This window comes from Lissotriton helveticus, chromosome 3_1 (assembly GCF_964261635.1).
Source record: "Lissotriton helveticus chromosome 3_1, aLisHel1.1, whole genome shotgun sequence".
NCBI lineage: Eukaryota > Metazoa > Chordata > Amphibia > Caudata > Salamandridae > Lissotriton > Lissotriton helveticus.
In genome coordinates this window covers 1648116593-1649270025 of record NC_136061.1, presented here as the reverse complement: position 1 = coordinate 1649270025, position 1153433 = coordinate 1648116593, and the positions used below count along the sequence as shown (strand labels likewise).

At 46.5% G+C, this 1153433-nt stretch overlaps 3 protein-coding genes across 8 annotated transcripts; 1 reads left to right on the top strand and 2 right to left on the bottom strand.

Moving 5' to 3' along the window:
• Positions 1–189896: 189896 nt before the first annotated feature.
• Positions 189897–352054, bottom strand: HACD2 (3-hydroxyacyl-CoA dehydratase 2). Of its 5 annotated transcripts, none has more exons than XM_078682405.1 (8): positions 351912–352054; positions 293629–293815; positions 265652–265769; positions 257507–257525; positions 232828–232916; positions 232282–232403; positions 210777–210955; positions 189897–191775 (listed from the first exon to the last, which is right to left on the bottom strand). In XM_078682405.1, exons 2-8 carry the CDS (start codon positions 293751–293753, stop codon positions 191693–191695), a joined length of 735 nt encoding a protein of 244 aa, XP_078538531.1. In that variant the 5' UTR covers positions 293754–293815; positions 351912–352054; the 3' UTR covers positions 189897–191692. The 5 variants fall into 5 exon arrangements, with proteins under 5 accessions (XP_078538531.1, XP_078538535.1, XP_078538533.1 ...); XM_078682409.1 differs by having other exon boundaries at positions 351856–351955; XM_078682407.1 differs by lacking the exon at positions 351912–352054 and adding an exon at positions 351789–351910.
• A 503-nt stretch (positions 352055–352557) lies between these two features.
• On the top strand, positions 352558–857566 carry CEP70 (centrosomal protein 70). Of its 2 annotated transcripts, XM_078682403.1 has the most exons (19): positions 352558–352816; positions 371609–371656; positions 371748–371770; positions 414762–414855; positions 431546–431669; positions 444457–444637; positions 474725–474900; positions 475577–475636; positions 491565–491664; positions 491759–491847; positions 554105–554182; positions 563811–563925; positions 601388–601486; positions 615755–615919; positions 670773–670919; positions 715161–715329; positions 738017–738131; positions 808594–808673; positions 857345–857566. In XM_078682403.1, exons 2-19 carry the CDS (start codon positions 371638–371640, stop codon positions 857404–857406), a joined length of 1896 nt encoding a protein of 631 aa, XP_078538529.1. In that variant the 5' UTR covers positions 352558–352816; positions 371609–371637; the 3' UTR covers positions 857407–857566. The 2 variants fall into 2 exon arrangements, with proteins under 2 accessions (XP_078538529.1, XP_078538530.1); XM_078682404.1 differs by lacking the exon at positions 601388–601486 and having other exon boundaries at positions 352591–352816.
• Positions 857567–911139: 53573 nt separating this feature from the next.
• ESYT3 (extended synaptotagmin 3) lies at positions 911140–1152836 on the bottom strand. The gene is made up of 23 exons (XM_078682402.1): positions 1151352–1152836; positions 1086981–1087022; positions 1082899–1083033; positions 1063407–1063483; positions 1016825–1016894; positions 1012376–1012465; positions 1007706–1007761; positions 992520–992640; positions 975250–975426; positions 965411–965493; positions 963920–963968; positions 954605–954694; positions 947576–947635; positions 947416–947481; positions 944514–944579; positions 942122–942208; positions 934726–934875; positions 932896–933275; positions 929722–929820; positions 929464–929595; positions 924472–924577; positions 918438–918487; positions 911140–911989 (listed from the first exon to the last, which is right to left on the bottom strand). The coding sequence occupies exons 1-23, from the start codon at positions 1151709–1151711 to the stop codon at positions 911953–911955; spliced, it is 2583 nt and encodes an 860-aa protein (XP_078538528.1). The 5' UTR covers positions 1151712–1152836; the 3' UTR covers positions 911140–911952.
• Between the last annotated feature and the right edge of the window lie 597 nt (positions 1152837–1153433).

Below are 1153433 nucleotides of genomic sequence, written 5' to 3'. Positions count from 1 at the left end.
CACATAATTGTAAAAACTTTGATGTACAAAGAGTCATCCCTGGAATCTTCCGCTTCACGCTCGGTCCCCTCCCCAATCACAATACAGGATGGTTTTCAGATAATAGCAACGCTTCTGCTGTGACGGATCTCATCGAGTGTGGGCCTTGATCTACTATAACTCCTTTGAAGACAGGTGATTCTTTACAGCTGTGGCCATAAACTACATCTGCAGGGCTAGCTGATAGCCTAGGACCGGCCTGGACAATCGGACACAGAGGAAAAGGAGTGTCAGAGGGTGCGGTAGTGAATAGGGCGAAAGGGAGGTGTCGGGCGGGCACAGGGTGTGATTCTCAGGGAAGAACAGCGCAGATGGGGGGAGGTTTATTACCCATGCATAAAACAGAGAGCGGGGGTGACCACTGCCTGGGGGAGATGCTTGCGAGGGTGGGGAGCCATGCTAAGGATCGACAGAGTGGATCTGGTCAAGGCATCTAAAATGGCTGCCGTGCACGACAAAAGTGTGGCATTTGAAAAAAGACAAGATGGCGCACACAATGTTTTTCAACAATTCCTGATTTCCTTCGAATCGAACGTTAACAGACGTTGGGGCATATTACCAAAGTTAAGCGATATTTATCCCTAACGATGCATTGCAAAGATTTTTTTACCGTCAGAAATTATCGCAGATAAACCTTGCTATTATCAAGGTTTATCGCAAATACGATAAAAAACGAGCGCAATGCATTAATATCGCTGAAAACTCCGCGATATTCATGCATTACCGAGCTAATGCTCTTAGCCATGTTATCCACCTCCCATTGGATAACATGGCTAAGAACTGCTCAGGGCAGCTGTTACTTTTTGGAGATATTCGCGCTTATCTCGAATATTTCCAAAAGTTGATAATAGGAGATAGCGATGTTAGCGACTGTTTCCAGTCGCTAACATCTTGGCATGCCCACTTTGCATGTCATTAGTGATAAATATCACTCACATGCAAAGTGGGACCCAAGATGGTCGCTATCTCCTACTAGCCGTCGCTAACTGGTGTTAGCAACAGCTAGGTAATACACATATAATTTTATCTCCGCGAAGCGGAGCGCTGTTACAGATATATATCTTGTTTTTGAACGTTAATTTCTCAAAATGCACTGAAGCACATATATTGAGACATAGCAAAGGCACATCGGGCTACCAGTCCCTAATATTTTACCAAGTTTCGTGCAAATCCATTCAGCCGTTCGATTATTATTATTATTTTTTTTTTTGCCCCGCGGGGCCCTTTTAAAACCTCCACATCAAACCTAGGGGGTCAGCGAGGATCTACTATGCCCCCTTATGGTCATCAGCCGTTCGATTATTATTATTATTTTATTTTTTTGCCCCGCGGGGCCCTTTTAAAACCTCCACATCAAACCTAGGGGGTCAGCGAGGATCTACTATGCCCCCTTATGGTCATTTGCCCCTTCGCTTTGGCCTCCTCTTGTCTCTCGATCCTACCGAGAGACAAGATGGCGGCCGCTACGTACTGTTTGGAATGTTTACAGACACCGGAGAGCCAATCAGCTTCGCTTCGCAAAGCTCCGTAACGCGAAAAGTACGCGAAGCGGTGCGCTGTTACAGATATATATCTTTTTTTGAACGTTAATTTCTCAAAATCCACTGAAGCACATATATTGAGACCTAGCAAAGGCACATCGGGCTACCAGTCCCTACAATTTTGCCAAGTTTCGTGCAAATCCATTCAGCCGTTCGATTATTATTATTATTTTTTTTTTTTGCCCCGCGGGGCCCTTTTAAAACCTCCACATCAAACCTAGGGGGTCAGCGAGGATCTACTATGCCCCCTTATAGTTATTTCCCCCTTTGTTTTGACCTCCTCTTGTCTCTCGATCCTACCGAGAGACAAGATGGCGGCCGCTACGGACTGTTTGGAATGTTGACAGACGCCGGAGAACCAATCAGCTTCGCTTCACAAAGCTCCGTTGCGCGAAAAGTCCGCGAACCAGAGCGCTAACCGGTCCGCTGTTACAGATATATATCTTTTTTTAAACGTTAATTTCTCAAAATCCACTGGAGCACATATATTGAGACCTACAAAAGGCACATCGGGCTACCAGTCCCTACAATTTTGCCAAGTTTCGTGCAAATCCATTCAGCCGTTCGGGCTAAAAGTGAGGCCAACCGCCCTATGGAAAACTCAATGTTAAAAACACGTTTTGGGACCCCCCTTTTTTCTCGGCCCCCACTGGACGAACCCCCCCCAAATTTTCAAGGGCTGCTCAGAAACAAAATGTGCCATTTTCCTGAAAATTTCAGCCGATTCCGTCCACAAACGCCAAAGTTATTAGACATAGAATTTTCAAAAAACCCATAGAGAAAAAATCCTAACTATATATACCTACTGGCGACCGCCAGTAGGTAATATATATATATATATATATATATATATATATATATATATATATATATATATATATATATATATATATATATATATATATATACATATTATTAACAAAACATATACAATATTTTTTCCGTAGGATAGCGAGAGGTTTAAATTTACTATTCCAACTCCAGTGAGTGCAACAGTAGGGAAAGCGTTGGATAGCGTAGGGGTAAAAATTACTATTCCCACTCCAAAGAGTGCAACAGTGGGGAAAGCGTTGGATAGCGTAGGGGTGAAAATTACTATTCCAACTCCAGCGAGTGCAACAGTAGGGAAAGCGTTGGATAGCGCAGGGGTAAAAATTACTATTCCCACTCCAGCGAGTGCAACAGTAGGGGAAGCGTTGGATAGCGTAGAGGTAAAAATTACTATTCCCACTCCAAAGAGTGCAACAGTAGGGAAAGCGTTGGATAGCAAAGGGGTAAAAATTACTATTCCAACTCCAGCGAGTGCAACAGTAGGGAAAGCGTTGGATAGCGAAGGGGTAATAATTACTATTTCCACTCCAGCGAGTGCAACAGTAGGGAAAGCGTTGAATAGTCTAGGGGTAAAAATTATTATTCCCACTCCAGAGAGTGCAACAGTAGGGAAAGCTTTGGATGGCGTAGGGGTAAGAATAACTATTCCAACTCCAGCAAGTGCAACAGTAGGGAAAGCGTTGGATAGCGTAGGGGTAAAAATTACTATTCCCACTCCAGAGAGTGCAACAGTAGGGAACGCGTTGGATAGCGTAGGGGTAAAAATTACTATTTCCACTCCAGAGAGTGCAACAGTAGGGAAGACGTTGGATAGCATAGGGGTAAAAATTACTATTCCAACTCCAGCGAGTGCAACAGTAGGGAAAGCGTTGGATAGCGTAGGGGTAAAAATTACTATTCCCACTCCAGCGTGTGCAACAGTAGGGAAAGCGTTGGATAGCGTAGGGGTAAAAATTACTATTCCCACTCCAGAGAGTGCAACAGTAGAGAAAGCGTTGGATGGCGTAGGGGTAAAAATAACTATTCCAACTCCAGTGAGTGCAACAGTAGGGAAAGCGTTGGATAGCGTAGGGGTAAAAATTAATATTCCCACTCCAGAGAGTGCAACAGTAGGGAAAGCGTTGGATAGCGTAGGGATAAAAATTACTATTCCCACTCCAGAGAGTGCAACAGTAGGGAAGACGTTGGATAGCGTAGGGGTAAAAATTACTATTCCCACTCCAGTAAGTGCAACAGTAGGGAAAGCGTTGGATAGCGTAGGGGTAAAAATTACTATTCCCACTCCAGAGAGTGCAACAGTAGAGAAAGCGTTGGATAGCGTAGAGGTAAAAATTACTATTCCCACTCCAGAGAGTGCAACAGTAGGGAAAGCGTTGGATAGCATAGGGGTAAAAATTACTATTCCCACTCCAAAGAGTGCAACAGTAGGGAAAGCGTTGGATGGCGTAGGGGTAAAAATTACTATTCCAACTCCAGCGAGTGCAACAGTAGGGAAAGCGTTGGATGGCGTAGGAGTAAAAATTACTATTCCCACTCCAGCGAGTGCAACAGTAGGGAAAGCGTTGGATAGCGTAGGGGTAAAAATTACTATTCCAACTCCAGCGAGTGCAACAGTAGAGAAAGCGTTGGATAGCGTAGGGGTAAAAATTACTATTCCCATTCCAGCGAGTGCAACAGTAGGGAAAGCGTTGGATAGTGTAGGGGTAAACATTACTATTCCCACTCCAGAGAGTGCAACAGTAGGGAAAGCATTGGATGGCGTAGGGGTAAAAATAACTATTCCAACTCCAGCAAATGCAACAGTAGGGAAAGCGTTGGATAGCGTAGGGGCAAAAATTACTATTCCCACTCCAGAGAGTGCAACAGTAGGGAAAGCGTTGGATAGCGTAGGGGTAAAAATTACTATTCCCACTCCAGAGAGTGCAAAAGTAGGGAAAGCGTTGGATAGCGTAGAGGTAAAAATTACTATTACCACTCCAGAGAGTGCAACAGTAAGGAAAGCGTTGAATAGCATTGGGGTAAATTTTAATATCCCCACTATAGTGAAAATAAATTAATCTAAGTCACATAATTATAAATTAATCAATTAATACATTTTAATTACCAATTAAGAATTAATTAATTACCAATTAAAAATTAATTAACAATTTATTTAAAATAAATACCAATTAATTAATTATTATGTTTAATTAATTATATTAAATTACTTCCCACCCTATTCCCCTATAAACCCACAACCCGCTACTACAAATAAAATAATATTATTCACATAATTATTAATTAATCAATTAATAAAAATTAATTATCAATTAACAACTAATTACCAATTAAAAATTCATTGACAATTTATTCAAAATAAATACCAATCAATTAATTAATTAACATATTTAATTAATTAAAATTAAATTACTACCCACCCTATTCCCCTATAAACCCACAACCGACTACAGAAAATAAAACAATATTATTCACATAATTGTCAATTAAACAATTATTTAAAATTAATTAAGAATTAATTATTTATCAAATAAATATTATTTAACAATTAATTCAAAATACATACCAATTAATTAACATATTTAATTAATTATAATTAAATTACTTCCCACCCTATTCCCCTATAAACCCACAACCCGCTACAGAAAATAAATTACTAAAATTAAAATATTTATCAATTAATCAATTAAAATTAATTACCATTTATATTTTAATTAATTACCATTAATAATTAATTAACAATTAATTCTAAATAAATAACAAAAAATAAAATAACATATTTAATTAATTATAATTAAATTACTTCCCACCCTTTTCCCCTATAAACCCACAACCCGCTACAGAATTATATTACACAATTTTTTTTTAATATTAACTTACCTAAAATTCGATATTTTTGTTGTCTATATTTTGTCTAGTCGATATTATGTCCATTCTATATTTTTGATTCGATATTATGTCCATTTTATTCGATATTATTATTTTCTAGTCGATATTTTGGTAGTCTATATTATGTCTAGTCGATATTATGTCCAGTCGATATTTTCTACTCGATATTCTGTCCAGTCGAAATAAAAAAACTCGATATTATGACTGCATACCGTCCCAAACATGCTGCTGTGCTCAAAAGCATGACTCAATTCAATAAAATTAGCAAAGATTATGCACAACTGCAACCCTATGCCCGATGGCAACATCTACGAGATTATTTACGCGATTATTTACGCTCCATGGAATCAGTTGAATCCGATTAAATATAAGACCTTGACAATTTTTACATTTTTCTGCCGTCATCACACTTCGATTTCCATGCTTGACACTTACCATGTTGTGAAACCTACCTGCCATGATCTTATAAATGATATTCACCAAGTATCTTTTGCTTGTTCTCCTCAAGTCAGTGCTATGTCTTATATCGATAACTTCTGTACCTATGAGCAATGTGTTTTTGGTATGTTATTGTGGTGAAGACAGGGCCTTGATTGCACACATCGCTATGTTAGCATAAGCTTATTAGAAGTTTAAACACCATTTTGCCACTTGGCAGCCTTTTGCACACAACACTACATATTGTTGTTGTAAGTTAAACTGCTTGAATTTTCCTCACATGAGAATGGTTTGTTTTTCACATCCCTAAACTTACACTGCGACCTTAGTCTGTACACTGCGTGCAGAAGTCTTCAAGGTTACCATAACAATGTATGCTGTTATTCAGGTCGATCGACCCATGCTCTAGACACAACAAGCACACAGCTGAAACTGACTGAAAATCTAGCGCCTTTAATATTGCACTGCATGCCTGATTTGGGCACTTGGAAGAATATCGTTTCCAGAGACAGAGCTTTGCTGATCCTGAGATATGATTTACCTCTGCTGATCTTAGAGGTATGGGGTTCCCCATTGAAGCCTAAGAGACCTTCTATTATTATTATTATAAAACCTAGTTCCTAGCAGGGAAGGGTGGTACACAAGGTGCTATAGGACCTTTTTTCACTATCATTGTAACATGATTTCTCCCTCTGTGTTTTATGGAATTGTAACAATGCTGATCGTATTATTTCTAATCATATGCCTGCTTCTGTTAGCCAAAATACAGCATCTTAGAGCACGTCGTTAAAATAAACATTTTAAACTTTACCGTGTCTCTAATTTGTGGACTGGTATGAGAATAAAAATGAAAGAGTGTTCTTGATTCCCACCATTCCTGAGAGTACCCTAAGTCGCATGTTCTGGGTTGTCTAATCATTGGTAGCTTCGCTCTAGGACAGAGAGCTAATGAGACACTGATGCTAGTCGGATAGGGGTTCTGGGTACTACGGTGAGTTTTTGGTCCACCACAATTCACTGAGGTCCTGGTTTCCCGTGCATAGTTCTGTGCATGAGCAGAATCCCTGCAACATGGTGCCCAAGGTGGGGGACACTTGTCGGAGTGTTTGATGTAGTTTCCGATCTCATCCTTGCTAATGAAGGAGAGGCGGTAAACTTTCAGGTGTCTAATGCTTTGCGCGATGTCCCTGATGCCGATAAGCCCCGACAGTTGCCGAAAATTATTTCGGAGGCTTATAAGACCATTGGCCGAAATAGTTTGAGTGTTAAGCCTTTTGCTTAGAAGGCAGTACGAACCGCAAACTGAGACGGCTAAGTCTAATAAAGACGACCGTCCAGAATTGGAAAAATAAGAAACAGGGAAAGCAACTAAAGAAACAAGGGTCGCGTCCTGCGTCACTAGTACCAGTGGCTACTGAGCCCACTTATGATTTGCGCGACCGCGCGAATATTAGGTCCGCGGATAGATTTCAGGTTCCTGATCAACGTTCTCCTTGTTCTTCGCAGGAAGCATCGGTCTCACACGTCGGTGGAGGAGAACGCGGCAGAGGTCAGGGTGCCCCGCAAGGACGTGAGCAGCCCCACCCAGCTGATGGTAAAGGCAAGCAGGACGACTTTCAACGCCAGTGACCGCAGTTTCAGAAAAAGAAAGTTGCTGCTTTAACAGCGAGGTATGCCACAGATAGTGAGAACATAGCTTCGGAACCAGACATGGGCACTAACACTGCTCGACAGCGCACCCGAGATTACAGTAGTGCGGATAGCACTGCGTCCGTATCTGAAGGCGACAGCAACTGAGACGTTCATCACCGCAGACACAGCTGACACTAGAGTGGCTCCCCCTGACAGACTATTTGACATTGTCCTCTTAATTGAGGGTGACATACAACGTAAAATAAATGGGATTTTATGAGAAAATCTGACTTCTACATATGACATTTTGTTAGTGGAGGCAGACTAGCCCCCACCATTCGTTCTGGCGGCTCCGAAAGGGGAGGAGGTTATCTTCCCAAGTTTTGCGCACACAGTGCCTAAGGAGCAAGCACATACTTTTGCAGAATAGTGGGCTCTGGCGCTTGCGCCGGCGTTGTACCGTTCTCAATGTGGATGGGACAAACTTTTGCCAATACCACAGCCACAACCCCAATATCCCATGCGGCGAAAAGCGAAAGCTCCCGTTGCGGAAATCCTTGACTAACTGGAATATCAATGTATAATTGAAACATGTGTGTCTCCCATGAATAATGTTCACTGTGACCAGGTCTGATGGGTCTTACCACCTAGTTTTGGTTTACTGGCATCTGAACTCATTGTCGGGGGGAACATCCTTTACAACGCTGATGTTACCCTGCGCTACCATTACGACGCGTCTCTTACAAGGCAAGTCGTAACCACGACTTGTGCTGGAGGGCGCTCAAGGACAAGGAATAGTTCATTTACTATTCCAACACCTTCCCTACTATCCACGGGGACTGGTGTTGGAATAGTAAATTAAAGTATTCCTAAGTCCGCACCCTACAGCGCAAGTCGTGGTAACGACTTGCATTGTAAAACACGCATTATAACGGTACGCGTGGTAATAGCCCGAGTCGTACCGTCATACATCCCATTGTCGGACGTATGCAGTACAGAATACCCACTGTTCAGACCTGGTCTATAGTCTTGTGAGAAAAAGGTTTAAAACCGCACTAGACATTTCCATTGGCTTTTTTAGCCATAACCTGTCCTCCATTAGTAGTCAATGGACAGCTTTTACCTCAGGTTGCAAACAAAGGCAATTCAAAAGATTAAAAAAGAAAGTAAAGGAGGCCCCCTTATCTGTCACATCTGGGACAGGGGAGAAATATTGAAAAACATGGAGGTCCCACTGGTAACCCTCTAAGGTGGTTAAGGCTGCTAACAGGTGTCTGGAATTTTATTTTTGAACAGTACCAATCACACAATAATGTATTACCAAGTGCCCTGCACTACTTATTCAACTGTACATACGCCAACCATTATTGAAAACTTATCAATTAATACAATATGTGTAAAGCTCAGAGTCTAACAAGTCTATAGACAAGGTTTAACAAAAAACAGGAAAATTGTCTTTAAAAATATAACATTTGTATATTTATTACACAATTACAGAATAATCACCATAATAACAATTGATTAAAAAAAGGCATACGGTGTCGCAATTAAAAACACATAGAATTATGGCTATAAGCAAAAGACAAACAATTTATGCATTAAGAAATTAAAAATGTTCACAAGAACAGGGGTCGACGCGGCGTTTCGGTTTTGGAGCAACAATTAAAACCTTCTTCAGGACCAAGTTCTAAAAAGAAACACACAATTACTGTTTTATCCTTACATATTCTTTTTAAGCAGACATATTTGCAAAACAATTCACAAAAAAACAATTCCTGCCTTTGTAGAGGTGTTGGACAGACTCCGGCTAAATAAAAGTTGGCACTAGTCACGACCTAGTCGTTGGTAATGTTATTGGTATTATCAAAACAAACCCTTACTTGTGTAAGAGACACCATTCCCAAGTGTTAGCATATTTTTAGGGAAATCATAGCATGATATTATCATTATATTATCACCTAGTAGGTGGTTAGTAACAGTTATGTTGGTTACCTGAGTTTAAAAAAGTTGTCTTCCAGATAAATCATGGAGGACCAGCTGCCCGATTGTAATTTCCAGGTCTTAGCTGTACCTCATCTTTCTCATAGATCCAGATGTGTATTTGGCAGTTATTATGCCTGTTGGTGAAGGACAGTAGAGCCATTATTAATGTCCTCATTCATTAATTTGCAAGTGGTGGGCAGTGATTTTACACACACTATATCTACCTTGTGTTTTCAATAAACGGGATCGCACTCTGGTAGTAGGAGCCACCGATATGGGTTTTCTGATTAACTGTGGGTAGGTAGAGATAAGTTACCATATTGTTAAACAAGGAGTGATTCCCAACTGTCTCAAGGGATTCAGTCATACACACTTACCCAGATATAAATCACTGTGTCATCACATATAAGCTATGCACAGCAAATGTGCATACATAACTGCAAGGAGCCAAATACATGCCATTAGATAGCAAGGTAGAACAACCTAGACAATAATGCATATGTCTACTATCAAATTCTCTCTGTCAACATTTTTTAGAGAGAGAGAGAAAAAAAGAAAAAATGAATGCCGCCCTCAGCACAAGCCAATTGAAAACGCACGTGCTACACTGAATTGCCAGTGATTTATATCTGGGTAAGTGTGTATGACTGAATCCCTTGAGACAGTTGGGAATCACTCCTTGTTTAACAATATGGTAACTTATCTCTACCTACCCACAGTTAATCAGAAAACCCATATCGGTGGCTCCTACTACCAGAGTGCGATCCCGTTTATTGAAAACACAAGGTAGATATAGTGTGTGTAAAATCACTGCCCACCACTTGCAAATTAATGAATGAGGACATTAATAATGGCTCTACTGTCCTTCACCAACAGGCATAATAACTGCCAAATACACATCTGGATCTATGAGAAAGATGAGGTACAGCTAAGACCTGGAAATTACAATCGGGCAGCTGGTCCTCCATGATTTATCTGGAAGACAACTTTTTTAAACTCCGGTAACCAACATAACTGTTACTAACCACCTACTAGGTGATAATATAATGATAATATCATGCTATGATTTCCCTAAAAATATGCTAACACTTGGGAATGGTGTCTCTTACACAAGTAAGGGTTTGTTTTGATAATACCAATAACATTACCAACGACTAGGTCGTGACTAGTGCCAACTTTTATTTAGCCGGAGTCTGTCCAACACCTCTACAAAGGCAGGAATTGTTTTTTTGTGAATTGTTTTGCAAATATGTCTGCTTAAAAAGAATATGTAAGGATAAAACAGTAATTGTGTGTTTCTTTTTAGAACTTGGTCCTGAAGAAGGTTTTAATTGTTGCTCCAAAACCGAAACGCCGCGTCGACCCCTGTTCTTGTGAACATTTTTAATTTCTTAATGCATAAATTGTTTGTCTTTTGCTTATAGCCATAATTCTATGTGTTTTTAATTGCGACACCGTATGCCTTTTTTTAATCAATTGTTATTATGGTGATTATTCTGTAATTGTGTAATAAATATACAAATGTTATATTTTTAAAGACAATTTTCCTGTTTTTTGTTAAACCTTGTCTATAGACTTGTTAGACTCTGAGCTTTACACATATTGTATTAATTGATAAGTTTTCAATAATGGTTGGCGTATGTACAGTTGAATAAGTAGTGCAGGGCACTTGGTAATACATTATTGTGTGATTGGTATTGTTCAAAAATAAAATTCCAGACACCTGTTAGCAGCCTTAACCACCTTAGACAATTCAAAAGATTAGCCATGGCTACAAAAATAGCCCAGGAGTCATTGTCGCTCGTGTGGTCTCTCTGCTAGAAAGACTTGACCCTGATGCATACTCGTACGTTGATGATATATACCTTACTGACGACGAATTATGGCCGCATCTGAGTCGCGTTGACCGCATCATTGTGATGTTTGCGAACTTCAGTTACAAATTTAACTTTGCGAAATCACACATTGCAGAGTACACAGTGTTGTTTTTGGGCTATGAGCTCAACAATGAAGGTCGAGGTTTAGCACCTCACTTCTTGGAGAAATGTGCATGTGTGCGCGCTCCATTGACGCTGAAAAAACTACAATCTTTGATGGGTTATCTGAATTTTGGGCGTACTTACATTCCCGATTACGCCCAGCGTATCAAACCGCTATATGCCTTGATACAACCTACTTTTACCAAATCTTGCTGGCTACCTGAGCATTCAGCTATACTACACTCTTTGCAAGCTGATCTTCTTGACTCTAAGTTCTTGCTGACACGTGACAACCACACAAACCTGGTAATAAGAATTGTGCCAGGCACAGTGGGTTCCATGTACTTGACATTTAATGAAGGAGACACAGTCCCTATTGCTTACAAGTCACACTTGTACACTTCGGCTGAAATGCAGTTTCTAATGTCGAAAAAGTTTTGACAGCTGTGCAGATAGCGATTTTAAAAGAGAGGGCGGTGTCGCAAGGGAAACGCATGTAGGTTGTTACACCGTATCCTGCCCTTGAGGCAGTGACGAAAGCCAGTGTACCAAATTCAAAAGCTTTACATCCTCATTGGATACAATGGGCCACTTCACTGACGTCTCTGGATGTCACGTTTATTTTTAATCCCTCATTGCAGACTCAGGAGTTCTTACAGTATGAATTTGTTCATCCCACCCCTTTGTCCTTGCGCCCGCTTGAGGACTACCATTGTATCATTTACACTGATGGTTCGGCGCAACCGGCGACGAGTTCGAAGCATGCTTATTCAGCAGCCTGCGCAATAGTGGTTGGTACCATTGTGGTTGGAGAGTTCAGGTCCGATGTTGTGCACATGCAGACATTAGGGAACTGTACCGCCCAATTGGCAGAGCTACGTGCTTTGGTGCTTGCACTTGAGTACGCTGATCCTCTTGTGACTACTTTGATTCTAAGTGACTCTTACTACTGTGTTCAGACAATTTATTCTTTTGGACTCAAAATGACTATCGTGATTCCAAAGCTAGTACAATAATACACAAATTGCTTTGAGTTAGAGTTGCAGAACTTAAAGAGCATCTGCCTCTCGTAAATGTAATTCATACTCTTGGTCAACAGTGCATAGGAGTACGCGCTGTTGGTAACAGTCTTGCAGATGAAGCAGCCAAGACAGCAGTGGCAACTTATGTAGTAGCAGCAGTTACACGTTCCAAAAGTAAGATTGATGGTGACATCTTGGCAGCTATTGCCGCAACAGAGAAGGGAAGTGATTACCCTAGAGGTTTCCCTTCTAAATGCTGTTATCATTTAAGTCCTGATAAAGTTCCCTATGTGAGAATTAACGACGTTGGTGACAGATTGATTCCCAACGCGGACCGCAGGCTTTCCTTGATAACAGCAGCTCACGAGGGCATGGTCTCGGCGCATGCCGGCGTTTCAGCAACTGTCTCTATCTTGCAGCAACATTACTGGTGGCGCGGATTGTACAAACAAACTTGCGACTATGTCCTTACTTGTGACATTTGCCAGCAGATTAAACCTTTGACTGCTGCGCGTCCACTACAGACACAGTTGTACATATATAATAAACCACTTAGGTGCGTTTATTTAGATCACTGCAGTCCTTTCTCTTCCGATACTGCGTATAAGTTCATCTTAGTTGCAGTGGATTCGTGCACATGCTTCCTATGGGTCTGGCCACAATGCAGCGCTGATGCTCCGACTCTCATCAGGGATTTGCTGTCTTTGTGGGAATTTTGCATGTGGTACCCTTCATTCCGACCAAGTCCCTGCATTCGCTTCTAAGGCGTACAAAGAAGCCATGTGATCTTTAGGGGTCCAAGTCAAATTTTCATCTCCATACCGGCCTGAGGGCAATAGTGTTGTGGAGCAGATGAACCGTGACTTAAAGCAATCCTTGACAGCTAGGGTTTTAGGTACCGGCAGAAACTGGTTGGCCCATTTGTATAGCGTACAACGTGCACTTGATAATCTCCCTAGAGGGTCTCTGGGTGGGCGGACCCCTTACGAGATGCTCTTTGGCATAAAGATGTTTGTTCCGTACCTTGAGGGTCTAGACATGGTGGCGTCTGCCGCACCCTTTGCCGTAGATGATCATTCTGCTGTATTACAGAAACTACAAGAGACTCAATACAGTCTTGCAAAGGAACACTTGCCCTCCACATCTGATGCTGCGCTGCAGATCCCGGTAGTTGGCTGGCTACCACGAGTCAGAGACCTGACCCGAGAGAAGGTGGAAAACGAGGAGTTTGGCCCCTCTTATCGTGCACCGGTTCCTGTGCTTGGCGTGCAAGGTACAAGGACAGTCATTTTACCTCCACTTCCTGGACGCAAGGAAAACAGGTACATCTCCATTGACAATGTCAAACTACAACGAGTGGTCGATTCTTCATAGCATGACTCCAGCCGTCTCGTGTCCAGCGATGCTGAGAAATTCTGTTTTGGCCCCAGTTAACACTGACAGGCCTGACGTTGCCATTGAGATGACTACAGTTACTAATCCTTTATTGAATCCAACGGCTGGTGATCCCCAAGAAGATACTGAGTATACCTATTCCACAGATTTATCGTTGCCTGATGTGCAGACAACTGCTCTTAACCAGTCCAGTTTTTCATTAGACTCTACGACATCAAGAGCCCCATCAAAGATTTCTATTTTTGCTGTTTGATTTAAGAAACCTTTTTTAATTCCCCCTTGGACTTACATCTGGCTGGTACTTTTGTCAATTTTTTTGTTCATGTCGATTGGATTTGTTGTAATGTTTTTCCGCCTTGTTAATGGACATTATCTTAAAGAAAGATCTTCAATTCGATTAATTGATGGAATATTGGCACCCCACTCTTCATCACACATTATGAAAAGGGACCAGACTTTTGTAAACATCACTGCCTGGCCTGTGTTAGATGGGATTGTGTGGGATGCTGTAAAATTTCAGATACATGGCCCCACAGAGGTTATAAATGTCCCCAATGTTCTTCGTGTTTCAATGGGGAACAAAATATACGCTCTGATTATTGGGATGTACAGGCCGTAGAAGCCCTTTTTTCTGATTTAAAATATTATGCTGCATTTGATGCTGAAGATCTGTATTTAGATTCTGCTAATTATGCAGACCTATTCTGCTATCAGCAGTTGGCAATCATTTCCTGCATAAGGCAAATACCTTTAGAAATGTTGTTAATTATACACAATGGGAACATTGCCCGGCTCCAATTGAAGGCAGTTCCAGCACGCTTTTGAAAAAGTGTTCATATTTTACTGATTTTAATCGTTCTAATCCAGACTCCTTTTACTTTAAAATGACTCCAGTGTCCTCTTCCAAAGTTCTACTTACCCAAACTAAATTACTTTATTCAAAGTCCTTTATGGATCAATTTGCTATAGGGGGCTATGAGCTGTGGAACGATACAATTGATCTTAAATCTGTTTGGGGTTCCAAAAGCTGGCAGGTACAAGGCACTGAAGCTTTGCATCGTGCATGTCTTATTCCGAACCATATGTTCTTTTTGAACTCGACTATTTCATAAACTACTTGCTTTGGATTGGCTACATCTAAAAAATTGAATGCTCCTTCCATTCCTGATTCAGGGGCATACCCTAAATGGTACAAACATACTGATAGGTTCCTTGACGAATTGCAGTCCCTAGTCACAAATTCCTCCTTTATTTTTTTCAGTTTGGATCCTCAAGGTTGGTTATTATGGCACAAAAGTTCAGATTCATGCCAACATCGTTTTCTGGGTCTGGCCCCAGGCTACACACAGGTTAGAGTGGATCCCCGATTTGAAAATGCCCATTCTGTTACTACCTATTCAGTAGGCAAATTATGCCAGAACTGGCTTAAACATTCCACTTTTGTGTCAGTTAAATATCATTTATCACAATTGACTGACGGTGTTCATTTGGATTACTTTGTTAAAGGCTCTGTGGGAGGCAGGTCCAAAAGATGGATATATGCTATTTACAATGAAGTTTGGAGATTGTCTTAAGTTGAGGCTGCTTCTAGATTAAGGGCTATTGATCAAGCTAATTTAGTAAAAGTGCTTGCTGTCGTAGATAATAGCATTAATACCCTTTCTTCTAGAATTTACACGTTAGATAATATTGTTTCTTCTGTTGTTGATATTGTACAGGATGAAGTGTCTGTTTTGTACCATGGTCAGAATCAATTACGATCTGTGAGGCAGTTTGCTTGGACTTTACAAACTCTAAAATCTGGGAAAGTTCCTTGGGACTACATGAATACTTCCTCTTTATTTTTACCGTTTAATTTGACTGAAAAACACAGTTCATGTCCATGAAAGATGCAACATATTCCTTATTGCATATTGAAAAATTAGAACCTTTACCATTTTCTGTTGCTGAATCGAATTCTGCTGTTTGGCTTATCCATGGGTTAATAACGCTCCTGCTTCCCTTGTTCAAATTCACTACATGTATGAAACACTATGCCTTAGGCAGATATGAACCATAAGGCAGCGCCAACCCCCATGATGTTTGGTCCCTTCCATTCACATAGAGGTGCCTGAGGGAGGGAAAAGAGGTTTATTTAAATGGCGAAGAGTGCACTTCTACACCTGATCACTCACTGGTTTGCAAGAATATCCAATTGCATGGCTCGTGTAAGACGCAGGTGCCGAATTTACCCTGATTGAAAAGGTAATCCAGTGCCAGCAATAACACCAACTTTCATGCTGCTAGCTAACAGTCGATATTTACTTTTAAATAAAGAAGCCTGCTGCGGTATGCTGGCAGGGATTCCGTACATGGTGACTGTTTCCCAATGTGTAGTTTGCTGTAAAAATGTGCTTTTCCCGTCCCCGCATAGGAGACTAGACATAGCCACCCGGCCTTCGCTTCCGACCTTGAAAGCAGAGTTCAACAAGATGAGTAGAATAAGGGCTTTATTGTCCCAAAGAGAAGTCGCCCTTACTTCTTCCCGTGAAACATTTGTCTTTCACGTTGTAAACACCCGCACTGAGGTATATGCGTTTTTAAATACTGATCTCCCACTTCATTTTGGAGCTCTGATTCACACTATATTCAATGCCTCGTCAACAACTAGCCTGGCTAATTTTTTCAAAGTTGTAAGCTCCGGCCTTGTGACCTCATTCCAAACAATATTTGGTGTGATACTGGCCTTTTTAGGTCTCGACCTGCCAATGCGCAAACGCATTGCAGCTCGAGACATATAGAGGTGGATCAGGAAAGCTGATCAACGGGCTTTGGCAGGCGGATTACACACAGTGCATGTGCTCGTGCACGTGCTTGCCATTTGCTCCCTGAGCCACCTCGCATCCACGCCAGCCACGTCACCCACACCCTTTGTCTGAGCCTCAAGGCATCAGACTTCAAAGGCTACCGCTCCCCCGCCCCCCTTACCACCCGCGTGCATATCACGCACCACCATTTGTCTGTGCCTAGCCCTAGGCATCAATCTTCAAAGGCTGCAGCTCCCCCGCCTCCCCCCGCCCCCGCCACAGCAATGCCGAGAGCTTTTTTTTTTTTCTCTCCATTTCCCCTTCCATGCCTGTTTTCTCCCTCCCCTTGCCTCGTCTCTCTTGCTGCTCCAGGTGAGATCTGCACTGCTCTCCCTTCAATTCTTTTGATCAGCGTCCCCCTCTCTCCCCTGCCCCTCCCTCAGTCCTCACACCTCCATTTTCTCCTTTCATCATGCCCCTGTTTCTCTCCTTACCTCGTCTCTTGTGTGTAATCTCTTCCCACTGAGGCAGCCCTTGTGCTTTCCCGACCACAGCCTGTCCCTCGGAGCTCAGCTGTCCCTTGCAGTCCAACCACGAGTGAGGGACTGGCCTGTGGGGTGGATCCGGCGTGCTTCCAGCCAAAAGCTGCGGAAAAAGTTACATTTGTGGCAAATGCACCTGATTAGAACCGTTTGGATTCATATAAAAAAAAAAAGCAACAGGAGTTATATTTCAGCGGTAGACTCGTTCAGTTGCTGCCCCGTACTGCCTAAACTGGAAGACTTGGGGGGGGGGGAGGCATTGCCATGGACTCGGCTCGGTGGAGGTGGGCTCCAAGCGGCAAGGTGTGAGCAGAACACAGACCGACCCAGGCGCTGAGCATTAATAAAGGATTAATGCCCGTTTTTTGGATCAGCTGTGAAGGCTACTAATGGCTGGGCATTAACTGTAGTACTCTCAGCACATCACCCCCTACCCAAACACAGCCGGGAACTTTAACATAATGGGTGCTGCATTCACTCTAAAGTGCCCTGTCTACTCTACAGAAATAAACAACTCCCCGGAATCCAGAAACAAAGTGAAAACACAATTGGACAAAGAACAAGCAGAGCGCTGTAATCACTCGGACCTCAACTTTTAACTTCCATTTCTGGAATAAAGAGCACTTGCTACCCAACATATGCACTCATGTCAAACAGAACCTCTGGTAAAAAGTACACCATCATGAAGTTACCTATTTGAGTTTTTGGTCGGGAGGGGGAACATGCCTTTATGCATTGGGGTGTAGAGGAATGACTTTGCAAACTGAATGGCTAGCTTATTGCAAGAGACTGAGTGGTTCAAGGTTTACATCATTACCGCCCTCACTCTACCGCCCTCACGCTACTACCCTCACTCTACCGCCCTCACTCTACCACCCTCACTCTACCACTCTACCGCCCTCACTCTACCTCCCTGACTCTACCACTCTACCGCCTTCACTCTATCGCCCTCACTCTACCACTCTACCGCCCTCACGCCCTCATTCTACCACTCTACCGCCATCACTATACCACTCTGCCGCCCTCACTCCACCACTCTACCGCCCTCACTCTACTGCCCTCACTCTACCGCCCTCACTCTACCACCCTCACTCTACCACCCTCACTCTACCGCCCTCACGCTACCGCCCTCACTCTACCGCCCTCACTTGGCCACTTTGCCGCCCTCACTCTACCACCCTCACGCCCTCACTCTACTGCCCTCACTCTACCACTCTACCGCCCTCACTCTACCGCCTTCACTCTACCATTCTACCGCCCTCATTCTACCGCCCTCACTCTACCGCCCTCACTCTACCACCCTCACTCACTCTACCGCCTTCACTCACTCTATCACCCTCACTCACTATCGCCCTCACTCACTCTATCGCCCTCACTCAATCTATCTATCGCCCTCCATCACTCTTTCTATCGCGCTCCTTCTATCTATCGCCCTCCCTCTATCTATTTGTCGCCCTCTCTTTATCGCACTCACTCTATCGCCCTCCCTCCCTCTATCTATCGCCCTCCCTCTCTTCCACCCACCTTCTTCTCTAACTCCCTGTTCTCTTCTCTTCTCCCGTGCTGATCTGCTGCTCTCTTCCACCCATTATTATAAAGAACATAGGTCCTAGTAGAAGGAGAAGAATGGCTTCACACAATGGTCTTATAGAATAGAGTCAGTTCTATAAGTTTAATCCATATACCCAGCCCGGCATAGGATATTTATTTAAACAATTAGTAAGATGATCACAATGTATATACAAACAAGTGATAGGGCACAGTCCTGTACCTATCATCCAAAAAGAGAAACCAGAAAAGGTAGGGAAGGTAGAGAGAATTAAGAAAAGAATAACAGGCAAAAGCACGGGAGCCAATTTTTGTAGCTTGCACGTAGTTGAAATATGCTCACAAGCTCACAATTACAGTAGCTACAATAGAATGTACACAACGGTTACACATGTAGGACTGTAATAAAAGTCGATGTTTCGATCCCCTGACTCCAAATAACCTGGGATCATCATCAGGACTAATCAAATTAATTTGCCTGGTATAATTCCAACCCCAGTGGGCGATGGGAGACTGCTGGCAGGGATGGCCAGTTGCTGTACTCACAGCGGGGTTTCAATGCCGAGTGAGGTTATTACTGTGGGCTTCGTTTCCTAAGTGCAAATGCACCTGGGGTCGTCCGCTCCAAGCGATCCAGTTATGATGAGCAGAATGGAGGTCACGGACAACGAAATGATTCGTGTTACGGTGTTTGTCCCGCAATCGGGAGGGTCCTTGTAATTTTCGGACCGCGATACGAGGGAAGGCGACGCGATGGTCTCTCCTTCTGTGAACGGCGCTGGATAGCGAGCTCTCTTCTTCCCTGCCTCCTTCTCTAACTCCCTGTTCTCTTCTCATTGCTGATCTGCTGCTCTCTTCCACCCCGCCCCCTTCTCCAACTCCCTGTTCTTTTCTCCTGTGCTGATCTGCTTTTCCCTTCCACCGCCTCCTTCTCTAACTCCGTTTTCTGCTCCCGTGCTAATCTGTTCCTCTCTTCCACCCACCTCCTTCTCTAACTCCCTGTTCCCTTCTCTGCTCTCGTGCTGATCTGCTGCTCTCTTCCACCCCACCTCCTTCTTTAACTCCATGTTCTTTTGCTGTGCTGATCTGCTGCTCTCTTCCACCCGCCTCCTTCTTTAACTCCCTTTTCTCTTCCCCTGTGCTAATCTGCTGTTCTCTTGCTCCTGCCTCCTTCTTTAACTCCCTGTTCTCTTCTCCTGTGCTGATCTGCTGCTCTCTTCCACCCGCCTCTTCCTTTAACTCCCTGTTCTCTTCTGCTGATCTGCTGCTCTCTTCCACCCTGCCTCCTTCTTTAACTCCCTGTTCTCTTCAGCTGATCTGCTGCTCTCTTCCACCCGCCTCCTTCTTTAACTCCCTGTTCTCTTCTCCTGTGCTGATCTGCTGCTCTCTTCCACCCTCCTCCTTCTTTAACTCCCTGTTCTATTTTGCTGTGCTGATCTGCTGCTCTCATCCACCCACCTCCTTCTCTAATTCCCTGTTCGCTTCTCTTCTCCCCTACTGATCTGCTGCTCTCTTCCACCGCCTCCTCTCCAGCTCCCTGTTCTCTTCTCTTTTCCTGTGCCGATCTGCTGTTCTCTTCCACCCGCCTCCTTTAACTCCCAGTTCTCTTCTCCTGTGCTGATCTGCTGCTCTCTTCCACCCCACCTCCTACTTTAACTCCCTGTTCTCTTCTCCTGTGCTGATCTGCTGCTCGCTTCCACCCCACCTCCTTCTTTAACTCCCTGTTCTCTTCTCCTGTGCTGATCTGCTGCTCTCTTCCACCCACCTCCTTCTCTAGCCACCTGTTCTCTTCTCTTCTGCTGTTCTGATCTGCTGCTCTCTTCCTCCCGCCTCCTTCTTTAACTCCCTGTTCTCTTCTCCTGTGCTGATCTGCTGCTCTCTTCCACCCCGCCTCCTTCTTTAACTCCCTGTTCTCTTCTCCTGTGCTGATCTGCTGCTCTATTCCACCCGCCTCCTTCTTTAACTCCCTGTTCTTTTCTCCCGTGCTGATCTGCTGCTCTCTTCCACCCCGCCCCCTTCTCCAACTCCCAGTTCTCTTCTCCCGTGCTGATCTGCTGTTCCCTTCCACCGCCTCCTTCTCTAACTCCCTGTTTTCTTCTCCCGTGCTGATCTGCTGCTCTCTTCCACTCACCTCCTTCTTTAACTCCCTGTTCTCTTCTGCTGTGCTGATCTGCTGATCTCTTCAACATACATCCTTCTCTAACCGCACACACACATACATACAACCACACACACACACATACAACCACACACACACAAACACACACGTACACGTGTTACCATCCTTGTGGGGACTATGTGTGAATACCAGCCTTGTGGGGACTAACCTTTCCCAATGTTTTTAAAACACACAACTAACAGAAAAATGTTAAGAAAAAATTCATTATACAGGATCCTGCTTCAAATTTGCAAATATATTGTTATTTAAACGTGCGCACAGCACCATCCTTGTGGGGACTTAAACATGTGCTACCATCCTTGTGGGGACCTAGTCCGTAACACTATTTGTGATTGAATACAATTGAAGGCACATGGCTAAATGTTTATTTTAGCGACAATATACACAAACAACATTATAATATATTTGTATATGAATTGCTGCATATATAATAGGGTATACATCAAAGGCAGATTATGTTCATGGGCCAGAAAATATTATATCATGCTAATGAAAGACACGTAAAGCTGCATTTAACCTATTTATTAGTGCTTAAAATCTTAGGAGATAAGGGAACTAACACATAAAGAAATTAACATATGGAACAAAGGAATATGGTCAAGTGGAATCCAGAGCTTGAGTAGCTGCTCACATTTTTACCAAAATAGATGTTTAAGTCCCCACAGAGATACTGAAATAGTGAAATAGTGTGTACATTCAAAGCTTGCATCCCATTATAAAGGGTGTGAAGCTAATGATGTTCAAGTCCACACAGAGGTTGTGTGTAATTATAGAAATGCTCAAGTCCCCACAGAGATAGTGTGTTATCATAGAGATGTTCAAGTCCCCACAGAGATGGTGTGTTATTATAGTGATGTTCAAGTCCCCACAAAGATAGTGTTTTATTACATTGTAGTTCAAGTCCCCACAAAGATAGCGTGTTATTATAGCGATGTTTAAGTCCCCACAGAGATAGTGCATGAAGGTGATTGTGTTTAAGTCCTCATTAAAATAGGGCCCGATTCACAAAGGTAAACGTAGACAAAAAGTCTAGCTTTACTACTTTTCAGTATTCACAAAGGTAAATTTCGACCAAAAGTCTACTTTTCAAAATTCACAAAACCCCATAAAGAGAATGTGAAGCTGATGTTCAAGTTGAAGCAAACAAAAGGAGATGATGGACGGAGTGGTGAAACCTTTCAGTCACTCAGCCCCAGTCACAGATCTGGGTTGAATGCATCATCGTTCTTTAGCTAACTTCGCCACCCCAGTTCAGCCCCAGCTATATGCAAATCAGTCTTGGCCCTGTGCCTCATGGTAACAGTCCAGCCCGAACTGCCAAGCCAGGTCTTCCCTAGACTGAAAACATGCATCCTGGGACCGGTTCTGGGATAACACCCCCTCATCAGCCAGGCTAGCTTGAATCCAGAGGCAAAATGAGCAAGGGACCCACGTCTGGGTCCCAACTTAGGGCGAACAAAAGAAACACAAGGAGATGATGGACTGAGTGCTGAAACTTTTCAGTCACTCACCCCCAGTCACAGATCTGGGTTGAATCCATCATCGGTCTTTAGCTCACTTTACCACGCCAGTTGAGACCCAGCTGTATGCAAATCAGTCTTGACCCAATGCCTCATGGCACCCCCTGGTGCTTTAAGTCGAAACAGAGCTTGTGTTTAGTTACTTGAATGCTCAAGTCCCCACAGAGATAGTATGTTTTTATAGTGATGTTCACGTCCCCACAAAGACAGTGTTTCATTATAGTTTTTTTTAAGCCCATACAAATACAGTGTTATTATAGTGATGTTTAAGTCCCCACAGAAATAGTGCACAAAGATGATTGTCTTTAAGTCCTCATTAAAATAGGGCCCGATTCACAATGGGAAAGCGTAGACAAAAAATCTAACTTTTGTACTTTTCAGTTTCAACAATGTAAACTTAGACCAAAAGTCTAACTTTACTACTTTTCTGTATTCACAAAGCCCCATACAGAGAATGCAAAGCTGGTGATGCTCAAGCCAAAACAGAGCCTGTGTGTAATTAAATGAATGTTAAAGTCCCCACAGAGATGGTGTATGACTATAGTATTACCACGGTCACCAAATATAATGTGTGTGATTATAGACATGCCCAGGTCCCCTTAGAGATTGTGTGTGATTATAGACATGCCCGGGTCCCCACAGAGATAGCGTGTGATTATAGACATACCCAGGTCCCCACAGAGATAGTGTGTGTTTATAGACATGCCCAGGTCCCCACAGAGATAGTGTGTGATTATAGACCTGCCCAGGTCCCCTTAGAGATAGTGTGTGATTATAGACCTGCCCAGGTCCCCACAGAGATAGTGTGTGATTATAGACATGCCCAGGTCCCCACAGAGATAGTGTGTGATTATAGACCTGCCCAGGTCCCCACAGAGATAGTGTGTGATTATAGACATGCCCAGGTCCCCACAGAGATAGTGTGTGATTATAGACCTGCCCAGGTCCCCACAGAGATTGTGTGTGATTATAGACATGCCCAGGTCCCCACAGAGATAGTGTGTGATTATAGACCTGCCCAGGTCCCCTTAGAGATAGTGTGTGATTATAGAAATGCCCAGGTCCACACAGAGATAGTGTGTGATTATAGAGATGTCTTGGTCCTCACTGAGATGGTATGTGACTATAGTATTACCACAGTTGCCAAAGAGAATGTGTGTGATTACAGACATGCCCAGGTCCCCAGAGAGATAGAGTATGATTAAAGACATGCCCAGGTCCTCGCAGAGATAGTGTGTGATTCTAGACATGCCCAGGTCCCCACAGAGATGGTGTGTGATTATAGACCTGCCCAGGTCCCCTTAGAGATAGTGTGTGATTATAGAAATGCCCAGGTCCACACAGAGATAGTGTGTGATTATAGAGATGTCTTGGTCCTCACTGAGATGGTATGTGACTATAGTATTACCACAGTTGCCAAAGAGAATGTGTGTGATTACAGACATGCCCAGGTCCCCAGAGAGATAGAGTATGATTAAAGACATGCCCAGGTCCTCGCAGAGATAGTGTGTGATTCTAGACATGCCCAGGTCCCCACAGAGATGGTGTGTGATTATAGAGATGTCTTGGTCCCCACAGAGATGGTGTGTGACTATAGTATTACCACCGTTGCCAAGGAGAATGTGTGTGATTACAGACATGCCCAGGTCCCCACAGAAATAGCGTGTGATTAATGGGATGCACAGGGATAGCACACAGAGATAGTGCATGATTGTAGTCATGTACAGGTCCTCACAAATATATTTTGTGATTACAGTGACGTTTAAGTCCCCACTATGATAATGTGTGATTACCGTCATATTCAAGTCTCCACAGTGATGTGTGTAATGATAGGTATGTTGAAGAAACCATACAGATCGTAATATTACAGATCATGTTAGTCTGGTTACTTATTAAACTGATGAATCCACTTGAGGGATATGTGTTTGACCTATCTCTCCCATGTTTGAATCCTGATGCTACCACTCAGTCTGTATTCCTTCCAAGGTACAATAAGTACAATTTACTTGCATATAAAAAAATATGGTATTCAGCAACAAGATACCCTCAGGTGTGAATGTGCACTTTATAGATGCACATAAGATGATATGATGTGATAATTGTTGGACTCAAGCCACCACTGGATATAGACTGGAATTATCCCATATCTATGAATCCCACTTCAAATGCAGCATGTACTGGTTTAAACTGTGTTCATCCAGGAAGATTTACACTTCCTTAAAAATCCAAATATCTGAGTTCTCATTTTCTTTTCCAGCCCCCATCTTAACTCTAGTCTCCATTAAGACGATACAACTGTATTTCTGATTGCAATAAACTCCCCATACTGATTCACTCTGACACTTTAGGATTATTACAATAAAGAAATTGATTTAAGAACTGGTACATCTTCATAATTTTTGTCTCTATAATTCAAGAATGAAATGGTCCTCTCCTCACAAAGCTCTTCTTTCTCTCAAAGTATTCCTTCTACCTGCTCTTGGGACTCTTTCTAGCTAACCAGGCTCACACTCTATAAATACCTCTGTATCTGTGTGTGTACATATATATATATGTTTTGTGCAAGAGTAGAAAAAATCAAGTTGGCAGTGGTACATCACACCTTTTATGGGAAGACACATTCTCAAAATGTGCTCAGATGAAACATGGGAAACTTTTACAAAGTTGAAAGTTCTATTTGTTCAGCCGTTCATATTTGGAGTGTAAAATAGAAATTCTTAAAGAAGGTTTAAACATTCTCTAAAGTGCCAATGTCAGCTACAAGAGACTATCTCAGCATTGATGGTCTTGTTATTTGAAGGGCAAATCATATACAAGAGTGTTACAAATTGTATCACTGAACTGAGCTGGTGTGCTCATAATGTAAGAGTCACTTTGGCTGACTTACAGCTCTCTTTTTCATGGGAATAAAAACCTCAATGTGCCTAAATATAGGAATCTTTCACAATGTTAACAAAAATTATTTTGGGGAGTGAGCCCAAATGTTGTACTTTGGTTTGTGTGGGGTCTACAACTAGGCTTCCTAAAAGGAGCCAGTGAATCCTTTGTTCAGAAATAGAGAAGGACAATTTGATAGTCATGCAATAACTGTTTTTATGAAAAAAGAAACCTTAAAATGTGCCCATGTTAAAGATAGGAGTCCTTTACAAAGTTGAAAAACGTGTTTTTGGCAGTGGGCATTTTATACATACAGTCTTAAACACCAAGGGCCTCATTTATGAAAAGTATTGCATCGTCTCTACGGTTGTCTCTTCCCTTATCCTCACTCTCTCTCCTCCCCTACCCCCCACTACTTTCTCTCTCCTTTCTCTCCTCCCTTAATGTATTGCTGATTGTTTGATTTAATGTTCACTTGTTGATCTTTTTCTGGTATACTGTTGAACCACTTTGTTGCACTCCCTTTCGTCTCGCCTATAGTCTCCTCCTGCATCCTCCCTCTATTTATGTCTCTCCTTCCCTCCTCTCTCAATGTATTGAGATTGAACTATTTTGTCTGATTCCCGATGGAGCTATTTGGTTTAGCTATAGGGAAGATGGGTTCGTGGATTGCCTCCTTGGTCGTCACCTACCCAGTCGGTCTTTAGACAGACTTCCTTTCGTCTCTACGGTTGCCTCTTCCCTTATCCTCACTTTCCCTCCTCCCCTACCCCCCACTACTTTCTCTCCTCCCCTAATGTATTGCTGATTGTTTGATATAATGTTTATTTGTTTGATCCTTTTCTGGTGTATTGTTGAACCACATTGTTGCACTTCCTTTCTTCTCTCCTGTCGTCTCCTACCGCATCCTCCCTCTATTTATGTCTCTCCTTCGCTCCTCTCTCAAGGTATTGAGACTGAACTATTTTGTCTGATTCCCGATGGAGCTACTTGGTTTAGCTATAGGGGAGATGGGCCATGGATTGCCTCCTTGGTCGTCACCTACCCAGTGGGTCTTTAGACAGACTTCTTTTCGTCTCTCCTTATTGTCTCTTCCCTAGCTCCTATCCCCTCTCCCCTGAATCTCTCCCCTTGCCTGCTACTCCGCCTACCCCCCTGTCCTTTGTGCCCTTTGACTAAGCACTCCTTCTCCCATTGTTGGGGAAAGATCCAATATTTATACTCTGGAGTCTCAGCGAACCCGCTGAGTGAGTCCACTGCGCCAAGGGAGCCACTCACAGCTGAGGTATGGTATGGCACCCCTTGCCAAAGCACTCCCTCTCCCCTTTTTGGGGAAGTATCCAGTATGTAGGCCTTGGAGCCTCAGAGACCCCTCTGAGAGAGTCCACATGCGTAAAGGGAGCCTCTCGCAACAGAGATAGGGAAGTGATACCACTTTCCCTGGGATCACAGCTTACTGGACTTTGGACGTTGCCTTGACTCGTCTACCGGTTTGTGTCCCCATCACCCTTCCCCTCCTCTTCCCATGCTGTGTCTCTCACTCTCCCCTCCTCGTTCCCGCCTTCATTATCTGTCTACTTCCCCTGCTCCAACCCCCTTCCCCTGAATCTCTCACCTTGCCTGCTTTTCCCCTACGTATTTGTGCTTATTGTTTATCTCAACCTTACAAGTAACTATGTTGCCATGCTCTAAGAACTATGTAACCTTTGTAACAATGTAACCTGTAACTATGATCTGATGCTCAAGTAAAGCGCTTTGATACCTCCGGGTCTAGCCAGCGCTATATAAAACTTTTTTTTAAATAAATAAATAAATAAGTTATTTAAATATTTAATTTATAAATCATAATTTTTACATTGAATATTTAAATATTTAAATTAGAAAATAGTTTTATTTAGACTATGCAAGAAATTGGTAATATATATCAGCAAGTGTATTTTATATTTATTATTTTTATATGTTTCATATATTTTAATTTTATTATTGTTGTATTCTTATTTTAATGTATCTACTTGGTGTTTCTGTTTTTTTCAGTAGTAGCGAGATAAGTGAATTCTACGTATGTTTATTTAAATATTTCATTTAACTTCCATTTATTTTGTATATTTTTAATAAGTTGTGCATTTTATTTAAATGTATACAATATATATTTTCTAGTTTAACTATGGTTAATCATTTTATGTTTTTAGGTGTTTAAATATTTTTGGGGAAATTACTGTATTGGAATGGTATATGTAACCTTTCTGAAGTCCAACACTTTCCCTACTGTTGCTTAAATTGGAGTGAGAACAGTAAATCAAGTCCATCTAATTCCTATGCTTTCCTTATTATTGCTATTGTGGGGATAGGTACTATAACCCTTACAAAGTCCCACACTTTCCCTACTTTCGCTTAGGATGGAGTAAGAATAGTAAATATAGCCCCTCTGAAGTCTAATACGTTTTCTTCTGTTTTGTATATATTGGGGTGGGAATAGCAAATCTTATCCCTCTGAAGTCCAACACTTTCTCAGCTGTTGCTTACATTACAGTGGGAATTGTAAATTGAACCTCTCCGAAATTCAGCACTTTCCTTGCTTTTGCTTAGGGTGGAATGAGAATAGTAAATTTGACGCCCTCAGAGGTTCAACACCTTCCCTACTGTTTAGACTGGAGTGGAAATGGCCATTTGAACCCCTCTGAAGTACAATACTTTCCCTACTGTTACTTAGATTGGAGTGGAAGTAGCAAACACTGACCTTTTAGTGGACTTGCTCCCTTCACAGCGAAGCTCCGACTGGTAGCTACTGCTGCCCCGGTTGCTGCTGCTGACCCTTGGTCGAGTCCCACCTCCACCTGCAGACCCCTGCCTGCGCCTCATATCTGGTGGTCTAGGGGCAGAGCATCACCATTCTGCTGCTGGGCTGTCCCTCTGCCTCTCTTTCTGATTTCTGCCTTTATTCAGCTTTTAACTTTTTTACCTTTTTCTTTCCTTTGTTTGCCGCCCTTACTCCTGTTGCTGTGATCCCATGGCCCGCTCCCTCCAGTGACCCTACCCACTCCTGAATTTCCTGCCTCCCAGCTATCCAGCCCCCCAGCACAACTTAATGGCAGCCGCTATGTGGTTGCACGGCTGGCATGCCAAAGGCAGGCCTGTCTGCACCCGCCCATGCTTGGACCATGCCCAGCACCAGGGACCCTGGTTCTCGTATCTTCCACCGCTAAAACGCCAGCACCCTCCTCGCCCACAACTCAGGACGCCATACCGCCTGCCATTTCGCATCACCGAAGAAGACCCAAGGACCCTTCCCCTGCCAGAACTGCAGCCACATCCTCACCCACGCCAGGATGTCAGATCCTCCGCCTCCAAACCGACAAACAGCACACTAGACCGACTCAACTGCATCCTCTTCAATGTGCGATTCCTCCACAAAGACGCTAAAGAAATCTGGGACCTCCTCGACGCTGCCTCTCCCGATATCACCTTCTTCTCGGACACCTTGATCAACCCCTGATTCGGACCGGAAATCGCCATCACCATCCCCGATGGCTACAAAATCACCCGCAAGGACTACACCGACCTACCAGAAGGAGGCATCGCCATCAATAACAAGAAAACCCTCCGGCTGACCATGCACTCAAACGACCCAATAAGAATCATCTTGAACCTGGAGCTGGGCCCAGCCTGAGTGAGTCATGACCCTCAGAGTGGTTCTCCTCCAGTCCTGGATCCTTAGAAATGGTGCTGAAAATCTAAAACATGGGACTTAAAAAATTCCCTCCCAAAAGTGCCCTGAGGACTGAGAGAAGACCAACGTGCATTTCTCACTGATCCGCCCAAGGCGCATTTCCGGTCAGCCTGACTTTGAGATAGCTTCCTTACATTCTTCTGCATTGCTGAAAAACCTGTTCAGTGGTCCCTCTCTGGAACCTCCTGGAGCCCTCATCTGACCCAGCTCCAGCCTCGTCTGCTGTAGATTTTCGACTTCCAAAAAAGAAACAAAGACCCAGATTTGCCAAAGAATTGCTTTCCCTTCCATCATGCAGGGTGACTCAAGGGCAATGAAAGGGCAATGCATTCCTTGAGTCAGATTTATCAAGACATGCAAGGTCACCTTGCGTGGCCATGTGTGGCTTGGTAAATCTGGAGTAATGCAAAGCTGTGCAAGTCACTGCCTTGCATTAGTCAGTGCCAGAAAGGTGTTTCATAGGTGGAGTTTGGGTGTTCCCATGCATCCACCCATATATTCTGGCACATTCCCAGATTTACCACAACAAGTAAACCTGGGGATGTATTAACATTGCATGCCTTCCTGATAGAGGCGTAACAAGGAAAAATATCTTTATTTCTCGTTCAGAATACAGCACACTTAGAAAGAGGAAAATGCATCTATTGATTGCCTCTGTGCGGGAAGGTGACCCTTCCTCAATAAAAACAATCTTTCATTCAACACAGGCACCCTTTCACTACGACACAAAGGTGCCTGCGTTGTCGCTAGGTAGCACATAAAATATTCCCGGTTTTCTGTTTTTTTTTTTTTTACATTTCTGTCTGTATTTATCCATATTTATTTTTTGCTAATTTTATCTGTATTTATCCATATTTATTTTGGGTTATGTGGAAATATGAAGCTGAAATTAGTATATTTCCACATGTATTTAACCGGTAAATATGCACACACGCTTGAATGTCTACTAGGTTTCAGCGCTGTAAACACCCGCAGAAGATAAATTAATGCACTTTTAAGAAAATATGCACTTTTCAGTATCAACCTTGTGCATATTTACTGCTGTCAAAGCCTCTTTACTAAAAACCCTTTCTTTTTTAGCTCCCTTACCTATCAATCTACACAGCTATGCGCCTGGCAGTCATTGCAGACAGTGTTTAGAATTACTCAAAAAGTAACACAATGTCTGTTTTTATCCACATTTAAAAATAAATACAGACAAGAAAATAAATGTTTTCAGTCTGTATTTAGCTGTTAAAATCAGTAAAAACTGAAAATAGGTAGCCTTACACATAATGCACCAGCACAGTGCGAAAGCAGCAATGCGCAAAGTATTTATAAATATGGCCCATTCCTGCCCTCTCCATTTGATGCAGTTGTCTTGCTGCTTTACGCCACGCCAAATCTTGGTAAATTTAATCCTAAGTCTGAAAGTAGGAATCTTCACCGTGACTTCGTCCAACGGCTCAACGAAAACAACGCCTCCTCTTTGGACACCCTTGGCTGCCTTGCCCAGCTGAGGTTTAACTTCAAAAATTCTTCTAAATCCGAAGGTAAATGGAGACGCAGCCCACTCGCAGCCCACTCAACTTCTTGTATCCACAGTGTGGTCCACAACTAGATGCCCACAGTTGGTGCTTTGAACATTTAGGCACTCTTTTTCACTTTAAAATTTACAAATTCATAACTCTCATTCTACTGATAAAACAAATATAAACTTAAGATAATATTCATCCCATTTCAGAAATGTCTATATTCCCATTACCTGGTGGACCATTTTTTATGTGTTTTTAACATGATTCTTGAACAGCCAACCTGTCAATGATCTTTCTCCTTATGCATCAAACCATTTGGAGATACTTTGACAGACTGTATACAATGGCTTCACTATTGTCTTATCTCAATAGCCTTAATGCCTCTGCTTGTTGTGTTTCCCCCATGGAATGGCAAATCCATACTATCCCCTTCCTCCTGGGATTTTTTATATGCTGCACAAAAGAATAGAAGATGAGCCATTCTTTCATCTGGCAAATTACATGCCGGCATAGCGCTGGACAGGTGGTACATGTTCTACCATTTAAAAAAAAAAACACAGTTAACCCCTTCGACGCGCGTGACAAGGTCAGCTCGTCATGGGCGTTACCTGCGCTGCGCGTGTGACGAGCTGACCTTGTCACGTAACGAGGGTTTTTGCGAATCGCAGCGCGCAGCGGGAAAACCGCTAGCGCGCATGCGGTTAAAGAGATCCAAGTCTGAATTTTACACATAACTAACTAGCCAGTAGGAGAGTAATAAAATCAAAATAGTGTTAATAAAAACCAGTACATTTAAAATCCAGAAAGGCTACAGTTAGGAACTTCTGAGTCAGGAATTAGTCATTTGTTTCTTTGGCACAGTATTCCAATGTATTTTTGGATAGTGTTCTTTAGATAGTGGTTGGAAGTTCATCCTGTCTTTGTATTTCACTTCAAAGTCAAGTAATGTTAGCATTGACCACACACTTCTAAAGCACAGGATTTTAGATTGCCTATCATAATAAGAAATACCAAGTGTTACACCACTTTACCACCTTTTGATTTGAAATCTAGCCACATAGAGAACATGATCACCTGTTTAAAAACAGACCTACAGAACTTCCCCGTGACCCTATTCTATTAACTCTGCAACTTAGGTTATCTATAGCCTTTTATTTTGTGATAAACACTCCCATCATTGATAATAAAACCCAACTTAGATCCAAAAGTCCCCAGTAATTATCGGCTCATACCATGTTATTCCAAACTGAGCTAGATCATTGAGAACCCAGTAGGATCACCATTGAAAGTCTACTGCAACCAATACCAGTTATAAAATAATACCTCTCACTGTGGATTCCACCCAACGATTGGACAGTATTACTGACTATTAGTGAATTTTCAGAATGATAACAGACAGAGGGTCATATGTACAAGCCCCTATCGCCACCACAATATCACTTTTTCTGACGTTGTGGTGGCGTTTGGGGCTTAGCCTTATTTACCAGGCAGCATTAAGCCACTTAATGTGGCTTAACGCTGCCTGGTAAATAAGGCCTCCTTTCATGCTATTTTTAGCGTGAAAGGGTTGGGCAGTGGGTGTTGGGGGGCGTTCCACCACAACACCCATTGATTTTGACGCTGCCCCCTATGTACAAGGGCAGCGTACATAGGCGGCAGTGCCAAAATGAATACTAGGAAAGACCTGGTCTTTGGCAAAACAAGGAGAAGAAATGCATTATTTCTCTTCATTTTTGCATTTTCCATGTGTGCTGCCTTGTGCAGCACACATGGACAAAGCAAACAGCCATGGATTCTTATCTACAGGAAGGTCCCCCTTCTTGTACATAAACAATCTGTAAAATAATGTAATTGTGTGACTTTTATGTGTACTACATGAAGCAGCGCACATAAAAGTGACAAAATGGCATTTTAGGATTGTTTATGTGCAGGAAGGGACACCTTCCTACACATTCTGTCTGGCACAGAAGGCACTGTTAAAAGCAAATGGGGCACATTGATGAGAGGCTTGCATTGTGTTTGCACCACGCAACATGGTACATGCATGACACAAACTTCTAAGTCATGGCCCTAAGTGGTTCCAAAAACCTGGAGTAATGCAAATTGCGAATTGCTGCATTGCGTTACTCTGCTCTGGGAAGGCGTTGCATGGATGTTCCCATGCAACTCCCATGGTTTTTGATGCATCACCAGATTTACCAAAACTGCTAAACCTGGGAATGCACCAAAACATTATGCCTTTCCTGGGGCGGCACGACAAGGAGAAATATCTCTGTTAAATAGGGGACGGGGGGATGAAAGCACAGCTGGGAGGCGGGAGCTGGAAAACTGGCAGGGGCCGCAGGAGCAGCAGCGGCAGGCGGGAAAACTGGGCATGCAACCGGTATTAAAACAACCAGCGAGCAGGGAGAGAGGCACAAAAAGTTGAAGACACAAACACAGGGGCCACAACCTGGTCTTAAAAAATTAAATGAACATTTTTCATTTTTCTTCTTCAAATGGACCTGTTTTCCTTCAAGAAAGATGGGCTGCATTTACAAACAAAAATATTACATTATATAAAAGCAATCACGGACATGGTAGTCTGCTGAATCCAGCATGGCCATCCATCCTTATCATTTTTGCGAATCCTAATAGGTCGCAAATTGCGACCTACATCATTAATATTCATGAGGTAGGTTGATTTGCGACCCACTGGGAATTGCAAAATGCGTTAAACACACATTGGTACATAGGTGTTTGTGATTTCCAAATAGCAAATCATAAAAATTAGCTATTTGGTAATTGCAAAACCACACACTACATACATCTGGCCCTAAATTTGGGAATAATAAGGGGTAGATTTACAAAAGTGTCACCCAATGCAGCTGCCCAAAATGCTGTACCGCGTTGCATGACAGGGAGGTAGCAGGAGAGAGCCATGTCTACAGATATATGGCACTCTCTTTCCCTCTTTCTACCACCTGCGCAGAACTTTGCTGCTGTGTGCCACGCACACACCTTTGTGCCATAGTGAAAGGGTTTGTGCAGGAGTCTAGCATAGGGTTTGTACTGGGAAGGTGCCCTTCCAGTACAAAATACTATTCTTACACAAGTTTTAAAACTTTTCCTACTTTGTATATGTGCAGTACAGTGCAGCACAGCACACAAGCACTGTTGGAAAAGAAAAGAGAAATGAAACCATTTCTCCTTTTAACACCTGCTTTCATATGGCATTTATTTTTCCACACAGCCCTGTCTCACGTTTTGATAAATAGAGTTTTGCATCAAAAAGCGTAGGGGTGGCTGCATGTGAACGACCATTGACACTAAGTAATGCAAAGCAGTGCTTTGCGCTACTTTGCGTTACTTTTAGTCAATACCTAGTGGAAAACAATTTTTGGTCTGGAAAGTAAATAATGAAGAAAACATTTTGTATGGGGTTGCGTCACTTTTGTGATGCAAACCCAATGCACAATGTTAGTAAATTTGCCCCTAAGTGTTGTACCCAAAGTTTTGCTCAGAAGCCACAGCCCGCACTATCTAGGTCGGGGTGTTGGAATACTAAGGCTGCATAGTCTTGATTCCACCACGTCCCACACTCCCTGCCGTTTTAATCTTACTCTTACAGATTCTTTTTGATCCCTGATTCCTCCTTTTGACACCGGTTTTCCATCTTTCTCTTCCATTTTCTTCCCCCTTTTGTTTTTTTCTCTGTCTTGCCCTGGGTCAAAGTATGTTGAGGAAAAATAAGTGCACCTACACTGTTACAAGCAAAAACGGGAAACATGTTCCAGCAAATAAAGGGTCAATAACATCTTAAAATAGAACAAATCCTCAGCAGATTGATAATTTTCAGAAACTAAGCCGGTGTCACTTACATATAAAAAAAAAACGTAAATGCTAACTTTGTAATGATTTTGAAATGTTCAAGGAGAATCTAAACAAAACAAAGCTAATTATTTTAATTTACTTCCTTCGTTTGTGCAGACAAATTGGTCTGATAAGAAAATATACAGAGTGCTCAGCTCCCATTGAATTACGAGCAGGTGTCTGTAAAATGAAAAATCATATTTTCATGTGTCTCTTGTTCATCCTGGTTGCTGTGGAATTTACAGGCCCGTCACACCTGCAGCTGCTGCTGGCGCTCTTCCTTTACCGAGGTGTGTATTCTGATGCAGCTCGCCCATCCTCCCGTCTGGGACAGTCACTGACTGAGGGTGTTAGCAGCACCGCTCGTCAAGGCGCCCTTTGTTATGCAGGAATGGGCATTTGCACATCTTTCACTGGCTGAAGGAAGTTCTTCACTCCCTTTACTCCCCCTTGCTTGAGAACAGTAGGCCGAATTTACCTGGCAGTTTAAACGGAGCTGGAGTTCACAGCTAAGAACAGAAATAGTTTATATTTACCGCGATATACGGTCAATGCCATCCATATATGTAATTTATGTTAAGGAATACTTACGCCGCAAAAATGTCTGTTATTTTTCGTAGACAATCCAATCATTATTTTGTCTGTGGCTTATGAAATTCAATCAAATTCATTATTTAAGTATTCATTGTTGCATTTCCCAGGAACGCTTCCTTCGCTAAAATGTTTAATGTGCTTTTATGTGATTTTTCTGCAATGTTTTGTGCTGCCTCTTTTTTAAAATGGTGAGCTAAAATAAAAAAAAATTGTTTACTTAGTTTGTGTTGCTTGCCTGCTTCTCCAGTTCAAATTGTGCAAATATGAACAAATCCTTAAAGGCCTTTTTGAGTATTGGTCAGTAACAGAAATTCTACTAATTTATGACAGAGAAAATAGTAAGGGCCTCATTTATGAAAAGCGTTGCATCACTGCGTGACAACAGCTATGCAACACTTTTCAGTGCGCCCTCCTTGCGACACCATGGATGTGCTGTATTTACTGTACAGCACTCCATGATGCGAGGATTGCCCGATATGTCCTGAATCCGACATATCTGTCAACGTAAGACCCACGTATTGCTGGAGTTGCGTCATAAGCATGATGTAACTCCAGCAATGCATAGCGGAGGCCTGTGCACTCTCGTCACCATCATGCCTGCTCTGAAGCAGTTGTAAGGTTTTGACGCAGTGAGGTCCTAGAAGTAATGCAGTGAAATCTGATAGACTTCACTGCACCACTTCTATGTGGCTTTCTAGTGACGGAACGCCCACCCTGCATACATTATACCTGACGAAGGTATAATGTAACGCAGGAGTTTACAAATCTGCCTAGATGCATCACTTTGTAATGATGGCGCAATGTGGTGCATTATTTATTCCGTCATTGCGTCAACAAAGTGAAGGACCGGCAGCATACAAGTTCCGCAAGGGGCTCATAATAAAGCTCCTCAGTGCTTAGTTGGGATATTGTCTGATATTAGGGGTATCTGCCAGCAGCATTATCCCTGCCTTAGGGATCGATGGGCATGGTAACTCTTCTTCTGGAATTTCCACAAAGTGGGAATTCTCAACCTGCAGATATAGGCCTTCCTTCTTTAATAGGCAGATTTTGAATGCACATGCATGTCTGAATATGGCCCTTAATCTCCTTGAATCTTGGTTCATTATCTGTCACAATTGTGCATACTAAGAGCTGCTGTTGGTTGGTGAATGAACAGCTAATTCAGAACCCAATACAACAGCAGAATTTTCAATGAACAGAATGAATGAGGGAAGGAAAATGTAATGCTGGACAATCCGCACTAACCATATGGTGGATTTTCTATGAACCCTTATGAAGATGGAAATTCCGTCTGCGGACTGCCATTTTGCCACGTACTCCATAAATCAAAGTATTTTCTGTAATTACCCAACACTAAATCATTCTTTACGGGCTGATTTTCACTGGAGATTTCGGCAGCAGAGCTATATCTATCAAAATATTCCAATGATGGAGCTAACTCTCTAGAAAATTAGATTGCATCAATGAAAATATACCACTTTCACCACAAATTGGTGGATGTTCTGTTCACATGAAATGGTGTTAAGAGAAGAAAATCCTAGCGGCATACAATGGAATAGCGTTGAGTGTACTGGTGTACAATGGAAGGGCATAGAGTGGAATAGCATACAGTACAGTGGCATAGTGTAGTGTTATAGAATGGAGTGGCATAGAGCGGAGTGAGGTAGAATATAGTGGTGTACATTGTAATAGCATAGAGTGTAGTGGTGTATAGTGGTGTGGCATACAGTAGAATATCATACACTGGAGTGGGTTAGAGTGGAGTGGCATAGAGTGAAATAGCATAGAGTGGAGTGGCATACTGTGGAGTGGTGTAAACTGGAGTGAGGTACAGTGTAGTGGCATACAGTGTAAGAGCATACACTGGAGTGGCGTACAGTGGAGTGGCATACAGTGGATTGGCATACAGCATAGTGGCATAGAGTGGAATAGTGTATAGTATAGAGGTTTGGACTTGAATGATGTGCAGTAGAGTTGTATTGCGTAGAGTAGCATACAGTGTAGTGCTGTAGAGTGGAATAGTGTAGAGTGGAGTAGCATAGAATAGATGGGCGTACACTGGAGTGGCATTCACACTATAGAGTGTCGTAGTGGATGTGCCTAATGCAGTGGTGGGTACTGCGGTTGGGTATAAAGCCACTTTGGCCAGGTCTATTAGGGTACAGAGAATTCGCTGAAGCCTATTTGCTAATGCTTTGGCAAAAATGTTTATGTCTGTGTTTATCAGGAAAACAGGGTTGTATGAGGAACAACAGTTTTCTGGGTGTCCAGCTTTGGGAAGTACCACTATAGAAGCTACGTCAAGGTTATGGAAGGAGCCCCTTAACGCCGTTTTGGTATAGAACTGGAGCAAGCGTGGGGCACAAATGACTCTGAATTTAAAGCAGCACTCAAGAGAAAATCACATCAGGGGTCTTCCGGCTTTTCACCACGCATTGTGGAAAATATTTCATCCTCTGTAAGAGGGAAGTCCGGTTCTTTCCACTGAGGCTTTGTGAGCTGAGGACGTAGTAGTCTGTCAAGGAGGCGGCTGGCTTGATCCCAGGTGGACCTTGGCTGGTGGTCATATAACCAATTGCAATAGTCCGCAAAGGCCCCTGCTATCTTGACTGATGTGTGCAGTGGGTGTCTTCATGGGTTTGTAATGGAGCGGTTCAATTTGGAGGTATCATTCTGGCGGCTATCCAGTAGAGGAGTGTAATGCTTTCATCCCCAGGGCCATATATGTGCAAGATGGAGTCCCTCCAGCATTCACAAGCCTCATTAAATTCAAGTTGCTACAGAAACACTCTATTGAGTTCGAGTCAGGGGTGGAGGAAGTCAGACACATCAGTTATTGCTTTGGTCTCCAGCATTAAAATGTGAGGCTCAAAGTCGGTTATATGGCTGAATTTGTCCCTTTCAGTGTGGTGGGGAGGAGAAAAAGACATGAGCGGGAAGACTCTGGAAGCATAGTTTGTTCGAGTCTAAACCGCGCCTTACATTTCAAATTATAGAGCACACCACAAACATGTCAGCAGAAACTTTACGAGACAGAGAGGCAGCGGTGGATGCACTCCATTCAAATCTTCCCAGGCTGGTAACCAACACAGGAGCAAACAAAACCATACAAAATGTCAGTGACAACACCGATGATGCAAAAATACGTACTGCATTAAAGCGCCTTGAGAAATGTATGCGACAAGAACTCACGAAATGGTGGGAGCATAAATCACTAAGTAAATACGTTGAGGAAGGACGTGTCCCACGTGGACTCCGCATACTCCTAGCGCCGAGCTACGAGAATCCAAATCCGGAAATGTTAAAAAGATGGGGCCAAACAAATCTGAATCTTCCACCAAATTAATTCAGCTTCTTGTGGAATATGCAGTCATTGATAGGGATGTGCTCATGAAAGAAATCAATGACATTAATGAACTTTTGGCCCAGTTTGAACCAAATGATTTTATTGCCAAAACTCGTAAGGAAATTCAAGAAAGACTCACGATCCAGGAGGAAAAGATCAAGGCACGGAAAATATTCAAATTCGCCCGCGACAAAGAAGATTATGCTCAGGGGCGTATCTTCACGTTTGCTCGCAAATTTGAAACTGCCAAGAAATCTAAATTTGCTCAACAAACTCAGCAAATCAATCCACCCAAACAATTGGGAGCCTCAACATCGACTAATACAGATTCAAGATTGGAGACGAGCGATATTGAATCACTGACTAGTGGTTCAATGTCGGATGATGGTATGTCTGGGGCAGTGGGAGTAAGCCCAAGAATTCTTGATCTAGGGAAAAGGTTGATTTTTTAGTGTCGGACCGGCTGCAGACACTAAGACCGCGAGTTCAACGGCAAGAGAAAAAAGGTCAAGATGCAACAAAAGGAGAAGGGAGCGCCGCAAAAAACACAAAATCACCCAAAAAGTCAAAACGGCAATATTGGCGCAAAAATCGGTAAAGGACAATGCTATTATAAATCTATCTATGACCACACTCACTGAGGCGGAAATACAATTACTCAGCCTTGGTCTTACATACTGTCCAGTCTCTGATTTTTCCTACACCAAGACCAGAGTAGATGTTTTCTGCTACATACGAAAACTCAAATTAATGAAATTTTTCAACATCAAAGATGGTCTCAAAGCTAATGCTCCAAAAAAAGACATTGTGACTACTTCAACGAATCTTACTATACCAGCAAGAGATACAAGAACTTTCCTTATGCTACATCAATTGGCACAACATGACATGCCCAATGCAGATCCGGTATCGACCCAAGAAGAACTCAGGGCTGCGTCTATTGATCAAATGGGTACTAATATCAGCCCATTCAAACCCAAATTGAGCTTCATACCTAGTATGCCGAAAAACTCAATTGATACATATTGCATGATGTTATTGTGGAAGATCTAAAGCAACTATATCACAAGGTCAAACACAGAAAACGGTACAAAAGTAAAAATGAACAGGATTATGCATCTTTGGTTGATAAACTCAGCAAGGACCATAAAATAATTGTCACCACCGCAGACAAAGGTGGGAATGTAGTAATATGGCCTCAAAGTGACTACATTAAGGAAGCAATGCATCAACTTAATGATTGCTCATGCTATACTAAAACCACTATAAAAAGTTACAACGAGGCAAAAGACTCTTTGAAAAAGTTACTACATAAATGGAAAAGAGAAGGTATGCTGTCCAAGCAGGAATTCGAATATCTTCATGTAGAATTTCCGGTTTTACCAAAGCTTTACCTTTTGCCTAAGGTGCACAAAAACATTGTTCCTGTACCGGGTCGACCAATCATATCAGCAATTTTTGGAGTTGCAGAGCACATCACAGAATATATTGACTATTTTCTGCAAGATCTTGTTAAGGGCCTGCCTACATATATTAAAGACACTGGAGACTTTCTCAGTAAAATCAAGGATTTTCCATGGAATGAGGAGTTTTTATTTATTACCTTAGACATCGAATCGCTCTATACGAGCATCGTGCATGAAACTGGTCTAAATCCTTTGGAACACTTTTTGGGAAAGAGGTCCATCAATTGCTATAATCATAACAAAATGATTGTTGAACTGACTACATGGTGTCTCAATAACAATTTCTTTTTGTTTGGTGGTGATATTTACCTACAAAAACGTGGTGTTGCAATGGGGGCCTGCTTCTCGCCAGCTATGCGTGTCTTCACGTAGGCTGGTGGGAGGAGCAGGTCCTTAAGCGCACCTATGCGGCCATTTTGGACAAACATGTGGTGCATTGGATGCGTTATATTGACGATGTTGTTATCTTGTGGAGGGGTGATGAGGCCAGTGCCAATGATTTTATCAGTTCCATCAATATTAATCAAGAAAACCTTAAGTTTACGTCTGCTATTAACAAATTTGAGGCAGAGTTTCTTGATGTAAAGATATTTGTACACAATGCACACCTTGCCACTAAGTTACACAGGAAGAGCACTGCTGGCAATATCATCTTACACGCCAGCAGTGCTCACCCAAGGCACATTGTCAATAATATTCCCTTTGGAGAGCTTCTTCGGTTAAAACGTATTTGTAGCACAGATGAGGATTTAGCTGTGTGTACTAATGAAGCCTTAGATAGATTTCGACAAAGGGGTTATAACGAGTCAGTTTTGAAACAAGCAGTTCAAAAGACCCAGGCTAGAACCCGTGAATCACTTTCGGCCCCCACAGATATCACAGATACTGATTCTGTCTCTAATTCCAATGATTCAACTCCCAGATTGATCATGACTTTTAATAGACAGGAAAGAAAAATCAGGTCTATTATCAAGCAGCGATGGCCTATTTTGAAAACAGATTTGGTTTTGTCACCCAGATTACCGGATGGACCTACCATTATTTACAGAAAGGGACCCTGTCTCAGAACCCAGATTAGCAGGGAATTTCCAGAGCTCAGCAACAAAGACAATTGGCTAACGTCCCAGCTGGGATTTAAGCGTGGTTCTAGCTGCAGAGCTTGTAAATTTGGGGTGAACACCACTAAATATTCCACCCCGTTTAACCCCAATATGACTAACATCAAGGGGTCATACAACTGTAAGACAGAATTCGCTGTTTATGTCCTGACATGCACCTGTGGCCTCAGATATGTTGGAAGTACGAGGCTACAGGTGCATGTCAGGATCCTTCAGCATCTGCGTGCCATTGTTAACAATGATGGTGCGTATCGCGTGGCCAGGCATTTTAAGGCTATTCATAACAACAATTTGCAGTGCCTGAGCTACTATGTCATCGCCTCAGTACCCAAACCACGTAGGGGCAGTGATAGGGACAAAATGCTTAGAAGACTTGAATCACAGTTTATTTTAGAATTAGACAGTCGTTTCCCTAATGGTTTGAACACTACTGAGGACCTTCATGTTTTCTTATAAATTACTATATTGCCTTTTTGTTTTTTTTGGATATAATAATAATAATAATAATATGAGTTTCCAGTTCGCTTGTCTCTTTTACTCATAAGTTTCTGAAAGAAAGATCTTCCTTTTTCTCTAAATATCACATAATTACACTTTCTTTACATGTTTTCTGTCACTTTTTATTAGTAGCTTTTCATATAAATCTTTTGGGCACTTTATATTGCGGACATAGACAATTGGGTATAATTAGTTGTTTGTATACTTTTTCTTTATTTTAGGTTAACCCTCTATTTCAATTTTCTTTATATCAATTGTGAGGTTCCCACTCATTATATACTCTATTTTGGATATGTTTTTAGATTATATCCATGGGTTGAGTATAACTATGAATATTCCATTTAATTGATTTCATTTGCCTAGATTTTATGGTTTTGGCATTTCTATTATGACTGATTTTATAAGCCTTGCATTTAGATGGATAGATTACAGAGTTTATATAATTGCTTTTACAACAATACGAGTATACAAGTCTATTATTGCCTAATTTTGCACAGAGATTTATTGTTTACATGTATTGCATATTTTGCACAATATTATTGGCACTTTATTGCGAAAATTTGCACATTCGTGTGAACTGCTTATTTGCACTTATCTTCGCATGCGACATGTACATATACTATGTTTTTTAAGCAAACTATGATCAAGTTTCTATACATTTGTTTTTTAAGAAATAGGCTATTTGCATTCATGCAGATAATTCAGTCATTCTTAGTCATTTCCATTGGGCCTGAGATCACCTTTAAAACTGTCTAGATTTCATGGACATAATCCCCCGTTTTTTATACATATTTAAGTTGTGGAGACTGATTTGTCTGACGATCTGTGAACAAGGGCGGATGGCCGAAACGCGTCGGATCTGGTGGCTCTACTGAATTAAAATCTATTGCCAAGAATCTTTTCGTTGGAGTTGCGTGGTCTATTTCACTCGCGAGAGCGGAGGTGCTAAAGACTACACTTGGGTGTATATATATATACCAAAAAGAGGCCCACTTTTAAATAGAAGCACCTTTATTCAGAGTGTTGCCGCACATCAAGCTTCCCTTAGTCCTACATGTTTCGGCATTTCCCGCCTTGATCACGGACAGGAAGCATTCACCCAAATATCCGTGCAGGCATTATAAGTACATTCATGGGCACGTGACTGCTGATGCCTCAATCTCCCATAATGCAGCACAAATGTTGGTAAGTTAAAAAAAAGCACTGTGTTCGCATTTTTTACGAAAGTTCGAAATGTTTTCGCCATAATGCTGCATCTTTGTCACATATCTCCAAGTGGAAGACACAGTCACGCAGGTATTTAGTAACATGTTGTAAATTGTTCCATCACCTGAAAAAGCAGCTCCAAATTTAAAACGATCGATGGGGAAGTCAGCCCCACCAAATCCCTTCCGCTACTGCAGTTGTTTTCGCTATCGTAGCTTCTCCTCAGTAGGTTTGGCTGCAGTAGGTGGATCAGGCTCCCTCATTTAAGTCCAAAACACAAGCCCCCGTTTGGGGAGCCCCAGACCCTTCAGGGCGGCCTCTTGGATGGGCACGGAGAAGCCCGCAGAATTCGGTTCACGAAGGCAAGAAAAAGAGGCCCACTTTTAAGTAGAAGCACCTTTATTCAGAGTGTTGCCGCACATCAAGCTTCCCTTAGTCCTACATGTTTCGGCATTTCCCGCCTTGATCACGGACAGGAAGCATTCACCCAAATATCCGTGCAGGCATTATAAGTACATTCATGGGCACGTGACTGCTGATGCCTCAATCTCCCATAATGCAGCACAAATGTTGGTAAGTTCAAAAAAAGCACTGTGTTCGCATTTTTTACGAAAGTTCGAAATGTTTTCGCCATAATGCTGCATCTTTGTCAAATATCTCCAAGTGGAAGACACAGTCACGCAGGTATTTAGTAACATGTTGTAAATTGTTCCATCACCTGAAAAAGCAGCTCCAAACTTAACACGATCGATGGGGAAGTCAGCCCCACAAATCCCTTCCGCTACTGCAGTTGTTTTCGCTATCGTAGCTTCTCCTCAGTAGGTTTGGCTGCAGTAGGTGGATCAGGCTCCCTCATTTAAGTCCAAAACACAAGCCCCCGTTTGGGGAGCCCCAGACCCTTCAGGGCGGCCTCTTGGACGGGCACGGAGAAGCCCGCAGAATTCGGTTCACGAAGGCAAGAAAAAGAGGCCCACTTTTAAGTAGAAGCACCTTTATTCAGAGTGTTGCCGCACATCAAGCTTCCCTTAGTCCTACATGTTTCGGCATTTCCCGCCTTGATCACGGACAGGAAGCATTCACCCAAATATCCGTGCATATATGTGTGTGTCAAACAACAGTAAGGCTACATTTTGGGTTTTTTACTTATGGGCTCTTGCTTTTAATTGTAGACTGGTAATGAAATAATGTGTGACCGAAGGTTCTGTACCAATTAGTCCATTGACTGTGTCTCAATTAATTCACGAAAACTGGGAGGTTGTCGACTCACTATTATGCGTAGAAAGGGCTGGGTTAGAATTTGAAACACCCCTATTTATACTGTTTCATTTTTAAGATTCATTAAAAACCTGACTGGTAACAGCAACAGTGGTACGTTTTTAGCTGTGAAAGTGTATTTCTGTATGCAATAGCATGTCTTACTTTTAGAACCAGCGATTTTTGTGCACAAACCAAATATGAAATGCAGAACCGGGCTTGAAGATCTTCTAAACCTTATATTCTTTAAATTGATTGGCTTATCATTTAACCAAAGACGTCCTTCATCCATTGCCTATGAGTGTCCTTCATTTAGGGGTGAAAATCAATTTTTTATGCAGTAATTAATAAATGACTGCATCATCACCACACGCTTATCTCAGAGATGGATTTATACAATATCCAGGCCCAGATTAACTAAGATATTGTTTTGGGGTTTGCATCACTTATTTGGCACAGTCGAAATGCAAAATCCATTGTGGATTTAAAAAGCCATGAAAAAAGTAAGGCAAGGCAGCACAAAGAACACTCATCTCTAGATGGCAGGCGAACAAGACTAATCAAAACCTACATACATACTAAGAAACACTGGACAAGCTATTTAGAATGCGTAACAATGATAAATCTGTCTCCTTCCGAAATCAGACAGGCACTTACACCCAAGACCTTCTTGCTCCTCCTAGAACAGCTATTCCTGCATCTTTACTCTCTGCATCAGACTATGCAACCAGTTTCTCATCAAAAATCACTTTCAGATAAACCCTAACCTCACTAACTTCTCTTTGCGCACTTTGTGACTTTGCCTTTACAAACCTCCGGACCTTTCTCCGATACTCAAATATAGTAACGCTTTGTGAGCTTTTTAACCTTGTAATCCACAAACATAAAACTTCCTGCTCGAACTTCTACAGTATGATTCTGTCTGACATCCTGACATCCATATTCCTCACTCTTTCGTATCTGGTACTTACCCCTCATACTTTAAAACTGTGATGGAGGTGCCCTTACAAAAAAACAGCAAACCCTGCATCCCCATCCAATGTGTCTTCTGCCCTCCTTTTCCCAAAAATCTAATGTCTAGTCTTCAACCACCTTCAATTTTTACAACTTGCTCCATGTTTTCCAGATGGGATTCTGAGCCCTCCACTCCACTTAAATTAGCCTCATTCACATAGCTAACTTAATGAAATCATCCTACTGCTATCATAGTCCTGGACTCTCTGCCACACTTGACACCATTAACCACCTACCTTACTTGACATTCTAAGGTCCCTAAGCTTCATAGGCTCGACATTGAACTGGTTCTCCTACCTATTTGGCTGGTCTGTGGACTGGCAATCCATCAAATCCTCTCACCACCCCCCTAACTACCAGCTGGTGTCCATCAAGGTTCTGAATTTGGTCCTCTCCTTTTGTTGCTTTACCCCACCTCCCTTAGGGATGTGATCTGCTTGTTTGTGTTTGCTAAGACATTTATGCAGACAAAACCTGTTTTTCCTACTCTTTCACCTCTTCTAGTGCCTCAGATATTAGACTGCCTTCATTTTCTGCATAAACCAGTCTTACATTGGCAACACTATAAGAAATGGTGTACTTTGAAAAAAGTGTGTAGTACAACATACAGGATTTGCATAATTTTTGCCAGTGTCATTAAATTTATGTTTATGGTTACTACTGAAAGTGATGGGCAGAAAAGCCTAGTATAGATGGACACTGGCACATAAATAGTGAAAGCAACCCAAGAAACTACTGTTCCTGGCGCAAGGAAAAGCAGAGCATTATCAGGTGCTTTGCAAGTTTCAAAATTGCTACTTAGTTGAGATCCTGTACGGGTCATTGTCCCAAGATCATAGCAGCAGATTAAAGATGTATGCTGAGAGAGAAATCTGGTTCTCATATTTTCTTTCTTAAATGAATATGTCACTATGGGGGGGATTTACAAAAAAAATGTGCAAAGCAGTGCAGCCCCCCGCGAGGCTGCGCTGCCTTGTATGACAGGGAGGGCGCAGGAGAGTGCCATATCTTCAGAGAAATGGCACTCTTCCCCTTTCCCTTGCGTCGGCGCTGATTTCAGCTGCCGTGCACCATGCACGCACCTTAGCATTGTAGGGCTAGGGTGTGTCTGTGAGTCTAGCATAGGTTTTGTACAGGAAGGGTACCCTACCTGTCCAAAACACTATGCTAGGCAGGATGCTTAGCTTTTCCCACTTTGCATGCTTGCTGCAATGTGCAGCACGCATACAAAGTCAGAAAAGCACAGAGAAATGAAAGCATTTCTCCTGTTAGTGCCTCCTTTGAAGAGGTGTTAACTTTTGGTGCAAAACCATATTTACAAATCTTTGTAAATATGGTTTTGCGTCAAAAGGCATAGGTGGTTGCACTGGAACGCCCATGTACCACCCATGGAACGCCCACTCGGCCCAAAGTAGTACAAGGTAGTGCTTTGCGCTACTTAGAGGGTGCTTTCCAACACAAAACAAGTTTTGCGCTGGAAAGTAAATAGGAAAACAACATTTTGCACTGGTTAGGATCACTTTGGTGCCGCTAAACCAGCGCAAAATGTTTGTAAATATCCCCCTAAATGTTGTTATTCACTCATTTTACAAAAATGTACACCTTCTAGTGTGTGGGTGCCCTAAGGGCTCTGTCACTGGAACAAAGGTGGCGTGGCCTTTTAGGTATTTCAGGTATATCAGGGAAGGGTAGAAGTTTTCAAACTTTGAATTGCGTTGTTATATGCAATACACAATAGCACAAGTTGCAAAAATAATAATCGTCTGCATTGACCATTCAACATATTCCCTATTGATCTTATTCTGCTAATACAACAAAATGAATAATCTGATGGTGAGATGAATTGTTGTCATGGCCAAAACTGCTGACTTTGGAACGGTTGAATCCTGTTCGAGTCTCTGCAACGGTTCAAAATTCTGGGCAAATCGCTTAATCTCCCTGTGCCTCTAAGACAAATGTGTCCATCTGTAATGTAAATGGTGCTCATTTTAAGCACTCTAGTACCTTCGGGTCAAGTTTGCGATCCATAAAACTGAAAAATAAATACAAAAATAATGAGCTAAATGAGTATGCAGTTCCCCGAGTTTCATTGACTTCCCTAAGAGTGGATAACTTTCCAATAGCTTAATGTTAACATGTGAGAACAGAGAAATACCCACTGGGTTGATGCTCTAGTTATTCGTTCTGAAGCAGGACACGGCTGAAAATGCTTAAGGGAGTTAAGGAGTTAGCCGCCTCCTTGCAGTCAAAGGTGATGGGTGCCCTTTAACCTGAGGCCGTGGGAGGAGGGGATGACAGGCTTTTCATTTTGAACAGAGCAATTACGGCACCTTGAGCGAGCTGCTCCTAAGCTTTCACATGCAAATTGACCTTGGCCTCGAACAGCCTGACTGGTTTCACTTCATTCCTGAGAATGCACCAGGAGGGTGGTGTTTTTGCCGATTTTAACTGCATGTACAGGAACCCAATTGGAATTAATTCTTGGTTATTCCTATGAAACTTAAATGGGATTAGAAAGATCGTTTTATGTGTTCCTGAAATTGCACTTTTGCAAACTATACTGTCACAAAACAAAAGAAAAAATGCTTACAGCTTTGTAATTCTTTTACAACTACAAATGAAAATATGCTTTCATCACATTTTAGGCAGCTTCTCATTTCACATCACAGAATGAAATAAATGGCAGCTTGGATAAAGAAACATTTTTGCGCAGCAAATAACTGTTAATGAAACTATCTGAATATAATTCATTATAATTAAGAAATAATGCAATATGACCCACATGCTTCTATTTGTGTGGTTTATAACTTTGGAAAAAAGGTTGCATACAATTAAAAAGGTCATTGTATTAAGATATTCTGTTTTCTGATAAATATGGATGTTTAAAATCACTATCCTCTGTGTTGCTAAATAGGATCCAATTGCTGAAGTGTGTTTAATATGCTAAGTGTGTTTAAGGCTGCAGTACCACCTCCTGTCTACAGGGGCAGAGCGAGCAAAGAAAATAAACACACTTGGTGAAACACAGGTCCCCACAAGGCAATTTTTGAAAAAGTTGTAAAAATTGGCACAGATGTTTTTGAAGTCATTTCCAATCATTTGGAAGACATTACCTTGTGGGGACTTGGGTTCAGGTCCCCACAGTGCAATCAAGTCCCCACAGCGTGAGTGTGTTATCATACTCAAGTCCCCACAAGGATAGTAACACAAACCCACACAACCACACCACACACACAATCGCACACACAACCACACACACAACCACACACACACACAGCCACAGCCACACACAACCACACACACACAATCACACCCAACCACACACACCACACATACAACCACACACACCACACCCAACCACACCCAACCGCACACACAACCACACACAACCACACACACATACAACCACACACACATACAACACACACAACCACTCGCACATAACCACTCACACACAACCACACACACAACCACACACACAACCACACACAACCACACACACACAACCACACACACACAAAATCACACACTCAACCGCACACACACACAACCACACACACAGCCACACACATCTATCTATCACCCTCACTCTATCTACCTATCTATCGCCCTCACTCTATCTATTTATCTGTGGCCCTCACTCTCTCTATCTATCGCCCTCGCTCTATCTATCTATCTATTTCCCTCACTCTATCTATCGCCCTCACTCTCTATCTATCTATCAATTTATCAATCTATCTATCTATCTATCTGTCGCCCTCACTCTATCTATCGCCCTCACTTTATCTATCTATCGCCCTCACTCTATCTAACGCCCTCCCTCTATCTATCGCTCTCTATCTATCTATCTATCGCCCTCTATCTATCTATCCCCCTCACTCTTTCTATCTATCGCCCTCACTCTATCTATCTATCTATCGCCCTCACTCTATCTAGCTATGTATCTATCTATCTATCTATCTATCTATCTATCGCCCTCACTCTATCTATTGCCATCATTCTATCTATCGATCGCCCTCACTCTGTCTATCTATCTATCGCCCTCACCCTATCTATCTATCTATCGCCCTCACTCTATTTATCTATCTATCTATCGCCCTCACTCTATCTATCGTTCGCCCTCCCTCTAGCTATGTATTGCCCTCAGTCCATCTATCTATCGCACCACTACAGCATCCCTCAGGGGCACCACAGCATCACTCAGGGGCACCACAACATCACTATGCGCTACTACAGCATCACTGAACGCCACAGCATCACTCGTCGCCACCATAACATCACTCAGCGCCACCACAGCATCAATCTGTGCAACTATTCAACAACAACTGGTTCAAATATGTTCTCTCAATGTTTTAAGCTTTATTACAAATGTCACAAAAAGATGTTAATATTTTACTTCTGTTCTTGGATTTTCGTCACAATAAAATACACTGAACATAATCTTCACAAAAGTTATTTACTAAAGTTTAAGCTATTGCCATTATAAATTACAATAACTTTTATTTAAGTATTAATTATTTAAAAAAATTAAAAGCCATTGTTATTTGTAATATCAATACATCTAAGTCACGTAAATACAAAACATGTTGCATTACAAATGCTATAGGTGTCACATCTGCAAAAGTTAAAAGTATTGGCATTGTAAATGACAAAGCTATTAATTTCGCTATTTTCAAAACCAACACATAAATAAAAAATGTGTCATTTACAAGACCAATAGCTCAAACTTTCCTAATGCGAGACCTATTGCATTGCAACTACTTGTTTCATTCTATTTTCTCCAGCATCTTTGGCAGTTTACCGTTACTTCTCGCCTTGGCTGCCGGTGTGCTGCTGTTAATTTGCTTACTCAAAAATGGCTGCACGACCTGTGTCACAAGACAGCCTGCCCCGGCTGCTGCAGCTTTGCAACCGGATGCTTGAGTACTATGGAATGCTACCTCTGGCCAATCTAGCCTATGGATCATCATTTCGGTTTTTGTACTTCACTTGCGTACAACCTGTTTTTCACTGCCTGGATTGTCCTTTTCAATGGGCTTTGGATTTGTGCCTCACGAATGTGGCGTCTCCTGACCCGGATTATGATCAACTAACGAGTCCCATAGTGGCCCATGAGTTGGACTGTTCTGGTATCAGGATTATGGCCTTTACAGCTGCGCACGGAGTTCTAGGTAATTGGGACATATGTGCGGCAGCCCATGACTTCCTGGCGCAAAGTTACCTTGATGAACACACAAGTTGTCCTCTGATGGTGATAGAGGCTCCGGCTATTGAAGAACATGTATGTTCTTTCTCTTTATTAAATTGGATGGCTGAAACTTTTGCTGATGATAACAATTACTTCCTTCTGGAGGCTGTTGCAACTTACTGTGCTTATACGCTGATGGATTGATTTGGCTGTTGTCCATAATTAAAGGCGTACTGTCCTTGACAACATTTTTTTGTTAACATTTCTTCTTGATGGGCAAGATACTATCCTTTTTGGTTTTTGTTTTACATTTTCGAACTTATCACTTTTAATTATCCAGTTTGGCAAATTTATGAACTTGATTCCTGTCTCATTCGAACTTGAACTCTGCGCTCCCAAATTGCTTGCCTTCTTGTACGTGGTCTGATCGGAGGAGGGTGTAGTGAAGACAGGGCCTTGATTGCACACATCACTATGTTAGCATAAGCTTATTAGAAGTTTAAATGCCATTTTGCCACTTGGCAGCCTTTTGCACACAACAGTACATATAATTATTGTTGTAAGTTAAACTGCTTGAATTTTCCTCGCATGAGAATGGTTTGTTTTTCACATCCCTAGACTTACATTGCAACCTTAGTCTGTACACTGTGTGCAGAAGTCTTCAAGGTTACCAAAACAATGTATGCTATTATTCAGGTCGATCGGCCGACACTCTAGACACAACAAGCACACAGCTGGAACTGACTATAAATCTAGCGCCTTTAATATTGCACGATGCATTAAGAAACAATGTCCTGACAGGTAATAGTGTATAGTCAATTAATTATGCATGAACACAGCATTGCTGACAAGGAAAGAAGGAGAGTACTTGTTGAATTGAATAAAGATAGTTAATCATCTTATATTGTAACACAAGTTCATGGTCGGATATATACAGTTTCAAGCAGCACTGCATAAAATGAATTGGTGACAACCATAATATACTTGGTGCTTAAAAAAGTGTCTGTGGTGAAAGTGGCGACGCAAGTGAAGAAGTGAACAGCATGGACGGCGCACTGTGAAAAAGGTGCAAGTAATTTACAGTGAGTAGCTCAATTCGTGTGACAACGTGATATCACAGAATACAAAGTTCTTTCAATTTGGTGTTGAGCCACATTGGAGAAGTACGCCTGTTAATAAGCTGTTAGGTCGACAGCGTTTCGATCCATGTTAGTTCGGATCGTCATCAAGACATGGTTGTCTAAGTTAGGGCGTGCTGCAAGGAAAAGGAAAATGTGTTTTCAGAGGGGGGAACAAGGGGGACTGGGAAGGGGAAGGGGGACCGTGAGCAGGTCAGCTAGGGAATTACCTGAAGTAAATTCCGACGCGCAGGGAGAAGATCGTCTGAGGATTACGCTGGAGTCTGCATGGGGGCACTGTAATTAAGGTGGACAGTGAGAGACGATACTGGTTGGGAAAACACTGTTGATTGAGTAAGGGCCATAAGCAAAAAATACTAACGGGTCTGAATGCGTTGGGCGGCCGTCTGTAATCAGCCGATGGTCGAGCACGGGTCCTATGGAAAGGGAAACAAATATGGGGGGGTCACAGGTTGGCCGCGAGTGGTATCAAGGAGCAACAGGTAAAACGGATCATGCCGTAATTCCAGAGGGGCGAGAGGGGTTAGAATGAGACATACCTTGTAGAATCAGCGTGCCGGGGCAGGAATGAATCCGGAGGTTTGGGAACCGAGAGGTGGCGAGGTGGTGGTATTTTACTTCCGCGTATGGGCGGGGTTTGAGCGAGTGCCGGGGAAGGGGCGTGGACTAGGCGTGCACTAGGTGACGTGACCGCCGGGTGGGAGGGGCGGACGGGGAGGGTAGGGCACCAGGAGTATGAGGGCGTTTAGATAGTGCTGAGTCTGGAATGCCGAATCGGCGCATTAACAGGAAGTAGAAGTCAATCATCAAGAAGAATCATATAAGTTATGGAACATAGTGCAAACAATTTAAGTATGTTGGTAACCAAGCAAGAATTTCTAACAATTAATACATGCTCGTCCGGAAAACCGTAGGCAGTTGTATCACACGTAAGCATTATATACAGTTTGGTCAAATCAAGGGATTTTATACAATTGTTCAACAGGCATATATATAGTTTGAGATTGAAGCAGCGGGCGATATCAAATGTAGTGTTGATAGGTCACTAGTGGGAACAGTAGGAGTTAAGGTAGGGGGGAGGGTCTCAGAAAGGCAGTAGATCGTCAATCAGTTCAGGTGGTTACAGTGCTGTTCCATTCGTCAATTGTATTGAGTCCATGGTTGACCGAGCCACAAATGGTCATCCATTTACACTCAGCCTTGTTTAGGAGAAATTTGATGTCACCTCCACGAGTGGGCAATGTGGGTTTCTCTATCACTTGCCAATGAATGTCCGTGTCCAGATGTCCCAGTTCTAAGTAGTGTGCTACCAGTGGTGCTGTCAATGTTTTGCAGTTGATCCTGCTTTTATGCTGAATGATTCGTTGCTTAATCATTTGTGTCGTCTGGCCAATGCAGATGAGATTGCATGGGCATTTGATCACATAGATGACATTTTGTGATCTGCAATTCGTATGTTTGTTCAGTTTGTGAGATCGGCCATTGAATGTAAATTCTTTTGTGTTGACGGTCAGGTTGCACACACTACAGTTTTGGCATCTGTAATGACCCACGATTGGATCAAGGCCCCAGGCAGCTGTAATGGTGTTTCTTCCGTGGGTAGTTTGTGGCCATGTGATGGCATGTACCAGATGACTGGCCAGGTTGTTGCCGCGTTGGTAAGAGAATAGCTAGACTTCCTGGAATTGTTCATGTGAGCGTAGTAAGGGCCAGTTTTTCTTGATAATTTTGTTGATCTTGTTGCTGTGGGGACTGAATTTTGAGACGAATGGGATCCTGGTCATGGATTTCTTGGGCTGGGTTGTGAGGAGAAAGTCTCTGTGACAGCACCAGGCTCTTTTCTTGGCTCTGGTCACCAGACGTCTGGGATAACCTTGATGTATTAGCTTTTTTATCAGGATATCTGCCTCTTTGAAATAGTCTTTACGCCATTTGCAGTTGCGGCGAATCCGCAGGAACTGGCCATACGGTAATCTGTCGCGTAAACCAAACCGCGCGGATGATAGCTGGAGTAGAGAAGTAGGGTGTTCTTTTCGGTTGGTTTTCGGTATAAAATGGTACCCAGTTGTCCCTCTTCTGCATGGATGGTGACGTCCAGAAATGGAAGATCATTATGTTTACAATCGCTGGTGAATTTTAGATGTTCTTGTAAGCGATTAAGCCAATTGATGAAGGGGTCCAATGTTTCAGCAGTGCCATTCCACAGCAGTAGCACGTCGTCTATATACCTTCGCCAAAGGTTGATGTTTTGAAAAAATTGAATAATAGGTGTTAGAATAAGGGTTTTCTCCAAGTTGTGCACAAACAGGATGGCAAAATTAGGGGCGAAGCAAGCGCCCATGGAGACACCTTTAACTTGTAGGTAATAAGTATCCCGGTAGAGGAAGTAGTTGTTCTGGGGTGCTATTCGAAGAAGGTTCATGATGAAGTCTGTTGGAATGCGAGTAGGTTGGGGTCTGGACAGAAGGAGGGTTTGGATGACTTGTAGGCCTTCCTCGTGAGGTATGTTTGTGTAAAGGTATTCAATATCCAGTCCAGCCATGATTTGCGTGGTAGTATCAAATGGTAGATCCTCAATCGTATTAATAACATCCATCGTATCGCGGATGTAGGTATCTGTCTCGGGAACGAATTGTTTTATGATGGAGTCTATGTATTTTCCCAAAGGTTCCAAGATGGATCCACACCCAGAGACGATGGGTCTGCCCGGTGGGTTGAGATTGTCTTTGTGAATCTTGGGCAGGACGTACAGTACAGGTGTACGAGGACTGGCGTTGTTTAAAAAGTCAAATTCCTTCTTGGTAATGATGTCTCTGTCTTTAGCCTCATTGGTAATGGATAGTTCAGATATCTTCCAGAGGGTCTTTGGGGAGGGGGCGATAGTGTTCTTGGTTCGCTAGTTGTCTTTGAATTTCAAGATCATATTTGGTAGTACTCATCACAACTATTCTGCCCCCCTTGTCCGCCGGTTTAATGACAATGTCACTGTTGTTTTTCAAGGTTTTCAAGGCTTGTTTTTCTGCCAACGGAAGATTATAAGGGATGAATTGAGAATTGATTCTTGAGGTCCATCACATCTCTAAGTACCAGACGTTCAAATGCCAGAATTTCCGGTGGCATAGTGTATGAAGGGGGGTTGAATGTGGAAGGTGGGCGGAAGGGAGACAGTTTCATGGGTGTAGAGTCTGGTTTGTCAGCAAAGTACTGTCGGAGTCTTATCCGCCTGAAGAATTTTAGAAGGCTGGACTGGATGTCGAAGAAGTCTGTTCGTTCAGTTGGTACGAAGGTGAGGCCTCGGGAGAGGAGGGTGATCTCATCATGGTTAAAGTTGAGGTCAGAAACATTGAAAATAGGTATTTGTAGGTCCATGGCTGGAGCCAAATTGGTATCATTTATTGTGGGTGCCCCCATTGGTAGTACCGGTTGCGTGTTTGTCGGTCGCCGGGCAGTTGTGGTTGGTATTGGCGGTTTCTGGTGGGGCGGTTTTGAGGTGGTGGTTGACCACGGCCGCGGCCTTGTCCTAAAAAACCGGCAGGGAGCAGGGGTTGTGGTCTGTTGGTGGTTGATGAGGTGCCTGGACGGTTGTCTGAATCTGAGTCCTCAACGGAGGTATTGGATGAATCTGAAAATGTTATCCGTTGATTGTTTCTATATCGACCCCAGTTGCGTGTTCTCGGGGGATATATGGAGTATTATAGAATTCCTCGTTCAAGTATGGATAGGTATACTCCACTTTGTAGTTTTTTATGTCTTTTTGGATTTTGTTTATTTTTTTGTTAAGTTCAAAGGTGTTGAAGGTGCAAATAGTTGTATTTATTTTCTCCAGAAGACTCTTGGCGTCTGTGAATAAGGTGTCTGCTAGGATTAGTTTTTCAAGTTCTGCTATTTCCAGAAGTTCTAGGCGACTGTGTTCAATGGCTGTATCTATGCCTAGAACCATCCAATGACGGGAGCAGGTCGTGGCAAGATGGCTGAATTTGTTACGAAATGTAGGATCTGTTCTAAAAATGGCAGGAGTATTGCAAATTTGTAGCCCCACGGGGATAACGCCAGATCTGAGATAATCTGTTAACATCCGGCCATGGAAATCCGTTCTAATTTGCTTCTTTTTCAGTTTTTCTAGTTTCTCTAGTAATACTTTGGAGGTATTGGGCGTGGTAGAGGAGGAGGGTGCAGGAGGAGGTCCAGAGAGAAGGGACGGACCGACCATAAGGGAATTAATGTATTCTTCAGAGTAAGAGAGGGACTCCTTCGACATTGTGTGTGTCCTATGTATTGACACCAGGGGAAGACCATAATAAATATGGTCTCAAAGGTTGGTACCACAAGGGTACAAACTCTCGCAGCCCAGCGGCTGCTCACAATCTAGTAAAGTTTACAGGAGTGTGACCCATATACCAATTCAGGACTGGGTAAGGAAGATGCATTAAGAAACAATGTCCTGACAGGTAAGAGTGTATAGTCAATTAATTATGAATGCACACAGCATTGCTGACAAGGAAAGAAGGAGAGTAATCGTTGAATTGAATAAAGATAGTTAATCATCTTATATTGTAACACAAGTTCATGGTTGGATATATACAGTTTCAAGCAGCACTGCATAAAATGAATTGGTGACAACCATAATATACTTGGTGCTTAAAAAAGTGTCTGTGGTGAAAGTGGTGACGCAAGTGAAGAAGTGAACAGCATGGACGGTGCACTGTGAACAAGGTGCAAGTCATTTACAGTGAGTAGCTCAATTTGTGTGACAACGTGATATCACAGAATACAAAGTTCTTTCAATTTGGTGTTGAGCCACATTGGAGAAGTACGCCTGTTAATAAGCTGTTAGGTCGACGGCGTTTCTATCCATTTTAGTTCGGATCGTCATCAGGACATGGTTGTCTAAGTTAGGGCGTGCTGCAAGGAAAAGGAAAATGTATTTTCAGAGGGGGGGAACAAGGGGGACTGGGAAGGGGAAGGGGGACCGTGAGCTGGTCAGCTAGGGGATTACCTGAAGTAAATTCCGATGCACAGAGAGAAGATCGTCTGGGGATTACGCTGGAGCCTGCATGGGGGCACTGTAATTAAGGTGGACAGTGAGAGACGCTACTGGTTGGGAAAACACTGTTGATTGAGTAAGGGCCACAAGCAGAAAATACTAACAGGTCTGAATGCGTTGGGCGGCCGTCTGTAATCAGCCGATGGTCGAGCACGGGTCCTATGGAAAGGGAAACAAATATGGGGCGGTCACAGGTTGGCCGCGAGTGGTATCAAGGAGCAACAGGTAAAACGGATCATGCCGTAATTCCAGAGGGGCTAGAATGAGACATACCTTGTAGAATTAGCGTGCCGGGGCAGGAATGAATCCGGAGGTTTGGTAACCGAGAGGCGGCGAGGTGGTGGTATTTTACTTCCGCGCATGGGCGGGGTTTGAGCGAGTGCCGGGGTAGGGGGCGTGGACTAGGCGTGCACTATGTGACGTGACCGCCGGGTGGGAGGGGAGGACGGTGAGGGGAGGGCACCAGGAGTACGAGGGCGTTTAGATAGTGCTGAGTCTGGAATGCCGACTCGCGCATTAACAGGAAGTAGAAGTCAATCATCAAGAAGAATCATACAAGTTACGGAACATAGTGCAAACAATTTAAGTATGTTGGTAACCAAGCAAGAATTTCTAACAATGAATACATGCTCGTCCGGAAAACCGTAGGCAGTTGTATCACACGTAAGCATTATATACAGTTTGGTCAAATCAAGGCATTTTATACAATTGTTCAACAGGCATATATATAGTTTGAGATTGAAGCAGCGAGCGATATCAAATGTAGTGTTTATAGGTCACTAGTGGGAACAGTGGGAGTTAAGGTAGGGGGAGGGTCTCAGAAAGGCAGTAGATCGTCAATCAGTTTAGGTGGTTACAGTGCTGTTCCATTCGTCAATTGTATTGAGTCCATGGTTGACCGAGTCACAAATGGTCATCCATTTACACTCAGCCTTGTTTAGGAGAAATTTGATGTCACCTCCACGAGTGGCCAATGTGGGTTTCTCTATCACTTGCCAAAGAATGTCCGTGTCCAGATGTCCCAGTTCTAAGTAGTGTGATACCAGGGGTGCTGTCAATGTTTTGCAGTTGATCCTGCTTTTATGCTGAATGATTTGTTGCTTAATCATTTGTGTTGTCTGGCCAATGTAGATGAGATCGCATGGGCATTTGATCACATAGATGACATTTTGTGATCTGCAATTCGTATGTTTGTTCAGTTTGTGAGATCGGCCATTGAATGTAAATTATTTTGTGTTGACGGTCAGGTTGCACACACTACAGTTTTGGCATCTGTAATGACCCACGATCGGATCAAGGGCCCAGGCAGCTGTAATGGTGTTTCTTCCGTGGGTAGTTTGTGGCCATGTGATGGCATGTACCAGATGACTGGCCAGGTTGTTGCCGCGTTGGTAAGAGAATAGCGGGGCTTCCTGGAATTGTTCATGTGAGTGTAGTAAGGGTCAGTTTTTATTGATAATTTTGTTGATCTTGTTGCTGTGGGGACTGAATTTTGAGACGAATGGGATCCTGGTCATGAATTTCTTGGGCTGGGTGGTGAGGAGAAAGTCTCTGTGACAGTACCAGGCTCTTTTCTTGGCTCTGGTCACCAGACGTCTAGGATAGCCTCGATGTATTAGCTTTTTTGTCAGGATATCTGCCTCTTTGAAATAGTCTTTACGCCATTCGCAGTTGCGGCGAATCCGCAGGAACTGGCCATACGGTAATCCGTCACGTAAACCGTGCGGATGATAGCTGGAGTAGAGAAGTAGGGTGTTCTTTTCGGTTGGATTTCGGTATAAAATGGTACCCAGTTGTCCCTCTTCTGCATGGATGGTGACGTCCAGAAATGGAAGATCATTATGTTTACAATCGCTGGTGAATTTTAGATGTTCTTGTGAGCGATTAAGCCAATTGATGAAGGGGTCCAATGTTTCAGCAGTGCCATTCCACAGCAGTAGCACGTCGTCTGTATACCTTCGCCAAAGGTTGATGTTTTGAAAGAATGGATTAATAGGTGTTAGAATAAGGGTCTTCTCCAAGTTGTGCACAAACAGGATGGCAAAATTAGGGGCGAAGCAAGCGCCCATGGAGACACCTTTAACTTGTAGGTAATAAGTATCCCGGTAGAGGAAGTAGTTGTTCTGGAGTGCTATTCGAAGAAGGTTCATGATGAAGTCTGTTGGAATGCGAGTAGGTTGGCGTCTGGACAGAAGGAGGGTTTGGATGACTTGTAGGCCTTCCTTGTGAGGTATGTTTGTGTAAAGGGATTCAATATCCTGTCCAGCCATGATTTTCGTGGTAGTATCAAATGGTAGATCCTCAATGGTATTAATAAGATCCATCGTATCGCGGATGTAGGTATCTGTCTCGGGAACGAATTGTTTTATGATGGAGTCTATGTATTTTCCCAAAGGTTCCAAGATGGAGCCACACCCAGAGACGATGGGTCTGCCCGGTGGGTTGAGATTGTCTTTGTGAATCTTGGGCAGGACGTACAGTACAGGTGGACGAGGACTGGCGTTGTTTAAAAAGTCAAATTCCTTCTTGGTAATGATGTCTCTGTCTTTAGCCTCATTGGTAATGGATAGTATTTTGGTTCAGATATCTTCCACCAACTTCGTACCAACTGAACGAACAGACTTCTTCGACCTCCAGTCCAGCCTTCTAAAATTCTTCAGGCAGATAAGACTCAGACAGTACTTTGCTGACAAACCAGACTCTACACCCATGACACTGTCTCCCTTCCGACGCACCTTCCACATTCAACCCCCCTTCATACACTATGCCACCGGAAATTCTGGCATTTGAACGTCTGGTACTTAGAGATGTGATGGACCTCAAGAATCAATCTCAATTCATCCCTTATAATCTTCCGATGGCAGAAAAACAAGCCTTGAAAACCTTGAAAAACAACAGTGACATCGTCATTAAACCGGCAGACAAGGGGGCGGAATAGTTGTGATGAGTACTACCAAATATGATCTTGAAATTCAAAGACAACTAGCGAACCAAGAACACTATTGCCCCCTCCCCAAAGACCCTCTGGAAGATATCTGAACCAAAATACTATCCATTACTAATGAGGCTAAAGACAGAGACATCATTACCAAGAAGGAATTTGACTTTTTAAACAACGCCAGTCCTCGTACACCTGTACTGTACGTCCTGCCCAAGATTCACAAAGACAATCTCAACCCACCGGGCAGACCCATCGTCTCTGGGTGTGGATCCATCTTGGAACCTTTGGGAAAATACATAGACTCCATCATAAAACAATTCGTTCCCGAGACAGATACCTACATCCGCGATACGATGGATCTTATTAATACCATTGAGGATCTGCCATTTGATACTACCACGCAAATAATGGCTGGACTGGATATTGAATCCCTTTACACAAACATACCTCATGAGGAAGGCCTACAAGTCATCCAAACCCTCCTTCTGTCCAGACCCCAACCTACTCGCATTCCAACAGACTTCATCATGAACCTTCTTCGAATAGCACCCCAGAACAACTACTTCCTCTATTTATTTATTTATTTTATTTCATTTATAGGGCGCACAGCTACCCAACAAAGGGTTTCCCGGCGCAACAGATCCCGATATGATACGCTATGGCATGCTAGATATTAAATAGCCAGGTTTTTATGGCTTTCCTGAATTTGACGTAGTTCAGCTCTGTTCTCAATGTCGCTGGCATTGAGTTCCAGAGAGATGGTCCAAGAACTGAGAAGGACTTGCCACCCATGCGTGCCAGTTTGAATTTTGGAATTACAAAATGATTGGCCGTGGAGGACCGCAGAGTCCTGGTGGGGCGATAGGGGCGCACCAGGTTCTGCAGGTATTTAGGGGCAGTGTTAGTGGAAATTCTATGCATAAAACATAACGTTTTGAATTTGACTCTGTTCTCAACCTTTAACCAATGAAGTTTCCTGATGTATTTGGTGGTAGGTGTAGAGAATGGAATTTTACATAACAGTCGTGCTGCTGCATTCTGTACAGTCTGTAGTCTGCGGACAGTGGCCTTATTTGCCCCCAGGTACAAGACATTACCGTAGTCGAGCCTTGATGTCACTAAAGCATTGACTACGTTTTTTTTACAATTTTCCGGTAGCATCCAGCATATCTTTTTTAGCCACTTTAAGATGGCAAAACAAGTGGCAGCGGTTTTTATCGCTTGTTGGTGAAGGTTGAGCGAGTCATCAATAATGACTCCCAGATTGCGGGCATTTGTGACCGGTATGGGGGGGAGTACCCATTTCAGAGGGCCAGTGCTGGGGGCCCCATAACTCTTTATTTTTTCCCAACAGGATTAACTCTGTTTTTCCGCCGTTTAATTTTAAAAGATTTTTATTCATCCAATTCGAGATGTTTCTGAGTCCAAGTTGTAGAGCGGAGGGAGTGCTTGTATCCGCTGATGAGAGAGAAAAGAGCAACTGAGAATCATCAGCGTATGAGAACATCAAAAGTCCTGTTTCCTCCACTAATTTAGCTAAGGGGCTCATGTAAATATTAAAGAGTAACGGGCTCAGAATTGAGCCCTGAGGTACTCCGTGTTTGAATGACTTGATGTCTGAACTGGCGGTTTGTGAAAAGATTTGAAATGTTCGATCTTTTAGTAGTGATTTAATCCAATCGAGAGCCCTACCTCGAATGCCTATAGAATGGAGTGTCTTGGCAAGGATAGCGTGTGAAACGGTATCAAATGCCGCACTGAGGTCGAGCAGCACAAGTGCTACCGTTTCACCCTGGTCCACCATGCGGCGAATGTTTTCAGTGACGCCCAGCCTCTATCTACCGGGATACTTATTACCTACAAGTTAAAGGTGTCTCCATGGACGCTTGCTTCGCCCCTAATTTTGCCATTCTGTTTGTGCACAACTTGGAGAAAACCCTTATTCTAACACCTATTAATCCATTCTTTCAAAACATCAACTTTTGGCGAAGGTATATAGACGACGTGCTACTGCTGTGGAATGGCACTGCTGAAAAATTGGACCCCTTTCATCAATTGGCTTAATCGCTCACAAGAACATCTAAAATTCACCAGCGATTGTAAACATAATGATCTTCCATTTCTGGACGTCACCATCCATGCAGAAGAGGGACAACTGGGTACCATTCTATACCGAAAACCAACCGAAAAGAACAACCTACTTCTCTACTCCAGCTATCATCCGCGCGGTTTACGTGACAGATTACCGTATGGCCAGTTCCTGCGGATTCGCCGCAACTGCAAATGGCGTAAAGACTATTTCAAAGAGGCAGATATCCTGACTAAAAAGCTAATGCATCGAGGCTATCCCAGACGTCTGGTGACCAGAGCCAAGAAAAGAGCCTGGTACTGTCACAGAGACTTTCTCCTCACCACCCAGCCCAAGAAATCCATGACCAGGATCCCATTCGTCTCAAAATTCAGTCCCCACAGCAACAAGATCAACACAATTATCAAGAAAAACTGGCCCTTACTACGCTCACATGAACAATTCCAGGAAGCCCTGCTATTCTCTTACCAACGCGGCAACAACCTGGCCAGTCATCTGGTACATGCCATCACATGGCCACAAACTACCCACGGAAGAAACACCATTACAGCTGCCTGGGCCCTTGATCCGATCGTGGGTCATTACAGATGCCAAAACTGTAGTGTGTGCAACCTGACCGTCAACACAAAAGAATTTACATTCAATGGCCAATCTCACAAACTGAACAAACATACGAATTGCAGATCACAAAATGTCATCTATGTGATCAAATGCCCATGCGATCTCATCTGCATTGGCCAGACGACACAAATGATTAAGCAACGAATCATTCAGCATAAAGGCAGGATCAACTGCAAAACATTGACAGCACCCCTGGTAGCACACTACTTAGAACTGGGACATCTGGACACGGACATTCTTTGGAAAGTGAGAGAGAAACCCACATTGCCCACTCATGGAGGTGACATCAAATTTCTCCTAAACAAGGCTGAGTGTAAATGGATGACCATTTGTGACTCGGTCAAGCATGGACTCATTACAATTGAGGAATGGAACAGCACTGTAACCACCTGAACTGATTGACGATGTACTGCCTTTCTGAGAACCTCCCCCCTACCTTAACTCCCACTGTTCCCACTAGTGACCTATCAACACTACATTTGATATCGCCCGCTGCTTCAATCTCAAACTATATATATGCCTGTTGAACAATTGTATAAAATGCCTTGATTTGACCAAACTGCATATAATGCTTACGTGTGATACAACTGCCTACGGTTTTCCGGACGAGCATGTATTAATTGTTAGAAATTCTTGCTTGGTTACTAACATACTTAAATTGTTTGCACTATGTTCCGTAACTTATATGATTCTTCTTGATGATTGACTTCTACTTCCTGTTAATGCACCGAGTTGGCATTCCAGACTCAGCACTATCTAAATGCCCTCGTACTCCTGGTGCCCTCCCCTCCCCGTCCGCCCCTCCCACCCGGCGGTCACGTCACCTAGTGCACGCCTAGTCCACGCCCCCTTCCCCGGCACACGCTCAAACCCCGCCCATACGCGGAAGTAAAATACCACCACCTCGCCGCCCCTCGGTTACCAAACCTCCGGATTCATTCCTGCCCCGGCACGCTGATTCTACAAGGTATGTCTCATTCTAGCCCCTCTGGAATTACGGCATGATCCGTTTTACCTGTTGCTCCTTGATACCACTCGCGGCCAACCTGTGACCGCCCCATATTTGTTTCCCTTTCCATAGGACCCGTGCTCGACCATCGGCTGATTACAGACGGCCGCCCAATGCATTCAGACCCGTTAGTATTTTTTGCTTATGTCCCTTACTCAATCAACAGTGTTGTCCCAACCAGTATCGTCTCTCACTGTCCACCTTAATTACAGTGCCCCCATGCAGGCTCCAGCGTAATCCCCAGACGATCTTCTCTCTGCACATCGGAATTTACTTCAGGTAATCCCCTAGCTGACCTGCTCACGGTCCCCCTTCCCCTTCCCAGTCCCCCTTGTTCCCCACCTCTGAAAACACATTTTCCTTTTCCTTGCAGCACGCCCTAACTTAGACAACCATGTCCTGATGACGATCCGAACTAACATGGATCGAAACGCCGTCGACCTAACAGCTTATTAACAGGCGTACTTCTCCAATGTGGCTCAACACCAAATTGAAAGAACTTTGTATTCTGTGATATCACGTTGTCACACGAATTGAGCTACTCACTGTAAATTACTTGCACCTTGTTCACAGTGCGCCGTCCATGCTGTTCACTTCTTCACTTGCGTCGCCACTTTCACCACAGACACTTTTTTAAGCACCAAGTATATTATGGTTGTCACCAATTCATTTTATGCAGTGCTGCTTGAAACTGTATATATCCGACCATGAACTTGTGTTACAATATAAGATGATTAACTATCTTTATTCAATTCAACGAGTACTCTCCTTCTTTCCTTGTCAGCAATGCTGTGTGCATGCATAATTAATTGACTATACACTATTACCTGTCAGGACATTGTTTCTTAATGCATCTTCCTTACCCAGTCCTGAATTGGTATATGGGTCACACTCCTGTAAACTTTACTTTAATATTGCACTGCATGCATGATGTGGGCACTTGGAAGAATATTGTTTCCGGAGACAGAGAGCTTTGCTGATCCTGAGATGTTGTTTACCTCTGCTGATCTTAGAGGTATGGGGTTCCCCATTGAAGACTAAGAGACCTGCATCTTAGAGCACGTCGTTAAAATAAACATTTTAAACTTTACAGTGTCTCTAATTACTCACGTTGTGGACTGGTATGAGAATAAAAATGAAAGAGTGTTCTTGATTCCCACCATTCCTGAGAGTACCCTAAGTCGCATGTTCTGGGTTGTCTAATCATTGGTAGCTTCGCTCTAGGATGGAGAGCTAATGAGACACTGATGCTAGTCGGATAGGGGTTCAGGGTACTGAGGTGAGTTTTTGGTCCACACATGAAAACTTAATAAACAAAGTTTATTAAAAAGATACTTTAAATAAATGAGGAAAATCTAGCCAATTAATTGCATCTCCCAATTCAGGGCAGGGGTAGCCCTATATTCATTCTGAATCTGTTTTAGCATTTCAGGGAAATTAGCAATTGATAGTGTATCATGCATTATGGTATATGTGGCAGTACAATCCTGAACTGGGGGAACCATACAGAGTGTTAGGCACATTGTTGGAATTCTATCTTTGTCTTGGGGTCCCGTAAGGGGAAACACTGTTTCAAGCTGGTTTGTTTTTTGTGCAAGCCAGAACAGAATTTCCTTCCATCTGGCAGGAACTTTACCCATAATTGTATTACTAGTTACTGGACTAATTGCAGGCACAGCTTACTGTGGCTGCACAGGTTGACCAGCTTTTGCTGGGGTAGCTGTTATTATTATTGTACGCTTAACAAACTGCATTAGATATCTGTATATCCTAACTAGACCTGTGTAGAGAGCACAAAGGTCTGCAACATTTAATGCTGTTAAGTTTGGGTATGGTGTATAGACGGCTAGGACTGAACAGGCTTTGCCCTCATTGCTGAGGGGATCCAGTCTTACTGTGTTAAGTGGATGTGGGAGGGTGACTTGAAACCAATTCTGATGTTGCTGATATGTTAATTTCTAAATCTGCATAGGCTCTGTATTGACCTATTATGCAGCTGGAGTGTATGTGTGAAATGTCTGTGAAGTGGCATTGACTGCTTGACAATGAACACAAGACGAGAATACCTCTATTTTATATTCTCCGTGGGCCTCAACCACAAAAGTAATACATGCCCTTCCAACAGGAAGCCCATGTTGTAGCAATAGTGCTGTAACAGCAATTCTGCAATTAAAGCACAAGTTACTTACCTTCGATAACGATATATCTGTGAGAAACAGTAGTTAGTGTTCGATTCCTTACCTTAGAATATCCCCAGGTGTCAGGCTGGATCCGGAAAATTTTTGTCAGCAGTACCTTTGCACGTCAGTAGAGGTCGTCTGCGGTGCCGCGTCCGTCGTCAGCGTCGTGATCGCTGGGATGACGTCGTCGGAGTACTTAGACGCCGCCCTCGCGCGCTGACGTCAGTTCTGTACATAGCTTTTCGCACCAGGAACGCAGAGCCATGATAGAAACCGACACTGGTGCCATGAAACTAGGACCCTCAAAGGGAGATACCTTAACCCTAGATATCGGTTTGCAGAACAGGGAGGATGGGTGGGGCGGTAAGGAATCTAACACTAACTACTGTTTCTTACAGATATATCGTTACCAAAGGTAAGTAATTTGTGTCTCTGAAAGAAACAGGTTAGTGTTAGATTCCCTACCTTAGAATAGATACCCCACAAATTATAACCCGTTGTGGGTCTGCGAACCAAGATCACACCAGAAAGTCCTGGAGAACGGAATGGCCGAAAAAGCCATCTCTCTGGACTTGGCTGTCCCGGCAGTAGTGCCTAGCAAACGTGTGCAGCGAGGCCCACGTAGCTGCCTGACAGATGTCCTGCAAGGGGACTCCCCGACTGAGGTACTGGGTTTTTCAGAACCGGTACCGAACCGGTAACCCAGTGGTGTCAGGGAACACACCCAAAGACCTCGAGTACTTTCCTGATTCAGACCACAGAAACTCAGAGTCTTCTAGGTGAAGTCAAGGATCAATTTTATTGGCTGCAACCAAGTAACAGGTCCTAGAAGTACAACACACGGGATGTATATTCTCAGGAGACTGCTCAATCTTACAAAGCCAGGCTTCTCTTTTTATACAAAATATTAAGCTTCAGGCAAACATTCTTGGATTTACAGTATACTATTCACATATTTTCGTTACAAAGGAAAAGCAGAGTCATGATGACAAGCCCATTTTTCAGTTCGTCCAGCCCACAACAAATTACCCGGCAAGGCCCAGCATTTCCATCAGATACCAGTGGACCCCCAATAAAATCTGGCACCTCCCCATCATAAAGCAAGTGAGAGAAGAAAAGAGCAGGGACAGGTGTGAGCAAGAGTTGGCAGGGTGTGTGCGATAAAATGGGTTTATGGCTTGTTGTGCCTTGATGCTATCTCATTCGGCTACTGGGAGAGGAACTGACCAAACAGGTTCGGCCTGAGGCAAAGGTTTCAGCTTGCCCAGGTCAGAGAAAAGTCAATCAAGGTGTACGTGTCCTTTGCTATCTAATTTAGCTGTATTATAAGCCTATGTCAGGGCAACCCACAAAATGGCTGCCGTACACAAAATGGAAGCCAAGGGTTCAAGACGAAAATGACGATTTCGAGGTGAAATCGCCACTCGAATATGACGAAAATGCTTGTACATAGTGTACTAGATATTTTCGGTCTTTTGATATAAAAATCGTCATGCTACGACGAAGTTTTATTCACGAGTCCAGAATTTCCAGAACTACAAACCCTCCTTTTGCCCTTACATAGGCAATGTAACCTAATCTCATGCTAATCTGAGTCCAGGTCTATATTCCTAAAGTCATTGAGATGTTGCTGTAACATCATTCTAGTACTTAGCTCGTCTCTTGATACAGGTTTCCTTACACATGATGTAGCACAGAGGCCACATATTGCAGGAGCACACTGCACACACAGACAGAACAGGAAAAGAATGGCTAAGACCATCCCAATGACCATCAGAATTTTCCATCCCCAGGCGGATATCAGTTCCCAGAACCATCCCATTAACAACCAATCTCCTTTATCCACATGAATAGATTCGGAAATCTTATGTAGTTTGGAGATGGCCTGGTACACTGTTGGAGCGTTATCTGGAATGAAAACACAGCAACTCGATTGGATCAATCTACATACCCCACCTCGGTCTGCAAGTATGACATCTAATGCGACCCTGTTCTGAAGGGTCATAAGACGATCCGACTGGAGCTCAGCAGTCAAGTTACTAAGGGCACCAGCAGTTTCAATCACGGTGGATTCAACCACCCTTGTCAATTGCCTTATGTTCCTGCTGTTAGCCATCGGTCCCCAGAACAGCAGAAAACCCTTTACAAAGTCCCCAAATTCTTGTCCTGCAGTGTCTTCTTTGCTCAAGACACCTCTAACTATCCTTGTCTTGTGGTAATCTGCCGCTGCTGTGTAGGTGGGAGGCAACAGGAACGAAACAAAACATGAGCCCGAAAAGTCAGGGGGCAACCATGTATAGGCTCTATCATGGCAGATGAAATAGGCACCCTTAGCTGCTAAAAACGAAGGGGAAGTCTGGGCTGCAAAAACATACGTTTTAGTGGAGATGCTTTTCCCTAGCTGAGCTCATGGGATTCTTGCCAGTACCTTGCAGACACAGGTGACCCTGATGGGGTACAATCCAAATCGGGGAAGATCTCTTAGCTTGCTGTTTCTCACTCAGAGTAGCTCCATATCCGGTTACGTTCCATCCTATGTATACTAGTGTCTCATCTCTCGGGATAGTCTCATAAGAAATGTCTTCTTTTATCATATTTACTATACCCTTAACTAGAGCACTATTTTTAGGATTGTCTGTTACAGAACGTAGGGGGTAGATTTCATGTGCATATATGAACATTGTTCTGTATGCCCACACAGAACCATTGTGACTGAATGGCAGGACCAGATAAGGGATACCTTTATGCGTTGTGTGAGGCATAAGACCACACACCCAACAGTTAGTCGTGTTCATTACAAGTTGGTGTTGGTGCAAAAGCTGAACAAAGGAGTTATTAATAAACTCTAATCTCCTAGCGGATTCGTGTTCAGGAAGGGGTTGAAAAGAGTGTGGGGAGACAGTGGAAGGAGGAGGTATAGGCGATGTAGTGGGTGCAAATGTTACTCGAAAAGAGAATAAAACATAACTTATTAAAAATATCGTCACACTGAATAACATGAAAATGCACAATATCAAAAAGCTTTTCTTTGTCATTATTTTACGTATCCTGGTTTTAAAGTTCGCAGTTTTGGCAGGTCTCTCCATCTCGAAAAACTCCATCCTCTCTAAAGTGCTGCCCGCGATGGGAGGTTGTTTCTGCTAAGGAATGCTTCTGTCAGTTTAGGGCAACTCCCTTGGACCAACCAGAACTGTCGACCTAACGTCGTCACCTGCACCCCAAAGACTTTGGGCAATCGCGGCCCTAGCAGCGGAACCCGGATGGCGGTTCGAAAAACAAAAATAAGCAAGTTTCTCAGATGGGAGTGCTGCACTTTTCAAAAATAGTAGGGAAAAAAGAATTTATTTGTCCATAGGTCTCGGCCTCAAATTATAGCGCTTTTTCCCAGGTACTGTCTGGTCCTGAAACAGGAGTTCAGGCTTTGTAGTGTCCAATGGAACTGACGGCGATACAGCTGGTTGCAAAATGTTGTCGCTCTCTTTTTCAGTAGGTGTTCCTTTTACACGTGCATCACTGAAAGGCAGAAAACGTGGCACGGTTTCAGTCTCTGAGTCGGCGACACCCTCCTGGACCCACCGGTCATATGGCAGAGGCAGATGGATCCGCTTGCAGTGGATCCCGTGGATCCAGTTTTTCTTCCCCTCCACTCGAACAGCTGATCTTGTGGAAAGAAGAACGAGGTGCGGTCCGGTCCACCTTGGCTGGTTGTTCTTGGTTCGTTGGAAGTTCTTCACGAGGACCCAAGATCCAGGGTCGATCTGATGACCTGGAGTTTCAGGGACCAGAGGCAGGGTGTCATGGACCTGTTGATGCAAAACACACAATTTAGCCGTCAATTCGTACAAATAATCAAGCAAAACAGGGTGTTCAACTTCGCTGAACTTTGTGGGCCTTGGCACTCCCCATATGTTGGCCGGGCGGCCAAAAACTATTTCGTAGGGACTAAGTTCCACTCGCGAATGCACAGTCATTCTGGTGGATAGGAGTGCTAAGGGTAGAGCGTCAGGCCATTTAAGGGTGCACAGACATAATATCGACTCCAAAATATCGTTTGGACAGAATATCGAGTTTGAAATATCGTTTGGACAAAATATCGACAGGACAGAATATAGACAGCCAAAATATCGTTTTTAAGGTAAGTGAAGTAATATCGACTGTAAATAATATAGAAAGTGAAAATATCCAAGTATATAATCTAGATAGTAAAAAATATTGTTTTTTAAATAATATTTAATTATTTATAGTGTTTTTTATGTTATAATATGTGTGAAAAGTGTCATTTTATGTTATAATTATTTTTAATTAATGATTTTTTTTAATTATTGTGTAATTTTATTTTGTAGCGGGTTGTGCATTTATAGGGGAATAGGGTGGGAAGTAATTTAATTATAATTAATTAAATATGCAAATTTATTAATTGGTAGTAATAATTAATTAATTGGTAATTAAATAATATTTGTTAATTATTTAAAATTTAATTGGTAATTAATTTAATTTAATTGATCAATTGCTAATTGTGTAAATTAAAATAATTTATTTCCTGTAGCGGGTTGTGGGGTTATAGGGGAATAGGGTGGGAAGTAATTTAATTATAATTAATTAAATATGTAAATTTAATAATTGGTAGTAATATTTAATTAATTGTTAATTAAAAAATATTTTTTAATTAATTAAAATGTAATTGGTAATTAATTTAATTTAATTGATTAATTGCTAATTATGTTAAATTAAAGGGGTATTTTTAGGGTTCAGGGTCAGTTTTTGGTTTTTGGGTAAAGGGGTATTTTTAGGGTTCAGGGTCAGTTTTTAGTTTTTGGGTAAAGGGGTATTTTTAGGGTTCAGGGTCCGTTTTTAGTTTTTGGGTAAAGGGGTATTTTTAGGGTTCAGGGTCAGTTTTTAGTTTTTGGGTAAAGGGGTATTTTTAGGGTTCAGGGTCAGTTTTTAGTTTTTGGGTAAAGGGGTATTTTTAGGGTTCAGGGTCAGTTTTGGGGTAAAGGTTTTTTTTTAGGGTTCAGGGTCAGTTTTGGGTTTTTGGGGTACAGGTGTACAGTGTAAAAATAAAGTAAAATTAAATTTACATTAAATTAATTTAATGAAATTAAATTAAATTATATTAAATTAATTTTAAATAATTTAAATTAAAAAAATTATTATATACTTACCAATACTTACGTTGTAATGGTAGTGCGTTGTAAAAGTTGCGTTGTAACGTCATATATCCACTGTTGCACTCTTTGGAGTGGGAATAGTAATTTTAACCCCTACGCTATCCAACGCTTTCCCTACTGTTGCACCCACTGGAGTGGGAATAGTAATTTTTACTCTTTTGTATTTGTACGTTAATAATATTGGCTATTATTTAATTAAATTTTGTTACTATATATATATATGTTTTAAGAAATATGATTAAAAAAATATTATTTTTTTACTTTCATTAATTATTTAATTATTAAAAGTTATTTTAAGTATTGTTAAGTATATTTTAGTAATTAATTTTTTATATTAATGTAATTAAACATTGTTTTTATTAAAGACGATATTTTTTACAACTATATTTTTGTAAACGATATTTTTAACTCGATATTTTTGTACTTACCTGTTTGTAGATAGAAACTCGATATTTTGTCTCTCGATATTTTGTCAACGATATTTTTGTTGGTCGATATTCTGTCCCTCGATATTATTTCAGTGATCCCCATTTAAGACCAGAGCTCGCTTGGATTTTGGCCAGTTTAAGTTTTAAAGTGCCGTTGTAGCATTCTACTAATCGAGCCGATTGGGGGTGATTTGCAGCGTGGAACTTTTGCTGAATGCCTAGCCCTTCACACACTCTCTTCATCACACGACCCACAAATTCACTCCCATTGTCACTCCAGACCATTCTAGGCATTCCGAATCTGGAGAAATACTCTTTCACAAGGGCTTTAGCTGTGGATAAGGCAGTGTTGTCTTTTAGGGGATAGGCTTCCACCCATCTTGAAAAGGCACAAACAACAACGAGTACGTATTTTAAATTGTTGCACCTCTCCATGTGGATGAAATCTAGCTGCAAAACCTCGAACGGATACGTAGGAGGTGCAAAATGACCAGCTGGAGTTGGGGTTCCCCTACCAGGATTGTGTTTCAGACACACCATGCAATTCTTGACCACATTCACTGCACACTTGGGAATTCCTGAATGTTGCCATACTGGAGCCAACAACTTGCAAATCCCTTTCACGCTGATATGAGCCATTCCATGAGCCATTGTAACCACTGCAAGCACATATGCATCGGGTAACAACCATCTCTGATGCTCTGACAATTCAACCCAACAACCATTTGCATCCATTCTACCCGTACTTTCTCTCCACATGTTCAACTCTTTCTCTGTAGCCTCAGCTTGAATAGACTTCACACTCTCTATCGTGTCTTCACACATTCCAACATCACCAACCCATCTTGCAGGGCCTGCAACATACATTCGGCTCATCACATTCCTTGCAGTTTCTTTCACGATTTCGTCAGCAAATGCATTTCCACGACCAACATCATCAGTCACCTTCTTGTGAGCACTACATTTCACAATCGCCACTTGCAGAGGCAAGGTCAGTGATTCAAGAAGCTCACTCACCAACTGACCATGCTGAATCTTAGCTCCATGCGAAGTCAGGAACCCACGTTATTTCCACAATCGTCCAAAACTGTGAGCCACACCAAACGCATACTGACTATCGGTATAGATAGTCACTTTCATTCCTTTAGACAACACACATGCTCTTGTAAGTGCAATCAATTCTGCTGCTTGAGCTGAATTATGTGGAATACGTGCAGCTTCAACAATTGTGTGCAAAGTCGTGACAGCATATGCTGCAGTCGCATCACCATTCGGGAGCTTGAAGCATGAACCATCCACCCATAATGTACCATCACACTTTGCAAGAGGAGTGTCCTGGAGGTCTATTCTCCCTTTCGTTTCTTCTTCTGTTCTAAGAAAACAATCATGCTGTTCTGAATCATCTAACTCTTCTACAATTGGCAACAACGTAGCTGGGTTGAGTGTGTTGCATCTTTTTATGTGCACATGACTTGCTAACAAGGTTAATTCGTAACCTGACAATCGAGCACTAGTTAAGTGCTGTGTCTTGGTTCTGTTTAACAACGTGTCCACTGCATGTGGAACCATCACGACTAACATATTATTCATTACTAGACCAGCAGACTGTCGAATAGAAACAGCTGCTGCCGCTGTTGCTCTTAAACAACTCGGCAATGCTTTAGCTACCGGATCTAAAGTCGACGAAAAATATGCACATGGACGCTGCTTGTCCCCAAACAACTGAGTCAAAACTGACAATGCACAACCTTGTTTCTCATGGACATACAATGTAAAGGGCTTACTGTAGTTGGGGGTACCCAACACAGGAGCCGAACATAATGCTGTGCGCAATTCAGAAAAACTTTCCTGACACTCTTCAGACCAAGGAATGGAATTGGGTGTATCTTTACACGTTAATGCCACCAAAGGTTTGGTTAATAACGAAAAATTTGGTATCCATTGCCTGCAATATGAGGTAATGCCCAAGAAAGCACGTACTTCTCTCTGTGTTCTTGGCACACTCAATTTCGCTATTGCCTGAATTCTTTCTGGGGTCAGTTTCCTTCCCTCCTTCGATAAGAGATGACCTAAGTAGGTCACTTCTTGTCGACAATATTGCAATTTGGAAAGTGACACTTTGTGATGCAAATCACACAGATGACGCAACAATGACAATGTGGCTTCTTTACAGATTTCCTCAGTATCTGCAGCAATAAGCAAATCATCAACATACTGGATGAGGGTTGCACCATCAGGTAAAACAATTGTATCAAGCTGTGTTTTTAAAGCTTGACTATATATTGATGGACTTTCACAGTAGCCCTGTGGAGCTCGTTTAAAGCGGAAGCTTCGTCCTCCTAAACTGAAGCCAAAAATATCCCTGCTCTCCTCAGCAATCGGGATGCTGAAGAAAGCGTTCTTCAAGTCAATCACCGAAAACCATGTTGCAGAAGCTGGAATCATAGTCAATAGGGCAGTAATGTCGGGGACAACTGGAAATTGTGGTACAACTATTTTATTGACCTCTCTAAGATCAATCACAAATCTGTAAATGGGTGGCTGGGAAGGATCAATTCGTTTTAAAACAGGCAGAACAGGACTATTGCAAACGTTGCCTCTTGTCTCTTCAATGACATCTTTTTCAATTAGATCGTAAACGATTGCTAGCAAAGCTTTTTCACCTTCACTAGAAATTCTATATTGGGGAATTCGTGGCATTTTAACATTGGCTCTCAATGTTACAACATATGGTGGTATTTCTAAAAGACCCACATCATTAGGACCAGTAGCCCAAAGAATCTCAGGAAGAAACGACAATTCTGTTGGAAGTTTATCCCTTGACAGATACATTGGAGAAACCACTTTCTTACCTAAAGTAACTTGTACTCCCGAAGGAGAACAGTACAAAGTCGCATACAATCTTTTTAACAGATCCAATCCCAACAGGTTTTCACCACAACCTGTTGTCAGAATAAGGGGTGCTTCTAATTCACAAGGACCAACAGAAAGAGACATAGGACTAGAAATCGGGTTCCTAACCGGGGCGCCTAGAAAAACCTACAGAAACATTCGTTTTGCCAGACAAAGGTGCGCCAGGGAGTTTGGAGTGCATTATAGAACTCTTTGTAGCACCAGTATCCAACAGAAAAGGCTCTGACACACCTGATGTAATCACCTCGACGTATACTGATGTAATCACCTCGACGTATGGTCCACTCTGATCTACTGAAACTGAAACAACTCCCTCTCTTTGTCTATGGCTGTCCTAGTAATCACTACCTTCCCAATGCTCATCTTCTGTATAGTAATCTTCAGCATAGTACTGAGCTGTCCTACCAGATGCGTTATTCTGCTGATTGAACATTTACATAGAATTTTGAGGTGGAAGGGGACGTGCGTTCTGGGGGACGTGTCCACGTCCTCTAGCTCTAGGCGCTTGCTGAACACCTCTACCTCTTGTGTTCGAAACACCATTCGCGCGCTGTAACAGAATAGGGCAGCTATACTTAAAATGACCCTCTTCCTTGCAATACGAACACTGGTTGGGGCCTACAGGAGCACGTGGCTGAGTATACTCGACTCTTTGCGAGTTCCTCTGATACTGTTGAGGCTGCTGATAATTATTCTGATAGTTACTCTGAGCACTATTATTCTGGCCACCACCACCACGTGGCGGATATGCTTGCTGTAACAAAACCTTCGTTTTCAGCTCCTTAGTTTTCTTTTCTGCTCTATCTTTCTCGTCTTTGTCTCGATTTTCGTAATATTGTGCAGTAGCCAATATCCGTGCTGAAGAGGAGACTGCCCATGAACTCTCTGAATCTTTTAACTTCTTACACAACTCCGGGAGCAGATTGTGCACGAATTTATCGACGAACAAACGCTGACCACCTTCTGTGCTCATATCTTGACCACTGTGGTCGACAAACGTTTCTTCAAACCTGGTGAAGAAATCAGACACCGTTTCATCTTTCTTCTGCTTACATGCAGACAACTTATCCCAGTTTACACGCATCGCAGGCATTATCGTTTTCATGTAATCAATTATTTTACCAGGACGTTCAGCTACTAAAGGCTCAGGCTTAGCACCACCAACTTGTCGGCCATCTGCAGCAATAATATTAGCCCATGAGTCACCTAACTCCTGATCATGATCTGCATGACGAATCTTTCCCCATAGAGGCTGTGGAACAACGTTCCCAAACAACATGTCTATGTCTGCTAAATTCATGATACATGACCCAGCAGTCTGTGACAACTCTTTGTAATACCCTGCGGGATTTTTACGGGGATCAGGCAATGTCTGTTTAAGGGCCAAAACTTCAGCTCGCTTCCAAGGAACATGTACCCACACACGCTGAAAATGTGCTGGCACAAGTGGTGGAACATTACCAGGACCAGCTGCTACTTCTTCCTTCCATACTGGAGGGACTTCTCTCATGGGGTACTGTCGCGCCTTTTTCCTACCGGATGCGTCACGCTCAAATAGTGATCGAGAAGTGCCCCCCTTACTCCGATACGACAACAGTGTCTCAACCGCTCTCTCGACATCGGGACCTACGATCATGCCCTCTGCGAACTCGAACCGCGCACAACACAACTCGGGCGGGTTGTATTCCAGATCATTGTCTTCCAAATCTTCACAGAGAAAAACACACATTTGTTCAAAAACATATCTCTGCTTCGGTGCTTCCCATTGACGGAAGACTTCCATGACAGACTCTACATCATACCTTACAGCGTCGATAACCCATTTATGCGCTAAACGATTCAGTAAATCTCTCTCTCGATAGTCAGGCAGTTGACTCCGCAACTGTCTTCGGTCCGTGTTAGGGGTCATATTAGGCGACCCGAAGAAGGGTGAGAGAAGATTAGTAACAGTGTTGGCCATTCTCTGTCGAACGGAAGGAGAAACTGACGGAAGAACGGGCGGAAAAACAGGGTGAGATAAGGCAGGAGCAGAGGCAATAGTAGAGGGAGCATTAGGAGAAATAGAAGGTGCACAAGGCAAAGTCGTAGAAAGCACAGGTGAAGCAGATGTGATCGGTGGGCCTTGAGGAGGCTGCACCGAAGGAGCAGGAGCCAGCTGAAAAACAGCTGGTGGGTGCTGTGGAGGAGCAGGAGGCAATGCAATCACAGGTTGCGCAACTAAAGGTTGCAGAGGTGCCGTGGCATTTTGCGCATAGGGGGGTGGCGAACTTAATAAATGCGCCATCAACTGATCTTTTTCAAGCTCTTTTGCTGCATCTTGCTGAAGAGACGGCAAAACTGGATAGCATTTATCTATCACCATTTTACGTTGCCTGTGCAACTGCTCACTCATCTGTTCTTCTTCATTGTCTTTAAACTGCATAGCAGCTTGCATTATCGAAATACCCCTTTCTCTCTTATTTTTCTTCGCTAATTTAATTTCCTTCTGTTTGGCTTCCTTACGCCATAGGCGGAAAGAGTCAAACATCGCCGGCCGGGCTTTCTTCTTGAAAAGTTTAACTTCGAGATTGTCTAAGATTTCCGTGTCAAAGCTACCATATTGGGGCCATTTTAAAACACCATCTTTTCTGGTGTATTTGATCCACACTTCATTGTATGTGATGGGGCCTACTCCATGTTTCACATATAATTTATAAGTTGGAGTTCCAATCGGAGGAACCGGACACGAGTCCTCCAATTGGGAATCCCTATTATTACAACCAAGACAAAACAAATTTCCAAGTCTGCTAAGACCAGGCATCTTAGCTCTCTAGTCTAGCTTCAAACTTCAAAGGATTATCGATTACGATATTTCTCGTGAATACACGAGTCCTTTGGCTTTGGCACTTGCAAGTTCCAAATAAAGTGATCCCAAAGGGGATACCCAAACTAAGACCAACTAAGGACTGGGAGACGCTCCACTTATACTTAACTGAGATATCGATGACGTCACCAGAAGACTCGTCTTATCGTTTCGCTCTACCAAACTTCAAGGTTCCAAATCAGGGCGATAGCCAGGGCAGCAGTCCTTTGTAGCCGCCGGGAAGCGGGGAACCTCGCAGCAAAGACTTTCGGACCACGTCGACATGCAGGGGTCTATGAAGTTGTTGGCCTTCCTCCAGAATTTTCACACGAAGCTCCTCACGAACCTCTGGCTGGACCGGTACCGCTGGTATCGCCCCGTGTTGGGCGCCAACTGAGGTACTGGGTTTTTTCAGAACCGGTACCGAACCGGTAACCCAGTGGTGTCAGGGAACACACCCAAAGACCTCGAGTACTTTCCTGATTCAGACCACAGAAACTCAGAGTCTTCTAGGTGAAGTCAAGGATCGATTTTATTGGCTGCAACCAAGTAACAGGTCCTAGAAGTACAACACACGGGATGTATATTCTCAGGAGACTGCTCAATCTTACAAAGCCAGGCTTCTCTTTTTATACAAAATATTAAGCTTCAGGCAAACATTCTTGGATTTACAGTATACTATTCACATATTTTCGTTACAAAGGAAAAGCAGAGTCATGATGACAAGCCCATTTTTCAGTTCGTCCAGTCCACAACAAATTACCCGGCAAGGCCCAGCATTTCCATCAGATACCGGTGAACCCCCAATAACAACGGGCACCTCCCCATCATAAAGCAAGTGAGAGAAGAAAAGAGCAGGGACAGGTGTGAGCAAGAGTCGGCAGGGTGTGTGCGATGAAATGGGTTTATGGCCTGTTGTGCCTTGATGCTATCTCATTTGGCTACTGGGAGAGGAACTGACCAAACAGGTTCGGCCTGAGGCAAAGGTTTCAGCTTGCCCAGGTCAGAGAAAAGTCAATCAAGGTGTACATGTCCTTTGATATCGAATTTAGCTGTATTATAAGCCTATGTCAGGGCAACCCACAAAATGGCTGCCGTACACAAAATGGAAGCCAAGGGTTCAAGACGAAAATGACGATTTTGAGGTGAAATCGTCACTCGAATATGACGAAAATGCTTGTACATAGTGTACTAGCCATTTTCGGTCTTTTGATATAAAAATCGTCATGCTACGACGAAGTTTTATTCACGAGTCCAGAATTTCCAGAACTACACGACTCAGGGCAGTAGTAGCCGCCGTGGCCCGAGTGGAATGGGCACGCAGCCCCACAGGAGGCTCCTATTTCACCAAGGAATAACAGTCCTGATGCACAATACAACCCACCGAGAGATGGTCCGCTTGTGCACCGCCCGTCCCTTCTTATCGCCCACGTAACCAACAAAGAGCTGGTCGTCCACCCGGAACTGGCGTGTGCGGTCTAGATAGAAGGAGAGAGCACGTTTTGGGTCCAGACGGTGGAGCCTCTCTTCCTCTTTCGAGGGATGCGGAGGCCGAAAGAAGGTGTGCAAGGTGACGGACTGCCCGATATGAAAGGCTGTGACCACCTTGGGCAGGAAAGAAGGACGAGTTCTCAGAACAACTTTGTCCGGATAAACAGGGAGGAAAGGAGGCTTAGAAGATAGAGCCTGAAGCTCACTCACTCTCCTGACAGAGGTGATGGCAACCAGGAATGCAGTTTTAAGAGTCAGAAGACGAAGAGGACAGTTATGAAGTGGCTTAAAGGGAGCGCACATCAGATAAGTCAGTACAAGGTTCAAACCCCACTGAGGCATCACAAAAGGAACAGGAGGAAACATGTGCGTGATGCCTTTCAAGAATCTATGTACCACAGGGGACTTGAACAGAGAAGGCTGATCAGGAAGCCTTAAGAAGGCTGAAATGGCCGAGAGGTAGCCTTTGATAGTGCCCTGAGCAGAGCCCTGCTGGGCAGGAGAAAGAAGAAAGAGGAGAACCTCTGAAAGGGGGGCAGAGAGTGGATCCACAGCCTTTGCGACCACTGAGCCTTGCCTAGGCCTGGTCGCCCCCACGCTCCTCCTGCTACCACTCCTCAGATCTACCTGATCCGCTGCAGGCGACCCAGCCGCCGCTGAGCCGCCCGGCCGCCCGCACCTGACTTTCCCGCCGCTGCCTCCCTGCGGCCCCGCTCCCCGCCTGCTGATTGGACCCCCCGCTCCCGCCACCCAGCGGACCCTCCCTCCCAGCTCCCTTCTTAAAGGGACCACTGCCTCTTCCTCGGGAGCGGCCACTGAGCCTTGCCTAGGCCTGGTCGCCCCCACGCTCCTCCTGCTACCGCTCCTCAGATCTACCTGATCCGCTGCAGGCGACCCAGCCGCCGCTGAGCCGCCCGGCCGCCCGCACCCGACTTTCCCGCCGCTGCCTCCCTGTGGCCCCGCCCCCCACCTGCCGATTGGACCCCCCGCTCCCGCCACCCAGCGGACCCTCCCTCCCGGCTCCCTTCTTATGACGCCCCCACGCACGCGCAGCATTGACGCGCAGCGGGCGTGCCGATTGTGCGCCGAAGGCGCGTCAAAGGCAAGCCCGTCTGCGCCCGTCCGCGCCTGGACCGCGCCCAGCGCCAGAACCCCTGGCCCCCGCACAGGCCATCCCACCCGCCGGAAGTACGACGCCGCCACACTCAACGCACTCAACACCGGCCGGATCCCCGGATGCTACCGAGCCACCCCGCGACGAACCCACGGACCCTTCCGCTGCTGATCCTGCAACTTTTCCAGCATCCGGTCCTGCACCGCACCCGCCAAGCCGAGCACCAGCAGCAACCACCTGAAGTGCATCCTGCTCAACACCCACTCCGTCCACAGACACGCCGTGGAACTCTGGAACCTGCTCGACACCACATCTCCAGACGTCGCCTTCATTACGGAAACATGGATGAACACCTCCTCAGCGCCCGACATCGCCGGCGCCATCCCGGACGGATACAAGATCACCCGGAGGGACCGCGTCAACCAGACAGGAGGAGGCATCGCCATCATCTACAAGAACACCATCTGCATCTCGACCAACTCCGACGACACCCTCACAGCCGCCGAACATCTCCACTTCCAGACACACACCGACCCCAAGACCACACTCAGAGGCACCCTCATCTACAGACCCCCAGGACCTCGCACACAATTCAGCGAAGACATCGCAGACTTCATCAGCCCGCACGCCCTCTCCTCCGCTGACTACATCCTCCTAGGGGACCTCAACTTCCACCTAGAGAACAACAAGGACAGCAACACCACCACTCTGCTGGACAACCTCGCCAACCTCGGACTCAAGCAACTGGTAAACACCCCCACCCACTACGCCGGACACACGCTCGACCCCCAGGCTCCTCCAGCAAGGACGTCTCCTTCAGCCACTCCACCGGACTCCACTGGACAGACCACAGCTGCGTCCACTTCAGCTTCAGAAGGACCACGACCCACCACCACCCGCAACAGGTTCCCCGCAGGAGCTGGAACAAGATCACCTCCGACCAGATCTCCACATCCCTGAACCTGAATACTCCCACCAGCTCAACGGACCCCAACCAGGCAGCCAACATCCTCACACAGTGGTCACCAACTGCGCTGATGACCTCGCACCCCTGAAAAACCATCCCAGCAGACCCGGCAGCAAGAAGGCTTCCTGGTTCAACGCCGATCTCATGAACTCCAAGAAGAACTTCCGCACCCTCGAGAAAGCCTGGCGCAAAGACCCGACTACAGACAACATGACTGCCCTCAAGCACGCCACCCGCAAACACCACCAGCTGATCCACGCCACCAAGAAGACAACATTCAAGGAACGACTAGACAACAACGCACACAACAGCAAAGAACTCTTCAGCATCGTCAAAGAGCTCTCGAACCCCAGCGCCGGAACCAACGACATCACCCCCTCGCAAGAACTCTGTGACTCACTCGCCTCGTTCTTCCATAGCAAGATCGCCGACATACACAACAGCTTCGGCGCACAGACCACGCACCCAACCACCGCACCTACGCCCCCCACCACCACCCTCCGCGCCTGGACCCCGGTCAGCACCGAAGACACCATCCGCACGATGAGCATCATCCACTCCGGATCACCAACCGACCCATGCCCCCACCACGTCTTCAACAAGGCCGCCTCCGTCATCGCACCCCAACTCCGAGACATCATCAACTGCTCCTTCAACACCGCCACCTTCCCGGAGAGCTGGAAGCATGCCGAACTTAGCGCCCTCCTGAAGAAACCTTCAGCAGACCCCACCGACCTCAAGAACTACGCCCCATCTCGCTCCTCCCGTTTCCTGCTAAAGTCATCGAGAAGACCGTCAACCGACAGCTTGTCGCCTTCCTCGAGACGAACGGATCCCTCAACCCCTCGCAGTCCGGCTTCCGAGCCAACCACAGCACCGAGACCGCCCTCATCGCAGCCACTGACGACATCCGAGCCCTGCTCGACAACGGGGAAACAGCGGCCCTCATCCTCCTGGACCTCTCCGCAGCGTTCGACACTGTCTGCCACCGCACCCTGGTACACCGCCTCAGCAACATCGGCATCCAAGAGAAGGCACTGGAGTGGATCATCTCGTTCCTCGCCGGAAGAACCCAGAGAGTCCGCCTGCCCCCGTTCAGATCCGAGGCCACCGAAGTCATCTGCGGCGTACCACAAGGATCATCACTCAGCCCCACCCTCTTCAACATCTACATGAGCCCCCTCGCGGCCATCGCACGCCAACACAACCTCAACATCATCTCCTACGCCGACGACACTCAGCTGATCCTCTCCCTCACCAACGACCCAGCCACCCCCAGAACCAACCTACACGAAGGGATGAAAGAAGTAGCCGAGTGGATGAAGAACAGCCGTTTAAAACTCAACTCAGACAAGACGGAAGTCCTCATCCTGGGACCATCTTCCTCCGCCTGGGACGATTCCTGGTGGCCCCCTGCCCTGGGCAGCGCACCCAAACCAATGGACCACGCTCGCAACCTGGGCTTCATCCTGGACTCCTCCCTCTCGATGACCAGACAAGTCAACGCCGTCTCGTCCTCGTGCTTCAACATCCTACGCATGCTCCGGAAGATCTTCCGATGGATCCCCACCGAAACCAGGAAGACGGCCACACAGGCACTCGTCACCAGCCGACTGGACTACGGAAACACCCTCTACACCGGAACCACAGCCAAACTACAGAAGAAACTCCAACGCATACAGAACGCCTCCGCACGACTCATCCTGGACATCCCCCGTCACAGCCACATCTCCGGACACCTAAGAGACCTGCACTGGCTCCCCGTCAACAAGAGAATCACGTTCCGACTCCTCACCCACGCACACAAGGCCCTCCACGACCTGGGCCCCAGGTACCTCAACAACCGCCTGACCTTCTACACTCCCACCCGCCAGCTTCGTTCCACCAGCCACGCCCTCGCCGCCGTTCCTCGCATCCGAAGAGCCACCATGGGAGGAAGATCCTTCTCCTACCTGGCAGCCAAGACATGGAACTCCCTCCCCATCCACCTCCGTCAGACCCAAGACCACCTCTCCTTCAGGAAGCAACTCAAGACCTGGCTGTTCGAGCAGTAGCAGACCCCCCTCCCCCAAGCGCCTTGAGACCCTCCGGGTGAGTAACGCGCTATATAAATTTCTTGATTGATTGATTGATTGATTGCTGTGCACCATGCCACAAATTTGTTCCACCTGCAGGCGTATACCGATTTTGTGGAGGGACGCCTGGCTGCCAGAATCACATCACAGACTTCAGGAGGCAAGTCAAATGGCCTCAACTGTCGCCGCTCAATCTCCACGCATGTAGGTGGAGACTGGACAGGTTTGGGTGGAGAACCGTCCCCTGCTGCTGCGACAGAAGGTCCTCCTGAAGAGGCAGACGAATCGGGGGATCGACTGACATGCTGAGTAGCTCGGGATACCAGTATCTTCATGCCCAGTCCAGAGCCACAAGGATGACTTGGGCCCGGTCTCGCCTGATCTCCTTCAGCACTCTGGTCAGAAGTGGTATAGGAGGAAAGGCGTACAACAGACCGCATCTCCACTCGCGATGAAAAGCGTCTCCGAGCGAGTGCCGCCTTGGAAATTCCAACGCACAGAACTGATGACATTGCGCCTTCTCTAGGGTGGCAAATAGATCTAACCAAGGCTCTCCCCACTGCCGAATCAAACCTTGCGCCATGGCCGAGTTCAGACGCCATTCGTGATCCATCATGCACCGGCGGCTGAGTTCGTCGGCCCTGATGTTCAGGGAATCTGCCAGGTGTTGAACCACCAGGGTGATGCCCTGGTGTTCCAGCCATGTCCAGAGGCGCAGAGTCTCCTGACAAAGGGTCCAAGACCCCACCCCACCTTGTTTGTGGCAGTACCACAGGGCAGTGGTGTTGTCCGTGAACACCTGCACTACACTTCCCTGGACAGAGGGAAGGAATGCCTTCAGTACAAGACGGATCGCCCGCAGCTCCTGAAGGTTGAAATGGAGCCGGGACTCCGCCGGAGACCAGAGGCCTCGGATCTCCGCCTCTCCCATGTGGCCCCCCCTTCCCAGGAGGGCCGCATCCGTCACTACTACGTGCTCCGGTTGGGGTAGGGAGAGGGATCTGCCACGGACCCAATCGCGGTTCGTGAGCCACCACTGCAACTGACTCGCAGTGCACTCTGAGATCAGGACATGGTCGGACAGGTTGCCCTGATGCTGTGCCCACTGAAACTTCAGGTCCCACTGCAGAGCCCGCAACCGCCACCTGGCGTGATGCACCAGAAGGATGCAGGAGGCCATCAGCCCCGGGAGCCGCAGCGTCAACCTGACCGAAACTCGGGATAAAGGCTGAAAGATCGGAATCAGAACCTGAATATCCCGAACCCGCTGTTCAGAGGGATAAACCCGAAACTGCGCAGAGTCCCGAACCGCTCCAAAGAAAAGGAGCTTCTTAGAGGGGCACAGGTGCGACTTTGGCACGTTGATGGAGAACCCCAGCGAGTGCAGGAGGTCGGCCGTAGTCTGGAGGTGGGAAACGACTGCTTGGGGCGAGCCCGCCTTCAACAACCAGTCATCGAGATAGGGGAAGACTGGAACCCCTGGTCTGGGCAGATAAGCTGCGACCACCGCCATCACTTTCGTGAACACCCGAGGGGCGCTGGTAAGGCCGAAGGGGAGCATGGTAAACTGAAAGTGCTCGTGGCCTACAGTGAACCGCAGGTAGCGACGGTGGGCCGGCAGAACGGGGATGTGGAAATATGCGTCCTGCAAGTCCAACGCTACCATCCAGTCTCCAGGGTCCAGGGTAGCTAGGACCTGAGCTAAAGTCAGCATCTTGAACTTCTCCTTCCGGAGGAAGCCGTTGACGCTCGGGAGGTCCAAGATAGGGCATAGGCCTCCTTTGCCCTTCTTGGGTACCAGAAAGTAGTGGGAGTAGCAACCATGTCCTACTTCTGGCCCAGGAACACGTTCAATGGCCCCTGCAGAAGTTGCAAGTGATCCCCTGACATGCGGTGGCATTGCGGTGGCATTGCCTCGAAGGGGAGGGAGTAGCCCCTTCGGACCATTTGCAGCACCCACCTGTCCGACGTGATGCAGCGCCAGTGGAGTAGGTGATGGCGGACCCTGCCGAATGGGCCTGAAAGGTCGGACTAGGAAGGCTTTGAGGCAGATGCTGCGGGAGCAGATGTGGACTGACCTTGCCGTTGTCCCGCGGCACCGCACAGAAGTTACCACGTCCGCGGCCGCGTTGAGGCTGGTTCTGGGGTCTGTGGCTGGCAGGATGTGTGGGGGTGCCCCTTCCTTGGCCACAAAAGGGGCGAAAAGCAGACGTTTGCTGGCGCTGGCCCAACAGGCCCAAGGACTTGGCCGTAGCCCTGGAGTCCTTGAAACGCTCAAGCACACTATCTGCTTTGTCGCCAAAGAGGCGACGGACATCAAAGGGCCTGTCCATGAGCGTGGCCTGGACATCGCCCGAGAAATTGGCGGACCTCAGCCAGGCTTGGCGGTGAACCACCACAGTCGTGGAAATCGCCCTTCCCAGCGAGTCTGTGGTATCCACTCCACACCTGATGAATAACGCGCCGCATCTCGCCCTTCCGCAAGGGCTTGGACGAGCCGGGCCCGGGCCTCCTCCGGACACTGAGGCAGCACGCCCGCCACCATGTCCCACAAAGAATGGGTATAACGGCCCAAAAGGCAAGCGATGTTAATAGACCGCAACCCCAAACTCAAGGAGGAGAACAGTTTCTTCCCAAACTGATCAAACCTTTTGGATTTCCGATCCGGGGGAGCGGTCGGGAATGTGGTCTGGGACGTAGAAGCCTGGATCACCAGGCTCTCGGGCGTGGGGTGCACGGACAGAAAGCTAGGGTCGCCCGGAGCAGGGCGGTGGCGTCGGGCCACGTTCTGATCCACAGGGGCCACTGTGGAGGGCTTGGACCAGGTACCCAATAGAACGTCAGTGAGGGCCTCATTGAATGGCAGTAGAGGCTCCGAGGAGCTTACTGGCGGCTGAAAAACCTCAGTGAGGAGGTTAGTCCTCACGGCCGCAGCAGGGAGCTCAAGAGCCAAGGCCTTGGCTGCTCTGCGCAACTCTACACCATAAGTGGCACCCTCCTCCGTAGCCACAGAGGGAGGAGAGATTAATCCAGTGTTGGGCGACGTGTCCAGACCACTGGCCTCCCCTAGCTCGTCTGCCCAGTCCTGGCTCAACTGGCACTGGATGGAGCCATGCAGGTGGTGTCGCCTGAACCCTCAGTCGCATTGCACGAGCGGCGAGGGGAGTCAGAAGAGCGATGTTGCCTCTTCGTCTTCTTCTTGGAGTGCCTCGACTTACCGGATGACTTGGAGCCCGACGAGTGCTGGCGATGACTCGACGAGCGATGACTGCGGCTCCGCGACCGGTCCCTCGACCTCTTCCTCGACCGGGACCTCGAGCGGTGCGGAGCGAACTCCCGGATCTCGAGTAGCTTGCGGGACCGCTCCCGCCTAGCTTTCGAAGTCAAGGCCCGGCAGTCGGGGCACGACTTGTCGTCGTGGTCGGCCCCGAGGCAGTAGAGACACCGACGGTGGGGGTCGGTCACCGACATCAGGCGGCGACAGGTGTTACACAGCTTGAAGCCAGGCATCCCTACAGCACCAGGAGTCAAAGTCGACTCAAAAAAGAGATCCAAAACAGATCAAAAAGTTAATCAAAAAATGACTAAGTGTACTGCTCTTCCCGGATCTGCGCTAGCTGGCACGGAAAAAAGAACTGATGTCAGGGCGCGAGTGCGGCGTCTAAGTACTCCGACGACGTCATCCCGGAGATCACAACGCCGAACCCAGACGACGCCTACCGACGCACAAGGGTACTGCTGACGAAAACTTTACGGATCCAGCCTGACGCCTGGGGATAGTCTAAGGTAAGGAATCTAACACTAACCTGTTTCGTTCAGGTAAGAATGATAGCTTCCCCGTCATAACACGCTATTGGGAGGAGGTCATGGAGACAATTACTCGGGTATGTGGCTTTGAGGTTCCCCCTGAGCCGAAAAGGTGTCTTCTCAATATATGGGAGCCAACAGACCTCAACCTCGCAATACAAAACTGGGCGACCCTTGCGATTATGCTAGCTAAACGTAATATTGCACTGCAGTGGGGTGCGCCCACTGTCCCCCTATGACAGCACTGGTGTCATGACATGGACAGAGCAATGGTGGCTGAGAAAGCAGTCTTTACACACAGAGGGTGTCCCAAAAAGTGGGTGTGGGACAAGTGGAATTCGTTCTGTGGCACTATCTGTACTCCCCCGGCAGAGGAATCGGACCCAGACTTTAGCGACTAGCCCGCAAGGGCATTTAGAATGCCACATACACGCCCGCAATCAAGGTCCAAACAATTAGATAAATGAAGTTTTAAATTACAAAATAAGGCAGCTGTATAAAATGTACTACCTGTTTGAATACCCTGTTATGAATGTAACATGGCAATGAATACTGCGAAGAGTAACCAGCAATATTTTTTCTTTTGCACTTAAGATAATAAAAAGTAAAAAATAAAAATAAAAAAAGAATGATAGCTGCAAGTGCCATATTTAATTAATGGAATTCAAGGAAAGGAAAATACTATTGTGGGTTAACCCTTTTAAAGGTTCAAGCTTGAACAATCAACAGACAAAAATAGGTGTTTCCTATTATGCTGAGGATGCGTAATCCCTTACACCACGGACATCTCCATGTGACGTGAAAAGGAGACCTTGGGCACATGCAAGGACTACTCAGGAAACCCATTAAATAAGTACCTGTCCGAGAAGGGTGGCAGCATATTATATGGTTCTTACGAATAGGACTGTGTGTCTGGACAACATAAACTTCAGAATACAGGAACTCAGTTCACACATATCATCAGAAAATGTTGGGCTAATTTCTAGCTAGCTCGCAGTGCCCCTTCCGACCCTTAACCATACCATGGTAGCTGATGGTATCCACAACCTCGAACATGACCACTCTTTATTCCCCAAGCAAGTCGTGGCAACAGAGTTACCATTTCATAGTTATTTTTGCATGCCCAAAGTAAACACAAGAAAGATATGAATATAGATTTTCATACATTTATTTAAACAATTGTATTCTTCTATAGAATGCGTGAGCTGCAATTATTAGGCAGATGGAATAAAGCATTGTAACCAGCATTAAAAGAATGGTGAAAAAAATAAACTGTTCAACCATTATAACATTACTATATGATTATTCTCGTACCTAACACTACCTATACTTTCGAGAGCATAGTGGGAGTTTCCCTCTGGCAGATCCATTGGATTAGTCTGACCCCACCATGCCTGGGTATGATGTGCCAGGAAGTCGGTCTAATGTAAGGCAGGCTATTCTCCTTTGCAGGATAAAGGTTTGAGTCAGAAGAGCTGCACTTAGGTCACAGTGCACCACATTCCAGGACAATCCAAGCAGAAGTGCTCCTCTGCAGAATGTAATACAGAGGCAGTTTATATAATTAAAGAACTGTTCATATCGCACTGTCAACGGTGCAGAGTTGATGCAGTGGTTTTTCTGGAGCTTTCAAGCTGTCTCCAACCAGACAACCAACCACGAGGGCTTTGCTTTCTATGTACCTAGCCTCGGACACAGTGTAGGAATAACATGATAATAATACTTACTAATAAATGAACTGCATCTATAATAGCTTCTGAGTACATTATCATGTAAGAGTAAAAGCTTGTAACAAGTCACCATTAGAAAAAGATGCCAAGCTAAAAAGTCAAACCTAAATGGAGACTCAGAGTGGGCACTGTTGTGCTTTACAGCAAAAGGAGGTTCCGAAGGAAGGACACCAGTAGATGCACTGCAACCCTGTGTGGGGAGTTGCTCCCCCTGTAGGTTACTATGAGGAATTACCTGAAATAGCCACAATGGTATTCCCAGCTCAGCAGACCAACCAAAGATGGCACCAGCTGTAGTTGGAAGTCAGCTATGTATATTTATATGTAATATAATGTCCCTGCTGTAGAGGGAACAGAGAGTATATACTTCCCAACATTATCTAGAGCAACAGCCCAGAAAAGAAGATAAGTCCCATACAGATTCCACAGAAATAGTAATGAAATAAAATGGTGGCAAAATAAATCCCACTGTTGCAGAGTATTTACCAATGTTTAGCTAGAAAAGTTTCTGCCGTAAAGTCAGCACTCTTATAGCGTTTGAAGGTGGATCCCAAACCTAACAGGATTTCCACCAGGTGCACACTATATTAAGAAACTGTATAAGGTACAGTTCAGGTTTTCATCATGGAAGTAAATGTGCAGAGATCATGTGGAGGGAGAAGTTGGTTGGCCATCTAAAATGGGGGGGGGGGGGCATGATCTGAGTGAGCTTGCAGCCCCAGCCAAACACTCCTCCAACATCCACAGGGGGATCCTTTTGGAACATCGAACTCCTAAGAACTGAGCTTTCAAGTGGCTTCTGCCTGAACCCTTGCTCAAGCCTCGATGTGGCTGCAGACTGTGGAACTAGGGAACCAGGTTGAGTCCCAGAGTCAGCTCAACTTCCTGTGATTTTGAGCAAGTCAATATCTACCCGGGTCTATAAAATACAAGCAGTGGCAAAGTCAATAGGTTTCGCCTATTGCGGGAGCTATGGCCTTTGTCAATTCGTTTTAGCAATGTTGTACAGCTGTGCGGCTCCTGCAGCATGGCTAAAAGTAAAGAAACAAAAAAACGCTATGATTTGATCCTCGCTGTCTGTGTCATAGTGCATTTTTTTCTTTATGGTCAGTTATGCTACACAAAAGGGGGTGGTGATGGACGTGCTCTCCATGCCACTGGATTCAAGCAAGCCTGGCTGAAGACGGCTGAAATGCCAGAAACCGGTCCTAGGAAGCTTGTTTCCGGTCCAGGGAAGGCATGGCTTGGCAGTTCGGGCTGGACTGTTCCCATGAGGCACAGGGTCAGACTGATTTGCATATGGCCATGTCTGAACTGGGGTGGCAGAGTGGGCTAAAGAACGGTGATGGATTAAACCCAGATCTGTTGACTGCGTGTGAGTGTTTGATTGGTTCAGATGCTCCGTCCATCACCACCCCCTTTTGTACAGTTATGCTACACAGCAGCCGTGCTATTTTATAACTAGGCAAAGCCAATAGCCCTCGCGTATGTGAGACCTATTTGCTTTGCCAGTACTTGTTTCCCTAACTGTGTGGTTTTTATTTTTTCTTAAACTAGCCACCCCTGAAGTGCTGTAAATTGGCATCCTGTATTATTATGTCAAAGTCTGGCATACTTCAGCACGGTTGGTTAAAAAAAAGCCATGACTGAAAGTGCAACTGCTATGATGGCAGACCAGTAACGTTGAAATTGTGCACAAAAGGTGAGGCATCATGTTGCAGAGCAGGAATTCTACAACACAATAAGCCAAGTGCAGAGATGAATAAATAGATATCCCAGCCAGTACTTAGAGGTGGCATTTGTACACGATTGAGGGAACTGTGGGTTGTTAACCCAGGCACTCAGCTAGATCCCCACCCAGCATTTCTTGATCAATTCAACGCATGATTTTTCATGGTGGAAGTAAAGCTGCAGGATTATTGCATTTACATCTAACCGCTCGCAGATGGCCCAACGAAAGTCAATTCAATTATTCACTGTCTGCTAGGGTAATCAAAATTTCATAACTTTATCATCATAAAATCATAAATCAATCAGTGACATCATCAATGAAGTTCATAAACATGTCCAAATATGAATCATTGGCTTGTTAAGTAAACCACGCAGTCTCTAAGAGCTGGAGATTTTCCGTTGTGGACACCGGGAGTAACCCTCTCAGTTGTTAGGCTTAACTCACTACTGTGTGTGTCCTCTGATCCCTCTGTCGCCTCACGGGCCTGGGCTGCCAGTGTTATGGTCCATGTACTCCCAGTTAGCTGGCTTACCTGCCCTAAGGCATCCCAAGCTAAGCGCACCCTCACCACCACTCCTCTGGGACCGGGTGTGGCCTTAAACGTAACCATGTGGAAAACTGCCAAACAGACTGTGGTGGTCCCGCCTACTACACCGTTTCCTTTTTTGGTTCATGAGCAGCCTGCCAAGCTCCCTGAAGGTTGACCCAAAATATCTCTACACTGGCTTCGGATAGGCGCACTCCATTCGTAGCTCCAGGCGCTTTAGAGGATCAGCCTGTACCTGAGGGTCTCCCATCCTTCCACACAGTCAGGCGGCCGAGTCTGAGGTTGAGCCTTGATACAGTTTTGGCTTCACTCTCGGGCTGGGTGTCCTCGCTGCCTCCTCCTGCTGCAAGTGATGTTCTTTTAGTGGGGGCAGGTTGCGTCGCTTCATGGGCTGTCCCGAACCACCTAACCCAGAGAAAGAAATGTGCTTCACCCAACTGCAACTTTGGCCGCTCTCTCCTTCCTGGCCCTCTGTCCTTTTATTCCTGATCAGTGCTCCCAGGTGGCCGGGTTGAGTCGTCATAGATGAATGGCTTTCGCTATCCGATCTGCTCTCACTCTGTGAAAGGGCGGGGTGGGGTATACTCTGGGCCTTGCCTCTGATCCAGGGACCGGAATCATGGTTGTTTTGGGATCAGAAATCGCCCCGGGCATGCTAAAAAAACGTTTTTATCAATTCTAAAGTGTCCCTAAATTAGTCATAGATTTAGTTATGGAACTCTGCACTGAACTGCTGCTGCTGGATTGAATGAAGTCATCCTTTTGTGGGTTTAACTAATCGGAATCTTTGCCTCTCTTCTTCTTATATTGCTTGTAATTGTGTACATAATTAGTTCTTTTTATTTGCTGCGGTAAAGGAATTATAACTGTATTTTGTAATCGAATCTCATTGTGATACTTGCTCTTTTCCTTTTTTTTTTACAACAAATTTTATTGGGTTATTCGTCGAGAGGATGGGCAATAACCCTACTTTCTTTTTAATGTCATTCTATTAGCTGAATGTTGCACTTAACTATTTCTGCTAGGTCGAAGGATGATCAGTTATCGCTATATATGCACTTTCTTTTCTCTTTTTCAAGATATATCCCTGTCGATTTTATGGCTGTGATTTTATCTCATACAAAATTGTAATTTCATGACATGCTGCTACATTTTTATTTATCCCGATAAAAAGTGAGTGCTTCGTCTCTTGTAATTTATACAAATAATATTCTATGGTAAAGGTCTCTAATTGCACAATGTAAAATGTTATTTTATCGTGTGATTCTCTTGTAACCTTTTAAGTGGACCTCTTTTTGAGTTGCATACCTTAAAAAAATTAATTAAATTGAATGAACTGCTGCCGAATTAGAAGACGGAAGATGCGTGATATTGATGCCAACTAATGGCATGTACAGGGTAGGCTAAAAGCCCCTTTTTAGAGTTTTTTTCACTGAGCGACTGCGCATGCGCTGCCTGCTGCCTCGACCTAATGAATGTGACATTGTGTAATCTAACTGGTCTTCATCTAAAGTGCTCCAGGAACTTCACGTCAAGTTCACACTATATAAAAAATGCATAAAAATGTACAAAGAGGTCAAAACAAAGCGTTAACATTAACAAGCATTGGCATAACCAATAGGTCTCGCCTTTGGAACCTTATCAGCATTTTTAGCCGTGCAGCACATTATCCTGGGTGCTACAACATCTACAAATGAAGTATTTTTCCACTCCGGGTCGATGTTATCCCATTAATAGTGGATCCAGCAGAGGATGCTAACGGGGGCCTGCGCTTAGAAGCCACTCACCAGTATCTACTGTGGCACAGCCTTGCACTCCCATCTCTGGTTTTAAACAGAGGTGCGAACCATGTACCCATGCCCCAAGCCACTGCGGACCGTCAGTGATTTCTGAGGGGGAGTCACAGCAAGACATTCTCATAATCTGTGCGTAATACAATAAACCTGCCTCCTAATGTTTCACTGAGCTTACTATGACCTTGCAAGGCATCACTTTCCAGCTTGTTCCTGAAAAGGCTAAAGTGAAAACAGACGCTAAGTATCTATACTATTAAGCCATCAAATCAAAGAACAGTCGGAAATATGTCATATTTTGGAAAGCATGTAAGAGAATAGTTTGAGCGCTGCTCGAGTTGAACATGTAAATTACTTGCAAAGTGAAAGCAATTGTCGGTTCCTGCACTGTTTGCTGCAAACCACGGGAGGTGAATAGTTCACTCAATAAACAAGCATTTGCAATGCAATAGGTCTCGCATTAGCTAAATGCAGATCTATTGCTTTGCAAATGTAAAAGAAATGCGGCATCCGCCTGCATTTTTTTATTTATTGCCTTTTGTAGTAATGGTGGCATGCTTTAGATCATGGGTACTCACAACCTTTCTCTCAGGGGCCAAATTTACAGTGTGGTTTGTGTCCGAGGGCCGCACTGGTGGGGGCAGGGTCAGAGGGAGGGGGCGGGGCTAGAGCAAAAAAAACTGTGACCATGAGGTTGAACCCAGGTCCTGCAGTGGACGCCTTCGTCCACTGAGCTACCAGACTCCCCACACACACACACACACACACACACACACACACACACACACGCCTCTCTCTCTCTCACACACACCCTCTGTCTCCCTCCCTCTGTCTGTCTCCCTCCCTCTGTCTGTCTCCCTCCCTCTGTCTGTCTCCCTCCCTCCGTCTCCCTCTGTCTCCCTCCCTCCCTCTGTCTCCTTCTCTCTGTCACCCTCCTCCCTCTCTATGTCTCCCTCCCTCTGTATGTCTCCCTCCCTCTCTGTCTCCCTCCCTCTGTTTCCCTCCCTCCCTCTGTCTCCCCCTCCCTCCCTCAGCCCTTCCCTCTGTCTGTCTCCCCCTCCCTCCCTGTCTCCCTCTCCCTGTCTCCCTTTGTCTCCCTCTGTCTCCTTCCCACTGTCTGTCTCCCTCCCTCTGTCTCCCTCCCTCCGTCACCCTCCCTCTGTCACCCTCCTCCCTCTGTCTCTCCCTCCCTCTCTCTGTCTCCCTCCCTCTCTCTGTCTCCTCTGTCTCCCTCCTCCCTCTGTCTCTCCCTCCCTCTCTCGGTCTCCCTCTGTCTGCCTCCCTCTGTCTCCCTCCCTCTCTCTGTCTCTCTCTCCCTCTGTCTGCCTCTCTCTCTCTCTGACTCCCTCCCCCCTCTGTCTCCCTCCCTCTGTTTCCCTCCCACCCTCTGTCTCCCTCTCTCTCTCTGTCTCCCTCCCCCCTCTGTCTCCCTCCCTCTGTTTCCCTCCCACCCTCTGTCTCCCTCCTTCGCTCTGTCCCCCTCCCTCTCTCCGTTTCCCTCCCTCCCTCCCTCTGTCTACCTCCCTCTGCCTCACTCTCACTCTCCCTCTGTCTCACTCTCCCTCTGTCTCACTCTCCCTCTGTCTCCTTCCCTCTGTCACCCTCCTCCCTCTCTCTATCTCCCTTTTGAAGGAGGCTGGAATATATGTTTAGGTAATGAGGAAGGGTTGAAGGATTCTTCTCCAGGACGTATTAGCCTTATATCTTGTTTTTAGAAGAGGTGAGTCTCGAAGTATTGAACCTTTTGATACCTCAGTTAGTAATCAGTAATCAGTAAGGAGTGAGCGAGTGCCTCCTCCACCTTTTTTCAGTTCATTCCAGACAAAGAAATGCTTGCAAAGTTCTGATTGTGGTTTTATATCTGTTTATTTGTCCAATATTCATTGCAGACAATGAAGCTTTCACACAGCCAACATGTGTTGCGCCCCTATGTGGTCATTTGGACCAGGGCTTCTGCAGGGCTTAGTACAATTTCATATCTGGTCTTAGATTCCAATTTGGATTATACGGGTTCAACTGGTCTCTCAACAACGTAAATCGGTATGCAGTCTGTCTATGGTTGAAATCTGTGTTCATAGTTCTGTTGGGACGTCAAGTGTGTCTTGCCATGCCATAAATACTAGACAAATAACAGATATAAAACCACAATCAGAACTTTGCAAGCATTTCTTCGTCTGGAATGAACTGAAAAAAGGGGGAGGAGGCACTCGCTCACTCCTTACTGGCATATATGTTTGGCAGCTCTTGGCACAAGGCATAGTTTCTTGGGAGCAAAACTGTTAGGGAGGACAACAATGCCAGACACACACACACATACACACATGCATATTCACACACAGACTCATGTGTGAGGCTCTTAACTGTCTCAACTCTGGATCCAGACCCTCCTCCTCTTAGGTCCTGGGCTGATTCTGCACCCAGTTCATCCATTTCACTACGGCTCCTGCAGTCCCACACTTCGGTGGGTCCACAGTGGCTACTGGTAACGCTCTTCTTTTCTGGCCCATTGTTCAGACACATAATGCGATCAATAGAGCAGGGACTACATCCAGGCTAATCTCCTTGTGACTTTGCCAGATTGAGGGGCATGTAGCAGACCCTGTAAGTCGAATAGCGTGTGTTTGAATGTTATTATGATGCCCTATCATTGGTTAGGCTGGATTCCACTCCTGCCTGCTTTAACATGCTGTAGTGTGGTCTAGTCCTTCTACTCTTGTAATTATGGGTTCACTCCAAGGGGCTCATGTCTGTATGTTAATTATATACAATACCATGTTTGTATTTGTCCTGCATCCAGTCTTCGAAATTCTTTCTCCATGGTTTCCAATCCAACTCCATCAGTTGGAGCTGAGACACACTGGAGGAAGGACTGGCGGGACGTGGGCTCCCTACTTGGAATAAAGATACCTTCTTCATGACATCTGCTGCTCCTGACTCTTTTCTGTGTGTACATCTACCTGCTTCACACATGCACAAACCCACTGGATTAGTTACTAGCTTGGCCTTATTTCTGAGAGCTGCTTCTAGGGTGCTGAGGAGCTGCCAGTAGTTCCTTGGTTAAATGATGGAGACTACTGGGCTAGAAGGAAAGGATGAAATAAGGTACAGAGATTGAGAGGGTGGAACAGAGAAGAGTGGAGGGGAATGAGGGGTGGTTAAAGGCATAAAGACAAAAATGAAAAAAGGGACAGCAAGAAAGAATGGGATTGAATGGAAGGACAGCAAGAGAATGTGTGATAGAGAAGACCAGAGTGGGCCCAGAGACAATTTAATAGAGGGGGGAAAAGGGAGGAAGCAAAAAAGAATTGGAAATTAGGGGAGTGTTCAGAGAGACAGGGTGGGATAAAGGAGATGGAATTGAACAAAAAGAGAGGTTGAGAGCGGAACAATGTGATAGAGAAGAGGGCAGGACGGGAAGGGGGACAGAGCAAGTTAGGATGGGACAGGTTGATTGTGCCCGAGAGAGGATGGGTGGGGGAAGAGGCATCCACAGAAAAGAGAGAGTAAGGGACAGATGAGAGAGGTCAGTGAGTGAGAGAAAGGAAGGGAGAGAGGGAGGGATTGCATAGAGAGGAGGGGAGAGACGATGTGAGCAAGGATGGGACAGAGGGAAAAGCAGAGGGAGGGAGGTAGAAAGAGGAAACAGTGAGAGAAGATGATATAGAATAGAGGAAAATACGGAGAAGGGGCATGGAAAGGAGAACTGGGCAGAGCAAGAGAGTGGATAGATGAGAGATTGGTGGAAGATGAGTCATCGCTGGAATATATGATAAGGGAGAGGAAAAAGGAGAGATGGTGAAAGAAAAAATAAAATAACAACAAATAGAAGGAGTTTTCCCAGGACAGGAGGTCCTAGCACGGAGAACGAAGGTTGTGAAAAGAGAAAGTTCTTTCTTTTTTAGTAAACTTTATTAGTTATCCGAATTTGACGTATGTGATTTGCGTCTATAGTGAGTTAGTCACGTATCTGACCCCTTCTTTCACACTGTTTTCTTGTTCCCTATAGTCTGGCAAAGCAGGTATATGCTTCCCAGGCCTTAACGTACAGACCTATTTTGTTACAAGTGATTTTATTAAGGCCCGGCACAGACGATGACTAATGCATTATGCATGCTGCTTTACTGGGGCAACAGAGAGACAGGAGTGATTGTGCCTTGACTAGGCTGGTGAAGAGGGGTCTGGATGAATACGGTGGCCCTGAGGGAACTTTTGCCCTCGTGACTTGCACAGGGCAGGAATGAGGGATGTGAAAGGCAGGAGAGACTGTGCAGGTTTGTTTTATGCATGCTCCCTTTTGTTACATTGCACAGCCCAGCAAAGCCCACGCAGCCTCCCTGAAACACGGAGCACGTGACAGCAAGTAGGTCATTGGAAGGCAGTTATCTGTGTACAACCACCCCAGAATTAACATTTTACACTCTATTTGCACCTTTCTCCTCCTTTTTGCACTTTTCTCCCACTTTTGTAGTCCTGGGACTAATTTGTGAAAAAAACAATGTTATATATGTACTGCACCACGGAGCGGTAGGCTAAGTGTTCGTTGCTGACATCAGCTGTGACCTGCAAATCCTGTCAAGGCCCACCCAGCCAGCCCTCTACCCTTCAGACATCATTACATTTATTCATTCTTTAGGTGTACATTCGGGCACAGAATACCTTGGCGCAAATTACAGCCTCCGTCACTGAGTGTGTCTTTGGAATCCAATTTACAGGCTGCAGAAATAAGGAGGGAGGGGGGGGGGGGTCATGTGCAAAAATGTTTGCGCGCCTGTTTTGTGTGTGCGAATACCCAACTTTTCATTTACTTTTTTTGCGTAATTACTATCTAAGCACTGGCGGGGAGTGCCTGGGTAAAACAGAGCGGGACCAATTTAATACCAAATGGTCAAAAAGTTCTCTTTATATTTAGAACTAAACATTCTTCCTGCTGGAATCTCCCCCTACCCCCTCCTTCCTTCACTGTGGTTTTTGCAACCCTTGGAAGCCTGGTACAGTGATGTCAGTGCTTGTTTTTATTGTTTTCGGAGACGAGTGTTTTCATTCTCACCTTTTCCGTGACAGGCGCTGCCCGGCACCCTTTGTTTAATGGTTTCAGCGTAACCATAATGACCACTGATGTGGAGTGCTTAGAATGTCTATGGGACAGGTGTGACATCTCAGCAGGGAAGAAAACGGTGTCTCTACCATTCCATTCACAAGTAGACAACAGGGTGCCCTGCACTACGGTAAAGAACAGCATAGGATTCCATCCACAGGCGATTAATAGGCTGAGACACTCCTCTCCCCCTCTCTCCCGTCACCTCACCTGGTGTGCGTGTGTGTGAGTGTGTCAGTCGGGGCTGAGACAAGACAGCTTCCCGGCCGCACCCGAGTACTTCACAGGTCTTTAAAAGACCACTTACTCGTTAATGAGGCTTTGATATGTTTCACCTCTTGGCGCCCCTGCATCTCCACTCTGACCTTCACTGGATTCACCCGGCCGCATAGAGCGCTGCTGCCACCGGCAGTGTTTGCGGACACAGGACACTCTTTAAAAAAAAGTAAGACACGAGTAGGATGTATGCAAGGTCCGCGGGCCGCCAAGAAAGGCTTGCCGGGCCGTACTATGAGTACCCCTGCTTTAGATGTTTAAAGCTAAAGAGCGGCATATCGCTAGTTGTACAAAAGTCAATAAAAAGAAGAAAAAAGTTATGCGTTCGTTGTATTTTTTTTTCTATTTATTTACTAGTGTAGCAATTGCAGCACGCTGCGCTTTACCTTAATAAGTAAAAGTAAAGTGTGGCATGCCGCCATTGCAATAAAAAGTAACTAAATGGAGAAAACAATGCAGCATCCGCTCACCTTTGTTTTTCTACTTATGGACTTTTGTGGAAATGGCGGCACGCCACGCTTTAGATGTTTAAACTAAAGTGTGGTGTGCCACAATTGTGACAAAAGTCAATAAATATTTTTTTAAGCTGTTTGTGCCGTGCAGGAACAAAAAATAAAAATAAATAGTGCAGTTGGGGCAGTGCAACGCTGTTGGTTCTGCAACGGCAGACACGCCCAAGAAGCCATTAACAAGAGTGCTCACAAAGGTAAATGAAGCATAGCTAATAACAACACATGTGATAGGGGCAGTCCTTAACACCTTGGCTGCTACAGGGTTTTCCCCTCCTGCGCTGAGCTTTGATGTTTCCCATTATACATGACGAGTTGACCTTGTCATGAGCACAGCTCCAGTGTGCCTCATGACGAGTTCACCTTGTTATCAGCATGGAAAAGGTTTAAGGGCGGTTACAAGAGTAGGAAAGGAGGGACTAGTAATGAAAGTAACCAAACAGAATGAAGCAGTTACAAAGGACAGTCAGAAGAGCCAATTGAAAACATAGGCAGGCAAAGGATGGAGCTTCAAGCCTGTATCTTAAAGACAGCATGTCTCAAAGAGTCAGCTAAAGCCTAGGGGAGACCTAAAAAGAACAAGAAAAGTGCTATTTCTAAATATCTCATACATTTGTGCACAAGCTCCTAATAAACTGGAAGAAGTCTACAGATCCATCTGTTTCCTATCAGAAGAGGTGTTCTTAGGGGCATGATTTGGTATGACTTAAGTCTTGTATATTCCTGATGTGCCCTCAGGCTGTCAGATTAACAAACCTCTAATGTAAATCCCTTCAGTTGCAAGAGTAATCTGCAAGAGACAAGCTACAATTTCAATGAAGCAAGGCACCATCTTTATTTGTTATCCCTTAAGCATTTATTCATTTGCAATGACTGACATTTCATTTGCTGAAATTGTGAGCTCTGAGTAGACAAAACTTTAACAGGATACCAGCAGTCCACCTGGATCTCAAGAAAGCTTTCCAGTAGAGACTGGTTTAGACAACTTTTTAAAAGAGATGTTCGTTCCCTCTTTTATCATGACATGTTATTATCAATAAATGAAAAATGGGTCCAGGAGGGTAGGTAAGAGTAGACTACATAGAAATGAATGGAGCTAGTTAACAATATTAAGAAAGAGGTTTTCTAGCTATAGTGTGTAAGTTACCTGCCCTCCATAAATCAATGTCCCTGAGTGATAAGTGAGATGGACTTTCGCTTCTAAGATTGAAGAACACATCTTTGAGGATGAGCAGAAGGGCCTTATGTGGCAAGAGGAGTCAGGGGAAGTAGTGGTGGCTGCAGCAGGCAATCCATCCTGCAGCATCGAAAGCAATATTAAAATAGAGTGTTTGCTGACAAGGACAGACCCCCGTATTATATCTACTTTGAGGGATGCGTTCTATCGGGAATGTTTGTGTCAGTCACATGATCCCAAAAGGCAGTTATCAATGCAATCAGCTATTTCTCATGGAGTCGGGGGAGGTGTTCTGGTTTAAGGATGATTTCGCAGATCACCCTATTCCGATCCTCAAGTGATGATTGGTATCACATAGGGGTTTGCACACAGTGATTCAGGAACAGGCTAGGCAGACCAATTCCACATGCAAGTCTCTCAGGCAAGCGCTTCTATCGCTAAATCTGGAAGAAGCTTGGCATTCACCAATGTCATATCCTGCTTTTAAAGAAACCACCAACAAAGCCGCCAAACAAGCATCGTTGCAAATAGACAAAGCATTAGTGGCTGGCAAAAGTCATGCCTGGATCATGATGCCAACATATAAACAACTGAAACAAATATACTATTTATACAAGAATGTTTCAGGGATCACTATAAGAAGAAACTAAGTTTACTGAGGTTGAGGCGGTTTCCGAGCAAAGACCTTACCCCAAAATGGTTAAGGACCTGGCCAACTCTGGTTTGTCGCCTCTGTGACAAGGGAGTAGAGTCGTTATTGCATCTATTATGTATTTGCCCGGCCTTACAAAATCTAAGGAAGATCCTCCTGAGGTCATTCCTAAGAGAAACACAAGTCAGGACCTGCATGGCGGCTGTGATAAAATGCCTCAGTTGGTCTTCAATACAACTTTCCTGCAAAACGATAAAATTCCTGGCATTTGCTGCTCAAGAGAACGAAATAAAGACAGCAGCAAAAGAGGAACTGGGACATATGGATTCCCTGAAGCCGGACCCAGATCCTCTTTCATTCTCTTTACAGCCACTCTAACCCCCTCTCCTTCTATTTTATTCTAAGACACTGCAAGCATTTAATTTGAGACAAGAGGGGACAGTTACATCTAATCAAATATAAGCCCTTATGTGTGCAGCACCCCCTGTTATAACAGTCATTTGTTGGCCCCAATCTTTTAATGAGAGGGCCATTGCCTTATAAAAGTGCTACCCCTGTTTCCTTATACCTTTGCACACTTAAATACGCTCTCCCTGTTTTTACTTATCATGTATAGCTGTGCAAAGTCGCTCAGGACACGGGGCATGTTTTATGCTGTTTTACGCTGATTCAATATGTTGATGTTTTTCACATGGTGGTAAGTTCCACCCTTTTACGATTTTAACAAATCAAATAAAAGTATTTATGTCATGTCATGTCAGTGATTCAGGAAGCGCGAGACACCCATGCAACGCTTGACAAACTGATAGTGTCTTGAATGTGACAAATGATCGGACTATGTCAACAGAAACAAAAGTGGCCCTGTTCTGCTTTTTCCTGATTCAGGTTTCTCATTGATGTGGAAGCTTGCCAGGATTCCAGACTGTGTCTTCGTTTTCACCACAGCATAGCGCAGCTGTTCAGGGTTCAGCACAGACGCCGGTCGGCAGTCCGCGTCCGCAGTTGAACAGAAAGTAGCTGCAAATAAAAGCCCCCGGAGTTGGCAAAGGCCCCTGGGGCCTGGATTCACCAGGACCGGCCTCCCAAAACCCTCGCCTAAAAACCTCCGGCCGAAACCCCCGGCGGTGACGTGGAAGCGAACAGGTGGAGGGGCTGATGGTGGCGGTGGACGGGAAAGGAGGTTTTGGCGCCTGGTGAAGGCAGCTGGGGACAGCTGAAAGGCGCAGTGGAGCAACAAGCGGAGGTAACAAGCGGCAGACCTTTGGGAGAAGTGCAGCTGTAAGAGCGAACCGCTGCACTAAGGGGGCCAGGGGGGGGGGGCAGCCCGTGGAGACGGCGCGTTCCGACCAGGTGCGATTAGAGAGGTGCCACTGGTGAGCCCCAAAATTCCTAGACCCATCCTACAAGTTGTTTGCCTGATATCCTGATATATGGTACTCTGCTTTAGCGAATTAGCGCACTGTCCCAAATAAGCCAGCCCCACAATTTTACATATACATAACAGGTACTGGGCACACGTATGGTAAATAGTTCTGATAACACAACAGTAAAGGACAAGATCGATTGACACCGGTAATATGGTAAAAACAACACGTTAGCTTTATGTGGATCTTTTCTTCAGATTTTACAACGCCAGCCGACACGTGTTTCATCAACAGTGCGATACCTGTGACTCATCAGGGCTGTGAAAATACATCATGGCATTAACTTTACAGTCAGTTGATACAGTCTCAAGATGTATAACTGAGGTGGACTGAAAACAGCAACCTCGAAGGGAAAATGATAAAATCTTGACAATACATAATGGGTGAGAAACCCAACAAATATCACGCGTGCAGAGAGATATACATTCGGAATCCGGGGTGGGGGAGTAACGGGATATGCTCGTGAGGAGATGGGAACGGCTCAAAAACATAGGTGTAAGGATCTGACAAGGCCAGGAGACCTGTCGAGTGAAAAAAGGGAGGCGGGGTGAAGATAAACGAAACAGTGAAAATTTTGCGACCAATCGTGTGCATTGAGGCTCAAGGAGCCGTTACAACGGACCAATGGCACTTAGGTGTGCATGCAAGGGTAAAATGGGCTCATGTGCTAGGACAGCATACTGGTAAGCACAGAGATGTCGTCATCGTGGTGCTATCGGTAAAGTCTGAGAGTAAAAACTGTAGCGAGATAGTTACCTCAATGGTGATACATAGTATACGACGGAGATGTCACGGTGATATATAAGTAACGGTCTGTGACGAAACATTTGGTGACTAAAAGTGCCCGAGAGAGATGAATCTTGAACTATCATGAAACGATATTGAAACACCGTGTGAGATATTAACAAGCAATATGATGAATACATTTACTACGAAAATTCTCAGCGCGGTAAAAACTTTTCTCATAAAGGATTATCACATGTACAATGAGTACGGTATATACAGTAGTTTTACAATGCATAATTATTTCACAACAAACAGGCGAGTGGTGCCTTGATCTAAAACATGATACAGTTGGAAAATCTAAAAGAGTGTGTGTGGTGGCCGTGCTCGTGGGAGGGGTGTTGGAGTGAAACCGGCTGTATAGGGGTGAAGTGGAGTTCAGAAATGCTCATGCAAGTGAAAGGACCAGCAACTAGTAATTACCTGAAATGGCGTGGCTCAGAATTTGTGGAAATACCAAGGGATTGAGCTAATCAAAATGTGTGAATAAAAAGCAGAGAGAAAGTATAAACAGTGTGGGGAATTGTTCCCCCTTTTTAGCACCACGCTTGAAAAACACCCCATTACTTTGGCAAAATTCCCTGAGTTGGGCCGCAGTGTAGGTCTCCAACTCCTCCAATTCAAATTCCATTTTGCCAACAGGGTCTCTGACAGTCACTTGGAAGAAGTCAAGAATGGGCGATATTTAAAAGCTACCTCCACCCACCACTAGGAAAGAATTTGAAAAAAACAAAACTTTTAATTAGGGAGTCCGCTAGGAGAAAACTCCAGGTGTAGGCATGTGATGCACACCAAGCTACTACTAAATGGATGCAAGCATAAGCTGTAATCCCACCGCTGAACACCAATTATGTTAGACCTGGGATTACCAGTCCACATAGGGTAGCCTGGCACAGAGTAGGTAAGACTAAACTCAGAGGCCAAATGTGTTACGCTTGCATCACACCTCACACAGTAACTCAGCGCCCATCCACCAAAATAAATGACACTACACCAGTTTAGAAAAATACGAGCTGTTTTATAAAATCTCTTTGTAGTTTTCTCTTTGTTTCTTAGCAGTGTTTCGATTTCGTTCAGAAAATAACTCTACATTTGATTGTTAGCATATGCACATTTACATTTAGCATTAATGACACACTTCTCCCCAAAATGAAAGGAGCTCAGTAATAATTCTTGGCCCTTATATAAGCAGTGAATAATACACAGCTTTAGTTGAAGTTAACAGCAAATGTAAAGGTTCCTTGTAGTTATACACGACTGTACCTTACCCTTGAGGGTTCAATGTTATTATTGGCAGTAGGATACAGATTTTCAGCAAACATTCCACAATTAGCCCACTAGTACCAGGGTTCACAGTGAGGTATCTGAATTAAGACAGGCAAGATATTTTATTATTCTAATTAAGCTACATAGATTGCTCTAAAATCACAGTATCATGTCAGGTTTCCACAAGAACATTCTCTGTCTCTAATTGATCTGCATAACAGGAGTGGCCCCTTACTTATCCCCTGAACCGCTCTGTTACCTCGGCTTTCATGAACGGTAACCTAAGCCTCATTCAGAAGACACTTTCTTTCAGGCTACTTTCCTTAAATAGAGAAAATGCCTTATTCATAAAGCCACGCACTGGTGTCGTGCTGTTCCAGGCGTAGTTTAACAGAGGAGAGGTATACCAAGGTCTTAGGGTTATTTCCAGGTCCCCTCCCGGTGATCAACAGTTATCCACTCTCAGGCTGATATCCCGGATAGGCCCAACTCTCCCCTCCCGGACAAACTTTATCGGCAGTAGCGAGGCCCTCTCAGCCCCTGGGGCCCGCACCTCCCGTCACGTCCTTACTGGATGGTGAAAAGTTTAGTCCCGGCCTGCTCGCCTAGCCACGTCACCACCTCCAATCTCATGTCAGCTGTTCTGTGGTGATTCCGTCCCCAGCGTTGCAGTCTTTAGGCAGCTGACTGGGCCGGAGTTATGCGGCGTCTCCTTCGGCGTTTCACTCCGTCAGCGTCCCGCCCTCGCCTCACTCGTCAGAGGGGGAGGGAACTTACGCGGCCCGGCCTTCTTCTCTTTGCCGCCCCCTTCTTCTGGGATCTTATCCGACTGCACACGCTGATCTCTGCAGCGCTGGCCTCACAACCACTACCTTGCTGACGGCAACCCGACCTGCCCCGCCGATTCTCCACAACGGGAACCCGCAATGAAGGGACAGCAGTCTAATGACAGGATCGTCACCAGCTAGCTGCTACCAGGTAGGGTTATCTTCCTCTATAGTCGGCTGGGCAGGAGAACCTTCAGGGGAAGTGGAACTGAACTACTAAACTCCACACTTCCCAAGGTGACAGTTTGGCCCAGATCACGAAGGAGGGTCGAAGGGGGGAAAGAGAGAGAGAAGGCTGGCCAACTTCCTTATGATCGAATCCTATCTCTGAGGAATTCCCACGCCAGTCAACCACTGCTCCTCACAGGAACTCCGCCAGGATTAGGGGGCAAAAGGTCAATGAGCAATGTCAGGGCTTAGTCGGTAGAAAGGGGGTCATGTCAGCAGAGTAGAACAGCTGGCCCACAGGACGATCTAGCTCCTAACAATGCGCCTGCCTCCCCACACTATCGCTTCACTCCTCACTAGGCTCCCCACAAGCTCTCTGGTCACTCTAAAATGGCCGCCCTGAATCTGGCCCTTTTATAGACTGGGCCCTGGCTACTGGAATCAGCTGGAAGGTTCTAGAACTACCCTATGTTTTCCTATGGCTCAGAACCCTGATGTAAAAAAATGTGGCAGTTACAAGCCACCATTTTGTGTGTCTTTATTCACCATGTTAAGAGAGCGCCTAGGCCTCAAAAAGTTATAGGGATAAGGTAGCACCTAACCCCAAGGACAGCACCAAAAATTATAGTGGACATAAAAATGAAAGGAGTTAGGAGGCGAAAAGGGGACGAAAATAAATAAATAAATAGGAGGGACAACCCAAAGGGCTGTCAGGTCTAACACGCGTCCCCCCCAGCTGAAAGTGGGGAGAGCTACCCAACCCCTTGGGAGATCTCATCACTAAGGCGGAAATACCTAGAGAGACCGTCTGCATTGGCGTGGTCCACTCCAGGCCGATGTTCCACCCGGAAGTCCATTCCCTGTAGAGAGATGGACCATCTCAACAACTTGGGATTTTCTCCCTTCATTTGCATCAGCCAACGAAGGGGCCGGTGGTCAGTCTGCACCAGGAAGTGCGAGCCAAACAAGTATGGCCGCAGCTTCTTCAGAGCCCATACCACCGCAAAGGCTTCCCGCTCAATCGCACTCCACCTCTGTTCCCGGGGAACCAGCCTCCTGGACAAGAAGACCACAGGTTGGTCCAGACCCTCTTCATTGAGTTGCGATAACACTGCCCCAATGCCATGCTCTGATGCGTCCGTTTGGACAATGAATTCCTTGGAAAAATCAGGGCCCCTTAGGACTGGAGCTGCACACATTGCTTGTTTCAAGGTGTCAAAGGCTCGTTGACAGGCCTCTGTCCAGACTACCCGTCGGGGTTGCTTCTTGGAAGTGAGTTCAGTTAGAGGTGGCACAATTGTGCCATACCCCTTCACAAAGCGACGGTAGTATCCTGTGAGGCCCAAGAATGCTCGGACTTCAGTTTGGATCTTGGGGGGCTCCCAGGCCATGATAGCCTCAATCTTAGCCTGGAGGGGCTGCACCGTTATCCTGCCCACCAAGTGGCCTAGGTACACCACGACCCCTGCCCGATCTGGCATTTGCTGGCCTTAATTGTCAAGCCAGCCTGTTTCAGGGCTTGGAGAACAGCCTGTAAGTGACACTAGTGGTCCTCCCAGCTGCTGCTGAAGACGGCAATGTCGTCTAGATAAGCAGCAGAGTAGGCCTCCATCGCGGAGAGGACCTTGTTCACCAGCCGCTGAAAAGTGACAGGAGCGTTCTTGAGCCCAAAGGGCATCACACAGAACTGGTAGTGGCCCTCAGGCGTGGAGAAGGCTGACCTTTCCCTTGCTCCATCTGTAAGGGAGATCTGCCAGTACCCTGATGTGAGGTCAAAAGTACTCAGGTATTGGGCAGCTCCCAGCCGGTCAATGAGTTCATCCGCCCTCGGGATCAGATGAGCATCAGTTTTGGTCACTGAATTCAGTCCCCTGTAATCCACACAGAACCTTAGTTCTGGAGTGGTGCCCGGTGGGGCAGCTTTTGGTACCAGAACCACCGGACTGGACCAGGGGCTACTTGAAGGTTCAATCACTCCTAGCTCCAGCATCTTAGTTACTTCACTGTGGATGCTGGCCTTCACCTTCTCTGACAGCCGGTAGGTCTTAGACGTCACAGGTGGGATGTCTCCTGTGTCCACATCATGGGTACACAGGTGGGTCCTTCCCGGGATAAGGGAGAACAGCAAGGAAAACTGTTCCAGGACCTGTTGGCAGTCCCTACGCTGTTCAGGAGTTAGGGATCGGGAGAGAATCACTCCCTCCACCGACCCATCCTTTTCTTGAGACGAAAATAAATCAGGGAGAGGCTCACTTTCCTCTTCCTCTGCTCCATCAGTCACCATCATCAAGATGACCTCGGGCCTCTCATGGTGGGGTTTGAGGCGATTGGCATGGAGCACCCGATGGGGCTGCCTGGGGGTCTTAAGGTCCACTAAGTAGGTGGCCTTGCCCTTTTTCTCAATCACCTCAAAGGGGCCTGTCCAGCGATCCTGGAGGGCACTAAGTTCTCCAGGTTCCATCACCCACACTTTCTGGCCAGGCTCCAACTCCACAGGGTGAGCATTGTGGTCATACCACTCCTTCATCACTGCCTGGCTGGCTTCCAAGTTGTCAGAAGCTTGCTTCCACAACTTAGCCATTTGGCTTCGGAAGGCCAGCATGTAGCTCACTACATCCTGGGGAAGCTTCCTGGGAGTCTTTTCCCATCTGTCTCACCAGGCTGAGAGGTCCACGAACAGGGTGCCCATACAGAAGTTCGAAGGGGCTGAAGCCCACTCTCTTCTGCGGCACTTCCCTGTATGAAAACAACAGACAGGGTAGGAGGACGTCCCATTTCTTCCGCAGGCTTTCAGGCAGACTTCTGATCATGCCTTTCAAGGTTTTGTTGAACCTTTCCACTAGACCATTGGTCTGTGGATGGTAAGGGGTGGAGAACCGGTAGGTAACCCCACACTCCTTCCACATGGCCCGCATGTAGGCTGACATGAAGTTGGTCCCCCTGTCGGACACAACTTCCTTGGGGAAACCCACTTGGGTAAAAATCCCCATCAGGGCCCTAGCCACTGCAGGTGCAGTAACGGTCCTTAAAGGATTGCCTCTGGGTACCGAGTGGCGTGATCCACCAGAACCAGGATAAACCTGTGACCAGCTGAAGTGGGTGGATCCAATGGCCCAACAATGTCGATGCCCACCCTTTCAAAGGGGGTGCTAACGACAGGTAGTGGTTCCAGGGGAGCTTTCAGCTTCACCCCTATTTTCCCACTGGCTTGGCAAGACACACACGTCCTACAGTAAGTGTCGGACGCCACCCTCATTTGAGGCCAGTAGAAATGGGGGACAAGCCGGGCAAAGGTCTTGTCCTGACCCAGGTGTCCTGCCATGGGTATTTCGTGAGCCAATTCTAAGAGAAAGGCTCGGTAACGCTGGGGGACAACCAAGGCCCATGATGAGCCGTGCACTGGAGCCTTGGGTTCACTGTAAAGGAGTCCATCCTCCCAGTAAATGTGGTAGTTCCCTGCAATGTTACCTGCAGCCTGGGCTTCGGCCTGTTGCCTCAGACCCTCAAGGTTAGGGCACTCCTTTTGGCCCTTACAAAACTCTTCCCTGGTAGGCCCCCCTCCACATGCCATTCAGCAGGGATGGGTAGGTTCTCCAGGGAGACTACATCCCCCTCCGCGGACTCCGGGTCCACCACCACCGGTGGCCCATCCATCTCACGGGGCGTGGATGCAGAGGCAGGTGTCTCCTGTCCCCGGATCTTTCCCATTTTAGCAGCTGGCTGGGCCTTTGTTCCAGGCTCCAGCCCTGGTGAACTCCCCCTCCGGGTAGTCGCGGACCTTGTGCTGGCACAGGCCCAGTCAGGTGTACCCGGTATCTCTGAGTGAGTCCGGTATTCCACCTTCTTCCAAGCATTGTGCTCCATATCATTCCCCAACAGACAATCAACTGGCACGGCAGGGTTTACGGCAACTCGAAGAGGACCTGCGACCCCTTCCCACTCAAAGGGAACTTCAGCCACCGGGTAGTGGCCTAATCTGCCGTCAGCCATCGCGGCGGGGTGGAGTACGTGTGGAATCACCTGCTCGGGGGACACCAGATGACTCCTTACCATAGTGATACTGGCTCCTGTCTCCCTCAGAGCTTCCCCTCTTTGGCCATTGATGGTGACCCACTGCCCATACTTGGTAGTATTTGAGGGCACCTGGATCTTAGGAACCATCTCCCGATCTCCCAGGGACACTAAGGTGACTCCCGCCTACTCCCCTCCCTTATCTAAGGGCAACTCCTCCCCGAGCACTACACTAGCTACTCCCGGGGCTTTTCCTCCAGTGGGAGGGGGTGGTCTCTTTGGGCACTTGACGTCTCCTTTATAGTGCCCAACCCCACCACATTCATAGCAGCAGACAACCCTTGGCTGCTGACTATGGTCAGGATGAGGGTTTTTCGGCGGGTTTTTCCCTAGGAATGGATCCTGATCCCTTTCCTTGGGAACTGTTTTGGGGGCCTTTAGAGAACTCCCTTTTCTTGTCTCCCCCCTCTTTCTTCTGGAGAGCGCCCTGACCAGTCCTTTGAGGACACCCGGGTACTAGCCTAGATGTCCGCCTCCTCAGCAAGCTTCCGGGGACTGGTCAGCTTGCTGTCCACCAGGTGTTGTCGCAGCTCGGGAAAACATTTCTCGAGTAGGTGCTCCTTTAGGATTAGATCATACAACCCCTCATAGCCCCCCACCTCGCTGCCTTGCACCCAACCCTCTAAGGCCTTCCTGACATAATCTAGGAAATCCACCCAGTTCTGTGTAGCCAGTTTGTGGCTGTTCCCGAATTTTTGTCGGTACTTCTCAGGAGTCAGCCCAAACTTTCTTATCAGCGCCACTTTCATGGTGGGGTAGTTAGTCTGCTCCTCCTGCTCTAGGGCCAAAAGTGCATCCCTTCCCACAGGAGGCATGTATTTATACAGACCAACCCCCCCCAGTGTCTTTCCAATATCCCATGTGCTCTTAGCGAGACCTCATAGGCAGCCAACCATTTCGCAATATCGTCCCTCACACTGTAGCTGGCGACTACGTCCTTTGGCAAATAGGGTCTGGGTTCCCTGGTTATCTCTTTGGGTTCGCTGCCACCAACAGGAGTAATAGGAGTCCCTATTTGCAGGGCCTTGAGGTCTAACTCCTTTAAACTCAATTCATGAGCCATCCTCTTTTCCTCCCTCTCCTTCTCCATCTTAGCTAACTCCCACTTCAACTGCCTTTCCTCTCTCCGGTCAGTTAATTCGGCTTCGGTCAAGCTCCTTACAGAGACACTACTGCCCTCCCTCGAAAGTGTCCTAGGACCTGTTAGTAGGTTCCCCCCTTCGGTTTGGTACAGTACATCCACTCCGATGACAGTGTCCCGATCCCCCTCTTCCTCCTCCTTCTTCCCATCCGGGTGAGCGGCCACTCATGCTCTCAAGCAGGTTTGGAGTTGCCCCTTTTTAGCACCACGCTTGAAAAACACCCCCTTACTTTGGCAAAATTTCCTGAGTTGGGCCGCAGTGTAGGTCTCCAACTCCTCCAATTCAAATTCCATTTTGCCTACAGGGTCTCTGACAGTCACTTGGAAGAAGTCAAGAAAGGGCGATAATTAAAAGCTACCTCCACCCACCACCAGGAAAGAATTTGAAAAAAACAAAACTTTTAATTAGGGAGTCCGCTAGGAGAAAACTCCAGGTGTAGGCATGTGATGCACACCAAGCTACTACTAAGTGAAAGCAAGCATAAACTGTAATCCCACAGCTGAACACCAATTATGTTGGACCTGGGATTACCAGTCCACATAGGGTAACCCGGCACAGAGTAGGTAAGACTAAACTCAGAGGCCAAATGTGTTACGCTTGCATCACACCTCACACAGTAACTCAGCGCCCATCCACCAAAATAAATGACACTACACTAGTTTAGAAAAATACGAGCTGTTTTATAAAATCTCTTGTAGTTTTCTCTTTGTTTCTTAGCAGTGTTTCGATTTCGTTCAGAAAATAACTCTACATTTGATTGTTAGCATATGCACATTTACATATAGCATTAATGACACACTTCTCCCCCAAATGAAAGGAGCTCAGTAATAATTCTTGGCCCTTATATAAGCAGTGAATAATACACAGCTTTAGTTGAAGTTAACAGCAAATGTAAATGTTCATTGTAGTTATACCTTACCCTTGAGGGTTCAATGTTATTATTGGCAGTAGGATACAGATTTTCAGCAAACATTCCACAATTAGCCCACTAGTACCGGGGTTCACAGTGAGGTATCTGAATTAAGACAGGCAAGATATTTTATTATTCTAATTAAGCTACATAGATTGCTCTAAAATCACAGTATCATGTCAGGTTTCCACAAGAACATGCTCTGTCTCTAATTGATCTGCATAACAGGAGTGGCCCCTTACTTATCTCCTGAACCGCTCTGTTACCTCGGCTTTCATGAACGGTAACCTAAGCCTCATTCAAAAGACCCTTTCTTTCAGGCTACTTTCCTTAAATAGAGAAAATGCCTTATTCATAAAGCCACGCACTGGTGTCGTGCTGTTCCAGGCGTAGTTTAACAGAGGAGAGGTATCCCAAGGTCTTAGGGTTATTTCCAGGTCCCCTCCCGGTGATCAACAGTTATCCACTCTCAGGCTGATATCCCGGATAGGCCCAACTCTCCCCTCCCAGACAAACTTCATTGGCAGTAGCGAGGCCCTCTCAGCCCCTGGGGCCCCGCACTTCCCGTCACGTCCTTACCGGCTGGTGAAAAGTTTAGTCCCGGCCTGCTCGCCTGGCCGCGTCACCACCACCAATCTCGTGTCAGCTATTCTGTGGTGATTCCGGCCCCAGCGCTGCTGTCTTTAGGCAGCTGACTGGGCCGGAGTTATGCGGCGTCTCCTTTGGCGTTTCACTCCGTCAGCATCCCGCTCTCGCCTCACTCGTCAAAGGGGGAGGGAACTTACGCGGCCTGGCCTTCTTCACTTTGCCGCCCCCTTCTTCCGGGATCTTATCCGATTGCACACGCTGATCTCTGCAGCGCTGGCCTCACAACCACTACCTTGCTGGCGGCAACCCGACCTGCCCCGCCGATTCTCCACAACGGAACTCCGCCAGGATTAGGGGGCAAAAGGTCAATGAGCAATGTCAGGGCTTAGTCGGTAGAAAGGGGGTCATGTCAGCAGAGTAGAACAGCTGGCCCACAGGACGAGCTAGCTCCTAACAATGCGCCTGCCTCCCCACACTATCGCTTCACTCCTCACTAGGCTCCCCACAAGCTCTCTGGTCACTCTAAAATGGCCGCCCTGAATCTGGCCCTTTTATAGACTGGGCCCTGGCTACTGGAATCAGCTGGAAGATTCTAGAACTTCCCTATGTTGTCCTATGGCTCAGAACCCTGAGGTAAAAAAATGTGGCAGTTACAAGCCACCATTTTGTGTGTCTGTATTCACCATGTTAAGCGAGCGCCTAGGCCTCAAAAAGTTATAGGGATAAGGTAGCACCTAACCCCAAGGACAGCACCAAAAATGATAGTGGACATAAAAATGAAAGGAGTTAGGAGGCGAAAAGGGGACAAAAATAAATAAATACATAGGAGGGACCACCCAAAGGGCTGTCAGGTCTAACAGGAACTCACGGGGATATGGTGAGTTCGGAACTTACCCAATGACCGGTGATATTTCCAACCCAGTCGAGGGTAATAAGGGGTAGGTACGAGGCAATAACGAGAGGGAAAAGCAGTCGGGTTCGTCTGCGTAGCGGCGACCTGTGGGAGAAAAAGGGTACTGATAGAAATACGATGGGAGGGGGGCGAAACACGGAGACGGGGAGAAAAACTGTGCCCAAAGTTTGGCTGGGTAGGTGGCGGTCAGGGGATGAACCAAGGCCGATCTCCTCAATAGCTGAACAGAGCGGCTCCACCGGGCGTCGGACATTGTGCTCGGACTCCGCTGTTAGGATGGAAATCAGGAGTATGCTCAGAGATTGTCATTGTGCGTTTATTAGGTGGTGGTCGCTTCCACCCCTCGTTCACCTCTGCTCCATTGCTGCCTCTTTGGTCTGTTTACTCTGCCCAGGGTCCCAACAGGCGCTCCGGTCCCAGGCACATTCTCTACCTAGTGACGGTAGCAGTGAAGAATTGCAAGACCTCTGCTTCCCCATTTTGGTATTTGCAAGGGCGTTCTGTATATTGGACATCACACTTATCTGGATCAGGCGTGACAACTGTAGGTGGCTATTAGCCTGCCAGGTAGAATTATATAGGGGTATGCAAACAAGGGAACTAATAGTCGTGATCAATGTATATATTCAGCCAGGTGAAATAATAGATTATGAAAAGCAACTGGATCTGCTAGAGAAGGATCTAGCGGCTATGAGCACAACAAAAGCAGCATATCTGATAATGATCTTAGGAGATTTTAATCATAAACTAGACCCCTCCCACAGTGATAAACTTTTTAAAGATCTTTTAACCATTGCACAAGTATCTGCAGCAAGTTTTGCTGGCAAAGGTAATTCAGCACGAGATAAACATCTAGTAAAATGTCTAGGATCCATAGGACTATTTAGTGCTAATGGACTGTCTAACACCGCCCGCCCTGCAAGAAAGACTTTCTGCATAGGGAATCAGAACTGCCCAATTGATTATACCTTTATAAACGCATTGTATTTCAAGGAAATAGAACGATTTGAAACACTGCAGTGTGAAGGAATGGACCACTGGCCTTTACAATTATTTATAAAGATGGAACAAGAGTTGGGAAGAGAAAAAGTGATTCCCTTACAGATTGAATACCCCAGATGTATAAATACACGTATAACAGAGGACAGCCTGAAATTGGTTAACAATGTAATGATTGATTATAAGGCAGTAGGTGAAGTGGTACAAGATGATACAATTTTAACCCAGTACGAGCATACAATAGAGCAGATCGTAAATTGTCTAAAGATTCAGATAAAAGTAGGGCCAGCCTTTAAGAAGAAAGCAAGAACAAATGGGTGGTTTAATAACGAGTGTAGGAAGTTAAAATTGAGGGTACGAAAATGAGAAAGACAGCTAAGGAAAAGGCCAGATAAGGGAACTCTGGAGAGCCTTCGAGGGGCAAAACAGGATTATAAAAATAAGTTGAGGGATAGTAAATTAGAATATATGGCCAAAAATTGGAATACCATGTTAGATGTGATAAACACAAATAATATAAGATCACTCTGGCGCCTGGCAAAAGAGGGAAACGTACAGGAGGAAATGCGGTGCTTAGTGGGTGAAGACGACTGGGCCTGCCATTTGAGTAAACTGTACAATGGTTCAAATAGGGAAAATACCCTGGAAATAAGGTACGAGGAGGCAGAACTACAAGGGCAGTACTTCTCCACTCAAAACATAAAAGAAATTAGCCAATCCCTAAAGCTAACTAAAGCTGCAGGGCCAAATAACCTACCTGCAATCATATTAAAAAATAGCACAGACTGGTGGGCAAGGTTTCGAAATGCTACCTTTCAGCATATTATAACTTCGGGTGTTTTCCCAGAAAGTTGGAAGGGGGCGATTGTGAGGCCAATTTATAAAAAAGTGGATGCTACACTACCCCAAAATTACTGCCTAATAAGCTTGCTGGATGTAGTGGAGAAAGTTTTTTCTAAAATACTACTAGGCATAGTGAAATCCTGGGCAGAGCAGTATAACCTAATACCAATAGAGCAAGGTGGGTTCCAGGAGGGCCATTCAACCATTGACCATTGCCTCAGTCTTTGGGCAATGGCAAAGAAGGCAATTGAAGTGCATATTGACCTGTTTTGCTGCTTTGTAGACTTCTGAGCTGCTTTTGATTCAGTGGACTATAGTCTACTGTGGAGTATGTTAATAGAGCTCGGAAACAACAAGGCAGTACTTGCTCTAATCCAGGAAATGCACTTGAGTAACTGGGCCAGGGTTGTCTTGGATACCCAGGGAACCCTATCCAACAAAATTAAGATAAAGAATGGTTTGCTGCAGGGCTGTGTCCTAGCCCCACTGGTATTTTCCTTATTTTTATCAGATTTACCCAACATACTGAGTAGGGCAGGTGGGGTAAGTCCTAAGATGGGAGGTACTCATATATCTTGTCTGTTATATGCAGATGACTTAGTGATAATGGACAAGACAGAACTGGCCTTGCAAAAAAAACGGGATATTTTTCATAAATATTGCCTAAAAAACGCCTCACAGTCAACTTAGAAAAGACCAAAATAATGGTATTGGGAAAAAAGAAGTCCTCCCTGTACTGGAAATTGGGAGAGGTCAGAGTGGAAGAAGTGGATAGATATAAATATTTGGGTATGTGGTTCGACAATAAGTTAAACTGGAAGGATCACATACAGGCACTCAAATCAAAGGCGCTCTCTTCAGTATGGGGCCTTAAACAATTTAAGCAAAAATACGGAGGTTCCTCCCTGCAGCCAATTCTATCGGCTTTTAATGCATTGGTACGCCCTCCGTTCCGATACGGTGTAGAGGTATTATATATGGAAGGTAAATCGGATTGGTACTTAGAAGAGAGTAAATGCGTCAAACAGCTGCTAGCCCTCCCCTCGGCAACAATGATACAGGCCGTACGAGTGGAATGTCACCTTAAAGCCTTTCCGGGGTATGCAAGCAGCATTGAATTTTTGGCAGAGAATGAATGGAGAGGGGCCTGCCAAAATAGCAAAACTCTTCAAAAATGAAATAGAACCTAGTGAACTAAATTGGGCGTCCCAAGCTAGAATCAAGCTAGACAAGTTATGTGTCAAACTATTCTTAGAACCAGACCAATGGAGGTCGAGGCGGCAGATTCCCAAGTCGGCGTTGCGTGCTATTATTAACTCGAAGGCCCGAGAGGAAGATTTGCGTTATTTGAGGGGTAAATCGTCCTCCTGGTTCTTGATAAACAGGGGGACCAATGACCAAATATTCCCCTATATTAAGGCTATGCCTAATCCAAAACTTAGAAATACAATCTTGAAATTTAGAGTGGGCCTGAACCCATGCAACACGGATTGGACGATAAAATCTGCTATGATAAATGAACAAGGTCTGTGTACATGTGGATTGCAAGTAAAATGCAACGGCCCACATATTCTGTTGGGCTGCTTGTGGTTCTTAGAAGAACGGAAAACATTTTTGAAACCCCTTATTACTGCCTATGAAATTTTCAGCAGGGATCAAGCGCTTGAGATTAAATGTGACATGCGCAATGGGAAGATTTTTAATTGCTATACAGGAGTTATTGAAGGAATTAGTTATATAATGTATAAGGAGCAGGGCAGAAATGTGATGTTACTCATGCTTGAATGATTCCTTCCCCTCGCTGATGATGAATTAGGTATTCCCTATGGCCTGCTAGAGCTTCTTTGTTTGAATTTATCAGGATTTTATTGTGTTTTATACTGTTTTAACGCTGTAGGGCTTGTACAAATCAGATTTTAATTGTATGTATTGCAGCTCTCCCTTTTTATGGCTATATATGGCAAATAAAAATATAATAATATGAACGAACATCTACTTTGAGGAATGCGTTCTATCGGGAATGTTTGTGTCAGTCACATGATCCCAAAAGGCAGTTATCTATGCAATCAGCTATTTCTTATGGAGTCAGGAGGAGGTGTTCTGGTTTAAGGATGATTTCGCAGATTACCCTATTCCGATCCTCATGTGATGATTGGTATCATATAGGGGGAGAGAGCTAATTACTGCCACAGCCTCACCTTTGACGCCGCGACCTTTTGCCGACTGTACTGGGGCCACGCCGCCACCGCCCCCGGGACTACGATTCCCGGCTGCCTCAGCAGCAGCGCGCTCGTTTGACGCCGCGACTGCGCCAGGAGGCGTTTAAACCCACACCAGAGATCCACATTGCGGGACGAAGCCCGGGCCAAGGGCGGGCCCGTTTAAGCCCGTTCAAGACCGGTTGAGGACGGGACGGGCAACCCCCCTAACATCTGTAAGTACTTTAATTGCATTCTACTTCTAATAATATGGCAGCCAAGGAGACCAGGAGCAAGGTAGCCAATGCACACCTAACTGGGTTGATGGACAATTTCATTACCAGGGTCAACTCAGTTATTGATCAGGGGATCACGATAATGGAGAGGCGGGTCTCTCAGGACTTAGCACTCGCCAGGAGGTCATCAATGGGAAATATTGCCAATGCTCGGACACCAGATCATCATGGCCCTATTATCAGTATTGGTGTACCCGTGATATCTGATTCATCAAACGCTCAGTTGGTAGTTAGTGACCTGGACAACCTTTCTATAGGGGACCTATCTACGGTCTCTGAGTCGCTATTAATGACATCCCTTAAGTTACCGATTGTGGCCAGTCCTGTTAAGGAGCCTAGCACTAGGAAATTACGAGAGAGACGCCAAGGGGCTATCCCAAAGTGTAAGCAATGGAAGGTTAACAAAATTGGTGGTAAGAAAGGGAAGGTGCCCACAAATATCCAAGTAACTATCACCGCAGGGGACCAAGCTATTGCGACATCCTCTGTAATCATAGACTCTTCTAATGGTGGTCTAACACCCATGGTACCCCGGACAGAGGTTGGGGGGAAAAGCTTAGGGAGCCCAAGGGGAAGGGTATGGAGGGAGGACCCCCTTTTGGCTAAAATAGGTGATTTTATGAAACACTTTCTCCGCCCAGTCGAAGATAGGCTGACCAAGATTGAACAGCAATTAAGCAAGATAGAACTTGCATCATTGGGAATTGCCGATTCATTAAAGATGGTAACTACACCAAGTGTCATTGTTCCTTTAAACGACTCCCTGGGAGGGAAGATCGCTACTGACCATGTAACCCCGTTAGCTCCGATTACTGCCTCACAGGCTCCACCTGTTCCCCCAGTTAAGGCACCAGTGGTTCCAGTAACAAACAAACCATCCCAGTGCAAATCAGCTCAGTTGAAGGAGGGAGTCGGGGACCCCGTAGAGATTGGCTAAACAAGTATAGGCCATTGCCAACGTATATTTCGAGTAAAATACTTATGGTACGTAGGGTGTCCTGGGTGGGCCATATGGCTAAGGACATTAGGGGGGACTGCGTCCCTGTTAATTTTAAAGAGCCCAGGACAGTGGAGCACATCTGTAATTGGAAATACTACAGCCCAAAGGCCTCCATCCTATCCCTTCCAGTGTCTTACTTTTACCCCCCCCCCAATTACTCTCCCACTGCAGATGAAGGGTGGACCTTAGTAAAGTGGAATGGGAGGGGTCCGATTAACAGGGACAGGTTGGAGCCTTTATCAATACCAAGTCAAATCTCTACCCAAAACCAGTTTAGTAGCTTGGAGGCTGTTGACTGACTTCAGGTCCATCAAGGGGTTTATTCAAGCACTCCTGCCCTATTTAGCAAGTCCTCCTCATCCAACCTTATGGCCAGGTCCTGAACCGTTAGCTGTAGTTCCAGTACCCATAGAGGCCAATCTAGAGAATGCCTGGGCCCCTGATGTAACCCAAGGCGGTGGTTCTATTGTGAATCTTAAAGTTGTTTCATGGAATATAGCAGGATTATGAAACAAGCTATCCCTTCCGGACTGGAACACTTTTATTGAGGACTATGACTTGTGTGTGTTCCAAGAAACATGGAGTCTTGAGTCACTGTTCAAGCCCGGTTATATTTGTTTCCATATACCTGCCATCTCCTTTGGAAGCGGGCGCCCATCAGGTGGCCTCATGGTCTGGGTCAAGGCTGTGCTTAACTATAAAGTTATCCCTCACTTATGTCTATCACCAGACCTGATGAGACTAACAATCAAGGGCACGAAGGGCAATATAACTTTAGAACTTTTTAACATCTATGCAAGGGGCACTCAAGGAGGGGCAAAATCTGCAACTATTTCCATCTTGTCTGAAGTGCTGGTCTCCTGTCCATCTGATTCTTTTACTCTGATTGCCGGCGACCTAAATTGCACGTTTGAACCTTTGGCAACTGATGATATTCTGGGAACCCACGCTGAAGATGGAAGATGGGGCATACCTGTACTGTCGATCTCGCCAGTTAAGAAATGGTCACCGGTGGTCATTCAACTGAATGCTTTAATGTTGGAATTCGGTTTAAGAGCTACTAATGGGCGTACGCCCTCTGATGTCTTGGGGGCAAACACTTACAATAGGGTGTCATGCCCAAGCAGAATTGACTATATACTGGTTGATAAGAGGTTATGGAAATTTGTATGTGACATGATTATTATATCGTCTATTGATAGCGACCATAACCCTCTATCTCTTTCCATGCTGGATTTGTGGCAAAACACGGTGCATCGCCCTATCATTAATTCTGAGATGTTATCAAAGGCAATTATACCATCTAATTGCAAAAGGTTTCTCAAATGGCCAAAATTCATTTTGAATGAACAAAAAAGAATATCTTCGGGGGAAATTTTAAGAGATCAGACTGCCAAGCTCTCGGTTGCTTGCATGAATGAGATTGGGCCCCTAGTGGTGGAGACAATTCATGTCGAAACAATTCACTTGTTGGGCTCGCTCTTTCTAGAGGCTCCATCTCATAAAAAGCGCTCTATGAGTAGTAAGCCAATGGAGAAATGGTTCAATAAGGATTGTAGGGTGAAAAAACGTGAACTGTTATTTGCCGTCAAAACCTTTAATACTGTTGAGGTACGCAGGGCGAGGCAGCAGTATAGACGAGCCATCATAGAGGCGAAAAAGGCATGGGAAGAATCGCATTGGAATGACTTGAAGATAGCAAGCCAGTCCAAGAATGCCGAGCTTTCTGGGCCCTAGTAAGAAGATCTACCGGTTGTGATCCCAACCAAATCCCTAATCATATCACTGATGGGAAGTGGTTTGATCACTTTAGGAGATTATACGCAGGAGACAAGATTTTGGTGAGCTGTGGGTCATTTAGTTGCATCCATTCCTATTCCCTCGGACTCTTTTGACCCCATAGGGAAAACAGAGGTGCTGGCGGCCATAAATAAAATTGTTACAGCCAAGGCCCCTGGACAAGATGGTATACCGGGTGATCTCTTTAGAGCCAACGCCGAGCATTGGGCCACCTATTTTGTTTTCTTGATCAATGCTTTGTTGCAAGGGCCTCCAGTCCCTGATTCCTGGAACGAGCAGTAGTGGTTCCCATTTATCAGAAGGGGTCCAGGGGGGACCCGGCCAATTACCGCCCTATAAGTCTTATTGATGCAGGACAGAAGGTGGTTGGCAGGGTCCTCCTGGAGAGGATCCATCTATGGGCCGAAGAAAACAATATCATCTCGCAATTCCAGGCAGGGTTTAGGGCACTCACAAGCACAATCGACCAGGCTTTTAGGCTGGTACTTCTATACTGGAAGGTGGTAACCGTTGGCAAAGGCGCTCTTTACCTTGCATTAATTGATTGAAGACCGCCTTTGACCTGGTTCCCAGAGAACGCCTATGGTCGGTTTTGCAAGATATGGGGTTTCCCTTGCCCATTTTGAACCTTTTGGCCCACATGCACGATGGGAATTATGCCCGCATTCGATGGGGCACTCAGGAACAAATAACAGACAAAATCCCCGTCAATAGAGGCGTCCGCCAGGGATGCGTTTTGGCGCCAACCCTGTTCACTCTGTTTGTGAATGGGGTTGTTTCCTTTTTATCGGAAATTAATGCCAATGCCCCCGTTCTGGCAGGTGTTAAAGTTCCAGCATTACTTTTTGCGGACGACACTCTGCTGATCTCAAAAACACCAGTGGGTTTACAGAAGTTGCTGGATCGGTTCTGCCTTTTTTGTAAGGAGAGGGGCCTAGTTATTAATACTTCGAAAACCAAGCTCCTCTATTTTAATCCTAGCAGATCGTCCAAATCCACCCTTCTCCTCGATGGTGTTCCTCTAGAGCGTGTGAAAGTTTTTGATTATTTAGGGATAAGAGTCTCAGATAATCTGAAATGGCAGCCACACATCGAAAAAATGGCCCTAAATCACAAGCGGGTTGTTGGTGTGATAGGGAGGGAACATCGTGCATCATCCCATCACCCCAGCACTTGAGATTTATGCCGCAAAGGCTGTGGGCTGTGCATTATATGGGGCCGAACTCTGGGTCTTTCGCAACGTAGATAGCCTTGTCGTGGCAGAAAACAAGTTCTTTAAAGAGCTTGTCTCGGTCCCCAGGGGGATCCCGACTAAGCCTCTTCTGAGCGACTTGGGTCGTCGCTCAATTAAGGACCTAATTACTTTACGTCCCCTCCTCTATTGGGCTCGGTTATGGCGCACAGCTGAGTTATCTGGTTATGCTGATGGCCTTAGAGAAGTAATGAGCCTCCAGGGTTCACATAAGATTGATTGGCTAGCTAATGTAAAAAGGCTTCTCTTGGCCACTGGTCTCAAAATTGCTTGGGAGGCAGGGATTCCATTGACCAAAAGCGAAACTAAGAGAGCCTTTTGGGCTTGGATTGACAATCAGGAGCTTAGAGACTCTAATTTAGGTAGATTGACTGATGAGTTTCGCCTCGCTTGGAGCCCTACATGGATTTTATCCAGAAACCGAGAGATAGGGCACTCTTTATACAGTTCAGGTTGGGTACTCTCCCTGTTCGCAAAAGCACGAGTAAATGGAGCCCTCCTTATCAAACGCCCGTTGACTGTCCACACTGTGCAGGTGTAGCCGAAAATATCTCATACTTTTGTATGTCCGGCTTACATTAAACCCAGAAGGAAATGGTTAAAACCTGTATGCCAGCTGCTTGAGACCAGGAATTATTCCACGGCCCTCAGAATCCTCCGAGCAGACTCAAATACAACCCTAGCCTGCGGGGTGGCCACATTTTTAAGCTGGGCCTGGCTCATAAGATTGAAAGTTTTATGATGAATAAATGTAACCATAAATTGTATATTTCTTCAGCAAAGCTGTTTGGTTTAATACATTTTTAACTTTTTACTGGAACAATGATTATCAATGTGATTCTCTTTTTATTCATATTTATTATGTACTGTGTTTTTAAATGTAATGCTTTTAAGATATTTCATATCGAATAAAGCTGTGTTGACTGACTGACTGATATAGGGGTTTACCTTTAGTTCTTGAGTGTTAGCATGATCATTCTTTGCCACGTTAGAAACTACTGGTATCAAGTTTGTGCGTGCTGTAGTTCTAATTTTTTTTGCCATTACACCTACTCAGAGGTTTGGAGAATGATTTGTCCTACTATGTAGAAATCAATTTTTAGACAAAAACTGACTCTAGTTCTACTGCTTGATGCAGTCATCAGACCAGAGGTGTTTTCTTTAAATGCTTCTCTGGGTAGGTCCATTAGGGAAATTCGATTAGCTCATGCTGTGGTTAAATGTACAGTTGCAGAAGGAATTCATGGTGGACCTAGTTGGAAAAAGACAGAACCTAGGACAGTGTGTCGGGCTCTCTGAAGGGAGATATGATCAGAGTTGACTTGGGTGGCTCCACATCCATTTTTGCATGCCTCCCTCACAACTTGAAAATGAATAATCTATCACCTTCTGTCCAGAAGCCCTTGAAGTAGTAGGCAATGGTTCTCTTATTATGTTATGAAAAAATGATGTACATTATATTGTTATCTAGTGTGTTTTGTATTTGCTAGTTAAATCCTGCACTGCTTTTGTAGGCCTCATGAATAAGGAATGGGAACCATCACGAGAGATGTGCAGATAATACATCCTTAATTTACATATAATCATAGTCCTAAATACACCTCGTTTCAACAATTCTTACGACTCAGAGTCTCTCCTGTAGTTTTGATCTCTGCAGTACTGCAGTAGGTTGCTTGGGTACGATTCCATGGAATGCTGTGAAACCTGGCCACTTATGCTATTGTGGAGAGAGGAATTAACACTAAGACCTAAAGGGTCCCTGCCAAAGTTCGGATGCACTTCATGAATAAGAACCAAGACAAAAAAGTAGCAATTGGAGTAAAGCTTTGATTACTCTCCAGTAATGGCTGTGGAATGAACCACCGCGTGCCCTGCATATACACCTCTTATTGAGCTGTGGTTCCATGAGGTACACCGAGAAATACTCCCTATGTGACAAGATGGCAGTTCCAGCCACATCACACATTCACCTCCTTATAAGATGGCCTATCCAACCTGACATTTGCCACACAAGCAGAAAAAGAGGAACATGTGGATCTCAGATTATACCTACGAGGAGGACAGAGAGTGGGTTGGAAAGCAAGTACAGACATACCATAATATCAAGTACAATGATTCACAATAACCATCATCCAGCCTCTTATTCATTCTTGCTCTCTTGCTCCAGAGATATTCTGATTACAAATATATGGAATACATACATTCCTAAGGCAAAAGACTTTTTGATGCAGCTTGTAAATTGTTCCAAACAAATCTCACAAAATAGCTTAATGTAGCAATACTTTTACTGTGATTTAATATATGTGGTACCAGTCAGCCAGTTTTCTGCTCTTTGGCATTGAATAGAGTTAGACGAGTCTCTAAAAGCAAGAGCCAGATGCCCGGCTCTGCCCAAGTTTGAGGTCCTTTGGAGCTTCAAGCCCAAAGGGAGCTACAGAAGGAACCAGGTTACGAGTCCGAGCAATTCTCCCCACTGGAAAAAAATGTCACATTGTCTGTGTCGATAGTGAAATACTATTATTTCTTTAGGCGAGGTTCAGGCAATGTAAAACTGCCAAAACAAAAAAATGGATTCTGCCTCTAACCCACCATCTTATCTCATCCTCCAAGATTTGAATGCAAAGCACTGACTTTTGATGCCAGAAGAGATATCCATGAATTGGCTAAATTTCACATTGTGAAACTACAAAATCAGAATCAATTCTGGCTTCCCTGCTTGACTAAATTATGTGATTCTAGGCAAATACATTATGAGTTCAGGATGTGTGTTGTACAAACATCTTGTGATTTGATTTAATATATATAATGAAGCTTCAACTATTTTAGGAACCTAGGGCACATAGGGGTACACGTGGCAAATGACATGCCTTTTAGTTCACTAATACCATTGTCATGGGTGGGGGGCAGGAATGTTTCTCAGTTCATGTTTAAAAACTCGGACTTTTAATAAATACTCTCAATGCAACATAATTTGATGTACTAAAGTGAAATGCTTCTCTGTGTTAAAGAAATAATTTTATTTAACCCCTTCCGTGCTTTGTTCGGCCAACGGCAGCACTCCCTCCCTGGTGCTGCGAACGACTGTTGGCCGTCACAGCCCCGCCCACTCTTTAGAACGCCCGCACCGCGGCGGAATTGCTGCTGCATTTAAGACGTTCATTTTAAAGACACCTTGCATTCAAACAGGAAGTTAGTTGCATTATTTATATGCCAAATATTTTCAAGGCTCAGCTTCTGCACAGGCTCTGACAGCCAAGTCCAGGGCAGCCCTTAGCTTGGCTCACCTTTAATAACTGAACTTACAGTTAGTAGAAAGTTCAAAAGGGACCTGAAAATCTGTTCATCCCTTTACAATTCCTAAGTGACAGTTGATGCTTTGATTTGTAAGTGATATTTATGACAGAGAGTATGAAAGGCCCAGTGATTTAGTAGCTAGGGATTTGGATAAGAGTTAATGATCTCTGCTTCTTTAAATGTTATTAGTCTGTGTATATGTGTTCGAGATATACACACCTGACCTCTCTTTTAATTTTGAACACCGCAGGCTAGCAATAGAGGACCACCGTCAATGCTTCTCCTTTGCCTCAGTCAGTAACACAATTAAACTTCACACTCTTATGACAGCTGTTGCTGCTGACACGCAAACGCTCAACAATCAGGTGGTGAGGTGCGTGAACGTGGCCCCTACCTCCCGAGTTGGGACAGACGATCTCCCACAGGTGCGTGTCTTCACCCCGCTTCGGACTCCCCAATATGTGAAAATGAGGTGAAGTAAGGAAAACGTTTAATTCAAAGTGATAGGTAGGCTGTGGGGCGGTCTGTATCGATTTACTTCCTAGTAATTGCTAGTGATTGGTTAGAAAAGGACCCGCCCCGAAATAGACCGCCCACCCATTACCAAAGTAAACTGTCTCAGTTGCTGCTAAGGTGCCCCGGAAGAGCCCCACGAACCATGAAGCGCGGCATCTGTGCAGCTTAGGCGGGGGTAGCCTATTTAAATGTTATAGCGCGGCATTCATAAAGCGTGCGCCGCGCTGAATCACTAATGAGCATTGCAGGAGAGCGTGTCCTGTCTGCAACAGCAGGCAGGTCAAAGCGGTTTAAGAAAATAGTGCTTGGAGACTGTAATTAAAACCTACTGAGTAATAACACAAGTAACAGGGTCAGTCCTCATGGGTGGTTACAAGAAGAGAAAAGGCGGTACTAAGTAGGGACTACTGAGTCTATTGACCAATTAAAAGCCACCATTTACAAAGTACAGTGACAAGAAAAAATGTAAAATATGGACGGAACTTCAAGCCCATATCCTGAATACAGCATGTCTCAAAGAGACAGCGCAAGCGCTGCCTAGGCGAAGCCTATAAAGCCGGTTGGACTGTCTGAGAGAATTGGGTTTCGAGCCATCGAGAGTATGTACAGTCAGCCACTAGGAAACGGGTGCTACGGCATACATTAGTGCCTCTTCATTTGTACTCATTCAGAGAGAGAAAAAGGTATCCTGCCCATGAAAATGATTTTTATTATGCACATACTTGGTATGATTAAGCTTTCAAGATCTCGGATTACAAAGCCTGTTGTCCTCATGCTAATGGGCACTTGGGCATAAACAAAACCCTCTCAACTTGATGGAAATTGCAGCAGAAAGTGCATCTCTCGGCTTCGGTTTGCTGGACTCTTCACAGCTGGGTCGCTGTTGAAGTTCTATGTGGAGATATCAGGGTGCACCTTATCTTCTGACATGGGACAGCGACGTTTCAGAGGCATCCAGTCTGCCTCTGTGTTAGCGTCTCATCTGATGTTGCTGACACCCACTGCTGCACAAAGAGCTTCCTCCAATCAGTAACGGATCTGCCCCCAGAGGGGTATACTACATTGGGAGATGCAGCCAAGCACTACTTCACTCGATGCCATGTGGTGTGATTTACGCTCAATATTACCATAGAGTCCACCAGAGAAAAAAAAGGCACAATGATGAAAGCCCTTCTCGTTTAATGAAGCTAACTTTGAAATACTTTTATAAACTAAGGCGAGATCCTGAGTGCCAGGTATTGGAATAATGCTGCTGGGGGGTTGTGTGGGGGCAACACTCTTAAATCCAAGACTCTTCTTTCTACCCAGACCCTCACACACAATGGGGAAGAGGACACACTGGCGGCCTGTGTAGGGCACCGTACCCGTCAGCCCGGTTCTGCTGATGGCATCAGAGAATCAAAAAAAAGTGAAACTGAAAGAGACTCCAATCAGCCACCAAGACAAAGAAAAGAGTTTCGTGCAGGGTAGGCAGTTGTTTTAGTGGTGCGTTAAAGTGTTTTGTTTTTAGGTCGAGGACTCGTCGCACTGCTGTAAGCAGTGAAGGCAGAGCTCCGAAGATTTTATGTTTTTTAGTAAGGGGGCTTGAACCCGCCCCTCTTCTCCATTGGCTGGCTTCCTAAAAGGAGGCCAGCCATTGGAGGAGAGGGGCGTCACTCGGTTGAAGCCCCGTCTTTTTCGGATTCAGGGATTTTTTTTTAAGCTTCTTTCTATTTACTTTCTCTCCTCTTCCCGTTGGCTGGAATTTTACCTTCCAGCCAATGGGAAGAGGAGAGAAAGTAAACCACGCCCCCGAATTGGAAAAAGACGACACTTTCTCCGAGGCATTTCTGCCTTGCCTCGGAGAAACATGGTTGGTGTCTGCCCATCCGTGTGAGTGTACTCAGTGTGTGTTATGTGGTGTTGGTTTCACAGCAGCCCTTGACTGAGTAACGGAACATGGGCACTAAAACGTGTTGTCTAGTTGTTTCTGAAGTTGCCAAGTTGAAAAAGTGGGTGCCAAACAGTAACAAGATGGCACCCCATCACTGCCTGTTATCGCAAGCTCGTCTCTTAATGGAGGCTGCCTAACGCTTTGAAAGAAAGACTCCTAGATCTGGACAAAACTCTAGTGGTTTGTCTGGTGGGACCTGAAGACTCCTGGTAGCTGGAAGCAACCATGACACTGGCTTACATTTTTTTTTTTAGCTTTTCCTTTCTGCGTTACTGCTTCAGCAAAAAAGCAGAAGTTGAGCGAGGCAGCATCACCGACTCTGCTGTGGTCGGCGACACAGGAAGTGGTGAGACACGTATCGCTCTCTGTGCGACGACAATGGGGCCTGGGGGAGACCTCAGACCCGGAAGAGAGAGCCAGCAAACCTGAGGCAAATCAGAGGGCGGCGTGACACAACAGCCCTGAGACTGGGGTGTGGAGAGGAGGCAAGCGCCCCAAAATGAAGGGCACGGGGCGGTGAGGCGCCATCTTTGGAGGCCAGGGGCAGGGCGGGCGCGGCCTGCTCAGACATCGAAGGAAGTGCAGCGAGAAGGAAGCATGGAGCCCTCCCAGAGGACCCTGTGAGGTAGGCCGAGGAGACACGCCGGGGGGTTGACTCTTCCCGCCAGAACTGGCGGTGGAGTTTTTGGGTGGAAGGCCTGTATATTCACGTCCTCAACTTTACTGGGGAAAAAACCTGATTGATTTCTTACCAGTGACTGTAAATTCCCTTTGGGTAATGCACGTCGTCCATGCAGTCCGGTGTACATTTCACCTGCTCTACATCATCTGGAATTTCCTAAGAGTATTTGTTTTGCCAGATGAAGTGTTTCTGTAGATTGTTGTCATGCAACATTTTCACTCTTGTGTGTTGTACTCTGTGAACGGCGACGCCTCTAGGTGTCTGGGTGAGATCAGGTTATGGGTGGGTGTTCATGACGGTGCACCAGTGAGAGCTCTGGTGCCCAGGCTGAAGCCAGTGCCAGTTTCTCACAGTGCCTGTCAGTGGTTCCCAATTGCGTTTGTACTACTTGCTCGTGCAATCCTTGGCCTCTCTGGAAAGTGTGAAGAATGAATGTGTGCGGGTATTGCACTCTGTATTCAAATTTAGCTGTTTGAGTGATATGTGTGCTATGCCAGATTAATGTCTGCTGACATTGGAATATCAAATGAAAGTGGCCTGGCCCCTGTGAGGTAGCTAGGACTCCAGCATGCACTACAAAAAACAGTATTCCTCTTAAAGCATTTTTAATACTTTTCCATTTGCTTAAATCATTTCAAACGAATATACATTTTACATGTCAAAAAATAAATATACAAACATAACAGTTCCTCTTTTTCAATTTAACATCATAATTCACAATTGTATTTGATTAAACCCAATGCATTTCGGGACCTTTATGTCCTTTCGTCAGGGGTTCTCTTTAAATGAGGCAAATGCAAGATTGTGATGTAGCGGGTTTAAATAATTCTTTAGATAATATATATGCTTTTTGCTTGAGTATATTTCAAGATTCTGCAAGTATTATGCGTCTCAATTAATTCTCGCGTTGAGTAGTGTGAAACTAACTCACAATTTTCACGTCAGTGCGGATTTGCGTTTTTTTAAGTGCTCGCGGCTTGAGCAGCTTCGCGGTTTTCGGCGTTCCGTGTACGCGTCTTTTCTTCGACTTCGTGAACCGAGTTCTGCCAAGTGGGTATAGCAGTGGCCACACACATACAATTGTAACTACCATTGTATGCGGAAGTGTATGAAGGAGGCTTACACAGCTGCTGAAATACTGAGAGCACCAAAGGAAAAGAAAAGCGCATGCAGGAAACTAAGGCGTACCCTCCGCCAAACTCCAGAAGTGGGCCAGCTGTCAAGAGAAGGCAGAGTGTGAAAAAATTCAGACTGAGTGCATCTAATAAATGATGCCGGGATTCCCCGCTCCTCTTGATAACAACCAGCTCTCGGCCCCGGCCCTGCGCCAACAGAGATAGCCTCTCATGGAGAGCGCTGTGTATAAATTGCATCGCAGCTACGCCGCCTGACCCGCGCCATCGCTCTCTGCAGCGTCACATAGCGCCAGCTGACTTATAAAATATTTCTATAGTACAAATAATGACGTATTAAAAAATGTCCAAAAACGAATTAATTTATTTTCTCTGTCAATCTGTTGTGCGGGAGGGAGGTGGTATAACTAACAATTTTTGTATCCTGGATAAATTCCAAATGGATGATTTTCACATTGTTAAAATGGGAGAAAATCTGGACCATGTGGGAAAAGTATAGAAACTACGGAATACTGGAGGTTGGAACTTGTCAATCCTGGCGGGGTACTATGTGGTTACAGTGGTTAAGGAGTGGGAAAGCTCAGCACAGTTATAATGTGTACTGCGATAGAAGTTACCAAGACCAAATCCAGCTCTGAGATTTCCTGATCCAATCATTGGGGTTTGGTGAGCTTCAAGTTCCGTCTGAGACGTGCACCTGTTTTCTCTAGGTGCAGCGGTTTCAGAAGACGGGCCAGGCGCAATAGACTTGTCTCAGACTGCTGCAACACAGTGCCAGTTTGGCCAACAGTTTGGTTCCAAGAGAGTGGCTGTCTGACTGAGCCATGTCTGCTGAGGTTGCGAATTCTGGAGCTCGCGGGCGACTTGCCAGGATCACGAGACTGATGGCCGAGTGTGGGCCGGAGGTGGGACTTCATAATATTTCACGGTAGGGGTGCGATGTGTCTGTTACAAACGGAGGGGTTGCACTGGGAAAGCGCCCCAAGTGCCACCTGAGAAGTGTAAGGGTTAACACGCAGTCTTCTGATGTTGCGGAAGGATGATGTGTAGTTGCTAGGTGCTGCCGTCTTCCACCCCATCTTGAGGCACATCCACATCCACCACCACCACCACATCCACCACTACCACATCCAACGCCACATCCATCACCACATCCACCACCACATCATCCACCACCACCACATCCACCACCACATCTACCACCACCAAATCCACCACCACATCCAACACCACATCCACCACCACCACATCCATCACCACCACATCCATCACCACATCTACATCCACCACCACATCCACCACCACATCCACCACCACATCCACATCCACCACATTCCAGCCAATGGGAAGAGGAGAGAACGAAAACACGCCCCTCAATCTCAAAAATGATGCTGGTTTCTCCGAGGCATTCCTGCCTCGCCTCGGAGAAAGATGGTGGTGGGCATGGCGTCCCCCGAGTCGGTAAGTTTTCTTCCCTAGCTGCGCTCGTCTTTTTCTTGCCTTTTTCCCTAGCATGTCTGTGTGTGTGGCTCTGTCTGTGTGTGTGGCTCTGTGTGTGTGTGTGTGTAGCTCTGTGTGTGTGTGTGTGTGTGTGTGGCTCTGTGTGTGTGGCTGTGTGTGTGTGTGGCTCTGTGTGTGTGTGGCTCTGTGTGTGTCTGTGTGTGTGGCTCTGTGTGTGTGTGGCTCGGTGTGTGTGTGTGGCTCTGTGTGGATAGCTTTTTTTGTAGGTGGCTCTATGTGTGTGTGGCTCTGTCTGTGTGAGGGTGGCTCTGTGTGTGTGGGTGGCTCTATGTGAATGACTGTGTGACTCTGTATGTGTGTGTGTGTGTGGCTCTGTGTGGGTGCAAATGCAATAGGTCATGCATATGCGAGAGATTAAGCTATTGGCATTGTAAATGACAATGCCATTTATTTAACGATTAAGCTATTGGCAATGTAAATGACAATACTATTTATTTATGATTTAAAAAAAAAATGTCATGAGCAATGCCAATAGTTCTACCTTTAATAATGCCGAGACCATTGCATTGTAAATACTTGTTTAAATGTTTTAGTCAACAATTTTCAGAGTTACAACACAAGAATAGAGGAGGAGAAGAGGGCCAAAACATCAAGAATTTGTGTGTGAGCATATCTAGACATGATAATAAATTGTAGCTATTGCATCGCTAAAAAATAAATAAAGGGAAAAACAATAGTAGTTTGAATAGGGGAATGGCGGGGAGGCTCTCAAAGAGGAGAGAAAATGGGATAGGAGGTAGGCAGTCATGCAATCATAAATCATATTTTGGCTGGTGTGACCTGAGGATATGGCAGGTGTGAGTGCTTCATATGTAGATATCCACGAAGTCCAAGTCAAGGGTAAGCAGGTATGAAAAAGGAGGCTGCCATATGTCCTCTGGGCTGGCAGAGGGGGACTGTAGTTTGGCGTAGACCTCGCTAGTTAGGTCGCAGTATGTCATGCTTCTAAGCCAGGCCTTGATCGTGGGGCATGTAGCATTGCCCCAGTGAATTGCGAACTCTCGTTTCACTAACAATAAAGCAAGGGCAGTAAACCTGAGATCTGTGACAGGGATGGGTGAAAGATTGACCATCAGTGCTAACAAAGGCGATGGGTCTAAGGGTATGGAGATCATTTGAGAGAGGGTACTAAACACTTCAGACCAGTATGTTGCAATAACTGGACAAGTCCAAGTTAAATGTGGAAGTCTTCTCCAGGGAACCAACATTTAGGACATAAGAATGAAGTGGCGCGGTCAATCATGGCAAGTCCAGCAGGAGTGGTGTAGGATCTGTGTTGGAATCGAAAATGGAGCAGCTTGTGGCGGTGGTTGGGGGATACCAATTTAATTTGCGCCCAGCCAAAGGTCCAATCTTTATCAGTAATGGGGTGGCCCATGTCTTCCTCCCAGCACTGTTGCACCCCCCCATCATTTGTGCGTTTTAAGGTCATGCAAGCGCAATAGAGTTTGGCGATCAGGTGTGACCAGCCCTGTCCTCTATTAAACGAGTGAGAGGGGAAAGGTCACCTGGGGCAAGGGGACAGGAAGGCAAGCAGGATCATAATGTACTGTGTACTCTATTAAGGATAAATCTATCAATAAATGTAATGTCAGTATGTGTAGCATCAGCGGTGAGCAATAAAGTGTGCCCATCGGGAAACAGATCTCCAAAGGTCTGAAGTCAATGCCAGGTCAAGGTGCATTGTACTACCTTTTCAACGGTTAGTGGTAGCCAAGAATTCAGAAAGCTGGGTAGTGTGGGAGAATATACAAAAAATGAAGCCCAGCATACTACTAATATTTCACCATGCCAAGCAGGTGGTAGACAAATTCTGGATGTCCGGGGGGTTCAGCTTAAGACCGTGTGGCACTAGGTTATTTAAAGGTGTAGGACCCACTAGATTCTGTTCCTTTGTGGCGTGGGTTCAGTTGTGCATCTGGGTGGAACCAATATTAAGCAAAATGAGCTTGGGCAACTAAGAAATAGATGCAAAATCATGGATGGTGAAGCAGCTACAATCATATGGGAGAGTGAGGGTGTCCCAGGCAACCCGGGGTCTGTGGCCCGCACATGCCCACTTCAAAAGTAGGTTGCTTAGAGTCAGGAAGAAATAGTTCGTAAAAGGAATAGGGATATTTGTAAATAAATGCAAAAAGCAGGGGTGTACCGTCATTTTTATGATATCGATGCGGCCCACCATGGAAAAGGGGAGCTGTATCCAGCGATCTACTTGTGTCAAGAGTCTGTCTATGGCGGGACCATAATTTAAACAAACAATTGTTTCCTGTCCCTATGTAAGACAATGCCTAGGTATTTAGTGGAGTCGGCGGACCATTTAAAAAGGTATTCGCAAATGGGGGGGGGGGCAGTCGTGGCGTCGTGATGGGGAATAGGTCAGATTTTGTCCAGATGGCCAGATAGGTCTCCAAACCGGACAAATTCCAGCACAATGGGGGTCTGGTTGTCAGAGGGGTGCAGAATGAACTGAACAGCATATCATTGGCATACATTGAAATAAGGAGAGGTCCGGTTAAAATGAAAGACCCCAATGAATATGATGTTCCTGTAAGTGGCGTATTAAGGGATCCATTGCTATGATAAATAATAAAAGCGAGAGCAGGCAGCTTTTCCTGGTGCCTCTGGATATAGCAAAAGGCTTCGAAATGGGAGCCTTTGATTTGAATACGACCTGTGGGGTTTGAATATGACAGTAAAATGAGGGCTGTGAACTTGTCAGGAATGCCAAGTATCCGTAAAGTTATGTGAAGGAAAGGCCATTCTAGGGAGTCGAATGTCTTCTCTGCATTCAAAAGGGCGACCGCAGGAGTGTCCGGGGACACCCTATTCAAAACGGAGAAGACAGCATGGAGATTGAGTGAGGTGGACCTGTGTGGAGGTACAGGAGATAACACGTGTTCGAGCAGCAGCGATAATCTGTTAGCCATTGATTTGGCAAGGATTTTATGGTCAAATTTGAGTAATGAGAGAGGCCTGTAGGATTACCAGTGTGTGGAATCTTTTCCGGATTTGAGCAGCAGGGAAATCTTAGCCTCTCGCATAGTGTGGGAGATTAGGAGGTTTTTGTATGCTTTGTAGAAGGCGCCAATCAGGCCATTAAGGGCCTTAGTGCCATCCAAAGAGTCAATCGCCTAAGTGATTTCCTCAGCAGAGAACGGCTCATTCAGGAACTGCAATTGGCCGGTGGCAAGCCAGACCATGGCAATCTCCTCAAGGTAGGACTGGCACTCCATGGACTTGGACTACAGGCGGGAAGTACATAAAGATGTGTAATATGAGATTATTTTGTGGATTATACCTTCATTATTTGTAACTTGGGTGCTGTCATTAAGGACAAGTTCCGCAGTTTGTCCTGTACCGCGAGGGGGTGGGGTGTCACAGGAGGAAAGCCGGTGTTCGCCCTCACAATAACATTATGCCACTGAGTAGTTGCCAAAGAAGACCTCCCTCTTGGCCAGATCACGGAACTCCTCCAGCAGGGCTGAGAGCTTACGGAGAGATGTCGGGGAGGGTTGTGGGATATTCTCCCCATCATTGTCATCGAGCACAGCCTCCACACGAGTCATGCTGCCAGCCTGCCACAAATATCATGCAGCACCCCATATGCTTCGAAATGCAAATAACACAAATATATGTCTTGAAGTACTTAGCTTTGGCATCTTGTAGCTTGAAGCAGAAAACCACAACCCCTGGCGTATGGAAGAGTGAGTAGCAACCAAACTGGTGCGCGGCCTGAGAGGGTATGTGGTAGTACCTTATATCTCGGAGTCAGGCGGTACCCCCCGCAGAGAGGAACCAATAGTCGAACCGTATCCTCATTGCGTGTGCTGCCGAGTAAAAGGTATAGCCTGGAGTGGTGAACACAGCAGATGTCTTTAAGAGCATGAGTATGGATCGTGTCTTGGAGAGCGAGTAACGTTTGCCACCGGGGAGATACTGGAAGAGTCCAGGTCAAGATTTAGAAGTAGGTTCAGGTTGCCACCCATAATGATGACATCTGTTTCAAACTTGTCTAAAATAGTGGATACGTTCTGGTAGAGAAAGGGATCGTCAATATTTGGGGCATATAGGTTTAGGAAAAGAAGCCTCAGCCCCAGCATTGTCCCTCTCACCAAAATATAGTGACCTTGATTTTCAGCGAAAGTGGTATGGTGCATAAATGGGAGTGTTTTATGTACCAGTATGCGGAACCCTCTGGAGTAAGAGCTATAACTAGCAATGTATCTGTGTATTCCCCAGGATGTGGTGAAGGCGGGATATGCCTTGGAGGGAGGTGCATTTCCTTCACGTATGCGATTTTGACACTGTGTCTGGTAAGGTATGATAGCATCAGTTTGCCCTTCCGAGTGTTATTCAACCCTTGGCTGTAACAGGTGAGAAGTGTTAGGTCCACAGAGCGGCTAGCGTCCCCCATCAGGATATGGCGAAGTCATGTTGTTAAAGTGTTTTACTTAAGAAAGTTTCCTTGAGTAATGCATCCCAGCGCACTTGATGGTTCTTATAAAATTGTTGCTGAAATTGTGTCATGGGTCTTCGGATTAGGTTGGCTTTACTCATACACAAGCCTAATCCCGGTGAATCTTTGCAGCAGGAGTACGAGTCCTCTAAGCTAGCCTTGTTTATCGACTCTTACTTTGGCCGTTTTCTAATTATAAGAGGGTTTGTTTAAACTCTGGTTTCTTGAAAGAGTTTTTGGTGGATGCTCTGGAAATGCCGGGATATTATTAAGTGATGAGCACAACGCCTCCTTTGAGGCGCGGTTAAAGCACACAAATATAGCCCATTTTAAGGAAAACCTCAAAGTATTCCAGTTTACACATGGATGTTCGGCATGCACGCCTCTGCGGGAAACTGCTGTTAATGAGACTAACAAGGTCTGCGAAGTCATAAAAGTGGCAACCTGACCGCTCTACCTAAAACTTCATCTTCCAGCACATATGCATCGGCATGTCCCTAATGGTGCTCCCCTTCTCACATGGTTTCTGCAACACTCCTAATCCAGGTTGGAGATGGGAGCTGTGTGAGCACAGCTGCCACCTGCCCTACATTTGCGTGCAGGCTGAGAGGAAGCACTTCTGCTTGCCAAGGCTTGCTTAAGTCCCTCAAAGCGCTGCAGTCAGTGCAGTGCTCCAGCCCTAACTCCAGCTGATTCAAGGGAAGGAAGGGGAGTGATGATTAATGGATAAGGGCTCCGAGTCCGTGCTGGGCACGATGGGGCATGTAGTCCCTGCAGCGTTGGTGCGGTACGTTCAAAACACACAAAGAATGCATATCCAGGGAGGCAGTGCTCACGGTAACTCGGTGTTTGAAGGCCACAGGCGGAAATAGATGCCTCGGACCTCCCTGCGGCAAAAATGCCTATGTAGAACTGAGAAGTCGTGAATACTCACATTTCAATGAATCCTCTAAAAGTGGAAGTGAGCTGCAAACACTGAAACGATCAAAATATGCAAGCAGCTACGGCACTGAGGCTGAACACAATCAAACAGTACCACAAGCAGGAAATCAAAAAGAAAAAACTTCCTCCAAAACAATAGATAATCAACCACAGCATAATGATACAGTACTTGGTCGCTGCTTCATGTGAGGAAACAAAAAGAGGGACAAAGAGAAGGACTGACCACTAGCAAGCAAGGATTTTTTAAGGAAATTGAATCAAATGAAAAGCAGGGGGATGGCTTTAAGCCCAGTAGAGAACTTTATACTAGAGTATATACAACAGGCCTAGATTGCTCGACATAAAAAGGAAATACAAGTACCCATTTTGTGGCTGATTTGTAGAAAGTGAAACCAGAAAATTGTGGATTCCCGGTTTAAATTGCGTGACTTTATGCACATATTTAATTTCACCAAAACTCCCTTTTCTTCCTTATTGAGTATGAAAGCACTTTCAAATATGTGAGTTCTGAATACCAGTTGTACATAAACCTATTGTGTTTCATTTAATATACTATAATTTACTCTATAATAATCTGGGCCACATACAGAGTTTAAATGGCAACTGTCTTGCCTCTTAGTTCACTAATGGTCCGGGTTTAAAAACTAGCACTATTAATAAGTCTATGGCCTTGTCAGTCCAGTGCTATATGGTGACGGTGTAATGTCAAAACTTCCACGTGCTAAATATATACACTATATTGAAGAGACTTTAGCATATTTTATGTGATGTTTATTTTATGATTTACATGGCAAACATTTTCAGGGCTTGGCTCGCAAATGTGCTCCAAGAGACAAGCCAGATCTTTGGCTTATCTCTCCATCATGGGCGTCCGCAGAAATGTTTCCAGGGGGGGGGGGCAACATTTTAACCTCGCCTTCCAGGGGGGCAACATGTTAACTTCATCACTCGCCTTCAAGGCACGTTTAATGCAGACGGCCCATTGTCATTCTTTATGTGATGATTAGCAGCAGACAGAATGACAATGGGCCTGTCCACAGTCTGCTCGAGGTCGGGGAGGGGCTGCTGCAGCCTCTAGAGTTCAGAGACAAGTGCGAGAGGCCCCAAGTGAGAGATCCAGGGGGGGGCAAGCGCACCCCCTTGCCCTCCCCTGCGGACGCCCATGCTCTCCATGTTAATCTATTGGCTCACCTATATCTAGGCTTTGATATTGGGCCTGCAGTGGGGCCTAAGAGTGTGCAGAGATGGCACAAGCTGGACACGACCCATAGTTTGTCAGGCGGAAAGCTTGAGGGTGTCAAACTTTGCAACATGCGGAACCAGGACAGTGGCAACTTTTGAATGCCAGGCCCCACTGTCCACATCCTATGCTAACAGTCATAAAGGGTTGGTTGTAGAGGAATACTGAACCTCAGTTGAGGTAAGAGTCAACTCAGGTCGCATTATTGTTGGTGGTCTCCTAGGGACTAATCCGTACCTTTGAGTGTGTACAAAATGGTGCCTGCCTGAGGGTTGAGATTTGTCAGCATACCAACCATAGACGGCTCCTTCCACCTGAACTAACACAGTGGTCTTACCCTCTCTTTTCACCCCCCCCCCTCCCACACACACACACACCCGCCCAGCAAGATCTGAGTATAGGGCATGCCTTCCTGCCATGATGTACACTATGTTAGGTCCATGAGCTAGGATAGAGGGAAAAAAGCAAGAACTTGTGCCTGAAAGCACAGGGCCCCAGAATCTGCAGAGGAGTGGCCGAAATGGCAAAAATACATGCAATGGAACACTTGTGATCCCACTCAGGGTAAGATATAACAAGGACTCTGGCTGATGGGCCTAGGCAGGCAGGAGAACTAGCAAATGGAAACTTACAAGTCTGTAATGCTAATTCAAACTAAGCCCTGGAGATTACCCATCCTCCATGCCCCCCACCTTGCAACATACCTGCTGAAGATTTTGGGAGGGCATACGTTATATTAGGAGTAAGTGGCCTCCATTAGCTATGCTCCCAGAGCTTGCTTGCCGAAAGCTGAGAGGAGGAAGCCTGACCAGAATGGGATGCAGTCCCCAGACTCCTATCGGTGATCGGTTAGCTGTCGGCAGCTTTAATCACTAAGAGACACATGTCATTTAGAGGCCTCGACTTGATAACATCCTATGTAAATTGGTGCAGACCAAATAGGGCGGACTGTGGCTGGCAGAGTCATGCCACATTTAGGTAAAGCGATAAAAAAAAAAGAAAAAAAAAAAGGAAATGGCTCACGATAGGACCCGACAAGTGAGCTGAGCTGTAATTCAGATTCAATTCCTGCTGAGAACGACAAGTTATCTGGTACACCAGATCAGATACTGACAGCAAATGGAAACATAAGGAATGCGCTAGATACAAAGATCGATGCTGTTGTATTAGACCGAAACCTGGTACGAGAAGACCAGCGCAAACTGAGAGAAAAGTGCACCATAATGAAAGGATATTAAGAGACCTGCTCTTGGATAACCTCAGACATGGCTAAGATACAAAGAGATTACTGACCGAGTGCGCTTTCTGAATGATTCAGGGCAGAGGTTCCAGAAGGTGCAACACTGCTGATTTCATTGAGAAAATTGAGGCAATTGCTTGGCAACCAGGATACTGCCTGCTGACTCTCGACATTACCAGTCTCTACACCAGCATTGAGCATGCACAGGGAATGAAGGCGATCCAGTACTTCCTAGGGAAGAGACAGCTGAAATATGCCCAACATAACGTTATGTTGATGGAATTAGTTGCATTTTGTCTTGAAAATAACATCTTTCTCTTTCAGGATGATTTGTTTAGACAGCTGTCGGGCACTGCCATGGGTTCCTGCTTCGCCCCCAGCTACGCGAATTTATTCGTGGGCTGGTGGGAGGAGCAGGAAGCCTGGGGGCCTGAGAAAGAAGAATGGTCAAACTGTATCGTTTCCTGGTATCGTTATATCGACGATTTGTGCATAGTGTGGAATGGTTCAGTGGAGACAGCATGGCAGTATGTAAAGGTGTTGAATGATAACAACTGTAATCTAATCTTTACTGGCAACATTAGCACAAGCGAAGCAGTGTACTTAGACTTGAGAATAGAGGTGATTAACAACAGGATTCAAACTTCCCTCTATAGAAAGCCGACAGCGGGAAACAGTACGTTGCATGCGTCATCTAATCATCCACAGAAACTCATCAAGAGTATACCCTATGGTGAGCTTCTACGGTTAAAACGTAACTGTTCCACTAATGATGATTTCGAATTGGCTGCACAAGAAAGCAATGACAGATTTGAGGCGAGGGGGTACAGTAGGCAACTGTTACGGAACACTCTGGATAGAGTAAGGACACAACCCAGGCAGACTTTGTTTGTTAAAAAGCAGAAACCCTCTACTGACATAGAGAAATTTAGGATGATTACACCTCACTCCAAAGATTGTCAACAACTGAGGAGTATCCTTAAAAGACATTGGCATATTTTGCAAAAGGATAATATCATAGGGAGTGATATACCTGCTAATCCCTTAATTACCTTTAAAAGGGCACGCTCGTTGAGAGATACCTTGGTACATAGTCATCTGTCACCTGTCCCTGTACGCACGAGCAATTTAAAAGATGCAAAAGGCTACTTTCCTTGTGGCCGATGCAAAGCCTGTGCCAACAGTAAAAGGGTCTATTCTTATGAAATCATGGGTTGTGGTACTAAAAAGAAGAAGAAAATAAATCAGTTCCTTACATGCACCTCCCCTTTTGCGGTCTATTGCCTTCTCTGCCCCTGTGGGCTTAGGTACATAGGCAGTACTATTAACCCCGTGAAATTGCGTATTCTGGAGCATATGCGGGCCATAGTAAACAGAGATTTTACATACCCTGTCGCCAGACACTTTTCGATCAAACACAAGAGCGACAGGAATCTGTTACAGTACTTTTGCCTTGATGCGATCCCTGACAATATCAGGGGAGGGGATAAACTGCAAAAACTTCGCAGATTAGAATCCCGATACATCATAGATTGTCAAACCAAAGCCCCCTGGGGATTGAATTGTGGGGAGGAATTGACTGTACATCTAGGGAGTTGAAATGATAATGCCACACAGCATTTCCAATGTAAATATAAAGAGAATAACAGCTACATGATAATGGTTATTTGTAAATAGTGTCTTTCAGAAACTGATCATCACTGAGTGTCTGGTACTACGGGACGATGAATGTCCTGTTATGTAATGTACTATATATTTACTTCTTTTGTTTTTTCAGGATTTTTGTGGAACCTTGTAACTTTTTTGTTAATATTTTATAATGCAACATCCGACAGTGATTGGCAAAAATGATGGTATTGGGTTATTGGAAATTTAAATGGCAACCTTAGTGTTGCCTTAGGCCGATCCACGGCAAGATTTATAATCCATTTCCCGGTACATCAGTGAGAGGAGATGTGCCGATCCACGGCAGTATTCTACTATGTAAATTCTCGTTGGAAATTCGAGAGGCTTTTTCATAATTATGAAGTGTTGTAATTAATGAATGAAAAAAGTATTGTTTAATTACGAGTATGTTAATGCGGGATGAAATGCATTAGCAAGATGGCGCACATGCGTCAGTCCTCTCTCTGTGTTTGCTAATACAGGTTGTTTGTTTAATTTGAAATAAATGGCGCCAAGTCGCGTGTTACGGTGTAACTAACATTGAGGAAGGAAGCGCAGCTTCCGAAACGCGTCTGTGCGAGTAAAGTTGCCATCGTAAGAATTCCCGTGTGTGCTGTCTTTATTTTTCTCCCGGGACCGGGAGGGAGTGAGCTTTCATATTGAAGCGCGAAGCTCTGACGCGCTTAGACGAGCACCCGCTGTAAGAGTGCACCGGACTTTGGAGCAGTGAGCTTGGATATATATATATATATACATATATATATATATATATATTTTGCTGTACAGAATCCTTCACCGCCGTCGCCCCCATAGGCATAATAAGATGCTATTGAGTATGATGAGGTTTTGCCTGTACAATAATATTTTTCTCTTTGCGGGGCAGTTGTACAAACAAACGAGGGGCACCTCGATGGGCTTGTGCTTCTCCCCCAGCTACGCGAACTTGTTCGTGGGCTGGTGGGAGAGGCACGAAGCTTGGGGGGAGGCCAATGACCACTGGACTGATAAAATACTACTGTGGACGAGGTATATAGATGACCTCTTTGTTGTTTGGCGCGGTGATCGTGCCTCGGCTGAGGAATACATCGCTGCGCTGAACAACAATGATTGGAATCTCAGGTTTACCAGTACTATAAGTGCCACTAGTGTCTGCTACTTGGATCTAGAGGTTTTCATAGATAATAACATCCTCCAAACAAAACTTTACAGAAAACCAACGGCGGGAAACGCCGTGCTTCATGCTGCGAGCCACCATCCCAAAAGTCTGATACACAATGTCCCATATGGTGAGCTATTGCGCTTGAAGCGCAACTGCTCGTCTGATGGGGATTATCAACTAGCCAGAATAGAAGCGTGTAAAAGATTCCAGAATAGGGGATATTCGAAAAATACACTCAGGCAAGCAGCAGAAAAGGTCTCAGTAATAGACAGAAATGATCTCCTGGTGGTTAAACCAACATCTAAAAGTGAAGAACCAACAAGAATGATTACCAACTTTAATACCAAGTCAGGGGAGGTGGTCCAATTGTTTAAGAAAAATTGGCGCATCTTGACTACTGATAATGTCCTAAAGAAACATCTTCCAGATAGACCGCCGATTACATATCGACGTTGCCAGTCGTTAGGGGACCACCTAGTTCACAGTCATTTTTCCCCAAAACTAGAATCGACAAGGCTACCAAAAGTTAAGGGATTCTTCCCTTGCTTATGCTGTAAGGCCTGTAAATTTAGTAGAAAAATCACTAATTACCCAGGTAGAACAGGGGAAGATACTCCACCGAGAACAATTAGGAAGCTCCTAAATTGTAATTCAGAATATACAATCTATTGCCTGGAATGCCCTTGCAAGAAAAGGTATATAGGGAGTACGGTCAACCCTACTAAATTGCGAATTCTGGAGCATATGCGAGCTATTACAAAAAATGACAAATCATATCCAGTAGCTCGCCACTTCTCAGAATTACACCAGAGCAATAGGGACCTCCTTAGTTTCTACTGTATAGACCAAGTAGATCGTCAGGAACGGGGAGGAGATAGAGTTAGGGCACTGCGGACTCTAGAATCAAAGTACATTATTGATTTAAAAACCATGACACCTTGGGGGCTAAACAATGACGAGGAGATGTGGGTGCATTTGTAACTTACACATGGGACCATGTGTGAGCTGACCAATAACATCTAGGCACATAGAGGCATAAGAGATTATTGAGTAAACTGGTATAGATTTTATTATTCCTCCATAATTTGACAGTCTGTGATGTAGAGTTCTATATTTATGTGATGATTTTGCCCATACAGGGCTACACAACAAAGTAGAACAATTAGAGACACGATTGTGACATACATGTGTTGAATGGAAGCAACATATATAATATATATACCTTTATTATACAGTGAGTGCCAGAAATTTCATTCTAGCACACCGTTGTCTCTAATATTGGTTCTTAGCTTGTTTGTACATCATTAATTTGTTTGTTGTCGCAAGTTTTAATTATTTGCACTTGAGCACTTTACTTATTGCCATTGTTCACCCACTGTAATGAATTGGAAAATATACATTCAAAGATGGCCACCACATAGACATTTGTTACCATGCATACCGTTTTCTATGTTGTTGATTACTTTGGGCCAACAGAAGGGTTAAAATGGCCACACGAGGTTTGCACAAACTGACACTGATGAAGCTGAAAAGCGAAACGCGTCTGTCGGGGGTGAGGGGTTTGTAATAAACATCAAGTGAATCGGAGACCTGTGTGCTTGTCTTTTTTGATTCAACTGAGTCAAACGTGTTGGTATATATATATATATATATATTACCTACTGGCGGTCGCCAGTAGGTATATATAGTTAGGATTTTTTCTCTATGGGTTTTTTGAAAATTCTATGTCTAATAACTTTGGCGTTTGTGGACGGAATTGGCTGAAATTTTCAGGAAAATGGCACATTTTGTTTCTGAGCAGCCCTTGAAAATTTGGGGGGGGTTCGTCAAGGGGGGGCCGAGAAAAAAGGGGGGTCCCAAAACGTGTTTTTAACATTGAGTTTTCCATAGGGCGGTTGGCCTCACTTTTAGCCCGAACGGCTGAATGGATTTGCACGAAACTTGGCAAAATTGTAGGGACTGGTAGCCCGATGTGCCTTTTGTAGGTCTCAATATATGTGCTCCAGTGGATTTTGAGAAATTAACGTTTAAAAAAAGATATATATCTGTAACAGCGGACCGGGCAGCGCACTGGTTCGCGGACTTTTCGCGCAACGGAGCTTTGTGAAGCGAAGCTGATTGGTTTTCCGGCGTCTGTCAACATTCCAAACAGTCCGTAGCGGCCGCCATCTTGTCTCTCGGTAGGATCGAGAGACAAGAGGAGGTCAAAACAAAGGGGGAAATAACTATAAGGGGGCATAGTAGATCCTCGCTGACCCCCTAGTTTTGATGTGGAGGTTTTAAAAGGGCCCCGCGGGGCAAAAAAAAAACAAAATAATAATAATCGAACGGCTGAATGGATTTGCACGAAACTTGGCAAAATATTAGGGACTGGTAGCCCGATGTGCCTTTGCTAGGTCTCAATATATGTGCTCCAGTGGATTTTGAGAAATTAACGTTCAAAAAAAGATATATATCTGTAACAGCGCTCCGCTTCGCGTACTTTTCGCGTTACGGAGCTTTGCGAAGCTGATTGGTTCTCCGGCGTCTGTCAACATTCCAAACAGTCCGTAGCGGCCGCCATCTTGTCCCTCGGTAGGATTGAGAGACAAGAGGAGGCCAAAGCGAAGGGGGAAATGACCATAAGGGGGCATAGTAGATCCTTCCTGACCTCTTAGGTTTGATGTACCATTTTGCCAAGTTTGGTGTAATTCCGTTCAGCCATTCAGGCTGTAGACGTATGTAAATGTCCTATGGAAAATTGCATGGGGAAAACACATTTGAAAGTGTTGAAATTTAGAACCAATTAAAATGTTACTTTGGTTTTGTATTTGTGTGTGATGAAAGTTAATTGGTTATGTATATATGTCAAATGAGAGGAAACCACAGCCATTTTGTGATACTACTGTCTGAGGTACATTTGTGAGGAATTTTTGGTGGTGAATTTCTGGTGTTTGATTTACACAGTACTAACACTTCTGCTACTTTTAAAAAGGTGAGTTGTTAATTTGTAAGGGGAACTATGTTGTACACTTGAAGATAATTTGAAAAATGTTTTCTGTTATTTATTTGCAGTCCTTCTGTTATACTAAATACTTGATAAAGTTAGTTTTATATTATGTATTACTAAAAACGATAAATGAAAGTGATTATTTTTTTCTGCAATTTACAGCAAGCAATTTCAAAATAAAATGGCTCACAATGAAGAGACCGTGGCAATTTCTTTTGAATTGTCCAACACATTGATTGAAATTGAGAGCACCAATAATGAAATATTGTCACAAGGAGGACATGACTTGTATGATTCCATTAGATTGATTGAAATGGACAGCACCAAGAATGAAATATTGTCACAAGGAGATGACTTGAATGATTCCACTACATTGATTGAAATTGAGAGCACCAATAATGAAATATTGTCACAAGGAGGAGATGGCTTGTATGATTCCATTAGATTGATTGAAATGGACAGCACCAATAATGAAATATTGTCACAAGGAGGAGATGACTTGAATGATTCCACTACATTGATTGAAATTGAGAGCACCAATAATGAAATATTGTCACGAGGAGATGACTTGAATGATTCCACTACATTGATTGAAATTGACAGCACCAATAATGAAATATTGTCACAAGGAGGAGATGACTTGAATGATTTTTTGATCAATCTCTTGATGGCGAATTTATCGAGTGTTTGGAGACCATAGAGTTACAAGAATCATCATTGGAGACTTTTAATGAGGACATTGCTGATGAGGACATGTTACTAGTTCTTTCAAATTTAGAAAATTCTGAAGAATAAATTTATATTTAGAAATCAAAAATTGTTTGAGACATTATTCATTTTTATTTTTAATTTATGAGGTTGTAGCGAAGTGATTGTAGTATAAAATGAGACTTATAGTATAGAGTGCAACATTTTTATGTTACATGGTAAGTTTACTCATATTTACTTCCCTTCTGCCACTATATTATCTCCAATGTGTATTTGACATGTCTTCTTCATCTCCGGCCTCCTTTCTCTCACTGTGTGTCTCCGATGCATCTTATCGCTGGTATTTTGTGTAATTACAGAAGAGAGTAAAATAAAATAGTTCGGAACGTGAAAAGGGGGCAAAGTAGAGTACTCCTCACCCCCTAGGCCTTTTTAGGCGGTCCCAAAAGGATCAGTTTCTGCTTTCCTGAGAGATTATGGTATGAGTTCCATATACCACAATAACTTGCATTACAACATGCAAGATATCTATCTCCTATTACCAACTTTTGGAGATATTCGCGCTAAGCGCGAATATCTCCAAAAAGTAACACCTGCCCTGAGCAGTTCTTAGCCATGTTATCCAATGGGAGGTGGATAACATGGCTAAGAGCATTAGCTCGGTAATGCATGAATATCGCTGAGTTTTTAGCGATATTCATGCATTGCGGCGTTTATTATCGCATTTGCGATAAACCTTGATAATAGTAAGGTTTATCTTCGATAATTTCTGACGATGCTTAGTGGTAAAAAATTGGTTGGTAAGCATCGTTAGCGATAAATATCGCTTAACTTTGGTAATATGCCCCAACGTCTGTTAACGTTCGATTCGAAGGAAATGAGGAAGTGTTGAAAAACATTGTCTGCGCCATCTTGCCTTTTTTGAAATGCCACACTTTTGTCGTGCACGGCAGCCATTGTAGGTGTCTTGACCAGACCCACTCTCTGCACGCTGTCGATTCGTAGCATGGCTCCTCACCCACGCAAGCATCTTCCCTAGGCACTGGTCACCACCGCTCTCTGTCTTATGCATGGGCAATAAACCTCCCCCCATCTGCGCTGCTCTTCCCTGAGAATCACACTCTGTGCCCGCCCGACACCTCCCTTTCGCCCTATTCACTACCGCACCCTCTGACACTCCTCTTTCTCTGTGTCCGATTGTCCAGGCTATCAGCTAGCCCTGCAGATGTAGTTTATGGCCCCAGCTGTAAAGAATCACCCCTCTTCAAAGGAGTTATAGTAGATCAAGGCCCACACTCGATGAGATCCGTCACACCACACGTGTTCCTACTATCTGAAAACCATCCTGTATTGTGATTGGGGAGGGGACCGAGCCTGAAGCGGAAGATTCCAGGAATGACTCTTTGTACATCAAAGTTTTTACAATTATGTGTCACATTAAAAATATATAGCACTCCAACAAAGTAGTAGGAATATAAAACTTTAATAACATATAAATATATACAACAAAACAAAAACAGTAAAAACATTTAAACAACGAAGAGACCGTGGCAATTTCTTTTTAATTATCCAATAGATTTATTGAAATTGACAGCACCAATAATGAAATATTCTTGTCAGTAGCGGTCTGTTGTGCGAATAGTTCCAAGGCAGCAGAACGCGCTGAAATCTAGATGGCACGAAAGTGATGTCTAGTAAGTTGCCGCCCAGCAAAAAACGGCGTGGGGCGCCGCGGGGGTGAGTGAGTCCAGTAGGCACCACAGCTATTCTTACCGGCATTGCAGAATTACTGCTGGGGACAATGCCTGTGCTGTAGCAGGGTCACAGCAGAAACAAAAAGGATTCTGTTGAAGATGTTGTTGGTTTTCAATTTGAAAACAGTTCTGGTGTCAACTGCTATGCTAATGTAGTGGTTAATGTTTTGTTTTCTCTAGAAAATGTAAAAGAGGGGGAGGCAGTCCAAAGTTCCGTTAAAAGGGCAAAGGAAAGGATCGGTGGTTTGAACTATCAGTCAAAAAGGGGAGGGGGTGCAATAATTTTTCCTACCGGGTCACACTGTGCTTTCACCGGAAGTGAGGTCTGCAGGATTCTAGTAATTCAAAGTGAGGCTGGCGCCAGCATGGGAGCGCCGACGTCCCGCGGATACAGTTTCGTCACTCCACGGGCGATCATGGCAGTCATTCCCCATCGGGGGTCGGAGACTCCCGCGGCTCCTCTAGAATCTTCAAGGTCGTGGAGGACTACGGTGGTGGAGTCAACCAGTGACCGGGCCATTTCTTTATGCTGGGCCCGCTCTTGCCAGGTCGACCGCCATTTTGAGAGTTCGGCAGCTACCGGCGATCGCGGGGTCACATGAGCGGACGGGCTCCACCCTGCCGGGCGAGACGTTGCAGCATGGCCACAGTGGAAGAACCGTTTTCCGGGCGCCTGGAGCGCTGAGGGTGCAGCTGGGAAGTCTCCACCTGGGGAGGCGGGAGAGGCCTGTTCGCACCGTCTCTCCCTCCCAGTGCACCCCACGGCGTCTCGCTTGAGATTTGTTATGGCCGGACCAGGCGATGAGGACGAGGGGGGGGTCGGAGGCATGTGCAAGACATCCCCCCCCAGTGTTGTCGCAGCCATTATAAAAGAAAGAAGTGTCCCGTCCGTCTTCGGGCCGGGCTTCCGGTGGATGTCGGCCGGACGCCCCTGGCTCTGGCCCCATGAACGGGTTTCTTGGTTTATCGGCTGCAGCCGGATCCCGTCGGCCTCGGCCCCCCGACCGTTGGTGGTCGGACCGGAAGAGCATGTGGCGGGACTACCTGCAACTCTCAAGGGCCACCGCGGCCGGACTGGGAGAGAGAGGGGAGGGTCGAGGAGACATTCCCCCCCCCTGCAACTGTTCAGCGTTGTAAAGGCAATCCCCTGGCCGGGTCCCGCTGGCCTCGGCCTCTCCTTCGGCTACACCCTACGTTAGGATCTCCTGGCCGAGGCGTGGCAGCAGGACCTGCCTTATATGGGCTGCTCCCGGCTGGGCGTAGCCGGAACCCTGCCCCACCTTGGAAGTTTCCAGAGTGGGGGTGGATGTTCTACTGACTTGCATTTTCCCTAGTCTATCGATTTTTTTGGCGTGGCAGGCGGTGGGACAGCGAGGGGTGATTTGGTTTCTCTTACTGTTTTTCTGGTCTCTCACCACTGGCATATTTTAACGTTTTCTTGTTTCTAGGACATTAATAGGTTTTATCATTACGTTATGTTATCGTTTCTTTGTTCGTTGTTTAATAAAAGTTCATGTTCATCAGTGGCCTACTGATTTTCGTTTTCCTATTTTTTTCTTTCCAGGTTGTTTCATGGTAAAGTTTCTGTTAACAGGATACAGTGATCACTTCGTTATTATTGCATATGTCCTTTTCACTAGGGGTGCTCTCTGGTCGGGCCAGATGACGTATCTCTAGTAAATGGTCCGGGTGAAAAAGGTGCATCAATCAGTGGGGAGTAGATAGGCATGACAGATTACAACGGGGGAGAACGGTCCGCATTACGTACCCTTTCACTACTTGCAAAGATTTTCCTACGTTTATTTGCAAACAGGGAATACCTCCAAAAAGAACTAATTCCAAACAGTCAATGTTCGGACAATCAATCAATCAATGAGGAATGAAATAGGTACGACGTGTTAAAGGCTTGCGTTACCTACCCTTCACTATCTGCAAAGGGAGATAGAATATTCCTATTCTTCCTCGTTTGCAGGTAGAGAAGATCCTTAAGAGAATTAACTTCGAACAATTCAATGCTCGATTGAAACAATCAACAAGGGGTACTGTGAACACAAATGAACGCCGCTTATATACATACGCATTGCTATTTTCAACAGGTTGTTCCTAATGTTTCTATTTTAGCGAGGTCAAAAGAGATCCCATTAGTGGCCTACTGATTTTGCTCGATTCCTTTTGTTTTTTTACACGATTTTTCGCTATCTGCAAAGACTAAACAGAGTATTGCGACTCTGTGCTTGTTTGTAAATAGAGAATGAACCAAAGAGAACAATCAATCAAATGGAGAGAGAAGCAGGCACGACGGATTACAAAGGGGGCAAAGGGCTGCGTTAACTACCCTTCACTATCTGCAAAGAGAGAGTACTCCTAATAGAAATGAGGGGTGGGGGGCAGCAATCAAAGCAGATCAGTGTGCATAAACACGAAAATGTTTTTACTTACCACGTACTTGACATTCGACAGCTTATGATATTTGCTATTAAAAAACCATTGAAATTCACTGAAAAAACCATAGGTTATAGACCATATATAGTTAGGAATTAGCATTTACAAAACCTTGAAAATTCACTGAAAAAACCATAGGTTATAGACCATATATAGTTAGGAATTAGCATTTACAAAACCTTGAAAATTCACTGAAAAAACCATAGGTTATAGACCATATATAGTTAGGAATTAGCATTTAAAAAACCTTATTTTACTCACACAAAACCATTGAAATTCCATATATAGTTAGTTGCACTAACTATATATCGCGCACCCGCAATCCACTGCTGATGATGTCACATATTACATCATTCATGACATGGTCAGTGACATCACTGATGACATCACTGATGACATCTCAAATGACATCACTGATGACATCACTGATGACATCTCATTTGACATCAATGACCACATCACTGATGATATCATTCATGTGACAATACAATGCATCTCCTCACACTTTAATATAACCTCTGTTTCACCCAGTGTTAAATACAGAGTATAATTTTTGAAACCATTGACACACCAATACTAGTTACTACATACGCACTCAGTGATTCCTATGTTTACACACACATTCACTCATTTACCCATACAATCATTCATACATACAATCACTCATCTTTACAACACTATCATATGCACTCATACACCTATACAGACTCTCACACTCTGTCACTCATCCATGGAGTTACTCACACACCTAGTCAGTCCTGTAAAGAATCAATCACACTTCCATTTTCTAATCTATACAGTTAAACATAGAGCACCTTACATTTTGAAACATATACTAACACATAATTACTCTCTTATACAATCATTGATACAAGTACACATTGATCTGCACAGAGTCACACACCTCCCAGCCAGCCACACACACACTCAGTCTCCCATACAAATACTTGGGCAATCAATCAATAACCCATATAGTTACTCATATAGCTACTGATCAACACATGCAGCAGTTTACAGAACAACAGACATAATGATGCACAAATTAAGACAGTTTAGTCACTAACCCATGCACTCAGTGAGACACATTTAATCACTCACTCATACAGTCAGTCACGCACCTACTAAATCCTTCATCCAGACACTTCTACATCTACTCATTCTTCAATATGTAAAACATATTTAAACTTTACAGAAACACACAGTCACTGGATGATGTCATCAGTGATGTCATTTGAGATGTCATCAGTGATGTCATCAGTGATGTCACTGACCATGTCATGAATGATGTAATATGTGACATCATCAGCAGTGGATTGCGGGTGCGCGATATATAGTTAGTGCAACTAACTATATATGGAATTTCAATGGTTTTGTGTGAGTAAAATAAGGTTTTTTAAATGCTAATTCCTAACTATATATGGTCTATAACCTATGGTTTTTTCAGTGAATATATATATATATATATATATATATATATATATATATATATATATATATGTATATATATACACACACACACACACACACAAATAAAACACCAGAGCACTCCAATAGTGAACAGGTAAAAAGTGAATTCAACACAAATATATTTAATTGGACATTATTCATAAAGCCAACATGCGTTTCGTCCTGAAGGACTTTTTCAAGAGCCATGTATCACAAAGTACACAAGTGGTTATGACTAGAGTATCCAAAAAAGGAGTAATTGGTCACACGTTTTCTGATAAGTACAGTTCCCAAGTATTGTTTGAACAGCGAGTACTGTAGAAAGTAGGTATAGGAGCGGCTGCTTCAGCAACCCAAGGGAAAAATAAAGTAGCGGACCAAAAGAATCAACAGAGGTTTTGCATGTCTACAACAGGTGCGGTAGGTCCTATCATAGCCCTCGCACATTACAGTGGCTGAAAACACTTTTAGATTAATTTCCCCCAAGCTACAGAACTGACCGCATTACTTTATTTAGGGATCTCATTTTGGTCCACTACTTTGTTCCTTGGGTTGCTGAAGCAGCTCCTCATGTACCTACTTTCCAAAGGTATTCGCTGTTCAGCCAATACTTGGGAACTATACTTATTGCAACCAATGTGTCCAATCACGCCTCTTTTGACACTATTCATTGATTATCATGGTGCTTCACCTAATTTCAATAGTTTTCCCAATTTTTAACATACATTCACTCCTTTTAATTATTTTTTTTACTGTTAGGATATCTTTTTGATGTGATAGTTTTGAAATATCGCAAATTCCTTTAACTAATAGTCTGCTTCCCCTTGGTGATTGCTTCCCCATATACTTTGCTAAATTGGTTCTCACCTCCTACCCTCCCTCCCCAACTTTCACCTCAATGGTCTCGGCCTAGCGTACACTGCGCAGCAGTGTCGCACAGACGAGATTTTATGTTTACAGTGTATGGGGGCTTGAACCCGCCCCTCTTCTCCATTGGCTGGCTTCCTAAACGGAGGCCAGCCATTGGAGGAGAGGGGTGTCACTCCGTTCAAGCCCCGTCTTTTTTTCGGATTCCGGGATGTGTTTTTTTACAGTTTTTAACTCCGTGACGTCACCCGTCACTCAACAGCAAAAACCACGCCCCGAATGCGAAAATGTCGGCGCTCTTCTGAAGCCATTTCTGCCCGACCGCCGCAGGAAGAAGTCGAGAAGCTGCCGAGTCCTCTGGTGAGTGCGTGCTTTTCTTGCCTATCTTCCCTGATTGTGCCCGTGTTCTTGCCCCCCCCATCGCTGGTTGTGCTTGCTCTCCTGCCCCCCCTTGTTGGTTGTGGTTGCTCTCCTGCCCCCCCTCGTTGGTTGTGCTTGCTCTCCTGCCCCCCGCTGGTTGTGCTTGCTCTCCTGCCCCCCCTCGTTGGTTGTGCTTGCTCTTTTGCCCCCCCTCGTTGGTTGTGCTTGCTCTCCTGCCCCCCACCCCCCTGGTTGTGCTTGCTCTCCTGCCCCCCCTCGCTGGTTGTGCTTGCTCTCCTGCCCCCCCTCGTTGGTTGTGCTTGCTCTCCTGCCCCCCCTCGTTGGTTGTGCTTGCTCTCCTGCCCCCCCTCGCTGGTTGTGCTTGCTCTCCTGCCCCCCCCCCTCGCTGGTTGTGCTTGCTCTACTGCCCGCACCCTCGCTGGTTGTGCTTGCTCTACTGCCCGCACCCTCGCTTGTTGTGCTTGCTCTTCTTTCCCCCCTCGTTGCTTGTGCTTGCTCTCCTGCCCCCCCTTGTTGGTTGTGCTTGCTCTCCTGCCCCCCTTCGTTGGTTGTGCTTGCTCTCCTGCCCCCCCCCTCATTGGATGTGCTTGCTCTCCTGCACCCCTTATTGGTTGTGCTTGCTCTCCTGCCCCCCCTCGTTGGTGTGCTTGCTCCCCTGCCACCTCGTGCTTGCTGTCCTGCCCCCTTGTTGCTTGTGCTTGCTGTCCTGCCCCCTCGTTGCTTGTGCTTGCTGTCCTGCCCCCTTGTTGCTTGTGCTTGCTCTCCTGCCCCCCCTCGTTGGTTGTGCTTGCTCTCCTGCCCCCCCGCTGGTTGTGCTTGCTCTCCTGCCCCCCCTCGTTGGCTGTGCTTGCTCTCTTGCCCCCCCTCGTTGGTTGTGCTTGCTCTCCTGCCCCCACCCCCCCTGGTTGTGCTTGCTCTCCTGCCCCCCTCGCTGGTTGTGCTTGCTCTCCTGCCCCCCTCGTTGGTTGTGCTTGCTCTCCTGCCCCCCCTCGTTGGTTGTGCTTGCTCTCCTGCCCCCCCCTCACTGGTTGTGCTTGCTCTCCTGCCCCCCCCTCGCTGGTTGTGCTTGCTCTACTGCCCGCACCCTCGCTGGTTGTGCTTGCTCTACTGCCCGCACCCTCGCTTGTTGTGCTTGCTCTTCTGCCCCCGCGTTGCTTGTGCTTGCTCTCCTGGTCCCCTTGTTGGTTGTGCTTGCTCTCCTGCCCCCTTTCGTTGGATGTGCTTGCTCTCCTGCCCCCCCTCGTTGGATGTGCTTGCTCTCCTGCCCCCCCTTATTGGTTGTGCTTGCTCTCCTGCCCCCCCTCGTTGGTGTGCTTGCTCCCCTGCCACCTCGTGCTTGCTGTCCTGCCCCCTTTGCTTGTGCTTGCTGTCCTGCCCCCTTGTTGCTTGTGCTTGCTGTCCTGCCCCCTCGTTGCTTGTGCTTGCTGTCCTGCCCCCTTGTTGCTTGTGCTTGCTCTCCTGCCCCCCCTGGTTGGTTGTGCTTGCTCTCCTGCCCCCTCCTCGTTGGTTGTGCTTGCTCTCCTGCCCCCCTCGCTGGTTGTGCTGGCTCTCCTGCCCCCCCATGTTGGTTGTGCTTGCTCTCCTGCCCCCCCCCTCGCTGGTTGTGCTTGCTCTCCTGCCCCCCCTCACTGGTTGTGCTTGCTCTCATGCCCCCCCTCGTTGGTTGTGCTTGCTCTCCTGCCCCCCCTCGCCGGTTGTGCTTGCTCTCCTGCTCCCCCCTTGCTGGGTGTGCTTGCTCTCCTGCCCCCCCTCGTTGGTTGTACTTGCTCTCCTGCCCCCCCCTCGCTGGTTCTGCTTGCTCTCCTGCCCCCCTTCGCTGGTTCTGCTTGCTCTCCTGCCCCCCCTCGCTTGTTGTGCTTGCTCTCCTGCCCCCCCCTCGTTGGTTGTGCTTGCTCTCCTGCCCCCCTCGTTGGTTGTGCTTGCTCTCCTGCCCCCCTCGTTGGTTGTGCTTGCTCTCTGCCCCCCCTCGTTGGTTGTGCTTGCTCTCCTGCCCCCCTCGTTGGTTGTGCTTGCTCTCCTGCAACCTCGTGCTTGCTGTCCTGCCCCCTCGTTGCTTGTGCTTGCTGTCCTGCCCCCTCGTTGCTTGTGCTTGCTGTCCTGCCCCCTCGCTTGTGCTTGCTGTCCTGCCCCCTCGTTGCTTGTGCTTTCTCTCCTGCCCCCCCTGGTTGCTTGTGCTTGCTCTCCTGCCCCCCCCTCTTTGGTTGTGCTTGCTCTCCTGCCCCCCCATGTTGGTTGGTCTGGCTCTCCTGCCCCCCATGTTGGTTGTGCTTGCTCTCCTGCCCCCCCTCGTTGGTTGTGCTTGCTATCCTTCCCCCCCTCGTTGGTTGTGCTTGCTCTCCTGCTCCCCCTCGGTGGTTGTGCGTGCTCTCCTGGCCCCCCCTTGCTGGCAATCGCTGATTGTGCTTGCTCTCCTGCCCCCCCCCTTGTTGGTTGTGCTTGCTCTCCTGCCACCTTTGGTTGTGCTTGCTCTCCTGCCCCCCCTCGCTGGTTGTCCTTGCTCTCCTGCCCCCCTTTCGCTGGTTGTGCTTGCTCTCCTGCCCCCCCTCGCTTGTTGTGCTTGCTCTCCTGCCCCCCCCCCTCGTTGGTTGTGCTTGCTCTCCTGCCCCCCCTCCTCGTTGGTTGTGCTTGCTCTCCTGCCCCCCCTCCTCGTTGGTTGTGCTTGCTCTCCTGCCCCCTCCCCCGTTGCTTGTGCTTGCTCTCCTGCCACCTCGTGCTTGCTGTCCTGCTCCCTCGTTGCTTGTGCTTGCTGTCCTTCCCTCTCGTTGCTTGTGCTTGCTGTCCTGCCCCCTCGTTGCTTGTGCTTGCTCTCCTACCCCCCCTGGTTGCTTGTGCTTGCTCTCCTGCCCCCTCCTCGTTGGCTGTGCTTGCTCTCCTGCCCCCCTCTCGCTGGTTGTGCTGGCTCTCCTGCCCCCCCCTCATTGGTTGTGCTTGCTCTCCTGCCCCCCCCCTCGCTGGTTGTGCTGGCTCTCCTGCTCCCATGTTGGTTGTGCTTGCTCTCCTGCCCCCCCCCTCGCTGGTCTTGCTTGCTCTCCTGCCCCCCCCATCGCTGGTTGTGCTTGCTCTCCTGCCCCCCCACTCGTTGGTTGTGCTTGCTCTCCTACCCCCCCCCCCTTCGTTGGTTGTACTTGCTCTCCTGGCCCCCCCCCTCGTTGGTTTTGCTTGCTCTCCTGCCCAACCCCCTCGCTGGTTGTGCTGGCTCTCCTGCCCGCCCCCCCCCCCATGTTATCTAAAAATAATGTCATGAGCAATGCCAATAGCTCTAACTGTGCTTGCTCTCCTGCCCCCCTCTCGCTGGTTGTGCTGGCTCTCCTGCCCCCCCCCCCCCTCGTTGGTTGTGCTTGCTCTCCTGCCCCCCCCCCCTCGCTGGTTGTGCTGGCTCTCCTGCTCCCATGTTGGTTGTGCTTGCTCTCCTGCCCCCCCCTCGCTGGTTGTGCTTGCTCTCCTGCCCCCCCTCGCTTGTTGTGCTTGCTCTCCTGCCCCCCCCTCGTTGGTTGTGCTTGCTCCCCTGCCCCCTCCCTCGTTGCTTGTGCTTGCTCTCCTGCCACCTCGTGCTTGCTGTCCTGCTCTCTCGTTGCTTGTGCTTGCTGTCCTGCCCCCTCGTTGCTTGTGCTTGCTCTCCTGCCCCCCCTGGTTGCTTGTGCTTGCTCTCCTGCCCCCTCCTCGTTGGCTGTGCTTGCTCTCCTGCCCCCCTCTCGCTGGTTGTGCTGGCTCTCCTGCCCCCCCCCCTCGTTGGTTGTGCTTGCTCTCCTGCCCCCCCCTCGCTGGTTGTGCTGGCTCTCCTGCTCCCATGTTGGTTGTGCTTGCTCTCCTGCCCCCCCCCCCTCGCTGGTCTTGCTTGCTCTCCTGCCCCCCCCCAATCGCTGGTTGTGCTTGCTCTCCTGCCCCCCCACTCGTTGGTTGTGCTTGCTCTCCTGCCCCCCCCCCCTCGTCGGTTACTTGCTCTCCTGCCCCCCCCCCCTCGTTGGTTTTGCTTGCTCTCCTGCCCAACCCCCTCGCTGGTTGTGCTGGCTCTCCTGCCCGCCCCCCCCCATGTTATCTAAAAATAATGTTATGAGCAATGCCAATAGCTCTAACTTTAACAATGCCGAGACCATTGCATTGTAAATGCTTGTTGATCCTTGTGACAGCTAAGTACTTCATAATTTGCTTGGCGACATGGCCATACCTGTCGGATCATGGTACAACTATTTCTTCTTTTTAAATTCAGACTCTTGCTAGTATTTTAAATTCTTAAGTCCTGGTGATGACCCCTTACAATGGTCCAAACGCCATCACCTTTAGGGCAGTTGGACGGTTTGATACTGATATCCGGAAAAAACTGTAATTAACCTCTTGTTCATTGCATCTGTTTTGTTATACACAGCTGGATATTCCTTTTTCTCTGCACTGTGTGATCACTGGAGCACTTGGCATAATGAAGGCAAATTGAATGCTGTACATTTTGGCTGATTCAACGGCAACTGTCACTTATTTCATGAACTAAAAAAACAGTATCACTGACAATTTCAAACCGTTTTATAATTATGTAACCAACTGTTTCGATTTTAAGTCATTCAATGATTATATAACCTACTGATTTCACTAGGAACCGTTATTCGTTATACTTGCTCTTAATTTGGCCAGATATCAAAGGAAAGCCCCATTACCAACCTCCATCAGTTCTTTAATCCTTGAAGCTCCGGTTTCCGCAGTTGTTTGGTGCAGAAGAGATGCAAGCAGATTTGAACACTGCACCCAAGCACAAATAAATTCTGCTTTGTCAGGACCGTTCTGGTCAAGCTGGCCTTTTGGTCAGAATTCAGTTATTCAGCTTGGAGTGTGGCTTAGAGAGCCGTCACATTTCTTTAATCACTGCTCCAGGGACAAAGTGATGAATGCACATTACCATTCTAGGGAGAAATTACGAGAGGAGGTTGTGGGCAGGTGGGGGTAATGAGATCCCAGGATCCTAATCCAGGAAGCCCGAGCAGTATTTTTTTAGCATTTCCACTTTGGTTTCCATGGAGTGTTAAAGAGGTGAGGACAGTCGTCCAACCTCCAATGTCCCCAAAATCTGATTCCACCTTTCTCATTGCACACTTCACATTAATAATCCTTGTGTATAAATGGTCAATGTCGTTTTGCCATGTCAACCTTTATTTCTTGTAATGTTAATTGAGGATACTGTGGTGTCAATGGTCTGAGTCAAGTTTTTTAAGCTATGCTTGCATGTTCATCCTTTAACTAATCAACCTGTGACAAGCATAGCTCCTTCTTGCTGGAAGGTATAGGGTCGCTGGCTCATGGTTCCACAATTCCGAGGGTGTCAGGGCAAAAATTGTAATCTCTTTGGGTGTCTTCTAATCTTTTGACAACATTACGAAAGTCAAAATGAAGTCACCTTACTTTAGCAAGAAGACTGAAGTGATTTCACAAGGTTCCATTTAAACTATGCTGCCTGTGATTCGTGGTCATCCAGATGCCGCTGTCATTCTGTCCCACGCGGTCATCTCTTTTACTTGCAATTTAAGTTGCTGGCTTCCGAGATGGGCTACGTCAGCCCTCCCGCACTCTCTTCACATGTGGTCACAGTGGTGTCAGCAAGTGTCTTGGCAGATACAACTCTTGTGAGCCTGATTTGATCACCATCCGGGGTTTATCCTAGCCTGTACCCATCTTAGGAAATTGTAAGGCATGGAGTGTGCCCCTCTTATCAAGCAGCCCACTTGCCTGGTAGCCAATCGCTTCTGACACCTCAAAGTCTCCACTATAATCAGTCACCTTCGCTGACCAAGAAAATAAAGTGACACCAGAGCCTCCACGAATGGTAACCACAGTGGCCGAAACGACCTGCCATTTAATTTTGAAATACTTTTTTTTTTTATTTTCCCCATCTACTAATTTATTTCAAACATCTTTCTTCTGGACAGCCTTTTTAAAAAAAAATGTAACGTTTATGTTTGGTAATGACAAAGAAACTTGTATGCTGCACTAAAACAGAACCTACCTCTAAATTTGGTTTTGCTTGGTAAAAGCTGCTTCTATTAAATAAAGGGTAAGATACTTACCTGTAATCCTAGTTCTCTTCCAGGGGTATACTCAGCAAAGTCATAAGCACTGAATTATCCGCGCCCACATGCGGGATCCCAGAACATATAAAAAAAAAACATATATGTGTGTATGTTTAGCCAAACAAGTACAGAGTACTTCCAAAACAAACATACATACATACATACATACATACACATACATACATATGCAGCCTAATGCACTTCCAATAGGCAAATAGCCAAAATTACATGGATTTTTAAGAAAAAGAAAATAATCTCAATAAACACTGTAACAGAGTGCATATACTGTAATGGTGTTCCAACACAGCCCTTTATTTTCAGAAAAAAGGCAAGTAATAGCAGGCTTAATTAGCCCATAGGCTGCATAATAGAGAAAACGTCACAGTAATAAAAACATTGCCACCCTGCCTTTAAGGATTGGAAGAACAGTTAGGTCAGTTCTCTTTTTTACGGTGTATAAACAAAGGAATCATGGCAGGAAAATTGAAAACAATACCATACTGTCAATACGCGCCCGGGGAGGCAGGAGGATTGCTTACGAGTATACCCCTGGAAAATAACTAGGATTACAGGTAAGTAACTTATCCTTCTCTTCCAAAGGATACTCATCAATAGTCATAAGCACTGAATAGAATAGCAAGCCCATACCCACTGCCCTGCGGACGAGCAGCAGTAGTATATCAAACGTCAACATTTTACGAATTATATCACCCTAACAAATTTCTCAAAGCGGCTTGCCCAAACTGAGCATTCGCCTGAGTGTCAGAGTCTACATAGTAATGACGAGTGACAGGGTGTACAGATCGCCACGTGGCTGCTTTACATATTTCTGCAACAGGTACATTCCCAAGGAGAGCCGTGGTAGAGGCTTTTCCTCTGGTAGAATGGGCCTCAGGTTTGGCCGGAAGGGTTTTGTTGGCTAGTTGGTAGCAGAAGAATATACTAGAGACAATCCACCTAGAAATAGATCTTTCGGAAGCCGCAGAACCATCATTTATGGAACCATAGTTTACAAACAGCCGGTCTGATTTTCTCAAGCCCTTAGTTTTGTCCAGATAGAACATCAGGTGGTATGCACATAAAGATGGTGCTTGTGTTTCAGGTTGGAGTCGAAAATAATCCAAACATGTATTGAGTCGGGAGAAAAACTTAATTAGTCAGCGGTGAGGTGAACACCTTTGCGGGACATCCGGTCCCAGTCTCTCGGCGTCCGGCGGGGGATCGTAGATCCTGAAAGTTAGCAGGCATCAGCGGCGGATCAGGAATTCCGTGTTCGTTCAAAAATTCAGTCCGACCCCCGGATCGACTCCACCGCTGGCCGACGATTCATTCAGGACCAGCCCTTTTTGAACGAACATGGAATTCCTGATCCGCCGCTGATGCCTGCTAACTTTCAGGATCTATGATCCCCCGCCAGACGCCTAGAGACTGGGACCGGACGTCCTGCAAAGGTGTTTACCTCACCGCTGACTAATTAAGTTTTTCTCCCGACTCAATACACGTTTGGATTACTTTCGACTCCAACCTGAAACACAAGAACCATCTTTATGTACATACCACCGACCTACACAGCACACGCTAAATTGAACAGCCCTGTACTGAAGATGATCCCAACTCAAGAGGATCGAAACGCCATCGACCGAACAGCGCAAAACATGGCACTACTCTCTTATGACTCACTGCAAAATTGATACCAATTCACTTGTACAATTTAGATCATCCTTGAGTAATTTGTTCCCATTCACTATATATAATCTTCACTATTGTTCACCTTGCGCCGCTCACGGTGTCCACTTTGTCACTTGCGTCGCCACCTATGTCACTTGCACATTTTTAGCACCAAGTGCAAATTTGGGTTGTTTTTGATTCATCCTATAACAGTGCTGCTTTAACTGTTTTTTTCCCTCCCTACCATTGTTTGTTTAAATAATTGATGAATAACAATCATATCTAAAATTGTATTCAAGTCTCCTTATTTCTCTTGCGGTAATCTTTTCAACATACATGCATAATTGTCTTTAAAACAAATACCTGTTGGGATACTGTTTGTTTTACCTATCGTTCTACCCCAATCCCGACGTGGTTTATGGGTCACACTCCTGTCATTTCTTACCAGATAGAACATCAGCACCCTCTTAAGGTCCAGAGACTGAAGGGACCTCTCAGGAGGAGTTGAGGGATTGGGGGGAAAATAAGGTGGGCAGAGTGATGATCTGGTTAATATGGAAGTCCAACACCACCTTAGGCAGAAAACCTGGATGGGTTCTTAACACCACTCTGTTTGCATAAACAACAGTATAAGGCTCTTTACAACAAAAGGCCTGGATCTCGCTGACCCTGCTGCAGAGGTGAAGGTGACTAGGAAAGCAGCTTTCCATGACAAGAGGTGCATAGAAGCCTAGTGAATAGGCTCAAAAGGAGCACCCATCAATTTAGCCAGAACTATGTTAAGCTCCTAAAGTGGAGCTGGAGACCTAATCAGTGAGTAAACCTTTTTTATCCCCTCAAGAAAATCTTTCACTACAGGGATTTGGAAAAAGGAAACCTGTGTCGGAGACTTTCTGTAAGCAGTAATAGCTGCTAATTGAACCTTTATGGGGGAGAACTGCAGCCCAGATTCGGTCAAATGTAGCTAATACGGCAAGATCACCTACTCTTGCCCCCGACTGGATCATGATCATTGTTCATGCACCATAAATAAAAACGCTTCCACTTGAAAGCGTAGGGTTTCCTGGTGGAAGGTCTCTTGGCTTCCTGGAGAATATTCATACATTCCAAGTCTAAATTTCCGTATTAAAGGACTTCAGGAGCCATGCCGTTAATCTCAGGGATGAGAGATTGGGATGAAACACTTTCCCCTTGTTCTTGGACAGCAAGTCTGGCTGGCATTATAACCTCCTGTGTGGAACCTCTGACAGCTGAAGAAGGTCTGGGTACCACCACTGATGAGACCACATTTGACTATCAGGATCATTCTGGTGTTGGTCCTGTAGAATTTGTTGATCACTGCAGGAATCAACAGAATTGGTGGAAAGGCGTACAGTAATGTCTGAGACTATTTTATCAAGTCAAAATATGCTTTATTCGATTTTTGTAAAAATATAAAATCATAAAAGCCACAGTTAAAAAAGATACAGTTGAATTCATGCATATTTTAATTTACAGTTCATCAGTCATACACATCAGCAATTATTAAAAGAAAAATGGATATACCATTTCGATGCTATGTACAACAGGATATTACATTCCTTTTCTTCAGTATACTCTTTAAAAAAAACAGTCATAAGCAAGGTGCAATACTCGTCATTCAGTTGTTGTAAAAACAAATAAGCTGGGCGATATTGCCGCCAAGATCCCTGTTTCAAACATTGCTTTATCCACTTTACACGTTCTTGGGTATAATATTTACAAAATAATACTGTGTGGATTGTTGTTTGCTGAGAGGCATTATCACAAGGGCCAAGTACCAATTCCCTCGCCCAGTCGTTTTTATTTGGGAAGGTCACCAGACGGTGGAAAGATTCAAATCTGAACCTTATTAAAATGTACCTGTCAAAACCTTTGAGACAATAACATAGGTACGGTTGAATCCTATAACAGGTTAGGGTCATCTGATGCTGGATGACCGTTTTTTGTCAATCTCCCTGTTAATCTTGTCTGCTCAAGGTGACTCATACATATTAATTTCAGTGCCTCCCTCGATATGGTGCAGTCCAGCTCAGGATCTTCATAAAACTCCGGTCTATAAAGATCATTAAAAAACTTTCTTATGTAGTTTAGCCAGGGGATGTTTCTTGACTGATCCAAACTCATTCCATCCCTAATAATTTCTCTATGTAGGCACAGTGCCTGGGAGGACCAGACTCTATGCCATAAAAGGACTGGCTGCAACTTGATAAGGTCTGTATTATACTCTATGCCCAATTCAGCGTGACAATTAAAAACAGACGTACTCTGTGGGACTGCAAGAATGTATCTAAGGAAAAAGTTTTTAACAATTTGAATTGACGCCACGTTGTTAAAACCCCAGATGCCCGCCCCATACATTGCAATACTCCTACACTTTGCTATATATATTTTTTATAATATGTTAGGAGGTCTTTTGGCCAATTTATATGCAAAATTCATTAGTGCCACAGTAGATCTTTTAAATAAAAGGTTCCTACTTCTAATTGCCGGGACCCAGGAACCTGCTCCCTCTAGGAGTACACCTAAGTATGAGAATGTTTTTGTCTGTTCGATGATTTCATCGCCCACTATCAGGTTCTTGGCTTTGCGCTGATCTTTCCCGCACACCATGACAAAGGTTTTCTTGGGATTGAGTTTTAACCCCCTATTGGCAATGAACTCTGTGTAAGTGGTGAGTGCTCGCTGAATACCTATTTTTTTTCTGGCCATTAGAACCGCATCATCCGCGTAGAGAAGGGAGACGACCTGCTTGTTGTTATATCTGGGGCAGTCTATAACATTGGCCCTCAGTTCCTCCTCCAAAGAGTTGGTGTATAAGGAGAAGAGGAAAGGGGCCAAGACGCAGCCTTGCCTAACTCACTTCTCTACACGGAATGATTTAGTGCACTCACCCTTGGGGCCGAATCTTACTTTGGCTGAGGCTGCTGTATACAATTGTCTTAAAAATTGCACTATCGCTGGCTCAACCTGTATATCCTCCAGGGTGCTCCACAACTTATTTTGTTCCACGCAATCAAAGGTGGACGTAAGGTCCGCAAAGATTACATACAGCCGTCCCTTTTTTGCTTGGGTGTACATCCCTTGGAGTAAAATAAAGCTTAAAACCTGCTCTGCCGTGCCCATCCCTTCCCTGAATCCGTATTGAACCGGGCTCAGAATACTGTTTTCTTCAGCCCAGGTCTGAAGCTTGTTTAGTATCACCCTTCCTGCCACTTTCATTGGCGAATCCAATAACAAGATTGGTCTGTAGCTAGATAGATTTTCCCGGTCCCCTTTTTTGTAAATGGGAACGATTACTGACTCAGACCAGGAACTTATAAAACCTTCAGAGCAGCAGGCCTCTAATACTCGCGTTAAAAGCGGGGCCCAGAGATCTACTGTGGATTTGAATAAATCAATTGGGATCCCATCAGGCCATGGGGTCTTATTGCCCTTACTTTGGTTTATTGCCAACAACACTTCCCCCTGAGTGATCTCAATTACGATTGGCGAATTCACGGAGTTAAGTCCTTCCGCCTATTCCCTCTCAGAAGTGGTTATTTCGCTATTCTTCTCCTGCCTGTAGACTTTTGAGAAGAATTCAATCGTTATTCTCGTCGATGTCAATCTAGCCTAGCACTTTCTTTATTTGCCAAAAAAGGGGCATTCACGACCTGCCAAAATAGGCAAGAGTCTCTACACTAGGCGGCCTGGTACAAGTTTGCCCACGCCTGTTCCTTAATCTCCTTTTTCTGATTTTTTTGCCAAATTATAGGCATTTCTACAGGCTCTAACTTCATCCCCATCCCTAGTTAAAGAGCTTAGGGCCATCTTAAGGAGTTTATATGTCTTGGTGCATTGACTGTCAAACCATCCAGCCCCTTTCACTTGCTTCCGATTTCCAGGTATAGTCAATCTCCTGGATAGTTTGGGTAATCTGCGTGAAGGCTTTTAAAACATCGCTATGAGATGTGTCCTCATTTAGGTACATCATGATGGGTGTTAAGGCCTTTGTGATTATATTTTTATTGGTGAGTACCGGATTTTTTGCCCCCCATCTTACTGTAAAGCCATTTTGGCGGGACAACACTAGTTCTTGTACACATGTCAGACGCTCTATCGTAGACCTAGTGTTATAACCAGACACCAGTATATCTACACTAATGACTATTTTATCAAAAGGGCATAGCCAGTGAACCTTGTTGATTAAATCTGGATGCGAAGACGGGGCATTTGCCGCGTCTGCAAACAGATCGATGTCTGGCACCCCCCATTATTGGAAGATGTCATGCGTGACCTCGACCACCGTCATGAGCTTCAACGAAATCCCGGCTTAGGGCATCTGCCTGAACGTTTTGAGTTCCTGGAAGGTGAATGGCCACTATGCTTAGATTTCTTGCTAAAAGCCATTTCCAGATGGTCTGCACTTCCAGAAAGAGAGGTCTCGACCCGGTGTTCCCCTGTTTGTTCAAATAATACATTGTGGTGGTTTTGTCTGTTTGAACCAACAGGGAGCTGGACTGGAGAGAAGGAAACAGTGACTTGAGAGCTAGATGAAAAGCTCACAGCTTCAACAGATTGATGCAATATCTTCACTCTGCCTTTGACCAAAGGCCTTGCACTTGAAGAGGTCCCATATGAGCTCCGCAGCCCAGAAGGGAAGCATCCGTGACGATTGTCTGCGTAGGAGGGTCATGGTGAAATGGAACTCCTTTCAGAAGGTGAGAACACTTCATCCATCATCTGATGGAATCCTGGGCCGATTGTGAGAGAGCGTCTTCCCAGAGACCCGATGTCTGCATTCACTGGTCCTCCAGAGATTTTTGTAGAGGACGCATGTTCAATCTGGCATTCGGTATGATGAAGATGCATGACGCCATTGCCCCCAGAAGCGACAAAACTTGTCTGGCTGTGGGGTATTGAGAGCTGAGGAGATTGCGACATTTTTCTCTTTGATTGATGACAACCTCTCATCCAAAGGACACACGCTTGCCTTTACGGTATCCACTGACGCACCCAGGTAGTGGATTCTCTGGGTCGAATTGAAGATCAACTTTTTGAAATTGACCTGTAGGCCCAATTTGCCCAGTAGATGGAGACAGTATAATAGATGACTCTGAAGCACAGACGGTGACAAGCTCTTCTGCAGCCAGTCGTCCAGGTAAGGGTAAATGAATATCCTTTGTTTGCGAAGAAATGCTGCCACTACTGCCATGCATTTCAAAAAAGTTCGGGGGGCTGATTTGAGCCCAAACGGGAGAACCCTGAATTGGAAATGTTGGGGAGCCACTTGAAAACGCAAAAACTTTCGATGTTTCTTGGACACCGGAACATGGAAGTAGGTGTCCTACAAGTCTATATCACACATTCAATCTCCTTGATGTAGGTGAGGGAAGAGTTGGTGCAGTTCTAGCATTTGAAATTTCTCTTTGCAGATGAATATGTTGAATAATCTTGTCGAGTATTGGTCTGTATTCTCTGGTGGGACCTCTTTTCTGCACCAGAAAATAACGCGAGTATATACCTTGCCCTTGATGTTGAACAGGAACAGTTTCTATGGCATTTCTTAGTAGAAGACTGTTCACCTCCTCCTGCAACAAGAGGTGATTTTGAAAGCATTGCCTTGTGGAGGAACTAGTGGAGGTGGGTATTTGAACAGGAGCAAATAGCCATTCCGCACAATATTCAGAACCCACTTGTCGTTTATGATGGTCTTCCACTCTGCCAGGTGAATCAAGATACTTCCTCCTACCAGATTGGCTAACGGGCATGGAGGAAGTCATTGCTCATTGTTTTGCTGGAGGCTTTGATGAGGACGCCTGCTGTCTTGTAAATCCCCTTCCTCTACCAGGTCTCCTCTGATGGTAGTGTGACCTGGACTGATGAGGGGTATGAACCCTCTGTTGAAAGCAACGCTGGTCGTAGGGACAGAACCTTCTTCGGAATTCCTTCCGCTTCTCTAAGCCAACAGCCTTAACTGTGTCTCTCAACGTCGAGCAATGTCTCGCTGACGACACAGGTTGTGCCGCCTTCAACCGCTCCTGTGGTGAGATGTTTGAGGTGTCCTCAACGTCAGTCTTTTCGACGTCGACCGCCCTCAGGATCGGGAATGCGTCTTCGAACGACCTTGGGACCGGGAATGAGTGTTCAACATTGACAGTCTATGGTCTTTCTTCGACAGACTTATTCGTCGGCGAGCACCTCAACGGCGATGGCGATTTAGACGCTGTCAGTCTATAGAGTTTTCGCAGCCGAACCTCTCGACGTGGACCTTAGCGAGGGAGGCGGAGATGTAGACTATGACAAGTGCCTCAACTTCGAAGGTTGCTTCGCCGTTGACGGAGGTCGTTCGTGACCAGCATACTTCGAGCCCGAAGTAGCTTGCCTCGACGTCGACTTACTTCTCGGCGACGGAGGCTCTTGCAGTCTCTACGGAGGTCTGTCCCTCGACAGGGACAAATGCCTTGCCTGCTTTCTCGACGTTGATCTCGAAGCAGACGGAAAACATTCAGGGTTCTGCTTCTTTTTTTACGCTGGAGAGGCAGATCGTCGCCATTTTCTGCGTTCTTCATGAGAGGAGTGCTCTTTGTGAGCAGGAGTGCTCCCAAGGCTACTTTTGGAATGACTTTTTCCTCTCTCCAGATATGAAGTTTAATTTTCTCCCTGTCACAGAGTCCTCTTGGAGAAATGTTGGCAATAATAACATTTCTCAGGGTTGTGTGAAGCTGGTAAACACACGATGCACACAGAGTGTGGGTCCGATTTTGCCATCTTCTTCCCACAGGAAGGACATTTATTGAATAAAGCTGGCTTCTGACAGAAAAAAGTTAATTTGTCAGGAAAACACTGTAAACAGCTACCACCAGTCAAAAATGTCAAAAGTAAGAAGAAAAAATACATTTCTGACTAGAAAAAGTCAAAAAGAGACGAGCTCAAGCCACAGGGTCCTCACAGAAGGAGCCGGAAAAAAAGAACTGACCTAACTGTCACCTGTGGTGCATCATGGGAGCAGGGGGCTCCTGGAGGTCTAAAAGGCACGGTGTCCAGGTTCTAGGAATCCTTAAAGGCAGGCTGCCAATCTTTTTATTACTGTGACATTTTATCGGTTATGCAGCATATGGGCTAACTGCCTGCTATTACTTGCCTTTTTTTCTGAAAATAAAGGACTGTATTGGAACACTATTACAGTATATGTACTCTGTTACAGTGTTTATAGTGGAGATTATTTTCTTTTTCTAAAAAATCCATGTAATTTTGGCATATTAGCCTATTGGAAGTGCATTAGGCTGCATATTTATGTATGTATACATGTATGTTTTGGAAGAACTCTGTACTTGTTTGTCTAAACATACACCTGTATTTATATATGCTCTGGGGTCCCGCACGTGGGCAGGGACTTTTCAGTGTTTATGACTATTAAGGAGTATCCCCTGGAAGAGAATTGAGTTTATGCTTAATAAAAGAATATAGGAATAAACGGGGCAAAGCTTTCCAAAAGTAGACCCCTAAAACCCCTCTTCAAGGACTACCTGCAGTAGCAAGCTTGATAGGGAATGGGAAAATAAAATACGTTAGTTCACTGGACTGGGGACATGATCAATATTTGTTTTTAGAGATAGAGATAAATAGCAGCTGAACTTTTTGATGTGCCCGAAGTGGTCTTGTCCTTAGGTTACCTTCTATTTTTCTATGGTAGACAAGACAAATTTTACCTGGGTACAGAGCAATATTTAACTAGTTGAAATAAAACAAGTTTGGAAAACAAACAAAAAGAATGTGCAATCGTTTGTGAAAATAAAGTGTCGGGGGTTAGGCACATCGCGAATGATTACAGTTTATGAATGGGCATTAAGCACATAATAACAACAACTAAATACGTTAAGAATTAATTTTATTTCATAACACTTAACATTCTCCAAAACGTAAGTTTTGATGCTTTATTTTTACAGCATTGCACATAAATCCATATCGATCAAATACATTTCAAACCAAATGCACATATGGGTATAAATCTCTTCCAAATGTGTACATAAAAAGTCCATGCTATGTCTTAAAGAGCTCAATGTAATTTATATTACACAGAATATATACAGAAAGAAAAATACATTAAACCTTTGGTGGAAAATTAATAAGAATAGACATCTTTTCTATATAAATTACAAAAAAACATATTGTACATGCTATGACTGAATTTTGCAGCCAAAGTTTTGCTCACAAGCAGACATCAAAAGTACCTATGACAAACATATACATTTAAATCTGAAAGGCTGAGATTAAAAAAGATTTTGCGGTCCGATGTCCACAAATCATTATTGATTATAAACTTAATAGAAATTGCTTTTCTGTAAAAAGTCTAGAGCCATTTACAACTCTCTTGCAGACACAACTGGTGATCCACATCCTGAAGAAAAAAAAAGAATTCATGCCTATAAAAAGCTACAAATCTGCTTTTTAGGATTGATCACACCAACGTTTAACCAAATTGCACACTGTACCTAGATAGAAAGAGGACTGAAAAACGTTCCACGAAGAACTGTCAAAAGACCAGTTACCACTTGCAGAATAACTTATTAACTGGTGTTGAAGGTCAGTGGTACTTTTAAGTCCTGCTGAGATCCATACAGCTGTACATCCTCCTAGGCAACTGTGGTCCAACCGAAAGAAAAAGACCGCATGCGGGTTCGATGTTAAAATGTCGTGATGGAAGAAAATGTGTAACATTTCCTCCACTATCGCTTCCAATTAAATACCTCAGTCCTAAGAGAAAAACTCTTCCCAATTAGAATGCTTGCTTGAGAAAACACAAACCTCTGTGACATGCACCATTGGCGATCTAGTTTCGGAGGTTTAGTATGGTCAAAACCCTGACCAGGTTATCTGTTGGAGGCATGAGAACTGGGAGCGAAACGACTAATTGTTATAAAGCTCAGCTGTCAGAAACGACAACAGACTTAGACCGAATTTGGTCTGCTTGAGGGAAGACCTGGCGGGTGTCTGAAGTCAAAGTGAGATTTAATTAATGAGGCATTTTGGCATTCAACCAGTTGCATGTGTGGGATGGATAATAGAATGCACAATGTGGAAGAAGCTAAAGCAACAACAAATACTGAAAAGAAGGCAGAGATGTAAGGAGTCAGGTGCCAGTAGTCATTGTGTATGCTAAAATGAGAACACTTGAAAGTAGTCAAATTGAACCATGAGTCAGCATTTCAGGTGTGGGAAGCAATTCACCTTCCTGTGAACAATTATTGCTAATCTGTTCTTGGCATGTAGAGCTGTAGATTCACATGCTTTGCATACTCCTGCCATCTAGTGTTGGGTCTGGATGGTTGCACATTATTTTTCTTTGATGAAGTCTTTCCAGTCACGAGGTAGGTGACTCCTTCTTTCGGTGATAGTTTGTATGTGCAAAGACTCCATTGTTAGATTGTTTTCCCGCAGAGGGTGAGAATGGAGTTAGTAAAGGTAGAATAGCGATGACCATGCGTATGTAGATAAGAAGGAACTGCAACTTTATAGGTACCCGGTGAGGCGGGTGGGCGCATGTGAATCTACAGCTCTACATGCCAAGAACAGATGCTTACTGGGAAAGTAACATTATCCGCTTGAGGCATGCGAGCTGTAGATGACATGCTTTGCATAGACTATACAGCAGTATTCTCCCAAAGCGGTGGCTAACCTGTACCTGTTGCAGTTGTCTGAAAGAGTGTTCCAAGTACTCGGCCAGCACTTACCCAGTCAGACATAGGACACTGTTTTTCCTTGTCTCCCCGTTATGTTCCCTTGTCTCCCCCGCATCTAGGGGCATGCTCATCATGAAGCTCTTTTTTCATCCACTCTGCCTCTACTGTTCTTCACCCCATGCCCTTTCTTCTGCCTACTGATATTCTCCCAATCCCCGCTACAGTTCCACCTTTTCCCCTTCTTACTCCATCAGTTTTAATATTTCTATGTCATGAATGCACTAGTAACAAATGTAACTGATTTAATGCTGTAACATGGTTTAATCCTCATGTAAAGTGCTCCGATACCTCCGGGTCTAGCCAGCGCTATATAAAATTCAATAAATAAAAATAAAATAAAGTACTGATTGGCCTACATCAGCTTGCTGCCTTGCTAACACATCTACATGTTGCAGCTTTACAAATGTCAACTATGGGAATGTTTCCTAAGAAAGCCAGAGTAGCCCCTATTTTGCGAGCAGAATGCGCCCTAGGGGGAATTGCTATTGATTAACATGTTTGAATACATTCAACAATCCATCTAGCAATACCGGATTTGGATAGAGGATTGCCTTTGTGAGTTGGAGCAAAAGCAAAAAAAAATAGTTTTGTCTTATGAAATTATTTTGTTCTTTTTATTTAATACAACACATCTCTTCTAACATCTAAAGTGTGTAGAGCACTTTCTGCCATGGAATCTGGCTGAGGAAAGAACACAGGTAACAACTGATTGATGTGAAAGGCAGATACTACTTTAGGTAGAAATGTAGGGTTGGTATGAAGGACCACTTTGTTTTTGTGAGCTGGAAAAAAAGTTTTTCTATGGTTAGTGGCTGTAGCTCACCCACTCTCCTCAGTGAAGTAATTGCAATGAGGAAAGGTATTTTCCATGAGAGAATTTGCAGTTCACATTATGCATTTGTTCAAAAGGTGGACCCATTAATCGTGCTAGGACTATGTTAAGATTCCATACTGGCCAGGTGGAAGTGTTGGTGGTATAACTTTTTAGTCCTTCCATAAATGCTTTGATAACTGTAACTCTAAAGAGACAAGTGATGTCTGTTTTGGAGGTACACGGCTAGTGCAGCAAGATGTAAGCGAACAAATGTGTAAGGTTATTCTGACCACTGCAAATGTAATAAATAAAAGATGATATTTTGTATGGAAGTATCCAAAGGATTGATATTGTTATTAATGCAATAGATAACAAATCGCTTCTATTTAGTTGCATAACTAACTCTTGTAGTAGGCCTTCTGGTCTCTTTGATAATGTTCATACAGTCTGGAGGAAGACTGCGATATCCAAAGTCTATTACTTCAGGAGCCAGATCGCTAAGTTGCGCTCTTTGGGATCTGGGTGCCAGATTTCTCCATGGCGAGACTGGATGCGCGATGTAGCTTCTGATGTGGAACTAGTGATAATTCCAACAGGGTGGTGAACCAAGGTTGACGGGCCCATGTGGGAGCTCTTAGGATTAGTGTGAGGGATGTTTGCCTGAGTTTCCGAACCACTGATGCAATGAGTGGGAGAGGCAGAAAAGCTTATGCAAATATCCCTGACCAGTTCATCCAACCTTCTACTCCCCCGGAGAGATCATTGCATTCTCTATATGTCCGGAGAGTTTGGCCTGGCCCAAACTCTCACACTTACGAAATCTGACCGGCTTTTCATTAACTATGGTTCTACCAATACCGGTCTCTCTGCATCTAAAAGATCCATTTCTCAATGGATTGCCCCTTGTATAGCTTTATCGTACCAGTTAGCTAACAAGACATTACTCTTACCAGAGGGGAAGCTTCTACCACAGCTCTCCTTCGTAATGTTCCTATGTCTGAAATTTGTACGGCAGCGACATGGCGATCGGTACATACCATCACACGCCATTACTGTCTAGATTCTGATGCACAAGCCGATGCCCAGGTTGGGCAGGCCTCCTTGCGGAATTTGTTTGCCTGATTGCAATTGGAATGTCATGATTTATCTTGTTCTGTATACTCTGTTGCTCGTCGGCGAGGTTCTGGGAATGGGCTTGCTACTCTATTCATAGATTATGACAATTGATGAGTATCCCATGGATGAGAAGGATTAGTTACATACCTGTAATCCTATTTCTCATCCAGGGGTATACTCATCAAAGTCATAAGCGACCCTCCCTCCGCCCCGGACGAGCATTACTGGAGTGTTTTCGGATTTTAATTGCTGTTCTGCTCAGATGTTATATACATAATGCACCGTCCAAAAAGAACTGACCTAACTGTCACCTGTGGTGCATGATGGGAGCAGAAGGTCTCCTGCAGGTCTTAAAGGCACAGTACCCTAACCCTTGGAAGCCTTAAAGGCAAGGTAACAGTTTTTTCCTTTCTTTCATTAGCTCTGCTATGCAGCCTACAGGCAACTGCCTGCAATTACAAGTTTTCCTTGTAGTAATAAAGCATTGCTGAATGCAACTTTTCAGTTCATGTCCTCTTTTCCTATGGGCTAGGAGGGTATGGTGTTTTACAATGCAAACTTATGTAATTTCGGCATTTTGCCATGTTGGAAACATTTTTAGGCTGCATCTATATGTTTCACATATGTATATATATGTATTTTCTATATACTCCGGGATCCCGCTCGTGGGCGGGGATTATTCATGGATGACTATTGATGAGTATCCCCTGGATGAGAAGTGTTTGTTATTTGAGGGCAAGGTGAGTGTTGTGGAACCTCTACCCCTGCCATTGGCGCCTCTGTAGCCTCCTCTAAAGAAACCTTTTGAAGAGGAGGGCCGATTGTTGCCTTTGTATGGTGTAGAGGCGGTGTCTGAAGAGATATTTTTGGACCCCATGATAGAAGGTGCGCCGAAAGGACCCAAGGTGGAAGGGAACTGTAGGGCTCTCATAGTTTGCCACATTTGTATCCTTTGTAATGTTTTAAGGACGTGTCTACTACAGGACCAAAGAGATGTTGTTTGTCGAATGGTGTGTTAAGAATGGAAGCCTGAACTTCGGGTTAAAAACCCAAAATCCTTAACCATGCGTGTCTTCTTAGTAACACACTGGTATTGACAGCTCTAGCCAGAGTCAGCTGCATCGGTTGCACACCTAATCAAAGAATTAGAGATGAGCTTCCACTCTTGCACTAAGTCTTGGGCCTTGGGTTTATGCTCATCTGGCAGAAATTGGAGCAATTGCTTCATTTCGTCCCAATGCGCTCTATCGTACCTGGCTAAAAAGGACTGGGTATTAGCAATATGCCAGCAATTTGCAGCATGGGATGCTACTCTTTTCCTGGAGGCGTCTATGAGCTTAGACTCTTTTCTGGAGGTGGAGCATCCCTCATGTATGTGAATTGGCCGGTTTACAGGTTTAGAAACCACTAAAGAGTCTAAAGGTAACTGGCCTTTAATGAAAGCTAGATCCGATGGTGCAGATTTATGTTTTTTTGTCTATCCTGGGGGTGAGAATGTGTGCACAAACCGGGTCGTTACATATGTCACCCACATGTCTTAACATGCCTTTGAGCATAGGGAGTGTGTGGGTGGTTCTTTGGGAACTACTAAGGGTTTCAAAGAGCAAATCCTCCTCTAGGGACTCCTTATGTAGTTGAACCCCATGATATTCAGCAACTCTACTCAGCAGCTCTATATAGCCTACATTATCATCTGTTGGAGAAGGCTTGGTAAGATAAAGGTCAGGATCATTATCTGTGGGAGAATCCATATTATAATCCGTCCAGGGGTCTGCAGGTGAAGAATCATTACCCCCCATCCCCATCATCCTGATCATCAGGTGTTTGTGGTTGCGGCAAATTAGTAGGAGTAATTAATAAATGCTGTGTTTGTGGGGAAGGAGGAGGAGAAGAAGGGTTAGTACCAACATGTTTCCTTTTTAAAGGAATGTGATAAATCCTCTGACTCAGATTTGCGTTTATGTTGCAATTTGGTTGCAATCTGTCCAGTTTTTGGATTGGGCCTGGTTTCGAAGGCAGGGCGTCGAAACAGGTGGTGGTTGCGAAGCATCTTTATGTTTTGGTGCCAAAGTTTTCAGTGTCAGTGACTTTGGTGCCGAAGATTTCAGATTCTGTTTCGGTGTTGAAGAAGTTAGGCCCGAGACTGTTTCGGATTCGAACCTGAAGGTCTCAGCTCTGTACTAGAGTGTGGAAGACTTGACCCAGAGCCGGAAGGCTTTGACGTGTTTCGGTGCTGAGCTGGAAATCGGGGCATTGGAAACATTTTCTCGGTGCCGGCCATGGCCCGTAGGCAGACCTGGAACCTTTTTCTTAGTCAGAGTAGGATTTTGGGGCAAGGGGGGTTCGGTACTCCCGATACGCTGACCTTGCGGAATCTCTTCATTCACATTGGTGCCAGATTCTGAGACAGATATAGGATCCTCCTGTTCTTCCTCGGCCCTTGGGCATCACCGTTCTCTAGCTAGGAATCTTCTCCGAAGAGGTCCGGAATGGAACCTGTGTGTTGGCTCTGTATGTCGCGAAGTCGAGTCTGATGGTCTCAGAGCGTTTTTGAGTGGAAATATTTACACGTGTCGCAGTCCTGTTCGTTGTGCTCCGGAGATAAGCACAAGTTGCACACTTCGTGCGAGTCAGTGCGCGGGAACTTTGCGTGGCACATAGGGCAAAATTCAAATGGAGTCTGTTCCATCGACTGCGAGGTGGACCGACGCTGGTAGGCCGAGTTTTTTTAATTTGACACGATATGTGGAGAAAAGTGAATACGCAACTGAAAGCAATACCGTCGAAGGTAAGTGGATTGTGCACTGAGGGGAACCAGAGAAACTGTTTCGAACCGGAGTGCAGCAATTCACGTCTGAACCCAATGGCAGAAAAAAATCAATCTAAAAAATGGAGTTGATGCCCATGCACACTATCACCAAAAGGAGGAGTCACCTACCTTGTGACGGGAAAGACTTCTTAGAAGAAAAACAACTTGCAAACATCCGGACCCAACACTAGATGGCAGGAGTATGCAAAGCATGTGATCTACAGCTCCCATGCCTCAAACAAATTCTTATTCTTTCTGCAAAAAGTAATTTTAGATAAGAGGGATATAAGGGATGTTTACTGAACCAGAACACCATACATTTGCGCTAAATATGGTTTCTAGGATATCTTTGCTGTCTTTCACAAACCATATTTGAAGCACCAACTGTAAGCTAAAAGTACACCGGAGACATATTTAGATGTTGGTTGCCAAATATAGAGAATGCGTCACTGCGGAGCGTTCCTAGTGGTAGCTCTGATCCTGCCCTTTAGAGCCCTCTGAGTGGGTGGGAAGGAATTTATTTTAAGATATGGGTACAAGGGGCTCATGCAAGTCAATAGACCGGCTTCACCTCTGCCATTAACATGGCTGGCAGACAACCTGCCATTCACAGCACGGTCTGGCAGGTTAGAACTAAACCACAAGATTATGATACAGACCCATTCTGGAATATGCTTTCCTCAGCTTATAGAGTCAAAGTCCAAATGAATACTATTTCTAGTGCTAGACTACAGATCAAGCAACACTACATCAGAACACCTTGAGGGAGGCAGACAAACAAACTTCAGAGCTTCCGAAAGATGTAGAGTTTCATTGGCTTTTCCCAGAAAAAGGTGAGAAAGTCTAATGTAGGAATAGGCTGATCGCAAACAGTGGGTGCAAACACCACACCAATTGTTTGTGACCTGCATGCCATTTTGAGTTGTGACCTACATACTTACATGTTGCATCGCAAAATAAAATCACAGAATGACTGGCCTAATATTAGTCAAGTTTCAGCATGCAACCACTTACAATTGGCTAATAAGACACAGGAGGAGGCCTGCGAGTGACAGCAGACCTTTAACTCAGAGTTTGCATTTCCAAATGAGAAACATTTTTTTAAGCAGCATGTGTCCCAGAAGAAAAATGCTTCTTACCAGAATGCATCTGTTCTTGGCATGTAGAGCTGCAGAGTTGTACACTATGCATAGATCGCCATCTGGTGTTGGGCTCGGATGTTTGCATGTTGTTTGTCTTCGAAGAAGTCTTGTAGGTACGAGGCTGGTGACTCCTCATTCGGTCGACAGTGCGCATGGGCTTCAGCTCCATCGTTAGATTGTTTTGCTAGTAGAGTTAGATGGAGAAGTGAGTGCTTTGGTGCGGAGGAATCTTTTGCATATTGCGGTGCCAAATGTTTTCCCAGGGCTGGCGGAGAGAGCGAGGCAACTCGGCCGACTGAGCTTACGGTGCATAGGGTGTTTTTTTCGGTACCGGATGGTTAGCTCAAGACAGATGGCTTTTGTTTGTCCTTTGGTGCCGGGCCCGGGGGCGTGGCATTCGAAGTTTTAGTACGGTGTGAACCCGAGCCCGAAGGCAAAGGTGTTACCGGTGCCATTGATGTGGGATCGGTTGGGGCTGGGGTTTCAGTACTCACCCCCTTTGAGCCGGGGTGATGTCATCTTCAGCATCGGAGACATCTGCTTCAGAGTCCCGAATCTCCTCTGGCTCCGGAAAGTTGTCAGGACCTGGATGGAAGATGTCCGGAATGGAAGCTGAGCCTCGCTGCGTTGAGCTAGACTATCCCGGATGGTCTTTTTTGATTTGAATGAGAGGCAAGCTTCACAATTGTCCTCTCGACGTTCCGGAAAGAGGCACATATTGCAGACAGGATGGAGGTCAGAGTGTGGAATCTTAGCACCACACTGTGGACATTTTTTAAATGGAGTCCGTTCCATCGACATCCGTCTTTATCGCCGCGGGTAGGCCCAGCAGCCCGCGTCGAAGTGTAATGGAAGTTGTTGAGGCTGCGCGACGAAGGCACGCGATCGAGACAATACCGTTGGTAAACTGTGATTGCGCCTCGAAGGGGGTTCGAGAACAATACCGATCCGGAGAGCAGCAAGTCACATCCGAACCCGATGGCGGAAAAAAACAATCTAACGATGGAGCCGAAGCCCATGCGCACTGTCGACTGAAGGAGGAGTCACCAACCCCAAGACTACAAGACTTCTTTAAAGACAAAAACAAATGCAAAAATCCGAGCCCAACACCAGATGGTGATCTATGCATAGTTTACAATCTGAAGCACATTTACCTCGAACATAGGCATATGTGATTTTCATGGGAGGTTTCTTTTTTGGAAGGCATTGGGGGGATGGATTGTGTGTGTGTGTGTGAGGGGAGCGGGGGGCGGGGGGCAGAATTGCTGGCCCCAGAATTACTGTCTGCTCCCCTCGTGGCCACCTAACAAAATTCCCAAAGGTGGAGCAGTCTTCACTGGAGATTGCAATGGTGCAGCTTTATCAAGAATCTGTAGATGATCGAAATCAGATTTTGTTTTTTGGGTGGGTAGGGAGTTAGGGTGGTGGATGAAATTTAGGAGCGGCCCGTGCAGTAAGAGCGGCGGGGTGGGGTGGGGTGACAAGGGAGTCAACAGACATTTAAAAAAAAGAAGACCACTTACCTTGTGGCGAGTACAAACTAAATATTTTTCTTTTTTTTAATTTAATTTACCCTCGTTGACTCCCTCCCCACCCTGTGCAACAGATCTTATCTGCACGGACTGCTCTTGATGAAATTAATGAAAGCATAACTTCAGTTGACGCTGACTGAACAGAAACATCTTAAATATGTCTCTTAATTTGCAGCCACCATTGGGCTATTCCTATGTTCTAGGTGAGATGAGCCGTCATGCAAGAGCATGACCTGCATTCTATGCAACATAAGAAATATAAACAAAAAAATACAGCAACATACAAGACAAAATACATCCTACACATGTAAAATAAAATACCAGTAGGTCAATCTATCACATTATTTTGAATTTAGATAAAACATCCAAAGCATTTAAAAATATCATATTTGCAGGGTGCGTCTATCACTGTGAAAGAAATGTGGATATCTTCAATCTAGGAATGGCCAAAAATACCAATTTTCTGAATCAAGATTATAGGAGGATACATGTTTAAGTTGACAAACAAAATCCTTTAGTACTGTTCGTCATGCCAAAAACTTGAAAGTTGAACATAGTAGGTTTGATTCAGTAGACGAAGTGGCACAAGTGAAACCTAGAAGTGTATTGTGTCTAAGGCTGCCAAGATTTCAAGGAGAATAGTTGCACCTCATTGCAATAAAGCACCAATATAGTATTTCAGACGGGCTTCTTTAAAAATGAAGGGTACATTCCTAACGGATAACCATTGAGGATGGAGAACAACCCTAAACTGTTCTATAGTGGTTGTATCGATTCCCTTTTCTATAATTTAGTTTGCAGTAAAGCAAATGTTTAGTGGGGTATAGATAGATTGCCTTTAATTATGACTTTTAGAAACCGAGATACAGTAGTGCTGAGTAGCAACATTTAGTTGTCATGCCAAGTAGCATCTTTGTGTTGAGATCAGGCAAGAAACTGAAGAGTGTTTTGGTCTTGAAGTACCCATCAGCCAGCAAATTCTATCCCAGACCCAACAATGAAAACGTTTAATGACTGGGTTACAGAATCCTAGGGAGAAGGTTAGAAAGGCTGTAATTACAGAAAAAAATATTTCTGCAAAGAAGATAGAGTGTAGACCTTAACTCTGTCAATCAATCTGAACCGCTTTGACGGTATGTCCATGACCTCCATGTCAACTGTGCTCCCACCCACTCGAGAAGCAGCTGCTGTGTGCTGCTACAGGGTCCCTACCTTGCGACACCCCTGCTCTGGCGGGTGTTACTCACCCACCAATGACTCAATGCAATCACATCATTGGTGGGCTAGTACCCAGGAAAACAATTCCTTGTTTTCTAGGAAGCGAGGAGACTGGAAATATCCCTGTTCTCTTCGCTCCATGGGAATTGGCCTAAAAAGGGAGGTGTTGTTTGAAAGCTGAAAAACTCCGGTTTGAAACAACCCATTCATTTCAATTCCCAGTGCCAGGTGATCACAGTAGGATGGGATCATCTGGTGCTCCCCCTTGATACTAGGGTTTTTTTTTTTTATGAAGCGTCCATTTGGTCAATGGCATGTTACCATCACCACCACCCTATATACCATCAGTGTTTCCGAAGGGGGTCTTGGATTGGGGGTGATTACCCCAACCCCCTGGGGGGTAGAGGGGCAAAGCATAAAGCTCCCTAGATACCAGGGCGAATAACCCCCTCCACCCCCCAAAAAAAAAAGATTTATGGTGGCCCCCACCCAGAAAAAGAGCAAAAGTCTTTCTGCCCTCCCTGGGAGGCAGATTGGAGAACTGCCCCCAATCTTCACACCTGAGGGGCAGAAAGCTCTGTGGGGAGACTCTCATTGACCCTGGTTTGAACCGTTACGGTCGTGGGCACAAGGCCCAACCACACAAACGAGATACAATTTTTATCAGGATATGGCGATTACAGAGACTGGTAGGAAATTTGTGGCTTCCTGCAGTTTTGTGAACTTTCCTTTACGGTACTGGGAGGAAAATGTTTTTAGCCAAAGTTTGAGGTTTGCAAGGGTTTTGGCAAAGAAAAGCTTGTGAGATCCACCTAAGTCACAATACCATGCAATCCTTTCGCTGTCTAGTTTTCAGAAATACCTAGATTTTGTTCCCTGGGTGCCAGCTAAAGTAGGGCCCAAAACCTATTGCAAACCAAGTAGGACCCAAATTGCAAAACGAGGGTCGGATTTGAGTGGGAAAATTTGATATGTCCATCTTACATTTTGAGCCCTTTCTTGTCTTGGGTACTAGGCTTTCCCACACAAGTGGAGCACCATTTTTATTGTGAGATTTGTGGGAGTGCGGAGTGGTAGGAAATTTCTCGATCCGGCCAAATCTGAAATTTTTTGCAAAAAGGTGTGCTTTTTGGGCACAGTGAGGTTTTTAAGAGCATCTAGGTAACAAAAGCTTATGAGAACCACTCACATTACAGCACCCAAGATGCTCCGGGATGTCTAGTTTTCAGAAATGATTGGGTATGGTAGGCCTTCCTAGGGCTGCAGCTAAGCTATGGCCTACAATTTGTGGTTTTGGGGGTTTTATGTGTCACATGCGCAAGGCCCACCCACACAAGTGAGGCACCATTATTATCATAAGATGTGTGGGAACACACGTTAGTAGAACATTTGTTAATAGCAACAGGATTTCTTCTTGTGGCTTCCAAATGTAAATCAGCGTGCAAGAAAGACATTTTGCAAAATGCCTTCCAAGTTCGATGATAGTATGGGTAACCACAAATTTAGAGGTGTGCAAATAGCTACTGTTGTACACATTCTTTATATACTACCATACGAATTGCTGTATAGATTGTGCACAATGAAAAATCATTATGAGCTGCAGCTCAGTTGGCCCCGTTTATCTGTGTTTTTGGGGAACCTACAAATCTTACATATTACCACGACCAGAAGGGTCCGTCAGATTTAACTGTGCATTGCTTTTGTAAATAGGCCATCTTGTCAAGAAATTACAGATGAAACAAGGTTACAATTGGCTGTTTTCATTATTTTGTATTTTCGTATTTCAACAGTTAGTTTGTTTGGAAAAACTGGGAGGGATATACACAAATGTCCCCCTGTAGAATCGGTCTACCTTTAAATGTATAGCTTTCCTGGAACACCCACGTGTATCACAAACTGAAAGCAGGCTGTAACCACAGAAATTAGAAAACACAGTCTGTGTGGATAAACTGTGGACATTTCTTTTTGTTTTGTTTTAATACAGCCCCATTTGTTCCTGAAAGCCAGGAAGTCTGTGATCCTAGCACACCAAGCCTTTCAATGATGCAATGTTTAGAAAGAAAAAAGCACCCTTTCCCATTTTTTTCCACAAAAACAAAACCTTAGCTCTATTTTCCTGGCTTCACTCTGATAAACTACAAACCCTGGGTACCTTTGGAATCCCGGGGATACTGGAGGAAAAACAACCCCTCCTCACACACAAATTTGGTGTGATACCATTTGTGGAAAATAGTTAAGGAAGTTTAACCCCTTCCATGCTGGGCCGATTCTGCTCCTGTGCTGCAGATTTCAGCGCGGGTGCGGTCATGACGGCCCCCAGCCGTCATCAGCACACGAGCACTGTAGTGCATGACGGCTGGGGGCCGTCATCAGCATGCAAGGGGTTAAACATGAGGTTCCCCATCCAACAAAAAAGGGCATCTGGTGGGGGGTGTCTTACTGCGAAGAGGTAGAAACATTAGCTATTGTGACTGTGAAGGAACAAACCATTTAATTCAGAATCTGTAGAGGATCTCTATTTACTTGGGGTGCCTATCATTGGGGTAGCCTAGATGTCCAGCATAGCACCCACTTTAAATATATGCATTTATTTGGCAAAACAGTGGAATTAACTTTAATAAGACGGCCATCGGTTTACATCATCTAATAAAGTTTCTCTAATTATGAAGAACAGTTTTCATTGATTTGACATTTCTCAGTAGATGTTTCTTTTCTTTGTACGTTTTAGACTGCAATTTGCTCCATTTAGCTTCTTTTCCATGGATGGTGCTATTTATTTTAGGTCAGACTGCATAGACTTTCTGCCTGCAATCCACTAATGTTGTTCCTTATTCCTGGAAGTGGATGGTTTAATTAAAATGCCTTCCATATCCTGTAGGTCATACGGGGACAGGCTAGGGCAATCAGAATGCGTAGTATTCTGGCACTAAATATGACTTGTCTGCATTGTACATTCAGTGGTAGGGACATGTAGCTGATTAGAGACAATGGGCATGTATTTGCCTGTGAAGGGCAAAGTTAGATGGGTGTGTGCTTATAACCTAATTGCTCCTATGTTGTTGTATGCTAACAACTTTTAATTGCCCTTGCTGTCATTAAGCAGAAAAGCCTTCATCTTTGACACATAACGAATAGTTTCTTACCTGTCGGTGTAGTTTTGCAGCTTGAAGATCTTTCTGGATTCACTATGCTGTGCATTATTCCGCAGTCTAGTGGTTGGGTCCAGAATCGTAGTCTTTTCTTTCATTTTTTTGTAGCCCAGGTGGGCGTCGACGTCCCACCTTTTGTTGTACTTCTTGTGACACGGCAAGCTTCCTGCGGAAGCTCCCACCTTTGGGCGCCATCTTCGGATTCTTTTTTGTTGTTCTTGTGTTCTGTTTGTGAATCCTTTGGCAATGCTTTCTATTTCTTCCTCTAAGTAAATGATTCTCCCGCTTTGTCTTTAGCGGTGTCTGTTTGTATATTGTCCTTGTATTTCCACCTTCTTCTCCTGCCTCATCTTTCTGGCGGAGGTGGGTGGGTTCGCTAGTGAATCCAGAAAGATCTTCAAGCTGCAAAACTACACCGACAGGTAAGAAACTATTCGTTTTGTAGCGCAAATCTTTCTGGATTCACTATGCTGTGCATAGACTTTGTAGCGGATTGTTATGTTTGTGGCGGCTGGTGGAAGATGACCGTTGGTTGTTGAATATATGTTGAAGCACCTTCTGTCCTACTTGTGCTTCCTTGTTCATGTGTATGTCTACACAGTAGTGCTTAGTGAACGTGTTCACTGAAGCCCATGTTGCCGCCAGGCATATGTCTTGAATGGGTGTGTTAGCCAGGAAGGCTATTGTTGCTCCCTTCTTCCTGGTAGAGTGGGTTTGTGCCCCCTCTGCTAGTTCTTGGCCTGCCTGTTTGTGGCAGAATTGTATCGTTTGTGCGATCCATCGTGCGATGGTTCCATTCGTTACTGGTCTACCAGGAAACTGCTCGCGAAGGACACAAAGAACTGCTTTATTTTCCTCTGCTCTTTAGTTCTTTCCATGTAAAGCATTACTGCTCTTCTAGGGTCCAGAGTGTGCAGTGCCCTCTCTGCGCTTGTTGATGGCTTCTGAAAGAAGCTTGGTATTTGTACGGTCTGGTTCATGTGAAACCTAGACACCACCTTTGACATAAAGTGTGGATCAGTTCTCATTACCACCCTATCATTGTGTATTTGAATGTAGGGTTCTTGCAGTGTCAGCGCTTGCAGTTCGCTTACCCTGCGCAGCGAGGTAATTGCCACCAGAAAGGCTGTCTTCATTGTTCGCATTTGTAGTGGGGCCTTATGGATGGGTTCAAAGGGCGCTTTCATAAGTTCTGTTAGGACTAAATTGAGGTTCCATGCTGGTGGTGGCATCCTCTTAGGTGGTGCGATCCTTTTTGCCCCTTCCAGGAATCGCTTTACTACTTGTAATATAAAGAAGCTCTTTCCTGTCTCTCCTCTTCTGTAGGCTACTATCGCTGCTAGGTGTACTCTTCGCGAGGATGAACTTAGTTTTGCTTTCAGCAGGTGTGTGAGATATCTTATTACTGGTGATTCCCTTGTCATCTTATTGTGTAGTATTTTCTTGCTGCACCATTGTGTGAACCTCTTCCATTTTGCCACATAGCACCTTCGTGTGGTAGGTCTCCTTGCCTATCGTAGCACCCGCAGGGTGCTCTCCGGAAGCCTTAGGTGTGCAAGCTCTATGTCTTGAGGAGCCACGCAGCTAGGCTGAGGATCTCTGGCTCTGGGTGTAGTACTTCTCTGTTTTGCATGGAGAGGAAGTATTTTCTTTTCCCGAACTTGTGGGGTGGTCCCTGTGCCATTTCCATTATTTGTGAGTACCAGGTCTGCCTTGCCCACTGTGGTGCCACCAGGATCAGTGTCATGTTGCTGGTTCTGCACTTGTTGAGTGCCCTGTGTATCAGTAGTATCGGGGGGAAAAGCGTAGGCAAATGTTTTCGACCAGCTTATCCATAGGGCATTCCACTGGGATGGTTCCCCTGGTTGCCTGGATGCGAAGTATCGGCATTTTGCATTCTGGTGTGTTGCAAATAGGTCTATCGTCTGTGTTCCCCACCTCCTGAACGGCCTTTGCGTTTCCTGTGCATTGAGCTCCCACTCGTGGGATGCTGAAGTCTGTCTGCTGAGCCAGTCTGCTTCCACATTTTCCTTCCCTGGTAGGTGTATGGCTAGCAGGTCTATTTTGAGTGGGAAGGCCCATCTCCATATTTCCTGCGCTAGGTTGGATAGTGCGACTGATTGTGTTCCTCCCCGTTTGTTGATGTAGAACATCGTTGTTGTGTTGTCTGTTTGTATCAACACTCTTTGGTTGTACAGATGTTTCTGGAATGCCTTCAGGGCAAGGAACACGGTCTTCAGGTCCAGGTAGTTGATGTGTCTGACCGCATCTGCTGGAGTCCACAGACCCCTCACCTTGAGCTTGTTCATGTGTGCTCCCCATCCCATCTGGGATGAGTCTGTGGTGATGGTCACCGTTGGTGGTGTTAAAGGCTACCCTTTTGTTATGTTCTCCCTGTTCCACCACGTTATCTCCTCCTGCACTGCGTGCGTTACAACCACTAGATCCTCCCAACTTCCTGTAGCTTGTGACCATTGTTGTTGCAGCCATTCCTGGAATGGTCTCATGTGGAGCCGTATATTGGGGACCAGGTGTATGCAGGACGCCATCATCCCCATGATCTTGCTCGCTGTCCTCACTGTCGGAGCTCGCTCCTTCTGGTAGTGGTGAGTCTCCTTCAGCAGGGCCAGTGTTCTCTTGTCGCTGGTGAACACCTTGCGCTGTATGGTGTTGATCTGTGCACCCAGGAAGATCTTCACTTGCTCTGGTTCCATTGAGGATTTCCCCCAGTGTATGGAGAATCCCAGGTCGGTCAGCATTTCTGTGACCTGCTGTGCGTGTTCCTTGCATGTCCTGTGTGAACTTGCTTTTATTAGCCAGTCATCGAGGTAAGGGTATACATGAATCCCTTCCCTCCGCAGGTACGCTGCCACGGCCGCAAGACATTTGGTGAAGACCCTTGTTGCGGATTTTAGTCCGAAGGCTAGGGCTGTGAACTGGTAGTGTTCTTTGTTGATGGTAAATCTAAGTAGATGTTTGTGCTGCCTGTTCATGGGAATGTGCAGGTAGGCATCTTTGAGGTTTATGTTGGACATGAAGTCTCCGTCCCTTATCTGAGTAATGACCTCTTGCAGGGACGCCATTTTGAATTTGTGTCTTTATGTATTTGTTTAGGAACCTTAGATCCAGGATGGGTCTTAGTGTTTTGTCCACTTTTGGAACTAGGAAATAGTCTGAGTACACTCCCTTGTTCCTTTCTCTGAATGGGACTGGTTCGATGGCCTCCTTTCGGAGGAGTTCTTGTGATTCCTCTCGGAATAGCGCTAGTTCTTTTCCTGAATGCACCTTCCTTTTTGGTTTTCTGTTCGGTGGTTTCTTTTCCAGTTCTATGCAGTATCCGAACTGTATGATGTTGAGTATCCATTTGTCTGTAGTTATCTTCTTCCACTCCTGGAAGAAGTGTTTTAGCCTGCCTCCTACTGGTGTTACATGTTCGTTGATGTTTGGTCCGTGTAACCCTCTCTTGTTGACCTTGTTGTGCTCCACCCTCGGAGGGGTTGTGTGGGTGGGCAAGCTTTGCGGTACAGAGTCACTATGAGGTGGGTTTTTGGCCCCCTCTTCTTGTTTGCCCTCGTCCATTCGCCCTCCCGCGAAAGGACTGGCCCCGAGGCTGGTACTGCCAGGTTTGTTTTTGCTGTCCCTGCTGTGATTGATTGTCGCCCTGGAGGCTGCTGGAATGCCTGGTGTGACGTTCCCGGCTGGTTTCTTCCCCTTCCGTTTGGTCTCCGTGTCGGGGTACCCCTTCTCATCCGTCTGAATTTTAAGGCCCCCATGGACCTTGCAGTTTCATTTTCTTTCTTGAGCTGGGTGAGTTTTTCATCCACCGGTGCCCTGAACAGTGTTTCTCCATTGAAAGGGGTGCTCAGAATGTTGTTCTGTACTTCCGGCTTGAAGCCTGAGATCCTGAGCCAGGCATGCCTTCTTTCTGTGATTCCTATCATCATAAGTCTGCTGGATGTGTTGGCTCCATCCAAGGCTGTTTTCAGGCAAGAATTTGCTATATTTTTTCCTTTCTCCACCAGGTGTGACGCTCCTTTGCTGGTATTCCACGGCGAGGTGCTTGAGCAGTTGTCCGACCTCGTCCCAATGCTGGTACTGGTGTCTGTTTAGTAGGGCATTGAAGTTTGCCATGCGCCAGTGTACCACTGCATTTCTCTCCATGTTTCTCCCAGTTAGGTCCATCCTCCTACTTTCTTTGTCTGGTGGTGGGCCTGATGTTGTTGGGGCGTTTGCCCTCTTCCTGGCTGTTGCCGCAATAATGGAGTCCGCCGTGACGGATGTAGGACGGATGTAGGGAGAATCCTGAGAGGAGTGCTTGTATTTTTTCTCCGTCCTAGGTGTGACAGACCTGCAGGTCGCTGGGTCTTTGAACGCCTCCCCCCCCCCCTCCTAGTCCATGACACTTGGAAGCATGGGGAGGAACTGACTCTTTGAGTGGGGAGCAGGGTCTCTAAGAGGAAGCATGCCTTTGTTTTTTCCTCCCCCAGTTTGTTTCCATAAGCTGCTGCTGCGTTCCTGATGACCATGTTATATGCCCCAATGTCATCTGGCGGCAAAGGCCTCGAAGGATACGTCTCCACGGGCTCTTCCGGGTTTTCGGAGTTGAGGTCCTGCCATTCCAGGTCCTGTGCCATCGAGGATGCCGAGCCGAAACTCGTTCGCTGGTCATAGTCGCCTTCCTCCTCGTAGTATAGGCCCTCTGCTTCTACGTGTTCCTGTGGCTCGGGAGTTTTCAGCGGCTCTTCGGCGTCAAACTCCCCTTCCTTTTCAATTTTGACGATCGTCGTCGGTTTCGACGGAATCGTGAACCTTTTCATTTTCTTGTCGAACTCTCTCTTCCTTTGCAGGATGCTCTCCATTTCGGCCTCGAGCCTTCTCTTTTTCCTCTCCATCTCGGCAGCACGTTCGGCGTCGAGCGTTTCGCTGGATCTCTTCGACTTAGTCGTCGACATTGAAGCAACCTTCGGGTCCTTCTCCTTCGAAGTCGAGCGGTCCTTTCCAGGGACGTGCTTCGACGACCTTGGCTTTTCGCCGGTCTTTGCCGCCTGGGAGTTCTTTTCGAGGGATCCGCTGGGCTGTTTATCCTTGGATGCAGCTGCGGCAGTCAAGATTTTCGGCGCCAGTGCTCCCTTCGAGGACTTGGACTCTGTTTTTCGGGAGTCTGACTCAGGCTTTCGAGAGTCTGTCGGGGGTTTAGGGGTCGACGTCTCTCCTACCTCTTTAGATGCCTTCTTATCGGTCTCTACGACCATATAGTCATCTGGTCCCTCGGCGATGTTGTCCTCTTTGTCGCTGGAGAGGCCCAGGTGCTGAAGCGACAGAGGTTGGCCTTTGCCCTGCATGGTGTAATTGGCTCTCATCTGTCTCTTTCTAACCCCGAGTGTCTTCGGGGTGAAGGCAGAGCAGGCGTTGCAATCCTTGCTCTCGTGATCGAACGGCAGGCAGAGGTTGCAGACCGGGTGCTGGTCCTTCTGCGCGTATTTGTGGTGGCAGTTACAGCCGAATTTAAAAGGTGTTTTGTCCATTCCTGCACTCAGGGGGCCCCCCTGTGTGCGCATTCTCCGTTGGACGTCAAAGATCTTGAAGTTCTCCTCCTCCTTTGTCGTTCCGGCTTAGTGATCTTGTAAGAATCTGAAGATGGCGCCCAAAGGTGGGAGCTTCCGCAGGAAGCATGCCGACGTCACAGGAAGTACACCAAAAGGTGGGACGTCAACGCCCACCTGGTCTACGAAAAAAAAAAAAAGAAAGAAAGCAAGAACAAACTACGATTCCGGACCCAACCACTAGACCGCGGAATAATGCACAGTATAGTGAATCCAGAAAGATTCACGCTGCAAAACTGTAGGCAGGGCAATTAACAGTGGTTAATACAATGTCCTGATTCCCTGAATCAAAGATTAAGATGATGTAGAAATGTGTAAAATGACATTGGATCTCTTCATTTTTTCTTGTTACATATAGTCGGAGTAAAAAATAAACTACATAAACAAGATCAAAAGATTAGCACAGCACTGAGAGGGCTGCAGTGCCACCCATTACCAACATAACATACATTTATTAACAAACCAAAAAAACTTCAAGCGTAAGGCCAGTTGAAAGTACTGTGGTGGAATAGACAGCCCGATTTAGACGTGGCATTTGGTCAATAGCATTTAAAGAATATTTCTGAAGGTCATTTGCTGAACGTGCTGTTATTTCTAAACTAATAACAATGTGTGCTCATGGACACAATCCAACACTACTTTTGCAATTATATAAACGACTAGAGTCGAATTATCTTACTAGTGAGGTCAAAGAAAAACTAAAAATCTTCAAATCCACGTTTGGTCAGCTATACCCGCATCAGTGCGGCGCATTTTCCTGCTGTGTGCTAAAGATTGCAGAATCCCGCGGTTCATGACGAGCTCAGCTCGCCATGAGCGTACGAGAGGTGTACCTCATGACGCGCTGAACTCGTCATGAGCATCGATGGGGTTAACAAGCAAGACTCATGTATAACCTTGGAAAAAACACCAAAATGATACAGCGTTTAAGATTAGAAACTATGAAATGACTTGAAATCAAGACTATTTCAGGAGCAGTCCTTGTGGGGCAATTTTAGTATTCGGGGAGTGATGGGGCAGAGGTGGAAGAGAACCTATAATACATGCTAGGATTGTGGCAAAAAAGGATGCACTTACTCAGTGAGGATTGTGTGTTTTTGCAAAATGTAATAGTGGGAGAGGATGTGGCATTACGTGCATAGCTGCTAACTTTGGAACTTGACCATGTGTGATGTAACTGGTGCTCATGTAAAGCGTTCCAATACAATTGGCTAGAATTCATGCTATATACAACTGCAAAAAAAACAAAAAAAAAGCCTGTGGGGTGCTCTTCCAGGAATAATGTAAATAAAGGAGGGCCTCTTCAGAACATCACATTTTGCTTTGATCTCTAAAGTTTATTTTGTGGACCACATGTAAACTCCACTGTGGTCATACGGATTTGCTTGGTGCATGTTATCACGAGTGTTACAGTTTGAAAGGTTCAGATAGCTGCAGAGTGGTTCTTCTTGATCAAGGCTACAAGCAGTAAGAATTTTGGGAATGGGTTACAGTGCATCTCCACGGGGACACAAAAGTGGAGAAATAGCCAGAATATAATACATAATCATAGAAAGCAAATTCTTGAACAAAAACTGACTTGCTTGGCCATATTGGTGCTAGGAGGATTCCACAGGAATCTCGATTGAGGCAAAATTTCTGAACTGACATTTGTTCAAGGAGGTAGATGAAAAATGACATGCAGGTCTCAAACAAGTCTTGGAGACAGGATACCTACACGTAGGTATAGTCAAGGCACGCAAAGTAGCATTCTGGGGCAAACAGGTTTGCCTAGGGCTATGTATAAGCTGGAGCAATCCTCAGTAATTGAAAAGATTTGGTTCTGTGCTGTGTGGAGATGAGTGGAACAGTCTGAGCATTTCAATTTCTAAGATAAGGCTCTACTTCCAAAGCTCCAGAGTGGAAAAAATGTTCCCCTTTTCTGTTTAAAGCTGAGAAAGCTGCATTGATTCACACTACTCGTGTGTCCAAGGAAATTGTTAGAAAATACTTGACAAGTCAGTGCAGTACTATTTTTTATATCACTCAAGATGGCCCAGGTAGTGTAGACGCAACAAATAATCTATAAAGACTGAATAATGTAAAAGAGATAACAAATAGCCACGTCTAGAAACCAGGACTGTTGCTCTTAAAAATGTGAATTTGATAAACTGGATCTAAAAAGATTGGTCACAGATGTTAGTGCTCTGAGAATGTCTCTAAATTCAACAAAATAGTTTCTATAAGGGACAACAAAACATTACGTTTATTATGTCAAAAGCTTTCCTTTTGATACAAGGAACACTTGCATGCAATAGGCAATAGATCTGGATTTGGAAATCAAGCAGTTGGTCTCCTTTAAAATATAAAAGAGAGATTGCCGGTGGTGTTGCAAATTGCTGCACAAACTCTGTACCCAAAACTGGCCCCAGAAATCGAATTTCCAATTGGGAAAGGGCTTAGAGTTTAAGTGCCTCACAGATAAAAAATGGTGAAAGGCCTTTCACAAATTAAAGACTTCGTGGACACGTTGCAATGGGTGTTCTGGTAAGTCAACACAAGATGAGCATGACAAATATTATCTTGGATTTGTTTGTAATACTGGAAGAACTCTCCTCTACCTTTAGCTTTATTAAAGAGAGAGCAAATGATGGAACCCACTAGATATTACCATGAGTAATGGTCTCTGTTTGTCACTAAAAAGGTTGTTCACCACAATGATCTTCTTAAGAGAAATGTCTATCTAATCCTCTACAAGCACATAGTATTCTAACAGGATACACCAAAACTTAAAAACCTGGTTAATGTTTTTGAGACCTGTCCCTGTACTTTGAATCTTTGTATCGAAGAGTGTGGAGGATGGCAATTAGCCTAATGCTGAGCACTAATATATATTAGTGGATATCATTAGCTTTGTTCTGAAGAGTAAAAAGAGGAGTTGAGGCATTAGCCATCTTTAGTATGTAGATCTTGTAGCAATATCATTTTGGAGAAAGAAGCAGATCAACTAAGTTATGAACATTGTACTGCTCATGTGGAAGCATCCCTTGTCTAAGTGCCCGGGTCTCCTTTTTTGGTTGAGTGAACAATTCTGTTTCTACTCAATTTCTCATAGAAATTATTTATTTTACAGTTATCATGCACTGTGCCTTACTTTCCTCTGAATTCATGACATCTGTGCTTGGAAAAGTAGAATAGGTTGCAGAATAAATACAAGGAATGGTTAAAAACCCTGTAAAGCTCTGGTGAATGCCTTAGAAAAAAGAGTGGTAGGCAGGTTAGTATGATTCAGTAGCATTTGCTTTTCGAGACATTTGATTGTGGTGAAAATCTTGGTAAGCCAGAGATGGCAAAGCTTACTCAATACCAACAGTGCTCTCAATGTCTTATGGTTTAGGGTCCAAATCTGAAAAGTCTCATAAAGGGATAATGTACATTAGTTAAACCTAGACAGATGTCTCTTGGAGGCTTAGTCTTTAAAAGAAGCAATGATCCGTTGTTGAGGTTAACTAAAAATGTGGTTGGATCAGGACACTTTGAATCTTACTGTTGTTTACTACTGCTCTTCATGCTAGTTGTTAAGATTTCACTGTGCACAGAAAAGATACTTGGGAGAATCAATCAATTTCAGAACTAAATGCCAATCCCTTTGTCTCTCACCATTGCTCAAACATATTCCATCTTTCCTTCAGCCGTCTGCTACCATGTTGAGCAGCACATGGCTTCTCTTCCAACCATACTGGAAACCATGCCACAGAAGCAAAAGCAGAGTAGTCATGTACAGAACATAATCCTCTCTAGGATAAAGTGACTTTTTTAAATTCCTCTGACTAGCTGTCCTAATAAATGTTATTGTGGGTGGACGTTTAAGCATTTTTTTAAATTACATGCAGGTGATGCTAATAAATGTCTAAAAGTAAATGTAAAATCCAGGTATAGGGCCAGGCGACCTGGTGCTGTAAAATAGATGGGATTAAATATAAGAGGAGAGCAGTGACAGACAAATTACATTTACATACACAGATTACTGTAAAATGATGTTTAGCTGAAAAGTTAGATCAGTCAGGAAAACATTTAGAAACAAGGGGGAGATTAGAACTTTATCAATGAAATGGTGGCGAATGCGAGGAATGAACTCCTAGTTGACGGGATAACATAGCAAAATTCAAACGGAATTGTTACGTACAAAGCATAGACGTAGGAAACTGGGAGTAAATGTACTTGACGGACTTAAGCATTGTAGATCTTTGTACATCTGTTAGCTGCATGCAGTGGAAGGACGGGAAAATAGTGCACAGCAAAGTAGAAAACCAAGAAAGGGAGGTCCAAGTTAGACATCACACTGAAGCAGAACACAATGATGAACACTCCAAGCAAAATGTGACAAGCACAAAAATGTGATACAGCTTCAAAGGAAAAGAAGAATAAAATACTAGCCTCTTTAGGTTGGCAAATACAGTGTAAAGCTTGATGGCTGATTTGAAAAATACATGTGGAAGGTCTTAAACAAATATCTGGATGCACCTGTGTGAGGAAAGGATGCACATGCATGACGTTAACTATTTTGGAGTTTACCCAAGGTTCCAACTGATGTTGGAAGTGGATCACAAATGGTGGGATCCAGTATGGTTAGCATGTTGGACAGCTCCAGGTGCCCAAAATAAATTCAGAATCTGTGGAAAGAACAACATGTAAGCGATACAGGTGAATCAGTGGAAAGAGCAATATGTAAGCGCTTCGGGATCCCTTTTAATGAAACGCTTAGACCTGCATTTGCATATTGTTGCACCAAGAGAAGTACAAGATGCTTCAAGACAAAAACGCTGACTGGAAAGCTCTGAATGGGTTAAAAGAAAATAATTACAATGACAACATTTGTTTTATTTTAGACAAATAGAAAAAACCTGAGACATTTAGAGTTGCATTTTATTTATCGTTTACTGGATTCTCAGAAGTAAGAAATAGCCTCAAAGTTTAGAAGTGTATTCATAATTGTATAATTTTGGAAACAAATCTGTAATTTATGCATTTCATTATGGGGCTTTAACCTCCCCTTACTTAGTCCCCCCCACAGAATTCCTAATGTTATTAGTACCCAACTTCCCACAGATATCTTGAAGCATGTGGTTCTTACGGTATTATCTTTGAAGCCTCCGAGGCATGAAAAAGTAGTACATTATATGATTGTAAACCGACTCTAACCGATTACTTAATGATCTTGTGTGTCAAAATTATGGTCCATTTGACTTCATGTGACCAAGCAGAACACAATTCTTTAGCATAGTTACTTTTCTATTCTTAAGCCACTTTTTACACATATGATCCTTTGCACAGGATTTAGAAGTGTTACAGTTTCCTCCTAAAACCTTCCTTTCCTACTACTAGTGGTAAAGGTAATAAAGCGAAGGAGAAAGACCAGCAAATAAAACGATCTAGAAGTACTTCTTTAAATGAGAAAAGGGAATTCCCCAGATGTTATATCCATGAACCGGCATTTCTTAATTTAACAATAGGTACACACTTTCCCTAAAATAAAGCAGCCACTTATGGAATGGCTTTTTAGTGGGAAGGTGATAATGACCAGTTTTAAAACTGGCCATCTAAGCAATATGCATACTCAAAAACGTGGCCTGGAAAAAGACGACAACATTGAATTGGCCCACGATTAGTTTTTATGCTACTGCATGTTCTGCGACTAACAAACTAGAGTGCTGGAACCCTTCAGAACCCCAAACAATGCCAGCTGTGGTACACCAACTCAGGGTTAAGTGTGCTCATTTCATCCAGGCACAGATAAAAAGGTTTCTGCAATACCAGACCATTTTGGCACCATCTGGTAAGGGATGTAAATTTGAATCACTTTATTAGACTAATAAAACATGGTGTCAGTCCAAAATAGAATTGATGGTTTGGTTGTAGTTTTGCTATGTTTCAAGAGGTAATTTTTGTAAAACGCTAAATTCAATCATTTTTCCAACAGGTAAGAAAAGAAATGTAATACATTTTTATATGTTCAGTATGTTAGCAAATTATGTTGCCATTTCGATCAGAAAATGTTATCAATTAAAAAAAAAATCTGTAAAACATTAGCAACTGGCATAGCTTTCAAGAAATTCAAGTGCATGAAAAAAAATATGAAACTCAATTTTTAAAATTAAAAGTAGAAAATTTCTTATTTCACAATCGCTCATACAGTGTATAATAACTTCGATATAAAGTACCTGAAATATTATACAATCGTTTTCACACTTAGTTCTGGCAGAGTGCTTCAGACTAAGAAATAATGTTGCCTTTGCAGTACCATAGGTTTTTTTTGCATGCAGCAAAAACTGTTTTGCAACAGCAATGGTTAACTGCACACACTCTCAAGCGAAGCACCAATTTTAGTGAGTACAGCATAACCATATACACCCATTAAGCACACAGTAGTTAATGCAAGTCATTTAGCTTACTACAAAGGCAAGTAGGTCCTTTTTACACTGTAGTCTTTTGTCCTCATAGAAGTGCATGCTGGTAATGGTACCATGATAAGGTGTGTTCAGACAAAATGTTAGATCACATTTGTTAGTCTCAATTCAAGCTCAATCTTGCAGCCCTTTTTGTTTTACCTCTTCTAGAACTACTCAATGTAATAAACTGTGCACTGAAGAATTCTGCAGCATTCCGTTCTGAGAAAAATGACGAATAACAAAAGCGCCTGCAAATTATTCAGATTTTGTGTGTTCTTCTTTAGTCCCAATCACCTTCCTCCTTTGGTGAATCATGTGGAAATACAGCTGTGGAAACACTGGAAAAAGTATGTTCATGAGAATGCAACGGGGAACAAGTTTAGAAATCAAACAGACTAATGCACACCAGACTAAATCATTGGTTTTTGGGGCAGATACACAAGTTACTTTGACAAAAGCCAGGGGTTTAAATACCACCACAATAAACCAGTACATGGAGAGAAGTGTCAGATGTACTAATTGGCACAAGAAAAAACATTTGAATACCTAGGTGCATGCACAACCACATCTTGTGGTTAGGCTCTGCTCTTTTGCTCCTGATTAAAGCTTTCATCTTTCACACGTTTTCTCTGTTGACCCAGATAACGCACGGAGAGTAATAACTAAAAGTTGTGCTACTAACAAGTAGATATTTCAGTATGCTAGCGACTTAGTAAACTTTCAAAATGCCCCAGGATCAAATCTGGAAAAAAATGCCCCAGTGAAACATCCGGATCTCAGTCATTATGATTTTTGCAGCAGTAATACATCCCGAACGTCTTCTACAGTAAAATGATTAATACACTAAGTGCATATATGTTGTACCAGATCCAACAACCAACCACCAACCCCTGGATCATACACTCCACTGGAAGCACTGCCATGTCCCAATAAAGGGAAGACCAGTGTTCATACCATCTGGCAGCTCGTATATGAGATTTAGGTGTATTCAGTGGCCGTCTTAGCCTGAATGATACAGGTACCCAGATATCGATCATTCTATCACCTATATGGTCTCTATCAAATTATTCCCGTTTTTCTAATTAAGGTTAGAATGTTTTATATTTAGCAACTTAATTCATTCTTATTCAATCCGGGATAGGTTTGGGCCATCCAATTGATACATGTTCTAAAACTGTTTTTGTTCCCCCTTAGCTGTCCTACAACTATTTTTTCAAAACAAGTGCTACACCTAGGCAAAGGGCTTAAACTTAAAACACTGTCAATCAATCATGAGTATATTCCAGTGGTTCACAATATGTGCGGTGCAGAACTCTAGTGCAGCGTCAAGGCAAGCCTGGGTTGCCATGAACAGATGCGCACGGGTGTCTCTACCCACAGGAACATTTTGAAAAAAAGAGTGGGTAAATGGTGCATTTTCAAGAAAATGTGAGAAAGCAAGAAGGTTAATAAAACAATTGTGAAAATGGAGTTATGACATCAATAAAGAGATTTCATGTGATAACCTGATTCAGCACAACCAGAAAACTTCATAACAGACTTTGATATATCAATTCAGTGAGTCTGTGAATTAAAGCTTACTGAGGCATGTGTAAAGGGTAGTGGTTTTCAGAGTATCTAAATCATGCCAGTTATGCTCATTCTACATTGGACATGTGCGCCCTTCTCACTCCATATCTCGGTCATTTACATATCTTATCTTCAGCAGCCTCCTTTCATGAACTCCTGAATGCACTTCGTACAGAAAAAAATCCTCAGCACACTTATGTTATGTGTCAATAGTTGTAGATGTGCGTAACAGGAGCACAAATTAAACACAAGTAAATTCTTGTTCTCTTTTATTTCTGGGTCTTCAGACAGCCGACACGTGTTTCACGCTTACATAGGAATTCGTCCAGTGACTTTATCAAGGCTATGTCTTCTTGTATGAAATCCTTCTTTTGTGGTGATAATTCCAACCCACAATGGGAGTCAGTTTCTTGCAACATCAAAAGTAGCAGAGCATATATCCAAGGGATCCCTTTACGTCCCAAACAGCGCAAATTCGTAAAAAGATGTATTTAGTCAAGAAAGGAGCACCGCTTCTCGTGTCAAACCGAGTACAGTGTCGTCATTATTCACTATTCCATAAAATTCCTTTAGAAAGCACACAACCACCGAAGGTTTTAATCCGGCACAAATAAGACTACAAGTCCCGATGTGCATTGCAATTGTGGAACAATCAGCACACCGGAGGCCAATAAATGAATGAAGCACGTAGGGGAACTGTAGCAGCCGGAAGACAGTTGTGTTTCTGAAGCGCCTCTGAAGAAAGTGCGTGAATGCACTCAAATGAGTCAGGCGAATGGAGAAAAAACCGGAGCTTAAACCCTGTTCCTTTGGAGAAATAAAAGTTGTACTTACCAACTGGAGGAGTGCGTCTTCATGCAGGGGCACCTTTTGTTGAGTTATATATAGATATAGATATATATATATATATATATATATATATATATATATATATATATAGATATATATATATATAGATATATATATATATATATATATATATATATATATATATGTGCAAAAACTACAGGTGCCCGGGGAGGTGGGAAGGCACATGTGAATCGACAGCTCTACATGCCAAGAACAGAAGCTTACTGGGTAAGTAGCATAATCCGTTTGAGGAATGTGTGCTTGGCCTACATTGGCTTGCTGACGTGCTAACACATCCACACAATAGCGTTTGGTAAGTGTGTGGTGTGGACCATGTTGCTGCTTTACAGAGGTCAGCTATAGGAATGTTGCCTAAAAAGGCCACAGATGTTCCTATTTTGCGAGTGGAATGCACTCTAGGAGGTACAATGTTTTTTTAGCTTTGGCATAGCAAGTCTAAATACATTTAATAATGCATCTGGAAATGCCAGATTTAGAGATAGGATTGCCCTTGTGCGGTGGAGACAATGCAACAAACAGTTGCTTTGTTTTGCGAAAATCCTTTTTCCTTTCAATAAAGTACAATAGCGCTCTCCTGACATCAGGTGTGTGAGGAGCTCTTTCAGATACTGAATCAGGTTGAGAAAAGAGCACAGGCAACTCAACTGATTGGTTAAGATGAAAAGCAGAAACCACTTTAGGAATGAACTTTGGGTTGGTGCAAAGAACTACCCTATCTTTATGGAGCTGAAAGAAGAGTTCTTCTAAGGTTAATGTCTGTAGCTCACTAACTCTATTTAATGAATTGATAGCAATGAGGAGGGCAACCTTCCATGAAATGAACTGTAAAGGACAATTCTGTAATGGTTCAAAATGTGGACCCATGAGTCTTGTAAGCACAATGTTGGGATTCCAAACTGGTGCCAGAGGTGTTCTAGGTGGAATTATTCTCCTTAAGCCTTCCATAAAGGCTTTAAGTACTGGAACTTTGAACAAAGATAAATGCAGTCTGTTTTGCCAATATGCAGTTACTGCTGCACAGTGCAATTGAATAGATGTGTAGGCTAGATCAGCTTGCTCTAGATGCAAAAGATATGATATAATGTTTTATACACAAGCATCTAGAGGATTAATTTTGTTGTTGCTATGGTAGACAACAAATCTCTTCCATTTAGCTGTATAACAAGCGCTGGTGGAAGACTTTCTTGCTTCTTTAAGAACGGTCGTACAATCTGGTGGTAAATTTAAGTATCCAAACTATGACTTCAGGAGCCAAATCGCTAAGTTGAACTCCTTGGGGTTTGGGTGCCTGACTTCTCCATGGTTATGAGTGAGAAGGCTGGAAATGAGACAACTTTTGATTTGGAACCACTTAAAGCTCCAATAGTGTGGTGAACCATGATTGACGAGCCCATGTGGGAGCTACTAAAAGGAGTGTGAACGATGTTTATTGGAGCTTTCGAAGCAGAAACGGAAGGAGTGGGAGAGGGGGAAGAGCATAGGTAAATGTCCCTGACCAATTCATCCATGGGGCATTGCCTTTGGATAGAGGGTGTGGGTACCTGGATGCGAAGTCTGATCATTTTGTGTTGTCCACTGTGCCAGACAGATTTATTTGTGGGAATCCCCATTTTTGAAAGATTGGAAGGAGAATTTGGGGATGAAGTTACCACTCAGGTATTTGTTGCCTCCCTCTGCTGAGGAGTTTGGCAATTCGATTGGTCACTCCTTGAAGGTGTTCTGCCAAAAGATTAATTTTGTGATGAATTGCACAACACCAAATGGCCTACGAGAGGTGTAACAGTAGGAGAGAGTGTCCACCTTGTTTTTGTACGTAGTACATGCCTGTCAGGTCTGTGCAGATTAGGACAACTTTGTCTGTGAGGTGAGACTGAAAGGCTTTCAATGCTAGAAATACTGCTAGAAGTTCTCGATAGCTGATGTGAAGACATTTGAAAACATTTGTGCTGGTCGTCCCAGAGCCCCTGAATTGTGTAGTTGTGGGGATGGGCACCCCATCCTGTGAGAGATGCGTCCACTGTTAGCACGCTCTGTGGAACAGGGTCGATGAATTGCCACCCTTTTGATAAGTTTTGTGTGTTCCACCACAAAAGTGTGCAATGGCTGTGGCTGTCTACCAACACTAGATCTGTTAATTGACCCTGTGACTGATTCCACTGATGTGCCAAGCACTCTTGTAGAGGATGCATGTGTAGTCTTGCATGGGGCACTAATGCGATGCATGATGCCATCATTCCTAGCAGTTGTATGAACGTCTTGGCTGGTAGATATTGGTTGACCTGAAACTCTAATAACAGAGTTTGAATATTTCTAATCGTGGCTGTATTTGAAGAGGCTAGAGCTGTGTGAGTATTGAGAGTCGGTTCCAGATAGGACTGCATTTGTGAAGGCTGAAGATGAGACTTTTGCGTATTGACCGTAAAACTTAATTGGCAAAGTAGGCCTAACGTAGTCTGAGTGTGTCGCAAGCACTTTTGGTGTGTTTGCTTTGATGAGCCAATCGTCTAGATATGGATAGACATGACTTGGTTGTCTTCTGAGAGGAGCTGTTACTACTGCTAGGCATTTTGTGAACACTCTGGGTGCAGTAGTTACTCTGAATGGGAGGTACTTTGAACTGATAGGGTTTCTCTGCTAACATATCTGAGATATTTGTGATGAGCTGGGTGGATTGGAATGTGAAAGTATGCGTCTTAAGTCTAGCGTGGACACAAAATCGCCTTGTTTTCGAAGTGGAAGCACTTGTGGAAGTGTTACTGTATCGAAATTTTCTGACAGTCGTTATCTGTTTAACTCTCTAAGATCCTAAATTGGTCTTAAAGAACCGTCCTTTTTGGGGATTAGAAAGCACAAAGTAAACCTCTAAACCTTAGTACTGTGACTGAACTGTTTCTATGACTCCCTTTGTCAATATAGATTGAACTTCCTGTAGCTGTAGGTGCTTTCTTGAAAGTTTGTGAGTGCGAGGTGGAATATTTGGAGGATTGGAGGTAAGCTCCAGGCAATACCCATGTCAGATAATGTCCACCATCCATTTGTCTGATGTTATATGCCAAATGGGAAGAAATTGTTAAAGACTTTCCGACAGGTGTTAAGTGATCGGGGGTAATAAGGGCAAGCCACTGCTTGTTAGTGGAAGGGGAGTTATGTGCTGTGGCTCCTCTACCCCTACCTTTGGAATAGTTTCCTCTGTAACCACCTCTATAAAAAGCTGTAGAGGGAGAGGGTTGTGTGTTGGATTTGTAGGTTGTGGTTTTGGACCATGCTCTGTAAAATGAGCAGCAAAAGAAGCCTCTGTTTGATGAGGACTGGAGAGCTACCAGGGACTTCTGCACTTCTGTATCTTTCTTTATTTTCTCCAAAGCCTCATCGACTTGAGGTCAAACAGGCGTTGTTTGTCAAAGGGAGTGTTTAAAATGGACTATTGAACTTCAGTTTGAAACCACAAGATCCTAAGCCAGGCATGTCTTCTTCTTAGGAGAATGCTGGGTTTAATTGCCCTCGCTGCAGTATCAGCAGCATCTAAAGCACATCTTATGTATGAGTTAGCTATCATACCTAGCTAGTAAGCCCTGCGTGTAAGCAATGCGCCAATGGTTAGCGGCTTGAGCAGCCACTCTTACCAGATGCACTGATTAGTTTAGACTCCTTGTCTGGGGGAGGTGCATTGGCAGAGGTCTGAGAGCTTGCTCTCTTACGAGCATTAGAGACCACTAACGAGTCTAGAGGTAATTGACCCTTAATAAAAATGGGATCAGATGGCAGGTGTTTATATTTTTTATCAATCCTTGGAATTAAAACATGAGCACGCACAGGGTCTTTAAATAATTCGCCAGCATGTCTCATCATGCCTTTTAACTTAGGAAGACTCAGACTTGGCCTACGCGTAGACCCTGGAGAGTCAAATAAAAACATCTTCCTCCAAAGACTGCATGTGTAATGCAACCCCATGATACTCTGCTGCTCTAGAAATAAGCTCTTGTTAAGCTAGATTATCATCTGGTGGTGATGGCTTTGCAGGGTATAGATCAGGGTCAGTATCCATGGGAGGGTCAATAGGGTAGTCATTCCATGGATCTACAAGCAAATGAGTATTATCATCATCCTCGTCTAGATTTGGTAGTGTATGAGGAGATCAGTGAGGTTTTATGAGTAGAGGATCTGAACTTGGTAAATGTGGTGGAGGTGGATGAATAGGGCTAGTAGCCATTTCCTTATTAGGTCTCGCCCCGCGACGCATCGCGAAGCGATGTCGCAGCGAGACCTATAGACGTCAGCTCTGCTTACAACGAGCCAAGAGATGGGCACACGCAGCATGCCGGGACCACGCGCTCCGATTCCGGCATGCTGTTCACACTCACAATGGATCATGACGCGCACACACAGACACACAGACACACAGACACACACACAACTCCCGGACCCAACACCACACGGTGCCTGCCAACAGTGAGACGGACAGCGCTTCCGCTTTCGCTATCACACTGCCAGCAGCCCCACTCACCGGGCTGCTGTGCATAGACTCCGTTCCTCTCTTCTCCGCGGCCTGCGCGGGGTTCCCGTGCGACGCCCTGCAAAACAGACCCTGCCTCTCCACTTCACCCGGGCCCCCTCCTGGGACCCGGGACTTCGATCGCTACTGCGGGGCTCTCCCTTCCTCATGGGAGCCCCGCAGCAACGAGCCACACCGGCCTCTTCCGGCCCCGCCCATGTCATGGCAAAGATACCGGACTTCCCGCTTTTACTTTTCCAGCCATCCCTCCGTACTGCCCCAAACCTCCTTCCACAAGACTCACCCTGCACCCAGTACTCTCCCAGCGTTCCGTTATGCTCTTTTCGATCGTATTGGTAGAGTTTATCGCTGTAATTAGATGTTCTTTACGTTTTTTGGTAGCGAGGTCTGTTGAGCTGCTGGGTTTCACCAGAGAATCCTCATTGGTATTATCCGGGTCTCTGCATGTGGTCAGAGAGCGCCTGGGTAGTCCTCTAAGCACTGTTTGACTGACAGGCCGCCCTCCGAGTTCATTCACATGTGATAAAGTGTGCAGGAGTACACCCCCACCCGGCCTCATACGTGTAACTCTTATATGTGCCTGTGCTCCTGGGGTGGGGCACACGGTGAAGCTCTGAGGCACCCACGCGCATGCGCTGTGAGGCCCTGACCTAAATCTATTTTAGTGACTTCAGTTTTATTTCAGACTATTAGTAATGTCCTTTCTATATATTCTCCCTTCTCTCCCATTCACTGATTATCTCTCTTCCTTTCACTCGTACTTTCGTTTTCTGTCTATAGCTGTCTCTCAGCCCTCTTTCTTTTTGTAGTTCACCCTCGTTCTCATATATATATATATATATATACATATATACATATATATACATATATATACATATATATACATATATATATATATATATATATATATATATATATATATATATATATATATATATATATATATACACACACACCTTTCTCGCTCCTCCCGATTCTTCCCCCACTCTGTCCCTTCTTTCTTCTCTCCCTCAAGATACCCCCCCTTCTCTCCTCGTATGTCGGTCTCTCTCCTTCTGTCAACCCCCCACCTCTCTCGTCCTGCCCTCGGTTATGTAAGAAGCTCTCCAAGTTTTTGACTCAAAGCCTCTTGATCTGTGTCCTGCTCTTGGTGTGTGACAGCTGCTTAGAAATTATAGGCGAGGCGGCGGTCACTCACTCCTGCCCCGCCCCAGCCACTGAGACAGCTGCTTACACATTATAGGCGAGGCGGCTGTCACTGACCCCTGCCCCGCCCCAGCCACTGAGACAGCTGCATACACATTATAGGCGAGGTGGCTGTCACTGACCCCTGCCCCGCCCACTGAGACAGCTGCTTACACATTATAGGCGAGGCGGCTGTCACTGACCCCCGCCCCGCCCCAGCCACTGAGACAGCTGCTTACACATTAAAGGCGAGGCGGCTGTCACTGACCCTTGCCCCTTCCCAATCCTCCCTCCTCCCCCCACAACAACTGCAGGCATTATGGCATTATCCTCTGTGTCTGACCCTGTGACAGATTATGACATTACCCTGTGATCCAGGGGCCTCCTCTCTCGCTCTTCCTGGTCCTGTGAGATCCGTTGACTGGGATCCTGTGAAGCTCTGTTCTGACTGTCTCTCTGCCTCGCCACGAGACAGCTGCTGATATTATCCTGTGATTTTGCTCTTTGACCGTCTCTCTTTCTGCCCTGTAAGCGCCGCGGACATTATCCTGTGGAGTTCTGTTCTCTGACTGTCTGTCTACCTGACCATGAGATAGCTGCTGACATTCTCCTGTGATCCCGGGGCCTCTGCTCTTTGACGGTCTCTCTGTCTGACCCTGTGAGAGCTGCTGACATTTTTCTGTGAGTCTCTGCTCTCTGACTCGGGGTGTGATCCTGTGACAGAGGATGACGCACCTTCTCCTGCCTCTGCGTCACTGTGCTCTCCTCCCTCAAGCCCTTCATCTCCTCGCCCTCTGCCCTCAACTCCTTTCATTTACAGTTTGTCCAAAGCGCCACCTAAAGGTGGTCATGTGTGGTAGCAGTTGGGGGAGAAGTAATATCTAAAGATCAGAAGAATTTCTCACTGGAGACAGACAGAGGCTCCTCAGTACAGACCGACATGGCTCATAGTGTTCTGAAGACAGACAGAGCTCCTTGCTGAAGACAGACAGAGCTCATGTGTTCTGAAAGACAGACAGAGCTCATCTTGTCCCTGAAAACAGACAGAGCTCTTCATCTCCCTGAAGACACACCGAGCTCCTCGCTGAAGACAACAAGCATTTACAATGCAATAGGTCTCGCAGCATTAAAGTTTGAGCTATTGGCATTGTAAATGACAATGCCTTTTATTAATTTGTTTTTAAAAACTGCAATCGGTGCATAAACACGCACTTTGAACGTATAGCCCTTGTTTTTTTAACTGTCGCCTGCCCAAGATCAGGAAGCAGGCATACCGAACCGGCACCTCCTCACCACTTCTTGTCAGCCAATAGCAACCCCCATGCCCAGCATACACAGAGAACTACACTGCTATGGCACAGCACTACCAACTGCCTGCATCCCTGCCCCTACACTGTTACCCCGCGGTGCAGCCACAGGACAGTGGCTACATTGCCCGTGTCTGCCCCGCAACACGTTGTTCCTGCCATGGAGGTTTCCCACAGCCGGGTGAAGTTAATAAATACAGGGACCCAAAGATATGTGGCATCAAAGAATAAGAACAGATGTGGTACAGGTAGGCTTTTATTTGTTTATTTATTAGTTTTCACTTTGATATAGCGCAAACTTTACCCGCATGTATCAGAGCGCTTTAAATCAGCATGCTTATAACATGCAAGACCAGCACTCTATATTACTGCCAACTTTGCTTAGCATAAGCAACAGCTAACCATTCACAAACAATGTTTATATACCAATTGCAAATTAAAAAAAAAAGAATTAATGCAAAGCATTGTCATTTACAATGCCAGTAACTCAAACTTTAATGCTGCGAGACCTATTGCATTGTAAATGCTTGTTCTTAATAGGAATCTTTTGAGCAGGGTCCTCTAAAGTAAATTTCCATTTAGATGGTGTCAGCTAAAATATGTCCAGTATCTGGAATAATGTATATCTTTTGTTTAGGGTCTAATTTTTCTTTGAAATGCTCCTGGATAGGTTCCAGAGACTTTCTTTTATTTTCGGCATCAAAGGTTTCAGTGCCGAAACAGTCTTGTCTTTAGGAGCAGAAAGTTTTGGCTCCGGAACCAGTTTTGTCTTTTGGAGCGGAGGGTTTTGGATTCCAAGACGCCTACTTTGGACGATTCGATCCCGAGCCGAAGGGTTGACTGTTTGTTTAGATGCCGGGCCCAAGGGCGGGGCGTCGGAAACATGGTCTCGGTGCCGACCAAGGCCCGAAGGTAGAGGTGGTGCCAACGCCTTATGCTTCATGGAAGAGATTTTGTGGGGGGTAAAGGGTCTTTAGTACTCACGGTACCCTGACCCAGACTCACGTCTTCAGACTCCAAATCAATCTTCAGTTCAGAATCGGATTCTGGAAAAGAGAAGGCTTCTTACTCTTCTGTAGCCGACGCTTTGACCTCTTCATGTTTAGATTCTTCCCTAAGTTATCTGGAGTATGTTAAATGCTTTGGTGTTGCATTTATCTTTGTCGAGCCAGACTATTGCGTATAATCTTTCTGGACCAGAAGAACTTACAGGAGTCGCAGTCTTCTTTGTGCTCGGGTGAGAAGCACAAATTACATAGTTTGTGCAGGTCAGTACAAGGGCACTTTGAGTGGCACCGAGGACAGAATTGGAACAGAGTCCGTTCAATGGCGGAAAAGTAGACTAACGCAGCTAGGCCTAAGGGCCGCCCACGATGTTTCTTACCGAAAGTAGAGTGTATCCCGATCGATTTGATACCTGGAGAACAGAGAAACGGGTAAGAGAACAATAGCGTTGAGGGTAGAGTGGATTGCTCACCGAGGGGAACCTGAAGGACGGTTTGGAACTGGCGCGCAGCAATACACTTCCAAATTTTATGGCGGGAAAAAACAATTTTCAATGGAGACGATGCCCATGCACACTATCACTGAAAGGAGGAGTCACCTTACCTCGTGATTAGAAAGACTTCTTCGATGAAAAATAACTTGCAAACATCTGGACCCAACAGTAGATGGCAGGAGTATGCATAGCATGTGTATCTACAGCACACATGCCTCAAACATGTCTCTCTCTCTCAATATGTGTATTTAGGTGGATGAAATGAGTACCTCTGAGCTGGGTAAGTAGAGCTGTCAACAAGCGCCAAGAAGCACCTTAGGAGTGCTGAACCAGCGGCCTGTTTCTGAAAAATGCAATTATTACAGTAGCCCACTGGGTTATTGAGCATGTTACTTGTATCTGGTGAAGCCTGCAGGTTACAAGGGTGAACCTCAGGCCGATTCGTCTTTTTACACCTTGGTAGTGTATATTAGCGCCACAAAGTTAGGCAGCAGTAACACGTTACTAACAGAGCTCTGACAATATGATTATATTAATTAATAGAATTCACTGTCCATAAAACACGTTGCTTTGATATTGGTATTATCGGTTTATTGGGGGCATTAACATGTACTTCTGTTTAAAGAAAAATGTCAAAGTGCCTTGTTGCAGCCGAGGCTCATGCCTTTGAATCACATTAACACCTTGCAACCTGTGGGAGAGGCCACCGACGGATGTTTCCTGTAGTAGCGGCATGTGACCTGCAAGCTCATTAGTGCAATACCATCGAGCCCTCAGACTTTGGATTGAGAAGAGGAATTAATGCCGCATGCTGAGGAGGAGTAGAGGATTGACGAAGGGACGATTTAGTGACTTTCAGCGTGGGAACTCAGTTTCTTCAAGTTAAGCTTTGGTCACGATCAGAAGTTCAAATGAAAATCTGGTACTGGGCACAGGGCAAATCTGCGCTCCGGTGAGGACTGAAGGGTCGAATTGGTTTTATTGGGAACACCCCTCTCGACCCCGCAGCTTAAGATTGCTGTGCCGTTTTTATGTTAAAGACGATTTATGACAATATGCTGGAAGTGAATTTCAGGGCTCAAGGTAACATTAAACAATTTGTGTCAACACGATGACAGATTACACAAAAGAAAGTAACCTGTATTGTATTCCCCAATGAATTCACTTACTCAAGATACATTGCAGAACGGCACAGCTGTTTTAAATAATGATTGTGTCCGCGTTTGTTTTAAAGTGAGATTCAACTGCGACTTTTTTCCGAGATGGCAGTGAATGTGCAAGGAATTGGAATTTAATTCCGAACTGACTTAAAAAAAAAAAAACATTTCAAAGTGGTACAAAGCATTTGGAGACGAGATACAACTAAACAACTAGTAGTGTTTTCAGGCAGCAGTAAAATGTACAAGAATGTTCTTGCTATTATGCCAATTTTGAGATCTCACGAGTAGACTTTTTAATAAGCTGGCCGGACACCTTTTAAATGTTGGTTACTATGCTACTGCACACCCTAAAATTAAGTAATATGCACACTTTTTTTGTTTTCTGCACAAGGAATTTACTGAGCACATTGTCTAGGTTTACTGATCTTGCGAGCACGAAAGCAGCGTCAATATGGTGCCTTTCAGATTAAGAAAGGCTAGTAACACCGCCGAAACACGGTTCTGAAGTGCTTTTTAAACTGCCGCGTCGTGGGAGACACCACGCATTAAAGGAAGGTGAACCTATCAGCCCTTGTGTGCGTGCTCTCTGTTCATTGCATGGTGAGTTGTTTCTGGATATATATATATATATGCACTGAAAAAAACATAGGTTTCAGGCCTCATATAGTTAGGAATTAGCATTAAAAAAACTTTAAAATTCACTCAAAAAACTATAAGTTTTAGGGGTGTTATAGTTAGCTGGACATTTCACTCATACAAAACCATTGAAATCGCTCCTATATAGTTAGTTGTACTAACTATTTCGCGCACCCGCAATGCACTGCTGATGATGTCACATATTACATCATTCATGACATGGTCAGTGACATCACTGATGACATCGTAAATTACATCAATGATGACATCATCATCATGAAGAGTAAGGGATGTGAGCTGAAATGCCTTTCAGGCTCATGGATTCCGTGAAAAGTAAGGAGAAAAGTGTTGTTTTGTTTTACAAGTGTGCCAGCAAGATGTGAAATGACATTTGAAATGTGCGCACTGAATTCGCCTTTGCACAAAAAACACTAAGTGCCGATTTAAATTCACTGCGCAGGCGGATGCAAATGACTTTCAGGCTCCGTGAATCACTCAATTAAGGAGCCTTTAAATAACATGGTCATTTCTGAACGCAGTTTTCATTTCTCCCGTGACCAAGGCTCGATGACAGAGCTGAAACGCGTTGGGACAGTGTATTGTTTGCTGGCTACCGAGGAATTACATCTACACACCTACACACCCCCCCCCCCCCCACACACACACACACACACACACACACACCCCCAGCTCCGAACATCCAAGGATCCTTACTCCTTAAAAAATGTAGCACTCACAGGGGGTAGTCCCAACAAAGATTTATTACGGGAACTTCACAGCAACGACGCGTTTCGCCATAGGGCGTACCCCCTGTGAGTGCTACATTCTTTATGGAGTAAGGATCCTTGGATGTTCGGAGCTTGGATTATTTTAACGGGCACACCCCCGTTCTGTGTGCACCCGCTCACGTGTGCATCTGGCTGGTGTTTGGAAGCGGAGATATATGTGTATATATATCCTTATTCAAGCTCCAATACAGAAAGACTCGCACATTTTCACGTGCAGCTAGCGAATACACTAGAGAATGTTGATTAGAAGAGAGCTAGCGCGTTAAGGTACTTAGCCAAAGTCTAAGGTTTAGCAGCGCCTTATGAGACAGAAATGGTGGGCTACGTTTAAAATCATGCCACTTTGTAAATGAGTATGGCCCATCAGCATCAGGTGTAGAGTTATTGACAAAATGCTTGCATGTTTTAGTAAAGGGCAAGTATTAAGAGTATGTCACATACATTAGTTGTTGGGTTTTGCAGAGTTGAGAGAGAGACGCCACTACACGGATGGGCTCGGACTTGGTCAAGAGAATAGTTTGTGCAACTGTGATCGATTTTGAGAAATTAGGAGCATAATTGTCATTGTATTTTTCCGGTTGCTGTCTCCTGACCTGTAGAGCAGGGCATTGAGAAACCTGAGCACGGTCCAGGTGAGGTGAGGTCCAGTCCCCGGTCAAGCTGGGTGAGAAAGAAAATGTTTTACATACTTGAAATGGGAATGGTGCATGGTTACACTCACATACAGTATAATTATTTTGTAAGAATCTATTTGTTTTTGCATCTCTTTCTAGATGTGCTTTTGACATGGAGGATTAGCGTACTACAGGTTGTATACATTTCAACCTTTGATATCTGCGTTACACCTTTGGGTATTATTCACACCACTTGTTAAGCAGTAGCAACATATTGAGATCAGAGGCCCTGATGAAAGCCGGGGGTCGTTTGCCCCGCTAGGCAGAAACATGTTGGCCTTTTTGTCACGACAGATATTTGTTTCCACTGTCGTTTGCACTGTTCTGGTTTTAATTAGGGGGCATGTCCTTTGCTTAATAAATAATTTAGGACAGTCCACTCTATTTTAAATCACCACATCCTTTTTTTGCACTGCGTGTTCACCACTTTCATAACCATCAATGATCGGCTGTCATATGGTAGTCCATGAGTGCCTGTGGACTTTAACCAGCTCCACTATCGAGTTCGTGGTTAACTGGTCTCGATGATCAAGGGACCAACCACGTGATACTGGTGAACCAGATGATAGGACTGATCACTAAGTTAATTTTGATGGTAATCCACTTATGAGCTATTGGGATCAAGGAAACTGGCACTGTATGTACGTGATTCCATGCACACAGATCCATCATCACACTGAGTTTGTTACATAGGTTATCTAGGGTGACCAGGTCACCAACTCACTAGTTGCTTAGGAGTTAAGGATAGCTAGCCACACACTGCGTTACTTTAGACCCCCTGTGTTCTTTTGTGTATATCAACAATATGGATCCGCCATGGGGTTCCAATCCACAGAGTCGGACCGTCGTATAGACGACCAGGGACGTTATGTACTGTTAAGGGGCACACTGGACGACCTGCATGTGGTTCTGGGGAGTATATACGCCCGAACTTTGCCCAAGACAAGTTCTTTCAGGACTTTGGCAGAGCCCTGGCAGGGTGGGACACTATCCCCTGGATCCTAGGGGGACATTGCAACACAGTCCTCGACGTGGACCTAGATAGATCCCATCCTCCATTACATGGGGGCGGAACTCGTAAACATGCTGACCTCCTAAACACCTGGGTAGGGGGTTGGAGACTTAAGGATGCATGGCGCCTGTTACACCCCACACATAGGGAATACTCTTTTTACTCCCAAGTCCATCAACTCCATACCAGACTATATCGATTACTATGCTACCATTCCATTGTCCCACACCTACACTGATCCACTTATCTAGCTAAAACCCTCTCGGACCATAATCCTCGGAACTCACGCTTACGTGGGGGAGAGTTCCCACCCTTGTCCGGACCTGGAAACTCTGGCCACAACTCCTGGAGGATGCCCCCTTCTGGACCACGATTTCTACCACCATGTATAATTACTTCACCGAAAACTGGCATACAGCTTCCTCCACTCCTATCGGCTGGGATGCTTTTAAAGTGGTGGTGCGAGGTTCTGCAATTAGTGCCATTGTAGGGGCACGACAGGAGAAGCATAGGAGCCTTATGAGCATGGAAGCTCTAATGACAGAGCTGGAGCAAGCTAAGGTGACTGACTTAGATAAAAGAGAATCTCTGCGGGAGGCTCGCATTAAACATGCGGAGGTCCTGCAGACCCTTCGCTGTATAGATTATCAAACATTCATACACTGGAAGCAGACTGAGGCCGACAAAGCAGGTACATTACTAGCCAGATTATTGAAGGACAGCCCTGAAGCGCCAATTGTTATGTGCATACGTTCACCAGTGAAGGGATTAGTTCATTCCCAATTAGAGATTAATGAGGCCTTCTGCACTTATTTTAGCGACTTCTATGCGGCGCCACCACATATGGATAATACCATGATAGACGAGTTTTTAGGTGCCCTGAAGTTCCCGACAATCACGGACACTGCACGAAAGGACTTCTCAGGAACCATCACACAACACAAAATAAGAGCAGCAATCAAAGGCCTTAATCGTAACAAAGCCCCCGGCCTAGATGGCCTTCCTATCGAATTTTATGTCACATCTGGACATATTAGTCCCTAAGCTGGAAGAACTTTATAAAAACCGCTTGGGACACAGGCCATTTACTACGCTCTACAAGCGAAGCTCTAGTGGTCGAGACGGCACCCAATTTCCAACTACAGACCCCTGTCCCTCCTAGCCACTGAATATAAAATCCTTAGTAAGGCTCTCGCTAATCGCTTAATCCCCATTCTCCCCAATCTTATCCATCAAGATCAATGTGGGTTCCTTCCTGCGTGCAGCACTTCCCTCAATATAAGGAGACTTCACCACGTCATGGTGGGTACCCCCAGGGAGTACAGCAACGCAGGCTGCATAGCGCTGGACTTGAGTCAAGCTTTTGATTCTATTACATGGGGATACATGTTCGTGGCTTTGCAGCGTTTTGGCCTCCCCCGGACTTCCTTCAATGGGTACGCCTGCTCTACGTAAACTCCACTGCCAGAGCACGTACTGGAGGCCACATCTACCGAGAGTATACAATACACAGAGGCACGAGACAGGGGTGCCCACTCTCCCCCCATCTATTTGTCTTGGCGCTGGAACCGCTGGCCATTGCACTGAGACAGTCGTCCGAAGAGCTAGGGATACCAATTAAAGGCACCTCGCACACCTCACTTCAATTTATTTGGACAATATCGTCATATACCTGCGAGACTTAGAGGCTGACCCGGGACCCCTCCCCGGTGTCTTCTCCACCTTTGAGACTATATCGGGCTTAGCTATCAGCGCAGGGAAACCCAGCGTCTTTTATTTCCAAGACGGACTGCGCCCGGAGGCGCTCCGCTTTGGCACTTGCCAACTGCCTATAAAACACAATACATTTAAATATCTGGGTATTCAGGTCTATAGAGCTCAGGCGGACCAGCTGGAGGGGAATCTCATGAGGGCCATTGCTGCAATACACTCCAGTATTTCTTTCTGGACATCCCCACCACTGTCCGTGATGGGATGGATTGCCATATCCAAGATGGTGATGTTAACTCGCCTCTTGTATTTCTTTGTTAATCTATCCCTACTGGTGCCACAATCCACCTTTCGTAAATGCAGTTCGATTTAAATGCTTACTTGAAAGTTGCAGAGTGTTTCACCAAAGTTGGTGCAGGTTAGTGCGGTTAATCTCTAGACACATGTTTCTGGATTGTATCCTTCATCAGTAGAGATAAAACGAAATTCATCTGAGGTTTGCTGAGAAAGCTGCCACAATCCTCTCAGGTCTCTGTACCTCTCCCTGGCGCACAGGTGCATCTCCAAGAGCTCGTCAGCTCAGTGGCTCAAGGGAGCCTTTTTAAACAGAAGGGGGATGGGAGCACACCGTTTCACCTCCCAGCACAGTTCACACCTTTGCATACTGGTAAAAGTGACTGGATCGTAGCAGGCGTAGAGGAGGTGGGTTCTCTGGTGACGGGGTTCTATCAGACCATGCCACCTTTGTGTGGAATACTGGCGCACCAGACCTCCTTTATTTGCTTCACACATTATGTTAGGACGACATGGGCACCTCAACGTACTGAGCCGCCACGATCTAGTACACCTACTTTATTTTATGGGGAGAGGGGGCATTTAGTGAAATGGCTCTATACAGGTATCAGAGCGCAGGCGTCCACTACTCTGACTGTACTCCGCTCGAAATGGAAGGAAGACGCTAACACGGAACTTACGGACAAAGCCTGGGAGAGCATCCTAGAGCACCCCAAACGGGTTTCCCAGAACGTAAAATTCAAAATTTAAAAACCAATGGTGCTACATGGATCCTATTTAACACCGCAGCGGATACACCGCATGTTCCCTGATGCCCAACATTGCTGTCCGAGGTGCAGAACTGAAGAGGGGGGCTTTGTTCATATATTATGGACCTGCCCACACCTTCGAGACTACTGGGGACAGATTCAGGCTACACTTGGGGAGATCACAAACCTCCCCACCACTGATAATATCCTGGACTGCCTGGGTTTGTGCAAGAGTACCAGTGCCCTTAAGGTCCAATTGCGCTTTTTAGACCTTGCTTTTATATTGGCCATCAGAGCAATCACTTTGCGCTGGAAATCCCCTAGGAGCCCCCAATACACACATGGCGGGACGAAGTAGTTAGGTGGGGTAGTGCCAAGAGCGCAGCACTCAGACGCGAGGAAGCACGAGGCCTATGGAAGAATCCCATCTCTTTGGAATGGGACATTATGCTGAAGGAGCCTAAACAATTAGATATCCCACTCACTTTTTCTAACCCTGACCCAGGAATGACCTAGAAACGATGCCCACAGATAGCGATGGCCTGAGCAGACAGCACGGATTGGCCCAATGCGCACCAGCTGCACCAATCGGAGTATGATGATAACCTAGGAGCACAAGGTGGGATGGACGACAGAAGATAGACAGACCAGGAACAGGGGGAGGGAGGGGGGGTGGGGAGGAGTTGAATGAAGTTTATAGTTTTAGACTTAGATATGGATCCATCATCCTTTAACCTCGCAGTATATATTATGGATGATTCACATGGTCCTCATAATCATAACGTATGTAATGTGATGTACTACGTTGGTTACAGTGCGTTGAACTGGGTAATGCTTTATTGATGGCTCGACAAATTTCAATTAGAACAAAAATGCCATGTGTACTTACCATGATACTGTACTTAAACTGAAGATTTAATAAAGTTTGTTTAAAAAAAAAAAGTAATAATTTGAGGAGCAGCACACATTTTTATAATACAAATATATGAAACTACTAAACAAATTTGCACTAAACTACATAATGGCCTAATCTGAGGACAGATCTGCTTTCATGCCTAGTTTGGTGTAGTTCCATTCAGCAGTATTTGCTGTAGTATAAATTAAAATACTTGTTTGACTTCTAATGAGAAATAGTACTTTGTGCACTTGTTTACTGATCAACTAGAAATGTGACATGAACAACTTTACTTGGATGCACCAAGTGCACCTTAATTTCATGCAGTCATCAGATTTTGCTAAAGTTATTGGCAAAGTAAAACACTCCCATTTATCATTTTCCGGTAGCTACCTTCAATGTAGTCAAAGAAATAGCACAACAAAATCAAAGCATACAAAACATGCTAACAAAATGACAATAAACAATCTTGTACTTACGTGGAATGTAAGAGATCATAACTAGGATGAGGAATGTATAGTAGTCAAATGAGAAGTTCCACTTATTCGGAAGCGTTATGGAATATAGACTTGTTTGTCTCACAAATGGTAAAGCAGCATATATTGTGAGCAGTTCACCAGTGACTCCCATAGGGTACAAAACAAAGAAAAGTGTATACCTTAGGAGAAAATAAACAAATATTTGTGTAAAAACCATTGTTTTACATTTTGTTCCACATGCTATTATGCCATCCTGTTACTAATTAACTTTTTTGCAAGTTCCATTTAAAACTGCCTACTAAAAATGCAAAAGCTTCAACAAACAAGCTGCTAGCTCAAATTTACAAAACATTCTGTTATAAATGGTGTCTCTAGTTGGCTGAGGTATCTACTCAGTCCAAGTAGGGATCACCGCTGGAGTAAGGGTTAGTCAAATACACAACCTAAATTAACCTGTGCGCATCCTCTGGTAGCTTGGCACAGAGCAGTCAGGCTTAACTTAAGAGGCAATGTGTAAAGTATTTGTGCATCACTTAATACTGTAAAACTGTGCAAATACCACACAACAATAATCCACATCAGGTTAGACAAACAGCTTAATTTAATGAACAAAACAAGCCCAAAATGACAAAAATCCAAAAAGTAGAGCTGGAATTATGAATTTTTTAAAGAATATCTTGAAATATAGTGCTTAGAGTCAAAGCGCTAATCGGGACTAAGTGGTCACCCTGGACCAGGCCAAATCTGAAAAGTCAAGCTGACTGCCATGGATTGTGGGTCAGATACAGAAACCACGCAGGCCCAGCTGAAACAGTACCTTCATGGAGAAAGGTCTTGACGTTGAGGAGCTGCTGCAAAGAGCGGAGAAGGTGATGCATCGTCATCAATCTAAAGGACTGTAGGCAAAGCATCGGTTCAGAATTGGGTCCCACTTCATAATCAAGCTAGAGGCGATGAAGGCAATGTGTCATCGTCGAACCACGCTATTGACGATATGGAGTCATCGAAGAGATGATGGGTCAAAGGTGATTGCGTTGGTGCCGACCGGCGCAAAGCAGGCAATGCATGTATTTTTGCCGAAACAGCCAGAAACACTACTTCCAAGGGTCCAGGACTGTATTTATTATTTATTTATTTAGGAGTCTTGTAGAGCACACGGCTACCCCCAACGGGGGTGTCCCGGCGCTGTGGACGGCAACAACCAGGAGTTTAGTAGCTGGAAAACAGCCATGTCTTGAGTTTACCGCTGCACTGAGATTCCAGCTCAATCAATCGAATACTCAATGGGAGGGAGTTCCACAGATAAGATGACACCACCGCAAAGGCTCTACCTCCTTTTCTGGAACAGAGGAAGCGGGGGGGGGGAGGTCGCAGAAGGCGGAGGTGGTTGGACCTAGGTGCACGTGATGAGTGTACTAACTCCAGCCTATTTCTTAAGTATGCAGGGCCTTTCCCGTTCAAGGCCCTGAAAGTAAGGACCAGGGCCTTAAACTGAATGCGAGCGGATATCGGAAGCCAGTGAAGATTTTTTAAGTGGGGGGAGATGGAGTGGCGGTAAGGCACTTTAAAAATCAGCCTGGCTGCAGCATTCTGCGCAATCTGCAGCCGGTGTAGGAGGTAGGCTGGGGCGCCGACATAAAGGGCGTTAAGAGTAGTCCAGGTGGGAGGTAATGAGGGCATGAAAGATAGTTTTTAGAGAGTCCATTGGCAGGTATGGCGCGATTTTTCTCATCATACGCAGCTTGCCAAAACAGGCAGAGGTCACTTTGTGAATTTGGATTGTATAAGCCAACTCATTATCAATTTGGACGCCATGGTTACGAGCCACTTGCACCGGAGAAGGAGGGGGAATTCAGCTCGTGAGGCCACCACATAGTCGATGGTGAAGGGGATTTTTGGTTAAAAAATAAAACCTCCGTTTTGTCAGTGTTTAATTTCAAGGTATTCAGTGTCATCCAAGAAACTATGTCGGAGAGGCAGGTTTTAAAGTTCACGAGTGTATTGTCAGAGTGGTCTCTGAAGGTGAAAATAAGCTGTGTATCATCAGCATATGAGACCACTCTGACTCCGTGAGCCTCTATTACATCTGCTAAGGGAGACAAGTAGACATTGAAAAAGAGGGGGCTGAGTGCCGACCCCTGGGGAACACCGCAACTGAGGGTTTTTTTGTCTTTGGAGAAGTAGGGACGGCACCACAGCTGTTGAGTTCTGTCAGTCAGGAAAGATTTAATCCAGGCCAGAGGGGAGTCTCGTATCCCTAGCTCGTGAAGCCGGTCTAATAGTATGGAGTGGGAGATGGTGTAAAACGCCGCGGACAGATCGAGGAGCACCAGCATGGCTACCTCGCCTCTGTGCACGCTCTCCTTGATCGTCTCTGTGACTTCCAGAAGGGCCGTCTCAGTACTATAGCCGGATCTGAAGCCGGACAGAGTCGTGGAGGAGATTTTTTGTCTCCAGGAATTCCGCCAGTTGTTCTTGTACGACTTTTTCTAGTACTTTAGCAGGTTTGGGGAGGAGTGATATGGGGACTGTACTGGCACCACTTGGCAGTGCAGGGTTGACAGAGCGCACTCAGTTGACAGAGTCCAGAGGCTGTAGCAGGGTTGAGTTAAGTTTTTGATGTCCCTGAGCCTTCAGAAAAAATGCAAGCCAGAAAGCTCTTAGAGTCACTTGGTTCAGGGGCTGTAGAGATTCAGGTCCAGTCCTTCTCACCACCAGGCAAGGGCCAGCAGGCAGCAGGACAGGCATAGCACTGTAGGAGTCCAGGAAGGCCAGCAGAGTGCAGGCCTTTGAGAACCACAGCAGTCCTTTCTGGCAGAGTATCCTCAGGTCCAGTGTGTACTCCGTTCATAGTGTCAGGGGTCCAGTACTTGTACCCAGTTGTGCCTTTAAAGTGGGGGAGACATCAAAGAAATAGAGGCCTTTGGAGTACACAAGGTCCTTGTCCTTCCTACCCTGGTTCCAGACTCACTACAGGGTGAGAGGAGTGTTGGGGGGTGGGTAGATACTGCAGCTCTGTGTGTGGGAGCAGGCACAGCCCTATTCAGGTGCAAGTGTCAGCTCTTCCCTCCCGTCCCGCCCAGGATGACCCATCAGGTTGTGAATGGCCCATAAGGCACATCTCAGGTCTCTTTGTAGGAGACTGTCTAGAGGGAATGCAACAATTTAAATTCAAAGTTTAAAGAATTGTAGGCCATCAGACTTTCAATCTTTGGCAAACATTTTTTCATGACACACCAGTTTTACCTATACTGGTACCTGCTGTGAGACCGGAGACAAGTGCTGCACCGCCTAGGCGGTTCTGTGAAGAATGAAGGTAGTCGGTTGGCTTCCACAAGAGCCTTAGGGTACTCCCATAACCCCTGGGGCAGCCTGGCACTGTGGAGCTCAAACATCAGCAGTCAGACCCGTCTCCAGGGCATGAAAGAGAAGCAAAGATGCAGCATGAGGGGAGGCAGAATGGTGGAGACTGCGGTGAGACTTATGTCTGCAATGACCGAGCATCTCGACATCCGGCCTGCTGCAACATCGGAGCTCCCAGCCATACTTGCGGTCAATGGGCCCGAAGGGAAATCCGGCCACCAAATGCGTACAGGGCCCTGCGCACCCCAGGGGACCTGCCCTGCATCAGGGAGACTGGCGTGAGCAATGTCGACAGCAGCGGGCCATAACCTGGAACAGACCACTACCTACATACAGTAACAGGCAGCGGTCCCGGTGCTCCCTAATTGGATGCGGAGCGGCGCATCAGCAGAAGAGGAGCCCCCTAAAAGGGTGTACATAGAGCTACTCCTGGGGTGGGGAACTGGCTAATGAAACCCTGCAATAGTAGCCCTCCGTGACTACCACGTGGATGGCACTCAGCCAGACTATTTTTGTGCCTGCCATCAGGGTCCCAATAACTCAGCTGGCAATCGGGGCATGGGGACTAGGGGGATGGTGGGCGGTATGCGGGTGTGGCAGGTATGTCGACACTAAGGAGGAGGAGTGACTGGCCGCGACACCACTGGTGGAGCGTTGTGCAAGTATGGGCCTCAGGGAGTATGTTAAGAGGAGATGGACGCCTCTGCCTCACCCCCATGAAACAGGCTGGTGGTGCCTGGTCAGACCCAAAAGTCCCAGAGAAGACTTTAGCTGTAGCCCAGTGCCCACCATGTGGAATAGGAGCTGAAAGAGGAGTCTCGTAGTGGGGAGATGCCCGAGGGGTGTTGCAAACCAAGAAAGACAACTGGGATGCGCATGTTCCCCTGATGACTAGAGGACACAAGAATGCACAACCCCACAGACTAACCCCCATGTTGTTTGCCAGTGTCTTCTGCAAGGCTTTGGGATGGTGGGGTGAGGCCTGCGATGGGGTCCATAGCGAGAATCCTACTGTCCCTCCACCCCAAACCCCATCCAAAGAAATGCTGCCCAAACCCGTTGGGACCTGACAGGAAATCGACCACAAGCCCCGGAGCGGATGCATGGTATTGAGAATGAATGCAGAGGGCCCGGTCACATGCTCCTTTTTGGAGGCCCGTTTGCTTCCCTCAGGGATAACCTCTAGGCCAGTGGGTCCCAAACTTTTTCAACCCATGGCTCCCTTGCCTTATTGGCTGCGGCTCCCCAATATGTTACTTTCTTTTGGCGGTGGGGGGATGTAAACCCAGCCTTCCATTTTTCTCCCTGAAAATAATTGGGGCGAAGCAGACAAAGGTATTATAATGAATGATGTGGGGCTCACTCTTGGGAACCAAATGTGGGGAGATGGGCGGGGATGTAAAAACGTATTCTCATTGGCACCTTTTGCATGATCGCTAGGTGTAGCTGCTGCACGAGATAGGGCTCCCCAGCGCTGTGAATCATTATTTTTAAAGGCGCGTTGTGTGTAAAAGCAGATTGTCTGCAAATGTTTAGTTTCGCTTTGAGGGCCGCAGGACATTTTATTTCCTTCTTAAGCTGTGCTTAATTTGTGCTACTGGTTTCCGGTGCTCAGCACCAGCACTTAATTTATAGGGCCGGAACTATGCATTTTTTCTACTCACTCCAGCAAGCTCAGCATCACCCCGGTGCCAGCTGCTGCATGTGTTCCAGTACTGGCTCCCAGTCGGATGACCGTTACTAGGAGCAGGTGGGGGATTCCATCAGACCAGTGGCTACGCTAGACTGCCTGCTGGCACCGAGAGCCCTAGCTGCATAAAAGCGCCAGCGTATGGCCCCCTCGTGCAACTGAAGTGTGCCCCTTCTGCTTCCCATTGTCTTCACAGGGCCTAGTTTTACCTGTCTGAGGAGATGTGATGTGCCTCTAATAACCCCACAGACCTCCACTCCACGGTGTACAGTCGTGATTCCTCCCATGTCCCTGCTAAGAGAAGATTCCTGATACTGAAGCTGTGTCAAACTACACGCTCCTGCTGTCTTGTCACTGCAGTCAGTGATCAAGCTGGACGTCATAGTGAACTTATAGTGCAGAGGATGTCCACTCTAGTATTCACAAGTTCACATTCATATTTCACAGGCTTCTCTCGCAGAAGTTAACAAATATGCATTCCTGTTGCCTGCCTCGGTGATAGAATACAAATGGGCACAAAACAGTAATGGTAGTGCGTGTGAGCTGGGCGCAAATTGTGTCTGCTTAGATATTGCAGCTTTTAGCTTTTATGTGTTGGTGATAGCGTCCAGTACATATACAATGGTAAAATCAAGGGCGCCACTAATGCCGTTTTTGAGCACCGGGACTTAATGTTTTACACATTAAGCACTGTTCTTAAGTAACACCGGTCTACCAACTTGCTGACCTTGTGTGACCCACGTAGGCCCCATCCTCCTCCCCAGAAAGGCTCTGCCTGAACTCCTAATCGCTGCTGCAGTGCTTACACGTTTTGTTCGGGATTTCTTAACTTTCTCCTGAACTCCAGTTTCCCAGCTCCTCAACTGCATTACTGAACGAATAAACAAAACTGCCACCAAACACAAATCACTGTTTGATGCATCCTGCCCTTCACCGCAGGTATTACTTTTATTGTGTATCAGTCAGTGGTTCCCAAACTGTTTGCGGCGCCCCTGGCTACTTTTGATGGCACCCCTGGGTGCCACTGCGCACAGATTGGGAACCACTGCTCTAGGCCTTCAAAAAGTAACTCTCTCATGACCTGAAAGAGGTCCAGCGGGACCTAGTGGAGGTGGGAGATAAGGTCACTACCCTCGAAGATCACAAGTCCAGCTGTGATGAGGATATGGAACAGCTACAGCAAGAAGTCATTCAGCTTAGGGATCAGCACATCGACCTGCAAGCACACGCTGAGGACCTGGAAAAAACGGGTCAAGGTGTAATAACATATGCATCAGAGGGGCCCCAACCAACGCAGTGGGAAAAGACCCAGGAGCGTATGTTAAAGATCTTTTCCTCCAAATCCTGGGATCAGCCTCAGACAGAGGGGTACATCTCAACAGGGTAGAGTGGGACCACCATGAGCAGAGAATGCCTGCCCAGCAGACGTACTGGTCTGTGTGGACGACTTTCAAATTAAAGGAAACATTCTCTGCAAGGCAAGAGAACAGCACCCCCTACAATTCAGAAAACACATGCTCATGCTCTATCAAGACTGGTTAGCTTTTACACTGAAAAAGAGAAATTTCCGGCCAGTACCTGCCTATCTCAGAGATCAAGGTGTTTGGTATTCCTGGGGCCACCCTTTCCGCATAATCTTCCGGTGGGAGGATAAACTTCACTAGCTTCAGTCCCGGACGGATCAGCCCCCGAGGAAGGAAGGCTAGGAAACACCTCCGATGGCCACAGGCAAGGGGCCATCTAAGGGACTAAGATCGGGCCCAGAGTCCATGGCCATGGAACAGCAGGCAGGGCTCGAGACAGTGGGCAGTGCTTGAGACAGTGTCCCGTGACGCAGACCGACCAAAGGCAACAAAAGCACCAGGAGGGCTGCAGATTGCAGTCAGTGGTGTGGATAGGGGGTGGGGACAGGGTAGGGGGAGGCAGGGCTGCCTAGAGAGATACGTAGGCCACAGTACATGCCCGTTAACCCAATTTCACAATGGGACAATTCTGGCTTGTGCCAGAACCTCAGGTTTGTAGAGACAATGTTTTGGTCTATGTTTATTGTTATATTCTTATGGGGAGTACTCACACCATGAAGGTATGCACTACACTCTAGATTCCAGCACATATGGGACTCACCAAGGATGGCAGAGGGTATGGCAGAAAAGGACAAGCACCTTCATTAAGCGCGTCTTCCTCCTACATCTCCACATGATCGATTAAAGATTATTATCCCCAACATAAATGGGCTCAATAACCTGACCAAGCAGGCTATTCAGTCATACTTGGAGGGGAAGAGGGCAGACCTGTGTCTCCTACAGCAGAACCATCTGGTATTCAGTGAATGGCACAGGATGAGGTCACGCGGCTTCCTGTAACAGTTCTTCTCCATACTGGTCTTTCTGCTTGGCCCAAGGTAAGGTGGGCTCAGGATAGTAGAGATTAAGGGGTGCCTCTTGTCATACTCCGTGCGCATGGGAGACCACATCTTTACAATGGCCTCCTTGTATGCCCACAGTGAGGGTCATAAGCGCTTCCTGAGGCGAGTAGTGGCAGAGGTGATGTCCTCCCAGGATAGACTAATGTCCCTCCAGGATAGACTAGTGCTCTTGGGGGAGACCTTTAGAGTTCGAAAAGGACCTAGCCCGCTCAGCACACCAATTTGGTCACACTGGCCCCTTTCAGAGAAGGGGGCCCAATGTATATAGGAGATGAGGTTGAGACACATTTGGCGAGCACAGCACCTCCAGACTCGTGACAATACATTTTACTCACATGCCCACAAAACATATGCACGTCTAGACTGCTTTTTGGGAACAAGGGAGCACCAACTCTAAGTCGCAGCCAGGGAAACAGAACTGTGATTACTATCAACCCACGCAGTGGTATCCCTTACACTAGCCCTTTCTCCCACTTGCTGCGCCTCCCGCTTGTGGAGAATGTGGGATATATTACTATATAGGCCAGATGTGGTGACGAGTACTCAAGCAATAGTAGATTATCTAGCTATTGACATTGTGGCTAGGGCGGTCACCTTCGAATTTGGGGAACTGGGTTTGAGTCTCAGCAATGACTCTGAACATCCTGTGATTCTGGGCAAATCACTTAATCTCCCTGTGCCTAACAAAAATGAATGCGTCCTTATGTAATGCAACTGGTGCTATGTAAAGCGCTCCGATACCCGATTCGGGTCAAGTATGCGCTATATAATACTCTGTAAAATAAATAATTGTGGCACGTCAGTCACTATCGTCCGGGAGGCCATTAAGGAAGTTATTCGAGGGGAGCTAATCGTTGTGTCCGCTGCAGATAATAAACTCAGACGAGACAAAAAGGAGCACTTCCATAAAAAAATGCAGGAACTAGAATGCATACACAAGCTCACAGGGGCTCCAAGTGTTTGCCGCCAGGTAGAGGCATCACATGTACAATTTGCAGGACTTGACATTGACAAGGCCGAATATGTGCTGCTTTGGCTCAGACACTCCTTTTATGTAGGGGGAGACAGATGCAGCAGGTTGTTGGCCAACAGACTCAGAGCACAGTGACAGGCAGCAGGGTTGGACTCCCTGGTGACCCCACCAGCAACGAAGTTGTGGGGGATGGTCCCATAGCATCTACCTTACGGGACTTTTAGGAGTAACTATTACGTGCATACCCTCGCGCCGGAGGGGCAAGACCTATACCTCAAAGGGGCACGTACCCTGCAACTGAAGTCGGAGCAGGCCAACAGTCTGGACAGAATAGAGGAAGTTATCTCCACAATAGCCTGCCAGAAACCCCTTAGGTCGCTGGAATTTAATTGTTTCCCGGCTTTATTTTACATGACATTCTGCTTCACACTCCCTCCAATCTTGACCCAGCTCTTTAACTCAATAACGGGACCGGGCACGGTATCCTCCTCAATGCTGGATGCCTCCATAGTGGTTATTCCTAAACTGGGGGAAGGACAAGAAACAATGCTCCTCATATCGCCTGATTTCTCTTCTCAACGTGCTCAATAAATTGTTCTCTAGCATTCATGCAGCGCATTTAGGACCACTCATGCCAGGTTTGATTGACTCCAATCAAGCGGGCTTTGTCCCAAACAGGCCATGCATGGAGAACACAAAACATATACTCCTCCTGACTGACAAGACAGGGAAATAATGCTCTTGGCATGGTCACTGAAAAAGCGTTTGACAGAGTGCATTGGCCGTACCTTGAGGAAGCACTTACCCACTTTGCCTTTGGTAAATGCTTCAGCACGATTCCTTCGCACCTATGGTCAAACGAGCTCCCTTCCCTATCCGCAGAGGTACACGCGATGGATGCCCACTTTCGCTCAAAGTATATGGGACAATCCAAACATCAAAAGGGTTACCTTTGGCGGGGAGGAACAAACTGTCAGCCTCGATGCGGACAGTGTGATTATGGCCTTGGAGTATCCAGTCAAGTTTCGTCCAGCCTTTTTCCTAGAGCTAGAGGGTTTCAGTGCAGTGGGGGGCTTCTGCATTAATATCCAAACATCGCAAGCCCTCAACCTGTTGGTCTCGCCAGCGACGAAGGAGCATCTCACATGTCAATATCCAATTCAGCATGCAACCACATCCATTCCCTACTTAAGAGTAGGGCTGGGTGGTAAACTCCACTCTGCCAGCAGAGTTTACGGACTTTAGGCACTCCGTGCTATGCTTGGAGTGCCGCGTTACTCACAAACTCCACTACCATCAGAGAGGAGTGTACTGGTGTGAGTTGCTCACTCACCCCATGGTAGACTCTTACTCATAGGCAGCAGGCCTGAACTCCACCCCTAAACAGCTGCAGTGACCTTGTCTGTTGCTGGGACTCATCCAGCACCTTCATGCCTCATGCAGTCATCCCCTGTGCCACTCCTTCCCAGTTTCACTTCACAACTGTTCCCTCGCTGTTGATGTGGGTTAGTCTGTGAACATGGTTCACTTCTGTAAATGCCTGCCTGGAAGGTACCTCCTCTACCATCTCTGCCCTGTGTGTGGTGAGTGAGAACGTAAATGGTAGTTATTATGATGTGGGGAAAGTTATGCTTACATAGAGTGATAGGGAGAGAGGAGGCCTCTGCGTTAGCTACTATCACTGTTCACAGAGGTCAGGGTGCCACAGCCAGCAGTAGAGCACAGAATGCAATGCCAATCCGTGTCCCCTCCACATCTTTCAGGAATGCAAGGTGGTGTTTGTTTCCTGTGTTTACGAATAGAAGGAACTGACTCCCATCCTTACAGAAGCCCTCAGAAACATAATTCCTAAGGTAATGTATGTGGTGCACTGCTGCAGCCAGCGCAGAGGCAGTGGTAGGGCTGGAATTCTACATTGAGGCGTCCCCTTTACCCCATCAAGCTGGAAATAGTGTAATCGGCATTTTAGCATTCAAAGAACCAACTGGCATGATGTAGGTCCAGAGCCTTTTTCTTTATCAATAGTTAATCTCATGCAAGTAAATGTCCAACTGACACGTAAAACAAAGTGTGGAAGGTTACCAGAGTAGTCTCTAGGTGGCTTTTCCCAGACTTCACAGCTCTTTGAACTGAAGACAGTGCAATTTTTCTGGGCAAGACATTCCAGCACGGTAGCAATTGCCTTTCAAGCACAAAACCAGCATCACCTGAGTGACGTGAACGATTTACTGCTCTGATTGTGAATCATTGAGAGTTGGGTGGATATTACAAGATACTGCATCTCGCATGCTTACTGCTGACAAATGCAACTGTTAAATGCATTTGAGGCGAGCAAGTATAGCGTGGAAAATAAAAAGAAGGAAACCTAAGTATTCAGTCGGGCACAGGGGATCCATACAGTGTGTATTGGTGTCAAGTGAGAGTTTTATTCTCGGGGCAAGGCAGTGTCAGATCTGTCACACCTGCTCTTCCATTTTAGAGACTACCAGTGGAGAGCTGTGATGCCCGATAACAGAATCAAAACATAAGCCTCAGCGAGATGGAATGTTTTAGTCCCCAACTCCATAGTTCCTGCCCTTTAATATCCTGCTATAATGGGAGGAACAGGGCTCTGAGAAGGCTTTGGGTCACTGATCGGCTGTTCTTGCAAATGTAGCAAGAAGGATGTGATAAAGGAGAGCCCAGAAATATGGGCTCCAGTGATTGGAATCCTTGCTATCTCTCTGCTACTCTTGGCACTGCACTGGCTCTTCTTCATCTCAGGGGTTAACCGGACAAGGTTTTCCATATTTCACTTTCTATGCACATCTGTTACGGCGGGGGAGGTATTTGAAAATTACCGCCATTTGCTTGTTGGGGACTGACAGAGAAGAGCCGATTTCTGCAACAGAAAAGCAAGAGATCACCATCGTGCCATATTTCTTGTTTTTCTGCAGAGCTGTCCTAATAACCTTTCTTCATAATTACTGCGGCGCTGGTCAGAAACTGGGATTCTCCTGCAGGATTAATTTGCCTGCATACAGTGAATGAATGCAGCTGCATTGCCAACATTTCATTTCCAATTTCATTTTGTAGACTATATCTTGTGCATGGAGGAATGCGATAGTGATGCTGCCCAGATCCTCTGAAGTGCACAAAAAAGTCTTGCACACTGGCTGGTAAAGGTTGTTGATTCAGGAAGGTCGTAGGAGCAGCTGCAGAGGATCTCACCGGCAGTAACAGTATAGGTGAGTTAGGGGTGCCACAAGACAAGGGTATTGCAGAAGCCCAGCTTCACAATGGTGGCTAGGATCATTAGAGAAACAGTGCTCCCCTCCTCTCTTCTCTAGAAACAAAGGCAGAACTCTGTTTCTTGTCATGAAAAAAGTCAACGCTGACATGGAATTAAGTCTCAAAAGCTTTAATGAAAACCATCCCTTTAGAACAACCCAGTCTTGCAGCGTTCACATAGATAGTACTCCACCTGCTCGCGGACCTTTGCGGAATTTCACCGAGTTTTTCGGTAACTCAGCGGAGTGAAACTCCGCAAACTGGGCCCAGGCCTACTTAGGTGTCGAAATAGCCCCCACCATAAAAGCAACCACAACTCTGAACAATGGTGCCCTACTTCAGCAAATAAAGCGAGAACTGGCCAAATGGAAGAATTATCGACTGTCGTGGCTCGGTCTAGTAACCGCCCTCCCAAAGATACTGCTTTTATTTCAGACTCTCCCAATAGAACCTCCCACAGGAATGATACCGATCTTGGAAGGAGAGATGAACCACTTCAGATGGGAGACACAGATTGCAGTGTGACCATAGTTCTAGACCTACAGGAGGGAGGGCCTAGGTATTCTAAACCTCTTGCACTACTATCAGGTGGCCCAGCTCCGTTATGTGGTGGAGTGGACTAGGGAGGAATCCAAGACACATTGGTTGTTCATGGACCAGGCAGTAGCAGACTTGTACTTGTGGAAAGTCCCTATTCTTCGTAGGTCACAGCAGCCATGGGATCTATAATCTTCACGGATCACGAAGGCCACGTTCAAGATGTGGGATCGAGTGGCAACGCGCAGGCTTATTGTCGTTTCCCTCCCCCTTAACGCTGATAATAAACAATAATAACTTTACACTAGGACTGGACCGGAGGGCGTATTAGCTGAGGAAACAAGTAGGATGCCACTCTCTCGCTCACCTCCTCGCCCCTTCAGCTGCATAAAGACAAGCTACTGCCGGAATCAGAGACAGCCTTACCTTCAGGTCGGACATTGGTTAACATCGGACAGTGCACACTGGGGCGCAGCGGCCCCTCACCCCCTTTGAGAAGTGACTAGTCATGAAGACCCGAGATAAACATCTCACAGACCTGCATGGAATATTGCAACAAGCCATCCCACTGACGAAGACAGTGGGACAGAGGTGATGGAAGACAGAATTGGGGCAACACATGTCACAAAAAGAAAGGGAGGAGAGATACTATAGGGCACGATTCATAGCATCAACTCCGCCAGCACCGAGACAGCCACCAAATAGCAACATATTGGTATCTTATACCAGTCCGCCTCCACAGAGTCAACCCCTACAAAATGCGCTGGCTGTTGTTGGGGGTGTGGGACACTTCTCCACCTGCTTTGGGATTGCTCCAAACTCACAAGGCACTAGCACACTATCCTAACTGACAGACTCCCTCCACCTAAAAACGCAGCTTCCATGATTCTGTGCATATCTCATCCTAGGGCTCCCCATTGCCCTTACACTTCTACTCAAATCCAGTAGACGGCAACATAACGGTTTGCATTAGAAGCCGCCCTTCAGAACATCCCAACACATTGGGGTACTGATAAAATTCCGACACAGTTGGGTTGGATTCACAGTTTATGGTATATACTGGGCATGGAGAGGCTCCTTTTCACAGCCAGGGTTGACTCCTACAGGGAACTTTGGCGTCTATTCATCGCCCTGCTATCCATGCCATGGCATACATCTGTGTGCCATGCCTACAACCCACTGCCCTGGCATGGGTCAGTCACCCCTCTAGCTGGGTGTACGAGCCCTGTACCCCTACAGTGTCTAAGTCCATTCTTAGACATTGTAAGTGCAGTGCTGCCATTAAGAGTATAAGGTGCTGGGAGTTTGTCATTACGAACTCCACAGCACCATAATGGCTACACTGAAAACTGAGAAGTTTGGTATCAAACTTCTCGGCTCATTAAACCCACACTGATGCCAGTGTGGGATTTAATGAAAAATGCACACAGAGGGCATCTTTGAGATGCCACCTGAAAACTAACCCACCACTAGTGTCCAGGCTGAGTGGCTGGTTTCAGCTGCCACCAGCAGACATGTTTCTGGACCCCTGGGTTGAGAGCCTGCTGCTCTCTGGAGCCTGAAGCAATGCACATCCTGGGAAGAGGTGCCGAGCCTCCTCCCCCAGGATGGGCAGGGTTCACGAAGGGGAAGCTTCAAAGGCTTGCCGCCTTTGTGAGCTTCCTCAGACCACTTGCTGCTTTCAGCAACTGGTCTCCACTGGTTCTGGCCCCCACTTTGGGCGGGAGAACTGAAGGGAAAAACAAGTGAGGAAGAGAGGTGGGCCCAACCTCTGCCAACTCCACCCCCCAGGTGGAGGAGGAGAGGTGAAGCACAACTCTCAGTCCACGTCATCTTGAAGATGGGGGGGCCGGGAGGTGGGGGGGACTCCGCCAAAAAGGGACAGGCACATGCCACCCTTCCACCAGAGGGTGGCATTATAGGGGCTGTACCCACCTCAGGGAAGGGACTCATTGGTCCCTGCCTTTTACCTACCTGTAACAGCCCTAAATCTAGTATTTAGGAGCACCTCTGAACCTTGCTTCCTCAGACAAGAACCTGCAACAAGAAAAGAAGGACTGAACAGCCGTGCCGAAGTTAAGAGGAAGACACCCACTGACTTGGCCCCAGCCCTATCGGCCTGTCTCCACCTTGAACCTGCGAAATCCCGGTGTGTCCTGCAGGGAGCAACCTCGAAAACCCCAGAGAACCTGCCTGCCTTCAAGCACAAAGACTTTGTCTGCCGTGAACACCGGATTTTTTCACCTGCAACTTCTGGCTCCGGACGGACACCGCGAATCAGCCCCACTCTGCACCCGCCGCCCAATGCCCGAGCGCGCAAACACCAGGAGGAGGTCACCCGGGTGATCCTGACCAGCGATCAGGTGACCCCTGACCTGCCTCAAGCCTCCTGCCGATGCCTGCAGCCTAAATCCAGAAGGTCCCTCTAACTGCGACCAGTAGCTGGTAAGAAGAACCGACCCCAAAGGGTACCGCCTGCACCAGATGCCCCACGGCCTTGTGTGCCCAAATCAACAGTGCCTAACCAACCCCAAACTTCCCAACTTACCTCTCGAAGTGGTGGTCGCACCCAGAAGACCTTTATCTCCTAGCCTGCAGCGCTTTTGCAAACTAGAGGTTCTCCATTGAAACCAACAGGGTGTCCGACGTCGAAACCGAACCATGCATCCGGCCGCCCAAGTGCCACTGAGGGTGCACCTTTGGTGCTAATCTGTTTCCCCATTTGCCCTGAGCTAAAGTCCAGGAGCTTTGCTCCCACAGCTGACTGGCCTGCTGGCCAGCAGCCACCAACCGGAGGCCCCCCATTGGATAACACTGGGCCTCAGAACTCTGCACCCAGCAGCCCTAGTGCCGCTGAGGGTGCAACAAGAGTGCATTCTTGACCCTGGTGGAACACTTGTTCTAACCCCAGACCCTCAACTCCAAAGGCAGATTACTTACCTGGTAACAGTTTACTTCATTTCTCTCCATAGGAATCCATTGACTGTTTTTCTCTGAAAAATGTTCTACATGTGGAGTTGATTTGTATGGAAAACAGAAAAGTAACAATTGAGCAAAACTGATTTTGCTTACTTTTTTAGGAATTGTCCCAGTGTAATATCTAGGCATTTCCCACTGAGTAGAAAAAGTAATCTCAAAAGTACTTACCTGTAATTTTCATTGCAAAGTCGATACAAAGTCTATGTACAGCATTTCACAGAATTGCATTACCAGTAATTCAAACTGTAACCATTTAAAAGTACATGTACAATTGCATTTCAAACTGTATATTTACTGCAAATTATTTATCAACTTACCTGTGCCAGGCTTGCTTGGCTCTAGAAAATAAAATAACTAAAAGAATATTTTCATACAAACACAATTGGCTTGAAGTTTAGTCTTTGAGTGTGTGAATTCATTTGCTGACTGAGCGTATACAACAAATGCTTAACACAGTCCTCTGATACTGCCTTACTGCTCGACCACCCTACCACAAATAGAGAGTGAGTTCGATCTAACTTTAACTCTGCCTACCTTTGGGGTTCCACTGGGCTCTGTGCACACTATACCTCACTTTGGTATAGTTTATACAGAGCCAGCTTCCTACCGATGGTAAAACACAATTTAAAGAGAAGCCCCCTCCAGACTTGCATCTCTGTTTTCTCTCCATTTGAATCCACTGAAGGATCTGACCAGTTAGTTGTTTTTCAGATTTTCACTCTTTAGTCAGATGTAAGTACGATAATTTTCAGTGTACATTTGGAAACGTACTTAGGAATGTCCTAGACCATGCATCAGCAGGTGCATTTAGAAGTCTAAAAATATAGGTGAGAGAGGGAACCCAGTGGCACTTGGTATGTCACCTTATAATACGATGATACCACAGATCAAATCCACTTCAGTTGGTTTTGGTTGTTTTGAAGCTCTTTATGGCAAAGATGTTACTAGCTTTACCTTTCTTTGAGCTTTTTGAGGAGAACAGAATGGTGCTTGGTACATATGCCAATGAAATATTGACAGGTTTCAGGAAGGTATGCAGGCCTCCCTCTATCCTCTGAAGAGTTCCTTTCTCAGGTCTGTCGGCGTGCTTTTGGATACCCTGCTGGGTCTGAAGCCCTAATGTTGATTATGAAGAATTTGGTTTAGTTTGAAGTGATATTTTAGCTGCCTTATCAAGTTCCTTTCTAAGATGTTAATGAGATGTTGTAAGTTGGAGATTAGCTAAGTAGGTCATGAAACTTAAGAGGCTTCTTCAGAAGGGGCGTATTAATGGAGACCAGTACTATTTACAAAGGATGCTGACATCACATTTGCGAGATAGATGGCTGCTGCTGTAGAAGTGACTTGCTCCATGCATGTAGGGGGTGGTGAGGGAGATGAAAAAGTGCTCTGGTGTATTTATAACAGATTTTCAGACTGCATGTAGATTTATTACCTTTTGATTCTAAACACAAAAGTAGACCCTTGCAATGCTGCTGAATGGCAATCTTCTTTATAAGGTCTGGGTTGAATCACTGTTGAAATTGCTAGAGGCCTCCATTGTTTGCCTTTACACGCTGATGTACTGCGCTATTTTTAGCTCAACAGCGTTGTGGTATACTCTTCTGTTCATTTTTGAAATACGAATTGTTGGTTGCAATCACAGCTCCTCCACTGTCAATCTAAAATGTGGTTCTCTCTTTTCCTAACTATTTATTCAGCTGCAAGGGTCTCTTTGTCAAGGAAGACTTATGTTGGGGTGGAGTTTTTGTAGCAGGCTTAAGGGGGGCTCAGGATAGAGTGGCATCAATGAGTCAGATTATTAACAGGCTTGAAATTGGTTGCGTTATTTGTCAAGGTGTCTGACTGGTAGAGGGAATAATCTGAAAAGATTGCAGGATGGTAGAGTGTCCCAAATGTACATAAGAAGGGGGTTATAAAAGAGTGACCAAGAGGTATCTATGGTCGCACTGAGAAGCTGAATAGCTACGAGTAGCTCACAAGCTACTTGATGGAGAAGCCTGTCTATTCTCCTCTCTTTCCTCCTATCAAATTACTTGCACCAGAAATTCAATAGAACGACATAATATTTCAGGAGGATTGGTTGAAATCCAAAAAACCCATGACAGCTGACCTGCTGATCAGAATCCTTTCATTCAACTGAGAGGAGTTCCTCAGATTGGTTCCTCGAATGCATGACAAAGTTTAGTTTTGAAAGTGAACAGTTACACTTTTAACTCTGCTTCTCCAATGCTCGTTTATCACCCTCAGACTTGAAAGCTCTTGAAATAATACCCATCAACAATCACAGGAAAACTGCCACATAGTGGCACAAATTATTAATAGCACAACTCAATCATTCAGAATATTCTCCCTATAGCCACTGATTGGAAGGGGTTGAAACACCAGCGGGCAATATAGACAGGATGTCTCCAGCCAGTCGATCACAAGTTACTAGCAGCTCAAACACCTTAAGAGTAGCTTGCAGTCTTAAGAGTTCATTTTTAAATAAGCACAGGGTCACATTTTCCTTTTAAAGTGAAGGGACGGCTTTGTTTATTTTACATTATTTTCATCAGATAGCAGGGACAGATTATGTCCAGTGCTGGAGTAAGATTTATGACTCAGTATGGGGCGCAGGGGTCAACGTTTTTCATTTACAAGCAGCAAGACTATTGCTCCCAGTGGCCTGTAGACATGGTGCCACATTTAACAACTGAAAAATACAGTCATTTCTTTAAATGGGAGAACTTTGAAGCGAAGAAAAATATTTACATGTAACCTGAAGTCTGAATGTTTTTCTCCATTTTCAATTGAGCCAATTATGTTTTAATATTTTATGAAGCGTGTTTTTTCACTTTAAATTCCTCTAATTTAAACAAATTCCTATATTTCTCGGTTATAAATATGACAACTTGTCTGAAGGCCACTGGGTGCATGATGTCTGCTGTTTGAAATGAGAGACAATTTAAATGAAGAGTTAATTTTGCTCATATGGATTGTATAAAAATCCTCATTTAAATGTTCTCCCATTTCAATTTTGCATTTACAAAGTGTTGAATTTACACACAGCAAGATTATTGCTCCAAGTGGCTGGTAGACCTGGTGTCACATTTATAAATGGAAAATACAGCTTTTTTTTTTTTAAAGTGGGAGAAATTTAAGGTGTAAAAAACACGTTTGATATTATAAACTCTATTTAGAACATTTTTCTGCACTAAACATTTCTGGCATCTAAAAAAAAATGGCTGTATGTTCGTGTTATTCATGTAACTGACACATATGGTGAAAGTTATGTCGTGCCACAAGTACATGACAGGCTCTCATTCAACCATACACATATATCCCATTCATACGCACGTCTATACATCCAAAGGCCACGCTCTCACTAACACGCATGGCAGCCCTATTATAGTGCCCCTAGTCAAAGTACTTTGTTCAAATCATAGTATCTAGCTCTATGAATATTAGGCTTAAAAAGAAGCTGGGCGGGGGGAGGGGGGGGAGGAGTCCAGTAACACCACACAAGTGGCTTGGCACAGAGTAGTACACAAGGATTTTACTGATAAGAAGTAGCTCTCACTACAGTACAGGTTCAAGGCCCTGCAGGTATACTGTTATACAACAGAGAGACTGTGCCACGGGTGCTGCCTCACGGGGGTTGAGGGTCACGCGTAAACCTATTTAAAAAGAAAACACCAGAGATGAGTATTTACTTGTATTTAACTTGTCCAGCACTAGATCTCTCATAGAGTAGGGTCTATTTATGTTATAGTCAAAGGCAGAATTTACCAGAGAAGGTGAAATCAAAAGGTGTTGGCATTAATGAAATGATCTTCAAAGCATCACCTGTACCAAATGAAATGAACCTCAGTTCTGGCATACTTTTCCATGTATTAAAGCACAAATTAACAGTGAAAAGATCTCCACCTTACCTCTCTGCAAAAGTATTAAAACAGAGTACCAACATGCAGCAAGACGGTCTGCTTTTCCTCTTGTGGAATGTGATTTGACTGCTTGCCACTTGTCTTATAAAAGATAATTTAACATGGCAAATACCTTGCCTGGATAAGGGTTGTACTTTCATTGAAAACAATGTCACAGAGAGAGAGGAACGGTTATTGTTTTTTAGGTTGAGCCTTGACAAAGTGGTGGGGCTGGGGTATCCCGGGGCAAGAGCCCACTGAAGGCCCAATGCTAGGAAAGGAACCATAGCTTCAGGAGGCCATGCACACTGGTAACCGGCGGGCTGTGGATAAGTTGCTGATTGGAAATAGGCTGTCCGCAGGCTTTAGTGAGTCTGGAGAGTGAGGTTGAGAACGTAGCAGCGCTGAAGTGGTAGCCATCCCCTGTCCAGCCTTCTCAGGTAAGAGACAAGACACCAGCAAGGATCACATCCAGTCTGCCAAACTCTGCCCACCGAAGATCCATTTCTTCATATCCCCTCCATCAGTATCAGCCCTCCTTGAGCGCAGGAACACACATCTAGCCTACTTGGGTACCCCACACTGGAGTATATCAGTGCTCCAACCTACCACTGATGGCCAGTAGTCCCACGCCTACCTGGCATATGAAAAAGGTACATAAAAAGAAGTTAACCTCAATCCCAGAAAGCAATCACAGCGGTCACCTTCTAGCGTGCTCAGATATTGGAGTCACTATGTCCCTTCTTTATGGAGGAGACAAATCGTCCACTGGTCCAACGTTCTATAATGGGAGTCACCTCTTTATCCGTCCCACCAGCAACCTTGTATCCTACGACATAAGGCGCTCCAACCACCCACTGTTCAAACTGAGCAGGGTAAGAGGTCATAGAGCATTTTAAGACCCAGTTCCACACAGTGAGTGGGTGCTAGTCACCCACTTTGGAGGCAGATAACAGTAGGACCTTCCTGCTCACAGTCCTCATACTCAATTAGTGCTATTAGTTAGCCATGGCTCTCTATCAGGCAGTAACATGACCAGCTTGCCTTTTTCTTTGATGCACCACAGCGCTGTGACTCACTGGTGTTAGTCCTGTCCTGACTGCATCGCGCTTGAAGAGTTGAACGATTCAGTTGGAGAAATAGTATTGCAAACAGTGTCCTGTAGACCATGCACAAAAAGGAGCAATGTGCACGTTAGTCCGGTGTTCCCCTCAATGATTGAGTCACATACTGTTCATACCCAGAACTGTGCGGCAACTGCACTGACCATTACCTAAAATTGCGACAACAAATAGAGAATGCGATTCACTTACCACATGTACCAAGCATTTTCTAAATGTAAATTGTGCATTTAGTTAAAGGTAATTGATGGTAACCATGTGCAAATTTAGAAAAATGCAGAAAATGAGTTTTTGGGATGTTCCATGTAGCGCACACATGCCCCGAAGGCATCTGTGCTCTTTACATGTGCATTTTTTTGGGGCGTGCTTCAGTGGGACCTTAGTCCCTCGAGCATCCTTGATTTAGCGATTACCAATTACGTAATCGCAAACAAGCTAATGTAAAACCAGTCGCACCTATGGGTCTTAGGCCCATCGGAATGAATGGAGTAGTATTACCTATTAACGATTACCCATTTACTGAATCACTATTTGGTTATAGTAAGGATTCACTAAATCTTTGGCTGTTCTGTACATACATTTTGAGATTACCAAATAGCGAGTTGGAATAAAATCACTATTTGGTAATCCCAAAATACTTTTTGATACATCTGGACCCTAATCTCTACGTGTCCTAACAAGGGGATTGGGGCTTTATGAGTGACATCTTATAAAAAGTCTGCGTCAGAGCTAATTCTTCCACCTCAATTTGAATATTTTTCCACCTTCGAGGGAAAAATGTAAACTTCGAGTATTCAGGAAGGAGAGGTCATAAATATAGGGCAGCCAAGATCAACTTTGTGGTGCTTCCTTACTTGAAAAGGTATAGGCATGGTAATTTAAAAGGAAGCTAAATCTTCAGTCTATAGTGCTTGTGTTGTCATCTTAAAAAGTACAGCAATCCTTTGCTGCCGAGGATATAGGCTATCGATGCAGTCGCTTGCATCTTTCTGACGGCCATTGTGAAGGCCACATCTTTAGTATTGATTAAACAATGCATGTTTCAACTTATCAGACATTTTTAGTTCCTAGGTAAATGGTTCTTGGCGGGAGCAAAGCTCAAGATTATGGAGGTGCTTTGATAGAGCGGGGATGCCCTGCAGTCAGCATAATGGTTTCAAGTGCATTTATGTAGTAGTGGCTCAGTAAACATCAGATACTTTTCCAATATAAAACTGCACTTGAAATTACTTTCATACGTACCTAGCCCACTTTACGATGTATGGAAGGTGATTTAACAAGCTGAATGTATAAAAAGAGTATCTGATTATTTCAGTGACTGTCCAAGCAACAACGAAAAGCAGCACAGAGTCTTCATTCTGTACCTATGGATACAGAAACCATTATTTCACTCTTGGAGGAAACAACAAAAATATGCACAATTAAGAACTCTTTACATTTTCAAATAACATTGATCCTAAGAAAATAGTCGCTGCTATTATTGAGTCAAGGACCAAGTAGCTTATTAATCACTATTCTAACCTGATATCAGACCTTAAAATGTATTAATGATTGCTCCTTGGTAGTTAACATCTAGACTGCTTTAACAACTTGCATTTTATGGCTGTCAGCGGCTTCATTCACTGCTCAGCTAAACACATGGTTTAGCCAAGAAATACCGAGAGCAGAGATTTGCAAGTGACAGTGGCAAAATAAAATTATGATACAACCACAGGAATACAAGCAAAGAGGCCACTATGGTTCAATACGGTTTAATTTTTCTGAATGATCCAATACATGTATACTCACTTCTCTTACACTATGTGTAACTGCCCATGTGAGGAATACCCTGGACATAACTTGGAAGGCTGTCAGGACAACTGATGATGGTACAATTCCTAAAATGTAGACCGAAATTTGCATTAAAACAAATTAAAACACATTTCCCCACTGATTATGTATGATGTGCGATATTTTCAAATGTTCGTCTCAGTAAATTGCACTAATAGTCATCTAAGCAATACAAGACAAACTGCTCCTCTTCTCTGGCACAATCTGAAGGATGAAATTAAGACCATGCTTTACTCTGCAGAATTGCCCCTCTCCACCAATCAGACTCAGTAGAGATGAGAATATATAATGCTCCACTTTTAATTAAAAATTCATTCTCATGCCCGTTGAATGTCTTTTCTGAAAATGCATGCAGGCGTTTATATCTTTGGGCCGTCCGTGTTTTACTCGTGAATTAAGCCATTTTACCCTGTGTTTCGTCACTGCCTCTTAACCCTGCTGTTCTTGTTTTTTAGTCTCACCTGTATCTTTTGGGGAGCCCGTATATGAAACTTTTCCTTGTTCATGAGTGTATCTTCTCTGTCTGGCTCTTCAGACATGTTGCAGTCTCACTCTGTATTTCTATCCATGTCCTTCTGTCAGTCTTCTTATCTGAAATGTTAGTCTTTCTTGTGGTCTCAGAGACTAGTTCGCTGTGGCTGCCAGTTTCATTGTATCAGACTATCTTCACGAGTTTGTGTCAGTGCATGTATCACACTTTTTTCCCCCCTGACTGCACAGCCATTTCAGTCTTTGTTGCTGCCACGGTGTGCCGGTCAGTCTCTTGCTGCAAGTTTCCCCGACTCCATTTGTGAGTGTTGTAAAAACCAAATCATAGTAGGAAAACTGGGGTGAAGACAAAATATTCTGATGATTTACAGGTAATCCTCACTGCACTTAGTCCTAATCTCAATTGTCAAAATCCTTATAGAATAAGGTGGTGTGCGTCCAGGCAACTGACAGCCAACTGTCCCTTCAAATGCTGCAATTGTTTTAGCCTTTCTATTTCAACAAGGGCATAAATAACTGACATTTCACCCCACTGCCCTGTTTATAATACATACGTAGTACCGCAAGAGTCGAAGAAGACCGCACAGGCAGTAGAGAACCTAGGGCTCGGATGATAAAGAATTTGGATCTTATTACTACGTGGTAATGCCACTGCACAGAGTATTGGTATGTCACTCTTCTTCATATCATGGTCCTAACAGAATTAAGGGCATTCCAAGCAGGGCCCGTGCTTAAATGTTATCAACTCAGCATCTCCCCACCTAATCATGCTCCGCTGTGAACAGTGGGTCAGTATTTGCTCCAACATTTTACTGAGGATGGGAAGCGAATGTCCATCAAACGACTCTACTACAGAAGACTTCTATGCCAAACCCATAATCACGGACCTTCTTTTCACTTATAAGAAAACATTGCCAACGGGAAACAAAATAACAAAAACAAAATGTTAAGAACTTGGATACCATGACCAACAATCAAAATGGCCCAGAGATATATCAGCAGTTACATAGTCAACAAACCTCCTACCGAAAAATATGCCACATCCAAAATACGAAGGCTGCTCGCCCAATGGCACATGCAGCTGAATTATAAAACTAGAAAATAAAGCTCGCTGAGAGATTCCAAACAGCAAAGGTGAAAGTAAAAAACACCTCAGGAAATAAGAGCAGAGACTCAGATATAGAATATGATCATTCGCACAATAATGGGAAAATGAAAAAACAGCAGGATACAGCTTTTCTACACTCGAACCAATGAGAAAAATAGGTCAGAACCATAATCAACAAAGCACCACATCATTAAACAAACTGACCTGGATTAAGACTAAGTTTAATTACTCCACGGGGGGCGTGGCTTGGCAGCCGATGGAAGAAGACGTGCGAGCGCTGAGCTCTGCAGCAGCCTCCCCATTAATCCTGGCGATTACCATCCTGATAGCCTCTGAACCCTGATTTCGCCCGCGTCTCCTCCCGCACACCTGGGGGCCTGAGCGGAGACGGTGGGAGCGAGTCCCCGGCTGCGTGGAGCCAGCGCCGCGCCTGGTGGGCGGCGCCGGCCATCTTGCGGCCTGGACGATAGGCCGCATCCCCGGCCTCGAGTGATTGGAAGGCCGGGCCGCGGTGACACCTGGCCGGCCGCCGGCTGCTGTGAGGGCCGGTGCCCTGCATTTTTGCGCTCGCCGCGGCGGCAGAGCCTGGGCTGCTTTGCCGCGGTGTGCCTACAGGAGCGCGGCGGGGACGCCTGCGGAGGTGGAGGCCAGTGGAGACCCTCGGCCCTGGGGGGCCTGCTGCGCGCCAGGCTCGGAGCGCGAGATTGGGGTAGGGCTTGTCCCTGCGCGGCCTGCCGGGGTCGTGACTGACCGGCGCTGACCCCTGGCCACTCGCTATTGGGAGATCCCGCCGTGTGCCAGCTGCGGAGCGCAGGCTTGAGGAGAGGCCTAGGCCTGTGCCACCTAACAGTGTGAAAACGGACCGGCGCTGGCCCCTGGCTGCGTGTCGTCGGGGGGCCCTGCTGGGCGCCGTCCACGGATCCCGGGATCGGGGTTAGACCAGACCCTGTGCAACCTGCCAGAGGGGAGACAGACCGGCGCTGACCCCGGGCCGCTTGCCATCGTGGGACCCTGTGGACGCCGGAAGGCCTTGTGACCGAGCACTAGGGACACCCAGGGGGCCCTGATTCTTGGGGCCTGGGTGTGCTACTCCCTGGCCCTCACGTGCTTGGGACTTTGGGAGGCCGCCCCTGACGCCATTTTGGGCTGGTAGCTTTGGGCATCGCGTCTGAACTTGGGGGAGCGACGCATTCAAGGGGGCTCCTTGTGCCTGGTGGATGGCGGAGCGGAGAGCGAGATCCAGGTGCTGCTAGGGAGTTGCTGGCTTAGTGGGCCAGCGGAACCGGAGGAAGTGCGGAGCGGAGAGGGACCCCGGGGCTCTCGGCCTGGAGAGTTGGACTTGGTAGAAGACGTCGACCCTGTTGCTGCGGAGTGGAGACACGACCACCTCCATGGGGAAATGCCCGAAACCTCCCCCGGATGCTGCTGGGGGGGGCGACGGATGACCGGGGCTCCACCCTGGACGTTGATCCGGCGGCGGGTCTACCGCAAAGCCAGCTTGAGCAGATCCTGAAGGCCATCGCCGACACCAGGGAGGCCCTGCATCATGACATCGGGCAGGTGTCCACGAGCCTGGGCCTATTGCGTGCGGACCACGGCAGGTTGGCAGATCGGGTCACGCAGACCGAGATCCGGATTGATGCGCTGGAACCCACGTCGAAGGCGGCGGACACTCTGATGGGGGAGCTGCAGCAAAGGGTAAATGTAGTAAATGTAGTATACTTGTAAAGCGCACAGCTGCCCCAGCAACGGGGCGTCCCGGCGCTGTATAACTCTGGGGAACCCGTCCTGGCTTTCCCTGTGGGATGGTCCCTTGCTGGGAGTCCCCAAGGTGGAGCCAGGCATCCCCGGAATTGGTGGGGCCGTTGTGGAGATTAGGCAAGCTAATGCCCAGAGTTGCCGAGTGGAACCCCTGATTAGAGTAAGCACCGAAGCGAGAATTATCAAGTCCGCTGACCAAGGTCCATGACCCTGCCGCGTCGGGAATTGAACCCTGGTCCCGAGCTGACTTCTGCTCTCAGGCCTGCTGCCTCTAACCAGTGAGCCACTCCACTCCACTCCAGGGTGCAAGTACTGGAGCAGAGGGCGGAGGATGCCGAAGGGCGCAACCGCCGCAACAACATTCGCGTGGTGGGCCTGCCGGAGAAGATTGAGGGGACTGACATGTTGGGCTATCTGGAGGCCTGGCTGCGAGATGTGGTTGTTCCGGAAGGGCTGTCACCGTTCTATACTCTGGAGCGGGCTCACCGCGTGCCGGCTCTTCACCCGGCCGAGGGCCGGCCTCCCCGCCCGGTAGTGGCGCGGCTGTTGCATTACAGAGATCGGGACATCATCCTGCAAAAGGCGCGAGCGCTGGGGCCCTATAAGGTGGACAACGCCCAGGTCTCCATATAGCCGGACTACTCCTTGGAAGTCCAGAGACAGCGGTCGACTTTTCTGGCGGTCAAGAAGGCGCTTCGGGAGGAGGGCATCCGCTACTCTCTCCTGTTCCCAGCCCGCCTACGGATCATGCTAGATGGCAAGTCTTCCTTCTACAACACTCCAGACGACGTCTGGAACTGGCTGGAGTTATACAAGACCGGCACGGATGCACTTCATGCACCCGAGGAACGACGGAAGGCACCGCCGAGACCTAGGCGGAGTAGGAGACACAAGAAACGGCCACCAAACGTTCGGACTCCTTCGATCTCGCAGACTGCACTGGAGCGCAGGGATGCCCTCCGGGCGGTCTCCACCATCTCCCAGACAAAGGGCTCCGCATCAGCTGTGGAGTCGGGCTCCCGAGAAGGCACCGACGAGGGGACTTTGGAAGAATCAGCGGCTGGAGGCCCCGCGCCGCCACATGTCACACCTGGGACTGCTGATAGTTTGCTGGACGAATAAGGCTAATGCTCCTCTGCAGTGGTATTGTATAACCTGATGTGTTCCGGGTCTGGGTTTGGGTCAGTGGCGGCATTGACCAATTGGGCCTGGAACTGGTGTTGGGCGGCCAACTTCTGGGGTGGTAGCTACCTTGATCGAGGAGGAGACGCGGGGCACATGGGGCACGTTGGGGAGGTCTGACTGGGAGGAGTGTGCTGTTCACGGTCTGTTGGAAGAGGCGACAGGCCACCCCCTCTTCTCCCACACCTATTGTGGGACTCTGGTAGTTGCCAGAGACTGTTCCTTTTGGGATTAATCATTTGGATGGGTTTCTGCTGTTGGGGGCCTATTCTGGGGAGGGGTGGGGCAGGGGATTGTTGGGGAATGTTGGGGTTTTGGTCTAGGGGTGTAGCCAGTGTGTGCGTGATACTTGCTTTCATTGGGACTGTGCTTGTTACCAGGAATGGGGACCCTCCTTAAACTGAAGTGTGTGACCTGGAATGTGAGGGGTCTGAATTCCATGCTGAAGCGACACAGGGTTCATGCTCATCTTGTCCGCAGGGGGGGGTTCAGGTTGCCTTCCTTCAGGAAACTCACATTGATCAAACTGAGGGGCGGGCTCTGCAGCGCAGATGGCGGGGGCATATGTTTTACACCACCTACTCGGCCTTTGCAAGGGGGGCTTTGATCTGGGTGCGAGCAGGGATTCCCTTCCAGCCATTAGTGACGATAGTTGACCCCGAGGGGAGGTTTGTAGCTGTGCAGGGCCGTTTGGATGGGAGGGACGTGACGCTTTGCAGCGTATACGCCCCGAACGTGGACCAACCTGCCTTCTTTGCGCGACTGTCTGGGAAGCTGGCGACTGTCCTAGCTGGCACAATCCTGCTTGGGGGGGATTTTAATTCTGTACTGGACGTAGAACTGGACCGTTCACACCCACCACTGGCGCAGGCGGCAGCTCACAAACTAGCGAAGAGTAGGAGGGAGTGGCAGAGTAGCTGGGGCCTGGTCGATGCATGGCGAACCCAACACCCTACGGAAAGGGACTTCTCCTTTTACTCCCCCCCCACACGATCTGCATGTTCGTCTAGACAGCATTCTGTGTTCATTAGACATCCAGAGCCTGGTCCGCCACAGTGAGTACTTGACCAGGACGATATCCGATCATAACCCCTGCCTGGTGACGGTACAATGGATAAGGCGACGCCAAGCTATCCCGACGTGGCGGTTGAATCCACTGACGCTGGAGGACCCACCGTTTAGGGCCGGGGTGCGCAGCGGGGTGGAGGAGTACTTCGGCGCTAATGTGGGCACGGCCTCCAGCAGGGCACTGGAGTGGGACGCCTTTAAGGCGGTGATCCGGGGCGTCTGTATCTCGGCTACCGCGGGAGTCCGTAAGACCCTCCTGCAGGATGTAGAGCGCAGCGAGGACCGATTGCGCACTGAGGAAAGACGCAGCCACACGGACCCTGAGGCTCATGGAGCGGTCTCAGCACCACGGGAGACGGTGGCGACGGCAATGGAAAAGCTGCGCTGCTTTGATTATAAGGAGTTTCTGGTCCGGGCTCACGCCGAGCGTGATAAAGTAGGCTCACTACTGGCGTGGTTGGCCAGCCCTGGGACCCGAGGCTCCCCGATAGTGGCGCTCACCACCCCAGAGGGGCGCATGGTTTACACGCAGTCTGACATTAACGACCAGTTCCTTCAGTATTATAAACACCTTTATCGGATCAGGATGCCGGATCCCCCAGAGGAGCTGGAGGAGTTCCTAGTAGCGGCGCAATTGCCCAGGCTCGACCCGGAGCACGCGAAACAGTTGGGCGGAGATATCTCTGAGGGAGAGATCAGGGTGGCCATCAAACACATGGCCCGCCGCAAGACTCCGGGTACGGATGGGCTCCCGATCGAGTTCTATGCGGCCTATGCGGATGTGCTGGTCCCGCGATTGCGGGCGGTTTACCAAGAGGCCTGGAACTCGGGGTGCTTGCCGGCGTCTACACGCGAAGCTTTGGTGATACCCTTACTGAAGCGAGAGGGAGACGCGAGCTGCCGTTCGGCGTACCGCCCGCTCTCCATGCTCACCACGGACTACAAGGTCCTGAGCAGGGTCCTCGCGACGAGGCTACTGACCCACATGCGCTCCTTGGTACATAGTGACCAGGCGGGCTTTATTCCTCAGCGCACCACTGCCACCTGTGTGCGCCGGTTGCTCCGGGACATGGGGGGAGAGGCAGCCGCTCGTCCGGGCGCTGCAGTCCTCTCGATTGACATCGAGAAGGCGTTTGATAGCGTCGAGTGGCCATACCTGCTCCGTGTACTAGAGGCCTTTGGACTGGGCGAACGCTTCGTGAAATGGACCGCCTTGCTTTATGCCGCGGCCACGGCCCGTGTCAAGACTGGGACCACCATCTCGGCCCCTTACGCGGTGGGTCGGGGGACCCGACAGGGGTGCTCTCTGTCTCCCCTGTTATTTGCACTGGCTATTGAGCCATTGGCCGCACATGCCCGGCTGGGCCAAGCGCATGCAGGACTTCCACTGAGAGCCGACACCCACTACATCTCTCTCTATGCGGACGACTGCTTGCTGTTTCTGGCGGACGCGAATGATTCCCTGCGGGGGGCCGAGCGGCTCCTGTCGGACTTTGGCCATCTCTCGGGACTGAGAGTCAATTGGGGGAAGTCTTGCCTCTTCCCACTGACCCCTGGGGCCGATGATACCCAGCCGGGGGGCGCCTTGCGATGGGAGCACCATTGCCTCCCCTATCTGGGCACTCTCATCTACCACTCACCAGCGGCCCTCTTAGACGGCAACATCAACAGGGCAATCCGGAGTCTACAGGGTTGCATGGGTTTCTGGCGGACGCTACCGCTATCAATCGCGGGACGAGTCGCGTTATTGAAAATGGTGGCACTCCCCCGGTTGTTGTACCTGTTTCGCACCCTGCCGATTTGGATTCCTGCGTCAGTCTTCAGCAGACTCCGCTCCCTAACATCTGGGTTAATCTGGGGATCGGGTAGACGACGGGTGGCGCTGGCCACGCTGCTGCGCCCCAGAGCGGACGGAGGTCTTGCGGCCCCGGATTTTGAGTGGTACTACCTGGCGGCGCAGCTGCAGTGGCTCACCCAGGAGGTGGCCTTGGAGTTCCGTGGTCCGGAGGGAGTGGTGGGCAAACTGTTCCCGAGACACGTCCTTTCCTTTATAATCTTGGGCCAGAAATTGGACCTAGCTCAGCTCACTTTGGAGGAGCGAACGATTCGCAGCTGCTGGCTTCGGTGCCACAGGCGCTCGGGTGCCGTTCGCCCCTACGCCCCTGAAATTCCGCTAGGGATGTGCACGGCCTTTCCACACGGTGGCGACTGGTCAGCACTGGCGATCTGGGAGGAGCTTGGCCTGCAGATGGTCGGCGATCTCTACAAGGATGGCTCGCTGCTCACATTTCAGGAGCTGCGGGACTCTTACGATCTGCCGAGGGGTGGATATCTGCTACACGCTTCATTGGTGGCTGGTATTCGCCATTACTGGAGGAGTGGGCTCACCGAACCGCCGACATCGGAGTGCTGTCAGTACGTGGTAATGGCCGCTGGCACTTACAAGGCCGTCACATGCCTTTACCGACGATTGTCGACTGCCACCCTGCGACCCCTGGATGAGCTGCGAGCTAAATGGAAGGGGGACATTGGGCCGTCTATTCCTGAAACGACATGGCCACAGCTGCTGCGCCGAGCATGGAAGGGCACTAGGAACGCCAGGTTCCAATTGGTCCAGTTTTTTTACCCTGCACCGCGCATACCTAACACCGACGAAAATCTCGCAATACTTCGAGGGTGCAACCTCACTCTGCCCTAGATGTGGGACAGCGGAGGCGGACTTCGCCCACATGTTTTGGACCTGCAACAAGCTGGCCGGTTATTGGGAGGCGGTAATGTCCTGCCTGAATGCTGTCACGGACCGGCAGATCGATACTGACATGGGCACCTGCCTATTATTGTGGTTCCCTCACACCCCCCGCAATCGGGTTACCAGTAAATTTTGCGACTTGGGTTTGGTATTAGCCAAACGTGAAATCTCCATGCACTGGAAATCTACCCAAGGTCCCAGCTACTTGCGTTGGAAGACCACTCTAGAGCGCTGGGCGAAAGCAGAGAGTACCTTGCGGCTGCGGCAGGCTAGGAGCCTAGATAATGACAAAGCACTGGAGGTGGCTAGGGCGTGGGAGGCCCTAGTTGTGGCGCTCCAGCAACCAGAGGGTGGCCAGAGCGAAGATGAGGGAGAGACACCAGGATGAGGGTACTGAATACGGGGACACCTCACATTCACCAAGGCGCACACACTACCTACACCTATTGATGGCGGATTTGGAGGTCCTGACATCCCGTTGAAGGACATTACTTATCTTTACCGAGGTCCTGCCCAGGGCAGGCAAGCGATAACATGTTAACGATTGGGAGGGAGGATTGTGACACACTGGCTAGGGGGGTGGAGTACAGGGTGGGATGGGTCTGTTGGGGGATGTTCTATATAAAAGGTGTCTTGTTGGAACTGTACTGATATACTGCATTATCGGCTGATGCCTTGATTGCTATTTTCCTGTAATGTACTTCCTACACTTGATTACCAATAAAAACTATTTTTGCAAAAAAAAAAAGTTTAATTACTCCACGTGCCACAAGAAAACGAATCCTATGGGGAAACGCAATAGACAAATTTGAGGTTTTCCCCAGAAGAGCCCATGGAGAGGCAGCAAGGCAAATAAACAATAAGCACTAGAAAAACCACACAAAAAAAAAAAAAACACATGACCCAGTGCAAACTAAGGTTTATTTGTTATGTCGGACCAAAACGGAGAAACAAATAATGTTATCTTGAGGGCTTGCAGCTGTAATCTCCAGACATGCACAGCAAATAAACATATAAACTCAGGAACCGCCAAGGTATCAAATGTACTGTCTGGGAAAATAACTCAACAGGCAAAACTCTTAAAAGCACTTCAAAACATCCAACAATACACTGTTCAAACAGGATTCTTCGGTCATTGTCACCCATGCAAATCAGCAAGTGCAGTACAGATCAAGCAACCTACGAACACAATTCCTGTAGAAGCATAACATGGATGAAACCAGGCCAATCAATCAACTATCACAAAGCATGTAAAGCAAAAGAACAAACAGGCATGCAAACAAGTCGAAAAGAGGGCTAGCCCACCAATAACACCATTTTGCCATATATGAACATTCATCTGCATTTTTTTGCTCGATAAATACCATACAGTGATTGGCAAGACCATTACAGAAAATGATGTGAACTAAACACCAACACAATGAAGGGAAGTCCCTTGAAGGACCCTACACAAAAGAACTGAAAATGGAGAGGACATAGTGGAGGAGGACTAAACTCAGTATCCCTATGCTTATATTCTAATGTTCTTATAGGATGTTGTACCGTATCAAATGGAGCCGCTTGCCCCATAGGACACCACCTCCATCATGAACTCCATCCACTCAGGGTCCCCAAACGTCCCTGCCCTCACATCTTCAACCTAGGTGAAGCCAGAATCAGCCACGTACTCACCACCTTGTTCAACAACTCAATTGCCATGGCCACCTACCCAGAGGACTGGAAACACAAAGAAGTCAATGCCCTACTAAAGAAACCACTGGCAGACCCCAGTGAACTCGAAACTAACAACCGATCTCCCCACCAAAGTATTAGAAAAAAAGCCATCAACCAGCATCTCTCCTCACATCTGGAATGGAACCTCCTACTAGACTCCTCAAAATCCGGATTCTGCAGCAACCACAGCACCGCGACATCCCTCATCGCCACTACAAAGGACATCCGGACCCTACTCAACCAATGAGAGACTGCGGTTCTGATGTTCTTGGACCTTTCGGCAGCCTTCGATATGGCCTCCCACCACACACATCACAAGGCTGCACAACATAGGCATCCAAGAAGGTGCACTCTGATGGTCACCCCTTTCCTCACTGGAAAAACAAAACACCCGCAATCACCTCCGAACCCAAGGAAATCATCTGTGGAGTACCCAAAGGATCCTTGCTCGGCCCCATCCTCTTCAACACGTATATGTCACCTCTGGCCAACATTGCTAAAACCCACTGACTCATCATCATCATATCCTATGCTGACGACACACAACTGATCCTCTCCCTCTCCAAAGACACCAACACCAACTTCCACAACTGCATGACAGATGTCGCCAACTGGATGAAGGACAACTGCTTGAAGATTAACACAACAGGAACTAATTTTTGAAAATAAAAGCTCCCCATGGGACGCATCCAGGTCGCCCTCAAACCTATTCCTAACCCCCACCTGACCCCGCTAGGAACCAGGGCATCATTCTGGACAACAATTTAATCATGACGAATACGGTCAACTCAGTCTCTACCTGCTTTTTCATTCTCTGCATGCTTCATAAGATATTCAAATAGCTAAGCCACAGCTCAAGACACCATCCCCCAGGTCCTCATTTCGAGCCGATTGGACTATGGTTACAAGGTCTTTGCAGGGATCACAATTCAACTCTTCCAAATACCACACACTAGCGTAGACCGACTCGTCCTGAAGCACCCTAGACGAAACCACATCACCCCGTAACTCAGGAACCTCCACTGGCTCCCTGATCACAAAAGATGGCAGTTCAAAATCCTGACCCATGCATTCAACACCCTACACAAGTGTGGATCTGCCTACTTGAACCACCGCCTGAACTTTCATCAGCCCACCAGACACCACTTCTCCGTGTCCCTTTCTCCAACCCTCACCCCAAGCCCCACATCTGAAGTAGCAGATGCAGAGGTAGCTCCTTTTCATACCTAGCAGCGAAGACATGGAAAGACCTAGCCTTTTTTCTATGGAACTCCCCATCTCTTCCAGAATTCCAAAAGTCCCCAAAGACCTGGCTATTTGGCTAATCAACTGGACCCTGCCAGTACCTGGATAACCTATGGGGTCACAAGTAAAGTTGTACAAATCTAATTGATTGGTTGTACCTAAAGGTCAACACCTCTGTATAGTCCCAAAAACAAAACGAATGCAACGTAAAACACTGTGTCAAGGACAACAAGTATAATACAACAGCTCTAAAAATAGGAGTGTCTGAATCTCTTCTTCTTTGAGAGCAACACAGATCATGGATACATTAACAAATTGCCAACTCCCTCCTCTGAGCATCACCAAATTCATGGCAGAGCAACTTATGCTGAAGTGGTGAAGTAGGGGGAGATTAAGAATAGTAACAGGTGGTCCAACCAATTATGGAAAACAAAGTGTGTTCCTAGTATTTATTAAGAACTGTCCAGAAGATACTGGCATTGCTGCATCGCATTTAGACACTAATGTGCAGAATGCTGCTGAAGCCAGCACAGGTGGTGTGTTTTTTTTTTTCCAAAAACTTTATTGTCAAGAAGGCAGATAAGGCATTTACAGTAACATCATTGGTTTGCAGTTTCATATCATTACCTATTATAATTCCAAATCGGGATATGTCTCAGCACGGGTCAGCGTTTGTGACAATTATACTAGTACAGATGAGAAGGAAACACATGCTATCGAGCTGCATACATTCTTATTCGATAATACTTCACTCCCCGTTTCAATTCGCAATTTGCCCCCTCAGAGCAGAACAAGTAATTCCTAGCAGGTTCAACTAATAAAACTAAAGTCATAACCATTAAAACCTAACTGGTGTCATCATCACAATAGTACATTGGAGTCTTACATAGACAAGTCCTCGTCTAATGCACATAGTCCGTATATCCGTACAAATGCTTCCTCGTGGTCCCGCTCCATCCCACCACAACTCAGAGTACCACTCACTAGGCCCTTTTTCCTAATCTTCTTCTTCCTCCGACTCCACATCATCGTCCTCCGGTAAGGGTGCACACGGTTCCCCCCTGTATTTGTTCCAAGGCAGCCATACTTTATTCCATTTACGGGGACAGGCCCGCAGCACATACACCGCCCTCTCTTTCACCAGTAGAACGTCCATATTTCTAATCCAGCCATGTACCGTAGGTACGTCTGGGGCACCCCATTTCTGTGCAATGTCTCTTTTGGCTACTGTCACAGCCAATGTGACCCACAACTGTCCATACCTGTTCAGGTCAGTAGGGTCCCAAATGTTCAATAGGCATTTACGGGGTTCAGGGAGAAGTGACACCCCAAGGACTTGGGATATTGTGCGCATAATTTGTCTCCAGACTTCCTGGATCAATGGGCAATCCCAGAGTGTGTGCAGTAATGTACCCTCCTCCCCACAGCCTCTCAGACAGAAGGGGTGTGGTGCCCTCTTTATCCTGTGTAGAAGTGTCCTGGTGTAATAGGTGCGGTGTAGGATCTTGAGCTGTACTAACCTGAACCTGGCCGATATGCCCACCTCCCTCGGGGACGCCAGCGCCTCATTCCACTCAGTGTCATCCATGTCTCCTACATCCCCAACCCATCTCTCTCTAAGTTTCTGCGTGGGGATTGTCAGGTTGTTAACCAATTTCTTGTATGTAAGAGAGGTCGCCTTTTGTTCCATAAACTCAGTCAACAACCTGTCTTCCAGTGGCGACGATTCCGGGAGCGTGGTGTCAGGTGGAATGGCTTGTAGTAGGGCGTGACGAATTTGTACATACCTAAATGTTTCAGTGGGGCCCATAGCATACTGCTGTTGCAGCTGTGAGAATGCAATGACTGTGCCCTGATCCCAGAGGTCGCCCACCACCGAAATCCCAATTTGATCCCATTGTGCGAAGCCCTTACTGGACCTAAAGTTCCCCAATGACTTTGCGTCCCACAACGGCGTCATTCTAGTGATCTTCCCCTTCCATCCCATTCGAGATTGCGCTGTATGCCATAGGGTAGCCGTATGCAGCGTTGGGCCAAGCAACGTACGAACTTGTGAGTGGTTGTACAGCACCGATAGCATGCCGTCCGTCCCCAACTGCGACCAGTCCGCCTTATAAGCGGGGTCATCCCGCGGGACATGGATCCAACAATTAATCACCTTAAGTTGGGATGCCCAATAATACAGTTGAAGGTTGGGAAGTGCAATCCCTCCGTCGTACCAGCTCCAAACTAGTTTGGCATGTGCTATACGGGCTGGGCCGCTGCCCCACAACAGGGCAGACACCTGCGCAGCCACCTGTTGGAAGTAACGTGGAGCCACTACGTGTGGGGCGTTCTCCAGCACGTAGAGAAACCTAGGGAGAGCCATCATTTTAAATAACGCTGCCCGCCCAAGGAGGGTCAGCGGAAGGGTAGCCCAATATTTAACGTCCGCACGTAAACGAGTCAGAGGCGGCACCAGGTTCGCAGTGTAGAAGTCTGCTGCAGTAGTAGTGATGAAAATACCTAGGTATTTAAAGGAGCCGGTCGCTAATTGCAAGGGGCAGTCAGTCCGCAATAAGGGCTCCTGACCCTTAAGGACGAATATTATGGATTTGGACCAATTTAGGGTGTAGCCGGACGCCTTCCCGTGTTCATCGCACAGAGCCAACAGGGCAGGAATACCCTCATTGGGACTAGTCATGTAGATCAGCATGTCATCTGCATATAAGGATACCTTATCCTCCCATCCGTCCTCCCAGGTGATGCCCCGAAACAATGGCGTTGCTCTGAGCAGGATGGCTAGCGGTTCCAGCACCAGCGCAAAGAGCAAGGGGGACAGTGGGCACCCCTGCCGGGTTCCTCGCCCCAAGGGGAAGGCCTGCGAAATGTGGCCATTCGCCACCACCTGTGCCATGGGTGACCTATATAGTAGCCGTATCCATGCTATAAATTTTGGGCCGAAGCCCATACGACCAAGGACCGCAAAGAGATACTCCCATTCCACCAGGTCAAAGGCCATTTTGGCGTCTAGAGACAATATGACTGCCTGGTCCGGGATAAGATGTGCTCGCGCCAGGACTCCATGGACTCTCCGCAAATTCAGTGCCGTACTTCTGTGCGGCATGAAACCTGATTGATCGGGGTGTATCAGGGTCTGTAGATGCGTAATCAGGCGACTAGCCAGGAGTTTCGCCAGGATCTTCGCTTCCACGTTTAGCAGGGAGATAGGTCGGTATGAGGAGCATGCCGTCTGCGGTTTGTCAGGCTTAGGAATGGCTACTATCGTGGCTATGCGTTGGTCTAGAGGGAGTTCAGCCTTATCGAAACTCTCCACATACATATCCAGCAGGGGTTTGCTCAACAGGGGAGCCGACGCTTTGTACCATTCCACGGGTATCCCGTTGGGACCCAGCGCCTTACCGGATCGCAACGACTGTATAGCCAATTGGATTTCCTCCTCATGTAAGTCAGTTTCCAGTTCCTGTTGCGCATCCTGCGAGAGCTCGGGGACCGCTATGTTAGTCAGTGACGCTAACGCCTCCAGCTCCGTGACCTCCCGAACCGGTGTGTATATGTCTTGATAGTGTCTTGCCAGGGTGTGAACTATCTGCTCAGGGTGTGTCTGCAACTGGCCATCCTGAGTGTATAGCCTCTGAATACCTTTGTTACATCCACTCTTTTTATCTAACCACGCCAGCATCTTCCCGGCTTTATCGCCCAGGTTATAAATCCTGTGTGCTGTGTTCGCCAAGTGCCCCTTGGTAACCGTTGTAAGATGCGACAAGTGTTGTTGTTGACTGAGGCGTAGCGCATGAGCAGTGGCAGGGGTAGGATTGGCCATGTGCGCTGCGTTCGCGGCATGTAGTGCCAATTCTAACTGCGCGAGGTCACGTCTAGAGTCTCGTTTATGCCCTGTAATGGCCGCTATCGCTGCGCCGCACAAGACTGTTTTATACGCCTCCCAAAGCACTGAGGGCGAGGACACTGTGCCTACATTTTCCCTAAAATAGTGTGATGTGGCCAGTTTAAGCTTTTTCCTAACACCAGGGATTTCTAAGTGATTGGGGTAGATTGGATAGATCCTGGCGCGCCTCTTCTCTTTAGTTGTAATGTGGAGGGACATTGGGGAGTGATCAGATACACCCCTAGGCAGGATCTCTAATTTGTCCACCGAGCCCAGACCCAACCCCAAGAAGAAAAGGTAATCAATGCGTGAGAGGCTGTTGTGTGTAGCTGAGTAGTGCGTGTACTGAGCTGCCGTGGGGTTCAATTGACGCCAGGCATCAGTGAGGCCTAGCGCCGTCAGAAAACCAGGAAGCGTGGCCGTCCCTCTCAGGCGTTCTCGTACGGGAAAGGTGTCCAACTGCGGGTCGGATATGGCATTGAAGTCCCCCCCAATAATCATGTCACCCTCTGGGAGGTCAAGTAGAAATTGACCCAGCGCCGGCAAGGCCGTAGAGTGTAGCGCTGGTGGGATGTACACTGACACTATGTTGAGGCGCCTCCCTTCCCACTGGCCAAATATCGCCGCAAATCTACCCTGATCGTCCCTTTTGCGGCTTTCCACCATAAAGGAGGAGTTCTTCTTAAGGAGTATCCCGGTGCCCCTGGAGCCCGTGGTGAATTCTGCATGTACCTCCATGGCATAACCCCGTCGGTTGAGTGCTTTGCATGTAGACCCAGCAAGGTGTGTTTCCTGCAGCATCACCAAGTCAGGGCCGTGGCGTTTGATGGTTTGGAGAACCAATCCTCGCTTAATCTTGTCCCCCAGACCCCTAACATTCCATGTGAGTAGTTTTAAGGGAGACACCATTGTCATCGGCGGGCCACAATCCGCGGGTGTGTCACTAGCTTGCTGGGCCATACGGGAGTATGATCAGTGCGATTGACATGTGGAGTCGGAGTGGAACACATATACAATGACGTGTGCTAGGATACCACGAGTGCATAGCCCGCAGTCGGACCTTGTGCCATAATGAAGAGATGATGACTAAGAACAGTAACCATAACAATACAACCAACCCCCCCCACCCCCTCCCTGCTTCCCTGCACCACGGACTCGAACCCGCCCGCATCCCCAACTTGGCAGAGTGCATAATCCCATCCCCGTACACCTTACTTGCTCGTGGGGTTGGTGAGACCCCTACAGGCACCGGCCGATGCCCGCCCTACTCAGCTCCATCAGCATCAAGTTCCCAAGGCCACAACATAATGTCCCTCTGGCAGCCCAGTCAATTTAGCCCTTTACAGGTTGTCCAGAGTCAAAGGGGTCCCTTTCAAGATCCGAATCCAGTGCTGTTGCGCCCTCCGCGTCCGCGGGGCTCCTCGACGGCCGATCCGCTGGTTCTTCGCTGTGCTGACGCCTTTGGTCCCTGTGCGGGCGGTGAGGCCGGCCCACCTGCCTCCAACCATCAAGCCAGTCTCTAGCCACCTCCGGTGTGTCAAAAAACCACGTCTTTCCTTCGGCCACAATCCGCAGCCTGGCAGGGAAAAGCATTGAATACTGCAGGCCTTTGTCTCGTAGCGCTTTCTTCACATCCGTGAATGACTTCCTGCGCCTAGCTACCTCCGCCGTGTAGTCCGGAAAGAAGGCCAAAGTGGAGTTCTGAATTTTTACAGGCGGTGAGACCCTCGCCGCCTGAAGGATGGCGTCCCTGTCCCTAAAATTGAATAATCTGGCCAGCACAGGTCTCGGAGTGGCCCCCGGTTTCGGTGTTCCGCCGGGAACTCGGTGCGCTCCTTCAACAGAAAAGAAGTGGGACAGACCTTTAGGTTTCAGCTGGGATTTGATCAGGTCCTCAACGTAAAGGTCCATAGCAGCTTTGCCTTCTGATTCCGGCAGGCCCAGGATGCGGACGTTGTTCCTCCGGGAGCGCCCTTCCTGATCATCGAGTTTCTCCTGCAACTGTTTAGTGACTTTCTCCATGCGTTCCATGGCAATCTGCAGGTCCGAGGTGTCCTCGATGAGCGATTTTGTAACTACCTCGACTTGCGACACTCTCTCTGCCATTTTTTTGAAGTCTGCTCGGAGCAGAGTGACCTCGGAAGAAATGGAACCCACTGTCGTCTTGACCTCGGTGAGGGTCTTCATAACGTCGTCCAAGGTCACCTTGGGAGGGGCCCCCGCGTCCGGGGTCGGTCCAGTCGAGTGGCGGCCGCCGTTCTGTGCTTGTCCATGATGTCCGTAAGCAAATTTGTCGAGCTTAGCCTGCGTCGACGTACTTCTTGTGCCCTTACCGGCCATGCTGGTTTGGCAGGGATGTAGGCAGTCGTAGTGGGCAGGTAGGGTGGTTCGTGGCCCACGCGTCGTGCACCCTCCTCGGGCGTCAGGCAAGCAATTGCGGGTACCGTCGGATCCAAGTTGGCGCCGCGCACTCCCCACAGGGCCCAGACGCGGTGTAGCCGGCCGTCGTAGAGAGCAGCACCCCGGGCTACGTGTAGGTGCAGTGCGGCCTTCCGCGTGATCGAGTCCGCACTCCACACGCACTGCAGTGTCAGTAATTGCGGTGCTTCTATGCGCCTTCAGAGGATTCTCGCAGGGGGGCCTCCAACAGAGTGCGTCTGACTCCTCTCGCGTCCCACCACCTCTGCGCCAATGCGGGACCTCTCGTATGCACAGGGCGCCGCACGATGACCCCTCTCAGCCAGGGAACGGGGCTCAGATGCGCCCTCCCTCCAAAGCGGGGTGAGATTCTGAGTAATGGCCGCGCATGAGGATGACAGCGCCCCCAGAGCAGTCCGCTTCACCTCGTCTCTGCACTAACGCTTCTGGCCTCCCGGTCCGTCTCACCCTCCGTCGTCCGGGACCCAGGAGGATTTCCACTCCCGCCGGCAGCCTCCGCGTCTCCAGACGGCGCCCCAGGCCAGGCAATCCCCGCAGCCACACAGGGGGCACACTCGCTTCAAGTGGTGCGGTCGCCCACTTCACAGGACAGCGTGTAGCGGCGGCCGGTCTAAGCCGCCGCGCCCAGCCGAGGAGGGTGTACTTCCGGTCGGGTCCGCCAGGCACTGTGGGTCGGTGTTGCAAGGCTGGCACAGGCCCCAGTCCGTCGCTTCCAACCGAAGCCGATCCCGGTTGTCAATCACTACCGGGGTCGGAGCATTGCGTGCCGCTCGGGTCCCTGAGCCGATGTCGCTCCTTCGAGCGGGCTTAATAAAACGGATCAGTGACAGATAGTTGATGCGGGCCGGTTTGCCTGGAGGAGCTCCCGCTTCAAGCTGCCACCATGTTCGGCAGTCGGCCACGCCCCCCAGGTGGTGTGTTTTTATGCACAAACATTAATTCTTGTGTAGAGCTCCGGTATGAAACTGATATCCTAAAGGTATCCGAGATCCTATTCTGATTTGACAGTGCGGTGCGAGATCTGTGGATTATTTGAGCTTTAGACAGCTGAAGTCTGCAGCGCAATGACAAATGACCAGCAAGTGAAGAAGAAAACTGCAACAGGAAATGAAAAATCTTCTGGATCAAAGCAAACGATGCGCGCGCACACAGACACACACACACACACACACACACACACACACACACACACACACACACACACACACACACACTTGGAATCAACAGCATAGAGAATAGTGACTGGCCTCTTTAAATAAGTAGGCAGGACACAGGCTGTGACAGCAGACAGTCTTCAGGTACTGAAGGTTCAGGGGTCGGTGTATTCAATGATAAGGTGCAGAGTCCATAGTAGGTACTATGTCCATATAATCCTTAAGTCTCAGAACACATCTGACCGTGTGTTGGGTAAGGCAGATCTTCACACAAGGAGCCTTTTGCACAATTACAGCACTTCTGGGCTTGAGGCTTGCGCTCTTTCTCAAGCACTCATCTGTTCTTTCAACTACCATAAAATTGGTTGAAGCAATAACTCTAGTGGGCTCAAGCATCTGGTCAAATGGAGTAGACCTTGCATTTTCTACTGTCCTCTTCATTCTCCGCAAGTCTGTGAACGAAACTATTTGTATGGCTGATGAAGTCAACTCATTTATCAAGTTAAAGACTGGCCCAAAGTCATTGATAAAATTAAGCACAATATTTCCCCACTTTCCCAGCAAATTCAGGTACAGGATGAATGAAATGAGCTATGCCAGGCACAAGTTTATGGTCCCCTTATTGAATGTGTAACATTTCCCGATTTTCAGACAATTCCTAGCTGAATTCTGCGCTGAAATGAAACCAGTTATACTGATCTCATTGCCATTCTTCAACGAATTTACTCATATTGCATTACCCTGCCTAATAGATGGGGAATGTGCTCTCGACTTCACTTGGGAAAAAGTAATAGATTGGGATGGGAAATATAACTCCACTTAGGGTATAAATATTGAAACTTTGATATGTCCAGAAAAAAGCATACTACTGAAGTAAACCACCTGCCTTGGACTCAGGGACTACTACTGGGAATGGCTGAGCTAGCAGCAAATTGGGAGCTGGACCGATCAGAGAGAAAATGACAGATAGACACTTAAATGCCATAGGCCATGTTTCGCCAACGAGTAGCTTGTAAGCTACTGGTAGCTGTCAAACTGCATATAAGTAGGTCTCCTGTTTGCAATTAAGCCTGCTAATTTATAAGCTTTGGCTTGATTGAATTAATATATGTCTACCAAATTCGGGAAACATGTATTCAAAATGAAAATATCAGTATTTTCAGAACTGGATGTTTGGAGAAAAATGTTTGAATCTCCAAAATATATTTAAAAGCGGAGTGATAAGTCATGTGGCTTTGAGGAGAGCTATAACTAATATTACATTGGTGCCAAGGGCATTGCAACTATGGCTGTTGTGTATTACCAACAAAGAGGCAAATCAATATCGACAACACCCTTTTTACATTACTCCTGGCAACCGTGACAGAGGCGATCATATCTGGTAACCTGGCATGAAGTGGCCACCCGTCATCTTGGTTGATATGGACACTTATACAACATTAATATTATCAGTAGCTATGGATGATTGTCATTTGAACAAAAGTAGCTCTATCACAGAATAGGTAGGAGACCCTTGCCATAGGCGGATCACATGAAGCACTCCTAAAGGTCTAAACTGAATCAGCCAAGGCTGCTGGCTCTTCCAAACAGCTGACTGTATACTTACCATCACTTTGGGCAAATTAAATAAATGGTAGTTGCTGGGTCTATATTGTCCAGGAGGAATGAAATTCTGAGGACTAACAGCTCTGCCTGAGGCCTTTCTTGCTCAGGAGCAGCCTGCATACATCATAGGATTTTGAATTCACCAAACTAAACGCCACCAATCAGAGTATAAAGCAACTGAGAACCATATGGCTGAATACATGATGTGAAGGTTATGCACAATTAGAAATGCAAATAATTATTAGAGGGGCTGCAACAACAAGCAAGTAAACAAGCAAATTACACAAATTTGCGGAGTAATTCCCACGAGTTTAAACAGAACAGGCTTAGTTTCAGATCACTCACTTCTGTTCATCTTGTTCATCGGAGACAGACGAGTGAGAAAGCGTGAGAAAAAGTAGTATAGAATGCTCGCCTACAACCCTCTGATCATTAGTAATGGAGTTTATACCAACATCTTTGCACTTATTTATTATGGTGCAGTTTTTGAGAAGTGCACTGCATGGATTGTGAGAGAGTTCTATAACTGGCCCGAGAGGACCACTATGCCCAATCGAAGCTATTGATGGAGAGTTCTTCATGTATACCCATGCTTACTTTTTTTTGGGGTGTCCAAAGCAACATGATATAGCCAACAGATTGACAATTATTAGCCATAATCTTTCTTTTTAATCTGTAAGCACAAGAGAGCTTTAGTCTCAAGTGTGTGACCATACGGTTACTGAGCTGTGCTAATCTGGTCTTGATTGCAGTTTTTAATTTTGTTACCCATATTAAAACAGGACTGCTTCATACAGAAATAAAACAACTGTTCCCCCAACACAAAGTGAGAAAAGCAGAAAAATCACTTATGCAACATAATTTGAAACATTTACAAGTCTAACGTAACTAATGTCAACTACAATCTCTGCCCAGAGAACCAGGTATCTAGGAGTTGGGAGATAACAGAAAGAAACGTAGAGTGACTATTAACTGGAAAATCTCAATTTGTGAAACAAAGGTAGTAAATTATGCCTAAATATTCTAAAATTACTTAGATTTCAATAAGGTAAGAGCATGCAGAGTACAGGTGTCACTTTAATCAATCCAATTATTTTGGCTGTGCTTCTTGACGGTCTCAAACCAGCATCGCAGTGACAGCCTTATCTGTGGGTTTTAATGGGTAACCGTTTGGCTTTCCCATTAAGAGAGGTTTCACCTTTTCTATCCATGTACTGTGCAACAGGTAACTACACAAGAGGGAACTGGGTCCCTCTGAGTCTATTAGAGTGTCCCTAGCTGGGATTCCCACTGTCAACAGCAAGAAGGGATGTGCTGTCTGCTCTAGACCCTGTTGGGGGGCGGGGGGCAGTAGCCATAACTGATGAGAAAACACAGTTGGGATGAATGGGAAAGAAAGTGGTGGCAGTTGAGGCTACAGTGATAAACAGGGAGAACATTGCTCAAAGCCCAGGATAACAGTTTTCTACAAGTAGAGATGTGAAAGTGCTAATGTTGTTCTACTGTGGTGTGTCTGCAGCTATAGGCCCAGGACAGACTTTTGGCAAACATGCAGAGGCCTGTAAATGTAAGGGTTCCGGGCTGTCCTGCATTGGCTTGGAGGAGAACCTCACTATTCTGACGCCCTCTTTTCTTTCTGATAATCTAATCTCGGCTGATCACACTAATTTATCAGAAGGTTTTAACCATGATTACAACTCAAATTTCCATTTGCTTGTAATGATGGCTCTTTTCAGTCATCCATTCAAGACTCCTCCCCTCCCCTACCCCCCAAAAAAATGAAATCCAAAGCAGAGCACCATGTTTTGTATCTTAGTGGTATTCCCCTAAACCTACAGGACAACAAGTTACTGGTGCGATAATCTTGGCAGGGGAATGTCCCTAGCTCCCACAATGGAGGCGCTCCACGGTCATTTCCCGTGCGCGGATGAAGGCTCTGAGGGGACCTCACCAGTCTCGGTGACACAACTGATTGAACAGCTAGCCTGCTTGTGTAGGCTTTCACTCATTTTTCCGAGCACTGTCCAGCAGACTTCACTACTGGCAGCCACTATTAAAGTGAAAGATCGCACTGCGAGCTCTCTATACATGTAGCGCCCGTCATTGTCTCGCGAGTGCTGGGGGGAGGTGGGGTAGTGGTGGCGTTAGCCACTATTAAAGCTTTTAAAGAGCAGCGGCCATTTGCTGTGTTCAGTCGCCCGAGGAGCACTCTTATACGAATTGGCGTCGGGTGAGGCATTCAGGAGCCACTAACGTTAAATGAACACACAACTCCAGGAAGTTGCATGTAACTCGCAGACCGCATGCACGCTCTGTATACAAGTAGCGCCTGCCATTGTCCTGTGAGTGCTCTGTGTGTGAGGGAAGGGGTGGGCGTTAATCACTATTAAAGTAAAAGCATACATTGAGCGCTCCGCATACAAGTAGCGCCCACCATTGTCTCGCGAGTGCTATGTGAGCGCGCTGCGAATTCAAGCGCTGTCATTGTCCCACATTATTCATTGGAGAAAACAGTGCTCACAGATTAACTAAAGCACTGAGTGTAACGAGCTAAGTAAAAGGTCCAGTCCTTATGGGCAGTAACAAATGGAGACAAGGCGGGACTAACAATCCTCATAATGAATTGGAAGCCAGCATTTACCAAGGAAAATGACACTAGCCAATGAAAAATACGGGGGAAGAGTGGGCGAGCCTTCCAGAGCATACTCCACTACAGCATGCCTCGCACAGTGAGCAGCGCATGTGCGCTATGCCACTAGGCTCAACCTATAAATGAAAGAAAGGTTTAGGGTGACATACACAGCAGGGTCTCCGATGGGCACCCACCGACCATTGAAGAGAAGTGTTCTCAATAAGGAAACTACAAAACAATGTCTTGGAAGCCCCTCCCCCCCAGCCCCAAGAACAAGCAATAATCACAGTAAAGGAGACACAAAGTAAATAATAAACCTCCATTAACAAACAGGGCCATTGTAACTCCTGATATGAGGAAGTATCTGGGAATGGAAAATCGCAAAAAAGGAGGAAGAAATAGCAGTGACCTGGCCTGGGTGTCCAAATCAGCACCTCCAAGGAGTGTCAGACTGCCACTAGACCTGCCTTAATAGGACAATCAAGGAATTCAGATTAAATGATTTCTCAATTGGACTACAGAAGGATCTGTATAGCACATTTCAAATAATGCAAAAGATGTTAAACAAAAAACGGGAAAGTATCTACAAGAAGAGCAGCCTTCAGCAAGGTGTCTGAATCAGGAAGAACAAAAACAAGATAGGCAAGCAAAGGTTGAGTATTTATGTCCACGAGAAACAATGTAGGGGCCAAATGTTTTCATTCTAAAGGGCCAGCTTGGTTCCGTTTCCTTCACTTGGGCCACCCTCATTCTTTAAGGGCTGTGCTGATATGCTAATTTAGAAAAGACCTGTGGAATCAAAAACAGGGAAGGACAGTCTTGGATGCAGGCCATTTGCATGAAACCATGTCTCATTCCTTCGTAGGGTATCAGATTGTCCTTTTGTACAGCTAGTAATTTAGACAACAGCACAATAAAAATACAGCTTTAACTTATTATTATTCGTTAAATAAGTCCTGAATTGATATTTTCATTACTGAGCGGCAGAAATGGGTATCTAGGAGGTTGTCCACTGAAGCCATATGGTGAACTCTGCAAGGAAGGGGCAAGTTAAATCTAGAGGGGGGAATGTGATAGTTTAAAGGTGATCGATTGCCCTTAATTGACCATAGATTAAACTATTGAAAACTCACCATCAGAAAGCATTCTGTGAGATTAAGGTGCACTCAAGCTCATTTGACGTAAATTAAAGAGGTGGGCCTTCGAACTAAAATCCACATAGCTCACACTACGTGACACTCAACTATACCCTTGTTTCACTATTAGTAGAGAGGCAGATGTTATCAAAACGCAAAAGTAAAAAAAGAATTAGTTAAGTAGTCGTGTTTAGATCACACTAAAACCCCTGGGATGCTGAAAAAGCAACAGAATGGATAAAAAAATTTTTAAACAGAACCTCATGCACAAAGTGTTCCTCGCTCAGCAGACTGCTTCCTCACATAACCACCGCTTTCCTCAAAGCTCAAACAGTATCAGATTTAGAAACCTGAGCTATATAAATCTCTCAATCAACCTGCCCATTCATTTCAACTGGTTCTAAATTCTCTATTTAGTTTACACAGTAATTTCATAAACAGAACACCGGCAATGCTGCTGCAATACTTACCAAAAGCACAATGTAAGATCTAAAAGGAAAAGAAAAGAAAAATCTAATCAGTTTATTTTCATAAACTAAACTTTTTCTAGGATGTATGCACAAAGATTCAACAACTGAATATTTAAGAAAAATATGCTTAACAAAATTATTTATTGAGATTAACATGTTTTCAAGAAAAAACAAGATTGCTGGGCTGTTCAATATTTTTAAACTATGCTCCTTAACCACTTGGCTGCTAAGGGGTGTGCGAGTAGGTCCATTGACTTTCCATTGAAATCAATGGAAACTCCATGACGAGTTACCCTTGTCATTAGCACTGAAGGGGTTAATCATGCCCTAGCCATCCAGGCGAAATATAATAGTCATCTTGGGCTCTTAAAACCTTTTACTCACACCTTTTGATCCAGAAGTAGAATGCAGTGAAGTTAGTCCTGTAATTCTTGACATAATGCGATTCTTTTGCTAAACCTCTCCATAAACTGAAATTCTGTCCTCCTTTTCCTTCGTACAACCTAGTTGGTGTTTTTACTACTCACCTCTTTTTCTGACACTGTCAAGGTTTCTGGTGTTTTCTTATTCAGTTTATGGTAATTTCTGACATCTATCAAAATCGAACAAGATTTCAGTATACACCATGTGACCTGCTTCTAAACTGAGAAACAAACCCACAGATGGACCAAGATGAGCAAGTGTTGTTGGGGGCCTCGATTTCTGAGTACTGGGGGATTTGGTAGGTAGGATAGACTCAGTTCAAGTTCTCTCACAGAGAAGGAAGGGTTGGCAGTGGCGCTGTGCACTACAGAAGACAGGAGGAGGGGGTCTGTGCACAGACATCCAAGTCATCGAGGGAGGGCACTGCGATCACTACTCCGGGAGGCAGTCACTTGGTGGCACTGAATTCCCCGGATTCAGTCACAGCCGGAGCTCCGTCCTTCGCATCTGTTTCTCCCCACAACCAGAGATGCTTCTCCGCTGCCTCTGGCGGCATTCAGAGAGCCACAGCAGCGAGTGCAGCTGAGTGGAGGGTACCGCGATCACTGCTCACTGAAGTTTCGCAAAAATGTCGTTTTCAGTGTTCGAGTACAGTCGGTGCTACAGAGCCGGTGCTAAAATGTCCGGCATTATCACCATGATGGTACAATTTTACGCTATAATGACCTTGGAGTAAAGGTCTGAATAAAAGTCACGGTATGTTTTTTTTTTCTAACTTACAAGATTTACGTTGGACTGACATATCCACAACACAACCAGGTAGTGAGGCTTGAAACAGAGTGGACGACCTTCTACTACGCAGAAGGCAGCACCCCCACAAAGAGGGTGAGCAGAGACAAGACCATGTTTCTCCGAGGCGAGGCAGGAATGCCTCGGAGAAACCAGCGTCATTTTTGGATTCGGGGGCGTGGTTTTCGTTCTCTCCTCTTCCCATTGGCTGGAAGGTAAAATTCCAGCCAATGAGAAGAGGAGAGAACGAAAAGAAAGAAGAGAAAAAACACGCCCCCGAATCTGGAAAAGACGGGGCTTGAACCGAGTGACGCCCCTCTCCTCCAATGGCTGGCCTCCGTTTAGGAAGCAAGCCAATGGAGAAGAGGGGCGGGTTCAAGCCCCCTACTATGAGACATTAATTCTTGGCTGCGCGAGCACTGCTGTGCAGTGCAACGCTAGTCCCGAGACCTAAAAAAGACACTTTGGCACGAAACTCTAAACTACACGAAGTGCCCATGTAGAAAAATCCAGTTCACAATCTACTAAAGGTAAGAGCACAAGACCGCTCACGATGTGTCAAAGACTCAACTATCTCAGAGTGTGATGCTTTCACAGAAAACATGCATGCACATTTTCAACAAATAGCTTTCAGAAAGGCAACTAACCATTACCTGGTGAGACAGGTAAATAATACACATGCAGCCACATGATGAAAGTCTATGAAGCTAAAGCTTTAGGTGCAGCCTTAAATGGAGTGAAGCTCTGGGGTTTTAGTGACATCTCTCGTATGGTGAAATCAGAGAATACATTATAAGATCATTGGTCTCACTTCCATCTAGTACCCCATTGTGCCCCCTGTTCTTGGATATTGGTGAGAAAAAGGTAGCCCTCAAAGTTCCTCTGCCATCTCTCCTTTAATGGTGGAGAATCTGGGTAACTTCGGAGCAGGTGCATTATGCAGCTGCTCTAGAAGAAAAAATTAAGGTGGACAGGGGTACCAAGATTCCAGGACTGTCCTCCATTAAAGAGCTGCTGAAGTTGTTTGGTTTGCCTTTGCCCCCATCCTGATGTAGATAAAATCCCCTCAAAGGGTGTGTTAAAAAAACATTACTGGGCATGCACCATACAGGGGAGAAACTCAAAGACAGGGTTACTACTTTTACTGGGGAGTTTCTGGATTTCAAGTCCTTACACGATTTAGAGCAGTACTGGGACCTGATCACTGCCCCACTCAGTAGGAAGTTATATTACCATTTCAGAGTGGGCTCACTGCCCGTGAAGGCAGTCATTGCAAGGTGGGTAGGCACAGCCCCAGTGGACTGCCCTTTTTGTGAAGACCAAAATGAGACCAAACCACATTTGTTCTTGGTATGACCCGTTTATGCCAAGTTTCCCTCTTCTTGGACTGCACCAATGTGTAGGCAGTTTGTTATCTTAAGTCACTGCGCTGCACTAAGGATTTTAAGAACAGATTCAACCCTTTGCATGTTTGTGCAGTTGCAAAATTCTTGGGCTTGATATGAGCAAAAAGAAAGGCTGCTATTCCTGTATTACGATTAAAAGATTTTTAGAATCATATACAATTACTATTTTTAAATTGATTGATTATTGTATTTTCTGTTCTATGGAATTCTTTTAGAAAATCCTTGGAATAATTGAAAAAAATGTCATGGTGCTAAATGACATCTTTTGATGTTCATATGGTGAGGTTTACATGTTTTATATGTTATTAATTGATCACTTTTATGGCTTATGCCAAAATTAAATTATTCTGAATTGAATTAATTTGTACCAGCCTAAAGCTGAATGTCAACCTTGTGATCTAGAATGATGGCCTTTATCTGGTTAATAAACTGCACGGTGTCCCTTTTTCCTCTATATTCTGTGTAATGTTATGAGAACAGATGTAGTGGGGCAGCGATTCACAATAGCCTCTGTGAGGACAAAGGAGATTATTGTAAACGCTGAGGATGCATTCCATACAAATACAACTTCCAAAATTTGATTAAAATATGAATTCCTTGTTATTAATTAGCGGCATTAAATGACATAAAACACTACACCAGTCACAACATAAACATACAAGAAGCTGACAACCAGAATGTACCTTGCCCGGTGTCAATCTTCCCACCAATATACACCAGTGAGTCCTCTTTGGTAAAGCCTACATGTGAGCATTCAAAGGTCAAGGTCGCACCAAGGAAACCTGCACACTCACAACTGGGGAGAAAAAACTTCCAGTATTTTCCAGGAAGATGTATATCATTTATAACTTAGGCCCAACACAGATTGAGTGGGTAGCTAACTGGCAAAGGTCCTGGTGAGCTCCTTGCGTCCTGCATCACCCTCCTCGTGTTAAGTGCACTGTGTCTCTGCCTCCTCACACTGAGTCTGTGGGGCTTCAGCGAGACCGAAGAGCTGCCCTGGAAGCTGCAAGTCCCCAAGAAGGCTTATGGGAGCTGTTGTGCTTAGCGATCGGGGACGTGAACTTGCTCAAAATGTTATCCCCCGAGCAGAAACTGCAGAGGGGCTCTGGAATCTCCCAGAATGCGCTGGAGGACCCAGCCAATCTCAGAATTCTCGAAAGGACCATGCAACAGACTTCCTGCCTGCATGCGGTCACCCCCCCCACCCCCCCCCCCCATGTGCCACTACCTCATGGGCAGACGTGCCGCCGGCCATAACATGATTCCCACATGTAGCCCGAGATGCTGCGACAGGCCTTGGGACTGCTTCACTGGCGGTGGCATAGCAAAAACCACTTCAGCCGACTCAGTACTGCTGCCCCCAAGAATCCTGTGGCTGAGACTGCAGGGGAGAGGCACCCTATATCACAAGGAGAGCACACCGAATGCTTAACTGTTCCAGCTGCGGCCACAACACCATGTGCTGCTCGGAGTAATCAGATTTCTGTCCTGTCGATCACCAGTGGCGGAGCACACGAGACCGGGGTGATGGTGCCTGGGGGAACTGGTCAGTGATGGGGAGATGGTGGGCCACTGGTGAGGTCCTCCCCCTGACAGCCCAAGCCCCTACACTGGCTATCAGTGAAACATAGGATTGTCTTCAATTCGCTTGTGCTGGCCTTAAAGGCTCTTCATAACAGTGGTGCTCAGTATATCAGAAAGATAATTACTCCCTATATTCCAGCCAGGACTTTGAGGTCATCAGGCCAACATTTGCTATTGGTGGCAAAATTATTTCGGACCAGGAAGGCGGGACGCTCCTTCCAGGTGGCAGTAGGAAGATTGTGGAACTCGCTGCCCCTTCTTCTCAGACAAGAACCAGAGCTTCTTAGCTTCAGACGCCAACTTAAGACCTGGCTATTCCATCAGTAATGGAAGGCTGGGTAGGACGGTGAGGGAACAGGGTCTCCCTTTTCAATGAGGCTCTTCTTAGCACCAGGACACTCCTAGGGAGTAGCCCTGCGCTTTACAAATCCCCCATAACATTCACATTAACAAGCAACTTAACGCAACACAAGGTGCCGGTCCCTGGGGTACCAACAGTAAGCCTGGGGGAATTTACTGCTGTGGGACGGGAGGGGCAGGGGAAGGGGAGGGGGAGGCACAGTGGAAGATTGCTGGCCTCCTCGTCACCCGCATCCATCGACTTTGTGCCCTGTAAGTGAATAGAGGGGATCTCCTCCCCCCTCCCCCGATAACGCCACTGTTGAGATCCAGGCCCCATTGATCAGGACAGGGTCCCAGGAGGCGGCCTATGATTAAATCATCTGGAGAATTTGAACAAGCCACCCATCACCACGGGACGCCATTCGTGATGGGAAGAGGTGATGTCTGGAATCCATAGGAGGGCCGACACTGAGGGAAGCTGCACAGCTGGAGATGATGGGACACGGAGGGAGCAGACTCCTGCTCAACCCAATAAATTTGACAACATAGTGCTGGCCATCAAGGACACAAGATAAGCACTTGAGCTTAAGATTGATATGGCAGTGGTGGATATAAGCTTACTCAGGCATGACCTACATGAGCTAACTGATCGAATTGTAAAAATAAATGAGCAGGTAGCTCAGATATGTACTCCCTGTGACTCAGGATCTGAAAACGCAGATGGCCAGTGTAATGGGCAGACTCAAGGGGCTGGAGCATAGAGCAGAAGACAGAGGGGAGGGCCCACAGGAAAAAGATAAGAGTAGTGGGTTTATCAGAGAGGAGAGAGGGCTGAGACACTGTGGTATACCAAGAGACCTCACTCAGAGAAACCGTGGCATCTGAGGGTTTGTCTCCCTAGAACAGGGACAAAGGGTCCTGGCGTACCCTCAATCCCCCCCCCCCCACACCACCCCCGCCCCGGGGCGTCTACCTGCATGGGAGTGGACAGACTTTTGCTCTGCAAGGACATATACTGCAATGAGCTTGAGAACTTGGCAAGCTCTCATTGGGAATAGAAGGTGATGATCTGCCCCGATTTTATACTGGCACTGTAAAAAGAGATGGCGTCATTCCTTGAGGTCAAGAAACAATTTCATACAATGGGTCTTGAATATGCAATGCTCTACTCTGCCAATCTCAGTGCAATCACGGACTGGGGGGTATATTCTTCACAGATACACAGGGACTGGATGGAGTCGCAGCTCTGGGTCAAGGGCCAGCGGGCATTCGCTCTTGTATCAGCACCCACCCCAAACACACATGGAGAATATATCCGTTGGAGGACCAGTCCCACCAAAGCGCAGTGGAAATGAAAGCGAAACTCGCCACCTTCAATTCTGAGAGAGCCCCAATGCAGAAAGGGAACTCACCAGGAGCACCGATTCTGGAACCTATATGGACTCCACGCTGGCCTAGCCTGCCTTGCATCACTCCTAGGATGGTAGAAGTCTATGAGGGAAGTGCTCATAATTCTCCTATTTAAACCAGGGAGATCCATCACAAACATAAGGGCATACCGATTTTAAATGTCAATGTTAAGATCTTCAGTGATATTACTTCCATAGGCAACATCTTATTCACACGGATCAAACTTGAGTTTATTCTAAGCTGTAATATGTCGTTGAACATTAGGAGACGGTTAGCCATCCTGATGGACAATCTGGAAGTCCCAGCGAGTCCCTGATCATGTCAATAGACATTGAAAAGGCTTTTGATAGCTTCAAGTGAGACTCACTATATGCTGTCAGTATAAGAATGGGCATAGGACAAGGACCCCTTAATTGGACATGACTTTTATACTCTGCTTCCAAAGCAAGAGTCCAAACAGGGCGGGTGATCTAACAATATTCAGAAAAGGGGCACCCACGTCCCCAATGTTATTTGCTTTAGCAGTAGAACAGAAGGCATGTACAGCTGGACTGGGTCACAGTTGCACAGGGATATGTACCTGTAGAGTCACACATCATATTTCACTATATGCCGATGTTAAGGTGTTCTTCCTATGGGACAGCCGGTAGGACCCAGAGAAGGCAGTACAACTCCTTAGTGACTTTGGAGACACCTCTGGACTATGCATAAAATGGTGTAAAACCAGTTTTTTACCCATTAGGGTTTCTCGTAATGATACGCCAGACACACGGAATGCATTAGGAACAGTTCTTGATAAAATGCCTAGGGGTTTAAATCTATAGGAATCGTCCCTACCTCCTTGAGTGGAACATAGGTGCAGCTATTGTAGCCATTAGAGCCAGTATGGCTTCTGAAAAATACTCCCAAACTCAGATCCCTGGCAGGATAGCAATAACTAAGATGGTGGTGTTACTGCGTCTACCTTGCTATTTTGCGGCCCTTCTGGTTCTCATTCCTAGAAGTAAATTTAGAAACTTGGATTCAATACTAGTGTGCTTGATCTGGGGTAGGGGACAGTAAAGAGTAGCTTTGACTAAACTGATTTGTTTGTCCTCAGAGGTAGACACAGATATTGAAACATATTATTTGGCAGCACAGCTGCAATGGTATCTGCACTGGCTCCAGGGGATGCGGGGCAATGGGTTGCCAGGGACTTTACTCCCGACACCCCGCCCGGGCATATTTTTGCCCCTTCCTCTGGACTCCAAACAAACTGCCACTGGAAATCGCAGCGACTGGAGGGTGATTAGACACGGTTGGGTTTGCACAATCCAAAAGAGTCATATTTCCGAACCCTACTCGCCCATGCTTCTGCTACGGGCTACGGTTACATTAACACAAAAAGAACATGGGTTGCGGTTTCAGAGATGGGTGGACATGGCGACCAGTTTCGTGGTGGAGATCAGCTACATTTTGACATCTTAAGGGAGGAATACAATGTCTGAGCAGGACATTATTTGCTACAAGGCACCGTAATGACGGCCATGCGACAATGGGTGAGGTGATGAACCAACCCCCCCCCCCCCCCCGCCCCCAACACAACAGGCCTGCCAGTTTCCATGATCTACAGAGGCTAAGCGCAGATTGTTGTCAGCCCTATATCAAGCACGAGCAAACAAGATGTGACCAGTCGCCCACCTCAAAGATAAATGGGAGGAGGATATGTAAGCTCCAATTTCGGCTGGAGACAGGACTAAACACTTAGTGGCTATCCCAAAGGTATCCCCGAGACACAGTAAAAATGTATCTGCTATTATGTAATACAATGAGCCTACCTTACCCCAAGCAGACTTAATTCCCATTTCCCCCTCACAGGAATGCCCCAGATGCCGATGAGAGGGGTGGGAATGCTACACATGTTATGGGGATATCCATTACTAACTGGGTACTGGTTGGAAGTTCCTGAATTGTGTCACGGATTGCAATTTCAAAAAATCTCCTACGACACGTATACTTGAGCTCTACTACTGAACGGCAAAAAAGAAAGTAAAGTTTGTGTGACTGACCTTAAAGAAGAGGAAGGGACAGGGAGAAAACCAGAGTCAGCAGCGGCCAAGGCCATTTACTCACCTAAGGCCCGCCTTCCTTCATGTTTAAGGCACAGCGTGTGCAAATGCAAAACAATCCACAAAAACTTGCCACTCACCTCAAGTAGAGCTCCGGTTTGGAAATATTTTAAAGGTTTCTCTATTGCATAATAGAGGCCGTGATAGCTGCCCTTGGTAAGATAAGCACGGACTAGACCAACTGCAATTACAAGCCATCTAGTAAAAAAAACACACAAAAAACAAATTATAATGCAAAATCTTAAGAGGAAAATAGCAACATCTGATTTATACACAAGCAATAAACCACGGTAGAAACCACATTGAGTGAGGAAATCAAAATATTTAAGACAAAAGAACGATGTGTCAAATACAGTATTTTGGCCCGGACTGCTGGCTCCACCAGGGAACGGCTGTTCCCTGGCAGAGCGATACAAAAGGGGCCAGCGGTTCAATTACTGTCCAACCACGCAACTCGTAATAGGGCTGTCGATCGCCGGTGCAGCGGTGCCTGGGCTGCCACCACAAGTCTGCAGACTCATAGTTAGGCACTTAGACTTGTCTTAGACCCATAGAAGTTGCCCGGAATCTGGTCTTAGACCCATAGAAGTAGCCCCAAATCAAAATGCTCTACTGAGCGATAAAAATGGTAGTTGTTTGCTACATAAAAAATGTGTTGGCAGACTACACTAAAAGAAAACAGGTGCATCTGTGCATGAACTCAGTCAAGGAACTTTTATCACATTTATAAACTTGCCGTTTACCACATTACCATAGCCTGGAAGGATTCTGGAACAACTGCAATTCTTTACAGAAACAGGAGCTCTGTATAGGGCTTGGACATGTCAAGAGAGCATTCCTAGAATTCCCTGCTGCAACGCAAGTCGCTACAGTTGCATTTTCTCGACAGTATGTTCTTGAGCACTCTCTCCATGAATGTCTTCTTTTACCCTCATTTTAGGTCTGGCTACACGGCCTATCCTACTTTTAGGTCTGGCTAGCTTATTTGATCAACAAAAGAGCTTTAAAGAAACAGATGGGATTTGGCTTCGCCTGCATGTCGATTACCTGGAGTACAGCATTCAATTTCGAGTGGGATTTGATCAGGTGGAGCTATTTTTAGCATTTACTCAACCTTGCTGGCGAGTTACTTTAAACAGGAAGGAACAGGTGTTCTGTTCATTCAGAAAGTGAATGAGCAATAAAGAGGCCTTTAAATCTCGTTTTTGTCTTGATACATTGCTGTCTGTTCAAGGACAGAGGTCAAATGTCAGTTTGTCTTTTTACTAATTGTTTCTGATCTGTTCCTAGAAAATGTTTTTTACTTTTCTTTCTCTTATTATAGTTAGTGATTTTTGTCATGTGAATTATCCTGACAAGAACTGTAAAAAAAATAAAAGGCTGTAAAATGTCAGGTTTTTTCCGAACTCAATTTTTGAAACAGCTTGAAAATGAATAGTACAGTTATTTCAAAATATATCAGGAAATATGAAAGTTTTTTTTAAATTCAGAAGTGTGATGCAAACAAAGATTTACATAGGCGCAAAACAAATCACAACACTCTGTGATGGGAAAATGACCAATATTTGCAGAAACTCAATTTCCAGACATTGTACACCATGTAGTTTTAAAACCACATGTCTGTGGGAAATTCTTTGGGCAATTCAATGTAATATCTGCTGATTACAAATTACAGTGTGCTTCCACTTTGTGTTTTAGTTATGTATTTATCACAAGTGACAGTTTTTAAACAGGAGTTCAGAAACAGTCCTTCTTCCCCTGCACTGATGACAAAGCTGTTAATGAACTGAGGCAAGTCAATCGGCATGTGTATCCTATACGTGGCTAGATTTGTATTACACGTGGAGCAAAAGTTTAGTCTATTAAAAACCAAACAAGAGTCTTCAGTACAGCAGACATGCTGAACGTGCATATTTGAGGGTGCTCTCATATGTAATAAAGAAGAAAATAGCATCTCAGTGAATTAAAATACTTGCAGAGGATCACATAATTTGAAACCACTTTATGCGTCAAGAGCATTATAAATAGGTTGAGTAGATTATTTAAGTCACTAGACCTGCAGGTCTAGAAACATTTTTAGGATTTGTCGAGGCCTGAGGTGAATTATTGGGTTGAAGGGGGTGTGAATCAATTTTTCATGAGTTCATGAAATATTGTCCTCTTTAATTTGCCTATCTCTAAATATCCATTTTGGGGGTGTGGCTTGCAGCCAAGCATGGCGGCAGCATAGTGTGAGGGCTCCTAAAGGCACTGTGGCCTAACATTGATCCGGCACATTCATCCGACACCTAGCCCACCCGAAGCGGCGGCGACTGGGACAGGGTCCGAGGCGGTACCACCCGATCCGCTTTTGGGGAGCAGCGGACTCCGCAAACCACTCCGGCGCCGTCTGACGCGGCCGGGCCTGCACCAGCAAGAGAGACACCGGAGCAGCGTGTATCTCCGACCCCGGCGGAAGTGGGGCCGGGCCGGCGTACTGGCGGGTGCTGCTCCCGGTGCCCGGCCAACACCTGCGTCCCGCCCACAAAAGAAGTCGGACTGACGAAGAACCCCCCTGCAACACGGCCAGGGGGTGCGGCAGCCGGTTGCATCGGTCGGCGTCTGCCCCATCTCGCCGGAGGGAGAGGGACCCCTCAGCGGCCGGCGTGAGAAGGAGCCGCAAGAGACACAACGGAGAGCCACGGGGAGACGCTGGACGGCCTGAAGCGAGGGCAAAAGGCAGTGGACGGCTGCATCGACCTGTCGGGACGCCACTGGCCCCATGGAACGGCCGGGTTCCACATAAAGAGGTCCGACCGACGACGAGGTAGGCGAGTGCCCCTGGGGGACTAAGGAGCGCACAGGCAAACGGCTGGCAATATTGGAGGGTAACATAGCACTGGTACGTGCAACGGAGTCTGACCGGTGGCGGTGAAGACGAGGTGCAGGAGGGAACACCACCGACCCATAGCATTGCTCAGCGGGACGGTTGGCGCCAAACCCGTGATATTAATAGCGCCAGAACTGCATTAGTACTGTATTAGTGAGGGGCCTGAGATTGTGACTTGATGAAGCGGACACCCCACTGAGGCTTTGGTTGCACAGATAACGCGTGTCCACAGCGGGGTCCACCGGCACTGCGGCAGGTTCATAACAGGAAGTCCCGCTACCGAGTGCACCGTCCGCCTTGTGTAGATCCAGTGGCCCGGTGTGGAGCGTGTGAGGCGCGTGAGGCTTTTCCTAATTGAGGCGCTATCAGTCGGACTGGGCACTGCGTGCTGTAGAAGTGGGGGGAGCACTCTGCAAGGAAGAGGACGGAATACCGGCTACCACTAAGGTCACTGTCTCTCCAATAAGTAGTGAGGCGGCGAAAGGACAAACCACAAGGCGGAGGGAGGCTGAGAGGAGGGGACCCCGCTAACTCTGAGTGCATGGATAGACCTTGACCCTCGGAGCCCTGCCCCGGACGCGGTTTCCTACATCACTTCGCCGAGATCCAGGGGGGGACGTAGCCGTTTCCTACAGGCCTCAGGACATGACGGGCAAGACTAATAGGAGTGGCTCCACACAGGCCAGGCTAGAAAAGTTCGCCTACAACCAGCATGCGCAAGCTCAGCCCAATGGGCGAAACTCCACCGGGGCTTCCCAAGAACCGGAAGGGGCCAAGAAGGTGACGTTGGAAGACATCATGAGAACCCTGTCGGATGTCAAAACCACGGTAGGATCCATCTCATCCGAAGTCACACTACTGCGTGCAGACTTTCAAAAGATGACAGAAAGAGTATCCCAGGTAGAGGTGGTGACGAAGTCACTGGTGGAGGACACGTCTGAACTTCAAACGGCCATGGAGCGGATGGAGAAGTTCACCAAGCTTCTGCAGGACAAACTGGACGACCAGGAAGGACGCTCGCGAAGAAACAACGTGCGAATCCTTGGCCTACCAGAGACGGAGGGCAAGGGAGCCATGGACCTCTACATTGAGGACCTCATCAAAAACAAATTGCAACCGAAAGGACTGTCCCACTTCTTCTCTGTGGAAAGGGCGCACAGAGTCCCAGGCGGAATGCCCAAAACTGGTGCTGCTCCGAGGCCAGTGCTGGCGAGGCTCTTTAATTTCAGAGACAGGGACGCCATCCGGCAGGCGGCGAGAGTCTCCCCCCCCCCCGTCAAGATACATAACGCAACCCTGGCCTTCTTCCCGGACTACACGGCGGAGGTAGCCAGACGCCGCAAATTATTCACGGAGGTTAAGAAAGCGCTGAGAGACAGAGAACTTCCATATTCCATGTTGTTTCCAGCCAAACTGAGGGTGGTCGCCGACGGAAAGACTTGGTTTTTCGATAATCCAGAAGTGGCCCGAGACTGGCTCGATGGATGGCGCAGGAATGGACAACCACATCGTGCAAACAGAGAGCGGCCCGATCAACGGAACGACAGACAGCTGAATACACAGGTCGACCATTCAACGCGTCGGAACGGCACAGACGGCACTGATCTTGAGGCGTCACAGGATCTCTTCGATTCGGGGCAGCCGGCCCCGGTCTAATGTCTCCCTGAAGCGGAACAAGACAAGATGAGACACAATGGACCTGGGTCCCGAAGCTGCTGAGTAAGGTGGGCACAGTCAGTGCCTGTATGGAACTCACCAACCCCACGAGAAAGTAAGATAGTTGGGGAAGAACTAAAGCACTCTGCGAAGTTGGGGTCACGGGCGGGGGTTTGTCCGTGGTGCAGGGGAGCAGGGAGGGGGGTAAGAGTTAAAGTTATGTTATTCTTGTTTTTGTTGCTAGCCATCACTCACATCGCGCACTACACTATCTCCTGCCAAGTTGGGGATTTGGTCATCACACCGTACATCACTTATGTTGGGCACACAGTCACGTTAAAGGCCGTCCATACCTGGCGCTCCGGAACGTCTCACTTCCTGCAGGTAACACCATGCTGCTGCACATTAGTACCACTGGGCTTGCCTATACATGGCACCACCTACACAAGTTGCGCGCACTGAGGGCGGCCCTGCGATGACACTGGTGCCACCGCTAAAACTGCTTACGTGGAATGTCAGGGGACTGGGGGATAAAATCAAAAGAGGTTTGGTATTGCAGACCATCAAACGCCAGGGGCCTGAGCTGGTACTGCTTCAAGAAACGCACCTGGTAGGGAATGCTTGCAAGGCACTTGATAGGCGCGGGTATACCATGGCAGTACATGCTGAGTTCACCACGGGCTCCAGAGGCACTGGGATACTCCTAAAAAAAAACCTCAACATTTATGGTTAATAGTCGCAAGACGGACGATCAGGGGCGTTTTGCTGCGCTCTCCGGACAGTGGGAAGGGAAAACCCTCAATGTGGTGTCCGTATACATCCCCCCAGCACTACACTCTACAGCACTACCAGCGCTTGGGCAATTTCTCATTGGACTCCCGGAGGGTGATATAATTCTTGGCGGAGACTTCAACGCCATAGCAGACCCCTTACTAGACACCTTTCCCATCCGGGAACGCCCGAGGGGAGCAGCCACGCTTCCTGGCTTCCTAAGCGCGCTAGGTCTCACAGATGTATGGCGACAGTTGAACCCTGCGGCAACTCAATATACGCATTACTCATCCACACATAACAGCCTCTCACGTATCGATTACTTCTTCTTTCTGGGGGTGGGACTGGGGTCCATAGACAAGCTAGAAATTCTACCCAGGGGCATCTCAGACCACTCCCCAATATCCCTCCATCTTACTACCAGAGAAAAGAAACGCGCCAGAACGTATCCGATCTACCCCAATTATTTACGGTCCCTGGAATCAGGAAAAAACTTAAATTGGCCACAAAACACTACTTTAGCGAGAATGCGGGAACAGTCTCCTCACCCACGGTGCTCTGGGAGGCATACAAAACGGTTCCGCGCGGCGCAGCCATAGCGGCAATCACTGGCCATAAGAGGGACTCAAATGCTGAACTTGCTAACTTGGACTTGGCACTCCATGCAGCGAACATTGCCCAAATGTCGGACCCCACCCCTGACAACACACAGACGTTACACCTACGACAGGAGCAACACCGGGCGCACCTCAAGACGATCATTCAGGGTCATTTGGCAAACACCGCACACCGTATCTATGACGTTGGAGATAAGGCCGGGAGGATGCTGGCGTGGTTGGACAAAAGGGGCGGCTCTAACAGAGGGATACAAAGACTATATGATAGTGAGGGCCGGCTGCAGACACACCCGGACCACATAGTTCGCACCCTAGCAGGCTACTTTCAGGAAATATACACCCCGGTTCGGTCCGTCACGGAACAGGAGGCATTGGCCTCGCTTGGGCACATTGATATCCCTGAGCTTCCGCATACTGCACAACAAGAACTAGACACGGACTTGACGAGGGATGAGATCCAGTTGGCGATAAAGGCTTTACAGTCCGGCAAAGCGCTGGGGCCCAACGGGATCCCTGTGGAGTGGTATAAAGCGAATGCCTCGGCATTGGCCGGCCCACTGCTAGATATGTACACTGACAGCGTAGAGAAAGCGTTGCTCCCAATCGATCAACGCACAGCCACGATAGTAGCCATTCCGAAACCAGACAAACCACCTACTGCATGCACCTCTTATCGGCCCATTTCCTTACTGAACGCTGAAGCGAAGATTTTGGCGAAGCTCCTGGCCAGTCGTCTAACCCAGCACCTGAGTACTCTGATACACCCCGATCAATCGGGCTTTATGCCACACAGGAGTACGGCTCTGAACCTGCGGAGGGTGCATGGGGTGCTGGCGCGGGCACATCGACTCTCGGACCCAGCTGTGATTCTATCGCTGGACGCCAAAATGGCGTTTGATATGGTAGAATGGGAATACTTATTTGCGGTCATGACCCACATGGGCTTCGGCCCCAAATATCTTGCATGGGTGCGGTTTCTCTACGCGTCGCCGGTCGCACAGGTGGCTGCGAATGGTCACATTTCGCCTCCATTCCCACTGGGGCGTGGAACTAGGCAGGGGTGCCCACTGTCACCCCTTCTCTTTGCATTGGTGCTGGAGCCGTTGGCGATTCTGCTTAGAGCAACGCCACTGTTCCGAGGCATCACCTGGGAGAGCGGCTGGGAGGACAAAGTCTCCTTATATGCGGACGATATGCCAATATACATGGTCAATCCAACCGAGGGAGTTCCAGCCCTACTGGCGCTGTGCGATGAGCATGGCCGAGCGTCAGGGTATACCCTGAATTGGTCCAAATCCATCATATACGTGCTTAAGGGCCCGAACCCACTTCTACATGACGAATGCCCCCTAACAGTAACAACCACCTCCTTTAAATATTTGGGAATTTTCATCACCACTAATGCTGCGGACTTTTATACCAAAAACCTACAGCCATCTCTTGCGCGCTTACGTGCGGACGTTAAATACTGGGCTACTCTACCGCTGACCCTCCTTGGGCGAGCGGCACTGTATAAAATGATGGCTCTCCCGAGGTTTCTATATGTGCTGGAAAACTCTCCATATATAGTGCACCAGCGGTATTTTAAGCAGGTTGCTGCACTGATCTCCAGCTTGCTGTGGAGCAATGGCCCAGCAAGGATAGCGCAGGAAAAACTGGTGAAAGGCTGGTACGAGGGAGGAATTGCGTTACCCAATCTCCAATTATATTATTGGGCATCCCAACTTAAAATAATTAATCACTGGATACACACCCCACGGGGGGACCCCGCATTCAAGGCTGACTGGGCACAACTGGGAACAGACGGCATGCTTGCAGTGTTATATAATCCGTCGCGTGTGAGGAACCTACTCGGCCCAACATTTCATACAGCGACACTATGGCACACAGCACACTCCCTTTTGGGCTGGAAGGGGAAGATAACCAAGATGACGCCACTGTGGGACACTGGAGCGCTGGGTAACTTACGGTCCTGTAAGGGTTTCGCGCAATGGGACCACATCGGGATCTCAGTGGTTGGGGACCTCTGGGACAAGGGCGCGGTGATTGCATTTCCGCAACTCCAACAACAATATGGCATGGGCTCCAATGAGGCATTCCGATATGGGCAAATCAGACACGCTCTAATGCAGGCAATTCCACCCGAAACCACGCTCCCTGAATCGTCACCCCTAGAGGACAGGTTGCTGACAGAGTTTATGGAGCAAAAAGCGACCTCTCTCACTTATAAAAAACTGATTAACAACCTGCCAGAGCCCACTCGGAAGCTTAGGGAGAGATGGGTTGAGGAATTAGGTGAGATGGAGGACACAGAGTGGGACGAAGCCCTTGCATCACCACGGTAGGCATATCGGCACGGTTCCGTTTAGTGCAACTCAAGATCTTACATCGCACCTACTACACCAGAACACTTCTCCACAAAATACAAAGGGCACCACACCCTTACTGCCTCAGGGGATGCGGGGAAGAAGGTACTCTGTTTCACACACTGTGGGAATGCCCTCAAATCCAGGAAGTGTGGAGACAGATCATGCGCACAGTCTCTCAGGCCATTGAAGTGTCGGTCCTACCTGAACCCCGTAAATGCCTGTTGAACATCTGGGACCCTACTGACCTGAACAGGTATGGACGGCTGTGGGTTACTCTGGCTGTGACTGTGGCGAAACGTGATATCGCACAAAAGTGGGGGGCCCCGGAACTGCCTACGGTGGCTGGCTGGATCAGATATATGGACCTCCTAATGGTGAAGGAGAGGGCAGTTTACGGGCTTGCCCCCGTAAATGGAATAAGGTTTGGTCACCGTGGAACAAATATAGGGGAGAGCCGTGTGCACCCTTGCCGGAGGGTGAGGATTCGGAGTCCGGGGAGGACGATGACTAATCAGTATGGAGGCTTACACTGTACAGTGGGATGTGCGGGGAGGGGCCGGGTTGCAATTCTACCTGGAATACAGTGAAGAATGTGTGACGAAGCCTACCGTTGACTGTGAGAATATGTGCTTCATTGTCGAGTGATGACTTTAGTTGGGTTTGATAGTTTTTTGATGTTTACTACACAGTGAAATTGTTAGGGACGGGTATATGTGCCTATTGATACTCTGCCTCTCCGTTACCATCAAGGCATGGAACTGGTTACGTTCTATGTAGTAATTGATTCTGACAACCTCATGTCATGCTCAAGGTACCAAAAGTTGTATGTTATAATACGGTCTATCTTATCGTTTATTCCTCAATGTGCACAGATTGATACTCGAACGTGAAATGCCTATGTTATTGAAAATATGTATCCTGTATTCCTGACAATAAAGTTTAAAAAAAAAATAAAAAAATCCATTTTGAGGTCCAATGTCTAGTTTTAGTTGTTTGAAGTTATACTTCCTGGGTTTGAAAAAATTACAAAGAATTAGCTCATTATCTACTTTCGTGTACAACACTTCCTCTATTGCACCTTTTTGAAGTAGCACTTGCTGCTCGACTAACAGGCAAGGCATGAAATCTTCCATCATGCGCATAATACCAATCCTCTCACTATCAGTTTTTAGGTATCTTATGCTCTATGAACAAGATTCTAAACTGTATTCTTTTCTTTAATGGACGCCAGTGAAGAGCAAAGAATAAGAGTAATACGATCTCCGAGTCTGACACCTGTAACCACTCTAGCAGCAAACCTTTGCACCAGGTGTAATTTTAATGAACGTCTCGGGCACTTCCAGCCAGAAAGCATTCCCAGAACCCAGCTTGGATTGGATTGGATTGGATGAGGGCTGTCATGGCGGGAGCATGGAATTCTTGTGGAATACAAGGCAAGATTATTCTAAACTTTTTAAATCCCCAAAAGCATACACTTGTTACTACTACATTATGGGCACTTGTTACTACTGGAATTTGGGATTCTATGGATAGGAATACATAATGCCCATATTGTGGGCTGCTTTTGACGGCATGGGTGAGGTGCACAATACTTCACGCCAACGAACTGAAATCCACTTATGTAGATGACATTTATAATTGATAATTCTGTTTTTGATAGATTTAACTGAAGTTGACTAACCATCCATATCTCTACGCTGATGGCAGCCTGTTAGACCTTTCCTTTGTGAGAACAACAAACAGCTAACTTTACTGATTGCTTGACAATTTAATTAGTAATTCTGTGGCATTAATGTACATATACAATTGTACTTGTTTTTACTGCAAATGAGTTGTCAAAGGGTTCATGTAAATGCTAAAAAAGCAATGGTGACAATACATATTAATGTGGCACTGCTTAAGCAATGTGCTTTGGTTTAGGCTTAGAGGTGGGAGGTGTACGATATGAGAGAAATAACTATCCATTTATGGTAAGGTTGTCCAAACCCAAATCTTTCAGTCAGGCCAACAGCAACAAAATTATTGATCATATCGAAAGATACAGACCGAGCAAGTAGTATTAGTGCTCCTCACCTGCTCTGTCTGCAAGTTTTTGAAGATCATCCAGAACTGTGTTGACTACCAACGTTGTGATATGGCTTATCCTGAAACCTCCTTGCAAGTGATGCAATTGTTTTTGTCCCAGTAAAGCTTTGAAATTATGTGGATACCCACTTATCTGGCAATTTTCATTAATGTAATATAAGCAGTGGAAGGGTGGCAGGTATGGCCAGGGTTTCTTGCTTCAGCTCCAAATGGATCTGGTATATTTTAAGCGTGAAAAAGTTGTGATAAATTAACACACAGTGCCTGAACAATCTCAACAGTATGCCCTTGAGGTGAATAGGTTGCCAGCTTTTTGCCAGGGTTAGAGATTTTATTAGCCCCTTCCACGCGGGGCTAATTCCCCTGCGGGGAGGGGCCACGCGCGGTGCTCGTGACTAGCCCAGCTCGTCATGCTGCACAGTGGAGCTATGCTCATGACGAGCTGAGCTTGTCAAGACTCCGCCCACTCCCGTGGAACATCCGCACAGGAGGGGAATTAGCCCCGCGTGGGTGCTCTGCAGCAGTTATGACGAGCCCAGCTCGTCATAAGCACAGCTCCACTGTGCCTCATGACGTGCTGAGCTCGTCATAAGCAACGAAGGCGTTAGACAAGCAGTTCATCTTTTGACTTCTGTGAGTACCAAGTGAATCACTACTAGCACATGGGGCCCTCAACCATAGCAATTTCTACAATTTCAAAACCAAAACAATACACAAAAGATAAAGAAAGGTGTAATCAAACAAATACACTAAATATTTTATTTAATTCACAAACAAAAAAACTACAAAAATTGGAAGATTGAAGATTTTCAAAACAGTTTCATTTCTAGAGGATTAAGTGATATGCTTTATTTTAGCAGATCACTGTCTTTTGCGCCTTATCCATGCTCTCTTTTTGTCAGCACATAACGTTTTCAATTGAGGCAACCAATCGTCTAAATTAGATTCAGTTTGCTGTAAGCTATTGCTCACAATCCAAGCTAAACATATCACTTCAATTTTGTCATCGAATTTCAAATTCCTTTATATTTGCAGAGTATTTTAAAATTTTCAACTTTGCTTTTTTGTGTATAGTTTATTAATCTGCTAATAATATGTAATCCTATAAACAGTTGTAGATCTTTTGAGTTGCCATCGTGAAACCCAGGTTAAGAATAACTACTTTAGAATAATTTAAAGCAGAGGTTATGCAAGAGGAATAATCCTTCTATTTTGCCAGAAGGCTTTGCGTTTTCGGAATTGTCAAAAGTTCCCTAGTTTGCAGAATGGAAACAAAATTCAAGTTCATGTTTCTAACTTTTTTTTGCTTTGTTTTTAGAGCCTGTTGACACAGCGATACTAAAGGAAACACTCAGATGAACAGACCAAAATAAGGGTATACAGTGGTCAGCTACACAGCAAGCCCTGAAAGACAGGACATTTGTGATCTGCAGATTAAATGAAGGTTTATAATTTAACACCAATAAATGTTATGTTAATCTTTATTTGTATAGCGCACGGCTACTCCCAAGAGTGTCCCGGCGCTGAAATAATAAAGAAACGTATAGGCTGGACCCACTGTTTTTTAGGTTTCGCCTCGCCGAAAGCTGCGCAGCAGACTTTCGCGCAAGGCGAAAACTTTTGTTTACCAGTATGGACAAAAAGTCCCGCCTCTCTGTTCCATTATAAATGGAGGCTAGCCATTGGAAGAGAGAGGCGTCCGTCTTTCAGCGAGGCGATTGGTGGGCGTTCCCGGCGATTTTTTCTCATCCTGCCCCTTTGACAACGTCATTGCGGTGGTGGGCGGTTCCTATTTTTTTGGGGGGGGAGGGGGGAAGGTTTGTTTTGGTCATTGCAGGCCGACCGCCGCCAGAAGGTCAGGTGAGTGCTGCCTTCTGCTTTACCTTTCTTGCCGTTTCCGCCCCCCCTCCCGCTGACCGTGCCTTTCCCGTCCCCCTCCCGCTTTCCGTGCCTTTCCCGTCCTCCCCTCCCGCTGTCCGTGCCTTTCCCGCCCCTCCTGCTGTCCGTGCCTTTCCTGCCCCCCCTCCCACTGTCCGTGCCTTTCCTGCCCCCCTCCCGCTGTCCGTGCCTTTTCTGCCCCCTCCCACTGTCCGTGCCTTTCCTGCCCCCCTTCCGCTGTCCGTGCCTTTCCCGCCCCCCCCTCCCGCTGTCCGTGCCTTTCCCGCCCCCCCCTCCCGCTGTCACTCGGTTTGCGGTCCCTAATCACACTAAATGCAATTAAATATCAGAAATGTTCTTACAAGTAATGCAAATGTCACAAGTCTTCCCAAAGTCAGCAGAGACTGTGGTAGACGCACATATACTATTACTGATAGAGCATGTCATTTAAACCCCGACCCCTGTCTTCTAAAATGAATATGCAAAATGTTGCTGTTTGCTAACTTGCATAGATTTTGGTAACTAAGAGACTAAATGAGAAGCAGGCCAGAGGTGCACTAATGTGAAAACACACCAGTCGTGGCCTGGGACTTGATGGCTTTGGATTTGCAGCAGTAAGAGCTTTTCTGTTTGTAGTTCACTTCGAAGAGCGTATGCCAAAAGGGCATTGATAGTTTTCTTACCTAGAAACAGATGAGACTGTAAAACTAAGCACCACATCCCTGGCAGAGATGAACAATGTTTACCGGTAGTAAGGTTGAGTGAGTAGCTTATAAAGGTGTCCATTTTGAAAGGCGTGTTCAGAGCAGGAATGACATAGTATGTAAAAGCAAAGCACAAGTAGGCAGTATCATCTGCCACACACACCACTGGATTTGATCTGCTCCATTTATGAACAGAGGATTTGCAACCATTGGGTACTCGCCAGCCGAAGGTTAAACTATGGTTGAGCACAACTCAGTTGAAATACGTCTTGCAAATAATCGCTGATTATTTTTATTATGTGAAGTCCACATCTAAATACAGTTGACGGGATTTCTGAGCTTTTACACTTTGTTGAATGTTCACACAAAGAATGTTTAAGAGTGTATCGAGGGTTCCATCGCGCCCGCTGCGGTCTGTCTGTCGTTCCGCCGGCTCTGCCTGCGTCCAGCTTCGCGCCGCTAGCTGCTTCCTCATTATAAAAGGTTGCCCGCCTTTCTTCTGGGTCGGCTGCAGGGTGCCGCTCGGCTGATTCTGGCTCGTTCAGAAATCCGCAGGCTGTGCTTCGTGTTGAGGCAGTGCCAGGTTTCCGCTTCCTGGCAGGTGGTGGTGATTCAATGTCCTTGCATGTGAAGCTTCTTGTAGGAGGGGGCGTAGAGCGGAATCTGTGTCACGTGAACACAATGGCACTTGTGCCACATTTTACGTGCATTTAACACAGCATTACCGGTTTGACAAGGGGAACAAAAACATTCACGGAGGCCTTGCAGAGTGAGGAGAGGCAGGGGGCTTAGCATTTGTGTACCCCATAATATTGGTGCTGTTTCGCTTGGAATGTGGGATGGCATACATTGCAATAATGTTCTATTATTTTTGGCCCATTTAAAAACACTGCAAAATTTGGAAGCGTCAACGATAACTGCCCATTGTGAAACGTGCCCTCTTCTGTAAAACAAACCATGCACATGTTTATTAAATATTAACCATCATTTAAAACTGCGGGTTGTCAAAACTATTGTCCAGGGGGGGGGGGGACTAGAAAGAAGCCATGACATTAAAAAATACACAAGGAGCGATTTAATGGCATAGTTCAGAGAGTGACTGCAGAATGATAGGGAGTGCAGGGTGACTAGGGAGTGCAGAGTGACTAGGGAGTGCAGAGTGACTAGGGAGTGCAGAGTGACTGCAGAGGCTAATGGCAATGTAAATGACAATGCCATTTATTTATCTGTTTTCAAAACCAACACATAAATACAAATGTTGTCATTTACAATGCCAATAGCTCTAACTTTTCCAAAGGCGAAACCATTGCATTGTAAATCCTTGTTCTATATGGAGATTAAAGTCACCCAGGATGTAGCGCTCCATACATTTTTACATTGTGAGATTGTGGTGACCATTGACTTCATGCGTTTTAATGGACTCCATTTTGAATGTACATGATTTTTATGCTCTTGCAGGGTTTCATTTGGTGCCTTCCTGCAGCTTTAGAGAGGGATGTTTTTATTTCTTAACAGTACAGAGTAAAACAGCCTTGCTTGTAACAGAAGGCACGGGATGGGAGTTTGAAAGCGCGAGAGGATTGTACTTCTCTGTCTCGGAGTCAAAACTCTGAGTCTAGACCTCGAAACAGACTGGTACGGTCAGGTTTGATTTTGCAATAGATGAAGGGAGAGGGCAATTTCTAGAAGTCTCTGTCTGTATTAAAGACAGGACATGTTGGCGCTCATACAGAACCTCACTTGTGGGGTGGACGCACTGTCACAGGGACATCTTTGTTACTCCATGGAGACTTGTGGATGACTGAAAAGGGCTTCCCAGTCAAGCTGACCATAATGATGTTTGTCTTTCAATAGGTAATGTATAAGCTGTAAAGTTCATTGCTCTGGGATGTTTTCATGTTCTGTATACATGCTCTTTATATTTTGTTTTTGCATTTGACAGTGCTGATTCCGGGCATTTGACAGTGCTTGTTTCTTGCCTTGGACGTCCAATATTGTTTGCTTGCGTTTTACCTCCTTGCATTTGACTTGTGAATGTTCCATTATTATTTGCTTATTTTACTTCCTTGCATTTATCTTGCGAGTTTTCCATTAGTTTTGGCGTGTGTTTTACTTTTATTATCAGTTTTATCTCATGCATTTGATTACGTGCGTTTTATTATTACTTGCTTGTGCACATATAGATTTGCATTCTGTTTTACCCGTTTCAGTTCACATCTGGAAAGGTTGCTGCTGGAGAGTGTTGTATTAATAAAATCCCACCCTTTATTTTGAAACTGCCTTTTGATGTGACTCATTTTCTGAGTGTTGAGTCTTCTTTCCAGGTGTTTCTTCCTGCTTTACCGTGGGACTCATCTTGGAACTGCTGAATTTCTTTTATTTGGGAGTGTAAAGCAAGACACAAGACTGTGGTGGTATAGTTATGAAAAGCGGAATTACTTGTATCTTCTTTGATAGATGATCATTTTATCACTAAAGATTATGGGGAGGTGCCAAAATGAATATGCTACTTACCAGTATGCATCTGTTCTTGGCATGTAGGGCTGCTAACATTCATATCTTAGCATTAGATCGCCGCCTAGTGTTGGGCTCGGATGATTGCACATTGTTGTCCTGGAAGAGTCTTCGAAGTATCCTGAGATAGGTGGCTCCTCCCCTGGACTACAGTGCGCATGGGCATCGGCTCCATCCCCAGATTGTTTTTCGCCATTGTGGCAGGAGATGGAGTGAAAGTGTAAAGGATGTCCATGCTAATGAATAAATACAATAGTATATCTGCAGCTGCGACAGGCACCGGGGAGGAGGGCGGGCGATATGAATGTTAGCAGCCCTACATGCCAAGAACAGATGCATACTGGTAAGTAGCATATTCAGTTCGAGGCATGTGGGCTGCTAAATTCATATCTTAGCATAGAATACATAGCAGTCCCTCCATCAGCGGCGGTTGCCCGTGCCAGCTGCAGAAACCTGAAAAAGTGTCTTTAGAACAGCCTGTCCTACAGCTGCTTGCTGCTTGGAATGCACATCAACACAGTAGTGTTTTGTGAAGGTATGTGGTGTGACCCACGTGGCTGCTCTGCAAATATCCTCTAAAGGAATGTTCCCTAGGAAAGCCATGGATGCCCCCAGTTTGCGTGTGGAGTGCGCTCTGGGGGGTATTGTTAAAGTGCGTTTGGCTTTTTGATAACATATTTGGATGCACTTAACAATCCACCTGGCTATCCCTGCTTTGGAAATTGGGTTGCCTTTGTGTTGTGGTGCGAAGGCAACAAAGAGTTGTTTCGTCTTTCTAAAGGGTTGTGTTCTGTCTATGTAGTACATCAACGCCCTCCGTACATCTAAGGTATGGAGCATTCTTTCCGCCACCGTTTGCGGGTTTTGAAAGAATGCTGGCAAGTCAATAGTTTGATTAAGATGAAACTGTGACACCACCTTAGGAAGGAATTTAGGGTTAGTGCGTAGCACCACCCTATTTGGGTGAATTTGAATGAACGGCTCTTGTATGGTGAGCGCTTGCAGCTCACTGACACGCCTCAGAGACGTAATAGCTATCAGAAAGGCCACTTTCCACGTAAGGAATTGGAGCTCACACGAGTGCAGTGGCTCAAATGGTGGCCCCATCAGTCTGGTGAGAACGACGTTGAGGTTCCACACCGGAGCTGGTGGAGTTCTTGGGGGAATGACTCTCTTCAGACCTTCAAGGAAGGCTTTAATGGCGGGCACCCTGAAGACAGAGAGGTGCTGCCTGTTCTGAAGATAAGCCGCTATGGCTGAGAGATGTATCCTAATGGAAGTGTACGCCAGATTGCACTTGTAGAGATGTAACAGATAACAGATGATGTTGGGAATAGATGCATCTAGCGGGTTGATGTCATTGGACGTACAGTAGATGACAAAACGCTTCCACTTAGCAGCATAGCATGCTCTAGTAGTAGGTTTCCTCGCCTCCTTGATGATACTCATGCATTCTGGAGGTAGGTTAAGGTATCCAAACTCTAGGACTTCAGGAGCCAGATCGCCAGGTTGAGCTGTCGTGGATCTGGATGCTGAATGTCTCCATGGTTCTGCGTCAAAAGACTGGGTGTGAGGCGCAGTCTTTGATGCGGCACCACCGAGAGTTCGAGGAACGTGGTGTACCAAGCCTGGCGCGCCCACGTTGGAGCAACCAGGACGAGTGTCATGGAGTGCTGCCTTAGCTTTCTTGCGACCAGCGGTATTAGAGGGGCTGGCGGAAAAGCGTATGCAAATTTGCCTGACCAGTTCATCCATATCGCATTCCCCTGCGACTGTGGGTGAGGGAACCTGGCGGCAAAGAGTCGGCATTTTGCGTTCTCCTTTGTTGCGAACAGGTCTATCTCCGGATGACCCCACTGTTGGAAGAACGGGTGGAGAACAGAAGGGTGTATCTCCCACTCGTGCATCTGATGGCTGTATCTGCTGAGCAGATCCGCCATCTGATTGTCCTTGCCCGGGAGGTGTTCTGCCATGAGGAAGATGTTCCTCTGAATGGCCCACTTCCACATGCTCTGAGCCAGATGAGACAGCTGTGGCGAGTGGGTGCCTCCCTGCTTTTGAATGTAGTACATCGCGGTCATGTTGTCCGTCCGGACTAGCACGACCTTGTTGCTCAGATGTACAATGAAGGACTTGAGCGCCATGAAGATTGCCATCAGTTCCAGATAGTTGATGTGCATCTTCTGTTGCTGCGTCGTCCATAGTCCCTGCACTGTGTAAGTGAGCACATGAGCTCCCCATCCCTGGAGAGACGCGTCCGTTGTCAGGATAATCTGCGGCACAGGCTCTTGGAACAGTCGGCCCTTGCAAAGGTTGTGTGGAGTCCACCAATGCAGAGAGTCGTATGCCCGACTGGTAACCAACACTAGGTCTGTCAATTGCCCACGAGCCTGTGTCCACTGATTCGCTAAGCACTCCTGGAGCGGGCGCATATGCAACCGTGCGTGAGGGACTATGAAGATGCAGGAGGCCATCATGCCTATCAACTGCATGAACACTCTCGCTGGCAGGGAGTGTCGTGGTCTGAATCGTTGGATCAGCGACTGAATGCTGTCGATTCTGACTTGGTTTGGCTGAGCCATGGCTGTCAGGGTGTTGATCGTAGCACCCAGGAACTGCCGGACATGTGCCGGCTGAAGATGCGATTTTGGGTAGTTCAGGGAGAAACCCAGATCGTGAAGCAGGCGAATTGTAGTCGACATGTCTGCGGCGCACTGTTGCTCCGACTTGGCTTGTACGAGCCAGTCGTCTAGGTAGGGGTAGACATGGATATTCTGCCTCCTGAGGTGCGCCGCCACTGTCGCTAGACACTTGGTGAACACCCTCGGGGCTGTTGTGACTCCGAAGGGTAGGACTTTGAATTGGTAGTGCCTGCCTTGAATAGTGAACCTGAGATATTTCCGGTGTGACGGGTGTAGTGGAATATGGAAATAAGCATCCTTGAGATCTAAGGTTGCTAAGAAGTCTCCCTGGTTTAGCAAGGGAAGAATCTGCTGCAGTGTAAGCATGTGGAAATGTTCCGATAGTATGTACAGGTTGAGGGGACGTAGATCGAGAATGGGCCTGAGAGAACCGTCCTTCTTTGGAATAAGGAAGTACAGGGAATATACCCCTGTGCCTTCCTCCCCCACCGGCACGAGCTCGATTGCGCCTTTTTGCAGCATCGCCACTACTTCCTGCTGCAGTAAGTGCAAGTGCTCTGCGGACATAGGCCTTTGCCTTGGTGGGATGTTGGGTGGAGTGGATTTCAACTCTAGGCAATAACCATACTGAACTAATTGTCGCACCCACCTGTCTGTGGTGATGTTTCTCCAGACGGGCAGGAACTGCTGCAGTCTCCCCCCGACAGGTGTTAGGTGGTCGGGGGGCAGTGACAGAGAGTCACTGTTTGCTTGGAGTAGAGGTGCGGGAGCTGTTGTTTCCTCTGCCGCGACCTCTGTTGCTGTTGTTCCTATAACCTCCCTTGTTCTGCTTAGTGAACGAGGCTTGCGCCCCACCTTTGGAGAACTGGGATTGTTGACCCATCTGTCCTCTGGTGACTCCACGTGCACCTGAGCGACGAAAATTGCCGCCACGAAACTGTTGGGACTGCAGGGCCCCCATAGATTTAGCAGTTTCCGTGTCCTTCTTTATCTTCTCTAAGGTGGTGTCAACATCCGGACCAAACAGACTATCAGGATTGACTGGCTGATTCAGAATTGTCGTCTGAATATCCTGCTTGAACCCTGAGATGCGGAGCCAGGCTTGTCTTCTCAGCATAACGCTAGTGTTGATAGCCCTAGCAGCTGTGTCCGCAGCGTCAAGTGCACACTTGATGGCTGCGTTTGATATTAGCTTTCCTTCCTCAATAAGCATCTTGATGCCTTCTTGGAACTGTGGGGGCAGGTGTTGTATAACCTGTTCTAGGGTGTCGTAGTGCGCCCTATCATAACGCGCCAGGAGCGCCTGTGTATTTGCGATGCGCCAAAAGTTTGCCGCCTGTGCAGCCACTCTTTTGCCTCCTGCCTCAAGCACTTTGGACTCCTTGTCCGGGGGAGGAGCTTCACCCGTTGTCTGGGAGTTGGCACGTTTCCTGGCATTGGCAACCACAAGAGAGTCCAGTGGCAACTGTCCCCGGATGTAGACGGGGTCCGCAGGAGCAGGCCTGTACTTCTTTTCAATGCGAGGGTTGACCACTCTAGCCCTCGTAGGCTCCTTAAAAATGTCTCCAGCATGTTTGAGAACACCTTTCAGCATAGGAAGTGTCTTTACTGTCCTCTCAGATATGGCAAAGGTGTCAAAAAGGAAGTCTTCCTCAACCGGGTCGGCATGCATGTCCACATCATGATTGGCCGCCGCCCGTTCAATTAGTGCATGAAATCCTGCTGAGTCCTCAGTCGGGGATGCACGTGCATTAAAGGTTTGCGGGTCTTGGCCCGCACCCTGGGTGTTTTGGTCACCAGAGTCGTCGTATGAATCTGGGTGTACATCAGGGTCATCGATGGGGAAATTGTACTGTTCATCCTCATCATCTTCCTCACCCACAGAGTGTTCTGGGGAGGGAGTAGGGCTCCGTCTAGGAGGAGGCTGAATCGGCTCCGTGAGGCCTAAGGCGTCAAGGGGCACCCTCTTCTTCTTCAACGGGATGACGTAGGGGTCCACCGGCTCCGAAGTGATCTTCCGTTTATAGAGGGTCAGCTTGCCGGTGGCAGCATCGATGAAATGCTCTGAATCGTCCACCGAGTCGAGTACACGACGTGGAAGAGGGTCTGGCAGTGAGGAAACCTGCTTCGGAGCCGATTTCGTCGAAAACGCTTTCGGCGCCTCCTTAGGTGGCAAGAGAAAAAGGAGTTTCCCCGAAGGCTTAGCCGGAGCGTCCTTTTGCGGCTTCGGTGATGGCATCGGAGCCGATGGAGCAAGGGCCTTCTCCCTGATTCTCTGCAGTGACTCCGCAATGGGGGACGGTACACTGCCAGTGGGTTTCGTCGCCGACAAGGATGCTTTGAGCGGTCCCTCGGATCCGACGTCCTCGCGGGCCTTGTGCGGTTTGGGCGCGGAAACCTTCTTCGGGTCCTCCGAATCTTGAGGCCGGGGCGCCGACTTCTTGGGCGTAGCCTCTTTGGAGCCGACCTTGGCGGGCTTGGACGGCGCCGGAGCCGTTGATCCGAGCCGACCATCTTTCTTGGGGGCCCTTTCCTCGGGCGTCGGCTTCGATTTCGGAGCATCGGAATCGACCGACTTCCTCGGCTTCTGCGGACCGGAGGTCGACGGAGCCGACGGGGTGACGGGCACCGACTTCTTCACAGGCACGGCAGCCATTTTAGGAACACTCGAGTCCTTTGGTTTCAGTTTCGATTTCGGGTCGGCCATTTTAGGTGTTGACGACCCCGACGGTTTCAGTTTCGGTTTCGAAACATCGTGGCCAGCAAGTGAGTCCGAAGCCGGGCCCGAAGGCGGGGCTGTGGCTTGCGGCAACGGGTCCAGGGTAAGGCCGACAGGCGATCCCGTGTCCCGGTCGTCCTCGAAACTGTCGGGGCAGAGCTCGTCCGCAGAGCTGTCCGCCGCGGCCCCATAAATTTCATCGTCGTCTCCTACCTCTTCGACGTATTCGAGGACCTGACCCGCGACTCCGTCGTCGTCTCCCGGATCCGCCTCGACCTCCGACCGTGAGGGGGAGATTTGTAGAAGGTGACCCTGGACCTCTTCTTCCGGGTCGCCGAAGATGTTCTCCGGATCCGGGGCCGCTTGCCTAGCTTCCAAGCGCACCGCGCGCCGAAGCTTGAGAGTTTTCTTGGAGCGGAACTGTGCACAGGCCTTGCACTTGCCGTCGTCGTGGTCCGGTGAAAGGCACTTGTTACACACAGGGTGTAGATCGATGTGTGGGTACTTAGACCCACAGAGCGGGCAGTACTTGAACGGGCTCCGCTCCATGTCCGTAAAGGCTTGCTGTCGTGTCGCGATGAGAAGGCCTCAAAGTTTAGAAAGCGAAGAAAACTCCGCTTATTCCGGCTTCAAGAGACGGAAGACTCGAGACCGAGCGCAGACAATACCGACGCAAGAAAATCGAGGCCTTTTGGCCGGTAAAAGATAGTTTTACTTGGTTCCGACAGTAAGACGTCGAAACCACATCCGAACCCAATGGCGGAAAAAAACAATCTGGGGATGGAGCCGATGCCCATGCGCACTGTAGTCCAGGGGAGGAGCCACCTATCTCAGGATACTTCGAAGACTCTTCCAGGACAACAATGTGCAATCATCCGAGCCCAACACTAGGCGGCGATCTAATGCTAAGATATGAATTTAGCAGCCCACATGCCTCGAACTAACAGTATCTTTATTGAGACAAAGGGCCCCGTTAACAAACGCAGGTGAGGCCTTTTCCCACAGACGTATTTTTGGAATGGGTCCTTTTTGATGGCCAGGTTAGATTTGTAGATTAGGTAAACAAGCCTAGAGTTGGGACTTTTCCTTATCACATCTCATATTAGGATTGTTGGCAGGTAAGAGTTCACTAATATGCAATCTGAGTTTCCCTCAAGCAATGTTTCAGTTAAGCAACAGATTTCTATATTAAAGATTACCTATCAGTACATGAGTTTTGACTGCTCATCTTACGATGTATACAATTGCCTTCAAATTAGATGAATTCAGGGGAAATAGATTTTGATACCAGAACAATAACACTTTATAAAATACCACGTTAGAATACAATTTATTTTCTTTTAGTGAGAGTTAAGTGGTATCTGGATGGACATAAAAAGGATAAACACAGTGCAAGGCTTGTTCATGAAAATCTAAACAATAGGGACTAGGATACTGAATATGAACAACAGGACTGCAATATCTCCTGGCCTCAAAAAATTAAACTGGGAACAAATGTAGTGAGTACACGGTCAGAAATGTGATTTTTGGTAGGTTAGGGCATGTGCCAAAGCCAGGCAGAAACCACCACTTTAGACAGGATAAGGGAGTTACACTCCTAAAATAACCCCTGCTCACCCCCTTGGTAGCTTGGCACGAGAAGTCAGGTTTATCTTAGAGGCAGTGTGTAAAGCATTTGCCCATAACCAACAGTAATACAGTGTAAGCACTACAAAAGGACACCACACCGGTTTAGAAAAATATCCATCATTTTTATATACTTAAGACAAGGCCAAAAACGATAAATTATCCACAGCACAGTACTTAAAAATATTCGATTATTAGAATATGCTAGAAAAACAGTTCCTTGATGTCGATGGCTCCATCCGGGGCTATCATGGCGTCGTGAACAAACAGATCCAAACAGTTCTGGCTGACCGTGGTGTCGCGGGCCAGCTACGTTATCTTGCGGTGCGAGCAGTGGCTCGGTGGCGGCGTCAGACCGCAGCGTCGTTGAGACCAGGGTCGCGGTGAGAGCTGAATGCGGTGCTGGCAGTTCACGATGCAAGCAGCGTCACCGACATTGCTGAAGCGCTGTTGTCGGCTGACAAACTGGAGTCAATGGTGCCGGTAGGAAATGGATATGGTGCGGGATGAGGACGGTGCATCGTGTAACTTTACGAGCGGTGGCTTCGAACCATGGTGCAAGCAGAGGCGTAGATTTCGGTGTGGAGCGGCATCGTCGGGGATTCCAAGGTACCGTCGAAGTGAGGCAGAGTGTGGTGCCCAAAGGTCGCGGTGCGAGCAGCGGCTCAGAGGCGGCGTTAGCAGGCGTCATTGGTGAGACCAGGTGCAGCGTTGTGGCGGTGCCCTCTTCGGTGCTTTCAGGCTACGGAGTCGGCAGTGGAGTCGTATGGTTGCTTTTCTTCTGTTGCAGCACAAAAATACACAGTCCCCAGTGCTGACGGCAGAAGAGCTTGAAGTCTTTGCTGTTCCTTGAGGAAGAATCTCCCGTACGGACAGTTGCTGCGCAGGAACTGTTCAGAACTAACAGAATTCAATAGAGAAGCAGAGGTGTTGAGCAGGAAGCTACGTGATCGGGATTATCCTGAAGGGGTGATCAAGAATGCATGTAAACGTACTAAAAATAACAGAGGCTCTCCTGGAAACTCACCAGAGAGCAGGAGAATAGAGCTATTTGTGTCATGACATTCAATACTACAGCCAATCAAATGAAGAAGATTGTACAGAAACATTGGCACATATTGAATTCCAATGGCTTGAACCAGCCATCCCCGTTGTTCCCCTTCAAAAAGAGTGGGAACATAAAAGACATGGTGGTCCACACCAGACCTAGGACACGGAGACCGACAGAGATTAGGAGCGAGAATCTCTGGCACCTTCCTCCTGTGATGGGACATTATGATTGTGGCTACTGTAAAGCGTGCCCTCAGACACTGAATGGGAAGAGTGTAGATATCGGCCTCAATCAACCATGGGAATTGAGGAAACGCACCACTTGTAATTCCGATAATGTGATCTATCTTTTGAAATGCCCATGCAAATTACAATATGTGGGCATGACGACGCGCTGTGTAACGGTCCGAATACTGGAGCATATGAGTAATATACGTTGTGGCAGAACGAACACAAAACTCAACCCACTTCAAGGAGAAGGGTCACACTAAAAAAAACTTTGTATGGACAGTCATTGACAGACCATATATTTCACCAAATGTCAATTACACTACAAACTTCCTCTTTGTTAGAGAACAGAGATGCGTGAACAGATTATACAGCGATCCTGGGTATTAGCTTCATGGGATAAAAAGCAACTAAGACCGAGAGAAGTCTGAATTAGAACATTGATCCATTTACAATTTACAGAGACTTCTCCCCGCCCCTTGAGATATTTGTGGGTGTGAACTGAGAATTTTTAGACTGAATAAAAAATTTGAGAAATGGTTCTTTGTAACATTGGATTGCCATCGTAAGGCCTGCTGAGGTTACTTCCTTTGACTCTACGAACCCATAAGAAGGGAGAGAGAGAGGCACATCTAAATTCTAAACTTTAATGACAAACGCATAAGCACTGGACAGATGAGTGTGGTGTCATTTTGTTTAAAATGAGTCAAACTCCCGGCCTTCTCCCTTTTTGTTCACTCAGATATAGGGAGAGGGGGGGGGGGGAGAGAGGGAGAGTGCCTTAACCCTTTAAAAGTCTGTTTTCTGCACTCGATTGCCCTGTGGTATTTCCTAGAAAGGGAATTAGTTGTGGGTGGGAATTGCAACATGGCCACCATAAACAAACAGACATTGCTCTGTATTGGTATCATTCTAGTTGTTCCCGGTCCGGATCTAGCAGCAGTAACATTAATAAGCAGCCAGAATGAGAGTACGGCATCGTCTGAGGACCCGATTGGGGGTGGGGGGGGGGGGGAAATAGGACAAACGCCGGTCTTTGAAGAAGTAAGTGGGTGAGTGACAGACAAACAGAGGTCCCGGTTATTTACCATGTAGATAGTAGGCCGTCCGAGACATCGAGGAGAGTCCTCACGGTATTCTAGTGCGTATCTTACCTGCGTAGAAAGAGGGAGTTCTGGATGGGATTCCCGTTGCTGGGAGTCTCGTTGCAAAGGTTTAACAAAACTCATAAAATTAAGCAGAAGCTTTGATGGATGAACTAGGGTCCAGTGCTTCTGGGGATATGTAGGGGCAAGCGAAGTTCATCACAGTGTTTTTAAAGTAAAGAATTTGTTTCAATGTTGGATAAATCACGTGTTCTTGTATCTTTGTACACAGAGTTTGACAATAAGACAGCAATGCCCCGGTGGTCCCGGGGTTAGAGAAGTTCTTGTAAACCTGGGTAAGACGCGTTTTTTGACTTATTAAGTTTCCGAGGCACAGTTAATGCTGTTTCCACATAAAATGGGTGCAAGAGGGCTTGTGTCCCCGCACAACAAAGGATTTTTATCAACACACCACTTCACTGTTGTCAGTGTGATTGGAACTGCATCCATATGCTTTTAATGATTAGTGGTATAACTAATGAGACGAGAAACCGAGCACAACATAGGAGGCGCACTATAGAGGGTGTAGGGGAATTACATAAAGGAATGTTGTTAAAAAGGGACGGTCACAGAATTATTATGTGTTATTTTACCCACAGAAAATGTTTTCCCTACCTATATAGTAGAAGGTTCAGCAGAAAATATGAAATCTTAGAAATAAACCAGAGTCCCACAGAACCCACAACAAGAGTTGTGACCTTAAATATCAAGGGATCTACACCCTGAAGGTGGACGCATTGACCCAACGGGCTAATTGGAGAGTCCGAAACATGTTGGCACTTGCAGTGGGGATTAAGGGGCAGTTACCCCTCCTGTATATCCCTAGTTTGTTTTACTTTTAATCCAGTCAAGGGGAACCAAGAATAAAGGTAACAACTAGGTATCTCCTTAGACTGTTTTACTCTTCTTCTCTGCACCCGAGATCCCTTCTCAAGGGAATAGCTTTCCCTATCACTTATACTCTTTTGTTTTCCTTTTCAACCTTTTCCCTCACCACTAAAAAAAACGGCGCTCCGTCCAGTGTGTTGGTCTGCGTCTGGACGTCTGCAGCGGCTCTATGATGAAGCCTGCCATTGCATAGTGGGTGGGAACAGTATTAAGAAATCATTTAATTTTCCTTCTCTTATTTTTTTCTCGTCTTAGATATATCTTTGAGATATAATAGGGGAAAGGAACCTCTCATTACAATCGAGGTTAGTATCCCCGAGTTTTATAGACCTCTCTTTTGTGAGTCTTAATACCTTGGCATGGGAGTCAGAGAAGGCTCATTTCCTGGTCTCTTTATTGTGATTTTATAGGGCTCTATGCCTTCCTTAGGAGAGACATATACACTAATTGTATATATATATATATATATATATATATATATATATATATATATATATATATATACACACACACATACACACACACAAGCTCCAGCGCATGCAAGGTACAGCACACGAAGACACGCAGGGAATGATTTTAAAACACTTTATTCGCAGACGCGTTTCAGCAATAAGCTTTCTTCAGTGCTCTCAGGTGTAAGCATCTAGTGCACAGCGCTACATTTTTTAAATAGGAAAAATGTCTCTCCTGATTGGCGCTCTCACAGTGTGGCAATTGAAGCAGGACTTACGATATGCAATCCATATGACCGCCATATTTGAAAGGTAAGGTTTCAGATTTTGAGTGATGTTTTTCATTACCAGCGCAGTTACGTGATATTACTGATGCTGCTAGTAGCGTGTTTTATGGTAATTCAGTCCGTTACAATGTCTTACCACACGAAGGATGTGCATCGCTTAGGACCCCTGCCATTTCCAATGGCGGGCCTCGGACGGGATAGCGAATCCCCCTAGATCCAACCTTTCACTTCTCCTTTCAAGAAAAGATTGTCCGGGCCACTTGTAGTTGCAAATGCGTGTTTATTCGGAAGACTTCGCTCGACGCGTTTCGCAGGTATGATCCGCTTTCTCACGAGAAAACTGTTTCCCGTGCAATATATACTTAGTCACAAGGTATTAACGTCATACCAATGGCAATAAACAACAGACTCGCTGAAAACGCTAGCTCACTTGTGGCTCTTGACTTGAGGAGTTGGTTGAACTGTGTTTGTGTTCAGTCAATCTGTTGCCTTCTTTATTTTTTTGATCCTGTGAGAGCTGCAGGGCAAATTACTACACCGACCTGGAGTAAAACATGTATTAGAAAGTAGCTGTGCTCAGAGTAAGCATTCTCAAGCATTGTGTTACATCCTGAGCGATGTAATGAGATTTGTTGTGTTAACAAAATTACTCCTAACCTAAAGTGCTCCACTCTATGGTGCATGAATTACTGACTAGTACATTTTGGAAACTGAAGCTTCTCATCAATGCAGCATGGCGACAATGATGATCAATGTGTGTGAATCCTGCTTGGGTGGTTAACTTGTCATTCAGACTCCATGCTGATACAATATTTACCATTTCTGAGACTGAAATAAAAATGCAATATGAAGATGAAGAAAACATACATACACAATTAACTAATGCTCAATGGCCCATACCAGATTTTTCAGCAATTGACTTTCCTTCTTCAGCGAGCGGAAGCAGGGAAATTATATCCCAATAAATTGTCAGTGACTCTAATCTTCTACAAAAGGTGGACACTAATGTCTTAAAGATACAGGTGTAACATCTATTTCAAGTCATCAAGAAATTCGAGAGTGAGATTACAATGCTGGAAAAGTTTTACTTCGAATATCGGAGATATGGAGAAATTATTCTTGAGAGCTCACACAGGCCTTGTAACAGTCTGAGCTTTTATTCCTTTCCTGAATTCAAAGTCTACCCATTAGTCCCTGATTCAAATGAGTAGAGCCAGCTGGGCACCTATATGAATGGTTAAAAGTTATTTGTTCTGAATCAAGTGTTTAGTGACATTAGAAATTCAATAATTTCTCTTTTCTCAGACTGCCAACAAGAAAATAAATTGCTGTAAACTTCAAAGTTAGTGTTTTTTGGAAATGCACATCGGTACATCATGTAAATGAAACAAAAAAACCAGATGTCAAATAGACTGGCAAACAACAACAAACACATATGGTCAGCATTGATTGGTACTTGCCTGCGTCCAAATCTCGAGTCATTACAAAAGTTCAGATTACAACCCAACAGATAACATTACCCAAACCCATCAAACACTGGAAATAATATAAACTTACCCGGCTGTCATGATCACATTGTAAATAACCAAGTATGCTATAGCAAAAGAACCAGCACCTCTCCTTCGTTTTGAAGCACCATGATCGCTTCCAGGTTTGGTGCTTCCACATGTAGGGGCCGCCATGTACAATACTATACCACCTTTGCCCAGTTACTTCGTCAGTGAGATCCCAAACGAACAGTATCCTATTGTCAAAAAACAAACATTTAACAAAATATTTTTCCAGCACAAGAAACAATTTTGTTTTTTCACAGACAAGGTACTGCACTAAACCAAAGTTAAACTACAGGACACAGTTACATTTGCAGTCCATATTAAGACAAACTGATTACAACTAGTAGTACTGGGTACAACAGCATCACTTTGGGCATAGCAATGCATTTTCCTAGAATGTATTCAAAATTTTGCAATTCTTTATTTTCTTCAACAAACATAAAACTGATGTACGCCTCCCCTTAAGGAGTCACATTACAATTAGCTACACTAGGAGATAAACATATGTTGTTTATGTATCACAGAGTGTCTGGACAAATCATGAAAGTCACACCTTAAGAGTCGTCTCAGACCCAACACTGAATATCAACATTACACAAATACTGAAAGGTGCAGGAGAATCTGTATTCACTAACAGAAAGCAAAAGTGGAGTTTTGTATTCAGAGTAATCTTTTTTCAAAGGGAAGAGGTAAATAGCTAGCAGGCTATTTCACCTTTCCAGAAGCATACCCTTGAAACAGGTGCCTAGCAAATGGCATTAGGTCAACTGTTTATCTCTGTTCTCATATCACCGGTGAGATAGTGGCCCCTATTCCATTGCAATCCTGGTTAAGGACAAGAGTTGTAAAATGGTCATCATATGTTGCTAACTATATTGAGTGACCCTGCCACTGGCAAATGCACAAATACGGTATGGGACAAACTAAGTAGGAGAGTAAATCCGAGATATATTTACTCACCATGTCTCATACAGACACATCACCCTCTACTACAAGTCAAATACGAACCGAAAGCTATGTCCCAATTATAGGCGAGGGACATGGGGAAATCTAAATAAACGAGCACCTTTCTAATCCTCAAAGAATAAACGGGTAGCAAGCCGTACAATCATTTAAGTATCTTTCTGTATTAATAATTGAATAGTAGTGATAGTAGTAGTAGTAGGCTTGTCCTTTTGGAATTCCCTGCAGAGCCAGCCCCCTTTGTGACTTTGGAAAGATTGCAGGATGCTACCACCACTAAGCACTTAATAACCAATCTCTATCACTCTGTGCAGGAACAAGACCGGCGCATGTGGCACGGCCAAAATGGAAGGGGGAGCTGGGCAAGAAATATCGGATAAAACGTGGCAGTTTTGTTGCTCCCAAACATGCATGGTGTCTTCAAGTAGCAGGCTTCGAATTGTCCATTACTCATTCATTCTATGAACCTCTTCTTAGGTTTGGCTTTAGAGAAGACAACTGTGATAGATGCAGCTCTCCAAATGCACACTTAACAGGGCTGAGCAATAGCATGCTGAAATACTGGAGGGAGGTATTCTCAGCCTTGTCCAAAAAGGCAGACTGCAAAATATGAACACATTTATTGTGCACCGCCGTTTACTGGCAAAGTGACAGAAACCCTGTCGCCAGGGTAGAGGAAGAGCCTCCAAATTCAAGCAATGGATGAGTGACTTGGTACACTGTAATGAACAGTGGGAACTGCATGCTGACTGGTTACCTCCATCATCCAAGCTCAGGGATATTTGGAGCCCTCTTAAGATATATTTGCTCCATCAAACTGACGACATAAACCCCAATATCTGTTCTGCGCCAATGTAAAGAAGGGGAATTAATGCTGAAGATGCCCTCAAGCGTTTTCTAATTTCCCCGGAGTCATCCAAAGCAATACTTTAAATGTAACAAGCATTGGATACTTCGACATGCCGAGCTACCGGCAACCCTTGACTAAGTAATTTATAAATGATATACCTATACAAGGTAAGTAACTCCATAGTATGCTAGAAGTTTTATTTCTGAGGCACTACTCATTATGCTGTTATGGTCGGATTTCAGTGCACTGCATTGTAGTTTGTTCACATTGACTGTTGGACTGTCTACCAAAAATGAGGAAATACAACTGTATAGTGTAGCCCATGTTGCTCTGTGCTTGCCTGCAACAATGGTAGAACAATACCATGCAAGAAAAAGACCCAAACCTACATTTCTGAGCCTTTAGACAGCACCAGGGGAGCTGTCCCGTGTTGAAATCAAATATCTAATGTTATGAAGTGCAAAAGCTATTTACAAATCAACTCTTCCTTTTTTAACAAGTGATGTACTTATCTTTATTTTAAATATAAGTAGAGTTTTGCCATGAAGAAAGTTATGACGTTATTTTGATATACAATACCTGCATACCAGTAACTACTATTAAATTGCTAACATGATCCATGTGTAACACCATGCAGCTCAAAAGTCTGAACACAAAAGGTGTGTACTTGCATCTCCTGGGTGGCTAAAACCCCTCTTCTAAACAAAAATGTGCATTGTTCACCTTTGGTGCAATACTTTTGGATCAACAGAAGCAGATAAGGGTCAGGACATCCGCCAGAAATGAATGAGGTTAAATAATCTGACACGGTAGTTTCCTTGTGCTTTTACACTAGATTAAGTTGTGAGTGGGAATCTGGGTCACAAGAAAAGATTGCCATTTTATTTATGACCAGAACTTTTCATAAAAGATTATGAAAGGGAGCTTTTACTAAGTGCCTATGACAAAGCCAAGTATATATCTCGTACTGGCGGTTGGCAGTACCTGGTTAAAATTAAGACCTAGTTTTCGTAGGAAAAGCGTTTTTTTTACCCTGCTTCTAACTCGGATGCCGTATGAAGGATCTTCACAAAACTTTCCCCCAAAAAGTGTCCCACTTTGTCTAGGCGTGCATGGAAAGTTTCAGGGTGATCCGTCAAGAGGGGGGGGGCGAGGAAAAAAAAAAGGGGGGGGGGGGGAGGGTAGTGGGTGTGTTTCCCATGTTAAATCCCCTCGAGGTTTTAGATGACTACAGCCCAAACCGCTAAACGGAATTAGACTAAATTGGGCAGAAAGCTAGATCTTGGTCCAGAAAGCGTGCTTTTTGTGTAAATGCATTCAGTAGTTTTTGAGATATTAAACAAAAAAGAAATATAGATCTCCATGAACATGGATGCCCTGCGGGGGATCTGCGCAAAACCATGCACCACCAACGACGACGTAATTGGAGGGTCGCAACCGGAGTAGAAAGTTGCAGCCTCCACGGTCCCCATTTGGAAACAATTCAGTTGTAATGAAGTATAAGGGGTCAGGGTGGAGGCACCCTGACCCCATGGGTGCAAAAAGAGGGGTCTGTGGGGAACCCCATGAGGAGTTAAAAAAAAATACCCCAAAACGTCGCCCCCCAATGTTTTTGAGGGTTTACAAACCTGCTGTGACGCTCAGCATGGCTCATTCGTGGATTTGCAAATTCTGCTGGGGGGCATACACCACACACACTCTTACACACTCATACGCCCACTGAGATACTCTCACGCCCACTCATCGACACACTCAGACACTGTCACACCCACTGACAGATTCACTTAGACAGTCTTACACCCGGTCACAGACCCACTCACACTTATACACCCAGTCACACACCAACTCTGACACAAACACCCACTCAAACATCAAACACAGCCACTCACACCACCCACTATGACACTGTCACACTCACTCACAGACCAACTCAGACACCCAAACACTCACTTACACACCCACTCAAACACTCTTACACCCACCGAGACACTCAAACCCACTCACCGACCCACTGGTAGACTCACTTAGACCCTCTCACAAACCCATTGGGGCACTCTTATACCACCTCACAGACCCACTCAGACACTGTTACACACAGTCACCGACCCACTCAGACACACACTCACAAACCCAGTCAGAGACTCATACACCCACTCAGAGACTCACTTAGACGCTCTTACACCCATCCACAGACCCATTTAGACAGTCACACCCACTCATAGAGCCCCATAGACATTGTCACACCTATTGGTAGAGTCACTTAGACTGTCACACACTCACAGACCCATTCACACACATACACCCAGTCACACACATACACCCAGTCACACACCCACACAGACACTCACGGAAATACGCACTCAAACTCTTACACGCACTCACACACCAAGTCAGATACTCTCACACCCACTGGCAGACACACTCAGACTTGTTTATCCACCTTTCAGGTACTCACACTCACTCACTGCCCCACTCAGTAATTCTTTGAGTGGGTGTGTGGATGTCTGAGATACTGTGAGTGGGTGTGTGGATGTCTGAGATACTGTGAGTGGGTGTGTGGATGTCTGAGATACTTATGAGCCATTGGCAGAGGCACAGAGTCAATCACAGTCGCAAATCCTAAATATGCTGGGGCGGGGCGCTAGTGAGCAGGTGGGAAGTGGGCTGTTTTCTAAAGCAGCTCTGCTGGCTAAGAGCAAATATCTGACCACGATCCAGACAAACAGAGCACATCTGCCGCTTTCAGCTGCGGATATTGGTGGAGGAACATGGCAAGATTATTTCTGGACCCAGAGACGCCCACAACAGGCATCGGGGTGCCAGAATTAGGCGATAGAATTTGGAGGCCTGGAAACACGCTGAGACGGCAAGATGGCGACCGCCAGTAACGTGCGGTGATATCGGAGCGGATGGAGAGGGAGCCGGCAGAACCCGGTGGTATGAGATTGCAGCTGCCTTCACTGCCGTGAGGGCATGAGAAGGCACTGGGATCCGCCGTCATGAGCGAGGGGTGAGCTCTACTCGACTGGGCGGACTGGACATTGTGGGCAAATGCAGAGCTGGTAAAGGGTGCTGCGGCCTAGTCAGTCCCTGAAGAGTGCGTCTAAATTGCCTGGGACTCAAAGTAAGCAGCTGGGTCGCGCCAATCTCTCTCCTCCAGTCTCATTCTTTTCAAGTTGGACTCCCTCTCTCATTTGTCACTGTATTTTATCCTCTTGTTTGTTTGTTTCTTGGTATTTTTCTACTTATCATCTTTACCTGTTAATCAAATCTTGCTTCCCTCTAAGGGAGTGGGGGCTGCAAAGGAATGTCCAGGGGAGTTGAAGGCTGTAGCAGGTAGACCAATAGTGTTTGCAAAGATACCTTGGGAAAACGTGATTTAAAAAATAATAAAGGATCATGATTGCAATTTTTGAAATATTTTGAAAGTTAGCGTGAGAAAGTCACCATTGAAAAAAGAAAAAAATCTTGATCGATCATTAAACGCTTCTAGCCCTATGATTCCTTTAATCTCTCACGTTTGGAAAGTTTTGTTAATTCGTGATTTGGGTTTAGTATGTGCAAAAAGGAACACAACAGTTTGGGACGTTTCTTAAAAGATGATCCCGACTCCCTACCCATTTCTACTTCCGATCTCATTTAAAAGGTCTGTCATCCTTGCAGTAACTGACACAAGACAATCTTCTTGGGATCAATTCAAATGCACTCCTGAATGTTGACGTTTGTCTATTTGTTGGCACAGCTGCACTAGAATGCCCTTGCTTTACAGCGTTTTAGATTACTTGCAAAATGTAGTATTCATGATAGTAATTGTGAGAAAATATGGCTTTGGGGGAAGCACGTTCGAAATATTTTTATTTTCGCAACAGGGTTGGAATTAAAAAGTTTGAAGACCATGTCCCTAAAGTTCCAACTCTCCACAAGAGCCGGCAACGGTAACTGCGTGACCCAGGCACTTAGCACGACCTACCAGACCCCAATACCAACGGGACGTTCCATGGTTACCCTATACTTCCCCATTTCAGATCCTGATGACCCAGGACTCTCACTGTTTCTCTTAGTCCTCATCTCATCCTGAGCACTCTCCTTTCTTTCCGGATCTTGCCTGGGGCATGGAATATCCTTACCTGAGAGCTAGGTACTTCGTTAAATAATACCCGTAATCCAAGACTGTACTACTTCGGTCCAGGTGAAAAAGCATCCATGCTCCACTATATAGGTGCCAGTAAACTATAATATTTTCATGAAATCCATGTAAGGTAAATTTGCCTACAACGAATCTAAATATAACTAGAACGCAAAGCCAGTTATTCTAAAAATCTGTCCTGGATCATGCAGGCCCTCCTGAGCCTATGTTGGACACCCCAGGCTAAGCAACGAGACAGACCAGTGGTTACGTTGGCAGTGTGGGTGCTTTTCTGATGGAGACTGGATAAACTCAATGAAGAAAGGGCAGCACACACAAATACGGATCCTTTGCAGTGGAGAGAGTGGGATTAGCATGCTCCGGTGTATAGAGAGCTTGCATCGAGTCTGAGAAGAGCACAGGGTATAATATTGGTGTTTTGAACAAATTTCCCCCCCTTCGCACATCCAAGCTTGTGAGTCGGCCACTGCAAACTGGATAACAGGCTGAATGGTGGTGATGATCTGCATATGTTGTAGGACGTTCTCTAAAGGCATTTTTGGTTCATTGGGTCTTTTTTTTAAAAATAACTTGAAGAAATAAAGTAACTTGGTAACACCAAATGGACGAACGTCTGATATGTCAGACTCTTCCCTAGTTCTTACACTTGCATGTTGTGAATTCCTGTGCTATAGAAATCCTAATTCCTTAGAGTGATTGACTTCTCTGAGTACATGACTGACTCTGTCCCGGGCCTTCCAGTGACACATGCCTCATGGAAACGTCGCCTGATATTCTAGTGCTCAGCTCAACTCTGCTTAGGTTCATATGAGAGCTTTCAGATGTAATGCAAGGCAGAAGACGTTTAGACGGCAAAGCTTTTTTTCTTTTAACACAGTCACTGTTTTCATGTCTCGCCCACAAATATATTTATCTGCTGTTTGTTGTTGAAGACCTGTTGTGGACAATATTAATACAGTGGGCTGTGGGTCAGCCCCTTGCTTACCATTGGTTGGCCTCCCTCGTAATTGTGTTTGCTTCTTATACAGTATTGTTTCTTCTGCTTTGTTTGTTTTACTTTCATGGTACTTTTTGGGTTTCGCCTGCCGAAGGCTGCGCTCTGCGCAGCTTTTCGGCGCAGGCGAAATCCTTTGTTTACCATAAGGACTTCGGGAACGTCCCCCGGCTCCCATTGGCTAGCTCCATAAATGGAGGCTAGCCATTTGAAGCCGGATCTGTCCGTCAAGGCCGGACCAGATTCGGGGGCGTTCCCGACCTTTTTTCCCTCTCCACCCACTTCTGTTCGTCATCACGATGGTGGGTGTGTGTTATTTTTTTGGGGGAGTCCGCCTGTTTTCTTCTTTTGCTAAGTGTTTGTTGTTGGAGTTGGCTGCAAGATTCGAGTTCCCACGAGGCGATCAGGTAAGGAGCATTTTGTTTAGAAATATGCGTGCGCCGTGATCCTTCCCCCCCCTCCCGCTATCCGTGCGCCGTTCCCGCCCCCCCTCGCTGTCCTGTGCACGTTCCCGCCCCGCTCCCGCTGTCCGTTCCGCTCCCCTCCCGCCGTCCGTGTCCTCTCCCGCCGTCCGTGTCCTCTCCCGCCATTCGTGTCCTCTCCCGCCATTCGTGTCCTCTCCCGCCCCCCTCCCGCCGTCCGTGTCCTCTCCCGCCCCCCCCCCCCCCCGTGTCCTCATAGGTGCTTGTTTTGTAGATGAGTTTGCCGCTCCGGACGTCGCGGTACAATGTTGGGACACTCTTGGTCACGTCGGGACACTCTTTCCTTCTCCTCGGGTCGCCGTCCTGAGGTCTGATGTTGCGTCGATGTTATAGATCCGACGTGCTGCTATTGCTATGTTTACGGTGAGTGGGGATGAGAGGTGTCCGCTCGTTTCTTTGTCCCTCGGTGTTTGTTTTGGTTGTCTCGCGGTCTAGGAAATGGCAAAGGGATATCTATGAAATGACCGGGCACTCCCAGCGGTCAAAGCTAAAAGATTGAGCCCATTTTGTCAACCCTGTAGTGTGACGGGAGTAACTATTCCTCCACGGTCCTGTTGCGAGGCGTTTGTGTCGGGGCCTCGCGCCTGAGCTATTGCGCGGATGTAGGATCTTGGAGACTTGTGAGGGGATCGGGGACTGTGTGGCGTATGGTATCGGTCATGGCGCCCATCCCGGGCCTCCGAGGCCGGGTGGTTGTGTGTGCTGAGCGGTCCCCCATGTCCGCCCCCCCCTCCCCCTCAGCAAGCGCATGTAGGGTTGCTCGGTTTTAGGACTGAATATGCCGGTGTGCTCCGGAAGTATGTCCTGGGTCGGCTGTGTTTGTTCTTCCGCGGCCGATATAGCTCAATGGGTAGAGCGTTAGAACGAAAATCCAAAGGTCCATGGTTCGATCCCGGGTTTCGGCAGAATTTTTGTGTGGTATCAAACATCGATCATTACAAGTTAAGAGACTTGGGGAAGTTAACGCGGCCGATATAGCTCAGCTGGGAGGACGTTAGAACGATAATCCAAGGGTCCATGGTTCGATCCCGGGTTTCGGCAGATGCTTTGTGTGGAAGCAAACATCAATCATTACAAATTATGTAACTTGGGGAAGGAAACGTTGAATGCACAACAGTAACCTTTTCCGCATGCTCCGGTCGGGCAGGGTCTGGCTGGTGTGTGTCGCCTGGTTCCACGTCCGGGGGCCGGACGGTGGCCTCTCCCTAGCTGCTTGTCGCCATGTTGGTTTACGATTGCGAGTGAGGGGTGATTTCTGTGCATGGTGAAGTCCTATTGAGCCGTATTGCCTTGTGTTCATCGCCTATTTGGCCGATCTGTGGTTTGGATTTGTGGGGTCCTGCTCCGGGGGCATTTCGCTGTGGGCCCACGTATGGTTCAAGGTGCCCGATGCAGGGTGTGGTGCTTGCCACGAGTCGTGGTTCGTTTCCCGACGGGGCCTCGTGCGGCGTGGGGGGGGTTTTCGTGGTGTGTTTGGAGTGCAGCGGGGTTGTGTGTGTCGAGTAGCCTCGCTCGTGCCCACTGCGCACAGATTGCTGCGGCTGGGCTCCCGCCGAGCCTGGCTTGTCCCGGGCCGTCCACATTGTCTTCAGGTGGCCTCCGTTTCCTGGGACCTCGCCGCCATGCTGTGGGTTGGCAGTCTTGCCCCCGCCACCGAGGGGCATGGGTGTTTGCAGCTTCTCACACGTCGCGTGCTGGTGATGCGTGTCTTGCGTTTCTGCAATGCGCGTTCGGTTTGCAGATCGGTACAGTCCCATCCCTGGCGCGCACGCCCTGGTGTCCGTCCTTCCATCCCTCGTCCCCCCCCCCCCGCTCCACCCAGCAGTGCCAGTGTGTTTTGAGTAATGGGTATGCGGCTCAGTGCCATCATCGTGCTATGGGGTGCGGTTTTGCGGGGTGCATCGTATACCCGGCACTTGGTGTTGGGGGGCATGGGGTGGCCTCACGGCGGTACAGGGGTAGGGTGCTCTCAATTTGCCTCGTAGCAGCAGCATGAGGAATGTTAGTTCTCGGCGCAATTCATTTCAGCTACGCTTCTGCGAGGGGGTGCTAGGCTCAAGATTGATGGCTTTAGCACATCCGTTGGCCCAGGTTTGTTTGGCAGCGTGCTCCTCCATGCGCAAGCGACAGTATTCCTATTCCCTGCAGTACATGGCTCTTTGCATATCTGTTGCGGCCCAATCGGGTGTATTGACGAGGTGTACGCTTCAGCCTGCTAGTCCTCAGCGAGCCAATTTAGCCGGCGTTGCACTCGGGAATTGCACTCTAGAGATCCTTTACAGATCAGGGGTACTTCAGTGTTAGTAGGTCCCTTCGGTGTTCACATCCTTTGACGTTGGTAGGCTACCCGTGGCCGGGCCATACAGTATAATCTACATGTGAGATGTTGCCTGCCGCATATTTGTGAGATCGGTTAACACGTTCGTGAAACCACTTTAGCGTATGCCCAGCTTGTGTACATTTGATCGGTTATATCCGCGTGCTTGCGGCGCGGCTTTAAGGCCAGAATATGTTTAAGGGTTCGAAAAATGCAGCATGGTGTCTGACTCGCCAGCTTTGGCTTGGTTGGTGCGAGTCTGCAGGAGCTGCGGTACAGAACATTGCGGGGTGGGGGGGGGTCTCGGCCCTGGTCTGTCTCAGCCCGGGGATGCTTCTAACCGGTACCTACGCGGGGAATTCAGGGACCCGGGCTTGTGCCTCGGCGAAGACACCGAACAGCCTGTAGTACAGTGCGCTATTAACTGCCATCTAAGAGTTGCCTGCAACCCGCAAGTTATAGGTTCGAAGCCTTACGTTGTCACCCGCCTTTCTCATTCCCTAACGTTCCTAAAATGGGTCAGCATGGATAGGAATGCATTCTTATTCATAATGCCAATTCCAACCACTGTGGTATGTTTGGAGTCCAGAGTTGGTGCATTGCCATACCAAACTCACTTAAATATACGGTCTACTCGTAGGGAGGCATTTCTTTCCCACACCTTGTTATCTGGTTTGTCTTGTTACATCTCCTATAGACTGATTCAGCATGTTTGATTCATTGTCTGTGTTTAATGTGTGCGGGTAATGTTAAGTGCTCTGACTCCCTACACTGGTTGGGTAGTGCTATAAAACAAATGAAATGCATGTGAGATACGTACCCTATGCTGAATACTTCAGCATCGCGAGTTGACTTACTCCTTGGAGCTCTCCTTTCACCCACATACCACAGCCGCTCTAGTGTACACATGATTAGATTGCGTAGCTTACACATCATGCCCACCCGTTAGGCACTACAATGCGCCCCACCCATCTGAGGCCCCGGGTCTCTGGCTCACTTCCAGGGAAATAATCCTATTCACGTTGTTTTCCCCTAGCTGAGAAACACGCTTTCCCTGATTAAATAGTGCGGGCTCGCGCTATTTATGCCCTGGGTTAGCCACTGGTCGGCCACTGGCTGGGGCGGTCGGTGAGTATTGTTGTGATTTTAGTCTACACTCGGTCCTTTGTTTGAAGGCGAACGACCAGACCCCTGGTCGTGAGTGTTAATCTTTTAGGACTGCCCTTCAGGTCATCTATCCTACAATGTGATCTCCTCTCCGCGGCTTCCCCGTTCCCACCCTAGTCTGGCCGCCGATCATACCTATCTTTGTAGACTTGCACGCGGTGTAGAAGGGCAGGGTGTTGCGACACTGGGGGAGCGGTGCAGAGGTGCACTGGCGGAGCTGAGCAGAGGTGCACTGGCGGAGCTGAGCAGAGGTGCACTGGCGGAGCTGAGCAGAGGTGCACTGGCGGAGCTGAGCAGAGGTGCACTGGCGGAGCTGAGCAGAGGTGCACTGGCGGAGCTGAGCAGAGGTGCCCTGGGGGAGCTGTGCAGAGGTGCACTGGGGGAGCTGTGCAGAGGTGCACTGGGGGAGCTGTGCAGAGGTGCACTGGGGGAGCTGTGCAGAGGTGCACTGGGGGAGCTGTGCAGAGGTGCACTGGGGGAGCTGTGCAGAGGTGCACTGGGGGAGCTGTGCAGAGGTGCACTGGGGGAGCTGTGCAGAGGTGCACTGGGGGAGCTGTGCAGAGGTGCACTGGGGGAGCTGTGCAGAGGTGCACTGGCGGAGCAGAGGTGCACTGGGGAAGCTGTGCTGAGGTGCACTGGGGGAGCTGTGCGCAGCCAGAGGAGGTAGGGCACAGGCAGACAGAGGAGGCAGGGCACAGGAAGACAGAGGAGGCAGGGCACAGACAGACAGAGGAGGCGGGGCACAGGCAGACATGGCACAGGCTGGAAGGGCACAGGCAGACAGAGCCGGCAGGGCACAGGGCGGCAGAAGGGAGTTCAGAGCAGACGGGCACAAGGAAACAGCAGGCGGGGCACAGGGTGGCAGAGCAGGCAAGGCACAGGAAGGCAGAGCAGGCAGGGCATAGGTAGGCAGGACAGCAGTAGGGCGGGGCACAGACAGACAGCAGGTAGCTCACAGGATAGAGCAGGCAGGCCGCAGGCAGGATGCATGTCACAGTCAAGTAGGGTACAGGAATGCAGGCAGGTAGATAGTTCACAGGATAGAGGATGCAGGGCACAGGCAGAGCAGGCAGGCCTAAGGGAAGCAGCAGACAACAGCACTTCCCCACAGTCCTGCGGGTGCGCGGACTCTCCTCCCGGCGCTAGCAGGCGGCGGGGCCCTTCGCAGAGCCCCGTGGGAGTCTCCCTGTTGCGACACCCCGGGTTTATCACTGACAGGAACTTTTTTCACTCAATCTCTTCAACGGTCCCCTTCCTGGAACCTCCCTCCCGCCACCCCCACCCCCTCCAGAGCGGGCAAGAATGAAGTGAGGACACGACGAGCAGGAGGGGGGGGGGCCCAGAGAGGAGCCTCGCAGCGCTTCACCCGCTCCAGTATCTAAACCCCATCGATGGCTGCGCCCTAAAGGCGTTTACACACACTAACCAGTTACCCTGATAGAGAAACCCTCGGCTCTGACACTCGATTGTCACCACACAGCAGTAAAAGCATCTGTGCAGAGCTACTCCCCAGTCTCTCTACCCTTATTTGGTACAGTTCTAATCACTCCGTCTACTTCACCTGGCACAGCTCGTTGACATAGGGTATGGAACTTGTTCCTGCTAAATCAGGCACGACTGTGACCCTTTATTCAGTCCTCCAAACCATTCAGGTATTGGTTTCTGGCACAGGAATGAGCTTTACCCACTGGATTTGCCCAGGACAACAACCCTCTTTTAATTGTTAATCATTGGTGCCTTGTTGGTTTGTGGTTGATGGAGACTTAAGTTAAATATCCAGTGTTGTTTCCATGGAATGACTTGTGAACAATACAAACCGTCTTAAATTGTGAGTTTTCTTTAATTGGTGTGTTGTGAAGGCATGTGTAGTGTTATGTGATTGCTGCATTGTGGGCTGTGAGAGCTGTGAGAGCTGTGTGGGCTGTGAGGGCTGTGAGGGCTGTGTGGGCTGTGGGCTGTGAGAGCTGTGTGGGCTGTGAGGGCTGTGTGGGCTGTGAGGGCTGTGAGAGCTGTGAGAGCTGTGAGAGCTGTGTGGGCTGTGTGGGCTGTGTGGGCTGTGTGGGCTGTGAGGGCTGTGAGGGCTGTGAGGGCTGTGAGGGCTGTGAGGGCTGTGAGAGCTGTGTGGGCTGTGAGAGCTGTGTGGGCTGTGAGAGCTGTGTGGGCTGTGAGGGCTGTGAGGGCTGTGTGGGCTGTGAGGGCTGTGAGAGCTGTGAGAGCTAGAGCTGTGAGGGCTGTGAGAGCTGTGTGGGCTGTGAGAGCTAGAGCTGTGAGGGCTGTGTGGGCTGTGAGAGCTAGAGCTGTCTGGGATGTGTGGGCTGTGAGGGCTGAGCGAGCTGTGTGGGCTGAGAGAGCTGTTGGCAATGTAAATAACAATGCCATTTATTTATAAGTAAACAAAAAAAAATGTCATGAGCAATGCCAATAGCTCTAACTTTTCCAAAGGCGAAACCATTGCATTGTAAATGCTTGTTTCTTTTGCTGTCAGTACTCCATGGGAGTGCAGGTGTTTTTTTTTTTTTTTATATTTTATATCCTCATTGGCTCCCTTCCTCGTGGACTAGTTTGCACATAGTTTTGCACATGAGCAAAATGCTGTCACTCAAAGCGAAAAGAGCCAATGGTTGACCCATTGCCCCCATGCTGTCAACTGGGGTGGACAAAAGTAAAATGTAAATGACACTTGAACAGACCAATAGATGAAGAGGGCTGGCCGAAAGACCCTGTATCTACATATATATGCATATAGTTTTACTACTTTTTTGGGGGGAAAACACAAGACTTGCGAAACCGAAAATCTACCTCTACACAAGACCTAAAGAACTTTGCATTTTGTGCATTACATTGCACCACTTTGTAAACTAGGGGGAATGTCATTTGCTTGAGACCTTTGATAATGCATTTTTAACCAATCTACCAGTAAGCATTTTAAGTCTAAAAGATGTCCTTATGCAGTGCCTCAGGTGAAGCATGTTGCATTGTTAATTTTGCAAATGTGCACGGCACATGGGTGACCAACTTGGTATCCAGCCCACAATCCTAATGAAATAAAACAAATTTCAAACACAAAGCACCTTATTTTTACCCTGCTTCTCCCCACCCCTACCTCCATTCTGCTCTCACTAGTGAAGTATTTGGTTTCACCTTGTTAGAGCCACAAGTCTGTGGGCTTGCCAGTGTGATCTTTATCGTAAGACTGAATCGGAGGAAGCAAAAGATACACAAACGATGGACGGAATGTGGAACAAATAAACTATTCACCCCCAGTCATGAGATCTGGGATAAATCCATTGTTCTTTTGCTCCCCATGCCATTCCAGTGTAAAACGAGCCATATGCAAATCAATCAGTCTTGACCCTGCTCCTCACGGGATCAGTCCAGCCTGAACTGCCAAGCCAGGTCGTCTCTGGACCAGAAACAAGCATCTGAGGACTGGATAGGAGGAAGGCACTGGTCTATGAGAATATACAGTAGCAATGGTCATCTAATAGCTCTGTACTGAAGCTTAGTTTAAAGGCTAGTGGTAGCCCTGCCATCCTCGGACAGGTCGAGAGATGCTTTTAGTCCAGGTACTCGTAAGTAACTGTTCTTCATAACAGCCTAGGTTTCCAACACAGCGGTTTAATGCAGACTGGAGAGCAAAACTTTATCTAGAGCCGATTTGGGATCCAGAAATATCTCTGGCCCAAAACAAAAATTCGAACCAGACCTACATTGCATGAAGCTTTGCCCTACACCCCTTCCAGAAAACAACTGGAAAAGCACAAAATGGTGTACTTCATTGCACGTTCTTCAAATATAGTGGCTAAAAATGCATCTGTTCTTGTATACAATTCTGAAATGGACCAATGAATTATTGCAAAGCTGCAGAGTCTGTTTTAGTACCCAAGGGTAATAGTTGTCTGAAGCCAAGCAACGCTTCCTTGGGTTTGCTTTCTTGGCTTGCCTGCCCATCCTTCTCCCGTCACCTCCTCTCCCACGTAACGGTATTCTCTCCTATTCCTCTACTTGTGTCTGTTATATGAGGAGCACAGTCACGAAACCCTCCATTATCTGGTCCTCAGTCCTAAAATAAAACGTGGGGCTGAATTAGCAAAGCAGTGCACTGACCTCAAAGAAAGTGAACTCACAGGAATTAACTTCACAACCCCCTCATCCTACTGTATTGGAACGTGATCTATTTTCCATTCAAAATTAATGTAGAAACTTTGCTTTATGTAGAATATATGCTTGTCAATATTTTTTTACAGTATGTGTATCCATAGATAACCTAAACATTTTTGTCTACCTCTGTGCCAATGCAAAGCAGTCAATGTTGAAGGAAATCCATCAACTTAAAACAAGCATTTGCAATGCAATAGGTCCCGCATTTGTGAGAGTTTAAGCTATTGGCATCGTAAATGACAATGACTTTTACTTCGGTCTTAAAAAACGACACAAAAATAAAAGGCATTGCCATTTACATTGCCAATAGCTCAGACTCTCGCAAAGGCAAGACCTATTGCATTGCAAATGCTTGTTTTTGTTGCATGTGGTAACAGGTGCATTGGCAGTAGATTGGGGCGGAACTGGGGAGCGACTCAGGAGTATAGTTACATAAAACATACCAAAAAGAGAATAAATATGACAATGTAGAATTGGACACATTGTTTTTTAGAAAGGAGTACAGCAAAAGCAAATGTATGTGAATGATGCAAATTTATGTAGGTCACTTGGCCACCTCCCATGTTATCGGGAGGGAATTTCTGGCACCTGCGACCCCTTGATGGGTGCACCTTGCTAACAAATGCTAGTGCATGAATTTGTTATGCCATGGGTTCTGTTGATGAGGAATGGCTTTGGCGAGTTGGGCAGGCTGAAGTGGTATGTCGGGGATTGCTCGTGTTGCAGTTAGAGTACATGCCATAGATATGCACGTTCAATTGGCTGCTCGGTGGGGGAAGATAACACTGGATTTAAATCATGAGACCCGATTCCCATATATGATGCCTAAGGGAGGACTAATCAAAATACTGACGTGGAATGTACGGGATCTCAATAACCCCCCCCCAAAAATCAGGTAGATATTTGCATATTTAGACAGGCATGATGTTCAAGTCGCTATGTTGCAAGAAACTCATCTGACCAAACACACGGAGCAAAATGTGGGGAAAAAGTGGGCAGCTGTAAAAAGTGACCTCACCCTATTCCGCATAATCTAGAGGTGTCATGCTACTAGTCAAAAAAGGTACTCCATTCACACTTATTCACACTGAAACTGATGATCAGGGCAGGTTCTTGTTGGTGCAGGGTTCCATGGTTGTGTTGGTGAACACTTATGGGACAGATGTTGATGATCCCGCCTTCTACAGCGAGATTTGGAAGCATTTGGGGTTACTTAGCCAATCCATGATAATTTGGGGAGGGGACTTAAATATATATCTGGACCCAGTGATGGGAAGGTCTGCCACCACTGATTGGCATGGAAAACACGCTGCAAGTACCGTCAGAGATTATGAATACAGTGGGGTTGATAGATGCGTGGAGAATGTGAAATCCAGGCATGAAAGAAAGCACATCGGTGCATAAATCATAGTCCAGGCTGGACTATTGGCTGGTTTCTAAGGAGGTGTGTACATGGACAGAGCAGGTGGTGCATCTGGCTAGAACGTTAACTGATCATGCTCCTGTATTATTGGAGTTGGCAGTCCCGACGTATACCAGACCCCCATTTCGGTGGCGATTGCAGCAGGTGGCTATGCTGGTTCCGGTTTTTCGTACCACAATTGGTACAGCTATTGGCAATTTCGTTTATGAAAGTGAAGGGTCAGTTAAGGAAGCAGGAACACTGTGGGAGGCTTTTAAAGTTACTATCAGAGGGGAAGGTACAAGCTGGTGTCCTAAAAGTCACTCTGTAACAAAATGCGAGACATTGAAAATAAGTTAAAGAATCTATAACGGCAATACGAGCTACTACCAGCACCCGAACATTTAGCAAAGATGAGAGAGCTCAACTCTGAACATGCTGAGATTGCAGAGCAGGAGGTACTATTTCTGTCCCAGCCTGAAGGCAAGAGAGTATGGGGATTGCATCACGGAACTGCTCTTATCGTGTGGAGAACTTGATTGGAGGAGGTCTTGTTACTTTTCTTGCACCTGAATCCCTGGAACTCGCCTGCTGCGTGAGAGGCAGTAATTTGAACTAAGAGGGAGCATCTCTGGGTCCGGCTCGAGGCAGGTAGGCAGCGGGGCTGCGAGAGTTGCGGGGACTCCATATCCCAGGAGTCCCTGCGTGACCGAGCGACACCTTCCGGTCCGCTCTCCCTGCTGTCCCGCCCCCGCCCACTGAAGGCTATTTTAACCATCACCGCCCTGTTTCCTGTGGGATTGCATCACGGAACTGCTCTTACCGTGTGGAGAACTTGATTGGAGGAGGTCTTGTTACTTTTCTTGCACCTGAATCCCTGGAACTCGCCTGCTGCGTGAGAGGCAGTAATTTGAACTAAGAGGGAGCATCTCTGGGTCCGGCTCGAGGCAGGTAGGCAGCGGGGCTGCGAGCGTTGCGGGGACTCCATATCCCAGGAGTCCCTGCGTGACCGAGCGACACCTTCCGGTCCGCTCTCCCTGCTGTCCCGCCCCTCGCCCCACTACGTTCCCTAATACCCTCCACCCTCCCGCAGCGCGGGACGCAGCCCGGGGCGAAGACCGGGCAAAGAGCGGGCCGTTTGAGGCCGTTCGAGGACTGAGAGAACTGGACTGGGCCACCCCCCCTGCTTAAATTGTTATCACATGTACAGGTTTTAATTGTATCTCATTTTTTATTTATCATGTGCTCACGGGGGACTCGTAGCAAAACCGCTAAGGGAGGGCTAAAATCTAATGGGACACTCGATGATTTCATTGTCAAGACTAACATGGCCATTGATAATGAAATCTCTAAAATGCAACATAGAGTGTCATTGGAGTTAGAGGCAGCGCGAAGACTATCTCAGGATTTAGCATTTTCTAAAAAATCATCCTTAGGCAACATTGCCTCTGCTAAAACTCCTGAACGCCTGTCAGGCCCCCGGCCCTTGATAGTAAAGGTGGATATCCATCACCCCTCACCAACTCGTCCACCAGAGTCACAATCTATTCCTTTGTCGATATCTCCTAAGCCCACCCAGATTTTGCTGTCAAAAACCCAAGACTCTAACTTGGGTATCCCCAAACAATTTGACATGCTAAAGCAGCCAGCTGGTGTTAATAAAAGGGATGCTGCACATATAAGAAAACGCCTCGCTAGATCAGCATAAGCGCGGAAAAAGGCTAAAACTGCTAGGGCACATTTCTTCAATAACCGTCGTCTCCTGGCTTCAAATAGAGGTGGTGCTAGTGTTCCGCTGGTTAATATTTGCCCTACTGGTGCGGACACTGGTACCAGCATAGATAGCACAGATTTAGACACAAACACGGGGGAATCTCTCCCGAATCTTGTTGAAGGAGTCCACGAGGAACTGCAAGGTGAGTCTGGTAAGCTACAGGGGGGTGATGAAGATTTTCTCAGAACTGTATGGGACACATTGCAGAGGCTTCTCTCCCCCCTGGAACTTCGACTCTCACGCATTGAAAATAATCTATTAGAAATGGATAAGACAATTGTCACCCTAGCTAGTCTTAGCCTAAAGCAGATGGAGGCAAATATCCTACAGGGTGTTGAGAGCACCCCACAGGCTCCAGCTGCACTCATACCGGCCCAGCCCCCGCCTCAACCCAAACCTATACCTAAACCTCGCACTAAGGATTGTAACCCTGTAGTCACTAACCCCCAACCTACTGTCCCAATCCCTTGCCCTCCAATAGATAAAGCACCTCCAAAAAGGGTTTCCCAGGTTAGTGTCCAACAACCTAATAAGAGCGTGAACCCATGTACTTACTCTCAGGGATTTAGTAATGGAAACAGACATAACTTTCGTGGGGGATATATTGACTTACCACCAGATGCCAGGTCTTATGTTGTAGTGTTGGCAGGTGTGCCTGTTTTAGAGCCATGGTCCCAAGAGGATCATCGGTCACTTAAGAACAAGGTTATTCATTGGCTTAATGCAAATAGACATTTACCAAGCCATCTTAGAAGTAACATCTTAATGGTTCGTAGGGTACCTTGGGTAGGCCCTTCATCCAAGACTATCTCGGATGATTGTATTGTTATTTCCTTTGCAGATCCAAGGACAGTTCACCATCTATGTTCATGGGATGTACGTGGCGATAACTCTGGTATTATTGTCAAGCCACTTACCTTTTTTTACCCCCCACGACAACACACAAATTTAGGAGGGAACTGGTCTACAGTCCATAATACTATGCGGGGCGGACGAAGAGAAGGTTGGCAGGGTCAAAATGGTTGGTGGGAAGGGGTTCCCACTTCGAACAGGTTTGGCTGTCTGGACGAGGTCGACTGACTGGCTTATGCTCTAGCTCATAATCCTGAACCCATCCCTATTCCTGTGTTTTCTGTCTCTTCCCCTCTAGAAGTTGGTGCAGAAAGTGTTGCTCCCATTAAAGGCGCACGTTACGTTCCAAGTCCTGTAGATAGGCCCACCGTCTCTAATTCACTAGAAACATATGTTGTTAGTGATATTCCCTTGGAAGGTCCACAACTTGTATCAAAACCTATAATTTGCTTTATTGAGACCAGGGTTGAAGATGCAGGCTTATCAGAGGTAACACGTTTCAGCGAGTTCGCCCAAGATGGTTTCCTGTAATACAGCTGGGCTAAGGGGATGTACATCAATGTCTCCTGCTGCGCCAGTACTAACGATCCTCCCAGCAGTTCCCCCACTGGAAACATCTAACATACTGTCTTGGAATGTTGCAGGGGTCAGGGGAAGCCTGAACTCAGAAGATTGGTTTGAGTTTGTGGACAGATTTGACATCATCCTGCTTCAGGAAACTTGGGCGCCTGACCCAGTTCATAGAGTGGGTTTTGTAACTTTTTTCAAACCAGCCATAAGGGGTGGTAAAGGGCGTACCTCAGGGGGTCTGCTGACTTGGGTGAGGCAGTCATCTGGATACCACCCATCTGAGATACTCGTAGACAATTTGGACCTCCTGGTAATTAAACTGAGCAAAGATGGCCATCGGGACCTGATTATTATTAATGTATATGCACGAGGGCTCCCAGGGGCTCGCTGCCCTGCTGTATTGGATGCTTTGGACCACCTTCTCGGAGGACAGGCCAGAGAAGACTTTATCCTCCTGGGAGGCGATTTAAACTGTACTTTTGAGCCGTTATATGTAGCCGGTGACAGCTGGGGTTCTGCTGAAGATGCTGTCTGGATTATCCCAGACTTGCTGTTAAATAAAACTGTTAAAGCTACTGAGGCCGCGTTGAACTGGACGGCCCTGTGTCTTACCCGGGGGCTAAGGGCAATAAATGGTCGGTCAAGGTCGGATCTGGGTGCAAATTACACCTTTGATAACGGTTTAAGGAAAAGCCGGATCGACTACTTCTTGTTAAAGATGGAATACTGGCCACTGCTGGTAGATATGGAAGTGGTACCTCGCCCAGAAAGCGACCATAACCCCCTTGCACTTAAATTAAGGTTGCCAGGTATGAAAGGACTAAAAGAACCTGACACCACCCGGACAGGGGACGTTCTCCTGACCAATGATCGTAGGAGGATAAAATGGTCCAGGCTAGCGGGGGATGAGACTCTTCAGGAGAGCGTTGAGATAGTGGTCTCTAACACGTCTAATGAAATCATGTGCGAGGAATTGCAGGGGGATGGCTCTGTAAACATTGTTATTGACCTCCATGAGCGCTGTTTTAATGAGCTCAAACTCCTCCTTTCTTTACCAGGTCAGAAGGGTACTGTTAAACATAATGCAACCCGTCAGAAATGGTACAACAAAAAGTGCAGGGAGGCCCACAGACATCTTGTTAAAATGGTTAAGTCCCGGAACATGTGTGCGGTTAAGGCAGCTAGGGTACAATATAAGAAAGCTCAGTGGGAAGCTAAACGGGAGTGGGAGGATATGTACTGGTCCGATCTTCTGGACGCCTCCACCTCAAATAACCAGCTTAAGTTCTGGAATCTGGTGAAATGGGGCAAGGACCCTGACTCACGCACCCCTACAAACCATGTATCCCCTGAACTTTGGGTGACCCATTATTCGGCACAATTTTGTGCTGAAACATCTGGACCCCCCTTTAAATTGGATGAGATGCCCCTGACATCAATTCGAGGGTAAAAACTTATCTTCTCGGAATCCGAGGTAGAGCTAGCTCTTGGCTTAACCCAGAGGGGGAAAGCACCAGGGCTGGATTTAATCCCTGTTGACTTGTTTAAAGTCAACCCCGCTCTTTGGGTGCCTTACATAACAAAGATCGCTAACGCAATAGCCAAAGGGGCAAGAATTCCTAGGTCGTGGAAGGGTGCGGAGATACTCCCTATCCACAAAAAAGGCGATAAGGCTAATCGGGCGATAGTTGCCCGGATTAGACCTATCGACTCCCTCCAAAAAATCATTGCACGCATGGTTTTGAATAGAGTTCAAGGTTGGATTGAACTAGAGGATATTTTATCTCCCATGCAAGCAGGCTTCAGATCTGGAGTGAGCACCATCGATCAGGTGTTCAGATTTTGTCTGATCTACTGGAAGGTGGTATTGCTCGGTGGTGGTACCATCTTTGCCGCATTTATTGATCTGAAGTCTGCTTTCGATCTTGTGCCAAGGGACAAATTGTGGTGCGTCCTGAGAGACTTGGGCCTTCCTAGGGAACTACTTGATCTGATAGTTAAAATGCACGAGGACAATTATGCTAGGGTGAGGTGGGGAAGCCAGGGACAAGTGTCAAAATCTTTCCCCGTGACTCGTGGTGTTCGTCAGGGTTGTGTCCTGGCCCCAACACTCTTCCTGCTATTCATTGATCAAGTGGTCAAATTCTTTGCAGACACCCCCACTGATGCCCCCTTGTTGGCAGGGACAAGGTTTCCTATGCTTATCTTTGCTGACGACATCCTACTCCTCTCAAAAACACGCAGTGGACTGCAGCGGGCGCTGGACCGCTTTGAGGAGTTCTGTGTCATCAGCGATCTTAAGGTAAACGTTGGTAAAACCAAGTTTATGGTTCTGAATAGGAGGCACCTTGTCCGGAGCTCCGTAAGTTTGAGTGGAGTCAACTTGGAACAAGTTGAAACCATGACGTACTTGGGGGTCACCCTGGACCGTCGTCTGGGTTGGAAAGATCAGATTGGCGCCCAACAGCTTAAACTAGCCCGACTCACTGGCTGCCTTCTGAGTGAGCAAAAGAGATCAATCACTAAACGGGTTACCCCTGCGTTAAAAATCTATGACACCAAGATCAACACCGCAATTTTATATGGCGCTGATCTCTGGGGATACACTGACCTTTCCAGCCTATTCAGAACCCAGTGTAAGTTCCTAAGGAGCTTGATTGGGTTACCCCAATCATCACCTTCTATACCCCTATGTTTGGACATGGGATGTAATCCAATCAACGAGATGGCAAGATTTAGACTGGTGGCTTTCTGGAGGCGTATATGGACATCCCCTGATCTTACCCTTTTTGCTAAGGAATTGGCCGAAGTTAGGTCAATTGGGGGATCTGGAAGAATTCCTTGGTTAAAAAGCGTAAAAACCATTTTGATTGAAATGGGACTAGAACATCTGTGGACATCCCCAAGCACCAACGCTTTTCCATCCAAACAGGAATTCAAGGCATTGTACTGGGCCTCGGTCCGTTTACTGCGAATAACGGCCTCCAGCTCTGTTGGTCTTACGGGAAGGTTTCTGACCATTAAGTTGGATCCCTCCCGTGAGACCTATTGGGACATCATCACCAAACCGCTGGACAAGAAACTTTACCATCAGTTTCGGGTAGGATCATTGCCATTGAATTCCTTCACAAACAAATGGGGTAATGGAGCAACTGAATTTTGTAGTTGGTGCACAAGTCATAAAGAAACCGAGGGTCATTTTTTGTTCGCCTGCCCGAACTATTCTGTGCCTCGAACAAAATGGCTAAAACCCTTGTCTCAGTACCTTCCTTTTAGAAGGTCCTCGGAGGCTATTCAGGTTTTAAAAACCAATACCTCAGAGTTGATCGTGGTGAGTATAGCCACATTTTTAGGGTGGGCCTGGGCTATTAGGGCAAAGAAGCAGACAAAACCCTTATCAGGGCCGTTAAATTCCTTTATATAGGCCCTCCCATACCTCTTCTAACTAAATTTAGAAAAATTGTACATAGTATGAGGCATGTTTTCTGTATCTTCTGCTTGTCTCACAATTTTAATTTGCTATGTTCAGGTGGTCTTTGTATTTCTGTGTGTTTAATAACTTTTTATGATAATGGTGTTGCTATTTTTAATGGAAAAATGTTATTATAATGAAATGTGTTTTACTATTGTCTTTTATGATTTTTATATCGAAATAAAGACTCTAAAACCTGAACCTGAGTATGGGGAGGGGAGTAAAGCATGGCGTACGCTGGACGCAAAACTGTCCAAGTAGAAAGAACAGGGTCACAGTCGAAATACTGGACATAAACCTCTGAACCGTGGTATACAACAGAGATACTACAGGAGTGCACTGATTTTTATGCTGAGTTATATGCTTACCGACTAGTGGCTACAGATGTTGAGATAGCTGGCTAACTTGACGATGTGGCACTGGGTTGGCTATCATTGGTTCAAAGAGAATTTCTCCTGCAGCCGTAGATGAAGTGAAAGAGGCTATACAAAAACTACCAAATGGAAAGGCAGCGGGTGCTAATGGCCTGCCCAGCGAGTTTTATAAAACATACATAGACCAGCTGGCCCCAAGACTGGTAGAAGTGTATGCGGAGGCATACGATAGCAGGATACTCCCTCCCACACTGCGTGAGGCACAGATAGTCATGCTATTGAAGCCAGACAAGGACTCTAAAAGATGTGAATCATACTGGCCATTATCATTTATGAATATGGATGGAAAAATCTTAGCTAAAATAGTTGCGATTAAATTACAGTCCCTAGTGCTCAATCTGGTTCTACCAGATAAAGCTATCCACAACACATAATTTGAGAACTTTGTTTGCAATACTGCACCAATGGAACCCAGAACTAAAGGCACCTGCGGTGTTACTTGATGCCGCTAAGGCATTCAACTCCATACAGTGAGGCTATATGCTCACGGTGCGGAGTTGTGTTGGGCTCCACTCTGCATTTATGCAATGGGTATGTTTGCTCTATTCTGAAATGACAGCGAGGGTTTGTGTAAATAGGTTTGTGTCTACCCTATCCAAATCTGCAGAGATACTAGGCAAGGATGCCCACGGTCACCAATGCTTTTCTCTCTCGTGCTACAGCCTTTAGCATGCAAGATCAGGCAGCGATATAGACAGGCGTGCTGGGGTTCCAACTGCGGCCGATAGCCATATCTTTATATGCGGACAACATATTTCTGTATGTCCGGGAAAATGAGAAAGATTTCGAGCCCTTACTCAGGGAGTATGTAAAATCAGAGTAAGTTCAGGCCTTCATATAAACTGGGAATACTTTTTTTTCGGTAATTAATATTACCTCTCACACAGTGCACCACATCGTATGAGCTGGAATTCCCCCGACTTGGGCCTCAGAACCCTTTAAATATCTAGGGGTCTGGATTCGTGGGACCCAGAGGCAGTAGTGAACTATGGGCGAGCGATTAAAACATTAACAGATCAGGTAGCAAGATGGATACGCTTCCCCTAGCGGATCGTATTGCAGTGATAACAAGCATTTACAATGCAATGGTTCCGCCTTTGGAAAAGTTAGAGCTATTGGCATTGTAAATGCCAAAATTTGTATTTATGTGTTGGTTTTGAAAACAGATAAATAAATGGCATTGTCATTTACATTGCCATTAGCTTAATCTCTCGCAAATGTGAGACCTATTGTACCCTACGGACGAGCTCAGCAGACAGCAATTACTACCACACACACACACCCAGAGCCAGCCACACACACCCAGAGCCAGCCACACACACCCAGAGCCAGCCACACACACACACACACACACCCAGATCCACACACCCAGAGCCATACACACATCCAGATCCACACACCCAGAGCCACACACACACCCAGAGCCACACACACACCCAGAGCCACACACACCCACCCAGAGCCACACACACCCACCCAGAGCCACACACACACACCCAGAGCCACACACACACACCCAGAGCCACACACACACACCCAGAGCCACACACACACTCAGCAGAGCAAGCACAGCGAGGGGGCAGGGAAGCAAGCACAGCGAGGGGGCAGGGAACTAAAGTAAAATACTAAAAATAAAATATTCCATGTCGCAATTAAAGTTACCATCACCCAGTCACTGGTTAATGACTGTAAAAACATCATCATCACCTATATACCGAAGGGAGGAGTAAAGAACCTCAGGATTCCACAAACAATTTTGCTGCACCTCTTCAGTGGGTGATTAGGAATGCAGAAATGGGAAAGAGACCTTCAAGCATTGGTACCAAAAATCTTGCTAAATTAGAGGCTTTGTACTATCTCAAATCATAAAGACCTACATGCTCGGGGCTAAAGTTACTTGTTCATTAAGACATACCTTATCTTTTCTGAAACCATACTTTACAAACCTTTTGTGGTAGTGCATTTCTGACATGGGTTGCCCATTAAGGAAGTACAAGGCTTTTAAGAGGATGTCTTGCCCAGCTGTGCAAGTCACAGATTTCTTCGGAGACACTAAGCTTGTCAAAGATGTAACTGGTGGCAGGCAAGTTTCTTACAGTGAAGTGGATCCACTTTAATAAGCACTGGGCTTCACAAGTAAACCAGTACAACAACCATAGGATGGGGTGAGCAGATCAATGCATGCACAACTTCACCCGGGATTCAACCTGTTGTATGCTTCAAGAGTGGCTGTGTCCACCTATGTGCTGGGCTTTGAAGTCATTGATATCAGCCAACATCAAAGTGGGCACTAAATTGCAGATGTGCATATTAGAGATGCAATTTTTCAGGAAAAGTAGACACCTCCATGCAGTCTGCTATCCATTAGAAATTCTGCCGCTTGGTGTTTGGAACTAAAGTTGAAGAAATCTAATTGGCAGCCATCATTAGTAGCCACTGCTGGACTGCAATTTAAGATTATGGTTGTAATATTTTGTTATTTATTTGTTATGTTTATCAACAACGTCCTGGTGTATTGCAATAAGGCCACATATGCGGATCTGCACCAGAGCCCCAAGACATTTGCTTTCTTCCCTGAAACAATTAGCATCCCCAAAGGCACTCTATACGATGCCAGCATGAATCAGATAGAATTAAAAAACTGGACCCTGTTACATAAACTGAGCTGCGAGGAGCAATGTATTAAGTTCATAAGACACAGGGGTGTGCCCTATGCATTCGCTGCAATCACTTTATAAACATAGACCGCAACTTTATATATCCCAGGCACCAGCTCTGTGACAGTAGCTCAGTGCATCTGTATGCCGTAACACAACTGCACCCAGTGCAATGCTCTATTGCTTCATGGAGATCATTTTCTCTTTGTATAGCCTTTGAATCGGGTTTTTACACATACCAGGTGTCACCTGTGAGACAGCTTCAAGGCGCGTTCATATGCAGTAAAACGACAAAGCACCAGTGCCGCACTGACTTTGCACAGGATCATAACTTGGAACCGATGAGGCAGTAATCATTATCTAAAATTAGATCTGTTCTTAATCATTTTAAAAATAAACTTGTACGCCCTGAACCTTTCGGGGTGTCTCAGAAGGACAGTCTGGACTCAGGCAAGAGCCAGCGGACGCGTTTCACATGTGCCCATCCACCAACCTCATCATCTCATTTGTTGAGAATGTGCTGCACGTGCCACTTCCGGTGCAAAATGGGGACAAGGGTTTGGACTTGGTAGCACCCGTTGCAGCCAAGCAAAGACGCAGCGAGCGGAAAAGCCTGTCCCAAATCGACGGTGAGTCAGTGTTTAATTCGTATTTATTGCACCCCGGGTGCAGCTGTGCCACACCCCATCCTCTGGTGGTACACTACCCTCTCCCTGGGTGCGACCGCAACAAGACGGCACAGGCTAACAGTGGGCGCGGTGCAGCTTTTTGGGAAATTGGACACGGGAGTGAGCAAAGCGCTGCGAAGAAAGCAAAGCTTCTGTGTGTGATTTACCACGGCTCTCTGAATTCATACCATTGCTAATGCTGTGGAGTCTAGAAGCAATTAGGGCTGTTTTTGAACCAAGATTTGAAGCAGGACCACAATTTTGAGGTTCAAATGTGAAACTCGGAAAAATAATAAAGAGCAAGAACTAACTAGGCCAGTAGTTTGGCTTTTTGCGACAGTGTTCACGCCCACAGAGGCACAAAACACAATGAAGGGCGGGCTCATGTGCACACAAGCGAATCGCCTATATGCCTACAGCCGTTTAATCGACCTTCAGCAGACGTACACGCATGCACCCATGTACACAGACCAAGAAACATGCAGAACTTCATGCACATGGCCCCACAGTGGTACATAACTGTAGGAAGGGGGAGTCTCTAGTTGGCGCAGTGCAGCACTGGCGACAAGCAGGGACTCTCTCTTCCCCGTCAGGGCTGAGGGTTACCTTCAAGACAACCTCTGCTTACCCTCTAGGTAGTGTGGCTTAAGCAGTCTTAGGCTAATCTCTGGGGCATGTAGGGTTAAACATTTGCAATATTACACCATCACAACCAACCCACCACACAATGACACCAAACTGTATTTGTAAAAAATATATATTCTTTATATAAATTTCAAGCAGGCTTGTAAATACAGTCTTGGTTACTTCTTCAATGCAGGTTCCAGTATTCTTTATCAAAAAGTCACAGTTCGTTAAATAAAGGCACTCTTTTGGGCCTTCTGCCCAGCTTTAGAACGGTTCCAGTGTCTTATAGCGCTTCAAGGCGCTTCCCGCTGTCTCCGCTCTCGAAATGAGTCACCCTTCAGGGCTCGACTCGGGGAGAGGGGGCCGCGGGCCTCAGAGAGCGTCAGGCGGGGCCTCGGGGGCCAAGAGCAGAGCGAGCCTCTGCCTCTGGGGCGGCTCGCGCTGCAAAGCAAACAGCAGCTGCGAGGCTCCCGGGGTGCCTGAGATCAGACAGCGCGGTGCGAGCTCAGATTGCAGGACGCTCGCACCGCGGAGGGGCAAAGACAGTACCTTTCACTTCTTGTGGTGATCTTCGAAGAGGACGGCTGAAGGGGGAGCTGTCCCACGTCGCGTTGCTTCCTTGACGGGCGAGGCGAGCTGCGGCTCGAGGCAGCAGGTCACGGGTCACCCGGGGGCGGCGGTGCTCGATGGGGGCACAGGTCCTTTTACTCAGTCTTCTCTTCCGTCCCGACGGCGGCGGCTGGGTGTGGCGCAGTGGCAGTACGGTCCCCAAGTGCGGGACGTACCCAGCCAAAGTGCCGGTCGCGGTGATGTCCCTTCAGCGGGGCAGCTGGCAGGACGCTGATAGCGAGGGCGATGACAAGGGCGGCAGTCCGTCTTTGCGGGGGAATCTACGGCGCTTGTGCCCAGTAGACTTTGGTGCTTGGACCGGACGGGTCCTCCGTTACTTTGCTCTCGTGGGGCCAGGTGCAGATGCCGTCACGGTGTTCAGGCCAGCGGCGGGCTGGGCTTCACGTTGCTATGGCGATCTGCTCACCCACGGTCACGGTGTGCAGGGGGGCTTGATGCTCTCGTCTTCCTCAGTCAGCGCTGCAGCGATGAGCAGCACACACAGCTGATGCCTTAGTCAGGGAAGGTAGCGCTCACTGTTCCTGGAGCGCTGGTCAGGGGGCAAGTTCAACAGCAAGCCCTTGGAGATCTTTCAGCAGAGTTTGGCACAAAGTTCAAAATAAAAGCAAAAGTCTCTTGCAGTCTTTTCTCTTCCTCTCCTTTGGCAGCAAGGCACCAGACACAGGCCAGAGTCAGCACTCCTCCTTGTAGTCCTTCCAGGTCCTTCTCTTCGGGCAGAGTTTCTTCTGTAGCACAAACAGGATCTAATTTACAAGGAGCAGGGCTCCTTCTTTTATACCCAGTTTCTTTTGTTCTAGCAAGCCAGGGGGGCCTCTGCATAACTGCTCCAGTCTCTGAGCACTTGTTGTGGGTACTTCTGGCTTCTGCATGCAGTGTGAGGGCAGGCACATCAGCCGCTCCCCAGGGGGGCGGAGCCGGCATTGTGAGGACAGGAGTAGCCTGAGCACTTTGTTGACAAGCTTCGGTCCTTCCTGGGCCAGGTGCAGGCTGAGTCATCAGTCGCTCCCCAGGAGGGCGGAGCCAGCATTGTGGAGGCAGAGCACAGCCTGATGCATCATTCAGGGGAAACTCCCACCACCCACTAAGGTGTCATCTGGCTATTCACTACCTGTCAACTCCCAGCGCTGTCACTCACACACACCAGACAGTCAGATCCACATCCAAGCAGAGGCGGGCTGAAATGGTTAGGCAAGCAAATGCTAACTTTCTAAAAGTAGCATTTGCAAACACAGGATATTAAAATAAACTTTACTAAAAGAAGTATTTTATTATTTTGAGTTCAGGCATACTAAACATGAATTTCTACCATGTTCCCTGAGCCTGCTGGGATTATAGAGTGTAATAATTCCAGCAGCCCATCTGGCCTAGAAGGGAACAGGTAGACTTACAATAGTGAAAAACGAATTTGGCAGTAATTCACTATTAGAACATGCCACACACATCAGGGCATGTTCTACCTTACACTTACAATGCACCCTGCCCTCAGGCCTACCATAGGGGTGACTAATATGAAGTTAAGGGAAGGTTTAGGGGCTGGCAAGTGTGTGCACTTGCCCAGCCAGGGTGACAGTACCAGACTGCACGCAGGTTCTGCAATGGCAGACCCTAGACACATTTTAAGGCCGCTTCTGTGGGTGGCGCAACCAGCGCTGCAGGCCCACTAGCAGTGTTGGCATTCACAAGCCCTGGCACTCCTGGTGCACTTTACTAGGGACTAACAGTAAATCCAATGAACCAATCATGGACATCAATCACAGGTACACTTTACAGTAGGGAGCACTTGCACTGCGGCACGGGTTGGCCGTGGCGCAGTGCCCTGAGTAGCAGACACCAGCAAAACATTTGAGGCACAACAGCAAAAAGTGGAAGGGAAACTCACGCCAAGGTGCCAGGTCTAACACGTGTCCCCTCCAGCTGAAATGTGGGGGGAACTACCCTTCCCCAGGGAGTTCCTCATCACTAAGGCGGAAAAATCTGGACAGACCATCAGCATTGGCGTGATCTGTGCCAGGGCGGTGTTCCACCGTGAAGTCCATACCCTGTAGGGAGATGGACCACCTCAACAGTTTTGGGTTCTCACCCCTCATTTGCATCAACCATCTGAGGGGCCTGTGGTCTGTCTGAACTCGGAAGTGAGACCCAAACAAGTAGGGTCTTAGCTTCTTCAGCGCCCAGACCACAGCAAATGCTTCTCGCTCTATTGCACTCCACCTACTTTCCCGTGGAAGTAACCTCCTACTGATGAAGGCTACGGGTTGGTCCCAGCCCTCCTCAGTCATCTGTGAGAGAACAGCCCCTACACCATGCTCTGAAGCGTCTGTTTGCACTATGAATTCCTTGGAGAAATCAGGAGCACGGGCGCCGTGCACATGGCAGTCTTCAGGGTGTCAAAAGCCTTCTGACAGGTGTCGGTCCAAATCACATTCCTGGGCTGCTTCTTAGAAGTCAGCTCTGTCAAGGGGGTCACAATAGTGCCATAGCCCTTGACAAACCTCCTGTAATACCCAGTGAGCCCCAGGAAGGCTCTCACTGCAGTCTGGGTCTTGGGGGGTTCCCAAGCCAGGATGGTTTCAATTTTGGGTTGCAAGGGTGCCACCTTGCCACTCCCCACTTGGTGTCCCAAGTACACCACTGAACCCTGCCCAATCTGGCACTTGCTTGCCTTGATTGTGAGGCCTGCCTTGCTCAGCGCCATCAACACTTCCCAGAGGTGCCGCAGGTGTTCTGGCCAAGTGCCACTGCGATGTCATCCAGGTAGGCGGCACTGAACTCATCCAGCCCGACCAACACCTGGTTGACCAACCTCTGAAAGGTGGCAGGGGCATTCTTCATCCCAAATGGCATAACCCGGAACTGGAAATGCCCATCTGGTGTGGAGAATGCGGACCTCTCCTTTGCCCCATCGGTCAAGGCGATCTGCCAGTACCCAGACGTTAAATCAAACGTGCTGAGGAACCGAGCAGCCCCTAGCCGATCAATGAGCTCATCAGCTCTGGGGATAGGGTGCGCGTCAGTCTTGGTGACTGAATTGAGTCCTCTGTAGTCCACACAGAACCGGAGTTCAGGTGTGGCTCCCGGTGCAGCAGCCTTTGGGACCAAGACCACGGGGCTGGACCAAGGACTGCTGGAAGACTCAACCACCCTAAGAGCAAGCATCTTGGAGACCTCCTCCTTGATGCAGGCCCGGACCCTGTCAGTCACTCTGTAAGCTTTATGCTTCACAGGTAAGCTGTCTCCTGTGTCCACATCATGGACGCACCAATCTGTGACACTAGGAACCAGGGAGAACAGATCTGGAAACTGCCCCAGCAATTGGCGGCAGTCTTCCTGTTGCTCAGGGGTCAGGGTGGGTGAGAGGTTAACTCCATCCACTGACCCATCTTTCTCACAGGCCACTAAGAGGTCAGGAAGAGGCTCAGACTCCTCTTCCATTCCATCATCAGTGGCCAACAGCATGCCCACTTCGGACCTTTTCAAGTGGGGCTTGAGGCGGTTGACATGGAGGACCCGTAAAGGATTCCTGGGCGTCTTCATGTCCACCAAGTATGTCACTGAGCTCTTGCGCTCCACAACCTCAAATGGGCCTGTCCACTTATCCTGAAGTGCATAGGGTTCCACTGGGGCCAAGACATACACCTCTTGTCCAGGCTGAAGCTCTACCAGAGTGGCATTCTGGTCGTACCATCGCTTCATCTCCTCCTGGCTAGCTTCCAGATTTGCCTCAGCAAGTTGTCTGAAGCGCCTGGTTTGGTTTCTGAAGGCCAGCATGTCGCTATATACATTCTGGGGAGGTTTCCTGGGAGATTGCTCCTTTACCAAACTCAGTGGTCCTCTCACGGGGTGACCATACAGCAGCTCAAAGGGGCTGAACCCTAGAGACTTTTGTGGCACCTCGCGGTATGCAAAGAGCAGGCATGGTAAGAGGACGTCCCACTTACGCCTCATTGGACCTTCCAGGCCCATGATCATGCCCTTCAGGGTTCGGTTGAATCTTTCAACCAACCCATTTCCTTGGGGATGGTAAGGTGTGGTGAACTTGTAGGTTACACCACACTCTTGCCAAAGGGACTTCATATACTTGGATATAAAGTTGGTCCCCCTGTCGCTCACCACCTCTAGAGGGAACCCCACTCTGGAGAAAATTCCCATCAGTGCACGCCCCACCACGGGGGCCGTCACTGTCCTCAGAGGGATGGCTTCAGGGTACCGGGTGGCATGATCCACCAAGACCAGGATGAACCTGTTGCCCATGGCTGTCTTGGGGTCCAGAGGCCCAACAATGTCAATACCCACTCGTTGGAATGGAGTACTGACCACAGGGAAGGGTTGGAGGGGAGCCTTGATCTTCCCTCCGCTCTTCCCACTTGCCTGGCAAGTTGGACAGGTCCTACAATGAGCATCTGAGCTCTTGTGCATTTGGGGCCAGTAGAAGTGGGTGACAAGCCTGTCATAGGTCTTGTCCATCCCCAAATGTCCTGCTAAAGGCACATCATGAGCCAGTCCCAGTAGGAAGGCTCTGAACTTCTGGGGTACCACCAGCACACGGGCTGACCCAGGTTCAGCAGCCTTAGGCTCTGAATACAGGAGGTCATTCTCCCAGTACACATAATGTGTTTTGGCCTGAACACCATTGGCCTGGTCTGCAGCCTGCTGCCGCATACCCACGAGAGAAGGGCATTCTTTCTGCTCCCTGCATAATTCCTCCCTGGAGGGGCCTCCTTCTTGCTGCCAATGGGTCAGCTCAGGCAGGTCACCCAGTTCGGCAATCTGTTCCCCAGTAGGCTCCAGGGCATCCCCCTCAAGGTCTGCTTCCTCCTGGACCGTGGGAACTTCAGGGGCCGGTTTCCCGCGCACCCTGCGCCTTCTCCCTAAGGCCGGTTCCTGGGCCTCTCCTTCAGGCCCCAGGACCTCTTGATCACCCCTACTGGCTGCCATTGACCGGGTGGTCACGCACGCCCAGTCAGGTAGACCCACCATCTTCAGGTGAGTCGTCTTCTCCACCTTTTCCCAAGGGGAGTCCTCCAAGTCGTTCCCTAGCAAACAGTCAACAGGCATGGCTTTCCTCACACAGACCTGCAGAGTACCAGAGACCCCCCCCCACTCGAAGGGAACTTGAGCCATTGGACATTGGCTCTCAGAGTTGTCAGCATTGACAACCCTACAATAGGCATGGGGTACAACCTGCTCTTGAGACACCAGGTGATGCCTCACTGCAGTCACACTGGCTCCTGTGTCTCTAAGAGCCTCAGCTTTCCTACCATTGATGGTAACCACCTGCCCATATTTTTTAGTGTTAGAGGGCAGGTAGTTTGTAGGGACCATCTCACTGTCTCCTAGCGAGACTAGGGTCATCTGAACAGGATCTCCACCCCCCGGGACCATCACTTCTTCTCCTAAGTGAACACTGGTCACTTGTCGGGGCGGAGCACCAGTGGGTGCTGGTTTTCCAAACAGGCGACACTTGGGGTCACTGGCTATGTGCCCCGGGTCACCACATTTGAAACAATTGAAGGGCCCCTTTGGAACAGGTCTACCTGTCGGGGCCCCATTCTGCTTTGGGGGTGGGGGAGGCTGAGAACCTTTCTGCTGGTCCCCTTGGGGATTACTTTGGGGGCCTTTTTGGAACCCTTTCTGTTTTCCCTTGTCCCCCCCACTCTTCTGCTGGGGACCCTGCCCACCCTTGGCGGAGTCTCCCACTGGACCCTTGTGGACCCTGGTGCTGAGCCAGCGGTCCGCCTCCTCAGCAAGCTTCCTCGGGTTGGACAGCTTGCTATCAATCAGGTGCTGGCGTAACTCAGGAAGACATTGTTCAGGCAAGTGCTCCCATGCAATTAAATCAAAGAGACCTTGAAAATCATTCACTTTGTTACCCTTCACCCAACCATCCAGTGCTCTGCAAAAAAAAGTCACAAACTCCACATATGTATTCCCAGGCCGCTTATTACACCCCCTAAACTTCTGTCTATACATTTCAGGGGTAAGCCCATACCTGGTCATTAAAGCTTCTTTCATATGGGGATAGGATCTCTGGTCTTCAGTGGGCAAATCTAGCAGGGTGTCCCGCCCTTCGCTAAGGAACCTTCCCCATAACCCCGCTCCCCAATCCTTCTCAGGGACCCGGTGGGAAAACATGGCTACCTCATATGCCCTAAACCACTGTCCTATGTCATCCCCCTTAAAGAACTCTTTAACTACATCTTTGGGGATGTGCACTCTTGACTCTACCTGCACCGGCGCTGCGCTGCCACCAGAGGGAGGATGATCCAAGGTTTTCTCTTTTAGACTCATCTCCCTCATTTTCACATCATACTCCAATTGGAGTTTTCGCTCTTCCAGAGCCATTCTTTTGCTTTCAAGCTCCATTTGGCCCTTTAAATTCAATTCTGCCAGTTTTATCTCATGATCCCTGGTTGCCTGTCTGTCTGCCAGCTCCTCTGGCGACAGGCCTCTGCCAAAGCTAAGAACGCTGTCTGGTTTTTCCAGACTCACAGGATCCACAGGTGCACCCTGATCCTCAGGCGCCTTCCTAGATTCCATCCAGGCCCTCAGGGCCTTGTAGAGCTCAGGTTTGTTTCTGCACCCCACGTGTGGAACCTTGAGTTTCTTGCAGAAGAACTTCAGTTCCTTTCTTGTGTAGTCATCCAGCTTTGATTCATCCCATTCTAGCCCCTGCGCACCAGAGGCTATGGATTCTCCTCCATCAATGCTGTTTGTGCCAGGCATGATTTCAACACTAGGGATCTTCTTCTTTTAGCAAAATTGAGAACCAAAAAAGTCTGTGGCTAAGATACTGGACTGTAATCACTTATGCAATGGTCAGTAGCTAAGGTAAAACACTGCAAATGTAAATTCGCGATCCTCACCGCTGCGTCCAATGTAGGAAGGGGGAGTCTCTGCTTGTCGCCAGTGCTGCACTGCGCCAACTAGAGACTCCCCCTTCCTACAATAACCATAGGAGAGTAGATAATAAAACATATCAAAACACCACACACCAGCCGGAGGCCCAGGTTGATGTTTATAATACCGGAGCACAGGAAAATGTGCACACATTGGAGCCCAGGAGTACGCGCAGTGGGGGGAATTCGTTGATAAACATGCGTGGAGCACAAGGCAATTTACTCACAGAGAGAGAGCGAGCATAGGGAGATGTGTACCGGGAGGGTACTGGAAGAGGAGACATGTGGAAGCACAGTGTAATGTACCTAGACTTTTTCTTATCTCCCCATCCCCCTTTGTTGCACTGCTCACGTTCACAACTGCCACTGACTGCACTGAGAATACCAAGCCAGGCTTTGAACAATCAAAGCAAGGGAGCCAGTTTCCAACAAAGTAGTGGTCCGTACCGCCTCGAAAATGTTTCCATTTGCCCTTTCCATATTTTAAAAGTTAGGTAATTCCTCAACAGATTTCCCCATAGAATTGGAACTTCAACTGGCGCATGCCTGGCTACCGCTCTGCAGAGGCCAGGGATAGGATGAGCACGTAGTAAGAGCACATTTAAGACAGTGACTGGCCCTGTCAGAATCTCGCGCTGCCTCCAGCCTCCCTCCAGAGCGCGCAGTGCTCCCTGTTAATCCCAGGGGAGTAACAGCCTAGATCAAAAACAGCAGGGTACACATACATTAAGCGCGTAGTTACAACAAACAACGCATACCCAACATGTAACGACTGTCAACATACTTGGTAACATGTAAAAATCATCAGAGTCCCGCGGGGGTACTTACAATAGCGTAACTACTCTAGAACTCCGCGGAGTTCCGTGCAGCAGACAGTGAACTGGGCTCGCGGTTGAACAGTAGTGTTAACAAGTGGGGGAGAATCGACATAGTAAAGGGACTGAGACAGGAAACGCTACTGTGGGGGCCATGATGTAACGTGCAAGTCTCATCAGTGTCAAAAGAAAAGCATTGAAAAAATACGTAGAAAAAATGGTATACAACCTTAACAACGCAACTTTTACAACGACATACCATTACCACGCATTTTTTACAACGCAGGAACCATTACAACGAAGTGCCATTACAACGCATGTATTTACAACGCAGGTACCTTTACAACGCATACCATTACAACGTAAGTATTGGTAAGTATATAATTTTATCTAACTTATTATAAGTTTGGGTTTTTGGGTAAAGGGGTATTTTTAGGGTTCAGGGTCAGTTTTGGGTAAAGGGGTATTTTTAGGGTTCAGAGTCAGTTTGGGGTTTTTGGGTAAAGGGTATTTTTAGGGTTCAGGGTCAGTTTTGGGTTTTTGGGTAAAGGGGTATTTTTAGGGTTCAGGGTCAGTTTGGGGTTTTTGGGTAAAGGGGTATTTTTAGGGTTCAGGGTCAGTTTTGGGTTTTTGGGTAAAGGGTAAAAATGAAATACAATTAAATTTAAATTACATTAAATTAAATTGATTAAATTAAACTAAGTTAATTACATTAAATTAAATTATATTAATTTAAATTAATTTACATTTAAAAAAAATATTATATACTTACCAATACTTACGTTGTAATTGTATGCGTTGTAAAGGTATCTGCGTTGTAAATACATGCGTGGTAATGGTACTTCGTTGTAATGGATCCTGCGTTGTAAAAATTGCGTGGTAATGGTAGGCGTTGTAAAAGTATGCGTTGTAACGTCATACATCCGAAAAAATACATTCAAACAACAACACTAATCTATGAAGACACAAAAAAAGAAAAAATGTAAGTCAGTGAGAATGTCACAAGTAACATTGAAATTCCATGCGGTCATTTAGCCCATAACAGAGAACGCATCACTGACTCCAATTACCCAAATAATTCTCGCATACATTGTCAACAAAGAAATATTGTCTCTGGCTGTAGAGTTAAGCAATTGAAAGACAGGATCAGTTTCAAAGTCTGTTTTAAAATACAGCTGATGCTAACTACCCGCCGCATATAAACCCCTGACTCACACACAGGCACACTCACATTTGTTCTCTTTCTCGTTACTCCTCATCTCGCGTCATACGCTGCCATAAGAGACACAATTAGTGTTGTGTAAACAGCGCCAGTCTTGCACTGTTTACACAAAACTAACGGGCTGTCGAAAAGCAGCGGTGTGTGTCTTTGTCAGGGGGAGGATTGTGAAAGGAATCCTAGTCCCCATGCTGGCGAGCCCCACCGCCACACACTGGTACAAATTAACCACTGAATCAACCTCAGGGGAGCACTTGATGATGCGCCTCTGAGGAACACTGAGTGGCGTGCCTCATGGCAGCGCCTGGTGCTGTACATCAAGGCACTGGATGATGTTGTTCAGGGCCATGGGTTGTAGATATTAGCGGCTCTGTGATTTGCAGTGAGGGACAGGGTGAAGTCAGAAGTTGTATGAACACATGTGCAATATAGCACACACTTCGATGTGCTGTAGTCAGGCACACAGGGTGTTATCATAGAGGGCTCAAATTCACCGCATTCTGTACTACAGGCACACGGACAGCGGGAGGGGGCGGGCAGGCACACGGACAGCGGGAGGGGGCGGGCAGGCACACGGACAGCGGGAGGGGGGCAGGCAGGCACACGGACAGCGGGAGGGGGGCGGGCAGGCACACGGACAGCGGGAGGGGGGCGGGCAGGAACGGGAAGACGGACAGTGGGAGGGTGGTGCGGGAACGAACGGGCACACGGAAAGCACTCACCTGGACCTGGACTTCCTCCGGCGGCGGTTGGCCGCGGAATGACGAAAAGAAACCTCGACGAACAGAAAAATAAACCCCGCCCACCGCCGCACTGACGTCCTAAAAGGGGCCGGATGAGAAAAATTCTCAGAAACGCCCACGAGTCGCCTCGCGGAATGACGGACGCCTCTGTTTCCCAATGGCTAGCGTCCATTTATGGAGCTAGCCAATGGGAAACAGAGGCGGGACGAACATCCATACTGGTCCGCAGCTTTTCGCCAGGCGAAACCTAAAAATGACGAGATTGCCTAAATTCCTGAATCGGTTTGCAGGGGCGGTGGGTGACATTTGAAAGTGGTGGGCGCAAAGTGATTTGCATACAGCACCGTAGCGAGCGAGCCCGAACCCCAAAAGGGGGGTTTTGGGGGATAACCCCCCCCAAGAACATTTTGAAAAAAAAGGAAGAAAAATCGTGCATTTTCAAGCAAATTTGAGAAAGCAGGAAGGTTAATAAAGCAATTGTGAAAGTGCAGTTATTACATTAATAGATGGCATAACATAGGTAGCTGCTTATTCAGTATAACCACAGAGCTTCATACATTCCGTCCTATTATGCTCAGGTGCTGAATTCAGACTTTCATGGAAATCTCAGCTCTAAGAGTATAAGAAGTTGCACAGCAGTTCTAGGGTAATCCAACAAAGACTGTGTGAAAACATCATAACGCTCCAATTCTTTCCTTGCAGTTTGCATGCAGCTCTTAGATGACTGTTAATAGCTCGCTGTTGTTGTATGTTAGGATTTTAACATACAAACTGCAAGTAACAAAAGCAGTGACTCACCACTGACCTATTTACATCATATGCATTTAGTGATCTGCATCAGGTAAATGTTCTTTGCAGCAGGCACATTAACCTCCTGCGCTGCCACCTGCTGCTATTTCACTACTTGGACCACAACTTGTGAAATGCAATAATAAAATTAAGTTCATGTTTTTTTAACTTGTAAGCAGTCAAAGGTTAAACAGCCCAGTAGGTGACAGGAAAATATTTAGCCCGATTGCTCTATATAAAACTCTGAGGGAAAAATAAAGCTAACAGCTAGGCCTCTTACTATGAATAGTATTGTAAAGGGTGGGAATAGGCCCAGATTTCAAACCATAGCACTATGGGCTATCAAACCCTGGTATCCAGAATATTGTTAGAAGTGGTGCCCTTCTCCGTCATTACACACGCAATGGGCCACCAGCCAGAGATGTCCCTTCTCCCCCTCCTCCTTTGTGTCCTAATGATACACCTTAGAGATGACAGAGAGCTGACAGGCCTCCACTTTGCGAGAGATCACAAAGTAATGCTGTTTGCTGATGATGTACGGCTAACCCTTACCAACCCGGAGGTCTCACTTCCACAACTACAGCACCAACTAGGTAAATTCGAAAAGGTGGCAAGCTTTAACGTTAACAAAGCAAAATCCAAAATTCTTAACCTAACTCTCTCAACAGTGGAAGTAGCGAACGAAAATACAAATCCAAGATGGGCAACCAAACATATTGCCTGCATACTTGGTGACAATCCAACATCTACATTACCCCTCTACGCAAGTAACATACTCCCAGTGCTGAGGGAAATACAAAGCAGCAGACTTAGGAGATGGGGTACACTCCCAGTGGCCTCGCTTGGATAACATCAACGCATTCAATTTGAATGTCTTATCTAGACTTTTATTTCTATTCTGAGAGGGGCAGAAACTGGGGCTTGAAACTGAATGAAGCAAGAAGTGCCCTGCTGAGAAGTTTTGCTGTGCAAAGATTTCTAAGGCCTGACCTCTGAAGACTGCACCAAGTGAACCTGCAGCCCTGTGGATTACCTTGCTGCCAAAGGACTAAGAGTGGACTCCCTGCAAGCTACAGGTTAACAGAGCTCACCTGGACAGTCCCACAAAGAATTCACCAGTGGATTTGTAAGGGTTTTGTTCAAGAACCCTCTTGGAGATTCCAGAACCTTGGATTGTGTGTGAGATACTTTGGGACCCGCAAGCAGACTTGGACTTCCTAGCACTTAACAAACATAAATCATGGGGAATTAAAAAACAGGATGAGATTTCCTTTAAATAGGCATATGTTAACATATTTTTGTAGTATAACACTAATATGTACTTATGAGTGTAGTGTTTAGTTATACATGGCTGCTTACTTTGCTAAATTGTGACAGGCATCCATGTATGCATGTTCAAGAGTTAAATAAACACAGAAATATACAATTTTACGTCTCCATTTATTCTCAAAGCACAAAATAAACATTGAAATATATATCAGTTATATAGGCAAAAAAAAATATGGATAAATACAGACGGAAATGTTAATAAAATAAATACCATAACACCAGGAGCTCTAATCATGATGGATAATCAGGGGGATACGTCCACACCACGGGGCTGTGTTAAAGCCATTTACACACACAAATTAAAGTCGAAAATAGACAGGCTGAGCCTTGCAGGGGGAGATGTGCGCCTTTCCGGAGTAGAAAAGGCACTTTTTAATGCATTTCCATCGGTTTGCTGAATTAGATATAATTTACGGCAAGGCCTAAACTGAAATGTTCAGATTGGGGTGGACCACCCACCTCGGTAGGAAAAGAGCAGAGACACCCGGAAGAACTTATTGAAAAAATAGCACAACTGGCAAAGACGGGAAACACCAATCGCATCGGGGTCAAAACATCACGACATCGCATCGTCGTTCACATCGCATGCTTTTAGTACGCATGCTACGACGGCGCGATGTCATTAACATCGCATGCAATTACAACGCATGCGATGTTAATGGCATTTTGCAACGCTGTGTTAATGGCAAACTTCGGCAAAGCTTCGCTTTTCCTTGTACAAATGACAGGGCTGATTGTAATAAAAGAGGCTTGCCAATACAAAAACGTCACAGTCGGTCACATGAAAGTTCGGCAAAGCTCCGCTGAAAAACATTTTAAAAAGTCACAGTCTGTCACATGTCACATGCCATTAAAAAATGCAGCGGCTATATAATTATTTTATATAGATGGATGAATGCATGAATGGTGCATGTTTGAGTGCTGGGTGGGTGGGTGTGTGGTGGGTGGGTGGGTGGATGGATGCATGAATGAATAATGGATGGATGCATGTATGGGGGCTGGGGGATGGATGGATGCATGTATGGGTGCTGGGGGATGAATGGATGGCGGATGGATGAATGGATGGCTGTCTGGATGGATGGGTGGATGCATGGGTGGATGGATGCATGGGTGGATGGATGCATGGGTGGGGGTGGATGGATGCATGGATGGGTGCTGGGTGGATTGATACATGGACGAATGGATGGATATAAGTGTGGATGGGTGCTGGGGGGGATGGATGGATGGATGGATGGATGGATGGATGGGTGGATGGATGGATGGATGGATGGATGGATGGATGGGTGCATGCATCGTTATGTCCTAGACAAGTTACAATAGGTACCAGAAGGCTTTTAACTAGAGTCTCAATTTTCAGGTAAAAATTATCCCGAAGCACCTGTAGCTTAACCTGCCTGCTATGATTACCCTCATGATCCATGTAAACGTGCGCTCAATCCTGCGAGAATGGGGGTTTAGAATGTTTCAGTCTTGGACCCACCCTTTCACTTTTTTCCTTTTAGCAGATAAAGGTGCTGGTTACAGGGGAAGATGTTCATGACTAGCCGATATATTAGCGGGGATTGGAGCACAAGTACCTGGGTCAGAGTAGTGCTTCCAACGCCGAGGGAGGAACAAGAACCAAACCCTTCTCCTGGATAGCCACAGCCGCAGCTGGGGCAGCATAATCTGATGGGGAGGTTGAGGACCAAGAAGAGATCAGGCAGTTAACATTGGCCTGCATGGCTAATTCCTTTTCCACAGTAACAATTTCCTCAGTGAGTGCCCCCCACCACTGAAGAAAATTATGAGAGAATAGAGCACTTACCTGGGGCAGACTTCACTGGTGGGCCCTCATTCTCAGAAGAAGATTCTGCCAGTGCAACATCTTTCTATTTGCCCATTACACAAGACCCCCAATGGGCTAGTGAAATGTGCCAACTGAAATAGGATAGGGCCTGTTCCAGTCATGTTCAGGTAGAGACGGGCCCACCCTTAGTGCCGCTGGATGACTCCAGGTCCTTTATGGTGCAGCAGCAATTGTGGAAATAGCAGCAGTAACTGGAATGCAGCAGAGCACCGGCCCCTCCTCCTTGGGTCTGAGCAGTCTGGGACTTAGAGCCCCCTCACTAGAGCCGCGACAGCAGATGTGTAATCATTCAAGAATAAATCAAATTGTACGTCTGACATCATAACGTTGACAAAAATTCTAGCATTCAAAATAAAAATAAATGTCATTCCTAGGCAGACGCAAACGTTTAGGCTGGGAAAGACCACATATGTAGATGTGTGATCTAACTATCGATTTATTTTTTTCTACGTTAGATTTATAATTAAAGCGGGGCAGGGCTCAAAGGCTTGGGAATAATCCCTAAACACCTGGCACAAACAACCGGCAAAGACACCCAAGAGCGCATAGGAAAAAAATAAAATAACAAATAAATATCTGCTGCTCGTCCACTTGGTTCAAATAAATCCGTTAAAGTTGTCACAACTGTGTCACGTGCATGTAAACGTAAATGATGGGAAATGTGCGTCACGTGAGCAGAATAGGGACGTAAAAGTATATATGTGTGTCTCAAGAGGGACTCGTCAATAGAAGTTTTTTTCCTGGTTGTTGAATATGATGCCAGGCTTTCCACGATTCTGAATCAGGGTTGGCTATGAAACTTGCACGAGGTTGGAAAAAGTGCAAAAGATGAAAATGAAGGAGGCGGGAAGATGCGTTTGACTGATGGACGGCTGCTGGAGACCCGGGTTAGAATCCCAGGGTCAGCACTTGTGTAGAAAAAAAAAAAGTTGTGAGTTGGGGGAAAGTACTTTCCCTGTTTATTCCAGATTTCCCGAAACTGTGTTAGGGGTAAACCGGTAAAGAAATGCGGGGCTAAGACCGAGACAAGAGCAGGGCATCGCGCTTACACACTGGTAGCATTTTCGAAGTTTTGACAGGGCGCATTCATGTGTTTTTGCCAGTGTACTACGGCCTTAACAAACCTAACAGGCGCAGGAGTAGCTGTTTGCACAAACATTTTAACATCGAGGTCATGAAGATTCGAAGTATATGGTGTTCGTAATTTCCCAAAAGGCAGGTATCACAAATTGGATCCCCGCCCATCCAAGTTGTTTGATCAGACACGTCAGCAGAGGAGGCCATTTTTCAAATGGTACGCTTTTCACCTAAGAGATAAGTGCATCTACATGGTTTGCCCCCTCACCCACTCAGTCTTAGATGCGCCAAACTAAGCATCAGTCTCCACGTACACCGCTGACATAAAACCAACACGCGACGTCTTCAGCTGCATCTGTTACCTCAGTAAAGACGGACTCAGTCTCACCGTCTTCGGCATCTTCGTGGAAACTTTCCATAACTTCTGCCAGCGGCTCCTGCTGCTCCTCTCGCAGCCCCTCCAGGCACCGGGAGGCTGTGGGGGGTGGGGGGGTCACACACCGGGCCTGGGGGGCTCTCGACGGGGTCTGCTAGCTTCTCCTCCTGCCCGGGGTCGCGCCACTCTGCCCTCGCCCACCCACGTGCGGCATCGAATAATGGATGTTGCGCGGTGGACCAGCCAATCCTGGCGCTGCATGCAGCACCAGGATTGGCTAGGGGGGCACACTGTGCACTCGCCCTGGGCAGCCTTTGAAAACCCGGCCCGGCTGTAGCCGCACCCTCAGCCCCTTCTCTATGCCGAAGTGTTTTACTGGCATCGGCGCATGCGCGGGCAAGTCTCAGCCCGGGAGTCTCATGCGCGCAGTGCTGGCCTGCTGCAGACTGTCACTCAAGCAGCTGTAGCAGACCAGCAGCCCCGCCCCCCCCCACCCCCTGCGCACTCCGACCGCACCATGATCCGTGTCACTCTCGCGCTGCGCTGTGTAATTATGTATATTAGCTTAAGCTTAGCTGCAGACAGTGCCACGGTGTGTCCAGGGCTTAGTGGGGCTACGCCCCTATGCCCCAATGGACGCACCGCGGCTGTCGGTTTGTGAATATCCCGACAGTGTTACATAAAACGCTTTTTAAATCCCTACAAGCATGCTTACTGATCCGGACGTGAGCAGGTAAGCAGCTGTGCTGCAGATGGGAGAGACTGGTGCAACCATTTGAAGCAGCTTTGAAGCAGCGGACAGGAGACTGTACTATTTGTGTGCGCAAGCGCAGTTTGCACACTACTGGCAGTTCCTGCAACGCTATCTACCCGACTTAGCGGTAGAGGCGGATGATGTTCATCCAGTCCCCCTCACGGCAATGCTACTTTACACTCAACCTCTGAATCCCAGCATACACATACACAAACACAGTGAGCTGCACTTCCCACGCGTGGCGGGAACTGCAGGTTAGGGCAGGCAGGGAATATCTGTATGCACCAGACCTGTTGGCAAATGCAAACCCCGACATCTCAGTCTCCCAGGAACAGGGGTCAATGGCTACACAGGGAGGCTGGGGTTGCCATACTAGGGGACCTTTACCCAAGCGGAACACTTATAACCCTAGAAGCCCTCACGGCAACAAAAAAAATTATACTGCTATGCTAGGTTTTGTATATGCGGGAATGCATGCGTCGATTAGGGCCATGTACCCGGAGTACCCAAGAGAGCTGCGGGTACTTAACGCGTTACAAGTACTGCTGTCCAGGGAGGATAGAACAGTCTAATAACCAGGTTATATACCATTTCACTTGTTGAAAATTCGATGGTTACATCTGTGGCTTATGAAAAATGGATTGCACTGTTGGACACACCGTTGGTGTGGGATGATTGGGTGACGTGTTGTGCGCTAACCGGACGCCTCACAGCAAATTGTAATCTCAGGATAATACATTTTACATTTATTCATCAAATGTACTTTTTGCCCGAGCAACTACACTGATATGGGCTGCGGGGTGATTCGCATTTTTTACTGTGTGGTGTAGAGAGCACAGGTTTTAAGCACCTTGCCTGGGACTGTGTGCCTGTGTCATATTGGGTCATTGTACTGCAACATTACTCACAAGTAATTATAGAAAAGGTGAATTGCGCCCTGCAAATGTTTACTGGGATTGCTTAAGTCAATTAAACCATGCAACCGCAAATTGGTAGCTATTGCGTTGCTACTGGCCAAGAGGTTAGCAGCAAAGAATTGGGGCGGGAAGGCTGGATCTACACTGACCACCTGGTTCAGGGATGTTGACCAACTGGACATATTATGAATGCTTAGGAATTACCTGTCTTCTCCGGGCCAAAAGATAGATTGTATTGTATTTGCATTTATATAGCGCTTACTACCCCTGAAGAGGCGCTTAAGCGATTTTTCGGCGAGTAGCACGCTCCTTCGGAACCTACAGAGTTTTAGTGTTGAATAAGTGGTGGTGGTTAGTCAGTTATTTGGATTCGGAAAAATAGCAGAAGGATAGAAGAGGGAAAAAAAGGTTTGCATTTATATAGCGCTTGTTACTCTTGATGAGGTGTTGAAGTACGCTACTCCGGAAATCCGGAACCCATAAAGGATTAGTGCTGAATTAGTATGGTTAAATCTGAAAGTAATTTGAGTGGTGGATATTAGTCAGTTATACAAGTATATATAGATTAAAGATTTTGATAGAGGTATAGGATGAGAAATAGGGTAGTGAATTGGATATGCTTTTTCAGGAGAAAAGGTAACAGACACACAGATCCAAGTACATGGAAGGTACATAGATGCACAATGGAAGTAAGTACATGTAGACCAAAGATGATTTGGGCTTCCACTGAATAGATGCCCTGATGTCCTCGGGGGGACACGGCTGGAAAAGCTGTAGCCTAGTAGTAGCCTACGAGCACCCGAATGTCTTTAAGTATGTTGAATACTGTAATTGTTTGTATGGGATGGGAGTGGAGGCACTAGGTGTCTGCATGTAAATTGGAATGGTCACAAATACCTCAGCTGAGTAGCCAACAAGAGTCAAACTGAACTAAATGTACTGCAATCTGTGTTTGCATTATGTATTGTATGTCGTTACTCATGTTGAACATGTTACACTGAGTTGGTATAATGAATACAGATGTATTGTGCAATAATGATGAAGATAAACCCCCCCCAAAAAAAACATTTCATAAAAATGCTATTGTGTATTGAATGTGAGTTTTTGCTTTGTGGATTCGCAAAGTCAAAAAGAGGTTAAACAGAAAATGAACCAGTGTTCAGGAAAATAGGGTGGCTCTTAGAAGAGCCTTTGTGTTTATTGTGTGTAGATGATACTACACGTAAAACAGGATGCAGTCTTTCAAGTGAATAATGAACATCCTGTTGCCTTTCTCTGTGAAACGAACCCAATCAATTCTATAGGTACCGTCCATGTCAAAGCATAACATCTTGTGGTATATAGAGCCCATGTCTGGACTATTGTAACAGCCTATACTTAACTACGGGGAGAGGAGTTGGCCTAACGGCTAGGGCGCTCGACCTCGGACCCGGGGATCTGGGTTCGAGTCTCGGTAACAAAGCCAAAAAGCTCCTGTGATTCTGGGCAAATCACTTAATCTCCCCGTGCCTAACATGAATGTGTGTCCGTCCTCATGTAACGTAACTGGTGCTATGTAAAGCGCTCGGATACCTGATTCAGTTCGGGTCTAGTTCGCACTATGTAAAACTCTTCAAAAAAAAAAAAAAAACTATTCATAAGAAACATCTTAACAGATTACAGATGGTGCAGAATGCGGCGGTCAGACTGCTTACAGGCACTCTAAGGTTTACTTCGGTTAGAAATGGCCTACATTACCTTCATTGGCTTCCGATAAAACAACTAGCTCAATTCAAAGCTCTTTGTATGGTTTTTAAGTCCCTGATGGGGATCGGCCCAGAAGACCTAAAAAAGCGCATTCAATGGTATGTCCCTGGGAGAATTCTGCTCTCAATGGAAGCAAAGAGGGTGATCGTTCCTACAGCAAGAAAGGCTAATTGGGGTGGAAGGAGCTTTGTCCAAGGAGCCACCAATGCTTGGAACGACGTTCCTTTACATCTGCCACGGAGCTCCTTTAATTCAGGAAAGGTCTGAAAACTTGGTTGCTCTCAGTTTAGTCTCAGTCTGGGCTCAGGGGCTACTGGTACAAGTTAGACAGTGCTCAGCGCCAGGACACCCTTGGGTAACAGTGTGCTTTATAAGCCTAAATAACATAATATAACATGTTATAGCCTCTGAGGAATTCAGAAACAGTTTTATTGACATGTTTCCTGGCTTTGTCTATCGGTGGACAGAATTAATTGGACCACTTCCATTTCTGCCCTTGGGTCCTAAGGCAGTGTGAAGGAAAAGTGCCATTAATTGAGCAAAGCGGTACAGGGGTGCGGGGGGGTGATGGACGGAGCATCTGAACCAAACACTCACACCCAGTCAACAGATCTGGGTTTAACCCGTATCACCGTTCTTTAGCCCACTCTGCCACCCCAGTTCAGGCATGGTCATATGCAAATCAGTCTGACCCTGTGCCTCGTGGGAACAGTCCAGCCCGAACTGCCAAGCCATGCCTTCCCTGGATTCAAGCTTCCTAGGACCGGTTTCTGGCATTACAGCCGTCTTCAGCCAGGCTTACTTGAATCCAGCGGCAAAGTGAGCAAGGGACTCACGTCTGAGCATACCCTGCCCACTTATGGCGAACAAAGCGGTACATGTAATGCCAGAAACCGGTCCTAGGAAGCTTGTTTCCGGTCCAGGGAAGACATGGCTTGGCAGTTCGGGCTGGACTGTTCCCATGAGGCACAGGGTTAGACTGATTTGCATATGGCCATGTCTGAACTGGGGTGGCAGAGTGGGCTAAAGAACGATGATCGATTAAACCCAGATCTGTTGACTGGGTGTTTGATTGGTTCAGATGCTCAGTCCATCACCACCCCCTTTTGTACCGCATTAATTGAGCAAAGGTATCCTTCATTAAGATTTCCAGCCGTACCCCAGTAAGTGTGCCTAGCGCATTGTCTCCACAGTACACAATCATGAGGTCTGGATGTTGGCAATATGTAATGCTTTCAAACAAAGGCAGCAACTAATGCCACTTTAACCATCTCTGGGAAACCCAAGTAATGTCAACATTAGGCAAACCCAATTGCCGGTCAATGCCACTCTTTCTAGCACACTCTCTAGCCCAAAACACAAAGCTATGACCCACAATCCGGCCTTTAACCATTTTGAAGGCAAGGAGGAGTAGCACACAGGAGAAGGCTGGTGCTGAATGAGACATTTTTCAAAATGAAAGGCAGCTGAAATGGAGTTCAGCATCTAATTTAAAAAAAAAAGAACATTTAATTGGATGGTGTAAATATGCAGTGAGCTAAAATTAGGTAGTTCTTTAGCAGAAAATAAGTACATCTGTGATTGGTTCTGAAATGTTTTTTAAAATGTTATCCTATTTTGGATATGCTTATTTTGTAGTATACTTACTACTAAAAAATAAACCCTAGAAATGACCTGAAAAATTTACAGGGACACTATACTTTGAAAATAGAAATTGAAAAACCTTTGAAATTACATGAAAAAAATCAAAGGTTACAGGAACGTTAGTTAGGCTCAGAGTTCCCTCATACAGAACACTAGAAATTCAGTAGTTATAGTCACCTGAGCCAACTATAACCTATGCCCCGCAATGCACTGCTTATGACCTCACATATTACATCACTTGTCCCCCGGAGCCCAGTGTATTTTTTCTTTAAGAGACTGAGGTCATGTGGCCCCTTTCCCCGAGCCTTCTATGGGCCCGCTTACATGCAATGTCCCGGGGAGCCAAATCCGCACTCCCCTCCCCAAGGTCATAATATGTTCGGGTAGGGGGGGGGGGGCACGTGGCTTGCCCCTCCCCTTAGGAAAAAGAAAGGCTCTGAGGGGATGGGGTACCCAGGGCCAGGCCTTGTTGCATACCTCCCACCACGCACGACCGTAGGCTGTGCACAATGTGGGGTTGGCTGCATGCAGGGGTTGGCCGCAGGGGTTGGCTGCCCCCTCCCCTTCCCCCGCGGCTATGCATAAAAGGCTTATGACCGCACCCCACATATTACATCACTCATGACATGTTCTATGCCATCATTTAAGACATCACTGACATCCTCTAAACTTCTTTTGCACACATTGCTCTATAAACGGGTATACCATTAGAACTATAAAAGCAAGTGCTCAATAGATCAGAAGAATATGAAGCATCTTTACGGCTATCAGACATACACACACTCACCCCGTAGGTTAAGCAAGCTTGTATAATTTGCATCATTAACCCTATACCATACACTTCATGGGTAGCCGAATTCATGTTGACAATTAACCACAGATGAAATGGTAACCTATCTTGCACACAATGTTCAATCTGTATGCAACGGTTTATGAAAAACCAAGTTCCCCCAGATACTCAATCCCTGTTACATAACTAATGCCCTACTACGGACAGTCTTTACCGGTATCAAATACCTGACAGCCACTCAACCCACATTGAGAAGTGAAATGGCTACGAGTATAAAGTAGGTACTGAACACTGTTTACTCTATGGAAAGAGTATACTCTGTACCAAACGGTTTGTAGACAGTGAAACTCTCATGAGTTATACACCACACAGTATTACAAAGAATCTACTAAGAACTGTGAACAATCTATGCAAAACTGGTCCAAAGAGTGACTTTTCACTTAAAATAAGGGTTTGAGGGTGCTAAAGATCATACCACCTGCAGCCTTCATACTGTAATGAAGGCTTTACTGATAGCCGATCTTCTGAATCAACACAAGCACATGTACATAGGTTAGTACGGGGTCCACACACACACACACTTCTGTGTTAAATAGAAATGGTCATACAGAGATGATTCTGTCCAATAACTCAAGTCTGTTTACAATACTTAGTATTTAGCAGGTAGAATCTTTACCCCAAAAATTGTGTGGAACATAACGAACATGTCAAAAGCACACGGAGTTAGCCTCAAATACAAAGATTTCCAGTGTGCTCAATACCTCTACACACCTATGGTGCATTAGGAGATCTTGTTTTGTAAACTTACACCAATTAGCTGGAGACAGGCTGTACGAAATTGGGTAAAAAAGATATATGTTAGTTACTTGCCACTATGTAAACTATAAAACAAACACACATTTGATGAAGTCATGAGGGGCAATTATGTCATTTGACATGTCATGAGGGATATCATAGAATGTCATAAGTGAGGTCATACTCAGTGCTAACTAGAACTGGTAAATTTCTGTGTTTTAAGTTCAGAATGTTATGGTCACTGACTAATTTACCCAACTATAACAATACTTTGGGGGCGTGGCCAAGCAACATGGCCGATAGGATGCGTCCATGAACGGCTCACCGCGAGCCCTCAGCTATCCTGCACCATCCTGTGCTATATTTGCCTGAATCCCCCTGAAGATACCGCTTCAAGATGGAGGCGGCATTGCTGAGTCCAAGGGGGTTGGTCTGTCTTGTGGCCTGATGGAAGCTCCTGGAGGGTGGAATTATCAAGTGGGGCCGGAGCAGCCGCAAGGCTTTTTTTTTTAAAAAACTCTTTATTTGCGGCTGCATATTATAATTTACATCTTATCATTGCCTTTGACTACAGCATACAGTCCATTTTTATTTTTCGCCCCCAACATATCCCAACAGGCTAAATGCTGGTAATTGAACAAGTACCGTTTCTTAAGAGGTAGAAAACCAGAAATTTAAGTGCATTCGTATACTATGTGCAGGAAAGCATCAATTTGTTTAACATCATTATGCAGCACATCATAGTATGCACAAGTCATTCAGGACTGACCATAATTACACAAGCCCTTAACCCGTCCCTCCTCCCTCAACCTTCCCACTGCAGCCGCAAGGCTTGAGTGGAAGTGGCAGGACCGCCCCTCAGTGGAGCATCTAGCATGGTGCTGATGACCTAGGGCCAAACGTGCCTAGAGAGAGCACCTGGTCCCCAAGTGGATTAGCAGCCTCCCGCTGGTGCGGATCCTACCTGGGTGTAGTGCTTAGAGGCAGACATGAACGGCGCAGCCCATCCTGCGCCGGCGCATAGAGCCACATGTCAGACCGCCAGGGGGCATTCTCTGGACTCTTGCATCTGAATCCGTCCCCCCAACAGCATATGGCTGGGTCCAAAATGGAATGGCATGGCTCGCAACAAAAAGATGGATTTAACCAAGATCTGTGCCTGAGGGTGAATTCTGACAATGTTCAGCATTCCGTCCATCAACTTTTTGTGTTGCTCTCACACTGAGCTGGGCTTGACAATCATTTACTCATTTATAGGTGCCTTTAAATGATACACATACACAGAACTCAAACGTATCTACGCGATGATGCTTTTGGTGTCTACGAAGCCAAGCTTTAGCCTTCCCTGTTGGCCTTGATTTGCCAATAGTTGTAGCTATGCTGAACAACGTCTCTGATGCTATGAAGCATGTTTTTTACTAAATAAAAAGCTGTATAAGGCTGGCTGCGTCATTTAAATTATCCAATGACTTGTAGGAAGCGATGCAGGGGTGGGGTAAGTACACAAGGTCAGTGGAAGCACATTGCCGAAAACACAACTTGGGGTTAAAGTAACAACACGCGGACATGGAGGAGCATAGGTAGCGAGTGTAGTGGGGAAGACGTACACAAGGAAGGCATCAGGAAGACACATGCACTCTCATAGAGTACTTTATAAAAAAAACAAGCATTAGCAATACAATAGGTCTCGCATTTGCAAAAGTTTAAGCTATAGGGATTGTACAAGACAATGCCTTGTATTTACCTGTTTTTCTAATTAACACATAAATAAAAGGAATTGTCATTTACAATGCCAATAGCTCAAACTCTTGTAAAATGCAAGACCTATGGAAAGAAGCTGCTGCTATTGTCCTGGGCTGCTTGGAAAGTGAAAGCGTGCATAGTGCCCTGAAAGTTGCAGGAAAGCATGTAGTGCCTGCAGTAGGAGAAACTCATTACAGAAAATAGTGTTTACAGACCAAAAAAGACGCACCATGTAACAACTGAAGTATATGGGTCAATCTTCGTGGGAGGTTACAAATGAAGACAAGGCAATACTAAGGAGGGACTAGATCAATATTAAGAACTGCTAAGCATCTTGCAAAGATTTGAAAGTCTTGATTTTTTCTCTACTAAACACTTATAACAACTGCCCCCTCAAGCCCCTCCCCCCCCCAACCCCAGGCACCCACCCCCACAATTCGTATGCTTAACGTGCAGGTATGCTTTTGGGTTCACTGACCATAACACAAGACAGTCACATTATTTATGCTGCTTTGCATTAAATTAAAGGGTATTTAAGATGCTCTGGTGCCCTACAGTTGTAATAAGTAAATAGGTTTGTGCATAAACATATCTGTATTCCTACAGCTATCAATAATGCAGCCCATGGTTACTGCTTTTTCTCTCGAACTACCCATAAAAGTTGGCAACCTCTGGTAGAAGCCAACGGGTCTTTTCTGTGAAACGTGGGTGCAGAGCTGCCAATCTCTACATTATTGTTTAAAAAGAAATTAAAACATTTCAAAATACTGAACGAGAGGCAGGCATATCTAACAGTATCTCAGAGCTGTACATTAACAACTGTTTAGCAGAATAAGATAGGGGGAACTAGGAAGCACAAGCACTCTCATGGAGTGCTGAATGAAAATGAAAATAGTACCCTAATGAAAGCATTGGAAGGATAAAAGTCATCAAATCAAATGGATCTTAAAATGGAAGAAAATGTCGTCAAATATGAAGCAAGAAAATGAGAAAGAATAAGCCAATGAATGGTAAGCAAACGATGTGATGTAAGCCATGATTTAATTCACAGTCGACCTTTTGCAACCAGGCAATGTGCTGTCTGGATAACTTCACCCAAAAACTTGGCAACAACGAGCTTATGTAGGTATCTGAACAGCTTCAGGAGCTGAAACAATGTGCCTGACTCCAGCATGGCTACTCTGTAGACATTAACTATTTAAACAAAAATTCAAGAAAAAAAAAAAAACATGCCACATGCTAATTATGCAATACCTAAAACTCATGTCACACATTACACTAGCACTAAGAGCAGACTGCTAAGCTTCAGAGTGTGCACTTCAAACCATTGTTAGTAATGTCAACTCTGTTGAAGAGCTACAAGACCTACTTTTTAGGTCTCGTGACCTACAATGCGCGCAAGCGCATTGAGGGAGCGAGAATTCAAGTGCTCGAAATCCTCGTCAAACCAAGGGCTTCTTGCGCTGCGGTTTTCTTAGAGTTCACGTGAATCACGTGACAAAACAAGCACGCGCATTCACTGCCGCACAGCACATCAAAGGGCTTCGCCCAGCGTGCGCTCCGCGGCTTCTCCTCCCCTAATTGAATCATGGCCGGCCGTACTTTGTTTCCCACACGTTCTATTTATTCTCTCACCCAACGTCTCACGTCCTCTCTTTGCTTCCCGTTGTCCCATCTATCATTTGTTCGTTCTATCACTTCCTCGCGTTTTCTTTTCTCTCTCATCTTTTCTCTACTCCTCCTTCATCGTCCCCTTATTCATTGTCTCACTGTCCTTTGTGTCTTTGCCTCCAGCTCCTGTGTTCCTTGGCCCCTCTTTTACATCAGCCCCTCAGTCCTTTCTCCTTAATTTACCCCACACGTTCTATTTATTCTCTCACCCATCGTCATTCTCTTCTCACAGTGAACCCGTGAGCCTTTCCTCCGGTTTGTTCTCGCGCCCGCGCCTAGAGACACCACGTTCAGAATACAGGAAGAGAGCAAACACCCCTGCCAGGTCCTAGTTGTTTATTCTCACTCTCATACCACAGCACTCCTCCCCCACCCCCTGACACTGGTCCCAGCCACCATGAGCCAAATCTGAGACTTACCACGCTGTGTCAGGCCTAGAGGAACAGAAGGCCCACGGGCTTCCGGGAAACTATGACGCAGCGGCGCCATCCGCCTCCTTTCTCCCTTCCCTCAATTGAATCATGGCCGGCCGCAGGCCGGCCGTACTTTCAGTTTCCCGGCCGGCCGCTCTTAACGCTTGTTTCTCTTCATACCCATTGTCCTCTCTTTTGCCTCCTCTGCCCGTTTATCCTTTCTCTCAGCTTCCCTTCGTGCGTCCTCTCTTTGCTTCCCGTTGTCCCATCTATCATTTGTTCGTTCTCTTGCTTATTGCTTTTCATTCCTGTTTTCTCAATGTTTTAATTTTTTCCAGTTGTCTCTTTCTTCTGTCTCTCTTTACTGCTTCTACCTCTCTCAGTCCAGGTTAAAGACTGACGATTATAATAAAATATAGTAGCTCCTAATGCAGTGACTCAATATATTCAGACGGCACTGTCGTCAACGAGAGGATGGAACTGCTAGAAGACACTCTCTCTGTGTCCTAGTTATTTGATACTAGCATGGCACTGTTCGCCAGAGCCTCGCACTGCAGGGAAAAGTTGACCCTGGGCCCTGCGCAAAACTGAAATTGCTGGAATTGTCTCAGCAGTTGGCATATGTGACATTGCCAAAGTCTTAGCGATCTGAAAGGGCACTGCTAAAAGGAGTTAACGCTGCTGTAACCAGGCGCGGCATGGTGCACTGCCAGGGAAGCAGCTGACACGCCGGGGGAGGGTGATTAGAGAGGGGTTGTTGGGCCATAACACCCGGCTGCCATACACTCAACACTAGCAGAAGGTCACAACACTTCACAGTGAGTCACTGGCAGGGGCCTGCAGAAAAAGAGCGGAGAAGTGACGAGGATGCGCGAATCCAGTATGACTATTAAACAATGGAAATGATACTTGCAAAGTGTGCACCTCTCGACCTCCAAGTCGCTACTGATGGGCTGTGTCAGAAAATAGGCCTAGAGCAAAAGTTGCCCTCATTTGTTAATCAGAGAGCGGAAAAAGTGGCCCACGTTGGCAAATTGTGACAGTTTCAACTTTTAAAGAAGCCGAGTAGAATAGTTTTGCAAGGTATGAGAACGCATTAATTTGGGCTGGCTCCAGACAATGCTAGCTGAAATATCAGGGAAACCAAGAGTAACAAGCACTGGCGTTGCCAATAGGTCTCGCAATAGGAAAGTTGGAGCTATTACAATTGCAAATAACAATGCCTTTTATTTTTGTTTTCTTTTTTAAAAATTAAAGGGCTTTGTCATTTACAAAACCAACAGCTCCAACTTTCCTACTGCGAGACCTATTGGCAACGCCAGTGCTTGTTTAAATTAGTTTCCACTCATGGGAAACTATATGTTAATAAAGAAGATGACCCTGTGATGTTATATGCAGTAAAATGGCACACAATACCACTTTTGAGGGCAAACTAAACTTAGTTTCTGGCGACTCAACGTCAATGCCTGTAGTCGGGGCCAGACTTTGTTCTAAAAGCACCCTGGGGAAAAACAAATTTGGCGCCTCTTCTAAACCTCCTTCAATGGTCTCCCTCTCTCACTGTTACACATCTGCCTTTCCTAGGCGCTGTATACAAAAACCTTTACTATGACAAAGTAACAATGCTGCTTTTGTGCTATGCTGTGTTGGGGCGAGGGGGGGGGATGTCGTGCCTGTTAGTGCCCTTCCATTTCTGGTGCTTTCCAGCAGTTTTAAGATCTTCTTAGAGTTTTGTTGTTGCTCAAATGAGTGTAATTACTGATTTTTATGTGTTTCCTTAGTCTTCAGTGCTTGATTTTTGATCCGGAGAAAGTGGCACACAGTCATTGAACGTCACTCAGATTTAAACTGAAAATGTCATATAAGCAATCTGAAACCATTGCAGCTATGAAAAGCCTGCTACGCTGCCTGATGCCGTTTTACCCCATTATGTCAACGTAGCTCCAGGAAAACCTTCCTGATGGTATCTAATTGCTTTATGAATATCATTCATTCATTAGTAACATTTTTATTTCTGCTATTCTAGCTGTAATCATTACCTTTATCAGAAGATCCCTAGCAGCGCTTGCTGTGGAGCGAGCCTGCATGAGAATCAGGTCAATGTTCAGTGCGTGCCACCTTCCCTGCTCCCGACCTTGGCTAACCCCTTGCTACTCAGGTGGTCTTAGTGGGTGGGGCCTTTTGTGATCACGGATCAGTTAGGTCCTGAGTGATCACCTTAGCAGTGAGCAGCCTTTAAACACAAATCCTCCTCCGCACCCCCAACCTGAATCAATAACTCAGGATAATGGAGGTGAGAGGCTGGAGAATTTAATTGTGTGCTCGCCTAATCCTAGACTGCCTGGGCCCAGTTCACCCATGACCAAGGCTTGCCCTGCCTGCAGTTTCACACGTTTTAGACCAACTCTACTGCTCAGTTGGATTGGCTGAAACAGGAAACTGCGCTGAAGTTATTACAGACCCCATAGCAAGTACCACGAGAGGCACACACTGGGACCACAGCAGCCTCCTCTTCCTGAGGGCATGTCTGTGGGGGATGACTCAACACATGGGCATCCACTTACTCCCCTTACCTGACAGAGGAGCTGTCCAGCAGTCCCTTCTACGTCCATCCTGCAGAGGAGGACAGCCCTTCCCCAGCACCGCCCATGCTACTTCTACTACCGGTGCCACCGAGCTGGCAGGCTGGGAGCCCTGCAGCTGGTAGGGTCCGGCTTCCACCTGTCACAGCCCCGCGGAGCAGGAAGACCGCAGGCAACCACAGCATACTACCGACACATCGTGATAGATACAAGTAAGTGGAAAGAAGGGCCGTACAGGGAGCAGAGGGGCTGCTGGTTAACAAAAGCCAGCGAACTTCACAGCAAAGGGCTAGCAGGCAGAGGTACCATTCATAGTTGAACGCATGGGCACAAGACAACGCCCCTCTCCCTCTGTGGGAAGAGTGCACATCTCCTGTCCTTCGTACACGCAGACAGGGAGGGAGAGAGGAGTGAGCGAGCAGGAGTTGCGCTAATGCCGCGAGGCAGCCGTACGCGTGCACATGTCCTGTCCCCCTTCGGCCAAGAAACGGACAACAATAGATCTCACCAATGCGAGCAGCGAATGCACTGCTTCGCTAGGCGAGACCTAAAAAAGTAGCACCTAAAAACAGAGCAATAGAAAGACAAGTAATAGATCCATGCTCAAGAGGATAGGCAAACCCAAGAAGAGGAAGTGAAGCCCAAACAAGCTAACGAATTAGTAACAAGCCAATAAAAGTGATAATGAAGCCAACCAATGGTAAGTAATGGGTGGGTTCTAAACCAGCTGTACTGTAACAAAATGTCTCACAATGCTGTCTGAGGCGAGACCTAGAAATGGAGCATCCATTCTTCATAAGTAATTACATTTCAGAAAGACAGTGAATAGGCTGCATCTTTAGTTATGGGCACAAATTTCTTATAACTCAATACCTCTAATTGACTGTCATTTACAGAGCTATATGGGGAACATCTATGACTTTAAAGGCAACTTTCGGAGCCTTGTACCTTTAACAGCCCTCGGGACTCAAGGTATATAAATTCATAACATTAATATTTTGTATAGTACTTGTTCATAATAATTTGCTTCATACAAAAAACACGCAAACGTTCCTAAAAATATAGAAATGTCTTAATGCACCATAAAACAGAAAAGGTGTTCTTTTTCATTGTATTTCTTTACATGGTGAATGGTAAAATACGAAAACAAGGATGATAAACTCTGCATGGGCCTTATCAGCACCACTGTTAGGGAAAAATTACATTATTGTTTTGGAAGAGTCGACACAGCTTCTAAAAAAAGTTTTAAATCGTGCAATGTAGTTTTAGTTACGTTTGATGGATCTGTTAGTAAACTTAATGTGCACCGAAGGGTCTTGTTTGAGTCAACTGTTCTCTTCTAGCGATGTGGATCGCCCCACCACCATGGCACAAGAAAGGTGACACTCGCACCGCGAGAGACTGAGGCAGCCCCCTTGTAAGGTCTCTGCAGCAGGCAATGCCAAGGGAATCACGGTGAACAATGCCCCACCTCATGAAGGACCCACGGGTGCCCTGAATGTGGGGTGACCTTGCTTAAGATTCTAAAAATGAACACACGTCCCACACGAGACTCGAACGACTATCAAGAACCAAATGATAATACGCTAAACTGTAAACCAAAGAAGCAAAATATATATTTAATTTATTTCGCAAAGTGATCCGTTACAGCTGTTAGAATTTACAATAACCATCAATCAAAAACACCATTATTAAAAGTTCAATTTGGGCATGCAGCTCAGCTTCAGAATAATTTAATTTATAATTAACAGTGTGGAAACGCAGCACTTGAAATGCGCCGAAATGAACCTAAGCGGGTGGATGCAACACAGAGCAGTGACTTCCCAATGGAAGTGAGAGGCTCACGCACCAGGAGTTTGAATTACACAAACCGAGGCCTCCGTGCTTGCACCTGCCGCGCCTCGCCTTTTACTCACGGGAGGAGCTAACTACGCCATCTACGACGTTCGCCAGTTATTTTGCCGTCACTCACCTCCCAGTTACCGTCCGGAGAGAACACAGCTTCCCCAACAACAGTGCCCTGACAGCAGAGCCTCTCATGTGCCTCAGGTTTCGTAACCAATCACAGCGGCCAATTGCGGTCTGCGCCAATCAAATAATAGTCGACCTCCTCATGCACAGCTCGGATTGGTTCCGATCACTACAAGCTATGTACGACTGGTAACAATTGAACCAAAGGTCAGTCAACCTAGCACAGATCCCTGTCTTGTTTCATGTGGGAACGGTGTCTGAGATAGAAACTAAAGAGGGACAACTTGAACATATCCCGTTTCATTGAAAGAGCGGCCATGTTTTAAGGGAACTTTGTCAACAATCTTTATCGATAGACACAAAAGTCCGAACAGGACTATAGAAAACCGAGAGTATGTTTATTCTTATTTCAATATTTAAATGTGGATATTTTAATTTTGTATCTGTTAGTTAAAAAAAATGCTTCGCAAATGTCTCTGAAAAGAGCGAAGATTAAAAAAGGGTGCTAGAAAAAGTAACGCTCAACTATATATTTCAAAGTTAGGAAATGGTACCCCTTTGGTAAGGTTGCCTTGGTTCCAAAAGGACGGGGGCATTGGAGCAGTCACACCGGTTTGATAGTCCTATTTTGGTCTCCATGCTGACTTAAATCGGTTGGTGTTCAATTTGGTTTCAGCTTTGACACATCCCCTCTCCATAGTTCGAGTATATCTACGAACAATTTGCGCCTTGTTTGTATGTCGGTGCGCAACCAGCTGGCAGAAGGAACATTGCCTTATTCTGATCCACTGTGGCACAAACATACTTGTTGACCTTAGTTTACTGTTCAAAAGCAGCACAAATTCGGCGCCTGTTTTTCAATTGGTTAGACCCTTGGGGTCGGCACATCTTGAATAGTCTATAGGGGTAAGTAAACGTTCTGTGAATATTTTCGCATTAGACACGGCCTTGCCGTCAGTATGATATTGTATATATTTAGTGCGTCATCTCTTAGGAAATCGGTGTTGGTGACAAAAACAATATTTTTCGTATCCTAATCTTAATCGCAGGTGGCCGGTTCCGCAAACCGTATCGCAGGTGGCCGGTTCCGCAAACCGTTGTCAGGCAATCGCTTCACAGTAACCGCCAGCTGTAGCACTAGAGCGCGCATTCTGGTTTGTGTTGGGTTCCCGAGATAGCCATTGAAGGTGTTGCTAAAGCCCATCATGTCAGTGGAATGCAGACTGCTCTTCAGGAGCAGAGAGCGCGCAAAGTTGTGCACTTATTAGCCTTGTTGACAGATTCGCACTTTACATAGAGCTCACATGTTTTCAGTTTGCTTATGCGCAATATTTCCACGCTTGAAGTGTGCAGATATGTGTGCCATTTTTAGGTCTCGGCTAGAAGCGAGCGAAGCTCGCTCTCGCCAGAGACCTTATTGTTAGCGGCTCAGCTTCCCAGGAGGACAGCACTGGCCGCGCGCGCCGATTTGTTAAGGCCACGCGCACGAGAACGCGCTCGCGGCCAGGTGCTGTCCTCCTCGAAAGCTGCCTCCCTTCCCCGTGCAGGGCGGGCCGCCGCGCTGCCTGCGGCGACCCGGAAGCATTGCCGGCCAAAGCGGAAGCACACAATAGCGCTTTTTTAATTTTATTTCGCCGCAGCGCTGCTTTACTTTCACACCCGCGCGCCAATGCTTGTTTTATTTGGTTGCTGCAGCGTCTTCATTTTGCCCGCCCGGGATTTAAACATAGCGGGGAGGGTCTGCCTGGTTTTGGCCGAGGCCGGTACCGGTACCGCTACTCCCGAGGGCATTAGCTGACTCTGAACTATGTCCCCGGCGGCAGCAGCTGCTGATGTTCCCCCTTGCGTGACCGGTGACTCCCCCTCTGCGCCGGCTGACTTTGCCGAACCAAGTCCACGGGTTGCAGGAGCGCGACTCGCCACAGCCGCTAGGTTCCTCCCCTGCACCTTGGGAGGCATGATGGAACACAAGGACCCAGGCAGGTGAAACACTGAGTGGTGGCCGGCGCAGCGAGTAGAGGAGCCAAGCCCTGGACAAAGAATCCTGCTGGTAAGTCGGTTCCGTGATAGCGATAGTTCCAACAGCATGACCTTAAAAAACGTACATTTATTAAGTCCGGCTAAGCATCACCCAAAATGTTTCCGCTCCATGAGCCGTGTGTGACAAAAAGAACAAACATTTAATAGCTTAGCCCCAGTACGCGAGTAAGAGGTATTGGTTTGTAAATGCATTGGAATGGTATTTTGTGGATGAACCTAGGAGGCAAGATGGCGGCAGGTCACTCGGCCGAGTGAGCTGGCTGGTCGCTCTCTCCTGGTCGACTCCATGATCACGGAGTACCACGGCTCATGGAGCGGAAACATTTTGGGTGATGCTTAGCCGGACTTAATAAATGTACGTTTTTTAAGGTCATGCTGTTGGAACTATCGCTATCACGGGGTAAGGACCTATTACATGTCTCCAGACTCTTATTACTACGAGCTGGCATTTTCTCCTCCCTGGCCGCCCTATATAGTTTAGTTATTATTAATGTCTCGTGGAACTGATTTGGAGTGTGTGTAGGGACTGCAGAGTCGGAGACTCCAAAGGAAATGTGAGAAAATGTGCACGCATTGCGTTACGCAGTCTGTGAAAGGTGAAATAGAACAGTGGCGTTTTGTTATGTATATAATTTGGATTAGTTACTGTTAGGAAGGTACCATTAGGAAACGCATCTTGCATCTTGTTTTTTCTTGTTTCCATCCCTCCCCGTCTCCTTAGTTTTCTTTTTCTCTCCCACGCCCTACATCCTCCAGCCCTCTCTCCACTTTCTGCTTATTTACTTCTCCTTTACTCCTCTTTTCTATCTATTTTACTTACTCTTCCTCTCCCCTATCTCTGTCTTTCCTCACACACTTTGTTGTGTATATTTTTCTCGCTCACACACACCTCTCCCTGTCTCTACCTGTGTCCTCAGCTGCACGTTGTTGCACCGTGGCGTGCTGTAGAGTGGTCCCAGGTCCTGTGACTCTACCCGGCTTCTTTGTGACTCTGCATCTCGGTGGACGGTCGGAGGGTGCTCTCTGATGCTTGGTTGTGGTTCTGCTCTTCCGTGTCCGGCAGCGGCCGGTGTGCGTCAGTGGTTGTGTGGTGATCTGGGGGGTGGGGGTTGCACTTGTAGCACGCTTGACCGCCGTGGGGTGGTCTGTATTTCTGTGACTTCGTGGGAGGCTAGCGCGGGGTGTAGCCTGTGGCTCCTTGCCTCTGTCTCTAGGGACGATGGTCTGTGGCGATCGACTTGTCTGTGGTTCTCTGTTACAAGGGAGGATGCTCTGCTGCTCTGTCCCGCAGTGTAGTGGTCTGTGGCAGAGTTGCTGTGTTCTAGTCTGTGACTCCCTCACGTGCCACGTGCCGTGGGACCGCTGTCGATCACAGTCCTGCCGCAAGTTGGTAGGTGAATCTGAAACTCTCTGGTCGGCTGTGGAATGACCCTTGGGTGCAGAGAGAAGCCACGGGCAGTACCAGCTCCTGAATTTAGAGGGCTTTCTCCTCCAGAGCGGGGAATCTGCTCCCTCATTTTTCTGACTCGCATGCCTCATGCAGCGCCTCGAAATCTCTTGCTGGAAACACTAGAAATCAGACACAGAAATATTGTAAATGAGATACGATTTGTATTGATTAAAAAAGAAACTGCGAGCGTTTCCTAGAACAAAATGTGGGTACACGAAGATGTGATTGCTGCCCCAGAAGCCCCTCGTGTGAAGGCCTACTGATCGTTTAGTCGCGACAGAGAAGCAAGGCAGCGCTGGGACCCCCATCCCCCCACCAAACCAAAACTATGCTCTCTATTTACATACTAACCCGCGAGGGTGTGGGGCCAAGAAATCAACCGGGGTAACAGCCCGGCGGCACCAGTGCCAGGCGTCCAATGCATGTCGCGACATAAACACCTTCAAGCATGGCACGGTATGCTGTGGACTCTTATGGCATAGCACTTTAAGAAATTACCAGGCTGTTATGGACGGTGATAAGGTGGCTTGGTAGAGTATTAAATGTCGCGATAAGCCTTCCTATATCGTGAATTCTCATGGATAGTTTAACAAAGGGTGTAACATACGGTAGAATATTCTGATATTGTACAACAGGTAATGACATGGTGTGCTAGGGAAATCTATATACAGTATGTTTGACGTCGCATAGTATAGAAAGCAAGGTTATGGTATGGGCGTTGCGGATGGAATGGTACAGATAGCGCAATATGACGAAAATGACTAGGCACATTGTGTGTTACATAAAGGTACTTAAAACTGTAGGGGCGCGCATGTCATTTCTGTAGCACAAGCCTTGGCAAAGGCGACAGAATAATAAACATAAGGTGGTATATTATGGAGTATTATGGTATGGTAGTTCTGATATAGCTTGGTACTGGGATGTAATAGCTTGGCTTGGCCCATTATCTAATTCTGTGTACCTGATGCTATGCTATGCACCGTTATGGTCTGGTATGGTGTGTTATATTCCAGGTCGTTACATCACGGTTTGTTAATGGCGCTTGTATTTTAGCGCTGCGTAATACATAACATGTGGCCGCCATGTGGCATGTTGCTTTTATGTTATGGCCACGTGCAATGCGGGTGTGGTACCATAATGTGTTTTATGCATGGATATTTGATGCTTTATTTGTAAAGCGCGTATTCAGCCCTGATGCGCTTCGAGGCGCTGATCCCAACTCACCTGTGGGTTTTTGCATACACCACAGAAGGCACTTCTGGCAGGTGCAATATATATCACGCAACCGGCCCTGTCGGGGTCTGCCCCTCTAACATGTCCTGGGGCCTGCTGTGCCTCTGGGCGCCCCTTACTCCCGCCCAGGCACAAGGCGCTATGTTGTGAGGTACATGTGAGGCGCACCAGGTATACCAGAAAGTGAACCTTCCTCCGGAGCGCAAGAAAACCTGTCCCTCCAATACCGTTACAAGTGTTGTTTTTGATTTTATTTTTTATTACCTCTTTTGTGTTGTAATTATTATTATTATTATTAATATTATTATATGTATTATTAATATCGGCGTTGTTTTAGATTAATATTCGGTTTACTGTTTTCATTTTTATGTATATTATATTACGCATGTTATTATTCCTTATTTGATAGTTTATACTATAATCGTAATTATTAGCGCCACCGTTACTACTTCTAGTAATGATGAGTAATAACGCAGCGGTCTGTCGCACGCCTTCGTAGCGCGTGCTGTAAATAACTCCAGATCACTGATTTCACTCTCTGTGGGAGGATTTAGTGCTCTGTCCCCGGCCTCGAGATGTTGCCCCTCAAGACTCAACCCACTGGGCTGTCTTCTCTGAGTGCATTTGTTCTCGGGGTATTCAGTCGAGTGATATCCTGCTGCAGCCATATTTCAGACCGAAACTACTTGCTTCAAAAATGAGTTTTTATTAAACCTCCCGCCCCCTTTCCCTCAGGACGAATAGAGCTGCTTTATATGATTAATAATTTACTTAACAAACGGTGAAATTAGAGGTCTACATACATCTTGACAATCTAGCACTTTTACAGAAAATTGTTTACACTAGCACACAAAATAATTAATTTACATACACTGAGCAAGTTTTCCAGAAAAGATCAGAGTACTTTAAATTCTCTTGGCTTATCGCATTTGCGTAGCGCACAAAAATGACGGACAATCATGGTTCTATGGCCAGGCTCTTTCAGAGAAGGCAGAAGGGGGATATTGCGTTATTTACACAGAATCACACATTCGGTCACAGTGACGAGGCCAGGATTTAAACCCCAAAGTTCTCTCTTTTGCTGCCTGCCGCAGCCGGTACTACTGGTAACCTCTAGTGTACTGTGCACATTCCCGCTACCCAGCGGGGCCACGGCTACACACTCTAAACTGTATGGAAATTCTGTCGGGTTTTCATTCTAAGTGCTCATTCTCTACTACTCACTCTCTACTACTCTCAACTACTCTACTCTCTACTCATTCTCTACTACTCTACTCACTCTCCACTACTCTACTGTCTTCTACTCTGTACTCTCTACTCACTCTCTACTACTCACTCTTTATTACTCACTCTACTACTTTCTACTACTCCCTACTACTCTCTACTCACTCTCTACTACTCACTCTGTACTACTCACTCTGTACTACACACTCTACTACTCTCTGCTACTCTACTCTCTGCTACTCTACTCTCTACTCTCTGCTACTCTACTCTCTGCTACTCTACTCTCTACTACTCATTCTCTACTACTCATTCTCTTCTACTCACTCTCTACTACTCTCTACTACTCACTCTACTACTCTCTACTCACTCTCTACTACTCTGTACTACTCACTCTCTACTACGCACTCTACTTCTCTCTACTACTCGACTACTCTCTACTCACTGTACTAATCACTCTCTACTACTCACTCTACTACTCTCTACTACTCGCTCTACTACTCTCTACTACTCACTCCCTACTACTCTACTCACTCTACTACTCACTCTACTACTCTCTACTACTCACTCTCTGCTACTCTCTACTACTCTCTCTACTAATCTCTACTCCCTCTCCACTACTCTCTACGACTCACTACTCTACTACTCTCCACTACTCTCCACTACTCTCCACTACTCTCCACTACTCACTCTCTACTCACTCTCTAGTACTCACTCCCTAGTACTCACTGTACTCTCTACTACTTGTTCTCTACTACTCACTCTCTACTACTCACTCGCTACTACTCTCTACTACTCTACTCACTCTCTACTACTCACTCTCCACTACTCTCTACTACTCACTCTCTACTACTAACTCTACTACTAACTCTCTACTACTCGCTCTCTACTACTCTCTACTCCTCACTCTCTACTACTCACTCTCTACTCCTCACTCTCTACTACTCACTCTCTACTACTCTCTACTCTCTACTACCCACTCTCTACTACTCACTCTAGTACTCACTCTCTAGTACTCTCTGTACTCTACTACTTACTCTCTACTACTCACTCTCTACCTCTTACCTCTCGCTCTACCTCTCACTCTACCTCTCTCTCTACTATCTACCTCTACACCTCTCTAAGCGCACACATATGCACATATATAAATATATATATGTATCTATGCATATGCATTTGTGTGTGTGTATATATATATATTTATATATTGTGTGTGTGTGTGTATATATATATATATATATATAATATATATATATATATATATATATATATATATATACACACATACATATATAAACATATATATACACATCTGCAGATCTATATAAATGCATGCATACATATATGCATACATATGCTTGTTTATTGTGTGTTTTTGAAACGTAAATAAAACGTGTTATTTGCAATGTCAATCGCTTAAGCTCGTGTTAATACGCGACCTATTGCATTGCAAATCCAATAGGTCTCGCATTTGCGAGAGATTAAGCTATTGGCATTGTAAATGACAATGCCATTTATTTATCTGTTTTCAAAACCAACACATAAATACAAATTTTGTCATTTACAATGCCAATAGCTCTAACTTTTGCAAAGGCGAGACCGTTGCATTGTAAATGCTTGTTCGTCTTATGTGTGATCCAGTGAGTGATAGTTGTAGTGATCAGTCGCACACAAACACGTCAATGTAATCACTATTTATTTATTCTTTAGATCTTGTCTAGGCAGCGCTTGCATGGTCTCTTCGAGAAATGCTGTATTCAAAATATGACAACTGCCAATGCTGCCACTATGAATCACAAGATTTTTATTTGTATTCCCATCACACAAATTAAACACTATGAGGGCAAAGTTGATTTTTAGAATTGATCTTGAAGTTTTAATTTCTATTTAGTTTGTCATTTTTTCATTTGTTTCTGAGGATTTTATACATTACAAACAAAGGAAAACATATCTACAAAAACATTAACATAACAATCGTCCTATCTGATCTCTCAGTCCCGGTCACAGACCGACCGGGACTGAGAGATCGGATCGGACGATAGTTGCGAAGCAGGACGAAACAAGGCACTCGGAAGTGTCCGGAGAAGCATTCCCCAAACAAAAACGTCTACATCAGAGGTGCTCATGATTTTCAACCAGCGGTAGAGAAAGCCTCCTACAGAGTTTAAGTGGTTCTGCGTCGTGTTGAATCAAAAGACCCCACAATCGGAAGATTTACTAGAGAGTTTACGGTCCTGATGAGAACCCCATAACAAAAGGGAGTTCGAAACGCGTAGACCTCATTTCTTTGTGAACCATAAGGAAATATAAATAATATTTGCATTTTATTTGATTTAGTGTACAAAGTATACTATGGTTCCTGTACAAATTGTATATGAAATGTACATAAAAATGGTTATTGTGAGTAAAATATTCGAGTGTGAATGTGTGGAATGTAAGAACATGTAGAGAGTGAATGTGTTTGACTGATACCAAGGGGTATAGTATTGACTAGGGGTATATATGTTGATTCAATGTTTTTGTAGATATGTTTTCCTTTGTTTGTAATGTATAAAATCCGCTGAAACAAATGAAAAAATGACAAACTAAATAGAAATTAAAACTTCAAGATCAATTCTAAAAATCAACTTTGCCCTCATAGTGTTTAATTCGTGTGTTGGGAATAAAAATAAAAATCTTGTGATTCATAGTGGCAGCATTGGCAGTTGTTCTATAGTATAAACTAGGCAGGGTTTGGCCTTGCTGTCTGGGAGCGCATACCCAGTGTCGTGTATCCGTATTCAAGATATGTGCATAAAGCTCCGACCACTTTCCACCCATCTTTTTAATTGGCTCCTGTCCTTGTCCTTTGTAAATGGTGGCTTTTCATTGGTCAATAGGCTTAGCAGTCCCTCCTTAGTACCGCCTTGTCTCTTCTTGTAATCTCCCATGAGGACTCCTCTGTTACATGTGTTGTTACTCCCTAGGTTTTAATTACAGCCTTAAGGCACTATTTTCTTGGAAGGCTTCAGGTAAGACACACACTTGGTCCTAAGCTAGGCTGGCAGTGGTTACTCCACTCACTAGAACATCTCACATTTATATGAGGCCGACTATACATTTCCTTTCATCATCTCCACACAGAGTACAACCTAATTCGACCAGATGGGTTTTCAACCCAGACATGGGACGGAGACCACTCTGCTGGCAGTCACCGAGGAAACCAGAAGGATCTTGGACCAAGGGGTATCAGTGGCAGTGTTCCTCCTTGACCTAAGCGCGGCATTCGACACGGTCAGCCATGACATCTTGCTGAACCGTCTCTCGAATGTTGGAATATCAGACGGGGCATGGCTATGGCTTAAATCATTTTAGAGCAACAGGTCCTTCCAAATCTTTGATGGAGACATGGTATCCACGAGCAGCCGCTGAGATGTGGAGTCCCGCAGGGCTCCTCCCTAAGCCCTGCGCTCTTTAACATCTATATGTGACCGCTAGCTGAGGTTGTCCGTCCGTTTGGTATTAAAATCATCTCTTACGCGGATGACACTCAGCTAGTGGTCTCCTTAGCGCAGGAGGATGGCCTATCAGCATCAGCGGGGCTGACGAAGTGCCTGGAGGAGGTAAAGGGTTGGATGACTTCATCCTCCCTTAAATTTAATGGGGACAAAACGGAGCTGATGCTCCTGGGTCCCACGAACCCCATATTTTTCAACTCCCTCTGGCCCCCATGCCTAGGCACCCCTCCAACCCCCAAGGACAACATAAAGAGCCTGGGGGTTTGGCTGGACAAAGCTCTATCTTTTAATACCCAAGCCACAAAACTTTCGGCTACTTGTTTTGGTCTCCTTAGGATGTTGAAGAAAGTTCTACCACTACTACCTATGGAGGCAAAACAAGTGGCCATTCAGGGTCTGATTCAGTCCCGACTGGACTTTAGCAATGTCCTTTATCTCGGTGTCCCTGAATACACACTGCGTAAGTTGCAGATAGTTCAAAACTGCGCGGCCCGCACATTGCTCCAGCTGCCGCGTAGACTATCACCCAAACCTGGACTGAGCGGTCTGCATTGGCTACCGGTATGTCAAAGAATTGCCTTTAAGGCTATGTGTATATCCCACCAAGCCTTCTGGGACACAGGACCGGCCATCGTCCGTGATCTAATAACACAGTACCATCCCAGTAGAAATCTTCGCTCTAGCCAGGCGTTCATGGCCACAGTCCCTAGAATAAAAAAGGCAAGAGCTGGTGGCAGGAGGTTTACTTATAATGCCGCCAAGCTATGGAATTCACTCCCCCCTTCAACTCGGGTCCAACCCTAATCTGTCCTCCTTTCGTAAGCAGTTGAAGACTTTCCTTTTTAAGGTTCCTCACTAATCCCCCAGCGAATTCCCTCTGTTGAGCAAATCACACTTGTCATTAGCGCTTGGACGCCTCAGGGCAGCAATCGCGCTCTACAAATGTACATTTCATTCATTTCATGTAATAATTCTTTTGTCACATTTCAAAGCTTCTAATTGTATTTATGGACATAGCTATTTGAATGTACACATATTACTTTCTTGCATGCAATGCATTATGGGTAGGGTGGATTTACCATAAGAAGACAGACTTTGTGCTGTTTATTCCCCGAAACTTTAAAAGTGATTTTCCTCTACCCGTAACTTCCTCAATTTTACTTTGTTTGTTTGTGGTCTATGTAATCTAAAATCGTCTGTTTTACCTGCCCATGACTGCTTACATTTCCTCTAATCTGTGGTTGGTCCTGTGTGTAAGCAGTCCACCCCGGCTCCCTTTTGTCGTAGCAAGTGAGTAAAAAATAAATAAATAAAACAGATTGCACCTCAGCGTCTAAGCAGAGTGTGCTTTGAGACTGCAGTAATCTGCTCTTAGGGTTTAAACTGTGTTTGGAAAGTGCATTTAGCGTTCAATTTTGGCTAGGAGAGCGAGTTGTTTAGGTGTGGGAAAAGCACTATTGTTAATGGCTCAGTTTAGGCCCTTACCTGCAGAACACCAGAGTGTGGACTGAGCCTGTCTGTCGCCAAGCAGATTCCGAATTGAGGAGCAGCTCCCAGCCTCCTGCCCAGCAGCCTGAGCTTACTGATTGGCTCTCTAGCTCCCACGCAACCCTGAGCCCTCCTCTTCCACCTTTCCAGGCCTCTTAAGGTTTGTGGAGGGAACCCCAAGACAGCCACCTCCATTTTGTTAGCCACAGCTTCCCTGTGCCCAACATATCAGTGTATAAAGCACCAGGAGGTGGTAAGAAGACATACTTTGTACTGTTTATTCTGTGAAACTTAAAAAATGATTTTCCTCTACTTGTGAATGCCTCAATTTTACTTTTTTGTTTGTGGGCTATGTAGCTTAAAATCGTCTTTCTTACCTGCCAGTGACTGCCTAAATATACCTGTTGAAATGTGGGCTTTGAACTTTAAAATCTGCTGTTTTACCTGCCTGTGACTCCCTCTTGTTTGTTTATGGGCTTTGTAGCTTAAAATCTGCTGATTTAGCTGCCTGTGACTGCCTAAATTTACCTGTTGGATTGTGGGCCTTGTAGTCTAAAACCTGCTCTTTTACCTGTCCGTGATCCCTTAAATTTCCCTCCTAGTTTTCCCCCTAATCTGCACCCAGACCTATGTGTGAGCAATCCACCATCAGCGCCCTTAGCAACTGAGTTAAAAAAAAAAGGTTAAAAAAAGATCTATTACACCACAGATGCTAAGTAGAGTGTGCTTTAAGACTGCAATAAACTGCTCTTAGGGTTTAAACTGTGTTTGGAAAGAGTACATAGCACTCGTTTTTGGCTTGGAGAGTGAGTTTAAGTGTTGGGGAAAAGCAGTATTGGTAGTGGCTTACTTTAGGCCCTTACCTACACAACTCCAGAGTGTGGATTGAGCCGGTCTGTCTCCATGGAGATTCTAAATTGAGGAACAGTTCCCACTCCACTGCCCAGCAGCCTGAGCTTGAGGTCACACGCCCCTTATATAACCTGCTATTGAATGTTACAGCTGTGCTCTGATTGGCTGCCCTATCCAGTGTTTCGGTTGGTCTTAGGGTTAGTGTTCTGATGGGTCTGGGGTTCTGATTGGCCCCTGGGTTAGTGATTCTATTAGACATAGGGTTTAGGGTTAGTGTTCTGATTGGCGGATAGATCTAGGATTTTTTATTGGTTCCTGGGGCCAGGGTTTCTATGGTACATAGTGCTTATGGGTTCGTTTCTGATTGGCTGCTAGGACTAGGGCTGTGATTGGTTGTAAGGGTCTGGTTTCCTATTGGTCTTAGGGATAGTGTTCTGATTGGTTAGAGCTAGGGTTCCCATTGGCTGAATGGGTGACATGACCACTAGGGTTATTTAAGCTTATGGCTCAGGGTGTCTCAGTCTGGGCATCAAGGCAAGGGGCGGAGAGGACAAGGGCAGTTGGCTCTTTGGGCCTGTAGGGGGGAGAAGACAAGATCTGTTGTCTGTTTGGGCCAGTAGGGTGGAGAGGACAATGGCAGTTGCCTGTTTGGGCCTCTTTGGGTCTGTTCGGGACTTGTGGAGCTTAGGGCCAGAGATGCTGCCCTTTTTTCCATTCACCAGCACCCACCTCATCCCATCCATAACCACAAACATATTAGCACACTCACAGCAAATGCACTTCACGACAAAAAAATCCAACACACATTTCAATGTCTCAACACCCACTACAAAACCGCAGAAACAACACCTATACATCCTTCTACCCTACCTAACACACAATGGCATCTTCACTCCCACACAAAACACCACTGTATCCTATACCCCTAACCAATCCACTCATCACCAACTTAACTCAAATCAACACCATCCATAACGATATCCAATCCAGGCACATACTCCCTGATCATACAAAGCGCAAGCTTTACCCTGTAATGACTCCTAACAGACTCCTTTCTGTCACCACCAAACCTTTGCTCAACTTTCCATCTTTTCACCCACCAACACCCTCCTCCTCCTCCTCCTCCTTTTACCAAAAAACACAACCACACAATCCTTACACTCCACTTCACCACACATATTACCTCTTCCAACAATCAAATGTAACAAAGACACTTCTAACTCTTGTCCATCTCCTCTCACACACTTTTTCGAAACACATCACCACCCCTTTACCTTGCAGCTTCCACTCGCCAACAATACTTTACATACAATTACTTCTCAGAAAACAAACACAATCATTTCTTCTCACTACTCCTCGAAAACAAAACATAACACACACACCAGCACAACAAAATATCACACACACACTGCCTCATAATACTTTCTGTCACAAACCAGAAACATACACCCACTCCGACCCTGCATACTACACTAACAATACACACCCTAAACCAACTCTACTGCCAAGCCTTCTCTCTACCCGCACACACAAAACATATACAGCAACTCTTTTAACCCCCTCTCATCCATTGGACAATTTAGAAATGTACAACATGACCCACTTGCTGCACCACCATCCCTAACTTATACACCCCCCCCCCCCCCAAACAGACTCGAACAAAATAAACAACATGGCACTTCACAATTTCACATCTCGATGTCTACTGCACAGCAAGGCCACTCTATAAAAACAGCCCCACTCACCAACTCACTCTCAAACACAATCTCCACCACCTACACACGCAGACCCATCAATATACCCTCTTAGCCTGCTGGACGAGGAATACGATACAGATCAACTATACTATTGTTATCCTCATACAGCTAATACCAGGACTTACAAGTCCAAAAAACACTGCTCGCTTGTCTGCAAAACAAAGTCACACCATCACCAAAAGACATTCTCTAAACTTCCTACAAATAAATGCTCGATCACTTAAAAAAACAAGCATCACATCTACGACTTTCTCACTGACACACCGCCTGACATACTCTTTATAACTGAATCGTGGTTGGGAGATGGCATGGCCCCAGTGCTGCATGAAACCGTGTCTCTAAGATATCAAACTATCATAAAAAATCTTATTGGTAAAAGAGGATGTGGCCTAGCTGTTATGTTCAAGCAAACCATTTAATGTCACTAAAGATGACTACATCTCCATACAAGGTTACAAAACCCTCTTCACCAGATGCAACCCTACACCATCTTCCTCCTGCAACTTCTTTTCCTTTACAGACCTCCACCTAGCAATGCAACATTCCCAGAGACACTTTTAGACCGTTTCAAACCTGATAACACTACTCTCCAACCTATGCATTCTTGGTGACCTAAACATTTGATTTGACAAACAAAATATGCCATATCCAAAAACAATCATCACTGGCCTAGACGCACTGAACCTACATCAAATTGTCCACAAACCCATACACATCGCTGGACACATCATATGTCATTTGTGCTAATCCAGAAATAGTTAGCTTTCAAACTATTACTCCAGTCACATGGTCAGACCACCATTTCCTCACTTTCCAAAATAAACAACACAAAGGAACACACCTAAAACAACCGCACATGAATCCACTCGTCAACTGGAACAAACTCAATTGTGAACACTTAAAAACACAACTACCATCCAATACAGATCTAGACACAATAAATTCAGTTCAAGAACTATGACTGGCTACAGGAAGCATTTGATATCCTAATACCACTCAGAACAACACAAAAGAAAACAAGCACAATGAAGAAACTCAGAGCTAAAAGAGATTAAACAGCAAATTAGAAAGCTGCAATGTGCCTGCCTCAAAACAAACGCCAAGTAAGACAAACTTCACCAACAGAAACGTAACAGATTATGCAAGTCAGCAATCAGAAAAGCTAAGAAAGGATACTATTCACACAGAATTCAAATTCTAAATGTGCTAATAAAGAATTCTATAACCTTTTCACCAAATTTCGTGAACCAAATTGCATAGAAAGAGCTCATCCCATTACAAGATTTCACAGACAAACTGGCAAATCATTGCACAACCGTTGAACTCTTATTTGAAACTAAGAAAAACAACCAGCACCGACCCTTTTCCAAAACAACCCTTCAAGAGTAGGATAACCCAGCCTTTGCATTCCTTCCAACAAATATCACACAATACATTTATGGACCTGGTCAAAGCAAAGAGGCCTCCCGGCAGCCCATCTGCTGCCACGCCAAAAGAAGAATCGTCAACAATTCCTTAACTACAGGAATATTTCCAGAAGACCTAAAAAAGTCATACATATACTCATTTCTAATCGAAACCAACCTAGACTCCCTTAACCCTGACAACAACAGACCGATTGCAAATGGACCTTTCCTTGGCAAACTGATAGAAAGAGCAGCATTAGCCCAGATGTCACAATTCCATGAAGATATTTCCATACTTTAAGACTTCCAAACAGGATTCCGTCCAGGAAGAGGCACATAATCTGCCCTCATTGCCATCTGGGATGACCTTAGGAACACAGTTCACTGGCACTACTACTCTTGGACCTCTGAGCTGCCTTTGATACGGTTGACCATGACACTCTAATATAAAGACTCTACGAAGCTGGCATTGAGGGGACTGCTTCCTACTGGATCACATCCTACCTTCAAATCAGAACTAATGTCATCCAAAACCCCGCTTTCTCATTCACACCATACTTTACAACAGCAGGATCCCTCAAACCTGCAACATCTCACCCATGCTTTTCAACATCTACATAAAGTCATTACCGGCCCTGATCAATCAATTCCACCTCACATGCTATAACTATGCAGAAAACACTCATACTCCTTAAACTGGAAAGCCCGAAAGACATTGTAAACTCACACATTTTTAGTTGCCTCAGTGCCGTTGGTCAGTGGATAACATGGACCCATCTCAAATTGAATGCTTCCAAAATGAAAATACTTGCATTTGGTGAATGGAAAAATTATGACCGACTCACCGCCTGGCCTGACAATCTGGGAACACCGCTTAATCATTCTAAGGAAGTAAGAAACTTTGTAATTACCATGGACTCCAAGCTATCAATGAATGCCCAAGTGGACAGGCTAGCAAGTTCCAGCTTCATTACTATAAAAACTCTGTGATGCATTTCCCCCCACCTGGGATTTCCACAAAAGGTCAGGCTGCTATCTCTCTTGTTCTATCAACACTTGATTATGCAATAGCCTCTACCAAGGATCATATGTAACAACTATGGAAAGACTACAACAGATTCAGAAATCTGCTGCCAGACTACTCTTACATATATGGCCACATTTCCCCTGCCTTGAAGGCCCTACATTGGTTAATGGTTGCCAGAAGATCTACATTCAAGCTTCTTTGCATCACCCACAAAGCATGAACAGGGCTGCTTTTCATCAGGAATAAAATAACCCAATACATTTAACAAAGGAACTTCCACTCTAGATTGGCACCTAGCCTAAAAATCCCACCATGCAAGAAAAAACCATAGGTGGCACATCCTTCTCTGTTCAAGCAGCAAAACTATGAAACTCTTTACCCCAAAACACAAGATCCTCGGATAACTACCTTATCATCCGAAGACTACTCGAGTTGGCTCTTCCCCACATAACCACCATACTCCAACATAAATATACAGCATATCCCTGTGTATATAAGCAGTTACTTGGATTATATATGTGTACTTAAATATGTGTATTCCTTTCTATAAATGTGTATAATCATGTTTATTACTATCTAGATTTTTATTCGTTTTGCTTAACAAATGTACATATTGCCATGGTTATTTTTTTTCTATGTTTAACATGTATATAGGTCACTGCATAAATACGTACATTTTAAAAATAACTGTTCATCTACAATTGCTTCACTATTGGGGGAATATATGTATGAGTGTGTGTGTGTGTATATATATATGTATATATAATATGTTAGCTTAACGTACAGCAACCCTTGAATATCTTAGTGTATTTAATATAACTTAAACCTAGACATATTACCTTACTTATACATACATACCTTCCATGTACTTATGTATCTGTATTACTTTACTCCTAATTCAGCATCTCCAAAGACCAACATTAAAATCATTAAGGTTTTTCTACTGAAGGATGATCCCAGTGTTGATTTGCCAATCGAGGTTTTGTGAAGGATCCTTTATGATGTGCCTCTTATTAACTGGAACTTAAATCCTCTCCTTGTTATAGAATAGTTAATACTGGTTCAGATCGATATTGTGGTAATAATGGTTTGACTTCTATATGTGTGTATACAAGACTTTGTTGTTAACTGGCAAATGAATTGGTATAGAATATATCTGTAAAGTAAATGAGAAACAATGTAAATACATCTAACTAGTATGCATCATGTCAAAAAGATTTTCAAGCTGTCCGATTGGTAAGGAGCTCCCGGGCTATGGATCGCCTTTTAGCATTAATCCTGGAACTTAGCCTCCCACTGAACCATCTCCTCCCCGGTGATTTGAAGGCCTCATTTCGGCGATCCCCCCTGGGCTTTTCCGATGCGTTCGCTGAAGGAGAGGAATCTGCCCACAGCTACATGAAAAACCACCGCCAGCGGAATCCTAGGGAAATGGCTGAGTGCATGGTTTCGCTGCTTAATGCAGCTGAGAGGAGACTGGTTTGGGATCACTCTTTTGGGTGTTGATCCATCGCCATCACCTACCTTCTGGATAATTTCGTCGTTGCTCTGTATCCCGCTGTAACTGTTTCTCTCCAGCAATGGTGGATGGTTGATTTTGGGTTGCCTCCGAGGCGGCGGCCCTGTGCGTTTCCCGCCGCGGCTGCCCTGGTCCCCGGTTTGTTTTCCCCGGTCGGAGCGGGGGGAGTGCACAAGGTTCCTGTCTGTGGCCTTTTCGTTCCCCCATGGCGGCCCCTCTTGGGGTCTGGGAGCCGGAGCGGCCTTCCTCCACTGGTGAGTCAGTGGGGTGACTGGGGGGGCTCCATTCTGCATTGGAATGTTTGAGGTCCTTGAGTCTGGCGAACATGGTTGAGTCCTCCTTCCTATGTGGGGGGAGGTCTTCGACGAGAACGCCGTTTGCAGCTTGTCTCGTCGGTTTGAATTTGGGCATCTGCGACCTGGTCTGTTCCTAGAGAAGGACTGCAGTGAATTCCATCTTGCTCCCCCATCGTTTCTCAGCTGCGTCTTTTCGGTGGAATTGGTGGGTGTGATGTGGCCATGTTTCCCCCCCATCTGCTGGCCTTCTCGGTGATCTGCCAGTCTCTGCTCTGGAATCTGCGGTTCAGTGACCTCTATCACATCTGTGGGTTTTACACCGTACTCGAGTCGGGTCTGCCTTTGTTACCGGCCCGGTGGAATGGGCTGGCCCCGGATGCCTCCTCTAGTTGATGCCAGTCTGCTGAACTTGAAATTAATTTTGTCTAACAACTGTTTTTGCCCTATTCCCTACCCCCTCTACTCTTCTGTTACTTGTACCAGTGTTTTTCCCTTGCTCCGCTGCATTTCTTATGTTTCTGTTGTTGATTGCAATTTGCATCTACGTATATGTACCCTGTGCAACTAACTATGTAAAGCTCTCTGATACCTCTGGGTCTAGCCAGCACTAAATAAAACTCCAAATAAATAAATGTCATCCAAAAACATTATCATTTTGATAATGTCGGTCTTTGCATCTTGAACATCTTGAATCTTTGCATCAGAAGATCCTTAAATATTTTTTAAAACTCATATTATTCCTGCGTGATCGCTGCGGTTTTCTATCTGATTCAGCATTATCTTCTCATAATGACTTAACTCCATGATTAATTATGAATTACAGTTAGCTTCCTCCTGAAGATTGGTAACATCGGTTTCAAAGTATTAGTGTTCTGGAGGTTAAGGCGGGCATCTTCAGAGACTGTTCAATGTTTGAATTGTATCTTGATGAATCTCATAAGCCTCCTTTCACAATTATATATTCTTCAAATTTATTATAGTGGCTAAAACATTAGTTCAGCTACTTTTTACTTCATGATTTCTTTTTATGCCTTACCAATGTTTTCGTTGCTACTTACGTGTTTGCACTTGGGGTGCCTTTTTCTTTCTTCTTTGTCTGTCTGTTGTTTTATCTATGTGATCAATGCTTCTGCAAAAACAATACCGGGTAGACTGCAAAACCAATCACTTAGGAGCCTGCCCAGAAAACTGTAATAACTGATCTTAAATAGCTCCTCACACTGCACTTTCTGATGGCTACCAAAGACAGGTGTTGCTACTACCCATTGTAATTGTAACCAATTTGCTGATATTCAAAGGATGGAAACTAATGTTGACCTTACGGATTTTTCAATTTTTTTGACCTTCTGACCTGGCAACCATCCTACATTTACTTTCCCTGGTTTCACCAAAATCAGTTTGGTCTGCTTAGGCTTTTTGACTGCACCACGCCAATGAGGGACCATATGCAAAGTGTTATCCAGCTCTTTTGGCAACATATCCTGAAAGATACAGGTGAATTAGAGACAATTCAGTGACTGGCGCCAAAATCATTAAGTTTAATCACAGACCATGTGAGGTAAAGTTCAAAAAGAGGGTATATGATAGAAACATTTGCATTTCAGTGGGAAACTAAATAAGAGCGTTTAGGGTAAGAATACTTTATTTGGAGGTCATGATCGAGTCTAAAATAAAAAAAACTCAAGCAACAAGAGAAGATATTTCATTAGAGTAATCATGCCCCTAATATTGTTTTAGTTAAGGGATTCTGGGTAAAAGGCCTGTAGGTCACACACATGTAAAATGTATGTCAGAAAAAAAAGTTGGAGGAATAAGGAAAATGCTGCACTGAGTAGGCTTGAATAGATTACTTGTTTAAAAATCTGTTGTATTAACAACATTCAACATGTCTTCACTATTCTTTTTGTTGCAGGCAGCAAGATTCCATTATACACTCATAAAATGTCAAGTATTTTAGCACGTATGTATACATCTTACATTTATACAAACCATTAAAATAAATAAGTAATTGCCCATTTATCAATAATCATGTTTTGTACTTTCTTTTGTAGCCTCAGAAGGGGAGATATACAAGGTAAGTGATTGATTTTGCAGTATGCTATAGGTGTGTGTGTGGTGTGTTATCATAAACTAGAACCAGGGTATAAGTAGAATCTTGCAAAATGTTTCAGTTGAGTAACTGTGTGCGACTAAGCTCCTTATGACAAGCTAAAGTGAGCAGAATTACCTCATGATATTCCGCTCCAGCTGATTACAAGTGGGACGGTTTTTCCACACCTGTTTTTCCAGGTGTGTGAGAACCAGACGCAATTTTACCGCATGGTAATTCCGCCCTGTAAAATCTCACGAGGCTTCGGCTGCAGCAGTAGCCAAGCCTCATTACCTATTTCTTCCTGACAGGGGGAGTGTACAGTGCTCCCCCTGCCGGTTAACTCTTTCCCTTCTCTCCCCCACATCTTTCACCCAATTCAGCGGTTCCAGAATATATGTTCTGCATGCCTAGAGCATGTAGTAAATGTTGGTGTTACTTCCCATTAAATTGTGAATTCTGTATGGTATTACTGACCTTAAAAATTAGTCCCAGTCATTGTAATTCCCCATTCCGTGGGGTTTAACTTGTAATTGCGAAGTACTTGGCCAGGTACCTGTAAATTTGAACGCAAATTTACTGTACTGTAAATCCACCCCAGTACCAGTCAACTTGTAATTAGGGTCTTAGTGGGACATTGTATGCTTTTGTGCTCTCTTTATTGTGCAGTATAGAGGATGCACCACAGGAAGTGTGCTACTACCTAAGGGAAGCAAGCATCATTTTAGAAAGTGATAGTCATGATTGAGCAGCATTTTAATAATACGATTCCAGCTATAATGTTGTTTTCATATCTGAAGGCCACTCTGCTGAAGTGGAGGAGGTCAGGTGAGAGACAGTCATCCAAGGTGGTCCATGGTTTAAACCCCAAGCCTTGAGAGTCAAGGTTCAAATATATCAATGAGATTTTAAGTCAATAATGTTTGTCATCCAATGATCACTTCTTCCTTGCAATAGTCAGACATGTCAAATAATATGAAATAAATGAAGTTGTGGTGGGTAGCTGATTGTAGTTGCAGGAGCACAGGTAATTTTACCAGTACATGTGGGGGTGCTAGGTTCTCTTGCATTGGGCCTGTGAAATCAACCCAATCTCTCATACCAGAGGTACATACATTGGGAACATAGGGTGTGTGTTTGTTCCACCCAGTCATTCATATCTGAGCTACATACCTTCCATAGGGCATCTATGGTGTGCATATGTGTCTATCTCTATCAACTGCTGTCCATAGACGACACAGGTTGTAAGTCCGCTAAACTTGGTGCTTTTACCTTAGGGTTTCCTTCACCCCCGGTGGGTGTGACAGTCTGCATGTTCTCTAGGTCCTTGTTTCAAATCTATTGTTGTCCTAGGCTGTGGGGTGGAGGTGCATCTGCTCCCTTAGCTTCTATGACAGATATCCTGCATGCAGCCACAACACCTGATAACGGTACATAGGGCATTCATTCACCCCAACCCTACGTTTTGACAAATTCTCTTCTTTCCACTATCAGCAACATTAAATTGTTGACCTTCTTTATTGGTCCACATAGCTATAATTGCAAAAAAGGGGAGACCACTTCACAGATCCTCATCTCTGTTGATCTTCTTATTTGCACAGCAAATCCCTTTCAGTGGTAGAGAGAGAAAAGCCCGAAATAAACAGCGAACAAAACTAGTCTTCGTCTAAGATCTTAGTCTGTAGAACAAACGCATCCTGCTCTTCTAAAGTTCCAGCATCTTTTGTATAAGAATTTTCCCTGTGTAGTAGGCACTACGCACCAGTTGAGAAGGAACAAAAGCCAAAGATCAGAAAACCAAAGTGATATTTCTTGATTCATAATTCAGAAAGTGTATATGCTGGTGTGTAGGTAAGGATAATAATTGTACCTTGAGTGAATCAGACGTGGATTCTTAGGTGTATCAGACGATAGGAGAATGCCACAGCTTTAGGTTATTTCTATTGTATATGGAAACCTACAGTAATATCACTGCTTTCGGTAAATCCTTTTGTATGTTTGAGCACATGTGACACATGTATTCCACTGTTTTAAATCATATGGAAACAAACATTTCACTGATGTAGGTACGCAGGGATTCCACTGCTTTAAGTTTAGTGGAAGATAGGACTTTTATTCTGGATCTCTTTCCTCAAGGTAGTACCTGAAGGTCTGTTAACTTAAGGGGTCTCTATTTGCCAAGGGTTTGTACCTTTGCCCAAGTAGGGACCCTTCCTTCTAGTCAGGATAAGGGAGTTACACTCTGAAAATATCCCCTGCTCACCCCCTTGGTAGCTTGGCACGAGCAGTCAGGCTTATCTTAGAGGCAGTGTGTAAAGCATTTGCACATAACCAACAGTAATACAGCGAAAACACTACAAAAGGACACCACACAAGTTTAGAAAAATACACAATATTTTTATATATCCAAAACAAGACCAAAAACGATAGAAATCCACCATACAGTTCTCAAAAATCTTCAGTAATCAAAATAAACTTGAAATACAGTTCCTTGAAATCGATAGCTCCAACTGGGGCTATCATGGCGTCGTGAACAACAAATCCAAACCATTCTGGTGGACTGTGGCGTCGCGGGCCAGCTACCGCGTCGAGAAGACCTGCAAAACATGACCTTTAGAAATGTAGGGCGTTGGCGACCTCTCGATGAGCCCCGAAGAGCATGCGTCCGCAGGCGTCTGTTCCGTAGGTCGGTGCAGGAGTCACGGGCCCTTGAAGTCACATGCATTGCAGATCGAACTCCTCGCAGTCGAAGTCGGGAGCGCCGGCAGGCATCGGGCCTGCAGTGTTAAGTGCAAAGGTGCAGCGTGCAGTGCCCTCAGGTCGCGGTGCAGGCAGAGGCTCGGTGACAGTCCAGCGGCGTTGGTGAGACCAGGGCTGCGGTGCAAAGTGATGCAGTGCTGGCAGGTCACAGTGCAAGCAGCGGCGTCGTTGCTTAAGTGCTGTCGTCGGCTGACGAACTGGAGTCGATGGTGCCGGCGTTGGTGGGCCAAGGCTGCGGTGCGAGATGAGGATGGTGCGTTGTGTATCTTGCGAGCGGTGCCCTCGAACTACGGCGCAAGCAGCGGCGTCTATGTCGGCGTGGAGCGTCGTCATCGGGAATACCAGGGCGATGGCGTGAAGCGAGGTGGTGCGGAGTGTGGTGCCCACAGGTCGTGGTGCAAGCAGCGGCTCTGTGGCGGTGTCAGGTGTTATAGCCGGTGACACCAAGGTTGCGGTGCAAAGTGCGGCGGTGACCTCTGCGGTGCCTTCAGGACACGGAGTCGGCAGCGGCGTCTTTGACGATGTCTGGTTGCTTTTTCTTCTGTTGCAGCACAAAACACACAGTCCCCAGTGCTGATGGCAGAAGAACTTGAAGTCTTTGCTGTTCCTGAGACTTATTGAACAGGGGGCAATCTCTACCTCAAGCCCTTCGAGAATCTCAATAAAGAAGTTGTAGAAAGTTTAGTCCAGTCCTTTCATTGCCCAAGAGAGAAGCAGCCACTGCAGGCCAACACAGCAAATCACACAGCAAAGTGGTGGACCCTCCTCACAGTTTCTCCAGCTCTTCTTCTTGACAGTCTTCTTGGTTCCAAAAGAGTTCTGGGGTCTCGGCCCCAGTGCTTATACCCAAAATTCCCTTTTTCTCTCCAGCCCAGAAGTCCTGTGCCCAGCCAGAACCAGTTCTGTCCTCTCAGTGTAGGTACCAGCAGGAGGAGGAGACAGCATTGTCTCTGGCAGACTAGGCCTATTTAGGTGTGAAAGTAATCTCCTCCCCCCTACTCTAAATGCAGACCGGGCCTTTTCAGTTGCTAGTGAAAACAACCCCCACTACTCTGAAAGTAGCCTAGGTCTAGTCAGCCTAGCCCTGACTCATCCAGATCTTCTGGAGCCACTGCACACCCCCAGCCCCTGTCACTCCAAAGCCAGACAGTCAATACACATCCTAGCAGAGGCACACTGCATGGCTAAGCAAGAAAATACCGGCTTTCTAAAAGTGGTATTTTCAAACACAGAATGTAAAAACCTCCCTCACTAAAAGATGTATTTTAACATTCTGAGTTCAGGCACACTAAACTTTATTTTCCAACTTCGTTCCCAGGGGTAGTTATGTTTATAAGATGTTATAGCAAACTCCCCATTCTATCCTATGGGAACAGTAAGCCTTGCAACAGTGAAAAACGAAATTGCAGTATTTCACTATCAGGACATGCCACACACACCCGGGCATGTCCTACCTTTGACCTACACTGCACCCTACCCACAGGGTTACCATGGGCCTACCTTTTGAGTGACTCACATGTAAGAAAATGGAAGGTTAGGTCCTGGCTAGTGGGTGCACTTGCCAAGTCGACATGGCAGTACTAGACTGCACATAGACACTGTGTGGCAGATGTGAGTTACATTTACAGGCTGTTTATGTGGGTGGCACAATCAGTGCTTCAGGCCCACTAGCCGCATTTGATTAACAGGCCCTGGGTACACACAGTGCATGGTTCTAGGGACTGACCAGTAAATCAAATATGCCAAACATGGAAACACTAATCCATAACACAATTTAAACAGCGAGCATATGCACTTTAGCACTGAATAGCAGTGATAAAGTGCCCAGAGTCCTAAAACCACCAACAACAACAGGTCAGGAAAAAATAAGAGGAAGAAGCAAAAAGTTTGGGGATAACCCTGCAAAAAAGAGCCATTTCTAAAACTGAAGGTCTGTTAACTTATTTAGAACCATGATTCCTGCGGAACATAAGTAGGTCTAAGACTTTTCAAAGACTAACCATGCTTGGGTGCGCTTGTTTCTGAGGCACATTCACATCAAGAAACGTCTTTCATACAAATGTCATTTTTTTTCACTGTCCTCTGGTGTTACAACTTTCATTAGATTTTCCTGGCTGTCTACGCCTTTCTGTTAATATATTTATCTACCAAACATACTATTATGTTTTGCTTAATATGCCCACATTAATAAGAGGAAAGGCCCATTCATCCTTCATGTGTTAACCCAACTATTAAACTTCTTTGAGCACTCCTGTCATTTGTACTTACACATTTGTATAGCCGGTTACTTGGTATGTAGACAGCACCACTTCAAAGTAAGATTTTATTTCTTTAAAGCGCTATTACGTAAAGAAGTCCATGCTGCAGGGCTTTACAATAATAAATACATGTTAAACAGCTAGAGTCCGCCTTTTCCCACAGGGTTTAAGTAAAACAGTTAATCTGCTTTGCAGGGGCCTGACTTCCTCTGGAGAGGTTAACAAAATAGAATTCAGATGACCATCCTCAAGCTGGACAAGGGACCCACATTTCAGATCATCCCTAATATTTATGTGTTTCAGAGTGTTTGGTTGAACACGTATGTGTAGCCCAATACGAGGACAATTATTGAAGGATGGATTACCATTTGTGGGTATCTTTTGTTGGAAGTTTTGGGCCATGGGTGTACATTGCATCCTGTGGAGAAGTTGAGCTGAACCAAAATAAATAAAAAAAATCAAACATTTACTACTATTTCTTCTAAGGTGCTTAAATGTGTAAACCTTTTACCAAAGACCCCAGCTCATAGTAAGCACCATGCTGCTCTGTTTACTTGTTTCACCTTCTATCACCATGTGGGTCTGCCTGTCGGTGTATGGAACACACTTACATTATCATTATTTCATCCTAGTTGCTTATGGTTTACATTTCGTCATCATATGGGGCCATATGTATCAACACATTTCCCATAGACACAGAATTGGCAAAACCCTTTAATGCATATGACCATGTTCTTTAATGTCATGAAGTGAAGATGTTTCTAGATAAAATAGTGGTAATTCTCAGTTTTTCATTACGGAGGTGTGTATTACTCTTCTTTTTTTTATTTATTGGCTGTTTTCATTTTTAATTCTCTTTATTTGGTAAAAGGAATTCAAGATTTGATTGGTATTCACTAGTATAAACCACATCTGAAACACGTAACCATCAAACATAATAAACCCTCCAATCTCTCCCATGTGAGTTGGGTTCAGAATCCTCAAAAATACTTGTAGTGATCCTGTGGTGTTCCTTCCGTTTACTGTGACCTTATTGTGCCTTTTAAAGTCTATTTCTGTTATGTTAGTCAAATAAATGGAGGATTCTCTGCTTAGGTGGGTATATGGCCTCTCTACATTCTTTCTGTGTAGTTTAGGACTGCCACATGTTAGTAAGAAATCTTCTCGGTCCTTCACCAGGTGACTTGGCAGCCTTTCCATTGCCAATTTGACACATATCTTGTGATACCAAGTAGCCCACATCTCCTCTGTTTATGATGTTTGTATTAAACCAATCTGTTTAAATTCTATCTTGAACGACAAACCCTGTTCCCTAGTCTCCTTTTCTGCCTGATCCCCGCCATTCCCTTTCTCTGTTTAATGTGTCCCAAAATATAGACTCTTTACTTTTTTACATTTTCTTGTCTTATCTCCTAGACGGCTTTCTGTCCTATTTCTTCTCTCTAATGTAATGTCCACTCTGCCTGTATGTTTCTGCTCCTCCTTATGTACTGAATTTAATTTGGTTGTAATGTATTTTTCGTTGTCTCACATTCTATTGGAAATATTTTCTTGCAATATCAAAATTGGCGATCCTGATCTCTACTCATTGTTTCTTACCTAAATAACATAGTTATATATCATATGCCTTGCCGTAGTGTATACAATTGTGAAATAAATATTAGGTGGTGACATTTGTTTCCAAATGTGTTGCTGTCCCAATATTTGTCTTTTCCAATGGTGGAAAGTAATTTAAATTTAGATTGGCGTAGGCTCTCCCTAATTTTTGGACCAATATCCAGTATTGCATGCCCTGGGGAAACTCACCATGTCGCTAATTACTCCTAATAACCCCCTTCCAATAAAGAAGTGACTTTAGGAAACTTCCAGCACTTTCCTTCCAACAGCGATCAGAATAATTAGGGGTCATTATATTACGTCTTTCAGGTGCAGTGTTATAAAAAATAATTTCTTTATCAATTGAATCTTTATGTTGGACTGTTGTGTTTTTCGCTCTGATGTCCATCCATAACATGTGCTCTTTCTTTTACAGTACTGTTATCTTTTCACTTCTTTCCGATTATTTTCATCTCAGTTTTGTGTTCCTTGGTTGAATAATAATTTACACAAACTTGGCACCACCCCTTTTGTCCCCACGGGGAATATTACACATTTTAATAGCTATTGGTCTCATGCTGCTGCTGCTTTATTAATTGGGTGTATTACCCAGTGACATAGATGCTGATAACTAAACTTTCTGTCTAAAAAAATGCAAATACTTTTTTACACTCCTCAAAAGACTTAATTTGAGCCCTATGTACAGGTTCCACAGTATTCTACAGTCACTCGCTTGCTGATAACAAAGCCAGTTCCTTCGTATGCTCACATTAAGTCCTTATTATAGTGTATAGATGTTAGCGGGGATGGGTATGTGGGACATTTTTTGATCAGTGCAGTGGATCCAAGATTTCAAACATTGTGCTGCTTTATTTGACTATGTTATGGTTGTTTCGTCTAGCATGTCTGTGGAGCTATATTAGGTCTCCAATAAGGCCAGGTTAGTATTCATGATGTGTGGTAGGACTGAGGCAAATCTTGCAGCTAAGAGCTTCTAATATGTTTTTTTTGTCTTTAGTAAGCAGGACAATGGCCCTATAAGATGTGCACATTTCACTATCTTTACCAGGTTTCCAAATGACCACCACATCTTCAGCAAACATAGTATATGTGGCTACCACTGTACCTGCAGTGCCCTGACACATATGTCATTTTTGGGTACACGGCAGAGGTTTTAAAAATTTCCCGTACGAATCTGTCAGGGCACTGGAATTTATATGATATAATATCTCTTATGGCTGTTTTCACATTCCACTATATAATCGGTGCAGTACGTCTTTCTTGGAGAATTGTAAACCTTGATTCTGAAGGTCATCAGTTTCGTCTCCCATTCGATAGTTATTTATAGAAGTTCCTGAATTACTCCCCTTTTTCATTGTCTGGCATTCAGGGCCCTTGTTATCACGGTGTAGGTGTTTTTTCCCATATATGGTTTGTGTTGAAGGCCATGAAGGTCCTCTCTTGCCTGTTCATAAGCAGTCTGGTAAGCTGATATTTAATGGCCATTAGTTTTCTGAGATCGGACCTGGTGCCAGAATGTTTGTGTTCTTTGCATTTATAAGTTTGGCGTCTAGTTTAAGTTGGACCAATGCTCTGTTTTTATTTTCTGCGGCTGTCAGAGCTTGCACAGGACAATCTAGCGAAATAGCATGTAAGACACAGTTTTTAGTGCCTTACAAGCTATTTGACTAGATACCTTTGGCACATAATTGTCAGTTAATTTGTCATTTATAGGCTGTTTTATTTCAGGCCAGTTAAATCCATCTTGCGAGAGGTATTGTCCCCATTTCCATTTTCTGTTTCTAAGGGGCTGTATCTGTCCCATTAAGTAATACATACTTAAATTGGTGCATTGTTGAACATAGTATTGGACCTAATATCCACTCTATCTACTAGTGTCACTACATTGCCAAAAACAAATGTAGCTTCTTATTTAAACTATGATCAGTGCACACGAAAATAATGTGCATACTCCTTCTCCCCTTGTTGTAATAATTGCCAAATGTGGAACAGTCTCATATTATTTAGTGCTGCTAGAGCATCACATGATATTGCTCTTGGTGCCCCGTTTTATCCTACATCCCAGAACAATTTCTCCTTCTGCAAACCCCTATAGTTTTAAGAATTTTGTGGATAAATGTATCCTGCCTCTGATTTAGGCCATAAGTGGACGCTGTGGTCAGAATCTCTATAACTGACACACCTGTTATTCTGATTGCGTCTCCAGACTGAAACGCCAGAGATGGAGATGTGTCTCAGAGCAGAGGTGTTAGACTGAGCTTTTTCAGTGGATTTACTCCCAGACGTTTTGCTTTTTTGGCCTCCTGTTTTTGACCCTGTGTTTGTTGGTTATAGGACTCTGGGCACTCTACAACTGCAATTTAGTGCTAAAGTGCATATGCACTCCATGTAAATTGTGTTTATGGATTTGTGTTTCCATGATTGGCATATTTGATTTACTGGTAAGTCCCTGATAAAGTGAACGGAGTGTGCCAGGGCCTGTAAATCAAATGCTACTAGTGGGCCTGCAGCACTGATTGTGCCATTCACATGAGTAGTCCTGAAAAGGTGTCTTAGACCTGCCACTTCAGTGTCTGTGCACAGTTTTTAACTGCCATGTCGACCTGGCAAGTGCACCCACTTCCAATCCCTTTTCTTACATGTAAGACAACCCTATGGTGGGCCAAGGTACCCCCATGGGTAGGGTGCAGTATATGTGAAAGGAAGGACATATGTTGCTGTGTGTGACATGTTCTGATAGCGAAATACAGTGTATTTAGTTTTTCACTATTGAAAGGCTGTCTACCCAATAGGATAACATGGGAAATACTTTGTAACCTCTTCTAAGTATAGCTTCCCATTGGGACAAGATAGAGAAATACAGTTTAGGCTATCTAAACTCAGAATTTAATAACCCATCTTTTAGTAAAGATGGTTTTTAAATTGTGTGTTGGGAAATGCCACTTTTAGAAAGGAAGCTTTTTCTTGTTTAACCATTCTCTGTGCCTCTGCCTGTTTGTGGATTGACTGTCTGGCTTTGGAGTGACAGGGGATGGGTATGTGTATTCACTGTAGACAGCCACTGGAGGTGAGGGGGGGCGGGGTTGAGGTGTGCCTGGCCCTTCTTGGATGACTCAGAGCTGGGCTGAATAGACCTCAGCTACATTTAGAGTAGTAGTAGGAGCTTTCCTGGCACCTGAACAGGCCTGTCTCCCTTGCACAAGGCTGTCTCTACCTCCTGTGGTCATACTGCACAAGTGAGGACAGAACTAGTTTGGACTGGACTCCGAGACCCTGGCACAAAGAGAACAAAGATAAAAATGGGGTATAAGTAGTAGACCTTAAACCCCAGAACTTCAGATCTCTTCTGGACTCAAGAGAAACCTTAGCCAAGGAAAAGAGCTAGGGCGCTGTGAGGGGGAGTACTGCACCTTTGCTTTGTGCTGTGTGTGGTTGGGATACAGTTGCTGTTTCTGTCAAGGAAAGGATAAAGACTTGAACTTTGCTGTGAACCTGCTTGAAGAAGAATCTCCAAGGGCCTGAGTGTACTGGCCTCCTGTTCTGAAGTCTCACGGACACAAAGACTTCACCCCCCAGCTCCCCTGAACTCTATTGCTGAGAGTTAAGACCTGCCAGGAGGGAGAGGAGCTACGCTAGCAACCAAGATGGCCGCTTAGGCTCCCGGCTCCGCCGACCTCCGTCCTCCGCCGGATAATCCTGCTACAAATCCTGAATTTACACCCTGCCTCCCGGCGTGTGAACTGCCGTGCTGCACTTTGGAGCGATCCCGGGACTTTTACCAGCTTGGTGGACGGAGTTATGTCGAGTTTAGATAAAGATGCTTTATTTTTCTAAATTGGTGTGGTGTCCATTTGTGGTTTTATCACTGTATTACTGTGTGTTTTGAGTACAAATACATTATACGTTGCCTTTGGGATAAGTTTGTCTGCTCGTGCCAAGCTACCCAGAGGGTGAGCAGGGGTTATCTAAAGTGTGTCTCCACCCCCTTTCCCTGACTAGAAGCAAGGGTCCTTATTTGAGCAATGGTACATACCTCTGCCAACTAGAGACCACGATTCTAACAAGAGGTGGAGTGAGTACTTTGTGGACAACCCCTCTTGTTTTGGTGTGTTTGGTGATCAGCAATCCTAATCTATGTTGTAGCAAGGCACTTGTAATCCAATGTGAAGGGCTTTTAAAAGTGAGGGGATGCAACATGAGTAGCGTGCACATCTCCTTCCTATCCTGATTCTAGCAAATACCTCCCTGCTATACTGGAGTGCTATAGATCATTTTCTTTTCAAATCAATTTCAAGTAATCAGGTTGATAGACAGTTGAATTTGTCAGTGGACAACTGTACGGTTTTGTAATATTTTATTTTTGAGCACATCTTTTGAAGCAGAAACACTTACTTTGGGTCATGACGAATGCCAAAAACACCTCGTCTGAGGGTTTAATGTCAGAAATATTTTGATCTTCTTCAGTGACACAGTTCAGCAGGTTTAATCTACTCCTGCAGTGTCCCTTGTTGTAATCCTGACCCGGGGGTGCAGGAACAAAGGTGTATGCATACCCTGTAGCCATTTTTAAGCACTAAATCACTTGGTGCATGCTCTGCTTACCTTACCACTCTTCAGCTCATTGTAGGGTTTCTGCCATATCTCTGAAAATATCTGTTGAGCTCCTCTTTCTTACTAAAGGAGTTGTAGCCCGCACCAGGACTAGATATCACGGTGTGAGGATGTTCCCACTGATGAAGCATGCCACCTTTGGTGGGTGAGGGTAATAGTCCTTAACAAGCATTTTCTTAGCCAATAGGTCTCGCCTTTGGGACCTTATAAGTATTTTGTCCCCCATGCCTGGGTCTGCGTGGATGCAGATTCAGAGCGCTTTGCATGTGAAGTGGTTATTGCATAGAGCAGAAAGAACTGTCCATCCTGGGCTCGGCCCCATCAGAAACTGGAAGTTCCAGCTGCAGTGACAATGGCCGGCCATCAGAAACCCAAAACGGCCTGCATTCTCATGCTCACCAATGCATGCATTGTAAGACGTGCAGCATAACTGTCCTCTACATCTACATTTCAGTTATTCACTCCCAGCATTAGTGAGGCGGATATCCTGCAACAAAGCAAATGCAACCCACGCCTTCTGAGGTAATTGTATATCTTAAATCCTTTAGACATTCACCCCACTGCTCTCACATTTCATGTGCTAAACGTGTATTTATGTGGTTTTTCACCACCATTTAGAAAATGGAGACTGTTTAAAGTATTGGTGTTGCTTCCCAACAAATCGTTGTCTCCTGCCACGGGTGTTCAGTGAGTACTTCCCACCATCTGCCTGTGGTGTGCAGTTTATCTACAGTAGTACCGTGCCCCCACAAAAGTCCTGTCTGTACAGCCTTCTGTTTTCAGTTGACTAATACAAAACAAAACCCTCACCTTGGTTTGAGTGGAACATGCCCCAGGCAAAATAATAAAGTGAACCTGTAGGTAAACCTCATTCACGTCATTTCAGTTTGCGTAAAGAATAGCTTTAAAAAAAATTCACAATACAAATATTGTGTTCAATTTTAAGTTTGGCTCGTCTGTGTCCGTGACAAACAAAACCCTGTCATTGCATCAGCAGATAATGGTTCACTGCAGGGGCGTAGGAGACTCTAAAATTCTGTGGGGGACAGGGACAACCTTGTGGACTTTCCAGTGACCCTATACAAATCACCGCCGTTAAACAAACCAATCGCATACTTTTGAAGTGAAATATTTAGAAAAGCAGGCATTTTGTCACAGTTTGCATGTATGCTTTATTGTTATTTACATTCTTATAATAATCAGACCAAATGTTAAAAAACATGTATATGAATCTTGCATCTTCATGCACCAAGCAAGCAAAGGTCGCTGACTTAGGGTGGGGGTGTCGTGTTTGCAAGTGCATTATGGTTTGAAAAGTACCTGCTGCTGCATTCCTGGTCTCCAGCAATTTTCAGGCAACAATAAAAATGTGAAGATAACTTTGGTGAATAATGTTCTTTATTGAGAGAGATCGGAGGTCTGTCTAGTGGAAGTTTTGACTCTTGATAAGGTAGCCACAGTGGGGTAATAAACCTGCTGCAAATAACGTGTACCACGCAGATCACAAAATGCATATCATGTAAATAGATCAGTGAGTTACTGCTTTTGTCTGAGAGATTCTTTTGGTATTTGCAGTTTATAAGTTAAAATCCCAACATTGAACAGTGAGCTATTAACCGTCATCAAAGAGCTGAATGAAAACGTCAAGGTATAGATTAGAACGTTATGATTTTTCCCCAGTCTTTCCTTATCCTAATGTTGGAAAATGGGTTCATTAGGATAGAAATCCATTCCAATTATTAAAGAGAACCCCCCAACCATGGTGTTATATTTTAAATTCTGAGTTTGTGCTTCTTTAGCGTTGCAAAGCCATCCTGTGCCCTGGGCACTCCCCAATGTTTTGCTGACTGGTACTGGTGGTACCTGACTATGACTGACCCTGGCCTCTGCCTGAACAGTCACAGGGCCAGTGCTATTCTGAAAGATACACTTAAAGATACTGTGAAAACACCTACATACACTAGGGTGCACTATGGGTTAGGGTACCCCTATGATTGGCACTACCTCTCCTATAAGGCCCTAGTACATAATAGGGCAGGGAGATTAGAACTGTCGTGGAGTTGAGCCTTGCATTCACACAGTGTTAAGTTGACATGCTTATTAGAAGATTAATCGGCATTTTCACTTTCTGCTGCCTTTGCACACGGCACACACTTTATTAAATGTTTTGAGTTTAGCAGAGTGTTTTGCTTCACACGAGAATAACATGTTTTTCTATATTAGCAGCCTTGCTTGGTAAGCTTAGTCTGAACAGTGAGTGCAGAGGCCTTCAAGGTTATTTCAACACAGTGGTTGTTGTTTGGACTGATCAACGCACGTTCTAGACATAACATATATACAGCTGTGGCCACCTCTGAGATTGGCCCGTTTAATAATGCACTGCGTAGGCATGATCACACACACTTGGAGAACATTCGCATGCTGAGAGCTGGTGTAGAATCTGATGTGATCCATTTGTGCTAGTACCAGAGGTATGGGGCAGCCTTTGTAATCCCAAGAGACCTTCTGTAGATATAAAAATAACCTACTAGCAAGGGAGGGTGAAATATAGGTATATTTTAAACCTGTTTCTATTTAGCATTATAACATGCTTTCTCCCTTTGTATTTTATGGAATAGTAACTATGCTGATAATCTTGCTGCTTATAATATGTCTGCTTGTATTAGCTAAGATACTGCGCATGAGAACACGGCATTAGAAATAAATATTTCAGACTTGTACGTGTCTTCTTTTACTCCCTGTTTTGGACTGGTACGATAGACTAACGAAAGAGTGTTTATGTGTTCCACATTGCCTGAGGTAATCTAAGTTCCATGTTCTGGGTTGTCTAATCATTGGTGTTATGGAAAAACCAATGAGACACTGATGCTAGTCTGGTAGGGGATGTTGGGTACTAAGGTGAGTTTTGGCACACCCTAATTCACTGAGGTTCCAAGTCTCTATGCACAGTTCTGTGTAGGAGCAGAATCCCTACAACATGGCGCCCAACGTTGGTGGTCTTATATCATGACGCTTGAGTAGTACTTCTATCAGTCCTAAGCCCCTTCGCTATTGTTTTCGGTCAACAGTAGTGTTGGATAAACTTACCTATAGTTACATAGGACTTTCAAGCTTGAATCTATCAAAACGGTTTCCTTTTGAATTACTACCCAGTTGTGCTACATTGTTTTACATTGTACCTCTTCTTCTCTGTGTCGCTATGGCTAACGTTGACATACTGCAGCATAGTCGCATTGCGATCCGCAATTATTTGCAGGCTTATAACGTTGGTTTGGAGGGCATGGCAGTTATTTAGGTGGTGAGTGTGGAGGTTGCTTACCCGTTTGAGATTTTCTACTCGAGGGTGACGTTTCCTCCAGTGGATGGGCCTACGCAGGTATTTCACACTTACACTCACACAGCCGTGCCCGTGGAATATGTTCCTTATAGGACACAGTAGATTCCGATTTCTGCATGGCAGTACCGTGTTTGGTTTGATGGCGCCCTTCCCCACAGTGTAATGTCGATTAGATTGGGTCCTTTGTCCATTCCAGGCGCTTCTTGGCCGGTTTTGGCTGGATTCACCCCGTACCCTCCAGCGGAGCTAGTCCCCATTGCTGAATTACGGACCCTATGTAACTCTGCGATCAGTGTTATCAGGGTCCTAGTTCAATATATCACCCGCAATTTCGAAGGCAGGGCGTGGTGTTGCTGCGCTGCCAGCTGGACCGAGCGGAATGAAACTTAGTCCCGTGATGGTTAATGCGGTTATGGGCCAGCGTCCCCAGGATAAGGATGATATGCCTTTTTGGCTTGCCAAGAAATTTGACCAGCTGGAGGCGGTTTTTCCTAATTCCACTCCCGTAGAAAAACAAAGGATTCTTACAATTAGTTTACCCAAGGACTTTGTACCAAAAGCCAGTGAATGCGAGTCATGGGGTAGGATTTTTGCGGCAGTGTACACGAGGTGCTTTGGCACTCTGTCAATGGCTGTCCTTCCGACGGTCATTAAGCGTGTTCAGGATGAACACGGACCGGAGGCTGCGGTTGAATTGGGAATGAGACTCGTGGGCTTATTTGATGTAGTTTCCGATCTTGTCCTTTCTAATATAAAGGGAGATGCAGTGAACTTTCAAGTGGCTAATGCCTTGCGCGAAATCCCCGATGCCGACAAACCCCGACAGTTACCGAGAATTATTACGGCGGCTTATAAGACCATTGGCCGCAATAGATTAGGTGTTAAGCCCTTTTCTGCTAAAGATAGAAAACAACCTCAGTTTCATGCAGACGTTCAACCCAGAGCAAAATTGGAACAGAAATAAAAAACAGGGGAAACCGCAACAGAAACAGGAGTCCCGTCCCCCGTCACCGGTGCCTGCGTCTCCTGAGCGCGTTTATGATTTGCGCAACCGCACTACGATTAAGTCACCTGATCGATTTCAGGTTCCTGATCAACGCGCTCCTCGTTCTTTACAGGACACATCGGCCTCTTCGTCCGGTGGTGAAAGCGGCGGCAGAGGTCAGGGTGGCCAGCAGAGTCACGACCAGCCCCGCCCGAAAGACTGAAAAGGCAAGCAGGACGATTCTTCACAGAAACAACCCCAGTTTCAGAAAAAGAAAGTTCCCGCTTTAACAGCGAGATATGCCACAGATAGTGTGAACGCAGCTTCGGAATCAGACATGGGCGCTGACGTTGTTGGACAGCGCGGTGGAGATTACCATTGTACGAGAAGCCCTGCGTCCACTACTGAAAGTGACCGCGACTGACCAATATGTTGTTGTGGAGACAGCTGATACTAGAGTAGCTCCCCCTGATAGGTTTTTTGAAATTGTCCTTTTAATTGAAGGTGACATACAACGTAACATAAAAGAGGTATTTTGGGAGAATCTTACAACTACCCATGACATTTTGTTAACGGAGGCTGACTGGCCCCCACCTTTTGTTCTCGCAGCTCCGAGAGGGGAGGAGGTAATCCTCCCTAGTTTTGCGCACACAGTGTCTAAGGAGCATGCGCTGAATTTTGCAGAAGAGTGGGCTAAGGCCCTTGCGCCGGCTATGTACCGTACTCACTGTGGATGGGATACATTTTCCCCACACCACGAGATTCCCTTACGGTTTATGCCACAGCCCCAACCTCAATATCCTATACGGCGTGAAGCGAAGGCTTCCGTTGCGGAAATCCTTGAACAATTGGAGTATCAAGGAGTGATTGAAACTTGTGTGTCACCTATGAATAACCACTTTTTACTGTGACCAAGCCTGACGGTTCGTACCGTTTGGTATTGGATTACCGGCATTTGAACTCGCATTGCCGTACCTGTGCAGTACAGAATACCCACAGCTCTTCTTTAGTGGATGGTCTTGTGCGTAAACGGTTTAAAACAACGCTTGACATATCCAACGTTTTTTTTGCCCACAATTTGTCTGGTCTGAGTTCCCAATGGACCAGTTTTACCAGTGGCGGCAAACAGCGCCAATTTAAACGCCTGGCCATGGGCTACAAGAATAGTCCGGGTGTGTTTGCTGCCCGCATTCTCTCTCTTTTGGAGAGAGTAGACCCAGATGCGTGTTTGTATGTGGATGACATTTATCTCACAGACGACGAAATTTGGGTGCATCTGTGTCACGCTGACCGCATCATTTGTAACTTTGCGGACTTCGGTTACAAATTCAACTTTGCAAAGTCTCACATTGCAGAGTACACAGTGTTGTTCCTGGGCTATGAGCTCAACAATGAAGGTCGAGGATTGGCTCCTCACTTCTTGGAGAAATGCGCACAGCTGCACACTCCTACAACGCTGAAGAAATTAAAGTCCTTGCCTGGATTTTTGAATTTCGGGCGTACTTATATTCCTGAATATGCCCAGCGTATCAAGCCATTGAATATCTTGATACAACCTACTTTTACCAAATCGTGCTGGCTGCTTGAACATTCAGCCATTTTGCAATCATTGCAGGCTGAGCCTCTAGAATCTAAATTCCTACTGACTCGTGATAACCACAATAACCTGGTGATAAGGATCATCCCTGGGGCGGTTTCACATACCTTACTTTTAACGAAGGTGACACAGTACCTATCGCTTACAAGTCACACTTGTACACATCGGCTGAAATGTGGTTTTCCACTGTGGAAAAAGTTTTGACAGCAGTGCAAATGGCGATTCTGAAGAAACGTGCACTGTCGTAGGGAAAACGCATGTTGGTTGTTACCCCGTATCCTGCACTAGAGGCAGTGACGAAAGCCAGTGTACCTAATTCTAAAGCTTTGCACCCATGGTGGATACAATGGGCTTCATCATTGACGTCTCCGGATGTCACATTAATTTTTGATGCCTCCTTACAGTCACAAGAGTTTTTGCAGTATCCTGCTCAATTGACTATGCGGCCTTTGGAGGATTTCCATTGTATCATTTACACTGATGGTTCAACGCAAGAAGCGCATGGGTCTAAGCACGCATACGTTTCCGCTTGCACCATTGTGGTTGGTACCATGGTGAATGATAAATTCAAGTCCAATGTCGCACATACGCAGACATTAGGGGACTGTACCGCCCAATTGGCAGAGCTCCGTGCTCTGATGCTTGCATTGGAGGACGCAGATCCTGGTGTGATTACTCTCATTGTGAGTGACTTTTACTACTTTGTCCAGTCTTACAATGAAAACCTATTCTTTTGGATTCAGAATGATTTTCGTGATTCCAAGGGTAGCACAATAAAACATAAAATGATCTGGGTCCGAGTGGCTGAACTTAAAGAGCAGCTGCCACTCGTGTATGTAATTCATAGTTTTGGTCATCAACGTGTGGGAGTTCACGCTGTTGGCAATAGTTTGGCTGATGTGGCCGCAAAAACAGCAGTTTCGAGATATTTGGTTGCAGCGGTTACACGTTCCAAAAGTAAGATTGATGATGACATCTTGGTGGCTGTCGCCGCTACTGAGAGGGGAAGTAAATATCCTAAGTGGCTCCCTTCAAAGTATACTTAACATTTAAGTCCTGATAAAGTTCCTTATGTGAAAATGAATGTTATGTTATATTATGTTAAAAATATTTATAACGCGCTTGGTCGCCAGACGGTTTCATGGCGCTCAAAACAGTTGCGGGGGAACAGGACAGCAGAGTAACTCAATAGGCTAACTGAAAAAGGTGAGTCTTGAGTAATTTGCGGAAACAAACATAACGAGGGCAGATCCTAAGGGAAATAGGAAGGGAGTTCCACATAGTGGGGGCCAGAAAAGAAAAACACGAACCTCCATGCTTTTTGTGTTTAAACCTTGGGATCGAAAGCAGGTTGTGAGAGGCAGACCGAAGGTCTCTAGAGGGGGTGTAGCGCTGGAGGCTGGATGTAGTAAAGGCCGGGGCTAGATCTGTGAGGGCCTTAAAAACAGTACAGGCAGCGATAGGCCACGGGGAGCCAGTGCAATCTTCTCATCAGGGGCGAGACATGTTGGGATTTAGGCTGATGAAAGATCAGTCTAGCCGCCTGGTTTTGCACCAGCTGCAACCGATGGAGATGGTAAGCAGGAATTCCAACATAGAGGATGTTAGCGTAGTCAATACGCGAGGTGCCCAGAGCCATGATGACAAGAGTGAGTGCCTCCGTATTGAGAAATCTACGAATTTTGCAGATCCTGCGAAGATGGAAAAAGCAGGAGGATGTTACTGCATTAATTTGGGGCCTCATGGACAGGTCGCTAGATATAATAACGCCTAGACTCTTTACCTAGTTGACAGGGCAAGGCGGAGGCCCAAGAGATGGCGGCCAGAAGCTGGAAGTCCAGGGGTTGACTGGCCCGCCCGTCAACACCAACTCAGTCTTGTTAGGATTAAGCTTAAGCTGACTGTAGTGCATCCACTCAGAGATCGCAAGCATAGTAGATTGAAAATTGGAGGAGGAAGAAGGGGAGGGATGAAGTGGAAAAATCAGTTGTAAGTCATCAGCATAATTAAAAATGGTAACGGGGGTGTGACGAAGGGAGGCCAAACGGGGCTGCATGTAAACGTTAAACAAGAGTGGGGAGAGAGCAGAGCCCTGAGGGACTCCACAGGATAAAGGGGAATAAGAAGCAGAGTAAGTGGACAGGTGGACTGCTTGGGAGCGCTGGTGCAAAAAAGATGTGATCCAGGAGAGAGCCACGCCTTGAATGCCCGCGTTGTTGACACGGTCGATCAAGATGGCATGATCGACCGTGTCAAATGCCGCCGACAGGTCCAACAGTACAAGAGCTTGGGCGATGTTCTTGTCGGCGCCTTGCCTCAGTACATCCATCACAGCCACAATAACAGCTTCGGTGGAATGCGCTGGTCGAAAGCCAGCCTGCTGATTATCCAGAAAGGCAGAGCTCTCGATGAATGCACTGAGGCAGCGGGGGACGTAGGTCTCCAAGATTTTCCCCAAATAGGGAAGAAGGGAGATCGGTCGGAAGTTACTCATGACCGAAGGGTCAGCACCGGCTTATTTAATATGGGCAGTACAACCGCCTGTTTGAATGAGGCTGGGACGATGCCAGTGGCCAGTGATTTATTGAGAAGTGACAAAGGGGGGTCAGGACAGGCCAAAAAAGTGTCTTTGAGGATTTGCGGGGGACAGCAATCGTTAGGGGAGCCAGAACTCATTAAATGTAACAAAGATGTGAACTCGGCCAAGGAGATGGGAGGGAAAACGTCGAATCGACGGGGGTTCATAGGGGGCAAAGGAGGGGGAATGAGAGAGGACGGGGAGGGGATGTTATTTTTAATGGTGACAATTTTTTTTAATAAATACTGATTCAGAGAGTCGCAAGGAGCTTGGGTAGGTAGGGGTTGGGCCGTCACACGATACGGCAGAGTGAGCTCCTCAACAATCGAAAAGATGTCCTTCGCCTTGGAGGCAGAGTCCAAGATTTTCTGGGAGAAACAGGAGGTTTTGGTCAATAAAATAGATTTTTTATATTGTTTCAGTAGTTCCATATACTCCGTTTTGGATATAGGGTCGTAGTTGCGCCTCCATCTGCGCTCCGCTTGGCGGAGGGCCAGTTTATCCGATTTGAATTGATCTGTAAACCAGCGCTGAGCATCATGGGGACGTTTGGTTTTTATAGTTTTTAACGGGGCCACTTTATCACTGGCAGATACCAGCCATTGCTCGAGGAGGCAAGCCTGATCGACCAACGAGGCCTAGTCCCTAGGGGCAGTAGAAGCCAAAATGGCATGGAATTCTGCAAGTTTAACACTAACACGTTTCCAGTTGCGGGCAGTAAAATTAGTGACGGGGATAGGGAGGGCAGGCAGAGTGAAATTAATTGAAAATGAAATAAAAGAATGATCGGACCAAGAGCAAGGAAACACTGATGGAGGGGAGATGTCAAGGTTGGTCGTCCACACTTGGTCCAGAATGTGACCTTTACTATGGGTAGCTACAGTGATATGTTGGCTGCAATTCATACCAAGTAGGAGATCAGTGAAATCCTCTGAGATATTACTCTCCCGGGAGTCAGTTGGCCAATAATTAAAGTCGCCAATAATAAGAATTTTGGCGGAGTTAATAACTAGCCTAGAGACCAGTTCGCCAAACAGTTGGGAGAAAAGAGGCATGCTGTCAGGGGGTCTATAAACAAGGACACAGATAAAAGAAAACCAAGAAGAGGAAAATTTAAAAGTGAGGCAGTCCATTTTGGCAATAGTGAGAGTTTCCAGGGTAGTGAACTTGAGCTGGGACCGAATGATAGCAGCAACCCCTCCTCTGGCTCTCCCACCGGACCTATTGGACTGGATTGGAAAATACCGGACGTTGGTGAAAGATTAATTCCTTACGTGGACCGCAGGTCCACACTGATTACAGCTGCCCACGAGGGTGTTGCGTCTGCGCATGCAGGCATTTTGGCTACTGTTTCTCATTTACAACAACGTTTCTGGTGGTGGGGGCTGTACAAACAGACGCGTGATTATGTCTTTCAATGTGACATTTGCCAGCAGATCAAACCTTCAACTGCTACGCGTCCGCCCCAGACACAGTTGTTCATTTCTAATAGACCACTTGGTTGTGTTTATTTAGATCACTGCGATCCTTTTTCCTCTGATACTGCGTATAAGTATATCTTAGTTGCAGTTGATTCTTGCACACGCTTTGTTTGGGTGTGGCCACACCGCAGCGCTGATTCGCGAACTGTCATAAGAGACTTGCGTATCTTTGTAGGGATTTTTGCCTGTGGCACCTTCTATTCGGATCAGGGTCCAGCGTTCGCCTCTAAGGCCTACAAGGATGCCAGGATTACGTTGGGGGGTCCAAGTCAAGTTTTCGTCTCCATACCGACCTGAGGGTAATAGTGTTGTGGAACGAATGAACCGAGATTTAAAGCAGTCTGTGACGGCTAGGGTTATAGGTACAGGCAGGAACTGGCTGGCCCAGCTCAATAGCGTACAACGTGCACTTAATAATGTCCCTAGAAGGTCTCTGGGTGGGCGGACCCCATACGAAATGCTCTTTGGTATCAAAATGTTCGTCCCGGACCTTTGAAGGTCTTGACCAGGCGGCGGTTGCTGCCCCCTTTGACGTAGATTAACATTGTCAAGTTTTACAGAATCTACAAGAGACGAGAGACAGTCTTGCAAAGGAACACTTGCCCTCCACATCTGATGCTGTGTTGCAGATTCCGGTAGTTGGCTGGCTACCCCGAGTTGGAGAGCTGGTTCGAGAGAAGATCAAAAACAAGAAATAATTTGGTACCTCATATTGAGCTCCAGTTCCTGTACTTGGCGTGCAGGGCACAAGAACAGTCATTTTACCACCACTTCCAGGTCGTAAGGAAAAAAGGTGCATTTCCATTGACAATGTCAAACTACACAGGGTGGCCGATTCTTCTTAGTATGACACCAGCGGTCTCCTGTCCATCTTTTTTGAGACATTCATTTTTGGCCCCGGCTCCTGATACCAGGCCTGACGTTGCCCTCGAGATGCCTGCAGTCTCCAGTCCTCTCTTGAGTTCTCCACCAGTTGATCATCTTGATGAGACTGAATATACTTACCCCACAGACTTATCGATGCCTGATTTGCAAACTTGTTTGGCTACAGAGTCCAGATTTTCATCTGACACTGGACCTACATTTGGTTGGTGCTTTTTTCGATTTACTTGTTCATGTTAATTGGATTTGTGGTGTATTTTTTCCGTCTTGTCAACGGACACTATGTTGAAGAAAGAACATGTATACGTCACATTAATGGAACATTGGCATCCCATTCCTCATCGCACAGATTGAAGAGGGACCTGGCTTTTGTTAACATTACTGCTTGGCCCGTCTTAGATGGGATAGTGTGGGATGCTATTAGATTTCAAATACACGGACCCACGGAGGTTATAAATGTCCCAAATGTCCTAAGGGTTTCTATGGGTGACGTGATTAAACAAAATATACGTTCTGATAATTGGGATGTTCAGGCCATAGAAGCTTTGTTTTCTGATTTGAAATATTATGCTGCCTTTGATGCTGAGGATTTGTATTTAGATTCAGAAAATTATGGTGATTTGTTTTGTCATCAACACTTTGGTAATCACTACCTACATAAGGCTAGTACCAAGCGGAATATGGTTAATTATACACAATGGGAACATTGTCCCGCTCCTGTTGAGGGCAGCTCCAATTCTCTTTTAAAGAGGTTCACCTATTTTACTGATTTTAATCAGTCAAATCCCAATGCATTTTATTTTATAATGACCGAGAAGTCCACTTCCAAGGTTAGACTTACCCACACAAAATTATTGTATTCGAAGTCCTTTCTAGACCAATTGGCTGTTGGGGGCTATGAACTGTGGAAGGATACTATTGATCTTAAATCTGTTTGGGGTTCTAAAAGTTGGCAAGTGCAAGGCACTGAGGCTTTGCAGCGTGCATGTCTCATCCCGAACCATATGTTGTTTTTGAATTCTACAATTTCACAAACGACTTGCTTTGGATTGGCTACTACTAAAAAATTAAATGCTCCTTCTTTTCCTGAATTAGAGGAATACTCCGGTTGGAATAATACCAATTTTTCAATTAGAGAATTACAGACGCTGCTATTGAATTCTACCTTTAACATAAACAGCTTTGTTGGAAATGGGATCCCCGGCTGGCCAGGGCTTTCGCCAAAGTCAGTCAGAGACCACCACACCCAAGTCAGGGCAAGGGAGTTACACGCCAAGATAACCCCTACTCACCCTCTAGGTAACGTGGCGCGAGCAGCAAGGCTAAACTTGGAGGCGATGTAGGCTAAGTATTTGCGCACGCACCCCAGCAACAACAACCAAAGGCCCACCACAAAGGAAACTCCACACAAGGTTATATAAAAATAGCCTTTGTATTACACCAAAACACATTAGATAAAACACACACTTCACAATGTGTCAGAGGCACGGGCAGAATTTACAAGGGATTATTTACAAGACAGGGCCACCTGGACCACTGTCAGGAATCAGAAGTAGCACTTTCAGAAATAGCACTTAGTACATAGAATATAGCACAAAATAGCACACAATATAACAATAGAGCGCACAACCAGTAATTACTGGTAACCAGGGTCTCACTAGCACCACCTGTACTAGGGAGAAAACAACCACCTATGTATTACAATACCTGTAGGGGTGTAAGAGGAAAACACATGATGCAATGCATAACATTCATTCAGAGGTGTAAAGGCACATGACGCATAAACAATACATTCAGAGGTGCATAGAAAGTACAATTGCGCCAAACTCACGTAAGTCACCACCTGTGACTGTCCCTGTGTCCCAATGTCAGGGCCTAAACGTAGCAGTTGCCCACAAAGTGCTGGGCAACTGGTGCAGGGAAAGTTAGGGCAAAGTTGGAGCCTCTCTGGGCTCAAGAACCACCACTGTGGCACTGCGGAGCCTCTCTGGGCTCCTGGACAAGAACTGGTGCCCTGAGCCTCTCTCAGGCTCTTCACAAGAATGGGCAATGAGCCTCTCTGGGCTCGAAAAGCAAGGAAATGCCCCCTCAGAGCCTCTCTGGCTCAAAGAACAAATGGCCCCCAGGAGCCTCTCTGGGCTCCTCCACAATTAGCGCCTGGAACCTCGTGGCGCCAACAAACAAATGCCACCTTGGACCCCTCTCTGGGCTCCAACAACAAGGGTGCAGCCTCGCTGGGCTGTGGGGGCCCCTCACGGGGGACCCTCGAGCAAGTGGGGCGCTTCTGGGGTGAGTCCCCCCCTCTGGGGGACTCGTGACGCAAGGTACGCCCTGGGGGAGCGGCCCGCTGTCAAGTGGGGCCGCTCGAGTAGAGGCAGGGGGGGGGAGAGGGTGCGCGACCTCGCGCCTCTCTCCCTAGCCGGCTTTCACTCACCGGCTGCTGGGCTTCTCACTCCCGGGCGGCGGCTCCTCCGCGAGAGCTCCCGCTCCTCGGGGGCTTCTCCACACTTCGCCTCCGGGGCCTCGAAGGTCCAGGACTCTTCCTGGACGGCGGGGCTCCTTTCCTCTCGTCTCTTGTCCCTCCGCTCCTCCAATGACGCGGCAGGGGGGGCTCGACCGCCTGGGCCAATCCCAGCGCGGCCGGGCTATGACGCGCCGGCTGCTTCCTCAGTCTCCCGCCTGGCCTCGTCAGGTGGCAATCCGCCTGACTTCCTCTGGGGCCGCCAATGGCAGCGCGGCCCTGGGGGTAGGGAGGCGGGACTTCCGGGTCGCCGCGGGCAGCGCGGCGGCTCGCTTCTAGGCAGGCAGGCGGCTTCCCAGATGATCCGAGGAGTGGGCTCCCTCGTAGATCAATAAATCAAACAAATATGCGGCGTGGGCAGCCGCTCGAGCCGCGAAGTGCAGGGTGGGCACCTGCCTTACAGAAGCGCTCCCAGGCGTTGCTGGTCAAAATCAAGCGCTCTCAAGCGCTAGGGGGGCACAAACCACAGCGCTCCCAGCGCTAGGACGAAATAAAGCGCTCCCAGGCGCTAGGAGGAATCTGCAAGCGCTTCCAAGCGCTAAGAGGCAATTCCAGCGCTCCCAGCGCTAGTGGACAGCCCAAAGTCCAGCAAAAGTCCTTTCAAGGGGCAGGGGGCAAGGCTGGGCCCAGAGCCAGCACACTGGGTCTCCAGGCAGGGAGACACCCCAAGTGGCGGTCCTCTGGCCCAGCAGCAGCAGCAACAGCCCCCTCAGGATCCTGGAAGAGAACAACTTCTGTGGGGACACAGCCCCATTTTTATACAGTGCATTCCTTTGTTCAAGGGTGCAGAGTGGGGGCGGAACCAGTCGCAGCTGGTTCTTGAGTACTCTGTTTACCTCAACCACCCTCTCTATTCACTGGCAGGGCTGGGGTCATTAGACACACCACAGGGGGGCGGAGCCAGCATTGTGTGGGGAAAACCCAGCCCATCCAGGACACAGGTACACTCCTCCCACACATTACTCATGCAGATCTCCCACTCACCACCGGGCAGACCCATCCAGACTTCCTGGAGCCTGGCATGCCAGCCAGCTCCAGCCAATCACACGCCAGCACCCTCACAGCACACGTACAGCCATGTCTAGAAATGGCGCTTCGCTACTAGACACATACATGCTGCATACACCGTTGCGCAGCATTCACTCACACAAGTTCACACATACCAGACTCAAGCCTGTACACCCCACGCATCAGGAACTACCAGGGACACATACATTCCCCATGCATTCCTATGGGCGGGCAGGCCTAGCTCAGCACATGCACTCAGAGTGCGCACGCACTTTCCACTGGGACACAGTGAAAGTGCGCAGAATCCCAAAACCACCATCTCCAGGTCACCATTTCAAGCAAAAAGTCTAGGGGTGAACCTGCCCTAAGGGCCAAAGTCCAACATAACCCCCTTCCAGCCAAAACGCAGGGGAGACCAATCACCACCGTGATGGACTTCCCTGCTTGGGGCGATAGAACACGGACGCGGGCCCGCAACTGCAGGGACACCCTCCTGTTCTATGCCACGGTGAACCCATGGGATTCCTTCTCAACACACTGTCTGGACCAACTGGGCTACCCCACTGGTACTCCCAAGTTGTCCGCGGCCAGGACCAGGCCCTGGGCCACCCAGGTGCCACTGGTCCATGCCAATTCGCAGAGCGGGGGGTAGTAACCCCTGGCACATAGGAGCCATTCTCCACTCTTCCTGTCTGCAAGACAGGACTAGACTGCCACTGGTTCTCCAGCCTAAGGCCTACAACCTCAGGCGGACCAGCAGTCTCAGGGAAGGCTCTCCTCCCCTTACCTCTTCTTCTAGGGTTCCTCCTCCCTCTGCGAGTGGTACCCCTAGAACGCCATTCCAACCCAGGACTTATCCACTCAGGTTGCACCGGGGTCAGAGGGGGGCTCTCCCACCCTCTGCACCCCCTTCCAGAGGTCTGCCCTCTCCCACCTGGAGAAGTTCCTCTGGAAGAAGAACCGGTCAGGACACTGGTTACAGTCGTCCTACCCTTCAGGTCAGGCTGACCCTGAACCTGGCCTTCCAACCTCTGGTCTAAAACCTTCGGTGGAACAATTGCCTGGCACTCCAGGACTTCTGGGGATTCACACGCAATCCCCCTGAGGCTAACAAATGTCACATCTGTTGCGTGACTGTCTGTCTGGCGCAGATCTCCCGCCCTCTGTCCACCTGACAGTGCGTGACGATCCCCCAGACCAGAAGTGGTGTCACCATGGTCACTATACGGGAACCTAGCCCAACTGGGTAGTCCCTGACCCACTGGTCCTTCCACTGGGGAACTCCCCCAATCACTCCTCACTCTGGACTCCTGTACCCTCCCTATCGGAGCGGTACTGCCAGACTCTAGAACCACAGGAGCTCTGGTTACAGACGCTCCAGGTCCTCTACTCACTAGGAGATCCTCCTCAAATGGGCTAACAGGACAGCCTAGGTCCCCAACCTGGTGTTCCCTCAAGAAACCACCCAGGTTCTGAGACAGGGCTTCGGGCCTCTGGGGGCTCTCAGCCACCCACTGACTCCTGCTCCACTGAGCCAGGCAGTCAGCCCCTCCACCCTTCTCACTATACTGGGACCTCGCTGGGCTACACTGAGCCTCTTCCACCACGCTGGGCTGGAAGATCCCTGACCCACTACTTTTGGAGTCACTCACCAATGACTCTACAGAACCTCTGGTCCCTTCCCAGCGGTCTGCTTCCTCTGCCAGCTCACATGGTTCAGACAATCCACACCCTAACAGGTGTTGGCGCAACCCTGGTGAACAACAACTGAGCAACTGCTCTCTGAGAAACATATCGAACAATAGGTCCCAATCACATTTCGTGGGCTCCCGTACCCAATCACACAGGGCTTCACAACAGTCATCCTCAAAGTCTTCCCAAGACTGATGAGACGGTTTCCTAAGGTTCCTAAACCTCAACCTATTCTCCTCCTCTGGGGAAACAGGAACCATACTCTGGGAACGGGGACTTTCTAGACTGAGATTTAAATAGCTGCCACCACTGGACCCAACCCACCCTGGGGGATCCAGAAACTCAACACTGCGCGCAGGGGATAGTCTACCCTCCAGAGCTACTTCGCCTCTGGTGGAGGCCCTCTCAGCCTCCTCTATCCTTTCCTGCGCTAAGACCCTCTCGGTCTCTAGCTGTTGCTTCTTAACCTCCAGCTGTTGCTTTCTAATGCCCAGCTGTGCCATAGCCTGGGCATGCTCCAACCTGAGCTTTTCTAAAGCCAGCTGGTGCTCCCTTTCTCTCCTCCTATCTTCCAGCTCCTCTGGGGACAGGGAAAGGGATGAGGCGCTGCCTCCTAAACTGGACCCAGCAAGGGACTCCCTATCTATGGGGTCCTCACTATCTGCTGGCGTCCCTGTGCTATCATCTTCTCCCTCCTCCTCAGACTCTTCAGGGCTCCCCTCTGACCCACCACCCTCATGGTGTGAGACCCGGGCCCTCTCCTCACTGTGCTCACGCTCCCAGTCCTCCTTCTGCCATTGGATTAGGTTACCCCTAAGTTGGGACTGGGTGTCTGACTCATTCACTGCAATGTCTCTCTCCTCGCAAAACTCTCTCAGTTCATGCAAAAACAGACCCCAGACATTAAAAGCAGACTCCATCTTGGCAAGATGCTCACAGACACGTGCAACACAGGGGACTGAACAATCTGAAGTAAGAGGACACAATTCCAAAACTTCAACAATCTCCTTATCAAAGAGAACTCATACTCATGCGTCCAGGAAAACACACCATTCATCCACACACACCCTCCCCTCGGATCGGTAAGGCAGTTTCTACCACCCCTGACTTCTCAACCTGACCAAAAGCGACACAGGTACCAAACTCTGGAAGCAGGGCGGGGGACAAATGTACTGAACACAATCAAATGACACTCTTCAGGAGAAGAAAATAATGGAACTTCCAAAAACAATCCCCAAAATGTTTTTATCTAAAATGCAGAGTTTTGTGGTATGGCCAGTTACTACTAAGGTACAACGCAAACACAAATCCTTATCCCGCCGCTTGCCGCCAATGTTGGAAATGGGATCCCCGGCTGGCCAGGGCTTTCGCCAAAGTCAGTCAGAGACCACCACACCCAAGTCAGGGCAAGGGAGTTACACGCCAAGATAACCCCTACTCACCCTCTAGGTAACGTGGCGCGAGCAGCAAGGCTAAACTTGGAGGCGATGTAGGCTAAGTATTTGCGCACGCACCCCAGCAACAACAACCAAAGGCCCACCACAAAGGAAACTCCACACAAGGTTATATAAAAATAGCCTTTGTATTACACCAAAACACATTAGATAAAACACACACTTCACAATGTGCCAGAGGCACGGGCAGAATTTACAAGGGATTATTTACAAGACAGGGCCACCTGGACCACTGTCAGGAATCAGAAGTAGCACTTTCAGAAATAGCACTTAGTACATAGAATATAGCACAAAATAGCACACAATATAACAATAGAGCGCACAACCAGTAATTACTGGTAACCAGGGTCTCACTAGCACCACCTGTACTAGGGAGAAAACAACCACCTATGTATTACAATACCTGTAGGGGTGTAAGAGGAAAACACATGATGCAATGCATAACATTCATTCAGAGGTGTAAAGGCACATGACGCATAAACAATACATTCAGAGGTGCATAGAAAGTACAATTGCGCCAAACTCACGTAAGTCACCACCTGTGACTGTCCCTGTGTCCCAATGTCAGGGCCTAAACGTAGCAGTTGCCCACAAAGTGCTGGGCAACTGGTGCAGGGAAAGTTAGGGCAAAGTTGGAGCCTCTCTGGGCTCAAGAACCACCACTGTGGCACTGCGGAGCCTCTCTGGGCTCCTGGACAAGAACTGGTGCCCTGAGCCTCTCTCAGGCTCTTCACAAGAATGGGCAATGAGCCTCTCTGGGCTCGAAAAGCAAGGAAATGCCCCCTCAGAGCCTCTCTGGCTCAAAGAACAAATGGCCCCCAGGAGCCTCTCTGGGCTCCTCCACAATTAGCACCTGGAACCTCGTGGCGCCAACAAACAAATGCCACCTTGGACCCCTCTCTGGGCTCCAACAACAAGGGTGCAGCCTCGCTGGGCTGTGGGGGCCCCTCACGGGGGACCCTCGAGCAAGTGGGGCGCTTCTGGGGTGAGTCCCCCCCTCTGGGGGACTCGTGACGCAAGGTACGCCCTGGGGGAGCGGCCCGCTGTCAAGTGGGGCCGCTCGAGTAGAGGCAGGGGGGGGGAGAGGGTGCGCGACCTCGCGCCTCTCTCCCTAGCCGGCTTTCACTCACCGGCTGCTGGGCTTCTCACTCCCGGGCGGCGGCTCCTCCGCGAGAGCTCCCGCTCCTCGGGGGCTTCTCCACACTTCGCCTCCGGGGCCTCGAAGGTCCAGGACTCTTCCTGGACGGCGGGGCTCCTTTCCTCTCGTCTCTTGTCCCTCCGCTCCTCCAATGACGCGGCAGGGGGGGCTCGACCGCCTGGGCCAATCCCAGCGCGGCCGGGCTATGACGCGCCGGCTGCTTCCTCAGTCTCCCGCCTGGCCTCGTCAGGTGGCAATCCGCCTGACTTCCTCTGGGGCCGCCAATGGCAGCGCGGCCCTGGGGGTAGGGAGGCGGGACTTCCGGGTCGCCGCGGGCAGCGCGGCGGCTCGCTTCTAGGCAGGCAGGCGGCTTCCCAGATGATCCGAGGAGTGGGCTCCCTCGTAGATCAATAAATCAAACAAATATGCGGCGTGGGCAGCCGCTCGAGCCGCGAAGTGCAGGGTGGGCACCTGCCTTACAGAAGCGCTCCCAGGCGCTGCTGGTCAAAATCAAGCGCTCTCAAGCGCTAGGGGGGCACAAACCACAGCGCTCCCAGCGCTAGGACGAAATAAAGCGCTCCCAGGCGCTAGGAGGAATCTGCAAGCGCTAAGAGGCAATTCCAGCGCTCCCAGCGCTAGAGGACAGCCCAAAGTCCAGCAAAAGTCCTTTCAAGGGGCAGGGGGCAAGGCTGGGCCCAGAGCCAGCACACTGGGTCTCCAGGCAGGGAGACACCCCAAGTGGCGGTCCTCTGGCCCAGCAGCAGCAGCAACAGCCCCCTCAGGATCCTGGAAGAGAACAACTTCTGTGGGGACACAGCCCCATTTTTATACAGTGCATTCCTTTGTTCAAGGGTGCAGAGTGGGGGCGGAACCAGTCGCAGCTGGTTCTTGAGTACTCTGTTTACCTCAACCACCCTCTCTATTCACTGGCAGGGCTGGGGTCATTAGACACACCACAGGGGGGCGGAGCCAGCATTGTGTGGGGAAAACCCAGCCCATCCAGGACACAGGTACACTCCTCCCACACATTACTCATGCAGATCTCCCACTCACCACCGGGCAGACCCATCCAGACTTCCTGGAGCCTGGCATGCCAGCCAGCTCCAGCCAATCACACGCCAGCACCCTCACAGCACACGTACAGCCATGTCTAGAAATGGCGCTTCGCTACTAGACACATACATGCTGCATACACCGTTGCGCAGCATTCACTCACACGAGTTCACACATACCAGACTCAAGCCTGTACACCCCACGCATCAGGAACTACCAGGGACACATACATTCCCCATGCATTCCTATGGGCGGGCAGGCCTAGCTCAGCACATGCACTCAGAGTGCGCATGCACTTTCCACTGGGACACAGTGAAAGTGCGCAGAATCCCAAAATCACCATCTCCAGGTCACCATTTCAAGCAAAAAGTCTAGGGGTGAACCTGCCCTAAGGGCCAAAGTCCAACAAGCTTGGATCGTAAGGGTTGGTTGCTGTGGCACAAAAGTGCAGATTCTTGTCAACATCGTTTTCTGGGTTTAGCTCAAGGCTACATAAAGGTTAGGGTGGATCCCCGTTTTGAAAGTGGCCATTCTGTGGCTACCTATTCTGTAGGCAAATTATGTCAGAGTTGGCTCAAACATTCCACTTTAGCGTCAGTTAAGCTGCATTTATCTAAATTGACTGACGATGTTGATCTGAATGATTTTGTCAAAGGCCCGCTTCCGGCAGATCTAAGAGATGTATATATTCTATTTGTAACGAGGTTTGGAAACGGTCCCAGATTGAGGCTGCTTCTCGCATTAGAGCTATAGAACAAGCGAATTTAGATAAAGTGCTAGCAGTTGTAGATAACAGCATTAACACGCTTTCTTCCCGCATTTACACATTAGATAATATAGTTTCATCTGTTGTTGATATTCTGCAAGAAGATGTGTCTGTTTTGTGCCATGGTCAAAATCTGATGCGTTATATTATGCAATTTGCCTGGACTTTGCAGACGTTGAAGTCAGTAAAAGTACCCTGGCACTATATGAATACATCCTCTTTGTTTGCCCCTTTTAATTTAACTGAAAAGCAATGTTTTATGTCTATGAAAGATGCAACTTTTTCTATGTCACACATTGAGAAGTTGGAACCTTTGCCGTTTTCTGTGGCCGAGACAAATGCTGCTATGCGGCTAGTCCATAGGTTAATCACTTTACCTTTCCCTCTGTTCAAATTCGAGGCCTGCATAAAGTACTACGCAATTGGTAGATATGAACCTCTGGGCACCGCTTATCTTCATGAAGCTTGGTCACTACCGTTTACCTATAGGTGCCTTAGGGAGGGAAAAGAGGTTTATTTGAATGGAGAGGATTGCACTAAAACACCAGATCACTCATTAATGTGTAGGAATATCCAATTGCATGGCTCTTGTAATCAGAATGAGCCAAATTTAGCCTGTATTTTAAAAGGTACACCGGCACCTGCCATCATACCCACATTCACATTACTAGCAAACGGTAGTTATTTACTTTTAAATAATGAGGATTGTTGTGGGATGGTAGCCGGCATTCCTTACGTGGTTACAGTCAGTGAACGTGTAGTCTGCTGTAAAAACGTAATGTTTCTTCCTCCACATGGGAAGCTCGATGTTTCCATCTGGCCGTCGATTCCGACCTTAAAAGCAGAGTTCAACAAGATGAGTCGCATAAGAGCTCTATTGTCTCAGAAACAAGTCGCCCTCACATCTGCTCGTGAAACATTTGTCCTTCAAGTGGCAAACACCCGCACAGAAGTGCATGCTTTATTAAATACGGATTTGCCCTTGCATTTCGGTGAATTAATTCACACTATCCTTAATGCGTCCTCCACCACAGGGCTGGCTCTCTTTTTTAAAGTTGTTAGCAGTGGCCTTGTGACTTATTTTCAAACTATATTTGGTGTGTTCCTGGCATCATTTATCATTCGATTTTTTTCCAGCCTGTTTGGTGGATTCCCCTTAATGCTCGCTCTGGTTGCAGGCGTACTTCTGTTTTTTTGTTTATTTCAAAATGGATGCACGTCATGTGTTGCGAGAAGATCGGTCATGGCTGCTGTTGCTCCGCAACCGAATGCTTGAATATTATGGAGCCCTGCCTCTTGCTACATTGAGTGCACCTTATGGATTATCGTTTCGATTTTCCTTTTTCACATGCATCCAGCCTGTCTTTCATTGCCTGAGTTGCGATTTCGACTCGGCCCTGGATTTGTGTCTCTGCAATACGGTGTCTCCCAACGCGGATTATGATCAACTGATGAGCCCCTTAGTTGCTCATGAATTGCTTTGTTCTGGCGGAGGGATTATGGCCTTTGCAGCGATGCATGGAGTCCTAGGACGTTGGAATGTGTTCGCAGCGGTGCATGATTTATTGGCATGCAGTTACATTGAAGAAGACCTGAGTTGTCCTCTGATAGTGCTAGAGGCTCCGGGTATTGAGGAACATGTATGTTCCTTCCCTTTGCTAAATTGGATGGCTGAAATGTTTTCAGATGAGAACAATGACTTCCTATTGGAGGCTGTTGCGACATACTTTGCATATACATTGTTGGATTGAGGTGGCTTATCGCTTCTCTCTTCCATGACCGAGGTCACATGTTGGACATCGGATGTTTTTATTTTTTTCTCTCGTCTTCATTTTTTTTACACCCAGACCTATTGACTTCTCTATGCCCGTGGATAAAATTGCTTGATTTGAAGTACTTGGAGTTTGCTTCCGTTTTTTCACTTGTGGCAATTTGAACTTGGTTCTGACTGTTGTTCTTGAACTCTGCTTTCCAAATTTGTCTCCTTCTTATCCATACCTTGATCAAGGGAGGGTGTCGTGGGGCTGAGCCTTACATTCACACAGTGTTAAGTTGACATGAGCTTTTTAGAAGTTTAAACATAATTTTTCCTTTCTGCCGCCTTTGCACACGGCACACACTTTATTAAATGTTTAGAGTTTAGCAGAGTGTTTTGCTTCACACGAGAATAACATGTTCTTCTATATTAGCAGCCTTGCTTGGTAAGCTTAGTCTAAACAGTGAGTGCCGAGGCCTTCAAGGTTATTTCAACACGGTGGTTGTTGTTCGGACTGATTAGTGCACGTTAACATATATGCAGCTGTGACCACCTCTGAGATTGGCGCGTTTAATAATGCACTGCGTAGGCATGATCACACACACTTGGTGAACATTCGTATGCTGAGAGCTGGTGTAGAATCTGATGTGAACCATTTCTGCTAGTACCAGAGGTATGGGGCAGCCTTTGTAATCCCAAGAGACCTTCTGTAGATATAAAATAACCTACTAGCAAGGGAGGGTGAAATATAGGTATATTTTAAACCTGTTTCCATTTAGCATTATAACATGCTTTCTCCCTCTGTATGTTATGGAATAGTAACTATGCTGATAATCTTGTTGCTTATAATATGTCTGCTTGTATTAGCTAAGATACTGCGCATGAGAACACAGCATTAGAAATAAATATTACAAACTTGTACGTGTCTTCTTTTACTCCCTGTTTTGGACTGGTACGATAGTCTAACGAAAGAGTGTTCATGTGTTCCACATTGCCTGAGGTAATCTAAGTTCCATGTTCTGGGTTGTCTAATCATTGGTGTTTGGACTGGATCACCTCGTTCCTCACCAACAGAACCCAGAGAGTCCGCCTCCCGCCGTTCCGCTGCCACTAAGATCATCTGCGGCGTACCCCAAGGCTCCTCGCTCAGCCCAACCCTCTTCAATATCTACATGAGCCCCCTCGCCGCCATCGCACGCAAACACAACCTCAACATCATCTCCTACGCCGACGCCACCCAGCTGATGCTCTCCCTCACCAAAGACCCAACCACCGCCAAACCCAACCTCCAGGAAGGAATGAAAGACGTAGCAGAATGGTTGAAGCTCAGTCGGCTGAAACTGAACTCAGACAAAACGGAGGTCCTCATCCTCGGACATACCCATTCGCCTGGGACGACTCCTGGTGGCCCACAGCGCTGTGCATGGTACCGTCACCCACGGACCACGCAAGCAACATGGGATTCATCCTGGACTCCTTGCTAACGATGACCAAAAAAGTCAACGCCATCTCATCCTCCTGCTTCAACACCCTGCGCATGCTCCGAAAGATCTTCCGGTGGATCACCACAGAAACCAGAAAGACGGTCACGCAGGCCCTCGTTACCAGCCGACTGGACTACGGGAACGCCCTCTACGCAGGAACCACAGCCAAACTTCAGAAACGACTTCAGCGCATACAAAACGCCTCCGCACGACTCATCCTCAACATCCCTCGCCACAGCCACATTTCGGCCCACCTGAGAAACCTGCACTGGCTCCCCGTCAGCAAGAGGATCACGTTCAGGCTCCTCACCCACGCACACAAAGCGCTCCATGACATGGGCCCCGAATACCTCAACAACCGCCTCTCGTTCTACTCTCCTACCCGCCAGTTCCGCTCCGCCAGCCTCACCCTCGCAACCGTCCCACGGATCCGCCGAGCCACCACCGGAGGAAGATCGTTCTCCTACCTGGCCGCCAAGACATGGAACTCCATCCCCGCACACCTACGACTAACCCAGGACCGTCTCACCTTCAGGACATCCTTCAAGACCTGGCTATTCGAGCAGTAGCGTCCCCCCCCCCTCTCCCTTCAGCGCCTTGAGACACTCGCGGGTGAGTAGCGCGCTCTATAAATGGACTGATTGATTGATTGGTGTTATGGAAGAGCCAATCAGACACTGATGCTAGTCTGGTAGGGGATGTTGGGTACTGAGGTGAGTTTTGGCACACCCTAATTCACTGAGGTTCCAAGTCTCTATTCACAGTTCTGTGTAGGAGCAGAATCCCTGCAGCAGAACTACCTTTAAGACCCTAGAATATATTAGGACATGGCAATTTAAAGGCCAGCAGCCCTTTCTGCATTTGCATGTGTGCACTGCTTAAGCCTGAGGTCAGTTTAAACGTAGCCCTGTGTTGTAGGACTTCTTTTAAAATGCAAATTGTGCCCAAGCTTGACTTTTGGGTTTGGGGAACTTACAAATTGATCAACTACAATGCTGGAGCAAAATTAAGTTCAGTGAAGAAATGTTTTCAACTTAACTATGGCTGTATCATATTTGCTACATAATACATCATCTGCTGCATAATCTAATGATTTGACCCTAAACAATTTTGTAGCTCAAATGGATAAAAAATGACTAAAAGAAATGTGACTTATGTTGCTGTGAAGTGTAGGGCCCTTTGCAAAGGTTGACTGGTCACCTTTCCCACTGCTTCATTTGTATGTTAGACAGGTACTAATGAGGCAAAAGCTTTGCAGAGGCTGTTAGTATGTATAACTTTGTCAAAATAATAAAGTATCATAAGATACACTGCATTGTGCTGCAGCCTTTTTATTGTTGCATAATTTAGTCAACACTGCGACATAGTTTTGGCCTCCATTGCTGCATAACTCCAGTGGCGCGAAAGCAGGCTTCGCATGTTAAAAGTGTTTGTGCATGAAGCAGAGACCATGAAGTTTGCAAACTTAGGGGCTGATTACAATGGCAGGCGGACTTCAGTCTGTCTGCCATTGAATCGGGGAATGGTACCACTGGCCTTCAAGGTGGCGGCCCCAAGATAGGCATTACAATGCAACCGCCACTACTGCGTTTGCAGTGCCTATCTTTTACATTGCAGCAGGTGCTTCTGGCTGCATCATCCGCCGCAATGTAAAATATATCGCTGCACTACGTGGCAGGCACAATGCAGTGCCTGCCACATGGTGCAGTGAAATGTAGGGGGGCATCTTAGATGCCCCCCAGGTCCCATGTCTGGGGGCTGGGTGGAAAGGGGTCTGCTAATCCTCAATGTCCCTTTCTGCCAACTTTCCCATGGCGGGTAAACCGCCATGGCTAGGCTGGCGGGTAAGGGATATCGTAATCCCTACTGTGGTGCCTGGTAGGCACCACCAGCATTGTAGGAACCACAAGCCCCTCCGCCGGACTGGCGGGCTCAAAGAGCCATTCGGGTGCGTGGCGGTGGTCTTTCAGATTGCCAGGGAACCACGCGCCATTTTAATATGGCTGGCGGTGATGCAGTCACTGATGGCGGTGGGACCGCCACTGACGGGGTGATGTGGCAGTCCCACCGCCATTATAATCACCCCCTAAGTTTGGTGTGCATGCAAATCCTACATTTCCAACTCCAGGTAAGTTGCACCACTACTGCTGAAAAAGGCCAATGGAGGTACCAATCGGTGTGGTGGACTGGCCACGAGGATCATGTGACCTCAGTGACAGTCACTGTCGATCAGGGGTGTGCTTCTTCGTATGCCTGCTCGCAAGACTGGAGGTGAACTGCAGTATGGATTGTGGTGGACAGGCCTTCAAGGTTAACTCACACTTTCCACCGTTAGGGTCCACCTGCGGGTGCTAAGACACCATGGCTTCTAAGGTCTATCGGGCCTTCTAAGGTGTAGCATCGGAATGAGCTCTGTCAGGAGTGTGGTCTGGTGGACTGGTCATGAAGCCTGAAAATGGTGCTCCAGTTCCAAATTCAGCAGCTCTTGCCAGAGTACCACATCCTCTCCCACGCGGAACACCGAACTGCCCCACTGAGAGAAACTCGCACTGCCTTCAGATACAACTCAATTGTGCTGCGACTAAATTCAAATTATGCACTAGACAACAGTAAAAGGCTGCCTGAAAAAAAATTAACACCACCGTGGAAAAATCAAACATTCATAAGGAAGCAAGAATAAGCAAAGAACTTGATATGTATTGAGGAACAACATGGTTACCGTAACAGTTTTAAACTCGTTATTCAGAAATCAGTAAGTGATTTTACCTGAAAAGTTCAGGACATTGCTACAGGACCAGGAAGGGACCCGTTTCAATGTCCATTGCTAATATCGTTTCAAAATGTAAGCAGCTTGGTTTAACCAGAAAGATAGTCTCCCTCATGTCCAATGTTATTTATACACTGGAGTTAATCCAAATGAACACTGTGAGCGCCCAGACCAATGTGTTAATCCACTCAGGAAAAATTATTACAACAAACCTAAAAAAATATACATTTTTTATTTTCATTTCTGTTTTCAAATAAATTTTCATAACTATACAAATCTATAAATATTTTCTATAAATAAAATTTTTCAACATAGTTAAGTCACAAATCAGCATAAATGAGAAAAACATTACATTCAATCAAATCATAAAGACCCTGGAAGAGACAGACAGAAGCATGACAACAACCCATTCAAACCCAACTCACACATATCCAGACAAACCTTCAAATTTATAACATAACTGGGGGACACAATTACGAATGACAAAGTAATTGAGATGGCCAAAGACAAAAACTGCACAAAAGCAGGATGTTCTCAGGGCAGTGATTGACGCGTTTCGGTGGCTGTAAGCTGATAGAAGGCCACCTTCATCAGGACCTGCCAGATATAGTGCCCAAATCAAGGCCACTCCACCCGGGAAGGGAGAAATTACGCACTCAAACAATAGGTACAAGAACCTTCTATATAGGTACTAATATGCGTGTCTAAATATAGGGTCCGGATTTGTAAAGCACTCCTCAGCCAGGTGTTGACACCACTCTGTGTCTGGAGAAAATAAACCCCATGAATCATTCCTTGGATTGCAATTTAAAAGTTCAGGAGCCTCTATTCCTGTATCTCGCAAGCTTTCTTAATTCAAACAGGACGTATATAGCACCGGTCCAGCATAGTGGGGAGTTAGTATTGCACAGGTCAATAAAGGACATGGAATACTTCAATGGCTGTAAATGGTCCACTAATCCTCCTCCTTCTCAACTTTCCAAAATGTATCTGCTTCAATATATGGTAGACTTATCAAACAGCCCGGTGTTCACCTCAGGACCCGCCCGTAACATGCTCGCGTTCGCCCGGAGAGTTGTTTGGTTTAAAACAGACCAAATCCCCGAACACAGAGCCGCAGTACACATTTTATAAGCTAAAATAATTAAAATTGTTGAAAACGATCATATTAAACGTTTACACTCCACCCATGAACCAGGTATTGCAGTACCTTTAGGAATTGTTCACTTCCCCACCCTGGGAAAACAATGTTGTTCAAAGAAAGAAGAAAAAAAGAAAGTAGCGCTTGCACTGGCAAACTCTGTAAAGTGGTGCTAATGTGTGTGGGTGTAAATAACAATCTGGTCTGTCTGCTGACTACTCTGTATTGCTTTATTTAGGTATTAAATTATTTTTTCTCTCCGTCCCGAGATATTTCTTTGGGATTATAAAACGGTCAGTAAATGAGGACATTTCCAGCCAAAGTGTTCCGCCTATTTTAGATCCATTTCACAGGGGAACAAATAAAGAAAAGGAGAGGCAAGAGAGAATACAAGAGGTGTCTCTTGAAATCAGAACTTAAGAAGGAGCAAGACGGAAAGAGATGGAGGAATAAAGAGAGAGAGAGGGGAGGAGGCAGCTGCCAGATGCAGATCAGGAGAAGTGGACACTGTCCTTGCCTTCTCTGGGTATGAAGGAAAAGAGACACAGTTTTTTTTCCCTATCTGCCCTTCCCAGAACACCGAGCCTTACTGCAGAATAACAAAAGGTAGAGGGCAGGTGGCATTTTTGACCCCAGGCTGGCCAAGTGCAGGGCCATTAGGTAGCGCTTTCGCGTGCTAATGGCCCTGCGAATAACAGAAGGGAGAGGGGAAATTCCTTTGTCCCCTCGCCCACCCACCCTTGTCCCCCGTATCCCCCCACTCCAAAATCTGGGGGGATATATTCCCCGCGTCCCCCACACTTCCTAAGCCCATGGTTCACTGTGTCCCTCAGTGACTCCAGGGCTAAGCACTGCACACACCTACTTGATGAATTGATTTAATTACAGCGACGGGCCGCGCGCGGCCAGCTCGAGAGCAGCTGCATTTCCAAAGCCTGCCCGTCTACCTGGCTCTCCTCTGGTGACATGCCTCCCGCCTCAGGCTCACTAGGGCCAGCTCAGCCACCGGCGTCCGGGGAGAGCCCATCTGGGCCGGGGTGGGTTGCTCGTTGCGACGGAGTATTCATGGGCCCACGAGCAAAGCGCCGCAATTGCAGCAACTTCTGAATTCCTTCATTCTGAAATTAAATGAGTGCCGCCCGCTGGCGCCACTGGAGGCAGCCTCGAACCATATGTCTCGAGTCACCCTACACCTGTGAGTCTGAACTCACATGACTTCTGACTGCATCTGAATGTGTCTTGATAGTACTCATTGACAGGCACTCCACTGACAAGAAAGTATGCCACAGGGTGATTCAAGTACTCGTTACATTGTAGCAAGCACAGGAGGCAGCTCAGAGAGGCCAGCCCCCAAGATGTCTGCAGAGCAGTTAACACCGCGCACTGCCTACCAAGACATAAGTCAATCTTGGGACTAGACTCATATATGTAAGAGGTGTTTGGTCTCTGTAACCGGGAGGCAGGGGACGCCCCCCCTGTATCCCGGAAGGCGACTGTAAACTATGACCCCCCCCCCTCTTCTTTCAACAGGTGGCAGAGAGAGCGAGCTGGAACCAGGGGCTAGACCAGTACAGCTGTGATGAGGAGGATATGGAGCACGGCCCCTTTAACTGGCCCAGACCGAGTGAGGAAGAGGAGGAGCACAACATCAGCATAAAGGACGCCCAGCTGCCGGAACAGGTGTGTCTATACACCGGAGGAGCGGTCAGAGCGGAGCAGAGTGGAGGTGTGGCGTGGAGCAGCGGAGTCGAACGGAGGAGAGGAGCAGCGGGGAGAGAAGGAGAGGCGTGGAGCGGAGGAGGAGTGTTGAGCCGAGACGAATCGTGGAGAGGAGAAGCGGCTTGGAGCAACGGAGCCGACGACCGCCCTGCCAGAGCCGGAGCAGTGGACACAGAGGAGGAGATCGTGGAGAAGGAGGGCGACTGCGCTTCAGGAGTAGGAGGCTCACGGCGAGAGGAGGAGAAGGGTGGAAGAAGACTCGGAGCCCTACGCAGAACATCGGGAGAGACGGTCCCAGGAGGGCAACGGACCCACGAGTCGCCCAGCCACTCCCCTGGAGGGGCGTGGCTAACAGAGGTACGTGGTAGGGTTACTGGGTGGTTGCGGTTAAGGAAGGGAGAACCCAAAAGCCCGTAGAGTAAGTCCCCCGTGCACCACCCTCACTATCCGGGACGTAGCTGAAGCACTGATTGTTCCCTCACCCCTTTTCCCGAAAGCAACCTGTGAGTCGAATCTCATACTGATACCACCTCTGTTTCTGTCTCCCCCTTCGGCGGAACCTGGGCCACGACGGGAGAGGAAGGCGGAGCCCGACCCGGCGCCGAGCGGAGGGGGTCATCCATAAAAGCAGGAAGGAAAGAAGCCGCTCACCACGTCCTGTGTCGAGTCGCCCTACCTGTACAGACAGACTGTTTCAGTCAATAAAACCTGGTTTGATCACAACTAAGACTCGTCTCTTGCCTATTCCCACCCATCCGGCCACAGTCTCCTAATGTACAACGTAGGTTTTTGTGACCTGTGTGATCCTAAAACCCAAAACTATTACAAAGTGTGAGGGATAGCTTTTCAAGACTTATTTCCAGGAAGGATTTAAACCAAAATACTGTTTGACTCATTCTCAGACTTTTTCTGCTAAAAAGCAAGCGTGCTGCGCGCACACTGCAAGGCAAGGAATGTGAGGTATGCAGCTGGCACCCGGCCACGCTGCTGCTCGCTCCCGAGCTCCCTAGGCCAGGGGAAAGAGAAGGCGGGACATGCACCCTCCTTTGGCCAATTGCGTGCTTTCTTTCTTAGAAAGACGCACGCAAAGGTCAATAGTGTGTGAGCAAAAAATAAATAAAAGCGCACGAGCGTGTGGTCCGAGTTGAAAGTCTTTACTAGAAGCCTCGCAGAGTAACGCATGCGCGCTGGCTCAGGGCAGACCTAAAAAGAAATAGCCCAATACAGCTAGGTTACTTTTGTTTCTTGTCGTTTTCTTCTTCCTGTTAAAGACCAAGGTGTTTGCTGCCACCACAGTTGACACATTCCCATATTTTGGATTAAGACGTGCAAACACAATGCTTATGATTCCTGCCCTGACTCCTACTGTGTAGTCAGTGAATTTGAAACGCTAGGTGGCACAACTGTATATGCTCACATTGCAGGCTAGACAAAATGACAGAGAAAAACAGAGAGGCATGGCAGCTAGATAATGGGCAGACAATAGATGCAAAAACATGAATTTGCTGCTACTCACCAACAGCTCAAATTTCATTAGACTACAGATATAAACTGACACATTTTGTATTCCTACAGGAGATAATTTTTATACCCCTTTACTCCTACCTGAAATGGATTTTATGATTAGTGACACCTGCAAGATGTCAACAGATTCAAGCAGATTTCCTTTGGCATGGCTCTGTCACTGGTGCAGGAGTACTGGATACATTTATTCAGAACACTATTGGTGACTTCACACTAGAGTCTGATCTTTCTGCCCTGCAAGGTTGTGTGAAACGTGCCGATAATTAACTGCTATAGTTATATTACTGGCTAAGCGCAGACTTGTGGCTTGGTGGTGCACTGGCTCTACAGCCCAAGTGAAGGAGTGACTAGAAGATATGGCAATGTGTAATGAAAAAGTGGTTGTGTATGTGTTGGTGCATCTCTCTGCATCTAAAGGTATATGAGGGGCATTGAGGGAATACTTAAATACCAAACTAGATGGTCATATTGCCTCATAAGACCGGGCCGCCAATGAACATTCAACTAAGCCGAGGAATGATTCAAACTCTGTACATAATGATGGTAGAGGAGGCAAACTTGTGTTGATATGCTCACTTCTTGAGAAAGCCAATAGGGGTGTAAGCTGTAGTTACTTAAGGACCCGAGTTACAGTTACTAGAGGTAAGTATCGTTGGTGAATTTCAGTTTTCATTTCGTTGTCACTGAAATTGTCACCTATCGTTACTTTGTTTTTTTCTTCAGTGAAAGTGTGTGTCTGTGTATAAAATATATAAAATGGATTTGTCATTTATCTCGCTCACATTTTATGTTTCTGTGTGTTGATCTAGTGGTAGTTTTAAACTGTTTTCCCTTGATTTTTCATCAGGATCAAACAGAATGGGAAAACATAAACAAGCTCTTAAAACGCCATGGTTTCAATTCAGTAAATATAAAACCAAGGGAGACCATGAGTCCATCAGGTAAGTGACACATGCGTCATTATGATCCTAGAGATTTACATTTTTATTGTTATACCCTCATTTGTACCACTTTCTCTTCTCACATTCAAGGAGATTGCAGCACTCTACAAATGAGCTGTTGACATTAAGATGTGATGCACTGAAGAAAAGTACAATCTAAAGATGTGATGCTTCCATTGATTAATGCCATTGTCTAGGTTTAGTCTTTTAAATTGTTTATACATTTTCTTTTCAGAATATAGTACATAGATTAAGGCTGCTATATGTCAAATAATATGTCTCTTAATGTGTTTTGTGAGAAATTGGGGCGAGCACAGATTGTTCTTTGAGTGGATGGAGAAAAGGTGTGTGTAGAGATATATATATATATATATATATATATATATATATATATATATATATATATACTAAATGTTTGCCTTTTACTGTAACTCAGGCAGAGAGTGATAAAATAAATTGTTCACAGTCAAAAATTTGGGGAAGTAGGATTGGAACTCGGATCTCCAGGTTGCACAGCCAGCGACTTCACTTAGTGAACCAGATGTCTACATACAAGTAAATACAGTAACGGCCATTCATGGAGATATCGCTACTTGAGATTTACATGTGCTATGCAAAAATGTTTCCGCATTTTAAATGCCAAAATGTCATGCATGTTTAAACCATGTTCTTGCTTCTAATGCTCTGATGTGCGCCAAAGAGAGCACTATTTGATGTCTGTAAATGACTGTCATTCACACCATCTACGATTGAGTTAATAGTGCAGTTGGGCTTTCAAACCGGGAATACTGTGGAGCTTACGCTGGGATTGTGTAAACAAATTATAACAAGCATTGGAAAGCCGGTGTAATATTTAAACGTTTTGCATTTAATTTATGTCAGGCATATGCCACAAAAAAGATGAATGAAAAGAGAATATAGCACAGACTAAGCCTGGCGGCCATTTACCTGCAATAATTTTTTTTATTTAAAATAAATTAACCATTTCATATAATTATAATAGAACAGAACCACTGCTTCCTTTTAGGCAGGTGTACTTAGAACTAGGTTAGAAATCCTTTTAGATTTAATGCACATCACAGGAAAATATGGTTCGTGCTGGGCCAAGATGGATGAAAAAAATCAAAAAAGAATAAATGAAGTGTACTTCTGTTTTTGCATGTGCACATATGTGATGAGGCACAATGTTGTCACTCACAGTGCAAGAGAGCCCATGGCTGAAGCGGGCATACGCATTGCCCCATGCTGTATGCTCTGGTGGGCGGAAGCAAAATTTGAATGACAATTGAGCAGATCAAGGGACTAAAATTGCTGGTCAAAATGTATATATAATATTTATTTATAAAGCACTTTCTTTGCATTTTGTTAGTTCTAAAGGTATCCATTATCAATCAATAGCACACTCTGTGCACCTCTAATATTTTGCCATAATGCAGCTTTATTAGAGGGTCAATGTTTTGTACAAACAGATGAAACCAAATCCCCACAGTCTTTTACACCACGATTTATTATCTTCCCAGTAACTCTTCCAGCTATTCCGTATCTTGCAATGCTGTTGTCAGCAACTGTGGGCCTCATATACTGGTCGCTCCATAATGCACTAGTGACAGAGGCTTGCTTTCTACCGGATAAGGCTGATCTTGCTTCCACCCTTTTGTCAACCGGGTCCGAAGGCGACGCCTCGTCTGTAATGATGGAACCCTGAAAAGCCAGTCCCGCTATGAGAGAGCCAACCTTCACAGAGTAAGGTAAATCCTTTGCGAAGTCCTGGATGGCGTAGCGTTTGGACAGATAACGTGGAAAAGCCTGTTTATCCATCTACTGCCATTCATTATCAATTACTTTCTTCACAGAAGGATGCAGAGGAAGGGACTTGGACTTTTTGCGCTGATACCGCATGAAGAAATCATCGGACAGTTCATCTATCGGGGGAACCGGGAAAGCCATGTTATCCTTGATGTGCTGCAGGACATCGCGCAATTCCTGGCCCTGCACATAACGACCCCTGAGGTCCGCCTCATCACCTTCCCCTTCAGTGCCAGGAGAGGGGATCCAGTCTTTGTTTCTTAGGAAAAGAGGGGCCCTGCTCCCCCTCGCGCTCCTCAAAGGCTGCAGCCACCGCAGCCTAAATCATAGCTTGAATAGACTGCATAGATAGGGACTCAGAGGGTGGCTGGGAGCTGGACCCTGACACCACAAGGGGATCTGCCCCTTGTTCCATGCTGGCAAAACAGGAGAACCAGAAATACCGAAATGCTTGGAGATCAGTAACTCAGGCAAATGAAATCACCACATAGTCGTAATAATGCCCTCTGTCGTAACCGTGAGGTGAATAGACAAAAAAGTCACGGTTGCATCGTATCCAGGCAACCCTGGGATGCGGGAAGCCGGCCGAGCTCGGTCCGCCCCCCAGGAGGCCAGATAGGCCTGGGAGATGGGCCATCGCAAAAGCCCCCCAGTTGCTGCCTTCAAGAAGGGCAGCGCTCACCTCCCCCTCACCTGCTGATGAAGCGAAGTCCGCGCAGGGAGGGGAGGTGAGTGTTCCAGCTAGTGGAGCTGCGCTGCTGAGACTCCAGCGATGAAGGGCAGGTGAGCAGAAAATGTTACTTCCGTTATCGGAAACTGTAGCGTGCCGGGGACATCAGCCACCCTCGCGAAATCCTTTTTTAGGTCTCGCTATTATATCCCGCAGGGATTAATAGGCAAGTATATAATAGGCGAAACAAACTCTTGACCAAGCGTGGTTTTCGTCCAGTTCATGTGATCCAGTCGAGTGAGACGCGTGTGCACGTCAAACCCATCAGCCTCGCACCCGACTTCAATGGAATGCCTCCCAAGCTGCCCCCCGCCATCGGACTTCAAAGCAATGCGCTCCCGCCCCCCACAGCAATGCCAAGAGCTTTTTTACAATAACGACATTCTTGTGTTACTTGCAGCTTCGCGCTGCATCTCCTCATGTTGTACCACCACCACCATCTCCTGCCTCGGCTCAGATTGGTTGCACCGACAGGGCAGAGATGAATGCTGTTTTTTTTTCTTATTCTTATTACCTCGCTCATGTAAGTTTCTTTGATGTTGCTCTATGTCACCCAGTCACCAGCCTGTTGCGCTCGCCAGTGTGCTTCTTCCCACTGTGTTCCTTCTGCGACCCCCCCAATCTCCCCCATGTTGCTTTTATTTATGTTTTGTAGTTTTATATAGTGCGAACTCGACCCGAAGATATTAAAAGCATTTTACATCAGTACCAGTTACATTATTTATTTTATTTTTTAGATCATGATTTGCCCAGAATGACAGGATGTTGAGCCAACGCAGAGACTCGAACCTGGTTCCTCCCCTTGCAAAGCCAGCAGCTCTGGCCATAACACCACATGCTTTCCCCAAAGTTGCTTTCACTTTTAACCTCACAACCTCCCTCATTTTGCTTCGGCGTGCTCCCCCCCTCATTACTCCCCTTCACCACCATTATCTGCATTCATCCCACATTGCCCCAGGAACAATACATTGCTGTCGGAAGTGAACGCTGTAAACAATAAGATGAAATGTCGGCCTAATGTAAACGTTACGCTGTAAATGTCCGTTCCAGTACAAAATGCCCAGCTTTGCCAAACTACTCGCAGAAATAGTTAGCTGTTGACATCTGTTTCTGAAGGGATTGTTTTACACGCGCTCTGAAGGTCACCATTTTCCAGCATGCGCCCGCTAGCGCTTTCATCCCTATCACTCCCCCTCTCCTACTTCCCCTCCCACCTCCCAAACCGCATCGAGCCATGAAGACTTGTTTTAGGTCTCGTTTTATTCTTTCTAGCATGCTGCATTAACATTCGTTCTATTATATAAACAGGCACACACAAAGAGAGTTGTACGAACATAACTGCTAAGGTTGCACTACAAGTTATGTGCAGGCCTTTAATACTTCGTTAGTAGTCTTTCTTTTTAGCGGGCCGCATTAACACACGTTGTCTTACATGGAGAGGCTGGCACACACACAGAGAGTTAAATAAGCTTAACTGCACACATACACATATGCACAGCATCACTCAGGGCCAAGAATGCATCACTCAGCACCACCACAGCATCACTCAGCAACACCACAGCATCACTCAGCGCCATCACAGCATTACTCAGCACACAACCATATCGCTCAGGGCCACCACAGCATCACTCAGCAACACCACATCATCACTCAGGGCCAAGAATGCATCACTCAGCACCACCACAGGATCACTCAGCACCACCACAGGATCACTCAGCACCACCACAGGATCACTCGGCACCACCAGAGCATCACTCAGCACCACCACAGCATCACTCAGCACCACCACAGCATCACTCAGCACCACCACAGCATCACTCAGCACCACCACAGCATCACTCAGCACCACCACAGCATCACTCAGCACCACCACAGCATCACTCAGCACCACTCAGCACCACCACAGCATCACTCAGCACCACCACAGCATCACTCAGCAACACCACAGCATCACTCAGGGCCACAAATGCATCACCACAGCATCACTACAGCATCACTCAGCATCACCACAGCATCACTCTGCACCACCACAGCATCACTCAGCACCACCACAGCATCACTCAGCACCACCACAGCATCACTCAGCAACACCACAGCATCACTCAGGGCCACAAATGCATCACCACAGCATCACTACAGCATCACTCAGCATCACCACAGCATCACTCTGCACCACCACAGCATCACTCTGCACCACCACAGCATCACTCTGCACCACCACAGCATCACTCTGCACCACCACAGCATCACTCTGCACCACCACAGCATCACTCTGCACCACCACAGCATCGCTCTGCACCACCACAGCATCGCTCTGCACCACCACAGCATCGCTCTGCACCACCTCAGCATCGCTCTGCACCACCACAGCATCGCTCAGCACTACTACAGCATCACTCACCACCACAGCATCACTCAGCAACACCACAACATCACTCAGCAACACCACAGCATCACTCAGGGCCAAGAATGCATCACTCAGCATCACCACAGCATCACTCAGCATCACCACAGCATCATTCTGCACCACCACAGCATCACTGTGCACCACCACAGCATCACTCTGCACCGCATCACTCTGCACCACCACAGCATCACTCTGCACCACCACAGCATCACTCTGCACCACCACAGCATCACTCTGCACCACCACAGCATCACTCTGCACCACCACAGCATCACTCTGCACCACCACAGCATCGCTCTGCACCACTACAGCATCGCTCTGCACCACCACAGCATCGCTCTGCACCACCCCAGCATCGCTCTGCACCACCCCAGCATCGCTCTGCACCACCCCAGCATCGCTCTGCACCACCCCAGCATCGCTCTGCACCACCCCAGCATCGCTCTGCACCACCCCAGCATCGCTCTGCACCACCCCAGCATCACTCTGCACCACCCCAGCATCACTCTGCACCACCCCAGCATCACTCTGCACCACCACAGCATCACTCTGCACCACCACAGCATCACTCTGCACCACCACAGCATCACTCTGCACCACCACAGCATCACTCAGGGCCAGGAATGCATCACTCAACACCACCACAGGATAACTCCGCACCACCACAGCATCACTCAGCACTACCACAGTACCACCACAGCATCATTCAGCACCACCATAGCACCACCAGAGCATCACTCAGCACCACCGCAGCATCACTCAGCGCCACCACAGCATCACTCAGCGCCACCACAGCATCACTCAGCACCACCACAGCATCACTCAGCACCACCACAGTATCACTCAGCACCACCACAGCATTAATCAGCACCACCACAGCATTAATCAGCACACAACAATATCGCTCAGGGCCACCACAGCATCGCTCAGGGCCACCACAGCATCACTCAGGGCCACCACAGCATCACTCAGGGCCACCATAGCATCACTCAGGGCCACCACCGCATCTCTCAGCACCACCACAGCATCTCTCAGCACCACCACAGCATCTCTCAGCACCACCACAGCATCTCTACGCATCACCACAGCATCACTCAGCACCACCACAGCATCACTCAGCACCACAACAGCATCACTCACCACTACTACAGCAACACTCACCACTACCACAGCATTACTCAGCACCACCACAGTATCACTAAGCACCACCACAGTATCACTCAGCAACACCACAGTATCACTCAGCAACACCACATCATCACTCAGGGCCAAGAATGCATCCCTCAGCGCCACCACAGGGTCACTCAGCGCCACCACAGGGTCACCCAGCGCAACCACAGGGTCACCCAGCGCAACCACAGGGTCACCCAGCGCAACCACAGGGTCACCCAGCGCAACCACAGGGTCACTCAGCGCAACCACAGCATCACTCAGCGCAACCACAGCATCACTCAGCGCAACACAGCATCACTGGTTCAAATATGTTTTCTCAATGTTTCAAGCTTTATTACAAATGTCACAAAAAGATGTTAATATTTCACTTCTGTTCTTGGATCTTCGTCACAATAAAATACACTGAACATAATCTTCACAAAAGTTATTTACAAACGTTTAAGCTATTGCCATTATAAATTACAGTAACTTTTATTTAAGTATTAATTATTTAAAAAAATTAAAAGCCTTTGTTATTTGTAATAGCAATACATGTAAGTCAGGTAAATACAACACATATTGCATTACAAATACTATAGGTGTCACATTTGTGAAAGTTATAACTATTGGCATTGTAAACGACAAAGCTATTAATTTCGCTATTTTCAAAACCAACACATAAATCAAAAATGTTACATTTACAATATCAATAGCTCAAACTTTCCTAATGCGAGACCTATTGCATTGCAAATGCTGGTTTGGTTTACTATGTGAGAAAGGCAAGGAGCCGAGACCGGAAGGGAGAAAACTCCTCGACCTGGCTCCAGCCTCGGTGCCCCGCAGTTGTCTGGAAACGCCTCCTAAGCCGCAGGGGCCAGGAAGATTAATTCCAGCCCTGATTGCACGAGCGGCTCGCCCCCCATTAACCCATGGCTTGCTACAGCAGAACCTATCCAAACCCCTAATCAGGGGGAGTGGGGGAAGAAAAGGGGAAGGCCCCTGTGTACGCAGGCCCGCTAAGGCAGGGCCTCCACCCAGGGGTCGTGGATCCTGCTAGAGGAGGACCTCGATTTACTTCAAGCGCACTTGGAGAGTCTAGCGCAGAACGAAAAAAACAGGTAGTGGAATGGGCCGACTCTCCTCTTATAGGGGGTCACTGATGACGAGGGTCGGCCATGTTGGGAAGGGATGGGAGGCAGGGGATGCAAACTATGCTTTGGAGGGTTCTGGTGTGGAGCTAAAGCTCTCTTTGTGACTCATGTGGTGAGGAAGTCTTACGAGGAGGTAATACAAGTTTCTGGGCATGTATGCACATGGTCTTGTCACATTAATCGGTGTCACTTTGATGGGGTCTCAGTGATCTTGATGCCTGTTTTAATGGCCATGTGCTGATGTGTGGAACAACATGTTGAGCTGCCACTAAAAGGTGACCATTGCCAACATCAAGTGCATAATGTGCTTCAGACTCCAATGCCATCCAAGATCCTCACTCACTCCTCCCTTCATTGCGATCCTCAACTTCGAGTACCACGCTCACCCTACTAATCCCGCTTATCAGTTTACAGGCAGATCGCTCCCCACGCCGCACAGCTCCACCTGACTGCGCCCGTGTTTCCTGCTCCCGTGAGTTTGTGCCAGACCTCTGCTTCTGTTTTCTGCCCATCTACCTGTCTGCTGGTTTTTCTACGTTTCACTTCACTGTAATTCACTTTTATTGCCTTTATTTGCTTTTGCTTTTGTTTGATTATTGCTCCTATCTCTATTGGTTTGGCACTTCTGCCTCTTCCCCTTCCCGCTGCTGCGTCCCCTGCGGCCTTGCCCCCCTCGCTCGCCCATTCGCTCCCCGCACCTGTCTCCCAGCTGCTCCTCCCTCCCACCTCCCCTCTTCCCCTTCTTAATGGTGGCCACGTGCAGAAGGCGCCCTTAAGGCACGCCCAGCGCCATACCCCGCGAGAACCACGACGCCCAACGCCAACATCCTCCACGAACTCAATGCCGGCCGACCATCCACCTGCTTCCAGGCCACCCGAAGCTCACTCACTGACCCTTCTCCTGCTGGAGCTGCAGCTTCACCAGCCACCGAACACCCGCACGTCCTGCCCCCACTCCCACCAGGGCAGGTTGTAATCATCTCCGATGCATACTACATAACACCCGCTCCGTCCACAAGGACACTGTCGAACTCTGGGACCTACTCGACTCATCCTTCCTGGACGTTGTATTCCTGACCGACACCTGGATGAACCCCTCATCGGTGCCCGATATTGCCATAGCCATCCCGGAGGACTACAAGATCCCCCGCAGGGACCGCACCAACAGACCAGGAGGAGGAATCGCCATCGTCCACAGGAATACCCTCAGAATCTCGACCAGCACCGAAGACACCCTCAGCACCGCCGAACACCGGCACTTCCAGATCCACATCAATCCCAACACAACAATCAGAGGAACCCTCATCTATAGACCCCGGCCACAGTTCAGCCACACCATCACAGACGTCGTCAGCTTGCACGCCCTGACCTCCACAGACTACATCCTCCTTGGAGACCCGAACTTCCACCTTGAGAACGCCAACAACAGCAACTCAACCACCCGGCTAGACAACCTCGGACTCAAACAGCTTGTCACAACACCAACCCACTCCACCGGACACACGCTCGACCCCCATCTTTTCCACCAGCAACCACGTCACCTTCAGCCACACCACCGAACTCCACTGGACCGACCACCGCTGCATCCTCTTCTCCTTTGAGAAACACACCACGAGCAACCACCCTCAACGGATCCCCCCCCGCAGCTGCAACAAGGTCACCGAAGACCAGCTAATCACCACCCTCGCCTGAGACCCACCAACCGACCCCACCGACACAGCCGCCCGCAACCTCAAGCAACGGATCAACAACTGCGCCAACACTCTTGCCCCGATCAAGAAACCCTCAAACAGATGCACCGACAGAAGGGCCAGCTGGTTCACCACTGACCTCCAGTCAACCAAGCAGACCTGCCAAAGACTCGAGAAGAAGTGGCGCCACGAACAGACACTGGACAACCATGTTGCCCTCAAGAACGCCAGCCGCAAGCACCACCAACTCAATCGAACCGCCAAAAGGAACGAATCAAGAACAACGCCCGCAACAGCAAAGAGCTCTTCAACATCGTGAAGGAACTCGCCAACCCCAGCTCCTGCTCCGACATCCCGACGTCTAAAGACCTATGCGACTGGCTAGCCATCTTCTTTCACCACAAGATCACAGACATCCACAACAGCCTCAACACCCAGACCCCCCGACAGCCGGCGACACCTCACACTCACCACACCCCAGCCACACCGGCCTCCTGCTCTCCTGGAACCACGTCAACTACGATGACCCCATCAAAATTATGAACACCATCCGCTCCGGTTCGCCATCCGACCCCTGCCCCCACCACATCTTCAACAAAGCAAGCTCCATCATCGCACCCCATCTCCGGAAGATCCTCAACAGCTCCTACGAGACCGCCACCTTCTCGGAGAGCTGGAAACATGCCGAGATCAACGCCCTACTCAAACCCTAAGGACCTCAAGAACTTCTGGCCCATCTCCCTGCTACCGTTCCCGGCGAAAGTGTTTGAGAAGATGGTCAACAGGCAACTAACCCACTTCCTCGAGGAGAACGACACTCTGGACTCAGACCAGTCCGGATTCCGCAGCAACCCCTGCACCGAAACCGCCCTCATCGCTGCCACCAACGACATCAGGACCCTGCTGGGTAACAACAAAAACGTGGCCCTCATCCTCCTGGACTCTCGGCTGCCTTCGACACCGTCTGCTACCACACCCTACGTACAGTCCTCCTCCCCCCATTCCGTTCCGAAGCCACCATGATCCCCTCAGCGTACCCCAAGGATCACCCCTCTGCCTGACCCTTTTTAACGTCTCCTCTGCCCCACCCCATCTGACTGGGACGACTCCTGGTGGCCGGTCGTGCTGGGAGCTGCACCGACACCCATCGACTACGCACGCATCCTGGGGTTCATCCTGGACTCATCACTATCTATGACCCAGCAAGTCAACGCCGTCTCCGCCTCCTGCTTCAACACCCTCTGCATGCTTCGCAAGATCTACAGATGGATCCCCACCGGAACCAGAAGGACAGTCACACAGGCCCTCGTCAGCAGCAGGTTGGACTACGGCAACGCCCTGTACGCGGGAACCACGGGCAAACTCCAGAAAAGAGTTCAACGCATCCAGAACGCCTCGGCACGCCTCATCCTCGACATCCTCCACCACAGCCACATCACTGCCCAGCTGAGACCTGCACTGGCTCCCCGTCAACAAGAGGCTCACCTTCAAGCTCCTCACCCACGCTCACAAAACACTCCACAACGCCGGACCAGCATACCTCAACAAACAACTTGCCTTCCACACCCCGAGCCACCAGCTCCGCTCCGCTGACTTTGCCCTCCCCACCGTTCCATGCATCCACCGAACGACCACCGGCTGCAGATCATTCTCCCACCTCGCCGCCAAGACATGGAACACCCTCCCCATCCACCTACGACAGACCCAGGACCTGCTGTCCTTCAGAAGACTTCTCAAGACCTAGTTGTTTGAGCAGTAGCATCACTCCCCCTCCCTCCCCCCCACACTCCCTCCTAGCGCCTTGAGCCCCTCACGGGTGAGTAGTGTGCTCTACAAATGATTAATTGATTGATTGATCAGTGAACATTGCCTAATTAACTAACTGAAATTGCTCTGGCCCTGAGGAAGTTGTACCTAGGTGTGTTCAAACTGTTTTCCCCCAGCATGTGAAGTCTGAGAATGAGCTCAATAATATGCATGTTCATCCTTTTACCAGGCCACCTTCGGTGTAACATACTGTCCAGTCTCCAGACCTTGTGCTGGAGTCCTGAGGTATCATTCCACGTCACTTGATTCATATTACTCTCTCAATACAACTCTGTTTTTGGGAGTTCTGTCCGGTCATCTTGGCTCTTATCCCTGGAAATTATTTTTCAAATGTCGGTATGGCTTGTTTAGTCCATCAAGACCCTCTGCTTTCCACCATACTTAACATGCAGCTTGGCTGGGTACTGTATCTTATGTCTTTTGAGCACAGAAGCTTTTTTTTTGGGGGGGGGGGGTGAGTTTTGTATAGCGCGAACTTGACCCAAAGATACCGGGTGCTTTACACGAACACCAGTTGTGTTACAGACGGACACATTCATTTTGGTAGGTATGGGGAAATTAAGTGTTTTGCCAAGAATCACAGTTTGTTGAGCATCTCTGCCGAGACTCTAACACGGTTCCCCAGCTTCGAAGTCAACCGCTCTCCATGGACTTTCACCCAGCCTCTTGCATCGTCATGGTTAAATCAAGATATATGGTAATCTCGGAGCTCTGATGCTGCAGGGTCCTCCTCTCTCTTGCCCGCCACCACACAGCATCCATACCACAGTAGCTCCTTATACAGGCAGCAACTGAATGCAGTTCCAAAAGTGAACACAAGTAAACCCAGTGGCTAGGATATTTGCAGGGATTCCTTCCATCACCTTTTGTGTATTTGATATTTTTGAGGTGACCAAAAAAAAGGGTGGAATATTGCGATTGACTCCATGGGGACTCTTGTTATTTAACTTCATACCCACAAATGCTTCATTCGACATGGGTTCCAGAGACTACGCCATGGCCCAGTGGCTAAGTTGCTGATCTTGGAGCCCAGAGACCATGGTTCTTCCTCAAATTCATCACTTTACCCAAAAACTTGTTGCTCTAGGTAAATCACTAAATTGTAAATGTATAGATATAATCTTTATATCTAAAAAAAAAAAAACTACTGCAATGCATGCTGCCTAAAAGTGTATCATTTGCATCTCGGATCATTTCCGAGATCCGTGACTCAACCGGTCACATCCACCGTGCTCCTCGAGCCATAGCCCACACCTTCGCTGAACTACTACTCCCAACTCTACACCTCCCGTAGTCCTGAATCCTCCGTGGCTGACTTAATCGGCCGAGAAGGTTTCCACCTTCCCGCACTATCAGCAGTCGAGTCCGATGGGCTGGAGGGTCCGATCTTTCACAAAGACATACAGGGAGCCATTTCGCTGGTCGCAGCTGGCAAGACTCCAGGCCCGGACGGTTACCCACAGGAATATTATTCCGCCTACAGAGACGTTCTCACTCCTCACTTGGCTGCACTGTACAAAGAAGCTATCGAAAAAGGCTCCTTCCCCTCAGAGACGGACGCAGCCACCATAATCCTCATTCCTAAGATGTATCCGCCCTCTCTGCACTGTGCGGACTATTGCCTCATCTCCCTGATTAACACGGAGGTCAACATTTTTGCCACAATACTCGCCAAGCGCCTACAACCCTACCATGAGCCATTGGTCCACCCAGACCAGTGCGGGTTTATGCCAGCGCGAGGCACCCGGCACTGCCTTCGGCACCTCCACGTGGCTTTGGCTAACCGGCACATCCTCACCCCATACTTGGCACTTCTCTTAGTCGACTTCTAGAAAGCCATTGACTCTGTCAATTTGGGCTACCTTGGGGATGTCCTGAGGGTTCTGGGCCTGGGCCCCAAGTTCTGTCATATCGCACAGGTGCTGTACTCCAAACCGGCCGCACGGGTACAAGTTAATGTTCAAGTTCAAGTTCAGGCATTTATTAAGCGCACTACTCACCCAGAGGGTCTCAAGGCGCTAGAGGGAGGGGTTCACTGTTTATCGAATAGCCAAGTTTTCAGTTCTTTTCTGAAGGAGATGTGATTCTGAGTAAGGCGGAGGTGGGTGGGGAGTGAGTTCCAGGTCTTGGCAGCCAGGAAGGAGAAGGATCTGCCACCCATGGTGGTTTTTCGGATGCGCGGGACTGCGGCGAGGGCTTGATTGGATGATCTTAGTTGGCGGGTGGGATAGTAGAAGGACAGTCAAGTGTTGAGGCATTCGGGTCCTAGATTATAAAGGGCCTTGTGTGCGTGGGTAAGAAGGCGGAAAGTAATTCTTTTGTTGACGGGAAGCCAGTGGAGGTTTTTTAAGTGACCGGTGATGAGCTCTTGGCGCGGGATGTCTAATATGAGTCTCGCTGATGCGTTTTGGATGCGCTGGAGCTTTTTCTGCAATTTTGTTGTAATTCCGGCGTAGAGTGTGTTGCCATAGTCCAGTCGACTCGTGACCAGTGCATGGGTGACAGTCTTTCTTGTTTCGAGGGGGATCCAGCGGAAGATCTTTTTGAGAATGCGAAGGATGTTGAAGCAGGAGGACGATACGGCGTTGACTTGTCTGGACATTGAGAGAGAGGAGTCTAGAATGAAGCCAAGGTTACGTGCATGGTCTGTGGGTGTGGGCGCTGATCCCAAAGCGGAAGGCCACCAGGAGTCGTCCCAAGCTGAGGGGGAGGATCCAAGGATGAGCACCTCCGTTTTGTCTGAGTTGAGTTTTAAGCGGCTCTGTTTCATCCATTCGGCTACTTCTTTCATACCTTCGTGAAGGTTGTTTTTGGCGGTGTTGGGGTCTTTGGTGAGGGAAAGGATTAGCTGGGTGTCGTCGGCGTAGGAGATGATGTTGAGGTTGTGTTGACGTGCGATGGAGGCGAGGGGACTCATGTAGACGTTGAAGAGGGTGGGACTGAGTGAGGAGCCTTGAGGTACGCCGCAGATGACTTCGGTGGACTCTGAGTAGAAAGGGGGGAGTCAGACTCTCTGGGTTCTCCCGGCTAGGAACGAGATGATCCAGTCCAAGGCTTTTCCTTGTATGCCGATGTTGTTGAGGCGTTGTATGAGGGTGTTGTGACAGACAGTGTCGAAGGCGGCGGAGAGGTCGAGTAGAATGAGGGCCACTGTTTCACCGTTGTCCAGGAGTGCTCGGATGTCGTCGGTCGCCGCAATGAGGGCGGTTTCGGTGCTGTGTTTGGCTCGAAAGCCGTTCTGTGAGGGATCCAGGGAGTTGTTGGATTCAAGGAAGGCTGCGAGTTGGCTGTTGACGGCTTTCTCGATGACTTTGGCCGGGAAAGGGAGGAGGGAAATGGGTCGGTAGTTTTTCAGTTCTGATGGGTCTGCAGTTGGTTTTTTCAGAAGGGCGCTGAGTTCGGCGTGTTTCCATATTTCTGGAAAGGTGGCGGAGTTGAAGGAGCAGTTGATGACATCGCGGAGTTGGGGAGCGATGATGGAGTCAGCTTTGTTGAAGATGTAGTGGGGACAGGGGTCAGAAGGTGAGCCAGAGTGGATTGAGTTCATGAGGCGAATGGTATCTTCAATGGTGATTGGTAATGGGGGTCCTCTCCGATACCTTTCCTTTAGGCAGAGGGACACGACAGGGGTGTCCCCTCTCACCCCTTCTTTTTGCCCTGGCCATGGAGCCCCTGGCCAACTTGATTTGTGCCAACACTCAGATCCGGGGTTTGCGCTGGGGGGTCTCCAACGAGGACAGGATATCGCTCTATGCGGACGATGTCCTGTTGTTTCTCTCTGACCCAGTCCATTCTGGCCCACGTTGCATGCAACTCTTGCGCGCTTTCGAACAAACCTCTGGTCTGTGGCTGAATCCATCCAAGTCCACACGAGTCCCCCTGCACTTGTCCAGAGACTGTTTTGATTGGCAGTCCACTATTCCTATCCGCCGGCAGCCATTCAAATACCTGGGGATATGGGTTGCTCTGCTCCCCTTTAGTCACTAAAATCAAGCCGGACCTGTTGAAATGGGGGCTCTTACCTCTAAATCCACTGGGGCGAATAGCCCTATTTAAAATGATGATTCTCCCTCGGTTTCTCCACGTTGTCCAGAATATTCCGCATCATATTCCCTGCTCTTGGTTTCGAGGCCTGGATAGTCTTGTCACAAAATTCCTATGGAATGGTCGACGCCCCCGAATGGCCCTGCGCGTGTCAAATCCCTCCCTTTGATGGCTGCAAGGGACTCCTGAATCTCTACCTGTACTATTTGGCGACCCGCCTTCTAGTGGTCCATGATTGGTTCAACGGGGGTTGGTCCGTCCCGGCCTACAGACTCGAACTCAACGATCTGGGCGTCTCCCACGTCCAAGCCATGCAATATGGTTCCCCTATCCCTAGGGATCTCCCTACGGTGACCCGTGCTGTTTTCTCGGCCTGGTGCGCTTCCCTGCAACACACACAAAGAGAGGTGGGGCATTAGCGGGCTTTCAATGCTGGGACCTTTATAGGTATCTCACAATTGGGGGACATATGGACTGGCGATCATATTCGCTCCTTTTCTGACTTGCAATCCAAGTACGCACTTCATCCCTCTCAATTCTACAGATATTTGCAGGTCTGCCATGCCCCAGACATACACATCAAGCCTGGGACTTCGCTACCAGAACACAGCCCCCTCTAGGCTCAGGTCATGATGGGCAACCTCGGAAAAGGTGGGGTCTCCCATATTTATCGCTCCCTAACTAATAATGGTCCTGCATCTCTCGGGCATGTGAGGCTCAGGTGGGAGACATGGCTGTGCCCGCTGGAGGACGAGGATTGGAGAGATGCGATAATGGCACCCGAACTATCACTGCTTCGGCCAGGCTCCGCTCGGTTCAGCTTTACTACCTGCACGCCTCCTACCTCGCCCCCCAGTCGCCTCCACAGAGCGGGCCTGATCCCTGCGCTGGATGGTCCAAGGTGTGGCTCGGATCCAGCGGATTTCTTCCACATGGTTTGGTCATGCTCCCATATTGCCCCCTACTGGACCGCCTTGGAGGCGGAACTTGCAAAAGTATTGGGATGGGAGGTGCTACACAACCACTTGTACATCCTTCTAGGCATTACTGACGGGTTGGATGGGTCCAGGGCGGACAAGGCATTCCTGGGTACGGCGCTGGTGGTGGCCAAGCGTGACATAGCAGCTGCATGGAGGAACCCCACCCCGTCCTTTTTGGCTAAATGGCACTGGGGGTGGATTGGTGTGCTGTGCAGGAGCAGCCGCTGTTTGAGGCCAGGGGTTGCTTGGCCAAACACTGGAAAATCTGGGGCAAATGGCTGGGCGTGCTGGACTAATGACCAGCTTCGCCTTCGTTGTGTTCCACTGTTCTACCGTAGGGAAAGAGATCACCTCAAACATACTTGTACTCTGTGATGGACTTCATATGTTGCACCAATGCCTGAGATGCAGTATTGTTGGCTTGTATTTTTCTTTACTTCCTTCAAAATCAATAAAATTGGTTACAAAAAAATATATATACTCAAAGTTTAGACCTCGGGAACCTATTTTGGACGTACATATTTGATCATTTGATTTTGTTACAACTAGGATCATGTTTTTCTTCAACAGATGAAAGAAAATTACCTTTTGTGATGGTTAATTCAATAGTTATCATCGTTGGTCTTATTGTTTAAGTAGCTTTGAATCTGATATGACTAACAATACATTTTTTTTTTACATTTTAATTAATACAATTTTAATATAATTGTTTACTAGATTCATGTGCTTTGAATGTATAGCATATAGCATTTACGTGCCTATTTTTTGTATTCACTTGCAGCTGAAATAAAATCAATAGTCCTTCATATCCTTTTTATTTTGCTTCGTATTTTCAGACGTGCATTTTTGTTGCAGTGTTAACGTTTTCAGGAACTTGCTTAAATTCCTTTTTTTACCTGCAGATGTAGCAGTCTTGGACAAGCAATCTTCGATGCAGATTAGGTCTGCACTTAAATCTTTAATAGAAGATACTGAGAGACAGCAGGCATTGATCCATGGACTTGTGCAGTCGAACACGCAGCTCAAGTAAGCAATTTAATTTTCTGCTATGCTATCTGCAACGAAAGCACCAGGCAATTTATTGCAAGTCAATAGAAGACACTGTTGTCAAGCACAATACAGCAGATGAGATTCAAATGACTGCAGATATTGACACAGTTGAAGAAAAGAGCAGTGGGTTGAGCCTAGGTTCAACTGACTAAGTTAGCAGCTTCACCTCTGTGTTTATCAGAGTCGTTACCCTTTCTATCTCTGTTAAGGCAAGCACAACTTTCAGTGTTTCAAATTCTGATTAAATGGTTCTACCTAATTCTAGCTAGCTCATCATTGAGGGATTTGTGGTATAATGTGAATTCCCATACATCAAAATCCTTTTAAAGAGAAATAATTAGACAAGCGCACATTTTTAATTGACATAGAAGGAACTCCTAAAACAAAAGTGCTACAACAAATTCATTTCTAGTGAAAATGTAAATAATAAAATCCTCTTCTAATTTTACCCGTACCCCATCCCTAACACTGACTGTAAAATGAGCTCTGCCATCCATTACCTTTAACCAGCTCTAAACTGAATTCTAAAAGTAACTGCTACCTCCTATCCTAATCCGACAGTCTTACTGTAAATTTCACTGTAAAATGGCACTTACCCTAATGCGTGATCTAAACATTATCCATTCCACTAACATCTACTAATCCCTTAGTATCTGCCGTAAACCCTACAATTCATATTTAGTTTCTAACCACAAAGGAACTACTTTTTGATTGGTTTGTTACTCGTTGTAGCAATTTAAATTTATTTTTCTGTGGAAAAACTTTTTCATGCAGTTTTTTTTTAATAGTAATTTTTGTTCCAGTTTTTCTCTGCAGTGGTTTCTGTAGAAAGGTGTTTGTCTGTTATAACCTATTCCACTTGTTAAGAGAACTACAAATAACAGTGAGTTGATGGTGATGCAACACTGATTGCACCTTCAACTTCCTGACGGGAGGGTGGAGCAACAAATAGCGTGCCAAACCCCACCTCCCTTCCCAGGCATACCGTAGCTGTTGCTTTGGAACAACGTCACTTAATCAACACTCTCCTTAACCACACCCCTATACCTCCCCAGTACCCTTTTCTTAAGGGGACCAATATGTCTCTCCCCTTTTGCCTCATACCCAGTTGTGTAAAACTCCTCTTAATCATGGCTCCTGCTGTTCAACAGACCTACAATTCATTCTGGAAGAGGTGTGGCGCAGCGGCCAGGGTGCCTGACTCTGGACCACAGGGTTCATGGTTCGATCCCCGGCTCCAGCGGCTGGTTAGCCCAGCACCATGTGACTCTGGGTAATAGCTTGCTTAATCTTCCCGACGACCCCCAGTGCCAGGACACCTCCGTCAGAGGTAGCTGTGCGCTTTACAAATGCTGGCATTTACATTCTCTCTTTATAGCACAAACATTCGTAGACATAATCATTATTTTTCGGCTACTGATAAAAACAAACATTGCAAAATCAGTGTGTCTCGTGTTGACTGGCACCCTTTGGGTTTTCTCAGTACTTGTTTTGTATGTATTTTTCTAATCTTTATTGTAGGAGACATCATCCATTAAAAAAAACAATGGCTAGAAGCAAACACATTTTTGATTTAAAAAAACACACACATTGCCATATAAATCCATAGCACTTAAGGGATCTGCTTTGAGTGTGGATGTGCTCTTGTGAAAGAACAGAATTCCATCACTCACATTGAAATTATCTATTGGCTGAAGTGGGCTGATCCACTGCTAGTTTGAGGAGGCAGTACTCTTCCTCGCTCAGAAATGGGGCCATGTTTTGGATGTCTCTCACACATTCAGTTTTTTCAATCCAGGCAGTGGACTTTCCTCATAATTTATTAAAGGATTCTGTGCCTTTAACGCCTTAACCGTGGCGTTTTTTCCGCCGCGGTGCGGGCGTTCTAAAGGGTGGGCGGGGCTTCGTTGGCCGACGGCAGCACTGGAGGGAGTGCTCCGACTGGAGCACGGAAGGGGTTAAACCTGCAAGTGACATTCGAATTCTATTGTTCTCACTTTAACGTAGAAGAAACCTTTTTCTGAAGACATTTGCGTGCTTTTTTTACCAGATCTAAAGCAGTTTCTATGGTATTACCATTTCTTTTCCCTGTTTGGGTCATAAAGTAGTGGCACGTACCAATTTAAGTTTCAGCAAATGGTTTATTTCTTATCCTCAGACTATACAGGTGAAGGTCTTTCCTGCCAGCCAGAAGCAGCCAACTGACTGGTTAGAACCTCATTCTGTGATCTTACTGGAATGCAGTTGACTTGACATTCAGCAAGTGACGTACTTTACAACACATCCCTCTTTTCTCTTTCTACAACTATACATAGTACTTGTATTGTCACAACGTAAGAAATTGAAAATACAATTAATTGAACATATTAAGAACAAGAGAAATGACATTATATGTGGGAAGAAATTGGATAGAACCATCAACGAAGGATAAACGGATAATGTTGCCACAGATAGCCGGCAAAGCAAACAGACATTGTCTGGCTCTTGCGCCTTTGCTTTCTCTTTTTGTCTGCTCATGTGTTCTCTACCAGATATAGCGTTACCGAAGGTAAGTAACTTTTACTTATCTGCTTCCAATAGAAACTGGTCTGCCTTCACCAGATCCTTTAGAGACTTCACTCAACCCTTCCACTCTTCACCCATTCACAGAGTACTTATCTGTCATCGTTATGGCAGTAATACAATATTTGACATCATACATTTCTGTGAGACCCTCTAGACTAGGGCCCCTTTATGATAGCCACTCTTCTTCGATTCCACCTCTGACCACTGTTCAATTTTACATGATTTCCCCTTACACCCACAATTTTGTAAGCGCCTCTAAACTTAGAAAGACCACCACTTATTCTTTTCGTAAAAACCTTTACCCAATCTCCTTCCTGCAACTTATCCTGTAAGCTGACAGGTGCTTCAACCAGAAAGTGATTAATTTGCTTTGACGTTTTATTTCTTTCATCCTCTGTTCACACATGAACAAGCTTCACAGACTGTATTTTCTACATCCAATCTACTTCTCACAGCCATTTGTATGACTTCTTTGGTTAAATAGATAGCTTTTTCCACAATTCCAATCTATTATTTGCCATTATAAACAGTTGGTTTACATTGTTTCACACCTTTCTGTATGAAAAATTAATTAATCTCCTGGATCATCGGTGTGCCATTGTCTATAGTAAAAAAGTTTGAATGCCTTCCCATACAAATATCTTCTTGAGAACTCTTTATCATGCTGTCAATTGTTATTTCACTTATGAACTCGGCTATATTTTTTATTATCCACATTTAATTAGGTTTAATATTACAGGGTAACATTCACCAATAAGAGGGTAGAATTACCACGTCTGAGTCAGAGGAAACCATTACACAATCACAGTCATAATTATTTAAATGTCCCAGAACAAAATTGGTCCCAATGGAACTTATTAAAATTGGAAAGTCATTTGTACCCAAGAAAAAAACAAAGTATATTCAGACGGAATGAATTTGCAATTTGCATTGAATTTTAACGCCATACAATTTAAATTATACACTATACTGTAGAACACAGTTGCTCCAAGGTGAGTTAAAAGGCAAGTGCTTGATAAAGTGCTCATGAGTAGATGAAGGGTGGGTAAGAATATAAAGTGATTTTTCTTGCATACAAATGATTTTCCAATTTTTATCATTTCCGTTGGGACCAATTTTGTTCTGCAACATATCTTACCCAGGCCCTACGGTGCTGGGTTTCTCCATTGTTGTGTAATCAATTCTATGTCCTACCTTGCCATGTTTGTGAGGGCAGCCTCTTGCCTCATTTGTTGGTTTGTCCTGGGATGCACACTCGTCAACTCCCTTTCTCCATATCGCAAGAGAGGGGGTCTCTAGCAGTTTCCAGGTATGGGCAATGTCCCTTTTGGCCACTCGGGATACCACTCCCACAAAAAATCCTCTACCCCAATTATCTCTAGGAGACCTAGCAGGGCCGTCCCAGAAAGATAAGGCCAGGAAGGACCAGGCCAAATGAAAAAAGTCAGCGACCGGGAAAGAGCATCTTGCGCAGGTGGCCCATCTGCTGCATCCGTTGGGGGGTGGGAGTGGTCAGATATTTTGCACGGAGATAGTTGATTTGGATCATCCGAAGCCTCAAGGCTCCCGAGGGGCCAAGCATGCCTCCCCCCATTCGTCATCATCAAGTCACCCACACTGCCCTTCCACCTCTATCGGAGAAGAGGATAGTGGTCTGGGTCATTGATCAACAGGGAGTGATAGATCGTTGATATAGCCCCTTTACCCAGTCTTCCCATCATCAGATCGTCTTCAAGGGGACTGTATTTGGGGATCTGGGCATCTACTTGGAGGTGGACCAACAAGGCATGATGCAGCAGCAGATACCGAAAGAACTGTGTGAGGGAGAGACTGTACGGATTTTGTATTGACAGAAAGGACATCGTCCCTCCTTGGCGGACGTTTCCCAAGTATGTGATCCCTATGCGTTCCCACTGGGTGAATCTCAAAAGACCAGACACCTGCCTGAGCCAGGTGTCCTGTGACAGCAGTGTCATGTCCGTAAGGCGGCGATTCCAGGTGATGAAATGTAACGCTGTTCTCCAGTAAAGCAATGCCACCCGGGTGGAGGAGGGTGTTGATGAAGGTATCTGGTTGTCCTAAAGCTGGCCAAGAAGGTCATCGAGACCTAAAAGCTGCAGCTCAAGCCGGTGGGCCGGATCATCCCACCCCCTCACCCCATAAACCACTCATTGACCAGGACCAGTTGCGCAGCAAGGTTATTGCTGTAAATATCTGGCATGCAAAGGCCACCATCGAATGAGGACTTTTACGTGGAGGTATAGGCCACATGGCATTGCCCTCCCACCCAAAATAGGCCATCATTTTCGAGGTCAGGGATTGAAACAACGTCCGAGGGATCTGGTGGAGATATTGGACAGAATATAGAGATATCGATGGAGGCACATAATTTTAAAAACTGCAATGTGCCCCCAATGGATTTAGCGACAGACAATCCAACCTAGGCAGGTCCCTACCCAAAGCCAATGCACGGGGTGAAAATTAAGGGATCAGGCTAGATCCAGGAAGCAGGAGATGTGAATAACAAGGTACTGAAAGGAGTTGCGTCGTATCGGTACCTCAGGGCACCAGTGCTGGCCTGCGGCCTCCCCGTCCACTACCACCAAGAGGGATTTACCTGTGTTAATTCGCAAGCTGAAGGCCTTCCCAGAATGACAGAAGATTTCAACGCATCTAGGGCCTGAGGACTGTGGGTTGCCCAGGAAGAGCAGGACATCGTCCGCATACAGAGCAATGCAGTACTCTACACCACCCTCCCACTGCCATACCCGAAGCCGAGCACTGTACCCTATCAGGCATGCCAAGGGATCAATTGTGAGGGCAAACAGCAGGTAGGCTAGAGGACAGCCCTGATGGGTGCCTCCGTGGATAGGAAAGGGTTGACACAGAACACCTTTGACACAGACCTGGGCAGTGGGGGTGTTGGAAAGGAGACCTACAAGTCCGTGAAAGGTGGGTCCAAAGCTGGCTCATTGGAGCACAGCTGCCAGGAACGTCCAAGCGACCGTGTTGAATGCCTTCTGGAAATCAACAAGGAGGAAGGCCAAAGGGTAACTCAGGTGGTCTAATTGTGAGCGGGCCATTTGCGGATGCAGTGCCAGGTGCTCCTGCCCACCATAAACCTGCATTGGTAGGGATGAATTAGGTAAGACGGCGTCCGGCTCAGACTAATCACCAGAACCCTTGCGAAGATTTTAATGTCTTGTGTTAATAAGGGATATTGGCTGGTAGGAGGAAAAACGTTAGACAGGCAGGTCTGCTTTGGGAAGGACCAGAATAGTGGTATTGTCAAGATCTGGGGCAAAGGAGCCACATTTCGCCCGCACCTGTGTAGAGGGCCAACAGGTGCGGTATCAAATGGGTGTGGTACTGTTTGAAGAATTAGAAGGGGAGCCCGTTGAGGGCCGGAGGTCCTCCCGTATTTCAGATCAGAAATATAAAGCCCTATTTCCTCAGCCATTAGAGGCTGGTCCAACGCTTGAGCCAGAGAGTTTCGAATAGAGGGCAGAGGGATGTCTCCAAGGTGGGGGGTTCTCTCCCTCTCATGAGTGTGTCCGATGTGCCATGTAAATGTCTTGATAAAATAATGCGATCACAGGTAGCTCCTGGCACTGTGGGCACAGTCCTATTGGAGACTTCACGACTCACCAGCCAGTACAGTAGTTTACTGGATTTATTCCCGGATTTATACACCCGCTGGGTCAGATTTCTCCAGCACTGCTTCACCTCCTCTAGGGATATCTGGCACAATCTGGATTGCGTCATCACCAATTGGCGTTTGTTGTCTTCCAAACCTGAACCTCCAACCCGATGTTCGAGAATAAGGCTCTGTTTCTCTAGTTCTGCCACCTGCCGCAGCTGCTGCAGTTTCTTTTTCCTCACTCTTTGAGCAGGCCCCGCAGGGTAGGTTTGCTCACCACCCACAAAGTCTTGAGTCGAGGCCACTGAGCCATGGTTAGCCTGGAAGAAGGCCTGTAGCTCTTATTCCTCAAAGTCTGCACACTTCTGATCCGTCAAATGCCATGGACTGAATCTCCACATCCAAGGAAGGGAGTGTGGCCAGGAGCCCCATTCCAGGAGGAGGGGTGCATGATCAGATATGCTCATGGCAAGAACTGAACGGATTGCAGTGGTAGGTCGAGAGCCAAAAGAGGTCCATTCTGGATCCTGTTTTGTGGGCCACAGGCATCTGAGTGTAGGAACTTCAAAAGGGGTTCCACGAATGCCAGGCATCGCAGAGGCCTATGGAGTTTGCCCATGAATTCGGACATGCAAAGCGCCACCCTGCGCATACGTGGAATATCCAACATATCTTGGGTGGTGTCCAGGACTGCACTTAAGTTGCTGCCGAACAAGATTGTCCCTGGGGGAAGGGCCATCACCAGGGTCTGGAGTGGTCGTAGGGTGGAGCGTAGGAGTTGCTGGGGGATATAGCATGAAATAAAATTATAGTACCTGGCCTCCAGGCATCCTTCTGTCCCCGCATATCTGCCCTGGGGGTCTATGTGACAGCAGGTTACCATTAGTGGAAACCTCCTGTGTAGGAAAACCGCAACTTCTCTTGTGTCCCTAGAGAAGACAGCATGAAAGACTCAACCAGCCAAGGAAAGAACAGTTCGTTCCCAAGAGGTGTGTCTCCAGGTGGAGGACCGCATAAATCTTTTGACATAGTGAAACACCGCTGATCTCTTGATATAGTCCAAGAGACCTTTCACATTCCAGGAAATGGCCTTAACCACCCAGAGGGGGGATTAAAACATGGTGGTTTGACCTGTGGCCTCATAAAGGTGGGGGTAGGTCGGTGTGTAGCATCATGGAGTCTAACTCAGACTTTGGGATGCAGTCGGTGGAGAATCCCTGTGATGTGTGCCTGTAAGAAAAACTTTGCAAAGCAGCAACCCAACTCAATGCAATGTATATTATATTAGGGATCAAATTGTTTTGAATTGCCATATAAAAAAATACACAAGGGCACTTACTGCGCTGTACTAATCCTACTTTTGACCAAATGATAAAAATAGCAAAAGAGCTAGAACTTTCAGTTAAGTCTGTTAAAATATTGGAAAATGCAGTTCAACCTGAGAAGACTGAAAATGTAAATGTTAGCTTGGTCAACAAGCAGGGTGCGGGTAGGGCCAGAAATGTTTTTTCTGTGGGGTAGCTTGTTTTAGATGTGGCACACGTCATCATATAGGTAACAATGTAAGGTTTCTAGCTAAGGGCAAAAAGTGCCTTTAAATGTGACACGGTAGTTCACTTTATGAAGGAGTGTAAGAGTATGTGCAGCGGTGTGAAGGTAAGTTGTATTTCTGAGATTGAGCAACAAGAAAGAGAGCAGTATTGAAAGGTAGATTGAAAGTCAGTAATATTGCTACTAATAAGACTGTGGGTGTGAAGATGGATGCTGGTGAAATGGCTAGTAAGAATTGACCATACTGAGATGTGAGAGTAGGAAGTGTTAAGGAGAATAGTACGGTGGATTCTGTTTCACCTGTGACAATGTTATCTGAGGGAACATTCAGAACTTTGTGAAAGAATATGCAACTCAATGTTGTGGACATTGAGCTGTGGCCTACTGGGACACATACATTGGAACACCGGGAATTTTGAGGAGCAATTGCATTTTCGATATAGGATGCTTGCTGTGAAAGGCAAAGATATCTTGAGATGGATTGACAAAGGAAGATTGGGTATGGTGTTAAGGCCTGGTACGAGTGTTCCCATTTTGTTGGAGGACTTAGAGGTCAAGGTTTGTGATGTGGAGACTATTATAAACAAATACCCACATGTTTGTGAAGACCAAATAGGTGTGGTGAAAGGGTTCGAGAGTGAGATTATTTTGAAACAGAGTGTGATACAAGATATGTGATGTACCTTCGTGTATCAGGGAAGAGTCGAGAAAGCGTTTGGATCAATTGGTTGTGGATAGAATTATTGAGCCTGTAAATGTGGCTGAAAGGGTCAGTGCTGTGGTAATAGCCAAGAAAAAAAATGGAGTATTCGTCTATGTGCAGATTTATGTTCATTAAATATGAACATTGTAGCGGACTGCCTTCCCCTACCCAAAATTCATGTGTTATTGACGGCTTTAGGCGGAGTGAAGTATTTCACCTATGTAGACCTCGAGGCGCTTATCAGGTGCCTTTGAAAAATAATTTCTAGTTTTAACCACATTTATTACTCCATTTGGAGCATTTAAATATGTGTGTTTACAGTTTGGACTTGTGTCCCCTGCTAGTGTATGCCAGAACCTGATGTATTGTTTGTTTAAGGGGGTTTCTGCAATACAAGCCTTCTAGGACGATATTTAGATTTGTTTCTAAAAACATTGAACAACACGATTGTATTCTAAACAAGGTTTTGTACATTCTTCGTGACCATGGCATGATGGGGTCATGAGATAAATGCAAATCCTTAACCAATTGTGTTGAATATTTGGGTCACTGTATAACGTCATACAATGTGAAACCCAAGGATGATTTAATCAAGGCTTTAAGGAATCTACTGTGCCCACAAAGTAAGGATGAACTCAAGTCATTTATAGGCCAGAGCGAATATTATGGCAGGTTTGGGAGTGGCTATGCAGCTCTTAGAGAACCTTTAAAAAAACTGTTGAAGAAAAAAGAATGTGTGGGAAAATGGCCAAAAACCCGTTTTTGATGAAATCAAAAGAATACTGGCCAAGGTGCTAGCATTGAAGACTTTTGTCAGTGGTTCCATAAATATTATATCCGCTGATGCTAGTGCTGTAGGTCTAGGCGCTGTTCTTTGCCAAAGGGTGGGCATTGAGGAACACACTATTGTTTTTGTTTCGAGAGTACTCTAAGAAGTGGAAAAAAGACACAGCACTATAGTGAGGGAAGCATTAGCATGTGCATGGGTCATAGAAAAGTGTTTGGGGTACTAAATTTATCCTGAGTACAGATCATACGCCATTATTGTATCTACTTGGTGAGAAAGGTTGGTCTGCAGCTTCATCAACTTATTCGAATTCTGTAAAAATTACAAGAATACAACTTTGAGATAAGATGCATACCAGGGGGAACAAATATCCCTGCTGATTGTTTGTTGAGATTACCTCCCAAGGGAAAAGTGGATGACTTTGGCAATTTTGATTTTGAGTGTGTAGTGGCTGCTATTGATGTTGCTAAAGTTCGTCAGGGAACCATCAGTAAAGAGGAGTGGAACAAAGCATTTGTGGAAGATGTTAAGTTGGTGAAAGTGTTTGCTTATGTCAGCAAGGGATGGCCACTGCTTAAGCACTTACATTGTTATGGACAAATGGCATCTCAGCTCCCTATAAAATTCAGGAATTTTACTCCGAGTGAGTACATTTGATCCTCTGGATAACCTGTAGTCCAAAATGATTGGTTTGGCACATTCTCTGGTTATTTGGGAACTACATCTACTGAGAACATTTTAAGACGTCCTTTTTGGTGGCCCTATATGGACAAGCAGGTTTTATGGATACGTGTGAGGAATGCTTGCATTCTAACAAACAGTGAAGACAAAAGAATATCCTTTGGTACCCACTACTTTTTCAGACTGTCCATGGAGCAAGTTAGCATTAGACTTTTCTGGACCCATTACTCAGTTGCTGGATGGATCTAAATATATGGTGGTTCTGATCGATTATTTTACCTAATGGGTTTATTATGAATTTGTACGTGAGATCAGCACTCAGGTGGCCATTGATTTTGTAAGTAAGATCTTTGATTTAGAAGACAACCCTATAGAGTTGGTTACGGAGAATTGCATACAATTAATTTCTGATTTCTTTTTATTTTTTCTTAAAAACAAACGTTTTAAACGTTATACAGTGGCGCTTTATAGTCCCAGTGCCAATGGAGCTGTTGAGAGGGTTAATAGGCTGCTTAAAGAGGGAATAGAAACCGCTATTACCTGTGGGTTGGATGTGGAGGAAACGTTAAGAAATAAGCTATGGGCATCCCAACATGCACCATACTTTTACTGGAGTATCCCCATTTCATTACTGAGGGGTAGGAATCAGTGCACAGGTTTATTGCCTACTTGGTTCAATGGAAAAGCACAGTTAAGAGGTGTTCAAGAACAGGTAGCTTATGATGAACTCAGGTTGAGAGTGGAAGGGGCACAGAGCAAAATTAAACAGTTCCATGGTCAGACTCATTGCCTTAGAAACATTAAAATTGGTGTTGATAGTTGGGTCATGTTAAACATGAAATCTAGAAAATCAAAAGTTGATTTCCATTATAATGGTCCATTTAAAGTGAGTACGGTTGCATGCACATCTATTCAGTTAGTGGTTGGGCATTGGTGGTCCAAAAGGAATTTGGTTATCCTTCAGGATTTCCACAAAAATATTATAATGAGGACGTTACGAGTGCCAGGGGATACTTTATTTCCTATTGGAATACCACAGGAAGGTGATGTTTCTGAACTTGATAATGCTCTGTCTATTGCTCAACATAATCTGTCAAATCCATCAACCTCTCGGTCTTCTTCTGGTCTGTCTACAACTTCTGAGGTTAATAAGAAGGTGGTAAATCCTGTGCGCTGTCAGAATGAGAACAATTGTAACAATGTCATCACTAACAGAAGTGAGAGGGTATCCAAGAAACCTACTTATCTACAGGAATTTGAAGTTTAAGGATAAATAATTTTTTAGGCAAAGGAAAAATGCATCTCATGTATTTCTTTGTTTGAATGTTTTGTGGGATTTGTTATTGTTGCGTTTGTGCCTCATGTTGGGCTCATGTTTATATAGTTGATCATTGCTATTGAATTTCTGCCTTATGTTAGGCGCATGTTTATATAGTTGCTCATTGCTGCACTGATGCTCAGTGCATGTCTTCAATTTATTTTGGTTTTTTATCGGAGGGGGAATGTTGTTCCCTTTATTGCATCTCCTTACTTTTTTTTACCTTATGTGTTCAAATAGATGGTACATGTGTGGGTGCGGCGGCTTTTGGTTGCATCCAGGCATTCTGGCTGTGACATTCTGCTCGATGGCAGTTGATGGTTGGAGCCAGTCTGCACGGATGCAAGCTGATTGGCCCGCTTCTTATGCTTACTACGTGTCTAATAAACCACATTTCACTTACCCGATATCTACGTGTGGCCTCATTACAAGCATCCCAGTGGTGATGGAAGGATGCATCTAACTAGACAATAGCGTTCGGTGATGGGTGATAACTCCACTGGGCTGAAGCAAGACTTAATTGCCAAAATCTCAAGCCAATGGCCTAAAGAAACTAGTCCAAGAACGCTAATAGTTGAGCAGACGGACCCAAAGCCCGGTCTATATATATATATATATATATTTTAAGCAAGAGGTCTTTTTGAAATATGTATTGCCAAAACACAGACCTAAAAATCTATGCCACCAAGTTCTTTTTTTTATTTTTTATTTTTTTTATTTAATCTGACCTGCACCATTGCCGGTTCTGGACACCAGGTGGTGGCGTTTCCCAATCACTTGGTAAACTAAAAGTGCCATTCGGCGACTGGGGATTTTCCACCTGGCTCGTGAAACAAAATCTGAATTGTCATTGTAGAGCTAACAAGCGATATTATATGGAACTTCTCCTTTAACTCCGGATTCTCAAGGTAAGATGTCATAAAGGAGACTGTGATGTAAAGCAGTGGGGCCAGGGCATTCACCTCCTTGGATACCGACTCTTTTGATTGCTGCTACAGAGAGATCAGTGGCCTTTTCCTTTTCTGCCTGTTTGTGCCGGCTTTTTTTCAGTTCTGTTCATGATATTCCCTTTTTTTTTTTTTTTTTTTTTTTACTATTGATGGTACTTGTTTTTTTACATCATCTCACCGTCTTTATTTTGTTATTTAAAGTCCCCTTTGTTCTCTTTACAACGGGGCTTCGTGCATGGCAATTTTCTACTTTGGTGCTGTTAAATTGGATTATTTCACCTGCAGGCCCTTTGTGTAACCCGAATGACACATTATATGCCAGATTGGTGGTGGGGTAATTGGGAAAGTAGTTGTGAGGGCGCTCCGGCTATTTTTGAAAGAAAACGCAGGGAAATAGAATTATTGGGCTAAGTAACAAAGATGGGGCGCACAGATAATCCTAGCACTAAACAGAGATAATGGGTTATTGCATAATGTTGAAGAAGATGGATATAATCCTGTTAAATTAATGGTTGTATTGCCCTCACACCTGTGCTGTTAATATGATGTCTTACCTTTGTTTGGGCAGGGAAGATTTACGTCAGCAGCAGGGGCGGGCCACTCGACAGGAGCAGCGTGCAGTTGACTTGGAGCAAATTCTGAACAATGTCAAATCAAAAGTCCGCAGTTTGGAAGATGATTTTATTGCAAAAGCTTCTCAGCACCACAGCCAACTAAAGGAGCTTCAGAAAGACAAGCAAATTGCAGAGGTAGTTTGAATTACAATCTTTTATGAGCACAATGTAAACAAATATGACATTTCTTGAAGCTTTTCAGGTACTGCAGTAATTTCCGCTAAGGTTTCTATTGCTGTTTCTTTTAAGGTACAGTTAATTTCATACCATTTTCTTCCAAATTGCTATGGCTTTCTGTAAAAAGCAGTAAGATGTAATATTAGGTTTAGGGTTGCCCAGGCAAGCTATTAATAGATATTACAATAGCTCAGGAAAACCTGGGGGAAGACCTTAACCAAAGGGTTAGGCTGAGTTCTTTACATCCAAAGAATGAAAGAGCTTCTACTGGAAGATCCCTGATAAAGGGTGACTTAAGCCGGTCCTTAGTTGCGTTGAAAATGAAGCTGGTAAGAAGCTTGAGAGTGGGTTGCTACGCCCAATCCCAGTCTCAGCCCTTTGTCACGCAGCCATTTCCTATAATATCAATTCAGAGTTCCCCTCTCTGCAAACTGGATTGGACGTTTCTGTATGGGAAATTTGTATTTTAGACCGTTTCCTTGCAATATATATGCATATATATGTATTTTAAATGGCAGACCATTAAAATATGGTTTCAAGATTTCTGAAACTAGCCAGTTTGCTATTAGTTTGAAATGCCACATTTCTTTTGTCAGTTTCCCTGACAAACCTGACCTCCAACCATTTAGATACAGTCAACAAGAACAATCACAAAGCGTTGCTGAACAGGTAGATAATCAAATGACACAATAAAATCAATGGCTATTCTTTCCCATACCTTAGTTGGAGTATCCGCTGGTGTCAAAGGTTGCACTCTTGTTTTCAACCCTTTGTCATTGTTTGGACAATTACCACATCTGGACCCCCAATATTCAACATCCCTGTCCATGCTAAGTCGCCAGTACACAACTCTCCACCTTTTTTGTTAGAAGTCATGCCCAAATGTCCCTCATGGCTTAATACAAGCAACTTATCTCTTACATTTCTGGAAGGTATAAGCTTTTCTCCACGGAACAAAAACATTCCTTCTACTGATAATTCATCTTGGACTTTCCAATAACTTTGCAACATAAGCGGTATGTTTTTCTCCCTCAGAAGTCAAGTATTTTTTTACATCCTTCAAAAGATTGTCCTTTTCCATTTAATCAGCCCATTCTTGTTGAGAAACACAGCCTACTTCTGACTAACAAATACTAGCTACTACACATTCTGTGTCTTCATCGTGTTCCTGTTCTAACACCTGTTCATACTTAACAGACTCCAAAGACATCAGTAGTTTTGAAAACCAATCAGCTTTCTCGTTCTTGCCACCTGGAATGTGTACTATGTCAAAATGATGTTCTCAGAGTCTCGAATAAGGTCTAACCATTCTAACAGTAGCCTTACTGGTGTTAACATTGAAACCATCAAGTATAGGAATCAAGGGTTTATGATCCATTATGAATGTAAAATAATTTAAACCCCAAATATAGCACATAACTTTATTCACAGCCCAAGTGCAAGCTAACATCTCTCGTTCAATTATAGAATATACTCTTTCCTGAGGTTTCAAAGTATGCAATGCAAATGCTATGGTGCATTCCATGCCCGCACACTCTTGCGTGAATTCCACCAAGTCCAACATTACTGCTAACTACTGTAATGCATGTCTTCACCCAAGGCAAGAAAGGAGTCAATAACAGAGCATAGCTCAGTTTCTGTTTTATAAAACTAAAATCTGCCTGCTGTGCCACAAACCACACAAATGTTATATTCTTTTTTAATAATTTCAGTAGTGGTTCAGCCACCGTTGGAAAAGTTTCAACAAACTTGGAATAATATTGACACATGCCCATAAATGCACGAAGTTCATCTCGATCCTTGGACGTAGCGACTTCTTCTATGGCCTTTAACAAACCTAGTGTAGGTGAAATTCCTTTGAAAGATAATACATGCCACAAATAGTCAACTTTTGTAACTCCAAATGCACATTCTTCTTGCCTTCATTTCAGACCCCATGCAGCCTTAGCTTTAAAGACTTTATTAAGTCTGACATTATGTTCGCACTCCTCTTTACCATGAGCTAAAATGTCATCCTGGAAAATTAACACACCAGGAATACCAACCAATACATCTTCCATCATCCTCTGGAAAGTAGCAGCTGCTGATGTCAGACCGAAAGGTGCTCTATGGAATTGGAAAACTTAATCTAGAGTGACAAAATAAGTTACGTGCTTGGAATCTTCACTAAGGAGAAGCTGATGATATTCACACTGCATGTCCAGCTTTGAAAATACATATGCTCCAGACAATGAGTCCATTATTTGGGAAGAGGATGCCCATCAATCCATGGAGCCTTATTTCAGCGTCTATGCACATTTGCAATTCCTTGTTGTTCTTGTAAGCAATAAGAATTAGGGATAACCACAGTGAGGATTTAGGAGGCTCTAAAACCCCTTCTTTACACAAACCCTCCAACATTGTTGATAACTCTTTCCTAAAAATTAAAGGTATACTTCGAATCTTGTGTTTCACAGGCATGACTCCTTCCTTCAACTTAATGTGGTGTGCAAGATTATTAACATTACCTAATTGTTCTGTTAATAGATCTTTGCAAAGTTCTAGGATAACACTTGCAATTGTATATATTTTCTCCACCCACACACAATATTTGTGGAGAGCACCCTGGCCTCAACTGAAGATCCTAACATCCTTGATGATGCAATCCTAAAATGTCTGTGCCCGCAGCAGACATAGATTTTCCCCACAACCATGCTGTTCTTGAATTGTATTGAAGACTCAAAATAACCTTCCAAATCTATTTTTTCCCATTGTGCCTTCCTGGATTAACATCTGGAGGAAAAAGATCTTGCAAAAGATTATAGTCCGATATAGGTTTTTAAAAAAAAAAATTGTTATTTTTTAACTTGAATCTGTAAGTAGAGGAATCTTGAATCCATTAGTTAAAAATTTCTCATCCGGATCTTTGCAAAAAGGTACGTCTTTCTCATGTACTTTATTTCATAGAACCATGGTGCTCATGTCACTACTCATGTAATCTAACTCTTCTTCTTCCACAGAATTAATCTTCACTTTACCTACTTTTTTAGCTCTACAAACTTGTGCAAAGTGATTTTTAACCCCACATTTGCTGCATTCTTTCCCCACAGCCGAACATTGTTTTAAAGACGCAGCATTTGATTTTGAACCACATTTAAAACATATATTTGTTCATTCAATATTTTGTGTTTTTGCTGGTTATTACTTTTCACATATAAATGTGTTTCTTGGTTTAAAAAACTAAAAGTGTCAGATGAAGTTTTATATATCTATTTTGAGTATTCTTTGGAATCTTGAATGCTGTTATCTATGTCAAGAGTTTCCCTGAGAGATGGGTTTTTGTGAGTAAGCAAACGCTTTGTTTTGTAAAAACATCTGATAACTAGTTTATCTCTAATGAACTCATCTGTAAAAGCACCAAATTCGCACTTAGCTGCTAAAACTCATAGAGGAGCAACATACATATCAATGCTTCTGTTTTTTCACGTGAAAAGAATTTGTGCATTTTGATAATCAAATTAGGTTGTTTATCAAAATGTGACTGTAAAATCTTGCTAAACTGCTTCTTCATATTCATCTAGTTCCTCCCCAGATTCATCACCACTTGCTTTTGGTAAATGCTCAAAAATATTTTGACCTTCCATGCCTAATGAATGTCCAAAAATCAATTATTTTCTTTGTGGTCTGAATTTTAAACCATCAATTACCTCTAAATATGCATTAAAAGCTCTGAACCATTCTTTCCATCTTACTGTGGTTCACCCGGTAATTGCACAAACTGTGTAGGTGGTGTAATTTTTTGCATAGTTGGATACAAGACACAGCAGAATAATATATAATTTACCAACACTTCCACAAAATATCTGATCTGAAAGAAACAGGTTAGTATTAGATTCCTTACCTTAGAATATCCCCAGGCGTCAGTCTGGATCCGGAAACTTTTGCGTAGCAGTACCCCTGCGCGTCGGTTGGCGTCGTCTGCAGGCGTCCCCTGCGGCTCCGCGTCGTCGGCGTCGTGCGCCGTGATGACGTCGCTGGAGTATATAGACGCCGCCTCCGCGCGCTGACGTCAGTTCTTCTTTTTTCCGCGCCAGTTAGCGCAGATCCGAAGAGCAGTACTCCGGTCTTTTGACCAAGTTTATTGTTAACTACTTAATCTTCTACGGTGCCGGTAGGATGCCCGGTTTCAAGGGTTGCGACGAGTGCGACCGCCTGATGTCGGTCACCGACCACCATCGACTCTGCCTCCGGTGTCTGGGCGCGGACCACGACGTGGAGTCCTGCGTCGACTGTCGGGCCTTGACTGGTAAAGCTAGGCGGGAGCGGTCCCGCAAGCTTCTCGAGCTCCGTGTGTCGGCCCCGCGTCGAGAGCGGTCCCGGTCCGGTCGGAGGTCGAGGGAGCGGTCGAAGGAACGATCGCGGAGCCGCCATGAGCGCTCCGGGAGTCGCCACCATTCCTCCGGTTCGTCAGGTAAGCGTAAGAAGTCGGGGCGTCGTCATCGTACCCCCGACTCCCGCGTGATGCGGCCGGGGGCTCGGGTGGCCCCACCCCCGCGGCCCCGCGTGGGTTGCCGACGCCGTCTGCCCCATACCCGTCGGTCCCTGGGGAAGGCGCGTCGCGTGAGGAGATCGAGGCCTTCCTCATCGCTATGAGGGCGAGGTCTCCTCCGGCGGGGCCTACGGCGCCTGCGGGCCCGTCAGTCCCGTCTGGGGGCCCGAGCGGTTCGGGTGCTCCTGCCTCGACGCCGCCGGTGGCTCCGGCCTCGGCGCCGCTGGGCCCCTCAGGTTCGTCGCCGGCTGGTCTACCGGCCTCTCCGGCGTCGGTTCCTTTGGGCCAACCCGTGGTACCGCCTCCGCGCGGTGCAGCGACTCCGCCGTCGGTTCCGGCCGGCGTCGGGGCGCCGACGCCACGCGGCGCCACCCCCATTTCCCCTCTGACTCCTGACGCGGAGTCGGACCGGCGTCGTCCGACGCCGGATCCGGCGCCGATGGGGCCCATTGACCCCGAGGTCTATATCGTCGATCCAGAATACGGCGATGAGGACGAGTATGGAGAGGGTTGGGAGGGGTCTGAGGACCCTTTATCCCGTGCCTGCCAGTACGATGTGGACTGGGTAGGTGATCTGGGTGATGCCAGTGGTCTGGACGAGTCGCCCAACCCTGGGTTTGTCTCCCCGACCCCTGTGGCGTCTGAGGCAGGTGCTGCCTATTCGGTGGTCCTGATGAGGGCTGCCAAGGCCTTGAGCCTTGAGCTCCCTGTCGCGAAGGTCAAGCCGAACATTCTGACCGAAGTGTTTAAACCGCAGTCATGCCCCCAGGAGCCTCTGCTGCCGTTTAATGAGGCCCTGACGGATGTCCTTTTGGGCACCTGGTCCAGGCCCGCTTCCGGTGCACCGGTTGACCGGAACGTTGCCAGGCGTCACCGTCCGTGCTCGGACGACCCTGCCTTCCTATCCACCCATCCCTCCCCGGAGAGTCTGGTGATCCAGGCCTCCACTTCGCAGTCCGCGTTCCCGTCGGCTCCGCCCGATCGGGAATCAAAGCGGTATGACCAATTTGGTAAAAAGGTCTTTTCCTCTTTGAGCGCTGGACTGCGGTCTTGTAATACCGCGTGCCTCTTGGGCCGCTACACCCACTCCCTGTGGGATACGGTCGAGGAGTGTTTGCCGCAATGCCCCCAGGAAGTGCGGGACAAGCTCACCCGGGCCTTCGTTGAAGGCCGGGATGCGGCGCGGTACTCGATCCGTTGTGGTCTGGACACGACCGACTCGCTGGGACGGGCTATGTCCACGACGGTGGCGATTCGTCGCCATGCTTGGCTGAGATCTGCCAACTTCTCGCCAGACGTCCAAAATACACTCATGGACATGCCATTTGATGGCAGTCGCCTGTTTGGTGACAAAGCGGACCACGCGCTGGAGCGCTTCAAGGACTCCAGGGTCACGGCCAAGTCCTTGGGTCTTTCGACCCAGCGCCAGCAGACGGGTTCGTTTCGCCCCTTTCGTGGCCAAGGGAGGGGCGGTCCCACACGTGCTGCCAGCCACGCGCCGCAGAACGCTCCCCAGCGCGGTGGCGGCCGTGGTTTCCGCCGTGGTGGCGGTAGAGGCCAGCGGCGAGGTCAGTCCACGCCTCCCCCGCTGCTGCATCCAAGCCTTCCTAGTCCGAGCTTTCGGGCTCACGTGACGCCAGTGGGTGGCAGGGTTCGCCATCACCACTCCCGCTGGCGCGCGATAACATCGGACAGGTGGGTGCTGCAGCTCGTTCGAAGGGGCTACGCCCTCCCCTTCGAGTCCACTCCTCCAGCCATGCCACCGCAGAACCACCGTGTGTCGGGGGACCACTTGACACTTCTGCAGGAGGAAGTTACGGCCCTCTTGGCCAAGGGGGCCATCGAGCGCGTTCCTGGGCCAGAAGTAGGGTGTGGTTGCTACTCCCACTACTTTCTGGTGCCCAAGAAGGACAAAGGAGGCCTGCGTCCTATCTTGGACCTACGGAACGTCAACGGCTTCCTCCGGAAGGAGAAGTTCAAGATGTTGACTTTGGCTCAGGTCTTGGCTGCTCTAGACCCACAAGACTGGATGGTAGCGTTGGACTTGCAGGATGCGTATTTTCACATCCCCGTCCTGCCGGCCCACCGGCGTTACCTGCGGTTCACGGTAGGCCACGAGCACTTTCAGTTTATCGTGCTCCCCTTCGGCCTTACCAGCGCCCCACGGGTGTTCACGAAAGTGATGGCGGTGGTCGCAGCTCATCTGCGCCGGTTAGGGGTTTCAGTCTTCCCCTACCTCGACGACTGGTTGTTGAAGGCGGGCTCGCCCCAGACAGTCGTCCACCACCTTCAGATGACAGCAGACCTCCTGCACGAGCTGGGGTTTTCCATCAATGTGCCGAAATCACACCTGTGTCCCTCTCAAAAGCTCCTTTTCATCGGAGCGGTTCTTGACTCTGCGCAGTTTCGGGTTTATCCCCCGGAACGGCGGGTCCGGGATATTCAGGCTCTGATTCCCATCTTTCAGCCGTTATCCCGGGTTTCGGTCAGGTTGACGCTGCGGCTTCTGGGGCTGATGGCCTCCTGCATCCTACTGGTGCATCACGCCAGGTGGCGGATGCGGGCTCTGCAGTGGGACCTGAAGTTTCAGTGGGCCCAGCATCAGGGCAACCTATCCGACCATGTCCTGATCTCGGAGGGCACTGCGAGACAGTTGCAGTGGTGGCTTACGGACCGCGATTGGGTCAGAGGCAGATCCCTCTCCCTTCCCCAACCGGAGCACGTGGTTGTGACGGACGCGTTCCTCCAGGGCTGGGGTGGCCACTTGGGAGAGGCGGAGATCAGAGGCATCTGGTCTCCGGCGGAGTCCCGGCTCCATATCAACCTGTTGGAGCTGCGGGCGATTCGCCTAGCACTGAAGGCATTCCTCCCCTTTGTCAACGGGAGTGTAGTGCAGGTGTTCACGGACAACACCACCGCCATGTGGTACTGCAACAAACAGGGCGGTGTGGGGTCGTGGACCCTTTGCCAGGAGGCTCTGCGTCTCTGGCAATGGCTGGAACGTCAGGGCGTGACTCTGACGGTTCAACACCTGGCAGGTTCTCTGAACGCCAGGGCGGACGAACTCAGCCGTCGGTGCTCGGTGGATCACGAATGGCGTCTGAACTCGGTCGTGGCGAGAGGCCTCTTTCAGCAATGGGGAGAGCCTTGGTTAGATCTCTTCGCCACAGAAGAGAACGCGCAATGTCATCAGTTCTGCGCGTTGGAGTTTCCAAGACGGCACTCGCTCGGCGACGCCTTTCGGCGCGAGTGGAGTTGCGGTCTGTTGTACGCCTTTCCGCCTATACCACTTCTGCCCAGAGTGCTGAAGAAGATCAGGCGCGACCGGGCCCAAGTTATCCTTGTGGCTCCGGACTGGGCTCGAAGATACTGGTATCCCGAGCTACTCAGCAGGACAGTCGGTCCCTCGATCCGCCTGCCCCTTCAGGAGGACCTTCTGTCGCAGCAGCAGGGGACGGTCCTCCACCCGAACCTGTCCAGTCTCCACCTCCATGCTTGGAGATTGAGCGGCGGCAGTTGAGGCCATTTGACTTGCCTCCTGAAGTCTGTGATGTAATTCTGGCAGCCAGGCGTCCCTCCACGAAGTCGGTATACGCCTGCCGGTGGAACAGATTTGTGGCATGGTGCACAGCAAAGGCTGTGGATCCCCTTTCTGCCCCTCTGTCTGAGGTTCTCCTCTTTCTCCTTTCCCTTGCCCAGCAGGGCTCTGCTCTGGGCACTATCAAGGGCTATCTTTCTGCCCTTTCCGCCTTCTTGAGGCTACCTGATCAGCCATCTTTATTCAAGTCCCCTATTGTGTTAAGATTCTTGAAGGGCATCACGCACATGTATCCTCCAACTCCGTTCGTGATGCCTCAGTGGGACTTGAACCTGGTCTTGACTTTCCTGATGTGCGCTCCCTTTGAGCCCCTTCATTCCTGTCCTCTCCGTCTTCTCACTTTAAAGACGGCCTTCCTGGTGGCCATCACCTCTGCCAGGAGAGTGAGTGAGCTCCAGGCTCTTTCTGTTAAACCTCCTTTCTTGTCTGTTCATCCTGATAAGGTGGTCCTTCGGACTAGACCTTCTTTCCTGCCCAAGGTAGTCTCTGCTTTTCACATTGGGCAGTCCATCACCTTGCCCTCCTTCTTCCCGCCTCCGCATCCTTCAAAGGATGAAGAGCGGCTCCATCGTCTGGACCCAAAACGTGCGCTTTCGTTTTACATGGATCGCACACGCCAGTTCCGGGTGGATGACCAACTGTTTGTTGGCTACGTGGGTGAGAAGAAGGGAAGGGCGGTGCAGAAACGAACCATCTCTCGGTGGGTCGTCCTGTGCATCAAAGCATGCTACTCTTTGGCTCGGAAGGAGCCTCCTGTTGGGCTGAGGGCCCATTCCACTCGGGCCACGGCGGCTACTACTGCCCTGGGCCGGGGAGTCCCTTTGCAGGACATTTGCCAGGCGGCCACGTGGGCCTCGCTGCACACCTTTGCGAGGCACTACTGCCTGGACCGTCAAGTCCGGAGGGATGGCTTCTTTGGCCGTTCGGTCCTCCAGGACTTTCTGGTGTAGGTTTGTATTGGTTCGCAGACCCACCACCGGGGTTGGTATTGCTGGGGTATCTATTCTAAGGTAAGGAATCTAATACTAACCTGTTTCTTTCAGATGAACAAGTTACTTACCTTCGGTAACGATATATCTGTAAGAAACAGTAGTTAGTATTAGATTCCTTACCGCCCCACCCATCCTCCCCGTTCTGCGAACTGATACCTAGGGTTAAGGACATCCCTTTCAGGGCCCTAGTTTCAAATGGCACCAGTGTTAGTTCTCACATGGCTCTGCGTGTTCTGGCGCGGAAAAGCTGTGTGCAAAGAACTGACGTCAGCGCGCGGAGGCGGCGTCTATATACTCCAGCGACGTCATCACGGCGCACGACGCCGACGACGCGGAGCCGCAGGGGACGCCTGCAGACGACGCCTACCGACGCGCAGGGGTACTGCTACGCAAAAGTTTCCGGATCCAGACTGACGCCTGGGGATATTCTAAGGTAAGGAATCTAATACTAACTACTGTTTCTTACAGATATATTGTTACCGAAGGTAAGTAACTTGTTCATCTAGTATAGCTCTAATATAAAATAAGTGCTACCTGAATAAATATTTTTTACCTAGACACAAAACCCTATTATAGACTACGTTGCCGAAAGAATAAAAAACCCTTTACAAATAAAGTCTTTCCATGCATGCGCATCACCGTGCTATGAGCACTAACAAAACACCAAACATAATAAAAGGACTGCTGGAAAAGCTTGGGTACCGCTGAATAGTCCGCATAGTTAGAACAGTCGTCACAAAATGGCTGCTAGACTGACAGCTAGTGAGTAAACCTGTTGCATAGTGTGTGTATCGTTGAACAGTGTGCAGGGTTAGAGCATTCGTCACAAAATGGCTGCCAAACCGACAACTGATATGTAAATTTGTGGAAGAGTGTAGTGTAGAAAGAGCTGCCTTTATGTTCATGTAACTGTATAAATCCTTACTGATGATTATTCTCCAGTCCCTCCCACACCCATTCAAACTGTGATCCTCAACTGCCAGTGGATTACGCCCCCACACCTTCCCCCACCGAAATAAAACATTTGCAAAGGAAGTATAGCGGTGCACACATGAGGCAGAGCATCATAAGCCCTGTTCCCACTGAAAAAGACAATGGTGGCCACAAATGAATAGTTCATCGCTTCTGCAAGGACCCTTCGCTTACTGCTCAAAGCATTTATTTTGCAGTTTGTTAATATTAAAGACGATCCAAAATGAAATTAACTGCTGTAAACTGTAACATGGTCCATTATAAAGTGAGGCTGTAGAACCTGCGTGTGAGCAACGTGCAGAAATATACACTGAACATAACATCAGCCTTGTACATGTATGTGAGTTTACAGATAACAAGAGTGCATTTTCGTGGAAAAACGTATATCCAGTTCAAAACATTGTACCAGGGGGCATGGCCAGGACGCAAATGGAGTGAGATGTCCGAGCTTGGTTCTCCGCTCCACCGTGTCCTGCTAACGCTGTTGTTCCCTGCCACCGGGACTGCCACCAGAGCAGGGTGCCTGTCTACGAGCTGTTCTGCTGTGGGGACCCCTGGCCTGCGGAGGGGGGCTCTGTGGTGCTTGGGAGCACGGATCCCTGGGCGGCCTACGCGGCGTCCTCTACAACTGCTATTTTGTGAAAGTGGACTCAGCTTTGGTGCCACAGCTGGGAGCTGCCCAGTGCACTTACCTGGACCCCGAGGAGGCGCGCCTTGGCTTGGTGGCCTGTCCCTGGGAGATCGGAGGGTGACAGCGGTGCTGAGGTGACGCCCTGACGACAGAGAGACTGTTTTGGGTGCTCTGAGGCAGCGGCGATCCCTCGAGCTGAGAGCGATGGACCCCTGGGTGCTGGTGACTTGCGGGGTAGATTGGCCCCTCTTCGATCTTCTCGGCCGCCATCTTCAAGGCGGTCCTGATCTTCCAGGTCTAGATGCGCACTGCACCTGGTCCTGAGCAACACAGGTGCGACGTTGACCCGCCGGAATACTTCCTGTGCTGATGTCAATCCCCCTGAGGCTCATCAGGCGCCGGGAGGTGCTGGGAATAACCCCCGAGACCCGGCGTGATCTCTAGGAGGACATCTTGAGGCTCGGCAGTTGGACCTAGAGTGACTGGCTGTGACGGTGAGACCGGAGACGTAAAGTAAGGCCTGCTGTGCGCCGCGCTAAGGGACACTTATTGGAGTGGCAGAGGACTCTGGGCCCCTTTAGATTCTGGGGGAGCCCTTTGGTGCGCGCCTGCTCACTACTATTCTGGACGCCCTGTGGGGGCCACAGTTTATTGCTGGTGGTTGAGTGCCTGCAGACTAAACCCTGCATAGCGAGGGGGGTGTGAGTGGTGCTTCCTCCTTTTGGATGCAGCAAGCGTTAAGTGACACTTGTACCGGCCCTTACGCACGCTGGAAAGGGAGAGACCTGTGGCGCTTTTGGGGTGGTTGTGGGGGGAAACATCCTTTACCACGCATGCATTACAATGCAGTAAGTTACATTGCAGTTTTGACTACGCAAGTCGTTATATCGACTTGCACTGGAGGTGCTCTAGACTAAGGAATAGTGTAAATTACAATTCCAACACCTTCCCTACTGTACGTAGAATGGAGTTGGAATAGTAATTCATACTGTCCCTAAGTCTGGCACCCTCCAGCATAAGTCGATGTAACGACTTGCGTTGTCAGGACAGCGATGTAACATACCGCGTTGTAATAGAACGAGTTGTATCGTCATACATCTGGTTGTGAGCTATGCTGGCCTGAAGACTTGCTCATTGGGGCCCCCTTGCTGGGCGAGTGCCTTTCATTCGACCTCTGGCCCTGTGCTGTGGACTGTTGTGGGGGGGAAGATCCCATGCAATTTGTTGTGGTTCACCCTGAACGAGAGGCGCTGTGCTTTCAACCTGTGTAGTTTGGACCTAGCTCTGCGAAATAGATGGAAAGGCTGTAAAGGACTTGCGGGTAATCTGCTGCTCCCCTAGACCGACTCTCAGGCTGCCTTGCATAAGCGAATCAACAGCTGCCAAATCCTCACCCCTCGCTATTCTTCTACTCCATCTTTGGGGAGTGGCCTCTCTCCATCGCTGGACTCCCGATCCTCCTAGAACACTTTACCATGCCTCCTAAAAGTAAAACACATAAAGACACTGAGTCTGCCGAGGCTCGTGACAATACAGTCACCTCCCTCTGGTCTAAATCTATTGCTCAGTCACAGGAGGATTCTAATTCTTCAATCCCGGCATCAGGGAAGCCCAGCTCGGAGGCGCCGATCACCCAGGCATTTATGGCGTCTTTCCTGCAGGAAATCAAGGATGAGATCGGCTCTGTCCGACAGGACTTCAAGGCTGGTCTGCAGGATATATGTCGAGACATCACGGAGCTAGGTGGACGGGTCGATTATCTTGAACGCACCATGGATACCAGAGGATGCCGGAAATAGAAGAGCAAAATATTACCCTGCAGTTGAAGCAAGAAGACCTTGAAAATCACAGCCGACGAAACAATTTGCCCATCCGGGGGGTTCTTTTTGGACCGTAAGGCAAGGGCATCCTAGCATACACCGCAGAACTCTTACAGGCCATCAGAGAGAATGAAGAGGCCTCACCACCTGTGCTCGGCAGGGCTCATCGGGTCTTTGGCCCACGCAATCGGCCTGACTTCATCCCGGACATCCTTACTAGAGTCCATTACTTTGCCGACAAGAAAGCTATCTTGAAAAAGGTACAAGGGACTAAAGTGGTTTCCTACAATGGCCTCTCAGTTCCAATTTTCCAGGACCTGGCACCTTTTTCGACGGAGAAAAGACTTTAAGCCCGTCATGGATAAGCTGAGGGACTTCAATATCAAATATCAGTGGGGCCATCCCTTCGCCTTGATGTTTACATGGGAGGGCAAAAGGCAGTCCTCCGTTCACTGAGAGACGCAAAACAGCTCCTGCAGCTCGCTCCGGAGCCTGAGGGAGATGACCTGTCTTCACCGCGTGAGTGTCGAGATGGGCCTATTTGCCCGATATGGTCCACAGTAATGCCTCCTAGATCCAAATGCCGCCTACAGGAACTTGACTCATCCCAAGTTAAACAGGACATCATTAGTCACACTCGCTCCCTGAATGGCTCTTCCTCTCCAGCTAGGTTGCCAGACCATAAGGACTAAACGATTCCTGGCCGGACTAGCTCTTAGACCTGCTATAGGGTCACTTGTGCCTTGATTTTGATTTGGTGCGGCCTCGGTCCAGTTGCGGACGTTGTGGATCCCGTCGGGGGACGGTTGAAGGCTGAGGCACCGCATGTACCCGAGTGTGACATTTGGCTCTCTTGCACATAGTGATTATGCCCTCAGAGGTCATCAACATCAAGCTTCCAGCTGATCTTCTTGAGTATGTCCCGGTGGACGGAGCAAGTATCGCTCTTCCCTAATACTATCACAGGATGATGGTGGCGGAGACCCACAAATTCTTGTACGACTGCCACCCCCCCCATTTCAGAGTCCTGCAGGAGAGTGGCTTTTCTGGAATGGCCATCTGAGCGACATTGGGCTGTTCTTGATAGACTCTTTTGTCGGTTTGTTTTTCTTCCTTTGATGCGCTATTCTTAGGGGCTGGGGGATGAGAGTAACAAGGGTTGCCTTGTTGGGAATTACTTGGGCATGGGTTGCATGTCAATGTTTTACGATGATCCTTTCATCTTGCTCGATGGGCATGGGGCTTGGGGAATGGGACGCAGGCTCATACTGCCACTGAGTGGATTGCGGGGGTCCCAGGTTTCTTTTGCACTAATTATGACTAGCCCCATTAAGTTTCTCTCTTTTAATGTAAAGGAATTGAATTCCCCTAATAAGAGGTGTCAGGTTTGGCGCTATCTCTTACACCAGGACCCCAACACCATTTTTATTCAGGAGACTCACTTGCTTCCGAAGGATATTCGTTTTATGTCCCATCCCAAATATCCCACCCAATATTGGGCCTGTTCCTCTTCTAAGACTGGTTGGGTTGCAATTTCGTTAAATCAGTCTTGCGCGAGTTGAAACCCACAGTTGTGACAGATGCGGGTGGGTGGTTTATTAAGGCACATATGGCCTGGGGCGGGTGCCCTTTAATCTTTAACATATACCTCCCTAATCAAAACCAGGATGCTCTCCTACGTTTACATCTTAGGGAGCTCCTGCAGTCATTCACAACTCTGATTATCCTTGGAAGAGATTTTTTTTTTTATTATTATTTTTTTTTTTTGGAAAACCTTTATTCATACCAAAGTGTACACAGCTATTCAGCCGAACATCCCGGGGGTAAGGCAGCACATCATAAGTATAAACTTAGCGGCACACACAGACCATAATAGCAGGATACGTGAGGTTCAATTTTAAGTTTAGAATCAGGATGGACTCGAATAACACAAATGGTTTTCCCCTATGCAATAGAAGTATAGATAAAAAAAGGGGGGGGGGGAGGAATCAGGTGCCAGATTTAGAACACGATCATCGGATGAGCGGGCCAAATGAACGAATCCGATACATTTAACAATGTCAATTAGAGTAACTTAGGATAGGCAGGCATACAATCACTATGTGCAACAGTCAAGCGCCCGCCCATTGCTGCAATGAAACAGAGTGTGTTGAGGCACAGGCTACAGCATATTCTTGAGATCTCAAAGGGTAACCCAATTTACTGAATTCAAACCCAGAAGAAAGAAGTGAAAGGAAAGCAAGAAAAGCAAGAAAAAGGCCATAGAAATAAAAAACGGAAACAATAAAACCCTTCCCCCCAACCCCCCACCCTGCACCCCTGCGGATGGCTACGGCCTACCCCCCCCAGCAGCGTGCCTATCGCCCCGTAACAAAACCCGAAATATAGTAAGAGTGTAGAGTTAGAAAGGGAAGGAAAGAAAAAGGAAAAGAAATAGGGAGGAGGAGAAACTACTAGAATAACCGCCCCTGAATCTCCCCTACCGCCCGTCCGACACGTACCGCCCTAAGCGGAAGCAACAATCACAAAATCGGGTATTACATGACTACGAAGGGAAGACGTTAAACAGCATCTAAAAGCCCACAAAGCAGAGCGTCAGTGTCCCTCTCCACTCCCAGCGTCCCAGCTTCCGTCTCCGACCAACCGTATCATCCTTGTCCCTTCCGAAGCATCGAGTAAACACCGTCCAGTAGTGCCCCTGAAGCCCTTAAAGAGTCAAAACGGTAGGACAGGTCAATAATCGGCGGCGTGCGTCTACTTAACCCACAGTTCGCCTCGCAGCCCTCCTCAGCCACCGTGGTCACCATCACCAATTCAATGTCACGGGGCACGACAGTCCACAGACCCGCACAATCGACCGGGACAGCAGAGGGGTCATACATCCATCGGTCGCCACAGAACCCCGGGGTAGGGCTGAACCACACCGTGATTCCAACAATTAAGGCCCCCGGCAGTGGAAGCAAATTTCCTTCCCCAAGGGTGAGGTCGGTAGTGCTTCGGGACAGAGACAGTGGGGGCAAATCGGTTTCACGGCCGCGATCTCGGTCCTCCCTCTGGCAGTCCAGATTATGCCGGTGTTCGAAAGGAGCAGGCGTCGGGCACGATCGCTCGGTGCCAGTGACATCGGCGACCAGTTCATGAAGCCTCGCCTTCACAATGGAGTGTAGGTCAACAATGGCGGCCATCACGGTCCTCAAAGACGGCTCAGTCTGTCCCTGGGCTACCGCCCATCGCTCCGCTCTCCACATCAGTGAGCACCCGATGGCACTGAGCAGGATACCTGAAGTGGGGTCGTCCGGTGACAAAAAGTGCACCTTCGGGTAGCAGATCACGAATGCCGAACTGTGGCCTCACTCTGGCGGCAGCACAGGCTCCGGGCCATAAACCCCCTGGAGGGGCAGTCCGGCGATGGCAACAATGCTATTTAGCGTGTATCAGGTCAATCGCCCTCCACTCACTCCAGGCCGGGAAGTTCTTTTTTGAGGCAAGAGGCCGGCATCCGGTCAGGTCTCACGGCCGATGTTGTGCATCTGCGCCCCGGCAGGGCCAGTACTCAAGACCCCGGCTCGTAAGCAGTCGGAGGCCAGAGATTTACGCACGACGTAACTCAGCAAATCTGAGCGCTGGAAGACTCGGGACCACACCGATTGACACAGCAATCCATCATCTGTGCGGGAGTCGGACTAGAAATCAGGATGCGAGACAGGATATACGGTCGGCGGACGGTGGTCAGAGGAGCCGAGGGCTCAGGCGACCATCTTGCTTCGTTACGTAGCTCCTCCTCCCTTGGAGGAGATTTTAATCTGGTATGGGACCCCGAGTGGGATCGCACTGCGCAGGCGCACCAATATTCTGGGGCAATGTGGGTGGCATTGAGAAATACTATCATGGATTTAGGCTTAGTTGATGTTTGGAGACATCTACAACCAGACTCTAAGGACTATTCATTTTTCTCCCATGCACACTGATCATATTCTCGCATAGATGATTTCTTTCTCTCCCTCCCCTTGATGCATGCTTTCAGCGGTGCAGAGATATCCAATACATCTTTATCTGATCATGCTCATGTCCTGGTTTCCCTCCAACCCCCCAATCCACGTAAGGAGTCCTAACCCCGTTGGAAACTACCTCCTCAAGTCCTTCAAGATCCTGTGGATGTTGCAGATATCCAAAAAGAGATTGAGGCCTTCTTTGTTGCGAATTCCCTCACTGACACTCCTGAGGATACTAGATGGGATGCTTTTAAAGCTACTTTTCAGGGAGTCACCACATCTATATCGATTGCCAGGAGTCGGGAGGCTCGGTTGGTTGAAACCACTCTCTAAAGAGATATCAAAACCCTAGAACGCAGGGATCATTTCCATCCGTCTCTCCACAATAAGCAACGCCTAGCTGTACTGTGAGGCAAACTGCGTTTACACCGTACCAACAAGACTCCTGCTCAACCTCAAGCAGAAGTTTTACACGGGGGGACAAGGTCGGGCGTGCCTGGCATGGTGCCTTCGAGCGCAGACTACGAGAGCACATATCGCCAAACTCAGGCACCCGGATGGCTCTTGGACCATTTCAGAGACGGATAAAGGCCTGGAACTGGAGAAGTTCTATGGGGATCTCTGTCAATGCTCCTTGCTCTCCTAAAGCTGTTACTGCCTTTCTCAATTCTTGGCTCTGGGACCGTATTGATACTCACTTTATGGAACTGCTGGAAAATCCCATTACCCATGATGAGATTGCTAAGGCTTTGAAGCAACTCCCACTTGGTAAGACCCCGGGACCTGACGGACTGTCAGTCACTTTTTACCGGGCCTTCTACCCGCAGCTTCGAGGTCATTTGCTTCACCTTTTAAATAGTTTCACAGATATCTCAGGTCTCACCCCAACACTGAACGAAACGGAGGTAGTACTTATCCCCAAACCAGGTAAAGACCATTCCCTACCCGAGTCATGCCGCCCTATTGCTCCTTTAAACACTGACTCAAAGTTCTATAGGAAAATTCTAGCCAGCCGCCTGGAACCCCATCTTCCGGGCTCATTGATCCCGATCAAGTGGGGTTTATCCGTCATCGCCAGGGGGCGGACAATATCTGTCGGATAGCCCATCTCTTGAAAAAGGCATACTTTAGGGATATCCCTGCCTATCTTGTCTCCCTCGATGCGGAGAAAGCCTTTAACCGAGTGGACTGGGGTTTCCTTAAAGAAGTATAACGGAGGGTGGGTCTGGGACCGGAAATGATTTCCAAACTTATGGCGCCTTATGCGAATCCCACTACCCGCATACGTTTTAATGGTCGTCTCACTGCTCCTATTCCCATCTACCAGGGCACCAGACAAGGGTGCCCGCTATCCCCTCTGTTGTTCGCCCTGGTGGTGGAATCCCTGGCCATCGCCATACGGAACGATCCGAACATTCAGGGTATCCCCATGGGTGGGTATGAACATAAAGCCTTCCTCTTTGCTGACGATCTCCTTTTCTCACTATCCTCCCCATCTACATCCCTCCTGGCTGTGGCTACTCTCTTGGGGGCCTTTGGAGATGTGTCAGGATACTGGATTAATCTTGATAAATCTCATGCCCTTAATCTTACTCTCCCAGCCCCTGAGGTCTAAGACTCGCGAGATCAGTTTCCGGTACAGTGGACAGACGTATCAATTTAATAATAATAATAATAATAATAATAATCCACATTTGTAAAGCGCACAATCACCCGTAAGGGTCTCTAGGCGCTGGGGGCCGTCGGGAAGATTAAGCGAGCTATTGCCCAGAGTCACATGGTGCTGGGCTGACCTGCCGCCGGAGCCGGGGATCGAACCCTGATCCCCAGATTCCAGCGTCAGTCGCCCTGGCCGCGGCGCCACACCTCTCCCTTTGGTACCTGGGCCTCGACCTGACCCCTACACTATCGACATGGACTTTGTCCAACTTGCCTAGATACAGGAGCGCCATCCGAGAGGAGTTGCACAGATGGAAGGGCCTACCTCTTGCTTGGCTAGGACATATTAACACCATCAAAATGTCTCTCCTCCCTAAAATCTTACACCTCTTCCAAATCCTGCCCACTCCCATACCACAGGCTGATATTCTTGCCCTACAACGTGACTTTACTAAATGTATATGGGGGAAATCCCACCCACGCTTTTCTAACAAGATTGTAATGCTGCCTCGCGACCGGGGCGGACTAGCGTGCCCCAGCCTTCTAGAATACTATTGGGCTTGTCATCTTCGATATATTTCGGAGTGGGTGCTTCGCGAAAGCGAAAAACACTGTCACCATTTGGACCGAGCGGTATCCTGTAGACCTTAATGGGACTTGGCATGGCTCCCGCATGGGGCGCGCCCTGCAGCCCCTACATAGCCACCCCTACGAAGACAGTTCTAGAGATCTGGAACAAGCTGGCGATACCCCGAGGCCTGACAACATTCCCATCTCCTAAAACTCCAATAGCCCATAGTCCTATGGTCCCCCCCCGTCATGCCGCCCTATTGCTCTGTTAATCACTGATGCAAAGATCTATACGAACATTCTAGCCACCGCCTGGAACCCCATCTTCCGGGCTCATTGATCCCGATCAAGTGGGGTTTATCCGCCATCGCCAGGGAGCGAACAATATCTGTTGGATAGCCCATCTCGTGGAAAAGGCATATTTTAGGGACATCCCTGCCTGTCTTGTCTCCCTCGACGCGGAGAAAGCCTTTGAATGAGTGGACTGGGGTTTCCTTAAAAAAGTATTACAGAGGGTGGGGCTGGGACCGGAAATGATCTCGAAACTGTTGGCGCCTTCTGCGAATCCCACTACCCGCATACGTTTTAATGGTCGTCTCACTGCCCCTATTCCCATCTACAGAGGCACCAGACAAGGGTGCCCGCTATCCCCTCTGTTGTTTGCCCTGGTGGTGGAGTTCCTGGCCATCGCCATACGTGGCGATCCAAACATTAGGGGTATCCCCATGGGTGGGTATGAACATAAAGCCTTCCCCTTCGCTGACGATCTCCTTTTCTCACTATCCTCCCCATCTACATCCCTCCCGGCTGTGGCTACTCTCTTGGGGGGCCTTTGAAGATGCATCAGGATACTGGATTAATCTTGATAAATCACTTGCCCTTTAATCTTACTCTCCCAGCCTCGGAATTCCAAGACTCGCGAGATCTGTTTCAGGTACAGTGGACAGATGTATCGATTCGGTACCTGGGCATCGACCTGACTCCTACACTATCAACATGGACTTCGTCCAACTGGCCTAGATACAGGAGCGCTATCCGGGAGGAGGTGCACAGATGGAAGGGCCTACCTCTTGCTTTGCTAGGACATATTAACACCATCAAAATGTCTCTCCTCCCTAAAATCTTATACCTCTTCCAAATTCTGCCCACTCCCATACCACAGACAGATATTCTTGCCCTGCAACGTGACTTTACTAAATTTATATGGGGGAAATCCCACCCACGCTTTTCTAACAAGATTTTAATGCTTCCTCACGACCGGGCTGACTAGCGTGCCCCCACCTTCTAGAATACTATTGGGCTTGTCATCTTCTATATATCTCGGAGTGGGTGGTTTGCGAAAGCGAAAAACACCGCTTCCATTTGGACCGAGTGGTATCCTGTAGACCTTAATGGGACTTGGCATGGCACCCGCGTGAGGCGCGCCCTAATGCCCCTACATAGCCACCCCTACGAAGACAGTACTAGAGATGTGGAACAAGCTGGTGATACCCCGAGGCCTGACAACATTCCCATCTCCCAACACTCGTATAGCCCATAGTCCTATAGTCCCCCCTCCCGGCATTGCAAACCCAAAATTTTAAAACATGGACAGAGGGCGAATGCCGGGTTATTCAGGACAATGACTTCCTCACGTTTGATCAATGTAGGCAAAAGTTTCATCTCACAGGGGGGACACGTATGCATTATTTCCAGATATACCATTGGCTTAGCTCTCAGACCTACATCCAGGGAGCCACTAGACAACATACCGCCTTTGAATCCCTGGACCGTAAATTCGAGGTCTCGAAGGGCCTGATTTCTAATACATATACTGTCTTACAGCATTCTCAGCCGCCCACACCCCATGGATATCAGATGCGATGGGCTAGACCTGGAAGAGGATGTACCTCCTGAAGGGTGTGCTCGTCTATGGTGGGATATCCCAAAGATATATCACAGCACGCTCCAGTGTAAATCAGCATACAAATTGACGATGCAGTGGTATTACACCCTAGTCTGCTTGCACCAAATGTTCCCAAACTTCCCCCCCCCGACCTGTTGGAGGTATCATAAAGATATAGGGGACTTCATTCACATATTGTGGTCATGCCTGAATCTCACGATGTTTTGGAAGGAGGACCTCAGCCACATCAAAGAGGTGGTGGTATTTCCTATTCCTTTCTCCTTGTCAGTCATGCTTTTATGTATTAAACCCTCAACACTAAATACTATGACTTACGCAGACTGGCGCTTGATTCTCCATTTGCTAGGAGCGGCTAGGCAGTCAATTGCCCTATTTTGGAAGAAACCCCCCCTATTGCCACCTGGTTTCTTCGACTGTGGAATGTGTTAGCTCTTGAACTGACTACTGTCTGCATCAATCATGCAGATACACGATTCACCTGGACCTGGCAGCCTCTTATACACTATTTCACCATGACCATGCATTCCCGATTGGTTCCCCCAGACTTCGGGCCTTGCAGTTGTTTGAGGATTCACTTGAACCATACTCCAGGGTCCAGAAACCGGATTCCCCAGAGCAGCTCACTTAAGTTAGATGTCCTGGTGCCCACCAGCTTCTACTCATGGGCCTCATTCCCCTAAGCGCAACCTCCTTTCTCCCTTCCCTACCTTGAGAGAATTTAACTCTTGTTTCTCTCTTCTTTATTTTATTCTTTATCTTTGATTGATGATAGCTCTCTGTTGCTTTCTTAACTTGATGGCCCCCATAGATGATGGGAGGAACTTATATATAGCAATGTTATGCATAGAACAAGCGAGTATTGTTCTCCTCTATTATGGTAAGTTCATAATGTAGGATTTGACAGCATCTTGCGTGGGTTAGCTCCTAATATGTATGTTTTTATTAAGTTGGTGCAACATGTACCATGGAATGTGGGCTTATTTGATGCTTCCTTTACAGGGACATGAGTCTTCTAATTGTTTGGCTTGTGTTGTTTTGTCTTCTATTCGATAAACAGAATTTACATAAAAACATTGTACCATATTCACAAAGCCATGTCTAATACCATCCCAGCCGTTCCCTCCTATCCAGCAACTGTAATGTCAGTACTGTTCCCAGAATCTGGAGAACTCATCAGGGCGGCCGGTCTTTCTCCTACCTCGGTACTAAGCTGTCTGTGGAATGCACTACCCGTTTCAATGAGAATGTGTTCAGTGCATTTAGGAAACCTTTTGAAGACCTGGCTCTTCTAACTTAACTACTGATATACTTTCCTTTGATGCCTTACTATACGTGCCTAGTGCTGGAAAACCCTGCTTGGTAGCTATGCGCTTTATAAAACTACATATCAACCATTGTCTTATGTATTATAAATTTAGCTACTGATAGAGCGCGCAGGTCACCCGACTATACATTTTACCATATACGCATTGGGCCCATAAAAATTCAATTTACCATATTCATTAATCGGGTAACCTTGCACTCTACTACCAGTAACCCTACTCCTTCCTATTTAATTCCAGTGTACCCGACTTACCAATCCACTGCTACGGGTACCTAATGACCACAATGGATTAGGGAGCTAGCTGTAAAAGAAAGGCAGACGCCAAAATACATATGCTATTTATACTAATTTTGAATCATATAATAAGCACAAACTCAGGAAGTTTTGAAAACCTTTATCTAAAATTCATCAGTCTCGTTAAGCATTAGGTTTACAGTCAATAAACTGTCAATGACTAAGATTATAAAGAGCACGTATCCATATAGGAAATAAATCAGGCCAACCATTTAGAATGCTAAAGGAAGGTAAAAACAGGGAACATGCTAGTAAGACTTTCAGGAGTTTAGACTAGATGTATAGTGAGTAAAGGACGGGGGAAATAAGGAACATGCTAAAATATACCTCTTTAAAAGTGACACAATACGAGAATTTTAATCAGTCTATGGAGATTTGAAAAGTAACATGTAACTATAGGGAAGGTAAAAAGTGGATCACGCTAATATCTCAGAGTAAACATTTCATTTAGCTAAGGGAAGGTAAAGAAAAGGAACAAACTGTATTTCATGAACTGAAAACAGGAATGTACTTAAAGGATGGGTAAGAAATGGAACATGCTAGAATAACAACGATAATATATGACTTTTTCATTTATCAGTGTGAAATGGAAAACATGGAAAAATCAATATGCAGGACCACACTTTATTAAGCAAAAGAAAGAATGAAAGATGCAGAATAGATTTCCCAGCACTATATTTACCTAGAATGGTGTGAAGACCAACCCTGGCCACAGGTCAGTTAAGGACAGGAGAAACCCCAAGGAAGGACAGTCGCAAGTAGGCCAGCAGGTGCAGAATGGACACCCCAGGATAGGACAGGGAGACCAGATTAGGATCAGGACAGGACCACCAAGGTAAGACCAGCACCCGCAGTTCGGTAGCAACGCCTGCGCTACACCCTCTCTGCAGCTATCAGTCAGGACCCCGATTGGGTTATCGAATCTCCAAGCAAAGTGCTCCGCCAGAACTTAAGGTTTCCAAAACCCCCCTGGGTCTATGGATTTTCCGGACAGAGTGCTCCGCAGCCCTCTGTATCAGTGACCTATTGAGTGCGTTGGGTCAGTGACAGGTCAGCTATTCGGACAAGTTGGACAATTTCTCTAGCTAAACCTAGGCTAGTTATACTGTTTTCGGGTCAGTGTACCACCCCCCAAATGTTGCAAGTGTAAGAATCCCCAATTTCGATTGGTCCTCAAGTAGGACAGGTCAACACACCAATCAGGACAAACTTCTACAAGTCCAAATTTGCATCTTTTGGGACCGCCTATTGAATTTGGGGTTCCCATGACATAGGTCTCAATATTACAATAGCGCATCTATGAATTATAATACATTTAGTACATGTCAGCTTCTTCTGCTAGGCGAAGGTGCATCTTCCCAGGCACATCTTGGCTGGGACCTCGGGATGGCAACGGGGTTAAATGCCATAGAGTTCATCCAATGGCAGAAGACTGTCATGCGCAGAAAGGCGGTTCAATATGGAGTATTCCCATCCCTCATGCCCACGGATTTCGATACATGAAAAGTAAGCGAAAACAAATTAACACCTTGGCTGCTAGGGGGTTTTCCCGCTGGGCGCTGAATCCTCCATTTTCCCATTGTTCATGACAAGGTCAACTCGTCATAAGCACAGGGCAGGTAAAACCCATGACGAGTTGACCTTGTCATTAGCACTGAAGGGGTTAAAACACAGGAAATAAATGAATGCACTGTATACCAGGAATCCCTATATGACTCCCCTTACTTTATACTAACTTATAGCATTAGTATTAGTGCAAACGAACAGAGATGCAGAAAGCGATAGTGCAAGCTTCGGCATGTGAGAACACAAAGCGGCCATCTTAAGTCGAGTGCGCAAGCGCAAAGATTCCCACCAGAACTGCGAGTACGTCACGTCACGTGATTGTGACCAACGCATGCGCAGAAGAAAATCCCGCCAAGCAGTGGCCATTTTAAAGGCAAGCGTATTAATGTTAATGAACACGTAGGCAAGCTTCTCTAGGACATCCCAAATGTCTGAATAAAGGGGAAATTAGTAAGACAAACATGTTGGTTATATTTTATTACAGTTATTCGAGGTTCTTGATACAAGCAAGACGCTTTACGTGCGAATTCTTGCTCCATCACTACCAAAAAATTAGGACAAGCGGCCAGCATAAGAGGTAACTATTAGTCATCTTCTGCCATTTTGGGCAGGGTGTCCACATCCTTCTCTCCCTCTTATGAGTATGGATATCATTTTTTTGTGCCTTCATCTGCTGGCATGGATCAGTCTTTTTTTTAACTCTGAGAGAAGATTAGTAAGGACAGTTTCCTCGCCTCTTGCATCTGAAGAGTAAAATCCAGGAATACCAAAACCTCTGAACCAGAGTTGCACCAGTAGTACGATATCTCCGGACTGTAGGTGCCCCAAAAGGGGTAGGGGGCAGTCAGGCACTAGATTATTCACTGAATAGAGTTTATACTTTGTATTGAAAAGATCATATAATGGCCCACCAGTTTTATTTGAGGCGGGAGTAAGAGGATTGGCAGTACAGTGGTTCCAATCATTTCTGCAGGATAGGCAGCAGGCGGTGTCTATTCCCCCTTTTCAGTCGGCTTTCACTTTGATCTCGCATGGGGTCCCCCAGGGCTCTGCAATTAGCCCAATTCTTTTTAATCTGTACCGAAGACCGTTGATCACGCTAATTAAAAGCTATAATATTAAAATTATCAACGATGCCGATGACACGCAACTGATCCTCTCCCTGGAGGGCGAAGACTCCATCTCAGTTGAGACTTTTCACAACTGTTTGCGTGACACCTCTCGCTGGCTAAAGGACAACTCCCTCCAATTCAACGCAGGGAAAACGGAGGTACTTTTTAGCGCTGGCACTAAGATTCCTCGGCCATTCCCAGATAATTTCTGGCCCCCTGAAACTGTGACCACAGTGCGCCCAGTGGCTACATTTCGCAACCTTGGGGTTATGCTGAATCAGACACTTAGTATGGAGACGCACACTCAAAAGACTACTGCTTGTTGTTTTGCCATCCTCCGATCCCTAAGGAAGGTACTGCCCCTTCTCCCCACTCATGCACGTGCCCAAGTGGTTAGATGTACCATCCTTAGTCGACTAGACTATTGCAATGCCCTTTTGCTGGGATCCCTTGGGTTCTTGCTAGACAGACTCCAAAGAGTCCAATCAGCAGCTGCCAAACTGGCACTGGGGCTTCCCAGAAGAGCAAATGGATCATCTTCATTGAGCAAACTTCACTGGCTACCGGTGAGGCAGAGAGTACGATTCAAAGCCCTATGTATAGCGTTCAGGGTGCTTCATGCAATTGGCCCTGCCTCCCTCCAATCGAAATTTGCGTGGTACACTCCAGCTAGGCAGCTTCGCTCCTCTGAAGCCAAGCTAGCAGTGGTTCCCAGATTCAAAAAGATCAGATCTGGAGGCAGATCCTTTGAGGTAGCAGCTGCCAAGCTCTGGAACACGCTCCCATCTGAAATTAGGCACATCTCTGAACTTCTGCCCTTTAGGAGAAGGATTAAAACCTGGCTTTTCCCCAAGACAACTGTTTGATAACTCCCGCCCTTGCTGTTCTCACTTCCTGTTTCTTCGGACTCAGTCAGCGCCAGGATGCCTGCAATGGTGACAGCGCGCTTAACAAATGCCTTAAATAAATAAATAAATACATTTTGCCTTCGTAATGGCAGATCCTGGGCCAGGCCTTTTTATAAGCTCACAGCATCACCAGTTCCATACCAGTTACTGCCTCTGGCCCAGTTCGTGTCAACTCCCCCTGAAGGATTGGCTGTCCTCGTCTTGATAGCTAGTCAGTTGTCAGCAGAGCTATTATTCCCTCAGGGGTGCCGCCAACCCAGCAGCTGCACAGCAGCAACCAGCAGGGTGAGTCTGACACTTCTCTGCTGACAACGGCTCCCAGCACTGCCACATCAAGCGCCAGCATCCCCGGCTGGTTACTACTCGCCAGCCTCACCAGGCAGCGGCAGCAGCAGTTTACCACACAACGTCAGGGCCCAGGCACCTTCGTAGCAACAAGAGGCTCTGACCGACGGCCCAGCCACAGCCGTTTAAGTCTGTCCGCAGCCGGAGTCGCAGCCCAGGTAGGACTCAGGTACACAGATGTCACAACATAACACGAATTGCTTTGCTTTTCTCACATTGTATGATGCAGCCGGGCACTGAGAATAGTTTTAGTTCATTTAAAGGTTCAGATGGGGCTGCCTTGCAGGTTGGAGTAGTTTAGTGGCTGAAAGAGAGCAGCACTAAGGTTCAACTATCTTGGAGCTCAGCAAGTCTTGCCCCCAGGATTATGTATTTATGAAAACAGAATTATGGATTTTGCTAATAGTGTAAAACCACTGAATTTCTCCATCAATCTCCCTAAGTCAAACCTGTAGCCCTCTCAGTACCTTTTGTTCATAGGGGATAGTAGTGGACCCAACATCGCACCGAGTTTTCTCTCCTCCCCAGAGGATCAGGCACATTCAGAATAGGAGCTTGATGTTTCAGGTCAGGACTCGGGTTCTGTAACTGAATGTTCTCTACCAGATTGGGCTGCTGGCCTCCTGCATTCTGCTGTTTACTCATTCTCACCTGTACATGAGGGCTCTGCAGTGGTGTCTCCGTATATAATGGTTTCTTCAAAGGAGTGATCTGACAGACATCATCAGCACCCCCTGGATACTGCTATGGATCTTCTTTGGTGATCAGTAGAAACAGTCACATGGGAATTTCGTTTTACAACCACCACCAGCACTGGGCACAGTGGAGAAAGATGTATCTACCTTGGGGTGGGGTACGCATCTGTAAGAACTGGAGATCGGAGGCCACTGGAATCGGAACGAACAAAAACTCCATGTCCCATTGCTTGAGCTGGGGGGAGTTTGTCTGGCCTCAGAGGTCTTCCTGCCCACCCTTTTTGGTAGGTCAGTGCATATCTTGGCAGACATGACCGCAATGTTGTACTTGAAGAGGTAATTGGGTCTCATCTTCTCTGCTGGGAAGCTCTGAGACTCCTTGCCTGGGCCCAATTGCTTACATAAAGACCATAAGCTCAGATTCCATCTTGAGCAGGCTGAGACTGCATTTGCTCTATTTTTGCAGAATCTGACGTCTGGCTCTGATGCAGATGTTGTCTGTCCTTCTCTTTCCAAGAACCAGTGAGAGTGTCAACTCACTTAGACAATGCCTTCGATAAGAACACCTGATGCAACATCGGTCTGCCTTGTTATCTCTAGTTCAAGGTCAGACAATAACCTAAAAAGTGTAGTCCTGTGACCCACTCTGCCGCCTCAGCTCACAGCAGACCACCTCTCACAGTCGGAGAGGCAGGTTCTGAACCCCAGTCACCTTATGGTCCACCTTCAAGCCTGAAAATTTGAACAGGGACAACGGAGTTCTTTTTACCTACTACTGGAGGTGATGGATATCATCCTTTTGGGCTCGCCCATCCCCGAAATTGGTTTATGCTGGGTGGTGGAACTATTTCACTTCCTGGTTGATGGATCCCTTTATGGTAAACTTTTCAGGCATTTTACATTTTGCACTTTCTTTGGCCCACCAAGGTTGTGCAGTGTGCACTGTTAAAAGATAAGTTGCAGCTTTATCAGCATTCATCTGTTAACCTGATCATCTCTATTCACGTCCCAAATTGATTTGAGTGTTTAGAAGAATCTGTTATGCATTTTCCCTCTTTCCCCTTTCATTGTGCCTCAATGAGATGTTAATCTGGTTCTAACATTTTTGATTGGGGTCTCTTTCAAATGCCTTGCATAGCATAACGTTGTAGCTTCTGCCTTTCAAAACAGTCTTTTGGGGGCCATCGTATTGGAGAGTCCTCAAGCTTCAAGCACTGTGTGTCCGTCCACCTTTCACCGGTTTTTAATCTGAAAACATGGATCTAGGGACTAGAGTGGCTTTCCTACCAAAGGTGGATACCCCACTTTATATGAGGCTGTCCATTATGTTTCCCTCATTCTTCCCCACTTCTCTATCCCACCAACGGGCAGGAGAGGCCACAGGCTGGACCATTGAGGAAGGTAAACTTCTGCATTTATAGAGTCAAGAACTGTAGATCTGGCACCCAATTATTTATCTGTTGTCACCAAGAATGACAAGGGTGTCCAAGAGAAGGCTCTGTCTCAGTGGATCATCATCGTCCTCAATAAGATCTATAAAGCCCGTACTAAAAAGGAGCCACCAGAAGGAATGTGGGCACATTGCACTAGGGAGAAGGCATCCACCCTAAACACTGGCCAGATGAGTGCCCATATAAGAAATGTGCTGTACAGCAACATTTTCTTTCCTTCACATATTTGCAAAGCATTACTGTTTGGATTCTGAAGTGAAAACGGATGACCATTTCACTTGTTGCTTTCAGCAAGATGCTCTGGTGTGACCATTCCTTCAGAACCACTACCATGAGGGATTGATGCTGTGGTATCTTTCGGGAAGGCGAGAAATCCGCAGGTAGGAATATCTATCCGAAGAAAAAAGTTAAATACCGCCAGTAAAGATATTTCTGGCGGATACTCCATCTACCTGTAGATTCCTCCCAAATCCTGCCCCTATCTGAAGGATGGTCATGGGCTTCTAAGTAAGAAGGGTCACAATGCCTCTATTACCAAGACCTGTTGGGTGGACTTGTTACCTATTCTCTTTAAAAAAATACTTTCTGAATTCATGGTTGAGAATACGTGCACAGTTTTACAGACAGACAGTCTTTGATACTCTATTTGCTTGAAGTCCGGCTCATCAGAGTAATGGTTAAGAAAAATGGGGTATAATCCAGACAAAGTCAAAGGACCTGGGTATCATATGGTATAAACAACAAAGTGGTCCTAGACACAATTTAATAACTCACATTTGAAAGAAATATTCATTTTTACTTCTTTTAGGACTTAATCCTGAAAGAAAGGGCAAGAAAAACACACAGGGCTAAATGCGTTTCAGGATTAAGTCCTAAAATAAGTAAAAATGAATATTTCTTTCAAATGTGAGTTATTAAATTGTGTCTAGGACCACTTTGTTGTTTATACCATCAGAGTAATGGTGGCCGTAGTTCAAAGCTAGTCCTCTGACTGTGTTAGATGTTGCGAGGATTAGGTCTGCACGGCTTGTAGGTGGGTGAGTCATTGTGTTCAACAAAAGAATCACCTTCCGCCTCCTCACCCACGCACACAAAGCCCTACAAGACCAAGGCCCGAGCTACCTCAACAGCCGAGTCAACTTCTACGCTCCCAAACGCCACCTCCGATCAGCCAACCACGCCCTCGCCGCCGTCCCCCGCATCCGAAGAGCGACTACAGGAGGAAGGTCCTTCTCCTACCTGGCCGCCAAGACCTGGAACTCCCTCCCGACCGACCTGCGCCTGACCCAAGACCACCTCTCCTTCAGGAAGAAGCTGAAGACCTGGCTGTTCGAGCAGTAGCGGCACCCCCCCCCCCCCCAGCGCCTTGAGACCCTACGGGTATGTAGCGCGCTTTATAAGTGTCACTGATTGATTGATTGATTGATTGTGTAAACTGGTGGGTTGTGCTCACTGTGAGCCCTTGCCATTATTTCTAAACTGCTATAATAGACCTTCAGCGCCCTCAAGAAGGTAGTATTGCTGTTTACTGATAAGTGCTGACTGAGCTAGAGGTTCAAAAGGTGGGAGTGGTAAATTACATTTTATTTATGTATTTATGTATTTAAACCATATCTACTACAAAATGTAGACTGACGAGGCCTATGAAACTACTCACTTTATTTCATTTAATCTGTCAACAGACGAAGTATAATCAGCAAAAACAGAAATTGCATAACCAACAGGAAAAGATTGCATGTTTGCAGAAGAAACTTCTTAAAATGGTGGCAGAAGAAGATCGGCGTGTTGCCAGACAGAATAAAGCATTCCTAAAGGTTCAGGAGCGTGCTCCCAAACCTTATTCTCCCACAGATCAACAGTAAGTAATCCTTTATGTTGGAGGTTCCCTGAACCCCTGTATGTCCCCTGTGTTGAATGTATGTACGGGTTAGTCAAACAGATTTGATTAAGCAGCTTTTAAAATCGCATCCACATCTTAAATTGACCACAGAAAAAAAATGTTTTACTCTGTCTTTGTTCTTTTGAAATTGCGTCCATATCTCCCACACCAACTTGTCATGCCTCCTTGGTTTGCTTCATATAACTAGATGGCTTTGAGGAAAAACACAAATTCCTTTCAATTTTTGGGAAGAATACTTTTTTTCTTTAAATTCATGGAAAACCTGTTGGCATGTCAACAGAGTGAGGACTATTAAATGGAACTCCAGTAACTACAGAGAAAAGGCAGTGCCCCACAGATTTTTTCATTCAGAATTATAATTACACACCGGTGGGGAACAGGCGCAACAGTTGGAGAGGGCGAATTGACGCTGGGCCTCACACAATCTATGTTATATGAAAATACTAATGTTTTTACAACGTAAGCAGGCTTTGTTTTCTTTTCAATAACATGCTTTTAATCTTTTTTTATTTTATTTATCTTTGTGCAGTCTTTCATTGCCTTTTGTGCCAATATTTCTTCTGATGCATTCCAAATTAAAAGCCTGTACACCTAGGCAGTACACATTTTTCAGCTGTGTCTTGTCTTTTACTAGGACGATTGACATAATTGACTCTTACGAATGCCAGATTAGTCGCCTACAAAAGGAGCTGAGGTATGAGTTAAATTTGACAATGCTTACTCCCACAAAATGTAATATTTGGACACAGTATTAAAGAAAAAATAGATAATTTACTGATTTTGCCATATAATTTGTCAAATACAAATAAAATGTTGTCTACATTTTATATTGACGTTTATTAGTTAACTGAAGATAGTTTAATTCATTTCCAATGTAGGAAGCAGCAAAAATGTTTGCAAGTGCCAATTGTAAACCTTTATAAAGAAATATACTGTTGTATGTGTTGCAGACTCTGCACATATTTCCTGCTGTCAGGCGTTCTGAACTACAGGGCATTGTAGACCACATCTTTCGGGCTGTTAGTTTATTGGTTTTGGTATGACCGTGGTTCCTTCAGTATTAGAACTTTCATAGATTCATGTGAGTCGATAATGAATTGCTTGCACCATGAAATGCTACACACACAATTGAGGTATAAATTTTAACCTGGGCTCAAATAAGGCCAACTGTATTGTGCATCCGTGTTCGCTGTCAAACAAATCGGTTAATACACCAGTCTGAGTCTAAAAGGTTTTAGACAAAAAGAATAATGTATAATCTGTGAATTACAGATTCAGCTAGCTAGAAATTCACCCACAGACAGTTAATGCATCAAGGTAGTAAAGAGAAGACCAGACACAACAAGCATTTCTCGCATTTGTCAGAGTTGGACCTATTGGCATTATAAATGACCACTTTTCTTATCTGTGTTTTGGGTTGGTGTGTAGTGGGTGTATGAACAGAAACACAGCTGCAGCACTGCCTAGAGGACTTAGTCTGAGGAATTACCGATGAGTCCAGAAGCAGAGAGCAGCACTGTGTAAAGGATTTAGAATTAAGAATTACCGATGAGACATGAGAAGCAGCTAGCAGCACTGTCTAGAGAGCATTGCTGGAGCTGTGTCACGCTTGCGACGCAACTCCAACAATGCGCCACCTTTACGGCACAGATGCGTCATGCATCTGTGCTTTTTTGCCCCATGAGGCTCAGCATTGTAAATGCGGTGCATCAATGGCGGCGGAGGCATGGCGCACAATAAGTGGCGCATCCCTGCTGATATGCATGGATGCGTCACTTATTGTAAATCTGCCCCTAAATACTTTGAGTATTTGTTTTGTGTGCACACGTGTTTTTTGGAATTACTGTTTTAATATTTGAAATTTAACTCATACAAATTGCTTGGGGGTCCCCGGCTTCCAGTGGTGACTCAATGGGGGTCCTCAGGAGTCAAAAGTTTGGGAACCACTGGTCTAGAGGACTTAGAATGGGAATTACCAATGGGAAGAGAGACACAGCTACAACACTGCCTAGAGGACGTAGAATTAGGAATTACAAACGGGACTAGAGTGGCAGCTAGCAGCCCTGCCTAGAGGACTAGATGAGGAATTACCACTGTGAACAGAGACACATCTGTAGCACAGGCTAGAGGACTTAATATCAGGAATTACCTCTGGGACAAGAGAAACAGCGGCTGCACTGTCTAATGGTCTTACAATGAGGAATTACAGACGGGACCACAATAGCAGCTAGCAGCACTGTTTAGAGGATATAGAATGAGGAATTACCGACAGGACCAAAGAAACAGATGCGGCACTGTATAGTGGACTAAGAAAGAGGAATTACCACTGCAGCACTTAGAATGGGGGAGTTACTGATGGGACCAGAGAAGCAGCTAGCATTGTTTAGAGGACTAAGAAGAAGGAATTACCATTGGGACCAGAGAAGCAACTGCAGCACAGCATAGACGACTTAGAATAAGGAATTACCTGTGAGACCAGAGAAGCAGGTAGCAGCACTATTTAAAGGACTATGAATGAGGATTTATTGACTGGGACAGAGAAGCAGCTAGTAGCAGTGCCTAGAGGACAAAAAATGTTGAATTACCACTGGGAACAGAGACACAGCTGCAGCACTACCCAGAGGACTTAAATGTGGGTATTACCAATGGGACCAGAGCAGCAACTGCAGCACTGTGTAAAGGATTTAAAATGAGGAATTACCAACAGGACCAGAGAAGCAGCTGCAGCACTGCCTAGAGGACTAAGAATGTGGTAATTACCGATGAGACCAGAGAAGCAGCTAGTAGCAGTGCCTTGCGGACTTAGAATGAAGAATTATCAACGGGACCAGAGATTCAGCTAGCAGCACTGTCGAGAGGACTAGGAATAAGGAATTACCACTGTGAGCAGAGAAGCAGTTGCAACCCTGTCTAGAGGATTTAGAATGAAGAATTACCACTAGGACCAGAGAAGCAGCTTGCAGCACTGTCTATTGGACTAAGAATGAGAAATTACCAGTGGGTATAGAGACACAGGTGCAGTGCTGCATAGAGTATTAAGAATGGGGAATTAACACTGGGAACAGAGACACAGCTGGAGTATTGATCTGAAAGAGACACGTTAGTAATGGATTCCTTACCTTAGAATATCCCCAACGTCAGACTGGATCCAGAAAGTTTTGCTTAGCAGTACCCCTGTGCGTCAGAAAGTGGCGTCCTGCGGCTCCACGTCCGTCACTGGCATCGTCAGCGCCGAGATGATGTCACGGGGCGTACTTAGGCGCCACCCATGCGCGCTGACGTCAGTTTATTCTTTTTCCGCGCCAGCAAGCGCAGATCCGGATTGAGCAAGTACCTTAGTAATTTTTTGTCTCCCCCCTTTTTTCTCCTGGTGCACGTAGGGATGCCTGGCTTTAAGTCCTGTGGGGCCTGCCGCCGTAATATGTCAGTGGCAGACCCCCACGATGTTTGCCTCTACTGCCTGGAGACTGACCACGACTGCCGGGACTGTCAAGCCATGGCCCCAAAGGCCTTGAGGGAGGGCGCCGGAAATTACTGGAGGTCCGGCATTCGTCCCTCTGCCGCTCCGGGTCTAGGGGCTGTTGGACCAGAGCCCTCGCTCCTCAGGCTCCAAGTCTTCGCCTTCGGATTTGGGTAAGCGACGCCATAAAAAGAAGTTGAAGAAGCGTTTTAGCTCTCCGACGTCCCCCCGTCGCTCCTCAGAGGGGGACGAGGGGGACAGGGGCTCCGCCCTTGCGGCTCATCTGGAGCATGCGAGTTCCACGGTCTACCCGCCCCACCCAGGTCCCACAGCGACTCCCGAACAGGTGCAAAATGTTCTTGCTGCCATGGACCGCCTTTTTAGGTCTCGGGCTCCCGCCGGCGTACCTTCGGGCCCCACGGTTCCGTGTCCAGATCCTGTTGGCCCGACGGCTACGCCAGCGGCTCCAGCCCCAGCGCCACAGGATCCTACGCCATTGGCTCTGGCCCCGGCGCCACGAGGTGCAGCGTTGCCGGCTCCGGCGCCTCCCTCGGCGCCGCATTGGGTGCTGTTCCTTCCGCCCTTGCCCTGGTTCCAGGACCATTTTGTTCCGACCTGGGATTCGCATTGGGAGGCGGCACCTGTCCGGCCCCGGCCGGTGCCGTTCTCAGCGCCTTTTGTCCCTTATCCGGCCCTGCCGCCATGACCGGCACCTCAGGTGCCAGAGGCAGAGGAGAACTGGGAAGGATCCGAGGACCCCCTTGCCAGGCAGTGTGACTCCGAGCAGGATTGGGTGGACGACCTGGAGGACCTCGATGTCTCTTCTGACCCGGGGTTTGCCTCTCCCCCACCCATGATGGAGGAGAGCGCTTCCTACATGATGGTGCTCCGTCGGACTGCTGAGGCCCTCAACCTCAACCTCCCCACAGTTGCCCTCAAAACCAACCCTCTCACCGAAGTGCTCCGAACGGCATCTACTTCGTCGGAGCCGTTGCTTCCCTTCAATGACGCCCTTACCGACGTCCTCTTGGGCACTAGGTCGCGGCCAGCCACGGGGGCTCCAGTGGATAAAAACGTTGCCAGACGCTACCGCCCGGAGCCAGGCGACCCTGCCTTTCTGACCACCCATCCCACGCCTGAGAGTCTGGTCATCCAGGCCTCGACGTCGATGAGTGCCTTTCCCACGGCTCCCCGGATAAGGACTCCAAAAAATCAGTTTGGTAAGCCGTTGTTCTCTTCGGCCAACTTGGGGCCGCGGACGGTGAACACCGCCTGCTTGTTGGGGTACTCTCACGCTGTTTGGGATATCGTTGCTCAGGTGTTGCCTCAGTGTTCTGAGGAAGTCCAGGCTGTCCTTTCTCAGGCGATTGCTGAAGGAAAGGATGCGGCTATGCTTGCCATTCGTTGGGCAGGGCGATGTCCACAATGGTGGCGTTGCGACGCCACACTGGTTACGTTCGACTGGGTTCTCGCCTGATGTCCAGGGATCGCTCATAGATATGCCCTTCGACTGCACCCACTTGTTTGGCGGTAAGGCCGACAGTGCTTTGGAGCACTTAAGGACTCGTGGGCCACGGCCAAGTCCTTGGGTCTTTCTGCTAAGAACCCGGCCACTCCTGGTTTTCGTTCCTTCCGTGGCCAGGGCAGAGGCACCCAGGCACGTTCTTCCAACACGCCTATGCAGAATCAGCCTCAGCGCGGCCGTGGCAGGTCGGGGAATCAGCGCGCGGGTCAGTTCACCTCCACCCCCACTGTTCCTTCCTCTAAACCTTCCTAGTCCGAGCTTTGTGGAGCACCCCACGCCGGTGGGTGGCAGGATCCGCCACTCCCCTCTCCCACTGGCCCGATATCACATCGGACGAATGGGTGTTGCAAATGACCTGCAAGGGTTATTCTCTTCCCTTTCAGTCCTCCCCTCTGGCCATGCCTCCTCGGTGCCACCACATGTCGGGGGATATTTGCTTCTTCTCCAACGGGAAGTCGCGGCCCTCTTGGCCAAGGGGGCCATCAAGTGCGTTCCTGGGCAGGAAGTAGGGAGTGGTTGTTATTCCCACTACTTTCTGGTCCCCAAGAAGGACAGGGGGGTCTGCGCCCCATCTTGGACCTCCGGGATGTCAATCGCTTCCTCCGGAAGGAGAAATTCAAAATGCTGGCTCTGGCTCAGGTCCTGGCTGCCCTCGATCCTGGAGCATGGATGGTAGCATTGGACTTGCAGGACGCTTATTTTCACATCCCCGTCCTGCCGGCCCACCGGCGTTACCTGCGATTTACGGTAGGCCAGGAGCATTTTCAGTTTGCCGTGCTCCCCTTCTGCCTTACCAGCGCCCCTCGGGTGTTCACGGAAGTGATGGCGGTGATTGCAGCTCACCTGCGCAGGTCAGGGGTGTGTCAGACTTCCCCTACCTAGACGAGTGGTTGTTAAAAGGCGGGCTCGCCCCAAACAGTCGTCAGCCCCTTCAGACTACGGTCGGCCTCCTGCATCTGCTGGGGTTCTCCATCAACGTGCCAACGTCGCACCTGAGTCCATCTCAGAAGCTCCCCTTCATCAGAGCGGTTCTGGATTTGACGCTGTTTCGGGTTTATCCTTCCGAGCAGCGAGTCTGGGATATTCAGGCTATGATTCCAATCTTTCGGCCTCTTTTCCGGGTTTCAGTCAGGTTGACCCTCCGGCTTCTGGGCCTTATGGCCTCCTGCAACCTGCTGGTGACACATGCCAGATGGCATATGCGGGCTCTGCAGTGGGACCTGAAGTTCCAGCGGGCGCAATATCAGGGCGACCTGTCCGATCATGTCCAGATCTCGGAGGGCACTGCTCAAGAATTGCAGTGGTGGCTCACGAATCGAGATTGGGTCAGGATCAGATCCTTCTCCCTTCCCCAACCGGAGCACACAGTGGTGACGGATGTGTCCCTCCTGGGTTGGGGAGGTCACTTTCGGGAGGCGAGATCAGAGGACTCTGGTCTCCGGCGGAGTCCCGGCTCCATATCAACTTTTTGGAGCTTCAGGCGATCCGACTTGCACTGAAAGCATTCCTTCCTCTGTCCGGGAAAGTTGGGTGCAGGTGTTCACGGACAACACCACTGCCATGTGATATTTTAACAAACCGGGCGGGGTGGGGTCCTAGACCCTATATCAGGATGCTCTGCGCCTCTGGACATGGCTGGAACATCAAGGCATTACCTTGGTGGTTCAACACCTGGCCGGATCTCTGAACGCCACGGCGCACAAACTCAGTTGCCGGTGCTTGATGGATCATGAATGGCGTCTGAACTCGGTCATTGCGCAAGGCCTCTTTCAGCAGTGGGAAGAGCCTTGGTTACATCTATTCCCCACCGAAGAGAACGCGCAATGTCTTCAGTTCTGCGCGTTGGAATTTCCAAGGCTGCACTCGCTTTTCGTTGCAGGAGGAGTTGCGGTCTGTTGTACGCCTTACCGCCTATACCACTTCTGCCCAGAGTGCTGAAGAAGATCAGGCACGACCGGACCCAAGTCATCCTTGTGGCCCCGGATTGGGCACGAAGATACTGGTATCCTGAGCTACTCAGCATGTCGATCGATGCCCCGCTCTGCCTGCCTCATCAGGAGGATCTTCTGTCTCAGCAGCAGGGGATGGTCCTTCACCTGAACCTGTCCAGCCTCCACCTCCATGAGTGGAGATTGAGCTGCGGCAGTTGACAGCTTTCAACCTTCCTCCCGAAGTCTGTGATTTTTTTTGGCAGCCAGGCGTCCCTCCACTAAAACGGTAGACGCCTGCAGGTGGAAGAAATTTGTGGCATGGTGCACAGCAAAGGCTGTGGATCCCCTTTCTGCCCCTCTTTCTGAAGTTCTTCTGTTCCTCCTTTCCTTGGCCCAGCAGGGCTCTGCTCTGGGCACTATCAAAGGTTCCTTCTTGCCAAAGGTTGTCACGCACTTCCATATCGGGCAGACCATCACTTTGCCTACCTTCTTTCCGCCTCCGCATCCCTCTGAGGAGGAGAGGCTCCACCGTCTGGACCCAAAACGGGCGCTCGATTTCTAACTGCAGCGTACACAACAGTTCCGGGTGGATGACCAGCTCTTTGTTGGATACGTGGGCGCCAAAAAAGATTGGGCTGTGCACAAGCGGACCATCTTCCGGTGGGTCGTTCTGTGCATCAAAGCATGTTATTCCTTGGCTAAGAAGGAGCCTCCTCTGGGGCTGCGTGCCCATTCCATCATGGCAACGGCAGCCACTACTGCCTTGGGACGCGGTGCTCCCTTGCAGGACATTTGTCAGGCAGCTACGTGGGCCTCGCTGCACACGTTTACCAAGCACTACTGCCTTGATAGTCAGGTTCTTTCGCCGTTCTGTGATCCGTGACTGTCGGGTGTAATCTTGTTCGCAGACCCACTACCGGGGTTGGTATTGCTGGGGTATCAATTCTAAGGTAAGGAATCTATCACTAACGTGCCTCTTTCAGATGCACAAGTTACTACTTGTGTAACGATATATCTGTAAAAGACATTAGTTAGTGATAGATTCCTTACTGCCCCTCCCACCCTCCCCGTTCTGCGAACTGATCATTAGGGTTAAGGTCATCCCTTTTAGGGCCCTAGTTTTATGCACCAATGGTCAGTATCTTGCATGGCTCTGCGTTCCTGCAGCAGAAAGTCGTGTACAGAACTGATGTCAGCACGCTTGGGTGGTGCCTAAGTACTCTCCGTGATGTCATCTCGGCGCTGACAACGCCAGTGACGGATGCAGAGCCGCAGGACGCCACCTACTGACTCGCAGGGGTACTGCTAAGCAAACCTTTCCGGATCCAGTCTGACGCCTGGGGATATTCTAAGATCAGCAATCTATCACTAACTAATGTCTCTTACAGATATATCGTTACACAAGTAGTGATTTGTGTGTGCTTTAGAGGACTTAGAATGAGGAATTACCATTCGGAACAGAGACGAAGCTGCAGCACTGCTTAGAGGAGTAAGAATAGGGAATTACCACTGGGACTACAGACACAGATGCAGCACTTTCTAGAGGATTTAGAATGACTAATTACCACTGAAAATAGAGACACAGCTGCAGCACTGCCTAGAGGACTAAGAATGAGGAATTACCACTGGGACCAGGGAAGCAGTACAATAAAAAAAAGTAAGGAAACTATGATGCTGTGCACTATGGGGGCAAGTAAACGTAACCATCCCGGGACAGTTCTCCTTTTTACAGAAAGGAGGGGAACTGTTCTCCTTAAATTAAAAAAAGTGTGAGCACCTTGGAAGTAACAATGTGCTATATGCAAGCCTTTTTGGTGCTAGTATCAGACAGTCACCAATCTGGCAAAGAGCTTGCGTAGCAAAGCTACAAACCTCATTTACGAACACACCATCCTCTAACACAACACCTAGCAAACCCACCCGATGTCATCTGGCTAGTTGGTTGGGAGGGTGGAGCTTGCAGAACCTCTTTAGACTACACCATAGAAAACATGCACACGTCCGCACACTGCACCATTTAACAGCACCAAGTGGCAATGCCACTGTCAAAGATGTGCTATACCAAAAACAGCACTGCATAAGCTAAAACTCCGGTAACCAAGCATGCCCAACCGTTTTCAGTGAACGAACTAAAGTGCTCGAGGTGGTACCTCAGGTCATCACTCCATGCTCACATCCAAACCTGACAAGTTGAAATCTAGTAAATATGTTACAATATCTAATAACTTAATTGGTATTGTGACATATTGACTGGCTACAGACTGCAGCCAAAACAGAAACAGAAATTAACATGCAACCACTGCCTTCCTCTCCGGCAACCATTCGTTAGGATAACTATGTGACATTTTTCACATGTTAATTCTAATGGATGGTTGGCTTAGACTTGCAGGGGTACTCACATTTGCCCCGGGGCCTCAAAGTACGGTTTGTCGTGTGACTGAGGGCCGCACTGATTCCAGCAGGGTTGCGGTAAGGGGTATGGGTGGGTCAGGGATTGTATAAGGAGGTTCAAAAACATGTTAAATAAACGAGCAAGCATTTATTTGTAGGTTAATAAATGCTTGCCCATGTATTTAACATGTTTTTCTAATATTAGTGATAGCAAATAAACAGCACCTGGTGCTGTTGTTCACCAAAGGGGCCGTATTTAAAGATCAAGAGCAGTAATTAGAATGAATGCATTTAGCCAGGCAGTGGGTAGGTGGGAAGGCGTGAGGCAGAATTGGCAAGCGTTACGAGCGACCCAGCTTGCGTGCATTAGTGTCCCTGCAGATAGGAAAGTGTAAATACACGAGCGCAGCCATGGGGCAACCGGAGGCAGGAAGCAGCAGCTTGGGCAGGGGATTGCTTAAAAAAATAATTTGGGCAAGCTTTCGGAAGAGGATGCAAGTTAAAATGGGACAGTTATGAAAAGTGGACCGTAACTTACCTTAAAAAGTTGCCGATTTTCCATGATCACTGTTAAAGGGTTGCACCTTTCTTAGAACGAGCGGCCACCATTGTCCCGGCTGTGCACGCACGCCGTCCTGCCTGCTGTAGTAAATAAAAAATGGGGGGGAAAAAACGATTTCACTTAGGTGACGTGATGGGCGAAAAGCAATGTGGCTGCAGCTGAAGTCATGATGCTCCAGAAACAGGAAAAAGAGTACTCCGGAACAAGAGAGGAAGAATGAAAGTGGAAGGTAACTATAGTTGGTCAGTGCTCCTCTTAGAAAAATGGAAGTGAGGTATCGCTGCTTTAACCATTTAACAAGCAGCAAAGAATAGCGACTAATGGATTGAACCAAAGGGAAGGCAGCAGGCGGGACATAAGTCATTTTTAAGTCCTTTTCCCCTACTACAGGTCATCCTGACAGCGCATGCGCTGTCTAGGCTCGACCTAAAGAGGCTCAAAATGTATACCTTGCTGCACCCATTTTGTGAATTGTAGGCACAAGTGTGAATGCCATGAACACGAGCAGACACCTTCCCTGAGTATGAGAGAGAAAGGCCTTTATACAGCAGCAAAACGTGAACCGTTTCGGCCTAGGTATCTCTTCTCACTTTTATATGCCTCAGGAGCCAAGATGCGAGGTGCACATGGGGCTCCACATTTGATAAAGGCAATTCCTGGGAACACTCTTAGCCTGAGCAAGTAAACGTGGCTGAATAGGTTACAAGTACACTAATGCGAGTAAGTACAAGCTTCGTTTTAACACCACAAGCCTTAACTTTTTTTCTCAATTTTACACTAATGCAGTAAAATTGCTTTGTGTGATTTTGTAAAGCTATATTAGTAATATTGTAGAACAAATCTCATAACAGCTTGGTTATTATCAAGAGCAAATAGCTAATGGTAACACTGTAAAAAGAAATTTACAATCCCATGCAGTAACAATGTTACCACACAGTAGCCATTATTTTTCATCAGAAACAACTGCCCAAAGTAGTTCTAATCCACAACACAGTAAGATTGTTTAAGCTCTATATCAGTAGTGCATGAACTTAGTTTGTGAGACCTCAGATAAGCTTTTAAGATCTGAGGCACTAGTTGCGATTTTAGATTCTCCATTGTTGGATCGTCCATGAATACCTACTCTTTGTGGTGCTTTCCACTGGCTTCTGTAAAAGCATTCACAAGAGCACTAAAGAGAGATATCCATATGTGTATACTTAGATTTATTTGACCTTTCAGCGCAGAGCCCCTGCCTCAATTAGACAGTATCATCAGTCATGTATATTTCATCTCAATTGCTAGCGTATCTGTATTAATATATGGTGCATAAAAACAATTAATATGTATCTTGCGGTGAACTGTTTAAAGCATTAGTAAAGATTACAATAGATCTGTGTCAACTGTCATGCCCCACTGAGTTTGTTCTAGGAACTAATGTAGAGAAAAGCTAGGCTACAACTTCTTTACAAATGTCCGACAGCTCAAGTGCGAACAGGTACTGTGGTATCTGCTTCCTATCCTATCTACAGAGGAACCCATCAGTAAACCCCGGTCGCCACTGCTATGTGTCCCTGCCATGGAGCCTCGAGCGGAGCGGCTCCGGCAGGAGGGAGAGAGGCTGAGCCTGACCTTGGACGGGGTTCACCACATAGTTTCATTATATGCAGAGGACATCCTAATCTATCTTGGAAATGGGACCTGTGATCTCCCATTGATACTGAGCATCTTGGAGGAATTTGCTGGGTCTTCTGGCCTGCGTGTAAACCAGAGGAAGACCTGTGTTTTCCCGCTGCGCCCCGCTTTGTCTAGGCCTCTAGCCCTCTCGCTAGATGTGGAATAGGCACATACCTCCTTTAAGTATTTGGGGATCCAGATTTTCCATACTAGCCTGACTTATTTGAGGGCAATCTGGGTGGAGCCTTTAGAGCCGCGGACAACTCTGTCCTTTTGGCGCACCCTGAAGCTGCCGACTATGGCAAGGTTGGCACTATCGAAGATGCTGATGTTACCGCAGCTTCTTTATTATTTTGTTAACTTACCAGTGGTTGTTCCAAACAGCTGGTTTAAGACACTGGATGGGCTTCTGAGACATCTGGTGTGGGACGGGGGCCGCAACAGAGTTTCCCTGCAGATCTTGCGACTCCCGCTGGCGGGGGGTGGATTAGGGGCTCCTGATTTTGAGGCTTACTATTTGGCAGCTCCGCTTCAGTGGCTGTCCAGATGGCTCGATGGGAGAGGCTTAGAAACATTGTCACTGCCAGCTGATTAAGTGCAAACGGTCTTAATTCAGAGAATGCTGAACCGTCGCCAGAGAAGCAAACCAATGGGAAAGTTACTTTCAGTGACAATGGCGTGTTTGGATAGATGTACAAAGCGCTCCCAGGATACACCTCTTTATACGCCTGAGATCCCTTTAGCTGGAGTCCCACCAGCAGGACTGGGCCCCCCCTTCCACAAAGACAACTGATAGGCTGGAAGGACACAGGAATACGGACCGTGGGTGACTTCTACCGTGATGGTGAACTCCTACCGTGGGAAGATTTTTTGGAATACCACGAATTGTCACCAGGACAGTACCTAAATGATCATAAAATATGCAGAGCTCTAGTAGAACTGTGGGGGCCGGATGTGACAGAACCGACCACCCATGCCACCCTTCAGGTTATAGTAACGTTAGGATCGGCAGGACACCTAGTGAAGTGGCTTTACCAAGCCATAATGGCGACTACATATTGTCCTCTACCGCACCTGCAGGGCAAGTGAGAGACTGCTTTAAATAGACAGCTTATGGAGCAAGAATTGAAACAAGTTTTAGGTAGTCCCAAAAAAAGTATCCAGGAATGCAGCTTTTAAATTTATCCAATTCAATGTCCTCCATAGAACTTACCTTACCCCCCACAGATTGAATGTAGTTTATGGACGCGATACCCAAGCCTGTGCCAGATGCTCACAGGGAGATGCTGACTTTGACCACATGGTTTGGACCTGTCCTGCACTTGCCGGCTATTGACCGGAGATTGTCAAAATGCTTAACAAGATTTTATCACGGACCCCGGCATGCCGTCCGGAGGTCTGCCTTGTGGGCCTCTTCCTGAGACCTAAAGCCAAAAAACGTAGTCATCACCTTTCTCTTAGCCAAACGGAGACTGGCGCTTAGATGGAAGTTGAAGCAATCCCCTCTAGTGATACATTGGGAACAGGATGTTAATTGCTGGGCTAGGGCGGAGGAGCAGGCCTTGATCAGAGAGGATAAGGTCAAGAAACGGCATAAACCGTGAGCTGAGCTCGCCACGAAACTAGTGAGGGCGTGGGATACGCGACACTCATCTGATGTGACCACACATTCTAGTTCCACGGATTCTGATGGGTGAGGATAGACATCCACATTGCGGGGGTTGTGTGGTGGTTAAGTGAATTCTGTGGTAGGGACGTACAGTTACTCGGTTCAAGTACCAGATGGGGTCCTTGCTGGTTCAGAGATTGGCTGTTTGGGTCCCACTGTCGCCCTGGCTCTTCCCCCTCCTCCTCCGAGTAGGCCCCCCCCGACTCCCTACATAGTGACCCTCAACTGATGACAGATCTCCAAGCTAATAGCAGACCTCAGGTGGTTATCTTTTTGTTCTAAGTTAATTGTTTTGTTTTATATGACATGAAGACAAGTAATTTATGTTATTGGTTTCTTTATTTCTCACTATGGCTTCTATCCCATTCCACATAACCTCTGAAAGTGTAGCCTAAGTATTAGGCTCCATTAGTCTACATGTTTTGCTTGCTCTGTTAGAATGCTATAGACAATAACCCGACCACTCCCCAGGGTTTCTTTATTCCCTCTGGTAAGAGACTGACTCTCCCTTCGATGGAACTCGTGAGAGACTGATGGGCTAGACTTGAGACACAATGTCATTATTACTGAATTGTTATCACCTACATGGATAACAATGTTGTGTGTGCTGCAATGTAAATTATAACAATCAACTGTCTTGAGCAACATGTTGATCTCACTATGAAAATGTAACTTTGTTGAGTGTATAAGATAAGAGAGTTATGAAAAACCTAACAAATCGATTTTCAGAGAAGAGCTAGGCTAAGATTGAACAAACTGAGAATTACCAAATCTGCGCATGCTACTGTCCTAGCCTAGACAATGAAAGCAGGGTAAGTCTCCTTTCACCACATTGTCTTTTTTTATATCCTGAAATATAATTTTCTTCTGTTAACGAAAGTAGAAGTTGTTCTGGGAGGAAATTCTAGAAGGTGAGGAGAGTGCCTCATGTGAGCTAGAAAGAACAAGGATCTCTGGGATAAAAGAAACGTTTTGGGCTTTCATTGATGGGTGAAATCAGCTGAGTAACATGAGGCAGGCCAGTTTGCTCTTTCACTCTTAGGGCAGCAACCTTCCAAGCTATTCGTCTTTCACTCTTGTGTGTGCAGAGTGCCATCGTGGCTGGGGTCTGAGCGATGACCTTACTAGGGCTCTTCCACCACCATCATCCTTTATGAGGTAAATGTATTCAGCAGTACACCCTTCCTTGCCTTTAAAAATGAATAAAATAACGTGGTGCATGACTACTGCTTATATCACCAGATCCCGTTCCTGCCCTTTTGGAATTATTTTATTAATTCATATCATCTTTGCCTGGAACATGTCACCATACAGATTACTGGGCCTCTTCTGACTAGCCACCTTTTTTGGCGTGCAGACACACAGCATTGGCAAAGCTGGTTAGTCTCTATTGTAATTCTAATTTGTGCACCTGTCTCTAACATGCCCTCACCCATCACACCCACAGGTTTTGCCTCCCATAACACATAACCGCACCTGAATGCTCATCATGCACAACATGAAAACACTTTCCACACAGGCATAAAACAAATGCTACACCCTTAAACCACACACCTCTATGGTATTGCTTGCTATCTTTTCCGAGTAGGTTCTTAAATGCCTGACTTGGGGGGTAGTAAGCGCTGTATAAATGCTACAAAACAGTATATTACTGTATACCCATCTGAACAGCCATTGTACCCCATACTATGCTGAAAACAAATTGTCTGTGGTACTACCTTTCTGATCACCATACTAGAGACTATGGTAACTAGAAAGATCTAATAAGTCCGAGATAGACAGCAGCATCCCATAGGTAGTACAGTATCAAGAATGAAATCTTTAGATAGTTCATAGCTCTAATCTTACAGGAAGTGAGTGTAATTATTCCCTGTTCACAGAACAGTAGAACACCTGAATGGCGGTCACCTGCAATCTTCCCTAGCCTATGCTGCATGCACATGTTTTAGAGTAAGACAACAATGCCTCTGAAAGCTTTTTTTCCTGTTTTGTGTGACAAGGTATTGCAAGTTTTTATTTTCCTTGAGCGGGCCCTCAGAACAGTACTTCCTGTCAATGAGGTATCGGAGACCATTCCGGATTCCTGCTTTACCTTTAAATATAGTAAGTGAGATGTAGGGTCCTATCTCTCTGGTCATACTCCTATGGATCCATTTTAGTCTTTATCATATCTCAACGAATGGGAGTCTCAGCCCTGAACTTCTCAAGGAAGCAGGGCTAATCAAATGGCCTTCATCAACAAGGGAAATCAATTGTGAAAAATGCATATGATATTTAGATGGTCTGACTCAAAATATGGGTCATCCAAGGTAGATCAAGTCCTCATGGAAACTACCTATTCTTAACCTGTGTTCCAGACATAAGAAGGGATATCGCCAATGGATTAACTGTTAGCACTAGTCTTAGATATTTCTGAAGAAGTGAATCAGACTGATTGGCAAAAGTCTTCTTATTATCCTGAAATTAAGAGATGAAGTCGTAGAGTTCTGACGTTCTGTGTTTAAAGGGAATTTGTGTTTTTTGTTTCCTATGTAACCTGTTTGCCAGTGGAAGTTGTCTTGGTCTAAAAGAATGAGTGTAGTCTTCTAGAACTGTAACGTGTTATTTATAGCAGTTAGAGAATGCAAATCTGCACTATGATGTGCTAGAAAACTTTATAATATTATAACGATAATTGTCTCTCCTACAGGCCTCTTAGTTGCGTTTTCTTTATATTGTATATTAAAGGTGGGGGTGTAAAGTAGGGTTTAGTGAATAAACAAACTGGCAGCTGCTTCTAATCGCTTGAAACAAAGTCCCAAATTGGTTTTGCCATTCATCACTAGACAGGTTGACATTTTTAGGTGCAATATCAAATACATTTCCTATTATAAACTATTTGAAGAAACTAAGTGGTGTAATCTTCAGCATAAAGATTACCATAGAAGAAACTAATGCACCAAGCAGAGAGGGCATCATGTTGCTAGGGTTCTGAGAACGCCGTTCGCTCCTGTAAACACTCTGTCGTGGTGGTGACATTCTGTCAGTCTCTTGATTTTTTTAGATACTATGCAAGCCTGTGTTCCTAGGCTCATACCTGGAATGGGATATATGAAACTTGATGTCTCAGTATGCTTAGTCATTTTAGCTGAGTCATTTTAGCTGTTAAGTCACCACTGGCTGAATGTGACCCTCATGACATGGGGTCAGTTCACACAGTACCTCTTTACTTTAGTTTGTTATTCTGTGCTGAAAGGAAGGCTTACTTGTTTTCTCCTCATTGTCGTTACACTTTGCTACAGGTTTTAATGCAATGTGTGTGTTTGTTTATAGAATTAAAAAAACACAAACTTTCTCTCTCCTTTTTTAAAGTAAATGTTAATAGATACTGCACACAATGTTGCTTTTCTCCTGATGACCAACTAAAGACCAATTGTGTCTTTCTTCAGGAGATATGAAGATCATATGAACAATGCACAAGAAGAAAAAACAGCCAGTACCCAATCTTTGGATTTGGATGCAACACCAAACTATAAAGCACTGCTTAAGGTATCTTAAATGATGTTCACATTCCTGTGTATTTCTACTATGTCATTTACATAGGTGCAGTAGAAGTTAATGATTTAACTTTTGTGTTGCAAAGTCTTACCAGGATCAACTGAAACAGTCAAAAGCAAAATTGGAAAAGACGTTACTAGAAAATCAAAATCTCCAAAAAGAACTTCAAATAAGGTGAGGAGCAATAAAAGATTATTGAAATAATAATAATTGTAATCGTAATTGGTTTAGCATAGAATTTTCATTCATTTTGTTTCAGTCATTTAGTAGGTAGAAATGAGACCTAATTAAAAAATAATCAAGTGGCAATGTTAATTGGTTTTATATCAGCATTTCTTGTTGCTAGTTTTTGTTGCTAATGTGAATTGTCGAAACACAGCAGTTGTCAGTGCAAAACACTTTGTCACCTTAACAACGATAGATTTAGTTGCACATTAGAAGTGAATCTTCCTCCTTAGGGTACCTTAAATGCAGTGTGGCAGAGCTTTGACATGTCTCAAATACCTGTGTTCAGTGTAGCGGAGCCAGTGATCTAAAAGGAGGACTTGGCTGAATGAAGTAATTTCTTCAGCTCTTGTTACAGAGAACGAGTGCCTCCTACTTGGCTTAATATTGATTTGCATAAAACAGGATCAGTGGTCCAAGCCTATATTCCACATGGCACGATGATTTGCAATCTTTTGCAGAAGTAGGCATTGTTTCACTTCCAGCTCACCACTCTCAACCTAGTCTTTCTGCATGCTCTGAAAACCTGAAACAAATATGCCTCTCTCACTAACCCTCACCATTTCCCTTTTTCTTCTTCATGTCACTCTTGCACATTGCTTGCCACACACTTAGTTAGTCTTAAGTGCTTCACTCATAAGTGGGACATTAGAGTTGTTACTGAATTCAGTAAGGGTCCTCTGATTAAAAACCAGTATTATAGGTAGGAAGAGTTTTTTTCTCCATCATAAGACCTTTCTTGATATTCATGGGCACTAAACAGAATAGAAAGATGGAATGCTTCCTCTACTTAAAATATCAATAGAAATTGGACTGAAACACATTTAAACAAGTATTGGCATAGCCAATAGGTCTCGCCTTTGGGACATTATAAGTGATTAGCCATGCAACAGTTGATGTTGTTGCACTAAGGATATTGTGCTGGATAACCAAACACTCATAAGGTCCGAAAGGCGAGACCTATTGGCTAAGCCAATGCTTGTTTTAAATGAGATTAACCCATTTTTTTTTCTTTTTTATAAAGACCTTTATTGTACAAAGTGCATCTTACACAGCTTACAGCTTACAACCCCTCGGGGCCAGCCGCGTGAATCAATAGCCATATGAAATGTTGTCAGGTGAACACAGCCGTATGGCCGACAACCCGGAGGTTCAGCGGCGTAAAGTGTTTCTTTGCAGCACTTACATTCAGTAAACCGCATATCTCGATGAGTAAACAGGTCTGTAAGGTTTTATCTGTTTGTAGAGCATCGGTGGTGTTTCGTCATTGTCACCAGTTGGATAACAGCCCGCTCCCATGAGTGAATATTATGGGTAAGTGTGTCGGTAAATTTCTTTTCCCATGTGGGTGCGGGGCATTGAAGTTGAAGGGTAGTTCTATGCAATATCGCAAGTGTGTCAATGGACGAGCGTCTATGCAGCTTACTAATCCTAGTAGTAGAAGCTCGTGTTGGCGGCAGCGTTCGGCAGGAATCGCCATGGTCATGGCTGTTACTCTCAGTGGTCCTAGGTATGTGGCGTTTCTCAGTAGCTGTGAATTGAGCGAGATAGCCGGTATTGTGTAAAACAACCCGGATCCATCTGCCCGTCCTCAGGTAGTGCGCGCGGTGGTCATTCCCTTCTGGCCGTGTTCTAGTGTTGCTGTGTTTTATCGGCTCTGGGAAAGGAAGGGGCCTGACATGTTGGCTAGGATATGGTGTCCAAAGTTATTCGTGCAACGCGTACAATGTCTTTGTTAACAAACTTAAGAGAGCCTGGTCAGGGAACAGAACCAGCGCATCAATAAGTATTGAAACCTTAACATGGGGGGGTATATGCAAAAGGGAGAGAAAGCGTAGGTGGGTGTATCTATGTGTTTGAGGGAAAGGGAGCAGTGTTGCGGCGTCAGTGTAGGTCTAGCGGTCGGGGAGTGGGATACATCATGTAGTTAACGCATTTACATAGGGGGGTTCTACCACGGGGGCACATTGATGACGTCTTTAGAGTGCAGTCAGTGGGGCGGTCGTGTCCAGGCTGCATAGTGAGGGTCTGATATGAGGAGGTGGGGGTGGGACAATAAGCGTTTCGTCGCTAACAGTAGGGCACATGTTTTAAACATTTCGGAGTGTAAGTGTTGCGCAGGCGAGGCTCAGTGCATTGTGCGCAGTGTGGCAGAGGTATGGAGGCGTGGGTTCCGGCTTGTATCACCCTGTTGGGTGGGTGGGGGGGAGGGAGGGTATGGGGGGGAGTGGATACAAGCGTACTCCGTGGTGTCCCCTGCAGGGGTGTGGAGGTCGGATGCGGATCCCTTCAAGTGATCCCCTGTTCCAAGCATTTCTGCTGGAAGGATTGGAGGATGTCGTCCCAGTATTGTGCAATTGGGAATTTCCTAAGTCCTGCCATCTCTTCCCGTCATAAGACTGCGCCTTCCGCTCGTGCCCAGTTGGTAATGGACAGGTACCAGTGCCGTATATGTGGAGGTGTGTTGGCCTTCCACCGCTTGGTAAGCAGTCGTTTGTCCGTGATCAACCCGAGGTCCCAGTATCAGGCCGGCACCTTGTTTAGCTTTGTGCGTTTGTATAGACCCAGAATGCAAGCTTCCCAAGTTCTCGGCACGTGTTGGTTAGTGCAGTGTGTAAGCAGCGCTGTTACCTCATCCCAATAGTGCTGGATGTTGGGGCACAGCCAGAGCATGTATAAGAAGTCTGCACCTACCAGGGGGCAACGACTGCAGGCAGTATCTGTGACTGAAAAGTATCTATTTATTTTGTCTGGTGTGAGATAGGCACGGTGTAGTATGTAGAGTTGTATGATTTTGAAGCGGGGGTTGCGCGGGATGTTAACCGACCCAGTCAGCCCCATTGCCCACTCCTTGTCCGTCCAATCCCTCCCTCTGTCCGCCGCCCACTTCTCTCTCAGCTGCGAGGTGGTGGGTTGTGTGTGAATCAGGAGAGCCTGCGCTAGCCAATGTACTATGTGGGAACCATTGCCCATAACATGGAGGTATTGCATGAAGTGGTGCGTCGGTAGCTCCTCGGACATGTCACCCTAGGCGGCAGTCAACGTGCGGATGAGGGATGCGTGCATTAGGAATGGTCCAGCTGGGAGGGTCGTATCTTCCGCGAGGCTCGCAAAGGGAAGGAGAGCACCGTCAGTGTGTAGGTCCCCTAGCGTTTCCACGCCTGCGGTGGACCAGCTGTCCAGCATTGCGTCCGTCAGTACTTCAGTTGCCATGGGGGTGCCCAGCAGAGGGAGTATCGGGGCATATGGTATCGTTGTTCGGGTAAGTCGTAGGCATCGCAGAAAACACCTGTGTGCCACCGCTAGGTAAATCTGCGGGGGACGAGGAGCCCGGGCCAGCGGATGAAACAGGGCGTGCACCTGTAATTGAGACCAGGTGGTGACGTCTGTGGCGGCGTCCCCTAGGTTCCTACCACTTAGCCATCCCGACACCCATTGCATCTGCGCCGCTAGATAATATAGTTCCATGTTGGGAACTGCTAGACCCCCCCGAGTCAGTGGGCATGTACAACTTCGTCAGCGCCACACGCGGTCGGCCCGCATTCCAGATCAAGCCGCGAAGTAGGACCTCGAGGTCCCGGAATACCCGGTTGGGGACATAGGACGGGATATTGGCAAAGTAGTACAAGAGTCTCGGCAAGACTATCATTTTCGCCAGAGTTACTCGGCTGGGTACATTTAGTGGCAAAGTCCTCCAAAATCCAATTTGTGCCCGGATGGATGCGAGCGCTCGCATCAGGTTCCCCTCCAAAATATCTGTAGGGTTACGGTAGATGTGGATTCCTACGTATCTGAACGTCGTGGGATACCATTGTAGTCTTTCGCCTCCGATGTATACGTCGCTCTCAGGTACGGCCGGGTCAAAGGAATAGGCCCCAGATTTAGCCCAGTTGACTCTCAAGCCCGACATCTCCTCAAAAGTGCGGAAAATGCCGGCGAGGGACTCCGGGACACTGGTCAAGTCTCTAACATAGAGGAGATCATCCGCATATAACGATACCACGTGGAGGCCATCCGCCATCGGTATTCCCCACTCCGCACCTCGGGTCCGGAGAATTGTGGCCAGGGGTTCCATGGCCAAGGAAAACAGCAGGGGTGACAGGGGGCAGCCCTGCCTGGTGCCTCTCTGCACGCGGATAGAGTCAGAAAGCAACGTGCCAGTGCGGACACGAACTGTGGGCCTATGGTACAATAAGCCAACCATGGTCTCGTAGTCATCCCCCAATTCAAATTTGTCCATGACCGCCCGTAGGTATGGCCATTCTACCGAGTCAAACGCTTTCTCTAGGACCAGCACCAGGCACCCGGCGCTTGGCCAGTGGCGTGTGGCCTACTCCTGTATGCGGAATAGGCGGCGGATGTTATAGGAGGTGTGGCGTGTTGGTACGAATCCATTCTGGTCATGGTGTACCAGGGTTGGCACCAGGGGGGCCAGTCTCCGGGCCAGGGCGGAAGCAAGGATTTTATAATCGGTATTGAAGAGGGCCAGGGGACGGTAAGAGCCCAATTGCTCACCATCCCTGCCGGGCTTGAGTAAGGAGATGAGGGTAGCCTCATTGAGCGTCGGGGGGAGGCAGAAGTCTTCCGTAGCTGCAGCATACACTTTTAACAGCTGGGGAATGAGTATGTCCGAGCCAGCCTTATAGAATTCGGCGGGTAAGCCGTCCGGGCCAGGAGATTTGCCATTTGATAGGTTGAAGATGCCGTCACGGAGTTCCTCAGGAGCAAGTGGTGCTCCGAGGTCGTCCTGTTGCGTAGCCGTCAGATTAGGTAGCTGCAGGGGTGGGAGATATTCAGCTATGTCAGGCCTATGTATTTGGCGCTGCGTGTAGAGTAACCCTCTCCCTTCTACTTGTATCGCCGATATTGGGGTCATGCGGTCTTCCCGTGCAATCAGCCAGGCTAACAGTTTGCCAGGTCTGTCGCCCTGGCGATGTGTGCGGGCAGAGTGTGCAGCGAAGTTGAGATTGCGCAAACGTTCCAGGAGGCGTTCATGTTCTGTTTTTGCTTCCGTCAGGGGATCGCTTGCGCCTCCCACCGCGTCTCGTTCATGGTCCAGCAGTTCAGTTTGTAAGCGCGTCAGGTCACCCTCCAGTTATCGTCGCATGTGGCCCTGCGTGCCTAAGCAGTGTCCCCGGGTCACCACCTTAAATGCGTCCCATTCGATCTGGGGGGTGGACGCTGTTCCAGCATTGTTTTCAAAGTATTGGGCAATTTGTGTGAGGAGGAAGTCGCGGAAAGTCGCGTTTAACAAGAGGTCCGGCTGGAGTCGCCAGGTGGGTATGGGCGGATGTGGCCGCTCCCATGCGATGGCCAGAGTGTGGGGGTTGTGGTCCAAATGTGTGCGGCCCATATATTGTGTGTCTGCAACTAGCGGGAGGAGGTCAGTGGTTACCATGAACCTGTCTAAACGCACATGTAGAGCATGCGCGCCCGACCAGTAGGAATATGTCCGTGCTGTTGGGTTACGCGTCCTCCATGCGTCGTGGAGATCCCACTGTGTAGCCCAGGTGATAAATGCTTTCGTGGTGGCGTGTGTCTGTGCACTGGTCGGGGGTGGGGAAGATCTATCTAGAGTCACATCTAGGACGCAGTTGTTATCCAGTATTAGGGGTGTCTTTCATAGATTCACATGCCTGAATCATTCCCCGTCGTCGAGACGGGAGCCTCCGGTATATAGAAAAGTAATGTCCTATAGACATACATAAAGAAGAATAGGCCTAAGGGCCTCACCTTAGTAGCCTATCCTTGTCCTTATGCAAAAAGGACCAAACTCTTAGAGCCAGCCAATCAGCTATCACCTCCTTCTAGAACCTTCCTGGTAGGAGCCTCAGTCTCTCAGATTTTCTACCGCACGTTGTGCTAGGGAGTCTCCAACCTGAGCTCTCCTCAGGATTTCTTCTAAACCTACTTTTTCACTTGTGAAAAGGATTTCCTTCTCAAATTCTTCAACTGAGATACTTCAGACTCTTCTCTTGCAGTAAGTGATTTCTTTCCTTACAGTTTTAAGGAATGTCTGGATCCCAGAAGAAAGCCCTTTTCAGGGCCTGCTCTTCTTGTGGGAAGAAAAGGCTCCATGTGGAGGACAAGCATGACCTGTGCTTATATTGCCTTTATCCGGACCACGTCCCCAAAGACTGTAAAATATGTCGCTCTTTCCCTAATAAGACCTTGAGGGATAGGGAAGGTCGACTTCTCATTTGGCTGGACAGGCTTAAACAGAGGGATAATGTGGAGTCCTCCTATGAAGGTACAAAAGAAATCTTCAGAGGCAAAATCTACAACTTCTTCAGTGTCTGACAAAGGCTCTCATGCCTTTAAGAAGCCTGCGCACTCATCCACTAAGCCTGCGTCATCTTCAACACTAAAAAGGGCTGTGACGCCACTCGCCGTCTCCACAACGACGACGACTGTGTCGACGACGACGGCGTTGTCTGTTCTCGCCTCGACGATGACCACTCCATCATCGTCGTCGGCGGGTAGACCTATATCATCTGTCATACTGCCGAAGCCGTCGTCGACGAAAACACCTTCGACGACGAAGTTGGGCCCGTCGACGACGACCCCGTCGACGAGGAACCCATCGACGATGAAGACAGGTACGTCGACGAGAAGTCCGCCGTCGACGGGAGAATCGACGCCGAGACCGTCGACGAGGAATGAATCGTCGACGAAGAACGAATCGTCGACGAGCGCGTCGACGACGAGGACGTCGTCGACGACCACGTCGTCGACGAAGACATCGTCGACGACGAAAATCACGTCTGTGGAACCACCGACGACGGAGATCATGCCGTCGACGACGAGACCGTCGACGGGAGGGTCGTCTGCGAACCGGGACGACGCTGAACCATGGAAGAGGTCCAAACTAATAGAATCGTCGTCATGGACCTTACCACCGCCGACACCACCGAGTAAGGTGCCTAAAAAACTAATCACACCGGAAACAACATCCCCAAGCAAAGTACAAAGCCATTTACCTTCTGAGATTCTCCAGAGTGAAGAATCGGAAGAGGAAATTACGACTCAGGCTACGTCCATTTCAGACCTTCATGTGAAATGCCAAAGCACTGATGAGGAACAAGAGGAACTGGTCTACCAGGAACACTCTTTCCAAGCTCATGTACGGACGGAAGTGACCCCGATGGTGTGCCTTCCTGCTTCCATCGTGGATGACCTTAAACATCTTATCCAGGACTACAAACAACGTTTCCCGGAAGCGCAGACAACGGAGGCAGGGGGCCCGACGCCGGCTACATATGCACCACCGGCAGCCCCAAGACAGACGCGACCACCTCCGCAGACCTACCATGAGACAGTCTCGCCTCAGGTGGTGGAGTCCTCAGATGAGGAAGCTGAGGAAATGGAAGAGGGCGAAGTCCATGAGGATCGCACGGATCAGGACGACAACGAGGAGTATGTGGCACCCTCCCCAGCTTCACCCCAACCGCGCCAGTCGGACTCTCCGCCAGTGGACATTGGCGGTTTCCATAAGATAATGGAACGGGCAGCAAAGCGTTTTCACATGGAGATGGAAACGACGGAAACCGAATGTTTCTTATATGACTTTAAGGAACAAACTAAAAAGATCACGAAATCGATTCCAATTATAGACTTTCTCTGGGACCAGGGAAAGAAACTGATGTCCACGCCGGCCTCCATACCTGCGGTGGTTCCACGCCTGGACAAGAAATACAAAGCTCCCACCAAGGCGGCAGCTTGTTTCAATGGGCACCCGAAACCAGATTCGGTGGTGACCCAGGCAGCTCAGAAGAATTCCCGCAACCCTTCCTCTCCCTTGTCAGCCCCACCGGACAAGGAAGGAAGAAAGTTGGATACCATCGGGAAAAGGTTCACCACTACGTCAGCCATGACAATCAAGGTTGCCAACTCTATAGCCCTGTTGGGACGTTATAATCGCCAGCTGTGGGAAGATATAGTCCCTTATTTGGCGGAGCTGCCAGATACAGTTCAGGAAGAGGTCAAGGCACTGCTCTCGGAAGGACAAACCTCGGCAGCGGAGATCATCGATTGTGCCATAGATGGAGCCATGACTGGCTTTCGCCAATTAGCTGGAGCAGCAGTCCTGCGGCGCCAGGGCTGGCTTAAGGCTACTTCATTTAGGCAAGAAGTACAAACGAAGGTGCTGGACATGCCCTTCGACGGACAACATCTTTTCGGAGCCACAATTGATGAAGCGCTCCAGACCATCAAAAAAGACACCGATACGGCTAGAGCACTGGGTACGCTGCAGGCAAGGAACCAGTCCTTTCGGGGTAACAGGTCCAGAGGTCAGCCCTCCTACAGGGGGTCCTTCCAGAATAGATCCTCATATTCCTATCAAAATAAATCGTAGTATCCACAGAAGCAGCAGCAGAGTCGCCAAACTTCGTATGGAAGATCGAACTTCCGAGGAAAGAACCAGAGGAGGGGCACTGGCAGACGCCAGTGACCGATTACTCCAGCCAGTCCAGCAACAATATCCCTCATTAAAGATTGGAGGAAAGTAGACCCATTTCCTACAGAATTGGCATCTCATAACCACAGATCGGTGGGTACTACAATTGATAAGATTCGGCCATTCCCTGGAATTCATCAACATCCCGCCTCCAACACCATCCCGCAAACTGCCGCACAAACATCTACGGCCGTTGCTCCAGGAAATATCTGCGATGTTGAAGAAGGGAGCGATCGAGATGGTTCCATCGTCTCAAAGAGGAAAAGGATTCTATTCCCGCTTCTTTCTTATTCGCAAGAAGGAGAAAAAGTGGAGGCCCATATTGGATCTCAGAGCCCTCAACTCTTTCCTAAAGAGTCAGTCGTTCAGGATGGTGACGATCCAAGAAATACTAGGCATTCTAGAAAAAGGAGATTTCATGACATCCTTAGATCTCCAGGATGCCTACTACCACATCCCGATACTCAACGGGCACAGAAAATTCCTAAGGTTCGAGGTGGCAGGACACCACTACCAATTCAAAGTCCTGCCGTTTGGCCTCAAATCCGCACCGCGGATTTTCACGAAGTGCCTTTCCCCTGTGGCAGCCTTTCTACGTCAAATGGGTCACCAGGTCTTCCCTTACCTCGACGACTGGCTGGTGAAAGCACCCTCAGCGACAGGCGCAACCGCATCCTCCAACGCCTGCACCAATCTCTTTCTGCAGCTGGGATTGACTCAATCTCGAGAAATCCTGCATGACCCCAACCAGAAACATCTCCTTCCTTGGGGCGACCTTGAACACGGAATGCGCAAAAGCATTCCCTTCAAAGGAACGGAAACACAAGATCATATCTCTGGCCACGGCGGTGGCATCAAGAAAGACCATAAGAGTTCGAACTTTCAAATCACTACTAGGCATGATGTCGTCCTGTATACTCCTCATCCCGCACTGCAGGCTCCGGATGCGCCCATTGCAAGAAGCCCTCGCATGCCAATGGACTCAGAGTACAGGTTCTTTCGAGGACATAGTGAGAATAACACCACAAATGTCCAAGACCCTGCAATGGTGGTTGAACCACAGGAATCTGTCGACAGGCCTACCATTCCTACTTCCAGCAGCACCTTTGGTGATCACCACGGATGCATCCCTGGAAGGATGGGGAGCGGACCTCCAAGTAAGCGGCAAATGGACAGAGCAGGAGAAGCAATTCCATATAAACCTTCTGGAACTGCGAGCTGTGTTCCTGGCACTGAAGGCCTTTTTACCACGTATCCAGAACTCCCAGGTGCTCGTCAGAACGGACAACACCACGACGATGCACTACCTGAACAAACAGGGAGGAACGCGTTCGCTCACTCTCTCACGCGAATCGCAAGGAATCTGGAACTGGCTAGTGCTCCAGGGGATCACGCTCAAAGCGGACTATGTCCCGGGCAAGGACAATACCATTGCGGACGCACTCAGCAGACAGACGTCTCTCACTCACGAATGGGAGCTCGACCAGAGTACATTGGATCAAGTATTCTCAGAATGGGGAGTCCCAAGAATCGACCTGTTTGCCACCAGGGAGAACGCCAAATGCCCAAACTACGCAAGCTGGCGTCCCCAACCAAGGTCACTCGGAAATGCCCTTTCCATCGGTTGGTTCGGCGTATTTGCGTACGCTTTTCCGCCATTCCCGATGATTCCCAGGGTCCTCAGGAAGATGAAGGCAGAGCCTTGTACCCTGATCCTAATTGCCCCGTTCTGGCCGAGGCAGCACTGGTTCTCGGACCTTCATCGCCTCTCCATCAGGACTCCGATTCGTCTGAAACAGCACCCAACCCTGCTGACAATGTCCAGAGGACAGATCCAACACCCGAACCTACAATCGCTCAGATTATCACCCTGGCTCCTGAGCACAGAGAATTCTGTCATCTAGACATCCCGCAAGAATGCAGGAGGTACTGGCGAAAGCAAGAGCGGACAGTACCAACAGAACGTACTCTCTAAAGTGGAAACGTTTCTGCATATGGTGTGTGGAACACGGACTGTCACCTCTCCAGGTTACTCCTGTACGGATATTGCCATACCTTCTACACTTAGCACAGTCAGGGTTGGCGCATGCATCTATAAAGGTTCATTTGGCTTCAATTTCACGATTCACTAGGTCTTCGATGGCCCCTTCGCGTTGGTCCAGTAGGCTTGTTAAACAGTTCCTCAAAGGCCTATATAGATCCTACCCAAGACCTAGAAGGATCCCACCTACATGGCATCTAAATTTGGTCCTCACCCAACTTATGAGGCACCCTTTTGAGCCCATTCATCGAGCACCCCTCAAGTACATCTCATGGAAGGTGGCTCTTCTGCTCGCTCTAACATCTGCCAGGAGAGTCAGCGAGTTACAAGCTCTCTCCATTCAGGAACCATTCATGCAATTTAAACACGACAGAGTGGTGCTGAGGATGAATCCCAAGTTCATACCGAAAGTGCCTTCAGACTTTCACCTTAATGAGCCGGTGGTTCTACGTTCCTTCTTTGCAAACCCTTCCACTGCAACGGAAAGGACGTTACACTCCTTGGACCTCAAAAGGTGTATAAAGTTTTACTTGGACAAGACAAAAGACTTCAGGAAGTCCTCACAGCTTTTTGTGGCCTACAGTAAACCAAGGCTGTGTCTACCTCTAACGAAACAGAGTATCTCACGGTGGATCTCTTCAGCGATAGCATTCTGCCATGAGAAGGCCGGCCGGCCGTTGAATGCTACTGTTCAAGCACATTCCACAAGAGCAATGTCCACATCAGCAGCGCTGTTCGCTGGAGTGCCGATTCTGGACATATGCAGAGCAGCGACGTGGAAGTCACCGCATACATTCGCCAGACACTACTGCCTGGATGTTGAGCTTCTGCAGGATGCAGCAGTGGGTCAGGCGGTGCTTCGACATCTATTCCAGTGAGGTGAGCCTTCCTACATCCCGCCATCCTGGTATGCACATCTCTTTCTATTTGGTTATGTTGATGTATGCTAATGTTCACAGTCGCATGATACTAACTGTATTATCTAACGGATTATGTGGCATCATTGCACCAGAAATGTGCATAATATATTGCTAACTACTCTGATTCAGGCATGTGAATCTATGAAAGACACCCCTAATACTGGATAAGAAATGCGTTACTTACCTGTAACAGCAGTTATCCAGTATTGGTGTCTTTCATAGATTCACATGCAACCCTCCCACCTCCCCTGGAAGGACTCACGTTCTCTCTAACTGCATTAGGCCTACCTAGCTTGGTGCGTATGAAAATCTGAGAGACTGAGGCTCCTGCCAGGAAGGTTCTAGAGGGAGGTGATAGCTGATTGGCTGGCTCTAAGAGTTTGGTCCTTTTTGCATAAGGACAAGGATAGGCTACTAAGGTGAGGCCCTTAGGCCTATTCTTCTTTATGTATGTCTATAGGACATTACTTTTCTATATACCGGAGGCTCCCGTCTCGACGACGGGGAATGATTCAGGCATGTGAATCTATGAAAGACACCAATACTGGATAACTGCTGTTACAGGTAAGTAACGCATTTCTAGTCACCCCCCAGGATCCACGGGACCCCATGCCAGGTCGCCAGCACTGCCGAGAGGCGGGTAAAGAAACTACTCTGGTCAGTGTTTGGGGAATACAGCGAAGCCAGTACTACGGGCTGTCCATCTATTCTGCCTCGGGCTACCATGTACCTGCCGTCTGGGTCTATATATGTGTCTATGACCGCCCATGGGGTTCCAGGCCGGACCCACAGAAGCGCCCCGCGGGCGAAGGAGCATAAAGTTGCCCGCGCCATCTGCAGTGCAGAGCGCACACCTCCGCCTTATTTAAATGTGTTTCTTGTAACAGTGCTACGTGAAATTTATGGCGTTTCAAATAAGAGTAAATCTGGTAACTCCTCGCTGGTGTGTGCATGCCCCTGACATTCCATGTACATATCCTAATTTCAGCCATTATCCTCACTTGTGTAGGAGTCACCCCTGTCATCCAGTCTCAATCCCCTGAGTGTGGTCCCCCACTGATCCCCCGGCACCCCTCCCCTATCAAGATCAGACATAGCTGCTGCCACATCGAGGAACAACCCAGACAGTTTCCAAGAGGTGGGGGTAGAATGGAAAACATGGAGTCTAAAAGATACAGAACAATAAAAAATACCAAAAGGTCGGCCGCGCAACATGCTGCCGTCCAAACACTCAAGTGAGTCAAAAATAAGCTTCTAACTATTCAGTTCTAGGGGGTGGTGGGCAGTTGGCAAAATAGTGACACAACAGTATTGTTCTCAAAGGGAGGTGGTGTCCCATCCCGGGCCGTAGGGTTACGGGCCATAGCTAACAGGCTGTACCAGGCATCAACAAATGCAACGTAGTGGGAGAATGTCCGTTCGTTGCAGTGATTGGAGAGGAAGTCCGTGCGAGGACGCACACCACCGGCAAGGGCAGGCCAGTGATCGTCAGCCCAGTAGCAAGTGTGGTAGGGGGGGGGGGGCGGGAAGGCGTCACCACGATATAGGTCTAGCATTTGCAATGTTCGTAAGGTGGTACTCACTGTGTTTCACCAGCTCCTTCCCATGTAGAGGAAGGGGGGGGGGGGACCCCCCCCTCGGCCTCCGCCGCCTTAATAATCCGTGCCCCATGTCAGGCAGGGGGCGTGAGCGCACAATAGTCATCACCGCATGAATGTGTCGAAGAACCCAAAGGGGTTCCCTTCAGCCAAGTAGATCCACTGTTTGCGGTGTTACATCAGGTGGGTCTGTAGATTGTTGAGAGTCCGGTAAACCGTAGATTGCTTCATCGTCACTGGGAAAAGTGTGCGTACTGGCGTGCGGGGCAGAGGACGGCGCTGGAGAGCTGCTGATTTCTGTGACCCTGCGAAGCGCATCTTGTTGTTCCTGCAGGACTAGGTCCGCTGGCGGTGAGTGGGTCACCGTGTCCTGCGAATTGTGAGGTGCAGGTGATTTGCGCCTGCGCCTTCGTCTCGATCCCTGGGAGCGTGTTGTCGTAGCAGTGCCCTGTGCTCGTCGGGGTGTCCCCACCGCTCCGCCATCCAGCCAGGCTTCCACCTCCTCAGGGCTGGTGAAAAAGTGAGTGTTATCCTGCGCCACCACTCGCAGGCGTGCGGGGAAGAGGAGTGAGTACTTGAGGCCCTCTTGTCGCAGCCTGCGTTTCACCGCTAGAAAGGAGTGTCGTTGTCTTTGCACCTGGATGGTGTAATCTGGGAAAAACATCACCGTGGCATTGTCTATTTGAACATCTCCTAATTTCCTAGATTCGCGCAGGATGGCGTCACGGTCTCTATATTTAAGGATGCAAAGATCAGCGGTCTGGGGTTAGATCCCGTGGGGAGGGGTCTCGTGGGTACCCTGTGGGCCGCTCCACCACAAAGTGCTGCGATAGTGTCCCCTCCGGTAAGAGGTCTCTCAGCCAGTCTTCCACATGGCGCGTAGGGTCCGTCCACTCCCATTTTTCCAGTATGCCAACCAGTCTGATGTTATTTCTTCGCGTACGTCCTTCTGCGTCCTCAGCGCGCTCCTCCAGAAATTCAACCCTCTTGAGGAGGTCACGTATATGTTTGTCCGCTTGAGTGACACGGGGTCCCAGATCAATCACTGTGGTTTCCAGCGTGGTGGTGCGGTCTTGCAATTTCTTGTGATCGGCCTTGAGATGAGTCAGATCGATTGCCACACTGTCGATCTTGTTTTCTAGGAAGGCGCGTGTCTGTTGGAGGGACTCCTCCAAGCGTTCCATCACAGCTAAGACACTGTCCAATTTGGATTTCACATCGGTATCCATTGTGGGTAGCGGTTTGGACTGTTTCCCTTTCATAGATGTGTTGCCGGTACCAGTACGCGTCCTCACTCCTCCAGACATGGGCAAGGCAGTGCGTGTGAGTGATCACGGCTCACAGAGGAGGGTCCAGAGAGCCGACCGGGGTGCGGGCGACTCGACACGTGTCTCCTCCGTCTGGTGCTCGCCGCTCCTTTCCGCCGGTGCAGTGCTCCCCGGGGAACGAGTGTCCAGCTTTGGGGGGGGCGAGGTCGCCGCGACAATCTCCCGGTAGAGGGGTGGGGGGGGGGGACTGTCCGACCACACCCGGTCTCTCCGAATTCCTTGGCAACGGTCGGGGGGGCAGTCAGTGCCGGGGGGGCTTCGGCCGTTGGGGGGGGGGGGCCTCGCCAACCGCCAGGCTTGCGGAGTCCCTCTCTCTAGAGCAGGATGTTGATGAGGGCTGGGAATATCCTGGTGCGTCTCAGGAGCTGTCGCTCTCCCAACCGTCCATCACTCAGGGTCCCAGTGTTGGCAGTGTGGTAGGCCCCGCTCTCGTGTGCCGTCTCCCCGCCAGGTGTCGTTCCGGGTCCGCGGCGGCCCTACTCCCAGGGGCCAGCAGCGAGTCCGCACAACTCCAGAGCCCGCAGGTGCCCCCTCCCTGCTGTTGGTCCTGTTGTTATGAGGGAGGTGGCGTTGGTGATGTGACTGCGTACCTGGCTTTATGGGCAGTCCAGCTGCCGTTGCAGGAGCCCGCTACGGCCTGCCATGTCCAGCACCCCCGTAGTCACTTGTGAGCACGGCTATCCACGGCCTCCGTGCAGCGGTCGTGATCGTCCCGTCGCCACAGCAGCCCCTCGAAATGCCAGAGCACAGCAGCCGCTCAGCGCCCCGTGGCCTCCGGCGCAGGGGCGCCGCTCCTGGGAGGGCAGGGGGAGTCACCGCGCCCTATTTCCCAGCGGACGGCGCTATGTAGGCCGCAGCTCGAGGTCCAGTGCATGGGAAGGAGTCGCGGTCTCGCGCCGCCAGGTGCTCCGGGGCGGTGGCGAGCAGAATGGCCGCAGCGGGCCACGTGGTGTGCGTGTCTCCTGGTGCAAAGTCCTTCGGGGCGCCGACGACCGCAATCCGCTCCTCAGCACCTCTGGGCCCCCTCTCCATGCGGCCAGCGGCGCAGTGTCCGAGCGTGGCTCACCTTCCCTCTCTCCAGCCACAACAGCCACAGGATTCGGCACCGTCCGACACTTGGGTCCGATCCGGTCCGTCATCTCTCCGATAGGGTCTTTCAGGGGGTGCAGTCCAGTTGGGGCTATGTCGTGCAGGGGGGGGGCGTCTCAGCGATGCAGTCTGTGGGTGGGGGGAAGCCTCCCGGTAGCCATCCGCTGCCGCCACTGGTTCCGATAGAGCGTCGTGTCGGCCGCCGGTTCAGGCCTAGTAGCCCGGGTGAAGCCGCGGCCTCGTGTATGCGGGCCCGCCGGGACAGCAGCGTCCGGGGCGGCCGCGATCTCCTTCACTGCACCGGTGCGGAGCCCAATAAGCTATCAGCCCCAAAATGAGATGTCAGGCGGGCAAGCATCTCCTCCGGTTCCGCCTGTAATTACAGCCTCATCAGGATATCTGGGTCGGAGAATCGGCCCGGGGAAGGGGAGCTCAGATCGGAGCTCTACCCTGCCACGGCTGCCTCCATTGCGCGCCAAACCACGCCCATCTTAAATGAGATGAACCCATGATGATGAATTATAATTAGGACTGATGCACAAGAGCCAAAAAACGAAAATCCATAAAAAATATTGTAGTATGTAATGAGATTACCACAGGTTACCCTTTCACAGAAGATCACACATGACCTCGTCAAGGGAAAAGACAGTGACCTTATCTTTGCAGGTATGGCCAATGCAGAGTATTGTCTGAAGAGGGGAGATGGTGCTTGCGCTGCGCTTTTACACACTGGATCCGACTGGAGAGGAGTTGTTGTGTGTGTTTTTTTCACCTGCTCTATTTTCAAGCTATGTTCAGTTCCCAAGGAGAGGGCCATTGTAGGGTCTAAACTCCCTGTAATGACGCTGCCAGGGGTGCTGGGGGCGTTTGTTGTGTGCAGGAGCACACTCAAACTTTCTTCTACACATGGATAAAAAGTATAGTCCCCCAGACTCTCCTGCCAACAAATCAACGGTGCAGACAGTCATCCAGGCTCTATTCTTCATAAGGATAAAAGGTGTAGTCACATTGGCGCTCTCATCCACAAGGATAAAACGTGACGTCACTGTGGCCCTCTCCTCCATAGGGAAAAAGGCGGAGTCACCCTGATTCTCCTCCACACGGATGAAAGGCGGAGTCACCCTGGCTCTCTTCTCCAAGGGGAAAATGGTGCATCTCTTTGGCAACTTACTTAATTATGTCTCGTTTACAGGCATGGTTTGAAGTAACGCTAGGGCCATAGGTGACGTATGTAGGGGCAGGAGGAGTTAAAGTCCAAGGGAAATGGGACAGGAGAGGGGCATCTGCCCAAGTGGTCCCACGTCAGGAACTCGCCCCCTCAGCTGGAGCTGGCTTTGGTTAACTCTCTGTCACGGCGGGAGCGTCCGGTCCGCATGTCTTATGGACAGAAACTACAAGACCCAGAATGCAACGGGGTATAGTGACAAAAGAGAGTTAATCCTGACAGCGGCAAGGGGTGATTCGTGGGCGCCTCATCCATGTAACTCCTAATGGAAACTACAGAAACAGAGAGCAGAGGAGGGACTGGAGGCCGAGGGTTGAGGGTGGGGAGAGGGGAGGAGAGACAGGAGGGCTGGGGCCGGAGGGTAGGAGGTCTGGGGGGTGTGAGGTGAGCAGTGGTCGAAGTGGGGACAAAAAAGTAGGGGAACTGTGGGCGGAGACTCGGGCGGGAATAAGCAGAGGATTGGATTAGTGGGCGGAGTCGGAGGTGTGGCTAAAAATAGCAAAACATACCAATTTTTTGTTCATTTGACATTTCACTGACCAGTTACAGCTTATAACGTTATTTAATTCAAACAATCGATACAAATGTTTATTTGAGGTTTAATATATAAGTTGTTTATATTTAATTCATTTACAATGTGGGACATGTTTCCAATCACAGAATATTCCAAATACGCTTATAAGTGGAATCATAAGCCATTTCTCGCCGAGCCATGCAGTTTCTTTCATTGGCACTTCTCCTCCCTTTTTCGAACCATTTCTGAACATAAAATTCAGGTTTAAATTCTATGACAGGAGGCCCCACGATGTTTATGAACATTATAGAAGACAGACGATTTATTGATATTCTGTTCCGCAGTGGTGTGAGCACATCATTCATTACACTAAAGCCCCGTTCACATTCAGCATTTGAGGTACAAAAGGTGTTTATAATGTGCACTAATGGTTTCAGGCTTTCAGGGATGCAATTTTTATTTTGTTTGTACTTTCTGAAACCAAGGATGTACTGCCTAGTATCAAATACACGCAACCTGCTACAAAGGTTTTGTAATTCTCCCTCACCGTATAAGATGTCTACTGGATCTGGCCAATAAACTGGTTGTAGGAGTTTCATTCTGTGTACTAACTCTTTGTATTAGATTTGGTCATTGTTTGTGGTTGTGCATCTCGAAACATTTGATGCATTAGACATTGTCATCATTTTTCGCAGGTTATTTGCTAAGCTCCGAAAGAACTGTGCCCTATTGATGCTAACACAGCCTTTGTTCTGTTGCAGTCCTACACCATCAAACTGCATCCGTTCAGCAGCATTTAATGCAGTTGTAGCCAAGGGCCCAGGTGCATCAGCCATTGATTCAAACACTAAAATCTACATCTGTATTGAGCGATCGGCCTCATATATGGTCATATCACGCCGCTGCAGCCTTCTGGATAGGTCACCCAATTCTGTGAGAGGATCATATAATATGCCCATATTTTCAACAAACACATCCTGGCCTCCCCTCGCTCCCCCTCACTTCCTGGCAACACTCATTACCCTGCTTCTAGCATACCCACATCCTGGTCTCCCCTAGCTCCCCCTCACTTCCTGGTGGTAGATCCAGCCCCCCTCACCACCCTCACTTCTTGGCATATCATTCATTACCCTGCTTCTAGTAAACACGGACCCATCCCTCCCTCGCCACCTTTACTTACTCCTATCAAGCATTACTCCTGCATCCAGCCCTCCCCTCGCCCACCTTGCTTCTTCTGGTATACCCGGCCCGCCATCTCTACACTTCTGGAGACTTGCCGCAGATCACACGGGCAGGCAGAGCAGACTGCAAACTGCCCAGGGGGCACATAGGGCGAGCGTGCATAAAAAAGGCTTGAGGGGCATCAGCAGAGCCTCAGCACTGTAATTGCAGGTTAAGCTGCACGTCTGGATTGAGATAGGCAGGGACAGCATTGTCGGGCCCCTACCAGCAGCACAGAGAGCAGTGGCAGATCGGGATAGATGCCCTTCGGTGGAGCAAAATGCCAACATTTTAGAAGAGTAAAGAGGGAGATTTGTTTAAAATAACCGGAAGAATGAATTTCCCCTATTGACTTCTGTTGAAAGCAGAGGCCGCAGGCAGCTGAAATCAGTGCTTAATTTATCAAATAATATGTGCCGGGGCTCAAAGTTTTCCTCAAAAGCTCGTTAACAGTGCTGCCGAATGCAGGGTTGACAGTTGTGTCCACTACCACCAAACACTCCCTGTGCCTTTATTTTACTTTTGCAGGTTCTTTTTCATCCCTGCTTTCTGCTCTTGTCTCTATTTTCCAGTACTCTTTCTTTACACATATTCTGCCTTTCTCTGTTGTACTGTTTTAGTCCCCAAAAACGAGTGCTGGTGGCCACCACCTTGTCAAATTAAGCACCGGAAATGGGAGGCCTGATGACAGTATGGGGCTTGACTTTGCCTCCTGCTTTGTTTTATTTTCAAAAGTAAGCAGCCCTCCATATAACTACAATCAGCAATTATGCAGGGAAAGCATCCACTTATTGATCATTTGTGACTAGAGCTAAGCTGGACATTACTTGGAGATAGTGCTAATTAAATCATGACTAAGTGATGTTTTTGGTTATGGCTGTTAGCGGCACTATTATGGAGTCAAGATCCCTTTATTGAAGTAAAATAAGAATGAGAAATATAAATGTGCCTGCATCAGGAGAGTTGGAGTGAGCTCTCTAGGTCTCATACGGGATGGAAGTGGCGTTACTAAATAAAAGAACGTATAATGCTACATTTGGGTTTCAAACTGTTACTAATGGGGTACAACTAATGCCCAGACAGTTTTAAAAAGCTTAAACAGGACAAAACAATGAAGTAATATCATCACAAAACGGGCCACGTAAAGCTGCGTAATTTTCCTTTTCTTGCCGCATAATTTACTCAAACCTGCTGCATAATTTGACGCTCCCTTGCTGCATATTTCCAGTGGCACTGCTTATTGCGCCCCCTTAAAGAAATGAGTCCGGTCAGCCATTACTTGGTGGCTGTCATAGCCACACCCACTTGAGATTGGACGGGAACTGCTTACAAATTGTGTACACCAAATAATCTCAATTCACGTATAAGAGTGCAGAGGAGAGGGGATTCCATATAACGTGCGTTTGAAGCAATCCAAACTCCAAGAAGTTCCGACCATATTGGAAACTGCCAATGCATCAGAAGGCTGTACCTGATATGAGACAGCTGTTTGGTCAAGGTCAAGGTAGAGGCTTGGTTAACGGCCAGTGTGGCGTTTTATAAAAGCCAGAAAACCAGGACTACTGGAATTATGAGATTTTGTGGCTGCTGCATTTTCTGCATAACTATGTATTCTGATAGATACATCTGCCGTGTGGATTCCTCACCTTGTGAATATCCCCCTGCGTCAGCAACATTCGGAAATTCTTTTGTAGCTTTGCGCCGACGTGGACTTGGACGTCATAGAGACATGGCATCGCACGCGACTCCGCTGACGTCACCGACGCCTACAATAGGCCCACGCCGGCGTGATGACATCAGTTCCCTTTTTTCCGCGTCGTCGACGCGAACGGTTTTGGGATACTCAGTAGCTTTTGGTAACTCTGTTACTGTTTTTCTTCGTTTCTTTGTTCTCTTGCCTCTTTGTCTCCTTATAATGTCGACAAAGAAGACTGGATTTAAGCCCTGCAGGGAGTGCGGGAAAATGATGTCCGTTACGGACCCACACCAGGACTGTATTTGGTGTTTGAGCTCCTACCACGACGTTGATGGATGTTCGTCGTGTCAAAAAATGAACCCAAAGGCCCTGCGAGAAAGGGAGACCAAGCTTCTTGTGGCGAAACTGAAAGCCGATAAAGGAAAGAAGTCTTCAAAATCCCGCTCGAGGAAGTCGAGGTCAAGATCAAGATCTCGAGAGGCGTCGGCTTCGAAGTCTTCGTCGGATCATGCTTCGAGGTCGCATAAGAAGCACAAGAAAAGGAGACATGAATCTCGACGTCATTCGGGTGAGAAGTCGGGCTCGAGGTCGAGATCGCCCAAGAAAGTTAAATCGAAGGTAATTCAACCACAAGAGGTTTCGGATCGGGAAGATGAAGCCTCGCCTTCGGAGTCGCAGGTTCAGTCTCCGACTCCGGTTTCCAATCCGACTCCGATGCCGTCTCCGGCTCGAGAGGAGCTCGAGGAGGTTCCTAATGTGGAAGAAGAACCGGCTCCTGTTGAAGAACCAGATTCAAATCTTCCTCGAGATCGGCCTGAGGGTGATCATCCACCTTTTCCTGCACCAGATCAGGATCCATCAGCGTTCCTAAACGCTATGTATGGAGTATTCTCGAGATCACGGTACCCCTCTGGTGCACCTTCGGGTCCCATGGATCCAATGGCATTTAATTTGGGTGTGCCTCACTCTTATGCCCTGGCTCCTTTCATGCCGTATATGCCAGCCCCGACTCCGCTGTGAGTCGACGACTCCAGCACCGGCGTCGCCCGCTCCAAGCAAATCTTTGGAGCATCCTTCTAAGCCTTCGGATTCGATACCGACGTCGGCTCCGGCGCCGTCGGAGTCAATGATGGATCCGGCTGCGATCCGTGTTAAAGAGAGATCTAGAAGGGAAGCTCAACGTCTCCTGGAAGAACGGAGGTATTATGAGTCTCATTCAGACTTGGAGGAAGGTGAACTGGATGAGAATTATTTCGAAGAGCTGGCTGATGTTAGTGGTCTTGATTTTTCCCCAGCGTGGGTGTTACCATCAGGTCCGGATACACCTTCTAAGGATGTCCAGCCATATCACGTGGTAATGACAAAGGCAGCAGGACTTTTAGGATTGACATTACCTACTGTTGAGTTTAAGTCAAATCTACTTACAGAGGTACTTCATTCTCCGAGCTCAGCTGTAGAACCATTACTCCCATTTAATGAGGCATTAACTGAACCTATTATGGAGGTATGGAAAAAGCCTCTTTCTGCTCCTGCTGTCTCAAAGTGTGGCGAGGAGATATAGGGTGGCTCCCGAGGACCCTGCCTTTTTATCATCTCACCCTTCTCCTAAAAGCCTAGTGATTCAGGCTGCGTGCTCTAAAAAGTCAGTTGGTGCTTTTCCCCAAGTGCCTGGTGACAAGGAGGCCAAGAAACAAGATCAAGTGGCCAAGAAAACTTTCTCCTCCGCAAGTATGGCATTAAAGTCAACAAATGCAACTTGTCTTATGGGAAGGTATGTGCACGCACTTATGGACTCAATGCGTTTGTTGATTCCTAAGGTTTCAGAGGACTGCAGGAGTGACTTTGAGGATGTATTATCTGATACTCAAGCAGCAGCTCGTCAGGTTATCCAGAGCGGTCTAGATACTGCAGATTCTGTGGCACGGATCATGGGCACTGCGGTTGCCACTAGAAGATCAGCTTGGCTGAAGTCCTCAGATTTTTCTACGGATGTGCAGTCTGCTCTTTTAGATTTACCTTTTGATGGAGTTGAACTCTTTGGCAAAAAGGCAGATACAGCCTTAGAGAGATTTAAGGATAGCAGGGCAACTGCTAGATCTCTTGGTCTTCAAGTAAGAGGTACAACGACCAGAAAGTTCAGAGGTTTTGGATGCTCTTCTTTTCGTAACTATAGACAAGGTCAACAGCAGCAACAACAGCAGCAGCAGCAAAATACCTTGTATAGGTCATACAGGGGAAAGCAAAGGTCACGTCCTCGAGGGCGTCAAGCCTCTTCCTCCTCCACCTCCTCCAACCCCCCCAGCCACAGAAAAGCAGCCCTAGATCCGCCATTCAGGATCATGTGGGTCCGGTGGGGGGTCAGCTTACCCACTTTATACGGGATTAGGAATCGGTTACATCAGATCTTTGGGTTCTCAATCTCGTAGAAAATGGGTATGCCCTTCCCTTTCGGGAATTCCCTCCCAATTACCCTCCTTGCCAGGGATATTGCTCAGAGGAACATCTGTTACTCTTACAGGAGGAAGTTCAAACTCTGTTAAGAAAGGGTGCGATAGAGGTGGTTCAAGAGCAGGAAAGGGGTCAGGGATGCTACTCCCGGTATTTCCTGATTCCCAAAAAGGATGGCAGGCTTCGTCCAATCCTGGATCTCAGGTTCTTGAATTTTTATCTGAAACAAGAGAAATTCAAGATGCTCCCTCTTGCTCAGGTTCTTCAGGCACTGCTGGAAGAAGACTGGATGGTGTCGCTCGACTTGCAGGATGCGTACTTTCACATCCCCATCCTGAAGTCGCACAGGAAGTATCTCCGTTTTACGGTGGGATCGCAGCACTATCAGTTTGCATCCCTTCCGTTTGGGCTTACTACTGCGCCTCGAGTCTTCACCAAGGTGATGGCAGTGGTGGCGGCGCATCTCAGAAGGTCAGGGATTCCTGTATTCCCTTATCTGGACGACTGGCTGATCAAAGCAGAGTCGTCAGAGAGAGTGCTCCATCATCTGCGAGAAACAACCCAGTTGTTGTACAGGTTGGGTTTTTCGATAAATGTGCCCAAATCTCACCTGGTGCCCTCCCAGTGCAACCTGTTCATAGGTGCTGTACTGGACACAACTGTATGTCGTGCATTCCCTCCTCCTCAAAGGATTCACGACATACAGGAAATGATTCCTTTATTTTACAGTGGAGCGGTCGTTCCAGTCCTGAAGGTCCTTCGCCTGCTCGGTCTGATGGCTTCTTGCATTCTGTTGGTCAACCATGCACGCTGGCATATGAGGGCGCTCCAGTGGTGCCTCCGCAGGCAGTGGTATCAGCACAACGGAGATCTGAGAGAGTCAGTGAAGATCTCCAGAGAAGCTGCGGCGGATCTGTCTTGGTGGGGCGTGGAAGGCAACCTGTCTCAGGGGAAGCCTTTTCAGTTGCCTCCTCCGGTGGCCACAGTGATAACGGATGCATCCACTCTAGGGTGGGGTGCTCATCTGGGGGATCTGGAGGTCAAGGGTCTTTGGTCTCCAGAAGAAAGGTTGCTTCACATCAACCTTCTAGAATTGCGGGCAATACATTTGGCGCTCAAGGCCTTCTTCCCTTCCCTTCGCGGTCGTTCAGTCCAGGTCCTGACGGACAACACGACTGATGTGGTACATCAACAAACAGGGAGGTGTGGGGTCGCAGTGTCTCTGCAGAGAGGCTCTGCGTCTCTGGTCCTTGGTTCAGGACCATCAGATTTGTCTGATGGCGAATCATCTGGCCGGAGTTCTAAACGTTCGTGCAGACAGTCTCAGTCGGCATTTCTCTGCCGACCACGAGTGGAGGCTTCACCCGGAGGTGGTTCACGACCTCTTTCAGATGTGGGGGACTCCTCGGGTGAACCTGTTCGCCACTCGCGATAATTTTCACTGCCTGTATTCTGCAGTCTCCAGTATCCGATGCAAGGAGCCTTGGGGGACGCGTTTCAGTTGAGTTGGGGAAATCAACTCCTTTACGCGTTTCCTCCCATACCTTTGATTCCTCGGGTTCTGAGGAAGATTCGCCAAGACCGGGCCCAAGTCATATTGGTCGCCCCGGACTGGCTAAGAAGGTTGTGGTATACAGATCTTCTCCACCTCTCCTCTCACCCGCCGCTCCGTCTCCCTCTCGGGTCAGACCTCCTCTCTCAGTTGGAGGGGCAGGTTCTACACCCCCACCTCCAGACATTACACCTACATGCCTGGAGATTGAACGGGGCAACCTGATTTCCTTTTCTCTCCCGCCTGACGTGGTGGATGTCATCTTGTCAGCCAGGCGTGACTCCACTAAGTCCATCTATTCTTATAGGTGGTCAAAATTTGTCACGTGGTGTGGGGAGAAATCTATTGACCCTTTGAGAGCCCATTTGTCTGATGTTCTCCAGTTTGCCCTTTCTCTGGCGCAACAGGGGCTTGCTGTTGCCACAGTGAAGAGCTATCTTTCAGCGCTGTCGGCATTTATTTGTTTGCCTGACCAGCCATCTCTTTTTAAATCTCCTGTAGTTTTAAGGTTTTTGAATGGCCTCACAAATAAGTTCCCTCCTACTCCTTTTATCGTGCCTCAGTGGGACTTAAATCTTGTATTGACCTTTTTAATGGGTGCTCCCTTTGAGCCTCTTCACAAATGTCCTATGAGGCTTCTGACTCTTAAAACAGTCTTCCTCGTTGCAATAACCTCGGCAAGGAGGGTAAGTGAGCTTCAAGCTCTTAGTTACAAGCCCCCTTTCTTGACCATTCATGCTGATCGAATGGTTCTTAGGACCAGGGCTGCTTTTCTGCCTAAGGTGGTGACTCCTTTCCACCTTGGTCAATCCATTACCCTCCCTACCTTTTATCCTCCCCCACACCCTTCTAAGGATGAGGAGAGGTTGCACCGTCTGGACCCCAAAAGGGCGGTGTCCTTTTACTTGGACAGATCTAAAGACTTTCGTTTGGATGACCAGCTCTTCATTGGGTTTGCTGGCTGCAAGAAAGGAAGAGCGGTCCATAAAAAAACTTTGTCGAGATGGATCGTCCTCTGTATAAAGATCTGCTACTCTTTGGCCGGTAAGGAACCACCAGAGGGTATAAGGGCTCATTCTACAAGAGCTAAGTCTTCAACCTCAGCATTGGCTAGAGGATATTTGTAGAGCGGCAACTTGGTCTTCCCTCCACACTTTCGCGAAGCATTACTGCTTGGATTCCGAAGTGAGGAGGGACGGTCATTTTGCACGCTCTGTTCTCCAGGATTTCCTGGTTTAGAGGAGTGGACACCCTCCTCCTGGAGTGGGGACTGCTGTGGGACTCTATTCACAAGGTGAGGAATCCACACGGCAGATGTATCTATCAGAAGAACAAGTTACTTACCTTCGGTAACGCTTTTTCTGGTAGATACAATATCTGCCTGTGGATTCCTCACTGACCCACCCCCCTCCCCGTTGTCCACTCTTCTATACCAGAGTTTCTGTAATGTATTTATTTTATTGTCAAAGAGTTGTTTATTTCAAATGTTTTATTGCATTTGCTTCACACTGTGTGTATTACCTTGATATTTGTACTGCGTATGCTGTGTATATGTCTACTGTCATTGGTCCGTCCGTGTGCTTTGAAGGCACGGAAAAAAGGGCATAACTGATGTCATCACACCGGCGTGGGCCTATTGTAGGCGTCGGTGACGTCAGCGGAGTCGCGTGCGATGCCGTGTGTGAGAAGTTGGCCTGATGTGCAGTGCTCACTATTCTAGTGATCACTATATATCAGACCAAACAACCCTTATTGATGATTGGTTGTAAGTCAACCTTATAGACCAGCTATCCTAGTAGCATGGATACGAGCAGTCTAAGGCTAAGACTCTAGAGGGCGTGTTAAGCCAGCTGTTTTACCATCACATTACCCCTTGAACACCCAGTGAAAGGACACCACACAAGTTGTTATGAAAATAAACAGTGTATTTATTTATAACAAGACTACCCTGGCTCTTTATGAGACAGGGAGCTAAGCACACAACAAAAATACTTCAAGTCGCACAATTTACACAAATGCCCGAGGGGCACGAAAAACCATATACTCTAAAAGTGGAATGCGGATTACTAGCAGGTAAGTAACGATTCTCAGAGGCTTTAGGAACGCTAGGCCTACAATACTGAACACTCAGGTTAGGAGCAGGAGGCCTAGGGACACCACGTGCAGAGTGGGAACTCTCACGCGTAAGGCGGGAAAAAGCCTATGGAAGCTAGTGTTCACAAAGTTAGTGTTCTCGGGCGAACCCGACTAGGTAGGTCAAAAACGAAAGTGGATCTGGACCCTTGGATAGTGAGGCTATGCTGGGGCACCGAAATGCCGAAGTTACCTAGCCCAGGGGCTGCAGCTGCATAGGTCTGATAAGACGTCGGGATTCTTCGTTGACGAACCAGGAGCCTGAAGGAAAGGAGTTGCTGGCAGGCGACCAGTGAAGATTGTTCGAGTGATCCAAGCCTGGATCGAAGATGGATGATACCTGAAAGCAGAGGGGACCAAGTTTGTGACTACTAGCCAGTAGTCAGGGGGCACCAGGAGGGCACCGGATGGTAGTCACCTCGACTAGGTGAGTGGGCGACGCTGTGCTCTGCAGTCTCACGGACCAGGAGGCGTTGTCGGCGACCAGGATGGAGGTACGAGCTGTCCCACGATGGATGATGCTGTCGACGTCGCTGGACCCAGGATTGGGGCAACAAGTCTTGGCAAATTCAAGCCCACGCGGTGGACCTAAAATGGCGTCTGGAGTGGACCAGGAGGGTCCGGGGTGCTCCTCTTTTGGAAGGGAGCAAGGGCCAGTCTGGAGCAACCAGACCAGCAGCAGTGATGTCGTCGGGCGTCGTTAAGAAGGCCACAAGCCAGCGGGCTAGTAGCCAAACAACGCGGTGAGCAGTCGCAAGCAGAAGGGCCCCACGCAGATCGTGGAGATGCTGGGAGGCTGAACTTCGGTGCTGGGGCTGCTCAGGGTCGGGGCTTCTCGGACCCCAAAGCACCCACCAGAGGATCCCTCGGCGGTCGTGCTGGAAAGAAGTCGTGCAGTCTTGAAGATGGCCGGTCCCTCGAGGTCTCGTCGCACCCACGGTTCTCAGCTTTGCTGTAGAGGTGGGTAGAGGTCAGAGGTGCCAGGGAAGCCGGTTCTCGTCGAGCTGGGCAGTCGGATTCCGGAGGAAGGACTTGCAGCAGACCGCAGTGTTCTTAAGATGGTGCCTGCGGATGTAGGGTGACTACTCCTTAGTCACAAGGGAGAATCTTGAAGAAGAAATCTTGATGTCCTTTCGTAGAAAGTCGTGTCTTAATTCCAAAGATGATCTAATTTGGAAGGGGGCCTGCTCCTACCTTTATCTGGGAAAAGGGGGCTGGCACGCGACTAAGTCCTGCCCTATGGGTGGGACTAGGAGGGGGGTGGTTACACCCCTCTCCTTTGGCGGGCTTTCCCCAGCTCAGGGGCTGGTGTGCCCCTGGAACTGTTTCAAGCCGGCCTATGCACAGTGAGCACCGGGGTGCCACTTGCAGTCACCTTCCTCTGTAGCCCTGCCTACCTGGAATACACAAAACCCTGTCTGGGACGGTGCTGGCACCGCCCCTGGCAGGAAACCCTTTGTCCTTGCCTCCTGCTCTGGGAGGACTCCCAGCAGCAGGAGGGCAGACTTGTGTCTCGGTGGCAGCATCCATTTTGTGAGTGCTAAGGCTCTGTCTGACTTTAACCGGGGTTACAGGTTACATACATGTCGTGTCCCTCTAGAAGGGTGGAATGCTAACCCCGTCGCCAGAATTGGCGAGGGGTTAGTATTCCAATTCGTATGACACCTTACTCGACATGTTTTGATAAAGCGATACCAGAGTTGGCATATAACCGCGAGGATTATAATGCACTTAAGAGTATATGGTATGCGATATCATGGAAACGGCTAAGGGATGGATCCCGAAAGCCGCAGACAGGCTCAGCTCATGCCAGAGCACTATCTCACACGATTCCAAGCACTTTGCCTTCAGGATTGTTAAGGCCTGCCATAGGAGTGACTGATAGGAGATCTGTGTGCCCATTTTAGGGTTAGATATAGGAATACTATATCTAAAGCAAGGGGTGATTACACCACCTTGCCCCAGCTGTCGTGCAGCCAGTTGTGTCAGATTTGGATGGCCAGCCAGGGGTGGCATAATACATGCTGCAGCCCCTGGTAGGCCCTGGGTACACCTATGCCCTGGGTACCTAAGGTACACTGTACATGGACTGATAAGGTGACTCAGTATCCAATTAGATATGTACCTAGGGTACATGGAATCCATTTTACAGAGAGAGCAGTAGGCCTGGGGCCCTGAATAGCAGGGTCCCAGGTCAACTAAGTCAGAAAACCAGCAAAACACCAGGCAAAAAGTTGGGGGCAACCATAGTCAGGGATCTACCTTCCTACATAACCCCCCCCCAAACGAAAGGAGATAAGGCTATCCTTGCCAGGTAAGCCTATATTGCCTGAGTGGCCATATAAGGAAGTACCAGCACTGGCATGGTTACCCCCTATCTCATGGTCCACTAAGCAATCCCTCACCCTAAGGGTATCTGAGGGTCTCCACCATAGGGAATCTCTACCTGTGGTGTGTTTTGGCAAAGGAAAAGGCTGGTGCTGAAATGGAGTACTGAAGTGAGGCTCCACTAATTTTGGGCTCAGCTTCCTCCAATCATTTTCCACCATAGAGGCCTTTCTTTCCAAGACTGAGTTGTTTTGGGCTCTCAGGGTCAACCTCTGGCTACCTACAGCTGGAGGTTGGGTCCCTCTGTTTGGCTTACTGGAGGGACAAGTCAGGTCTGGGGCCCTCAGGTCCCAAGTTTGGCTGTGCCCAGCAGTGTCCATCTGGGGGAGGTCCCTAACTAATTTTAAGGGGGATCCCTCAGGAGTCTGTTTTATTTTCACTTGGCTAGGTCTGCTAGCTTCAGTGCCCTTAATCTGCTGATTGGGGAATTCTTTTAGACAGGGGGCCCTTTGGGGTCCAACACTGGCCTCCCTGACCTCTACAGCCCTGGGCTGACTGAGGCAGGGTAGAGAGGGGCAGGTTACCTGCTCCAGACTGGGTCCCACCTTGGAAGGGTCCACTGACATCAGGGGTTCTGCCAGGCTAGGCCTGACTACCTCTGTGGCAGTTTCTTCACAAGGGGTCAGATCAGTTCCCTGAGGAGGCTGATCCTTTCCTAAAGTCTGGTGGGAGGGAGATTTCTCTTCCTCCTCAATGCTCTCTGTCTGAGTGGAGTGATCCATAGTTTCAGGCTTCACAACACTATCATCTGTCTGAGTTTGAGCTGTGGCCATCACAACTCTCCCAACCTTTTCAGGAGGGGGCTCAGTTTGGGTGTGGGCTGTGACCATCACAGCCTTGACAACCTGTTCTGGGAAGGAAGTTGTCTGAGATTGGGCTGTGACTGGCACAGCCCTCCTGACCTGTTCAGGGAGGATATCTTGGACTGGGGCTGTGGCTATCACTGCCCCACTAACCTTACCATGGGAGTTTACCATTTTAGAATGGGTTTCTTGCTCTACTTCAGCCCAGGCTGAGAGCTCTAAATCATTCCCCAGTAGGCAATCTACAGGCAAGGTTGGTGACACTGCCACTCTCTTGTGGCCAGTGACACCTCCCCAGCTGAGATTGACCACTGCCATGGGATGATCTCTCTGTACTCCATCAATATTGGTCACCTGGTATGTGGCACCAGGTAAAAGTTACCTTGAGGGAACTAGACTCTCAGTCACCATGGTGATGCTAGCCCCTGTATCTCTATAGGCCTCAACTTTTATACCATTGATGAGGGGCTCCTGTCTGTACTTGCCCAACGTGTTGGGACAAGTTGTGAAGTTGGCAAACCCCATGCCAGTCTCACAGACAAGAGTATCTAAGTTTGGGGACCTGGTTAGGCCGGAGTCCCCAGGAACTCCCAAAGTAAATGCACCCAAATTCTTGGGGGCACTCCCACCACCTGGGGGATTACTACTAGTAGTAACAGGAGGTTTGGGAATGTTACTTGGGGGTATGTTCTCCTTATTGTTATTCTTTGGGCAACTGCTGTCAGTTTTCAAATGACCCACCTGTTTACAGGGATAACAATAAGGTTTCTTCTGGTTATTAGAAGGATTCTGGGACCCACCCCCCTCAGAGGATTTTTGGGGCCCTGATGTGGTTTGATCTGAAGATTTATTCCCACCCTTCTCTTGAGGCTTGGTTGATTCCTTTTTCTGGTCACCACCTTGGTTCTTAGGCCTAATCCTGGTTCTGACCCATTTGTCTGCCCTCTTACCCAATTCTTGTGGAGAGGTCAGATCAGAGTCTACCAGGTGCTGGTGTAATAACTGGTTCTGACAATTATTTAAGACTTGCTCTCTCATAATAAGATTATACAATCCTGTGAAGTCAGTAACCTTGCTACCCAGTAGCCAGCCTTCCAAAGCCTTAGTGGCACAATCAACAAAGTCAGACCAGTCCTGAGACTGAGTTTTCTGGGTGTCTCTGAACAGCAACCTGTACTGCTCAGTGGTTAAGCCAAACCCATCAACCAGTGCATTTTTCAGGACCTGGTAATTGTTAGCATCCTCCACTCTTGTAGTGAGGAGCTTATCTCTACCTTTGCCATCAAAGGAGAGCCACAGTATAGCTGCCCACTGACTCTGGGGAATGCACTGCACAGTGCAGGCCCTCTCCAGAGCAGCCATCCATTTCTGGATGTCATCCCCTTGCTTAAAGGGGGGCACTATCTTTGTCAGGTGTTTAGTATCTAAACCCTTCTCTTTTTCTCTTGGGAGATTGCTGCCACCAGTGGGTGCTAACCCACTCATCTGCTGCTCTCTAGCAAAGGCAAGCTTCTCTTTGGCCAGGGCAAGTTCTTCCCTTTCAATCCTCAGAGTAGCCTGTCTCATCCTAGCTTCATGCTCCATTCTCTGAGGGGAAGTCAATCTCCTCTGGGGAGAGTTCCTTCTCCTCTGAGAAGAGGCATTAGAGTGCAGAGATCTATTGGAGTCCCTAGAAAGAGATCTATCTCTCCTAACTCCAAGGTTAGGCCTACTTAGGGTCAGTACTGGGGGTCCCCCAGATCCTAGCCCAAGCAAGTCTAAGTTGGCCCTAGTTAGCCTTCTGACTACCTCAAGACCTTTGTCTACCTCGTCCCCAGAGAGTTCCTCTTGATCCTCCTCCTCAACTGCATTGGCAGTGTTGGGGAGGTCTGGATCCCCAGAGGTACCCTCTAAGGCTGGCATATTCCCATCTAGCTGAGAAATCTTTCTCGCATCATAAGTCTCTAAGAGACCTATTAAAAAGGGAATGGTGGGGTTAGACCCCTGTTTCAGTTTCCTGGAGGTACACACTTGTCTCATCTCCTGGAAACTGGGAGCTGCATATCTTGATTTGACCTGTGGAGGGTCAACATCCACAAGGGGAGTCTCAGTAGATTCTCCTTGGGTAGACATGCTTTTCTAGTGAGGTGTAAGTGGTGCACTTACCTACACTATATGTTTGCCTACTGATCCCTTGCTAGAGTTGTAGTTTAGGGTGTGCTAGGCCCTAGGAGGTACAACAGCTGGTTCAGTAGAACTCCGAGTATTCTAAGCTAAGTTATATGTACCTTAGTACTTATGTGATCTTTCACAAGATATTCTTAGGATATGTGTGGTAAAACAACAGCAAGCTCAAATCCCAACCGCTGCTCACCAATGTGAGAAGTTGGCCTGATGTGCAGTGCTCACTATTCTAGTGATCACTATATATCAGACCAAACAACCCTTATTGATGATTGGTTGTAAGTCAACCTTATAGACCAGCTATCCTAGTAGCATGGATACGAGCAGTCTAAGGCTAAGACTATAGAGGGCGTGTTAAGCCAGCTGTTTTACCATCACATTACCCCTTGAACACCCAGTGAAAGGACACCACACAAGTTGTTATGAAAATAAACAGTGTATTTATTTATAACAAGACTACCCTGGCTCTTTATGAGATAGGGAGCTAAGCACACAACAAAACTCTTATAAAAATACTTCAAGTCGCACAATTTACACAAATGCCCGAGGGGCACGAAAAACCATATACTCTAAAAGTGGAATGCGGATTACTAGCAGGTAAGTAACGATTCTCAGAGGCTTTAGGAACGCTAGGCCTACAATACTGAACACTCAGGTTAGGAGCAGGAGGCCTAGGGACACCACGTGCAGAGTGGGAACTCTCACGCGTAAGGCGGGAAAAAGCCTATGGAAGCTAGTGTTCACAAAGTTAGTGTTCTCGGGCGAACCCGACTAGGTAGGTCAAAAACGAACGTGGATCTGGACCCTTGGATAGTGAGGCTATGCTGGGGCACCGAAATGCCGAAGTTACCTAGCTCAGGGGCTGCAGCTGCATAGGTCTGAAAAGACGTCGGGATTCTTCGTTGACGAACCAGGAGCCTGAAGGAAAGGAGTTGCTGGCAGGCGACCAGTGAAGATTGTTCGAGTGATCCAAGCCTGGATCGAAGATGGATGATACCTGAAAGCAGAGGGGACCAAGTTCGTGACTACTAGCCAGTAGTCAGGGGGCACCAGGAGGGCACCGGATGGTAGTCACCTCGACTAGGTGAGTGGGCGACGCTGTGCTCTGCAGTCTCACGGACCAGGAGGCGTTGTCGGCGACCAGGATGGAGGTACGAGCTGTCCCACGATGGATGATGCTGTCGACGTCGCTGGACCCAGGATTGGGGCAACAAGTCTTGGCAAATTCAAGCCCACGCGGTGGACCTAAAATGGCGTCTGGAGTAGACCAGGAGGGTCCAGGGTGCTCCTCTTTTGGAAGGGAGCAAGGGCCAGTCTGGAGCAACCAGACCAGCAGCAGTGATGTCGTCGGGCGTCGTTAAGAAGGCCACAAGCCAGCGGGCTAGTAGCCAAACAACGCGGTGAGCAGTCGCAAGCAGAAGGGCCCCACGCAGATCGTGGAGATGCTGGGAGGCTGAACTTCGGTGCTGGGGCTGCTCAGGGTCGGGGCTTCTCGGACCCCAAAGCACTCACCAGAGGATCCCTCGGCGGTCGTGCTGGAAAGAAGTCGTGCAGTCTTGAAGATGGCCGGTCCCTCGAGGTCTCGTCGCACCCACGGTTCTCAGCTTTGCTGTAGAGGTGGGTAGAGGTCAGAGGTGCCAGGGAAGCCGGTTCTCGTCGAGCTGGGCAGTCGGATTCCGGAGGAAGGACTTGCAGCAGACCGCAGTGTTCTTAAGATGGTGCCTGCGGATGCAGGGTGACTACTCCTTAGTCACAAGGGAGAATCTTGAAGAAGAAATCTTGATGTCCTTTCGTAGAAAGTTGTGTCTTGATTCCAAAGATGATCTAATTTGGAAGGGGGCCTGCTCCTACCTTTATCTGGGAAAAGGGGGCTGGCACGTGACTAAGTCCTGCCCTATGGGTGGGACTAGGAGGGGGGTGGTTACACCCCTCTCCTTTGCCGGGCTTTCCCCAGCTCAGGGGCTGGTGTGCCCCTGGAACTGGTTCAAGCCGGCCTATGCACAGTGAGCACCGGGGTGCCACTTGCAGTCTCCTTCCTCTGTAGCCCTGCCTACCTGGAATACACAAAACCCTGTCTGGGACGGTGCTGGCACCGCCCCTGGCAGGAAACCCTTTGTCCTTGCCTCCTGCTCTGGGAGGACTCCCAGCAGCAGGAGGGCAGACTTGTGTCTCGGTGGCAGCATCCATTTTGTGGATGCTAAGGCTCTGTCTGACTTTAACCGGGGTTACAGGTTACATACATGTCGTGTCCCTCTAGAAGGGTGGAATGCTAACCCCGTCGCCAGAATTGGCGAGGGGTTAGTATTCCAATTCGTATGACACCTTACTAGACATGTTTTGATAAAGCGATACCAGAGTTGGCATATAACCGCGAGGATTATAATGCACTTAAGAGTATATGGTATGCGATATCATGGAAACGGCTAAGGGATGGATCCCGAAAGCCGCAGACAGGCTCAGCTCATGCCAGAGCACTATCTCACACGATTCCAAGCACTCTGCCTTCAGGATTGTTAAGGCCTGCCATAGGAGTGACTGATAGGAGATCTGTGTGCCCATTTTAGGGTTAGATATAGGAATACTATATCTAAAGCAAGGGGTGATTACACCACCTTGCCCCAGCTGTGGTGCAGCCAGTTGTGTCAGATTTGGATGGCCAGCCAGGGGTGGCATAATACATGCTGCAGCCCCTGGTAGGCCCTGGGTACACCTATGCCCTGGGTACCTAAGGTACACTGTACAGGGACTGATAAGGTGACTCAGTATCCAATTAGATATGTACCTAGGGTACATGGAATCCATTTTACAGAGAGAGCAGTAGGCCTGGGGCCCTGAATAGCAGGGTCCCAGGTCAACTAAGTCAGAAAACCAGCAAAACACCAGGCAAAAAGTTGGGGGCAACCATAGTCCGGGATCTACCTTCCTACACCGTGTCTCTATGATGTCCAAGTCGGCGCGAAGCTACAAAAGAATTTCCGAATGTTGCTGACGCAGGGGGATATTCACAAGGTGTGGAATCCACAGGCAGATATTGTATCTACCAGAAAAAGCGTTACCGAAGGTAAGTAACTTGTTCTTTACTGCATTTGCTACATAATCCATCATAATCCATCATCTGCTGATGCTAACAACAACAAAAAATTCCAACTCAAACGGAAGAAAAGATACTAAAAATGCTGCAAAAGATGTTGCTGTACAGTGCAAGACCCTGTGCAAAGGTTCACTGGTCACTGCTCTGTGGTTAATTGCTGAATTTGGATGTTAACCCCTTCAGTGCTAATGACAAGGGTAACTCGTCATGGAGTTTCCATTGATTTCAATGGAAAGTCAATGGACCTACTCGCACACCCCTTAGCATCCAAGTGGTCAAACTGGTACTAGTGAGGTGAAACCTTTGCCCAGTGTTAACATGTGAAAATGACAAAACATTGAAGTAATACTATCACAAAAAAGTGGCACATTATGGTGCTTAATTTGGCTTTACTTTTCGCATAATTTAGTCAACTCTGCAGCATCAGTTGGTCCTCTCTTGCCGCATAATTCCAGTGGCCCTGCACACAACATAATATCCTTTCTACATTCAACGGTGGGCTGCTGTAGACAACTCAGCTAATATAGAATAACATAAAGAAGCTAACATATATAACAAGCATCACTCTCACGTCTTTTGACAATCTTTCACCATCTGGAAGAAATAACAAAATATTCAAAGACTTACTACAATCGTAAGCAAGTCTTATGCCACAATTTACCTCAGCGAGGTACTTGTGGAATTTCAAAGGCCTTACTTTGTTTTATTCAACATACATTCCATTTTCCCTTTCACTCTGGGGAATCCCCTTGTAAGCTTTCCCTTGTGTACATGATGCAATCTATGTTTGGTTCAGGAGAGAAACAACAATCAATGCACACCTGCTGATCGGGAATAGCAAGAGACTCTGGAATAAATGGGGTTCTGAAGCCACGTAATTCTCTACAAAAGCAGGTATAAACAAAACACGTGCCGCATAATCCACCCTCTGCTGCATAATGTGCTTATTCCAACAGCCAGAGAGATGCATCTTGCTCAAATGATCAAAGGTTACTTAAAAACCGAATAGCACCAGGCATTGTGCGGTTCAAAGGCAGACCCTTTGCAACAGTGTTCAGGTGCTACACCAATACTACTGAAAAATGGCATATGTAAGTGCTGAAAAGACAAGAAACTGTAAAAAATACTGCAACAGATGGCGCCAAAGAATGCTGCGTAATATGCCTTTTCTTCGTGGATAGCTTACTCAATGCTGCCACATAATTTGGAACTGGATTACTGCATAATTCTAGTGCGCTATATTTAAGAAACCTCTACCTTGCTAAATGTACACAATATTTTTTTTAACTATACTTTTAAGGGAGTAATTGAACTATGTTTATGCTTTTTTTTTATATGAAGTCTGTTTTTATTTCACCCCCTAGGTTGGGAGTACGCAAAAAGGTGACACATACACGGCGATAAGCCTACAACCCCACAGGGGCCGGCCGCGTCAGAGGAAAAGCAGTAGAATAACATTAGAATCGTGAATACTTCCTAACCTTATACACACCGTTCCGCCTACAACCCAATAGGGCCGGCCGCGTCTGAAAATCAAGGAATCTTTCGGGCATGTCAAAAGGTCACTGCTAATAAAACCTGGCCCCTAGGGCCGAGTGCAGACCAAGAACTAGAACTAATAGAACTACCGGACCAGAGCGGTCCGAATTACAACCAAGAGCCTAGAAGGAGGCAACAGATCAGAAAAGGTAACAGAAGAGGAGAAAGGAAAAGAATCAGAGAAGAGGAAAGAAAAGACCTAGAGGACAGCCAAGGGACCAGAGGGTACGAGTCCTCGCAGGTCTCACCGATAACAGGAACACCCGCCGTAAGACACATGTCGGACCCCAGGGCCCTTATACCACAGGCCTGCGTGAGGTAGGGGGAAGCACAGCGTCATCCACTAAATGTAACGCCCTAAGTTTAGGGGGCATGTTTCGCGCATGTTCTGCCATACCGCCTTGAAGCGTGTGTTGCGAGACTGCAGTCTAGCTGAGAGTAATTCCATGGTAAGGACATGCCAGAGTCTCACAAACCACGCAGCAATGGGGGGCGCCTCCGCCTTCTTCCAGTATAAAGCAATGAGTTGTCTGGCGGAGCCCAACATTTGTAGCGCTATGGTCCAATCACTCCGGGTCAATGCTAACAAATTTGCAGGTTTGACTCCCAGCAATAGTGTACTAGCGGCATCAGGCAGAGGAAACCCCAGGACCCCCTTAATGTGACTCAGGACCTCCTTCCAGAAGACGGTTATCAAGGGGCAGGTTCACCAGATATGTAGGAAATCTCCAGGTGCAGCCTGGCATCTCCAGCAGTCAGGAGAAGAGGATGGGAACATTTTATGCAAGCGTTGGGGCGTGTAGTACCACTGGGTCATCATTTTATATGCGTTTTCTTGTTGCGGGATACTACGGTATACTTTAGGGATATCGCGCCACAGACAAAGCCACTGTTCCGGAGTAATATCGGCTCCTAACATCGTGTGCCACCGCTGTTGATAGGTCTGCGAAGGCGGCACCTGAGGGTGCTGCAGGATCTGGTATATCTTGGAGATCAAGCACTTCGTTTCGGTACAAGAACGGGCAAGTCTCTCGAACGGGGTAAAATCTCGGGTGGCCCCGGGATATGTTGCATCAGTCAGGGCCCAGTGTCGCAACTGGATATATTGCATCTCAGCTTCTGGCGGCAGGCGAAATTCCTCCCTGCAGTGAGCGAAAGACTTCAGGGTGCCTCCGTCAAAGAGGTTCGTAAGGACCCTGCAATCACCCTGAGTCCACCCACGAAAGGCTCTAGTACGGAAGGCCGGTGGAAACCATGGGTTCCCCTCAATGGGGGTGTGCGGGGATGGAAAAGTCGTGAGACCTCTACGCACCGCCACTCTGTCCCATATTTCCAAAACTGTTTTAGTGGGCATCGCCAAGTAGGCGCTCGGGGATCGCCCTGCCTTATGATTCCACGCCAAGTCCCAGATGGTGTGACCAGTTACCGCCCTATCCATGTGAAGCCACCCCTTTTCACTTCCTCTGGTGCCCCACTCAATCACGAAGCGTAAATGGGCGGCCCAGTAATAATCCACCAAGTTAGGACACGCCAGACCTCCGCGGTCTCGCGGCGCCATAAGGAGTGCCTGGGAGAAGCGTGGTCGCTTCCCTCCCCAGATGAAGCTGGTTAGCTCTCTTTGCAAACTCCGAATATTATGTAAGGGGATGGGTGTAGGCAAACACTGGAACAAGTAGAGAAGTTTGGGCAGGATGGACATCTGAAAGAAACAGGTTAGTATTAGATTCCTTACCTTAGAATATCCCCAGGCGTCAGTCTGGATCCGGAAACTTTTGCGTAGCAGTACCCCTGCGCGTTGGTAGGCGTCGTCTGCAGGCGTCCCCTGCGGCTCCGCGTCCGTCGTCGGCGTCGTGCGCCGTGATGACGTCGCTGGAGTATATAGACGCCGCCTCCGCGCGCTGACGTCAGTTCTTCTTTTTTCCGCGCCAGTTAGCGCAGATCCGAAGAGCAGTACTCCGGTCTTTTGACCAAAGTTTTTTGATAACTCTAACTCTTAAGGTGCCGGTAGGATGCCCGGTTTTAAGAACTGTGACGGGTGTGATCGCACGATGTCGGTCACCGACCACCATCGACTCTGCCTCCGGTGCCTGGGCGCGGACCACGACGTGGAGTCCTGCGTCGACTGCCGGGCCTTGACGACTAAGGCTAGACGGGAGCGGTCCCGCAAGCTTCTCGAGCTCCGGGTGTCGGCCCCGCGTCGAGAGCGTTCCCGGTCCGGCCGGAGGTCGAGGGAGCGGTCGAGAGAACGGTCGCGGAGCCGCCACGAGCGCTCCGGAAGTCGTCACCATTCCTCCGGTTCCTCTGGTAAGAAACACAAGAAGTTGGGGCGTCGTCATCGCACCCCCGACTCCCCCCGACGCTCGCGCGATGCGGCCGGGGGTTCGGGTAGCCCCACCCCCGCGGCCCCGCGTGGGTCGCCGACGCTGCCTGCCCCATACCCGTCGGTCCCTGGGCAAGGCGCGTCGCGCGAGGAGATAGAGGAGTTCCTCATGGCCATGAGGGCGCTGTCTCCTCCGACGGGGCCTACGGCGCCTGCGGGCCCGGTGGTCCCGTCCGGGGGCCCGAGCGGTTCGGGTGCTCCTGCCCCGACGCCGTCGGGTGCTCCGGCCCCGACGCCGCCGGCGGCTCCGGCCCCGGCGCCGCTGGGCCCTTCGGGGTCGACGCCGGCTGGTCCTCCGGCCTCTCCGGCGCCGATTCCATCGGGGCAACCCATGGTGCCGCCTCCGCGCGGCGCCGCGACTCTGTCGCCGGCTCCGGCCGGCGTCGGGGCTCAGGCGCCGGCTCCGGGCGGCGCCACCCCCACTCCCTCTCCTACTCCGGACGCGGAGTCGGACCGGCGTCGCCCGACGCCGAGTCCGGCGCCGATGGGGCCCATTGGCCCCGTGGAGCCGGTCTACATCGTTGACTCAGAATATGGTGAGGATGAAGATTATAGAGAGGGTTGGGAGGGGTCTGAGGACCCTCTGTCACGCGAGTCTCAGTACGACATGGACTGGACAGGTGACTTGGGTGAGGCCAGTGGTCTGGATGATTCTCCTAACCCTGGTTTTGTCTCGCCTCCAACTGTGGCTTCGGAGGCTGGGGCTGCTTATTCAGTGGTGTTGATGAGGGCTGCCAAGGCTTTACGCCTTGAGCTCCCCGTCGCTAAAGTGAGGCCTAACATCCTCACCGAGGTCTTCAAACCGCAGTCATGCCCACAGGAGCCTCTGCTGCCGTTCAATGAAGCCTTGACAGACGTTCTTTTGGGCACGTGGTCCAGGCCCGCTTCAGGTTCGCCTGTTGATAGGAACGTGGCCAGACGCCACCGTCCGTGTCCGGACGACCCTAAGTTCCTGTCCACCCATCCCACCCCTGAGAGTCTGGTGATCCAGGCCTCCACTTCCAAAACCGCATTCCCGTCGGCCCCGCCTGACCGGGAATCAAAGAGGTACGACCAGTATGGCAAGAAGGTCTTCTCGTCCCTGAGTCTGGGACTGCGGTCTTGCAACACCGCATGCCTCTTGGGCCGCTACACCCACTCTCTGTGGGATACGGTCGCGGAGTGTCTGCCGCAATGCCCGCAGGAGGTACGGGACAAGCTCGGCCAGGCTATGATTGAAGGCCGAGACGCCGCGAGATATTCCATCAGGTGTGGCCTTGATACGACCGACTCGCTGGGCAGAGCGATGTCCATGACGGTGGCGATTCGTCGCCACGCCTGGCTGAGATCCGCCAACTTTTCGACGGATGTCCAAAATACTTTGATGGACAATGCCGTTCGATGGCAGTCGCCTGTTTGGCGACAAAGCGGACCACGCGCTTGAGCGCTTCAAGGACTCCAGGGTCACGGCTAAGTCCTTGGGTCTCTCGACCCAGCGCCAGCAAACGGGTTCGTTTCGCTTCTTTCGTGGCCACGGAAGGGGCGGTCCCACACGTGCTGCCAGCCACGCACCGCAGAATACTTCTCAACGCGGTGGCGGCCGTGGATTCCGCCGTGGAGGCGGTCGGGGACAACGGCGGGGTCAGACCACACCTCCCCCCGCAGCATCAGCCTCCAAATCCTCCTAGTCCGAGCTTTCAGGCCCATGTGACGCCAGTGGGTGGCAGGGTTCGCCATCACCACTCCCGCTGGCGCACTATCACATCGGACAGGTGGGTGCTGCAGCTCGTCCGAAGGGGCTACTCCCTCCCCTTCGAGACCACTCCTCCAGCCATGCCACCGCAGAACCACCGTGTGTCGGGGGACCACTTGACACTTCTGCAGGAGGAAGTTACAGCCCTCTTGGCCAAGGGGGCCATCGAGCGCGTTCCTGGGCCAGAAGTAGGGTGTGGTTGCTATTCCCACTACTTTCTGGTACCCAAGAAGGACAAGGGGGGCCTGCGTCCTATCTTGGATCTACGGAACGTCAACGGCTTCCTCCGGAAGGAGAAGTTCAAGATGTTGACTTTGGCTCAGGTCTTGGCTGCTCTAGACCCGCAAGACTGGATGGTGGCGTTGGACTTGCAGGATGCGTATTTTCACATCCCCGTCCTGCCGGCCCACCGGCGTTACCTGCGGTTCACGGTAGGCCACGAGCACTTTCAGTTTATCGTGCTCCCATTCGGCCTTACCAGCGCCCCACGGGTGTTCACGAAAGTGATGGCGGTGGTCGCAGCTCATCTGCGCCGGTTAGGGGTTTCAGTCTTCCCCTACCTCGACGACTGGTTGTTGAAGGCGGGCTCGCCCCAGACAGTCGTCCACCACCTTCAGATGACGGCAGACCTCCTGCACGAGCTGGGGTTTTCCATCAATGTGCCGAAATCACACCTGTGTCCCTCTCAAAAGCTCCTTTTCATCGGAGCGGTTCTCGACTCGGCGCAGTTTCGGGTTTATCCTCCGGAACGGCGGGTCCGGGATATACAGGCTTTGATTCCTATCTTTCAGCCGTTATCCCGGGTTTCGGTCAGGTTGACGCTGCGGCTGCTGGGGCTGATGGCTTCCTGCATCCTTCTGGTGCATCACGCCCGGTGGCGGATGCGGGCTCTGCAGTGGGACCTGAAGTTTCAGTGGGCCCAGCATCAGGGCAACCTATCCGACCATGTCCTGATCTCGGAGGGCGCTGCGAGACAGTTGCAGTGGTGGCTTATGGACCGCGATTGGGTCAGAGGCAGATCCCGCTCCCTTCCCCAACCGGAGCACGTAGTTGTGACGGACGCGTCCCTCCAGTGCTGGGGAGGCCACTTGGGAGAGGCGGAGATCAGAGGCATCTGGTCTCCGGCGGAGTCCCGGCTCCATATCAACATGTTGGAGCTGCGGACGATTCGCCTAGCACTAAAGGCATTCCTCCCCTTTGTCAACGGGAGTGTAGTGCAGGTGTTCACGGACAACACCACCGCCATGTGGTACTGCAACAAGCAGGGCGGAGTGGGGTTGTGGACCCTTTGCCAGGAGGCCCTGCGTCTCTGGCAATGGCTGGAACCTCAGGGCGTGACTCTGACGGTTCAACACCTGGCAGGTTCTCTGAACGCCAGGGCGGACGAACTCAGCCGTCGGTGCTCGATGGATCACGAATGGCGTCTGAACTCGGACGTGGCGAAAGGCCTCTTTCTGCAATGGGGAGAGCCTTGGTTAGATCTATTCGCCACAGAAGAGAACGCGCAATGTCATCAGTTCTGCGCGTTGGAGTTTCCAAGACGGCACTCGCACGGCGACGCCTTTCGGCGCGAGTGGAGTTGCGGTCTGTTGTACGCCTTTCCGCCTATACCACTTCTGCCCAGAGTGCTGAAGAAGATCAGGCGCGACCGGGCCCAAGTTATCCTTGTGGCTCCAGACTGGGCTCGAAAGTACTGGTATCCCGAGCTACTCAGCATGTCAGTCGGTCCCTCGATCCGCCTGCCCCTTCAGGAGGACCTTCTGTCGCAGCAGCAGGGGACGGTCCTCCACCCGAACCTGTCCAGTCTCCACCTCCATGCGTGGAGATTGAGCGGCGACAGTTGAGGCCATTTGACTTGCCTCCTGAAGTCTGTAATGTGATTCTGGCAGCCAGGCTTCCCTCCACAAAGTCGGTATACGCCTGCCGGTGGAACAGATTTGTGGCATGGTGCACAGCAAAGGCTGTGGATCCCCTTTCTGCCCCTCTCTCCGAGGTTCTCCTCTTTCTTCTCTCTCTTGCCCAGCAGGGCTCTGCTCTGGGCACTATCAAGGGCTACCTTTCTGCCCTTTCCGCCTTCTTGAGGCTACCTGATCAGCCATCTTTGTTCAAGTCCCCTATTGTACTGAGATTCTTGAAGGGCATCACGCACATTTATCCACCTGTTCCGTTCGTGATGCCTCAGTGGGACTTGAACCTGGTTCTGACTTTCTTGATGTGCGCTCCCTTTGAGCCGCTTCATTCCTGTCCTCTCCGTCTCCTGACTTTAAAGACGGCCTTCCTGGTTGCTATCACCTCTGCCAGGAGAGTGAGTGAGCTCCAGGCTCTTTCTGTCAAACCTCCTTTCATGTCCATTCATCCAGACAAGGTGGTTCTGAGGACTAGACCTTCTTTCCTGCCCAAAGTAGTTTCTGCTTTTCACATCGGGCAGTCCATCACCTTACCCTCCTTCTTCCCGCCTCCGCATCCTTCAAAAGATGAGGAGCGGCTCCATCGTCTGGACCCAAAACGTGCGCTTTCATTTTATATGGATCGCACACGCCAGTTCCGGGTGGATGACCAACTGTTTGTTGGCTACGTGGGTGAGAAGAAGGGAAGGGCGGTACAGAAACGGACCATCTCTCGGTGGGTCGTCCTGTGCATCAAAGCGTGCTACTCTTTGGCTCGGAAGGAGCCTCCTGTTGGGCTGAGAGCCCATTCCACTCGGGCCACGGCGGCTACTACTGCCCTGAACCGGGGAGTCCCTTTGCAGGACATTTGCCAGGCGGCTACGTGGGCCTCGCTGCACACCTTTGCGAGGCACTACTGCCTGGACAGTCAAGTCCGGAGGGATGGCTTCTTTGGCCGTTCGGTCCTCCAGGACTTTCTGGTGTCGGATTGTATTGGTTCGCAGACCCACCACCGGGGTTGGTATTGCTGGGGTATCTATTCTAAGGTAAGGAATCTAATACTAACCTGTTTCTTTCAGATGAACAAGTTACTTACCTTCGGTAACGATATATCTGTAAGAAACAGTAGTTAGTATTAGATTCCTTACCGCCCCACCCATCCTCCCTGTTCTGCGAACTGATACCTAGGGTTAAGGACATCCCTTTCAGGGCCCTAGTTTCTAATGGCACCAGTGTTGGTTCTCACATGGCTCTGCGTGTTCTGGCGCGGAAAAGCTGTGTGCAAAGAACTGACGTCAGCGCGCGGAGGCGGCGTCTATATACTCCAGCGACGTCAGCACGACGCCGACGACGGACGCGGAGCCGCAGGAGACGCCTGCAGACGACGCCTACCGACGCGCAGGGGTACTGCTATGCATAAGTTTCCGGATCCAGACTGACGCCTGGGGATATTCTAAGGTAAGGAATCTAATACTAACTACTGTTTCTTACAGATATATTGTTACCGAAGGTAAGTAACTTGTTCATCTTTACCGCATTGAGTCTACCTAACCGCGATGGTATCAACGATTTCCATCTCCGCAGGTCGTCAAGGACCGATCTGCGACAATCCTTCCAATTGACTTGTGACCAACCATCCAATGAAGGAGTCAGATGTAAGCCAAGGTATCGAATGTGGTGTTCCGCCCAGCGATATGGGCAAATCCGCTCCAGGGGGGGGGACCTTGTGTTTGGGGATGGAAAGGTTGAGTGCCCAGGACTTGCTATGATTAATTTTCAGACCAGAGGCACGCTCAAAGAGGCAAAGCGTAGAGTGGACCGCAGGTAAGGACTCTCGGGGTTTACTGAGGGTGAGAATGAGATCGTCCGCATAGAGCGCCACTTTATGGTCCTGTCCCCCCAGAGGGATGCCATGAATGTCTGGCGCACGACGGATCATATCCGCCAGAGGTTCAATCGCCAGGGCGAACAGTAAAGGCGAGAGCGGACAGCCCTGCCTAGTCCCTCTCTCTATCCTAAACGGTTCCGTTAGCTGTCCATTCATGCGGACCCTGGCCTGTGGCGCAACATAGGGCGCCATAATTCTAGTCATCATCTTTGGGCCCAGTCCCATCCTGCAGAAGACCGCCCGGAGGAACGACCAGTCCACCCGGTCAAATGCTTTTTCAGCGTCCAATGAGAAGAGACAGGCCGGGATCTGCCAGTGGTGCGCCTTCCCCACCAGATGGGCCACCCTCCGCACGTTGTCAGCTCCCTGACGGCCGCGAATGAATCCCACCTGATCTGGGTCAATCAGGTCAGGCATATGAGGGTCCAGTCGCTTTGCCAGCACTTTGGTGTATATTTTAAAATCGGTGTTTAGTAGAGCTATCGGGCGGTACAACGAACATAATGTGGGGTCTTTCCCAGGCTTCAAGATTAAGGCAATTTCCGCCATTCCCATATCCGGAGAAGGACCCAAGCCGTCAGTGAAAGAGTTGAAGAGCCGGAGAAGATATGGCCCCAGCTGAGCCTGAAACATGCGATAGAAGGAGAGCGGAAGCCCATCCGGACACGGCGCCTTCCCCAAGTGAAGTTCACGAAGAGCCAAGGTCACCTCCTCCAGTGTTATCGACTCCTCCAGGAGGTCTGCAAATTGGGGGTGTAATGCCGTCCCCCCATACCGCTCTAGGACTTCCTCCACCACTTCAGGAGGCGGTGTCTCCGCAGCGTACAGTGAAGCATAGTAATCCCGGAAAGCCTGACATTTACCCGTAGCCGCCGTAGCCCTGGACCCGTTTGGTAGCTGAACATTCGCTATGTGAGACTTAGCTGCTCGGACCCGCAGTCTCCTTGCTAAGAGTCTCCCAACCTGGTCTCCCCCCTCAAAATGTGTCTGTTTTAAAGCCAAGAGGGAACCTTCCGCCCTATTCGCACGCAGCAACCGCAGTTGGCCTCGAAGATTCGCTAGGTGGCGTCTCGTTTGCAGAGTAGTGCCACCCTGATCCTGCGCTTCCGCCTTCCTTAGGTCTTCCACCAAGCCATCCTCCACGGCTCGTGCCTCTCTCGTTCTCGCAATCACAATGGATGTAATATGGCCCCTGATCTTGGCCTTAAAGGCGTCCCAGACCACCGGGAAAGGCGTCTCAGGTAAGTCATTGTTCTCAAAATAGAAGGTAATCGCCTCACGGATGTCTGCAACACTTGCTGTGTCCCGGAGGATGCTTGGCGGCAGGAACCATTTCCTCTCTCTGGGAGGGCCCGCATCCGGGTCCCGAAGGAGCAGCTCCACATGAGCATGGTCTGAGATTGAGATGTCGGACATCTCCACTCCCCTCACATCCCGGACGAGGTCGTGCGACTCAAACACAAAGTCGATGCAGGAGTATGAGCGGTGAGCACTCGAATAGAATGAGTATTCACGTTTATCCGGTGAGAAATAGCGCCACGCATCGAACAGCCCTAAGTCCCCGATCTGCTTGCGAAGCGCCAGAGACATTGCTCCAGCCCCACTAAAGGAGCCCTCACTCCGGTCCATCTTTGGGCACCATACCATATTTAAATCCCCTCCCAGAATCAGCGAAGAGCTGCCCTGTGGTATCTGATCTCGCAGGAGGTCCCGGAGAAAGCGGTCCTGAGCCTGGTTGGGGGCGTATACGTTACACAAGGTTAATCGGCGACGTCCCACCTCAACACTCACCCTAAGAAAGCGGCCATCGCCACTTCGGAAGGGCCTGCTCTCCCCCGCCTGATGCCAGCCCTGCACAAAATCGCTACCCCTGCTGTTTTTGTATCCGCCGCTGCCCAGAACTGAAGAGGGTACCGAGGGTGAGCCATGCGCCCAGTGTCAGCCTGTAGGAGGTGGGTCTCCTGCAAGAAGATGATGTCCGGACTGTGACGCAGGAGATAGTGCCAGACCTGTTTGCGCTTGTTGGGCGAATTAAGACCCTTCACGTTGAGGGTCATGACCTTCACAGAGCTAGCAACATTCACAGCCATACCAAGATATCACAGAGGCGAACATGATCCACACAGCAATCACACCATTCGCAGCGCAACCCCCACCTAGTCCATGGTCGTACATCCCCACCTCCCCTCCGCAGTCTACCTCCCCTCCCCAGGTCCCCATAAGAAGAAAGGAAAAGAGAAAAAAGGAGCAGCAAGAAACCAAGAGAGGTAGAAAGAGATAGTAAGGGAACGGAGAACCACAAGGGCCATCCAACATTAGAAAACAATTGCGGCCAACCGGGCCGCAGGACACTGACCCTGTTACAGGGCATCCTACACCCGCAGGTTCGGACGCTCTCTGGGATGTCACTCCCTAAGGGACAGGTCAATTACACAGAGGGGGGGTGTCGGTCTCAAAGGGAATCCCGCTAGGGAGCTCCCGCCGCCCACAGAGTCAATGTCAGGGGTGGAATTAAGGAATCTTACTGCACTACCCCACTTGGAGCCCGACATGATCAGGGGCATATCCCCCCCCTCACCCCCCCCCCCCCATCAGGGGCAGAGAAAGATACAGACCATTGATCAAGATGTGACGGGGCCCTCGTCAAGTTCAGCCTTATCCCCCTCCAGGGACCGTATGTGGGCTATAATGTCTTGCTTGGCCCGGGTGGGGGAGAGCCCTTCTGCAGGGGGGGTGCGGCGATGTCGTTGTACCGTGGTCCAATCTGGTCCCGCCGGAGTCCTCCTTTGTCTGCGGGGTTGTGACGGGCTCGACGGAGGGGTCGTCGCTAGGCGAAGGAGCTGCGCCGCCTCTTTGTAGGATCTCACCGATCTACGCTTCGATTCCCATTGAAAGATAAGTGCGAAGGGGTGCCCCCATTGGTAAGTAATGCCCAGGCTTCGCAACTTCTCCGTTACCGGCCGAAATGCGCGGCGCCGCTTAAGGGTGTTGGGAGCCAGGTCCTGGAAAATTTGTATCTTATGGCCGTTGTATCTCAGATCCGGGTTGTCACGGGCACTCTTCCATATCGCCTCCTTTTCAGTGAAAAAGTGGACCCTGGTTAGGATATCCGGCAGGAGTCCCGTCCTCCCCGCCGGGGCGGCCACCCGATGTGGTCCAGCGTTGGGGGTGAAGCGTTCTCGTCGCCCCAAACCTCGTGCAGAAGTTGCGCCACGTAGCCCATGATGTCTTCCCCTTCTTCCCCCAAGGGAATGCCCCGAATGCGGAGATTGTTGCGCCGACTTCTGTCCTCCAAGTCCTCCTGCTTCACCTGGAGCTCTATGTTCTGTTCCTCAAGGGCCGCCAGGCGCTGCCATAAGTGTTCCTGGTCTTCCGTTCGTGTATCCATTCTCCGTTCCAGTCCATCAACCCGGTCTTCAAGGTCCGTCACCTCCTTCCGAAGCTCTTTCACACAGCTGTGGACCTCGGATCGTAAGGAACCTATCTCCGCTTTCAATTCCACCATGAAGGAGGACATGAACGCTTGAGTGACCGGCAGGGAACTTTCGGCACCCCTGGAAGGGCCTGCATCCGCCGCAGGTGCCCCTGCTTTGCCCCACATGGCCACAACCGTATTGTCCTTGGGGGCTGCTGCCGAGTCGGTCCTGCCGCCTTTATTGGAGCGCGTCATCCCCGATGGCCCGTCCGAGCCGGCAATGCAGGCGACTCTCCCGCTGATTATGGTAGGAGGTCGGCTCTTCGCAGGCTAGACAAGGGATATACCCCGGCCCCCACCTCACCCTAAGGATTCCGATCTCACACCAGTGCAGAACCCACCAACCACCGAACAAAAGTCCGGGTCTCCAGGGGGGCCCTCCACTGCAGTTTATCGTGCGCCAGGGGGTGCGCAGCCAGCCGTCCCACACTCAACGCCCCAGCACACCCGACCGTCCCTTGCTGCACCAGGAGGGCACAGCAGGAAGGCAGTCCAGGGACCGGTCCGCTTAGGCCCAGGGCTCCTCAAGCAATGATTCCCCTGAGGGGCGAGGGCGCAGCTCAGTCACCCCTGGAACCGGGGTACTACACAGCCAGGGGCCGAAGATGACGCGGGAGAGAGATCCCCCGCAGGGCCTCAGAGGGCCTTGCGTAGGACAGCAGCCCTCCAAAGGCCCACCTCGCCTGGGGCCAAAGATGACAGCTCCAGACTCCACCGCCACACCCTCGGGACAACTCGGCTCAGCTGTGGGCGACCGAGCCCTCACCTCTCCAGGACGCTTCACGAGGGGTTCCACGCCTCCACTGCAGAACGGCGCCGGGGGGGGGGGGGGGAGACAGGGGGGAAGACAGGGGGGCAGCACACAGTTCGACCAGGGCCGGCGTCTTCCAGGGCCCCAGTCCGTGCCTATCTCGCAGCGCGCACAGGCCTCAGCAGCAGCGCCCAAGATGGCGGGCCACGGTGGTCAGAGGGCCCCTCGTAGGACAGCAGGTCTCCCAAGGCCTGTAGAAGAGTTGTGCTGGGGCTTGAAGATTAAAATGTTGCTTCTTCGGAATGATTCCAATCAACCGCATTGGTTTGTGCAAAGCATATTTATTGGCATATCAAGTGAACAGCCAACACGTGTTTCACTCCTGAATGGCCAGCAGGCCTGGGGCTTCTTCAGGGCAGATATAATACGTTTATTTATTTCCGGCTTTTAACGTAGTCAGGTTCAATCTACTCGCCTCGGCGTAATGCCTGGTCTCTCCAGCTCCGGTTTTGGTAACTTGTCCCACAGGAGTCCAAAGGGAACGGGCTGCTCCGGTCTCCTCTGCTGCACCCCCGGGACGCTACTGCTCACCTGTTGGCCTCAGGACCTCGCCCCCAGATCGCCTCCCGGGGGGACTCCGCACCTTCACTGTAGCCGGACCGAGCTAGGACGGCACCGGGTGGGGGAGGGCCCGGCACCCGCACACAGTTCGCCCGGGGCCGGCGCTGTCCAGGGCCCCAGACCTCGCCGTCAGATAGGAGCCTCCGCAGCCGTTTATAGATGTGGCACCATGCACCCGTCCCCCAGCGCTCTCAGGCCTCTTCCAGAGCGCTCAAGATGGTGGGCACGATGTTCGGCGGAGCAGCCGCTGCCGTCCCGCTGCTCCCACTGCTCAGACGAGCCGCCGGTAGGACTCCCGCGGGCCGCACCTCAGGACTGCAATCACCGGAGCACCCACAGCGCTCAGGGCCTGGCACCCCAAAATGGCGGATCCTCCTCCTCTGACCCGCAGCGGGGACCCAGCACCTCCGTTCGTCCGTAGTACGTCGGGACCGGAAGAAGGTCAGCCGCAACTGTACAGCAGAGTGTCCCTCCGGTGGCCCTCCGGGAGCGCCTCACAGGCTCGCGCTCACCTCCCTGTCGACTAGGGCGATGCCAGCGGCGGGCCAGAGCACCAAGATGGCGGGCACCACTCCGACCCTCCGGTCGGCGCCCTTAAGGAGATCTGTTTCACCGCTCTCACGCCAGATCCCTCGACCGGACCCCTCTCCGAGGTCAGCAGCCCCCCCCGTCAGACTCCGGGGGTGTGTTCAGAGCCCTCCGACTCCGCTTTAATCGCTCATAAATGCCGGGAACGGTGAGAGCTCCGGCAGCGCACGTCTGCTCACCTCGCCATGTAAGCCACGCCCCCTGTTTATGCTTTTTTACACGCTTTTTGCTGATGCTGTTCAGCATTGGCAAATGGAAAAATATTATTTGCCAATGCTGCGAGCGCCATAAAAAAAAATGACCACAGATGCACGCAGGCCCTTCAAAAAGGAAAAATGCAAAATTAATGCAAGCATTTAATGATTGGCAAAGCCGATAGGCATCACCTATGACATCTAGCAGCTTTGTCAATGTTTCGCACCTATGTTGTAAAGCAGTGTGTTTGGACAAAGACACAGGCGGGGGGAGGAATTTTCTTTTTAAAAAGGGCTATGACGCTCCCAGCGCTGGCTGTGTATCATAACGCTTTTTTGTTTGCACCGACGAAGCAATACGGAGGGATGCTGAGAGGCAACACGGAGGAAGAGCAGTAACATGGAGGGAAGGAGAGCGGTCAGGACTGGTGGACAACCGAGAATAGTGAAGAATTGCGAGGTGTGAATCACGGGCTCACAGCAGCCGCAGGGCCATCAGAGTAGCCGTTTTCGCACCATGCTACACTGATGGCCCTTTCAGTCTCACTTTGCAGGCCCATTAGACACAGCGGGGAAGGGGAGGAGGTCGGGCGCACTGCAGAGGCCTTCTGAATATTCACGTTGCACCACTCATGCGGAAAAAAAAAGGTGTACTTTTAAAGTATGGCAATTTTACAGTCCCCAGTACGCTCTTTCAAAAGTAAGAAGTAGGGCAACGGACTAACATAATTTTAAGAAGTAGGGGCACGCCATGCCTTTCCGTCCCCGCCCACTTCTAACGCTGGTGGTGAGAGAAAGAGGCAACAGGATGGCTGGGCCGGAGGGTAGGAAGGCTGGGGGTGTGTGGTGAGAGAGGAAGGGGACAAGAATAAGGATGTGCTCTCACTTCCCAGGTGTCACCGGCGGGAGGAAGGTAGGAGGGCCTGTGAGTTAGCATGAGCTTCTTGGCTTAGATCTGCGCTGCGACGTTTTGTCAAGGAAGAGACCGGCTACACCTGTAGTAACTCGAATGAAAATATACAATATGCTAAGAGTGCTGGACAGAAAAAGGAGCAGAACGAAAAAAACTAGCGGAAAAAAAGGCTGAACAGCTACTGTAAAGCCGAAGACTATTGACAGTCTCCGGTTGTACCCTAAAGAAAAGATTGCACGCAGGGGTACAGTGGATGGTTATGGTGGGCTAGAAATGTTTGTATTGTCACCATGTACATAGAATAGGTTGGAAACGTGATGGGAGTAGATAGATTGATTGAATCCGACAGCCAGAGAAGAAGACAGTTCAAAGAGCCGGACTCGTGAGGCAAGCTGAAACCCACCCACCCACACCCCAAAAAACAAAATGAGACAAAGAAATGAGACGAAAGCAAAGAACAAAAACTTCAATTTCGCAGAACGGTATCAGCATGTAGCAACGTCAGTCTACGCAAGGAGCAGCTCAGGGCCACACCTGGTCATGGAAGGAGGTCCGATATAGTAGACCTACCTTACGGCAGAGTAAGTCTGCTAACGGGGGGGGTACATGGAATACGGCACTCGCATCCCAGGCCTGTCAGATGGTGGGGTACAGAGGACATGCATGGCAGTGAGTTGAGCTTGATTTCATGAATGCCCCCTGCCCCCCCCGCAGTTGAATAACTCCAGCACCTAAAGAATGCATGATTTTACTTGCCAAGACAATGAGTTACGACGCAAAGTGTTATAACTTGTTTTATGATGACGCTGATGAATTTAATCTGAAAACAAGCCCGCGATTGGTGAAAAAAGGCACAGCTGGTGAAAGGGGAGGAGTAGGTGAAAGGCACAATACGGGAGGGGAGGCAGGCAAGAATAAGCCAGCGAGTGGTGCGCGCGTGAGCGAGCACCAGGCAATCTGTTTTCAATTGTCGCGCCAGCGTCTGGGCATAATAATTTAAAACAGATGGTGCCAGTGTGCATAACCGCAAGCCTTAGGCCGTGGGCGGTTACATTGGCTTGGAAAGGCGGGACATGCGCCCTCCTTTACCCAATTGCATGCTGTCTTTTTTTTTTTTTTGTAAATGTTTTTATTAACTTTGCTAACAGGTACATAAAATACATAGCAGTGTTCATTTAGCAGGAGATAGTTAGCGATCTCTTGTACATACATTGGGCATGTCAAAACGTGTCCAAAGACCACCACCCACATCACTTCCCACCCACCTCCCCCCCTCCCCCTGTTCCTCGGTATTGCCGCCAGGGACCCCCGACCTTCCACCACTTCTTCACACACCCCCTGACCTTGTAAATCGTCTCCCCCGCCCTCTGGCACCAATCCAGATCCCGCCGCCACTGGTCCCATTGTGGGGCCTCCTGAGCCACCCAACCCCGGGCAATATTTCTTTTTGCCACCCCAGCTGCCAAGGCCAGCCAGATCTCCTTGTACCTTGACCAGTCAGTCGGCCCTTTAATCATTAATAAAAGCCATCTTGGCTCCACCGGAACTGGTGACCCCACTACTAACTCCATGGAGCGAGCGACCTTAGACCAAAAGGGTGCCACGCTCAGACAGTCCCAAAGGATATAGAAAAAGGTTTCCTCTTCATGACAACCTCTCGCGCAGAAAGGAGATTGGGTCGTGCCCCATGAGAATAAGTCAGTGCACGGGCTCTGCAGGGCGTCCTGCCAATCATCATCGTCTAGGGTACCAATATCCTCCTCCCATTTCGCCCACAGTGACAGCAGGGGTCAGGCATGTTATTGATCAGTTCGCGATAAATAGTGGCCGTGGGCTTTTCTAAAATGGAGTCAAGTAAGAGCATGTCCTCCATTGGCGAGACCTCCGGGATTGAGGTCCCCACCGCGATATGAGAGCGTAGAGCATGTGTAATACGCAAGTAATGATAGTGTTGTGAGGCATGCGTTTGGTATTCCTTCTCCAAGTACTCAAAAGACCTAGGGGCATCCCCCAGATATTCGATGCCAATCAATTTCCAGCCCTTAAATCCAGTGAGTCTCTTCACCTCCGTTAACTGGTCACCACACCAATGCGGGGTCCTACCGGTTACGGTGTTAGCCCAGCCCAGGAACTTGTTAGCCTCCTTCCAGCACTGCAGCACTACCCCTGTGTGCGAGGGCAAATCCCTCCGGTGCTTCCGTGAATAGAGAAGAGGCTCGCAACCACCCTCCGGCATGGCATATATATCCACCCTGTAAGCCGGTTCCGAGTCCGCCGCGTAGACCCTGTCGTTAATGACCTGAAGCTGAGATGCCCAATAGTACAGCCGAACGTCTAGTAGGGCCACCCCCCTCGTAAGTTTGTTCAGCCCGATTCTCGGGTTGCCCCCATCCCAAAGCAACGTCCACAGGGCCTGGGATATGCACCGGAACACTCCGTCCGGCACCGGATAAGGCGAATTTTGTAGGATGTACAGGAGGCGCGGCATCGTCAACATCTTAAAGTGCGGCGCGCTCGATCAGAGTGAGCGACGTCCGACGCTAATCTTGCCAGATGCGGCTCTAGATTTTTGGTGAAGAACTCCGCCCTGTCCCTAGTGATGTACACTCCGAGGTATCTAAAACCATCAGTGACAACCAAGGCCGGACATTGTGACGGGACCCTTGGGGGCCCCCAAGAGGGGGTAAATCAAGGATTTGGACCAATTGATCCTGTAGCCAGAGTAGCTGCCAACTAATTTGAAAAGGTGAAGCGCCTGCGCCATGGAGTGGTCGGGTCTGGCCATGTAGAGGACCACATCGTCTGCGTACAAAGATATACGCTCCTCCCAATCGTCCGTAAGCGCCAAGCCCCAGAATGACCATTCTTTCCTAATCCAATGGGCCAATGGCTGCAGTGCCAGGACGAATACAAGAGGGGACAGTAGGCACCCCTGCCTCATACCACGCCGCAGGGGGAAGACCAGGGACAGTACTCCGTTGACCCTCACCCTCGCCACTGGACTTTCATACAACAGGCACACCCAGCCACAGAAGACCGTCCCAAAGCCCAGACGCTGCTAGGACCATAAATAAATAGGGCCATTCGATACTGTCAAAGGCCATTGAGGCGTCCAGCGCCATCAATGCCGTTTGAGTGTCACCCACGTCCTCCGTCATGTACATCACTCAATAAAGCCTGCATAAATTGTGTCGCGTACTCCTATAAGGCATAAATCCCGACTGATCAACATGTACATGATGAGTGATATAGGACAATATGAGGAGCAACGGTCCGCCGATTTACCCGGCTTATGAATTACCACAGCAGGAGGCCATCGTGGTCTCCTGCTGGTCCGGTGGCAGCATCCCAACCTGCTGCGCCTCAAGGAACATGGGTTCAGTCACGACATTGACCTGTCATTTGTAAATTTCCACTGGGAGCCCGTTCGGTCCTTTTGCCTTTCCAGCTTGAAGCGCGTTAAGGGCTTAACCCAATTCCAGGACTGTGAGGTCCTTCTCCAGGCTGTCAGTCTGCTCCCTCGATAGCGTGGTAAGCGCAAAGTCCCGTAAGAACTCCTCGCAATCAGATTCAGTTCTGGTGCACACCGGGGTGTACACCGCCTCATAATATGAGGCGAAGGCCTCCGCTATGTCCACTCCCGCCGAGACCAGGGTCCCCGCCTCATCGCGCACCTCCGCAACCAAAGATCGCTCCCGATCCCGGCGTTCCAACCACGCCAGCAGCTTCATACTCTTATCCCCGGCATCATATATCCGGTGCTGCACGGCAAGAGAGTAGGCCCGTGCTTCACCCTCCGCCAGTGAAGGGAGCTCCCGCTGCTTGAGGGCCAACTCATGACTATGCTCTGCCGATGGGGGCCCCCCCAACACCTCTCTCCAGCGCCTCCACCTCCCGCTCCAACTGCGCCATCTGGAACGCTTGTTCCTTCTTCTTCGTGCCAATCAATGCCTGGGCCTGACCCCGCAGAACAGCCTTAAATGCTTCCCATATGATCACCTGGGAGTCAAACGAGCCCTGGTTTTCTTCGAAGTAGAGCTGGGAGCCCTCCCGCAGTTTGTCCACTATTGAGTAGTCTTTGAGGCGCCATGTGTCTATCCGCGGGTATGCCGCTCTTGTCGTATCCGCCCCTTTGAGAGTGACCCCCACCGGTGAGTGATCTGATATCCCCCTGGCCATAATACATGAGTCTACAAAGTCTCCCACATGGTCCACTCTGGCAAAGTGTTGGTCTATTCTGTAGAAGAGTAAAAGGTGTACTGCCTTTGTGTGGGGTGGTGTGCTTGCCAGATGTCGCTGAGGCCCAGAGCAGAGGTAACACTACTCAAACCCGCCTCTTCCCTGTGGCCCTGTCTCTCCCCCGAGCGGTCCAGATCTGAGTTCATAACTGCATTAGTGTCGCCTCCTAATATCAAAGTACCCCATGGAAGCTCTGCCAAATGGGACCCAAACTTCGTGTAGGTCGAGGCAAGTAGCCCCAGTGGAATGTAGCAGGAGCTAAACAGTAGCGCGCGACCCTCCCATTTGGCCTCAAGTGACACCAAGCAGCCCGAGTCCTCCGCCCATTTACTCGTGACAATCAGTGGAAGGGCTGTGCGGATTAAAATTCCCCCCCCCAGAGCCTGACGAGACCCCCGGAGTGGGCCAGTAGCTTGTAACTGAACCGGTCCAGCGCCCTACAAGTGTTACCTCTCAAGTGAGTATCCTGTAGGAGAACTATGTCCGGGCCATGGCGTTTCAGATGCTGCAGAACTAATGTGCGCTTTATTTTATTACCCAACCCATTAACATTCCATGACCAAATCCTTAACCTTGACTGATCACCCATTGAAGAACAGGGTTCTAGAATGCACCAGACCCCCTTCGACCCACTACTGAATACCGATGACCACCCTATAGCTGCCGTACGAAAACACCTGCAGCCAAACATAAACATTCCCATAACACCCCTCCACTCCCCCCCAACCACATCCCCCACCCTGCCTCCCTGCTCAGTGGGCCCCCAACCACCCACCATAGTAATACGCAGAGTGCACAATCAATCAAATCAGGGAACGCGAGGCTGCAGCTACCGAAGAAGTCATAATGTAGAAACGGCGTACACACCCCCTAGAGAAATTCTGCAAAATGCCCCCCCACCCCCTTATCTTTAAACCTAGTGCTGATGTCTCTGGGAGTCTATCATGTGGCTCAGTAACAGTCTCAGGCTTCCAAGTTCGCAGACCTCCACGGATCTTCGGCCCCACACTCTCCAGATATTGAGAGGCCGGGACCCCGAGGGACAAGCCTCCCCCCCTTACCTTCGATGACAAGGCCCCTCTCAGACAATGCTGCTCAGTTCTGTCACTTCAGAGGAGAATGTCCTGCGAGAGGAGGATCTTGTGACGGGGTGATGCCAATTCGGGCCCCCTGGCCTCTTTTGCTCTGGGACGGGCGTTGCGATCCACCTCGGCGGCCCACGGTCCGCCATTCTTCCATCCAGTCGCTCGCTTCCTCCGGTGAGTCAAAGAGGTACGCCTTCTCCCCGTCAAGGACCTTTAGGCGTGCAGGAAACAGCATCATGTACTTCACTCCTTGATCCCTAAGGGCCCGCTTCACTCCCTCAAATGACCTGCGTTGACGCTGCACTTGCAGAGTGAAGTCTGGGAAGAAGCGGACGGTGGCATTCTCGAGTTGTAGATAGTTCAGGATCCGCGCTATGATGGGGCGCGGGGCAGCCCCCGGCTTTGGCCTTCCCCCCCAGCTTGCGGTGGGCTCGCTTGACCGAGAAGAAATTGGAGAGGCGTTTCGGCTTGAGGTGATTGAGTATCAGGTCCTCCACAAAGTAGTCCATGGAGGGGCCCTCCAGTCCCTCCGGGACCTCCACGATTCGGATATTGTTGCGCCTCGCCCGGCCTTCCTGATCCTCGAGGCGGGCGGTGATGTCGGCCTGATTTTTGGTAAGTGCGGCAACCTGCTCCTCGAGCCTCTTCATCTTCGATTGTAGGCTGCCTATACCGCTCTCAGCCTCCAATATCTTATCCGACATTTTGCTGAAGTCTGCTCGCAGCAGATTGACCTCCTCCGTTACCGAGTCAAGCTTGGGCTCCATGGTGCCCCGCATGTCTTTCAGGGCTCCGCGCATCACCTGAATAGCGAACATAATGTCCTTAAGCGAAGGATCCGGCCCGCCTCCTGCGTCTCACCCTGCATTCGTTCCCTTTGCGGGACCTCCTCTCTGTCCACACTGACGGTGTATTTATCCATTGAGTTCATTTGCCTCTGGGTTAAAGGTCTGTTGCGGCCCATAGTGCAATCACCCACCACACCACACACTGGTTGAGCTCCTCTCCACGGCCTGTACACTGGACTCTCCGCAAGGCCCGTTAGGCTGATATCTTGATGCCAGTAGGACACCAACCGCAGGCCCTCGCTGCACTTTTGGCGCCCGCGTATCAGGCTCTGTCCACCGGGCCCTGACTAGGCCACATCACCACGCGCTCTCACGATCCTACTGGGGCCCCGGCCTGACCGTCCAGCACTCCATGGTCAGCAAGCCACCGCTCTCGCGTTCCAGGCCCCTCTCTCACCTCCGCAGCCTCCGCTTGCCTAGTTCCACTTACAGTATTGGGGCCACTGGCATAGCTCACGAGGCCCTGTCCCACCACCAGCCTCAAGTCTTTCCCGGCCAGCCCAATCTCCCCAGCCCAATGCTGTCTGGCACACCCAGCCTCTATACTGACGTGTGTTGGGTCCTGGTGGGGGGGGGGGCGCACTCCTCCAGTGCACTGTTACTAATGGAAACCGGGGTCCTCCTGACTCCCACACTCAGCCCAGCAATATCTGTGCAGGCCCTACAATGAAGGCCTTGACTTATTCTGCCCGTTTGTGCCCCAGTGCAGGATTGAAGTCAGCGCAGCCCCGTGAATCACCGCCCGCGCGGGAGCAGCCGCTACTCTCCAGACGGCTTAAATTCCAATGCGCCGCTGCCCCCGCCTTCTCACCACCTCTCTCGCAGCCTCCCAGCCGAGTGCAGGCACGCCGCCGACCTCCACTTGCGCGTCAGATCTCCAGCGCTGTGCACACCGTGCCTGGAAGGAGAAGAGCAGGCGCACTTCCACCAGCGTCCGCCACCTCCCTGCTCTCCAGCGATGCGGGCACTCAGACTCCGAGCTCCGCCGCCGCAGCCGCCTTCTTGACTCTGCCGAGCTCCCCAGCCACGTATGCCCGCAGCCTTCACCGGAAAACAAAACAGGGGTCTCGCTGTAAATGGACACCGCCCGCAGCTGCACTGCTACTTCTGACAGCGGTGGGTGTCACCAGGATCTACGGATTATGCCGGATTAGGGGTGTTCACTTAGTGTGCGGCCATATTCCTTGGCTGCAGGCCACGCCCCCAAGCTGTCTTTTTTTAAAGACTCACGCAAATGCCAATTAAAGTAATGCTGGATTTTTGCTGCATTAAAATAATGCTGCAAAAGTCCACACGACCTTGTGAAAAGTGGAGTTCAGCTGCAAGAGGCCGTATCCTTAAAGCAGCGCATCCGCGCTGCGCTAAGGCTCGACCTAAAAATTAAATAGGGTACGTAAAGCTGCATGGTCGATTTGGGCGTCCTTCCAGGAGTCTGAGACTAAGCAGTAATGTTTTGCAAACCTATGAAATAAGCTTCAGGTTGTTGTGCTCAATTATTCTGTCTCAGGTTCCTTCCTTGGTTGCCTTGACTTGTTTTGCCCTGTTGAAGGAGCATTCGGTGTACCAAGCAAAGATCTATTTTCTTTCTGGTAACTCAGTAGAATGCATGAAAATACAGAGTCTCTATTGTTTGATAGCAGGTCATCCTGTATTAATCATCCCATAGTTCACAAATAACGGATTCGATAGTCTTAACTATTTAGTCCTGTCTAAGTAGTACCTCAAAGCGATCTTAACATTTAATGTCTGCAGAGTGCTTTCAGCTGGACAAGAAGGTAAGGAAATTAATTGATGTAGAATTCTGAAATGCAAAAAAATGGCATGCAGATATGGTCTATTGTAATACACAAACCGATGTATATGGAAATCTACTTCCTCCTCAGAGTCGTCCCAAATATCAAATGTATTTAGTGGGCAAAGAGACTGATGAAACAGAAGGCGAATATGACAATGCACCTTGAGTCTCTATTCTTACAGGTATTATATGTGTCAGGCTAAAGGGATAAATAATGTATTGTATATCTGTTTGTACTCTGTTGGTTACCTGGGACTAGTTGTCTCAACCCTTTACTTGTACCACCATCTGCATGTAGGACCTACTTGGGTATCTGTGATGTTGGTGCCACTTCATGTTACTCTATCATAATGTAACATTAATGATGTGATGTATCCAGCCAGATTACGTAAGTGTTTACTCTGTGTTAAGAAACAAAGTAAATGAATGCAAAAAGTATGTTATTGGCCTGGTTCAAACTTGTGTCCAGGCTACAGTCAAGCGGAGCATTAGAAAGTTAGGTACGTGTCACTTGCCAGCTGCTAGCCCATAAGACAACCAATGTGTGTGGCTACTCACTTCAGAAGTGCCATGGGGTTCATTGCATATGTAGGGAGGATTGTACTTCTCAACCATTAAACATGAGTGGAAGGCCTGTTTTGGGAGGGTAGGATTCTATCTAAAGTTGCCACGCAGTCACATCCTACCCTCTGTTTATGAACTTCTACCCATCTTATTCTATCATAAGCCACCGCTAGCCATGTATCTGCTTCCCATTTAATAAGGTGCTACCCTGTGAATACCTGCAGTAAGTAGCATTGTGAATCCACTTGAGGCATGGTATAGTTACTAGATAATGCCTGAATTTACCGAGGTCACCACAGGGCACCATCTGTATTCTGGTCAGCATGTCATTCAAGTCATCAGTAGACGGGAATAAGATGTTCCTGGGCCTCTGTTCCAGGTCAGGGCTCCCCATTGCCTCCACTGCCACCCCTAGCCTTCCACATCTACTCTAGTGACAATTTGTTATGGTTCCTCTTCTGGCGTAAGGGTCTCGCACATATTTTTGCATCAGATATTTGTAACTGCGGAGGTGTCACCCCTTGTCCTCCGATCTCCAGCCATTTCCCCACATCATTGACCTCTGTGAAACAATTTGCTTTACTGTCAGCTATCACTGAATTTTGTAAAAAAAAATAGCAGCAGATCTGCATATTACTGAGTGTTCTCTTTACATAGAAGAAGTAGCCTCTGTGTTTTTGCACTGCCAACATGAAGTCTAGGAAGATTGATAGCATTGCAAACCTGTATGGGACTTGTGGCCCGACTTTTCATAATATATTGGCTGTGTCACAGTAATTTAGTAGTAATTTGTGTCAGCTTGTTGGGGGTTACTGTGTCACTCAACCACTTTTCCAGGTAGAGTTTAGTCTTTGAGCCTTAAGCCCTTTCTGGCAGTCCCACAACCCAGATGTTACTTTTGTAGTATCGATCCTTCGCATATTTGGCCTAAACTCCAGATATCGTATCCTCTTATGAAGTTTGACATGCTGTTGCTGGAAGTATTCAATCCCAATGTCAAAGCCAAGGGTTCAGCCAACGCTATTCCGCAGCACCAACTCTGTCTTCCAGTTTACAAGAGTCTGAGAGTAAAAGATTCACATCCATCCCCACCATATCAATCTTCACCTTGGCATAGTATGGCTAGCAGAATGTTATTAAGACGGTCCTCTGGTTCCATGGCAGTTGTAACCTGTGAGTCCTCCTTGTGAGTGTTGTTCGATGTATCCATGAATATTACATGGGTGTGGGTATTTGCTCTTGTCATATTGATTTTGGCTTCCCTCTCAGATGTGTGACATCCAGTGTTTCACGTTGTTTACCTCTGGGCATTTTGCCCTCTAAGGTAATGGGGCATGAGGGAGACTCGCAACTTCAGAAGCGGGCTCAAAGGCTGAGGGTATCATTGTGTTTTCGGGTCAGATGTGCAGCGGCATCGCCGCACTCATTCCCTCTTGGAAGGCGGGGAGAGCGAGACAGCTCACAGGGCAATCAAGTCTCCATCGCTCTCCTAGCCACAAATGGCAACCTCCACTTCCAACAATGGGCAGGCCGTAACAGCTGGTGAAGCACTGTAGTTTACTTCTTGGGTCCAAGTCTTTGCATATTCACAGTGAGTTCCAGACCAGAGCCATTTTATTTAGGTCTGGGCGGTTCCTCACTGTGCCACCTGGACTGTAATCGTGGGTGTAATTCACCTTCCCAGTAGGTCAAAGCTGCCCTATCTAAGTCACTGAGATGTCAGCATGCTGTATTTATTTATTTTATTCAATAACGGCCATGTGGTATACAGGATTGAGTCGGATTTCGGGGTTATGAAAACAGCGGTTATAGGAGTCTCATCCTGTCAGCTGTGTTGTCTACCACAGTCCAGTTGGACTCTACATAGCCTAACTCTAGCACTGCAGCAGAAGAACTGCTTTCTCCTTCAGTGCTCTGATGTGGCAGCAAGGCAACATTTATAACACTTTTCTGATTTGAGAATAAATCATCTATAATCACATAGTCTGTCAAGCTTGGTAGTAATGATGAACCGGTAGATACATGTTACTATCTGGACTGTTATTATGAGTACTTCGAGAACTGAAAAAAGTCCAATATATTTTGTTGCACTGTTATGCATGTATGTATATTGTTTTCAGCATTTAGGAACAATGATTAAGATATTTTCCAATGAAATAATTGTTTTTATTTAAAAGCTTTACCTTTGATCTGCGACATCAATGCATGCAAATAGCACAGCATACAAGGGAGCTTTACCAATAAATAAATAATACATTGCTTTTCACTGCTCTACAGTCTGTAAATTCTGCAGTTCCCGTTCCCTCCTCTTTATCCTCTTGCGTAATCCACAAGTATAGACTCAATTATTCTAATCCTAGAGGCAGAAAAGGCGGCAAGGAGCACATCAGACTGCAGGCAAAAGGCCCCTGCACTGCCTCGCTTCTTAACATGCAAAATAATTTTGAAACAAAATATTGTCTTTGTAGGGCTCAATTGGCCTCATTGACATCTCTACAAAGGTAGTTGCATGAAGACTGCCAACAGTGAAGTAAACTATTTAGAAGCGTCGTTCATGAAGAGTCATCTGAAAATATAAACGTGTTGTCCATTGTTTCTTAAAGAAATTGAGTAATATGGAAGCAACATGTTCTCTCCTAAATATTTTAAATAATTCTTAATGTCACAATATGGATGTGCTATGCAAGGCTCCATATTACAGTGTATCTGGAGCTATGATGAAATCCATGAATGATCAAACACACACTTCTTTTGGTGTTATTTATGGTCGGATTACTTTCAATTATTAGAGTGACTATTTTATCACATTTAGGAGTGGCAGCAAATTGGGGATATCAAATGCATTTGATTTGTTATAGCTTCACACCCTTTGATCTATAGATTGGTGGAATTTACTCTATGACCCTATATATCTTAGAGATCATATCTCGCATATTGAAAGATTATTCGATCAATAAATGCTAGAACTGTATAATGATTTTCGATTACTTTTGGCATCACTCAGTTACAGTTTTTCCAATAAATTCTTTCTTTCCTTTAGACCAACTGCTAAAGAGCTGAAACTTTACAAGCAGCAAGTGAAAAGGCTGGAAAAAATCCTTCATCAGAACAACATTAAGTAAATGGAATTTATTTAAAGGCTCCAGTGAATTGGTTTTTAATAGTCGTTACATATTTACATGATTAACTGGATGATTCTTTCATAAATTAATACAAGATTTAAAAAAAAATACATGAAAAATAGGGTCATAGTATAGATGCATCAAATTGCATAGGGAAATGGATTTATTATTTTACTGAGGTATTTTTTTCTTGTTCTGTGGATCTGGAGTTACTTGTACCTACGGGCACGTTTTTAGAATGAATTCTTTCTACTTTCATTTTAATTCTTAGGGCCTGATTTAGAGTTTGGCAGACCAGGTACTCTGCCACAAATATGTCGGAGTACTATGTCCCCCAAACTGACGGTCTGCCTGCTCTGGTTTAAGTTGAATGGACTATTATGTTTTCCATATCTGTGGTCAGAAACACTACATGGCGGCCCGACCCAGTTTGGGCCATCGGTGTAGGTGGATTAGACCATTCCGTTGCTTAGTGCAGATGGTCTGGCTTATATAGTTTTTTTCAGTTCATGACTGCAAGGGAAATCGTGACGGTTCTGAACTGTCAAAATAGAAAAATGACCTCTACATCCTGGGAGTGACCTCCCAGGGAGTCCGCATTATTTATTTTTGTTTTTCAAAAACATACTCGCCTTTTGTGAGTTTGTTTTTGGAAACTAAAAAAGTTTGAGTTGCCACTTATTAAACTTACAGTGCCTACAGAACAGCCACCATAACGACTGATCTTCTAAAGGCACATGGGTCTTCACCGGGCCAGTGGATATCTCAGAAAACTGTTAGTTGGTATTCCAGCCACAGTGGTGGAGGAAATGATGTACTAATGTCTACAGTATCATCTCTTGCCCTGGTGGGCAAATCATATTAAGCAATAAATGCTATAAACCATATTGATAAACCAAAAGATGTTCACAATATTGTTTATTTTGCTACAACTCTCGCTTAAGTGGGCAAAATGACCTCATCCCTCAAATCAATTATGTATAGCACCTGAGTAACTACAAACTGCGGTAAACATAATCCAAGTATAACTTCATAGTATCATAACAGCAGAAATAAAATAACAGAAAAAAGACATAGTTCAACTGCTATGATATAATCAATGGGGTCTTATCTGTAATCTCGTATGCATCGGTCCGTTGCGGATCATCAAGAAAACGCAAGGGGGCTCACTAGCCGCTTTCACTGCCTCTCGCTTCAGCAAACAAAAGTCCCTTCCTCTCCTCCCTGTATGTAAAAAAGTGGAAAATAAGTTAGAATTATAAATGCAAAATGCAATCTTCATACAGAATTAAGAATAGAGGACTTTAAGGTTATTCTCCCAAATGTATTTTCAACTGTTCTTCCATATTAAGAACTGGGAGAAATGTTGTCTCCAGATCTAATGTGTGTCTTGATTACTTTCTTCTCAACTGTAGGGGCTTCTTCCCACCTCTGGAACCTCTTCTGGTTTGGTCCATGACATAAAAATTCAGTAAATCCTTGTCACCATAATCGATTTCTGAGAAATGTCTTACCACGAGTGGTGTTAGTCTTTGTTTCTTATTTACTACATGCATTCCAGAATCGGGGGCAGTACTACCCACGTAGCATTTTTCACAATGGCACACCAGGACTTGGATTTTTAAATTACATGTTAGATATTTTGTTATAGTTTTGCTGCTGCTACCATATGGTACCAGATATTCTTTCATCACACATGTATTTGTACATCCATTGCCACATTTACAAGGGGACAACGCCACTAAGCCTAGCTTGCTCATCGGGGTGCCTTTCAGTAAACTCACTCGTCTTAATCAATCAATCAATCAGAGCATTTGTATAGCGCACTACTCACCCGGAGGGTCTCAAGGTGCTGGGGGGGGTCCGCTACTGCTCGAATAGCCAGGTCTTGAGCTGCTTCCTGAAGGCGAGGTGGTCCTGGGTCAGGCGGAGGTGGGTCGGAAGGGAGTTCCAAGTCTTGGCGGCCAGGTAGGAGAAGGACCTTCCTCCTGTGGTGGCTCTTCGGATGCGGGGGACGGCGGCGAGGGCGTGGCTGGTCGATCGAAGCTGGCGCGTGGGAGCGTAGAAGTTGAGGCGGCTGTTGAGGTATCCTGGTCCTTGGTTGTGTAAGGCTTTGTGTGCGTGGGTGAGGAGCCGGAAGGTGATTCTCTTGTTGACCGGGAGCCAGTGTAGGTCTCTCAGGTGTCCGGTGATGTGGCTGCGGCGGGGGATGTCCAGGATGAGTCGTGCTGAGGTGTTCTGGATCCGCTGGAGTCTCTTCTGGAGTTTGGCGGTGGTGCCGGCGTAGAGGGAGTTGCCGTAGTCCAGACGGCTGGTGACGAGGGCCTGGGTGACCGTCTTCCTGGTCTCGGTGGGGATCCATCGGAAGATCTTGCGTAGCATTCGCAGGATGTGGAAGCACGACGAGGAGACGGCGTTGACTTGTCTGGTCATGGAGAGGGAGGAGTCCAGGATGAAGCCCAGGTTGCGTGCGTGGTCAGTTGGTTTGGGTGCGCTGCCCAGGGCGGGGGGCCACCAGGAGTCGTCCCAGGCGGAGGGTGAGGATCCCAGGATGAGGACTTCTGTCTTGTCTGAGTTCAGTTTCAGGCGGCTGTTCGACATCCATTTGGCTACTTCTGTCATCCCTTCGTGCAGGTTGGCTCTGGCGGTGGCGGGGTCGTTAGTGAGGGAGAGGATCAGCTGGGTGTCGTCGGCGTAGGAGATGATGTTCAGGTTGTGCTGGCGTGCGATGGCTGCGAGGGGGCTCATGTAGACGTTGAAGAGAGTTGGGCTGAGCGAGGAGCCCTGAGGAACGCCGCAGATGACTTCGGTGGCCTCCGATCTGAACGGGGGGAGGCGGACTCTCTGTGTCCTTCCGGTGAGGAAGGAGGTGATCCACTCCAGTGCCTTCTCCTGGATTCCGACGTTGCTGAGGCGCTGTACTAGGGTGCGGTGGCAGACAGTGTCGAAGGCCGCGGAGAGGTCCAGGAGGATGAGGGCCGCTGTTTCTCCATTGTCGAGCAGGGCTCGGATGTCGTCTGTGGCTGCGATCAGGGCGGTCTCGGTGCTGTGGTTGGCCCGGAAGCCAGACTGCGAGAGGTCGAGGGAGCCGTTCGTCTCGAGGAAGGCGGCCAGTTGCTTGTTGACGGTCTTCTCGATGACTTTGGCCGGAAACGGGAGCAGCGAGATGGGGCGGTAATTCTTGAGGTCGGTAGGGTCTGCTGATGGTTTCTTGAGTAGAGCGCTGAGTTCGGCGTGCTTCCAGCTCTCCGGGAAGGTGGCGATGTCGAAGGAGGTGTTGATGATGTCCCGCAGGTGGGGTGCGATGACAGCGTCGGCCTTGTTGAAGACGTGGTGAGGGCAGGGGTCTGTCGGAGATCCGGAGTGGATGGAGTTCATCGTGCGGATGGTGTCTTCGGTGCTGATCGGGGTCCAGGCGCGGAGGATGGTGGTGGGGGGCGGTGGTTCGGTCGTGGCGTGCGTTGGTTGAGTGCTGAAGCTGTTGTGTATGTCCGCGATCTTGTTGTGGAAGTAGGAGGCGAGGGAGTTGCAGAGGTCTTGCGAAGGGGTGATGTCGTTGTTTCCGGTGTTGGGGTTGGAGAGCTCTTTCACGATGTTGAAGAGTTCCTTGCTGTTGTGTGCGTTGTTGTCCAGTCGTTCCTTGAATGCAGTTTTCTTGGTGGCGCGGATCAGCTGGTGGTGTTTTCGGGTGGCGAGCTTGAGGGCAGTCATGTTGTCCGGTGTTGAGTCTCTGCGCCAGGTTTTCTCGAGTGCTCTGCAGTTCTTCTTGGAGCTCTTGAGTTCGTCGTTAAACCATGGGGCTTTCTTGCTGCCGGGTTTGCTCGGCGGGGTCTTCAGCGGGGCGAGTTCGTCTGCGCAGTCGCTGATCCATTTCGTGAGGTTGGTGGCTGCTTGACTGGGGTTCGTTGTGCTGGTGGGAAGGTTCTTGCTCAAGGACGTAGTGAGCTGGTCTGCAGTGATCTTGTTCCAGCTTCTGCGGGGAGCCTGTTGCTGGTGATGGTGGAGCGTGGTCCTTCTGAAGCTGAAGTGGACGCAGCTGTGGTCCGTCCATGGGAGTCCCGTGGCGTGGCTGAAGGCGATGTCCTTGCTGGAAGAGAAGATCGGGTCGAGTGTGTGTCCGGCGTAGTGGGTGGGGGTGGTCACCAGCTGCTTGAGTCCCAGGTTTGCGAGGTTGTCCAGCAGGGTGGTGGTGTTGCGGTCGTTGTTGTTCTCCAGGTGGAAGTTGAGGTCCCCGAGGAGGATGTAGTCGGCTGAGGGGAGGGCGAGCGGGCTGATGAAGTCGGCGATGTCCTCGCTGAATTGTGTGCGTGGTCCCGGGGGTCTGTAGATGAGGGTGCCTCTGAGGGTGGTCTTGGGGTTGACGTGGATCTGGAAGTGCAGGTGTTCGGCGGGTGCGATGGTGTCATCGGTGTTGGTCGTGATGCGGATGGTGTTCCTGTGGATGATGGCGATGCCTCCTCCTGTCTGGTTGACGCGGTCCCTCCGTGTATCTTTTAAAGACATTCTGTTTTTAAATGTTATCTTCGGTTTGTCACCAACCAAATTGTTTAAGTTAGCATCTCACTTGAGCATTGCTCTTGATTTTGTGTTGTGACCAATTTAAACAAATGCAGCCTTGTCTGTACGTAATCAGATCTAGCAGTTGGGAAAAATGATAAACTAAGACTCAGTGTTTCTAACTTTATCAGTTTCAACTCTGTTTTTTTGCCATATTGTGAGCAATTGTAATTAGGAAATTGAATCCCAATAGTTAGTTTGGTGCATTTATTACTCCTATACTAAACAAGGGGAATAAGGCATGCATCCCACTTGACAACTGGCATATCTCTCGGCTTGATGTGGTATCTTAACATTTTGGAAGAGGGTTCTGATGTACTTTTGAAGAGTGGGCACGTGATCGCAATTTGATCATACATGTAAAAGTGGGCTCTAGACAATGGCATCAACCTCTCTTCATATATTAGAATGTTATTATGATTAAAATATCAAAAGAAGGAGTGCTATGTTTGTGTTTTGTTGATTTCAAATCACAGTTTGTCAAAGTTGATCACAATTCTCTAAGTGTAAGCTGGCTTCCATAGGGATTTTAAATGGTCTTCTATCACTTCCAATTGCATTCCACTCAGATGCCTGGACCCAAGTGAATTCAGGAAATAAAGGAGACCGTATAACAACTAAAATCTGTGTAGACAATGGTCTAGATCATGGTTGTGTGCTTGCAGCAATATTCTTCTTATTTATCTATGCTACCCAGCCTCACTTAAGTTGGACAATACTAACCCTGCGTGTTTAGGTTGCTCCTCCTTCAATTAATTATTATATCTTGACAACCAGGGTATTTTGGACCAAAGAGCAATCAATCTACAGGAAAAATCAAATAATCTCAAAATATTTTTCATTCAATAAACTAGAAATAAATATAAAATGAGTCAAAGGTAATGCAAATGATGAGGAGAAAACCTGCTTTCAAAAAGGATCTTTGGCTCATCTTTAATAATAGTCTGACTTTTAATGAACATCATAAACAAGTAGCAAATGTAATGGGAAACATGTTGGGTCATCTTTATTTTAAGTATATAAATTGTGCATCACCTAATGCCGTAGTGTTATGTTATTAATTTTTAAGATAGTCCCAGTTATTGCCCGTCAGGAGATGAATATGATAGTTGGCCAAGAAAGTTGTGGTACACAGACCTTCTTTACCTCTCATCGCACCATCCGCTCCGTCTCCCTCACAGGGCAAACCTCCTCTCGCAGGGGCAGGTCCTACACTTCCACCTCCAGAGCTTGCACCTTCATGCCTTTCAACTGGGCAACCTGAGCTCATTCTCTCTCCCACCGGATGTGGTGGATGTTATATTATCATACCAGAAGGCACTCCACCAAATCTGTCTATTCTGGTAGGTGGGCCAAAGTTTAGTAAGTGGTGTGGCGAGAGATCAGTTGATCCTTTGCAGGCCCGTTTGTCTGATCTTCTGAGTTTATCTCTTTCCCTAGCACAACAGGATTGTGCAGTAGCTACGGTTATGGGCTACTTGTCTGCCTTGTCCGCTTTTCTCTGTTAACCAGATCAACCCTTGTTGTTTAAATCTCTCATACTTATGAGATGCATTAAAGGTCTCACAAATAGGTTTCTTCCCACTCCTTTTATCATGCCTCAGTGGGATATGAATTTGGTTCTCACTTTCTTGATGGGTTCACCCATTGGACCATTACATAGTTGTCCCTTAAGGTTCCTAGCGTTTAATACAATATTTTTGGTTGCAATCACTTTCACTAGAAGGCCTGTAGCTTCAAGCCTCCTTTTACATCATTCCATGCGAATGAGATGGTTCCTAGGACCAGAGCTGCATTCCTGTCTAAGGTGGTCACTCCTTTCCACCTAGGGCAGTCCATCACTTTACCTACTTTCTACCCTCCCCTACCCCTTCTAAGGAGGAGGAGAGACTTCATCACCTGGACCCCAAGAGGGCAGTCAGTTTCTACCTAGACAGAACCAAGGACTTTAGGTTGGATGATCAATTCTTTATTGGATATGTGGGCAAGATGAAGGGCAAGGCTGTTCACAAAAGAACGCTGTCCAGGTGGATCATCCTGTGTATCAATATCTGAACAGGACCAGAGAAGCAGGCAGTTCTCCACGGTAAAAGAGTGAAATGATTGTTTCTACCGGGAGGACATGACGAAAGCGCCCCATGTCCCACAAAAAGCTTTTAAGAGAAAACCCGTCATCAGACAAGGAAATAGAGTTTGAAGATACAGTACGCCTATCGTTTCAGGACACCCAACAAACTATAGACTGTTCAAATTCAGGAGAGAAAACGAAAAATGAAGCAAATCACTACGCTGTAATAGACCCCCACATGATTATATCCAACGGATAGTTTTAAGGGTGATCTAACTGACCCCAGAAACTCGACAGACAGAACGTAGTGTCTTGACAAAGGTGGCCTAAAATCATATGTACCACCGAAACGCGTCGACGCATTTCAAAGTATAATTCTTCAACTCGGACACCTGTGTTGACACATTAATAGACTGTGCATAACATATGGGGGTCAGATTGAGTTTGAATATACACTCAGTATTGCACAATTGAATGTCTCACTGTTGTCTGTCTCTGTAATTTGTTTCAATTTTGCAGGTCAATCTTGAACCCTATGTATTTTGATCATTTGTCTTACTTTTTTAACTGGTTTTATTTGTGTAAGTGGTGCTATTGTCCACTTGGTATTTTAAATAAATTGTGTAATCTAATAAATTGTAATACAAACATTCTTTGTATAATTGTTGTTGATTTTATGTATTGAACTACTTGCTTGGAGTTTCAAATTGTTTTATTGTATATTTTTCATGGGAATATCCTTTGTATATTGGTTGGTTAACCCTACTTCCCTTGATTCTAATTTAAGGGGTACCTCTCATTATTTCTACCTATCAATATCTGCTACGCCTTGGCCAACAAGAAGCCTCCTGAAGGTATTAGAGCTCATTCTACCTGAGCTAAGTCTTCTTCTGCATTAGCTAGAGGTGTCCCCTGTGGTAGACATCTGCAAGGCGGCAACTTGGGTCTCCCGCCACACTATTGCAAAGCACTATTGCTTGTATTCGGAGTTGAGGAGGGATGGCCATTTTGCACGTTCTGTGCTGCAGGATTTTTTGGTGCAGGCAGGCACCCTCTGCCGTGAGCAGGACTGCTTGGGGTTTCAATTCATAAGGTGAGGAATCCTCTGGCAGATGTATCCATCAGAAGAACAAGTTACTTACCTCTGGTAACTCTTTTTCTGGTGCATACAGTTTCTGCCTGTGTATTCCTCAGTGATCTACCCGTTTTCCTGTTGCATGTCTGCTTCTACCAAAAAATAATCGATGTATATCTTCTTTGACTTATTGTTGAAATCATGTGTTGCTTGACTCTAGGAAATGTTTAAGATGAGAAATTTCCAGTTCTGGCTGTGTTTGGATACTGGACACTTGAGAAAATATTGTCAGTTCACCCGTTGGCCTCAAAGGCACAGAAAAAATGGGTGGAACTGATATCAACACTCCAAGGTCTTTTTATGGCTCCGATAAAGTCATGTGGAGTTGTGCGCGCAGCTGTTCTATTGTGACGTCCTCATCGATGTGGGTGAGCTGAATGGAATGCTGCGCACAGGTGTAATTCATAAGGTGAGGAATCCACAGGCAGATAGTGTATCCACCAGGAAAAACGTTATCGGAGGAAAGTAACTTGTTCTTCTAGCAGCCATATAATCAGCCACTTAGTAATTTACAGACTTTTCAGGCATGTAGACTCAATGAGTTTTCCACTCCACTGGGTTAGTTATGAAAATATATTTCCCTTCCTTACCAAACTTTCATAATGCCATATAAATAAATTAATCTTCTTGCTGGTTTTCTTCACTAATCCCTCCTCTCTAGCAGAAAGACCTTCACGTTCCCTAGATGTAATATCAGTTCTGAAATTCTACCTAGTCAGAATGGTTGACATGAGAAAATTTAACCAACTCTTTGTGAGTTATGGCCCACTTCTTAAGAGTCTACCTATATTCAAACAGTCCATCTCCAAATTGTAGCTTCTTGGATTTCAGTTTTTGCAACGAGCTGGCCAACAAACTCTTACCTGGCAAGCCCAGAACTTATTCAGCTGGAGGGAAAGTGGCAATAGCTGCCTGTTATAGAAATGTCCCTGTGACAGTCATTTGTAAATTTGTACATGGATGCCCATCCATAGTTTAACCAAACATTACTGTGCCTTTTATCAGACTCCAGAATGGAAACAAGAGTTGGTCAGACTGCTCTCTGACGCCTACTTGGTTGAAGTGTCATTGGCGGGTATTTTAACAAATTCTCATTTCTATTTAAACCTGAAACGTGGTTAGTTGTGCTTGGTATTCTATTCTAAAACATGACCTAAATGCAGAAGGAAATGTTACTTCCTTGATATCCTGTTCTGCATCATAGGAATCTTCCTCAGAGTTATGAATAACCCATCCTCCTCTCCGGTCTTGACTTTTCAAGCATGACAATTTCTTCAGTCAATACTATTTAGCATAAACTCATCAAAAATCACAGAGACTGTCATGGAACCACCAGTACAAGGAATACCAGGACACACACGTTGCTGACTCCTTAAAGAAACTGGCTTGTTTTCAGCTTCTCTTGGCATTTAGGCTACTTGTTCCTCTATCAAGCTTTACCTGTTTGAACTTAAGAATGATCTATTTACCAGTATGGAGAGCAAGTGACGTGATGCTGTCTTATGTACATGATTGGGAATTCATAAAAATAACCGGCATAGGATTGCCGGTTGTAACTTCACATAGAGTGCCAGATCTCATCTCTTTTCTAAGAGTTTATAACTTCAATAAAAGTTCCTATGATGCAGAACTCAGATTTTACGTAAGTAGCATTGCCTTCTAACGCTGGGCTAGATGCAAAACTTCATTTTTACACTAAACACAGTTATATTTATCCGTTCCAATTAGGGTCATTATGTATAAGTTGTTGTGTTGAGGATAGCCAATAGATCCTGTATGGATTCAGCCATCTTTTAGCTGTGTTAGAGTTTGTCATCTGTTTTTTCCTTTAACAACTTCTCTAATGTATTTATTATAATTGCAGTCTACATGGGGTTTGTTCATCTAAGAAAGCAGAAGAGAAAAAAGGTGATTCGGAGAGCACCAGAGTAGAAGACCTAGATTACCTACAGCCCAACATTTGCAGAGGATACCTAAAGGTATATTTGTGACATTTAATTCATTATTTGATGTTCCCGATTTCAGCCTTTGCTTTCCCACAATCTTCATGTCCTAGTCTTGGATTGCAGTTTATGTGAACATGACTTATGTTTTGAATTAGAAGTCTAGAGATATGTTTTCCACAACATCAAATGTAAATATCCATTATAATCTCCACAAGAACAAGTTCTGGATATACCTTCAGGTTAATCACGTGGTAGGTTGTGAAGAATTGCAATTCTGCCAAAGGACTTTGTGGCTGAAAAATCCTTAGATAAATACATATCCATGCTATGACTGTATCGCGACATTATTTAATGGGGGATACATATGGCCTGCTTCTAGTCAAAAATGTATTTGACTTTTGACTATATTGCTAACACCATTGGCTGAGGGCAAGAAACACAGCTGGTTGTTTGTGCTTATGGTAATAACCTAACCTGACTAAATCTGATTTGATAAAAACCCTTTTCAGCTTGGCTGCTAAAGCAATTTTTTTAAACTATACTTTATTGACTGTAGTGTAATGCAGAACAAAATGCCTCCAGACATGTATAAGACTCCTTGACCCTCAGTGGCACATTCCATCCATCCCAAATGAGATTTCATTAAAATGTTCAAGTTGTAAAGACAAGGACTTCCTTTTACTGAAAGCCTCTGTCAGCAGCCTCTCTGTCATATACCTCTTCCCTAGTCCAATAGGGCAAATCCTGTCGCACAGCCTCAACTAACAGTAAAAAAATATAAAAGAAATTTTCCTGTAGTTCTGCGATCTTTGTAGTGAAGGAATTATTTCTTGATCTACAATCTTCATTGGACCTGTATCAATAATGACATATTAGTGCTCAGTTGTGCTCAACAGCTATGATGTGGAGCGCCTTTAGTGGGCTACATACAGGCCAGCTATCTCTGTTAGTGTTTAAGCAGCTTCTTCTGGAGATTAAGAGGCTCCTATCAATGCAGTTGTTCTCTTGGAAAATAGACTGAGATATGACATTCAACATTGCATTATGTTTAAAAAATATCGCGGTATTGTCCTTTCTTGGTATGCTCAAATCAGTTTCTCTCCCAACATATGTTAAACAAACTGACTTTGACCCACTTTCTAGCCACTGACCAAAAGAATAACTGTCTGTATTTACTGAACCTACGTTAATTTTTTATTTGCCTGTCCCACAGGAACACAAGACCATAGTCATGGCTAAGCTCCACCGTGCCTCTTTATAGCTCAATCTGGTAAACCATATGGATTAGTTACAAGACAAACATTCAGTCCAAACCTAAACCGGTCCATCCCTACCTTATAACTCTGAGACAGTGGACCAGTGCTCCAAACCATCTGGTGACCTTCTCCTTCTGCCTAGCTTGGCCTTGCATTACACTCATTGGATGAATCTCTCTATAAGTGCCTCAAAGGGACAGTTTTGTCCTTTCACCTAATATATATGAAAGAATAAACTGGTAGCACTGGAGCACCCAGCATCACAGCCTTCTTCTACACAAGGAGGCACTTACTCCCCTCAAATACGCTGGCTGGAAGTAGAATTGTAGAGGTGAACCACCCCCTAAGCATATCTTTGCTGCCTGCCTGACACATAACTTTACTCTCTCAGTAAGTGGGAACTTCATTAAGAAATCCTCACCTCTATCCTGGAAGCTAAGGTACGCTATATTTGCCTTTGTAGCCCACTAGACCGCCAGGTGCCAATGGTTTGATTCTTGGATGGACTGGGTAGATCCGTGGGTGATGTCCTGATTTTTCATTGAACAGGGTGTTTATGTATGCCTTGCCTCCTAATTATCTGATTTAGAGAGTCCTTCAGGAAATCAAGGTCAGGCGCAGATGCCAGCCTAATAATGAGGTTTGTCAGTGATCATTTAGGATAATTCTATACTCTAAATTATGTACCATATATGAATTAAGTTAGTAAGCCACTTCAGGACTGGGGTTAGAAATAATTGTCCTTGGTAGGCCCTTTTAAATAGATTAACTGTCTATTCTTCCACAATGTATTTTTTTTTCAGTACAAACTGTTCCCTGCATATTCACTTAACAAAAAAATAATCCTCCTATTTTATATGCCTGTAAAAGTTTTAAAAATAGCAGGGGCTGCACTCGATATGCAGAATGAATAAAACATTTATACTCGATATGCAGAATGAATAAAACATTTATAAGATATTAAATTAGGTTAGTGCTAACAGCCCAGAATATAGCTAACATTTAAAATGTAATCTTCTAAAAATGATCTTCATTTAGTTAACCGAATTCCAATCTTCTATTTCTTTTAAGAGGATTAATAAGATTTTGTGTGCCACTTGAGTTCGAAAAAAACAAACAACTCTGCACTCTGCAAGTGTGCTCTATTTGACCTTTACTAATTCTCTTAAGGTGCCTGATCTAGCAAGTAAAACACTGTTTTCCCATCTTATGATGGGTATAAGCCCTCTCACATCAACACTAATTAGTCCAAATTCAAGTGTCACTGCTTGGACTGGGGTCAACTGTTTTGAAGAACCAAATAAATGGAATATTTTCCCTTCTGGTTTTATCTAAAAATGAAAACATTTGATGATGGAGATATTCCATTTAATGAAGTGGAGTGGGTGGAATTTTTGCTTATAGACATCTCGTAGGTGTAAGTTTCGTCCCCAAGACTTATATAACTTACCCATTTCTCCACTATGTGCTATAGCTTTGGATAGATGTGATTTATATGTATTACTCAGATTAGAAGTTACTGATGTTCTTAAGTAATATACATCCTTACCTCCTCATCCAGTTCTTTTTCTTCTAGATATCAATTAAGAGGTGTTACTTCATCTTTTTTTCAAAATAATATTATTTTTAGTAACTACAAGTAAGTACCGAGTCTAAAGTTCAAGAGGAAGACTCTGTTCCCTTCCTCTGTAAAATGTACACCATCTCTCCTATAGATGCCATGCATATTGAAACGCTGATTGTTGTGGTATATGGAACCCATTCTATAGTCTCGGAGAAAAGCAGAAACCGATTTATTCACATGTTACCTAGCTTTCTCAATCTGTGGACAAAATTGATTGGACCAGTTCCATTTCTGCCTTTGGCATATGTTAGAATAGACAAAGGCAGTTTGGGGGAAAAGTAACATCAATTCTTCAAAGATGTCCTTCATAAGCATTTCCAGACCTACCCCTGTCAAAGTGCCTAGGTCATTGCCACCACAGTGCCAATTATAAGGTCAGGGTGTTGGAGATGCAAAAATGATTTCACCAATGGCATCAATTGGTGCCACTTTAACCCTCTCTGTCCAATCCATTTAATGTCTAAATTTGTCTAAACCTTGGTCTTTGTGAATTCCTTTGTGTTCTGCATACCTTTGGCTCCAGAAAATATAGCTGGTCTCCCACAATCCACACTCTAAGCATCTTGAAGGGAGGTCTGGATGGACTCGGATGGTCCCTGTAAATGAAGTGGCAGTTTGAAAACTAAGATTTTTCTAAAATGGTGGATAACATGCAGTGTTGATAAAAGAAATGATTGGTTTGACGACATTCTACACTGAAAACTAGGGTGCATGTTTCTGTTTTTTATAAGCATGATTCTTATTGGTTAACAAAAAGTGATTGAAAAGAACATTACATAGGATAAGCTGGTATATTGAAAAGTGAAGCACACTTGCTGTTTTGATTAGCAACATTGTGTGATGAACTTTTGACCTGTGTGCTCAGCTAAGTGTTCCATGAAGTGTTTCTATGGTAACAGGCAGAAGGCAGAATGGGGGTAGTGTTGAAATTTATTGGATTGACATGAGTAACCAATAGAAATGTAATGTAGAAAGTAATGAGATTTGATGTGAAGGTGTATATGTGTTCAAAATGAGAAGGAAACTGTGCCATTCTTTGGTTCTGATGAGAAGTGTTCAAAACAGAGATTATGTATAAGAAAATCTGCTGTGTGACTGATATACTTCTTATTCTACAAAACAATTGGAAAGGCGAGTTATTAATTTGTGAGGAAATGTATGTGGTGCATTTTGATTTTAATCCGACTGTGTTTGTCCAGCTAAAGTGCAGGAAATACTTTTTGTCTCTAGAATTTTATTGTGAGTGTGTGTGTGCATTTAGAAAGTATTCTGAGATAAGCATTTGTGTATTTTATGTGTTTGCAGACAGATAACTATGCTGTTCTCGTGTTTTGGTAGAATTAGAAACCAGTTATTTTTTATTTATTTGCAAAAATGACTCCAGTTTCTACATTAAAATGCAGTACTCCTTCTAGACTATGAAATGTGTTTTGGTAAAATGCAACGGATAGTGTTGTTTGTGTAGAATCTCACAGTGAGTCGTGTGCATTTAGGAATTATTCTGACAGAAGCACTCTATACTAATGTGTAGTAGAACATTTTGTGCAATGTGTAGAGTCACCTAAAGTCTTGTTGAGTGGTAAATGTGTTTTGGTAAAATGCAAGGGATAGAGTTGCTTGAGTAGAAGCTCAGAGTGAGTCTGTGCATTTAGGAATCACTCTGAGAGAAGCATTTTGGTAGTGCATGTGTTTCCTGACATGTAATTGATTAAAAACATATTGTGTTCTCACATTTTGGTAGAATTAGAAAATAGTTATTGGTTATGTGTTTCCAAAATGAGTTTATCTTTTATAGTAAAATGCAGTTATGAAATATATGGAAAGGATGCTTGATGTTTTTGCAGACAAATAAGTACATGTAGTCTTGCATTGATACTATCCCCAGTATGATTTCCTACACTACATAAACACCACTGTACCACTGTAAACCCTTAATCTACCTCCAGTACGACCACCTACACTACCCATTCACCACTTTACTACCCTAAACCTTAAATCTACCCCAGTACAACCTCCTACACTACCCAAACACCACTGTACTTTCCTAGAGCACTACCCTACCACGACCCCACCACTACAGAAACACCACAGCACTACCTTAAACCCTAAAACACTATCCCTAGCATGACCCGTACAGTACATGTACACCACTGCACTATGCTAGAACACTATCCCAGCATGACTCCCTACACTACCCATACACCACTGCCCTACTGTAAACCCTTAATCTACCTCCAGCACGACCACCTACACTTCCCATTCACCACTTTACTACCCTAAACCTTAAATGTACCCCAGTACAACCTCCTACATTACCCAAACACCAGTGTACTTTCCTGGAACACTACCCTACCACGACCCCCTACACTACACGAACACCACTGCACTACCTTAAACCCTAAAACACTATCCCTAGCATGACCCTGTACAGTACATACACACCACTGCACTATGCTAGAACACTACCCCAGCATGACTCCCTACACTACCTAAACACCATTAAACTACCCTAAAGCTTAAATCTATCACAACAGGACCCCTTATACTACCCAAACACCACTATACTACCCTACTACTGCATTTATAAGAAATATTGTTATTTGTCTAGAATCACACTGTGAGTCCGTGTCCATTTGGGGAAAGTGAGAGACAATGATTTGGTTGGTGTATGTGTTTGCAGACATATATATACATGTACTCTTGCATTGACACTATTCCTAGCATGATTCCCTACACTACACAAAGACCAGTGCAAAACCCTAAACCCTTGATCTACCTCCAGCACGATCACCTACACTACCCATTCACTACTGCACTACCTTAAACCACTACTCCAGCACAACCGTCTACACTACTCAAACACCATTGCACTACCCTAAACCTTAAATCTACCCCAGCACAACCTCCTACACTACCCAAACACCACTGCACTGCTGTAAACCCTTAATCTACCTCCAGCACGACCACCTACACTACCCATTCACCACTTTACTACCCTAAACCTTAAATCTACCCCAGCACAACTTTCTACACTACCCAAACACCACTGTACTTTCCTAGAACACTACCCTAGCACAACCCCCTACACTACACAAACACCACTGCACTACCTTAAACTCTAAGACACTATCCCTAGTGTGACTCTGTACAGTACATAAACACCGCTGCACTGTACTAGAACACTACCCAGCTTGACTCCCTACACTACCTAAACACCATTTCACTACCCTAAAGCTTAAATCTATCACAGCAGGACCCCTTACACTACCCAAACACCACTATACTACCCTACTACTGCATTTATAAAAAATATTGTTATTTGTCTAGAATCACACTGTGAGTCAGTGTCCAGTTGGGGAAATTGAGAGACAATGATTTGGTTGGTTTATGTGTTTGCAGACATATAAATACATGTACTCTTGCAGTGACGCGATCCCTAGCACGATTCCCTATACTACACAAACACCAGTGCACTACCCTAAACCCTTAATCTACCTCCAGCACGATAACCTACACTTTCCATTCACTACTGCAGTACCCTAAACCATAAAACACTACCCCAGCACGACCTCCTACACTACTCAAACACCACTGCACTACCCTAGAACAATACTCCACAACGACCCCCTACACTACACAAACATCACTGCAGTACTGTAAACTCTAAATCTGTACTGTTGGTAAACGATAGTGACTGTTTATGTACCATGTAGTAATCTATTTAGTAAAGTAAAAGTGAACCAATTATGAATTCACTCAGTGTCTCTCCTTGTAGTATTGTGATCATTTTCTTAATATGCATGTACTCATAAAGTGCTTCAGGTTTTAGTTTTATGGAATGCTTCAAACTGGTATGTACTATGAATTTACTGCTGTTACCAACTTCACAGTTGTGCTTCAGGCCTAACATTTCATAGTTAGAATTTCTATGGAATGTGTTTGTATAGTAATAAAAAAGTATAATTTTAAAGTTATTAATAATTATTTATTTATGATTATTTTTTACAGATACTGTTTATCATCATTAAAAATAGTTATCATGCCAAAGAAAAAAAGAAGAAAAGCTCAGAAGAAGGATACTTACTTGAAAAAGAGTCAACCACAAGTATTGGAAGACCAACATAATGTGTCTAAAAAGAGAAAAATGTCTGGTAAGACCACAAAGGATTTCATAAAAAATATTACTAGATTCAGAAAAAAAAATGGAAATGTTCAAAGCAGTGAAAATGTTCCAAACACAGAAAAAAGTGCAAAGATTAGGAAAGGAAAAAAGGCAATGTACATACAAAGGATACAACTTGTAGTAAAAGAAGAGAAAATCAATATAATGAAATGCTCAAAAATATATTTTACAACAGAGTAGTCTATAATTTACTGAAACATACAAAGAAATATAGAAAGAGAACACTATTTTATAAAAAGAAGCATATCGAATCCGTTGTTGAAAAGGCTTTTGAAGTAAAGAGGAAATTATTCATTTTAATATTAAAGAGAATTCGATCACTAGATAAACCAATCTATTTAATGAAGGCCAAAAGTAAGATGAAAAGAGTAATTAACAAAAGTAATTTTTGTGATATTTTCTTAGGGCAATGGAAACACAGTTCAAGTTCTGAGCCTTTTTTTATTGAAGAGTTATTTACAGAGCAATGATTTGTTGCATGCAGTTGACACCAGTGGTCGAGATTATGAGGTTAGAAATGGTTGTCCAATTGAGAAAGAGCAAATGGTTCCTAGAAATGCAGAAGAAGTGAAACTGATGAAGTTCTAGGCAGACGTCCTAAAGCCCCAGTGTACACTTCGGATTGTAGTAGTATTTGTAGTGTACAACAAGAATCTATTGATAAATTACGCAATTTCTTACAAGCATATTGTAAAAAAAAGTGTTAAACAAATGATTAAGGTGTTGCAAGGACTAGACCCTTGCAGAGTGAGAAAACATACTGGTTTGCAAGGTCGTTCTCTGGTTTGTCTTTCTAGGAAAGTATGTCATAGTGTTTTTCACCATTTCAGGATGTTGGCAGTACATCATACTCAAATGCGGAAGTTAGTGAGAAGATTGTATTATGCAAAAAGTCCAGCACTAAAGTTAAATGAGTTGAACACTTCTCTTTTGCATGGGTCAGTATCCGATGTGAAAAAGGTTTGTGATGATATTGAGTTTTGTTACTTTGGACCTGAAGAAGAGAGTGAAGAAACTCAGACATTAATAGAAGAAAATGTTGTAGAGAATGTTGAACATAGTTGTACAAAACATTTTGAAAGTGAAATTATAACGTTTAAGGTGATTTCAGGTGAAAGGCCAAATTTTTCTTGTATTTGTTGTCGCCGAACTCACTACAAAAATCAGACTAGGAGTGTTGATCTGTATTTAAAAAGTGAAAAAGAAAATAATGATACGTGGAAAGAATTTGCAACTTATTTGTTGGTAGAGAATTGTTTTGATTTTTGTTCGGATCAGCGTATTTGTAAATATTGTTATAACAAATTAGATGAGAATAAAATGCCTGCTAGAGCTGTTCATAATAATTTAGAGTTGGTTGCTATTCCTCAAGAACTGATAGATTTAAACACGTATGAGTCTATTCTCATTCAATATGTGCACCCGTTTCAGGCTATTGTTCGTATGGAGCTTAAAACAGGTAAATTGCCTCCTTCAGATTTACAAAGAGGATTACAAGTAAGAGTTGTGTATTTACCGTTAGATTTAAAGAAAAATATTGAAACTATTGGTGTAGAGAGTGTAGAAAGTGAACCACTACTTATTCTTGTTAATGGTGTGCCGACTAAGAATAAGAAAATCTGGCAGGAGTTAGTGGATGTTAGGAAAGTGCGAAAGGCAACATTGTATTTGATAAAGAACAATACATACTATAAGAATGTTTATATGGGAGAAGAAGAAATACTTTTAGCAGAAGATACTGAAACGTCAAGTGGACCAATTGAAAAAGTGGATATGTTAAGATGTGAAGAAATCTATGAACCCTACAGTGTGCATCCACTTCATTCAAAAGAAGTGATGGGGAACGCTATTGATTTGTTCCAAATGAAAAAAGCAAAAGGAACTCCCATGAGTGTATGGGAAGAGAGCTTGGAAGCTCGCTTTCCGCAGTTGTTTCCAACAGGAAAAGGAGGACGATATGATGAACGTCCTGTGCAGATTCCTGCATCTGAATATCGGACAACAAGATTATATGCAGAAGATCCAATATTTTGACAATGTATACCTTATATATTTCATCTTTTGTTTGAAAGTGACTTGTCTGGACTTTCATATGCAGTCAATCATATTCTAAAAACTGGAATACATCTGCAAAATATATCTGCCAACGATTTTATGGATAAAGTGCACCAGAGAGATGATCATCTAGAATTTCAGCTCATTAATCTGATGGCATGTCAGCTTGGGACTAATGAATATTGGTACCGTCGTCATGGAGAACTGAAATGTATGCTACGGAACTTAGGAACTCCAACATGGTTCCTTACCCTAAGCTGTGCTGAGTACGCTTGGGATGATTTGCTAGAATTTCTTCGAGAGGCAAATTCCAATATAAAAAATATTGAATACAAGACACCTGGAGAATTGTGCTCTTTGGATCCTGCAGGCATTTCAATCATAGATTTGAGGTTATGATGTCTTTTATCTGCAATCAAAAAATCCTCCTCTTGGAGAAGTTGTGGATTTCTTTTGGAGAAAGGAGTATCAAGCAAGAGGTGCTCCTCATATACATATGCTGATATGGATTAAGGACGCGCCCAAATTTGGAACAGATGCGGATGATACTGTTTTGAGTTTTATTGAACAATATGCAACATCTGATGTGCCCAAAAGCATAGAAAAAAACAACTTAAGAGCACAAGTGTTACGATTCCAAAGCCACTGATGTGGAAAATACTGTCGACGAAAGTGCAAATCTAAGGACAAATTCTACACCAAATGTCGTTTTGCATTTCCACGTCCTGTAATGTCCAAAGGAAGAGTGAACAGTTTTAGGTCATCTTTTTGACATACTATCACAAGAAAGTCTCCAAAAATTCTAACAACTTAAGAAGAAATGAAGAGTCAAAATACATAAATGAATACAACCCAGTTATTTTATCCATGTGAAATGCTAACATGGATATTCAATATGTTGCGGACAATTCCATTGCTGTGTCTTGATACGTTACGTCCTATATTACAAAATCAGAAAAGACGGAATTGAAAGAAATGTGGGAAGAGATTTCTCACGAGAAGACTCTAAGTAAGAAATTATACAGTTTCAGTTTGCAGACGTTATCGCATCGAGAAATTGGAGCATTTGAATGCTCAGATCAGTTATCATCTGCAAGTCTATACTCCAAATCTAGAAGAATCCTTTGTGAGTCTAGGTCTTGCAGCAATGCAAAATAGAGTACTGAAATCTGTTCAAGAAATTGAATATTTAGCAGCAAATGATCCAGAATTACAGATATTTTGAAAACGAATATGTTGGACACATATTACCCAAACAGAAGTCATCATCTTGAGAACATGTGTCTCTATGAAGTGCTGCAATACTACACTTTTAAACGGAATACTACAGAGAACATCAATGATGGAAAATATGGAGTCATAGGTTCTGAAGGATGTTTGGTGAAACAAACAAAAGGAAATGTAATTAATCACAGAAAGCTGAGTTGCAACACTGCTGATAAAAGGGAATTTTACTATTTAGCCCTTTTACAACTATTTAAACTATGGCGTGCAGAACGGGAATTACTTGGAGATTTCCAGAGCTATGAAGATTCCTTTAATGTTTGTAAAGATAGCATACAATGCAGTGCTTTTGCAAATTATGTGAAATTGTTTAATGATGAAATTGATCAAGAAGCTACAATTGCAGCTGAGATTGCTAGAGAAAGTTCTCAAGACAGTCAACGTTCTGCTGTGCTGAGTCAAGATCCACTAAGACAACCAATTGTTAAAAATAAAGCAGAAATCGCCATGAATGAAGTGGAAACAGCAATGCATCAAGCTCAAGAAGATGTAACAAACTTAGCAAACTTGGAAGAACAACTAAATGTTGAGCAAAAACAAATATATGAGCAAGTGAGACAACAGATTGACCATGGATTACTTCATGAAAAGAAAGAGTGCTCATGCACGTCATTTCAACCTACCCGAATGTATGTGAGTGGACAAGCTGGAACAGGAAAATGTTTTTTAATTAAAGTAACTACAAGTTATCTACAAAAAACAACTGAGTCGCATTTGTCTTGTGTTGTCACTGCTCCAACTGGGTTGGCAGCACACAACATTAAAGGAATTACTTTACATTGTTTACTAATGCTACCAGTAGAGCATGAAAATAAATTGGAATACCACAAGTTCTCTGGAGAAGCTTGTTGTGAAGTCTCAAGAGTCTTGAAGAAAATAAAACTTCTTATTATTGTTGAGGTAAGCATAGTATCAAACTTGATGCTTGCATTTGTGCATTTGAGAATGCAGCAAATTCTTAAAATAGAGTACGACATGTTATTTGGAGGAAAAAATGTCACAGTTTTGGGAGATCTACTGCAACTGACTCCTGTAAAAGAACAACACTTGCGCATGAAGACCCCAGAAAGTCTCTGAGTAGTGTGGGAAACGTGTACATTTGGTAATATTTTGAATACAAAGAACTCATTACAAACATGCGACAGGCAAATGATGTTGATTATGGAACTATTCTCCAAGATATAAGAATTGGCCAACTGACTGAACATGGGAAGCAAGCTTTACAGACTCGATTACTTTCTAATCTGTTTCCAAATGAAAACGTAGTTCCTGAGAAAATATACATGAAAATTACAGAAAACAAATCTGTAATCTGCTTAGTACCAATACTGCGTGAGTGTTCTATATTCAACGAACAACTTTTGAAACTGGAAAATGAAGAAATAATAAAAATGGAAGCTATAGATAAAATAGAGCATGAAGGAATCACTATTATTTTGACCGAAAAATTGAAGACCCAATTGGATTCTTTAGAACAATCAATATCTAAAACTGCTGGTTTAGAAAAAAATCTATATGCATGTAGAAACTGTTGGATAATTGTAAGGCGTAATTTGGATGTAGAAAAAAATTTAGTAAATGGAGCAATGGGCAAAGTTGTGGATTTTGTTAATTATGAAAATAAAGATGGTATTGAAGAAGTTAAAGAAATTGGTCGTTGTTCTGTTCATTTTTTGCTTGTTAAAGATTTATATGTCCGTAGAAAACAGTTTACAGTTTCTCTGGCATATGCAGTCACTATTCATAAATCTCAAGGTTTAAGTGTTGACAGTGCTTTGGTGAACATTGGAAATGCGGTGTTTAAAGAGGGAATGGCATATGTTGCTTTGTCACGAGTCAGAACATTATCTGGTTTTTTTTTTGGATTGATTTTGATTTTGTAACTGTGTCAGAGTACAATAGGTTAAGAAGAACATATGCTCCTAATTTAGGTCAATATCCTGTATTTGAAAAGCGTGTGGTTGGTTGAAAAAGAAGCTATGAGAATATCTGTACTGAAGGTGTAGAAAAAGAAAAAAAAGAAGATAATGTTGTGATTGCAAGCAAAAAGAACAAGCACTGGCGTTGCCAATAGGTTTCGCATTGGGAAAGTTGGAGCTATTGGTTTTGTAAATGACAATTTATATTTATATATTGTTATTGACAATGCCAATAACGATATATAAATATAAAATTTCTTATTCAGCGTAAAAGGCGCGTGTGCACTCCCTGGCATTCCAAGGTCCATGTGTACTGTCCCGCAGTCCCGCATCTGCGAGAGGGTGGGGTTACACCCGAGGTGCCTGGGGGCTTCACTGGGCGGGCATGCGTAGAATCCAATATGTTAACGGAGTACGACTGTGCCAGGGGAAGCGTGTGCAACCCCTAGCTCTAGTGAGAAACAGATGCAAACATAGATAGAAATGAGGAAGTCGCAGTACTATTTCTGTGTGGGTGGGAGTGCATAGGCAGTTTAAGAGAGATTACTAACTGCAAACTGATACGTATTGTAGCGATAGGAGTTTATATTGTCAAGCTGCGGGCGGGGGAGAGCTCCTGGCAAATGGCCTCGCAATGCTGCCAAATGGCCGGAGGGAAGCCGGATGGGGGCGGGAGAGCCTGGTGGTGGGGCGGGAATGCGAGCGAGGGAGGAGAAGTGTGGCAGGCGGATTAGGGAGATGCGCGTGCTTGTGTGGTCACGTGACCCGCTTTTGTGGTCACGTGACTCACATGCACTGTGAAAAAACGCAGTGGTGTGACGAGTCGATGGAGCACTTGAATTCTCGCCTATTAAATTCGCAAGCGAATGATAATAGGCGAAACCTAAAAAGGACACTGGTGAAAAGATAGTTGGTTATCAGTTTAAAAATAGTTCTGGTGTCAACTGCTATGCTAATGTAGTAGTCAATGTTGTTTCGGGAAAAAAGATTGTGTTCCTTGTTACATTCTGTTCATGAAATATTGAGAACTGATAAAAGTAAAATACAGAGCGTTTCTGATGTTCGTAATCTTTTGGATGTATGTTCTGGTTCTACACAATTTACACAAAATATCCAACAAGATGCTCAGGAATTTCTAATGTATATGCTTACTGTATTGGAAAATGAAGGTGTAGACGTAGAGAATATTTTTGGACTTTGTTATAAATGGGGACATCAATGTGAAAATTGTACGTATACATGTAGCACTAATGTAGATACTGAAAGATTTCTATATTTGACATTATCGGACTGCAAATCAGTGTCTTTAAGTAAATTAATTTAAGCTGCAAATCAAAACATGGAGTGTAGCCGATACAAATCAGAAATGTTATCAACATTATTTATACAAAGATATGGAAAAGATATCATTTTAATGATGCAACGTTGTACAGCTGACGGAAGAAAATTGGACACTTTTATAAAACATTTTGTAGCAAGTCAACTATCAATATCAGGAAGGACTTTCGTAGCAGTAGCAATAATTTTCCAAGATGGCCCTTCAACAACATCTGGACATTACACTGCCTATCTAAGAATTGAGAAAGGCTGGAGTCTTTGTAATGATGCTGAGTTGGTTTTCAAACGTTTGCCTTTCGAATTACCAAATTCCTACCTAATATTTTTAAAGCCAAAGTTTTAGGAAGATAATTTATCCTCTGAGGAAATTATTATTATCATTTAATAGGACTACCATTGGTACATAAACATTTACATAAAAATGACTGCAAAAATACAATTTGGCCTCAAGGAAAGGTATTTCTTTGAATTATGGACTTTTTGTTGCACATTGTCTCAGTGTATAATTTTAACTGGCATCATTTATAGTGTTCATAAATGTAACTTATAATATGTTCTTAGCAGTAATCATTTTATATATGTGTGATTTGTATTATCTAGTATTTTACTACAGATGGATTATTGGTTTTTTTAAACAATCTATTTGATTGTTTTTTTTGCCCGCTGTTATGTGTTGAGTACGATTGAAATCACTATTTCTAGTGAAATTCAATATATTCTGAGAACAGCAAAAAAGGCAAAGAAATTACTATGTAAAATGTTAAAATTATGCTGTGCTATTACAAATGTATTATTAGATGTTATAACTCTTTTTTCTTTTCATTTACAGATCTTAATTTTGAGATATGGAATTTACCACAATTTAGATTATAAAAACAAGTGAATAATATGTGTAGCGTTTTTTAGGTGTATTACTGTTGAGGTAAGTTTTAGTAGGTCTTAAAATGCACAATGGACTGTGTTTCCACACAGTTGAAGAAAAGGAAGATGATGGACTAGATTTGTGCCAGAAAATTCCAATGCAGACAGGTATGAAATAGGGACAGCTTCAGAACACCTGTCTGCAAGATACATGGTATAGTACAGAATAGACTGATATGGTTGTTTTGCCGGTCTTGGTAATTTCAGAATTAAAAGAAATGAAACTCTTTAACTTAAAGCACACCACTGAGTGTTTTTGCACATGTCCTATTAGGCCACATCCCTTCCCTTCAGTTATATATAAACATGTCCTATCAGTTACCTTAAAGGTAAGTAGTTGTAAATGTATCTTGTTCTCTGTTATCAGTACAGAAATGTACTCCTATAATAACAATTGGCCTAGCCATTAACTCTCTTTGTTTATTTTCAAGGTGTGGAAAAGGCATTCTCTATACCTTTTCTTTTCTATGTAAATATAATCTCATCATACACAGCACTTTGCATTGAAAAGGCGTTCTATCTTGCTGTGCGTGTTTGCACAGAACACTCATAGAACAAGACACACCTCCAGATTTATCATAAATCATAAATCTAGACATGTTTGTGAATGCTGCGCCATCCTCCTATTGGTGTAGCAAAGCACAACAAGGAAAATTGTTTTCACTTCTCATTTTTCACTTTCAATATATGCTACAATGCACAGCATATATTGAAGGAGAATAATGCATTTACTGATTGTTTTTGTGCAAGAAGGGACAACTTCCTGTACAAAAACAATCTCCACATGACACAGACATCCTTGCACCATGGTGCAAGGGTGCCTGTGTCACCACTTGGCTGCAGTTTAAGCAGCTGTGCAGAGTGAAGCACAGATCTGCAACATATTTATATACATATGTTGCATCCCTGTGCTTCGGAAGTACCACAGCATGCTGTAGTTATACAGTTTACAGTGTCATGCTGCAGTACTTCCTTATAATTCTGCACTTATGCATTCACCACACATCACAAATGTATTTTTACAGTCAATTATGCACTACACATACATACATCTGAACTGTCACACTAGTTTAGCTCTTTCTTTAACCACAGTAGTTAGTTCTAAAAAGAACTTTTTTTTCTTTTTGTTTTGTATTTTTTTTTTTTTTGGAACGATTTGTATATTTTTTTTTTTAAAGAGGCGAAAAAATGTGAACCGGGAAAACAGAACTAAAAACTGGGAGGAGAGGAAAAAAGAAAACTAACAATGGTGGTTGTCAATGGCTCGACACACCAGATCCACCGACTGCTCCCCATTTGCAATGAGCCGTCCGCATTTTATGCATGTCATCCGGACTTTCCCTAATTGGGGACGGATGTCTGGAGGTGATGATGAGCTTGATGGTGTTGCTCCACTTGTACTAGGCACTGCCGATGGATCAGGAGGAGTCTCCCTTAGTCTTCTTTTTTTTTTTTTTTTTTTTTTTTTTTAAAAACCTTTATTTGAGCAAGCAGAAATGTACAAGGATGGGCCTACAACCACACGGGCCAGCCGCTAAAAAGGAGAAGAGACATAACACATAAGCCCGCAAAGGTAATCGTGAATCAACAATGCAACACTCCACATTATATACAGGACCAAAACAGGTTTTATATATATAAAGAACAAACACACAAAAAGGCGAGAGTGTATCACTGAAGGTCAGCCCAAGGGACGCAAGGGGGGGGACAGCTGCGGAGGTACAGTAATAATATCCTAAGCACTAAGGAGCATGGAGCGGGGGGGGGGGGAGGGGGGCAGAGATCAGGACGAAGAAGGGGGGAAGAGCCGGCGACACCGGCTCAGTCCCTCTATGAAGATTCCGGGAACGCCAGCCTAGGGAGATAGGGCAATCTCGATAGTGTCCACAAGGGGAGGAGTACAAATGTCGCCACGGTATTCGTTCCATTGACCCCACACCTTCACCCATGCCCTGGGTCTACCCCTGGCCACATAAACAGTTTTCTCACGGAACATGGACCAGTCCATATTATCCTCCCATTGCGAGAGGGCGGGGGGCCTGGAGGCCCCCCAGAGTTGCGCAATATCTCGCTTCGCGATCATATAGCCCAGGGTGGCCCATCTAGTCTGCGCCACCGAATAGTCCGTGGGCTCCCAAACATTCAAAAGACAGCGACGAGGTTCCGGTCGCAAAGACACCCCCGTCACCACAGTCATCAGATCAAGCACGGCCACCCAATAAGCAGCCACCATCGGGCACTCCCAAAGAATATGCAGGAAAGTAGCACGCAAACCACATCCACGCTTACACAGGCCATCGGAGGAAAAGCCCATCACCATGAGTCGCGGTCCCGTAACATATACCCGATGAAGGATCTTCAATTGGACCAGACGGAGTCGAGCCGGTATAGCCACCTCCTTCGGAGAGGAGAGGGCCGATTGCCAATCCTCATCATCAAGTTCCAACCCATCCCCCATCCACTGTTCCCGAAGGCGGGCCAATAAGTCAGTCCGATTGTTGATCAACTTTTTATAAATCAGGGAGATAGTGCTATCAGGAAGATGTCCGTCAAGGATACGGTCTTCAAGTGGGGAAGAGTCAGGCGGAATCTCACCAGGGGCAAACACCGAAACCAAAGCGTGCCTGATCTGTAAATAACGAAAGAATTCCCGACTACTCAGGCCGTAGTCAGCCTGGAGGGCCTGAAACGGCCGCACAGAACCCTTAGAATATACATCCCCAACTTTGGAAATCCCAATCAAGTCCCAACGGTCAAAACCCTTGGAAGACCAAAGACCGCCCAGACGTTCCGAAGCATAAAGCGGCGTTGCCAACGTCAAGCGATCCTCCCAGCCCAGGCTCACATTCACAGCACGCCAAACAGTCAAAGCAGTCAAAGTAGGCCCCACAAGATGGCGCCCAGCGGAGCGAGAATAAAGTACTCTATTAAAGTCACCTCCCGGAAGCTGAAATTTATCCATCTCAAACGCAGGATTACGACCCGGAGAGAACATAGCGTGATTAATAGCGGACAGATGGGAAGCCCAGTAGTATCTCTTAATGTCGGGGAGCGCCATGCCCCCATCGTACCATGGGATAGAAAGTTTCGCGAGAGCAATGCGCGGTCGCCCATCCCAAATAAGTTGTCTCTGAAGACTCTCAATCTCCCGAAAATAGGTCTTGGGGATAGGATCATAATAATTCTGGAGAGCGTAGAGAAACCGCGGTAGTGACATCATCTTAAACAGGGCCGCCCGACCCAGCGGAGACAGGGGAAGTTTGCGCCAGCGGGCAACGTCCAAACGGAGCCTAAGCAACGGGGGAAGGAGATTACGATCAAAACGAAGGGAAGGATCCAAGGTAACAAAAACCCCCAAGTATTTGAAACCATCCCGGACCACCTGAAGAGGAAGTCTACTCGGCAACGGAGGCAAAATACCAGACAAAACATATACACAGGATTTAGACCAGTTGATGACAAGGCCTGAGTTAGCGCCAAAGGACGCAAGAACGTCAAATAGAACAGATAAAGACTTACGAGGAGAAGTAAGATACAAAAGGATGTCGTCCGCATAAAGCGAGACGCGGTCTTCGAAATCCGGGGCCCAACGAATACCTTTAAGGGACGGCTCCCAACGGAGCCAGGCCGCCAACGGTTCAAGAGCGAGCGCGAACAACAAAGGGGACAAGGGGCAACCCTGACGGGTACCCCTGCCCAAGGAGAAGGGGGCCGACACTCTACCATTCACTACAACTTGCGCCAGAGGTTCCGCATACAACAGCCTAACCCAGCTAATAAACTCGCACCCGAATCCAAATTTCTCAAGCGTCGCCCATAAATAGGGCCACTCCACAGTATCAAAGGCCATGGATGCATCCAGGGACGCCAAAATGGCCGGTTCAGTCAAAAGCCCCGCCCTCGCCAGCGCGCCGTGGAGCCGACGTAAATTCAGAGCAGTATTGCGATGCGGGATAAAGCCAGACTGATCCGGATGGACCAACTCCCCAAGAACCGTAAGGAGACGGGTCGCCAAAAGTTTAGCCAACACCTTAGGTTCAACATTCAATAGGGATATGGGCCTATACGAGGAACAGAGGTCACGCGGTTTACCTTCTTTGGGAATGACGACGATTGTCGCCAGACGCTGATCATAGGGAAGCATGGTCCGCTCACGAGCTTCTAGAAACATGGCGCGGAGATATGGCGCCACCTTATCGGGGCATAACTTATACAACTCAATAGGCAAACCGTTCGGGCCCAATGCTTTGCCCGAACGGAGCGATCGAACTGCATTGGCTATCTCATCATTCGTAAAAGGGGAGTCCAAAGCAATACGGTCCAGGTCGGTGACACAGGGCAAGGCGATATCACGCAGAAGAAGGCGGGAGTCGGCAATATCTCTCACGGACACGGGGGCATATACCCCACGGAAATATTCCGCAAAACGATCGACGATGGCGGTCGGATCTATCACATTCTCACCACTCGCAGACTGAATCACGGGCACCACACGATTAACTCTTTCTTTCTTGTCCAACCACGCTAGGAGTTTGCCCGCTTTGTCACCCACATCGTACAGTCTTCCCTGCTGCTCACGAAACATCACCTTTGCAGCGTCAGTGACCAAAGATTTATATGCAAACTGTTTTAGACCCAGGGCATGGAGTTTGTCAGGCGTGACACCAGATTCCAACTCGTCCTCCAAAGCAGAGATCTCCCCCTCAAGGTCCACCACCTCCTTCCTCCCCGCCCTCTTAGCTTCAACAATCAAGGAAAGGGCCTGTCCACGAATCACAGTTTTAAAAGCCTCCCACAGGGACACAGCCGAAGAGACCGACCCCTCATTTTCCAGGAAATATGAATCCATGGACTTGAGCAAGAGGGTACGAGTCTCAGGGGAGGAAAGATACCAAGGATTAATAGGAGCCACTCGACCCGCCGCCTCTACCCCAACCTCGAAACGAAGCCAAAGCGGCGAGTGGTCAGAAATACCCCTCGGCAAGTGTAAAATCTCACGAACTGCCGATGATTGGGCTGCGGGCATCAGGAAGTAATCCAGCCGGGACAGACTGCCATGGGCCCCAGAATGGAAGGTGTATTGGAGTTGAGTCGGATGCAACAGTCGCCAGCAATCCACAAGGCCAAAGGTGTCTAAAAACCCACCCAACCACTGCTGAGCTAGCGGGGTATCTCTAGGGGGATGGCGATCGTGAAGGCCGGAGAGCACCGAATTAAAATCACCGGCAAGAAAGAGAGTGCTATCAGGGAGATTCAACAGAACACGGCCCAAGTCAGTAAAAGTAGAGGCCTGCAAACCCGGGGGAACATAAACATTGAAGAGAGATAGGGTACAGCCCTCATACCTACCCACCAGGACAGTATATCTCCCACGGTCATCATGAATCACCTCATCAATAGCCAGGGGGAGGGAGGTTCGAACAAGAATACCCACCCCCCTAGAGCCGGAGGTAAACCCTGAGTGCGCCACAAGGCGGTAGCCCCATCTATTCATTGCATAACAAACATTACCAATCAAATGGGTTTCTTGCATGAAAACAATGTCCGGTGACAAACGTCGTATACATTTTAAGACCACACTGCGCTTAATACGATCTCCCAGGCCATTAACGTTCCAGGAAAGAAATTTCAACCCTCTACCCCCCATCCCAACCACCCGAGCCAAAACCCCCCGTCCATGAGCTAGACATCAGAAACAGCAGCAAACACAGGAGCAAATCGCCTTGAAAACAACAAACAGAAAAGAAAAAACTTCCCAACCCCCCTCCCCCCAACTGAAGAGAAACACCCCCCACCCTGCACCCCTGCAAAAAGCTAAAGAGCCACCCCAACCTGCAGTGTGCCTGTCGCCCAAGAACCCCTATTCTACACAAAGACCCCGGAGGAGGAAAGGTCTCCGTTCCATCCACCCCCGACCTCAGCAAGAACAAAAAAACCAACAAAAAGACAGAAGTATCACAATGCAGAGGGACGCCGGCCAATACCCCTGAGAATGTATTCAAAATAAAACAAAAGAGCCGAACAGTTAGATCTCCACACCACCTTCGGCACCGCCAGGGTGAGCGGCGGAGTCCGTCTCAGGAGGACGTTCAGGCAGTGAGTCCAGCCAGTCATTAACAGCATCTGGCCGATCAAAGAAAAGGGTACGTTCATTGTACTCAACCCGGAGTCTAGTGGGAAAAAGCATGGCGTAGCGTAGGCCCCGATCCCGGAGACGTTTCTTAGCACCACGAAACTCCATACGTTGTCTCTGAACCTGTTGGGAAAAGTCCGGGTAAAAGTTCACCGTAGCATTCTCAAAGGCCACCGGGCCCTTCACCCGCGAGGCCTGCAGGATAGCGTCCCGGTCCCTATAATGAAAAAGCTTCGCTACAATGGGTCTCGGCGGGGCTCCCGGCTTGACTTTGCCCCCTGGAACACGATGTGCACGTTCCACCGTGAAAAATTTCGTGAGACCAGAAGGGGCCAAATGGTTCAAGACCAGATCCTCAACCAGGAGATCCACCGAGTGGGGTTCAGGGTTTTCCGGTACACCAACTAGGCGAACATTGCAGCGACGCGCCCTGTTTTCAAAGTCCTCCAGGCGACGGGTCATGAAGTCGTTCCCCCGACGGAGGTTCCCAATCTCTGTTTGGAGCTCCGAGACATCGTTCGTAAGGCTAGAGGATTTAATATCCAGTGATTGTACCCTCTCATTCGTCTTGCCGAGATCAGCACGAATCAGATTCACCTCAATAGCCACGGTGTCAAGCTTGTGGGCCAAGGCCTCGTACTGTAGGCCGATGGATTCCCTCACACCCGAGATGGCGCCCATGATATCCTGTAAGGAGGGCTCCGCCGATTCTTCCAAAAGTCGCTCGGACGCAATACTAGAACCAGGCAGGGCAGCTCCGGGGGACCCCTTAGAATGGGTATAACGGTCCATGACATTTGATTGAACTGGAGCCCCGCGCAGAGGTGTTTTCGTCTTGCGCGTCTCCCTGTCCCCTCTGCCCGCCATTTTGAAGATGCGTCACAGGACAAGCCACCAGGTTTGACGGGCCCGACACCCAAAGTACAGAATCAAAAGTACAGGAAAAGGGGGGCACCACTCGGGTAGAGGTCGCCAAACCAGCAAATAGGTCAGATGAAAGCCCAACAGCCGATCTGCCTCCAAATCGCAGTCGCAACACGACTTCCACAGCCGTGGCCCAAGTCTGAACGGAATCGAAACCGAAACTTAGGAAGGGGGGACCCACAAGGCCAGATCTCCTGCCGTTGTTGTTCAATTGCAGGACGGCCACAGCACCGCACCCCGTCCCGGGCGCACCTCAAGTGCGGAGCCCAAAAGTTCAGAGCACCATAACTCAGGAACACGAGATCCAAATCGATTTCTGAAAAGTGCCAGGGTAATCAGCCAAACGTCCCCTACACGAATTCTTGCAAGAAATCAGGATTCAGCCAGGATAAATTGTCGGGAGCGGCGAGGGTCCGGAGAGCGCTGTGCTCAAGCGGCCATCTCGGATGCCCGCCAAGCTCCTCCTCGTTAATCTTCTCCCTTAGTCTTCTTAATTCCTCCCTGGCAAAGTTCACAGGGTGTTTTGTTTGCAGGTGCTTCCGCAGACTTGCAGTCCCACATGAGTATGTTTTTGTGGGGTTTCCCCTCGAAAGCACTGCCTTGCAAATGCCGCAATTCACTTTAGTCGCATTTACCTTCTTCAACCCTGGAGGAATTGTGAAAGATTTCCAGACAATACTTGTATATCTTTCTTTAGGAGGAGGTTCTCTAACAAATTCCTGTTCTGAAGAATTGTCTGAATCAGAGGAAGGTGGTGGATTTGCAGCCATAGTTCAATCAGGTCCATCTCTTCTCCAATAATGAAGGAACAGCAGATCTTCCCAGCTGGTCTTTCCCTAAGAAAAGTTCTAAGAAGAGTGATTGAAATGGGTGGGGTCCTTCAATAGTTTCAATAGGAAGTCTAATGAACCAATCAAATCTCTTTTTTTGAGGTCACATGTGGTGCACGTAGGATGCGCGCACTCAGCCCGTACCGTGCTCGCACCCAGCGCGACTTCGCGAAATTGCAGTGAAAAGTGATGTACTTTTTAAGAAAGTTAAAGAATATTATTTTTATAATAACCTCAGATAATGTATTGTCTTAATATTTATATTAAATATATATATATATAACTTTTTGAACATTAAAACAAATTTGCAGGAATGGTGCACCCACCGCGTCCGATATGCATATGAAGTCACGCGCTACCGAGCGTCCGTCACGTCGCGTAGTACATATATCTCGTGTATGCGCCAGAAGTCCCACACAAGTCGCATCGCAACCGCTTTGGAAAAGTCGTACCCGTCGCACACCCTACGCGTATCCTAGACAGCAACCCTAAAATGGCTGCCACCTTTCGCGCAGTAAACGAGCAGGGTGCGCTTTGGGTGCACGACTCCAAGAAGAAGGAAAAAAAAACTTTAAGTATATTATAAATAATATAAAATAATAAAATAAATATTATTTAAAAACAATGTTATTAAAAAAATATATGTAATGTAATTTAAAAAATATATCTAAAAATAAAAAGATTAAAAAAAATGTAGTTAAGAAATATTTAAACAACCAACAATAAATATATTTTAAAATTATTTAACAAACCTTTGAAATTCACAAAGAAACCCATAGGTTTTGCATTTGTTATAGTTGGGAATTAGCATTTAAAAAACCTTTGAAATTAACTGAAAAAAACATAGGTTTCAGACATGTTATAGTTAGGAATTTGCATTTAAAAAACCGAAATTCACTGAAAAAAACATAGGTTTTAGGGGTGTTATAGTTGGCTAGACATTTCAGTTGTATAAAACCATTGAAATTCCCCCGTTATAGTTAGTTGTACTAACCATAACTCGCGTGCCCGCAATCCACTGCTGATGATGTCACATATTACATCATTCTTGACATGGTCAGTGACATCACTGATGACATCTCAAATGACATCACTGATGACATCATCCAGTGAATGTGGTTTAGTTCGATATTTAAATAAGTATTATATATATGTATATATAGCAATCTGCCTTGAAGATTGTGATAGAGCAAGCTTCGCATTGCGACTTGCTCGAGTCATGAACCTCGCCTGTGTGTAATCAATTAATAAAAATTGTTCGTCTTACTAATATATTTTTCATATATGAACGAAGTAGATGAAGCTTGCCTATGTGTATTTCTAATACATCTAATCCGTGTCCCTAAACATGGCCGCCGCTCTTGTATTGGCTTCTGCGCATGCGTCAGTCACACTCACGTGACCTGACGTAGTTATAAGTTTGGTGGGAAAGGGTGCGCATGCGTAATACGCAGCTTTTGCAATAACGTGGTGCTGCTCGTGCAGTTGCTCTTGTGACAGTGTATATTTTGCTAATTTCTAATTGCATAGTATATTTTTATAGTAATAAGAATGAAGTACAAAATTATGACATGTAATGCATTCATTTATTTCTATGTATTAATTTGTTCTCGCTTACTTTTCATGTATCGCGGGAAATGGGGGTCCGAACCGGTTGGGAGCCATATTGAAGGTCCCTTCTGCGCATGCTCATGGTACACAGAGAGTGGCAGCCTTGACCGGTGGAACTCAGCCAGCTGGCAACCACAAGCAAGATGTTCATGTGAAAGCCACCTCTGACCTGGCAAGATGGAGTCGACTGTCCCCAAGTTGTTACATAAGAACAGTTCTTATTGTATTCCATGCAGTTTCTCATGGGAACCCCAATCTTGCTAGGCGGCACCTTACTATGCAAATTTGGCCTCCAAATAGTCTGTTCTGATTGGTGTGTTACCCAAATCCTACCTTAGGACCAATCCAAATTGAGGGATTCTGACACTTTGCAACATTGGGGGGTGGTACACCGTCCCAAAACAGTATATCTACCCTGGGTTCACCTAGGGAAATTGTCCGACTTGTCTGGTTTAGCTGACCTGTCACTGACCCAACGCACTCAATAGGTGACTGAAGATACAGAGAGCTGCGGAGCACTCTGTCCGAATTTGACCATAGACTAAGGTTTTACTAAACCTTAAAGTGCTGGCGTAGCACTTTGCTGGGAGTTCGCTGACCCAATCGGGGTCTTGATCGATAGCTGCAGAGAGGGTGGAGCGCAGGCGTTGCTTCCGAACTGCGGGTGCCGGTCCTGTCCTGAGGGTCCTGTCCTGAGGGTTTCCTGTCCTGATTCTAATCTGGTCTTCCTGTCCTGTCCTGGGTGTCCATTCTGCACCTGCTGTCCATTGAGGGGTATCCTTCCTTGAGGGTTTCCTGTCTTAACTGACCCGTGGCCAGGGTTTGGTTTCCACACCAGTCTAGGTAAATATTGCTCTGAAAACTCTGAATCTTGCACCTTTCTAAATTTCCTGTCTTTTGCTTCAATAAAGACATACCTTTGCATATGTTAATTTTCCATGCTTTCCGCAACCATTGAATCATAAAATCACTTGCATTTGTTTCATAACGTGTTCCTATGTTACCCTACCTGCTAGAAATTATATTTTGCATTGCAGTTTGTCACTTTCTGATATGGACTAGAACATCCTTACTAAAACTATCTAAAGAACTTTTGCCTTGATACATAGAGTATTTTTCTCCATAGTCTCTCCTATAGATATATATATATATCCCGAAATCCTGTCTCATTCCCTTGAGATAATTTCAGAATGCTAGTCCTAATCAAAGACTATCCCATCTTTAGTGATTCATCTTAAACGTTCTAATTACTGATCCTTCATTTATAGAAATGTGCCCTGGTTCCTTTAGCTTATAAATGGTTGCACTGACTTATTTGCTATTTAGCTATATACTTTCTGTTATTCTGATTATTGATTGCTTAATTACTGTGAATTTGATATTTTCTGAATTTTACTAAATTAGATAAAGACTTTAAAACTTCCAGTCGTCCGTGGTCATTTGCAAAGAGTTTTGAATGTTATCTGTTGGGTTTGTATTTTGCTGCCTTTCCTTTTACAGCTAGCTCCCTGATCCATCGTGGTCATAGGTACCCGCATCGGTGGATGGTAAGTCGGGTACTCTAAAAAAATGTAAGGGACTCACACAATTATTGGTAGTAGACCGTGAGGTCATCCGATCAATGTATATGGTGATTTGAAATATATGGGCCCGAAGCCGGAAGTGGCGAAATTATTGGTCGGGTGACCCGCGCGCTCTATCAATTGAATGGATGTATAAGTGTCTGAATGGAGGATTTAGTGCAATGTGATTGACTGTCTAAGTGACGAATTTAATGTGTCTCACTAAATATATGGGATAGTGATTAAACTGTGTGAATACCTGTATCACTCTATTTCTTGTTGTGCAAACAACTACATAAGTTGGTTACTAGCTATGTGAAAGTCTATATTAGTTATTAATTAGTTAAGTTAGTATTTGTATGGGATAGTGAATGAATGTGTGTGTGGTTGGGTGGGACGTGTATGAGTGTCCAAAGATGTGTAAATAGTTCATTTAGTAGGTATATATATATATATATATATATATATATATATTTTTTTTTTTTTTGGTATGTTCTTATATAGCGCTCGAATCACCGGGAGGCATCTCGGCGCTTGCCTTGGGAACCCGTCCTGGCTTTTCCCTGTGAGATAGCCCCTACAGGGCATCCCCAAGGTGAAAGCCAGGCATCCCGCCGCGGGGGGCCGTATACCGGTATATGAGGTTAAGAGTGTATGTGGAAACAGTTGTTTGAGTGAGTGAATCTCTTTATAGGTGTAGTGATGAGTAAATATATTTCTGAATATTATATGTCCAATAAACTAGAAATATAAAAGGCAGTGTATGTGACAGCTGTTGTATATAAATAAGTATACCTAAGACTCAGTGATTGTATGAGTGACTGTATGGATAACTGTATACTTGTAATAGTGATTTTATAACACACTAAGTATGACTTTCTAACTATATGAATAAATAAAGTGGTGTTTGTGTAAGTGTGTAGCTTAGTAAATATAAGTATGATCAATTCTTTGCCTAAGTGAGTAGGATGTGTGCTGGTGTGTTGATGTAGGTGTATAAGTATATTTAATAGTTTTCTATTGATCTTTGTTCGCATATATGACGGAATCTATACATAAGTGTTTAGATGTGTGTGTAGATGTAGGAATCACTAAGTGGGTTTTTAGAAACTTGTATTGGTGGGTCAATGGTTTCAAACATGATACTCCATATTTTATGAGTGTTGAAAGGTTATGCTACTGTATGATGAGGTGTATCAGTTTGTCACAAGGATGATGTCATCAGTGATGTAATTTGAGATGTGATCAGTGATGTCATCAGTGATGTCACTGACCATGTCATGAATGATGTAATATGTGACATCATCAGCAGTGGATTGCGGGCGCGCGAGTTATAGTTAGTACAACTAACTATAACGGGGTAATTTCAATTGTTTTATAAGAGTGAAATGTCTAGCTAACTAGAACACCCCTAAAACCTATGTTTTTTTCAGTGAATTTCTAAGGTTTTTTAAATGCTACTTTCTAACTATAACATGTCTGTTAGACCTAGGGTATCCTAGACTACATAGGGTAGCCTGGCACAGTAGGGGAACAGCTAAACTCCAAGGCGTTGGTTAAGTGCTTACAGGACCCACTCACAGTAACTCAATGACTGACCACTAAAAATAAAAGACGCTACACCAGTTTAGAAAAATACCAGTACCTTTTATAAAAATTCTCTTTTGTTCTTTTCTTAGGCAAAAGCAGTACACTTGTAGTTCAGTACAGATTTCATATATATCACATCAACTTCAATACTTTTCTCAATTCAGTGCAGATCAATCAAAGGTACATCACATTTGAGGTAAATTACTATCAGTTTCACAGAATGCTTCTTCACTTAGTTGTTACAGAAGGGAAAATTCGCTTTACACAATCTTGGCATGTACATTACCCATCTGCACTCGGGGCCCAGGTCAAGCTTGTCAGACTTCTACCCCCAGCAGCGTTGTTCACAAAGCCCACAGCCAACTATATAGTTAAAGAGGAGACAATGTACATTAATTAGGCTTCCTTGGGACTATTCTACGGCTACTCCTCTCCTGTAATAGAACTGACTCCGAGTGATTAACTGCCTGGGAAGTTGTTGTGACTGAGCTCTGTTCGTTACCGGCACCCTATGGCCCAACTTGCACCACTCCTACGCAAGGCACAAGAACCTCATGCTTCGTTTCCCTTTGTCACTGCTCCCCCTGTTATTAGCTTGATTTTAACGGATACTAATATACTGAGAGGGTTGATGGCCAAGTTCCTCATGTTTCTATTCCTGACGGTTCATTAGTTTTTCAGTAGTTTTTCCCAACACTGCCGCTTCAATGCTCTGTGTCAGCCGGCTCTGCCGCCTCTCGCTTCCCCTCGTTTCTCCCCCGCTTACTTTATCTGAAGGCAATCCGGCTTGAGATGTCCTCGCGCTCGGTTGTTCTCTCCTAGCGCTGACGGCGGGGCCTCTGAGGAAGTCGGCGTCGGGGCGGGGAAAACGGGAAGGGCTTACTCTAGCCGGGGACGCTCCTCTGGCGGTTCCGTGGCGGCGCTTCTGCCTCCTTCCGCGTTACCTCAGGCCGAAGCTCCGCCTCGGGCGCACCTCCTCTGACGCGCCGGGTCCTTCCTCCTGGCTCCGGACTCCGCCTCGGGCACACCTCCTCTGACGCGCCGGGTCCTTCCTCCTGGCTCCGGACTCCGCCTCACCTCCAACGACGACTCCTCCCGTCAACACACGGGACAGCTGGGCATTTCACTCGCGTGTGGGTCAGGCTTGATGACGGCGCTACACACAGGTAGGAGCCTCAGCCGATCTCACCGCCTTTCTCCACAGTGTGAGAGCTGGTCTCGAGTGGGGTGAATGTGGCTGTCCTCACTCCTCAGCCAGACAATACAGCTCTGGATCGACGTCCACCTGCTCCTCCCACAGCCTTCAGGGCAGGTGTTCAGATCACCCACAAGGGTCGCTTTACAGCAGTTTGCGAGGGTCTTTTCAACACATGACCCGGTGATTTGAAATCTGGTCACAATGTCTCTGGTCACAATTAATGGATGACGTGACAGTGGGGTTTGGTCAGCCTGAAAGGGGGCACTTCCCAATAACGCGACAGCCGGCCCACAGGTCGATCTGGTCACCACTGGTGCGCAATCCTCCTCCACAAGTCGCCTCTCTCCTCACTGGTCACTCCTGAGACTGCTCAAAATGGCTGCTGGTCACTGGCCTTTTATAGAGTGGCCTGAGACCTCTGGAAGCCACTAGATGTTTCTGGAACCTTCCTCATGTTAGTCTATGGGTCTGTCCTCCTGGAATGTCCGTTATGGCAGTTGGTGGACACCATTTTAGGTTCATGAGTGTCCCTAGATTTTCCAGGAGCTAGACTAGGCCTCACAGAGTATGTAGGGAATATGGCGTCATAGTCAAGGAACACCTAGCCCCCTGACAGCACTGAAAAATCCTGGTGGACATAAACAAATAAAAATAGAAACACTGGGAGGCTAAGGGGGACAAAAATAAATCATGATGGTTAGAACACCCCCAGATGCAGACAGATCTAACACGCGTCCCCCCCAGCTGAAAGTGGGGAGAGCTACCCAATCCCTTGGGAGTTCTCATCACTAAGGCGGAAATACCTGGATAGACCGTCTGCGTTGGCATGGTCCAATCCAGGCCGATGTTCCACCCGAAAGTCCATTCCCTGTAGGGAGATGGACCACCTTAACAACTTGGGATTCTCCCCCTTTATTTGCATCAGCCAACGAAGGGGCCGGTGGTCAGTCTGAACCAGGAAGTGCGAACCAAACAAGTATGGCCGCAACTTCTTCAGAGCCCAGACCACCGCAAAGGCTTCTCGCTCAATGGTACTCCACCTCCGTTCCCTGGGGAGTAGTCTCCTAGACAGGAAAACCACGGGTTGATCCAAGCCCTCATCATTTAGCTGCGATAACACTGCCCCAATGCCATGTTCTGACGCATCTGTTTGGACAATGAATTCTCTAGCAAAATCAGGGGCCTTGAGTATTGGAGCAGTACACAATGCTTGCTTCAAGGTCATGAAGGCTCGCTGGCAAGCCTCCGTCCAGACTACCCGTCGGGGTTGTTTCTTGGAAGTAAGTTCAGTGAGGGGTGCCACAATGGTGCCATACCCCTTCACAAAGCGACGGTAGTATCCAGTGAGGCCCAGGAAGGCTCGGACCTCAGTTTGAGTCTTGGGGGGCTCCCAGGCTATGATAGCCTCAATCTTTGCCTGGAGGGGCTGCACCGACCCTCTGCCCACCAAGTGGCCTAGGTACACCACCGACCCCTGCCCGATCTGACACTTGCTGGCCTTGATTGTCAAGCCAGCCTGTTGCAGGGCATGAAGAACAGCTTGCAAGTGTTGCAAATGATCCTCCCAGCTGCTACTGAAGACAGCAATGTCATCCAGGTAAGCAGCAGAAAAAGCTTCCATACCAGAAAGGACCTTGTTCACCAGCCGCTGAAAAGTGGCAGGGGCGTTCTTGAGCCCCAAGGGCATCACACAGAACTGGTAGTGTCCCTGAGGTGTAGAGAAGGCTGACCTTTCCTTCGCCCCCTCAGTAAGGGAAATCTGCCAGTACCCTGAAGTTAGGTCAAAGGTACTTAAGTATTGGGTAGCTCCCAGCTGGTCAATAAGTTCATCCGCCCTAGGGATGGGATGAACATCTGTCTTGGTTACTGAATTTAGTCCTCGGTAGTCCACACAGAATCTCAATTCAGGTGTGGTGTCCGGCGGGGCAGCTTTCGGTACCAAAACCACCGGACTAGACCAAGGGCTACTAGAAGGTTCAATCACTCCTAGCTCCAGCATCTTAGCGACTTCACTTTTGATGCTGGCCTTCACCTTGTCCGACAGCCGGTAGATCTTAGACTTCACAGGTGGGCTGTCTCCTGTGTCCACGTCATGGGTACACAGGTGGGTCCTACCCGGGACAAGGGAGAACAGAGAAGAAAATTGCTCCAGGATCTGACGGCAATCTCTCTGCTGTTCAGGAGTCAGGGATGGTGAGAGAATCACTCCCTCCACTGACCCATCCTTTTCTTGAGACGAGAGAAGATCAGGGAGAGGTTCACTTTCCTCTTCCTCTGCTCCATCGGTCACCATCATTAAGACAACCTCGGGCCTCTCATGGTGTGGCTTGAGGCGATTGGCATGCAGTACCCGGTGGGGCTGTCTCGGGGTCTTAAGATCCACCAAGTAAGTGGCTTTACCCTTTTTCTCCAATACTTCAAAGGGGCCTGTCCAACTATCCTGGAGGGCATTTAGCTCTCCAGGTTCCATCACCCACACTTTTTGTCCAGGCTCCAGTTCCACTGGGTGAGCATTGTGGTCATACCACTCCTTCATAACTGCTTGGCTGGCTTCCAAGTTGTCAGAAGCTTGCTTCCACAACTTGGCCATTTGGCTCCGGAAGGCCAGCATGTAGCTCACCACGTCCTGGGGAAGCTTCCTGGTAGTCTTTTCCCATCCATCCTTCACCAGGCTGAGAGGACCCCGTACAGGGTGCCCGTACAAAAGTTCGAAGGGGCTGAAGCCCACTCCCTTCTGTGGCACTTCCCTGTAGGAAAACAAGAGACAGGGTAGGAGGACGTCCCATTTCCTCCGCAGGCTCTCAGGCAGACTTCTTATCATGCCTTTCAAGGTTTTATTAAACCTCTCCACAAGACCATTGGTTTGTGGGTGGTAAGGGGTGGTAAACCGATAGGTAACACCGCACTCCTTCCACATAGCCCGCATATATGCTGAAAGGAAGTTAGTCCCCCTGTCGGACACAACCTCCTTGGGGAAACCCACTCGGGTGAAGATCCCCATCAGGGCCCTTGCCACTGCGGGTGCAGTGATGGTCCGCAGAGGTATTGCCTCTGGGTACCGTGTGGCATGATCCACTAAAACCAGGATGAACCGGTGACCAGCTGAAGTTGGTGGATCCAATGGCCCTACAATGTCGATGCCCACCCTCTCAAAGGGGGTGCTAACGACAGGTAGTGGTTCCAGGGGAGCTTTTAGCTTCACCCCTGTTTTCCCACTGGCTTGGCAAGACACACACGTCCGACAATATGTATCGGACGCCACTCTCATCCGAGGCCAGTAAAAGTGGGGGACAAGCCGGGCAAAGGTCTTGTCCTGTCCTAGGTGTCCTGCCAATGGTATCTCATGAGCCAGTTCCAAAAGAAAGGCTCTAAAGCATTGAGGGACCACCAAGGCCCTGGATGAACCATGTCCAGGTGCCTTGGGCTCACTGTAGAGGAGTCCATCCTCCCAGTAAATCTGGTAGCTCCCTACAATGTTCCCTGCTGCCTGGGCTTTGGCCTGTTGCCGCAGCCCCTCAAGAGTAGGACACTTCTTCTGAGCTTTGCAGAACTCTTCCCGGGAAGGACCTCCCTCCACATGCCATTCAGTAGGGATGGGTAGGTTCTCCAAGGAAGCAACATTCTCCCCTGTGGACTCCAGATCCACCTCCGCAGGTGGCCTGTCTGTCTCACGAGGTGGAGATGCCGAGGCAGGGTCCTCCGGCCTCCTGTCCTTCTCTTCTCTGGCAGCCGGCTGGGCCATTGTTCCAGGCTCCAGCGTAAGTAAACTCCCCCTTCGGGTAGTCGCGGACCTTGTGCTGACACAGGCCCAGTCAGGGGGTCCCAACATCTCAGAATGAGTCTGGTACTCCACCCTCCTCCAAGCATTGTGCTCCATATCATTTCCTAACAGGCAGTCAACAGGCACGGCAGGGCTTACGGCAACTCGAAGTGGGCCTGCAACCCCTCCCCACTCAAAGGGAACCTCGGCCACAGGATAGTGGCCCAATCTGCCGTCAGCGATCACGGCGGGATGGAGTACATCTGGGATGACCTGCTCTGGAGACACCAGTTGACTCCTTACCATAGTCATACTGGCTCCTGTGTCTCTCAGAGCCTCCCCTCTACGGCCGTTGATGGTGACCCACTGCTCATACTTGGTAGTATTAGAGGGCAGTTGGGTCTTTGGCACCATCTCCTTATCACCCAGGGACACTAAAGTGACACCCGCCCGCTCCCCTCCGTTACCCAAAGGCATCTCCTCCCCGAGCACTACACTAGTTATTCCCGGGGCTTTTCCTCCAGTGGGAGGAGGTGGTCTTTTTGGGCATCTCACATCTCCTTTATAGTGTCCCACACCACCACACTCGAAACAATGAACAACCCTTGGCTGCTGGCTTTGGCCAAGATTAGGGTTGCGAGGGGGGTTACTCTTAGGGATGAATCCTCTGCCCCTTCCTTGTGAAGTATTTTGTGGACCTTTTGAGAACTCCCTCTTATTATCCCCGCCCTCTTTCTTCTGGGGGGTGCCCTGTCCAGACTTCTGGGAATCCCCTCCAGTCCCCTTAGATGACACCCGGGTACTAGCCCAGATGTCCGCCTCCTCAGCAAGCTTCCTGGGGCTGGTCAGCTTGCTGTCCACCAGATGCTGGCGCAGCTCGGGAAAACATTTCTCGAGTAGGTGTTCCTTGAGTATGAGGTCATATAAACCTTCATAGTCCCCTACCTCGCTGCCTTTCACCCAACCCTCCAAGGCCTTCCTGGCGTAATCCAAAAAGTCCACCCAATTCTGTGTGCCTAGTTTGTGGCTACCCCGGAACTTCTGCCTATACTTCTCAGGGGTTAGCCCAAACTTCCTTATCAGCGCCACCTTCATAGCAGGGTAGTGGGTTTGCTCACGCTGCTCCAGGGCCAACAAGGTATCCCTGCCATCAGGCGGCATGTATTTATACAACCCACCCCCCCAGTGGGCTTCCAAGATCCCATGGGCCCTCAATGAGACCTCATAGGCGGCTAGCCATTTTGCAATATCATCACTTGGTACGTAGCTAGCCATGACATCTTTGGGTAAATAGGGTCTGGGTTCTCTGGTGTTCACCTTGGTTTCGCTGCCACCATTTGGAGTGATGTTAGGGGCCTGGAATTCGAGTTCTCGTAGCTTGAACTCGTGTTCCAACCTCCTCCCCTCCCTCCTTTCTTCCAACTCCATTTTTGCTATTTCCCACCTTAACAGTCTTTCCTCTCTCCTGTCAGCTAACTCGGTTTCTGACAACCCTCTCGATGACACACTGCTGCCCTCCCTTGAGGTTGCCTTGGGGCTGATTGACATCTCACCCACCCCCGGGGGACATTCCGCAGTCCTATCAATGACAGTACCTCTGTCCGATTCCTCCTCCTCTACCATTCCCTCCGTGTGCGCTTCCACCCAGGCTCGCAGACTAGTACGGAGCTCTTCTCTTTTGGCCCCTCGCCTAACGAACACTCCCCTTTCCTGACAGAAATCCTTGAGCTGTGCCACAGTATAGGTCTCCATCTCTGACATTTCGAATTCCATCTTGTCAGTGAAAAGTGTGGACAACCACCCCGAAGTAAGTTACAAGGATAGGAAACTCTGAGGGTCACCTCCACCCACCACCAGGAGTAAATTTAGAAAAACAAAATTCAGATTAGGAGGGCCGCAGGGAGAAAACTCCAGGTGTAGTCCCGTGGTAAGCACTGCGTTACTACTAAGTGAGTGTAAGCACAAATCCGCAATCCCACCGCTGAAACACCAATTATGTTAGACCTAGGGTATCCTAGACTACATAGGGTAGCCTGGCACAGTAGGGGAACAGCTAAACTCCAAGGCGTTGGTTAAGTGCTTACAGGACCCACTCACAGTAACTCAATGACTGACCACTAAAAATAAAAGACGCTACACCAGTTTAGAAAAATACCAGTACCTTTTATAAAAATTCTCTTTTGTTCTTTTCTTAGGCAAAAGCAGTACACTTGTAGTTCAGTACAGATTTCATATATATCACATCAACTTCAATACTTTTCTCAATTCAGTGCAGATCAATCAAAGGTACATCACATTTGAGGTAAATTACTATCAGTTTCACAGAATGCTTCTTCACTTAGTTGTTACAGAAGGGAAAATTCGCTTTACACAATCTTGGCATGTACATTACCCATCTGCACTCGGGGCCCAGGTCAAGCTTGTCAGACTTCTACCCCCAGCAGCGTTGTTCACAAAGCCCACAGCCAACTATATAGTTAAAGAGGAGACAATGTACATTAATTAGGCTTCCTTGGGACTATTCTACGGCTACTCCTCTCCTGTAATAGAACTGACTCTGAGTGATTAACTGCCTGGGAAGTTGTTGTGACTGAGCTCTGTTCGTTACCGGCACCCTATGGCCCAACTTGCACCACTCCTACGCAAGGCACAAGAACCTCATGCTTCGTTTCCCTTTGTCACTGCTCCCCCTGTTATTAGCTTGATTTTAACGGATACTAATATACTGAGAGGGTTGATGGCCAAGTTCCTCACGTTTCTATTCCTGACGGTTCATTAGTTTTTCAGTAGTTTTTCCCAACACTGCCGCTTCAATGCTCTGTGTCAGCCGGCTCTGCCGCCTCCCGCTTCCCCTCGTTTCTCCCCCGCTTACTTTATCTGAAGGCAATCCGGCTTGAGATGTCCTCGCGCTCGGTTGTTCTCTCCTAGCTCCTAGGGCCTCTGAGGAAGTCGGCATCGGGGCGGGGAAAACGGGAAGGGCTTACTCTAGCCGGGGACGCTCCTCTGGCGGTTCCGTGGCGGCGCTTCTGCCTCCTTCCGCGTTACCTCAGGCCGAAGCTCCGCCTCGGGCGCACCTCCTCTGACGCGCCGGGTCCTTCCTCCTGGCTCCGGACTCCGCCTCGGGCACACCTCCTCTGACGCGCCGGGTCCTTCCTCCTGGCTCCGGACTCCGCCTCACCTCCAACGACGACTCCCCCCGTCAACACACGGGACAGCTGGGCATTTCACTCGCGTGTGGGTCAGGCTTGATGACGGCGCTACACACAGGCAGGAGCCTCAGCCGATCTCACCGCCTTTCTCCACAGTGTGAGAGCTGGTCTCGAGTGGGGTGAATGTGGCTGTCCTCACTCCTCAGCCAGACAATACAGCTCTGGATCGACGTCCACCTGCTCCTCCCACAGCCTTCAGGGCAGGTGTTCAGATCACCCACAAGGGTCGCTTTACAGCAGTTTGCGAGGGTCTTTTCAACACATGACCCGGTGATTTGAAATCTGGTCACAATGTCTCTGGTCACAATTAATGGATGACGTGACAGTGGGGTTTGGTCAGCCTGAAAGGGGGCACTTCCCAATAACGCGACAGCCGGCCCACAGGTCGATCTGGTCACCACTGGTGCGCAATCCTCCTCCACAAGTCGCCTCTCTCCTCACTGGTCACTCCTGAGACTGCTCAAAATGGCTGCTGGTCACTGGCCTTTTATAGAGTGGCCTGAGACCTCTGGAAGCCACTAGATGTTTCTGGAACCTTCCTCATGTTAGTCTATGGGTCTGTCCTCCTGGAATGTCCGTTATGGCAGTTGGTGGACACCATTTTAGGTTCATGAGTGTCCCTAGATTTTCCAGGAGCTAGACTAGGCCTCACAGAGTATGAAGGGAAAATGGCGTCATAGTCAAGGAACACCTAGCCCCCTGACAGCACTGAAAAATCCTGGTGGACATAAAAAAATAAAAATAGAAACACTGGGAGGCTAAGGGGGACAAAAATAAATCATGATGGTTAGAACGCCCCCAGATGCAGACAGGTCTAACAATGTCTGAAACCTATTTTTTTTCTCAGCGAATATATATATCTATATATATATACGCACACATATACATACATACTTTAGGGCCAGTAGAAGGCGGGAGCCCTGGGAAATGTTTATCTCTGAATTCTTTTACTTCGAATAATTACTGCTCTTGGAAGTGATGAAAAAATAAAGAACTGTGAAACTCATGGACGATTGTGTCTTGCGAGTTCTGTACTGCTGTATCGCAGGTCACGAAGGACGATTAAGTCTTGGATATATACATGTATTTATTTCCTTCTTCCCTTCTTCCCTTCCTTTCCCCCTTTCCCCTTTCCTCTTCCCTCGTAGTTAGCTATAGTTAGGACTAAAGTTTCCATAGGGAATTTGTTTTTGTTTTGCCAATAACTTTGCTGCCCCTCGATGAATCTTCACAAAATTTTCAAAAACCGTCAACTTTTGGTCCAGCTGCTGTGTTGAAAGTTTTGGAGTGCTACGTCAAGCGTAGTCTGAGAAAAAAGGCAAGGGGGGGTCCAAAAACACATTTTCCCTATGTTATGTCAACAGGGATTTTTCATTTTTTTAACTGAACTGAGCTAACTATAACTCAGGCCCCTGCAATGCACTGCTTATGACCTCAAATATTACATCACTCATGACCTGGTCAGTGACATCATTCATTACATCTTAAATGACGACATCACTCATAACATCATCCACAGAATCACTGACACACTCACTTACACCCTCATAGAACCTTTCATACGCTCACTCCACACAACCATTCACAGACCCATACCAGTACTTACACATCCACTCAGTGATTTACTCGTCCACTCCTAGATCTACACGCACAACAGACATCCGCTCACTGACCCATACAACCACTCATATGCCCACTCACTAATACAGCCACTGACATATCCACTCACACACTGAGTCAGTCACCCATAGAGCTGCTCACACACCAAATACACAGCCACTTACTCACCTATACATTTTTTAAAAGTGGTCCGAGATACTGAACCTAAGCGGGACAAATCAGTGCTTATGACTATAATAAGATTCTTCTCCAGGAGAACTAGAATTACAGGTTAAGTGACTTTTCTTTGCATATTATAGGTATTTGCACACAGGGTGTTTGTGTTGGCAAAATCGTAAGTCATGCCTTTTTTGTTTCTGGAACATTACCATAAATTGATGGTGCCTTTGGTGGGTTCTGGTAATACAATTGCTTCAAAATGTAATTCGAAATAGCACTGTTGGCAGATTTTAAAAATCCATTCAAACCTTCTCTCCAGAGTGCCTGCATGATGGTGAACATCCAGGATGTCAAGGATTTGGATTCTGTTCTATCCTTAACAGTTAAACAATCTGAAGAATATTCAAAACTTCAACAGGTAAAGCCGACGCTAGATCTACCCCTCTTTCCTAATCGCTGTCGGTCGTTTACGTAATGTTTGACATCAATTCCTCATTTAGAGGTTTGCATGCAATATGTCTTAAAAAAATGCAGTGTGTGTCAGTCTGTCTGTCTCTCAGTCTCTCAAGCGGGGGCCGAGTGAAAGGGTGGGTCCCAAAATGCTTTTTTTTTTCAAGTTGATTTCCATAGGACACTTTAGACATGGCTACAGTCTGAACTGCTGAACAGAATTACACCAAATTTGGCAAAAAAGTAGCTCTTGGTCCTTAAAGCGCCCTTTTTGTTAAATTGTGTAAATCTGTTCAGTAGTTGCGGAGAAATGTAAAGATTTCTCAGATATACAACTGTGGCTGCAGTGTATTCGCGACCCCTCTTGATCTCGTGCTTGAAATCTAATTGGCTACCAACACTTCCAACCAGGAAGTGTTGACAGCCATCTTGTGACTTGGTTGAACCGAGCCACAAGAAATTTTTTTTTTTTTTAAAGGAAAAGGGGGCAGGGTAGAAACAACCTGACCCCCTAGGCCTCTTGGGAGGGGGTGTTCCACAGGGCCCAAAAAAGCATTAAAAAAATGGTGGGAGTCGTGTTGGATTCGGGACTCCCACTGAAAATGGGGGGGGGACAAAGCTCTGTCTACCGTGCTCCGTTTAATTATGCCCCTGGGTGGGCCAGGTCCCAGTGACATTTGAAAATATAGGAGGGGGCACACGGGCCCCCCACCTCAGGCTGTTCAAAGCCCAGGGGACCGCCAAATCCCCAGGACAGTCATTTAATTATATGTGGGGAGCCTTTGGGCTCCCTGCTGCCTCAGGGGCCGCCACCTCCCCAGCGCAGACATGACGTCAAAAAATAATGCGGGTAGGCCGTAGGGCCTCTCTTTCAGCACCAGGGACCGCCACCTCCCCGGAGCACAGCCGTTAATTAATAAAAAATAAAAATACAGCGGATGCCCCACGGGCCTGCGTGGGGAAGGAAGCCCCGGGGACCACCAAATCCCTGAGGCACAGCCGTTAATTAATTTTATTTTATAAAGCAATGCCGGCTATTGCAGGAGACGGGGAGCCGACAGGGACTGCCTTTGCCTTGAGGCCCCCACCCGGTCCCCAACGGAGAGGCCAGGCCCCAGGGACTGAGGTCCCCAGGGCCGGAATTTGGCCCAGGGAGGGGGTAGTTAGGGCAGGCACTCATACATCCACTGATTCACCAATGCACATTGGTATATATTTTTAACACTCAAGACTTTTTAAAAAGCACTCAGTCACTGGATGAGGTCATCAGTGGTGTCATTTGAGAGGTTTCAGAGATGTCACTGACCATGTAATGAGTGATGTAGTATGTCATAAGCATTGCGGGCGCAAGTTATAGTTACCAGAGAATTTCTCTGGTTTTGTACAAGTAAAATCTAACCCTAACTATAACGTCCTGTTTTTTGTGTGTGAATATATATATATTACCTACTGGTGGTTCCCTGTAGGTAGTTATAGTTAGGACCATATTTCCATAGGAAAAGCGTTTTTTGACTTGCCGATACCTTTGGAACCTTCATGAAATTTTTCCAAAAAAGTACTCCTGTGAATCTTGTTATGCATGGAAGGCTTTGGGGTGACCTGTGAAGTTGGGTCAGAGAAAAAGGGGGGTAAAAAAAAGTAAATTTCCCATGTTAATGTAGCCCGAAGCACTGGACGGAATGTCACCAAATTTGGCAGAAAGTAAAATTTGGCTACGCAGATCACGCTTTCAGTTACTTTGTGTAAATTTGTTCAATATTTGTTGAGAAAATTAAGAAAATAGCGAGTGATATATGTGGACGTGGGTCCTTCGCAATTCATTGCAAAAAATTATAAGGTTGTGCCGGGACATGCAGAGCTCTGATTGGCTGCCAACACTTCAACCTGGAAGTGTTGGCAGCCATCTTGGGACTCCGCTTCAGCCGTGTCCTAAAAAATAACATGGAAAAAAAAGAAGAGGGCAGGGTAGGAATACCCTGACCCCCAACCCTTGGTCTTGGGGCCCAGTAGAGTATAAAATGATTTTCTTTTTCTAAAAAAAATTGCGCAATATTCACGGCAAAAACCCCCACAAACAAGCACAGCTTCTCGCGCTTGTTTTTTAAATGGCCCCCAGGTAGGCCAGATCCTGGGGCAATATCGATATATAAATGTAAACAAGGTCACTGCGTTGACCGAAACACGTAACAGCAGTAATGGCTAAATAAATCTTGTTGGAAAAGTGTGGTCTGTGCCTGGTGGATTTTGACAGATCGACACAGGAAGTGATGATATATAATATATCAGCAAAACCCCCTGACACTGCTGGTTACATCCACCTGGGCGGGGCCGGTGCGAGATACTGGTGCCAGGCCCATTTACGATACGAGAGGAAATTGATATTCTAAGTCGGAATACAAAAAGACTTGCACTCCAGGATCGCACTATTCAGTTAAAAATGTATTGAATTAACTGCATCATGTTTCGACAGTTGAATGTCTTTTTCAAAAGCCCCTACTGTTAGTCACCTGTAGGTTGTTATAGTTAGGACCATGTTTCCATAGGAAAAGCATTTTTATTTCAAAACACATTTTTATTAAGTCAGCAGATAAAATAGCCACATTTCTGACAGGGGGAGTGCAATAAAAACTGATCGGTATGATAGCATTCAGGATGGTGACTTCTATGTGACATTTACAATACAGAAAAAATAACATTTCGAGCCTGTGAACATCAGCCCATAACTTTACAACCAAGTGTGCCATTTACTGTGCAATAGTCCATGCATCATACCCATCAAGCCACTTCACTTGTAACGTAGTCCTTTGTATCATCACTTTCCCGCGTGGTTTGTTCTTAGCTTCGTGCTTTAAATATAGGTTGCTCCTGACTCATGCACCAATCGAGACCTGCCTTTAATGCTCCCAGTTTGGGCGTGGCCGTGTCCTTCCATGCCCTAGCTATTTCTTTTTTAGCCAGGGTAAGGCCCAAGAAAAGCAAAGGCCTTTTATAGAAGTTTCCCCCAATTTCTTCGATGACATGTAGTATGGCGAGCTTAGGAGACAAGGGTATTTTCCATCCCAGTACCACTGATAAGCAGGCCGTGACACCCCTCCAAAATATGCTAAGCGCAGTGCATTCCCAAATGGTGTGTATGAACGTGCCTTCTGCGCTGCCACATCATAGACATGTAGGGGAAGCTATCAGTCCCACCCTCCACAGCCAATATGTAGTAAAGTAAGCGCGGTGTAAGTATTTAAACTGCATAAGTCTGAGGAGATAAGCTATTGAGGCTCTCCTCGGGGATTCTAATGCCTTCGTCCAGTCATCATTATCAAGGGGGCCAAGGTCTGCCTGCCATCTCTCCCGGAGTGAGTCTAGGGTCGAAGAGAGATTTGTCTCCAGGGTTTGGTATATCTTTACAGTCTTGTGGTATGTGTAGAATTGAGTATGCAGCATAAAAAATTCCTTCCTGAGCTCCCGGAAGGACTTCAAGGTGGTGCCTCACATTACGTCTCCCAAAGTAGAGATACCTTTGGCCTCCCAGTCCCGAAACCCCGATAGGGTGGACACCTGTGGCAGAAGGCCGCTCTGCCAGAGGGGCATTATTAGACTTGGCATCTTTTGATATGTTTCCCCGACTTTTTGCTTTCTGACCTCCCGTTTTTTACTCTGTTATTGCTGGTGTAATGATTCTGCGCACTTTCCTCACTGCTGTCCAGTGGGAAAGTGCAAGTGATCCTGTATAAAATGTGTTATGGATTGGTGTTTCCATGATTGGCTATTTGATTTATGTGTCCGTCCCTAGTAAAGTGCACTGCGAGTGCCAGGACCTATACATCAAATGTTGTTGGTGAGCTGCAGCACTGGATTGTGCCACCCACGCAAACAGCCCATAAAGTGTAACTCTGGCCTGCCATTGCAGAGCCTTGCGCAGCCTGTGGCTGCCATGTCGACTTGGCAAGTGCACACACTTTCAAGCCCTAAACCTTCCCTTTTCTACATGTGAGTCGCCTCTAAGGTAGGCCCAAGGTACCCCCATGGGCAGGGTGCATTGTATGTAAAAGGTAGGACATGCCCTGGTGTGTGTGGCATGTCCTAATAGTGAATTAGAACTACTTTGTTTTTCACTATTGCAAGGCTACCTGTTCCCCATAGGCCAGAGTGGGCAGTTTGATTATAACCTCCTATAATCCTAACTGACTCAAGGAACATGGTAGAAATTTGAGTTTAGTATGCCTGAACTCAGAATGATAAAATACATCTTTTAGTGAAGTTGGTGTTAACATTCTGTGTTTGGAAATACCACTTTTAGAAAGTAGGTATTTTCTGACCTAACCATCCAGCCTGCTTCTGCTAGCTTGTGTATTAGCTGTCTGGTTTGTGAGTGACAGGGGCTGGGGAAGACTCCAGGAGACAGGGTGAGTCAGCACAGGGCTGAATCGGCACATCTACACATAGATGGGTGGGAGGAGTAGCACCTGGGTCTGAATAGGGCTGGGCTCGCCTTCCACAATGCTGGCTCCACCTCCTGAGCTACGTCTGAGGACCATGGCCCACAGTGACAAAGGAAGAAAGTTCACACTGGCAGAATGCACCCCAAATTGGTTTAAACTAGTTCTAGGCCCCTCTGCCTTCAGAGGAGAAAGGAATTGCTGGTATAAAATATTGGCGCCCAGACCCCAAGATTTTAGAACTCGCTGGAATCAAAGAACCTGGCAAGAAGAAGAGCTGGAAGAGCTACTAGGAATAGTACTGCCCCTTTGCTGTGTTTTTGCTTTGTTGGGTTGGCCTGCAGCTGCTACTTCTGCCTTGGGCAGCGAAAGGACTGGTATGAACTTTCTCTACTTGTGTCGAGCATCTCCAAGGGCCTGAAACCGAGCTGGCCTCCTGTTAAGAACTCTCAGGGACTGCAAAGACTTCACCAACCTCTGGGTACCGCTCCTGGAACTGCTGTGTTCGAGGCATGTGGGCTGCTAAATTCATATCTAATGCATAGATCGCCGCCTAGTGTTGGGTCCGGATGATTGCACATTGTTGTCCTGGAAGAGTCTTCGAAGTGTCACGAGATAGGTGGCTCCTCCCCTGGACTACAGTGCGCATGGGCATCGACTCCATCCCCAGATTGTTTTTTTCCGCCATTGGGTTCGGATGTGGTTTCGACGTCTCCGTGTCGGAACCGATAAACTTTCATCTTAAGGCCAAAAGGCCTTCGTTACTTGCGTCGGTATTGTTTGCGTACGGTCTCGAGCGTCGTCCGGCTCTCTTAGCTGGATATCTCCGGAGTCGAATAACTCCTCGGACATCGAGGCCTTCTCGTCGCAGCAAGACCCGACGAACTTGACATGGAGCGGAGCCCGTTCAAGTTCTGCCCCGTCTGTGGATCCAAATATCCACACATCTATGTGCATCCGGTCTGTAATAAATGCCTTTCGCCGGACCACAACGAAGAAAACTGCATGGCCTGCTCCAAGTTCAGGTCCAAGAAGACGCTCAAGCTTCGGCGCGTGGTGCGCCTTGAGGCCCAGCGAGCGACCCCGGCACCCGACAACATCTTCGGCGACCCCGAGGAGGAAGGCGATAGCCATCATCTCCAGATTTCGCCACCGTCGACGGAGGTCCTGGCCGATCCAGAGGAATACATCGGAGGACAGGCCCCAGACCTTGAATACGTCGAGGAGGTAGGGGACGACGAAGAAGTTTATGGGGCCGTGGAAGATAGCTCAGAGGAAGAGCTATGCCCCGAGGTCTACGTTATTGAGGCTCAGGTCACGGGATCGCCACTCGGCCTTACCCACGACCATGCACCGCTCTCCCCGGCCCCGCCTTCTGGCCCGGCCACGGACACTCAAGCGGAGCCGCAATTGCCCGTTTCGAAACCGAAACCTTCTGATCCTACGGGACACAAGATGGCCGACGTTCAGTCGAAATCGAAACCGAAACCTACGGACTCGACAAAACCTAAGATGGCCGATGTCCTACAAAAAATAACAAAGCCTGCTCCTTCATCGACTCCGTCGACCTCCGGCACACAAAAGTCGAAGAAGGCTGTTGAGTCGACAGCGCCGCAGAAAGTGCACAAGGAACCCTCCTCCAAGAAGGCCGTCCACCAGCCGTCCACCTCGGTTGCTCCGGCGCGGACACCTAAACCTCTTGAGACGCCTTCGGGCGCTGCGACGGCGCCGTCCGGTAAACGCACGGCCGACCCAAAGTCGACTAAAAGCCACGACCCAAAGGCCGCTAGCTCAACGCATCGGCACAAGGATGCGGGATCTGCAGCATCGGCGCCAAAGCCTTCAACGGAGCCCCAAAGCATTGCGGCCGAAGATTCGTCGACGCCACACAACCCCGACGACTCCGAAGATCGGCCGTCGGTGCCAAAACCCTCTGCCTCCTTTACGAAGCAGGTTACTGACTCCCTTAAACGTATACAGGAAAAGGCATTATCGTCCACGCCTTCCACGCCATCGGCTCCGAAATCGGTGGACACACCTCAGAAGTCCTCAAGCAAGCTTCTTTACACTCTGCCACCGAAGGTGGCCCCAAAGGCCTTCGCAACCACGTCTGCGCCAAAACCGTCGGATCCGTCCACGCTAAAAGGCCTCTCGGATCCATATCTTGCCTCTGAGGAGCAATCTTCGCATTGCATCGATGCACACACAGGGAAATTGACCCTTTATAAGAGGAAAATCACTTCACAACCACTGGAATCGTATGTTATTCCACTGAAGAAGAAGAGGCCGGCACAAGACATTCCTTTACTTGTTGAGCCTATTCTGCCTCCACCGAGAAGGAGTCCATCGCCTTCCCCCAACCAATCAGGAGGGGATGATGATGACCAGCAGGACCAATACAATTTCCCAGTAGACCATGACCCTGATGTTCAGCAGGACTCGTATGGCGACGCTGGGGACCAAAGTGGGCATCAGGTGTTACATGATCCACAAGGTTTTTGGGCACGTACATCTCCAACAGAGGATTCTGCTGCATTTAATGATTTACTCGAACGGGCAGCAGCAAATCATAATGTGGACATGCATGCTGACCCGGTAGAGGAAGACTTTTTATTTGACACTTTCTCCGTCTCAGAGAGAACAGTTAAAATACTTCCTATGCTTAAAGGTGTCCTTAAACATGCCCCAGAGATCTTTAAGGAACCTACCAGGGCAAGGGTGGTGAACCCACGTATCGAGAAAAAATACAGGCCAGCACCTGGAGATCCTGCATATATTCGAGGACAGTTGCCCCTGGACTCGTTGGTGGTCGCAAATGCCCGCAAGAGGGCAAACTCCCAAACAACGGGTGAAGCTCCTCCCCCAGACAAGGAGTCGAAAGTGCTTGAGGCATCGGGCAAGAGGGTAGCAGCGCAGGCCGCAAATGTATGGCGTATCGCAAACACGCAGGCACTATTGGCACGATACGATAGGGCGCATTACGACACCCTAGAACAGCTCCTTCAACACCTACCTGATGAGTTTAAAGAAGCAGCCGAAACACTCATACAAGAGGGAAAGCTTATCTCCAACGCTGCAATAAAGTGTGCACTTGATGTGGCAGATACAGCGGCTAGGGGGATTAACACTAGCGTCATGTTGAGGCGACAAGCTTGGCTTCGTATATCTGGATTTAAGCCTGACATCCAAACTACAATCCTCAACCAGCCCGTCAATCCTGACACCCTGTTTGGTCCAGATGTAGACACCACCCTTGAAAAAATTAAAAAGGATAACGAGACTGCTAAGTCCATGGGGGCGCTTCAGTCTCAACAATTCAGGGGAAACACTTTTCGTCGCTCAGGAGCACGTGGTGTTACCAGAGGACAATTGGGTCAACAAACACAATACGCGAGGGGTGGTGCGCAATCCTCGTACCCCAAGCAGGGTAGAGGGGGTTACAGAGGCAACAGTGCCAAGGGCAGAGGCAGAGGAAACAACAACTCCCGCCCCTCTGCCGCCAACAAACAGTGACTCTCTGTCACTGCCCCCCGACCATACCACTCCGGTCGGGGGGAGACTCCAGCAGTTCCTGCAGTCTGGACGTCCATCACCACGGACAGGTGGGTGAGAAAACTTATCCAGTACGGTTACTGTTTAGAGTTGATATCCACTCCCCCCAACATTCCCCCAAGACACCGTCCTATGTCGGCAGAGCACTTGCACTTATTGCAGCAGGAAGTACTGGTGATGCTGCAAAAAGGCGCAATCGAGCTCGTGCCAGTGGAGGAGGAAGGCACGGGGGTCTATTCCCTGTACTTCCTCATCCCAAAGAAAGACGGATCCCTCAGACCGATTCTGGATCTACGCCCCCTCAACATGTACATACTGTCAGAACACTTCCACATGCTGACACTGCAACAAATCCTTCCCCTGCTCAATCAAGGGGACTTCCTAGCAACCTTGGACCTCAAGGATGCTTATTTCCACATACCACTCCACCCATCCCACAGAAAATACCTCAGGTTTACCATTCTAAACAGGCACTATCAGTTCAAAGTCCTGCCCTTCGGGGTAACTACTGCCCCCAGAGTATTTACAAAGTGTCTGTTGACAGTGGCGGTGCACCTCAGGAGACAGAACATACATGTCTACCCGTACCTAGACGACTGGCTTGTTCAAGCAAAGTCGGAACAACAGTGCGCCGCGGACATGTCCCACACTATTCAGCTCCTTCACAGCCTGGGGTTCTCGCTAAACTACCCGAAGTCGCACCTTCAACCAGCCCATGTGCGGCAGTATCTGGGCGCGACAATAAACACCCTGACTGCTACGGCTCAGCCAAACCCAGTCAGAATCCACAGCATTCAGTCGCTGTGCCAAAAATTCAGACCACAACACTCCCTCCCAGCGAGAGTGTTCATGCAGTTGATAGGCATGATGGCCTCCTGCATCTTCATAGTCCCGCACGCGAGGCTGCACATGCGCCCGCTCCAAGAATGCTTGGCAAATCAGTGGACACAGGCTCAGGGACAGCTAACAGACCTAGTGTTGGTGACCGGTCGGGCATACAACTCTCTGCATTGGTGGAATCCACACAACCTTTGCAAGGGCCGACCGTTCCAAGAGCCAGTGCCACAGATAATCCTAACAACGGACGCATCTCTCCAAGGGTGGGGAGCCCATGTGCTCCACTACACTGTGCAGGGACTGTGGTCCACCCAGCAGCAGAAGTTGCACATCAACTACCTAGAATTGATGGCAATCTTCATGGCGCTCAAGTCCTTCAAAGTGCATCTGTGCAACAAGGTCGTGTTGATCCGGACGGACAACATGACAGCCATGTACTACATCCAGAAGCAGGGAGGTACTCACTCTCCACAGCTGTCTCATCTGGCTCAGAGCATGTGGAAGTGGGCCATTCAAAGGAACATCTTCCTCATGGCAGAACACCTCCTACATTTATCCGCCATAGCGGCTTATCTCCAGAATAGGCAACACCTCTCTGTTTTCAGAGTACCTGCCATTAAAGCCTTCCTAGAAGGACTGAAGCGGGTCATTCCTCCAAGAACACCGCCAGCTCCAGTGTGGAACCTCAATGTGGTCCTCACTAGGCTAATGGGCCCACCTTTTGAGCCGCTGCACTCCTGCAAGATTCAGTTTCTCACATGGAAAGTGGCTTTTCTCATTGCTATTACTTCGCTCAGACGTGTTAGTGAGCTGCAAGCGCTCCCAATCCAAGAGCCCTTCATACAAATACATTCCAACAGGGTAGTGCTCCGCACTAACCCCAAATTCCTTCCTAAAGTGGTGTCACAGTTTCATCTCAACCAAACTATTGACCTGCCTGCATTCTTCCAAAACCCACAAACAGTAGCAGAAAGAATGCTTCATACATTAGACGTTAGGAGGGCGCTAATGTACTACATTGACAGAACACAACACTTTAGAAAGACACAACAATTGTTTGTTGCCTTCTCAGCACAGCACAAAGGCAACCCCATTTCCAAAGCAGGAATAGCCAGATGGATCGTTAAGTGCATTCAAATCTGTTATCAAAAGGCTAAACACACTTTAACAATACCCCCCAGGGCGCACTCCACATGCAAATTGGGGGCCTCCATGGCTTTCCTGGGGAACATTCCCTTAGAGGACATTTGTAGAGCAGCCACATGGTCTACACCACACACATTTACCAAACATTACTGTGTGGATGTGCATTCAAAACAGCAAGCAGCTGTAGGACAGGCTGTTCTAAAGACACTTTTTCAAGCTTCTGCAGCTGGCACGGGCAACCGCCGTTAATGGAGGGACTGCTATGTATTCTATGCATTAGATATGAATTTAGCAGCCCACATGCCTCGAACTGAATATGCTACTTACCAGTATGCATCTGTTCTTAGCATGTAGGGCTGCTAACATTCATATCGCCCGCCCTCCTCCCCGGTGCCCGTAGTGGCTGCAGATACTCTCTCTATATTCATCATTAGCATGGACATCCTTTACACTGTTTCACTCCATCTCTGCCACAATGGCTAAAAACAATCTGGGGATGGAGTCGATGCCCATGCGCACTGTAGTCCAGGGGAGGAGCCACCTATCTCGTGATACTTCGAAGACTCTTCCAGGACAACAATGTGCAATCATCCGGACCCAACACTAGGCGGCGATCTATGCATTAGATATGAATGTTAGCAGCCCTACATGCCAAGAACAGATGCATACTGGTAAGTAGCATATTCATTCAGTTGCCACAGAGAAGCGGGAACTACGACCGACTCTGTCACCGACTCCATCGCTAGCCTTGTGCCCTAAAGGCACCGCAGGCCGCACCGACTCGCCCTGCACTGCATGCTTTGGTCTCACCGACGCCGTCTGCACGATTGTCACCAAGCCGCTGCCTGCACCGTATCAAGAGGCACCTCAGCCCGCACCTCCTCGCTTCACTTCGCTAGCCTGGTCTCATGACACGATCGCCGCTGGCTCGACAGCCGTGACCGCCTCGTCACGCACAGCTGTCCGGCTCGGCCAGCACCAATTCCGCCCACCCGGCTCTGTCCGTTGCATCGCAACCTGCCAGCACCGCATCGAGCACCGTCTCGCTCTGCACCGCACACCTTGGCCTCACCGAGGCCGCGTCTGCACGATCGTCACCGAGCCGCTGCCTGCACCGCATCGAGAAGACACAGCGCCCTGCACTGCTTCCACTTTGCACCTTAACCGCGACGGACACCACGACCGGCTCTGTCACCTGCACCGCAATCTGCCAGCACCGCACTGAGCATGGTCTCGCCCTGCACCGAAGCTTTGGTCTCACCGACGCCGCCTGGACGATCGTCACCGAGCCGCTGCTCACACTGCATCGAGAGTACACCGCACCGTGCACCGCTGCCACTTTGCATCGGATGCCAAAACCCGACTTGCACCTCCGTGTGAGCCGCACTAAGAAAGGTACTGTTAACGAGTCTGTTCACGCTGTTGCTGGCCCGTACCAACGCGTTCAGCTGGTAGTGCAAGACTCTTTTGTTTTCAGTAACGTGGTTTTCAACTTATTTTTGCCATTTAAAGACATCTGGTGAATTAACTACTTTTAAAATATTGTATTGTGGATTTTTATCATATTTGGTCTTGTTTTAAGTATATAAAATATAAAAATATTGGATCTTTTTCTAAACTGGTGTGGTGTCCTTATGTAGTGCTTACATTGTATTACTGTTGGTTTTGTGCAAAAGCTTTACACACTGCCTCTAATATAAGCCTGACTGCTCGTGCCAAGCTACCAAGGGGGTGAGCAGAGGTTATTTTAGGAGTGTAACTCCCTTATCCTGACTCGGAAGAAGGGTCCCTACTTGGACAAAGGTGCAATCCCTTGCCAACAAGAGACCCTCATTTCTAACAGGCATCTCTCTTGTCAGTTGTCCCCACCATCCCATTCTGCGCAGCGATTCCTTCCATACTCAGAAAACCACACGTGTGGCAGGTGGGAATCATCGAAGCTTTTTTGGGGCATGAAGGAGCAGGTGGGGTAATTTGCTGCCAATGACCCATTGTTCCACCTGGTATGCCAGGTCATTGCTATTCCTGTACCACCAATCATTCAGCACTAAGAGATGAGATGCTGCGTGATATGATTGGATGGCAGGGGTCGCTATCTACAAACAGTATGTAGCTTAAAAGCACGTTTTTAGCGCAACTCTAGCCTGATAATTACAAAGGAAGCAGGCTCAGTCTTGCGTTAAGCTGACTGAGCTAGGTGGGCGGTATCTGAAAGGGATGATTCTGCAGCTGATAAAGAAGGTGAGGGAGTGGCACCATCTTAAAAACCGCTGTCCTTCCCAGTATGGATAGGGGCATACGCCCCCAGGACTCCATCTCAGCCTGAGTACGTGTCCAGATGGGGGTAATATTTTTGTCCCACCACACCAACTGGGAGGACGAGAGGTGGACCCCAAGGTACTTCAACCCGGTTGTGGTTAGCGTTACTTCCCCAACCCAGGCGCCCTTCTCTGACCCCCCCTTGCAGAGGCCACAGAATAGACTTCCGGGCATTCATAAAGAACCCAGAATGCCTTCCAAATATCTGCATTATGCGGAGCAACCGAGGTCCTGCCCGATGCAGCTTCAATAGGAAGGAAAAATGTATTTTTAAAGTTAAAAGATTGTTTTTGTAAGCTTGATGTTCTCTAAATATGACACCAACAAAAACCAACAGAGAGTCTACAGACACTAACAACGTACCCAACTACAAATACACAATATTACAGAGAACCGTCCTGGAATGAGTTCCCATCAGTACACCATCGAGACCGCCCTTCATCATCTGGGATCTCTTTCGACACTAGTGCCTGCTGCTGTTAAAGGTGAAAAAACCTGCACTGGCCTGATGACAAGCCATGTACCAGGAAAAACCACAGCAGTCGTGTAAGATGTGAGGAAGGCGTGTCTAGTGGAGTACTGAATAGCAGTGCAGTGAAAAGGTGTGGGTGAAAAAGAAAGAATAAGAAATGGAGTTCTAAAATTAGGTAGTGTTCAGGGACAACAAATTTAATAACCACCGTCACACTCCTAAATCAATAAAAACAGTGCAAATAAATGGCGTAACAAATAACCACTTAGAAGTTATAAAAGGTCGACATGTTTCTGCAGTCTGAACGAGTCTCGAGATCTCGTGCTGCTTCCTCAGGACCATATCACCTGAATAGTGTAGGTGACTGTGTAACCATCTTCCCATCCCATGCACCGCACTGTCCGTCGGTACACCGGTCGTCCCTCCGAGCTCTATCTCCTCCCACAGATAGAGCTCGGAGGGACGACCGGTGTACCGACGGACAGTGCGGTGCATCCATCTACCTGAGCTCGCGCCAGGTGAGGTGGTGCTTTTCCTTCCCATCGAGTGGGATGGGAAGATGGTTACACAGTCACCTACACTATTCAGGTGATATGGTTCATTTATTTATTTTTATCTAGCAGTAGCATTTTCTGGTCCTGAGGAAGCAGCACGAGATCTCGAGACTCGTTCAGACTGCAGAAACATGTCGACCTTTTATAACTTCTAAGTGGTTATTTGTTACGCCATTTATTTGCACTGTTTTTATTGATTTAGGAGTGTGACGGTGGTTATTAAATTTGTTGTCCCTGAACACTACCTAATTTTAGAACTCCATTTCTTATTCTTTCTTTTTCACCCACACCTTTTCACTGCACTGCTATTCAGTACTCCACTAGACACGCCTTCCTCACATCTTACACGACTGCTGTGGTTTTTCCTGGTACATGGCTTGTCATCAGGCCAGTGCAGGTTTTTTCACCTTTAACAGCAGCAGGCACTAGTGTCGAAAGAGATCCCAGATGATGAAGGGCGGTCTCGATGGTGTACTGATGGGAACTCATTCCAGGACGGTTCTCTGTAATATTGTGTATTTGTAGTTGGGTACGTTGTTAGTGTCTGTAGACTCTCTGTTGGTTTTTGTTGGTGTCAATTCTGTTCAGGGGATCCAACTTCAGAGTCTTTAAACAACCCCTGGGACCTCCTTTTGTGTATAGTAGTTCTCTAAATATGAACATAAATATGGTCTCTGTTCAATGAATCATAAAAAGATTAAATATGACATCTATTTATCCAGTAATATCCGATTTATGTTTATACGTACAATTTCCCAAGTGCTTGCTTTTCATGTTTTCTTTATTAATCAAGTTAATATTCATAGTCGTTATTTATAGTTGTATAATTTGGATACATTTATTGGTTCACTGAAGTATACCCAAATAATATGTCAAGAAAGCATTATACAAAAGTGAGAGTGCCATGACTTCTTGTTTTTAAGGTGCTGGCAAGCATAAATACTGTTGTTACTGGACACAAAGCACCACAGTTGTTATACAAACAGAGCTGCAGGCAACCATTTAACAAAGATGCAAGCCAGAAGACTGGATTTGAGAACCTTCTCCCCACAATAGAAATGTGGGCAGACCAGCTGATGTCTTTGAAGGTATTTACACTTAATGCCTATGTTACAAGTTTCTGTGAGTTCAAAACATGAATGCTGGGAGAAATTACTTCTAAGTTTAAAAATGTTTGCTTATTTCAAGTTGACTGATCAAGATGGAAAATGGTATTAAAGTGAGAAATGAAAGAATATATATAAATGGATGTCACATTGCTAATTTCAGACTAGAGTTGTGCCACAAACAACATTACCTTCTGATTGTTAAAATTAATATACCTCACTAAAGCATTTGATGCACATTTTTTGCCTGTGTGAGTCAATCTGCTTCACAGATTTCTTTTGGAGTTCGAGGTCATCTATCGGAGCCTCAAGTCTTTCCTTTCCCTTCTGCAGGATAAATGTGTGTAGGTTATCACTGACAAGGCATCGTCAGTGTTCTATCTCAATGTACAAGGTGGAAGTTGTCTGCTCGGTGTTCACCTTTTCTAATGCGCTATGCTGAAGAGTGTGTATCCTGTGATATCCCACCTCGTAGGGAAGAAGAATGCATAAGCTGCTTCTCTCCACAGAATTCTTCTTGCTCCTCTATAATGAGGGATCAACCAAAGGTTTATTTGGGTTCTTTCAACACTGGTATTTTTCATGCATAAACCTTTGATGTCAAACAGTATTCAGTATTCCTTCTTTGCTTCTTAATTACGAATGCAGAAAGCTCTCTGAGGGTGTTGTCCTATAGAATTGGCCACGGAAGTTTCTGTACATCTTACTTTTTAGGCAATAATTTGTTGATATGGCCTCAGATTCTCGATATTTGTGTCAAGCAAAGGGAGCTGTTTTTCATCCCTCCATACTATTACTGAACTTGTGGGCTTTGTTCCGGAGAAACCAATCTATGCACGTCAGCATTTCAGAAGGAGACATTGACTTGATTTGTGCTGCTAGAAATGACCAGGAAGCAGTATGGGAAGAAGTGGGTTATGTTCTGTTATTTAGATTTTTAGAAAAAAAAAAAACTGTTTAGTCTACTTTAAGCAAGGGTCTGTCATTTACCTCATCATTTCTTATTTTATAGTTTAGTAAAGTGGTGCATTCAAACCGCAAATAGCTGTCACGCGAAGATCTTGGGGTGGGCGGAGGATACAAAGAGAATTGGGAATTGAATTGCTACAGTGACCACCCCGCCGCACACTGAATAGCTCAATGATGTAAAAGCCTAATGGCTGGAGGCAGAATGTAGGTATCAAACTTAGGCATATGACCAACTGTGTTGTGCCATGGTGAGCCACTCTAAGTAACTCTGACTTAGCCCTTGCAAGTTGAAACGTTGCTCTGGCTGAGTATATGCTTTGCATTCTTTTGAATGCTATTTGCTTGTGAGTTCTTCCTTTACAGTAAAGGAACAGTGTCTTGTGAAGGCATAAATATTACCTCAACTGCAGGCAATTCCTATCATTGCTCCATATTGTGGTGTTGTAAATTGACATTTCAAAAAGGGGGGTGGTGATGGACAGAGTATCTGAGTTAATCAGAACACTCCTACCCAGTCAACAGATCAGGGCTTGATCCATCACCGTTTTTTAGCTCACTGCACCATCCCAGTTCAGAACCTGGCTATATGCAAATTAGTCTGACCCTGGCCCAGTGCATCATGGGAACAGGGCAGACCAAACTACCAAGCCAATTCTTCACTGGAAAGGAAACAAGCTTCCGGGGACCGGTTTCTGGCATTACAGCCGTCTTCGGCCCGGCTTGCTTGAATCCTGATGGTGCAGTGAGCAAGGGACTCATGTCTGAGCATACCCTTCCACACTTGTGGTGGCCAAAATATTTCAAAAAGGGGGGTGGTGATGGACAGAGTATTAAATATTACCTCAACTGCAGGCAATTCCTATCATTGCTCCATATTGTGGTGTTGTAAATTGACAGACAAAGGTTTGTGTTGCACAGGTTGGGCCAACTTGTCCCAAGACAATGTAAATTTAAAAGCTTGTCCTTGAGCTCAGACAATGTGTCCTAGGAGTCGGGCCGTTTTGGTCTCCTGCAAGGCCGCCAATCATCCATAAAAGTCTTGATACCCGGTGAGACACTTCTATAATAGGACGATTGTTTGACTTTATAGAAAGCTTTTTTTTCTTCCTATGATGTTTTTGATATACGTGGTTCTGTCTGATTGACATAACCTGTCTTCTGGAATTGATATACTTCTAATTTTCTCCATTTCTCAATTTGTGAGTAATCATGACGGTTGTTTCTTGTGGTGTCAGTTCTTTATGATACCATTTGACAGGCAGCATTTTCTTACGGCAAGTCACTTATGCTGTTGTGTTGGTGGTGTAGTACCCTTTTTACACTGGGTTCGGCCAAACCTCTAATTTTATAGTGGCTTTTTGTATACGGTGTATACATGATAAAATGTGCAGATGTGTTTCACCTAGTTGTTGGACTTCTGATCATATTTGTCTTGTATCATAGGTGTGGTCGTATGTGCTTGTTGACATTGATTTATTTTATTAGATATTCTGGTACTGCACTAATAGGTGTATTACCATTTTCAATATTCTAAAGTGCTTTTTGGAACCGGTTTCTCAGTTCCAGTTAGTTTTTAGGTGTACAGAGTATACATGGTAAGCCTGGGCGGAGTTCGCTATGCTCCGCGAAGTGACAAAAAAACCTCTGCCGCCCTGCATGGAGTTCCGCAAGCGGTGGAGCGCTTTAGGGTCAGCGATTTTGAGCACTGGGTGTTTGTTCCACGCTGTAAAATCATTGTGAACAGCACCATGTGCAGGGCAAGAGGGCGCTGCTTCCTTTCTGCTGCTCTAGTAGATTTTCTACTCGAGCTGCAGCTTTCTCAATGGGAACGGAAGGTTTCTCAACGCTATTGATCGCGGCTACTGCGACCACTCGCATGGAGGAATCAGACCACCCACGTTCAGAAATCCCATCAGGAGGTTGATTTTCCTCGCTCGCCAACTAGACTATGGCGAGAACAAGCAAGGAAAAATCTTGCCTAGAGGTGGATTTTCCTCACTCGCACTCGCCAACTGATGCATGTTCTGCGGAGTGCGGAAAACTTATCAAACTCTGCGAGCGGAGCTCACCGCCCAGGCTTGATCCATGACTGGGTTATTCTCTTTTTCTCACTTGCTTTTGTGTTTCGAGCTTATCCACAGCTCGAAGTTGTGTTCAGTCAGTCGGACTATGGCACTCAATGCCGTATGAGGGCAAGCTTTATAAGTGCTTGCGGTCTGGCAGTAGTTATTAGCCAGTGAAATTCTGTGAATTGCCAGGCCAATCGGAGTATCTGGTGACACATTTGTTTGTATATATATTTTTTCCATATATATGTCTTTGTGGCAAGATGTTATACAATTGGCGCATTTGATGAATTTTATTGCTCCTTTTTTCAAAGCTAAATTATTTATACCTAGGAGGTGTTGTTCATCTTTCCTTTGGGGAAATGGGTTATGAAAGTCCTTCTTTGGGAGTTTATCAGGAAAGTTCTTTATCTGATTTTCTTTATTGCCAAGAATAATGCAGATTACATGGCTTTTGTCATGCATTTGACTCCTTTTTGGTCATCAACTTTTCTTTCCTCGTTAGGGATAAGGGATGATGTCTGTTAACTGACAGATGGTTCTTTAGGCGTACCACCCCGCCCCCTCATTTTTATTTCAGGGCCGATTCTCTTGGACCTGTAAGGTTGGTTATAATTCATATGTTCTATGACAATGATCATGGATTCTATTAAGAGCCAAGCTCTTGTTCTTCTATTCCTACATATATTTGGTCAGTTGTTAGTTTTGATCGGCTGGTTTTCTTCAAGAACTTTTGTAGAATTAGTTTCCAGTGGGGTATAGCTATGGTATTTAATCCAAACGTTAAGGAATCTCCGCCTAGATGTCAATATCAGTAAAAGTTACTTACTTTCGGTAACGTCATATCTGGTAGAGACACATTTTAGCCACAGATTCATTAACTCCCTGCCCATCCTCCCTACTCTGCAAATGACCTATGAGAGTAAGGGTTATACTCGTTTTTTTTCAGTACTGGGTTTATATACCAGTATCACTATCTCAACTTATGTTGGGACTCAACAGACTGCTTGGCCTGGCCACATAACTTTTGATTATATGTTGCCATACCATCCATTTCCAAATGTGTGTGGTCGATAGGGTGGGGGGTGTTTTCTCTTTCACACTAGATTATACACCAGTGGGTAGTAGTAATTTATGTGTTCTTTCTTTGAAAGCCTTTGTTTGGTGTCATCATTCCCTGAATTGGCACTATCAATATGTCACGTAGTGGTGTAATTCAGCAAACAGCTTGGTGTTGTTTGTAGGTTTTGTTTTGCTATTTCCATGCCATTCATTACCATTGATGAATTGTCTATAGAGTGTTTGGTTTTCTTACTTTGCATGAGGGTTATTCACCAGGGCGCAAGGATACATGCAGCTCTGTGTTTTGTTGCTTTTGTTGGGGGAGGGAGGCTCTTTAAAATCCATATCTGGTATTAACATACCATTTGATGTTTCTTCTTCATTAATGTTTCAAAGATTTTTTAGCTTTAAAGGCACACTGTTTCCGCAACCAGTTTCTATGGTGGCTCCGCGTCCCGGTGCATACGTTTTCACAGAAGAAATTGGCATCCGCGTGCCAGAGGGGACTTATATGGCTCCACTGACATCATGACTGGAGTTGACGACATCGCGGAGCCTTACGACGCGTCCCTGGTGAGCAGAGGTATTGGTGTAAAATTTCCGGATCCATACTAGCGCCTGGGGACAATTTAAAAGTTCATGAATCTGAGGCCAAACTGTGTCTCTACCAGATATTACGTTACCGAAGGTAAGTAACTTTTACTTTAGGTCTGGCTGTATGGAATACCTCATGTCGTTAGTTCTTCTAATAAATGCAAGTGGAGTGAGGGGGAGAGTGAGCTTTGGGTGAAATGTGATGGCAAATTTGCATTGTAGCTGCAAAACCACTGTAAAAGTTTTTATTAAATAAACCCTGGGGTGGGCCAGGTCCCCTAGGGTTTTAGGGTAGCAGGAGAGTGGCGCTCATACAGGTAACCTATGTTGGGTGTTTGACAGAATAATGAACAAGAACAATTGGTGCTACCAGGTCAGAGGTGAACCCAAAACCCCTAAAATGAGGGAAGAGCTAAAAGCCCTTCGCCAAACAAACATGAACAAATCCTGGGCACACGTATATAAACTCAAAAGTTAAATACAATTATGTAAAGTGATGAAGTCGACACCGGTGGTTTTCTTAAGGGGTGTTTATATGAAGATGTTCATGAGAAAAACAAAACGCCAGCCAACACGTGTTTCGTCAACAGGTCAATGCCTGTGACTCTTCACGGCTGGGAAACAATATAATTTGAGAAATATATATTTGTTCATCAAGTTCAGATGGAGCCACAGCATGATAAAAAACAAACAAAGTGATTTAAGTGGGGTGGCTACAGTAACACCCTATCTAACGTGGAAATCCTATGGAGACCTATATCAAATTCAAGAAGAAAAATTAAGATGCATGATAGTTTCTAGTGATCACAGAAATTAAAGATAGAAATACATAAGTCCGGTTCAGAAATTTCTGAACCGGACTTATGTATTTCTATCTTTAATTTTTGTGATAACTAGAACCCATCATGCATCTTATTATTTCTTCTTGAATCACAGGCATTGACCTGTTGACGAAACACGTGTCGGCTGGCCTTTTATTTTTCTCATGAACATCTTCAAATACCTTTATTGAGAAAAATCAAGGCAGACACAGTACATCGTGCAACATCTCAGTGCAATATACAAAACAAAAAGCAGGTCAAACATTCCATTACATATAGGCGTCATCTGTCAGCACAGTAAATAATCATGAGGAGAATGTCACAGCTCCATCTCATCAAGGTCCCTTCCTCATGGGGAAATACAGACAGAGTGGTGTCAGCAGTGAAGTGCTAAGGAAAAAGGGGCGGGAGCGCCAATTGCAGGGGGAGAGGCAGTCACTGCCCAGCACCGGCGGCTGCCCCGGACACAAGGCCGACGGGGAGCGCGGGAGAGGCAGCGCCACTAGGGTAGGAACGGGAAAGAAGGTAGGTAACCAAAGGGCCCCAGATGTCAACAGGTCGGGACCTAGCAGGCATTAAATCCCAGAACTCCGATAGGAGACTCTGGCAACGAGAGGCATCCTCCAGCCAACTCTCAACCTTAGGAGCCGGCCTGCGACCCCAACACATGGCCACGCTATGCTTAGCAAGGACCAGCAGCATCGCGAACAGACGGCGGGAGACGTCGGGGCAGAACTTGGCAAAACCGAGAGGGCACAGAGGTGGATCAGGGCGCACCGTTGCGCCGGTAATGTCAGAAATGGCAGAACACACCGCCTGCCAGAACTCCGAGACCCTGGGACAAAGCCAAGCAAGATGAGCGAAATTCGCCGCAGGAGCAGCACAACGCACACAATTGTCTCCAGGAGTGAGCCTGAGCCTGTGGAGTTACACCGGGGTGTGGTAAAGCCTATGCAAGTACTTGAAATGGATCAAATGAAGCCGGTAGTTCGGTGACAACTTCTTCGTCTGATTACAGCAATAAAGCCAATCAGCTGGCGAGATGTCAGTACCAAGATCAGCACCCCATGCCTCCACAGCACGATCAGAGGAAATGGGGGCGGACACTAGAGTGAGGGCATATAAATTGGTGACTAATTTGTGCGGGGGCGAGGAGGTATAGATGAAATCCAGATCTGGCATGTTGGGTGGGGGTTGAGGAAAAGTGGGATACAGCTTCCGGCACGTGGCGTGCAGCTGGTAAAATAGGAGCGTGGGAGCGTATAGAAGGTGTTCTCCGGATAGAGGTCCGCCACCGTTGTCAGGCCCAAGCGCATCACACTCCTGGACATGCTGGAGGCCTGAAGTGAAGGAAAATCCGGGTGATTAACAATGTTCACGGAGTTAGCAGAGAGCAGAGGGGGGTGCCAGACAGCCGGCGCAGGCCAGACCAGGCCCATCGATGCGTGTCAACCTCGGCTCGAGGGCGCACCGCGGGCGCTAACAAAGCTGTGGACAGAGGCCAGGAAGAAGCTACATCGGTCTCAATGGCGACGTGAGGCTGATAAGGGGAGGGGTTGATCCAAAAATGCAGGAAGCTGGCCTGGGCGCACAGGGCATAGAGCCTGAAGTCAGGCGCACCCGTCTCGACCGGCAGACACGGGTAGAGTAAGGATGTATTAAGCTACTCTTGGCTGTTTACCCACCAAGACCAACAAAATAATTAGGGAGCGTAATTTGTGAAAACAATGAGAGGTGAGGGGGATGGGGATATTTAAAAACAAGTAGAGGAATTTGGGAAGGACAACCATTTTAGCGATTGCGATGCGGCTCGCCAGAGACAGCGGAAGCCGGCTCCATGATGGAATCCTGGTTTCCAGCCAGTCCACCGCACAACCAAAGTTTGATCTCCACAGTTCATCCAGATCCCTACTGAGCCAGATACCCAAATAGCGTGTAGGGCCGGAAGCCAACACAAATGGAAAGTCAGGTAAGAATGGCTTAGTTGCGTCAGTCAATGGGAAAAGAACCGACTTGCTCCAGTTCACCTCGATGCCCGACAGCCCACCAAACAGAATGATCTCGCGGACAAGAGGGCTAAGGTTCACTTGGGGATGACGGACATAGAGCGTAATGTCGTCCGCGTACATTGAGACGAGCAGGGAACGGGACGAGAAACCAATACCCCTGTGGGCATGGTGCTGCCGCAATCTGGCGGCCAGGGGCACCATCGCTATAGCAAAAAGCATGGGCGATAGCGTACACCCTTGACGCGTGCCTCAGGTGATGGTAATAGGGTCTGAGACTTGGCCGTTGATGCGGAGGCGTGCCGAGGGGTTTGTATAGAGGAGTCTGACCTTGCGCAGAAAGATGTCACTGAAGCCCATATGTGGCAAGATGTAAAATAGGAAGGGCCACTCCAGCGTATCAAACGTCTTTGTGGCATCCAGCAAGGCAGCCACGGCCGGTAGGTTGGGATTGATTTGATACAATACCGAGAAAAATGTGCGGGGGTTGTGCGAAGCAGCCCTTCCGGGGATGAAAGCCGATGGATCGGGAAGGGCAATGGTGGGCATAAGTAAGAGAAGGCGGGAGGCAATCAATGTGGCAAAGATTTTGTTGTCTATATTTATTAAAGAAAGGGGGCAGTAGGAGTCGCGACGGTCAGAAGGCTTATCGGGTTTAAGAAGCAGGGTTATCAGCGCCTCGCACAGGGAAGGCGGGAAGGAGCCGAACTAGTCATTATACATTGCAGCTAAATGTGGTTACAGAAGATCGGCGAATGTTTTGTAGGAAGAGGCAGGCAGGCCATCTAATCCAGGGGCCTTTTCTCCGGGTAAACTATTGATGGCTGCCAATATTTTTTCTCTAGAGAACGGTTCATCAAGGAATTTACGGTGGTTAGGGGGAAGGCGCCAAGCAAAGGCCCGTCGCGGGGCATGAGGAGGGCGAAGACGGATCTAGACTGGCGCGTGGTCAGAAAAGGTGCGAGCCATGTGGATCACGTCGGAGAGCCAGGACAGAACGTCCGGGGAGGTCAGCCAAAAGTCTATACGTGACCAACAGTCCCGTGCGCCAGTGAAGCAGGTGCCCTCCCGCCCATCAGGATGGGAGTGGCACCAAACGTCGTAAAGAGCATTATTGGTTAGAATAGATGAAAGGGCTACAGCAGCGCGCGGATGAGACGTATGGGAACCTGACTGGTCCAAAGTCTCAGATAGGGTAACATTAAAGACCCCGCCCCAAAGGATCGCCGTGGGACCGCAAGAGGAGATGAGGTGCCAAACGTGGTTGAAGAAGCCCACGTCGCCACAATTGGGGCCATAGACCGCGGCAATCGTAACAGGTTGTGCCAGGAGTAATCCATGAAGAATCGCATATCTGCCTTCTGGATCAAGGATCACCCTGTCAGTCTGCCAAGGGAGGGCTCTGCCTTATCAAAATAGAGACGCCCCTGGCATATAAGTAGTAGGTGGCAAAGTGGGATTCCCCCCAGTAACTGGAGTGGAGTTTGGAGATAGTCCCCGGCAGCAGGTGCGTCTCCTGCAGGAGACATATATCCACACATGGGGAACAGGAGGGAAGGAGGGCAGCGACCAGCATCCTAGCTGGGGGTTGGGGGGGGTGGGGTGTCAGAGACCTTGGATCTTCCCTCGGGGGAAATATGCAATCCGGACAGTAAAGGAGAGGCGCGCAAGCAACGAACGGGCAGGAAAGGCCAAGAGCGCAAATCACTGCAATGAACAAGGAGAGCCCAACACAGGACAGACCACAAGAAAAGTGGCATGTTGAGGGAGGAAGGGACCAGTAGAGCAACAGGTTGACCATCACCCCACGCCCAGTGAGCAGGAGCAGGGCAAGTCAAAGAGCACAATGGAACGTAACCTGCGAAACTAAAAGCGAGTGGCCAAAGCAATAAGCACAATACAGTGTCAATGGTGAAGCATGTAAAAGCAATACTGAGCAACAACATGGCGGCAAACTGAAGCCGCCTCCTCAATAGAGGAGCAAAACACCCCGCAACCCCCCACCTCCCCCACTCCATCCCTGCATTTCAGCCACAGACCAAAAGACCCCAACCACCCCGCACCCACTCCAACCCCCCAAACAGGCTGAGTTGTCCAACCGCCCCACCCCAGGAACGCACAACTAGGAGAGAAAAGAACAGTGGGAGAAAAGGGAATCATCCCGTGAGGGCATGGCAGGGCTAGGCATACGCCCCTGCAAAGGAGCAGGGTGGCCAAGCTATACAGTTGTCAGACATCATTCAAAAGGGGGGGGAGTCAATGAACCAGTAATGTTTGCACTTCTCAATTGTTGTCACTGAGGCGGCTGTCCCATCGGGCTGAGATGTAGAAGGGGAGGAGGCATCCTTGTCCAATCTCTTAGCAAATGCCAGAGCCTCTCTGGGGGTCAGGGAAAACGAGTGTTTTTGTGCCCTGGCGGACCCTTAGCTTCGCCGGATAGGCCAGTGAGTATGAGACCTCGTGCTTTAGTAGGATGCATTTGGCAGGGAGGAATTCTCTTCGTGTGGCTTGGACGGCAAGGGTATAGTCTGGGTAAAAGGATAGTGCGTTACCCTGGTGGGTGATGGTGCCCTTGTCACGTGCAGCACGAAGGATGGCGTCCCGGTAGTTCAAGATCTTGGCTATGATGGGGCGTGGGCGCAAACCGGGGCCGGGACGGGGACCAAGAGAGCGATGGGCTCGCTCCACGATGAAAACCGGGGATAAGACTTCACCGAATAGTTCCTTGATCAGCTGTTCCACAAAGTCCTCCTGGCAGAACTAAGTTAAGATCTCGGAGAAAATACCCCTAGGCCCTAAAATGAAAACATTTAACTTCAACAACTATAAAAAGTCCACCACCAAAGTGAAGATGTGTGGGGAACTTTCACTGACTATCCCCAACAAATCAAGTCAAAGAATCTTGTATAGCGCACATATCACCGGGAGGTCTCATGGCGCTTGCGGAGATTCCAAAAACTGGATCATAATGTAGTTCCACTTAAAACAGCCATGTTTTCAATTCATTGCGGAAACACAGATTGTCTGAAATAGACGAAAGATGGAGCGGCAGCGTATTCCAGAGGTGGGGGGCAAGAAAAGAAAAAGATCAACCCCCGTTCCGTGTAGTGCAAACTCGTAATGGAGTAAGGAGAAACTTTGAACAGGACTTTAAAGTTCTTTGAGGCTGATATCTTTTATGTTTTTTTGTTAGGTAGCCGGGACCAGTACCATAGATACTTCTATGTGTTAGGCATAGGATTTTAAAGGGACCTCTTTTCCTGACTGGAAGCCAGTGGAGGAGTCTTAGGCTGGGGCATGAGGGGGACCTGTCAAACAGAATGATCTCGGTTTTACTGCCATTTAACGGTACTTTATTTTGGCCCATCCAGCTGTTAATGTGGGTCATACAGTTTTTAAACCGGATCATTGTGTCTGCAGGGTCCAGACCAAATGTGATCAGCAGCTGGGTGTCGTCAGCATATGATACTGCTTCAAATCCATACGATCTGATTATCCTGGCCAACGGTGTTACATAAAGATTGAAGAGCGTAGGGCTCAGGGTAGACCCCTGGGGGACTCCAATACTTACTGGTCTACTACATGCGGCCACAGAAACCAGATGCACAGTGGTGGAACAGTCCTTTAGATAGTTTTTGAACCAGTCCAGGGCTTTCCCTTGGACTCCCATCTCCCAGAGCCTTAGTATTAAAATGTCATGGGAGATGGTGTCGAAGGTGGCTGACCGGTCCAAGAGAACCAGCATAGCTGATTCTCTTTTACCCAAAGCCAGCATGATGTTGTATACCATCTCCACTACTGCCGTTTCAGTGCTATGCGCCGATCGGGGCCCAGATTGTGAAGAGTCTAGAAGTCCATGGCTTTCCAAGTGACTAGTAAGTTGTTTATTTACCAGAGCTTTGTGCGCCGTCCCGAAATAAGGCAGTAGCGAGATGGGACGGTAGTTGCCTAGTTCGCTGGCATCTAGTGTTGGCTTCTTCTGAATAGGTCTAACTTGAGCTGCCTTCCAGCTTCCTGGCACCATCGGTTGCTCCAGAGACCTCTGTTAGTTTCGTTATCATGTCAGCTGTTTGTTGCATAAATATACGAGGGGGAAGGGGGTCCGCAGGAAAGCCAGATCTAATCTTGGCTGTAACTTCTAATACCTGTTCACAGGTCACAGATTTTAATTCGACCAACAGGGGCCCCGGTGCTTAGTTCTTCCCATCGAGGTATATTTCTGTCTTATTGGCGTTTTCCTGAGGGAAAGATCTGTAGATAGGATATCTTCCTTTTTTGATGAAAAGGTGAATTCTATCAACCTAGTCTTGTGTGGAAGGAGCGGATTGCTGACTAACTTGGGGAGTTGTAAACTCATTTAAAATGTTATATAACTCTTTGCTGGAGTTGATGGCATTGTTTAACCTCTCTGCTAGATGCATCTTTTTAGCCTGCTTGATATTATTTAAATAAGAGCGATGGATTTCTTTATATTTGGTTCGATCTGTACTAGTTTTAGTTTTCTTCCAAAGCCGTTCGGCCGCTCTATTAGATAGTTTCTTAGCTTTTAATGCTGATGTAAACCATGGAGATGTTTTACTCTTGGTCTTGAACCTTGACATAGGTGCCACTATGTCCAAGGCAGATTTTATAGCCTCTTCAAAAGCCATGGTAGCTTGGTCTACATTGTCAATATGGGGCAAGCCTTCGACGTTAAAAAGCGTAGAAAAGGATGAGGGGGTAACTTTACGCCAAGGCCTAATTAAAATACAGTTCTTGTTGTGTCTAACTATAGGGGCATTGATAAAATAACTGAATTTTAATGAATAGTGGTCCGACCAAAGTAACGGTAGAGATTGCTCAACAGTAAATTTAGTTGAATTTGTGAACAATAAGTCCAGAGTATGGCCGGCCTGATGGGTAGGACCTGCTACCAGTTGCTCCAGTCCTAGTGTCTGTAATTATGTTTAACAGTTGATCAGTATCTAGATTCTGTGATAGATCTACATGGTAATTAAAATCACCTAAGAGGATGACGTTTTTGCGTCAAGAACAAATGGTGCAATAAATTCCACTAGTAGATTTACAAAATTGACTTTAGGTGATCTATAGACTAGAGCCCCGGTCCATATAACGGATGTCTGGGTCATAATTTTGAAAAACAATATTTCCATTTTGTCCGTATTCCAAAAATCTAATACTGTGGTTCCCAATTTTCCCTTAGTGGCCACAGGTCTCCCCCCCCCCTTGCTCTATTTAATCTAGTTAACTGATATATCGATGGAAAGGCAGTCGCTATATCTGGAGATGCATGCTCATGGAGCCATGTTTCAGTTATGAAGCAGACGTGTGGCTTATCCTGATTTAAAAAGCTCCATGTTTCCAGAGCATGTTTGGGAATTGACCGTGCATTAAAATAAAGGCCCTGTAGTTGAAGCAGGGGATCAAGTGAGTTTATTTTTCCCTTGTAACAGGAAGTGCCATGGGTGGTGTCTTCATAGAGATCTGAGCATTCACCAGTAAGGCACAAAATACTCCTCTGCACGAGATGGGGTTCTTGATTTTAAGGTAAAAGTGGGCTTGTTTATGGATTTTAGTTCAGCGCTAGAATTGCGCAAAGAAGCCTTAATGGATGGCTAACCTGCTGTAAACAACCTGGTTGTAGAGGAACATGGGTTCTGGCGGCTGGCGATGGACTGGCGCGGACGGGCGCAGACTTGGATGAGACAAGGTTGCCCACTCTCTCCTTTTATTTGGAACTCTTCATTCATAAAATACAAAAGTATACACTAATAATAATAAAAAGGTTACGGTGCATGATCATGAAATCAAATCTGTCTTATACTTGGATGACGACCTGTGGTTCCTCACCGATCCAGAACCGTATATTCCTGCTTTGAGGAAGGAATTCTTTCTTTTGAAGGCCTTCTCCAACTTTGAAATCAACTACACTAAGTAATTTGGGATGAGGGTTGGCTGGTGGGCATTGGGGTCATGGGAAGCTAAGCAGGCTAACAGCTTCACCTAGACGACAGGCTCTATTCACTACGTGGGCATCAACTTGCCACACTTCAGCTAGACTAAAGCAATATCCACCCCTTCAAACGCTATATAAAAACCTGGGTCACTGAAGGTGGCTGGAGATGTCCTGAATTGGGAACATGTAAACTTATCATTTCTCCCCGACCCCTATAAGTGGCACTGATGCTACCATAATTCTCCAAGCAGGTTTCAACCCACATCCAAAAGAATCTTCTGCTTTTTTTTTGGGAGAAACAGTGCACCTTTCCAAGGCGACGGTGCTCCGAAGAATGCCTAAGGGAGGGTTGGAAGGCCTCAATATTAACACCTACATACAAGCGGGCCTAATCAGTCCCGCACTCATTTGAACCTCAACCTGAATGGCGAGGGATGGGCTACTGTTGAGCAGAGTTTCCCCCCAGTCCCAGAGATCTAGCCTATGGCTAGTCCATATAGTTAGACTGACACTTGGCTACCTTCTGACCACATTAGTGATACTTTTAGTGTATTGGCAATAACTCACACAGAGGACAGACTTTATCTACAACATTTCCTTCCCCAATGTCCTCAATCATACGCAACACAGATTTTTTGGAACAACACTGATCCCCCTTTGTTTGGAGATTCCTTCTCAAATGGGTCCTTGGATTCTGGGGAGGAAATTTAAGAGGATTAGATACTGGGCAGAGAGAACGATTTTAGAATAACTCAAATCTTACATTGGATGAGTTCCTGCAAGGTGTTGGAATTTATTGGAAGAGAAAACCCCTCTTCATCCACAGTTCTATACCAAACAGATTAGGAGTTAGTTGCTTTAATGCCGCCGAGTACGGGCAGCTCAATCACGGAATCTGGCAATGAAACCAGACCAACATTATTGTAAAGACCTAACAAGGGTGTGAGTAAACCACACTCAACAGTGGTTGGGGTGTCAGCGCCCATTTCTTACCTGAGATCGTGAATATCTCAGAGTGACAGAAGCCTTGTCCGTAGTGAATCAGACGAAAGCGCGGACTGGCAGGGTCGTAGATAATGCACGCCACGGGAGGCTCAGCGCATGCACGCAACCACACGCCGGATGCGTGAAGCTACTGAGGTTATAGCCAGGGAGGAAAGACTTCAAATCGACCGCGATGATGGTCGAGTCAGTAAAACATCCATAGTGAGATTGAATGCGTGAACACAGAATGTTACATTAATAGTACTGGTGGGAACATATTAAGGAGTGTAATCGTGTGATTCACACATGGATGGAAGGGGTCTGGGAATGGTAATGTAAATCCACATTGGTTTTGCGCCCTAATGTCTCCACCCTCCTGCGAGAGAGGGGCACAGATGGGCGCCATGGACAAGTTTATACTGTCATGGCTAATTTTTCCTCCCACAGGTCTCACTCCTACTCTGGATCTGAGAGTCTTTACCTTGACTGTCATGTACAATGGGTTGCCATATTTGCTTCCATGTCCTGTTCTCAGTCTCACTTCTATAATTGATCAGAGAGTCTTTTCTCCTACTGTAATTTGGGATGAGGGGTGACTGGTGGGCATTGGGGCATGGGAAGCTATGTAGGCTAACCGCTTCACCTAGACGACAGGCTCTATTCACTACGTGGTCATCAACTTGCCACACTTCAGCTAGACTAGAGCAATATCTCTCCACCCCTTCAAACTCTGTATAAAAACCTGGATCACTGGAGGTGGCTGGAGATATCCTGAATTGGAAAGATAACATGTAAACTTATCATTTCTCCCCGACCCCTATAAGTGGCACAGATGCTACCATAATTCTCCAAGCAGGATTCAACCCCATCCAAAAGAATCTTCTGCTCTTTTTTTGGAGGAATGGTGCACCTTCACAAGGCGACTGTGCTCCAAAGAATGCCTATGGGAGGGTTGGAATGCCTCAATATTAACGCCTACATACAAGCGGGCCTAAGCAGTCCCGCACTTTATTTGAACCTCAACCTGAATGGCAAGGGATGGGCTACTGTTGAGCAGAGTTTCTCCCCAATCCCAGAGATCTAGCCTATGGCTAGTCCATAGAGTTAGACTGACACTTGGCTTCTTTCTGACCACATTAGTGATACTTTTAGTGTATTGGCAATAACTCACACAGAGGACAGACTTTATCTACAACATTTCCTTCCCCAATGTCCTCAATCATACGCAACACAGATTTTTTGTGTTGCACAAACGCTGGAACAACACTGATCCCCCTTTGGATTCCTTCTCAAATGGGTCTTTGGATTCTGGGGAGGGAATTTGAGAGGATTAGATAATGGGCAGAGAGACCGATTTTAGAATAACGCAACTCTTACATTGGGTGAGTTCCTGCCAGGTGTTGGAATTAATTGGAAGGGAAAGCCCCACTTCATCCACAGTTCTATAATAAACAGATTAGGAAGTGAATAATGTGGCCCCAACCGCATAATTCTGATTTGCAAACTTAAGCAAAATACACGTATGCCTCCCAATTGAAGAGACATGCGGGTGGACATATCAGGGTAGAGCTTGGACAAGATTTGGCATAGAACTGCTCCCTCATCTATTTTTGTGCAACATAAAGGGAACGGATATAAACTGTTAACCCAACGGTATTTATTCTCCATGAGACTGCATAAAATGTTTGGGAGTTCATGTCGAGAGGTGTACCGTCTATCCACATGCAGTGGTCATGTGCCACAATATAGACCAATACGTCTGAACAGGGCCACATGTTAAAAGCATACTGCTGCCCCTCACAGTGCGGTTGAGATACCGTTGGGCTGATTGCATTTACCCACTAACGTCCAAGACTGGTAAACATATCCCATTTCTTACAGATAGCTAGGCTTGCTTTAGCTTAAGTTTGGTAATAACAGGCTGTTGGTACCAGACATGTATGTTAAATTAATGTCTGGAATATGGACAGCATGGAAAAACTGTCCGCTATATTGCATGTTCGAGATGGTTGATTTGATAATGTGTGGCTACCACTTGAAATATATATGAAGCAGGACCTCTTTGCTGAGGAGGAGTTAATCCCTACCTATGTGTGAATTGCTTTGTAAATCACAGCTCTGAGATATTACATCCTCTTTGTCGTGCCCATCTGATGCTAAAGAACAATAACGAGACCCAGATCCTCAGGTGATGGGCATGATCCTTAGACAGACAACCTTTTGTGATACACGTGATTGTTTAATCCATTTTGGCTTTAGAATTCTTCATTCCGCCATTGTGATATATGTAAACTTGACTATTACTCATGCAACAGTGATGAAAAGTTATAAATAAAGTGTTTAATTAAAAAAATTAAATTAATAAATTGGGCCTCCGAACCTGGTGTTTTTCCTGTGTTCAAATGTTATATTGCCCATCGTATCTCCCCAATGTCTAACTGCATGTACAGGTTTCTTTATATTCCATACGTAGGGCTGGCAGATTTGACTTATCTACTATCCACTATATGTGACTAATCCATTTGCTCACTGGTTAAATAGGTTTCTATTGAAGTCCTGTTGTTTTTGTTGTTTAATCTGTCAGTAAAGTGACATCTGTGCTTCTCATATTGCTGATGGAGTGCATGCTTTATTTATATGTTTACCAGCCAGACCAAAAGTCTATCAGCATTGTCCTCATGATATTGTTGTTCCTTACCCTAACACCCATAATCATAACCACCCAAATATTCTTGTCCTCTAATAATTGGCCCTTTAGTGACAATAGCCTTTCTTCCAGTCCATGACCAAATACAAAGACCTAGTACATAGCCCACCACATCTTGCTTTGGTACATGATGGGGTTTCTCCGATCCTTCCCTCACAAGTGAGAGTGGTCCCCTTACAGGGTGACCAAACAGAAGTTCAGAGGGTGAAAACCCTACTGCCTGCTGAGGCATCTCCCTGTAGGCAAAAAGCAGGCAGGGTAGCAGAATACCCCATCTCCTTTTGCATTTTTCAGGGAGTCCCATTATCATTCCTTTCAATGTCTTGTTAAACCTTTCAACAAGGTCATTGGTTTGTGGGTGATACGGTGTTGTGAACTTGGAGGCCACCCCGCATTCATCCCACATATGTTTCAAGTAGGTAGACATGAAGTTGGTACCTCGGTCTGACACTACCTACTTGTTTCCTGAGGATGTGTTAGGTTCAAGTGGCCCAACTATATCTACTCCTACCCTCTCAAAGGGTACCCCAACCATTGGTAGTGAAATTAAGGAGGTCTTTGGGTGTCCTCCTGTCTTGCCACTGGCTTGCCAGGTGACACAGGAGCTTACAGACTCCTTCACTTTTTGGTACATATGAGCCAATAAAAGTGGGTGACCAATTTTTACCAAGTTTTGGTCTGGCCCAGATGCCCAGTTAGGGGATGTCATATGTTAAAGTGGGTAGGCACTCTCTATACAGTTGAGGCTCTACCACTCTCCTAGTGGCTCCAGGTTTTGGGTCACTGGCCGCAGTGTACAGGAGTCAGTTCCCCCAATAGACTTTGTGGGAACCACGGACATCTCCCTCCTCTTGTGCAGCAGCTTGCTGCATCAGGCCTTCAGGAGTGGGGCAAACCTGCAGTCCAAAACACAGCTGTTCGCTAGAGGGTCCTCCTAGTCCAAGAGCTCTACCTCGTAAGGTTCAAGCTCCATGGGCTCAGTTCCCTCTGGGGCTGACAAGTCTTCTCCCTGAGGAGAGGGGTCCTGATATTTTTGCTTTATGGAAGCTGTTTTACTAGTCTTCCTAACTTTCCTCTTGTATGGTTGGGCCATCATTTCAGGATCCAATCATCCTTATTCACCATGTGCTAGGCACTGTGCTCTGGTTTTCACACACACACTATCTCAGGGATTTGCTGCGTTTATTTCTATCTACCAGATCATTTCCAAGCAGACAGGCGGCTGGAAGCTTTGGAGAGACCACAACCTGTTTCAGGCCAGCAAACACCCTCCCCCCCCCAATCGTATGTCACCATAGCCATGGCATGGTTAGTGGTGGTACTGTCAGCTTTGGTTAACTGGCTCAGTTTTTCTAGTAAGGTATTGCGCCGGGGAAACCAGTGTATCTCTCACCATAGTGATACCGGCACTTGTATCCCTCAGGGCTTCTATCTTAGTCCCATTCACTAAGGGGTACTGCAGGTTTTTTTTTCAATTAGGCGGGCACACAGCCTATGTGGCTATACCTCCCTCTCCTTCAAAGACTAAACCAGCCTCAGTGTGAACCCTGATTTGTTCTGGGCACACCATTGATCCTATCTGGAGATTTTCCATACCAGTAGAAACTGGTGGGGGACTAGGAGCTGGTTTGTTGGGACAGGCAGAATCTCCAGTTCGGAGTCCCTTCCTCTTACAGTCGCAACACCAGGCCTTTGCGGTATCATCATTTTCCCCCTTGTACACTAGTGGGATGGGAAGAGTTCTTGGGCCCGCCCCCCTGAGCAGGATTTTGGGGGCCTTTTGAAGACTCTTGGTTTTTGTCTCCAGGCTACTCACCCTCTTTCCCCTGTGGAGGCTTTGTGACCCCTTTCTTTTGGTCACCCCCAGTGGTTGTCTTTGTTACCCTTGTCTTGACCCAGTGGTCTACCTTCTTTCCCAATTCTTTGGGAGAAATTGTACCCAAGTCTACCAGATGCTGATGCAACTTTTCATTGATGCAGTTACTTAATGTGTGTTCTTTCTTAAATAAATTCTAAAGACCATCACAATCTTGCACTTTACTTCCAGTTAAACAACCACCTAGTGTTTTACTGAGAATTCCACCCAGGACTGACTCTGGGATTTCTGATTCCCCCTGAACTTAATTCTGTACAAGGGTTTCCCAGCGCCAAGCCTGAAGGGGAGAAAAGAAAAAATACAGATGAATAATGAATTATTGGTTAAACAACCAAGTTTTTAAAAGTTTGCGAAAAAACTAGGCCTATCTATGCTTACATATACTTGCAGATGCACGACTGGTCAAGGAAATGTAGTTGTACTCGTAATTGTAACAGTTACAGGTTTGTTTTACTTCGAAATACAATTGGAATTACACAGTAATTACTTTTTAGTTACTTTCGGATTATGTTGGATTACTTTTCAATACTAGGGGTGGTATGCCTACATGCCTCACCTTCGGATTCTTACATACAAGGTAAGCACGACTTTTTACACTTTGCAATAATGTTCACTTTTCCCCATAAAGCAGTTCAACACAAACATTTTATGCCCAAAATCTCATAACATGGATCACTATGGGAGGAAAATGATTATCGAATTTGGAGGTAAGTATTCGACCTAAGAGGGTGAGAGTTGGATGTTAGGACCAAGATTCCCCAAGATCCAGATGAGCACTCAAATTGCACCACCAGCTGCACTTGGGCATGTGCCCAACGTTTGCCAAAGGGGTCTTTGGTTAGGGACTGCTGGCAAGCGGCCCACTCTGGTGTGAGAGCAAATACTCCTCTGAGGTGAAGGTCGGCACTGCAGGGGCCAACAACCAGTACAAGAGCTGTACCACCAGCCGTACTGGGGTGGCCGGGTGCAGGGTTGAAAGTGGAAGTCGGGGACCGTGTGTTTCCCAAAGGAGACCTTCAGTCTCGGAAAGATGCTGCAGGCTCAGTCAAGAAGATTTCATCGTGGAGGGGACAGGCCGGTAGGGCTGGGGCCAAAGCACTTGGTGTCCTCTTCTTTTTCCTGCGTCAGCATGGCTCTTCGGTCCTTCTTCTTTCTTCCTCAAATCTGAGGAGGCAAGGTTTAGTTTTACCCCTAAATACTAAATTTTGGGGCGTTAAAGAGGAGTGCAGGTCTGGACCAATGGGTCCTTTCCTTGGGGTGGGTACATTCCCTGTTATGCCTTCATCTAGTGGGAGGGGGTATGAGCCTCTTCCTAATTGGCTGAGTCTAATCTTCAAGATGGAGGGGACTAAGATTTGGGCTTCACATAGTCTCCCACTGCTGAAGGGTGGGGTTGGCAAAGGTGGGCACACCTCTCTTCCGAGCTTGGATTTGCTGCCGATTCTCTCACCTAAAGTAGGGGCCCAGTTGCTGGGAGTAGCTGGGGGTTGCAAAAGGCAGGGCCAGCGTTCAAAGGAGGCAGGCCTTTGAAGCTTCCCCTTTCGTTCTCCCAGCCCATCCTGGGGGAGGAGGCATGACACCGCTGCCCAGGATGGGCTTTGTTCCTGGACCCAGAAAGCAGAGGCTCTCTACCCAGGCATGCAGAAACCTGTCTGGTGGTGGCAAGTGGCAGGGAGCCATTGAGGAACCACACCAGGGCTGGTCGACTTTCAGGGGTCATCTCTAAGATGCCCTCAAAGTGCGTATTACATTAAATCCCACATTGGCATCAGTGTGTATGTAATGTGCTGAGAAGTTTGATACCAAACTCCCCAGTTTTTAGCAAAGCCTTTGGGGAGTTTCGGAGTTTATAGTGACCAACTCTCAGCCCACATACTCTACATGGCTTTACTACACCTACAATGTATGATAATTTTCTTAGACACTGGAGGGGTACGGTTCAGGTCTCTGTACCCTCACCTTAGGGCTAGGGCAGTCTGCTAGAGGAGTGCCTTACTGTATTGCTTCGCCCACCCAAATAATAAAACATACCACCTTCCCAAATGGAGGCTCAAACACGATGAAACAATATAAACAAAACACCACTAGGAAAGGGATTTCACTTTTATAAGAGAGGACACATCAAAAGACTGTTTTCAGAATAAGGAATGGAGTTTTATTTGTGCAACACTCTCTAACAGAAAGGCTTTCCCTGATGTCAAATGAACAATACTGAAATGTATATAGAGATATATATGTCTATATATAAATATGTGATAGCAATATTATCACACTTATAAGTAGGTAAATGCATCTGTAAATGCATAGAATAAAATACATGAAATTAAATGCAAGCAGATAATACTGGAAGTCCTGCAAGAAATCAGAAAGATATATGCGCTAAATACATCAGAAGATTACCACCACTGAAGACTTGGATGTGCACACAGACACTCACACACCACAATGAAAACACCCAAGATGATTATAACCACTGGAGACTTTAATCACAATGACAGTTATAGCCACTGGAGACTTGAGTGTGCACACAGACACCTACACATCACAATGGCAATATTAAAAAATAAGATACATTACCGGCTGCAAACTTACTTAGCCCACTCTAGACTGGGGGATTCACAGCCAGGGTCATGAGACTCAGCAAACCAGGTTCCTAAGTTCCTGCACTGAGACACGTCTGTCGTTCAGGCCCAAATTCCAGTTTCTAAGTCAACAATCCCCAGCTTTATAATCTCAAGACCCACTAGAAGGTCCAGAGAGGCCTTCCTCTGTGCCAAACTTACTGGAGTTGCCAACTTTCCATACAAGCATTCCAAAAGCAAAAGAGTTCACATTCCTTCTGCACTCTCACATGTTCCAGCCTTTATCTTAACTGAAGCTTACGAAAGTCTCCAGCAGTACAGTCAACAATCTCCAAAAGCAAAACAACTATGAACATGAATAACCTAAACAACTTGAGTAATCTGGGGGCCTACCTGGGTGCGCAAAAGCTCAAGCTAGATAGTCAGAATTCAAGATGCATGAGGGCATGTCTAAGCCAATAGTAAGAACTTCATAATACTTTGCAATGTACAACACAATGCACATTTGTGCACCACTGCCATAACACTGCACTCCGAGACCAAGACGTACATTCCACACATGACTCTTTCTCATTCTTGCAATTGCACATCCTACACGTTCTATTCCTGGCAAGGCTATTCTACTCTGTGAAAGCTCTCCCAATTTAAAACTACAAAGAGACACAAAAGAAATCTTCAAGGAAACGGGCACATGCAAGACATTCAAGCTAGGATAAAGCAAAACACCAAAAGTCAATCAAAACAATGGTAGTCAAAGGTCATTACATGGTTTCAATACATGTGAGTGTCTCTAGTACTACACTTATCTAGGCCTCAGGCACTGGGTTGCAGGCATGGCACTCAGGGATGAGTTCCATGTTGACTCTTCACGTTTCTATGCACTAAATCGCACAGTCTGCCATGGCAGTGTGTGGATTTTAAGGTACTGGGCCTCTAGGGGTGGCACAATCGGTGCTGCAGCCCTCAGAGGCCTTCCCTGGTCACAGTGCCCTTAGTACCCCCGATACCTTTTACAAGGGGCTTACCTGTGGTCAGAGATGTGCCAATTGTGGATACAACGGTACAGTTTTGAGGAAAAACACAGGCCCTGCAATGTGATTGGCAGGGACCCAGGGCACATGTGATTACTTGACCGGCATCATATTTTAATTCAGCAAGATTTCAATGCGCCTGGTGATTTGAGAAGTATGTGCCGGTTAATTCTGGAATATGTCCGCCATTTTGGCTTATTTATTGATTATTTATCTTTACAAAAGGTGAGCATGCCGGATGATTTCAGAATTTGCTGTTTATGGTTTGATGGTTAACATTTAGATATTATTGCATTTTGCACTCTATGCTAGAAACCTACAAAACACTGCAGAGGTTTCTGAGTAGGTTAAGCAAGCGGTACCACTTTTGCAGGCACTTCTTATTTTAAAAACTTTTTACTAGTGAAAGTTAAAATCACACAATCTGATAGAGACCTCTAGCTGCAGATTCCTTACCTTTGAACTTCCAAGCGTCAGGATGGATCAGGAAGATTTTTATAGCAGTAGCCCTGAACGCTGGTAGATGGCATTGGTCGACTCCACGTGACTTCTTAGTCGCGTTCGCTGTCATCGTGACATCCGTGTCATCCATCTAACCGCCACTCCAGCGTGGAAGAGAGCTACCTCTGTCACTTTTTGAGACTTTTTCGACTTTTGGTGTATTTTAGGATGTCCAGTAAGAAGACATCTGGATTCAAGCCATGTGGCGCCTGTCACCGCCCCATGTCGGTAACGGACCCCCACCTAATGTGCCTTTGGTGCCTGGAGCACAAAGTTGTGCTCTGATTGCCGAGCCATAGCACCAAAGGTTTTGAGAGAGCGGTCCCTAAAGCTGCTCGAGTCCCGGCACGCACCACTGAGGTTGCCCCATCAAAGGTCTGAGCACCTCTCTGGGGTTCGAAGTCTGCTTCATCAAAGTCATCAGCTAAGAGGCATCCTAAAAAGCCCTGTCCGCTGCACGGCAAGACAGAGGAGCATCAGCGCTCTGACCCCTGCTCGGCGCAGCAGGCCCCTGAGTCGACTCCACATTTCCCTCCCCTTTCCGGGGCCGGGAGGACACCTCCCCAGATTCTGGCATGCTGCCTCCCCCCCCAACCTAGCTACGGAGGAGGGGGTGTCATTTGCAACAGTGGCAGTCAAGCTGAATATCTTGACAGAGATCCTGCAGCCTGGTGTCTCTTCGTCAGAACCCTTGCTGCCTTTTAATTAGTCCTTTACAGAAGTTATTTTGGGCACCTGGTCCAAGTCAAGCACAGGGTCTACTGTGGACAGAACGATTGTCCACCGCCATCGCCCTGCACCAGGCGATCTAGCTTTCCTCACTGCACAACCCTCCCCACAAAGCTTGGTGGTCCAGGCTTTTAATTCCGCTGCGCGTTCCCTTCCTCCCCACCGGACAGGGAATCCAAACGGCTGGAGATATTTGGGAAGAAAATGTTCTCTTCCGCCAGCCTCATATTGCGGTCGGTGAACACCACATGCCTTTTGGGTTGTGACTCCGATTCTTTATGAGCATTGTTGCGCAGGTGCTGCCTGTGGGTCTCAGAGGAGGACTGGATCCTGCTCTCCCAAGCAATATCAGACGGGAGAGATACAGCAAAGTTTGCCGTTTGTTGTAGCTTGGATATGACAGACTCGCTGGGCAGAGCGATTTCCTCGGCGGTGGCCATCAGGAGCCACACCTAGCTGAGGAGGTCTGGATTTTCAGGGGATGTCCAGGCAAACCTCATGGACATGCCCTTTGATGGCTCGCGTCTTTTTGGAGACTAAGCTGGGGCCGCGCTTGAGCGGTTTGAGAATTTGCGGACTACAGCCAAATCCTTGGGCCACAGTACAACATCCTGGCCTGCGTCTGCTTTTCGCTCCTTTCGTGGCTACAGAGGGTGCTTTAAACAGCGCTAACCTTATTCCAGCCAGCGGGTCCAACAAGTTCAGCAACCTCTGTGGGGCATCGGTTGCAGTTCACCACGTCCTCGCGGGCCGGTAGGCCAGAAGTCGAGGCAAGCCATTATTCCCACCTCAGCTTGTAGTTCGACCCTCCGGGATCACGAGCGTCCAGTGGGTGGCAGGATGCACCATCACCTCCATCACTGGCACAACATCACCTCGGACAGGTGGGTGTTGCAGATAGTATGAAGGGGATACTCCCTCCCCTTCAAAACTGCCCATCCCTCTATGCCTCCAATTCACAATAGGCTGATGGAGGATCATCTTTCACTACTCCGCGAGAAAATCAAGACTTTCTTGGCCAAGGGACTATAGAGAGGGTTAATGGGCCAGAAATAGGCTGTGGTTGCTATTCTCGCTATTTCCTGGTTCCAAAGAAGGACAGAGTCCTCCGTCCTATCCTCGACCTCTGAGCCCTCAACTTCTTCCTCAAGAAGGAAAAGTTCAAGATGCTCACCCTTGCTCAGGTCTGGTCTGCCCTGGACCCGGGTAGCGTTGGACCTGCAGGATGCCTCTCTCTATTTATTTATTTAAAGAGTTTTATTTAACGCTGGCTAGACCCGAGGGTATCGGAGCGCTTTACATGAGAATAACAATGTAACAGAAAAAGATCAACAATTATACAATACGTCAAAAAATAGGCAATACATTAGGAGAGGAAAGAAAAGTAGTGGAGGGGGCAGGGGAGGTGAGAAAGGGAGGATAAGGGAAGAGACAACAGGGAGAGACGAAAGGAAGTCTTTCCAAAGACCAACTGGGTAGGTGACGACCAAGGAGGGAATCCACGACCTATGTCCCCTATAGCTAAACCAGGTAGCTCCATCGGGCATCAGACAAAATAATTCAGTCTCAATACATTGAGAGAGGAGAGAAAGGAGAGACATAAATAGAGGGAGGATGCGGGAAGAGACGACAGGAGAGACGAAAGGAAGTCTGTCTAAAAACCGACTGGGTAGGTGATGTCCAAGGAGGGAATCCCCCAGCGGTCTCCCCTATAGCTAAACCAGGTAGCTCCATCGGGCATCGGACAAAATAGTTCAGTCTCAATACATTGAGAGAGGAGAGAAGGAGAGATATAAATAGAGGGAGGATGCGGGAAGAGATGACAGGAGAGATGAAAGAAAGTCTGTCTAAAAACCGACTGGATAGGTGACGTCAAGGAGGGAATCCCTAAACTGTCTCCCCTATAGCTAAACCAGGTAGCTCCATTGGGCGTCAAACAAAATAGCTAGATCTCAATTGACGAGGGAAAATTCACAGATACACAGGGTGGGGACTAGGGGCAGGGACAGGTGAGGGCAAAGGTCAGTAGCAGGAAAGTGGATAAGAGTAGAGCGGGGAGGGGAAAGGGGTAGGGGGAGGAGTGAGAAGGTCACAAGAGACGCAGGAGGGTTTGTTGCGGCTGTCATTTTAGGCAGGTACAGGCAGTATTTCAGGAGCGATCACTGTGTGGGGTGACAGTATCAGAGAACGCCCAAGGGTGACTGCGGGCTACTATAAGAGTGTCAGGCTTGGCATGCTAGGCGTAGCATCACGGCTTTCGTTTGTTTCACCCTGGTACCAATGGAAAGCAGAGCTGTTCTCGGCAAACCTCATGTGAGCCTCAGCCCAGACGCCTCAGAGGGTAGAACCGCCGTATGAGAGCAAGGTCCATAGTCCCCACCTCAGCTTTCACCGCTTCTCACTGCTCAGAGCTGTAAAGGGAGAGCAGCCCCAGGAGTAGTGCCATAATCAACGTATCAGGCATAAGCCCCGGCGGTCATCTTAAAATCAGGCATTCCCAAATGGTCTTCTGGTGGACAAGGATGCACGGAATATCACTGTGGCTCCCCAGCTCCATTGACACCTTTTACTTGAAAAACAATTTCCCTGCACCACGGTTGAGTTATCGCCTGATCCAATCAGGTAGCGAGGGTTACTCCAGATCAATTCAGAGAAGGTAATCTGATCACCCTTTTCCACAGCTTTCCGAAGCTTAGCAGTGAGGTCCTGTGTTCGGAGACTTTTGAAACTGTTTGCTCTTTCTTTAACCGATTCTGCCTCAGGGGAGGACAGCACGTCTCTATTAAAAACTGGCCCCAGTTTAACAGGTGATGACGCCAGACAGACCTTGCTTGGTGATGGGTAGTAATCACATAACCCTTTAGCAAACTTCTCTGCATCTTCTCTGCAAGTAAAAACCTTGAACTGAGAATCCTTCATCGTCTTCAACCCCCTGCATGGCTTCAATCTTGTCCACATACACGTGCACTCCATCATTTAAAGCCAGAATATCATCAAATACTGGACAGACTCCATAATAAAGAGAATCCTCTGGAAGTGGTGCCTGGACACACTGCTGTGACTCTGGTGTTTTTCCACCTTGGCGGAACTCTCCTTGTTCTTAAAAACCTCCTTCTCTGGTGGGTTGAGACCCACACTGTACCCAAAATCCCCATCTTCAGAGAAGTCTGCTGCCCTGGTCGGCCAGACTTGGTGAATTGGAGCTGGCAAACACCGCTGGTCATCAGGCTGATTACAACTTGATGGTCCATTGGATTATGACATTCGCATAGACACCGACTGCTCAGTCCCAACACCTTGGAGCTCCAATAACTACAGAGCCAATTTCTTCTCAAAAAGGAATCTTGTGGTGCTTGTGATGGGTCCACATTTTAGTCCAGCATTCACGATTTCCTCGCGGAGTTGATCTGGATTTAGCTGTTGAAGCCGAGTCAGAATGACATCCATTGTTTGCTTCACTCGGATAGAGAACAAGCCCCGTTCACCTCGCTCCTCCCTTGGCTCGGGCTCTGCTTCCTTCCCGGGGGCCGGCACGCCTCCTCGCCGGAACAGCCAGACAGGCGAGTAGGGTGACAAGGAGAGCTGGCCAGGCCGTAGCCCAGTCAGAGGAGAGCCAGGCCGCCGCCTCCATTCCATCCCCGTCCTGCTGGCCCATTGATGCTACCTGCTGTTTACGGTGGGCCATGAGCTCTTTCAGTTTGCCGTGCTCCCCTTCGGCCTCACCAGTGCCCCGCTGTGTTAATCAAGGTGATGGTGGTGGTCGCAGCCCATCTGCGGAGATCAGGGGTTCCAGTCTTCCCCTACCTCAACGACTGGTTGTTGAAAACGGGCTCGTCCCAAGCAGTCGTCTCCCACCTCCAGACTGTGCCGAGCCTCTTGCATACGCTGGGGTTCACTATCAATGTGCCAAAGTCACACCTGTTCCCTTTCAGATGCTCACTTTCATCAGAGCAGTTCTGGACACGGTGCAGTTTTGGGCTTTTCCTCCTGAGTGGCGAGTCCAGGATACTCAGGTTATGATACCAATGTTTGATCCTCTATTCTGGATTTCGGTGAGAATGACTCTGAGGCTGTTGGGGCTCATGGCCTCCTGGATCCTGCCTGTGGACCATGCAAGATGGCACATGCAGGCTCTGCAGTGGGACCTGAACCTGAAGTTCAATGGGCACAGCATCTGGGAAATTTCACAACCTAATCCAGATCTCGGAGGGCACTGCGAAAGACCTCCAGTGGTGACTAACAAACGCAAATGGGTGAGAGGCAGAGCCCTCTCCCTTCCCCACCCAGACCTCACAGTAGTGACGGATGCGTGCCTACTAGGATGGGGCGGCCATCTGGGACAGTCTGAGATCAGAGGACTCTCGTCTCCGGCAGATTCCCGGCTCCATATAAACCTGTTGGAGACGGTTGGCACTAAAAGCATTTTCAGCCATCCATCAAGGGAAGACTGGATCAGGTGTTCACAGACAATGCGACCACAATGTGGTACAACAAGTAGGGCGAGTGGGGTCGTGGATCCTGTGTCAAGATGCCCTCCACCTCTGGACTTGGCTAGAACAACTGGGCCTTTCCTTGGTGGTTCAACATCTAGCCTGTTCCCTGAATGCTAGAGCAGACAAACCCAGCCGACGGTGCCTAGCGGATCACGAGTGGCATCTCCATCCGGAGGTGGTGCAAGGATTCTTTCAGCAGTGGGGAGAGCCTTGGTTAGATCTGTTCTCCGACGAGAACAAGCAATGTCGGCAGTTTGTCGAGTTAGAGTTTCAAAGGAAGCCTTTGGCTCTGCGGCGCTTTTCATCGCGAGTGGAGTTGAGGCCCTCTGTACGCCTTTCCACCCATACCACTCCTGCCCAGAGTGCTCAAGATGATCAGGAGAGACGGAGCACAAGTCATTCTTGTGGCTCCGGACTGGGCACAGAGAGTCTGGTATCCTGAGCTTCTGGCAATGAGCGATCCTCCGATCAGACTGCCCCTTTGGGAGGACCTTCTGTTGTAGGGGGAGGGTCCTCCAACTGAACCTGTCCACTCCTCTGCGCCTCCTTGAGTGGAGATTGAACAGCAACAGTTGACAGCTTTTGGCCTTCCTCCAGAAGTCTGTGAAGTTATTCTGGCAGCCAGGCTTCCCTCCACAAAGTCGATATCTGGCTGCCGATGGAGCAAGTTTTGTAAATATTGTACATAGCGGTCGGTTGACCTCCTTTCTGCCACCCTATCAGATATTCTTATGTTTATTCTTTCTTTGGATGAGCAGGGCTCTGCTCTGGGCACTTTGAAAGGCTACCTTTCAGCTCTTTATTCTTTTCTTTGGCTCCCTAATACGCCTTCTCTTTTCAAATCCCATCTATTGCAGATATTCTTGAAGGGTTTAACCCACTTGTTTCCCCCGTCAGCTTTTATCATGCCACTGTGGGACCTTAATTTGGTTCTCAACTTTATCAGGTGCGCACCGTTTGAGACGCTGCACATCCTCCCTCTACATTGGCTCACTATCAAACCAGCTTTTTTAGTGGCAATAACCTCTGCCAGGAGGATCAGCGAACTGCAGCCACTGTCATCACAGCCACCGTAGTGCTCCGCACAGGGCCATCTTTTTTGCCTAAGATGGTAACACCTTTCATATGGGGCTGTCGGTTACTCTGCCCACTTTATGTGCACCTCCACACTCTTCCAAGGAAGAGGAATGTCTCCATTTTCTGGACCCAAAAAGAGCGTTATTGTTCTACCTCAATCGTACCAAAGAGTTTTTGGTGGAAGACCAACTCTTTATAGGGTACGTGGGTGCAAAGAAACGTGGGTGTAAAGAAGGGGCCTGCTTCCAAAAGATGACTATATCCCGCTGGGTAATCCTCTGTATCAAAATCTGTTAGGCCATAGCAAAGAAAGATCCTCCTGAAGGGCAAAGGTAGCCACCACCGCTCTCCAGCATGGTTATCCCATATCAGATATTTGCCAAGCAGCCACATGGGCATCTCTGCACACGTAGTCCCACCTCCGGGGAAGGTATTGCTTGGTTATCTATTCAAAGGTAAGTTATTTACCTTTGGTAACTGCTTATCTGGTAGAGAGACATGATCTAGCTGCAGATTCCTTACCAAACCACCCATCCTCCCCGCACTGTAGATTAGTTCTAGTGTTGAGGCTATTCTCTTCAGGACCCTAGTTGCCTTTTTTAATACATCACGATCGGTCTCTTCATGGCTCTGCGCTTCTGGCGTGGAAATTTGTGAAAAGTACTGACCTCAGAGTGCCGGAGTGGCGGTTATATTGATGACTTGGACGTCGCTACGATGGCAGACACAATGCCTACGATGTCACGTGGTGTCGACAGACGCAATCTACCAGCGTGTAGGGGTACTGCTAAGAAATTTTTTCCAGATCCTGCCTGACGCCTGGAAGTTCAAAGGTAAGGAATCTGCTGCTAGATCATGTCTGTACCATATAAGCGGTTACCGAAGGTAAGTAACCTGTCCTTTAGTGTGAAAACGATGTATACATAATATTATTAATGAAGCATATTGGCTATTATTTTCTGATAGATACATCTGCCGTGTGGATTCCTCACCTTGTGAATATCCCCCTGCGTCAGCAACGTTCGGAAATTTTCTTCGTAGCACGCCGACGTGGACGACGTCACAGGAGTACGACCTCGCGCGTGACTCCGTCTGACGTCACCGACTCCTTATCAGGCCCACGCCGGCGTGATGACGTCAGTTCCCTTTTTTCCGCGTCTTCGACGCTAATGGTTTTTGGGATCTTCTGCGATACTTTGTATCTTCTATTTTTACAGTGTTGCTGTTTTTCCTTTGATTCTTCTTCTTTCATCGAGGATGTCGTCGAGGAAGACAGGCTTCAAGCAATGTGGGTCTTGCGCTCGAATGATGTCGATCACCGATCCGCATGGCGACTGCTTGTGGTGTCTTGGATCAAGCCACGACGTCAAGAACTGTCGGTCTTGCTTCAAGATGAACCCTAAGGCACTAAGAGAGCGCGAGGCAAAACTTCTTCTTGCGAAAATAAAAGGTAGCGAGACTGAGATCTTCGAGGTCGACGTCGAGGCGCTTGAAGTCGAGACAAAGATCTCGTTCGAAGTCGAGGTCGAGATCCAGAGCGAGATCGAGGTCCGGAGCGAAGTCGAGGTCCAGGGAGAGATCGAGATCTGGATCCAAATCGGCTTCGGGTCACGCTTCAAGCTCCTCGAAGAGGAAGCACAAGAGGAGGAAGCACAGCTCTAGACATCATTCGGGGAAGGAGTCTTCGGATTCGAAGAAGAAGTCTCGTAAACATCATAAGGACTTCGTTTCTCCTTCTCCTGCTCAATCTCTCAGAGGTTCTCCGACTCCGGAACAAGAACCGGAACCGATATCTCAACATTCTTCGGAGCATGAGGAAGAGGAGGAGGTAGTTCCTCAAACTCCGACTCCGATGGAAACTCCTGTAGATCAGGGAGGTCAAAATGAGCCTATGTCAGATCGTCCTCCTTCAGAACATCCGGTAGGTTCTTACCCTCCTATTCCTGGTCCTGGACAGGACCCCTCGCATTTCCTTAATGCGATGTTTGGAGTTTATTCCAGAGCAGTGTACCCCACTGGAGCACCTGTTGGTCCCATGGGTCCATTGGCTTACAACTTGGGCATTCCTCAGTCTTACGCCCCAGCTCCATTTGTGCCATTTATGCCGGCGCCTCTTACACCTTGGCTCGGTACGGCTCCGCCGAGGTCTTCGACTCCGCATGCGGCTTCGCCGACTCCGGATCGACCTCGTAGTTTGGATCGAGGTACCACGCCAGTCCGTGAGTCTCGTCTTACAGTTACCCCAGCTCCTCGCTCGACGTCGGAACCGGCTCCGTCGGAGTCGTTGCCGGATCCGTCGACTTCGGTTCGTGTGGAGTGGTCGAGACGCAGGGCTCAGCGTCTCTTGGAAGAGAAAAGGGGTGAAGATTCTGATATGGAGGAGGGTGAGCTTCTCAATTATCATCCAAGCTTCCAGAGGAGGATAGAAAGAACTTTAATGAAGTGGTCTCTGATACTCAGGCTGCGGCACGCTTGGTTATTCAGAGTGGCATGGACACAGTTGATTCTGTTGCCAGGATTATGGGCTCTACTGTTGCCACCAGGAGAGCCGCATGGCTAAAGTCCTCTGATTTTTCTGCAGATGTGCAATCTACGTTGCTGGACCTACCTTTTGATGGGACTGGTCTTTTTGGAAAAAAGGCGGATGTCGCACTGGAAAGATTTAAAGATAGCAGGGCTACTGCAAGATCTTTGGGCCTCCAGATGAGAGGATCGACAACTAGGAAGTTTAGAGGCTTCGGTAGATCTTCTTTTCGTCCCTTCAGGCAAAGCCAACAGCAACAACAGCAGAACCCTCTGTACAAGTCCTATAGAGGTAGACAGAAGGGTCGTGGACGTGGGCGTCAAGTCTCTTCCTCCTCCACTTCCTCCAATAATGCCCAACCCCCACCCGCATCAGCAAAGCAGCCCTAGATCCACCATTCTGGATCATGTGGGGCCGGTAGGGGGTCGGCTTACTCATTTTCTACGAGATTGGGAATCAGTTACATCAGATCTTTGGGTTCTTAATCTCGTAGAAAATGGGTATGCACTTCCTTTTCAGGAATTCCCTACCAATTACCCTCCTTGCCAAGGTTATTGTTCGGAGGACCATCTTCTTCTCCTGCAGGAAGAAGTCCTGGCACTATTCAGAAAGGGTGCGATAGAGGTGGTTCCAGAGCAGGAAAGGGGTCAGGGGTGCTACTCCCGGTATTTCCTGATGCCCAAGAAGGATGGCAGACTTCGACCAATCCTGGACCTCAGGATTTTGAACCTCTTTCTCAAACAGGAGAAGTTCAAAATGCTCACACTTGCACAGGTTCTTCAAGCGCTGATGGAAGAAGACTGGATGGTGTCGATCGACTTGCAGGATGCGTATTTTCACATCCCAATCCTGAAGTCGCACAAGAAGTATCTCCGTTTTACGGTGGGATCGCAACACTACCAGTTTGCGGTCCTTCCTTTTGGGCTTACTACTGCACCTCGAGTCTTCACCAAGGTGATGGCAGTGGTGGCTGCGCATCTCAGAAGATCGGGGATTCCTGTGTTCCCCTATCTGGACGACTGGCTGATCAAAGCGGAGTCGCCGGAGAATGTGCTTCATCATCTGCAAGAGACAACTCAGTTGTTGCACAGGTTGGGTTTTTCGATAAATGTACCCAAGTCTCACCTGGTGCCCTCCCAGCGCAACCTGTTCATAGGTGCGGTACTGGACACTACTGTATGTCGTGCATTCCCTCCACCTCAAAGGATTCACGACATACAGGAAATGATTCCTTTATTTTACAATGGAGCGGTTGTTCCAGTCTTGAAGGTCCTTCGTCTGCTCGGTCTGATGGCTTCTTGCATTCTGTTGGTCAATCATGCATGCTGGCACATGAGGGCACTCCAGTGGTGCCTCCGCAGGCAGTGGTATCAGCACAACGGAGATCTCAGGGAGTCAGTGAGGATCTCCGGAGAAACTGCAGCGGATCTGTCTTTGTGGGGCGTGGAAGGCAATCTGTCTCAAGGAAAGTGTAGGAAGGTAGATCCCTGACTATGGTTACCCCCAACTTTTTGCCTGGTGTTTTGCTGGTTTTCTGACTTAGTTGACCTGGGGCCCTGCTATTCAGGACCCCAGGCCTACTGCTCTCTCTGTAAAATGGATTCCATGTACCTTAGGTACATATCTAATTGGATACTGAGTCACCTTATCAGTCCCTGTACAGGGTACCTTAGGTACCCAGGGCATAGGTGTACCCAGGGCCTACCAGGGGCTGCAGCATGTATTATGCCACCCTGGCTGGCCATCCAAATCTGACACAACTGGCTGCACGACAGCTGGGGCAAGGTGGTGTAATCACCCTTTGCTTTAGATATAGTATTCCTATATCTAAACCTAAAATGGACACATATATTCCTATCAGTCACTCCTATGGCAGGCCTTAACAATCCTGAAGTCAGAGTGCGTGGAATAATGTGAAATGGTGCTCTGGCATGAGCTGAGCCCGTTTGCAGCTTGCGGAACCAAGTCCTAATAGCTGTTCCATGATAACGCTATACCATATACTCTTAAGTGCATTATGTACCTCGCGGTCATATGCTAACTTTGGTATAACATTATCAAAACATGTCGAGTAAGGTGTCATACGAATTGGAATACTAACCCCTCGCCAATTCTGGCGACGGGGTTAGCATTCCACCCTTCTAGAGGGACACGACATGTTGGTAACCTGTAACCCCGGTTAAAGTCAGACATAGCCTCAGCTCCACAAGATGGATGCTGCCACCGAGACACAAGTCTGCCCTCCTGCTACTGGGAGTCCTTCCAGCAACGGAGGCCTGGACAAAGGGTTTCCTGCCAGGGGCGGTGCCAGCACCATCCCAGACAGGGTTTTGTGTATCCCAGGTAGGCAGGGCTTTAGAGGAAGGTGACTGCAAGTGGCACCCCGGTGCTCACTGTGCATAGGCCGGCTTGAACCAGTTCCAGGGGCACTCCAGCCCCTGATCTGGGGAAAAGCCCGCCAAAGGAGAGGGGTGTAACCACCCCCCTCCTAGTCCCACCCATAGGGCAGGACTTAGTCGCGTGCCAGCCCCCTTTTGCAGGATAAAGGTAGGAGCAGGCCCCCTTCCAAATTAGATCATCTTTGAATCCTGAACCGACTTTCCACGAAAGGAACTCAAGACTCTTCTCAAGATTTCTCCCTTGTGACTAAGGAGTAGTCACCCTGCAGCAGCAGGCACCATCCAAGCATCGCGGTCTGCTGTAAGTCTCTCCTCCGGATCAAGACTGCCCAGCTCGACGAGAACCGGCTTCACTGGCACCTCTGACCTCTACCTGCATCTTCAGCCCAGCTGAGACCCGTGGGTGTGACGAGACCTCGAGGGACCGGCCATCTTCAAGACTGCACGACGCTTGCCCAGCACGACTCCCGAGTGACCCTCGACCGAGTGCTTTGGGGTAAGAGAAGCCCCGACCCTGAGCAGCTCCAGCACCGAAGTTCAGCCCCTTGCATCCACGAGATCTGCGTGGGGCCCTTCTGCTCTTTGCTGCTCACCGCGTTGTCCAGGTCACTTGCCCGTTGGCTAGTGGCCCCCTGACGACGAACTTCGACGACAAACACCGCTGGTCTGGTTGCTCCAGACTGGCCCTTGCTCCCCTCCAACAGAGGAGCACCCCGGACCCTCCTGGTCCACTCCAGACGCCATTTTAAGTCCTCCGCGTGGGCTTGCATTTGCCAAGACTTGTTGCCCCAATCCTGGGTCCAGCGACGTCGACAGCAGATATCTTCGTGGGACAGCTCGCACCTCCATCCTGGTCGCCGACAATGCCTCCTGGTCCGAGAGACTGCAGAGCCCAGCAGCGCCCACTCACCTGGTCGAGGTGACTTCGTCCGGTGCCACTCTGGTGCCCACCTAAATCACTGGCTAGTGATTCAGAACTTGGTCCCCTCTGCTTACAGGTCTTCCTCTTCCCCGATCCAGGCTTGGATCCCCACGAACTTCTTCACTGGTCGCCTGCCAGCAACTTCTTCCTTCAGGCTCCTGGTTCATCAATGAAGAAATCCGACGACATTTGAACCCTATGCAGCCCCTGGGCTAGGTAAACCGAGTACTCCGGTGCTCCAGCGTAGACCAACTCTCTAAGTGTCTAGATCCACTTTCGTTTTTGACCTACCTAGTCGGGTTTGCCCGAGAACACTAACTTTGCTTTTACTAGCCTCCATAGACTTTTTCCCGCCTTACGCATGAGAGTTCCCACTCTGCACACGACGTCCCTAGGCCTCCTGCTTGTAATCTAAAGGTTCAGTAGTCCAGTCCTAGCGATCCTAAAGCCTATTAGAATAGTTACTTACCTGCTAGTATTTCGCATTCCACTTGTATAGTATATGGTTTTTCGTGCCCCTCGGGCATTTGTGTAAATTGTGCGACTTTAAGTATTTCTTTAAGAGTTTTGTTGTTTGCTTAGCTCCCTGTCTCATAAAGAGCCAGGGTAGTCTTGTTATAAATAAATATACTTTATTTTTCAAACCAACTTGTGTGGTGTCCTTTCACTTGGTGTTCAAGGGGTAAATGTGATGGTAAAACAGCTGGCTTAACACGCCCTCTAGAGTTTAGCCTAAAGACTGCACGTGTCCATGCTACTAGGATAGCTGGTCTATCAGGTTGACTTACAACCAGACATCAATAAGGGTTGTTTGGACTGATACATAGTGTTCACTAGAATAGTGAGCACTGCATATCAGGCCAACTTCTCACAGAAAGCCTTTCCAACTGCCTCCATCGGTTGCCACAATGATCACGGATGCCTCCACTCTAGGGTGGGGTGCTCATCTGGGGGATCTGGAGGTCAAGGGTCTTTGGTCTCCAGAGGAAAGGTTGCTTCATATCAACCTTCTAGAGTTGCGGGCGATACGTTTGGCGCTCAAGGCCTTCCTCCCTTCCCTTCGCGGTCAGTCAGTTCAATTCCTGACGGACAACACGACCGCGATGTGGTACATCAACAAACAGGGAGGAGTAGGGTCGCAGTGTCTCTGCAGAGAGGCTCTGCGTCTCTGGTCCTGGGTTCAGGACCACCAGATTTGTCTGATGGCAAATCATCTGGCCGGGGTTCTGAATGTTCGTGCAGACGTTCTCAGTCGGCAGTTCTCTGCCGATCACGAGTGGAGGCTTCACCCGGAGGTTGTTCACGACATCTTTCAGATGTGGAGGACTCCTCGGGTGGACCTATTCGCCACTCGCGAGAATGCTCACTGCCTGTCATTCTGCAGTCTCCAGTATCCGATGCAAGGAGCTTTGGGGGACGCGTTTCAGTTGAGTTGGGACTCGCAACTCCTTTACGCGTTTCCTCCCATACCCTTGATTCCTCGGGTTCTGAGGAAGATTCGCCAAGACCGGGCCCAAGTCATATTGGTCGCCCCGGATTGGCCAAGAAGGGTGTGGTACACGGACCTTCTCCACCTCTCCTCTCACCCGCCGCTCCGTCTCCCTCACAGGGCAGACCTCCTCTCTCAGATGGAGGGGCAGGTTCTACACCCCCACCTCCAGACATTACACCTTCATGCCTGGAGATTGAACGGGGCAACTTGAATTCTTTTTCTCTCCCACACGATGTGGTGGATGTCATTCTTTCTGCCAGGCGTGACTCCACTAAGTCCATTTATTCGTATAGGTGGTCTAAATTTGTCTCTTGGTGTAGGGAGAGAGATGTTGACCCTTTGAAGGCTCATTTGTCTGACATTTTGCAGTTTGCTCTTTCTTTGGCGCAGCAAGGATTTGCTGTTGCCACGGTCAAGGGGTATCTTTCAGCCTTATCGGCATTTCTCTGTTTGCCGGATCAGCCCTTTCTTTTTAAGTCTCCGGTGGTTTTGAGATTTTTGAAGGGACTCATTAATAAGTTCCCTCCTACTACTTTTGTGATTCCTCATTGGGATTTGAATCTTGTGTTGACCTTTTTGATGGGTTCTCCCTTCGAACCTTTGTACAAGTGTCCCATGAGACTCCTTTCTTTTAAAACGATTTTCCTCGTTGCAATCACCTCGGCAAGGAGGGTAAGTGAGCTTCAGGCTCTTAGTTCCAAGCCCCCATTCCTGTCCATTCATGCTGAAAGGATGGTTCTTAGGACCAGGGCTGCTTTTCTGCCTAAGGTGGTAACTCCCTTCCATCTTGGACAATCCATTACCCTTCCTACCTTCTATCCTCCCCCTCACCCTTCTAAGGAGGAAGAGAGACTGCATCGCCTAGACCCTAAAAGGGCGGTGTCTTTCTATCTGGACAGAACTAAAGACTTCCGGATGGATGACCAGCTGTTTGTTGGTTTTGCTGGCTGCAAGAAGGGCGGAGCGGTGCACAAGCGCACACTTTCCAGGTGGATAATCCTGTGCATCAAGATTTGCTACTCACTGGCGGGTAAGGACCCTCCTGAGGGTATTAGAGCACATTCAACTAGAGCTAAGTCTGCAACATCTGCTTTGTCTAGAGGTGTTCCAGTTGAGGACATTTGCAGAGCCGCGACTTGGGCCTCCCTCCACACTTTCGCGAAGCACTACTGCTTGGATACCGAGGTGAGGAGGGATGGCCACTTCGCGCGCTCTGTCCTCCAAGATTTCCTGGTATAGCAGAGTGGACACCCTCCTCCGGGAGTGGGGACTGCTGTGGGACTCTATTCTGATAGATACATCTGCCGTGTGGATTCCTCACCTTCTGAATATCCCCCTTGCGCCAGCAACGTTCGGAAATTTTCTTCGTAGTACGCCGACGTGGGCGACGTCACAGGAGCACGGCATCGCGCGCGACTCCGTCTGACGTCACCGACCCCATATCAGGCCCACGCCGGCGTGATGACGTCAGTTCCCTTTTTTCCGCGTCTTCGACGCTAACGGTTTTCGGGATCTTCTGCGATACTTAGTATCTTTCTGTTAATTAATTGCCACTGTTTCTCTCTTACGACTTGATTCTTCTCCGAAGATGTCGTCGAGGAAAACAGGCTTTAAGCCGTGTAGGTCTTGTGCCCGCACGATGTCCATCACTGACCCACATAAGGATTGTTTGTGGTGTCTTGGTTCGAGTCACGACGTCAAGAACTGCAATTCCTGTTTTAAGATGAATCCAAAGGCGCTTCGAGAGCGTGAAGCTAAATTACTTTTGGCAAAAGTAAAACAGGATTCTGGTCGTTATTCGAGATCGACGTCACGAAGATCGAAGTCGAAGCAAAGGTCTCGATCGAAGTCGGGATCGGCGTCGAGGTCCAGAGCGGGGTCGAGATCTGGAGAGGAGTCGAGATCTAAAGCGAAGTCAAAATCCAGAGAAAGATCTAGGTCTAGATCTAAATCGGCTTCCGGTCACGCTTCGAGCTCCTCGAGGAGAAAGCATAAGAGGAGGAAGCACAGTTCGAAACATCATTCGGAGAAGGAATCCTCTGATTCGAAGAGAAGGTCTCACAAACATCGTAAAGACTTTGTCTCTCCTTCGCCTGCTTTATCAAAAGAAGGTTCTCCAGCCCCGGAGCCGGAGCCGGATCCGGATCCGATATCCTCGGAGCATGAAGAGGAAGAAGAGGTGATTCCTCAAGAACCGGCTCCAGCGGAGTCTCCTGTGGACCCGGAAGGTCAGAGTGAGAATGTGTCGGGACGGCCTCCATTAGAACATCCGGTAGGTCCGTACCCTCCCTTTCCTGGTCCTGGACAGGATCCCTCGCATTTTCTAAATGCGATGTTTGGAGTATATTCTAGGGCAATGTACCCCACTGGAGCACCTGTTGGTCCCATAGGTCCATTATCGTACAATCTGGGTATTCCTCAGTCGTACGCCCCGGCTCCATTTATGCCTTTCATGCCGGCGCCTATTCCACCATGGCTCGGTACGGCTCCACCGAGGTCTTCGACTCCGCATGCGGCTTCGCCGACTCCGGATCGACCTCGCAGTCGAGATCGAGGTACCACACCTGTTTATGACTCTCGTCCTGCTGCTCCGGCTCCTCGATCGACGTCGGAACCGGCTCCGTCTGAGTCGTTACCGGATCCGTCGACTTCGATTCGATTGGAGTGGTCGAGGCGAAGAGCTCAGCGTCTTCTCGAGCAAAAGGATGATGAAAGTTCTGATGTGGAAGAAGGCGAGCTTCCTGATCATGATGATGATTTCGATGAGCTTCGGGATGCTAGTGGTCTGGAACTCTCTCCCGAGTGGGGTCTGCCTTCGACTTCTGATGCTCCGTCTAGGGACGTGGCTCCCTATCACGTGGTTATTAGGAAGGCTGCTGACCTTCTTAATTTAAAGCTGCCCACAGTGGAGTACAAGCCCAACATCCTCACTGAAGTCTTGCATTCTCCTTCTTCAATTGTTGAGCCTACACTGCCATTTACTGATGCCTTGACGGATCCAATAAAGGAGATTTGGAAGAGACCATTATCTGCTCCTGCAGTTTTAAGAGTTATTGCAAGGCGCTATAGGGTGGCTCCTGATGACCCTGCATTTCTTTCTACGCATCCATCTCCGGAAAGTCTTGTGGTTCAGGCGGCTTGCTCTAATAGGGCTGCAGGCTCTTTCCCTCAAGTGCCAGCTGACAAAGAGTCTAAGAAATTAGATCAGTCTGCGAAGAAGACTTTCTCTTCTGGGAGCATGGCTCTTAAGTCATCAAACGCTACTTGCCTTTTAGGTAGATATGTGCATGCTCTAATGGACTCAGTGAAGCAATTGTCATCAAAACTTCCTGAGGAGGATAAGAAGAACTTTAAGGAAGTGGTCTCTGACACTCAGGCTGCTGCCCGCATGGTCATTCAGAGCGGCATGGACACTGTGGATTCTGTTGCTAGAATTATGGGTTCATCCATTGCGACCAGGAGAGCCGCATGGTTAAAGTCTTCAGATTTCTCTGCGGATGTGCAGTCTACATTGCTGGACTTACCCTTTGAAGGAACTGGCCTTTTTGGTAAGAAGGCTGATGTAGCCTTGGAAAGGTTTAAGGACAGCCGTGCCACCGCAAGATCTTTGGGTCTGCAGATGAGAGGGTCGACGACTAGAAAATTCAAAGGATTTGGAAAATCTTCTTTTCGTCCCTTCAAACAGGGTCAACAACAACAGCAGCAGCAGCAGCAGAACCCTCTATATAGATCCTATAGAGGTAGACAGAGGGGTCGTGGACGTGGACGTCAAGTCTCCTCTTCCTCCACTTCCTCCAATAATGCCCAACCCCCACCCACATCAGCAAAGCAGCCCTAGATCCACCATTCTGGATCATGTAGGGCCAGTAGGGGGTCGGCTTACTCATTTTCTATGAGATTGGGAATCGGTTACATCAGATCTTTGGGTTCTCAATCTCGTAGAGAATGGGTATGCACTTCCTTTTCAGGAGTTCCCTCCCAATTACCCTCCTTGCCAAGGTTATTGTTCGGAGGACCACCTGCTTCTCCTGCAGGAGGAAGTCCTGGCACTGTTTCGAAAGGGTGCAATAGAGGTGGTTCCAGAGCAGGAGAGGGGTCAAGGGTGCTACTCTCGGTATTTCTTGATTCCCAAGAAGGACGGCAGGCTTCGGCCGATCCTGGATCTCAGGATTTTGAACCTTTATCTCAAACAGGAGAAGTTCAAAATGCTCACCCTTGCTCAGGTTCTTCTGGCGCTGATGGAAGAAGACTGGATGGTGTCGATCGACTTGCAGGATGCGTATTTTCACATCCCAATCCTGAAGTCGCACAGGAAGTATCTCCGTTTTACGGTGGGATCGCAGCACTACCAGTTTGCGGTTCTTCCCTTTGGACTTACTACTGCGCCTCGAGTTTTCACCAAGGTGATGGCAGTGGTGGCTGCGCATCTCAGAAGGTCAGGGATTCCTGTATTCCCTTATCTAGACGACTGGCTGATCAAAGCAGAGTCGCCGGAGATGGTGCTCCATCATCTGCAAGAGACAACTCAGTTGTTACACAGGTTGGGTTTTTCGATAAACGTACCCAAGTCTCACCTGGTGCCCTCCCAGCGCAACCTGTTCATAGGTGCGGTACTGGACACTTCTGTATGTCGTGCATTCCCTCCACCTCAAAGGATTCACGACATTCAGGAGATGATTCCTTTATTCTACAATGGAGCGGTTGTTCCAGTCCTGAAGGTCCTTCGTCTGCTCGGTCTGATGGCTTCTTGCATTCTGTTGGTCAATCATGCATGCTGGCACATGAGGGCACTCCAGTGGTGCCTCCGCAGGCAGTGGTATCAGCACAACGGAGATCTCAGGGAGTCAGTGAAGATCTCCAGAGAAGCTGCAGCGGATCTGTCTTGGTGGGGCGTGGAAGGCAATCTGTCGCAAGGAAAGCCTTTTCAACTGCCTCCATCAGTGGCCACAGTGATAACGGAGGCATCCACTCTCGGGTGGGGTGCTCATCTGGGGGACCTGGAGGTCAAGGGCCTTTGGTCTCCAGAAGAAAGGTTGCTTCACATTAACCTTCTGGAATTGAGGGCGATACGTTTGGCGCTCAAGGCCTTCCTCCCTTCCCTTCGCGGTCGTTCGGTTCAAGTCCTAACGGACAACACGACTGCGATGTGGTACATCAACAAGCAGGGGGGAGTAGGGTCGCAGTGTCTCTGCAGAGAGGCTCTGCGTCTCTGGTCCTGGGTTCAGGACCATCAGATTTGTCTGGTGGCAAATCATCTGGCCGGAGTTCTGAACGTTCGTGCAGACAGTCTCAGTCGGCAGTTCTCTGCCGACCACGAGTGGAGGCTTCACCCGGAGGTTGTTCACGACATCTTTCGGATGTGGGGGACTCCTCGGGTGGATCTATTTGCCACTCGCGAGAATGCTCACTGCCTTTCATTCTGCAGTCTCCAGTATCCGATGCAAGGAGCATTGGGGGACGCGTTTCAGTTGAGTTGGGGAGATCAACTCCTTTACGCGTTTCCTCCCATACCTTTGATTCCTCGGGTTCTGAGGAAGATTCGTCAAGACCGGGCCCAAGTCATATTGGTCGCCCCGGATTGGCCAAGAAGGGTGTGGTACTCAGACCTTCTCCACCTCTCCTCTCACCCGCCGCTCCGTCTCCCTCACAGGGCAGACCTCCTCTCTCAGATGGGGGGGCAGGTTCTACACCCCCACCTCCAGACATTACACCTTCATGCCTGGAGATTGAACGGGGCAACTTGAGTTCTTTTTCTCTCCCTCACGAGGTGGTGGATGTCATTCTCTCTGCCAGGCGTGACACCACTAAGTCTATTTACTCCTATAGGTGGTCAAAATGTGTTTCTTGGTGCAGGGAGAGAGATGTTGACCCTTTGAAGGCTCATTTGTCTAATATTTTACAATTTGCCCTTTATCTGGCGCAGCAAGGTTTGGCTGTGGCCACGGTCAAGGGGTATCTTTCAGCCTTATCGGCGTTTCTATGCTTGCCGGATCAGCCATCTCTCTTTAAATCTCCGGTGGTTTTGAGATTCTTGAGGGGTCTCATAAATATGTTCCCTCCTACTCCTTTTGTTGTTCCTCATTGGGATTTGAATCTTGTGCTGACCTTTTTAATGGGTTCTCCCTTCGAACCCTTGCACAAGTGTCCATTGAGGCTTCTCTCTTTTAAAACGATCTTCCTCGTTGCAATCACCTCGCCAAGGAGGGTAAGTGAGCTTCAAGCTCTAAGTTCCAAACCCCCATTCCTGACCATTCATGCTGAAAGGATGGTTCTCAGGACCAGGGCTGCTTTTCTGCCTAAGGTGGTGACTCCTTTCCATCTTGGGCAGTCCATTACCCTTCCTACCTTCTATCCTCCCCCTCACCCGTCTAAGGAGGAAGAGAGACTGCACCGCCTGGACCCTAAGAGGGCGGTGTCGTTCTATCTGGACAGAACTAAAGACTTCCGGATGGATGACCAGCTGTTTGTTGGTTTTGCTGGCTGCAAGAAGGGCAGAGCGGTGCACAAGCGCACACTTTCCAGGTGGATAATCCTGTGCATCAAGATCTGCTACTCCCTTGCTGGTAAGGACCCTCCTGAGGGTATTAGAGCACATTCTACTAGAGCAAAGTCTGCAACATCTGCTTTGTCTAGGGGTGTACCTGTTGAGGATATTTGCAGGGCTGCGACTTGGGCCTCCCTCCACACTTTCGCAAAGCATTACTGCTTGGATACCGAGGTGAGGAGGGATGGCCACTTCGCGCGCTCTGTCCTCCAAGACTTCCTGGTGTAGCAGAGTGGGCACCCTCCTCCGGGAGTGGGGACTGCTGTGGGAATCTATTCACAAGGTGAGGAATCCACACGGCAGATGTATCTATCAGAAGAACAAGTTACTTACCTTCGGTAACGCTTTTTCTGGTAGATACTATATCTGCCTGTGGATTCCTCACTGACCCACCTGCCTCCCCGTTGTCCACTTTGCTATACCTGGTCTTTCTGTATATATGGTTTATACTATTGATTTAGTTCTATATGTACTGTGTACATTGTATATTTGCATATTTGCTATCGTTGGTCCGTCCGTGTGCCTCGAAGGCACGGAAAAAAGGGCGGAACTGACGTCATCACGCCGGCGTGGGCCTGATATGGGGTCGGTGACGTCAGACGGAGTCGCGCGCGATGCCGTGCTCCTGTGACGTCGCCCACGTCGGCGTACTACGAAGAAAATTTCCGAACGTTGCTGGCGCAAGGGGGATATTCACAAGGTGAGGAATCCACAGGCAGATATAGTATCTACCAGAAAAAGCGTTACCGAAGGTAAGTAACTTGTTCTTCACAAGGTGAGGAATCCACACGGCAGATGTATCTATCAGAAGAACAAGTTACTTACCTTCGGTAACACTTTTTCTGGTAGATACAATATCTGCCTGTGGATTCCTCACATGCCCACCCGCCTCCCCGTTGTCCACTCTGTTATACCTGGTCTTTATGTATATATGTTTGCTGCTATTGTGCTATTTCTACTGCACGCTTTGTGTGCGTATTTGATTGGTATGTACTGTGTACACTGTATATTTGCATATTTGCTGTCGTTGGTCCGTCCGTGTGCCTCGAAGGCACGGAAAAAAGGGCGGAACTGACGTCATCACGCCGGCGTGGGCCTGATAAGGAGTCGGTGACGTCAGATGGAGTCACGCGCGAGGTCGTACTCCTGTGACGTCGTCCACGTCGGCGTGCTACGAAGAAAATTTCCGAACGTTGCTGACGAAGGGGGATATTCACAAGGTGAGGAATCCACAGGCAGATATTGTATCTACCAGAAAAAGCGTTACCGAAGGTAAGTAACTTGTTCGTCAGGGCCATTGGAGTGAAGCAGCACTTGAGTATGAAATTATGTGGCAAAATTGATTGAATTGTGCAGCAAGGAAAGCAAATTATGTATGGACAAACAAGTTACTCTTTTGGACACTTACCGCTATATGTATCAACAAACCATTTTGCATTTCCTAAATAGCGAATTTTAAGGAATCGCTATTTAGGAAATGCAAAACGGTATGTATGTACAAAATCGCTTTCCAATAGCGATTCCTTAGCATTCCTTAATTTGAGATTAGCAAATTGTCAATCGCAAATTACCCCTTCATTTCCATGGGCCAGGAGGCCCATAGGAATGAAAGTGCAATTTGCAATTAGCACTTTGCTGATCGCAAATTAGGGATGTTTCCAAGGGTGCAGGGGTGTCTCAAGAACACCCTGCTGCACCCCTGAAAAAGACATTTGGGGGCATATGGCGCACATACATGCCCTAAGGGCATGTATGGGCGTCATATGGCACCTTTGGTTTTTATCAAAAAAGATTTTTGATAAGAATTCGCAAATTACCACCAACTAGAAGTTGGTGGTAATTTGCTACTCCTTAATGGCATTTTTTGCATTTTATTTGTTTGATACATTGCATTTAAGGAATCGCAAAATTTGCAATTCCTTAAGTGCAATCGCAAAAAAAGGATTAGCAAATTTTGCTAATCCTTATTTTGCATCAAACTTGTTTGATACATTCCATTTGTCTATTTAGCATTCGCAAAGGCCGAAATTCGCAGAATTTCGGCCTTTGCGAATGCTAAATAGCTTGATACATATAGCGGTTAACTCTCTAGCTAAAACAAAAGTCAAGCAGTGATGGTTTATTCTAGACAGGGGCCTAATTTTCAGTGGGGCTGCCAAAGCAGTGTCATGAGGACCCATAATGAGGAAAGGGGCAGGTGCGCCTTACATCAGCAGGTGATATTTGTCAGGATGGTTGCTTGTTTTATTTATTTATTTATTTATTTGTTGAGAATGCCTGCTCGGGTCCTGACTTCATACTTACCCTTCCCTTAAATGTAGGAGTGTGGGGTGGGGGGGATTGAGGTGCATAGGTCCCATTAGGTGCTGGCTTAGCCAGCTTGGAGCTAGCACCACCTAACATAATTCATGCTTTCAGAGAAGAGGCTGTATGCGTGAGGCAGGCTTTTGCTTGTCATTACTGAGCTGCTTTGTAATTGGATAGTTGCTGTGCCGTTCATCCAAACAGTAAGCAACTCAGCTAATGCCAGTACAAAAGCACAGTTTATCATTTTAACTGTATGACTTATCATAGCTACAAAAACAGTATATTTTTCGTTAAAAAAAAAAACCCCACAGGTGATTGTTTCCCATTTTTCAGTAGATAAAGTTAATTTGTTTTATTTAATGGCTCTTGGCCGATCCCTACGAGCCTCAGTCAGAATCGCCACAGCTTGGGTCGACACCAGGAGGCAATGTGGTATAAGGCCAACAGCAAGCTATTGTCTATTCAGTTTTTTCAGGTCCTCCAGAGAGGATGACCACATCGTTGTAGGTCCCAGAAGTGTCGGACAACCACCCACATGGTCATATATTGTTTCACATCATCTCACTGCTCCAATGTGCCACCACTCTCATGGTCTGTGTCCCGCTGTGCGGTTGGCCCTCGGCTCCAGTCATTGATCTTACCTCAAATTCAGAGCAGGTGTTCACCAGTCATTGTTATCTGCTGCCTTTGTTTATTGAGATGCAGTGGGTATCCGCACGTTCCCACTCTGAACATCTTCCAAACTTCAGTAGACCAGTGCCAATGTGCCACAGCCATGCACCCAGTCAAGTTCCTCCTCTTTTGTTTGGGATGCTCCTGTTTCAATCACATTTCAGCAATGATGCTCAATTTAGGGACTGGAGTTGACAATTAGACCCTTAAGTGAGGTGGGGGGGGGGGGTGGTTGGTGATCACTCAAGGCATATGTACTGGCAGCGTGGTGGAGCTGCAAGAAGGTGCATCATCTCAAGTGGCCATCTTGACTCCTCCTGAGAGAAATCCTTTTCTAACATAAATATTGTGAGAAAGTTAAAATATTGAATATTGTTTATACACTGCTATGTACTTTGAAGTAATACACTGAAAGAATACTGAACTCTGAAATGCTAGGTGAGTATCAGCCAAGAATCTTTACAAAGCTTTTTTCCGACTATCGCAGTTCTCTACATTATGAATTAAAAAAAAAATAGTACACGATAGAGTGGCCCTATCTTTGGGCAGCTCTTGAAAAATTTGGTTTTGGACCTGAGTTTATTGGTTGGGTGAAGTTGTTATACGCCGAACCCTTAGCACAGGTAGTGGTAAACGGCAGAGTTTCTGTCCCCTTTTGTCTTGGTAGGGGGACCCGTCAGGGTTGCCCCTTGTCTCCATTGCTTTTCGCGCTTGCCCTGGAACCGTTAGCTGCGTGGCTTCGATGGGAGCCTTCACTCAAAGGATCCGTTGGTCACCGGATTTTGAGGACCGCGTCTCACTTTACGCGGATGACATTCTTCTATATCTTACTTCCCCGCGTAAATCTTTAAATGTCTTATTTGACGTGCTTACTTCGTTTGGTGCTAACTCGGGCCTAGTTATTAATTGGGCTAAGTCCTGTGTGTATGTTCTTTCGGGCGTTTTGCCCCCTTTGCCGGACAGATTTCCTATCCAGGTAGTCCAGTCTGGCTTCACGTATTTGGGGATTTTTATTACACTGGACTCCTCACTCCGGTTCGAGCGTAATCTCCTCCCCCCACTTCTTAGACTGCGACTGGATGTGGCCCGTTGGCGCAAGCTACCCCTGTCTCCTCTGGGCAGGGCGGCCCTTTTTAAAATGATGTCCTTGCCGCGGTTCCTCTATGCGCTTCAAAATTCTTATGACGACATTCCCGCTACCTATTTCCGAGAGATCGAGAGTCTTCAAAGGCAACTGATCTGGGACGGGCGTCCACGTATTGCCCTAGCGAAACTTACCATCCCTTGGTATGACGGGGGCATGGCGCTCCCCGACATCAAGAGATATTACTGGGCTGCCCAGCTGTCTGCCATCAACCACGCGATGTATTCCCCGGGTCGAGATCCGGCCTTTGAGATGGATAGATTCCAGCTGCCGGGAGGGGACTTTAATAGAGCGCTTTATTCTAGATCGGCCGGGCGCCATCTTATGGGCCCGTCCAGGATCGCAGTCAATGTGTGGCGCACCGCGAATGTGAGTTTGGGATGGGAGAATCGACTGACAATGGCGACTCCGCCTTATGCTTCTGAACGTTTGGGGTGTCTCTGGTCTACTAAAGGCTTTGAACGCTGGGATATGATTGGGATATGTAAGGTGGGTGATGTCTGTGTGAAGGGTAGCGTGAAGTCTTTCCAGGCCCTTAAGGCGGAATACGACTTGAGTGATAGAGAGTTTTTTCGGTATCTGCAGGTCCGGCATGCCCTGGCCTCAGTTCTAACTCCTGATGTGACCCTGCCCGAGTCCTCCCCCCTTGAGGATCGCATACTAGATGGACACCTGCCCGATAGCACTATCTCCCTTATTTACAAGAAATTGATTAATAATCGCGCTGACTTATTGGTCCAACTTAGGGAGATGTGGGTCGGTGACGGATTGGAATTAGATGACGAGGATTGGCAGTCTGCACTCTCTTCTCCAAAAGAGGTCGCCATTCCTGCCTGTCTTCGTTTGGTGCAACTTAAGATCCTCCACCGGGTGTATGTAACTGGTCCGCGTCTGGTTGTAATGGGCTTTTCCCCAGATGGCTTATGTAAGCGTGGTTGTGGGATGAGTGCTACATTTCTGCATATACTTTGGGAGTGCCCGGTGGTAGCAGCCTACTGGATTGATGTGCTTGCGATGATGACTGTTGTGACTGGTGTTACCCTGCGGCCTGAGGCCCGACGATGCCTGTTGAACGTGTGGGACCCCACCGATTATTCTGTGGCCCAGACCAGATGGGCGACCTTGGGGTACATGGTCGCGAAGCGGGACATTGCGCAACTCTGGGGCGCATCCAGACCTCCCGACGTTTCGGTGTGGGAGGATAACATGGACTGGTCCATGTTCCGAGAGAAGACCGTCTATGTGGCTAGGGGCAGACCCAGGGCGTGGACGAAAATTTGGGTTCAGTGGAATGCATATCGTGGAGAAATTTGTACCCCTCCCTTGGTTGACACGTCCGATGTTACCCTGTCTCCCTAGGCCGACGTTCCCGAAACTTTTCATTCTGTTTTAGGATTTTCCTGTCCTCCCCGCTGTCACCCCCCCCCCCCCGGCCTTGCCGAATCTCATTGATTTACTTTTGTCTTCCTGATTAGTGGCCTTCCCCTCTGCCATCTGGGCTGACTTCATTGCTGCATTCGCCTTGTTTGGAGTTCGTTATTTTAATGTTTAATACAGAAAATTGTTGTGTCCTGTCCTATGCTTTGAGCAATAATTAATCTATGATTTGTGCCTAGCCACGGAAATGATTGTTTACTTCATATGTTGTGCTTTGCGAATTAGCGGCCAGCCCGTGTGGTTGTAGGCCCATCTCTGTACTTCTTATCTGATTGCTCAATAAAAGTTTTTAACCAAAAAAAAAAAAAATAAAAAAAAAAAAAATAGTATGAATTTTCGTGAAGAGATTTGTCACTAACGTCTAGTATATCTTTGTGGTTTTCTGATCGCCCAAGTCCCCCATAAAGACTTTCGCCTCGATAGGGTTGAATTCGGGAAGGGAATCTATGTGTGAAATATACGGAGATAAGGCATGTCTCAATTGCAGGTATTTGTTGAACTGAGTATGTGGCATGTCATATTCAAGCCTGGGGTCCCGAAAAGATTTCATTGTAGTGCCCCTCAGAACGTAGATATACCTATGGCGTTCCACTGTTTAAATCCTGCTAGCGCTATCACTTGTGGCATGAGGCCGCTTTGCCAGAGTGGGTCTCCCTCGTCAACCGCCGCAGCCACCCCACCCAACGCAGTGAATCTGTTCACACACCGAAAACAACCCAGGTAGCTGGTGGCAGGCTACGTTGCTCCCTCGGCGCATAGAGCAGTCTGTGTGACAACATATCTCCCATAAATCATTTCTCCACTCGATATGCCGTGTCGTTGCTGATGCCACACCACCAATCATTTAAAACCAAAAGGTGTGATGTCGCATGATACGATTGGAGATCGGGGGTCGCAGTACCCACACAAAAGGTTGACTGGAAGCAGGTTCGGAGGACAGCCTGGCGACCTGGTCATGCCACAAAGAGCGGCTCAGTCTGGAGTTTAGCTGTTGGAACCAGGAAAGTGCGATCTTGAAAGGGGTGATTCTGTAGTTGGTATAGGAGGCGAGGGATAGATACCATTTTCAAAATTGCGGACCTGCCCAGTATAGAGAGGGGCATATGCGACCATGCCTCCATCTCCGCCTGTGTGCGCGTCCATATAGGGTCGATATTTTTATCCCATGATATTGATTGTGTGTCCGAGACATATACACCAAGATATTTTAGCCCGGTCATAGCCACGGTCACCTTCGCCGTCCAGGCGCCCATAGCCAAACCCCTGCACACTGGCCAAAGTACAGATTTCTTGGAGTTCATATATAGGCCAGTATGTTGGGCGAAGATCTGCATGATACAGAGAATACGTGGACCCGTCCAGTGGGGATCCATAATTAAAAACAGGACATCGTCCGCATAAAGAGTGATACGATCCGAGAACCCACCGGGCCACTCAAAACCCATAACCTGTGCGACAGTACGAACCCAGGCGGCTAATGGTTCCATAGCAAAAGCAAATAAATATGGGGAGAGAGGGCAACCTTGTTGAGTATCGCGTCATATAGGGAATGAATCGGACACTGTGCCAGCGATTCTGACCGAGGCCGAAAGGTCAGTGTAAAGGAGTTTAATATAGGAAATGAAAGGGGGGGCTGAAATGTAAACGTTGTAATAGAGCAAACAAATAAATCCATCCCAATGAGTTGAACGCTCCTTCAATATTGGCTAAGAACAGGGCCGCCGGACCCTGAAAACAATCAATATCCGCAACCGCATTATGCACGTGTCTAATGTTATGACGGGTAGCCCGCTGGGGCATAAAGCCGGCCTGGTCTGGGTGGACTAGCTCAGACATATAGGGGAGAATATGATTGGCCAATGCTTTGGCCAGTAATTTTGCCTCGAAGTTCAACAATGAGATAGGGCAATATGAGGAATGCTGATCCGGGGTCGGCCCGGCTTGGGGAAAACCGTGATTTCAGCATGCCGCCAGTCCGGAGGAAGCTTCCCCTTATCCAGGGCTGCATGTCTCGCTTCCAGGTAATGAGGAAGGAATTGAGTCTGAAACAACTAAAAAATTCACGGTGGAAGCTGTTCGGTCCCGATGCCTTCCCGGATCGTAAATCGACCAAAGCAGTTCCTAGCTCTTTAACTTTAAGCTGGACGTCTAAATCTCCTCTAGCGCTGTCTGAAATGGCCTTGGGAGGCAAATCATCGAGATATTGTTGGACAAGAGGTTCCACAGGAATCCACAGTGCCAGAGTTCTCAGAAAAATATGTTGCGAGGGCCTGATGTTGGTAGGACCTGTACTGTGGGTCTTGGAGATGCCACGGCGATAAGCGCCTTCAAAAGGGGGGGGGGGCGCGCCACTTCCAGGCGGAGTGTTAGGGCCACCGGAGAGTGATCAGACAGACCTCTTGGTAAGATATCTGTCGCTGCAATTCGTACATAATAGGAGTTTGGTATGAACACGTAGTCCAGCCTGGAGAACGAGTCATGGACCGCCGAGTAGTACGTGTAATCATATGTAGCAGGGTGCAGGGTTAAAATGCCTCCATGTATCCAGCCACTCCATGTCCGTCATTAACATGTGCAGCCGTATAGGTCTCTAGCACTTCATTTGCCACATCATTCCAATCCTCACCAATAATAGAGAGGCCCTCAGGTATTTCCAACAATATTGCCGACAGGCATTCCACAAATGTGTCCGAGAGCGGGGGAGGGGGGTATATAATGCCCAAAGTAATGGTTTTCCCATATAATGACCCCGATATGATGATGTATCTACTGTGTGGGTCGGCCCATGTTTTAGAAGGAATGTAAGAGATTCACCGGTTAATAAGTATGGCCTCCCCCAGGGAGCCCCTGGTGAACCCCGTGTGAAAGACTTGTATATATCCAGAGCGAGCGAGACACAACGCTTTGATACCCAGCAGATGGGTCTCTTGTAAGAAAAGAACATCGGCCAAGGTCCGCTTGGCCTGTAGTAAGACTGCACATCATTTGATCTTATTTAGTGGCCCCCGTATGTTCCAGCTAACTACCCGGAGCCTACCTATGGGGTCAATTACAGGGCAAGGCATCTAATAAAAATGTAAAATTCCGGGCTGTCGCATGGCATATATATCAGCGATGAAAACGAAAAGGACACAGTGTAATCAACAACATTCAACAAAACCAACCCCTTCCCCACCCAACTCGTCCAATACCTCAAAACAGCTGAAGCATCTGTCGAGGTATATGCCACGCCGCTGCCCCAACGGGAGCAGGGCCAAGCTCCATACTGAAAGTCCACAAAAGAACTATCCCCAAACAGTAATATAGTTCTCAGATACTGAGAAAGTAGTCATGGGGGGGTAGGTCTCACGTGGATCCTTGAGACCGCAAACGTCATTGGCGCTGCAGCCATTATAGTGAAAGTTCTCCAACCTTGAGTCAAGTCGGTGACTGGGTTCGCAGAGTCTGCTCCATTCTTGAGGCAGAATCAATCCGTGATAGGGAGCGGCGTCTCGAGCGTGACTTGCGAGTAGATTCTATCTTAGGCCTGGCCACCTGTCGCACAGACTCTCCGGACGATGGGTCAGGTTTGAATCATGGCGGAGTATTCAGTCTGTGTCTCTGTCTCTTGTCCGTCCAGTTGAAGACCTCCTCCGTAGTGTTGAAAAAATGGGTACATGACTTGTATATGACTCTCAATCTGGCCGGAAAAAGGAGCGCGTATTGGCTATTTAGTTCCCGAAACCGGGCTTTAGCAGCAGTGAAGGATTGGCGTTGTTGGAAATATTAGGATGTGGTGAGAGTCGAAGTGGAGTTTACTGCCCAGCCTAGCCTCTGCAAGGATGGCATCGCGATCATGAAAAGTCAAAAGTCTTGCAATAACAGGCCGTGGTCAGGCCCCCGGTGGTGGTTTTTTCATAAGGGCATGGTGCGCACGTTCAATTATGAAGCACTGCGACAGGGACGCCTTAGGATCCAGCTCACGATCCACTTTGCCAGGAACTGTTCCAGGTTGTTGCCTTCGCAGCCCGCCGGAAATCCTACGATACTAATATTGTTTCTCCGAGCTCTGCCCTCTGCATCTTCCGCCCTGATCGCCAGCCCCTTGGTGATGGATTTCAGGGAGGTCACCTGGGTCTGGAGTGACGCAGTTGTATCTTCCACAGTGGAAATGCGAGTTTTGGCCTCGGTAATCCTATCCACCACTTTACGCAGGTCCTGACGGATAAGGGCGACATGAGATCCCACTTCTCCAATTTTGGCCGCGAGTGCCTCGCGGGACTGGGTTATCGCTGCCATCAGAGCCGCATTATTTGGCCCGGCAGGGACTTGGCTCAATGATTCAGGCACGTGGGCCCCCGGTCCCGCGTATCGATCCAGGGTGCTCTGCTTCGATACTTTATCCCTGGTCTTTGTGATGGTGACAATTGAGTGTCGACCCGGCAGGGAGAAGTACGGCAATGCCAGGTGTAGCCTGCTCTGGACCCACGGCTCCGGTCAACACGCGACAGGGCATCCACCTCTTCGTCCCGTGTCTATTTGGCGGGAAGACAGGCTCAAGGCAATCTGCACACAAGCCGCACCAGGACTGGCCGGGCTGCCTCCGTACACAAGTACCTCTGTGCCCCCCTAATGGGGGTCACCCAACTGCCCAGTTGGTTTACGGGCCCCTCGCAGGATGTCCTCCGCGAGATCAGGGAAAAGGCCCCACTTATCCACTTGTATTAAGATCATTCGCCAGCGGAGAGCCCCAGCCAAACCGACTAACCCACAGCACTGCACATTCCTGGAGCTCCGGATTGAAACATACCACTCGTCTGGGCCGCTACTCCACCGCAGGCCCTGGCGCACACGTTGAACACTGCCTGGCTGGTATTAGAAAAGAGGGTGGGCGCAAGGGACAGCCGAGGGCCCAGGGGTAATGTTCTAGGGGAGAGGAGGAGCCCAACCTCACTGTCACGGTTGCAGCGCCAACAGCCCGCACGCTCCCGATGACAGTATGGGGTCCAATGCACTCACCAGCTCATCGCCCGGTGCTCGCACCGGCCCCTGTCTCCAATTGGCACACCCGCTCAAAACCGGGCCCCACCGGAGGAGCCAAGCGGCATCCAGTGCCCCGCGCATGCTCCACCAGGGTGTGAAATCGGGAGTCCGCGGGGGGCCCAGTTCTGGTCTCGACGAAGCCTCCGATATACTGGCACCCGGTTGCAGCCACGGACAGCAGCGCGCCGAAGGACTCTTCAAAATTGCCGCCAGCCCGGGGAAGCAAGTATGCCCCGGCCGGGCTCCTCCAAAACTCTGGGTCTTGGGGCACTGCAGGGGCCAAGTCAGCAGATTTCTGCTGCGGTGAGGCTGACTAGAGGCGGTCAGGGCATTCCGGAGGTGCCCGCCGCCACTCCAATCTCTAGGTGCAGCACAAAGACTCCAGTGCAGGCCAGCCCTGAGCGACAGCCTTGCAGCCGCGACCTACGGCAGTGGGCCAATCTCTGGATCCCGGGCAGCAATGCTCCCGGCGCGGGCTTCCGGCAACTCCTCGAAGGTGAGCTGTGGGAGGGTTGGAGAAGGCAATTAAGCGCCACAGACCAGGATAATGTGCAGGATAATAGTCGAGCCCACGGAACTCGTCTACAAAGCGTCAGCCATGTCCTACCTGTTGGCCACGCCCCCCATCATTTATATTTTTTGAGTCACTTTTATACTTTTTTTAGTGGTGGAACGTCATATGTAAATGCATATTGCTGAGGCGGTGTTATGTACAGAACCCTGGCAATTATCTAATAAATTGAATATTTAAAAAAGCAAAGCCTTTTTTCGTTTGTATTAATTTCTACCTGTCTCTTGTTCTCTTGGTTAGCATCTTTAAAAATAAAATGATTTACCGAAGAAAGATTGTGTTTGATAGTCTTTATGGTTTGCCTGTTTACCTTTTTGATTGTCCATATTATCATTCTCTCCCCCAAGGACCTTTATGTGTCGCTGCAAAGGGTGGCCCAGAATATTGTCCCAACATGTGCTGTGCCAACACATGACAGTAATGGGGCTGTTCGTGTAGAAGATATTCAGTTCCTTGTGGATACAATCATAGAAGAAGAAGAGAACCAAAAGAAGGTAAAATACCTAATTCATATTAAATGAATACATTGGGTGTAAACGGTGATACATGTTTTTTTTATTTTGTATTTATTTTTCTAAAAGAAAAATCTGTGGTTGTTATAAAATATCTTCCACTAAAGTTACTGAGAGGTTACAATAAAATATGTTTAAATCGTTTTAACTTTCAGCACTTGTTTTATTTGCTCCTCGTTGCTTTTAATGTCTATATTGCCATTTTTTCACAAAGCACTCTTTCAAAAGATTTTTCAACATCCTGATACTTGTCCTTTTTTTTCTTTGACTGTGTTGCTGAGAAGATCTTAATGTCTATCGGGACTGAAATGTCCTCTGCTTATCTCTGCAGTGTCTGCACTCCTGTCCTGAGATTCTCTTTTAGCAAGTTTTTAAAAATATTTTTAGATCTTGTTCTCAGGGCACACATTGATCATGAATTTACAATTACATGAGCGTTTGTAGTGAAAAGATTGACACTCGGAGACGGGCTTGAAAGGGTGTGGAATTCCTGTTGCCCAAGATCCAGGCTATATTGTTTGGGCAAAGGACTACACGTCTTCATGTTTATTTTGTTCACTGCACAAGTACACCCAACCCCTTGCAGCACATTTCATTTGCATGGAACATGAATTTTGCATGGGTGTATGTTTATAGTATGTATGTGTGGTATGGTGAGTAAATGGATTTGGAATGGGACTAAAGGCAGTGAAACTCACTAACAGACTGCCGGGGTTATCAACATATTCATATACAATAAATAATCTACTTTAAGATTTATTATAACTCAATGAGTATGCACAAGTTACAGTTCCTAAACATCAACATGTTTTCAAAGAGTAGAAAACCCAAAAGATAAAGTTCATCTGTTTTTCAGATGTGAATCAATACAGCCATTTTAGAGAGAAAAAGAGTGTATTTTGCCGCACAGATAGCCATGTCATTCACATGTATAGTTTAATTTAAAATATGTTTATTAAGGCATATGAGACGTTATTTCTCATGCCATTACTTCGCATGCCATTACTACGCGGTTATTACTCAGCTATAACAGTTAGTAAACAAGTTTTTAGTTCGCATACCATTACATTGAAAGTGGTAATGTATTCGAAGTAAAAACTTGCCTAGGTATGCGGAATAACGCAACATTAAAAACAGACATGTAACCCCCTTTTTTAAATGTTTAAAACACAACACTAGAATAAATAATAAATAGAAATACAATAGCCTACACATCTAAAACTCTAAAACACTACCAAAACACTCAAACACTACAGTGCCCTACACTACTGAAACACCACTACATTACCTAAACCCTAAATCACTACCCTCTGCATGACCTCCAACACTACCCTAAACCCTAAAACACTACCTTACACTACGACACTACCCTAAACCCTAAACACTGCCCCCAGGACGACCCTACCCCCCATCCTGTTCCTACTCCCAAACATTACCCTGCACGACCCCTCGACACTACCCAAAACCCTAAAACACTACTCTACACTACACTAACATCACAACACTACCCTAATCCCAACAACACTACCACCAGCTCGACCCTGCCCCTAGCTCCAGTCCTGTCCCTAATCCCAAACACTACCCTGCACGACACCACCCTAAAACAGTACCCTACACTAACATCAGAACACTACCCTAAACCCTACACTACCCCCAACACGACCCTGCCTCTAGCTCCAGTCCTGTCCCTACTCCCAAACACTACCCTGCACAACCTCAACACTACTCTACACCAGACAAACACAGGTACACTACCCTGCACGACCTCCGACACTACTCTACACTACACAAACATAAGTACACAACCCTACACAAGTACACAACCCTGCATGACCCTACACGACCCTACAAAGCCCCACTTACCTCTTACCACGCGTGGTTCTAATCGTATCCCCCTTTCTGCTTCCTCTGGCTTCCTCTGTCATGGGCTTCCTACCTCCTCGCCTGCACCCAGAAAAGCAGCAGCAGACCCGGAAAAGCACCAGCAGCAGACCCTCGGAGCAAATGGCCGCCGTGACGACCTCCAAGAACGGCGCCCGCCCCCTACGCATGCGGTGTACAACGCATGCGATGTAACAGCACACGTACTAAAGGCGACGCGTTGTTACATCGCATGCGTACTAACGCTTGCGTAGTAATGGTACGCAAACAAATGTCCGCGTACTAATGGATGCTTCCCTTATTAAGTTTTGTTTTATCTGTTCAATAGACTGTACATATATTTTACTCCTTGGACACATAATCGCATTTAGAGTAACATCATGTTTTCCACAATTTCATAAATTCTAGGCCGACAATTACAATATCTTCACAAGATAAAAGGACATCAGCTTATGTATACATGGTACAAAGATTTATTGGTAGAGCCGGTCCACGAATGTCAAATCTCACTTCTGATAGAAGATATAATATAATAACAGTAACATGTACCCTAACAATTCTCAGTGAATCTGTGAATAGAAGGATAAGTGTAGTAAATAATTAGGCACGTCATGCTGATGTGTACTACATGTCTCAGCTCTGCGATATGAGGGCACTGGATCTGTAGCCCTACCCTTCATTTTAATACAACAGTTCATCTTTCTGTCCCATCCCGGGGTCCTCAAAAACAAACAGAATATTGTCCCACAGGGGAGCTATCGGGCATCTATGACAATTCTTCCGCTCCTTCACATGTAATATAAAGCTCTCGTACCCAGCCCATCGGCTCATATCGTGTAGCCATTTGTCAAATGGGGGAAGGATTGGTTCCCCCAGTACACAGGTATGCACTTTATAGCAAGAACCAAGGCCAAATCTATTAACCTATTCCCAGCCCTCTGGGTTTAGGTCTCAAGTATTCGCCCAGCAGACAAGTCTCAGGGGTGTGTAAGCTTTGCCTTCCCCATTGAGTAGACTCTAGTTGTTTAATCACTTCGATCTAGAACATCTGCACATCTATGCATGACCACACCATGAGAAAACATCTGAATCTGGGTAATTGCATCTGGGGCAGTGTATATCAGTTGAACCTCAAAACAGATTCAGGCATCTAGGGGAAATGTAGGTCATGTGTAAATAATTAAATTAGGTATACTTAAATCTCACATTCCTGGAGGCTTTGTATATGCATCAGAACTCTACCCCACCCCTTGTAAGTAAACATCTTGTTAAGAGTGGTCTAACAGCAGCAGCAAAATAATGATTGCTCTCTCCATGGTAGCTTTCATAGGTTCACCTGCTTGAATTATTCCCCTCCATCCATAATACAAGCATGCAAATCTATGGAGAATTTTACTTTGAAGAATAAAAAAAAAAAGTTCTCCATCATTGGTATTTTTCATAGATTTACATGGTTGACTTGTGCCCAGTCATCAGAGCCATAATGCTGCATGTGAATCTATAAAAGGTCCAATGCTGGCAAACAATTTACTCCAAACAGTGTGTCTGCAAATTGCACCCTTGGTCTATTTTACACTCTAGTCTAGTTCCCTTTTCCATTCATCAAGTATTTTGGAAACAATTCAATAATATATCTTTGAGGACTTCTTGGAATTTATATCTGATCTCCTAACTAAAAGTGTATTACATTTCTGTATCCCAAGACTGTGTTCCAGGATTACCTATTGAAGCAGATACCATTCCGTAACTGTATATCCTTTAACACCTGGAACTAGAATGTACTCATAATTTGTTCACAGGTAACTGCCATTTTGCAAGTTCTTCATACAATATGGCTTCCTTATGTCTCCAATTAGTTGATTTTGCCCTATTGAAGCTGATCAGTTTGAAATATACTTCTAACTGACTAAATAATTTGCAAGTGGTTGTTTTGACTCATTTGTTAAAAATGATATATTTCTCATGCTTAAAATTATTTCTGCAGATTTCTTTCCTTTGAGGCATCAAAGCTATAGTCTGGGTCCTTAGAAGGAGTTGTTTAACACAGTCATAGCATCGAGAACACTATATTTCTGTTGATTGCTGCATGCTGACCTGATGTGTGACCTTAAGGTTTGAAGTCCTTTGACGGTGTGGGGTGTTTAGGGTGCTAGAATGACAGCCTAAACTTGGATGCTTGTCTTGGTATGATCTTGAAGGTCAGTCACTCAAGACAAAGGAAATTGATGGCTTGAATATTTGCCTTCGAAGAGATTACAAGCCCATTCAAGTGTAGAACAGGCTTGCTTTTGACATTCTTTGAACCTGGACTCTCAACTGAGTTTTTCAGCAGGATTACTTATGAAAAAGCACAGGAACATGCTTGCGTGTGGCCTCGGGCAAGACGAGGGTGCCACCTATGACACCAGTGCTATTATCTATACAATGCAGCTAGAATAATTTAAGGGAGAAATTCTAAGAATAAATGACCATGTCTGCGTCTGTGAAACCATGGCTGAAGTCCGAGCCAGTAGTGCCTGCTCGTCAGGCGGATCCTAGTTTGTCTCATTCAAAAGAACTGTATGATTTGTTTTTTAAAACACTTTATTAGCGACCGCACATGGCAAATGCAGTAACAGGGTGATTCAGTCGGTAAAGTCTTTTCCAATTATAACAATCCCCATTAAGCAAACTATAAAAATATTTAGTTCTCGGCATAATACATGTTGTCAGAGGACAATCGGGCCCCACCCAAGTAGAACCAACGTTATCATTGAGGAATCGACAATTTACACCCTTAGTGTCAGTACAATGGTGTGCATTTTTATATATCTAACAGGAACTTATACAAACCGGCTACACATACCCTCCCTAACCCACCCATCCCCCTCCTGGTCTGTCTAGTTTCAGCTTCCTTACTGCCCGAGGGAATTGTATACCTAATCCTCTGGCTAAAGGGTATGTTGTCCAGAATGAAATTGCCATGTCTTGAGCCAACAGGGCCTACTACTCGAAAGACCTTGATCGCCCGTCTGTACTACTGGGACATAGCCTCCTGTGAGGGGGACAGTTCAAGTGTTTCTAGCGCAATCAGCATGGCTTTCCAATCCAGTGCTATAGGTTGCTTCCTCAGGCCACTCTCCTCTTCCTTTCTAGAGCAGCTCCCTCCGCCCGACCCCACTGCAGCATATCCGCTGCCACATGGCAACCGAAGGGGATCTGGGGGACTTCCATCTCATCGTTAAAGCTCTGATCGCTAAAATGAGTGCTAGATCTAGGCAGCTCAGTCACACTTTTTGCATCCCCGAGCGTCAACGCAGGCCCATAAAGCAGAGTAAGACCTCGTCGGGGACCGGTAGTTGTGTCACTGTGGTGAGGGCCCGGCGAACATCACCCCAGTATTCCCGTAGTCGAGTGCAGGACCACATCATATTAATAAAATCCGCCTCATCCCCCCTACAAGGGGGGCAATGATGAGGGGAGTCCGGGAACATACGATGTAGTTTTTTGGGGGTAAGATATGATCTTGGGAGTACCATCGTCTGGATAAATTTAAGTCTTGCATTACGCAATACTCTTTTGGGGTGTTCCAGCATATTCTTCCATGCCCTGTCCATGATCTCAGTCCCAGAATCATCTGCCCAGTGTGCCCTAAGGGATGTTAGCGGAATCGCTGCATGTGCCCGAATCCCTGTGTACAGCCAACGTACCAAATGACTCCCCGGTCCCATATAATATAAAAGGTGTACTAATTTGTGTTGTGTGGGTTTGTTTCTCTGCGGGGCCCATGTGGTTCTAATATAATGTGTCACTGTGGCTTGTAACAAATACAGATCTGGTGGCGCTCCAGTGGCCTGCAAGAAGGAGTCCTGGTCCAACAGAGTACCATCTAAAAAAAAACGCTCCCACCTCCTCCACCCCACTATCCATCCAGTCCTGCAGTCTGGTTCGTGTAAGTCTCCCTTGTGGTGTAGGGATGTCTAATATAGGAATATTTGCTGCGTATGGTGTTACTGCAGACGCGTAGGATAGGGCTTTCTTCCAGCAGGACAAGGCAGTCTTTAACAGGGGGGGACAGTCCGGGGGGACCCGAGCCCCTGGCAGCAGCAAAGAGTGAAGCTCTCCACGGTCCAGTCTCTGTGGTGTGAATCCGATTTCTTGCAAATTCCTACCCGCAGTCCAGTATGAGAGCCACTGAAGCTGACTAGCATAGTAGCATCCTCAAAAATCGGGGACCCCCAGACCGCCTATTGATGTCCCTAGTTGGAGTTTCCTAAGGCTAATCCGTCTCCGCCAAGCCACCCAGATAAGACTAATCAAAATGGTATTCAGTGTATTAAAAATAGATTGTGGGAGGACCACCGGTAGATTCACAAAGTAATATAAGAGGCGAGGGAGCATCACCATTTTTGAAATGGCAATTCGGCCTATCACTGATAAGGGTAGGGTAGACCAGAACCCCACACTAGTACGGAGCCTTGTTATTGCCCGTAGAATATTACCTTCTATCTGATCTTCTTGTGTTCTATGAACCTGTATACCCAGATATTTGAAGGTGGTGGGGGCTACTGGGGTAAAGTAAGTGCCAAACCGCAGGTGAGTTAGATGTGGCATCTCCCGGAAGAAGAAACTGGTCGACTTTGCAGGGTTTATTGCCAGACCCAATAGCTGTTCAAAAGTGGTGAATATGGTAGGGAGCAGAGCGTTGTCGTAAGTATAAGAGGATATCATCCGCATAGATAGATATCAGATGCTGTACGCTGTCGATATAGATGCCCAGGCGGTCCGCTGACATCCGGAGGGCCAGGGCCAAGGGTTCAAGTGCGAGCACGAACAACAATGGGGACAGGGGGCATCCCTGTCTCGTGCCTCTGTAAATGGTGTATTGGTCAGAGATATAGCGGCCAGTGCGGGCCCTGACTGTTGGAGACGTGTACAATAGGCGAACCCACTTTAGGAAGTTATCTGGGAATCCGAATCGTTTCAATGACCCAAACATGAAGTCCCAAGATAAGGAATCAAATGCTTGTCTAAGATCTAACGCTATACACCCAGCGCGGGGGAGGTCTTGAGGGGTAGCCGTCATTCTAGAGTGTAATCGCCGAGTGTTCAGAGAAGTGCTGCGGTCTGGGAGGAATCCGCACTGATCCCAGTGAATAAGTGTGGGAAGGTGTAAGTGTATACGGTTAGCGAGGGCCTTACTTAAAATCTTATTTTCAGTGGAGAGCAAAGAGAGGGGTCTATAGTTGGACATCTCTAGCTCGTCCAGTCCCAGCTTAGGTATGGACGTACCCAACGCCTGCATGGTGGAATCAGGCAGACGGCCAGTCTCAAATGCTACCTTGTAAACTGCCTCCAATGCAGGTACTAGGGACTCTGAGTAAGTAAGGTAAAATTCTACGGGGAGCCCGTCCATCCCAGGTGTCTTATTAAGATTCAGACCTTTAATTGCTACACATATCTCTTGTTGGGTAATGGGACCGTCAATGTCTTTCTGTATATCCTCCGGTAGCAACGGGAAAGGGAGATCCTGTAGGAACTCGTCAATCGAGGCACCGTGTACTGGGGCGGAGGGTGCATAGAGTGCCTTAAGGTGGTCATGAAATGCCGAATTTATTTCTGCTTGTGTAGTGGCCAAATGTCCCATCGGGGTATGAATACTGGTTATAATTGGCGAGTCAGGTCGATCCCTTACTAAGCGGGCTAGCAGTGTACCGGATCTATCCACCTCAGTGTGTTTTCGTTGGAGATACGCCCTATAGTCTATCGTCCGTAATGTCTCTAGCGTTTCAGCATGGTCTGTGTGGGCGGATTGCAACGCCCCCATTTTTTCGGGATCAAGGGCTGCCGCCCTCTCCAGTGTCTGTAGCCCGTCTTCAACGTCTTTTAACCTCTGATGTACCTCTGCCTGGCCCCCACTAACTGTCTGATCGTCACCCCCCTAACCACTACTTTCAGAGCATCCCATTTGATCAGATTGGAGGAAGCTGTTTTACAGTTTTCGTTCAAGTAGTTAGAAATAGTATTGGACAGTGTCGTGCGGAAGGGAGCGTCCTCGAGCAGGTGTGGGTGCAATCTCCAGGTGGGCCCTGGGGTCGGTACCCTACCCCGGCGAAGTGTAAGTTCTAAGGGCCTATGATCGGAAAAGGTCTTAGCCAGGTAAATAGATTCATGAGCCTTCTTGATAATGGATCTGGAGCACAGGAACCTATCTATTCTAGTGTGAAGGCTATGCACCGGTGAATAAAAGCAGTATTCCTTGTGATTTGGGTGGAGACATCGCCAAGCATCGGAAAGTGTCCACCCATTTGCCAAAGTAGTGAATTGCTCGGGCCATGTTTACTAGTAGCGGAAGCCTGAAGTGGAGGGTGTGATCTATCTAGTCCCGTGTCCAACACTGCGTTCCAGTCCCCTCCCAGGAGATCCCATCCTATTCCGCCAAAACCATACCCAGCTTGTTCAAAAACCGATCTTGGTCAAAGTTAGGAGCATAAATGCTCCCTAGGACCATCAGGGAGCCGTCAAGAGGGCCCTTCACTAGTATATATCGTCCCTGGTCATCCACCCGGCACTCAAGCCCAACAAATGGAACCCCATGTCGCACCCAGATAGTCGCCCCTCTAGCGAAAGCCGAATAATTAGTAGAATAATTATGTCCCCTCCATTTTTTCCGCATCTTTTGTGTTTCAGAATCCGTGAGATGGGATTCCTGAAGGAACGCAATATGTGCTTGACGTCTAAGGAGAAATTCATGAATTTGGTGCCGTTTCTTAATTGTTCCCAGTCCCCGCACATTCCATGTGAGTAGATTGTATGACCCTATTGCCTTAGCAGTCCCTGCCATGTTCCCTTGTGTAATGTGTTGTTCCCAACCGCCCCCTAGCTGATGTCGTCCGCCCATTCGGGGTGAAAATTGTCACCTACGCGGACGACACGCAGCTAGTGGTAGCACTGGACCCCCCCCCTGAACTCTCATCACAGATTACATATCTGCCTTGAAGCCGTCGCTGCTTGGATGTCTAGCTCTTGTCTCAAACTTAACGGGGACAAAACAGAGATAATGCTCCTTGGAAATAACATCTCGAAATCCATCAATCCCATCTAGCCTCTCTGCTTAGGAAGCCCCCCGCAACCCAAGGAGCAAATCAAGAGCTTAGACATCTGGCTCGACCACACTCTAACCTTCAACTACCAAGCCACCAAGCTTGCTGAAACCTGCTTCGGGCTGATGAGACTTCTCCGCAAAATTCTCCCCCTCCTTCCGTTCCATTCAAGACGGATTATGGTTCAAGGCCTGATCCTCTCCCGATTGTGGAAACGCCCTATATCTGGGGGCCCCACAATCTACACTTAACAGACTCCAGGTCATTCAAAACTGTGCGGCAAGAATCCTCCTGGATATCCCCCGCCGAACTTCAGTCAGAGCCAGACTGAAGGATCTTCACTGGCTCCCAGTGAGATCCAGAATTGAATTTAAGAGCATGTGCATCGCACACCGATCCTACTGGGGTACAGGCCCCTCTATTAACTCCCCCCTGATGAAAGCCTATCTACCCTCCCGCCCACTCAGGTCTACGACCTCCCACCTCGCCTCAGTACCACGCATTAGGAAGGCCAGATGTGGAGGCCGCTCGCTTTCTTACAACCTGGCTAGGATCTGGAACTCCCTTCCCCTCCCTATCAGATCAGAACCTAACCTTCTCACCTTCCGTAAACTATTAAAAACTTGGCTCCTCAGCAAAATTCCAATCTAACTTTTCACTCAGCTTCTCTTACTCCAGCCTCTCCAGCCCAACTCACTCTTTTCTATAGCGCTGGGACGCCCCTGGGTAGCCAACGCGCTTTACAAACCATCAATACAATACAATACAATACAACCGTGCCAAGTAACTGAGCAGATCTGACCAGGAGCCCCATTTCCCCAAAACTGTAACTAAACCCGGCACAGCGCTTAAACTGCATTGGGCCCAACAATCGTGTACCAGAAATACAAAACAAATAACGGTGCGTACACTAAAAGGGAGGTGACCAGTCTTACGCCTGACCATAGTGCACTAAGGGACCGCAACCCAACGGCTCAACGGTACCTCACCCCGGGGGGGTAAAGATGGATATGTGGTGGGAGTGGTAGTATGAACACATTCCTATATTGAACCATGAGTGACAAGGAGCCCCCCGACCATTGGCTCAAATCCTCAGCTCACCTGAGTTTGTCGGGTATACAATCGTGGTGTGTAATCATGGAATCAAGCCCCACTGTACACTACAAGGGAGTGGACTATTTTACATCATAAGCAACACATCAAAAGGATACAATAGTCCCTTCAATACCAGACATAACATCAGCAATAGTAGAAATGATCACAGCAATAGCCCCAGGTGACTGCGGCTCAGCTTCTACATTCAGCTATCTTATCAAGTCGTCTGCTGCTCTGGGGGTGATGGTGGGGAACAGGATTGCACTATGTTCAGAGTCTGAGTGGATAGTACTGTCCTCCGAGTCGGTTGAGATTTTGTGCAAGTCCTCACGGAAAGCACCGGCCACCGCAAGCGCCCCTTCCTGATCTCACCTCTGCTGCTCCCGCGAGGGGCCGGCACCCCCCACCGCTCCGATTGGGGTTTTGGGATCGGCGAGAGTTTAGTTTCGGGAGTCCGTCCGAGCTCTGCGTGGAAACATCCGGAAGACTAGCCTGGCTAGATCCTATGCACATCACCTCCAGCCATTCTACATCATCTGCCGGACTTTCGAAGAAATGAGTTTTCTTGTCATGTATGATCTTTAATCGTGCAGGATACAGGAGTGCGTACTTGAGTTGTGCAGTTTGCAGTTTTTTCTGCACCGCTTGATATGAGGATCTTTGTCTCTGTACCAGCATTGTGTAATCAGGATATAAGGATACGCAATGGTTCTCGTATTGGATGAGCGCCTTCTCCCTAGCTTTCTGTAACAGTGTCCCTGTCTCTATAGTTAAGGATTTTCATGATCAATGGACGGGGCGGCGTTCCAGGTTTAGGCTGTCCCGTCGGGATTCTGTGAGCCCGTTCCACACAGAAGTATGGGAAGAGTCCTTCAGATGCCACGTTGTCTCTGAACCACTGCTCCATGAAGTCCGCCGCTCGATTCCCTTCGCTGCGTTCAGGCAGACCAATAACACGAATATTATTGCGCCGATTTCTTCCCTCTGCATCTTCCACCCGGTCCATAAGCGTGGTAACCTGTTGTTGGAGCTGTTGTAACGTGGAGGAGTGTTCTACTACTCTGGGGGTATGATCAGTTAAAGTTAGACCATGTTCCTTTACCGTGTCCGCCAGCTTGCCATGATCCGCCTTTAGTAATGTCAATCCGGTGGTGAGAGCGCCCATTTGGAGCTCCATCGCTGCCCTAGAGTCCTGAATCTCTTTGAGGATGAGGTTCAGTTTGTCCGGGGGTTGCTCCTCTGCATGTCCGGTCAAAGTAGCCCCCGGTGAGGAGGGCCTACTCGCGTTGCCTGTCATGGTATGGAAAGTGTCAGAGCCGCTCTGCCCCTCCTGTGTCTTTGCCCGAGGTCTGCCCATATCGCAACGCCACTCTCAGACTCACCGTAGGGCAACCTCACTGTTCAGCTCGGTCAAAGGGCGGCGTCAGCGCCCAGAATGATGGCGTGACGCAAGGTTGGCGTTCCGCAGTGCCCCTCGACGATGCCCCGTAAGGAGGACCCTAGGTTAGGCCAATCTGTGCTCTTGTGTTTGGATCAGGCAATATTAATGGCCCAGTGCTGGTGTACCGTAGGGCAATGCATTTGCCACCTGGGGCCTCCAGGTCGTCATCAATAGTGTGGTCCAGTCGGAGTCCCACCTGTAGAGATGGTCCTCCCCGCCCCCACCCCCCCAGATGAGGAAGGCGTCGAGAGGCGAGTGCAATGTACTGTGGGGGGGGAGGGAGAAGAGAAGAGAAGAAGGGGGCCCGAGGGAGCACCGCCACTCACCGCTTCCGCTCCACAGGGCCTCTCGTGTGCAGCACGCCCCTCTGGTTCTGTCTGCTCCCAGGCCCAACAGGCCCCGCCGGTCAACCGCCAAATTCCGGCCGTAGTCCCCGATAGGCCGGCGGGCCGCCTAGCGTCCAGTTGGCGTGGGCCAGGCCACAGGCAGGCACAGGCACAGTTTACTCCCCAGCCACACAGGCGCTCAGGCCGCAAGCCGCCTCAATCCTCAGTCTGCTCTCCTAGGCAAAGCCCACAGCGCGACCATGCCCGTATGCCCTGTTCAGCCGTAATCCGGTGAGGTCTGCAGGAAATCGGGGCCAGGGCATTCCCTAGTCGCAGTGTCGAGTCACGCGGCGTACCTCCCTCTGCAGTGGGCCTCAGCAAGCTCCTGCTGCGCTCCTCCTCCGATCGCGTACCACGATCATTCAATCCGCCGCCAAGCCGGTCAGCACAGTCTGCCGAACTGCACCTCTACGGCCCGCAGCCGAATCCGCATGTCTCTGATGGTAGGTCTGCAGCAGGAGCTCCACAGCAGGGAAGGCCACCTGTAGTGTAGTTCCTATCATCCCAATAGGCTCTGCGCATTGGAATAATACCTTCAATAGTATAGGCCTAGACCAGACGTTAACTAGGTCTACTACTGTCGATATTAGACTTAAAGTTTTGGGTTTGCCAGCTAGCTCAGAGTTCACTAGAAACTTTCTCGAATAGGCAAGGAGGAGTTGAACCTCCCTGGATAGACAAGAAGGGATTTAGTTTCTAACAACCATAGAACATGACAACTTTGCTCTCCCCTAATCAAGAGTGTATCTCGAGAGTCGTGTGAACAAAAGGCAATTTATTTTACTCAGTCAGTACGTGCATTCTTAGTCTCATCAGATTGTAGAGAAAAGGAAGAGACGGGCGTGTTCAATAAAATATGTTATTTATTGATCAGTCTCTTTTCTCATACAATAGAAATGGATCGATATTATTGCAATACTTATAGTTAAGTAAAGTGCATACATTAAAAGCAGAAGTATAAAATAATACTGTAAAAACATTGATATGGTTTCTAAGCCATATGAAGGTTTAAAATGAATAAAATATATTACATACACATATACATTTGACTAATCGTACTCAACTGGTGTTTCTAGCTACGCCTACCCCGTGTACCTGACCTAAGCCTAATACGTGGGCGGGAATAGAAAGTAGTAGTTTAAGTTAAGTTTGTTTTGCCAAGTGACTGACTCAAGAATTCTCTGCGAGGGGTTATTCAGTTCTGTACCTGGAATCTAGGCTGGATGAGGGATGGTATCTCTCGTCTCTGGTCTCGATATTCCAGGCTGCCTGCGAGGGCTACCCGGAAGCGCCGGAGCTGGATTTCTCGGCAGGAGAAATAGGCAGCGTCTCGTTCTCAGCGCGTCAAGAAGGCGGGGCTGCGCCAGCGGGGTCTGCTCTGCTCTGGGCTTCGGCAAGTCTGGCTGCTCCGATCTCGTCACCACCGCGTGTGTTTGCATAGGGCAATATCGGTAATATTTATACCTTTAAGGTGCCGAGATTGACGTAAGGATGGACATAGATACGTCAATAAGGATGTCATACGACTTGATCGTTAGCACATTCTTTTGCTGAAGTTCTCGGTGAAATCAAAACAATGGCCGCAGGGTTTTTCCCAGGTTGACATAGGTTTGATTTGTTTTGAGAACTCCGTATGCCTTATCAGGGGCTGGAGGAATATCGCTTGTCTAATTAGATGGCAAGCGTTATGACCTAATCAGATAACACGTTCCTGTGCCGTAGTGTGGCTTTATCAGATAACGGTTCCTGCATCATGGGGGTTTTCTGCCTCATGGGATGGCTGCTTAGTTAACTTGTTAGTTTGTTAACCAGAATAGGGTCAGGAATAGGGGGATCGATACAGAACCTATAGGAATACATCACACCCACTCCACGCTAACTATGGACATATTTACTAATCTATGCATAGTAAAACATACTGTAGAGTATCGTGTATACCTTACCACCCCAAAATACATAAATGCATTTCGAAATTATCAAATATACGGAAAAATGCAGTCATATGTATAGTATGCACTCAAGCTGTAGAATATTGCTAAAGTAAGCACGCATTTGTATACATTATTGCTATTTGGTATATGAAAATTTACACATGAAATGGCTCTTAATATAGAAAAAAAAGTTCGAGACCATTTCATCACAGAATAAGAATAATTATGAACATACCAGCGGGCAGCTAATGTCTATAAGCTATCTAAAATTAGAAATTTTAGTTCTCTAAGAATAGTTCTTACTTTAAGCAGAAGATAGTGTCCCGAAAGATATGCAAAAATATTTTGGGGCTGCTGAAAAAATTGCTGTCCGTGAACTGGAGGGAAAATTGTTCATGGTATTCTGTTATTAAAGTTGAAGGCCAAATTCAGGGAACGCCGTGTACGAGCTTGCTCAAAAGTCTCTATTTCTGCTCTGGTGAGAACATCATATCATTTAGGCTTTTGAAAAAGTTGTCAACAGCTTCCTGGGAGAGTTCCACTAACTCGGAAATAGGTGTAACCATGCATTCGTTCGCATGATTGTCTCCACTGGCGTTTTGATTTGGAATGATGACAGAAGGTCGTACCTGATCGATGCTGCTTTCATCTCGAACTTCACTACCCCTTAATCGCGATGGTGAAGCTTCCACGAATGCCGTCATCAGGATTGGTAGCCGTTGAGGGCAGCACAAAGCATGAGCCTTTATTGGACTCAACAATGTTTCTGCATCCATTGGCGCATCTGATTGTAGCGTCAGACAGGTGTCTAACACGCATTCTTTTCCGCATAGCAGGCACCTTAATACAGGTAAAACACATCGATGCCACATTGGTCGAAATGATAGAAACCAAGTCATGTTCAGGTCTCTAAGCCGGGATAGTCCCAGGATTTTTGATATCCGGTCCCGGTATCCAATGGCTAGGATTGTTTCTTCCCTTGTCGCAGGTGTTCTGTCTGTGACATGGTTTGCCATAACGAAATATAAGGACTAGGAATAGGATTCCTGCAATCAGTCCTAAAATGAGGGGAAGTCCGCCAAAAATCGAATGGACGAAATCTGGAAAAATACCCAGTATGGCTTTGAATGGTGTTAATGCCATCGAAAATACTGTCTTAAATACTTTTGAGACTCCACTGGTATCAGAAATATTTAAGATTTCATTCAGGATTTCTGCGAAATGTATGGGGGAATTAGTTGATAACAATGAATGTATCTCTGCAGTCGTCCTTGCGACTTGGAGATCATACGTTTCTTTTGATGACGTGAGCCTTGTCGGCGTCTGAAGAAGCACTGTTTTCATTCTGCTTAAAGTATCTATTCGAATAGAAGTAATTTTCAAGTTGGGCCATGCCCTTGCCCCCCTGTCTGGAAAGGAGCTGGGGAACAATAAGCGTCCACAGCACTTGACCTTCGCAGTCGTAGTTACGAGATAAGGAGTCCCGGGCATAAGACTACAGCATCTGCGATCTACAATTAGAATGTAACTCCCATTGTAGAGTCTTTGAAAGAATGGTTCTATCTCTGTTGCAGGTGCGCCTAGCTGGTGACATGAAAGGTTATTTGAGTTCCCTTCACAGGCTCCGTGCAAACTAATTCCATTACACAGAAGTGTACCGCTTAGTGACATCGCACAATTATTGCCACTAAGAAACACTTTCTGTCCTTTATTACTGACACATGCATGTGAATAGGGCAAGTTCCATGTTGTTTTAATGTACCCTTTACCCAATTTTTCGTACATGCCAGCCTGTATATATTTTTGGCAGTATTGAAACCTGAAGGTTGATATTGGAATATTAATTATCCCATGTATTATCCATTCACTGACAGGTCGCTCTGACATTGTCACTGGTAATCTTTCGAGTTTCTCAATGCTCAGGATTGTATAATCAGCTCCCTTTTGTGCCATACTGATTTGTCTATCAGTAAGGTTAAAGATATTGAATAGTGACGTTGTGTTGATTAAACGCCAAGGCACATAGCCTGAACGCAGATTTTGTAACGTCCAGCCAAGCTGTACAATAGAACGCAATTGTGACTGACCGTGTTGTAACAACAGCAAGTCTTGCGATAATATGTCGATTGCTGAAGACACAATGCTGTCCAGAGAAAAAATTCTGGAGGACAGAGTCATTAACCCATTGTCCACTACAGAAAGTGATTTTTCCAAATTAATACGGTCAATTTCCCGTATTCTCTCTGCTGTTTCAATTTGAGTCACCTTCCAGGCCTCGTTGTATGCTGCATATACAGAGGCTGCGATGAAACGCTTTTGACGCTGTTTGCGTGGTCCCATAATGAAATCACGCAAGTCAGCACCATCAGTAAGTAAAGATAGGTGTTGCTAAATTTCTGTCAGTGTGGAAGTTTGTAGCCATTGAAGGCATAATTTGCCCACACTGTAGGTGGTTATTATCCCTGGGTGTTGTCTTTGAGGATATCTAGGGTCTGGCCTGGTCATTTTGAACCCCTGTGTTTTGTTCAGGAATCTGTCTTGACAGTTATTAGTATCTGTGGGCCAGATCAACCACTGTTTCCAATCAGGATGTGTTCTGTTTTTGTTTAATACATAGTTTACGTCTATCTCTTCATCTGTAGAGCTATTGCTGTTCATTGTTGGTTTTGGAATAGACGGTTTATTTAAGTCTTTGATTTTGGCTAGGCCAAGACAGGTGGTTTGTTGAACAGTGTCATTTAAAAATATAATTTGTTCTGGGATCATGCAGGCTCTAAACAAAGATTCTATACCCTGTACTTGCCATTCTTTTGTGCCCCAAACACTTTTTACTTCAACATGTTTGTCCCAATAATCAAAACCAAAAGTATTCATTTTTTCAAAGAATGAGTCTGAATATATCAATTTCGTGTTTGTTATCATGTTCTTTGTGCCTGTCTTATTTGACAATTTGAAATAAAATGTTTCAGCATTACTTGTATTAAAACCTGAAAAATATGGATATTTGTCATAAAAGGTTCTTGAGCTTCCTTTTGGAGGGGTTGCACAATGTTCCCATTGATTATAATTTAAAACATTTCTAGGTTGTGCAGATTTATGTAGAAAATGGTTACCATAGTGGTTATAACAATACATACTATCATAATTTGTTGAACCCTGCAAATAATCATGTTTGGTAAATTTAGCAGACATTACTAAGTCAGACATCATATTATTAATGCTTTCGAAATCCCAATCATCAGCAAATGTGCTTGGTTTTACAAAGTCACTCAATGAGATCTTAATTTGGTGTGGATATTTCAGGATTTCAACCGGACCATAGATTTCGTAGTCAGTGTTGTCCCATGCTACCCCACCCGGTATAGGATTGGATGTGAAGTTGACTGAAGAAAGTTCTCTTTTCTCGACGTGTGAAGATGTGTGTGGTTTGAGGATCAAGTTGATTTTCTGACTTGCTGTGTCCATTTTAGCATATTTTCCCTCAATGAAGCGTCCCAATGTTAGTATCATGATGAGCCAAAGTATGAGGATAAATGCACCAAAACCCACCCAAAATTCAATCCATGGAGAAACCAGATATGTTTCTTTCAGTTGTTTCAAAAGTTCTTTAGCTTTATCTTTAAAGGTTTTTGATGATGGCTGTGTCTTTGGTTCACTGAAGCCTTGAGAGGAATCATCGAAGTTTATGAAGTAGCCGGATGCAGTTCTGTCAATTGTTCCAATTGCTTCAGGATTAATGTTCCTTGCATTATCATTTGGCACTTCATTATAGATTGGTGTGTCTCTGCTAAATGTTTTTATTTGGGTTTTCAGAGGTCTAAGTTCCATTGCATTGTTGCATAGTCCTTGTTGTTCTTCTGTAGGCGTTTCGAATGTGATTAGCCTCTTTGTTAGGACCTCTGTACTGGTAGCAAACCTTGGTGTTCTGCTACTTATAGGGAGTCCACTTGGCCTACTATTTGTTATCGGCCACATGATTGTGGTTTTACCAGGTCGATGGATACAACTCGGTTCTCCTTTTTACCAGCAAGCGGCGGTAGTACAATTGATCTTGTCCCGTTGACAGACAAGACAGGAACTGCTTTTCTGTAAGAAGGCCCAAATTCCTTCTTTACCGCGATCTTTTCTCTGACTAGATCCCCGACTTTTGGAATCCAGACAGGTCTTGCTGGGACAGGTGGTGGTTCTTCAGTGGTTGTTGGCTGTTGTTTCAACTTTATGTTGCTCAGGTCTTTTCTTGTTTCATTCAAGTCCTGCAAAATAGCCAAACGGTCTTTGATATCAAAGCTTTTTTCCTTCACCACTGAAGTTTGACTGTCAAGGTCAGAGATTAACATCCTAGTTCCAAATAATAATTCGTACGGACTGAATCCCTTCAGAGAATTTCTTGGCAAGTTATTTAGACTACGTTGGACACTTATTAGATGTTTGACCCACCTAGCTCCCGAACCTAATATCCTTTCCGTTATAGATTGCTTTATGCCTTGGTTTTTTCTTTACACCATCCCGTATCCCTCAGGAAGGAAGTGAGAAGATTCCCGCTGTGCTATGCTCATTTGGCCATGTTTCCCCTCAGGCTGGAGGGCTAGAGTGAAAACAATGGTCAAACGTAGCATGCTCTTAGCGTATATGCCATTTAGACTTGCAAATCTTTGTATAACAGTCCAGACGTCAGCTGAGTGCTGGTGATATACATTATAAGTGGAAACTAGCCTGTATATGTTAATCGCAAGCCTTGCTTTTTACTCTTGATTTTTTCTGGAGTGAAACGACACGGTATTACACCGTTTCTCTCACCACTGCGATTCCTGTTGCAGTTTTGGGAGTTTTTTACAAACATGGTGTGATGCAGGCTCATGCCTGGTCACCAGTACCTTGATTGTAATTCTTCCAGAGAATCTTTTAGTTTGAGGTGTCTAAGACCCTCGCCCATATGTGCGTCTGCGATTAACAAGTTTCTCCTGTCCATGTTTGGAATCACTCTATCCCCCACTCCCGCGATTCGAGCAAAAGGGACGGAGTTTGCATCGATTATGTATGTATAATTGAGTGGATAGTTGATCGGTAGTGCTGAGCAGTCGCCTTTTAATGACGTTTTCACCGCCAGCACTGTTTCACCGTCAATATATTTTAATGTACGCTTTTTTCGAACTACGGAAGCCGATTTAGTTGCTACGGCTGTGGCTGTCTCAGCCAATGAATTCCCTGCAACGTGAACGCCATCACGCTAATGACTCAGTGAGTGTGTCACGTGAGTCTTTGGTAGTTCTTTTTGTAAAAGAGCTATTTGTTCCCAAAGCAGTTTCTGCTTTATTGTTGCATCTGTGTCATCTTTATAACCGTTTTGAATCCATGTCTGCAAATCGTTGTTATATGATTTGACGCAGTAATATGAATCGGACACTATAAGTGTCGGGAATTCGCGATCCGCATTATCTAGCGCCATTTTCAATGCTATTATTTCAGTCTGTTGTTCTGAATTAGTTTCTACTGAGTGTGTTTTTGTTAATAGAGGTTTTAGTTTACCTCCGTGCCACACTTCTTTTGTAATCTCACATGTGGGGTTGTATGCTTGTTCTCCCCAAACGGAGGGTTGAGCATGTCCGTCTGTATAGATTACACAGGCGTACTGTCGTAATGGCAGAATGTCGGCTGGCAGAGGGAATATTCTTTCATATTCTAGATTTTTTAATTCCTTTAGTTCAGGATCAAAGTAGTAGTATACTTTGTCCGTTGTAATTGAATTCACCCATTGTATCCACTTTGGATTCAATGCTGTGGTTGGTAAATTACATGGTGTTGTTAATGCCTCAAAGGCTGATTCTGCTGTTCCGACTCTGATATGTCTACCGTCAGCTTTATCTTTTTCTTTCGCTAATGCGGTTTGAACTGCATGAACAATGTTTTCTGTAATGCTGAACTTCTTTTCAGCTTCTGTGTACAAGTGTGACTTGAATGCAATTGGTACCTTTTCTCCCTCATTAGAGGTCAGGTAAGTGAATCCACATCTTCCTGGGATGACTCGAATCACAAGATTGCGTGTGTTATCACGTGTTTCTAATTTTGTTTTAATTAACATGTCTGTTTGTAAGGATCTCAGAATTTCTGTGTGTATTTGAGTCCAATTGGTTCTTTTAAAATCTGGTTGTATTAGATCATAAAGGGGTTTGACCCTTTCTGCGTAATTTGCAATGTATGTTCTTCCGAAATTTAGGAAGCCTAGAATTGACTGTAGGTTTTTTAGTGTTCTAGGTGCTTGGAGTACGGCACATTTCTCTAGGAAATTGTCAGCCAGGCTTTTGCCTTCACTTGATAATTCATATCCTAAGAACAGGACTGTTAGATGGGCAATTCTGGATTTTTTAAAGTTGAATTTGTAACCCTCTGCTGCGAACCCAAGTATTATGGTGTTCACTCTCTTCAAGTGAGTCTCCAAGTCATCATCTGTTAAATAAATGTCATCGACATACGATAATGCTACGTCATCATATGTTTGTAGTAATTCTGTTACTCTCGCTGAGAATACTCCCAGGCTGTTCTTGTACCCCTGGGCTAACCGACAGAATTGTTTTTGAGTGCCATTTATTGAGAACGCAGACAAATATCTGCTCTCTGGTGCTATGTTTTGACAAAAGAATCCATTAGAGATGTCTAATGTTGTTTTGTATTTTTTGCGCACTATGTTATTCATTAGTGCAGCACTATGCGAGTTTTGCACTGCAAAAGTTTTGCAACATGAGTTAAGGTGTCGGTAATCCAAAACTAGACGGTATGAATTGTCTGGTTTGGAGACCGGAAACAAAGGGTTGTTCATTTGTGAGGTGCAAGTTTCAATCACCCCCTGGTATTCTAGCTGATCTAGTATTTCTTTTACCTGTTTTTTAGCTTCTTGCTTAATTGGGTACTGCCTTTGTGCAGTAGGTTGTGATTTTAACTGGATTTTGTGAGGAGGAGAGTCCTCATCCCATCCTACATGATTTTTATATAAAGCAGGAGCTCGAGCTACTGCCCACTTTCTAGCAAGTGTGTATTTTTTATGAATTGGGATATGATTTGAGAAGGCAGGCATAATTATTTCTTCGCCATGAGGGCAATCCCTGACAAACTCTGGTGGCCAGTCTTTTTCAGCTAGAAGGATGTCATAGCCCTTGGAGAGATTATCCCAAAATAGTCCCCTTATTTTTCTAGTCTTATCCCCTTCTATACGTAATGTTATTTCATATATTTTGTGAGGTTTGCTAACTCTGGTGTCTGCAGTTTCCACTTGAAGATATTCATTCGTGTCCACTGTCTCCAGATGATTCATAAGGACTTTGCAAGCTATGTTCACTTCTGCTGCGCTGTCTAGCATTGTCTGAGCCCATTCTCCGTTTTTCAGTTGTGTCCTCAGTATTCTCGGCATTGTTAACTACCTTGATACTGGCTACCTTCTTTTTTGGAAATTGTATTTTCTTTTTTAGATGAGCAGGTTCCTTGTCTTTGGACTTGGCGTGCTCTTCTCTTTGTTCTGATCGTCCTCTTCTTTCCGATTTCTGCGAGGAAGTCTGAAAAGATTGAGAGGGACGTGTATCAATGTCTTGATATCTATCAGGCTTCTTTATATTATCCCTATTTCTAAGGTTCTGGACTGGAATTTCTTTTCTTTAGGATTGGATTGTTTGTTTCCATCCCAGCTCTTTTTTTGTGATGTTGAGTTATTATTAAAAAATATTTTTTCAGGACTTTCAATCAGTTGTGGTTTTACTGGTATTCCACCTAAACTATCTCTACCTAGTTCCTCATAGGATTTTTCTATGATTCTGGCAATCTCAGCTGGTTGGTCTGCTATATCTGTCTCTTTTAACCTCTGGCGGATCGCCACGTTTGCTGCTTCTCCCTTTATGTTGGCTAATAATATAGCCGAGACCCGCTTGAAGTCTTTTAGTAATTTCATACCAAGAGTTAAAGCGGGTTCTGGACCGTATTCGTCTTGAATTTGTTTTAGCACATCTGGTATTACCGAAATGGATGGAACACCGTGCGTTTTTGTGTAGATGGAAGCAAAGACTGTACCCCAAGTGTCACAGTCCTCAATGTGTGGTGCGATTCCCATTGGAAGACAGATAGTCAGAATCCTGTGTTTTTCTAACGGGGTGGTGTCTGGAAACACAGCCTCTATTTGGGTGATTTTTTGTGCTAACCAGAATGGTATTTGTTCCCGTTTAGCTGGTACTTTACCTAGGCAGGATTGTATGTTCTGTGGTGTAATTTTATTTGTGTTCCCCTGGTGAGGGGTCAGCTGTGGAATTTTAATTGCTGGTTGTATTGTTGAAGTCCGCATCACATATTGGACTAATTGTCTATGTACTTTTATTAATTGTTTTAGCTGTGTTAAAAGCTCTGGTGCAGGCATTCTTTCGATGTCTGGATGTGGTGTGTATCCGGCTAGGACCGGCCACGTTGCTCCTGGTCTACCTAAGGGACCGAGCCTGGTGATGTGATTATTATGTTTTAGGGCGCTATCAAATAAGAGCAGGTGCTCTTGAAATTTGAGTGGTACTTCCACCTCCTCGAAAGGAGTGTACATTTCAGGAGGTTCCTCTATTTTGTAATAGTGGAAGTACTTTGTTACAGCATTTGCTGCTGGAAAATGTATCCATGAATAGTATACCTCTGTCTGCCGATATTCGTGTGCCTCAATTACGAATATGACTGTACCACCTCTAGGTGTCAGTCCGTTTTCTATAAGCTTTAAGGTTATAGATTTCCTTTTGATGACCGGGATGAGTATTATATCCTGGTCTGCTTCTTGCAGTGCAGTATCAGCTGCTGCTATTTCAGCTGCTATTCTAACTGCCTCTCTTTCTTCATCACTGTCTACCATTTTACCGACAGGAAGCTTATTTCTTTTGTTTGCAGATCACGTTTCTTATGGAAACAAAGATTAGATGCACAATATTTTGGAACGGTGTATCCTTCAACGTTGAATTAACCAAGAACCATACATAGGAGTTCCCTCCTGCGAGGTCTGGCGGATATTACCTTTCACCCACTCCAGACGTCTTTGGAGTATTATGGGAAAAAAGGGGTCTGAGTGAGAAAGCACGACTGAGTTACTCTAAATGTCTTACGTTAGTTTTATCGACCTTTCCAAACGCGTTGGGCGCCATGTAGTGTAGTTCCTATCATCCCAATAGGCTCTGCGCATTGGAATAATACCTTCAATAGTATAGGCCTAGACCAGACGTTAACTAGGTCTACTACTGTCGATATTAGACTTAAAGTTTTGGGTTTGCCAGCTAGCTCAGAGTTCACTAGAAACTTTCTCGAATAGGCAAGGAGGAGTTGAACCTCCCTGGATAGACAAGAAGGGATTTAGTTTCTGACAACCATAGAACATGACAACTTTGCTCTCCCCTAATCAAGAGTGTATCTCGAGAGTCGTGTGAACAAAAGGCAATTTATTTTACTCAGTCAGTACGTGCATTCTTAGTCTCATCAGATTGTAGAGAAAAGGAAGAGATGGGCGTGTTCAATAAAAGATGTTATTTATTGATCAGTCTCTTTTCTCATACAATAGAAATGGATCGATATTATTGCAATACTTATAGTTAAGTAAAGTGCATACATTAAAAGCAGAAGTATAAAATAATACTGTAAAAACATTGATATGGTTTCTAAGCCATATGAAGGTTTAAAATGAATAAAATATATTACATACACATATACATTTGACTAATCGTACTCAACTGGTGTTTCTAGCTACGCCTACCCCGTGTACCTGACCTAAGCCTAATACGTGGGCGGGAATAGAAAGTAGTAGTTTAAGTTTGTTTTGCCAAGTGACTGACTCAAGAATTCTCTGCGAGGGGTTATTCAGTTCTGTACCTGGAATCTAGGCTGGATGAGGGATGGTATCTCTCGTCTCTGGTCTCGATATTCCAGGCTGCCTGCGAGGGCTACCCGGAAGCGCCGGAGCTGGATTTCTCGGCAGGAGAAATAGGCAGCGTCTTGTTCTCAGCGCGTCAAGAAGGCGGGGCTGCGCCAGCGGGGTCTGCTCTGCTCTGGGCTTCGGCAAGTCTGGCTGCTCCGATCTCGTCACCACCACGTGTGTTTGCATAGGGCAATATCGGTAATATTTATACCTTTAAGGTGCCGAGATTGACGTAAGGATGGACATAGATACGTCAATAAGGATATCATACGACTTGGTCGTTAGCACATTCTTTTGCTGAAGTTCTCGGTGAAATCAAAACAATGGCCGCAGGGTTTTTCCCAGGTTGACATAGGTTTGATTTGTTTTGAGAACTCCGTATGCCTTATCAGGGGCTGGAGGAATATCGCTTGTCTAATTAGATGGCAAGCGTTATGACCTAATCAGATAACACGTTCCTGTGCCGTAGTGTGGCTTTATCAGATAACGGTTCCAGCATCATGGGGGTTTTCTGCCTCATGGGATGGCTGCTTAGTTAACTTGTTAGTTTGTTAACCAGAATAGGGTCAGGAATAGGGGGATCGATACAGAACCTATAGGAATACATCACACACCGATCCCGGCTCCTGCAAATCAGCTCTTCGCAGGCAAGTCTCCGCCCCCACAAGAGATCCCGGCCTCGACTAGCAAGGATCGTCGGGCAGGCCCCACTCCGTTCTGGTGCCCCAGAGCAGATACAAGCATCAGGCCAGCCACCTCGTAATCGCAGGGGTGTCAGCTCTATTTCCTGCGCTCCCCCTTGAAGCGCGCCGCCTTGGGGACATCGTTTACAGGGTGATTTCCCCCCCGGGAGGGTACGAAGCTCTATCGGGCTGCGACCACCATCTTTGCTGGCTAGCCACGCCCCTCCAAAAGAACTGTATGATATAAATGATTTAGATGTCCACTGCAGATTTCATGCACCTTTTTATTGTGCTGAGAGGTGATATGTAGGAAATTTCTGAAACGTCACAGGATTTGCAGGATGCAAGTCATCTAAAAAGTTTACGTTATTGTGGTGAATGAGACTGTGCCAACTGCTCCCTGAAACTCTGTCACTCTTCGCATGGGAGAAGCTCAAATCATGCCCATGGGTCTACAAGATTGTAAAGAAGCAGTACAGTCTTATATTCAAGAGAATTCGTTCCCATTACGTCTCCACTGTGAACGCCTTCTGCACAGGGAGGAGAACTATTAAATGTTTTTAAAAAAACAAGTCCTAGAAAAGATGCCAAAGGAAGAATCCAATTTGAGGTTTCGCTCCTGGTACTTTCTCATCCCAAAAGGAAGTGAAGTTGAGACCTCCATGCTCCAGCAAGTACCTAGAAATGAAATTCCTCATGGTATGTTTGGTGTTGAATTTTGGTGTGGTGAAGGCATGAGTTCTGGGAAGTGTATCTAGTTATACTGGACGCATATTTCAACATTTCAGTTTTTCATGTGCACAGAAAATACCTGAATTGTGTAGTGGAATGTGAGAATTTTAAACACGAAGGGCCAGATGTAGGTGTCAAAATACCGATTTTCAGCCGTTTCCGACCGGTATTTTGACATTGGTATGTAGGGGCACTGAAAACATACAGATTCGGTAATTTTACCGAATCGGTAATTTTACCAAATCGGTAAAATTACCGATCGGTAAAATTACCGAATCTGTATTTTCCTATGTAGGTAGCACTTCTAACAGTGCCACAGAGCCTTTAGAATTCGTTATTTACCATGTAATACAGTTGCATGGTAAATAACGAATTCTTGTGTACATGCACATCTGTGCATGTACACCTTTGCCATGTGGCTCACAGACATGCCCTAAGGGCATGTCTGTGTGCCACATGGCACACAAGCCAGTTACAGGGGTGCAACAGGGTGTCAAAGTGACACCCTGTCCCCCTTGTAAATTCGGTATTTTTACTGATTTGGTAATTACCAAATCGGTAACTGCCATTGAATCCTATGGGCTTCAAGGCCCACAGGAATCAATGGCAAATACCGATTCTGTAATTACATAATCGGTAAATACCGAATCATACCGATTCGGTATTTGTTACTTAATTTCTACCTACATTTGAATTACCGATTCATGAATACCGAATCGGTAAAATTCGGTATTTATGAATCGGTAATTCACATTTACCTACATCTAGGCCAAAGTCCTTCCCTTTAGCCCCACCCCTGCACCCTTGGGCTTATATGAATGTAGTGATGCAGTGAGTTGCATATGTATGTTTGCAGGGGTGTAGATATTTTCTTATAATTGTTACAGGCTCGTGACATGTGTCTCTAGAATTGTTGTTGCTTGTACTTTTTGCAACAGAGGCACTGCTACATAAGCTGGCAACTTACTTCACAACCCCATTTGAAAATTTACACCATCCAACGGATTTCGGTTTATTGGAGCGGCAATAGGTATTTATTTGAGGAAAGCGATAATACCTCCAGAGAAAGTCAAGCACATAAAAGAGATGATTATTTTATTCTGACAGAACAAGACTATTCAGGCAGTACTGTTGCAGGGTTTCTGTACTCACACAGAACTGTGCACAGAGGAGTGGAACCTTGGCAAATTAGGGTGTCCCAAAACTTACCTTAGCAACCAACTCACCCCTTACCGAGCTAGCTACAGTGTCTCATTGGACATATCAAACACCCAATGTTTAGACAAACCAGAACATGAACTTACAGTACCTCAGGGTACGTGGGACTCATGAACACTCTTTCGTTATATTATCATTACAAACCAGAACATGGAGTAAAGAAGACACATGTGCATTTGAAATGTTTATTTACTAATGCCGTCTTCTCAGGCGCAGTATCTTAGATAATACAAGTATACTTATTATCAGTAGCAAAATTATCAGCATAGTTACTAAGACATAAAAAGCGAATGGTGACAGCATGTTAACATGCTGTAATGAATAAGAGTTAACAACACTTATATCTCACCCTCCCTAACACATATATTATATTATTAGCTAAGAAGGTCTCTTTGGGTTGTTTTAGGGCGGGCCCATACCTTAGTGTCCTAGCATGAAGGAATCACATCAGCATACACCAGCTCTCTCTGCATGTGCACCGCATCAAGTGTGTTAACAATTCTCGTGCAAAGCAATATCAATCCCGCCTCAAGCCCAAGTTGTCAAAGGCTGCACTTGTGTTATGACTATGAAGGCGTGGAGATCAGACCTCATAACAATTCCATATCGTGTTGCTCCTGAAACTTCAGCACTCTCCGTGCAGACATGGTTTATTAAACAAAACTGATATCAGAGCAATAACATATTATTCTCACATACACCACGGCAAACCACTAGGTTGAAAGCTAAGTCAACAATTAAGGGTCGTGTGCAGAAGTTGCAAGAAAGGAAAAATGGCGTTTAAATCTCAAATGTACCTATGCTAACTTAACACGATATAAGGATATATAGGAGCTATACAACACCCCCCCATGATCCGAGAACGGACTAAATAAGATAACAGAAGTGCCATCACATGAGAGCAGAATCCATTTATAAACGAGCATGAATAAAAATTCAATTATAAAAACTAATGCTAAAAAAATAGCCCACAAGTATAATGTGGCTCAAGCCAATAGGCAAGCAAAAAATAAAATGTCTTGACCAAAAGTCAATAAAATCAAGGAAATGCTATCAATCAGCATGTCAATTTGAGGCAGTGTCTATGATAAGACTGTATATGAAAAGTAAGCTGCAACAGCCTCCAGGAGGAAGTCACTGTCCTCATCCGAAAACAGTTCAGCCATCCAATTTAAAAGATGAAAGGAACATACGTGATCTTCCAGCACCGCATCCTCTATAACCATCAGAGGACAGCTCGGTGGGTTTTCAAGAAAACTTCGTTCCAAGAAATTTTGCGCTGCCGACAACACATCCCAGGGACCCATTAGTCCATGTGCCACCGCCAAGGCCATAATCCTTTCGTCAGAACAAACCAACTCGTGAGCAATGATAGGACTCATCAGTTGATCAAAATCGACGTCAGAAGATATTGGTCCGCAGAGACACAAATCAATGGCCCAAAGGAAATCACAGGTCAGGCAGTGAAATACAGGCTGGACACAGGTGAAATAGGAGAACCGAAAAGATAATCCAAACGCCGTGCTTAGAGTCGCCAACGGCAGTGTGCCATAATAATCAAGCATGCGGTTGCGAAACCGCGTCAGTAGCAGCTGAGCGTGGTCTTGCACAGGAAGGGCATCCATATTTAAAAAGGCAGAAAACCACCAATGCGCCAGCCGCTAAAGCAAGTAAAAACGGGAACCCTCCAAATAAGGATGAAAAAATAGAATGGAAGAAGGCAGGGATGACTCCAAAAATCTTCTCAAAGGAAGTCACGAGACCACCGCTAACAACTTTAAAAAAATGTGCTAGGCCCGTTGTGGAGGATGCGTTAAAGATAGAACGGACCATGGCTCCGAAATGCAAAGGCAAATCAGTGTTTAAAAGAGCCTGAACCTCCGTACGGGTGTTAGCAATGTGAAGCACGAAAGTTTCACGGGCCGAGCTCAAGGCCACCTCTTTCTGGGACAATAGAGCTCTTATTCTAGCCATGCCGCTGAATTCTGCTCCCAAGGTCGGTATCTGTGGCCAAATGGAAGACTCCCTATGTTCACGTGTGGGAGGATAAAGAACATTTCTGCAGCAAATAACTCGCTCACTTAACCGTTACTATGAAAGCTATACCTTTAATTAAACCACAACAGTTTTCATTATTGAGCATTAAATAACTACCATTCTCTAACAATTTAAACGTGGGGATGATAGCAGGAACTGGCGTGCCCTGTAAAACGCAAGCCATATTCGGTCGGTCCTTGTTACATGAACCGTGTAACTGTATGTGTCTGCACATTAAAGAATGATCTGGCGTCTCAGAACACTCATCCCCTGTTAGATAAACTTCTTGTTCATCCTTGAAACATCTGTATGTGTATGGGAGTGACCAGACCTCATGAAGAAAACCGCTACCTAAGGGTTCAAAACGACCTATTGGCACATATTTCATACAATTTGAAAACTTATATAAAGCAAAAGGCAGTGTTATTAAACCGTGGATAAGCCACGTAGCAGTAGTGGCTTCTGCCACAGAAAAAGGTAAAGACTCCAATCTTTCAATATGGAGCATAGAAAAGGAAGCATCACGCATTGAAAGTAAGCGTTGTTTGTCTGTCAAATTAAACGGTGCAAATAAAGAAGAAACGTTCATGTATCCCCAGGGAACTTTACCCATTTTCAGAGTCTGAAGTGTCCATGCAAACTGCATGATTGAACGTAATTGATTTTGACCATGGTATAATACAGACACTTCATCATGCACAATATCAACAACAGACGACACAATATTATCTAATGTGTAAATTCTAGAGGAAAGCACGTTAATGCTATTGTCAACCACTGCAAGCACTTTCTCAAGATTTGCCTGATCAATAGCCCTAAGGCGTGAAGCAGCCTCAATCTGTGAGAGTTTCCAAATTTCATTGTAAACACCATATAACCACCTTTTCGACCTGCCACTAGCTGGGCCTTTAATGAAATCATTCAAATCCACGTCTGCATTCAGTTTAGAAAGGTGATACTTAACCGCAGGTAAAGTTGAATGTTTCAGCCAAGCTTGACACAACTTGCCCACAGAGTAAGAGGTGACAGTATGACTCAAATCAAAACGGGGATCAGATCTAACAGCCTTAAAACCGTCAGTTATATTTAAAAATCTTTTTTGGCAAGAATCAGCACTACGGTGCCAAAGCAGCCAACCCTTGGGATTCATACTGGAAATGTTAAAGGAGGAATTCAGAAGCAGAGCCTGTATATCTTTAATGGACAATTTAGTAAAATTACTCCAATTCTCATATTCCTCCAACTCCGGGAAAGACGGGGTGTTTAACCTTTTAGATGTAGCCAATCCAAAGCATGTGGTCTGGGAAATGGTGTCATTTAAAAACAACATATGATTCGGGATGAGACATGCACGGTGCAAAGCCTCAGTGCCTCGTACCTGCCAGGCCCTTGAACCCCAAACCGATTTAAGGTCTATTGTTTCCTTCCATAACTCATAGCCCCCAGTAACTAATTGATCTAGGAAGGCCTTTGAGTACAACAATTTGGTATCGGTAAGTCTAACCTTGGACAGTGGCTGTTTGTGAAATTTAAAATAAAAGGACTCGGGATTGGACTGGTTAAAGTCAGTGAAATAAGTATACTTTTTAAGAAACGTTTCTGAACTCCCTTGTGTAGGAGCTGGGCAATGTTCCCACTGAGTAAAATTAACAGTCTCCCTTCGGGAAGATGTTTTGTGTAAGAAGTGATTGCCATAATGTTGGTAACAGAACAATTCACCATAATTAGCAGATTCTAAATATAAATCCTCAGCATCAAAAGCAGCATAGTATTTCAAATCAGAAAACAAACTTTCCACAGCATTAACATCCCAATCATCAGAACGAATGTTTTGTATCACCACATCCCCCATATTAACTCTTAGTACATTAGGAACATTAACGACTTCCGTTGGGCCATGAATCTGAAAACGAACTGCATCCCACGCGATTCCATCCAGAACAGGCCACGCTGTGATGTTAACCAAAGTCAAGTCTCTTTTTAACCTGTGTGTAGAATGTGAAGAGGAAAGTGGGGCCAATGTTCCATTTAAATGAGTAATGCAAGTTCTCTCCTCGACATAGTGTCCATTCATAATCCGAAAAAAATAAAACACAAAACCAATTGACATAAAAAGGTAAACCGAAAAAAGAACCAGCCAAATGTATATCCAAGGAGGAATCAAAAAATGTTTTTTAAACAGGCCAGCAAATACTGCAATTTGAGAGGGTTTTTTCGAGGCAAGGGAAGCAGAGTCAAATGAAAATCTGGATTCCGTGGCTAAACGAGCTTGCAGGTCAGGCATGGACAAATCAGTGGGGTATGTATAGTCTGTCTCATCCATGTTTGTTCCGGGCAAATTATTTAATAAAGGACTGGAAACAGCAGGTAATTCGATGGCCACCTCAGGTTCATTATTAGAAGCAGTGGGCATAATTGAATTTCTCACAATGGAAGGACAGGAAACAGCCGGTGTCATGCTAAGAAGGATCGGCCACTCTGTGTATCTTGACATTGTCAATAGAAATAAACCTGTTTTCCTTACGACCTGGAAGTGGTGGTAAAATGACTGTTCTTGTGCCCTTCACTCCAAGCACTGGGACTGGAGCTCGATAGGAGGGACCAAATTCTTTCTTGTTGTCGATCTTCTCCCGAACCAGTTCTCCAACTTGGGGTAGCCAGCCAACTACCGGGATCTGTAACGCATCATCCGATGTGGAGGGCAAATGTTCCTTTGCAAGAGTGTCTCTGGTCTTTTGTAGATTCTGTAAAACATTGCAATGTTCATCTGCGTCAAAGGAAGTGGCGCGAACCACTGAGTCTAGACCGTCAAGGTCAGGGACGTACATCTTGATGCCAAAGAGCATTTCGTATGGGGTCCGCCCACCCAGAGACCTTCTTGGGAGATTATTAAGAGCACGCTGCACGCCATAGAGGTGAGCCAGCCAGTTTCTGCCAGTGCCTATAACTCGGGCTGTCAAAGACTGCTTTAAATCACGGTTCATTCGTTCAACTACACTATTACCCTCAGGTCTGTAGGGTGACGAAAACTTGACTTGGACCCCCATCGAAGTCATGGCATCCTTATACGCCTTAGAGGCGAAAGCCGGACCCTGATCCGAATGGAAGGTACCACAGGCAAAAATCCCTATAAAGATACGCAAATCTCTAATGACAGTCCGTGAATCAGCGCTGCGATGTGGCCATACCCACACAAAGCGTGTGCATGAGTCAACTGCTACTAAGATGTATTTATACGCAGTATCAGATGAAAATGGACCGCAGTGATCTAAATAAACACAGCCTAGCGGTTTATTAGAAATGTACAACTGAGTCTGAGGCGGACGCGTAGCAGTTGAAGGTTTAATCTGCTGGCATATGTCACAAAGAAGGACATAATCACGCGTCTGTTTGTACAGTCCCCGCCACCAGAAACGTAATTGTAATTGAGTTACAGTGGCCGAGACGCCCGCATGCGCAGACGCCACACCTTCATGAGCCGCTGTAATCAAGTCTGCTCTGCGATCCGAGTTGGGAATCAGCCGTTCCCCAACATCAGGAATTGTCACAAAAGGAACCTTTTCGGGACTTAAGTGGTATTTATACTTCAAAGGGAATCCCGCAGGATGTTTACTTCCCTTCTCAGAGGCAGCAATCGCTGCCAAGATGTCGCTATCAATCTTGGCTTTAGACCTAGTAACTGCTGCAACTAAGTATGTAGATACTGCTGATTTCGCCGCTTCATCAGCAAGCGAGATGCCAACAGCGTGAACTCCAACGCGCTGATGACCGAGAGTATGAATCACATAAACGAGTGGCAACATAGCCTTAAGCTCTGCCACTCGAACCCAGATCATTTTATGTTTTATTGTGCTACCCTTGGAATCATGAAAGTCATTTTGAATCCAAAAGAACAAGTTTTCATTGTAAGACTGGACACAGTAGTAAGAATCACTTACAATTAGAGTAGTAACACTTGGATCTGCGTACTCCAAAGCTAGTAATAGAGCACGAAGCTCTGCCAATTGTGCGGTGCAATCGCCCAGGGGCAACGTGTGTACCTCCCTGGAAATGAACTCATCATCCAACATAGCACCGACCACAATGGCGCATGCGGAAACGTAGGCATGTTTAGAGCCATGCGCAACCTGCGCCGACCCATCAGTGTAAATGATGCAATGGAAGTCCTCTAAAGGTCGCATCGCCAGAGGAGCAGGATGAACGAATTCATACTGCAAGTACTCCTGCGACCGTAAGGAAGCGTCAAAAATAAACATGACATCCGTGGATGACAATGACGCAGCCCACTGAATCCACCGAGGGTGCAAAGCCTTTGAATTTGGTACACTGGCTTTCGTGACTGCCTCCAAATGAGGACAGGGTGTTACCACTAGCATGCGTTTCCCCTGTGACAGAGCTCTTTCTTTTAGAATTGCCATCTGTACAGCAGTTAAAACTTTTTCCACTGTGGGAAACCGCATCTCAGCCGAAGTGTACAAGTGTGACTTGTAAGCGATAGGTACTGTGTCACCTTCATTAAAAGTGAGGTATGTGAAACCCACCGTCCCAGGAATTATTCTTATTACCAGGTTGGTGTGGTTATCACGAGTCAGTAAATATTTAGAAGCGAGCAGATCAGCCTGCAAGGATTGCAAAATGGCTGAATGCTCAGGCAGCCAGCATGATTTTGAGAAAGTTGGTTGTATCAAAGCATACAAAGGCTTGATACGCTGGGCATATTCCGGAATGTAAGTCCTACCGAAATTCAAAAAGCCCAGTAAAGACTGTAATTTTTTCAGTGTTGTTGGAGCGCGCAGTTGTGCGCACTTCTCTAAGAAGTGAGGAGCCAAACCTCTACCTTCATTGTTGAGCTCATAGCCCAAAAACAACACTGTGTGTTCAGCAATGTGCGATTTTGCAAAGTTAAATTTGTAACCCATGTCTGCGAAGTTGCAAACAACAGAATTTACACGACACAGATGCTCCCAAATATCGTCGTCTGTGAGATATATGTCATCCACATACGAAAAAGCATCAGGGTCGAGTGCCTCCAGAATAGAGACAATCCGAGCGGTAAATATACCAGGACTATTCTTGTAGCCCATTGGAAGACGCCGGAATTGCTTTTGGACTCCAGCGCTCGTAAAACTGGTCCATTGGGAGCTAAAGCTGTCCAATCTGTGGGCATAAAAACCATTGGATATGTCAAGCGTTGTCTTGAAACGCTTACGCACAAGACTATCCACAAGGGCAGAGCCGTGAGTATTCTGTACTGCACAGTTACGGCAATGCGAGTTCAAATGCCGGTAATCCAAAACCAAACGATATGATCCGTCAGGTTTGTTCACAGTAAAAAGGGGATTATTCATCGGTGACACACACGTTTCAATAACTCCCTGATATTCCAATTGTTCAAGGATTTCCGCGACGGAAGATTTTGCTTCACGCCGAATGGGATATTGCGGTTGAGGCTGCGGCTGAGACCGCAACGGAATTTCGTGGCAAGGCGACAATTTATCCCAACCACATTGGTTACGGTACAGAGCCGGCGCGAGAGCCCGAGCCCACTCTTCTGCAAAATGCTGCGCATGCTCTTTCGAGACAGTGTTCGCGAAACTGGGTAGGATCACCTCCTCCCCTCGCGGCGCCGCGAGCACAAAAGGTGGGGGCCAGTCAGCCTCCGAAAGTAAAATATCATATGTAGAAGACAGATTCTCCCAAAATACACCTTTAACGGTACGCTGTATGTCACCTTCAATTAACAGGACAATTTCATATAGTCTTTCAGGGGGAGCAAGTCTCGTATCCGCTGTCTCTATCACAACGTAGACATCAGTCGCTGTCACCCTCAGTAGTGGACGCAGCGCCTCTCTGACTATGGTTATCTCCGCCGCGCTGTCCAGCAAGGTCAGAGCCCACGTCAGATTCCGAAGCCGCGTTCTCACTATCTGTGGCATATCGATGCGCTGTTAAGGCTGCGACTTTCTTTTTCGCAAACTGCGGACGCCTAGGCGTAGAATCCTCCTGCTTCACTGCGCCGTCCGTCTGGCGGGACTGACCACGTCCTTGTTGGCCTCCACGTCCACGTCCACCCCCTCCTCCTCCACCGGTCTTGGGAGCCGATGTGTCCTGAAAGGAACGAGGAGAGCGTTGATCAGAACCCTGAAAACGATCAGGCGATTTAATCATCGCGCGGTCGCGCAAATCATAAACTTTTTCGGGTGGCGCAGGAGCTTGTATTGCAGGAAAAGTACCCTGAGTCTGCGTTGTCTGCTTCCCCTGTGTCTGTTTTTTAGGCCAATTTTGTTTCTTGGACTTGGGCTGGGCATCTGTCACTGCAGATTGTCCCTGTGGTTGTTTTTTCTCCTTTACTGGAAAATATTTTAGACCTCTACTTGTGCGGCCAATTGTTTTATAAGCGGCCACCACAATCTTTGCTAACTGGCGGGGTTTGTCGGCATCGGGCAGAGCAGCCAAAGCATTCGACACCTGAAAGTTAACTGCATCTCCTTTAACATTGGAGAGAATGAGATCACTTACAATCTCAAAAGAACCACACAGGCGCATACCCAATTCAACCGCTGCCTCTGGACCGTGATCATTCTGAACACGTCTAACGATTTCAGGCAGGGCAGTCATAGACGGGGTGCCGAAGCACCTTGTATAAACTGCCGCAAATGTTTTTCCCCAGCTGTCACAGTCAGCAAGTTCAGGAGTAATATCCTTCGGTAGAGTAATCGTTAACATTCTATGTTTATCAGCAGGAGTAGAATTCGGAAAAACCGCCTCCAGTTGATCAAACTTCTCTGCTAGCCAGAATGGGAAGTCATCGTTGTCAACAGGACGCGCACCAAAAACCGAATTTACCATCACTGGATTGAGACGCATTCCGCCTCGTTCCATGGGAGCGGCCGCACCCCCCTGGGGACCACCAGGAAGATGTCGACCGATGTATTGCACTAAAGCACGAATCACGGAAATGGAAACTACATGCAGCCTGCGAATTTCAGCCAGGGTGCAAGCCCCGTGATTCGGGTGCGGGGTAAAGCCACCCAACGCAGGCCAATTAGTACCTGGAATTGAGAGTGGACCTAACCTCGCAGGGGACATAGAGTGGGGGAGGGCGCCATCAAACCAAACTCGATGCTGCCAATGATCAATAGGTATTTCCAATGCCCTGTACGGCGTATATTCAGCTGGGACATCTGAGGCGGTGTAGGAGTGGAACAAACCAGAATTAGCGTCCACAGCCGGAAACGTAACCCAAGAGTAAAACAACTCGTAAGGAAACGCCGGATCTGCACATACCACGAAAATCACAGCCATTCCATCTACTGGGACCTGGTACGTCTGAAGATGGTTGCGTACCGCTACGCGACTATGCTGCGCAATAGCCACCGCTGCCGCCATTACAGAATTGGAAACAAGAAAAAACAAAGAATACTTTGTAGCACAACTGGGTAGTAATTCAAAGAAACCTTTTGAGAAAGAATCAAGCTTGAATAAAGACCTATTTCAAAAAATAGGTAGGTTTCACCGACACCCCGTTTTCCGGAAACGGATGTGAAGGGGTTAAGGCATGAATGATAAACTACTCGAGTGTCATGATATAAGACCACCGAAAACCGTTGGGCGCCATGTTGCAGGGTTTCTGTACTCACACAGAACTGTGCACAGAGGAGTGGAACCTTGGCAAATTAGGGTGTCCCAAAACTTACCTTAGCAACCAACTCACCCCTTACCGAGCTAGCTACAGTGTCTCATTGGACATATCAAACACCCAATGTTTAGACAAACCAGAACATGAACTTACAGTACCTCAGGGTACGTGGGACTCATGAACACTCTTTCGTTATATTATCATTACAAACCATAACATGGAGTAAAGAAGACACATGTGCATTTGAAATGTTTATTTACTAATGCCGTCTTCTCAGGCGCAGTATCTTAGATAATACAAGTATACTTATTATCAGTAGCAAAATTATCAGCATAGTTACTAAGACATAAAAAGCGAATGGTGACAGCATGTTAACATGCTGTAATGAATAAGAGTTAACAACACTTATATCTCACCCTCCCTAACACATATATTATATTATTAGCTAAGAAGGTCTCTTTGGGTTGTTTTAGGGCGGGCCCATACCTTAGTGTCCTAGCATGAAGGAATCACATCAGCATACACCAGCTCTCTCTGCATGTGCACCGCATCAAGTGTGTTAACAATTCTCGTGCAAAGCAATATCAATCCCGCCTCAAGCCCAAGTTGGCAAAGGCTGCACTTGTGTTATGACTATGAAGGCGTGGAGATCAGACCTCATAACAATTCCATATCGTGTTGCTCCTGAAACTTCAGCACTCTCCGTGCAGACATGGTTTATTAAACAAAACTGATATCAGAGCAATAACATATTATTCTCACATACACCACGGCAAACCACTAGGTTGAAAGCTAAGTCAACAATTAAGGGTCGTGTGCAGAAGTTGCAAGAAAGGAAAAATGGCGTTTAAATCTCAAATGTACCTATGCTAACTTAACACGATATAAGGATATATAGGAGCTATACAACAGTACTGTTCCATGGATAATTGTGAAAACCCAGCCTAGTCCACTCTAAATGTTCATCCCTCACAAAAAGAATAGTGGGAAACAGCAGCTAGGAAGAACGCAGGCGGGAATTACAGAACTCACAGTTCCGAAGGTTCTGTCCGGCTGGTGCATCGGCTGATGCCGGCTTTGGCCCAACATCATGCCTCCCAAGCAGCTTAAACCCACCTTGATACTGCGGGGATTGTGGCGCCGCTGGAACTGGAGCTGCTGGGACACAGCGCGGCCCCCTAACGGCTCAGATGACGCCGATCAGGAGGAAAGCAGGGACGCTACTCCTGCAACAAGAGGAAGCAAGGAGGCAGACGTGAGGACACAGAAAGACAAAGATCAGTGTTGGTGAGGAGGTGGGCCCTACCAAGCAACGAGTAATTGCAGGGATGTTTGCTGGCCGTGGGAGAGTGGAAGAGAAAGGAGACGCTGTCAATGGTGAAACTTCGCTGGTGCCTGCTGTGGGTAACAACAGACTTCCACCCCTGGACAGAGTGAGTACAGGACTGACATCTTTGGCATCTTTAGGTTTGGGTCCAGGGTAGCCACAGCAGGGGGGATCAGAGGGCGCTGACTGTACCATCATGACAGTCAAGCACGATAATAAGGAACAGGACATTAATGAAGGCTTACTAGCTAACCCTAAACTTTCTCAGATACAGCAAAAAAACGGGGGGACAATGAAGACTGAGCTAACTAATGCCAGTGAGAATTAGGTATCTGAACTGGATGGCTTAGAGATGGACTCAGACAGCTCCCTGTCTAACCCCAGCACGCAAAGCGACTTACCTCTCAGACACGAAGAAATAGAAATAAAGGCAGAAAGGAGCGGGAGGTCAGGCAAACTGAGTCATATCCTAGTCACATCCAGTCAATTAAAATGGGATTATTCAAAAACATATTTTGGAATCGAGGATGGAAGATTGGAAGCAGATGACAATGCACAAGGGGAAAATAATATGCTTTCTCAACCAAAGTCTTCGTTGGAGACATCTCCTTCAATGGGTCTGATATATTCCACTCTCAAACAGATCCAGATGGCAGCTAGACAGGAACACAAGAGGGCCCACCATGCAACGAAGAAGCTACAAGGGGCCATTAGGAAAGTAAATAAAACACGCACAAAATTGCTGAAAGAACTACAGCATTGGAAGAGCGAGTTGTGGCATTAGAGGCTGGAGCTGAGAGCACTGTCCAACAAGTCACAACAAACGATTCATGGATGACAATTTAAGGCTATTGGGAATACTGGAAAATGAGGAAGGAGAATACATCAGAGGATTTGTGCTGCGCCTGTGGAAGGGTGGTTTCCCCGAATGAGCGCATTGGGATTGGGACAAAGAGGTGCAGCGAGTACATTATTTTCCACTCATGCTTAAAAAAGGAAGGGGCAGAATGACGTGAATGAAAAACCTAGAGTCATATTAATATTCTTAGGCAACTTTCTTCTGCGACAAGCATTTTTCGATAAGGCGTGGCCTGAAGCTAGACGTTCAGCTGAGGGACATTGCTTCTTCGTCAGGCCGGATTTCTGCCATAACACTGTGGAAAGAAGGTGGAGGCTTCGACAACTAATTACTCTCTTCCAGAAGAATGGTTGTGAGGCCTATCTACTGAGTCCAGCTCGGCTCAAAGTAATTCATCGGCGAAATATAAGGGTATTTTCTTCTGAAATACAGGCACAGGAGTTTTTACGAGAAATATCTGTGATTTCAAATCAGAAAGAACCTGAGGGGTGATGAACTTGGACAAATATTCACATTGTTTTTTATTTGTTGTTTGTTTGATGGAGCTTGATGGGTGGTGGTGGGAAGCTGTATCATGCAGGAGGCATCACAAGGGTCTTCTGACCTTTTTTGCCTAGAGGCAGAGGAGGGGGAGGGGATGGGGGTGGGGAAAGGATTTTATGAAGGGCTGGTCCAACAGGTTGAATTTTATGAAATGGTATCAATTGCAATGAGGTCTTAACCTACATTTTTGATTAAGACCAATGGACTGGGTAAGCTAAGAATCGCATCTGTCAACATTTGTGGATTAAATAATCCTCAAAAAAAGTGCAGTGTTAATAAAGACATTCAATATTTGAAAGAAGACATAATATGTCTGCAAGAAACACACATAGAAGTTGGTAGACATAAGATGGCCAAACTATCAGGATACCAGCTGGTTACACAACCCAAGGAACACGTACAAAAGGGGTGGCAATTATGGCTCGTAGAAAAACTTTCAGATTTCCACGCTCTAAGGCTGATCAGCTGGGCAGATGGGTGATCACTCAATGGTATGCTGATAATTATTCTTCAACGCTGTGTTCAGTCTATGGTTCAGCATTTGACAATCCTGCCCTTTTTAATTGGCTAAATACGGAACTAGCTGGGTGGCCACTGCCTTTAATCATCTGTGGAGAGTTCAATATAAATACGAGCACTAATAATATCAAGCTAGGGCCTAGTTTATATCAGGATCGTAAACCTAAAGTCATTGAGTCCTTGGTTAATTTATGCATGACACACAGACTCATTGATGTCTGGGCCATTCAAGAACCCTAATATTTAGGATATACCCTTTTTTCTGCCCCACACCAGTCACACATTAGGCTAGACTATTTTTTTGTGTCTCAGGGGTTATAGACAAACTGCCTGGATTTTCACATTTCCACACGTAATGTCTGATCATAATCCGCTAGTCCTTGAAATTTCATTTCAATCCTCAAAGCCCGGTGGACCTTTGATAGAGCACTCCTTTACGATGAGGAATATATTGCACATATGAGGATATGGATTCCCAGATTCATAGCTGCGAATAGGGATAGTACACGGGTGGAGGTGGTATGGGACGCTCTGAAAGCTGGGATAAGAGGGGAAACATCAAGGTATGGCTGGAGGTCCCAGAAGTAGGGGAAACAGCACATGCTGGAACTCTATAGAAAGTTGGTTGATGCAGAAACACAATTAGTAGAAGTATTTACGAGTGGGGGTGTGTGGGGCGGGCACAAATACAGTGGCATTAGCAAAGTCTACAATATTAGAAGTTTCGTCGAGCAAAGCGGCAGGGAAATAAGCCGCCTGGTGTATGAATGCAGTGAGAGAGTGGGACACTTGCTTGCATTGCGCACTAGTCAACGGGGCAATACTTATAATTGAAGATCCTCGGCACAGGCTAGTTTCCAAGCCTTCAGATATACGGGCTGCCTTTCAGTGATTCGATCAACAGCTCTATACTGAAGAAACTAGTGGTAGTGAAAAGGAAATTCATGATTATAACGCAGGGCTTCCAGGGGAAAAGTTATCAAGTGAAGAGAGAGATGCGCTGGAGGCAACCATTACGGCAGAGGAAATTGGTGGCGCTATTAGGTCCCTGGTAAAAAGGAAAAGCGGTATGTACAGATTACATTCCGGGGGGATTCTATAGAAAATTGGCTCCCTGCCTACTGGAATTAATGGAGGACGTGTTTTTTAGAGGCCCAATCTGGTCAGGGGGCACCAGACTCATGGGGATCGGCCAATATTTTGGTATTTCCCAAAGAAGGGAAATCGGTTAAGGAGTTGGGGTCCTATCGACCTATCACGTTAATAGTGACGCTAATGAATGTGCTAAGGTTTTGGCGAACCGGCTAGCGGTCGTGATCAAGAAATTGGTTTCACCAATTCAACATGGGTTTGTTCCTGGCCGGAGTACTACTGATCATGTTCAACGGGTGATTGCTCTATTTGATGTTGTAGGGATCACCGGAGACCCTTTGGGGCTAATCCTGCTAGATGCAGAGAAAGCCTTTGAGAGGGTCTCCTGGCCTTTCTTTACCTCCTCACCCTCACACCCCCTCACCCTCACACCCCCTCACCCTCACACTCTCTCACCCTCACACACCCTCTCACCCTCACACACCCTCTCACCCTCACACACCCTCTCACCCACCCTCACCCACCCTCCACACCTCACTCACCCTCTCACAGCCTCTCACAGCCTCTCACTCCCTCTCACTCCCTCTCACTCTCACTCCCCCTCACTCCCTCACTCACCCTCACTCACCTCACCCTCACTCACCATCACACACCCGCACGGACATTGCTTGCCTGGGATGACGACTTCCCTAGTTCCTATGCTTCGAGCCTTTGCTGGCTCTTGGAATTATGCTCTGGGGCTCTGTGTATGTGTGTGCGGCTCTGTGTGTGGTGCTCTGTGTGTGTGTGTGGTGCTGTGTGTGTGTGTGGTGCTGTGTGTGTGTGTGGTGCTGTGTGTGTGTGTGGTGCTGTGTGTGTGTGTGTGGTGCTGTGTGTGTGTGTGGTGCTCTGTGTGTGTGGCGCTCTGTGTGTGTGGCGCTCTGTGTGTGTGGCGCTCTGTGTGTGTGGCGCTCTGTGTGTGTGGCGCTCTGTGTGTGTGGCGCTCTGTGTGTGTGTGGCGCTCTGTGTGTGTGTGTGTGGCGCTCTGTGTGTGTGGCGCTCTGTGTGTGTGTAGCGCTCTGTGTGTGTGTGGCGCTCTGTGTGTGTGGCGCTCTGTGTGTGTGGCGCTCTGTGTGTGTGTGGCACTCTGTGTGTGTGGCGCTCTGTGTGTGTGGCGCTCTGTGTGTGTGGCGCTCTGTGTGTGTGGCGCTCTGTGTGTGTGGCGCTCTGTGTGTGTGGCGCTCTGTGTGTGTGGCGCTCTGTGTGTGTGGGGCTCTGTGTGTGTGTGGCTGTCTGTGTGTGTGGCTGTCTGTGTGTGTGGCTGTCTGTGTGTGTGGCTGTGTGTGTGTGGGGCTGTGGGTGTGTGTGGCTCTGTGTGTGTGGGTGCAAATGCAATAGGTCTCGTATTTGCGAGAGATTAAGCTATTGGCATTGTAAATGACAATGCCATTTATTTATCTGTTTTCAAAACCAACACATAAATAAGAATTTTGTCATTTACAATGCCAATAGCTCTAACTTTTGCAAAGGCGAGACCGTTGCATTGTAAATGCTTGTTTTCTCATGCCAGTGGAAGAACTGTTTTTTTTTATTTTTTTAAGTGAACCGGACCAGCAGGGGTGGGGTGGGGGAAGGTCGACAGGGGGTGGGAGGGGGGATTATTCTTCGGCCGATGGCATTATTCATTCATATATCTTTATTATGTATTATATTTGGACAAACCACAATAAAGAATAAAAAAAAGATCTAGTGCAGTGGATTGATAATGTTCCTAATAGAACCATGTATGTGGTCTTGTAGAGTGGTATTTGAGTGATAGATGCTTCTGGCAGTATGGGGAGCAGATTTGGACAACATGAGAGTGGGAGGCCGTTTGTCAGAAGGCAAGAAGACACCGCGTCATCAAATAATTCGATTGCAGGATAAAAAAGACAGTCTTTTACAGCTTTTCCTTCCAGATTGCAGCGTTGATTGATTCAGGTGTCCATGAACGTTACCACTAACATGCACTGGGGAACAAGTGTGGGATTGCTGACTCCTTGAAGTTGTGTAGAGAAGCAGTGATGCTGTAATAGGTCTCGCCTTTGGGACCTATTGTCGTTGCCAGTCAATTTAGCGATGCTGCACAGTATCCCTGATGCTATGCACATGGCTTTATAGAAACCGATGACGTGTCTGGATGTGTCATCTTGTAGGCATGACACACCAATCATGCAGGCACCTACAAAATGGTGCAAGCTATTTTTCCCCGATCTGAGTTGGTTCAATAAATACAAAGAAAAAGGAGTGCAAGTGGGGGTTGGAATCAAGGAGGGGAGGGAGGCAGCACGAGGGGAAGCAACACGAGCGACGGTCTGAACAATACAGAGGGTGCGGGTGGGGGGAAGTCAACTCAGAAAGCAGAATGTGGAGCAGAGAAAGAAAAGGAACGTGTGAGCACAACGTGAAGCTAGGTGGGAGAAGCACAAGGTCAAAAAGGAAACCCTGGGAGAGAGGCATACAAGGGTGAGCTCATCATAGAAGTTGGCTGGGAGAAGCACACAGGCAGAGAGAGAGCAATACGAAAGTGGTGGAGTAGAGAAGTACATGAGGGATACATCTGGAAAACACATGGACCTTCGCGTCTGACAAGTGAGCAGTGGAAGGACAGAAGTAGTACATCCATGCTCCAGGGGTGGAACAAACGCACAAAGAAGTAAAGCCCACACAAGCCAACACATTAGGAGCAATGAGAGTGCCAATGAAGCCAACCAATGGTAAGCAATGGACAGGCTTTAAGCGCACTATCAGCTGACCGTGTGTGTCGCAACAGGCAGCACTTGCTCATTCTAGTAAGTGAGACCTAAACATGGCTAAAGAGAAAGGCTCATGCTACCAGAAATATGCCCAGGTGTCAGTAATGCTTTAGAAAAAGTGTATTTGTGACTGATCGAATAGCTGTTTATTTATACCTAGTGGAAGTTTTTGTTTTCTTTGAAATGTGCACATGCCATTCACAAAGGCATATATCAATATTTTCTCAGTTATTCAGCAAATAAAGTAAATACGGTTCCATTATTAACTTTTAAATTGCACTTTCTGGCATTGTATGTTCCCAGAATGTGAGGAAGAACTAGTTGGCAGTTCACAGATCCATCTTAACAACAACAAATAAAATAATATACCACTATATGTCTCTGCGCTCATAGACATGCGTTCATGGATATGTGTTGTAATGCCCAGCGGGAACTTCATTGATTTGTAAGTGTGCGGGAGGGACACCGAGCACGCAACTTGGGGTTGCTTTAGTTACTATCTATTTAGTATGTTGATTGAGGTTCCCCAAAGACTAAGAGTATCTCATCCCACTAATGAGCGATTGGCTTCATGCGAGTTTCCCTCTTCTCTCTCCCTTGCAACGCTAGGCACTAGAGAAAACTTAACATATAAGATGTGTTGTAGTTACAGATACAAGTGGTTCCTGATATATAAAATAGAAAATTAGCTCAATAAGATGAGGACATCAGAAAATCCAAATATGTTTAACTTTTTTGATGAGTCCTGGCCTGAGACGAGAGAAGCCTGGTAGCAAAGAAAACTAAGGTAAATACCTGAAGGTGAGTACATAAAGCAGGGCCAAGATATTTGAGAGGATGCAGATCAGAATTGCTGGCTAACTGGTAACTCAGCTATGTATGTTCTATTTTGTGAGTTCAATGAAATAACGTTTTAAAAAGTAGGGGAAGAAATAAGACATTTTAATTAAGCCCAGCATAGGAAAAGTGTGTAACTACTATTGTTATTAAAATTGAAAGTACTTTTTCTACATCAGTTTTCAAATGCTGTGAAAAATAATTGAAACTCTACCACCCCTCTTTTTGCTTTAGGGCAGTGAAAGGACTTCTCCACAAGCTTTGCAATCATTTGTATTGCATTTCCAAAAACTATTTGATGTGACTTCACCGAATGGAATATTTCCTCGTATGAATGACATTTACATGAAACTAGGAGAAATGAACAACGCAATGAGGAACTTGCGCAACCTTTTGGGAATTGGTAAGTCCTAATGAGGCACACAGTATATCTCATTGTTCCCAACAAACTATTCTTCTTACAATCAACCCCAGATTGAACCAGTCATTACCTTATTCTTGTTTATGCTAGTGTATTGCAGATCATTTCAGACTATGTGCATAGATGCAGTTAGTCAGTGACTATTCAGCAGCACAACTTACAACTACCTTTATAGCCCTGGAATGAAACTTCTGACTTTACATTTTGGATATTTGAAAAACATTGTTTTTCTGCTATTCATTTTATCACATTACAATACATATAGACTCAAGTATAGCGACAGGATACCAACCTAGGCCAGGCATGACTATAACATATATAACCATAAGGAGTAGGCATGCAAAGTATCAGACATCGAAACTAAATGTGAAGAAAAGCCATTGAATGTAATGAAAAGTAGCCCTTAATACTAAGATGACCAAGATGTAGGTGGGGCCACAGGATGGGGGCATGCATCTACTCCGTTCAGGTTGCCGGGTCGTATCTTTAGATTGAGAAGGATATGAACAAAGGAGCCCCAGACATTACATGGTAGTGACATGGGGTGCTGAAGCAAGCATTGTAGCTCAACCATGTTACTGGAGAAAACCACACCAGAGAGCCATTCCTTAGGCAATACCAGATAGATCAATAAAGGCAGCTCTGGGATTGGGACAACTGGGGCAGATCGGATCATGAACATTATCAGACTTATGTATTTGAACCAGTGTGCCGTATGCCAGAGTAAACATTTTTAGATAGATCTATTTGTGCCTGTGGTTTAGGAATATTTACTTAGATGCTGAAAAGCATGCTGCTCAAAAACTATTGCTAATCTCATTCCCCGGGTGTTTTTCTCTTGTCTAATAAGTCTTTCACTGAATATATTTGACAAAGCAAGAAAAAAGTCATTCTTATGTTAATAGAGCTGATAGATGTTTGTACTTGCTGATACTGTAAAACCCAGGTGGACCTAATCATACCTTATGCACTTCATTTCATAGTTTAGACCTCCTGGATTGACTTCATCCAGGCATCAGCCAGGATTTTGTTGTAGCTCTCAAAAAGTAAGTAACCTAATATCTAATCTGCTTCACACCACACACTTGGCCATGTTGGACAATATAGAATATACACTACTAAACTAAAAATTGTAGATGAAGACCAAACAGGATTCTTCACAGATGCCAAAGAGGTATGGAACTGAACAAAATGTTAAGCTGTGTCAATAGGAATAATCACCTATCAGGGTTCAGAAAAACAATACAGAAAAAGGAGAGATAGTTGTAGACATAGGTGGAAGTTGAAAGGATGAATTGAAAAGGGAAAAGTGGGGACACTGGCAGCAGTGGCAGCAAACTGCAAACAAGAAATTAAGTTCCTCTCTCTGACATTCATGAACTGTGTCACCCTCAATGGGTCGGATTTACATTCATCTTCTAACAAAGGGCCTGCCCAAACTGACACCGAAATCTGCTGCTGAGGTCATACGCCACAGAGAAATAGGATGATCTGTGATACTTTACAGCACATGCCTGTCTTATTTATTTGCATGCTTGCACAGTGGTGCAGGGAGGGAGCTGTTGTTTCCACTTAGAGGTGTTGGTCGGTTGGCTGGCGGGCGAAAGGCCGTTATATACCCTACCTCCTGAGATCTATTATCGCTACCCATAAGGAAACCAGGTACATTTCAAATTGTTTTGTTAGTTATTTTGACCGTAGTAGTGTTTTGGGTGCACATCTCAGATTACTGCAGGAAACACACCTGAGTAAAATAGTGGATGAAGTATTGAAAAAGAGTTGTGGCCAAATGTACTTTACAACGTGCTCACTGTACGTAAGGGGCATCCTTTTATAAATTTGTCCCAGAGCCCCTTTTGTTTTTTCAAAAAGAGTGCAGATACATGGAGGATAGTTTCATATCGATTAGAGGCTGCCTAGATGGTAACCCTTTGCATTCTTAAAATGCCTGCCATCACACCTAACTATAGGAATTCATCAACCTGTACTCATTGAAGGGGATTTTACTTGTTGTTGACGGAATCCGTGGTCTGATCCAGACTCCCTCTTTCTTGCCTGCCAGTTATATGGTCTGCAGCTAGATTGTGGAATGGCTGATGGGCTGGAATGTAGCAGATTTTTGGAGGGTTGCTCGCTTAAATGATAATGAATACTCCTACTGCTCACACATCTACGATGTTCATAAAATATTAGATATAGTCCTTTGTATTGCAGACTCCTAAGCCACATGTTATTTTCTAGAATATCTTGGCCGAATAGTCTCTGACCATATTCCTATACTAATGACTCAGGGCTGTGGGACACAGTTATTTGTATTCCAAACTGGAGGATACATTAACGGATGCAGCATTTGGAACAACCTTCTGAATATGATTGTTGTCTATTTTTAAGAAAGCAAAGTATGAGTTGAGCCACATTGATGGAGTGGAAGAAATTTCCGGTAGTGATGAGAGGAGTAAGCATAAAAACATTATATGGCGACTGCATAACTGTTAGAAATGGGATTTCTGGCTAGCTGAGACTTGCGCCAAAGTAAGCGAGAAACCACCACTCTAGTCAGGATAAGTGAGGCACACGTCTAAAATAACCCCTGCTCACTCCCTTGGTAGCTTGGCACGAGCAGCCAGGCTTATCTTAGAGGCAGTGTGTAAAGCATTTGGACGTAACCAACAGTAATACAACATAAGCAGTACCTGTTTAGAAAAATATCCAATATTTTGACATAATTAAAACAAGACCAAAAACGATAAAAACTCCACAATACTATACTTAAAAGTTCACAGTTCAAAAACTACGTTGATTAAAAAGAGTTCCTTGGGTAGATAGCTCCGTCCTGGCTTCCACAGCGTCGTGAGCACACAAATCCGAAAACAGTTCTGGCTGAACACGTGGTCGTGGCCAACTACGGTGTCGCGAATACCTGCAAATAGTACCTTTCAGAGATGCAGGGCGATGGGGCCCTTGAAGTCGCTCACGTTGCAGGTCGAGCTCCTTTCTGTTGGGATCAGGAGCGCTGGCGCCAACAGCCGTCGGGTGCTGCGGTGCGAAGTGCAGTGGTGCAGCGTGTGGTGCCCCCAGGTCGCGGTGTGAGCAGCGGCTCAGTGGCGGCATCAGATGGCGGCATCGATGAGACCAGGGTTGCGGTGCGAGATGGAGGCAGTGCTCGTCACGGTGCTAGCAGGTCACGGTGCAAGCAGCGGCGTTGTCGTTGCTGAAGCACTGTCGTCAGCTGACGAACTGGAGTTGATGACACCGGCGTCGGTAGGCCAAGGCTGCAGTGTAAGATGATGGCGGTGCGCTGTGTAACATACGAGCGGTGCCCCCAAGCCACCGTACAAGCAGCCACGCTGACTTTGGCGGGAGGTGGCGGTGTCAGGAAGGCCACGGCGTCGCCGTGTAGCGAGGCGGTGCAGAGTGCGGGCCCACAGGTCGCGTGCGAACAGCGGCTCGGTGATGGCATCAGCAGGCGGCCTCGGTGTGGCGTGGCGGCGGTGCCCTCTACGGTGCCAAAGCTTCGGCTTGAAGCATGGCGGTGCGGAGTGTGGTGCCCACAGGTCAGGGTGCGAGCAGCGTCTCGGTGATGGCATCAGCAGGCGTCCTCGGTGAGACCAGGGTCGCAGTGCAGCATTGCGGCGGTGCCCTCTAAGGTGCCTTCAGGACCCTGGTTCGGCAGGGTCTTCGTAGACGGCGTCGAGTGGTGTTCTTCGGGTGGCAGCATACACCACACAGTCCCCAGTGCTGCGGGTCAAAGAACCTGAAGTCTTTGCTGTTCCTGAGACTTCGTGAACAGGGGCAAGCTCTACCTCAAGCCCTTGGAGAGTCTCACCAATTCGGTTGCAGAAAGCCCAGTCCAGGCCTTTCACTGCCCACGCCAGAAGCAGCCACTGCAGGTCAGCCTAGCAAAGCATGCAGCAAAGCGGTCGTTCCTCTTAGCAGTTTCTCCGGTGCTTCTCCTGTGCAGTCTTCTTGATCCAGGTGAGTTCTACAGTTCAGGGGTCTGGGATCCAGAATTTGTACGCAAAAATCCTTTGATCTGCCGGGCAGAGGGTGTCGGTGTCCCTCCAGAACCAGTTGGGCCTTCTCTGGCGTGAGTTCCTGGCAGGAGGTGGATACGGTGTTGTCAGAGGCAGCCCAGTCCCTTTGAGGTGCAAGGAAATTCCTCCCCCTTCCCCCATCGCAGCTGTGGTAAATAAATAATTAAATACCGGTTCTATTTTTTGACTAGATATACAATAACAGATAGCTCAATAAATAAGAGTCAGGATTCGAGGTATCTTGAGTTTGCAGGTTTTAATACAGCATAAAGGACAGCAACAGGACAACCTGCACGGGAATAGGATGGCAGCTGCCGGGGGCAGGATCTGGGAGAGGACAACTTTTAATAACAGTGCACAATATTTATAATTAAACAATTGCATTAGAGTTCATACAGTAGGCGTAGCAGTGGGCGTAGTTAGTAACAGTCGCGAAAGATAAGGCTGAAGTGGGTGTAACAAGAGGCGTGTACATAGACATGTGATGTAAACGTAACAGAATATGTCATAAAATGGGGCGGAAACATGGAGGGGGCTACCTAAGGAGCCGGGACCTCTGACCTATTGGTGCGCGCAAGCTGGCAATGACGTGTTACTAGGAGGAACTGGGGGCTATGACTTCTGCGCTAGAAGGGGAGACTACAGTCTGGAGAGTCAGAGCGACATGTACCTAAACACTATCTAGTATCTGATGTTTAGAGAACATGTTGATAGAATCCAAAAGTTATCAGGGTAAAGGCTAACAGACTCTAAGACTGGTGCATGCATTATTCTACATGTAGTGCGTGTTAAGGAATATTAAATGACCATTAATACAGTATTTCTCTTACATGGAGACGTAAAGGCTAGACCATGACGGAAACTATTGATGCGATTCAGTAGCTTAGGAATGCAGAGAAGGAGAGCTGGACTGATAACTAGAATCATAACATACTTTTGGCAGACTGGCAGGCAGAGCCAGGCCGAGCCGGGCACTGTGAGGCAGGAAGTAAGTGAAGGGTCAGGGATACAGGTGGGGGTTGTATCGCTCCTCAGCGAGGGTTCATGAGACAGGAGCTGAATCTGAGTCCGGGCCCTTTTGAGGCCTAGAAACGGGGACTTTCAATGAATTAACGTGCACACTGTGAAACGTGGCAACGTAGCTTTACATAGGCCTAATACTCGTAGCTTTCACGAGAACTGAAAACTGGCATACTAGAGATGGACACAACTATAATTGCGTCTTTAATCGATCATAAGGGAATACATATGCATATTAGTCATGCACACATAACATAGGATGGGGAACACGTAGGGACACAGAACATGGCAAAATTTACTTTTCCACATTCCCTCCTTGTCACTACGTTTCCATCAGGAAACATCAATATTCATGATACCATCTATCATTTCATACAGTATCATTTGCTCGTCTCGAATTGTCTTGGAACGGGACTTAGGACTAGGAATACAGGATGTAGCACAAATGCCGCAAATCGCAGGGCCACATTGTATACAGAGGCAGCAACTGAATATGATCGCTACTGCAATACCTAGAAACGACAATACTTTCCATCCCCAGGCAGATAGGATATTCCAGAACCAACCGGACCATGTCCAGGTGCCTGGATTCTGGTGTAACTGATGGGCAATCTTATGTAGTCTGGTTATAGCTGAATAAACAGACGGCGCGTTATTAGGAATGAAAATGCAGCAACTAGATCCGATGACTCTACATGCTCCTCCTCTATCGGCCAGTATGACGTCAAGAACGAGCCGATTTTGGAGCACGACAAATCTCATAGCAGATTGCTCTTCAGTTAAGTTACCTAGAGCGGAGGCAGTCTCATTCACTACTGCCTCAAGGGTTCTGGTTAATCTACGGATTAGCTTACTATTCTGGATAGGTCCTATAAAGAAAAAGAAACCTCTATTGAAATCTGTATATTGTTCTAGAGCAGTTTCAGTTTGATCGACAATTGGGGACTCGATCTCCCTTCTATGTCTGATGTGTACTAGATGTGTGTTTCTATGATAATCGGATGGGGCTAGGAAAACTGGTGGCAGTAGGAAGGCAATGTAACATGTTCCATCCCAATCGAGGGGCAGACGAACATATGCGGTCTGACCACAAACAAAATAAGAATGACGTGAAGCTTTGAAAACAGATTTCCCACTGTCACTATACTCGACAATAGTAGTACAATCACTATGTCCTACATGTGCGGAACCATTCTTTCGGACACATAATTCGCCTTTGACTGGTAGTACTGAAATAGCAGGTAAGTCTGGAGTAGTATCAGACTGAACATTCAGGACCATAAAATTCGTAGAATAATTACCCAAATTATAAACTTCATTTTCTAGATCTAACCCTGTTCTATGGGTGAGACCTTGCTTGTCTGGAAAACATGTACTGTTCAGAAGGGACATATCATTTGAGGACAACGTTAACATGGACCATGCTCCACACGAACCATTATGTGAAAACGGTTAAGGAAACAGTGGCAGAACTCCCTTCGGTGTCTGGAAAGGGGGGAGTCGACCACACACCCAACAATTAGTGGCATTGCTGGTCTGGTGAGAATAGTGTAACATTCTTATAAATGTATTATTTCTCATAGCAAGACGATAGGACAACTCGTGAGGAGGCAGATCACTAAACGTGTGCTCTACTGTAGCATTAGAAAACTTATTTACATGAGAAATTGGAAAACATAAATGAAATGCATAACTTGTGCAAGTAACCATTAAACTTAGAAATAATAGAAAACTTAGAAAAACGATACATCGGATAGAGCTTTGACTAACTCTCTCACTATGGGGGTCTATCTCATACATGTCAGATACCTGTCTAACCGTTTCACCCGAGGGGGACTTAGACAATTAAACTGGCTGACTTATTTTACTAGACCGGAGCTTCTTTTTATACTCCTGCTGCGGAGTTTCCTCTAACAGGGGAGGCTTGGAATCAAAGTTTGTAGCGGGACAGTCCTTGAGAATAGGGCAGTTTTTAGAATTCTGACAGTCCTTGAAAATGTTCTCGGCAAACTCTTTTTCTCGAAGTCCATGAAATTTCTTGACGTGGGACAGGTGCACCCAGCCTTTGCGGCCTTCCAACTTCACGGCCGTACGGGTGGTCAGAAGGACTAGCTTCGGCTCCTTCCAGCGAGGCTCCAGTGGACTTGAACGATCGAAATTCCTGATTAAGACCAGGTCTCCGGGAAGGACCTCGTGCGGTTTGACTTCAGTATTGTCTGGAAATGCAGCGGCAACCTGTGAACGACAAGAGTGTAGGGCAGACATCAAGGAAGCTAGGTAATCTGTCAGCATATTACTGGAAACATCTGTAATACTTCGGGGTCTAGGTGTACCCCACATGTTCGGGGGGCGGCCGAATACGACCTCATAAGGAGACAGACCTGATCTGGAATGTGCGACCATGCGCATATAGAATAGGGCGACTGGCAGAGCTACTAGCCAGTCTACACCTTTCTCTTTACAAACTTTAGCAATGCGGATTTTTAGGGTCTGGTTATGTCTCTCTACGAGACCGGCTGCTTCTGGATGGCGTACACAATGGAACTTCCACTGGTACCCTAACAAAAGGGAAACATGCTTCATTAACTCAGATGAGAATGGCTGGCCGTTGTCTGAATACACGACCCTAGGGAGTCCATAACGAGGGAAAAATTCACGAACCAGCTGCTTGGCAGTGGTCGCTGCTGTATAATCTGGAACTGGATATGCCTCTGTCCACCTGGACAAAGCGCATACAACTACAAGGACATACTTGAAACCTCGACATCGCTCCATCTGAATATAATCCATCTGGAGGACTTCAAAAGGGTGGTCAGGAGGCTGGAATCCACCTTGTTCCACCGGGACACTTTTACCTGGATTGAACTGGCAACATATCATACAGGTACGGACTTTCTGCTTGGCTGCAGCTCGTAAATGCTTGTTGAACCAAAGGTTCTGGATACTGTCTAACATAGCTTTTTCTCCTAAATGTGCAGGACTATGTGCGGTATTAATAATGACTTGAACCATAGAGTCGGGGAGAAACCATGTGGCTTTTCCCTTCGTCAACCATCCCTGATCTGTCTGGACCCCTCCTTGTTCGGACCATTTCTTGATTTCTTCAGGAGTAGCATGTAACTGTATGTCTATGACATCTTGTGTAGGGTCCTTAACTGTCATACATGTAGTCGGATCTGGAGTGTGTGTCAGTGTCATGTTAACTGGAATGTCTGGAGTCTGAGCTGTGAGCTTGGCTGTTCGATCTGCTAGATCATTACCTTGGGAAATAATGTCAGTGACTTTCGTATGTGCTTTGCACTTCATGATAGCGATAGCTGTCGGTAAATGTATTGCTTCTAACAGAGCTTGAATGAGGAGACCATGCTGAATCTTGGTTCCATGTGAAGTCATAAAACCTCTTTCTTGCCAGAGCACTCCAAAGTCGTGTACGACTCCGAATGTATATCGTGAATCTGTGTATATGTTAACTTTCAGGTTCTTGGCACGTATGCAGGCTTGTGTCAGAGCGACTAGCTCTGCTGCTTGAGCGGACAGGGTGTCAATACGGTGTGTCTCTATAACTTCAGTGTCAGTAGTCACTGCATACGCGGCTACTAGTTCTCCTGTACTTGTTCTCATACATGAACCATCCACATAAAGTGTCAGGTCGGGATCTGGTAGTGGAATATCTGTCAGGTCTTGTCTTGGCTTTGTCATGGTGTCAACTACTTCCACACAGTCATGTGTGGCAGGATTTGAAGTAACTGACGGTAACAGTGTAGCAGGATTTAGAACGTTGCAGCGTCTGATTTCTATGTGTGGCTGGAACAGTGTCAATTCATAACCTGTTAAACGCGCAATTGTCAAGTGCTGAGTCTGTGTTCGATTTAAAAGAACTTCCACGGAGTGTGGAACTTGTACTGTCAGGGAATGTCCTAACACTATGGAATCACTTTGTCTGATAGCTAGAGCTGTGGCTGCAACTGACTTGAGGCACGCAGGCAGAGCCTGGGCTACAGGATCTAGTGTGCTCGAAAAATAAGCACAAGGCTTGTATTGTCCTGCTTGATCTTGTGTGAGAACAGATAATGCTGTACCATCACGTTCTGTGACAAAAAGCGTAAAAGGCTTACTGTAGTTCGGTGTTGCTAGAACAGGAGCTTGGCATAAGGCTTTCTTTAATTCATTAAAAGCAAGTGTATGTTCGGATGTCCAAGGGAGGACAGTCGATACGGCTACCTCCTGTGTCGTTAACTGTATCAGTGGCTTGGCTAGAAATGCATACTGAGGAATCCATTGTCTGCAATAGGAAGTGAGGCCGATAAAAGCTCGTACCTCTTTCTGGGTCTTGGGCTGTGGAAGACTCGCTATTAACTGGATACGGTCAGGTGTCAACTGCCTACCCCACTTGGACAGTAAGTGGCCTAAGTAGATCACTTGCTGGACACAGAATTGAAGCTTCGAAGGGGACACCTTGTGCCCCATCTCGGCTAGGAAATACAGAACTGTAAGTGAGGCTCGCTCGCAGTCACGTTCAGAACGGGCTGTGATCAGTAGATCATCGACATATTGGAGCAGGGCAGTGTCAGTTGGCATGTGAATATTGTCTAGTTGTCTTTTAAGCGCTTGACTGTAAATACTAGGACTTTCTGTGAAACCTTGAGGAGCTCGTGTGAATTTATAGCTCCTTCCATTTAAACAGAATCCGAAAAGGAACTGGCTGTCTGGATGAATGGGGACACTGAAAAATGCGTTTTTGAGGTCTATGACAGTGAAAAACGTAGCTTCAGAATCAATGGCTGTCAATAGGGATGAGATATCTGGAACGACTGGGTACTGGGGAATGATACATTTATTAAGTTCTCGAAGGTCAATCACTAATCGATATACTGGAGGTGCATTTAGATCAGTACGTTTCATGACTGGAATGATAGGAGAATTACATACATTGGAGTCAGTTTCTACAACCACTCCTTGAGCAACAAGTTCGTCAATAATTTTGGATAAGGCTGCTACAGCCTCAGGTGGCAATCTGTACTGTCTGATTCGTGGTAACACTACACCTGGTTTGAGAGTCACACGATGGGGTGTGATTTGCATAAAACCAACATCAGTTGGACCTTGCGCCCATAGATGCTGCGGGACATTCAGTAATCTTGAATCAAAATCACGTAACACATAGTGACCCTTAAAGTCACTTAAAAACAAACGTATTCCTTCTGGGGAGCAGCAAATAACTGCACCTAATTCTTTCAGTGTCTTAATGCCTAACAAATTTTCTGGACATGATTTCGTAAGTAATAAATCAGTAGTTCGGGACAATGGACCTACTTCTAGAGTAACTGGTTCGGAAATCTCGTTAACTATTGGCTTTCCTGAAAATCCAAGGGAAACATTTCTAGAGCCTGAGAGCGGAGCCCCTGGAACCTCGCCATGACTGATAGTAGTCCTACTTGCCCCTGTATCAATCAGAAACTTTCTGTCTTTCCCTAATACTTGACTGTGAACATAGGGACCCTCTTGATCTACAGGTATCTCGATGAGAGGCAAGCCTACCTCCCTCTCTAGGCTGTTTCATGAGTACGCTTGATACTCTGGATACTCGGACTGGGCATACTGATACATTTGCTGTGTAACATGCTGTGTTGCAGCTATAGGCTGCGGTGCTGGAACTGTCTGTTGTGCATTCTGTGGTGGCTGAGAAGTCTGTGAAACCTGTTCTTGTCTAGGCGGACGTGGTCTTTCTTTAGTCTTACCAGTGGCTATATTGTGTTTCAGAACTGCACACTCGTTTATAAAATGACCTGGCTGTTTACAATAATTGCATGTCCCTTTAACGGGAGCTGCAGGATGACTGGCTTGATTCGGACCCCTCTTCTGACTGTCTTGTGGAACAGATTGTGCAACTAGTACTTTCATTTTCGTGTCTTTCATACGTTTCCTTTCGTGTTCTTGCTCTTCTCTGATTCTATTCTGGTGATACTGAAGCATCTGAAGCATTTGGGACGGAGTATTAGCTTGCCAGGTACTTTCGACTTTCAAAACTCGATTCTTAACTTGTGGACTTGAATTCTCGACTAGTTTAGAAACAAAAAGATGAGGGTATGACTCACTACTCGTCTTCAAACCACTGTTAATACTAAAACATTTCTCGAATCTAGAATAAAAATCACTAGTATCTTCGTCTTGTTTCTGTTTACAGGCTGAGATTGCATCCCAGTCCTCCTTTTTCGTGGCTAATAACCTAGGCAACACTTGTATTAACAGTTCGGGCAATTCTTTACATTTCTCTCCTAGACCGGTACCTGGTACACGTGTATTTTCTTCAGCTTCTAGAGCTGCCCAATCTATCTTTTTCTCTCCCACCTCCCATTCTTTTTCTTTGAGTTTTTCATATATGCCCGCAGGCAACAGGACTTTTAACATTTTAATTATATCTGGATACGTGTATTCTCCCATACGGAGCATGTCCTTTAATTCACGGTGGAACCCTGCTGGATCTTTGTCGTGACAGGGAATTAACTTTTTCATCTCTAAGAGTTCCATCTTTGTGATAGGAGTATAAACAAATACTCGTTGCATTTCACCATCTGGTGTCCTAACTGGGTGTACTTCTCGTAACGGATGCTGTCTATCTATGTAAAATGGTTTACTTTCCGGGGGTGAGACGTGAACAAAATGCGGGTTCAGAAACGTTCTATATTTGTGGCGCTGTTCTAGAATGATACTAATTAAATCGGTACCTAAACCTTTCCATTTATACTGGAGTAACTCGTTCAGAACATCATGTAACGGACCTGGATCGGAATGCTGACCCTCATACAGTGTAATGAGGTGTTGGATCATATACATACCCACCAGTCGCTGCTCGGCTGGGGGCAATTTCAGAAACATTTGTGCCACTATTTCGTCCGGAAAAGTGGTAGAATCAGTAATCCATCGGACTGCTGATCGGGCTAGTTCTTGTTCATGCATGGTACTTAATTCACTATAACCGATTCGTGATTTCAGAATGCGATCGGTAGTTTGAAATACCTGCTCTAGAGAACCTTGTTCTGGTGCTGGATGGTGAAAGACTTTCTTGTGTTCCGGACATAAATGTCGGTCTAGATATCTAGATTTTCCTACATACGCTATTCTGGCTGTATTTTCGTCTACTACTTCTTCGGTATCAGATTCATTTTCTTTCTCGCTTACTTGTGCTTCTCTACGTTGTTCGTGTAACCTTATTATTTCTTTGCGTATTTTCTTGTACATACTTTCTATACTACTGATTGTCCTGTGTTTACCCTCGGCTATATTATCACTCCACCTTGTCAGAATTTTCATTTCGTTCGGATCTTTAGTCGGGGAATCTTGTTCCCTTATTAAACAATTGATCAGAAACTTTAATAACATAAGCTGGGTTTCAGATTTCCTGAGAGACATGACTTCACCGATACTTTCTGGATCTTCTCCTGTACGGATGAAACGATACATTCTGTCTAGATCTTCTTTCATATTCGGTAGGGTGTCCAAATACTCGGTCACCCGTCTTACACGCAAGGAATATATAACCATATTATTCTCGCCTGGAACTGGATCATAACAGCATTCAGTAAGAGCTTGCCTGATTTCTGCGACGGACTGATATTTGGGCGTACGCTGTAACGCACGTTCATGTAACTCGACTAACGCTAAACGTTTATTTGGCGGCGGGGTACCAGGCGGACCTCCTCCCGCGGCCCCTAAACTGGAATCGTCGACTGATACTCTTCGTGCTGGCAGAGTGACCGATGTAGCGGGTACTTGTAATGTAGGCTGAACCGGGGGTACCGCAACAGGTACTGTAACAGGTGCCCCGGTGGCTGGAGGAGCAGGAACTACATTATTCACAGGAGCTGGCGGAACAGGGTTTGCATATTCTGGGACTGTGTCGTCCAAATAGGACGAGAGAAAAATATCAGCTGCGGTCGGTTTGTGACGTAGCTTGGTCGGAACTAAGGGTGGTGGAAAATTACTGGATGCCTCCGGGGTTGCTTTTGGCAAGCCCTCGGCAAGAAGAGGATACATACCCTTAATGAGGGCATTTCTCTGTCTGTCTGACTGTTCGGTTTTAACTCGTTCACCTATTTCGATTAATTCCCTTTCTTGGGCTCTTTCTGAGGATTCTCTACTTAATTCTGACTTTCTGATTTCTTTTTCTGTTCTCTTGTGAGATTCTTTGCGCCATAACTCGATGGCATCTTTCTGTGACTGTCTGGCTTTCTTTTTCCATAATGCTTCTTCTACTCGCATGATGCACTCGGCATCCCACGTACCTGATACGGGCCATCTATACTTTTCCTCTAACTGTTTGGTGTACTCCACCCATAAATCTAGATACAATATGGCACTTATGCAATGCTTTTGATACATAAAATGACCTGGACTGTCCCGAGGCGGGACAGGAACTGCCTCTTCTAACAGACCTTTTCTAGTTTTTAACTGACGTAACTTGGAGAACAGAGGCATGGCTGAACTGGAGTCTAGATACAGTACAATACACAATGAACACGATGATTACTGAAAAACACCACATTCATACCACGACATTGAAAACACATTGAAGAACATTTAAAATAACAGTTCGGACAAAATACTACCTGGAATACTGAAAACAGAATACATGAATTTCTCGAGAACAGAACTGACTAGAACAGAAACTAGAATAACTAGATGCACTGCTAAAACAGCACGAAACTTACCGGTCCCATAAAGAGACACGTCAGGACCCGCATCCACCTAGGTGAACACTTCGTGTTGGATCTGTGTACCCAAACCCACGGACCAGAGACAAATTAATTGACCCTGTCTAGATACTACCCCAGCAACGGTACTCACCGGGCAGCAAGAACGGAAGGCCTCGGACTGGACTGGACTGCTACGACGACGGACGGACGAACCTCGGACTTCTGTTACGGGTGGGCCTCCGGATACCTCGGACCTTGGACTCTTGGCTTGGGCTCTGGTCGGGACTCGCCGCGTTCCTCCACCGCCTCGTCTGGATGCTGGACCGCAACCTCCGTCTCCTCCGTGGGCCTGAGGGATACTTGAAGCAGAAATATCTGCACGTGCACGGTATGGTTCCGTCACGGCTGCAGAGGATCAGGGGGCCTGCGTGGCTTCTCCGGCGCGTGGGGAAAGGGCAAGTCCCTATTCGGGCGCCATTATGTGGTAAATAAATAATTAAATACCGGTTCTATTTTTTGACTAGATATACAATAACAGATAGCTCAATAAATAAGAGTCAGGATTCGAGGTATCTTGAGTTTGCAGGTTTTAATACAGCATAAAGGACAGCAACAGGACAACCTGCACGGGAATAGGATGGCAGCTGCCGGGGGCAGGATCTGGGAGAGGACAACTTTTAATAACAGTGCACAATATTTATAATTAAACAATTGCATTAGAGTTCATACAGTAGGCGTAGCAGTGGGCGTAGTTAGTAACAGTCGCGAAAGATAAGGCTGAAGTGGGTGTAACAAGAGGCGTGTACATAGACATGTGATGTAAACGTAACAGAATATGTCATAAAATGGGGCGGAAACATGGAGGGGGCTACCTAAGGAGCCGGGACCTCTGACCTAGTGGTGCGCGCAAGCTGGCAATGACGTGTTACTAGGAGGAACTGGGGGCTATGACTTCTGCGCTAGAAGGGGAGACTACAGTCTGGAGAGTCAGAGCGACATGTACCTAAACACTATCTAGTATCTGATGTTTAGAGAACATGTTGATAGAATCCAAAAGTTATCAGGGTAAAGGCTAACAGACTCTAAGACTGGTGCATGCATTATTCTACATGTAGTGCGTGTTAAGGAATATTAAATGACCATTAATACAGTATTTCTCTTACATGGAGACGTAAAGGCTAGACCATGACGGAAACTATTGATGCGATTCAGTAGCTTAGGAATGCAGAGAAGGAGAGCTGGACTGATAACTAGAATCATAACATACTTTTGGCAGACTGGCAGGCAGAGCCAGGCCGAGCCGGGCACTGTGAGGCAGGAAGTAAGTGAAGGGTCAGGGATACAGGTGGGGGCTGTATCGCTCCTCAGCGAGGGTTCATGAGACAGGAGCTGAATCTGAGTCCGGGCCCTTTTGAGGCCTAGAAACGGGGACTTTCAATGAATTAACGTGCACACTGTGAAACGTGGCAACGTAGCTTTACATAGGCCTAATACTCGTAGCTTTCACGAGAACTGAAAACTGGCATACTAGAGATGGACACAACTATAATTGCGTCTTTAATCGATCATAAGGGAATACATATGCATATTAGTCATGCACACATAACATAGGATGGGGAACACGTAGGGACACAGAACATGGCAAAATTTACTTTTCCACACAGCGCAGGTCTAATCAGCCCTTTCCTGACCTATCAAGACCATCTGGAGCCCCTCCGACCCCCCAGCCTTCTGTCCTCCAAAACCCAGACAGGCAATCCACATTCCAGCAGAGGCATACAGAATGACAGAGCAAAATAATACCCACTTTCTAAAAGTGGCCTCTATGAACTCAGAATGAAAAGGGCACTCTTTCTAAAGGCTGCGTCTTTAGATGCTGAGTTCAGGCATACCAAACTTCATTCACCTATACCTTTTTCGGGCTACGTATGTGGGTGGCACAATCCATGCTGCAGGCCCATGAGTAGCGGTTGACTCACAAGCACCAGCACCCGCAGTGTCCTTTACTGGGGAATACCAGAAGGGACTGTGGGGTACCCACAGCCTAGGCAGTGCACAGATAGGGACACAAAATATGTCTCATATGAGGTTAAGGGTCAATTGCATGCAAAAGTATTTCAAAAAGCTCAAAAAGCAAACATTGTAAACATATCACGAATAAGCAGTCATAAACTATATTAGGCTTAATATCTACAAGTATTTTATGCATACTAATAGAAAGTCACATATCATTATAAATCATTTCACATGTTAAACTTGAATTGTGTTTCATGAACACTGCTTGTTATGAACAAAAATACAAAAATTTAAATAAAATTTGATTAGCAATCCCAATGCATTTCGGGTTCTAAGCTGAACCCTTCTTCAGGGGAAAATTTGGATTCATCAAGATTTATCAAAGCACTTGATCAATTGGAAAACATTACAAAACTTCAAAAATCATTACAAGGCTTGAAAGAATAGAATTTGCACTCTCGAGAACGGAAAGAAAGAGATGTGACTGGCTGTGCCTAAACGACCCAAAAGTAATGTGCATCGAACTGAATTTACATCCAAAATCAGTGTATGTTATAAGAATCACTGTGTTGGAAGAGGTTGAAAAATAATCCCACTACATGTGGTATCTTGGATAATTTAAAGAATGTGCAACTCTAAAGTGATGTGAAAATTCGTACATACCCTCCCAAAGAATCAAATAAGATTCCAACGTCAATAAACTGTCTGTCCAGTCTGGCATCAATTGTATCTGTGAACGCAATCCCTTGTTGGCAACAACCTGTGTAATTTAAGTTCAAAACGAAACCAATATCAAGGTCTATTGCAAGTGACCGTAACCGCAAGTGATTATAATTATGTCGGACTCTCACCGTTCGGTGAATGACAGACTCCGCCCCTCCGTGATGACTCGTTGCGAAATTATATCGTGTATAAGTCTGCAAAAGTAATGAGTTGAATGCCATAAGTAAAAGTAAAGCATATTAACGCTGTTGTCGAAAGATATAACCACTATAGCCCAACTACGTACCGTGGGAAAGTAATGCTCAATCTACTATCTTGCTCCGCGGTCATTGCCCATTGAAAACGCCGAATACACTCTCGCGTGTGAACAGTCCCGAGATGCTGTGCGAATTTAAAGGAAGCTAACGCTAGCGTTTCTGTCAGACTTTCTTAACAAACTACACGGTTAGTGTTGACAGATGGATGACATAGTTACCAAGTTAACAAGTGTCACCTTCTGATTACAGACACTGGTCTAAGGACACCAGACAGAGTTATAATATCTGGCCTGCCAACTCAAGTGAATACTCCAGTGTCGCCTGTTCCTCACAGCTGCAGCGACAAGGTCACTGTCAACTCTCCTGCATCTTTGTCCTTTGGTGGTCATTGGTCTTCTGTGCATCCTGATCACTCCAGAGTGGCATAGACTCTATCCCCTCTGCTTGCAGGTACTCCTCTTTAAGAATCCACCCTTGACTTCTGCCGGCCTCTTTCACCTTCTTCACTAGCAGCATCTTCACTGAAATCCTCCTTTGTGGTCTATGGCGGATTCCGACCTCACTTCACTCCTATGCACCCAACTTCCCTGGTGTAGGTATCCGGGTTCCTGGGGTATCCGCGGATGGGGTGACTCTCAACCTTCCTTCTTCCACAGGGTCTCTTCAGGGTCCTCTGGGAAGGGTCCTTCTCTGCAACTGCAACGTCCCCATTGACTTGTATTGAGCATGCGGTTGTGTTTTCACTCAGCACACAGCCTCCTTGGGGTTGCTGGGTATTTACCTTGGGTGGTTCCTTGTGTCCCCAACTTTTCTATGTGTTATGGGTCCAGTCTCAACTTTGGTCGCGGTTCACATTCCACTTTATTAGTATATGGTTTGCTCTCCCCCTGGAGACCACTGTGTCTTTGTGCTACTTACCTGTTCTATTGTTGAAATTGTGTGTATTGTATTTATATCTCTTGGTAGGAGATATACCAATGTGTTAGGGAGTGTTTATAATAAATACATATGTTTATAACTACTCTTTGTGGTTCTTTTTCACTTAACCTACACTATATGATTAGTTCTGGTAAAACAAGCTGCTTCACACTCCTTCTGGACTAAGCCTGAAGGCTGCTCTCCACAGCTACCACTTGGAGAGCTTTGTATAGTTCTCTAAGATCACTAAAATAACCATAAGTGTTGTCTGGATTAGTGCACGGTGTTTCACTTTAATAAGTGTGTACAATATACTAAGCCAGCCTCCTACCGGTAGGAATAGAGTACTAATTCATGGTACACACCACGATCCTGAGAGCAACAAAGATGGCCTGGGAAGAACACGTAGAATACCAGCCACACATGCAGCTGCCAGGACCATGTTTCCCAAAGTGACACCAAAAGACACAACTCTTTATGGGCATATGAGCCAAACTATTGCCCAATGTTGGTGCCTTATGGACCGGTTACGAGACAAATCTAGGTAGCGGCCTCTATTAGAGCAGGGCTGGGCTGCAAGTATTTTTCTGTGTGGCATGAGTGTCTGGAAATGCCAGATTTAAACTAATACAGTTCAACTACATGCACCGTACCCGTCTAAACCCCCCAAAACTGCAAAGAATGTATCTATCACTTGCTAAAGATGTAGTGGTACTGCGTGGATGGCTTTCATATGGTGTGCAGCTGTCCTAGCATTTAAACAATCTGGGGAGGTTGGACCAAAGTGCTAACCTCACTAACAAATAAACACGATTATGTATCCCAGAGCTGTACCTACTAGGACTGATGCTAAGGTCCGGGGTGATATCTTGCTTTAACTACATTGATTTGGGATTACTCTTAGCTAAAATAGCAATTTGAATGAACTGTAGAACCACTTGTCCATATCAAATCTAAGTCTGGAGGGCAAAACTGTTAAAATGGGCAGCCGCAGAGACTGCGATAGCCGCATTCTAATTTAAGAGAAAAGGTGATAACCCGGATTTCACTGAGCTGGTGGTTTTGTGCCCAAATCTAACACTTACATTTTTAGCTCTCCCACCACGAAAATAGAGCTAATTCTGATTTTTATATAATCATTAAATGCCAAGATAGGTCTCGTCTATAAAGGAGCTCCTCCTGAGATCACACCAAAGTGCAAAACATGTCAACCCTACTCCCGTCTATAAAAGACTTTGCACTTACCTAGCTACTGAGGGCCATTATCACCCGCGAGCAGTACATAACCTTTTGTTTTTTTAATGATGACAGAGGGATTTTTTCATTTAAAGTTATTTACCTCACTTCCCCTCTAGTCACCTTTTAACATTTACACTTCACGTACATCTGCACTCAGACCTGCACACCCTTACGGCTAAATTCCTAAAAGATATCCGATAAAGTGACCCTTCGGGGGATCCATTGGGCATTGCAGCGCCAGCCATACGTAGAGCACCGCCCATGTTGAAGCATGACGTCCTTTGGGGTGTGTGAGGGCATCAAGTAAAGGTCCCTCCGACCTTTCTATGGAACAACTCTTTCTCCTTTCTCTCTCTCTCTCTTCTTACTCCCATCTTAGGAACTGTGACTCTCTTCAGTGACAACTTTAGCATTCACGAACACGAGCCACTGGACCTATATCCAGCTCCTTGTCCCCCCTCCCTGCTTTTTCTAGCGATGGATTTTATACCCTTGTTTGTTTTGTAATTGAGTATATGATTGTTCTAGCTTTTATGGTTTGTGCAACAAAAACTGAATACAGATTAAATGAATAAGTTGTCAGTCTTACAGCAGAGATTCAAGGTAGATTGGCAGTCAAAGATAGAAACATTTGAGGTTTAGAATCACCACTACCTGCTCAGAAGAGGTAAATCAGTATGAGCAAATCATGATGTATTGTAATTACAGGCTTGTTCTGTTGGAGAGATGCCTAAGAAGAGGCAATACAAACTTAGTCACAGACCTTTACATTTACTTATCTCTGTGACAAGCGCTTGCAGGTTTGCGATTCACAATGCAAATATGCCATACCAATGGCATTAACGCTATGGAAATGCCCTACAGTACAATACAAATAACTATTATCACAACATGGTATATCAGTTCGATAAAGGTATTTGTTTTTATTATATTGCACATATGGCTCCATCTCAAGTGCATTGCCTATCCCCAAACAATGTGATTGGACTTCCCAGGCTGATTTGGGCTGCCTGCCATTTTTAGGTCGAGCCTGGGCAGCGCATGTGCTGCTCTGTGAGGCATGCTGTACTAGATAATGGACTTGAAGCCCCACCCACTCTCCCCCCATATTTTTCATTGACTTGTGTCATTGTTCTTCGTAAACCCTGGCTTCTGATTCGTTCATAGGATTGTTAGACCTACCTTATTACCGCCTTTTCTTCATTTGTAACCTTCCATGAGGACACCCCCTTTTATTTGTGTTGTTGCTCGATAGGCTTTAATTACAGCCTCCGAGCACTGTTTCGTTTAATGGCTTTTTCCTGACTGCTGTTGGTACACGCTCTCTCGCAATGCTTTATTCTATTTTTTTACATAACAAAATACGCCATGCTGATAGTGGTGGCCGTGCCTTTGCTTTATTTGCTGCTTCAAACAAGGCTGCATAGCTTTTTTTGTCTTGACAAACAAATGCTTTTTTTGTGTAAAAGCGTCTTATACCGCGCTTTCACTTTAAAGACATTACCAAAAGGGGGTTGAACCCATATAGTCGCGGGGACCTGGGTGTACTGTGGTAAGTGTAAATGGATCCCCGCAAGGAGAACGTGTTGTGAGAACCACACACAATCAAAAAAATTTTACAATTTTGGAAGAATAACTCAAAAATAATCCGATATTGTTATTTATTCAACAATACTGCACTTAAATCAATCAAACATGTCAATCGACTTAGTGAATTTGTAAATAGCCCCAAGACGGGGGGAGGGGAGGGGGAGAGGAGGAGGAAGTGCTCAAAAGGCGGTGCAGAATAGAAAAAAGTACATAGAATCAAGACAGTGACAATAAATTATATGAATCACACTTGAAATCAGTCCTAGTTAACAAAGGCCTACACAATTGCGGCATCTATTATGTCAATAATAACATAGGGACATTTCAACGGACACAACCATAGCTTGAAATAATCAGGGAATTGTGCCGGAGGTCCCAATTAAACAGAGAAGGTCGTCGACGTTTTGACCCCTATTCGTAGGCTACATTAGGTCCTTTATCGGGGTCTTCATCAGGACGGGTACAAGGGAAAAGGAAGTGAGATGGGGCAGTCTTATCTGCGAAATTCAAAAACCAAGTCGAATTAGTGCACTCATAAGAGCTAGAAAGCATCATTAACTCAAGCAAAACACTTTAATTTCTCTAAATTTTAAACTATGGAGTCCGGGCCACAGGACAGCCTCTAGGACGTGGAAAAATGAGAGAAAGCGAGCAATAAGTCATGCTTAAACTCACTGATGTAAATCATACCTAAAAGAGGTCAATAAACCAACTACAACTCAAAACAAACTTACAACAAACTTACTTCAGCCTAATACATTCAAAGCCACCACTGAAGTAATATGGAGCGTCCAGGCGGGTACTGTTCCAACTACGACTAGCGGCTCCTACAGCGCACCAGCTATGAAATAAGATGTAACAGTATTACTAGACATTCCCAGCAGAGGGCACCACACATACGCATAGTGGTCGTTAGTTACACGAATGACTTACATTCACTACTAAAAGTATGTCTAGTAATACTGTTTGTTGTAAGTTTGTTTTGAGTTGTAGTTGGTTTATTGACCTCTTTTAGGTATGATTTACATCAGTGAGTTTAAGCATGACTTATTGCTCGCTTTCTCTCATTTTTCCACGTCCTAGAGGCTGTCCTGTGGCCCGGACTCCATAGTTTAAAATTTAGAGAAATTAAAGTGTTTTGCTTGAGTTAATGATGCTTTCTAGCTCTTATGAGTGCACTAATTCGACTTGGTTTTTGAATTTCGCAGATAAGACTGCCCCATCTCACTTCCTTTTCCCTTGTACCCGTCCTGATGAAGACCCCGATAAAGGACCTAATGTAGCCTACGAATAGGGGTCGAAACGTCGACGACCTTCTCTGTTTAATTGGGACCTCCGGCACAATTCCCTGATTATTTCAAGCTATGGTTGTGTCCGTTGAAATGTCCCTATGTTATTATTGACATAATAGATGCCGCAATTGTGTAGGCCTTTGTTAACTAGGACTGATTTCAAGTGTGATTCATATAATTTATTGTCACTGTCTTGATTCTATGTACTTTTTTCTATTCTGCACCGCCTTTTGAGCACTTCCTCCTCCTCTCCCCCTCCCCGCCCCCCGTCTTGGGGCTATTTACAAATTCACTAAGTCGATTGACATGTTTGATTGATTTAAGTGCAGTATTGTTGAATAAATAACAATATCGGATTATTTTTGAGTTATTCTTCCAAAATTGTAAAAAAATTTTGATTGTGTGTGGTTCACTTTAAAGACAGCTTCTCCCCTTACTTTAGACACGTCTTGTCTAAAGAATGGAGTGCGACCAACATTAAAGTTAAAGTGCCCTATGGGCGTTTTTACAAAATAGCATTTGTAATGCAATAGGTGTCGCATTTACGAAACTCTCGTAAATGCGAGACCTATTGCATTGCAAATGCTTGTTTTGAAGTGGTAAGCGAGCCTTTGCCTGTGTTCATTGACATCTGCACTTGGCACTGCATGACGCTGCTTAGTTAGGCAAAATGGGGGATTTGTTACATGTATAGAAGCATTATGTGTATAACTCTTAATTTTAGACACAAATGTTTGATTAAAATCTCTGTGTCCTTATTAAGAGCAAGTTCTTATTGAGATTTAGGCCAAAAGAAAAGAATTGCAAAAAGCAGCAACTTCTAGAAGTTCTTTTGAAAACACTGAAATAGCCAGTGCAGTTAAACCTCTTGTATTGTTCCCTTGCAGACGATGCAGCCCCTCCGAGTACCATAGTGAACATGGTAGGAAAGCTGTGTAATGTAATCAATGACAGTACAAACCAGCATGTGCAGCAGTTGTTCGGGGAACTGGACATTGACATGTAAGTAATGAATCTAGGGTGCTACTCTAAGATTATTTTCGCTCTTTGTAAATAATGTATCAGTCAGTATTTGTATAGCCCACTACTCAGCCGAGGGGTATCCAGGCGCTACTGAAAGTTAAAAAAAAAAGTGTTTTGAAGGTGGAACTAACATATTTCATATAATCGTTATATGTATTTCAAATGTTTTTCTCCTGTGCAGCTCCAAGACAAAATAGTATAGCTGACTAACACGTGGATGTCCCTAGATTCATACGCTTAAAAAACATCCAAGAAAGGGCCAAGAAATATTATGTACATACATATATTATGATTATGTACATACATATATTATGATATTATGCAACAAAAAATAAACTATCCTTTTAAGGGAGAGCCTCAGCAATATTCCGCGGAGTGGGGGGGGAGGGCAAGAATTCAGTACACCATTGATGATGACAATTTTATTGATGAGAGTGAATTAGAAAATCTACTTTCTATAAATACTCTGACAAAGGCATCTTGCTGGGTTTACTAACTGATGGTGACTTAGACAAGTCACCTCAATCAGAGTTGTTGATTTCGAAGGGGCACTGGTTTCCAGAACTTGTGTCCTTTTTGGTTGTGTTGAGAAAGTCTTAAGATATTTAGCTGCAAACAGAGCAGCCCACATAAAATGTTTTCACATAGATTCTTTTGGAGAAAAAGATAAAGCAAATGTTGTCCCTTAATGGAGCTTTAGCCTTTACTGCAAAAGTGGTTTGGAATATCTTTACACTGCACAAGCTGTGTTATAGTGGCAACCAAAAAAGGTGGCCAAGCGCCCGCTTTATTTTCCAAGTCCCCCAATGCCAGAGAGCTCAGTGGTCCATGCTTCTGTTAAAGTGCAACAAAATACCTTTCTAACAGGTCTGTGAAAGTATTTTCTTTCTTCTTAACCAAAAATGTTAGGCACCTGTGCATTCAGATAAGCCATTAGATTGTGATAACCGCGTATAAATGTGCTTAATCTTGAAACTACAGGTACAATATTACTGGTGGCAGGCTCTTTGTGCGGTTATAATGAGCAAAACTTTATCAGTTGTAAACATTGTGTAAGAAATAACCAGTGCCCTAACATCGAAAACCCCTTCTAAAGGACACCAAACACAAAAGCATTGCAAGTGTTATAAACAATTTCCCTCTGAGTTTTCTGGCCAAGAACAATTATGACCTGTTTTTACATCCCAAAGAACCAAATATCTATAACTTGGAAGTCTGTTAACTCTATTACCGTGAAGAAGCTCTCAAACTATAGGAAATTTGCTATCAGCTCGTTATAAATCAGAACATGGATATGTGATATTTCTGATTTATTTGTTGCTCTATTTCTGTGATAACTTGTATTTTATCGGAACAAACTTTGAGTAGAACCCATCCCAAGCACCAGTCCATGAACCACCTTCTCATAAACTGCATCTAATGGACATCTCCTGTAGATCTCACATTAATTCTGCTAAAATGGGACTCTGACACAGTTGTCAGAGAAAATCCCCAGGAGATGTAGGACTCAAGGCAATACTGACCAAGCCAGAGTCATCAAAAACAGGTGGGCATGTGTCCTAGTCTGCAGCAAAACCATGTCATTCCAATGCCCTCATTTAGAATCCCATCCATCAGCAAATCTTTGCAGAGCAGCCTCCATCTGAAAAACATTATCAACTGTTTCATAGACAGAATACTTTACCACAAATCCCCTCTTAGACATGTTTTTTGGATTTTACAAGGAAAAGTCAACATGTGATTGCTTGTTAATAACACTACAAGCATCGTGTCCATGCTGTAGGTACATAAACATCGAAGATGTTTTTTTGTCTCGAGTGGAACTCAGGACTCCTATAAATCTTTTCACCCATAGCACTACTGCCCAGAGAAGATCAGGAATGACCAGGTTCAAGTCATCCTTGTTGCTCTGGAGTGGGCTCATAGAGTTTGGTATCCCCAGCTGCTGAGCATAACCATCGGTCCTATGATCGGACTGCCCCTTCGGGAAGATCATTTGTCGCAGCAGAAGGGGAAGGTTTGCCACCCGAACCTGTCAAGGCTCTGCCTTTATGCATGGAGATTGAGCGATTACAGTTGACAGCTTTTGACCTTCCGCCCGAAGTCTGCAATGTTATTTTGGCAGGCAGGCGTCCCTTTACCAAGACAGTATATGCCTGCTGTTGGGGTAGGTTTGAGCATGGTGTGCAGAGAAAGAGGTTGGCCCTCTTTCATCTCCCCTTTTTCAAGTCCTTCTTTTTATCCTTTCTCTTGCCCAGCAGAGCTCTGATTTGGGGACCTTCATTGATTATCTTTCTGCCATCACAGCCTTTCTGCGGTTGCCAGATCAGCCTTCCCTGTTTAAATCCCCTGTTGTGAATATGCTGAAGTCACACCTGACTCCTTCACAGACGCTTTGCTTCTTCAGAGCCTTTCTGAACACTGTTCGGTTTTGTGCCTTTCTCACAGGAAAGAGAGTCCAGGACATTCAAGCTATAATCCCAATCTTTTAGCCTCGTTCAGTGAGGTTGACTCTGAGGCTGCTGGGACTGATGGCCTCCTTTATCCTGCTGGCCGAGCATGCCAGGTGACATATGCAGGCTCTGCAGTGGGATCTGAAGTCTAAATGACCCCAGCACAGAGGGGAGCTCTCGGAACACATTAAGATCTTGGAGGAGACTGCAAAAGATCTGCAGTGGCGGCTACTGGACCGCGATTGGGTCAGTGAGATATCCCTCTCCCTTCCACACCTAGAGCTGTCAGTGGTGACCGACGCATTACCAGGAGGAGGTGGAGAGCAGAGGCCTCAGGTCGCTGACAAGTTCCCGGCTCCATGATGGCATTCTGGCGCTTCAAGCCTTCCTGCCATCCATCAAGGATAGGCTGCTACAGATGCTCATGTTCAACACCACCATGTGGTACTGCTACAAACAGGGCGGGTGGGGTCACGGACTCTGTGCCAGGAGGCCTTGTGCCTCTGTAGATGTATAGACCGCCAGAGAATCTTACTGGTAGCAAACCACCTGTCCGGCTTATAGAACACTGGGGCAGAAGAACTCAGATGTAGGCTCCTAGGGGTTCACGAATGGCATTTACACCCAGAGGTGGTCAGGATCTCTTCCTCACATGGGGAGAACCTTGACTCAATCTGTTCCCCACTGCTGAAAATGTGTAATGTCAGTTCTTCTGTGTGTTGAAGCTCCAAGGCATCTATGACTCAGATACGTTCCGCCTCCAGTGGACCTCTGAACTCCTGTATGCCTTTACATCGATACCTCTCCTTTCAAGATCAGAACAGACCGGGTCCAAGTCATACTAGTGACTCCATGCTGGACACTGAGAGTATGGTATCCTAAGCTCCTGAGCAGGAGCCTATGTTTTCCAATCAAGCATTACTTCCTGGAGGATCTGCTGTTGCATCATAAAGAATGGGTTCTTCACCCCGGCCTCCACAACCACCACTTTCATGCATGAAGATTGAGTGGCAACAGCTAAGCACCTTTGACTTTCATTCAGAGGTGGATGATGTCATATTGGCAGCCAGTACAAAAGGGGGTGGTGATGGACGGAGCATCTGAACCAATCAAACACTCACACCCAGTCAAAAGATCTGGGTTTAATCCATCACCGTTCTTTAGCCCACTCTGCCACCCCAGTTCAGACATGGCCGTATGCAAATCAGTCTGACCCTGTGCCTCATGGGAACAGTCCAGCTTGTTTCTGGTCCAGGGAAGGCATGGCTTGGCAGTTCGAGCTGGACTGTTCCCCTGAGGCACAGGGTCAGACTGATTTGCATACGGCCATGTCTGAACTGGGGTGGCAGAGTGGGCTAAAGAACGGTGATGGATTAAACCCAGATCTTTCGACTGGGTGTGAGTGTTTGATTGGTTCAGATGCTCCGTCCACCCCCTTTTGTACCATATTGGCCGCCATAAGTGTGGCAGGGTATGCTCAGACGTGCCATGCATTCCTCAGCACAAACTGTTTTTGTCATTGGGACAAATTTGTGGTTTGGTGCGGCGCCTCACCAGTTTGATCTCTTCCAGGTCAGATGTTTTATTATTTGTTGTCTCTCTTCCGTCAAGGCCTTGGTCTGAGCACAGTTTAAGGGTTATCTTTAGGGCATCTCAACCTCTTTACAGTTGCCTTATAAGCCCTTGTTGTTTAAATTAGCAGTTACTCCAGTATTGGAATTTCATAGATTCCCATAGCTTGTATCATTCCCCGTCGTCGGAATGGGAGCCTCGGTAATAAAAAATAAATAAATATATATATATATATATATATATATATATTCACTGAAAAAACCATAGGTTATACCCCTTATTTTACTCACACAAAACCATTGAAATTCCATATATAGTTAGTTGCACTAACTATATATCGCGCACCCGCAATCCACTGCTGATGATGTCACATATTACCTCATTCATGACATGGTCAGTGACATCACTGATGACATCTCAAATGAGTAAAATAAGGTTTTTTAAATGCTAATTCCTAACTATATATGGTCTATAACCTATGGTTTTTTCAGTGAATTTTCAAGGTTTTGTAAATGCTAATTCCTAACTATATATGGTCTATAACCTATGGTTTTTTCAGTGAATTTCAATGGTTTTTTAATAGCAAATATCATAAGCTGTCGAATGTCAAGTACGTGGTAATTGAAAACATTTTCGTGTTCATGCACACTGATCTGCTTTGAATGGTGCCCCCCCCCCCCTCATTTCTATTAGGAGTACTCTCTCTTTGCACATAGTGAAGGGTACTTAACGCAGGCCTTTGCCCCCGTTGTAATACGTTGTGCCTGGTTCTCTCTCCATTTGATTGATTGTTATCCAAGTATTTACTGTTTTAGAATTGGTTCTCTTTGATTCATTCTCTATTTACAAACAAACACAGAGTCGCAATACTCTGTTTAGTCTTTGCAGATAACGAAAAATCGTGTAAAAAAAAAAAGAAAAGGAATCGAGCAAAATCAGTAGGCCACTAATGGGATCTCTTTTTGACCTCGCTAAAATAGAAACATTAGGAACAACCCCTCATGACAAATACAAAACTAGTGAAATGAACTGAACTCCACACAATGATGGCTGCAAAACAGCTCGGCTCCGCCACCCACCCCGCCCAAAATAACGATAAAGAGCAGCTGCCATGATTGGTTGCGAAATGGCCACGACGGAGCTACGAAATGGTGCTGCTCTCATGCTAACCCCAGCTTCAGTCTGAAACATCCAGAAACACTGTAGACTACCAATTCGATCAGTTCCGGTAGCGCCCCAATGTAACCCGGTAGAGAAGAACTAGCCCTCCCCTCTTTGACTGATGGTTCTTGTTGCCTGTCCCTTCTGTTGTCATTTAACAGAACTATTTAGCCTGCTGAAAGGGGTTGTGTTCTGACCGCTGGTTGGTGGAGACATTCTGACTATATTCTGGACCTGCGTTGTCGCGTAATGCGTCATATGACGCGCCGCGTTAGCGCATCCGGAAGTCATCCCGGGGCGCGACGCGCAGCGCGTAACGTAAGCATAACAGGTCATGTGACTTGTTAATAAAACTTTTCATTGGTTCATTTTACTTTTCTTATTCTAATGATGAAAGGCTTGGTCATATGACCTAAAAATTACGCTTTTTATTACTTCCGAACATTATTTTTTCTTAAATATATGTTATAATGTTCCAGGCTAATGTACTTTCCCGGAAAATTTACAACTGTCCTGCAAGTAAAATATATTATTTTTTCGAGAAAAAGAGTGTTTCTTCGTCCCATGACGGAGCCGTTCAGCAAAAGAGGGTCGACCTGCTGTCTTAGTCGCCGATACGCCTGAATATGAGATTCTTATCGATCACTTTATGTTGCAGGAATAGAAAACCCAACAGCCCTTGAACATTTATCTTTACTGCGTTCCTTCGTATTATACCTTTTACCCTTCATGTAATTGGTCTGCTTTATTTCACTTGCCTTTTAATGATTCTAAAACAGTGACTATTATTAAAAACTTTACCAATGTATATACTACTACCATGTTTTCTTTTAAAAACCTTTATTGTGAAAATTTCATTATACAAATACGGGCCTATAACCACGTGGCCCGGCCACGGAGCAAACTGTAATCGTATATGATGAGTAGACATTTACACTGTAGAGGAACGTAACGGGCGGGCCATTAGGTTGCAAGAACTAAGGTGTCTAACAGTTACGGAATCGGTGGACGTACATTTTATAATTAAAATACGACAGGGCCAGTTACAATAAAATTATCTAGATATACATTTGCGGGCAAGTACCATGGGTGACGTTAATTCGAACTTTCAATAGTACAGTAATCAATAACACATCAGAACTTAATATCAATAGGGATGTCGAAATATTCAATCCATTCTCGTCCCCGCCCGCCATGTGCTTCAAAACTGCATACGTATCTCGTGATTTCAAGGTTCTGCAACCAGTACACAACAAGGAGTTACGAGTCCCATTTATTCCGGCGCCATTTTGGGCGAGGACGGGCAGGTCCAGGATATAGTCAAAATGTCTCTACCAACCATCGACTATGATGATGTTCATATGCTGTATTTATTAGAGTAACACTCATCTGTCCACATGAAATTAATTTGCCACAATCTAAACATGTCATTTTAATCTTTCCAAAGTTCTTCTAAATATTTGGGACCGTTTCCCTTGCCTCTGATGCTGTGAGTGCCACTTCTTTGATGAATGTACTAGCAGGTCAGGGGTTCTCCTCCAAATCTCTCTTTTATGCAGCACTATAATTAATTGGTGCCACCTCTCCATATGACGATGCATGGTATAGTTACCATGACTATATTTTTTTTCGGTTCCTCTGGAGAGTTCATCGTGGCAGATGAAGCGTGTAACGTACCGGGCATTTACCTTTTTTTGCATGTACAGGAAAGGAAAAAAAAATCGAGCGTCCGAGTTCTAAGGTGTCCCAGGGCCATTTTAGTGGACCAGGCCCAAATCCAAAGAACAGGCCGCCATTTTGAGAGTCCTGTTGCAGCCGCCTGTCGCTGTAGCATCAAGAGCAGCCGAAACTCAGCTGAATGGCAACTGAAACGGTAAAGGGGCGCCCCACTACAGCAGACGAGCCTCCACCTAGGAAGGCCCGTTCACGCCGCCTCCCCCCCCCCCTCGGGCACCCCACGCCGTTATTCGGAGCAGTATTGTAGGATGGCCACACCAGTGCGGCAACCTGCTAGACATCACCTCGGTGGTAACCGAATCTCAGCGCCTTGTGGTGTCTCCTCTTCAGAAAATATTCTTGCGCTACCTTTGCCCCATTCACACATCGGTCCGCTACTGACGCCATCTCACAGGCTAATGGGGCGCCCCACGCCGAGTTTCAGCATTGTAGGATGACCACACCAGTACAGCAACTTGCTAGACATCCCCTCGGTGCCATCCGGATCTCGGCGCCCCACTGCAGATGAAGTGCCTCTCAACTATGAAACCACCACGGTGACATCCGGATCTTGGCGCCTTGTGCTGGTTCCGGCCTATTCACACATCGGTCCGCTACTGACGCCATCTCACAGGCTAATGGGGCGCCCCACGCCGAGTTTCAGCATTGTAGGATGACCACACCAGTGCTGCAACTTGCTAGACATCACCTCGGTGCCATCCGGATCTTGGCATCTCAGCGCCTTGTGGTGTCTTCTAGTCAGAAAATATTGTTGCGCTGCCTTTGGCCCCATTCGCACATCGGTCCGCTACTGACGCCATCTCACAGGCCAACGGGGCGCCCCACGCCGACTTTCAACATTGTAGGATGGCCACACCAGTGCGGCAACTTACTAGACACCACCTCGGTGCCATCCGGATCTTGGCGCGTTGTGCTGCCTTCGGCCTATTCGCACATCGGTCCGCTACTGACGCAAACTCACAGGCCAACGGGGCGCCCCACGCCGACTTTCAGCAATGTAGGATGGCCACACCAGTGCTGCAACTTGCTAGACATCACCTCGGTGCCATCCGGATCTTGGCATCTCAGCGCCTTGTGGTGTCAGTCAGAAAATATTGTTGCGCTGCCTTTGGCCCCATTCGCACATCGGTCCGCTACTGACGCCATCTCACAGGCTAATGGGGCGCCCCACGCCGAGTTTCAGCATTGTAGGATGACCACACCAGTACAGCAACTTGCTAGACATCACCTCGGTGCCATCCGGATCTTGGCATCTCAACGCCTAGTGGTATCTTCCATACACAAAATATTGTTGCGCTGCCTTTGGCCCCATTCGCACATCGGTCCGCAACTGACACCATCTCACAGGCCAACAGGGCGCCCCACGCCGAATTTTACCATTGTAGGATGGCCACACCATTACAGCAACTTGCTAGACATCACCTCGTTGCCATCCGGATCTTGGCATCTCAGCGCCTTGTGGTGTCAGTCAGAAACTATTGTTGCGCTGCCTTTGGCCCCATTCGCACATCGGTCCGCTACTGACGCCATCTCACAGGCCAACGGGGCGCCCCACGCCGACTTTCAACATTGTAGGATAGCCACACCAGTACAGCAACTTGCTAGACACCACCTCAGTGCCATCCGGATCTTGGCATCTCAGCGCCTTGTGGTGTCTTCTATTCTGAAAATATTGTTGCGCTGCCTTTGGCCCCATTCGCACATCGGTCCGCTACTGACGCCATCTCACAGGCCAACGGGGCGCCCCACGCCGACTTTTACCATTGTAGGATTGCCACACCAGTGCGGCAACTTACTAGACACCACCTCGGTGCCATCCGGATCTTGGCATCTCAGCGCCTTGTGGTGTCTTCTATTCAGGAAATATTGTTGCGCTGCCTTCGGCCTATTCGCACATCGGTCCGCTACTGACACCATCTCACAGGCCAACAGGGCGCCCCACGCCGACTTTCAACATTGTAGGATGGCCCCACCAGTGCGGCAACTTACTAGACACCACCTCGGTGCCATCCGGATCTTGGCGCGTTGTGCTGCCTTCGGCCTATTCGCACATCGGTCCGCTACTGACGCAAACTCACAGGCCAACGGGGCGCCCCACGCCGACTTTCAGCATTGTAAGATGGCCACACCAGTGCTGCAACTTGCTGGACACCACCTCGGTGCCATCCGGATCTTGGCGCGTTGTGTTGCCTTCGGCCTATTCGCACATCGGTCCGCTACTGACGCCGCCTCACGTGCCAACGTATTTTCTCCGCATTTTATACCCTATGCCGCATAACAGGTCATGTGACTTGTTTATAAAACTTTTCATTGGTTCATTTTACTTTTGGTTTCCTAATGATGGAAGGCTTGATCATATGACCTAAAAACAACACTTTTCATTGGATGAAAACTTTTTTTCCCAAACGATGAAAGCCCCACCTTGTTTCTGGATGTTTCAGACTGAAGCTGGCGTCAGCATGAGAGCACCACCATCTCGTAGCTCCGTCGTGGTCATTCCGCGAGCAATCATGGCAGCCGCTCCCCACCAGAAGCCTACAGGAGTCGGGGGCCCCCAAAACTTTTGATGAATCCTCAAGGTGGAGGGGACGCTTTCGAGAATGGGGTCCAAGACCTAGCAGACTAGCGTCCGATTTCCAAGGTGTCCCAGGGCCATTTCAGTGGACCAGGCCCAAAAAGGAAACAGATTGCCGCCATTTTGAGAGTCCTGTGACAGCCGCCTATCGCTGCACCGCAAGAGTGGGCGCAGCCGCCTATCGCTGCACCGCAAGAGTGGGCGCAACTCAGCTGAATTGCGGCTTTTGACACAGTGGACCAAAAGCGGACGGAATGGCAACTGAAATGGTAAAGGGGCGCCCCACTACAACAGATGAGACTCCACCTGGAGAGGCCCGTTCACGCCGCCTCCCCCGGGGCGCCCCACGCCGTTATTCGGAGCAGCATTGTAGGATACCAAAACCAGTGCGGCAACTTACTGGACATCACCTTGGTGCCATCGTTCTGCTGCCTTGGAACTATTCGCACAACAGTTTGCTACTGATGACCCACCCCCCGCGACGCCCCACGCCAGAAATCTGGACGTTGTGCTGCGTTGGGACTATTCGCACAGCCGACCGCTACTTCGTTGTTTTTCCCTAAAAATGTTTATATGTTATTACTGTTTTTGTTTTCTTGTATAAGTTATTAAAGTTTTATAATCTTACTACTTTGTTGGAGTGCTATATATTTTTAATGTGACACATAATTGTAAAAACTTTGATGTACAAAGAGTCATCCCTGGAATCTTCCGCTTCAGGCTCGGTCCCCTCCCCAATCACAATACAGGATGGTTTTCAGATAATAGGAACGCGTCTGCTGTGACGGATCTCATCGAGTGTGGGCCTTGATCTACTATAACTCCTTTGAAGAGGGGTGATTCTTTACAGCTGGGGCCATAAACTACATCTGCAGGGCTAGCTGATACCCTAGGACCGGCCTGGACAATCGGACACAGAGGAAAAGGAGTGTCAGAGGGTGCGGTAGTGAATAGGGCGAAAGGGAGGTGTCGGGCGGGCACAGGGTGTGATTCTCAGGGAAGAGCAGCGCAGATGGGGGGTGGTTTATTACCCATGCATAAGACCGAGAGCGGGGGTGACCACTGCCTGGGGGAGATGCTTGCGAGGGTGGGGAGCCATGCTAAGGATCGACAGCGTGCACAGAGTGGGTCTGGTCAAGGCATCTAAAATGACTGCCGTGCACGACAAAAGTGTGGCATTTGAAAAAAGGCAAGATGGCGCAGACAATGTTTTTCAACACTTCCTGATTTCCTTCGAATCGAACGTTAACAGACGTTGGGGCATATTACCAAAGTTAAGCGATATTTATCCCTAACGATGCTTAGCAACGATTTTTTTACCGCTAAGCATCGTCAGAAATTATCGCAGATAAACCTTGCTATTATCAAGGTTTATCGCAAATACGATAAAAAACGACCGCAATGCATTAATATCGCTGAAAACTCAGCGATATTCATGCATTACCGAGCTAATGCTCTTAGCCATGTTATCCACCTCCCATTGGATGACATGGCTAAGAACTACTCAGGGCAGGTGCTAGCTTTTGGAGATATTAGCGCTTATCGCGAATATTTCCAAAAGTTGATAATAGGAGATAGCGATGTTAGCGACTGTTTCCAGTCGCTAACATCTTGGCATCCCCACTTTGCATGTCATTAGTGATAAATATCACTCACATGCAAAGTGGGGCCCAAGATGGTCGCTATCTCCTACTAGCCGTCGCTAACTGGTGTTAGCAACAGCTAGGTAATACAGATATAATTTTATCTCCGCGAAGCGGAGCGCTGTTACAGATATATATCTTGTTTTTGAACGTTAATTTCTCAAAATCCACTGAAGCACATATATTGAGACCTAGCAAAGGCACATCGAGCTACCAGTCCCTACAATTTTGCCAAGTTTCGTGCAAATCCATTCAGCCGTTCGATTATTATTATTATTATTTTTTTTGCCCAGCGGGGCCCTTTTAAAACCTCCACATCAAACCTAAGAGGTCAAGGAGGATCTACTATGCCCCCTTATGGTCATTTGCCCCTTCGCTTTGGCCTCCTCTTGTCTCTCGATCCTACCGAGAGACAAGATGGCGGCCGCTACGGACTGTTTGGAATGTTTACAGACGCCGGAGAACCAATCAGCTTCCCAAAGCTCCGTAACGCGAAAAGTACGCGAAGCAGAGCGCTGTTACAGATATATATCTTTTTCTGAACATTAATTTCTCAAAATCCACTGGAGCACATATATTGAGACCTAGCAAAGGCACATCGGGCTACCAGTCCCTAATATTTTGCCAAGTTTCGTGCAAATCCATTCAGCCGTTCGATTATTATTATTATTTTTTTTTTTGCCCCGCGGGGCCCTTTTAAAACCTCCACATCAAACCTAGGGGGTCAGCGAGGATCTACTATGCCCCCTTATGGTCATTTGCCCCTTCGCTTTGGCCTCCTCTTGTCTCTCGATCCTACCGAGAGACAAGATGGCGGCCGCTACGGACTGTTTGGAATGTTTACAGACGCCGGAGAACCAATCAACTTCGCTTCACAAAGCTCCGTTGCGCGAAAAGTACGCGAACTGGAGCGCTGCCCGGTCCGCTGTTACAGATATATATCTTTTTTTGAACGTTAATTTCTCAAAATCCACTGAAGCACATATATTGAGACCTACAAAAGGCACATCGGGCTACCAGTCCCTACAATTTTGCCAAGTTTCGTGCAAATCCATTCAGCCGTTCGGGCTAAAAGTGAGGCCAACCGCCCTATGGAAAACTCAATGTTAAAAACACGTTTTGGGACCCCCCTTTTTTCTCGGCCCCCCCTTGACCAACCCCCCCCCCAAATTTTCAAGGGCTGCTCAGAAACAAAATGTGCCATTTTCCTGAAAATTTCAGCCAATTCCGTCCACAAAAATCCCATAGGGAAAAAATCCTAACTATATATACCTACTGGCGACCGCCAGTAGGTAATATATATATATATATATATATACATACATATATATATATATATATATATATATATATATATATATATATATATATATAGATAGATAGATAGATAGATAGATAGATAGATAGATAGATAGATAGACCAAAAGAGTTACAAAAGAGGAAAAATTAGGCCTAGGCCTTATACTATTTTGTAGCCTATAGGTGTCCTTTTGTAAAAAAGACCCAAATGTAGAGCACCAACCAATCAGAACAGCCTCACCCTGTGGAACCTTCCTGAGAAAGCTCAGAGCCTCAGCACGTTGGTGATAGGGAGTCTCCATAGAGCTCTGCTCTAGTTTTCTCTTGAGGTACTGTTTATCTTCAAAATCTTTACAGGATTTCTTAACATCTTTATATAATGGCTGACAAGAAGAAAAGCCTGTTCAGACCTTGTGCCACATGTTCTAAAAAACGACTTTTTGCTGAGGATAACCACAAGGATTGTATATATTGCTTATACCCAGATCATAAGGTAGCAGACTGTAAGATCTGCAGAACCTTTTCGACTAAGACTTTACGTGACCGTGAGGGGCGTCTGCTGACGTGGTTACAGAAGATGAAGACAAGAGACAGGATAATTTCCATTGATGAAGAGGATGCTGCTTCTTCTACGTCTTCGAAGAGGTCACAGAAGAGGGGTAGGTCATCTGTTTCAGTTTCTTTGGAACCCCCCTCGAAGGCTGTGCGTGGGACCTCTGACAGGTCTGGCAAGCCTGGGCCTGGCGAATCTCCTCACGGAAGTGAAAAGGAAAGGGAGAGGCCGGTACCTGAGATGCCAAAATCAAAGAAAGTTGATGACTCGGCTGGGCCATCCCATCAGGCTGATGGATCTAAGACTTTCAAGAAGCCAGCTGTGGAAGTTCCCTCAGCTGCCAAGGGTAAAGAATCAAAGACTTTGTCGACGACACCGTCGTCGAGTTTACCACCGACGACGACATCTCCTTTGCCATCGATGAAAAAGAAGCTCCCGTCGACGAAGGTAACATCGTCGATGACGACGAGAAGTACACCGTCGATGAAGACGACACCTTCATCGACGACCACGTAGACGACGACAACTCCGTCGACGACGACAACTCCGTCGACGACGACAATCACGTCGACGATGGGGATTCCGTCGACGATGACAATCCCGTCGATGATGAATTCGACGACGACAAAGCCAGTTCTGTCGTCGACGACACCACCGTCTACGATGGAAGGGTCGATGTTAGTGAGGGCGGAAAACCCTAGGAAAAGACGTATTACGCGAGATATGACTTCGCCGAGGAAGGTAGCTCCATTACCTCCGGCCTTATTATTTGACGAAGAAGAAGATTCTGATGAGGAAGATGGTGACTTTGGGGATGCGTATAGTCCATCACAATTGCACCTGAAGTTTCATGACTCTGAGCCAGAGAAAGAATATTTTTATCATCAGCAACAACAGCAGCAGCAGGATCGCGTACAATACCAGGAAGTCCCAAACCAGCAGGGTATGATCTCAATGCCGATGTCTCTGCTTACGGACTTACGAGCTATGTTGGAGGAATATCGTAGCAGGAAAGCGTCCCGTCCAGTGCAAGAACAGGCGCAGGAGCAACCTCAGTTGTCGGCTACTTGCTCTTCACTGTCCCAGCATGTAGAGGAGGCTGTAGAGGTTCCTCAGCGGGTAGAGCTTACCCATGTTGACACTTCAGAGGATGATGAAGGAGATAATCAGGCTCAAGATCCTGATGTTGAATGGGATCAATATGTTATTCCAGATCCGGCATCCCCAATACCGGACCCAATAGACTCACCTCCGGTGGACGTGGGAGGTTTTCACAACTTAATGGATATAGCCACAGCACGTTTTAAACTCGCCATGCCTTCAACTTCCACGGATTGTTTTTTATATGATTTCAAGGAATCATATCGCAAGGCTGTCCGCTCCATTCCCATTGTGGAACACATATGGGAGGAGGGAAAGAAGGTGATGCAGGCGCCGGCTACGGTCATTCCAGTCCTTCCGCGCTTGGAAAAGAAATATAAGGCGCCGGATGACAGTCCAGCTTGCTTTGTTGGCCAACCAAGACCGGATTCGGTGATATCGCAAGCAGCTCAGCGAAAGTCACGCAATCCATCGGCTCCTCTAACAGCACCACCGGACAGAGAGGGAAGATGATTGGATAACGCAGGGAAGCGTTTTTCGTCTATTGCTAATTTGCTGGTCAGGGCTTCCAATGCCCTTGCAATTCTGGCACGGTACGACCGTCCGATGTGGAGTGGCGTCTCGCCATACCTGGATCAGCTTCCTAATGATCCTAAGGCTGAGGCCCAGAAACTCTTGGAGGAGGGACAACGTTCCTCATCGGAAATAATAGATTGCGCGATGGACATCGCTACCACCGCTTTCGCACTCTTGGTGGAGCAGCTGTGCTTGGACGAGAGGGTTGGTTGCGAGCGACCTGTTTTCGTCCAGAAGTCCAAAATAAAATTCTGGACTTACCCTTTGACGGAGACATGCTGTTTGGGAAACATGTTGATGATGTTCTACAGGGGATAAAGAAAGACACGGAAACGGCTCGGTCCTTGGGCACACTGCAATATAGGAAGACACCTTTCCGTGGAGCAAGAGGAAGAGGTTTCACATCGACAAGAGGTGGCTACCAACAACAACGCTATACTCAACAATCACAATCGTACAGACCTCAGTACGGTAATCAGTACTATCAGCGTCAATCGCAATCACAATCTTTCTCTCGCCAAACCTCACGTGGGCGACAGGGTCGTCAAGGCAGGGACGCCTCCAAGCGTCAATAGCGGCCTCCTGACTCTGCCGACTGTTCCTCCGCCCCATGTATCACCAGTGGGCGGCAGGATCTCTCAACATGTGAGCAGCTGGGAACAGATAACATCGGATCAATGGGTATTGAACATCATCCGTCAGGGACGCACATTGGAGTTTCAGGATTTTCCACCGTACAGAGCTCCCCACGCCACCAATACGATACACCTAAGCCTTCTGCAATTGGAAGTTCAACAAATGCTTCAGAAAGGGGCGATCCAGCGTGTCCCTCTATCGCAAAGAGGCGAAGGCTTCTATTCCAGGTTTTTCCTGATTCGGAAGACCAAGGGCAAGTGGCGTCCAATCCTGGACTTAAGGGAGCTCAACACCTATCTCGTGAAACTCTCCTTTCGGATGATATCACTCCAGGACATTTTGCGCCTCCTGAATCCAGGCGACTTTATGGCTACGTTAGACCTGGAAGATGCCTACTTCCACATCCCGATCCACCCAGCTCACAGACGTTTCCTTCGCTTCACAGTGGGCAAGAGTCACTTCCAATTCATGGTGCTCCCATTTGGGTTGAAATCAGCACCGCAGATATTCACAAAGGTGCTGGCCCCGGTGACAGCTTTTTTGAGAAGGCAGTCGCTAGAGGTTTTCCCGTACCTGGACGACTGGATGCTAAAGGCACCAAATTATCAAGCGGCTGCAGGAGCAGTAGAGACATGTTTGCGTCTCTTCGATCAACTAGGCTTCCAGCTCAACAGAGAAAAATCGGTCCTTTAGCCGGCCACTTCGGTGAAATTCCTGGGCGCTCTTATCGATGCTCAGGCTTGCAAAGCTTTCCCATCAGAAGAAAGACAAGCAAGACTCATTTCTTCGGCCAGTCGACTGCGAAAGAAGCAGTCAGTGTCAGTCAGGATGTACAAGTCTCTTCTAGGGTCGATTTCATCTTGTGTTCAATTGATTCCGCACTGCAGGCTGCGAATGCGTCCCTTGCAAGAGCAACTAGACCTTCAGTGGAGGCAAGTGGACGGTTCTTTCAACGACATGGTCAAGGTCACCCTACAGATGAAGCAGGCGGCTGCCTGGTGGATAGAAGGTTCTCACCTCTCGGTGGGTCTCAGTTTCAGAATGCCTCCGGCCCCTCACATCATTACAACGTATGCCTCCCTTCAGGGATGGGGAGCGGTCATGCCAGACCTCCAAGTCAGTGGGCATTGGACGCCGGTGGAAGGTCGTCTACATATAAATATTCTGGAGCTGAGAGCCATTCGGTTGGCTCTGTTGGCTTTCCTCCCAAGGATAAGGAACTCATCCATCCTAGTGCGTACGGACAACACCACGGCCATGCACTATGTCAACAAGCAGGGAGGCACAAGATCGTCTCAACTGTCCAAGGAAGCTCAGCTGCTGTGGGAATGGGCGATTTCGCAGGATATCACGCTTGTGGCAGAGCATCTGCCAGGCGTAGACAACACAAAGGCGGTTACTCTAAGTCGCCTAGGAGCGATTTCTCACGAATGGGAATTGGACCATTCAGTGGTCAAGGAGATCTTCGCCCACTGGGGGACACCAGCGATCGACCTGTTCGCCACGCCGGCGAACAAGAAATGCCGGCATTATGCAAGCAGGGAACACCATCGGGGATCGCTGGGGAATGCGCTTTTGATGTCCTGGTCCGGCGCATTTGTTTACGCCTTTCCTCCGTTTCCCCTAATTCCTCGAGTCCTCAGGAAACTCAAGATGGACCGATGCAAGATGATTCTAATTGCTCCCGCCTGGGCTCGCCAGTTTTGGTTCACGGAGCTTCTCCTTCTGTCTCAAGACAATCCCATACATCTACGACCCAGCCAGTTTCTGCTGTCAATGTCCAACGGGCAAGTTCTCCACCCGAACCCGAGCTCGCTTCAATTGGCAGCATGGCTCCTGAGCACAGAGAGTTCAGGGATCTAGACATTTCTGTCGAATGCAGAAACATCTTGGCTCAGGCGCGGGCGCCTAGCACTAATAGGACGTATAGAGCAAAGTGGAAAAGTTTCTACATATGGTGCCAGCGAGAAGGAGTGCACCCTTTTTCGTCTGCTCCACATCAACCCTTGCCATCTATCCTGTCATTAGCTCATGCAGGTCTTTCCCATTCTTCCATCAAGGTCCACTTGGCGGCAATCTCCAGATACAGAAGAACAAGGTCGGGTCCTTCTCTTTTATCGACAAGAGTCATAAAGCAATTCTTGAAAGGACTGTTTAGGGTGTTTCCACCAATCCGGCCGCCACCTCCGGTATGGCATCTGAATGTGGTCCTGGCCCAACTAATGAGGCCCCCGTTTGAACCAATTCATAAGTCTGACTTGAAATTCTTGTCATGGAAGGTGGCTCTTCTCCTCGCTCTCACCTCTGCGAGGAGGGTGGGAGAATTACAGGCTCTGACCATTAAAGAGCCCTTCTAACAGTTCAAAAATGATACCTTGATCCTTAGAATGAACCCCAAGTTTATTCCTAAGGTTCCTACAGACTTTCATCTGAATGAACCAATTGTTCTGAATTCCTTTTTCCCTCGGCCTTCCACTCCGGCCGAAAGGGCACTTCATTCTCTAGACGTCCAGAGATGTCTAAAATTCTATCTTCAACGCACGGCTGGGTTTAGGAAATCACCTCAGCTGTTTGTGGCTTTTGGGGCCCCTCGTAAGGGGTTTCCGTTATCAAAACAAGGGATCTCCAGATGGATATCTAGTGCGATCCGTTTCTGCCACCAGGCGGCGGGGAAGCCCCTGGAAGGACAGGTTAAAGCGCACTCCACAAGGTCTATCTCATCTTCAACCGCACTGTTTGCAGGAGTATCGATTAAGGACATCTGCAGAGCGGCCACCTGGAGCAGTACTCATTCCTTCACAAGGCACTACTGCTTGGACTCCTCTGCTAAAGGGGATGCGGCTGTTGGTCAAGCGGTCCTGAGAAATCTCTTCCAGTGAGCGGTGAGCGTTCCTTTCTACCCTCCTTCCTTTCTTTCACATTTCGTTATTTATACTGTTGTTTAACTGTATTGTGATATTATGGTGAATTCATGACATATTATGTAAGGTTATTGGGACGTTATACACAAAATGTGCTAAGTATACTACTGCTATCTATTCTGATACAAGCTATGGGAATCTATGAAAGTTCCAATACTGGAGTAAGAAACAAGTTACTTACCTGTAACTTTAGTTCTCCAGTATTGGTAACTTTCATAGATTCCCATGCGCCCACCCACCTCCCCTGAGAAAGCTCACCCCTTTTGGTATATGTCATTAGGGCTATACAACGGCTACGAAAATCTGAGGCTCTGAGCTTTCTCAGGAAGGTTCCACAGGGTGAGGCTGTTCTGATTGGTTGGTGCTCTACATTTGGGTCTTTTTTTACAAAAGGACACCTATAGGCTACAAAATAGTATAAGGCCTAGGCCTAATTTTTCCTCTTTTGTACCTCTTTTGGTATATATATATATATATATATATATATATATATATTACCTACTGGCGGTCGCCAGCAGGTATATATAGTTAGGATTTTTTCTCTATGGGATTTTTGAAAATTCTATGTCTAATAACTTTGGCGTTTGTGGATGGAATTGGCTGAAATTTTCAGGAAAATGGAACATTTTGTTTCTGAGCAGCCCCTGAAAATTTGGGGGGGGTTCGTCAAGGGGGGGCCGAGAAAAAAGGGGGGTCCCAAAACGCGTTTTTCCCATGTTAATTTCCATAGGGCGGTTGTCCTCACTTTTAGCTCGAACGGCTGAATGGATTTTCACCAAACTTGGCAAAATTGTAGGGACTGTTAGCCCGATGTGCCTTTGCTAGGTCTCAATATATGTGCTCCAGTGGATTTGGAGAAATTAACGTTCAAAAAAAGATATATATCTGTGACAGCGTCCCGGGTAGCGCTCCGTTTCGCGTACTTTTCGCGTTACGGAGCTTTGCGAAGCGAAGCTGATTGGCTCTCCGGTGTCTGTAAACATTCCAAACAGTCCGTAGCGGCCGCCATCTTGTCTCTCGGTAGGATCGAGAGACAAGAGGAGGCCAAAGCGAAGGGGCAAATGACCATAAGGGGGCATAGTAGATCCTCCCTGACCCCCTAGGTTTGATGTGGAGGCTTTAAAAGGGCCCCGCGGGGCAAAAAAAAAAAAAAAACTTTTTTTTTTTTTCGTGGGGTGCGCCCGGTACGCGTAACGGAAAGCGGACTGGGGAGCGTACTGCAAGGAAACAAGAATGATTGACTTTTAACTTATTGTATGTTTATAGACTTTTTTTGATTTTTTTTTTTTTTTTTCTGCCGAGTGACGTCTCGGCCTATCTCCACGGGATGCAGTCCCTACCATCTCGGCGTTTAAGCCCAGGGGGACCGGTAGTGCGGGAGAGATAACGTCTGTTAATGTTCGATTCGAAGGAAATCAGGAAGTGTTGAAAAACATTGTCTGCGCCATCTTGCCTTTTTTCAAATGCCACACTTTTGTCGTGCACGGCAGCCATTTTAGATGCCTTGACCAGACCCACTCTCTGCACGCTGTCGATCCTTAGCATGGCTCCCCACCCTCGCAAGCATCTCCCCCAGGCACTGGTCACCCCCGCTCTCTGTCTTATGCATGGGCAATAAACCTCCCCCCATCTGCGCTGCTCTTCCTTGAGAATCACACCCTGTGCCCGCCCGACACCTCCCTTTCGCCCTATTCACTACCGCACCCTCTGACACTCCTCTTCCTCTGTGTCCGATTGTCCAGGCCGGTCCCAGGCTATCACCTAGCCCTGCAGATGTAGTTTATGGCCTCAGCTGTAAAGAATCACCTCTCTTCAAAGGAGTTACAGTAGATCAAGGCCCCCACCCTATGAGATCCGTCACACCACACGCGTTCCTACTATCTGAAAACCATCCTGTATTGTGATTGGGGAGGGGACCGAGCCTGAAGCGGAAGATTCCAGGGAGGCCTCTTTGTACATCAAAGTTTTTACAATTATGTGTCACATTAAAAATATATAGCACTCCAACAAAGTAGTAGGATTATAAAACTTTAATAACTTATAAATATATACAACGCAACAAAAACAGTAAATACATTTTAAAAATTTTTTGAAAAAGAAGCAACAATGGTCAGTAGCTGTGTTTTGTGCGAATAGTCCCAAGGCAGCACAACGTGCTGAGTTCTGGACGGCACCCAGGTGATGTTACCTGGGTGCCGCACTGGTTTTGGGTATCCTACAATGCAGCTCCGAAAAACGGCGTGGGGCGTCCCGGGGGGTGCGGGGGGAGGCCTCGTCAGTAGCGGTCTGTTGTGCGAATAGTCCCAAGGCAGCAGAACGCGCTGAGATGTGGATGGCACCCAGGTGATGTCCAGTAAGTTTCCGCACTGGTTTTGGTATCCTACAATGCTGCTCCTAATAACGGCGTGGGGCGCCCCGGGGGGGGGGGGGGGGGTGTGAGGCGGCGTGAACAGGCCTCCCCAGGTGGAGGCTCGTCTGCTGTAGTGGGGCGCCCCTTTACCGTTTCAGTTGCCATTCCGCCCGCTTTTGGTACACTGTGCCAAAATCCGCCATTCAGCTGAGTTGCGCCCACTCTTGCGGTGCAGCGATAGGCGGCTGCCACAGGACTCTCAAAATGGCGGCAGGCTCTTTCCTTTTTGGGCCTGGTCCACTGAAATGGCCCTGGGACACCTTGGAACTCGGACGCTTGTCTGCTAGGTCTTGGACCCCATTCTCGAAAGCGTCCCCTCAGCCTTGAAGATTCTACAAAAGTCTTGGAGGCCCCCGACTCCTGCAGGCTTCCGGTGGGGAGCGGCTGCCATGATTGCTCGCGGAATGACCACGACGGAGCCACGAGATGGTGGTGCTTTCATGCTGACGCCAGCTTCAGTCTGAAACATCCAGAAACAAGGTGGGGCTTTCATCGTTTGGGAAAAAAAAATGTTTTAATCCAATGAAAAGTGTTATTTTTAGGTCATGTGATCAAGCCTTCCATCATTAGGAAACCAAAAGTAAAATGAACCAATGAAAAGTTTTATAAACAAGTCACATGACCTGTTATGCGGCATAGGGCTATAAAAAGCGTAGAAAATCCGTTGGCACGTGAGGCGGCGTCAGTAGCGGACCGATGTGCGAATAGGCCGAAGGCAGCACAACGCGCCAAGATCCGGATGGCACCGAGGTGGTGTCCAGCAAGTTGCCGCACTGGTGTGGCCATCCTACAATGCTGCGCCGAAAGTCGGCGTGGGGTGCCCCGTTGGCCTGTGAGGTGGCGTCAGTAGCGGACCGATGTGCGAATAGGCCGAAGGCAGCACGACGCGCCAAGATCCGGATGGCACCGAGGTGGTGTCCAGCAAGTTGCCGCACTGGTGTGGCCATCCTACAATGCTGCGCCGAAAGTCGGCATGGGGCGCCCCGTTGACCTGTGAGTTCGCGCCAGTCAGTGGGGGCTGTTTGAGGATCTGACTGCATTGGAAAGCAATGTGATGCTGTGCGTCGCCCCCAAGATGGAGGTTCCTCTGCTGCAGTGGGGCGCCGCTTGGTGTTTCACTCGCTATGCAGCTGAGTTGCGTGCGTACTTGCGGCGAATAGCCCGAAGGCAGCACAACGCGCCGAGATCCGGATGGCACCGAGGTGGTGTCCAGCAAGTTGCCGCACTGGTGTGGCCATCCTACAATGCTGCGCCGAAAGTCGGCGTGGGGTGCCCCGTTGGCCTGTGAGGTGGCGTCAGTAGCGGACCGTTGTGCGAATAGGCCGAAGGCAGCACAACGCGCCAAGATCCGGATGGCACCGAGGTGGTGTCCAGCAAGTTGCCGCACTGGTGTGGCCATCCTACAATGCTGCGCCGAAAGTCGGCGTGGGGCGCCCCGTTGGCCTGTGAGTTCGCGTCAGTCAGTGGGGGCTGTTTGAGGATCTGACTGCATTGGGAAGCAATGTGATGCTGTGCGTCGCCCCCAAGATGGAGGTTCCTCGGCTGCAGTGGGGCGCCCTTTGGTGTTTCACTCGTTATGCAGCTGAGTTGCGTGCGCACTTGCGGCGAATAGGCCGAAGGCAGCACAACGCGCCGAGATCTGGATGGCACCGAGGTGGTGTCCAGCAAGTTGCCGCACTGGTGTGGCCATCCTACAATGCTGCGCCGAAAGTCGGCGTGGGGTGCCCCGTTGGCCTGTGAGGTGGCGTCAGTAGCGGACCGATGTGTGAATAGGCCGGAACCAGCACAAGGCGCCAAGATCCGGATGGCACCGAGGTGGTGTCATAGTTGAGAGTTCTGAGAAGCGGGGGGGAGGCGGCGCAAACGAGTCTCTCCCTCCAAGTGGAGGCACTTCATCTGCAGTGGGGTGCCGAGATCCGGATGGCACCGAGGTGGTGTCTGGTGTGTGTTGAAAAGATGAAAGGTCCACAGCAAGTCTATGTTCCTTCAGTGGAGCGCCGTCTAGCTGAGTTTCGCCCGCTCTTGCTGCTACAGCGACAGGCGGCTGCAACAGGACTCTCAAAATGGCGGCCTGTTCTTTGGATTTGGGCCTGGTCCACTAAAATGGCCCTGGGACACCTTAGAACTCGGACGCTCGAATTTTTTTTCCTTTCCTCTACATGCAAAAAAGGTAAATGCACGGTACGTTACCTGCCTCATCTGCCACGATGTACTCTCCAGAGGAACCGAAAAAAAATATAGTTATGGTAATTATACCATGCATCGTCATATGGAGAGGTGGCACCGATTAATTATAGTGCTGCACAAAAGAGAGATTTGGAGGACAACCCCCGACCTGCCAGTACATTCACCAAAGAAGTGGCACTGACAGCATCAGAGGCAAGGGAAACGGTCCCAAATATTCAGAAGAACTTTGGAAAGATTAAAATGACATGTTTAGATTGTGGCAAATTAATTTCATGTGGACAGATGAGTGTCACTCTAATAAATACAGCATATGAACATCATCATAGTCGATGGTTGGTGGAGACATTTTGACTATATCCTGGACCTGCCCGTCCTCGCCCAAAATGGCGCCGGAATAAATGGGACTCGTAACTCCTTGTTGTGTACTGGTTGCACAACCTTGATATCACGAGATACGTATGCAGTTTTGAAGCACATGGCGGGCGGGGACGAGAATTGATTGAATATTTCGACATCCCTATTGATATTAAGTTCTGATGTGTTATTGATTACTGTACTATTGAAAGTTCGAATTAACGTCACCCATGGTACTTGCCCGCAAATGTATATCTAGATAATTTAATTGTAACTGGCCCTGTCGTATTTTAATTATAAAATGTATGTCCACCGATTCCGCAAATGTTAGACACCTTAGTTCTTGCAACCTAATAGCCCGCCCGTTACGTTCCTCTACAGTGTAAATGTCTCCTCATCATATACGATTACAGTTTGCTCCGTGGCCGGCCCACGTGGTTATAGGCCCGTATTTGTATACTGACATTTTCACAATAAAGGTTTTTAAAAGAAAACATGGTAGTAGTATTTACATTGGTAAAGTTTTTAATAATAGTCACTGTTTTCGAATCAGTAAAAGGCAAGTGAAATAAAGCAGTCCAATTACATGAAGGGTAAAAGGTATAATACGCAGGAACGCAGTAAAGATAAATGGTCAAGGGCTGTTGTGTTTTCTACTCCTGCAACATAAAGTGATCGATAAGAATCTGATATTCAGGCGTATCGGCGACTAAGACAGCAGGCCGAGCCTCTTTTGCTCAACGGCTCCGTCATGGGACGAAGAAACGCCCTTTTTCTCGAAAAAGGAATATATTTTACTTGCAGGACAGTTGTAAATTTTCCGGGAAAGTACATTAGCCTGGAACATTATAACATATAAGTTTAAGAAAAAATAATGTTCGAAAGTAATAAAAAGTGTAATTTTTAGGTCATATGACCAAGCCTTTCATCATTAGAATAAGAAAAGTAAAATGAACCAATGAAAAGTTTTATTAACAAGTCACATGACCTGTTATGCTTACGTTACGCGCTGCGCGCCGCGCCCCGGATCGCTTCCGGGAAGCTGCGCACCGGAGCATTTCCGGATGCGCTAACGCGGCGCGTCATATGACGCATTACGCGACAACGCAGGTCCAGAATATAGTCAAAATGTCTCCTCCAACCAGCGGTCGGAACACAACCCCTTTCAGCAGGCTAAATAGTTCTGTTAAATGACAACAGAAGGGACAGGCAACAAGAACCATCAGTCAAAGAGGGGAGGGCAAGTTCTTCTCTACCGGGTCACGTTGGGCCGCTACCGGAACTAATCGAATTGGTAGTCTACAGTGTTTCTGGATGTTTCAGACTGAAGCTGGCGTCAGCATGAGAGCACCACCATCTCGTAGCTCCGTCGTGGCCATTCCACGAGCAATCATGGCAGCCGCTCCCCACCAGAAGCCTGCGGGAGTCGGGGGCCCCCAAGACTTTTGTAGAATCTTCAAGGCTGAGGGGACGCTTTCGAGAATGGAGCCCAAGCCCTAGCAGACAAGCGTCCGAGTTCCAAGGTGTCCCAGGGCCATTTCAGTGGACCAGGCCCAAAAAGGAAAGAGCCTGCCGCCATTTTGAGAGTCCTGTGGCAGCCGCCTATCGCTGCACCGCAAGAGTGGGCGCAACTCAGCTGAATGGCGGATTTTGGCACAGTGTACCAAAAGCGGGCGGAATGGCAACTGAAACGGTAAAGGGGCGCCCCACTACAGCAGACAAGCCTCCACCTGGGGAGGCCCGTTCACGCCGCCTCACCCCCCCCCCCCCCCCCCGGGGCGCCCCACGCCGTTATTCGGAGCAGCATTGTAGGATACCAAAACCAGTGCGGCAACTTACTGGACATCACCTGGGTGCCATCCACATCTCAGCGCGTTCTGCTGCCTTGGGACTATTCGCACAACAGACCGCTACTGACGAGGCCACCCCCCGGGACGCCCCACGCCGTTTTTCGGAGCTGCATTGTAGGATACCAAAAACCAGTGCGGCACCCAGGTAACATCACCTGGGTGCCGTCCAGAACTCAGCACGTTGTGCTGCCTTGGGACTATTCGCACAAAACACAGCTACTGACCATTGTTGCTTCTTTTTTCAACAAAATGTTTAAATGTATTTACTGTTTTTGTTGCGTTGTATATATTTATAAGTTATTAAAGTTTTATAATCCTACTACTTTGTTGGAGTGCTATATATTTTTAATGTGACACATAATTGTAAAAACTTTGATGTACAAAGAGGCATCCCTGGAATCTTCCGCTTCAGGCTCGGGGTCCTCCCCAATCACAATACAGGATGGTTTTCAGATAGTAGGAACGCGTGTGGTGTGACGGATCTCATCGGGTGGGGGCCTTGATCTACTGTAACTCCTTTGAAGAGGGGTGATTCTTTACAGCTGGGGCCATAAACTACATCAGCAGGGCTAGGTGATAGCCTGGGACCGGCCTGGACAATCGGACACAGAGGAAGAGGAGTGTCAGAGGGTGCGGTAGTGAATAGGGCGAAAGGGAGGTGTCGGGCGGGCACAGGGTGTGATTCTCAAGGAAGAGCAGCGCAGATGGGGGGGGGAGGTTTATTGCCCATGCATAAGACAGAGAGCGGGGGTGACCAGTGCCTGGGGGAGATGCTTGCGAGGGTGGGGAGCCATGCTAAGGATCGACAGCGTGCAGAGAGTGGGTCTGGTCAAGGCATCTAAAATGGCTGCCGTGCACGACAAAAAGTGTGGCATTTGAAAAAAGGCAAGATGGCGCAGACAATGTTTTTCAACACACTTCCTGATTTCCTTCAAATCGAACGTTAACAGACGTTATCTCTCCCACACTACCGGTCCCCCTGGGCTTAAACGCCGAGATGGTAGGGACTGCATCCCGTGGAGATAGGCCGAGACGTCACTCGGCAGAAAGAAAAAAAAAATCAAAAAAAGTCTATAAACATACAATAAGTTAAAAGTCAATCATTCTTGTTTCCTTGTAGTACGCTCCCCAGTCCGCTTTCCGTTACGCGTACCGGGCGCATCCCACGAAAAAAAACGATTTTTTTTTTTTTTTGCCCCGCGGGGCCCTTTTAAAGCCTCCACATCAAACCTAGGGGGTCAGGGAGGATCTACTATGCCCCCTTATGGTCATTTGCCCCTTCGCTTTGGCCTCCTCTTGTCTCTCGATCCTACCGAGAGACAAGATGGCGGCCGCTACGGACTGTTTGGAATGTTTACAGACACCGGAGAGCCAAACAGCTTCGCTTCGCAAAGCTCCGTAACGCGAAAAGTACGCGAAACGGATCGCTGCCCGGAGCGCTGTTACAGATATATATCTTTTTTTGAACGTTAATTTCTCAAAATCCACTGGAGCACATATATTGAGACCTAGCAAAGGCACATCGGGCTACCAGTCCCTACAATTTTGCCAAGTTTCGTGCAAATCCATTCAGCCGTTCGGGCTAAAAGTGAGGCCAACCGCCCTATGGAAATTAGCATGGAAAAAACGCGTTTTGGGACCCCCCTTTTTTCTCAACCCCCCCCCCCAAATTTTCAGGGGCTGCTCAGAAACAAAATGTTCCATTTTCCTGAAAATTTCAGCCAATTCCGTCCACAAACGCCAAAGTTATTAGACATAGAATTTTCAAAAATCCCATAGAGAAAAAAGCCATCACACCGTCCCTCGGGGGCCTCCGTCAAGCGGTTCAGGGAGGCACCGCATCACATTGTTTTCAAATGCAGTCACGTCCTCAAACAGCCCCCACTTACATTGAGAATAGTGAAGCTGTAGCAGGTGCAAATAAGCTTCAGACAGTCTAACAAGCACTCCTCAAAACTTTGAACTATCAGAGTGCATGAGTTTCATGCTCGATCGATTGAGCTAGCCGGATCGGGCAACAAAAAGTATAAAATAGTTATGTAAATAGTTATTTAATAAAATGTTTTACCCTGTTACTTTGCTGGTGTGTTGTATATATTTGTAATATTTGCATAGAGTTTATCGTTATTTTGGGCGGGGTGGGTGGCGGAGCCGAGTTGTCTTGCAGCCATCATGGTGTGGAGCTCAGTTCATCTCACTAGTTTCGTATTTCTCATGAGGGGTTGTTCCTAATGTTTCTATTTTAGCGAGGTCAAAAAGAGATCCCATTAGTGGCCTACTGATTTTGCTCGATTCCTTTTGTTTTTTTACACGATTTTTCACTATCTGCAAAGACTAAACAGAGTATTGCGACTCTGTGCTTGTTTGTAAATAGAGAATGAACCAAAGAGAACCAATTCTAAAACAGTAAATGCTTGGATAACAATCAATCAAATGGAGAGAGAAGCAGGCACGACGGATTACAACGGGGGCAAAGGCCCGCGTTAACTACCCTTCACTATCTGCAAAGAGAGAGTACTCCTAATAGAAATGAGGGGGGGGGGGGCAGCATTCAAAGCAGATCAGTGTGCATAAACACGAAAATGTTTTTACTTACCACGTACTTGACATTCGACAGCTTATGATATTTGCTATTAAAAAACCATTGAAATTCACTGAAAAAACCAAAGGTTATAGACCATATATAGTTAGGAATTAGCATTTACAAAACCTTGAAAATTCACTGAAAAAACCATAGGTTATAGACTATATATAGTTAGGAATTAGCATTTACAAACCCTTGAAAATTCACTGAAAAAACCATAGGTTATAGACCATATATAGTTAGGAATTAGCATTTAAAAAACCTTATTTTACTCACACAAAACCATTGAAATTCCATATATAGTTAGTTGCACTAACTATATATCGCGCACCCGCAATCCACTGCTGATGATGTCACATATTACATCATTCATGACATGGTCAGTGACATCACTGATGACATCTCAAATGACATCACTGATGACATCTCATTTGACATCAATGACCACATCACTGATGATATCATTCATGTGACAATACAATGCATCTCCTCACATTTTAATATAACCTCTGTTACACCCAGTGTTAAATACAGAGTATAATTTTTGAAACCATTGACACACCAATACTAGTTACTACATACGCACTCACTGATTCCTACGTCTACACACACATTCACTCATTCACCCATACAATCATTCATACATACAATCACTCATCTTTACAACACTATCATATGCACTCATACACCTATACAGACACTCACACTCTGCCACTCATCCATGGAGTTACTCACACACCTAGTCAGTCCTGTAAAGAATCAATCACACTTCCATTTTCTAATCTATACAGTTAAACATAGAGCACCTTACGTTTTCAACCATATACTAACACATACTTACTCTCTTATACAATCATTGATACAAGTACACATTGATCTGCACAGAGTCACACACCTCCCAGCCAGCCACACACACACTCAGTCTCCCATGCAAATACTTGGGCAATCAATCAATAACCCATATAGTTACTCATATAGCTACTGATCAACACATGCAGCAGTTTACAGAACAACAGACATAATGATGCACAAATTAAGACAGTTTAGTCACTAACCCATGCACTCAGTGAGACACATTTAATCACTCACTCATACATTCAGTCATGCACCTACTAAATCCTTCGTCCAGACACTTATACATCCACTCATTCTTCAATATGTAAGACATATTTTAACTTTACAGAAACATACAGTCACTGGATGTTGTCATCAGTGATGTCATCTGAGATGTCATCAGTGATGTCACTGACCATGTCATGAATGATGTAATATGTGACATCATCAGCAGTGGATTGCGGGTGCGCGATATATAGTTAGTGCAACTAACTATATATGGAATTTCAATGGTATTGTGTGAGTAAAATAAGGTTTTTTAAATGCTAATTCCTAACTATATATGGTCTATAACCTATGGTTTTTTCAGTGAATTTTCAAGGTTTTGTAAATGCTAATTCCTAACTATATATAGTCTATAACCTATGTTTTTTTCAGTGAATATATATATATATATATATATATATATATATATATGTTCAAAAGACGCCATCCATCACGCTCCTTTACCTCACGGGCAAACAACGTCGGAACGAAACCACAAATACGTGCAGTATTTTCAGTGCTTTATTTCGTGCATAAAGTTCAGCCAGCAAAATGCCATGACGCGTTTCGCCTCTCGCAGAGGCTTGATCACATGATGTGTCACAGACATGGATGAGGGTATATATGATATAGTGGTTGATTAACAACCAGTTACAGCTGTGTGCATTTTTTCTAAACAAACCATAGACATAATTGATATACTGCCAAAAAGGAAATACTTAGCAGCAAGATTAAAGGGCATAGTGCCCAACATCATATAGAGATATACTTTCCAAATGTTTAGAAAAATATATACTATATACAAAATAAATAAATATGTAGAAAAATAGACAATCTATTTACATTCATATTTACATATTGTTAAAAAAAACAATTAAAAGAAAGTCATATTTACATGTAAACAAGTATTTCATATAACCTCAATATTTGCATTGGTCTTGCTACACTGGTATAAGACCTGGTGAGGAAATGAGGAGGAGTGGAAGGTTCAAAGTCAATTGCTCTCCCACCTCGCAATCCCTAGTCCCCTACCTACGGTCAACCATCTGTCTAGGATGTCCAAATTATTATTAAACTGCATAGCTGTTAAATATATAGATACCCTTCATAAATATACTGGGGAAAGTTACCCAAAGTGAATAGATGTGAAAATTATTTAAAAACTTGATGATAGTTTTCTAGTTTCAATCGGGGATTTGAGCACTCAGCTTTTTGATCATATCGTTATCTGATCCCAGATGTTTTAACCAAAAGGAGTTAAATACCCAATCTCACATGTGGACTGATATACATAAATTCAAGCCAATCTTATTATAGACAAGTATACATATCCTCGGTGGCATTAAGGCCTCCCGGGACCTTGCTATTGAACTCCAGAATGTACCTCGTCTCCAGTAGCCGCAATTGAGCATCTCTATTACCCCCTCTTTTGAGGGGCGGGATCGTGTTCACTAGAAAGTAGACCAAACCATCTGGATTACTGTTATGGATCTGCTCAAAATGTTGCGCAACAGGGTAAGCTGGATCTTTACCTAGAATGGCTCGGAGATGCTGCAAGATCCGTTTGTGGGCGGGCAGTCGAGTGCTGCCCACATAACATAGCCCACATGGACATTGCAGCACGTAGACTACGTATTCAGTTTTGCACGTGAGTCTGTACGTATACATATATATACATATATATATGTATACTTGTCTATAAAATTCTAGATCGGCTCTATCTGGTTCAGCAGTGTTGGCAGTTGTTTGAAAATTTTCTAAATGTTTAATAACTAAAAATGAACTTGTTGATCTGATTGCTATGAACCTACCAAACGTAGGCTTTTTAGTCATTGGTTTTCGTAAGGAAAAATTGGGGGCTCCCTTTATTATGTACAGGAGAACTGTCAACATCTTACCTTGCCAATTTGCACTTGAGTTAGAGATTGACGTGTTGGTCTGTGCCCTCGGGGTGGGGATGGTTTTGATGCCAGGGACATGTTTCTTGGTGTCTAGCTATATCTCATATTGAGGGCTGCATTCCGGTTTGTCTTTTCTCTACCTCTTTATTTCAAAATTTATTTTGTATTTTGGAATAATTTTATGTTTGCACTATACATATATTTATATGGCTTTCACTTAAAAAATGATTGCTGCTATGCTCTATGTTGCACATTCTTTTTAATCAGTGTCACAAATGAAATGAGTTTTCCATGCATTTATGCAGTTATGAATTATGTTGTGGTTCATATATCGTGTACACAACAGTACTTACATGGATTTATCCAGAAATGTGTATATGTAAATACAGACTTTACACTAAATGGATTGGTAATAATTATGCAATCATATTTGGTGATTACGATATCTAAAATGAATTTTCAGTCACCTATGTTAATTATAAACTCTAGGAATGACATCATTTGCTTTTGGAAGTAAGGTCATTATTATCTAGGTTTATAAACTTGGTAAATTTAAGACTGTGTAAATATTCGTTTAGTCTGTTTACTATTTTCTTTGGTGAACTAGCGGACCATGTGACCTGAGTAGGAAGGGCATAACATTTAAAATGGCTACAACCGACAACAGCCTTTTTTGTGATCAAGGGCTTTTTGGAGCCCGAAACGCGTCATCTGTCGATTGCTGTGAATATGGTTGAATAAAAACATCTTGCCTACAAGTGGTTCGCTTCTCCTTCTTAGCCGCCGAGGCTTTGGTGGAAATGGTTGGAGTATTCATCTTCGATATATATATATATATATCTATCTATATCCACACAGTCCAACCAATCCTAGTCCGAGAAGAACGGCCAGCACTCCGGTGTGAAGATGTATTATAGTTTATTTGTTCTCCAAACCCCCTTCACCCCCGACAGACGCGTTTCGCAGTTAAGCTTCGTCAGTGTCAGTTTGTGCAAACATACGAACGCCATTTTAAACCCTTCGCCCTTACTCATTTCATCAACATAGAAGATGTTCCCTCTATCAAAGCGGCGGCCATCTTGTAGTGTACTATTTACAAGGATTTTACAATGGTGCAAAATGGCAAAAAAATAATAAAGTGCTCTAGTGCAATATTAAAATCGTTGACAACAACAAACATTTACATGATTCTTTTGCACACTTGGTTGATGTATCTGATTAACGCAATATCGTTACATTTCATATCTGTACATTATCAGATTTTGGATAGCTGGATTCGTGTGTGTCACTATGTAGGGGTGTATCCCCTGGTCGCAGATAAAATACATCTCCACTCAAAAATAATATACTTTCCAATGCTTTTCATTATGGAGCCCTATATGGGCTTTAGTCCAAACTTCCTATAATACAGATATTTACATATTAACAAGGCTTGGCCTAGGGATCCTGCAAGTATAAACTGGTCTCTTTTTCTCAAGGATATATGCACTCATAATTTTTACCAGTCACGTGTTCTAGGTGAACCCACATTTCTGCATCATTATTGAGAACCCACAGTGTCATCGTTTTGAGGTCCATGATATATCGTGACTCTGTGACGCGAAGTGCTTTTTCCCTATCGCCGCCACGTTCTGATCTTACAATTTGGTCTAAGCAGTAATATCTGAGTAAGTCCCTATTACTTCCGTGACATTGAGCAAAATGATGGGCCACCGGGTAGGTTTTATCATTGTTCGCGATAGCCCTCATATGCTCCAGGATTCTCAGCTTGGTGGGTTTTATGGTACTACCTATGTAATGCTTGTTACACGGGCACATCAAACAGTAAACCATGAATTCTGAGTTGCAATTCAGATGTTTTGTAATTATCCTATTGGGTTCGTCACCTCCAGATCTACCTGGGTATTCTTTTACTTTTTTGCTATACTTGCAAGCTTTGCAGCGCAAGCACGGGAAAAATCCTGTGATCCTATTGGTGGCCGGGGTTGGTGTAGCTGGGGAGAAGTGGCTGTGTATCAGATGATCTGAAACTGACTGGCATCTTCGATAGGTGATATTAGGTCTATCAGAAAGATGTGTCTTCAAGATGTTATCTGTTTTCAATATGTGCCAGTTTTTCTTAAAAGACTGCACAAGGTCACCTGATTTGATGTTGAATGTGGTGATCATTCTGACCTGATCTCCACTCTGAGCCTCCTTCACCAACAGGAGATCCCTCCTGTTGATGGTTTCTGCCTTCTTAGTGGCTTGATTTAATGCCTTCTGAGAGTAGCCCCTAGCTCGAAATCTGTTGTCAGCATCTTTTTGGGCATCTCTAAAGTCTGTTTCGACTGAGCAGTTCCTTTTGAGGCGCAGACATTCTCCGTAGGGTACTTTACTGATTAGACTTCTAGGGTGGTGGCTTGCCGCGTGTAACACGGCATTCCCCGCTGTATGTTTCCTATAAAGTCTAGTATGGAGATTGTTATTCTCCACAAATACTTCTAAATCTAGATAACATACGCTACTATCACTGATGGTACTCGTGAATTTTAGGTTCAGGTCATTCTTGTTGAGCGCGGATACAAACTCCTCAGCCGAGGTTCTATCTCCACGCCAAACAATAAAGAGATCATCGATGTATCTCGCCCACATCAAAATTCTCTCATTCCAGATCTCATTATCGCCTCCCCAGGCCTCGTGCTTCTCCCACCAGCCTACGAATAGATTCGCATAGCTGGGAGAGAAGCACGAGCCCATAGATGTACCCCTGATTTGCTTGTACAGCTGGCCTGAAAACAAAAAGAAATTGTTATAGAGACAAAATCTCATCATACACACAAGCATTTCACTATGTGCCCGAAACTTTTCATGTTTCCTGTCCAGGAACCACTTTGTGGCACTTATCCCTTTTTCATGGTCAATGCACGTGTACAGATTTACAACATCCAATGTTATTAATAACATATCCTTGTCCCAAGTGACACCGTCCATAATGCGAAGGAAATCCTGCGTATCTCTCACATACGACGGTAAATCCTTCACAATCGGAGCCAAATATGTGTCAATGAAGCGAGAGGTATTCTCAAGGAGGCTACCTATTGCCAAGACAATAAGTCTCCCTGGTGGTCTTTTGGCATTTTTGTGGATTTTTGGCAGATGGTAGAAAGTGGGAAGAACAGGGGAATCGCAGTGGAGAAAAGAGTATTCATCAGAGCTAAGCATACCATCACTCTTCCATTTGTTCAATAGTGTGTCATATTCTATGGTACTCTTCACATATAGTTCTCTCTTTACCATAGCATAACACTCTGTATCTCTCAGTTGTCTTAGAGCCTTATGTTCATAATTCTCCTTGGTAAAAACAACAATGTTCCCACCCTTATCTGAGGGCTTAATCTCAATTGATTTATCATTGCGTAGAGATTTTATTGCTTCCCATTCTTTCCTTGTGATGTTTGATGTTTTCATGTCCATTTTTTTATTTGCCATTCTCTCCAAATCTGCCGTTATTGCCTCACTGAAGACATCTATCGCATCGTGAGTTGCATTCGGCAATTTCTTTGATTTGTTCTTTAGATTACTTGGGTCTCTAACTTGTGCGATAGATGTCTCATTGTTGCTCTCCACGTACTGTTCACCAGTTTGTAATTCCTGCGTGGGAGTTAACAAAATATTCAGGAGATTATCCTCTGTTGTCTCCTCTATGGATATATTTTCTGTCATTACTTGGCTTGTTGATTCCTGCCCTACTTTTGGATGTTGTAAGAAGATTTTTTTAAACTTCAACTTCCTTATATACCTGAACAAGTCAATTTTAGTGTCCAAAAGATTGAACTCATTCGTTGGACAAAAGCTCAGGCCTTTCTTGAGTACCTTGATCTCATCAATCGTCAAGTTCCTTTTCGACAGATTGATGATATTATTCTCTTCCATTTTGGTCATTATTTCCTTTGGTTGGAGACACTCCGTGTGACCATCGGGGTGGTGGTACCCTGAGAATCTCCCCTTGTGCCTCTTCCCCCGCCTCGTCCTCCTCTTCGATTTGTTTGGGGGGGATGGTTCCTCAATTGTGGTCTTTGGAGGGTCTCTTTCATCACCTGGTACTCGTCGAAAAAAGGTTTTGCTTTGTCTTTTCCTTTCATGACGGGGGCTGCATTCTGTTCACCGTCTGATGTTTCTACCTCTGACTCCTCAGTGTCAATTACATTTGTCTGTCCTTTACCTTGAGCGAGTCTATTTCTTGTGGGATCGTACTTTCGTGCAAAAGTTAAAATCCTGCCCGACAAGTAGTCTTGTTCATCCCTTTGGAATTTTGTCTGTTTTCTCTTACGTATTTCCAGTTCATATTTCTTGAGTCTTTTTGCCATAGCTGTTCTCAATTCTTCACTGGCCTTAGTATCCTTCTCTTTTGCAATGGTTTCCTCCAGGTCTGTTATATTTATGATGCATTTTTCACGGTCGCTCCAGGCGTATTTAATGAGCATTCTGACCATTCCCTTTGCTGATTCCGCAGTGTATTCCGCCCAGTCCTTCAAGAGGGCTGGGTCCGGGTTCTCATATGATGGGATTGTGTAAATGCGCAGACCCCTGGGGATCCTATTACAATCAATATATCTCTCAAGGGAGGTGGCTTCCCACCATTTTCTCACTTCGCGTTCTTGTAGCCTCTCTAATTGTTGGAATAGGCTTTTAAGATTGGTGGTTGCCACTATTGGCATAAGGGTGTAATTTGTGCTTGTCGGTCTTTCTGTTACCGACATAAACATTACGTTGGCAGCTGCCTCCCTTTCACCCGTGAGTTCTCCCATGGTCGCCATTGTTAAAATATTAGAGTGTGCACTCGTGATTTAAACTAGTATTCGGGGCGGTGTCATTCCACACGTTTTGTACGGGGGTTCGGAGAGTTGGTGTCACACCATTCGGGACAAAGGAAGAGCGTGTTCGTTTATATTCAAGCGTTATGGGGGTCAACTGTAGTCACTCACCGCTTTCGCTGCCGGCGTTCATTGGGCGTCCACACACTGTCGGCGTCCTCCGTTCGTCCTTACACGAATCGCGGGTGACCAGTTGCCCTTTTCCCCGCTCCTGCAGTTGTTGTTTTCGGAGACCGAGATTCGTCCCTCCTCATTCCATTTTCCGCTCTATTTTCCTCGGGGCAAACGGCCAAAAAATGTTTTCAGCACAGGTCCTCCACCGCCGACGCTCCACAGCGTCCCGGGTGCTCAAAGCCAGCGCTGGTGAGACGCTTACGATGCAACCACACAGTCCAACCAATCCTAGTCAGAGAAGAACGGCCAGCACTCCGGTGTGAAGATGTATTATAGTTTATTTGTTCTCCAAACCCCCTTCACCCCCGACAGACGCGTTTCGCAGTTAAGCTTCGTCAGTGTCAGTTTGTGCAAACATACGAACGCCATTTTAAACCCTTCGCCCTTACTCATTTCATCAACATAGAAGATGTTCCCTCTATCAAAGCGGCGGCCATCTTGTAGTGTACTATTTACAAGGATTTTACAATGGTGCAAAATGGCATATATATATATATATATATATATATATATATATATATATATATATATATATATATATATATATATATATATATATCAAAACAAAACCCTTTCAGGCATAGAGTGACGCATAAATTATGCAAAAAAGAAGGAGAGAACTCTGGGTAGGTCTCAGTTTAGGTGGAAAGCAGCTCCTTTTAGAGCACTCTCAACACCAGCGACACTCTAGATCTGCTCACCTCAAATGTCTGTTTTTCTATCAAAGTTTTTAAGCATAGGATTAGACAGTGCTATCCATGCCGAGATAGAAAATGACAAAGTCTTTCGCCATTTAAACAGCAAAGTCTTTAAGCATAGGACTAGTACAGTGCAGTCCTTGCCGAGCTGTCAAATAACAAAAGCCATTTATCACTCCAGGCACAATATTACAGCTTTGAATTGGTAAAATACCAACTCAAGCCAACCTGAAATGATTAAAAGCAACCCATATATATATAACCCATATATATATATATATATATATATATATATATATATATATATATATATACACACACTCCCAAGACGAAGTATTCAGCAACGCAGTCACTGTCGAACAAAATTAGGAGCAGCGAGACCCAGGAAAAGTGCAAATATTTTTATTGAGTGCTAGCCCAGCACCAGTCCGCCATGACGCGTTTCGGCTAAAGATAGCCTTGATCACATGACAAGCGTCAAGAGGGCTGATCACCTATTTAAAGTGCAAAGTGCCATCACGTGTTATGGAAACAAAACAAATACTGTCATGGTTTCCAATGTGATTAGAGTATTGCATAACGACATAAATGTCCAAATTAACACATGTATATATACCCAAATAGTCATTGCAGGTAATAAGCAATATCTGGTATGCATGGTTATAATTCATCTACACAACCAACTATATACTTCTGGCATCTATTTACAAGAGTCAACATGGCAACGGCTATATCTAACTTTTAAAATGATATAAAAGCTAAAAGCCAATAAATAGTCATACATATATTTAAAATATAACCATTAAAATCAACAAAACTCTGTATAAAACAAAATAGAAATTAAGGTTCCGTTTGTCATGAACTCCTAATTTAATGCAATAGTGCCCCAGTGGGCTAATGATCCTGCAGGCCTATATAGAGTACTGTACATGTGCAAAATACGCAATTTACGTAAGACACAGTGATGGTATAAAGTGCTCCCACTGTTGGTGCTATAATTGAATGGTGAATTAAAAATAAAGGTCATGGAGATGAACAGGGAAATAGGGATATATATATATATTTTTTTATTATTACCGAGGCTCCCATTCCGACGACGGGGAATGATACAAGCTATGGGAATCTATGAAAGTTACCAATACTGGAGAACTAAAGTTACAGGTAAGTAACTTGTTTCTTATGAAGCTTGAAAGGGCTGTGACATATGTATCTGAAAGAAACACATAGGGATATATTCCTTAGAATTACCCCCAAGCGTCCGACTGGATCCAAAAAGCTTTCGTCAGCAGTACCCCTGATCGTTGGAAGGTGGCGTTGTGCGGCTCCGCGTCCATCGTTGGCGTTGTGGTCGCCGAGATGACGTCGCAGCAGCTACTTAGACGCCCTCCTCGCGCGCCGATGTCAGTTCTTTCTTTTTCCACGCCAGCAAGCGCAGATCCAGAGAGAGCGGTACCCCCAGTCACTTTTTGACTGAGTTTTTCGAGGCCTTTTGTCTCTATTTTTCGAGTTGATCGACTCCTGGGGCAGTAGGGATGCCTGGCTTAAAGTCCTGCGGGGGATGTCATCGAATGATGTCGGTGACGGAACCGCACCGTGCGTGTCTTTACTGCCTGGAGCTCGACCACGACCCCAAGTCTTGCTCCAACTGCCGGGCCATGGTGCCGAAGACTTTGCGGGAGCGGTTCCGAAAGCTGCTGGAAGTCCAGCAGTCGGCTCCACGCCTCTGAACGTCCCGGTCCCATGGGATGTGATGTGAAGAAACATTTCTATAGCGCATCTATCACTCCTAGAGCATCTTGGACCTAAAAACCAGAGACAGATGTAAAAGCTGGTCAAAACTGCTCTTATCCGTAGGGTCCAACACTCAAACTAACGCTTTGCACGCTGTGTCCGCAAGGCTATATATCCAGGTCTTAAGTGATTTTCTGAACCGTGTTTCAGAAGGAATTTGACGTAATTGAGATGGAAGTTTGTTCCAAGCCCTGGTTGAGGGACCGGTTGCAGAGCCGCCACCACCGTTCGTCGGGATCGAAATCTTCACACTCGGGGTCAGGTAAGACGAAGCTTTGCAAGAAGCCGAAGAAGCGACATCGCTCTCCGACTTCCCCTCGTCGCGCAACGCTCCTGAGGGTGCGTGTGGTGCCTCCCCCGCAGCTCTGGCGGAGCCTACGCAGTCGCCGCTGGCCTACCCGCCCTTCCCGGTTTCGTCAGCGTTTCCGGCCCAGCTGCAAGAATTTCTGTCAGCATGGCGTGCCTCTTTGGGCTGTTCGGCTCAGCGGGCCCGACTTGGGGTCCTAGCTCTTTACTGCCGGCGGCTCCGGCATCGCTGTTGGCTCCGGCCCCGGCGCTGCAGGACCCACATGGATCCGGGCTCGGATCCTGGTCGACGCCGGTTGACCTTGGGACACCTCCACCGATGTCGACCCCACCGGCACCACCTCCAACATCGCCCAGCTCACCGGACGATGTCGCCCCCGGTTTCATCCCCGATGTGGATACGGCGGTGGACCGGTGTCGCTCGATGCCGATTCCGACGCCGATGAGGGATATCTATTCCTATGTCCATCCTCCTTATTTTTGGCCTGTTCAACAGCCTTCGGAGGAAGGGGAGGACTGGGAGGGGTCTGAGGACCCTCTCACAGAACAGTGGGAGCTTGACCCAGACTGAGCAGAGGATCTGGGAGATGCCAGTGGTCTTGATACCTCTCCTGACCTTGGCATGCTAACTCCTCCTACCGTGGCTACGGAGGAGGTTGTAAGTTACGCGGTGGTGTTGCGTAGGGCAGCCGAGGCCCTCCTCCTCGAGCTCCCTACAGTGGCCGTCAGGACCAACCTCCTGACAGAAGTGCTTCAGCCGGCAGCTACCTCTGCGGAGCCACTGTTGCCTTTTAATGAAGCACTTTTGGACGTTCTTTGGGCACCTGGTCCAGGCCTAATACAGGTTCTCCTGTGAATAGGAACGTGGCCCGATGCCATCGCCCGGCCCCTGGCGACCCCCTTTTCCTTCCTTTCCCAACACCACACTCCTGAGAACTTGGTTGTCCAAGCCTCTACATCCCAGAGTGCATTCCCTACCACACCTCTGGACAGGGAATCCAAGTAACTGGAGCAGTTCGGAAAGATTTTTTTTTCCGCCAGTTCAGTCGGTGAACACCACATGCCTCTTGGACCGTTATTCCCACTCTGTGTGGGATATGGTGGTGCGCGTGCTGACTCAATGTCCGAAGGAGGCCCGGACAGTGCTCTCTCGAGCTATTGCTGAAGGGAGGGATGCAGTCAAGTTCACTATTCGTTGTGGCCTTGACACCGCCGACTCGCCGGGCAGATCGATTTCCACGACGGTGGCGCTCCATTGCCGCGCCTGGCTGAGGACAACTGGTTTTTCGGGGGACGTCCAGAACACTCTGATGGACATGCCCTTTGATGGCATTCGCCTTTTTGGCAACAAAGCAAATAGTGCGTTGGAGCGCTTTAAGGACTTACGGGCTACGGCCAAGTCCTTGGGCCTTTCTGCCACGCGCCCTGCTCTGCCTTCTGCTTTTCGCTCCCTTTGTGGCCACGGAATGGGTGCCCCAACACGTTTGCTTCGGAGCCACAGGCCTGCGCAGCAACAGTCTCAGCGCGGACGTGGGACCCGCCAAGCCGGATCAGGGGGCCTGCAGTCCACCTCCACCCCAGCCACCACTGCATCCACACCTTCCTAGTCCGGTTTTTCAGGCCCATCAAACGCCAGTGGGTGGCAGGATTCGCCATCACCTCACCCACTGGCGCACAATCACTTTGTACAGATGGATTTTACAAATAGTCCAAAAGGGCTACTCCCTCCCCTTCGAGACTACCCCGCCAGCCATGCCACCCCAGTACCACCGCATGTTGGGGGATCACTTGGCACTTCTTCAATAGGAAGTTGAAGCCCTCTTGGCTAAGGTGGCTATCGAGCGCTTTCCTGCGCCAGAAGTAGAATGTGGTTGTTACTCCCACTACTTTCTGGTGCCCAAGAAGGACAAGGGCCTGCGTCCTATCTTGGACCTCAGGGACATCAATTGCTTCCTCCGGAAAGAGAAGTTCATGATGTTAACTCTGGCTCAGTTCTTGTTTGCCCTCAACCCTGGAGACTGGATGGTAGCGTTTGGACCTGCAGGACGCATATTTCCACATTCCCGTCCTACCGGCCCACCGGCGTTACCTGTGGTATACCGTAGGCCAGAGCACTTTCAGTTTACCGTGCTCCCCTTTGGCCTTACCAGTGCCCCTCGGGTGTTCACGAAAGTGATGGCAGTGGTCGCAGCTCATCTGCGCAGTTCAGGGGTTCCAGTCTTCCCCTATCTCGACGCCTGGCTGTTGAAGGCGGGCTCGCCCCGGACAGTCGTCTCCCACCTCCAGATTACGGCCAACCTCCAGTATTTGCTGGGGTTCTCCATCAATGTGCCGAAGTCGCACCTGATTCCCTCTCAAAAGCTCCTCTTTATCAGAGCGGTTCTGGACATGGCGCAGTTTGGGGTCTATCCTCTCGAACAGCGAGTCCGGGACATTCGAGCTATGATTCCAATCTTTCAGCCCTTGTCCCGGGTTTCGGTCAGACTGACCCTGAGGCTGCTGGGCCTCATGGCCTCCTGCATCCTGCTGATCAATCATGCCAGGTGGCTTATGCGGCCTCTGCTGTGGAACCTGAAGTTCTAGTGGGCGCAGCATCAGGGGAACCTGTCTGATTACGTGCGTATCTCGGAGAGCACTGCACAACAATTGCAGTGGTGGCTCACAAACTGGCCTTGGGTCAATGGCAGATCCCTTTCCCTTCCCCAACTGGAGCACACAGTGGTGACGTATGCGTCCCTCCTGGGATGGGGCGGCCACATGGGAGAGGCCTCTGGTTTTCGGCGGAGTCCAGGCTCCATATCAACCTTCTTGAGCGCCTGGCGATCCGACTTGCACTGAAGGCATTCTTTTCCTCTGTCAAGGGGAGCGTAGTGCAGGTGTTCGTGGACCCTATGTCAGGAGGCTCTGCGCCTCTGGACATGGCTGGACATCAGGGCATTTTCCTGGTGGTTCAACACCTGGCAGGTTCCCTGAACTCCAGGGTGGACGAACTCAGCCGCGGGTGCATGATAGGTCACGAATGGCGTCTTCACTCTGAGGTGGCGCAAGGTCTCTTTCAACAGTGAGGAGAGCCTTGGTTAGATCTATTCGCCACCGAAGAGGACAGCGCAATGTCAGCAGATCTGTGCGTTGGGATTTCCAAAGTGGCACTCACAAGGCGACGCTATTCGCCGCAAGTGGAGTTATGGTCTGTTGTACGCCTTTCCGCCTATACCACTTCTGCCCAGAGTGCTGAAGAAGATCAGATGCAACCGGGCCCAAGTTATTCTTGTGGTTCCGGATTGGGTTCGAAGAGTTTGGTATATCAAGCTACTCAGTATGACCATCGATCCCCCGATTCGTCTGCCTCTTCGGGAGGATCTTTTGTGGCAGCAGCAGGGGACAGTCCTCCACCTGAACCTGTCCAGTCTCCACCTCTAAGCATGGAGATTGAGTGGCGACAGTTGATTCCTTTCGACTTGCCTCCTGAAGTCTGTGATGTCATTCTAGCAGCCAGGCGTCCCTCCACTAAGTTGGTATACACCTGCAGGTGGACCAAGTTTGTGGCACGGTGCACTGTTAGGTACTGCTTTGGTATCCACTGAAAAGGGAAGAATCTGAGGCTAGAAGTCTCTATCAGAAGAACAAGTTGCTTACCATTTGGAAATGCTCTTTCCGGTAATGGCACTATCTAGGTGCAGATTCCTCACCGTCCATCCGTCCCTTTCTGTGACTGTACTCTATCCATGAAGATCCCAAGTCTAGAAATATGCACACTGTCTACCAATTCGCATTTGGGGCTCTGCATCTGTAGGTGTGAACTGTCTCGAAAGCAACTAACTGAGTGCTTGAGTGGCACCTGTGTAGGCCCCGCATGTCACTTCTGGAGCAAATAGCGTCAGGGCGGAGCCACAAGCCTTCACCTTCTGGCACGCAGAAGCATTGCTGAAACATTTCCGGATCCAGTCTGACGCATGGGGGATATTTAAAAGGTGAGTAATCTGCAACTAGATAGAATCTCTACCAGAAAGAGCGTTACATAAGGTAAGTAACCTGGTTGTCTGAACAGTCAAGTTCACAGTGAGGGGCATTCTGCCAACTCGTTCCTGCAGGACTTTATGGTTTGAGTCTATCCACAGACACAGCTCTAAATGAGTACTGCTTCAATATCTATTCAAAAAGTGAGGAATCTACGGTAGAAGTCTTTACCAAAAAACCAAATTACTTCCCTTCAGTACCACTATTTTTGATAGAGACTCTATCCACAGATTCCTTACCAACCTTACCTTCCTCCCTATCCTAGGATTGAACTCTTCCCAATAATAAGATCCCAAGTCAAGAAATATGCACATTGATGTAACAATTTGCTTTTTGGCCTCCAAGTGTGGGGCCTCAGACAGTCTCGAAAGCTACTGACATCTGCGTGCTGAAGTATTGTCTTTATGGGCCCTACACATAATTTCCACAGGTAAATGCCAACATCACAGCGCCGCATGCCGCTACCTTTCAGTGAGCAGAGGTACTACGAAGAAGTTTCTGGTTCCAGTTTGATGCCTGAGAAATATTCAGAAGGTGAGGTATCTGCGCCTAGATGGAGTATCTACCAAAAAGAGCGCTGCTGAACGTAAGTAACTTGTTCTACCGTGCTGGATATCCGGTCCTGTAAGTGTGGTGGATGAAGTAACCTATATAAAACTTAGAATATAAGTGGTAAATCAATGTATAAAAGGAATATTCACTTTGTGAAGCATGTGCAACATTCCAAGCAACAGACATCCCAGAAGTATCCCACCCATTTTTTTCAATATTTTTCCTAGGCAGGCCTTAATATGACCTGCCAAATCCAGGCCAGGTCATGGACACAGTTTGAGTGCGCTCCTCCCCACATTGTTGGAACACACAACATTTGGGGTAATCAATCAGATTCTTGGTCATTGAATTTAATTTGGGAACTGTTATATGCATGTACACATATTAATACCAGTGGGCCACCATCCATACGCTGCTATAGAATCATGTACCTGCTTCGTAATCCATATATTCTTTACGTACTACAAGAGGACTATTTTGCTTAACCCTTTTGAAAGTGTCACTCGTATAGGAGTAGTGGTAAGTGGTAAACTTAACGTGACCCAAACATGATACTATCATAAAGAACGAATCCCATGTCCCATCCTGTGGGTCCGGAGGGGCCTGGAAGTGTGAATCTACTACTCCCTGCATAGCCAGCTTCTCTGCTCCTAGATACATCCCTGCATATGGAATGTTTGGATTTTTCCGTGTAGCGAGCTATAAATTCCATGGCGCAGCCGTAATACTCCGCACTACACCCCAAGTCACTCAGTATGTCCAGTACACTGTTATGGAGGTGATTTAGATAATTCTTAGGTCCTATCTCAATTTTTGTGCCAGTACTGAATCCCAGTGTCAATGCCTAAAAATCACTACAGCCATTAGTGTCTGCCTCCCTTCCCTCACCAATGACAACAGTCACTGCCTGGTGCTAGTCTCCTCGTTTGTTGTTTGAATTGACCCTTTCTTGAATCCAGTGCCTTGCTTCATTCAGGTTCTCTGAAGAAGTGAGTCTTCTGTCCTTCCTGTATTTTAGCTAAGATGGGATCATCACCATGTATTTCATATCCAGTTTAAAGACCTGTTACTTAACCTCAAGCAAGGTGATGCACTTAAAATGACCATACAGTCAGGCCAGATTAAATTCTTACTGCCACTGGATAGTAGGGATCCAAATCGTATGGCCTTTTTAAAATACATTTTAATGATTTTCTACACAATTAATGCTTGCATACAAAACGGGAAGTCGCATTTCGAGCCCAATGATGACATCACAACCAGGAAGTAGGCTGTTCCCTCCCTCATTCAGACCACTGAGCCTGAAAGTGGAAGCAGGACTGGGAAGAGCTCCACAAGAGTGAACTTGCGGCACCACAGCAGCCATCCACAACCTCCAAAATGTCACAAGAAGCAGCAGGGAGCAGTGGCCATGAGAGGAAGAGGAAGATTAAGTTCTCTGAGCAAGAACTCGAGTTCCTAATTGAGGGGGTCTGTAAGGACCATGCACGCCTGTTTGGCAAGGACTCCAGGAGGGTGCTAGAGGCTGACAAGCGCCGCATCTGGCTGCGCATCCGCGCCAAGGTAAATTCTGTTGGGGTGACCCAGCGGTCAATCGACGAGTTGAAAAAGAGGTGTTATGACCTCAGAGGTCGTGCCAAAGAGCGAATTGCGGAGAGGCTGGGGGAGCGACTTGCCACCGGTGGAGGAGACCCCACTGCCACACCCAACACCCCACTGGAGGACCTCGTGGAGGACACCCTGGCTCCTGAAGCCTGCGTGGGGGTCACCCAGCTTGACTCGTCCCGACCCACCCAACAATCCCAAGGTAAGTGCCATGCGACTGCGAGCCCGTCCCCTAACAATGCCCATGACCCCTGAGCTAGCAATTTGTCAACCCCAGTAATGCAGGCCATGCACACCTGAAATGCCCTATTGCATTGTGGGAGTTGTAGTGTAATAAACATTCCCAGATAGCCCAACACAGGCAGACCTGTCAATTCAAAGTAATTCCAAAAGCCAGTCAGGGAAAGCAGGCCTGCATGCATGTAGCAACATCTCATGTGCAAGCTACATATCATTAATCATGCACCCATTTACATCACAGGTGCAGCAGAACAGGCCAGCACCGACAGCGAGGCCCTACATATTGATGAGTACCTGGAGGACACCGAGGGTGAGGGCCAACCTGAACCAGGACCATCTCAGCCACCTGCAGCAGTACCACCCCCCCCCCCCCCATGTGGTCAGGGCCAACCCTGCAGCCGCAGGTGCACAGCAACCACCCCAACCGACACCCACGGCAGTGGTACAGGCCACACCACCAGGAGGCAGACGAGGGGCACAGCCGCAGTCTGGTCGCAGTCCAGCGGACTGACGCGCCAGCAGCGTGACACCCCAACACGCGCGGGCAGGGCTGTCCATGCACGGGATCCTGGCCTGGCAATTGAACGCCGCATGCTTGCGGTACATATGACGCAGGCGCGTCACCTGGCAGCCATACATCTGCAGCTCACTAATGCCGCGCAGCATGTTGGACAGCTGACCGCAGCTGTGCGAGAAAATAACCAGATCCTGGTCTCCCAGCAGGACATCACCCGCCGCCGCCAGCTGCTGACCCGCCTGTCAGCCTACACCAGGTCAAATCATATTATTGGCAATGCAACATCTCAGCTTTCCCGCCGGTCCCTTGCAATGCAGGTACAAATGGTCCAGTGTTGCCAGGACGTTGCAAGGGCACTTGATCAGGTGACAGCAGCAGTGCTCAGTCTGTAGCCAACTGCCCATGGTGAACCAGGGGGTGGTGATGATGTCAGCGAGGGCACGTTAAGCCACAGCAGCATGTCCTTGCCGCCGGTGACTGAACGCCGCCGCAGCAGCAGGCCCACTGCAGCATCACGGGCCAACAATGCAAATGAGGACAGCGAGAGGCGACTGGGTGCGTCTGGACGGAGGCGCCAATGACACTTTTCTCTCTGCCTGCAGGGCCATGCAGGATCTGCATGCAAGCCCTCTACCCCTGCATGGGGACGTATGAGGCAATACTGTTCCCATATGCACTCATGGACAAAAAAAGCCACATTATTGTGAATGAACAATAAGAATGTATGGTTTAACGTTAATCCGACTCATGTCATTATTACATTTGTCATGCATGAGTGCAGTGTTGTGTGAGGGGAGTGGGTGGTCTAGAAACAGTTATTTGTGATGTGGTTGCGGCGTCTGTGTCCTTCAGCTGGATTTTCCCCGCGTGCATGACGCGAATGTGCAGGTGGGCGGTTGTCCCCTTCCGATTCACTGCCAGATATCTCAACAGGTATCCTGCGCTTGGTAGCAATGTTGTGGAGTATTGCACACACAGCAACAATGCAGCAGCAGACCTCAGGCTCGTATTTGAGGGCCCCACCAGTCTTATGCAGTATGCGGAAGCGGCTCTTCAAAAGCCCAAATGTCCTCTCAATGCAATTCCTAGTGCGGATGTGTGCTGCATTGTAATGCCGTTGCTGTGGTGTTGCAGGGTTGAGGTAAGGTGTGCGGAGGTACTCACGGAGACCGTAGGCACTGTCACCTGAATGAAAGGAGCAGAGGGTGAGTGCGTGTTCTGCGCAGCTACAGGATCACAGTGTACTATATGGGGGCATGTGTACTTACCTAGTAGGTGTCCTTCTCCAAAGTCTCCCCTGGCCAGTTGTGTGTGAATGCCGCTGTGCCGGAATATGAAGGAGTCATGTGTGCTCCCCGGTATTGTGCCACTATGTCCGTGATGTAAGTCTTAGCGTTGCACACCATCTGGATATTGAGGGAGTGGTAGGACTTGCGGTTGCGGTACATGTATTCCGTTTGTGCTGGTGGGCAGATGTGGATGTGGGTACAGTCAATGCATCCGATTACATGTGGGAATTGCGCAACGTTGTAGAAATGTAGCTTGGTCTCATTCAAGTCCTGTTGGGTGGTGGGGAATGAGATGTAGTGGTGTAGCCGGGTCAGCATTGCCTCCAGGAAACTCCTTGGGCAGCGGGACATGGTGCTCTGGGACATCCCCCCTGCAACAGCGACTATACCCTGGAAGCTTCCGGAAGCCAGTAGGTGCAGGCAGCACAAGACCTGGACATGGGTGGGCACGGCATTGGTCCTCCTTGTTGGGTGCTGCATCAGGGGGTCTAGGTCCCGGATCAGCTTGTTGATCATTGGCCCATTCAGGCGGTACTTAGAGTAAATTTGCTCCGCAGTTTGGCCCAGCAGGGTGACCCGCTGGCGGAATATTCGCTCCTGGATCCTGCGTCTTTTCCGTGCTGCAGCCTGGAGCCTTCGCCGCCTGACCACCATGTAGAGTCCTGGCATTGTGAGAGTCCTCATGCTACTACTGTGTTTCCTTAAGTGTGTTTGTTCAGGACTGCACCTGTGGATTTTTAATTTTTTTTTGTCCTTAATGGTTACCACCTGCTTTTGGTTCTCCTTAAATTGCGCCTCGCAAATAGCGATTTTTAGCTTTTTCGCAAATTGCGAGTTGTCATGAATTGCGTTTGCAATTATTTAGCGAAATCGCAAAACAAATCGCAGAATCCATGGATTCTCGCTATTTCTGATTCGCTATTGGGGTTTCTCCTGAATTCTGCGATTTCCTTTGCGATTTCGCCGTTTTGCGAATTCGCAATTTCTGGGTTTTTGACATGATGAATTGCTTTTCTGTAAATTGCGATCGCAATAGCTAATTTGCAGCTATTGCGATCGCAATTTTGCTTCATGAATCTGGCTGAGTGTTTGTAATTTGCTAACTCCCCTGGCAGATGTGATCGCCACAAGGAAGTCAGTTTTGATGGTCAGCACACTAAGGGGGCAGCTGTGCATCAGCTCAAAAGGAGAGCACGCATGAAGGTGAGGACTAAATTCCGGTCCCATTGCTGCATAATGAGCACGTGGGAGGAAACGTGTTGCAAACCATTAAACAAGCAAGTCTCAACAAGTGACTTGAACAGGAAAGATCTGGAAACCGCAGGAAGGTACCCCTTAACGATGCACGAAGAAAAGCTGTGCCGGGATAGTGATAGAACAAAAAGCAGAACTTCAGACAAGGGATGAACAGAGCCACAAACTTGTCTCATCGGCAGCCGTAAATTGTTTTTGTAAAGGGACGCCTTGCTGCCAGGATAACCTCACACACTTCGAAAGGGAGATCATACATGGTTAAATGTTGCTGCCCAGTTTCCATGCATGTAGGTGGAGAGTGGATAGATTCAGGAGCACAAGACATGCCACATATTAAACCACCAGAAAAAGGAACGCAGGGCCTCTTAACAGTGTCCACGACCTCACACCACCCTGCTTGTTGCAATACCACATGGCGGTGGTGTTCTCTGTAAATACCTGAACTAGCCTTCCAATGATGGAAAGAAGAAAGGCTTTCACTGCCAATCGATCACTCTCCGTTCCAAGTTGATTTGGAGCAGATACTCCACTGGCTACCAGAGTCCTCCGATCTCCACCTCTCTCAGATTGCTACCCCCAATCCAGAAGTGACTCATCTGCCACCACTGTAAGTTCTGGGTGGGTAAGGGAGGGGGTCTGCCATTGACCCAATCGCAGTCTGTGAGCCACCCCTACAGAGTTTTTGCAGACCTCCTAGATATCTGGACCAGATCAAAGACTTTTCCCGGATGCTGTGCCCACTGGTACTTCAAATCAGTAAACAGCGCTTACCACAAATCTTTTTCCCCGCAGGGAATAACAACGCGGTCGCTAGAACGACCGCGTTGTGATTCCAAATACCATTACTCCGCAAGTCGGAACAACGACTTGCAGAGGGAGGGGGTGGGGGGGGGGGGGGGGTTGGATTTAAAATCCAACACCTTTCCTAGTGTCTGCACAGACTGGAGTTGGAATAGTAAATTATACTATTCCAACTTCCAGCGCCCCCCCTCCGCAAGTTCCGACTTGCGGAGTAATGGTATGCAGAATCACAACTCGGTCGTTGTAACCACCACGTTGTGATTCCCTGCGGGGAAAAAGAATGCGGGATTTCAAGGTATGTTCCTTCAAATCCCACTGTAGAGCCCATATATGCCAGTGAGCATGTTTTACCAACAGGATGCAGGTGTTGATGAGGTCCAGCAGCCTCAGAGTCAGTCTTACTGAAATGCAGGATAGAGACTAAACCATCAGAATCATAGCCTGAAAATCCTGGACTCGCTATTCTGGAGAACTGTTCTGTATCCAGAACAGCTCTGATGAAAGAGAAAATTGGAGCGTGAGTCAGGTGTGCCTTTGACACATTTATAGTGAACCCCAGCGAATGTCAGAGATTTGCTGTAGTCTGGAGGTGATAGACGATTGCCTGGTGCGATCCCGCTTTCAACAGCCAGTCATCGAGGTACGGGAAGTCTGGTACTCCTGAGCTCTGTGATGGCAGTGGCACATCTGCAACCAGTGCCATCACATTGGTGTATATCTGAGAAGTGTTGGTAAGGCCAAAAGGGAGAGCACAGCGAACTGATACGTGAACCACAGGTAAAGCCTGTGGGCAGATAGGATAGGGATATGGACATAAGCATCCTGCAAGTCCAGCGCTACCATTCAGGATCGAGAGTAGATAAAACCTTAGCCAAGGTGAGCATCTTGAATATTTCTTTTTTCAGGAAGTAGTTCAGAGGGCGTAGGTCTAATTCTGATCCTTTCTTTGGTACTGGAAAGTAGCGGGAATAGCAACCACGACCTACTTCTGATGTTGGTGTTCTCATGATGGCTTCTTTGGCCAGAAAAGCAATACTGCCTGTCGCCAGACCAAGAGGTGGTCCACTATCAACCAATTGAAGGATGGTGGTAAAAGTGGTGGGTCTGTTGAAATGGGAGGGCAAAGCCCCGCTGGACAATTTGAAGGATCCATTTTTCTGAAATTATTTCCTGCCATTGATGAAGGTGGTACTGAATCCTGCCACCAACCGGATGCTCATGTTGTAACAAGGGCAAACTAAAGAGGCTTCTGTGTTGTGGCTGCTGGGGTTGGGGGTTGGTGGGGTTCAGATTGGGTGACCTCGGGCTCTGAATATGGAAGCCGTGTCCACACCCACAAACGTGCTTTGATGCCTGCTGGCCGTGGTGGCTCGGCAGAGTGGATGTGGCTGATAGCCTCTGCTGTAGCCACGGGTGAGATGTAAAGCGGAATTCAGCTGTTTTGGAGCCATAGTGAGCCCCAACAGTCCTTAAATGTTTCTAAACCTGAATCTGGCTAGTTGCCATAGAGGCAAGTCCCATTATAAGGCATATCCATAAGGGAGGCCTGGACAGCCACCAAAAAGCCATTATTTCTCAGCCAGGGATGGTGTTGAAGCGCCATCGTCAACACAATGGCCCTGCCCTGCGAGTAGGTCGTATCCAGTCGCATCATATTGTGAACTTCACTGCATTTCTCCCGTGAGCTATAGCTTTGGAGAATATGGCCCGAGCCTCATCCGGTACCATAGGCAGCACTTGTGCAACTGAATCCCACACCATATGGGAATAACAGCCCAAAAAGCATGCGCTGTTCATGGTCCACAGTGCCAAGCTGGTGGAAGAGAACATTTTCTTACCAAAGGTATCAGCCTTTTGGATTCCCTATCTGGTAGTGTTCAGTCACCCAAATACGAAACTTATGGCCTTAAAGAATTCACAGAGTTGGGCAGGGTCGCTCTGGCAAGTGCGGAGCGGACCCAATGTCCGACACCAGCTCCACAGGAACAACCTGTGAGTGGGGCCTGGATTTGTGGTGGCATTCCAATGAATGCATTGTCTGAAGAGTGGGAGCAACGTGGAGAAGTTGTAGAGCGTTTTGACTTCTTTGACTTCTTATGTGACTTACCAGAAGAAGTCTTGAGGGCAATGAGGATTGATGTGAGCGACTCAGGAGGAGCAGTCCCTTGACCTCCATCACAATTGGGACCTGGAGCGGAGTAGCATAGCGAGCAGCCAAGAGCTTCATGACTTGCACGCGAAGGGCCTTGGGGTTCATAGTTTGGCACTCTGCATAGGAGGTGGAGTCATGGTCTCTCTCCAGGCACCAGAGACATTCTAAGTGGAGGTCCATCACTGACATTTGTCAATGACCCTCTTGAACCCACTGGATGTCTACTGGGACATCGTCTGAAAAATAAGTTATCCAAATAAATGAGGACACAAATTTCCCTCATTGTTATGTAGAGAGTACAATCCTTTTTTCAGATAAGACTCCAAGACATAGGTGACAATTCAAAGTGTAGCCACGTAAACCACTAGATCTCATCATTGTAATTAAACTGAAGAGGTTTCTGGGGCTCTTGACGAATCAGCACTGAAAAGTAAGCATCCATGAGATCTAAACTTACCATCCTGTATGAATCTTTGAGAATATAGCTGTGAATATCCTCCATCTTGAAATACAGTTAGACAACCCACTTGTTCAGATCCTTCAAAATTGTTGCAGGACGCCATTTCTTTTTCAGCCAGCATTCTTTTTGTGTTTGAAAATATTGGTCTGGAAACAGTCCTTTTTTTAATTTTATTTTTTAACTTTCTTCATTGGTTTCCTTCAGCATAACAGTACATAGAAGACAAACATGTGAACAATAGCCATCATCAACCAAGTCATAGAGAGAGCAAGTCGGTATTACATAAGCAAATCTATCCTTCAACATTGGATCCCTATCAATCTCCTTCACAATTACAGGAGGTGGAGCCCAGGTGACCTCAACATTCTCAATAGAACAGCGTCAGTCCGTATACAAAACAACAATCAATCCGTCATCAGCAGAGGCTGCAGAGTCCTCTTCATCAGCCTTCAAGTGCATTTGGGAGCCCCCAGGGTCCAGAAAAAGAGCCAGAAGTTCTGACCAAGCCCCCAGTTTGTCTCCCATCTTATCATGTCTGCACTGATTCAGCTGCACTTCCTCTGCCACCACCCATTCAGTCACATCAGCGGCCCAACACTCCAAGCCGGCTCCCATATGACCCATCCAGGGGATCTTCATCACAATATATGGCAGGATGCACACTCATTGATGCAATCTTTTAATCCTCTTTTGGATGCTCTCGGCTAAGTGAGGCATGCGACTCTGGATCTTGCTCCGTCCTAGCGCATGAATTATGAATGTAACAGCTGGAGCCTCGTCAGGTTACCCAACCCAGGATGCACAGTCAACGAATGTACCGTACAATAAAGTTCCAACCATACTGTCCAAATTTCTTGTATTTTTATTCCAGCAATAATCCATAGTGATCCATAGTATCAACTATGTTTTCTTACAGACTTTTCAGGTTCCACAAGTGCCTACTAGGCCTTACTCCAACACACTTAGAAATGCATAATTCCTTATAATTAAAAGTGAAGGTAACATTCCCAATGCATTTCGGGCTGACAATTGGGGAACTCTAGAGAATGCTTAAAACGCAAATTAGCAGTTGTGATTGTATAATTTGAAATTGACTCTCATATCTGAAAGAAACATGTTTGTGATAGATTCCTTACCTTAGAATATCCCCAGGCGTCAGACTGGATCCGGAAAGCTTTCGTCAGCAGTACCCCTGCGTGTCGATAGGCGTCGTCATACTGCTCCGCGTGCGTCGTTGACGTCTTATTAGCCGAGATGATGTCACTGGAGCTACTTAGACGCGCCCACGCGCGCTGACGTCCGTTCTTTCTTTTTCCTCGCAAGCACGCGCAGATCCGGAGAGAGCGGGACCCCGTCACCTGTTGACTAAATATTTTGTTGTTATAATTTGTGAGTACACTGTACCCCTGGTGCATAGGGATGCCTGGTTTCAAGCTTTGCGAAACCTGTCTGCGCACAATGTCGCTGACGGACCCGCACCATGAGTGTCTCTTCTGCCTGGGGCGCGACCACGACACCGAGTCTTGCTCCCACTGCCAGGCCATGGCCCGAAAACTTTGCGGGAGCGGTCCCGAAAGTGGCTGGAGGCCCGGAAGTCGGCCCCACGTCATTCCAGGCCCCGGTCCCGCGGGAGGTCGAGAGGCCGGTCGCGGAGCAAGCACCATCATTTAAAGTCTTCGCACTCTGAGTCAGGTAAGGCGAAGCACAAAAAGTTGAAGAAGCATTGCCGCTCTTCGTCCTCCCCTCACCGGTTGCGGGACGCGGCTGAGGGGGCAGGTGGCACCGCCCCTGCAGCTCCGACGGGAGCCTAAGCAGTTACCATTGGTTTACCCACCTTTCCCGTGTCCATCGGCGACTCTGGCCAAATTGCAAGAGTTCTTGTCTGCAATGGCACGTATCTGCGGCCCCGTCAGCACGCCTTTGGGCCCCACTGTTCCACAGTCCTCGACGTCGCTGGCTCCGGCCCCAACGTCGTCGACGCCCAGAGGCCTCTATGTCTCTGGCCATGGCTCCCTGTTCTTGCCGGTGGACCCTGTACTGCCTCCACCGACATAGACGTTGCCGACGCCGATGATGCCGGCGGCAGCAGCGATCGACGCCGGCATCGACTTCCTTTCCGACGTCGGCACGGTGCGGGAGGGGTGTCTCCCGATGCTGATCCAGACGGGGGATTTTTACCCTTTCATTCACCCATGTCCTCTTGTGGAAGAAGGTGAGGACTGGGAAGGGTTTGAAGACCCTCTCGTGGCACAGTGCGAGTCTGTCCCCGAGTGGGATGAGGATGCGGAGGCCGGTGGCCCGGATTACACTCCAGCGCCTGGTTCACCATCTCCTTTTGCTACTATGGAGGAGAGTGGTACCATTTCAACGGTGTTGCCTAGGGCAGCCAAGGCTCTTAACCTCGAGCTCCCTACATTGGCTGTCAGAACCAACCTACTGACAGAAGAGCTTCTTCTACAGAAACGCTGTTGCCGTTTAATGATGCACTCACTGATGTGCTTCAGGGCACTTGGTCCAGGCCCAACACAGTGGCCCTTGTGGACAAGAGTGTTTGCCGATGCCATTGCCCGGCCCCGGGCGACCCCCGCCTTTCTCACCCAGCACCCTACACCTGAGAGTTTGGTGGTTCAAGCCTCGATTTCCCAAGCGTATTCCCTTCTGCTCCGTCAGACAAGGAATCCAAGAAACTGGAGCAGTTTGGGAAGAAGATGTATTCTTCTGCAAGTTCTGGACTGCGGTCTGTGAACACTGCCTGTCTCTTGGGATGCTATTCACATTCTGTATGGGATGCGGTTGTGCAGGTGCTGCCTCAGTGTCCGGAGTGGCCGGGACAGTTCTCTCCCGCGCTATTACGGAGGGGAGAGATGCGGCTAAGTACACTATATGTTGTGGTCTTGTTACCGCTGATTCTCTGGGTAGAGCGATTTCCACAACAGTTGCGCTACGCCGTCATGCCTGTTTGAGGATGACTGGTTTTTCTGCGGATGTCCAAAATACTTTGATGGACATGCCATTCGATGGCACTCGCCTTTTTGGTGATAAGGCGGATTTCACATTGGAGTGTTTCAAGGACTCTTGAGCCACAGCCAAGCCCTTAGGCCTTTCGGCCACACGTACTCCTTCCGCTTCTACCTTTCGTAGCTCCGGTAGGGGCGTACAAACATGTTAGTTTCAGAACAGGCCTGCGCAGCAACAGTCCGAGCGCGGACGTGGGACTCGCAGCGGTGGGTCACGGGGCCAGCGTGGAGGTCAGTCCACAACCCCCACTGCCAGTGCCTCTACACCTTCCTAGTCCGGTGTTTCAGATCCACCAGACGCCAGTGGGTGGCAGGATTCCTCATCACCTCCCCCACTGGCTCACCATTACATCACACTGGTGGGTTCTGGAAATTGTTCGAATGGGCTACCTCCTCCTCTTCTCGGAGTCTACCCCCGCAGCCATGCAACCGCAGTTCCACCGCATGTCGAGGGATTATTTGGCACTTCTTCCGCAGGAAGTTACAGCCCTCTTGGCCAAGGGGGCCATCAAGCACGTTCCGACTCCAGAAGTAGGTCGTGGCTGTTACTCCCACTATTACTTGGTTCCGAAGAAGGACAAGGGTCTACGTCTCATCTTAGACCTTCGTAACGTAAATCGCTTCCTCCGGAAGGAGAAGTTCAAGAAGCTCACTCCTGCTCAGGTCTTGTCTGCTCTCGACCCACAAGACTGGATGTTGGCACTGGACCTACAGGACACTTATTTTTATATTCCCGTCCTGCCGGCCCATCGGCGTTACCTGCGATTCACGGTGGGCCAGGAGCATTTTCAGTTAACCATGCTCCCATTTCAGTCTTCCCCTATCTCGACGACTGGTTGTTCAAGGCGGGCTCGCCCCAGACAGTTGTTTCCTACCTCCAGACTACGGCCGACCTCCTGCATTTGCTGGGGTTCTCCATCAACATGCCGAAGTTGCACCTGATTCCCTCCCAGAAGCTCCTCTTCATCGGAGCGGTTCTAGACATGACGCAGTTTCGGATTTATCCTCCCGATCATCGAGTCCAGGACATTCGGGCTATGATTCCGATCTTTCAGCCCTTGTCCTGGGTTTCGGTCAGAACAACCTTTAGGCTGCTGGGACTCATGGCCTCCTGCTGACCAACCATGCCAGGGAGCATATGCGGGCTCTGCAGTGGGACTTGAAGTTCCAGTGGGCGTCCAGATCTCGGAGGGCGCTGCTCAGCAATTTCAGTGGTGCCTCACAAATCAACATTGGGTCAGCGGCAGATCCCTCTCCCTTCTACAGCCAGAGCACAGTGATGACAGATGCGTCCCTCCTAGGATGGGGTGGCCACATAGGAGAGGCGGAGATCAGAGGCCTCTGGTCTCCGGCGGCGTCCCGGCTCCATATCAACCTTCTGGAGCTTCGGCCAATCCTTCTTGCACTGAAGGCATTCCTTCCCTCTGTCAGGGGGAAGGTGGTGCAGGTGTTCACGGACAACATCACCGCCATGTGGTTTTGCAACAAACAGGGCAGGGTGGTGTCGTGACCCTATGTCAGGAGGCTCTGCACCTCTGGACGTGGCTGGAACGTCACAGCATTTCCTTGACGGTTGAACACCAGGCGGGTTCTTTGAACGCCAGGGCAGATGAACTCAGCCACCGGTGTCTGATGGATCATGAATGGTGTCTTCACTCGGAGGTGGCGCAAGGTCTCTTTCAACAGTGGGGAGAGCCTTGATTAGATCTATTCGCCACAGAAGAGAACGCTCAATGTCCGCAGTTCTGCGCGTTGAAATTTCCAAGGCGGCACTTACTTGGCGACGCTTTTCATCGCGAGTGGAACTGCGGTCTGTTGTACGCCTTTCCGCCTATACCTCTTCTACCCAGAGTGCTGAAGAAAATCAGGCACGACCGGGCCCAAGTCATCCTTGTGGCTCCGGACTGGGCCCGAAGGGTTTGGTATCCTGAGCTACTCAGTATGAGCCAGGATCCCCCGATCCGACTGCCTCTGCGGGAGGATCTTCTGTTGCAGCCGCAGGGAACGGTTCTCCACCTGAACCTGTCCAGCCTCCACCTACATGCGTGGAGATTGAGCGGCGACAGTTGATTCCATTTGACTTGCCTCCCGAAGTCTGCGATGTCATTCTGGCAGCCAGGCGTCTCTCCACTAAATCGGTATACGCCTGCAGGTGGAACAAATGTGTGGCATGGTGCACAGCCAAGGCTGTGGATCCCTTTCAGTCCCTTTTTCTGAGGTCCTTTTGTTCCTTCTTTCTCTGGCCCGGCAGGGCTCTGCTCTGGGCACTATCAAGGGCTATCTTTCGCCATTTCAGCCTTTCTGAGACTTCCAGATCAGCCATCTCTTTTCAAGTCCCCTGTTGTACAGATATTCTTAAAAGGCATTAGGCCTATGTTCCCTCCTGTTCCTTTCATAATGCCTCAGTGGGACTTGAATCTTGTTTTAACTTATCTCCTGTGCGCTCCCTATGAGCTGCTTCACAATTGTCCTTTACGTCTTCTGACTTTGAAAACTGCCTTCCTGGTGGCTATCACCTCTGCCAGGAGAATGAGTGAGCTTCAGGCTCTTTCTTGTAAGCCTCCTTTCCTGTCTGTTCATCCGGACAAGGTTGTGCTTCACACTTGTCCTTCCTTCTTGCCAAAGGTTGTCACTGCCTTCCACATCGGGCAGACTATCACCTTGCCCACTTTCTTTCCACCTCTGCACCCTTCCAGAGAGGAAGAGAGGCTCCACCGTCTGGACCCAAAACGTGCGCTCTCCTTTTACGTGAATCGCACACAAGCATTCCGGGTGGCTGACAGCTCTTTGTTGGCTACGACGGCGCCAAGAAAGGCCGGGCTGTTCACAAGAGGACTATATCCCGCTGGGTCATCTTGTGTATTAAGGCCTGTTCTTCTATGGCTAAAAAGAAACCTCTGCACATTCTACCAGGGCGACAGCAGCTACTACTGCATTGGGACATGGTGTCCCCCTGCAAGACATCTGTCAGGCTGCCATGTGGGCTTCGCTGCACACTTTTACAAAGCATTTTTGCCTTGACAGTCAAGTCCGGAGAGACGTCTTCTTTGGCCGTTCTGTTCTCCGGGGCTTTCTGGTGTGATTTTAGTTTGCAGACCCACCACCGGGGTTGGTATTGCTGGGGTATCACGAACGTGTTTCTTTTAGATGAACAAGATACTTCCCTTCGGTAACGATATATATGAAGCAGAAAGTGGGTCATTAAACCTTTCTGTACAGTATAATTAGGGCTCCCGGTTTTCTGTTTTTACAGATTTTTACATATAAATACAGACGGAAATCTATATTTCCTTTGTCTGTATTTATATGTAAAAATGGCAAAATACTAGCAAATGTTGCCGCGCTGCCATCGTTCCAAATAAACAATGCTGCTGTCCCGTGTAAAAAAGGCAGCTCTTTAAGTTTCTGTGTTTAAGCCTCTAAGCACAGGGGGGTCCTGTAGACACTGCCCGCAGTCTAGTAAGAAGGGATGAAGGGGGGGGGGGAAACAACAAAGCCTCGTTATCTAGTGAATGGTCTTTTTAAAGACCTGTGAAGTACTCGGGTGCGGCTGGCGGTCAATCACACTTTCAGATGTTTATCAGCATGTGGCTAAATCTCACCATATGGCTATACAAAATTCACATGCACTTTTAAAGACACATTCCTCAATGAATTAATATGAAACGGAAGCGCCACAAATGCCCATCGTTAAATAGCATGAGAAGTGCAACCTAACGTTGGGGTGACATCCCTCATAAAAACCGGCAGCGAGTCCATTTATCACGTCCAATGCGTTTTTTTTAATTTTTCTGCCGTGCTGAAGCAAATATGCTCAGCTTGAGCAGAAACATTCCCCCCACTAAATAACACGGATTCCTCTGTGCCACTGACACCCTCTCCGATCTAAAAAGTACCCGTGTGTCGTGTCATGCACATCCTTCTTGGGGGGGAGAGGCACGCATGCCGGTGTTGTCACACACCATCCTTTGGTTATTTAACAGGCGCAAGAAACTGTGCTGGCGCTTGGCATCACAAGACACATGATTTATTACATAATAGGGCGTTATTGTATTAGCTGCTTAAGGTGGATTCCATCCTGGGAGGAGATGAACCTGTGACCGAAGGTTACACTTTAGTCTCTGCAGGAGACACGCAGCCTTCTGAGCTACCTCAATACAAACTCAAATGGATACTGGTAGTAAGAACAGTAAGTCCATGTTCACGTCAGCGGTTTGATGAGCTCCTAAGCCGTCCTTGGGACTCTGATGCGTCGCATCTCGGGGCCATTTCGGTGCCGTGAAGGCTCTGATAGGCAGATGCTGACAGGGCTGGGCAACCGCTTTGCTGTCATGTATGGGGCCCTGGCCATCCCTTTCAGAGAATGAGTGCCCTGAGAAGACCGTCTATCCCCGAGGGGTCTGTCTGCCTCTTATGTCCTGGAGATTTCCTGGACAGCAGGGCAAGTGTGCTGTCCCTTGCCCTGACAGCGGTACAGCACACTTTTAACAAAGGGCATACAGGCACATAGGAGCTGCCCAAGATCAGAGGGAAGACCCGTCTGCAATCCACACAGCGGCCAGGAAGCTGTCTGGGAGGAGGGCGCTTAATACACAACCCTCCTGCTCTTGGAATGCACATCTGGTGATGGTCCCCACTGCCACATGTGCATTTACAGTCTCCAGGGTCATTAACATATTTTTTAACAAAATTGTCCAACGAAAAGACTTTGGATATTTCTTGAACGGGAATCTGCAGGTGGAGTGGGGATTTGCACAGCCCAGGGGCAGCGGTGAAACACGTCAGCCTGCAGGGTAGAGTCTTCCATGGTAAAGACCACGAGCATCCCAATGAATCTGAACACGAGGAGGTAGCTTGTTCACAGGTTCAAGCACTGGCGGTTTCTGTTCGGCCTTTCATCCTTCAGAGGCCACATGAAAGGTTTGGTCCGTTGTTATTGGAGTCTTAAATGGGACACTATTGCCATAGGGTCTGCTGGCGCAACAGTTCTGTAAGCAACTGGGACCTATATGCAATAAAAACTAAAACCTGAAAGGTTTTTCAGAGAATTGTGAAACCATAGGTGGCGTGATGTGTTCTAAGCTCTGCGGGAAGGCAGCCTTTAGTAACGAAACTTGGGTCCAATTCTCAAAATCACGTCTGTTTTGAAAAAAAATCTAACGCATATTGCATACTATCCTACAAAGTCACTGGACTAGTTGAGAGGTGATATATAAAAAAAATGATTCGCAAAGCTAATCCGCCTGAGTTAAATATGGCAATGCACATATTAGCATAAGAACGATATCTACAGTAGCAAACCAGCACGAGTATACACGCCTGGAGTTGTAAAGGCGAGAGAGCAATAGTCCACTGGGCTTAGCCAAGGAGTGGTTGTATATTGACGGCTGTGCCTTTAACCCAGATCTAAACAAACATTTGCAAAGCCAATAGGTTGGGATTGCATTTTGACCCGCTGCAGCGAAAATAATGATGTTCTGTATCTGTGGAATTAAGAATGTTAAATATGATGCTTTAGTGTGCTTGTGAGATGTGAAGTGGTCTCTTCTGCATTTCTAAGCATACACTCTATAAGAGGCACTAGCATCAGTTGACAGAAATACTGCTCGGGTCAGAGCAGCAGTCCAATCTGTGTATATATATTTTTTACTTGGAAACAATAGATATAGTACATCTGAGTCGTCAAGCCAGACCTAACGGGTTATTATACCAACTTAACAGAACAAGCATTTGCAATGCAATAGGTCTCGCATTATTAAAGTTTGAGCTATTGGTGTTGCATTATTTAACAATGCCAATAGCTCAAACTTTAATAATGCGAGAACTATTGCATTGCAATTGCTTGCTCATTTTTGGGTGAAACTCTTGGTAGGCCGCTGCGTATAGGAGGGGTATTTATCACAGGAAATGTACCCGATTTTGGAGCAAAATCTATCAATAAATGTCGCAGGGGGGACTCGCTGCATACCTGCATACCTGAGGCAGTGAGACTGCACATGCGACAGCTCTTCAGGAGAGTGCGGACAGACGAGTACAGCGTACACAGTGGCCTCTTGGCACATGGCCATGCGCTGACGTCTGCAGATCCCACAATGTGTAATCTCAAAGGCTGCCCTGAGGCACTATTCATCTGCGTGCTACAAATTTCAAATAATTGACCGCAAATCAGGTATAGGTTGAGGTTTCAGCAGGGCTGGCTGTTCCTTTCATAAATGTAAATGTAAATGTATTTGACTTATATAGCGCACGAATCACCCGAAGGTCTCAAGGCGCTTGCTTAGGGAACCCGTCCTGGTATTCCCCTGAGAGATACCCCGGCAGGGTATCCACAAGGTGAAAGCCAGGCATCCCGCCGCGAGGGGCTGTAGTGGAGATTAAGCAAGCTATTGCCCAGAGTCGCAGAGTGTGACCCCGTGAGTCGAGTAGGCACCGGTGCGAGAATTGTCGAGTCCGTGGAATTTTGAGCCCGAGACCCGCCGAGGCGGGGAATCGAACCCTGGTCCACGGCCGATCTCAGCTTCCGGGTCTGCCGCCTCTAACCACTGAGCCACGCTTCTCCACCTGAGGACGGTTTAACTCCGCACCATTATTGAGTTGGATTAGTAAGTGTGCCTGCTTGATTTTGCTTGTCACAAAGCTGCTCATAGTCGTAAAAATGTCTCATAATTTCACAGAAAATATGGAAATGTCACACATGTCAATATGAAACCTTGGCAGCTATGGGTTAGTCCACTCCGCTTCCAGTAAAAACAATTGGGCTCACTGAAAGCCACGTTAGAGCGAACGTTTAGTATGGGGCTCAATCTTCACAACAGGTATTTATGTCCTACCGCCTCCTTCCTGTGTCAATTTTAAAAATGTGGAAAAATACTAGCTGTTGCATCATCTTTTGCTTGTCGCAAAAATAAATGTGGATAAATACAGATAAAATGCCCAAAAAATAAATATGGATAAATACAGACGGAAATGACAACAAAAAAAAATACCATAAAACCGGGAGCCCTAAGTATAATACAAATTTCTGCCAACAGCAGCCGTATATCGTCTTAGTGGAGTGCTGCCTGGCCGCCAGAAAAACATTACAGACTTCAGGAGGAAGGTCAAAAGCTATCAACTGTCACCGCTCCATCTCCACGCATGGAGGCACAGAGTTCACAGGTTCGGGTGGAGAACCCTCCCCTGCTGCTGCAACAGAAGATCTTACCGGAGGGGCAGCCTGATCGGAGGATCGATGCTCATTCTCAGAAGCTCTGGATTGTAGATTCTCCTTGCCCAGTCCGGGCCACAGGAATAACTTGAGCCCGGTTGCTCCTGATCTTCTTCAGAACCCTGGGCAGGAGTGGTATGGGCGGAAAGGCATAAAGTAGGCCTGAGCTCCAATTGCAACGAAAGGCGTTGCCGAGCGATAGCGTCCATGGAAACTCCAGTGTTCAGTACTGCTGACACTGCACATTCTCTATGGAGTCAAACAAATCTAACCAAGGTTCTCCCCACTGTTGAAAGAGACCTTGCGCCACCTCTGAATGGAGACACCATTCGTGATCTGATAGCCATCGGCAGCTGAGTTTGTCCACCCTGGTGTTCAGAGAACCTGCCAGGTGTTGACCCAACAGGGATATGCCCTGCTGTTTCAGCCATGTCCAGAGACGTATGGCCTCTTAACAAATGACTGCCCCATCCCAGAAGTGACGCATATGTCATGACTGTGAGATCTGGTTGGGGAAGGGAGAGGGGTATGCTATTGAGCCAATCGTGGATCATCAATACCCACTGCAGATCTCTCGCAGTTCATTCCGAGAACTGGATTAAATCAGTGAGATTTCCCCAATGCTGTGCCCATTGGAACTTCAGGTCCCACTGCAGATCTTGCATTTGCCACCTAGCATGCTTTACCAACAGGATGCAGGAGGTCACGAGGCCTAAAAGCCTCAGAGTCAGTCTCACCGGAATCCATGATAGAGGCTGAAACATTAGAATCATAACCTCAATATCCTGGACTCGCTACTGGGAGGATAGGCCCAAACGGCACTGTGTCCAAAACTGCCCCAATGAAAGGGAGCGTCTGAGAAGGAGTCAGGTGTGACTTTGGCACATTTATAGAGAACCCCAGCAAATACAGGAGGTCCGTCAGAAGGTGGGAGATGACAGCCAAGGGCAAGGACTTCTTCAACAGCCAGTTGTCAAGGTAGGGAAAGAAGGACACCCCTAACCTACGCAGATGAGCTGCGACCACAGCCATCACCCGTGTGAAAATCCAAGGGGCACTGGTAAGACTGATGGGGAGCAAGGTAAACTTAAAGTGCTTGCGGCCTACCTTGAACTTCAGGTAACACCTGTGGCCCGGCAGGATGGCATGTGAAAATACGCGTCTTGCAGGCTGAACGCTACCATCCAGTCTTCTTGGTCGAGGGCGGACAAGAGCTGAGCGAGTATCTTGGACTTCTCCTTCTTGAGGGAGACATTAACAGTTCAAAGATCCAAAATGGGCAGCAACAGCCACTGTCTACTTCTGAAACTGGGACCCTTTCTATAGCTCCCTTGGCCAAGAGAGATATAACTTCCTCTTGAAAGAACCTTAAATGTTCCTCCATCAACCGTTCCCGTTTCGACAGAATAAGAGGCGTAAAAGAGAGGAAAGGCAGAGAATAGCCCTCCTGGATGATCTGCAAGACCCACTTGTCCAATGTTAAGGATCTCCAGTGTGGGAGATGACGAATTCTCCCACCAACTGGAGTAGTGTGGTAGCTTCAGCGTCAGCCTAGGAGTGCGTGGAGGCTGCGGTTGCTGGGAGCAGTGTGGCAGACGACTTCTGGCTTCCATTCCTGGATCGGAATGCACTATGTCTACGTCCCCACACTGCTTGGGCAGTCATTGCAGGATGGTTGCTGGGATAGGCCTGACACGGCTGGAAACCCCTTCTGTTTCCACGAAAGGGGTAAAAGAAAGACTGGTCAAGAGGAGTGGAGGAGAGGACCAAGCATCTGGCCGTTGCTCGAGAGTCCTTGAACCTGACCAGGGCTGAACCTGCCTTTTCCCCCCAAAAAAAGGGTTCCATCAAAGGGCATTTCCATCGGATTAGCTTGGACATCGCCCAAGAAGCCAATTGTTCTAAGCCAGGCCTGTCGCCTCAAAGCCACCGTCCTTGAAATTGGTCTGCCTAGCGAATCTGTCTCATCTAGGCCACACCATATTACGAATTTTTGCTGCAAATCCCATCCTTGACAGCTTGGGAAAGCACAGCCCGGGCTTCCTCCAGGCCCTGTGGCAGCACTTGGGCAACAGTCTCCCAAAGGGAATGGGAGAAACGGTCCAATCAGCATGTGGTATTCACCGTCCGCAATGCCAGGCTGGAGTTAAAAAAACAACTTCTTTCCAAATGAGTCCAGCCTCTTGGATTCCCTATCTGGAGAAACAGAAGGGAACGCACCCTGGGACGTAGAGGCATGCACCACTAAAATTTCTGGGGTGGGGTGTTGGCTGAGAAACTTTGAGTCGCCCAGAGCTCTGCAATGGTCAATCGTCCTATTCACAGTAGCCCCTGTGCTAGGCTTGGACCATGTGCCTAGAAGGACGTCGGTACGTATCTCATTAAAGGGCAAAAGGGGTTCGGAAGTGGAAGCCCCTGGTTGAAGCACCTCGGTCAGATTAGTCCTGACCTGCACTGAGGCCAGCTCTATTCTAAAGACCTCAGCTGCCCTCTTCACCACCATGGCATAAGAAGCCCCCGCCTCTGTAGCCACTGGTGGCGGAGAAAGCATGCCAGTATCTGGGGAAGTGTCCAGTCCACTGGCCTCCCTAAGTTCCCCATGCCAGTCCAAGTTCTCGTCAGAGACATCTTGGTGTTCCAGAGGGTCCATAGACCCCTCACATTCCTCTCCTGAGCCTAGCACATCGTCAAAGTGTTCAGACGACAACATAGAACCCCTGGGTTCAATGGATGTTGGAATCGGCGTCTAGCATCGCCGTTCCGGGTCTGTGTCGTATGGGGTGAGGATGGGGCTGGCCCTGCCAATGGGCACTTGGGGGACTGACTTCAGGTCTGACGCCGGAGGAGGTCGCGGTGGCACGACTGGCGTCGACCTGGATCCGGGCTCAGATCCCTGAGGCCCAACGAGAGACGTGGCTGGAGGTGACGGTGTCGAACCTGATGGGGCTCCTTCCGACTCCGCGGGGCCCGAGGGCTCACCAGCTGGGTCGTTCTGCTCAAATACGCAGCACATGGCCACGTAAAAGTTTTTTATTTGAGCGGGAGTTGCTCCAGGAAAGGGAGGGAGGCACGAAGTTGACTCTGGCTCCGTGGAACCATGCCTAGAGCATCGGTGCTCCTGACCTCTCTCGACGATGGATGTCAGCAGAAGTGAAGATGAAGTCCGCTTGGACTTCTTCTTATGCCTTTTCCCCGAGTGCCCTGAGGATTTCGAGTGGGAAGAAGAGGACTTAGGGCTCCTGGACTAGTCCAGCAACCTCCTCCTCTTCAATCGGGATCGGGACCCCTGCAGAATCTCGCTGTACAGTGTTGATTGTCGGGCTGTGAGGAGCTTCATCACTTGCTCCCTCAAGGCCTTTGGAGCCATTACCCGGCAGTCCAAGCACAACTTAAGAGTCATGGTTACACTCGAGACAGTCGAGGTGGGGATTGGTGACCAACTTCATGCGGTGGCAGGTACCGCACAGCTTGAAACCGGTCTTCCTCAAAGACATCCCTCGCAGACGAAGTTGAAAAAGTTTGCGAATTCGACAACAGTCAAGAAAAAAGAGGCCGAGAGATAGCACTTCCCAGATCGGTGCGCGGAAAGAAAAGTACTGACGTCCACGTGCCTGGGTGGCACCTATATAGGCACCGCAACATCATAAAAACAACGCTAAGGGTGTAGACGTTGTCACATGGAGCCGAATGGAGCCACACGATACTGCGCGCAAGGGGTATTGCTCAGCAAAAGTTTAAAGAGCTAGCCTGACGCCTGTGAAATTCCAAGGTAAGGAATCTGCAGCTAGAAGACTATCAGATAATGCCTGAATAAATGTATATACTAATAAATAATGGTGTGCACCTCTGCTAACAACACAAACTTAAGATGCTTCTTCTTGGTTGAATACAACATACATGTGGCGCTCCTAGTTAAACATCTGAGCTCCAATCAAAGTCACTTCCAGCCTCCAGCTGATCACAGCTTTGGAGCAGCTCTCGAAAGTTTCCCTTCAGCCACTTCACATGGACTCCTGGATCCACCCTCATTACAGCAAAGAACAAAGCACAAAGCCTGGGTGGTGCAACCACACGAAGCAGTAGGATGAGGTTTTGCAGACTCCAGCCATCTTTTGCAGAGGGAGTGTCCTCGAAACACAACCACCGAGTCCCAGAGGTCACCACAGCATTAGTGGTAGCAGAGAAGATCCATTGCAATTTTTACAGAGTGTGAACATAAGCAAAGTGAAAAATGACAGCAGTGCCGCAGCGGCATCCATGCTTGGAATGAAACCAGAGCAGAAATGGTTACTACCTTTGCATTGGCATGGCAAGGCGCAGCTCTATAATCCGGTTCAGACAACTTCTCTTGCATAAATGGCACACTGCAAAGTGGCACGTGTACCACCAGCGCCTTTTCATACATTTTTCTAGAATTGGACATTATACTTATATCCTTGGATTAATTTTCATCTCCTCCAGTGCTCATCCAACACTTCTCTTCTGTTCGGAGAGAGAGAGAAGTCCAACTCTTGCTCCTACCTGCTTACACAAGTCCCTCCCACCCCAAAGCTCTAAAGTGAAAGCGAGGCTCCCATTTCCCTTGGTGGATCAGGCCTCATACAAAAAATGTTTGACTTTTGCCAATCATTAATAATAGGGGTTTAAGCTCTGGGTATGAGTCTCCTACACCCCATCCCCTTTGGGTCTGTTCTGGAAAGGAAATAAAACACCTGAGCATGCCAAAACCCCTACCTATACATTGCTTTTTTAATAGTCGCTTTTTTATGATTAGATGAGCCCTGGCAAACTGCTGGAGTCGCCTCTAGCTAGACCTTAAAAAGCATGGTTTTACAATGTCTTTATTATCATCTTTTGCGGAACATAGTCCTGCAGAGCAGTTGGCCTCAGAAGGCTCCTCAGTTTATTTTAATTTTTAGTAATAGTTGTTATCCCCTATTGCTTTTCAGAAAAGTGTCAGCTCCAGCTGCACTCATTATACATCATTTTCTGTTTCTGTCACTTCCTTTTGTGAAAGAGTGGTGCACATTCCAACTCGCATACTTAAATTTCCTTCACTGCACATACGTAACACCAGTGCTCTTACATAAAATGGATCCCACTAAACTAGTCAGCTGTTCCAAACGCCACAGCCCCATAGCCTCTTTTTTACATTTGGCATGGACTTGCCCGCTTGGGCAGACATTCTGGGTGAGTGTGATGGAGCGAGTAAGGGCAGTGGTGCAGATAACCCTTTACAACAGACTACCACTTCCCTGTTGGGTGACATACGAAGGAAGAAAGGCCAGAAAATGCTGGTCAAGTTCTTGCATCTGTTGAAGTTACTGGCTAAGCGCTGTGTGGCGATCACCTGGATGGATGCAACAGCTGGAGCCTCTTCAGGTTCCCCAACCCAGGAAGCACGACAAATGTATGTTTTTTGGGCACTTTATTTTGCATAGGTTGCATGTTGATCAAGTTACTTACCTTCCGTAACGATATATCTGTAAGAAACATTAGTGATAGATTCCTTATCTTAGAATATCCCCAGGCGTCAGACTGGATCCGGAAAGCTTTCGTCAGCAGTACCACTGCGCGTCGATAGGCGTTGTTGTACGGCTCCGCGTGCGTCGTTGGCGTCGTATTCGCCGAGATGACTTTTCTGGAGCTACTTAGACGCGCCCACGCACGCTGACGTCAGTTCTGTACACAACTTTCCGCGACAGGAATGCAGAGCCATGGAAGATACTGACCACTGGTGCATAGAAATAAGGGCCCAAAAGGATGACCTTAACCCTAGAATTCAGTTGGCAAAACGGGGAGGATGGGTGGGGCGATAAGAAATCGATCACTAAATGTTTTGGGAAGTCTCATCGGTTACCTTTCTGCTCTGTCTGCTTTTTTGCGGCTGCCAGACCAGCCTTCTCTCTTCACATCTCCTATTGTACATAGATTTCTTAAAAGGCTGGTTCACCTGTTTCCACCTACGCCCTTTGTTATGCCACAGTGTGACTTTAATTTGGTCCTCACCTACCTGATGTGCCCTCCTTTAGAGCCTTAACACAATTGTCCCCTCTGGATGTTGACCATAAAACAGCTTTCTTAGTGGCGATTACATTGATCCGGAGGGTGAGAGCTGCAGGCGTTATCTTGCTTGCCTCCTTATCTTATGCCCTTTCCGGACAAAGTAGTTTTCACACCCGGGCATCCTTTTTGCCAAAGGTTGTGACCCCTTTCCATCTGAGTCAGTACATCACGTTGTCCACCTTCTTTGCTCCCCGCATCTCTCTAAGGAAGAGTAGTGTCTCCATCGGCTGGACCCAAAAAGAGCGATGTAGTTCTACCTTGACCGCACAAAAGATTCCTGGGTGGATGACCAACTCTTTGTGGGGGTACGTGGGAGAAAAGAAGGGAAGGGCAGTGCAGAAAAGGACCATCGTTCTCTGCATCAAGATCTGTTATGCTTTGGCAAAGAAGCAGCCCCTGAGGGATTAAGGGCCCATTCCACCAGGGAAAAGGCTGCGACTACGGCCTTGGCTCGAAGTGTCCCAGTCCAAGACATGTATTAGGCAGCAACGTGGGCATACTTGCACATGTTTGCAAAACACTACTACCTGGCCGATCAGGTCCGCAGGGACGTGCACTTTGCCCGTTCGGTCCTGCAGGACTTCCTAGTATAGGAGATTGGTCCGCAGCCCACCGCCGGGATTGTATGGCTTGGGTATCTAATTCAATAAAAAAGGAATCTGCAGCTAGAAGTCTACATCAGATGAATAAGTTACTTACCTTCGGTAACACATTATCTGGTAGAGCTGCAGGTTCCTTAAAGCCCAACCCATGCCTCCCCACTTTACAGACTAATATTGTAGGGCATGGGTTACTCCCCTTTTCAGGGCCCTAGTTTTGCACACAACGTCAGTTACTTCGTGGCTCTGCGCTTCTGGCAAGGAAAAAACAAAATTACCGACGTCTGTGCACCTAGATGGCACCTATATAGGAACCGCGACGATCCTAACAAACGCTACCGACCCCACCTACGTCACGCGGATCTGAATGCAGCCACCCGACGCCGCGTGCAAGGGGTATTGCTCAGCAAAAGTTTCTGGATCCAGCTTGATGCCTGTGACATTCAAAGGTAAGGAATCTGCAGCTAGACGATTGTCTACCAGATAATGCGTTACCTAAGGTAAGTAACTTGTTAATTCAGTTCATTAATGTATTCTGTGTGCTTCCCTGGGCAGGTGAAGGAGTGAATGCAAGAATGAAGAAATGATTGAAAGCAAGAATGGGTGAGTGATTTAGTTCACAGGTGGATGCTTGGGTAAGTGAGTCATAGATATTTGGTTGCATGAGTGGGAGAGTCCATGGACTGTTGAACGTGACTGACTCTATGCACCCAGTCACCCATTCATCCGTTCATGTAATGTCACGTCCATCCACTGAATCGATCTCCCAAACTCACCCAAACTTGGCAATCAGTGGAGAATTACTCCAGTTTATTTGAAAAAGCCAGACCCTATATCTTTTCCACTGCTTATAATGAATGTAAATTTGTTCCATCAAAAATTTCTAGTTCTGTGACATGAAAGATTGTGAATGTGTCTGTTTGTCATGACTAGCCTTACATTAAGTAATATTCGCTGAGTAAATAGGGGGATTACACTCTTTTGCAGGAATACTTTAGGTGTAGGTAGCTGGGTGAGTCCTGGAGCATATTTGTCTTCAGTTCTGGTCTTCATGATGACAAAGTCGGTCTTCTCAGTGAGATGGCTGTTAGCCCATATAGGCCAATAATGTGGCTTTGGTTAAGACATGGAAAGACAATGAAAATCATTATTGATAGCTGCACTGTTCCAAATACAAAGCTGTAAGCTGAACATACCACTAGAATGCATGTCTCGGCTAAATTTGGACAAAAATTGAAATGAAAAAGAAACAAAAAATGTAATGCTCCTTCTCAAATAATTGGGCAATTACATTCCAAAACAATCTTTATATCGATCATATCAATTTAATTTAAAATGACACCACTGTAATTTACTATACATCCCTGGTGAACTAGAGGACTCTAACATGGCCCATGCATGCAGTTCAACCTAATCATCTCTTGGCTACCAAATGGGTCAGCTTAAACCCTATTCACCCAGGTGGACATCCTCCCACCAACATAAGAGCCTATAGTGGACACCCTTCCACTGTAATCAACACAGAAAGTGAATAAAGAAATCACAAATCGGGGATCTGCAGAGCCAATTCAGGGCCACCCATGTACTACGATTAATCTGTACACCTGTTGCCTTGATCCCCCACACTTCTAAGCGCTGCGCACTAGAACGAAAGCACCTCTCTGGCCATTGTCACCTCGCCAAAACGCTTCCCACATTTGCACACTTTTCTTGAACAGCACCGCTACAACCATGGAGCCCCGTAAGGGCATGCTTGTTACCCACTTGGGAAGAAGCTTCAGCACCCCACATAGGGGTATGAAGCACTGTATACATTTTGTATGTTATACAATATGTTTTGTTCTGTATTTGGCTCTGTAGGCCAGGGCACCGAGCCAAGTCAGTGAATCTAAGAAGCCTATTATTTGAAGCACTGCTTGAACTGTGGGAAAATATTTGATTCAGCAAATACTGACGATTTGAAACCGCATTATGATTCCTTACAACATACACTAATGTGGGCAGGTTGTTTCCTCCCTTTATTGTGAAATATACTCGACACAATAACGAGCAGTTAAATATTGTGTAAAATGTTTGAATTTGCTATTATATTTTGAGTTATGGTGTATCTAACGTCAACATATATTAATTTTACGAAAATGACCTGCTTTTGTTGCATTTATTTGATACTTTCCTTGAGATTGTTGCAAAAAACATTTGGTCAAACTTGTTATGTGCTCTTTTTCTCAGCATAATCAGCAAGCTGGAAGAACATGATGAATTCTTTCCAGCATTTGAAGCACTAATGCGTGACCTACTCCAAATTTTAGGTATGGCAAATAAAACGTACACATTTGTATTAGTGTTGTCATGTTCGCCTACATACACATTGTTCTTTTGTATCTATTTTTGGTGATACCGATGGCTTGATTTAACAAACTAGAGCACTAATTTGTAATTAAGTTTAATCATTCTTTCTGAAAAGGTGAGAAATCCAAATGTAACAATCCTTCAACAACATGCGCACAAAGATCATAATGAATAGATAGTGATTAACAAACTGTCATCATAAATCTGATAGACACATCTAGCCGCAGTTTCCTTATCTTAGAATCCTCCCCAGGCGCCAGACGGGATCCAAAAAGTTTCTCAGCAATACCTCTATGCATTGGTAGAGGGTGTCGAGCGACTCTGCAGTGACGTTGTCTCTGGATGTGACATCAGCAGAGCCCATACAAGCCCTCCCCTTATGCGCTGAAGTCAGTTCCTTCTTTTCCATGCTAACACGCAGATCCGCATTAATAGTTCCTCTGGCCATTTTTGGCCTACTTGACGTTTTTTCATCGACAGAGCAGTGTGCCTTTCTTCAATGTCCTCGGGGTTTAAGCCTTGTTAGTCCTATGGTCGACAAATATCCGCCATGGATCCTCACTGGATTTGCATGGAAAATGTGCAGGGAATACCCCATGAAGCTTGTAGCAGCACGAATGTCACAGTCTTCGAACTCTTCTCATCATCCTTGGTCCCCTAAGTGTTCTGGTGTCAGTCACCTTTGATATCTGAAGGTAAGTCTCGGTGCCAGCGGTCAAAGTTGCATTGTCTCCTGCCTTCGTCGTCTACCACTGATACGCACTCTTCCGTTGACCGAGGCAAGAGTCTGCCGAGCGTCTCCACACCTATCCTGGGGCCAAGGTGTCTTTGACCCACATGAGATAATATTCTCAATCCCTTCTTTCTGTCTGGCTCATCCCCTCCCTCTGGCGCGCCCTCTAGCCACACAAAAGTGCATGATTTTGTGCCTGTGAATCTGTTGGTGGGTTCACCCTTAGCTTCAGGTCAGCTCTTGTGTCTGACACCTCAGCTGCACTGGTACCGGTGGACAGCCCATCACAGCTCCCGCTTCGGGTCTACCGACTCCAATGTCAGCATTCGGCTCTTTTCTGCAGATTACGATGGTGGTGTAGTCGACGCTGATCGATGCTCCTTCTGACGTCGAGGAGTCACCTTCTCGGCGGCGACCAGCTTCGGTTATAGCGCCTGATGCGGCGCCGATGGAGCCAACTGTCTCAGACTCCCTTCCTCTATTTTTTCCTTCTGAGGACCATGGTTGTGGAAGTACTACAGAAGGAGTGCCCCCCTCCTCCAAATACAGACACAGTACAGCCCCCTAAACAGTCTGTCTGGTTACTTCACTTGGGTGACACCAGTGGCTTGGAATCTTTTCCAGCCTCCTGTCTTCTCCTGGTTTGGCTACAGAGTCGAGTTCCGATTGCCCTGTATTTACACCTTCCTTCGGTGGAATTGTCAACGGACTCCTTAATTGGTGTTCTACACCCTGCCCAGTCTTATGTTGAGCCTGTACTTCCTTATAATGACTGTCTTTTCAATATCCTGTTGGGTGCTTGGACTAAACCCAAAGCAGGGCTCCCTGTGGACCGCTCAATTTCTCACAGGCATCACCCCGCCCCTGAGGATTCCTCCTGTCTACTTAGACTTCTTGTGTGATCACCAGCTTCTCCCATGCCTTGTGGGAATCTGTGGAGCGCCTTTTGCTTTCCCTTCCAGAGGAAACCCGAAATGTTCTTGTTTCCCTTGTACAAGATAGGCAACAATCTGCCACACTTCGCATCTGCTGTGGTATGGATATTACCCATTCTGTTGGTCAAGCTATGGCTCTACGTCGGCACGCCTGGTTGCATACTTCCAGGTTTTCGGAGGCTGTGCAAACTGCTTTGATCGACATGCCTATTGATGACACTTCTCTTTTTGGTTCACATGCCAACTCTGCTTGTTGCCGGATCAGGGATAGTCACGGTGGTACTTAGTCTTAACTCTGTTGTTGTACTAAGGTTGTTGGGGACACTTGTTTCCCCGTGTTTTGACTCTTTTCCGCCTCTATAGGGTGTAGTTCTTCTCTCCCCTCTAGGGATACACCCAGTGTGGTGTTTCTGCTTTCTGCAGGTATTTTTTGTCTGGGTTATGCTTTCGATGACAGGTTTTGTTTCCAGCCATCTGGACCTTATCTTACTTTGTGGTCTCCTCGGAGTCTGTATATTGGCTTCTTTTTGCCGCTTGAATTGTCCTACCCAAGTACTTTGTGGCAGGTATTCTGTTTATGTTGTGCAGTTGAAGTATAGCCTTGTTCCCTGTTTTCAGGGACCTTATTTTCTATGCCTTGGAGCACTTTTGTGAGCTACATACGTACCTAATACCCCTTATAGGGACTTCACCTTCCTCTATTCTCTGCCCTTATGTCCTTATAGGCTATGCTGGTGACACAGCCAGGTAACCTCTTGGCCTGATTTGCTTACATTTCCATCTACGACCATTTTCGGTGTGGCCCTTCTTTTTGCTTTGTTTTACTCTGTGGAATTCATGGATTTCTCATGTTATGTTCCTATGGGTTCAAGCCTGGATTCCACAACTCCAGTCTTGTTATGCTCCAGTGACTGTTTGTATCCAGCATTCTAGTATCCTTGTGCCTGTGTTATACATATCTGATCTCGTAATTGTAGGTAAACTGTTGTGTCTGCTGTTCCTTTCGGTCCTCTTCACCTGGGACACTCATCCCCTTGCTTGTTTGGATCCTTGACTGGTATCCTTGTTTCACAAGTGGCTGGGTTTCCCTTCTTTTGTTATATATTTCCTCCCTCCACTCACACTTTTGTGGCATCCCCCCACCTCTTTTTTTGTGGGAGAGGTTCTATTCTCCCCTTCCTATTGGGGGTATTTCATTACTTTTTCCTAGGGCCTATCCTATCTTTCCTCAAGTTTCCATGAAGATTCGCTCAGGCTTCTTACCTGTCTCTCTTGCTTCCATAAGTTGGACAATGTGTGTTTGTCAAAGTCAATTATGCGTTGCCCTTAGTTTCCGCCAGCCCTTTTCATTCACCCTGGCAGTCGTCGTCTTCTTCATGGTGGACTTCCACATGCTGTTTATTTCCCTTCACCTGATGCCGCCTGCTGGCACCCTTCCTCAATCGGTGGTGTTGGTTCTTGGACTGTTGCCCTTGTTTTCCTGTAGTGTGTAGTACCTTTCGCTTTTTACTCTTGTGTGGCATTGTTAGTTTTCCCGCCTTTTCTTTCTGTCCCCACCTCAGTTACTGTCATAACTTCTTCTTTACGACGGCAGGACATATTATCTCTGTCCCTCTTTGGTTACCTCTGTTCTTAGAGCATCCTTCGTTCCTCCACTTCCTGTCCTCCTACTCACGAACGGAGAACGTGGGATACCTTCGGAGGAGTGGATATACTTTTACTGTACCCTGTATGACTTGTGTCTCTACCCAGAATGTTGATGTTTATATGCAGACTTATACATATACACATTTATATTTGGATATCTCTGCATGTTTATGCATATCTCTTAAATGGATCTCTTGTAGATGTTTTTTACTTCAGGGATATCTTTGTGTGTTTTTACGCATATGGTTATTTGGTCTTCTATACAGTGAATGTCGCTGCATTTTACCTACACCTTCTTGGTGTCCTGGTTCCGCCTTCTCGATTGCACTTGTCTATTTCCTTCCATCTCTTCAGTGAGCATCTCTGCTACATTTCATCAGAGGATGCCTTATATATCTATCAAGTTTCCCAGTGTAAGAGCGGTTTCTTTACCATTCTTGTTTTTCTAGAGCTGCTCTTCAGCATTCATTGTTCTCTTGTTTCTTTTCTCCATCCTTCTTTCATTGCAGGCCCCTTTTGTCTAAATCTGTTTCTCAGTATCGTTTCCTTGTTGATCGGTGGCGCTCTTTATTCCTTGTATGTGATTCTGCAGGTTCACACTACTCCAGTTGGTGGGAGAATTCGTCATCATCTTCCCCTCTAGAGATCCATAACATCGGACAAGTGGGACTTGCAGATAGTCCAGGAGGGCGGTGGCTCTCTTTATTCCTTGTATTTGTTCACTGCAGCTGAGGTTGCTGTGTATGCTCCTTCCATTGGCTTTGAACCTGGACCCTATGGACTATTGTCCTTGATCCTTTTGTATCCCTCTAATCGCACATTCCTTACCATTGAATTTCACAGGCATCAGGCTGGATCCAGAAATGTTTGTTGCGCAATACCTCTTGCGTGCGATGTCCGGTGGCTCCATTCGGCTCCGTGTGACGTTGTCGGCTTCGTTAGCATCGGTTATGACATAGCGGTGCAAGAAGAGGTACCTTGGATCAGTGTTCCAACCCTCACCTGTTAATATCCAAGTATACGGTTGCCAAGGAGGGGTCCTTGTTCTTGACCTTCATGGACCTCTCCTCGGCATTCGACTTGGTGAACAGGTCAAAACTATGGGAAATCTTATTGGAGTCTGGGATTGGCATCATTGCACCAGGACCTGTTTGCCACAGTGTGGGTTACGAAGGAAGGCAGGTGCACCGATCGTTTTAAATCAGAGAGAGGAGTCCGCCAGGGCTGCATCCTGGCACCCCTCCTCTTTACCATCTATATAAACGGTCTGGGTAAGCATCTTGAGGCACTGGAGGGGGACGTCCCGCGTGTAGGAGAAGTTAACATCCCGGCTCTCCTATACGCGGACGATGCAGTCCTGATAGCACGCACTGGGCTGGGCCTTCAGCGTTTATTGGCATCATTTGGTGCCTTCATGGACCATCTTGATTTAAAAATTAACGCGAAGAAGTCCCACACAATGGTGGTGGGCCGCCACAAAAATAGGGGCAAGCCCATATCCTTCTTCTGCAAGGGCGAGGCAGTGTCCAGGGTGACAGTTTTTCCTTATCTTGGGGTTAGTTTTGATGACAAGGGCTCATGGGGAGCTCAAATTAAGATCAAAAGTTTATCTCTGGCGAGGGCCTCCTCAGCCCTTCTAGGATTTGCAAACAGGTTAGGGGCCAGGCCCATGGAGGCACTTTTAAAAATTTACAATTCTCAGTGTATATCTGTTGTTATGTATGGGTCCCCATTGTGGGGGTACGTTTCTCAGGACGCAATACAAACAGTGGAAAACAAGTTCCTGAAACGTCTTCTCTCTGCCCCTCAGTCAACCCCTACCTTTTCTATTCATGGGGAGGTGGGCCTAGACTACATTACCGATAAACTTAGACTGGCTCCTTTATTATTTTGGTTAAAGACCTGGCTAAACGATGAATTAACCCTCAACCATGCTATTTTACACAACGTTATGACCCTGGACTATGCAAAGAGAATAGCCTGGCTGGAGTACGTGAGACATACTTTCTTCCAGCTAGGACGCCCAGAACTTTTTAATTCCCCTTCCTGCATCAAGAGGGAGGATATCAAATGGACCAAAGTGATCTTTATGGATAAGGCCAGATTGACTCGGGAGGAGCAAGAATTGAATAAACCCACCGTCAGATCACATTATTTGCTGCTGAGTTCCCCTTCCCTTGAGCCCTATCTCAAAACTGTAACTAAGCCCTTCCATAGACATCTGTTAATAAAATGTAGATTTAATTTAATCCATTATTCCCTGGGCAGTTACCCGTCCTGGAGTAAACCAGAAGAGGGCCCTCCGTGTAAATGTGATGATTTTTCCCACCAGGACACTATGCATTTTATTATGTTTTGCAGTTTATATTCGGATGCTAGGAAAAAATATTTGGTCCCAATTCTAAGAGAGGCCGGCTTTGTTCAAGTTAGGCCGGCTCTAGTTTACTTAATGTCCTTGGGCAGTACTACCATCATATTTGGAGTAGCCAGCTTCTTGGTGGCGGCTCACAGAACGAAAACAAATTTGGTGGCATTGGGGGACCCTACCTAAGCTCTTTAAGCTGCACTTCAATTATCATTTATCTGTATTGCCTCTGTGTCCTAGTGTTGTATATAATGCTCTTGCCTGGTCGTTGTAAATTTATGTATCCTGTAAATTTGTATTTAAATGGTTTAAAGTCTTTTATGATTTTTAACAAATCGAATAAAGTGAACTTGACTGTCTGACTGACATAGCGGTGCCTACATAAGCCCACCCAGGCGTGCAGACGTCAGTTCTTTTCTTTCTGTGCCAGTTAAGCGCCGATCTGGGAAGAGCTACCCTTCTGACGCATTTTGGCAGGCTTTTTCTCGACTTTTGTCGAAATGTTTTGGATTTTCTGACTTCTTGTGCGAGGGATGTCTTTGAGGAAAACCGTTTTCAAGTTGTGTGGGACTTGTTCCCGCATGATGTCGGTCACCGATCCCCACCGCTTATGTTGGTGGTGTCTCCAGCTCGACCACGATACAAAGTCATGTTTGGACTGTCGGGCAATGGCTCCGAAGACCATGAGGGAGCAGGCAAAGAAGTGACTCATGGCCCGGCAGTCGACACCGTCAAGCCAAACTCCGAGGTGGTCACGGTCCCGATCGAAGAAGAAGAGGTCCCGAAAGAACTCATGGAGCCCTAAGTCCTCTTCCTCCCACAAGAAGAAGAAGAAGTTCAAGCGGACTTCGTCTTCACCTCAACTGGCGTCCGTCGTCTAGAGAGGTAAGGTGCACTGACGCTGTAGGCACGGTTCCGCAGAGCCGGAGCCAGAGTCGACTTTGCGTCTCCGCCCCCTTTCCGGGAGCTGCTCAAATAAAAGAATTTTACGAGTATTTGAACAGAACGACCCTGCTGGTGAGCCTTCTTGCCCCGCGGAGTCGGAAGGGGCCCCATTGGGTTCGATACCGTCTGTTCCGGCCACAGAGCCAGTGGGGTCCCAGAGATCCGATCTTGGATCTGGTTCGACACCGGTCGTGTCAACGCGACCTTCTTCAGTGTCGAATACGAAGTCGGTGCCTGCTACGTCACCGATGCCCGTTGGTGGCGCAAGCCCCGTCCTCATGCCCGACGGCACGGAGCCAGAACAGCGTCGATCAACACCGATTCTAACGTCGACAGAACCCAGAGGTTCTATGTTGTCGCCTGAGAGCTTTGAGGATGTGCTGGGCTCAGGAGAGAAGTCTGGGGACCCTCTTGAAAAACAGGAAGTCTCTCAGGAAAATGTGGACTGGTATGGGGAACGTGGGGAGGCCAGTGGACTCGATATTTCTCCAGATACTGGCATGCTCTCTCCGCCAACAGTGGCTATGGAGGAGGGGGCGCATCCTATGCCATGGTGGTTAAGAGGGCAGCCAATGTCCTTGGACGGGAGCTGCCCTCGGTGCAGGTCAGTACTAATCTCCTGACTGAGGTGCTTCAACCTGGCGCTTCCACTTCCGAACCCCTGTTGCCCTTTAATGAGGCACTTACAAATTTCGTTCTATGGACATGGTCCAAACCTAGCACAGGGGCTTCTGTGAATAGGACAATTGCACACCGCCATTGCCCTGCTCTGGGCAACCCAACGTTCGTCAGCCAACACCCCACCCAGAGAGTTCGGAGGCGCAGGCCTCTAAATCCCAAGTCGCATTCCCTTCCGCCCCTCCAGATAGGGAATCCAAGAGGTTGGATTAATTCGGTAAGAAGATGTTTTCTTCCTCCAGCCTTGCAATGCGGTCTGGCCGTTTCTCCCATTCCCTTTGGAAGACGGTTGCACAAGTGCTCCCACAAGTCCCGGAGGAGACCCGGGCTGTGTTTTCCCAAGCTGTCAAGGATGGGAGAGATGCAGCGAAATTCACCATACGGTGTGGCCTAGATACGACCGATTCGCTGGACAGATCAATTTCAACGACAGTGACCTTGAGGCGCCACTCCTGGCTTTGTACAACTGGCTTCTCGGGTGATGTCCAAGCCAATTTGATGGACATGCCCTTTGATGGATCCCGCCTTTTTGGGGAAAAGGCACACTCCACCCTGGCCAGGTTCAAGGACTCTCGGCTACGGCAAGATCCTTGGGTCTCTTCTTCCCTCCTCGTGGTCAGTCTTAACTTTCACCCCGTTCCTGGCAACAGAATGGGTTTCCAGCTGTGTCAGCCATATCCCAGCCACCATCCTACACAGACTGCTCAAGCCGTGCGAGGACGAGGACGCTGTTCATTCTGATCTCCGAATGGAGGCCAGAAGTCGTCGACCACTGCCCCCAGAAGCCGCAGCCTCCAAGCATTCCTAGGGTGATTCTGCAGGACCACACTACTCCAGTTGGTGGGAGAAATTGTCACCATCCCCCCTCTGAAGAACCATAACATCGGACAAGTGGGTCTTGCAGATAGTCCAGGAGGGCTGTTCCCTACCTTTTCTTTCTTGTCCTACTTCTATTCTGCCAAATCCGGAACGGCTGACGGAGGATCATTTAAAAATGCTCCAAGAGGAAGTTACGGCTCTCTTGGCCAAGGGAGCTATAGAAAGGGTCCCCGTTTCTGAAGTAGGCAGTGGCTGTCATTGCCACTACTTTCTTATTCCGAATCAGAAGGGACTACAGCCCATTTTAGATCTTCGGATTGTCAATCTCTTCCTAAAGAAGGAGAAATTCAAAATGCTCACTCTGCCCTAGTCCAAGAAGACTTGATGGTAGCGTTGGACCTGCAGGACACGTATTTTCATATTCCCATCCTGCCGGGATACAGGCGTTACCTGCGGATCAAGGTAGGCCGCAAGCGCTTTTTAGTTTACCATGCTCCCCTTCGGCCTTACCAGTGCCCTTCGGGTGTTCACCAAGGTGTTGGCGGTGGTCGCAGCTCATCTGCGCAGGTTAGGGGTATCAGTCTTCCCCTACCTCGACAACTGGCTGCTGAAGGTGTCCTTGCCCCAGGCTGTTGTCACCCACCTTCAGGCTATGGCAAACCTTCTGCACTCGCTGGGGTTCTCTATGAACGTGCCAAAGTCACACCTGACTCCTTCTCAGATGCTCCCTTTCAGAGGAGCAGTTCTGGAGACAATGCAGTTTTGGGTTTAGCCTACTGAGCAGCGATTCCAGGATATTCAGGTAATGATTCCGATGTTTCAGACTCTATCCTGGATTTTGGTGAGACTGACTCTGAGACTGTTGGGCCTTTGGCCTCCTGCATCCGGTTGGTAAGACACCCCAGGTGGCGTAAGTGGGCTCTGCAGTGGGACTTGAAGTTCCAAAGGGCACAGCATCTGGGAAAATCGCACCAACGTGTTTCAGACCTCGGAATAAACTACAAAAGATCTGCAGTGGTGGTTAATGAGCCGCGATTGGGTCAACGGCAGACCCCTTTCCTTTCCTAAACCAGATCTCACAGTTGTGACAGATGCGTCACTTCTGTGATGGGGCAGCCACGTGGTAGAGGTGGAAATCAGGGGACACTGGTCTCGGGGGCGTGGCTAGGTGCCGATGTGAGGGGAAGCGGACTCCGGAGCTCCATCCTTGGCTTTCCCCCAACAACAGTGATCCTGGCTATACATTGAGGCCCATACCACTATACAGGTGCCGGAACGGCTGGGGGTCAGGCCGGGCTGCAGGCGGTGACTTTTGGCAGCTCCTAAGTGGTGGAATAACCGTTTATCCCCGATTGCGCGCTGGACGCGGCGCCCCCAAGATGGGATGAGAGGTGGGTTACCTGAGCTGGCTGCACCCTGAGCGCGAACTGTCCTGCGGCAGTGCAGAGAGCGGCGCTACGGAGGAGGGCAGCGGGTGCGGCGGCCCCAGTGAAGAGTTGAACAGGCGCGGACTCCCGATCCTGATGGCGCTGCCCTTCCAACTCAAGATGGCGGCTAGGGGCTGCGGAGACGAGCCCTGACTTCAGCAAAGGCGCTGCGGGCCGGACCAGTGAGGGGAAGAAGCGCTAGGAAGCAGAGAGGTCACTATATGCCACACATAGGGGGTGCTTGAGAATAAGACTGACATGCCGAGCTGCAGAGCTGATAGGTGGGGCGTCAGCATTGAACGGCTCTGCCTCACCTAACACTTGGGAAGGACTGGGCAGCAAGTCTGGGGGGTGAGAAGAGGTCATCGGCTCTTTGAACAGTATCCAGGCAGCCTGTGCGGGCGAGAGCCCGATGAGACACCCCAGGGGTTGGCTAGGAGGGCCACCACAGCTAAGACAAATGACAGCACCACAGTGATATACTGGGGAACCTGCGACAGCCTAGCTCGCACACATCACCATACCTCCAGGCTCCATCCCTGAGATAAAGCACTTGAGGGGAAACTGTGGTACTAACCCAAGTAGCCCACAGATCTGGAGTGCGCAGTGTTACCGAGACCACTACGCTGAATAAGAAGTGCTCCTGAGACATCTCCTGGATGTATATTGTGAGTGCTGGAGAGCTGGGGAGGCGGACACCGTGATTCTGAGCTTTATTTGGGAACCCACATAGTGGAGTGGAACTCAGGAGGGCCAAGTACACTGGAGGGAGCCCGGAGGGTGAGAAGTGCTTATGACTGCCACTGAACCCTAGGTCCTGTCCTGTTCCGGCACCGATTCCGTTGCCAGTGCTCTGCACTCATTGGAGGGGTCCCTCAGAAGCAGACTACTGGGCACATACAGGACTCTAACAATAGGGAGAGTGTCCAGAAAGAAGGGTTATGCTGTCCTTAACGTGGAGGATGCAGGGCATCACACTGATGACGAGACAACAGAGAAGAGGAAGGATGCCGCCCCTGAGGGACCCACCCTAGCGGACATTATGAAGGCCATCACCTCCTCAAGGGAAGCCATGGAGACAAAGATAGATTCAATAGGGGCAGAGCTCAACCTGCTGAAAGACGACCACCGCAAGCTTAAAGAGAGAGTGAAACTCAACGAAAAAACTCTTGAGGCGGTCCCAAAGCAGTTTCCACATTACAACGGTCCCTGAGAAGTGTGGAGGCCAAGGTCAAGGTCCTAGAAGCAAGAGCGAAGGACAGTGAGGGTCGGTCCTGCAGAAATAATTAACGTATTGTAGGGGTTCCGAAGCGACAAGAAGGGGCTGATGCGGTGCGGTACCTGGAGAACTGGATTAAACTGGAGGTGGCCCCGGAGGGCTTTTCCCCCTTCTATGCACTAAATGTGCTCACAGAGTCCCAGCTAGAACGCCCAAACCTGGAGCCCGTCCTCGACCGATGGTGGTGTTACTTCTTCATTTTCGGGATCGTGACTATATACTGCAGCAAGCCTGAGAGAAGCAGAACGTACAGATTGGGAATAATAGGGTGACGATATTCCCGGATTTCACAAGGGAAGTGCAGCGCCAACATGCTTCATTTCTGGCCATCAAGCGGAAACTGCGATAATTCCATATTCCATATGCCATGCTGTTTCCGGTGCGCCTCCGAATGATGGACAAGTCAGAGACACATTTCTTCAGTACCCCGCATGAGGCATGGGAATGGTTATTGACCCGTCAGAACAGAGAGACTCCATCCCCAGACTTAGCCTAGTGGACACCGACCAACTCTCAGCAGCCTACGAGAGCTTCTTCTCCTAAAGAACGCCGACATGAGCAGCACAAAGCCTTGCAGGCGATTGCAGAGCTTAACCATGTAGGCACTAGTCTGAGATCGACCAACAACGGTCCCGGTATGGACAGATCCAAAAGCTCACAGCCAAGAAGCGCAAACGAGGACTCTGAAACTGATCTCCCGAACGTCACTCCTCAAACAGCGGATGAAATAGCCTGACGGTAGCACAGGTTGTATGTAAGAGGGCCCTAATGTAGTGAGGTTTGGCTTATGCTGCGATTCAGGCATCATAGCAGTCGCCTGAAGACACTGATATGGTCATTGGGTTTGTCAACTAAGTCCAGATGTCCTGGAGGAGATCTGGGTCCAGTAGGGTTAGCTTTACGCCCGCAGCTTTCAGTGAATTTATTTTCACACGTTCCAGTTTGGATGGGAACTTGTTTGTTTGTACCTGCCTGGGGAGGAGGGTGTTGGGGGTTCTTATTGTTTGGGGGGTTTTGTTTGGGGCCAGGCATGGTGCTTTAAGGGAAACTGCTAAGGATATGACACGACTGTTACAATGGGATCCACCATAGATCCTAAATGTCTATATTGGACCGTTAGGGGGATGCACACTGTGTTGCGCCACCATAAACTACATGCGTACTTGGTCAGGGGAGGGGTGCAGATCGCCCTTTTGCAGGAGACTCACTTATCGTAGAAGGAAGGAGCTGCGTTACAGCAAAGATTGAGTGGGCAGGTGTTTTATACTACTTACTCGGTCCGTGCCAGGGGAACTCTGGTCTGGGTGCGGGAAGGAGTCCCTTTTCAGTGTACCAGGCAAATAATAGATCCTGAGGGAATGTTTGTGGTGATTTCAGGGCGCTTAGACGGAAGGGACATAACGATTGAAAGTCTATATGCCCCTAACAGAGACCAACCTACATTTCTAGTGCAGCTCTCACGGACGCTAGCATCAGCGTTGACAGGATCGTACTGCTGGGGGATGACTTTAACTGTATTAATGAGGTTAAATTGGACCGCTCCCACCCACCACTCCCTGACGCTCCCATACATAGAATTGCAGAGGCCAGATGCAATTGGCAGCAATGCTGGGGGTTGACTGACACTTGGAGGGCCGAACATCAAGAGAAAAGGGATTATTATTACTTTTCCGCATTACACGAACTGCATGTTAGGTTGGACGCGATCTTGTGCTCTCCGGATGTGCATAGAGGGTTAGGCTAAGTGAATACGTCGCCAGAACGATTTCTGATCGTAACCGTCTGCTAGTGGCATTAGATTGGACTCGTGTTAGACCTAAAATAGTTGTTTGGCGCTTAAGACCAGAAGCTTTGGGAGATCAGGTGTTCTGGGCCACAGTGGGTTCCGCTATCGAGAATTACTTTTTAGACAATGGCAATATGGCGACAAGCCCTCTTCTTGAATGGGATGCCTTTAAAACTGTTATAAGGGGCCGCTGCATTGGGGAAGTGGTGGGAATACGGAAGGTCCTTATGCACTATGTACAAAGAGCAGAACAGCAGCCCCGGAAGGTGGAAAAGGATAGGCCAGAGAGAATGAACAAGCAAGCAGACCTTTTCGCGGCAACACAAGTAGAATGACTGCATTGCTTTGATTAGGAGGCTTACTTCGCCGGGGCCCACCCAGAGAGAGAGAAATCTGGGGCACTGTTGGCTTGATTGGCTAACCCAGCACGTAGAGGGGCGGCGATACTCGAGCTTTGAGGGCGGGAAGATGAGGTTTATTACTGCCAGCAAGATATTAACGCCTTGTTTCTGGAATACTACACTGCCTTATATCATATTAGGCTTGTTCCAGGAGAAGAAGAGGAGGTGGTGGAGTTCCTGAGGGAGGTGGTGCTTCCAAGGGTAGATGTAGAGGCTGCAGAGGCTCTGGGTAGGGAGGTCGAGATTGGGGGGGTACGTAGGGCCATTAAACATATGGCCAGGAATAAGACACCGGGGACAGATGGGTTGCCAATAGAGTTTTATTCCACATATGTGGATATTCTAGCTCCCCAGCTAGTGGCGTTGTATGGCAGGGCAAAACGGGAAGGCTGTCTACTTGCTTCAACGAGAGAGGCGGTAATCATTCCACTTTTAAAGCACGGCAAACAGACTTGGGATCAAACTGCTTATCACCCCCTCGCTATGCTCAATTTGGATTATAAAATATTAAGTTGTGTACCGGCCACCCGCCTACTTTTGCATATGTTGAGGCTAATACATACCGGTCAGGCGGGATTTATCCCAGCCAGGAATACGGCGATGAATATATGCATGCTATTGCGAGTATTAGAAGCGGACACATATCAGAAGGAGGAGGCGTGTATGTTGGCAGTTGGCATTTGACATTGAGCAAGCTTTTGATAGCCTGAGTGGCCATATCTTTTTTATGGTTATGAGGGCGTTTGGGTTGGGGGAACACTTTGTGGAATGGACGGCTCACTTGTATAAAAATTCTACTGCTAGGGTCAGGACAGGAGGGCTGATCTCAGATGCCTGTATGGTGGGCTGAGGGACGAGACAAGGCTGCTTGTTGTTGCCCTTGTTATTTGCGCTGGCAATGGAGCCTTTGGCTCCACACACTAGATCAGTCCGCTATAATCGGGGGTTGGAGGTGACGGGGCAACTTCAATATATACCACTGTATCGCGGACGACCTCCTGATGTTTCTGGCTAATTCAGGGGAAGCCCTTCAAGGAGCCAAATACCTCTTGAGTTCCTGGGGAGAGTAGTGGCCTTAGGGTGAACTTGGCCATGTTGTGCCTTTTCCCAGCGCACTCAGACAGAGCTGGGCCACCGGAAATGGAAGAGGTGAAATGGTAGGATAGATGCTTGCCCTATTTGGGTACTCAAAAATATATCATACCCATGGGGATCTGTTGGAGGGCAATGTAGGACGAGCGTTGCGCAACACCAAAGGCAACTTTGAGTTCTGGGGGACCCTCCCACTGTCTGTAGCGGTACAGTGGCACTATCAAAGATGGTGATGCTGCCTCGACTCCTGTATTACTTTGGATCGCTTCCACTCTGGATTCAGCCCAGACAATTTGCTCAACTCAATGGTTACAGGTTTGCTGTGGGGCTCTGGAAGACGGAGGGTGCCGCTCACCACCATGATGAGGCCAAGAGCGGAAGAGGGGGTTTTGCAGTGCCAGACTTTGAGGCCTATTATCATGCAGCGCAATTGCAGTAGTTCACAAAATGGATGGCGGGGCACCTTGGAGGTAGTGATCCAAGTTTGCTGCTCCTTTCTCTGGTGCTACTACAACTCCCCATGAGAGATCTTTTGGCCCCCTCCGACCTGAGGACGGTGCGTAAGTGCTGGAATAGGTCCCTTAGACAGGTGCAGATACGATGCCCTTATGCGCCAGACATCCCGCTGGCTGGATGCGAGGCATTGCCTCACAGTGGGAATTGGCGCAGATTACAGGCATGGAGAGAGATGGGAATCTCCACAATAGGAGATTTGTATGAGGAGAATACGTTGCTCCCCTTTAACGATCTTTTAGAGCAATATGACCTCCCAAGAGGAAATTTTCTTCTGCATGCCACCCTGACAGCGGCCATCCGAAAGCACTGGCAGGAGGGGATAGCAGAGCCTCTCCATGGTTTGTCAATATATAGTGATAGCTACTGGAACCTTTAAGGCGGTTACTTGCCTATATAGGCGCTTCACACAGGAAATACTGCCTTGCACATCAAATGGGAGGGGGATTTGGGTGAGGCTATAGATGAGAAGCCATGGGGGGATCTTGTGGAAAGGGCCTGGAAGAGTTCCAGGAATGCACAATTCCAGCTGATCCACTTCTATGTTTTACATAGGGTATACCTTACTCCGAGTAAGATTAACAAGTTTTTCTGTGTCTCGGCTGTCTGTCCGCGACGTAACACAGAGGTTGCAGGACTTTTACACATGTTCTGGGGTTGTCCAAACTTGGGAGATTTCTGGAGGGGGGTACTGCAGTGTTGGCGACCACAACTGAGAGAGAAGTAATACTGACCCCAGGATGTTGTCTACTACACTGGTTCCCTCACACAGCCAGGAACAAGGTCATTAGCAAGTTCATAGACTTGGGATTGGTGTTGGCTAAAAGAGAGATTACTAACCATTGGAAGGCGCAAAAAGTGGCCCTAGCATGCCAAGGTAGATGAGGGAATTTGTGAAATTGGCGGAATGCGAAGGGACATTCAGACTGCAAATAGCCCAAAGAACGGGGAATGAGAAGACGTTGGAAGCAGCAAGGGCATGGGTGGCATTAGTGGAACTCCTGCGGCAACTGACTGAAGAAGGGGATGAAAACCTTGATGGGGAGGGCCCAAATGCGGGCGACTGATCACTTAACACATATAAGCGTACCTGACTGCTGGTCACACAATTGGCCTGACTGGTATCACACACACACCCCACACTGCTTTACCAGCGGTTCATGCTAGACCGAGTGGCACATAATTCGAAATCTGGGGTCAGCCTAAGACCTACAGTAGTTGACCTGATCATAATGTGGCATGCCTGGGGGGGGGGGAGTGGAGCTATACGGAGAGCACTGTGCTGGAAGAAGAGCTTCGAGGAGATTCATAAATGATATATTACGTTGACATGCAACAAGGGGCAAAGGTCTAGAAGTCAGCCCGGGACTACGATGAATACTATTTTCTTATTTCACTAGCGAGACTGCTGGACAATTGCAGTTGGAACTGTTGGAGTTATTATGTTTAACTGCTTCATTATGCATGGAGGGGCTCACGTGCAAGCCTAATAATATCTGTAAGTTGTTTAATTATGTCATCTGGAAAATCAATAAAATCTGTTTAAAAAAAATAAATAAATCCGGGGACACTGGTCTCCAGCTGAGACGGGGCTCCACATAAATGTGTTCGAGCTTCAAGGGATTCGGTTGGCATTGAAGGCATTTCTTCCCTCTGTCAAGGGATAGCCAGTGCAGGTGTTCACAGACAACAACACCGTCATGTGGTACAGCAGCAAGGAAGGCGAGGTGAGGTCATGCACCCTTTGTCGAGAGGCCCTGCATCTCTGGACATGGCTGGAACAGCAAGACATACCCCTGGTGGTTCAACACCTGGCAGGTTCGCTGAACGCCAGGGTGGACAACTCCGCCGTCGATGCCTAGCGGATCACGAATGGCGTCTCTAGTCGAAGGTGGCGCAAGGTCTCTTCCAGCAGTGGGGAGAACCTTGGTTAGATTTGCTCGCCTCCGAAGAGAATGCGCAGTGTCAGCGGTACTGCACGCTGGAGTTTCTGAGGCAGCTATCGCTTGGCAACGCTTTTTGTCGTGAGTGGAGCTCAGGCCTGTTGTACGCTTTTCCGCCAATACCACTCCTGCCCAGGGTTCTGTAGAAAATCAGGAGCTACCGGGCCCAAGTCATTCTTGTGGCTCCGGACTAGGCGAGGAGCGTCTGATATCCAGAGCTTCTGAAAATGAGTTTCGATCCCCCGATCAGGCTGCCCCTTCGGGAAGATCTTCTGTCGCAGCAGCAGGGGAGGAACCTGTCAACTCTGCACCTCCATGCGTGGTGATTGAGCGGCGACAGTTGATGGCTTTTGACCTTCCTCCCGAAGTTTGCAATGTTATTTTGGCGGCCATTCATCCCTCCACTAAAACGGTATATGCCTGTAGATGGAACAAATATGTAGCATGGTGCACACCAAAGGATGTTGACCCCCTTTCTGCTCCTCTTTCCAAGATCCTTTTTGTACATAATTACTTTGACCTGTAACTCTTCTTTGGGTACTATAAAAGGCTATCTTGCAGCTATATCTGCTTTTCTTCAGCTACCAGATCAGCCTTCCTTATTAAAATCTCCTTTGGTTAAAAGATTATTTAAGACCTTACTCATCTGTTCCTTCCGTCGCGCTTCGTAATGCCCCAATGACATTTAAATCTGGTTCTCACTATTTTAATGTGTGCTCGCTTCGAGTCTCTTCATAACTGCCCTGTCAGGTTGCTGACTCTAAAGACTACCTTCCTTGTTGCCATCACCTCTGCTCGCAAGTTGAGCGAGCTGCAGGCTTTATCTTCCAAGCCCCCTTTCCTATCTATCTATCTGGATAAACTGGTGCTTCAGACAAAACCTTTATTCGTTCCTAAAGTCGTCGGGCCTTTTTATGTTGGACAGTCTATCCCTCGGCCCACCTTTTACCCACCCCTGCATCCCTCCAAGGAGGAGGAGAGACTCCACTGTCTGAACCCAAAACGTGCATTGTCTTTTTATCTTGATCGCACCAAAGACATCCGTGTGGATGATCAACTCTTTGTTGGCTATGTGGGTGCCAAAAAAGGTTGGGCTGTTCAAAAATGGACCATCTCCTGATGGGTTGTCTCGTGCATCAAAATATGGTATGTTTGGCAAGTTGGAACCTCCTGTGGGGTTGCATGCTCACTTCACCAGAGCAAGGGCAGCAACCATGGCGTTAGCACATGGAGTCCCAGTCTTTGACAGCAATGTGGGCATCCCTACACACGTGTACCAGACACTGCTGCCTACCCAGCCAAGTCCGAAGGGATGGGCACTTTGCCCGTTCGGTCCTCCAGGACTTCATGGTATGATCGTGGTTCACAGACCCTCCTCCGGGGATGGTGTTGCTGGGGTATCTATCTTAAGGTAAGGAATCTACAACAAATAGTCTCTATCAGATGAACAAGTTACTTACCTTCGGTAACAATGTATCTGGTAGAGACATATATTAGTTGTAGATTCCTTACCACCCAACCCATCCTCCCCGCTCTGCAAACTGATTTCTAGGGATAGGGACTCCCCTAAAGGGCCCTAGTTTTGACACACCAGTGGTCATTGTCTTTCGTGGCTCTGCACTTCTAGTGTGGAAAGTCATGTTAAGAACTGATGTCAGCGTGCATGGCCGGCGTCTTGTAGGTCCCGCGATGTCATCCTGGCGCCCACGACGCCGATGACGGATGCAAAGCCAACCGACGGCACCTAACGATGGGCAGGGATACTGCTGAAGAAAAATCTCAGGGTCCAGACTGATGCCTGGGGAAAATTCTAAGGTAAGGAATCTACAACTAATAAATGCCTCTACCAGATACATCGTTACCAAAGGTAAGTAACTTGTTCTTCTAGCACAGAAGTCATGTCATACACACTTACCAAAGAAAAATGTACTCAGTCACAGAGATGATATGACAATCATGTTCAACGTTCGAAAACAGGGAGGGACACACTACTAGTCATGTCTCAGATTGCAGAACAAATGTGGCACTGGATTACCAAACACTGTATCCATTTCATGGCAATACATTTCCCAGAGTTAGAAAGCGATGTTATAGACCTACCCAGTAGGCAATATGTTTATCATGAGAATGAGTTCAACTCGTACTTTCAAAAGTGGGACACTCCAGATATAGATCTGCTCATAGCAGCCCAAAACAAAAAATTTTAATGCTCCATTCCCAGGATTCCACACTGCCAGTCTCTAAGTAATGCACTGTGGATCATCTGGTGAGGGCATTTTTCTACCACTTCCGCTCATTCCCTAGGTGATCAGGAAGGAGAAGCAAATCTAATGACTAATCTTCACTGCAACTCCTTTAGTGATTTATCAAATATGCGTACAACAAATCTTTTTTAAATAACCAATCTCAGTTTGTAGGTATGCAGCAGTATAAAAATTCATCAGCAGACTCCTTAGGAGTCCAAATTGATGCATGGAATAAAATATTTGTCTAGGCCATGTTGGTGTAACTAAGAACTGTCAAAGTGATGCATTTTAAGAACTGTCAAAGTGATGCATTTCAATATATATATATATATATATATATATATATATATATATATATATAATATTTTATTGTACTGTACTTTCCTTTTATACATTATTGTCACCTGGTCTGTGTATGTTGGGTGGTCTTGTGTGGTTGTGAGCTGCATACAATACCTATTGCCGGGTTCTGACTACTAGTTTTGACTGAGCATTTCTAGAAGTTTAAACCTACAGGTTTGATCTTATGCTGTCTCCACATCGCATTCCTTTCTCTCCGTGTCACTCCCTCTCTTCCGATTTCACCCTTCTTCTCTCCATTTCACTTTGCTGTCCTGCTAACTCCACCCTCTACTTCACCCCACCCCACTCTCTTCTCTCCTTACAACTCTCTCTCCATCTTAGCCACCTGTTTCCGTACATCCCTTCACTTTCTCCACTTCCCTTTAATTTACCTCTCACCTCACCCTCCTCTTTCCACCTTTTCACACTTTTTCGCTCTCCTAACCTCGGGATCTTCTCGCTGTGGCTCCAGTTACTCTGACTAGAATTCACACTTCTATTCCCACCTCACTCTTCTCTCTCCACCTCACCCTTCTCTCTCCACTTAACCCATCTCTCTCTTCCTAACCTTTTCTCTGTTCATCGCCCTCCTTTCACTCTTCTCTGTCCAATTTGCCCTCCTCTCTCCCCATCACAGTTATCCTTTTGTTCTCACTACCCTCCGTCTTGCCTCCTCCTTATTAACCCAATTACCCTCTCATCTCTCTGCTCCGCCATCACGTCTCCCCACCTCACCCTTCTCTCTGTTATCAGTTTAGGACATAAATAGGACAAGTACAATAATCAGGGCTTCTGGAATTATGCAACAGGGGAGGACTAAATTATGCAGAGGTGTTGACCAAATTGTACTGTGTAATGCAGGGTAGTATTACTTCACTATTGTGTCATTTTTTGCACGTTATCCCTCTGTGTATAAATGTTTCTCCCCAGTAGTGACAAGTAAACCTATGTGAAGGGCCTTCCACTGTGCAACACATCACCGCATTTTTAGTAACATTTGATTCTTTTATGAGTTTTTTTTATTAAAAATTTCAAATGATGCTGTAGATGATGGATTATGTAGCTAATGTATCAAATCCATAAATATCTGGAAAATGCGGCTGCGCAATCACATAAGTCCAGTGGCCCTGGTTGTAATCAATTTATGTCTATTCATATGACAAAATGAGAGAATTTGTTGGTAGAGAATAAATGCAGTCACTAGTAACCCAACGTGGAGTATGTTCTTTAAGTTCCTTCTATTTATGTCAGAGTTCTGCCTTCTGCGAGTACTTGGGGAGAATGAGAGTAGGCAGAACAGTGGCAGCACATATTTCCCGTGCTTTTCTTTAGACTATAGGCACTTTCACTGCTCCTTCCCATTCTGTATTTTGTGTTGTATTAGTGAAACTTCACTTAAGAGTAAAAACCTTGCCATTGCCAGAATGTTATTGCTTAATATACTGCTGTAAGCAGGGCCACTGGAAATATGTGATTCTGAGGGTACGGAATCTTCTGCATAATTAGAGATTTGCCATATTTTTCACATAATTCATCATCTGCTACATACTTTGCTGATGTTAGGAGAAAAATGTTTGTGGTTCAAATTGATCACAATAGGAACAGTAAAGATACATGAGGAGAAAATTGCAAGTGTGCAAATTACAAAAGCAAATGTATAACAGCTGTGAGCCCGTGCCTAAGGTGCATCATCAGAGCTGTGTGAATAATAACTGTCAGCCCCGTGCGTGAGGTGCATCTTCAGAGCTGTGTGAATAATAACAGCTGTGAGCAACAGCATACTCTTGCACACACTCTCACTGCTCACCAATTCAAAGTTTGCAAAAATTTGTATGCAACGCATTGTCATACACAATGCCAATAACTCAAACTTTAATGCTGCGAGACCTATTGCATTGTAAATGCTTGTTTTAATTGGGTTTGTGGGACTCTTCCAAAAGTCCCTTGAACCTAATCGTCCAGATAAACATATATTTTTGATCCTTAATATCTCTAAAAATATTTAACGGATCTAAACCAAATCACCAAAAGCATGCTTCCAGGGCCAAAATGTAGCTTCCTGGCAAATTTGATCTAATTCTGTCCATCAGTTTTTGCAGTAGCGCTAGTAAAGAAAGTCTATGGAAATGCATCAGGATTTTGCTTGTTGGGTTCACCGCCCTTTTTCTCTGCCCCAGCTTAACAAATCACGCTAAAACTTCCAATGCAAAAACTAGTCATAAAGGAGAAGCCTTCTGGAAGGTTTTGTGAAGAATTGTCAAATGTCACCACAAAGTTATTAGCAAAACGAAAAAGGGACTAATTATTACAGAAAAAATCCTCAGCATTTCGTTTCTGTGTTTAATGTCTGAAGTCTTTAATCGGACAGTACTTAAAAGTGAGGCACATTATGTATATGACATGAATAATTATCTTCCGCAAAGCTGTTTCTTAATGGAATTAGAGTTGCTAGAGTGTGGATAGAGCATAAAACTAAAAGTGAAGAAAAGTTCTAAAACATAACTAGAATATGCATAATAAAAGGGGCCCCCTGATATACCTCAGGAAAAAAAAATGTCCAGAGATTTCCGTTTTTGATTTGTGTTTTTTGGATCATTAGAGAAGTAATTTAGCTTGGGTAGACATCACTGACCCAGGCCGAATTCTTCTGGACAGCATTTTTAAAAACGGCGGATGTTTTGCAGTGATGTTGTAATATTTCAGGAACCATGATACCGATATACTTCATTTTGAGGTAAAAACAAAGGTTTTGGGGTCAAGTAGTCTTATAAAGACAGAAAATAACTCCTCAGAGCAACTCTTCCACTATTTCCCAAAATGGTGGCTGTAATAAAGGAAAAAGAGACATATATAAGAATGAAACAAATAATAATGGTTTTTAATCCTCTTATGTATACACCAAACAATGTTTATGACCTGAATATGAAAATAAAATGTTTATCACTCCTATTTTAGACACATTTTCATAGTTCTCTTTATTTGTTTTGGCAATGGCTCATGGTACATTTGCAGAATGTTGAACATTTGAGAAGAGCATTTCAACAGGGACATCTTTTTGTAGCACAGGTTTTGCAAGTACATGTACGTGTAAGTGCTGTGTATAGAGGCTTTAGAAATCAACATTTTCCAAACCAAATTCACACGGATATTTCTCTACATATGCATGATCCAAAACATTTACACATCTTCTGATCAAGTAGAATGCTCTTTTAATGTGTCCATGCACAGAGTGACGTTTGTGGAAGGTCACTTAGCGGTACTGATCTCTTGAACTCACTGTACTGAAGATCATCAAATGTGTGACAGTCGGAACTCTTTTTCCTCACACGCACATGGTATTTTTCTACGTCTTTAAAGTTGCATTCTTCTTCTGTCTCAGCAAATCCTTTTAGGAAGTTCACAGGGTCGAAAGTAAAAGCTCCAAGCTTTGTTCCAATTTTGTTCATAGTGTCACCACCCGTACGAATATGTGCCTTGAACACTGGGCATCTCTAGGTCAAGTTTCTTGTACAAAATATGAAGCAGGATTGAGTGTCTTTTTTCGCCTGTTCCATAACTCTGACAATCCTTGACTTATGAACATTGCAACAAATGTGAGTAGCACAGTAATGACATCAGAAAGAAACATAGGTTAGTTATAGATTCCTTACCTTAGAATTACCCCCAGGCGTCAGACTGGATCCGGAAAGTTTTTCGTCAGCAGTACCCCTGTGCGTCAAAAGGTGGCATCGGTTGGCGTTGTGGTCGCCCGGATGACGTTGCGGTAGCTACTTAGAGGCCCCAAGGTGCTGACGTCAGTACTTTCTTTTTCCGCGCCAGCCTGCGCAGATCCAGAGAGAGCAGTACCACCAGTCACTTTTTTGCCGACTTTTGTTGACGTCGCTTTTTGAGTCTCTGACTCCTGGTGCATGTCAGGGATGCCCGGTTTCAAGGCTTGCTGTTCCTGTAGCCGGCTGATGTCGGTGACGGATCTACAGCACGGGTCCCTGTTTTGTCTGGAGCATGACCACGACACTGTCGTGCTCCGACTCCGTGCCGTTTGAGGTCCCAGTCGCAGAGCCACCACCACCAGTCTTCTTCAAAGTTTTCACACTCCTCAGGTAAGTCGAAGCACAAGAAGAAGTCAAAGAAGCACCGTCGCTCTTCGACTTCTCCCCGTATGTCGGCCGACGCAATGAGGGATGCAGGTGGTGCCCCACCCACGGCTCTGCGCGCGGAGCCCCAAGGGTCGACTCAGAATTTCTCTCCCTTCCTGGGACCTGGAGCGACCCCTGTCCAGCTTCGTACCTTTTACGAAGAGATGCATGCCGGTGCGCATTCAGGCCCCACGGACTCGGCTGGGGACCCTGGGCCTTTGACGCAGGTGGCTTCGGCACCGCAGGGCCCCCTTGGATCTAGGCCTGGGTCCGGATCGACGCCAGTCGAACTGATTACACCTCCTCCCAGCGCCGATTCCAACGGCACCATGCCCGTAGCCGACGCTAGTTGTCTCCCCATCCGGCGTCCACCACAGCCTCCACCCCGATGTAGACACGGAGCCGGACCGGCGTCGACAGACGCTGGACCCGGCGCCGATGGGTACTTTTGTGCCCCTGTTCTACCCTGGCTCTTTGAGACCATATTGGCAGCCAGAGATTGGTGAGGAGGACTGGGAGGGGTCTGGAGACCCTTTGACTGACCAGCTAGGTTACGAACCGGACTGGAGAAAGGAACTGAGGGAAGCTAGTGGTCTGGGTACCTCACCTCCTCCTACCATGGCTACAGAAGAGGGAGCGTCTTACACCGTGGTGTAGCGTAGGGTCGGTAAACACCGCATATCTGTTGGGTTGTTACACCCAGTCCGTGTGGGATATGGTGGCGCAAGTGCTGCCCCAGTGCAGGCCCGGGCCGCATTCTCCTGTGCAGTTTCCGAGGGGAGATACGCAGCAAAGTTTACCATTCGCTGTGGACTGGATACTGCCGACTTGCTAGGCAGGACGATTTCCACGTTGGTAGCCCTTCGAAACTATGCGTGGCTGAGATAGACTGGCTTTTCTGGGGATGTCCAAGCTACCCTTACGGACATGCTCTTTGATGGCCGCCGCCTGTTCGGCGACAAAGCAGACAGCGCATAGAGCGCTTCAAGGACTTCAGGGCTACGGCCAAGTCCTTGGACCTCTCCACCACTCGCCCTGCGCAGTCTGCTTTTTGCCCCTTTCGTGGCTACGGAAGGGGTGCCACACCACGTTTCACCCAGGGCCACAGGCCGGCACAAGCTGTTCAGCCCCTGCGCGGCTGGGGACGTGGAAACCACCGTCGAGGTTCTGGGGGGCCCCCTCTGCAGCAGCCGCCAAATCCTCCTAGTCTGACCTTCCAGGGCCACCAATCGCCATTGGGCGGCAGGATTTGCCATCACCTTCCCCACTGGAGCACCATCACGTTGGACAGGTGGGTTTTGCAAATAGTCCGGAGGGACTACTCCCTCCCCTTCGAAACTACCCCCCTAGTCATGCCACCTCAGTACCATCGCATGTCAGAGGATCATCTGGCCCTTCTCTAACAGGAACTTATTGCTCGTTTGGTCAAGGGAGCCATCGAGCAAGTTCCTGCCCCAGAAGTAGGTCGTGGTTGCTACTCCCACTACTTTCTGGTGCCCAAGAAGGACAAAGGCCTTTGTCCTATCTTGGATCTCAGGAACTTCAACGCTTCCTCCGGAAGGAGAAGTTCAAAATAATGACGCTAGCTCAGGACCTGTCTGCCCTCGACCCTGAAGACTGGATGGTAGCGTTTGACTTTGAGGACGCCTATTTTCACATCCCCGTCCTGCTGGCTCACTGTCGTTACCTACGGTTCACGGAGGCCACAAGCATTTTTCAGTTTACCGTGCTCCCCTTTGGCCTTACCAGCCCCCCTCGGGTGTTCACGAAGGTGATGGTGGTGGTCGCAGCTCATCTGCACAGATCAGGGGTTCCAGTCTTCCCCTAGCTCAACGACTGGCTGTTGAAGGCGGGTTCACCCCAGGCTGTTGTCTCCCACCTCCAGACTACGGCTGACCTCTTGCATTCACTGGGGTTCTCAATCATGGTGCCGAAGTCGCATCTGACTCCCTCTCAGAAGCTCCTCTTCATTGGAGCGGTTCTGGACATGACGTATCCTGCTGGTGGACCATGCCCGATGGCATATGCGGGCTCTGCCGTGGGACTTGAAGTTCCAGTGGGCACATCATCAGGGGAACCTGTCCGATTGCATCCAGATCTCGGAGGACACTGCACACCAATTGCAGTGGTGGCTAACGAACCAGGATTGGATCGACAGAAGATTCCTCTCCCTTCTCCAACCAGAGTTCACAGTGGTGAACAATGCATCACTTCTGTGATGGGGCGGCCACATTGGGGAGGCGGAGATCAGAGGCCTCTGGTCTCCGGCAGAGTCCTGGCTCTACATGCACCTTCGGATGATTCATCTTGCACTCAAAGCATTCCTTCCCTCTGTCCGGGGAAGAGTAGTGCAGGTGTTCACGGACAAGACCACTGCCATGTAGTAATGCTACAAACATGGCGGGGTAGGGTTCTGGATCCTAGCCAAGAGGCCCTCCACCTCTGGACATGGCTGGAACATCAAGGCATATCCTTGGTGGTTCAACACCTGGCAGGTTCGCTGAATGCCAGGGCGGACGAACTCAGCTGCAGGTGCATGATGGATCACAAATGGCGTCTTCATTCCTAGGTGGTGCAAGGTCTCTTTCAACAGTGGGGAGAGCCTTGGTTAGATCTAATCACCACCGAATAGAATGCGCAATGTCAGCAATTCTGCGCGTTGGAATTTCCAAGGCGGCACTCGCTCGGCGACGCTTTTCGTCGCAAGTGGAGTTGCGGTCTTCTATAGACCATGTCCTCAGCCACTTTGAAACTTTCTGGTAGACTGGGACATGTTGATGGCTTGTAGCGATGTTGCACACGTCGGGAAGGCAGTTGGGTTATAACTTTGAAGCTTTGTTTGTTTATGCCTACAGCTGACACAACTTGTTTCCAGCTTGGTACAGACTTGAAAAAGCACCATGGCAGTATCATGTGTGCTGGATGTTCCAGACAAAGAAGAGCTGTCTTCAAAATCAAAATTATCAAGAGCAGCAATTGTAAATCTTTCCTGGTAAAGTGACTTGGAAGTCGTGTGCTGTCGGTTTCACAAGAATTTACAGCATGATCTGCTAACAAATTCCTGCTCCTTACTATGTCATTATAAGTTGTTGATACACCAATCCTATTCATTGAAGTAATTAGCTGTCTACTTTTCACTTGTCATAGATTGCGTGGGCAGTCATCAAGTGTAGCGGAGTTTTATGTTTGCCTTTATGTAATTCATAAAAGAGAATTTGGAGAAGACAGTACATTCGCACAGCATAAGCCTGTCTGTTGATGGGATTGTCTTCCACGTCTTCGCTTATATATTCAAAGCCATATTCAATGATGTTGGCTTCTGTTATGAATTCAAGAACTATAGTGTGTATCAGTTTTGCTTTGCTGATATTAAACCATGATGTCAAAAATTTTAAAAACACATCAGGCACTCTAGTTGATTCTCATGATTCATGAGCTCTGGGGCCTCACAAAATGTGTCATGAAGTCCAAAAACGAAATCTTTCAGAATGTTTCTTAAAGTGGTTGCTGCTGATTTTACTGTATCCTGTGCACTATTTTGGCAGCAAGAACTTAAGCAGTCAAATCAGCTGTGAACACCATAAGTGGCTCATTCTTTTTGTTAGACTGACAAAAACGAATTCCGTCATTGTACATGTTCACCAGAGAAATCTTAATTTCATTATTATGGATCAATACAGTTTAATCAATGTTGACCATTATTTCTCTGATCTCACTGAGTGTGAACTGATAGCCAGCACTCAAGAATGGCTTTAAAACTTAATTTGCTTTTTCAAAGAGTGCAAACTTAACTGAAGGCTCACGCTTTATTTGCTGCTGGGAGCTTATGTTACATCATATTTTCGAATGTATGCATGCATGTAGTTCTGGTAGGCATTACAAATCCTTTGCAACTACATTCACCTCACATACGCGGCTGAAAACTTCATCTTGGGAGAAACTAGCTACAGATAAAAAACATATTTTCATTTGAGACTCAAATACTCTTACTTTGTTCTTTCGTCAATCCCTTTGGCCCTGGTTCTGGCTAAACCACAGATAACACATTGAAGATTCTCTGCTTTCTGATCAGTTATTGGAGGTGGACGAGGGGTAGGCCTCAATCTTCTAAGTGGATGGGCATTGGTTTTGGTTGTCATCACATTCTCAGAAGACTTGGATTCTTGTTGTGCTTCACTGATTTTCAGGCTTTTTTCTAGTGTACGACTTGTAGCACTTGTTGTTACAATGATAAAATATTTGATCCCCTTCACCCATCAGTTTCAATCTTTTGTGAACTTCATCTTGCCGTATTTCTGCAGCATCTTGAACTCTCCTCTGTCCAGCTGCAGTTGTTGATAGCTTTTTTTTCAGATTAGTTTGACAAATGCACATTTTTTTTTGTTGGAGACATCAGAATTTTGTAGGTAGCAACACTCCGTCAGGTGTTAAAAATCATCTGCTACGACCTGCTTCGCTCATATTTACGAATTTGAATCAACGGAAAACCTGAAACAAAAGCAATATTAAAATTAATTACCTATATGATGGCTAAAACCATAATTATAGAGCCACCATTTTGGAAATTGTGGAAAGGATCACTGCAACACATCTGCCATGTTTAACCCCTTCCATGCTCATGACAAGGTCAGCTCGTCATGCAGTGCACTGCTCCTGTGCTGATGACGAGCTGACCTTGTCATGAACAATGTAAAATCAGACTAGTCAGCACCTAGCGGGAATTGCCTTAGCACCAATGTGGTTAAAAATGTTGTCCAAAAAAACTTGGCCCGGATTAGCAATGTCTACTCAAGCTAAATTACCTCTTTTTTTTTTTTTTAAACAAAGTTTTATTAGCATTTTTCCATGATATGCAATACAAACCCCATTATGCTTTAAACATGTGAGATGACACCCTCAGCCTTGTAGCCTTCGCCTTTGTAACATGTACAAGAAGATTGTTGTGTCTCAGAAAATGGCATTATCAACACCTTTCTTATTTTACCCACCACCCAAACAATCTGTGGTGAAAGTGCTCACGCAATGTCAAATACATTCATATCAGTGTCCGGGCAATCACGACTACCTAGGCGGGCATGCAGTACTCGTCCCTTAGTGTCACAGTTTTCAATAATAAAACCTAACAATACCAACTAAAATTACCCTCCCCCTTCCCTACAGTCCTTTATTCACATTCAATTAACATCTTTTAGGGTGATCGTCCACACAAAGCCCAGCTGACAATTTCACATTTTGAAACCAATATCAATATATAAGTGACGCTTCACAGTATTCAACCTCAGCCAGTGAGTTATTATCGCGTGGATATTAGTAACGTGTGTAATTCGGGTTCTTGGGATCCGCAGTCATCATTGGTAGTTGCTACGAGATTCCACAATTTCCACCTCCTGCATTTTGAGGGATTCTAACATTGTATCCCACTCCAGTGCTATTGTTTTTTTTTGTAACCCTCTGGCCTCCTCTCGCCTTAGGGCTGCACTTTCTGCACTACCCCACCTGATCACCTCGCTATGCCACATATGTATGGGGGTGGTTTCTTGGACTTCCACCGCATAGTGATGCCTCGTATTGCTAGGATTAATGACAAGTTTGCAAATCTGTATTGTACCTTATGTTTCGAGGGGGACTTATGGAGGACCAGGATACATTCCTCCATAGTGTTGGCTACTTCCTTCTGTATGGCTGCAGAAATGAGCGGTCTGACAGAGTCCCAGTATCCCCCTAAGTGAGGGCAGGACCACAGCATATGTGCCAACTCCGCGCCAGCTGCGTAGCATCTAGGGCAGTGGTGTTGTGTTTGCGGAAACATTTTGTTCAATCTATGAGGGGTAAGGTAGGCCCTGTGAAGCACCATGGTTTGGAAAAATGTAAATTTGGCGTTTCTGGTAAGCTTTTTAGGATGTTCTATAATTTTCCCCCACTCCTTTTCTTCTATGGCCCGCCCAATGTCTCCCGACCATGCATTCTGTAACTGGGTGAGGGCTATTCCCGCATGTGCACCGATCCCCACGTACAGCCATTTCACTAAGTGTCTGCCTTGACCCATGTAATATAACATTTTGACTAATTTGTGTGTATCTGGTTCCTGTCGGGGCAGGGCCCAATATGTTTTTACATATTGCGACACAGCCGCATGTAGAATGTACAGATGATCCGGCACTCCTGTGTTCCTGACAAAGTTATCATAATCTAACAATTGCCTCTCATGGAACAGGTCCGATACCGTGCTAACTCCTGCTTCAGTCCAGGGGGCAATAGTGCAATGCGTTATGCGCCTCACCGTCAATGGAATGCCCACCAGGGGGATGTTACCTGCATAGGCAGGGTACGTGTTCGTGTAATGAATTGCTGCTTTTCAGCACTGCAGCGCTGTATGCAACAATGTAGGGAGCACTTGTGGGAGTTTACAGCGTGGTAGCAATAGTGTGTGTAAGGCTCCTGACGCCAGGTCGCGCTTGGTATACCCTATTTCTTGAAGATTACGTCCGGCCATCCAGAAGGATAGCCACTGCAACTGACAGGCGTAATAGTAGGCTCTAAGGTCTGGGACCCCGAGTCCCCCTTTGTCCGTTCCAAGTTGGAGCTTTTTGAGACTAATCTTCCGCCTGCCAGACCCCCAGATGAGATCTACGAGTATGGTGTTTAAAAGTACGGGGGGGAGGAGCCTAGCTCGCGACCGAGATGGCCGCGTTTTAGCTCGGCTCCGTCCGGCCGCCTGTTTATCTTCATTTATCCTGTATTCCTCTTGCCCCGGGAAGCCCTCCTTGCTGTGTTTCGGTACTCCAGTCACTTAGCGGACACTTACCCGTTGCTCCGGTGATCCTGAGTGCTGTCGATCCTGTGCAGTGATCCCGCTCGGAGCCTCCGGGGCGGTCTGGCCGGGCCTCCTTGCTACGCTGGGCCGTGACGGAACATGTTGGTCGGCCCTTGCTGGCGCTGTGGAGCTGGACGCGGAGGCTGATGTGTGAATTGGCCGGCTGTGCCTCTTGACGGACCCGACTGGCCTGGGCCCAGAGGTACGAACGCTGCTCCTCGCGGGAGAGCCTACTCAATTGTCTGGTTGGGTCCCCCTTCTATTCCCCGGCCCGGCCATTTTGAATTTTTCCGCCCGGGCTCGGAGAACGGGGCCGGCGGTACGGGGGGACCGACGGACATCCTTCTTCTGGTGGCTCTCCTTTCTGCCTTGGGGCGCCCTGCCGCAGTCCGGCTGACCTCCTTTTGCTCTGGTGTTACCCCGGCCGGGGTTCCCGACGACCGAGGACGTGCTGGGCTCTTAAGATGGCGGCCGGCCCTGGGAGTCTTTGCCGGGCCCGGGCGAGCACTGGGGGCCCGCCGCATGGCCCGGATGTCGGATCTTGTAAAGAGTTTCCTGCGCTTCGAGTTGTCCTGGATGCACTGAACTCCTGGCGGACTACCGTGGCTGCGTCTGTCTCCACTGTGGGGGCGGACCCTCATTTTGAACAATGCGGGCCCCCGTCATCGGATTTGGCCTCATCGTCGAGGATCGCGACTGATGCGCTCCTGGACTCTGTGCCCCCGGCGGGGACCGCATCCTTGGCTCGGAGAGTCTCCGACGCCCCCCGTTGTCCTGTCTGGTTGCCTCGGCCACTGGGCTGCGGTCCGCTTGTATCCTGGCCTGGCGTCGACGATCCTTCCAGTCTCTCTTCGCGTCGACTCCCCGACCGAGAAGTATGTTCCGGCCCGGCTGGGCCTGCCTCGTTCGTACTGTCCTTGGAACTCTGTCTGCAATACGATTGTTGTACTGTGTCTTTCCTGGATCTTCAATATTTTCTTTCCAGTTTCTTCTTTGGACTGCCGCGAAATTTTCTCCTGAGCCCTGTGTCCTTCATCGTTTGCTCTTTGTTTGTTCGGATGGTTACAACCTTGGACAAAAGTGGACAGGGCTGAAACGACTTTTATATGCGGTAGTCTGGTTTCTTTGTTATGTGATTGACAAGTGCTGTTGTGATGTTCCTGTAATTTTATGGGACTCCTGAAACTTTTTCTAATATCGTTAACTTCCCATGAGCTATACCCTTCCCTTGTAGCAGGTGGCGGGATGGTAGCAGATGATACTGATTTTTCGCCCTCCCCCGTGTGCGTTGTTCCTTCCCTTCCCCTGCCCCCTCCCTTTTGTCTTTGTTTCTACCCTGTTCCTTTTCTTCTATATTTCGGGTTCTATTTAGGGCGACAGGCACGCTGCCGGGGGGTAGGCCATAGCCCTCTGCAGGGGTGTAGGGAGGGCTTGTGGGGTGGGTGGGAGGGTCTGTTGTTGTTTTTGGAGGGGTCTTTCTCTCCTCCTTTTTTCTCCCTACTTGGTTCTATGGCCCTTGTGTATCCCCTTTTTCGGGGCTCTGTATCGCCGTCTGTCCCCCGGGTGTCTTTCTGGTGTATTTTTCCGGTATTACAAAGATGGTGATTTGTTCTGTTTGTTCTATTTTGTGGTCGATTTTGTACCGGAATTTTGTTTTTCCTGCTTTGTCACCTGGGGGCGGGTGGTTGGGTTGGGGTCCCTTCCTTTTCCTTTTTCCCCCTTTCCCTTCCCTCTCCCCCCCCCTTTTTGTGGGGTTTTCTTCTACTTGGGGGTGCATTTCGTATCGTTTTGGTATTTGGGTCCTTTATTGTGCTGATCGGTGGGACGGGTGGTGGCTGCGGTGGGCGGGCAGTGGATTGTGTGCACAATTGCTTTTCTTTCTACCCGTTGTTTTGCCCGGTACTTACTGGTATACCTCTGTCGTATTTATTTCTCCTGTGTCTTTAAGATCGCTGCGTTGCTGCCCGCCGCGACCCCGCCCCTCTGGCTTGTGTTATGGCCCGCCAGGCTCCTGACCTCCCAAACCCGTTCTTAAAAAAGAAAACTACCTTTCTATTTGTTTGCTCCTGAGATTGCTCTAAGATGCTTGCTCTTTCCCCTGATTTGTTGCCTTGGTATATTGTGACACCTGATATATGTCTCCTGCTGTTTTTGTTATGTGGTGGCCAGCCCTGGTGGGTTGTAGGCCCGTATTTGTGAGCTTTCTCTGTTCAATAAAGGTTTTCGGAAAAAAAAAAAAAAAAAAAAAAAAAAAAGTACGCTGCGGGAGCAGTACTGGCAAATTCGTAAAGTAGTAAACTAGCCTCGGGAGAACTACCATTTTTGTAATAGCCACCCTAACTATGACCAACAGCGGCAACATAATCCAAAAGGCAATACTAGCTCGAAGGACTCTAATTGCCCTGTGTAGGTTGCCATCCAGCAGATCGGTGGGAGTCCGGTAGACATGTATGCCAAAGTATTTAAATGTATGTGACGCAACTTGTATCTCCATTTGCCCGAAAGGAACAGTCATCAGTAGTAACTGTCCCCGGAAGAAAAAGGTGTGAGATTTTGTCGGATTAACAGCAAGACCTGATATACTTTCAAAAACAGTAAATATCTCTGCCAGAGGTGTTAAATTGGACCTAAGGTCTTTGACATTGAGGGTAATGTCATCCGCGTATGCCGAGATAAGGTGTATGGTGGGCCCTATCGGAATACCCATCTCTTGTGCGTCCATTCTCAATTTAATAGCCAGGGGCTCCAGTGCCAATATAAATAGGAGTGGCGATAGTGGGCACCCCTGCCTCGTCCCTCAGAATATCGGGTATGCAGCCGAGATATGGCCTCCAGTACGGACGCGAGCCGTGGGGGCATAGTATAACAGGCGGAGCCATTTAAGATAATCCTCCGGCAGCCCAATTTATCCAGTGCCTTAAACAAGTATTCCCAGGTTAGTGTGTCAAACGCTTGGCGGAGGTCCAGCGACACGCAGCCATCGTCTGTGTAGAGGGGTGGGGCAGCCGACAACAGGTAATGCAATCTCCTGGAGTTCATAGACGTGCTACGGGCCGGCAAAAAACCTGTTTGATCTATGTGTATTAGTTTATGCAGGAGGGGTAGAAGCCTATTTGCCAGAATCTTACTAAGTATTTTATATTTCGTTGTCTGTAGCGACAATGGACGGTAGCCGGTTTCGGGATTCTGACCGTCAACGCTTGTGCTGTAGTGAGTGGCAATTCTCCTTTCTCCAATGCCGTATGGCAGGAGGGAATCCCTGAAAGTGTCGTAAAATTCTTCTGGCAACCCTTCCAGGCCAGGGGTTTTATTGCCGGGTAGCCCTTTGATCGCTAGTTTTATCTCCACTTTGGTTCGGACCTGAAAGTTCCTTTAAGGCAGCTGGTGGTGGTTGTCAGGGTGTATAAGTAGTCATCAATTTGTGTGCCCATACTAACTGTAGGCTTGCTATAAAGCGTGGCATAGTAAGGGTAGAAGGCTGTGTTGATGTCATTTTGTGTATGTGCTGTACCACCCTCCAAGGTAGTGACCTCCCTAATCACCGTGGCCGGGGAGTCATCCTTCAATATTTCAATATTTTCGCCAACAGCGCCCCTGATTTGTCCGCTTTCATATGTGTTCTCTGTGTGTATCGCTGGTAATCTATAGTTCAAAGGGACTCTAACAATTCCGCATCTTGTATGCGGACTTCTTGAAGGAGCCCCTGCTTCCCCCTATCTCGCGCTGCCTCCTGTTCTAGGCGATCCATCTTGTGTTCCATGTCGTGCTGATGGCCCTTCCGCGTATTACCGCATTAAAGGCATCCCATTCAATTAAACCGCTAGAAGCTGTATGGCTATTTTCAGTAAAGTAATGGGAGATGGTGTCGGCTATAGTGGCACGGAACACTGTGTCCTCTAGCACTTGTGGCCATAGTCTCCATGTTGGCAACTGGGTAGGTACTCTGCCCCATGTGATCGTTAGCTCCAGTGGATTGTGATCTGAAAAGGTTTTTGCTAGGTATGTAGTGTGTGTTACCTGCATTGCGATGTTGTTAGAGCAGTAAATTCTATTCTGGTATGCAACATGTGAACCGGGGAGTAAAACAAGTATTCTCTGTCTGTCGGATGCCGCATCCTCCACACATCACACTGGGCCCAACCAGTAGCCCAGCCCTGTTTAATTACTCCTGCACCGTTCATGGGGGGATGGGAACTATCTAAGGAAATGTCCATGATCGTGTTGCAGTCCCCTCCTATAATCCAGAGGTGTGCTTCCCATCCTGCCAGTGTTAGGTTCAGGGTGGTAAAGAAACTTTCTTGGTCTGTATTTGGTGCATACATGCTGTCCAGCACTACCATTTGGCGTACAAATATATAGCGCCCTTGCTTGTCTATTCGGTGTTCCAGTGGCGTGAAGGGCACCCCGTGCCGAATCCAAATAGTGACTCCCCGGGCATACCCTGAGTAGCTAGTGGTGAAAACCTGCCCACTCCATTTCTTCCGGCGCTTTACCGCCTCCTGATTCAGCATGTGGGATTCTTGCAAATGTACTATTTGCGCCTTTCTCCTTAGTAATTGGGCATGTATCCTATGGCGTTTCTGTATGGAGCCCAGTCCCCTAACGTTACACGTTACAATGTTAAACTGACTAGGTGTATGCATTGATAGGTTTTATTGGTCCTGTAGTCAGACCAAGACGCCTGTGTGACGGTGACCAGCCCATGTGGGACCAATAAAGAAATAGGACCGTACCCCTCCCCAAAACCCCCAATACTCGGTGCGGTCGTAGAACTATAACGGACCACAAAACAAAGCGCAGTAAGCAGAACTATACCCTGAACCACAACAGCATTCGCAGATTGGGGGACATCGCCAACGCTGTCCACAGAGCACGGGTCACGCTCCATTATGACGTCTAGTTCCGACCCTCACAGAACCCGGGCTCAAGAAATTATAAAAACATTCCATAACGCGGCACCATACATGTAGTTTACCGCAAAACCAAAAGAATATCACATCAGCGCTCAGGTCCAGTTCGTAAGTGGTGGCACCGTACTGTTGTCAGCCAAACAGTCCATCCACCGTTTGAGGGGTTACGGAGGGAAACAGCCACGCTACCCTCTGTGTCAGATTTGCTCAGAACTTCCTCGGAAGAGGCTTAGTCTTCTACAAGCGCAGGCTGACGAAAAGTAGCGGCCACCAGTAGTGCCTTCTCCTTGCCCTGTTGTTGTTGCCGAAAGGTTGGATTAGGCTGTCGGGAGTCCCCACGTAGACATTTACTTAGGCGGACGCCATGCCGGTCCGCACAATTAGAGCGGTGTTGAGTACTTTGGGAGGTGTTATCACCGGTCTCTGCGGGGTCCATTACTTCCAGCCACTCTTTGGCATCTTCTGGCCTTTCAAAGAAATGATTCTTGCGGTCATAAATGACCTTCAAACGGGCTGGGAAGAGAAGGGCATATTTGAGGTTTAGGTCTCTCAATTTCCTCTTGACTGCCATGAAAGAGGAGCGCTGTTGCTGTACCAGAAGTGTGTAGTTCGGGTACAGTGAGATCCGTGCATTCTCAAAGCGTATCAGCTCCGGTGCTTTGTGCAGTAGTGTGTCACTGTCCCTATAATTCAACAGCCGGACAATGAGGGGACGTTGTGGGGCACCCGGTTTGGGCTGACCTGTGGGTATTCTGTGCGCACACTCCACTCAGTATTGGGTAGAGAGACCCTCCAGGGTAACTTGGTCGCGAAACCACTGTTCCATATACGTAGCCGGGTCCCGTCCCTCGCAGCACTCCGGCAGGCCAATGACGCGGACATTGTTCCGTCTTGTCCTTCCCTCCGCGTCTTCCACCCGGTCCAGCAGTGTGTTAACTTGCTTCTGTAGTTGCTGCATGTGGGTCGTGGTCTGAGCCTGCTGCTGGGAGAGATTTGCCAGCGCCATGGCATTATCTTTCACCTTGTCTGACAGTTTAGCGTGGTCCGCTTTGAGTAGCGTGAGACCCGTCGTGAGAGCTCCGATTTGTTGTTCAATGGCTCTTCTCCAGTCCCTGACCTCCTGCAGAATAAGGTCTAGTTTGTCCACAGGCACCGTCTCAGCTGTAGGCAGGATGCAGCTGGGCAACTGCGATACTCCACTTAGGTCCACATGTACCATTGTGGGGTTCGCGCTGGGCCCAGCGTCCTGCTGCTTCCCTCTATTGCGGCCCTTTCACCGTCGGGCAGACCGTGGGAGGCCACCGGTGCGTCCCCTCCTCATGTAGTTGGAGCAGGCGGAGAATCTGGCATGTTACAGCTCAGCAAAGTCAGTCTCACAACCCCCGTGTCCTACTCCATAAGCAGGTCACAGCTAGTGCCGGGACAGCCTCGACGTTCCCCAGAACAGAACTCCGCAGAGACCCCGGCATACTCCGGCAGTGCAGTATGTGCAGGAGTAGGTGCCCCACCTGGGCCGAGACCAGGGCCGTCTAGGAATCAATGCACACAAGAGTCCACTGCCCCACGCAAATCTGTGGGGGGCCCCCTGTCACCGAGGACACAAGCTCTCCACAAATTTGGCCTTCAACACACTGCTTCCTCCCTTCCAGCAGGGGCAGCCAGCTTGTCTACAGTGTCAGCACTCTCAAGATATTCCGCAGTTCAATTGCCGGGCACTCAGTATGGCAGGCACTCCTTCCAGGGGCGGGGGACCTACACCACCAGTAAACCCAAGCTAAATTACCTCTCTAATTATACAGAAACACAAATCAAAAATGTAAATCTCTGAACAACAATTTTTTACAGAGTATTTAATGGGGGCCAGGACTATTATTACACAATGGATGTGCCTGCAGTATTATTTTCTGTTGAGTGCAACATTGTAGGATTTGCCCAAACTATTTTACTCTGAAAGGAGAGCGTCATTACAATGGTGTTGTCCCATGCTCCCAATCAAGACAAAATCATTATTTGCTAACAAATATTATTTATGTTAAGAACTGATGAACTTTTATAATTTTATTTCTCAAAACTCCTTTGTAATTTGCAAAGCATTGGGAGTCCTGTGGGAGGGGCAAGATGGCCGCTGACAGGCCGTAGGGAGCAGTCGCCTTTTTTCTTGCTCCTGCTATGTTGAAGTTTTGGCACTACCTCTGAGTGCCACCGAACACTGATTGCTGCTAAAAATTGAATGGAGTATGTGGAAAGCGGAGTATGCCTCATTCACCGCTGAGCCTGTAACCAGGCGAGGTCGCCCCCACACACCCCCGCTACTGCCTCCGTCTGCTGTGCCCTGCTGTTTCCCTCGTTTTTGGCTGTGCCTTGCTGACCTCGTTCTGCTGTGCCCTGTGACCTTCTTGTGCTCTTAGCTTTGCTCCCTCGTTTTTTTCTCATTTTTTTCGTTTTTCCCCTGCTGTGCCCCTTTGCTGCCCCCGTTGTTTGTGCTGTGCCCTTGCCACCTTCTCTTTGCTCCTTTGTTCTGCCTCGCTTTCCCTCCTCGCGCTCTCCACAGGGCGACCCAGCCGCCGCTGAGCCGCCCGCTGCCCTCCTTCCCGCCACTGCCACCCGGCGGCCACGCCCCCCTCCTTCCCATTTGCCGCCCCGCTCCCGCCACTCAGCTGCTCCTCCCTCCCGGCTCCTTCTTAAGGAGACAGCACAGAGGTGCAGGGAGCGACCGCTGAGCCTGTAACCAGGCGAGGTCGCCCCCACACACCCCCGCTACTGCCTCCGTCTGCTGTGCCCTGCTGTTTCCCTCGTTTTTGGCTGTGCCTTGCTGACCTCGTTCTGCTGTGCCCTGTGACCTTCTTGTGCTCTTAGTTTTGCTCCCTCGTTTTTTTTGTTTTTCCCCTGCTGTGCCCCTTTGCTGCCCCCGTTGTTTGTGCTGTGCCCTTGCCCTTGCTACCTTCTCTTTGCTCCTTTGTTCTGCCTCGCTTTCCCTCCTCGCGCTCTCCACAGGGCGACCCAGCCGCCGCTGAGCCGCCCGCTGCCCTCCTTCCCGCCACTGCCACCCGGCGGCCACGCCCCCCTCCTTCCCATTCGCCGCCCCGCTCTCGCCACCCAGCTGCTCCTCCCTCCCGGCTCCTTCTTATGTCGCCCCCTCGTACGCGCAGCGTTGACGCGCAGCGGCGCGCCAAAGGCAAGCCCGTTTGCGCCCGTCCACGCCTGGCCCGCGCCAGGACCCCTGGCCCCCACCATTGCAAGACGACCCGACGGACCTACAACGCCGACGCCCTCAACGCACTCAATGCCGGCCGGAACCCCGCCTGCTGCCGAGCCACCCCGAGACGCATCCACGGACCCTTCACCTGCAAGGCCTGCAAGTTCACCTGCCTCCGAACCTGCACCGCACCAGCAACAACCACCTCAAGTGCATCCTGCTCAACACCCGCTCCGTCCACAGACACGTCGTGGAACTCTGGAACCTCCTCGACGCAACATCACCAGACGTTGCCTTCCTCACGGAAACCTGGATGAACGCCTCCTCAGCCCCCGACATCGCCATCCCGGACGGGTACAAGATCATCAGGAGGGACCGCGTCAACCAGACCGGAGGAGGCATCGCCATCGTCCACAGGAACACCATCCGCATCACGACCGACTCCAACGACACCTTCGCTGCAGCTGAGCATCTCCACTTCCAGATTCACACCGACCCAAAGACGACCCTCAGAGGCACCCTCATATACAGACCCCCAGGACCACGCACACAATTCAGCGAAGACATCGCGGACTTCATCAGCCCACTCGCCCTCCCCTCCGCCGACTACATCCTCCTAGGGGACCTCAACTTCCACCTGGAGAACAACAAGGACCGCAACACCGCCGCCCTACTGGACAACCTCTCCAACCTCGGACTCAAGCAACTGGTCAACACCCCCACCCACTACGCCGGCCACACGCTCGACCCAGTCTTCTCTTCCAGCAAACACATCTCCTTCAGCCACTCCACCGGACTTCACTGAACCGACCCCAGCTGCGTCCACTTCAGCTTCAGAAGAACCACAACCCACCACCACCCGCTCCAGGTCCCCCACAGAAGCTGGAGCAAGATCACCGCCGACCAGCTCACCACCTCCCTCAGCCAGAACCCACCTGCCAGCACACCGGACCCCAACGAAGCAACCCGCAACCTCACGCAGTGGCTGACCGCCTGCGCCGACGACCTCGCACCACTGAAGAACCCCCCCAGCAGACCCAGAAGCAAGATGGCATCCTGGTTCACCGACGAACTCAAGGACTCCAAGAAGACCTGCCGCACCCTCGAGAAAGCCTGGCTCCTCGACCAGACCACCGACAACATGACCGCCCTCAAACACGCCACCCGCAAGCACCACCAGCTTATCCGCACCACCAAGAAGAAATCCATGAAGGAACGATTAGACATCAACGCCCACGACAGCAAGGAACTCTTCAGCATCATCAAGGAGTTCTCCAACCCCAGCACCGGCAACAACGACATCACTCCGTCACAAGACCTCTGCGACTCCCTCGCTTCGTTCTTCCACCGCAAGATGGCCGACATCCACACCAGCTTCAGCACACCAACCACGCACCCCACCGTCGAACCAATGCCCCCCACCACCACCACCACCACCCCCGCATCTGGACCACAGTGACCACCGAGGACACAGCCCGCACGATGAACACCATCCACTACGGATCACCGACCGATCCCTGCCCACACCACGTCTTCAACAAGGCCAACCCCACCATCGCACCACAACTCCGGAACATCATCAACACCTCCTTCAACACCACCACCTTCCCGGAGAGCTGGAAGCACGCCGAGCTCAGCGCCCTACTAAAGAAACCAACAGCGGACCCCACCGACCTCAAAAACTTCCGCCCCATCTCGCTCCTCCCGTTTCCTGCTAAAGTCATCGAGAAGATCGTCAACAGACAGCTGGCCACCTTCCTCGAGACAAACGGATCCCTCGACCCCTCGCAGTCCGGGTTCAGAGCCAACCACAGCACCGAGACCGCCCTCATCGCAGCCACAGATGACATCCGAGCCCTGCTCGACAACGGGGAAACGGCTGCCCTCATCCTCCTGGACCTCTCTGCGGCGTTCAACACTGTCTGCCACCGCACCCTAGCTCAACGCCTCAGCAACATTGGCATCCAAGAGAAGGCACTGGAGTGGATCACCTCGTTCCTTGCCGGAAGAACACAGAGAGTCCGCCTCCCCCCGTTTCGATCCGAGGCCACCGAAGTCATCTGCGGCATTCCGCAAGGATCTTCACTCAGCCCCACCCTCTTCAACGTCTACCTGAGACCTCTTGCAGCCATCGCACGCCAACACAACCTCAACATCATCTCCTACGCCGACGACACCCAGCTAATCCTCTCCCTCACCAGAGACCCCGACACCGCCAGAACCTGCCTACACGAAGGGATGAAAGACGTCGCCGAGTGGATGAAGAACAGCCGCCTGAAACTGAACTCAGACAAGACGGAAGTCCTCATCCTGGGACCATCGCCCTCCGCTTGGGACGACTCCTGGTGGCCCCCCGCCCTGGGCACCGCACCCAAGCCAACCGACCATGCACGCAACCTGGGCTTCATCCTGGACTCTTCCCTCTCGATGACCAGACAAGTCAACGCCGTCTCCTCATCGTGCTTCAACACCCTGCGTATGCTCCGAAAGATCTTCCGATCCCGACCGAAACCAGGAAGACGGTCACCCAGGCCCTCGTCACCAGCCGACTGGACTATGGAAACACCCTCTACGCCGGAACCACAGCCAAGCTACAGAAAAAACTCCAGCGCATCCGGAACGCCTCCGCCCGACTCATCCTGGACATCCCCCGACGCAGCCACATCTCCGGCCACCTGGAATACCTGCACTGGCTCCCCGTCAACAAGAGGATCACGTTCCGGCTCCTCACCCACGCACACAAGTCTTTCCACGATCTGGGCCCCAAGTACCTCAACAACCGCCTGACCTTCTACACGCCCACCCGCCAACTACGATCCACCAGCCTTGCCCTCGCCGCCGTACCACGCATTCGAAGAGCCACCGCCGGAGGAAGATCCTTCTCCTACCTGGCTGCCAAGACTTGGAACTCCCTCCCCATCCACCTTCGGCGGACCCAGGACCACCTCGCCTTCAGGAGACAACTCAAGACCTGGCTGTTCGAGCAGTAGCAACCCCCCTTCCCCCAAGCGCCTTGAGACCCTTCCGGGTGAGTAGTGCACTATACAAGTGCTATGATTGATTGATTGATTCATTTGAACTAATTCACCGCATTATTGCCTGGTTAGCGAGAAGTGCATCGCGGCTGCCACATTTCTATCTTCGGCTAAACACGCTGAGAACTGACGCTCCATATCAGGGGGTAAGAGGAGCTGAGAAGCAAGCTATGGCCCCTCGACTTCAGAAACCACAGAACGATAAGGAAAAAGAAGCAGACAAAGCTATCTTCAGTGACCCGGGCACGGCTTCGATGTCAGTTACAATGTCGACTAATCTAAGATCAGCAGCCCAATTACGGAGAAATAGAAGACAGGAGAATATGGAAATCGCTCCTCCTGAAAAAAGCACGACGTCGAAGGATAAGGAAAAGAAATCTGCAGCAATTAAAAAGACTGCTAAACGACAGAACAGCGAAGTTTCTACCAAGGAGGGGAATCTACGACAACCTACCCTCCGGGAATCATTTGCGACCCAAACGCCAGGACCGGTAACCTCCGCCTCACCTGCAGCCCGTAGGATAGGAGACGGCAGCGCGGGAGATCCAGTAGAGACAGAGGTGCCGAGCCGAGAGCTGCATGATGACAGGACCAGGGTGGTAGAGGCCGCCGCAGCCATTGAGAACGACGTGCAGAGCTCAGAGAGGCAGCAATCATCAGCGCATCTCCCTGCGGCCGCAGTTGCTGTGCAGAATGAACAAACTACAACGATTGGCATAGACGCTGGGACGGCTGACGGCAATGGTTGTTGCACACTCGCAACCACAGGCGATGCAAGCAGACTGCACGGATTCTAAAAAAGCAATGCGGTAAGGAGGGGGCGGCTGGGGGTGAACCTGTACTATTGACTGGGCGTAATGCTGAAACTGAGACTGTTGATGGTAGAGAATCGCTGCTGGAGGCGGATAGCTGCATGCTTCCCCCACCTTTATTATTGATTCATAATGTGCACACTGATGTACAATGCATCTCTCCAATACTCGAGGATGAAGTAAGTCACTCTAGGGATCATGAGGTGTGCCCGGAGGAGGGCCCGGAGCCTACTATGTCATCACCATCGGACATAGAACAGATATCGCGACCTAAGGATAATTATCCTGATATTGATGGCGCTAAGGGTAGGGGTGGCCCAAATCCTCTTGTGTACAATGTATGCACTGAATCTAGAGAACAGACAAGGGGTAGGCTGCTCAACCCAGGCTCTCCAGCGATGATTGTTTTTATTCTGTCAATGATGAAGAGGGGGAGGAGGAGGACGATGAAAAGATAGCATCTGGTTCTGCAACGGAAAGTTAGTCTGACACCTCAGAAGTTGAGGGGAGAACAGACTCAGCAGCGTCATCTCAAGAAAGCGCATTAGTGCACAAGGTATGCACAAAACGGAGGGCCAAGCCGCTGAGAAGTCTTAAGAGTAGATCACACAACCGGGCAAAGATTAATGCGAGTCCGACCCATGCAGAAGTATCCAAAAAGCTAGACTGGGACTATTCAGCAACCTCCCAGCTTTACCAAGAAGGAGGCACTACTCTACCTCAAACCCAGAATAACAACCCTGGACAAACAACCACCATGGATATGCTCTATGCTACTCTGAAACAAATGCAGGGGGAGGCAAGAAGTGAGTCTCGGAGGGCGAAGCAGGCCAACCAAAAAATACAGGGCTCACTACGCAAGGTGAATAAACTCTATGCAGACATGGAAGCCAGGGTCACAGAAGTGGAATCAAGAACTGAGAGACTAGAGGAAGACGTTGGGAAATGGAATGAGTTCAAAAACGAGCAGGAAAAGATGGCGTCGGATGTCCATTGGAAACTTGAGGACTATGAAAATAGACAGCGAAGGAACAATGTTAGACTTCTAGGGGTCGCGGAAGGAAAAGCGGGACAGGATGTACGAGCATTTGTTGTTACTTTACTTAAGGGGGCTTTTCCAGAATTGTCTACCTGGAATTGGGATAGTGAGATACAAAGGGCTCACAGGTTCCCTATGGTACAAAGAAAAGAGCAGACAGCAGATAAACCGAGGGCGATTCTGATATATGTAGGAAACTTTCTATTAAGGCAAGAAATTATGGATAAAGCCAAACCTGAGGCCAGACGATCCTACATTGGCACGACGTTTTTTGCCCGGCCGGACTTCTGTCATGCAACAGTGGAAAGGCGATGGCGCATGAGGCAAATGATAACCCCTTTTCAAAATATTGGTTGTGAGGCCTATTTAATGTTCCCCTGTCGCCTTAAAGTTATAGTTAATGGGCAGGTTAAGATTTTCTTTTCAGAAATCAAAGCGCAGGCATATTTGGATGAGGTGAAAGGGAGGAAAGAAGGTTCAAGGTCTATGATGGTGGCCTCCAAACATCGGAAGTAATAATGCATAATTCAGAAAAAGGAATAGTTAGCAGCAGCAGCAACAACTAGCGGTGTGTATCTCAGAGACATGTGATTTTTTTTGGAGCAGGAGGGTCGGGTGACACTTGGGGCTACAGCTGTTACGTATAGGTCAGGACCGACCAATTTGCCCGTAAGGGAGGGGTGGGAGGGGTGAAGGGGGGGGGGTGGAAGAGGGGTACAGAGCACATTGTTTTGTGTTTGAGTTATCACATGCAGGGCAGTATAGAAAAATTTGATGTGTCTAATTGGGAGAATGTATCCCAGCAAGAGATAAATGTCGAAATACTGTATATTACTGGTATGAGTTTGACGGGAAATCCACTTGATGTACACTAATGAGTATACGTGTAGTTTCGGTCAATGTTTGCGGTCTAAATGACCGAATTAAAAGACAGAGGGTTGCAACCTGGTTAAGATCCCTAAATGTGGACTTGGTTTGTTTGCCGGAGACCCATTTAGAAGGGGGGCAAGGTTACCTATTAGAACAACTGGGATTCACCGTATTAGCATATTCTAAGCAAGGGGCTAAGAATAGAGGAGTGGCAATATTAGCGAAACGCAGGGATATTTTAGTAAGGAGGAAGCTCGAAGACCAATGGGGGAGATGGGTCCTAACAGAGTGTAAAGTTAATGAGAAATGGATTACTGTAGGCTGCGTTTATGGTTCAACGTAAGATGATCCGGATATTCTGGATTTCTTGGATTTGGAATTAGCCACCTGGTCCCGTACTGTAATCCTGGCTGGGGACTTCAATATTAATGGGGCAGGTGGACTGGGTATGACCTCCGGCGGGGGTTATCACGGTAGGAAAAAGAGTTTGGCGCTCACTATATAACCTCACAAGGAACAATGCGTTAGTGGATGTATGGGGGGCCCTAAAACCTGCTGAGCAGGGTTTTACTTATTACTCAGCCCCACATAAAGTCTGCGCCAGACTAGATTATTTTTTCATCTCATACTCTCTGCAACCTAGAGTTAAGATTGAAAGACTACCGCGTATAATATCCGATCACAATCCCCTGATTCTAACACTAAATATTGGGGTAAGCACTGACTTGGTCCGAACTTGGACATTTGAGAGAGGGCTACTAAAGGATGATGCTTATATTATGCATATGAGGAATTGGATCAGGAGTTTCCTAGATATTATTAGAGGCAGTACGGCAACAGGGAACATGTGGGACTCTTTTAAGGCGGCCATTCGAGGGGAGACAATAAGCTTTAGTGTAGCAAGTCGAAGAAGGGACAGACAAAGGGAGGTGGAACTGGTTCAAGCAGAGGCAGAGGAGGAATTAACTCAGTGTGCTTAGAGGAGCCCCATTAGATCAAGTATTGAGCAGAATAGCAAAAGCAAGGATGGAAGCGGAGGAGGGTATAGCTAATAAGGCAGCGAAAATATATTTAGCAAACAGAGAAAGATGTTATGAATTCAATGAAACCGTTGGCCGTACACTTGCCATCCGCACAAGACAGAATGTCTCTAAAGGGCAAATAAGAGAGATACAGGATGATGCAGGAAAAATAGTTACAGACTCAGAAGGGATTCAAGAAGTTTTTAGAAAATGTTATACCTCCTTGTATGATCAAGAGTGCCTGGCTGATATTATCAAAACAAGTAATTATCTACACAATATACCGGTAGTTACTCTATTAGAAGAACAGACTAATACATTGGAGGCTCTGTTTACACCAGAAGAAATATTGACTGCTTTAACCAGCCTTCCGTCAGGGAAGGCTGCAGGACCTGATCAAATCCCGCTGGAATTTTATAAAACACTTTGGGATGTAATTAAAAAGGATTTCATTACCACAATGCAGCAAGCACAGACAGGAATATCAACTCCAAATAGCTGGGCAGGGGCGGACATTGTTCTAATCTTAAAAAAGGGTAAGCCGTCAAACCAACCTGGTTCTTATAGGCCAATAACCTTAATGAACACAGACACAAAAGTATATTCAAAGATACTCGCCCTGAGAATAGCGAAGGTAATTGACACTTTGGTTAGTATTAATCAACACGGGTTTATACCAGGAAGGGGCACAACTCATCATACACGAAAGGATTTTGCAGCGGTTACAGGAGACCCGCTCGCAGTGATGTTATTGGATGCTGAAAAAGCTTTTGGCCGGGTCTCCTGGGATTTTCTTTGGTTCATTTTGAGAAGGGTGGGATTTGGGGAGGGAACGGTGAAAGCCTTACAGGTACTATATGCAGGACCGACCGCTCGTATAAAAGTAAACGGGGGGTATACGTCATCTTTCCAGATAAAGAGGGTTACACGGCAGGGGTGCCCTTGCTCCCCGCTTTTATTTGCCCTTTACATGGACCCATATATAAGGCGTATAGAACTGAATGACAATATTTTCCCAGTAGAGACTGGTAGGGGCCCTTGCCAAATCCTGGCCTATGCTGATGACGTGGCGATTGTAACACCTAGACCCACAGAAGCTATAGAGTTGGTTGAGGTAGAAGCGCAAGTATTTGGAGAAGTGTCTGGCCATGCCCTCAATACTGCAAAAACACAAATTATCTATACAGGCTGGTACAGACTGCACAATTAAACACATTTATTCTGAATTAATAGAGTATCAACCAGATGATCTGGAAAAATATGAAGGTAAATGGATACAAAAAGTGGGTGTAGAGAAGTAAAGTTTCTATAGATCCTTGGAACTAGGGCAGAAATTATTATGCTCAGTATCACTTCAGGCACAGCATTTTAAAACGCTGTATTTTCTGTACTATACTCCATCTAGGTTGGCGCAGTGGGGAGGAGTAGCTGGCCCTACATGTCCGAGATGTGTCAGTACTCAGGCTGACCTAGTCCATATGTTTGCTAATTGTCCACTCTTACAAACAACCCAAGACGAAATTGAAGTATTTCTTAAAAGATCACTAACAATAGAAATTAATCTAACACCATCACTTGTACTCCTAGGAATAGAGGATAGTCTTGGCAAGACTAATCATCAGTATTTTATCTTTGTGGCTATGGCTGTTTTAAGACTTTGTATTGCTACAGCATGGCTGGACCGATTGCCGCCCACTTTCCATCAATGGTTAAAGAAACTATTGGCTGCCTTTAACCTTGAGAAAGCGAATTATGCAAGGAGGGGCAGAAAAGGCAAGAAACTGGGAAACGAGATATGGGATCATATACAGAAGTGGAAAGAGAGTGATCCAGGGTAGATTAGAAAAAAAATTGTGCTAAACTTCTGTCTTATTATAACTGTATATCTTGATTTGCCTTCATTTATATTTTATCTCTTTATGCTTGATCTATTTGTATAATTTTTCTATGATTTGTGACAAGTCCTGCATGTTAAAATATAATGAATTTTCTTATGTGTTCTGTACAACGAAAATGGGGGGGGGGGGGGACTCAAAAATATTTGTATTAAAAAAAAAGGGAGTCCTTTGGTTTCATAGTGTGTTAAGGTGAAAAAATAGACTAATAATCCAGACACAGATATGCCACATGTTTTTTTCCCCATTGTAACCTACCACCGAAAAGCTTTTTTATTTTGTTTCACAAAGCTTGATGCACATACATACCATTTTCAAGTAACTATATGTGAAGCGAGGTGTTGTCTTTTTGTCTTAGTCTCTCGAAATCATAGTTGTGTATGGGAGTATTTAAACATATTGTGGAGTAGTACCTATATTCCCAATAGGCTCTGCTCATTGGAATAATATATCCTATAGATGTGACGTAGGACTTAGGTCAACTAGGTCTCTATCGAATATATTAGACTTAATTGTGAGTGCCAGCTAGCTCAGAGGTCACTAGAAACTTTCTCAAATAAACAAGAAGGGATTAGTTTCTGACAACCGCATAAACATGACAACTTTGTTTCCCCAAGATAAAACGTATCTTCAGAGTCGTGGAAACAATAGATAGATATTTCACTAAGTCAATCGTGCATGCTTCGTTTCATAAGAGGTGCAGAGATAAAAGTATTTATTGAACAGTCTTCTTTCTCATGCAGAAGAAATGAACTGCTACAATCGCAATACTGGCTGTAAAGTAGAATGCATACAGCAAGAAGAGTATTATAAAATAATACTGTAAAAGCATGGTGTGGTTTCTAAGCCATAAAATACATACATAAATAACAAAGACTAAAAGTATTCAACTGGTGCTTCTAAAATACACCTACCCCGATGTACCTAACCTAAGTCTAGTACGAGGGAAGAAGTAAGTGAGGTGTAGCATAGATTTAGTTTCTTTGCCAAGAATCTATCCAAGATTTCTCTTAGGGTCTAATCAGCTCCGTACCTTGGTTTAGAATGAAGGAGGTCTGGTATCTCTGTCTCGGGACTCGATTTCCCAACACCCCGCAAGGGGAGCTTGGAAACACTGGAGCTGGATTCTCAGCGAGAGAAAGGCAGCCTCTCTGTCTGTGCGTCAGCTAGAGGGTCAGCTTCCTTCGGCACTTGCTGTAGCGAGCTGAGTCGGGCAAGTAGATAGTCGAACTGCTCCAAACCACTGTGTGTTTGCTAGGGCAAGTGTGGGCATATTTATACCTTGAAGGTGCCTGGTTTGACGTAAAGACGGACATAATAACGTCACCAAAGAACCCCAAGGGAATGGTAGTTCTTTGAAAACGCCATGATTTCTAGGACAAATCAATATTCAAAAAGGGGGCTGTCCCTGACTGCTGAAGCAGAGTTTTCCAAGAAATCGTTGTGGATTTTTGGAACTAGTGGAAGTAGCCATACCTATGTTTGGACTGGATGGGTTATGTCTAAATATGGGTATGATCTCTATGCCTATATAAGGGCAAGGTGAATTATACCTATATAAGGGCATGAATTGGTAAATTACACTAGGGTCCTAAAACGCTATACAACAATATGAAATATTAAACATCTTGTTAAAGAATTGTAAATGCCTCTAAATATGTGATTTATGCTGTAGTCTGGTCATATTTCTTGTCTTTTGCACAGTGAACATGTAATATTTGATGATCATATTTTCTTCTCTTTTCTTATAGAGATCACTAATCTGGATGATATATTACCAGCAGTTCAGAAGCTTAAAGTGCTAGCCACGTGAAGATATGGATTCTTTTTGTTTTTCACAGCGGTGCTTTTGGAATCTGGGCCATACATAGTTTGCAGTACTTTATAACTTATTATGAGGGTTTGTGTGAAATATTTTAGTGCTCCATACTCTATATTTTTATGTCGTTTTAATTAAAACTAATTTTGTAAAATACTGTGTCCGAGTCGAACATGTCCAAAGAATGAAAGGTGCTCTAAACATATCCATAACAAGCATTTGCAATGCAATAATCGCCCCTTTGGCCCTTATAAGATTTTAGCTATGAAGCACATTATCCTGGGTAAGGTGATTCGGGTATTTTACTGACCTCTGCTGGTCGTTTTCTATCCATACAGTTAAATAGAGGCAGTTGCTAGAAAAGTTTAAAAAAAGTCCTTCAGCAGAAAGCTATTCTGGTATTTTACTGACCTCTGCTGGTCCTTTTCTATCATGACAGTGTTAGAAATGGGGGTCTCTAGTTGGCAGTGGTAGGTACCTTTGACCAAATAGGGACCCTTGCTTCTAGGCAGGGTAAGGTGGATACACACTTTAGATAACCCCTGCTCACCCCCTTGGTAGCTTGGCACGAGCAGACAGGCTTATCCCAAAGGCAATGTGTAAAGTATTTGTACCAACACTCACAGTAACACAGTGAAAACACCACAAATGGAAACCACACCAGTTTAGAAAAATAAAATATCTTTATCTAAACTAAAGAAGACCAAAATGAAACCTACAAATACTCCGTAGAATGTCTTTAAAAAGGGTTGTTGCAAAAATAAACTTGTAGATGATAAATGCGACACTTTAGTCTTAAAGTACCTAGGATGCATAATGCAAAACAAACAACAAGCATTAGAAATGCAATCGGGCTCGGATTTATTTGAGTTTGAGCTAATGGCATTGTAAATGCCAATGTATTGTTGCTATGTGTTATGGAGTGTGTTCATGTGGTGTGTACTGCCAGTGATCTCCTTGTGAGTGTGAGAATATTGCACCGTTACTGCCTGTGTTGTCCTTCTTGTGAGTGTGAGAAGCTTGCACCTCTGCTGCCTGTGGTCTCCGTGTGAGTGTAAGAAGCTTGCACCTCTGTTGCCTGTGGTCTCCTTGTGAGTGTAAGAAGCTTGCACCTCTGTTGCCTGTGATGTCCTTCTTGTGAGTGTAAGAAGCTTGCACTGCTGCTGCCTGTGATGTCGTTCTTGTGAGTGTGAGAAGCTTGCACAGCTGCTGCCTGTGAGTATGAGAAGATTGCATTGTGCATCTCTGTGCTGTGCCTGTTCTTTATAAGGGACTCTTGCTCTGTTGCTGCTGCTGCCTTGGCACAGTACCTGCTGTGAGTGTGTGAGGGAAGCTTGCACCGCTGCTGCTTGTGATGTCCTTCTTGTGAGTGGGAGAAGCTTGCACCTCAGCTGCCTGTGGTCTCCTTGTGAGTGTAAGAAGCTTGCACTGCTGCTGCCTGTGATGTCGTTCTTGTGAGTGTGAGAAGCTTGCACCGCTGCTGCTTGTGATGTCCTTCTTGTGAGTGGGAGAAGCTTGCACCTCAGCTGCCTGTGGTCTCCTTGTGAGTGTAAGAAGCTTGCACTGCTGCTGCCTGTGATGTCGTTCTTGTGAGTGTGAGAAGCTTGCACCGCTGCTGCTTGTGATGTCCTTCTTGTGAGTGGGAGAAGCTTGCACCTCAGCTGCCTGTGGTCTCCTTGTGAGTGTGAGAAGCTTGCACAGCTGCTGCCTGTGATGTCCTTCGTGTGAGTGTGAGAAGCTTGCACCGCTGCTGCCTGTGAGTATGAGAAGATTGCATTGTGCATCTCTGTGCTGTGCCTGTTCTTTGTAAGGGACTCTTGCTCTGTTGCTGCTGCTGCCTTGGCACAGTACCTGCTGTGAGTGTGTAAGGGAAGCTTGCACCACTGCTGCTTGTGATGTCGTTCTTGCGAGTGTGAGAAGCTTGCACCTCTGCTGCCTGTCGTCTCCTTGTGAGTGTAAGTAGATTGCACTGCTGCTGCCTGTGATGTCGTTCTTGTGAGTGTGAGAAGCTTTCACCGCTGCTGCTTGTGATGTCCTTCTTGTGAGTGGGAGAAGCTTGCACCTCAGCTGCCTGTGGTCTCCTTGTGAGTGTGAGAAGCTTGCACCGCTGCGGTTTGTGATGTCCTTCTTGTGAGTGTGAGAAGCTTGCACCGCTGCTGTTTGTGATGTCCTTCTTGTGAGTGGGAGAAGCTTGCAACTCAGCTGCCTGTGGTCTCCTTGTGAGTGTAAGAAGCTTGCACAGCTGCTGCCTGTGATGTCCTACTCACTACTCTACTCACTACTCACTACTCTGCACTCACTACTCACTACTCTACTCACTACTCTACTCACTACTCTGCACTCACTACTCACTACTCTGCTCACTACTCTCTACTCACTACTCTCCACTCACTACTCTGCACTAACTACTCACTACTCTACTCAGTACTCACTTCTCTACTCACTACTCTGCACTCACTACTTTACTCTCTACTCACTACTCTACTCACTACTCTACTCACTACTCTACTCACTACTCACTACTCTACTCACTACTCTGCACTCACTACTTTACTCACTACTCTACTCACCTCACTACTCTACTCACTACTCTACTCACTACTGACTACTATACTCACTACTCTGCACTCACTACTCACCTCACTACTCTACTCACTACTCACTACTCTACTCACTACTCACTTCTCTACTCACTACTCACTTCTCTGCACTCACTACTTTACTCACTACTCTACTCACCTCACTACTCTACTCACTACTCTACTCACTACTCACTACTCTACTCACTACTCTACTCACTACTCTACCCACTACTCTACCCATTACTCTACCCACTACTCTACTCACTACTCTACTCACTACTTTCTACTCACTACTCACTACTCTGCACTCACTACTCTACTCACTACTCACGTCACTACTCTACTCAACTCACTACTCTACTCACTACACTACTCACTGCACTACTCACTACTCTACTCACTACTCACTACTCTGCTCACTACTCACTACTCTGCTCACTACTCACTACTCTCCACTCACTACTCTACTCACTACTTTCTACTCACTACTCTACTCACTACTCTACTCACTACTCACTACTCTACTCACTACTCTACTCACCTCACTACTCTACTCACTACTCTACTCACTGACTACTCTACTCACTACTCTGCACTCACTACTCACTACTCACCTCACTACTCTACTCACTACTTCTCTCACTACTCTACTCACTACTCTGCACTCACTACTCACTACTCTGCACTCACTACTCACTACTCTGCACTCACTACTCACTACTCTGCACTCACTACTCACTACTCTGCACACTACTCTACTGACTACTCTACTCACTACTCAACTCACTATACTCACTACTCACTACTCTACTCACTACTCTACTCACTATACTCACTATACTCACTACTCTACTCACTACTCTACTCTACACTCACTACTCTACTCTACTCACTACTCTACTCACTACTCACTACTCTACTCACTACTCTGCACTCCATACTCACTACTCTACTCACTACTCTACTCACTACTCTACTCTACTCACTACTCACTACTCTGCACTCACTACTCACTACTCTACTCACTACTCTACTCACTACTCACTACTCTACTCACTACTTTACTCACAACTTTCTACTCACTACTCACTACTCTACTCACTACTCTGCACTCACTACTCTGCTCACTACTCACTTCTCTACTCACTACTCACCTCACTACTCTACTCACTACTCTACTCACTACTCTACTCACTACTCTGCACTCACTACTCACTACTCTGCTCTCACTACTCACTACTCTGCTCACTACTCACTACTCTGCTCACTACTCACTACTCTGCTCACTACTCTCCACTCACTACTCTACTCACTACTTTCTACTCACTACTCACTACTCTACTCACTACTCACTACTCTACTCACTTCTCTACCCACTACTCACTTCTCTACTCACTACTCTGCACTCACTACTTTACTCACTACTCTATTCACCTCACTACTCTACTCACTACTCTACTCACTAATGACTACTCTACTCACTACTCTGCACTCACTACTCACCTCACTACTCTACTCACTACTCTACTCACTACTCTGCACTCACTACTCTGCACTCACTACTCTGCACTCACTACTCACTACTCTGCACTCACTACTCTGCACTCACTACTCACTACTCTGCACTCTCTACTCACTACTCTGCACTCTCTACTCACTACTCTGCACTCACTACTCAGTACTCTACTCACTACTCTGCACTCACTACTCACTACTCTACTCACTACTCTGCACTCACTACTCACTACTCTACTCACTGCTCTACTCACTGCTCTACTCACTACTCTACTCACTACTCTGCACTCACTACTCACTACTCTACTCACTACTCTGCACTCACTACTCACTACTCTACTCACTGCTCTACTCACTACTCACTACTCTGCACTCACTACTCACTACTCTACTCACTACTCTGCACTCACTACTCTACTCACTGCTCTACTCACTACTCTACTCACTACTCACTACTCTGCACTCACTACTCACTACTCTACTCACTACTCTACTCACTACTCACTACTCTGCACTCACTACTCTACTCACTACTCTACTCTGCACTCACTACTCACTACTCTACTCACCTCACTACTCTACTCACTACTCACTACTCTACTCACTACTCTGCACTAACTACTCACTACTCTACTCACTACTCTACTCACTACTCTGCACTCACTACTCTACTCACTACTCACTACTCTACTCACTACTCTACTCACTACTCACTACTCTACTCACTACTCTACTCACTACTCTACTCACTACTCACTACTCTACTCACTACTCTACTCACCTCACTACTCTACTCACTACTCTACTCACCTCACTACTCTACTCACTACTCTGCACTCACTACTCACTACTCTACTCACTACTCTGCACTCACTACTCACTACTCTACTCACTACTCTACTCACTACTCTACTCACTACTCTGCACTAACTACTCACTACTCTACTCACTATTCTACTCACTACTCTGCACTCACTACCCTGCACTCACTACTCACTACTCTACTCACTACTCTGCACTCACTACTCTACTCACTACTCTACTCACTACTCTACTCACTACTCTGCACTCACTACTCTGCACTCACTACTCTACTCACTACTCACTACTCTACTCACTGCTCACTACTCTGCACTCACTGCTCACTACTCTGCACTCACTGCTCACTACTCTGCACTCTCTACTCACTACTCTACTCACTACTCTACTCACTACTCTGCACTCACTACTCTGCACTCACTACTCTACTCACTACTCACTACTCTACTCACTGCTCACTACTCTGCACTTACTGCTCACTACTCTGCACTCTCTACTCACTACTCTACTCACTACTCTACTCACTACTCCCTACTCTACTCACTACTCACTACTCTGCACTCACTACTCACTACTCTGCACTCACTACTCACTACTTTGCACACTACTCTGCTCACTACTCTGCTCACTACTCTACTCACTACTCTACTCACTACTCTGCACTCACTACTCTACTCACTACTCACTACTCTACACACTACTCTACTCACTACTCTACTCACTACTCTACTCACTACTCACTACTCTACTCACTACTCACCTCACTACTCTACTCACTACTCTACTCACTACTCTACTCACTACTCTACTCACTACTCTACTCACTACTCTACTCACTACTCTGCACTCACTACTCTACTCACTACTCTACTCACTACTCTGCACTCACTACTCTACTCACTACTCACTACTCTGCACTAACTACTCACTACTCTACTCACTACTCTACTCACTACTCTACTCACTACTCTACTCACTACTCTGCACTCACTACCCACTACTCTGCACTCACTACTCAACTCACTACTCTACTCACTACTCTGCACTCACTACTCACTACTCTGCACTCACTACTCTACTCACTACTCTACTCACTACTCTACTCACTACTCTACTCACTACTCTACTCACTACTCTACTCACTACTCTACTCACTACTCACTACTCTGCACTCACTACTCACTACTCTGCACTCACTACTCTGCACTCACTATTCACTACTCTACTCACTACTCTACTCACTACTCTACTCACTACTCTGCACTCACTACTCACTGCTCTACTCACTACTCTACTCACTACTCTGCACTCACTACTCACTACTCTACTCACTACTCTGCACTCACTACTCAGTACTCTACTCACTACTCTACTCACTACTCTACTCACTACTCTGCACTCACTACTCACTACTCTACTCACTGCTCTACTCACAGCTCTACTCACTACTCTACTCACTACTCTGCACTCACTACTCACTACTATACTCACTACTCTGCACTCACTACTCTGCACTCACTACTCACTACTCTACTCACTGCTCTACTCACTACTCTGCACTCACTACTCACTACCCTACTCACTACTCTGCACTCACTACTCACTACTCTACTCACTGCTCTACTCACTACTCTACTCACTACTCTGCACTCACTACTCTACTCACTACTCTACTCACTACTCACTACTCTGCACTCACTACTCTACTCACTACTCTACTCTGCACTCACTACTCTACTCACTACTCTACTCACTACTCTACTCACTACTCTGCACTAACTACTCACTACTCTACTCACTACTCTACTCACTACTCTGCACTCACTACTCTACTCACTACTCTACTCACTACTCTACTCACTACTCTACTCACTACTCTACTCACCTCACTACTCACCTCACTACTCACCTCACTACTCTACTCACTACTCTACTCACTACTCACTACTCTACTCACTACTCACTACTCTGCACTCACTACTCTACTCTACTCACTACTCACTACTCTACTCACTACTCTGCACTAACTACTCACTACTCTACTCACTACTCTACTCACTACTCTACTCACTACTCTGCACTCACTACTCACTACTCTGCACTCACTACTCAACTCACTACTCTACTCACTACTCTGCACTCACTACTCACTACTCTGCACTCACTACTCTACTGACTACTCTACTGACTACTCTACTGACTACTCCACTCACTACTCCACTCACTACTCTACTCACTACTCTACTCACTACTCTGCACTCACTACTCTGCACTCACTACTCACTACTCTACTCACTACTCTACTCACTACTCTACTCACTACTCTGCACTCACTACTCACTTCTCTACTCACTACTCTGCACTCACTACTCTACTCACTACTCTACTCACTACTCAGTACTCTACTCACTACTCTGCACTCACTACTCACTACTCTACTCACTACTCTGCACTCACTACTCTACTCACTGCTCTACTCACTGCTCTACTCACTGCTCTACTCACTGCTCTACTCACTATACTCACTACTCTGCACTCACTACTCACTACTCTACTCACTACTCTGCACTCACTACTCTACTCACTACTCACTACTCTGCACTCACTACTCACTACTCTACTCACTACTCTGCACTCACTACTCACTACTCTACTCACTGCTCTACTCACTACTCTACTCACTACTCACTACTCTGCACTCACTACTCTACTCACTACTCTGCACTCACTACTCACTACTCTGCACTCACTACTCTACTCTGCACTCACTACTGACTACTCTACTCACTACTCTACTCACTACTCTACTCACTACTCTACTCACTACTCACTACTCTACTCACTACTCTGCACTAACTACTCACTACTCTACTCACTACTCTGCACTCACTACTCACTACTCTGCACTCACTACTCACTACTCTACTCACTACTCTGCACTCACTACTCTGCACTCATTACTCACTACTCTACTCACTACTCTACTCACTACTCTACTCACTACTCTGCACTCACTACTCACTACTCTACTCACTACTCTACTCACTACTCACTACTCTACTACTCTACTCACTACTCTACTCACTACTCTGCACTCACTACTCACTACTCTACTCACTGCTCTACTCACTACTCACTACTCTGCACTCACTACTCACTACTCTGCACTCACTACTCACTACTCTGCACTCACTACTCACTACTCTGCACTCACTACTCTACTCACTGCTCTACTCACTACTCTACTCACTACTCTACTCACTACTCTGCACTCACTACTCACTACTCTACTCACTACTCACTACTCTACTCACTACTCTACTCACTACTCTGCACTCACTACTCTGCACTCACTACTCACTACTCTACTCACTACTCTACTCACTACTCTGCACTCACTACTCTGCACTCACTACTCACTACTCTACTCACTACTCTACTCACTACTCTGCACTCACTACTCACTACTCTGCACTCACTACTCTACTCACTACTCTACTCACTACTCACTACTCTACTCACTACTCTACTCACTACTCTACTCACTACTCACTACTCTGCACTCACTACTCACTACTCTGCACTCACTACTCACTACTCTGCACTCACTACTCACTACTCTACTCACTACTCTACTCACTACTCTACTCACTACTCTACACTCACTACTCACTACTCTGCACTCACTACTCACTACTCTACTCACTACTCTACTCACTACTCTACTCACTACTCTACTCACTACTCTACTCACTACTCACTACTCTACTACTCTACTCACTACTCTACTCACTACTCTACTCACTACTCTACTCACTACTCTACTCACTACTCTACTCACTACTCTACTCACTACTCTACTCACTACTCTACTCACTACTCACTACTCACTACTCTACTCTCTACTCACTACTCTACTCTACTCACTACTCACTACTCTACTCACTACTCTACTCACTACTCACTTCTCCTCTCCCTACTCTGCCCTCCCTACTCTGCCCTCCCTACTCTGCCCTCCCTACTCGGCCCTCCCTACTCGGCCCTCCCTACTCGGCCCTCCCTACTCGGCCCTCCCTACTCTGCCCTCCCTACTCTGCCCTCCCTACTCTGCCCTCCCTACTCTGCCCTCCCTACTCTGCCCTCCCTACTCTGCCCTCCCTACTCTGCCCTCACTCCTCTGCCCTCACTCCTCTGCCCTCACTACTCTGCCCTCACTACTCTGCCCTCCCTACTCTGCCCTCCCTACTCTGCCCTCACTACTCTGCCCTGACTACCCCCACTACTCTGCCCCCACTACTCTGCCCCCACTACTCTGCCCCCACTACTCTGCCCCCACTACTCTGCCCTCACTACTCTGCCCTCCCTACTCTGCCCTCCCTACTCTGCCCTCCCTACTCTGCCCTCCCTACTCTGCATTCCCTACTCTGCCCTCACTACTCAGCACTCTGCCCTCCCTACTCTGCACTCTGCCCTCACTACTCTGCACTCACTACTCTGCCCTCACTACTCTGCACTCTGCTCCCTACTCTGCACTCCCTACTCTGCCCTCCCTACTCTGCACTCTGCCCTCACTACTCTGCACTCACTACTCTGCACTCACTACTCTGCCCTCACTACTCTGCACTCTGCCCTCCCTACTCTGCACTCTGCCCTCACTACTCTGCACTCACTACTCTGCACTCACTACTCTACCCTCACTACTCTGCACTCACTACTCTGCACTCTGCCCTCCCTACTCTGCACTCTGCCCTCACTACTCTGCCCTCACTACTCTGCCCTCACTACTCTGCCCTCACTACTCTGCCCTCCCTACTCTGCCCTCCCTACTCTGCACTCCCTACTCTGCACTCCCTACTCTGCACTCCCTACTCTGCACTCCCTACTCTGCACTCCCTACTCTGCACTCACTACTCTGCACTCACTACTCTGCACTCTGCCCTTCCTACTCTGCACTCTGCCCTCACTACTCTGCACTCACTACTCTGCACTCTGCTCCCTACTCTGCACTCCCTACTCTGCCCTCCCTACTCTGCACTCTGCCCTCACTACTCTGCACTCACTACTCTGCACTCACTACTCTGCACTCACTACTCTGCCCTCACTACTCTGCCCTCACTACTCTGCACTCTGCCCTCCCTACTCTGCACTCTGTCCTCACTACTCTGCACTCACTACTCTGCCCTCACTACTCTGCCCTCACTACTCTGCCCTCACTACTCTGCCCTCCCTACTCTGCCCTCACTACTCTGCCCTCACTACTCTGCCCTCACTACTCTGCCCCCACTACTCTGCCCTCACTACTCTGCCCTCACTACTCTGCCCTCACTACTCTGCCCTCCCTACTCTGCCCTCCCTACTCTGCCCTCCCTACTCTGCACTCTCTACTCTGCACTCTCTACTCTGCACTCCCTACTCTGCACTCCCTACTCTGCACTCCCTACTCTGCACTCCCTACTCTGCACTCCCTACTCTGCACTCACTACTCTGCACTCACTACTCTGCCCTCACTACTCTGCACTCTGCCCTTCCTACTCTGCACTCTGCCCTCACTACTCTGCCCTCACTACTCTGCACTCTGCTCCCTACTCTGCACTCCCTACTCTGCCCTCCCTACTCTGCCCTCACTACTCTGCACTCACTACTCTGCACTCACTACTCTGCACTCACTACTCTGCACTCACTACTCTGCCCTCACTACTCTGCCCTCACTACTCTGCACTCTGCCCTCACTACTCTGCACTCACTACTCTGCCCTCACTACTCTGCCCTCTGCCCTCACTACTCTGCCCTCACTACTCTGCCCTCCCTACTCTGCCCTCACTACTCTGCCCTCACTACTCTGCCCTCACTACTCTGCCCCCACTACTCTGCCCTCACTACTCTGCCCTCACTACTCTGCCCTCACTACTCTGCCCTCACTACTCTGCCCTCACTACTCTGCCCTCCCTACTCTGCCCTCCCTACTCTGCACTCCCTACTCTGCACTCACTACTCTGCACTCACTACTCTGCACTCACTACTCTGCCCTCACTACTCTGCCCTCACTACTCTGCACTCTGCCCTCACTACTCTGCCCTCACTACTCTGCACTCTGCCCTCACTACTCTGCACTCACTACTCTGCGGGTGTGTGGTGGTGGTGTGCGTGGGGTTGTGTGCGTGGGCATGCGGTTGTGTGTGCGGTTGTGTGTGTGCGTGCGTGCGGTTGTGTGTGTGTGTGCGGTTGTGTGTGTGTGCGGTTGTGTGTGTGTGCGGTTGTGTGTGTGTGCGGTCGTGTGTGTGCGGTTGTGTGTGTGTGCGGGTGTGTGCAGTTGTGTGGGTGTGTGCGGTTGTGTGCGGTTGTGTGTGGGTGTGTGCGGTTGGGTGTGTATGGTTGGGTGTGTATGGTTGGGTGTGTACAAGCCACATCGTTCACACTGAGCTCTGTATATAAAGGTCATGCAATTTGTACATGCGATTTTGAAAGTAATGTATTTCTGAGAGCAGCACCCATTTTTTTTTAGATACCTGCTTACAAGATAAACCATATCTTCTTTACAAAGTAAAGGAGGCCTTCCCTTTGTAGGGAAAACAATATAATTCTGTTAAATGAGTGAACGAAATGCATTGGGGCAGAAAAATAAAAGGGAAATGAAGCAGGAGTGAAGTGTGCGTGAAAAGGAGAAGGCTGTTAGTGCAAGAAATCAGTGGCTAGGCTTGTATGAGAAGCAGGAGGTGTGGGAAAAGGTGTGAGGGGGAAGTGAATGCGTGGGATCTGCGAAGGCTTTGTGTGAAAGGGAACTGTTGACATTGGTCACAGGAGGATGTACCAGTGTCTGCTTGGGCAGTGAGTGAGTGATCTGGGAATGAGTTTGAAAAACTGGTATGAACATTAGGGTGAAGCAAGTCTCTAATGATAGGACACTGAATGATAGTACAATGAGTGACCTGGTACGACGGCAGTAGGAATCTGGTAACCGGACTGTGAGAGTAAATGTGAGGCTCCCAGTGAGAGGAAAGCGAGGTGGAGTGTTTTTGTTATGAAAGGGTGGAGAGAGTGAGTCATGGTGACGAGACAGGGAGCGAGTGAGGAATCTGGCAATAGCTGGGAAGATGCAAGGGATCTGGTAAGAGGACAACGAGAGCTACTGCAAGGGGTCTGTTATGAGGGCAGTAAATTAAAGTGATCTTCTATTTTGACATTAAAAGTTTGAGTTCGGGTGAGTGGGCACGAGTGCTTATCAAAGCACTTTTTTTTTTTTTTTTACTTTCAGCTGTGCTGCATAGCAGCCAGGCTGCTGTACAACATGGCTAAACATATCCCTGACAAAACCAACAGATTTTGTATAGGAGAGTCCTATTTGCTTTGCCAATGCTTGTTTAGCCTACCTCAGTCAAAGAGCAGGCGCGGGTTTGCCGGGGCGCACACAGAGCTCAAGGGAAAAAAAACACATCAGTGCACACGCTCCCAGCACCATCTGCCTTCAATTACCGGCACCTCGGACAGCTGGTAATTGAGGATTTATGTATTCTTCTGCGCGTGTCCGAACACTTTATGCAGGAAGTGGACATTGCAAAAATTCCAAAGCCCTATGGCGTGCTGCCTTACTTAAACACAGCCTTGCCTGGACCAATTACCATTCACATGGCAGAATACCACACGCAAAAACCGCGCGCTTTCTGGAATGCGGCAGCCCACAGCCCTTTCTGAACTTTTTTTTTTTATAACATTGGAGCTCGGAAGCCCCGCCCCACTTCGTGTGACGTGGGCCCGAGCCCTAAAAAGGGCGCATAGCAGGCGATGCGTCAATTCTTCCTGCGCTCCGGTTCTGATGCGACAAAATGGCGCCTCGATGCATTGCGACGATCCGGTGCGATGTGACAAAATGGTGTCTCTGTGGCAATGCGACAACATGGAGGCGATGCGTGCACGCCCGATGGTCGTGCGGCGAACTTAGTGGTTTTCTGAGCCGTGACAGTCCCTGTGACGCGCTTCCCTGGTGATGCGACAACACCCTCGGTGACTGCGTCACAATTCTCCTGTGTTGCAGCGGCGCTCGGCTGCTGTGCGCTTCCTCAGCGATGCGACGGCCCTGCGACACACTTCTCCAGTGATGCAACAGCACCCTCTGTGGCGGCGGCACGCTTCTCCAGAGATGCGATGGTGGGCAGCGGCGACATGCTTCCTCAATGATGCGACAGCAGCTGCTGCGGCAGCGTCACACTTCTCTCTCGTTGGGTCGTGCTTCCAGCTCCCCGTAGCAAAAAGGCCTCACACACAGTTACAGGCCCTCCTGGCAGACTGGAACTCCAGCAAGGAAGTTCAGGGAAGCTGGGGGTGAAGTCCTTGGGACTTCAGAAACAGGAGGCCAGCTCTTCTCAGCTCCTTTGAGACTTTTCTTCAGATGGACACAGCAAAGTCCTTCTTCAAGTTGGGGACACAGTAAAAACCCTTGGTCCTCCCCTCAGTAGAAACAGCAAACTTCAGGCCATCCCCAGACACACAGCAAGGGCAATACGTCTCCTCAGCTGATCTACTTTGGCAGGGATTCCTCTTGATCACAAAGTAGTCTAACTTTCAGGGGTTTCAGCTTTCATATTTATACCCCAAAAGTCTTTGTTCTCTATGTGTGAGGGGTCCTAGACCCAGTCCAAACCAGTTCTCAGGGCACTCTGCCAGTGTACAACTTTTTTCTTTGCCAGTGTGGGCCAGGGTCATCAGACGCACCACAGGAGGTGGAGCCAGCATTGGGGAAGGCAGGCACAGACCTATTCAGGCCCAGGTGCTACTCCTCCCACCACTCCAAAATGCAGACAGGTCTATTCAGCCTAGTTCTGACTCACCCAGACTCCTGGAGCCACCCCAGCCCCTGTCACTCTCAAACCAATCAATCCACAAACAAGCAGAGGCACACAGAAAGGTTGAACAAGAAAATAGCCACTTTCTAAAAGTGCTATTTTCAAACACAGTATTTAAAAACCATCTTTACTAAAAGATGTGTTATTAAATTCTGAGTTCAGGGATACCAGACTATTTTCTATCTTGCTCCTATGGGACGATATGCAGGTAAACATGTTACACAGCATTCCCCATTCTGTCCTATGGGCAAGATAGCCCCTCAATAGTGAAAAACGACATTAGCAGCATTTCACTATAAGGACATGGTACCCACACTAGCACATGTCCTACCTTTCACATACACTGCACCCTGCCCAGGGGTGTGCCATGGGCCTACCATAGGGGAGTCCAATGAGTAAGGGAAGGGTCAGGCCTGGCAAGTGGGTACATTGGCGTGGTCAACATGGCAGTTAGCAAACTGCACACAGGCACTGCGATGGCAGGCCTGAGACATCTCTTTGAGGCTACTCATGTGGGTGGCACAATCAGTGCTGCAGGCCCACTAGTAGCATTTGAATTACCAGCTCTGGCACACTTAGTGCACTTTACTAGGGACCTACCGCTAAGACAAATACGCCAATCATGGATAAGCAATCACAGTAACAATTTACACAGGGAGCACTTGCACTTTGGCACCGATCAGCAGTAACAAAGTGCCCAAAGCATCTATACCAGCAAAAATGAAATCCAGCACAGTGTCAAAAATACAGGAGGTAGAGGCAAAAAGTCCGGGGAAACCACGCTAAGGATGCCAGGTCTAACACGTGTCCCCTCCAGCTGAAAAGTGGGGAGAACTACCCACCCTCTTGGGAGTTCTCATCACTAAGGCGGAAGAGCCTGCACAGACCATCAGCATTGGCGTGTTCTGTACCAGGGGGGTGTTCCACCGTAAAGTCCATTCCCTGTAGGGAGATGGACCACCTCAACAGTTTTGGGTTCTCATCCCTCATCTGCATTAACCATCTGAGGGGCCTGTGATCTGTCTGAACCTGGAAGTGAGTCCCAAACAAGTAGGGCCTCAGCTTCTTCAGCGCCCAGACCACAGCAAAAGCTTCCCTTTCAATTGCACTCCACCTCTGTTCCCTGGGAAGTAGCCTCCTACTAATGAAAGCTACAGGTTGGTCCAAGCCCTCGTCGTTCAATTGTGAGAGTACTGCTCCCACTTCATGCTGTGAAGCATCTGTCTGCACCACAAACTATTTGGAGAAATCAGGCACCTTGAGCAAAGGTGCCGTGCACATGGCAGCTTTCAGGGCATCAAACGCAGTCTGGCAGGCATCGTTCCAGATCACCATCCTGGGCTGCTTCCTTTAAGTCAGCTCTGTCAAGGGGACAACAATGGTGCCATACCCCTTGACAAACCGTCTGTAATACCTGGTGAGACCTAGGAAGGCTCTCAACTCTGTCTGGGTCTTGGGGGGGGGGGGGCTCCCAAGCCAGAATGGTATCAATCTTTGCTTGTAGGGGCGCCACCTGGCCGCTCCTTACTTGGTGTCCCAGGTACACCACATATCCCTGCCTTTCTGGCACTTACTGGCCTCGATAGTGAGGCCTGCGCTTTGCAGAGCCTTCAACACTTCACAGAGGTGTTGTAGATGTTCCTCCCAAGTGGAGCCGAACACAGCAATGTCATCCAGGTAAGCAGCGCTGAATTCCTCCGGACAGTACCCAGATGGCCAGTCTCTGGAAGGTGGCAGGGGCGCTTTTCAACCCAAAGGGCATAACAAGGAACTTGAAGTGCCCTTCAGGTGTTGAAAATGCTGGCCTCTCTTTGGCCCCCTCAGTTAAGGCAATCTGCCAGTACCCAGATGTTAAATCAGATGTACTGGGCAGCGCCCACCCGATCCACGAGCTCATCAGCTCTGAGGATGGGGTGTGCGTCAGTCTAGGTGACCGCATTGAGCCCACGGTAGTCCACACAAAATTGGAGTTCTGGAGTAGCACTGGGTGCAGCAGCTTTTGGTATTAAGACCACAGGGCTAGCCCAGGGGCTGCTGGAGGGCTCAATTATCCGTAGCGCCAACACCTTGGAAACCTCTTCCTTGATGCTAGCCCTGACCTTGTCAGCTACTCTGTAAAATTTCTGTTTCATAGGCAGACAGTCCCCAGTATCTACATCATGGACGCACCAATCGGTGACTCCTGGTGTCAGGGAGATGAACTGACCCAACACATGGCGACAGCCCCTCTGCTGTTCTTAGGTCAGGGTAGGCGAGAGGTCACCCCATCCACTGACCCATCCTGCTCCTCTACTGACAGGAGGTCAGGAAAAGGGTCACTTTCCTCCTCCATCCCATCATCTGTAGCAAGGAGCATTGTCACATCAGACCTCCAAAAGTGTGGCTTCAGGCGGTTCACATGTAGGACCCTCAAAGGGTTCTTGGGAGACAGCAAGTCAACCAGATGGGTTACATCGCTCTTGCGCTCCACCACCTCATATGGCCCAGTCCACTTGTCTTGGAGCGCGCAAGGCTCCACTGGCGATATCACCCACACCTTCTGCCCAGGTTGAAATTTGACCAGAGTGGCATTTCATTTCTTCCTAGCTAGCTTCCAGATTCGCCTGAGCGAGTTTCCTGAAGCGTTGAGTCTGGTTGCGGAAGGCCAGCAGATAGCTGAACACATCCCGGGGGGGTCTTACCAGGGGACTTTTCCCAACCCTCCTTTACCAGACTCAGAGGTCCTCTCACAGGGTGACAGTACAGGAGTTCAAAGGGACTGAACCCTTCTGAGGTACCTCCCTGTAGGCAAACATCAGGCATGGCAAAAAGACGTCCCACTTCTGTCTCATGGGCTCCGCAAGGCCCATTATCATTCCTTTCAGGGTTCGGTTGAATCTCCCAACCTACCCATTCTCTTGAGGATGGTAAGGAGTGATGAATTTGTAAGTTACCCCACACTCCTCCCACAAAGACGTCATGTACTTCGAGATGAAGTTGGTATCCCGGTCGGAGACCACCTGTCTGGGGAACCCCATACGGGAAAAGATCCCCATCAATGCACGGCCCACCACGGGGGCTGTGATTGTCCGGAGAGGGACAGCTTCTGGGTACCTGGTGGCATGGTCCACCAAGACCAAAATACATTTGTTGCCTAAGGCTGTCTTGGGTTCTAGTGGCCCCACAATATCAATGCCTACCCGCTCATAAGGGGTGCTCACCACGGGAAAGCGTTGGGGGGAGCCTTGCACTTCCCTCCACTCTTGCCACTTGCCTGGCAAGTCTGGCAAATCCTGCTGTGTGCACTGACGTGCTTCCTCATTTGGGGCCAGAAAAAGTGGGTGGCAAGCCTCTGAAAGTTCTTGTCGCACTCCAAATGTCTTGCGAGAGGCACGTCATGAGCCAGACCCAGTAGGAAGGTCCTGAAGTGCTCGGGTACAATCTGCATACGGGCTGCACCGGGCTCAGCAACCTTAGGCTCACTATAGAGTAATCCATCTTCCCAGTAAATGAGATGAGTCTTGGACTCGCCAAATTGCCGCCTGGTCTGCAGCCTGTTGCCGCATACCACTGAAAGAAGGGCATTCCATCTGCTCCTTGCAGCACTCCTCCCTGGAGGAACCTCCATACTGCTGCCAATGGGTCAGTTCAGGCAGGTCTTCCAGTTCGGCTACCTGTTCCCCTGTAGGTTCCAGAGCATCCCCCTCAGGTTCTGCTTCTTCCTAGACCGTGGGAATGACTGGGGCTGGATTCCCACGCCCCCTGCCCCTTCTCTTCCTGGCAGGCACCTGGGCCACTGTTTCAGGGTCCAGGTCCGCTTGATTACCCCTACTGGCTGCCATTGACCGAGTGGTCACACAGATCCACTCAGGCAGACCCAGCATCTCCAAATGAGCCTGGCGTTCCACCTCCTTCCATGGGGAACTCTCCAGGTCATTTCCAAGCACACAGTCTACAAGCATGGATGGACTAACCACAAACTTCAAGGAACCTGAGACCCCTGACTCAAAGGGAACTAGTGCCACCTTGCAGAGGCTCACAGAGTTGTCTGCTGCGACTACAAGGTGAAGTGCATTGGGAATGATTTGCTCTTCAGACACCCACTGACACCTAACAGATGTCACACTGGCTCCTGTGTCTCTCAGAGCCTCCTCCCATTGATGGTCACCCACTCCCTGTATTTTTTAGTGTTCTCAGGCAGGCAGGTCTCCTGGACCATCTCTCTGTCTCCTAAAGAGACAAGGGTCATCACTGCTTGCTCCTCCCCCTCACTGGAAACTTAATTCCTCCCCCAAAGCTATACTCCCTAAACCAGTGTCTGAGACCAGTGGGTGCTTGGGATTTCTTGGGGCACCTAGGGGCAATGTGGCCCTTCTCACCACAATTGTAACACCTGGGGGGGGACCCTGGAAGTTACGCCTACCATTAGGGAGCTGTGACATCTTAGGCTGGGGGGGGCTGGGACTCCTTTCCCTCTGAACTGTTTTGGGGCCCTTTAGAGAACTCCTGTTGGTTACCTTTGTCCCCCCCCCCACTCTTCTGCTGGGGACCCTGCCCACCTTTGGCTGTGGCACCCACAATCCCCTTGTTGACCCTGGAGCTGGTCCAGCGGTCCGCCTTTTTAGCAAGCTCACTGGGATCAGTTAACTTACTGTTCAAAAGATGCTGGCGCAGCTCTGGAACACATAGACTGCTCAAGTGCTCCCAACTAATTAGATGGCACAATCCCTCATAATCAGTAACTTTGCTGCCCTTCGGCCAACCTTCCAGTGCATGCGTGTACAACGTCACACATACAACTCAAGTGTCTGAATCATACTTATTGAAATTCCTGAACTTCACTCTGTACTGTTCTGGGGTAAGCCCATACTTGAGGCATAGGGCCTCCTTCATATTGGCGTAGGTCAGGGTACCCGCCTTCTCTAAGGGTGGTAAGACATCCCTCCCAGAAGCCTCAAAGTGTTTCCATAGGCTGCCCCCCAGTTCTTCTCAGTCACCTCATACGATTCAAACCATGCATAAATATCCTCTCCCTTCTGGAAAAATCCTGGTTAATGTAGACCTTACCCCCTTGCACTGGCTGTGCGCTGCCACCACTTGCACTGGACTCCATTTGTTTGGCCTTAATGTCCAGTTCCCTCATGCTCAACTCATGAACAATTTCTTTTCTTCCAGGGCGAGAGCGCTCTTGCTCTCCTCCGCCCTGGCCTGGTTCTTCAGTTTCAAAACTTCCATCTCATGCTCTCTGATCCTCTGGTTCTCCTCCCGCTCTTCTCGGGAGAGACTTCTGGCGGAATGGACGCTGGCAACCCTTGAGGCTGCCCTTGGCACAGGCAAATCCTGTGACCCCAAACCATCCCCTTGTGCATCCTCATTCACTTCTACATTCTCTGGCTCCTCAGCTCCTTTGGCCTAAAGCTATGCTTTTAGGGCCTTCTGTAGCTCATCCTTCTTAGCGATACTCCTCGTTGGACATCCCAAATCCTTGCAAAATTGTTGGAGTTGATCTACCTTGTAGGAATACAACTTCAAATAGGGACACTTGCTTCTAGTCAGGGTAAGGAGGATACACACTTTAGATAACTCCTGCTCACCCCTTTGGTAGCTTGGCACGAGCAGATAGACTTATCCCAAAGGCAATGTGTAAAGTATTTGTACCAACACTCACAGTAACACAGTGAAAACACCACAAATGGACACCACACCAGCTTAGAAAAATAAAATATCCATACTAAACAAGACCAAATCGACAAAAATACAACATACAGATACTCAGTAGAATGTCTTTAAAAAGAGTTGTTGCAAAAATAAACTTGTAGATGGTAAATGCAACACTTTAGTCTCAAGTACCTGGGATGAGTAACGCTAAACAAACAAAAGGGGCGCAGAGAAGGTGATGTGTTGATTCTTCCTGCGCTCCAAGTTCTGATACGTCAAGATTGTGCCTCTGTGGTGATGCGACAACGTGGAGGTGATGTGTGCACACCCAACGGCCGTGCGGCGAACTCAGTGGTTTTGTGAGCTGCGACAGGCCCTGCGACACGCTTCTCCGGTGATGCAACGACACCCTTGGTGACTGCGATACGCTTCTCTGGTGTTGCGGTGGCGGCACACTTCCTCAGCGTTTCGACAGCTCTGCAACGTGCTTCTCCGGTGATGCAACGGCACCCTTTGTGGCGACAGCACGCTTCTCCGGTGATACGACGGCGAACAGTGGCGACACGCTTCCTCAATGATGCGACAGCGGCTGCTGTGGCAGCGTCACACTTCTCTCTTGTTGTGTCATGCTTCCAGCTCCCCACATCAAAAAGGCCTCACACACAGTTACAGGCCCTCCTGGCAGACTGGATCTCCCAGCAAGGAAGTTCAGGCAAGCTGGGCGTGTAGTCCTTTTGTACCTGGGACTTCAGAAACAGGAGGCCAGCTCTTCTCAGCCGTTGGAGACTTTTCTTCAGATGGACACAGCAAAGTCCTTCTTCAAACAGGGGACACAGCACAGTTCCTTGGTCCTCCCCTCAGTAGAAACCGCAAACTGCAGGCCAACCCCAGACACACAGCAAGGGCACTACTTCTCCTCAGTCTCTTCAGCTGATCTTCTTTGGCAGGGATTCCTCTTGCTCACGAAGTAGTCTAACTTTCAGGGGGTTCAGCTCTCATATTTATACCCCAAAATAATGTGTTCTCTATGTCTGAGGGGTCCTGGACCCAGTCCAAACCAGTCCTTGAGGCACTCTGCCAGTGTACAACTACTTCCTTTGTCAGTTTCGGCCAGGGTCATCAGACGCACCACAGGAGGTGGAGCCAGCATTGGGGAAGGCAGGCACAGCCCTATTCAGGCCCAGGTGCTATTCCTCCCACCACTCCAAATGCAGATAGCTCTATTCAGCCTAGTGCTGACTCACCCAGACTCCTGCAGCCACCCCAGCATCTGTCACTCTCAAACCAATCAAGCCACAAACAGGCAGAGGCACACAGAAAGGTTGAACAAGAAAAAAGCCACTTTCTAAAAGTGCTATTTTCAAACACAGTATTTAAAAACCATCTTTAGGAATACCAGACTCCAATTTTCTATTGCTCGACCTAAAAATAAATGACACCGTGCAGTTGGCAGGAAAAACAAATCTGGAGCAGTGTTCAGTCATGGTTAGGATGCCAGCAGTGGTACCATTGCGGTGGTAGACTGATGTTACTTCTGTGGGCCTTATGTTTTCTTGCCTCAGTCATGCTCCCTATTTTTTTTCACGATTGAAATTACATTTACCTGAAGCAAAGTTTACAGGTTTTTATGGCTGGCGTTTGACAAGACCTTTTGATTTTAGTTAAATTGTTTGCATAATTATATACTTACTATGCCTGCCTTCATGCATTGTTCTGCTTTTGAACCATTCACATTTTTCTTCCGCCTCTGTCAGCATGGAGCAGTGGGTCAGCACTCTTCAACAATTGGCTAACTTCACTGTGAGTGACAGCATTCTATCCTTTCACAAAGAGAACATCCACCTACAGAGGTGTTCCCTTCAGTGCCAGTGACTACTACAGCAATGTTGGCCTTTTGAAACACTTTTTTTTAGTTTTTAGTCAGTTGTTAGAATGGCAATCACCCTGCTGATTCCCCAACAATAATGTTTTTCAAAAACCGTGGCACAATAAGCTTTGACAAAGTCAAAAAGCTAACAGCCAACTCCAGACCTATAAGCTTTGTAAGGGCTTGTTATATATACAGCCAGTTTGCTATCCACTTGTTGCTGCTTCCAGTTATGTTCTTTTCTGTAGGCGGATACCTGCACTCTGAAAACGCAGCAACAGGGCAGACTTTCCTATAGTTTTTTGCACCTGAATGTTTGCATACTGTATAAAGTGCTGTAAATAAATCTCCAATGTGTCTTCTACCACAGCATAGTGTGCACCGGTAGAAAGAAAGACTATCGAACAAACCTGTACCGCTTTGTCTCTATTGAACGATCAATAGTGCACTTCATTGCATTAGGGATCCCTCAGTTCAGCTCAAACCAGTGCACCCGCAAGCCTAACCATTTCCCTGTGTGCAGTCTATGCACTAGACAGAGACGCTAAACACCCATGGTTTAAAGAAGCCTAGGCCTTTTCATATAGGAGGTTTGACTTCAGCCAAATCCCCTTTAAGAATAGATACAGTTCCTTGCAAATCCCCTTACTCTGGTGGTCAGCCTGTTCATTTACGGTGCACCACAGTGTCGTGTTATGTCCCTCTCACAATGCAAGTAGTCTGTGTTCCGACTCATCAGAAGTTATTTCCACATTGCAACGATTTAGAGGAGCAAAGATCAAGAAAAATAATACCTTCCACCTTCCTGATCCAGATACCACTGCACCAGTCTAGCCAGATGTTGTTTTGGTAATATCAAAGTCCTGCACACACAGGAAGAGTAGGCAACCTCCAACTACACAATTTTTACCTCTCATAAGCAAAACCAAAGGTCTGCAAATGTGGAATGATTTCAAATGCTCCTTGGGTTCTGCGCCTTCCAAGCTACTCGGTGAGGCACCTTCTCCCCACCCTTCAGCATATTCTTTATTGTCAGCACTTGCCTGGTTAGAACTGTTCCCCTGCTTTGACACAGGTTAGAGCCATTCCTCTTTGTCCTGCTCACCTTGTTCACTGCAGATGAAACAAGTTAGTTCAAAAACCATTTATATGAGAATCGCACTAGATTTGTGTTTCCTTTCCAGACACTCACACCCAGTACTCTGCCTCTGCTAGAGTATCCAAGGTGAGATTAGATGTCCTTTTTCTGAATTCAGAGATATAAAATTCTAAGAGATTGTTTTTCAAGAGATCTACAGGTGCCAACAGGTCACAGCAGGTGGACATGTCTAATGGCATGTTTGGGTTCCTTTGTTAGGTCGAAGCCTTTGCCAAGTCCATTTTGGGAACATTCAGAGAGCTGACCTTGGAATGCATTATACCCATTGCTTACCATTGGCTTTGGAACTCACATTTGCTTGCTTTCCATTTGCTAGATATAATTGTTTTAGGCTGTCTGCCATGTCTTTGTCCATTCCATGGAGTATACCCTGTTTACCATCGCCCCTTCTATTCTTCCCCAATTGATCACTTTCTGCAAGCAGGCCCTTAAATGCTGTACTTGTCCCATTTGCTGTGCATTCAGACAGACTGCTGTCATCTGAGGGAGCGTGGTGTTTCCTTTTCTTTCTTTGACTTCAATCTGAGAGGCTTTATCTGATAGTCTGGGGGTGTGAAAGGGGTTGGCTTTTTTTCCTCTTTGATTCTGCGTAGTTTTCTCATCAGTTGCATTTCCTCCCTCTGTCGCAGCTTCTGGGTTTTGCTAGCGCCGTGACACCTTTGGGTACTGTGCACTTTACAAATTTGTTTTACTTACTAAAGGCTTTTTTCTAGCACATAACATTTTACTGTCTGTAAATGAACTGTGCAAATATTTAAGGATTAGTAAAGTACAAACTAAGCTATTATTTTTGTAATTCTGAAGTTACTGTAAACAAATATTTGAATACGATCAAAATAAATCAATATTCTAGGTGTTGCCATTTCCACACATTATCGTTTGCGAGCTGTATAGTTTTATCAATTAAACTGTATGCTCAGAATTAGGAAAGTATGAACTAAGCAGTTTTGTTTGTAATTCTGAAGTTACTGGAAACAAATATTTGACTACGATTAAAATAAATCAATACACTAGGTGATGCCATTTCCACACATTATCATTTGTGTGCTGTATAGTTATATCAATAAAACAGTATGCTTGTTTAAATGTCTGTGTATACATTGTGTGCTAGTACACTGTCATTACACTCTACTCCACACTATTTACTCTACAACATTCCACTCTCCTGTACTCCACACTATTCTACAACACTCCATTACATGACACTCTATCTCAATCCAAGCCACTCCACCCCTCCACTCTGACACTCTACAACACTCCACTCCTCTATTCAACACTCAACGACACACTACTCCACTCTATCCCTCTACACTTTGACACTCTACTCCATTCTACACAACTTCCTCTACGCCACTTTACTCCACACGTCTCTATCCCACCTCAATCTACACCTCTTCACTCTATGAGACTGTCCTCCACGCTATACCATTCCACTCACCTTTAGCCATGCGAAACTGCAACCACGATGGTTTACAACATGACTAAAACACATTGGCAAAGCCAATAGCTCTTGCATGGGCAAGACCTATGTACTTTGCCAATGTTTGTTTTGTTTCTTGCACCCAAAAGGAATTGACCTCTTGATGTACAGGATACCTTTTACTAACAGGTTACCGGTGCAATCTAGCAGTGGCTTTGACAATCGTTGCTTACGTTGGACATTTCCTTGAATGACTGAGCTCCCCTTAGACAACATAAGTCAGGAATCCAAAGACGATTCATTTTTCAAAGGATATTTTCTATTCTTGAGCATAGTTGAAGCAGATTCACCACTCCGAGCTGCTAAATAAAAAAGGAGATTATGGCAACAGTGTCCCACTAGCAGACCAGGGGTCCTATTATGTACAGGGTGCACTTTCCCTGTTTGCGCCATGGCGCACCTTAAAAGAGGTGCGCCGGACGCAAACAGGAAAAGTGCACCTTATTACATAGAATGCGCTGCCCCTAGGGCAACCTCAAACTCATGCTGTCTTGGGGGCAGCGCATTCAATTGAAATACAGAGCGGCTTTGAAGCAACCACTCCGTGTGTCACTGTGTAGGTGGCAACCTGCCTGCACTTTTGTAGGGGATTAGAGATTCCTTTGCAGGTGGATGCAGTCAGTGACTGCCCCCGCCCTCAAAGGGATGTGTGGTATGTCCATGGGACACCCTTTTCCCCTGCCAGAGGATCACCTTAGAACTTCTTTGCCTTAGCGACTGCATCTGTAATATGGCATGGGCACAGAGGCAATGGGATTCCCTCATTTACATGGGCACCCTCCCCTGCAGATAGCGCTTTTGGTATTACAGAAGGGGCCACACAAGTGTCTGGGGGCCCTTCTTTAATACCAAAATGCCCCGAGAGCACGCAAAGCGGGCACAAACGCCCGTTGCACCACTGGGGCACTTTCTGTAGCACGGCCCCATGTCTATCCAAACTAAAGCTAATTTACACTTCTCTGAAAGGGGGTGCAGGCTAATAAACTATGCTCATACGAAGGTCAGTGAAAGGCTGCTTCAGTCGCAAAGCCAGCCCCCCTTTTTAATTATTATTATTGGGGGTTTTTTTTGCATTTTCTCAATTAGGACAAAAAAACCACGTGAGCAAAGTAGAGACTGACAGAGGTTTTCTCTCACATTGCTGTGTTCAAAGCCAACTGAGAAGCTATTAAACTGGGAAGTCCCGGAAAAAACAGACAACAGCAACGCAGACATGAGACCACAAAAAAATTAAGTAAAAAAGTAAAGTTGTAATTTTATTATGGCAAGTCATGTACCACTTTCTACGCAAAGAAGTGATTTGTAGCTAACATTAGGAGGCATAAAGTAGTATGTATGTCTGAACTATGTGAAGAGCCTTGGATTAATTGCAAGGATAGTGGCCTCTAGTTCCCGGACTCAGAAGGCTGCCTCTACTGGTATTTGGAGTGTGCAGGATTAGACCTGGAGGTGCTAGATGGGATGAATGGACATCTATGTAGAAGGAACGGAAGTTTACGCTGTTCCAATGGCTTCCTCATTTCTGTGCTTAAAAAACAAGTTACTGGGGAGGAGCCAAGATGGCGATCGGAACAGTCGCATGAACGATTCGCTCTGAGGTCCCTTCCTCCCCGCTTACCTATCCTGTCGATAATCCTGTTCGAGGCTTTCTGATTTCTACTGCTAGAGAAAATCGCTCACTTACCGTTTGATTTTGGGGCTCCAACATGCAGTGGCTCCTGCGATCTGCCCTTGTCTGCTTGCTGGCCTTCCCGGCCCTGACGCCGGGGCCTCGAGTGCAGCGCCTGCCCGGCGGTGTTCGGAGTGTTGGTGGCCCTGGTCCGGATGAGAAGCCTGTTGGTGGGAGCCTGAGAGCCGCGAGCCGGGAGAGATGGAGCGGACCCACTCCCAATAGTGGGTCGCCCCGTATGCCCGAGCAGTTGGTGAACCGGAGAGAGGCCGTGTTGTCCGGTTCCCCTTGGGTGGGACGCCCACTCCTGTTAATAGTCCCGTCCGGGAACCGGTGCCTGGCTCCCGGAGAGCTGCTGGGAGCACACCCGGCCTTCTGGTGACTCTCCTTTCTTCGACGGGCGCCGACCGCCGCTGATCGACTGTGGGTCCTGTTGCCTCTGGCGGTCATGATGGACTTGGAGGTGGAGGGGATAATGGCGGCGAACGATGTGCTCAAGATGGCGGATGGCCCCTTGGAGTGTATCCCTCCCGGAGACGGTGACACTGTTGCATTTGAGACCCCCGACCTCGGTTACTTGGGGCGGCGCTTACACGAAGTCATGTGCTGCTTGCGCTGGTTACTCTGCGAACCGATCTGCTCTGGAAGTCCCGGGACTTGGAGTTACGGATCCCTGCCATTGTTGATCCGCCATTTTGTACCGTAGTGCCTTCTCCCCGAGTTGGTCCCGTTGATTCTCCTCCGGTTGCTGAGCCGGGGTCCCCGGATAAGTCTACGATTTTGAGGGAACAAATGGACCTGGCGCCGGTGCGGCAATGTTTCCCACATCTTGTGTTCTCCACTCCGTGCTGGGCAGACCTGATTTTGGACTTGGCCGCGTTGGTGATTGGCGTACTGTTGCATTCTGGCTGCCGCCATGTATCGTTGGCTACTTCTTGGTGGCTGGGACAGTGTTGTGCGAAGATGCCGCCTGCCTTACCTGACTGGTATGGACTTTTTGTGTCGTACTGTCTCCTGACTGCACGGAGGTTTGGCAGTTCTACTATTCACAGAAGTGGCCAGGGGTGACCTTGCCTAGATCCTGGCGGGACTTTCTCTTAGTTAATGGCGTATCCGGGACTCGTCTTGTGGACTGTTTTTGATTGCACCCTGTGCGTTGGCTTTTCTCTGTATTCTTTCTGGCCTCGATTTTTAAGTTTTCTGTTGCGGGGATGGGGGGGGACCGAGTGTTTCCATCGCCGGCTCCTCTCCTCATTCTTTCTTTTTCTCCCTTTCGTTATTTTTCTCCTCTTCTTCTTTTATTTCCCTTTTTTCGGGTGACTCTGGGGCGACAGACACGCTGTTAGTGGGGTAGGCCATAGCCATTACGGTGATGTAGGGTGGCGGGTGATGGGGGGGGTTTGTTATTTTAATTTGTTTTGTTCTATGGTCCCTTTTTCTCCCCTTTCAAGGGGGTTGGCTATGTCTCTCTTTTCTGCACTTGTCTTTCTTACTGTTTGGGGCGGGTGGGCTTTCTACACGACGTCTTGCTAAATTGCTTGCTATGGTTTGTCCTTTACTTCTGGCCCACCTTTGGTGGGCGTAGGGTGTATTTGGCCCCGTTCCTTATTATTGCTTTCTGATTGCATGGGGGGGGATATACCCCTCCCGTCTCCTTTTCTCTGACTGTGTTGCATGGCGCCTTGGTAGATATAGCCGCTGCCTCCTCTTAAAATCATAAAAATGAAACCTTTTTTATCCTTGCGCTTCCTGTGTTACGACCACATCTCACGGCTATACTGTACTTACTTTTTACCATACACGTCTAACCTGCTCTATTTTTGATCTCTTGATTTTGCGGCCGGCCCCAGTGGTTGTAGGCCTGCGCTTGTATTGCTCTGCTTATATGAATAAAGGTTTAAAAAAAAAAAAAAGTTACTTACCTTTGGTAACGATGTATCTGGTAGAGACATAGTCTAAAGAAAAACCAAAGGGGATGATGGACGGAGCGTTGACAATACAAACACTCACCCCCAGTCAACTGATCTGGGTTTAATCCATCACCGTTCTTTAGCTCACTCCGCCACCCCAGTTCAGACATGGCCATATGCAAATCAGTCTGACCCTGTGCCTCATGGGAACAGTCCAGCCGGAACTGCCAAGCCATGTCTTCCCTGGACCGGAATCTAGCTTCCCAGGACCGATTTCTGGCATTACAGCCGTCTTCAGCCGGCTTGCTTGAATCCAGTGGCAAAGTGAGCAAGGGACTCACGTCTGAGCATACCCTGCCAACTTAGGGCGAACAAAGAAAAACCAAAGGGGATGATGGACAGAGAGTTGACAATACAAAAGCTCACCCCCAGTCAACTGATCTGGGTTTAATCCATCACCGTTCTTTAGCTCACTCCGCCACCCCAGTTCAGACATGGCCATATGCAAATCAGTCTGACCCTGTGCCGCATGGGAACAGTCCAGCCCGAACTGCCAAGCCATGTCTTCCGTGGTCCGGAATCAAGCTTCCCAGGACCGGTTTCTGGCATTACAGCCATCTTCAGCCGGGCTTGCTTGAATCCAGTGGCAAAGTGAGCAAGGGACTCACGTCTGAGCATACCCTGCCAACTTAGGGCGAACAAAGAAAAACCAAAGGGGATGATGGACGGAGCGTTGACAATACAAACACTCACCCCCAGTCAACTGATCTGGGTTTAATCCATCACCGTTCTTTAGCTCACTCCGCCACCCCAGTTCAGACATGGCCATATGCAAATCAGTCTGACCCTGTGCCTCATGAGAACAGTCCAGCCCGAACTGCCAATCCATGTCTTCCCTGGACCGGAATCAAGCTTCCCAGGACCGGTTTCTGGCATTACAGCTGTCTTCAGCCGGGCTTGCTTGAATCCAGTGGCAAAGTGAGCAAGGGACTCACGTCTGAGCATACCCTGCCAACTTAGGACGAACAAAGAAAAACTAGCCACAGATTCCTTAACTTCAAATATCCCCAGGCGTAAGATTGGATCCGGAAAACTTTCCGCAGCAGCACCTCTGCTCGCCAGGGGCGGCGCTGCCCTGAAGTCGTCCACGGACGTGACGTCAGCGGAGCCATATATGCCCCTCCCGGTGCGCTGACGTCAGTTTCCGTCTGAGAAACTTTTCCGCGCTACCACGCAGAGCCACCACCAAAAAACTGTTAGAATATTGGAACAGTGTACGAAAATGATGAAAGGACATGGAATGGTGAAAAACAGCACCATAAGGGAAAGTGCCATGCACTGTATATTGCAAACTAGTAAAGGAAAAGAGCAGAGCACCGCTCTGGGAAGCAACCCCGCAAAAATGAAGGCCAACCACCCTCTGAGGTAATGAAGATGTAAACAACATCATGGTAGACGACAAAGTCTGCAACCTTAATGTATAACTGTGAAGGACAACAAGTCTGGAACACAGGAGCCAGGACAATGGACCAGAAGACGTCTCCAGAAAGTCGTTGTATCCCCAAGAAGAGACCTATAAATTGTGGCAGGGCCAATAGACTTCAAACCAATAGAGCACAGGTGTGGTAATAGACCCCAAGGTGATAGAAAAGGCGGAAGCGGGGGTGGGAAAAAACACAAATAGAACCCACACTGTACAACCCAGAGCATAGGGTTGGAAAGGATACATGAGCATACCGCCCAAGTATGAGCCTGGGTGGAGTAGAGCTATGAAAACCGAATTAAGTATCAACATCCTGTGTTGGAGTGAAGTGAAAGTGTCACCCTGCAGAAGGTTCAAGCCAACCGGAGGGAGGCGAGCATAGAAAGCCCAACCTGAAAAGGTCCTCGCAGAACGGGCGGGCATTAAGGAATCTGCGGCTAGAATGTCTCTACCAGATACATAGTTACCGAAGGTAACTCGGTCATCTGATAGAGACGTCTAGCCGCAGATTCCTTAACTTAGAATAGATACCAAAGCTATACCCATAGAGGAGGCAGGTCTGCGACTGAACCCCAAAAAGTTGCTGAGGCAACAGAGCCGTCAACAAGGTGGGGACCGCAACCAGCGCAGCCACACCAGACCATGAAGCTCAGAAAGAGTGAAAAACATTGGGAGGCAAAGGTACTACAAACCGTCAAAGAACAGCATAACCCCCCCCCCCCTATTGCATACCGGGTGAGAGAAAGAAAACAAATGCTAGATAGGTCTGTGTGAAAGGGAAAGTTCAGGACTTCGCAAGAAGTGGAATTGAACCCAGGGGCTGAAGGACCCGCAGCATCTGACATGCTGACCCTATATAAAACCCAGAGGGAAGACAACTGGTATGACAGAGTCAACACATACCAGTTCAGTATGCACAACAGTGGAAAAAACACAGTTGAATCCAGTAACAGCCAAATACGTAGGACAGTATTGGCAGGATGCCGACCCATGGACATAAAGTGCCAGTAGTAGCAGAAACAGAAGACACGCCGTTGGAGAGTCACTCTGTCATGAGACATGTGTAAGGGCTGACGGCAACCATCAGAAGCACCCAAAACAGGACTACAATAAGAATGATAGTCAAGTGGAAGACTGGACAAAACAGAAGCATACCGTGCAGACGGTAGAACCACACGAAGTAGAACAAGAACCCTCTTGTAGGGGTGCATTAGTAGCCCAGATGCGAGAGACGTCATCGCAAGAAGAACTGTGCCTGAACTGAACAGAACAGAACAAGGCCCTAAGATAGTGACTGGCAAAAGAGGAGCAGCCATCAAGGGCAAGAGGATCACAGTGACGCTGAAAAACGCCCCCGTGAATATAGGCGAGGCAGAAGCCATACGGTAAGGAACCCATACTGAGGCAGTGAAGGATTACCAGAGCCAACTGCACCAAAGGTGCAATGGAGCAATGCTAACGTCAGGACCGCAGAACGGCATAAAAGGGAAGCCCACAGCAAGATCGTGGCGAAAAACTCCATAGAAGCATACCAAGGCTAAGGCAGTCACCGAATAGCCTATAAATACCCCACATAGGGTAATTGTCAACCCCTGTGAGGGGGAGTCCTGCAGCCTGAGAAGATAGCTCCGGGGACAGAGGGACGACAATTGGGTTCTGTGACACTGTTGGGCATGGCACCAAAATTAGGGAGACAATAGGATTGGCCCGGATCACGGCCGGCTTTCCTGACTGGAGTGCCACTCACTTCTTTCTACACCAGGTAAGCTGGTCTGTGTCCATAGACGCTGCTCTGGGAACGTACCGCCAGTGATCTTTTTGTGCCTGGAACGGTTCGCAATATCCCACTACTAACCGGTTCGACTGCCTGTCTCAGTGACCCTACCATACAAGGGAGCTCTATACTGCCCAGGGACCACGGGAGATGGTGGGCGGCCAGCGGGGAATGAAATCCTGGACTAGTGGGCTGTGGCCCGGCTAGGTAACTGCTGTGGGACGGCGCTGGGCAGACCAGAACAGCACTGCAGTGGGGCGTCGGCCTCCCTGCATCATGCTAGAGGAGATAAGTCTGACTGGGCAGAGTCGACACCTGGGTGTTGCCCATGGGGACCACTGTGGTCGGACATTGCACACAGAATTGCCAGGACACTCAAAGAGGCACTGGAGAAGTGTATGGGTAAAGCACACGTGCTGAGACATTGTGAAAAATAATTCGAATTGCAAACTGTGTGATTCATGTCCTGGACGTCAAAGCTTCTGGAAATGCCTGTGCTAGTTTGTTACGTTAGAGATGGGGCAAACTCATAGCCTCAGAGAGAAAACAGTCTGTGCCCCTAACTGCCTGTTCCCATTTAGTAGTGTTTCCTTTGTCTACTTTTTTTTACTTCTATCCCCTCTCACCTGAATCTCTCCCCTTGCCTGCTACAGCACCTAGCCCCCTGCCCTTTGACTAAGCACTCGCTCTCCCCTTGTTGGGGGAAAGATCCAATATTTATACTCTGGAGTCACAGCGAACCCGCTGAGAGAGTCCACAGCGCCAAGGGTGCCACTCACAGTAGAAGTATGGTATGGCACCCCTTGCCAAAGCACTCCCTCTCCCCTTTTTGGGGAAGGATCCAGTATATAGGCTTTGGAGTCTGAGACCCCTCTGAGAGAGTCCACTGCGTATAGGGAGCCTCTAGCAACAGAGATGGGGAAATGATACTACTTCCCCTGGAATCACATTTTACTGGACTTTCGACGCAGCTTTGACTCGTCTACCGGTTTGTGTCCCATTAACCTTCCCTTTTCTCTTTCCATGCGGTGTCTCTCACCCTCCCCTCCTCTTTCCCGCTTCCATTCTGTCTAGTTCTCCTGCTCCTACCCCTCCTCTGCTGAATCTCTCCCCTTGCCTGCTTTTTCCCTTACGCATATGTCCTTTTTGTTTGTCTCGACCTTACTTGTAACTATGTTTGCCAAGCTCTAATAACGGTGTAACCTGCAACTATGGTCTGATACTCATGTAAGGCGCTCTGATACCTCTGGGTCTAGCCAGCGCTATATAAAACCTTTAAAATAAGAGGAGAAAGGGAAGACCGAACCAGCTGTCCGGCTGAACGTAAAGAATACTGAGATGGCCGAACCACTGCCTTCACTATCCGGGTGCTATTCAGAGTACCGGGACATGTACGAAATCAGCCAACAAGGCAACATCACCTACGCAGACTAAACCGAGAAGGCAAAAAGGGCGTGCAACAAGAGTCACGGTAGCCCGGGCATGAGGGGGGAGACCGCTGAATCTGCATGGCTATCAAAAAGGTCCACACCATTGAAAGACAGATCTCTAAGAGCATCCTGCACATTGTCCGGGAAACGACTGTCACGCAGCCAAGCATGGCGGCCCAAAGCCACAAACTGAGCAAGAGCTCATCCCACTGAGTCAGTGGTTTCAAGAGATAAGCGGTGGGAAAATTGCGCCATTCCCCGGCCATCATGCAGAAGGTGGATTAATTCAACCCGCGGACCTTCTGGAATTGAAGGTAGAAGAGTCTCGACCAAGTCCCAAAGGGAAGAGAATGTACGTTCGAACTCACAAGCTGTATTCAAGGCGCGTAAGCCAGCACTGGCAGAGGCGAAAAGCTGGCGACCACATGGGTCTAACCACCTAGACTCACTGGTTGGGGGCAACAGAGACAGGGCAGAGGAAGACTAAGTCAATGGCTGCCTGAACAACTAGGCCCTGAGCCCTAGGATGAAGAGACAGACAGAGCGGATCATTAGGGTCAGGACGATGTCGACGAGCTATGGCCCGATCAACAGGGTCACCCGGGGAAGGCCTTGCCCATGTGCCCAGAAGGATGTCAAACAAGGATGCCCCAAGTGGCAGCAAAGGCTCTACTTCAACTGGCTCCATATGGCCGATGGGTACTTTTGTCCCTGTGTTCCACCCTGGCCATTTTCAGCCAGATTGGCAGCCAGAGGAGGGTGAGGAAGATTGGGAGGGGTCTGGTGACCTTTAACAGACCAGTTAGATTATGATCCGGACTGGAGAGAGGAACTGGGGGATGCCAGTGGTCTTGATACCTCCCCATCCCTAGGCATGTTGTCTCCTCCTAACATGGCTACGGAGGAGGGAGCGTCATACACAGTCGTGTTGCATAGGGCGCCCGAGGCTTTCCACCTTGAGCTACCTACGGTGGCAGTCAGAACTAACCTCCTGACAGAGGTGATTCAACTGACAGTGAGCTCTACGGAGCCCCTGCTGCCCTTCAATGTAGCCCTAACAGACATCCTTTTGGGCACCTGGTTAAGGCCCAACACAGGGGCTCCTGTGGATAGGTTGATTGCCGAAGCCACCGCCCGGCCCCGGGCGACCGCACTTTCCTCTCCCAAAACCCCACCCCTGAGCGCTTGGTGGTCCAAGCATCCACTTCCAAAGGCGCCTTCCCTAACACTCCACCTGATAAGGAATCCAAAAAGCTGGACCAACTTAGGAGGAAGATGTTTCTTCCTCCAGCTTGGGACTGCGGTCAGTAAACACTGCATGTCTGTTGGATCGTAATTCCCACTCTGTGTGGGATACAGTGGGGCATGTGCTGCCTCAGTGCCTGAAGGAGGCCCGGGCCGTGCAGTTGCCTAGGGGAGAGACGCGGCGAAGTTTACCATCCACTGTGGACTATACACCGCCGACTCGCTGGGTAGGTCAATTTCAACGTCTGTAGCCCTTTCACGCTACGCCTGGCTGAGGTTGACTGGCTTTTCTGGGGATGTCCAGAACACTCTGATAACATGCCTTTTGATGGCCATCGCCTGGTCGGCGACAAAGCAGACAGTGTGCTACAGCGCTTCATGGACTCTCGGGCTACGGCCAAGTCCTTGGGCCTCTCCACTACATGCCCTGCATGGTCTGCTTGTTGCCGCTTTTGTGGCTATGGAAGGGGTGCCCCATCACATTCCTTCCAGGGCCACAGGCCGGCGCAAGCTGTTCAGCCCCAGCATGGCCAGGGACGTGAGAACCACCGACGTGGTTCTGGGGGCCAGCGGGTGGGCCAGTCCACCATCGCCCCCTCTGCGCAGCCTCCAAACCCTCCTAGTCAGACCTTTCAGGCCCATCACATGCCAGTGGGTGGCAGAATTCCCCATCATCTCCCCCACTGGCATACCATCACATCGGACAGATGGGGTTTGCAGATAGTCAGAAGGGGCTACTCCCTCCCCTTCGAGACTACCCCCCCAGCTTTGCCACCTCAGTATGGATGTCGGGGGATCATCTGGCCCTTCTCCAACAGGAAGTTACGGTTCTCTGCCAAGGGCTCCATCGAATGAGTTCCTGCCCCAGAAGTAGGTCATGGTTGCTATTCCCATTACTTTCTGGTGCCCAGGAAAGACAAGGTTCTGCGTCCTATCTTGGATCTCAGGAACGTCAACTCCTTCCTCCAGAAGGAGAAGTTCCCTGGCTCAGGTCCTATCGGCCCTTGATCCTGGAGACTGGATGGTAGTGTTGGACTTGCATAGTGCTTATTTTCACATCACCATTCTGCCGGCCCACCAGCGTTACCTGTGGTTCACGGTAGGCCACGAGCACTTTCAGTTTATTGTGCTCCCCTACGGCCTTACCAGCGCCCCTCGGGTGTTCATGAAAGTGATGGCAGTGGTCGTAGCATACTGCGCAGATCAGGGGTTCCAGTCTTCCCCTATCTCGACGACTGGTTGTTGAAGGTGGGCTCGCCCGAAGCAGTCACCCACCTCTGTCTGATAATCAATGTGGAGAGAATAAGAAGCTATGATCCATTCAACTTCCAGAAGTTAAATCACAAAATCAAGGGAGAATGGATCACTTGTTCTGTGAAATCAGCATCTTAGTAGTGTTGCAACCATATAAAAACACTCATAAAACGTACACAGGCTGGCGGTATATCTTGCTTCTCCGCCTTGGTGTATCATTACAGCATCATCATAGGGTTCTTAGGTGGTACGTATGCTGTCCTCCACCCGGATGTAGACCAACTGATTTACCAGTAGTGTCCAGAGATTAAACAAGCATTGGAAATGCAATAGGGCTTGCATTAGGAAAGTTTGAGCTATTGGTCTTATAAATGATTTTTTTTGTATTTATGTGTTATTTTTTAAAATAGCTAAATTAATAGCTTTGTCATTTACAATGCCAATAGTTATAACTTTCACAAATGTGACACCTATAGCATTTGTAATGCAACATGTTTTGTATTCAAAACAATGACGAACTAATTTGGGCGCTTAAATGTGACTTACTAAAGCAATGCAAGTAAATAAATGTAATATACGCAGGCAACATGTTTGCATGTAAAACAATGATCGAGTTTGTGCGAGTACATGTAAAAGGAAGTACGTAACTCCATGGAAGCTTAGAGACACGTTGGTGGAGAGGAGCCAGTGAGAAAGTGCAGCGGAGATCAAAGAAAACTCTAGCGACCATATGGAGAGGGAGGGGGTGTTGTGGTTCGTGAGTTTAATGTTTGTGGTAAGAGAGTGAGAGCTGTGGGCCTCGGCGCCACCACATTTGTAGACTGCAACGTCCACGTGCACTTATTGTAAAATGTAGTTATACAAAAAAGAAGCATAAAACACGTAGCATCAACAGGCATTTACAACCCCCTACAATTAAAATTAAAATGTAATGACGCCTTTTGGAAACGCTTTCATCCTGTAACGTGTGCTTTATTGTATAATTTGATAAAAAACATACTGACATCGTAAGAAAGCAGTGTGTGAGGGTGAATTGTATATGGGTAAAGTGTAAGTGTATAAGGGTGCGGGCTGTGTGCGTGCGCGGGTTGTAAGTGTGCAGTGTGTGGCCTAAAGTTCTCTGAGTGGCTAATGTGTGAGAGAGCAGTGAAATGGGGGCAGTGTTTGAGGAGGGGTCAGTGTATGTGGGTGTAGTGTGCATTCTGAGTTCCTGGGTGCGTGAGGCTGGTGTGGTGCGTGAGGCAGAAGAGGGTGTCAGAATTCTGAGTCTCTAACCCCACCCCGCCTCTCTTGGTAAGTCGTGGACTGCCCAACTTCGCTACCGTGAATGTCAGATGCTAAATATACTTGCTAATCAGTTTTGGGCTCAATAGTAAGGTTAATCCCCTGGATACTATTGGTAAAAGGTTCCTCTTGTTAAAGTCTGAGCCCAAAAGTCCCCACACATGGCTTCCCAGTATGGCAGTTCCACAGTTTGTAGCTATTAAACGGGAATGTTATTTTTTTTCCACGTGGCTCCGTGTTGCGAGTGATTTCATTAGAGGAGAAGAAGGAAATAAAGGGTGAGGGAGAGAAAGAGACCAGGAAATACAAAGGGAGACTGACCTAGGATGGAAGACTCGGAGAATGTGGAGTTGAAGACAAGAACGGTAGAGAAAGGTTAAACATTACACAGAGAGCGAGTGCATGTCTGAATAGTAGAAAATGTGTGGTGGTATGATTAACAAGCCGCTATTAAACCGGAATGTTATTTTTTTTCCACATGGCTCCGTGTTGCCAGTGATTTCATTAGAGGAGAAGAAGGAAATAAAGGGGGAGGGAGAGAAAGAGACCAGGAAATACAAAGGGAGACTGACCTAGGAAGGAAGACTCGGAGAATGTGGAGTTGAAGACAAGAACGGTAGAGAAAGGTTAAACATTACACAGAGAGCGAGTGCATGTCTGAATAGTAGTAAATGTGTGGTGGTATGATTAACAAGCCCTCGGCATTGCTGTGGTGGGGAGGGGGGGCGGGGAGAGGCAAGAAGGGAAGAATAGGGGCCGGGAGCAGCAGCCTTTGATGTGCCGGCCGGCCGTGCAGTGAATAATTAGGGGAGGAGAAATGCCGGCTGGGGGAAGCTTGAGATGCCTGAGGAGGCTGGTGGCTTTGATGTGCACACGCTTTTTGCCAATGCGCTTGCGCATTGAGCTGGTTTTTCTCGCGTACTGCAACAAATCGCCGAGATGGTTAAGCTCTGTTTAAGCCACAATATAGCTCGCCAGCTATGCGCAAGCGCATCAGCAGGCGAGCCCTAAAAAGGTGAGGGTGTACAAGTGCTCCAGTGCAGTGAGGTTAAAATTCCCTACATCACTGTGTGACACAACATTTTTTATTTAGAAAGTCAGTGAAGTGGGAAAGTAAAAATATATAATGATGCGTCTGTAGACCCCGTTACCAGTCTACCGCACTATAAGGTCAACATGTTTCAGCCTTCTTGTAATATCTAAAGGCTTTCGTCAGGACCGGACATATTTAGGTGCTCTTTTACAGCTCCTAATTCTAGTGGTTAACTTACCACTTGTGTTTGTGAATTCAGATCTGTTGTATACGGAACAACAAAAAAAGAAATAACTTATCATAATTCTTGTAAGTTTACCCTATGTATTCAGTATAGTTAATTATTGCGTGATACTATATACTCATGATTGCTGTTAAGATTATTTGTGCAACTATTTAAATGATTGTCTTTTGCGGTCTCAAGTCAAAATAGGCATACATTACTGGTTCTAGCGTGGATTTGCATGCCAAGTGTCCAGGCCACGGAGAGAAAATAAATATGCCGAACTTTCAAAAGATTTTCAAAAGATTCATCTGGGAGGGTGCTCATTAGTTAAGGAATTAAATGGAATGATCTTCAGTTAGTCGTGGAGGTCATTCAATGTGACCTTTTAACATGAAAACAGATGCACAGCATATTCAAAATGCAGTGATTAGTGCGTCTTAACCAAACAGAATACGAGCGAATGGAGGGTTTGTAACGCTCGTATTCTTAGGACATTCATTGCAGGCAGTGTTATTAATTGTGCCAAACTAATACTGTTTGAACAGATGGAGCGCCATTACTAAAATTAACTTTTTGCGGGTGGTGATATTTAAAAGGAAGAAAACTGCAATTTAAAGGAGCAATATTCTAAAATAAACGTTTACCTTCATATTGAAGTTGTCAAACATTCTTCAGGATGCCGCCGAGCGGTATGGAATCCGAAGTCTGGAAAGGTAGAAAGTTATCATTCTAAAAGTCTTACCGGAGTTCCAACTGTTTCATGAGCTTGGCGGCAGTTTACCGGTTCCTACAGGTCATTGACTTGTTCCGTCTCTGTGCGGCTTCCTGGTAGTCGCGAGGCCGCGTAGAGAGCCCATTCACATAGAAGGGGTTATTGAAATCGTAGAAGGACTCCTCTAACGGTATTGTTACTAGTGACAACCACTAGTGGTTGGCACAGCTAAATAAGGGCTATAGGAAAGAGCTGTTATGCCATGCTTTCTCGATTGTATTTAGTTCTCCTGGCATTTATATTTATCAATTCTTTTTAGGAGATGTTAGTTTTGAATTTCACCGTTTCTTCTTCATGGCTGCCTTAATATCTGTAGTGATTAATTATCTGTCCAAATTTGACGAACTGCCTAGTTCCCAAAGATGGTCATGTCATACTCGTTGGTCTCACCCACCTCCAGACTACGGCCGACCTCCTGCATTCGTTGGGGTTCTGCATCAACGTGCCGAAGTCACACCTGACTTCCTCTCAGAAGCTCCTCTTCATCGGACCGGTTCTGGACACAATGCAGTTTCTGGTCTATCCTCCGAAAAGCGAGTCCGGGATATTCGGGCTATGATTCCGATCTTTCAACCTCTATCCTGGGTTTTGGTCAGGATGACCCTCCGACCACTGAGCCTGTTGGCCTCCTGCATCCTGCTGGTGGATCATGCCAAATGGCAGATGCGGGCTCTGGAGTGGGACCTGAAGTTCCAACTGAAGTGGTGGCTCATGAACCAGGATTGGGTCGACAGCAGATCCCTCCCCCTTCCTCAACCAGAGTTCAAGGTGGTGACCGATGCATCACTTCTGGGATGGAGCAGCCAGATGGGGTAGGCGGACTTCAGATGTCTCTGGGCTCCATATCAACCTTCTGGCGATTAGTCTTCCACTCAAGGCATTCCTTCCCTCTGTCCGGGGAAGAGTTGTGCAGGTGTTCACGGACAACACCACCGCCATGTGGTACTGCAACAAACAGGGTGGGGTGGGGTCATGGACCCTATGGTCAAGAGGCTCTCCGTCTCTGGACACGGCTGGAACATCAGGGCATTTCCCTGCTGGTTCAACACCTGGCAGGTTCTCTGAACACCAGGATGGATGAACTCAGCTGCAGGTGCATGATGGATCACGAATGGCCTCTTTACTCGGAGGTGGTGCAAGGTCTCTTTCAACGGTGGGGAGAGCCTTGGTTAGATCTATTTGCCACCAAAGAGAACGTGCAATGTCAGCAATTGTGCACGTTGGAATTTTCAAGGTGGCACTCTCTAGGCGACGCTTTTCGCCACGAGTAGAGTTGTGGTCTTGTATATGCCTTTCCGCCTATACCGCTTTCTGCCCTGAGTGCTGAAGAAGATCAAGCACGGTAGGGCCCAAGTCATTCTTGTGGTTCAGGATTGGGCATGAAGAGTCTGATATCCTGAGCTACTCCGCATGGCCATTGATCCTCCAATTCGACCGCCTCTTCGGGAGGATCTTCTGTGGCAGCAGCAGGGGACAGCCCTCCACCCGAATCTGTCCAGCCTCCACCTCCTTGAGTGGATTTTGAGCGGCAGCAGTTGACATCATTTGACCTGCCTCCCGAAGTCTGCGAGCCTCCCGAAGTCTGCGATGTTATCTTGGCAGCCAGGCGTCCCTCCACTGAGAGTGTATACGCGTGCAGATGGAACAAATTTGAGGCATGGTGCACATCAAAGGCTGTGGATCCACTTTCCGCCCCTCTTTCTGAGGTTCTCTTATTCCTCCTTTCTTTGGCCCAGCAGGGATCTGCTCTGGGCACTTTCAAGGACTACCTCCCGGCCATTTCAGCCTTCCTTAGGCTTCCTGATTAGTCTTCTCTTTTCAAGTCCCCTGTTGTAAATAGATTCCTTAAGGGCATTACTCCTTTTTCCTCCTATTCCATTCGTAATGCCTCAGTGGGACTTGAACTTGGTTCTTACCTATATGATGTGAGCTCCCTTTGAGCCACTACATAACTGTCCTCTTAGGCTTTTAACCTTGAAAACTGCCTTTCTGGTGGCCATCACCTCTGCGCGCAGGGTGAGTGAGCTACAAGCTCTTTCTTCCAAGCCTCCCTTCATGGCTGTGCATCCGGATAAGGTCGTCCTCAGAACTAGACCTTCCTTTCTTCCCAGGGTGGTCACTTCTTTTCACATTGGCCAAACCATCTCTTTGCCCACCTTCTTTCCGCATCTTTCAAAAGAGGAAGAGAGGTTCCACCGTCTGGATCCAAAAAAAAGCACTTTCCTTCTACTTGGATTCCATCTACCAATTCCAGGTGGACAACCAGCTCTTTGTTTTGTTTAAAAAAAATATTTTTGTTTTGTATGTTGAACAGAACATCGAACAAATCATGAATATGCGATACAAATTAAATGTCAGTCCATAGCATTTTTGAAGGGCAAATAAAATAGCAACATTTCCCCGGAGTGTGAGCATGTAGTTGGGATCTAACGCCTCATATGCAGAAGCAGAGAGGGTCACATTTGTCTTATTCACAGTTATCAACAGTAGGGTCAAGCAACACAGTATTCAAGGCTCTCCCCCTGATCTTAAACAGTGTCAGTCCCACTACCTCCTCCCAAACCATAATATTTTATCCAAGGAGTCCATATCTTCCGGAATTTCCGAGGGCAGCCCCTGGCCCTGTATGTCACTTGTTCCACGACCATATATAAATAGAGACTCGTTCTCCACTCGTTAAGTGTAGGAAGTTGCTAGGCCCCCCAGTATCTGGCTATGTTCAGTTTAGCTACCACCAGCCCCAAATTACCCAATGTGAGTTTATGTTGTGGAAGATCCACATCCGTGGGAATTCCCAGGAGGAGAAACCTAGGCTCCAACTCGAGTTTGACTTCCAATATACTGTTAAGCTCTTTCATAATCTTCGCACAGTAAGATTGAATCCTGTTGCACTCCCAGAGGGTGTGTATAAATGTTCTGCACTCCGTATGACATCTGAGACAGTCCGGGGTTGCTGCTATCTCTATTTTATGTAACCTTGCTCTATCAAAGTAGGTCAGGTGTAAAATTTTATATTGAATGAGACTCAGCCTTAGTTTAATTGCTACTTCACACGGATGCATCAGAGCAGCCATCCAATCAATGTTGTCCAGTGAGCCAGTGGTAAGTTCCCATCTAGCTCGAAGTGGACCAGTTTGTCAGGCATGTTGTTGATTAGCGTTTTATAGGTGAACGAAATGGCTTTGACTGGAATCTCCTCCTGCAGGAGTCGGCCTTCTAGCGGGCATATTCCAACCCCTCCTCTACCCATGCATGTTTCATTCGGAGATACGCATAGGCTCGAGAGTCGTGGAGCCGATATGTGGCTTTTAGTGTACTAAATGAAGCCAATGTGCCTTTCTCTAAGACATCCCCTATTTTAGAAATGCCTATTAAGTCCCACTGCCTAAAGCCTCTCAGTTTTCCAATCTCGAAGAGTCTAGTTCCCTCCCATAGGGGGGTCTTTCTGGTAGGTTTTTTGTCCCACTACATTTGGTGCTCAGCGCTTTTGCACGCCCGACTAGCTCTTTGTTGGTTACGTGGGCGCTAAGAAAGGTCGGGCCATGCACAAACAGACCATCTCCAGGTGGGTCGTTCTGTGCATCAAGGCCTGCTATTCTTTGGCAAAGAAGGAGCCTACAGGGGGGATGCAAGCTCATTCCATCAGGGCGACGACAGCTACTACTGCTGCTTTAGGACCTGGAGTCCCCATAAATTTCACCAAGGCTACAGGCAGCTACATGGGTGTCGCTGCACACGTTCACCAAACACTACTGCCTGGACAGCCAAGTCCGGAGAGATGGCTTCTTCGGCCGCTCTGTTCTCCAGGACTTTCTGGTGTGAACTTAGTTTGCAGACCCACTTCCGGAGTTGGTATTGCTGGGGTATCTATTCTAAGGAAAGGAATCCATAACTGTTTCTTTCATATGAACAAGTTTCTTCCCTTCGGTAACGATATATCTGTAAGAAACATAGGTTAGTTATAGATTCCTTACCACCCCACCCATCCTCCCTGTTCTGCGAATTGACTTCTAGGGTTATGGACTTCCTTTCAGAGCCCTAGTTGTGTGCACCAGTGGTCAGTGTCTTGCATTGCTCTGCACTTCTGGCATGGAAAGTCTTGTACATAACTGAAGTCAGCGCGCGAGAGTGGGGTCTATGTAGCTGCCGCGACATCATCCTGGCGACAGACACGGAGTCAACCAACGCCACCTTCCGACACGCAGGGGTACTGCTGACTAAAAACTTTCCGGATCCAGTCGAACACCTGGGGGTAATTCTAAGGTAAGGAATCTATAACCAACCTATGTTTCTTACAGATATATCATTACCAAAGGTAAGTTACTTGTTCCTTAACACTAGAAAAACTGCAAAACCAGGAGTAACCTATGCAATTATTACTATCAAATAAGAGAACCAAGCACAGGTGGCCAGCTAAGTGGTTTAATACCATTATCTCTGCATTAATCATAAAGGACTCCTCCACCTGTGAAATTGATCAGCAGGAGCATTTTTTTCTTTGGTACTTAGTACTGGTAATTTAGGGTGATTGCCGGCCTCCCACTGTTTCACCAAGTTGCAGACAAGGACTTCCCTTCTGGAGTGGTCTAGTAGGTTCCGGGGCTGTCCTGAAAAGAACCCAGCATCATAGTTGAAAGGCATTGGCCAAAGAAACACGTAACTCCAGTCTTGTCTTATCTGATAGATTTCCAGCCACAGATTCCTTACCTTAGAATTATCCCCAGGTGTCAGACTGAAAATTTCTTGTGAGCAATATTCCTGCATGCTGGTAGGTGGCATCGTTCAGCTTTGCATGGTATAGTTGTCCACGCCTGAAGTGACCTGTGCGGTGCCTAAATAGGCACCACCCCAGCTTGCTGACTTCAGTTCTTTTCTTTCCGCGCCAGTCAGCACAGATCTGGATAGATCCCCCAGTCAATTACGTAAGGACTTGCCAAACGTTAAGATATCAATGGGTACAATTTGTATAAATAACAAAAAACAACAGTACACTGAGAACTGCGCACAGACTTTCCCGCCCGCCCCTTATATTGGCACGCAAACGACAACTCCCCAGCACACCCAAATAGACAAGACAATACAATGTACTTCATAGTCTGTAAACCTCCCAGGAACCTATTATTAAGGGGATGGTGATGGTAAAGGAGGAGGATCTATGCCCCGATATGTGGCCCAACAAGACCAAATTTTCCTGTTTTTGGGGACAGCCCCTCGCCTGGAAGACTGCCATTTCTGCACCCATGCATTTATCTAGTTCTCTACTCCACTTCCCCAGTGTTGGTGGAGAGGTGCCTTTCCATAGTTGGGCAATATCATGTTTGAGATTGTGAGGGCAAGAAAGTGAAGATGCTGTTAATATCGGTACCCACCTACGTCTTCCGTATTGTGAAGTAAAAACAAACGGGGATCGTGTGGATGGTCCCACGACAGCACCTCCTGAAAGGCAGGACAATAACTCCCTGTCAATTTTTGACTGACCATTTTCGACTTTGTCATTTTTTACAAAAATTTCTACTGGTGTGGCAGGATGCCAACTAGGAAGGCTGGCTTCAAGCCTTGCGGTGCTGGCCCGTGGCAGATGTTGATGATGGCTGAGAATGCGCAATTTCAGCAGTTTTGTGTGCTTGAGTTTCCTCGGGGGCTCTCACTCAGAGGTGCTTTTCATCTCGAGTGGAGCTCAGGCGTCCTGTACGCCTATACCACTCCTGCCCAGAGTTCTCAAGAACAACCAGAACTGGGCCAAAGTCATTCTTGTGGCTTCGAGATTTTGGCGTCCTGAGCTTTTGAGCATGGCCATTGGTCCTCCAATCAGGCTGCCTCTGCGGGAGGATTATCTGTCACAGCAGCAGGGGAGGGTTCTCCACCCAATTCGGTGACCGGTGAAAGATTGAAGTCTGCACTGTTTTCTTAGCAGCCAGGCATCCCTCCATCAAGACTGAATACGCCGGACGGTGGGGCAAGTTGTGGCATTGTGTACAGCAAAATAGGTTGACCCTCTTTCTACTCCCCATTCTCAGGTCCTTCCCTTTATCTTGCTCAGCAGGGCTCTGCTCTGGGCACCCTAAAGGGCTATCTTTCTGCCATCTCAGCCTTTGCCTGATTAGCCATCCTTCTTCAAATTCCCTGTTGTAAATAGGTTCTTGAAAGGTTTGCAACACGTTTCCACTTCCTCCCTTTATCATGCCTCGGTGTGACCTTAATATGGTTTTATCTTTCTTTTTTTTTTTTTTGAAACTTTTTATTAATTTTATAAATACAAACACAAACAACTTGCAAGGAACAAAGAAAAAGAGAAGACAGCAATATAAACAACGTTGCATTACATGGTGCGGGAGCGGGAAGGTCAACCAATGAGCGTAGTTTCCATCAAGAAAGAGTCTCGCATGGGGGGGGGGCAGAAGGAACAAAATGTATCCAATACACAGTAAGAGGTGGAGGAACCCTCGGGTTACGGGGACGTAGGTGCAACATCTGGGTCAGGGAGAGGGGGGGGTACATATATCGCCACGGTAAGTGTTCCACGGAGTCCATATCTTCCCCCATTTTCGGGGGGTACCCCGGGAAATATATACAGTTTTTTCCCTGAACATGCACCAGTCCATGTTTTGTTTCCATTTCCGAATCCCGGGTGGTCCCTGAGCACCCCACAGTTGCGCAATGTCTCTTTTGGCGATCATATTGCCCAAGGTCACCCATCGAAGCTGCGATACGGAGTAGTCGTTCGGTTCCCATACATTCAGCAAGCATCTCCTAGCCTCCGGCATCGATCGCACCCCCGTAACCTCACTCATCACCTCGTGCACACTGGTCCAGAATCGCACTCTCTCAGGGCACTCCCAAACGATATGTAAAAAGGTGCCCAGGAGACCGCATCCACGCCGACACAATCCATCCACAGAAAAGCCCATGTGTACCAAACGGGGACCAGTCACATACACTCTATGCAGGATTTTAAGTTGCACAAATCTAAGGCGCGCCTGGATGGCCACCTCTTTAGGGGAGGAGACCGCCACCTGCCAGTCCTCATCGTCCAGCTCCAGCCCATCACCAATCCAGACCTCTCTAAGGCGAAACAGGAGATCAGACCTGGAGTTGATCAATTTTTTATAAATAAGCGAAATCGTGCTATCAGGAACATGTCCGTCTAGTACCCCGTCCTCAAGCGGGGACGACTCCGGAATCTCCACACCCGAAGGGAAGACCGAGAGCACCGCGTGGCGGACCTGCGCATAGCGAAAAAATTCGCGATCGCTCAGAGCGTACTCGGTTTTCAATTCCTCAAACGTCTTCATTCTCCCCTTGGTCCAAACATCATCAATCCTGCTGATACCTATCAAGTCCCACCTATCAAACCCCTTCGACTGCCAGAGAGAGCCAAGTCTATCGGATGCATACAGTGGGGTGGCACGAGTCAATTTATCAGTCCACCCAAGCGCCATGGAAGCATGTCTCCACACCTGGACAGCCTTCCTAGTGGGGCCCGTTACGTTTCGAGGGGTGATTCTCGAGTAGAGGGCTCTATTATAGTCACCCCCCGGTAACAACCATTTGTCCATCTCGAAGGCCGGATTCGGCAAAGGGCCATACATGCAATGATTTATTGCCCCCAATTGAGACGCCCAATAGTAGCGACGGATATCAGGCAAAGCAATTCCACCGTCGTACCACGGGAGCGACAGTTTAGCGATGGCGATCCGGGGCCTACCCCCGCCACACCAGTTGTCTCTGTAAACTCTCAACCTCACGGAAATATTTAGCCGGGACAACGTCAAGTGTGTTTTGCAATGCGTAGAGGAAGCGGGGCAGTGACATCATCTTAAACAATGCCGCTCTACCTAGGGGAGAGAGGGGGAGTTTCCCCCAAGCGACAACATCTGCCCGAAGGCGCTGAAGAGGGGGCAGCAAGTGCCGGTCAAACCGCAGTTCAGAGTGATAAAAATGCCTAGGTATTTAAATCCATCTCTCACAATCGCGATAGGACAACCACTTGGCAGAAGAGGGGCGTCTCCCGACAGGACGTATACACAGGACTTCGACCAATTGATGACAAGACCAGAGTTTTTGCGAAAGGACGTTAAGACATCGAACAGTACAATGAGGGATTTACGGGGAGATGTGAGATACAGCAAAATATCATCAGCATAGAGAGATATACGGTCCTCAAACTCCGAATTCCATCTAATGCCCTTCAGGGACGGCTCCCACCTCAACCAGGCCGCCAGCGGTTCCAAGGCGAGAGCAAACAACAAGGGGGACAGGGGACAGCCCTGTCGCGTACCCCTACCCAGTGCAAAGGGTGCAGAGACCCGACCATTGACCACCACCTGAGCCATGGGACCGGCGTAAAGCAATTTGACCCACCGAACAAACTCCGGACCGAAACCAAACTTGGCAAGAACCGCCCACAAATACGGCCATTCAATCGTATCAAACGCCATCGTAGCGTCCAAGGACGCCAAGATGGCGGGCTCACGTAGCGTCTCGGCTCGTGCCAAGACGCCATGCAACCTTCGGAGGTTAAGCGCCGTGTTGCGATACGGTATAAAGCCGGATTGATCAGGGTGAACCAGGTCCCCAATGACAGTCGCCAAACGTGTCGCCAGCAGCCTGGCCAAAATTTTAGGCTCCGCATTAATCAACGAAATGGGTCTAAAAGAGGCACAGCGATCCCGAGGTTTACCATCTTTGTGGATGACGACTATAGTGGCCAGTCTCTGGTCTGGTGGGAGAAAACCCACCTCCAAAGACTCGAGAAACAGAGCGCAGATGTGGAGCTAGCGTGTCCGGGCGTAGTTTATATAGCTCAATGGGGAGCCCATTAGGGCCCGAAGCCTTGCCGGATCGGACCGAACGGACAGCAGCGGCAATCTCGTCCACAGTAGGCGGCGCATCCAGAGCATCCCTATCAATGTCAGGCAATCGGGGAAGTGCAATATGCCGCAATAGCAGGTGGGAGGCCTGCTCAGATCGATCAGACACCTGGGAATACACCTCGCGGAAGTAATCGGCAAAACATGTGATAATATCAGCAGGGTCAGTACAACACACTCCATTCTCCGCAACAATCACAGGGACGACACGACTTGCATTCTCCCTCTTATCCAGCGAAGCAAGTAATTTCCCAGCCTTATCACCCACATCATACAGGCGGCCCTGCTGTTCCCTTCCCATTTCCTTAGCAGCTTCCGTGACCAGAGCCCTGTATTCATGTTTCAACTCCAGTAGATGTAACCCCTCAGCGGTGACCTCAGATTCCAAGCACCCCTCCAGGGCTGTGACCTCCCCCTCAAGGCGAACCATCTCAGCACGGTTGGCCAACTTCACGCTACCAATCAACGAGAGGGCCTGGCCACGAATGACAGTCTTGTAAGCTTCCCAAAGTAAACTTGGGGAGGAAACAGAGCCCACATTTTCCGCAAAATAACAATCGTGTGTTTTAACCAGCTCAGCCCTGACCCTGGGGTCCTTCAAATACCAGGGGTTAATCGGAGCCACTCGGCCCGCCGAACCCTGCCGTGCATCAACCACCAGCCAAAGCGGAGAATGGTCCGAGATACCCCTTGCCAGATGTTTAACTTCCCGTATGAGGGATGCATGGGCCGAGGGCAGCAATATATGATCTAACCTCGAGAGACTAACATGAGCACCAGAATGATAGGTATATTGCAACCGCCCCGGGTGAAGCAAGCGCCAGCAATCAGTGAGCCCCAGCGTCTCTAGGAAGTCACTCAACCAAGTCTGGGCCTTCGGCAGTTCCCTGGGAGGGTGACGGTCACACATCCCCGAGACCACCGCATTAAAATCACCCCCAACCAAAAGCAGACCCTCTGGGAGACCCAGGATAAGTCCACTCAGATCCGCGAATGTGGTGGCTTGGAGGCCCGGGGGCACGTACACGGAAATCAGAATAAGAACCTTCCCTTCCCAGCGCCCCACAATGGCGGCGTATCGTCCCTTATCATCCAGTATGACATCATCAATGGCCAAGGGGAGGGAGGTCCGAACCAGAATGCCCGCCCCTCTGGAGCCTGAAGTGAAACCCGAGTGCGCCACAAGGCGATAACCCCGCCTATTGAGAGCGTAGCACTTGTTGCCGAGCAAATGAGTCTCCTGCAGTAAGACAACATCAGGAGACAAACGTTTCAGCAATTGCAGCACCACCCTCCTCTTGATCCCATCCCCCAACCCGTTCACGTTCCAACACAATATCTGAAGTCCCCTACCCCCCATCCCCTAATTCAGCCCCTTCCCCGCCCCACACCCAAAGCAACTGCATAAATAAGGAGTTTGCCTTTCCTTCGCCTTGCAAATAACAATAAAATTCAAACCAACAACCCAGTCCCCCCAACAATGCCAAAACAACTATACCCCCCACCCCGCACCCCTGCTGAAGACCAAAAAGCCCCATAAACTTGCAGTGTGCCTGTCGCCCAACCACCCAACTAATCTACGAAAAGAAAACCCAGGAGGAGAAAGGACCCGCTCACCCCCCACCCACCCCTAAAAGGACTAATACTTGCAAACATTAATGACACAGCATAGCACAGTTCAAAGCTAACATGAAGGGTACGGGGTCAAAGTCAACATCTACTCCTGCTCCGTCGGGCCACCGTCCGCCCGATCCGATCTGCCAGAGTCCTCAAAAGGTTCTTGATCCGCAGGCGAGTCAAGCCAGTCACTCACGACCCCAGGATGGTCAAAGAAAAAAGTACGATCCCTATGAACCACCCGCAGACGGGCCGGGAAGAGCATGGCATACTTCATAGACCTTTCCCGGAGTCTCTTCTTGACCCCTTGAAACCCCAGCCTCTGTTTCTGGACCTGTTGTGTAAAGTCCGGATAGAAGCTGACAGAGTTCTCAAAGGCAATGGGACCAGACTGCCTCGAAGCCTGCAGGATAGCGTCTCTGTCCCGGAAATGAAAGATCCTCGCAATGATGGGTCGTGGGTTAGCACCCGATTTAGGTGTGCCGCTGGGGATCCTATGTGCACGCTCGACAGCGAAAAACTTGCTGAGACCCTTGGGCGCCAAGTGATTCAGCACCAGGTCTTCCACCAATAAGTCCGTCGAGGCAGCAGTCGATGATTCCGGGACCCCAATCAGGCGGATGTTGTTGCGCCTGGCACGGCTTTCATAGTCCTCTAGGCGCCCAGAGAAATAGTCATTTGCTTTCCGCAGATTCCCGACTTCAGCCTGTGAGTCAGAGACGTCAGTGACCAGGCTAGTGGTCTTGAGATCCAGGGATTTGACCTTTTCGTTTGTCTTCGCCAAATCCGCCCTGATCAGATTGACATCAATCGACACAGTATCCAGTTTGAGAGTCAAGGCCTCATATAGTTGTCCCAATGAAGCCTTCATACCGGTAATGGCGCCCACAAGATCCCGCAACGAGGGCTCTTCCTCAATCGATGAGTCCTCCGGCATTGCCGTCGAGGGTTTAGATGCTGCGCCCGGCGATCCTTTAGGGAGGGTGTACCGGTCCATAATGTTCGTTTGCAAAGCACTCCCTCGAACGCCCAGTTTAGTCTTGCGCCTCTCACTCTCTGGCTTGGTGGCCATCTTAGATCCTGGACCCGTACGGGTCGCCTGTTGGCGGGTGAAAATGGTGACTGCGGTGGCAAATGCAGGACCAAAAGGGCGAAGGTGGTGCCAGTCTCAGAACTGAAAGCCACGACAGATCGGCATCAGAAGCGGATAGACCAAAAGTATAGGCACGTCCGGCCGTCTACGTAGCTAACAAAGTCAGGTTGATCTCCGGACGGGAATCGAAACCAAAAGCGGTCGCCAGCCCATGCAAGTCAGGCAGTCCGTTTTTGTTCACTTACTGGACGGCAGGCCAGACAAGATAGCTCGGGGCGTCACCCTGGAGCAGGCCAGAAACTGCGGCAATCTGTAGCTCTGGACCCCGAAGTCCAAAAAAGTTCTTTGGAACTGATAAATGATCAGTAGAACTGCGCCAATAAACACCCGTCGTCCGAACCAGGATAAATTACAGGATAGTCGATGGAGGTGGCGAGGGTCCGGGAGCCCTGTGCTCACGCGACCATCTTGGGTGCGCGCGAAGCTCCTCCTCCGGTTTTATCTTTCTTGATGTGTGCTCCCTTTAAGCCATTGCACAATTGTCCTCTCATGCTCTTTACACTCAAGACGGCCTTCTTGGTGGCAATAACATCTGCCCAAAGGGTCAGTGAGCTTCAGGCTTCGTCATCCACGTCTCCGTACCTGACCATCTACTTAGAAAGCTGGTTATTTGCACTAGAGATTCCTTTCTGCCAAATGTTGTCACTCCCTTTTATGTAGGCCAGTTCATCACACGGTCTACTTTTTACACTATGCCACATCCCTCAAAGGAAGAGGAGCAACTTCACCGTCTGGACCCACAAAGAGCGTTGTTGTTCTACCTTCCCACACAAAGGAGTTCCGGGTGGATGGCCAACTCTTCATTGAGTATGTCAGAGCAAAGAAGGGAAGAGCTGTGCAGAAGTGAACCATCTCCCGATGGATCGTGCCCTGCATTAAAATCTGCTACACATTGGCCAAGAAGCAATCCCTTGAGGGCTTGCATGCTCATTCCATCAGAACGAAGGCTGCGGTCCTGGACATCTGCCAAACAGCAACATGGGAGTCTCTGCATACGTTTACCAAGCACTACTGCCTGGGCAATCAGGTCCGTAGGGATGGGCATTTTGCCTGTTAGGTCCTGCAGGACTTCTTAGTGTGAAATTATTTTGCAGACCTACCTCTGGGGAGGTATTGCTTGGGTATCGATTCTAAGGTAAGGAATATGCGGATAGAAGTCTCTCTCAGATAAACCAGTTACTTACCTTCTGTAAAATCTTATCTGGCAGAGACGGTTTAGCCGCAGATTCCTTACCGACCAACCCATTCTCCCTGCTCTGCAACAGTATTTCTAGGGACAGGGCTTTCCCCTTTCAGAGCCCTAGTTTTCCACAACAGTTGTCAGTGTGCTTCATGTACCTGGTGTGGAAAGTCACGAAAAGAAACGTCAGCACGCTGGGATGGCACCTATATAGGCACCACGCACATCATGTGTGGTGCGGACGACGCCACGTGGAGCTGAAATACATCGATTAATGGCCCGCTGGGGTACTGCTCACAAACAATTTCCGGATCCAGTCTAACACCTGGGGAGAATGCTAAGATAAGGAATCAGTGGCTTGACCGATTCTTTACCAGACAGGGGCGGCTCCTCCATGTGGGCGGAGGAGCGTTGCCCCACAGCTTTCTCGCAGTGCGAGAAGCAGGAACATAAAATGGTATAAATACCATTTTATTTTTCTGCTTCTCGCACTACGAGAAAGCAGAAGAAGGGTTTGGTTGGGGGTGGGTGGTCCTGCTTGAGGACAGGGGAGGAGTGGCTAGCCCAATGCTTTGGGCGCTGACTTGTCAGCCCCAGGGCCGACCAAACCAGTCATGCGCACTCTCCCTTTTTTCCATGTAGGCTGCATGCAGCCTACATGGAGAAAACGGCCTCCCATAGAGGCCTGTGTGGTCAGCGTCCCAGGCAATCTCAATGGTGCCATTGCAGCGTTGTGATTGACTTAGGAGAGGGAGGCTGCCTGCGGCTGCTTCCTGCGAGGACAAGGCAGGACCGGCCCGCCGAAGGTACATTTAAAAAAACAAAACGTTTATTTCAAAATAACCCCCCTCCTCGCCCCCCTACCCGTGAGTCATGCCGGCCACGACTGCTACCAGATAAGGAGTAACCAAAGGTAAGTAACTTGTTCTATAGGCACCAGGTTGGGGGAATCTCTCAACATCGAGGAAGAGTTTGGCATTGAGGGATGGTGTTGAATGGACAACTTAGTTGAAGATGAAGAAAACTCTGTATTATAGTACCTTTTATGTTGGAAGATCACTTAGGAGGATGTTCCTTGGGTGGTCACCTACCTTTTGGAGGCAGAGTGCATTTGGGAGTCTCCCTGAGGAAATTAGCCAATAATAACGTCATCTCCTGCTCCCCGACGACCTTTGGGGCATGGAGGCACCAGAATGGCAAATCACAGTATAATTTCATGATACCACATATAATTGTTGGGGGAGGCAGACCATCTGCAAGGCTTGAAGCCTGACGCTCTTGGAGGACCCACATGACTTGATCACTGAGGAATTTGACACTGATAAAGAGGGACTGAGTAAAGCGCAGAAAAACAGTTTGCTGGTTTGCATCTAATACACTCAGGTGACATTGCTTCTCAAGCTGGGGATGCTGAATTGAGGTGGTGGATTGATGTGCTGGAGAGTCTTTGCTGGGGAAAGGTTTTCTCGGCCGATCTGAAGCCTGGATCTTTACTATTGTACAGTATTTAGTTTGCATCTGCTCAGGATTAAAGATCAGTGGCCTGTGTGTACAGGTTTTCATTCTTGTATGTATTTATTGTGTTACTTCTGTGATTTCATGTTTGTGTGACAGAACTCGACTACGCACCCTTAATATCAAGCTGACGATACAGTAAATGGGCAGTGATTGCTTTCTATGTCCTGTATTAAATGTAAATATTCAAAATGTATTAAGGCAGTGTATTTCAACCTCTCATGCTGCTGATGTCATTGTGAGGAGAGGGTGACAAGGACCTGTGATCTAGACTTTTGTCATGTTCAAAATATTAAACTCTTATGTATGTAGTTAGTCAACTGGATCTATGTGAAACTCGCCATAAAACAAAATGTACATTGCTCTGGTAGCAGGAGGTTCTGGGGACGGTTCTCTGGGAGATGCTTTGTTGGTCTGGAGGAACTACAGTTTGAGTTTGTCTACTGTCCTGATTATTCAATTAGTTACAGCCATAGTCAAGAAGTTTCAAACAACAGTTCCTGGTGGTTAGGACATTGTGTCCATTACTGCAGAATCCTCTTGGACAGAGGAATAAATACACCAGACATCTCTATAAATGTAATTGTGGTACCTATTGATTTGCCAGACGACTTACCACCACAGCATTCATCTACTCCAAAGGCCGCTGCTGCACTGTGAAATGGCAGGCTGGCTTCATCATATGCTCATTTTGGAGACACACCCTTCCCTCTTGCACCATGAGTCTTTATTTGCTTTTGTCTTGTATTTTGCTTGTACTTAAAATCCAAGGCTTCTTGGGACCTCAATTTACACGTGGTAGACTGCCCTTCTGGTAGTCATTATTTTTGTTAGACTAGTCTGCAAGCAACTGGCTCTATCAAAGCCTCACACGGATTTACCATGTAGCATTGCGGTGCTCTAGAACCAGCAAGGACCTCTGCCTTCTATTTATTTCCTAGCCGTTTCAACCATGGCTGAGGATGTTTTCTGACATTAGTTGAACGTGTATGGAGGTTCTCTTTCGACTGGACATTCCTAACTCCACCTGGGAAAACCTTCTAATTTTCGCTTATCCATTTATGGTAGAATGTACACAGTAGATCTGCTTAGATATTATCAAGTAATACTCACCGTTCATACATCCTTATTGTATACCTCAAGACGCCATGACGGAGGCTGTGCACCATCCTAAAATTTGGGATGCAAGTAGCTTAGATCTTAATGGGAACTTTTTTACAAGGAACCTCAAGATCTTCTCATTTAACTTCAATGTTTGCTTTGGGATTGGTTTTCATGCGGAGCATACATGTAATTTATTTTACACTGAATGTTGATAAGGACAAGTACTCTCCTCTGCAGATTAGTCTACAAACTGAAAGTCCCACAAGCAATCACAAGAGGTACGTCACTCTTGCACAATATGCAAAGACTGTATTTTTCTGGTTTTATAAAACATTTTAATGCAGTTTTTCAGTAGCCAAGATCGAAAATGTATTTTGTAATTCAAATTCTTACAAATATAAAGTGCATAACAGACTGTATACAAGGTTTCATACATTCAATAACAAACAAAATACATTACACAGACAGCAAATTTGGCCCTTTTTTGTATTTCAGTTTACATTCAAAGTAAAAAAAAATATTTTACATGTATGCTTGTCTACATATGCTTCTGCAACTGTATACGTATTGGAAAAAAACACATTTCTCCTGCTTGGCTACTTGGTTCTGCCCGCCCCCAAAGTCATCTTGTGAATAAGTTCACTGCCTACTGATAATATATAGATCTTCATGATTTTCTGCCAAAAATATATGCCATCAACTAGCCTTTAACTGCTGCAACTTCTGATAGAAAAAGTTTAAATCTCCTTCTAGGGAAAAATATAATTTTTTTTTTATGGCCGGCGTTAAGTTGCCAAAACATTGCCTCAGATTTGCAGAAAAACTTCCTATTCAACACTTTAAAAAAAGTCTTAGTAGCCAAGTGAATGCATACTTTCACTAATGCAAGATTGTAATATGTGCCATTAATAAAAACAACTTGTCATCAATAAACTACTTTCATAATATATTATAAATGTAAGTTAAGGTAGCTGCATAAAATATTCCAAAAATACAACTCTTAAAAATAAAGAAGGCTACTTACAGTATATACATATATACATTTTAACTTAAAATTAGAACAATTCTAAAAGTATTTCGAAAGAGTTCCCCAGGCAATCGTGAAGTAAGACATGAACAGGAAGCTCAGCTTCTTGGTTGTCCATTCGCGGTCAGTTCAAACCTGTAAGAGAAGGGAAACACATACGTCTTGAGTGATTGTCAACAAAGGTGAAGGAGGGTAACACAAAATGCTTTTTGACCAAAGTGGTGGCAAAAGTCTAACTCGGAAAGCGCTATTTTGAATTGACTCCTAAAAATAATTCAATAATCTGGTTGTGCTCGTAAGTGGCTTACATGTCCGACACAAAAGACTCCTGATGATTTGTTTACCCTCTCCATTTGCAGAAGCTAAAACCTGCCACACATTTTGACGGTAAAAAGCACATACTCCCATTCTGCACACCTCAGCAGTACGAATGATGAACACAATAAGACCGTTGTCCCAAATTCCGAGATCTGCAACACTGTTTCAGATGCACATGGCACACAGACTAATTACTGTACCCAGCACAAATGGTATTTAGTAGGTGCCCAAGCTGCCCATGCAATTACACATTTGGTAGAAGAGATCGTGCTAAATTAGGGCCATAGTATATCATCTTTTTACCGTGTGTATATTTCAGCACTATACGGACATGCTTTCCTTTTGCAATATTGTATTTTTACTTGTAGTGGGAATTCCAGAATGGCACATCTCATTGATGTAAAGGTCCTCCCTCTCCGGTTTTAATTTTACATGAGAATGCAGAGCAACCTTTTGTTCAGACTCGTAGAGTTCCATTGAGTTGATATGGCGAGTAAATGTGTGAGTTAGAATGGAGCCAGATTGCCAAAACATTTGTCCAAAACTCAGCTTAAACAAAATAGGAACCTTAAAGGTGAACGAGTGCAGTGCTCTTCTTGCTTTGGAGCTATTCCCCTTTCTTCCTAAACGTAAGATAGGTTTAATAGCTGCATTTTGAGCCATTTAAAGTCCTTCAAGTAGAAAGACTGAAAACACAGCAGATATTTCTTAAAATCAAATCATGTTAGGCCCATTACTTAAAATGTATTGTTAGGAAGGACTATCACCGTTTCTACTTACATTGTTTATGTACATTGTTTTAAGAAGCATATTGTGGCTGGTTAAAGTTGTAATTCCTACACTGCCTTTTTATATATAATTATTTTCGCCTTTTATGTACCTTTTTTAATATCAAATAATTAAAAAATATATTTTTACTATAATTCCATCGTTTGTTAGTATATCGAGGCTGTTGTCCATCCATCTTCAAGTGCAACCTGATTTCAGACAGGTTTTTTGTGGCCTAGGAAAAATTCTTATTAATATTGTTAGGAAGGACCTACACTGATAAATTAAATACAATGATTTTGTCCCTAGATTCTGCCAAAGGTATGTCTAGATGGCGTTATTTGGTTGGCGTTGCCGTAAGGGGTTAACCTGCACCTCACTCATGTTGAACATTAATGCGAAAAATAGGTTTAGGGTCTCTCATTCCTCTTCAGAGAGGAAAGGCCAGGCAGACCTATAAGAGAGCGTTCAGTGTGTACTGTGCTGTCAGAGCCACTTCCAAGCATCATAGAAATGAACTCTCTTTTGAAGGCCTGGTTTGATCTACAAGCATCGAGAGAGAGGGCAGTGTCAACCACTGTTCCCCCAGCTGCGCCTGTTCTACAAAGGGTGAAGAATGGAGGGGTGATGAGTGTTCATTGTCTAGCAACCGTGAAGTGGGGAGACCGCAGATCAAATCCCAGCCCAGTGTCTCCTGGCTATTTGTAGACCTTGTGCAATTGATGAAATCCTGTTTTGGGTATGATGATTTACAGCAGGAGCCTTTAACTACATGTTACTTATATGTAGTTGTTAAATTAAATTACTAATTATAATATGTACTTGTGCTTGCATTGAATGTTAAAGGTAACACTTAGTAATATTTTCATGATTTTTCAAAATCCTTAAACAATTGGATTTTTCTTAAGGCTATAAACCGTACATGGTAGAAATTCTCTTGCAGAAACTATGGAACTGCTCAATCTAATAATAAACTTTGCTATTGGCTATATTAATGTGTTAGGAATTAATTACCTAAGTGGTCGAATAAAGAGCATAGGTCCTCTGATTAGTCTCTTTGTTTCTAATTGATACTTTTAACTATGGGGTCCTCACCTAGTGAATATACCCAGGCGCCAGGCTAGAGGAAGAAAACTCAGGAGTAGTGCTATTGCACCCTGGTAGGTTGCGCTGTGACTCAGCATCAACCTCGCTCCGTTCCAGAAGTGAAGATCTCAGCCGCATTTAAGGGCTACCGATGCGTGCTGACGTCACTCCTTTTCTTTCTGTGCCTTCAGATATAGATCTGGAGCGCCACGCCTCTTTTCCATTCTGTAAAGTAAATCTTTCTCAAAATGGTTCCAGTGTGCAAGGGAACATGTCATCTCCCGAGACTATGAGACGTAGGCCTTGTAGAGTTTCACACCCAGATGTCTGGGACAGATCCCCACAAGGCATGTCTCTGGTGTTTGGGTTCAGTGCCCTACTCCAAGGCCGTGGATGACTGTGCCCAGACGAACATTAAAGCCATCTGTAAACACGATGCGAAGCTCTACGTGGCAAAACACTGCAAGACTCCATGCAGGTTTCACTCCAGGTTGAAGTTAAGAGCTTATGCTCCCAAACGTGTTCCCACAGCAGATTTATTTTGCCTTTGAAGTAGGAGTCAACCTCTTTCCACCACTGTTGCTCTCCAGAAAAGGCGCAAGGGCATCATGGTGCCTCCAGGTCTCAATTCCAGTCCACCAAAGATCAGAATCCAACCTTGATTCTGAAGCACCCTAAGTTTCCGGGTCAATCTGTGACCTAACATCAGGTTGAAGCCTTTTGCAAGGCCATGCTGTGTAGCTTTGGCACACTTTTGGCTCCATATAGTGCGCTTTAAGGCCCAAAGGATCTTCAGGAGCCTCTAGCTGGGTTATAGCCAGCAGGTCTGTCCTCAATGCCATCTCTGCCCCTTAAACCTGCTACACCAGAATTGCTGCAGACTTCGGGCCTGATGCAGAAGTCTGCGCCGGTCCCTTGGAAGTCGATGCCTACAACTTATTGCAGTTTCTGCCTTTGAACCAACTTCACCACAACTGGGCCTCCTTCCCTATGAAGCACAGACGATAATCGCTCAGACTCAGACACTATCCCATTATTACACAGACAACACCAACTTTTTGGCACTGACTCAGACCAGAGCCCACCATATGGAGACAACAATGGGGCTATAAAACCGCGATTGGACCAATGGCAGAACCCATTCCCTACTTCACCCATAGTTGACGGTGACTGAAACATCACTACTGGGTTGGGGAGGCCATCTGGGAGAGGTGGAGCTCAAAGGACTCTGGTCTCTGGCAGAGACCAGTCTTCACATAAATCTATTGGAGGTGCAGGCAATTCACCTTGTACTGAAGGTCTTCCTGCCGCCTATGAAAGGAAGGCTGAGCCAGCTTCTCACAGGCCACACCACTGCCATATGACACTGCAAGGCAGTATAGAGTATTGAGTCCTGTGCATGGTGGTTCTGTGCATCTAGAACTGGCTGAATTATAAGGGCATTTCCCTGGTGGGACACCACCTGGCTTTAAACACCAGGCTGGAGAATCTCAGCCACCGACACATCACGAGTGGCAGTTGCACGTGGAGATGCCGCAGGGCATCTTCCAGCAATGGGAAGAACCTTAGCTCAATCGTTTCACCGCCGCTGAGAAGATGCAGTGTCAACACTTTTTCGAGTTGGAGTTCCCAAGACCACTCTCCCTCGGAGTTGCATTCCACATGCAGTGGAACACAGGACTCCTTTACTGCTACCTCTCCTGCCCAGCGTTCTGAAGATCAGGAATGACTGGGCCCAAGTCATCCTAATGGGGCTGAATTATGCCAGGGATTTATAGTACTAGAAACATCTGGGCCTGAGCAGCTGTTCTCCGCTCAGGCTGTTGCTTCGGGAGGTCCTTCTGTCTCAACAGAAGGGCAGGGTTGTGCACCCAGGCCTGCACAACTTGCACCTTCATGCATAGAAATTGAGCTGCACCAGTTAATCTCCTTTGATCTCCCTCCTGAAGCTGTTGTCGTCACCCTGACAGCTAGGAGTCCTTCTACGAAATCTGTCTGGGCCGGGCCTTTGGATACGTTTGCAGCTTGTGTGGTGCCTGCCAAAAAGACCTGCTGCACACCAAACTGTTGGATACATTGTTGTTGGTCTTTTGCCCATCAGGGACCTGTGGGCCCTGTTGAAGGTTACTTGTTGGGCCTTTCAGCCTTTTTACATTGGCTGAACCAGCCATCCTTGTTCAAATAACCTCCTGTGAAGCATTTTCACAAAGTTTTAAAACATGTTTTCGCCAAAGACCTTTGCGACACAGCAGGACTTAAATTTTATCCTCACTTTTCTCATGCGTATTCCTTTTGAACCTGTGCAGAGTTGTCCATTGCACATCCTTACTTTAAAAATGGCCTCTCTCATTGCAATTACATCAGCATGCCATGTTAGTGAGCTTCAGGCCCTCCTTTTCCAGCATCCTTCTACCACCTTTTTTTCAGACCAACTGGTGTTAAGAGTCTAGCAGATATCTTAATGAATGTAGTTATGCCTTTTCATGTCAGAGAAGCCATCATTCTTCCGACCTCCTTTGCTCCGCCTCATCCCTCGAAAGAGGAAAAGAGACTATCATCTCAACTCTGAAAGAGCACTTAACATTTACATTGACCAAACTAAAGAACATAAGGTGAACAATCTGCTTTTTGTGGGGGTTTTTGGGGCGAGGCAGGGTAGGGTGGTGCAGAAACAGACCATCTCATGATACAGTCCTTTGTGTTAAGATCGGCTATCCACAGAATAAGAAGTAGCCTTCAGAAGGTCTGAAGGCTCAATCCACCAGGGCCAAAGCTGCTACCACTGTGTTGGCAGGTGGAGTTCCTGTCCCAGACAGGTCAGGTAGCTACGTGGGTGCATATGGTCACTATGAACTATGCTCTTGACAGGTCCGCTGGGAAAGGCATTTTGTCTATTTGGTCCTGTAGGACTCTTTAGTCTGAGACATTCCAAAAATACACCACCGTGGGAGAGACTTCTTTGGGATCTATTCACAAGTTGAATAATCTGTGGTTATTAGTATCCATCAGAACAACAACTTACTTACCTTCAGTAATGCTCTTTCTGGTGAATACTCTATTGAGATGCAGCTTGCTTAATGCCGCCCCATCTCCTCGTTATGTGGAATCATTTCCATCTAAAAAGGCCCCATTTTAGGACTCTCTATACTGGTTCTTCCAATCTGTTTGTGGGATCCACATCTGAGAGCACAGACAATCTCATGAAAGAAACGGATGTCTGTGTGCGTGGATGGCACTTATATAGGGCTCCGATCATCAGTTCTGGAGCGATTGAAGCCATATATCGCTGTGCTGGAGCACTGCATTTTAATTTTCCGGGTCCATTTTGGCACATGGGGATATTGACAATGTGAGGAATCTGCGGTTAGATAGAGTATGTAGCAGAATGAGTAGGACTAAAGGTAAATAGCTTATTATTTAAAAACACCAACAATGCACAAAGTCTGGCTTCATCAAAATAACAATGAATCTACAATCTGTTTGAGAAGATTCCTGTTCATGCACTTTTGAGGGGTTACTCTTACAATCACACTTCATAATTTGTGTCTCAAGACCACAAATCCGTGAAATGAAAGAGCAACGGGTTCTAAAGGCACACATAGTCTAGTAGAATACAGACCATCTAAATCAAGAGTATAAATGTGTTGCCTAATGTTCTGAAATATAGATAAAAGATCAAGAAAGTAGAGGTGCACAACTCAGCTCTCACTAGTAATGGAACTAATACAGCAAAGAACGAATGACTTACTGGTGCATCTGCTCAGTCGGACACAGCAGTTGAATACATATAATTTGTTTTGTTGCAATTATATCTGCCCCCATGTTGATCAAGGTATGACAGTCACATATCCACCACAGAAAAGTATAGTTGCAAAACGAAAAGGCAGAGACTTATTCAAAACACTCCTATTGGCATTTCTTTAGCCAAACGCAAACAATATTCCCATAAAAGAGAAACAAAATGTTAAATCTTATAAATACACGGTTTACTAAACCTATGTACTTGGATCTAGAGGAGACCAGATATTATCAAAATTTGATAGTCACGTTTTACAGAAAGGAACATTTCTCTTTTGTAGCTAGCACTTTAAGGCAGTTAACTAGTAGTCGTTTACATCAGGAATTTTCTTTGTGCTTCACATCTGCCTATTGTTCGTTTAGAGGCCTTACACATAACCACTGTTCGTCTCCTTCCCAGAAACCCCATACTTTAAACTAATATTAAAATGGTCATCTTTTGTATGGATTTAGGAACCTTGTTAAGGATGTGACCAAAACGCCAGTAGCCTTGGCAATCATGTGCCATAGGTAATCTTCAGGCTTAGCAAGAAATGACATGTTCTGACTTTGTAAACATGATTTACATAAATAAACAAAACTGCATCTGAACTAAAAGAAAAAACAGACTTACCACTGAAAGAACCCTTTGGCAAGATCTTCTTTCGACAAGTCAATTAGGACCTATAATGAAATGGTTATTAGAATCGACATAAGAAATAATTTTATAGTTTGCAAAGTTCAACGAACGTTTAATTTGAAGTATGGTTCAAACAAAATTGCAGACAGTTCAGACATGCTAGAAATCTTGCTACACTCAGGCACAAAACATTTTGGATCTCAATTTCTTAGCAAGTGTTCATCAAGGCTTAACATCTCTGAGCAAAACAAAAGATGTCAGAATGTGGTAGAATGTAATACTTTATTAAGGATGGGTTTAAATGATTATGCTGCTAGCAGTAGTGTTTGTGAACTCCATGTATATTTAGCACACTTTTCTATCTACGAAAACAGCAATAGAGTTTATTCCTTTAAGAAGGCTCCCACTACCTCTTTAGATAATACGTTCAAACGTCTATCAAACGCAATGAGGGCAGTTGCGGGTATCAAGGGTAGGATTGTTGGCGTTATTAGGAGGAGAGGACATGGTGGTTAAGGGCCTTTTCTCTGTTGGACCCTTTCCAGTCCCACTTGTCTGGCCATTCATAGAGCACTGAAAGCTTTGAAGGGCATCCAAGCACTTAGAAAATCAGGAAGAATGAATCATTTGAGGCACAACAAAAATGTTTTTAATAGATAACAGAATTTCAGCAATTCTGTGAAGAGTCAATTTTTTTCCCCATCACTCCAAACCTGCCTGAAGGGCAAAAGATCTGCTACCTACTCTGCTCCACTTCGATGGGCTTTGGAAGGGGCGATTTACTGCTATAGTGAAGCTTTCTTGGCAGCACATAAAGATGGAAGCTTTTCACAAAGTAATCTGGTATTTTTAACTAGAACCCTTTATGTGAAGGTTAATAGCTTTACCCTAACTCTTCTTAAGGAAATTTCTGGCCAATAGATTTTTAATTTTAAAAAAAACTTCATTTAATGGGTTTTATGGAATAAAACACGTCACCATGACCATTCCACTACAGCAGTAATACATCACTTTACTTCTACATTTTGCATATGGTAACGCAAGGTGCATTAGAACAGGTGACATCTAAGCAGAGTAATACTTAGCTGTGACAGAGTGTCTTTGACAAGCAAGATGTAACAGTTCGGGTGCAGTGTGCGTGATCTGGCATTTCATGGGAGCCAGAATGCAGCCCCGGGGGTGTCACATTTGCCACTGGTCCAGCAGGGGTTGAGAAATCTGTCCCTCATCCTTTATGATAATGGGGTTTCGCAGGGCATCCAGTCAATCAAGGTCTATTCTCATAGACTGTTCTTGGTCACTCAGAGAGCAAGATATATAACAACTGGCCCCCTAGATATCTGCAGGTCCGAATGCATTAGGCTTGAGATCCCAGTAGCACTCCAGCTGTTCATGGCCTTATGCTACATCATTTAACTAGTCCCGCAACTTAGGGGCAGAGGTTCTCCCCCAATGTAATCCCACCCTGCAATTGGCAAGGAGGAGCGGCATATGATGGACAACATGAACCCAGCCCAAAACTACAAACGGGGGAATCCTAGTGACCTGAAAACCCATAGAAGAGGCCGGGTGTGACATCTTCTGACTGCTGGTGAATGCTAATGTGTGCTTAGCATCTGTCTCTACGTTGTTGAAGGGTCTTCTTGCAGTGAAAGGCTAGACAGAAGATGCATGTTGTGGTCCGGAGAGAGGCAGGGATTACACACCCTTGGAGGTTGGCCAAGGGTTAACTGGCATGGCACTGAGAGCATTTTCTGAAGGATGTCCGTTCCATTACCCGTTATGCCTCTTCATTCTCCGGAGTCGATGGAGGGAAAGAACGCAGAACTCCAAAGGAGCATGGGTGCTAGAGAGTCTGGGACCCGATCTTCTGAACTGTCTTCGAAGTGTTGAAACAGAAAGAAAACCAAACACAGGTGCCGAAGAAGTCTTTCTTGATGACTAGAGTGGAAGAGCTACTGCATGGAACCAAAGCAGCGAACATGCAATACGTCATGTCCAAGAGCCTCATTGGTTTGTGACCGAACCCAATGGCGTAGTAAACCGGACTCAATGGCAGAGAAAAACAATGGAGTCAGTGTGCATGTGCATTTCTAAATAAGGGAGGAGTTACACCATACCATGTGACTTGACAAGATATCTTCAAACAAAACCAACTTGCAATGTTCAAGCCAACACTAAAAGTCAGGAGTATGCAGAGCGCATATATCTACAGCTATATGTGCTACAAACATAATGTTTATATGGAGGATACTATAATACGAGGCCCACCTCAGGGTTCTGAGGAAAATTCTTGCAGATATTTGTTTTAAGGTTCAAAGTTTGTTCTTCTGTACACTGCCACCATTCTATCCATCTCATCAGTCTTGTGTCCGCCTCTGAGACTGAGGAAAAAGGACAGAAACAGACGGCACAGACGGCTGACACCTAATAAAGATCTGTTATGTCACATTGGAGGTGGACCCAGATCTTCCTGCACTGTGGACCTACTGCAAGAATACCCAGAGCCAGCTTCGTACCTGTGTAGGTTAGGGGTATGTGGGGGGTATTCTCAAGGTGAAAAATGTGCAAACAGCTAGAGTATCTACCACAAAGATTGTTAGAGAAGATAAGCAACATTTTTCTTCCTCATGGTTTGAAAGCAGATGCAGAAACCCAGCGCTAAATGTTTCGCTCAAAGATCAAAATACCTTAAAGTCCAACGGCCAGCATGGAGTTCTTCATGTGTGATATACACTTCACAGTCAACTACATAATGTAATGACTGTTTCAGAACATTCACCACTTTCGGCTAACATTTTGTCCATAAAAACTACATCAGACTCTACCTTGCTCAGGGTCTTTTGTCTTCACCTGGGATACTTTGAAGAGGAAGAATTAGGGATAGCTGAAGTCCCTAATGTTACTCATGGTGACACCTATTAGTCTAAAGACTACCATTGAGGTATCATAAATATCTACAATCACTTTCTAGCTCCAGAAATATATGGCACACAATGGGTAGGAGCGAAACGGAACAATACCTTCACTGTAAAAAAGATGCAAGTGATTTTCTCAAACCAGTCTGGGCCATATTTACAAACATTTTGCACTGTGTTTGAGACACAAAAGTGATGCAAACCAGCACAAAATGTTTTTTGTTATTTACTTTGCAATGCAAAACTTATTTTGTGCTGAAAAGTTGCCTAAAAGTAACGCAAAGTGCTGTGACTACAAATGATGGACTGAAGGTTGAATGAATTAAACATTCACCCCAAGTCAAGAGATCGGAGTTAAATCCATCGCTCTTTTGCTCACTACAACGGCCTAGTTTGAACCCAGCCATGTGAAATCAGTCTTGACCCTGCTCCTCATGGGAACAGTCCAGACCGAACGGCCAAGCCGGGTCCTCCCTTGACTGGAAACTATCATCATGGGACCAGTTTCAGGGTAACACCCATCATCAGCCAGGCTAGCTTGAATCCAGTGGCACAGCAAGCAAAGGACCCATGCCTGGGCATACCCATCCCACTTAGGTTGAAAAGTGCTGCAGCAACAAATGATGGACGAATGCTGAATGAATCAAACATTCACCCCCTGTCAAGAGATTTGGGTTAAATCCATTGTTATTCTACTTGCTACGGCATCCCAGGATGTTTGCCCCGCAGGGTCACTTAGCTTTCATCAGGACTAGTTGAGCATCCTTCAACAGGTTTTCTTAATACGAATAGTCTAAAGTTCCAGAATTGCTAGTTTTTGGTTTTCACATGGAGATCGATGAGTGACAGACTATGGAAAACCATGGAGCAATCGGCACAGAAACACTTAATGCCGTATGCTGTTCCTCAAAATGTGATCCCGGTTACTGCATACTCCCACAATTATGGGAACCCCCCCGGTAGCTCCAATTCTAGGTATGTGGAAAAAACTGTGGTTCTAGATTCAATAGTTTACATTTAATTTAAAAAAAATAATTACATAACTTCAGGCAGGTAGTCCATTCTTGAGTGAATACCCACCAACTCTTACCCAAGTGTAATCCCCCCTCCCCCCCTCTTCAGCATCCCCCCACTCTTCACAGTGAGCGGTTTCAAAGTGTGTGTCTTGTAGGTTGTGCTCCATCCCTGTTTCGGCAGTAAATGCCCCTATTGTCAGCATTCAGAAATTAAAGCACCACATTTTATTGAGTCTAAGCACCCCACTTTGAGCTTATATGCCACATTAACATATGCCAGTAAGTGTCAAAGATGCCCAAGCCATATTCCACTGTTGGTGCCATTGGGTTACCGCATTGGCTCAATCTCATTTGTTTGGCAGCGAGATGCACTTTCCATTAACAGAGTTGTAATGGGTAGACTGACGCTAACGGAATGCCTAAAACTATGGTCACCAGGATGTTGGCCTCAGTTTCCCTCTCAAATTGCTAGATAGTGGTTAGTATAGCTCCCCAGAACCCTTTGAGCTTCGGGCATGCCCATAATATATGCAGTACTGTGCCCTTCTCCCTACAGTGTCTCCAGCAGTGTGCTGATTGTGATCTATCTATTGTGTGCAGGGGTGCAAATGTGTAACGCTATCTGTTCATGAATTTATATACAGTTTCTCATCCTTGGGCATGGTGAACAAAATTGTTTGTGCTTGTGAAAATGTCATACCATTGTTTGGGGGGTAATGCTTTTTGAAATCTTTCACCATTGGACTTGATATGGAAAGGTAATTTGGCAGGGTTTTGTAATGAGTAAGGCATTGCTGTGTGATACTAAGTGTTAATGGATGGAAGGGACTGGAAGAATGTCTCGAAAGTCCTGAGGGATCTTGTTGATCCGTCTGTTATATGAGGCCATAGAATGGAATGCCTTATATAGAGATAATGAAATCTTCACCTTTCTGGGTTATCTTATGTTGCTTTGATATTTTCAAATGTGCAAGGATCCCCTTTTTGATCGCCGTCTCAGCCTGAAGGAACCTTGAGAACATGGATTTCAACAGGCTTTTTGTAATGAGGGCCGTAGTAGTCATTTTATGATCCTCAGAAGACCTCTGTTTTGAAGTTGTAAGATTTAATGTAAAAAATATTAAGTATAAGAAAAGAATCCTTTTAAATGCTTCTTTTTAAAATTTGGTTCCTGCTATATGACACATAAAAACGGCATTTTGAGTTAAACGATTTTCAAATTTCCACATCTTTAATGCATTTCTGTCTGTAAGGATAGGGGACAATGTCATGAGACTGCATATACACAGCCACAAGGTTGGAAATGAAACTTATCAAAATAGCTAGCCCTTGATCTGTGGCTCCTGGCAGAACCCTACATTTGGAAAATTAGGTCTGTCCCCAGAAGCACTGAACAATTTCACACGGTGGGTAACTCATCACCTCAGTTGTAAAGTGCTTTGAACAGAAGTCATCTGTTCTACACAAAGTGCATAACAGCACCCCCTGAGCTGTTTGTATCTAGCTTATTTGGGCAAAACTGCTTTTGCACCAAGAGACATAGTTAGTGGCCCAGAAGCAGCCCTTTTGTAAGATGCCCTCAGAGGCCTAGGAGTGGACATGCCAACAGACAGGTGTTCTCAGCATGCCAGGGGCCATTCTGCACTCAGGACGTAAACGTTTTTGTGAAATATTCAAATATGGGTATTTCTGAAGGAGAAAGAACGTTAGAAACTTAATAGAGAGAAGGCCCCACATTGAATAAACCCAGTTTTTTTTAATTGCCGCTTCTCTTCAGTACTCCAGTATTTCCAAGAAGAGTGGCATCCTGTAAAAACTGGGAGGGGATGTGACCTAATGCAAATCTGTGAGCGGCGTCCATGGTTCCCTTCTTGTTGCAGTATGCTTGTTTTTTTGTATAGAGCAGCTCCACTGTATACCTCGGATTGGCTACTGTATGCATTCCTTTTCTGTGATGCAGGTAAGGACATCTCCATCAGCAGTAATTAGACTTCATATCAACATTTATATATTTACTAAAATAGTGCATAACTACATATCTTGCATAGTAATAAATCAAAGACGGGGGAATACGTTTTCTGCGATTGCACAAACCTTTCCAAGTTCTTTCCTTTGTTGTGAAACAAATGACCTATTGTTTTTCACAGCAACATCCAAAGTCCTTCTCTTCACATCTTCCTCGGACACAAAAAACTCAAATCTGAAACAGCAGGGAAAAATTATTTAAAATTCTGATCTACAAGTTTTTAAATAGAGCAAGAGGGAGATATGTAGCATTTGTCTGAAACCAGATTATCATTTTACAAAGAAAATTGGCTTCTCCTCTTGAGTCCCACCCTTCACCACCCAAACACCTCTTCAATCCCAGCCTCCACCTTCGTTACCAGACTATTTTTATGAAGGGAAGGTTGGAATATGGTACAACATGCAGTATTTACCAGATTACCACATATTTCCTCTTTTATGACCTATTTTTCTCGTGAAAACCTGGAGAAATCTGCACACTGAAAACTATTTAGGACCCTGGTAAATCCACACTGCTTCTAATCCTAATTTGCGTGCAAACTCTTAATAGGAGTGTACTTAATTAGTGGGATGTCTAATACTCAGCAGCCACTGACTGATGTCTCATCAAAAGAACTACAGGAGTCAAACTAACTTTGTCAATGGTAAAAAACTAAACATTATTATTAGAAGAAAAAAGTAATTCCTTAAATTGTAAAAAAAAATATTTTAATGTTAACAAAATTATATAACGAGATGGCATCGCAAGAAGGACATTTAGTAGCAGAAACACACTTGGCTTGATCGTAACTGCTTCGAAATCTCGATCAGTTGATCATACGTTCTACACTGTTCCATTTGATTATCTGGTCTACAGTGATCTAGTGTTAGATATATCACATCTCTAGAGGGCTCTTTTCTATATTACACAACTTCCACTAATGTATATTCCGCTCTAAAAATACGCATCCCTATTACTTCGGCTACTGCCCATTCTACCATGTCCTTAATGTAGTCCTCCACTTTAAGAGTTTCATCTGGCATGCAGCGTATCGCTCTAACATTTAGCCAATAAAAATGTAAAGAATATGCATTTTATTGCTCTGTCTGTACAAGTCGGTAAGATGACTCAAACATATACTGCGCTGTAAATTTACTGTTACAATAATATGTACTTTGTTTTTAAAAAGACCATTTTTTATTTTCCATTTTAAATAATACTTACTTGAAACATAGTTGCCAAGTTCTCAAACTGCTTATGTGCGACACTTCCATGGTTTCAGTGTAGTTATGAGTGACATTCAACGACTAAATGTGTGACACTTAGAGTGACACTTTTGTGCAAATAAAACCAACAATGAAGTGCGTGGAAGACATCGGAAGTTAAACTCGTTCGAGCAACAAGAAGCTCTAAAAATAACTCGAAACTTTCTTTCAGGTTATATTTCAGATTGTTTTATGAAGTTAACTGAAGATGAAAGACCAATAAAAGAAAATGTTGTGAGCTAAGCCAATTGCACTATGGTGTTGCAGTGCACCCGCCTGTGTCACGACCGGAAGTAAATTTGCCTCCCTGCAGTGCCAGGATGAGCCAGAGAGTGTCTTTGGCCTGTGTTCTGCAAGGGGGCAAGTGAGCTCACACTGGTGGTGCTGCTGTAAGCTGGGCTACCTGTTGCTGACTTAGACCTGGCTTGACACTTTCTTGCCTGGTTGCTACACACTCACTGCAGCTGACATCTGTCACCGGACTAGGGCTCTCTGGTGGCAGCTGCTGGTCAACGTTGTCCATCTGAATAATGCCATCACTGGCAGATATGGTTGCCACCTGGCCGCATTCTTTACAGGCACCCCCAGTACTCTAATATATCCTGGCTGCTACAAAATATTCTAAAGTCAGTATTTTGAGCCATTAGGTGCACATACGTCGAACAGCAACTGTAAATAGAAAGCACTTTTAACCCCTTCCATGCTGCCGTCGGCCACTGGCCGACGGCAGCACTACCTGCCCAGTGCTGCCGTCGGCCCATGACCGACGCGGCCCCGCCCGTTTTGCGGAAGTGCCTCACTTCCGCAAAATCGGCGGTGCATGAACGGGTTAAATGCATCAAAGCCCGTGTCATAGAACTGGGTAATGACCTGAAACTAATAATTAAAGTAAATAAAGTATGAAAAGTCATGGTACAAAGAAATACATACGATTTAGTTTACAGTCATATGTAGTATCACAAACGGGCCTTTGCAGACTATTAAAACAGCAACAAATGGTTCTCTTGAAAAGGTGGTAGCCCAACTGGCAGGCGTGCGCTGCCCTGCACTTGAAAGTGTGCACCCGCCCAGATCCTCTGTACATTTTTGAGGTGAGAGCAGGCTTACTCAAAAGTTGTTATCACATTCCAATGCCAACAACCTAATTAAAAAATCACCGTTGAGCTCACAAATGTCTGGGGTGGGGAGTTTCTGGTGGGCCCAGGAGGAAGGGCAGCACACACCAAATAGCATCCGCCGCGCCAGCACTGCTGTTCCCCTCCACAATCACTCAGTATTTGATGCAGCACCACCTTCAAACAAACACTGACACTCAGAAGAGTTCTTTTTGATAGGCAGTGGTGCGCCAGGCTGCAGCAGAGCTCAGCTGCTAATATTAATTAATTTTAACCCGTTCGATGCGTCGACGGCCCCTGACTGTCCGACGTCACAGTGGGCGTGTGCGGACGGGCGGGGGCCGTCCGGACCACGCCCACTCATTATTTCACCTGCACAGCGGCAGAATTCACGCTGTGGTCAATGGGTTAAAATGCCCATATGCACACGGACGCTCAATAGCACGTAGAGCACAGCACACGCAGTGACACAGACAGTATGAGTACTGTACACAGTCAGTGACATGGTGCGGCTCTAGTGCAGTCAGTGCGGCTGGGTGGGTGGAGCAGGCAGTGCCGGGAGAACGTAGCATACTTAAGGCTTAAAACGCCCTCTGAGAGAGCATCCCTCAAAAGCAATTTAAAGGCCACGACGGACCTCCCGGGTCAAGGGCTTTGCTCACTACACAGCACACATCATTCTCAGTCCTATCTCAGTCTGAGCCGCCTTAAAACACAGCTGCTCAGGACTTGGAGCCGGCTGCAAGCAATGGCTCTGCCACAGTCCTGCCCAGACATCATACCTGCCAACTCACATGGTTTCACCATGAGTCACACAATTTCGGCACTGGCATAAAAAAACTTGAGGGGGCCTCCCTGCAAGGCACGTGGAGTGGCCCCCTCCGGGCTCCATCAGGAGCTCTGCAGCCAGAGTGCTGTGCTGAGGGGGCCCCCCTCACCGCGGGGCCTGTATAATGCCCCTGGTCATTTCGGCTCCCTTTCCAAAATCACACAGTGCTAGGGAAAGCGAGCTGAGAACTACTGCAAACACTGGATTTCCAGCTCGTTTTCAGAGGCTCCAAGCAGTGAATGTCCATTAAAATGTGTCAAAACACTCCAGGGCATCGGCAAAAGGCTTGGTGACCCTTTGTTTTGTGTTTTTTTTGATAGGGGATGGGGGACTTAGTGAGGGGCAGAGTAACTATTAGATAGCTCTCTGCACCAGGCCCTGCCCCTTCCAGGCCCAGCCCCCTCCTCACACAGTGAAGTTATTTTGTAAGTTGGCAGGTATGAGACATTGATGTACCCGGTGGTCGCGGTCATTACCTGTACAGTTCACCAGGCTCAGCGCGCGTAGGGGGAAAACAGGCCCTAGAAATGCGTGATAATGTATTTTAATGCGGAGATGTGGATCATCACATTAAATTGTGTTAGTCGAACGCCTGATGCGTGGTACTCGGCAGGGCTGTTGAAATTAGAAATATAGTTCAGCATAAATGGTCCGTTTAGTATTAGCAATTTATTAATCTAAGAAGCTTTTTCCCTTATTTTACATGACAAAGATGTTTTGCACAGTAGCACTACTTTCTGTACAGCTGCTCCAAATATACCATATGTATTACTGCAGCTTGTGTGTGTATAAGCAAATTGGATAGTTACAAAGCTTGACAACCATCAACTACCTGTGGAGACTCGGCACAAACCCATAACCAACAACCATATCTTAAAACAGGCAATGAAGTATGTCGAAAGGAGGGGGAAAAGGCGGTTGCAATAATGTTCCCCAATTTCGCCTAAGTTGGCAGTTTGGCCTGCGGCGGACAATACTATACCATGCGGGTGAGCTATCTCACAATAAAATATTACCTCCCAATGCTTCAGGGCAACATAATCACACAAAAACCAAAGTGCTTGTTTTCTATCTGAAAATGTAAGAGTGACATAACTAATTCAAATTAATTCTTTACTACTCCCAAAAGGATGAAAGCCCTTTGCAATCTAGCTTTCACAGTATGCACTCTACCAAGATTTCGCTCTTTTATAGGTCAAACATATGTTATTGTCCTCTTGGACCTCTCAAACTACCATCGTTAATTGCTACATCCAAATCCTCACTAGAACCACTGTGTCATGTTTCATTTCTTGCAACATAGTTGGTCTCTTTTCCATGCCCAATGGCTTCTCCAACGGTACACTCACCACTCTACTTGTCAGTGTTCTCCCATCACCTCTCGCTAAAAACGACCTCCCCTTATGATGGCTTTTCATTTAGGATCAACTACTATCTGCATTCTGACAACTCCCAAATCTTCCCTGGTAAAGCAGTTGACTTCTGTACTGCCAATGGGTGCTTGAACAGCGCTGTCTCAGTCATGGATGCAAGGGCAGTTTGTGGAAGACAACAAAATCAACAAAACTAAAAATCTATTCCACTTATCGGAAAATGTGGATGTGACTCGTAGCTATTTCTTTTCATTTCTTTTTTTAAATTGCGAGTAAGTATTTTTTGGAGTATGGCCAACATTTATTATTTACTAAAAACAGCCGTGGTGCTAAAAACAATGCTTACAACTTCTTCACTTGGGCAAAGTAACACCTACACTGCATTTGTTCACCACCTCCAGTTTTTATAAAAAGGCCCAAAGGATCATCTGTTTTGTGTTGGGTTTACCTCATAAAAACACAAATTGAATTTCTTACCAATGCTAATTCATGCACTTACTTTTCTTCATACTGTGGGTTCAACGTTTTTCTCTTCACAGTTGTCTTTTTTCGTCCTGGCCACGTTCTGTCTGGAAGAAGATACATGCGCACATAGGGGTCTGCACCGCTGTTCGAGCACTGAAGAAGGTTTCTATTTTCAGGAACAAAGAAAAGATCAGAAAACTTCAGTCTAGATCGCTGATTTGTTTTTACCTGAAACAAAGATCTTCATGCAGCATGAAGATGAGCTTGGATGGCTGCAGTCATACTTAGTTACCTGCAGCAATTAACGACGACGATGAGACACTGCCGTAAAGAAGCATAGCGCACTGTAAGCTGGATCTCTCCCATGGAGACTCCTTCAAGGTTTATTCCACTGCAAAACATTTTAACATATAGTTGAAATTAATTTACTACCATTCACGACTCTTTGGAAAGAGAAGATATTTTTGTTAAAATATTTATATCTGGCATTAAGAAAAAAAATATGGTAGTCCATTTATACATGTGATATGGAGGTGCATTGATTTTCGCCATAAAGAAAATGAGAGATGGATTTGTCATATTGCGTTATTGAAGTCTTTGCTTTTGACTGGCCCTGTGTCACTTGGAAAAAGTCTAAGATTGACTGACAAGGATACTGCACCGTTGCTTGAAGTCTTGGTGAAGCGGGTGTGAACTCATTCTGCACATTTCTAATTTAAGTCCATTCTCCGGAGGTGACACAATGTGGGGAACACAGACAGATGAAGAAATTGAATCTATTTCTCAGGCTGCTCGAAATGCTGTGCCCAAAAGACTCTAAATCTGGCTCTCTCATTTGCTTGTACTTTGAATAGGCAGACAGATTCCGTAGTTTGCACTGAGGAAGGGCTCGTCTTCTGATCTTAGCAGGTAGTGTAACTGAAATTGCTTTTGGTCAAAATTTGCTTTTGCATCCAACGTGCACAAAGTGCTTCCGGTGCAAAGCGAACTCTTTGACTTAATACTTTGGGGGCTGCGCTGGGGTATAGAAACCTTCGCACTGTCCCTCTGCACCATACCCTTAAGTGTGTGCGCACGGGCACAGTGCAACATCGAGAAAATGTGCTGTTCCAAGTGAAGCAGCGAATCCGTGCCTGCACTGGAACAAGGCTTAGGGAGGCTTTATGAAGCCGCCGTGCCACCTTTCAAGATGCAGGAGGGCAGAGAATCCTGAGCAGGTGGGCGCAGTGAATAATTGCACCCGCCTGCATGGGAATGTCTGGGGAATTGCAGAGACTTCCTTTCATGGGGGTACCCGGACTGCGCCACATGAAAATGTCGCACAAAGTCAGTGCACATTCTTTGCCACTGCATCCACATCATGGATACTGCAAGAGCACCACGCCCTTGAGATTGTGAGATATGATCTGCATTTCATAAGGGGTGTCCCAAGGTCGGTGGCCTTTTTGCAAAACTAAAATGCCCCTGGGTTGCAAAAAGCTGGCACAAACGTCAGTTGCGCCCCAGGGGCACTTTCTATATTGCGGCTCGGGTGTTATTGGAATTGCAAAACTAGGCAGGTATGTGCATATTTCCATTTTGAGCTTGGGAAACATCATAAACCATTGAATATTATCTATCTGATGCTATTCGAGCACCTCAGTGTATATGTTTATGATATAAAAAACTGTCACAGACCTTTATTTTTGGATGCACCTAAGCTTAACCACCAACCATCTACATAAAAACTAAGCAAGGAAAAAAAGATTTGATTTAGCTGAGGGTCAGGAGCTCCCTCAAACTTTTTGTAACTCAATGCCCCTGGCCCCACTTCCAAGCTAATTTTTATTCATAATTCTAACTGAACCATCAAATAAAATGGTTTCATGATGTGAAGACTCCATCGTCCATGCGCCTGAATATTTACTCATAAAAATGTTACTTTCAATCATTGTGAGGGACAACCGGGTCAGGCACGGAGGCTGGCGGAGATGCTATATCATTAAGTAGTCACTTGCCCTGCACCACACTACTCAGATGCATTCAAAGCAGCAGAGCAAGATTCATGATCTGAGCACGCAAGAGAACTTACCCTTACTCTCTGAGCCGAGAAGACTGCACCTACTCTGCATCTACATGTGCTCAACTTTCAAACTCCTGGTCAACCCACAGCACAATAATGTGATAGATCAAAGTAAGAAGAGCTCTTCTCCAACACACAAAAAAGACCTAGAAGTTCTACTCCCAGCTTCCACAAACCCACTACAGGCAGCTGATCATTTGGTCATGTAGCCCCAGCTACTTGGAATGTACTGCTGTCAAATCCCCGGCGATCAGACAGTGCTTGATTTGAACCAGTGGTTTCCGATGCTGAGCACCGGCACTTAATTATCAGCACCGGCGCTTTGCATGAGCACCAGTTAAGGACACATTCATTTACAGGGAGATTAAGTGATTTGCCCAGAATCATAATGTTGAGCTGATGTGGAGATTCGAACCCGGTTCCCCAGCTCCGTAATCTCTGGCCATTATTCCACATCCTCTCCCAATTTTCATAGTTAGTAGATAGTTCTGTTGTATGCGGCGCTAACAGGAGTAATGGGCTGGTGCAAGTTGCCTCCTGACAGCCCGGGCACGTAATTTTCTTTCTTTTTTTACAAATTAACAACTGCCTTCAGGAACACCCTACTGCTCACTAATTCTGCTCAACGGGTAACGTTGCAATAATTATGAATCTACACACAAATAATTTGATACCTCAGCGGTGTTTTAGTTACATACAATACCTGTTGCAAAGGTGGACCTTCTCTTCTGATGCTAATCACACTCTGTATAAAATGTGATGCCTTGCCCAGCTCTTAACAGTGACAGTGTTTAGGTTCTCTCACTTTTTTAAATGAAAAACATGTAAAGGAGTCCATGTCTGGCCAAACCTCAACCACACAGGACATACTTTCCCAAGACTAGAAATGCATTAGACCTGCTTGAGCTTACTCTTCTGAGTGAAAGCATACTGAACATTGGTGGGCAGAACTAACTTTTTTGGATTGAGATCTATACATTTGCATACATTTACATTTTCTGTCATAACGAAGTCACAATCGAAATAACAAGTCTTCTAATCAGTAATCTGCTCAAACGAAGCCTACTTTGGGTACTGCATGGTTACAGTGTACACGGCTGGACTTCTGTTGCTAATGTGGCTTTGCAGTGCCTATCTTTCGATGTCTGTTTATTTTGGTTTCAAGATTTTTTTGGGGACACCATATTCTGGTATTAGTTTTACGTTTGAGTAAGTAGTAGGACTGTGGGATGTTCGAGGTTATGTAGTTGATAAAGTAATGTGTTATAAGTTTAGGGGGTGTTGCTGGAGGTCTATCGAAGTGCTTACATGGAACTGGGTTAGACACTTGGGCACTGCCCAACAGGTTTGTACTTGTGTGAACAAACTCAAGGTTGCATCAAACAATTAAAAACTAACACTTACTTTGGTATATCTTCCTCATTGTGATCAAAGCAGGAAGAGGCAAAAGAATTCAACGACGCCATGCTAGGGCCCATTACTTTCAAATGTCTCAGATTTGGGGTCAGTGGCGTTCTTGGAAACGAATGAGTCAGTGGTTTGGTTTCTGTAACCTTTTCACTTGCTGGCTTTTCAATCACTGAAGAACTTGGCTTCACTGGTTGCGGCACTGGTGGCGCAAGAAAGTCTTCACTACTTGTTGATGTTTTTGGGGTTTGTTTCGCATTTTGAGGTTTTGTCTGATGTTTATCATTTTTGGGCTTCCTGAGCGGAACAGGTCCCCTCTTTAAAGCATTTATTCCCGTATAGATACTGTCCGAATCTGGCTCCTCAATGCACAAGACCTGAAATAAAGAAAGAAAAAATAGTACGTCATTTAAGGCCATGGTGAGTGCTGCATTTGAAAGTAATCATGCAAAAGAAAACCTCAAGCACAAACATATGTTAAATATTTTCGAAATTCTTATCCTATTTATTTACATTTTATTGGGATTTTGTTATTTTTATTCAAAAAAAGATGAAGCTTTTCCAAACAAAATCCAATATTTGATGCTGAAATGCTTGCAAAATTATTTTTGAAAGCAAAAGGCCCTTTTCCAACTTTCTGGTTTTCAAGCAGTGTTCCAATAATTATCAGAACCAGAAGCAATATTAACAGCCTGAGCATGACCACTACTTCGTAAGAGGATGAGGCAGGCTTATTAGGGGTATGGCTGACGTATGCGCAAATTACTTGCACCAATGTTTCTTGGGTTGCCTTTGAGATCATGTTATTTTAGTGTTTTATCATCTACCTGAGAGGTATGGTTTCATAGTACATCCCCTAACCCTGATTATTAGAGATGGGATCTGTGGTTCTACTGAGGTGTGTGTGAGGTATCTGTTGGTTTGTCCTTCTGCCAGTCTAGGTCTTGACAAGTAAACCTCAATGGCTTCTATCTAATCCTGGGCGAACCCATACCACACATTGTCTCTCTTAATGTGTGGTATGCATTGAATTCTAAAATGTTCTCATTTCAAATGCCTCGGGTAGATGGGTTATTAGACAAACATTTCAGATTGAGCCCTTGATTTGCTGCCACCACCACAATCCTCAGTGGCTTGTGGTCCAAACTGGGTTGTTATTTAAAGTTGCTAACCATTTAACCTATCACTATCAAGAAGTCTGCCTAAAGTGCGTTGCAGGACAATAGCCATGCAGTGATGTGAAACATTACTAAAGGAGATCACAGGCAACACATATGTAGGACACATTAAACACCTGTCCGGTATAAACCGAATACAAAATAAGTAAGTAACGAGAAAAGCCTAAAATTCACAACAGTTAAGCTCACTCGTGTACGTGGCAGATCTTCATGCCAGTGGACTTTTGATACGCCCATCACACAGGGTCATTATATTTGGTGGGGTAAGTAATAAAGGAGGTGGGGTAATTAATAAAGGTAAAAGCTTGGGCCCAGGTGATTAAAACGTTCTACAATGACCATATGTATGAATTCCTGTAATTTGGGAAGGAGCCAAGGTTTACCAATTGCAGAGAACTACTGCAAGTGCATCTACACACGGCCCCAAACACTATGAAAAAGTTGCAACCAGTACAAACTTGCGCACCCGTTTCATTGTCTGCATGAACAACCAATCCGCTACAGACCACGATAGTAACTCTAAACCAATTCCTGATAAAGGAATAAACTATACTGCAATACATAGCCCTGCACATAAAACCTGGAAAGACTTTTCAGGACCAACCAAATGAGAAAATGCAGTATTTAACTAGCTGAAAAAAGGACTTACCCGAAGCACAATTTTCATTTTAATAAAACTGTTTGGGCCAGAGTTCTCCAGCTGGAACCGCTGATCGAGAGTCATATCAGTATCTTTTAGGAGGCGGTGAAGAGGAACGTTCAGCATCCCAAGAGCACACTGCCGTTCATCATCCTTGATCTGTAGGAAACATTTAGAGGACTTACACAAAACGTATTTATGAAAAGTGCCAAATGTAAGATTTATGGTGTGCAGTATAGGATTCACTGATGTTTCTCTAAGTCGTTGAACACCAACACCCTGGAATCCCCGTACAAATCTGAAGTTATGTTTTGAGGTCTGTAAAGTAGGGACTTCGGCATCAATCATCTAATCAGAGAAACAACCGTTTTCTAAATTTACTGACTGATTGTTTAGCATTAGTATTATTGACGTTATTCGATTTTATTTTCAAATCATAAAAGTAAACACAATAAAACAGTTCCACCAAAAAAACTGTGTGTGACCAGGTAAAAGCACATATATCCACAAAAAACAAATGAATTACTGCAAAAAACAGAGATAAAATACACATACACAACATACCATAACACAGTCATGGGCTTCTCAGGAGGAAAACAAGATTTGTAATAGATACTCAAAGTAAAGTAAATACAATCAAAAAAACACATTGATGTACTCAACGCCAATGCAATATACCAGATAAAAAGTGAGCCACAAAATAACACGTACTGGGAGACTTTGAAAGCTGTAAAAACAAGAACGCTGGTTTCACCTGTCTGAAATTCAGAGGTAGAAGTAGAAGGCAAATATACTGATAACGTAGACTATTAAATCTGGGGAAAGTCATTACAATATGTAAGGTATCTGGAATGGAAACACTGTCACAGATACGTTTGTAGCTTCAATACTACTGACCAGGCCCCACTTTGGAAGCATCAACTGATGAAAGAGATTTAACCTGAAGAAGGTTAACAGCCTGCGATGGTAGCTGGACATCCCGAGGTACAAATAAGGATCCCTCCAACTTACTGTTGTAACCATAACAAAATGGCGCATTAAGCGCTTAGACAAGGTAGAGGCCTCTCACTCCATTCCCACCCTGAAGGTCTACTCCAGCCAAGCAATGTTCCCTTTCACAATACAGTGGGGGGTCTGAAAGAAGTTCTGGTTGACCCAGTTCAGTGAGATTTCTTCTAATAAATGAGAACCATAAAATATAGGACATGTTGTCCAGGTCCAACCAGTCTTGCACTATAAATCTGTTGAGTTTTAACTCCTCCTTCAACCACAGGGATAACAGTAAAAGCAAATGGGTTAAACAGATATAATCAGAAATATACCCCACCCCAATTCTTCATTTCAAACCTCACTGAGAGTGCCTGGAAGGACATTTACAAGGCCTCTTAGGAAGATGTTCTCAGCTGCCTGTAATGGACACATAACCCCACATGCAAAGCTAACTGTTGGGATACATTTGGCCTTACAGACTTTGAGCATTGCTTCTACATTAATGTGGGCTAGACGTTTCTGGACACTGTGCAGGTCTCCTTCACAAACAGTCCCTATCCTGTTCAACTTTAGGCTCAAAATGCTGAAGCTACGTAGATAGTAAAACAGTGGCTTATGCTTTAGGCGTGTTATGCTGTTTCCACTGAGATCAACAAGCTCCCAGGAAACAAGATCTCGGAAATCGTTGTTTTCCAGAATCGACCCATCAAGGCTGTTTTGGTACAACAAGAGGCTTGTTAATCTGTATAAGCCAGGGAATGCATCAGAATCCAGCAGCAGCATTTTGTTGTCTCCCAGGTCTAGGACATGACGGTTCGGTAGATTTCTGAATGCGTCTTTTCTCACCATTAATTGACCGGTGCGTTGTGTGCCCAGCTCAGTTTTTCGAACAGCGGGAAGGATGTAGCATTAACTTCCAAAATATAATTGCGACTCAAGACGAATTTTAGTGTCTCTTTGGGCACAGGAGGAATGTGGGGGAGGTTGCAAAACTCAAACCAGGCAAATCTATTTGTGGGTGTACAGGCACAGTAGGCCTGGGTAAAATTCACTTGTAGTGCCGCTCCTAATACCATAGTAAATTAACATGACATTGTATTCTTGGGGTTTGCACGGCTGCCAGCCCCGAGCGCGCCTCCAGTCCCAGGCATGTCTGCAGCACAGGCAGGTTGTGGGGACAGATGCCGCCCCTGCCTGCTCCTCACGAGGCTCCTGTCTCTGCAGATGATGGGTTTTGCAAAGGTGCACCTTGCATGAGCTCGCACCTCTCTCCTCGGCTTCTCTCATGGCTCTAGTCTTGCTTTGGGAATCAGTTCATTGATGTTTGTCAGGAACCCTCAACTCCTTCCCACCAAACTCTCGTCCTAACGCCCCAGGAGCGTCCCCCGCAGTCTAGACGTTTCAAAAAGATACTCATGCCATTGACAGCCCTTTTAAACATCATGACGTTCTTTTGGAGCAGTGGTTGACAAGTAAAATGAGAGTCCAATAGGATCACCGGGCAAGAAAAATCCACAGCCCTGCTTATGAGCTAGCCCTTTACCACAGTTTTTTAAAACAAGTGTTTCTAAGACCAACCACCATGACATGGGACTTAGAATTCTTAATAGAAAGGTCAAGGGCACCCATGAAGAAGCTAAAAAGATCTAAGCAGTGTTTTAGACCCTTAGCCGTGCACGCTATTAAAGCAGCTTTGTCCGCATATAAAAGTGCAAGCAATGGACGACGCCCATGCTCGAAATCAACAGTCTGCCTACTGAGAGAATTTTTCCTTATTGGGAACAAAGGGAGTTATGTTAGTGGACAGTCAATTTGTGTAAAAATCTACTTTAAGAAAACGTATTTCTAAATATATCAAAATTGTTATATTAAGAACAATTGAACTTAAGTAACTGCTTGAATAAAATGTTGTATTAAGGGCTGTAAACAAACTGGTACTCCTCCTTTAAATAAAGCTTTCATTGTATCGCTCACCAGTTAGGGAACAGCTGAACAATCGGCAAGTGCACCAATAGTACTAGGCCACTTCTCTCTTCCTCACGAAAGTTAAGTATCTTATTTATTTAAAGTACGTGGCAAGATTCTTGCTCAAGGGCCAGAAGATTCTCTTGAAGCAAATGTATGAACCATTAAAAAACATCTTACCCTGTATACCTGGATTGCCATTCACATCTCCACCTCAGTTAAATTTGCCAGTAACATAGTGTGGATGTGCATTTTTGACAAAACAGGCACTCTCCAAGATGGCTCAGACTATAGTCCCCGCGCCTTGTCCTTGCACTCTTTTTAACATGAGGGATTTGAAGTGTGGACCACAATTGCTATGTCACCTCTCTTCCTTACAGAGCTCCTCATTCAAGGGGGATGGGGACAGGCCAGTGCCTAAATAAGTCTTATGGGGACTCTTGCCATTAGTTTGCCAGTACTTTTAAACATATTTAACTCCTACGTAGGATTCTGGCTGAAAAATGGTCACAGAAGGGACACTTGGGTGTGGATTTTTTTTGTCCAGTGGCAGAGGTTCCTTTAAATCATCAGCATTTAACTTTATTTAAGCATGGTGCTCATTAAAAACGAATCCACAACTACAGAACCACAATGTGGCTACTTTGAAGAGGCAAATGTCAACCATGATAGTAGTCTCAATAAGTGGGTGTTGTATTCTGCATTGTAAATAGTGTCTGAAGAAAAACTCTGGATAATTACTTCTCCTTTCTCTACAGATAGTTAGGAGATTAACAATAAAATAGAAACCATTTTTATATCACATAAAAAACACTACACTTTGAAATCTGTGTAATAAAAGGTGGGGAGTGGAGGGGGGCGGGGGGGCTGGAGTTGTAGAAAAGCCATCAAGGGAGAAAGGCGATAGGTTTCACTGATAATCTGCTTGGAATACTTAAATTATGATATTCAGATAGCCATGTGGTTCAAAGTGATGTTCACGTGAGAAATCCTAACGTTACTTCAGACTCTACAAATGAAGTTCTTCAAGGATATTGGGATTGTGGGAAACAAAGGTTAACACTGATTTCTCAGAAACGACCCCCGGATAACAAGTTTTTTTGTCTATTTCTTTGCCAAGGGTAGAATTCCCTAAACAAAGTTTAGAAACGATTTAAGGCCACTAAACATAAAGGCATAATTTAGTGTGAGGTTTATTACTTTAAAGAACTTTGGTAACATTTAGCAATTACATAGATTGTGATAAGATTCAATCAGGGTGTCAGTTTTACGTTTACTATCCGGATGATGAATAAAAACACAAAATGCTAGATCTACTAATTTGTAGTGATAATCTGTTTACAAATTCCTAACTATTTTATTTTGTCTCCGTTTACCAACACTATGTTGAGGTCCTGTAATGAAAATCTTTAGTTGAAAAGGTATAAAGGAGGAAGGTGTTTATCTCCATCTATGTAGTTGAGTGTTTGTACAGTCTTAGGGGTCATTCGGAGGGCAATGAAGCACCCCAGACTAAACTATGAGTTACCTGGTCTTCGGCACAGTATAGGGACCAAAATATATTTCATTCTTCTGCAGATAACATGACACGTGAATTAAGATAGCCACCTGTCTCCAACCACAACTACTAGAGACATCTTTAGCCATTTATTATTAGATGACTTATTATCAACAGCATGATGAAAGTGTGATAACACTTAACAGCATACTCACAGAAACAAACAAAACTCCAGTCACTCTTAGAGCATTAAACTGCATCCCACCGGCAATTGGCAGACAATCAAAATATTCAACAGCTTTACCTTGTACCCTGGGCTTCCTCCGCCTGGCAGCAATCTACCAAACTAAATACAAGTCCAACTAAAACCTCTAGATTGTTTAAGCCAAAGCAGAGGGAGTGGAAATAATTTAAGAGTAAATCCACAAGACTACCATGCCTTATGTGCATTATCTTAATGCAGTGGACGTTTCTGAATGAATGTATGTGATAATAAGCAACTTGGAGCATAGCATAACTAGCTAAGACTTCGCTTTTCGATTGAGACAGGGTCACCATGGACCTTACTTTATCGTGATGACAATTCACATCAATAATTTCTACCTTGGTTCTTCTGATATCTTGGGAAAGCTCTATATCCTTATTTAAAAGAAAGATATTTTATGACATTTGGCTGGGTCAACAACATGGGCGGTTAGGACACTCAAACATCACCTTACCAGCAAAACTATGAAAGAAAACAAAGTACAACAAAGATTACTTTTAACAATCAAAGATACAATAAGTGAGAGTCTTGTTGCCCTTCCAAAACTGAAGGCACCAGCCTAAATACATGTCTCATCCTCGCTCAAGATATTCTAGACAAACAGTAATACTTTCCTTTTTTTCCGTAGTACAAGAACCTGTACGTTACACCGTTTGATGTGGAAGTTCTATGACCAGGAAAAAAAGAGGAAGGATTTTCCAGTGAACCCCTCGAGACTAAAAAGATTAACGCCGGTCAAAAAGAGTCCTGCTCATTCCCCAAATGGTTAATTTGATGGAGTTGCTTACGTTTTCCTCATAGACTATTCAAATACAGCGCTGACCAGAAAGTTATTTGATCACTTTGTTTAGATCAAGGCACTCTTGCATCGCTTCATAAATGCTAATGTTTGAAACACCGTTACTTTTTCTTACTAAAAGTGGTCACAAGCAGTATGTATAAATTCCAAATTCCGTCAGCTGCACGTCTACACGGAGGTGTCTTAACACAATGAACGCAATCCAACATAGTACTGTGAAAGTCTTTGCTCTCAGTGAAAAATGTCCAAAATGTTTTCAACAAATAAGGTTATCCAACTAAACGTCATGATCACAGAAAGTGGACAAAAGAAGTCTTATTAAATTACTGAATTGGCAAAACATACTAAGCAATTTTTTCATCATTGATATAGTAGTGAATGTTATAAGTATTTCAAAAAGATGCACTTGCATTTAAATACATGTTCTAAGTGAAGCTGCCGTGCTAAACCCTCAGTTACTGCCAAACACTGGTGCCTTCTGGGCATTTCGTATGGAAGACTTTTTTAAAAAATCCTCTATATGCTCCCCAAGCGGTCATGGCTTCCCCGGGACATTTGAACTAGCATGTAGTCTTTGAGAAAGAAATTACAACTTTATAGAGCATGGCTATTCACCTGTTTTCCCTGGCTTTATTTCTCCAGATCCATAATTTTGCCGCATCCATTTTCACCCACCATTTTGCATTAAATAATGTTAACTGGCACTTTTACTTTCTGTCTCGACATTGCCCCTTTTAGGACCTCAGCCATCAAATATCACGTGACTCTCCTTCATTTTCACCTACTCCACTGCCTATGCTGAGCTTCTGCCAAATCTTTATGCCCTTGGAGAGATCTTTCTCAAAAGGTACAATTGCCCTTGGGCCACCCTTAGACTTAAGCTAGAGAGCGCGATATCAATGTACATGACCATTTTAAAGTTAACCACAAATTTCAGCTTCAAAGGAGGCTGAAATACCTTTGACAGAGCCAATGCAAGTAATGATGGACAGAAATTAAAATATATGTTCGTATAATTGGTAGGTAGATCACTTGCATTGGTCCAATATCACAACCTCCCTAGCTATATTTTTACACTAGTAAATGAACACTAGATGTATACATTTTGATAAGGACTCCAAGAATTGTTTATTTCATATAGAAACTCTGATCTGTAGTAGTTCAACAGTTCTGAAGCGCATGTGACCCCGGAATCCTAAATCATAAATAACCCATATATGCAGAGCCACACTTAACAAATGTGCTCCGCAGCGAATTACTTCCTTTGTCCTTAATTCACTACCATTTTACAGTAAAGGGTGGTTTTGCCAGCACACTATCTGGCCTCACATTTTTAGGGCCACCACATGAGTCCACGTCACAAGGCAGGGACGGCTTTAGCACTGGTGGTACCCAGTGCGAAAATCATTTTTGGCGCCCCCACACCCCAGGACCGCCTCCTCGGATTCTCTCACTACTACCGGGCATAAGTGCCCCTCATCTCCCCAATCATAAGTTATTGCTAAACACACTGCCCCCCACTCCCCCCCTCCCCCTGAGTTTGGCGCCCACTCCACAGGTCAGCGCCCAGTGCGGCCGCACCAGTCGCACTGCCCTAAAGCCGGCCCTGTCACAAGGACACAACCTTTTCACGTTCTACCGATCGCTGTTGAAGTTTGAAAGTTCAATTGGTTCAATTGAAGTAAATGATGGCTACCAGTCCCAGCATGCACTGATTTTGAACATGAAAGTGGAAGACTGGGTGTTTGGTGAGGGTAAACATCTCTGTTTGCAATTATGATAGATAACTGCACATGCAAGCATATTAAAAGAATATTATCTTTCACAGCACATAGCACCATTATGAATATCGGGATGATGGGAAAATAAATAAAATAGACCCACTAACCTCAATGTGAAGGTGCTGGGAGTGAACATTCTGGATGAAGAATGCAAAAGCCTCCTCCCAAACCGGGTCTTTGCTTGTGCAACAGACCTGTAAGAAAAGAATGTGGAAAATGTGAATTACAAAAGACCAAGAAAATGACAGAGGACAAGAAACAGTTTACAAAGCATCTGCTACACATGCGTCGTATGCAGAATCCAAAAAGCGGCAGCTTACTAGGCAGGCAATGCTCCTTAAAGAAATGAATACTATGTAATACATTTAGAGCCAGATGTACAAAGCATTATTACAGCCGCAAACACTCCAGCGCACAAAAATGCTCTTTTAAATGTCATAATCCCATTTTAGGAATCTGTAAACTTTTACTGATTATGAACTTTGGGACATCGACCCCACACCTATTTGGTATTTGGAGGGGGCATGCTGTAAATGTCCCTTCCAAATACCGATTCAGTATGCAATTGATAAATGTTTTGCAACTGAAATTCATTGAAAAATGACTGAATGCCGAGTTGTAACGGTAACACAGGGAAAGGGTCCCTTGCAGCCACTCCCACTTTATGAATGTAAAAAAAAAATGTTTGTTGGTCAATAGGCAAACAAGGGGCCACGATAAACGCAGCCCTGTTTATTTTGAGAAAAGTTAGATACACATTTTTAAAAAGCTAACTTATTTAAAGGCAATCTCATACATGGTGGTCTTTTGACCCTAGCAGGCCACCACCCCTGTGATGGCCATGAACAGGAATGATTTGCAATTTGTAACCTACCTTATTAATATTAATGAGGTAGGTAAGATTGTGACCCACTCTGAATTGGAAGTTAGCAAACCAACCTAACAGTTATTAGGTCAGTTCATTAAATTCTTCACTGGTCGCAAATTGTGACCAAATGTTTGCGATCCATTATTGGTATTTCAGCCTCTTCCCTTCCCATTAGACATGAAGGAATCCGAAAATGTATGCCAAGACCTCTTCAGCTAGAAACACCTAGAAGAAGCCGTATTTGTGGCATTGAACTACAGCCATTATATCACTTGCTTATTGTACATCATTAGGGTATTAATTAATGCTTATAGGTTTCCATTAAACTGTACACTGTTTCATGAAGGATGTATAAATTGTAAATATTAACAACTCGTTACAAAGTTCACTGTTAAAAATTATAACCTAAAAAGCAGAGGAGTGCTGGAAAAAGTGAGGCGTATATCAAAATAATTTGGTATACTATTGGAAATATTCACAGAAAGCAAATTCTCTAATAGAATGCATGTATTTATTTCAAGGTAACATTAATTTTATCATATGAAATGCAATTCATACACCTCTGTCTTCCATTTGGTAGAGTTATCAAGCTCGATGGTACGAATTTGCTTCCCAAATGTTATCCTCGGTGATATTGCAGCCAGCCCCTAAAATCACACTTGAAAGTAGCTTCAACGGTTAGATGCCGAAAATCAGCAAATGGCAGAAAAGGTGTTGGAGTCACAAAAAACAAATAAGCCTCACATCTTGGGTCATGCAGCTCTTATGGTACACATTACGAGTATGCTGCATACCCTCACAAAATGAGCTTATAGAAGATTTATCTCAGTCCCAAACGTAGGAAATGAGTGGGGAAAAATGTATCTGGGAGGCGCACCTTATTTTAGGTGGGCGGTCCAATCTCTGTGCCACATGGAAGGCAGGCTAATTTTATTTATGACGTGAAAGCACAGTTTTAAGCAGGATGGATCTGCATATTGATCATTTTGGTATTGACATTTTCAATAGTCTCTTCATGAACTTGCACAAATAAATATGAGGCTGTTTTATTTCCTGCATTTTTACCTCATGCTTCAAAGGCATTGAAGCTACACAATACTTTATGGGGCAGATTGAAATAAATACTGCTTCGCCTAAGGGGTATTCCATGGTGGCCAACAACATGTGCCTTTCGTCTTTGCAATGGTAGCAGTATCTTAGTGACTTTAATAACCCTGCCTGACGTCTGTACCCCGTTCCATGGTGGCGCGGGTACTCATCCCCTCTGATGGCAATAAGACCCGACCATTGGAAGTCACAAGGATACCCATTGGCATGACTCAGTAGCACCGCTCAAAAGAAGACCATCAAAGGGGCAGCACTAGCTTTTGGGCACAACTCAGAGGCTTAATCTGCTGGTGCATTACACCAATCAGCATCACTCTATTAACTCAAGAATGCTCCCATACACATAAGGCCCAGCAGCAATGAGAGAACAGCTGTGGTGTCCTTTTACGGTAGGGTAGACTCCTCTTTTTCCAAGCGCTCTGTACTGGGTGGTATTGCGTTGCTCTAGACGTACTGCGGGCCCATGTTCCGGGTACTACCTGAAGAAGGCCCTTCTGATCTAGACAGCACATTAAATATCCTACCTTGCTTTTCATACTTTTGTTTCCAACACACAGCAGAACGTAGGAATTTGGATCGTTGTCGCTTTTCTTCATTGTCGAACACAAAAGGAAAAAACAAGTGATTAATACAGTTGTTCAAAGAAAAATGCAAGCCCGCCTAAATATATGAAAAGGCTTTACTCACTAGAAATATTGAACATACTATCGTGTTTGCAGTGAAATGCTTATTGCCATCATGCCTTTAACAATAATAAAATCATGCATGAAAAGCAAATAACTTAGTTAGGTTCAATTTAACTTCAAAACAGTCAGTACTGTAAGGCAGCAAAGAGGCTGCGAAGCCAAGTAACAGGGAGCAAAAGGAAGAAGCGGTTTGTAGAAGGCTCCAGGTATGGTTATCAGGCTGATTAGAGGACGGTGGGAAACCGTAAAACGCACTTGGTGATACACACTTATGGTACATTCTGAAGCACACGCTTCAACATGAAATTTACAGTAGGCTGCGTGCCCTGTTAACTCAAGCATTGGAATTGCATCTTTGGCTTTATCAACATCTTATGAGGAAATTAATGTTTAAAGGTAATTTTATTTTGATTTATTTTTGTCTATAGAAGGGTCACAATTGTGCAGTACAATTACAGTGACTGGTAAGGCAGATTACAACTATGAATTTTAATTGTACTTTAAGTTTATACGAAGATTGAAAAAATATCCTCATCTGCGTAACATTTTGAATACTTATCACCTGTACCAGACAGTGACCATAAATGTTCTTATATAACCTCTGAGCAAAATCTGATTTAATCACAAGTACCCGCTGTATGATGAATCCATGAGGTATTAGTGCAAAAAGGAAAGAGCAATTGACCAACAACCATTAGGGAAACCTCCAACATGGTTTACACTTAGGTCTTTCCATTCCTTGGGTTGACATTCAGTATATGAAATGAGTAACATGCCAAAAAGTAACATTTTCAGTGAGCTATCTCTTTTTCCCTGGGGACTGCAGCAAGATAATGGCCACGTGAATGTTGCCATGTGTATCTTACGATCTACAGTTTCCATTTATTCCATCCAGGCCTTAGCATGTATTTGTGTTCCATCATAGTTATATGGGTACAGAATCCTTAAATAATTTTGCAGCAGTCCCATGTGGAGCCTTAAATACGCCTGGTAAGCTGAAATCTGGGTTTGAGAAGGCCTTGGCATCAAGCCACACTAATGCATGTGGTCAACATGGTCTTGTCCTTCCCTGACCAGTGTAACATGGCTACTATTGGACCTACTGGAGAGGCTGATCATGCCCTGCTAATCGAGCAGCTCAGTCAATGCCCTTATATCACCTTCTGATTATGAGACAAGACCGACGGCAAATTAGATCTTAGCAACTTGCAGTAATGTCAATCAGGTAGAATTTAGATGAACTTTAAGAATATGTATGAACTAAACTTTAGGAACACATGACATGGCGAAAACTTTATGAGAGAAGTTTTCCAAAAACCTACCGCTTTGACGAAAGCACTGAAGGATTTTGATAAAATACCATCAAGCATGCAGCTATGTGAAGGGACGTTTTGGTAGTATACAGTGAATTCAGTAATACAAGTTTGAAAAAAAGCCTAAATGTACTTATTTGCCTGTCTCTCCTAGACACTAAAATTTTTCCATAAAAGTAATCTAGGAAAATTATAATTTCTCAACCTTCTCAATCACATGCTGGAAACATGAACAAGAGAAAATAACGAGGAATTTAAACACTTGAACACACAATCTGCAACTTACGGCAACATAAGCTGCACATTCATATTTATATTAGGTTCACATTATCTGTAATAGACTACATTATTATATAAATGCCCAGTAAAAATATTGCCAAGAACAACTTTGCACCTTTTCTCAACATGAAACAATGCTGCAGTGGCCCAGTAAAAATGTGGATTTGTGTCCGAGGCTGCACCTGCTTCAGGGCTTGTCTCTAATTATTGCAGTAGAATTCATGGGATTCTGTAATCCAGGTACAAATTTCTTCATAATCGGTGACTTGTGATGCACAAAGCTGGCTCAATTAGAAGTGGAGCCGCAGCACTTGTTCCCCCATGAAATGGATGCAAAAGACGAGATGGCCAGTGTTCTTGTGAAGTTGATACAAATATCCGAGTCAAGGGCATAATAGACTATTATCTGCTGCATAACATTAAAACTGGCCCGATCTTCATGCCCTTAACAACATTAATGGCAATAACATGGATTGATTTATGAACAATGAGTGCTAAAAAGTTAAGGTAATGCATGCCAGCGATTTAGTTCCTCTCTTATATCAAGTTTTACTTAATCTTGCCTACCTCGACAGTTAGCTATTTAATCATGTTGTGTTTCTTTCTGTGCATACTTTGAGCTGTGCAGGTGTTTATGAAGGGCTTTGATTGAGAGCTTTGATGCGGATGCTGAAGCCAAAGCAGAGTGCCTGTCAGTGGGTTGGCCTCTCTGCAGAGCACACACAACAATGGTCATGGGTTCCAGTTTTAATTGTAATGTTGTGAAAATATGTGTGAAGTGGGTGCACAGATGGCAAAATACTTACAGGAAAAAAGTAAAATAAATTGCTTAAATGTGAGTGAGTGCAGTGTCTGTTTGGACATGGTGAAGTGAGGGAGATGCAAGGCAGTGCATTCGGGAAAGAGTGAAAAGAGGGTGCCGAAGAGGAAAGAAAGGTAGGTGGTTGAAGATGTGCAGACCTTTAAAAAATAAAAATAAATCTTCTGTAGGAGGATTCAGCCAGACCCCACGTTTGTCTATTAAGCTTGCCCGCGTTGTTCACTAAATAAAAGTCATACCAAACTTTTACGCTCCACCACTTTCAAATGTCACCAGAAGCCACTGGTTACTATGACGTATTCTTCACACTAACCAACACATTGCTTACCTTAATGTAGCTGTTTTTCATCTTCCTTGCCCCGTATTCGCTATTTGAATATTCAAAATGGTGTTTCTGCATTAATTAAAAATGAAAGGATTTAAAACTGATGACACCATTTCACAAAAGGCACTGCATAAAAGGCTACATGGATGTAATGCAAACTTACAGGAAGGTTGGAGGCACTGTCCAAATACACAATGACCATTGCTGTGGCTTCACCATTTGCCTAAAAACAAAAAATAGGATTGATATATTTCCAGACAAGTGAACATTTTAGAAAGTTCTGCCGATGGCAGGAGAGCATTACATTGATCCAGCAGTTTTGAAAAAACATGAAAGGCATCTCTGCGGGTTAAGGATAGACGGATAAGCTTGCACCCATCTGGAATCCCTTTTGCAATATTATGGAGATCCTTTCATACAGTATTCTACTCTCCTTAAATGTGCACTGATCGGAAGCTTGAACCATTAGGTACTGAAAATGCAGATTTCTGGTTTTGTACACTTGGATACTTTTATCATCGGTGTAGACAAGCTGAAATATTAAAGGTTTTATCATTTTCTCAGTTGCATTGGTCGATATTCTCAGTTAAGATGTGGATGAGTTTAAGCTAGGGGTATCCGCGGCGGGTCCACGGGGGCGGCATCCATGACAGATTTTCATGATAACCCGCTGACTAAGCAAATTATTTCCATTTCAAACCACTGGATGTATATTTACCTTATGCGATTATTCTGAAAATCTGGCATATGTCTGCTCTTCCTGGACCTACATTGTACATGCTTCACGTAAGCCTTGCTACAAAAGTTTTGCAACAACAACAAGTTCCAAACTTACTTTTCTCCTATTTTATGGCTTTCAAAAAAAGAACAGAGAGAATGTGTTATCCTTATTTAAGTATAAAAATTGAGCCAGTATTCTTATTTTCCCTAGTGGTAAACTGAAACTGTTCTAATGAGTGTTGAGTAAAAGGGTGCACACAGGAAGAGGCCGTAAAGCCAGCTGCTTTCATCGTCATTATTGCAAAGGCTTGCAAAGCCTTTTATGGCAAACTAGCTAGTAAGTTTGAAACCACATACGCTCGCACTTATGGCAGAATATCACCTAGTGATATTATAAACGTCTTTACTATGAAAAAAGGTTCAACTGATGTCAAAGATTACCTCCTGACTATGAGCTTTTCACAATGAAGGGGTGGTGTTTTTCCACCATGTTTAGATGCAACTCAGGGGTTTTGTGAAGAAACTGGTAATTTAGAAGATGCCAAAATGCCCTCCTGTGACAGCCAAAGTAATCTATGCAGGATATAAACAAGGGCTCAACACACAGGCACTTTAGGAGCGCATGCTGTTTGCAGGCTTTCGAGCTGCGCAGGAAACTTATGTGGAGCAAATGCCCAGTGGCAGTACCACTCCACAAGGCCATCGTTTACACTAAAAATGCATGTATAGTTCAGCTTTCTATCTGGATAACGGTTTCCAATCTAGGGATTGTTGACATTGTTGTAACCTGCACCTTTGCCTTAGGTTATGTGGGGTTTGGTTTGAATGTTAGGTGTTGTCTTCTCTCTTGGTGACTTTTCTAAATCATGGTCTTTTTACTGCATACCTCTCTTTTATCAGGACAGGTTATCGCAAACAGTTAAGGTGCACTTACCTGCATGTCTTACATTTCAAGGGGTCCCTATACACAACTCGCCTTCATTTCATACAATCTACCCCAGGGTCCAGATCATCTGGTCACATCTAGAAGTGAGGATGACCTGCCTCAAACAACTCGGAGGATTTCAACGTGAAGTCTGGAATATCATTTTAAAGCGCCTATCCAAGTGATTTAAATGTCAGTACTAAGCAGTAGCTGAAGGCGTAAAAAATCCATGCCAAGAAGCGAGAGCTAGACCTCATAAGTTAATAAACTTCATCTTGCAGAGGAAGGTGAAACTATAACCAAAACAGAGGCTGAAATAGGAAGACACAACAGGTGTATAGGCCTAAAAACAGTACGCTTCTACAAAACCGTACTGCGCTGTAGTCTTCCATTAACATTGCTAGGATGGCATTGTGCATGTTACTCCATGCGGGGGGCACAGAATATTTACCTCTGCACATACTATGTTGCTTTAGTGAGCGATGCATTACATTTGGAGAGCTTGTACAGTTCCATGTCTGTACAGCTTGTCAGAGCAGTAGTCTTACCAGCTGCTCTGCAAAGACCTACATAAAGACCTATATAAACACCAGTTGCTACTGGCTTCAATAGGAGGAAGGAGTCTGCTGGTTCCACAGACACTTACCCCCCCCCCTAGCCCCTCAACAGACAGGGCAAGATGCTCCCTGGCACAGAGACAGGATGGACTATCTACCCAGGGAGCCCCAGCCTGGCTTTAGGTGAGGGCCATCAACACTTTCTGTAACTGCAAAGTGCAAGACCTGCATCAAAACCTGTAATGTAGGCCATATATAGAGACCTCACATCTGTCGATAATGCAGACATGTGCCATTAGCTCTCCTCATATAGGTGGCAGCTAAACTCCCCCCCCCCCCCCCCCCCCCCCCCATGGACAAAACCCACTCTGGTTTCAAAATCGCAAAGCTCCTGGTAAGCAGGCTCTATTATTGCTTTTGCCGTTTCCAGCTTGTAATTCATGATACCATGGAGAACTACCTGGGCCTATGTGGAACGTCAATGACTATATCTTAAATAAGACGGGTAACTCCTAAGGGGTTTCGGAATCCTCTGGCTATATGGGTAATCGTTATTTACTCGGTATGCAAAGATGTTGGAAATCATGCATCAGCGGAAACTGCCTAATCAGTCAAAGCAATCTAATGTGGCAATTACATCAGAAAAAAATTAAAGTGTACTCTCCAGCCTGGCCAGAAACAAGCATTGGCGTTCCACTCCTTTTCTAGAAGGAAGAGTAGACCTACGTACTTCCAACCGCAAGTGAGAAATGAGAAAGCAACATCACCATTAACTAGATCAGCAAGTAAAGCATGTGCTAAAAAAAAAAAAAAAAAAAGACTATTGTTGGTGGGCTGAAGATGGCTCCGCTCAATTATCTCTGAAAGCACTTTTCTAATTTCAAGCCTCTCCAGGGCTTTCCATGTCTCCCAATGGTTAGACCGGTACTGTACAGTGACACACATCCACTGCCAACATAGATTATGTGGTGCAAAGGATTCAGTGTCTCATTATGAGAATGTGACCTCATAGAAGTTACTTGCTAGACAAAGGAGGCTTCCCGGAGCATGGACAGTAGACTTTCCATAAATTTACATTCCCAAATGTTAGTATCTATCAGAGCACTTCAGTAAAGACAAAAGGGAGAATGCAAGAAATGACATGTGTGTAGGAATAGCATTATTTCACATCAACAGTGGTGGCAGCAAAATTGGCACAGCAAGCCACCCGAGTGACAGTGACATCATGATGATTGGCATAGAAAGGTATTTCTCCTCTATAAACACATTTCAAACACCATGTTTTGAAAACTCAAGTCTGCAGCACGTTAATAAACAAGGTGAGAACAGTCACAGACACCCAGCTACTAAAGAGGCAAAAGCTAAAAGCAGAGAAGATCAAAATATGAAAAAGTTGAATCTGTTTTGGCAGTGATAGTTGCTTTGGGCAGCATTCTATTGTTTTCTATGCAGACGTGTCACTTTAAAGGAAGGCCAATAAAAACAGTTGTTGCTGTAAATCGAGCAGTCCGTCCAGAACTTAATAAGTCACACCCAACAAGCACAGGACACCATCAACACTTCATGCATTTCAACCTTGCTGCTTCTCATTGATATAGCACTACTCTGTGTCCCAGGACTGACAAACACAGAACCTATATCTTTGCATGGTCATGCCGCGTAATTTTGTGTAGCTTTCCATTAGATAATTATTTGCCTCTTTGTGTTATTATGCAAGATCGTCACCATATGCAAATCAGTTATGACAGCATCGAAAAATACGAGCAGTTCAAGCATTAAGAGCAGAGCGACAAGCATCTTTAGCCAACTTTACAAGAGACACGACCTCATTCCGGAAACACCTAGGGGTACTTGCATTTTATTCACTCAGTCTGGAGCGGACAAAGATGACATGAAAATATGTAATGCATTACTTCTTGCTGTCAAATGTTAAAGCCATTCCAACTTTCATCAGAGCTGCCATTTGATATATTTTTAAATCATATCTTGTGAAGCAAGCCACAGGGGTTTCATGCTGCAATGCAAGTATAGTGAACTGTGCCTTTGTCTGCCTGTAAGCAATGTATGTGGTATACAATGGTGGATGCCTAACAGAGGCCCAATGACCCATAATGAGCCATAACCCTCTGGGGGAAACCAAAGTCCAGTCGCTGTATATTGAAATATTTGGTGAAAATCAGTAATGTAGGCAGTTGTGCTGTGAAGACTGTATACATGCGACTGAAATTTACTGTCAAAAACAGCCAAGCCAGACGCGTACTGGCGCAATGCAGAATCCGGTTAACTGGCACAGCGGGGATCATTTGTATACTGTTTAGCTTTAAGCAGCCACCGCACCAGGGAAAATATTTTTGGACGAGTAAGGCTGAGGAGACGGTATTTGCATTTTCAGGCAGCAGCCATCACAGGTGAAGACAGCAACAATGAACACAAACAGCAAGCGGCGAGGCAGCAGTTTAACAAACGTTTGACACTGGCATCGATGTCTGAGCTTGAGCTGTGTCAGAGGCATCTGATGTAGATGTGTAAAAGGACACCCTGTTGAAAGGAGGATGTTCGGATGTGCAGCACAGCTGCACGTTTTCGGTTTACTGACCATATTTCAATGTTAACCATTATAAGTAAGGGGTTAACCCAATAAAGTCTGTGGACCTGGGTACAATGCGGTATAGACTAACAATGGTCCTCAAACCAATTATTCACTAAAACAAAAAACTACATTTATCATTTCATTGATTCAGTTCGAGCTCAAGTTAATTGCGTGCTCATGAGGAGAAACGTACTTCTGTAAGAGCAGAGTAAAAAAACGTGAGATATATAGCCACTGTATTGATTGTAAAAAACAGTAAATGTATTGTCATTCATAAATTCTAGTCAAAGGACATTATTAAAACTGTGGTTGCTCCCGAGGAGGAATGTGCAAAAGGAGAAAGAGTGCTCGAGATAAAGTGTGTGGATGGGAAGATATTCCCTAGGGTTGAGATAAAAAGAGATAGTTGGAGATGATTCGTGAATGATTGATTCAAAGTCTCAATCCTTTAGTTCTGGCCCAATGGTAGTTTACATGGTCTATTTACATTGTTTCTTTACAATCACAGATTTTTTTTAAGCACGTCAAATGCTGAAATGGTGGATGGGTCCAGATGTGTGGATATGTGAGCATCGACGTTTCGACTCGGCTTGAGGCACATAGGATGGTAGGGCCTTGGCCTGCGAGTCTTCTTCAGGACAGGAGTACGAGGCAACCAACCAGTGGTTTGACATCCTCGTCCGCATGAGTAGAACGTGGTAGCCGTACGTCCTCGTGGTACCGCGAGGATGTACGGCTGCTGCGTTCTACTTCCAGATATTGCACAATTCAATTGTCCACGGGTTGACCTTGATGGCTTCCGGATTTCATTAAACATTTTTCTAGCCAGCAAAATCACTGAATACCCCCGCCATCACTCATGCAGACAAGCCAAAGACAATCAGATTTCCGTTATTTCATCTGATTCTCCCTGGCCATCAAAACGTAGCCTAGGAAGAACTAAACATATTACCGTAAACTCTTGGCAGTTTATTCGCTGCTGAAAGCCTTTTTTTTATCCATGTCAGGTAGATGCGGAACACTGAAGTTTAGCAGATTTACACCGCAATCCACCAACAGTTCCCTTGCCCCCCCCCCCACACACACACGCCCAAAAAAAAAACTCCCCAGCCACACTGAATATACCAGATAGAAGCCATTCTCTGCTTTCTGGTAAAAATGATCGAAGTGTGGTGCACCTAGTCTACTAAGCTCTACTCCTGCTACATACGACATATAATGTTGCACGCTGAGCCTGGTAATCCTGAACATAAAATATAAGCTCATTGACCTTACTATCGACCAGGCCAAGCTCAAGGTCATGGGAATGGAATATACTTGGAGAGGGTGCCTTATTTCTGCTATTTAGGCATCCATTTTAATTCTGCTCCCGGCTGGACAAGCCATCTGGATAACCGGTGGCGCAAGAAAGCCATGGTATTTTCAAACTACGGAAACATCATGTTAGAAGGATGCTGCTCACAATTCAAAATGCATATAAAGTCAAATCTGTGGTGACTCTGGCCTGTGAAGCCACTTTGATCCCATTCTACAACAGAAATAATATAATTGCTTTCTTCAAATCCTGTGGTGGTACTGCGGTACGTTTTATGTGTTTATTACACCTCAAGGCCACAGTGGATTACACGACTGACTAGATGAACTCAACTCCCATACTAACGAGTGTGTAAATTATACAAACATGTTCTGCTACTATCAATATACTAATTCCACTAGATATTATTTAACAGAAGTCCTATATTCCCTTTGTAATATAAAGCAATTCAGGGTGGTATAATACTTGAGGATTGTTTCTGGCTCATTTGATTCTAAGTCACGGGAGTAACAGATCAAGACAATTTTTCTTCATGTTTGACAAAATGGCGAGGAAGGTGTGTGGGATGGGAACTGGTGTGTGCGGGCTGGATGGTGAGGTACCTGTGATACGAACAGTGATTGGCAGTGGTTGCAGGTAGTGTACACGGAACTCATTTTGGGAACTGGGAATTATTTTTATCATTAAAGCAAGGGAGGCAAAGGCATACAAGGGAGAATGGAGGAAGAAGATAATAAGTAGAAGAATATAGAGAAAAGGAGGAGCAATGGAAGTACAGCTAGACACAGAAATGGCGAGAAAGGAGGAGGAAGAGACTTACAGGAAGACAGAGACAAGGGGAGAAAGGAAGAGGAAGAGACGTGAAGAAAGTCAGAGACAATTGGAGAAGGAAAATATGAAAGAAGAGCCATCAAGAGTGACGTAATAGGCACTGAGATGGAATCAAGAAAAAACAGAGTTTGTATACGCCAGCTCGGGCAGCAGGTATGCGTAAGTAGTACAAAATAGAAGAGAAAAGGAACAGATGTCATTTGGGAGACGGGTGGTGCGACAAGAACAAACATTGAGAAGGTAGCATTGCTCACCTCACATAGCTTATCTGGGTTTGCGAGTAACGACTGCCACTCTAGCTTCAGATGTACCTGTCCGCTTTCAATGTCACTTAACGGGAACCACTGTGTAACGTCAGGAAGAAAAACAAAAATTTGTGAACTGCATGGATCCAGCAAAGACAAGCAGAAATCAAGGGAAAGTATGGCAGTAAGACGCACATTATTTACCTCTTTGTCAATGTTTTTCATTTTATTTAATCAGTTTATAAAAAGGCGAGACCCAAGAGAGAGCAAAAGGGAGAAACTGGGAGCAGGAAGAATGAACAGGAAGCGGAGTAGCAATGAAAGGAAATGAAAATAAGGCAGCTAGAGGTTTATTAACTGATGTACAAATAATAATGAAATATCTTGGGCCGTATTATCGACTTTCACTGTTTGAGCCATGGCACAAATTAAAACCGGTGCACCGGGCACCTACAGGGAAAGTGGGCCCTATTACATTGAATGCACTGACCCCGGGCCAGCCACAAGCTTGTGCTGACATTGGGGTAGCACATTCAAGTGAAAAACAGAGTGGCTCTGAGGCACCCACTCTGTTTCACTGTGCAGATGGCAAACTGCCTTCCCTTTTACGAGAGAACCCCCTTGCATGTAGGTGCAGTGAGTGACTGCACCTTCCTGCAAGGGATTGTCCCCATTTCCCCCTCCAGAGGGCTGCCATCAGGGGGCGCCTACAGTGCACCACCTTTTAAGTGTTCAGAGCACCATCTTTTAAGTGGCGCACGGTCAGTGCGCCTCCTGACGGCTTCTTTGCCTATGTACCCGTGCCTAGAATACGGCGCGGCCACAGAGGCAAAGGGATTCCCTTATGTGCATGAGGCTACGCCCATATGTAAGTGAGGGGATTGCAGTCTGGTGAGAACGCTGATGCTATATGTCCGCCAGGACTATCCCTATTACAGAAGAGGTGCCACAAGTGTCTGTGGCCCTGTCTGTAATACCAAAGTGACTGGGGTCGCGCACAGCCGTCGCTAAAACCTGTTGCGCCCCCAAGGCACTTCTGTAATATGGCCCCTGGAGAGCAAATATGAATGCAAATTCTGACTTTGCAACTGCTGATCGCAATGGTTACAGTACTCATCACCAAATTATTCGACTGAATTATTTATTCCATTTTTTCATCATTAAACACATGCAAGAAGATTGTCGAACCACCTCCTAAGTACGTTCGCCACACTGCTTTCTCAACAAGGTGTAAGTAGATGGGAGCTAGAAAAGCACTTGCGTCTTATGCTTTTGAGGAGGAAGAAAACACTATAAAGAATCCAACCATCCAAACTGCTTATGTCCCTATAATCTGCATTTATTCTCTAAGTTCATCCTTAGGGGACATGAGTGTATTGAATTAGACTGGCAAACATTCTAACAGTGCAGTATATTGAAGTCACCTTCCTGGCCGAACAAGAATGACTACTCCTTTAGAAGCACTGAGCTGCATCAACTTCTTTTCAACTTGTCTTCAACAGAAGCCAGACAGGTGAAGAGGGTCAGAGAATCACTGCTTCTGCCATCTAGATCGATATACATTTTAGTGTCTGTTGCATACAACGTTGTTAGACGGACCGGGAGGGTCGGCCGAGGATACGGGGAGAGGTCTCCGGGGAGAGCCGTCTCCAGTGAATCGTACAGACAAGTAACTTCCCCCCCACAGACGGACACCACACAAGGATAAAGTTCAACGATACTTTATAGACAATTCTTCAAGTACGGTAGAATGGTACAAGGAGGTCTGGACTCAGGGGTCCCCTCTATTCTGGTCTCTGGTTGGGAAAAGGGTAGCGGGACAGTCTTGTTACCAAAAAGATGGAAAATAGCTCTCAATCCTCGAGCTCGGTGGCGTAGATGAACGGGCCGCGGCGGAGCCAGCAGGTCCCGAGATGGATGAAGGAAGACGACGGTCCGCGGCAGAGCCAGCAGGTCCCGATGAAGGTGGTGGTTACAAACGGTCCGCGGCCACGCCAGCAGGTCCCGACGATGATGAAGGATAGGGTGGTTCCCAAAGCCGCGGCAGCGCCAGCAGGCAAGACGAGGGTGCACAAGACAGAGCTACGGCAGCGCCAGTAGTCCGTCAAGGATGAGTTCTTCTTTGCGTCTCTCGACTCCAAGATACAACTGCCGTCCTGCTCTGGAGCTGCCCCAGTTATAGGGCTGGTGTGCTTTGATGTCCGGACCCTCGCACTTGGAGGTCGGGAGGTCCGGGATGAGGGGGTTCAGACACCCAGCAGGGGGGTGGAGCCAGCGCCCGGGGAGGCGATGGGCGAGCGGCACTTGGCGGGGGAGAGCCATCGACACCTCCTGCTCCCATTGACTGACCAAGTAGCCCGCTCACCTCCTGGGTGGATGTTGGTGCCGGGATGTCTGAGGCCTGGCCAGGCCCAGGGTTGAGGTCGATCGGGGGCCAGGCGGCCTCGTGGTGGAGTGTCCAATATGGCGCCCAGGATGGGCGCGCAGGCCGGTAGTGGGTCGGCCTACGCGGTCAACAGGTTCGAGTGTAGGGGTCCCTGCGGGGACGGTGGACGTGCAATGGTGGTGTGTGGTACTTGCGTGGCTGGTTCGGGCCTGGTTGGGCCGGGGGAGAGCGGCCCTTCATGTGGCCTGTCCAACATGCGTCCCCCCCAGCTGAAGGCGGGGAGAGTTACCCATTCTCTTGGGGACTCTTCTCGTCGAGGCGGAAGAACCGGGACAGGCCATCTGCGTTGGCGTGATCGGGCCCAGGCCGATGTTCAACTGTGAAGTCCATCCCTTGTAGGGAGATGGACCAGCGTAGTAACTTCGGGTTTTCCCCCCCCATCTGCATCAGCCACTGCAGGGGTCGGTGGTCGGTCTGTACCCGAAAGGGTGTGCCAAAAAGGTAGGGCCGGAGCTTCTTGAGGGCCCATACCACCGCGAAGGCCTCCCTCTCTATGGTGCTCCAGCGTTGTTCCCGTGGTAGGAGTCGCCGGCTGATGAAGGCCACCGGCTGGTCATGGCCTTCGGTGTTCACTTGGGACAGGACTGCCCCAATGCCATGGTCGGAGGCATCCGTCTGGACGATGAACTCCCGGCTGTAGTCGGGGGCCTGGAGCACAGGGGTGGAGCACATGGCGGCTTTCAATTGTTCAAATGCAGCTTGACACTCTGGGGTCCAGTTGACTTTCTGGGGCTGATTTTTTGACGTGAGCTCTGTGAGGGGCCTCACGATAGTACCATAGTCTTTCACGAACCTTCGGTAATAGCCCGTGAGGCCCAGGAAGGCTCGTACCTCGGTCTGGGTAGTGGGGGGCTGCCAGGACTGGATGGCGGCAATTTTTAGCTGCAGAGGGGCCACCAGGCCGCTTCCCACCTGGTGCCCGAGGTAGGTTACAGACCCTTGCCCAATTTGACATTTGCTGGCCTTGATCGTGAGGCCAGCTTGCTGAAGGGCGTGCAGTACTGCTCGGAGGTGGTGGAGGTGCTCGGACCACTGGTTGCTGTATACAGCGATGTCGTCTAAGTAGGCGGCGCTGAATCCTTCGAGCCCCGCCAGGACCTGATTGACGAGCCGTTGGAACGTTGCTGGGGCATTCTTCATGCCGAAGGGCATGACTGTGAAATGGTAATGGCCATCGGGCGTGGAAAAGGCAGAACGTTCTTGTGCCCGGGGTGTGAGGCCGATTTGCCAGTAGCCCGCCGTCAGGTCGAAGATACTGAGGTAGCGGGCAGCTCCCATGCGGTCGATTAGTTCATCTGCCCGGGGGATGGGATGTGCGTCTGTCCTGGTGACCGCATTCAAGCCCCGGTAGTCGACGCAGAACCAGAGTTCTGGTGTGGTGCCGGGGGCAGCTGCTTTGGGGACCAGTACTACAGGGCTGGCCCAGGGGCTGTCTGAGGGCTCGATGACCCCGAGCGTGAGCATTTTGGCTACTTCCTCCTGGATGCAGGCCCGTACCCGATCTGGCACGCGGTAGGCCCGGTGGCGGATAGGGGGGCTGTCCCCCGTGTCCACATCGTGCGTACACCAGGAAGTGACACCTGGGGTGAGGGAGAACAGGCTGGCGAATTGTGACAGGAGAACTTGGCACTCCTGGTGTTGCTCTCGGGTGAGGGCCTCTGAGAGTCGGACCCCATCTACGGAACCGTCTTTCTCCCGCGTTCGTAGGAGGTCCGGGAGGGGCTCGGAGTCCTCTTCAGCCCCATTGTCTGTGGCCATCAGGAGGCTGAGTTCTGTCCGTACAAAGTGCGGTTTCAGTCTGTTAGCGTGGAGGACCCGGAGGGGGTTCCGGGAAGATTCCAAGTCGATGAGATAGGTAGCCGGACCCTTGCGCTCGACCACTTTGAAGGGCCCTGTCCACTTGTCTTGTAGGGCGCAGGGTTCGGTGGGGGACATCACCCATACCTGTTGCCCAGGTTCAAATTCGATGGAGGAGGCATTCCGGTCATACCACCTTTTCATGTCCTCCTGACTGGCCTCTAGGTTGGCTTTTGCTAGTTCTCGGAATCGCCGGGTCTGGTTGCGGAGTGTTAGGAGGTAGCGGAAAACATCTGGTGGGTTCTTTAGAGGGGGCATCTCCCAGCCTTCCTTAACTAGGCTGAGCGGCCCTACGATATCGATTCCGACCCTCTCGAACGGGGTGGTGACCACGGGAAAAGGCTGCAGGGGGGCTTTCAGTTTGCGGCCGCTCTTCCCACTGGCTTGGCACGTGGGGCAAGATCGGCAATGCTGGTGTACATTGTCCCTCATTTTGGGCCAGAAGAAGTGGGTCACCAGGCGGCTATAGGTTTTGTCTTGACCCAAGTGTCCTGCCAGGGGGACATCGTGGGCCAGGTTTAGCAGAAAGTCTCTAAAACGGAGGGGTACCACTAGGACTCGGCTGGCCCCCAGCTCCGCGATTCTTTGCTCACTGTACAGCAGATCATTGTCCCAGTGAGTTCCGGAGGTATCCCCTGCGCTTTGGGCTAGCGCTTGCTGGCGGAGTCCCTCGAGGGAGGGACAGGTCTTTTGTTCTTGGCGAAATTGTTCTTGCGTGGGCCCCCCCTCTTGAGGCCACTGGTCGAGGTTAGCAAGGTCTGGAGGTTGAGCTGGTTCGGGGGGGACGTCACGGTCGGTGGTTTCGGCGGGGGCGACCGGAGGCGGTGGCGCCGGCCATTCGAGTTCCTCTGGGCGGGTGTTGGCACGGGCGGTCATGGACCGGGTGGTGACGCACGCCCAGTCCGGGACGCCCAGCATCCCCAGGTGCTCCTTTCGTTCGACTGCTGCCCATGGAGAGCTTTCCAGGTCATTACCCAGGAGGCAGTCTACGGGGGCATCATCTCGGACCGTCACCTTCAACATGCCGGAGACCCCTCCCCATTCGAAGGGGACGCAGGCCATCCGACACAGACTTTCTGAGTTATCGGCTGAACGTACAGGGCAGAGCATGTTTGGTAAGTATTGTTCGGGGGTCACCAGGTGACAGCGGACGGCTGTTACACTGGCCCCAGTGTCACGAAGGGCTTCAGCCCGGCGTCCATTGATGCCCACCCATTGGCTGTACTTCTGGGTATTAGCGGGTAGGGGGACCCGCGGGACCATGTCTCTCCCCCCTAGGCAGGCGAGAGCCATGGCGGCTGGCTCCCATTCTTGGTGTTCCTGTTCATATTCTTCTTGTTCCTCTGAGATCCGTTCCTCCCCCAGAGCAGCAGCGGCTACTTGGCGGGGTCTTGGGCTCTGGTACTGGGGGCAGTTTGGGTCGTTTGCGTAGTGTCCGACTCGTTGACATCGATGGCAGGTAACATTGGCTCGATGTCCCGGTCGCGCTGGGGTGCTGCCCCGGTTGGCCGGGGGGGTGGGGCTGGTAGTGGGGGTGACCGGAGCGTTGCTTCTTCCGCGTCCTTGGCCTCCACCTCCTCGGGGACGATGCTGACCATTGTTGTTCCGGTTCTGTTCGGAGGACCCATTTCGACTCACTCTGGTGATCTCCCACCGGTCTGCTTCGGCTGCGAGCTGCCGGGGATCCGTTAACTTGCTGTCGAGGAGGTGCTGGCGAAGTTCAATGAAGCAATTGTTCGACAGATGCTCCCATACCATAAGATTGAACAGTTGTTCGTAGGTTGTGACCTTGCTTCCTTTGATCCAGCCCTCGAAGGCTCGGCTAAAGTAATTGACATAGTCCACCCAAGTTGTACCTGGGATGCGGGTGCAGTCTCGGAACCTCTGACGGTACATCTCGGGTGTGAGGCCATAGCGGGTGAGGAGTGCAGCTTTCATATGGTCATAGGAGGTCATCTGCTGGTCCGGGAGTTGCAGCAGGGCGTCGCGGCCCTCATTGAGGAATCTCCCCCACAGACCGGCCCCCCAATCGCTCCTATCGATCCGGTGTGCAGTCATAGCGATTTCATAGGCCTTAAACCATTGCTGGATGTCGTCCTCTCGGAAGTATTCTCGAACGACATCCTTGGGGATGTGTACCTTCTTCTCTGTTGCCCCTGGAGTGTGGGGTTGCTCGGGCACCCCTGTTTCTTTATTCTGTTTGCGTAGGTCGATTTCAGCTAATTTCCGCTCATGTTCATATGCCAGTTTCTTTTCCTCGAGCTCCCTTTGTCTCTGTTTCTCCTCTCTTTCTTCTCGGAGACGCAGGTGCTCTAAGTTGATTTTCTGTTCGGCCAACTTTAGTTCAACGTCCATTTTGAGCCGGGCCATTTCCAGCTCGTGTAGTCGGGTTCTTTCTCGTTCCTGGATCTCGTCTGGCGAGAGACCCGTTCTTCGTTCTTCAGGGGCCATGGGGGTTTGTGCTGCGATGTCTTGATCGGGGGTTCCGGCAGCCCCGGTTTCTGCCCAAGATTCCAGGGCCTGCTTAAAGTCATCTTTGGTATTTAGTCCGGTGGTAGCGATACCTAATTCGATACAGAACTGTTTAAGTTCACGATGGCTGTACTCGCCCAATTTCTCCATCTGGAATTTCTCCGTTGATCCGCTGTCTTTAGTTGACATCGTGATTCGCCGTGGGGTGAGCTACTCTCTGTACGGTTTATGCGGTGATTCGGATCCCGTCGCTGGCCACCAATGTTAGACGGACCGGGAGGGTCGGCCGAGGATACGGGGAGAGGTCTCCGGGGAGAGCCGTCTCCAGTGAATCGTACAGACAAGTAACTTCCCCCCCACAGACGGACACCACACAAGGATAAAGTTCAACGATACTTTATAGACAATTCTTCAAGTACGGTAGAATGGTACAAGGAGGTCTGGACTCAGGGGTCCCCTCTATTCTGGTCTCTGGTTGGGAAAAGGGTAGCGGGACAGTCTTGTTACCAAAAAGATGGAAAATAGCTCTCAATCCTCGAGCTCGGTGGCGTAGATGAACGGGCCGCGGCGGAGCCAGCAGGTCCCGAGATGGATGAAGGAAGACGACGGTCCGCGGCAGAGCCAGCAGGTCCCGATGAAGGTGGTGGTTACAAACGGTCCGCGGCCACGCCAGCAGGTCCCGACGATGATGAAGGATAGGGTGGTTCCCAAAGCCGCGGCAGCGCCAGCAGGCAAGACGAGGGTGCACAAGACAGAGCTACGGCAGCGCCAGTAGTCCGTCAAGGATGAGTTCTTCTTTGCGTCTCTCGACTCCAAGATACAACTGCCGTCCTGCTCTGGAGCTGCCCCAGTTATAGGGCTGGTGTGCTTTGATGTCCGGACCCTCGCACTTGGAGGTCAGGAGGTCCGGGATGAGGGGGTTCAGACACCCAGCAGGGGGGTGGAGCCAGCGCCCGGGGAGGCGATGGGCGAGCGGCACTTGGCGGGGGAGAGCCATCGACACCTCCTGCTCCCATTGACTGACCAAGTAGCCCGCTCACCTCCTGGGTGGATGTTGGTGCCGGGATGTCTGAGGCCTGGCCAGGCCCAGGGTTGAGGTCGATCGGGGGCCAGGCGGCCTCGTGGTGGAGTGTCCAAGATGGCGCCCAGGATGGGCGCGCAGGCCGGTAGTGGGTCGGCCTACGCGGTCAACAGGTTCGAGTGTAGGGGTCCCTGCGGGGACGGTGGACGTGCAATGGTGGTGTGTGGTACTTGCGTGGCTGGTTCGGGCCTGGTTGGGCCGGGGGAGAGCGGCCCTTCATGTGGCCTGTCCAACAAACGTACAATTGTGGTCCAACTCCAGCATGGTTTTAAGGAGTAGGGACCAGGTAAGTGTTGAAAAGAACATCACAAAGTGTTAATACTTTTGGGAATCCTGCAGTTCCATCTGTTAAGTGTGTGGCAACCTCCTATTTAGACTTTAAAACTGGATAGTTTGATACACATCGAATGTCTGTCGAAAGATGATTAACATCAGAAAATAGGGTATTCTACCCTTCAATAAAGTGTCCAACATGTAGATAACTCCTACTTAATAATTAGGACACATGTTGGTTTTGTTATTAAGTTATATAGAGAGACAAATGCATATTAATTATGTATGTTTTTTCCAGTAAAGAAAGAACAGAAAGAGGTACGCTATTTTGAATCTGCTCCATCTAGGAGTGGTAGGAAATAGACCAGAAGTTCCCAGAGGGTGCTTGTTCTCCTGGCCTACACATTGGAATGGTGTTCATAATGGTTTGGTTCCATATCAGTTCAAGTGGTCTGCATCAGGTCAAAAAGTATGTAATAAGTATGCCTGCATAAATACATCAAGGTTCTCACGGTTTGGTAAAAAAAGATGTTTACATTTATCTAGAGATTATTAGAGGCGCTGAGCCACATCTTTGAATAATACTATTTATATATGGCTAAGCCGATTTACTTTACAAAAAAAATTATGATTTCAAAAACAGTTACGAGAGCTTATTTGTGATAGATTCCTAGAGATTAATCCGTGTTTTCCCACTTTTAGAAGGGTAATACTCTTATAATGTGTCTGTATTTGTACAACCATGGTGCCTATCAGCAGCAATTAGATCAGTACAGACCGAGGTTCTTCCAGAAACCTCTCAACCTAAAAAGTTGTTTTATGAAGAATGTTTTCACACCCACAACTTCTGTAAGTCCTGGGGTGGAATTTGTACATAAAGGACACACAGGAAGGGACTCTGTAGTGTAGTTTGCAATTTGGTCTTTGAGCAGTGCATATTTTAAGAAATAAAGTCGAATGAGAAGATTGGGTGTTTACAAAAGAATCAATAACTCATGGAGGGATGAGGCTTAAAGAACATCAACCGCACGAGACTTTGCTGATGCGACAGGCAATCAAGAAAAATGAGCAGAATAAATATTAGACATTGTCAGTATTAGAATTTGTTGACTGTGTGTACAGAACACAATATTTCAGGAAAACACTCTAAAGGCCACTGATGTCAACGCTTAGAAAACAAGAACTGCAATTATACCTCGTCCACAACTCGATCTGTCCTCACGCCTGAAAGACATATAACAAGGCTGCAAAATAAAGAAAACAGGCCGTCAGAACTAGACAATATGCTTTTATCTATGATATTAAAAGACCACCACAACAACACATGAAATAAATAAAGGTAGGTGAAGAGGCAGTTCCTCTTTCACTGACAGGCAGCCCCAAAAGTGTGTGGTACCGTCTGGGCCGTGTGAATGTGTACTTGAAGGGGTGGAACGAGCTAGACGTGAGATGAACAGTGTTCCAGAATACAGGTAAACGTTCAGAAATATGTATTTGGCAATAAATCCCAATTGTACGTGAAACGTGACAGTAGTTATTTTGGAAATAAGTGGAAGACATCCTGAAAATCATTTGCCATGCTTTTACCTGCAGCTGTCAATCTACAGGATTCAGCACATTTTGTACTGATGTTATGAACCCTTTCTCAATTACCTATACGAGATCGATGCCAAAACGGATATCTATATGTAAATTTACAGGATATCTCTTCCAAAATAAAGAAATACATTTCTTCAGCGAACCTGGGGTGTTTCTCGGTCTCACAGAAATGCCTCTTCAGCTTGTTAGTTTGGAGCCTTTGCTTACAGTGATTCACAACACAGGCTGACTCAGTTACTAGACAAACTGGAATTACATTACTGGGCATTCAGAAGGAAGTCAATATTCCAGTTTGAAAAACTTGTTGTGACGAGTTGGGAATGTCAGTCTCAGTTGCTGGCTCAAATATTTCACTGTTCTATTTCCTCCTAACAGTTTCACCGATCTATTGAACATTCTTAAAACATGTAAAATAATGCATCATTTGGTTTGAGGCTGTTGTGACACAACCATGAGTTAAATAACCAAAGCCTCCCTTTCAAACCTGCTCCCCATAACACTCTACATGAAACAAAACAGTACCCAGCTGCTCCAGGCAGAATTACCAAGCACTTCAACTGAGCATCTGGCGTTATGTTTTACCGCTTCAAGTAGATTCATATACACTGAATAAACTAGCAATATGAAGGCCAATGGGTCTCACTTACATTTTGAGTCCTGACTAGAACATTAGAAACAATTCTGCATGTGAAGCAGAACGTTACACTAAACAGTCAATAGCCTGAAGTGAACAAGAAATACTCCTATGAGCAAAGACAAGCACACACTGTATGTTTTAAAGAACTGGTAACAATAGGTAAATCAGCTGCACGGTCAAACCAAACCTAAACAAAAAAGCTCATTCACATAGTCACAGGTTAGTCTGAAATCTGGCATAAAATTGGACCTCTTGGCCCCACCTAAATGATCCGTTTTGGGACAATAACCTCTCTCTACAACTCAAACTTTAAAATTATTATTTTTTGTTCTCAATTTGATGTTTTTAAACAATACCCGAGGATTTTGTTGGTGACAATGTCTAAGAAGGTTAAAACGCCAGATGAAGCCCTAACTAAATTGTGTATGTTTCAGGTGTCTTGTTAATTACCTGCCCAGGAAGTCGTCTTTATCAGGATCTTCGTCATAAAAGTCCATCTCCAGGTCTTGGCCAGGTACCTCGTGAACGACAAACTGTTTCACAAAACATATTGGAATTGGAGATATACAATTAAAGACAGAAACCTATTCACAAATACACATACACAAACAATACAATCAAGAAAAACGTAAGTGCAGAGACTAAAGCTTTTCTTCAGTGCGGCCAGCCAGGACTGCCGAAATACCAAGGCTGCTTAGTCTTTATTCCACCCATGCCTCTTTCTTCTTCCAACCAACAGTTCCTATCGTTATCTCACCGTTGTAGGTTCTTTCTCCATCAGATTTCTCCCTTTGTCATGGTTTTCCTACCTAGGTCTTTCCTCCTTTTTCTGCTTTCTTCTATTCTTCTGGGGGTGAAAAATAACCCAGTGTAATGCTCAATACACAGTAAGTCATAACGTGCCTCTGTGACTGTAGTTAAATGCACTACTCAATGACTTCATCTCATACCTCTTTACAATTCTGAAACCCCAAAACATGCCTTTCTAAACCCTCCCTTGGACTCATCCCCCTCCACCTCCCTTTTACTAGTCCCCCTCCACCTCTATTTAACTCATCCCAAGCAGCCTCCTACTGCTATGAGCTCCAAAAGAAAAAAAAATACATTTTTAAATAATAAAATCTACATTCAGCCCTTCTATCCCTCCACTATCCTTTTCAATCCAAATAACTGACTAATACCCACCACTCAAATTAGATTCATATTTTCACTATACTAATTCACCACTAATCATTTATGGGTTCCGAAGTAGCGTGGTACTAGCCGAAAAGGCGCTTCAACACTCCATCAAGGCTAGAAAGCGCTATATAAATGCAAACCTTTTTCCCTCTTCTATCCCTCTACTATCCTTCTCAATCCAAATAACTGACTAACATGTGCACCACTTAGGGTGACCAACTGGCATGGGTGCAAATTCAGGACAGTGAGTGTAAAAATTCAGGACAAAGGGTCAAAATTCAGGACAAAATCAGGATAGGAGGTCAGAATTCAGGACAAAAGGTAAGTTTTACAGACACATCAGAGGAGGTTGCACAATAGTATATAAGTAAGTAAATAGACAACACAAAGTAAAAGTAAAAATAAGTTTATATTAGGTTGAGACAATTGTGCACTTCATGGTTTGTCAGTATGCGCGCAGCTTTAAGCAAATGTGCAGGTCTTTTTGTGGTAACAAAACTGCCCCCACCTTTCCAGCTCCCAGAGAAAACGCCTGATGCCCGGTCTGGCCAGTCTGGCCTTGCTACCACCCTCCAATGGCACCCCTCATCTTCACATAGACCCTCTCCTGTGTACTTAATTTCTTCTATAGTACTACTCATCCCAAGTATGTGGGGCAGAGTGTTGGAGTGCGTTACAACACACACACATTATATAGAGACAATCACTCAAATGTTGCTTAAGATAATGGGGCTTACAATGTGTAATCATACTTTCATCCATCATTCAGTCTTTCACCATTCATTCTGTCCTTCCATCTGTGTGCCCATCCGTGTCCATATTCAACCATTTACAAACCTATCCATCACGTATCCTTCCATCCATCATTTCGCACAGCCATCCCTCAATCCACCCTATTACTCATCCATTATCCATCCATCCTTTCGCCCTATCCATCCGTGCACTCATCCATCCACTCTTCCACTCATCCATCCAGCCATTTACCTATCCAGCCATCCTTTCACTTACTCATTCATCCATCCAGACACTCATCCTTCCACCCATTTACCCGTTCAGTCATCCAATTACGCATCCCCCTTTCTCTTTCAATTCCCCTTTCACTTAGCCATTCGTCCTTCCACCCACCCATCCACTCATGAATACATCCATTGAACCTATCATTCATCCATCCTTTCATTCATCCATCCTTTCACTCTCATCCATCCATCCTCTAAGCATCCATCCACCTGTTCACTCCTTCACTCATCTATCCATCCTTTTGTCCGTCTACCCGCCCTTACACTCACTCATCCAGCCTTACATCCACCCTTTCACTCATCCGTCCATTCATTTACCCTTTCACTTATCAATTCATCAATCCATCCATCATTGCACTCATCCATCCACCAATTCACTTGCCCATCATCCACCCTTTCACTCATCCATCCATCCATCATTGCACTCATCTATCCAGCCATCCATCCATCCACCCATCCCTTCACTTCACTTCACTTCACTTCACTTCCTTACTCACTCACTCACTCACTCACCTTTTCACATTAATTATGAGACCCATCAAGAACTCCACCCTCGCTGTAGTTCCTAAAGCAAGGGGTGGGGTGGGGCAGGGTTCACTATGCCCCTGCACAAAGGCAATATGAAAAAGTGGAAGGCATGAGTCATGCATGATGCACAGTGCCTAGACGTGGGGCGACTGTGACATGGTGTTACCATAGCTTTAAGTGAGATGAAAAACTAGGGGGGTCTCTCCAAAAGGGTGTTCGATGTAATAAAATCTGTGGCTTAAAACACATAAGCTAAAAATCTGTGCTTAAAATAATGTGCCACCCGACTGGTATTTTTGTTGTTCCTGTCATTGCATCCAGATATATAATACAACAAGTAATGTTACACCTACAACAAGCCAGAACTAATGGCTTTGTTAATGGCTGTTAGCTGCATAAAAAAAAGCAGCAACCATGGCTGCTATACTATAACTATAATCCTTTCCTTTGAACTTCTTTCACTGCCTCCCTATGGTTAACTGGATTCACACCTAGCAACAGCATGGGCGTTTTTGCACTTCCATGAGACAGAATGCCCTGCCCTGGACCCAGGCTGGAGGAGGCCACCACATGCTGTGCCAGCCAGACTGGCCCATTGTCATTCTGTATGTGGCAATCAGACCCACACAGAATGACAATGGGCGGGGTGGGGCTGCTCTTGTGCTCAGAGGAGTGTGAGGCGGTCCCATCAGGGGGCTCACGTCTTTTGCAGGGGAACAGCTCTGTTCTCTGAAAGGCCCAAAATTACGGACAAAAGGCGTCCGTAAAAGTGAAATTACGGACAACAGACGTGAGGTCCAATTTACGAACTGTCCGTGAAATTTACGGACGGTTATCCATCCTAGCACCACTCAAATTACTTTCATATTTTCACTATACTAATTCACCACTAATTCTTTATGGGTTCCGGAGTAGCGTGCTACTCGCCCAAAAAGCGATAGGACGCCTCATCAGGGGTAGCAAGAGCTATATAAATGCAATTACAATACAATACTTCAGATGTCATTAACAGGTGCAGACGGGGCTTTTTTATCATGTTCCTCTAGACGTTTAAAATGAACTAAGTATGCCTAAAGTTACTTTTCCATTCAGAATATTGTAGCAGCTTTTACAGATGCAATCCCCAGCACCCCCGCACTTTTAGGGACGGCCCTTCATTCGGACAGGACAAGCTTGTCGGTCGAGTCCACCCTGTGTGGGTTGGAGGGTGCGCAGAAAAGGCATCGGCGGTGTGGTGGCCCGACGGCTGCCCACCTCAGGTGGAGGTAAACAGCTGCTTCGGTTCTGAACCGGAAGCGCCTCGCGCGCACTTGGCTGCACGCGGCCGTCTGCTGCATTGCATTGACTTTGCAACCGGCCCCGATAGTTGCTCGGCTGCTCATTGATGCGAGTGGGGGGAGACCCAGTGCTGCTGGCTGTGTAGTGATCCCTGCACAGGCCTGTCCACGGTCTGTCCCAGCATGCCAATGAGTTATTTTGCTCCCAAATCAAAAAGAACATTCCACAAGCACAGGACGCTTTCTTCTCATAATTTTAACTATTTCGAGGAGGAAGATGTAGTTTTTTTTACACTTTAGAAATTTAATTTACTCTCTATGTACCCAAATAATTCATTCTCGTGTTGACGGTACTGCATACATTTATGCTAGTAAGTATTTTTGTTTCACAAAGTCCAATTCCGAGGTGATTTTTCTGACTGGATCTGCACAACTTTCAAACAATAGATCTCTTCGACATTCATTTAGCAACATATATGGGCATGACAGTGCTAGACAGATTAATTTTCTGTAAAGAATTCTCGACGAAGGTCTAGGTCTACTTCGAATACCAAATATAAATAAAAGGTTGCCTTCAAGGGTGTAGGTGCGGCCAAAAATTTATGTTTTTGAGTTTTTATAGCGTCTGCAGGGTGCAATGCACCAACTATATTAACAATTATTTTGAACTTTAATATTTGCAGATGGGTTTTAAGACCTGTGCCATTTGCGGTTGGCTAAAATGAAGACTTCGTTCATTTTCCAAGTGAATGGCAGTCCGGAGGTTTTTTCAAACGATAATACAGCACGTAACACACCATATGAGCGTTATTGTGGCAAAAAGACTTCAAATAAGCTATACTAAAAAAAAAAAGTACGTCTGCGCTGCAGCTGTGAGGTGAGTGGCATTCTCAGATATTCATTGTGCGCTGGTTAATTCTGCATGAGGTTTTCATTTTACCTCTGGGGTGCTTTGTCACCGAGGCAGAAAATTACTTCTCAAGTTCGAACAAGCACTGGCCCAGCCAATAGATCTGCTTTTCGAGGTGGCATTTGAACAAAGCAATTAAAAAAAAAAAAAACGGAGCTGGACGGATTTGTGTGGAGGACGAAATGAACAAGCTGGAAGGAAGAGGGAAGAGCCACAGAGAGCACAGCAGTGGGCAAATATACAAGCATTGGAAATGCAAAAGGTCTCGCATTTGCTTAAGTTAGAGCTATTGGCGTTGTAAATGGCATTGCAAATGACAATGTCTGTTAACCATGTGTTATGGAGTGTATGTGGTGTGTAATGAAGTTCCTGGTTTCAGATTTACTTTTAGAGCTGTGCAGTGTTTGAAATAATAGTTCTTTTGTGCATAGTTCTTTATTGGTTCTTCCAACAAAAGTGTGTGCCTGTCTCACTGCCCCAGCCCGGCCTGCTGGTCTGCTGGCCTCAGGCTCCCAGCGATTCTCAACTAATCTGTTTAATACTTGCTTACACTGCCAAGATGTGGCAGGATTTTTCTATAGCCCCTAGCAAGTTTATTCTTATATGTAAAAAGTGGGTGTATACATAAACTCACTTATGCAATGCTTTGCTTATTGTATTATTTACTTGTGTTTATGAAGCCCGTAACTGTATTGCTTCATAGAATGTTTTCTCATACTGTATGCTACAGCATGTGGGTCACGGCTTGACTGCTGACTTTGGAGCTGGGAAACCAAGGTACGAGCCTCGGGGTTGACTCCACATCCTGTGAGTCTGTGCAAATCAAGTAATATCCCTGCGCCTACATTTTTTTAAAAAATATATATATATATATATATATATACACACACACACACACACACACACACAAATGTGACCTTGTGTAAACGTAACTGATACTTTGGAGTTTAAGTACTCCGCACAATCTGCACTCCCCTCCCTTCCTACTACTCCTTAAGTTCACATCATGCCCTATGTCTCGTAACCAGTCCCTTCCCCATCCTACTGACCAAGCTTCGCCCCAGGAGCAGAGATGTTGATGGGTTGGGGCAGAGTCTGGGGATACATGCGGGTTTTCATGCTTTCTGTTATGTTTGTGCCTCGTGACACAAACTTCATGAATCAGAAGGAATAGAAATCTCCCTCCACCAGGTAAGTTGTATCCCTATAAGAGATCCTGGGGACAAGAGCTTTATGACCCCAGCCTCCCCTCCCCCCGGGAGGGGTTGTGATGGGACAACCTCTGGAAGAGGATCCAGACATACATTTATGGTATAAAGAGCGGTACGTCCTGCCCCGCCAAGAGCACCCGACTTAACAACAGATGAGACAGAGGTACTGCAGGGCATCTGCGCGTCGTACAGTAGTTGCCCATGGCGCCTCTGATCAGCAACCAAGCACCTCGCGAAAAGCATGTCTACCCTGAAGCACCGTGCAGTGAGAAGCTGGGCGTCTCAGAGCCCGTGCAACTCAGAGAGGGGCGCAGGGTCACCAGCAGGGATGCACCTGCGAGGAGAACCCCTCTGCTTGGAGACCTGAGACCCCCAAACAAGCGCAGGAACACATCTTTCCAAAGCACCGGAAGCGGAGGGCTGTGGACAAACGAGGAGAGAAAGAGGGGGGGTGGGAAGGAGGTATGGTGCCATAATATTTTGAGAAGGGAGAGGAATGGAGCGTTGGGCTTGATGAGAAAAGTGGAGTGGGAAATAAATAAAGTGAGCGCAGCGCTCATTAAAGTAAAGGAAAAAAAGCATAAGGCGCAGGTGGCGGACAACACAGAGGGCGGGTAATGGTGGGGACGACACACAGGTGCTTACATACTTATGAAGGAGACCGTGTAACGCCGCAAGTAAACAATTCAGTCCGGGTGGGCTGGGCCGAGAGGAGACACAGCGGTAACAAAGAGGGACTAAGAAGCCTCCTTTACAATGAAAAGCCACCGTTTAGCACGAACGATGACGCAAGCCAATAGTAATGATGGGCGGGGCTTCAAGTCCCCTTCTGAAATCGTACCGATTACAATAAGCCTCGCAGAGCGAGGAGCGCATGTGCGCTTCAGCGCTATGTCTTCAAGACCTAATAAAGGGCACTAAGTAAGAAAGTAAGAAAACACCGTAAGAACGCATTACGAAAACAGATACAGTCCCATGGAGTACCAAGAAAAAAGGAAAAAGGTATTCTTCGAATGTAAGCACTGGAAAGATACAAGTCATCCAATGAAAAAGATTGGTAAATAAACTGTGCTGGACCGGAGGGACAAGCACATGAAGAGGGCAGAAAGGCACTGAATAAGAAACAAGCAGATGAGACAGAAAAGAAAGCTAACCAATCATGGGGAATGGGCGGACCCAAAGCTCACTGGAAGCGTTGGCATTGTACACAATAGGTATTTCGACAACAGTTTAAAACTCTCTCTGTAGCCTAGAAATGAAAGCAAAAGGGAAAGCAATCAGCAAGAAAGATGAAAAAGTCATATGTGCACAAATGCAATGTGGTATTCCTCCCGTGAACTGTGGGAGCCGGGTTGGAGCTAATGTCACTTGGCACTACGCCTCAGTATTTAACTCCTGTCCCAGCATTATTTTGGGCACTGTGATTAAAAGTAACACAAATAAAAGCAGAAACCTGATCATATTTGATGATGTGAACGCAAGGTGCTCACCATAACCAATGGATAAGGAGTGCTTCACACCCACTTTGCTTTATTTTAAATACTCGCTTTGTATCTCAACATGCTTAAAAATGAATGCATTGTTATGCTGTCCCTCTAAGGAGATCCCTCTGGAGTAAGACAGGCGTGCTTCCTTTCACTCTAAAATGATGGCCAAGAGGATGTGCATGATGTAGACCAAAGCCATTCTACTGGAAATTATTGTGACCTACGAGTACGCCGGCACAGTCAATATAATTCTGGAGACTTGCCAAACAATCAGTTTTGTTATCACAGTCAACAAAGATTAATGCACTTAATCAGTAAAAGTAAACAATTCACAGGGCGATTACTAGTTCAAACCTGTCCAGGACCCGCTCTCAAGTATTACGGCAGGGAGTGTGACTCCTGTCGCTGATCCTGTGGCTCGGCTTACTCTAGCTTATGTACAAATGCATACTAAACATGGAGCAGACTTCAGTGAAGGACCTATTCCTCAGGTAAAGGAAGTAAAACAGATGGTAGGCCGCTACAGGGGGAATCGCACTTTGCAGATCCCGTACAATAAATGTCTGAAGTTAAAACCACAACCTAGGAGGCACAAAGCACTACAATGATGGCTGCAGTGGAAAGAATTAAACCAAGATGCACAGGCTAAAAGCTGCCTTTCTGCACTGCAGTAGCCGGTGTGAAAAACATGGTCGACCCTTCACATTCATAGAATACCAGTTCAGAGAAACCATTTGAGGTCAACTTTTGAATCTGAATTTTGAAGAGGAATTACTTTTATCATTTCGAAGAAACTAATTCATGTAATGCCTTCTTTAAATTGTCTTTTCCTTCCTTTTTAAATGCCATTTATCTTGATAATGCTTAACTCTTGCTTTTCCCCACTATGTCCCGTCACTGTTTTTAATGCTATTTTGGAAGTTGCCCCAACCCCCTTCCCTCTTTCCACTGCTTTTAACCCCATTACTTCTCCATCCTAAGTCCTCCCCCTGTTTATTGGGCTGGAGAACCCATCAAAATCCCCTTCTTCACCCAGTTTTTCTAAATTAATTTATTTTCCTCCTCCCACATGTATCTCCTTTTTCCAATTTTTTTGTAGGTTGCCTTTTCCATACCCTCATTCCTCTTTTTAACCATTCCCCTACTCTGCGTCCCTCTACCTTCGTCTGGTGTTCTTTTTTTTCTGCTCTTTAATATTCAAACTAAGGGGTCGATTAGGATGGCGGACGGACAAAGTCCGTCCGCCATCCTGTCTGGGGCAGGGACCGTCCGCCACAAGGGCGGAGGTACCGTGCCCCGAATTAGGATGCACCCACCACAGGGGCGGGTGCATCCCGCATTTTTAACATTGCAGCCGACGGTGCTGAAAGCACCGTCTGCCGCAATGTCAAAAATGCATGTTGTGCGTTTCACAGCACTGCCATGTTGTACTGTGAAACGCAGGGGGGTACCATAGGTACCCCCCATGTGCACCCCCCACACCCCCCTTCACCCTGGGGGCCCGCAACAGGCCCCCAAAGCAAAGCCCGTATGCCTTTCCGTGGTGAAAGGCATCTGCATCCGGCCATCGTAATATGGCTGGCGGTGTCTGGAACCGCAAGGCGACCGGGGCGGAAAAGCGGCGGATGGTGTCTGTCCGCCACAGTCTCCCCCGCCATTGTAATATGGCGGGGCGGGGGCGGAAATCGGTGGCAGACTGGCACAGATGGCGGACGGATCGCCACTGCCTGCAATCCTAATCGGCCCCTAAGTTTCCTAACTTTAACTACTCGAAGTATCTAAGCACTTTATTCCCGAGGGAAATCGATCTCTCTATTTCAAAATAAGATTTAGAAATCTACCATAACTGGCCTACCCTAACAATAGTGAAATAGCACAGCCAGTTCTGACTTCAATAAATGCAAGTTGGGAGGTCGGGAGAGAGTACTGAACTTTAGGTTGCTATGTTCACATACACTAGAGGACGAAATTTGGGTGTCTAATTTTACTTTTTATATTGTTCTTTTTGTACTTGAATAATGTAATGTTTTACCTTGGCATCATTTACATTATTTGTGTGGCCCTAGAGTTGAAACAAATACATTGATAGAACTTCTTCCAAGTAAAAGTTTTTAAACTATTCTTGGCGGTGTATTTTATTATTTTCAGTGAAACATTGTTTCTATTAATTGTTCATTCAACAGATTGTTGAATATTTGAGTTCTCAAATTAGTTTGGATTATTTTGTTTTTCTATAAATATTCAAATGAAAGCAAGTATGATTAGCAGTACGCGTTTTCTCGATATTTTATTGCCTGGTTCTATATCTAGTCAGTAAGTCTTCACTGAAAAATTACACAGATGTTGTAGGAAGAGCTTTCACATTCACGATATTGCTGCATTAAAAGTGATGGAAGCAACTTGGCTCTTCGTTAGACCCGCCACAAATGCAAATATATCTTCCAGTGGTAAAAAAATGAAGAGTGCCCCTGAAACGCCAGGGACTTGAGGGACTTAAGAACCCAAACTAAATGGACCAAAAGAGTTCCTCTTCAATTTAAACACACATTTATTGTATTAAATAAATGCTAATGTACTTGTTTATAACATTAATAAAATACTTTGAAATACAATAAAAGAAATGTCCTTGTATTATGCCCACAGTTAACATGTTGAACAATGCAGGTGCAGGCTAATCGTACCTCAAACCTTTCGTTCCATACAGGGTTTAGATTTTCCTTGATTGTTTTGCTTCTGTACTTCTGGTTTCCAACTCTTGCAACAGCATAGGGATCAGACTTTCCCTTAATGATTCCCCTCAGGTAAGTGTCCTTGGGGACCAGTTTTTCAGCTGCGATGAGATGGACTTTCAACACCCCCTGCAACAGAAAACGCCAACGACACACAAGTTCACAGATCACTATAATGTTAAGTAATTTTCTTATCAATGTGGAGCAGACAGTGCAGTATGATGAACAGAACTGGCAAGTACATTCAACAAAAAGGCAATGATAACCTGAAAATAGCATTAAAATCTCCTTAACTCTGAATGTATTATAAAAAAGAAAAATATGTAAACCATCACAGCATAAAAGATATGATACCTGGTGGTGGGGCAGTTAGATGGGAGTGTGCATCTTGAACAACATTTGGACATGGACGTCATTTAGGGGTTGCGAGGGACCCCTGCCGCTGCCTGCACAACCCTTGGCCTCAGGTGGCAAAATCAGTGCCTGGAACACAGTGGCAGCTCGTCCTCATGGACCCAGGTCGGGCTTCGCATTTGCTTGTTTTCTGTCACTTTTTTATTACACTAATACTGAATAATATTGCATTTTTCACAGTAAATTAATAAGGATTGGGTTACAATTAGCTAGAGTATGAACCTCCCAGGCAGAGAAGGAAGTAAAAAATACTTTTAAATGTATGTTGTGTGCGGGCTTGCGGTGAGAGTGTGTTTCTATGAAAGTGAGTGTGTGTCTTGTAAGCATGCTTTAGTGAGTGAATGTAAAGGTCAAATGGCTTGTGATGTCACTTCCGCCACCAGTGGCGGGTGACAACTTTAAAATATGGTGAGGCGCAATGCCCAAAAACCTCACCATATTTCCAGAACTTACTGGTACTGATAATCGCGGCAAGATGACAGGACTTAGTGGCAATGGGAGATCCTGGAGAGTGAGGCAGGAAAGGGAAGGACTTCTCTCCTTCTGTAGCGAGAATCCAACCAATCCTGGACCTGCAGAGAAGCTCCAGGATTGGTTGGAGAAGGCTAACCCAGTGCTCATTTTGAGGCTGGGGGCCTGCGGCTGCAATCCCTTTGCTGTCTTACAGCATTGGGATTGCAGGCTTTGAAGTGCTCATGACAGATTGGCCGGCTGTAGACAGCCAGCCAATCTGTCCTGCGCTATAGCAGGGCTGGAGTAATAGTGAAATTGTAGGAATCACTCAGCCCCGCCCCTCGCACTAATATATACCATTTTATTATAGTTTGTCTCCGGCTCCCGCGAGCCTGAGACAAATTATAATAAATGGTATTTGTTACCATTTTAATAACGTGTGTTTACCTGCTGCACTCGCAGCAGGCGGGTAGACAGTCCTCCACCCAAGAGGAGGAACCCCCCCGTCTGCTACCCCTGCCATTTTAAATGACGTTCATGCATCTGGACATATTGAGCACTCATAACTTCTGGATCTCGGCCAGGAAATTACAACATCTCGGGAGCTCCCAACCCCTCTTTAGTCTTCTTTCAGCACTGAACGTCGAACACTTCACTCGTTGAATCCTCCAAACAGAGGACTTCAAAATAGTCTGTGCTGCTTGCCAAGGTAGGGTGGAAAGTTCAAGTCAAGTCAAGTCACAATTTATATAGCGCACTACATACCCAGAGGGTCTCAAGGCGCTTGAGGAGGGGGGGGGTTTACTTATCGAATATCCAGGTTTTAAGCTGTTTTCTGAAGGCTAGGTGGTTTTGAGTGAGGCGGAGGTGGGTGGGGAGGGAATTCCAGGTTTTGGCTGCTAAGTAGGAGAAGGATCTTCCCCCCATGGTGGCTTTGTGGATGCGCGGGACGGCGGCGAGGGCTTGGTTGGACGAACGCAGCTGGCGGGTGGGGGTGTAGAAGGAAAGGCGCGTGTTGAGGCAATCCGGTCCGAGTTCGTAGAGGGCTTTGTGTGCGTGGGTGAGGAGACGGAAAGTTATCCTTTTGTTGACGGGGAGCCAGTGCAGGTCTTTCAGGTGACCGGAGATGTGGTCTTTGCGGGGGATGTCTAGTATGAGTCTGGCTGAAGCATTTTGGATGCGTTGGAGTTTTTTCTGCAGTTTTGCGGTGGTACCGGCGTAAAGGGTGTTTCCGTAGTCTAGACGGCTAGTAATCAGAGCGTGGGTGACCGTTTTTCTTGTTTCGGTGGGCATCCATCGAAATGTTTTTTTGAGCATGCGTAGGATATTGAAGCATGATGATGAGACGGCGTTGACTTGTCTGGTCATCGAGAGTGAGGAGTCCAGGATGAAGCCCAGGTTCCGTGCGTGGTCCGTCGGTATGGGGGCTGTTCCTAGGGCCGTTGGCCACCAAGAGTCGTCCCATGCGGAAGGGGAAGTACCTAGGATGAGGACTTCCGTTTTGTCCGAGTTCAGTTTCAGACTGCTGTGCTTCATCCACTCGGCTACTTCTTTCATCCCTTCATGTAGGTTGGTTTTGGCGGTGGTTGGGTCTTTGGTGAGTGAGAGGATCAGCTGAGTGTCATCAGCGTAGGAGATGATGTTGAGGTTGTGTTTCCGTGCGATGGTTGCGAGGGGGCTCATGTAGACGTTGAAGAGGGTGGGGCTGAGTGATGATCCTTGCGGGACGCCGCAGATGACTTCGGAGGCCTTTGACTTGAAAGGGGGGAGGCTGACTCTCTGAGTTCTTCCAGCGAGGAACGAGATGATCCAGTCCAATGCTTTTCCTTGAATTCCGATGTTTCTAAGGCGTTGTATCAGGGTGCTATGGCAGACTGTGTCGAAGGCTGCAGAGAGGTCAAGGAGGATGAGGGCGACTGTGTCTCCGTTGTCCAGAAGTGTTCGAATGTCATCTGTTGCTGTGATGAGGGCGGTTTCGGTGCTGTGTTTGGCTCGGAAGCCAGACTTTGAGGAGTCGAGTGATTTGTTGGTTTCGAGGAAGGCGGCGAGTTGATTGTTGACGGCTTTCTCAATGACTTTGGCAGGAAATGGGAGGAGCGAGATGGGGCGGTAGTTTTTGAGTTCGGAGGGGTCAGCTGTAGGTTTCTTCAGAAGGGCGCTGAGTTCGGCGTGTTTCCAGCTTTCTGGGAATGTGGCGGAGTTGAAGGAGCAGTTGATGACGTCTCGGAGATGGGGTGCGATAACGGAGTTTGCTTTGTTGAAGATGTGATGGGGGCATGGGTCTGTCGGGGATCCTGAGTGGATGGAGTTCATCAGGTGAATGGTGTCTTCTGTGGAGATTAGGTTCCAGTCGAGAAGGTAGTTCGGAGGAGGTACAAGTTCGGAGGTGAGTGAGGTGAACTGGTTTACAGGTTGGTTGTCAAAGCTGTTGTGAATGTCGGCGATTTTGTCATGGAAGAATGAGGCGAGGGAGTCGCAGAGGACTTGAGATGGGGTGATGTCGTTTGAGCTGGCGGTGGGGTTGGCGAATTCTTTGATGATGTTGAAAAGTTCCTTGCTGTTGCGAGTGTTGTTGTCTAGTCGGTCTTTGAGTGCTGATTTCTTGGCTGTTCGGATTAGTTGGTGGTGCTTGCGGGTGGCGTTTTTGAAGGCGGTTTGGGTGATATTGTTTGGGTCTTTTTTACAAGTTTTTTCAAGGGAGCGACATAGCTTCTTAGATTTCTTGAGGTCATCGTTAAACCAGGGGGCGTTCTTGCTTCCTTGCTTGATTTGATGTTTTTTCAGGGGTGCTAGTTTATCGGCGGTTTGGGTTAGCCATTGTGTGAGGTTGATAGCGGCTTGGTTAGGGTTCGTTGAATAGGCAGGTGGTTTTTGAAGAAGCGATGAGGAGATCTGGTCGATGGTGATTTTGTTCCAATTTCTTCGCAAAGTTGGTTGAGAGTGGTTGTGGATCGTGGTCTTGTTGTAGGTGAAGTGGACGCAACTGTGGTCCGTCCAGTGGAGGGGTGTGGTGTGAGTGAAGGAGATGTGCTTGCTGGAAGTGAAGATAGGGTCGAGTGTGTGTCCTGCGCGATGAGTGGGGATGTTGACAAGTTGTTTGTGTCCGAGATTGGCGAGATTGTCCAGAAGGGTGGCAGTGTTGCTGTCGTTGCTCTTTTCCAGATGGAAATTGAGGTCTCCCAGTAGAATGTATTCTTCCGAGGGGAGGGCGTGTGGGGTGATGAAGTCAGTGATGATGTCGCTGAATTTTGTACGGGGTCCTGGTGGCCTGTAGAGGAGGGTGCCTCTGAGTGTGGTCTTGGGGTCGGTGTGGATTTGGAAGTGAAGGTGTTCGGCGATCGCGAGGTTGTCTTCTGAGCTAATTGAGACGCGTATGGTGTTCTTGTGGACGATGGCGATGCCTCCTCCTGTTTGGATGGGGCGGTCCTTACGGATGATCTTGCAGCCGTCCGGGATGGCTATGGTGATGTCTGGAGCAGAAGAGGCATTCATCCAGGTTTCTGTTAGGAAGGCAATGTCCGGAGAAGAGGTGTCTAGTAGATTCCAAAGGTCGATGGCGTGTTTGTGAACCGACCGTGTGTTGAGAAGGATGCATTTAAGGTGGTTGGTGTCGGGTCTCTGTTTGGTGTTCGTGGGTTTGGTGTGGGACTTGATGCAGGTGAATTTACAGGGGTGGCAGGTGAAGGGTCCATGGGTGTGTCCAGGTGCTGCTTGGGCGCAGTTAGGGAGTCGGCCGGGGTTAAGTGCTAAGAGGGTGGAGGCGTCGTATGTAAAGCGGGAGGGGTGGGTGATGCGGGGACCAGGGGGTTTGGCACTGGGCGCGGTCCAGGCGCGGACTGGCGTAGACGGGCTTACCTTTGGCGCACCTTCGGCGTGGCCGTAGCGCGTGGACGCTGCGCGTTGGTACATCTGTCATAAATGGAGAGTGGAGCGGGGCGGAGCGTGGGAGGGTCGGCAGGGAGGCGGGAGCGGGGAGGAGACACGGGCCACAAGTAAACACCACAACCAAATGGCCGAAATCGAAACCGGGGCACAGCCGGAGTGCGAGCAGAGGTAAAGTTGCACAGAATACACAGAAACAGAAGTTGTTTGTGCAACTACCCCAGTGAAAGACTGGGCAATGATTTGTGTTTATTTCCTCCATGTGTTGTAATATCACCAAGTAAAATTGCCTGGTGTCGTGATATAGGTCAAAATTATTAACTGTAGGTCATTTCCAATCCTCAGGGGAAGACAGAGCAACTCGAAGAATGGAGATATGTACAGGCAACCCCCTGAAAGCTGTTGGTGCGAGAAATATTTATGTGGCCACTCTTTCTTTCTGCTCCCCATTGTTTATTTGGTTCGTGGCTGGCGTTCACAGCAAGGGCAGCGCTATGCCTTGCCTTGCTTATGCTCAGAAGCTACCCTGGTTATATGCTCAGGGCAGATAATTCTACATTACATCAGATTAACTCAGAGAAGCACTCACCAAAGCCTCTTCGCTATTCCAACCACTGGGTGCTTTGCACAGATAGTGCCACTGCGGCTAAGGCAGATGTGTCTAATAAAGCATTTGTGAGGCAATAGTTCTACTCTGGTCAATCGGATAGTCCACCTGTGCCTTCATATTGAAGTTACAGCTGCCTATAACTTTACCAGTGTCGCTATCATGAGACCTAACCATTTATGGTTCATGTGCAGGGCAACCATAAGATTTCTTCCAAAACCTGTGGAATGTGGAGGAGAGGTGTATCCACGTCGACCATTCCACAAATAAGGCAACAGGCTCAAATTGTTCTTGAAATGCCAAAGGCTTAAAGTAATTTTACACTGCTTTTCGTTAACTTTGTTCGTGGACATGTTTTTGTTGAGGCGATTAGCGTTAATGCCGGACCGCCATTCCACAAGTCATGATATATAAAGTGCCTTTTAAATCTCCTACACACAAGATCAACAAGAGGCGGCAGCAAGCGCAGACTACCTATATAGAGTAACAGGGAGAAGTAACATTATCTTTCACACTAGGCTGCAAAGTAATGAACCAATGACATTTGAGAACATTACTTGGTCCTTGCGGAGGTTACACAAGAGTACTGGTCATTACACTTTGCCTGCCCTTTACAGTGACCACAAAATATGGCAAAGACAAGTCATTTCTATGGTTCAGCATATGAATATAAACCAGCCCAACGCTATATTTGCACTCATGTACATTCTGTACTCCACAGAGTGTACAAGAAGGAATCAATCTCTATTTCCATGGCGGCTTTCCAGTGACCAATGCTCAAATCAAACTAGCTCAAAAACATGTTTTTTTTTTTAAAAAAACAAAAAACATAAAGGCTGCTTTTTGTGCGTCTGAATGTGTGTGCATTTGCAAGAGACAGAGAACTATAACGAAAGTTCTTCCTTATTATGGTATACAAAATTATAGCAACATGGTCATGCGGTTAACCACGTAATCTGAAAATAAAGAGCCTTAATGGGCCAAAGAACACAGGGCTTAACTAACCTTATAGATAATTACGTCTGTGCCATAGGTACAAACAAATCTCAACTGAACAAAAAATAGTCAACAATGTTATCTAAAAACACCATGGCAACAATTACTTTTTTTTTAAATTTAAAGCACAGAAGATCTAAAACTTTAAATTCAGAATAGGCCCCGTTTTGGCATGTCCTGTAACACTTTGCGTCCCTCCAACAGAGACTCTATTTTTGCGAAAAAGTAGGACAAAGGAGTCTCGTTTCCTGTATTTGAAAATCTCTTACATTGGGGGTACCTCGGTCCTGTGAAGGCTTGAACTGTGGTCAGACCAACAAAGTCGATATTGTATTATAGAGACAGCAGTGCATTATGTGCAGAGCTGTGGTACAAGCAATGCACGCGTGGTCAAATGCCCTTTTCAGAGTTCCTAAGCTCCCAACATGGCGCAGACACAGTGGCGTAACGAAACTTGAGGGGGCCCCCCTGCAAAGCACATGGAGGGGCCCCCCCGTGGCGCGGCGCGGCCCACCATGGCGCGGCTCACCATGCCTCCCCCCGGAGGGGCGGCACACCATGTACTACTATGCCCTACCTTGCTCAACTTTGCCCTACCTAGTACCCCACCCATCCACCCACCCATCCATCCATCCACTCATCCATTCACCCACCCCCCTCCATCCACCCACCCACCCCTCCATCCATCCACTCATCCATCCACCCACCCCTCCATCCATCCACTCATCCACCCACCCCTCCATTCATCCATCCACCCAACCCTCCATCTATCCACTAATCCATCCACCCACCCCTCCATCCATCCATCCACCCACCCCTCCATCCATCCATCCATCCACCCACCCCTCCATCCATCCATCCATCCACCCACCCACCCACCCCTCCATCCACCCACCCATCCATCCATCCATCCACTCATCCGTCCATCGCCCAATCTTCTCGCTGGTTCACATCACGTCAGAGCTGGTGATGCAGATACTGGCTAGTTCCTCATCCTTGTTCAAAGGATCTCGTTTTACACCTATTATTCATCTTTTGTGTTTCGAAGCAGCCAAATGAAATATAATATTATTAGTTATTCAATATGCCTTTAATGATGACAGCATTTTATGTTAGCCTGTCACAGAAAGGGTTATTTCACAGCTATTCACTGGCCTTAAGTTAGGGAGGCTGCTTTCAGCCAGTCCGGAGTGGTAAGGAAGTTGGTACTTGCAGAATAAAAATAACAGTGTGAAAAGTGAATTTGCAAGGAATATTGGGTGAAAAACAAAACTAGCAACACATCAGTCTAATGAGAAGTAGAGGGTTAAAAGGGTGGACCATGATTGTGGAAAACTCCACTTGAGAAAGTCTAATGCATGGAAAGGGGGATGTTTAAGCTTGGTTTCCTTGGGAGTTTATGACCACCCACAAATCTGTGAGTTAGTTGACATTCACAAACTCGTCTAAGAACCCGTCTGTCTCTGGAAATGGCTGGGGATTTACTCCAGAAAAGGGTAACCCTTCCAGGGGGGATGGGCAAGTTAATTACACTCATCCTGAGCACATGGAGGCCCCGATTCCAAATGTGTCAGGAGAGTAGGAGCTATTTCCAAAATAGGACACCATGGGGCTTGTAGTTTATTGAGTGCTATAAATGGCAACTATTGCAAGTATTTGAGACAGAGTGCTTTAAAATCCCCATGTTATGGTCAAAAGTATACTGTTTCCCTCCGTTACATTCCAGGAAGTATGCCATGAAAAAATTTCAGGAAGGGTGAGCACTCAATTACTGGGTGCAATAACTAAGACCAAACTGAGGATTCCACCAAAGCACAAACTGGGGTTTGCTCAGGTGCTGAAAACACAATGACCGACTCCTAATCAGGGCCAGAGACTGTATCTACTTGCTACTATTGTACATAATTTTACTGTTTTAGTTGTAACTACTGCACAGTTCTGTGATGCCTGAATTAGCCTGATTAGCATGCAACAATAACTGAAATGATCAAAATAACAGCAACAACCACAACATTAATAATTAAAAAATGAAAGTTATCAAGATCCTTAATGCCAAAATAAAGTCATGCAAATGTTATCACTTTTTATTCATGCATGCACACACACTCCTCCACATTATCATCTATCACAAACGCTTTTCAGGGTCCACAGAGTCACAAACAACGGGTCACGATCCTTTATAACAAGACTACTAACTAAACTCCTATCGAACACTCAATGAAACACAGTGGTCTTCATGGTCCGCAACCACCTTCCATAACAAGACTCCCAATGTCCTCCTCAACCCTCAATGAAACACACTGGTCTTTACAGTACCCCAGGGGAACACCATTTTGAATAGGCTTAAATTTGAACTTGTTAAGGAACTCCCCCCCTGTCACTGCTACAAATGACCCCAGTCCCGGACTCTCTTAGTGTCCACCGATTCGGAGCCACCGGTACAGCACTTACATTTGTTTTGGACAGTGAAGCTAACTCGAGTTTTCATAATGCCAGCTGGGTATGCCAGCAGTCAGCAAAGCCTCATAAACGTTAACAGCTGTTTTACACTACGATTGTTACCTTATGTGTCACAAACAGCTCGGGTCTATCATCTGGCTAAATGGATGGGGAATCCAGTTGCAGTCGGGTTTTGGGCCTGATCTTGATCAATTACTCCAGTCTCTAGTGATACTTGCCGTTCCTTCTTTGGGGCCACCCTCACCCACAGCCACTCATCTACCCCTCGATGTCATGTCTAGTTCTAAGAGTGTGATGCACAATGAATGTGACATTCTGCAGCTTGTGAAACTGAGGATGCTCGTGAAGGACACGGGACTCCCTGCGGAAAGCAGCGAATATTTGACTTTGAGGAAGAGGAATCGGGATCACTGTATGGGCAAGTCTGTGGATCCACTGAAGGATTACCATGGACCTCTGTGGGGGAGACTGGATTCTCGCGAGGGGCACTCTGGATCCATGTGACACTGGGTCGATGAAAATGAACCTCGATAATTGTCTGGAGCCTGTGATTGGACGTCTTTGAGAAAGACCAGGTCCCTGCGAAACAGACAGGATAGCTGTCTGCAATATAGACTGGATCCCAGCGAAGAGACGGTGTGCCCACGTTACCTGCACGTGGTGTGACTGTGACAGCCAACAGACACAATATCTCCTGAGAATGGGAGTGAAGCACGGCATAGCATAGCACCCACACGAGAACCCAGTTAGGAAAGGCGCCGAGTGACTTTCCGATGGGTGTTCGGAATTAGACCTACGGGAAGACCCGGCGCTCCATCCAATGACATTCAGGGCTAACACTGCCTCAGAGGGCCTCTACTAGGCATTAATAAATTATTTGGAACACTATCTAGGCACAATTAGTGGTGAGTCGGTGAGCGTCATTGTGCCCTCTAGAAGAATTTGCAGCACAGTCACAGAGGATAGCCCACGGACATTGGGAAACAGTTGTGTGTGGCAGGAGGCGCAATTTTGCAGGTAGTGTGAAAAAAACAACTAGTTACGGCCAGTCAAAATTGGACAATTTACGTTTGTAAACAGGCATGTTGTATTTTTTTGCGCGGCTGTTAGTGTTCGCTGTCTGTTGTTCGGATAAACTCGGAGTATAATATGACTTAGTGTACCTGATGATGAGTCCTCAGTCCTGAGCGACGAGCGTCCGTCAACGGTCAGCAACGTGGGGCTTAAGTTCAGGTTTCCTTTCCTTTCTTTGTCTTCTGCTCCGTGCCCCTGATGCCTCACCTTACACACTATAACGGTAACACGCTTATTTGCGTGTGTGTGTCGTCATTACCTGCGCAATGCGCATGTGTTGTCCCTGCCCCCCTGACAAAATGTTATGAGGCCATTGGTCAGTGAGCCAGCCCCCCCCCCCCCCCTGCCCAGTGCCCCCGCGGCGCGCATACGCGTGCCGGAAGGCCGCGGAAAGGAAAGTGAAAGTCACCAGAGTCAGAGGAGTAGAGTAAACAACCCTGGCTGCCCTGCGTGCCGCCATTGATCCACACCCACCCACCACCACCACCATTAAGACTACTCACAGTGGCCCCGCGCAGGCCCGCACCTCAGGTCACAACAAGAGGGAAATCAAAGGAGCGACCGAGCAGTCAAAAATGACTGGTCCAGTGTAGCGCTTTTATACACACTGCTTCTCAGAAGAGCTATGCGCTTCTATATGTGTTTGTTTCAATTGCCTTGCTTTGTTACGGGGTAGTAGTCTGGTTATAATCTACGTGTTACTGTTGTAGGTTTACATAATTCCACAAATAAGTACATTAACTATATGTTTATTTTTTTGAGGTACATAGATGTGAGGTTAAAAACAGCAAATCCATACTTGACTGTATGTGCTTTTCTTGACGATATTTCTCTGGGGTTACGATATTTTTGCAGCGAGATATCCTGCAATGGCTAATGGCAATTGTGGCATCCAGTCTCAGTCACACACACACTCCAGGCCGCCCGGCCGGCGGGGCCCTGCACCATTCGTGCTCAACTCTGCAGTGCTCAGCTGCCTCAGCACTGCAGTGCAGCCGCTGTCAGCACACAGGCCCCGGCCGGGGCCCCGCACCATCCTGCTGCCAGCCTCACGGGGCCCCCGCCGGGGCCCAGCCCGATGGACGTGCTCAGCCAGCTTACCAGCCACACACACGAGCCCCGGCCCCCATCCTGCTGCCAGCCTCACGGGGCCCGGCCTGACGTCGTGCTCAACTTTACTCCAGTAACTCTGCTTAGCCTGCCAGCCACACATGGGCCCCGCACCATCTGCCAGCCTCACGGGGGGCCCCCACCGGGGCCCGGCCCAGGCCATTCTGCAACCTGCCTCATGGGCCCCGGCCTGGGCCCCGCACCGCTGCCAGCCTCGCCCTCACGGGGCCCCGGCCGGGACCGATACACTGCCAGCCTGCCTCATGGGCCCCGGCCCCGCACCACTGCCAGTCTCGCCCCTCACGGGGCGGGGCCCCGCCCCGCCCGTCCATATTTTTAAAATCCACTCAGTCAATCAAGTCAGTGAGTGGCCCCGGCGGGGCCCACTGGAGCGTGGGGCCCCCGGGGCCCCCCCGCAACGCGGGGGTTGCGGGGGCTTGTGTTACGCCCCTGCGCAGACAGCAATCAGGCACAAAGAGGTGCAACACAGAATATGCGTTGACAACCTCAGCCATCATCAAACTTTTACTCGACACACATGAAATACTGAAACGAGGTTTCAGAGTACAGTTGGAATTTTGACACCTGGGAAGGATATCATCTCAAGTTGATGGAATCTTTCACTGAATGAATTGGTGACACGAACGTCACGTTATTACAGTGAAAAGTCAATTTCATGAGTCAGAATGTCTTACCGCTGTTTCTCTGGCTAAAGAAAAGCAACATAGATTGGACATCTAAAAAAAAGCATACCACTGAGGAATGTTAAACAGGTCACACCAGGGATTCTCAAGCATATGCATACTCTTTTAAAGGATTCTCCTCACTCAGCATGGAACAGATACTAAAAACATTAAAAAAAACAAAGACAGGAGACGGAAGAGAGAGGTGAAATAGAAGAGCTAGATAAAGTAAGGAAAAGAAAGAAGATAGGAGAGTGTCAAAAGAGAGCTAGGTTAAAAAGGAGGGAGAATAAGCAGGTGAGAACAGGGATAGGCAGAGCAGATCGAAGAGAAGATAAAGATGGTAAGAACAGAAAGGCAAGAGGTAGAATGAAACGAAGGTAAGGAGAACTGAGAAAGGAGTGTTGGGACTGTCCTTGTGTACCTGTGTGTGTGTTTAAGCTTGTAGCATGCTACAGGTAAATGTTTGCACTACTGAAATGAGATACCCTGTGTGCTTTTTCTCTGAACCTTGTAACCACCTGCCTTTTCTATTTTCCTAAGTGTATTTGTCAAAGCATCCAGCGTTTCATTTGGAAACCTGTCGTGTTATTTACGATGAGAAACAGATCCCGTCATCAATACCCGTTTCAACCGACACCTTACTGTACGAAAACTTGCTTCTAGCACCTCCTCAGCTCCCTAATGCCAACATGAAAAAAAGTTTGTATTTTAGAGGACCAAATTAAGGAAGGCCACCATTACCAGGACCTCGGTTTTGTTTAATTTGAGTTTTAACAATTTCTGTGTAGCTAATGCTTTGAGGGCAGAATGGGATTCATTGCGAATGCAATGCAGCCTGAAGAAGAATTATGGTTCATCAACGTAGCACAGGTATAGATGCTCACTTCAAAGGGGGAACATAGAGACTGAAGAAGATGAGAGTGAAAGAAGAGCCCTGGGGGAACTCCACAACGCATAGAACTAGCCGGTGATCTAAAAGGAGGCATAAATACTGGCGGCCTATGACCTATAAAGAACGAGAGAAATCCAGACTAAACAAAGCTCTCACACTCCAACTCCTGAGCCTATCCACCCAGGGAGGTCCAGGAAGAGAAGAGCGGCTACTCTGTCCCAATTCAAAATCATCTGTAGTTTGTTCTGAATTGCAACAAGGGTCACCACCGTCTGGGGTGGTCACGGTCAGTTACGGCTAGCAGGGAACGGGGTGACAGGGGGTTGTGGGGTGACAGGAGATTAGGTGGGTGGGGGGGGGGGGGGGTGGGAGTGGTAGAAAAAAATGGTATATAAAAAAAAACCCACTTATTTCCTTACAGCCACTGTCTTTCCATCGTCGTCTCTTCCCTTCTCTTCCTGGCGAGTCCAGGAAGCTCACAGGCTCCCCCAAGCCAATCATCTGAGCGCTGTGGTTCGGTGCTCAGGCAGGGCCTGGAAGCCTCTGCATGTTCCCCACCAGGCTGTGCAGGCTATGCAGTAAGGCCTGGTGCGGAACATGCAAATTGCACATGACTGTCCAGCCCAAGACGACCGGCCAAAAAGTTATGCAAACTTAGAGTGTGCCCACCACTCCCTACCCGGTGACCCTAGCCTTACCCTAACCCAGCCTCACAGCTACCATAAATAAAACGATAATAACAAAGTTATTATGGTTTTGTTTTTCCTTTTTTATACAAACTTTTTTATTGATGAAAACAGCATTGCATTGGCAACATGGCATGCATGAGATGAACATGTACATGGTCGTCATTAATTTAAAAGTATTACATCAGTGACCACAATAGTAATTACAGCAATTACATCACGATCCCCCGCTCCTAGGTTGCCCTATTGTCAGAGAACGCATCATCAAATCTCAATTTATCACGTCGTAGGTCAACTGTTGGAGACACACATATATCCCATCGGTACTTGTTCCACCCATCCCGTTTGCGGTCCCACTTCTTAGGGCATCCCCTGTGTTTAAAGACATCTTTTTCGGCTATCATTGCCCTATTCATGTCGGCAGCCCACTCACGAATAGTGGGCATCACCCGCCCCCCATTTCTGTGCGATATTGCGTTTCGCAATGGCCCATCCCACCGAGGCCCATGATTTCTCGGTCTGTGTAAGGTCAGTGGCGCCCCAGACATTAAGTAAGCAGAGTTTCGGAGTGGGCGTCAGTGTCTTACCCCCAGCCCTTCCTATTTGTTTGGTTATGGAGTCCCAGTATACTCTAGCCACTGGGCAGTCCCATATGATGTGAAAAAAGGTTCCTTCTTGGCGACATTGCCAGAGACAAAGGGGATCTGCCCATTTTAACTAGGATGCCTGTAATTTTTCCTTTTCTGACTACTCTGAGAGCAGTGGGGAGATGGTCCTCCCCCTTAGCAAAATACAAAATGAACACAAAAATAATTAACCTTTTCTAAGGTTTATATTGCATGCCCAATTCAACGATATTTCTAGATTATGAATGCAGTTGGAGGTTAAAAACAGACATTTATAGATAAACGTCTGGCGAAACTGCACAAGTTCTTTTTTTATAGCAATTGGACAGGAAACTATGCCAGGGAATCTACGTTAGGCACCCACAATCCAACCTGGAGCCGCTCCTTCTGGAAATCACCCGCTTTGGGAAATTCTCTGGCCTTTGCATTAACTGGCACAAATCGGTTATTTTTCCGCTGACGCCCTGCACTGTCGACTGGCCCTGCTCCTTCCCTCTTACCTGGTGCCATGACTCTAAAGTACCTTGGCATCCATATTCACATGGAAACGGAGGCCATCCTCAGATTGAACTACGGTACTGCTGTGGCAGCCTTGGAGGGGCAGATTGAACAATGGACCAGGCTCCCGTTATCCATGGCTGGCCGTGTCGCTATCATCAAAATGATAGTTTTACCCCGGTTTCTGTATCTGTTCAACAATATACCCATACCCCTCACCAAGGTTTTCTTCACGCAGCTTCGCTCTTTGCTCCTGTCGCTGGTATGGGGAAACAAGACCCCCCCGAGTGTCCTGGCGGGTACTGACTCTCCCATATGAGAGAGGCGGGCTGGGCGTCCCTGACTTTTACCTCTACTTCCTTGTGGCGCAGTGCGCACACGCTTACCCATGGTTCCACCCTGACGCCAGGATACCTTATCTGAAACCTGAAGCCGACTTGGTGTTGCCTGGCTCCCTGTCTACGACGCTACCGTCGGGCTTCCCTAGAGACCCAAAGGACATCCAAACGGTGTCCACCACGTGCTGGGCATGGGGGAGGCTGAGGCGTTTGGTCGACCTCCCACATCTGTACTCTCCGGCACTTCCACTTCCTAACGCCACTTGGCTTCCGATAACTGGGGAGGTAGTGGTGCGTAACACGTTCGCCAAATTCCACATTGCCTCGATCGGGGATCTCTTCCCGGAGGGGCACGCGTTCACCCTGACTGAGGACCCCAGGTTCACTGATAGGACATTCATGGACTCGTTTGTCCTAACTAGACTGCGCTCTTTACTGCGCGCGTCCTTCCCGTCGTTTCCCCCCCCCCCCCCCGAGGAGATGACACCTCTCACTCTCATTATCCAACACCCCTCGAGTGCACACCTGGTCTCTTAGTTGTACCGGATGTGCTGTGATCTCCTTCCCTCTCGAGACCAGGCGGTGAGGGCTGCCTGGGAAGCTGACCTTGGGTACCCCATCTCAGACGACCAGTGGCAATGGTGCTGCAGGGCGACCAAAACTGTTTCGCTTAACAGCAAGCACAAGCTTTTGCACTTTAAATTTCTGCGCAGACTATACTTTACACCCGCGAGACTCCACAGAATAGATCCATCGCGCTCCCACTACTGTCCCAAATGCGGCGACCAATTCGCCGACTTCGCACACCTCTCCTGGACATGTCCCAAAATACATGACTATTGGTCCCGAGTGCACGTGACACTTGGCACCATGCTCGGTTTGCCACTGGCCCATGTACCGGAAATAGCCCTTCTGGGTTATGTTGCGGACTTCCGAAAACAGTGCGCAAACTAGCGGCGCTGGGCTTCTTGCTGGCCAAACGGGAGATTGCACTACGTTGGTGCGACCGACGCCCCCCCCTACATAGCGCCTGGCTCCGGAGCATGGCACACTGCAACCTAAACAGCTCTGAATACTCGGAGATGGTCCCCTCTGCGTCACGACCAGTTGACATCTGGGGCCCCTACCGCGCATACATAGCGACCACCATTGTGGGTTCCCAGGCTACACCAGCCCCTGCGAGGGTCCCTGAGGGCATCGGCTGAGGGGGGGGGGGGGGCTTGGCCTCCACTGAACTCTGGCTGAAGTACATAGGGATTGTCCACCCCTCTTCCCCCACCCCCTTTTTCTTACTGCCCCTCCTCTCTCTGGGTGGGCGTCTTGCTACGACTGGAATACCCAGTTAGCTAGTGTGTTTGCGCTGCCGACTGAATGTGCGGCCCTGAGTGGCCACGGTTGGCATACACCATTGATGATGGTCCCCGTTTCTATGCTGGCCATGTCTTGACTATAGGATCGATGAATGATACCTCTACTGGCGATGACTGACTGTGTCACCTTCTGAATCGTTATGTCATGTTGTAATTATTCCCTTATTGTGTATTTGGTTTTTCTTTTGGGAGAAAAGTATACATCCAATTGTCAAGTGTCTTGCATGCATTCCTGCCGAGAAAAAAGGTCCAACCGTCCAGATTGCTTCATTCTGACTTCCGCTGTGCGCACTATATGCTTGATGTTCCGCTACTGAACGCCACCGGACCCCCGGTTGTCTGTATTGTGGCTGTGTCCGTACATCTCACTCCCACTTATTTCCCTTCCTTGATGCTGCCGGCCCCAGGGTTGTAGGCGATGTAGCTGTGTGCATTGTGAAAGCTTGTAATAAACGGTGGACCACCAAAAAAAAAAAAAAAAAAAAAAACCTATGCCAGGGAAAATACTTTTGTGGATGAAGAAGAAATAAGGTACTGTACACCAAAGCCCAGTGTTTGTGAATACCCAAGCAAGGCATTTAAAATTTACTAAGTAGGCCAAAACGGGATATTTTTAACTGATGCACTACACCTTCTGATTATTACATGGCATGGTTGGTATAAATGTCCACGCACAAAAAACACACAGATTGATGGATACTCCTGGAAAGATACATTGCGGAACTAGAAGTAACCCAGGCTTGATAGGTTTCATACTGCGATTAGACATGTCTGTAAGCTCAGGGACCCATGTAGTGCATGCTTCTCATCTCCCTTCACGCACAAACTGAAAAGCTTTTGACAACGTCTAGAAATCCGTTCTTACCAAGATAGTCGGTCTTAAAGATCACAGTCAGCCATGAGCCCCACCAGCAGCAGAAACATGCTTGGAAACATTCTGATTTAATCAGTAAATAAAACACCAAAAACAAAGAAAATTCCTAGAATCAAAAAGACAGATGTAGGCTCATTTTTAAGCTCTTGACACTAAACCCACAGCACTCTCTATTACACCATGGTGTCAGGGGACACATATCAGATATACTGGTAGCATATGAGGTCCCCCCTTACTCACAAAACACAACACTCACGTGTGGGAGAGGAAATCGGAGTTGGGCCACGTTAACCTGGCTCATGAGCGGGAAGCTGAATCGGTTCGGCAGCACCAGACGTGAAGCAATGAGGTCCACGAGCATGGTGTCAGACATGTCACTGAAAGAACAAAGGAAGAAAATTTAGTTAAAAGAGAGATAAGCTACTATGAACATAGAAGTCCTTCTACAATGGAATGACCTCGAATGTTAAGCATATACCACAGAAAGGCATTCAATTATCTGCTATATGTCTAGTTGTGCGGCCAATTCTCAAAAGAAATCTGAAATCTCAGCATAAGTAAGCCAATGTCGATGTATACTTAGATTTAACCCAAAACCTAGTTTTCAAATGTCTGAGACGTAGATTGGTTGCAATTTTACTAAAGTTGATCACCTAAACATGTCACAGAACTGACCCTATCTCTGCTGCTTGTCCGCGTTAAGGAACTTCATCAGTTGTAAGGTAAGAATATTCTGGAAAGGTCACAAATATCGCTTTTATTTTTCACTTTTTCATCCAAAACACATTTCAATCAGACAACTTCTTCCTACCTCCCGCCACACCAATGAAATATGGGGGTAGTGTTGTCCACTTTTAAAGATATTTCAAGGCACTTCTTACACTTCCCTAAACTTCTACAGTATAGAAAACAACCATGCGTTGTAAAGTGTAAACAACTTCCCCATTTTCAAAAGAGGTGTGGGGAAAAGAAAGACTTTTGCTGAAAAAAAATACTATTTTTTTTAAATAGTGGTGAAATCACTTCCACAATGCCCTTAGAAAAAAGTGCGTCTTTGAGGCACTATGACACCGTTCATACACACGGGAAATCTATGTTAGGAGTAACTTAGGTTTGCCTTTAGGGAGGGAAGTGCCACAGGGAATGTTTGTGAAAACCCACTAAGTGCAGACCTATGGCCCTATCTCTTCACTGTACGTCCAACCGGAAAATATTGCTAGTAGACAGATTTTCAGCGCTCCTAAGCACCAATTGAACCTAAAAATATGAGCAAATTGCAATCTTACAATGACAAATCCCTGAAGTTGGACGTACCAGCTGAGCCCGTAGATGGTAATTCTCAGAGTCAGGAGGTATAATTCACATATTCCGATTTCTGGGGTTTTTGTACTCAAGTGTTACTTGAAAGCACAAAAGGTTTTGTGAATGGTGCGCTAATAATTTGTGCATTCAACACACGTCCAGTTTAAAACAGTCAGTTCCATAAATTGAGGTAAACACTAAACTTGGAAATGGTTTTATTCTGAAGGATTAAGAACTCACTCCAGAGGTCTCCAGTTCAATCAACAAATATACACATAATGTCACAATGTTCAGAAAGTAGCAATGGGATATGAAAGCACTACAATGTGCCTTTCACATGTACATTGATTCTGGGGAACAAAAAATAGAAAATAAAAACATTTGTTGTTAAATACTAATTGGCCAATCCTATGTAACCACTGCACAACGTAAGTGGCTCATTCATCCATTTAAAAGGCCAATCATTCACTATAGGTGTTAAGAGCTGCCTGACAGTGAATGACAAGTATTCATCTATGAATTCTTCAAATCTTGTGGGAAGGGGCCAAACGGCAAACGGTGTTCAATCTCCTTCCGCAGTGCAGTACTCTGACATCCTACTGACATTAATTGCTTTATTTAGGTTTTTTTCATTTAAAAGCTTGTATTAGTGAGCGTCCAGCCAACTCACGTGTCAGGGTATTCCAGTGCTTCATAAGTCTTTTTGCAACGTTTCTTAACAACCCAGCCTAAAAGTTCTTTGTCCTACAGTAGAGACAATCGTGAGTAGTAGTATTTATGTACCATTATAAATGCATTAGGCCCTTCTTGTTAAAAACTCACAACTCAAACAGTGCGAACATATCCCACAAATCTTCTCTTTTGAAAACTAAATTTATTAGGTTTGGATTTTTTGCTTTTGCCTTGTGTTTTGTATGGGTGGTGAACGTGTTCTTTTTCTTGGATGTTTGCTCTGTGGTGGTCCTCATGGACTTTGGAAAGAGGGAGGGATTTTCTGTCCCATGGTCTCGTCTGTCCCATGCTAGTCAGTGTCCATTTTCTTGGCCCCCGGTGGGGACCCTGCTACCTGAATGTATGATGCCCAGTATCCTCTCTCTAGGAGTGTTCCATAAATGTCAATTGGTTGGGTCAGTTAGTGTCCTTTGTCTTTTTTCCTTGGGTGTCCCTATGTTTTAGCTCCTAGAATGTGCCATGTATGTTGAGTTTGGTTTTCTATGCCAATTAGTAGGGTCAGTTATACCAGAGGGCTGAGCAGGGAAGCCACCAAGGCTCAAGGTAGGGTAACTTATCATTCATGCATGCATGCATGCTAGGGTCAAGGCTCCACTGAAGGCAACCATGTGGATTCAAAACGCGAGGCTGCTACAGACAGGGGTCCTCTAATTAATCGTTTTTTATTCCGCAACGGGCTCATCTACCTAAAAAATGTTGCAGCTACTTAAGACTTGCTAAAAAATGTAAAGCAGAATCAGTACTTGCATCAACTCCTTTACTAGTTGAAGTACATGAACCTGCTGTCATTCATCTGGTGAATGGGTAACTGTTGAATTAAACTGTATAAATATTTGTATTTTTATGGTGATATGTAATGAAAGTGTTCAAATATAATGTTCTAGTCTTCTGCGAGAATAACTCCTAATGGCTCTAATCATTTTTGTGATGTTTTCTGAATTTTCTATCAAGTTTTTTTATTTTAACGATCAAAAGGTAAAAAGTATGAATAAAAACTCAACAGCACTCTTATTAACTTACCAATACTTTCCTTAGAAATTCCCGCAAATTTCCTTCTAATATGTCCTAGCATATTTACTTTTTTAAAATCATTTTTACAATCAAGAAACCAATGTGTATTTATTGTAATTGAAAATGTGCATGACTATATCAGAGTTACATTTCACAAAACAACTTGCATCACCTCGGCTCTCTAATGTCCAACAGCTTGGTTCATAAAAACATCTGGAATCAGAACTCACAGATTATGCTGTTTTTCCTCGGTTAAAAGTTACATCAATATAGACATACAAAAGAGCAATGGTGATTGTCGATTATACAGGATGACTCCTGTGTATTCGCACAGAGGTGAGATGTCTACCTTTGTAGGTATGAACATCTGGTACTTAGTTCCTCAGCATATGTGCGTACAGCCTTTATTGTTGGCTTGTCACCATAACTAAACCAGACCTACAGTACTGAGAGCATACACCTTGTCGCAAGGAGTCATCCTGCATGCAGTCATACAAGTACAATCATGTACAAAAGTACATTTGGCCAAAACAATGTATACCTCTCCTATAAGCTCCTAAAAATGATTATCCCACATAACATTTTCTACATCCAGGAATTGGTATAGGGGAGAGCCAACATTAAAAACCTAGCCTACTCCAGTAATATATGAGATACAGTGTAAGAAAATACCTGGCCACGGTCTTTAACATAGAGGAATGACAATTCACCTTTAAAGCTTAATGGCTTGAACATGTGGTTTCACAATAAAGAAGTCCGCTATACTGCCTTTCTCTTAACCTTTTGTAGTAAACAGATCAGACCTCAGTCATGTCTTTTCACAATGAACAATCAGGACTATACCGTTTACCATTAGTGGCTTGTCACCATAACCAACTCAGTCCAAAGGTAATGAGCGTTAGCATTTCCCAGAGACAAAACAGGCACTCTTTCAGTGTAAACACATGTCTTGTGCCAAAACAAAAGGTTACAAACCACAACATGTTGTCCTACTCTCAGTACAGCTTCCTAAAGCTCTTCTTTAGTGGTGACATAAGGTATGGCAATTGCGCGGTTAATCCAGACTTAAGCTAATTGCCACACACATACAGAGTGTGAATACATGACTGGAATAAAAGATCAGATCATACACATATACAGACTGTCACTGCGTACAGAAAACGTGACGTCTAACTCCGCCCTCTGAACAAGAAGCTAGAACTGCAATTGTAATTGCAGTACTTCCGGGCTCTGCATACTGATACTTACAAACAAAATTCGGAGTCTAAAAACAATGATCTACATCTAAACAATACTATTGGCTACTCGAAAGAAAGTTAAGTGGGGCTGTCGGATGGGTAATTTAGGATAAAAGACTGCAGGAGGAAGGTGACACTTCTTGAAGAGATCTAATAATGTAGCCAACTAAATACACATTGTGGCGTGGCCAGCTAAATATTATATATTTTTTTTATTGAACCCTTACGCAAACACACTCAGTGTTAACATGGGTCAACCGTGACTTAAAAGAGAAGTTAAAACCTCCTTATTTGAACTCCGCCTTGAACTAATTTACAAGACAAGCAAACCAATTCTACAGGTATTTCAGGTTACTGTCTTAAGAGTCTGTTCACATGCATACCTGTGCATGGCACATTACATTACACAATCACTTATACCTCAATTAATTGAAACCACGCAGAACACAAAATAGAAAGGCAGATGTGGTGATGGTTTTAAAGCGTCTGCTCTCAAATGGAATTCAACACACACTCATTGAGGACTAGCACTGACCTACCAGATGAACCGATTGCCCGTTTGTTGGAATCAAATGCAAAAGGTTGGTTAGGTACTCAGACTCTTTAGGTTGGATTGCATGTTAGTTATTAAGTTTACCTTTATTTAGCAGATAGTTCTACCACCATATGCATATGGTTCTAACAAAGCCAAAAGGAGGCTGTAGAATCCAGACTACTCAATCAAATGACACAAAAAACAGATTTTTAGGACCTTCCTAAAAGTGCAAACTCTTGTTTAATCCAAGTGCGAGGTAGTTAGTCCATGGAAGTTTGCTGTACCAGGAGCAAGGAAAATTGCTTGGTTTCTCCTGGCCCATGACTGACCATTTCTGAAACAGAACTTAGTGGGCGGGACTTGCCCCATAGTGTTTTCTTTGCACATACTAGTAATGTATTAGTGGGAAAATGAAGTTCTCTGTGTATCTAGTGAGAGAAAACAGGAGTCACAGCAGTCTGAGTTATATCTCAGGTCACAGATGGAATATTCAGACAACCCCACGGGTGAAAGTTGATTTGTAAGCGTGCACACATCTTTAAAGGTGTCCTTTCTTTAGAGTTTCAACATGAACTTTTTTTTAACGCCCTTCATTCCTAGCAACGTCTGGAGGTTTCTTTTATCTTTCGGCAGTCAGATAAAGGATATCTTCATGCCACCTAAGGATTTGTACTTGGCTTTGTTTTATTTAGTTCAAGATTTCCTATGAAACCACAATCTCAGCCTCCTCTGGGGATGGCCTCCACTGCATTTTCGTTTTTGGAACACTTCCTCTCCTCTGCATGGACTTTGCTGGTGCTTCATCACACAGCTAATCTTTTCTGAGATGTGTTATTTTAGGCCTGCAGAAAGGATTTTAAGTTTTCACAGACCGACCAATAACATGGCACCTGTAGAGATTTAAGGATTTGATTTCTCATACTTAAATCCTATGTAATATATTTGTACGCTATTCAACAATTTTCTGGGTTTTGTCTTTACCTTTCATGAAGAATCCTTCCAACTCTTTTGGTCATTCTGTCCTTATTACTAGACTAATTGAGGAATGATGAAGGCTGCGCAATGCAGTCACTGTTTCTAGGTTTACTAATACTTTCTCATTCAGGCATGTCTGCCATTTTTCAGTGGGCACAGAAACCAAAAAAATAGCTTCTCTACCTTCCTCCTCTTGTTTTGGGGGAATAAGGTCCATTCTGAAAGATCCTAAGCTGCTGCTTCGGAGAGCAGTTCCTCCGAAAATCTACTGCTCCCTCTTTTTTGTAGGTCTGAATTACCCTTTAGCACTTCTTCCATCTTTACTTTGGGCTTCCCACTTGTCCTTTAGCAAAATCCCCTATGACTAGTTGTTAGTCTGTTCTTGATTGCAATACTTTTAAGCCTGCTGGTCTTTTTTCTATATTTCCCATCAAGTCTCTACGTTAGTCAACTCTACAGCCTTAAGTATTGGAATCACCACCTGCTACCTGGGCACTGGCTTCAAATTGGTTGACTCCCTGTTGAAGTATCATATGCGCGCTCAGTTTCTGGATTTTTGCATCTGTCCTGAATTTTACCCTCACGTGATCTCATCTTTACGGGGCATGTACCAGAACGATTACTATCCCATCAAAGGAGCTCAGCAGGCAGCACAGCAGTGTCAAGAAATATGAAAAAACGAAAGACACCGTAACCTCAAGCTGACAGGCATGAAACATTTTATTCATATAGGAAATGTTTTACTGTCTTCTTATAAAGCTAAACACTCACATTGCCATTCAAAACATGCATTCCCAAAGCCAATATGACTCACTTACATGTTAAGCCCAGACTAAAAAATGTATTTTTTTAAAGCACGGTAAAATGTAACAAAAAACGATGGCTTCATCTAAACACTGCATTTGTGGGATGGAGAATGTAATGATTCATGGTTCAGTAAATATTGGTCTTCGCTGAGAAACAGTCCCCCTCTCCCGTCCCCCATATCGCAGTTGGAATGATAAGCCAAACAACTAACAGCAGTGTTGGAATGGGACAGAAAATAGGCCTGGGCACAAAAATAAAAGTGGTCCCCAATAGAGAATAAGTTCGCTGAAAAAGTGTCTCAGGTTTGCAAACTAGGTCGTTTTGAATTTTAAAGACATACTGTAGGAGTTTTTGCAAGCTATGGGAGACTGCATGAATATTGAGCTTACTGCAGGTAATGCTTTTTTAAATATTAGTGAATTGAGCAGTAAAAAAACAGCCAAGCAGATCATAGAGCATGTACACAAACAGCCCAAAAAATGGCCCACACGTTGACTTGCCAGACCAGCCCATCGGGCACTGCCTGACTGCACTATTTTCCAGTCCAACCCTTCCTAACGTTATAAGGAAAGACCTAGAAATACTCTCCTGGGCGAATCTAAAGTCCACTTCGTGTCTTTTGATGAAATCATCATAATGGGTCTTTTCAGACAGCAGACGTAAAAAGGGTACAAGACATTCGAAACAGTTTCACGAAGGGCAGTGACATTTTACAAAAACTGACAGTGTTAGTACATCTCTCAGGCTTTCAATGAGCAAGGGAGCCATTCCTTGCCTGTGCTTGGAGAACACTTCACTTTCAACCTCATCACTGAGCAATTAACTTACAAATAATGGTTAAAAATCACCAACTTGACACCACTCATCCTGATAATGCTGCCCTTATAGTGGAGCTCTAACACTAGCCCTCACTCATGCAGTCAAATGAGTGACACATTGCACTTCCGAATCAGACATGATATTCAATGCATTTACCCGCCCCCTCAATATAAGGTTGCAGACAATGTATAGAAGTCTTGTTTATCTCCAGCTGAGCTCGAGACTGGTAACTAAACAGCCTTTTTCTAGCCTTGAGAACACGTAGAGCGCACACCTATAAAATTATATGGACGTCTCCATCAAAAGTTATTTGTTATTCTTGAACCATGCAGCACTACATCTGGGATGCTGGGTGAGACTTATTGGATTTGCCAATGCTTGTTGTTTAGGTTTGTGCTACAAAAATACTACATACAAACATACATATATATACATATATATATATATATATATATATATATATATATATATATATATATATATACACAACTCCTTAAAACAAGGAAGAGTATGATCTTCATATTCAGGTCAACTAATGAAGGGCTGCAGCTAATTGCCGGGGACTAGGCAGAGGCCATTTTGCCCGTACCTCATGTTGGGAAGGTTGCCTTCTGGCTCTCCTTGGTAAATCCATAACTTGTGTCATGAACAGGTACCCTCAAGCCCATTGAGTGGGGGAGGTCTGTAAAAGAAGTGGCTATATCCATCGTTATTGGGGAACTCCAGTATGGGAGTGTTATTGTCCGTATGTAGCCTCAGCATTGTAGGGTGTAGCGTATGTGTAAATCCGAAAGTTATCCATCTCTTCCTCCTTGCAGGACTCCTGTGCTACTGTCTGCTAGCCCTCCCTACCTCCTGCACTCTGGAAAACCAGGAATGTTTGGTCTGGTTCTGGTACAGCACAGCAAGGTCATTTCCTTCTGATTAGCTTCTCTGCATCAAGTGAATCAGCCTGTGGCCTGGGAAGGAACACCCGGACAATGGACTGTGGCCACGACCACTACTAAACACTGCTAGTAAGGATAGGGCATCCTGTGTCAAGCTCGGGCAAGGAGAGCTGAGCCCACCATCAGATACTGGTGGGTTGGGCAGGTATACACATCCAATGAATGTTATGGGATGCCTGCCACCACAAGGGGATCAGAGTGAATTAGCAGATTGCCAGGGGCATAACATAGACCCCCGCAGAGCGGGAGGCCAACTCAGCACAGTGCTACGGCCGGGAGCTCCTGATTGAGCCCGGAGGGGGCCCCTCCACGTACCTTGCAGGGGGGCCCGTCAAGTTTCCAATACGCCACTGCAGATAGTGCGGTACTGGTATCCATGGAACAGAACGGTTCCTTCATGAAGAGGCACTTGGCATTGGTTGGATGCCCCCAAAATTCAAGTGTGGCTTTTTATCTGATTGGTCAGTTGGCCTGACCCCATCTGTCTCTGCTTCTGGATATGAGCTGGCCCTGTGAGCCAAGAATCCATGTTCATGTTTCCACTCAGCAGGGCTACATGCAGCAGCTAAGAAGGAAGGACTGCTTCAGAGACAGGAAAGCTGTGTGACCAGTAACAGTAGGGGTTATGCTCCAGGATTGAAAAGTAAGGCCTTCTTTTTGAGACATCTGAGGAAAAGGAGGTACATTGCCAGAGCACACTCAAAGAACTACTTGGTGCAGAAGCTACAATTCGCTAATGTGAGGACCTCGTTGTGAAGAGCTGCCGGAGATCAGACTGCCCTGCCAATGCCCAGACTTCAAAGGTCGAATAGTGGCAAATACTGAAATCGCATCTTCCTGCACCACTATTCCTGCAAAAGACATTGCCCTCTTTACTAGTGGCACCTTACGATTAGATGAAGATCACTTAGGAAGCCTTGTAGGGTGAACCCCTTTCTACTGCAAGTTTACCCATTGTTGCCTGCCCAAGCCTCTTCAGCAGATTGTGTTGTGGCCTTTCATAGCCAACTACTCACTGCACCCCACTTTAATGATTGCACTGCGGTTCGGATGATACCTCCCAGCCGTGGTGGCTGTTGCCACTGCATGTCAAAGGTAACCAGAATGAGGGGTGCTGGAACTCCTCCCCGGCTTCTTCTGGTTCTACAGCATGAGACACCAGACTCCACATGCACTGGTTCATGACAGAAACTTTTAACAACCTGGTTGTGACTGCAAGGCCTTTCTCTGATCTACTCTGGTGCCCTGAGGACACATACAGGGCACAATGCTATGCTTGCAAAACACGTTGAAATTGGACCACAAAGCTGACATGCATCACAGGGGTCAGACAATCTAACCACTCGTGTTGCTATGCTCAGGATTTCATGTTCAATATTTAACATAGCTGCAAATAATACAAATAGCTGGAAAATCAAATTCATTGAGTACTATTTAAGTTTAAACCGTGACTGTTCAGCCTCGCTATCCCCTGAAAGCCAAAGCTGCAAACTGAGCGGCTCGACAATTCGTTAAGCCTGTTCTAGCAGTAACTTCTGGGGTTTTCATGGAAAATTCGTAACAAAGATTGAGGGGTTGCCCTCAAGTTCCTTAATCGACAGACGACTCACCCGAAGACCGCAAATGTATTTCCCTGGAATAATACACTTATTTTAAAACTAAAGCCTCAACTACGTTTTCGGTAAACAAACACATTTTGGTGATTTTTTGTGTTTTTATGTAGCAGACTAAAAAACACACACATCCCGACTAATATATTTGCCATCTTTTGCAAGTAAAAAGCATATTTGCTGTGACTGGACTGTATATAGTAAATATACTTTAAGCAACAACAACAAAAACAACTAAATGCAGGGCTCCTCCAACAAGGTACCCATCAACATCAGAACTGCTCTTAGCAACAAGAAATTCAGAAAGTAGCTGAATATACAGGTAACCCTCATCAGGGAACCAAATACACTACACGCTAGGAAATAAACGACCCCAACATATTTTGCTCCATTGTAAACAATAATGTATCAGAGTGGAATGGCAAAGAGTGGAGTAGAATGTTGTAGAGTGGAGTGGCAGCACGTTGAGTAGTGGAGTGGCATATAGTCAAGTCGTGTAGAGTGGCACACAGTGGAGTGGCACAAAGTAGAGTGGACTGGTATAGAGAGTGCAATGGGTTAGAGTGTAGCAGATTATAGTGTCAGAGTCCAGTGGCGGAGAGTCCAGTGGCGGAGAGTCCAGTGGCGGAGAGTCCAGTGGCGGAGAGTGCAGCGGCGGAGAGTGCAGCGGCGGAGAGTGCAGCGGCGGAGAGTGCAGCGGCGGAGAGTGCAGCGGCGGAGAGTGCAGTTACGTAGATTAGGGTGCTGCATAGAAGACTGCAGCAGTGAAAACGGGAGTGGTGCAGAGTAGAGTGGCAAAGAGTGCACTGGCTTAGAGTGCAGCAGTGTAGAGAGGTGTTTCATAGAGCGCCAGTGAGTGCTGAGGCATAGCATTGAGTGATGCAGAGTGCAGTGCTGTAGAGTGCAGTGATGCAGACTAGAGTGGCATAGAGTGCAAAATAGAGTGTCTGAGTGCAGTGGCATAGAGTGCACTGGCGTACAATGTATTGGTGTAGAGTAGAGCGCAGTGGCCTAGAGTGCAGTGTCAGAGTACATTTTTTCAAAGTAGAGTGGAATAGTGCAGGGTGGAGTGCAGTGGCATAGAGTAAAGTGGTGTAGAAAGCAGTGGCGCATAGAACATTAGACTGATGGGATTGGCGTAGAGTGCTGGGGCGTAGAGTTGAGCGTTACAGAGTAAAGTGCATTGGCGTATAGAGTGTAGTGGCATACAGTGCAGTGGAGCAGAGTTGCAGAGTGGCGTAGAATGCAGTGGCGTAGAGTGGAGTAGTGCGGCGTACATTGGAGTGGCTTAGGCTGGAGTGCCGAAGAGTGCAGTTGTGAAGACTATAGAGTAAAGTAGTGTAGAGTACAGTAGTGAGGAGTAAAGTGCAGTGGCGTTCTGTGTAGTGGTGCAGAGTGGAGTAGAGAGGCGTGGAGTGGTTCAGAGTGGAGTGGAGTTGACCAGAGTATTCATGTGTGATAGCACACAGCCATCACAGACAACACATTTCCAATTGAAATGACCACTATATTTGTACAAACATACAGTCTTACTATTAAAATTATAAAGCGAACAAACGATAATGTGTGGAATAGGCATCACCTAGTGTATGGATTTGTTTTGATCATAAAGTATTTGTCTCCAACACATTTCAGAATTAACAAAAATGTGTTTCATTTGTGGTTCATTTAAATGTTGTGTGCTAAAAAAACGTTCCTACCCCCAGTATCCAAGAAGATGGTCACATAAATCCTCTTGCTTTCAAGTCAGAGAAAGAAAAGGAAACACCAAGCTCCCTCAGAAGAAGGGGTTTTACATTTGACCTCTTGTCTTCGAATGCAAAGCAAATGTGACAAGATAAGAACAAGATTAACAGGCCTGCTTACAGAAAGGCACACTCAAAGAAATAGACAAGGGGTGTTGGTATGAAAAGGCTATGCTCCTTGGAAGGGATGAATGCGCCCTGGACAGCCTAAAACAAATAAAGCCAGGAAATAGAAAGTCAGAAAATGTGAGTTACAGACCACTAAGCCAATGGTAAGCAACAGGTGGAAGGCACTTCCATGGAAGCTTTCTGAATTTCCCAAGGATATTTTTTAGCAAACCAGACAGACATCTGCACGGTCTAGTAAGCTGCGACTTAAAAAGCCCAAAGACCTAAAAGGACAAAGGCCATTCTAATCTTTACATTTCTGTTGTTCAATCTTTGGTATCAAATGCTGGGCCTTCAATTATTTGAAAATTCAACATTAAAGTATTTTCTCACGAAATGACCCATACACAACTAATGCAAGTATTCGGTCAGTTTTAACATTTAAAAAAGGCCTTGTGCTCTATAAACGTCCCCACTCTCAATGCTCACATTTAGCACACTATTAACCAAAACTTGACAATAAAAGGTAGAAAACCCGCCAGTCAAGTTTCATGACCAGAGGCCAGGGTCTTTGAAATCCAAAGTTGTGCTCAAGTCCTTGCATGTACAGAAACACTAGTCAGTACAAGTCAATCGAACTGTGAGATGCACAACGACAACAAGCGAATAAAGGTTGCCTCGAGAAAGTTTGGAAACTTGAAACGCAGAACACTCCCCTAAGGCTCTGCAAAAATAGTCATTGCAACAAAAATAACTCATTGCACGACAATCAAAATGCAACGTTTGCAAGCAAGGAAAATGCGAGAGCTATCATAGCAAAAAGGTGAAGTTCCAATAATCTTGAACCTAGTGCAGGGAACATGTTAAAGGATTGCAACTTAGTTTATAAACCTACACCTTCAAAACCTTTCTTGGTCTGCCTTGGTTGGCAAAAAAAAAAATCCACCAGCTTCCGAAAGGTGCATTTATCCTAGCTTGGATCAGTCATACACTGGTAACATGGACCTCTATTCCCACCATGGAGCTAGCATGATAATACTTCTACTGGATGCAACAAACAAGAGTCGCAATGAGGCGTGATTCAGAAAAGCAAAAGTAATTGTCTAGGAGGCGGCAACAATGGCATGATGCAGTCAAGTACCAAATCACACGTTTAGGGAGCAGAAACCTCGAGTCACAGTACAGGAGGAAGACTTAAAGGTCATCTAAATAGAGATGGACTGTCAGCCGATTCGGTGACCTAAAAATGGATGAACCAGGCAACAAGGCCGCATGGTGAATAAGAGGGCTGCTGCAATGCTCAGTCAGATGGATGTTCACATTATCAGTGAGCAGTCACTAGTAAGGCCTAACCTCGAGTATTGTGTAAACCTCAACTCTCACCAGGAGATGTGTGGGAACATAAGTGAAGAAATTGTAACTTACCCTGTAAGCATCTGTTCGTGGCATGTAGTGTTGTTAATTCACAAGGCTTGCATACTTCCACTGTCTAGTTTTGGGCTTGGACGTGCGCAACCTGTTTTTCTTCTAAGTAAGTCTTTTCGAGTCATGGAATCAAGTTACTCTTCCCGCTAGTAGAAATGTGCATGGGTATCAGCTCCATTGTTAGATTATTTTTTATCATACAGAGGGCGAGATTGGAGATGAGCATAAAGAGAGGTGAAGAGGACCATGCAAAGCAAAGTACTAAAGAAAGCGAAAGGAAAGAATACCTGCAACAACCACAGGTGACCGGGGAGGAGGGCCGAAGCATGTGAATCTACAGTACTACATGCCACGAACAGCTGCTTACAAAGTAACATTTTACGTTTGGGGCACGTGTGTCTGTAGATACATGTGCTGTGCATAGACTGTAAAGCAGTGCTCCCAAAAGGGATGGATTAGTTAGAGGATGTTGCAGATGACTGGCAAAGTGAACGTAGGACAGCGTGGCCAACTCTTGCTTGTTGTCTGGCCAGGACATCCATGCAGTAATGTTTGGTAAATGTATAATGAGTGGACCAAATAGCTGCTTTACAGATGTCAGCTAGGTAGATTACCTAAGAAGGTCATAGAAGCCCCTTTCTAACGAGTAGAATGAGGTATGGGTGGGATGGGCAAGGTTCTTTTAGCTTCAGCACAACAAGTCTTTATGGATTTAACCAACAAGTGTGATTGATGATATTTGTGTCAGTATTCACAGGAGTGATTCACTCCACAACACAGAGTCCTGAAGATAGTCTCACGGACCTAATTGGCCATCAAAGACCGAACATCGACTTTACTTCCTTTAGAACCTCACACGTGGCTTGATTTGGTTTTCTATGTCATATCCCATGATTATTAAACCTTAGATAAGCTGGGGTTATAGAAGATGTGAAGGTTATTTGTGTTAAAAGGAGTGACAACACCTCCACTTATCCCTTGTCTATAGAAATTGAGACAGATGAAGGGATTCTTTGGAGATGCCTGTTGTGTTATTTGTATAAAAATGTATATCATATTTGAATAGAAAATGAAATAAAAAGAATTATTTGTTCTTCTATATACTCATGAGTTTGATTCTTAATTTGTCTGATTCTTCTTTCGGATCCATATTGTGGACCGATGTAAAATAGTGTAGTAGCTTGGATTAAAATAATTCCTCAAGGAATACTCTTTGTTTATGGAATATTGTACCCAGTTTCTTAGGAAAAATTGGATTGCCCTATTGTGTTCTAGTCTCTTTTGTCCCCAGCATCAATTTTCTTCCTCTCCCAGTCTGGAGAGGGAGAATCACCTGTGACCTTTGTGCTAGCTCGTTTGCTAGCTCTATGCACAACTAGAGAGACATGTGGTAACTAGCCTTGTATGTGTGGAGGCCTTACATTTCTTATCGACCCTAGGTGTAACAACCCACGCCATTTGGGGTATGCACTGCAGTAACCTTCTCCTGCAGGTAAATGCACAAAGCTCTCTCTGCTTGCCACAGGGTTTTCTCTGTGCTCCTGACAGGTAAGAAAAAAACTTATATTTGCATTTTTTACATTCGATCCTGCAGCAACACACTTGCAAGTCCCATACAAGCCAATAGACCAGATTCAGGCCTCAACAGAAGTCAATGGGAGAAAAACATTCTTCTGATTCTTCTTTTTTTTTTTTTAATATGCCACATTTCTCTTTTAAAATGTTGGCATGTAGGTGAACACTGATGATAGTTATAGGTTGGTCACTAGGTTGATTTCATCTGGCCCGTGATGCGTTAGAGCAGCCTCTAAACACCTCTAGAACAGTCGCACCTTTAGGTTTAGTAGGGCAGCCAAATTAAAAAGAACAAGCCTTCCAGATAAACCAAACTATGTAAGGGTGCAGGTCACTGTATGCTAATTGAAAAAAAGCAATTTCTAACAATAGGTATCACTTGTGTTAATTTCATCAAACCGGAAACTTTGCGAGGACGCGATTTGTGCTTCCATTTCAACAGTACCGAACATCATTTTGCTTCCTTCAAACACGCCACCCCTAGATCTGCCTTTTCAGTGGTGTTTTGTTTCTGAAAGACTTTGTACTATAACCAAGAAATGAAAAACTCCCTGTCACAATACAGAAGCCTGTGGGCATGTTTCTTTAAGCTGTGAAACAAGATTATTTTTACCTGAGTCCAGGTACTTCAAGGATGTTGGTTAATCCTGTCCAATTGATGTCCAGATGCTGGAATAAAGAATATAGAGAAAATAAGTTAGCTACAAATTTCCTATTCACGCGAAAGACCTACAAATAGCAAGCCATTGATTTTTGAATATATATTTTTTCCGCTCAAGTCTCACAACCCAATTATTTCTTCAAAACATTTATTTGTTCATTCCAAACCCTGCATTTAAGCCATTTTGCTTCCGTGGAACTTAAGATAGGGCATTTCAAAGGAGCAAAGCTTGTACTATTCATCCCCAACAATATTTTGAATCATTATAGCAGAAGCCCAGCGTCAGAGAAACGTAGAGCAGATTGTGCGATTTATGAAAGGTGTGCTTACCTGGAGGTTCAAAAACGAGAGGTCAGAGTCCGGTGGAAACAGAATTACTGAGGCTGCCCTTCAAGGCTAACGTTTTCATTTGTAATTCGGTTGTGCTTTGACCCCTAACATGGATCTCAGCCACAAAGGCTTTTGTTTTGAATCTCTATGGAACAAGAACTTTTAATTGTGGTTTCTCACTCATGAATAACCGCTGCAAGTAAGCCAGTAGTTTCAAAGTCCTGAAAACAATAATATATGGTCCAGCAATGCATCCTTTCACCCTCCCAAAGGAAGCCACCTTCATCCACTGTGTACCCCTACTAGCAAGCGTGTTTACTTATGTGACAACCATATTAGATTTTGTATGTGCATCAATGGTCATCTAACGCTGCACAAGATCACATTCTCAATAGGGCAGGATAGAGATTCTCTCTAATGGATCTCTAAATCGAAGAAAACCAAACGAAATCCCACGTACATCCAAGGGCATCGATTCTCCAAAATGTCAGAGGTAGCGGAAATGACTTCAAGAGACCTTTGACCTCACATCACATCAGAGTTGGGCTATTATCCTACCTACAGCATTTAATTTATTTCGAAAATGGTAGATTAAGGGCAAACAGTGTAAACTACAAAACGTAAACAGCGCCTTTAGACATACTTTTACTGTTTCCATCGTTGCCCTCGTGGGCACCTAGGCCAAATGTCGCAAAGGCAATGCCAAGAGTATCAAATGTTCAGAAAGGATCAGCAGCTGCTTGCCATGACCAGCCCAAACTGGGATCCATACTTACATCCTCAGTATCTGGTAAACAAAACCAAAAGACATTCTCACATCTATTCACCATCCTCAATACCACAATTTTCATCTGATCAACGGACTTGTTTGACTTTAACTCAGGCAGTTTCAGTGACTAAATGAAGCTCTTAATTTAAGAAGTAAGCACAGTTCTCCCATTGAAGGCATTCTTCATGGAGCCACAGAGTTGTCTGCGCCAAGTGGAACATTCCTTAATTGGGTCTAAAATTAAATACGAAGCAGTCTACTTTGGAGCACGTAGGGCATCCAACAATATCAATGGTCTTCGTTGTTCTCCACATGCATTCTCTAGAATCTCAATTTCTGCGGCTGTGTTCTTGGCCCCTATGAAGGCCAGCGCATCAGCTGGTCAGCTGAGTGAGGACACACTCTAAGCAGACGTCAGGCAGCTGCTGCTTCACTATGACCCTGGCCATTCCCTGCAGCGGTCACCATGGTGTTCTAAAACCAAAGAAAATACCACATTCAGGATCCCACAACCTTTTATCTTGCTAAACGGGCCTACTAGGACTAGAAGTGGGTGGAAGGAGCATGACAAGCTCAACCAGAGGATTAGATGAGCACTCCACACCTTTCTTATGGAGATGGAGGAGGAGACGAGAGGAGTGGAGCAATGAAGGAAAAATGACGGGACCATGATTGCCTCACAGAGAAGTTTTAAGGCATGGGCAACGTGGGCAATTGCCCATGGTCCTCGCCTTGTAAGGGGTTCCCTGCGCAAGTGATCCATCTCTATATTTGACATCCGTCTATTCAAATGATCTCACGCTCCGCCTACATCTACCTCTGTCCCCTGTGTCATCTTAAGGATTTTGGGGTCCAGGCCAAGACATATTTAAACGTTTTTTTTGTGTTCATATTAAAGCTTAACATATAATTTAGCATTGTTTGGCATTATGCAAGCTTGAATTGGCAGGAAATGGGTAATAACATTCAAATTTGTTCCCTACAAGGGCCCCCAAAATAAGTCTTGCTCAGGGCCCCCAAACTCCTTAAGATGGCACTGTTGACTCGGACTATCCCCTAAGAACCTTGACAATAATGTGGCCTACACATAATCCTCATGTTTCCTGTCTCTCTACTATCCAACAGAGGATTTAGGGCCAAGTTATTTGCCAGAGGTTTCCAAAAACCACCAAACCTTTCTTGCATTCGCATAAGGGTTTAAAAACGTTTTTAAAACTCCCCAATTCTTATGCCAAATCAAATACTGCTTATGCAGATTTCTTACATCTACATTTACAACAAACCAATTATTCAGCTGATCTACAATACAGCATTCTTGCCATGATGGGTTGTTAAAATTACGAAGATATACCGGCTATCCCAAGAAGCCTATTGCGGCTCCCCAATAAGAGACGCAGCTTCATTGACGAACACCTCTTGGGATTTGCCGTCTCCCACGGCTAAGTTTCCGTTTCACAACACCAGCCACGTTTTTACTGCAAACTTCCAAAAATGCTCCGATGAGCACTGGGAAACCGCTTTCCTTGGCATTTGCTTCTCAATCATATAACCTTAAAAAACAACTCAAAACCTGTTCAGGGAAGTCAGTATTCCTTGTTTCCACTCATTAAGATAAAGCAGGATTAGTTGTTTTGGATATGTGTCTTACATTACACCATCAAGGGTTTTAACATACTGTGTATTAATAAACACTTTGAAATCATTCATACATTAACAAAAGGATTAATTTTGACGGTGAAGATATTTTACGTTATCCCTATCCACTTTATTCCAGGGTACACATAGCTTTTTGCTAGCTGTTTGTGTAGAGCTTAGAATTAAGAATAAATAAAAAAAAATTGATTATAATTCCACTGGGCACTTCTGAGATCATTAAAAAAACTGATTTTTTTAAATTTCTAGAATTGAAGCAAACTGGGTTCTATTTAGAGAGGTGTGCTGTGTACAGGTCTTGAGGTGGCCGCCAACATAAAAGGCCTGGTATATTGAGTCAAATTCTTGTGGCGCAAGTCTGGATTTTAGCATCCATTTCAGAAGTCAACATCTGTATTATCTAGCAGTCAGGCCCAAAGGTTTTTGCAGCCCTGGGTAGTAGTGCTCAAGAAGCAGTGCATGCTTCCCTCATACCTTCGTATACCAACAGGCATCGAGCTTTTTGCTCACACCATCGGTCAACAACAGTGCAAGTCACACATACAAACAGGCTTCAGCAGAGCATGAACAGCACCGCTCCGTTAGCACACACAACAGATCCAAAACATGCAGCAAAACAGCCACAGTGCATGTTTCAAAAGCAGCCCTGTAACAAAAACTGCCCCCAGGGGCCCAAAACCGACCCCCACCCGTGCGGCGCACGGGGGGATTGCCCGGTGCCCACTATGGCCAGTCCGGCCCTGCAAGCTGTCCTCGCCCACAAAAAGGTGCAGCGCTATTATCAGCACTGTGAGCTCCTTGTGGAGGAAAAAAAAAAAATAAGTTCTGAGCAGGCAGCTGCAGTGCAAGCTTCTCATTCGTATACAGAGACGCTAAGAACGGATACAAAGTAGGCAACACTGCAAGCTTCCCTCACACAGAAAACAGACCGGTACACCTGTAGGTTATGCAAAGATATATGCAATGTGTGTATTAACCCACTAAACAATGTCACAACTACACAAGAAAACGCATACACGGGGCCCAGCGGACACCTCACCCACTCACTGAAACAATCGGAATGTATAATGCATGCATATAAGGAACATCCTGAAAAAGGGGGAAATTGAAGGTTACCCTCAGTCATCAGGGCAAAGCATGAGGCAACACCCACAGCTGTCAGTAGGCCCAGTGTCAAGTGGGTGATGATGGCCTTCAGTTAGTTTGGTTGTTTAGCCTTCAGCACTAGGCATGTTAGGGCTAGTGGTCTCAATGCGGACGTTACAAGTAGGTGGCAACATAATATTTTACACGGTTAAGTGAGTTACAGAGAAAAAAAACCCACAGGCAATAGACTATAAAAAGTTCAGGCATTCCACAACATTTAAAAAAATGAAGAGCCTTACTTGAGGCATTCAAAAGAGGATGCAACAAGTATCAAATTTAGTACCAACTTTAAGACCGTTTGGAGCAGTAACAGATGTGTGCAAGTATTTATATACACACAAATACACAAACATACATACAAAGTCCTATATAAATATTCTATGCGATTACAAAGGCTTGTGTATTGCCTCAAATAATCGAATCTTTGCATTTTAAGGTAGTTAGACAAATTAATGGGTGAGGCGCGGCATATTCAACAGTTGTGGTGGCTAGGACATGGACAAATGGCTTTGGAACACTGGCCTACCCATCGCTGCGCCTTCCCCTCAGGCTTCTGTGTGCTTTTCCCACTCCTGGCCTACACACACTGTCCCTCCTCGCCACCCGTGCATCGTGTACCTTCTTGCACTCTTGCTCCTTCCACCCGCTGCCCACAGTAGAAGAGAAGCATTGAACCTTTCCACAGGTGGATACTGCAGGGTCCAAGCAATGTGACGTCACTCACCGGCTTCTGAATAAAGAACATCGTCACAGCTCCAACGAAGGGCGCTTCGGCGAGGAGGGGGGCCAGCACCACCCGCAGAGTGCCATGTATCTGAAAACAGCACGGAAGGCAAGGCATTAAAAAACGCAGGTTGTAAAGAACAATTGGATGAAATCCTAATCAAATATGAAAGGGAAAACATTTGGTATTTTGTTTGCGCTCTCGAAAAACGCTACATGGCATGCAGTGCTAAATTTGTACAAAATTAAGTGCCACACTCCATGTTTTCCTCAGAAGCTTGATGGCTAGGGTTGACGAATACCACGGCTGAATAGTCTTTAGCCCCTTTCTTCCACCACTAGACACTCCCTACTATTCTATATACCTTCTTCAGATTCTTTTTCATACCTGCTCCCCACCCTTTGTCACTGTTTTCCCGTCTTCCTCATCTTCTCTTTTGTTCTTTGTTGAAGTCTGGTAATGCAAATTTAGTCCTGGGGCCCAAAAATAAGTGCTGGATGGCCCGGCCTGCAACCATCGTCTCAAATTAAGCAATGGCTGCAAGCACTGTTATACCATGCGCCCTGTCCCATGAACTGCAGTCATGTCCTTGTCTGCACAGATACAACAGAACAGGTGAAAGGCTGTGGCAAAGACATCAGTTGGTGACAGTGTTTATACACAACGAATCCACGTCTTCCTCTCTTGGTCTCTCAAAGCCTCATGAAGACTTTAAAATAGCATCTGCCCTGAATGTGTTTCTTCAGTACAGTGCAAGCCCGCCATTACATAGGGGAGGACTTTTGAATCCAGGCTCAACAGACCCTCTTGGCCACCATCTTGTCTTTCAACTTATTCAAGATAAGATATTTCTTTAGGGCAGCGTTTCCCAAACTGGGGGTCAGTCATAAGCTGATTTTTGGTGAGTCGCGAAAGTCCAAGCAATTAAGATGCCTTTAAATGCTGTATTTAAATTGTCACATTTGCTGCGCTTCAAAGGCAGAGGTGAAATGTCAGGCTATTTCTTCTGACAATATGCTGCTTATTTTTTTTTAACATGGTGTTGGTGTTTACCACCACCTCTCACTTAGAAGTCAGAGAAAGAAAAGTTAAGTGAAATATGCCTTTCACAGGGAGTGTGAAAGGAAAGGTGTAGGAGGCCATTTTTATTTTAACACACAACAAAATTAAAATACCTGCAAGTGAACTATAATGTTGAGCAATTTGAAAAACACAAATGAAGCACATTTTTTTCTAATTCTGAAGTATGATCAAAACAAAGATTTTAATAGGATCAAAACAAATCTAGACACTTTACTTGGTGATTCACCATTGATAAAAACTCACTGAAACCCTATTTCCACACATGATCATTTGTGTTCAGTATAGTTTGATCAGTAAAACTGTATGTCTGTGCAAATGTAAAACTGTATGTCTGTGCAAATGTAAAACTGTATGTCTGAGCAAATGTAAAACTGTATGTCTGTGCAAATGTACTGGCCATTGCAATGGAAAATGTGCGTTCTGTAATTAGCAGTGCGCTTCTATGCAGCGCCTTAATTACATAAAAAAGTCCCCCATATGTCCCGTACAGCTAAGTTGGGCGCAAAAATGTGTTGTGCTTAAGATTGGGTTGTGGTTCTATAAAGTTTGGGAAGCACTGCTCAAGGGTGTATTCCTATTACTCAATATGCCCATACATACAGTGTATTAGGACTGTGTGATTTTACTATTCATAGTCACTGCATATCGTAGAGTGCCTGTAATAATGCAAAGGAGTTCATCGCATTTTTTCAGGGATGTTTACATCTGGCATCAATATATACATGACTATTACAAATCAAGGCTGGGTGGTAGTTCGTGCAACTGCATTTTTTTCACAGAACTGTTGGTTTTTCTAAAAAGATGGAATTTCACAGGCAGACTTAAGAGCGTTTATCTGCTGTCTTCAGGATATTCTCATCATCTCCTCAGCCCCAACAGTGCCACAGCCAGCTCCAAAAAGAAAATACCATATATGTATTTTTTTTAATAGCAATTACGATTGTGGCTATGCCGTTTCGAAGCGCTCCTGTTCGGTCACCAAGTATTAATTTGCCCTGAACAACAGTTAGGTGATGAAGCTGAGACTAGAAGTATACCATACCTGTACCCTAAACCCTTCAGCCACATCTCCTTCCTTGAGCCCTAGATCACGTCTCTTCTTTTCCCAATGGACTCCCTCTCTCCCCCTTAGCTTCTTCATCACAGCCCACCCATGACCCCAATAACCTTAACAGTCTACTCCCTTAACTTCCAGACCACATCCACATTTCCATCTTTCTCGTCTAGACCCCATTCCTTCCTATAATCCCAGACTATATCCGCTCTCTAAGTTGTGGGCCATGTTTACTGCCTCACTTAAGGAAGGGGTGGTTCCTTATGACCCAGTCTCACAAGAAGGCTGTGGTTTAGATATTGCACACGGCTGGAAGGGATGGACAGGCACCTCTGGAGTGAAATGGTCGCTTCTTGTCCGCTTCTGAAGAGTGAGATAGCTCACAGAGTCCGACTCAAATGACTGGGGGTGTGCAGGTCACAGGTGTGAATCCCAGCAGGGCCGAGAGGACTAGTTATCCTTCCGAGGGTGCTATATTAAGTCGTGTTTTGAAAGCAGGAGCACTTGCTACTTACAGCACTATGTAGATCATGTGAAGTAAAATCTACTGTTTATTATTATTATGCTCTACACCACTGCTGTTGCACAGGTACAGACAGCAATTGGTAAGAGGGACTGGGGCGGGGAATACAGTGGAGGGGTAAGAAGAGGCCTCCTGCTGCCTAACCCTACATGAACCCATAACTAACAATGTGCTGGGATGAGGCCTGAGTAACTACCAGTGGCTGATATTAAATCAAGCATTTCATCCATCACTTTTTTGTATACTTTGATGTGACACACTAGATGGGACAGGTATGCCCAGACATGGGTCCCGTGCACACTTTCACTTGAACCATGCTCTACCTGGCTGATGAGCCCTAACTAAGGCAAAACCGGTACTGGGTTCTTTGTGTTCCAGTATAGAGAGGGCCGGTTCGTTCGGATAGGACTGTTCCCATGAGGAGCAGGGTCGAGACCGATTGGTATATAGCTGGGACCAAAGTCAGGTGGAGTGGTGTGCAAAATAAGGATAGACTGAGATGCGGCCCGAGTAATCACCAGTGGCCGATATTAATTCAATCATTCCATCCATCACTCAAAAAAAGAAAAAATATTTCAAATAGACTCAGTGCATCTTCTCTAAGATAGCACCCAACCCTGTTTTGCAAAACAAAAATAACCAGATGCAGCCAAGCAGAGCTGCCAAATTGGGAACAATGCCCAAAACCCAGTTGGAACTAGAGGGTGGAGCTTTACGGTGCTCTCTCCACTAACTCAGGCTGCAGTTGGATTGTACAGGGGAACTAACACATTGATTCTGCCTTAAAGAGCAACATCCCAATATTACCTCACTCAAGAGAGGTGAGCGTTGCCCAAAATCATCCCGAGAGCCTCTTGCTTTAATCCATGACAAACAGCTGTGACATTAGGTCTAACTGGAAATATTGTCAACATGCATAATCGGAAGAGACTCCCACTTGCATTCTTCTGTTGCTGCTGTGGAACATAGGGAATCTTCCTGAGTTATTTTATGTTTTTCCAAGGTTCACGAAAAATTGGCCAGGTTAACTTGTGTAAAAAAAAAAATAAAAAAAAATGAGGAAAAAAATATTTTATCGTATTTGCTTTTAGCGTCGTGATTTTCTCAACTATATACAACTACTGATTATAGCCATGACATTGATTAAATGTATGTAGAGATAAGTTGGAAAGAGGTCTATTAATGGAGTCTTAACCAGGGCCACTGGGATTGTGTTATTCACTAGAGTTTCCCAAATAATCATGGCTTTATCTCGCGTGCCACAGAATCCATCTGCTGCATAATTTGCAGGCCCTTTGCAAAGGTTACCTGGTCACCGTTGAGTTTATATTTGCTATGGTAAGGCGTTAATGAGAAACGTTCGTCCAGAATGCATTAATGTGGGTTAAAATATTAAAATGACAAAATACTGTTATATAATGTGCAGTTTTATTTTGCGTAATAGGCTTTTTTGCTTCATAATTTAGACAACCGCGTTCGATAATTTGTCCACTCACTGCCAAAACTGTCCATAGACCATTGCCTCAACTTATTGTAGCTATACATGACTTTACTGCTACATAACACAAGATGGCTTACTTCAAAATCAATAACTGACGTAATGGGGAGTGTTGAACATTATTTCAGTTTTCTCGGCTACCAACATCGATAAACGTGCACAGAGTGAATCTAAATGGAACTCATTTGCATAGCCAGTGGCTATCCCAAAAACTGCATGGATCCGTTCCTCTTGGGCCAGTGTTGGACACCACTACGGTAAAGGATGTTCAAAGAGTGTTCTTCTGCTCACCTGCATCCCTTTGACTCCAGCTTTGCATAACTTCTTCACTTCTGCGTTAATCTCACAGTTCCCGATGTAGCTGCAAAAAAAAGGTAACGATGTTGTCAAAGGTGTAGGGCAGCTTAGACCCATAACATTGTTAAAACTGTTGCAACGTGTCCCACTGAATTAATACAACACGTGCATGTTATTCTATTGAGTGAGACTGCAAGTTGAACTGCGCACAACCACAACGGCTTGGCGGCCCCAATGTTCAGTGCTCATGGAGAAACCCCGACCTGCTGCACAAAGATAGCTCTGTCAGGGCCTTGAATTCACGAATATTTTAAAAAGTCGTTTTTTTCGAACTTTGGAAATAATGTGGCTGGACCCAACACAGTGTGTGAGAGGATGTAGTATCAGCTGACGGGGGGGGGGAAGTGCTGGAGCACATAATGACTGAGCGCAGGCCTGGGCCTGGCCAGTGATGAGGGGGCAGACGAAAGTGTGTGAAACTGGACGGACAGGACCATTAAACAAGCATTTACAATGCAATGGTTTTGCCTTTGTTAAAGTTAGAGCTATTGGCATTGCTCTTGACACTCTGAAGCTCCACTCTGAAGCTCCACTCTGCACTCTGAAGCTCCACTCTGCACTCTGAAGCTGCACTCTGAAGCTCCACTCTGCACTCTGAAGCTGCACTCTGAAGCTCCACTCTGCACTCTGAAGCTCCACTCTGAAGCTCCACTCTGAAGCTGCACTCTGAAGCTCCACTCTGAAGCTCCACTCTGAAGCTCCACTCTGAAGCTCCACTCTGAAGCTCCACTCTGAAGCTCCACTCTGAAGCTCCACTCTGAAGCTCCACTCTGAAGCTCCACTCTGAAGCTCCACTCTGAAGCTCCACTCTGAAGCTCCACTCTGAAGCTCCACTCTGAAGCTCCACTCTGAAGCTCCACTCTGAAGCTCCACTCTGCACTCTGAAGCTCCACTCTGAAGCTCCACTCTGAAGCTCCACTCTGAAGCTCCACTCTGAAGCTCCACTCTGCACTCTGAAGCTCCACTCTGAAGCTCCACTCTGCACTCTGAAGCTCCACTCTGCACTCTGAAGCTCCACTCTGAAGCTCCACTCTGCACTCTGAAGCTCCACTCTGCACTCTGAAGCTCCACTCTGAAGCTCCACTCTGCACTCTGAAGCTCCACTCTGAATCTGCACTCTGAAGCTCCACTCTGCACTCTGAAGCTCCACTCTGAAGCTCCACTCTGCACTCTGAAGCTCCACTCTGAATCTGCACTCTGAAGCTCCACTCTGCACTCTGAAGCTCCACTCTGAATCTGCACTCTGAAGCTCCACTCTGCACTCTGAAGCTCCACTCTGAATCTGCACTCTGAATCTGCACTCTGAAGCTCCACTCTGCACTCTGCAGCTCCACTCTGAATCTGCAGCTCCACGCTGCACTCTGAAGCTGCACTCTGAATCTCCACTCTGAAGCTGCACTCTGAATCTCCACTCTGAAGCTGCACTCTGAAGCTCCACTCTGAAGCTCCACTCTGAAGCTGCACTCTGAAGCTCCACTCTGAAGCTCCACTCTGAAGCTCCACTCTGAAGCTCCACTCTGAAGCTCCACTCTGAAGCTCCACTCTGAAGCTCCACTCTGAAGCTCCACTCTGAAGCTCCACTCTGAAGCTCCACTCTGAAGCTCCACTCTGAAGCTCCACTCTGAAGCTCCACTCTGAAGCTCCACTCTGAAGCTCCACTCTGAAGCTCCACTCTGAAGCTCCACTCTGAAGCTCCACTCTGAAGCTCCACTCTGAAGCTCCACTCTGAAGCTCCACTCTGAAGCTCCACTCTGAAGCTCCACTCTGAAGCTGCACTCTGAATCTCCACTCTGCACTCTGAAGCTCCACTCTGCACTCTGAAGCTCCACTCTGCACTCTGAAGCTCCACTCTGCACTCTGAAGCTCCACTCTGCACTCTGAAGCTCCACTCTGCACTCTGAAGCTCCACTCTGCACTCTGAAGCTCCACTCTGCACTCTGAAGCTCCACTCTGAAGCTCCACTCTGCACTCTGAAGCTCCACTCTGAAGCTCCACTCTGAAGCTCCACTCTGAAGCTCCACTCTGAAGCTCCACTCTGAAGCTCCACTCTGAAGCTCCACTCTGAATCTGCACTCTGAAGCTCCACTCTGCACTCTGAAGCTCCACTCTGCACTCTGAAGCTCCACTCTGCACTCTGAAGCTCCACTCTGAATCTGCACTCTGAAGCTCCACTCTGCACTCTGAAGCTCCACTCTGCACTCTGAAGCTCCACTCTGCACTCTGAAGCTCCACTCTGCACTCTGAAGCTCCACTCTGCACTCTGAAGCTCCACTCTGCACTCTGAAGCTCCACTCTGCACTCTGAAGCTCCACTCTGCACTCTGAAGCTCCACTCTGCACTCTGAAGCTCCACTCTGCACTCTGAAGCTCCACTCTGCACTCTGAAGCTCCACTCTGAAGCTCCACTCTGAAGCTCCACTCTGAAGCTCCACTCTGAAGCTCCACTCTGAAGCTCCACTCTGAAGCTCCACTCTGAAGCTCCACTCTGAAGCTCCACTCTGAAGCTCCACTCTGAAGCTCCACTCTGAAGCTCCACTCTGCACTCTGAAGCTCCACTCTGAAGCTCCACTCTGAAGCTCCACTCTGAAGCTCCACTCTGAAGCTCCACTCTGAAGCTCCACTCTGAAGCTCCACTCTGAAGCTCCACTCTGAAGCTCCACTCTGAAGCTCCACTCTGAAGCTCCACTCTGAAGCTCCACTCTGAAGCTCCACTCTGAATCTGCACTCTGAAGCTCCACTCTGCACTCTGAAGCTCCACTCTGAAGCTCCACTCTGAAGCTCCACTCTGAAGCTCCACTCTGAAGCTCCACTCTGAAGCTCCACTCTGAAGCTCCACTCTGAAGCTCCACTCTGAAGCTCCACTCTGAAGCTCCACTCTGAAGCTCCACTCTGAAGCTCCACTCTGAAGCTCCACTCTGAAGCTCCACTCTGAAGCTCCACTCTGAAGCTCCACTCTGAAGCTCCACTCTGAAGCTCCACTCTGAAGCTCCACTCTGAAGCTCCACTCTGAAGCTCCACTCTGAAGCTCCACTCTGAAGCTCCACTCTGAAGCTCCACTCTGAAGCTCCACTCTGAAGCTCCACTCTGAATCTCCACTCTGAATCTCCACTCTGCACTCTGAATCTCCACTCTGCACTCTGAATCTCCACTCTGCACTCTGAATCTCCACTCTGCACTCTGAATCTCCACTCTGCACTCTGAAGCTCCACTCTGCACTCTGAAGCTCCACTCTGCACTCTGAAGCTCCACTCTGCACTCTGAAGCTCCACTCTGCACTCTGAAGCTCCACTCTGCACTCTGAAGCTCCACTCTGCACTCTGAAGCTCCACTCTGCACTCTGAAGCTCCACTCTGCACTCTGAAGCTCCACTCTGCACTCTGAAGCTCCACTCTGCACTCTGAAGCTCCACTCTGCACTCTGAAGCTCCACTCTGAAGCTCCACTCTGAAGCTCCACTCTGCACTCTGAAGCTCCACTCTGAAGCTCCACTCTGAAGCTCCACTCTGAAGCTCCACTCTGAAGCTCCACTCTGCACTCTGAAGCTCCACTCTGAATCTGCACTCTGAAGCTCCACTCTGCACTCTGAAGCTCCACTCTGCACTCTGAAGCTCCACTCTGAATCTGCACTCTGAAGCTCCACTCTGCACTCTGCAGCTCCACTCTGAATCTGCAGCTCCACTCTGCACTCTGAAGCTGCACTCTGAATCTCCACTCTGAAGCTGCACTCTGAATCTCCACTCTGAAGCTCCACTCTGAAGCTCCACTCTGAAGCTCCACTCTGAAGCTCCACTCTGAAGCTCCACTCTGAAGCTCCACTCTGAAGCTCCACTCTGAAGCTCCACTCTGAAGCTCCACTCTGAAGCTCCACTCTGAAGCTGCACTCTGAAGCTCCACTCTGCACTCTGAAGCTCCACTCTGCACTCTGAAGCTCGAATCTGCACGCTCGAAGCTCCACTCTGAAGCTCCACTCTGAAGCTCCACTCTGAAGCTCCACTCTGAAGCTCCACTCTGAAGCTCCACTCTGAAGCTCCACTCTGAAGCTCCACTCTGAAGCTCCACTCTGAAGCTCCACTCTGAAGCTCCACTCTGAAGCTCCACTCTGAAGCTCCACTCTGAAGCTCCACTCTGAAGCTCCACTCTGAAGCTCCACTCTGAAGCTCCACTCTGAAGCTCCACTCTGAAGCTGCACTCTGAAGCTCCACTCTGCACTCTGAAGCTCCACTCTGCACTCTGAAGCTCCACTCTGCACTCTGAAGCTCCACTCTGCACTCTGAAGCTCCACTCTGCACTCTGAAGCTCCACTCTGCACTCTGAAGCTCCACTCTGAATCTGCACTCTGAAGCTCCACTCTGCACTCTGATGCTCCACTCTGCACTCTGAAGCTCCACTCTGAATCTGCACTCTGAAGCTCCACTCTGCACTCTGAAGCTCCACTCTGCACTCTGAAGCTCCACTCTGAAGCTCCACTCTGAAGCTCCACTCTGAAGCTCCACTCTGAAGCTCCACTCTGAAGCTCCACTCTGAAGCTCCACTCTGAAGCTCCACTCTGAAGCTCCACTCTGAAGCTCCACTCTGAAGCTCCACTCTGAAGCTCCACTCTGAAGCTCCACTCTGAAGCTCCACTCTGAAGCTCCACTCTGAATCTCCACTCTGAATCTCCACTCTGCACTCTGAATCTCCACTCTGCACTCTGAAGCTCCACTCTGCACTCTGAAGCTCCACTCTGCACTCTGAAGCTCCACTCTGCACTCTGAAGCTCCACTCTGCACTCTGAAGCTCCACTCTGCACTCTGAAGCTCCACTCTGCACTCTGAAGCTCCACTCTGCACTCTGAAGCTCCACTCTGAAGCTCCACTCTGCACTCTGAAGCTCCACTCTGCACTCTGAAGCTCCACTCTGCACTGTGAAGCTCCACTCTGAAGCTCCACTCTGAAGCTCCACTCTGAAGCTCCACTCTGAAGCTCCACTCTGAAGCTCCACTCTGAAGCTCCACTCTGAAGCTCCACTCTGAAGCTCCACTCTGAAGCTCCACTCTGAAGCTCCACTCTGAAGCTCCACTCTGAAGCTCCACTCTGAAGCTCCACTCTGAAGCTCCACTCTGAAGCTCCACTCTGAAGCTCCACTCTGAAGCTCCACTCTGAAGCTCCACTCTGAAGCTCCACTCTGAAGCTCCACTCTGAAGCTCCACTCTGAAGCTCCACTCTGAAGCTCCACTCTGAAGCTCCACTCTGAATCTGCACCTCCACTCTGAATCTGCAGCTCCACTCTGAAGCTCCACTCTGAAGCTCCACTCTGAAGCTCCACTCTGAAGCTCCACTCTGAAGCTCCACTCTGAAGCTCCACTCTGAAGCTCCACTCTGAAGCTCCACTCTGAAGCTCCACTCTGAAGCTCCACTCTGAAGCTCCACTCTGAAGCTCCACTCTGAAGCTCCACTCTGCACTCTGAAGCTCCACTCTGAAGCTCCACTCTGCACTCTGAAGCTCCACTCTGAATCTGCACTCTGAAGCTCCACTCTGCACTCTGAAGCTCCACTCTGCACTCTGAAGCTCCACTCTGCACTCTGAAGCTCCACTCTGCACTCTGAAGCTCCACTCTGCACTCTGAAGCTCCACTCTGCACTCTGAAGCTCCACTCTGCACTCTGAAGCTCCACTCTGCACTCTGAAGCTCCACTCTGCACTCTGAAGCTCCACTCTGCACTCTGAAGCTCCACTCTGCACTCTGAAGCTCCACTCTGAAGCTCCACTCTGAAGCTCCACTCTGAAGCTCCACTCTGAAGCTCCACTCTGAAGCTCCACTCTGCACTCTGAAGCTCCACTCTGAAGCTCCACTCTGCACTCTGAAGCTCCACTCTGAAGCTCCACTCTGAAGCTCCACTCTGCACTCTGAAGCTCCACTCTGAATCTGCACTCTGAAGCTCCACTCTGCACTCTGAAGCTCCACTCTGAAGCTCCACTCTGCACTCTGAAGCTCCACTCTGAATCTGCACTCTGAAGCTCCACTCTGCACTCTGAAGCTCCACTCTGAAGCTCCACTCTGCACTCTGAAGCTCCACTCTGAAGCTCCACTCTGAAGCTCCACTCTGAAGCTCCACTCTGAAGCTCCACTCTGAAGCTCCACTCTGAAGCTCCACTCTGAAGCTCCACTCTGAAGCTCCACTCTGAAGCTCCACTCTGAAGCTCCACTCTGAAGCTCCACTCTGCACTCTGAAGCTCCACTCTGAAGCTCCACTCTGAAGCTCCACTCTGAAGCTCCACTCTCCACTCTGAAGCTCCACTCTGAAGCTCCACTCTCCACTCTGAAGCTCCACTCTGAAGCTCCACTCTGAAGCTCCACTCTGCACTCTGAAGCTCCACTCTGCACTCTGAAGCTCCACTCTGAAGCTCCACTCTGCACTCTGAAGCTCCACTCTGAAGCTCCACTCTGCACTCTGAAGCTCCACTCTGCACTCTGAAGCTCCACTCTGCACTCTGAAGCTCCACTCTGAAGCTCCACTCTGAAGCTCCACTCTGAAGCTCCACTCTGAAGCTCCACTCTGAAGCTCCACTCTGAAGCTCCACTCTGAAGCTCCACTCTGAAGCTCCACTCTGAAGCTCCACTCTGAAGCTCCACTCTGAAGCTCCACTCTGAAGCTCCACTCTGAAGCTCCACTCTGAAGCTCCACTCTGAAGCTCCACTCTGAAGCTCCACTCTGAAGCTGCACTCTGAAGCTGCACTCTGAAGCTGCACTCTGAAGCTGCACTCTGAATCTGCACTCTGAATCTGCACTCTGAATCTGCACTCTGAAGCTCCACTCTGAATCTGCACTCTGAAGCTCCACTCTCCACTCTGAAGCTCCACTCTCCACTCTGAAGCTCCACTCTGAAGCTCCACTCTGAAGCTCCACTCTGAAGCTCCACTCTGAAGCTCCACTCTGAAGCTCCACTCTGAAGCTCCACTCTGAAGCTCCACTCTGAAGCTCCACTCTGAAGCTCCACTCTGAAGCTCCACTCTGAAGCTCCACTCTGAAGCTCCACTCTGAAGCTCCACTCTGAAGCTCCACTCTGAATCTGCACCTCCACTCTGAATCTGCAGCTCCACTCTGAAGCTCCACTCTGAAGCTCCACTCTGAAGCTCCACTCTGAAGCTCCACTCTGAAGCTCCACTCTGAAGCTCCACTCTGAAGCTCCACTCTGAAGCTCCACTCTGAAGCTCCACTCTGAAGCTCCACTCTGAAGCTCCACTCTGAAGCTCCACTCTGCACTCTGAAGCTCCACTCTGAAGCTCCACTCTGCACTCTGAAGCTCCACTCTGAATCTGCACTCTGAAGCTCCACTCTGCACTCTGAAGCTCCACTCTGCACTCTGAAGCTCCACTCTGCACTCTGAAGCTCCACTCTGCACTCTGAAGCTCCACTCTGCACTCTGAAGCTCCACTCTGCACTCTGAAGCTCCACTCTGCACTCTGAAGCTCCACTCTGCACTCTGAAGCTCCACTCTGCACTCTGAAGCTCCACTCTGCACTCTGAAGCTCCACTCTGCACTCTGAAGCTCCACTCTGCACTCTGAAGCTCCACTCTGAAGCTCCACTCTGAAGCTCCACTCTGAAGCTCCACTCTGAAGCTCCACTCTGAAGCTCCACTCTGAAGCTCCACTCTGCACTCTGAAGCTCCACTCTGAAGCTCCACTCTGCACTCTGAAGCTCCACTCTGAAGCTCCACTCTGAAGCTCCACTCTGCACTCTGAAGCTCCACTCTGAATCTGCACTCTGAAGCTCCACTCTGCACTCTGAAGCTCCACTCTGAAGCTCCACTCTGCACTCTGAAGCTCCACTCTGAATCTGCACTCTGAAGCTCCACTCTGCACTCTGAAGCTCCACTCTGAAGCTCCACTCTGCACTCTGAAGCTCCACTCTGAAGCTCCACTCTGAAGCTCCACTCTGAAGCTCCACTCTGAAGCTCCACTCTGAAGCTCCACTCTGAAGCTCCACTCTGAAGCTCCACTCTGCACTCTGAAGCTCCACTCTGAAGCTCCACTCTGAAGCTCCACTCTGCACTCTGAAGCTCCACTCTGAAGCTCCACTCTGAAGCTCCACTCTGAAGCTCCACTCTCCACTCTGAAGCTCCACTCTGAAGCTCCACTCTCCACTCTGAAGCTCCACTCTGAAGCTCCACTCTGAAGCTCCACTCTGCACTCTGAAGCTCCACTCTGCACTCTGAAGCTCCACTCTGAAGCTCCACTCTGCACTCTGAAGCTCCACTCTGAAGCTCCACTCTGCACTCTGAAGCTCCACTCTGCACTCTGAAGCTCCACTCTGCACTCTGAAGCTCCACTCTGAAGCTCCACTCTGAAGCTCCACTCTGAAGCTCCACTCTGAAGCTCCACTCTGAAGCTCCACTCTGAAGCTCCACTCTGAAGCTCCACTCTGAAGCTCCACTCTGAAGCTCCACTCTGAAGCTCCACTCTGAAGCTCCACTCTGAAGCTCCACTCTGAAGCTCCACTCTGAAGCTCCACTCTGAAGCTCCACTCTGAAGCTCCACTCTGAAGCTCCACTCTGAAGCTCCACTCTGAAGCTCCACTCTGAAGCTCCACTCTGAAGCTCCACTCTGAAGCTCCACTCTGAAGCTCCACTCTGAAGCTCCACTCTGAAGCTCCACTCTGAAGCTCCACTCTGAAGCTCCACTCTGAAGCTCCACTCTGAAGCTCCACTCTGAAGCTCCACTCTGAAGCTCCACTCTGAAGCTCCACTCTGAAGCTGCACTCTGAAGCTCCACTCTGAAGCTGCACTCTGAAGCTGCACTCTGAATCTGCACTCTGAATCTGCACTCTGAAGCTCCACTCTGAATCTGCACTCTGAAGCTCCACTCTCCACTCTGAAGCTCCACTCTCCACTCTGAAGCTCCACTCTGAAGCTCCACTCTGAAGCTCCACTCTGAAGCTCCACTCTGAAGCTCCACTCTGAAGCTCCACTCTGAAGCTCCACTCTGAAGCTCCACTCTGAAGCTCCACTCTGAAGCTCCACTCTGAAGCTCCACTCTGAAGCTCCACTCTGAAGCTCCACTCTGAAGCTCCACTCTGAAGCTCCACTCTGAAGCTCCACTCTGCACTCTGAAGCTCCACTCTGCACTCTGAAGCTCCACTCTGAAGCTCCACTCTGCACTCTGAAGCTCCACTCTGAAGCTCCACTCTGCACTCTGAAGCTCCACTCTGAATCTGCACTCTGAAGCTCCACTCTGCACTCTGAAGCTCCACTCTGAATCTGCACTCTGAAGCTCCACTCTGCACTCTGAAGCTCCACTCTGAATCTGCACTCTGAAGCTCCACTCTCCACTCTGAAGCTCCACTCTCCACTCTGAAGCTCCACTCTGAAGCTCCACTCTGAAGCTCCACTCTCCACTCTGAAGCTCCACTCTGAAGCTCCACTCTGAAGCTCCACTCTCCACTCTGAAGCTCCACTCTGAAGCTCCACTCTGAAGCTCCACTCTGAAGCTCCACTCTGAAGCTCCACTCTGAAGCTCCACTCTGAAGCTCCACTCTGAAGCTCCACTCTGAAGCTCCACTCTGCACTCTGAAGCTCCACTCTGAAGCTCCACTCTGAAGCTCCACTCTGAAGCTCCACTCTGAAGCTCCACTCTGAAGCTCCACTCTGCACTCTGAAGCTCCACTCTGAAGCTCCACTCTGCACTCTGAAGCTCCACTCTGAAGCTCCACTCTGCACTCTGAAGCTCCACTCTGAAGCTCCACTCTGCACTCTGAAGCTCCACTCTGCACTCTGAAGCTCCACTCTGAAGCTCCACTCTGCACTCTGAAGCTCCACTCTGCACTCTGAAGCTCCACTCTGAAGCTCCACTCTGCACTCTGAAGCTCCACTCTGAAGCTCCACTCTGCACTCTGAAGCTCCACTCTGCACTCTGAAGCTCCACTCTGCACTCTGAAGCTCCACTCTGCACTCTGAAGCTCCACTCTGCACTCTGAAGCTCCACTCTGAAGCTCCACTCTGAAGCTCCACTCTGAAGCTCCACTCTGAAGCTCCACTCTGAAGCTCCACTCTGAAGCTCCACTCTGAAGCTCCACTCTGCACTCTGAAGCTCCACTCTGAAGCTCCACTCTGAAGCTCCACTCTGCACTCTGAAGCTCCACTCTGCACTCTGAAGCTCCACTCTGCACTCTGAAGCTCCACTCTGAAGCTCCACTCTGCACTCTGAAGCTCCACTCTGCACTCTGAAGCTCCACTCTGCACTCTGAAGCTCCACTCTGCACTCTGAAGCTCCACTCTGCACTCTGAAGCTCCACTCTGCACTCTGAAGCTCCACTCTGCACTCTGAAGCTCCACTCTGAAGCTCCACTCTGCACTCTGAAGCTCCACTCTGCACTCTGAAGCTCCACTCTGAAGCTCCACTCTGAAGCTCCACTCTGCACTCTGAAGCTCCACTCTGAAGCTCCACTCTGAAGCTCCACTCTGCACTCTGAAGCTCCACTCTGAAGCTCCACTCTGAAGCTCCACTCTGCACTCTGAAGCTCCACTCTGAAGCTCCACTCTGAAGCTCCACTCTGAAGCTCCACTCTGAAGCTCCACTCTGCACTCTGAAGCTCCACTCTGAAGCTCCACTCTGAAGCTCCACTCTGAAGCTCCACTCTGAAGCTCCACTCTGCACTCTGAAGCTCCACTCTGAAGCTCCACTCTGCACTCTGAAGCTCCACTCTGAAGCTCCACTCTGAAGCTCCACTCTGAAGCTCCACTCTGAAGCTCCACTCTGCACTCTGAAGCTCCACTCTGCACTCTGAAGCTCCACTCTGAAGCTCCACTCTGCACTCTGAAGCTCCACTCTGAAGCTCCACTCTGAAGCTCCACTCTGAAGCTCCACTCTGAAGCTCCACTCTGAAGCTCCACTCTGAAGCTCCACTCTGCACTCTGAAGCTCCACTCTGAAGCTCCACTCTGCACTCTGAAGCTCCACTCTGAAGCTCCACTCTGCACTCTGAAGCTCCACTCTGAAGCTCCACTCTGCACTCTGAAGCTCCACTCTGAAGCTCCACTCTGCACTCTGAAGCTCCACTCTGAAGCTCCACTCTGAAGCTCCACTCTGAAGCTCCACTCTGAAGCTCCACTCTGAAGCTCCACTCTGAAGCTCCACTCTGAAGCTCCACTCTGAAGCTCCACTCTGAAGCTCCACTCTGAAGCTCCACTCTGAAGCTCCACTCTGAAGCTCCACTCTGAAGCTCCACTCTGCACTCTGAAGCTCCACTCTGCACTCTGAAGCTCCACTCTGAAGCTCCACTCTGAAGCTCCACTCTGAAGCTCCACTCTGAAGCTCCACTCTGAAGCTCCACTCTGAAGCTCCACTCTGAAGCTCCACTCTGAAGCTCCACTCTGAAGCTCCACTCTGAAGCTCCACTCTGAAGCTCCACTCTGAAGCTCCACTCTGAAGCTCCACTCTGAAGCTCCACTCTGAAGCTCCACTCTGAAGCTCCACTCTGAAGCTCCACTCTGAAGCTCCACTCTGAAGCTCCACTCTGAAGCTCCACTCTGAAGCTCCACTCTGAAGCTCCACTCTGCACTCTGAAGCTCCACTCTGCACTCTGAAGCTCCACTCTGCACTCTGAAGCTCCACTCTGCACTCTGAAGCTCCACTCTGCACTCTGAAGCTCCACTCTGAAGCTCCACTCTGCACTCTGAAGCTCCACTCTGCACTCTGAAGCTCCACTCTGAAGCTCCACTCTGCACTCTGAAGCTCCACTCTGCACTCTGAAGCTCCACTCTGAAGCTCCACTCTGCACTCTGAAGCTCCACTCTGCACTCTGAAGCTCCACTCTGAAGCTCCACTCTGCACTCTGAAGCTCCACTCTGCACTCTGAAGCTCCACTCTGAAGCTCCACTCTGCACTCTGAAGCTCCACTCTGAATCTGCACTCTGAAGCTCCACTCTGCACTCTGAAGCTCCACTCTGAATCTGCACTCTGAAGCTCCACTCTGCACTCTGAAGCTCCACTCTGAAGCTCCACTCTGAAGCTCCACTCTGAAGCTCCACTCTGAAGCTCCACTCTGAAGCTCCACTCTGCACTCTGAAGCTCCACTGAAGCTACACACCGCGCAGGGCAGCTCTGGATGCTGATGCGAGAGGCCAGCTGGGAGGCGCGCTGCTCGTCTTCCTGCTCGTGCTGACTCGGAGAGAAAACTTGTTTTCATTGGGAGAGCGGCCTTCAAAGACCCGGTCACTGCGCCTCTCCGAGTGTTTAGCTTGGGATAAAATGGGCGCAGTGTTGTGGTGATGACAGTAGAGCAAGGGAGGTGCCGGCAATGCCGGACCAGACTCGGGGGCGTTCCCGGCGTCGCGTGACGTCGGCAAAAGGCAAAGAATGTCAGGAACGCCCCCGTGTCTGGTCCGGCATTGACGGACAGGCCCCTCGTCCAATGGCAAGGCTCCGTTTACGGAGCCAGCCAATCAATGACGAGGGCCGACCCAAAGCACCCTACAGTTCTCAACAGGATTTCGCCTGCGCGAAAAGCTGCGCAGAGCGCAGCTTTCGCTAGGCAAAACCTAAAAAGCAGTGCACCACAGTTGAGCAGGGAAAAGGAAACCTATTGAATTGTACTAGACAATCAGATAAAAATGAAGCAGTATATTTTTTTTAATCCACAGTTTTGAACTTTGGGTATTTCAGACAACCCTCCAATCTCCCATCACCACCCTTGTGTGAGGCAGTAAGCAGGGAGACTCCAGCGAGGGCCATGATGGGCAGAGTGGGAGATGGCCAGCTAAAGCGGAAATCTCTGTTTGCATATCAGCGAGTGTGAGGATCTCAGGAATCAAGGCATTCATCTTCAACCGGGGACTACAACACTTGAAAACAGGGCCGGGGGCGTGTGGTCCTGATCCAGAAAACATCAGTTGTATTGGTGCACTTGGTATGAGGTGATCAATCATTGGGGCACTGCTCTCAATTTGTGATATCTACTGGGTGGTAGAGGGGTCAATGGAGGACATGCTGTGTTGTGTACCTGGCATCTGCACAGGGCACAATCATACTTTAGTGATGCCAGCTTCCACACAAAAGCGAGGTTCCAATGTGAGAGTGGAGTCGTCTTCTGGTATCTTTTGATGCCTTTTATCTACAGGTTGATATAGTGTGACCTCCATGGTGTGAGGAGGAGTGTCGATACAGATACAAATGGGCTGTGCTCTTATTGGATGGCTGAGTGGCAAAGTCACCCTCGTGGAGCTGTGGTGTAAAAATGTGGGTCTGGAGGCTTGGTCGGGAGACTGTGCATCTAACCCTTCTAATGTTCCTGAAACCAGGTGCTTAGAGGCTGACTGACCATGGTATTACTGTTAATGCAGCTATCTGAGCTGTGCTGGGAAAGCGTGTGATGTCCAGACTAGGGCGCTCTATGTGCAATGGGCACGTGTCTCCCTAGTGGAGAGTGTTGTTGCGGTTTCCATTTTGTACTGTTAATGGCTGTACAAGTAATATTCAGTCTAATGTGTATGTGGCATTGGTGTGAATGGTGGCGGTTAGTAAAGTAAGTGAAAATGTAATACCACGCTATGGCAGATCTGCGCTATGCGTCTGTGTTTGTGGTGTGAACCTCACCACACCCATCTTTTCATGGTACATATGTGGATCAGAAAGTGTTTCGACTCATAGGATAGGTTTATTAAATTGACATACATTTCCATCCCCAACTCAAACCTTTGGTCCCCCCAACTGGCAATTGTCAGGTGGCTGAGAGCAGTCAAAAGAGAGAAGCAACCACTAGCCTAGAATCAGGGATAGGACAGAAACACAAACCTCAAGTGGAATGGAACCATCCCGACTTGTCTTAAAGGAGAAGACTTAACTTCCTGTTTATTATTCCAAGGTGAAAGAGTCCATTTCTGGTGGGATTTCATCTGTACGAAATTTAAGTTGTATAGAGGGGTGGGGGCGCAGATGCAATTATACAGGAGTTTCCAGGAAAAAAAACGAAATCAAAGGGAATTAGGGTTGGTTAAGGCACTGATCGTGGATACATCACAAAACCAAACAGGCATTGGCTAAATCAACAGGTTTAACCAGTCAAGCTTGTGCGATGTTTAATTTTTAAGATATTTTTCCTGCAAGCATAAGTCACGAAAAAAAAGAAAGCGTGCTACCTCCTAAACGTAGGAGTCATATGCTTCTAATTAAAAAAAAACTAAATAAAAAAAATAATTGCATACAATTTTAAAAGATCAGTATGGGCGTTTCCTAGCAAAGATCTGTACTTGGAAGAGGTATATGAATTTTAACCTTCAAACATACGTCACAGGAAAATAGGAATTTTATTGATACAAAGAAAAAGAACTACTCTAACCTAAACATATAAGGATGATATAAAATTAAAAAAGATAAAAGAGGGAAGAAAAAAAGCACTAGCAAAGTAAAGTACTTGGCCACATTGTACTGAAATGAATGTCTTTTTAGGTGGATGTGCAGGTGATCAGCGTACAGCATTCACTGTAAGTTACGGTATTTTTCCTGATGTGGGCAGAAGCAAAATGTTCATGACAGCTGAACAGACCAATGGATGGCGACAGCCACCCCAACACCCATCTATGTAAGCATATATCGCAGGTCTCTAAAGTTTGATAGTGAGAGCTACTTCTAATAAGTCAAACACATCATTAGCTGCTGTTTAATACAGAGTAAAGAATGAGAGATAGAAGTAACTAGAAGTAGAAGGAGAAAAGAAAGGAAGAAAAGGAACAAAGGAAAAGAAGAGGGCAAGGAAGAAGAAAAAGAGGGAGGATGGGAGGGGGTGGAGACCGGATGGGAGGGGGTGGAGACAGAAGGGAAGAGGGAAAGCAAGGAAGGAGAGATAAAGGGGAGAAAAAAGACAGAAGAGTGGAAGAAAGGAAAGAACGAAGTAAGGAAAAAAGAAGTAAGAAAAAAAGAAAGAAGAAAAAGGGAAGCAGGGTGAGAAGGAACAAAATTGAATGAAGAGAGGGAAAGGGAAGAGGGACTGAAGGTGAGAATAGAGAGAAATAGGGAATGTAAGAAAAGGAGGAATTAAGCAGAAGGTAAGAAAGAGGGATCAGAGAAGGAGAAAACAAAAGAGGGAGACAATTAAAGGAAGGGGGGAAAAGAAAAAGGATTGAGTGGATAAGAGAAGGAAAACCAAAGTAAGAAAGCGAAAGAAACAAAGGAAAGAAGGTATGAAGAAGGGAATGATAGAACGATGATAATGAGAGGCAACAAAGAAAGGCAGAAACAAGCACAAGAAATGAGGAGAGAGGAGAAATAATAGAGTATAGAGGAAGGAAGAAAGGAGAAAGCAAGGAGAGGAAGAATGAAGAAGAGTAAGGAAAGAATGAGGGACGAAGAAAGAAAGCTAAATCAAAGAAAGGAGAGAAAAACCAGGACAGCAAAAATAGACAAAGACAGGAATTAAAGAAGAGAAAAAGGAACATAAAGAAAGAATGCGAGAAAGCAAAAGAAAGGAATTGGAGAAAAAGGCGAGAGGGGAAGACCGATAATAAAAATAAGGCGAGAAAGACTAAACAGAAGAAAGGAAAGAAAGAAATAAAAATAAAAAATTGTGATGCAACTCAGTAAAATAGATCTCTGGAACAGATATAGCCTAGACTACCTCCAGCTATTTTACATTGCGTTTAATGACATTCAAATTCCTGGAGGTAATGTGTTTCAGTGTGAACGTTTTGCCAGTGCCCTCTGATCTCAGACATTTAATGTAAGTAAGGTTTCATCCCAAACAACAGCACGGGATTGTTTATTGCCTTGTGTGCTGCCTGCTCCTTTCTCCTTTTTCTACCTCACAAGACCAATGGACAGTTTAATCTCTTTAGTGTGGTTGTCAGCAGGTTCATATTCCCGACAGGTCAACAGCATGCTGAAGAAGGGTATCGGTGCGCGGGAACCTCTCAAGATAACCCTACTGAGTCAACCCTTTTGCTCCCCACCGCTACAATCAAAGACGTCAGCGTGACTCTGTAGTGTGCAGATGTCATCACTGTACCGGACAAACAGAAGCAGGTAGGAGCTGTGCCGCTTAGCCATAGGCCCAGCACCAAGTGAGAGGCATCCATGGGAAGGGGCGAGTCTCCCCTCTTAAGGATGTCTCTTACAAAATGATTCTTGCTTGGGCAGCGCAGAGCAGGAATTCTCACTAGGCACCAGGAAGCTTTGTTTTTTACAAGAGGGGGAGGGGTTGGTTGGCCCCACCTTGGTTGGGGAGGAGGGAATAATAATAAAGTTAAGGAATATATGGCAGACATTGTTTTTTTGTCACATATACCATGGGGCATTCTGCCCACCATCCCCCCCGTACTAATCTAAACACACAGGCCACCAGTAGACATGGGAGAGTCTCCCCTTTCCAATGGTGCCACCCCACCTCAGGAAAGGAAAATATGGCAGCCATTTTATTTATTATCAAGGTAGCCCAGGGTCTTTCGGCTGCCATCTCACTGTTTATGTTGCTGAATGATAGTCCCACGTGTAATTCTGCAGTTGGTGGAAGTAAAATGTGAATGGCACAATAACTGATTAATGACTTAAGTAGGATGAAACACTTCCCCTATGCTGTGGTGGGCAGAAGCCAAATTTGAATGGCTGAATAACTGACAATGGTTTAAGTGGGTTCATCTACTGTGCCATGATGTATGCTATGGTGGGAGGAAGTAAAAGGGAAATCGCACAATAACTGATCAATGGGCGAAGTGGCTAACACATACATGGTGGGCAGAAACAGGAAGCACATGCTGCACACGGCGAACTGCATTGAGTTGTGCACACATTGCTCTTTCAAAAGGAATATATTGTCTCACAAAGAAGTCTCTGCTGGCAAAAGCGACAATACTTTTGTATTTTTTTTTTCTCTTCTTCGGACCATGTGCATACCACATTGACTTCATGTTTTCATAGTTTTGATCAGTCCATGATGTGGGCGCTAGACCAAACCACATACGTGGGGTATTGTTTTTATCACGCAAAGTGTGGGAACACTGGGCGGTAGGATTTTGTGGATCCCTGCAGATACGGTAACATGACTCAGAAATGTGAGGAAAATTCATGAAGTTAGCCTTAGTTTGAAGTTTGCAGGTTACTGTGGGTTAGAAAATGTAGACCCACTCTAATCAAGACACTGGACTCCACTGAGCGTCTAGTTTTCACAAATGTATAGGTTCTATTTGGTTTGTATGGGTGGCAGCCAAACCCAAATTCTGCAGCTATTCACATCACCTAAATATCACTTAAAAGGGTTGTTTTGCATTCACACATTTGAGACCTTTTCTATTGAAGGCGACAGGCCCATTCACAGAAGTGGGGTGCTGTTTTTAATCAGGAAAAGTGTGGGAGCACAGAATAGAAACACAAAGCCAACAGGTCTGGAGTTGGCTGCCAGCGCTATTAATTTGTCAATGCACATTTTGTTCTATCATGGTTTTTGTAAACTTGTATTGTATTTTGGGAGCCTCGACAGCATAAAAAACAGAAGTGCTAAAAGCAAAAACAACTGAGTTCCCCAATGTTTGAAGAGGTGTAATCAAAAGCCCCGGTATGTGTACATATATAAATGCATTTTATTATAATTGAATTTGAAAAACATAAGGCTGGCAACCCTGGCTAAATCGTTCTCTATAAATGAATGTATTTTTATTAGGATTGTGTTTGGAAAACATTATGGAGGACATTAAGCCAAAGCAGTATTTAGGCCAGATTAAAAAAAAGAAAGAAGAGATGAGATTCAAAAATGGAGCAAAGCTGAAGGGAAAGTTATGTATTGCACATGCTGTATAGTTTGGGAAAAGTGTAGATTAGATGGGGTGGCTGGTCCTTTCGTGCAGAGGTGGAAAAGCCAAAAGGTTACCAGGGAGAGCGGAGTCAAAGCTGAACGAAGAGTCTGGTCCCAATAAACATAAGTTGAACCATTTTGTTCTCCTCTGGATTTATATTTTATGCTTTTTACTAAATTTGTATACCCTGTTTTCTTTACTTGTTTTAATAAAGCTTTCTAAACAAAACCTGTTTGACATGTAAATCATGCACCAAATATCATGTAAAAATATGATAAAGCCTCTTCAAAATGTACCACTGCATTTACTAAAAGTGAGTATTTTACACAAACTTAGACACACTACTGTCCACCTGCCCTGACAACACTATCTTTAGTGAGCGAAGAGGCAAGTCGGTTATTAAGTATACCCTGTATGTGGTCAACACTTCGGTTATACCCGGAGCAACATTGTAGTTTATTCAATCATGCAGAAAGGAGGTTTTTGTACAGAGCACATCTTGAACTCATGTATTTGGAGGTGCTTTCTTCTGTGACAAAAAAAAGGCAGAGTGGAATAAAATATTTGCCCAGGATCACAGTTTGGTTAAACGGAGGAGCCAGGATTGGTGCTTAGTTTTCTGGTTTCACATTGTCCGACTCAGCGGCTAGAGGACTATCTCTTTCTTTCGCCCGATTTACATCAGAGAGTGGGTGTGGGAGGCAGAACCCACATGAAAGTTTGGCTTGCTGTGGGCTCGAGGGTTCAAGAGGCCCCCGAGCTGAGCTAGAGCCCAGCATCTGGCTCGAGCCTATTTCAAGCTTTCAGTGGTTCGCCCACCTCTACTTTCATGCTGTCAAATTCTGTAATTCTAAATATAGGTAATTATGATAGAAAATCAGAAAGTTGTTGAGCACATTATCAAAAAACTAACTACAACAAAGTCCGCTTTAGTAGGGTGCCACAGAAGCATGTTTTATGAAAAGCATCTCCAACTCTGCCCATGCAGGAGTCAGAATGAGCGGTGCCAGACATCCGTCGTGTGCACGCTGATACATTCCCAGATGTGGAGGTCACGCACCTTCAGTGCAAAGGTCACTGTGCCTTCCCCTTCAGAGGTCTGTGATGCATCAGCGGAGTCTAATTTCACTCAGGGATCTGAAAACGAATGTGTTTTAACGACTATGTCACCAGCATCAAAGTTTATTTTGAAAACCGCCCCAACTTCAAGCAGAACCAATGGGAGGAGGAGAGACAAGGTGTGAAGATGTAGTGTGAAATTACATAAAGATGTAGTGTGAAATTACATAAAGATGTAGTGTGAAATTACATAAACATGTAGTGTGAATTTACATAAAGACGTGGTGTGAAATTACACGAAGACGTGGTGTGAAATTACACGAAGACGTAGTGTGAAATTACACGAAGTGTGAAATTACACAAAGACGTAGTGTGAAATTACACAAAGACGTAGTGTGAAATTACACAAAGATGTTGTGTGAAATTACACAAAGATGTTGTGTGAAATTACATAAAGATGTTGTGTGAAATTACATAAAGATGTTGTGTGAAATTACACAAAGATGTTGTGTGAAATTACACAAAGATGTTGTGTGAAATTACACAAAGATGTTGTGTGAAATTACACGAAGACGTAGTGTGAAATTACACGAAGACGTGGTGTGAAATTACACAAAGATGTAGTGTGAAATTACACAAAGACGTAGTGTGAAATTACACAAAGACGTAGTGTGAAATTACACAAAGACGTAGTGTGAAATTACACAAAGACGTAGTGTGAAATTACACAAAGACGTAGTGTGAAATTACACAAAGACGTAGTGTGAAATTACATAAAGATGTTGTGTGAAATTACACAAAGATGTTGTGTGAAATTACACAAAGATGTTGTGTGAAATTACACAAAGATGTTGTGTGAAATTACACGAAGACGTAGTGTGAAATTACACGAAGACGTAGTGTGAAATTACACGAAGTGTGAAATTACACAAAGACGTAGTGTGAAATTACACAAAGACGTAGTGTGAAATTACACAAAGACGTAGTGTGAAATTACACAAAGACGTAGTGTGAAATTACATAAACGTGTAGAGAAATGCCAAGTAACGTGAGAGTCCACAGCACGGTGCACCATCAAGTTAGGCCCCAATTTCAGGTTCCCATACGTATGCCCTTCACAACCCGGCTTCAGTAATTCACCCCTTCATACTGCCCCATACGCACACACCCAAAGCATACTGTTCAATGTGCAGCACCTCATATTCTAAATGCTCGTCCGGATATTAAAATGTTGTCTGAAATGTGCTACATTACTGTTGGAGCCAGGCACCTTTATTTCAAACAACGAGAATAAATAGATTTGCTCAGTTATAGCGCATACACCACAGGCTGAATGATCTCTTGGCGCCTAAAGAACAGCCATTATTACCACCCAACCCAAGGTAATAGCTATTTTATTGACGCTGGAGAGATGGAATGAGGAGAGTGAATTCGTATCTGCAGATATTTGCCTCTGACCTTCATCCCACGGAGACATTTTAGGAGCAGTTTGATCTTTTTAATGGTCCAAAGCACCATAAGACCGTAAACTTACAAATGTTCCCCTGCACAACACAGATGGGAGTCAAATCTAGATTGAGGGGGCAGGCTCCATACCAGATTTTTAGGTTATCCACCTAGGTAGGACGTGCAATCACTTGAAATGAAACTTATTTACATGGTCGGAGGTTATCCTCAAAATTTGACATGGATCTCACCCCCGGATCCACTCTGGACACTCCTGTGTTAAACAGTCCTCAGTAACAAGTCCCTCAAAGGTCTTCCGACTATAAAATTAAACAAACACTTTGTTTAGACGAGTAGGGGTGAAATGAATTAACTAAATGCTTGCGCTGATAATTTATTCTACAAGACTGGCAAATCCAACAGGTCCTACCCATGACACCCTCTGGCCTGGAAAATGGTTTTAATTTGTTTTAAGCAAAACTCCTTCGAAGATGGCAGCCCTGTGTACATGCTCACCTACGGCAGCCATCTTGAAATAGTTATTCTTTTAAGAAAACATATTTCAAGATAGCAGCCATGCTTACGTGCCTCCATTTTGAAATGGATTAAAATCCATTTAAAGATGGCTGTCTATTGATATAGAGGGTGGTGCTGGTGAAATTAGGACAGGACGGTGAAGTGGTTGTTAATACATTTTAAAGATAGAGGGGGGCTCTACGGAGGAGGTAGATGTAGGGAGAGACACAGAAGGAGACACAATAGTGAATCATGCGCTGCAATGGAAGGTTATGACATCAGCAGTGGAAGGCTATAATGTGGCCAGTCAAAACACTGTGTGGCCATAATGCTACTTGGGTGGGACACAGACAAGAAAAGGGAGATGAAAGCTGGTGAATCAGGAGCAGGGAATCGATACAGACAAGAAAGCTATTGAGTCAAGAGTTAAGCCTACTCTAAGTCTATATTGGACACAATAGCTCGGTTTTCCCCCACACACCTGAAGCCGCCTGTAAGCAAGACCTAAAAATGAATTGTAAACCGAAAAATAAAGTCAGATGGCCAGCATTCCTCCACAAATAAAGTCGGTTGGTCAGCATTCCTTCATACTCAGTGGAAAAAACGAATATTAGGTTCCCAGCTTTACAATACCTTCATGGATGTTACTACTTTTCTGCTCCTGGATCCGGTCTTTAGTTTTAATGGTTTTGATATCGGTCTACTTTACAACTCCAGGGGCACAGTTCATCTCTCTCTCTCCCTCTACCTCTCTCTCTCTACCTCTTAAGAAAATACTTCCTGATATTAATCTCGGGCCTCTTTCCCTCCCCACCTGTTTCAAGGTGCCAGAAGTGGGAGAGGTGGTATAGCGAACGTCGGCTCCAGAGGAAAGAATGCTTCTTTCCTTTTGAAAACATTTCTGACTGCACACATGGCCATGTGATTTTAAGATCATTCAGTTAGATCGCTCCTTAACAAGTCTTGTGTGGTGGGCCACAAAAACCTCCTAAAAATAATAACTTTATTTTATAGAGTGCAAATTGTTTCACATTGCCTAATTTATGGAACACATTTTACCTGGAATTATGGAAGCCAGAATCTAACTTCTGACCTCCAGAACACTGGTTTCGCCAGCAGCAGATGCTCAGCTCACTGAGCCATCCTCCTGCCTTTATCTCATTTTGCATTGCTGCACCCTAGGGAGGACCGGCTCTAGGGCGGTGCGAAGGGTGCCATCACACCGGGTGCTGGTTGTGGGTTGGGGTGCTGTATACTATTGTTTTAAAAAGGACCTGTTTCTTTGCTTTTTGCCTCCAGCAATTTTCAGCCACCAGTACAAATGTTAAAGTAACTCCAATGGTTAATGGTCTTTCGAGAGAGAGAGAGAGAGAGAGAGAGATCGAGAGAGAGAGAGAGAGATCGAGAGAGAGAGAGAGAGATCGAGAGAGAGAGAGAGATCTCGAGAGATTGAGATCGAGAGAGAGATCGAGAGAGAGATCGAGGGATTGAGATAGAGAGAGAGATCGAGAGAGAAAGGTCGGAGTTTGTCTCAGCAATGTTTTTCCTCAGCCTAGGGTAACACAGAGGATTAATATGCCTGATGCAATTAACTTGTACCATATCCGATCACAACATGCATATAATGTAAATAGGTCAGTGGGTTACTACTTTTGTCTCAGAGAGCAGTTTATCAGTTAGAATCCTAATGTAGTACAGTGAGCTATTAACGGTCATCAAAGAACTGCAAGAAAACTTCAAGATAGGTTGGAGCGTTATGATTTTCCCCAGGGTTTCATTATCCTAATGTTGCAAAGTGGGTTCATCAGGGTAAAAATCAATTCTTCTTATTAAAAACAACCTCCAACCATTTTTTTTTTTTATTCTAAGGGCCTCATTTATGAGAAGTGTTGCATGAAAGCAGCAAGGCAACACTTCTCAGCGCGCCCTCCTTGCATACATATACCTGGCACAGGCAGAATGTGGCACAGGCAGAATGTGGCACAAGTTTTTATAAAGTGACGCGTCTGCCTAGATGCGTCCCTTTGCAAATAGAGCACAACATGGCACATTTTTTACGCTGCCGGTGCGTCACAAAAAGTGATGCAAGGGTGGCGTAAAAATGACGCAAAGGCTCATAAATAAGACCCAAAGTTTGTGCTTCTCCAGACAAAGCACTCTCAAACTATCATGTCTACCAGTATGGATGACGTGACTCAACCTTGTAGTCCTCTATCTTTCTAACATTTCATGTACACTAATTGACTACACAGAGACAATCAATCATAGGTGCGTAAGTGTGTGCGCGATGTAAAGTGTTCTGACACCCTACAAAAGTATGAGTGGCGCTATATAATTAATAAAAGGCATCTGAGAGAGAGAGTAGTTATGGAGACTTCAGGGGTACTGCGAAAGGATGGTACTGAGGGAATCCGTGGTGGAGTTGGTCATTAAGGGGGCGCCAACATACATTGTCGCACAGGGCGCCACCAGCGCTAAAGCCGGCCCTGATCCAAGGGATGGATTTGGGACACACTATTAACGGAAAAATACGGGTGTGTATCTACAAAAAAAGCCCCAAAGGAAAGTGGTTAACCTTTAAATCTTTTTAAAGTATGCGGAATAAAATCGTAAAAAATGTTTTGAGGAACTCGTTTAATATGTTAAGAATACAAATTCGAAAACGCTAGCTGTGTTCTGTAGCCTAAACGCCTAGAAGCAAGGCCACCAGACAGCTGGACTTTATTACCTGAGACTATCAATTAAAAGGTATCACTGCGTGGGGTATGGTTAGGATTTTAAAAAAGATTACTACTATTCTAGCGAGATCGGCAACACTGGTCACTGTGTTGTGCAGCTTCCGTTGACCCTTATCAAAGCTCTCCAAGATTGAATATACACCAATACATGTAAAATCGTTACTTTTGAGAAAGTCTCAACTAGAGTTTTGAAATGGTCTAAAGGCAGGAGGGTGGTTCTTGCTAATTTTTTATTCAACTGCACTAAGCATGCTGAGAGTTGTAGATCCATTCTTATAATGGGAAAGGTATTACTTTTTTTTATATTTTTATATAATGTGAGCCTAGCTTAGAGGAGTAGAGGAGCACGCCAAAGAATATTTCTGCGGTCTCGTTACAACACAGCTTTAGCTTTCTGTCTCAGACGGCTTTGCATACAATACTCCACAGAATAAGTCCTTGCTCATGATTAGATGGTGGTTGCGTCAATTTCAGTTGCCTTGCTCTAATTGGTCGCTTTCCTCCCTATTCTGCATTTGACATGCCCACATGTGCGTCTGGGTATTGCCACTGGTAATTCTGTTATTCGCCCTGCTAGTCTCGTTAAAAATAGGCACTATTCATTCCATTTCGGCTAGCAGAATTCAATGTCCACTTCTACAGGTTTTCCAAAATGGAAACAGTTTTATTTGCCACTTCATGTTAATTTTCCATATTTCTTATTGTCCATTAGTTGTTGAATTCTGACAGAAACCGAATTACCTCCCCGGCTCACACCGTAAATCACAGCTTGGTGTCAGTCAGACATAAGTGCGTCTGCCCATGCAGTTCAGCCCAGGTTATGTGAGAAAATGATTGTTTTGGCATGTACTCCTCTTCCATCTGCTTCTAGATAAATCCACAGTATGGGCAAAATGCTACGTTGTATACCAGACTAACAGACTCTTGTGCTAAATCATACCAAGGCATTGGCCAGCTTATAACCATGGACATTTAAAACAAGGGTGGTGGGTGTGGACCAAAATACCAGAACTCCTGGCCTTCTCAATATTGTTACCATGATAGCAAAAGCGAAACAAGCACTGGCAATGCCAATCGGTCTCACGAGTATGTTTATATACGAGTGAGAAAGCTTGGCACTGACAAAGTTTGTTGTTGAGGTAAGAGTTCCTTCAATGAGACTGTGTTAGGTTTAGCTGATATTGGTAAACAACAACCTAGGCAGACAAATTGCTAATTAGGTAAATATGACAAGGGCAAGGAACCATTTTAAACTGAGGTTAAAAAGCAGAATTTATTTGTAAATACATCAAAAATTAATAAAAAAAAGTTAGTGACTTCAATAAGACAATAATAATCTAAAAATTAATTAAAAAGTCAATAAGTAAATAAACAGAAGCAAATCTGAAAGAATACAGTATAAAAAACAAGAATACATCAAAATATTCGTGGCACAAGAGTAATGAGTCTCGACGCGCGTTTCGGCGACCAGCGCCTTCTTCAGGACAAGCCACACAGTCACTTCTATCTTTAGAGGTTAGAAGCTGCCAAATTGTATTATTTTCAGATAAGAGGGATAGGGAGAAGAAGAATTCAAATTATAATGAGGATATTCATGAGTATATTCCGGAGTTCTTTCTTGTGCGGTTTTGTGGGTATTGATGAAGATACCATAAGCAGGATAATGATAAAAATGGTAATGTTCTCATCCGAAAGCCACAATCAAAAGGAGGTAGATATTCCTTTCAATAAGAACGCAGGCTGCAGATCGTTAAAAATAGAGCTTTATCAAAATGATTTGAAGTGGATGATACTTTGATGCAGATGTAAGGATATTAACAATCTGATCAGAATGCTAAGTAGATCGTATCACCGCGCTGTTGCTCACGACAAAGCATCAATGTGCTGGGCTATCAATATAGGTCTCAACAGCGCGGCTCCCTCGCATCTTCTCGTATAGAATACCGGATTCGTAAATGGTTTAGCTGAAAACATACTACAATTAAATACACCAACGAACTTCTCTGGGAAAGCGCCCAATATTTAAAATGCCCTCCCAACTCCTTTAAGGCTTCCTTCTTCACTACAATTTTTAAAATCTAAAGGATTAGTTAAACATGTTCCAACACTGCCGAACATGACATAAATATAACATTCTGATGACGCACATATCCTTTGGAGGCATGTTGCGTATGCAAAGGTACCTTGGGTTGAATCGGATGTGTACAGCTGGGTGAAGGGTGAAATGTGGGTAAAACAGGACTTAGATGTGCCATTGTGGTTGCAAATGTTTAGCCACTTAGATAACATGGAGCCACACAGTGCGTATGGTCAAATGCGTAATGTGGTAGGAGTGCATGTGCCCTTGTCACACACCCTCAGTTAGTGATTGTTGGGTATCCTATCCAAACACATGGCCTCAATCAAAAAACTAGGGCACAAATATTCGGGTACAAAAACTGCTAGGGCAAAACACTATCTTGTGCCCCATTCAGTATTCTCAGCCACTGAAAAACTTGGAACAGGGGTCAATGGTCTTTGCAATCGGAATTACCAAAAAGGCATTCTACGCGAACTCTATTTTGAAAAAGCATCACATATATATTGTCCACTTTCCTTTCTACAGTACATATGTTCTACTTACACTATCGCTTAGATGTTGGGAACATTATCCAGTCCTCACAATGAACGTTTATTGTGTGGCATTCTGACGCAATTCAGTGTTTTGTATAAAAAACTATTACATAAATATTAAAATAAACAGGAAGAGGAGTTAAAGGTGTAAGATTTGAGTACTGGTCATACAACTGCAACAACCATTTGCCCGGGATCAGGTGTTTTTGAGCCGACATACGAGGTGCATGGAGTTTCAAAGTCATGGGGTCTAAAGAAGCGGCGAGCCCTCTTGTGGAAGGGTATGATGGGGAATCTTTTCTTGAAGTTGTAGGGCATTGGACTTCTCAGAATAATTTTTTTTTTAAACTGCACCAAGCTTATTTTTCTAATTTGATAAAAATCGAAGATGTGCTCAATCCTGAAACAGACAGGACACACAGGATTAACGCAGGGCTTTGGTATGAAACAGTCATTTCGTGGGCGTCACCGTGTGTTCCGCAGGCCGTGAATTAGTAATTACCAGCTGTGACTGCATGTCACCTCTAAGTTCAAGGGTCACGTAACAAATGGCAGTAAACGCACGTAATTTGGAATCCAAAGATAAAACAGAGGAGTGGGAGGTGGCACGAGGGGGTCCTGGGCCCCGGGCAGACAATTAGCACGTGACACGATGTCGCCACGTGTAGGCGTGCTGTCAGATGCAAGGACCAGGCCTCGGTCAGGCGAGGCCTGATTCTTCATCACCGAAGAGAAGCAAGTACCAGAGGTAGTGCTATGTGGAGATAAAGGCATGCATATGCTCGTCACGAAAAGAAGAAACGCAAACATATGAATCAAAAGCACGTAAGACTTCGCCAGCACTCAAAGTAGCACAGTCCTTGTCACAGGTGTGTGCGCTTAATGAAGACACACAGCGCTTTCATTCGGAGCTCCCAAACTTCCTAAGTACAGGAGTAACTCCCTCATTTAAATTCAGGGTTTTTCTTTGAATTCTGGATATTGTAGTTTGATTTAATAATGGTATCAAAAAATGACCACAAAAAAAAAAATCACAGGATATAAAGGAAAAAACTGCATTCAATGAGCTACTACCGCATGAACCTGGTAAACTTAAGAGCTGTGTTCATTTTATTTTTAATTATTCAGTAGTAAAATGCGGAGAAATTTTTAATTATATGATCCTCGGTTTAATAGCTACAGTGCTGGTCGGAATTCCGTGAGGGGGGCTTCCAAATTTCCATAGACATTACAGAGTGCAGAACTGCAGCTGTGACATTTTGCAAACATATCTGTGCCAAAGTTCTGGTGCAAAAACTGCACTGTACCACTGGTTGGCGAAAAAGCACACTGCACAACTGCACCAACTTGTCCCATATTTCAATAACAAGTACTAGTAACTTAAGTGAAATTAACACCATTTTTTTTTCAAGCACCAGGCAGTTCGGTTTGTAATGTGAGCTTTATGAACAGTGTATAGTAACATCAGAGCAGAACCAAACAGGGTCGGGTCCCAGAAGCTTTGCTTGAGCCGGAACCAAGCTCCTGACTGCCACTTGCGAATAGTCCGGACTGTATGCGGATTCAGTGATTGGTGCTGCCGAGGGAACACATGCAACAAGGCCCACAAGCCTTCAGAGAGTCTACTTCCTGGTGGAACCGGCTGCTTATGCCTCACTTCATGTACAAGCTTCTCGCTCTTGTTTCCAAGTGGTGTCCTGGTTGAGAGCCCATTGCTGCCAGACTCATCATCTTATCAGGGAAACAAGAGAAACACGGACTCAGCATGTCACTTGAAAAGTTGACCCGAGATAAACTGGGATTTGGAAGTGTTCTTGACATTCTCAAGCTCTACATTATGTAAGATAGGAAGGTCTATGCATTTTATCTGTGAAATGCAAGTGTGTAATTATAGCAAATGCAGCCATTTATGTGACACACAACACAAACCGATTGATTTTTGACACTTGAGTGTTTGTTACCACCCGATGGAACCCATTTTATCAATCTTACAATAAGGAAAGCTTGAATTCAGATCATGTGACGCACAGGTGAGCAGCTGGTTCATAATACGCTAAGCTTTTTTTTTTTTACCATATTTGTAAGTCTTAACCAGCCGCCTACACAAAGACCTCTGCAACATTCTGATTAACCCACTGAACTATCTTACACAGGATACAAATCTGTATCCTACACGTTACACCAATACTCTGCAGTCGGCACATTAACCTTTTCCATTAAACGCTCAGCTTACTAGATCTATGAAGGTTAATATTCTCACAAATCAGCTTCAAGCAGGATTCTGACCCTGTCAAGGGACTGAAATTGCACTGGTCATAGGTCTCAACGACCTTCGGATGACACCAGATCAGGCTGGCCTCGCAGCAATGATTTTACTCAAGCCGCCTCATACGAAATGTCATGTTACCTTTTTAGTAAAGGCGGAGCAGAGTTGGGGTCATCAATAGGAAAGCACTGGATTAGATTTGTTCTTTTTGAACTAATCAAAGTCAGATGGTTTTCTTGCCCTCCTTCAGGTCTGATCCTAAAAGTTCTTTTGGTGGTGTCCCCTCAAGGGACATTTACCCTAGGTTTCACGTGGCTCCCTATGCCGATATCAAACGTTCATTCAATGGATCTCGAGTGTGTTATGCAGATGACACAAAGCTAATTTTGAAAATGGGTGGAGAGAGTGAAATGGCTTTTTGCAATTTCCACGCTTGCCTTAGCGGAGTAGCTGATTGGATGACTACAAACTGTTTACAGTTGAACTTTAATATGACAGAGGTTTGGTGGAACGTGGCCAGCTTTCTGTAAGGACATCTGGTTGGTGGCCTAATCCTATAGGTTGCTTCCCTCTCCTGCTAAGATTGGGAAAAATCTGAGGATCATTTGATGATAGGCTTTCATCATGAGCACACGTATCCAACTTTTCAACCTCCTTTTTTAATGAACTTTTACAGAAAATTCAACCTGTTGTGCCATGTAATATGCATTATACCATCTGACAAGAGATTGTAGGGTCTTTGAAACTACCATTTGCCCAAAATGAGACAGCCCGTGTGTTACTTCGGCTGCCTCGCTGGATCCCCCGTCGGGACATTTTTGTTCCTAACACTGGTTACTAGTGTAGAAGAGGATATCTGTTTTATGGCCTTGCTTGTTAGGGGCCAACAGGCATGTGTTCTCATGGTATAACTCTACTTCTGCATCTTTGTTGGTGATCCCAAAGATGTGAAAAAATGAATGATGGGGGGGGCCTTCTCATACCAAATGGCACATTGTTGGAACAGTGTTCCTCGCGAAATTAGGCCCATCCACAATCTATTCGTTTCCAGTAAGCGGCCGAAGACTTGGCTTTTCAGAATTTAGGAAATACTATCAGGCGGGTGCCTCTAATATAAATTAGGGCCAGGAGTAGGACACCTATGGGCAATTATATGCTCCACAAACACTACGTAAAAAAGATGTTTCAAGCCTATGACTACAGATTGCAGAGAAGTCTCCAGGAGCTACATTGACAATATTGCCCCCAGCGGCTTGCTGGATACACATTGGTTTTTTTTCAGCAGAAGCTTTATGTTTAAGCACCAAAGCTACCTTAAACTTCATACCATTTGTGAACAAATACGTAATCAAGGACAGCTTTACTAACTCTGACTTTAGTGTCAATAATAGATATCTTCTCAGGGTGACATTTACAGAATCCGCTGACGACACTGTCCTTCATCCGGAGTACTGTCCCCCCCCAAGACTCGGCACCTCATAACTCCACTATTCTTCTGCCCCACGCCCCAGTTTCCAGACAGTAATCTAGTCTTACACTCTTGTTGTAGCCCTGCAGACTTCCCCCGTCTGATACACAGATGAGCCAAAGCTCTTAGTGCCAAAGACTGGATGTCCCAGACCCACAGAAGGTGTGTCCCTGAGAGTGTCACTGTGGCGCTGATTCACCTGCCACTGACCCATGGTCCACGGGAGACAGCTCTGGGGCAAAGTGAAAGGCGTGTGTTGGCCCAGGACCATAGGTCATGCTCTACCCCTTATTGAGGGCCTCGAAGCACTAATTATATGTTAACATGAAGCAAGTTGGCACGATTTATGGGAGTCTGTAGAGGGAACGAACATTTAATTTGAACCCTTTATCTGTGTCATCGATATATAGGTAGGTATTGTGTTAAATTGCAGTATTTCTATAGCGATGTCTTACTTTTGTCCAGGCTCCAAAGCGCTTTCGAGACCATCCGGTGAATAGATGCAAAGTTCAGAGAGTGTAGGTTTTATCAGAAAGAGTTATAAAATGTAACGCACCATACTTTGTCCTGTTGTAGCCTGTTCGGTCTCCTTACACTGCCGGGGGGAGTCACCCTCCTCTCAGGCCTGTGTCTCTATGCAGCTGTCGATCTGACGGCGGTTTCCCTCCGGATACTGATGAGGCGAGCACAAGTTCACGTCCGATAAAAAACAAGGCCCTCCAACGTGGGCTTGTGTTCGGGGTGATTTGCGGATCTCCCTACAGCTGGCGGCATGGGATGCCCGAAGCAAGTGCCGACGCCACTGCTCTCCGAAGTTACCCGTACCAACGGGTGGGCGACGAAACCAAGGTCATAACATAGGGGTGCGCCTCGTTCCCCGCAAATCTAGACGGCCAGCGCTCTAACCAAATATGCGGCAAAAATAACCGGGATGACAGGGAAATGTGTGGACATCACTGGTCGTGTAAACTTAACGGTGCGTTTTTATTTCGGAAGAGCCGGGCGCATTTCTTCTCACCCGACAAAGGCTTTGCTGCCTCAACGTACAACACGTCCTAAATGTCAGAATTGCACCGCAGCACAATGAGGCGCTGTGTCCCCCTCTCAAATGTGCTGCAGCCAAATGACCGATTTTTATGGGGCTGACGAGAGGGTCGTTCTGCAGCCCCCCCCCCCCCCCTACCCTGCCAATTACAAGCCTCACATCCTCATGGCAAGTAATGCGCGTCCATGTTTTAAAAACCGAAACAAATCCTCAAAATATAAACGAAGATCTTGCCCTCTGAATTAATTTGTTCCCATCTTAGACTTCAAGAGAGAGCATCCAACAGAGAATCAAAACAAGCATTGTCAAGCGCAACAGGTCTAGCCTTGCAAGCCTGCTCTTTTTTATTTTTTTGTTAGCAAATGCAATAGATATTACAGTTTTAAAAGTGAAAATAGTAAAATTGCCAGTTGGGGAGCTACAGGACCCTCACAGAACAAATAAAATAGAAATGAAAGACATATTGGCCCATCAAGCCCAGGTGCATGCTGTCATTCTCAGGGTACAACAGACAATGGATGAAAAGTGGGAGACCTATTACCACACGGATGCAGAAGCAAAACGAGAGTAACAATATAACAGGCCAATGGATGAAGAGGGCAGATCCAAAGACTTTATTGATTTACATATGTATTTATAAGGGTTTTTAGATAACACGAAAGACGATTCTAAGCCAGACCTAAAAATGTGTTGTGTGCAAGGACAGCAATATAAAGAGGCTGTGGGTTCATGACTTTATACACTTGTATCTATCACCATCACTTATAAGAATATGTAACTAAAGGCACAAGAGGCCAGGGTGGCATTCTACTGTTCACCAACCTGGGGCACAAAACAAGGCCTAACCCTTCAGTTATTACATACGACAGTGTGGAACTCAAATTTCTAATACTGATTTAAGATGTCTGTATTTTCTCCAACTATAAGGAACTCTGGAATCTTTAGAAACCACGTTTAATATGTTTACTTCTGTGAAATCAAGCAACCTGTTGCAAGTCCTGGTAGGAAGACGCTAAAATGCACACAATGTGCATAGATCTGAGAAGGCTGTGGAGTGAATGTGGTTCCAACACCTTTTTCTGTAAACATAGTGCAGCCGAGATAAAGTACACACCATACAATCAAAGTAAAATAATGTCAATAAGTACTTTTCGGTGCTCGGTACAAAATGCATTCAGCACAGGTTATGTGATGCAACCGATCCGGTTTACAAAATAAGGGTGGGCTCAGGCCGCCATCTTGTGTTTTTTTTTTAAAGAAAACTCTGCATTCTACAGGTTTGAAAATGCTCTTTTAATGTTACTGCAGTACCAGTTACTGCAAAGAGCAGCATGGCATCTGACTGACGGAAATATCTTGTGTGTCCACCCAAAACACGCCGAGTACGGAACAAGCACGTCACACCTAACTTCGAAAAGGACGTTTAAGACCAGGGCCTGCGGGCAGACTACAAGGGGAAGAGTCAGATTCCACAAAAATGTACCACGGACACCCGAAGGAGCTTCAAATAACTCGTTTTTGAATACCTGACTGAAAAAGGCGGTGCATACCTTTGCACGGCTCTAAAAATATGATTATATATCTGGGAAGTAAAAGAAGATCTTCTTACACAAGCTGGCGGCGTTACTCCTTGAAGGCTCAAACATGTAAATTCAAAGGACAGCATAGCTGTTTCAGAATTAGTTAACTTACAGATTAATGAGCCAGACGATCGCATCCTACAACGAGGGGTGCCGCTTAGACGGGCCACGCTTCATGCAGCAGCTAAGACCCGGTTTGCTTTACACAGCATTAGCGTATTAATACGTAAAGTAAAATACACCACGTGGACTTGTAGAACCGAGGACATCGCTAGGTGCATTATGCGGCAAGTTAAATCTCAAGGAACTGCTACTTACTCCAAAAACGTTACATATAAAGGAGTAGTGAATTAAAACTGTCTATAGGATGTTATACTCGGTTGTATAATCCTGAAATTACTATTGGGTGTGAACCTGAAGAGCAAATATGCAGTACAGGCAATCCCGTGCTACGATAGTGTGGAACAACAATCAGGAAAGTAGGGTGATATGAGGCAAATTATTATTTTTTTTTAAATCGCTTTATGGATGAATAATCGTTTATTGTATAAGATTCCAAAATATCCACTACAATAAAATCTCTTTACACATTACCTGGGAGCAGGCGCGCAACACCCATTGGGCTCACGGGGCTTCAGCCCCCAGCCCCCAATTCCCCCCCCCCCCCCCTCGTGCCTGTCAGCCCGGGCTGACACAGCTTCGCGGGCTGGCGAGCATGTAATTGCAGCCGCACCCGAGTACTTAACAGGTCTTTAAAAGACCATTTAGTTGTAGATGAGGCTTTTGTTGTGTGGTCACCCCTTCTCACAGCCACTTTGTCCGTGATTGGAAGAATTAGCCCCCCCCCCCCCCCCCGGAAATATTTTCAGCCCCCCCACCGAAATTCGGCTCTAGTTGCCCGCCTGCCTGGGAGCAAGGTTACTTCTGGTCTTCGGGTGTATGCAAAAACGATAAGCAAATCAGGGATGCCTAACTCACGTGGAGTTAAACCCTGCCCTGCTTATAAGAGGCGAGACACAACATGCAGCCTTCGGAGACAGCTTGGAGAAAATGAACTCTCGAATCGGCCCCACAGATGCCAAACATATTTCAGGTAAAACACTTCCTCGCCAGGACAGGTAACCTCAGTCACGGCAATGTAAGTGGCGGGTTACCAGGTGACGCCATCTCACTGGTGCATAACCCCATATTGGAAGTTCCATCAACAAATTGTCTTTTCTGGCGTCTGTATTGTTTTTGTTAAATTTAACTAAACTACAACTCCCAGAATGCAATGATGTTGCAAGCAGAAAGAACAGGACCGAAATCAACTTCGTGGAAACAGCAGGTCGTTCATCTGACATGCAGCCATCTCTTAACCGGATATACATGCAAAGTCAAAATGTCAAATGCATTTTTATTGCATAGTTAATTAAAACTTTCACAAAGCGAGAATAATAATAAAAGTCTTTCCATGCCCACCATATCAACGATGTGAGGCAGACCCACAGAGCGCAGTGCTTCACATTTTGTAGTCATTCTCACAATCGCCTCTTCCTGACATAGCTAAAGTGATGTCTAAAGAGATGCTCCTCGTCAAATGGCGTTCCGCTTAAATTCATCTGAGGTGATGTCAACGCAAATGAAGTCTAAAACTTAATGAGGCACAGGAACAAACAACAATCAATGTCACGCGACTAATTAGTTCCTGAAAAGATGACCACAGCAGAAAACATTTAGTTGAGCACTGCATGTTTGTGGTCTCAAGTAAATAGCTTGACACGCTCGTTCTGATTATTGATTGGCTGGCCTGGCACAAATAAATTATGGGACTGGGTGAAAAACAAACATCATTTAAAGGTACAGAACTTCTTCCACAAACTTTTGCCAGCATTGCTTTTAGTCAGCGGACTTCTCTGTCGTGGTCTATGCAGGAATTCTGAAAAGATAAGTTTTACATCCAACCACCATACTCGCGTGTCATCTAATGGGGACACTGCAAACTACAGTGTGACAGCCATATTGCAAGCACTGCAGTCAGTGTCAGGCAGGAGCCATCATACCTTTCAACCTTTAGAAGCAGCTGGGAGGGGGAGACTCCAATTTTTTTTTCTAAATCAAGGACAGACATTTATTTAGTGGTAAACATCGGAAATCACACAGCCGACCGAATAATAAAAACAGATTTAAGCTAAAATGTCGAGGGAATGCACCTACTAACGAACACGCTATCGAGAACCCAGATATCACGCCGCTGTGTGAAGTGCATACAGGTAAAAGAACCCAAATAACAAGTTTGAGGAAACTTGGTCTCGCATTTGATTTCTGACTGTGTCGCAGCTAAGAAATCATTTAAGCTAGTCACCAACATTCTACATTCATCAAGACACCGCTGCCCACGCAGATGCAAGCATTGCAACGACAAACTCCACATACCCGAGAGTTTTTTAATAGTCACATTAGGAAGGGCGGATAACGGCATTCAGACACGGTTTTTTACATTCTCCGAGCAGATAAACAGAACATCATCTGTGCAGAATATTCTTCAGCAGCCAACTGGCAAGATTTACTTAATAGGAGAAGTCTGTAGTAGCCTGTTCCAAATAGCATTATGATGGTAAAGTCCTGAGGAAGACACGGACATGTGTCGAAACGCGTAGACAGGAAACCATCCATATATGAATTATTATTAGCATTCATTTTTTATATTTCCTTATGCATATGCTATAATGCCATATTGTGTTATCAATTGACATGAGTGATTCTTTGTTTTTATCAAATATTATCCCATGTATGTGATTAAAATGTACTTTTGCTGCTAAACAGTTGTGTATTATTTAATTTTGTGGCTCATTTGCCATTGTTTATGTGCTAGTTAACTATCGAGGTTTGCCTGGGTTTGTTTATTAACACACACGAGGGAATGCACCTCTCCAGGTCAGAATGACATTCCTGGTGTCGCCGGGCCTAGAATTACTAGGCGTGCAACTCCAGACCAGATAATTCTGGGCCTGGAAATAAAAGGCCTGGACTTTAGGGCAATAATGCGCGGACGGAGGGGGGGGGGGGGGGGGGGGGGGGGGGGGAGAGGGAGGGAGAGAGAGATTGCAGGCTGCAGTTAAGCTTGTCACCCACTCCCATGCACCAAGGACAGAATGAGGGGAGTAGAAAATTCTCTCGCTCTCATCTTCTACCCTCCCCTGTGACCTCCAAGCCTGTCCCAACACCAAGATCTTAAAAATAGCCCCACACATACGTGCATGTGGTAAATATGTGTGGTTTTGTGCCTGTTTATTTACCAGTGGAAAGGGAAAAAGATGCAGATCTGGATCCGGTATTCTCAATCCCCAAATAACGTTAATGCCATGGATTTAAGTGAAGGGATACTAGTCGGAATTAGAAATTCCAGTCCTATGTTATCCAGTGACCTCATAATGGGGGCCTTAACACAGTTTTAATACATTCATCTCCAACTTTCCAGAGTTTACCTCTTCTGCCACCATTTCTTATCATTGGACAATCTAGCAGCTTTGGACATTTATACCTTGTTTGGACTTGCAGAATTTTGTACAAACTTTCTCTAGCTGCCCCACTTTATTCACTCTTACTCAATAACCAACTAGGTATCTTTCCTAGATTCACATGCTTTAATCAGAATAGCTAGCAGTGTAATACATTAGCAATAAAATAAGACATAAGTATGACAGCGGATGGTGGGTGGAAGATTATGAATTGTATGGTAACAGACTCACCTTATTGGAAAAGATGCTGAAGTACCGCTTGACCCACAACTGCATCTGTGCTCTGTGACAAATCCAGACAGTAATGCAGGGTGAAAGAGTGCCTGCTCTTCCAGGTTGCAGCACGGCATATACCTCCAATGGGCACTCCAGCAAACAAGGCTGCTGCTGTAGGGACTGCTCTTGTAGTGTGTACTTTATCCCTTCATCTTTAAGGTTTACCTGCCTTATAATGGCAAAACCGTATAGCTATTGAAATCTACCTTGCTATGCTTGGTTTGCAAGCTGGTCCACCCTTGTTATTGTTTGCGTAGGCCACAAAAAGTTGAACTGTAGTATGGAGATGTTTTGTGAGATGTAAGTAAAACTTTAAGCATCTCTTGACATCAAGAGTATGAAGAGTGGTCTCTGATGGTGTTTGAGGATTGGGAAAGAAAGTCTTTAGCAGAACTGGTTGATTGAGATGAAAATCAATGGGAACCTTTGCTTTGAATTAGGGATCAGTCTGAAGAATTACAATGCTATCTTTGAATTGTAAAAAGTTTCCTTAGTGAACGCTTGGAGTTCGCTCACTATTCTCGCAGAAGTAAGAGCTAACAGCAATGCCACCTTCCAAGTGAGGAACTTTAGGTCAGCCCTTGGATAGGTTCAAATGGCCGTTTTCATCAATTGGGATAGCACAGTGTTAAGCTGCCATGCAGGTGCCGGTGACTTTATTGGAGGATATACTCCTAATAGTCCTTTAAGAAATTGAACAACCAATCTCGGAGGCCACAACGAAGGAGATCCCAAGGTTCGTCTGTACCTTGAAATAGTGGCTAAATGCCCTTTGACGGAGGTATGCCCCAAACCAGATTTGGATAGAGATTGCAAATAAAGCAACACCTCTTCTGGAGACAATATGATAGGATGTACATTAGATTTCTCGCACCGTAGACAAAATAGTTTCTATTTGAGGCGATCTGTTTTGTTGGTAGAGTCAGCTCTGGTCCTAGCGAGGATATTCTTACAGTCCTCTGGAATAGTCATGGTGTTCAGGAGCCAGGCTGGTAAATGCAGAGAAATCGGGTCTGGATGAAGGATCTGCTTGTTGTTCATTGACAACAAGTCCATCTGGGGCTGCAACTAAATGTGGTTGTCCTCAAACATGAGGAGCTCCATAAACCAGTGTTGTTTGGGCCATCATGGAGCAATGAGTATCAACTGGCATGGTTCCCTTTTCATTTTCATAAAAAGCCTGGAAATAAGAGGGATCAGTGGAAAAGCATAGGCATAAATCCCGGACCATATTATCAAAAAGGCATTCCCCGCCAGGATGTGGGGGGCAACGAGGCCTCCTAAACTGAGCTCCTGGAAGATGGATATTGACTGGTGCATGCTCCAGGAGAAAACGGTGTACGTGGCACGTGGATGCCCACGGAAATGGATTGAAGTGTGGTCCAACTGGAATGAATACAGAGGCAATATCTGTGAACCCCACCGAATTGTCCCGATTGACGAACCGCTCGCACTGTAAAAGTAATGTGATGCACTGTTACGCCTGCGTTTGTACTATATATGCGATTTATGCTCTTTGACTTCCCGCAATGCACCTGTGAATGTCGTATGCCTTGATAGTGATGTCTGCCACCTATTTTCTGTTGCTAATAAAAAGAATTAAAAAAAAAAAGGCATTCCCCCAGGACCCTTCTTGAGGATACCAGCTGGCGTAAAACAGGCATTTCTTGTTCTCTTGAGATTTGAGAAGAACGAGTCTGGCCTTGACCCATCGTTGGAATATGGCAAAAGAGTTGGTTCAGTTCCCCTTCGTGACAACGCTCGGTCGTTCTGCTCAAGGCGTCTGCTAGAGAATTGGTTTTTCCTGGTAGGTGTTCCGCTCTTATGGTCACTTCATGATGTAATGCGCATTGTCAGATAGCTTGAGCTTCTTGTGAGAGAACTTTGGGTCTTGTACCCTCTTATTTGTTGAGGTAATGCATACGTGTTATGTGGTTTGTTCTTATCAACACAGAAGGCCACTGAATTCTCAGCAAGAATGCTTGGAGAGCCAGCGAGATTGCTCCGAGCTCCAGTAAGTTGATATGCATTCTGGACTGTTCTAGAGTCCATTTACCCTGAATTTAAAGATCTGTAAGTGAGCTCCCCACCCTTGCAGAGAAGCGCCTGTTGCAATGACGTACTCCAGAAGGGGAGATTATTGGAGCTTGTCCACCAAGAAAGACCTGTTTTCATCCCTGGGGTGATCTGAATGAGGTCAAATTGTCCTTCCACCTCGAGCCACTGTGCGTCCAGTTCTACCTGGAAAAGACAGGTTTTGAGAGGAGCATGAGGCACTAGGAGGATGGCTGATGACATCCTGCAGAGTAGAGACTCGATCAGGTGAATTGAAGCACACTTTATTTTTGAAAGAGAGCGGGCTAGTATTGAAAGTTCCTTTTGCCTGTCTGCGGACAAGAATGCCTGGTCTAGCAATGTGCTCAGAGTTGCTCCTAGAAAGGTTATTCTCATTGAAGGAGAAAGGAGAGATTTTTTGAAAGTTGGCCTTCAGGCCCAAAGTTTGAGAGAGCTGTAGACACTTTGAGGTATCCCTCGATGCTTGCTGGATGGTATGGAGCCTTTATTAGCCGGTCGTCGAGGTATGGGAAAACTTAGACATTTGTCACAGGTAGGCTGCCACTGGGGAGAGACATTTTATAAATATTCTGGGACCCGATTCGAGACCAAAGGGAAGTACCTTGAATTGATAATGAGTGCCAGCTACTTTGCATCCGAGGAATTTGCAATGCCTTGGGTGGATGGGGATAGGGAAACAGGCATCTTGGAGATTGAGGTTGGTCAGAAAATCTCTGTATTTGAGGAGGTGGAGGATTTCCTGGAGGGTAATCACAAGAAAAGATTGTTTCTTCGGGTACTTGTTGAGTTTCCAGAGATCCAGACTGGGGCGCCATTCCCCGATTTCCTCATTATGAGGAAAAACTGGGGGTAAAACCCCATTCCTTTCTGAGGATGTGGACCTTGTTCTATGGTTCTCTTTGCTAACATAGCCAATATCTCCTGGCAATGAAGATGAAGACAACATGGCAAGAATTTTGTTGGTGGCGTATGAGGTTGAATCTGAATGAACTCCAGGGTACCTTTTAATCTACGTGGAATAAAGTCATGCAGGCATGCATTGAAATGTTGTCTTGATTAGAATGATATAGGTATGAACGCTACCTTTGTGAGGTTCCTACTAACCGCTAAAACAAAATTAGGTGATTACATTTTAAAATGAAGTAGTTTAATGAAATGTTATGAATTTTATGGTGTAATGTTTTTTTTTTTTAATAGTTTTATACATGACATTTTATGTGTTTTCAAAATTGTAAGATTTTAAATAATCAAACAAAGGGTTTCATCTAAAAAAAAAAAAAACTAAAAAAAAACTCCAGGGTATTTCCATAAGCAACGAGATCCAGGACCCACTTATTGGTAGTGATCTTTCTCCATTGATATAGGTATTGGGCAATTCTGGCTCCAACCGAATGATGATGTATAGGTGGTGTAGCAGACACTTTGTAATTGTAACTGTGTTTTGTATCGCGCCAAATCACCGACGGGTCTCAAAGCGCTACTGACCAAGTACAGCAACAAAGATGGAATGAAAGTACGTGGGTGTCTGATCTAAATAGCCGAATATTGAGATGGAAAAGCGTCCTTGAAGAGTAAGGTTTTCAGGGACTTCCTGAAGTGGAGGAGGTTAGGTTCTCTGCGAAGCGCCTCTGGTAACTTATTCCAGGTAGTAGGGGCTTGAACTGAGAAAGATCTGCCTCCTTTAGTTGTTAACTTGAAGCGTGGGCAGGATAACAGAAAAGATCCGGACGATCGCAGGGCGCGCTTTGGTTCGTAAAGCTTGAGCCTTTCTTTTACATAGGCTGGCGCCTGTCCGTGGACTGCTTTGTGACAGATACACATACTCTTGAATTCGACTCTCTGCGCTATAGGCAGCCAGTGTAGCCTATAGAGCAGAGGGGAAGCATGAGACCTCCTCGGCAATCCAAAGATCAAGCGTGCTGCATCATTCAGGATAACTTGAAGACGATTGATGGAACTCTTTGGGAGGCCGAGGTACAGCGCGTTGCCATAGTCTATTCTAGACACTATGGTGGCTGATACGATGGTTTGCAGCATATTTCTCGAGAGCAAGGGGGCGAGTTTACGTAGTTGTCTGATCAGGTTGGTACAGGAGCCAACTACGGTGGATACTTGGTTGACCATCGAGAGTTCCTGGTCGATTTTCATGCCGAGGCTCTTAACACTGGGGCAAGGCTTTGGGGTAGGCCCTAACTCTTGTGGCCAAAACAAATCATTCCAGGGGGAAGTAGAGGTGGAAACTACAAGCACTTCCGTCTTATCTGGATTGATTTTCAGCAAATTGGACGACATCCAATTCACTGTAAATCGTAGAATGTCTTGGGCCAGGGACTGAGCCGATGGAGTATTATCGATACTCAGCAACAGTTGAGTATCGTCGGCGTAGTAGAAAACTTTACACTTCATATTTGCCAGGGATTCAATCAATGGTTGTAAGTACATGTTAAATAAAAGCGGAGAGAGTGCTGATCCCTGCGGGACTCCACAGGCCAGCATGCCCACATCTGAGACCTGGTCTGCCAACTGGATCTTCTGCGTCCTTCCTGTCAAAAAAGCTGTTAGCCATTTAAGGGCTTGCTCTCCTATCCCACACCTAGCCAGTCTGTCCAGGAGCAATGCATGGCTGACGGTATCAAACGCCGCTGAGAGATCTAATAAAATCAGGGCGCTTGGCTTTTTACCGTCAGCCATGCATCTTAGCTCATCTAGTACCGACAGCATTACTAGTTCTGTGCTATGGTGGGCACGAAAACCAGCTGTATCTCTGGCAAAAGCACCATGTCTTCTTATCGGTCGTTGCTTGGAATAAGGTGGAGGTGCTCGATACGTCTGGTGCTGTTGATAGGCAGGCCAAAAGATTGTGGTCGATACCTCTGGTATCCACCCAGATACGAATATTCTCCTTTCCCACAAGCTCTGAGAAAAGAAGTTTTACGGAACAGGAGGGTTCCTAGGGACCTAGCTGTCTCCATATCAGATTTTATTGCCGGTAGGGGTAATCCATCTGCTTATCAAATAAAGAATTGCCTTCGAAGGGCATAGCAAGAAAAATAGGTTGAACTTCTGGTAGGAATGAAGTAGCTTTGAGCAAACTCCGGTGGCGAAGAACAGCTGATCCAGCTAATTGATCCTGCGAATTCCCAGAGTCCTATGGAGGCAATGTCCATTGAGCAGTCAATCATTTCAAATGCTGATCTTTCCTTTTCCTTTGAGGTCTTTGTAGCTTCAGCCTTTTCGTCTTCCAGCAAGAAATTCAAGTATGTGGCGATGTCTGACAATATATGGCGATCATATCAGCCAAGAATAGCCAGAGAATTTGCTGCGTGGACAGTTGTACCTGACATTACTGTAAATCTCTTACTATTATTATCGAGAAACCTGCCCTGCCTGTCTGGTGGAGTAGAGATTGGAGTGGAAGAATTTTAAGATCAGTGTTGTGCAGCGTCAGTAATAACCAAATAAGGTTTTGGATGTTCTATAAGACAGGCAGGCGAGTCTTCGGGTGCCTTATATTTCTTGTCAATCCTAGAAAGAAAAGCAGTGGTAGTATCTGGCCTTTTCATAATTTTTACTCCTTCCTCCCAAATATAATCTATAAATCGGTATTACTCTGACAGTTTTTCTGGATTGTTCTTTAAGATCATACAGAAAGCAGTCTGATTGCTTGACAGTGATTTGGAGCTGGAAGCGTTTGGTCTCTCTCTCCATTAGCATGTGAAAACCACCAAAACCCTCCAGTGGAGGATCCACTGGTTATGGTGCTGGAGGTGAAGGTGGAGTGATAAGGTAACCATACCATTCGTTGGGGACGGTCTCATGGTCTGGCATGTCACATTCTTCCCTTTCTCCATCATCTGCAGTAGATGGGTCAACTTGAGAAGGCATGGTGGTGTGAGATTGTGAGGTCATTCTTGGAGTAGGTCAAGGTGGTATATGGTCCGGTGATCTAGGTGCAGACGTAGACAACACCGCAGATGGTGGTTGCACTTTAGCAGGTGTTTAAAAGCACCTGTAGTAATTCTGAAGCATGCTTGGCAAATCTTGTACTAATGCAGCAGGAACCTGGGACATGTCTTGTGGTGGTGGTGAAGGAGAATAGTGATAGTATTGCTCCACATATTGATGGCTTTGATAAACGGGCTCATAATAGTCATCTTCTTTGTCCGGATACTTTTTGTGCAACTCTGAAGGACTGTGAGCTAAAAGGACCTTGATCCTCATCCTATGATTCTTCAAGATCCAAAAAGTGGCTGAGTGATAGTGAGGATACCTTACTAGAAGATGTGTATTCAGGACGAATACTTTCTTGCAATAACAAAAGTATTGTTGACGGTAGCGTTGACAGTGCGGTCAAAACTAACATGGGTGGCTTCTTCTGCTGGAGTTTCGATGGTGACGATGAAGACTTCTCTGAGAGTTGTGTTGTCGACGGCGGTACTGATGTCGATGCGGTCGTCGACGGTGTAAGTACAGTTCTCGTCCATGTCACGGTCGTCATCAAAGAGGTGTACATCGTCGACTGTGTATTAGCCGTTAACGAGGTGGTCTTCATTGACATGGATACAGTCATCGTTGAAGGGACAGTGAAAGTTGATGGTGAGATTATTAACGGAATGCCAGCTATTGACAACATCTTGACTTTAGGGGCCGTCAACAATGGTTTTAACGGCATTGACGACGTTTTGCCAGTTGGTTTGCTCTTTTTTAAACTGGTTCAGAGGAGGATCAAGGTTTTAATGACAGGGCTATAGATGGAGTAGATGGGTCAGATTTGGAGTCAGTAGAAACCCTTTTTCTTTTTTCGTCATGAAAGGAGCCTTCTGAAGGTCCATGGTGGGTCTTTTGTAAGGGTTTCTTGATCCTTTAAGGTGATGCATGGGGTGACCTCTCCCTCTTCTTAGATGTATGTGAGGAAGTAGAACACTCACTACTTTCCTCCTCAGAAACCACAGCAGTTTTTTATTTGAATTCCTGCAACCATAGTAAAAGTCTTCTCCCACGGTCTTTGCGGGTTTTAGTAGAAAAAGTTCCGCATATTTTGCAGTCTCATCTTGTGGGATGGATGAAGGCAATAAACACATTCTTTATGAGGATCTGCCAAATGAAGCCTGTTTTTTTACCACATGTGATACAAGGTCTAAAGGGTTTTTTCTTGACACGTTTTGACATATTGGAAGAGCACAGGATCAATTTGGAAATCACCAAATCTGAAGTATTGAGCAGAGCTCAGGGGGACTCCCTCACACTTGACATGCTGGGAAAATCTGAGGGAAGATGCCTCTCTTGGGAGTGTTCTAAGGGGCTGTCGCCTGGTTGGTCATAGTTCAAGTTCATCCTTTTTTTAATTTTAAAAAAAGGACATAGATGGCTATTAAATTGATTTTGCATTGCCATTATAGCCTATGATACTGGTACATACTGCTCTATTATGGTACCATGGAACTCCCACTTCGACGACGGGGAAAGATTCAAGCATGTGAATCTATGAAAGATACCACAATACTGGAGGAAAGATAATTAGCTCTAAATATTTTGCCCCAGGATAAATGTAATTTCAAAATTATACTCACAAGGGTTTCACAACCACATCAGCATTCAATTTGCTTGCCTATGGCTTTCTCACATAAAAGAGGGAAAAAAGATACAAGGACTTATGATCTCTGAAAACTGCGTGTAAGCCAGAGCTTTGCATTCTAATGGCGTTCTGGTTTGTGAAGCGAACACCATTGTGGTTTCTTTGATTTTCACCATTAGAGATAACGCCACTCCGTGTTCACTGAACTAGCACCTACTGTACTCCTATGCACTGTAGCGCACACAAAGGTTTGAGTGTAGGCATGGGTAATGCTTGACTTTATTAAGCACTTTTGTTCTCAGTCACTTACTATTCAAAATTAGTACCTTAGTCAAAGAATTTCTTCTTGTTTTCTGTCAATATTGTAAACCCAGTTACTAAGTGCAACAAATACTCCATCATCCTGACAAAACACCCACATGGTCTTTGTCAACTGGGTGGGGTGCCTACATTATTGCCCTAACTAAGTTTTCCTTTAGCTTAATAGCATGAGGTGTCAAGAGATTAACCAAATACTTGTCAAAAACTTACATTTTTCCCTTTTCAGGGTCATTCCTCATTCAAGCAACATAACAAACTATAAACAACATTTATCCTGAGTTTTATGATAGATCAGGACACCAGTCAGAAACACCACAACACCAGAAATGGTATTAAATAATTACATATGTTTTTGGAACACACTAGCGGCTGAACTAAGACCAAAAGGCAAATGGGGATATGTAACAGCATCAAAGGCAGTAAAAAAACAGAGGTTCTTGAATTTAGTCCCAAACGTACTTGGTGTAACACCGCTTTAAAGTTAATATTAGTTAAAAAATGCTAAAACATGTCTTGTACCTTGAGAATAACAGGCAATATGAATGTTTTTAATTATTAAGCAACGGTTGGCACATAGATGCAAATAGGCCTTCTTTTTCACAATTACCATTGGGGCAACCCACTCCGATAAGTTGAATGATTCAGTCAAGTTATCCTTCCTTAGTTGCCCTAATAACTCTTAATTTTACTCTAACTCTCAAAGGTACATTTTTGATCTTACGATATCAGCCTTGAGAATAATGTCAAGTTCAAATTTCCCAAAATAGCAAATTTCATACTTAAACAAACCTGGGGGTTTTAATCTATATCTTTACCATAATGGACATGCCTGTCCTAAGTCTCAATACAATTTGCGAACATGCCTAGGTCTTTCCAACCTAATCTATTAGTTTTACTGTGCTACGTATGTTTTTGAATGAAATATGTTCCTCAAAATACCTCAACACATCAGTGCTATGCTCACCAAACACAATCAGATTCATATCAATCATCTTCAATGTTATGTCTGCCTTACATAAAATAGCTGAAAGTATGCTTGCTGTTCAGTGATCATGAATCTGAAATAAAGTTAAGTTTGATTGGTCCCATTTAATTTTCAAAAACACAATCTACAATGGCTTCATCTACATTTTGTAACCTTACAGTCAAGACTAGTTTCTTATATGCTTGTTGATCTTCTGCTAACCTCGTGCACACAGGGCACCTGCAGATTTGCAGAATACTTGCACATTTTCGTGAAGTGCCCTTTTTAAAAAATTAACATATCAGTATTTGGTAGCAGGGCATGTCGTGCTGCTGGAGTAAGTTTGATCTACACTCATGAAAACTTTTCTCATCTATCTGGAAATCACTATAGGAATCATTCTTTACCCCCGAGAATTCACTTGCCTATTCACACCCGTCTCATCATGCCAAGACAACACTGGGGCTAAAACCATCAAAAGTTCTAAGCATCTAGTTGCATAAATAGTTGCGTCCAGAGTAGGGTTCCTACAATACAATACACGTTTTCTTTTATTTGCCATAGCAACCGACCACTAATTAATCCTGACTGTACCGATCTATGTGTCCCTCAGACTTGCACACGGATGCAAGTATGCATAAACTTGCTACTTAACTTTCACTGGACTACTGTATTTTTGCCCTCTGTTGTCTGCTAAAACAATGTACAGCGATCAACACAAATAATGCTTTTTGTTGTTTCTCGATTTTGGCACTCCACCACATACTCATCCCTCCTCTCACAATTCTTTGCATTTGGTACAATTTTAGTAAAATGTTTAAGATTTACTGTAATGGTCAAATATCAATATAGTGCTATTTGTGTATGCAGTGGTATTTGGGTGATGATCTACAGTGGGAACATATTGTTTTTATACAATCTTATTCAATACACGTACAAATATTATACTACATTTTTTAGAGATTTACGAATGAAAACCATAACATGTATATCCGTTAGCTGTAAAACTTTTTGTATTTAGTCTTGGGGTCAAATTGGGTTTTGCAGTATGCACAAGATTTCTCATTCCTGAACTGCTGCAATAGAGACATTACTTTTTTTCTCCAGGGACTTTCTTTTAGATACAATATTCCCTTTAATCGCCCTTTCATTCTTTAGAAATAAAAAAAATATACCATGGCAACCCAGGAAAAGTGTAGTCTCAAAGAATAACTGTTTCAGGAAGAATGATCTGCTCCGAGTCAGAGAAGTGCTGTAGTATGAATGCTGTGGTATGAGATAGATCAATGGACATCTTGTCAGAAAAATGGCATGTCCTTACCTTATTTGTACATCGAGCATCACCTCCCTCTTATCGATTTCTTTTGTGTACGCCTTGATGCCATTTACTTTGGGACACTAAAAGAGAGCAAACATTGTAGTTATGGAATGGCATTAATTGACTTTCAAACATTTATTTCAAGTGTATTCAAGTTCAAAATGAAACCAAGAAAGGCTTGAAAATAAAAGATAAGTCAAATGTAGGAATATCCTGTACATTGGTGGTGAAGTGCCTGTCCGCCAAACTCTAAGTCAGCTGGGCCCTAAAAGAGAATTCCATTACTCCCCATAATAGAATAGGTGGAGATTTATCATAAGGAACACCAAGACACCACCCTTCATCAAAACTACCACCACACACTTTACCATACAATATTCTTTCCTACACCTTACCATGCTACAACTTTTTGCATCTTACTATACTATATAACACATATCACATGGTACCTGTTCACATGGTACCTGTTCACACGCCATCTTCCAGTACCACATCAACATCTAATCAATACATTGCATCACACCAGACAATATCACAACACACCATACCTCACTAAATACACATTGCACCATCAATCACTACACCACAGAATACACCCCTAAATCAAACGTCAAGGAAAAACACCTATAACATCCACCACAAAACATTATACCACAGAACAGGGCTCTGGACATCGAAAACAGAACACGAAACCTAGCCACTTCATACAATCAAACACCACTTCACAAGTCTCCAAACCATTAAACACAAGCACATCAAACAACATCATTATGCATCACAGGAAGCACCACACAATTCAACACCACATCTCAACATACCACTTCACAACTAACGGTCCAACAACATTAAATTGCAGCAACACAGCACTTACCACATCTCATAACACCACCATCTCATGATATCATAGCAAACCACACAATCTAACACCACAACACTCCATACCACACTACATCCCACTACACATTATCATGGCATTTCACATAATCCTAGACCACCGCACAGACAACACTAGGTTATAATATGCCACAATACTGAACATCATTTCACACTACCATTGCACACCCTAACTGATGTGATATATTCGGTTTGCTGCCAATGTTGCCAAGGCACTCTCTATCTAAGGGACACCACATCTAATAAATCGTTATATATCACACTGTGTTACTTCACACACCTCCCTATACATTTAACATCTTTCAACTGAAGACCACATCACATTATAACACAGCTGATAACATCACACTGAACTGCTGCGCCCCATACAAGGCAGTACATGGAATAAAATGAAGCTTTACACCTCAATCAAAACAAAACATTCTATTTTCTTGTAGAACCTCAGGGATTTGCTGAGACACCAGGATTTGCTTTGGTGTCAATTTCATGGGTGTTATATTGCACATTTAGGAAAAAAGGGGTAAGAGTAGCAGTGGATGAGCATGCAACCCGCAGGCAAACTATGGAGGACATATGCAACCAAAGATTGAGATCACCCAACTCGGACTATAACCAATGGATCTGAGGAAAATAACACACACTACAATGCAACAGTACAGAGAAGGGTACAACACATACCCTCATCTCCACATGCTACCATGAATTGACAGTACGTCATAAGCTTAGCTTCCTTTAAAGACTTTTGAGGTGACAACCCACGTTAAGAAGCTAGCAGTCAAGGGAATCTAGAGAAACAGATAAAGTATAAGCAAGGACAAAGGAGCACCTACACAAATCTCCCAACCACATTATACCATAAAAGACTTTACATCACTACACCATTGAACACAATATGAGCACACCCCTTTATGTGACACCACTCCATCACACTACCACTTCATACTAAACCACAACTCATCATGCCAAAAAAGAACTGTGCAATACATTACATAATCAAGAATTATCTATTTACCATGAAATAGCAGTTTTACTACTCTAACCAGTGTTCATTAGGAGTCAGTTTTTATAGCCTGACAATATTTAGGGAAGGATTAGAAGGAACAGACCTGCTCACAATGTAGGCTCCCGGCAAAACATTTTTCACTGAGAAAAGGCATGTTTTCACAGATGGAGTAGGTGCGAGTTGGGTGGAAGCGAGAATGTTGAAGGTGATTACCAAATGTTTAACTTCCGATTCCCTTTTAATAACTGGCCAACTCAAATTTGTAGTCTGTATTGTTATATTGGAGGTTCTACTGTGTACTCTTGTCTTCTGAAGTTATTCTTGGACTGATTCGATGGTGAGAATTTCAAAAAGAGCATCAACTTTTATGGTCTGTGTGCATTCTTTTTTGCGTTCTCCAGCAATTTACAATGAATTTATGAAAGCATAATTGTTTGGTTCATTCGCAGCCCTCATCCTGCTCCTCTTTTTAAAAAAAAAAAAAACATTACGTTTTTTCCTTTTTTCCCAAGATCACAGGAACATGGATCCGTATAGTGCAATTTTTTTCAGTACATTGTAATCAACATCCTACATTATACATGTAATCCAAAACTGCAAATCACAGGCATTTTTTGTAAATTACATTACATCGTACAGCATATAAGACATGCATCTCCGCACAGTAACAATCTACAATGAATTTGCCTATAAGTGGAGGTAGAAACAACTAACAACCTAACAACTAAACTACCCCAACCGCCCTCCCACATTTACCCGCATCCTGCTTGTATAGAATCCTGAACCACCCTCCAGAGATCCCATTCCTACAACAGATCCTAATGATGGGATAATTCCCTGGAAAAAAGTGGCTTCTATGTATTTCAGGGACACGTGCTTGAGAGGGTGGGAAAAGGTATATCCATTTTTGGGAAACATTACAATTTAGGTGAATCACCTAGGAACTTCAAATACCCCTGGAGCATTACAACAAAAATTGGGCAATATTTCACTCCAGTACTTTAGGGGAATCCCAAAGACATTTAGCGAACATGTATTTGATATGTCGGGATATTGTAATGAGGTTGGGTAATTCATAAAACATCCACCATCTCATTTTCCCAAAAAGCACAAGTTAAATCATTTAAAGGATGGGGCATAGCGGCTAAGGTGATTGCTATTTTCTGTATTCAGTCCTTTCTCTATCCTCTCCCCAGTAAGTGGAGCTTCGGTTCCCTGGGCACCTGCTACCAAATGGGTCTGCTCAGCAGACCACAGCAGCAGAGCTCCAGTAAATTACAGCTCTCATTGCTGTCCATACGCCACTGAATCAATCGTTTGCAGTCACCTATGAAGAAATGGTTCTAGAAGAATCTGCAACGAACGCTACAAATTAATTATAGGAAAGAAGCGAGAATCAGCTGATAGAGCGGCCCATACCACTACTTTGCTGACCTTTTAGTAATGGTGTGCATGAAACACTGTACGTGGAATGAGACAAGATCATCAGACCAACAGAGCGGTCTCGCGCCCAATAGATCTACTTGTAAAGGTGCATTCCCGCACAACTCCGCGAACTGAACAATGTAAATACATGGGTCAAATTTAATGAAAAACACCTAAAAAAATACAATACCGTTCAAGGCACAAAGGTACAGAGAAACAGTAGCGTAAAGCAAAATAATTGCTCCCCTCCCCACCCCAAGTCAACCACATCTCACAGATCTACATTCGCCTTGGTATCAATGGGGGCATTCCTGAGGGGCTGTTGGACGCCTTGTGAGGTGAGGGACCATGTGCACCACTGGGGCCAGAGTTATGCCACTGTATATGCATTGGAATGTGCCGTGGCCTAACACAGGCCCAGACAGCGCCAGTGGGCCCCCTCAGCACGTTACTCTGTCCGAAGGGCACATGATGGAGCCGGAGGGGGCCCCTTCACGTGCCTTGAAGGGGGTGGGGGCTTATATTTCGTTACGCCAGTGGGAATGTGCTATGTTTTACTCAGATTCCTGCGTCCATCGAAGAGAACAAGCATTTACAATACAATAGGTCTCGCAATTACATTATTTTGAGCTATTTGCATTGTAAATGACATTGTTTTTTATTTTTTTTTCCTTTGTAAAAAACAAAGAAAATGCTCTAATGCAAAATGGCAATAGCTAACTTTTTTGTAACTGCAAAATCTATCGCATTGCATTTGTACTAGTGTGAGTTATCGGTAATGTAAATGGTGCTGATCCTTTCACTTAAGAGGAAGCAAAGCAATAGGTTTGGTACTTTTGAGATTTTGAGCTATCGGAATTGTAAATGGCAATGTCTTTTATTTATTTATTTAAAACACCGAGTAATAAAAGAAATTGTCATTTACAATACTAATATGTTAAAGTTTTAAAAATACAAGACCTATTGCTATGCCAATGCCTGTTTTCCAATGTTCGGGGGGACAGGACTGTATAATATTTATTGTCGTATTGCTAGATTTATAGGATTAGTAAACATCCGGCACAGCTTTCGCACCGTTTCACTATTGTCTCAAAATTGCATGTCCAGCACGACAGGCACCTGATGGCTTCCACGGGTGTCCCCTGAAGAACCAAGAAACCGGTGGGGTGTGCGTCTGTGTGCAGAGCTGTGTGTGTGAGGTGCCTGTCTGTGTGTGCAGAGCTGTGTGCTGAGATTGAGGTCTAAGGTGGGGTGCCCTGATTGCCACAGTCCTCTCCCCTAGCCGAAAGGCCCGTAATGTGCACGGAGCGCCTAGAGGCCCGACGTGTGGAGCCATTTAATATAATATATAAAGTTGCGGTCACTGGAATTCTCTCTTGTTTTATTTGTAAGAGGCCCATCAGCTTTTTGCCAAAATCCTCAGAACTGATCTTTTTTTTGTACAAAAACTAAATACCGTGTTTTCATCTATGAATTTAAAATATATATATTGTTTTTTTTTTACCAAAGGAGAACCTTATTTATTGCTTTTGTCTGTGGAAAAGAAAGTAAGACTTCTTTTTTAATTTACGATACGTCATAGATTTTTTGTCTTGACCATTCCGTAAAATGATTTTTTTATTGAACCTCTTTCTACATGGTCTTAACTATTGTAAATACCTTAAAATAAACCCATGTCATTTTTAGCCCAAAGTACTGTTTAAAGTGTTTGCGTGTTTTATTTATTAATTTACCCAGAGTATACAGTGCGGCGGCGCATCCTTCATTTAATCTAAATTGTAGGCAGATATAGTTTTAATAGGCTCAGCGGTGTGAAATTCATTCGCTGTTAAATTTGGAAGCCCTTGGAAACAAGGCAAATGTCAGTATAAAGCACTATATAAAATACAAAAAAAAAATTTGACATTTTACTTTATAGCAACTTGACTAACATACACCTACAATGTCAATCATACATTTTAATATAAAGTCCTAAAGGAGCATTCCAGTGATAAGAAAAATATATGTTTTCCTACTCATTATTGCATTATCAATAATAAATAGAAACATGTATTCTATTAAATATATTTTTTTTTAAATAATCACTGCTGACCAAATCAGAAGTGCTTAGATGTAAGCTGAATACCTGTACTAAGCGCTTTATAAATATAAATGCTTCACGTACTCAAACGTAAATACTTTTAGAACAGCCTATGCATTGTGTACATTAATATGTGAGATCAGAAAATACTATTTCATCTGGAGCCCTGCAGCGACGGTTTGTTATGAGTTCTGAAGGGATTGTCGGCGACAAGAAAAAATAGCAAACACTCCAACTAGAATTCATTAACAAAACTAGAAGCGCTTCGAGACATTCAAATTGACAGTAGAGAGCCTAAAAACGTAGACTTATTGATGTAGCTTTGCTCAACTTTTTAAAAACCAAGGTATTGCCATGTACATGTGTACACGGTGACACTTCAAGATAATCAAGCCAATAAGAAAAGCTAATTGCTATATTAAATATATATATACATACATATACATACATACATACATACATACATATATATATATATATATATCAAAATATCAAAGAACTAAAAAAAACTTTCGATTGGCTATTAAGGAAACTCGACACTAGTGAATTCTTAACTAGTTTATTGTCAAGCCAACACGCATGCTCCAGACATGGAGCGAAGCTGCAGTCAGCTCGGCGATCAGCTGGTAACTGTCATCTCTGACAGTTATCAGCTGGTGACCGCACTGCTGGGACGGTGTCCTCGCAGGGACACTAACGAGCACATTAGATAAGGTGTCCTGTAAGGGACACACGTATAATAAACACAACACATCCCCCTCCTTTGGGGAGCAATGGAACCAATGGAACTAGTAAGGAGCGAAGGGGTTCCGTTACCCACATACATAGTCCTTAAGTTTAGCCGGAGGTCCCAACAGTCTACCAGCCCTGCTGGTGTCCACAGGTCGCGTCAGGTCACAGGTTGAAATGGCAAGTAGTCTGCGCCTTGCGCCTGCAGGTCTGGATAAGGAAGCAGAACAGTCCGCTGGCTGGGTGTCTTCATGCATACCGTCATCACTTCTCATCCCTGGGGTTGCAGGAAATTCAATGTCAGATTCAGTGTCAGAAAAATATAGTCTTGCAGTACTTCCCATCTGCGTCCTGGATTGCTCTGCAGTGGCATCTAAAGGTGTGTTGTCCACTCTATCGTTTCCGGGATGTTTGTGGGCTGACAGTGCTGAAAAGTGCCAGACCTTCCCATCACTCAGGCGTGCGGAATTACAGTACACTTCACGAACAGTAAGAGGTTTGGTGTATCTCTCTTGGCCCTTGCCGACATGTCCACTCCTTCTTACCTTCACCACATCGCCTGCCTTGATTTCCACCTCCTTGCACCCATGTTTTTTGTCATAGTAATACTTGCTCCTGGTTTGTGCTTGGGCCAGTTTTTCCTTCACCATCTCTGAAGACCAGTGTACTCTGCGGGCAGCCTTAACCCAACCCACATTGTCCTTTGTAAGTGGGGTCCGTCCGCGCATAAGTTCAAATGGGCTATGGTCAGTAGACTCACATGGTGTAATTCTGTAGGCCCACACTGTTTTCATTATTTCTTTCTACCAGTCCAGTTGGTTTGAGGTTGCAATCTGTATGATACCTTTGAGTACTCTGTTAAATCTCTCTACAGCACCATTGCCTGCTGGGTGGTATATTGACGTTGTCTTGACTCTGCGGGCACATTAGATAAGGTGTCCTGTAAGGGACACACGTATAATAAACACAACATTGGCCTATTAATAATAAGAAAAGGAGCCATTATTGTCATAACTGTTACCTGGTAAATTTTCCATTTATTTTCTCAACGCAGTATATTTCTGGCGCTCTGGTTTTCTTCCCATTGGACGTCTGCATTATTTTCAAAACGTAGTACATTTTTATTTTAATTTGATATGTTCGTGTTAAGATGCAGTCCGACCTCGTAGATGATTCATTAAACTTAGTGTCTTGGTGGGCCTCCCCCAAGTCTCTCACACGCATTAACTGTTTGAAAGAGCCCACAACTGGGTTCTGTCCCCCAAGCGATCACCCTACAGTGGCGCCCCAGATACCCTCTCTTTAGTGGTGTGTGGCGGGTCCGAGCCCTGCTGTGGCTCCGATCACTGGGCGGGCCCTCCACCCCGACCATCACCTGCTGCTGTCTGGTGCCCACACCTGGCTCCGTTCCGTTTCTATTTCACCAGAGCTCACCCACCTTCACGGCCCCCCCAAATCGCTGTACAAATAATAATTCTCCAATTTCCAGGCCGAGCGGATTTGCCAGCCGTCTTCTGCTTTCTCTCAACCCTTCAAATATCAGGTGCGTCGACCCGCTGAGAGGCCAGGTCAAGGGAATATAGCGCATTGATGAAAGAATGATGCATCTTTTCACAGGAGTGGCCTGTGTGTGCGCGTGTCATTTTAACAATGGCTCTGTGGCCTGCATTTTTTCCAGAATAATTAAATTCCATATCTTACAGCACCTAGAAACGACAAGAGTGCTGCTTGAAGCGCTATATAAACAATAGTCATTATTATATATAATTTTATATTTTTTCATGTTTTACTGTGTCACTGAACTCTCGTGTGCTTATTTTTTTTTAAGCCTTTCTGTTCTTTCTCTTTTGAGTTATGTATATCAAGACCCCCTTTGTTGCATATAACGTGGGTGTTATGGAGAAGCCCCCCCAACCCCCCATCATGAGAGTCCCTTCGGACGAAGGCACTCTCTGATAACGATCACAAGAGTCCGCGTGCACACGCTTTGCTTGAGGTCGCTGATTGGCCGGAGCAGACACCTCCGCTAAGCCCCTAAATTAGCTGCGCAAGTCCCCCAATTACTGCCTGTTTATGTTGCAAGTAATCATGGGTGATGGCGGCACATAGAGACCACCGGGAAGGTTCAGCCTGCGCCTGTCCCTGCTCCGGCCTGCTCACTCCTAGGGGCGTAACACAGGCCCACGCATCCCCTGCAGTGCAGGGTGGCCCTCAAGCTCAAGGGGGCCCCCTCAGCACTGCACTTCGACCTGAAAGCTCCTAATAGAGTCCGCAGGTGTCCCCTCCACATACCTGGCAGGGGGGCCCCCTCAATTATCGTTACGCCACTGCGAGTCACTCCCCGGGTGTCTGCCAGCTCCGGAACTCTTTCCTCTCGAGGGTGATCCGACTGCCAGTCTGCCTCCCGGGTACCTTTTTTTGTTTCATTTTGTTAGGGTATTCTTTTACCATCGCTTCACCCCAGAGCAGCGTTACCGTGTGAACCCCGAAATAACAGGAATGCAAGTATTTAAAGAGTTACAGGTGTGCTATTTGAGAGAGGTTTGCCCTTGTGACCAGGCGGAGAGATAACCGAGCGCCAACAATCACCTTGATGGTGAATCTACACTGCGCGGTACGCTCCGTTCTTCTCGGCGCTACAATGAAGTAGGACGCTTTAAATTCACGGTAGAGTGGGCAGGTGGTAGGACTCACACAAAAACCCTAACCACAGTATGGTATTACAGAACATGTAACATGACTTACGAAAGTCACTGTAATGAACTGAAGGTATGTTACTTATTTGTAAGAGAACAAGATGCTTTGTCAAATGCGGGAAATGGGTTGTCATTCACGTATATGTAATACTTTAAAAACACAATGACTCCCTAAATATTAAAATACCCCAGTTAAAAAATGTGAAATATATGTACTGAAACAGAGAATTAAAAACAAGCGCTCGCCATTGCGGGAAGGCAGCCACTTGTTTATATTTGCTTCGCACTTTCACTTTAAGTGAAAGCGCGATGCAAAAATAAACACGCAGCTAATGTGGAGATAAGAAATTGCTTCACGACAGCCGTGAAGCAGACAAGCCAGTCCGGATGGGCTGGACGAAAGAGAGAAAGGGCAGTGGCCCAAAAGCATCATTTTCAATGGGAAACCAGCGTTTAGTATAAACGCTGATGCGACCCAATGGAAATGATGGGCGGGGCTTCAAGGCCCCTTCTAAAATCTCCTCTCTCACTTATATGTCTCGCCGAGCGAGCAACGCATGCGCTGCTATGCTAGGCGAGACCTAAAAACAACATGGCACAAGACGCCTTCCAACTTATTGCTCCCAGTACTGAAGAAAAAAATTCATTTCACCCCAGTCCTGGCTCGTTTTTATTGGCAATGATCATATATATGCCTTACGCAAACACGGTCAGATTTTTATCATGCCATAAACTTTTGTTTTGTTTACCTGTGACCTTCCTGGTACTTGCAATTTGGAGTCTGCTGGACTAGAACCTTGAAGTGCTGCACCAACTGATGTGACATGCGTTCAGTTTGCTCACAATCTTTCGATATTTGAGGCACATAAGTGGAGTAGTCTCCAAAATTAGGCTTCTGTTTTGCCTGCAGCACGATGAAGATTACAGAGACTATCCAAATTATAAAATCTCTGTTTCGTAGCTGACTGATCACAAGGTATCAAATGCTAGGGGCACTCCTCTGGATCGAAGCTACACCCAGCAAATAGCGTTCTTTGCACAAGTAAGCCTTTTTGGAAAAGTTTCAGTCACCTAAGCAAAAGAAAGACCGTTAGCTTCCAAAATACTGGTCTTTACAGCTTTGCACAGAAGGTTGAGATCAGATGTCCTAGGCTCTTGAAGGAATTATCTGAGAGTCTGATGGGGAGCATGCCTGTTAAATAATCAGGGTAATCATCATGTTGAGGTTTTCAACCCTGCCCCACCATGGCATGTTCTTAGGGGACCATTCCTAAAGCATGCCACTTCTCATTTAAGTGCATTGATTCCCTAATAAAAACATTTTTTTTTAATTTTCAATTAATACAAAAACCTTAGTCATAACATCGGTAAGAGACTCATTATAACTAGACCATCTTGCATCAATACACTCAGTAGTCTTCTCTAGGAAACAAGGTTACAAGGATTCGTTCCCAGAGTCACATCCCCCTCTCCTTCACCTTCTCGCCGTTAGCTGTAGCTCCCTCCTGCTAAAATGCATACATGGCGTGCGGTGATGGAAGTCTCAAACTGTATTCAATTTTTGTGTAGGTAGGTGCTTTGTATTAGTTCCTGTCCCTTCTATTTCTAGGTCATTTAAGCTCAGCCACGGAGCCCTAATGCCATTGTTAAACCAGATTCCTAAATAATTTAGACATTTCAATTGGCAGCTAAGTCTGGACTGTCCTGCATCATCAGGAGTAAAAGCAATGTTATGAAGATAGTCTTCCATCTTGTCTCTGTTTAAAGTGTATCCTGCAACAGGTGCATATTAATGTTTTCTAACACAGAATAGCCCTAGACGCCCCCAAGGTAAGAATCAGAATATTAACCGAAATGGTTTCAACTTTATGCATAGCTTTCCCAATGTCAATCCCCCTATGGCTTTCCAACCAGGGTTCAACTGCTAAGGAAAATAGCAAAGAAGACAAGGGGAAGCATAGCCTTGACTCAAACAGAAATAGCTAACTGGTACACTGTTCACTCTCGAATTAGCAGATGGTGCTTCATAGAGTACCATAATCATATAGATGAATTACGATTTGAAGAACAGCTTGAAAATGGCCATGCAATCCGAGTCAATCACCGCCACTGGAAAGGTTACGAGCCAAGCCTTTTCAATAACATGGCAAAAGAGACTGACCGTATCGTTGGAAAATCCCTCTTTCATAAAGCTGGTCTGTGCGGGGTTAATACGTTTCTGGAGGAGCGATTCTAATCTGCATGCAAGGATTTTAGCAAATATCTTACAATCTATGTTAATCAGTGATGTAGGTTTACCATTTTTGGCAAGCATCGTATTTTTCACATCTTAAGGAATCCCAGCATTGTAGCACTTTAACCTTTAAGTGGTCAAACTGCTTAAATGAAAAAGGGGGGCTTTATTAGCTCAGCAATAAATAGTTTATGGAAAATGGGAACAAACCCATGGCTGTCTGGACTTACCCAGTCTTAAAGATTGGATAGACTAAGATTTTTTTACTATATGCTTTTCTATCTTTTTTTATTTATCAGAAATCGTTGTGTGTTATATTTTACGAAAATGTCATGCAATACTCAATATCAATTCACTAATTCGTTCAACTTCTGAAGACCCCAGCAATGTCAGCTGTAGTGTTATGAATCTTACCATCTTTATCTGGCATCGCTGAAATATTCAGTCTGCTTGTTTTTTATTTAGCGTAGGCTATTCTAGCTCTATTACTCCAATGTAGCTTATTAGCCTTCTGTAAATGAACTCATGAGATTGCTTCCCTACTCAATATACAGTTACACTCTTACTTAAGTTCTCCTTATTCTTTTTTCAAATCTTGCTAGTTTAGTATTCTGATGCTTATTTTTCTTTGCTGTAATCTTAATCGTAAACTCTCTTAATGTGGCCTTTAGATCATGCCAAATACTTTTTTGAGGAGGAGGGAAGAGAATAAGAATTCGTATTTTCGTGAAGGAATACAGAAATGCCATCTATAATGAACACCAATGAATTTGGATTTTGGAAAAGCTAGGCATTTATTCCTCAGGATCTAGTTGTGTTGTGTTTGGTTGCGATAGTGTGAGTTAGTTGCATGTGTGGTCAGAAATCAGCACAGGTTCTGTTGACATAACCTCTACTAGAGAACAATGGGTTGGAATCAATCCTCAAACAATTATGATGTGGGTATGAAAAAAGGCGAGATTCTTGTCATCTGAAAGTTTGATAAAGTCAGACATCTTTTACATTGTACCTTTTGCAGAGTAGTGTCATATATTTATGCAATTTGGTTTGGTGGAGTTTACAAATAGATCCTTATTCCCATCCCATTTATAGGGACATTGAAGTCTCCAGCTAGAGTAACGTTTGCAACAGAGGGAACAGAATCCAACTTCTTATTGAGTATCTTCCAAAAGTTAGGGTCATCAGCAGTATGGTCATGCATGTTAATGACATAAATCTGAGAACCGCTGTTTTTCTTTGGCCTAATAGGCCTCATCTGTCTTTGCCTAGAAAAACTTGGATTTCTTACCAATGAGGGCTATCACCCTGTTTTCTTTATGCAGAGACAGAGGAGAATTGTTTCACCAGCCCATGTGTTTTGCATGCTTATGGCTTCTCCCAGTCCCATGTTGGTCAGCTGCAGAACATCACATCTCCTTTTAAGTTTAAGGAAAAAGTCTAATATTAACTATTTTTGACTGGGTGGTTCAAACCTTGAGTATGTAATGAAATCATGTTTATGTAACTCATGATTTAATAGTTGGAGATTTGCATTTTTCCAACCACTGAAGGAACTAGTGTATGCCACAGAAATGATAAAAGATTGAGAGCTATCAGTATAAATGGACCATCCCATACAAATGGGGAGCTAGACTACGTCCCTAGATGTAGTTTTCAAATAATATTGCACACTAGTGTCTTGATCACAGTGTGAAGAATCAAAGGTAGATAAATTAAAGCAAAAAATAGAGTTAAAAAGAGCCAGTGAACTCTTGCCAATTACTTAGAAAAACGTATTAAACAAGCTATTACCAGGAGCTTGCTTTAGCTGTGCACATGAGCAGATGCAAATACACCCACACTTGAATACCTTACATCACATACATTTACTACAAAAAATAAAATGAAAATGCACCTTTATACTATGTACAAGTTTGTTTTTAGAACTGAAGGAAGATCCGCATGTGGACAAACACACACGTCTCATAGCATCATGGTCTAAAATAACTCAACTAAGCCACCTATTGCCCACCTTCAATAACTTATGGCACCCGCTAAACAGGATATGCAGTCCAAGTCTACACATATAGTAAATAACATACCAGTACACAAAAGTACTGTGCCATACATCTTCAGCTCGTTAAGTAAATACGCTTTATTCAGTGCCAGTTCCACCAAAGTCCTTCAACTTTTCAGCTAGGATTGAGCAACTTGTTTCTTTCATTAACTTTATTGCAACTTTTCCAAAGAAGTCTCTCCAAATTCAAGATTTGACTCTATCCAACAAATTATTGGCCTAAGATTTTCTAATGAAAGGTCCTCCCCCCAAGAAACCTCAGATCCACATTTCGGGATTGTGCTATCTTAGGATCAACAGTTTACCAAGAGCTTGCATCTTTATTGCAAATAAATGAGGATTGAGCAAGACATCTCTAAGTTTATGGACCCACCCCTTTCTCCCTAAGCCCCCCTTCTCCCACGGAGCAACCAGATCCATTGATGACTGAAAAGAGATTCCTTCCACCCAGTAATAAGTCTTTATGAACTCAACTAATACATTCGTCAATTTGGAATCCTAGGCCTTATTTTGCCTACCTAGTTCTAGTCTATAGAGAAATCCATTCATGAAAGAGCTCTTAGTAGTTGGGTAACAGAAGCTGTCACTCAAGGAAGGGCTGGAAATTCAGGTGTCAAGTTGTTTTCTTTTATATATTTCATTTACATTTACTGTTAAAAAAAAAATTAGTGGCTTTCTGGAGACGCTGGGACTGGTAGACTGTTGGAGGTTGATGCATCCGGGAGAGGCACAATACACCTTCCACTCGGGTGCCCACGGTTGCCACTCCAGACTAGACTATGTCTTGATGCCTGCAGCACAGGCCTCGTCAGTTAGGGAAGTTAGACATCTGGCTCGGGGTATCTCAGATCACTCCCCACTGTGGCTCCTGATGGACGCGAGGATGGGTGCTGAGGGACGGGTGGCCCCGATTAATCCCTGGTATCTCCGTAACCCCAAAACCCGGGCTGAGTTGGTCAAGTCTCTCGATAAGTATTTTGCTGAGAATGAGGGGTCGGTGTCCTCTTCTGTTTCACTGTGGGAGGCATTTAAGACGGTTATCCGTGGACAGGCACTATCGTTAATTGCTGGTGCCAAGAAAAGCAAAAATGAGGCGGTGGTCCGCCTCGAGACCGAAATAGCTGAGCTAGAAGGGGATTTGGAGCTGGGTATTACTCGTGACAAGGTTCATGTCAGTCTTAAACAACTTGATTATAGGGCGTTGGTAACAGACACCGCTAAAGTTATGAGTAGAGAGCAGCAGGGACGACTGTATGATGTGGGGGACAAGGCTGGGAAACTGATTGCGTGGTTAGATAGAAAGGAGAGGGCAAATCGTGTGGTTCCTGTGATTGAGAGAACTGATGGAGTGCGAGTGACTGACCCTGTTGAGATTGTCGAGTGTTTCGCTGAATATTTTCGAGATGTGTATTCCCCAGTCTCCGATAGACCTGAGGAAGACTCCCATTTGCTGTTGCGGGACATTGCGTTGCCTTGTCTGTCAGATTCAGATAGAGATAGAGACTTGATGGACGCAGCACTTTCAGTTGACGAGGTGGCACTCGCTATTCGTTCTGTCCGTTCGGGAAAAGCTATGGGCCCTAATAGTCTTCCCATCGAGCTTTACAAGCTGCGTCCCGACAAAATGGCGCCGTATCTTCGTGATATGTTCCTAGAATCGCAAGACATTTGCTCCCTTCCTCGTGATCAGCGTCTTGCGACCATTGTGGTGATTCATAAGGAAGGGAAGCCGCGGGATCGCTGTGCGTACTACAGGCCCATTTCGCTTCTGAATGCGGAACCTAAGATCCTCGCAAAGTTGTTGGCAAACCGCTTGATAAAAGGTAATCAGTGACTTGATTCATCCGGATCAATCCGGTTTCATTCCACATCGCAATACAGCACTGAACTTGAGGCGCTTGCATGGCGTTCTCGCGAGAGCGGCGTCACTGCGTGAACCGGCCATTTTGGCTTCCTTGGACGCTACGATGGCCTTTGATACTGTGGAATGGCCGTACCTTTGGGCTGCTCTTGCGAAGTTTGGTTTTGGTCCTGGTTTCATTGGCTGGGTGAAACTTTTGTATGAGGAACCATTGGCGCAGATTGTGGTGAATGGTTGGGTTTCTAAGTCCTTTGTTCTTGGGAGGGGTACGCGGCAGAGATGTCAGTTGTCTCCGCTTCTTTTTGCCCTTGCCTTGGAACCTTTAGCTGCCTGGCTGCGATGGGAGCCATCGATGAGGGGTATTCAGTGGACCCCGGAATTTGAAGATCGCATATCGCTCTATGCAGACGACATTTTGTTGTACCTCACGTCGCCTCGGAAGTCGTTGATTGTATTGTTTGATGTGCTAAACTAGTTCGGAAAGAACTCCAGCCTTGTGATTAATTGGACCAAGTCCTGCGTGTATGTGCTCTCGGGTGACATCCCTCCTTTACCGCGCGGTGTCCCATCCAGGTGACACAGATGGGATTCAAGTATCTGTGGGTCTTTATAACATTAGACCCCGGGGTTCGCTACGATCGTAATCTGCTTCCTCCGCTCCAACGGTTAAAATCGGACGTTGTGGGCTGGCGCAGGTTGCCGCTATCCCCCCTCGGGCGTGCAGCTCTTTTCAAAATGATGTCCTTGCCGCGGTTTTTATACGCGCTCCAGAACACGTTTGATGTAATTCCGGCGAGCTATTTTCGGGAGGTGGAGAGTTTGCAGAGGCGGTTGATATGGGATGGGCGTTCGCGTATTCCCCTCGCCAAGCTGACTCTTCCCTGGTATGACGGCGGTATCGCACTTCCTGATATCAGGCGATATTATTGGGCCTCTCAGCTGGGAGCGATCAATCATGGAATGTATGGTCCAGCGTTAAATCCTGCGTTCGAGATGGATAAGTGGTTGCTACCGGGTGGGGATTATAACAGGGCGCTTTACTCCAAATCTGCTGGAGGGAAACTTTCGGGGCCCACTAGGATAGCGGTACGAGTGTGGCACTGTGCGAATGCGGCAATGTGATGGAGGGATCGACTGACCCAGGCGACTCCGCTTTATGCGTCGGAAAGATTGGGTAGCCTGTGGAAGACGAAAGGATTTGAGAAGTGGGATATGATTGGTATTTGTAGGGTGAGTGATCTCTGGGTCAAGGGCAGGATTAAAACTTTTGAGGCGTTGAAGGTAGAATATAAGCTGAGGGACAGGGAATTCTTCCGTTATGCGCAGATTCACCACGCGTTGAGTTCGGTTTTTCCTGAAGGTATCGACATCCCGGAATCATCCCCACTTGAAGATCGGGTGCTTGATGGCTATGTGCCTGACAGCACTATTTCTTTGATATATAAGAAATTGATCAACGATCGAGCGGACCTGTTGACGCAACTCAGGGAGGCCTGGACCAGTGACGGTTTAGAGTTGGATGACGAGGACTGGCAATCGGCGATATCCTCACCTAAGGAGGTCGCGATTCCGGCCCGTCTCCGACTCGTCCAGCTTAAGATCCTGCATCGGATTTATGTGACTGGCCCTCGCCTGATTCGTATGGGTTATTCTGTGGATGGGTTGTGTAAGCGCGGTTGTGGTTTAATTGGTACTTTCCTCCATATAATTTGGGAGTGTCCGGAAGTGGTTGTGTTTTGGAATCGAGTGCATGCTGTGATGCAGGAGGTCACGGGTGTCGCGCTGTTGCCTGAAGCCAGGCGTGGTCTGTTGAATGTATGGGAACCGAATGACTGATGTGGAGCAGACGCAGTGGGCGACCCTTGGGAATATGGTTGCCAAGAGAGACATTGCGCAGTTGTGGGGTTCCCAGACACCGCCCACGGTCTCGGCATGGAAGGAGAACATGGACTGGTGTATGTTTAGAGAGAAGACGGTGTATGTGGCGCGGGGCAGACCTAAGAAGTGGGGTAAAATCTGGGGTCAATGGAACTCCTACCGTGGAGATATATGCACACCTCCCCTTGCAGATATTCCGGATGTTCCTCTTTCCCCCTGACCCGACATTCCTAGTGTTGTTTAGCCTCTATGTTTTTTGACTCTGGTTTCTCCCCTGCCCCCCCGCACTAATGATTCTTTGTATTATACTGTAATGCACTTTCCTTCCTCCTTGAACACATATCCAACTGTACTGCTTTTTATTGACATGTCTGTCTGTTCTTTATTAATAAAAAGAGTTACATTTTTTTTTATCGTTTTGAAGAGAAAAAGATTTCAGCAATATAGTGTGCTGCAAATGTCCCGCTAGCTGATCACACATTAAGGTTTTAATCTTGCTAACTACTGGGCTGGAGGTAATGCTTTTTCTAGGTCTACGTCTTTATTCCAAATGCAGGTAACAAGAGGTCTTGACTGTGCTAACAAAGGATGGCAAAGGATAAAACCTGTATGTGTTACTTTTTCCCTCCTGTAGCTATTTTTGAGTACCAAGTGACTTAGGCGGTATCTGTACAGCTTAAGGTAGCATTAACTGAAGCGTGCATATATGTGTTACTAATGTTAGCCATTAGTAACTTTATCATATTTTAATTGAGTGATTTTTTAGGGAGGCATAAATATGCTGCTAATTCTATAACCGAGTCACATAGGGAGTGAAACTTAAAACTTCTGATCTTAGAACTAAGCAACCCTTGATTATGCTTGCTGCTAATACTAGGAATAAATAACGTGAGCGGTAGGGGGGGGGCAGTACTGCTTACCTTAGTAACAAGCACTTAGAGGGATAAACATGTTGCTAATCTTAGCAAGGAGGGATTTAAGGTGGGCCTAAGAATTCTTCTAATTTCCCATAATGCTAAAGCTCCCTCAGACCAAAATCAAAAGAAGTCCTTAGTGACTTAGCGATATGCACAGTACTCTTCTCAGCATTTAATAATTAGGGGGGGGGCATAAACCAAACAAATCACTTACTACCTTCTTGTATAATGGTGCACTTCATGTTAGCACCAAGCAGCTTTGGGTGGGCGGGGGAATGAGGGGGGGGTTGTGTTTGCTGCTGCTAGATTAGTAGACAACAGCATTTAGTGACTCTGGAATGTAGGCACTATCTTTCCACAAGGAACTGGGAGCTATACATGCTGCATGGGGGCATTCAGGAGGGAGGAAAATGCAAGTTACATTTCTAAATTCGCTGAAATGAGCTGCTCATGCTACAGTAGAGATAGTGTTACGACATTCTGCTGCACAAACAGTTTCTTAACTGCGTTATCACTAAAACTGCCAAACTTGGCCTAAAACACTCAAAGGATGACTTTATTTTACAGGTCCTTGTTTAAGTAACAAATCTCGGTGCAGCCATTACGCAAGCGGAGTCTCTCTATGGGCATTTGCCGCCAACGTAAGCACAAACCACGTTAAATGGAAATACAAATCTTACTGCCTAACATGCTAAAATGGGCCCTATTCCCTAAAGTCCTTCAATGGGTATCGAACACTCAAAAGATGATGTGAGAATGCATGCAAATAGTTTAACCACTTAAAAGCCCTCTGGAAAGCATGCCAGACCATCGTTTTTAGCCCACCGTACCACTGTAAACAAAGGCCTGCTTTCTCCGACCCTGCTCCTCATGGAACAGTCCATCCCAACCTTTCAGGCAAGGGTCCATCCAGAAGTGACTGTGCGGAACCCCAGATTGGGTTCGGCTTTCTTAGGCTTTGTCAGTGAGGTATAGCTTGGATCTTGTGTCACATTGAGCAATGGACCCATGTCTTGACATAGCCTTAGCACTCAAGGCATCATATCGAACACAAAAGGCGATGGACTGCTTGTAAACAGTCTAACCACTGGCAACCATCCATAAGGAGCCGGGTCCATACTCATGTATAGGGTGGGTCTCTGATTGGAGAAGATCAGTGGCCAAAACAATGGGTCGGAATGCTACCCAGAGCGATTGTCCCGGGTTTAGACTATTTGCAATCATTCCTCCAATCACCTTTCTTGTGTACGATGTACAACCCTCCGATGGGTATCATCAGGGGCAGGAAAAGCTAAAGCAAAAGCAAAACTATGCAATAAAATAGGTTAGCCATTACTGCTACATGAATACATCTATTCAGGGAGTTAAAATCAGATTTAAAAAAATGCAAAAAAAGAAACACAAACTAACAAAACCCGGTCTGTCAATCTGGCCATGACGTGGTGCGTTTTATGGTTCAAAGATTTCAACAAGTACACTACGAATATCACATAACCTCATTTATCGCTATGATTAATGCTCCTCCTTGTTTGCTTCTGAAAAAAGCAGAGGCGGACCTGGCGTGACACCCCCAACATCAATGGTTAGGTTCGGTCTAAGAATGAAGTCGAAGAATATGGTCTGGTCTTAATTAAGAACACATTTCCAGTTCGTACAGCGAATTAGCAGGGCACCGTCACTAAAAGAAACATATGGTGAAAAATGCAATAAAGATGATTCTTACATTTTGTCCAAAATCGATTTTGGTGAAGGTAAATGCACTGAGGTGCATATTTGATGCTCGGATGATTGGCACTATCTTCTCTTGTAGCAGTTTCTCAACGTATCTTCCGAAATATGGCCAAGCCTGAGCCAGGATCTGCAGGGAGGTGGAAAAAATGGATCATTTTCCATCTTCTAAGATGCAAATTCAAAAACACATGTGGACAAAACGTCAGTATATTAACTCAATGTAAAGTGAAAATTCAGGAACATCATGTTCTCCAACATCAGGTGTAAGATGCTCAGCCATGCTTGCCTTATTTGCGGTCTCGCTACTGACAGCACTACATAAATACTCCACAAAACCAAAAAGGTGCGGCGGGATTCGTCAGGACCTGTCCCTCCAAGCTGCAGGGCTATGTCCTACCAAATATTGCAAGACATATTGATATAAAGTAAGCAGTATGTTTTTTGGTGTCTTGTACTGCCCTTCCTGATTGGCATGCCCTGAAAATGTACCTACATTGTCTATGGATGCACCAAGGTAAAGGCTCATACACTGCAACTGGAAGCCAGAGCATTTAGAGGTTTAAAAAAATGATAGTCCATGTTTAATTACTTTCAAGAATGGCTAAGACAGTGGTTCCCAAACTGAGGTCCCCGGACCCCTGGGGGTCCTCAAAGCCTCCTCAGGGGGTCCGCGACTACTTTGAAAATCAAATAATAACAGATTAATAAAGTGTTTATAAATAAAGAAGTTAAAAGTACAATTGAACATTTTAAAACATACTTTGAATGTGAAGGAATTTTAAACTGGAGGATAAAAATTTAATTATTATCCTCCGATTGATTCGAGGGAGCAGTGCAGGTGCATCAAACTGAATATAGTATGGATAATGAGGGGCCTCAATTGAATTTAGAAAAGCTCCAACCTTTCTATTAAAATTACATTTTGATTTCTTTTTTATTTATATGTGGTTGCCAATTAAATAAAAATGTGTCATTTGTGTATTTGCTTGGTGAACGTTTTTTTTCTGTAATTTTATGTATTGTTTAACAGTTCAAATTATCAACATTGTGAGGCCGGGGTCCCTGGCTTCCAGTAATGCCTCATGGAGGTCCCAGTGTTCCAGTAATGATTAAGTGGGAGTCCTCAGAAGTCAAAAGTTTGGGAACTACTGGACTAAGAGATTTGACATTCCCAGTATTCGAAAGTTCATCTTACCGTGTATGTGTCATTCCTAAACTCTATAAGAGGTGCAGCTGTGTATACACCCCCGCCCGAGCTATAATACTGGATATCCAAATCATTTTATACATTTGTGAGAGTCCAACTGGTTAAGTTGGTGTGAGCCAGGGTTACTGCCTCCAGAATGTGATAGATTGCTAAAAGGTGGAGAAGCGTGGCTCAGTGGTTAGAGGCGGCAGACCCGGAACCTGAGATCGACCGTGGACCAGGGTTCGATTCCCCGCCTCGGCGGGTCTCGGGCTCAAAATTCCACGGACTCGACAATTCTCGCTCTGGTGCCTTGTCAACTCACGGGTTCACACTCTGCGACTCTGGGTAATAGCTTGCTTAATCTCCACTACGGCCCCTCGCGGCGGGATGCCTGGCTTTCACCTTGTGGACACCCTGCCGGGGTTTCTCACAGGGGAATACCAGGACGGGTTCCCTAAGCAAGCGCCGGGACGCTTACGGGCAGCTGTGCGCTTTACAAGTCCAGCACATTTACATTTACAAAGAAAGCCCAGGACAGTAAAATTGTGGGCCTGGAGACATAGTATAATCTGGTAAACTTAGCAGAAGGGCCAGAGAACTTGAGATGGGTCCATGAAGAGAATGGCTAGCAAACTGCTGAACTCCACGCTCAATGTATCCAGGCCATCAATGCTATTCTGGTCTTGAATGACCAGTACCTTGCTGGACTGTAATGTGACCATGCACGTACTGTTACACCCCCCCCGTTGTGCTTGAGGATCTCAGTCTCAAAAAGAAGAATTGCCCAAAAGAATTCTCTTTGCTGCACTACTCGAGGACTACTTACTTTCCAAAACAGACTGTAGCCCTACCCACTCCAAAAGGAAACTTCAGGGATTCATTGACCTATTCCTGCCTCAAGATAGACCCTTGATCACATTGTGCTCTAATTCACATGACTATCAACACACCTACACCCACTAAGAGCCCCCAGATCCAAATGTAACATCTAATTTGACTCATGAATCTCTTACCTTGATCAGATCCAATACGCTCAGTCTCCTGCCCTTCACTCCGCCTCTTACAACACTTTCAGTGAGACGCAACATGCTAATGAAATCTCGCATATGCCTGTAAGTACACTCCGAAACTAACAAGCAGGCCCCTCAGCACCTTGTTGAGAATCACAGATGTATCAAAACTAACCCACTACCATGACCTCATCACCTCACTTTAGCCACAACCACAGCTGCTACCTTGCACACTAAACCTTCTTTTCGTCCCCAAATCAATGCACAACATAACCCTGACCAACCTGTTGGGTAGATACTTTGTATTCTACTTACCCAACAAAATCAGCCTGGTCAGGGAACCCTTCGACAATTCATTTAATGCATCCTCACTCCAAATAATCAAGGAATTGCCACAGTAAACCAGGGCAGCCTCCTGGTTTGAACTTAAATCATTCTCTCCTCTCTCCATCCACAATTCCCTACAATATGGCATATACCAACTTTGCTCAAATTAAACACCACACATACATTTTAGACTTTCTTAACTCTGCCCACCTTAACTTCCTATCCACAAAATTCTTTCATGTTAAACCTCATTGCAACATGTAACATGGTCAGCCACCTGAACAGGTTAGTTGTGTTCCCATCTCTGGGTACGGGCATCATCTTGATGAACTGCTTCTCCTCCCATCTTTGAATCTGTTCTCCTGTTAGACCTTCTGAACACCCTGTACCAGCATTCCTTACCCCCACACAACAATATTATTAGCAGTTTTAAGTGAACACTTTTCAACCTCCAAATAACATCTTCTACATACCATCACTGAGCATCCTGTATAACTGTAGAGAACGATCTAAGCGTGTTTGCAGGGTATTCAAGGAGATACAAAATCATCCCTCTTCCTTGTCTCTCTCAGAACCGTCCCACATATTTATCTTCTTCAGCTCAGCAGCGTGATAACCTTCAGCCTGTATATATATCCACCAGCCTCCCTGGGTATCACCCAGTTTACGGTACTTTAAGGGACCTGGGCTTTTCTATTAGATCACCATTCTCATTGAACATCAGGGTAAATCATTCGTTCCTGTTTTAAGCCCACGCTTAAAACCCAACATAAACTTGTGTATGCATAGTTGATTCTTGGTCAGAGATGACTTAATCCCTCATCCTTGACTTTTGGCCCTAGACATCAGCCAGCCTAGTTCTGCAAGACCAACGTATCCTTTGTACACACGTACTGCACAGTCTCAGGTTCTGTCTTAATCCTCACTGATACACAATTTATGTTGCACACTGCCATGTTGCTACGTTCAGCTTTACTGTTCTACAAGTTTTATTTCAAATGAATGGTGGTAAGTTGTACTAGTTAATAGGGTATGGGTCAGAGTTGGCAAGAAGTCTAGTTAGTCCCTAAGCCTTAGGATTCAAACAAGTGTTGGTGGAGGGTACGGCTAGTCCTTATGGCTAGTCCTATTACATTTGCCCACGACCAGGGAGAATATCAGAATATTAATTGTGATTCTGTATTTCCTTTTGAGCTTGTATGGAGCTTTTATAAAAGCACTTCAAAAAGAATAAACTAGTAAAAACAATGATAAAATACAGTTTTCCCACATACAGCTCTAAAGGAAAAAAAAACCCAATCCAGGTAAAATAAAACACTAAAATGACAGCCTAAGAGAAACTCTAGTCTCAGGATGTTGTTAAGTCTTGGAATCTTGATCTACTCAAAAATTATATTCTGAACTTCTGGGTGATACTAACCAATATGGAGTGCTTATAAATTTAAAATTTTCTAATTTAACTAAAACACTGAAAGTTGTATATCCGCTGTGAGACCAGAAAAACATGCTAAACAGGTTAAACTAGATTAAAATAAAGTCTTCCCTTACCTTATTCAGCCATTCCACCCGCTCCACGTCAGGATAATGGACCTGCAACAGAAAAGATAACGACTCAATGAGCATTTATTCTCAAGGCCGATGGTCTTCAAGCATTTCACTGTGGAAGCAAACAGCACTTTGAACACACACCTAACCCAAAGAAGATGCTGAATTTCTGCAAAGGACTATGGGGTTTAGTGAGCAGATCACTCATTGATTTAGCAATATGTTTACTTTTTATGTGTCAGCATGCTACAGCAATCGGATAGCAGAAAAAGTAGTCTTTGTCCACCAGTAGAAGATGGACTTACCCCTCATTTGGGTTTGTCTTAATATTTTAAGTTACTTCACACACTGGATTAAACTGAAAACGTCACCATCAATGCTCAGCTTAAGCTTTTTGCTGTTCTTCTGCACCTATCATACACCCTACCCCGTTTATCCATTGGGCAACTAACACAAAGGACAGCAAGGGGAAGGTCTGAAATGAACCTAACTATTTAATTCCACGCACTGACCATCTGCTCAATATCCTGCTTTGTTGCAGATAAGCCAATCAGGCTATTAGCCCCACCTGGGCCCCCAGCTCTCCCTCGCAAGAACCCAAAAGGCACATAGGAAGGTTCAGAAACTACCTACAACAGTAAGTCTGACAACTCCCACACTGAGGGATAAAGTAACGAGGCAGACACCAGTTCAGAATAGAGTCGGAAGACCCACCGCACTCCCACTGTGACACACACCACACTGACAACGAAAAACTGTTCACCTCCACACAACCACATTCACATTCCTCGGGATGGTCAAGAAGGATCCTTAGTGGGAAAACTCACTTCAGTAGACACGTGTCTGAAAGACAAAGTACTCTAGGGTTGCAGAATGGCAAGAGCGCGCTAGTTCAACAATGCATAACTTACCACTTTCACTCACCCATTAAAAAAAGATTTTCTGTAAAACAGAATGGCGACAGTGCCAGCTCGTGGCCCTTATCTTATTTGCCAAGGATATGATCTACAGATAAAGAGTCTGACTTTCCCCCCTCAGTCGGTTGCCTCATCCGGAGGCGAGAATATGCAGCAGTCAGAGGACTATAACACATATAGGCTGCAGCATTTTGGCGATTTTGTGGGCCAATATTCTGTATTCAGATCGCACATAATTTTTCTGAATAATAAAATATTTAATCATGAAGAAGACAATTATGGGGATATCAAAGCACAATATAAAGCAAATCCCAATGCCAAGCAACAAAACTAATGCATAAACCCAATGGCAAGTTTTGCCAATGTGACTAAACTGCTCTATGAGGGACTTCTAGTTGTAAATTACAGATATGGAAAGGAGGCCCAGCGTGTGTACCTAGGACATGATGGAAGGGGCACAGTATGTGAATAAGAGGCAAGGGGCTCAGCTTGTGAATTGTGGGTATGGCGCAAGAGGGCCAGTTTGTGAATCGTGGCCATCTACAAGGAACCTCTGCTTGCAAAGGATAAATGTGATGCAGGTGGCCCAGCTTGTAAAATATGGATGGGATGCAGGAGACTGAGCTTTGGGTAGTATGTACAAGATACAGGGTGTGTTTGTAAAATGTGACTATTATGTGGAGGGCATCTTGCGATATATAAATATTATATGTGGCAAGGGGCCCTTACCTCAGAGGAGTGAGAATTGTGTTGATGGAGATTGCACAGCTTGTAAAATGTGGATATGATGCAGGGGCCGCTGAAGTTTCGTTCGAATACAGGGGGCCTGCGAGTGAAGTGTGAATACAACGTAAGTGATTCTGCTTGTGAAGTGAGCAGACACTTGTCTTGTGCACGACACAATGTTTAATTCGAAATCCTTTGCAAAAAACGTTGGGAATTCTGGTCTTAAATCCACTGAGAAACCCTCGCGGCAAAAAAGTAGATTACTGCAAAAGAAGTTAAGGGGTATCAGCAAGAAGGGACTGGTTTGACAGGTTATGCCCGGGGGTATGGGCGGCTTTTTGGCTGTTTGTCGGATTTATGGTGTGCTGGACCGGTTTTAATGTTGTTTTACCTGATATTACCACAAACATTACCTTCACCGAGCACAAATTCTTCAGTTGCCCAAATCTTGAAAACACCTATACAATGCGTGTTTACAAGTTCAAAACTATCCCGATTTGCAAACGAGGGACACTTTTTAGATATCGGATTCACTATTGGTGGCCACTTTTATTTTAGTGCGCGGGCCTATATTCTGTCCCAGTCCGAGCATGGGTATCAGAACAAGAAGGTAAGTAAAAAAATGGGCGAACAAAAAAAGAACAAAAAAAACGAATTCAAGAACGTCTTTAGTCACACAGTGAACAACATCCACCAAATGTCAATTACTTTCCAAAGCTTTCTCAATAAGGGTCTGTTTGTTGTACCGACGGGAAGCCAAGAAGGCCGACACAGTGCCACAGCTGCAGACGAGCACACAGACCTTATTGTGAACAACAGTAGTGTTTGTCACCAAGTCAGATCCCACAACAGCGATCCAGTGATGGACAACTCCCTCCCTCCTCCCCTCATCAGCGTCAATACATTGGCTTCAGAACGGGCACCGATCATACTTCTGTTTTAAGTGACTATTCGGCACAGCCTGGCACCCGAGTGCATTGTGTCTCAGTTTGAGACATGGTATGACGGAGGAATGCGGCACACGGACGAATGGATACGATACTCGGGCGTGGCAGCAAATGTTTAAATATCTCACCATATCGAAGGGTGTCACGAAATCCGTCATTTACTATAGGCCTGCTTTTCAACAGCCCAGTCTGCTGGGAAGCTACCCACGAAGCAAACAATTAAAAAAGTCCAAGAGGCAACCACCAGCGGTGCATGCTAATATGAAATGGTTTACAAACAAACACTTATGGCACTGAATTTGTAGGATGTGACACCGGTGTCAAAAACCCTAATGTTGGCAAAAGAAATGGTGCCCAAATCCTGCATTAAATGGGATTCACAAAGTCCCTCACATCCCTGGGCCCTGGTGACACAGCGCTTTCTGCACACCCAATTGCTAATCTCCCTGTTTATCGGGGGGGGGGGGCTTCATACTCTGCAAGGTGTAATGCTCATTTAATACAAGCATAGGTAAAGCCAACAGGTCCCAGGTGGTGGGATGGTCTGGGGGCAAACAGATGGACAACGGAGGGTGGTTGGGAAGGAGGGCCGGCTTTAGCGTTGTTGGCGCCCTGGTTTGTTGGCGCCCCCCCAATAACCACGGCCGTTATGGATTGCCTCACTACCACCTTTTAACAATGCCCCTCAAGTCTCCATAGCCACTTTCTTTCAGAGACGTTTAATTCGTTTTATAGCGCCGTTGCCACTCATACTAGTGTAGGGTGTCAGAGCACTTTACCTCACACGCACTAAACAGAGACAATCAATCATAGGTGTGTAGATTAGTGTTATAGGAAATGTTAAATAAAACAAAGGACTACAAGGTACAGGTGTCACGTCATCCATTCTGGTAGACAGTATAGTTTGCGTGCAAAAAAAACCTTACGCAGTGTAAGATTAACATTGCTTGGTCTGGAGAAGCACAAACTGAATTTAAAACCATGGTTGGGGGTTCTTTTTAATAATCAATGGATTTCTATCCAAAAATGAACCAGTTTTTCCAACATTAGGATAATAAAAGAAGAGATAAAATCATAACGCGCTAACTAATCTATGACTTGCAGTTTTTATGCAGCTCTTTGGTGACAGTTTATAAATTATAATCCTAACATAAAACAGTGAGCTATTAACTAAGTCACAAAAGGATCTTTCCGGAAAAAATACAGTAACCCACTGACCTAATTGTATAATATGCGTTTGTGAACTGAATGGTACACGTTCTTTGCAGCAGGCATATTAACACTCTGCACTACCTTACCAGGAGTCAAAACTTTCAAAAGACAAACCAACCCCTCTCTAAAAAGCACATTAATCACCGCAGTTATCTTGACATTAATAGGTTTGCCTGTAAATTTCTGGAGGACAGGAATGCGGCAGCAAGTGCTTTTGAAACCACACAATACTTCCAAATACGACACCCGAAGTCAGCGCCCGGTGCGGTTGCACCGGTCACACCGCCCTAGAGCTGGCCCTGGTGGGAAGGGCTGGGCACTATCCACATTGACAGCAGAGGGTGGGTGCGAGAACCAGGGGGCAACCCCATAAACAGAGGGTGGGCTGGAGGGTATGGGACAGGCAGATAGACAACAGAGGATTGGTGGGAAGGGCTGGGGGCATCCACACAGACAACAGAGGGTAGGCTGGAGGGCCTGCGGGTAAGCACACAGACAACAAGGGTGGTTGGGAGTGGCTGGGGGCAGGCACTCCATCAACGGAGTGTGGAGGGAGGAACTGGGGCAAGCAAAGAGACAATAGGGGGTGCACAGGCGTTGCCAGGACAAGCACAAAGACAAAGGAGGATTGGGCAGGTGCACAGGGGCAAAGGGATTGTTCCTGGTGCGGCTTTAGCCGAAAATATGCGATCACATGATTCTTCCAATAGAGAAGATAGCGAGACTACAAAGACGTAAATCTAAAAAAAATAAGGGTTGTTCCTCTTAACTATATGAAGTAAGTGCTTCTTTATTTGGTGGAGATGTAGTCATATTCCTCTGTCTCAAGAATTCCTCACCAAAATCAGTGGGTAACACGCTGGTGAGTCCGCTTGTGAAGCTGCCCATCATCCTAGCAAAATGCAGGAAGACCTTTGGATACTACTACGGTAGGAGGGGCCAAACAGAGAAGCATCCAAGTGATTTCCATATTTGCATACTCCTAGCAATTTAAAGGGAGAACCATGGACTCTGCTTTTACCAGGAGTGGATAAGAAAGAACTCACTTGTGACAGTCAGAGATTGCACTCCAATAAAATCAAAGATGCAGTCACCTCCACGAAGGATTTCAGATCATTTTAGGTCAAGCCTAGACAGCCCTTGCGCAGTCTCTTCGAGACATGCTGTATTCAGGTATGGACTTGAAGATTCTACCACTTTCTGGCCATCTTTGTAATTGCCTCCTGTCACTGCCCTTTGTAAACTACGGCTTTATATTGGTCAATAGGCTAAGTGGTCCCTCCTTAGTATCGCCTTGTCACCTCCTATGAGGACACCCTCTGTTACATGCGTTGTTACTCATTAGGCTTTAATTAGAGCCCCTGAGAACTATTTGGCAAATTGTTTTCTCCTGCAACACGCTTCCTCGCATCGCCGTGCTGTTGGTTTGTTGTTTGCAGCACTGAATGCGGCCACATGTTTTTTGTTTCTTTCTATTTCTTAACTTTTTGGTTTTAAAGCGTCCCATTCTGCGCTTTCATTTTAATGGTGGCTGCGCCCCTTTCTTTAGACACAGTTTGTCTAAATAAAGGTGGGCGGCCGCTACTAAATTGAAAGCGCCGAATGGGGCGCATTCACACAAAAAAAAAAACTTTTTTTATCAGCTTGCCAAATAAACATTTTATTTGTAAAAGCGCCGCATGCGGCGCTTTCACTTGGATGGCGGCCACGCCTCTTTCTTTAGACGAGCAGCATCTAAAGACAGGGGGATGGCTGCCATTAAAGTGAAAGCGCCGCATGAGGCACTTTTACAAACAAGCATTTGCAATGCATTAAGTCCTGCATTTGCAAGAGTTTAAGCTATTGGTATTTTAAATGACAATGCTTTTTATTCATCCGTTTTAAAAACCAACACATATATAAAAGGCATTGTCATTTACAATTGAAATATATCAAACTCTCTCAAATGCAAGACCTATTGCATTGCAAATGCTTGTTTAATATGGAATTGCAAAGAAAAGACACTTGCTTTGCATTCGCCATACCCTGTAGTTAGGATCCTTCTTTGAGTGTCTCTCTTATTTATTGCCTCCGAGTACAACAAATGCTTAGCACTACCCTCTGATGAGCCTAATTGGTTGTCCACACTACCACAAAAAAGAGTGTTAGTATTATCTCTGTAAATCAATTGGAGACCCGCTGGACTCTCTGCACTGTGTACGTCTGCTTAGTACACTAGCTGGGAACGATCTAGTTCGGCTCAGAGTTCCCTCATACAGAATCACTGAAATTCAGCAGTTATAGTTACCCGAGCTAACTATAGCTTATGCCCCTCCATGCACTGCTTATTACCTCACATGTTACATCACTGAGGAGATGGTCAGTGACATCACTAATGCCATCACTGATGGCATCTCAAATGACATCACTGATTACATAGTCCACATAACCACTCAAACACCCACTTACACCCGTACAACCTCTTAAACACCCACTCACACAACCATTCACATACCCATTCACAGACATACATTGACACACACGCAGTCACTCACACACCCATACAGCCACTCGCATGTCCACAAAACCACTCACAGATCCACTTACTCCCCCACACAACCACTTACACAACCACTCACCCATACAGCCATTCACTCACCCATACAGCCACTCACACATCCACAAAACCACTTACATACCCATTCACACATCGATACAAGCACTCACATGCCTACTCACTCACCTACACAGCCACACAGATACTTACTGTGCAAAACAGCCACTCGCACACCAACATACCCCTACAGTAACTCAGCCACTCACTTACTCATACATCCACTTACACACCCAGTCACGTTCCATAGAGCCATTCACAAAGCCACTCAGTCACCCATAGAGCAAGCCACTCACCTACCCAAACAGCCATTCACACACCTACCCACTCACCAATACAGCCACTCAATCACCCACCCATACAGCTACTCACACACACCCTTACACACCAATACAGCCACTCACACAACCATACAGCCACTCAGACACCCACACCCACAATGATAGACAATCACAGTGCCACTCAGATGACATATATTAGAAACAGTATCACTCAGTAGTAGTACAAAGAGAATAGTAAATTAACTTATGCAGTAGCTTAGTACGTATCTTTAAGTCTGAGAAATGTTTATGAAACACTCTCTGGATGATGTCATAAGTGATGTCACTGACAATGCCATGACTGATGTAACATGTGAGGTCATAAGCAGTGCATTACGGGGGCATACGTTACAGTTAGGTAAGGTAACTATAACTGCTGAATTTCAATGGTTTTGTACAAGTGTTATCTGAGCCTAACTATAAACGTCATTGTAACCTTTGTTTTTTTCAGCCAGTTTGCATATACACATACATGTATATACTGCAATGCCCGCCACGCCTGCTCTTGTAATGCGGGTATAAGTGCAGCGCCTGTTATTTATTTAACTGGACTCCCCCGAAGGAAAGACGCCAGCACTCCAGGATCATTTTTAGTTGCCAAGTTTATTTAGCAATGTGTTTCAGCGTCTGCCTTTCTCATCAACATTTGATTTGGAACCATATAGGCAATGGCGGTATTGGGAAGGTGAAATCATCACACTTCCCAAAGACTGTGGAGGAATGAGTGGCAGGATTAAAACAATAAAAATGTGTACGGTTTGCACTTTATGCATATTTCATGGTCTACAAACATCTGTAATTTCAGTTTTTAGAATGTATTAGTTGACTGCAACATCGACATATATAGTATATCATTCTAGTTTCAAATTGTATTACCATCTATTGTTAAATAAGTGCAGTATAGAATAATGACATATTTGCAATAACATGCATGGATATGAACTACATCTTGATGGCTTGATAGAACAACATTGAGTTAATTGGTGTTGTTTTAACAATCTACTCCATCCAACATGGAGGCATGAGAATGGGTTTTTGTACCATGGTATTTTGTCTGTCTTCACGGTCATTGACGCACGAGTGTTGGCATCGAAGGGTGATGATGCGCAATTCGGTTTGAGAAAGGCAAATGCCGAAACGCGAAACCCAGTGGAATATGGATCAATCGAGACAGAGTACATGATGGGTATTCATTCAGCCCATCAGCGTCGAGGTTTACAAATGTCACCAGAAACCCTCAAAGGTAATATATCACATTACAGTGGAGAAGTGTGGCTCAATGGTTAGAGCGGCAGACCCTGATGCAGAGGTCTAGCCCGGGACCAGGGTTCAATTCCACGCCTCGGCGGGTCTTGGGCTCAAAAATTCCACGGACCTGATAATTCTCGCCTCGGTGCCTATTCCAATCATGGAGTCCCACTCTGCAACTCTGGGCAATAGCTTGCTTAATCTCCACAACGGCCCCCACAACGCTAAGGATGCCTGGCCTCCACCTTGGGGGTGCCAAGGAGTGGACACCTCACAGGGAAAGCCAGGATGGGTTCCACAGCGGTATTCGTACAAGCGCCTTGAGACCCTTGCGGGTGAGTAGTGCGCTATACAAGTATCAATTTACATTACATTACATTACAGTTGATAGATGCATTCTCACTCATTGGAATACAAAGACCTGTATTGGGTTAATGCATGGTATTATTAGAACAGCAAGGGCTCGGCACTAAAACTACAAGAGTAAGAGAGGCTGATCCATTAGTACATCATCTATAATTCTTTTGCTCTTCTTCTAAACACGCCTACTTACCCTCAATGTCAAGGACAGGAGAACAAACAAAGAAAAGGGCATAACTTCACCCTAGTTTGAGGATTGGCGGAATTAAGCAAATGTCATTTAATATATTAACTTTGTAAAAGCAAGAATAGATTTACAGAGAATAGTTTTGAAGCAAAACTTGAAAATAATATCTTGTTTCGAATTCGTGCTTAATGACAGACCCCTGTCATCTGTAAGTGCCCTAGATAACGGGTGTTATTAGTACCCAATTTAATGGTACTCAAATTACCCAAAGAGGAAGGATGGGTGGCTGAGCTCACCTTTCCAGGATTCGAACTTGTGGCTTGCAAAGCACAATATCTGTGATCAGTATGTGCGAAGAAAGGTATGGTTTGTACACCTGCCCTGCATCAGGGTTGGTTATCTGAAGCATTTCACGATGTTTGTGGTATAATAATAAGAAATATTATTTTCGAAATATCGTATTGATTATCTTTATGTATTTTGAAAGTTTTGCTTTTACATAAGTGATGCATAAAGGATCAGCTAGAAGGTTGGTCTTTAACTCAGGGGTGTTCAACACTGGTCCCCGGTGTTTGGTTTAAGTGATTCCCATTTAGATTAACTGTACATCTATCTCATGTAGTTATCCTACAGATTTATGAGGAGCTACCAGTCCCGTGCAGGTAGAGCCCTAGTGGAAACAAGTATTGGACACTAGGACGCCCAGTGCGCTCAAGGGCAGTATTTGATACCAATATGCTGGTAACCGAGCCAGAAGCACAGGGAAAGGTCTGTTGACTCACACGTGGATCGACCAAATTCAAGTGTATTCTTCAAATCCTTCCACAAACTAAATACACAGGGGTCTACAGTGGGCTGGTAAAAGGCTGGTTTGAAGACAGAACTGATAAAGGTGAAGGATCTTGACATGAGGCAGAAACATGTCGGCACTTGAGAAATAAAAAGTTCAATATTTTTTGCGTGAGTGAAGGGGGTGTCAATAAACGAGGAAATAGATGTAGTCTAAGACATATTTTCAAGTATTGTAGCTTTTACCAGAGGAAGTGGGCAAGGATGCAATTAAATAACAAGGAGCCCAGGTCTCCTTCTGGACATCATTGCCTCTTTCGGTTATGGGTAGAATAGCCATCTCTAAGATGGTGTTACTCCCACGACTGTTCTATTATTTCACTAACATACCGATTCTGATCCTAGCCAGTGTCTTTCGGACACTGGACATCCTCCTCATGGGGTTGACATGGGCTAAAGGACGCAGGAGGGTGAGTCTGACAAAACTACAACTGAAGCCAGAGGAGGGGGGACTGGGGGCTCCTGATTTCTGAGAGTATTGCATGGCTAGCCAACTGCAATGGTTATCTTATTGGCAAGCAGGACGCAACCTAAATGAGATTGGATACACAACACAAAAAGTAGATCCAGGAATGCTGCACACATTTCTACTGCCTGGCTCCAAAATACCACCTGAAGCTCTCTCTTTTCTCAAAACAGCGCTACTATATTGGAGACCGGCATTACAATATACCAAATGATCTGCCCCTTATTCACCTCATGTCCCACTACTTGGAATACCCATCACAACAGGACTAATTACCAGATGAAGGATTTTACAATGGGCACAGGAGGGAGTGATAACTGTAGGTGCCCTATTTGTGGATGGCATGATAGCTTATCACGATAATTTCATCCATAGTCAGGGTGTTCCCAATACACTATTTATGGTATATGCTACTATAGTTCATTATATTGAGTAACAGCGGTCCCCGAACGGGAACGCATCCTCCACACATGGACTGGTGTATGCAGTTTATTTGAAGGGAGAGGGACGTCGCTTAACCTGTTGGTTGTACAGAGGAGCTAGAACACATGTTGGGACATCTCTGGTGCCTGTACAGGAAAAATGGGTGAGGGATAGACAGGGATATAACAGATAAAGAATAGGCATATGCCCTTGAGTTCCCCAAGTGTCCCAGAATGCTACATTTAAATATATTCAATACAGCGTGGATACAAATCATTGCCAAAGTCGGCATTGCCCATGCTCTACTGCATGAGCAAAAGACAATGGCAGAGCCATCAGTCTCAAAGATGAGATCTATTGGGGATTCCTAAAATTGCAGAAAAGATAACACTATCTATTATGGTGGTCTTCTGTCATAATCCCGGAAGATTTGCAATGCACTGCACTGGATTTGTTTGCACGAAATGTGGACACTGTTCTCCGATTCCAGTAATGCCGTGGCAATTTTTTTGTTATGAATAATTTGTTCACACAATTATATAGGTTTACCTCTTAGGTTGTTCACAAACCTTTTGGAGTCTTGGGATATTTTAACACCGTCTATTACAGTATGAAGCCCCTCCAAGTTAGGCTTAGTAATATTATTACTAGCCCAGTTCTTTCAAGACTTCAATTGTAATGTTAATGAGAGCAGGATGTTGTCCACGAAAGCAGAATCCATGGCAGACCAGCAGGATTTGTTTTAAATTATATCTAAGCCTTGGAAAATTAGATGATTGTCTCTACCTCATAAGCATCAGAGAATACTGCAGTGTTCAATTATAGCCATAAGTGACCTCCATGGGAATGCGTGGTCTTCCTAAAGAAAAGCATAGTAATCCTTGCCCACTTCTTTTTTTAAAACAATTTTATTGATTGTGTTCGTATAAACAGTACAAGCTATTATGGCTTTGTGTTATATATATCAGAAGTCATTCCATAATACACAATTGGTCTTCTGTTAAAATGGTCAGTATCACACATTTTTCCAATTTGTGATAGTAAGAAAGGACTATGATGCATCCAGTGCTAATGAACTTTAAAAAATACGCGCATTAGCCTGGGGATCATAACACTTTTCTAAATTAATTTTAGCCACACTGCAAAGCATCAGTGCTGCTGTACAGCATAGGTACAAAACAATGCCAAAGCCAATAGCTCTCATGGACGAGACCTATTAATTTTGCCAATGCTTGTTAAGTCTGGCTTGACAGCCCATGTGTTTGCAAGAATTATTGTTACCAATTAAGTAATTACTTTAATCTTTGTTACAAATAGCATGGAATCCCTGAAGGCGCTCGGAATTATAGCAATATTGGGACAAAAGCTTGATTATTGGTAAACATTCCAGGAAGGTCTAACAGAGGCTGGAAAGTTCACCTGCTGAGAGGGCATCAATCCAGTCTGGAATGCTGACACACCAAAAGGATTTAAGGATTTTCAAAGGATGGGATGAGAGTTATGGAAACAAAATAAGCACGCAAATAATTATGTGATAAGCAGATGAGCGCCCATGTGCGCTAATAATGACCCATTTCATTCTTCCACCTCCTTTGCATCCTACGTACCTGGATCCTGAGGGACCAGGCTCCCTGCTTTATAAACTACCAAGTATCTTCTTGAAAGTGTTATGAACGTAAGGTAAGTCAACACTGTTGGTCGGCGTTCAAAAGGCCTTGGGATTTCTCAAAGACCTCCAGAGGAATTCCCAAGGGTATTCAATGATGGGACCCTTGTTTTTCGGTCAGACTTCAACTTTCAGAAACAAGGAAAATGAGATTGGGCACAGCATGGAAACTGAGAAGAGCAAAACGCAGAACTCCAAGCATGACACACATTATAGAATGTAGAGGCCACCAGTAAAGAGCTCTCCCCCACTCAACATCCTGCAGCCATGTCTGGAAAAGCTGAAAAGGATTAACAACTTACTGTCCCGTAAAGTGAGAGGTTGAGGAAGTAAAGGGGAAACTGCAGTGTAAAAAAGAGAAGAATAAGAAGCAACAGGAAGTGCGAGCCTCTGAAGGGACAACCCGACTTCGCTGAGGATCGTTATACCGGAACTCCACTATCCGGGATACTGTTTCTACTAAAGAAAAAAAATTGTCAAAATCACTTGGAATACAAATCTATGGGGAAGCGTGCAAACTGACTAATAGAAATTACCCATTCCTAATACATGAGGAATTATCATACCAGACTTCTCTCTATACTTATTACAAGCCCTGAAGAAGTCCCTGGATGGGACGAAACGCGTTGGCGATTTCAAAAGTTTTTACAATGAAAAATAAGGGATGAATTGGAATATAACATCGACTCGTCTTTGAAATAACTCTGCATCTCTTGATTGTATAATTGCTATACTTTGTGTATAAAGTGTGCTGGGCTATCGCATGTATTTGCATTTGGGTAAGCTGGTTGTTTTTGGACAGGCTTCCTAAACCTTTAGGGGTATAGGGAATTGTGCCTCCAGCCCTTTTTTGCACCTTTTTAGGTTTCGCCTGCCGAAAGCTAATGAGAACAGTTTTGTGGCTTGGTCACCGCCTCTCTGTTCCATTGGCTAGCTCCATAAATGGAGGCTAGTCATTGGAACAGAGATCTGTCCGTCATAGCCGGAGCAGATTCGTGGGCTTTCCCGAGATTTTTAGGCTTTTGCCTAAGTCATGCAGTGGTGGGCGTTTACTTTTTATTTTTGGGCCGCCTTTTATTTTGTCATTTGCCCCGACCTCTGGTGAGTGCTTGCTGCTGTCCTGCCTTCCTCCATCCCCCCTCCCGCTGTCCGTGTGCCCGTCCCCCCTCCCGCTGTCCGTGTGCCCGTCCCCCCTCCCGCTGTCCGTCCCCCCTCCCGCTGTCCGTGTGCCCGTCCCCCCACCCGCTCTCCGTGTGCCCGTTGCTGTGGTGAGCTGTGCGTTTCCTTCAGCTTCTGGGGCCGTTTGCCCTGCTTTAGCGGGCTCTGTGGTTCGGCTCGGCTGCCTCACTGCTCCACATAGCCCTGGGAGTCCCTCTCGGTTATTGGACCGCACTGTGGATACATTCTCTGTCTGGGTCCCTTCGGCCCCCGGGAGGGCTACAGGCTTTGTTATGGGGTTTCTTGCATTCCGCTCGAGTCCACCCTCTCGGCCCGGTGCTGGCGTTGCGACGGCTGCTGTACCTCAGTGCTACGTTGTACCCACTGCAGGAGGTTGTGGGCATTGTGCCTCGTATTTGTGAGGGCTCCCTTTATGTCGCTCCAGTGGCTGCCTGCGCTTGTCGTGCGTGGGCCGCTTTTGCCCGCCGATTGCTTTGGCTCCTGCCTCGTGATAATTTTTGCCGCTTTGTGTTGAGAGCCGCTCACTGCCTTCCCCGGGGCTGCTGTATGCTTTTCACCCCTCCCCCCCTCGACTTGTTTTTTTTTTTTGCACTGCTTTAGCGGGCTCTGGTTGCGGCCTGGCGGGGGCGGACTCTGCCTGGGGGGTGGGGGGGCTTACCTTGCTGGCCCGGTTTCTCTGCGGCCGTTGCCTCAGACGGTCCCGGTCCCAAGGGTTGCCGCATATTTTCCCATGCCTCTGGATGTCGGCGTGCGGCTTGTGGGCTGTGTGGGGTTCTCGTCTATCTCCTTCATGCTTGTAGCCTCCGGTGTTTTCAGTTGGTTGGAGCTTGCACTTGCGCCTGCGCTCCGCTTAGTTTTCCAGCTGCGTGTCTGGTTTACTTTTGTCAGGGGAGTGGGCGAGTGCTGTTGAAAGGGGCTCTCGTTTCGGATGAATGCTTCCAGTTTGTTTTGTTACATATGACATTTTCTCTAAGCTGGGCACTGGTGTCCCATTGCTGTGCGTCGGATTCCACGTACTCTCCTTTTGGGGGTTTCGGACTCAGGTTCCGGCCATGAGTCTGTGTACACCTTTCTCCTGTCCTGGGGTTATTTTTCCCGCTCTGCGGGTATTGGTTTCCCCTTTGTTCCTGCATACTTCTGTGCACTATGCATGCGTGTGAGTGAGCTGGAAGATAGCCTAGTGGCTAGTGTACTTGTCCCTGTGGCTGGGGTTGCCGGTTCGTGTCTCGGCTTCGCCGCTCTAGTTCCTGTGCTTTTGGTCTACTCCTCTCCTTATTTTTAGGGGTTTGGCTTTCTGCATATTTCAGGTCTGGCGCACTGTCTTTATGGTTTTTGCCTGCTGGTCTTTCTGTATCCTGGTGCGGTCAGTTGTGCTTTTTGTGCGTTGCTCTTCTACTTTATTTGTTTCTTTAATGCATTCTAATAATGCGCAGACTTTACCCGAAGGTGTCAGAGCACTGTTCAATTGAACCAGTTACGTTACATGAGAGTACTGTTACAGGTGTGGATTTTCCTCCCTTGGTTGCGTTACTTACCACGGAGCTATAGCTCAATGGTATGTTCTGTGCCTCTGGTGCCACTGTCTCTCTCAGCACGAGGGTTTGTGTCCTGCTTGTCATGTCGACTTGTCTGGAGTTGATGCGTTTTCATATTTTGTTTTCATTTTTACGCTGTGGCCTGGCAGTTACGGTCTCTAAGGGTTGGGGGTTGGCGAGTTCCTATCCTGCGGTTTCCCTTGGTGGGTGTTCTTTGTCGCGGATGGAGTCATTGTTCCCTTTTTAGGTTTCGTCTGTCAAAAGCTGCGCAGCAGCGTTTCGCGCAGGCGAAATCTTATGTTAGAAACAGTGTGGCCTTAGTTCCGCCTCTCTCTTCCATTGGCTAGCTCCATAAATGGAGGCTAGCCATTGGAAGAGAGATCTGTCCGTCATTCACAGAGGCGACTCGTGGGCGTTCCGGCGATTTTTTCTCATCCTGCCCCTTTTAGCACGTCATTGCGGCGGTGGGCGTTTACTTTATTTTTTTTGACCGCCATTTATTTTGTCATTTGCCCGACCTCTGGTGAGTGCTTGCTGCTGTCCTGCCTTCCTCCGTCCCCCCTCCCGCTGTCCGTGTGCACATCCCCCCCTCCCGCTGTCCGTGTGCCTGCCCCCCCCTCCCGCTGTCCGTGTGCCCGTCCCCCCTCCCGCTGTCCGTGTGCCCGTCCCCCCTCCCGCTGTCCGTGTGCCCGTCCCCCCTCCCGCTGTCTGTGTGAACGTCCACCCCTCCCGCTGTCCGTGTGCCCGTCCCCCCCTCCCGCTGTCCGTGTGCCCGTTGCTGTGGAGAGCTGTGTGTTTCCTTCTGTTTCTGGGGCGACTGTGGTGTTCTGGCAAAATCATTACTTGGGAAGACGTGAGGAAAGTTTTTGTGAAATCTCTCTGCGTGGTTAGTGCACTAGTGTGAGCTTTGTAGCTGGATGTACAAACCCACCCTGCTTGTAATTTAGGTTATTGTGCACACCTTGTGCCTGTCGGCGTCGTTCAACATCTTGCTCTGTGTCTTTCTGGGAGTTTGCTTGGGCTGTGGTCTGTGGTCTGTGATTGAGGTTATGTAGATAGATCGCTTTATTATTTTGTTAGGCAAAGGACTGCCCACAGTCTGTTCAGAATGGGCTGTGGTGGAATCCGGAATAGTCTGGCCTCTGCACGAAGGTGGCAGGGTTTAGCTGGATTCTGATGTTTGCATCTTGCCATGTCACCATAGCTGAACACCTTCCATATGAGATATCTTAAAAAAAGCCAATTTAGACGAACATATGGTTGTCACATCTTAGCGCTCTGAATTGACCTAGGTGATGTTTCGGTGATTTACAAAACTGTATGGGTAGCACATTGATAGAACATGTGGACAACTGAAGCGCGTCACTAGAGTGGAACCGGGTGTAAGTTGAGATTCCAGACACTTCGGACCCCCGGACACATGGGCTGGAACGGAGTCAGTCAGTCACGTGTCATGCAGTGCTTGACATGAATCACTCAGCCTAAGCCCGACTTTATTCTGCGGCGCTGGCATGTCATGTGGCGTGGAGAGTGACGGGCGGGGTGGGGACATCGAGGGGGTCCGATTTGCTCTTCTATCCATTCTGCCGTTGCTTTTTTTCTCAGCTCATTATCCCCTTGTGATTATCACCATGTGATGAACACTTGGTGTTTGGGGCCAGTTTTCATTTTTCGCTTGCTAAGCCAAATAATTCGCCCGAGGCCACCACTACAAATGTCATCACTTATGAATGCGGCCAAAAATGTCAGCTCGGTCAAAAACAGCATGTACCCTGCTGGTAGTTAATAGAATCGAGGTTCTTTCAGGAAATTGACTAATGTGTGCTGTGATTTCCAGTAACACTATATTTACTTCCAGCGTGTCCGTGTCTTTTCCAAACCACAGTTGTGACTGCAGCTCAGTGTCTCAGCTTGATGAGTGGCATTTGCCAGAGATTAAACTATTGGCATTGTAAATGACAATGCCATTTATTTATCTGTTTTCAAAACCAACACATAAATCCAAATTTTGTCATTTACAATGCCAATAGCTCTAACTTTTCAAAAGGCGAAACCATTGCATTGTAAATGCTTGTTGCTCCTTTGCCACTGAAAAGGGAATTTAGGACTTGTGCGGGCATTAATGCTTTTGATTCCCAATCGTGTGTATCCAATGAACCAATGTTGCCTGTGAAGTGCGAGAGGACACTGAAGAATCTGGGAGAGCAGGAGGCACGGGTAGCAGCAGAGGTAAGAGCTTGAAGGGTAGGAAGGCCCAGGTGAGAGGGCCGAAAGCCAAGATGGCGCAAACAAGCAGAGGAGAACCGAAGGCTGCATGGAACCCCCTTCCATGCCGCCTTCAGTCCACTCAGCTTCTTTGTGGGGGGTGTTAGGAGGGAAAAGAGCATGATGGCAGGAGAGGAAGGAGAAGACAACATGACTGACATAAGCTAAGATCGAGGGGGAGAAGAGGAGCAATGAGAGTAAACGGGAGCAAAGGTTAAAGAGCAGCAGGAGTGGAAATGAACGATAGAGGTTAATATTACATCAACCTGTATAGCGCATTGCTATCAGTTGTGAGGCCTCGTAGCGCTTCACTACAGCCATTTATCTTCTGTGTTCTACACAGAATTAATAGATCACCATCAGTGCACTTCAGAGAACCTTGGTGAACTATAACCAAGCAACAACGATAGCGAAAACGTCAGAAGGGAAAAAAACAAAAAGAGGCTTTCACAGAACGTGGTGCATCATGGACGTGAGGAGGGCACAGATATTTGCGAGCAACACTGCAAAAATCACAGTCCACTCAATTATATTTTATGCGACAGCCAAGGAGCAGGCACCTTGAAGCAGGCATGCTTTAACTATGGAAACGCGGGAGTCAGCAAGGTCAATGTCGCCCATCATTAAAATAAAAAAGTGTTCCAGCACAGGTCGACTACATCCACCCTGTCACCGCACATCGCAGCAACCTCTCTCATTTCAAACAAGCATTTGCAATGCAATAGGTCTCGCATTATTAAAGTTTGAGCTATTGGCATTGCTAAATAATGCAACACCAATAGCTCAGGGACAGACACAAAGACAGAGACACAAAGACAGATACACACAGTATGAGAAACACAGACACAGACACACAGTGAGACACGCGGACAGAGACAAAGTGAGACACACAGACAGAGACAAACAGAGGCACACAGATAGACACACAGGCAGAGAAACACAGACAGACAGAGGTACACAGAGACACACACACAGACAGACACAGACAGAGACACGCAGACAGACAGAGACACATACACAGATAGACAGACAGACAGACGTGTGTATGCTGGGTCTGGTGGCTCAGTGGACTAATGCTCCACTGCAGGGGCCTGTGTTCAACCTCTTGGTCACAGTTTTTTTTTTGCTCTAGCCCCGCCTCCCCTGATCCTGCCCCCACAGGTGCCGCCCTTGGCTACAAACCACCCTGTAAATTTGCCCCCCCCCCGAGAGAAAGTTTGTGAGTACCCATGCGCCTAGCGGGATGCTGACAGAGACGCAGAGACAGAGACGCACAGAGGCAGCAGATACAGGGCTTACATTCACTGCATATCTGGTTAATGCTTCTCTCCTGCACGCCCCTCCCCTGCCCCAGCAGACACGGGGCTTACATTCACTGCACATCTGGTTAATGCTTCTCTCCTGCACACCCCTCCCCTGCCCCAGCAGACACGGGGCTTACATTCACTGCACATCTGGTTAATCCTCTTATCCTGCACGCCCCTGCCCTGCCCCAGTAGTGGGTTAAATGTCTGACAATCTCTGGGTTTCGCTAATTTTTTCATCTGAAAGGGGAATAACGAACCGCAAATGAACGCCTTCACTCAATGACAACCTCCACCTTCAAACAAGAAGCCACTACTCACAAATTGCAATTTAGTGAAGTTCTTTGGTACCCCGAAGCCAACTTTCTCTGGATTGTGTCACCTGATTTTTCCCAGGTTTTAATTCCTCAGACAGGCAATATTGATCAAGTTTTTTATTTTAAAAAGTAACTTCGAAATAGCAACCTCACGACTGCGCCCACCTCTCGTTACCACCAGGGGTCTTGCACCAGAGGCCCTGCCTTTTGGAGACCCCGGGCAGGCAGATGGCATTAAGCTGGCATGTTTGAACCCTGTTGCCAGGCTGCTGATGCCAAGCTCACTGGGACCACGGGGCTTGGACCAGAGGATGCGCGTGGATGTTTAATGTTAAAAGTATAGTGCAGGTGCCGCGATTATACCAAAAGTAAAGCAATAGATATTTTTATCTATTCCTTTACTTTTGGTAGAATCGCGGCACCCGCGCTTTACTTATAACATTAAAAGTAAAGCGGGAGTTGCCACGATTATACCAAAAAAGTCAAGAAAGAGAATAAAAATCTATCTCTTTACTTTTGGCATAATCGCGGCACCCGCGCTGCGATTATACTAAAAATAAATGCGAGCCCCAAAAAGGAGGCATTTTCAGGAGGATTACCCTAATTGCATTAAGAGATTTTTTTTATTTAATTGGAAGAAAATTCACCTAAACAAGATTACGTATGACATGACTGATTTCCTATTTTATTAGAATGTTTAGGTGGCTTGCGCGTCCATTAGGGTATAACGTCGGAAAGGGCATTATTTTATACATTAATGATTTCGAATAATGAAGAGGTGCGATGTTTATGCCGGGCCGTCCTGGGAAAGTTAAGTAGATATTCTCGTCGGCCGAGATAACACTCCATGTCCCACTCGCCGCCCCCTCGTGTCCCCATTAGTTGCTAATTACTTGCAAACAAATAAACAGTTAAGCCCCCTCGCCCCTCGGTGGGAGAGTACTCATTCAGATGCTAAAACTTTCTAATGGGGGCTGTAATTAATGACGTTTTAAACCCAGCCCCTGCTTCTTGTCAACATGGCTATAAGGCGGGCCTGCAGGAAGGCCTGGGTGTGTGTGCTCTCAGGCCCAGCGGGAACATGGCCCTGTGCACAGCTTACGGCGGCTTCTCCTACTCGCATCGGAACGGCCTCCGGTGCCGTGCAGCCGGAAGCCCGGCCGGCCCGACAGCCCTTGCGGTGCATGGCGGCTTCCGTCCCGCGCTGCAGAAGGGCATAGAGAGTCCCAAGCCCTCCAGCTGCTCCTTCACCATCAAGAGGATTCTTTGACTGGACAAGAGGCCAGCAGCTGTCGTCAAGCATCATCGGCCCTGGCTGGATCCTGGCACCAGCCCTGGTATGTCAGTTCAGTCTTCATGCTCATAGGCATTGTAGTCTATCTTCTTTACAGTCGTCGAGTCAGGCCTTATATTCTTAGGAGCACCTGTATCGAGATCTTCACTTTTCAACTAACTGCTCTCTGCCTTCAGACTCATGTTGATAGCAGAAAGCGAGCCAGTCAGAATAACATACCGGCTGTCAAATCCTGACTTTAGAATAAGAAGTAATGTAAACTCAAAATCTGTGTCCGTGGTTCTTTCGTTTACTTGCTTCTCCGTGAAATGGATCTAAAAAAGAAGCAGCCCGGGAGTGGTGCACACGCCTACCACAGCGAGACATGTGGCTTCAATTATCTTGCCCGTGTCTGGGCACGATAATTGAAACCACATAACGGCCGGTGCTCGTAACAGACACCAATAGGCCATGGGCGGAGCAATGCGCCCGCCTTTGGCCTATTGCGTGCTCTGTTTGTGAAATACACGCATGCACAAGCCAATCCCGTAACACAAAAGAAAAAGCACATGCACGAGCATGTGCAATTTCTAGGTACATTTTGAAACCCCCTACAAAAGGATCTCGCTGCGCGAGCCCTAAAAACACAGTTATCGGTGCGAACACAAGAGCTTCTCCTTGGGCAGCAAGCGACAGGAACCACTTCCATCATATTTCTCCAACTGGCATCAACACCCGCGACACAGGAGTTTATCCAATGACAAGTGAAGGATCCCTGCCTTCTTCTCCATTAAAGCACCTATTCACTGTGTGTTTATCCTGCTTTGACAGTAACAGCTTGAAGAGCCTGGATAGATGTGCTGCCATCAAGACACTCTAGTGGATATAAAATAAGATTTACATACAGGTAGGGTTGCTAAAGTGTTGCACTACGGTAAAGGTGCTCTGTTTTAGCAACAAAAAAAGCAACATAACAAGCATGCCAACAAGAAAGTTAAACAGCGGTTGCTGCTACCAATCTGATGTGGGGGGACAGCGCAGGGAAAAAATATATATATAGACTTTCACCAGGCCTGATCTTGTGCTCCCTCGCCTTGCTGCTCCCGGCACTGAAATCCCCATGAGCACAAGCTCCCAGACTCCTCACACAATCCCAGCGCTGCTCTCATGCTATTGCTTCCAGCTTGTGAGAAACGCTTGGATTGGGCAGAGAGGACTGGTTCAAGCTTCAGCAGGGACTGGGAGCCTGTGCCCATGAGCACTGCTGATATTTCCAAGGAACAGCCTGGAGATATCCAAGTGCGCATGCCAGTTTGGCCGTCCTAAGATGGGCAGCCAAACTGACATGCGCACTTTCAGTGCCTACCACTCCTCCTCCCCCTGCTGCCAACGCTACGCAACTGGAAGGGAAAAAAGTTTTATTGTAATTTTATTTTTCTTCTATATGCTGCATTTCAGCAGTGGGTCGACGCTCCTCCACCATAGCGGATGACAAACCACTTCATATCACTGTAAAGGTTCAATGATGCCGAATGCTAGACATTTTATCTGCCCCGAAAGACCATGAAACGAGCGAGGGCCTACTATGAGAGGAACATCCCAGACCCTTGAGCATTCTCAGAAGAGGATCTATGTGATGTTAAGGGCAAGATCATTCGAAGGAAACAACACATATGAAGCAGCTCAAATACTCACACCTGCACATTAACTCATCAGCCCACTTCATTGGACCAAGGACACCATGTCCTGGGTGGAAAGACTGTAGAAAGTGGTACGAGACAAAGAGGGAGGTTATGATCTGGAGAGAAGTCACAGCTCGGTCAAAGATGATCTCTCACCCTCATAGAAACCAAAAAGGAAGAAGTTAGAAATAAAAGCAACAAAGGATACCCGCCTTGAACTAGTTATTGCTCCATTACATGTTATGGAGTAATAGCAGGGAATGGTTAAGTGTCACGGTTCACTCTTGCCACAATGTGCTAGCAGCCTTCCCAAAAGCTAAACTCGGACAACTGGTCGGCACCTCTTGTACAGAGCAACCCGAGGATTTATTCATGCCATGGCAGACAAACGCCCCCTTTTTGTTCAAACACTGCCAAGCATTTGCAAAAACAAAATGCCATTGCCAATGTTAAATTATGAAACTGAAGTTTAGAAAACCATGTTCATTCTTTTACACACATTCCTAGAATTCTGTCCACTCCCTTGCTTCAACCAATTAATCTGACGGGGTAAAAGGTTAGGAAGAGCATGTGCTTCACCAGTATACAGTTTGCAAGTGAAGTAGGCCTAGCAGCTGCACCTTGTCAGACTACTAGCCGAGGGTTACTTGGCAAACTGGTTTTTGGGGGTATATAATACACTTATCTCACTCTGTTAATTATGGCTGCATTCTTCCCTCTGGTGTGTGGAGTGAGACATTTTAACTCACAGTTTTTGCCACTGAAAGCCTCTCCCAAAAAAAGCTTCAAATACCCTCAATTACAAAACTAACACTCCACGACAACAGCACCTTATCCAAACTAGGCCCTAGATTTCCACAAAACCCAGGAGGCACTCTAAAAAACACCTTCGACATCCACAGGTCCGGATACACAGTCGAATTCCACATCAACTCGGTCTTGAGAGGGAACTGATCCTGCACCTGGATTTCCTGGTTGTGTAAACGGCGGACGCGATTTTAAAAGCACGAAAATCCAGCTAGAGTAATGCTCGTGAAAATGGACAACCCCCTTCCTTTGACCAACAGTGACAAATGCTCTCAACCTGACTAGCAACATCGTCTCCGTCCCTCTGCCTACAATGCTCACCCCCATGCTGCACAAGCCCCACCGCACATATTTAACCCCAGCTGGAGGCAGCTAGTATCTGTGTGTATCAAACTACAGAGAACTGAAAAGTCGGAGCAGAATATTAGGCAAGAAATAGAATCCGGACAGTTATTCCCCATTCCGAGGGCTTTACCTCATAAGAGGAGTAAATATGGGTGTTGAAACTCGTTGGGAAAGGAAATTCCAGCCACCTGTATTCTCCGCATACATGTACTCCTAACTGGTAATCAGCGCCTTAGTGACAAGTATGAGCCCCACTCCAAACATCCCCTTTGAGTTAGCTTCATAGTTATTGACTCAAAAATGCTTAGAAAAACCCAAGAACTGGATCATAATAATTCACCTTCTGCATCAAAAAAGCCTCTACTCAAGAAATGGGACAAAAAGTGGGCACACTGGAATGTATTTAGAGGTGAGATCTGTACTTCCCCCACTGTGGATATGGCTATGGAGAAGGCTGGACCTAGACGTTGTACTGATCCTTGATGTAATATTCTTTCTGTATTGCCCATCGTACCGGATTCTGTATTGTATGGACTAATTATTGGATGATGACTCTGGTTTTTGTTTTTCAATAAAATATTAAATAAAAAAAATAAAAAAAGCCTCTACTCAATGCAATTGTTGGGAATTTCAAATACTCCACCCATAAACATACTTTTTAAGGTGGAAAATGCAATGTGAAAATCAATTATGAGACCCAAAAACATCAGAACCCTAAAGTGACAAAGATCTCTCATTTACTGATCAGAAAATCACGGTGCGAGAAAAGAGATGTGTAAACAGTCTACAAGTTTTATAAGTAAAACAGGCATACGGCTTCATTTCTTCCAAAAAACCTTCCTGTGCTACAGTTAGCTTTTCTTATACAAAGTTTTTGTCCAGAGACTGTTTGGAGACTGGAATAAACCCTAGTCTAAAGTTCTAGTCGATTATCAAGAGCAATAAGTATTTTTGTGGTTTACAAACTGCAACAAAGACCCAAGTATTAATCAAAATAATATCTTGGACTACACAATTATCATTTTAACAATTAATTTCTCTAAGCTAGCATTTTAACAATGAATTTCTCTTTTCTGAACAGTTTGCTCCCTCCACTGCTTTAATATTTTATAATTTTTTGCATTTCTATCAGCACTCCTACCCCTGTTGCTCTATAAACTAAGAGTGTAGTTAAAAGCATCAAATAAGAACAAGCATTTGCACTGCAATAGGGCTCGCATTTGCGAGAGTTTGAGCAATTGGCATTGTAAATGACAATGCTTTTTATTTGTGTTGGTTTTTAAAATATAAATAAAAGGCATTGTCAATGCCAATAGCTTAAACTCTCACAAATGTAAGACCTATTGCATTGCGCATGCTGGTTTGTAAAAGCGCCCCATGCCACGCTTTCACTTTAAAAAGGTGGCCATGTCCCTTTCTTGATCCACGTCTAAAGAAAGGTGCGCGACCGCCATTAAAGTGAAAGTGTGGTATGGGGCGCTTTTACCCAAAAAAACATTGGTTTAAGTTGACAAACAAATGTTTTTTACTTGTTAAAGAGCCCCATGCCTTGCTTTCATTAATAATATTTAATGTTAAAGCGTCGCGTCGCAACACTTTAAATAAAAAAAAACATTTATATGAGGAGGGACACAAAGAAAGGTGCGTGCTGGTTAAAGGAAAGCGCACACTGGTTAGAAAAAATAAAAGCAGTTGAGAGCATGTCCTGACTGCAACGGCAGGCAGGAGAAAGTCAATAACTCTAATTTGAAGAATATTTTCTTTTTCAACAACATTTACTTGGGTTTTACCCAGATTTATTACAAGATAATTTTGAAACCAATAACTTGCTTTACTCTTGGGTACTCCCGGCCTAGGTGGGTCAGATAGTAAGACAGCATAATCGGCATAAGTTAATCAGGCAACCTGGCATCAACCCTTTTTTTGTTGAAAGAATTTGGCATTGTATTGGAAATCCAGTTTTTAAGATGGTACAGAACGAAAAGCAGAGGAGCTAAAACGTACATTTGCTCTTTATCGCACTAATAAGATACAAAATGTGCAAAGGAAGCAAAAGAAAAAATCATCTGATCTAAGTAGGAGTGGATCGAGAAATATGGAATGGTACACATTTTCAGCCACAATTCACAACTCCAAGGCAATATAACCCTCTCTGCACAGTAGCCCGTGGAACCTGACCCAATACAATACTATAAAGATAGCCAGATGGAGAGAACATGGGGCAGATCACTGAATCAGGACAGGATTTCGGATGCGCTGAAGATGCATAGACACCAGCCTTTAAGGAGAGGACTAAAGGTACCTCCATTTTGTGACCTGGAAAATGTAAATGCTGTTTTTCAAGACGCAGTGGAAAGGTGTTTGTACAACGACTAAGATGTTTTGAAATATCGATCCACCCTGTAGAACGGGACAATTCGCAGACTCGGACTAGTCTCAACTAACTGGTATCAAAAAGTCTCAAGCGGCCCAAAACTATGCATTACACTTCCTACAAAGATGCAGAGGGAAATGAGGAGGATCCAAAACGAGGCATTTAGTCAAGTTACTCGGGTGCACACAATGCATGAGATTATCATTTATATACTTTAACTCACTTATGCAAAGTAACATATATAAGCCAGTAGGTTACTATCATTTGTCTATAACAAGTAATATGGTTCAGAAGTCAGGGCTACGATCTTTACCATTCTTGATCGGTCAGTGATTTCAGCATCTTGAGGGATTCCGTTTTAAAAAGAGTCTGGCGCGTGCGCACTGGTTAACTGCAAAAATGAACAAAGCGTTAAGCTTTCATTCTTTTCTTGCCTCATAACAAAAATTTAATTTGCAATGTTTGGCCTTCTTAGGTACTGGGAATGAGTCACAGGGCCCAGTGCCTTTTTCAGGACTTGTAGTAACATAAGTCAGATTTCTCTAGGATTTCAACGTATGGATGAACCACTTGCTGGTACCGCTCTGTCAGGATAACCGCGGACCTCTTTGGAGAGCATGCAGTGGCCAACCACCCTAGCATAGGACTGAGCACAATGAGACTCTGTTGCCTCATGCCTTCTATTCTCACTAACATCTCCTCATGTTTCTGATCTCTTTTCACGAACTTCTTCTGATGTTTCGGATCTCCATCTCCACAAACGAGAAACAAATTCAGTCTACATAATGGAAATTTAAGGGTTAATCACTGTGGATTTAGTCTATCATAGTTCATATGAAGTCAAATCTTTCATAGTGGTAGTTGTTCAATTAGGAATAAGAAGTGTCTGCAAATTATTTCCTGTGCCTTGTGACTCAGTTCGCAGCCTTGCATTCTCTCAATTTAGTTCACTGAACCAGCTATTTCAAACTAAGAATGCTTTTAGCATGAGTGAGTGGGCTTGGTTTTTAATAAAGATGTACAGATAGCTTAACTTAAAACGTGAATGACCCTGCTTTCAAAAACTGAATGATGCCACCTCATGTGATGTCATGTGTGGGGGGAGGGCCGTTGGTGTCACCTACACTACACAACCCCTATGGTTTTGGTGAAGTAATGGTTGTACATAAAGGATGTTACTTTTGGAAAGTGAGTGCTTTTTTTGCAATTAAAATTAGTTTGAAAACGTAGGCCATGCTAGCAACATTATTAAGTAAAAACTTTCTCTGCACATTATTCGGTCGAATTTGAATTGTATCTTTCTGTTCATCTAAAGGTTACCAACATTAAGTTGATGAGGAGGTCTTAGACTTGGATTGATGTGAAACACCATTCAACTGCTAGGAGATTTTTTTTCTTTAAAGGAGTATTGCGAAATACTTTGTTTTGCTGGTTTAGAAAGAGTAGAAAATAGCAACTTTCCAAAATAAGTCTAATTACTTGACATTTAATTTCCAGAAATATTTAGTATTTCATAAGTTTCAACTCCCTTGAGCATGTGACTATCACAGAGATGGCGAGTAATAGGTCAACTGTCCTTCCTCATCCTTCGCTCCCAATTAATAACCCAACTTCATTAGTGTTGCATATAGTAATGGCAGAACTGCTTTGGCTCCTAGCATCAAAGGCGGTATATGTTAAGAGACTTGTAGTATAAATGATGGAAACTTTCATCAGTATCAGAAAGTTCCCTGCTGCAGTTATGGAAACCAGTATCCAAAAGTACCCTATCTCAACATAAGGGCCATAGAGAGGTCTTGCGACAACTGAAATGTATCACTGAAAATCCGCACTCCGATGATGCTAAACATTCATTTCCGCTTCACAATAATGCCAATCTGTTAGAGGTCCAACTGGAGATGTTACATCACAATCATCATGGCATTGGGTGACAGCACACACCTGCGATCACAGTATCCGTGTTACACCACTAAAGTGTTCACTTACTATTTAGACTTTACAAATGGCTCCCATCTAAACCCGATAAATCTACAACACAAGTGAAGACATAGATTTTTCAAGGCCTTGCAAGATGGCACCGCCGCTACCGCAACTGCAACTGCAACACAGTCAGGCAAAACCCAAACTTGCCCAGAACCTATATGAAGTAGACACAACTGACAGATCCTGGCGCAGATGCATAGTATGCTGACTTTTAACATCCTCACTAGTAAGGAGACTGTACGGGTTAAGTACGAACTGAATTTAAAAGAAAACACTTATTTGAGGACAATTGCCTTTAATGTAGTCTTGGATGAGTTACACACCAAAAATAAATTAAGACGCTGGACATTAAGAACCAGGAAATGCCAACCGGGCCAAGTCATGCCTCTTAAAACACACTCCATAAACGTCACGATTAATGGCACTCCTATTTTAATTACCAAAAGCTGGTCAATTATGACTAATAAAAAAACAGCAACGGGAAACCTATCCAACATCCCAAGGTTAGTAACTACCTGTCTGAAGTCAGTTTTTCAAAAGCACACATTTTTCCTTAAAAGGAAACAAACAGGCTCTTGTGGAGGGCTTAAAAAAATGTTCCTTGTAATTATTTGCAGACAAAATATAAGATTTGCACAGCAACATAGATATGCAGAAGATATCAGTCCCTCGTCAAGGCAAGTGAATGCAAACAGGAGTATCAGTACATAATGAAAACACCATGTTGCCAATAGTTCCAATTTGAGCACTGAGATGGCCACTGAACGTCTTTACATAATGCACAGAACAAGCCCACAGCAGCATTATATAAAAGCAGATCTACCATCCTGTGGAATCGCGATAGAACAGTGGAAAGCCCCCTATGCAATTATACCTGGAGCTTGGAGAGAACCAGATACACAGCCCTGAAGCAGATCAAACAAACAATCGTGCATCCACACAAAGAAGGGAACTTGAGCCACAACGCGACAAGAAGCACGAGACAGGAAAGTAAATGTAGGATCGGAGAGTGTTCCCTTTGAGGTTGTGAATCCTAACCCACCGAGGACTGCTCATTCCGGACAGGCCCTTTGCCTGAGTGGACTCCCCAAATAGAGAGCTCTTCTGAGAGAGGAGTAGGGCAGGATCCCAACAGTCTTATTACATTATCTAGTTGGTATGTCAGATTTAGTTATAATGGCTGTGCTTTCTTTGTATCTAGTTGTGGTTTGCTAACCCTTTTCTGTTCGTGATGTACAATAAAGTGGAAGAGGTGTATTAGCAAACATTTGTTTCCTCCGATTCTCCTTCTTAAGTTTTTTGGGATGCTGGACGATTAATACCCATACACCCATGCACTGAATATTCATAAGGCGGGTTGCAGGAGCAATCATCTGGCATATCTTCAACCCCGGGACCTTCTTTTCCGAATCTCTAGATGCCTGATTCTACGTGAATCAAATGATTTGCAAAAATAGGTAAAGGGCTCGAAGAATGGGTGGGCACGTTCACGAGAGAATTTTATTAAATGTGGTAAAGAGAGAGAGTGAGAGAAAAATGAAGGTATAGAAGACAAAGCAATTGGCTATAACACAAGCAACACATGCACAGTGGAGAGCCAACATGGTCAAAATCTGCAATACGGAACTGGCAGAATCATATAAGGGGCAATAGAGACATGGCGAAGCTTGGGTACTGAGTGATCAGGCAAACATCTGAATAAGCTTAGATCTAGGAGTTTATGAGAGCACTGGGCCTATTACTTCAGGTTATCCTACTGTTTGTGGGTGAAGGCATCACATTAACACGCTGGAAGCACCTGTAGAACTTTTAAGAGCATGAGTAGTAGCCACGACCCTAAAGTTTTTAGGAGTCAGTCGCTGGATCTGCTGAATCCCAAAGTAACCATTACCGAATGCCAAAGCTGCCTAGTCTCGATTCCACCTTATCCTCTTTCTACCACCACTCTAAACTTTGTCTCACTCTTGTATGTTCTTTTTATTTCCTACTTTCTCCCTTTGTCGCAGTTTATCGATCTTTCTCTTCCTCTTTTCCCCCTTTTTTTCCTCGCGTTCTCTCTTGCTCGGGGTCAAAGTCTGCTGATGGAAAATAGGTCCTGGCCCCGAAAAAATTAGCACCGGTGGACCACACCGGCAACCACAGGTACAAATTAAGCACTGACTGAAGATCATTTCTAGGGGTTATTGTGGGCTGTTAGAGCCACCTACCTCATCCTCATTCTTAAAGGACCACACACACCCCTTATGCATCTTTGCTGTTCCACACACAATCACAGTTTAAAGCAAAATAGTTTTTTGTGGTATACAAAAATAAAGCAGGCCATTTTCCGTTATAGGTGCTGGTATAGAGTTTGAAAATTGTGGCTCTACACGGATGTTTACAATACTTTGTCTATTATACTGCATGTGGTGATATTGTACAACTGTGATTACCAAAAAAGTAAATAGTGGATCTAGATCATCAAGTGCTTTAACTGTTCTCTCTACAGTTTACTTCTCAATGGAAGGCATCCGGACTGCGCATTTATGGAAGAGCATCAATTGCATAGCATTGACAACATCTTACGTCCCAATGCCACCACTTTATATGTCCCCCTGACTGGAACTGGCAGGCAGTGCAATCTTGCCCTTGGAAGGGCAATATTAATTTAAAAAAATAAAGGAGATCGCTTTTTGGTAGAGGAGTCCTTTGTATGTTTAGCTCTAATCTTAGTTCGCTCTAGACGTACACAAATGGGGTGTTGTAATCATCTAACTGGACCAGACTCTGGCACAGGTCATCCGCGCTGGACAAACCAGGAGTTCATTCCACGATATGATCCTAAAGGTTCAGCTCTTTCTAACACGCGACAAGCTCCTTCATGGGGAGAGTATGGTTAAAAAAAAAACACTGCTGGTGTCAAGGCTTTCTGGCAGATTTGTTCTGGTTTTTACCTATTTCCATGTAAAACTAATAAACAAACAGGAATCTTGAAAAATATTTGGCATGGCAAAAAAAACAACAAAAAACACAGACCAGTTTCTTAAACTTTGACACCTGCTTGACCATCCGTGGATTAACTACATTTCATACAACAGTTGGCATTTGCCAACCTTGTTTGCATGCCACACAAAACAGGAGCCTTTGGCAGACGCACAATTTCCACTAAACCATATTTAGACAATTGGTTGAGCAAGCCCTTGTTTACGTCTGTAGATACCTCTGCTCCACCAGAGGACACTGCCAGAGAACACCACCCGTGGTTGCACAAGATAACTAGAATATGTCTCGGCATAATTTTGAAAATACATTTTCTGAAAAATAGATGCTGTCCTTCTAGAAGTATTAGTTCAAACCAGGCTTCTACAGCAAGTAGATCGTGAACTACTTGTAGCTCTCCAGCTGCCGGTATGGGACAAATTAACGTAGGGTACTTCTGAGGTGCTCGTTTGGTGACTTTGTTAGTTCTGATTTAGATTTACAGCACTTATAATTCCTTTAGAGCTGATAGGTTGTCTGAACACCAGGCGTGACCGGCACATGTAAGAGCGGTAGGGCTGGCTGGGGTGGGGGTGATGGGGAAGTCGACAGACGACAGGATAGATAAAATTAAATACAAAAATATATAAAACTACTTAGCGATGCAGCAAGCGCAAGGTAAGTGGATTTATTTCTTTTTTATTTGACCAATTCAGTCGTCAGTCAACTTCCCCCACCCGTCTCGTCCCACCGCTCTTACCTGTGCCACCCACGTGTGCTGAACCCACAGAATTGCACGACACACTGCTTCAAGTTATGCAGAACGTTATATCACAACTGTGTATGTGGTTAATGTGACCCAGTGTTTGCCTCTCTATGTCTGCTTGCATCTTAGGTTTCTTTCTCTTTGCTACTTGGCCCCTTCTGTGTGTTTGTGGCATTAAACTAGTGACTGTGTGCCAACCAGGGACGGACTGGGAACCCAAAGCAGCCCTGGCAATGTTGCCAGACCACCCCCTGCTGCTTTTGTTACTGGGGGCCAATATAGCAACACCATTGCATAACCGGCCGCCAGTAACAAAACAAAACACGACCCCCACCCTTCCGGCCTCCCAGGAAAATGCCTGTTGCCCGCAACGGCCAGTCTGGCCCTGGTGTCAACTCTGCAAGGCTTTGTTGGGATTCACTTCTTTAGAGCAGGCTCAATAAACTCAAGCATTCGCTATCACTAAAGGTGTGAGAAACTGCATTTTTGTTTTGCGAAATTCCATGAAATTACACAAAATTAGATTTTTAAGGCGCAACGGGAGTTGCAGTAACTTGCATTGCTTTTTTCATAGGAGTGCGTACCACACGTCAAAGTCACACGAGAAACCAGCAGGATAATGGATTAACTGATAGACATATTCTGCTCCAAACATTTTCTGGGTGAATCAGCCTCCAGTAGGGAAAAGTTACCTGAAATCACGAAGTTTGCAAATCTTTGGGAGATTCAGATATTGTTTACAACTAATAATCCTCTTCCTAGTGACTGTGATGGTATTGCCCAATCACTTTAAAGGGCGGGCTAATTGCATATTCCTTCACTTGCCCCTTTACACAGCATTACTATCTGTTGTCCTCTGTTTTGATGTTTTTCTTTCTAATTGGTTATTAACACCATTTCATAACTATGAGTGGGTGCTCATTTCTTCTATAAGAAAATGCAAAGTTGAACTACTGAACCCACTGCCAAAGCACTATTTCGAACTAGGTCCAACTGAGAATATATTTTTACTAAAGTCGGCAGATTAAGGGTGACTGTGCAATATGTTCTTTACTCGTGCAATATTTGTACATACTTACAGTGCAACTGGTAACATTTTATAGAATTCACTGCTGGAAGCATTTCTGAACAGCGGGCATCTCCACCTGGGAGACCTGGAGGTGTCCACTGGGCACTTACAAACCAATGTCAGATGTGTGTGTACTGAAGACAGAGGCACATTTTTGCAATTTCCACAGCAGGGATGAAGTGGCTGACCCTCCCACAATAGATATGCAATGCCTGAAAGACTCAGGCAAATTTCACACTTCATTCGCAGTAAATGGCATAGTCAATTTCTAGAAATAAAACGCTTAAATCAGGAAATACCATTTCCTTGCCACATTTATAATAAAGAGAGACATTTGACTAATCTTACATTGTAAAAAAAAAAAAAAAAAAAAAAAACACCCCCCCCCCGCCCAAAAAAAAACACTGTTAAGGAACGACTTTGTTACATAAATGCATTTAAGTTATTACAAAAAGCTGGTTAATTGGCAAATCCAACTGCTACCCAAATCTAATGAAGGCGGATATTCATTCTCTCAAATCCAGACATCTTTTACAATTCAAGAGGATGTTGGATGTGAACAGAATAGCATGTGGTTGGGAGCAGCATGACTGGTTTAGATCACACAGCAAACATTCCTGCTCCCACTTAATCCATGGAAGCCGTGGCACACCATGTGCATACCATTAGCATTGGTCATAAAATGCGACTGGTCGGTCACGTGATTTGTTAATTACAGGCCTGCACGTTTTAGGCACATGGGTAACTGACGCCAGAGCTACCGGTTTCCTCTGGGTCACGTGGTAAAGAGCATTCTTTGAGCTACACTCACTTCATCCAGGAGGGTATTTTGCAGACTTGACACACTTTAGTGCTCACAGAATGCCACGCCCATGGACTCCTAAACAGTATTACTTAAACCCCAGCCCAACATCACTTCACATTACACCATTTCCCATGACCTTTGCGGAGACAAATGAATGATGCATTTTTTTTGTTTGTTTTTAGGCCACCTTACTCTTCTTATACAAAAAATAGTAACGTATCCATGTCTGCTGCAGCCTGCCTCTCATGTCGATCTGGGCAGAACCATGAATGGTCCAAAAATATTAAGTATAGGTGGAGCTCAGAAATAGAAGACCGTCAGATCCGAGGAGAAAGTGAATTAAAGGGGAAGCGACAAGAGAGCATTTCTACACAAACGCAATCCACGTTATTCGATATTATCACCTATCCTGCTCATTATAACAACATTACACCAATGATGTGCAGCAAACACCTGGGCTTATGCACAAGTGACATCGAAACCAAGATACTCTTAAATAAACTCCATGAAACGGAGCCCTTATCGAGGAGGCTGGGGCTGGGGAAAAAAAGATCCTTTTGTGAGAATGGCTACTTCACTCCAGGTCACAGCCAAAAATGATCCCTATCAGGAGAATTTACCCTAAAATGTTTTGTCAGGCGTTAGTTTAATCAGTTCTGTGGAACCGTGCCTCAAGCTCAAACAGAGAAAGTGCAAAAGGGGTCTCACCGTATATATATGCGCAGCGGCAGCTATACTTGAGCCCCTAAAGCAGGAAAGAAGGGCCTGAAGGCAAACACAATGTTGGGTGCATCTAAGCTCAAGTTTTGGGATGGACAGGTGATCCCTCCAAAGAAACAGAGCAGTGGTGAACCATTACTCCAAGTTTCTGTTGGACGCAGTCTCCTGTCCGGAAGTTATTGCCTGTAATGGAGCCTTTGCTTCCCATAGTAATAGATGCAGGGGGTAGTCTACGCCATATGCGCCCAAGGGAGTAATGTTTGGAATGGCAACCAAAAAGACCCTCAACTGGGGTGAGGGTGGCCATGTTGGGGAGGCATGCATGTACAGAACCTAGATTCCTGAATGTTTATGGTTGGTCAGATCTTTGCTTCTAGAGTTTTGGGTCACAAGTTCTTGGTCGCGTTAGGACAGTTCTGTGAAATACTTGAAGAGGTTACTTTCTGCTACAAGGCAGACTAACGAGGATTCCCAGTGAGGGGATTTACCAGCAGAACTTGGTCGCCGCAAGGGCTTGGAAAGATTTTGTGCAATAGGGAAATTGAGCGCACCAGGTGAAAGTCTTCAGGAGAACTGCTCCCTCTGCAGCCTGGAGCCACAAGCCAGTGCTTTACAGAATACACACTTTATATATGTATATAAAGTAATGTTATAGTTAGGTGAAAAGTTCAGCTTAAACAATGTTTCAAACAAACAAAACAAAAATCAAAATTTTTAGTTATTTCAAGTAACTATAACTTGTGTCTCTGTCACACACAGTGTTGTCAATGAAGTCAGTTCAGTTGTCATCAGTAATGTTATCAAATAGGTCACAGAACATGCCCTGAGTGTTGTAATATGAGAGGTCATAAACAGTGCACAGTGAGGCTGGCCACCCCACCGCCGGTTGCGCATGACTGCGCTTCTTTGTGGCAACCCACTGCAGACACTAAGGCCCACCCCGTTATATCAAAAAAATAATTTTCCCGCAAGACTCTCACGGGTGAAATTGGGGCCATTGTGCTCCCCCTGGGACACCCGTGGGATTGCAGAAACCCCAAAATAAATATTTTTTTACATTTTGGCCACAGGCCAACAAGGTCCAGGGGGCCAGGGTATACCATATCCCTACCCTTTGTTTCCTATTAATTTTCAAAACACAGGGACAGAGTCCGCGTGCCCTGAAATGGCGGACACAACCTTTCTCTTCATGTTGCAGCCAGCAATATTGCGAGCTCCTGCAGGAGTACCTGGGAGCCAGGCGCTCAACGGGAAAATAAGCCCCACTGCCCAATCAGATTGCTTTATTATTTGAAGTTGCGCGTTTGCATGACTCGCACGAGCCTCCCACAAGCCCCAACAGTCCAGATATAGAAAGTTTACCTTAATTTCTCAAAAACTACTGAACAGATTTACATCAAATTACAAAAAGCACACTTTCTGGACCAAGATCTAGCTTCCTGCGAGATTTGGTGTAATTCCATCTGCGGTTCCACTGTTCAATTTTCCTATGGAAAACTACATGGGGTAATTGCGTTTTGGAACCCTTCTTTTTTTCCTCGGCCCCCACTTTATGGATTTTCCTGAAACGTACCAGGAAGGAGCTCAGGTGGGTTAATGTATTTTTTGTGTGGAAACTTTCTTGAAGATTCATCGAATGGCATCAAAATTATTAGCAAAATCTTCCTTCCTATGGTAACTAAGTCCTAACTATAAAGGGGGGAGAGAGAAAGAGCAAGAAGAGAGAGCAAAAGCAAGAAAACGAGAAGAGAGAGAAAGAACCGAGAACTATTGATAGGGTAGGTAACAGTGGTGTGATTTGCCAATAGGAAACACAACACACAGAGATCATAATGTGGTGAGCAAAAGAATGTGCATGGTTTGTTTTAATATCCCAAAAGCTTTAAACCTAAGCCATGAGTAGGCTAGCATTGCTGTCCATAAAAACACACACATAGAAACATGTTTTGTACAACAACAGGATTCCATACTCAATCAAGGGAGTTGCCAGAATATTAAAATACCCTCCACTTTGAACAAAAGCTCTGATGGCACCAAGAAAGAGAAGCAAGTTAGCCAGACACGTCCTAGAAGAGCTCCCTTGTCTCTCCCATCCAAACATCTATCCATGCATCCTTTCACCCTTCCATCCACCCACTAATAGATATGTTTTCACCTTAACACTCTTTTGTTTATTCACTCATCATTCAGTCATACAACATTCCATCTATCCAATCATCCACACTTTCATCTATCCTTTCACCCAACCATTCTTTCACCCATGACCCATGCATCCTTTCACCCATTGACCCACCCACGCATACTTTGACACATCCATGCATCCCGTCACCCTTCTACCCTTTCACCCATGCAACCTTTTACCCCTTCACACACCCATCCTTTCACTCATCTACCGCTTCACCCATTCTTTCACCCACAAAACTTTCACTAATACACCCTTTCAAACATCTTTTCATTTACTTATGCATCCCTTCACCCAATCCACCCATTTTGTTACCCATCCGTGCATCCTTTCATCCAACTACCCGTTCGTTCAGCCTTTCACCCCCACAACTTTTCACCCATCAACTCTTTCAGCCATCCACCCAACCTTTCAAACACCCATGCATCTTTTCATCCATTCACCCTCTCACTCACCTATGCATCCTTTCTACCATCCACCCTTCTATCCATCCTGTAACTCATATGCTTCTGTTCACCCATCCTTTCTCCAACCCACAAATCATTTCACACATCTATCCTTTCAATCATCCTTTCACCCACCAATGCATCATTTCATCCATAGGCCATTTTACTCATCCTTTCACCCGCATATGCATCCTTTCACCCATCTACCCCTTCCCCCATGCTTTCACCCACACATGAATCCTTTCACTCATCCGGCCTTTTATCCTTTCACTTACCCAGGTATCCTATCACCCATCGACCCTTTCACCCATACATACATACTTTCACCTATCCTTTATTTATTGATTTAAAAGTTGATACAGCGCGAACATGACCCGTGAGGGTTTTAGAGCTCCCACACATCCTTTCTCCTCCGTGCATCCTTTCCCCCATCCTTCCTTGTAACTTCCATCCTGGTTTACCGTTTCTATCCACCCATCTCTCTTTGGTTAACTATGAGGTTTTGTTTGCCAGTTGCATAGGAAAATATGGCGGGGGGGGGGTAGCAAGTAGCAACAACCTCAGGTCAATGCCATAGGGCCGAGGAAGAGTGTGCCACGAAAAAAAGAGTGTTAGTTGGTCCGCATAGTTATGACTAGGCTGGCCTGGAGTCCCAATTTCTAAATGAACATTTTATGAGATTACCTCCCACAGCCCAGCAAGGTTACCGTAGGAGACATCAGACTGCATTTTAAGTTTTCTAGGTTCTGAAAACCTAATTTTGTAGCACACGTCGTACACGTGTGCAGTACTAAATGACATTTTTCCTCCAAGTTGAACATTCCAACCAGGAAAGGTTCCAATACAGGTTCTTGGTTATACACATTACAGAGCGGTAACGTGAGACGCGGTTCGGGGTGCCTGGCTGTGTCACTTCTGTGTAATACCCGAGGAATATGCATTTATTTTTCTGAAAAAAGGTACTGTGTGTATTATTATTGCTGTGACGGTGATAAATCAAACAATAGCATAACCATGCAAATCATAAGCCAAACAGAACAGCAAGTGCTCTAAATATGCAAAACCTCCCTGACATATGCAGAAGGCACTGGATGAAGACAAAATAGAAGTGTATTATGCACGTGGACAACATTCCCTGCATTCATAGGCTCATACACTCTTGGAGGCTAACTACCATGAGGTACAAGGGGGCAGGGGCGTGGCCGGGCGCTAACAGGGAAGAGGAGAGACCACCTGCGCCAGCACGTCATGCAGCAGGGCACCAACCACAGCCCTCTCACTATTAGTGAAGGGAAGGCATGGGTTTTGTTTGTTAGGAAGCAGTCTGTCAAAGGAGCCTTCCGCTCCCTCCCCCGGCATTTGCAAGGACAGTGAGCATCAGACAGGAGTAAATAGGAATGGAGATGGCAGGGATGGGCACCAAAATCTGTTAAGAAGACAGTGACCGAACAATGGGATAAGCATAATAGTTTAGATGCAAGTAAAGTATGAGAGGAGATAGATGAGACAGGTTCTGGGAAGGATGCAAAGAAGACAGTTCCATATATGGGCATTATTATGCCTCTGGATGCTTATCTACATGTGACAAGTTAAAAGAATTGGAAAGGAGAATTTGAGGCTTATAGATTGCTACACAAGGAAATGTAGGCAAAGAAAAGTTCAAATTGGAGAACAAGTGAGAAAGACACGATAAGGTTCTGGTTAATGCAGAGACCTGGGCTTCCACCGTTTTAATATAAGTGTTTACTGTGAATACTATCCTAAGAGATGCATTGCTCCCTTTAAGAATACTGATGTCATTAGAAAGGGTCTGCAGGATATTGGATGGTGAGCTTGACTAGGATACATTGAGATATTAACCCGGATAAGAAATTTGGTGAAGTAGACAGCAACCGAAGGGTGGCCCGTACAATATGGCACCTGCTATTCCATTCCCTACTGGCTTACAGATACAATATTAACCCTATGTGAATACCCCACCTAGTTCGGGGTGTGAAGTATGACCGGAGGACAGGGTACAGTTAAACAAAGTATGATGGAGTTTCAAAAGAGGTTTCTTTTCAAGAGCACTCTGTAAACTAACACATGAATAGGCTAAATGTGGGGGGAAAGCAACCAGCTGTGCAATGTCATGGCCAGTTAACTGGGGGGAGGTGGTGATGGCAACAGGGAAAAGGGTGAGTGCAGCAGCCACCTGTAGTAGGGGCACAGACAGAAGTTAAGATTGGATAAAAGACCAACCTCTGTGTCATACCTCAAACAAAAAGGTGCCAAAGATTCTGGAATGGGGATTTAAAGATGGGTTCAGATTGGATTATTGGGTCCCTTGATAAAGAAAAAGGGTGACAAATATGAAATCAGCCAAAGCCTTGATGCACAAGGACCTGAACATCTGAATAAAGAAATGACTGACATGATGGTGGCTAGCCCAGCTCAATGAGTGGCTGCTGACTAATTCAATAGCGCTCCCCAGCCCCTCCACACCCAGATCTGGCATCAAAGAAGTTAGCTAAGGAGAACTAGCTGGTTTATAAATTTGTCTTGGCAGGAAGGTCACTCCGTGAACGATACCATGCCACAGGAAGATGCTTCAGTGCATTATGCTCCAGATGAAGGGAATATCGGGCTGGTGATGGAGAGTGACTGTGGGGCAGATTTGGCCAAGTGTGATATAAAGTCAGCTTTTAGATTGCTTCCAGTTTATCTTGGTGATTTTTCCTTATTCGGGTTTCAGTTTGGAAGTGCTGTTGATGCGGACAACTTATTGTCCGTGGAGTGCATGGTTAGAAAGGTTTAGCACTTTTTTGCAATGGAATTTCTTGGCATCCACAAATGATGTGAGGGTGACACCTATCTGGATGATTTTTTTTTTGTATGTGAACATGGTACATGTACTTGTGGATTGGAATCAGCTGTATTTCAGGATTTAATTGGTGAACTAGGAGTCCCCCTAGCTCCAGAAAAGATGGAGGGCCTGAGCACAGCTTTCACCTTATGGTGAAGAGGATGGAACTCAAAAAAACATGGGTGTTGGGTGATATGAATTTTGCTTGCAGAGTTGTAAGAGCAGGATAGACATTCTTCAGAAAGCTGGGTTTGGATGTTTAGAGCATTATTGCTGCATCACAGAGTGCATTTTATTGCTGGAATAGGAGCAGTCTTGCCAGACTTTCAAGGTGTGGACATTTTTCTTGACAGATTTTATTGGAGTGGCAATTTTGTGCGTTGGTTGATAAGATGATGTGGCAGGTACAAATATTTTCAGGTGCTTTAGTTGCAGGGGATTTTGGTCTCTTTTGAAACAGTAAAGAGTATGTAGAACAATAGCTTAAATTCTGGTTGCAGGAGTGGATGAGTAGTGCTTGCTTTCCTTTGATAGCTGCCCTGGTTCTACAGAGCAAGTACTTTGTTATCAGGAAGGTAACTTTCATTGTGGAAAATGAAACTGGTTAAATTGTCGAATGGGCCACAGAGCTGAGGGTATTGTGTCTGCTGAGAGTTTTCATGTTGGGTTGTCCGCATTTGTTTATACTTGGTTTAGAGCCACACACGTGCTTGGTGTGGACAATAATATAGTGGTTGTGTTGTCTTGCTTGCAGTGGCAAAGATCCCATGAGCTTATGCAGGGAGCAGAGCCACAGAAACCCAAAATGCCGTCGGAATGTTGAGAGTTAGAGGTTTGACGGCAATGGAGTTAGTAGAAAAGTTATTGGTGCAGTCTATTAGGACACAGTACCGGTAGGTAGGTATGGTGGAAGTTTCTGATTAAGTGGAGAGAAAATTCAATGTCGAAATTTAGAAAAAGGTGTAACAATTTGGCATGTTTTTTCATGGGTCTGATTGGAGCCAGGTTATCTTCAGTGACAATGTTTGCGAAATTAGAAACTGATTTTTACTGAAGTATTTTTGAGGCCTTGGAACATCACTGGATGATCTAAACAAGAGAATACTGGTAAGACGGCTGGGAAGAGAGCCTGGGAAGACGAAAGCGGCACCAGGCTGCCAGTGACATATTGAGGAAGACTGGTGGAGGTGTTTATTGGAGTTACTACGTTTTGGGTGCCAGAGGGCAGGGATATAAAGAGTTTGCTCGTTCCCAGTGCATTTGGGTTAAACAATCTGAAAATGATCACTTGGGTAAAGGTTACTGGATTTGGTTTTGGGGAGCAGATGACAAGGTTCTGTGCCTGTTAACAAATATGGAATAATTTCCCGAATGCTTGGTGTTCATTTTAAGGTGAAACTTTTCTGTTGGGAGAACAGCAGAAATTTATCAGCATTTCAACGTTTGAATATTTTGAAGAAGTCACTGAAGAGATGGTGTTTTACTCTAGATAGTTTGGTATGCACTACTTTAGGATGGGGGCAGAAATTAAAACTGTCAGGCTTGGTCTTTCAGAGGAGATAAGGGACACTGCTGGAAGTCAGCTTGTTGGTGTCATTACATTACATGAAACTATCAAAACACAATTGGGGAATTCAGCCGAAAGTGCCAAGTAGTAAAAAGTTCCTCTTCTCGCACAAATCCCGATAAAAGTATCTAATCCAATCTAATCTAATCACAAACGTTTTGGTATCATCATCAGCTTGCCTCGTGGCAAAAACGTACACCCATCTATATTATGAAATTATCTCTCTAGACTTGCTCAAGTATAGTTCACATACAACTTCAGAATCGAAAGCTAAGATTACAATGAATGTTCTGTACGGAGTATTGAGAAAACATGATTCAACTGGTTTTGCTGCATTTCGACATGTAAGGAACTGTCAAACAATATATAACTGTCAGCGGGGTGATGACGTCTCGCACACAGTTATTTCCAATGCTATTTGAAACCTCCTGTGACGTTTCTAGGACTAGTTCCCATGTATTTTGCCCTGTATAGAAACAAGGCGCACCGCTAGAGAAAGCTATCAAGGATGGAGAGCCATCAGCTAATACTTTGACGAAAAGTCGCAATTAATTCCCATTGGTAATTAAAAACGATAGGAGCAATCATGTATGTGCTCCAAGGGCTTGCGTTTTACTTTAGAGCGAACTACACCCAAATCTTATAGCCGGTCCCAAGAGCACTCATGCTTCATGGATCCTACGGACATCTGGCTGTAACAGCACATAGCGACAGAAGCACATACAAACACCACACCAGCAACTCAAGAGAAGAGGAGATCTGAACATCAGGTGGAAATACCTCAGTCTCTAATGCGAATTAAGAGGCAGCACATACAAATAAAAATTATATACTATGCAACTAAACAAACGCAAAGTCTACATGGAAATGAGGTAACAGACACCAAATGAAAACCAGCCAGTTTTGCAGCATCAACCCTCATCAGCCAGGTGAGCTTGACTTCAGTGGCATGAGATTCATGGCACGTAAATTACATTTCCCATATGGAAGGAGTGGTTACCCTGCTTTTTAATAGACTCTTGGCTCACGCTGAAACACATTTCTCATTCTACTGAGGCCAAACTCCTCTGTAGGTTATTCCACTTCTCAAAACCTTTTTTTTATCCTTGACTTGGTTTATCTACTACATGGCTTTAAGGCCAACAGTGCAGTCTTTCTGGCTAATTTAGCCACTGGTTCGTTGTATTATGATCAAGTGTACATTTTAGGTGATTGTATCGTACTGGTGAAAAGCAGGAAGTTGTACATGGTCCATAATCAAATTCATAACACAAATGCTCCTGGAATCCCTCAATTATTGGGAGCCCCAGGCCATATCCATGGACACACACCAGATAGGATTTTTGCCACAAACTGTATAGCTCTGGGCTAACATGGAAACAGCTTTGTGGTCAAATCACTCTGCCAATCTCTTTGTGGGTTGGATCTCATGTGTTAATCATAAAGGTCCTCATGAAATGAAAACTTGACGACCAAAAGTACCAAGTGGTTGTGAGTTAATAACACTGCTTTTCAAAGTATCCAAAAGGGAAGGCCATGACTGCAAACTGCGTATACTGAATTGTCGCTTCTGAAGTTAGGCGGAGTTGCAGACCTTCCTATAAGGAAGCCAAATGAAACAATGTATAGGAGTACTGTTCCATGAATCAATAAACACATAACTAAATGTAAATCAGCGGTAAAAAAGGGCAAACGTAAATGCCGCTCTGCCTTTGAGCCCACTTTCAAAAATAAATTCAGGAACTCAAACAAAAGCTGCTTACTGCTCTCTTCAAGCTTCAAAAAAACAAAGAAATGTTTGCAATAATTTAGGAACTGATAGCTTTCGATTCTGAAGTTGTATGTGAACAATACTTGAGCAAGTCTAGAGAGATAATTTCATAGTATAGATGGGTGTACGTTTTTGCCACGAGGCAAGCGGATGATGATACCAAAACGTTTGTGATTAGATTAGATACTTTTACTAGATATTAAAACCAGCATTCCTCAACCGGCGTTCCCACTCACTACTGGTATGGCAATTAAATCAAGCTCTGGGACCCTCAGTAAGTTCTCGCCTATAACTCAGAACTAGTTTTTGGAACTACTGACAAGAGTAAAATCCGGCGCCCCCTCAGACTGCTGCCCTCCCCACATCTTGAAAGAGTGTTTTTCCACCTATCCGGCCCCTGCCCTCACACTCCTGAATGGCTCTTTGACTTCCGGCATAGTTCCTTCATCGTTTAAAGAAGCCACAGTCATACCGCTTCTGAAGAAACCCGGGGCTCACCCAGCCTGTAAGGCTAATTACCGGCCCATTTCCTTACTGCCCTATCTGGCTAAGGTCCTGGAGGCCCATGTGGCTAAATGCCTCTCTAATTTCCTTGAGGACTCCTCCTGTTTTGATCCTCACCAGGCTGGTTTTCGACTGGCACACTCCACAGAGGCAGTAGTCACCACAGTCCTGGATACGCTGCGAGACTGTGCGGACAAACGCTCCCCACAGGCCTTGGTGCTCCTGGACCTGTCGGCCGCGTTTGACACAGTCGACCACAACATCTTGATCGACCGTGTCGGACAGGCCGGCATATGGGGCACGGCGGCTGGTTGGCTGAGTTCTTTTCTGGAGAACCGCACGCAGACAGTACGTCTCGGAGATTTTACTGGCACCAGGCAATCCATCATATGCAGAGTGCCACAGGGTTCTTCCCTGTCACCCCACCTGTTCAATTTATACTCCCTCTGATCCAGACTCTTAGAGACGAACAGGTGAGGGTCTACAATTATGCCGACGACTTACAGCTACTTTTCACTATTGACAATACTGAAAACTCTATCCTGCACTTCCAGTCAACCATGAGGTTCATAAAATCTTGGATGGACCAAAACCAGTTAAAGCTGAACCCAGGGAAAACCGAGCTGGTCCTTACTGGGGACAGCGTCAAGTACTGGGGCCCTCACTACTGGCCTCCGGACTTAGGTCAAGCCCCGACACCCTCCCCATCGGCTAAAACACTTGGAGTCATCGTGGACAGTGACCTCTCATTAAAAGCACAAGTGGGCCAGGTGGTCTCCAAGTGCTTTTTCCAGCTAAAAAAATCCGAAAGGTTCGGCGCCTACTCACGCCCGAGGCAATCACCCAGGTCGTGCTTGCCACTGTTCTGTCCCATCTGGACTACGCAAACGCCATCTATCTAGGTCTTCCCAACTACCTATCCAAACGTCTCCAGATGGTACAGAACTATGCCGCGAGGCTAATCTTGAATCAACCGAGGCGACAGGCAGCTACTCCCCTACTCAGGAAATTGCATTGGCTTCCAGTCACCCAGCGCTGTGCATTCAAAACAGGGTGTATGATATTTAAGTCTTTGCACTGCAAAAGCCCCAAATTCATCGACCTACTAATCACCAGATACATACCACCCCGCAACCTACGCTCACTCCATCAGGGCCTCCTTCAGACGCCTTCTTTCAAACTTAAGCGCGCTGGAGGCCACAGGTTTGCAACACTTGCCCCCTGCTTATGGAACACCTTCGCTCTTGAGATTCGGAACTGCCCAGGCCTCCTGTCTTTCCGGAAAGCCTTGAAGACCTGGCTCTTCAGACAAGCACTGCAATAATCCTCTATTCCTCATCCACGTCTATGTCACTGTTGATTCTAGCGCCAAGAAACCAATCGGTGATAGTGCGCTCAATAAATATTTTAATAACATAACATAACATAGATCCCGATAGTTTAACGCAGGGGTGCCCAACGTTTTGTGTAAGAAGAGCTACTTATGTTAAATGAAAATTACCGCAAGCTACTAATATTATTAGTATTGTGATAGGGACTACATCAAACAAGATGAAATTAGCAGACATCCAATGCAAGATTACCAGTAGTGATCACTTCCGTGCATTAAGAATGCCTCCGACTAGTTAATACATGCCAGCCTCGGCTGAAGTGCTCCTGGCATGAAAGGAATACTATTAGTAATAAGTCTTCCCATATAATTTTTCACTCGAAAATCAGCTTTAAATATTTTTAGGAAATTCAGGTTTTTTTCAAACATCCCCTTCTGAGTTCTGAAAAGACAACATTTGTGTCTTGAATGCTCAAATTTGGCATACATATATTATATAAACAAATCAAAAGTTTCCAATTTAGTAGTCTGGGATGCACACAGGAGAGCTACTTACAGGTAGCTGGGGAGTTACCGGCAGCCATGAGTTACTCGTTGGAGAAGCCTGGTCTAACCTCTCTTTTGCAAGGCTTTCTCGAGCTTTGATGCCACCTGTCAGAAATATTACATAATAGAAGGCAGACTTTGGTGTCACGATAACAGATATTTTCAATTTCCTCCTCCTATTTGAAGTCATTTCAAATGGACTTACAACTGTTGGCCTTCCACATACCTCAATTCTGTGCTTGTGAAACTTAAACTTGAACCGCTCAGAATGTTACGGTGACTCCATGCCATCCTTTTCTTCAGCGGTCAGGAACCTGCAATCCTTTCTGAGCAGGTTTTCACTTTTCTTTCTTCTTGGGTGGGTTTGAAGAATTGAAATGGTGGCAGTGTCACACCCTCCTCCTTTCAGATCAGCAGTATTTGACACCATCGACCAGGCTTTAGCACTTGCCTGTCTATGGGATGTTGTTACCTCATGCATGGCATCGGAGAGGAGGCAATCGATGATTTCTCCCCACAAGCGAGAAGGATGATGGAGCCAACGTGTCTCCAGGTATAGTTGAAGCATAAGTTCAGCTGGCCCATGTCCTTGTGTTTTACACATACGCAGAGGATACTCAAATACTCATTCAGTGTGAAAAGTATTCCGTTATCACTTAGAGGGGACAACCTAAACGCTTTACAAAAGAGAGGATGTGGTTTCTGATCTCTGGGGCCCATCCTCTTTGCCCACACGGTTAGTGCCATGGCCTAATCCCGTGGCTACAGTCTGCAGTTTATGCTTTACATCTGATGCATGTGGTGGAAGGCAGAGCCTCTCCAGTGCTCCTACTAACTGAACCTAATATCTACCTGCTGACACCTCTATCGGGGCATTTGAGCCGTTAGAGCACAGACAGCGGCACTGGAGGCACTGGTACCTCAGATGGTGTTTGTAGTGCAGCGACTCTGACATCACATCAATTTCATGAATGGGCAGAGATCTCCACTTCCCAGCTGACTTACAGGTGCAGTGGCATGGACACCAGTAGCGGTGGTGGTGATCCTGTGCTGCGGTACGGGTTAAGTGGCCTGGAGAGCACTAGTACTGGTGGTGCTGCCGGACATGATACCTAGAAAAGGAGGTATTCCTGCAGGGGGGGGCCAGGTCAGAGCTACAGCATTTTCAAGGTGATGCAAGGGGAGAGAGATGGATGAAGGAGACCCTGCAGTCGAACTTGGCGGCTCAGAATCAGACACGGTTTGCTGGATGCCACACGCACCATGTACCCAGGTCCATCGATTTACTCTGGCGATGATCTGCGAGTGGCCCATTTGCACTTTCCAGACAGGCCGGTGTGCATGAGAGGACTGATGTTAACGATCTTGGATTATGCAGTGCTCCTTTGGATTGTACGTGGTAGGTGCCATGTCCCAGCATAAAGAAGACTTCTTTAACCCCCCAGAGTGGTCCACCGGGCAAAAGCAAAATTGAACACCTTGCATCGTCCAGACAAGAACTAGAACTTACACCAAGTAAGAAATGCCTACTGTCCTCCATTAATGCAATGTGCTTAGATATATTTGAAAAAACAACGAACACTAAACAAGCAGTAAAAGCAGAGGTGGGGGAACTGACCCAACAGAGTGTTAGGCTTTGAGAGAGATGGAGGCTGCAGACTTTGGGCAGCCAAGTACCGGAATCATCGGATGCAGAAAGAGAGCTGGATGCTTTAAGAAACAACGTGACTAGTAGCATGACACTGCAGGAAGCCAAGCCAGATCAACTAGATATTGTCCAGAGAGGAACCCAGGAGGGTGCTGGGATCCTGGCGACTGTCCAAGCGGACACACTGCAGACGGAATTGTGCACAGTGCTAGGAGAAAGTATTGAATATGGAAACGTAGGGGGATGCAATGTGTGGTGGGGTGCCCTTAGACTAGCCCAGAATCAAAAAGGAGACAACAACAGTAGTGGGGAACGTCACCAATAGTTTTTCAGCAGGTCGAATCAGCAAAGAACTCTGTTCTCTTTTAGGCAAGGAGTGACTAAATGCAGTATGTTTGAGCTGGGGCTACCTTACTGTTTATTTGGCAATTTTCAGCGACTTTGTTATTGGATAATGTGTCATTTTGGTACACCTTGTGTGCCATAATAAAAGTATCGGAGCCTAAACATTAGATGCATATATAGATCTCCTCAATGTCCCAGATCTGCACTCTTTACTCATCTTACATAAAATGAATCCCCTTGACAAGACTGGCCATCTCTCAGCAGTGGCACACATAGCCGACGTCTGTCTCGGCTATTAGAATTCTGTATTTTACCACATATTAAAAACATGCATGCTACAATTAGTACAGTTATGCTGGCAAGCAGAGATCCCAATCCCCCCCCCCCCATGCTTGCATCATCTCTCCAAGACAAGATAGTAGCATGGTTGCACCTTATTCTTATGTAGTATTTTTCTGGAGAAAAAAAAATGTCAAAACATTTTTGGGTAAAATCTAATCTCTTACCTATTTTGCAATTTTTGGCTACTCTGTTTAGCACCACGAGTACAGTGTATTTTATAAAACACAAATGAAAACCTGAATCCGTGCGAGAATGAAAGGGTGCCAGCAAGTAACCACAGCGTGGGCGCAGAATGTCAATGGAAATCTGAATCCGCTTTACTCACCCGGTCATTAGTCAGCCATCACCGTAAACAGATAGTCTTACATTACGCTGGTATGTACTTGAAAAGTTCTCCTTGGTAACAACAGTAACACTTCATATACTTCCGAGAAAAGGCTGGTGCCTTACACATGGCTACATTAAGATATTCAAAGTTGTACCTACTAGTAAACAAAGGTAGCTGTGGTGACATGACCATAGTTATTCAAAGCACAATGCTTCATTTACAGAGTCAAACCCTAGGAAAGTTACGGCTAGATTAGTCTTCAAATGTTCCTCGCCACATGGTGGTAGCTAAATTGACAAATGGGAATCTCATCGGCCCTACAGTTGTAGCATTTTACAAATGTTCTATTCCTCGCTTTAAAAATACAAGGCTCAGCTACCCGAATGTGTTTTCTTTGGTCCTCTACTTTTTTGTGTCAGTGCACGGTTTCTCCCTAAAAGATGACACTACGAACATCTACCACGATCTTCCCTCAACTCCATTCGTTCTCATGAATACACAGATCGTGACAGCAAGTTACAGCCACTAGGCTCACCAAGCCTGCCCGTTACCGCTTCTTTCGTGAAATACAGGTATAACTGGTCTCCATCTTACGCGGTATGAGTGGTCAACTCGGTATCAGACGTCAGTGGCACCTGCCCACGGCTCCTTAGCATTTACTTTCGGTTTCTCCAACATTTTTGTTTTGAAGGTATTCCAGGCATTAATTTTGATTTCGTGAAAACGCTAGCATTACAACCTTATTTGACTGGAATTTGTGCCATGTGTCTTGTAAATTCCTCCACTAAATTACTTCAGTTTAAGTGTCACGTGACCCCTTGTCCTAAATGGTACTTTCAGCCAATCCAGGCTTTTTAGCCAATGGCGTCTCGGGTTAATATTTGTTTGCCGATATATATAACCAAAGAAGCAAAACTACAATTACAAATCCTAAAATGCAAAGTGCTGATGGCTAGAGAACCAGCGCCTACGTGGGTCCCCTCAGGGGTTAGGTATCAGAAAATAGGGAAGTGTTACATGTATTTTCTTTGTGTTCAAGTATGGATTCGTATCTCATCCTCGACGCCAATGTATGTTCTGAGGCAAGGAGGAAACCAGCCAACATGAATTAAATCTTTATTCATCTCCTGACCCTGGCACCATGCAGAATAGTGCCAACTGCCAGCACTAGGCAGTAAACATAACGAAGGAGCAAAGGTCAACCGAATAAAGGGTGAGGGGAATAAACATAACAGGAAGTCAAGAGTCGATTGTAGTTGGATGAACAAGACTTAATTTATTTTTAAAAAACGACTACAAACAGCGAATAAACTCCTGAACCCACATTATTATTTTTTTCTAATGCTAATGAACCAACTCAGCTCTACGCCAGAATTCCAGTGTACAGCTCAAGTTTCATGTGTTCATAAGAATAACACGCTCACGCCCAAATCTATAGTTTGCTCTTCTTCAGGTAAAATAAAAGCTTTTTCCCTCGAAACACACTTGTTCTATGGTCTGATGGTAAAGAACAACAAATTCAGCATTCTGCCTTGGGGCATTCAATTTCGACGCCTCGTCAGGGGTAGCACGAGGTACATATATACAAATATAATTCCAACTAAAAGAGCAAGTGCGCGTTTTCCGGGTTATTGCCATGTGTGAAAAAACACAAAAGTACTCGCCGCCTGCACACGTTATCGAGTAACAAGCATTCTCCCAGGCGAATTTCGCATTACTAGGAGATTGAGCCATGAATTCGAGTTTCCCCTTCAATTAAAATAAGAGGTTCGAGGTCCCTGGTGTGCTCTCGCTTAGCATCCGCAGTTCATGTTGCTAGACATTTACAGCCTGGATTACAAACACCTGGAGCTGTAAACACGGCTTCCTCCAAATGCTTCGATTATCCAGTGCAACTGTTCAAAGAGCAAAGCATTTTCTGGTCCAGCTTTTTGGCTTTATCAATACTGGTTTTGTTATGGTTTTTTTAATAAAACTTTATTGTTAAAGGAGTGCGTGGCTCCCCAATAAAAAAAAAACGCTAAAACTAATTTTTGTTCTCTAAAAGCACACAATGCTGTAGTACTCCCTGGCATATCAAGGCAACTACTGTGTGTGTAAATGTGCTTCTTTCGAAGGGGCAGAATGCTGTCACTCACAGTGAAGTTAGCCAGTGGCTGAAGTGGGAGGCCCCAGTGCCCCATGCTATATGAGAAGCGTGGCTCAGTGGTTAGAGGCGGCAGACCCGGAAGCTGAGAGCGGCCGTGGACCAGGGTTCGGTTCCCCGCCTCGGCGGGTCTCGGGCTCAAAAATTCCACGGACTCGACAATTCTCGCTCCGGTGCCTACTCAACTCACGGGGTCACACTCTGCGACTCTGGGCAATAGCTTGCTTAATCTCCACTACGGCCCCTCGCGGCGGGATGCCTGGCTTTCACCTTGTGGATACCCTGCCGGGGTATCTCACAGGGGAATACCAGGACGGGTTCCCTAAGCAAGCGCTTAGATACCGGGTCGGTGATTTGCACCATATAAATACATGTACATGTACATGCTATATGCAGTAGTGGGCAGAACAAGCATTGCTGAAAGCATTAGGTTTTGTCTAGGTTAATAATAAGCTGTTTTCAGTTGTGAATTGTAGCTTGGTAAATAGTTGTGCAATATAAGTTACTGAAACTCCGTTCAAGTGTTATGATTTTTTTGTAATGGCAGTTTATTGTGCTGTTACTGGTGGTATTATAAAGTGTGAAGATTAGATAGTTGTAATTTGTACTTGTAAAGCGCACTAATACCCCAACTGGGGTGTCCTGGCGCTGTAACGCATTACGCTGTGGAACCCTTCCTGACTTTTCCCTGTGAAATGTCCACTCCTGGGCACCTCCAAGGTGAAGCCAGGCATCCCAGCGCTGTTGGGGCCGTTGTGGAGATTAAGCAAGCTATCGCCCAGAGTTGCAGAGTGGGACCCATGATTAGAATAGGCACCGAGGCGAGAATTATCAGGTCCGAGGAAATTGAGCCCAAGACCCGCCGAGGCGGGAATTGAACCTTGGTCCCGGGCCAGACCTCTGCATCAGGGTCTGCCGCTCTAACCATTGAGCCACACTTCTCCACTTGGGGTAGTACCACGTAAGGTGGCAGAGGGGAAGCAAAACATAATTCCTTCTGGTACCATAAGAATCCAAGCTCCGGGGTTACCTTCTAGCAATCGTGAAGAGCTAGCTGATCGTGGGCATTAATCGCAGAAATCTGCGTCTAAGATAAAAGTTTCTTGGTTGAATCCTTAACAGGCAGCTTAGTCTCCAATCCTTCCGAGGTCGATACAACTAGTACCACTGAAATGGGTAAATAAACACATAGCTCATACAGTGCGTCACATAAATGTGGGGATCATTTCTAACCGGGAGACTTTGAATAATATTGATATAGATAATTCATAAAGATCTAATGCGAAAAGAGAAATAAAAACACTGCCCCGAAAATGCAACCATCATGCCTGCAGCAGTAAGGAGGTAACTTCCCTTTCAAAGAGCAGCAAAGCAGATCATAAGAGTTTCTCTCACTTTACTTCAGTCATATTACTAATGCACAGAGATAAGCAAAGGGTGTCATGAAGGAGCAGAGCCCGGGAAGCATCGAGCTCCCTTAAGAATGAAAGCTTAACACTCACCACAAGCGTGCAGCCGAGAAGCCTGTTCATTGTGGTCTAAAGGGAAATCTCTGGAGCTGGGAGGACAGGCGCTCTCTGCGGGGAGGCTTCTAACATCCCCCCAAATTACAGAGGGCAAGATATATATATATTGCCCCAGAACAGAGGGTTGCACGTAAGAGGAGTGGGGCAGTACGTGAAAATGATAACAGTAGCATGTGAGTGGGGTCACAGCCTTGGGTACAAAATGTGCATATACGCTTTTTGAGCCGTTTATTTCAATAAACTTGGTGCAAATGGTATGTAATGGGAGTTAGTTTGGGTACAAACTAAACTGAAACCAAAGGGACCTCTGAACAGCTTAATGAACGCGCTTCGAGCCTGCACCGTGGTTCTGGTACTGGGGTCAACGCTACATATGGCTACGAGGATGGAATAATGTGTTTACATCAAGAGAAGTAAGCGCTTATAACGAAGAACTGTTACCTGTATCTCGTTATAAGTATGGTATTGCCTGCTACAGAGGATTTTTTCAAGTAAGGGGTAGAAGTAGTCACTTGCAGAAGACACCCTCGGCTTTACTACGCAAATCACCCAAATCTCTGGTTCTACTTACTCTACCAAGATGAACGATGGAGGTTCCTCGAGTTTGGGTATTTGTAGTGGCCACTAGGATATATCCGTAAATATTGCCATCGATGTTTCAGCCTTTTCCTCGCATTATGCTAAGCTCCTGCCTCAAATAAAACACCCCCTACCACCAGTGTCTGACTCAAGGTGGATCAAGTGATTGGGAAAATAGATGGCCTGTCACTGTCTGCCCAAGCCCTAGTTCCATCACTGTCTGCACACATTGGAGAGGAGGGTGGCATGCAAGCGGAGTGGGGCAGCACGTGAAAATTAGAACGTTATCATGTGAGTGGGGTAACAGCATTGGGTATACAATGTGGCTGCACGCTTCTTGAGCCATTTTCATTCAAATAAACTTGGTGCACATCGTCTGTAATTGGAAGTTAGTTTGGGGACAAGATAACTGAAAAAGGTCCCCTTCACAGCTCAATGAACATGCCTCGGCGAGCATACCTAGCCTGCACCACTCCCACAACATTTCAGGGAAGTTTAGGGCAGGAAAGACGCATCTTCGACGCAAGTGGGTCCCTGCTTAAGCCGCAGCTCTTGGTTTCACAGAGACAGCCACTGTGAGATTACGAGGGCTAAACAAACAGGAACTGGCGTGCAGCCAAGGTGCACACTGGAGAGCAAGAATACTACAGTGCTGACCTTTGTCGACATCAAGACATCAGCCTCACAAAGATGTTTGGTAGATGAAAAGGATTACTTGGGCCTTGGGACACTGATGAGAGCAAACACAGACGGAACAGGAAATAGTGAGCAACAGTCAATAGAAATGGAGAAAAAGTAATTGGTAAGCACACAAACCAATAAAAAAGTAAGGGCAGGATGTAAGCCCCTTTTAAGATTTATATTAAACACAATAGCTTTCGCAAGTGCTGTGCGGGCGAAACCTAAAAACGTGAATTCATCAATAACAGACCAACGGACAACGATGGTTGGCTGGCTGTCAGCCCTTATTATAAGTATACTATATATATATATATATATATATATATATACACATTTAAAAAAAATTAAAAGGTCTGGGCGAATGTCCGATCTAAAATCAACAGTAAGCCCCGTGAGTAGACTCCAATACTGATCAGTGGAAATCAAATGCACAGAAATCGGGGAAAGCCAAAATCAATTGCTGGAACATCTCCTGCAAGGTAAAGGTACGGTAAGAAGAGATATTGAACTATTTTTTCTCTGAATTAGTAACGCGTGACTAGCTGAAGTAACAGGAGATGTAAGATCTATGAAATAAAAAAAAGTCTTATGATTCTGTGAATGCCCGTTCCCAAACTGGTGAATAGTTGGCGGAATATGTGTGTGGTCTGGAGAGGCATAGATTAAGGAAAATAAGATATTTTGTAAAGTAAAAATTTGTAATCACATAATTTGTTGTAATGTGAAAAAACTGTTCTATTTAAAATGGCAACTAAAATGTATTTTGGTAGAGTTTTGTTTTGGGCTTCTCATATTTAGCTTTCAGTCCAAGGTGATCAGCTACTTCAATATGTTACTTTTGCCTCTGGAATGGAATTACAAATCCTGCAGGGATCAGAGTGCAAAATAACTTAAGTATTGTCATTAAATGAGGGATTAGTCCTCAAATTAGTGGTTCAGCACAGACAGCTGCAAGTAATTGCTGAATTCCAGGACTATGCCCAGAACATTTTCTACAGGGCATGGCCTGGTGATTGTCTCCCAAGAAACACCCATGGAAATTCTGCATCGATAATATGGCATGCAAAATTATTGCATTTCTCAGACTTCCCAAATCGGACACAAACTCATTATTCCACCCATACCGATAATTCCAAATAACTCGACATAAGGGCCCTAGTGATTCACAACACTGTTTCTCAAAAAATTTCCCAGGACAACAGATTGTCAACATATTTCAAAACAATCATATGTCCAAACATAGGCGCAGTGACGCACTCGGATTCGCCACTGGTCCAAAATCATCTCTTGCTCATTCAAAATCATCTCTTGCTCATCCCACACCTATAACAGTTTACTTGTGCCAGCTCATTGCGACACATGGCAGTGAAATTGTCCCACCACAGTTATTACAGTTGAACATGAGCCCGTTCAAATTTCACATGTACCTGCTCACGTGACAGTAGTGACAATATATTGTTGCCTTTGTGCTGCATTTCAAGGACGAGCAGCACAAACTCCTTGTGATCCAGGTACTTTTTGCAATCACAGACCATGGAAGAAGGGAATTGTAAATTTGGAGACCGTCTATGAATACATCAAAACAGAGTCAATAAGAAAGGCTCTGTGCCTAAAAAATTTAATAGTAAAAACCCAGAACACATTAAATCTCATAAACGAAATATCAATCAATACTAACTTAAATATTACATTTATTGAATAGTTAAAATTCAGAGCATGTAAATTAATTATGTGGATGTGTACATCACAAAACCCTACGCTGGTCACCAAGTCCTTTAGATGAACGGAGAGGTGACTATTGGATTGCTATAGTGTTTCTTGGTCTTCTAAAGCTTAAACGTGCCATTTCCACTCTTTGGAGCTTTTGTGGACCCTTAATATTCAGGTAACAAGATGAGTTTATAGAGAGTAAATTCTGGTGAGTAAATAGAAGTATCAAACAGTAAACTCGTCTTTGCTTCTATCTTTGTTTTCTACTTCCCGCTTAACCCCCGTCCCACGAAGCAGCCCTTCTTCGGAATGAGCATGCCATCAATATATTAATCTGAAGCTCCACAATAGAGGGTTGCTGCTGGCCATTAGCAGGATTGCTTTCTTCCCACACTCAAGCAGGTTTATGACACTTCATTCTTCCCAAAAGAAGCTGTATCCAGAGCATGGCCTTGGGTCTACTTCATGGGAACAGTGTTGGCTGGATCGAAGGTGAAGTTGTGCCACACGGTTTACACCCACTGTTGTTTCAGGGCAGCATATGCTTTCAGTTGAAACCAGGAAATGCATAGCAATCAAAACCACTCAAAACCCCAACGCAAAATCCAAAAGCCAACTGGAGATTTGCTGGGAGATAATCAAGTATGAGTTAGTAATTTAGGAAACCGTTCAACACATTTGCCATCTGCCCTTCCCAGGGTGTCTATGCACCACTCTATAGGATTCCCCACATTCTGGAATGCACTGTAAGACAAAGTGTATTGCCTCTTTCAATACACATTCCCAGGAAGGACCTTTTGTGATCTGCTAGAAACTAGGAGCCCCTTCCAGCAGCATGACCGGAGACACAGCAAAACTTGTACCAATAATTTGGCCTAGCCAAATGGCTGGTCGCCCACTTGCAAATTCTGTGTTTAGTGTCAGAGACAAGTACAGTCTACCTGTAATACACAAGACAAAAATCGATAGTTTAAATTCCATACGATTGTCATAGAGATGTGGGTGTCTAAAAGAGAAATGCACTCTGCACGGATTGGTTCTCCCAAAAATGTGTGGATAACGTTAAATTTGACTGGCCATTTGGAAATGCCAATGAGCCCCTACTGCATATGCAGTGTTCACCTCTTCGTACTCAAAACTCCTCGAATAAGTGTGGACAAAACAGAGGACCAGGGAAACTATTCACAACAGTTTTTGTTAAAAGGGTATGGGATAAAGACCGTGTAACGTGGACATCATGCCCCTGATCGCGCTGAAAAGGAAGTTGGATTGAGAGCTGAGACCCTGCATGGCGACCACAGAGCCGAAGATCCCATTTTTGTGCTGCCACGAGTTACTAAGCACTGCTAAGTCAGACAAAGAAAGGAGAGGCTACTTTAGTTAAAAGTCCAACCTTAAGATGAACACCAGAGCACCTCACTGGAAGACTTACCACACAAGTGAGAAGCACCTAGTGAGAAGAACCGCACATCCATGATCCTCACTGAGGCCAGTGGGACTCCGCCACGGCTGGAGCCCCAGAGTGCTTGCATCGTTGAAGTCGAACCAAAGTTACCCAGTCCACACGCACGGTTTTGAGACATCGGAGAGACCTAGGCTGACTGACCACTCAAGAGACTTATAAAGAGGTAGGTACAATGCACCTGTGCCCTTGACTGATTTCTTAAGCAATACAGTATGTGCATTACTTGACTGAGCGAGCATAGGCCACCTCCTCCTCTGCTCACTCTGATTTTTTCCCACAATGCCTCTTGCAAACTGAAGATTCTTATACTGTTCCACATTACTGGCATGAAGGTCACTACTTCTTGCAGAAGCATAAAACCAATACTCTGGCTCTGGGACGCTCATCCATCGGTAGGGATAGCCTCTGCCTTTCCTTTCTTACATTCTCTGCACAAGGGAAATGGAGAAAAATGTAGCATGGGACTTCAATGTCTTCACAGTTGCCTGGGGCACTTTGTGGTATCCGACTACCTCTGCCAGGGCTTTAAGTGGGATGAAACAACTGGGGGAAGATGGGGGTCTCACAAAGGGGGTAATTAAGGGCATGGCTTAAAAACACATAAGCTAAAAATCAGTACTTAGCATAGTGTGTCATCTGACTTGTATTTTGCCGTTTCTGCCATTGCATCCAGATAATGACAAAAAGTTAGGAATATTGGGTTTGGCTTGTATATAATATTTAAAAAAGCTTCCATTTAAAGCCCTGGTGACACCACGACAATGTTGCTGCTCCTGGGTTTCAAAAAGAGAAGGAAAATCCAGAGAGAAAATGACTCTCATTAAAGGATTTCCCTTTTCCTACAACACTCACCTGGCATGACGTCATGCCGTAACTTCTCCACTAGTGAGAAGTGAGCAGTGTGAGCACGTGCACATTGATGTGCCTGCGGTCACTGCAGTCCGGAAAAAAAACGAAATGCCTGTGCCAGGGCACAAAACAGAGCCCGATAGAGACCCGTTTCGAGGCCCCCTTTAAAAAAATGGTTATATTTAGCCTGTCTTCTTTCTACCTCTGGGGATTTCATGGTCACTCACATGATGTCAACACGAGAACCTTGGGTGACATCATGGAGTGTTTGGGGCTTGAGTTTGGGATATGTTAGTAACTATTTGGGATGTTGTACCTTTATGTGGTGGAGTACATCGTAGCTAATTTTACCTTTCATAATTGTCTCTTTTTGATTTCCCTAAAGAAAGGAGATGTGTTGTATTTAGCCTGTCTCTTTTCTGCCTGTGGGATTTCACTGTCATTGACATGATGTCACCAAAGGTTCTAGTGACTATAATGAATAAAGCAACCTAAATGTTAAAAAAAAAAAAAAATCTTGCCGTATTTACAGCATTTCCTACTACTGAAGAGAACTTTGAGGAGAACTCGGGTGAGAGACCGCTCACCGGAGCATGGGACTTTATTTAACATTATTTTTGCTGGTCATTTGTAGTGTTTGTCTCGTGCTTTCTGGGAGTGGTGGTTGGTGAGTGTATGTTTCAGGGAAGAGTGTGTTTTCTTTTTGGTTTGGTTGGTTACAAGTTAATGGCGTGTACAGTGAGTACCTGCGTAGTGTTGCGTTTGGACTGCTGTAAGCCACGTGAAGTATTTTCAGGTGTCGTGAGTGGCGTGTGAGTGGCAAGTGTCGTATTATTGTGCACCTACAGGGTGGTGTGCATTTATGGCTTGTTGTTTTTTGGGGTCAGGAGGGCCCTGTACAGTTTATTATAGGAGGAGTTGTTCTTGGAATCTGTATACATGGTTTCCATGTGTGGTTGAGTGTTGGGAGTTATAAACTTATATACTCCTATTTTAAAGATGTGTACCCCGTCTCTTTTGTGGTTTTGGAATTATGATTGTATCCCAGTTATGGTTCACGGGGAGAGCTGTACCCCGTTACGTTGTAGAGTTTGTTCTTAAAATTTAAGGATGGTGAGTACCCCATTAGGGAATTGGGGGCGGAGCAATGGTTGCTCCAAGGTGCAGTTCATGGGGAGAGTTGTACCCCATTGAGTGCCTCATTTAGGAAGTTGGAGACGGAGCAATGGCTACTCCAAGGTGTAGTTCACGGGGAGGGTTGTACCCCGTTACGGAGCAAAGTGGTCTCCATTATTTTTCGTCTAATTTAGTTTGTGTTTGTGTTTCCCAAGGAAAGGGGATGGGACTTGGGACTAGTTGTGTTTGGGATGTGTTGTCATTGACTTGTGTTTGTAACTGTTTGGGATGTGTTTGTTCTCCATCTGTGGAATGGATGCTATGTGTACTTTTATATGGATGTGTACGCACAAGCTAATTTTATCTATTGTATTTCCATCTTGTTGATTTCCCTAAAGAAAGGAGATGTGTTATATTTAGCCTGTCTTCTTTCTACCTCTGGGGATTTCATGGTCACTCACATGATGTCAACACTAGAACCTTGGGTGACATAATGGAGTGTTTGGGGCTTGACCTGGTGACAACTGGCAGTTGGAACCAGGCAGGCTGAGTGACAAACTAGTCACTCCTGGTGGGTCTTCTCTGTAACTTAACTTACCATCTTGAAGACTTGAATAAAGTAACCTACATGATACCAGGCTCCAGCTTCTATTTACAACAAAAATGCTGGTGTTCAGACCAGGTGAGACCCGGTCCACTTAAAGCCCTGCTTATATCCAACACATTCACTTTCACCACTTTCTTCTTGACGGAAACAGGCAAGGTGCAGCTGTCCTGTGTGGCCTACTAATAAAATAGCTGGCCAATGGATACATTTCAGTTTATTGACTCTTCGCTCTAGACTCTCTTTTTATTACTTATGGAATTGCATCTAGCTAAGTGGCTTGTGTGATATACATACGTTCTGTTAACCTTATGGCAAAGCGCATGGCTACTGTTCTGTGCTGGTGAAGAAAATTACAGGAGAGGAACTAACACCATGTCCTATGACTGGGTAAAATGCAAACTGCTCCATTTTTTGCTGTAAAGGTAGATAGCAGTGGAATTCTGGAAATGCAAAGGGGATGAAGATTAAACTTAATGGAGGAGGATTCAATTCAACAGAGAGAGGAGCATCCCTTTCCAACTGTAATGAAATAAGGATATGTCAAAACCTACAGTGAATATGATCCTACGGAATGAGGAAGGCTGCATGAAAGCCAGCTGGAGATTTCAAATGATGGGCATATCAAATAAATTAATTTGTGGAATGAGTAAAAGTTCTGAAAATTCACTTTATTCTTTGCAATTATAGAGCCTGTCTGAGCCACATACCCGTTGCCGTATTTTATGCACCCCAAGGTAGAACGCATCATCACAATGCAACATAACAAGCAAGATATTTTTATACTGAATTGTTTTTAATTATCGTTTCATACTATGACAGTGACTGAAGGATGAAGAGTTTCAGATAAGTATTTTCTTTGTGATTTATATTTGAACACAGAAAAATGCATCAAATGTATCTCCACTTGCAAAACATGGCGGCAGAGAGTAGCTGGGTTTGCACAAGCAGAATCAACAAGAGGGGCACTCCGATACACAGCTGGCATTATGAATTGCAATGCACACGCCGTGTGCCACTGAGAACATGAGGGAAAGTGTGCAACCAGGGGCTCCGCTTTGTTACACACAAGGGAATGTATCAACATGCACTTTAGTAGGTAGTTACTATTTATTTGCAAGGTGGCAGCAGCTCAAAGTGCTCCATTGTACTGTCACTGCAATCTCTGTCACTTTAAGGGCCAGTGGTTGCAATGAAGGCACTTTGCAAATGAACAGACTGTGATGAGGTCGGCTTCCCATGCAGGCCTCCACTCCTGACTGTACTGCTGTGCTAACTGAAGAGTAAAAACAAAAATGCACCACAGCACGAGCACCTTGGCCCTGCTCCATAATAGTAAATCCAGTGCTGGACAAAGAGCTCCCCTGGTCACCGGGTTGTGACAAGCTAGTTAGTACATGTAGTGAAGGAGATAACATTTATTGTTAAGGGCAGGGCCTTTCTATTGTTCATAAGCAACCAAAGATACCTCTGTATTGTGAGTGGGACAAGAGAACAAGCCATACATTTGGGAGAAACCACAGTGGTAAATCTCCCACAGCAAACATCATTACATGTGTCTTATTGTAATGGGCTTCGGGCAGTACCAGGGATTCTCAAGCAATCGACAGGCCATATACGCAGATAACGCGCACTCACTGCAAGACCTTCATCTGCTCTTACTAGCATTTGCATTTCAAATGTGTACCAGGACAACTCGAGACTAAATGAAGCAATAAGAGCACCCAGTGAGGACATTTTGATGTTAAATATGGTAAGAGTACAAGAAGAACTAAGTGGAAGCAAGCACTCACGGTTCATCACAGGAGGCTGAAAGGGGATGCAACTCTTGGCTTGAATATGCTCCTTTTGTTTGTGGTTAATGGTTTGAGGCCCCGAACTCCTCAAAAGGGGAGTTGGAGATCAATGTACTTGCACTTCAGACTTCTATCTGTCCTTTCATGTTTTTTCTTCTCTGAAGAGCCGCTCTCATTGCACTCTACATAAGCGTGAAAGGGCATTCAGTGTCATCGATACAAGTGTATTGCCTGATAGGAGGTATTTGAACAGGAGTGTCCAATAAAGGGACTGTTGTGCACTATTGGACTGGCACTATTAAAAGTGACCCTCTTCGTGGCCCTTCTTCTGCCCTTGCCCCATCCGGCTTTTTCTCTCTCCAACTCTACCCATCCTATCTTCACCCCTCACGCAAGCCAAGCTGAACCCATATGCCTGCCTGTTAACCTCCATCACATTTCACCTTCAAACATCAAGTCAACAACCTCTCCACAAGATCAGAATGTGGTAATTCCCACATCTAAGAAAATGAGGGTTGACCTCTACTCTTTCTGAACTAATGTTTAACCTGGGGGCCTGGGCCTCAAGCCTCCATGGAATATGCCTGACACGTCCACATGGAGTAGGAAGGGACAAAGAGGAAACCAAAAGAAATCCAAATGATCCCTCTCAGGAGAGTGTTTGCCCACAGCGACACTCTCCCAAAGTGGTTGAATCAACGGGTGAGGGACACTTGGGGTTATACGGTGTTATGCAGTTCCTGGCTGGGGTGTTGTATCCGTATGAAACATCCAGGCTGGTCCTTCAGTCAGGAAAGGTGTGGATTGATTGAGAACCTGATGGTTAGAATAGAGGAGTGAGCACACAGCTAGCAGGGGGGTACAGTCCTGTGTCTGATGGAGCACTGGATTGCTCAAAATCCAATCCGGCTGAGGGAAATTTGTTGAACAGTGCAGCTTATGTTGTCCTATACAAGAAAGTAAAATGTGATGTTGCTGTGGTCAAAAAACTGCACTTTCTTCTCTTACCCGCCACCATTCGTCGCCATATTACCTACAGAGACCTACTGCACAGTGTTTGGAACAGACACAGTGTTTCAGGTACAAATAATTCACACATGAATAAAGACAAAAAAAGGCTCAGCCAGCCTGCGAAGAAACTCCCTGCCCCACCATCTCTTCCAGAATCCACAGACTAATTTTGGAAACCGGCAGGGCAACATTTAGGAATTCCTGACTGTGTATCCTGTCTCGAGCATCAGATATAAACACCCCTTTGACTGGATTAAAGATGACTCGTGCGCACAAAACTGCATTACAGGGGAAAGAAATGCTGCATCACCAGCTCTGTAAACATCTCACTATATTTCAGCACTGGATTTTCACCAGGAACTATAAATATCACGTTTATACGCGAAACACTGGACTTTGTTAGGTTTGACCATCTGCGTGGGAGCGATGGTGGGAGTTTGGGGGCAGAGTCTCAAGAGATGCAGTAAATGAGATGGTAATTTGATGTTGATGAGAGGCAGATTATATCTCAGCTGTAAAAAGTACGATCGATAAAGAAACAGCGTGACAAGGCGTAAATTATACATATATTATGAAACTATTCATTTTCTTAACTTGTACCATGATCAAAATCTTTCAAATGATAACATGACAGTTCGCCAATGAAATTGGTTTCCGAAGCACCGGAAAGGATGCATCTATTCTATACAGACTGCGGAGGTGTCAGTGGTCTGACCGGATGTTTAGCTTTCTGGTGTGAAGGCTCGGTAAAATGTACATATTGATTTGATCAGGAACAGACAATTATCCGCTTAAGAAGCGTTGCGGCACCTACAGCCCCAAGGCAAGCAGAGGCAAACACAGGCGGAGAACTCCTCGAACACGCCTCTGTCAACTGTAACCAGTTGTTGTTAGCATCAAATGCGTGTCATGGGCTGTGGTACATGCAAGGAAAATAGGCCCAGCGCCTTTCCACTACACCTGTTGGGTAATGAAAGAGCGCATAACTGAGATACACTGAGGCCTGGTGACTCACACTAATAAACCATAACCCCTTATGCATTCGGAGAGGAACTCTTAGCAGGAGAAACTTTTAAATATGCCAACATTATTTTGGGGGATGGATTTATAAAGTGCCTGCCTAGGCCCATAGAGCAGTACAGCACTGTACCTAGCAAACAGAAACACATGTCATATGAGAGAGATATTTAGGTGTGTTAACAAAGATAAAATAATGAGGTCACTGCAAACAAAAATACAGGTGAAAGGCACCAAGAAGCATACATACAGTTGAAGGCCAACTTCTGGGTATTGTGGACATGAGCTTGCCAAAAGAGGCCTGAATAGGAAATCCTCATGGGTCATTTTTAACCACCGCTCTCAACTTCCAAAAACTTAAACCCTTGAACGACTTTGAAGTGACCACAGATTCAAGAGATCATTAATGGAATGTATTCTTAATCAAACTGCAGTCCACCTGATTTTACCTCACTACCTGTCGATCAACGTATTAAGCTAAACATTCCTCGTAAAAAAAAAAAAGAAGGATGCATCTATTCTACAGTCTCACACTGAGGAGTGTAAGCAGCAACTAATCCTTACACCCCACAGAATCACCAGGTAACCTCCGCCGTCACCATAACACAGAAACACAATGTAACCACTGACAAAGCCACACTGACCAAGAATGGGACAAAACACGCGGGCTCATTTTAAAAAGATGCTTCTGGTCACAGAACAGGAAGAGCCAGTCGAGAGGAGATCTCTCGAGTTGCCTGGCTGCTATAACCAGCCCCTTCAGCCACGGCTCACAGGCTGGCTTGGCGCAGACCTTTAGTTAAAAAAAAATACACATTCTCCATGAAAATGTGCATGACCTGTTATTCTTGGGCTGTGCCGTTTCTGCAGGCATGCAACTCCTACTGCAAGTTAGAATGTGTGGGGATTCACTTCGCGCTTTCCGCACCCCATGCACGGCTTAATGCCCGTTTTGAGTATGTACTCTATATGTATCATATATGTAGCGAGTCATAACCCCAACAAGGCCACAGACTGCTGCAGGTTCCATTGGGTTCCACAGCGCCTTTGGGGTGCACTGGCTGTAAGGGAGAGAGTTGGCCTATGTGTGAGAAAACATGGATGAAATGTGTGAGGTCAATGAGCAGAGTGGAAGTGGTGTAGTTCATTAGAATGGTTGTTGTGGTTGGTATAAGAACAAATGCAGGTAGGTATGCTGGTACTTATCTTCATGTGGGTTGTTTTGGGGAGGAGTAGCCACCAACTGTGTATACTCCCTAGGGGTACCTAGGGGTAGGCTGGGCCACTAGAGGATTCTCCATCTCAGTAGTTACCACCCATTCATTGTGCGTTAGGCAATGGTTAATTGAAATAGGTAGGCTGCTTCAATAAACGACAGGAACTTGAATAGAGGGCTAGAATCAAGGAAGACAACAGCAAAACACACAAAAAAATACATTTGGTGTTTATGATTTTGACCTAGCTTTTTTTGCTCCATTGAGGGGACTGAATGTGTTTCTTATGTTTGTATTTTGCTACCGTTTGAGTTCCAAAAGTATTAAAGAACTATGGGTAAAGAGTACTTGGTTTCTTATTGCACGCCATGTTGTGCGCAAAACACGCATCTGAAAAACCAAAACATTCATATCTATATACTGTTGTGAAAATATACAAACAAATACATTTGATGTAACCAGAAAAAAAAAAGAGCACAGATGTTGTGAAAAATGAATGAGTTCATTGTGAGATTAAGAGTCAGTCTGACATTAATCAACTGACATGTTCTTCTGAAGGAAAAGTTTGCAGGGTTCGCTCTGAACAGCCAATTATTGCAGACGCCTTCACCAATCATGGCCACTGGGCCGACAGGCTTGTCTTAAATATTGCATACCAATGACTGAGGAAATGCCATACTAATGGTGCAACTGCTTAACCCAACATTTCATGCATACCTTTACCAGCTATTTTGCATTCCAGTCTCGGCGTTAATAATATAGCCAATAATGGTATAATTCCTAATAACAGCAACATTAAAGTTGCACCTAAAAAAAACGCGTATTAAAAATCCACTGATGACATGGGATGACTTGAAATTATACTACTGCTCTTCAGGAATATTTGGAATGATAGTATATGTGGATAATGTCTATATTTGTCAACTTTAGAAAGCCACGCTGTGTACTTTCCTTGTCTACATGTGGCACAGTTTGCAACTGCCCAGGAACTGCACTGGATACAGTGTTTATTATTTTCAACAGCAAAGGCTCATTTTTGGAGTTGAAATCGAAGATTCCCCAAGACGCAGTTGGGTGTGATCTGGTTTTAAAACAGAGTTTTGAAATGCTCTACGTATAATATTACGTATTCTTCACTTCTCATTTAAGTCTCAAAAGTTTCTAATTTGAGTTTAATATACCACTGTTCAATCCTTTTTCTCCATCTTTTTTCATTTTTTTTCTAATGTCCTTAGTTATTATGTATGTATATTTGTTTACATGCCTTCCGTTAATGTTCTGAATTATTCATAGTCCTACATGTATAATTCTACAAGTTATATTCTACGTTATTTCTATTTTAAAGCATACTCCTTTATAACAAAATGTTTATCTTATATAACTGATCAATAAGGTGTTTGTAAAACTCAAAATAGTAAAACAAAGTTCACAAATGCTCCATGCCAGCCTGTGGTCCCACCTCCTCAGACCCCTGTGCACAGGTGGGGGTGGCCATGCCAGCTGTACTCACCCAGGCGGGCAGGTGCTGGCTGCCGATCTGCTTGCAGATGGTTTCCTTCTCCTGCTCCAGCAGCTCGTAGGCCGCAGTCAGGCGGTTCAGCTTGCTGCCCTTGTTCTTCTTGAACCACATCCAGAGCAGGAGGCCGAGCAGCACCCAGCTGACGCCCAGGCCCAGGTATCCGCACAGGTAGACGGGGATGAGGTAGAAGACGGCCCTGCACAGGTAGGACATCATCTCCAGGAGCAGCAGGTTCACGGCCGTGGGGGAGAACTCCTTCTCCTGGGAGGGCTCGGGCTCCGGGGTCCCCCCTCTCTGCTGGCGCCTCTGGGGGCCCGGGTCCCTGTTAGCTGCCCTGCCCTGCTCCCCCATGCTGCTGCTAGAGCCGGGCGAGGGTGGTCGGTGAGAACAAGAACCAGGACAGGTGAAGTCCTGATGAAGGAGCTACAGAACGCCTAAGAAGAACAGTAGAGATGAGGACCAGGGGCCGAGTTCAGGATCCACGCTGAGAGATGCCCTGAGGAGATCCGGGCGAGGGGAGTGGGGCCTGTCAGCGGAATCAGCCGGTACACTAGACAGCGCCTAGAGAACGAGGGCTCAAAAACCAGGCACCAGGGTGTGAGTGTGAAGAGGCCCGACTGACAGCACTTATTTACTTCAGGTAACAGAGGGTCGGACACAGCCACAGTCCAGGTAGGAGGGTCCGACTCTCAGCTGTACAACTCCCTGCCCGGATACCAAACAGGCTGGGACAGAGCAGTAGAAGCAGCTATTGCCGCCCTGTCGGGTCAGCAGAGGGTGAAGCCCGGGCACACACCTCCTTGTCCGGGCAGCGCGGCTAGGGACACTATTCCCTGCCCGGGTTCAGCCAGGGACAGGTACAAGGCTGTGGCTGTGCAGAAGTAACTCCCAGTCAGAGGCGTGCGTCGGTCCGAGCGGGGCACTGCCACCCCGGGGGTCTGTTCCTCAAGCCTGGCGCAGGGGTGGGTGAGCGGGCAGTGTCTGTGCCCTGCTCCAGGTGTCTCGGGGCCGGCGGCGCTCTCTCTCTCTGAGCTGCCCGGCCCGGGCCGCGCGGTTTTATTCCTCTCCTGCCGGTGTCTCATCCCGCGCCCGCCATGGCAGCAGCAGCCGAGGCCGTGAGTCTCCCGATAGGTATGTGTGTCTACCTCCGGACAGGCGGACGAGGAGGCGGGGCAGAGGCGGAGAGGAGCCCGGCGTCCACGCCCCTCCCATGGGGGACAGCCCTCGCTCGCTCTGAGGAGGCTCAGGGAGCGGGACCACCGCGGCTCCAGGGGCCACGGGTGAGAGACGCGGGCCCAGCCCGGTCAGTAAAGGAGGCGGGAGCTGGCGTTCATTTGCGGACCCGCGGCGGTGCATCTACCACCCCCATCTCACACCAGGAACCCTTGGCAGATATTACCACACCCGACCTCATCCAGGCCAGGCACAGCCGGGGACTGCGAAACTCTGGTAATGAGGGCACTGCCCATCGGGACCGCACCCACCCGCAGCGGCCCTCTCACCGGGTCCTGCCGCTGAGGAGCCTCAAACTCTTGTAATTAGAGCGCTCCCTCGCTGGACACACCCTGCCCGGCCCCGCCCCGCGAGGAGGGCGTGGGAGCTCGTCCAAGGCCACCCTTCGGAGCTCGGCACGCCCTTCCCTGGCCCAGGGCTCCCGAGCGAGAGTGCTCGGCGGTCCGCGCAGAGGCTGCGCTGCAGTGGGCAGGCTGAGAGCAGCGCGGTCATTGAAACAAGCGTTTGTAGTGCAATCTGTCTTGCATTAGTGAAAGATAGAGCTAATGGCGTTGTAAAAGAGTCAATGACAATGCATTTTAGTTATGTTTTTTTGTTTTCGGTGGAGGATTATTTGACCTATTTAAAGAGATAGGAAGGAAAGGGGATGGAGATGAAACTGTGGAAAAGCAGGGCTTAAAAAAGAGCATAGAGAAAGAGACAGGAAGTGCAGGTTGGTAGAAGAAAGAGGGATAAGGTGAAATCAAGACTGGGTATCTTCCCTTGCGGGACCATATACGTATTTCGGCATGCAACACAATATCCTGGGTGCTACAACGTCTAGTGTTACTTCTGTAAGGT

Excerpts from the sequence above, each read along its gene's own strand:
- HACD2 (XM_078682405.1), bottom strand. The coding sequence starts at position 293,753 with ATGGCGGCCCCTACATGTGGAAGCACCAAACCTGGAAGCGATCATGGT. Across the intron at positions 210,956-232,281 it reads TACATCGTAAAGTGGGCTAG|GTATACACTTTTCTTTGTTT; the intron begins GTACGTATGAAA and ends TTTTCTCCTAAG. Across the intron at positions 191,776-210,776 it reads TATGATCTCTTACATTCCAC|TGTTTCCACAGCTGTATTTC; the intron begins GTAAGTACAAGA and ends TACTTTTTCCAG.
- CEP70 (XM_078682403.1), top strand. Across the intron at positions 371,771-414,761 it reads CAGAAGGGGAGATATACAAG|GATCAAACAGAATGGGAAAA; the intron begins GTAAGTGATTGA and ends ATTTTTCATCAG. Across the intron at positions 491,665-491,758 it reads ACTATAAAGCACTGCTTAAG|TCTTACCAGGATCAACTGAA; the intron begins GTATCTTAAATG and ends TGTGTTGCAAAG.
- ESYT3 (XM_078682402.1), bottom strand. The coding sequence starts at position 1,151,711 with ATGGGGGAGCAGGGCAGGGCAGCTAACAGGGACCCGGGCCCCCAGAGG. Across the intron at positions 1,087,023-1,151,351 it reads GCCAGCACCTGCCCGCCTGG|GTCCATTATCCTGACGTGGA; the intron begins GTGAGTACAGCT and ends TTTCTGTTGCAG. Across the intron at positions 975,427-992,519 it reads TCCGATTTCCTCTCCCACAC|GGGGTGTTGAAAGTCCATCT; the intron begins GTGAGTGTTGTG and ends TTTCTGTTGCAG.